The sequence below is a fragment of the Ambystoma mexicanum genome, chromosome 8 (genome assembly GCF_040938575.1).
Source record: "Ambystoma mexicanum isolate Mex_15411 chromosome 8, UKY_AmexF1_1, whole genome shotgun sequence".
Taxonomy (NCBI): Eukaryota; Metazoa; Chordata; class Amphibia; order Caudata; family Ambystomatidae; genus Ambystoma; species Ambystoma mexicanum.
In genome coordinates, this window is record NC_090929.1 from 651,908,710 (window position 1) to 653,062,142 (window position 1,153,433).

Genomic DNA, 1,153,433 nt, shown 5'->3' on the forward strand with positions numbered 1-1,153,433 from the left:
GTGACTGTTGGCATTTAAATGCCTTTGAGCCGCTTCACACTCTTAATGTACGGGCTCTATTCTAATTGGTGACTGTGGGCCAAGTGCCTTCGAGCCGATTGATTTCATATTCCGAGCCTCAGGAGGATTAAATCCCCTCTCTCTCAGCACTGACTCCTCTGGACTAAGCTCCTCAGAGCAGATTGCCTTTTCCTGCAGGCAGTAACTGCAGGCATTTTACGCCTTTGTGCCACCTTTCTTTTGTTATCTTTTCCTTTCTTATCAATTTGCTCCTTTTTTGTATCGGTGACTGCGGGCCGACAGTGCCTTTGAGCCAATTGTGTATACCGTGGAGTTTCAATAAGAACAACTCCTCATCTCTAAACACTCATCTCTCCTCGTCAAGCTGCTTGAAGATACATTGAGAGCATAGTTAACAGATTGTCCTCTGTTCCTGGCTGGAGTATTGTTCGAGTATCCCTACAACACCAAAGATTATTGGGGGAAATTGGTTTGGTGCAACTCTGGAGGAGACTGCAGTTAAGTGACATGGAGTTTGGATGATCATGCACGATTCTATGGCAACCTCGGGGAGTGACGAAGATATAGCTCCCGAAGTTGAGGCTGAAAAAGGTTGGAGGAGTGGTCGACCAGAGGGGGGATTGAAGAGAGGGTCCCTGGAATGGCCATGTCCCCTATGCGAATGTCAACCCACAGAATGAAGAAAGGGATGTAACTCGTTGTTTGGCCAGTCACCAAATGCACCAATATATCAATGAAATGACAAGAGATATTCTCTCAGACAACCATTCAAATCATATCCAGTTGATGGGTTCAAGGAGAGAGGGGTCTCATCAATGGACCAGGTCCACTGACAGGAAAACCAAGCAAGTGATAACGTCACTAGCGATACCATGGCATAGCAGTGATATTCATGAAGCAAATCTGTACTCATGTATGAAGTAATGCAGACATACACTAGTTTCTATTACATGTAGACATGAAAAACATGCTTATGACTCCCGTAGGTAGAGGAGGGATACCCTTACATAATGCCATGCAAAGAACCTATTCTTGCTTTCACTGAAGCAGAAACGCAAGACAGTAAAGTATACATGCACCAAGCTTACATATGCTTTATTGCAACTAACCTTAGGAAACTATAGAAACATATAGGGCCTCATTACGACCCTGGCGGTAGCCGTGCCCTTACTAAGGGCACGGCTGCTGCCGGTAATGATTTTTTACCGGGTCCAAGAAAAGGGCAATAACCGGGTTATGCCGACCTTGGTGGACCTGGTAATTTCCCTTTTCTTGGACCCGGTAAAAATCAATCCGCATTGGGAATGGGGAGGATGCTAACAACGGGCCCATTAATGACGGGCCCGTTGTTAGCATCCTGGCTTGCTAGCGGGTCCCCCTTTTCACGTCTGGTCAGACCAGACGTAAAAAGCGGGACCCGCTAGCAGGCCTCGTAATAGGGCATCCCGTAATGAACGGTGCCGGTCTCGTACCGGCACCGTTCATCACGGAAGCGCCGGGGTCCTAATGAGGCCCATAGAGAACCTGTAGGGTGACTAAAGTGAATTAGGCTGGAAACACAGGCCTCAGATCCATGGAAGGTTAGACGCAGATCCTGCTGCACGAGGCACAGAGCTGGTGTTCAAAGCCAAGGGCGGGTGGAAAATTCCTGGTTCCCGAGGCAGCAAGCCACCTGCAAGAATTCAGAATAAAATCCTCATAATTACAGACAGAAGAGCTTGGTTTTACGGTCTCTTCACACGTGACCCAGCTGAGAAAGACAATGCCCGTTTACTCATGGTGAGAAGAGATGCTGTTCCCAGTGAAGTAGACTGAAATGATACATGTGTTGCCCACCAAAACTGCAACCTGCAGGCACTCTCTCAAGCTAGGTGATCAGACCAGTAGCAACAATGACAAACACTCAGAACTCCATAGCCATTCCCATTACCTTGAAAAGGTACACTGAGCTCTGTGAACAGAAAAGGGTCCCAGGCCTGGGAGGACCCACACTAGCCAATCCAGAAGCTCCATTTGTAAGGCGATATACAATGTTGGATGGGCCAACGGTCTTCCTGCGAGCCTGCAACAATGTCATGGGCACCTTGTGGGGGGAAGTCCCAGGCAGAGCCTCATGACATGTTGACCCAATGGGATATATTAATATATGGGACCTCTATAGGTAATTAGTACAAACCTAACCAATGGGAATACCTCATAGGTTTTTGCGGTGCACCTGTTTTTTATGACATTACTCGTGAATAAAAACGTGTGAGACAGGTTTGGGAGCTGAGATTGCTGGAGAATTTAATTTTCCTGTATTATCCCCATCTATTGGATAAATAAAGACAGTAACCTTTGCCCCATGGCTGAGTGTTCTGTTTTTGAATTGGGAAGTTTTGATGGGCGTTACTTTGCTGATTCAGACATTGCTATTGAGAACCCCCGATTCCTCTGGCATACTTCACTGATCAAGGAGCCAACCCACATTGAGGTGCCATCTGGTGTGTGCGCTAGGCAGTGGTTGGCTTGTTTAAAACATTAAAAGACCTTTGATGCTGAGCAGCTGCATTAAGTCCATGTTCCAAAGCAACCACTAAAATCCTTAAGCAAGAAAAGGACAGTTAACCTTCTCAGGGATGTGCCATATGTAAATATAAAGTAGTATTAAAAAAGTGTTGGTGTGTCAAATAAAAAGACATGAATGTAGTTATTAACTTTTTCTGTGTTGCACATTAATTCTCTTTTCAGAATGCATAGATTTGGTCAGCGAACAGCCTTCTGAGGCACGTACTGTGTAAAAACAGTGGCTTGTTAAATGAGCCAACACGTACAAATTGCCCCACTTGAAAGGTTGTCAACACAAAGAACGAGGGGCACAGGTTATGTGACTTCAGGGCGTCTCACACGCTGCGCTGCGTTCGGAATATGCATCCTTTGTTTGCATATTCCGAACGCGTCCCAGTCACCTGATCTATTTACCTCTGCGCCCCGGCCGTCACCCGCTTCGCCCAGGCCAAGAAACGGGCACACCTTTTAACAATAGCATCAGGGATGACGGCCATCGTCTGCTTTCCCACAGGGCGGGCCAAGCGTTTCACGTCTCTTCTATTGCGTCATAATCCCAGTAAACACGTCATCAAGCTGAAGGGCAGGAAGCGACCGAGTGACAGAAACCCCTCACTCCTAGACCCCGCTCCAGACATGTGCGTAACCGTCCTCGCACTCTCCCCCTGACGTCCTCCCGCGCCTGTACTGTTTCCTTTCCGCTGTTCTTTCACTGCCAAGCACCCGTCCTCGAGGCAGGCACCTCTTCTCGGCCCTTTCCGCCGTCAAAAATGCCCCAATACCATTCCGGGGCTGGGTGCCCCAACAGGTGTCCAAGGAACTACTGCTGCCCCCGCTTCAACTGCTGCAGGTTCAACTACCCATGCCTTCTGTGCCCCAGAAAGACCTGCCCCCCTCCGATCTGTGGCCGGAGCGCCTGCGTCGCAGGGTGCTGCCCTCCGGTCATCCCTCCGCCGCCCGTCTGTCCTATCTTCAACTGCATGTGCCCCAAGAAGAGATGCCACCTCATACCTCGCCTCAAGCCATGTGAAGACCGCTGCGGGTGCAGAAGCTTCCCGGCGTGTAATAACTGTTAGCGATGAAAGAACACCCGGCTGCTGCTTGGCATCACCCCTCGTCTTTTGTGGCACCAGCACCCCCTTGGCCAATTGCTCCAGCCTCCCACATTCTTGGAACAGTCCTTGCAGGACAACGTGTGGTTGGATGCCCTGCCACGGATCGTGCAGCGTCACCTGCTTGGCGACACTTGGTGCCCCATGCCATCGTGTTAATAAAAGGGGCGGGCGGCTGCCCATGTGCCAGTTACCCACGGAACCCACTGTCTCCTGTGTTTGTGTCCAGCAAGCATGCATGAGGAGGGGGTCCGGCCATACCAGGCCCCATAATACGGTGTTTCGTTTCCTCAGTCCCGGGGATGCACTCCCCCCCCTTTGCCTTCTTCTCCAGTTCTGCCTTGGTGAATTTTCCTCAAAGGCCATCGGGTATAGTATTTCCCACTCGCTCTTGTCCAGAATGGTTGTTTGTCAACATTTACTGCACGTCTCCTGTCTCAGCAGTCATTAACCCTCTTCTGTTATTAACTTTCATTTTCTTGTCTCTCTTTCTATTGTCTCTGCACTGTCTTCTCTACTGCTCGGCTTCTCACGTATCCTCTCGTATGTTGACTGTGTGCGTCTGCAACCGCATTGAACTGGGGCAAACAACAGTCCTGGGAACCAAACAGGGGTGCAATGACACCAACATTTCAGGGGGTGGGGCTCCACCCTTCAAATGTTGGGAGAGTGGCAGATTTATGGCAAAGTGCCCACTTGTCAAGACTGACAGTGGGCCATGTGTAGGAGGACTTAGGAAGGAGCTTAGGATGGGAGCAGTTAATGGCAGCGACGAGTGCGAGAACTTTAGGGACAAATAGACGTTTTTTTAATGTATTGATTTTTCTTCCATTGGTGTTTAGTGTTTGACTCTGGCTGAAAACAGCCCAGTCACCCCACCAGGTTTTTGTTGACATAGTGATTTGCCCAGGATCACTCAATTTGACATGTGTGTTGGGTGACATTACACGTCACCCAATCCGTTTGATAAGGATATATACGATGGAGACACTAACTTATACCTATACATTTCACAGAGTACTGACCCTTCAGAGCAGAGAGCTTCCACATCTATGGACATACGCAGTTTAAAGTATGAAATCTTCTGTCCCCTTTCACCCGCTCATCCCTTCCAACATCACAGGCTGTCCTGTACCCCTTCCCTGTATTGTCTCCTTCCATAAGCCACCCACTCCTTCCACCTTCCATTTGCTGCTGTCTTCCATCACTCCCCCATCCCTTTCACCTTCTTCTACTCTTCCCATTTCCCAGGAGAAAAACTTTGCAACAATATGAACCCCCTGAACTGAACAACAGACAGAGAGAATCCCACTTGTTAATGCCCTACGAATCGAAGTTATGTACCTTTTGTTCAACGTGTGTTCAATAGTTGAGCGCTAAGAAACAGCACACACCCAAAGGAAAGAGGATGAAAAGTGGCGTGGGAACCTCTATTGACTGATTTTGCCCTTCCCATCTACTTTCCCCTTGCTAGTTCTATTCCATCCACTCCCCTTTCACCCTCTGGTTAGCTTCCATCCATTCCAATGTACTACAATGTCCCTTTATCACCATCCTACGTACCCACACAATGTCCTCTTGGCCTGGCGGAGCAGAATCCAGGATAACGCCCCCTGTCCATTGTGTGGGTTTAGCAACGAGGCCCAGAGCTTTTATTCCATATCAGCTTCATTCTGCTGCTACCAACATGCCTCTCTGAACACTGTGACTACTCCCAGCAAAGACACTTGTGGTTCCAGTATCTTGTTATGAAATGCAGTACCCCCTCCAGAACTGCAGTATGCAATGGAGCATTTTGTGGCTTAACAAAGGGCATTTTAAAGCACAGCATTGTATTTTATGGGCACTTTTGTAGCACATTTGTAATTGAGTTGACGGTGTGAAGGCATGCTAGAATGCAGTAGGGAGCCAGGGTGCAATAGCATTTAGAAATGTAACTAATATCCTCTGGGTGAAATACGCATTTGGAAACATTTGCTACTTTGTATGGTGATCATGAAGGGCCACTATTATTATATAGTGATCCGAATCACGTCTAGTGGCACCTAATTCTGATAGCTAAAACACAGTTTTGCCTATGATCACAAACCTTAGTTAAGTGGTGAAGGCGGAATTTGAGCCTTTTCTGAAATGTAGATACGCGACTATCTTTCCAGTTGAAGTTCTTACAAATATACTTCATTATACACAGGTAACATACAAAATGTACATGCCACATGATAAACCAACCTCACAATGTATATATGCATCATTGTAGAAACAAAGTACGGGGTCATTTTGTTTTGAATCATAAATCTTATAAACCATCCCTGTTTATAGTTTTGAGCAAAAGGGCCCCTCTGTGCAAATTTGGATTTCTTCCACTAGGTTGTGGAAAGGTAAATATTAAAACACAGGCAAACTCTATATTTTTCTACTACATGTCTGAACAAGTGTAAATGCCTCCCACAATAGACCATTATGCGAGCTATGTACTATGATTCCCTTGAAACGTGCCTGCTTTTACCTGGAGTAACAGTCAGGCGGAGTCCATTGTTTTTTCACCAATATAAAAATACATGCTGGGGGAAAAACCAAAGCAGATTTGGGAGGCAGATCTGGAGGAGCAGGCAAACGTGTTAAGTCTGTTATACATAATCCCGTGGAGTTTAAAAATGTGGCAGTAAACGCTTTTACAGTCCCTTTTCCCACTCTCCAGGACTTGGAACATGACTCCCTTTGATGCTATATTATCCCCATAGTGAATGAAGCCTACAAGTTCAAGCATGCAAATGTGAACCTACAGTTTTCTACAGACACAAAGTGAAATAAAATGCAAGAGGGCATTGTTTCACACCGCTTACCGCTTGTTCTCTACCACCCTCCTTTCTCAACACCCAACAATCACACTTGAAACGCTTTTTGAAAAATATTTTACACAAAGCTGAGTATAAAGTGTCAGAGCAATAGTCACTGCCAGTAACCTGCTTCCATCACTGATCATTTTCTGTAGTAAACGGTCTGCTTCTGTGACACATTAAAAGGATGAGACCTCACTGGTAGGCCGTGTGAAGCCCTGTTTGTTTGCCTTTGAGGTGAGCGAGGCAGAGCCGAGAGGCCCTGTGGGCATTTGTCCCTTGTCCCACTGTTAAAACTGCCTCTGGAGGGGGAGTAACTTCAGAGACGGGACGTGGGGTGTGGTGGGTTAGAAGGGAGAGGCAAACCTACTTGGGTCAGGGCGTTGAACTTCTTTACACATTCTAAAGAGACTCTTCTGGTAAAGCGTCAATGCTAAAAGCAGTTAACTCTCCCTTTCATGTCTGAAACCAGAAACCTAAGGACTGTTGTGAGAATGAGATGTCTCCTGTCTCCCTACCCTTTCCCAGGTCTTTAACAGTGCAGCCCCAAGTACCATTTATGGCTGTGCCTTGCCCTTTCTGCCAATGGCCCTGTAGGAGAGTCAGGTCAGCATAACCAAAACCTCCGGAGGGCTATAGCCCTATTTGTCCAATGGTCATTGCATCACTGGCACCAAAAGAAAAGTTGCCCCATTTGTAAATTCAATTTGTGACTTGCATAAAAAATTGTTGAACATTTTTATTATTTCTCCCAGAAATGTTTGTTATTTCCCCCAGTTATTTCCCCCTAGCATCCTCCATGGCTTACACGTGCAAACTCATTTGCACCGGCAAGCCATTTCTCTCTGGCAGTAGCTGCACCATCCTGGCCAGAGCCCTCATCTTATCCCGCCTGGACTACTGCAATGCCCTCTATTTAAGTTCAACGAAAGCTACCATCACAAGAATCCAAACATTACAAAATAATGCCCCTAGAGCGGCCATAGGCATTTCCAGAAGAGATCGCATTTCTGAGACCAGCCGACAAAACAACTGGCTACCAACCAATGACAAAATCCTCCTAAAAACTTTGTTGCTCACCCACAAATCTCTCAACAATGCTGCGCCCAGCTACCTGGCCGAGAGATTCCATAAACAGACCTCCCTGAGACTGCTCAAATCAGCTAACAAAGATCGCTCCTCCATACCTAGCTTCAAACGCTCCACAATCGGAGGCAATAGCTTCCGCGTGAAAGCAGCCAAACTGTGGAACTCCCTGCCTCCCACACTGAGATTAGACCAATCTTACCAAAACTTCAGATCTAACATCATTATGAGGCTGAAATCTAATGACCAGTAAACAATAACTCTTGTTCAACCTTTCTATATATTGCTTTTGTAAAACGTCTGTATCATTTGTATATAACGTTTGTAATTAGGTACCTTCTGTATATACCTTCTTGTATTAATAACCTGTATGTAGATTGTATACCTTCTCTGTTGTAACCAAGCTTTGCATATAGCATTATAAATAATAAAACCAACAAACATACCTTAGGAGGTGCACTACAGATAACAAATGGTAGCCCCCATGGGATACAGTGGGGTTTGGGCGCCACTCTGCAAGCCATCGTGAGGGGGCCCCCACCCCAAAGCTCAGCAACAAAGCATGGGATGCGCCACACTCCTAGCAGGCCTGGTCCACCATGCATGCACAATACTCGTGGTGATCTTGCGGGTGCAGGGGCACATGCATACTGAGCTAGTAGAAAGATGTAAATATGGTTTTTAATTAAAGCGTACATTTTTCACCTGCCATAGAAACCATGAAAGGTGCCTGGACCCTGCCACCCAAATGTGGCTGTGGTTGGGGAATTTTTTAATTGGCGTGGCGCAACTATTTGCCACAAGTATATGAGACCAAATATATCGAGGGAGCCCAAACCAACAAAAGTTGATTTGTGGGGGGAGTTCCAGACGAAAAAATATTTTGAATAATGGTTTAGATTGAGCGAAGCAAGTGTGTATGTGAGGAATTAGCCATGCAAAATTAACCCACTACTATGTCAGGACCTGCTAGGAAACAGAAGAAATAGAAGCGCTGTGAGGCAAACAATTACAAGTAAGAACAACAGGAACAACGGGAACAAAAAAACAAAAAAAATCAGAAGAGATGAAAAATAAAGAATGGGCCCACATTGGAATGTCTAAGAACAAGGATTATGCGGCTGACCAAAAAGATTTGAACCCACATAGTACCGGGACGATAGCTCAGAGGCAACGTGCTCGCCTTGGAAGCAAGACGACACAAAGCATTACAGGTTCGATCCCTGGGTGCGCGCTTAGAAACCTCTGGGTATTTAAGTGCGTTATAAATACACAACTAAGACAAAAAACAATTACGCAACTGAAAAACAAACAATTCCTGTAACAACGCCTCGATGCCCGCGGGGTGTGAGCACTTTAAAAAAAAATGCAAAAAATAAATAAATAATAGACCGGATACTACAGTGAAGTTGGGAAAAACCGCCACAAAAAGGGCTCCAATAGTGGGGGAAAAAAGTAAGAAGACTGCAAATTGCACCAGGAGAAAGTTGCAATAGCGCATCAGATTATAGACGATCCAAGACAAATTGAAATGACAAATCAAACTGAAAAAGTGCCATTTGAGAAGGACTCTGGGGGTGCAAAAGTTACCAAAAATAACCCCTCAATGGGAAATACCCTCACTACGGACATCATAGATAGACCTAGGGGAAGTCAAGATCGTATTATTTGGACTATGTAAAACCCAGACCGATTAACTAACCAACAGTCTAGCTCAAAGTTTAATGCCTGTACCCAAGTAAATTCCTTGGCTCAAGAGGAAACGCTAGGTCGGTCTATCATAATTGTGAACAAAAAGGGTGCCAGAGACTGGTGGTAGAATAATGAATGTTGAAAGCCAAGCTATGACTGGATTTGATCCCAAAAATGGATTTATAAACGAATGCATGTAGCATGAAGAGACTAAACCCATTTTAAATCAAAGCACACATTTTGATTTCTACATGAGATTCCAGCTTTACAAAGTATTGCCTCAAGAGAAATCACAAGGGTGGACCGTTTGGATGATTACAACCTGGACATAGTGAACATTGACATCTCTTCGGCTCTTGTCCAAGGGTACCACTTTTCTTATTCGGATGAGCTCAGATCGAGGGGCTTTCACATCCGGCCAGTAACAACCATTGTACCGAATGTTCAATTAACTCAGTCACATATATAAAAAGAAAACATTCTAGAGCAAAATCGACAAAGGAATCATGAAGAAAACACGGTCTGGGTACCAGGGTCTGATGAAACTAGACATATTGTGGCACCTGTTGTGGGATCGAGTTTTTAATATTGTTAGTTGGAACTCACAAGACTTCAGTCATTTATTCTCCGATGAAAATGCCGTCACTGTATGTGGAGAAACCCAGTTAATCATGATCCAAGAGTCCAGTTAATCATGATCCAAGAGTCCTTTTTAACTAAGAAGTGATTATTGTGTCAATAAGACCCGAGGCGGGGGGCCAATACCGCCCCAGGTAATGCTGTATTACTGTAGTAACCATATTACTGCCACATTTAAGTGCTGGCCAAATCACGAGTTGGGCGGAAAATGGCATTTTTACCTCCAGCTTTTTGCTGGAGGTAACAATTGGCATTTTGGGCCTGTTTGCGGCACTATTGCCACCGGCGTAAATTGCGCCAGCTGTAATAGCTCTCCCCAACCCCATTGGCTCCTATGGAATGGGAATTCACCCCTCCCCACCACAACGTATGATACAGCGCAAATTGCACCGGATCGAGTTGTGCTAGTGCTATTAGAATTGGGCAGTATCACAGGAGTTTTCCGGCATTATTACTGCACTGAAAATTCCTTTCGCCTGGAGCTGCAACACCACGATTCCCACTATCGTGAGGAGTGGCATGGACCAAGAGAGTGAGACCTTGACCGACAGGGCTTATATAACCCGCCCCTCTCTTGGTGCTGCACCCTCGCTCTCCTTTATCGCCACCTTGTGACGTGCTAATCCCTCACCCCCAACTCTGGGCCCAAGTTGGCCCTTGTTGTTTCTGTGGGGGTTAGCTGGGTGGGAGGCCCCACTAAGGGGCAGCGCCCACCATTTGTCTTCCTTTAAAATGTTCATTTGTTTTCATCGCTCGGTGTAGGTCTGTGTACTTAGGATTCACCAAACACCAATGAATCACGGAACACTTGGTGATGAACATTCTTTTTGATCACCGACTCCTCTTTTCCCATATTTGACGTCATCATTTCATCTCTTATCGGAGCGCATTACAGAGCTCCGCACAACCAACTGCCAAACTATTGGATTACTCATTACTTCGCTCCTTGAGGCAGCCACACTTCGGGACACGCGAAAACACATTGCAGGCACTCGCCGACGGCACATCTTCACTCGACTTATCCACCTGATTTGCACAGTTTATTCCACCGTCTTCGCAACACTACAGGTATGTTTCTTTCTACTGCAGTAGAATACAATTTGTCCCTGCTGCCGATGGAACAACGTCCCGCTTCAGATTATGGGCACAGCTTCTCTGGATCCACTTTATGGGGACCTCTATGGCTTATTGAGCTCAACATCATATTTCTCATTATCTCCTGGTCAAAGCTCCCCCTCCAACTTATGTACAGCTTCTCCATCCTTTTGTTTATCGGACAGCGTCCCTTCATTAACTATGGGTCAGCCCCCGTCTTCATCTGTAGGACAGCATCCCCTTCCTCAGTTTGTGGGCACACAGTTACCCTTTTCCCAGCTATGGGACAGCCTCCTTTCCTCAGTTTATGAGCTCAGCTTCCCTCTTTTTATAGGCACTTCTCCCTCTCGCTCCTTAGGGGCACAGCACCCTACTCCAGCTCCTAGGACAACTTCCCTTTTTCCAGACTATGAGACAACTTCCCTTCTCCAGCCCCTGGACACAGCTTCCCTTCCTCAGATTATGGCCATCTTATCCCTCCAATCATGGGGCTCTCATCCTCCCCCTTTGGTGCCCTGGGTGATGGGTTTTACTTGTTTTGGGGGCAGTGCTGTCCTTCTCCTTCTTCCAGCACCCCCCGCAGCAAGTTCACCAGCTTTCCTTCGGTTTCATGCACATGGGTCGTTCTTCTTGAGACCAGCCCGTCGCCAATGTAATAAAGCTGCCTCTAGGCTTCTTCTTTAGGTTGTATAAGCTTTAATAACACTTCTTAAGTTACAGTTAAGCTATAAGGACATAAAACACTGGCAAACCATCACCCAGGCAGGGGAGCTCTAACTGCCTGAGTGTCAAATCCTCAACACTAACATTCTCCCATTCACAAGACAACATTCCACATGACATCACATTCTCCCCACATACACGGACAAGTACTATACAACAGCAACAAGATAAACAAATGCACACTTGAATAGCTGCACATCCAAAACATGTTGTACATATTTATAACTGTACACATCCTCAACAGACATTTATTAATGGTATTTTACATGCAGTGATTTTATACATTAACATTTATTGCATACAAATATACATAACAAACCTCCCTCCTTGACCATTGGCAAAAGTACTGTCTTTGTCTTTTCATCTTTTGTCTTACTGCTAGCCTACATTTGTTCCATGTGCGACCCTCTTCCAGTACTGCTGCATCATCCAACACTTTGACTACTCTTAAGGGAGCCACAAACTTGCTTTCACTTTTCAGAACCCCACACTGTTTATGCACCCAAACATGATCCACAGGCTTCACTCTGGTAAGTCTAGTGCAATGTTTATTATCATTAACTCTTTTCAGCCCATCATTTATAGACATTCTCTTTCAGAGCAGCCTCATTCCACCCAACAAAATGCATCCTTCTCAACCATGGAGGACACACTGACGTTGCAGCTTTTCTTCTCCATAACACTTCAATGGGATAAGTCCTGTAGTTGCATGTGGTGCTAATCTGTACGCAAACACCAATCTCTCTATGTACTCCTCCCAATACAGGCCAGAACGTATTGCCATGCACACACCTTGCGTCCTGTTAAATATTTCTACAATCCCATTTGTGTAAGGATGGAAGAGAGCAGTTTTATGATGTTCCACACCCAGGCCTCTAAGGAAGTTCTTCATAATCCTAGGAGGTAAATTGAACACCATTATCTGTTAAAATGTTCAGAGCTACACCCTCCCTCCATAAACTGTAACACTGCCTTATAGTCTGCTTCATGTACACGCTTTACCTGTACCCACTTTGAGTACAAATCTATTATAACTAGAACATATTTATTGACGCCACCTCTTGGCCATAATGGACCCAGAATGTGAAGACCCACACACTGTCAGGGTATCTTGGGAAAGTAAAAATGTTGAGGGTTTGTATGGGTGTCTTAAGAACCTTGTCTGAGGATGCACATACCGAGCAATCCTAAACCACATCCTCCACCTCTAGAGTTCAAACACAGCCACCAATAATCAGCCCTTAGTCTACCTTTAGATTTAGCAATACCAAGGTGACCAGTGTCAGTTAATTGCGATAATTCTTTCTGCACTCCCATGGGAGGCAGTACGCGACCAGCATGAGCAATCTGCCCATCCTGCAACTCCAAATCATCCCTCACTCTGTGAAAAACACCAAGGCCTATCTCGAGCGACCATCCTGACCCATTACTGGAAACACAATTCTTCACTATGATCAAATCCTGGTCTTCCCTTAGAGCAAAATCCCATTCATCCTTCAAGATGTGTCCTCACACACCCAAAATACATCGTGCACATGTTCCTCAAAATCTTCCTCAGTACCACACACATTATTCCTGGACAAGAAGTCAGCAATTACATTTTGTTTACCTGGAACACATTTAATCTCAAAAGCATTCCCTTTCAGAACATTTACCCAATTAACAATGGGCCTCATTATGAGGTTTCTGGTCCGGTAACAACGGTACCAATAAGCTTGCTGGTACCATTGTTACCGGACTGGCAAACTACGAGTTCTGCTCACGGTTGCCTTTTCGCCCACCAGGTCTGATCTGGCGGGCAGACCGGCACCCTTGAGCAGACCATGTCAGATGCACCGGCACCATTCCTGAATGGTGCCGGTGCATCCGGCCTCCCCATTCCCATTGAGTGCAATGGGACTCAAATGGGAATGGGGAATAATATTTTCCGGCACCCGGGAATTTCCAATTACTGGGTCCGGTGGGGCTGTAATGCCCCAGTAATTGCCCACTCCCGGGCGCCGGAAAAAAAATGACTCCGGCGGCAGCCATGCCGGTTTTACCAGCACAGCTACTGGCAGAGTCTTAATGAGGCCCATGTGTCTACATATACCATCCAGGCCTTTTGAGGTGAATCCACCTACTAAAGGTTTATGATCAGTTAACACAGTAAATCTTCTGCTCACAGAAATGTCTTAAATATATTTACTGCCCGCAAAACAGACAATGCCTCCTTCTCTATAACTGAGTATCGGAGCGCCACATCCTTAAGCGATCTTGATGCAAATGCCATCACCCTGTCACCATCACTGTACAACCCCCGACTTGTAACCTGGCATCTGTCATCTGTCATCAGAAAAGTGTCCTTCCAAGTGTCAAACTCCGCCAGAACAGGGGCATTAGGGATAGCCTGTTTAATTTCGGCAAATTCCTTTTCACATTCAGGTGACCATTCAAAGACAACATTCTTTTCACACAAGTCCCTAATGTTTTTGTACTTGTCTGCAAAGTTTCTTCTACATTTGGTGTAATATTCTACAACCCCCAAAATTACAACAAACCGTGTTTGTCTTTTGGCTGAGCAATTTGAATGATAGACTTGACTAAATCCTCACTGGGTGCTACCCCTTCACCAGAAACACTGTGCCCCAAATAATCAATCTGAAACCTCCTGAAACAACACTTGGATTTTTGCAATGTCAAACCAGCGCTATTAAGCCTGTCTAACACAAATTGTAATTTGACATCATGATCATTTAAGGAAGATCCCATGATCTTTGCTTCTGCTTTCTCTCTCCCTCTCCCCTGCTGAACAGCTAATTAATTCTTCACTGAAACTGCACTTATCCTGCAACTGGACCACTCTAAACGGCCTCGGTCCTGGGCCCAGCCACTCTCCTCTTGCACTGATGCCCTGGAACCCCTTTGCACTGCGGGACTGTCTCTGTATCCCTACAGCCCCCCCCCCTTCCCCAGCACTTACTCTGCACTTACCTCGCACTTGCCACCAGCTGGCCCTATTTATTTATTTATTACTTTACGCCACTTACCTTGTACTGCACTTCCCCCCCTCCCCTTCCCCTTGCACTTTTCCCCCTCCCCCACCCCTGCACTTGCACGATCTGAATGACACCTGGCCTAGTAGGATCGTTGTCTGTCTCTCCTTGTCCCTCCCCTCCCTGCCTCGTCGCGCCTTGAAACACCTGTGTATAGGCGCGTTACAAATACCATATCATATCATATCATTAGGAGATCATCTTGGTAAACAAATACACCACTAATATCAACTAACACACTGTTGATAGCCCTTTGAAAAGAAGCAGCCACTGAAATAAGCCCAAAAGGCATTCTTTTAAACCTGCATGTGCCTTCATGGGTAGTACAAGTAGTGAGGTCCCTAGAGTCCTGATGTAGTTTGGCTTGATGATATGCTGAGGACAGAGCTACGCTGGAATATACCTTGGCACCAGCCGGAACGCTGACAAGTTTCAATATTTGGCAATGGTAATCTGTCAACAATCACATTCTTGTTAAGTGACCTTAAATCTACACAGAGACGGGCATTAACAGTGGGTTTTCCTACAACAGGGGGGCACCATTCAGCAGCTTCTACTGGTTCAATAATGTCTTCCACAACGAATCTTTTAATTTCTTTAGACACTTCTTCCCTTAATGTCAATGGTACACATCTAATTATGGACGCCACGGGTATGGCTCCCTTTTTTAACTGTATTTTAGGACACATCCTTTTCGAGAGAATCAAGTTTTCCCCTAAAAACATCAGACATGTTCTCAGTTGCTGCGGTAATAGCAGCAACACTACCTGGAATGTTTGGGTGAACTACAATTCCTATGTCGCTTTGTTGGTGCCATCCCAACAAGCATCCACCTTTATCTGATACACATATTTTTGCTTTGGTAAATTTGTTTCGACATTGAATAGTTGCTACAAAACAACCCAGCCAACCCAATGGGCCTCATAATAGGGCAGTAAGGGGTTAACGGCTCCGGCACCTTTACTGGCGCTGTTAACCCCTTACCGTCCGCCTCGTAATGAGGCCCAATGTTTGCCACACCATATGCGCTTGCCTTGATATGAGATGGCTTTAAACTAACATCAGAACATTTATTTTGCCATGTGTCTCTATTGATAATGGTATAATCTGAACCTGAGTCTATTAGCATTCTTACTCCTATACCATTTACCGACTCAATGGAATCTGACCTTTTGTCTAAACCTTTAGTTGGTCCCGCTTCGCACACCGACCAACTTATACCACATGCCTCATTATCTGAGTTTGTCTCTTCCAAGCATTCAAATTCAGAATTGTCAGAACTGTCCTTGACCACTTTACAATACATATTCTGGCAACATTTTGTGAAATGCCCCTTTCTACCACATATACTGCACCGCGCATGATGCCCAGGGCATTCCAAATTGCTTGCCAAATGTGACAAACTGACATCTGAAGCACTTCATGGGACCTATACTGAGTGCCGGCTTGTTGTGTCTTTCTGTAATCTACCATTTCCTCACGCTCATCCCTCTTGGGAACATTTTGGTAGAGGTTTTCTTTTTTGAAAGGTTTCTTGCCCTTGTGCAAGGTCAATGCAAGTCGTTGTTTTCTTTACATTCCTGTTCTTTCACACAAGCCATCATGTGTTCCAGTCGTTTTGCAATGTCTAAAACCTCTTCCAATCTTGGATCACCCCACGCCCAATCTCTTCTCTAATTTATGCCTTTTTCACTTTCAACATGAACTGTTCATTATAAGAAAAAAACAAAATTACACTTATTGGCAGGTTCCTTAAGTGCAGTGAATAGTCTCATCCTTGGCATGCTCCCTAAGTGATACCGTTATAAAATAATGCTTATTTTCTTCTCATAATGTTTTTCAAATGATTACCTCATATGCTGTTGGTACCTCTACTTCATCCTTGGGAGGGGTTGATCAGATTAGGCAGACCAAGGATTTGCTGCCTTCATACCCCAGACATTGCATGAGAAGCACCCTACGGCGTTCCATATTGAAATTTGGGCCATGGAGAGCAGTTACATAATCTAAAAAATCATCCTATGTGTCGCATACGAGAGGCAGAAAACTGGGGAGGCAGGTTACTCATATTTAAGGGGTGAGTCTAATAAATATCAGGAGTATTCCTTAGACACAGGTGGCAGATATCTGCACAGGTCTGCCTGAGGGGTAGAAACTCAAGTCTGAGCAAAGTACACTATCCTTTAGCAATGCAGGCAGTCCTATGCAGGAGTCACCCCAAAGCTTAACCAAACAGTTGCAGAGTAGGCATTGTCAAAACAGAGGAGTATTTCACTGTTGACCTTCCAAGTGTGCGTTACTAATGCAGGACAATCTAAAGAATGCAGAGAAAATCCCACGTTACAACAGCAGTGTGACTTGTTCGGGGCAAAACCGAGTTGCTATGCACCAAGCTTAGTTGCCAGGACCAACAGTGTTTAACACTGCGCTGATAGGGCAGATAAGCGAGTAGCTTTGCTTCCACCATATTTGCCAGGAGCAACAAGGAAAAAGCTGTACAGAGGCGACGGCTTCCAGCATAAGCGCAAACAAGCACCGTCAACACTGAAGCAAGCACTGACCAGCGTGCAGCTATGCTCACAGCGTAGTTGTTAGGTGCACAAAGCAAATGCTGTGCGCAGGCAGCCTCCAATAAAGCACGGTCAGGTGACTGCGACTGCGACCACAGGTACTTTCCTTTACCGAAGAGGCTGCGAAATGGTTCACAGCAGAACGAGGAATGGCCAGAAAAAGGTCAAGTTAAAGGTTCATACCAGCAAATGAAGCAAAGCAGGGAGAAATTAAACCAGGAGGGCCTCCCAGGGGTTCAGCTCATCACCATTCTGAAGTGAAGAAAAATCCAAAGGAGTCCAAGTAAGTTGAAAGAAAGAAGTATTATCATAAGGAGGCCTTCCTATCTGGACTGCACCTTCAGATCTGCACAATCACAAAGCCTTATAAAAAAACATTGTCATGGAAGCTTTGGAAATTCAGTTGCCTAGGAAACACCATATAATGTTGTTCTACTTTTATTTTATTTATTTATTTAATGTGATTTAGTCTAAGAAAACTCAAACTTTACACATATTATAAAAATTATAAAATAAAATGTAACAATTATATAAAAGTAGATACAACAAATCGGTGATTCACATAACACTTAAAATGATTCCTACATCAACTGGTTGGCCGCTTTGATTCTTATACGGCCACCTACATGGATACAAATAACAGCTCAAGTATTATCGCAGTACCAGCTCTTTTCCCCTGGGCTAGGCAAAGTTATTACTATCTTATTGATATCTCATTTTGACATTCCTAACTTATATTTAACCTGTAGCCATATGTTGTAAAGGGCAATTAATAAGCTCATATTCCCTGAGTTTGTACAATAACAATTGTTGTTACAATGTTGTTCTATTACTTGCCACCTGGATGGCAACAAGATGAAGAAATGCACACTTGAAAAACTGCACATGCAAAACATGTTTATCCTAACAGCTAACTGCACATATACATAAGTGTGCATACCCCTAACTGACATTTATAAACAGTATGACATTCAGTGATTTTATACATTAATGATATGCATTACATAATATACATAATCCTACATGAAAGTACTGGTCAAGGACATATGTATCTGAAAACACTATCACTAAATTCCTTTAAAAAGATCTGATAAAGGAGTGTAGGACTTTCAGCATACCCCTGAGGATGTCTGCTTGATATGTACTGTAGACGGAATGTGGAACATGACACAAATATTGGCAGTCAGAATGTAAAGGAGTAGAAATGCAAGCATAACATAATTCAATAATAGTGAAATACATAGCATTGCAGTAGAAGGAATACCAGAAAAGAATTGTTGAGGGATTTGGCACCACTGTTTAAGTGTATAAAACCAATGAATTTACAGCCCTAAGATCCTTGAAACAATACGTATCTCTTTCAACTTTCTTTACCATAAGAATCCATGTATCTGGGGAAAATGATACCTTGTTTTATTAGTGACTATTACTATAGCAATTCACTTTTCAACCTCAGGTTTCAAGGAGTATTGTGGTTCCCTCAGGGTTTAGAACCATCAACAGGAATACGAACATGCTTGGCATTTCAAATTTGCCCCATGTCGTTTGCATGCCATAATTCAAGAAGTTCCTGACTCCATAAACCTTCCTTGGATGTCTACTCTTACACCTCTGCTTCTTCCTTGTAAGCTAGCAATTAAATTGCCTTTAATTTACTTTCACCTACTTCACATTTCTATTCCTGGCACCATGCACAATGGATTGCTACAGTCACCAATTCCGTTAATGGCTTTTCTTGCCACCCAATACAAATGACCTTAAAGTTCTGCTGTAGCTTGCACAGAAGCTGTTGAACAAAAGTAGCAGCCACAGCCTTTTTGGTAGGTTCTGCTAGTTTGTTGATCAACTGTTCTAGGTAAGAAGCTGGAGATTCATTCTCAGAGTGATGTGGCATATCAACAAGGATTAGACGGCATGGGATGGGCTAACAGGTACAAGTAATCTGCATAAGTACAGTGGTATCTGAAATCGTCATCGGTGGGATGGATTGCACAATATGGGTGATCCTTTTTTTTTTTTTTTACAACACATTGAGCTGCAGGAGCCTGGTGCCTAATGGCGTTATAGACATTACCATAAATACTAAACAGATAGACAAAGGTACAGGTCAGTGAACCTTTGCAGGGCCAAGGCATGAGGATTCTAGGTGAACAGGTAATAGCTAAATACAGCTGGTGGGTGCGCGTGCTAGTAGTTACAGGTAAGTGCTACAGTGATAAATAGGAAAAAGGAGTTAGAAAGGCTAGTCAGTTCATGTGTGGGAAGATTCTACACTATATATGTGCACACAGGGAAGGGCACCCAGTGAATCAGATGTCTGTAAACACCTGCAAGCCTGCATTTTATCAGCCACTCTAGGCCCTTCCCCCAGTACCAGCAATTATGTTTCACACCCCGGCCGCATCTCCTTTATTTTGTATAAGCTGCAGTGGACTCTGTTGATTTTTATTGTGCTCTAAATAGAGGCTATTACAATAATATAAGTGTGAATTTTGAAGTTTTTGTGTGACCTCAATTATTTTTTTGCATTTCCAAGTAAGGGACAATTCTCCTAAGACTTTCCTGCTGGAAGTGTGACTTTGTTCTTTGGGCTAAAGTGTCTATTTGGGGTTGTAATGAGCGTTTGATATCGAAATGACACCAATATCCTTCACCTGATCCGACAGGCTAGCCACTGTACCCATAGGATAAGGCCATTTGAAGGATGCGATAGTTGCAGGGCATACAATCCCATAAAAATTAAAGGTGTTAAAGCAGATGTTATCAATTGTCCAATCTTGCAATTTCTGGTGGAGTTTGATAGGAGGGCTCTTATCAAGTTTCATGCTCACAAATACCTGTGAGTCATTAGCCCATAGGTGGAACAATATTTTGAGAACTATTCGATATCTGCTATGACCTGCACTTTGGCCCACAGGGTGCGATTGTCTAGATAGTTGGTGATCCAATCCAACGCAGAACAATCTATAGTTTCCATCTTTGTTTTAGCATCTGATGGTTGATTGTATCATACAGAGCTTCTATATAGGTCGAGCAGTTTCAAGGCTCTTCTGTTGCTGTGAAAAGCTTTTAGAATTCCTTTTTCAAGAAAGAGTCTTGTTTCCATGTTGCTGTTAGAGTAAAAACAGACTGGTGTCCATTGTGTTTCTAGAGTTGACCCAGCTAGCTGCTTTAAGATGCCCTCAAAGCAAATACAGGTAACGTTATGCTTCACAAGAAAGGGTTGAACCATTTTGGTAAGATGACCAGTGATGTGCGTATGTGAGAAATTATGGTAGAAGGTCTTCTGGACTGCTACATGACCTGTGCCTCATTGTGCGACAACCATGGGGTGCATAACCATCTCTGCTTGATAACTAGGGCATTTTGATGATACAGTACTGGGTGCCTGAAAGGTGACAGGAGAAGAGGGGAGTTTAGCTGACCCCTCCTATGGACAGTTTCATCAGGAGAAGAAATCATATCTGTCTTGTCCAATGGGCCCTCCCGAATATGATTTTCGTCAGAACCCTCGGTATAAGAGGTAAAGGGGCAGGTGGAAAGGAGGCCACAAACTCATTAGGCTATGCGCTCCGCAGCCAATTAGGTCTGGGACTTGTGGACAAGTTATAGGGACCAGACTATTGTAATTTCAGGCATAGATGTTCATCGTGGGATTCCCAAATTGCATGCAAATCAGCTAATCATCTCCTAGGATAGGCAGTAGTACAGACATTTTAGAAACAGCCCTCTTAGTACATTAGCCCCTGATGTTCTGAATTCCACGTAGGTGTAATAGCTGCCAAGCTTCTAAGATGCAACTCTGTCCATTGTAGATTCTGTCATGCCAGCTCTACCAAGGATATCACTCTCTTGCCTCAAAAGGTTTTGCTGTGGTATTGCCAGTGCCTACGAATATGCACTTTTCCACAATGAGATCTGAGAAGGCCAGTAGGGATGTGAAGATTGTTCTGAACTCCTAGTCGCAAGATTTTGTGACCACTTGAGTGCTCCATTGTGCTTGAACTAATTTCTCCAGAAGGCTCAAATCCCACCTATTGTACTGGCATCCATTGTGAGCACGATAGGTGACTGAGGAATTCAAGGATACTCCCTGAATCAGTTTAGTCAACCTCATCCCCCACTGCATATTGTTTGTAATTCATCTGTCACAGAAATTAGTTAGTCATAGTTTTTCAGAGCAGGCTTCCGCTGTGCCACAATGTGACCATGGGTTTTAAGTTAATTCCTGCCCATGACACCAGCCAGATTGTTTCTGACAAGCAGCATTTTACTAGCAGCCATTCCTGTGCTATCACATGTTCCTTGTTCCCTGTAAAGCACTTTGGCAAGTTTATACTGCAGTTTGAGAGCCCTGCTTGCAAGAAAGAATAATTTCTTGGGGTCTGTTCTGAACACTGCACCTATGAAGTCTGAATTAATCTGTGCTATGAGGTGTAATGTTTCCATTTTGACCAGTAAGCTGAATATTTAAATTAAGCTCAATGCATGTTCAGGGGCCATAGGCAGCTTTTCTATTGTCTTGGCATGGACAAGCCAATCATTTGAATAGGCGAGTAACAGTATTCCCCATCTCTTCTCTGATCGCCACTGGAGTCATCACCTTAGTCAACACCCAGGTGCATTTTTCCGACTGATTGTATTGGTAGTGCACTCCAGTATAGACGAACAAGAGCGATTTCCAGTGAGTCTGATGAATCTGAATGTGGTGGTAGGCATTCTGTAGGTATGTCACCATCACCTGTTCTAGTAGTTCAATGGGATGATTGATTGTAACATATCATTTTTTAAGTGCAAGGTTGGTTTCCGTCAATTCAACCACTTTATATATGAAATAATTCTGTATGTCCTGTGACGAATCCTCACATGTCGTCCCTTCTGCCATAGGAGTGGGAGGAGCCCCTTCCCATGAGGCTAGGGAAGTGACTGGGGGTGGTATTCATTGGGTGGATCTCATGGCGATGGGTCCCCCCTGTGGGCCTAGGGACGGCTATCAGGTGAGAACGTGGTATGCCCACACCACAACCTCCCCCATAGATAGCCCAACCCTCATGAGAAACACACAGATGAGGAAGAGTAGGGACGACCCACCTTAAGTGCATTGGATAAATGGGACGAGGAAGAGTCCAACTAACCCAGTAGCGATTGACCATGTTGGTACTGGGAGAAAAGAAGCACAGAGCCATGAGGAATGCCCTTCAACACCAAGGTCAGCGTTCCAGTCAATGTAGACACTGTGTGAGCAGAAAAAGTGAGGAGGGACTCGAAACGATGCTCGATTCACCCCGGAGGAACCCAGGGTGAAGTGATCCCTGGAGGAGCCAGGATCGTGAGAACAGGAAAGCAGAGGAACATGAAGACAGCATTTGGGACACTTACCGACCTGCTGGGAAGCTCACTTACCGTTCACTGAGGTTGGTCGGTCCAGATGGCTACGAGAGCCAACCTCCAGAAGACAAAGACCGCTGGGCATCGCGGTCTGAGGCAGGGATACTGCCAGTGAGAGAGATTGAACGAAGACTGCAGAAACCCAATGAGAGACACGACCAAACCGTACACCACCCAGAGAGCGCCAGCAAGGCCCTCACAGGTACCAGGATTGCCAGGACAATTGATGGGTTTTTGGAAAGGTCCAAGAGATATGAAAGCCGGGTCTGGAACCCACACCCAATTGAGAACATCACAAATCCTCTGCTTTGGCACAGTACATGGCAGAGTGGTGTGTGCCAAGCTGACCAGAAGAACTAGAGAGAAGTACGAGTCTGGGACCCACACCCAATTGGGAAGTGCATCACAAACCTTCCTCACTGCAGTACCTGGCAAAGAAGTAAACCAGGTCTACTAACCCTGGTCTGGGACCTGCACCTGAGAAGACCATACTTGGCGGGTTAATTTACCAAATTGGTCCGAGCCAGGGGGAAGAGAGAGATACCCCTGGTACTGTTAACTGTCTAATCAAGCCTGAGAGAGGCCAGGGGATGTAAAACATACCCCCTGGCATTGTGATCTATGGAAGCCTGAGAAAGGCCAACAGAGGGCATTGTGAACTGGGAAAACCGATGAAGGCCAGGGAAAGGAAGACATTCCCCCTGATGTTGCTACCAGTGAAAGATGAAGGCAGGAGAGTTGGGCCAATGAAAGCCAGGAGGAGGGAGTCATTACCCTGGCATTGGGAATCCACAGAGCACTGGAGAAGGGAGGCATTTTCCAGGAACCCAATAGTCAAGACGTAACTATGGGGTAAATAAGGAATGTCGAGGTTTCAGATGAACTTTTGTTTTGTGACTTGGATGTGAACTGGAACTTTACCATTTGAATTGAGAACTTTAATATTTAGTGTATTCTACAACTTGAAACCTTGTGCTGACATCTTGGAATGGAATTGGGACCTGGGGAAGGGAGTCATTCACTCAGGTAAAAGCACCACATAACAGGAACTGTAATCCACTGTCCAGAAAGTCATTCTTCTGGAGCAAGAAGATTCACTACCTTTTTAGTTTAGCTGGAAGTGTGAGGGGCAGAAGTAGGCCTTTTGACACATGATGGTGGACTGTTAATTTTCTTGGGCATTCTGACAGAGCCCTTAGTATGTTATTTGAGGCAGGGAAACCCCTCTTAGAGTTAGGGAAAGTTAGGGTTTTCTACTTTGATATTTCCAATAAAAGTTTTTTAGAAACCATCATGCCACCTGTGTGTCAGTCTCGTACTTCTGCACCCTTACAGTCCCTATCAATTTTCTTTCAGAGAATTACAGTGGCGTAGAACCCCTTGCCCTTTTTGTGCGTCAGAAATTGTTAGATTGCAATTTCTTTACACAGGGCTCTGATCTCCTTCTCTGTCACTTGCATCTCTTGGTTATGCTGGGTCAGGATTATTGTTGAGTTTGTTGGTAACTGGAAAAATATATATAGTGTTCCCTTCTACAATTTTTATTTTTTCCAATTGTACAGTACCAATGTCTTCCAAGGCTCCTGAATCTACCGAAGTTGCCCCCACCTGATATTTGTTATGGTTTTGACATATGACAGGACTGCTGATATTTTGATTCCCCAAAGGGTTCTGTCTAGGATTAGGCAAGTTATAATTACACTGTGGCCCTTTGGGTTCCATCATTGTCCCTGTATGATCATACAGCCTTCTGCAGGCCTCAATCCTCTAAGATCTGTTAGGGTAGTTATTTAGAGGAATTGGTAATGGTTTGCTCTTTAGTGATTCTGAATAGTCCATGCCCCACAATTTATTTCTTCACAATAGCATACAGTAGACCAAAAATGATCTAGTCTCAAAAGGGGAGATGGAGTATCACATTTGTGTGAGAAACATTGGTATACATGTATGTTGCGCCATGGAGCCACAATGGTACCTTCCATTTGACCTGCTAACGTGATGGCATCCAGTAACTGAGTGTAACTTTGTCTTCCATTTCAAGTGTAGCAGTTTTTCTGAACCATCTGCCTCCTCAACCATGGTTTTACAAAGAGATGGAAAGCCGTTGACCACTGATTGTGTGAGGTATACCTCATATAGGCCTGTCCTGAAGGGCAGGTTTGCCTCCAAAAACTCCTTCAGGGTTGCGTTTACTTTATCCATTGTATGCTTAGGGGCCATGTCCTCACTGCCATTGCAGGTTTACCTGTTGGGTTTTGCATCAAGGAGTCAACATCAACCATTTTGTATAACTTTGCTTTTGACCACTAGACCGGATACCTCTCAGAGAGACATTTGGCAGAAGAACTTTTTCTTGGTCCTGACATTTCCTGAAAAAGGCTTTTATTGTTTTTAACACAAACATTCGCTGACTCACATGTGTAATAGTGGCTGAGGAAGTACTTGACTGGCTCATCAGTAGATGCAGGGAACTGCAAGATATTCAAAATGTGCCACATTAGGCCTGGCACTATAACATCAAAGTGTTCCCGATGAAAGAAAGTTTAAAGTAATTTGTGTCTCAAGGCATTGATAGACTAGTCGTGATTAAATCACACAATTTATACAAAGATGGAGCCTATTGAACTGCTGGCATACACAGTAGAAAACATTGAACAAGAAAAACAAGAAATAATGGATAGATTAAACAGACAAGTTTTTATTATTAAAAATGTTAAGAGAGATTCATAAACAGACAAATTAACAAAAAGACATTGGGTGGTCAGTTAATAAAAAAAATAAACAAAGTGCAATACTATATACATACACTTATATGGGCATGAACATGCCAATATGGAGATGATGATTCAAAGAAAAGCATTAATAGTGAAAAAGCAAATTATATTCAAAGCAGTTTCGCTTGTCGGTATATGCATTTAAATAATATACACATACATTTAGTGGTTAAACTTTAAAACAAACTGAAGTCGTTATGGAAACACAAAACAGTATCCGTATCCATGGAACGGGTATGACTCTCTGTCCCTGGGTAATTGGTAGCAAGTTACCACATACCATCCTGCTGTACAAGCAGGCAGAAAAAGTGTCTTATAGCTTAAAAAAGACAAAAAAGGTAATTAGCAGAATGAATCAGCCTGGTAATGAATTCCAGGGTGAGGCTGATACAAAGAACAAGGCCTGGCCAAGGGCAAAAGGTATTGTGAGGAATTAGACCATCCGCACAGGGAGAGTGCGCTCACCTGGTCTTTTTAATAATGAAAATGAATGATGGGAGATCTGCCTCCGCGCACATTTAATCTGCTGCCCTCACAAAACGTGTTGACACGTGTACTCTGGGAAAAGATAGCCTACAGGCGCCGTTTTCCCCTGTCATATTTAGCTGGAAAGTGACAGCCCCGGGTACATCAAAGCATCTCAAGAAAGGGGAAAGGCACACCTTCCTCCAGCCATGGGCAGCCTAATTTAAATATCAAAGGCTCCATGGATCTGCATTCCTTTTGTCTAATCTGACTGGTGGCAGTGCATACCTACGAGATAATTGAGGCAAGCCTGAGAGGCTTTGTTGCCAGAAGAGACGACAGGAAGGCAGGACTAAAAACCCTTTGCTATGCAATGTGTCAACTTGAAGCCAGTTTCCACCTCTCAGTATGAAGGGCAGTGAATGGCCCGTCTCGGTCCAGCAGTTACCGCAGGTGTACCTGCAGAGCAGACCCCTTTTAGAGGGACGAAAGATGTGATTTAGGCGAGACAGGAAGTCTGCTCTCAGCAAACATTTTAAGGGAGACCTGCACTTTATTCAAGCGTCACAGAGGACTCAGTTAACCAGAGAGACACTTTGATCTACAACAGACAGGTAGATGGGTGGGACTTGTGTATATGTTGTCACCCCTTGTCTGTCCTGTTATAGAGCACTCTGGCCTGGACCTCATGCATTTGTATTTGTATTTGCATAACAGAAGATTGTTGGTAGGGATGCAGGATTGGTTCATTAAGGTGGGCTTAGCCTGCACCAATCACTTGGACCCATTTGGCTTTCAGAGAGGGCAGAACCCCTCACTTGGAGATCATCCAACGTCTTCAAAAGAAGTAAGTAGTATTCATCTGACCCGGGCTGAAGGTACTGTTTACCTTACATCTTCCACCAGTTAAGGAAGGCCAGGTGTTCCAAGAGGGAAGCAAGATCCCTCCCCTAAATATCTCCCAGGGAATAGAGGGAGATATCAGACTCAGAGGACCCATCCAGAAGCTCCAGAACTGGTATCCAGCCAGCACACAGCCTGCGTGCCCTGCTAGGTTTTGCCAGCAGGCTTCCTAGGTGGGAAGTGTCGGTGAGTCTCTGGACAAAGGACAAGGCTGTTGCGTGCAATCACTCTCCTGAGCTTTGGGCCCTGGTCCTTGAAAGGACGAGACAAGCCCTGCGAAGAAGCTAGGAGAAGTGTCACTCAAGCATCAACCAGCGTCCATCTTTTAAGGACAATTTCGAGACCGTTGAGTCCTCGGTCCGCATCCGCCTGCACCACTGACTGTCACGCTGCAGTCACAAGAGCCGTCCGAGCCGCCACGACCAGCATTCCAGATCTGCCAACAAGCACAGAGACGTCAATTCTTGGCCCTGAGCCGCCGCGCCGGACAGCCTGCAGACGTCCGTCCAGCCTCGCTTGCCGAACTGCCTGCCGCTTGGTACCCGCAGCTGTCTCCTGCATTATCTCTGTCTCAATTACTGCGAAGCACCCTGGAACCGCCTCAATGCTGTCGAGCAGCAAGAACTTCTTCAGCACAAGGTACACTGTGGTTCTGCCCCCCAGGTCCTCTCCAAAGGCTCCTAGAAACAGTTATAACCCTTTACCCCTTGGTGCTGGAACCAAATAATCTTGAACAGTAAGAATGATTACTTTACCAACTACCATCCTGTCAGTATGCAGAGTGCATCCCTTTCCTTTGTGAAACTGTCTGTCCTCGGTGTTCCTTTACACGGTGGTCATATTTGTAGTGTGCTAGAACTCTGTTGTAATAATAAAGTAGATATTTTTATACAACCTTCACTCGACAGTCCATTTTATCATTCGGTAATAATTGTATTTTCGCTGTGTTGCAACTGACCAACGATCCACGACCTTGCAGTGATAAGCCTGCCGCTCAATCCACATTACCAAAAATTGGACAAGGAGGTCTTATAATCTACTTGTATTCCAATCCCTTTGGATCCCTTCTGGTGTGGGGTTGATTGATGGTTTAAGAAACAGACATTTATCCCTGGACCACTGGTGCCCCGGAAGTTGATTTGTCACAGGTATACCCTACCTAGTAATGCACAGAACCTCCACCAAGAAGCCGGAAGACTGAGTGTGTCTACAGGCTTTACTTCTACTTTCTGGCCACCTCCTTGCTTCACGGCACCATACTCCAATACTGTGCTGTCTCGGATAAAATTTGCTTTCAATTCCAAGGGATCTCTCGGCGGCGTTCGACACGATTGACCATCTTACTTTGTGGCGCTGTCTAGAAGCGATTGGTATTGAATGGTCTGTTCTTTGCTGTTTATTTTTTTGAGTTTTATTAATAATTTATCATTTTAAATCCATCAAATATAAGCAGTATACAACAGTGTTGACAAAATATAATACAAGAAAAAAACAAAGAAAGGGTAACGTAAGTAATCCAATGAGAGATCTTGTAAAAGCAGTACATAGCAAGCAAATCATAAAATCTCATATTGTTGTAATAATACAGAATATCCCAACCCCACTTTATACACTTGTCCCCAAACACAACAACACAAGAAAAGACAGGACAAACATGAGAAAACTGTCATGCCCCTTGCCCCTGGCCCTCACTGGCAAGTCAGCCTTCCAGCTAGGGTCAGGTCAAAGGCCTTAAAACCTCATCCAAGACTCTCTTGGAGTCAGTACTGGCGCCTTTGGCGCCAGGCTCATAACCATCATGAAGACCAACATTAGAATGGGACTATTTACTTGGGACTATTTAACTTGGGGATGGAGTTTCAGCCAACATGGAGGCACACGCACAGCTCAGTTACAAGGAACTGAGCTAAGTGATCTAGTCTTTTGGGTGTGGCAGGCCTGGGACTACTTTACCTGGACTACTTTACCTGAGACTATTTAAACCACACCCAAACAGCAGAACATGCTTTGCATTATTCTGCTGTGGGCAGCGTAACGCTCACTGTGTCCAGTTATTTGATGCCAGTTCACTTGAAAACAATGACCTGCAGAGAGAGAAACACCACTACGGAACTTACCTGGAACAGTATCCCGTCTTCAATCCATCGCTGACTTCAGTTCCACTCACCTGAAGGTAAGAACTCCATCATCTGGCACCGCATGCATCCTGGAATACCATAACCTGGAAAGAGGAGAAAAAAGACAGCATTAGTAAGCGTTTACTCACGTTTCCTTCCGAATGAAGAAAGACACACAATTCTTACCCGGGTAGTCATCTCCTGGTCAGTATCATTGCTGGAACATTACGGCGCTCGGCGAGGAACATAGCAACCTGCAAGGAGAGAAAAGGCACAGGTTAGCAATATAAAAAGGCGAAACAACGCCACACATGGAACACACTACTCACCGGACAGCATTGCGCACACCTTGCTTTCGCTTACCGGCCCATGCTTATCTTCAAACTGCATGACAACACCAAAATACCTTTTCATACCTAAAAGGAAAGAAGCAAGACATTATTATTCGAACTAAGAGGAACATAAGAACTGCATATAAAGACTGTAAAGCAGCAAACCTACAGAGTCGTAGCAGGCCTGGATTCCCACATGGGGCTTGCACCATGAAGGAACTTGGTCACTGCTCACCCCCACATCTACGCGCCCCTGCCACGAGGAGCAGGATGGAGAATCCACCTTTTACAATATTATGGTGAGAAGGCCCAAGGGGGAGGAAGGAGTTGAGGCCAAGGGAGTTGGGAAAACAAAGACAATCTGGTATTGAATCCAGCTCTCCTATATTGCAGACCCATCTTTAACCAGAGGCATTACCAAGGGACCGAGAGAGGGTTCGAGAGTGCAGATCATCCAACCAGGTCTGGGTGGCGTCCCCGTGGATACCAGGTGAGCGTAACACAAACACTAGGTGCAAAAAAGGGATGAGGGTTAGCCAAACCAGCAGATCATTAAAAATACACACATTATACAATTCCATAACAGTAACATTTTAATCATAAAATACCCCAAATTAATTGATAGTCTTCAACCAAATGGTTTTTTCTTTGCTGTTTTAAAGCCTTTCTTGCCCAGCGGATGCAAGTACTTTCCCTCCTTTTTGTTCTGCCGCCTCTCCTCTAGTTTGAAGAGTTCCTCAAGGGTCAGCCCTTTCACTCTTGCTTTTTAACGTCTGTCCTTCCACTGGCTAAGCTTATACATTTGCATGGGTTTCATTTTTATGCCTATGCAGATGACACAGCTGATCCTGAGAATTGACTGTGAACAAGATCTATGGTCCTCACGGTTGAGAAGCTGCCTAGAGGATATAGGCAGTTGGATGAATGCCAGCTGGCTCGGGTTCAATGCTTATAAAACCAAGGTCATGGTTCTCGGGCGATCACCATCTGTCCACTCAATGTGGTTTAATGATTACTGGCCCTCATCATTTGTCCCTCTACCTTCACCATTTGTGGTAGTCAAGAATCTGGCAGTAAAAATGGCTTCCTCTCATTCCCTGCAACCACAGGTTAGTGCCAGGTGTAGCTGTGGTCATCTTAAATTGAAAACCGTGTCAACAATTACTCGATATATTCCAGTGAATTGGTGTATTCTAGTTGTCTTTGCTACCATCTCAGGGACACTAGACTACTGAAACTCTGCACTGCTTTCTCAACCTAAATTCTTGATCCAGCACCTTCAAGTACTGCAGAATTCTGCAGCATATTTGGCAAAAGGCCTTTCTAAATGTGCCCATGCATCGCCGGCACTTAGGAGTCTACACTGGCTTCCAGTTCAGGTCTCTTTATATTGTTCACTGGGCCTTTTACGGGTCCAGCACACTTTACCTTCCAGAGAAGTTTAAGTACGTCGCTGTAACGCTCACCTGATTCCCGCAGAGGCACCGGTCTTGACTGGGTGAATGCCGTATCTTCAAAGGTGATGTGTAACACACGGTTGGCTCTTTGGGCTGGACCTCTGTGCACTGTATGTCTGACTCGAAGAGTAAGATGTCTGCAGATAGAAAATATGGGATTAATGAACTGGGGTTATTGGGTGCCTCTCTCCTCTTCCCTTTCTCTTCTCCTGTAGAACCCCAAAGGTTAACACCCTCACCTTAGGTAAGTGAACGCCGAGCTCTCCATCTGCCTCGGGGCAGGGTGCCGTAACCAGTTTCTTCACTGGATAAGGGTGCAGGCCTCTTGACCTCAGAGGACTGCTGTCCGTCGTTAACTGCACGAACGGTAAGTTCTGGGCATTTCAAATGTCTTAAAAGTCTTTTGTAATGATATCTCTTGTTTTGCAGGGTTCCGGCGATGGCGGATGGCGGGCTGATGAGAGTTGAGGATCGAACCCGCGTGAGGAATAGAAGCGCCTGGAAGCACGTAAGTAAGCGCTTGTAGCCTGCTTCACGATGCGCACTAACTGTCCCTTTTATCTTGCAGGTACAAGTTCGGAGCTTTAGAGAAGCTGAAGGGTGCTGGAATACCCACTGGATTCGGCGTGGGAAGGAGTAATGACACGTGAGTAATAAAGTTGCCCAATGTCTTTAAACGCACCTTCTTTTGTCTTTCAGATGCGGGATGCAGCGCCGAAGGCCTCCGGAGCGTGCGAAGAGCAGGTAAGCCTTTGTCTTTCAGATGCCGGAATGCAGCGCGAGGCGTTGGTGACAGCCGATGGACCAGGTAAGAGTTGCGCTGCCACTGAAGACCGTAGTGCTAACCTGTTCTTTCTTTGTCTTTACAGGTGCTGCTGAAGACTGGATTCCAGGATGGTAAGCCTTTGTTCCCTTAGGTCCAGGATCAGAAGCAGAAGACACGATGAGCGTTCTGCTGCAGAGAATGCAGAATAACGCAAAGCAAGATTCATCCATCGGGTGTGGTTTAAATAGCCTCCTATAGTGCTTAGATGTCTCCTTCCACAGCCACGCCTAGGTAAGAAAAGAGTTCCTGCTTTCCAGAAGAGTTCCAGTGTTCTGAACCTAGGGAGTGGCTCCTGCCCCACCCAACAGGAAAAGTAGTCCCAAACAGAAGAGGATCAGGGGTTCAACTGGCAGGTAAGTAAGCAGCATGGTCTGCTGCAGGTAAGTCCACCCAAGCATTATGAGCCCGGCGCTTCCAGCGCTGGGACTGGGCATCTTTATGAGCCTGGTGCCACTGGCGCCAGGACAGGGTCCAAAAGCTCCCAATTGGGACTGGCTGGCACTCGGAACCGGGGTTATGGGTCTGCTTCCAAGGGAGTCGGGCAAGTCCTGATCTTTTGGAAGCAGAGATCATGACAGTCGCCTCGAGCAACTTGCATTCAGCAATCTTACTGTCCCTGGATAGTCAAAGGTGCCAATCAGTGGTAAGTCATTCTCAGGTGCAGGCTCAACACTGTGGAACTCACTCCCTTTCTCTTTGCGAACTATTGCTGACCATTTTGCATTTAGCAAGGCTTTAAAAACATTTGTATTCAAATAGGTTATCGAAAAACCTGTTGTGTTATTTCTCCATGACTGCTTTCCTTCTTGGGAGATTGATTTCCCTCTATACCAAGTGTGCCAAGATACCCTTGGGTAAAGTCGCGCTCTACAAATTTGGATAACATACAGGAGCAGTCAATGTAAATGGTTCTAATCCAGGACAGGACTACGAGACTTGTCCTTGGCCTCAAGCCCTGGGATCGTATCTCTCCAGCTCTGAAATATCTCCATTTGCTCCCAGTGGATGCAAGGATTAAATTCAAAACCCTCTGTGTACAAGGCTTTCTGGGGCCCGAGTCCAAAATATCTTCAGCTATCCCTCCGCAAATACCTCCCCTCTCGAGCTCTTTGCTCCTCTACCTCCAACTCCGTCAGGGTCAGTCGTTTTTCAAAGAAACAAGCTGGGGTTGATCTGTCTTTGGCTGGGGCCTCCCTCTGGAACAGCCTCCCTGCCACTCTAAAACTTGAGGAGAACCATCTCCGGTTCCGGAAGCACCTCAAGACCTTCCTCTTTTCTTCTGCCTTCGCTCCCCCTCTCCCCTGCTGATCTATTCTCTCTTGGTACCGTGCACCTGGTCACCCTCTGTCCTCCGGGCCCAGGTACCTGCTCACCCTGCCACCCTCCCGCACTGCCTCCGGGCCACCCCTTGCACTGGGGTCTGTATCTGTACCCATACAGCCCCCCCTTTTTCTTCCTGCACTTATCAGACCTACCATGTCTGCTGCCTTAAACCTAGCACTTGCAAATTGCTGGCTGCACTACCACTGACTGTTGCCTTTATCATTTATTTATTGTTATTTATCTGTTTCTCCTCTGCTTCGCACTTTCCACTTCTACCCCCTTCCATGCACTCCCCCCGCCCCCAATGCACTTGCGCGTTCTCAATGTCACTGGGCCTAGTAAGATCGCTGTTTTGTTCTCCCCCGTTCCTCCCTTGCCTTGTCGCACTCTGAAACACTTGTGTACGAGCGCGATAGAAATAAAATATCAATATCAATGATGCTGACCCCACCACCCTCTCTAAATCCCTGCACCATGCAGCTTGATTACTTAACTGTTGTTAAAGCACAGCCTAGGGTGGGAATGGTACTGAATAACACTAATCATTCTCAGGTGCAATTCTGGGGCTGTGCACCACAACCGGATAGCTGTGAGGTGAACAGGAGAGACAACTCTGTAATTTCATGAATAGTTTTTTCCTTGCCCATGTCTTTAAAGTCACTGCTCTGCAAGCCTCCTCTTCAAATGGTCTTGATCCATCTTTCCCTACGGTTATTTTCTACTTCTGCTCTTGAATGAAATAGTACTTTGAATGGCTTCTTAAACTCTCTGAAGGAAGTCTTTATATCTTCACTATTATTAGTGTTTTCCCCTCTGATGAAAGTTCACAAGCAAACAAAAATCTAAGCTCCCTAAGAGTCTACCTGTCCAATATAGGAGTACTGTGGTTAGAAGAAGGGTAGCCCCTAATTGGTGGATGACATCTGACAAACACTTCAACTCAGATTGGTTTACATCTTTTTTGTAATTCATGATAATAGACGGAAAAACCTGCAGCTAGTTTGCCTAGTGCTTGCATCTGCAGTGGAGAGGGGGTTGTTGACTAGAACAAACAACATCCACTATTTTCTGCTTAAAATGTCTACTTTCCCTTTTGTGATGTGTTATGGTGTAATGAATATATTAATAAGGAACAAGTTACTTACCCGGAACTCTTATTCTTCAGCCTTCATCTTGCATGGATTCACATGCTCCTGAATATTCCCTGTCAGGCTGGGAATCCTTGGTAAAAAGAAAGCAGTTTAGATTAAAACTGAAACTGCTCATCTCCACTATAGCCTATCAGTGTCCTTTGGGTCATACTGCTCCCAGCCAATGACACTCTACACCTAAGCTCCGCGCCTGGTGGCCACCGTTAGATTTGGTAGTGCACGTAAAGGGGGGAATATGAACCAAGAAGAGACAGAGGGGAAGGAGGTAGGGTTTGCACGTGAATCAATGCTGGAGAACAAGAGGTACAGGTTAGTAACTTGTTCCCGCGAATGGATTTATTTATTTATTGTGCATTTGTAAGTCGCTTATACACCAAGTAAATTGTGTCCTCCCACGTATTCCTCATCTTTGATACATTTCGATATCCTGCTTGCAGCTCTGAAACTGTTCAAAGTAGAGGGCACAGAGTGTCATCGCCAACCTTGTGTCCCTCAACGGCCTCCTTCCGTCTTGAGAATGATGTTGGCATCGATATAAATGACACACACAGTGCCAGCTGCCTCAGTTCTGGTTTCCCCACACACCTTGCTCTTAACGGTTCACTCGCCTCAGCGTTCATTCTTTGTTACGTACTTTGATATTGTCGAAATCGCTTCATCTATCCTGAAAACAGGATTCAAGAGATGTGCTGATTGCGGTTCAAAAATGTCCGTAACTGATCTTCATCATGTAGGTCTCTGTTGCTTGGGCCACAAAGATGATGACTGGCTTGTGTCAATCGATGACGGTAAAAGTCTTAAAAGAGAGGAAGGGGAAACTTGCCCTAGGCAGGCTCTCCCCCCAAACCTACTTCGATAACTCCTTTGAAGGCTAAACATCCGAAGACAAGAGCTTGAGAGGGATGTTTTTTTTTTTGCCAAACATTCAAAGGGTTCTAGGTCGAGGCATCGTTGCTCTTCCTCGTCTTCGAGGAGGTCAAGGAAGAGACGCCATTGCTCGTTTGACCTCTTCAGATTCCTCGACCGAGGGAAAACGGGTACGTTTTTAGAGCAAACTGGTTTCCAAAGCAGAGTTGGAGGAAATCTGACTTAAAATGTTGGAAGTATTTGCTAAGGCAGCAACTCCTATCCCTTCGAAGAAGTCAAAAGAGACTTCCAACACCATCTCGTCGAAAGCCAACAGGGTGTTGTCAAAAGCCTTTGTTCATGCGCCCAAGAACCCACACAGAAAGGCCTTGAAGGCCTCTCGAGCCCCACTTGTGGTCTTGAAACCTCAAGAGAAAAGTCAATTTCCATTCCAAACAGCCCCGCCCAAGGCGAGCCCATCGCCTTCGAAGTCGACAAAGCCTCTGATGTGCTCTTCGAAGGTTTTTAAACCGCTAACTAAAAAATACTTTGGGCCTCATTACAAGGTTGGCAGTAACCCGCTGGTGCCACCAGAAGGTTGCCACCGATCCAAAAACACTGTTTTCAGAGCCTGACTTCCCGGTGCCACTGGGAAATTACAAGTGGGAAGTCAGGCGTCGGATTTGGTAAGTCCCCATTCCTGTGGGGAAGGGGGACTCGGAAACACTGGCACTATTGCCAACAGTGCCGGTGCTTCCGTGACAATTCTGTCTACCAGGGCCGTTGCGTGATGGCCCCTGCAGGCAGACTAGTAGTGTGGTGGCCTGGAAATAAGGGTGCCGGTAAACTTACCTGCACCCTTATTTCCGGGCCGCCACACTCGCAGTGATGCCCTTTGTCTACGAGTTCTATTTATGAGGAGGAGGTGGATGAGGAAAGCCCTGTTTTTGGTTTTGGGCTAGATTATGGCACTCCCGGTCTCCCAAATGAGCTAATCTAGGATGAGGGATCGGGTAGACATGCTTGAAGATGCCAGCGGTCTTGATACTTCCCCAGAAATGGCCTTTGGCACACCTGAAAGATCTGGGCATGCAGATGCATCATACCGATCATTCATGTTTAAGGTTATAGACTATTTGGGCTGGGGAAGATCTACGGTGGAGTATGAGCAGAATGACTTGACTGTAATTTTGGATAATGGGCTGCCTAAGGACCCTATACTTCCATCCCATACAGCAGTTAATGATAGAGTCTTCGAAAATTGGAGATAACCAGACTTCACTCCTGCCGTGGATAAGAATTTCACCCAAAAATATAGACCATCCTCCATTGACCCAGAAAGCCTGGTGGTAGAGGCAGCCACTTTGGCTTCCAAGGGGGCAGTGTACCCCACAATTCCACCAGACAGGGACGATAATAGGGTGGACACCATGGAGGGAAAGCATGGCTTTAAAAGCGTTCAACGCCACCTGTGCCTCGGCTAAATTCATGTATACCTTATGAGTGTTGATTGCTATGGCGGCACAACATGTCCCAGAGGGTGAAGCTAGAGAGTGGGCTTTTTGAATATCATTCAAGTTGGAAAAGATGTGTCAATCACTACTAATCGGGTTTGAACACAGCCGACTGTGTAAGTCGCTCTGTGGTGGCTTGTACAGTTCTCAGACGATTTGCCTGGCTGAGAAAGTCAGGTTTTGTCCCTGATGTGCAGTCCAGGCTTTTGGACATGTCGTTCGAGGGATCACAACTTTTTGGATCCAAAGTGGATGAAAGCCTAGGGAAACTGCAGTCCTCTAAAGCAGCCGTGAAATCTCTTAGTGCTACAATTAGACAGCCTCAGCAGGGCCGACTGGCTTCATTGGCCGTTCATTTTGCTTCTACTCCTCTGTTGGAAGAATGAGGGGTCCATTTTCTGAGAGGCAACAAAGGAGACAGCCTCGTGGTATAAAAGGATGTGGAGGCAGAGGTACCACTACACCCTCCACCTCTTTGCCATCTGCATCCTATCATCCTCTGTGGTTTCAAAACCGCTTTGAAAACTTAAGCCACACAACTGTGGTAGGGGCAGGTTAACCCAGCCTCTGTAAAAGTGGCAAATTATTATTTCTGATGCTTGCGCACTACAAACAGTTGCCCATGGGTACTGCCTTCCTTTCCTGAGAAGACCCCCAGACTGTCCCCCAAGAGGGCCAGTCCTTGAAAGTGCCAGATCCGCTCCTCCTACAGGAAATTATGACCCTGTTAGAGAAAGGTGCAGTCGAGCCAGTACCTGCAGTGGAAAGAAATTTAAGGCTGGTACTCTCCTTATTTTCTGATTCCAAAAAATAACAGACCGTTGTTTCCCATCTTGGACTTCAGATGCTTGAACAAGTTCTTCATGAAGGACAAGTTCAAGGTGGTCACTCTCTCGAGGATCCTCCAGGCCCTTCAGTTCCAGGATTGGATGGTGTCATTGGATCTTCAGGATGCTTATTTGCATGTGCCGATACATCACAAGCAGAGGAAGTACCTGATATGTGCCATTGGCAGTTCTAATTATCAGTTTTGAGCACTGCCTTTCAGCCTGGCCTCCGTCCTGAGGGTATTCACCAAGCTGATGGCGGTGGTGGCAGCGAATCTAAGGAGGGGAGGGGAGGGATTTGCATCTACCTTACCTCGACGACTGGCTGATCAGAGTCCACACTCCCGAGCAGGCTCTGGAACATCTAGACTGCACCTGCCACTCTCTCCACAGTCCTGGATTTGTCCTCAGGGAAAGCTTTGCCACCTGAGGTCAGGGGTCCTCACATATCTGAGACGGTAAACACATTTCAGAGTGCCCAAAGGCTTCCGGCTTTCGATTTTCTGAGGTTGCTTTGCCTGATGGCATTCTGCATTTTTCTGGTGCCAGAATCCCGCCTGAGGGTGAGACCCCTTCAGTGGGCCCTCACATCCCAGTGGTTGCAGTTCTCTTTCAGAGTCCTCATCTGGTCCAGATCTGGTCAGATCCTGAGCAAGGTCGCACAGGATCTTTGGCAACTATGGCTGGAGATTACAGTGATTATGGACACCTCCCTCTCGGGGTCGGGGGGACCTACCAATGGTCTGACGATCAGCGGACATGCACTCTGTTGGAGTCCCAGCTGCATATCAACCTTTTAGAACCAAGGGCAATCAGACTTGTGCTGAAAGCCTTTCTGCCCTCTATATGGGGAACAATGTCTTGATAATGACTGACATTGTGGCCATGCATTACCTCAACAAGAGAGGAGGTGTAGGCTGACTACCACTGTGCAGAGAGGCAATGCAGCTCAAGTTCTGGGCACTGCAAGAAGGAATCTCTATCGGCGGTTTATCTAGCCGGAGAGAATACAGCGGCAGACGCTCCCAGCAGGCAGAGTACAGTCTCCCACACGTAGGAACTAGCTCAGGAAGTCTTTCAAGTGATATTTGCCCTTTGGTGAACACTTAAAGTGGATCTGTTTGCGTTCAGTGTCAACAGGAAGTGCAACCTATTCTTCTCCAGGGAATTTCCGCATAGATGAGCTCTAGGGGATGCGTTAGTGGCCTGTGAATTTCCACCTGTCCTTGTTGTTCCTCATATTCTCAGGATGTTGAGAAAGTTTGGGAAATTCATGATCCTGATTGCTCCGGATTGGGCCAGGAGGATGTGGTACCCAGAACTTCTGGAAATGCCCATCTGCTCTCTAATTTCTCTTACCCAAAGAGAGGATCTGCTCTCGCAAGAGGGAGGTTGCACTCTTCACCCAGAAATCAGGACCCTCAATCTTCATGCATGGTTCTGAGAGGCTAAGGTACAAAGTTTGGGGCCTTCTGGAAGACGTAATGGAGGTGTTGCTTTTGGCCAGAAGGCCAGCATCAAAATCTCTATACAGCTGCCATTGGAAAACGTTTTGCAGCTGGTGTAGAGATAAAGGAATTGACCCATTCTCTTGTGACACACCTTCTGTGTTGTCTTTCTTTTGCGTCTAACCCATCAGAGGCATCATGTTTCTATGGCTAAGGGATATCTGGCTGCGTTGTCCATTTTCAAGCGTTCGCCGGAGCAGGGCTCTTATTTCAAAGTCCCTATTGTCATCGAATTTCTGATAGGGTTGACTAATATCTTCCCACCGGATCCCTTTATTGTTCCGGTCAGGGACCTCAATCTAGTCTTCAGCTTGATAATGGGCGCTCCGTTTGAGCCTATGCATTCCTGTCCTCTCTGGATGCTTTCCTTAAGAACAGTGTTTTTGGCAACCATTACCTCTTCTTGCAGGGTTGGCGAGCTTCAAACGTTGTCCTCTAAGCCACCAATAACAGGCTTTTATAAAGAACAGGTAGTTTTGAGGGTCTGTTTCTTGTTTCTACCTGAGGTGTTGTCAAAATGTTATTATTTGGCACAGAAAAAAATTGTTTTACCTGCTTTCTACCCTCCTCCTCATCCATCTAAAGAGGAGGAAAGACTCCATAGACTGGACACTAAGAGAGCATTAAGCTTTTATATTAATAGGCTCTCTAAATTGAGACAGAATGATCAACTTTTTGTTGGCTATTCAAGCCATAAGATGGGACAGTCAATTACAAAACAAATGCTGTCTCGTTGGATAATCCGGTGCATTTCCGAATGCTACAATCTGGTTGAAAAAGTAATTCCTTATGATGTAAGAGCTCACTCGACTAGAGGAGTAGCCACTTCCCCAGCCCTTCAGAGGGGAGTGCTGGTGCAAGATGTTTGCAATGCCGCCACCCGGACTTCGTTGAATACCTTCACAAAGCATTATTGTTTGGATTCCCTACCGGGCCAGGAAACCAGATTTGGGAAAGCTCTGTTACACAGTGTAAATATAATATAAATTCTCCCTTTCCCACCTCCTACAAAGTACTGCTATGGGAGTCTATCAAAGATGAGGAATACATGGGAGGATACAATTGATTCGAAGAACAAATTACTTACCCCTGGTAATGTTCTTACGACTGAATGTTCCTCCCATGTATTCCTCATCACCCTCCCATCCTGCCCCTCTGTCAGCAGAGAATTTGCGTGATTTACACCTTCCTCTCTGTTAATGCTCATGTCTTTCTCATCTTTGAGACTGCTGTGCTGGTGAGAGGAACAACAAGTACTAAGGCAAAGGGCGTGGTGCGTGCCATTTATATTGATGCCGACGTCTTACTCGAGACTGACGCAGTCCGTCCAGGCACACGAGGTCAGCGATGACCACGCACAGTGCCCTCTGCTGTGAAAAGTTTCCAAGCTGCAGGATATCGGAGTATATCAAAGATGAGTAATACGTGTGAGGAACATCCAGTCGAAAGAACATTACCAGGGGCAAGTAATCTGTTCTTCTCCAGCATGCATGGATTCACATGCTCATGAATACAATTACACAGCAGTACATATACATAACCATGGGAGGTGTCAAGGCTCACAGAAGCAATACACTTACCCCTGGAACAGATTCACCTCAAACAGGTTGCGCAGCACAGCTTTGCCGACCGGGACTCCGCCCTGGATTCTCTACTGACACAGTAGAATTTCATGAAGGTGTGGGGCGAACTCCATGTAGCAACCATGCAGATGTCGAGCAGGGGAACATACAAAAGAAGTGTACCCATCGGGAATAATTGGCAATGTGTTATTTCAAATAATTCATAATTTTGTTTTAAACATTTTCGTTTATTAAGTGTTTTTGGTCACATTGACCTTTACTCTAGAAAAAAACCATATCATCACATTACAAAATATACAAGAGAGACATGTAATTAAACAGATCTCTCATAAAATACTGATAGTTCATAATAACTGAGCTGGGTCGTAACCTCACCTCTTACAATAGTGCCAAAACAGCTATAGGCAACAGCACATGTGTCCCAGCTGTGCCAATAAATGCAGCAACTGACAAATATAAACAGAAACTTATATATAATGTTTTTATTTCATCATAATTTAATATGTGAAAATGAAAACCATCTAGGTACAGAAAAACATGAGAAAGCAACATACACAACAAAAATGTAAATCAAAGAAATAGTGTACATGATAAAGCCACAAACAAGAAAAACAAGTTAATTGCCTAAAGAGAAAATACACTCAGACAAGATATACTTACTAAAAAAGCACATCAATATAGTGACTTCAAAGGTGAAGAAGAAAAGCAATCCTGCTGAACTGGAAATATTGATAAGAAATGCAGATAACAAATAGAAGTCCAGGATTGTCCAAGAAGCAAGTATGTATAAAGGACCTAGTCTGAATCGAGTCTAAGGTCATGCAAGGAATAAAGAAAAATGAAATATGAAAAACAGATCATCAATATCGCTTAATGTATCACAGGTCTACATACACAGGGGTGCCCAAACCCCAACACAGCAGTCTCGAAGATGAGAAAGACATGAGCTGTAGAGAACTGCCACATACTAATCATGGTAGAACAACCTGCAAAGGGCACCTTCCACACGTTTTGGCAATCTGTAAGAATCTTCGCCATCGTCTGGACCAAAGAAGATGAGTGACCCTGTGAGACACAGACATGACATAGATGAAAACAAACCTAAATGTCCTCAGCAAAAAGCTGTGATAGGCAACTAAAGTAAAACCGTCACAAACCAAAATGTGGCAAATTGGATAAAAACGAAGTTTTTGATTCCACATCTAAAGACAGCCCCGTGACTACTCCAAAAATCGGCTGCCCTTTTGTAAAGGGTGCACATTGGGATAAACGCCCGACAAAGAACCGGATACGATCCAACATTTTAATTGGTAATCTACGAGATTTTGGGTTTGCATCATCGCGTTCCCCCTGTCCTGTGGCACGAATGTCAAAACTAACAAACCTAAGTGTCTCGAATGTAGAGGCACAGCCTCTTCCTAATGATCAAGATGGTTTAGCTGTACAGCAACCCTTAATGAGTTCACCGACGGAACTGGATTTTAATGATGGTAATGAGGCAGCTAAACAATTATGTAATATTTCTTTGTCAGACACCATGATTTTACAGAATGGCCATTCAGGTATTGTTGGATCGGTGCCAAATAAGCCTAAACTTGATAATGTTGTAGATGATGCAGTGGTCGATCTGGAGTCATCAAACTCTTGTTTCTCAGCCAAGGAAGATTAATCCAATCTCTCTAAATCGCCGGCATTATGTCAAAACGAAAATATTGCAGAATCTGAAACCTCTATATCTTTCATCCCTCCGACTCCTAGAAGACCGACTAGAAATAGTTTGGCTGTAATTTCGGGCTCTCATTCCAAGAAAGCCCCCCTGATAACACTTGAAATAATGAATACTGCATTAATGTCTCTTGCCAAATTATTCGAAGTTCTGGACTCAAAGGTAAATTTAATTCATACTAATCTTGAAAATATGGTGAGCTGGCAAAACTCTTTCAGCGATTCCGTGGCCCAGAGACAAGTGTCTAATTATAGAAATTCAGCACTATTGTTGAAACAACTTGCAGAGATACTATCAATGCCTAACATTTTTACTGAACAAATGGATTTGCAGTTGAGTATACATGCAGCCGGCAAGAGCATACAATGCTTTAAGACTGCTGTTCCTTGTGTTGAGGGTATTATACGCGAGCTACCTCTGGAGGCAGCGGCGTTAGCACCCTTGCCTCCTCAATCATCCACTGCAGATGTGTCGGTAGTTGCCTCTGTTGCTGTACCATCTAGGTCAAGAAACGTACAGAAGAAGCATATACGATTTTTGTGAAAAATACCAAAAACCAAAATCCTGAACACAATGTAAATTTAAAGAAATCTAAAAATCAAAAGTCCAAAAGAGTGGTCTCTAGTGGACAAACAAGACAGCTCTTTAAATCTTTGTCAAAACTAGTGAGATGCTCAACGCTGGCATCTAATGCCATAACTAAAAAATATCTAAATCTGATGCAAGAAAGGAAAAGAACTGCAAAAAATTGAGCTATCAACCCTCTAGTTGACCTAACGCATTCTCCATTGGATAAGCTGGTGCAGGTTGTAGAGGATCTGGAAAATAGTCCGGGGAGTGTGCCGTCAGAGATTCAACCTGCTCCCACACACCAAACCAATCTAGTGAACAACGATGAAACATCCAAACCCACATTTAATAGACAAGAACTCAGAAAAGCTGTGGATGATTACATGAGTCAATTTCATCCAGCCCCTACTGTGATCCATTCGCTAACACAATTGACCTCTGCAACTGCGAAAAAGCCAGGGCCGGGAAATGTAAATTCTGCGAGGCTCCCAATTATTCCTGAAGCAAAGGTTACAAAAAAAAAACTGCCCGAAAAACCAACGATGCCTGATACTCGGGATAATTTGCAAAATAACATTCTAAGCACAATTAAAGATTGCTTAGTAGCTCTAACTTCAGAACAGGAGATACTTAAATCTTCCATGAAATCCCTTATTAGTAATAAATCTGACTCTGCAACTGCCCTAGATGAGAGAGTGAATTCCAAGAATGTTACATTTAAATCTCCAGTAGAAGAAAAGAACTGTAATTTTCATGCAGAAACAACCTGCAAAAAAAAGAGGCAAGCTCCAAAGTGAGCTCTAAGAACAAAATGCCTCATTATTTCTTAGCTGTCGTGGTGGTTCATTTCCATTTTACACCATGAATAGAATGAGTAATATGCAGATATTCTCCAATATTCCAACTCTGGAGGATCTTTCTACAGGAGATATTGAGCAGGTAGAATTTCCTGATGACAATGACCCAACTGTATCCTGCCTTTGGATAAGATCTCGCATTATTCTCAACACCATTTGGTCCGCAAGATCTGCTCTCTATGATTTTGGATTTAAACTAATTCCAACTACAAAAGAGAGCCCTCTTGGTGAGGTTTCACAACAGTCTGGAAGAGAAGGGGATAATAGTGATTGCCCCTCGGCCCAAGGTTGTCGTTGTAAGAAATACTAACTAGAAGCTGGTGAACCCTGCCCTTTGATTCATAATATAGCAATTGTGAGCTGGAATACCAGAGGACGTAAGCACCTACTGAACAATTCCAACTGCTCTCTAAAAGATTATGATCTAGTGCTTTTGCAGGAAACCTGGTTAACTGCCCCACTATCGTGGGACAATCATTATGTTCATTTAGTCCCTGCTGTAAAACGTCAAAAAGGAAGACCAATTTCTGGCCTTGTAACTATCTCTAATATAACTACTACAAACAATATAGCAGACTGGCCCTCTCCGAATGCTCGATAATAATGATCCAAAAGTTGAAATTTGCAATTGTTAACATATACTGGAATCCGATGGCGATCCTAACTTCTACCTTTTTCAAAGATCTCAATGCACTTATGGAAAAAAATATTACTTCTCCTAACATTGCACATGTCATTCTAGCCAGTGACTTGAATATTCATCTTCTAGCACCGGTTAAAAAGAGAAATTCGGAATGGGTCACTCAGTGTTTTGAGTTTGTACAGACATGCGACTTAATAATGCTAAATGGAGTAGTGGAGACTGATAATCCGCCCTCTCATACTTGGACAAGTGGATCACAAAAAGCAATTATCGACATGTGGATAGAAGATTATTTGTTAAAATCTCCAAGTTCAGTGTACTGCCAACTGTATCTAGTGATCATTTGATGTTGATGGCTGAAATTTTGATTCACTCTCAAGACAAAGCTCGGTCCCAACAACAACAGCTGAGAAATTTGATCATGAATCCTCAACAGAACAGATTACAGTGGACTAGTTCTGTGCTAGAAGCATTTGCTTGTAGTTTAGCAGAAGACCACTATCTTTTAGAGAGAGGTCTTGATCCACCTGAATACTATGACAAAATGCATTTATTTGCATCTTCTTCTGTATCTGGTGTCAAGAAATTTAATAATCCTTGTGCCCACATATTTGATCAATCTGTTAGACTGAGCAAGATGCTATTTCAGAAACAAAAAAGACAGATACTATCTCTTCCGGTGCAATATCGTGAGTTATCTTTACGCAAGTTAAAGACAAATTATAAAAATTGGATCCAAGCTCATAAGGCAGTAATGCACCAAAATGATGGCGAATGGTGGTTACAGGTGATTAAGACCAAAAATACTTCGCAGATCTGGAAGCTGATAAATGCTGGCTCAGCACGTCCACATCTGATATCTCAGCTTAACGGTGATTCTGAAAAAAGGTGGGTTAACTATTTTACAAACATTTATGATCTCCCACAAAATAGCATTTCACAATTGTCCTATGATCTTGCTAATACTCCTTTCTCTATCAAATTCGATCAAGAAGATGTGTTATTCTATATAAATAATGTCAGCTATTCAAGAGCACCTGGCCCAGACGGCTTATCAAATTTTGTCATAAAACAGAATCCTGTGTTATGGGCATCTATGTTATATGCTGTCTTTCAAGCCATACAAATAAAACAAACTGTTCCGCCATCATGGTGTAAAGCTATAACAGTGCCAATATACAAAAAAGGTGACCGAACAAATCCTGCAAGCTACCGACCGATAGCTCTCCTTGATGCCCCTGGGAAGATCTATAGTAGAATTGTTTTAAGAGACCTTAACATCTGGGCTTCTAATGAGAATCGTCGTGATCCTTTCCAAACTGGATTTGTTGCAGGTCTTGGCACTGCTATCAATATTACGACACTTAATGCAATCAAAGAACTTTACGCAACAAGAAATCAACCTCTCTATCTATCTTACGTAGACTTTCGAGTTGCATTTGACTCTGTAGATCGTCATTTACTTCTTGAAAAGCTAATAAGATTTGGCTGTCCTCCGTCACTTGTAACGATAATATACCTGCTCCATTCAAACACCTCAATGCAGGTCAAAATGAATCTGGACGGGTTGTTATCTGAAGTAATTCACACCAAACGTGGCCTGAAACAAGGTTGCATACTTGCTTCTACATTATTTAATTAGTTCATATTTGATTTGGGAAATGTAATTTATGGAAGTAATGAATGATGCGTCAAAACTTGGAAACCAGGCTATTGCATGGCTTCTTTATGCAGACGACCTGGTCCTCATTTCGCAGACGCCAAGTGGCCTGCAGAACATGCTTAACAAATTGGACCAATATGTCGTCAAAAATAACCTAACTTTAAATTTGGAGAAAACTCAAGTTATGGAGTTGGGGAGAAATAAAATCAGGCAAAGGAAACATTATGACTGGCTTTTGAAAAATCAGAAATTGGCCCTAGTTAATGAATACAAATATCTTGGTGTCATATTTAGTAACTCCACCACAAAAAAGCCACAGCAAAATAATCTAAATGGTAAATTGACTACCCTAATCTCGCAAGCCAAGATCCTCCAATATAAGTATGGTAAATTCTCATGTGCACACATTCTTATATTTTACCAGCAAAAAGCAATCCCGATCATCACATATGGGGCGGAGGCCTGGCTTCCACCAAATCTTTGCTGTTGGAACAAAATTGAAGCAAGGTTTTGGAAAAAAGTCTTGAATTTCCCCAACTCAGCTTCAACTGCTCTTCTTCGTTTGGAGCTAGGTACTTTATCTATACATATGTAAGCATCATGGAAAAGATGTTGTTTATTTCGAAAATGTGTAATGGGTTTAGCTAATAATAATCTGCTTACAGTGTTGGCAAACTATTTAATGGGATCCGAGCATCCATTCTCATCTAAACGGAGAGCTGCTGTCTTATCAGATATGTCTGAAGCAAACATTTTGTTAGATCTTTTGCTTAGCAATCCAACTAAAGCTAAATTTAAATTATACCAATTGGATTGGCATCTTACTCAACAGAGTTGTTTACAATTGAAAGATTTTGATAGAGCACTCTTTCGACAAGCAGTGGACTATTTATTGAAATGCCCTTCATTCAATCTAAGAAATCAGATACTAAGGTTCCGTCTGAATTTATGGCCTACAAACCAAATCTTATTGAGAAGAGGTCTCATTCAAGTGGAAACATTGTATTGCCGTTTTTGTAAAGTCGCAAAAACCAAAGAAACACTAAAACATATATTAATTGAGTGTGTTGCTCTGGAAAAACAAAGAGAAGATATCATCAATAAATTAACACGATCACATCACATAATGCGCTCAAATGATGAATTATGGCATGAGCTATTTGCCACACCTAAAATAATATCACTAAGAATAGCTACTATTCAATTTTTAAACCCAGTACTGTACACAATGTGCCCTGACAATTAGGTTGTTTGTGGCTCCTAACAAACGGAATGATTCAGTCAAATAACTCAGACAATGTCATTGTAACATATTTCATTTTTTTTCTTTCTTTAGTCTGCTGATCTATATATGTAATAATGGTATGACTTGATGCTTAAATATGTCTTTTTTTTGTTCTGTATCATCATATTTGTTTTGAAAGGTTAATTCATTAACCAACCAAAATACAAAAAAAAAAAAATAATAAGTTTTACAAACCTAGTCCAGTGATGAAGATAAGGAAACACCAAGATGAGACAATCACAAAGCATTCAAAACCCAAAAGAGGATGCCCAAAAGATAGGCATCCAAGAAACTAAATGGCACCAGAATAGAAACATAAAAAGGGCAATAGGGGCGATACCTACCAAGGCCAAAGCTGTACAGAGCCGGGATCAAAGATGGGAGGGCAGGGACCAAGGCCTGCAGTGCTTCAATCAGAACCACATGTATGGAGTCCGGAGAACAAGGGGAAAGGTTCAATTAACCACAAGCAATCTGTGAAAGCAAAGGGAAGAGGGAAACATAATATATCAAAGGGGTAGTCGCATGAGGTGCACTCGCACCCTCCAACACAGCCCTATCCCAAAAATAAAAGTAAAATCCCTTATTTGGGAAAGACCCTCAATTCATCAAAATGGGACAAGTCGCCTGCTTAGGCAGTGATCAAGCTGTAAATGACGGCTTGCAGGTACTAAAACCAAAACAAACCTATAGTAAGCAAAGTCCATAAACACGGTCAAAGCCGAGGAAGCTGAATCCAACAATGACCTAGGGGGGTGGGGCAAGAAAGGGCCCTGGCCACGAGTGCAAGGTGGGGTGCAGCCAAATGCTCGGCCCATTCGACTGAGGAAAAAAATCTGTCCTCCCCACCGAAGCAGCGCGGGGACTGCAGCAATATCTGCAAGCCTGGGGTGTAGCAAAAGCCACAAAAGAGGGTCTCTGAGGGACGGAAACCATGTGTGGGTGGAACGAGTCCCCCGTGCTGGGAAGCAGCAGGGGGCCGATAAACAGCCCCAACCTACCGAGTCCACAGAGCAGGAGGGATGCCGGCGAGGAGTGCGCTAAAGGTATAAAACAAGCTCCATGGGGGACAAGAACACAGGAAATACCCACTCGAGGATCCAAGGCTGAATGCAGTAGAGGCCCGCCCGCAGAGGCGTGGTCTGCAATGCGGTCCAAAAGGCTCTGCCATGTGGGATTATAAAACATGCAAACCAAATGCATGATAAGGGGCGATCAGCTGCAGACGGCCAACACCGACCAATAGTAACGGTACCAGCAACAAAAATAAAGAATACTGCTGCAAAAAGCAGTGGCAGACACCATGTGAAATGAACATGGTGGCTAAGTGACAAGAGTACAAAAAGAAGGGATGACTAAACAGGCAGGCGGAGCAGGGAGTATAAGAAAACAAACCAACCCAAGCTAATTGAGTGGAAACAAAGGAAAACTGTCCTTAAAATAGACGTCCTGAAGCCCTACAGCCTAAGGGACCAATGGACCTAAGAGTAGGTGGTGAAATAAGCCATCACATGCCACGGATGCAAATGGCTCTTATCACAAATCTACCTGTTGGTGCTAGAACATTATTTGCATTCACCAGTATGTGGATAGTGCCTTGTTGAGTCCATGTTCTAATGTGTCTAACCGGTGTATCCACATCGCTTCCTTGAGCGATAGTGCTCGCATAGCATTAGGTACATTTTTAACAGTGTCCAAAATCCACAACGAGACATCTTTCACAGTATTTCTCTGTTCAATGTAGTGGGAGACTAGAGGAGCTGTGGTATTGCGGCATCTAATCTGCGACCTGTGTCGAGCAGGGGAACACCAGAGAGAAACACTGTTCTCGCTGCAATGGCCCTGGTGGAGTGGGCTCTCAGCCAGTCTGGGAGCTGGCTGTTGGCCAGTTGATGGCAATGCATGATACAGCCGGAGAGCCACCTGGAGATGTAGGCCTTAGACAGGGCCTTTCTGTGTCCCACAGGTTTAAAGTTGACGAATAGCTTAGACGTCTTGTGAAAGTCTTTTGTGCGTGCCACATAAAACGTCAGGTCACAAGCAATGACCAGCAAATGCAATGCCCTTTCAGCAGGTGAAGAAGGGTTTGTGAAGAAACCTGGTAGAACCAAAGACTTGTTGAGATGAAAGTCTGATGGAACCTTTGACAGGAAGGTAGGATGAGTTCGCAGAAGCACTTTAGTGGCGTGGAAGGACAAATACTTCTGTCTAAAGAAGAGGTCCTGAATCTCCCCGACCTGCCTGGCCTAGCTGATCGCCACCAGGAAAGCAGTTTTCCATGATAGAAACTTCAAAGAAGCATGATGCATTGGTTCAGACACAGGCCCCATGAGCTTAGACAGGACCACGTTCAGTTCCCAAGCCGGGACGGTAGCTTCACCAGAGGGAAAGTTTTGAAGGGGCCCTTTGTCCTTAGCGAGCCTGCGCGACAACAGGAAGAGCTTGCCCGGAGCCCATGTTTACAGGGATATGGCAGGCAGTTTGCCTTTGATGGGTGCATGGGCAAAACCTGCTTTGGCCAGTGAGAGCAGGTACGGGAGGGCTGCGGAGCAATTACATGAAGCGGCACTACACTGTGAAGCGCTTCCACTTGTGCCTGTAGCAAGTCAACAAGCCCCTCCGAGGGGAACAAGAAGGTATCCCACAGACTCCTCGGCTGAGGAAATCTGTTGGCAAACCTCTGACACTTTCCGTTGGCAGCCGTCACGAAGAGGTTGATCTGAGGAATACCCCACTTGCTGAAGAGTGCGACACTTGGGCTTCCTCAAGCTCCCACTCATGGCAGGACTGCAGCTGCCTGTTGAGAGTCCGCAATGGTGGTCTTGACACCTGCCAGGTGAAATCAGACGAAGAACATGCCTTGAAGAATGGCCCAGCGCCATAGGGACTGGGCTTCCAGGGAGAGAGTGAGGGAGCATGTCTCGCCCTGTTTCCTGATGTAAAACATTGTTGTGGTGTTGTTCTGCACCACTTTCCCCTGTACCTGGAATGACCCGAGGGCCCAGAAGACTTCCCGTAGTTCCAGGATGTTTATGTGCAAGTCCTTTTCCTCCAGAACCCAGAGGCCTCTGGCATGAGAATGTCCTGTGTGGGCTCCCCAGCCCTCCAGAGAGGTATCAGTAGTGACTGTAGCCTGGTACAGAGGGATCTGAAAAGGGAGCTCCTTCAGTGAGGTGTGGCCTAACCGACCACTATTGAAGAGCTTGACGGAATGCCTGATCGAGAGTGACCTGCTGCCACCTGACATTCAGCAATTCTTGGAGGGGTCTCATTTGGAGTCTGCAAAAGGGGACCAGATAGATGCAGGAAGACCTCATCCCCAGCAGGGATTTGATGGACCGCACTGCTGCAACAAAAGCTGTCGACAGCAGCAGGACCTTTCCTAAGATGGCCTTCACTCTCTCTTCTGAGGATATCGCCAGAAACGATACTGTGTTGAGCCAGGCACCCAGGGACAGTTCGTTCTGAGATGGCACTATAAAGGACTTTGGATCAAGAATCCTAGTGAAGTCAAAAGTTGGATGGTCTCCACTGTGTGCTGGGTTGCCAGTGTTTCACAGCGGGACTGGATGAGTCAATCGTCCAGGTAAGGGTAGACTCGGATTCCCTTGTGGTATAGATGAGCTGCTACTGGGACCAACAATTTGGTGAATACCTTTGGAGCCTATTTTTGGCTGAAGGGAAGGGCCTTTAATTGGTAATGCCACCCCTGGATGACAAAACAAAGAAACTTCTGCTGCTTTTGATGGATGGGGATGTGGAAGGACGCATCCTCCAGGTTGAGATTTGCCAGAAAATGCCCTTCCTCCAGCTGGTCGAGCATGTGCTGCAACGTGACCATCCTGAACTTTTGGGATTTTATGAACTTGAGTCGTCGCAAGTCTAGGATTCGTCGCCACCCTACTGACTTTTTCCTCATCAGAAAGTATCTGGAGTGCACTCTTGATCCCCCGAGGTGCTGTGGGACTAGTTCTATTGCCCCATTGTGTTGCATGGCCTGGATCTCCTGCAGCAGCTGGGCCATGTGTAGTTCTTGTGTGACAAAAGGAATGCAGAGGCACCAGTCTTCAAAGTCTAGAGCATGCCCCTGCTGAAGAAACGTCTAGCACCCATTTTTCCGTGGAGATCATTCGCTACTGATCGACTGGGGTGTGAAAGTGGGGTTGCAAATCCTGGGCTGGTTCAGGCCTACTTGTGCATCAGCACCCTGAATTGGGGGTTGGGGGAGGTGATGACAACGCTGGGTGCCACTGCTGTAGACCTGGGAGCAACCCTTGTAAGCCTCCTGGGTGGTGGAGCAGGAGGGCTGACGAAAGGGGGTGGTGTACCCCTTGAAAGATCTGGAGACTCCTGTTTAGGGAAACGAAAGGATGATCTTCTCTGATGCAGGGTCCCCAGAGAGCATGCTGTCTCTGTGTTGGTCTTGATGGCCTGGAAGGTGTCATCTGTCACCTTCCCAAACAGGTTGTCTCCATCGAACAGCATGTCGATGACCTTGATCTGCACATCTGTGTGAAAATGAGCAGCCTTTAGCAAACCTTCACGTGGGGCGGCCACACCATTCCCCATCTGGCAGAAGCCTGAGTCTGCTACGTCGAGCGTGACAATGATGGCATGGTCCAAAGCTACTTTTCCTTCCTGGAATAGGACTAAGGCTTTGACCGTCTTGTCATCAGGGAGGAAGTCCAGGATGGGCCCTAACTTGTACCACAGTTCCCTGCCGTACCTTCACGGGATGTTGAGGGCGTTGGTGGCCTTGATGGTGGAGGATGCTGTGGTAATGCACTTGCCAGCAGCTTCAAGCTTCTTGCCTTCCTGGTAGAGGCACCATGGACGAGGAAAAGGGGTTGGGTGACTTCCTGACGGCAGTTGACACCACCAATTCTGGTGAAGGCAGAGACCTGAGGCACCTAGGAGCGGTATCTGGAACTCAGTATTTCTTCTCCAGCCGGTCACGCTTGGCAGGTGTGGTATTTGGAGCCTTCATGACTTCCAAGCCATCCTCCCACATGCTGTCCAACAAAGGGACTGACATGATGGTCTTCTTAGTGGATTCCCGCTGCAGAAAAAGGAATCCCTACTTCTTTTCTGGCATCGGGTTGAAGAGCTTTGCAGCTCTCGATATCATGAAGTGAAAGGAGACAATTTTGTCGGATTCATTAACATCCGGGGGTTCCCCATCCACAGGAAAGTAATCTTCAAACTCATCAGTGTGAGTGCTGGTGCCTATGTGAACTGGCTCTTCTGCCACAGGGGTAGGGCCCCTATCACTGGCTGAGGGGGTTGCAGGTGCCCCATGCAACGGTGTCAGCTGATGCTTAGGAGGCCTTGACGGACTCTTGTTTGAACCAGGGGCAGCAGGCAGCTGCTGCTGTATCTCTGCCACCAAAGTACGCAGGGAAGTCCGGATGTCCAGTGACATGTGCCTTGGTGTAGGAGCAGTAGGATCCGGGCTTGAGCCCCTTGGAGGTCTAAATGGCTGGGAAGGTTTATGGGTTGACTCCGCGGTGAGCCATAGGTAGAATGGGGTCAAGTTCCTCATGGTCCCCTTCCTCATCCAAATAAAGATCCTCTGGCTAATCCTCCTCAGAACTGGTGTACATGGTTTGGGGCCTTCATTGGGACCTCATAGGAGCCAGGGCAGAGAGTGGCACTGCTCTCGTGGGCCTGGGCAGGAACTCCAGAGCCGGAGGCATGTCCCGCACCAGGGGAGAGCCCTTTGAAAAAGAGGCTATGACAGGAGCCTGTGGATCCAGAATATGAGCGGTCATCATTGGGATTGTTGTCAGAACTGTTGACAGGGGTCTGGGAGGTAGAAACACACTCTGGGGAGTGTTGACAAGGTAAAGAAAAAGGGTGTTGACTAACTTGTTGTCGCTGACGAAATACTCGTTTTTGCCTTTGTCAACAGGGCGACGGTCCTGGTGGATGAAGTTGTTGACGGGCCCCTGTCGACGAGAGTCAGTGACGGGTCCTTAGAAGATGTGCTCTTCGATCTGTTCTTGGAATGGCATCTGCAATTTCCTCACAGACAGAGGTAACCCACTAGCCGGTAGGCTAACCGTGGACTGAGCCGGTGACTGACCCTTTCCAGAGTTTGGTCCCGCAGCCATGGATACCATTGATGAGGATGCTGCTAGAGCATGGGATTTCACCTTCTTCTGGATCTTTGCAGAGGAAGCATCCTCAAAGGACCTTGACCTCTCCTTACTAGCACACTCATGGGACCTTCTGGTCCTGGAAGAAGAATGACTGCAGCCGGAAGCTGTGCCAGAGACCTTCCATTCTCGATCTAAGTCACTAAGCTCCGGTGGTGATCCTTCTTGGTCTTCAATGAAAAGGATTAACAGATGGAGCATACATTTGCGTTGTGGTCTGGGTGAAGACAAAGACATTTGAGGTGGCGCTCCTTGATGAAGACGTTGTTCTCGTCGCAGCTTTCACAGGCCACGAAGAGGCTTTTCGTCGTGGCATCAGCCATGGTCAAGGTGTAAGCCCATGCCTGGGCCTGTTGGCGCCACGGGTTGAAGACCGATGGTGGATTGAAAATCTTTGCCGACAACGGGTCCCTGCTGTCGGTGGTCGCAGCATGACGTTTAACGAAGAAGAGATGGAAGATTTCTTCAAATGGGGAAAAAACCTATGAATTTGGAGGAGCGAAGCATGAGGACTCCCAACACTAGAAACGTGCAGTAAAATCTGAAGATGGTCACCAGGGGTGGAGCTTAGGATGAAGAGCGTCATTGGCTGGGGGCAGTATGACCCAATGGACACTGATGAGCAGACAAGCAGTTTCAGTTTAAAGCTAAACTATTTTCTTTTTTTTTTTACTAAGGATTCCCAGCTTGACGACAGGGAATATTCATGAGAATCCATGCAAGACCACATGCTGGGTAATTATGTGTTTGTTTGATACAGCATTACTAATAAAAAAAGAAAGCCTACCTTCTACCTGGACATGTGGCACTGTTTTTATTCTTCTGTTTTTGGTTGAGCATTAATCCTTGGACTCTTTGGCAGGAAAGTATGCTAGTTTTGGAGGATGTGCTTTAAAGAGGTTTGCCAATTAGTATTTTTGTTTCTTATAATCCGTTGCCTACCATTCTGATTTATGGTACTGCTTTCAGAGTGATAAAAAGAAGAATCTGGGGTGGAAGGCATCATTAGAAAAACAATTGACTTACATTTGATAATATTCTTTCTGATGGCTAGTCTTTCTCCCACAAATTCCTCATCACCCTCCCACCTAGCTCCTTAAATGACCGGATTACTGTGATTACTTGCACCCATGTTCTATTTGGACTTTTTAGGAAATGAGAAACAAGTTAGAACAGATACATGAGGTCACAAGTAGCTCCATATAAATGTCACATATTTTGACAATGGACCAAGCCGGAACAGAGCTACAGCAGCTCGGTGGATTTTTTACAAAAACATTTGTTGGGTCCAGTCTGCATCAGGAACAATTTCAAAAGATGAGGAATTCTGTAATGTTCTTCTTCAAGGCCATTATAGTCCTCCCACAAATTACTTTGTTCTTTGAATATCTCTAGAGTTTTTCTGCCGCAATGTTACTCACTCCCTACTTGAGACTTTGCCTTGTGGTTTCTCAGCCCTTGCCTTTGTGGGTATTGCGGAAGTTGAAGCTTCAGGGAAATGCATCCCTTCCTGCTAAGATCTAGGGAAAGAGGTACAATGGTGAATTCAGAACCTCACACATGCTTGAGCAGTGGCAGTTTCTGTTTTGAACCTTACATGGCCCTTTGGGCAGTCAAATGTGGACTCCTGCAACAAATACCTTGTGGATATAGAAGCTTATAGGCACACCAGAGACCACTTCATTTGGTACAAAATAGGTTTAACAGCTATTTTGATGGCCTCTTGTGTTTGATTATACCAGTCTGGAAGCCGCATATTCTTTGGGATTTGAATATTGATGTAAATGCGTTGTTTCATTAACCCCTTGAGTCCATAGCTCCTTATGTTGTTAAAGGTAGTTTGAGATAAGCATTTGCTTGTAGACATGTTCGCTCTTTGTGAGTCAAGATCCCAAAGCAGTGGTTCCTTGCCATGTGTCCGCCCTCCTTTCAGGCCTTCAGCAACCCAACCGACAGTTGGAATTAGGTTTTGTTGTCCTTAATGAGTAAGGAATGTATCTATTTTGAATACATATTTACATTTAAAACAAAGGAAAACATTTTATGGAATGAAATTTAACATTTTAAAACCCAGAAGTCAGGAAGATTTTAGGAGCCGGAAACGCAGGCAAAAACAGCATTCTTAATATTTTTGGGGGAACTTCTTCTAAGCTTTTGCAGAGGAAACACAGTTAATGGGTTTTGAGTGTTAACTATAAGTTATGGCAAATAGATAGATATTATTTACTTTGATGGTTTTCGTTCTTTTCTGAGGATCTCCATTTAAGACTGAAGCCAGGAAGTCTGTCATTTTATCCACTCCCCCTTTCTTCCTGGGGTATTTCGGATTCAACTGTAGTCTAACATATCAGTTGTTTAAGAGACACCTTAGTGGGTCTGTGGGTTTCAGCAGATAAGAGGAATGTCAGCATGTTAGAGTATGAACGGCCCTCATAGTTCAACCCACCTGAGCTGATATGGACCCCACAGACATCACAATGGGCTCTCTGGGAGAGATGCTTAGGGAGCTACTAGAGGAACTAAGGGCAGCCCATAATGAGAATTTAACCCTGAATCAAAGTGTAGAGGATTTGAGCACTAAGGTAAACAAACTTTTGGATAGAAGTGAACCACTAACTCCGACCACTATTCCCATGGAGGAACCACCAGAGTTAGTTTGTGAGGGAGATACAGGAAGATTGGAGATGGATAAGGAGGTGGTTAGGAGTAGTAGTCGGGCTATGCTTTTGCCAGTTCCCTTGGCTTCTTCCGAGATATTGCGGGGACAGTAAAATATTAGATCTGTATGACACAGTATGAGTTACATTTTCTCTGCAGGCCTGAAGCATTCCCAACCGATGCAGCACAGCTGGATTTTGTTCTGTCTTATTTGTGGGTAGAGCAGTGTGGTCAGTGCCTCTAGTGGGACAGAATAGTCTGGTGTTGAAGAATGTTGTACTCTTTAAAGAAGGTGTTTGACAGGTAACCTTGGAGGTAGATGGGGAACTTCTGGATTTCAAACAGGGTCGTAAGGACATGGTGAGTTACATCACTACATTTAATTCCTTAGATTTGGCGAGTCAATGTCCGGAAGAAAAGAGCATTGATTTTCACTTAGGGGAAAGAAGGGTTGAGCGTAGGAGAAATAATGTTGAAGTCAGAGTAAATCCTAGTGGAGAGCGATCTTGGTTATAGGTGGTAAACAGGGATTCTAGGACAAGGGGCATTTAGTAGCCAGGAAGGATACGAAGCCCGCTTATCAAGGAGGCAAAGGAGCAACGGCATCAGAATAATGTATGTTTATACTGTGGTAAGGGGGGGAATTTTCCTCAAATTGTCTCAACACCCCCCCCCCCGCACTCCCTGAAGGTTTCAGTCTTCAGCTACTAGAACCCAGCAGGTGGCCAATACTCTGCAGACAGCAGTTCATGTTCTAATTTATTTATTGTGAAATTGGTTGAAACTAGTCACCCTTACACAAAAGTATAGAAACGCGGACTTAAAATAAAAAACATAGAGTAAAACTACAATAAAAAAATCGGTTAATACAATAATTAAAAATGTAAAAATCACAATTCACTTTGCATTCAATTACACAGTTAGTATAAAATCTGTAGTGCAAATTAGCAAACAGTTTACCCCAATGGAATATTTAGGAGGATTTTACTATGCCAGCCAAAAGAAGCAACTTCAAAACTGCTATTGTTAGAAGTGTTTCCTCGCCACTAATCAGCCTCAAAAATAGCATAGCATTGTTCACACAGTCTGCATTCCGGACAAATCTATTTATTAAATCCCATCTCTTTGCCTGGAGTGCTTCTCATTCAACCAAAATATGTTTCCGAGTCTGCGGAGCATTGGGGGACCCGCACAATTCACAAGTTCCCGTCACCTCTATTATCCTATTCTTACGTTTTTCACCTTCTTGATCTCACCAGTTAATAGCAAAGTTAAGCGTAATCTGAGAAATTCTTCTCACCAATATGTATTGGGGAATCTTCTCAGGTACAAGGGAACATATCCCATGGGCTTTGAAATGTTCGGGACAGGCTTATATAGTTTGTACATGTGCCAACTGTAGCTGATGTGTTGCACCAATCTAGCTCTCTCACCTTCAACTTTGCCTTACCAGGCTTAGAGACCAGCAATTCCTGCTTACATTACATTCTACAGGGATATGCTCAGCCCATCTCTGAAAAAGGCTGCCAACGTGGGCACACATACCTCTTTCAAGAGCGGCACTCAGATCTTTATACAGGCTATTAACAGAGGGTTCAACATAAGTCTGTATTGAGTCAGCACTTTCCACTTAAACGTATATGCCAACAAATTCAACACCAGTTCTAGGTGAAGTGTGGCGATTTGCAGAGAATTTGGCAGTGTCATCACCCTCCTCCAAATAAGGCCCTCAATTTTGTCCCAGTCTAGTTCCCAAAAAATACATGTTATTTTCAATCCCATGCTTGAGGGCTGAGAGCACCTTCATAGTGTAAAATTTCAAAACTGGCACAAGTGAGAATTTACAATATTTCACCCGGATTCTCTTCATTTGAGTGGCCAATTGTTCTGCCTTAGATCTAAGCCTCCCCAAAACCACTACCTTATTTGGACCGGAGTCTATCCAAATAAACAAGGCTAGTCTTTGGGGTCAGAGTTTCACCACACATTGACCTTGAACATCCAAGGGGTTTTTGGGTGCTTTTGCAGAATCTCAGAATATTTGCTTTTGCACAGTTTGCCACAAGCTCATTTGACTCTGCATATAGTTCCACTGCCCTAGTGAGTCTCTGCAGTCCCAATTGCATAGAATCCAACAAAATAACAATCTGCTTACGTTAGATGAGAAACCCACAATTCGCCCAGCTAGGAGCAACGAAACTGGCATTACAGAGCCACTCTGCCAGATCTGCCAGGTGCAGGTACGGGCCAGTACACAACCCTGTCTCAAACCCCTACGTGACAAGAATTTCCCAGACAAGGCCCCCTGCCTGTTCAGCCTCACCTGGATCACTGTCTTGCTGTGCAAGTGTACCAATATTGCGAAAATGCATGTGGCAAACCCCAGGCATCAAGCTTTGACCAGAGGCACGACCGGTTAACCTCGTCGAAAGCCATCGAAAAGTCAATGGCCATCACAAATACCTACCCACTGACTCCAACCATGCTTGTTGCTGGATACATGAGATCACCAATCCATTCAGAGAAGTGGAAATGCCTCTTCTGAAACCAGTTTGGACTTTCGTTAATCGTCCTGCTGCCAGCACCTTGGCCTCCAATTCCCGCAAGACAAGGGACAAGGAAAGCGAATATTTTGCTCTCGGAGTCCAGCAGTGATATAGGGCGATAGTTAAGTGGATTATTCCTGTCCCCTTTTTGAAAAATTGGAACAATGATAGATAGTTTCCAAGTACTAGGTGTATCCTGTTTTGATAGAATTGACTTGAAAAGAAAAATCAGAATCACTGCCCATACCCAAGCGTTAAGCTTGAGGATCGAGTTGGTAAGTCCATTGGGCCCTGCCACCCTAGAGGTAGAGGAGTGCTTGATAACTTCCTCAATCTCTGCATTCTCAGAGTTCAGACGCCATGAGCTTGTAATTTGTATATCTGGAACTATGAAAGCAGACTCCCGGTAAATCCATTCAAAGTGATTTCCCCATGTTACCTCTGAAACTGGATCATTCAGTTTATCATCCATGGGCTTAACCAGGTTGTTAATGACCACAACAGAAACGTTGGCAGTCCTTACTGAGGACAATTCGTAACATGTACTCCCCTTCCAGTTAGGACCAGTAATATTGATGTGGCTTATACCAGTTTTTGAAGCCCTGCCTTACTTTTTTAACCCAGTAATTTCTTCTCTATCGACAATATTTTCCCTGGCCCGCGGCAGATCTCTAGATAGGACTTTTTTCGTTCCTGGACAAATGAATCAAACTCATGTATCCTCCGGCCCATAATTAGCCTGTTCGTTTTTCACGTTTCGACAAATCTAACAAGCTATTGATTAAATGTACCCCCATCTAAGATCTCAATTTTATCTTGAAAAGAGGTTTTACTTAGCAGATACTCTAAATGATTTATGAATTTGCTTTCATTACATTTTTTCCACCCCAAGCAGTTACACCAATTTGTTAGAGTTCGATTCATTAGCCCAGGAATTGAATTAGACGTAGTCCTAAAAGCCAGTGATAATACTAAAGGGTTGTGATCACTCAGCACAGTAGACAGGCTTCAGAGTTCAGAGTAGAATGGCAGAATACAATTGATCACTGCTATATAGTTAATACATGACTTACTACAGTGGTTTTTCCAAGTTGGATTTGGAGGAATGTCACCACTAACATTCTCGTAAAGCAACGTATGGCCACACTTTTAAAAAAAGATCAACCATTCAATTGCATCTTATTTCTTTTGTTGCTTCAGTTGGCTACTAGCTTTTAATTCAAAGCAAACTGCATTGAGATCCCCACCCATCAACATGTGAACCCCTCCTCGAGCACAAAGAAAATTAATGTTTCCTTGTTTGTTGAGGGGAACCTTAAAGGAGGGGGGCCAGCGGTGATTGAGTCAGGAGACTCAGGTATGTTTATGGATTGGGGAGTAGCGAAGAGGTTGGGAATTCCATGTGTGTCCAAGGAAAAGATTGAGCAGGTCAGGGCAGTGGATGGCTCAGCACTCACGTCAGATCCCATACCTCATGAAACTGACTATAGATCTGTTAATCATGGGCATTCATCTTGAGGAAATTGCTTTTGAATTAATTGATGGCCCCCGCAATTGAGAGTAATTCTAGGAATGCCGTGGTTGACAGCACAATCCTATGATAGATCAGAGTAGATGATATGATAGTTTATTTATATAGTCGCTATATACAATGAGGGTAATTCATAGAATTTAGCGCACAAGTGGCGCAAGCGGCTGGCGCACAGAGTGCGCGTGTGGCAGTCTGCGCCAGCTGCATGCGCCAAAACACATTTCGGCGCACAGCGTATTCATGGATTTATACATCCATAAGCAGCCGTGGCGCAGCGACCCTGCAGCAGCACCAGTTACGCCCCCAACCTCGCCCTGTGTGCCAAAAACATTGCACAAATCCAGTACATGGCACAAAGGCCAGTGGACCAGCATACAGCCCCCAACCACAAAAACACGTGTAAAACTCCCTGTGCACCCCCGGAATACACGTACCACCCTCGCGCCAGGCCAATCGTGTGTAAAACGCCCTGTGCAACCCTCCGAATACGTGTACCCTGCTCGCGTCAGGTAAAATGCATGGAAAAAGTCCCCCTTGTGGTGTGGGCTGCCTGTGGGGCATAAGGAGGGTGGATGGGCTGCCTGCGCGTATTCCGGGGTTGCGCGTTGACTTTCACATGCGATTTCACTAACGCAAGCGGGGTACTTGTATTCTGGGGGCGCGTCCCACGTGGGTTTCCATCGCTCTGTACGTGCTTTTTGTGGAAAGCGGTGCGTGTGTTTTCCAGACATTGGGGTTCACAGGCAATTACTTCACAGCGGCTACAGTGCGTACTTCTTCTTTTGGCATGGGTGTTGGCTATGCGTTGTTCTTCTACACGCAAGGCAAACGGTGAGTCACACATGCTATTTTTCCTACTGCGGGTGTCCCTGTTAGTCACGTACCACTTTTTATTCGGGCATACTAGCCTGCGTGTTGATCACGTATGCATTTTTTGTGTTCCTGGCTGCCACAGCGTACTATGCGTGTTTTTTTATACACACGTGGGCTACAGCAGTCGCGTATCTCTTTCTTGCTTTTTTGGGATGTCTGAGCGTTGCGTGACACGTCATTTCTTCTAAGGGGCCACAGAATGGGACATTCATCGTAGCTGTATTTACATGTTTGTTGTTTGTGCGCCCTTTTATACTGTGCGGGGACGCTTCCGCCTGCCTTCGTCTGGCAGACGTGTTTAGGCCTGTGCGTGTCTTTTGGCGTGCACGTGTTTCTCCTATTCAATTCTATGAATATGTGTAGTTCGCGTGCGTGTGGGCGTTCCGTGTATTTCCAAGCAGTACTTCCCCAGTTATGCCCTCATTTTCACGCGTTGTTCCCCATTCCGCGTATTCCTGCCCCTTTTCGTGTTCCGGCCCCTTTTGGTGTGTGCGCTACACGTTGTGCGCTTTCACTGTGCGCGTCGCACACTACGTTCGGGATGTTGCAGTGATGTGTCTGCACGTGTGCGACACCCGCGGATTTGGTGCACATCCCGGGGAAAACACACGCCGGGCCTTCCATGAATTGCACGCGTGCGTGTGCGCTTGCTTTTTCACGCTTGCGCCGGCTTGCGCCACGAATTTCGGTGCACATTGGTTCCATGAATCGGCCCAATGTGTTTTAAAGCGCTTAACAGTTGAGTTCAACTCTGATTTTTGTAAGGAGTGTTGCTTTAAACGAAAGGCTGGAGTTGGGTGTTCTTTTTCTGATTGTGAAGAGAGTGTAGTGAGTTTGGCTGAAGAAAGGACAGCATCTCATTCCATAGGGGCTGTTATGGGAGAAATACTGGAAGTTTACAAGGAATTATGGGTTTTTGATGAAGTGCTGGGGGAACTCCCTCTGCATAGTTCCTACGACTGCAAGACTGAGTTGGATGTAGGAGCTCCTTTGCCATGCAGCAGGATATATGTCCTTATGGAAAAGGACTATCTCAAAGAATATATTGCAGAGAACTTAGCGAGGGGCTTTATCAGACATTTTCAGTCTCCGGCAGCTTTGCCTCAGTTTTATGTGCCAAAGAAAGAAGGAACCTTAAACTTGGATAGACTACAGGGGTTTGAATACAATTATCATTAAGAACAGGTATCTCCTTCCTCTGATCTCCTTGATGTTGGAAAAAATAAAAGGAGCAACTATTTTCCCATAACGAGTGCTACACAGACCTTACGATTTAGTCGACAAGGAGATGAATGGAAAACAGCATTCAAGACGGTTTGTTTTATTTGACTCTCTGCTGATGCCTTTTCTTCTGTGCAATGCACCTGCAGCATTCCAGTTTTCTAATCTGGCTCTAGGACCGCGTTGTCTAAAAGACATGATGATTAAGGAGAACTGCATCCAGTGGCTAACTTCCCTAAGAAGCGGTCACCTGCTGGATGAAAGTACACAATAACTTATCAAGAGCCGTTGGCTGTTAAATCTGCTTTTGAGGAGTGGCATCACTATTTGATAGGAGCAAGGTGTACTGGGACAGTTTTAACGGGCCATCAAAATCTGCTTCCTTTGAAGTCTGCTAAAACTCGTACCCCTAGCCAGTTGCGTTTGTCAAATCATCTTTTTTCTGACTATGAATTGTGGTTATTTTCCAACCAAGCTGCTTATGTGATAAAGCATCTGCTTTACCATTCAATTTGCCGGGAAGCGAACAAGAGAAAGAAAGTTGTGGCAAGCTTTTGATTACTGAAAATCGTTTTGTTTTAGCTAGTGTTCAGAGAAGAGGAGAGCTGGTTCAGGAAATTCAACAAAGTATGTCAGAGGAAGAGTTGGGCTTGTCAAGACCCGGTCTGCTACATTAAGGATGGACTTCTGTCAGGATCAGTCTTCCCACTTACACAGGAGCTCCTGATCCCACAGACCCTCTCCAGTTGCTTCCAACCCAAACTAAGTATTAACAGTTGAGTTAGGAACCCCAAGAAAGGGAAAGGGGTAGTGGATAAAATAAAAGATGACAGATGCTGCTCAGGTTGGCTCAGGTCTCCACAATCTGCAGTTGACAAGATTCCTTTAGAAATTCCTACTAAAACTATCCCTAACTACACTAAATGCATGTGGCTTCTCTTTCACTTCTCTTGCGGCTTCCAGTTCCTCTAAGAAAGGAGAAAACTCTTTAAGATCTTTCTCTGTTAAGATCTTGAACAGTACTGGTCTGAGGAAGATGCTGCTCCTTCCTCACAGTTCATTATGAGATTGTGCATTGGAAATGCGTGTTTGGTAACTCAGCAACTGTGTCCTTTCTTCCTTCGATGGCCGCGTTGACATGCTTCGTTACCCTGTTGGGAACCCAATTTGGAGGACCGCGCTCCTCTCACAGAGCCGAAAACCTTGCTAACCCTGATGAAGCCCTGAGATCGTCCTACTTCCCAGTGACACTCGTAAATGAGATGCCCTGCAGGGAACAAGCTGTAGCGAGTGTGCGGACAGCTGATACAGGCAAAAAGAGACTGATGCTCGGTACGTAGCATGACATAAGAGACGCGCGCACTCACACTGAACAGTTGATTTGCTTCTCCTGACTTCTTTTATGTGGCAAAAATCAAATATTTTAACAATCACAAGTCTTTTTTCCTGCCTTGGTCAATCATTGTATTGACAATTTGCTTTAACTCTAGTTCTCACACAACATATCTCCCAAAAAGCTGCACTCCCACCTGAGAGGTTTTTGTAGTTGAAGTCTCTGACTGCGGCTTCTGCTGCTTCAGCTTTTTCTCCTGTTTCCTTGATCCTCTGGGCCTAACATAAGGGAGCTTAACTAAACACAACCTGACTCTAGAAAGTTGAATGAAAGGCAGTTGCAGATTGTTCAAAACATTCCAAGTTGATTGTTCCAGCCCTCCTAGCCAATCAGCTTCCTTTTCTTGGTTCTGCCATTGTGACTTCGGAATTCTGTTAGACTAATGTTAAGGAATAAACAAAAGGAAAACTCCATCCCCAACTTCCCCAAACTTTTAACCCCTTGTAAAACCCCATTCTTCCCTGTGTACTGTAATTGGCACTTTACCCCTGCAGACCCTAACAACTTCCATTTGTTGACTCAGTTATTTCTGCCCTCAGAAGAATTATGAGAGAGAATTCTAAAGGACTGTCTTGAATCAGTGCTAGCTGGTCACCCGGGGGTTTCAGAAAACTTTGGATCGGGTACAAAGACAATTTTGGTGGTGTACCATGAGAGTGGACACCTTACATTTAATCAAAACGTGTGAAGTCTGTGATAGGTCTAAGAACGATGTGGGTAAACCATCAGGCTTGCTGAAACCACTTCGTGTTACTCCTTGTCCATGGTATAATATCTCAGTAGACTTTATTGTGGATCTTCCTAAATATCCGGGATGTTCTGCAGTTTTGGTGGTGGACATGCTAACCAAGGAGAGTCACTTTATTCCTATGGAGGGGGAGGTCCCTGCAGTATATTTAGCTCAAAACATTTTACAGGGCATTGTTTGTCTCATTGGATTGCCAAGTCAATCATTTCAGATCGGGGATCCGAGTTTATCTCAACATTTTTCATAGCTTTCTGTAAGGAGTTGGGGTGGAAGTGTTGCTGTCTTCTGGTTATCCCAAAGCCAAGTCAAACTGATAAATCAAGGGCCAGAGAAATAACGTGGGTGTTATTTGCAGACAGGAGGTAGTTGGGTAGATATTAATCTGGTTAGCTGAATTTGCTTATAACAATTCAGTGAAAGACTCGACATCCATATCTCCCTTTGTTTGTAATCCTGGTTTTCATCCCCGATTATTGTGAGAGGAGATTGGTGGAGAGATTTCTAACCCAGAAGTTAATGGCAGAATTAAAACCATGAAAGGTTTTGAAAAGGCAACAATTGCATTCCAAAGGAGCAAGTGTAGGTACAAAAGATTTGGTGGCAGAAAACATAATACGGATCCAGATTATACAGTAGGGGTCTTGGTCTGGTTGTCTACTACTTGAAGTTGAAGGGAATGAATATGTTTAGCCCTAGATTTGTTGGACCTTTGGAAATCGAGAAGATGATGAACCCTGTGGCTGTCTTGTTAAAAATACCCTACAGTTTGAAGGTTCATCCAATATTTCATGCATGTTTATTGAAATCACTGCAGGTTAGGAACAGGTGAGGAAGCAAACCATCCCCAAAAGGGCATACAGATGAACACTACACCATGTCCTGAATGTATTACAAACTAGATTTCGAGATTTCTTAGTAATGAAATTGTTACACAGCTAAACATAAAATATTCACTGTATGATCAGAAAGAACAATTTGGAGACTTTGTTTGGAGATTAAAAAAAAGCAAAATATTATAGTTTGTCCATAGAAATTTCAACACAACCTGAACAAAGAGTTGATTTGCCTGTATGGTGAAGATGGTAGTGTTTTTATGGATTCCAAGTCGAATTTATACCATAGGATCCAGGGGTGTATATGTTAAATGTCACAATATACAGGATGGACTGTCCTTTGGATAGGTTACATAGTGTCTATAGGGCACAAAAAATACAGTGGCATAGAATGCAAATATTTGTCTACACTTGAAAGCGGGAAGTGTTATCAAAATTATTTCCTTATGCCTTTTCCTTTGCGGGCAACATTGACATTCTATCGTTGAATCAACTTATTAAAACATTTGTGAGAGAAAGCTTGTCTGTGTGCAGTTTTGGACTATAATAGAAGTATGTACTGCTAAGTTTCCGCACTTGAATGTCAAAAGAGGACAACAGTATCTTCCTAAAGAAATGGTGGCGTAACCACCATGTCAGATCCTTGATAAACTGAGTCTAGACTGTGAATTTGGCAGTGGTGTCAAATGTGAGGAAACGTGTCTCTAGTGTCCAGCTGGACTGTTGATACTTATTTTTTTGGGTGGAACATCTACAAAGGACTAGCTTTAGACACGGTCTGCAGAGACCAGTAGGCCAATAGCATATACTGACTGGGAAAGGATGGTTTCTTTGGCTGCATCATCTACAAAGGACTAGCTCTAGACATCATGTCTATGGAGGCTAATGTCATAGAAACCTTTATTATTTTGTGCTGTATATTGACTGTGAAAGTAGGGCATTTTCTCGGTTCCTCCAGGACCAGTGGCACACCCACCATGTCACTGTCAAAATTAAGTGAGGAGACAAGTCTTTGGTGGCCAACGGACCCATGAGATTTCTTTGGCTGGATCATTTACAAAGGACTAGCTCTAAACACCCACACTATGGAGGCCATTAGGCCAATGGCACATACACCTTTATTATTTTTGTTTTATATTGACTGGGAAAGGAGGGCTTTTCTCACTTCCTCCTAGAACAATAGCCCACCCACCTTGTTGATTTAAAATACTAATAGCACTCTATACATTATAAAATATGTAGATGGTCTCTAAAGGATGTCAAGCAAACATATGTCCACAGTGGACAGGGCTGTTGAGCCTTGTTTGACGAATACTAATTTAAGATGATTGTATATCATCTGATGACTCAAAGCATTGTAGTGTACCATATGTTGGACTCTTCACTACCTATAACATTTTCTAATATTGTTTGACCGAACACATAGGAAGTGGAGTGAAACTCACTAAATACCTAAATCGTCGATGCAGGTTTTGCATCAACCTCTCCAACAGTCACTAATAAATCCCACCCTCCTTTTTTTTCTTACAAAGCCTCATGCAGCTAGACCATTAAAGTTGCAGAAGGGTGCTTTACAATATCACTTACATTGCATTTGAAAGATCATTTGAAGCTAATTAGATGATAGTGGTCCAGTGTTATCCTAAAAAATATATTTGAATGTACAATGATTGTCCCTGGGAATATAGAGGCAACATGGAGGCGATGCCATTTATTTACATGCACTGTGTATCATGTTCCTTATTTATTCGTGTGCAGATTTTGAATTGCTGTATGTTCACTAAACATGGAAGAAATAACACTTCTTTCAATGCATGTATGTTCATGTTGCTCCTATACATTAGCTCCACAAAATGATATTTTGTATTAAAAGCATCTACTATTGATTTTGTAAGTGGTGTAATTTAGGTCAATGCTGCTCTTTATATCTTGTTTTGCAATGGATATTAGGATTTAAAAAGTCGTACATTGACAAGCATGAGACATGTCTATGGTGTCTTTTTGACAGATACATTTTGTGATAAATTGTGGACCTTTGGCACATAATCTAAAAATGTTGTTTGAATTAGCACATGGCAATGTTGTAGCATTATACAAGAGCATGGTAGAATGGTGTACCAAGCATCACCTCGAGTTACTATCACATAATTATGGTTTGTTTTATGTTTTCAAACATAATCAGTTCACATCAGAATGACAATCCACACATCACTTGCGTATAATGTGGCAAAGTATGGGAGAAATGTTGGGACCATTGATCATTGGAAAAACAATGACAACATTTGCATATTACACACAAATAAGCAGTTCATACAATTCATGACTTTTCAAACCTTTTATTTCACATGGTTAAAGTGACCAAAAGATAAAATAAAATTGAAAGTAAAATTCAGATTTTGTTAAGAAAAACCTAATGTTAAAAGCTGGTTGATTGGTCTGCATGTCGACAAACCCACTGTATTCACCATTCGCACTTGGAAACTCCTCTGGGATGGATCTTACAATATATGCTTGTATAACTATGGACTCAGTCTTATGTGAATCCAGCAAGGATAGGCTCAATATGCCACAAGTCTGTAAAATTGATTGAGCCTATAAAGTTATTTTTTTTTTAGCATTCCTTTTTTAATTTTAAACTCTAGAACTAGGCTAGCCAAAACGACTGAACATCAGGGGTCGACAAAAAATAGATATAGGAAACAAAATGTAAATTCGGTGCCATAGAAACCAGCAAGGGGCCGCATTACAAAGGAATAAAGACAGTAATACTGGCATTGGAGAAAGGCTTTATTGATATTTATAGAAGACTAAAATATCTTGAACTTTTCCATGCGGAAGAGTGAATGCATTTTGGAGACAAGATGATTAGCTCTGTTGTCCGCTCACAACATGACCGGTGGCTTAATTTTTGCTGCTCAGCCGACATCAAATGGTGGGGCGTTTGCTATGATTTATCGTCACCAGGGCACTTGATCTTAGGTTGATTGCGCTGCGGATTACATTGTCATCAGATGGCGGATGAAAACTGGTGCAGTTCACAGATATTAACTGCTTGAAATGCAAGTTATGCCTGGTGGAAAAAAAGAGTTTAAAATATCGATATATGGTGGCAGATGTCATCACAATTGGGCGAATTTAACATGCAACTGAACATTTCCTTTAATATCAAGAGTTATGGCACTTGCAGGGTCAGTACTCAGTGTTTCGATCTGTGGTGTGCTTTTTATTAGTATGTCCCTTTTATGCACTTTTCAGGTGATGTGCTGCTCCTGGGTTTGAAAGGGCCTCCACCTGACAATCGTTACCATCACCTTTTTGCATTAAAGTATTTACAGTGATTTTTTTTTACTGTATGCCACCCCACTGCAGTTCTGTACTTATTGCATGTATTTTTTTGCATTACCACCTGCAGTATATTGAAAATACTGCTTGTAGTACATACAGACTGTCATTAAAACAGGTGGTATTTGTAATACTGCCAATTTTTACTGTTACTGCCAAAATCGTAATGCCACATTAGTCTTTAATTCTCACTTCGCTCCTGTATTATGACTATAATATATATTCAGTAAAAAAAAAACTTTGTTAAAGGGACGTTATGGTTAAGTTGCGCTACTAAAAACCTATGAAACTCAGTGAAAAAAATGTTGTTAAAGGGACGTTATGGTTCCAAGACAAACCGAAAAACCCCAGAAATTCGCCAGTTATGGTAACCTAAGCAACCATAACTCGCGCCACCACAGTGCACTACTAAGACTAACACCCAGGACATCAAAGATGACATCACAAATATCATTCATGACATCACATGTGCTTAGATAATCATCTGCAGCGAATGTAGCAAAAAACAGATCTATTAAAGGAATAGTGCGCTCAGAAATATTATTGTCCCGAGGGTTCGGCATGTGTTTTTAAGCAAACGTTGATCGATTGTGCATACATTTCCTTTGCACCTTACCGTACTTTTCCTCTTTTTTACGCATGCGAAATCAGGCAGCGGGGTGCGGCCATCTTGTGATAATCTTATCCGTTACCGCATTGCCCAAGGTGAACTGCCCTGCCGGCACCAATTCATATGCCCCGCCCCTGAGGCTGACATCACCAAACCTAGTGATAATCTCTGCCTATCTCCAGGACTTTACTGGGCAGCATAGCCAAACGCGCCCAGTCATCATCTACGTGTTAACGTTAGTTGACGCAGAACCCGGAATATCAACACACATCATCTCACAACACAGCGCATCCCAATTTTGAATATAAAACTATACTTTTAAAGGAAATAGCAAAACTGTACAATTTGTATAGTACTTTTATTTCACAATAAACACTCCGAGAACATCCGGCGAATGCCATATTCAAGCAAATGGGTAATTTTTTTCTTTGTTCTCCATCCCCAAATGGATATCGTGAGTCACGAGGTGTTCCTTTTGGGTATAAGAAGCGCATTAGATGCAATGTCAATCGCAAGGCTTTGGCATCAGCTTGGCGCTAGGTCACCGTAAACAATGTCAGGTTGCTCCTTATCGCTGAAACTGCGTAAGGGCAGATCGGCCCGTGGTGATCGTCCCAAAAAAGTGTCATTGTGGTCCAGCCATTCAAGTGCATCTGCAGCTGCCGGTTAAAAAACATGTCAGTTGGTATCTGGAATCGATGACAATTGCAGAAAGGCAGGATGTAGCTGTTTCAAAAACATAACCGAAATGTATGTCAGTAGCCGATCTTTATTACAATTTATCATTTTATCCATTAATTCGGCCCCATGTTAAAACTAAGGATGAATATAGACGTGAAACAATGGGAACACAGAGAAAACAACGTACAAAGTAGTCAACAATTTGCTTCAAAGGTTAGTGCTATGGAGTATGTTGAGCTCGAAATTGGATGTGGAGGCTGAAGCTACAATCGGGGAGCAAGCTAAGTGCAAGAAGAACACAGACGGAATTCTAATTAAATATTAGCGTTGAATTAGGCGTTTGGGGAACCTGGGGGTACCCAGTGGTAGACTACATGCATCTCGATGCTGGCCTGCCCATGTGCCCGGGACAAAGACAAGTACACACACAGGTTGTATTTGCGTGTTGTTGCAATATGCCACAAAGAACAACTGAGTACAATATAAGCCAGCAATAATGGTCGGCGAATGCCAAGTTGACTTGTTGGTCTATAAAATCGGCGAAAGTAAAACTTGCATAATATTCAGCATTTCCATTCTCTTGGCATAACGCAGAGGCTCCATTCAAGTCAACACATTTTCATAAATTAAATTACATCTTCTTATGTCCAGTTTTAGACTGGTGACCCTTATCATATTTGACGGTATTACACCCCTCCCTTCATTCATTTATTGATTCCTAAGGTCGAAAAACAATTGAACCTTATACTGTGTACGATGCGTGGGTTTGCTCAGCTCGCAAGCAAAAATTCACAGCCGCTGACCTTCACTCAGAATGGGAGCCAATAGCCTTTCAGACCATAGTGGTATTGGACATATTTTGGAAAAACATAAATGGTTTGCTACCATCCACCAATGGTGTGCGAAATTACTAGTGATTTACTTTGTTCCTCTGGAGAACTTCGCACTCTCCCGGCAACTTCCACACCCAGCCCACACTACACCTGTCAGCTAAGCCCATCTCCTGTTTACACAGCAAATCATGTAAACATTTTTTGCAAGGAGCAAGTCTCGAGCCCTGACAAAATGTGCTTGTACGAAAATGTCCGAGCAAGCCCTGCTACAAGCCCTTCCTGCCAGGCCGCGGCTCCCTGAACCCATGACCGCAGTTATATATTAGAGGCATATAAGTTGCACATGTGTGTTTGTACTGTCCCACTTTGGGTCCGTAGCGAGGTGAAGGGTGTGGGGTCTTGCCCCTGAGACAACCGGCGGGGGTCGGAATTGATAGCTGCCAGGTCTGGCACATCAGAGCTAGAAAGGGGGTGGAGTGACACATGTTAGTTTAGGACAGAATATACTGTGACTGGGGTCTTGTTTTATTGGGAGGAACTCTGGGGTGGTCTGCAAGGAAGTGTCACACTTCTGGTACATCAAAGAATAGCTTTGGAGGGGCACAAGGTTGAACAAACAGTAATTTTCCAGCAGCTGGGAACGTTTGTTGAGATGGATGAACTACAAGTCATGGTTTGGCCCTGACACACACAGGACAGTGATGTCAGAGGAAGATTTAAATTAATACATTCTTAGTTTGACAGAATGACAAAGTCGGAGACACAATCACAGAATGCGGCAAGGGCCGGAACACTGCTGAATGGACACACACTTGATTCACTGAAAAATTGAAACAACCATTGATGAAAGTTCCGTTGTGCTTTATTTTGTTGCCGATTTTGATGTCACAAATGTCCTACACATTATAAAGTTCTGGTTGCAGCACAGTGAGGGAAAATCCCCTGTACTGACCGGTGTCACTGGGGAAAGATTCTCTAATGGCACCAACAACACAGGCTGGTATTACTTGTCGAACGCAGTGTCCAAGTCTTCCATGAAGCCACGATGTAAACGAACGATAGGCCACCAGCCTGTATCACCTGTGAAAGAGAAAGATAGAAAGTGTTTTTAAATTAACAAAATAAGTGTATTAAACCTTAGTTGACAATGACAAATCTAGTATCCAATGGCATTGTTGCCAGTACACATGTTGCTTAGACACTGTACAATATTGAACGACTATGCATTCCATTACATTTGGGACACAAAGAAATATTGCTTCATGGCTGTACATGAAATAAACATAAGGAGACCACTATGATTTCCCCAAATTGCGGGTGATATATAGAATTGCAAGACTACATTTGTTTGGCATTGATAGATCAAAGTTACGACAATATAGGAGTCTACCATGAAACGGTAGTGGGCTAAGTGACATCACAACTAGAGTACACTTACTCGTTACTTGGATTGCGAGGGTGACTGTTGCTCGAAGTTCATGCATAAGCACCATCATAAGCACTTCCACATGAAGGAATCCAAGATGTACCGCCTCTCCACAGTGATCTGCATGCACCTCCCAACCAATTTATCCATGAATCTCCCAAAATCCAGACTATCTGCTTTTTTCTGAAACACACAGCCATAGCTTTATGCTCTTCTCTCAGGAAAAAGACTTTCTGACAAAGTCTCTGCTCACACATCACACCCAGTAAACCCTATTGACCAATCCCTTGCTCTGCTAAGTCTCATTTGCATGGCTCTATCTCAGCCTCAAAATCCCTGTATGTAATACGCGTGTCCACGGACAAATCGTAAAATCTGAGCTTGGGGAATTAAAATTGAAATAGTGTGCCCCATTTCCCCTTTGAGGTTGGCTCTGAAAAGACCCTTTTATTTGGTTTGTTTGCAGATGCTTCAGAAATACCTTTTAGTTTGTATTACATTTGTTGTTTTCCTTATTTTCCTCCAGAAATCTTCACATTAGCCTCTCCAAAGCAACCCTTATGTTCCAAAATAGCATGGCATTTCCCATAAAAGATAAAGACATGCCATCTTTTTTAAAGTAATGAACATTACCAGACTCAATGTTGTCATTGTTGCAAAAGAACATGCCAGCTCTAGTCATAAAAACAAACATGCCTTGGTTAATTAACCACCTAGGAACATTTTGCTGAAGACAAGAAACAGAACTATTGTCCCATATTGCCCTTGGTATCAAACTAGAAAAAATTATCTTTTTAAAAAAAAACTTTTATTTATTTAGCTTGGCAGCACAGACATAGGTGAGCAACATACAAGAAAGGTACAATACAGTGGCAATATAGGTAATACAGGTATACAGAGTCATCTTACAGTTTGATTATTGACTTGGGAGGTACATGCAGAGTGGGTGCGGGACTGGGGAGGCAGTAGTTCAGAAGGGCGAACTGGGGTGAGGGGAGGTGGGAGCTGGGGATGTAGTATCTGATGCAGTATCCATAGCGGACATATAGGATCGAAACTTGAGCCAAATATCTCTGGGTCTTGAGTAAGTGGGCTGCAGTAGGGACCAGGATTCCTCAGTGTCTTAGGCCCAAGTGACCTCCCTGAGCCACTGTGCATTAGTAGGTGGTGCGGGCCGAAGCCAACAGAGTAGAATGGACCATACTGCGAGCAACATGCAGAGGCCGGCCAGTTTTTTGGAATCTCGGCAGAGTTCGGGGAATACGTGGAAGAGACATCTCATTGGAGATGGGATGATAGGATGCTCAAGAATAGTTGACATCGTAGAACATACCAAATTCCAGAATGGGGTGAGGCAGGGACAGGACCAGATCATGTGAATGTAGTCAGCGGTATCATAGCCACATCTGGGGCATCTTGGGGAGTGGTCGTTAAGCATGTGGTGAAGTCTGTTCGGGGTATAGTGATACCTATGGAGTACCTTAAACTGGATTAGTTTGAAGCGGGATTTGAAGGATACCCTGTGTATGCGTGTGCACATATGGGCCCAGCGTTCGTCGGTCATTTCCAACCCAAGGTAATCTTCCCATGCATGTTTCAGTTTGGTGAATGCATGGGTGGATCTAGTTTGAACCATGTTATAGAGTCTGGATACTTTACCCCTCGTGGGCATGGGGGAGGTTAGTTCCGCAATTGCAGGGTCATCTGGTGGTATCGTTGGGAACATTGGGTATTTGTGTTTAAGGGTTTTCCGGAGAGATGAATACTGAAGCCATATAGACGGTCTCCGTCTCAGGGATACTGGGAGGTCTGGCCATTCAATGAAGTTGCCCTGCTCAAAGATGTCTCGGATCAACTCATATCCTGCCTCGGCCCAACGGCACACTACGAGCTGTGGTACATGTGGGACCCCCGGGAGAAAGTTCCATAGTGGGAGGTTTCCGTGGAATGGGTGGGCGGTACTGAGTAATTTCCATGCTTTTGTTAAGGCCACGGACGGCAAGGCCACCGGGTCAAGTGAGTCCGATGCTGATGGGATGGGTTGAATAACTAGGGAACGAATGTCCCATTCGCTAACCGCTAGTTTTTCGAGCCTGACGTGTGGAGGGGGGACAAATGTGTTGAACCAGTGTGACGTGAATTGGACTTGCGCTACCAGCCAATATTTGAAGAAATCGGGAGCACCAAAGCCACCACTCTCCATTGGGGCGGACAAGGCCCCAAGTTTAAGATGGAACACGCCTGAATGACACAAAAATGTGGTAATCGTGCGAGTCAATGTTCGGAAGAACTCGTCGTCTGGCCATAAAGGGATGTTGGTGAACCTGTACAGAAGTTGGGGCAGTACTATCATCTTCAGTATCCCTATCCTGCCTGCAAGGGAGATCGGCAGTTTACTCCAGCACAGTGCCCTAGTTGCGAGGTTCGTGAGGTATTTTTGATAGTTTTCTTCGATGGTCAATTCGAAGTGGCAAGCTATTTCTATTCCGAGATAGATGAATTTTGACTGAGCCCAAGCAAACCCCAGAGTATCAGGGGGGGAGGAGTGCAGTCTGTGAGAGGGAAGAGGGTGGACTTAGCGCAATTCACTAAGTCCGAAGATGTGTCCGAAGTGGATGACGTCTTCCAATATCAGAGCCAAATAGGTGGAGGGGGAACGGATGAAGAGAAGCGCGTCATCGGCGTACAAGGATACTATATCAGACTGGCCCGCAGTTCGCAAGCTTCTATGTGCGTGGAATTGTCGTAGCATATGATCGAATGGTTCCATCGCTATGGCGAAGATCAGGGGAGAGAATGGGCAGCCCTGCCTCATTCCCCTAGCGATCTGGAATAGGGGAGAGCATTGGTCCTCAGTGCGGACCCTGGCTACAGGATCGGAGTATAGTAGTCTAACCCGGGAGAGAAAGGAGGGGCCGAATTATCATTTTTCAAGAACCCGCCAGAGGTACTTCCACGAGACAGAATCAAACGCTTTTTGCATGTCGAGTGTAGCGGCTACTGCATGAACATCTGAGTTTATTGTGCTAATTATGTTAAAGAGTTGCCTCAGGTTGAAGGAGGTGGAGCGCAATGGAATAAAGCCTGCTTGGTCAGGATGAATAATGTGCGGCATGTAGAGGGCCAAGCATAGAGCTAATAGTTTGGCGTAAATTTTAGCGTCACAGTTAATGAGCGAAAGTGGACGGTACGAGCCACATTGTGTGGGGGATTTGCCAGGTTTGAGTAAGACAGTTATTGTGGTTTCATGAAGAGAGGAGGGAAATTTGCCTGTCTCTACGGATTCCTCTCAGAGTGCTGTTAGGCGGGGGAGTAGGAGCGATTTGTAGTGTTTATAAAATTCAATTGGGATGCCATCTGAGCCTGGGGATTTCCCTGAGGAAAGTGAGTCTACGGCATCTGAGAACTCCTCAGGGGTAAATGGGGAGTCACGGGATCCGGTGGTTTCGGGGGAAGAGTACCGAGAGGGGGAGGGCATCGAGGTAGGAGTCGATCTCCGATGTCGGGGCACTGTCTGCATTGGCATATAGGGATTCATAAAAGGTAAGGAATTCGGAATTGATATCTTGTGATGATGCGGCTAGGGAGCCAACAGGTCTTTCCACCCGAGGAATGTGTGGGGCACCGAGCTCGCATCAGAGAAGCCTAGCCAGAAAGCGGCCAGGACGTTCACCCTCACCATATTTCCTAGCAAGGCCAGGGCTCTCCAAGAATTTTAGTTCACGAACCGCCAGAGAGCGAAACGTGTCGAGTTCCGCTCCTATAGATACTAGGGCTTCGGGGGTTTGGTGTAGTGAGCATTGGGCTTCCAGGGACGATAGTTTGGATTCACTTTCAGCGATATCCTTTCGGATTGTTTTAAGGATACCATTTTCCTTGGACAGTGCTATGCCTCTAATGTAAGCTTTAAAAGATTCCCAGAGAGTGGCCTGTGAAGATACCGAATCAGTATTTATTTCAAAGAACTCTTCGATGGCTATCTCCGATTCGGAGCTAAATACAGGGTCAATGAGAGAGCGAGGTTTCATTCTCAAATGTCTAGTCCGATCATGGTCTGGGCCCCAGCAAAGGGTAATAGACACCGGTGAATGGTCAGAGAGTGTGTTCTAGGAAGGATCATTAGCTGCGTCACGTTTTTTATCCGCATGTCAGAGACTAGCCATCTGTCAATTCGGGTATAGGAGTCATGTACCGAGGAGTAGGAGCGGGAGCCGGGATAGAGGAGCCTCCATGCGTCGACCAGCGCAAGTCGAGGGAGAGAGGACAATGTAGTATAGGCTGTTTTAGTGAGTTGGCGGGGTCTGGAGCCGGATCTGTCAAGGTTCACATCAAAGATCGTATTAAAGTCACCCCCCCAGAGAATTGGTATTAAGGGAAAGCTATCAAGGAGGGACGTGAGATGTAAATAAAATTCTGGATCATCAATGTTAGGGCCGTAAATGTTCAGTAGGACCACCTCCCTGTTCTGAAGGGTGGCATGAAGTAGCACATATCTGCCCCGAGGGTCGATCTGTGAGGATATAAGTTCGAACTTGAGGCTCTTGTGAATTAGGGTCATGACCCCCCCCGGACTTTGGGTAGAAAAATTAGTGTAGTATCTATGTGGGCCCCATATTTTGGCAAATTTTTCACAGTATTCAGTACAGGCGTGTGTCTCTGGCAGGAAGAGGATTTTGACCCCATGACGTTCAGACTGCAACTGGAGTTGTATCATTTTCTTACAATTACCCAGACCCCGCACATTCCAGCTCATGAAAGTTAAGTTATCTTCGATTACCAGAGTAGAAATGTTTGTTTTAGGATCAATGTTCGTCGGAGCAGCAGCCCCGCTGACTGATGGATTGATCTAGCAGCCCTGTGATACCATCGGTTCAATGTTGTCTCGTACTCAACCCACGCTGCGTTGCCAAGCCTTTTATAACATAACACCCAACGTGACCCACCCACACCCTTCCCCCAAACAGAGGAATGATAACCCCATACCCCATTAACCAAAACCAAACCAGTGGCATCAATGCCGGGCGGCCTGTGAACCGGCCTGGCGGCAATGCTACGAACCATGGGGCGATTTAAGGATAAACATGGTGCCTAACAGTGACGTCATATGTAACTTGAAGAGGATTTCGTACGCGTGGGTATGGCACGGTCGTACAATGGTGAACCAATTTGTTCTTGATTGAGGGTAATAGTCTCGTAGGTTACTAACACAGAGTGGTAGCTGGTTTAGGGAACCTCTCAACAGAATGACGTATCAGTCGTAAATATGAGGTGTAGCGAGAGGCTTAGCCAGGGAGGCGTTCGTCAATAAACCTGGAGGCCTCTTCTGGAATTGTAAAGAAAAACACCTGGTTAGAGTGTTCAATCGGTAGCTTGGCATGGTACAGCATGGAGTATTTTTACTCTGTGGTCTCTTAGTCTCTTCTTTACCGCTAAGAAGGTCTTGTGCTCCCACTGAACAGCCACTGAAAAATCGGGGTACAGGTTTATTCTGGCACCTCCCAATAGCAGTTCGCCCTTAGCTCTTGCAGCCCTTAGGATGGCATCGCGATCTCGGAAGTTCAAGGCCCTGGCTATGATGGGACGTGGAGGCGCGCCCGGCCTAGGTTTAGCTGTTAGGGCTCGGTGGGCTCTCTCTATCGCGAACTGAGGGGAGAGTTTTGGAGAATCAGGGAGTGTCATTGACGCCGTCTTCAGGGACACTGATAATGCGAAGGTTATTTCGCCTCCATCGGGACTCAAGGTCCTCATTCTTCTTTTCGACCTCAAGGTCTCGGTTGGAAAGCGAGGAGACCTCCGCACGAAGGGAGCCCAGGTTATCCTCGGTGGCGCTCACCCTCGTCTCGATCTCCGCCACCCGGCCGTCAGTCCTCTCGATGTGGGCCTTGATGGAGGATATGGTGCCATTCATGTCATCAAGTTTGGAGTGGAGTGTGGTGAAGCCTTCGTGAATGAATTCCATCATGCTCTGGGAATCAGGAGGGTCAGGCGGTGTTGGGTTAGTTGGAACCTGCTCCGGCGCCTCCTCGGCCGCTCTCGACTGAGTTTTTGCGAACATGTTGATGGAGCACTGTTTTTTCCCTGTTCCTTTAGTCATAGTGCCAAGAGGGGACTTGAAGTTAGGTGACCGGGAGACTTATGGAGCCCAACGGCAGTGCAGGAAGGTGACCCGGTAGGATGCAGGGAGAGGGAAGGCAGTGCTTCGTGTGTTGGCAGAGAGGTGACCACCAAGGGCACCAGTAGAATGTCGCGTCGACCTCTCTGTAGGATAGGGGATAGCCGGGGATTGCAGGAGGTTGAGCTGACGTGACTCGACAAGAGCTGTGGTTTGCGTGGTGTGCCCAGGGAGGCAGGGCTCAGAGGGTCAAGCAAGAGGGCGCCGGGCCCCAAGTGCCCACCCCCACACAGTCTCGGCAGTCCCGAACATAAAACGCACTCAGTAGGACCCTGGGCCGCAAAGGGAGAGAGGGAAGTGGCATTTCAGAGTCCCAACGTGCGTGAGGATCCTGATGCAGATATTGTAGGTTACTGCGGGTCAGGCAAAATGCCCCAAGCCCACCACCCGGTAGGCGGCAACACCACGGACCAGCAAAGTAGATGTTTCGGAACGGATGGAGGGTGCTGCCTCCGCTATTTCGTTGAGCTGTGGGTGTCTGGCCTCTGGATGTTAACTGTGAGCGGGGGGGGCGAGGTGTGCACCCCTGCAGCAGTGATCCCCATGCGGCCGCCTCAGGATTTAATGGCGTGCTCCTGGAGAGATACCATATGAATTATGGGGCACATGGCTGATCCGGGGTGGTGTCAGGATGTGGAGGCGAGCAACGCTTAAGCTGGGGCTGTGTTGAAGTGCCCGTGCCCCCCACCTCAACACACTCAATGTATTATTAGTAATCTGGGGTCTCGTGCCCCCCCCAGGCACGTCTCAAGTGTCCAGGACTGCCCGAGACAGTGAGTGACAGTTCGCAGGAAGAGCGGAGGAGTTGGCCGCACTCCCGACGTGGGGGGGCTGTGAGAGATGGAGAATATGTCGTCACAGGGGGAGTGATGGGGGGGACAAGGGCCTCACAGACTCATCGTGCTCGCCAGGGGAGGGGATGTCTCGTGGGTGAGCCACGAGCCCAGGCCAAATCGGTTCTAGTTCGGGAGCCGGGTCCAGCTCACATCACGCCACCCAGGAGGGGGTAGCGGAGCAGTCAGCTCCTCACTCGGGGCGGGTCGCCGAGCCCCAGGGTATCTGTCTGCATAGGTATTTAACAGGTGCCCCCTCCCGGGTATTGCAGTTTCGTGTCATGCCCCTGTCCTATGGGCTCTTTTCCAAGGCTCCAGTGGTGTTTTCTCTGTGGGTCACTCAATTGCCTATGTAGTTGTGCGTTAATTAATGGAGGTGTGTGAGGTATTTATTCCTCTCGTACCTTATGCTGCCGAGTTCAGCATGCTGTTATCTTTCGCTGTCGGAGAAGTGCCGCACCAGGACTCCGTTGTTGCGCCGCGTCTCAACCCCGGGTGTTAAAGTCTCGCTGGGGGGGGGCAGCCCTCACGGGTCAGCCTCCCTGCGTTGCACCGTGGATATTTGTTTAGGGGAGAGGCAGCTCGTTGCAGCGGCAGGGCTCGGCCCGCGACCTCGGGCGGGTGGCGGCCCGAGCCACGGGGAGCCCAGCCCGCCACAGTTCCTGCGGCCTTGCAGGCAGCGCTGCGTCACGCCCGCAGTCCGGAGCACCGACACTCGCGCTCCTCCCTGCGGGGTTCTGCTCACAGGTCGCGCAGAAGTGGACGCCCGTCCCCTCCGATGCCAGCGGCCTGTATTTCTAGGATGAAGTTCGGGACGGCCCACTCTCTCCTTCCAGCGGAGGGTCTGTTGGTCCTTGGCACGTAGGTTCACGGCTGTTGGAGTGGCCACGGCTCCATGCACTCTCGATCTCTGGGTTCCCAGCACCGATTCTGCTCCAAACTCGGATCGGGTGGTCCCTGGGTCAGTTGGTGTGGAATCGCTTCTGTTGGGTTCACTAAGATAGTGCACCAGTCCAGGATTAACAATTAAGGAATCCGCCAGCCACGGAGCTCGAAGATCAAGCGGCCCTCTTGTTCGGCGCACAACAGCGCCCCCCGGAAAAATTATCTTGCCATTTTAAGTAGTTTAATTACTGCGTGAATCAAGTTTTCCAACAAAGTGGGGCACTTATATAAGCCAAATGCAAAGCACCACAGTGCAGGACAACCACATGTGCACTGTTTACCCTAGCCATATCTTGACAAACTTCTACCATTGCTTGCAAATTGAAACCAGGCACAGTGCTCCACACCACCTCCACTCCTTTTACAACAAAATTGATTCCCACATTCCTACATTTTGCATACTGCTCCAAACCATTCACAAACATATCTCCAAGCACCAACACCATGACTTTCTCCACCTCTGCCATCTTCACTACACACAGCCTCTCCCAATACAAAGCAGAACCTCAACACCTGATTGGATGATCCCTACAGTCCCCTTTCCACAAATAACTTGGAATTATTCCCATTATCAAAACCCCTGCAACAACTCAACTTATATAAGAGCATCATAATTCAAACAGTGCACCCATTTCAAGCAATAATACGCCTTCAACCAAAACCAGCAAACCTACCTCCCTCTGAATTAGTGTAAGGCATTTGTGGCAAAGTAGTTTATTTGCCATTAGATCTCAAAGAAAATGTACACACTCTGGGAGAGCAACGTCCAATAGATCAATCTTTAAATGTCTTAGTAATGGCGTACCTACAAAAGACAAAAATAAATTGGCAACAACTCGTGGATTTACGTAAAGTTAAACAAGCGCTGCAATATCTAAAAGACAACAATGAATGCTACAGAGAAATTAATATTGAAGAAAACCTGATGGAAACCACTGAAATAATTCATCCATTACACTCTAGAGACACCATAGATGATGCACTTGAAACGTACCAACTGCAACAAGCCAAAGAATCTCCAATCAGCATATGGGAAAAAGGTATAGAGGCACATGCCTTTCCTCTACTCTTTCCTACTGGGAAAGGGGGAAGGTACGAAGATAGACCCACACAACTAACATGTAACGCTCACCTGACTCCCGCAGAGGCGCCGGTCTTGACTGGGTGAATGCCGTATCTTCAAAGGTGATGTGTAACACACGGTTGGCTCTTTGGGCTGGACCTCTGTGCACTGTATGTCTGACTCGAAGAGTAAGATGTCTGCAGATAGAAAATATGGGATTAATGAACTGGGGTTATTGGGTGCCTCTCTCCTCTTCCCTTTCTCTTCTCCTGTAGAACCCCAAAGGTTAACGCCCTCACCTTAGGTAAGTGAACGCCGAGCTCTCCATCTGCCTCGGGGCAGGGTGCCGTAACCAGTTTCTTCACTGGATAAGGGTGCAGGCCTCTTGACATCAGAGGACTGCTGTCCGTCGTTAACTGCACGAACGGTAAGTTCTGGGCACTTCAAATGTCTTAAAAGTCTTTTGTAATGATATCTCTTGTTTTGCAGGGTTCCGGCGATGGCGGATGGCGGGCTGATGAGAGTTGAGGATCGAACCCGCGTGAGGAATAGAAGCGCCTGGAAGCACGTAAGTAAGCGCTTGTAGCCTGCTTCACGATGCGCACTAACTGTCCCTTTTATCTTGCAGGTACAAGTTCGGAGCTTTAGAGAAGCTGAAGGGTGCTGGAATACCCACTGGATTCGGCGTGGGAAGGAGTAATGGCACGTGAGTAATAAAGTTGCCCAATGTCTTTAAACGCACCTTCTTTTGTCTTTCAGGTGCGGGATGCAGCGCCGAAGGCCTCCGGAGCGTGCGAAGAGCTGGTAAGCTTTTGTCTTTCAGATGCCGGAATGCAGTGCGAAGACCTCCGGAGCATGCGAAGAGTAGGTAAGCCTTTGTCTTTCAGATGCCAGAATGCAGCGCGAGGCGTTGGTGACAGCCGATGGACCAGGTAAGAGATGCGCTGCCACTGAAGACCGTAGTGCTAACCTGTTCTTTCTTTGTCTTTACAGGTGCTGCTGAAGACTGGATTCCAGGATGGTAAGCCTTTGTTCCCTTAGGCCCAGGATCAGAAGCAGAAGACACGATGAGCGTTCTGCTGCAGAGAATGCAGAATAACACAAAGCAAGATTCATCCATCGGGTGTGGTTTGAATAGCCTCCTGTAGTGCTTAGGTGTCTCCTTCCACAGCCACGCCTAGGTAAGAAAAGAGTTCCTGCTTTCCAGAAGAGTTCCAGTGTTCTGAACCTAGGGAGTGGCTCCTGCCCCACCCAACAGGAAAAGTAGTCCCAAGCAGAAGAGGATCAGGGGTTCAACTGGGAGGTAAGTAAGCAGCATGGTCTGCTGCAGGTAAGTCCACCCAAGCATTATGAGCCCGGCGCTTCCAGCGCTGGGACTGGGCATCTTTATGAGCCTGGTGCCACTGGCGCCAGGACAGGGTCCAAAAGGTCCCAATTGGGACTGGCTGGCACTCGGAACCGGGGTTATGGGTCTGCTTCCAAGGGAGTCGGGCAAGTCCTGATCTTTTGGAAGCAGAGATCATGACATAACAGCATCAGAATACCGCTCTTTACGAGTGTATTCTGAAGACCCCAGAATCAGACAAAACCTGGAATACATATTCGCCACCTTCTCTTTGAAAGCGAACTAGCAACTCTATGCTTCTGAGTTGCACACACATTGAAATCAGGTACCCATTTTCAAAATATGTCAGCTACGCAATTACTACAAAAAGTGCAAGAAAAAGATGAGGTTTTACAGTCCAGCATTACAAATCTTTTAGCAAACATGCGTGGTACAAAAGAATAATGGTTTCGACGTCACAGAGATGTACGCTGTATAAGAAACCTTAGCCTACCCACTTGGTTTGTGACATTAAGTTGTGCAAAATATGCATGGGAAGATTTACCCAATTTCTTACGCATAGAAACAGAAAGATGAATACAACTAAAATGGAAAAATAAACAAATAGAATACACCAACTGCTATCTAATTGCAACAATACTACCACCACTTCCAAATCAAAAACCATATACATATTCAATTCCTCCTACCGAACTCAATACATGAAATATATTGTACCACAACGTAGAAAGTTTTTTTTAATCCAGCATGGATTTGTTTCCCACAGACCCAATGATTTAATCAACAAACACAGGAACTGAGCAAATTGCACAGTACACTGGTTTGAACTATAGTACTTCTAAAGTACTGACGGTCAACAAAATACAGAAATGTCTACTATGCAATACAATACTCATTATAAACTACCTACACTAACATGTGATTTTCTTCTTTAATCACAGTGATTGAAAAAAAATGTCTGCTCCAACTACCCATGTCATGAAAAAACTGCATACAACCACAAAAAGTCAAACAGTAAGTATATAATGATTGGACTCACAAAGACCACAGCATAACACACCCATTCAAGCAAACACCTGACCATAAACCACAATCTAAAATGTTTGCTTCCATAGGTATCTTATGCTGCGGCGCTTGTTGCCAAACACTACAATCTTGACTGCATGGCCTGGCCAATTCATACAGCTGCAACAAAAGAAACAATAAGTATATAATAATTAAACTCACAAACACAGCAACATAACACAGCCATGCAAACGAACACCTCACCAATAAATACAACCCAAAATGCCTAGAGTCTTCAATACCAACATTCTGAACACAATCCAACAAACAAACTAACACACATCATCTCACTATCCTATTAACACTATTACACGACTACCAATCAGTACACACATTTTTTAAAACATATCCCGTAAGCAGCCCACATACCACAGTCAAAATCTTTGATAACATGGGTGTGTTATGCTGCGGTGCTTGTATCCAGGGCCTAGAGTCTTGGGTGCATGGCCGAAGGCCTAAGGCACTTCGGCCATGCACCCAAGACTCTAGGCCCTGGCCACAACCACCGCAACATAACACACCCATAGAAACAAACACCTACCAAATGACCACAACCCAAAAACATATTACATCCACCTCAAAACCTATCCACTTCAATTAACATTGTAAAATAATAAATACAACCAACGCACAAACTCTTCAATACATACCCTCTTTACCCAATGCTCTACTAACGGCCCAAAACCAACATCATAGTAAAGTGAAATAGCTAGTAGTGCGCCCAGTGTTTAGTATGTCTGCGAACAACCGCGGACACCGCAAACACATCACGGCCTTCCCCCACCTAAACAAATACAGAATGTGACCCCTCTCTTACTCCCCCACCCTCTACAAGCACTCATACACATCAGCACACTCCCCAATATTGGATTTATACTCACTTCCATGCCGCGCTGTCCGCGGATCCAATGTGGCGGGCGCATTGAAACAATGTGACGCACCTCACGCCACATCCCAGCCAATCAGAGAACATGTCGTGTGTCCGTGGACATGACGCAAGCCGATTGGCCAATCGGTGTCCTGTCCGCGGAGCAGACATAGATATCACTAATTTTTTTGCCTTACATTTTGGTAGTTTAAAAAAAACTACTGGACAGATTTACACCAAATTAACAAAAGCACACTTTCGACAGACATTTTTTCCCATTATGTCTATGGGAAAAAAAGAAATTTTTGAAACCCTCTCTACAACTTTGCCCCTCCTTGACCAAACCTCACCAAACAAAACAATTCAGAGTGGGCCATATACTTTTTTTGCAAAGTTTGTTGAGGATTCGTCCACGGGGAGCGAAGTTATAAGCCGCCCAAAAGTCCTCTTCCTACGGGTTTAGCAACTTAACCATAACTACATGGCCGCTACCACAGGCCATGTAATTCATATCGAATTAGAGATGTATGGTAAGCAAATATTACAGCCCCACCTAGCCCGCCCATTTGTCCTTCTTGATGCAAAATCATACACCCCCCCTAGGTCACCAGGCCCATCTTTGCTCTTACAATATCAATTTAGAGATGTGGAAAATGTTCGAGCACTCATTGACAGAGCACAGCCGTGGATTTGGCATAAATGTAAGCACAACGCAATGAAACGCTGCAAAAAACCCACTGGATGCTCACAACATACATCCACTTATAGAAAGCACTTTCCACAGACCCCTTTTCAATATATTTTCATGTATTGTTAATTGTTCCCTATACTCTGCCCTTCTCTGACACAGACACAAGCGTGCATCTTCTCGTTTTCAGAAGAACACATTTTATTTGATCTAGTGGATATAAACAACTGTTGAACCAAGGATAACATTTTTCTCAAATAATAAGGCTGCGGGTCCAGGAGATATAATTGAGAAACACTAGGCCATTTGCTATTCTTCAAACTCCAGCTGCAGCAACTAGTCAGGAAATCAGGAAATCGCAATGGCTAATCAACATGATGCCGAACACCCATCCTGCCCCCATACATAAGGTGGAAAAGTGTTTACAAGTGGGTGCAAGGTGATATACAAAAGATCTGCATAAATAATGAGCAACCTCCCCCCCCCCCTTAATTCATGAATGCCTGGCAAGGCATTGCAATCATGCCATAATCCTTCACGCCCACTACATACTTAAACTTGCTAAAGGCCCTCAAATACTTAGCATGGCCAAAGCACAGCAAATCATACCAACAACACCCCCAAAGCTCACTATATTCAGGGTTAATGGCCAACGACACCAAAATCCTGCCAGAGAATACTGTTGTCGTTTTCCTGCCCCATGGTGCTACAACTCTTTTCCATACACATAGGCTGGTCTAAGGCAGACTAATTCTTCTTTGGTGTACCGCAATTCATCGCAAATCACCCCATTCAGACTTGGAGAAAGCACCTAGTTATGCCCCAAACACCAGATTCGGCCACAGGGATTCCCCTATCCTATCACACAGCATCCTCATCCTACTACCAAGCACCCAGTTCAACTTCACTGCACCATGCCACAGTACTGAAAGCATAAATCACGGTCTTCATAGGACCTCGTATGCTTGCACAAGAGGTCATATCCCTGTGCAGAGAACTTTCTGCAACTCTCTTAGAGCCAGTGAAAGACTGTTCAGAATTGTGCATTCATGATATGAGAAGAGTGTAAATAGTGTCTTTATGAGGAGTGTGTGATGACTTTTTATAAGCGTCGTCTCTTGCCAACTTCTATGTCACGTTGATTGATAAAGCCCTAGCAGCAGTTTGTTACCAAATAGTGTCCTCGTGACCAGAGACGATTAGATGTGTGTTGTCTGCTTTATAAGTACCGTAACATTACAATTTCGGCTGAATGTCACCTTTGATTTTTGTTTCTTATATCTGGAATCAGGCTATGCTTTCCCTCAGTCACTGTCAAGATGACAAGTCCAGAAGAAAAGAGGATTCATGTGAGCTCATATGGCCGAGAGTATGGAAAGAATTGTACAGAGGACAAACGCATTTATGCCACCGTCTGCGAGATGCCCTACGTCACAGAAAAAAAAAAAAAAGAAAGCCGAAGTGGTCTATTTAATTGAAATAGGATCACGGATGAATACAAAGGCCTGCATGAAGAATGAGACATAATGGCTATTAGCATCCTGGGGCAAACACCAAGGGTGCTACAGATGAAGTAGCAGAGGGAAACAGGGGTTCCAAGCAGATTCCCACTTTCTTTTGGCATGGGCTTTGAGGTTCCAGCGAGAGGCAGGGTGGCGGATATTGAAGACAACCTTTGCTGTGTTGGGGATAGGTGCAGGGTATGAGGGTGAGCAGCAGGAAGGAACAGGGAATAGGTGGCGGGGTCCAAGGGCATGCCAATTTATAGATGGGGATTAGGCACCAACCACCAGATGTTATTGGCTGGCGCAAATTCCCTCGGTGCTCATAGCATTGAGATTCCATGTGTCTTCCTTATATTCTGATGATTTCACATCACTGCCTGGGCCCACCAATGCATTTGTGAAGTTGGCACCCATGGTCTGGAGATGTAGTGTATGCAAGGTTGCAAAGCTGTGGAATGATTAATTAACCACCCACAGTTGCCTGTCTCACCTGCTTTCATTTGTATCCAATAGAACTTATTTTCTGAACTACAACTCTCTTTAAGCGTCACTGGACTGTCCTGTTGGCAGGCATGAGGGGTACAATCTGACATTGTTCATGGAATTGTATTTGAGACATTTTCTACTAGTGCCTGCTTCCACCTGTTCATTAACAGAGGATTCGATTGATAACTGTTGGGGGGTGTGTCCTGGCCCCCATGCGGTCCTGTAAGCCCCCACCCTCTAAGGACCACACACGACAAACGTCATTACAGTTCGGGCTTCCCGGTCGCTCTCCCGCGGCCGGGAACGCCCCGTTTATTTATACAGCACGCGGCGGCGTGTAACGTCACGCCGCTGCGTGCGCGTCCCGTCACGGAGCAGCGCCACACTCCTCCTTTTTCGGGAGGACACACAAATGCTTTTAATATACACTGCAAACCACTAAAACAATTAACTAATACATTTCACGCCACACTTGCCTAACACCCCTTTAATGTCAGCCACCCGGATCCCTTCACTCAGGTTGACCAACCAACTGTCCCAGCACGTATTCACTGAGGTAAGCGGGTTTCCCTCGCCCAGCTCTCTGGGGGTACCTTCCCGCTTACCTCTGGCACGGGAAGTCCTTCTGCAGACGTCCCCCGGACAGGGGACCCAGGTGTGCTGGAGGAAACTCCTCCATCTTCCGGTATTTCCACTAAGTCCGGCTCCCGCGGCGGTTCAGTTCTTGGATCACCCAGTTTCTTGAAGAAGCTGACATTCCGGGTGACAGCCGATCTTCCGTCAGAGGCCGTCACCATGGACCCCTTTAAAGCCACAACATCCAATGGCTCCGGCTCATAGGGGAGCGAGAGCGTTCCATGGGGGTGTCAATTACGGATGAGGACTTTGTCCCCGGGCTCGAGCAGCTGGTGGTGGAGACCCCTTCGCAGGTTCTCCTGTTCAATCCTCACCCGCCGGTCTACCTCGACCTGTTGATTGTCAATCACCCCGGGCTCCTTCTCCCCGACTTCGGGATGTAGACCCCTGGGGCAGCGCTTGAACAGGGCCTCAGCTGGAGCCACATCCGTGGACGCATGTGGGGTGGTGCGGTACACCCGCAGGAACTGGTATAGGGCTCTTTGGAGTGGCTGCCTTGTCCCTGGGTGATCCTGAATGTCTTGTTCAGTGTCCACATCAGTCTTTCAGCATCTCCATTTGCCCTGGGCCACAACGGAGACACCTTCGCTCTCCATGAGTTCAGAGAACCGCTCACTCTGGAATGGTGATCCGTTGTCCGAGCACAGGGTGTGGGGGAACCCATGGGCCGCAAACACTTTCTCCACAGCCACGACCATGTGCTCGAAGGCCACCGACTCGACAAACTCCACCTCTGGATACCGTGAATATTCGTCGACAATTACAAGGAAATGGGTGCCTATGGACGTTGACCCAAAGTCTGCATGGACGACCTCCCAGGGTCCCGTGCCTCGGGGCATTGCTTCGATGGCCGGCTCTCGCTGCAGAGGAGATGCCGCCTGGCACCATACACAGGCCGCCACAAAGTCATCGACTCTCCGCTCCAGCTCGGGGAACCAGACCTTCAGCCGCAGCCTGGCCTTGGTCTTTGCGGCGCCGTGGTGTCCATGGTGGGCCAAGGTGATCACGTTCTTCACCTTGGACTGGGGGACCACTATCCGGTCACCTCGGAGCAGCAAGCCCGACGCTGAGAAGGACAATTCCTCCTTGACCTTCCATAGTTGCTCAAGTCCTGTCTTGGCCTCCTGGGTCCGCCCCGCCAACGCTTCCAGGACAGACTTCCAGGAGCCCTGTTGCATGGAGTGCTTTAGGATCTGGAAGCACTCGTCCTCGGCAGCTGCCACCTCCAGTTCTGACAGGGGCATTGCGTTCGGCGTGGCCGCCTCCACCACCATTCGGACGTGATCATCGGCCTCCTCCGCACAGGTGTCATACTCATCTCACCCACGCACGCACTCCCGGATGTCTGGAGAGATAGTCCGCCGCATCATTGGCTCCCGGCCGATGCACCAGGGTGACCCCGTACTCGAGGAGAGCGAGCATCCACCTCTCGATTCTGGCCGGTGGTTTCGAGGATGAACCTGCCAGAATGGGAAGCAGGGGCTTGTGGTCCGTCACCACTGTCACTGGACGCCCCAAGACAGAGCCGAAAATGCCTGCAGCACCAGAGGACCGCTAGCGCCTCACGCTCAATCTGTGAGTATCTTTGTTCAGTTTCGCAGATCGCTTTGCTGGCGTATGCCACTGGCCGGATACTCCCGTCCCGATCAACCTGGGTTATCACGGCACCCAGGCCAAATGGACTAGCGTCCACAATGATCTCTGACTTCTGCGCCGGGTCGAAGAACGCCATGGTGTCCTCAGCTGTCAGGGCGCTCTTGATGTCCTCAAAGGCCCCTTGCTCGAGCGGGCCCCAGTGCCAGGCTGACTCCTTCGTCAGAGCCCTGAGTGGTTCAGACCTAGAGGCGAGATTTTGGATGAAACACCCACAGTAGGTTACCATGCCGAGGAAGCTCCTCAGGTCAGACACCGACTCGGGGGGGCTGTGCCTTCTTGATATCCTGGACTTTCCTCGGGTCCGGCGACACCCCCCCCTCCTTGAAGACAAAACCGAAGAACTCGATGGAAGGGCGCAGGAACTCACATTTGTCCCTGTGAAGGGTGAGGCCTAGCGATTGCAGTCTCTCAAAGGTCTTCCCCAGCTTTCTCAGATGGTCCACCTCAGTCCTTGCGAACACCAAAATGTCATCGCTGATGTTTAGGACACCCTCCAGATCTGCGAGGGCGCCCCGAACAATGTTCTGAAAAACCTCTGCAGCCGATGACACCCCGAAGCTCAGTCTCTTATACCGGTATAGTCCTTGGTGAGTGGTGAATGTGGTGATATACCTGGACTCGGGATGGAGGACGACCTGATGATAGCCCGCTCGGAGGTCTAGTTTGGAAAAGAACCGAGCCCCTTGTACTTCCGCAATAATGTCATCGATAGTGGGGGTGAGATGCCGCTCCCTCTTGATGGCCTTGTTGGGCAGTCTCATATCTACACAGATCCGGACAGGGTCAGGTTGTTTGGGCTTCCTAGCCACAACAATCGGGGACACCCAGGGGGTCGGGCCCTCCACCTTCTCGATGATGTCGAGATTCACCAGGTTGTCCAGCTCCTTATCAACCTGCTCCCTCAGATGAAACGGTACCCTGCAGTGTTTCAGGGCAATGGGCTGCACAGAGTCATCGATGTGCAACCTCACCGGGTCAGCGGCCATCCTTCCAATGCCATTGAAGATGGCGGCATACTTGTCGAGCAGATCATTGATGTTCTCGAGGTATACTGAGTATGCGAAAGTGACAATTCCAAGAGCCTTGGCGGCGGCACAGTTTAGCAGAGTGTTGTTGCTTACGGGCGTCACATAGAACTGGGCTTTGATCTGCGAGCCCTCAAGCTCCACCTTTGCCACGAAGGCACCGTCCAGCGGTATTGGTTCCAATCCTCCGAACGCAAATATGCGGGCTCTCGGCGTGAGTAGCTTTGGGGGCGAGTCGAGAGCATCATAGTGTCCCCTGGCCATCACATTGACCGAGGCACCCGTGTCCACCGGCACCGGGACCGGCGACTGCTTGACCTCCCACACACACCTCGGTTGCCTCCTGTTTTTCCCCTTCAGGAACTCCACGCTGGAAACAAAGAAAATGTTTTCTTCCTCTTCCTCCTCGGCCTCGTCCACCTGGGCATCCTCTCGCCCTGGTCCACCTGGGCCACATTTGGTGGGCGGTTTTGGTGCGGGACCCACGTCCGAGCCGGGCCTCTCGGCACCATCACGGGCAGGGCGGCCTTGCACACTCTCGAAAAATGGTCAGGCAGGCCGCACCTACCACATGTCCTTCCAGCCGCCGGACACTCCGTCGGGTGGGGGAGGTCATACCCGCACTTCTGGCACGATTCCCATGCTCTCCCCGCTCTGTCACGGGGTCCCACACCAGGCCTTCTCACTCCTCTGCCACCACGCCACATGGCACACACCTCTTCCGACTTTATTGAGCGGGACCCCGCCTCCATCTTGGTTGCCCGAGCCTCCGCCACCTCATGGCACCGGCCTAGTTCCAGGATGCGGGGTGGAGTGATACCCGGCTCTCTCAGGACCTGCCTCCTGAGTTTGCCCCAGGAGCACGCCTGAATTAGCATTGTGCGCATCATGTCCTCCGCGTCTCCCAATGCACAGCCCAGGGAGAGGCGACGTAGGCGACCATAGAAGATGTCCAGTGTTTCATCCTCCTTTTGCTTGGCCGATAGCATGACAAATCTTTCATAGTCCACGTTGGCAAGGGGCAGAAAATGGGCCAGGAGTGCCGCCTTGGCCGCGTCGTAAGAGCCATCCCCTGCAGGAAGCGATTCAAAAATCTCCTGGACCGAAGGCCCCACGGAGTACAGCATAGTTGCCACCCTGCTGTCATCATCCGTTACCTGGGCGGCCCTGAAGTACATATCGAGGCACCCAACCCACCTCCTCCACCTGGGCCCCATGCTGGATGGTGGGCCCAATGCATCAAATTCGGGGATGGGCTGCAGGGCTGCATGGGCACGTGCTTGGGCCATGATGGGAAGTCACTGCTGAGCAACTGGCTGAACCACCGGTGGCCCCTGAGGCACAGGAGCTTGACCACCTACTTGGACTTGAGGAGGTAGCTGTGGAGCCGCCACTGGGTGTTGCACTGGAAGCACTGGAGCCTGAAGGACCTGCTGTTGAGCTGCCACCTGACCACCGTCCTGGGGAAGCTGTGTGGCTGCAGGGGTCCCACCGCCTTGAGTCACTCATGGGTTTGAGCGCACAGGAACCCCCACTTTGGAATCTGGGGGCCGCAACTCAATCACCCACCACCACCTCACAGTCTGGACACCCCCCACAGGCAAAGTAACAGTCCAACCTGGGGAGGGGATGGTGTAATCTTGTCCTCAGCACTCCTAAGACTGCCAACAGAACTGAAGAAGCAGAAGAAAAAACCTGCCAACTTGAGGATCCACCACTGCAGTAATCCACCCTGATGATGAAGAGGGCGAAGAAGAGGCCACAGCAGCCTGATGATGAAGGGGATGAAGAAGCACCGTGCCCCTTCACTGAAGCAAACACCCAGGGGTGTAGGAGTTCCAAAAATTAAGCGAAAAAAAAGAACTAGGCTAAACAGGCCCAGCCATTTTAGCTCTTCTCCTTGCTTTCACTCGACGTAGGAGGCCCAAATCTGGAGGAAAACCCAAAAAACAGGCATGGGCTTGCAGGTTTGACTGCCTGCAAGCAGTATGTCCAAGAATTAGACCTGGATCACCTTCACCATCCAAACCGGAGCTTGGTGAAGTTCCACGGCCCTGCTGACAAAATGGCCGCCAGCCGCGTGTGCGATCCGCCGCCACGGCATGAAACGAAATGTCTGTTTGTTCCGTTTCAGGGAGAAAAATTATGGAATTCTTTCACCGCCGGGCCCACACACGACACACGTCCTTACAGTTCGGGCTTTCCAGTCGCTCTGCCGCAGCCGGGAACGCCCCGTTTATTTATACAGCACGCTGCGGCGTGCAACGTCACGCCGCCACGTGCACGTCCCGGGGCAGCGCCACAATAACTACTTTTTTAAAATTGTTTTTTCAACTGTTGAATTCCCGACCCTGAAAACTGGGCTCATGTTCAATGAGCATGCGATGTAAATGAATGGCATAACCGCTCTGGCTTTTACTACACCATTCATTCAAGTTATGACTCATTTTCAATCATTTGTAAGGTGGAAAGGAGGGGTGGAACGCAACTTGCAGGGCAAACGGCGGTATAGACATGTGTATGCCACCTTTTTGTCCTGCACTTTTGCACTCCACCATGCAAATGACAAAAATGTGGCAGCAGGGAGCCGCCTCCGTGTATGTCAACACGTAAAGGCTCTCTGCCGCCAAATGACTAATTTATATAAAATGTGCTCCCGGGTATGTTCGTTCATTTGATACTCTATTTTTGTGTACTTTAATGATTTGTACTGTTTATGGTTAAATGCCATGTAAGTGCTCTTTACATTCCTATCTGGATCTGTCTTATTGATTTTGTATTCCACTTGTAAACAAACCTGGCTGTACTCATTTGGATAGCCTTGGCTACCTGTGTCCACATTACCCTGTAGTTCGGTTATTGACTCGCACCATAGGCCTGGCCTTAATATTCCAAGTACCCGTTACCTGATCTTGCTTGCAAGAGACAGTGAGGGATATGGAAAAAGATACCAACACCTTTGCAGGAGAGGCATACCATCCTTGATCATTCTGGCATTTTTCCAATTAGCCAAGGAGAGTAACTGCAATACCTGTTGCTCCGGCGAGGGTGTCTCCACAACCTTGCAGACATTTTGTTCAGACTTGAGGAAATATTCTCTCTTCTTTTCCTCAGCAAGGGCAAGACGATTGCTGACAGTTGACATTGCTACTACCTTCAATGAGGTGATGTCACAAACCTGTACTGTTCGGACGGATGCAAGCCTTCTCAGGAGTCCTGGAAGCAACACACATCCAATCAATAAGGAACTACCCACGTGGCTGTTAGAGAAACCCACTTTGTGGATCCTTCGCCAGGGGCATGAGTGCTACGTGACAAATCCCCTATTCTTTCTTGAGTTGAATTATACAGGAGCTGCATAAGGGTGAGAAAAGGGATAGACTTTAGTATAAGAGAACAATGGCATAAAGATAATAGAAAATACAGTAATTTGGTTTACCCGAGGCCTGTTCAATTCCACTGTGTAACCCAGGTGGCGTCTGGAAACCTCAAATAAGTACAGAATTAATCAAAAGAGAGGCTAAAGACCTATTGGTTAGGAAGCATAAAACATACTGAATGCTTTGGATACCAATGAGAGTCCTTGGCAACGAAAAGATGGTTGCAAGAATGGTGTTCTGAGCGACTGAGCCTTCTTTATACTGTTTGTGGCTTGCATGTGACCTCCTTGTGATCACACACCACGTAGCATCTTTCTTTCAGGATGGAGGATTCAAGGCCCCCTTTCCTTGCAATCCTGCTGGGTGGCTGCCAGCCGCACCGAGCCTCCAAGAGAGCAAGGAGGCCTAACAAGTGATCAGAGCAACAAACAAGTTCAGCTTTCCCCCGGCTCTGGTAGATGTGAAGACTTTTTTACAAAAAGGTTTTTTATTTAGATTTTCACGTATCAAACAAACAAAGAACAATAACATGCCTCACTACATACCGTGGTAACATCAGAGGTATGAAGCAAAATGAAAGCCCAGCATCTCGCATCCACCGTCCGAAAAAAGTCCTACAGAATGTCCAACATTCTCAGCCTGTGAGGACACAATTGGAACCTCAGACAAAAGAAAGAATGAATCCCCAATCCTTCCTAAATGCAGGATAGTCTCCCGTGACCCACTCCATTGCCAGAAAATGCCAATTCTTGTGCAGCCAATCATATTCGGTCAGAGAATCTTTTTGCTTCCACATCTGGGCGATAACCAACCAAGCTGCTATGAGCAGAATCATAAAGGTTTTATTGTGAGCCTTGGAGGGTAATCTTTTTAATGTTTTTTAATTGTTGAAAAAGAGAAAAGAAAAGTTATCTAATTGTTTCCGAAGAGCATCTTTGTTAAAAATGTGAGTTTCAACTGCAGGGCTCAGACTTGCTGTCTGGATTGGATGTAAAGAGAGGAAGGGGAGGAGAAACAAAGAGAAAACATCTCCTTCATGAAGTCCACCATTGCACACATGAGTCTAAAATCTTCTCACATACATAAAATCCTCCACCAAACTTCGCTTGAGATTGAGGCTCTTTTTGCAATAAATCTGTCAAGGTGATTTGTTCAAGGCTGTAAAGGCCGTCCAGTTTACAACTAAATGTTTCAGAATTTCCTGACTGCCACTGCCATGGCAGAATCTACATGTCGGACCTGTGGTTGCTTCTCAAATGCTTTCAATGAATCCAGTGTCGTAAAAATATTTAGCTAGAATTTGAGAAAAGCATTGCGGTGTCCTGGGCTTGGGAATTTTATCAGATAGTTTGATGTTGCATTATATGTTCTTTGCTCCAGCCATCGCTCCTTTTGCAATTTGTGTTGTCGTCTGGATTGTTCTGAATCTATCCAATCGGCCTGCCACAGCCTTCTCTTTGCCAAATTCGGATTAGTGATTAAGATGTCTTCCGAAATTCCAATTTGTGTCATAATCTCCATGCATCTCTGCTTCCAAGCCACCAACGGAAAGTGTCGAAGCACATCATTGTTTGAATATTGCGTAAGGCTCGGGTGTACTGGTCAAAACAAGTTTTCGATACAATGATAGTTTTCCAAATAGCTACTCCTTGAACACGGATTAGGGCCAGCTTGTGTATTATTGACACAGTTGACACTGATCTTGGCAGCCGAAGGACCGGTCTCCAGAAAATGCCTTCTAGTGTGTTCTACAGCCTCCCTGGAAATGACAACATTGACTCAGCACCATATGTGAGTATAGGGACTACCTTAAGTTTATAGAAATCCAAAATCGGTCGTATTGAAAGCTTGCCATATTTTTTGTGCATTGCTGTGGCTTGGGCAGCTAAGATTTTCACTTGAGTTCTCAAATCCAGCTGTCTTAACTTGTCTTCCATACTTGAGCTGATTGGTTCTCCCAAATAGATAATTTTTTTCACCGGAGGAAGTTATGCGTTGTTTAGAAATCATTTAAAGGAGTGTTTGAGTTTTCCGCTCTTTCGCTACAGGATCGTAACTAATTTTCCTTCATTCATTTTCAGCCTATATTTTTAGACATACCTTTGCAATGCGGCCAGTCTGCGTTGTAGACCAATGGGAGTCTGGTCCATAAGAATGAAATCTGCGTATAGAGACGACACCACCGGGAAACCATTGATTTTTGCGGTAATGTTTTGACCTAATTTTGGCTTTCATGAATGTCTGAAAGGAAGAGGGTGAAAAGTGTGGGCACTAGGGGGCAACCTTGTTTCAACCCTCTATGTGTTGGAATCGCAGTTGATAGCAATCCTTCCGACGTTAGTCTGATCTGAACTTTTTGCTTTTATTGCCTCCACTAAGTCTAGTGCGCAGTTCCACTTTAGGAGTTTCTTCCAAAGGAGTTGTCTTTCAACACTATCAAAATTTTTCTTCAGATCTATGAAGGCAATATTAATTTTTTTATTTTTATTACTTTCAATTTCAAAAGATTACTCGAGAATAAATTCAGGTCTGTTCAAACCCCCTTTCCAGAGCCTGCTTTTCGATGGTCCCGTCTCTTTATCTCACTTGCCCAAGTTTGCAGATGGTTTAATAATATTCCTGCAAAGAGCTTTTTCAGCATGTCAAACAGAGCAATAGGGCGATAGTTGTTTGGGACAGATCTAATTCCTTTCTTGTGAATAGAAACTGCGATAATCTTTTTCCACAAAGCAGGGATCTCACCTTTTTCCAAGACGTCCTTGAAAATTCTTCTAATCAATGGAATCCATATAGTTTGGTTAGATTTAATATCTCTCTCTGTCACGCTATCCGGTCATGGGCCGAGTCGCTTCTTGCTCTTTTTAGTAAGTCCTCAAGATCTGACTACTATTACAATATGCCTTTTTCCTCTTATTTTAGAGAGGAGGCCCTGATTCAGTTTGCCACTTGGCCCAAATAGGTCACAGTAGAAACAGACCCACTTTTCCTCTGTTACGGCATACGACAGGATCGACTCCTGAGGGGTTATCGTCTCATGTATCAATCGCAACATGCCTTGAATATTCTTCGGGCCATTGTTCTCAGCATGCTCTCCACTTCTGTTTGGTTTTGGTTTACTTTGTGGGCAAATAGCCAATTCTTATATTTTTGCTTTATTTCTTTCCTGGCATCCACATTTGTTAGTGTATTTGAGGAGTCCAATTTCCCCAACTCAGACCGGAGTTTGGCCTTCCTCATAGCTATATTAGCATCATAGATGTGATCTTGTAGTCTTGAAGTAAAGGGGTGTAGTTTACATCACCACTTAACTCACTGTGCTGGTTATAACTCTCAGTAATCTTGATAATGTCCTTTTTTACGAATGGAGATCCGGTTTCTGACTTCTGAAATTGCTAAAGTCCCATTCTTCCTTTCCTTTTCTTAGCATATTACTTGTATATCTATTGTCAATTTCAATAAGGAGTGATCACCTTTGGTCACTGCTACCACTTCTAATTTTTTTGCAAGATTAGTAATACGTTGGACCATTAGTCCAAGTAGATTTTCCTAGAAATTCCTTTTGTCTGCCTGTTTTACATATAAAGGTTCCTTTTAAGCATAGCCAAAGCCCAGGCAGTTTTTGCATCTGCTATGTTAGTCGAGCTATCAAAGTGTATTATAGGCGTTCCCCTTTCATCCAGGCAGCATATGTTTAAATCCCCACAAATTAGAATTTGGGGGGCATTTCGCTCAGCGAGATGTTTATCCACAATGTCAGTGATGCTGTCCAAAAATGTCATTGATTGTATTGCTGCCGGATTACAATAAAGGTTAAGGATACTTTGCAAATCCTCTTCTAGGATTTTTAAGGATATGAGGGTTGCGCCTGTACAAATGGGTTTTCATTCCAAGAAGCTGTAATCCCCAGGCCAATTCCTTGTTTAATAAGGGTTAAAAGGCTAGACACAGGTCTACCCTTTGCACCCCCATAGGCCGGGTTTAAGTGCACGCTGTAGCTGTCCACGATTGGCAGAAACATTTACCAAGTTTCCTGTAAACAGATATGGCATATTTTTCTGATTTGTTTTGCTGCCATTAAATAAGTGACTGAAACCTCTGGTATTCCAGGAGATCAATGTTAACTGGAATTCCTGTTGGGTTGTTGGGAGCTATTTGCCTGGCTTCACAAGTTGCTTTATTTGGAACCCACGCAAGCTTCCTTTGCTACACACAACTTGTTCTTTTTGTTTGGACTTTCCTAGTGGTGATCTCATCAAGATTCGAAGATAATGTAATCCTCAGTGGTTGGCACGATCTATCTAGTTTGCTTTTCAAAGTGATTTTTGGAGTTTCGACTCCCCTGATTTAGTCAGCTCCTTGTTTCCGAGATGATTGTCCAATTGGTATTTCTGTTTTCTGCTCCATGTTGTGGCATCTCCAGTGGACGGCTTTGTTTTGAGCCAATTACTCGTGTCAGATAGCTGCATTTCTGCTTCCTCAGAAAGCTCAAAACCCAGACACCGAAGGGAGTTTCCAGTTTCCAATAGTGTTGTTTTTACTCCAATAGAATGAGTGCAAAATCACTTCATCTGTGGGTTCCTCTTCTGGAAATTCCACAGATCTGATGTCTTCCAATTTCATAAACCGACAGGATGGAATCTGATAAAATAACCTCAGAACGTATTGCTGGTTCAGTATCAGACCGCCATTCACTTTGCCAAGTCGATTTAGATAGAGGGAGTTGTTTTTAAAAGTCCTCTTTTTTTTGGAGAGATTCCTTTTAGCAGCTTATCATATCTGAAAAATGATAAATTGAATCCCAACTCCTTTTCGTTGGCCAGCTCCGGTCTCCTTGGGGGCAAACATTTCCCAACGTGTGATCTATTTGTTGCCAAGGAGATGTCATTTAGTTCTTTGTGCATTCCTACTCTTTTTTCCTTTTCAATCGTTTGGTTAATGTCTAATTCAACATGCCTCACTGCATTCCCCAACTTCTTTTCCGCTTTTCATCCATTGTTAGGAAGAGTGCTGAAGTATTCTGACTAGCATCAGCCTCCATGCAGGACATTTCTCTCACCTCAGGAGTATTTACAACATGCATGCTGTCTAGTCATCCTCATTATCTGTCACCGAATATGCTGACAAGGCAATCCTGTCATGGTCCTTCTCAAAGGCAAGGTCCTCCTGTACTGGCAGGGCTGCCGCAATCTCAGTCGATTCGCTTTCTAAATCCACAAGACCCCGATATCAAACTTATTTAGTTGTTTCTTTTTTCCTAATTTCTAAAGCAGACTTCACACTTTCCAGGGGATATGAAATATTGCGAAAGAAGTCACATGCTCCATTTGATTTGGACTTGCTGGAATGCAGAGGATTAAAGATTTCATGTAATTATTGTTTGTCCTTCATTCCCTGTTTTAAAAATGTTGTCCCTGATTTCTGGAACACCAAGTAAGAGATTCTCTTTTTTTATTGCTTGGTTCTTCCTTTCCATTCTTAGCATGGGATGTTGCATTTTTTGATCGTTTAAGGTTTTCTTGTTTGAGGTAATGGGTGTTTAATTTGGAATAATCACATTATGAACGCCCCCCTCCCAGTTGTTCTTGGTGGCTACACAGATTGTCACAATTGAACTTCCCAAGTTCAAAAGCTCCTCTCTAGTCACCAGCTTCTTCTGCGTAGGGCTTAGCGAAGAGAGTTTCCCCAGTGTAGACAAATGTGTTGAAGTATCAGGTGCAAGGAGATACGTTTTTGAAGGCGCAGTTGTCGCGCATAAATCACCTAGCTGTTTTCCTCACAATTTTTACTCACCGCTCCGGTAATCGATCACTGCCTGTAGATAGGCGACCTTGGAAACGGTAGTTTCCACAGATATTCACAAGACAGCCTCTGGTAACCCGACACCCCCTGAATTCTAAGATTCAGGCTTCCTCAAGGAGGGGCTCTTTTCTGCGATGTGCCTCTCTGCTGTTTCAACCTGAACAGGCAGAATTGCCAATCGCCTAAAAGAGCGGGGAGAACACACACTGCCAACCAATGCTGCAAAGGAATACAAAGATGGTTAGAGGAGCCAAGGTATGAAGGAATGCAAGAAAACAATAGTATTAAGGAGTACCTAGGCAAGGTTTGAGGAGTGGAATCTGTTATAGGATTGACCTACAAAAGAAAATAAACTATTACACTCTACGTCAATGTAATAAACCAGAGCATCCCAGAAATAAATGGGTAAGTAATTCAAACACAGACCTGAAGGGAGAACTGGCAGGAATGAATGAAGTCCAAATGGAGGGAAACAACGAAAGGATAAAATAAAAAAAGGAAGGTTAGTACAGGAGAGTAACCTGGGCGGCATGAGGGACGCACTAGTGACGGGTTGGTGCATGTACCGGAAAGCGTCAATATGCACTTGGTGAGTAGTTCACTGTAGAATGTTGACGTCCCAAAGGATGTAGAAACCAAGTTCAAAGGTAAAAGCTAACGGTGGAATCCAGTATGAACAGTTCAGGATAATAGCAAGTGAAATGGCCTCAGGAACAAGAAAGAGACCGTGGACGAGTACCGAGGACAACCAATTACTTTAGTGGGCCGTAGAACCAGGAAGTCACGGAGGAAAAAGGCAGGCAGTCCGTGAAGGAGTCTGGGTCAGTAAAGGAGCGGGCGTAACCAAAACCAAAGGAGTATCCAAATGCAGTCCAAATAGATTAGCCAAGCGTCGGGAACCAGAAGATCAAAATAGAGCACTGACTGGGTGTCAGAAGGGAAAACGGAACGTAACCGCAAGGAGAGTAACGCTACAATTAGCAGCAGAGAGCTGTACGAGGAGCGGTGCTTTAAAGTACAGGGGGGCGTGGTTTAGCTGCACGTTCCTTACGCCTGCAAGGTGTCAGCTGACACGAGATGCGCCAGCGTGTAAACAAGCGCCATGGCAACCTGTATCGATTCCAGAGGGGAGCTCGTGAGTATGCTCTTCTTCGCGTGAATGCCGCGGATGAGCCGGCGCTGTCATTCCGGGTAGAAAACGTCACAACAATCTTTCAATATTTCTAACAGAGATCCCAATAGGAGTTTCTTGTCAGCTCTCTCTGTATCTATGGTGTCTTGTAACATAATTTGTAAGGTGGCGGCACTGACCACTTTCTATTCAACTCTTAATTGAAGTGAGGAAATGCATGATTGCACATATATTAGCTTAGAGTGGACCATTGCTAACAAAGTAGCCTGATATTTATTGCTTTCATTGATCAGTTCATACAGCTTCAGAAACAGAGCCAAATAGATGTTTAAAGGCAGCCATCGCATTGCAATGTCCCTTAAATGGTGTTGAATTTAGTGGATTTCTGCTGAAATTTTGATTCCGTGGGGAAAAAATAGTCTTTCAAACAAGATGATGATTAAATCGAGGCTGTGTGCTTGATTCTGTCCTCCTGATCGACCATTGCTTCCAGCCAATCTTGGGTCAGAACAGGAGGACCGCATTTATTGTGTTTACATCTGGTGTTTTCATATGCCTCTGCTTCGACCTTCTTGTTACTACTTTCATTTTCCTTCATTTTTTTACCATCAGTTCCAGGGCCGTTGCCCGGAGCCTCTGGAAAGGCTGGTCTTCATTCTTTTCCTTTCGTTTGTTTCCTTTTGGTTTGTTTTTGCTTATATTACTGGTAAAGAAAGAGTGTATTACTGTGCCTTGCAGAGGTTTTGGAGGAAGAAGGATCGCTTTCGCTGATGCTTTTTTGTACCCTGCTGAAATAAAGTGGTCTGTGTTTATCTCAAGGTCTGGGATCGTTTTGCTCTAAGAGTTGCAGGTATTTTTTACTGAGATGGCTCTGTCTGTTGGATTTTCCTCAGATTCATTTGAGTCTTCATCAGTGATCGGCCGCCTGTCCTCCCCATCATAGTGAGTTCAATATCCAATATTTCCACATTAGTCAGGTCTTTGTTTTCATAGGGTATTGTCTCTTTTGAAAGTTGATTATTACACACTTGTTTCGCAAGGAGAGATGTATTAAGCTCGTGTTGTTTCCATGAAGCCTCGAATTTATGGGCATTTCACTGGTGTGAAAGTCTGGTTCCACCAAAATTTTCCACAAGCACTTTTTTCGCTTTTAGGGCCATGCATAAGTCATTACGTTCTATGCCTTTTACTAGGTCACCAGACCAGCCGGTCTCAGCCCCTGTCGGCAGCGTCTTTTCCTGGGAATTAATTTGCACGACAGGGGGAGCAGACTGGGAATCAGGTTTTAAAAAAGCAGGATCTTGTAAAAGATCAGAGAAAAGGGGTACCATACGCCTTGTAAGTGGGTTGACCCGTTTCCCTTCCATCATTAGGTTTTTGTTATATTTTGATTTTGTTTAAAGTCAGTAAGTGAGTGAGCTTGAGACTGGAGGGCTAGGGGTGGATTGATGTGTATTATTTCTGTTTCCTTGCCCCTTTTTACCCCTGCCCCCGCAAGCCCTTCCCTGAATCATGTTATATGGAATGTTTGATCTTTACAGCTTTAAACAGGGCTCCTTACAGAGTGGTGATGTTTCTCCAGTGTTGAGCTCGATTGCGCTGGTATTGCTGGTATCACCGTTTAAGTGCCAAAGGATTCTTAAGTTCTGTAAAAGCACTTCCTCCTGGTGGGTTTTCCTCACAATTTTAAAAGTTTAAAGGATTCGGGTGGAGCATGGAGGGGTGAGGGTTGAGGCAGACCCAGTAGCTGCCACGACACACCTAACACTACGTCACACTCTCCACACATGCTCCGCTGTAACAAGCGTTTTTGAAGAGATGAAAGCAATGAAAGTACTGCCTCCCAAGTAGAAGAGAGTGTAGATAGACTTGTGCAGTAGCTCCCTGCACCTAACACTCCATCACACTCTCTGCAGTAATTTAAGGTAAGGTAATTTGAGGTCCGGGTGCACAAGGCCCAATAGCCAACCCCTGGTCCCCCAACCTTTTTAATTAGTGGTAAAACGATCACTACGGTAAGAAGTAATACTATCCTAAAAGGGTTCAAGGACCTGGCAACTCCACCACACATGAACCCATTCCCTGCACGCAGGATACCGTCTCCAACACAATGGAGATGTAGTGGAGTATATCTTAAGTAACAACGGGAATGCAATGCCATTGAAGTAAGATTTTTTACCAGGCTTTCCTAATATGAATTGACTGAGTTAACTTAGGGACATTAACCTGTAAATGTACCCAGTGTTCCTCTGGGATTTCACCCTCCAAAGACGCGTCCCATTTTTTTTAACGTATGTCCATTTTGGTTATGAGTCCTCCACCATGAAAATCTTATAAAGAGATGAGATTAATTTCATCTCACCTGTGTGAGTGGTAATACATTTCTCGAACACTGTAAAATCTCTGGAAGCGGCCGCTTTCACTGCAGGATTCGAAAGCCAGTGCAAGAGCTGCGTGTCAGCCGTTCTTCTTTCTCCCCAAAAGATTGAACCCCTTCACCGCCAGCCCCTCTCGTCCCTCAACTTTAAACTTCCAACCCTCTGCCATTGTTCGAAAGCTCCCCATTCCATTCCTGGAGAAAACTGAGGATTCTCAAATAATGAGGTAAAGGAAGCAATTCCTGTGTATATGCACGTGGGGGCATAGGTTCATCGCAATATAGGGTGCGATAGTATTCCTGAAAGACTGCACTAATCCCTTCTAGTGTGGAGCATGTAGTACCTTGCAGTGCATGCATTGAGTAAATGGGTACTCGTGCTTTTTTGTATAGCTAGGCTAGCAGCCGGCCAGGTTTGTCGCATTCAGCGTGCTCTCTTTCAGTATATTTAGTGTAGCTATACATGCCTAATCTTTCCCAGCATTCCATGCATTTTTGTTGCAATGCTATGTCATTGGCGCCCCCATTCTGTTGGCAATGTCCTGACTGTGCAAGATTTTGTAGTGCCTCCTTTAAAGAGGTAAGTCCTTTACCTAGGATGTTTGTATTTCTCTTGATTTGGCAATAGCTATGCCTCTGATGATCACTTTCAATGCCTCCCAAAGGGTGCCAGCTATGGTGACACAGCCAGAGTTATATGTGAAGTATTCTGTAATAGTCTTGGATATGGCCTCGAAAAAGGGGTCTCTGCAGTGCTTCAGTCCTGAGTCTTCATGTCGGGATTGGGGTCTAAGAGATGCGTATCGCCACTTCAACAAGAGGGGGGCATCGGCCGACAAAGGAGAATTGTGCTTGAAAAGAGGTGGTAAACATTTCTTGGAAGTCTTTGAAGCTTTCGGCAAGATCTTCTTTGGATACTGTCATATCTAGCTCCTTGTGCGTGGCTCCGGAGGTAGGTTAACGTTGGATGTGTTCCCTGCGACAGGAGATGCCGCTTCTTTAGCCCAGCATTTCGTAAGTGAGTTGGGTTGTCTTTGGTGGGTCTGTGTGTGCCCAGCTGGGGTATGGTTCTTTTTCCCTCTCGGCATGTACGCATTGATGTAGTTCGTATGTGGTTTGCCCGGTCCAGCCCTATTCACCAGGGTGGGTGGGGGGAGGTGATTTCTGCTAATAATCCCTGGATGTAGAATTTACTGATAAACAAGTTGTGTTCTACTTAGCCAAGGAAAGTTCAGCTTGTGCCTGGTTGCCGTAGTTATTAAGTAGTGAGGCCTCTGAGTCGGGAAGACGGGAGTGAGATCCTCAGTCTTTGCGGCGACCCCCCCTTTGTAATTCTTGGGCCTTGTTTATCGAGTCTAGGTAGCGGCTCAGTGAGATGTGTGGGAGAGCCTGCTCCAACCGCAATGCCGGTGCTGAAGGTTTCACTTTGAGCAGATGCAACCAACAGGAGATGATCCGAGTATCTGCTGCATATGCATGGGCCTTGGTGGTATGTTAGTGGCGTGAGGAGTTTTCGGAGACCAGGCCCTGACCTGGAGTATAGGACTTCTCTTACCGGGCTCATGCGAATCGGCCGTTGTCCCAAATCGATAAACCGCCTCTGCAGACCATTGACCCTGAGGGGGTTGCTTCCTTAGTTGTTCACCTCTTGCTGGAGCGGACACTTCTGGATGTGGCGTAGTATCTCTGCCGGGGGGGTTGTATGTGGGTGATTCTCTCTGTGTCTGCCGAGCCCAGAGCCTCTTGTGTCCCCCGCGTAGCAAATTATCCCCGTCCAAAGTATCTCATGGCGGGTGGAGCCTCACCCGTGGAGATGGCAAGGCCACAAAGCTCAGATATTCCAGAGCTAGAGCAGCCTTGTGTTGCACGGTTTCTCTAACATGCAGCAGTTTTTTTTCGCTGAGGCAGAGTTTCTTCCCGGAGTTCGAAAGGCTGCCGTCTGTGCTTCAGGAATGTACTGAGATTTTCCCCCGGACGGTGTTCAGTTAGAAAACCACTGTGTGATGAACTTTTAGTGATTGGAGCATAAACAGAGATGGAGCACACACGCATGTCCTCACAGTGCGGTGGCCATCTTGGAATCCTCAACCTAGATTTAACTTTTTTTTAAAGCCAGGCGCTTTACTAAGCAAGAGAGAATAAATTGTCTTTTCTGTTTTAACCTCCGAGATATCAGCCTCTAATGACTCTCCACTTCCGACATTGCCTATAATCAAAGGCCACTAAGATACTCCGACTGAAAGGGGGACGCCCTAACTTCCAAAGCATTGAGCCTCATAGTAATCAGCAAACCGATTCACAATGGACTCCTTTTCCGTAACTAAGACCCCCACTACCTCTATTGATTTAAAATATTTTTTAGGTGGCTATGTGTTCTTGCAATTGCACAGCCACCCTAAGAGTCAATCTGATTTATTGGCACTGATGTAAAACCTGTGTTTGGCATAAAGCAAGGAGATGTCTGCTCAACACATACAGATTATGTCTAATTGACCTGGGATGGACCTAACCGAGTTTGCAGCATTTGAGCTTTTCTTGGTTAATGCCAACATAGTTTCCTTCAATTGTTCTTCCAAGTCTTCTTCTATTTGACCCCACTGTTTATCCCTCCTCACATTGTCTGCTATTACTTAGCCCCTAATGACCACCTTAAGAGTCCCAAAGGGTATCTCACTGAATCTCCAGAGCCTCATTCTTTACTAAATATAGATCAATCCGGTTTCTAATTTCCTTGGCTATAACGGGATCCTTCACAAGCTCAGAGCGGAACTTTAATCTCTAGATCTTGTTCCCCGTCAGGTGTCACAACAGAATCCGAGATCGGTGCATGATCACACAGGGAAATAGACCCCAGGTCCACATTTCTCACCCTACCTATTAAGGTAGCCGAAACCCAATCAATCCTGGACATGGACCTGTGAACATATGAAAAACAAGTATATCCCCTTTTGCTCCCCTTTAGTACTCTCCACGTATCTCAAAGAGCTAAAAGATACATTTTCTGCAACAAGCAGCGTGAGGGGACCAAGAAACCAGCATGCACCCCTGCACACCCATCTACACTGGTGACCCAAGCCATGTTAAAATCCCTGGTCAACAAACATTTTCTGACATTGAATGCTCTATTTGCGTCAAAACCATCCGCAAAAAGCCATCGTGACCAGTGTTAGGTGCATATATAGATACCAATGTGTAAGGTGAATGATGTATGAGAGTCTGAACCAACACATACCTACCCTCCCGATCAATCAACATCTTCTTAATTTGAGCATTTAATGTGTTCTTGAAAGCTAGCATAACCCCACATTTCTTTTCAAGTGCATTGGCTTGAATCGTCAGGGAATATGACTTTTGCCCGAGCAGCTGCCTATCCTTTTTAATGTGTTTCCTGCAAAAACAGCACATGAGCACTTTCCCACTTCAAGAGCACGTTCAACTTCTTTCTTTTAACGGGAAAATTCATGCCCCAAATATTAGACGATAAACTGGAATGAAACGGCCACAAGGTTTGCCTTTAATCACCCCCCTCCAAGCCAATACGGGACAGAAACCCCAAACTACATCTGAATATACCCAACCCCCCAACTGAGAACCCCCCTCACCCGCAACTTCCTGGAAGTTATTACCATCACATCTCCACTTCCAGAAAAAAATGAACCCTAAACCACAAAAGAAAGCCTCCTGATGGATATAACACGCATTGAATCAAGTCTCTGCAGATGCTTCAAGAATCTGTGTCAGTTCTCTTCCTGGGCAACATTTGGCTCCATTCCCAAGGTTTCTTGTTCCTCCCCATCAGTCGACGAACAGGGACCAAAGTATCTACCTCCTCCTCAATCTGAAGGAAAGTCGCACCTTCCTCCACTACAGTGATACGCCTCAGTTTGTTCTCCCACATAAACAGTAAACCAAATGGGAAGGTCCATTTATAGTTGATACTTATCCGAGCTAAAAACTTTGTAAATGGCCAATTTTTCTTCTTTTTAGGAGCATTGACTGTGCAAGATCTTGGAAAGGAAGGACCTCAGTCCCATTAATGGATACATGTCCCATGGACCAGGCTGCACGCAGGATCTGTTCTTTCTGGTCATACACAGTAAGTGCTGCTAAAACATCTCTTGGCCGAGTCCCAGTTTCCAATCTTTTTTGGCCCCACCCTGTGGATACAATCAATCCCATTTTCGTTACCCAGCAAACCTGTCAAAGCTCCCCAAAACAAAGTTGGATCATCTGCTTCCAGTCCTTATCTCGAACTGTTTCCAGAACACACTTGAGTCCTGGCATTGTATCTCCAGGTTGTGCAGTAGAGTTGATAACTGCTCCAACGCTTCATCCGTTGCTTAAAGTCATACACAACCTCCTGCAATGCTTGCTCAGTGGCATTGATTTGCTCCTCCAGTTTCCCAATTTCAACCTTCAGTTCTCTTGTTGATTGTTTGATCTTCTCTTTGAGCTTCAACAATTGGCTCTGAAAAGAAGTACGTTTCTCCTGCATATCCTGCAAGCACCGAATTAGATTCACTTTACTGATTGCCATGGCGCCTGATGGCGGGTCCAGGGGTTCTTCAACAGTGTGCTGTATTTGTCGACAGTTTTCTTTATCATCTTTAACTTGAGCCCGGGTCGTATGCTCCTTCGTTCTGGGCCGCAACATCAGACAAATATAGCTGCCACTACCCAATTCGGTATGCAATTCTAGGTGCGTTAGTGCGCAAGAGGACCCCCTAGGATGGATACAGACGGGTTTTTCAAACCGCAAGTTGTCCAATGGGGGTCAACTCTGATCAAACGGTCGCACCCATTCCTGTGTCCCCAGTCCTTTCCCCAGATAGCATGAAACAAAATAGGGTTGCTGGGTATCCTTACCCTCTTGGGGCACACTAATCTCCTGCTTGCCGAAAGACGCCACCCACATCCACCCAGATTCCGTAAGCCCCTAACTCTGGCCAACAGGGGGCCTCACTGTACCTTCACTCTTGAGCAAGCTCTATCTTCCTGAGGGGGGTCCACACCATGCCAATACAATGTGAAGCTGCACCATCTCAAACCCCACAGTCTGCTCACAAGAAATATTCCCCCATTGAATAGTGTTAGCTTTCCAAGGACTATTTGCGGACGGGTCATTCCCCTTAGTGCCTGGCTCCCACCACCTACCTCAGGCCTTGCACTGGTAGATCTTGAAAATCCAATAGGTATGGACTGCGCGTGTCGAATGAATCCCCTGCAAGAAGGCCTCAAGAAGTGAAGCAGCATCCCAAACACAGCTGCACTGCCTGCTTCCCCTCAACGCCATGGCTGGTCAGCCCTTCCACTGAGCTGGAGATAATTTCTCACTGGTGGCTGCGTCCGCTAAACCCAGCCGCACCTTCTTTCTCTGATCCGAGTCTAAGAATATGGATTCGGACTGGCAAGGGCTTCCACCTGGCACCAAGGACACTGCCCTATTCAACTGCCTCTGGAGGTCCCTGTGAGGGATCGCCCACACCCTTTGTCCCTGCTATCAGTCTGTCGGTGGTGTCAGCCTCTCAACTCCCCAATACTATATCTTCTATTACAGCAGCGCTCTCATCACTTCTGCTGAAATAAATGCTGGATTCAGGTATTTTGGGCTAATCTGTCGAGGCCCATTTGGTGGAGCGCATAACATGCATCCACTCTGGTTGAGGCGCCATCTTGGAATAATCAAAGACCTGTTGTTTTTGAGCCTCACCAGGACCCTGGGCACGATTTGTGTCAGGCATTTGAAGACTGACAAAGATATCATTCCAAACCTCAGCTTCAGTTAAGGTTACATATCTGCAACAGGACAAATAAACGAGACCGTTCAGGTTCCTGCCTTTGTGATTGATAAATCCAGTCAGATTCTGAACTTGTTCATGCAACTGGGTAAAGCCGTTTTCTGTAGCATATTCTCAGTGGCATAACACAAAATGTGGGGGCCCCCGCTGTGAGCCATGCTGAAGGCCTCGCCCCCCAACTCAGCAACAAATCATGGGTTGCTCCACATTCTGGGCCGGCCTAGATTACCACGCTAGTGCAATACGCACAAATGTGCTGCTGCAGGGCTACACTGCACTAGGAGAAAGATGTGGGCTAAAAGGCCAGAGTGTTTGCGATTGTTTTGTAGGGTAACACCAATGCAAAAATCCAATACATGCAAGTCACCAACAGTGCAGAGGAACATTAATGCTTTAATGAATATAATGCTTTGCTATTAAAAATGCCATGCCACAGTGAAAACATGTCCAACTGGCTGCACAATATAGACCAGTCTATACACGTAATAACATATTACAGTAAAGCATGCCAGGCCACATTTAGACATACCTAGAACGGTTGCACCAAAATGCCAGTCGAAGCAGTAACACTTATCATGGTTATTTTATCACAGCTGCCCAGAAAAATATACAATGCTGCAGTAAGAAACAGCTAGACCGGCAGCACCCAAATGCCAGTCTAGCAAGGTAATTATACTTAGCAGAACTGATTCATCAGAGATGCCCAGTTAAAAAAAAAAGTCAAGCCAAACTAAGATGACTAGACTGGCTGCACCAAAATGCCTCTAGTCACTAATACCACATAGTATGCCTGCTTAGCTTGGTCATGGATGATCATTACGATTTATTGCACAATCCCAGTCCCACTCCACGCATCCCCTCTCCCTCCCACCCCCTGCCCCAAACCCCAAAATCAGCTTCTCTGGCCAGAATTACCTCCACATCCTCTTTCCTTGTCCCAGTGCTTACGTATGAGGCCCCTTGCCTCTTAGGCAAGTACTGGGACGAGGAAGAGTGGGACTAGGAGTAATGAAGATTACAGGTAACTAAGCCAGACGTTATCTCCATGTTCCTCTACTTGTGTATGAGTCAAAGTGCATCATACACAAGTACAGGGATGAGGAAGAATAGGGCTAGGAGTAATGAAGATTACCAATAAGTAACCAAGGGATTCAACACAAGTAGTGGTACAACACCATTGAGCCAACTGAGCTTCAGCCCTCCCTCACCACTCCCCCTACCACCCCCCTTGAAAGGTTGGGCTATGTTGACTCGACCTGGCTGACCTATAGAGCCGTTGCCGGACAGAACAGGACACATATGTTAAACAGCAGTTATTGGAAGGGCAGAGAGGTGACAGGAGAGAGCTTATTCTCACAGCAGTCCATAAGTTGGTGCTTTCAGACTTAAAGGAGAGAGTTAACTGCTTGTAACATTGAAGCTGCACTAGAATAGTCTCATTAGAATGCATAAAGAAGTTAGATGCACCACACAAGTAGGTTTGCCCCTCCCCCACCGCCTGTGAAGTTAGCACTTCTTCCAAAATGTGAAGGGTTGGCACCCCCAACCCTCAAAAATTAGGTTTTGTTGCATCCCAGAACACAAGCACACACACCATACACACACATGCACAACCAGCCACCCATACATTTAAGTGTGCACCCTTTCACCATACATTCGACACGCACACACAGCCACCTATAAAAACATTTATTTGTGTTGGTTTTACAAAACCTTAAATGACAAAAGTATGACATAAAAATAACAAAACAAAACATTAAGCAATTAAACTGCACTGTAGCGCCAGAACATAGCAATTTTTGTAATCGGCTTCCTAGAAGAAAAAAGAAAGAAAAGAGAAAAAAAGAAAAGAAAAAAATCCTAGCTTGCGATGTTTCTAGTTGCTAAATGTGCTGTCTTTCAGTTCTTCGCTCTAAAAGTTGTATTTTTATAAGACAATAATCAAAATATATAAAACATCTAATAGATGAATATGCACTGTTTTAACAGTTGAACTACAGAAAATGTCAAAAGGGTTTCATGAACGGAGATGATTCTATCCAGAAAAGATCAGAAATAAACCCTTCTTCGCTTCTTACATGTTTTCTGAACAGAGACAATCTCAACCCCCAGGTTCCTTCACAATCCATTAACAGGTGTCTTGGGGTTTGGTTTGAGGGAGTTGCACATGTTTTACATAGTTTGTGTGAGTCTTCCTCTTGCCTTCGATGTACCAGCACTTCCCCCACAGGTAGAAGATTTAATCTTGTTCTTAAGAAATTATTTCTCCCTGACTGTCCGGAAATTTGATCAAATATTTCCCTAGGGACCCCAGCTTTTTTATCCACAGATTGGAAGGCATTAGGCAACATCGCATTTCTAACCTTTGCGATTGTTTTAATCCAGTCTCCTCTCTCCCCGACAGTTTTAACTTTCTGTGGTTATTAATCAATGTCTCGAGGTTTAGATTGTAATTTAGCAGGAAGTTCTTGACTTTTATTTCCAGATGACTTAAATACTCTGATCTCGAGCATTCCAGATGAACTTTAACATCCGCGTACAGTGAATTACGTTCTGCTGTAACTACCTGGCAATAGAGTGATGTTAACATCCATCTTGCTAAGGAGTCTAGAGAGTTCAGACATAGTTCAAACCTCAAGTTCCAAGATGGTGTACTCATCGGCAGACACAAAACTTTTTTCCAGACGAGTGACTCTAGTTTATCCCAATGTGTATTCCAAAGTAGCGGCTTGGCCTGTAAACCATAAGGAATTATTGGTATCACCTTTGCCCTAAACAATCTGATTAGAGGGAGGATTGAAAACCTACACTATTTGCAGTATATCTTCTTCATCTGAGGAATAAGTTGTAAAGTCTTCATCTCCACGTCAGCCTCCACCTTCTATATAGCCGGAGAGGCATATATTCTATAACCCAGGTAGATCAAGTCTTCTACCTGTGGAATGATGTCAGTTTCCAGGACCTAATTGGAGTAGTTTATCTTTTTCTGTGTGTGTTTGAAGACTACAATCTTTGATTTCAATGGGTTAATGGAGAGTCCGTATTCTCTGGCATACACTCCCAGCCCCACTAGTAACCACTGCAAACCTATTGCAGTCCTGTCTAAGAGGACTATATCTTCTGTGTAGGCCAGCCAAAGGATCTTCCTTCCATTGATCATAGGGCTGGCCAACACAGACGGTCGCAAGAAGTCACCCATGTCCGATAGGGACAAGTTGAAAGAAAGAGGTGCGCCCAGATACGGTATCCAGTCTTTTTTTCGAAAACAGTTTCAAATGACATTTTTTTTAAAAATGCATCGAAAAAATTCATTTTTTGTAGGTAAAGTTTTTTTTATTACTAAAATGGGTGTTAAGGGGTAAAAAAAAACAGGGGTTGGGGGTGGGACCCCCATTAAAAAAATAAAATGCATTTTTTTGACACATTTTAATTCGAAACTTTGCTATTCGAAACTACAGCATTCGAAAATATCACTATAAACCCAAAGACACCCCTGCCGGACTCCTTTCTCCACTCTGATTGGGTCCGATAGGTGCCCTTGTTCATCCAGGCGCACTCTCAATGAGGTGTCCCTATGGAGTTCAATCAGCATTGCCAAGAGCGGCATTGGGATCCCCATCTTTCCAGTTTTTTCCACAAGTGTGCTCTGTCGACCTGGTCGATAGCTTTCGACAAGTCTACCCAGGTGCCATAAAGAGGGAGTTCTCCCTTAGTCGTCATTCGTTCACTCACCAAATTTAGGATAAGACCATTTAGTGTGGTAGAGATACCACGTCTGAAGCCTGTCTGATGACAGGATAGTATCTGCACAGTTTCCACCCATGCGGTAAATTCCCTCAATAGCAATTTCATAAATATTTTGCTGTCTATATCAAGGAGGGCGATAACTCGCCGGGTTTAGTCTATTGCCCCCCTTTACAAATGGTTTGATTATATCGGTCTTCCTTGAGGGAGGAAATTGACGCTCTTCCTTAAAGAGATGGTACAGAAGTCTGGACCAGATCCCTGGTTCATTTTTAAGTACCTGATATATCATACCATATAGGACTTGGCTGTAATGTCCTCTTGCTTGAGCGATAGTTGCCAGGGCACATTTGGCTGGATGCTGTCGACCACTGGTCCAGGGTTCTCAAATATTTTAGATAAATGATCCACCCATTTAAATTCAGGGACTAAATTACAGAGTACTGCTGCAGTTGGTCTCCAGCTGGCCAATAAGGACCAGAAATGACTTGAGTTGTTTTCACTTACCAGCCGCGGCATTAACTCTCCGTCTTGTTGTATCCGGATCATTCTTTGATTTTTTTACCAGTTGTTATAGAAGACGTGCTTTTAAAAACTTCTAACCTATATTGACAAAGATTGGGTTGCAATGTCTTTAGTGTTCACATTTTTAGTCTGTGAGCTCTCTTCATATCCGGAGTTTCTTCATCAAAACAATGTACGTGACTATACTGTTTGCCTATCACGGGTTCACTTGGAGGGAGGACTGACCATATCGAGTTGACGAATTTAGCCGAAGGCAGTAATCCAACAAGGTTGAATCTGATATTTCCTTTAATCTACTATTTCGTTTTTTCCCTTCCTGTCTGTACTTGACCAGACATACTTTTCCTGTATTATTCCTTGTTATTTTTTGTGGGTGAAGTTCTATAGCTGGCACTGATAGGTCAGGAAAAAGTAGTTCTAGGCGAGAGTTGTCACTTCCACCGTCCTGTTTTATGACCAAGGAGGAGCGCCGGGAGACGAGACCCAGAGAAACAAAGATGTAATCTAAAACAGACAATGACTGAACACAGTGCCATGTGGCATTGACAACTAGCTCCCCCACTTGTTAATTGTGCACCCTTTCACCATACACTCACACAGGCAGCCACCTATGATATGATAGGTTATTTATAACACGCTTAATACCCAGAGGTTTCTATGCGCAGACCCAGGGATCAAACCTGTGGTGCTCTGTGCCATCTTGCTTGCAAGGCGAGCACGTTTTCCCTGAGCTATCCTCCCGAGACAATTGTTAAGTGTGCACCCTTTCACCATACACTCACTCACCCATGTGTCATGTGGTTAAGGGGAGCCCTATTACTATAAAAAGAAATAGTTTTAAAAAAAAATTGTTCCAACTTCATAAAGAAATTATTTCCGTTAAGGACCGAACCATAATGGAAAAAGTTCTTTGTGAAGGCAGAGTGACTTCAAAAAGAAACTATTTCTTTTTGGAGTTATAGAGCACCCCCACCCCATAACATGGAGGCCTCCAGCCTAGATGCTTCCATGTCATGGGGCAGGGGAAGAAATCGTTTTTTTGTAGTCACTCTGCCTTCATAAACAAATTATTTCTGTTACACCGTAACAAATCATTTCTTTATGAAGGCAGTGAATACATTTTTTTTTTTTAAAATGGTGACAAAAAAAACATCATTCATGGGTTTTCCCTTGCCAGGACATGTGGTGGCATGGAACCTGCACCACGGGGGTTGCAGGGCCCCCGCTATGCCAGTGCATCTTCTTAATCAGCGCCTTACTCCCTCCAAAAATGGAAGCAATGAGATGGATGGCACCGGAAAGAAGAACTGCCCGTCAAGTTCCATGACTAAACATGTCTAGCACCACAGTCGCATTTGACATGATGACAAGTCTCTGGGAGACTTCAAAGAGCATCTTTCTGAATGAATACCTAAAGAGAAGAGGGTTCCCCCCTCCCCCACCCCCGACCCCTTAAAGTCGTAATAAAAGTAAAAACATGTTATGACTTACCTTTTTAAAGATTACTTTCCATGGTCTCTCCCTAAGGAAGATGTTCTGCCTGCTCCTTACCGGTGTGAGGTCAGATGTTATGCAGAAATTACAAGATGCTCTATCTCAGGTTCCAATGTGTTGCCGGTGCAGATGAGGAAGTTTAGCATGGAACGTCAATACTTTTTGTCTTGCCAATATAAATCAAGCTGCTGTCTTTGCAACAGAGGGTAGGAGGATGTTGATAACCCTCTGTATCAGCAGAAAAACCTGCTGCAATAAGGACCATCTGATTAACTCTTCCTGCCATCTCCTAGCACTCTGATCGGTGTAAACACTGCAGGATACCTCTTCATGTTCTAACGTTGCCAGGTATGTGTGGGCCTTCATCAAGCAAGGCTATGCCATAAGATTCTAAATTTATCTGAACATTTGACCCACTGACGCAAGGAAACCATTGCACCCAGCCTAACTGGGTATTTTTTTAATCAATGAACATCACGGATACAGCTTCAGCTGGAGAAAAGGATTGGACTGTTGCTTTATATCAGATCCTTTAGCACCTACAGAAAATTGACCAGATGGTTTCCGTATTCCTCAAGAGGATGCACACTGCCATAATGGAAAGTTACAGGCTGTACCAAAAATTGGTGATCAACAAACAGTTCCAGTACCAGGTCCTGCTTTCCTACCTGAAGTTGAATCCTCAGGTCTTTTTCCAAATGCATGATGTTGGTAGACTTTCATCTTCCTGAGAAAACAATCAATGTCTACTCTTAGCTGGGTGACTGGCTAATGAAAACACCTAAAGAACAAATGAGATAATCCAACACCACTACACTCTTTCTACTAGCATGCCCAGTTGCAGGTAAACTTCAAACAGTCCATGTTATTCCCATTCCAGAAGATGCAGTACCATGATGCCAACACTGATACAGAAAACAGAAGATAGTCGTTTGGTGGAAACACTTTCTTCTATCCAAATATAATCCTTGTGCTTTACTCCACAGCAAGGCCAATCTCCTCTCTGCATTATGGTGTCTTGCATGTTAATAGCTCTACCAACTTGATTTCATTCAAGATTGCATGGAAGATCAGTGAAGTCAGAAACCTGAGAGAGCACGCTTCCACCATCTCCTGTAGCCCTCCAGTCCTCGGCATGTGGGTGCATGTCCGCTAATCTATAATAACACTTCCAACATTGGCAGTTATAGCCAAAGCATCACTCGAGGGAACAGACCCTGCCACTCAGTTGCTCTGCCCACCACCAGTTTTTGCGCCTTTCAGCTGTCTACTTAAGGACTCTAGGTCAGATCCAGGCAGACAGCCCTGAGTAGGCTGCTGGTTGTGTGACAAGGTCCTGCCACTCAGTTGCTCCACCCACCACCTATTTAATCAGTTCACTTTAGGCGTCCTCATCGGGGGCTTACACAGCAAAGGACGGGCAAAGACAAGGACCTGACCGGTTTGTGCCTGTTCGGGCCAAAGGCCTGACCAGTTATCCTGCATTTCAACTGCAAACTGATCACTACTACATCACCATACGTCTGCTCTCTCCGCAACCCATCCCCACCCTCACTGGGCTACACATTTCCAAGTGCCCTGGGCAGCCTCACCAAGCTACCCTAGCGAACATCATCAATATGGCCCTTGCCCCATCCGACACCCACGGACCACATGCCCTCATGTTAATCAATGCTCACTGAGCAGTCACACACTGCACAGATCGCTGACCTCATCTCATACAATAACATTCCTGCCCTGTTCATCACTGAAACAGGGTTTTCCCCATCCTACCCACCATGTTTTTGACACCCTCCTACCCATGGCTACTGTATTCAAGTTGACAACCAGGCAGAAGGCAGAGTGGCAATCATCCACAGGAGTGATTGGCCATGTTCCATCATCCCCTCTCCCAGGACAAGCTCCTTTGAATCACTCTCCTGCCGGTTCCCTCTATCGCACAAGGAATTGTAGGAAGAATTAAGGCTCCCCATTTCAACATCTAGACTCTGTATTTCATCATTCACATTAAGCTGAGGGTTTGCACTTCAACTAGGGCCAAGGGTCTGAGACCCATTGACAGACTTAAAAGTAGGAGTCTCAACCTGAATTTAAATAGATGTCAATGCAAAGAGCACATGGCAGAAAATGATCACTTTGCGCATTAAAAAAGAATACTAACCAGATATTAAAATACTAATTAAACCAACCCCATTTAACATGTAACTGATTCCCATAATAACAGTTGGTGTAACTTAGTGCATGATATAAGCTGGATGCAGATTGAGCGAACTGCATGATGCTCTGAAAATGGCAAAGAAAAATGATTTAAATGTGCAGGCTCGATCTGTGTTGTAAGCTGACGAATGTGAAGATCCATTCCGAAAGACATTGCATTGTGTTGGAGAAGGAAGCCCAAGAAAGATGCATCATTTTCTATTCAGCAATGCAGTGTGTGTTTCGGCTAAAAGGCACAGAGGAAATTGCGTGATGTTAGTGGGATGATCTTGTCAAAGGGAGGTGCTCTTGAGTGACAGGGTTCAATGAAAAAGGTTTGAGGCAGAGATGCTGGGCATTCTTTTTCTGGCACTCACTGATGAAGGAGGCAGAAGAGCTGGTTCCTGGGCAGACTGAGTCCTGTGCTTGCAAGCTGAATGTCTGCTGAGCCGTCTCTCTCCTGGGTTGGCAATTATGAGAAGAGCTGCAAAGTTTCGAGCGACCTTAGCTGTGAAGGACCTTGATCACTCCCAAGCTGAGTCAGGGAATATCGCCAGTTTAACATTATCTGTTAATTGAGGGGCGTGTGAAGTGAGTGATATATAGAGGACAGATTAGATTATTCAGTTCATTTGTAGGCATTGCATTAACAATGAGAAGTTAAATGCGCATGCGTCACTGTGTTTGTATTTTTCTACTTGTGGTGCAAGTCAAAGTGCTTTTATCCAGACAACTTTTGTCACAAAGCCAAGGTTGTTTTGGCAGAACTTTGCACTTTGTCACAGATAGAGCGTTGAAAGCCATTGCAGGAAAAACTTTGATTACATTGTGAATTACAATGTGGGCATACAGGTCACTCTGTGTAACTTGCACATTTCTAGTTTAGGATAGAAAATATACTTTGAAAAGGTAATTTAGTTTCATTGTATTTTTCTGCATTTCAGTCTCATTGGTTTGGTGTGCATAGGTAATTAGAGTCTGTGCTAAGAAATCTGAAAGCAAATTGGGGCACAGTAAATAAGAGGCTAAATGAATGTTTTGTATTTCATTTGCATGCTTTACATTTGTTGAAACGCAGCCAAAAGGGCATATGCATATAAAACATCACAGGAGAGCATGAGCCAATTATTCAGAGTTTATTAAGTCCAGTATTTGTTTATTGTTAGTTACCCTGGTAAAATAATTATTAGGCAGTACACTGAAATTAGTCTCACCACTATAAAAATACTGCCATAGCACAATACCACATAATACCACAAAATACCACAAAATACTAGATATAACCCCAGAATATTACCTACAGAATCCATCATCTTCCACCTCCTCTCCAGACCACCTCACAGGAGTGACACTTCATTGCAGACATCTCCAACTTACTTTCCTCTGCCAAATTAGCACATTCTTATGTCTTTATCAGTTATTTTAACGTCTCCAATTCCAAGGCTTACAACCACACTCGAAGCACACTTTTCACACTGACCGCTTCCATGGACCTTAAGCAAATTGTGCTCTCACGCAAAAAAAAGGCAACACCCTGGATTTAGTCTTCACATAATCCCCTGCACCACGTGTGCAAATCCTATCCCAAATGACTGGTCTGACAACACCACCATCTCAATATCAGTCACCCACTCAACTACAGCCCACAAATGTCAGGCTAAACACCCCCTCACGCAATGCCGCTCATTTGAAATCTTCCCGGTCACTGAGCTAGAACAACAATTTGAAGGCTTCCCCACCACAGGGAATGTCTTCGGCCTCCTGGATTATTCAGCAACTCTATGAAACGGGTGGCCACTTATGCACCCATAAACCCAAGCCAGGCTAAGACCAATCCATCTACCCCATGGTACACCCCCAAGCTAGTCTCCAACAAATGCACAATCGGAGCCCTAGAGAAATAGTGGCACAAAAAACATGACCATAGGATTATGATTAACAAGGCCAAAGATGATTACTACTCCACCACCATATCGGCTGCCTCTAACAGGAGCAAGGCCCTCTTTGAAGTAGTAAAGCATTGCACTAAACCCTCACCCGCCCCCCCCCCCCAAGGTACCAGCAACTCAGAAAAAATGCAACGGAATCAACACATTTCTTTACTGATAAAATAGACAAAATCCAAAAGACCATTGAATCAGCCCCTCACAGAATTTGCTCCCCCTGCACCCCGGCATGCACATTGCCCCTCTGGACCGAATTCTCTCCTCTCCCCCGATTTCCTAAAAATGATTGCCTCCTTTAAACCTACTTCTTACTCTGACAATATAATCTCAGCCTCCGTTATTAAACAATTGACGGGCCCAGCGCTCAATGAGCTCCTCAGCATCATCAATGCCACCCTCACAGACGGGTCATTCCTGGACACCGTCAAGACTGGTCTCATACGACCTCTTTTGAAAAAATTAGCCCTGGATCCAGATGAAATTGCCAACTACAGGCTCGTTATGAACCTCCTGTTTATTGGCAAAATCTTGGAAAAAGTAGTCAGAACTACTCTCCAGAATCGATCAACTCCACCTCCAAAATGACTACAGGGTTCTGCTCAAAGTGTAGCAGAGACAGCCACCATCCAGGTGGTATGGTGCCCTCCAAATCATTGATAAGGGCGACTGGCGCCTCCTCGTCTTCCTTGACCTCTCAGCTGCATTCAACACTGTCGACCACTGCATTCTTTTCTCCATCCTTGCTGACAGTATGGGATTCTCTGGCACTGTCTTGAATTGGTTTACCTCCTACCTCTCAGGCTGACATCGGGCTGTCCAGATAAACTTGTTGCATTCTAACGAACTCCAAGTCTCCTGTGGAGTCCCCCCAAGGCTCCATACCCTCACCAATCCCTATCAACCTTTTCACGAAGCCTCTAGGCACTCTCCTCAAAGATCCCGATATAGCCATATGCCAATACGCGGATGATACTCGTGTACATGAGAGTAAATAGCCTGCAAGACATAATTCATCTCTGCGATTACCTACCCATTATCCCAACCTGGATGTCGACCGGCTACCTCAAACTAAACCGATCCAAGACTGAATTTGTTTTCATTGGTCCGCCCGCTAAAACACAACTTGTCCAACAATGGTTCAATGATATGCACCTAGAAAGATTTGATCTACAACTCTCAGACTCAGCAAAGTCCTTTGGCTTCACCATTGACAGCAGCCTGTCCTTCCAGAAACACGTAGCCAAGAAGGCCCAAATAGCATGGCTCAGACTCTGTATCCTTTGAAAAAATCAAACCATTTATCCTGCCGCAAGTCATCCAGACAATAGTGCAGGCCCTGGTGGTTCCGCACATCGATGGCAGAAATTGTCTCCTGACATGGCTCCCAGATGTTCACTTGGCTCCACTGAAAGCAGTTCACCATGCTCCAGCACATCTTATTACGGGAGAAAAGAAATTTTACTGAATCACCCCCATCTTATGCAAACTACATTGGCTTCTACTCTATGCCAGGATACTGTGCAAGACTGCATGGATCATCTACAAAGCAGTCCTGAGTAGCAAAGCAGCGTATCTAGTGGCTAAGCTCCACATAACTAGTGGCACATGCTCTTCACACAGGAAATCTAGTAACCGGTTTGGATCACAACTCATCTATGAGGAGAGGACATGCAAACAATCCTTCTCTTGTCATGCACCTACCCTCTGGAACTCGATTCTGGTGTCAATTCGGAATGCCCCCACAATTCTCCAATTTCACAAATCTCTCAAAACATGGCTCTTTCAACAACACCGACCAAGGACTAGTTCCAATGGATGCACATACCAATGCACAGACCTCCCATTACTGCGCTACTGTTAAGAAATGTCAGTCCAATGCTGGCTACCCACACTCTGCACAGCACTCCTCTGCTATCGAGCTAGGTCAGCACTTGAAACAATAACATAACAAATAAAGTGAATACGGGATTGGAAGCACACATGCTCTAACAGTGCAGGGCCCATCGTTGGACAAGGAGAGGTCTTTGCATGCTCAAAAGGTGTGAAGCCCACACCAACCTGAAGACTTTCATGGTTTCCATTTAGAATAAGGGATCCTGAATCAGATAGGATTACTCTGTAGGAAAAGCCATGCATGCATCTATCTGGGAAACAACAGGACGATGTACATAGAGCAAAAGGGGAAAAATAGAGAGGAGGGGAGAATGTGATGGGGTAATGGAAAAGGGAATCATGAGGGGCTTCAGATGCTTCCCAAAGTGTATGAGGGGCAGAGCCATCATGGGAGCGGATTAATCCAAACTGTAGTACGAGAAGGCTGGTCTCGTTTTTTCCTTTCATGCATTGCTTGTATAGCAGCCTGGTGATTTTAAGGCTGTGTGTAGCACTAACATTTGGAAATAGTGGGTTAATGAGCCAGATATCAAGGTACCTTTTTGTCACTGCTGTGTATGAGAGGATGGCTACCTTGAAGGCTATTAGAACCCGTATTGGCAGGAGGTACGACCCCTTTAAAAGGAGTGCACTGTTGTGAAAGTTCTTTGCTCCGTTTTGATAGGTGGTGGCATGCAGAATGTAATTTAGCTGTGCCAAGGAGGACCTAGGTATCAGAGAGGAGGGCATAACCACCATCGAGGTGGGAGAGGTTGCAAGCTAGGAGGAAGGTCATGAAGCCAGTCTGAGGTTTTGGGTTAAGTGCTTGATTATGCACAGAAGAGGAATTTGGAACCAGGCAGTTTAATTTTTCTTGGGGATACAAGCCTTCATGAAAAGGTCGATATCAATGGTTAAGTGACTTGGCACTGGCAGCTAGCCGAGGGGATACTCAATCAGAATTCGATACCATAACTGACACGGAACTGAGCCACATGGCCCCCACATATTGCTAGAGTCCTGGAGAAGTGCCATTTCCTTGGCACAAAACATAATGCAGACTGTGGATATTCACATATTCTTCATGCTTCATAGGCTACTTCACAATATTGCAATAATGCTGATTTTACATGTATTTACATTGCCATTTTATCCTAACGCAAATCAACAAACTATTCAACCACCTAACGGGTTTGTCTTGCTCTCATCTCATTTTCATCTTCCTAGGCTGTACCATTCGCAAATCTAACCACCAACATCATATTGCTTGACAAACAAGGAGGTACTCATTTTGGAACCCTCTCAAAGTATCCACAGGGGGTCTAGCATTTAACATTAGCCCAACACCTGCACCCGTTAGCAGTGCACCTATTGGGAGTGGGAAATATGTGTACAGACAACTTACGCAGGGTGCTTTCAGAAAATAATGTGTGCTCAAAAAAGAAATATCACAAAACTGCAGAAGAATGGAGATACATATCTTAAGTGATTTTGTGGTCTGTTGTGTGGCAGATACAACATCGAGCATCCCCGAACCTAAATCCCTCTAAAGGTTCTCGATGCCCTGGATACATTTTATGCTCACATATCAGACACTCTCACATGTCATAGACTTACACGATATGCTTACATGACATACACTCACGTGCAGAGGCGTTGCTAGGGAGGCTGGGGGCGGGGGCTATAGCCCCAAGTCTTTTGGTTGTAGCCCCGGATCGAAGCTATGGAGTTATAACCAAAAGGCTAGCTAGCCCCGAGTCCCACCATTAGTGTAGCCCCGGATCTTTTACAAAACTAGCAACGCCCCTGCTCAAGTGCCACACCCTTATAAGCCACACACTCACGTGTTAGTTACGTACCAGGCATCAGATATATTTTACACCTAATGCACACATAGTAACAAATCTGAGTCGCACACATAGAAAAAAACACACAGAAAACAATGGTCACAACTAGCTATACATACATGCACAACAGGCACGCACCCACAGGAATGGTTGTGGCTAATACACACACATTAAAATTACACACAAAAGGGGACACAACAATGCTCACATTACACATGAATACACACAATCAAAACTATTCACAACAAAACATGCAAACACATCCAGACAAAAACATCGAACACATTTAAAACCAAATGCACACACATGTTCCCATCCTAGCTTCATGCACATCTACCAAAACACAAAAGGACAGAGCAGCATTGTCACGCTTATATACACACAGACACGCACATACAACGGGCATGCAGCATACCTATAGGCACACTTTTGTACGTGGAAAAATACAACTAATACGATACAAACAATACAGCACTTCCACTAAAACAAAATGTTTAAATCAAAGCAAACGTTTACCAGAGCATAAGAGATTAAACAAGGGGGAGTTAAGGTTACCATAATGTTTGATCTATGTTTAGTATACTTTACATTTTGCATAAACCGTAAATTGTGTTGTAACTAATATTCTTTAATGATTGTTGTTTAAATTTTTGTTGGTTTAACCTTCACTTTAATTAAAAAGAAATAGCCTTTTCACCTCTGATATACATATGCTTTGAATAAATGTTAGCACGATTGGCAAGGAAATGCTGGCATCAGCTGCAGCACCGCTCCTCATCTGTCCCTTAAGCATGAAACATATCGCGCATGCACTGTCCTCACTCACGTGCCTCTCTTGCGTCATCGTGCATGCAAAGCAGGGGTCTGCGGAAGTGGGCCACCAATCCACCATACACCTATTTACTCACAACCACATTAGACAAACAACTGTAATCTGCAGGCAAAAGCAAATGGCACACCATCCTGGTAAAAAGAACACGGTATTGTGCGTCAAGTTAGGGTATGGGAGACCACAACTGCAGCAAGGGCCACTTTTGTGTAGCTAATAATTAGATTCACCAAATATTACTAGAATGTAAAGAAATGTGCAAATTACAGTGTTCCCTGGCTACGAATGCTCTCCGAGGGGCACACATAATCAGAATATAGTTATGTTGGACTACGAAAAACAAAACAAAAAACACAATCCGTACATGTAAATTGGCTAACAGCGAATTCTAGGATTGTTCACTTTCCAATAAAAGTTACCAACAAAAGGATGCAATAGGTGGAGCTTCTCTAGCTGTGCAGAGTTTGAATGCCCATGAAGGTACAACATATGCAGTGTTATTGTGCGAAAGCATTCCGACACCATCTTCAAATGATGCCCTTCCTAGCAAATTAACTTCCTGTAGAGTAGCCAGAACGTCTACAGATTTCTGACAATGTGGGAGGGTCGGGGGGGGGGAGTTCAAAGATGGGTCATTTGGTTTGCCACCATAACAGCGTTGCTCTGCAGAGGTGCAGAAACAGTTCTGAATGTTGACACACGATCCCTGTGCATACACTTTCCACAATGTGCTATTTTGTGCTTATTTTGTGTACTATTTTTGGAGCTCTGTAGCAAGTTTGTGTAAGTAGATGTTGATACCATTTAGAGGCTAATTCTACCTTTTCTGCACATGTTCTTGACTTTTACTAAAACAATACCCTTTATGACATTTTGGGCTATTTTCTGAAAGTCTTCAAAAGTAGTCATCGGGTGTCACTGGAATCGTCATGAAGAGGGAAAAAGACAAGACATGGGGTAGATATTTTTGAGAACAGAAACATTCTGAAGGGCTAAATGCGCCATAGCTAAATGTAAGAAAGGTCAAGCACTGTGCGCACCCTTAGCCTCTAAGGGGTACAGTAACCAATTGGAGTCTCAACACAATCGAAAAAATAGAAAGGTTAGAGCATATTATATAAAAACTTGCAAGGCAGCAGAATGGACATCCTTTATTTTCTCAAAAGAATTCTGGAAGTTCTCTACAAACAAACATGACATAAAAGTGCAAAACAAAAATAATACTGATTGCAAAGTGCGAGGCGATTTCCTTTTCAGCTGCAGGAGGGATCACATTTGTTTCTGGCATTTGCAACTCGGTGGGTTAAGAACTGGCACGTAGTCTAAAACAGATTCTTTGGCCATATTAACCTTGTTTGTGAAAAAAAATCTGGTTGACGGTCTATGTAACACCACACATCATTGTATACATTTAGTCCGAACCCACCTCCTCATCCATGTTTTATTTGCTTCTTTGCAAAGTGCAGCCCTATCATCGCTTACTACACATGGAATCTGAAAAACGATGTGTGATGCCCACAATTAAGCAACAGAAAAAGCACAGAACATTTGAACAACTATTGGTGCAAGTGGAATCACACGGGCATACACATCAGAAGGAGAAGGAAAATGTCACCAGGCAAAGAGAAGGATGAGGAAACCTGTGCTGCGGACATCGAGAGGAGCAGTGGAAAGGCACGCAGACATTGGAGTGGTTGAAAGGCCAGAGATGACTAAAGGTTGAGAATAGCTGATTACCCACACACGAAGGGAGTTGCACACAACCATGGGATTGATCTAAAACATTGGTAGACAGAACACCAGGAGAGGGATCGCCAAGGGAGATCCCCCAATGTAAGACGGAGTAGCGTACGGGGGGGTGGTGAGTGAAAAGGGATGACACACTGGAACTGTTGTGGCTCAAAAGCAACCGCAAAGAAAAGCAGATTTTGAAAAGCAGGCTTGGTATCCCAATAGGAGGAGATTGGGAAGATAGACCAGGCACGGGTAGCATGCGCGCTATCAAAAGCTAGTGAAACGTGATCAAACATCGAAAAGGGGGGCTTTCGAGCTAGGAAAGCCTCAGAAAATTAGTAGACATATCAAAAGTGGGTGGCTACCCAGCGTGGCAAGTGAAGAGCTATCAAACATTTGGTGGGGCATAGGAATGGCAAATCCCTAAGTGGGATGGGCAAAGAAAGGTGGTCAAACAAAGGGGCATAGCGTGCTGGGAGGGCATAGGGAGGTGAGATCACACACGAGACGGGCTTGGGAAGAGAGATCACATTTCAGATGAGTGCTTGTTCAGGGTGGGTAGGCCAAAGAGCTCAAAGAGGGTATATATAGGGTGTGAAAGGACACATGCTCAGACAGTGAACAGCATACACGGATAACTAGGAAAGAGGTATTGCACGATATGAGGAGTGGTTCATAGTGAGCAAGAAGAGAAGGGATACCTATATTAAAGGGGACGAATAGCACACACCGGGCCATATTATGTAACATGCTCTACGGCTAAGAAATGAGCTAATGCACTTTGTTCCAGTTTTGCTGCTGGTGTAATGAGGAATGGAACAAGGAGGTTTTTCCCCCAATCAATACTACAAAGATTTTCGCAAATGAGCGAAATGTTTTGTCCATTTTTGTCTGAGTGCGTGCTAGGGACTAGAGCAGAAAGTGCTCCAAATTTAGCTAGGACTCTATTACAATTAATTTGAACCAGGGCAAAAAGCAGGCCATGCACACTGGTTTGCAAGAAAAAAGAAAATGGTACTCCACTTTTCCAGTAAGAAAGCCTTTGGCTTGAATGCATTTTGTCCCAATGAAACGGTCCTCATGCAATATGGAACGTGGCAAAACCGGTCTCCTTCCATGTTACACAAGCAGAAAATATAGAGCTAATTGTATTGCTCAATTAGGCCGATCCCTCACCCCAGGAAGTAGCAGTATTGATTTCCAAATTGGGTTGTAAGAAAAAAGGAACATTGTTGCCAAACATGCACATTTTGCAGCATTTCTGCCTACATGAAATAAGGATAGGTAGCTACTGAACTTGGAATTCCCTTTCTAATGTTCTTATTGTACCTCCAGGCTGAAACCGATCCCTCACATAAGGAGTTCCTTCATATAAGTGACTGGTGCTCGCGACACTACATATCAGAAATGGAAAAGGAGGCGTCGAGCAGACTAATTATAATAAGTGGCAGAGGGATAGAATAGTATATTTTGCACATTTTAGTGTCATTTTTTAAAATGCTCTGGCTCTTTTAAAAAAAATGTCAAATTTTGTGTTTGGTTGCAAACGCAAGTCCACAATTCGCTGGATGGATGGATTAGCACTTCTGGTTAAGGCGCCAGACAATCAGCTGGCTGGTATTATTCGACAGTGAACTACCATATTCCATGCCAACGCCCCCCACCCATGCTGCTAACATTACAGTCTCCTGACCTTCCCCATAGGCACCTCCATTGACCCAGGACCACTGAATGCACTTACATGACTGCCAACACTCCAAGCACCAACTCTCCCTTCTTTGCGGGCTGAAAAATGGAAGCAGTGAAGAGACTTGTGCAGCTCAATTGCCATTTTCATGGGGACCATCTTTGTTATTTTGTATTTTTGCATTGCAAAACCACGCAAGCTCTTTGCACTTGCCATTTATTATACCCAGTAACAGCCATAAACTGAAATTTAAGGGCCTGGCGTTGATCCGCCCTATCACATTGGGCTAGCTAGCTAGCCGTTACTGGCTGGGTCAGCCCACGGAGGCGAACATGAATGCCTCATTATTAGCGCCAGTACAAATGTTAGATAATCTGTCCCCAGGACAGCCCCTAGTGGAAGACCTCTCAGATTCATTGCGAGGTGGCACACGAGGAGGGGCCTTGCAAGGAATAGCACACTAAAATTCAAGTCCACCGCAAGGAGGTTTTATTGAAGGTGCCTCAAACATTTAAAAGGTAGGGAAACAAGTGGATAGAGCGAGGGTGTGGTAACAAATATTGTGGCGAAAGGAACACAGTTTGTGTAGTAGAGGTAAGTGGGATCATTCATCAAGCCGGGAAGAGAGAGCGCAGAAGCAGAACAATAGGAGAGAGAAGGTAAAATAAGACAATGGGCGTGAAGAGAAACTCCACTGACAAGGAGTACTTGGAAGGGGACATGACACTTTGGGTGACAGAGGGGAAAGGGACATGTACACTAGTAGAAATGGGGGAGGAAGAACCAACATTTGATCAGGGTGGTAAAGGGGCCAGAAAATTAGGGGAGTTGGGAGATTATTGGCTGTGGCAAGGGAGGAAGATCAGTACCCCATGCATGATGTGGGAAAGGATGTCGCACAGTGGTAAGTGGCGTAGGCTAGCACGCTCCTAGAGATGGCAGAGGTTCAGGCATTTGATAAGATAGAGAGGGACAAATTAAAAGGGGAGACAAGCGTGCAGGAAGTGTAGGGTGCAAAGGGCATACATAGGGCGAGATAGGGAAGAGGGGTGGTACACTGGATGAGTAGAGTGTTGAGCTGCTCACCCATCCTGAAAGGCAGAGTGATTTCACACATTCGGCACACTTGCAGATTAGGTGATTGGATAGCCGTCAAGTAGAGTTGGATACCTGCTGCTTTTTATACACTGCGTCATCATTAGGGCTCTGAACTGGTAAGCATCTTTTGGGTTCCCAAAACATCCTCTTACCTTACTCCAGCCTCTGCTTTTCTCCGAGGTGGGCAGCGTGTTCCCATGTGCAGGGTCTGGTGTGAATGGCCTCACATAGAAAGAACTGACACGGCAGCCCCCACCTGGATCTGTGAACGCTGAGACTCCTTGGTTATAGAGACTATGAAAGGTACCAGTGACCCTGTGACATACCCTTATTTTTATTTATAACAAATGAACTCCAATCGGTCACCCGCCTCAAAGAGAACACTAGCTTTGAATGATGGCCAGCCCTATAAGGGCAGATTTTGAGGTGGCTTCAAACTTTTAATTGCAAACATGATCAATTAGGGGATTTGACGTTCGATATGTATTTTTTGAAGCATTTCCATAGCATGCTCCTCTTGCTGAGTTTCCGGCAGTCCAGCGACCTCAGAGGTTGCTCCCCATCTTGCCATGCACAGTTAATCAATGGAGGCATTCTTTATGTACTCGCTCGCTGATTGGCGAGCATTGGGTTTCTGCATAAGACCGCAACATATCAGCAGGATCGGGAAAACCATCCAAGATACAGGGATACCCAGATCCAAGGAATAACATGAAGAGGGACACAACAAAGGAAGCGGGTGATAACAGTTGCGATGTTAGAGCTGCATGAAAAGTGTATCAGGTCCAATCTTTTTCAAATCCATGCAAAAGCGGTCAAATTTGCTGAGAAACAGATTCCTGTTTTAACGCAATGTCTCCATTTTGATTGTAATGTAGTGTCACTTCAATTGCCAATACTGCCTTTGAATATTGCTCTGTATTTTTAAGCCATCACAATGATATTACAGATTACACAGGAGTATTATTTACCCAAGAAAATTGGTCTATACATTATACATTCTATATATTTTAATATTACATGATTGTGGTGTTTGAATTAACATTCACTTGCGGTATCGAAATCTGTAATTCACATAAATGATGTTCTCCTGGTGAATGAACGGCATTAATCCTGTGAATTACTCTACTTCATCTCAGAGCTGCAGGCAGGGAGAGGCCAGGGAGGACAGCACTCAGGTCCTGGCAGACAGAGGTCCAGGAGAGGCAGCCTGACAAATGCCTCTGAAGCATATTTAGCAATGGTGCTTGCGGGTCCTCACCCTAATACAGAAGAGACATCTCATTCATGCCAGTCACAATTTGTTGCAGTGGTGGGATTCGCTGTTCCTGATCTTCAACATGCTACAATCCTCTGACAACCAAACCTTTTATGGAGCCACCCATAAGCTGTTATTGCCTGGCCTCTCCAGCGCGCTCAACTGGTCTCTCTAAGGTAACAGCATACACAATGTATTAGGTCTCTTCTCTTTTTTCAATGATCAAGATGTTTTCAATTAGAAAAGAAAGGTTTGTAATAAGAACACAATTACAGCTAACCAAGTATTTAGTAGCTACAATGGTTTCTTGGGGCTCTGGTAACCTATATAACCATGGAGCAGGCCAATGTGGTGCAGCTTTAACTCTACCGACTATAGTTCAGTGGCTGCCAATGTTTTCTATGGGAGTGGGGTGAGGGCAGGTCCAAATAGGTGGGGGCAGAGAGAAAGAAAGGGAACCCAAAGAAAAAAGGAGGGGGGGGGTCGCTTGTGATGAAACTTAAAAGAAGGGCTGGAAGGGTCACAGGGGTGCATGACATGAGACCTGGAGGCACCCCTTTACCGTAGAGAGAATGGTATTGTCCAAGAACAAGAAGAGAAAGGCTGTGAGGGCAACAAGAGCCCAAAATGTAACAAATAGTGGGGGCCAGGCATTGGCACAGAATGATAGGGAGACGCACAGAGAGCACCTCTGGTGGTGGGTGAGGCAGATAAGAGGTGAGCAGAGCGGGTGCAAGTGGAACATAGTGCACAGGGTCATGTATTTATATTTGTATTGTTTTTATAGCACGCCTAATACCGTACCAGAGTTTGGTTTCTAAGCGCGGATCCGGGATTCAAATCTCTGTTGCTCTGCGTGGACTTGCTTCCAAGACCAGCGCGTTGCCCCTGTGCTATCCTCCGTTCACAATCCTGAGGTGTGGTGGAGAAACAGATCACCTGTGAGCCAACTCTTGTACCCTGGAAACATGACCCATGTACTATAAACCACTGATCAGCCTTTTTGGCCTCTGTCAATTTTGCCACCCGTGTTTAACCAGATCATTGAAGCTCTTTAATATATTTGTGGGACTGGGAATGTTGGCTTTACACATTTTCTTCCATAGTCATTTTTTGTTTGCTACATGGATGCAGAAAAACATAGAACTCAGAACTTGGTCTGATCATATTTGTCTGGTGCACAAACCAAGCTGCAGCCACTAAACCTTCATTGTAGTTGGAGGCTCCACAAACAGTATTTTGAGGTTGTGCATCTGATGCTGGTACAGCCAGGCCTGCAGGACACCACCAATTGCTATTCATTTTGCTTTTGGTGTCTCAAGGTGAGGAAAATGGCGTGTGGAAACAGGTGAAGAGTAGATAAGTAGTGCTGGGGATCACTGCTGCTTGCAGTTTTCCCGCTTGTCCCGTGATTTTTGTCGGCCCAATTTATCAGACTGCCGTTTTGTTGGTGAAACGAACGGTGGATCCGCAGGGTCATCCATGAAGTCATAAAAGCCATCTAAGGGAACAGCATGTGTCTGCGGAGGCCCGGAACATTCTAGACAGGAGATACAAATATTATTTACTACATGTATAAAGCAACAAATCCCATCAAAACATGCAATATGTACACTACGAGGAATGGCTCAAGTGTATTCCAGCAATAAAAGTGCGATTTTATCAGGTGATAAAATATTTCCCATTAAAGAAATGTTTTAATTGAAACACACACAAACTACAGAAAGAATGTCCTTATCGGTTAATGGATAGGCACAAGTGGAGCATTTGACCTATTGACACGTGTGTGAAGAGCCTTCTCAGATTCACAAAATTAGGCACTGATGCTGCAGGTAAATGCATAGCTTCCTTTCTGGGTCTCTTATCGTTTTGCCTGCGATACTCAAATTGCCTTCTCTATCGTGTCCTTCATCCGAAAAGATAATTCCATACCACCGACTGTCTCTCGGCCGTTTATCTCTGTCCGGCATTACTTCGCCTGATGCTGAACTACTTAAAAAAGGGAGTAATCGTTCTCCCCTCCCCATGCCAAATCCACTGCTGCCCTCCCATGTTTCCATTACTCCTGACCTTCTCAACCCATCACTCATAGCTTGCAACCTAGGAGTCCTTGTTGATCGAGATCAAACACCCCCACTTCCTTTCTCAACATCAGGAAAATCCATCCCTACCAGACTATAAGCTGTTCTAAGATCTTGATCTCTACTCAAGTCCTCAGCCAATGGAACTACTTCTCTAGCCTTCTACATGGTGTCCCACTTTGCAACCCGCACCCTATTAAATCTTTCACGCTATTGCACCTCTTCTCACTGCCGCCAAGTGAGCTGACTCTCCGTGCACAGCAGCCCTCTTTTCAAATTCCTTTCCTGATATTTAAATCTATCCCTGAACCTTCCCACTCCTTACCCCGCTGACGTTTCTCACCACTCTTCCTCTAACACATTCAGGTTCAAAGTCTTTCTCAACCTCATCATCCCTCGCCCTTCACAACTTGTGTCTTTTGTTAATTCTCCAACATCACTGGAACAACCGCCCTACAGAGAGCAAGACGAGCCCCACTATGGCTAGCTCCAACTGCTCTCAATGGAACCGTCCTCTCTTGCTTACAATGTCATCATCCCTCCCCGAAGATTAACAGCCTCTACTGTAATTATGTAAGCATTGTATATTCTATGAAATATTGTTATCCTCACCATGGCTTGCATCTGTTAGCATGTGCAAGTTCTATGTTAACGTTCCTCCCCTTTCTGTCAACCAATCTTTTTTTGTATTGCTACAAGCAAAAAGATCTCAGAAAAATGTAATCCTTTGGAACATTGCAGAACAATTCTTACAAAACAGTATTTGGCAGCCTTTCTCAATAAATGCAGAGAACATAGTAATTCAACAGTATCACAAATGTTTTAAGTTAATGACAGATCTTTGTGCTGATGTTGGCATTACCTATGTAGAGTATATTATCCCAAACAAGAAACAAACTACAAATGCACATATAAACACACAAAGAACCTGAAACACAGAAGCCGCAAAATGTTTTAGCAGTGCCAAAATTCCCAGAGGAAGTAAGCAATGAAATAAAACTGATGACATTTGTCCGATCTCCAGACAAGGGTCCCCACAATTCTGCCACTTGACCCAACACCTTCTATGCTATCTCAGCGTTGGTCTCTCTGGTGTCATCAGAGGACCGACAGCCCCAAAAGGTCTCCTCAGACACTGATTCCCCGGAGGCTAAACATCCAGATGCGACCTCTATATGGACAAGTTTGATTATCTTGTACCTGCTGATGGTGAGCCAGAAGAACTTTGCCACAAGTGTCACTTCCAGATGAGATTGGAGCAGCACATTTTTAAAGATAATAAAACAAGAGATGTAAAGCAGTTGTTGGGGCTTCCTTTTTCTGCACCAAATGTTCCTGTTCACTATGATTTAGGCTGGTTACCGATTGAACAAATTGTTGCATTAAGGCCGGTTTTATACTGGCTAAAATTGCACATGGAGCATGCATTGGTATGGCATAAAGAAAAAACTATGTTTAGCTGTACAAACAGTAATCAGTTCAACTATTTGTGTATCAAAACAAGTTATTTCTTATGTCAGAAATCTTCAATAAAATTACAAATGGACATTTGTCCTACAGCCGTATTAGCAAAGACCTGGAATTCAGATTGCTCTGATTTTTGCAGAGCAAGTGAAGAAAGTCTGGAAACTCTACAACACGTTCTATTTCTGCGTGCTGCGTATATTGACATTCACAAGAGATATCGGAATTCGTGGCTGAGGACGAACGGTTGTTATACCCGGCCATATGCCTTGCCGCTTTATAAATCACTGTCCACAAGAGACAGAATGGATGCAGTTTCAAGCTACCTCCCATAAGGCTGAAATTAATTGGAGATTATTTATAGCACCTGGTCTGTCTATTTACCTCTGTTCAGCTGTTTATCGTTACAGGTCAACATCTAAAAGCTCTATAAAATTCAGCCAGGATTTTAGAAAAGGCAGTCATGTAAATGCATTAACACTTCGAATTGTGGATTTTTGTTTTATATATTGTATTTTTAGTTTGTACATTTTATCGTTTTTAACACATATTGTAATATTATACAAAATGGTTATGTCTCCTGCATGATGGGTGCAGTTAGCTAAAACCTGGTTGTAGACCCTTCTGAGTGGAAGAAATTCCATAGAATAGGGTATTTGACCCATGTTCGTTCTCGGTAGAGGGGCTCCTACATCCTTGCTTAATTTGTAAAACTTGGTGTTTCACCCCAAGTAATCCAGACGTGGACCCCTTGCTCACTGTGCCTTAGAAAGGCTTAGCTTCCCCTCACTGAAGAGACCCAAAAAGGCCGAAAACGTGCCTGGTGTTGCTGATGGTACTCTTGTTCAGAGGAGAATTGCCTACCATTTTAGTGCTGGATGGCCCTTGTGGGTAGAACCAGATTGATCTGAAAATTGATATTTCTCCTATGTGAAAGGTGCAGTGAGTTGTAGACCCTCCGGAGTAGAAGAAATTCCATAGAATAGGGTATTCGACCCATATTTGTTCTCCGTGGAGGGGATCCCACATCCTTGTTTAACATATTGGAATATCTTGTGAAACTTACAGGTTTAATATGATATGTTGATGTTCGGTGCTATGCTTTTATGACAATTGTGGAACGATAACAAGATTGCCGCTTTCCATTGTAGCATGGCTAGAGCAGCTAAAATGTTTGACCTCCTCCAGATTGAACAAAGGAAGGAGGGATTCCTTTACGAGCTGAGGGAAAAGTCACATAAAACAATAGGGTCAAGGCCTATTCTTGACATCTGGGAGGACAGACTGGTTGCCATAAGAAATCCTTTCATGGTTCCATGGAAGAAAGACCGTTTTGATAACAATATAGAGCACCAGATGATGCCCCCAAATACCTGTGCAAACAACCTAGCCCCAACATGTCCCTGCAGCAGTCAAAAAGAGATTGGCTAACTCCTTATAACCTTGTGCAGTCCCACCGGACAAAGAAGGCAGGCAGGTGGATTCTTTCGGCAAGCTAATTATTTCTATGGTGGCTACCAATTCACTTGCCATTCTTGCTAGATATGTCCGGGAGATTCTGTAAGCCATCAAAACTGACACAGACACAGCCAAGTCCTTGCGCACTCTACAACACAGAAGGCCCTTTCAGAACTTTCGATCAAAGCAACACTGCTTCTCTACATCTGGGAGGGGTTGCTGTTCCTCGTACTACTCCCATTCAGTCAGGGGAATGTTGCAAGCTTTGTATCAACAGTACAAGGTTCGATCTCAGCTTTACATAGATGCCCAAAGATGTTTGTTGCTCTTCCCAGCCCAGAAGCCAGTCCAACAAGCAGACTTGACTCCGTAACCAGTGATTACATTGCAGTAAAAAAATAGAGACAATAAATGAAGGGGTAAAAATAATGCAATGCAAAAATAAGTGGGTAAACAACAGTAGCAGAATGAAAAAAATAACTAAATACATGCAATTACATATTACTGCAGGTTTGAGTTTAAGTGGGAAAAAAGCCCAATTAGATTTCCGTTAAAAATAGTATCAAGGGGAGGATAAAAAAGAGTAATAACAGGTATAAGTGGTCTGGGGTCTACAGTGGGTGCCCCCCGTAAATGGTATTAGCAAGGCTAAAGTAGGCCTAAAGTAATATGATTAGAGGGAAAAGTTACTGAAAAGACATTTAAAAGCCACAAAACCACGATTCTAAATTATTAAAAGGGCCACTAGATGGAAGGCACAGACTATAGAAACAGTCTGCATGTACATAATATGCGTAATGTAAAAGGCATGTCGATATTTATTTAAAAGTTATTCATGTTGCTTTATAAATATGTTTAGATGTTTTGGGAGTGATAAACTAACATATAACCACTTGACTCTTGCCCAGCATTGCCCTTCCATTTCAGCACACCAGTGGAAGAGGAGCTGCCTTGATTCCTGGGAACGGAGAAGTATAATAATGTGGAAAAATGGCTGCTTTTAGTGGCACAAGGCCACAACCTCAAATTTCTTCAAAGGCTGCCTACTACTAACTGCAGGCTCTAAAAGTCGATTCCTAGGTGCGAGCTGGAATCACGTCCATTAATTTCAACATAAAAAATTGAGGTGGTGGCTACCCCCACCCCTTCATGAAAAAGTCCTTTGCCTGGTTATGTGAATCACCAGAGCATCGGCTCTGGTGCCACGCCAGGGGAGTGGATGATGGGACAGTTGGTGGAATAGGATGGGTTCCCTAGGCCACTTTCTGAACTCGAAAAGGGACATTGACAGGGCATGCCAGTAATACTATCCCTAGTGTGACGTCCACTGTACCCATGATCCCTCACGCGTCGCGGTCCCTCAGATTGTATTTTTTCTGACATGAGGTAGCATGAGGTGTAGCGGGAGTGAATCTATATCCAAGCAGATACTATTAGACAAGCTCATAAGCATCCATGCGCCTTCTCTCTGAGGGGAGGAAGGGTGGGTCGCATGTGAATCTAAGCAGATACAAGCATCAGAAATACAATTACGGTGAGGAATGTAGCCCTTCCGAGGCTTGTAGAATCTGCTTAGACACATACTGTGCATAGATTAGCAAGCAGTGGAATAAGGAGGAAGGATGTGAGAAGGTTCATGAGTGAATAAGTGTCTTAGAACCGCTTGTCCCACTTGTGTATCTGTCTTGGAATGGGTGTCAATGCAGTAATGCTGAGTGAAAGTATGTAAAGAGCTCCATGTAGCTGCTTTGCAAACACTGTCTAGAGGAACATTTGCAAGGAAAGCCAGCGTGGCTCCAGAACCTCTTGTGGTGTGGACTCTGGGCGTAAAAGGCAGTGTCTTATTTGAAAGGGAAAAGCACAGTTGGATAGATCTGACTATCCACCTTGAGATGGCGTTTTTGGAGACACAATCTCCTTCTCTGCCTGGCACTATGGAGACAAACAGCTGATCTGTTTTTCTTAGCGGTCTTGTCTACGTAGTAGAGGACCGCCCTCCTCACATCTATTGTGTGGAGTTTTACCTCAGCAGAGCTTTTGGGTTCTTGGAAGAAAGCTGGTAGCTCAATAGACTATTTAACATGGAATTTAGAAATGAACTTAGTTGAAAACCTAGGGTGAGTTTGTAAAACCAGCTTGGCCTTATGCATAGTAAAGAAAGGATCCTGCACTGACAGAGCTTGGATTTCACTGACCCTTCTTATGGAAGTGATGGCTACTAAGAAGGCAGTTTTATAAGTCAAATGTTTGAGACTAGATTTGTGCATGGGCTCAAAGGGGGGTATGAACTTAGTAAGTACCACATTAAGGTCCCAACCTGGTGGTGGGTTAGAAATTGGAGGGTGGAATCTCTTTACCCCTTCCATAAATGCTTTGACAACTGGCACTTTCCACGATGACACTTTGTTATGGGAAGTGGTGTAGGCTGGTAAAGATGCCAGGTGCACTTTAAGTGAGTTAAACACTAAACCTGCAGGTGTAGCATATAGGTGACCATATTAGAAGCAGTACAATCAACTGGGTTGATTTGCTTATTCTGGTACCAAATAACAAATCGTTTCCATTTGTCATAGTAACAGTGCCTTGTGTTAGGTTTTCTTGATTCTTTCAAGATATCCATACATCTCTGGGGCAAAAAGAGATGTCCGAACTCTATGACCTCAGGAGCCATGCTGCTAAGTTCATTGAGTTGGGCTGTGGGTGCACCGTTAGTCCCTCGTGCTGGGTGAGTAGGTTGTACTGGCACGGGAGTTTGATGGGGTTGCACACAGCCAATTTGCGTAGGTGTGGGTACCACGGTTGTCTTGCCCACATAGGAGCAACTAGGATGAGCGTCATCGGTTCCCTGTGGATCTTGTTCACCACCTTCCTCATCAGAGGTGTTGGTGGAAAAGCGTAGGCAAACATCCCTGATCAATTCATCCATAGGGCGTTCCCCTTCAAGCCTCGCTGGGGGAACCTGGACGCGAAGTCTGGGCATTGCCAATTTTCGCTTGTGGCGAATAGGTCTACAGTTGGAAAACCCCACAGGGAAAAGAGGTGTTCTACGACCTCCTCGTGTAGACGCCACTCGTGTTCTTCTGGCAGGGGGTCTCTGCTCAGAGAGTCTGCTAGAGCGTTGAGTTCCCCTGGAACATGTTGAGATGCCAGGAACATCTTCCGTTTGAGTGCAAGTCTGGATAGATTTGGAGAATGTGTCCCCCCTTGTTTGTTGATATAAAACATTGCTGTGGTACTGTCTGTTAGGATCTGCACCGACAGACCTGTTCAATTTGGTTCGAATGCTTGGAGGGCATTGAACACTGCTAGAAGTTCCAGCACGTTGATGTTGTTCTGAGCCGTAGAGTGACACCACAGACCCTGAGCTGTGTGGTGAAGGTAGTGCGCCCCCCCACCCCACTAGTGAGGATTCTGTTGTGACCACTGCTTGTATCTGTGGATCGTAGAAGGGGTTCCCTTGGTCAGATTCTCTCTCGTCCACCAGCGAAGATTTTGTAATAGTGTTGGCGAAACGACCACTAGATCATCCCACTGACCGCTTGCCTGAGACCATTGTTTCGCCAACCACTCTTGTATGGGACGCATGTGCAGGCGCGCGTGGGAACCAGGTAAATGCAAGATGCCATCATGCCTATTAAGCGCATTGCTTTGCGTACCCTTATCTGGCGGCCGGCCTGATAGTGTGGTATTTGCAGTAACAAGTTGTTTTCTCTCTCCTCTGAGAGAATAGCTCCTAAGAACTGTTTGGAGGTGCTGGGCACCAGGCTTAATTTTTTCTCGTTGATTGAGAAGCCCAATTGGAAGAGGAGGTTGACTGTTGTCTGAATGTTTTGTCTGCAAATCAGAGTTGATTCCCCTGTTATGAGCCAGTCGTCCAAGTAAGGGTACACTGGGATTGCCTCCCTGCACAGGTGTGCTGCCACCACCGCCAGTACCTTGGTGAATACCCTTGGAGCCGAGGCTATTCCGAAGGGCAGCACTTTGAATTGGTAGTGCTGGTTCGCTATCCTGAAACGCAAGAACCTTCTGTGTGCTGGAAACATTGGAATATGAAAATAGGCATCTTTCATATCCAGTGTTGCCATGTAATACCCCTTTTTTAAAAGCGGAATTACTACTTGTAGCATGGTCATGCGGAACTTTTGTGACTTGACATACTTGTTTGCAGGTCTTAAATCTAATACAGGTCGCATTGTTAGATCTTTCTTACCCCCGTTTACCTGGTTGGCTGGGACCACTTCTATGGCATCCTTTAATAGAAGCTCTGTAATTTCCTGTAGAAGAATCTGTTGATGTTCTTCTGAGTGTACTTTTTGTTTCGGGGAATGATCGCAAGGTTTTTGAAGAAGTTCTACACAGAAGCCCCTGCTACTGTTGACAGCACCCTTCTGTCTGAGGTAATACCCTCCCATGCGTGGGTGAAGTTGGAAATTCGTCATCCTACTGGAGATGCATGGGAGGGTACCTGGAGCGGAATGTCACTTGCTCTTGCATCTGCTGCCACCATGGCCAATTGGGACTCAAGTGGCTCAGGTGCTGAAGAAATTAATGCTGAAACCTCATCCCACTTGTGGCAGTTGAAACTTGCCAGAAGTGTAGCATTATTAGCAATGCGAGTCTGGTAGGCTGCAGAAGAGGCTACTTTCCTGCCCATTGCGTAAATATTTTTGCTCTCCTTGTCTGGAGGAGCCTCGGCGGAAGCAAGGGGAGTGCCTGCTCTTTTCCGTGTGGTGGTAACCATGAGCGAGTCTGGTCTTAACTGGCCTCTTATGTAAAGAGGGTCGGAAGGTGCAGGTCTAAAAATGTTTTCAACACGCGGGTTAATGGCCCAAGTGAGGTTGGGTGCTTCCAAAGAAGGTTGGATTCTGTGTTGGACAGACTTTAACATTGGAATGAATTGGCCTACATTTTTTTTTAATCTCCCAACAATTGCTCAGCTAAATCTGTCTTCTACCACCGCCTGGGTATCTATGCGGAAGTGTTCTGCCGCTTTAGTTAGAACTTCATTGAGTAAGGGTTGGTTATCTATAGGGGACTCTATTACTGGAGGATCCCGATTAATGGGTGAATCCAAGGAGTAAATATTGTCCTCCTGGTCTGGGTCTTCATCGTCCCCATCATAGAATTTGTCTAAGTCCTCATCCATAAATTGAGGGTCAGATTGTATCAATACACAAAACATCTTCCTATTCTTCCTCTGGATGGACTTCAGGGTCATACAGATCTAAAAGTCTGCACTGAGTTGGTACCTCAGTACGAACCCTCTTAGAAGGGGGTTGAGAAACAGGGGGGCGGGAGCTAGAGGGGGCTGAGGTGGGTGGGGTGGTCTGAAGGCTTAAAAGCTGTTCAGGGTGCTTTTGGAAGAAGTTCCCAATGAAGGACATCCTACGCATAACCCTATCTATGTCCTCTGTGGACCAATCTTTCAAGCTTGGAAATACCATTTCGGAGTCGGGAAGGCCCATGTCTTCATTAGTGGGTGGGATAGGCTTGGGCCTAGGGTCCTTAGGTTTCCCCTTGGATATGTCTTCTGTATGGGAGGTTTTATGTGTCTTATGGTGTTTGTCCCCGCCCTGGGTCCCAGAGGAGAGTGAAACTGACTTCTTGGGGCCTGACGTCTTACTAGACGAAGAATGTCAAATTTCGTGTGTGGGGGCCGAGGTTTCGTCTGCAGACGAATGAGCCTCGGATGTTGATTTTCGCTTGGCACCCTTGCCGTCTTTCGACGTCTTACCGTCTTGACGTTTTGCCGTCTTTCTACGCCTTTGTCTTGTCATGCGGCGATCTGGATCTAGACTGCCCAGACGACAGGGATTCGGTTGGCCGTTGACAGGGTGCTGAGCGTTGTCGAGTACTCGAAGAATCTGTTGAGTGTCGACTGAGGGTTGTGTGTTTTGTGGTGTGTGTGGGTGGAGCGCTACCGCCGCCGGGGGTAGTCCCCACAACATGGCTGCCGGCCAGCCGTACGGGGTCGGGGGCTTGCGCTTGGGTAGCGACCGCTACTCCGGTGCCCTTGCCGTCCAAAAGTATGGTGTTGGTGCCATCGCTGAAGGTTCCCTCAACTTCCATGGCCTCGAGTTGCCTGGAGTGGTGGGCCCAGCCCTTAGTGGAACAGTCTTTCAAAGTCTTAAGCTTGAAGAGCCTACAGGCCCGACAAGAAGTCTCAACATGATCTCTCGGGAGACAAGTTTCACAGGAGATGTTTCTCTACCATGGGGAACTTACGGTTGCACTTGGGGCAAAACGTAAATTGGGTGTTCTCCATAATGCTGGGTAATAGTGATGGCAGCTGGGCGAACAAAGTGTAGGAAGGGGAGAATATGCATTCTACAAATGGCCTCCTAACAATGGCCTCCCCCCTCTCTCTACTGTCTGGACACCGAGGCCCGGGGCGACCTTCCATGGCCGTTCCGTCCATCGCAATGATATTTGATGGTAGTCTTTGTCCCGATTCTTCGGCGTGGTATTACGAGTCAAAGAAGGGATAGAAAGAGAAACCATCTTAATTCACAAAGTCAATGGCTAATTTGCCGAAAGTAACTCCGCTATACGCGTCCGTCTAACATGTCGGAAAAAAATAATCTGAGGGACCTCGACGCGTGAGGGATCATGTGTACAGTGGACCTCACATTAGGGATAGTATTACTGGCACGCCCTGGCGATGTCCCTTTTCGAGTTACGAAAACAACTGTAATACTCTGCAGCTTCCACTGGATGGCGGGCTATGCACAGCATGTGATCTAAGCACATTCCACAAGCCTCAGAAATATAGTTACATTCACTCCCACTAGCAGCGTCTGTAGCTCTTCACATGGAGGCCCCCAGCACCAGGCAGGAAGCCGCAGCCTGGCTCTTTAGGGAAAGGATTTTCAAGGTAAAAGCAACAGTAGTGTTTGTTTGCAAACATCCATAATCGCCTGCATAGATTGAAAACATGCAGTACATGAGGGCTATGGGACACCAGAAAGCCTGCATCTAGATTAGATCTAAGAAGAGGTCTTGGGTACCAGAGATGCCAGAGATGGGGAGCGGAGCCTACCTCCAGTGAACTTTAAAAACGTGGTCATTAGCTTCGGAAGGCTGAAGGCTGGCCTACCTGCAGACACATCAAGGTAGAGAGTCCTGTGCATTTTAAAACTAAGGCACGACATGGAACTTCATTGGCCCCGGCATGTGAAGCTCACGCTGGTGATGCAATCTTTACATTCAACTACGCAGCTTTACGCAAAACAGAAATAACCTGTTCCCTCACTTGAGAAACATGCAGCAAACAGTCACCAGCTAATCATGCAGCAAAGTAAGATGGTCCTGAAAGATTACCAGCTGCAGTTTTCGCATATTGATCATTCATAAAGCCCCAGCTCAGCCCCAAACAGCCAGGAGGAGTGCGGGAGCGAGTGAAATTCCATCTGGGATGCATTATTTGGATCCAGGCCCCCGAGCCTCATTCTGCCCCAGGTGTAGCCAAAAGTCAGAGCCAATCCCAGCACTCACTCACGTACCACTAACATGTGCAGACACTCAGGAAAGGCCTACCCAGAGGGACGAGTGAGCACAGTATAAATGCAACCAACCCAGTTTCTGAGTGTAGAGTCATAGGAGGCTCGTATCCGAGACTGGAGAGACTTGGAAGAAGAGGAAGATGGAGAACGGGAGGAGCCGCTCGTGGATAGAAAGAGGCGGTGTCCAGAGCCGAAAGGGACAAAGGAGGTGCTAACATCCGGAGGGGAGAGTTAATAGGAGGTGGTGGTAGTAAAGAATATGAAGGCAGAGGTGGCAACATCATAAGGGGAGAGTGAAGCTGCTGGTGGCAGTAAAGGAGGCGGTAATATAGGAAGATTAATGTGGGCAGGAGGCAGAGACAGGAACGAAGGAGTATGTGGGTGTGATGCTGGAAATGCATCTGAGGGACAGGGCCTCTGAATCCTTGTCCTATTACTGTTTTTACCGTGTGTTCTGTTATGTTTTCTGCCCAGGAGTCCATGTGGGACTCCTGGCAGTGCAGCTCTCTCTTTTGGTTTGGTGAACAGACCCATGGGATACCCTTATGGCACCCATGGGTAGGGGTACAACCCTGTGCCCCTAGTGTATGTTTTTGGGCACCTGTGGGTGGCCCACAGAGCAGGGTATGGGCTGGTGGCAGCTCCATGCTGAATTTGACAGGTGCTCTGGGTGTCCTCCATTTTGGGATACCCAGGCCCTGCCATTGGGATCAGTTGATTCCTGATAGAAAACAAGATGGCCCCTGTGGCCTCTTGCTTTCTATTGCCTGTTGTCTTGTTTTTCCCAAAGTCCTGGGAAGCCCTGACTCTGTCCCTTCCCCCTGACTGGCTGTTGGGTGGAAGTTCCATGTATGGTATTGTTGTGAAGGCCCAGCTAGACTGGCTGGAGCCTTCCCAGTGACTGTATGTTGTGGGTACCTCCTGTGGGTGGGACCTGGGTGAATGGAGTGTGTGACCAATATACACTTCTTGTTGTGGTTGTCTGGTTTCTGGCATGTGAGACAAAGACTGAGACAGCCCTGCCCGAAACTGGCCTGAATGCAGTGTGTAGTGTTGAATGGCTGGGTACTTGCCCCAATCCACATTCCTTGTTGTGAGTGTCTGAAAGGGAGGAGTGTGGCCTGAATGCACTGTGTGCCTGATTGGCTGACTGACTGCATGAATGCCCTGCAGTATGATTGGCTGCTGTGTGTGTGCCAGCAGTGTGGATGAGAGACAGGATAGTATATCTGGGGACCTCTCACCACTGGAAATTGTTCAGAAGGAACCATTGGTTGAGAAGCGACCATTGTGTTCAGAAGCGTTCAGAAGCTGAGCCTCCACTCAAGAGTAACTGGAACTGCTGACCCTCGACGCCCAGCTGGAAGAAGAAGACTTGCTGCTGCATTTGCTTCGACCGATCCGAAGGCTGCCGTGTTCGTCGAAGGACTGACCCGAGAGAGGACCTGGTAAGGCGCCCTCTTCCCGTGCTCCGAGGGACCATCGAGCACCGCTCCATCTTCGCCGAAGCGCCCTGGAAGACAGATCCTCGAAAGGCTGTCGACCCGAGACGGGACCGCCGAGGAGATCGAGGTGAAGCACCCGGACATCGACGCCGTCGAAGTCCATTGCCGTCGACCAGGGTTCGCAGGTTTGTGGAACCGCTGGAGGCCCGTCGAAGTTGTGTTGCCCAGCCGTGGGAACCACTTGACGCCGTGCCGCCGACGACCGGAGCCGTCTGCTCCTTTGCCTAAGAACATTCAATCGAAGGACTCTCTCGACCGCATCGTCGACCCCTTATCCTGCCGGAGAAAGTCGAGGACGACCAACGCACCGAGGAGAAACCTGCCGGTGGGTTTCCCGCCACCCGACGACCTCAAAGACTCGGACGACTCGACGCCCTTGCTGGGCTCCCGTCCCTACAATCTTTGCGGTCCAGAACTATTGTCATCGAGGTGCCCCGCACACCACCGCCTTGCAGGACGCCGACGCCCCGACGCCGACGAGCACCGCTCAGACGAAGCTGCCGCCTCTTCGACATCGTTCTACCTCGTTTGTCGACGGACGTTCGACGCCCCGTGCCTCCCGCTTGAAAGGGAAGGCATTCAAGAAGGGCTGTCGATTCCACGTCGCCGAACAGCGAGTCCCTCGACGTTTGTCGACGCCTTTTCGAGGAACTCGACTCCACCAGGTACATTGGGGGGGTAAAAACATTATAGGGGAAACTAAGACTTGCAGAGCAATATATGGACTGGGCTTGTGCTATATCTTTCTTTACAGGTTGCCCAGGTGGGGGGGATCCCCACACAGAACTGTGCCTAGTGGTAGGGGTCAGTATTCTGCCTATTGCTCAACCATCTTATTTTCTCTCCTCTCTCTATTGCTGGTTTCACTCTATTGGTCTGTGTGACATTGTACAGTATTGTTCATGCACTTCAATGAGATCTAGGGTGGTACCACTTTAGGATTGTAAATATTTGTCATTGTAGATTTTGCCGGAGTACAAAGTGAGTTATCATGATGAATGTACATAACCTTAACTATTGATTATATAAAGACTGTGTTCTAACCAATACAGAGTGTGGATATTCCTTTGTGGGGGCTTGGGGATGCACTGTACTTAAGAACCAGCCTGCATCACCTCCTGAGAAGCTAGGCCTTGATTGCTCGACCATTGCTACCGAATAGAGAATCTTGGCTGGGGTCTCCTGTGCCTCCCCTCCACCATATAGGGAGCGGAAGTACAGACACCCCCCACCGGTCGTTGAGATCCGTTCTCTCACACTGGTGGCAGCGGTGGGATGCTTATGGTTTTAAGAATCAGTGTATAACCGTGCCACTTACAAAGGATATTTGCCCTTTATTAAATTAAGGTTTAGTTGTGTACCAGGTAACTGCATTACAAACAATGGAGTCTATTGCGAATGGCAAATTAACTCGGATGAGCTTGGAGGCTCTCCAGAGTGCTTGTGAAGCTAGGGAGTTAGACTTTGTGGAGAAGTCTAGGGCTGAGCTGATAGCTGCCCTGGTGGACTACCAGACTGATAGTGAAACTCTTGATGAGGGGGGGAATGCAACCAATGAGGACTCTGCCCCTGGGGTTTCTGCTGAATCTGTTTCTGGGAATGCCGCCATTCCTGCTGCCTCTGTTCCAAACTCCAGCAATTCCTTAGAGCTTGAGATATTAAGGATGAAATTGGCCTTTGAATACCGCAAGTTGGAAATAGATGCTGAGCTTAAGAAAGAGGAGTTGGCTCAACAAGTTGCACTCAAAAATAAGGACCTTGAACTCAAGAGCCAGGACACTGAGTGTCAGAGGATCCAGCTAGAGAAAGCTAGAGTGGAGACTTCAGCTAGAACCAGTGAGAGTGTCAGGTCCCCCGCCACCAAGTTTATGAAAGATTTGGTTGGTGTATTTGTGGAGGGTTCGGATATCCTCCAATGGATTGAAGCGTTTGAAATGGCTTGTGAGATTCATGATGTGGATAAAAGAGATTGGGCGAAGTGTTTGTTAAGCAGAGTGCCTCAAACCGGGTATGACTGTATTCTGAAGCTGAGTGTGGAAGAAAGGGGTCAGTACGAGTGTATGAAGTCTGCTTTGATTGCCAAGTTCGGCAAGACACCTACCCAATACCTTAGAAGGTTCAGGGATTTTAAGAAAAAGGAGAATATGTCTTGGGTTGACTGGGTGAGTGCTGCGCACATGAACATGATGGGGTGGATCGATGGATACAAGGTTAAGACTTTTGTTGAATTGTCCCACCTCTTGTTTTTTGAGCATTTCTCTGAAGCCTGTTCACCAGAGCTGTGTCAGTATGTGGCTGACCAGAACATTTTGGACCCCTTTAAGCTGGCTAGGTTGGCTGACAAGTGGGTCTCCCACCGGGTGTCCCCTAAGGACTCCAGTGGGAAGGACAAGGATAAAGAGAAGGGGGCCTCTCAGAAAGCTGAGGAGTCCCCCAAGCAGTCACAGTCGGGTAAACCAAAACCTTCCTCTCCTAAGACCCAAAAATCTAGTGGGGATAAGTCATCTGGGGGTGGGAATAAGAGTAGTGGTCCACCTGCTGCAAAGCAGGCTCCCAGTGGTTCCAGTACCGTACCCCACACTCCTGGCGCTTGTTGGGACTGTGGGGCTCTGGATCACAGAAGGGGTGACCCCAAGTGTAAAGGTAAGGCATTGGAGTACAGGCTGTCAGCCTGACCTACCCTTACCCCGTGTCTGAGGTGGAGGCCACTGTCGTCCCCTCCTCTGCCGGGATCACATTTGGTGCTCCGGTAGAGATTTCCTTAGTGTCCCTTGGGGCCTGGGACCAGTACGCAGAAGTACTGGCGACTATCCCACAGAACACCCGTAGGTTTTTGAGAAGTGTCCTCTTGAATGGCCAGCCTTCTACTGGTTTGAGAGACACTGGGGCAAGCATGACAGTGGTGGACAGGACCCTGCTCAGGCCATAGGACTATGAAGGTGCTCCTCTGCAAACCACCAGGTTAGCTGGTGGGCCTCCCAAATTATCACCTGTAGCCTTAGTCACACTCATGATTGGCGACAAGACAGCGAAGCTTCCTGTCCTGGTTCAGGACAATGTCCCTGCTAACATTTTGTTAGGGAATGATCTAGTAGAGTTGGGGTTGATCTCGGATGGTCTTCCCATGACTGCTGCTGCAGTCACTAGGTCACAGGTGACACCGGGTCTGGCTGTGGGTCAGGTACCCGAGCCAAAGGCGAGGCCTAAGGCAAGAAGAAGGGAGACCAAGAAGGCCACCTCTGTGGAGGGAGCACCTTCTCTTCCTGCTGTTCCGACAGCACCCATTGGGATCCATGCTCCGGACGGGCTGGGTCCAGTGGAAAACCCAAACTCAACTCCTTTGGGAGAAGAGGCAGAAGACTCTCCTGTGGGAGAGGTTCTCAACCCGGAGGATCATCCCGACCTTCAATGCTTGTTAGCTGAAGGGGGACCCTCCCGGGCGGACTTCTGTAAGGGACAGAGAGAGTGCCACTCTCTCGAGGGACTGAGGAAACAGGCCCTGGCCCAGGCACAAGGAGAGGTGCCTAGGAATTTCCGGATTTATTGGGAGGGTGAGCTCCTTGTTAGTGAGCCCACTAAGCCTGAACCTGGTGCCCGCAAGAGGTTGGTGGTACCCCAGGTTTACAGGCCCTTCCTACTGCAGTTGGCGCATGAGGTGCCCTTGGCTGGTCATCTTGGGACCAAGAAGACTAAGCAGAGGCTCTCTGCCCATTTCTACTGGCCACGGATGGGAGTAGAAGTGGAGTCCCACTGCAGGACCTGCCCAACTTGTCAGTTGTCTGGCAAGACTGGAGGCAGTGTCATTGCCCCACTGCAGCCGTTGCCAGTGGTTGGCACCCCATTTGAGAGGGTGGGCATCGACATCGTCGGTCCCCTTGACCCTCCCACTTCAGGTGGACATCGGTTCATCCTGGTCTTGGTAGATCATGCCACCAGGTACCCTGAGGCGATACCCCTTCGGACGGTTACGGCCAAGGTGGTTGCCAGGGCTCTCCTGGGCATTTTCACCCGTGTTGGATTCCCCAAGGAGGTTGTCTCTGACAGAGGATCCAACTTCATGTCGAGTTACATGAAAACCATGTGGAAAGAGTGCGGGGTAACCTACAAGTTCTCCACCTCTTACCACCCCCAGACCAATGGTCTGGTTGAGAGATTTAACAAAACTCTCAAGGGCATGCTAGGTGCTTTGGAAGAGCCCCTAAGGAGGAAATGGGATCTCCTCCTGCCATGCCTGCTGTTTGCTTACAGAGAGGTACCTCAAGAGGGTGTTGGTTTCAGCCCCTTTGAGTTATTCTTTGGACATCCCGTGAGGGGGCCCCTCGCCTTGATCAGAGAAGGCTGGGAAGCCACTCCTCCAGGTCCCGCCAAGCAAGTGGGGGACTATGTGTTAGGCCTCAGATGGAGGATGACACAGATGATGGGACAGGCAACAGCAAATCTCAAGGCCAGCCAGGAATTGAATAAGTACTGGCATGACCTTAAAGCCTCGCAAGTGGATTGGACTCCGGGACAGGAAATCCTTGTGATGGAGCCTACCAAGCCTAGAGCTTTGGCAGACAAGTGGACTGGACCCTTCAGGATAATCTCCAAGATGGGCGAAGTCAATTATCTGGTTGACATGGGTGCCTCTGGGGTAGCCCCTCAGATATTCCATGTCAACAGGCTCAAGCCTTTCCACAGGCGAGCAGAGGTCTCATGTCTCTTGCTAGCTTCAGGGCAAGAAGAGGATGAGAGTGAGCCCCTTCCTGATTTGCTGCATAGCAACCCTCAGGATGGCTCAGTGGAGGGAGTACATCTCTCTCCAGATTTGACAACAGAGCAACAGAGGGCCTGTAGGGCTTTGCTCCAACAGTACGCCTCTCTGTTTTCACTGAAGCCAGGCCTTACACCGTGGTGTAAGCATGAAATTGACACTGGTGACAGTGTGCCTGTCAAAAGCAGGTGCTACCGTATGTCAGATACCGTCAAGAACCACATCCAGGCTGAGGTCGCCAAGATGTTGGATCTGGGTGTTATTGAACCCTCAACCAGTCCCTGGTCCAGTCCAGTGGTCCTTGTCCCCAAGGCAAGTTCCCAGGCGGGTACCAAGGATTGGAGGTTCTGTGTGGACTACCGAGGAGTCAATGCCGTCACCAAAACTGACGCGCACCCATTGCCCCGGGCTGATGAGCTTGTGGACACCATCGGTGCTGCCAAGTTTGTGAGCACCTTTGACCTTACTTCAGGCTATTGGCAAATAGCTCTGACGGACCATGCCAAGGAAAAGACGGCATTCTCCACCCCTGAGGGACTCTACCAGTTTAGGGTCATGCCTTTTGGGTTGAAGAATGCCCCTGCCACCTTCCAGAGATTGGTCAACCATGCGCTCAGTGGGCTGGAAGCCTTTTGTGTGGCTTACTTAGACGACATTGCCGTCTACAGTTCCACCTGGGAAGAGCATTTGACACATCTGGATAAGGTGTTGCAGGCCTTGAAAAGGGCTAACCTCACTATCAAGGCCACCAAGTGCCAGATAGCTCAGGGGAAAGTTACCTATCTTGGTCATGAGGTAGGAGGGGGTCAAATCCAACCTCTCTCCAGTAAAGTACAGGATGTACAGAACTGGGAGACTCCTACTACTCAAACCCAGGTGAGAGCCTTTTTGGGCCTCACTGGGTACTATCGCAATTTCATGGCAGACTATGGGACCATAGCTGCCCCCCTGACAGCTCTAACGTCACCCAAGCAGCCTAGGAAGGTCAATTGGACTGAAGACTGTCAGAGGGCCTTTGATGGCTTGAAAGAAAGTCTGTGTAGGGCACCTGTGTTGAGTGCGCCTGACTACAGCCGACCCTTTATCGTCCAGACGGATGCCTGCGACACCGGAATTGGAGCTGTCTTGTCCCAGTTAGATGACAAAGGGAGAGAACACCCTATCATATTCATCAGTAGACAACTCAAGGGTAGATAACTTAGGTGGGCTACTGTTGAAAAGGAGTGTTTTAGTATAGTTTGGAGCCTTAGGTGTTTTAGGCCCTACCTTACGGGGTCTACCTTCAAGGTCCAAACAGATCATAAGCCCCTGAAGTGGCTTATGCAGATGAAGGGTGAGAACCCGAAATTGCTCAGGTGGTCCATTAGCCTGCAATGGCTAGACTTCACCATAGAGCACAGACCAGGGAAGAGTCACGATAATGCAGATGGCCTTTCCAGAAGGTATGTTGACCGTCTGGATGAGGGTGTCTATCCCGTGGGAGATTAGACACCCTCCACCTCAGTCTGGGGGGGGCGACTGTGATGCTGGAAATGCATCTGAGGGACAGGGCCTCTGAATCCTTGTCCTATTACTGTTTTTACCGTGTGTTCTGTTATGTTTTCTGCCCAGGAGTCCATGTGGGACTCCTGGCAGTGCAGCTCTCTCTTTTGGTTTGGTGAACAGACCCATGGGATACCCTTATGGCACCCATGGGTAGGGGTACAACCCTGTGCCCCTAGTGTATGTTTTTGGGCACCTGTGGGTGGCCCACAGAGCAGGGTATGGGCTGGTGGCAGCTCCATGCTGAATTTGACAGGTGCTCTGGGTGTCCTCCATTTTGGGATACCCAGACCATGCCATTGGGATCAGTTGATTCCTGATAGAAAACAAGATGGCCCCTGTGGCCTCTTGCTTTCTATTGCCTGTTGTCTTGTTTTTCCCAAAGTCCTGGGAAGCCCTGACTCTGTCCCTTCCCCCTGACTGGCTGTTGGGTGGAAGTTCCATGTATGGTATTGTTGTGAAGGCCCAGCTAGACTGGCTGGAGCCTTCTCAGTGACTGTATGTTGTGGGTACCTCCTGTGGGTGGGACCTGGGTGAATGGAGTGTGTGACCAATATACACTTCTTGTTGTGGTTGTCTGGTTTCTGGCATGTGAGACAAAGACTGAGACAGCCCTGCCCGAAACTGGCCTGAATGCAGTGTGTAGTGTTGAATGGCTGGGTACTTGCCCCAATCCACATTCCTTGTTGTGAGTGTCTGAAAGGGAGGAGTGTGGCCTGAATGCACTGTGTGCCTGATTGGCTGACTGACTGCATGAATGCCCTGCAGTATGATTGGCTGCTGTGTGTGTGCCAGCAGTGTGGATGAGAGACAGGATAGTATATCTGGGGACCTCTCACCACTGGAAATTGTTCAGAAGGAACCATTGGTTGAGAAGCGACCATTGTGTTCAGAAGCGTTCAGAAGCTGAGTCTCCACTCAAGAGTAACTGGAACTGCTGACCCTCGACGCCCAGCTGGAAGAAGAAGACTTGCTGCTGCATTTGCTTTGACCGATCCGAAGGCTGCCGTGTTCGTCGAAGGACTGACCCGAGAGAGGACCTGGAAGGCGCCCTCTTCCCGTGCTCCGAGGGACCATCGAGCACCGCTCCATCTTCGCCGAAGCGCCCTGGAAGACAGATCCTCGAAAGGCTGTCGACCCGAGACGGGACCGCCGAGGAGATCGAGGTGAAGCACCCGGACATCGACGCCGTCGAAGTCCATTGCCGTCGACCAGGGTTCGCAGGTTTGTGGAACCGCTGGAGGCCCGTCGAAGTTGTGTTGCCCAGCCGTGGGAACCACTTGACGCTGTGCCGCCGACGACCGGAGCCGTCCGCTCCTTTGCCCAAGAACATTCAATCGAAGGACTCTCTCGACCGCATCGTCGACCCCTTATCCTGCCGGAGAAAGTCGAGGACGACCAACGCGCCGAGGAGAAACCTGCCGGTGGGTTTCCCGCCACCCGACGACCTCAAAGACTCGGACGACTCGACGCCCTTGCTGGGCTCCCGTCCCTACAATCTTTGCGGTCCAGAACTATTGTCATCGAGGTGCCCCGCACACCTCCGCCTTGCAGGACGCCGACGCCCCGACGCCGACGAGCACCGCTCGGACGAAGCTGCCGCCTCTTCGACATCGTTCTACCTCGTTTGTCGACGGACGTTCGACGCCCCGTGCCTCCCGCTTGAAAGGGAAGGCATTCAAGAAGGGCCGTCGATTCCCCGTCGCCGAACAGCGAGTCCCTCGACGTTTGTCGACGCCTTTTCGAGGAACTCGACTCCACCAGGTACATTGGGGGGTAAAAACATTAGGGAAAATAAGACTTGCAGAGCAATATATGGACTGGGCTTGTGCTATATCTTTCTTTACAGGTTGCCCAGGTGGGGGGGATCCCCACACAGAACTGTGCCTAGTGGTAGGGGTCAGTATTCTGCCTATTGCTCAACCATCTTATTTTCTCTCCTCTCTCTATTGCTGGTTTCACTCTATTGGTCTGTGTGACATTGTACAGTATTGTTCATGCACTTCAATGAGATCTAGGGTGGTACCACTTTAGGATTGTAAATATTTGTCATTGTAGATTTTGCCGGAGTACAAAGTGAGTTATCATGATGAATGTACATAACCTTAACTATTGATTATATAAAGACTGTGTTCTAACCAATACAGAGTGTGGATATTCCTTTGTGGGGGCTTGGGGATACACTGTACTTAAGAACCAGCCTGCATCACCTCCTGAGAAGCTAGGCCTTGATTGCTCGACCATTGCTACCGAATAGAGAATCTTGGCTGGGGTCTCCTGTGCCTCCCCTCCACCATATAGGGAGCGGAAGTACAGACACCCCCCACCGGTCGTTGAGATCCGTTCTCTCACAGTGGGAACAACAGTGAAGATGACAAGATCAGAGAAAGGGTGAAGTCAGAAGCATGACAGGCCTATGAGGAGATACCATGAAGGCCAATGTAGAGAAAAAGGAGTTGATGGACAAAAGGGTTCAGGAGGAGGTGTGAGAACTTCAAAGCAATAATGAGTTGCAGACATTAGAGCCTAGCAGTGACAGAGAAGCATTCACACGGGGAGTATTGTGAAGGAGGCAGGAGGAAGAGAAGATCAAGGAGTGAAGAAGAGGGTGAAAAAAGGCCAGAAATAATAAGGGTCTGGTGAGCCAGGTTGACATTATGGTGGAAGAAGGAACAAGGATATTACTGCCAGTTCAGAGATGTGAGTCAGCCGAGGGCTATGGAACACAAGAAAGCAAGCATCTAGACTAGATCAAAGAAGAACACAATGCAGGGAGGTGGGAAAGTGAGGCAATCTCCAGTGAACTAAATACTTGCAAATTCACTTTGGCAGTCTGAAGGCCGGACCACGATTCCAGCAGGAGAGATCTCTTTAGAGAATACCACCCTAATTATGGTGATTGTTTGTGAGGACATCCTGCATTTCAGTTGGCAGCTACTTGAATCACAAATAATAGTGTACCTACAAACTTGGTTATTGCATCCAGCTTGATCGCAGGGGTCCCAAAATGTGGCACCTCCCACAATACCTTTCTTTAGAGAATTAAACCCATCCTATTGGCATACTTGCACAGAACAATATGGGACTGGTATTATATGATATTTTAGACCTGAGGCTTCTTTTGACGAGTGATGCGCTGTAATGGCAGCTACAGGAGCACTATTTCCTTTTTAAATAAAGGTGTCATGGGCACTTGCGCTACACAGAATGGTTTCATTTTTATGGCACAGATTTATATACATTATCTAAAAAGGACCTGAAGCAGTTTCTTAATCCAAAAAGGTGTTAGGGAGCTGTACAAGACCAACAAACAATACCTTTGACAATTTCATTAAAAATCAATTCAGGAAAACAGAAAATAAACTAATCAAAAATAAAAAAAAAACAGAAAAATAGTGAAAACATATTTTAAGGAAAGGTGACCCCGAAAAAATGTTTCTAATGCTTTATGCTTATCGAAATTTCCATACACAGTCTAGGGACTAGCATGGAACAAAAATGCAAAGCTACCTATTGTCACTATCGCGGAAACAACTTGTGAGTGTCAGGGCATAAAACAAGGTTCATTTTGGAATCTTGAACATATTCTATATAAACATTACCTTGTGAACAACCTGTAAACACATCAGCAGGAAACTCCTTCCTTTTAGATTTGAAAGTTGGGTCCAGCTCTTCTGCAATGTTTATAGGCGTCAGATGCCTGAAACAGGATACAATAGGGTACAACATCACAACAGGTCTTTAAAAATATCAGTTCTCTAGTATTTTGGACCCAATTACATAGCGTGCACTGGCCTGGCAGCTTTGCATCATTGTCATTCAGTCATCCACTGTTAGAGATGTTTTGCAACAACATCTACCCCAACTAATCAGTACAGAAATGGCATGTTCTTTTACTGACCAGTGCAAGGCGAAGTCTTGCACTAGGTTGTTGGTAAAATGACAGTGCCAAATTGGTCAAAACCGGCGAAATGTATGCAGTGTCGCCCCGTTTCTTTGGCCTCTTTCACTTGCAGCAGGACTGCAGTTCAAACTTGTACTTCTGATACTAGTAGTGTATAATTTGTCCCATGGCAAAAGATGGGCCAGCTAGAATCATTTAAAACATAATTAAGATAAATAAAAAAATCAAGCAACCTAGTGTATAACACGATGAATATTCCATGCATCGGGGTTGCCACGGGGAGCAGAAGACAACACTATTCAATATGCCCTTAGTTACGGAACACTGCTGCTCTCTTGCACTAATCTGTGCCTTACAATCAGTTGACTCTGGTTTGCTTCTTTCGTCTCCTATTTTTGTATCTATTTTGTGGCTAAAATGATCAGCTCTCCGATACCCTTCAGTCATGGCACACCAAACAAATACAAATAAACCCTGGTGCACATTACATTGCATAGATTGATTGCTCTTAAAATGTACAGGACCCCAATGGGGACAAGGCAACAGGTAAGTGAAGGTTATTGTCACTTTTATAGAGTTTCTAGAATTTTAGAAAGTTTACTCATAGGGCCTCATCAGGAGTTTGGCGGTAACCCTTAAATCCGGCGGTAGCGCTAAAACTGCCGGATTTAAGGGTCTGCCAAATCAGGGTTTCACCGGATTTCTACCCAGCTCTGAGCTGGGGGGAAATCTGCTGAAAATGCGCACTATTACCGCCGGCGGGTAATCCGCCAGCGGTAAGAGCGCGAAAATTCCCCATTGAGCCCAATGGGGAATGGGGAATTCCTGAATGGGCTCAGTGGGGAATGGGCAATACCCATTCCGCCAAACCCGTGATCCCGCGCTATTAGTGCCGGGGGGTTTGGCGGTAGGGCTATTAACGCCAGCGCTAATAGCGCCGGCGTTACCGCCCAACTCGTGATGAGGCCCAAAGGGTTTAATGAGACACACCCAATAGTTCTCTCACGGTTAAAAGTAAAAGGTTATTTATTTATTTCTGACACACCAAAAGCCCACAGGCATCAGGGCGCACAAAGAGACTCCAGACAAAACAATCCTCACAGGACATCAAGAGGAAAGTCAGAAGCAAAGATAAGATTTACTCAAACAGAAGTGTGTTTAGATGTTTTTGAAATGAAACCAAGTTGTTTGCTTGCCTAAGGGTCAGAGGAAAGAGAGGCCATGCCGCATCCAGTGGAAAAACTGGCCGCAATAATCCTGCCATTCCTCAGGTGCCAAGAATGAGAAAGACCTACCGTTACCAGTGGTACAGTATATTCCTGGGCATGAAACTGTGTACTGACAACACACAGATGAGAGAGATGCAACAACCACCAAATCTGAGGATTCAGATACCACAACAGAGGAGCTGTGGACCCAGCTTCGACCAACATAGGCCCAGCGGGGGTTGGCTACAGTTTGTTGTTCAAGCTCACACACATTATACAGTTGTGGTGAGCAGGGAACATAAACCACTTTGGGCCTGGAGCCCAAGGACCCAGGAGCACAGGACTGAGGTGAGAGGACCAGAGGAACAAAACCTCAAGCACCATTGATGCAGAGAAATAGTAAGCCAGTAAAGTTCCAGCAAGGCACCAGTGTGGCTTTTCTCTTCAGTCAAGCAAATACTGTGTGGACAGGAAGGCTTCAAGACAGTATCAGAGGCTGCAGGCTTAGATTTCCAGCAGAGTTCAGGATGGACGCCCAAAACGAACCCAGCAACAAATTTGTGCAGCCCGGAAAGACAGAGTCATCCACAAAAGGATAGAGCCCAGCCAAAACAGCAGTCAGGAGCCTCAGGAACAGCCCAACTCACCAGCAGTCTTCCAGGTAAGATTTCTATTAGGAAAGACTTCCCTTTTGGCAGCTTTCCCTCCATAGTCTCTATGGACTTCCAATCTTTTTGCTTTGCATTTCAAACGGTTCGGAATTTTTGAAGGGTTCCCCTGCTTTTTGCTAATTTATTAGATGGAAACTGATCAGTCCTTCAGACTATCAGTACTGCGAAACTAAGTTTCCCTTTTTATCTTTTACTTTTTGTAACCTTTTAACATCGCAAACAGCATCTTAGAATGGGTATACTTTTGTATCACCCTAGACTTTTACACTTCGGATTTTTGGTTACTTTTATATGTGCTTAAAGACAAGCTGGTGGCCGCAATTATATTTTTACAATGTTGGTGTTATTTCTAGTGTGCACATTTGGGTTTACCGCGTATAGCCATTAAACGTGGCTAGTGCCCTTAAATAGCCACGACACAAGATTTTCACTTCCAATATAAGGTCATGCACTTGTGCGTGTGTGAGCGCGCGCGTGTGTGTGTGTGTGTGTGTGAGCGTAGGAGCCAACACTCCCTTGTTGAAAAACAGCTGCCTGAAGATTTGCTGGGCTGCCTGATTTACGATGACACTGTGCAGTACTTCAACCTCTGGACTGGTGGGACCAACCAGCCTCAATATGTTCTCTTGGATCCATCCATCCTGAGCCTTCAGAAGTGTCCCTGAACCACCTGGAGGACGGTCCAGCTCTCCAGTGGGCTACCTTGGCAGAAATGTCACAGAGATGCATTTGCACCAGAACTTTGGTTGGTGCCATTTTATTGTATAATTTGCCTTCCTGCTGAATTTCAGCCTCCCAGCCTCAAGGCATCCTGTCCTGGAAGGACCTCTAGAAGCACTAATGGAAGTATGCATGCCGTCATATGTGTGCAGTGGCCGTCACTGGAACTCAACCCCCCCCCATCCTGTGGAGTGTCCTGAAGAGGGCTGTGTTTATTAATCTTGCATTCTCCCTCACCAAGTGTTGCACTCTGCTCCTGGACCAGACCAGAAGAATCCTTTAACCCGCAGCTCCTGGCTACCTCTCACAGGAACCAATGGTGGAAAATCCAAAATCCAACCTCAAGACATTTCTCTCCCGCCTGTCCTCCATAGGATAGAATAGAGTACAGGCCTCTTTGTATGCTGCCATTGCACTCCACTGACTTTTGGTCGTCAAACCTGAGTAGTACCATCTGAACCATAACACATTTTTTCTTACCTAGTAACTTTGTTGCATCTCTTCTTTTGAACAATCACCAACACAAGTAACTTACCCACTAGAGATACATTCTGGGGAGAAGCATTGTGGCTCCTGTGAATTTTTGGGCAGAATGCCCCATTCTTCTTAGGGATTGTGACTTAATTCCATCTTTACTGCATCACTTTACTTCCCTCGTTTACTGATTTAAGTAATTGAATATAGCATTAGCACCACTGTTCAAAGGGCTGGGGTAATGGCCTGGCAGCTTATAGTCCCGAGCGAAGCAAGGACCTATAATGAGGGCACCGGGATGTTACCCCGCCCCCATCCTAGCCCTTGGAATGGGGGTGCTAATGCTATTAGCACCCCAGGTTACCAAAGCGGTGACCTACCCGGGGTGTTAAAAGTATTTTCATTCAAATAACAGGACATACGCAGCGTCCCATTCATTGAATGAAAATACTGTTCAAAGATGTCCTCTTCTATTTTCATGGTGGCCGTAAACTGAGAAGGAGGGAAGCTGATGCCTGCCACTGCCGTTGCAACAATCAGGGAACTGGGGCTGGGGATGGGAGCAGGGAAACTTTTTTTTAAATGGGGAAAGGGTTCGAAGAAGATGGCGGCCCACGGCAGAGGAGGCACCCTGCGAGAACCATGGAACGTGGGCTGGGATCAGAGATTTTAGCCCGCGATCCACGAAGGCTGATTGGCTGTGCCCACCGCCCCGGTGCTAATGCATTTTAAGAGCCTATGGTTGGTTAATATATATATGTTTATTATTGGGTACTGTGCAATATCACCTGTTGGTTTCATTCGAGTGTGTGTTTAAGGCCTAGAATACATATTTGTATTTTATACATTCCTATCTAAATTGTATTACTGTGTGCTTCACTGTCTGGACTCATTGTGGACCTCTAACCCCGCTCACTCTGCCGATAATAGTCTTGACTGCTCTCCATTTGACCTTTATTAGGTTTTGGCTAACCTTTCAGAATTCCCCTGTTCACTGTAACTAAGGTGGCCTCCTAAAATCTGTCCACCAGGCCAGATTCTAGAAATCAGTCTCAACAATTTCCAACAGGAATCTGCACAAAGCCTTTTTCCAATCCACAAACATGCACCATTCAAAGTTTTTACAGCCATCCAAATCCAGATCGCCAGTCAAACACCATAAACGTAGTCGCATGCACACATGTGAAGACATCTGGGAGGCTTCATCAGGTCCAAACTAGTCAGCTGTCAAAGAATTGGTGCCAGAGTAGGCATTATCCACAGCCTATGGACATTTAAGTCATTCCTCATAGTCCATTCAAGCAAAGAGACGAGAGTTAAGGACATTTAAAATGCTCTAGTAGCATAATGGTGACCATATACTAACAAACTAAAAATTATGTAGTATAAACAAAAATGTACAGTTGCCTCTAGTCTTCTCTCCAACATACTTTCTTGGTGACAAACCCGACTCAGGGACATATTGGGTGACGCAAGAAGCCCCTCTCTGCCCTCAGTTATATGGGCAACTAATGGCAGCACACCAAAAGGGAGTTGAATCTGCAGAGAATGTCCCTCTGACAGAAAAGATACACCCTGAAAACCAAAAGAGCAAGCAAAATATTTAGTGGACTCACAGACCTAGCAAAGATCACCACAAAGTAGAATTTCAACCTAACTCAACTGATGTCTTCTGGAATAAGTCTTTTGTTTTAAGTCAGTTACAAGGGTCACAAGGACCGGAGTAACTTTTCTGGATGGTCCCATAATTTTCTTTAGTGATGAAGTGAAGACTCTACAGATTAAGGGGCCTACAACAATCACCATAATTGTTGTTTTTTTCAAGTTGTGAGGGATCTGTTCCAAAAGACCCTCACAACATATTACATGTTCTGAACGCACAATCGGCTTTTCAAAAGGCCTTTGTGATGGATCAAGGGTTTTCGTCCCTTCTCCCCAAGGGGACACCCCCCAATTGAGGCTAGGGAGGTGAGCCTGCTCTGCAAGACCCTCCCTAGGGATCTGACTTCACTGTGAGAGACTCCCCCTTAGGGGACAAGAACTCCCTTTCTTTTGAGGAACTCCCTAGACCATCCACCATAGTGGCATATATGGCACTATTACATATTAAGAACATAAGATCCAGGGGTTGAAGTCAAAATTAAAATATCTCATTATGTACAAGGAGGAGGATCTGTCGCTTTAAGAAGAGTTAATCATTTGACTGAGACGAGTAGGCTGGAAAAGGAGAGCACGCCAAGGAGAGGCAAAGCACACAGAGAGAAGATTGTAGGCAGGAGATGGTCCCTGATGAGGTGACGCCTGGAGGAGGCATAGCCGAGGAGAGCTGCAGAGCTTGTGACTTTCAGAGGTGCTCAGAGCATCACAGGGAAACGCTGGAGGCCTAAGTTTCCAAACAGAGAAAATCGGGGAGAAGGGAATCTTTATCCCGGTGGTGGAGTGACTACGTTTACTTCGTGGTGACACTGTACCCGTCAAACAGCACTGAAACAACCCAGCGGGGGAGTCAACGAGATGACCTGTAACCCGCATCCAGACCTTGTCACAACGAGAGAGATGACCAAGTGCGGGACACCGACAACGAGGAGAAGCACGAGACCTGGAACTGAGGAAGAGAACCTGAGCGAGTGCCCAAGCCCGACGGCGTTCCCCTGCAGATACAGAGATAAAGGGGAGAACGGGAGTACCAGGGCATCGTTATGGAGTAGAAGGAACTTATCCCAGTGCAAGTGACGAGATACTAATTATAGAGCCATTAAAGTGGGACTTCGTTAATGTGAACAAAATAATAACCAATAAGCCTGAAAGAGAAGGCATTAAGAACTGGGAAGAAGGGAAAGTACCCCATGGTTTAAGAAACAAAGAGTGGAGGAAACCAGAGAGAGAGGTTTATAAATATAAATGGGAAGTGAAATCAAGTGAACCAGGTAACAGGAGAAATAATCACACTGAACAACCCCAGGAGAGGGGGAAGGTCAATTCACTACAAAGGATAACCAACCTAAGAAGGCCTAGGTTTCAAGAGTCAGAAAGGCATATAAGCCTGGATCAAAGTATAAGAAAGCGATACAAAGGACTGTGGAACAACTGTCCCTAAAGGAGAGAGAATACCCAAGTACATTGTAAAAGAGTTACAAAATCTATCCCAGAAGGTGGAGAGAGACTATTTGAAGATATCCTTGTTAGGTAAGATTTGCATCTTTATGATAAATCTTCCTCACCTGTGCCAACCCCAGAACCTTTTGCTTAGACTTGGTAATTATTTTACCTTGTCCTAGATGAGTGGGAATTGTTTTCCACTCTCACCTAGTTTTTTACTCTTTTTATGAGTGACCTTTTATGTCTCTCCATAGTGTATGATTGGAGTTATAGTTTTCTATAACCTTGGACTAATGTACTATGGCAGCACACAGCATTTTAAATGCAGTGTCTTCCTTTTAATTCTCTTATTATTTCTTGGGTGAACTATTGTTCACAAGAAGTAAAGTGGGATTCACATCCCCTTTACATTGATTTAAGTGAGCCAGCATACCCCACCTTATGTGGCGTTCTGGGGGATACAGTGGGCCTCATTACAAGCCTGGTGGAAATAAGGGTGCCGGTAGCAGCACACCGGCACCATTTCCGGACTGAGCTGCCGGGGGCACCGGCCCCTGCAGGCATGGTTTTCACGGAAGCACTAGCATCGTTGGCAACGGTGCCAGTGCTTCTGTGTCCCCATTCCCGTGGAGTCCTATCGGACTCCACGGGAATGGGGACTTACACTTTCCGCCGCCTGATATCCCAGGCCGCTGGGACTTTTCCCGGTGGCACCGGGCTATCAGGCAGCAGAACAGTGTTACGAGTTTGGCAGCAATCCGCCGGTTTACCGCCTAACTGGTAATGAAGCCCAATGTATCACCTTTCTTACTTACCTTGTAACATTTTTGTTACAATTGCAAGTTTACTTGAATGGCTGGTGGCAGTGGTTTTACCTTAGTCACATTTTCGTTGTATTGCTCGCAGGGTGTTAAATCAGCCTCAGTAATGCACAGAAGGGCCAGCATTCTGCTCGAATGGTGGGCTCCTTTATTCACCATTTCTCATTTGGTTGTTGTTTCTGAGGTCTTCCCTTGCCATTCTAGGCAGGAATTACCTCAGTGGAAGTTTTGTCTTCAGCGGAAATCCTTTATATTCCCTGCCAAGGCTCCAAGGTGTCTAAGAAGGCAGGAAGCGTGGGAGGAGTCCAAAACTCTGCATCCCTTTGTCTTACCTTCCCTGAAAGCAACCAAGTCCCAATGTGGGGGCTGGCTATCCCGATTGGACAGCCAGACCGCCCATTCTGTAAACTGCAGGGAGAGTTTGCAGAAGTTGTGCTGTAGTTTTTGATAAATATTCAGATCCTGGAAGTTGCTGACAAGTCAACCACTGGAGCTGAATCCAAAGAGGAATATGAAGAACACACATCTGTAGCAATTTCCAGTGACCGGAGAGCCTGCTGTAAAACCAGATCCTGATGTAACCCTTCCTTCCATTCAACGTGGGGTCTCGAATGCGACTACTCCTGCCCAATGGCTAATGATATCCACTACACTCAAGAAGACCTGAATTTTGAGCCATCCCACGACATGCTGTGACCTTGTTGGGCTGCAAATCGCCAATACCCTGGGACCTTGAGCCCGAGTTCAGTGCATGGTTTTCGAAGTCCAAATCCGTCTGAAACTTTGGTGGACGACTGCTGGATCTCCAGAGACATGATTAAAATCCCCAAAGTCCCCTCACCAGAGTGCAGAACTAAGAGAGTGAAGACAATCCGACCAGCGATCTTCGTTCTTCATCTTGTTGCTGTAAAATGGCACCAAATCCACAGAGCCACGAGAATCCATGAAGAAACCTTTGCTGGAAGCCACTTCTGACGGCTGCTGCTGCTGCAAGTTCCCATCCAGTGTGCAATTCTTTTGTCTCCAGACCAACAATCCAGGGAATGGTTCCTGTGCTGCTGCATCCTGAAGGCATCCACTCAGAAGCTCTTCCTTTCTCCTAAGGTACTGTGTGGGCTTGGGTAAAGTCTGGTGTGCATCCTGTGAGGCTGAGTGAGTGATCCGTATGGTTGGGAGTTTGCCCAGATCACTTGCCAAGGACTTATGCTGGAACGCATATGGGGAACCTCCTGTGAAGTCCCTGAACACTTTAACTAACTCTGAAGCTAATACTTACTTGTTTGAGAAGATATCCACTGGAACTTTGACTTTCCTGCAACTGAAACCTATCCCGACCCGTCTACAGCTGGCACCTAGACCACTAGGGTCTATCTTCTGCTCATGAGAAAACTCATATTATAGACTAGGGAAGGACCTTATAAAATAATGATTCTGCCTTGAACCTATAGCAAGTGTAAAAGTACTAACTTGCTAAAGTGTGTGTGTGTGACAGTGTGGTAACCATCTCTGTGAAAGAAGAAGTTACAAATTGTCATTCTGTTTATGTTTACCTTCGAGTTGCATTCTGCCCCTCTAGAAAGTATACTTTGAATAGTGTTCCACATTCTAAATAGTAATAACTGTTGGTACTGTTTCATAATTCTCAACTGAATGAGCATACAAGTTTACCAATAGGGGTTACTTGCCTAAGTGTACCCTTGGCTTTTGTTTTCCCTGGTCTGCTTCATACAAATCTAAAACAGCTTAGCTTTGAGTTGCTGCTAACCCCTCTTAAAAGTATAAAACGCATATCGGTCTTACTTACCTTGATGAGCTGCTGCTCTTGTAAACTTGTAACCCTGAGTTGTGCTTCGCTGAATTGTTTTGGTGCTATTCTAAATCGTTTCATAACTTTCTTATCTTAGAAACTGTATTTTACACTTCTTAACAGTATACTGGGTATAACTAGCTATTAGATAGTGGATAGTTTTGTACCAATAGGTCAATTACTTACCTTGAAAAACATTGCGTCTTTCTTAAAGCGCAATTGGGGTTTGCTTTCCCCGATTTGCTTAGTGCATTCTAAAATAGTTATTGAGTGTTCATACTTATCATTAAGTAGCTTGAGACAACTCCAGAAAGTATATCAGTTACCTTAGTAGCGCTGAACTGTGTTCTATAAAGTATCTGTTACCAAGTGTATACTTGTAACAGGGCTGGTTTTTAAGTGATTTCTGTAACTGAGTGTTACTGCATGACTGACAGGGTCTACTACCCTTGCAATACTGTTTGTATTTTATAAGTACACCTAACCTGGTTTACTCTCCACAGATAGCTGACTGAATTCTGAATGTGTTGTAGGTTTGACTCACCTTGACTGCGGATTGTGCACTAAATAACGTTGTACTTTAGTGGGTAGACCATAAGTACTGAGTTGGTTTTTGTAATTGTGTTTATACATGTTATAGTATGTACTTACCAAAGATTCACCTTGGCCTACAGGTATTTAGATATACCCTTTATTTTTACAATACATAGGGCCTGATTCATGGAAGTGTTTTATAATGGCACAATCCCATAGGAAAACGTTCCATGAATCAGGCCCATATTGTTTCTTCGGACCATATGTAATTTGCACCAATCTACAGCCCTCTTTCCCTCCTAAGATAACCCTAGATGCTCTATCCATGCTGCCAAATCATTCTCAGGTGGCACTGCATTATACTAAGAGTGTAGCTAATGTACAGCCTTAGATGTGGTTTTTATGAAGCCTTGGTAGGACTTTAGAAAAACTGTCCTAACAATGTTACCGAAGAGAACTATGGACTAAGAAGACACATTGCCCTAAGAGATACCTAGGAGAGGGGAGACATTCTCCTAGCCTAATTTAAGTTAGTATAAATAGTGGTAGTGCCAGTGAGATCTAGTTTTGGCCCATGGACAGGTTCATTTGGGACTTCCTGATGACTGACTGGCAACTTGAGTTATTTATATAGGCAGGAGTACCCCTCTGGTAATAGGGAAAGATAGACTTTATCTTTATTATTTTAATCAACACCAGTAATAATGTCCGTCAAGTGCCTTCCACCTTCTTCCGACACACCACATCTCTCAGAAGAGGGTTCTAATATTCAAAAGGGGTCTCCAACATAGAAACCTAACATTTTAAGAAACCTTCTCCTTCTCCTGTAGCAGCAGGAGGGGACATAGGCTGTGTCTGATGACAGAGGTTTTCTTTAATTTTTTTTTATTTTTTAGTTACCGCCTTGGCGAGCTGACACATGGAAGCATAGAAGTTTAAGATTGCAACTTAAGGTAAGAAGAGTAGTTCCCTTAAAGAAAACTCTCTCTCCCTAGTCATTCTAACCAGGATTTTGCCTGGGACATTTTCTTGGACAATGACGGGAAGAGTAGTCTGCTTGCCACCTTTGTCGTTAAGGATATGCACAACGGAAACTCTTTTTAGGGGAGAGAGGAAGGTGAACTGATAACTGAGTTGCTTGTAACCAGCATGATTTCCCAACTTGCGTTGTGTCTATGAAAGTACAACTAGCAGCAGTGTATCTCAATACAGTGATTGTTTGAACATGCTTGAGCGTTTCCACTCTGCCCCATCTGATGAAGATGTCTATGGGACTTCGAAAGTAAATGCATTGTTCAATTTTTGCACAATAATTTCAGATGGTCCAATAATAGATATCAAAACGTGCATATTGTGAGCATCCACATAAATAGTGTGTAGATACTATCTAGTATTTTGGGAAAACCTACCCCCTTCGCCCCCCATTTGACTTGCTTCCCCCCCACATGAACAGAGGCAGAAGAGATCAATGGGATTGCTGAAAAGTAGAAAATCTCAGAGTCAAAGGCCAGGTTCAAGGTGTGTACATCTACTGTCATTTGAGACGTTTAGGAAGACCTCCGGAGTGATTAGGCTTTTCATAGTCTCAGCAAATGCGAGGGATTCTGTACGTTGATGCAGACTTACCACCCGACTGGAAGTGAGGCAATCACTAGATACGTTAGGGTTAGAAGTGCCATCTGTGACAGGGCCAGAGATCTGCCCCTGCCAGGAGGGGATAGGGACCTCACTCAGCCTGGGTTGGGAGGCCTACTGGATTTACATCAGAGTCATTCCGACCCTAGAGGTGTGGTGTGGCATATGGGAGCCTCCCAGTCCCTGTCCCTTCTCCCTGTATGCTTGGAAAACGTACCATGATCAGTCAACACATGCCCGCACAATACCATTCTGGCTGTGTATTTGTCTCATATGATCACCAATATCAGCAGCTTCACCCATTGTTCAGCCAGCAAGCCAACAAAGAGACAGAGCCAAGTGAAGGTATAAAGAGCTGACAGCTCAGAAGTCTGAATGAAGCAGGTACATCAGCATACACATATGAGTGAGTCAGAGCAAGGAGCGCTGAAGCTGGAACCACCTGCCCCAAGACGGCTAAACAGAGAAGTGCAAGGCCAGGGCTTGGTGCACCCAGCGGGCTTCACAGGCTCCAGGGCATTACACTAACCTGCATGGGTGCCAAGCAGTCATCCTAAACCAACCAGGAAGCACTCATACAAGCTGGGCCATTGAATGTTGTGGTCCGCCATTGTGGGAGACCAGCAGATCCATGGACAAAAAAGGGTCAGGGATTAAGACCCCTTTTGAATGTATCCTTGATTCGAACACCTCCCGAGAGGATTGAACAATGAGCAATTGGCTCAGGGAACCAGCAAAGGGAGAGCCAATGGAGGTGGGTGGGAGAGGATAGAAGGGAGGACAGGAAACAGGACAGTGTGGGTTGTTTTGGGTGAGGTTAAGGGAGGAGAAAGACCAGGTAGAGGAAGGTAGTAGAAGAGGAGCATGGAGTACAACTGCTAAAGGAGTGTGCAAAGTGAGGTTTTGGGTGGCAAGAGAGAGTTGAACTTTGAGTAAGAGATTAATTAAGAGAGTGCAGAGTAAATGGGGAGGTGTGCACCAGGCGAAGTACCTCTTTGCCTCGCTCGCTGCTTGTCGTGGATTATCGCTACAGACTTTGACCTGCATCTACTCCTCATGTGTGGAAAATCGCTGGTGTACGGCAAAATATCAGAAACCACGCCCACACTAGTGTGCGTGCACCAGGCGAAGTACCTGGAAGTACCTCTTTGCCTCGTTCGCTGCTTGTCGTGGATTATCGCTACAAACTTTGACCTGCTTCTACTCCTCACGGTATATCTATCATAGATAACAATAGAGACTTAAGATATTAACCAGGACCCCTTCACCTTGTTCTATATATTTACATCCTTTTCTCTTCTGTTTAGTGTGGAAAATCGCTGTTGTACGGCAAAACATCAGAAGCCCCGCCCCCTTCGGGCGTGAAGGAGTTAAAATTGTGCCGCATGCGCACCAGCACACGCAGCAGGTGAAGTTCCTAGAAGTACCTCTTAGCCTCGCTCACTGCTTGTCGTGAATTATCGCTACCGACTTTGACCTGCTTCTACTCCTCATGGTATATCTATTATAGATATCAACAGAGACTTCAGATATTAACCTGCACCCTGTCACCTTGTTATATTTTCACTTCTGGTTAGTGTGGAAAATCGCCGTTGTATGGCAAAACATCATAAGCCCCGTCCCCTTAGGGCGAGGAGGAGTTAAAATTGTGACCGCGCACGCGCACCAGGTGAAGTACCTGGAATTACCTCTTTGCTGCGAAGTCGTGGTGGGGTGGTGGAGGGGTACGGCTCCAGTTACTTACTGCTAACTCCTATTGTTTTGCTTTATGATGTTACAGTTCAAAGTGCCTACCTTGAAAACAGGCATGCCTGTTACACTTAATCCGTTGGAAAGAGTGTCCAGACAAAGGTCTCAGTCACTTGGCTCACGGAAACGACCCTTGAATCACTCGACGTCCACACCAACGGAGAAACTAACATGTAAGGCTTCAAATCTTGGCTCTAAACAAGCTCCTTCGCCTGACATACGCAAATTTTGCAAGGAGGCTCAACTTGCGACTCCCTTGATGTCAAATGCAGCAAGTTTGTCAATTCCTAACATGTTGCCTCACTCACTAACACCCATAAAAACTCTTGATAAGTGTCCTAATGCTCTGCCTTAAATTTCCATAGAAGAAACCCCTGCATCTCCTGCATTTGTCCAAAAAGGAGAGGGCAGATGGCATAAGAGATGCCCCTAATTCCTCATTGACTGACAGTGCCCTTTTGGAGGATGCCCCCACTGCTGAATTGGGTAAAAATAATACACTGTGCACAAATGTGCCGCCAGACATAGCCATAATTGATTTGGATTCGAGTGTTTCTCGATTTTCGGCTCACTGCCTGTCTCAAAATCTATCAGGCTCACCCATTTTGTTTGATGAAAATGGGAATTTGAATGCTAAGTCAGTGGCCTCATTTTATGTGCATACACCACGTAGAGCGGTTGGCCCTATATTGGACCTCTCCATCCCGTTGCAATTGGACTCTGCTTTGAAATTATTAGAAATAACACTAAATGCCATTAATTTGACAATGCTCTCATTAGGAAAAGTATATGAGTCCCTTGATTAAAAAAAAAATTAAACTTCCCAATCCACACAAATCAAAAAAATTCTGTTATGGCAAGAAGAAACAGGTATTTGGTTGAGCTGGAAGTCGAGAGAAGTGCATGTTGAATCAAATGTGAATATTGTGTGTGCTACAGTCTCCTGCCAAACCTCACTATCTGTATACACTCAAACAAATGAGCACGATCTAGCATCAATGCAAATACATCCTAAATTAGGTTTTTCGGTACCACTGCATAATGGAATTATTTATGAAACGCCCGTGCAACCTAGGGTAGATGTCAATCTGAGACCCTTCACTCAACCTGTGGAGTTGGCAGCTTCTAAAAATACATACACAATCTTTGTGAATCCTTCCAAAAAGAAATCCCGAGCCCCTTTACAGACGAAGTTGTCCAAAAATCAAAAAGATTTGATGAAAAATCTTTCAACAAGTACAAAACAATTTTTTAAATCCATTAAATTACCTAATAAAAGTTCTGTAATAGCTTCTAATGCTGTTGCAAAAAAATATCAGTTACAAGCTCTAGCTAGTCATCATTTGGTTACTGTGAATAAGGAGATAATTCCTTATGCTCCATTGGATGAATTAGTTGAGGCTGTTTCTGCGTGAGAATCTGCTAAAAGCAGTTCTAATGAAACATCTGCACCTAGAAAGGACCTACCCATCAAACTTGCCTGTAACCTACATGCAAACCTAGATTCTATTGACCTCCATCGTCAGGAAATCAGGAGAGCGGTAGATGCCTATATGGCTGGTCATCCACTACTCCCAATAGTGTGGAGGGCAACTACACTTGAAGGTCAACCCATGAAACTGGGTCAAGTTTGTAAGGAAAGAAAAACTGAGACAAGATCTGCAGAATAAAGAGGTACTAGCATCAAGGCCCAATACTCGGCCAGCTGATGCTGACGGTGGAAGTACGAAAGCTGATCAGCCATGTGGGAGTGTAGCCATACAAGAGACGGATGAAGTAATCCCCACTTCTGAACAGCTCTCAACACAAGAAAAAAAATGCTCCCTTTTAGCTATCTAGCGCCAGACATAATCCAATTTATTCAATACGTGCTACTCACTAACAAGGAAATAAGTTTGCCATCAGGTAGCTCTCGGAATAAACAAGGGGAGCAGACAATAAAAAAATGACAAAAAGATCTCACAGCACTTAAAACAGCCGGCCGCACATTACTTTAATCTGGAATACAGACCAAGCCCATGCATGCAGTATGACCTAAATCAGCGATCTGTTTTGGCTATATTCTCAGATATTCCTCAACTTGAGGACATTGGGGGTCCTTACGAGGTTGGAGGTAAGAAACAGTCCTTACCGGCATGGAGCAAATACCGTGTCCGTGTAGGAAGGAGCAATCTTATACGAGTTCGCGTGCATAAGCTTAGCGGCATGACGGTAACGGCAGTACCGGTATGCCGCTAAAGTTCCAAAAATGCCCCTTACCGCCATCATGGAAAGCGCAGACAACACTACCGGCATCAATGGATACGGCATTAGCAGTGACTGCTAATAGCGGTGCCCGCTAATAAGCGGAACCGGAAGTAACGTCATCGCGCTGGAACGGGAAAGCGCACATCGGCCATCTTGAAAATCACAATCCATTGCAATCCCATGGCTACAGGCACTGAAATCCAAAAACGAGATCCCAGCCTGCCAGAAAATGACACAGTCCACCATCAAAGGCACACCTCGTCTGCGCAAACAACGTTTCTACGACGAGGAGCTAAACATGCTGGCTGACACCCTGGCCCAGCATGCAGCTGTGGTGATCAGCACAGACCTGCGCCGTGCGACACAAATCAAACTCTGGGAGGAGGTGGCCCAGAAGGTGTCTGCAGTGGGGACAACCACACGCACTACAAAGGAATGCTGGAAAAGGTGGGACGACCTGCGGCTGCATGTCCGCAACATACTGACTGCCAACCGTCAGCAGGCCCAGGCAACAGGAAGCAAACGCACGACCATCAAGCTAGCATGGTGGGAGGAAACGTGCTGCTCCCTGATACAGATGGAGGCCATTGAAGGGGTGAGGCGTGCTGAGACATGAGTAACATCGGCTGACAAAGGTGATTAAGCTTTGGCACTACACAAAAGTGAACACACACAACCAACCCAAATCCAATGGCTGAGTGCAAATGGCAAGTTGATGACAGCAAGTACATTGCCCATCACTACCCACCTAATGACTGCCCAACAGAAATACCATACCCCTGTCACGGACACACGCAACCAACCCCACCGACACAAACCACCAGTATCCAATTCAAAACCCAAGTACCATCAGCATGTAGACACACACATGCAGCACTGCAGAGAAGCAGGCCCCACCAGTGTCACATCCCACTGCATGGTGCAGACATCTCCACCACCAAGTGTACACCAGAGCCCTAGAGACACATCACATGGCACGCACACCCTGAGGCATGTAAACTGCACGCAATCCACAACACACCCGTAATCCACCAAACCACTGCACCACACACCCAACACCTGTAAGCGCCATATATGCAGAAAGCAATGCACAGGACCCAAAATGTACTTACATTAATATATGTTGGATGTCCCTACACCCAAGACTCATGCCCTGCCTCTCCATCACACACAGGGCACAGTATCAGACAGCGATGACAGGCCCACCGCAGAAACAAAGCCAACAGCACCAAGCATAAGCAGAGGGGAAGATAATGGCACCAGGCCGTCCACGTCAAGGGCCGGGCGGATGAAAACCAGCACCCCCATGCCACAGTGGTCCGGTAAACAGGGGTCACAGGCCATAGGACCTGAGGAGCATCCACCCCCGACACATGGGAATGTGCACCGGCCTGGGAAATTGGGTGCCATCACTCCACACCTGCCACAAGGCACACCGGCCCCCAAGCCCACAGACCAAACTACCCCTGCCCCACTGCAGCCAGCTCATGTGGACGAAGAGGGTACACCAACGGCCAGCAATGTTGAGGCTCCTCAGTCACCAGCCACTAGTGACCCAGGGTAGGTGGCCCAATCCGCAACAAATAGTGCAGAGGATGATGTCCAACAGGACGAGGCTGACATGGCAGGGCAATTCATGTCGGAGGACAATGAGGGAACACCATTCATAGGGCACACACAACAGCACTCCCTGGGACATGGGTTGTGTGGTGGTTGCTCCGGGGAGGAGATGGCTGGACCCGTTTTCACCCCTCAAATCAGTCCAACTCCAGCTCCCATGCGGCCACCAGCAGTTAATGACATACGTGACCTAGAGGCCCGCATCACCAGCATGGAGAAGCGTCAGCAGTCCATGGACGAGATGTTGCGACAATTCATCACAGTAGGGGAAGCCACACGTCAGGACCACTGTGACAGCACACAGGCACTCACCCGTGCTGTGAACTGCATTGCCAGGCGGGTGCGCCAGGACATGGAATCAGTCACGTACACATTTGGCTGCCACCAAGGCATAATGCCCTGCAGCACCTGCCGAGTCACAACCCCCGCCATCCACGAGCAGTACCCCTGTAAACTCAGCTCAGACAAGCCCATTGCATAGGTCGCTACGCACCATGCACCGGCTAGGGTAGCCACAGCCTCCATGCAAAAGGGGCCGACTGTAGCCGGACAGACATGCGGGATGGAGGCTGCTAGAACTCATAATGTGTGCCGGAATGTGGGTGTGTGGGGGAGTTGAGGGATAGGGGGTTGTTGGGGGGGTTAGAAGGATGAGTGGTGGAGGGTGTGGGAGGAGAGGGGAGGAGGTGGGTGGGGGAGTAGACTCAGTTGCATCGTGGGTGGGCTGTTCATCTATGTAAATAGTTTAATTGATAATTACATCTAATTTGGAAACAAACAACATGACTGGACATTGCTTATTGAGTGTGTCAGAATTTAATGCCAAACAGTGTACACTGCCGAGAGTCCCCCGATCCCAGTGCACAGCGAGTGGGAATTGATGCACCCTCTTCATCACAGTGCATCAAACATAAATGTCCATCACTGATTGGCGCACAGCATGTCTCTCATGGGCATTGGCACATGGCTGATGTACTACTCTTATCCTTCATCATCCCCATCTTCATCTGGTGGTTTCTTGTCAATGTCAGGTGGCAGGGGTAAGTTCCACCGGATGCACATGTTGAGCAGTATAGCACAGACCATGGAGATCTTATCCACCTTCTCAGGCCCGTAAAGGAGTGCTCCACCAGACCTGCTGAGGCAGCGGAAACATGCCTTCAACAGGCCAAAGTCTGCTCGATCACAACACGGGTACGGATATGAACAAGATTGTACTCCTCTTCGTGCCTGGTCTGCGGGATCCAAACAGGGGTGAGGAGCCACAGATTCAAGGGATAGCCACCATCACCTGCATGGGAGCACAATGAGGTATGTGTGACTGGCATTACACCTGTAGTAATCACTGTCATGGCTGCAGCTATTTGCTGTTCACATGCACATGTCCCTGGATGTATGCATACAGGTACATTTGTCGCAATGTGTGCTGGACAATGGTCCGCAGGTGCGGATTGCGCTGTCCAGATGTTGCTCTTGCAGATGTCCTGTATTGTGCTTTTCTGCATTTCCAAATGTCTCTAGGTTGAACTCTGTTAGAATTTGGATGAAGTCTCGAGTCATTCAAAATACGATATGGTTGGCCAAAAATCAACCACACTCGTTGGGATTCGAAATTTCAATTGAGGCTTCTTTGTCAGCTGCCCCTAATAGCCTAAAGCTAGAATTGGCAAACAAGGGACAAGACCCCCATCCAACATCTAACAGAAATTTGTTCATAAGAAATCAAAATGTGTGTGGTTGTAAATGCCTTGGATCCTCCAGTTAACTAGACGTAGCCATTTCTGATGTGGAGGTTTCCTTGCTTAGCTGGAACACAAGGGGATTTAAGCATTTGCTAAATAATGAAAATTATCTGGATGGTTTCAATAGTATACTACTGCAAGAGACGTGGCTTACAGAGGTCCCGATAAGGGACAATTATGACATCTATTTGAATTCCGCTAATAAAACTAACCGAGGAAGACCAATATCTGGCCTACTCACTGCAACAAAACAGGATTCTGGTCTAAAATCAGAGCTATGGGCAACGCCAAACATCTATATGCAATTGATAAAGGTACACATGCAATCATTTAAATGCACTGTGATTAATTTGTACTGGAACCCAGTGGGAATATCTGATACTTGCTTCTTTGGAGACCTGACTGAATTGTTCCTGCTGATTACTTTCGAGCCTACAGTCTCGTATACATTAATTGCAGGTGATTTAAATCTTAATTGCATAACTAAGAAATTGGCAATCAACAAAAGCAGATTGCCAAAATGGAATAATTTCATAAAATCACATAACTTATGTACACTTAATGGAGCATTTAAATCAGATATTCCCCCAGTTCCAAAATGGCGAAGGGGAGTGAGTCACTCCACGATCGACTATATTTATGCTAATGTCACTCTTTTCTCATTAATTTCAGATGTCTGTATTGTGGAATCAAATACTAGTGATCATGACCAATTAACAACGAAATGGGTCATACCCAACAGCAATCTACCCAGTAGGAGCTTTCACCAACAGGGCTTTCTCGCATTAAACAGGCTGTGATGGTCGGAAGAGTCATTAGAGAAGTTCAATCAATTACTTATGGAATTGAATAGAAAAAATGTAGGAGGTAACTTGCATAATGTGTGCTGCGATATGATGCAACTATTCCAAAATAAACCATCGAAGTCCATCACTTGTAAAAACCAACTCCCCAAGTTCCATGTTTACAACCATGCGGTGAGAATGCAAAAAACCTTGTTTAGATCTCAAAAACGAGAAGCCCTAAAACAACCTTTAGCGGTGAGAGCAGCTATTTTAGCTCGCCTCCGAACTAGATATAAGAACTGCCTGCGATCTAGACGGGCGGAGTTACATCAGGAAGATGGAGCAAAAATGTTGAGAATGCTTCAGACGAATAACACTGCTAAGACCTGGTCCTTACTAAATCAGGCTCTACAAGGTCCGCAAATTGTAACGCAAGCTAATGGTGTTACGGAGCAGCACTGGATTCAGCATTTCTCTGGGCTCTACTCTATCCCACAAGGTTGCTCAGGACTGGAATCTTGGGTACCCGGAGAATTCATTGTTAAATTCGATCTGGTCGATGTGCGACTTTATATTAAGACGTTGAGTAGCTCCAGAGCTTGCGGCCCTGATGGCCTCGCAAACCAAACTTTGAAAAAGCATCCGGAAATCTGGGCTAACATATTGCTTAACATCTTCAATGCCATAAATAAAACGCAATCATTACCGCCTTCTTGGAGACATTCCATTATTGTCGTCATTTAGAAAAAGGGTGACCGACAGCTCCCAACGAGCTATAGACCCATAGCCCTCATGGATGTTCCCGGGAAAATATTCTCCCAAATAATACAAAGGGACTTCAATGAATGGACTCAAAGAGCCCAGTTAAGAGATCCTTTCCAATCTGGCTTTGTTTCTGGTCTGGGGACAGTTCCTAACATTATTTTCTCTAAACATGATCAAATCCGATTTTGCGGTCCGAAATCAATTGCTATATCTAGCGTCAATTGATTTCGAGTCGCGATTGAATCCATCGACAGCTCTCGGTTGTATCATGAATTAGTTTCCTATAATTGCCCTCAAACACTTTGCACGCTTATCTTGCTCTTACATAACAAAACAACAATGCAAGTTAGATTGACCACAGAAGGACACCTCTTCGACATTTGCAACCTATCATGGCCTCAAGCAGGGCTGCATTCTGGCTTCTACCATATTTAACATGTTTATATTAGACATGGGTGAATCCTTTCCAAAAGTGGTAAGCGACCCACCAAGACTAGGCGAACAGAAAATCTGTTATTTACTATATGCCGATGACCTTGTGCTATTATCCCAAACACCAGTTGGCTTACAAAACATGTTAAAGGCACTTGATATCTATGTAAGGAAAAATAACCTTGTAATAAATACAGACAAGAAGCAAGTTATGGTCTGCAGACCAAACTCCAGAGCTAAGCAGAGGCCCTACAAGTGGAAACTGCAAAACGTGGAACTTGCCAAGGTCACCCAATATAAGTACCTAGGTATCACTATAACTGACTCGATGAGATCCGAGACAAATGAGATAGAATCAAAATGTAAACTGCAGACCCTAATATCTCAAGCCAAAATAACAGACATTTGCCAAATTCTCACTTAAACAGACCACGTTATTCTATCACCAAAAGGCGATCCCCACTCTGACCTATGGGGTAGAAGCTAATACCCCAAAGGCCAACAGTGGTGAGAGAAACTTGAATCTCGTTTTTGGAAACAAATTTTATGTCTTCCCAACTGTACGCCTCTCCTATTGATACGATTTGAAGTTGGGTTGATATATTTACATGCACATGTGCTGTGCAAAATGCAGCACAATACTTATTAACTGCGCTGCATATGTTTCCTAAAGCATGGCTTAAGTATACTATATATGCTTTGGCGGATGCAGCTGTTGATTTAGATCTGCTAATAAAAAATCCTGATCGTGTTAAGACAAAAATCTATCAGCATGATTGGATCATGAATCGAAGCCGCTGTCAAACATAAGGATTTTAAAACCTTATTGTTCGGTCACAAAAAATTCAGTGTAATGGCCAACTACTTATCTAAGTGTCCGTCTCCATATATCCGTACCCAGTATCTGCGATTTAGGTTAAACTTATGGCCAACGCAAGATGTGATAGCAAGAAGAAAACTAATTTCATCTGAACAAAATTATTGTCGATTCTGTAAAAATCTAAGGGAGAGTAACACTCCAACACTGTATTGTAATGTGTCCTGAGTTAAAGGATAAGCAAGACATATTTTTAAGAATCTTTTTGTTAAACATTGCTATATGGAGCCAGATAAACTATGGTATTTTCTTTTTACAATTAAGAAACTAGCTGTCCGCATTGCGATAATTCAATATTTAGATTCCTTATTTCCCAAACTACCAAAGTAGTACAAATAAGTTCGTTAGTGATTGTATTATTGTGGAAATACTTTCGATATAACTCCATGTAAGTTTTAAATGATTTTATTCAAGAAATGAAATTATTTTCCGATTCAAATGTAAATTGTATATTTGTAATTTCTTAAATATTGTTTATAGTTTGTATGTATATTTGAAAGGTTGACTTATCAACTAACCAAATAAAAAAAAGAATTAAAAAAAGAATGGGGAGGTGAAAGGAGGAAAACTGTTTTTGGAAGAGGTGGGGTAGAGTGTAAAGTAATAGTGGTGTGGAGAGTAGTATTGGTGAGAGGGGAGAGTAGTAATATGGAGAGCAGTGATAGCATGGAGAGGGGAGAAAATATGTCTGGAAGGGGAGAGAGAGTACACCAGGGAGTACGATCAGAAGCTGGAGGTATGAAATTGAGAAACTTTGGAGGGACCGAGGAGGAATTGTCAGGGAAACTGGGATGAAACAGTGGGTGGAGTAGAAGGAAGGAGAGCAGGAGGTGGCAAGGGAGAGCAACAGAGAAGCCTAAGGAATGGAACATTAGAGCCTGTAAGGATAAGACCAAGTTGGACCAAAGTGTCTGGAAGGCACAAACCCTTATGATACATCACGGTAGGGAACCTAGAGCAGGTATGACCTAGATTGTTCCCAGAGGGAGACTTGGATAATGCATTTGCATCTAAGTCGCAACTCTTCGGTAGGCATGCTTTTAGATCATATGGGTTACTGATCTCTCCCGGGGTTGACAAATACCAGGGTTAGGGTTGGAACGCCTTCTCTAGAGGAGTTATAGAGAGAAGCCCTTTAGCAAGCACCTTTGAACATTGAAAACTAAAACACCCTTAACCTTCTTTGAGAGGTGGTACATTCTTGAGGCCGTTTGTGGCACATCCATTCCATGGGAGCCACTACCATAGTACTAACCCACCAATATTTTGGGAGTGGGGAGAGAATGTACGTGACTGGAATACTTTGACTCCTCAGCTTTCTGAGGAACACCCGTGACTTTGGGATACCATGTGACACCTATGTCAGCAGTACCTTAGAACCAGTCTACTGATGATGTAATGCAGGAGAACAAGAGTTCATGATGTGCATCAGGGTGGTCAAGTGTATGATGCCTTCAAAATAGTCTGCCATATGGCCATTCACAGAGCCATGCACGTTTTTTTAGGGGATCATTCACCCAAGACACCATCCTCTTTTGTTGTGCTCCCTAAAGGTATTCAGTGGGAGATCATCAAATGGGAAAGTCATAGCTTCCTTCATCCTCACATAGTTTGCTTGTTCAGGCTCTCAAATGTGCACCACATGCACCCTGAAGGACTCTACTCACAAGACACATGGCCTACAAGACATTTCAGTAGAATTCAAAGAATGACATTATTAACAACACAACCACTCTGACTAAGGATTTAGAAAACCTAAGACAAGAGGAAGACCCAGAGCCAGACCAAGAACCATTTGGTACTGGCCACCATAACAGCCTCCAACTCCCCTTTCCTCAGCTTTTGTTGGTAGGCCTGGTCTTTCTCTCAAGAAGCCAACTTATTTTCTATACTGATGTGGTGGTGCACTCTGTTTCTCCCTTTCTTTGATGCCTCAAACTTCTTTTGCAGTACCTCCCAAGTTATCCACTCCGCAGCCATTTGGCTTTCTTGAGGTTCCATAGCCCTAATTATTATCTTATGTTATGCTATGCTGATTTATACTGCACACCACTACCACACAGGTGCAGTCTCCAGGCGCTTGCATGGGCTCTGGAATAAAGAGGCGTGGGGATGCTAGTGAGGATAGGAGGAGAGGATACGTTCAGAACCAGGAGGAACGCAAGTGTTTTGCATGTGGGAGTTGGTGCGGAGGCCCCGTGCGATGTAACCATATGGGTAAGACTCAGTGCCTTGGGTGTGTTATAGTGTTTGTGTTAGTGTGTTGTGTGGTGTGCTGTTGGGTGGGTTGTGGCTGTACTCACTGGTTGGATTGTGTCTATAAGCGATCCAGAGTCACGGGTGGCCGTAGCTGTAAGACTATCTGGTGTCTTGGTGTGTACTTGCGTTGTTCACGATTTGTGGGCTATGTGGGGTGGTTTACTCTAGGTGTGCTTCCAGCATCTCTGAGATGCTGGGTGTGGACATAGAATTGATCCTTGGTTTATGTGTTGGGCTAGCCCAAGGTCTGGAGTAGTGGCGTTGGTTATGTCGGAGGAGCAGGAAGGGGAAGTGAGTTAGTAATCCGTTGGTTTGTTGGAGATTCTGGTGTGATTCCGATTATAATCTACCCAGGTCTTGGTTGTGTTTCATTGGTCCATCACGGTTCCTCCCTGGATTTTTTATCTGTGATGTTACTGCTGCCGGTGTCCCTTTCGGCTGTCAATTGGCCTCATTACAAGGTTGGTGGGAACCCACCGCTGCTACCAGTGGGTTGCCATCAAACTCATAACACTGTACCACTGCATGATATCTCAGTGCCACCAGGACTATCAGGCAGTGGAAATTGTAAGTCTCTATTCCCGTGTAGGACTCCAGGGTGATGGGGACACTGAAGCAACAGCAATGTTGCTAACGATACCAGTGCTTCCGTGAAAACCATGCCTGCCTCTTCAGGCATTCTTGTAGTCTGGCAGTCCGGAAAGGGTGCTGGTACGTTGTTACCGGCACCCGGATTTCTGGACCACCAGGCTTGTAATGAGGACCAATGTCTGTTGAATTACCAGGTTTTGAGTCATTTCCTGAAGGTGATGTGTTCCTATGTGGTTCTAATTTCTTTGGGTATGGTGTTCCAGAGGTTTGCGATTAGACGCGAGAATTTTGTTCTGCCGAATTTCCTTTTTTTGTAATGTTTTGCCTCTATCTGTGGGTTGCTGCTGGATCTTAGGTCCTTTCTTGGGCGGTACCGGCTAATTTTGTCTTGGAGGAATTCAGCTCCTTGTCTGTGCAAGGCTTTGTGGGCGATGCAGAGTGCTTTGAATTTGATGCATTTTATTTTACTGGTAACCAGTGTAGGCTTTTCAGTGCTGGTGTGATGTGGTCTCTTCAGTTTAGTCTTACTAGGATCCTGGCTGCTGCATTTTGCACCCTTTGGAGTTTCTTGGCGAGTCTTTCCGGCATTCCTAAGTAGAGGCTTAATTGTAAAGGACTCAGTCTGTTTCTAGGAGGGCATCAGTAGAAGCTGATAAATCCATTAGTGGTAGCAGGATAACTTATCCTCATCCCAGGAGAAAGTACCATCAGTCTGAAAATGTGAAATAACATTTACACTTTCGGATTTGTACCTGGAAAACTGACACCAACATCTAGCAACTTCTGAACTTTGAATTTCTTCAAGGCACCAACAGTAAATTTTATCTTTACATGGGTACGGGTAAGTTACGAAACAAAAAAACCTGAAAAGTACAATTGGTTTAAACCTAGGTGTAAATTACAAAACTACATATATTACTTTTTCTTTAGGCTACTTGAATACATTTGGCAAATCACTGATACCTAGTACAGTGCATCCCACCACTGGCACCACTTTGTCAACCCCTCTGGTGTGGGGTTCAGAAATGCAATCCAGTAGTGTATGCACAGGTTATACACAACCACAAATTGGTCCAAAACACTAATTGGCAATGTGTGCAGGGCAGTCTGGCTACACTCTTAGGAGAGACAACTTGTAGCAAGGTACAATTAGTCTCACACGCGTACACAAAATATACAGCACATTATACACCGAAATACACACACACACTTTGATAGTATTGCATTAATTACCTGAATTACCACAGTTCTTCAAATAAATACTAATAGGTAATAATATAATCAATAACAGGAAATTGTCTACGAGACCCAACTCACTGCTAAAGCCGGTAGAAACAGACATACACACTTAAATAAAATATTGCCCACTGTGTATGGCTCACAGGGAGTGTGTGGCAGTGATTTAACAATCAACAAGGCCTTCAAATCACAAAAAGGCATTGAGAAATATAGTAAATGCAGTGCTGGGTCTAGAAAGGACCCAGTTCACACCTAAAAATAACAGTGGTAATGGAAAGGTACAATCATACACAATTATATCCACATTTAAAGGTGGAAAAATAGCAAAACGCAGAATACACAGATTCTCTGAAAAATCCAGGAGGCCAATGTGGAGATAGGCACAACAGCAGCTATTAGGCAAGTATTGCCACTTAAATTCAAGAATGTTTGTTGAGAGGATTTAACTAGACCAATCAAATAGTTCTCTTGGTTTCTGTGGAATATAAGTATTCTATACTTACTGCCCATAGATGCAAGAGAGGCAATAACCACTAAGCTGTGGAAACAGAGGGCCCCCACCAGAGGATCTCCGGACCCAGGTCACACCACCAGATTCTTAGCTCAGGGGTTCGTGGCGATGCGGGTCGGCTGTTACAGGCCACGGCGATGTATTGTAACCTCAAACAAGATGGCGGAGTCGCGGGCAGGTGTAAGGTTGGAAGCATGCAAGCACCACAGCGATTGAAGATATTTGGGGAATTGCACCTGGCAACTGTGCTTACTGATATCACAGACACAAGCCCTAGCCTGCACCTCGCATTCTTCTAACGCGTTCCGAAAAAGGTGCTACAGGAGGACAGAAAGGAAGACTATTGATGCAAGCACTGAAGGCAAAGGAGTCCGCAATTATTTTTGTATGACAGCATAGCAGATTTGCCAGGAGGTGCAAGTCTAGGTCACGACCGTGCGGAGCCATTGCCTGCCGGTTTCAGTTTCCACTAACAGTGTTCTACACACTGTATAGGTGCCAGCAGTACGTGTCTCTTTGCAGATGCCCTGCATCGTATAATTGTTTCAAATATTTGTTGACCACACGGATGCCCCTGATACCTTGGCTACCCGTCCCGCAACTCGATTCAATTGGGCCCTTATGAAGAAGAGGTTACCCTCGAAACGCGTCGGCCACCCCACAATTGGACAGCATCATCTCTTCATCATTTATTGCTTCATCGCAATTTGTTTTAATATGTCATACGTCATGAATTACTTTGTATAACAGATTGTGCTTTTTGGCAAATTTTATTTTGTTTTCTTCTTTGCCAAATAAATCGTTATATGCTCAACTAACAAAACTGCTGTTATATATTTATACATTGATAGATTTATATCTATATATTTGAAGGCCCTATGTGGCATCAGTAAATAGTGTGCAGGGGACGGGAGGGCCCCACCTTTTGGGCCCTCTTCTATTTTCTCTTTTCTGATTTAGGCTTTGTGCCAAGGCCTTGTTTCCTCCCCCGCACCTTAAAATTCTTAAATCAGCTCTGCTGTACGTATAATGACGATTTGAATTTCTATATCAAATGTTACCAGGTGTGCACCACTGTCAGCATTTTTTGTTTCACACCACCAAAAACCCAGAAAAAAATGGCTGCTGTGGAAGAGTCAGGTTCTTATGTTTATGAACCTGACTCTTCCACAGCAGCCATATGTTTCTGGGTTGTTGTTAGGCAAGATTGTATGCAGTACCCTTTGGTGCACTACAATAACCCTGACCTCCTGGCAATAGGGTCCCAACCTTTGGTATAAGTCTGAACTACAGAGGTTGCAAGTGTGGCTGAGCAGCCAGGCTTATCTCAAGAGGGGTCAATGTGAGCAGTGATGTTGTGACACAGTTTCACAGCAACAGTTATTCAAATAAACTCTTACACTCAAGGTTTCTTGATAAAACAATTATTAATTTATGTCACACTCAGTTGTATAAGCCTTCTTCTGAAGGGATCAATATATACGTTACACTTGCAATACACTTCAAAACACACACTGTTTCTCTAAATCAGATGATATCCATTGAAGATGGCACACAGACACTTCCTACACCCTCAGGTGACTTAGATTGCTAGGACATTGTGGACATTGATTTATCAGTGGTACATTCAGAGCAATACTTAGTTTGTGTCACAGATAGAAGAGAGGAATAAAACAAAGGTTAACAAATAATTCACAAACTGGTAAGTACTTTTGGAACTTTCTGATGCAGGGTAAATCAACCCTTTCCTCGGGGAAAGGCCAAAGCACAAAGTCAGAGGTAAAGATGAGTCTGGCAGGGAACCAGGACAGCCAATGTTAAATGCACAATGTCTAGGGGAGCTGAAAATCTTCTTTACAGGTAGGTAAAAAGTCTTGCACAATGTTTTTAGAAAAAGTTTGTAGAAAATAGAACACTTGAAGGGCCACAAGCTGGGAGGCTTGTGAGGGGCAGAGCTATAGCAACTCTGCAAGGTAACCAAGACAGGTCTCAACTGAGAGAAAGCAAGACTACACAACAAGAGGTAAGTTCTCTTAGACTTTACAGTACCTCTGGTTAGAAGAAATGGTGCCAGCTGGCTTCTGTTCCTGTACAGATCTGCAGATCCTGTTCCGGAGCCTCAGTCGTGGGGGCAAGATGGAGGACGTCTGGCGACTCCTGCTCTGCAATAGGAAGGTCAGCGGCAGCAATGGGCAAACTTTGTTTCAGCTCCTCACGTCTGATAGCAAAAGCAAATAGCAACACTGCGGTTCTCGGATACCACTCTGGACTTCTCGCATTTGGGGTCCAGCACTCTGTTGAGGTGACTAAGGCTTGGTCAGTCCTGCTTCAGGGAAGTCCGGAGGATTTTCCTGGTGCTTGGGTCGGACTTAAAAGCAATGCACACAATCTGGTGTTCCTCTCCCTGGCACTTTGGTTCCAGCAGCAGTGGAAGTACAGACAGCGCAGAGAGGCTGTCCAGACGTGCATACTTTGGAGTTGATTGGTCCCAACAACTTAAGGGGAGAAGTCATCCTTGCAGGGCTTCGCTAGTCGAGGCGAATTCGGAGATTCAGCACAGCAGCAGGGCTTCACCGGGCAAACCAACGGTCCAGGAGTTGCAGCAGTCATCTCATCTCTTCCAAGTTCGTCTTTGGATTCCTTTCTCCAGTGGTCGACTCTGCCTTCCAAGCCAAAAAGTCTCGCCTTTCATGCAGGTTTCTCCCATTCATTCCAGCCTAGCTGTCAATCACACAGCAGGGTGGCTGCCCTTGCAGGACAGCCAGCTGGCCAATCACTTTTGGGTGCATTCCAGTAACCAAGGGGATTAAGCATAGGGAGTTTCGGGCATCTCCTTTCCTACCCCTGTCAGACATACTGGAGCCAGAGGCAGGCTTCATTTGTGAACCCTGCCAAAGAAAACGAACAAAGGGACTAAACCTGGTTTAAATCTCAAGAAGGACCTTTCCAACAAAAAATGGCAAAAAAAGAAGACCGGGGCCATTTTGACAAAATGGACACCCATAGGTGCTTTACTGCAGCTGCGAATGCAGCCTGCGGTAAAAACACACACTGGTAGTAAAAAGTAAACCACTGCCACCAACCATTAATTGTAGAAAGGGTAACATAAAAATGTTAGATGAGAAACTAGACAAAGGGGATACTAAGTAACCCTTCCAGCACCCTATGGTAAGAGTGTGTGTTGGGTCTAGAAGGTTACGCAAGTAAAGTCAATTTCACTTTACTGCTCTTGGAAACAGTAGTTTTTCCAAGAGAAGGTATTTAAACCTTTGGGAAAACTGAGAGACTTCCCTGTGTCACTGCACTGAAGGTGCTGTGTGCCACAATGTAAACGATGATGCCTATTGAGTTTGTCAGGTTCCAAAGTTGAAAAGAAACACAGAGTCCAAATCACAATAAAGATACATGAGGTTAGAAATTAAAAGTCATGAAGTACAGCAAAAGAGCTAGTGGTCTCTAAGGTAGAAGGGAATTAACCCATTTCTGAGAATTCTCCATAACACTTGTTTTTAATAGAACCTCAGTGAAGGAGGCGTATAGTGCTTATAAAAAAATCAAGTGGCTGAAGGCAGACCTGGTTAAGAAATTTGTAGTAGTGGATTTACAACTTCAATAAATCATTAAGTTTCAGAAGACTGATTTGAAAAAACACTGACTGGCACTTCAAGTGCAAAGTTTGATGGCAAGGCTTGATTAAAGTGACCCCAAAAAGTTTGCATGAGGAGGTGTTTTGGACAGGGAGGAGCAGCAGCTGGGTTGTCCCTCCTCATATGCCATATCTCCCCGTCTGTACTCTAATGCAATAGTTTCGGCTTATAGGTAGCGCAAGCGACTCCTAATCTCCCAAACTAATAATACCCTCAAGCAGATGACCCACGATGAAGCTGGGCAACACTGCATCACCAGTACTGAGGAGGTTCGGGCAGGACACAGCAAGCAGGTGGCTTAGGTGGAGAGAGTGATCTGTTGAGCATCAGTATTCATCCTTTGACGAGGAACAGCTTCAGCAGGTCATAGTGTCCCATGAAAGAGCAAATTCAAGGGAGGGTAGCAGCAAGCAACTCAGGGCGAAGAGAGGCAGCAGAGGGGCTCTGAACTTCCATCTAGCTAATACAACTGGGTCATAAAGACTTCAGGAGAGTAGAAGATGCTACCGGTTTGGAGTCTCACCCTACAAGGTCTGAGGGAAACCAGAGATGGTCCCCGGCCAGAGAGTTGGAGCGAGCAATCCACAAAAGGACAGGGCCCAGCCAGGACAGAAGTCGGAATCCTAAGGAGAAGCTCAATTGTGGGCATGACCACTGCATTTAGTTGAAATTAGTGGAAGTTGTGATTTGTTAAATGGGCTTCTCACTCCCAATCAGGATGCTGGGTAGCAGAAGCTTGTTAGGCTCAGTGATAGCAATCTGGTCTTCTGGAAGCCAGCAGTAGCAGCACCGGCTCTTGTTCACTTCTGATGCAGGCTGCCAAAGAAATATAATCTCAAACAGCTTTGTAATTATGAATATATCATTTTTTAAATTTTGGGTATACTGAAGATCCAACAACCCAATGTTAGGAGAGTTTTCCTAAAGTCCACTTTGTAGGTAGACTTCATAAAAGTATCCCAATGGTTTGTAGATCCAACTCTTAGTATCAGTCTGTACTTGCCTCCGGGCCTCTGCACTACGCTCAGCACTACAGCATTTTCAGCATCCATTCCATGAGAGGGGTAGCCTCTCTGCACTTAACCCAGAGCCCTCCTGGAATGGGCACACTTGTTCCCCCTCCCTTGTACTTCCGTCTGCACACTTGCATGACCTGAATTTACTAGCCCTAGAAAGTTCTGTCTTGTTTTCCCTTTGCGTCCCTATTCTGGTTGCGCCTGAAACACTTTATGCACTTGAACTAGGAGAAACGCCACCTGGCCTAGTACGCTAGTTACTTTTTTGTTAGATCATTTGGGAAACCTCAGGCCTAAGAATGACTACTGAATTGACTACTGAATTCCCTTGCACCCTTCCCGCCTTGAAGCACTTCACTTGTGTATAAGCGCATTGCAAAAAACAATTACAATTTCTCATGAAACATTGGTAGAGTGGCAGGGCAGTCAGGCTTATCATAAGAGGAAGATGTGAGCTGTAGGTAAGTACACTGAACCTAGCCAGTGATACAATTCAAATAAACACTTACTCAATAAATGAATATTAAAATATAGATTATATATACACACATACAAGAATCACTTTTAATTACTTGGCACATTAAACCAAAACACTCTAGAATACCTTTAGAATACTTTCAAAGGCCACTGCTAAGTTTGTAGTTGGTGACGATTACAATTGTTACAGCATTTGACACCAATGACAGCTCTACCGTATCATCGGTGATAACTCACACACACAAATTAATACTGTAATTGTATTTAGTTAGCAAACCCACATAAAATAATGACTTTTTGGGAGGAAAATAGTTGGTTTTTGTAACACTAGCAGGGCTTAAAGGAATGGTTCGGTCCGAAAATATTATTGGCCAAAAAGATGGCCAATAATAAAACAAATACCTAAAATATATATTTTTTTTAAGTCCCTACGCAAAGTTTTGAGCAAATGAAGCTCAAACTTTAAAATTGCAAGCACTAGGTGGCATCCATTTTGTGATATCAGGCAGCTCCTCGGCTCTGCCTTTGCGGCACTAAACAAGCAGCAAAAGCCCCCTAGTGGGAGCTTTTGCTTACTGCAGCCTAAGCAGAGCTGAGGAGGCTGCCTTCACTTTCATTTTACGTTTTCTGTGCTCCCCAACCCCAGGGAAGCACAGAAAACGTAAAATAAAGGCAAAAAGCCGAGGCGCACCAATTAAAAATATAACGTTGTTTTATTTGTGATTGCCGTGGTTGGAAAACCACAGCAATCACAAATACAACAACGTTGTTATTCTGACAGCGGCAGCTTTCGCTGGGAGCCTCCTGGGCTCCCCCAACCCTGAGGAAGTCCAGGAGAGACTCAGCAAAAGCTGCAGCATTCAGAATAACAACGTTTTTGGATTTGTAAATACTGTAGCATTTACAAATACAAAAACGTATTTCTAAACACCGCAGCACGGAAACACAACCGCGTTGTGTTTCTGCCTACAGCAGCTTTCACTTTGGGTCTCTTGTGCTCCCCCGGGAGAGCACCGGAGACCCAAAGTGGTAGCCAAGGCAGGTAGAAACACAACGCGGTTGTGTTTCAAAAACGCAGCGGTTTTTCTTTCTATGTTTCTCAGGAGCGCGAGAAACTTAGAAAGAAAAACCGCTGCGTTTTTGAAACATAACAGCGTTGTATTTATGTTTGCGGTAGCCCAGAGGGCTCCAAGCTGAAGCTACCACAAACATAAATACAACGTTTTAAAAGCTGCGGTTTTATTTCTAAGTTTTCTGGGCTCCTCCAGCCTGGAAAACCTAGAAAAGAAAACGCAGCTAGTGCTTATCTCTTTTTAAAAAATAGCACTTACCGAGATGCAGCTGCAGCTTTCCTGCCTGTAGTCTCTGGTCCCTGTCCTCCGAGTCCTGCTCCAACGAAGCAAAAGCCATCCAGTGGTAGCTTTTGTTTACTACAGCTGGCTAGCTTTTGCTTCATTAGAGCCGCAAACGCAAGCACAGGCGGCATCCATTTCACAAAATGGATGCCCCCTAGTGCTTGCAATTTTAAAGTTTGAGCTTCATTTGCTCGAAACTTTGCATAGGGACTTAAAAAAATATATATTTTAGGTATTTGTTTTATAATTGGCCATCTTTTTGGCCAATAATATTTTCTGACCGAACCATTCCTTTAAGGCTATAGGGGCAGTTTCTTTGCACAGCAAGGATTTTAAAGTCCAAAACGCAACCCTGGCTAAAGGCAGTTCAGAGAGATCACAAAGGCTTGAGAAGCAGCAGAACACCACAAACTCCTGTGGATATTTTCTAGTCTCTAGTCTCTAAGATGCAGAAAGAGACAACCAACGTTGGAGACCCTGTTAAAGGACTTGTTAAATGGACACAAGCAGCAGCTTGGGTCGGAAGTAAGAGGGGGTTGCCATGGACACCTCAATGTGCACTTCAATGCTCTGGAGCAACTTTTTGAATTAAGGTAAGCAATACCTTATTCCCTACGGTACTTTTGTTTTGAAGAAATGTTTGTGGCTGGATTCCCCTCGATGTGGCAGCGCTGGACCAGACCCCTGGATTCGTTGGTCTCATGATGAAAGGCAGGACAATGGATGGGATTTCTCAGCAGCAGTCTCGAGATAGGACCTCTTACACAGATTTCAGCAACTTCTCTGGTCACACTGTGGTTTTGGCATCTTTTCTGCAGCACCAACAAAGGGCACGATTCACCCAGTCAACCTTCGATTCCTGGAGTCCAGCACTCTGCTAAGGGGAAATGGATGAGTCGGATTGTGTTTCTGGATATTCACCTGGAGCTCAGCAAAGGCTTGGACAGATTCAGCCTTTCAAAGATGATGCACTTCAATTGGGTCAGAGGTCTCCTGGTATTGGGGTTCTGCAGTTCTGGAAGGTAACAGAACCTCGGGGTATGGCTCAGAATGGAGTTTGTCTAGGGACTGGTTGTTCCCACCAGTCAAAGGGAAGGAGGAGTCCTCTTCGGAGTTCCTCTGTCGCACAGTAAACAGGGTCAGGACAGCAGTGGTTGCTTCACGGTGTTGCAAAGGGTATGCAGGCATGTCTGGTCGTCTCTGGTGGTCTTCTTCTGTTACTTCTGTTTCCAGTCGACTTGCCATTCACCTCAGGGATGTCAAATTTATTCAGTTTCAGCACACACTCCTCTGCAATCTCTCTCAGCAGTTTACAGAAAGGGGCTGGTGTCCAATCAGGATAGCCAGGCCCCCAATGGGAGCTGGCTCCATTCAGAGACTCAGGCAGACAGAGCATTGGACTGAAAAACTCCTCCCCCACTTCCTGACACACCAGAGCCTAGGCGGGGGCACCCAAGGGTTCCAGCCAAAGGCAAAACACACACACAAACCTGTCCCTCCAAGAACAGTAGGAGAAGGGTTAACAAAGAACCATCATGCTAGAAATTGAGAAAAGAAAGGAGCCCCAAGTTAGTACTTGGGTGCCTCTATTGTATACAACCGGGACTGTGAATACAGTCTGCGTTAAGATACCACAATAGTCAGTAGAACAGGTCCACTGCCACCAGCCATAACTAAAGATAGTCTATGTTACTAAAATGTCACAGGAGCAGAGAGAAGTGGGACTGGCACTCCACATAAGGTGGTGGGTGCCAATCTCTCCGAATATAAAGTTTTAGGAGCGATACAAAGTATCTCTCTATCCTTAAAGGAATGGTTCGTCAAAATTTTTCATTGCCCCTACGGGTCGGCCATGTGTTTTTAAGCCTAAGTCACTCGATTTTAGAAATATTTCCTATGGACCTTACCAGAGTTTTCGTCCATTAAAAGCATGCGAAAAAGGCATCAGGGAGCTGCCATTTTGTGATAATCCCATCATTTCCCCCATCGCCCTGGTTGACCTGCTTTTGCGGCACTAAATCATATTCCCGCCCCTGAGCCTGTTATCAGCAGACGCGTACCGCCCATTTCACAACGACAAAGCACGTCTCGTGTCATCATTCGCTGCGCTTCAGCTAATGACGTGTCGCCATGGAAATGGCAGGACCACTCTTTCCTCAATAAGTATAAACAGACCGTTTCACAACACACAGCAGCAGATTTTTGATTCCATTCCTCTCTCTGTGTTACTTTGAGTATTCTGTGACTCGTTTCCGTGCTCTGAACACACAATGGCTACAATAATGCCCTACATGTACGAGCCCGAGTATACCGAGGAGGAACTACTGGAAAGGGAAACACGCGAAAACAATGGGTCTTCGGACAGCAGTTGGGAGGACGATTCAACAGCTGAAGAGCCTGGACCTAGTCGCATGGACGGTGTTTCCACCTGGTTCACATGCAATCGGTGCGAGCTAATGCCAACCGAGGAGGAGAAATGCTGCTGCTGTAAAAACTCGGGATACCTGGGCTACATTTCAGAAGGTGAGCCACGACCGCAATGCATCACCGAGCTGCCAGACTTCAGGGCAGCCTGCCTCACACGGTCCGTGTTGAGGATAATGATGGTGCTTATGCACGAACTTCGCGCAACTGTTCGTCCTCGTAATCCGAGTAACAAGTAAGTATACTCTGCTTGTCATGCCACTCCTATTTCATGGTCTTCTACTATATCCAAAATTACATATACATATCATTGTAATGCACGAAAGTCGTTCAATAGTGTGCAGTGTCTAGATAGCATTTGTCCGAGCAGAATGCCATTAGTTACAAGAATTGTCATTGACAACAAACGTTTATTAAACTTATCTTGGTCATTTAGAAACAGTTTCATTCCTTTTCACTGGTGGTACAGGCTGGTGGACTTTATATGGTGGCTTCATGGGAGGCTTGGATACCGTGTTCGAAGAGTGATACCTACCTGTGCCGTTCGTGCCGTAAGAGAAACGTTCCCGAATGACAACGGTCAGTACAGGGGGATTTTCTCTCGCTGTGCTGCAACCTGAACTGTACAATGTTTAAAGTCTTGTATTTTTGTGTCATCAAAATAAGATACAAAATAAAACACCACATACATTTTAACAACGGTTGTTTCGATATTTTAAATGAATCAAGTGTGTCTCCATTCAAGGATGGATGTCAGACATATGTGCTCGGAATGGGTGAAGTTCAGGTCGCTGTGAAGCGGGGTGGTCACTATCTAAGCTAACATAATATACTATCAATAATGCATGCACTAAATAACACTTGTTCAAAGTCTTTCAGTCGGTTATGTCTCTATAAAAGTCACATCGATACTATCAATTAACATTGGATTATACAGGGCTTAGGTCAAGGGTCTTGACCACTATAATACACTGTTTGAAGTGTGGGTCTGTGCTCACAAGAATCTCCGGTATGTGGCATTTGTTATTGATAGGCAACGATATAATGCAGTAGAGGTCTAATGTTAGTTGGGGATCTACTAGGTGGGCATCATGGTGTGGTCAGTGGTCTGGCACATGAAGAGAATACCTTGCAGGGACACAGGGTCAGAATGGCAGTAAGTTTCCACTGGCGAGGGTGCGTGGGCAAGGACACGTTTGTGGAGATGAACAAGCTATGTGCTTGGTTCAGGCCGGTTCACATGCAGGACCGTGATCTCAGAGAGTGATGTGTTACATTTATTAGCTGTTGCAAATACCTCTGGAGTTTTCCAGTCAGAGTGGGAACGAGGGTGTGGGCCATGTGCTCTGCGCGCTGTACTATCGCAGTGAGGCCTGGTCACCAAGATGGAGTGGAAAGGGGGTACAAAAATGGATGCCCCGTGTCCTGCTCAGTGTTCCCATCTACGCGAATGTCATCCAAAGGTAACGTCACATAAGGGCAAGGGGCGAACCCACTACTGGAGGCACTTGGTACGAGTTTCTACTGAGAAGTAAAGGATGAGAGGGGCCTGATGGCCCCTCGCTCCCACACACTTGCCTGCACGCCCCAGGCCCATCCATCCCACCCCCTCTATCAAAGGCAGTTCGCACCCGGGGATGAGCGCTGGCAAGGGTGGGCTGTCATGGGCGCAAACGGCCAAGGTGCCAAACAGCATGTACACTTCAAAAGGTATCCCACGCCCAGGGGCCATCGCTCACATGGCCTTCTGGGACCCCGTGTCTCCTGGTAGGCCGCCGCCGAGGCAGGCCGCACCCCTGCAATCCACATAAGTGTGTCTCCATTCAGCAGTCTTCCTGTGCCTTATCTGCACGCCCCAGGCCCATCCATCCCACCACCTCTATCAAAGGCAGTTCGCACCCGGGGATGAGCACTGGCATGGGGGGCTGTCACGGGTGCAAACGGCCAAGGTGCGAAACAGCATGTGCACTTCAAAAGGTATCCCACGCCCAGGGGCCATCGCTCACATGGCCTCCTCAGACCCCGTCTCTCCAGGCAGGCCTCCCCCGAGGCACCACGACATACACACGTCATTCATTCACAAACACACCCCTGTTTCTAATACTTTATAAACCACTTGATATGTCTCATGAGAACATCTTTGTGCTTTGCAAGTCAACTCCTGAACCTTCTACCTGAGAAGCACTGAGATCTATGGTAATCTGCTTGTCGCCGTGCTATCTGTGACCGCTTCGAGCAAACTCGTCAGTGTGCTACCTGTGGCCATCTATCTTTTCTCCTGCAACATACTGCTCGGCCTGCTGAATCCAACTGTTTGTTGGTCAAGGTAAGGCCATGTATCCTAGTCTAGTCATATTTCGGTCATTTTTACATTTCAATCTATTTTCTATTACAGTACCCAATAGAGCTGTGGTCATTGGTCTCATTGCTATTGGCTTGAGTTTCAAATGTTATGCTATCAATAGATCTATTTATTTTCATCTGTGTCAATTGTCATCGAATGGCATCATTCGGGGGTCCAGTCTATAATGTAAGCAGGTTTCCTTTTCGTGCAAGACAGAACATCCAAGGGACGAGTCACATGTTCAGAGTTTAGTCACATAATTTAAAACATTTCTGTAACTTATGCAAATACTAAGCCGCACATGATTAACTGGTATAGTTCCGGTGACCAAAACAAACCTTGCATTGAGCATGGTATGGTTCATTTACTTTTTTATGACATTTTTATTCATTAAGGTTTTATAATAATCTTGATATTTAATTTTCAGAATTTTCAACAATGGCAGCCTGTTTGATTAGCGGTTGCCCTTCGAAGACCCATGCTAAATCTGAAGGCACTACAATGCATGTTTTCCCAAAAACTGTTGATCGAATAAGAGAATGGGTCAGACATCGCGGATATCCACTCAATGAGCTGAAAGTAGAGTCCAACAAGTCTTTGAGGACAAGAGGGGTGATCGATACCGCATCTGCAGCCGGCACTTTCCCTCGAACATGTACACCACATCTTGGGTAACAAAGAAGAATAAACGGCGATTGACGCGAAAATTGTTCGCAAACGCTATTCCCACTATTCGTCCACAATCCGCCACTGGTGAGTCAAGTGTCCGTTTTTAGTTTTAGGCCTTGCGGTAGTGTGTAGGTAGCCGAATGGATTCATTGATATTTTAGGTGTTGTTTCCAATTTGTAATACTTTCAACATTGATATGGTTGTATAGCTTTTTGAATACTGACATTTATCAATATATTATTTTTAGATTTCATAACCCACAAACGAAATCTATATATGGGCACAGGCAACTGTGCTATATTGCGCATTACACAAGTATTCTGTCTCCTTCCATGGCAATTTTAAATATTGGCATTTCATTATCAAACAATTTACCTTTAGAACTTCTTGACTATCCCTTGAATCTGAAGCAAGAACATTCTACTTCCGTCACGTGCTCGCAGTTATCAACCACTTCTAGCGTGTATCAGGTAATCATACTTGGCTATTCCGCTACAGGCTTGTTTTATGCATGTCAAGTAATAGTTTTATGTATCGTGTGATTATTTTACCAATTGTTTGGTTAGTGCTTTCCAATTGATATGCACCTTAGTTGTCGTCCCCTGGTGTTTGTTTTCAGTTATAATTAGTGTTATCCATATTAATGCAAGTACTGTCTTCCAGGGAGATGCAGAAGCATCCACCACATTGACAACAGCCCTAGATGTCCTTCAGCACCACGAGGTATGGATACTGACCGCTCCACTGACCGTGATCATCAGGACTGGAACACTTGTCATTTGATTGTTCTACACCATGTTTCATTCGTGGTTAGCCGTCGATATGTACCTGTGCGGTCGACCCCAAGCGTGTGTTGTGTTTTCAATATTGTAATCCTTAATGCAAATACTATGTTTCAGGCAGTTGTTGAATCGTCAACCCACGCACTTGATGCGGAGCCAACATTCAAGTAATTCCGGTGGAAGCAGGACCATGCGGATACGAATCGGCGCAACAGCTTTCGGAAGTGCGCACCACATTGACAACAGCCCTAGATATTCTTCAGCAGCACGAGGTATGATACGGACAGCTCCATCGAGCATGATCATATAACTTGATTCCATTTGCTATACTTTCTTCCCTATTAACGCAAGTACTGTGTTTCAGGGAGATGATGGAGCTTCCACTACAATCACAAGATCCCATTTAGATGATGCAGATGTAAAGAAATCGGAGAAATCAGTCTATTAAATCTGATCATATTTAAATATTCCTTGATTCTTTTAGACAATGCAACATTTGTGGTTATCTCTTTAGATGTACCTGTGCCGTCAACCCCAAATGTGGGTTATGTTTACAATATTGAAAACCATACTAACGCAAGTACTGTGTTACAGGGAGTTGCTGATGCCTCCTCTTCAATACAATCATTCGTGGCAGTCCATGCAGAGCCAGAGGTATGGATACTGACACCTCCATCGAACTAGGTCATGAGAGCTCGAATACTTGTCGTTTGATTGTTCCACACAATGTTTAAATCGTGTTTGGCTATTGAGATGTACATGTGTGTTCGTCCTCACGTGTGTTTTATGCTAACAATATTTTGATACACAGTAATGAAAATACTATGTTTTAGGGAGTCAATGGAGCCTCATTCCGTGCTGTCTATGCGGATATAGAAAAAATAGTCGTTGGAGCGCAAGAGGAAGGGGAGACATGCGGATAAGTATCAGAGCAACAGCGTGCAGATGTTGAAGGTCGAGTCAAAAAAGTTACAAAGAAAAGAAAAAAAAAATAAGGTTAGTTACAAACAGTTCATAACTTTAGAATTTTTTTTGTGCTGGGGACTATTTTATGTTTTTTTCAAGTCAATTGTACTATACTTTATCTTGTGTTTAAACTGAACATCCCTTTTCCAATCTGTCCTCTAGTTACCCGTGAGTCTACGAACTATACATACACAGACAGTGAAGCGAATGAGAGATGTTGCTTGCCAGACCATTTACACTATGGAGGCTATGGAGGAACTATTAATTCAGACGCGGCGTGTTGAGACTCGGGATGCTCATGTCCAATGTACAGAAAATTAAATGAATGTGTCCGGAGAATCCGGCAAAGTTGTATTGGACCATTGCTACAGTACGACCGCACCACTGCAACAACATGATACTGGATGTATTGAAGATAGCTCTGAAGTAGTCACAGATCAATTCACACAATCTACACCCGCCAAACAATTGCCACCAAAAAAGCTGTCGACATTGTTGTGTTCTCCCGTCAATGTTGAAATAGGAGATGTTGAAATGACAGAGAATGAACCAGCAACAGCATTCACCGACGCATCAGAACTTGATAGCAGCGATATTTCTTTTCAAATGTGGTGATATGTCCTCAACGTCACAGGCTGAAACAACTTTGACGCAGGATGACAGTCTAATGAAAGAGGACAAATACATAGTATTCGACAGTTGTTTGATGGATATTATAAGTATGCTGAAATGTGGGCATTCCGTCAGAGGGAAAGTATGTGGGAAGCCATTGATTCATGTGACTCGTCAAAAACAAGGCAGTAACGTCACAATACATGCCACCTGTAGATTACATCATACGTTCTCATGGTCTGCACAACAGATGCTGGGGAAACTGCCAGCAGGCAATCTACTGTGTGCAGCTGCATCACTTTTTAGTGGCTCCAGTTTTAGGAAGTTAAAGTCTTTCTTTCAGTTTGTGGACTCCATTTCATTTAAAAAACGCGGTACTACAAATACCAACATGATTATCTGTTTCCGGCCATTAGTGATGCTTGGAAAATTGAACAATTGTCTCTAGCAAGTACATTCGAAGGCAAACAATTCAGGCTAGCCGGCGATGGACAGTGCGACAGCCCTAGATTTTCTGCCAAGTACTGCACCTACCACTTTCAGGACATGGATAGTAAGAAAATTGTGAGTTTGGTGGTCGTGCAGGTAACACAATGTACATACTGAGTGGCCATGGAGAAACTAGGATTTATAAAAATCAGTGGAATATCTGCAATCGAGGGGAATGAACATCGACCTTATAGCCACGGAAAGACACCTTTCAATTCCCAAGACAATGAGAGAGCAGTTCCCACATATTAAACATCAATTTGACGTATGGCATCTTGCTAAATCAATCAATAAGAAAATCTCGGCTGCAGGGAAAAAAAAAGGTTTTGAAAGTATTTTGCAGTGGTCCCAGTCTATCAGCAACCGTCTTTGGTGGAGCTCCAAAACTTGTGAAGGGTCAGTGGAAATACTACTTGAAAAATGGTGGTCACTGATGCACCTCTGTACCAACGTGCACCGCTGGTCAGAAAACCTACATTTCCACCAATGTGAACATGGCCCTTTGTCCCCAGTGGAGGCACGGAAGAAGAAGTGGTTGAATCCATCTTCACCGACACACAAAGCCATTGAGAAGATTGTTTTCGATAAAACTATCAAGAGATTTGAGGGGACTGACAGAATTCTGTCACACAGGAGGTTTGGAGGTGTTCCACAATATGTGCCTAAAGTACAGGCCAAAGTGCTTGCATTTCAGCATACAGGGCATGAGACATAGGACTCTACTAGAGGTCTTGGCCCATAACGAGAATCTCGGCCGTGAACAATCTAGGACTAAGGGTAATGTAAGGATGCCTCGCTACACCAAGGCCTTTTCAAAAAGAAGTAAGCAATGGCTGATCAAACCAGTATATGTGGAAATGGAGTTCGACTTTGTCAAAAGCCTTATTGTTGCTGTATTAGAGAAGCACAGATATGGAATTTTGAACGTTTCTGTGCAGAGCACTGATCCATTGCCACCCAACATTGCCACTGTGCCATGTACACCCAAAGGAGAGCTGGTTGTAAAGTACAAATCCCGGTTTAAATAATTGCAATACAATTGTCTTTTTGTAAATAAATGTTATTGTACAGTGTGCATACAAAGTACGCTAACCCTAACCCCTACCTTCACCATCCTGGGTGCCGAACAACCTGGGTGTCATCTTTGAATTGGCTCTCTATTCACCTCATATTGCTGACCTTGTCTATACGTGTATGTATATATTTTTGTTGATGTAACTAATTTTCGCAATCTCTTCTAAATGCTGGGCACTGTTAACCGAGGGGAGGCTTGCGTATTGCAAATAATAAAACAAACAAACAATAAATCTCACTTTCAACTCAACTCCTCGGGTACTTTATACTTTCCCTGACCTTCCCCAAAAAATTAAAAGTCTCAATAGTTATGGTTCTTTGGGGCTTCAAAGCTCGCAGACAACGAGGACAAAATTGGGGGCCGTAGAACGCGCCAAGCGAGCCGTTGCAGATGGGAGACGAGCCAGTTTGCATTGGCACATTGAGGCGCATTACATAGATGGATTCGAAACTTCAAGTTCTCACAGATGGCTGTACTACGGGATGTTGCAAAGAAAGAATGTATGCTCATTTCTAGTGAAGGTCAGCGGCTTTGATTTTCAGCTCGCGCCCTGAAGAGGCCCACAACTCGCACTGGCAGTATAAGGTTCTATTGTTTTTTGACCTTGAGAGACAGGTACCATGCCGAAAGAACTTCATTTGAAGGAGGTGTGGGGGGTGCAATAATGTAAGACGATAAGGCAGAAAATTCTGAAACTAGACCGAGTTTCATGTTAGTTCAGTATACGAAAAATCGTTGTCAAGAGCACAGTGGGATTTATGGACTGCATTATGCAGAGACACAATGGAAATTGCAAATATAATGTAAGTAACTCTTTAGACGCTTTTATACCGGAATGAAGAATTAATGAATGGATGCATGAATGAATGAATGAATGAAGAGCTTTGAAAAGGTTTGTGGGATCGTCCTTGTAGCGGGCACATGGGCATGCAGGTCCACATTCCACATGCATGTAGACAAAAAGTCGTTTCTCATTGTGTACTAACCTCGATTTATTTCGTTAGTTTTCGCATTGATTTTAGAGCCGAACATACTCTATTGCACTATCCTTGAAAGCAAATAGTTTCAGCTGGGCCATAATAAATAAAATGAATAATATTAATAAAGATTGGCTGGCGAGACTAATTATACATTTTATGTTTTCAGAACAGGTATATCCTTCCCTTTTGCCACTGCCACCAGTTTCAGACACCGGCAGGTGGTTTTTTTAACCTCCAGCTGTAGCTTAATTTAAACAACTGTACAATCCTGATGATCTTATGGGACGATCGCCAAGGTCCCATATGCCCTTACGCGGTACCAGCGGCTAGAAGCAACATATCAACCTTTACGCTTGCCTTGTGCCTACTTGATGGAACAGCCTTGCGGTTCAACATGCGACAAAAGTGCTTCTTTGAACGAAAACCAACACCCTGTGTACCATAAAGGAACAGCGTGTGACTCACGATAAACTTACGGATTTGCGGATAGAGTTAAAAGAAAATAAATGACTTTCGGAGTTCATATGGCAATTGCTGAATATTCTATAAACATTTAATGTCAAATAAATGTACTTTACCAAATTTAATGTTTTGCTGTTTGATTTGAAAGTACAGTTTCATATTCCAAATTGTGGCGCGCTGTGTTGTGAGCTGATCTGTGTTGGTTTCCGGGTTCTGTGTGAAGTCGCGTAGAAGACGACTGGGCGCGTTAGCCTACGCAGCACAGAAACGTCACGGAGAGAGGCGGGGAATATGAATGTTTTGATAATGTCAGGCTCAGGGGCGGGGGATATGATTTAGTGCCGCAAAAGCAGGTCAGCCAGGGAGATGGGGGAAATGATAGGATTATCACAAAATGGCAGCTCCCTGATGCCTGTTTTCGCACGTGTTTAATGGACGAAAACGCGGGTAAGGTCCATAGGAAATTTTTCTAAAATCGAGCGACTTAGGCTTAAAAACACATGGCCGACCCATAGGGGCAATAACATTTTTTGACTGAACCATTCCTTTAAGAACTGTAGAAATTAAGGATAAAGTAAGAATCTCAAACGCGAACCCAAACGGTTCCCAGCAACACCGCCCATAAGGAGCTGTGTGCTGCAAAAGTAAAATACAGGTGCCTTAAAAGGCATTTGGAGGGAAGTAGACTCCATAGAACAAGTAAAACACACAGAAGAGAGTTCCAAAAGGCAGAGCCCTAACAATGAATGAGTGGAAATGGGCTTCACTCATTCAGGATACAAAGATGAAGGTCCAGAAGTCCAGCAAAACGTGCCGGGGTTCTCACTAGGAGAGGGGAGGAAACATAAAAATGAGAAATCTCCCTTGGATCCAACAATATCCATCTCGTTGTAGAATGCTCTTCAAATCTTGACATGATGAAAACATTGTACATTTTTCAATGAACCAATGCTCTGCTTGAACTGTAACGGCACAATCCTCAAATTCCCTTAATACAAGTCGCTCAGGTGGCTCTGATAGAGTGAATAGGTGAGTTTAGTTATTTGGGATGAGATGCCAAATGCAAGATTGCTCTTGCTTGCAGAACCGGAACACCTGGGGCTCTGTAGGTCTTTGAGTTTCTAGGTGTATAGTGTTAAGAGCATCAAGACATTTGTATCCAGAAAGGAGACATCCTATGCCCTCAGCGCTAGGATGCTTGGCCGGGGGCTGTGGTATTCAAGTTGGTTGTAAAAAGGTAGTGCAAATAGAGTCGATATGGACATATTTAGTGCCCCGCCTTACATTTGTTTTCATTCACAGCAAATAAAAGAAAAACAGAGGTTACCTTGGAGGATATGCAGAAAAGTATCACCCACCTTCTAGGCCCTTTACATACAAAAAGAGTACTTACTTGTCAACATCCGTGCCGTCCTTAGTGAGGAAAGTAAATCTTTCTTGCATAGAGTTTTCTCTGGGAGTGGTTATGTCTTCAGAGACCCTCTGTACTTGAGAAGCCGTTACATCGTTCTAAAAAAGAAAATACATATAAAATTCCAAAAATGTACTTGTACAGCTTGTTTTTCTCAATGTGGGTTATTACCTTGTATACCCTTTACAGAGGACAAATCTTGAGCTGAAAGACCCAAACCAAACTGTCAACATCGCTTTCTTCTCAGAGGGGACTGTGTGCCATCTGCATTATTGACGATAAAGGACACTGTCCAACATACCTCAATTCACTAATATCAAACTGAAATACACTTCTGATCAAATGGAGATGTTGCCATGACACTAGATGCTTCTACTATAATGTTCCTCTCATCCTGGATACAAGGGCTCCGATAGGTGGGACCTTGACTTCTTTGAAATACACTTGCCTTTGCCATTCAACTGGAAGGCACAAGCTGTGAATTACATCAGTAAACAACTGCATCCCTCTTCTATTGACATACCTATTTTTGTTGGGTCGTGCATTTAGTAAACCTTTATTTTCTGAGGTGTAGCTTTCAATGTATACTCACAATCTGTACATTTTTAAAATCTCTCCAATAGAGTAACCAAAATGGCTGAAGTGATCTCAGTGGAAAACATGCCAGCTGCATGTTTGCACTCCAAAATGTATCAGAAAAAAAAAACTGGTGGAGTCGAACTCGGTGTATACCAAGGCCATTCTAGCAGGAACTCATTTAAACCGATTCTGCAATGTTCAAAGCGTATTAATGCTACCATTCCATGAACACGAGAAGCATCACCCATTTCAGTTACGAGGAAAGAACATTCCCAACATGTACCAGACTACATCATTATGGAAAAAATGTTAGAATGTTTTTTAATATTGGCATTACTCGACAAATTTTTACTTTTGTACAGTACAACAGGGGGTGTAAAAGCATTTGAGTTTACACTGCACATTTAAAAACAAACTGATAACCAGAATTAAACCTGTGTTTCATTAAGCGTATAATTAATGAATCTTTTATAACATGCTTAATACTGGGGACCAGTCTCTAGGTGGGGGACCGGGATTCGAACCTGTGTTGCTCTTCGTTGTCTTGCTTCTAAAACAAGTGTGTGGCCCCTGAGCTATCCTCATTGCCCCCTGGAAATCATTGTTAGGTCTATGGCCTTTTCAGTGTGTGTTTAATTTCTTGATTCTCTTCAAGACGAGCCCGCATGTTAGGACTGATTTTCTATACTCTGGCATGGTGGACAGATGTATATAAGGCCAGCCTATATTGTGACAGGGACACCTCTGGGAAGCTGTAGCCAAACCAGTTCAAGGTAGCAGTGACAAGGGTCTAGATGAAGTCTCAAGAGGTGGTAAGCTTGTAAAGGGTCCACAATGAGTACACACAATGGGAATCACAGATTACACTTAGACAGTATGTATAAAAATATTTATTTATGGCCAAACAGTGCTGTGAAAAATGACTACTAACAGGAATAATTATCACACAACACTAATAATAGATTACATAGGGCATAACACAAATCAAACCCCTGTAAAATAAAGTGCAGATTAGGTTATGTACTACAGGTCCACAGAGAATTAACCCCAACTTGAAAAGTCCTTCCCTAAATTGTCTGGGGCCAGGGGTGTTGCTAGGTCTGGAAAAAGTCTGGGGCTATGCTAATGCCGGGACTGTTGGGACTCTGGGCTAGCTAGCCTATTAGGTGGTAGCCCCTGGGATTCTATCTGGGACTCCAACCAAAAGACCAGGGGCTATAGCTCCCTCAGCAACGCCTCTGTCTTGGGCCTTATGTCCAAAAGTTCAGGAAAGTTCCGACAAAGTTTGTGAAGCTGGAAAAAATGAAGGTAGGCTCTCAGGGTCCAGTGAACAGTTCCATGCGTTAGAGGACAATGTATTCTAACAAATAGAAGTGTCCCCAACTTTCAGAATGCTTGCGCCAGCAAGCTATGGCAAAACCAAAGTATAGTAAGAGTTTTGTAAAAGTTAGGAAAACTTGCAAAAGGGAGTTAAGTGGCAGGTAAGAAACACTAACTTACCCCTGTATTCCGATTCTTCCCAGGACTTGGCAGGTCAATGGAAAAAGGGTCCGAGGTTGATTTTCCCGCCGTCAGCCTCAGTCCTTGATTCGCAGGGATTGTAGGTTCGAGCTGATCTCGGGTCGTTGTCTTTCGCTGGTGAAGAATGCAGAAAAACACGATGCAGGACCCCTCTCAGGACTGGTAAGCGATTTCGGACTGTGGTCACCGCAGCAGGACAACGCAAAGGACCTCACTTGTCTGTGGTCAAACTTTTCCTCCTATTTCGGCTCCTCTTGAAGCTAGTAGTCTGAAAATTCGTTGAGTAAGTCTGGTAGGACAAGCTGGGGATCCCCATAGTTCCAGGTCACAACTCGGAACAGTGACGTCAGCAGCACGGTAGCCCAAACTCTGGCACAAGTGGACCCAGGACACGTCCGAAGGCTCTTCTTTGCAGGGTACCGAGCAGACGTCAGGAATGGATTTTCACTCCACTCCCAGGGTCGTAGATCCCTCGCAGGACTGCTGAACATCACAAGCAAGACAGTGCTCTAGCAGGACAGTAGCAAAGGTTGGTCGCCAGGCCTCCTTCAGTCGGGTCTCTGGTCTCTTCACGGGTCTCACAGCTGGACATGAGTCTTGTCTCCTTCAGGTTACTCCAGGATCACTGGAGAATCGGTGCATGGGTCTGTAGAGCAGGGGCCAAATGCCTCTACCGGAAGTCCCACCCAAATTCTTCCTATATGTTGGAAGCTGGAAATTGCGACATGCACAACGCCAGTATTGGTAGCTATTCCACGAAGGATCCTCGGAATACGCTATCCATTAAGAAACCCCACGTAACGTACCCACTGAGAAATGAAAGCCTCTTACAAGAGGTTCTTCAAGAAGTGTGCAGTGACAAAGGCAAGAGTCTGGTGATGTCACATGAATCAGAGATGACACACCCAAAAGAGACGCCAAAGAGAAAGTATATAGACCTTATAGATTCAGATGACTAAGTAAGGAGTCGAGCACATTGAAGATTGCACAAACAAAAGCACTGATGAAAATGCAAATAGCTTTATAACTGTACAGATGCTGTTACGCAAGTAGACTAAGAAATCATAAGGCTGGTTATACGTAGTGAATAGACTGCAGGCGGTGCCGCCAAGATATATATGTGTGTATAGAATCTGGATGTTCCACAACGTGTTTTAGCAAACTAGGACCCCATGAACAGAAGGGCTGAATGTGTGGCGCAGTAGAAGAAAAGAGCTGACAATGGAGGAAGAATCGAGGTTTATCTGGCCTTGTGTCAAGGGTTGAAGCAGCCAAGAAATTGGTTAGCTATTCGAGAAGATACAATGAACGTGAGAAGTGAGACAAGCTCCTGTTGAGGTGTAATGGAAAAACACTAGAAGGGCCAGGTTTTATTCATTTCATAGTATTAAATACGAAGAAATAACTAAAAACACAGTCTCCTGTCACATGGTCCAGATGAAAATAGACTTTGGGCAAACTAGACGAGACTTTAAGATAAGGCTGTGCTCACACTCCTACTCACAGAGGCGATAAGCTATTGCAAGGCCGAGTTCAAAGACTAATTTGAATGGCAGCCACAGGAGTGATGATGAATGCTGGGCTAATTGGTTGGGGAGGCATGGTCAAGTCCACCCACAAGCACCTGGGGTACCAGCTTGCGTGCTGCAGGCGAGTGGAATATTCCAGAAGGGTACAAGTGTGCCAACCAATTGTAGAGGGCCATGTAGCGAAGAGCCCTATAGTTGGAGAGCCAATGAAACGTTGTGTATTCTATGACAGCGAAGATGACTTGCACTAGGGGTGGGCATAAGTTATCCACCTGATGTTAGAGATCCAATCATAATCCTATCCCCCATAGAAAGTATACCTAGATGTTCCCCTTGAGCCTATCACAACTCCAAGTAGGTTTTCTTATTTTGCCACGCAGTATGACATCACGGATGACAAATTTTTGTTAAAAATGTGTTATCGTGAAACATTGAGAATGCTTGTATGACCTCTGATGAAGTCCACTGTACTCCCTGTTTTAGACAATTGCAAATAAAACAGCTAAACTCTTGCCAACTTCTGAATCAGTCTTATTATTGGTGTCAGAGTAAATTCTGCATCCCCATCCATCCAATAAATTGTTACCTCGCCTAAAGGGCCTGCGGGTTCATGTGGTAGCAGAGAGAGGATGGTTCAGGCCCATCGACCAGTAGGTCTCTAGTGTTTTCGAATAGTCTGTTACCCTCTGCCATCTAGCCGGAGGATCGCAAAGTTTCCGATGGAGAGCGACCGATATAGAATTCTTGCAAGAAAATCGATACAGGTGGGACGGGTACCTCTGACGTAATCCCTTGTGATTTTCCACGGGCGCTGAACGGACAGAAGACGGCGGTGGTCGATTGTAGGAGGGGGATGATACCGACAGTCTTGAGCAGAAAAGTGAATGGTGAGTAGATTGAGGGGACTGGCAAAACAAAGGGATGAGAGTGTGGTAACTTAGAAAAGTAACGGGGGGATTCTTTAAGTATATAATGAGGAGTGTCATAGTGAAAACAAGGAGTGTTTTATAGAGCCCGGTTTCCTACCTCAGGGCAGGTTTAGAAGGAGTAATTTTGAAACCCCAAGAGGGTAAATAGGTGGCACATAAACAGGTTTATGATAGGGAATGACTCGAACTCCAATCAGCGTATTTTAGGGGCTAGGAGAAAAGGAGTACCATGGTTAATATATGAAAAGTAGACTAGTCTTTCTGTCGGTTTATTTTGCAATTGAAAAGAGCTGTCGAAGAGCGACAAGAGTAAAACTGAGGTTTAAGAAGACAAAAGTTGTTATCTATTTTTCAGTCATTTTCGGCGTCGACCGCAAAAGTAAATTGAGGTAATTGAGAAATATAGGCTTTGAGCAGCAAGTTTTGGAGCGCGCTCATATCGGTTTTTCTGAAACTTATCTGCGTAACTAACGGTAAGTATTGACAGTTTATTGAGACTTGTCACAATGGGAGATCTTACTACATTGATGCATCTGTGCAAGACACTGCCAAAACATGCGCCCAAGCGCAAACAGTATAGTGTGGAGTGGGTAAAGGGCACAGCAGACAAGATGTTCATGCCATGGCCATAAGGGGGATCGCTGTAAAAAGCGGTATTGCAACACATGACCACATACGTGCAGGCTGCGCACACAGGGAAGAAATTGGAAAAAAGGCTTGCTATTTTAGAGATTTGAAAGATGTACCGGTAGGAGGAGCCTCCTGAGGATTGGATTCTTAATCAGTATAAGGAAAAAGGTGCTAAGCCTCGCCAGAAGTAAATGGTGTCAGTACTGAAAGCGAAGGATTGTATCCATTGAAGGAACTAAAAGCGGTGTTGGGGCATACCAATCCGATATACGAACCACCTGCGTATAACAGTGGTGGTAATACAGAGGAGAGAAGAAACATTTAAGATCATACAAAACAGAGAAGAGAAAAGTAAAAAACTGAATATATCAACAGAGATAGAACGAGAGATTAAGAGATGGAAAGGAGAAAAGGATAAAGCTGGCGAGGTAATGCTCGTACAGAACAAATGGATGGGTGGACAGATATTGCTCAAGCTTGATGGGAAAAGTATCTCGGAAGTCACGTAAAGGGAAGATCAAGACAAACAGAACAGAAAAGGAATGAGAAAAACGATTGAAAGGACGAATACAAGAGAAAGAACAGACTGATGAGAACAAATATATCAGGAAGAACAGCAAAAGAAGGAAGAAAGGGCAGAGGAGCAAAGGAAATATGACAACAGGCAGAGAGCAATCCAAGAACGAGATAGACAAGAAAGAAAGAAGAGGAGGAAGTGCAGAAATTAAGGGATAAAAGGATGCAGAGACAAAGGGAAGAAGAAGAGCGTAGATTGAATGAAAGAAAGGAAGAAAAAAGAAGGGAAGAGGAAAGAGTTAGATGGGAGAGAAAGCAAAGAGAATTAGACAAAGAAATGGAGCAAAAAAGGAGACAGAAAGAGCGCAATATTGATCACATTTAGAAAGAGTTAATGAAACCGAGTCCAGTGATACGATGGAGCGATATAGAGGAGTTCTTCCCGTCGCAGGGAGCAATGTCAGGGCCATCTAAAGTTACATTAGTTGAGAACTTTAAGATAGGGAACATCGCAGATAGGATTGATAAAGCCTATCAGGATATGAGAAAAAGAGGTGAATTGGGAAACAGGGGAAAGGAAGATCGATCTGGAATTGCCCAGTCACAAGACAAAGAAGAAATCCCTTTCAGTCTCAAGCATAGAGCCTTGTCCTTAGACAGGCTGACCTTAAAAAGGGATGAAAGAGAAGAGAGCCATACTAGTTGTGGACTAGACATGTTAGATAAAGACAGGGAAAGCTTCCATGGGGAGAGGGAGGAGGTGCATGCAGTACTGATGGATGTCTGCAGATATACAAGGGAGTATGATGGTCTGATCTAGAGCAGCCTAAGGAAAGGACGCCAGATCCTATAGCATATCCAGAGCTACCTAAAGGACGATCGAATAGTGAGAAGGGAGAGTCGCCACCATATGTCAGCAGGCTGAGGTAATTTCCAGATAGAAGGCAATCAGGAACCATTGACCCCACTATGGATAGGCAGACGATGGGAGCCGACTGTGGATTTGGGTTTACACAGTTTGATTTATTGGAGAAAGTTGGGGCCAGACCGCAGTATATTCCGTGGCCACACATGGATAAGGATAACTTCAGGTGTAAACTTCCTAGTTTAACGGCAGTTGTGGGAAAATTGATTTATGAGCTCGAGAAAATGACAGGGTGAAATGCGGTAAGGGACATTAAGAGTCTCCTAGCAGCCATTCTTGGGGAAAGGGCTGATGACATTTGGATGAGAGCAGGTTACTCAAGTGTCACAGCACAGAACACAGCGCATGATGGAGCACCATTTAATAATTGTAGAGCAGATGTCTGGAGAGCGCTTAGGGTACAGTATCCCGATACGTCAGACATGGGTGCAATTATGGCATGTAAAATGAAAGACAACAAAGATCTAATTGCTTACATTCAAAGCACTCAGGAACTGTGGACTCTTGAAACAAGGGAGCCGTGGGGAAAATCAGTGGCAGTAATTTACCACATTTTATGTCAGGAATTGCTTGAGGCAGTACAGAGGCAACTCAAGAAATTTGTGGTAATGGAAGCACAGCCATGGGCAGAAATACAGTTGACTATAGTGCATCACTGGCGGCTGTTGCAAGAGAAAAATAAGGAGGAAGATGCTAGAAAACTTGAGACGAAATTGCCAAAGGACGCCATAGATGGGGCGATACTGACAAGCGGAGAAGGATCGGGAGCGCAGCAAGCAGTGGGTACATCACAGACTAATAATCAACGACAAATGGATCAAGGAGGGAATGGGTTTACGCCAAAAGAGGCAGAGGAATGGGATACAGAGGAAGGGGCGGTTTTCAGAATAACCAAGGCGGGTTTCAGAAAATGCAGAACGATTATCAGAATATGCAAGGGGGATAAATTTGAAGATTTCCTCCCATTTGTTCAACATGTGGGATGGCAGGGCACATCGCGCGAACATGTGGAAGCCAAGGGTATGTACAGAATGGGCAATTCTCAAGAGGGGGGGGACAGCTTATCCTCCAGCATATAGCTCACAAGCTAGGGACGGGTTTCCCCAATATAAGACAGTGTATCAAGCACAAGCGCTGCAAATACAGCAGGCATTGCAACTACAGCAAGCACCACTGAATTGGCCGCAAAGGCAGTCAAAACACGCACCCATGCAGATACAGTTACTGACACCTAGAGTAGGGGGTGTCACTGTGGTAGGAGGTAGTCCTTTTACGGGTACAGGGATAAGCATGTACCCACAAGAGGACAGCTCACAGGGTGACTTGATGTGTTCAGTACTATTGGTGACATCAGACCCCCAAGAGGGACCGAGGATTGAAGTAACCATAGGAGGCAAATCTTTCTTTTTTAGTAGACACTGGGGCCACTCCCTCATGTAAACATGAGGGAAAATATCCAATGTCAGGAAATGCCATGAATGCACAAGGTTTCTCTGGCGCTTGAAACACTTGTGTACGAGCGCGATACTGGAGCTTGAAACACTGGTGTATGAGTGCGATACAAATAAAATATATCATAGCTACAAGTACAGTTCCTTTTACTGATGAATTACCAGTCTCCATTGGAGAGTGTGACATATCTGTTCCATTATTGTATTAAAGGCAGAAACTGGTTAATATTCTAGGAAGAGATTTAATGACGAAATTAAATATGACGATTTCTTTCACTGATGAAGGCATAGTGTGTTTTATACCAGGGATACATTATATGAACGTGGACAAATTTATATTTGCGTTTACAGGGCAAATGGCTCTGCGAGGAATGCCATTAGAGACAGATGTTTTTCATTATGGGATACGCATTTTGTTGACATGACTACCCGGCTTAGTGGGAAAGATTATGAGAATCCCTGATGACTTTTTGTTCAGAGCACAGATACCTGTGGATGAAGAGGGGGGGGGACAGAATATTCCCCTAGAGTCAGATGCAGCCATAGTACCAAGGCAATTGGCCATGCTCGAGAGCAGGCCATTGAGAACAGGGATTGCTATTGGGGAATTGTAAAGACTGACTGACGTCACAGACAATGTTCAGAGATGATCCATCAGATGTTGAAGTGATATTCGAGATGAGTATTACATATTGGATCAGAATAGAGAAAAGAGATCCCACAATGAATAGTGATGGTGCGACAGCGCTCAGCATTTTTTGATGAAGACTTGGAAATAGTACCCAACTCTTTATGGACTACAGGCCCCTATTACATAGGACTATTGAAGGGGATTTGGGAGGTTAAAATTAAGTTGAAGCCAGGCGCAATTTTACCTCGAGCAAGACAGTACCCAATGTCTCGAGAGGTGGATGAGGGTATTTTTGAGACTAGATCAGCCCTGATGGAACAAGGTATTCTAATGACTTCAGAGTCACTGTGTAATACCGCAGTGTAGCCTGTGAAAAAAATTGAAGGGAGAGTCTTGAAGATTCATACAAGATATGAGACAATTAACCAGATTGTAGAAGCAGAGTTTCCTTTAGTTCCGAATCCTGTGACGATATTGTGTAGTATGCCAGCAGAAGCATGATATTCCATGGTGACTGACTTGAAAAATGCATTTTTCTCAATCCTGTTGCATAAGGATTCCCAAGATCTTACATCATTTACGTTTTACCAAACTAAACTGAAAGCAACCAGTTTTCCCCACGGGTGCTGTTAGTCTCCATCGATCTTTAACAAAGTCCTGCAGATGGACTTAAGCAATATTGATTTGCAAAGTGTTGTGCTGCAGTATGTAGATTTTGGTTTGTAGCATGACAGACGATGAGTGCAGACAAGATTCAATTCAGTTAATGACTATCCTAGCAGACAAGGGATACAAGGTAGACAAAGAGAAGTTGCAATATTGTCAAGAAGAGGTGTTGTACATAGGCCAGTTAATCTCACACGAGGGGAAGAACGTCACACCTGAAAGATCTGAGGAGATTATGAAAACAGCAAAACCGCACATGACAAAGCAAATGCAACAATTTCTGGGATTATGCAACTTTGCTATAGCATGGGTGTTTGATTATAGTTCATACACAAGACCCCTTTTGTAGGCTCTGAAGAAAGCACAAGTGACTAAAGAAAAAATACATTGGACTGAGGAAATGGAGGAATGGTTTGAAGAATTAAGGAAAGCAATTTGTACAGCTCCAGGTTTAGAATTCCCAGCTATGATGAGGAGTTTTTCTTATTTTCACACGCGGATGGGACTGTCATGACAGCATTACTTACACAGAGAACTACATTGGGGTACACACCCCAGGCATATTACAGTGGGATTCTAGATCCAATTATGAGAGGGCACTTTCCTTGCAAACAATCGCTGGAAGCAGCCGCGTTCGCAACAGAGAAGTCTACCAGTATTGTGAGGGGGTGTTCTATGACAATGGGCCTCATTACGACCCTGGCGGTACTGTATGGATGGTGCCAGTTTGGCATCTGCACCGTCCATACCGTACCGCCTTATTCCGAGGTTCCTTCGCGGGTCCCTTACAGCCCGCCTGGTCTGACCGTGTGGGCTGTGCGGCACCCGCAAGGGTAACACATGGATGCACTGGCACTGTTATAAACTCTGCCCTATGGGGCAGAATGGGGATGAAGAGCCCGGCATTACTGCCACCCGCGAATGGGCAATTATGGCCCATTAAACTCGTAATGGGCCAGTAAGTGCCCATTCACGGGTGGCGGTGCCAGATGCGAGTTCGGTGGTTGCCGTGCCTGTATTGCAGGCACGGCTACTGCCAAACTTGTAATGAGGCCCAATATTTGTTGAGCATGCTTTGTTTGCCAATTTGGAGAAACCTAAGGGTACATTGACATCTCCGAGAGCTTCTGCATATGAGGTAGTCATATCGAATCCTGCAATCAAAATAGTCAGGTGTAAAATAGTGAACCCTGCCACATTTGTAGCGAGCCTGTGGTAAAGGGAGAACACGTGCACAATGCTCTAATTACAAAGAGTTCTATGATGAAATCCCGCATGTAAAAGAAAACGCGCTGTCTGGAGGAGAAATTGCTTTTATTGATGGGTCTTCAAAAATTGATCAAACTAGTGGAGAAGGGCATTCAGGTTCAGCTGTGGTAAGACAGAGCCAATGGTGAATTTGAGGTTGTAGCAAGTGCAAGACTAATGTCTCACTTTTCAGCACAAGCAGCAGAATTGGTGGTGCTTATTGTCGTGCTCAAAAAACACACAGGGCAGGAAGTAATGGTGTACAGTGTCTCCGCCTATGTGATGTCAACCGTGCATCCAGGGTTAGCACGTTGGAAAAGGAGGGGCTACCTGAGAGCGGATGGCACTCCAGTGCAACATGCAGCATTACGGGACATGCTTATTAACACACTACAACTCCCAGTAGCCATTCCAATAGTTAAATGCACAGCACATACTAAGCAAACTGACTATCTCTTGCAGGAACGAAGCCGCAGATGAAGAGGCCAAAAGGGTTGCATATTCACCAGATATTTCAAATTGTGATACTCCAGATGTAAAAGAAAAAGTAGTTATGATCATGACAGTAATTGAAGAGTTTAATCATTTGTCAAGAACACAGTTGATGGAAGTTCAAGGTAGTTCACCACAGGACGAGCAAGAATTGTGGAAACAGAGGCAGTGTTCTTTATCCCCCTCTGAAACATTGTGGTGCCAGGACAGCACTGGAAAGCTGGTAAAGCCTGTAGCCTTGTTAAGGGTAGCGCCTGATCAGCTGCACTACCCTGTGCATGTAACTAGGGAGAGCGTCGCAGTAGCTATTGCAGAGGACTGGATTGTACCAAACCTGTTAGAACACGTTGCATTTTATGTAGTAAATTGCATTGTATGCCAAAGGCTTACCACTGGGCATACACTGAACAATCAGGAGTGATTCCTCGACCGAACGGTCCTTTTCAGCATTTACATATTGTCTATGTGGATATGCTATAAGTATGTAGTGGATACAGGTATATGATAGTGGTGGTTGTGTCCATTTTCTAGAAGGATTGAGGCAGGTCCTTGTACACACCCGGATGCCACTTGCGCAGTGAAGTTTTTAGTCTGAGTAGTCTTTCCCAGATGGGTAGTATGTGAGGTGCTGAGATCCGACATTGGGCCCTATTTTGTTAATGAAGTATTTCAACAGATTAGCCTATTGCTTTTTATAAAACACAAGCTTTCTTCTGCTTAATACCCGCAAGTGAACGGAATATGTGAGAGACTCAACAGTCTTCTTAAACAGAGAATTGCAAAGTTGACATTTGACGAAGGGATGGCTGTATTGCCTGCGCCTTGCATTACATGCATTAAGGAATCAGCCTGGGTTGGACCACCACCTCACACCCCATGAACTAGTGTCAGGGAAACGAATGAGAACACCTTTGTCTCCTCCATTGAGTAGCAGAAGTGATGCCCAGAAGACTGCAGAAATGTTAGGAAATTAGTTACGTGATTATTTGACATGTATGACCGCTCGTATCTCTGTCATTTCAGATCAACTCAAGCGTAAAGGGTATCGGTGTCAGGGCGCAGATGAAGACCATTCAGCAACCGGATTACAAGAACTATTTCCTGTACCCAAGCTATTTATTGGAGGTTCAGTCCTAGTGCATAACTTTCCAAGGAAGAGGCACAAGCCCTGTTTCAGTGGTCCCTATATTGTTGAGAATGTTACTCCCTCAGCAGTGAAAGTCCAAGAAAGATGCCCCTGGATCCACTTGAGTGATGTACAGCCATATGCCAGTGAGACCGATGCACCCCCAGCCGTTGATTTGGAATCAAGACCAGAAGAAGTTGCTCAGCACGTGCAGACTCGATCGATGACCAGGAAGAAGGACGCTAAGGTTGCCAATTAAATAAATGCAAGTGTGCATTTGGACTGTGACTCACCCCGGACACTCTTTATAGATATTATAGCAGGAGTGCAAAGCAAAGTTCTTGAGTCACAGGAATCTTTGAATTGGACTTTAGAAAGTGTTGACGTTTTAAAAATGACAAATCTGGAGTTGGAGGTCGACGTTTGGAAACCTGAACAGTTTCCAGATTCGTTCCTCACGAGTTTCTCTTTGGTTAAATTCCAATGGTCCCGTCAGCTGCTGATGCCCATAAACTCCTTCACGCTGTTTTTGTATGCATGCTTCGAGCCTATCCTGCTCTTGTTGGGCGTAGTACTAATATACATGTTTTTCTGCAAGATCCTAAAAATGGCCCTGCAATTAGGAGGCTACTTGTGGCGATAGTTGAACAGACCCTGCAGCTTCCTGATCATTTAACAAGGTTGCCTGATAAAAGTTTTTTCCTTCCTTAAAGCAGTGTACAGGCACAATGAGGACTGTCAAGAATGATACTGTTCCAGAAAGTGGGCAAACTCAATGACGTGTGGAGAATCGCAAGTGGTGGGGATTAATGTATTGGTGCATAATATATGCATGCTCATAATTTATTATTGATTTTCTGATTTTGCTAATTCATACTGTCTACTTTATTGGTCCAAGTAAGCTAGAAGTCCCACTCCAGTGACTCTCACAGAATTCTGTTGCAGAAAGATCAAGGCCCTTTGTGATTATCCCTACACCAATGACACGTGTAAGGTCACCCATTTCTATGACAAGTGTTCCTATGATTCCCCCGTAGGAAGGTTCATTTTTGATATACTTCAGGAGCATTATGCACAAGCTCATCTTGCAAAAGGGAGACACAAGAGAAGCACAAGGGAAGATGATAATGAGTTAAATAATTATATAGACAGTACAGCACATTTGGGGAATAATGTGGTATCAGCATATGAAAACGGTCGGAGATAGAACCTCCAAGGAGAGTTGATATGTTTGGGCTCTCATACCTTATGCCATGGGGAACTCTAAGATATTCATAGCTATATAAGTATCAGTCGAGAAAGCTCATTGTCTGACGCACCTTGCACTCTGCCATATGAGAGGTCAATTCCCAGGGTCTAACAGAATCTTTGGTATGGGTGACGGAGAAGACAGCTCCAGAAGAAGATGATTATGTGCCAGATTGGACGACAAGAGAAACCACACACCACAGATCACGTGATAAGATATGAACAGCCTGGAATGAATAGATCAGGAATCCGATGGGAAGTAAACAAAAAGCTCAACTGTTAAGGAAAGAATTATGAAGAAATACAAAGATGCAGGGAAAGAGGCCAGATGCAAATCAAAGGAACAGTACTCTCTCCAGATGGTTCGGAGGAAGGCCTGGTTGTTTGCAGAGGAGTAGCAATAACAGGATTCTTTGAATCTGTTTTAGATAGTGTGGAGAATGGATGCAAACCTCTTTGGCCGAAGCTTGCAAAGTTGCTGACATGGGTTGATGACAAAGGAGACCCGGTGCAGATAGTGTCTCAGGCTAGTGCAGAGCTATGCTTCAGAAACAAATGGCACAAGAAAAGTTGGAGAGAATCAGCAGTACGGTCGAATTTTCAATGTACCAGGAATGAAAGATGGAACAGTTGTGATAATGGCCCACGAATGGGTCTGCGGATCCAGAGCATATATGAAGTTGCCCAAGGGCTGGGGAGGACTGTGTTCTATAGTGATTGTCCATGTTCCAGCATTGGTGATTCCGAAGAGTGACCTGAACATTGGGGAGTTCCCAAAAGCAGATGCTCACATGAGAAAGAACAATTGAATTTCTCAAATCGAACAAAAAGGGAGAATGACTTTTCAGCTAAATCGATAGAAGCTTTCAATGCTATTCCATATGAACACAGGTTTTTCAGTCAGACTTCTGCAGTATTTGCGACAATCTTCATGCCAGTGATCCAGACGATGGCGAATGCCAAATGTTTACAGATAACCATATGGGAGCTCCTGCAGACGATCAACACTACCATAAAGGGATTCAACGTGATCAAAGAAGAACTGAGAGCCATAAGACTGGTGACTCTTCAGAATAGATACGTCATGGACAGGATTACAGCCATGGATGGAGGTGTTTGGGCCAAAATCGGAGAATCATGATGAACATTCATACCTTCTCACGATGACGAGAATGGGACCTCGACAAAGGCCATAACGATGCTGACAAATCTGCACATCAAGATGGAAGATATTGCAGATGACAGTTGGTTTGCATCTATCTTCTCATGGGTTCCACAATGGATGCCGAACATCTTAAAGTTCCTTGGAGAACTATTGGCGATGATCATGTTTGGATTCTGTGCGATTAGAATAATAATCACACAGTGCAAGACGACCGCAAAGAAAGCAGTAGGAATGAAGATCATGATCGATGTCAAATCTGGGTTTGAACCCTAAGAGCTGGCAAATGAAGAAATAAGAGACTATATAAAGGCTAGTATCTTGGCACCTGAGGGAACGAAGTTCCTGTATCCGAGAAACCACAAGTAGTATGTGGAAAGATGGATCTACTGCAGTCCGAATGAACAATTTAGTCACATGACCTGGAGTGCTGATGAACATGTTAAATCAGCAGGATCCTTAAAAGGAGTAATGAAGATATGAACTCCAAAGAAGTACTTTTTCAGACGAGGATGTCTAAATGTGAAGACTGATGGGAGACTGGTCGATGAATCAACCAGAGGGGGGGAGTGTAGAGGAAGAGCCAAATGTCTCTACCGGAAGTCCCGCCCCAATTCTTCCTAGATGTTGGAAGCCAGAAATGGCTACATGCACACCGCCAGTATTGGTAGCTATTCCATGAAGGATCTTCGAAACAAGGTATCCATTAAGAAAGCCCTACGTAATGTACCAGCGGAGAAATGACAGCCTCTTAAAAAAAGATTCTTGAAGAAGTGTGAAGTGACAAAGGCAAGAGTCTGGTGACGTCACATGAAGCAGAGAAGACACACCCAGCAGAGACGCCAAAGAAGAAAGTATATAGACCTTATAGATTCAGATGACGAAGTAAGGAGTCAAGCACATTTCATGTGTAGGAATGAAGATCCCACAAACAAAAGCACTGAGAAAATGAAAATTGCTTTATAACTGTACAGATGCTGTAACGCAAGAAGTCGAAGAAATCATAAGTCTGGCTATATGTAGTGAATAGACTGCAAGCAGTGCCGCGCCACCAAAATATATATGTGTATGTATAGAATCTGGATGTTCCACAACATGTTTTTCTCAAAGTAGGACCCCATGAACAGAAGGGCTGAAAGTGTGGCGCAGTAGTGGAAAACGGCTGACAATGGAGGAAGAATCGAGAAGGTTTGTCTGGCCCAGTGTCTAGGGTTGAATCAGCCAAGAAACTGGTTATCTATTCGAGAAGATACAATGAACGTGAGAAGCGAGACAAGATCCTGTTCAGGTGTAATGGAAAAACACTAGAAATGCCAGGTTTTATTAATTTAATAGTATTAAATACAAAGAAAGAACTATAAACAGTCTCCTGTCACATGGTCCAGATGAAAATAGACTTTGGGCCAGCTACACCGAGACTTGAAGATAAGGCTGTGCTCACACTCCCTTTTATTCCCAGAGGCGAGAGGCTATTGCAAGGCCGAGTTCAAAGACTAATTTGAATGGCAGACAGCAGGAGTGATGATGGATGTTGGGCTAATTGGGTGGGGAGGTATGGTCAAGTCCACCCACAGGCAAATGGGGTACCAGCTTGTGTGCTGCTAGAAAGTGGAATATTCCAGAAGGTTACAAGTGTGCCAACCAATTGTAGAGGGCCACGTAGCGAAGAGCCCTATAGTTTGAGAGTCAATGAAATGTTGTGTATTCTATAACAGCGAAGATGACTTGCACTAGGGGTGGGCATAAGTGGTCCACCTCATGTTAGAGATCCAATCATAATCCTATCCCCCACAGAAAGTATACCTAGATGTTCCCCTTGAGCTTATCACAACTCCAAGTAGGTTTTCTTATTTTACCACATAGTATGACATCACCGATGACGAATTTTGTTATAAATGTGTTTTTTTTTCTCGTGAAACATTGAGAATGCTTGTATGATGTCCGATGATGTCCGCTGTACTCCCTGTTTTAGACAATTACAAATAAAACAGGTAAAGTTTTGCCAATTTCCCGAGTCAGTCTTATTATTGGTGTCGGAGTAAATTCTGCATCCCCATCCATCCAATAATTCGTTGCCTCGCTTAAAGGGCCTACGGTTTCAGGTCCTCTTATCCTAAAAGCCAGATAAGAGTAGAACCTCCCACTAGCCAATAGTAGGATTAGCCCACGTGCACACCCCGGCAATGGTCGAATCACAACCACTGGCAGCAACGCTCATGCATACCAATCAGACACACCTGAAACCAGTTTGAGGATTGGGACGAGGCAGTCCCAGCCCACATCCTGCCAGCAAACACACAAGGCCCTGTAGTAGCATGCCAATTCCTGGGCACTGGAAGTCCTTATACGGATTTTCCTGGCCTGACAGGCCAGGAAGAAGGCTAAAGAACAAGAGGGCCAAAGGATAAGTGAAAAACCATGTGGCACGACCATGTTTGGACACTAGCCACAGTTAGTAGCCAAACGGGGTAAATGCGGTAAGGTTAAAATGAAAAGCACCAACAAATGGTAAAAAGTAACTTCTGCCACCAGCTTGTCCATTTAGCAAACCTAGCGTAACCACAAAACCTTTGAGTGTTAGTCTAGGGCAAAACAAAACGTGTACCTCATTGTACTGCATGGTAAAATGCTTCGTACGATAAAAGTTACAATTCGTTATAACAAGTTACTAATAGTAGTAACAAAGTTGCAAGACTGACAGCCTGAAGGACATGTCAGTTTCCCCATAATAGATTAGCAAAAGACAGTGTAGTGAAGTTTAAGGCTTCAGTGCACTGTAAAATGTACAGGTCAGGATAAAAAATAAAAGCAAAACGTCTGGGGGACCATTAAAATGGAAGGAAAGGTGCAGTAAAGAGAAACCTTTCCTAACACTGCACAGGCATTTTCACTGATTAGAAGATCCAACATTTGTACAGTATGTTATGCTAATGGACATTTGCATAGCGCCTTTCACCAATGTTACAGTTTCAATGCGCTGTAGGTTGAACGTCCTCAGGAACCTAGTCAATCTAAGTGGAGACAGTAAGGGAAGTAAATCGTGTGTGCACCCTGTATGTGTGCAGCTAGACAGAATTTTCCTGGGAGATAGCTGCATTCTAATTCTAATGCTGGAAGTAGTGTGCAGGGTATGTGAGACAGGTAGTATGTGTGCAGCTAGGCCGAATGTGTCGTGGGGGGTAGCTGCATTCTAGTGGAGGTGGTGCTGTGCCGTGTGTAGGTGTTATGTGAAATTACGTGTGCAGCTAGGCTGCACTTATTATGGGGTGTTTCCAAACATGGTAGTTGCTTGCAGTGCAATTGTTAGAGTTCAACACGAATGACAGTTCTACCGTATTATTGGTACGGCCGCACACTCAAATTAAGACAAAGATACAATAATTGTAGTTAGTTAGCAAAACCATATAAGGTCTTTTAGGAAGGTTAGTCATACAGTAGCAGAGCTTAACGATCAAGAGACACTAGCAGAACAGCAAAAGCTCCTCCGGATACGTTTAGTCACTAGGAAAAGATACTTGAAGAGTTATAACACGATGGAGACCCTGCAAATGAACTCACTAAAGGGATAAAAGCCGGCAGCTTGGGTCTGAGGTTAAAGTGGACGCCCTGAACACCTCTTAATGCACTGTAACACTCTGGAGCAACTTTTTGGTTCAAGGTAAGCAATACCCTTCATCCCACAGTAGCTTAAGTTAGAAGAAATGCTTGCAGCTGGATTCTCCGATGTGCAGCAGTGACGGACCCAGTCTCCCGATTCCTCGGTCTGTTGATGAAAGGAAAGACTCTGAACGGGATATCTCAGCAGCAGTCTCGAAAGAGGACCCTTGGCACAGATCTCTTCGGGCTCCCTGGTCATTCTGCGGTTTTGGCGCCTTTTCTGCAACATCAAAAGAAGGACAGTATTTGCTTGGTCGATCTTTCATTCTGGAGTCCTGCGCTCTGGCGAGAGGAATCGGATGAGTTGGATCTGGTCTCTGGGGGTTCACCCAGAGCTCAGCAAAGACTTGGACGGATTCGGCCCATCAACGATGTTGCACTGAAAATGGGTCAGAGGTCTCCTAGTATTCGCAGTCTGCAGCACTCGAAAAGAGATAGCGCCTCAGGAAAAGGCTGAATTTGTAGTTTGTCTTTGGAGTTCCTCTGTCGAGATGAAAATGGGTGGTCACTTCACGGTGATGACGAGGGTCCGCAGTCGTCTCTGGTCATCTTCAGCTTTAGTTACTTCAGTTTCCAATGGTCTACTTGCCTTTCACCTCAGGAACCTAACCCTTTATTCAGTTTCAGCACACACATCTGCAATCTCTCTCAGCAGTTTACAGAAAGGAGCGTGTGGCTGTCCAATCACGACAGCCAGCCCCCCAGTTGGCACTGGTTCTATTCAGGCACTCAGGCAGACAAAGGGCAGGGGAATGAACATCTCCTCACCTACTTCCTGTCTGCCCAGACACACTGGAGCCAAGGCAGGGACATCCTAGGGTTCCCACCAAAGGCAAAACATACACAAAGACCTCCCCCTCCCAGAATGGTAGAAGGGCTAACCAAGAACAGGAGCCACCATATTGGGACATAGGTGACCCTATTGTGCATAACCAACACTGTGAATACAGTGTTCACTAAAATAAATAGCACAATAGTTGGTAGAACATGTCCACTGCCACCAGCCATAACTATAGGGTTGTCTATGTGACTAAAAAGTCACATGAGCAGAGAGACGGCGGCCCATTGCCACAAACCGAGAGTGCCGGGGCTCGAGTGCCCACTTGCTCCCTGATGTTGAACATGGTGGTGGTGTTGTCCGTGAAGATCCTCACCACCTTGCCTTTGAGTGACGGTAGAAATGACTTGAGGGCCCAGAACACTGCCTGTAGCTCCAGGATGTTGATGTGCAGATCCTTCTCCTCTGGCAGCCACAGGCCTCTTGCGTGCAGAAATCTGCTGGGTGCCCCCCAACCTTCCAGAGAGGCATCTGTGGTGACAGTCTCCTGGTATGGGGGGGTGTTGAAAACCTGTGTCTTGGGGGATTTGGGCGTGGACTCCCCACCACTATCGCCCTCCAGAAGTCCTTGTTGAGAGGGATCTTGTCCAGACACCTGTATCCAACTGGCATCCAAGAATTAATGTAGGGGTTGCATCTGCAACGTGCAGAGACGGACGAGGTAGATGCAGGATGACATCATACCCAGTAACGACTTGATGGCTCGCACTGTAGCCGTCTTCGCTGTCGACAAGCGCTGCACCTTTCCTTGAATGGCTGCTATCCTTTCCTCCGAGGGCGACGCCAGGCAAGCCACTGTGTTGAGTCTGGCGCAGAGTAACAGCGCGTTCTGCGATCACATTAAGCAGGATTTTGGATAGTTGATGGAGAATCCCAGATCCATCAGCAGCTGGACCGTCGCGGTCGTGTGTTCTTCGCCCAGCACATTCGAGCGGACGTGTATCAGTCCATCTTCCGGGTACGGGTATACATGTATGTCCTGTAGACGTAGATGGGCTGCCACCAGTGGCAGGCATTTTGTGAACATTCTTGGGGCCGACTTCAAGCCAAACGGTATGGCCTTGAACTGGTAGTGTTGTTCCTGCACCACAAAATGTAGACATTTCCAATGTTTCCTGTGAATAGGGACTTGGAAATAGACGTCCTCCAGGTCCAACAACATCAAGAAAGAAATCCCCCTTTTCTAGCTGGCTGAGCACATGCGGCAACATAACCATCCTGACTTTTTGGCATTTGTTCAGACGTGGCAAGTCCAGGATGGGCCTCCAACCCCCAGTCTTCTTTCTGACTAGAAAGTATCTGTAATAGACTCCGGAGGTGCAGAGCCGATGGGGAACTACCACTATCGCCTCTTCCCGTAGCATGGCTCGTACCTCTTCCAGGAGCTGAGGGATGTGCTGCTCCCGACAGGGATCCAGCAGAATACAAGGACACCTGCGTTGGAACTCCAAAGTGTGCCCCTGGGTGAGAGCGTCCAGCACCCATCTGTTGGTATTAGAGATAGCACAAACAGGCACATTGCCACTCCCTTTATGGAAGTACAATCTGCCTCTGTAACTCATGACCCCACGCCAAGGACAGACTTGTTGGAGAAGGAACATAGTGTAATTGTATTACCTGATACTCAGAATCCTAATACTGATACTATGGATTTACAACTACCGACTGCTGCTAATGCGCCTACTAAGGTTGCGGAAATATTCAACATCAAGATCTCAAAAAAAACAAAAAAAAAAGAAAAAATAGGCAAAAACAGGCGCGTGTTCAAAAGGCTTTGAATTTATCCTCCCGTAAGTTCCTAAGAGATTGTAACTCACGCGATCAGGAACTGGTGAACTCGGCAAGAGATGACGCATTACAGATAAGGGATAGTTCAGCTGAGTTTTCACACGGGAATAACGTAGAAAAAGGGGGTGAATTGGTGGTAGACAATAGAAAATCCATGAAAAAGTATACAACCGAAGGCTATTCCAAGCTCAAAGCTAGTAATTGATCGAGGCAATGAACAGAGCGTGCCTTGTTATACTGAGGCCGTAACTAAACTATCGGATGCTCTGAAAAATAAAACAGTTACTGATAGAATTGATACCAATTTAAAAAATCAGGAACTTGGCATGCTTGATATATTTGATCTATTCAAGAACCCCGATGCCTCCATGAGGATAAAGATACCTCCAAGGGATATGATTACAGACAATGGGTGCCCCGCTGAGGTGGAAGGGTCATGTAAGGACAAAAATAAATGTGAAGAGATAATGGGTCAGGCGGGATGAGAAGCGCCTTGATGGTGTAAACACAGGTGCGATGGCCAGAGTTCAGGTGTGCATAGATAGAGGTGTACCCTTCAATACAGAGACCCTTCTGAGCATCCCGGAAGGTATGGAGGCTCATAAGAATTCCCAACCTGTGGTAAATAGTAATCCTATCTCACCCGAAAAACTTGACTCAGATATGACAAGACCCCTATTGACTGAAGATTATGTACGAAACCTCATAAAGTACATACTTATGCATAAAGATGGAAAGAGGTCTGTTACAGAAAGTACAACGGTTGGAAACCATACTCCTATTGAGTCTAGGGTACCTGAATTAGAGTAAAGATCTTGCTCAGGTACAAATCATGAATCCAGTGGGAAGTTGGGTGTGAATGTCTTCCATGATGATGTAGTGAGGGTATGGTCAAATTCCCAGTATGATACTAAGGAGAACAGATTTCATGATAATACACAAGATTGGAAGGATGAGGGAAAAAAACAGAACCATAACTCTAATGAAAAACTCTGTCGGCCACATTGGCCTAATGAACCAAGTGTAATCTTATATTATGTATTTGATGATGGTTATTCTCCTACTCTTAACAGACCATACATACTTCGTGATAAACCAGAGTTAGCACTCATTTCCTCTACTGACTTGCAACTGGTTGACTATATCCACCCATATAGGCTTGATTTTGTACGCTTGGTGATTGCATCGCCAATTGCACGTGCTTTGATTCTAAAGGAAGCCGGGTCCCTGCAGAAGAGAGGCTTTGATACTTACAAGTTCCGGGATCAGAGTTCAAATGGGATGGAAAGTAGCCATGAGCACTCATCCCGAGACATTTCCCAACTAGATAAGGGCGGGGAAACTAATGTCTATAAAAGAAATGAAAGAATGGAGATCCCTGGCATTATCTCTTAAGGATTCCCTCGATCAACTAAAGAATTTGGGCAAGCCCCTGTAGCGATGATGATTCTTTCAAATTGGTTTCCTGGAACTCAAGAGGGCATACTCACCTACCTTTAAACAAGAATATATGTAAGTCTCTAGAGAACTTTGACTTCGTATTACTACAGGAATCTTGGGCCTGCGGACCTTTGTTATGGGATGGTTATGTTGTCTGTTGTTTGTTTGGCATACAAGGTCAAAGAGGTCACCCTAAGGGTGGTCTGGTGCTTGCATACCTTAATAATCAAAATATATTAATGTTAACTGAGAAATATCTGTACACCTGTTGCATAGTTGCTACTTTTCAAATTGCAATCAGGAATGGGACGAGCCATCTAATGGTAATAAACGTTTATTGGAACAATGTTGACTAGGATGACGGTATGCTTGTAAAATTGTTTGTCGAGCTGGATACATTGATAGAGGAATGGCTCATCTCTACACCTGAGGGCCTGATTATTTTGGCAGGGGATATGAATGCTGACTGTAATTTATCAAGCAGTGAAATGGATTGGAGTCTGATGGGCTCAGGTACTAAAGGTATGAGAATAGGCTGTAAATTACAGAGGCGCTCTATGGTGTAGTTTTGCGAAATCATGGAGTCTGACACGGTTGTTTAATGATAAACCCACTTGGAAAGCACCTGGGGAGACATCTACCATTGATTATATTTTTGCCAGTGAACATCTGATTGAAAGCGATAGGAATATGCTTGTGCAATTTAATGCTACGAGTGATCATGCTATGCTTTCAATTGCTTTGAACCTAAAGAAACAAAACAATAAAAGAAATGTATATTGTGCACAAACACTTGTTAATGTCAGGGGTTCTAGGATAAAGTGGAATCCAGTAAAAACAGACACATTCAATAACCTTATGTTGCATGATTTTGAAAATAGATCGCTGGAATCAAAAAAGGAAATTTACTCGGTTAGCAAATTTGGCAAGTTATTGGGATCCATGTTAGTCGGGTTTGAGCAACCCACTCATGGAATAGCCTCTCAAAAAATGTGCATAAAGATGCTTTTGATCTCGATGTGAAGCTTCATAGAGCCCAGACGAATAAGAACCTACGAGATATAAAAAGGTTGAAGTTGTCACCAGAGCATTTTAAAGAACAATGTAGAAACCGACGACAAGCCTACAAGAATTGGAGAATTTACCATCATGCCTTAATAATACAGAAGGATGGTGAGACCATGCTTAAGGCAATATATGAATTCAATACTAGGAGTTATTGGGCCCTAATTAATAGTACAGAGATTTCACAAATCCAATTGAATATTAACCCCATTAGCAAAAAAGTGTGGTCTGATCATTTTGAGAAATTATATGCACCCTCTAGTAATGATGGCCTCATGATGGGTTGGAAGAGACATAATTGGGTATTAGATGTATCTGTAGAAAAAATCCTATTCACGATGAAGAAAATTAAAGCATTGAGTACTCCAGGACCTAATAATCTGTCTCTGGTTTTGTTAAAACAAAATGAATTGTTATGGGCAAGAATACTTCATTTGGTCTTCAAGGATGTCATTGAAACCCAGACTATGCCAGACTCATGGAGAGTTTCGCATGTCTTATTGATCTACAAAAAAGGGAATCGTGAGAGCCCGGTTAATTATAGACCTATATCCCTGATTAACATTGAGACAAAAAGGTATTTTCTGCCATAATCCTGGAAAACTTGCTAAAATGGATGGACGACAATGACATCCTTGATGTCTGACAGATTGGGTTTCGTAAAGGTCTGGGAACGGACGCTGGGGGTTTACTAGTTTCTGTTCTGCAAAGCCAAGCAGCAAAGTTTAAGAACGTACCCCTGTATGCTGCGTCGATGGATCTCTCGGCAGCCTTCGATATGGTGGACAGACCTTTATTATAGAAAAGACTTACAGTATTAAACATAGATAGGGGGTTATTTGAAATGCTTATTTACTTATATTGTAATACTATTTTGAAGGTCAGACTCAATAACGAGGGCTTGATGTCTAATGACATAAGAGCCAGGAATGGACTTAAACAAGGTTGCACCTTGGTGGTGATTTTGTTTAACTTGTATGTGTCAGGTGCAAACGAAATATTCGACTCCTCAGGTTTGGTATCTCCTAAGGTTGGGCGGTATGTAATCAAGTGGGTTGCCTACGCTGATGACTTTTTGCTGAACTAAAATTGAATTGCAAAGGCTTATTGATGTGTTTATCAGATTTACTAATGATGTGAAATTGAAAATGAATCTACAGAAAACAGTTGTGAGAAACCTCGGTGATACTAATAAGAGATGTGCAAATCCAGTATGGTGGGTAGAAGGGACTGCAATTCGGTTACAGAAAGCATTTAGGTATTTAGGCTATTCATTTTCAAGTAAAATGACACACACTTTTATGAAGAAATGTCTTGAGACTAAAGCCATGGACGCAGGAAAGCAAATGCATGTTATCGAAAGCAAATTTGGTAAATTTTCCATGCTGGCTTGTAGGGATTTCTATACGATGAAGGTAATCCCTAGATTGAAGTATGGTTTAGAGTTTTATCATGACAAACATGCACTTCAGTTGAAAATAATTGAATCTAATATCTGGAAAAAACTGTTATTTTTCCTACCTAAATGTATACCAATTGAACTAATAAGGTATGAGTTTGACCTTAATTCCTTAAAAAGTAATACGGACTGTAAAAAAATAATGCTATATAGAAAGTGTGTTCTTGCAGGACCCAACTCAATGTATCAAATATTTAATGCTAGTATTAATGAGGGAACAGAGAAATACATGCAGAACTTGAAAAAACGAGGTGGATAACATTGTGTAATATTGGAGTTTCAATGAAATGTCTCTTAGCGAGACCAGTTAAAACTAAGAAGCTGATTAAAGCATTTTATTGGGTTGCCAACAACGCTGTTATAATGAATTCAAAATTCTATAGTCAAGTTCTATCAATGTGGAAATAGTTCCCGGTACCCGAGCCATATCTTGTAAAATATCCTTCTTGTAAATTACGCAATAGCATAATGCGGTTTAGGTTCAATGTGATGAATACCAATGAAATAGGTTGTATAAGGAAATTAATTCCTGAGGATAGGAAGATCTGTAGCTTCTGCATGAACAAAGATTACTGAAACATTGTCACATTTGTTGTTGGTTTGTCCTATGCTGAATAATGAAAGACTGGCATATTTCTTGGATTTTGTACATGATACTTCATGTGTAATAAGGGAGCAAATTTGGTATGAAATGCTCCATGAAACAAATATTTCGCTAAAACTAAGGTATTTAATTTTTAACGTGTATATGTAAAGTGTCAAATAGAGAAATGTCATGCAAATGAATATTAGCATTGTAAATGTGATTATGTATTGTTGTCACTGAGATTGAAAGTTAGAAGTTAATCTTTTTTTAAAATGTGTTGGGTATGTGTAAAAGAAAAGTATTATATTTTAACGTTCTTTTAGCTTTTATTACTGACATTTTGTAAAGGTTTTTTTAAACCAATATACAATAAATTAAAAAAATGGGATGTGGAGAACCCCTTTGATGACCTGCTCGATTTTTCCCTGGAGGAGCGAAAAGACGAACGGTGCTGCTGAAGCATGCCATGGGAAAGAGCTGTCTCCGTATCCGTTTTGTTGGCTTTGAGAGACTCGTCGACCACCTTCCCAAACAGATTCTTGCATGTCCAGCACCTTCACTTGGACATCTTGATGGCAGTTAGTGGCCTTGATCCATCCCTGCCGACAAAGGAATGCACCATTTGCCGGAAACCTGTGTCGGCGACAGCCACTGCCACAGTGTTGGCATGGTCCGATGCCACTTTTCCTTCCTGAACGAGGGCGAGGGCTTCCATCTTCTTATCGTCTGGGAGGAATTCCAGGATCGATCCTAGCTTGTACAACAATTCCCTGTCGTGCCTGGTTTGGATCGCCAAGGCATGGACGCTTTGATTGTGGACGCCGCTGTGTAGATCACTTTGTTCCCGATGGCGTCCATCCTTTTTCTCTTGTTGTCTGGAGCACCCAATGACAAGAAGGCTGGGTTAGCTGATGTTTCCTCGCACCCGCAGACACCACTGAGTCCGGGGATGGTTGCGACCTCAGGCACTTGCGTGCAGCGTCCAACACTCTATACTTCTTCTCCAGCCTATCCCGCTTGGCTGGAGCCATGAAAGGGTTCTTCCTGAGGGTCAGGCCCTCTTCCCAAATATTGTGCAGAAAAGGCACCACCATGATAGTCTTCCTTGTGGCCTCTCACTTTTGATACAATAATTCCTCCTTCTTGGTTTCCTCGGGCACTAGCTGGAATAGCTTGGATGCCCTGGCGATCATGGAGTGGAATGATCCCACCTCCTCCAGTGGGAAAACTATGAGGAGCATCCAAATGTGGCGATTCATTGTCTTCGTCCTCGTCTGTACTCTTATCCGTCCCAGTACTAGTCTCGGGGTCCATTGGGGGAGTTGGGGCCTGACGTGGTGGAAGAGGTTGATACGGGGGCTTCAGATGACGCTCTCTTTTTTTCTCTTCAGGAGGCTGATCAGGAGCCTGGGGTACTCCAGGTGCCGGAGCCAGGGGCATCCTCATCTTGATCTCCCACACCAATGTGTGGTGAGCCGATAGCATGTCCAAGGAAATGTCCCTCGGCTGAGAAGGTAAAGAGAAAACTAGGCCCTGCGCCACCGTCATCATCGCCCTTGTGCACCATATGCACGACTCCTGCTTATCTTCATCCGTGGACGAGACATCCATAGGTTGAACGGTGACCTGGGAGGGCCTGCTCTGGGGCTTCCTCACCCCCACATTTTTCCTTCCGATGTGTCTGAACCGAAACCTGGGCCGGTACCTTTACCCCTTATAGAGTGCCTGCTGCCTTTGTCAAGGCCTCTGTCTGTGGTGGCATCAGAACATAGGGGCAGGGACACCTTTTCTGAGCTACGGGAGCCAGCCTCATAGGATCAGTGCCCTTAGCTGTCGTAGTAGACGTAGATGTCGACGAAGTCACCGACGAGGAGTTTGTCTGTGCCTGTTGAACCTGCTTGGGCTGCGCAGCCTTCGTCTCCTCTTCTGTCCTTGGCTTATCCGATTTCTCCGTAGTTTAGCCGGAGTGGATGACTTCCTCTTTGAAGACGAGCTCGATGGTAAGCTGGCTCTGGAGACAGAAGGTGATGCTGATCGCACGCTATCCAATTTGGGACCTGCATCAGTGGCGAACCTGGTGGACTCGGACTTGCAGATCTTGGCCTTAACTCCCACGCACGGGATGACCTCAAAGGACTTAGAAGACCGCTCTTCAGACCGGCTGGTCCTGGATGAGGTATGACCCTGCTTGGAGCACAAAGCAGAGGCCTTGTTCGAGTTGAGCCAGGCCCCCAGCGTACAATGCCTTTCCTTCGTCATCTTCTTAGAGAAACCTAGGCATATTTCACACTATCTCCTTATGGTCCGGGTGTAGGCAGAAGAGGCATTGCAGGTGCTTGTCTTCCACAAACACATTCCGTAGCCCGCATTTGTTGCAGGGTCTGAAGAGGGACCTTCCTTCCTCCTTTTCCTCTGTCATGGTCGGAGGGCGAGAAGTAGGCCCAAGATGGCTTTCTAGAAGCTTAGATGAATCTTCGCCCTTGAGGGACGCAGAGCTTCACTGACAATGAGTCCCCGTTGCCAGCAGATGAGGAAAAGAGCACACGGCTCTTTGGAACAAAATTGAACTTTTCTCATAGAAAAAAACTTACAAATAGCTCAGAGAGCAAACTTGAGGACTCCCAACACTGAAGCGTGCAGTACAAATCAGAAGATGGTTGCTGGAGGCGGGGGTCAGTGAGAGGACTGTCATTGGATGGGGCAGTATGACCCAGTGGACAGTGATTGGTTTAGGGGAGAAATACAGTTTTAAAGTGAAAGTGAAACATTTTTCTTTTACAGAGGATTCCCAGCCTGACAACGGGGAATATTCATGAGCATGTGAACCATGCCAGACCTCATGCTGGAGAACAGGGTGTGCATAGTTAAGCTGACTTTACTTGAAATGGCTGCTGAATTGCAGCGATTGTGTTGCAAGTGAGATTATTATCTTTTTGTGGTTTAAAACTCCTTAGGCATTTGCTTTGCAAGTCCACCATCCAGGAGTTGGTTCTGAGCATCACACTGTTTTGATCAAAATGAAAAAAAAAAAAAGCATCGACTTTGGCATTCCTGTCACACCATCTCTACGTGTGCAGCGACCCAGGAACCCTCACATGTCAGCGTCCTCAGATGGTTTGCTTTCCAGACATGAGTTATGAGAGAAATGCGTTTCAGCTTCCGTTTGGGGAGGCCGGGATGTTGCTTGTGACTAAGCAACACAAGCTACATAAAGACACTTTACTGGTCAAGGCATATATATTAGTTTTAAAAAATTGATTAGCAGAGTTTGCTAATTAAAATTGTCTTGATTAGTAAACCAACCCATTTGATTAGCAATGTTGTAATAACTTTTTTTTAAATGTCATCAGAAGCCATGTTCATTTTCAAGTGTTCACTTGTTAATATGATGAATCTTCCCCAACAAAATGAAATATAGTTGACACTATGAGATTTAGATACACCAAACTTACTGCAAATAGATTTATCAAAGTAGAGTGGGGTATAAAAACTGCAACCTTGCGACACAGACCTTGTGTAGGTAGTGTCTGTCGCTCTTCAGAATACAGAGAAGGATTGCCCATTCCTTCATATGTAAAAATGTGACAGTCTAGGTATTCTGAATTGCTGCTGGACACAATAACAAGACATAGATTGGTATTATTCCAGATTCATTTATGTTCAAAATTTTACTTCAAAATACTGGATTCAACCAGTTACTTGCTCATGCTCAACATGCCCTTTGTGGTTAACACAGATTTCGGTCAGAAGGCCTTTCTCAAAACCGGGCTAGGTTTTTATGTACTTAGAACAAAATCTCTAATCAATGATTCAGATGTCTGATTATTTATAAACATACATCATAGGACGGACAGACAGAACATTCAGGTTGGTAGTGGGTAAGAGAGACCGAGGTTGATATTTTATTTATTTTTTGATAATACACTCTAATGATGATTGTTTAGGAGATCTTAATTCAATGCTCACATTAATTTGGTATATGAATTAGTATTGAACGGTTTTATCTTTGAACATAATTTCTTAATTACATTTTTTTTTTACTCAGAAAAATGTGTTTATGCAATACTCAATCAGCGTTCTGGGTTATATCCTGATCTATCTCCTTTGTCCACAAATATCCGGGATAGTTTGTTCCATCTACAAAAATACATGAATTATGAGATCTCATGTTCTTCTACACAGTAAGATATGGCGAACCAACAAGGGGGGTCCTGGGAGTCCCTCTGCCAGACATTAGTCCTGGTTACGAGAGACTTACCCAGAGTCTTTAGCTCACTATCTTTCACAGAGAAGAAATATCCCAAACATATCAGTCTTTGTCCTGCCCTGGGGCAGTCCAGCACCGAAATGCTAGGCAATTTTCCTCTGAACAAGAGTACCAACAGAAACCCCAGACACGTGTTTCGGTCTGGTTGGACCTCATCAGTAGGGTGGTAACCAGGACTAATGTCTGGCAGAGAGACTCCCAGGACCCCCCTTGTCAATTTGCATATTCGAGTAACTTTGGGTCTCACCCTAAGTTACTAGGGGAATCCAGACGTGCACCCCTTGCTCACTATTCTTAGAGAGGCACAGCTCCTCCCTACTGATGAGGTCCAACCAGACTGAAACACGTGTCTGGGGATGCTGTTGGTACTCTTGTTCAGAGGAGAATTACCTAGCATTTCGGTGCTGGACTGCCCCAGGGCAGGACAAAAACTGATATGTTTGGGATATTTCTTCTCTGTGAAAGATAGTGAGCTGAAGACTCTGGGTAAGTCTCTCGTAACCAGGACTAATGTCTGGCAGAGAGACTCCCAGGACCCCCCTTGTCAATTTAGATATGGCGAACCTTTATGATCACCACATTCCATTAACACACATCCTCCATTTTAAACTTCTGAAAATTATTTGGACTTGGTAGCAAGGTCTTATTTCAAATGAATAAAAGTAGGTCTTTAGGCTAACTTCCCTGATTAGGGTCATGTAACCCTCTCCCATATTACCTCAGTTTGTCTAGGTTCAGTATAAGATCTACCTGCCTGATAGATCCACAAGCGGCCTTCGTAGTGAACCGTAGACCCGTAGTGACCCGCGTTTGTATAATCCAGCGCTGCCGCCATGTTGAGAACTCTTTTTGTACTCGTGGTCCTTGTCACATGATATGCGTTTCCTCGTGTACCTCGCCATCACATTGCCGCATCCTTTACATAAACAAATATACCACTTATAGGCAGCTCCCAGGCCCAAAATTAATTCAAAAATCAGAATCTTTGTTTTAGAATTGTTAACTGAAAATAATACATTTTTAGAGAAAGTTTCCTACGCGTTAGTTACGCAAAGGAAGTTAGTTTGTAGACCGTCTTTTGGTTAATTGTATTCTAGTCAATGTGCTTAGTTGCTGGTGTACCATAACACCATTATTGCATTGGAATCCCTTGTTATGTGATTTTGTAAACTATTGTACATATTCATTTTGATATAGATTATTGGCTATAATTATCATAGTTCATAAATCAATTCTGCAAATGAGAGAATTCCTAATTCGATTTGTTCAAGGATCTTTGAGACTTGCTCGACAGACTTTTATTGAAAATTCCATAATACCCAATTATGAAACCAAAGGATTTGCCTTATACCTACTTGGATTGGGTCATTATATTTTTACCTTTTTATGGTCTGTGATGGACCCCCTGTTGATAGCTTATAGTATTTAAGTCAGAGTTACAGCAATTATAAAAAAAGAACCAATTTCATGGTCCATGTTCAGACCAAATTCTGTTGCAGGCATCTTACATATGATGCGTGCTTCTGTTTGGCTTAATAGACATTCTTCTTCAATGTTATTCTTCTAAGACCAATACATTTTAGGTCTGGCTTATTCATTATTTGGTGTGTTTGACAATGTTCGGCCAACAGGAGTTTGGGATCCTGACTGCCTGTGGTCGAAATATGTTCCCTGATTCTAGTACTCAATTCTCTAATGGTACTACCAATGTACAATTTATTGCATACACATTAGTGCATACATCACACAGTTGGATTTACAGGTGATGCAGTTCTTGATCTGAAATCTTGTTCCTTGTGAATCAATGAATGTGTGTGTGTGTGTGTTTGTGTGTGCACATTTGTACACAGTGTACATTCCACATTTGGAGAAGCCTTTCCTCGAAGGTTGTAACCATGTCCATGTTAGTTGGGTGCTCTCACTCCGTAAATAGGACGTGCTTTTATTCTTGAATGTCAACGATATTTTGAAGATTACTGTTGGTCTCTCCTCTACATGCTCTTTAAGGTCTTTATCAATTCAGACTATAGGCCAATCTCTCCTCAAAATATCTTTAATTTTGTAATGATTCTGGCAGTATTGTGTCCCAAACTTAATTTGAAATGACTCTGGTTATATTCTTTGTCGTTTGTTGGAGCATTTCGTTCATGAGAATCTCTTTTGCTTAGTCTATATTTTTGGCTTGAATAACCCCTTTCTCAAAATCGACTTTCAAACAAATTACATTCCTGTTCAAACGTATTCAAATCTTCACAATTACAACATGCTCTTATAAATTCCCGACTGGAATGTTTTTAATCACTGATTCCTGATGGCAACTGGTAGAATACAACTTAGAATTGACTTCAGTCGCTTTTCTGTATGTTCAGGATTGTAGCTTTTCTCCTGACACATAGATAGTCAAGTCTAAGAAGTGAATTTTTTCCTGATTGTAAGGGACAGTATATGATTCTAAAATCATTGGAATTCAGTTTAGTTATAAACTTGTCCAAATCAGTTTGCATTGCTCTCCAAATTAGAAAAATATCATAGAAAGTCTTGATCCAGGTAGACAACAGTATCTTCAAAAAAGCCCATAAACAAGTTTTCGAAGGCTGGTGCATACTTAGTGCCCATGACAACTCCTTTTATCTGCTTATTTTAAGCCTTGCTTGTTAAGTAATGCTTGCCTTCTGGGGCTTGTGAATCTGCTAACCTTCACATGCTTTACATACATTAGCTAGCAATACCTCAGAAGGTGGTGGGTGAGCTGAAGGAAAAGTTGAAAACAGACGTTTGAATATTGCTTCACCCACGTGTGAGCCTGCCCTTGGTTGCGTATATTCACAACACTGTTGTGTGAATGTATAAACTGAACCCCATATTGTAGTTTTACAAATTGCATCTATGGAACCTTCACAAAGAAGTCTAATGTTGCTCCTGTGCTCCTTGCAGTGTGAGCCTTGGGAGTGAAGGCTGTGGACAGAATGCAACTTGATCGGTGGGCACACCGCTATGCGCAGGAGGTTGCGATGCCATTTAGGTCTTCTTTATGAGGAAGCAATTAATAACAGGCATAAGCTTACTTGCACTTTAATGAATTATTCAGTGAAGCAGAGAGGTTGGCGGAGTGGGGGTGGGGAGCATATGCAAATCATTCTGACAAGTTTGATATTTCGTTGCCAAGGGACCCCTGTTTTTAGTCCCTGGACACAAAGGTTTGGCATTTAGCATTGGCTTTTGTGGAAACCAAGTCTATTAATGAACGACTCGCATGCTCTAAAAATCTGTTTGATTATGTTGGTGTTGAGTTTTTTTATTCACGTCCTTGAACTAGCACCTTGCATAAGCTGTCTGTGCCTGGAAGTAGATTTGCCCGTTTATGCACTGTTGCCATATTTTCTTGCCAAGAAGTGACAAGGCTCTTGAATGTGTTCCGTCCTGTTCATTTATGTAAAACATGGATTTTGTGTTATATTTGTTGATGCAAATGCTCTTGCTTTGAAGAAACACTTGAAATGGGCCTAATTCCATTGTTACTGCTAGCAGTTCCAACTCATGTGTGGAGATGCTTGTCGAGTTTACCGTCTGCCTTGTGGTTTGGGCACCTGTCAGTACACCTCTTACATGGCTTGCGATGCATCCGTTTTAATGGTCACCTGCACCGGCGGCTTTACAGAAGGCTTTCCTTTTAGCAGGTTTGTGTCGGACCACCACATTTGTCATTTTTGGAAACTACCGCTCGATTGTTCCATTAGCCGGATGCTGGTCACCATTGCCTCGCGAGCCACTGCTGGACTTGGCTCCTATTGAGGTGTGCAAATGGGAGGATGAAAACACACTGTGTGATCATCCCTAGAAGTCTTAATACCTTTCATACTGTTAACAAATTACCAGTATGTGAAGGAGGCTGGCTTTTCGATTGAAAAACCAAGCTGGTGGTGGTGATACTACACCTATATTTTGGTGAAGAAGACTGATCAATGTTTGTGTGTTCTCATAGCGCAAAGCTGCTCTCCCCTGCTACGAGACAATTATCTAGGTAAGGGATGTTATCAAGGATGTTCTCTCTGCATAGATGCGCTGCCAATAGCACCTTTGTGAACACCTGAAGGGCCAAAGCAATCCCAAAAGGTAGCACCTTGAATTGAAAGAGTGTCCACTTTGAACTGCCAGCACTTGCAGTGCCCCTGAAACATTGAAAACTGAAAGTATGCATCTTTCATTTCCAGTGTTTTCATGTACACTCCCATTTTGAAGAGGGAATTGCTGTTTGCAATGTTGTCATTGGGTCATCTGACACATTTGTTTGCAGGACACAGATCTAGGAATGTCTCTTGGTTTTGTCTTCTTTGTGTGCAAGGAAATACAGATAGAAAATACCAGCCTTGTGGGGACCATCAGTCCCTTTTGTAAAAGCGCTTGAACTTCCTTTTGCAGCAGAAGATTATGTTCTTTGGGCATGATTCTGCTGCACGGTGGGAGGTTGGGTGGTTTGTCTACAAGCTCTATGCAGTATCTCTCCTTTTTTGTACGTTGTTACCCTCCTCCCATGCATGGAAAGTTGAAATCAGTACAAATGCGGTGAGAAGTTTCTGTAATCAGAGGGTACAGAGATGGGCAGAAGCGCACCTGAGGAACCCAGCTGTCCTCCCTTTTATTTTTAGGCACCTTTTAACTATAACCATAGGAAAATCCATGATCTCGCAAAAGTGAGTATTGTCCACATCCACTAGAGATGATAGAATGGGAATGTTAGTGCATTTTATTTTGCCAAACAGAAGGTTTCTTCACATAGCTGCATGGAAAAGTATTTGATGGCGTGTAGACCACCATTGTATAAATTCAGCTCATGAAGATACATAAAAAGTATCTCTCAAAAAGAAAACTGATGAGCTATAAGCAGCCTTGTGCACAGTGAATTCTATTGTCACCTGTCATGGGGTCTAAGTGTAAAACCAAGTGCTACTTCAATCTCTTTTTCTTAAGGACAGCTTTGGTTAAATATAATGCATCCAAAAGTTGATTTTTACTGAGCTGAGCTGAATCCCTTGGTTTTCTTTCCTTTATCGTTTCTTCTCATCTCCCCAATAACCGGTTGCAATTGAGAATTAGTGCGCCTCAATAAGGTGTTTTAATCTGCTACCATGAATAATATGTTAATGCGCTCATATTCAATGATGCTTGCAAACAGGGGACAGAAAAATGTCTTTACGTGTATAAAGGAAGTGAAGGGTGCTTTTCATTCTCAAGTTTTATATGCGCTGGGAATCTCGCTATAATGGTACCAAGCGATGCTAATATCAGATGGCATAGACTGATGAATGAAAAAGCACAGAGCAAAGGGTTAATCAAATATACACACACTTACACAGATTGTATGTTGTGTTCTAAGTTTTGGTTTACCTCCAACCTGGAACGTTCCGAGTCAGTTGACAGTTGCTTGTTTGGGTGCCTGTTGCACTCTGCGGGTCCTGGATAATAAACCACGTACCCTGCGTCTGCCTCTTGTCATCCTTTCATTTTACTATATGGAGTGCATTGTAAGTAGGCAGTCTGCAATGTTTCTACAAAAACCGATTGTGGAATTGAGCTACTCAACATTTTGGGCGTTGATGTTTTGGTCAAAAGGACTGCGGAGTGTAAAGAGGCCAGCAACTTGCTGCCGGCGTTAAACCGCCAGCATTAATGACAGCCAGCATTCAGACTTAGATCTGGTAAACTGCAATCTATGCATCCAAACTGTAAACTGCAGTGTTGAAATCAATGCAGTAATAAGAATATCAAATTGTATTCAATTCTTTATGCCTCTTACTTTCGTAATTTACTTCCAGAATTGTGTTTCTTCTACATTTTCCTCTTAGAATGTGTTTTTCCTGCAGCCCCCAGTGAACCTCTAGCCCTAGAACGTGTAACACGTATGCACTAAATGAATCCCCTCGAAGCGAAGGGAATAACTTGGCATGGCCATTGAGAAGAGGCTGACCAAATGAACACTGAAGACTGTTGCTGTGACTCAGAGTCCTTTCAATCTGTCATAATCACTCAAGGGAACATTTACTTGCCTGAAAATCTAGTTTCCAGTAAGATCATTGTCACTATATGTACATGCCTATGGATTTCGTGGTATAGGTAGATTCGGTTGCAGACATTTTTGCCGAATTTGTTCCATCGAACTACACTGCATATATTCATTGGGGCTTGGGGGAGGGGGTCAAACTGGAAATTATATCGTGCCTCCTATTGCTATGAATATATGTATATTGGCCTACACCAAGATGCTAACAAGCTACTTGTGAAGAAATTTGTGTCGCAAGGTCCTGACCCTAGAATCAATGTAAACTGCCATTTTAGGTTCTCTCTCCCTGTAAAGTCACCCTGTGAGTTAAAATGGTGGACGATGTCATTCAGAATAGAACACGGCCGTCATGACCCCTGTGTACAGCTAATATGTAACTTGCCTGCAGGCCACTTGTTAGGGTCATGAACTGAGACCTTGTCCTTTGCTGACCTGTGTGTAATGGATTACCTGTGTCAACGAAACTGATCTATGAACATATATCAACTGCAATGCCATTTGAATAACTGAATGGGAACGCCTGTTTAACTACATTGTATAAACTATGTCCTAAGGCTTAATGTTAAACCTAGAGAATACACTGTTGCCATTTTGACTTGTTGATGTATAAACCAAAGATGAACTAGATACATATAGACGAACAAATTAGAAGCGAACCTGGCACGAACCCTAGATCAGTAATGTATTTATGGAATAGTTAACCCGCAGTAGGGCTGGACAGCAGGCTGAAAATTGTATAAAAGCCTGACTGTTTCAATGAATATTCCCACTCACTGAGCACACCAAACCACGCTGGAGTTCGCTGTGTTGTACTGAGGGCCGATAGCTATCTGATTTGTCTTTGACTTTTTGTAACTGTTTAGCATAAAATAAAGACCATTGTATGTTCCTTTGTAACCTGTGTTTGGTGTATTTCCTTTTTGGGCTACCCAGCCTCATATTTCTTTATTTTCACAAGGGAAGGGTAATAATTGTGGGGGATATAAAGGGAGGGCTGTAGGGGTCTCCTCCACATATATATATGGTGAAATGAACTTACAAAAACAAAATCAATCAAATTGGGTTCTGCAATAACAAATTCGATCAAATCACGTAGATGCCATTGGGTAAGATTCCATGCATGAAAAAACCATTTCAATGGAAACATATACAGGGTAACATAAGCATACATACAAGCTCACATGGTCCTTGAGTTTCCTTATCTGGGCGTAAATATAGACTGACTTGAATTTAAAAGGCTTTGGTCCTCAAGAAAATGTACCATGTCTGTCTCTAATCCACTAGATTCTCCCAACCCTCCCTGACAAAAAGTGAGATGTGCTTATTTAGTGTTCCATAGACCAAAGGGCTGATCCATGGAATTTGTGCGCCGAAAAATGGGGATTTGTGCGTCATTCTGCCCGCAAATCCCTGTTTAACAAATGGGGATTTGTGGGCAGAATGGCGCATAAATCCCCATTTTTCGGCGCACAAATTCCACGAATCAGCTTGTAAGTGAGGCAGCGGCCCAACTGCACTACAATGCAGAACAGCAATTGTTCAAGGCTGAAACAGCTCTTGAATTCCTGGAGCAGAAGTGCAAACAACTGCATCACCGTAAAGTTAGTTAGTATTTTCTCAGAAGGCGGCCATCCAAATGTTTGTCCTGTATGAAATAGTGTCAGCAATCTCCAATGTCTGGAGTCCTAGGATTTATGATCCCTGCGCACCTCTCCCCCGAGCTGATCAGTCATTAACCAAAGGATTACAGCATTGTGTACCACTGGACCAAGAATACATATCTTCATCTTTTTCTGTATTCTATTTCGAGAACCATAACAGTGGCAAAATGACACTGGACTTAATGCCCTTTGTATATTTGAATAGACACCATGCTGGTTAAAAATATATATCAGAATATTGCTACATTTTCACTATTGTATTCACAGGAAGGCTATTTTACTTCAGCTAACAAGGTGGCGTTTGCTTACACAGCACATCCTCTCTTTTGGACTCTAAATATATTCGGAAACCCTACCATAATAGTGAGGATTCACTTCAAATCGAAGCACAGCCACTTAAACTTTTGTTGAAATAATTGATTTCCTTGGGTAAATACACTACCTATTTGTGGCCTAACATTTGCCTTTCTAGCATATCTTAAAGGTCAATATCGGTTGGTATTTCATAAGGTCACTTCTGTCCCCCCCATGAAGGGGTTGTAGGCCCCTGTCACTTATTACTGGTAATTTAAAAAGCTATTCTTATAGGTTCTATCGATTATACGGGCCTTTATGATGCGTCTTTGTAGACGCGTAATCGTCAACCCTGTTCCACTGCAGAGTCCATGTGATGGCGTAAGATTATGTAGTAGCATAATTACAGCACCTTTCAGTTTTAGCTTGTGAGGAGGCATTTGTCCTACATTGTGTCACTCTTTAGAAACTGAAGCATTGAGCCGGTAATTAACTGTTCATTGACACTGGAACCGCCGTGTCCCGTGTGAAGAGAAGTGGGGGTGGAAAGAAGTCACTTGTAATTATTCCAAATGTTTGCGATAGTGGAAGGTGAAGGTGACTGAGTAGACCCGTGCTCATTCTGTTCGTTAAAATGATAGCAGTTGTTGAATTGGAAGGGCACACTGAGGTGCACTTTGCCATTTGGACAGCAGAGGGCAGCCTAAGACTGATAAATTGCATCAGCCGAGTATGGAAGCATACCCAAGCTTTTTATATGTATATAGATATTAGAGCATCAATACCGGTTACGCTGAATACATTTGGGTAATCCCATCTACTATGCTTTCAGCCATCCTGATGCAAACTAGGGGCCAGTCCCCAACTGACATATGCTTTAGGGCATTTTATGTACTTTGTGATATTCCTTTGATGGCATACAATCCATATCAAGCCATAAAATGCGAGTAAGGTCTACTTGCCAATCTGCCCAGTGCCCAATGCCATGGATGGCTACAGCCCTAGATGGTGTAAGCAAAAAACGTCCTCCGTTTCTAGCTTATATGTTTTGAATATAAGGCCATCGGCTTTTGATCACTGTGTAGGTAGGTTGTCAGATTGAAAATAGGAATTACAACAATAGAACATTCTCTATGACGCAAGAGGGTTGGAGCTTAAGGTGGACTACCAGTTGGTCTGTGCTCTGTCTTCTCTGCTCCGATGAGCTGCCGGTACTGCTGCTTTCATCAATACTTTCCCTCCGGACATCGGAATCTTCTGATCTCCGACGGGACTTTAACTCCTGTCGCTGTATATACTTTGCAATTTCCTAGAAGCGTGACAAAGATATGAAAAGACAGTTAAATGAGAATAAGATTGATACTTAGGGCTATAATATAGCTAGGGTTTAAAGAGAAGTTTTATTTTAAATGTTTTCAAAATTGTCTATGATGGCTCCTACAACTCGTAAACATTCTTCATTCACATGTTACACAATGAGTGGAACTGACTAGGTGACTGCATCTGTATTATTTATAATGGACAGAATACACACAATGATATAAAATGGAACCATAGTATATATGATAACATTGGGTGAGTGAGTAGTATCATTTATATAGTGCACAACATATAGTATATTGGAATTGGTTATTTATAACACGCTTAATCTCCAGAGTTTTTCTAAGCAATCGAACCTGTGCTATTCCACATCGTCTTGCTTCCAAGACGAGCATGCTGCCCCTGAGCTATCCTCCCGAGACAATTTTGCCCATTGGCACCGATCATCACTGTAGCGGCAAATCAGTTGCACATAAGAATGCGTATAGAAAAGGTGAATTTTAGTAAGTGATCGGAATCACGGACTGCTGGGTTTCAGATCAAGAGGGAGACGATTCCAGTGCTTGGGGGTCCAACATGTCCAAACAGCACTTTGAAGAGGATCCCGAGTCAGACTTTCACCCAGCAAAGCAACCTGCTCCCAGTTCAGACATGATCTTGCCTCCCATGTCCAAGAATCAGCTTCCCCGCAGAATTCTGTGGCACATGATGGTGGTCAAAGTCCCTGCAAAAAAAGTCAATCCTATGCTCTCCCATAACTATCCTGTGTGTTATGCGCCCTTCAATATACATTTTGGAATGATTTTGATTCATCTCTGTTCCAAATGTATGTGCTATCACAAGCAGGCTTTTGAAAAAGGACACTGCTGTTTAGGCAGCAACATCTAAGAATAGTTTCACAATGTAAGTGAAATCTCTCTTTACATGCAACTGTCAGTAAAAGAAAATATATACATATCCTTCAAAGAGGTTCAGTGATACTTATCTTAACTGCAATTTATATTAAATGACAGTGCAAGGGGTCGTTTTTAAAGATTTACAATTTTACAACCCCAAACATAAAACATAAAAAAAAGAAAAAGGAAGATTCAAGAGAACCTGGAGAGAACCTTCCTACCAACAGTCAATCCTTTTTTACTGACAACTTGGACTATACACAGTAGAAGCATTCACAGCAAACAAACATGTAACATTACATTGACTATGTTATTTGATTAATATAATATTTTCTTAATTTACGGGTTAGACTGTTCGAGACAGTAGTTGACCTTCTAATCATTTTTTTGCCAGTTGCAAAATGTTTCTGTAAAACCAATTGGCTGGCCCCTGAGAACCAAGACCCTGCAGCACCCCCGTTTCCCCAATCTAGCTGTTGCTTCATAGGTTCTAGTACCTAAGCCAATGTGAGTGAAGTGCAGTAATACCATTCTGAAGGTGGATGTGCGGTTTAGTTCCACAACCATGCCATACTAGTATTCTAGAAACTGGGAAACAACAGAGGAAATCCAGAAAAAACTAAGCACAGAGTAGAAATGGCTATGTGATCATGTTTTTCCATGAAGTAGGGCACGTGTAGGGATGAAGTCGGCTAAAGGTTGGCAAATTGAAGGAGTCCCACACAATCTGATCTCAAGTCCAGAAACCATTCTGCCATGACAAGGCCAGGGCTGTCCTTTGTATTTAGATGAACTGAAAATTAACATCTAGTAAAAAAAGCAGTTCATAGATCAGGTGACTACAAAAGCTGTATATGCATTTCAGGCACATGGGCAACACCATGCTTATTTGATTGAATACTGAACGAAGGAAGGGTAGTACCAGGTATGCCGTCATGCCTTCTAGTAAAACTTTATCCGGAAGAGGAGACTGTCTGATGCCATAACCGTTTGTGAAAGGACAAAGGCTTATTTTGCTGTGGATCCAGGTTTGGGAACGGGATGCCCATGACTGCTCACTGTGATGTTATTAAAGGAAGTGACAACACATGACCTTTGGCCACAATGACATCACAGGAAGTGACTCCATAGAGTAAAAATACTATTTTAATTATGAACCAGATTTGAACGTGGTGGCTGTCTTTATAGGATATGAGTGGGGATTAGTATATGGCCAGGTACACCAAGCAGGACCAACATCCTACGCCAGTAGTGCCCCAAATGGCTGCCACATTTCCATGCATTGCTATAATGTGCTACGCATAGCCTCCCAAAGGCTGAAGCTGCCAACTTATCCTGCATTGCCCCACAAGCCAGGCATAGTAACCATATGCAAGTTGGAGCCTTACATATCATGTTTTGGCCATCGGATGGACATTTTTTGCGGGGACATGGACCACCATCATGTACCACAGAATTCTGTGGCAAAGTTGATTCTTGGACCGTAAAACGCCCCAGAAATGCCATGCAAGGGCAGCAAATCTAGTATATGCCTCCTATAGTCACACTATGCAAGATTCCGCCTCCAGTGTCCGGTTGCTACCAGCAAGTGCTATCGTCCCACCCCAGTCAACGATTCATTCACATGGTATAGACACCACATATTGGGACACATTTCTGATAGGGTTGCTGCAAATATTTCTGCAAGGGAATAGATGAACATATGTTTTGAACTTCTAGGATTGTTGAAGGCAAGGCATACAGTAATGCAGTTAGAAAAGCCACAGTAAACACATGATTATATTGTAAAATATATGGAGTATGTACGCTTCCGAATGTTTTCTGTAATCTCATAATTTAAATTCGCACCCAGGCTTACATTTCTGTTGTACAAACCATATCAAAGCCAAAGAAAGGTTGTACTTTCATGCCCCTAAATATTTCCTACACACACCCTAAGAGGCAAGTTGGTAAATGGGTCACCCACAACCCAAAACATAAAAAAAGGAAGATTCAAGAGAACCTGGAAAGAACCTTCCTACCAACAGCCAATACTTATTTTACTGACAATTTGGACTATACACAGTTGAAGCATTCACAGCAAACAAAGATCACTAGGTCAATTGTATGGGGTCAGCGTAACAGTGTCAGAAGGATGTCCAACAATGTCCAAAATTATTACCAAATTCAAAAACTCTTCTGCTTGAAACACAACACCAATTCCCATGCCAGCAGCTCTGCGACTCCATCACAGCAACCTTTAGTGACACGATTTAACAAATCCAAGATAATAAAGGACATTCACAGCATTGGCAGCACTGAGAGCATTCTACACCTTCTCTGTGCAATACTTTAGAACCATGGCCAAAAGCAGCAACCTGGTAGGTTGCCAGAAGTCTCCTGCCCCCCCCTCCCCAAAACTCTTCAAAGACAGCAGTCTGTTCTGGCCCCATTATTCTGAACCCTAAACAATTGATCTCTAAGATAAGACTTCGCCCAGTGTGTCTTCAGAACAGCTTTCATTAACCCTCTACTCAAAAAATGACTGCCAACCTCCAATGGCCTGGACAGGTACCGACCAATCTCCAATACACCTTTTGCAGAATAAATGTGCAAACGTTTAACAGTCAACAACTTTGATGAGAAAACATATGGAATCCAACAATCGCTTTCAAAAGTCACAACACAGATTCAGATCATGGACAGAATCTAGACCATCCTTTATCTGGGAAACTCATAATAAAAAACTGTTGCAAACACACCGAGTGCACCTGTTCTGCTGGACATCTCTGCTCCATTCAACACCATTTGCTACATAATTCTCCTACATCACTTCATCGCTCACGGACACACCAGATACCAGTTGTATGGACCCATTTAAGTCACTCTCCCTAAGGATCCAGCCGTTCGTCACTTCTTTTCAAAATGTACGTGACCCCTCTCCTGGAACACAACTTGGGTCTCACATTTTTTCAACCGAGTAGAAAACTCCAAAAACATTTAGACGCTCACAGACCATTCAATATCCAAAAAAAATGGCAGCTTGCTTCACGCATAATGTCTCACGAATGACGACAAACACAACCAGCTGAAAACAAATTTACGCACCTCAAGCTCCATGCCAAACCAATGTCTTGGCCAGAAGAAATGGAAACCCACCCATAACTGACAGCAATAGTAAAAAACCATGGACTCATAATGAACGGGACCATCACTTGAAGCACAGGCAAAATCCATCATAAAAAGGTGCTTCTTCGAACTATGAAATATTGAATGTATCTTGCCATACCCGACCTTCCCACACCGAAAAATGGCAGTAATCACACAAGCACTATGCATTCCGGACTATGTCAACAGCCACTACCCTGGGCTCCCTGAATACTTCCTGAAAAGACTGAAAATATTCTAAAATGTAGCTGGGATACCTCTTCGGAGACTTCAAAGATGCAAACACATTATCCTAGCCCTCTTAGCACACAATTGCCTCCAGGTCAAATGTAGGATGCAATTCTAGCCCCTTTACTGTCCTCTGTGCCTTCCATAGCACCATAGCAGGGGCCTCGATTCCATCACAAAGAAATGCATCCACTACAAGCCAACCAGAGCGATTCCGGCCTGTTACCTAGCATTACTATTAGCATTAGCGCCAGGGTTCAACTGTAAGCATCACAGATTATCATACTCATTTCCACCAACACCACTCTGGAACTCAATCCTGAAGCATCTGTGCGCAGGGGGGACCTACCCTGCAGAGAATTCCTAAACACAGGACTATTCAAAGAGCTGTGTAGGAGATACTAGCATGGCACCTGTAAAGATGGACAATTAGGAAATGGGGTAGGCACTGCTTGTTTCTACTTATTCACTTTTCTGCAGTCAATTGTGGGGACTCACCCTTGAGCCTAGGCACTAGGTTCTGAAACAATATCCATACAATAGGGCTGAACAACTTCCAACCCTGGGTGAGCTCGCTCTCACTCCCCTCAACGGGTTTCAATTCATTCTCATTAGTAATGTGTATTTCTTCATTAAGTAATCCACCATTTTTGTTATAATATTTCCAATATTTCAATTGTTTATTTATTCCTAACCAATCAGTGTTTCAAAATTATTGCCAATGCATTTCGGACATCCGTCCATCATCAGGGCTATCAACACTGTTTGTTATCAATCAATGATATTTACAACACCATGACCCATTCCCAATGATTCACCCAAACGTGAAATCGTAAAGTAAATGCATGCACATACCAGATTAAAGTTGTGTTCCATCATGGCGTTCACATCAATATAACAAGTCAAAAAAATACAAAAACATCCATTATAGATCATTGTTAAACCTTATTTCACAATATAATATCATAATTTACTTAACGCTTTTCTACCTGTTTGGCTTTTCGTCCCCAGAGTATATATTCACCTCTGTTGCCGGTATCCTTCTCTAGCGCGTATCCTCTGAAACAGATATTTATATATATGTGTATATAACTACTTCCATATCTGTGGTCCCCCTCCTTCAGTATTCCCACTTAACCTCCTCTTCCGTTGTGCTTACCTCTACTCTCCTACTCTCCGTACGCGACTGCTATTCAAAAAAAGCTGCCGCCACTTTTACTAGCATTTATCAACACTACTCATTCCCGCGCATGCGCGCCGCTGCGTGCAATGTCGTGATGCGTTTCACTAATCTCCTCCGCGCATGCGCGAATGTGTCTTTTCAACACTGTCTATTATTTCACTGAGCTCACTATTAGACAGTGGTTAGCTGCCTTACGTCCCACAGGGAAATTAACCCCTGCGGGATATACTGTGAACTCCCAACATTAGACACATTATTGCAATTGGCTCCATTATTAAGTAGTGTTAAACTACCTTAAGTTCCACAGCACATAAATTCCAGCTTTTTTATCAGTCATGATTTTTCTTTACATTTAACAAAACTTTCTTATGTAGCACACATATTTTTCATCATAGAAAACACATAAAATTCAACTCCTCATTAATGCCCCCTGGTCTCAGGGAGTCAAGCCGGTCGATCCAAAACGATTCCTGTTGATTCAATCTTCTTCCCAAATCCTCATGTGCGTTGTTCTGTCTAATGACCTCCAAGACTTGAATCCTCATCTGGCTGATGTTATGCTTCATTGTGTTCCAATGTCTGGCTACTGCCGAATTCGGATTGTTATTCCGAATACACGATCTATGTTCGTTCCATCGCAACTTACCGGGTCTCTTAGATTGTCCAACATAGTAGATACCACACGGACATTTAATACTGTATACTATGTTCAAAGTATCACATGTTGCATATCCCTTAAGTTTTATTTTTTCACCTGTACGAGGGTGATCAACTGTATCCCCTTTTGTTATAAAATTACAATTACTGCAATGTAAGCAGGGATATGTTCCTTTTCTCAATGTGTCCAATGCTCTCTTTTCAGGTCTTGTTTTAACCAATCTATCTCTCAAGTTTGCACTCCTCTTGTACGCAAAGGTTGGTAATTCCCTGAACAAATGTTCAACTCGCATGTCATTAGTCAGTGTACTCCAGTTCTTCTTAATTACACTCTTTATCTTGTTGCTTTGTACTGAGTAACATGACACATATACAATATTTGGTTCCTTCTTTTCTCTCCTTGTGCCACTTACTGTAGATTCCATCACTCGTTCTTTAGCAGATTCTATCTCCGCTGGTTTATACCCTCTTGCTTCAAACCTCCTCCCCATGTTCTCAATTTCTACCACACATGTTCTTGGGTCATTAACAATCCTTTTTACTCTCATCATTTGACTGAAGGGCAAATTTCTAATTAGACTCGGTTGGTGAAAACTTAGTCGATGAAGTAAATTATTTCGATCTGTTTCTTTTCTGTAGATGCCGGTCAAAAATTTATTGTTGTGAATACGTATTTCTACATCTAGGAAGTGAATTCGTGTTCTTGAAGTTTCTTTTGTGAATTGTATACGTTGATCAATGTTATTGAGATAGGTAAAAAAATCATTAAAAGATTCCTCTGGGCCATTCCATATTCCAAAGATATCATCTATAAATCTGACCCACATTTTTATATAATTTCTCCATACTGCATGATCAAGTACATATTCCTTTTCAAATTTGTGCATGAAAGTATTTGCATATGTGGGAGCCATTGAGGCCCCCATCGCTGTCCCAGATTTCTGAATAAAAAATGTATTTCTATATTGAAAATATGAATTTTCAGATATGAACTGTAATAATACCAAAATGAATTCCTTCATAGCTTTCAAATCACCTTCTTGGAGGAGTAACCATTCTATTGCTTCTAGACCCAGGTTGTGTGGAATAGAAGTGTAAAGGCTCTTCACGTCAATTGTAAACATTATTGAGGTTTCTGTAAATACATTTTTCTCCAATGTTTCCAAAAAATGATTAGTGTCTTTAATGTAGGTATCTGTCTTTTGTATCAATGGTTGCAAAAACTGGTCAATATATTGGCCCAATGGCTGTAGTACACTGTCTACTCCAGAGACTATCGGTCTGCCTGGTGGTTTTGTATAACTTTTATGTATTTTGGGTAGCGTGTAGAAGTTCGGTATTCTTGGATATTTATTTGTGAGAAAAGATCGTGTTTTTGCACTTATCCATTCTAATTCCTCTGCTTTCCCCAGAAGTTCTTCTAAATTCTTCATTATCTCAATAGTTGGGTCATTATCTAGCTCAGAATATACATCCGTGTTTCTGAGCTGATTCATACATTTGTCATGATAATCTTGACTGTTCATTATTACAAGTGCTCCTCCTTTATCCGCTGGGCGTATAGTTATCTTGTCGTCTCCATATAAATCTTTCAATAACTTAAACTCATTTGGTTTCAAATTTCCATATCCCTTCCGTTTGAATGACACTTTCTTAAGATCTTTGAGTACTTGTCGATGAAAAATATCGATGGATGGTACATTTATGGGTGGCATAAAATTACTTTTCTTTCTAAACTCTTGTAGTTCCTCTGGGTCTTGTTCTTTAAGTTGTGATGTATCGAGTTCATCGAAAAACACTTTTAATTTTAATTTTCTCACCAATTTAAATAAATCAATCTTAGTCTCAAATAAAGTTGTGCTATGCGTAGGTACATAACTGAGCCCTTTCTGAAGTAACATTTCTTCACTTTTCGTTAGTATTCTGGATGATATGTTCACAACTAACTTTTCTTCTGTCTCGCTCCCCGGGTCTCTACTCTTTGGCTTCCTTTTTCTTTTCCCCCGTCTCGTTCTCTTCCTTCTGTCTCTCGTTTTAAAAAAGGTCGGGCTGCTCTGAACTCTCTTGCAGATGTGGTAGGTTCTGCTTGTTGTTCTATTGTCCTCCTTCCTTCCACTGTACTTTGTTTCACTCTAGAATCTTCAGAATCCGTGCTGGAAGTATTGTCGGTACTCCCCTGATGTTGTTTCTTTTGGAATGGGGTTTGATATTTATCCATCCAGGTGTAAACTTCTCCGTTCAAATAATCATAAGTATCCCGTCGAAATTTCCTCACTTTTTTGGATTCAATTTCACTTTTGTATGATTCAAGTTTATGGTTAATGTCGACCAATATTGCTCCTAATTCTTCTTTGCCAATCGCTGTGCTCAATTCTTTTTCTATTTCTTCTATTTCTTCGTTTAAGGTTTTGACATTTTTGGTGAGCTCTTGAATCGTTAAAAGAATTAAGTCTAGCGAGCACTTATTCAGAATCGCCTCCCATTTGCGCACAAATTCTTTGTCTTCCTTACATAACGTTGGTCTCAAATTAATTCTTAGTCCCCTAGGGATTCTCTGGTTTTTATAGTAACGTCCTAAAGTAATTGCATGAAGCTTTCTGTTAATTTCCTTACGGATCAAATATTCCAGTTGTTTTATTCTTCTCGTAGGATCAGGATCATTAGTTTTTGTTTTCCATGTTGAATCACTGATTTGTGTCAGGATTGCCTCGGCTTCTGCCGATGTGAAACCTAAGGTTTCAGCTCTTACATTTGTAAGTTGTTCAATATCTTCAAAGGACATATTCTCGCGTGCCTCCACCCAATTAGTGTGCCACTGGGAGCGAATATACAATTAGGAAATGGGGTAGGCACTGCTTGTTTCTACTTATTCACTTTTCTGCAGTCAATTGTGGGGACTCACCCTTGAGCCTAGGCACTAGGTTCTGAAACAATATCCATACAATAGGGCTGAACAACTTCCAACCCTGGGTGAGCTCGCTCTCACTCCCCTTAACGGGTTTCAATTCATTCTCATTAGTAATTTGTATTTCTTCATTAAGTAATCCACCATTTTTGTTATAATATTTCCAATATTTCAATTGTTTATTTATTCCTAACCAATCAGTGTTTCAAAATTATTGCCAATGCATTTCGGACATCCGTCCATCATCAGGGCTATCAACACTGTTTGTTATCAATCAATGATATTTACAACACCATGACCCATTCCCAATGATTCACCCAAACGTGAAATCGTAAAGTAAATGCATGCACATACCAGATTAAAGTTGTGTTCCATCATGGCGTTCACATCAATATAACAAGTAAAAAAAATACAAAAACATCCATTATAGATCATTGTTAAACCTTATTTCACAATATAATATCATAATTTACTTAACGCTTTTCTACCTGTTTGGCTTTTCGTCCCCAGAGTATATATTCACCTCTGTTGCCGGTATCCTTCTCTAGCGCGTATCCTCTGAAACAGATATTTATATATATGTGTATATAACTACTTCCATATCTGTGGTCCCCCTCCTTCAGTATTCCCACTTAACCTCCTCTTCCGTTGTGCTTACCTCTACTCTCCTACTCTCCGTACGCGACTGCTATTCAAAAAAAGCTGCCGCCACTTTTACTAGCATTTATCAACACTACTCATTCCCGGAAGGGATATGGAAATTTGAAACCAAATGAGTTTAAGTTATTGAAAGATTTATATGGAGACGACAAGATAACTATACGCCCAGCGGATAAAGGAGGAGCACTTGTAATAATGAACAGTCAAGATTATCATGACGAATGTATGAATCAGCTCAGAAACACGGATGTATATTCTGAGCTAGATAATGACCCAACTATTGAGATAATGAAGAATTTAGAAGAACTTCTGGGGAAAGCAGAGGAATTAGAATGGATAAGTGCAAAAACACGATCTTTTCTCACAAATAAATATCCAAGAATACCGAACTTCTACACGCTACCCAAAATACATAAAAGTTATACAAAACCACCATGCAGACCGATAGTCTCTGGAGTAGACAGTGTACTACAGCCATTGGGCCAATATATTGACCAGTTTTTGCAACCATTGATACAAAAGACAGATACCTACATTAAAGACACTAATCATTTTTTGGAAACATTGGAGAAAAATGTATTTACAGAAACCTCAATAATGTTTACAATTGACGTGAAGAGCCTTTACACTTCTATTCCACACAACCTGGGTCTAGAAGCAATAGAATGGTTACTCCTCCAAGAAGGTGATTTGAAAGCTATGAAGGAATTCATTTTGGTATTATTACAGTTCATATCTGAAAATTCATATTTTCAATATAGAAATAAATTTTTTATTCAGAAATCTGGGACAGCGATGGGGGCCTCAATGGCTCCCCCATATGCAAATACTTTCATGCACAAATTTGAAAAGGAATATGTACTTGATCATGCAGTATGGAGAAATTATATAAAAATGTGGGTCAGATTTATAGATGATATCTTTGGAATATGGAATGGCCCAGAGGAATCTTTTAATGATTTTTTTACCTATCTCAATAACATTGATCAACGTATACAATTCACAAAAGAAACTTCAAGAACACGAATTCACTTCCTAGATGTAGAAATACGTATTCACAACAATAAATTTTTGACCGGCATCTACAGAAAAGAAACAGATCGAAATAATTTACTTCATCGACTAAGTTTTCACCAACCGAGTCTAATTAGAAATTTGCCCTTCAGTCAAATGATGAGAGTAAAAAGGATTGTTAATGACCCAAGAACATGTGTGGTAGAAATTGAGAACATGGGGAGGAGGTTTGAAGCAAGAGGGTATAAACCAGCGGAGATAGAATCTGCTAAAGAACGAGTGATGGAATCTACAGTAAGTGGCACAAGGAGAGAAAAGAAGGAACCAAATATTGTATATGTGTCATGTTACTCAGTACAAAGCAACAAGATAAAGAGTGTAATTAAGAAGAACTGGAGTACACTGACTAATGACATGCGAGTTGAACATTTGTTCAGGGAATTACCAACCTTTGCGTACAAGAGGAGTGCAAACTTGAGAGATAGATTGGTTAAAACAAGACCTGAAAAGAGAGCATTGGACACATTGAGAAAAGGAACATATCCCTGCTTACATTGCAGTAATTGTAATTTTATAACAAAAGGGGATACAGTTGATCACCCTCGTACAGGTGAAAAAATAAAACTTAAGGGATATGCAACATGTGATACTTTGAACATAGTATACAGTATTAAATGTCCGTGTGGTATCTACTATGTTGGACAATCTAAGAGACCCGGTAAGTTACGATGGAACGAACATAGATCGTGTATTCGGAATAACAATCCGAATTCGGCAGTAGCCAGACATTGGAACACAATGAAGCATAACATCAGCCAGATGAGGATTCAAGTCTTGGAGGTCATTAGACAGAACAACGCACATGAGGATTTGGGAAGAAGATTGAATCAACAGGAATCGTTTTGGATCGACCGGCTTGACTCCCTGAGACCAGGGGGCATTAATGAGGAGTTGAATTTTATGTGTTTTCTATGATGAAAAATATGTGTGCTACATAAGAAAGTTTTGTTAAATGTAAAGAAAAATCATGACTGATAAAAAAGCTGGAATTTATGTGCTGTGGAACTTAAGGTAGTTTAACACTACTTAATAATGGAGCCAATTGCAATAATGTGTCTAATGTTGGAGTTCACAGTATATCCCGCAGGGGTTAATTTCCCTGTGGGACGTAAGGCAGCTAACCACTGTCTAATAGTGAGCTCAGTGAAATAATAGACAGTGTTGAAAAGACACATTCGCGCATGCGCGGAGGAGATTAGTGAAACGCATCACGGCATTGCACGCAGCGGCGCGCATGCGCGGGAATGAGTAGTGTTGATAAATGCTAGTAAAAGTGGCGGCAGCTTTTTTTGAATAGCAGTCGCGTACGGAGAGTAGGAGAGTAGAGGTAAGCACAACGGAAGAGGAGGTTAAGTGGGAATACTGAAGGAGGGGGACCACAGATATGGAAGTAGTTATATACACATATATATAAATATCTGTTTCAGAGGATACGCGCTAGAGAAGGATACCGGCAACAGAGGTGAATATATACTCTGGGGACGAAAAGCCAAACAGGTAGAAAAGCGTTAAGTAAATTATGATATTATATTGTGAAATAAGGTTTAACAATGATCTATAATGGATGTTTTTGTATTTTTTTGACTTGTTATATTGATGTGAACGCCATGATGGAACACAACTTTAATCTGGTATGTGCATGCATTTACTTTACGATTTCACGTTTGGGTGAATCATTGGGAATGGGTCATGGTGTTGTAAATATCATTGATTGATAACAAACAGTGTTGATAGCCCTGATGATGGACGGATGTCCGAAATGCATTGGCAATAATTTTGAAACACTGATTGGTTAGGAATAAATAAACAATTGAAATATTGGAAATATTATAACAAAAATGGTGGATTACTTAATGAAGAAATACAAATTACTAATGAGAATGAATTGAAACCCGTTAAGGGGAGTGAGAGCGAGCTCACCTGTAAAGATGGAACCACATCTAAGCATTCCAGATCAACCTCAACCAATGAGCTTCCCCAGATTCAGAGAAAACGCCTGTCGCAAACAATCCGATGCAGACATGCAACCGGTAAGGCAAATCACCTCGGACTTTTGCATCATTAATCAACATCATGCACGTGAACCCAAATGATCATCCAGTGCAAAGTACCAGAAGAGAAAATATGCAAATGAGGACGAAAGTGAGATGGGACCCTCTCCAGCTACACTCACCAACACTCCATATGCTTGTGCACGACTCCTCAGTAAAGGACCATAGGAGATCGGACTCAGTGAGATCCGCATCACTTACCTTTTGCATAAAACCCAGAACAGTAACTATTCTGCAACCTGATAGGCAACAGCATGTCCAAATTGCCATGCAGGAGCAACCACAAATTGGAACTCATGCCATTCACTTTAGCATTATAACTCCTAATACCATTTCCTTTTCAGCCAAACTAACCGACTCACCACTCCATCTCTTTCCACAATACACCACTCACACAGCCCACCTTGCACGCGGCACCAATATGCCTGAAAATACCATGTTAATGGTCACAGAGCAATGCCACAGCTCACATATTTATGTCCATCACAGCCACTTCTCTGCAGTGGTTAATCCTGTTTTGGTTGATCTTGGGCTCTCCCTTCCAGATAAAACACATTCTCAAGTGTCACTGCTAGAACCCACATAAAATCACACTGCCACCCAGGACACAGTGAGGCAAACGTCTATGTTTGCATCTGCCTCTCCCTCTGCCCATTAACACAGCAACCCCTGCCTGAGCAGTCACATGCAAGAAATCATCTAAAAAGGAAGACGATCACTTATACTCGCCCACTTTACATTATATTATATAGGTACTGAGTAGCCTCAGTGGATGCTATTATATGCCAAGCACAGCTTCAATGCCCCGGCTATAACATTGAACACCTACTAATGTAACACATCCTTTGCATGTTGTAGTCACTATATAGAGCGTGTAAGCACACACCCAGAGTCACTCCCATCATATGCCAAGCAGCGTCTTGCATGCTCTAGTATTGCCATCCAATACCTGTTAATGCTTCATATGTATGGCATAGTCACCACATTTACAGTGCCATCTCACAGCCCCAGTTTCTGCTATCTAATGCCAAATGCCAAGAAATGCTAAGTAATTTCAGTTCAAACCCTGTTATTGACCATTAGTAATGTGCAGCCTCACAGGTCCACTTGATGCCATAATATAAAAAGAATACTGCAACCCAACTGCTCTCTTCCACCAATAAGCTCCCTGGTTTCCTTACCCGGCATCTGTGCGGCCCTGCTCCAGCAACACAGTGCTCCGCCTTCAGAATCAGTGGCTCCATGCATCATCTTTTTCGGTTGGCCAATGTTTTAGCTTCTTTGATTGGCTTGGGCCTCTTTTTGCATGTAGAATGTCATTAATGTCTTGATGACGTTCTGCAGGGGAGTAACAGGAGTTGCGACCCATTGTCCCTTTCAAAAGCCCATTAGCGTCCAATACGAGGCTGCTATGAAGCCGTGGAAGGCGTGGACACTTCCAAAAATAAACTGGGCTTTCACCAGTACCCTCTCTACATTTGGTTTGACAGTGCTCCTGCAATGATGAAAAAGCCTGGGGTAGCAGAGGAGTCGCCACGGATAGCAGTTGGTACCCCCTGGAGGCCCCTAAATGACATCCACTTCTAGAAACATGTGTTTCTAAGTAAGGACGTATGGAGAAAGTAACCTTACCGGCAAACAAAGTAAAACATGAAAACATGCATCTTCAATCAGATCCAAAAAGGAAATACTTAAACAGTCCTCTCCTTCAGTGGCTCCTCTGGGCCAAAATAAAATCACAAATGGAATAGCCAATGCACCACTTTTCCAACGAAATATAAGTTTGGGGGGTGCCATAGTCCACAAGCAGTGTTCAGCTGGCTGACCCTCACTGCCCAACCAAGCAACTCTCCACTCAAAGCACCACTAACTGTGAACCACCACACCAGAAATTTTCAAATTAACACCAATGTTCACTGTTCCCGCGTCTTAGAAAGACTAAAATTTAGAATGCAGAAAGTTAAATCCCTTCACCTAGCCTTGGAGCAAAATGCCACAGTCAAATCCACCAGCTTGCAACCCCAGCGCTCTTGGTGAAACCGCAATGTAAGAATATGGTAAAGCAGGATGATTTAATGTTTATTGCAGACTTGTCACTCAACTAGTTCTAGCATCAGTAGCAATCAAATGTAATCTTTCCCAAAATCCTGTACAACATGTGGTCCTTTCACCACCAGTCCTATAGTTATTTTACCAGTATTGCCAAAGAACTTCAGGAGTGCAAGCATTTTTACATAAAAATCCAACAAAGTTTTGTCGCTACTTTGAAAGCATAGCAAAGGCAGTAAGGTACCTTTGACATTCACATTTTTAGAATGCATTACAATACCACATTTTAGTCCAAAGAGATTGGAGCCCATCTTCTTTGCATAGCACACAATTTCTTAAACCATATTTCAATACTCCCTGTCTAATAGACAAGGACAAGAATGAGTCATAGGGCCTCATTACGAGGTTGGAGGTAACCATGCCACAATTTGCGGCATACCGGGTCCGGGTTCCTCAAATGAGATCTTACCAGGCCATTCCAACCTTAGAGGACCCGGTAATTCCCCCATTCGAGGAACCCGGATCCGATACATCCCCATTCGAGTCCCTATAGGGCTCAATGGGAATGGGGAGGGAGCTAAAAATGGGCCTGTTCATAACGGGCCCGTTGGTAGCTCCCTGGTCTCCTCCCGGGACCAGCTAAGGACGCCTGGTTTCACCAGGCGCCCTTTGCGGGTCCCGCGAGGAGACCTCGTAATAGGGTGGTAAGGGGTTAGCGGCGCCGGCGTTCCAGATGCTGCTTAAGCAGTGCACAAGCCATAACATTGTGGGAAAGATTTCTACTTTGTTGTTCCTCTCGATTGTTCCTAACTTCCATGATTCAACGATAGATTCATGGTTTTAGTCCTCGCTCTTCTAAATTTACCAAGTATGATCCCATGGGCTGCTCTACATATCACTTCCCTGCATACATAGGTTATTCACGTATTCAGGGAAGGCTCATCCATATCTTTATGGTAATGGTAACTGAGGGGGTTAAGCATGACCCACAATTGACAACCACAAGACCTTACAGTCTTCCATCAGATGCAGGAAAAACATTATGAATGAATGGCTTCTTCAGAACCAAAATGACGAACACTAAGCAATGCTTTGTGTTATTAATGCTTATAAAAAAAGGGGGTGAAGATCCAGCTTGCCAAATACTACTACATTCAATGCTTTTGTTTGTATGGTGAGTAGTGTTATGTTATATCAGAGCTTCCATTTTTTTAGAAACCATCAGATGTTCGCAAGTTATACGATCTCAGACTAACAGTGTGGCGGGGCTTCGATGTTGACGCGATTCCCTAAAAGTACACTTGTAAGGATCCCAGTGATCTACCATCACACAGACCCTAATTTCTAACATTTATTTTATAGTCAACAAAAAATGCATAACTTTGTTGTATTTCCTGATTGTGTTAATAACACATTGATAAAAGGCACAGTATTAACGCTGACAAACAAAACACAACAGGCCCACACATTGTTCGTATCCTTCATAATATTAATAATAATCATTATATGATGTTTTGTACAGTGCTTAATGGTAGATTCCCATTGGTTTTAGGAGGTGTAGTAATAGGTGCTCTCGTTATCCCATTTAGTGTTACTCAAGCCATAGAAGAATCTCAAGTCATGGAAGAATCAACAGCTTAGTTAGCCCCAACTCTATTCAAACCTATGACTGCAGGTTTAATACAGATTTCTGAGGTGAGTGTTTAACTCGCTGAGCCTTCGTACTGGCTTATAGAATGATGTGTAGGGCGAAGTTTCTCATATTGGATTGTAAATAAATGAGTGACACATTTTCTCAGCATGGTTCCCTGTAACTAAGTACACATTCTCAAATGCAAAATATTTAGGATTAATGCTAAACGCTAGTATAAGGCTGTACCACCTGAGGATGTGACAGCATGGACAGAGCAGCCAATCTTATCTAGGGAGGGAGAGAGGGCTGTAGCTTGGTACAAAGAAATTGTAGCATACATATGGTCCAAGGAAACACAAACACTATGGCCCTCATTAGGGGTTGGCTGGTGCAGTAAAAAGGCGGTGTAGCGCTATTACTGCCGCATTACCACTCCGCTCGACCCAGAGTTTGGGGGAAACTCAGATGATTCACCTCCAGCTTTTAGCTGGAGGTGAATGCGCTGACTTTCCACCCGTTTTTGGAACAATTTCTGCGGATAATTGCGCCGAAAATGCCCCATTGAGTCCTATCGACTAAAAAAAATGGGGACTTACACCGCCACTGCAAATTGGGATTTGGAGCCAATAGCGCAGGACCAAGTTGCGTTAATGGTAATTGCGTTGGACGGTATCACGGCGGATCTACCACCGGGATACTGCCCAGCTTCTGACGAGGCCCTATGTTTTGTAAACATAAAGGGTTTATTTAAATACAAGTAGACCAAGATAAATCTTGGGTAAGTAAGTACGATAACATCATATAAACACAATTAAAAAAAAACAACTCAATACCTATTTATTTATTGTTTGCTTGTTAGGCGCTTATACAATAAGAATATACTGTTTCAAAGCACCCACAGTGCAGGGAGGGAGGGTGGGAAATACAATTACAACACTATATTAAGAGCAGAGGGGGAAGACGGGGGGAGGGACGAACCTACTATGCCTTGTGAGTATTCATAACGTGCAAGTGCAGAAGGAAGAGGGGTTAAATGCTGGGTCATCCGAGCTCGAGGGTGAGACATGGACGAAGTGCTATGAATGTAGAGTGCTACACTATGGTATGCAAACCAAAGTATAACCTTAATTAGAGGAGGAAGTCAAGGAGAGCCAAACCTAAGGTTATACATTCAGGACAGTAACATACCATTCTTGGGGAATAAGACCAAGTTAGATTTACTTTTAGAATACAATCAGTATTGCAAGGGTAGTTGACCCTGTCCGTCATGGAGTGACACTCAGTTATGAAATCACATAATAAACCAACCCTGCTACAAGTACACCCCTTGCAACATTACTGTTTAGAATTCAGTTCAGAGCTAATAAATAAACTCAGACTTTCTGGAGGGGCCTTAAGCTACTTAAGGATATGTATGAACACTCAATAACTATTTTTTAATGCACTAAGCAATTCAAGGAAAGCCAAACCCAATTACACCTAAAGAAAGGCACAATGTATTTCAAGGTAAATAAATGACCTATTGTTACATAACTATCCACTATCTAAGAGCTAGATATACCCATTATACTTTTAACAAGTGTAAAATAGTTTCTAAGATAAGTAAGAACTTTATGAAACTATTTTAGAATAGCACCAAAACAATGTAGGGAAGCACAACCCAGGGTTACAAGTTTAGAAGAGCAGAAGCTAATCAAGGTAAGACCTATATACTTTTTCAAGGAGCCTCCAGCTACTTAAAAGGTAGGTATAAACCCTAAGACTGTTTTAGATCTGTATGAAGCAGACCAGGGAAAGCAAAACCCAATGTTACACTTTAAGATGCAAGGTATTTCAAGGCAGGTAAACCCCATTAGTAAGCTTTTACACTCTTTCAGTTAAGCAATGGTAAAACAGTAGCAACACGTATTACTTTTTAGAAGGCGGAAACACCATTTAATGTTAGTAAAACACCTTATACACTTTTTAGAGGGACAGAATGCAACTCAAAGGTAAGTATAAACTTAATGACACTTCGTAACTTCTTATTTCACGAGATACAGTTACCACACTAACTACTTTAGCAAGTAAGTACTTTACACTTGTTATACTTTCAAGGCAGAATCCCTTTCTTATCCAGTCCTTCCATAGTCTATTGCATGAATTCTCTCAGAGGCAGAAGAGGGACCGTGGTTGTCTAGGTTCCAGCTGTGGGAAGGATGAGATAGCGTTCAGGTGCATGAAAGTCAATGTTCCATAGGAGTTGTTCTTAAATAAGCAAGTATTCACTTTCAGAGTTTGTTGAAGTGTTTAGAGACTTCACAGGAAGGCTCCCTATATGTGTTCCAGCATTAGGAATGCGCAAGTGGTATGGGCAAACTCCCAACCACACGGATCACCCACTCAGCCTCACAGGATGCACACTGGACTTAAGGTAAGTATTACCCAAGCCCACATAGTACCTTGGGAGAAAAGAAGAGCTTTGGAGTGGATGCCTTCAGGATGCAGCAGCACAGGAACCGGTCCCTGGATTCTTGGTCTGGAGACGAGAAAGGACTGGACACTAGATGGGAACTTGCAGATGCAGTCGTCAGAGGAGGCTTCTTGCAAGTAGCCCTCATGCTTTCCCCGCGGCTTTGTGGATTTGGTGCCTTTTTCTTTTAGCACCCAGATGAATAAATAGCGCTGGTTGGATTCTCTTCAGTCTCTTGGCCCTGCACTCTGGCGAGGGGAATTCAGGGATTCAAATTGTGTCTCTGGAGATCCAGCAGGAGTCCACCAAAGGTTCAGACAGATTCGGAAGACCATGCATCGTACTCGGGCTTAAAGTCCTAGGGTATTCGCAGTTTTCAGCCCAGCAAGGTCGCAACATGTCGTGGGATGGCTCAAAATACAGGCCTTCTTGAGACTAGTGGCTCTCACCAGCCTCTGGTTAGGAGCACAACTTCTGCAATCTCGCAGTTTACAGACGTGGTTCCTTTCAGGCAAAGTGAAAGACAAAGGGCCACAGAGTTTTTGACTCCTCCCTCGCTTACAGCGTTCTCAGATACTGTGGAGCCAGGGCGTGTAATACAAAGGATTCTTGCCGAAGATAAAACTTCCACCAAGATCATTTCCACCTAGAATGGCAGGGGGAAGACCTTCAAAACAATGAGCAAATGAGAAATGGTGAAAAAAGAAGGAGCCCACCATTCTAGCAGAATGCTGGCCCTTCTGTGCATTAGCGAGGCTGATTTAACAGCCTATGAGTAATTAGACTAAAACGCCACTAAGGTAAAACCACTGCCGCCAGCCATTCAAGTGCACTTGCAACAGAAATGTTACCAGGTAAGCAAGAAAGGGGATACATTGTATCCCGCAAAACTCCACTTAAGGTGGGGTGTCCTGACTCACTTAAATCAATGTAAAGGGTGTATGAATCCCACCATACTTCTTAGAAACAGTAGTTCACCTAAGAAATAATAAGAAAATGAAAAGGAAGCCACTGCATTTAAAATGCCATTGTAAATTACAGTCAGTCCAAAGTTAAAGGAAACTATAACTGCAATCATACACTATGGAGAGACATACAAAGGTCACCCATAAAAAGAGTAAAAGACTAGGCGAGAGGGGAAAAAAGATTCCCACTCACCTAGTGACAAGGTAAAATAATTACCAAGTCCAAGCAAAAGGTTCTGTGGTTGACACAGATCAGGAAGATTTATCATAAATATGGAAATCTTACCCAACACAGATAATGCCGTTATTGGCATAGTTGAGCTAATGCCAATTTGTCTGCATCTTTTTGACCTAATTCAGTAGGTCAAATGGTGCACTTTAATAAAAACACAGTTGTGGGGTAAGGGAATAGGTTGAGGTGGGGGGGGAAGTCAGGGTGGGGCGCATAATGGAGGTTGCGGGGGGTCTCCCTCTGCAGTAGGTACAAAAAAGAATTTGGTCAAATGGACAGCAGTTTTTTTTTTAGGTCAAACAACCCATATCAATAATGCCTGCATGCTGATTGGTGCACCAAGCTTCCAATGTTATTAATTCCACTGTTAACACGATGTCAAGAAATGTAATTGTACATTTTTAGTGTTTATTTGTAAAGTGCATATGCATAAGTGAAGTGCTTCAAAGTGCTTCAAGGCAGGAAGGGGACAAGGGAGTACAGTCATTCTTAGGCCTTGAAGATTCCGAATGATCTAACTACAATAACTAGCATACTAGGCGGCCGGAGGCATATCTGCTAGTGAAGTGTGTGACAGAACGGAGAGGGGACAAAAGAGGAAGGGGGAAGGAACATACAGATCAATAAACTACAATACTGGCCTAGCAACATTACAGATTTCTTGGTGGTTGGTCATTCAATGCGCCTATGCATGGGTAGTTCAAGCACGACCAAGCTAGGAAGACGAGACAGAGGGAGGACCAGACAAAGACTTTCTAGGCCTAGTACATTCAGGTCCTGCAAGTGCGCAGAACAGGAAGTGCAAGGGAGGTGGAGGGGGACAAGTGAGCTCAGACCAGCAGAGGCCTGGGTTAAGTGCAGAGTTGTTCTCCCCTCTCATGGAGCATATTGCTGTATTGCTAAGCAGAGTGCAGACGCCTATAGGCAAGGAGGCTGGGAATTGTGAGGTTCTGGAGGTGCACCAGGCGACCAGTCAGCTAACTGAGCAGGTTGGGGAAGAGAAAGAATGAGGGAAAGAAGCACAGAGAAAGGAGGTTAGCAGGGAGAGAGAAAGAGGGAGAAGAGGAAGGTCTTGAGGCTTTTCCAGAACTTAAGGAGGTCCGGCTCAAGATTGAGAGAGGAAGGTAGGCTGTTCCAGAGGGAGGCAGCTGCAGAGGATAAGGATCTACCCCCAAATCACTGTTTGGAGAAATGGCTCACCCGCAGAGAGTTGTAGGAGGCCGAGCTGAGGGCTCTAGAAGGAGAGTATTTGGGAAGAGAGCCTTCTATATAGTAAGGGTCCTGGCCCCAGAAAGCCTTGCTGACTATGAAGTGGGACTTGAACTTGATCCTTGCAGCCATGGGGAGCCAGTGGAGTGATTTCAACACCAGAATGATGCGGTCCCTGGGCTTGAGCCAAGGATACGTTTTGCGGTTCTGTTCTGGATAAGTTGAAGCAGTTGGAGAAGTAGGAAGATTGAGAAAGAGACCGTTGCAGAAGTCCATTATAGAGAGAACCAGGGCTCTGGAGACAGTGAGCCTCTGGGGGAAGTTGAAAAAAGGTACAATACCTCTGGGGAGGTGCAGCTGGTATAAGACCTTTTGGACATGTCAGATGTGAGAAGAGGAGAGTGAGTCGAAGATGGCCCCCAAGATTTATTGCCTCACTGGTGGGTGTGGGTGCAGGACCAAGGGAGGCCAGCGAGAGCGAGTTGGAGCAGGGGTCCAAATGAGTATGATCTCTGTCTTCCTGGCATTAAGGCACAGATCATTAGCAGCATGCCAGTACTGAATTGTGGACAGACAGTCAGGAATGAGCGAGGAGGAAGAAGAGGCCGAGGGTAGCCTGAAAGAGCATTGTGGCATCTGCATAACACTGAAAGTTGGAGGTGAAGGCAGAGATCTTGTGGGCCAAAGGGTCCATGTAGACATTGAAAAACTAGGGGGTAGATTAGATCCCTGAGGGATACCACAAGTAGAGTGATAGCGGAAAGAAAAGACCCAAGGCTAAGAATCTCAGGGTCATCTTTGATTCCACACTTTCCTTCTTTGCCCACATCTCTGATGTCTCTAAAAAGTCTAACTTCCTACTGCACCTCCACAGAGGTACTAACCCTTTCCTCTCCTTCCCCCCAGAAGCTCATGGTCTCCCAAGCTCTGGTTCCCTCCAGGTTGGACTATTCTAACAGCCTCTTTCTAAATCTACCTGCCTCTACTCCCCGCCCTCTGCAACTCATCTAGAACAGGACTGTGAGACTTGTCCTTGGCCTCAAGCCCTGGGATCCTATCACTCCAGCTCTGAAATCTCTCCATTGGCTCCCAGTGGATGCAAGGATTAAATTCAAAACCCTCTGCATTGTCCACAAGGCTTTCTGGGGCCTGGGTCCAAAATACTTTCAGCTATCCCTGCGCAAATACCTCCCCTCTCGAGCTCTTCGCTCCTCTACCTCCAACTCCCTCAGGGTCAGTTGTTTTTCAAAGAAACAAGCTGGGGGTAGATCTCTGTCTTCGGCTGGGGCCTCCCTTTGGAACAGCTTCCCTACCACTCTAAAACGTGAGGAGAACCATCTCCGGTTCGGGAAGCACCTTATGACCATCTTTGCTTCTGCCTTCGCCTCCCCTCTCCCATGCTGATCTGGTCTTTCTTGGCGCCGTGCACCTGGCCACCCTTTGCCCTCCGGGCCCAGGCTCCTGCTTACCTTGCCACCCTCCCCCACTGCCTCTGGGCCACCCCTTGCAATGGGGTCTGTATCTGTACCCATACAGTGCCCCCTCTTCCTTCCTTGCACTTATCTGACCTACCCTGTCTGGTTCCCTAAACTCAGCACTTGCCACTTGCTGGCTGCACTACCACTTTTGTTTGCTTTTATTATTTATTTGTATTTATTTCCTTTTTCTCTGCACTTTCCACTTCTATCCCCTTCAGTGCACTTTTCCCCTCCCCCTCTCCCATGCACTTGCACGTTCTCAACGTCACTGGGCCTAGAAACTGTAGCTGTGAGCCAAAAGGGGTGAAAGATACAAAGGTACAAACAAACTGGATTCCCTATTGGGGTGTATGCTGAAATGGGAAAGAGTGTTCCACAAACCTTAGGAAACTCCAGCCTTCTGCACAGATTGCTATAACAGAGGCCCACGCTGTATGCTCATGGCTGGGAACAACAGCAGTGGGTGTCTAACACTGAAAACGCGACAAGGGAAGGGGCAGAGGTTGCCTGCCGGAAACCAACAGGCAAGCTCTGTACAAAGGGATTACATAAGACACATGAGAAGACAAGAACAGATATATCCAGCGAAAAGGAAGTCAATGAGCAATCTAGCAGAAGGAAATGAAGGAAAGGCAGTTAGACTGAAGTAGATAACCTAAGGTGGAGTACAGAGGACTCAAGGGAGCAGCAGTCAGGAAAACAGAAGGGCTGCAAAGTAGGAAGCAGGTCTGCAGTCAAGAGTGGCACTAGGTGCAGGCAAACTGTAGTGGACTGCGGAGGACTGTAATAGGCTGCAAGGCAGGGAGTCCAGAAGAACAGGACAGAGAGACTAGTAGTAGGCGACAGACAGAGAGCCCAAAAGAATAGGGCCGCGAGGTAGGGAGCCCAGAGGAGCAGGGCCGTAGGCAGCTAAGTGTAAAACAGGCTGTAAGGCAGAGGAGTGTAGCAAGCCGCAAGGCAGGGAGCCCAGAGGACAAGGGCTGTAGGCAGCAGAGGGAGACAGGCTGCAATGAAGGAGCCCAGAGGACACGAGCTGTAGGCAGCGGAGGGAGCAGGCTGCAAGGAAGGAGCCCAGAGGACAAGGGCTGTAGGCAGCGAAGAGGTGCAGGCTGAAAGGTAGGGAGCCCAGAGGACAAGGGCTTGGAGACCGCAGAGGGTTGCAAGCTGCAAGGTAGGGAGCCCAGAGGACAAGCGCTGTAGGCAGCCGGAGTGAGGCAGGCTGTAGGCAGGGAGCCCAGGGGACAAGGACTGTAAGCAGCCAGAGTGAGGCAGGCTGCAGGGCTGGGAGCCCAGATGACAAGGACTGTAGGCAGCTGGAGTGAGGCAGGCTACAAGGCAAGGAGCCCAGATGAGCAAGGCAGCAAGGAGTGAGCCCAGAGGAGCAGGACCGCTGACTGTAGAGGGCTGCAGAGGACTGTAGTAGGCTGCAAGGCAGGAAGCCTGGAGGACAAGGGCTGCAGGCTGCAGGCAGCAGGCAGCAGAGCAAGATCGGCTGCAAGGCAGGGAGCCCGGAAGGGGCACTGGATCAAAACAGGATAATGCAGCAACAGGAACAGCATACAAAGTAGAGGGTCAAGACAAACAGGAGCAGGGAGATCTCAAGATGCAAGACAGTGTGCTCCTGCAGGCAGCTGCTTATATACAGCCCTGCCCTGTTCTGAGGCAGGCTAATCGACAGCACCTGGAGCAGCACACCTGAAGACAATCTGCCTCCTCCCTCTCTGGTCCTGAGCAGGGGGAAGCAGCACTGGCAGCTAGGGCTTCTGGGGATTGTGGTTCCAATAACGATGAATGAGAATAGCCAGGAATTGAGGACTGTAGCCAGGTGCATTATGGTAAATGTAGTTAATTGAATAAAATAAGAAAGAACCAAAGTTGAGCAAATGGAAATAAAAGACCAAGGCGTGAATAGGAGTTGTTCAAAGAGTATTAGAAGGATCAATGAGTACCAAGTAGTCCATGATGGTTGCCAATGCGTGCGCCAGCGGCGCGGGCATGACAATGAGCGCGATAGAAATAAAATATCAATATCAAGTTGCACGTGGGATGGACGGTCAGAGAGAAAGGACGCAAGCCACGCCAGGGCCTAATCTGTGATGCCCAGGGTATCACAGAGATGGGAGATCAGGGTGTTGTGGTTTACTGCATCAAAAGCAGAGGAGAGCTCAAGGATAATGAGGAAAGAGGGAGAGTTAGAGTGAGGGTTTGAGAGCAGGTCTTGACGGGTGTTCAGAAGAGCAGTTTCCGTGTCTCTGGATGCTCTAAAGCTAGACTGAAAATGAAAATATATGCAATACTGTTAAATAATTTGGTGGCATCTCTCTAAATACTTTAATTCTCAAAAACCAACAGATTTAAGATAACCGTTAAACATGTTGGCTCTGAGAGCCAGCTGCACTCATTGTTTGGGGGAGTGGAGCTGAGCCAATTACATGTTTATGTACCACTGGCAGCATGTGAAATTAGAGTTCCCATAATACTTTACCAACGTTTCCAAGAACATGTTCTTAACTCTAGTAATCTGAATATTAAGTTCTACGCTCTGTTTCTTAGAAAGTTAGTTTAGTTTAATATTTGTATAGCGCCGCCTGGCCCTGGGGCATCCAAGCGCTTGGCCAGTTACATCGTGGCCAACAAGTCACACAAAGGTCAAAATAAGTGTCACAGAAAATAGTGACATTATAAGCATTTACAATTAGTATATATATATATATTACAGCAAATTTACAACGGTTTGAGGTAGGGCAGGTTAGTAAGACTATATTTGCAATTATGTGTGCATGGGTAGGCATGTTAAAGGAGGGTTCTCGTCCCCGGTCGGCTGGTAGAGAGTTCCAGAGTTTGGAAGCAAGCACAGGGAAGCTTGAGCCGCCTGCTTTTTGGAGCTTGAATCTGGGGACATTTAGGCAATGTGTTTGGGCTGATCTGGTTAGGCGAGAAGGGATGCGTTTCGTGAAGTTGTCAGAAAGGTATCTGGGTGCTTGGTTGGATAAGCATTTGTGTGTGAGGGAGAGTACTTTGTAATCTATTCTCTGGGGTATGGATAGCCATTGACAGGTGCGCTTTGCATCAGAGATGTGCTCATGTTTAGGTATATTCATAGCTGCTCTTAGGCCGTTGTTTTGAATAACGAAGATTATTGATGTTCTTTTGGCTAGTACCCTGGTAGAGGGCGTTGCAGTAGTCTACTTTGGAGAGTACTAATGCTCTAGCTAAGGTGATACAATTGGGGGTTGAGCGGTACGGTCTGTTGGCATTGATAAGCTTACATGTGTAAGCGGTACCTGAAGAAATAGCGTTTATTTGTCTTGTCAGTGTGAGGGAAGAGTCAAGGTAGATTCCAAGAGTCTTGACGTTGTTGGAGACAGGGATGTTCTTGCCGTCAATGGTGAATGTCTGGTAGAGTTTGTCTAGTTTGTTAAGTCTGGATTGAGAGCCTAGGAGGAGAAGCTCTGTCTTGTTGTCGTTAAGGCAAAGGCTGTGTTTGGCCATCCATTCTTGTATAATGGAAAAAATATTGTTGAGGACTGTGCTGTCGGTAGTATAGTTGCCGGTTAGTGGGATGAGTATTTGAGTGTCATCTGCGCAGTTCGTGTAGATGACACCCAAATGGTCTAGTATGTCGAAGATGGGTTTTGTGAAAACATTGTAGAGTGTCGGGCAGACGCAAGACCCCTGGGGGATGCCACAAATAACAGGGGCTGGTTCAGCGGATGCTGTGGGGGCAAAGACCATCATGGATCTATTGTTCAAGAAGGACTTGATCCAGGCGTTAGCCTTGTTGGAGAATTTAGCTGTCACGGTTAAGTGTTTGCAGAGAGCGGCAGACAGGTCGAGTAGTAGAAGAAGGGCTAGTTTGCCATTGTCTTTGAGATTGTCCATTTGTGTCTTAAGATCAGTGCCATGTTTAGGGCAGAAGCCTGATTGTCTTAGTCCTAGGAGGTTGTTTTTCTCTAGGTGATTTTGTATCTGCAGGTAGGCAGCTCTATCGAGGATTTTTAGAAGGAAGGGCACAGTGGTAATGGGTCTGTAGTTGGTGGGGACACTGGGGTCTAGACTGGGTTTCTTGAGAAGAGGTAGTACCCAAGAGTCCTTTAGATTGTCGTGTACTGTGCTGGATGAGAAGGATGAATTTATGAGAGATGTGATGAAAGGGGCAAGATGTTTGGCCGCATCTTTGATAACTGGAGCCGGACAAATGTCGCCTTGGCATTTGGAGGGTTTTAGAGAGTTGATTATGTCTTCAACCTCTTTGGTCGAGATGGGGGTGAATTCGAATGGGTTGATGTCGTCCTTTAGTAGGACGTGGGTGGGATAAGTGATGGTGTCTTTGAAGGCAAGACTGTCTTTTTTAGATTCAATTTTGGTTTGTAACATACCGATTTTGCCGAGAAGTGCTTCCTGTATGTTGGTACACCAATATTTGAATCTGTTTAATATGTATTCTCAAGTAATGCACCCAGATACCCATGCACTATGTAAATGCACAAATAAATAAATAAAAGTAGCTTAAGTAAAACTAAATCTAATAAGCTAACAAAAAGAATAGGGTAAGTAAAATGCACACCATAAAATGGCTTCCGTTTTACTTCAAATATTTTTGGGAGCTTAGTAAATCAGCCCCATATATAAATATACTAGCAGGTTTACCCATGCTTTGCCTGGTAATTCCTAGGGCTGAAGCGTGTAAGCTTGAAGTGCTGTACCCGTACGTGTACAGCTGAAGCATGTAAGTTGGCATGCATTCATCAGCTTCCGTGGGAAATTAAGTTCCTGTAATTGTCATGAGAGATTTGCTACGTTGTGACAACAACGTCATTGCAGAGACTATTCAAGAGACATGCACTGTTTCCTGTCACCGGCATGACTACAAAAGCACTGTTTTGCGTTAGCTGCATGACTTCAAAAGTTAGTGTGGCTAATGTCAGCTAGAATGCGGATAGTGTGGCACTTTCGGGACAATGAACTGCTGAACATTAGGAACAATGAACGTAGAACTACAGCAGATCTACGATACGAAGAGCCATGTGGTAGGGGTAAGCATTGCAGACCGCTTAAAAGACAGAAACATTTACATTTTATACTTTTTACATTGTCTACACCAATGTTCCCTCTAATTATTTTTCTCTATGTGCGGATCTGGTTTGCTGTTGTGCGCACATTATTTTCCATGTGCGCAACTGACTAATGAGGTAATCCACTTTGTGAGCATGCGTGTTTAGTGAACTACCGTTGCAGAAGAGTTCCGAAAGGAATTTCCTCTTCATAGCCACTGCAATTCTTGACAAATCTTACAACCCTTTTTCCAAACACATAGGCTAAAATAGAATATGTCATTAAACAGAAAAACCCCCTCAACCAGTCCAAGACTAACATCTGCCACAGTACCTTGCAAACGTTTTATGCCACTGGAAAATCACTCATGTGTACTACAAAAAACACATATCTCTTGTCATAAACTGATGTTGCTGTCAAATTCAGACAGAATACACATTTGTTGATGGATTAATGGCAATTAAAAGCAATGTGTCAAAAAACATGCTGATAGGAATTCAAGTGCCACTTTATTGAAGTAATTCAAGGGTACAGAGAACATGCTTCTAATAATTTGTGTAATCAGCAGTTGAGCATAAAAAGAAAAAGAAGGTGCTGTTGTCTAGACGGGTACTGGAATGTCCTATCCTTTAGCAAACAAGCAACACATTTCTTTCAGTCTACTGCTGAAACGTCTGACTTGGTTTTTGAAATTTGCTGTTTTGTTCGTCACCCGCAAGGAGTGATGACCTGTGCTCTTCCACCCATACCCTTCCCCTGCCCCTGTGCTAGCCTCTAATACTAGTTGATAGAGCATTGTAAAAAGTGAGGGATTGTAGCAGTAAACACTCACTGGGATATTTGCAGACCCACAATACTTTGTAAGCAAGGCATATTTAATGCCTCAACATATTATGTGCATTTTAGTTCATACAAGATTGTTTGCAATATACCCCAACCTTATAACATTGTGTAGGATTAAACAAAACTCAGTGAAACCGTTTTTGCATAGAAGCGAGTTACCAAATAATGTGTAAAGGCCTATGCCCAAAGGAACTCTGAACACGTGGAAACGAGGTAGATTGTGTGAAAAGCATTCTCCTGTCTGAATATCCCAATATCCGGTGCCCTGATACTATGGACGAGTAATCCCAGGCATAGTCCATACCCATTATCCCTTGTAGGCAAAGTAAAATGATACATTTTAATGTTGCTCTCCACTTATGGTGTGATGTGAAGTAATGCTAAAGTAGGAGATACTGAGCATCACATTTGTCTTCTTAAAACCCTTACAGAGCAAAATAATATTTGAGTTTAATAATGCGTTAACTTGTAAAGGGGCCGCTTCAAAGCACTTGCGTGACATTTGTACAAAGAAGAGGAAGCATGGGATAAGGTTACACACCCAGGTAGCCTGCTTACTTATAGTCAGGATCCGATATTTTAGCTGGTAGTTCGATTGTATCGTGTGGGTGACACTTTTGGTAAGGCACAATGAGTAACAGACATTCTGGCACGTGAACAGTATTCATATTATTCAACACACATAAAACAAGTGGATGTAGGTACACGTCTGCTAGCCTTTTGCAAGAGCAAAGAGAGGAAGAGTCAAGGTTGTCCGGTACTATCTTAATGTGTTCTGGAGCAGAAGTTAGAGTCATAAGGTAAAGGTGTGGTAGAAACAAGCTTAGGAGTCATGGGTCGGGAACATTGGGCCTCATTATAAGTTTGCCGGTCTGGGAACAAGGGTGCCGGTAAGCTCACCTACAAGCCTGCCTGCCGGGGCCAGCGGTCATGGTAGGCAGACTTTTCACAGGGTGAACCGGCACCGTTAGCAACAGTGCTGGTGCTCCCGTGTCCCCACTTCCATAGAGTCCCATAGGACTAAATGGGAATGGGGTTTTGCAAATATACCTGCACCTGACTTCCCGGCTGCCAGACTCGGAATGAGCCAGTGGCACTGGGAGGTTAGGTGTCAGTAAATTAATCTGAGTCTGGCGGCAACCCGCCGGTAACACCGGTAGGTTTACCGCCGGACTCAGAATGAGGCCCATTATTTGGTTAAGGTGTGCAGGCATATCTTGGTTACTTTTTTCTGTTCATGGAACCAGTTTTTCATATTAGTTTTTAACCTCTTATGTGTGTATTTTGCTTTTAGGGATTTTAGGTGTTACGGTCACCCTTGCCTAGTAGTATAATGCAAATTAGCAGAATATTAAGACTATTTGCTTATTTTAAGAGAAAGCTAATTTCAATTACTGTGGCTTGTGCCTTATTAAATATTTTTGAATAGGTGAGAGTTGTCTGTGTGCGCTGCTAAAATTCTTCTGAGTGGCACCCAGAAGGAAGCTGGGCAAGCGCACATGCGCACAGCTTAGAGGGAACACTGGTCTACACCATGGAACCTTGCCACATGCTAAATTTCAGGTTTGTAGCATGTTGGGAAATATGCTGAAGATTTCCCCTTTTTTTTTTTTTAACTTGTTTATTTTTCGGTTGGCATACAGGAGAATGCATTAAGATGTCAGTTCAACACTTTATCTCGGCATTATTATACTCTTATTTATATCCCAACACCCAACCCCACCTCTTAGTCTCGGGCGTCTACCGTGGACTGTCTTTTTTCCCTGTAAGGTCCGATTCCTGACTCATTCGCTCCTGTCTCTTCCTACCTCGGTTCGCCTTCCTCCTTCCTCTCCCGGCTTACGTCCTCAAATCCTGGGTTTGGCTATCCTCCAGGGCCTGCTCCTCCATCGGCTGAGACCGTTCCCTGTCCGCCGCCTGCTGGGCCTGTTGCACCAGGCGCGGTTTGTATGTCAGGGCCGGGAAGCGTAAGTCATAGTCTATCACAGGCGACCAAATGTTTGTGAAACGATGGAGGCGGCCTCTGTTTGCTGCCATCACTTTCTCAGCGATGAAGATGTCCCAGATTTTCAGCCACCATAGCACCGTTAGGGGGCCCTCCGGGGTCTTCCATGTCCGGGCTATTGTGATTTTAGCGGCTAGGAGTAATTGCGTAATGAGGGCCGCGGATGCGCACGTTTTCGGGTAGGTGTCTGGGATCGGGGTCCCCAGCAGTAGCGGCTCCGGTTCCAGTGGCAGCGAAATTTGGGTTATGTCTGTGATGGTCGCTATACATTGGGACCAGAAGACCTTCACCACCGGGCATGACCACCACATGTGTAGGTAGGAGCCTGGCGAGCCGCACCGACGCCAGCACTGTGGGTCCAGCGACTGGTTGAAGTGGTGTAGTTGTAGCGGTGGGAAATACCATCTCATGAGCAGTTTATATGCACATTCCCGGTTGGTGGTGCAGAAGGACGATGAGTGTGTGCGGGCCCAGATATCGGTCCAGTCTTGATCCTGGATTGAGTGCCCTAGGTCCTTTTCCCACTGCGCCATATATGTCGCTCTATTGGACAGGAGGTTCTCCTGGAATAGTCGATGCAGCGTCGAGATCCGCCCTCGGGAGGGGGGGGTCCGCTACTGTTAATTCCAAGGCATCCAGGGTCCGGGTGGCCGCCTCTCGCGTCTGGGGGTGTGTGCACCAGTGTCTGATTTGGCAGTATGTGAACCTGTCTGACTCTGCTAGGTTAAACGTACTTTTGCATTGGGCGAATGCCAGCGGCTGAGTTCCCTCAAATAGTTGGCTTAGGGAGGAGAGGCCTCCGGCGATCCAGTTCTTGAAGTTTGTGGGGTGAGCTCCCGGAGAGAACGCCGGATTGTGGAAGACTGGGGCTGAGGGGCCCAGAGCTCTCGGGATACCTCTGGATTTGCGGGCCCAATCCCACGCCTTCAACGTTTGCTTGGTTGAGGATAGTATAGCTGGCCATGTCCGGCGCAGCGCGGTTGGCAAGTGTAGAAGAAAGCGCAATGGGAGGGGTAATCTGGACTGCTCTATGTCCATCCATTTGGGGCGCCCTGACGTTATAGTCCAAGCCCTGGTATGCGCTATCTGCGCCGCCATTTGGTGTTTTTGGAGGTCAGGGACCCCTAGGCCTCCCTGGTCCGGAGCACATAGCATTGTCTTCCGAGGAATGCGGGCCTTCTTCCTCCTCCATATGAATCCAAATATCTTCCTTTGAAGTCTCTGTAGTTGGGGGCGAGGGACTATGATGGGGAGAGCCGAGCAGGCGTATAGGAATCGTGGCAACAGATTCATCTTACAGGTTGTGATACGACCTATTAGGGATATTTCCTGCTTGTGCCAGGAGTCTAGGTCTTTTTCCAAAGTTTTCATCAGGGGCGGGAAGTTTATCTGATAGATGTCTCCCGGGTTAGCGGGGATCTGCACCCTGAGTAGGGGATGGATGTGTCATTTAACGGGACCGCGCACTGGGCACTGAAGGATGCCTTCTCTCTCTGATTCAACCCTATCCCCAGAGCTGTCGATTTCATCAAGTTAATGGCAAATCCGGACACCTTCCCGAATCTGTGGATTTCCGCTAGGGCGGCTTTTAAGGATTGCGAGGTGTCTGTGATGGTTAGCATCACGTCGTCAGCGTAGAGCGCTATCTTGTGCTGGGTAGAGCCCACTTGGAGGCCTTTGATTCTAGGGTTAAGGCGAATCCGCTGGGCCAACGATTCCATTACCATAGCGAACAGTAAGGGGGAGAGGGGGCAGCCCTGTCTGGTGCCGCATGTTAGGGAGATCAGGTTAGTCAGGAGGCCGTTCACTCGGAGCAGGGTGGTCGGGGATTGGTAGTTCGCTAGGGTGAGCTTTAAGAAGGAGGGCCCAACGCCGAACGACTCCAGAGTGAGGCGGAGGAACGACCAGTCCACTTTGTCGAAAGCCTTGGTCGCGTCTAAAGCTAGCAGGGCAAGTTTCTTCGAGTCTTGTCTGGCTATCTCGATCAGGTTGAGGACTCTGCGCGTATTATCTGTGGTGGCTCTGTTTAAGATAAATCCCGTCTGGTCTGGGTCTATGATGTCCGGAAGAAGCCTCGCTAATCGGTTTGCCAAGACCTTCGAGTAGATATTCGCATCCAGATTTAGTAGGGAGATGGGTCGATAAGCTGCTATATCGCTGGGGTCTTTTCCTGGTTTCAGCGCTAATACTGTTATTGACTCTTTCATTGACGGGGTTGTTGATCCAGAAGTGGCGAAGGAGTTGAAGAGGGTCGTCATTGGGGCTAGTAGCTGAGGCCGGAAGAGTTTGTAGAATCGGGACGAGAAACCATCTGTGTAACGCTCACCTGATTCCCGTAGAGGCGCCGGTCTTGACTGGGCATATACCGTATCTTCAAAGGTGATGTGTAACACACGGCTGGCTCTTTGGGCTGGACCTCTGTGCACTGTATGTCTGACTCGAAGGGTAAGATGTCTGCAGATAGAAAATATGGGATTAAGGAACTGGGTTATTGAATGTCTCTCTCTTCTTCCCTTTCCCTTCTCCTGTAGAACCCCAAAGGTTAACGCTCTCTCCTTAGGTAAGTGAACGCCGTGCTCTCCATCTGCCTCAGGGCAGGGTGCTGTAACCAGTTTCTTTACTGGATAAGGGGAGCAGGCCTCTTGACTTCAGAGGACTGCTGTCCGTCGTTTACTGCACGAACGGTAAGTTTCGAGTAATTCTAATGTCTTTAAAGTCTTTAGTAATGATGTTTCTTGTTTTGCAGGGTTCTGGCGATGGCGGATGACGGGCTGAAGTGAGTTGAAGATGGAGCCCGTGTGATGAATAGAAGCGCCTGGAAGCACGTAAGTAAGCGCTTGTTGCCTGCTTCACGATGCGCTCTAACTGTCTTTTTATTTTGCAGGTACAAGTTCGGAGCGGCTGCAGGGTGCCGGAATACCCACTGGGTTAGATGTGGAAAGGAGTAATGGCACGTGAGTATTAAAGTTCCCCAATGTCTTTAAACGCACCTTGTTTTGTCTTTCAGATGCGGGATGCAGCGCCGAAGGCCTCAGGAGCGTGCGAAGAGTTGGTAAGCTTTTGTCTTTCAGGTGCCGGAATGCAGTGTGAAGACCTCCGGAGCGCACGAAGAGTAGGTAAGCCTTTGTCTTTCAGATGCCGGAATGCAGCGCGAGGCGTTGGTGACAGCCAATGGACCAGGTAAGTGAAGAGTTGTCACTGAAGACCGTAATGCTAACCTGTTCTTTCTGGTCTTTATAGGTGTTGCTGAAGACTGGATTCAGGATGGTAAGCCTTTTTCCTTAGGCCCAGGATCAGATGCAGAAGACACGATGAGCGTTCTGCTGCAGAGGATGCAGAATAACGCAAAGCAAGATTCATCCATCGGGTGTGGTTTAAATAGCCTCCTGTAGTGCTTAGGTGTCTCCTTCCACAGCCACGCATAGGTAAGAAAAGAGTTCCTGCTTTCCAGAAGAGTTCCAGTGTTCTGAATCTAGGGAGTGGCTCCTGCCCCACCCAACAGGAAAAGTAGTTCCAAACAGAAGAGGATCCGAGGCTCAACTGGCAGGCAAGTAAGCAGCATGGTCTGCTGCAGGTAAGTCCACCCAAGCATTATGAGCCCGGCGCTTCCAGCGCTGGGACTGGGCATATTTATGAGCCTGGTGCCACTGGCGCCAGGACTGGGTCCAAAAGGTCCCAATTGGGACTGGTTGGCACTCGGAACCTGGGTTATGGATCTGCTTCCAAGGGAGTTGGGAAAACCCTGACCTTTTGGAAGCAGAGATCATGACAATCTGGGCCCGGGGCTCTCGTTCTTAAGCTTTTAACGGCTTCCTCGATCTCCTCGCTGGTGATCGGGGCCTCCAACTCTTCCCTACTCGTAGTTGAGAGCTTAGGCAAGGCGGCTTCCCGCAGGTAGGACTGCTGCTCTTTCTGGGGCTTTTGGGTAGCTGACATAGTTTCGGTTACGTGAGCTTCTGCAATTCTCAGCTTATCCTGACCCGCGAATTGGGCTGCACCCTGAGGGTCCCGGAGGCTTAGTATAGTGTTCCTTCTCTTGATTCTTGCGAGTTTTTCCACCAGGAATTTATTTGCTTTGTTTCCCCTGGCGTAGTAGCTCTGCTTCGTCTTGGTTAGCAGCTGGGCTGTGTCCTCCGCGTAATGAGCCTCTAGTTTCCTCCGTGCCGTCTGCAAGATTCGGTAGGTTCTCGGGGACCAGTTTCTAGCTTTACATGCCGTCTCCGCCTCCAGAACCTTGTCGTCTAGGATGCGGCGGGTCTGTTGCTTTTGCCTATGGGAAGCCGCTCCTCGGGAGATCAGCACCCCTCGCACTACGGCCTTCATTGCATCCCATGTCGTCGCTGGGGAGGTATCTTCGTTTTTATTGTCTTCGAAGTACTGTTTGATGGTTTTAGCTACTACGTCTCCCGTCGCCATGTTATTTAGGATCGGGTCATAAAGAGACCATCTGCGTCTTGGGGGCCGGACTGGGTGATAGGCTCTTAGCGTCAGCATTACGGGTGCATGATCTGAATGGATTCTGGGGCCTATGAGGACATCGTCTGTGTACGACAGGATCTGCGGGGATGCAAGCAAGAGGTCGATACGTGAATAAGTCCTATGCACATAAGAGTAGCATGAGTCTCGTTCCTCTGGATGGAGGATCCTCCAGGTATCCACCACTTCGAAGGTTCGGAACAATTTAAGCAGGGCGATCGCCAAGCCAAAGTCTCCGCGGGCAGGGGGGTGTGATCTATCTACTAGTGGGTTGGGGACTCCGTTGAAATCTCCCCCGATGATGGTCTGACCCTCAACAAACGGAAGCAGGGTGTTTTCCAGGGTCGAGTAGAATGCCTCTTGTTCTTGATTTGGTGCATATACTGAGATCAACGTGTATAGTTGGCCGAGAATTCGGCATTTCACCGCCACGAAGCGGCCGTTTGGGTCCCGTTTAGAGTCCAGGATTTGAGGCTTCAAATCTTTGGCGATTAAAATAGCTGTGCCACCCTTCTTCGCTCCATTCGAAGCTAGGAACTGCGTTGGGAATTGCCGATCTCTGAGCCTTGCGAAGTCCGCTGGGATCAAGTGTGTCTCCTGCAGGAAGACAACGGAGGCCTTATCATTCTGGATGCGTTGTAGGATTGTTTTTCTCTTCTGTGGGGCGTTGAGGCCTCTAACGTTGAGCGTTAGGAACCTTAGTTTCTGGATCGGCGGGGGGGCCTCTTGGGTGCCTTCTGGGGAGGGATACTGTTCCTCGTGGGTGGGCTGGGGGTATTCAGTCTTCATTTCGAGATTCCGAGTTAGCTAGGTCCTCCTGCAGCCAGGTTTTCTGCATCCTCCAACGGGAGGGCAACATTTTATCTGAGTGGGTCCACCAATGGGTGGGCAAACTTAAACGGGTGGGAGAACTCCAAACTGTACGGGGGGCCTGAATTTTCTGCGCAGCCACCCTTACGGCCAACGTGGCCCAAACAGTTTTCCTCGCCAACGGGGCGAGGGTCGAACCATTGAGATCAGCTCGGCTCCAAGGGTGGGTAGGTGACATACTCCTTGGAGAGGGGGGACTGGGCCGTTCGGGGCCCGCGGCAATGCCATGCTTCGTTTTGGCTTCAGCGTCGGTCTTAGTATCATGGCCGCAAACCTCTAAATCATTTCATCTTTCGGCGTCTTTGCGCTTTAGACCAGGGTTGTTGCTGTCTTTGAGGTGATTGATCTGGTTCCTCTGGCGGGAGGAGTGGACTAGGGGTGGTTGAGGTCTCCGGAGAGTTTGGGTGCAGAATCGATTTTGCGTCCTCCAGGTGGCTAATTTTGCGTAGAGTTCCCTGGTACGAGAATTGTAACGTAGCGGGGAAGAGCCAACGGTAGCGAATCTGCTGGCTCTGGAGGAACAGGGTCAAGGGCTTGAGAGCTCTCCTTTTCTGTATGGTGATCGGGGAGAGATCTTGGTATATCTGCAGGGGGGTGCTCATGAACGACAGTTCATCTTTGGAGCGGCTTATTGCCGAGATGGCTTCTTTGGTAGCGTAGAAGTGTACTCTCGTGATCACATCCGGAGGGCCGTCTGAATCTACTCCTCGTCTCTGGCGTAGTCTGTGGGTTCGGTCCAGGACGAGTTGGGCTTTGTCCGTAAGCGGAAGGAGAGCCTGGAAGAAGTTGCCTATATACTCCGGGAGCTCTCTATCTTGGATCGTTGCTGGGACCCCACGGATGCGCAGGTTATTCCGTCGGGCCCTGTTTTCTAAGTCCTCTTGCTTGAATGCGAGAATCTCATTACTGGACTGAAGCGCTCAGATCTCACGCCGCATTTTTATTATTGCTGCATCGTGATTCTGGGTCAAGTCTTCGACCTCTCCTATTCTCTGTTCCGCTTCCGTGAGTCGTTGGTCCGTCTGTTCTAGTCGTGTGGTGAGCTCGGTCATGCAGGACCGAATTTCGGCTTTGATGTCCTTCATGAAGGCCATTAAGTCATCTCTGGTGGCGAGGTTACCTTGTTCTTCTGGGGGCTTTTGCGGGGTAAGCTTAAGCGAGGGGTCCGGTTTTCTTGTCTTGTCTGTTACTAGGAGCATGGTGGAAATGTCCGCGGTTTTGGCTGGTTTGGTGAGTCTCGACATTTTGCCGGGGCTGGGACTCTGGAGATCCTCTTCTGGCTGGAAGCCCCTGGGGGGGGCGCTTTGGGGAGGATGATTGGTTTCGGAGGAATCTGCTGTGTAGGGCGAGTGATCCGCCCGCCGTATTAGTTGTCAGAGTTGCAGTGGGTCTTGCCACTCTTGGATGTAGTGGAGGGGGTCGGCTCCGCTTGAGGTAGATGTCCACCCTGCCAGGGGGCTGCAGCTATCCAGGATGATAGGCCTGGTGGGTGAAGTGGGCAGGAGCGCCCCAGGATATTTTGGCAGTCGGAGACGTGGGGGTGCCTTCAGAAGGAGGTCGGGGAAAGCTGTGCGGTTAGGGGGGGGGGGACAACCTGACCACTCTCCCCAGCCGGCAAGGTATCTGGTGGGCAGGGGCGCCCCCAGGAAGCTGGAAGGGGGGGCTCCGGATTCAGCGCTGGGGGGATTGTGGGGGACGGCGGACACTCACCCAGTCAGGCCTCCGATACCGCCTCCGGGGTGCTGGGCTGCAGGGAGGAGCCGCAGACTCCTCCGCTCTCCGGGTCGATCATTGCCAGTGTAGAAGGTGGGGGGGGGGGCGGTAGAAGGGCCCCTGCCCCCACAGCTGGTCCCGAAGCTAGAGGGCCCCGGGGGCTTGGTCGCCCCCCCGCGAGCTGGTCCGCCGCACGGGCGAGGTTCGGGGAGCTCCGGGGCCCTCCTCCAGGAGGGCCTCCTTCTGAGGTCTGGTTATCAGGTCCGGAGGGCCGGAGAGTCAGCCGGACTGGGGGGTCGAGATGGTGGTGGGGGCTGACGCCAACCCCGTACTCCGCTCCAATGGAGGGGGGAGGCGGGTGGAAGGAACACCCGAGCCCGCGCCGAGGCCTCAGGTGGAAGGGCCCCGGGGACCGGAGCGGCCGCCCCTCCAGCGAGGCTCAGGATCGGAGCAGAGGGTGAGAGCAGGAGGTCCTATGGGCGTCTCGTCACTGGGCGCCGGCGGAGGAAAGGGGCCCGGGTCGCGGCCGCCATCTTGGCTCGCGCGGAGAGGCACCCGCGTCAAGTTCTTTCGCCGCGTTTTCAGGGTTCCCACCGCGTTCGCTGTACAAAAATGGAGCGGTGGATGCGCAGGTGGTTCCGCCAGCTTCTCCCGCCAGAGGGACAGCAGCGGCGGCGCTGGCGCCGGCTAAATTTCAGATGAGGCCGCGGGTCCCTACGGAGGCCATTAATGGAGCAGCCTCATCAGTGGCGCTCCAGGCCACGCCCCCCATTTCCCCTTTTTCTATATACAATAGATAAGATATATATGTTGCAAAATATACTATTTATATAGGCCTTTGCAGAAACTGCAGGTGAGTCACTTTTTAGGATACGGTGGGTCATTTTTTATTAAAATCCCATATTGAATTGGAAGGAACCATGAACTTTTGCACTTAAGTGAAAACGATCCCCTCTGTGTAATTTTAGAAATGTTTATTCAGAAGTGCACAAGAAAGGTGTACACACAGGCAAAATCGCCTTAACACTTTCCTTTTGCACTTTGGAATAAAATGAGTTTCAATGCCTGGAACAATTAACACTTGCTTCAGGCATTTACGACGGTTTTCAATGGGTTGCGCCTCCTTTTGACATTTGGGGAAAACCTGTAAAATCTATTGGTTCACAGCCAGCATGAAGAGCTCATGTTAGCCGTAAACCTGGTGGATTTTCCAGGCGGAGTGGGAAAGAGAACCGTCATGTAAAGTCTGCCTTTGTCCCCAATTCTGTCTTGCAGATCAAGTACAATCACCCTTAATCTGTAAAATTGGTGTTAAAAATGATCACCATATTTTACCCCAGGCCCCATAGTTTTTAAGGCCAGGGACCCACAACACTTTCCAAAAGGCATAAAGTCAAAAGTAAAGCACTGAAGTTAAAGAACCTCTGGAAGACTCTGGAACCTTCTTGCCATCAACACGAGACATGCCCCTTCGCTTCTTCATTTCCAGAAGGCACTCAAGACCCTGCGCTTAAAGGAATGTCTCCTCCCTAATTGATAGTTTCATACACACTCGCTCACCCAACCTGAGACTGGGCTATCTGAACGCCTGGTTTCCTTCCCTAATGCTTGTAGATACCTTGCTACTTGCTTCCCGCTTCCTTGTATCTCTGCATCCCTCCCATTTGCAATTCCCTCTACGACTTGTAAAGCACGCCGTTGCTTCGTAAAGCGAGTTACACTCTTACTATTATAAAAAAAATAATACAATTATGGCAGAGTTGTCAAAGTTTAGGCAGAGTCAGCACAAGACACGGAGGTCCTTAACTAGACTCTCAATGGTTCCATGTTTGCCAATGTTGTTCAATGCCACAACGACAAGCAGAAAACCTCTGGGTGGAGGGAAAAAGAGCTGTCAAAGCTGCAGTCCAACTATGATAGCAGGTGGCTGCTCACGGCCAAAGAGAATCACACAAGGACTGTTGATGAAGTTGCTGGAATCAAGAAAGACGAACCAGATGCTGGGCATAGGTGCTCTGTTGGCCTAGATGGCTAAAGAGGTGCAGATGATGCCCCAAAAAGAAAGGTTAGTACTGTAGGTCCTTGCCACTACCCACTGCCAGTCCTTAGCAGGACAGTGGATGTCCCAGGTGTGAGGTAAGCAGGGCAGTGGGTGCCACAACACTTACAGTGGCTCACTTTGCAAGCCGGAATTCACTACAAGGTTGCTAATATTGGCCACAAATGTCTCCATGCCACAACACCTCCCCACATAACAGCAAATCAGTTTCCCTATGCACCTGCTAGGACTCAGATTATCTAATTGCCACATATTTATGAAACCTAGATTCAATCTTAGGTCCACTGGTGAGTTCAGGGGGTGATCGTCTGAATTCTCTCCCCCAGTCCAGACTCCATGGAGTGGTATGCAACCCTGTCCATTTTAAAAAGATTTTAAAAACAGCTCTACATTGTCAATGTGTGACTGTCTAAAGGGCTCGGTCTTGATTTCTGTATTCTGTTTGATTCGTCTCTTTCGCGCCTTAGGGTTTAAGCATTCAAGACAAAAGGCCACCCAGACAAAAGGGATGGCTAAAAGCAAAACTTCCAGGAGCAGGGCTTGACCAAAACGAGGTGCTTAGAGAGCACCATTGCCCTAGTAGCAAAACGGGCTATTAACTGTTGGCTAACGGATGTCAAAGTACACGTAATTCAATTTTATATGGACCTACTGAGGAATAAATCATTCAACTACTGAAAGATTAACAATACTGTCTTGTTCTAAGACCCTGAGCCTCTTTCAAACAATATTAATGTTTCAGAGTCCAAAAAAGCAAAGCCATCCCCATCCACTGTAGCGATAAAGCCACTGAGGCACACTACCGGATGACGTCATTCATACCACCCCAGTAAATGGAAGGAGGTCATTTTCTCAACAGAGGAAATTAAGTCCATCAGTCCACGAGCATTCCAAAACTGGCGGCAACATACCAGGCATACATGTATGTGAATTTTGATATGGGCTAAGACAAATATACCACTATGGAATTCCTTATGCACTGAATGAAGAATACACGTTCTTTTTACCTCATCCTGCGCAACCTGGGCCGCCCGGAAATCTTCAGTCTGCCCCTGGTGTCTTGCGGTTGTCTGCATCATAAAAAAAGAATATTGGTTAATGAAATACAACAGAACAATGCATATGAAACAATGCAAAGTGTTTCATCGCTGATATTGAAATCAGATACATGTGTCCAAGTCTTCATAGAATACAAATAATTGTCATAGCCTCACTTGTCCTTTTATCACACTGTAACCGAAATACTCTTTATAAGCCAGTATCAATTCTCCACCGCCATTCATAGAATGACACAGATATTGCATCATGGCCTGTCCGATAAACCACTGGAATGGGCTAAGACTCCCAAGACTGAAATCAACTGCGAGCCACGGCTAAAGAACCAAAAGACAGTATTGTCTGCAAATCTCATTGAACAAGGAGTCTTGAACTGGTCCCACTAGCTGTCTGTGGGTCACAAGACTATGCCAAACAGTATCCGAACCATGCACTGGGGACTATGGGGAATACCTGCCCGGCTGGTGCGGACGGTGGGATCTGCTCTGCCTCTCAAGGGTTAACGTGGCATAATGCAGACAGAGGGACAAGGCCCATGTGTACAGACAGTTACTGTGCTGTGAAGGACATGGACGCTAAATGCAATACGTGCCCGAGCAGGATGAAATCAGAAGAAACCTGGAGTTTGACGCTGCAGTTACGTGAAACGCGGCGGAGAGCGGGTCAAATGAAATGGACTCTCAGTTTATTATGGAAGTGTGCATGCACTGTAGAGTGTTGCAAGAGTTTGGCGTTCAGCCAGTCCTCAGCAAACAATAGTGCTGACACTTTCTTATGGATAGGCATCATATCATTTTTTTTAAAACTCTTTTTTATTGACTTGACAGCACAACAACAACCAGAGGGGGCCACATGGCACCAGCGCTAAATGTAAATCAAACTTAGTAATCCACAGTGCATATTTAGTAAATATAGCATATTGATGAAAAGCAATACACAAAGTTTTAATACATACACCATAACAGGTCGCAATTCAAGGGGAACCACCTGGGGAAGCAGACGGGGAAATAGACGGCAAGGTCATGGCAGCAATATAGTCTCGGAACTTCGGCCAGATGTCCCTCGGCCTGGAGTGGGAATGCTGCATGGCACTCCAGGACTGCTCATGTCGTGAGCCCATGTGACCGATCTGAGCCATTGAGCATAAGTAGGTGGACTAGGGCGGAGCCAACAGAGTAGTATACAGCGAACTGCCAGTAGCATGCAGAGGCCTGCCAGTTTCTTACCATCAGGGGGTAACTGCGGGAGATCATGGAATAGGCAATGCAGTGGGGTGGGGGTGATTGGGTGTCCCAGAATGTCCGACAATGTAGAACAAATGTCCAGCCAGAATTGGGACAGACGGGGACAAAGCCACAACATGTGTATATAGGAGGCTTGATCTGCGCCGCACCTAGGACAAGTGGGGGGGTTGGCTTGAAACATGCGGTGGAGCCTCATGGGTGTATGATGATACCTGTGTAAAATTTTAAACTGAATGAGTTTAAATTTAGTGTTGTAGGAGACCTCGTGGGTACGGGCACACATCTGAGCCCACCTCTCGTCGGTGATCTCAGTACCAAGGTCCTCCCCCCATCTGTGTCTCAGCTCGGCGAAGTGGGGGGCCGCTCTAGTCTGCATTAGGGAATAGAGCCTCGACACCTTACCTCTAAAGGAGAGATAGGAGCAAAGCTCCTCAACTATGGGTTCATCAGTGGGCAAGGCGGGGAAGTCCGAGTATCTGGACTTGAGATGTGCTCGGAGTGAAGAGTACTGTAGCCACACCGAGGGTCGGCGCCTGAGTGAAGGGGGAAGATCAGACCATTCTATGAAACTTCCCTGATCAAAGGCATCGCGCAGGGTCAAGAAACCGGCAGCAGCCCAGCGAGTGACCACCGAAAGTGGAATGTGCGGGACATCGGGAAGGAAGTTCCACAGTGGCAGATCCCCATGGAACGGGTGAGGTGTGTTGATCATAGACCAGAGTTTAGTCAACGCCAGGGATGTACAAGCCACCGGATTCGCAGAGCCGAAGGCAGGGGGGATTGGCTGAAGAACCAGGGACCCGATCACCCGGTCGCAGTCAGCTAGCTTCTCAAGGCGGACATGGGGGGGGGGGGGTCAACGGTGTTGAACCAGAATGCAGCGAACTGTGATTGGGCCACCACCTAGTACCTGATAAAATCGGGTGCGCTAAAGCCGCCCAGCGCCTTAGGGTCAGTTAGCGTGGTCAATTTGAGCCGGACAGCCCCAGAGTGCCAGAGGAAGGTGTTACATATAGTGCGCAGTGTTTGGAAAAAGGTATCCCCAGGACACAGAGGCAGATTGGTGAATCGATATAGTAATTGAGGTAATACAATCATTTTAAGTATGCCTATTCTGCCTGCTAGTGAGAGGGGAAGCTTAGTCCAGCTGGAGGTTTTAACCTGCAGGTTAGTTAGGTAAGCGTGATAATTGTCACGCAGCTGTGACACGTGCCGGGAGACCATCACCCCCAGGTAGGTGAAACTAGAGGGAGCCCAGTTGAACCCGTGAAGATTGGGAGGGGGTTGAGTCGAATCTGTGAGTGGGAATAATGTAGACTTAGAACAATTGACCGTCAGACCGGATATGTCCCCAAATCGAGCTACGTCTATCAGTATAGGTAAAAGATTAATTTCAGGGAACCGAACAAACAGCAGGGTATCGTCCGCATAAAGGGAGACAATATCAGTTTGGCCAAATGTGCGCAACCCTCTGTGCGAGTGTGACTGCCGAATCATGTCAGCAAAGGGCTCCATGGCAATGGCAAAAATGAGCGGGGAGAAGGGGCATTACTGGCGCGTACCTCTAAATATATGAAAAGGGGAGGAGCACCTATCTTCCGTGCGGACTTTGGCCCACGGGGCGGTGTAAAGGAGCTTTACCCAGGTGCGGAAGTTGGGGCCGAATTTGCATTTCTCAAGAACACATCACAAGTATTTACAAGAAACTGAATCAAATGCTTTTTGCATGTCTAATGTGGCTGCCACTGCTTGAGTGGCCGGGTCAATTCTGCTAACTACATTAAAGAGTCTCCGTAGGTTTAGGGAGGTGGACCTGCCAGGGACGAAGCCAGCCTGGTCTGGGTGAACAATGTGGGACATGTACGGGCCTAAGCGGTTGGCAAGTAGTTTGGCAAATATTTTAATATCGCTATTGATTAGTGAGAGGGGTCGGTAAGAGCTACACTGCGTGGGGACTTTACCGGGCTTGAGGAGCACTGTGATCAGTGCCTCACGAAGAGACAGTGGAAGTATGCCTATATCACACAATTCTTCCCATAGGGTCAGTAGTTGCGGCGCTAGTTGGGCCATATATATTTTGTAGAAATCCATCGGGAGCCCATCAGGGCCGGGGGCCTTCCGCGATGCTAGTGACTCGATGGCCTCCACAATTTCCTCTAGGGTAAAGGGCCTCTCGAGGGAGGCACTTGTGTCGGCTGATAGGACTGATAGAGGGAGGTTCTCTAAGTATGAGTCAATCTCCGAGATCTGAGAAGTGTCAGCCTCTGAGTACAGGGAGGTGTAAAACGCGAGAAACTCAGAATTGATGTCTTGGGGGGAGGTGGCGAGTGTGCCATCTGGTCTAGTAATGGCCGGTATGTTGGGGGCACTGAATTCGTGGCGTAGCAGCCTGGCTAACATCCTGCCGGGGCGCTCACCCTCGCTGTACTTCCTTGCCGATCGAGGGGAGTCCAGGAACTTAACCTCGCGCTCGGCAAGGCCACGGAACCTGTCCAGCTCAGAACCCAGCATCGCCAAAGTAGCCGAGGAGTGATCCACAGCGTATTGGGATTCATAAGCAGATGGGGCTGACTCGCTAGTGGCGATGTCAGCACGGATGCCCTTAAGTATGCCACTGCTCTTAGAGATGGCGACTCCTCTCATATGTGCCTTAAAGGCTTCCCAAAGCACAGCGTGTGTGGAAACAGAGTTTGTGTTAATCTCAAAGTATTCCTCGATAGAGGATTCGAGCTCCGAGGCAAATACCTGGTCAAGAAGCGCGTGAGGGCTCATCCTCCACTGTCTTGTTTTGTTAAGGTACGGTCCCCAGTTTAGGGAGATTAGTACCGGTGAGTGGTCCGAAAGTGTCCTGGGGAGAATGGCCAAGTGAGTTATGCATCTAACCAGTAAATCTGTGACAAGCCATCTATCTATTCTTGAGTGGGAATCATGCACTGAGTATTAAAAGGAGTATGTACGGTCATCAGGATGCCTCAGGCGCCAAGCGTCCACCAGTGCCAAGCGGGGAAGCAAAGTCAAAATAGAATAGGATGCCCTAGATAGTTGGCGAGGGCAAGAACCGGACCTGTCCAAGTTGACATCTAGTATCGTATTGAAGTCTCCGCCCCATAAAATAGTAATCAGGGGGTAGCTCTCAAGTAGAGTGGTTAGGTGAAGGTAGAAATCAGGGCCGTCGACTTTAGGACCATATATGTTCAGAATAACTATCTCCTGATGTTGTAATGTACCAGTTATGAGTACAAATCTTCCAAGTGGATCTATGTGGGATTGCGGACAGGTGAACTTCAAACTTTTATGTATTAAGGTGAGGGTGCCTCGACTCTGAGTGGAATAATTTGTGTAACATCTCTGGTGGCTCCATTGCTTGGCGAATCTTTCACACTGCTCCGAACGAGCGGGGGTCTCCTGTAAACATAGGATCTTTACTTCATGGCGTTCAGCATGAAGCTGAATCTGTCTCATCTTCTTGTGGTTCCCTAATCCCCTAACATTCCAGCTCATAAAAGTTAAGGAGGTATCAGCCAAATTCGTAGGAGTGGCGGTGGAATAAGCAAAGGTGGATTCCAGGGACAAAAAAGGTGTGTACCTTAGGTGTATGCGGTCGGGTGACTGCATATCTGAATGGATTGGGCGCGGTGCCTGCGGGGCCTCCGGAGGCTGTCAAGACCTTTTTAAACCATAACATTCCCTCCCAACCCCCCACCCACATCCCTCCCCCAATCAGAGGGACGAAACCCAAACAAATCCAAAACAACCATAAACTCTTAGGCATCAACGCCTGGGGGTCTGTTTGCGGCCGGGCGATGGCGCGCCGGACCGGGAGAGCGTAAGGAGAGTTATGCTATGTAGTAGGGTCAAGCAGGGTGTTTAGAGTGGAAGCGAGTCACATCAGGACCAGATCTATAAGCAAAGGGACCATCGGAGTTTGGGGTGCGGCCGTGCGCCATGACACAGCAGTAACATAGTTGGGTGCGGTCTTAGTCTGAGGGGGACCGGATCCCGGGGACCAATCGACAAAAGTGACTGGGATGAAATGCCGGGTAACTCCGGGAGAGGGACCCAACAAGAGATGGTCATTACAGTCTACGATGTAACAGCAGGGTGCGAAAACATACCTACACAGATAGGTAATGGAGCAACATTAACAACATGAACAGCAATAAAATACGATGAATAGTGGCCATCGTGGGGGGGGGCGGGGGGGCGGGAGCGCCGTGGCGGTCCCGGCCCGCGGCCCAGGTGTAATAGCAAGTATTGAGAAACCATAAAACTCATATTAACATTGTTTACATCAACCAGGAAAGTGTTCATCTATAAATTTGGAGGCTACTTCGGGGATAGTGAAGAAGTGTGTTTGGTTAGAGTGTTCGATCCTCAGTTTGGCAGGGAAAAGCATGGAGTACTTGACTCCTAGGTCACGAAGTCTCCTCTTCACCGCAACGAAGGTCTTACGTTCTTGTTGCACAGCAACGGAGTAATCCGGGTACAAGTGTATCCTTGCTGCCCCAAGATGAAGCTCACCCTTGGCCCTGGCCGCCCAGAGCAGGGCATCACGGTCACGGAAATTAAGGATTCTGGCTATGATGGGACGGGATGGGGCACCCGGCCTGGGCCTCGCGGTCAAGGAGCGGTGAGCTCGCTCCACAGCAAATTGTGCCGAAAGCTTGGTGTTATCCATGAGACTCAAAAGGGTATGCTCTATATAGTCCTCCATGGGCTCCCTGATGTTGTCCTCTGGTATGCCAATAATGCAGAGGTTATTCCGCCTGGAGCGGGATTCGAGGTCGTCATTTTTCTTTTCGACCAAAGAGACCCGGCTGGTCAGGGTGGTCACAGCTGTGCGTAGGGAGACCAAGTCGTCCTCCGCGGTGCCAACCCTAGTCTCAATCTCAGCAACCCTACTGTCTGTTCTTTCGATATGGGCCTTTATGGATGAGATGGTCCCATTCATATCATCTAACGTAGTGTGGAGCGTAGTGAAACCCTCTCGCATGCATTCCATCATTTTCTGCGCGTCATCGGAGGTTGAGGGTGTTGCAGTGGCCGGTGACTCCTCCGGAGGGTCAGTTAGCGGCTTGGAGGGAGTTTTAGCAAACATATTTATGGAACTTTGCTTCTTGTTAGACCCGGCTCCCTTGGTCATGGTGATAGAACACGTCTGGTGTCCAGGATCCGGTACAGATATGGCGGAAGGCCCTCCGAACGCCGCCCCACAGGACGCCCAGGGGGGGAGGAGGCAAGGCGTGGAGAGCAGCTACCGAGGCTGGGGGAAAACACTGGGGGGCCCCACCAGGGCCCACAGAGCGAGACCGTCGGACACGAGGACCAGAGGGGTAGGCCAGGCGTGATATTGCTGCTGGAATGTTGGGCCGGATCCGTGGTTGTTGAAGTTAGAGACCCGTCCCCATGGAGGGCTCACGGAGCAGAAGGGTCAGGGTGTACAGCAGGGTGTTATTGGCGGACTGCCGGCGAGGGCCTAAGTGCACCGGGGAGCCCACCCATACGGTAAGTAGTAAGGTGGCTGGTGAGGGCCACTAGATTAGACAGGCTCACAACAGCGTAATAACGAAGTGATGAAAACCAATTGTCCGTGACGTAGAAGTGGAGCTTGGGAGGTGTATTTCACCATGGGTAGCCAGTGCAGGGTCCGGATCCGGAATTGTGGTTGGGGACCACAGTCAGTAGCCAGGGGGGGGGGCAGAAAAGGACGTTGGTGCCGTGAGGGTAGGCGTGACCACTAGAGCGGAGAAGTAGTGAAGGAGCGAGGCCCCCCAGCCGTGTCAGTTCATGCATAGAAGGGCAAGTGAGTCGCCACCGGGATAGCGGGAAGAGGAGTGGTGGTCCGCCAGATCCGCAGTAGGCTGATGGGGTGGCCGCAAGGACCGCCGAGGCCGGGCACAGCCGCCCCCCGCACGCCCCCAACTCGATGTAGTCAGATGCCGCAACCGTGGGGCGGATCGGCAGGGGGGGAGGGCAGGCAAGGTGGAGGCCGGGTAAAGCAGCAGTGGCCCAGGAGCAAATGTCCGGTGGGGGTTCCGGCCCACAGCCACCGTCGATGTAGGCAGTATCAGCAGGCGGGATGCAGAGTGGCGGGGGGCGGGACCCCAAAAAGAATTGACAGGAACCAAGGGGAGGCAGCTTGGCGGCCAGGTCAGATCAGCACACAAACTCCACCGCCCGTAGAGCGGGAACAATGGCGGCCGCCCGGAGGACCGCCCAGGAGCGCAGGAGCCGGGAGCTCCAGGCGGCCCCCTCCCCCGGCTCCGCTGAGGGGGGGCGCCGGAGGGAGGAAGGCAAGTGTTGAGGAGCAACGGGGGTGCGCAGTGATGTCTCCGCTCCCCGCGGCACGAGACAGGGCAGCCGAATAGTACGGCGTCTCAAGCGCCGCAGGAGCCTGCCGATGTAGATGGTCGCCGGCCAGCGCGCTGCCCCCGAGAGGGAAAGAAGAAAGAAAAAAAAAATCCAACCATCAGGTACCTCCAGATGTGATGCAGCACGCAGGGTCAGCCAGCCTGCAGCGAGTATGGGAGTTAGGGCCAGTGGACTGGAACCACCGGGGATGGTGGTGTTGTCTATGTGGCCATGTCGCCGTGTATGCTCCCCTCAGGTCACGGGGGGGAGAGGCAACGGCTGAAGGCAGCTGCCGATGTGAAGTGTAGTGGCGCGAGCCCGCGCCGGTAAAAATGAAAAAGAAAAAAAATGTTATGCCCGCAGGTTAGGGTTATGCAGAACAGAGTCAGGCGCTACGGGCCGCAGGAGCCGGCATACCAGGGCCCCCCGCACCCACCACCTAGTCGCAGATACGATCTGAGCAGAAGTGGGAGGGGGGCGGCAGCAGGAGGGGGGAGCAGGCCGCGTGAAGGTACAGGGGCTCACCGCGTCGTCCAGGAACCTCGTGGGCTCAGGCAGCAGGGGAGTCTGACGCCTCCAGGCATCCGAGGCGGCGATCGAGGGAGACAGCCGAGGATGCAGGCGAGTCTCGTGGTGGACCACAGGGATCCGAGGAGTTCAGGACGCACAGCAGTGCCGAGGCGGGTCAGTGCATCAAGGCGGGATTGGACACCCCTCCCCCCGGCGGCCTGCAGCACCGCGCCCTCGGGCGGGGGAGAGAGCCGCAGACGCTGGAGCTGCGGGACGGGGCGACCAGGCACAGGCGGCCCCAGTCGAGGGAGAGGGTCACAGCCAGGTCCCCCGAGGGCGCAGGATCACAAGAAACAGCCGGGTTATGCCTGAGGGGTTCCCTCGTCAGCACTGTTAGCGCACGGCGGAATGGTGCACAGAGAAGGGTATTTTCCGAAGATTATATGCTCTCCCGGTCCGGAGCACTGAAGTCAGGCGGCCATCTTGCTTCGGCACAACAGCGCCCCCCCCCATAGGCATCATATCATGTCATGAATGGGTACTTTAAGAGACAGGCGATTGTTGAGCCTGAAAGCTATTCCATGACCAAGTGACTACTATCATTGCTAAACCCAGATCAAGCATTTCTGCGTTGTGTAAATAACTCCAGAACACCCATAGACAGACACTACTCCAGCTTTCTAAGAAAATTAAGTCACTAGTAAGTGTGTGATTTCCACATGTAGGTTTCCAAGTTGTTCAGCTGTTTGCCTTTTACATTTTCCCGTATATCTGTAGTGTTCCGTGTTAGCAGTGTTTGCTTTCCCAATTATAGAAATGTATGATTTCATTACCTTCAAATTGAAACAATGTTCTTCCCTCTTATTCTTCACTCTGTACTCAAACTATATCCCCTTTTTTCATTCTCTACCCACCCCCAACCACTCTAGCCACCCTGAAAGTGTGTAAGCCATCCCAGGGAATCATCCAAAATTTTGGTTGCCACTGAGCTATTTAAATGCTCCGGCTGGCCCCGCTGCCACGGGTTTGGCAGATCAATTTACGCATATCGCCAGTAACCTTAACACCAAAGGTCAAATTACACAGAAACCTTAAATTAAGCTAGTCAGACCCACTGATCAATCATCATTAACACTGAATCATCAATAGATACTTGACCATAACACTGGTTGCCCAAAATAAATGATTTAAGTGCCTTTGGTCACTGCCATATCCTCAGTCGAGGGTGTTATATTTTTTTGGGTTTGAACATACACATGTGCGAACCACGTCTAGTCATTATTTACAATGATCAAATCTGTCTCCTGAAGGAAGAAAAGTGTTCCTCAGACTTTATTGGTTCCATCAGTGGTCTCAAGTGCCAACTCTAGTTACTCGTGCCCTTTCCAAAGCTTTGTTTAACAAAAAGGAGTGGCAGCCGAATACAAGAGCATGCGTGGAATGAGCAATATCGTATGATAGGTCCTGTAAAAGAGGATTTAAAAGGAGAGTGGGTGAAGCCCTCTAAAACATTTCATCCAAGCAAATAAATCCAGAACAATCTCAGTTGCACAGCCAGAAAATAAGTAATAAGAACACACTTGTGAAATGAAACTACACACTTTTTAAGGTTCATCACAATCCAGATAATGCATTAACCTCAAGTTACGTCATAAGTGTTCCCAGTGTCCTATTTCCACAGGCAAAAAGCCAACAGACCATGTGGATCCAAGAAGATCCTGGTAGCACAGGCTAAAGTCTTGCAATGTGAGCTTCCTGCACCTGCATATATGGCATACATTTCCACTTGTTCAAGGCAATCCATGTTCTGAAGAACTTGTGTTTCGCAGAGACATTTTCCATGTTTTTCCAGCTGGCTGGTCACTTCATGGTGGGCTATAGTAGAAAATGTTACTTACCAACTGGTAATGTTCTTTCGATTGGATGTTCCTCCAACGCATTCCACATCTTTGACATGTAACGTCCACATCTGTGCACTTCGGAGACTTTTTCGGCAGAGGGCGTCCTGCGTCGGTGGCGTTGTGTCCATATCCCTCGAGGGCCTCCATCGAGGACGACGGCCCAGGATGTTATGAATAGGACGCACGGCGCCCGTAGTCTCAGTTGAAGTTTTTTCCCCCAGAACGTGTGACACCATTCAGATGCCTGCTGGACTGCATTTAGCCTTGTGGAAACGGAAGCTGCAATCGCATAGGAAATTCACCTAAGGGGCAGGCTGCTAGGGCGATGTGGAATGTGTTGGAGGAACATCCAGTCGAAAGAACGTTACCAGTTGGTAAGTAACTTGTTCTTCAAATGGATTGTGTCCTCCAACGCATTCCACATCTTTGACAGACTCCCAAAGCAGTACCAGAAAATGGAGGAGGGAAAAGAATTTAGAATACCCAATTAGATTGTGTAATAAAGAACCGCCTTCCCAAAGGCCATATCCTGACCACGTATTGTATCCAGGGAATAATGTTTTACAAATGCATGGATTGAAGCCCAAGTAGCGGCATCACAAATATTCCTAATAGGAACACCCCCGCTGGAGGGCGGTGGAAGTAGCCACGCCCTTAGTGGAATGAGCTTGCAACCCTTCCAGAGGGTCTTTACCCACCAACCGGTAACACACTGTAATTGTAAGGATAATCCACCTGGACAAGGTCTGTTTGGTAACAGCCTGGCCCAATCGGGTCTCCAGCATATACTACAAAGAGTTGATCGTCCAAGCTGACCCCAGACATCCTAGAAATGTAAAAGCTAGGAGCTCTTCTAGGATCCAACCGATGGAGACCTTCTTACCAGTATGAGGAGGAGGGTAGAAAGATGGAAGAACGACCTTTTAACTCAAATGATATTCAGAGACTACCTTAGGTAGAAAGGAAGGATGTACTCGCAGTACAACCTTGTCCTTGTGAAACACAGTAAAAGGGTGGCTTAACTGAAAGTGCCTGCAATTCACTCACTCTGCGAGCGGAACTAACCGCAACCAAGAACACAGTCTTGAAGGACAGTAATCTCAAAGGACAAGAGAGCAAAGGTTCAAACAGAGCACCTATGAGAAATCTTAAAACCAAATTCAAATCCCAAACCGGCACCTGGAAAGTCCTTTTAAGATTCCTTTCATTTCTCAGTTTCTTAGAGTAAGAACATTCTTCAGACGAGAGCTTAAAGATAGATAGCGCCACCAGGTAACCTTTAATGTTACCCACTTGAAGGCCCCTGTGGGCCAAAGAAAGCAAGAAAGACAAAACCAGGAGCACTGAAAAGGATCAACATTGTGATCCCTGCACCAATCGCAGAACTTAGAGCAACGATACAGGGATTTTGTCTGCCTGGCCGAAAGCAACACCTCCATCACGTCATCCGGGAGGTCCCAATCCTTATACCTCAACCTTTCAGATACCAAGCGTGAAGGTTGAGAGTCTTGACCTCTGGATGGAGAACCTGACTCAACCCCCCATCCCTCGCAATAGAGAGAGAGAGCAGATCCTTGCGGCGGGGAAGACGGCGTGGAGGGCAGATGACCATTTCCAGAAGGTCTGGGTACCACGCTCTCCCGGCCCAATCCGGAGCAATGAGGATCATGTGGGAACCGAACCTCTGTAACCTCTGCAACACTTGAGGAATGACGGGGACTGGAGGAAACGCGCACTGCAGTGGGAATGACCAATCCACCACAAACGCGTCTCCCAAGGCTCCTCTTGGAGGAAATTCCCTTGAGCAGAATCTCTCGCAATCCAGTTGACACTGGTGGCAAAGAGATCCACTTGCGGGGTTCCCCAAAGGGCAAAGATCTCCTGAAGGACTTCCTGAGCCAACTCCCACTCGTGAGATACTGTGCTCTTCCTGCTCAGAGCGTCCACCACCACATTTTCGTCGCCGGCCAGCTGAACCGCCGAGATCGAAATTTCCTGCTGGATGGCCCAGAACCAGAGCTGCATTGCCTCTCTGCACAACGGGAGTGACCCTGCCCCCCTTTTCTGTTGAGGTAATGCATGGCTGTCATGACCAAGACACTCTTGACATGGCCGTCATGGCCAGCCTGATGGCTCTCAGCTGTTGGCATGAGCGCCCCATCCTGTGAGGGATGCATCCATCACTACAGTCACCTCTGGCCACGGTTGCCAAAACGGTTCCCCCTTCATCAGGTTCCCTTCGTTCACCCACTACAGAAGGTCCTGGGAGACCGAGCGCGGGATCTGAACAGGATCCGTCATCTAGCCAGAGAACTGCAACCGCTGTATCTTGAGGACCCATTGCAGGGATCTCATCCGCAGCTTGGCCTCTGGCACCAGAAAAATGCAGGAAGCCATGAGGCCGAGCAACCTTAGGAACTCGAAAGCCGCGAGACTCTGGGCATGTTGAAACTTGTCCACCATCTGTACAATGTGATGAGCTCTGACCTTGGGAGGCGAACACTTCCACAAGAATGTGTCCAACACAGCCCCAATGTACTGGAGCTGTTGGGAAGTTGTCAGGTGCGACTTCATTCAATTCAGGGAGAAGCCCAGCCTGTGGCGGGTGGGGCAGGTGACACCGAGATGATCCAAAGTGCTGAGCGTGCACGGATCAGCCAGTCATCCAGGTAGGGATAGACATGACTCCCCCCTCGCCTGAGGTATGCTGCCACCACCACCATGAGCTTGGTGAAGACCCTCGTGGCAGAGGTCAATCAGAACGGCAGGACCCGAAACTGAAAGTGCGAATCGCCAGCCGCAAACCTCAGTTACTTCCTTGTGCGCGGGATGCATCAGCACATGGAAGCATCCTTGAGGTCCAGAGACACCAACCAATCCTGAAGTTGAAGGGCCTGGAGGACTTGAGAAAGAGTGACCATCTTGAACTTGTCCTTCCTGAGAAGTTCGTTCAACCAACGCAAGTCCATGATGGGTCTCAATTCCCCATCTTGCTTTGGGATAAAAAAATAAGGGGAATACCAACCCTTGTTGCTCTCCGCTACAGGCACCAGTTTTATGGCACCTTTCTCCAGCAGGGACAAGATTTCCTGCGCAAGGAGCGGATCCGGACTCTTCAAAGAGTGTATCCCCGGTGGATTGTCGTGAGGCCGCTGAAGGAAGGGAAGGCAGTAGCTGTGGGCTATGGTATCCAGAGCCCACACATCTGAAGTAATGGCCCGCCATTCTTGGAGATGAGACAGTCGCCCCCCCAACCGGCGAACCATCGGACATGGCCTCACGACCGTTTGGAAGCGGCTGCGGCAGTGCCTGAAGGCAAAAAGGCAGCTGCCTGAGTGGCTTTGGCACCACGATTTCCCCGACCACCACGGGTACTTTTTCACTGGGCCCTGTTGCCTGGCAGCCCCTCTCGTTCTACCAAAGGAGGAGCAGAAACGAAAGGCAGAGGTTGACGCACTCCAGCGCTTAAAGACTTCACCGCAACTTTTGAGGACTGCAACCTCTCAAGGCTCTCGTCAGCCTTGCTGCCAAATAAATGAGCGCCATCAAAGGGCATGTTCAGAAGACGGGCTTGCACATCCGGAGCAAATCCGACTTCCGCAAGCACACAATCTGCGTATAACGGTGCTCGCAGCCATGTACTCGCTCACACTGTCAGCCGTATCCAAACCCGACTGAAGGGCACACACATGGCATCATTGCCATCCTGCACGATAGCAAGGACACCATCACTTTCTTCCCCCTCGGGAATACGCTCAGCCGCAAAAGCAACACAAGACCACAGAGTGTGTGTAAACCTTGCCAAGGCACACAAGGAGTCGGCCGATTTCAAGGCCATGGCCCAGCAGAAAACACCTTCCGTGCCCAACCGTCGAAGTGCTTGTCGTCCCTATCCGGAGGGATGGTAGGGTACGCCGCCTACCTCGAGGTGGCTGTAGCCGCCTGAACCACCAAACTCTCAGGAGCGGGGTGAGTAGACAAATAGCTGGGATGGCTAACGGAGGGCAGTATTTCTTAGTAAAAGTTTTATTTACCGCTGCAAGAGATCCCAGGGACTGCCAAGCAGCTGCCACCCTTTTCTGCAAGGTAGAATGAAACGGCAAAACAGTGTCAGAGGACGGACCTGGATCCAAGATGTCCGTCAGATCATCTTGCACAAAGTCTTCTGGAGGACTAGACCAGCCCAGATACTCCGAGACTCGTGCCATGAGGTCACCAGGTTCCTCAACCTCAGACCTTTCCACCTCTTCAAAAATATCATCCAGAAGGGGTTGAAACCCAGGTCTGGGGACAGAAGAGGGCCTGGAGGCCAAAACCAGCCTCACCGACTTCAAGGTAGCCTTTCTTGGAGGATCCACAATGTCTGAGTACTCCAACAGCAAATTCCGAGAAAAAATTCCCAAAGGCGCCGATAGCGCCGAAGGCTTCGACGTCGAGAGGTTCGACAACCTCGACGTTGAGAGTGCTGAAGGCTACGGCATCGACACAGGCGCTGTCGGCGCCGTGGGCTGATACAACGGCAAGGCCTTGATGTCCAAATCAGACAGACCCCTCAATAGGTTGCTGCGGTCTCGCTGGGGACGAGGACCGAGACCTAGAGACACGTCTCTCGCGACCTTTCGAAACCTTGTCCGTACGGGACCTCGACGGCTCCCGATGTGTGTCGCGTCGTGAACCAGAGTCTGAAGGTGTGCAAGCCACAGACTGAGACTGATCCAGGGCGGCTTCGTCAGAAGGCTCGACCGGACCCGTGTCTTGCAATTGAAAAGTTGCCATAATAGATTTCTTGAATGCTGCGCCTTCCTCCAGAGTCGAGGACTTCGTAGGGCACGTAACATTCCTCGAGGCACCACCCTCCGAGGAGGAGGGGGCAGGCGACCGGTGACGGCGCTTCCGCAAGTGCCGGGACAAGGAAGACAAGTGGCGGGAACCACTCTGGGACCGAGAACACCGGGATTCCTTCCGACGCTGAGAGTTGCCCCTTGAGACATTGGTGGAAACCCCCTTGGACTTGGAAGTCCGAGACTTAACAGGCTTTGAGCCCCTACCTACTTGGAGCTTCCCCTTCCACTCCTGCAAGGCATTTGAAGGGTTGTCTTCAGATATTCACTCAGCTGTTCGTCTGCAGGGGACACTTGGCTCCCAGCTGATCTCAAGAAATGACTGCAGGAGTCATCTTCTTATCCAAAATCCAGCCTGTAAGAAAGTCCAAGTCCACCAATGGTAAAGTAACTGCCTCATTCAAACAGTCAGTAGTTGTCCAATCAGGGACAACTATTGGTTTCACTCATGCCCCACACCCAGACTCTCTGGTACCACAGATGTGGAATGATAACAGACAGCCCCACCCAGTTCCTGGGCCACACACACAAAGGCAGCACTAGCCCGCAAAAGCAGCATCTTTCCTGGGCAGGTGCCTGACCGTACGTGGAATTTCCTGACCTGGCAGAGCAAGAAGAAGGCCAAACTACAATATGTCTAAAGAACAAGCGAAAATCTCGTGGTGTGGCCATTTTCGGGCACTAGCCACATTTGGTGGCCATACGCGGTAACGCGAATGTGCACACTAAAAATAACACAAAAATGCTAAGACTATATATGCTGCCACAAGCTTGTCTTTAGGCACATGTACAAGTAACCACAAATCCCAAGTGTAAAAGGCTAGGGTGATACAATGCAGTGCAACAGGGATACATTTGTAAGATGCTGTGTGCAATGTTGAAAAGTTACAAAAATGTAAAAGATAAAAGGGAAACAGTTTCCAAGTACTGATCAGTTTCCCATGAACAAATGAGCAAAAGGCAGGAGAAGTGAAGCTGAAGGCTTTACTTCCTCTCAACAAGTCATAACAGGTTTAAAAACAAAGCAAAACGATTGGCGGGCTATGAAACTATGCCAAAAGAGAAATCTTTCCTAACAGTGAGCAATTAAAGGAGTTGAAGTCCAAAATATCTGGTTAGCCATAGGTTGCACACCCCAGCATTAGACTTCAAGCACTTTGAAGCATTGATTGAGCTGGATGCCAACCTGATTCACAGGATATTTGCTCACATTGCATTTTTGTGAGGAATGTCAGCCACTCCTTTTAGGAAGTAGGAAATATCCATTTGCCGGGGAGATTTAGGCTTAGACATCCCTTCCAAACAGGGGTTGTCATTCAGATTTTTCTGTGTGCAGCGTGGATTCACCAGCTTTCCACCAAAGTCCTCCTAGGCACCAGCTTCCCAACGTCATTGCGCATAGCCCCCATTCATTGGGTTTGCATGATGTTTCAATGACTTGATTGCCCAGGTGGTGGCAATCTTGTAGGGAAAGTTTGTCCTGACATCAAAAACAACTGCAATATCCTCAGTCTTCCAATTTCCCTTCAGTGTGTGTTTGAGGGATGCATTCTGAGGATTGGATATTTAAAAAAAAATACATATGTGGTTTCTCTAATTTCTTGATTACAGTCACAGCTCTTGGTTCCCTCTGGTAAGAGCAGCATTTTCAAAAGTGGAGGTGTTTATCCAGTGTATAGGGAGTTTACCAGTAAAATGCTCGGGGGAGGAGGGAAACTTTCTGAAAGGAGCGATGTGATCACCTTGACTCCCGCTTTCCACTCCCAGCAGAGCGCATTCTCTGAATCGTTGGCTACTGGCACCATCAGGGGTTGTGCGATAACCTTGCGCAGGAGCTCGCTCGCACTTGTGGGTGATAATTGGCAGCACTGTAATGCCTGCTATTGGGAGAAGTTTCTGTATTTCCTGCCTCAGCTCAGCTGTGTTGCTCATTCATAGCTGATTACTAAATTGTGTTCAAGCATCAAGTGGCACAGTGACTCAGTTATCTGTTCCGAAACCTCCAGCAAAATGTCCCACTTAACCTTTTTGCTATGTTTCTCAGTCTGGAACGATCATCTTTGGCTATATATTCTTGCTGCTATATTTCAGCTTACTCTGGGAGGCCCTCTTGTGCAATGCAGTCTGATGACCCTTACTTTTTATACCAGATTCACTGATATGAGTAGTCTGTCTGGGCCCAGCATTACATTGATCAGTTTTGTAAAGGTATGGTTATTAGTCTTTCTCACTTTATCAGCCACTGTAATTGTCATCATTGTATGCAGCATGACAGATGCAGGTTGGCTTTTTCTTACTGACCTGTGTCAACCCCAGAACTTTGTGCTGGACTGGTAGATTATTTTCCCCTATATCTCATTGAGTCAGAACCTTTTTCATGTGCGCCTGTCTGCCTCTTGTCAATAGATCAAAGCAATATGCATCTCTCGGTACAGGAAGGCCACAGCCAATGACTTCTCTTCCAACTATCTGGGTGATTACGAGTCCCTGCCATTCCCTATTGCCAGCTAAATGTCTCTCAAACGTTTGGTGCCATCCCTGTCACTTTAGTGACCGCCTTCAACCAAGTATCTGCGCCAGGCCTACCTGCTGTTCCTGAGCCCCCAACATAGAGCAGCGAGCTGCAGTTTGCCAGTCTAGGTGAGAATGCTCAGCATATTCAAGAGATATGATTATAAGGCTTTGGGCACCATCAGGTTGTCATTAGGCTATTGCATAGTTCAAACACCAATCTCTTGCTTTCATGGTGTCAATTTCACTCAGTGCTCTGCAAAGTGTTCAGCCAGTAGCGCAAGCGGCTGTGCATCAGTGTCAACCACCTTTTTCCCCATTTTTATGGTTTGACACCAAATAGTTCTGAACAATAAATACATGTCCTCAACCCCCACCTTAGGACCAGCATCAATTTGTTTCGAGTGGGAGACATTAAGTGACCAGAATAAGTGTTAGGTGAGATTTTCATTTCAATGATAAATCTTACTGACCTGTGTCAACCCCAGAACTTTGTGCTGGACTGGTAGATTATTTTCCCCTATATCTCATTGAGTCAGAACCTTTTTCCACACTCAAAGAGTCTTTTACTTTTTTTTAATGGGTGTCATTTTTAAGACTGTCAATAGTGTCTTTTTAATTTTATCCTCTTTGACAACTTTTGGCACATACTGCCTATTGTTGCTGGCTTGCCCTTGGGCTCCCCTTTTAACATCCCCTGCTAACCTTGTGAGAACTACAGTTCCCAAAGGTAGAAAGGATCTTTGGGTCTCTTTTACATTTTATTAGACGAGACCAGCACCCCCCCCCCACCTTATGTGGAGTGCTGAGGAGATACAATGTATCCCCTTTCTCATTATAACTAACATTTCTGCTACAGGGACAAGCTTACCTTTAATGGCTGGTGGCAGTGAACCTTTTAACTAATTCGGTGCACCTTTACCGCGGGCTGTTTCCACAGTCCCGGCAAAGGCACCCACGCACGCTCATTTTACCAAAATGGCCCGATCATTTTTAACCATTTTGTTGTTCCTTGTCCTTTCTTGTTCCTTTCCCTGACCTCCAGGGTGGGAAATTCCTTTGTGACAATTTTATCTTCGGCGGGAGATCTCGGTCAAGCCTGCCCGGCTCCAGAGTGTCTGTGAAGGCAGGAAGCGAGGGATGAGTCCATAACTCCATAGCCCCTCGTCTTCCAGCCTGACTGGGAGAATCCAGTTCAAATTGGGAGGCTGGCAGTCGTGAAAGGACTGCCAAACCCCTCTGTTTGAATGATGCAATGCTGTTTGACTGGATCTGGGTTCATGCATAAAAGTCTGATCCTGGAAGCTGAAGAGGTAGTCGAGAGCACTGGAGCTGAAACCAAAGAAGAAGATGAAGAAACGACAACCGACCAGTGACCGCAAGCCTGCTGTGTAACCAGAGCCTGCAGTTACCATTCCTTCCAATCAGCCTGGGGACTCAAAAAATGATGACCCCAACCCAGAGTCTAAAAAGATCCACTGGAGTCAGGAAGAGCTTTATTTCGAACCATCCCACGTCGTGCTGCAACCTTGCTGGGCTGCAATACCCCAATACCCTAGGATCTCGAGCTATCATGCAGTGCATGGTCTTCCGAATTATGAATCAAGCTGAAACTTTGGAGGCATCCTGCTGGACCTTCAGAGACGTGAATCAAGTTTGAAAAGTCCCCTCATCAGAGTGCTGAACCTTGAGTGACGAGAATCCAACCAGCGATAGTCTTCGTCTGGCTCCTGAAAAGGGTGCCCAATCTATATAGCCACATACAGCTACGAAGAAACTCTTGCCTGGAGCCTTCTTTGTGGATCCTTGCTGAGAAAGCCTTTTCTAAGTCCTGACTTCCATCTTCTAGACAAAGGAATCCACTGACAGTGTTTTTGGCTGCAGATCCTGAAGTCTTCCTGCTGCAACTTGTCTTCTGTGCCAAGCTACTGCGTTGGCTGGGGTATTTACTTATCTTAAGCCTTTGCGATTTCTGTAAAGCTTTTGGGGCGTTTTCTGTGATTGGGAGGCCACTCATCCAGTTCATCCAAGCCCACGCCTGGAATTCTCCTAGGGTGTATTCTCTGAAGTCCCTGGACCCTCAACTAACTTTAGAGTTGACTACTTACTTGTTTGAACCGTCTTCCACAGTAACTCTGATTTCTGCTTGCAACAGAACCCTAGCTCACCCTGCCTAAAGCTGGCACCTAGGCTACTAGGGTCCCTCTTCTGCCCCCGATAGAACGCATGCAATTGAATGGGGAAGGACTGCTTACAGACCCACTCCAATTGTAATACCGCTAAGCGGTGTACATGATTCTATCCCCCTGTGAACCAGCTTACATTGGCATGACCACCCGTAAGGTATCCATCAGGATAGGGGAACACAGGTCCCGAAACTGGAATGGCACTCTGACAGCACCTTTGGTGCTACACTTTTTATCAAATCAACACACGGGTTCAGATATCCGATGGATGGTGGTAGACTTGGTAAAACTACACATGAGGGATTACAGTACCAACTAGTGGTTGTATGTACAGGCTTGGACAAAAGTGGATATTTTGCTTAAAAACAAGCTTTTGGGACTGAATGATGAACAACACTGGACACCCTGCTATAGACCTTGATTAGTGTGTATACATATCCATATAACACTACTTTCTCCTTCAAGGGGCATAAGGTACCGAGATGGGTCTGTGTAATTCAGTACTGCTCCTTGTTGGTGTACACTACACGTTTTGGGCGAACAGGTCCTTAATCAGGTGTGTGAAGTAGGTAAATTTATGCAAAATAAAGACTAAGTCAATGTTGTTTAAATATCTGTTATTAAGTTAACTAGTGTATCCAAAAAACTAGTATTCAGCTGACCTGCGTGGTCGGCATCTAGTTCCAAAAGAAAAAAGCATTCCATGCAAATTGGTCATCCAATGAAAGAAATTCAATTGCCAGTACGGTAGATACTGGAGGGAAATAAAAGGCAAGTGTAAAAATTATGATTAATTAGCTTGTGGATGGCCAGGCACGGAGTCAATCGCTAAAAGTTAGCCATGGGTCCCATTATATGGCCAGCAAATTATTATTTTAACTGTGGCGTGTGAGAAATAATTGCAAAGATAATTAAACTCGCCTATGCACTCTGGCAAATTGGATGAATCAACTGAGAGAGTGGCTTGCATAGGGGTACACAAATGTAACTGAACCATCAGGCGATTGGACCAAGTGCTCAATGACTCAGCGTGCCCTGTGGGGCATGAAGCAGGTCTGGGTTAGTGGAATGGATGGAAGGTAAAATACTGTCCCTTAGACAGACGGTTAGTGATAAAATGCTGTATCGTAGTCTCGGGCTGCACATGGAGGCAGCGGCTGTGGTACACTGATGTGGTAGTCCTGATAACTGATTGGATGGTGTTTGTTGCTTGGGAGCGGTTTCAACTGTCTGGTATAAAGGTAATCCACATGTCCTATAGGACAGAAAGCGGATTTGAGTCAATGGATTAAATAAGATGAAAGCCGCCTTTTCCGCAATGTAAGCGGACCGCTGGTGCATAGAGATATACTCACAAGGTAGGGGCAAGACTGAGGACGAGACTGAGTAACTGTGGATGCTCGGCAAGCCGGATGGCGTCTTCGTGGAATGTCAGAGGTTGTCAAGGCAACCTTAGTGATTGCGTGTGTAAGTTAAAAGCAATGTAGGCCGTGCAAAATCGAAAACAAGGGCGCCATCTTTGAATAAAGAGTCCACAGTTAAGGAGAATTGATGGGTGGGTCTCCAGTGGGGAAACAGAAAACCCAGCACCTGAACTAGAAACCATCACATCTTTATACACCCAGGTGGCTACCACATCGAAAAATTCATCTTCCTCATCCTCCTTTTTAGACCGGGTAAGACAAGAAGAAACAAAAAGAAATAAATTTGACCCGAAAAATAAATCTTCCCCCAAAGAAGATCTAGTTATTAACATTTCAAGCCATACACTAACGGAGTTTGAACGATCTACGTTACAGATTTCATTTGTATCACACTTCAACAGTTCCCTACTCAAGGAGAAAATCAGTTTCATTAAATTAACTAGGAAGATGAAACTAAAGATATGTTTCGATTCATGTGAATTCTCAGAGTCCACAAGGGACGAACAAGAATTCCTAGAAATGAAACTGAAAAGCTCATTCATGCCACCTGTCTCTATTCTGGACTAATTTCAAAAACAAGTATTGAAGGACTTACAGAAACTTTCCCTTAGGAAATTATCAAGATCCAATTTTACTCAGAGAACAACAGGTACTAGATCACCTTTGGAAAAATCCCGACCTCACAATTAAGCCAGCTGATAAAGGAGGAGCTCTTGTTCTAATGGATACAACCAGTTAGAAACATGAAATTGAAAAACAATTATCAGACCAGGACGCCTATTTAGGAATGTTCAACGATCCGACAGAACAAGTTCATAGCATTATCGCATCAGTTCTTGATGAAGCTGTAGCAGACAAGCTTATCACCAACCAAACTAAACATTTCCTCATGAACCTTCATCCTTCAATGTCCGTGATTTATGTCCTCCCCAAAGTTCATAAAAATCTACAAGATCCACCAGGTAGAACAATCATTGCGGCTAAAAACAGTCTTTTGGAACCACTGGCTCAATATATAGACCGTGCCATTCAACCGCCGATGAGGGGATTTAAACATACATTAAAGATACTAATGATTTCCATATCAAAGTAAGCAACACGACGTATGATGAGAATGTGAACATACTTTTCACCATGGATGTTTCAAGTCTGTATACCAATATCACTCACCATGGGGGGCTTTGAAGCCATGGAATGGCTTCTTTTGACAACAGAAGAAATTTGTACAGCTGACCCGTTAATCATATTAAAACTACTTAAGATTGTTTTGAACAACAACTTCATGTTTGAGGATAGATTCTTCGTTCAAATTCCTGGAACTTCTATGGGGGCAGTGATGGCATACCTGGAAAAAAAATCATATTCTTCACAATCAGAAATAGAAAAATCACCTTAGGTTCCTAGTCAGATACATAGATCTCTTTGGAATATGGAAGGAACAAAAGAAGAACTATCAGATTTCTTCAAATTCATGGACACCATGGCGGCCAGGATTAAATTCACCTCCAAGACAAGCAGAACTTCCATTGAATTTTTGGACATAAAGATGTACACCAAAACAGGAGATGTACACCAAAACAGGAGACTTACACACTACGATCTTCACTAAAGCAACTGACAGTTTGTTACATGCCACAAGCTTCCACCCCAGGAAAACATTTAAGAGTATGCCACTGAGCCAAATCTTGAGGTACAGACTGATCATTTCCAATAAGGAAGACTATAAACACAAAGCGGAACTTCCTCATGGAATAATTCCTGACAAGAGGTTACAACCCGAACTCTGTATAGCGTTGTGGTGAGAAAGTGAAGAATGTCACAAGAACTGACACACTAACACCAAAACCACGTCGCCCACAGAGAATTTGGTATACACAACCACATATTCCCAGCACAGTTCACAAATCAAGAAAATAATTTAAAACTATCTGGAACACACTTCTACTTGACTCCACGTTGGCAATTTTCTTTCCAAATCCTCCACTATTTGCCTACGCAAAAAGTAGATCCATAAGAGTCCATTTGATTAAGGCAGACTTCGCAACCAAGAAGCCGAAAGACCAAAATGACAAAGGGACTTTGCACACCCGCACATGGGTTACAAGATTGCTCTTCATCATTCCACTACCTGCAATACCAAAAACATTATTTACAGCATTAAAATGTCCATGTGGACTCTTATGTTGGCATGACAACACAAAAGGTGAATACGTTGGTCGGAACACAAATCTAATATCCGACTCAATTCTAAAGGATCCACCGTAGCTCAACATTTTAGCAAAGAAGGTTAATCGATAGCCAAAATTAAATTCATCATACTTGAACATGTACTTCTTCCAAGAAGAGGCAGTAACCTCACCAAAGAGAATTATACTGGATAGACCGCTTAGAATCCATGTCCCCCAAGGGGATGAATGTGGAATGGGACCTTAGCTGCCATCTGTAATGTGATATACTTTGTACTTTGATTGCACTGTTCTGCCACACCGGCACGATTATCTAGAGGTATTGCTTCCTTATTGATGCCTTTATTTCATTCATTACTTCTTTCCATTAATTAGCGAATAGCAACTCACTAACACAAAGAGCTCTGAACAGCCATACATTATCACATCACCCTGGTGGGCTAATACGAATATAAACAAATTGCCATTCATTCCGCTCTTAGGCAATTTATCTATCCTCTTGGGCAGCACACTCGCCTGATAATTAGTTCACTCATTTGCCTGCACCACAATGAGCCCACACTATTTTGCTGCAGTATCCCCACATGACCAATAAATACACCCCCCTTGGCTGTAGCTTCAGCGTCTATTCTCTCATTTCCCTTTAAAATCTCTTATTTATTCTCGTCACCCACCTGATATTGCACATGACAAATCTCAGTGATTTCTCTTTCTTTTAATTTACTTTTTATAGTAAAGTAACCATTTGTAGGACTTTATATTTATTTATCCAATAAACCGTTTCTTTTTTACATAAGCCATGTTGCTTATGCCACCCACACGTCAATTCCCCTCAACTGAGTACTTTTTATTCAAAGATGACACCCTTGTTTTCCATCTTACATGACCTGGATTTCTTTTAACTTACACACGCAAGTGCTAAGGTTTCCTTGACAACCTCTGACATTCCATGAAGACACCGTCCGGCTTCCCGAAGCGTCCACTGTTACTCAGAGTCTTGCCCCTAATTTGTGAGTATATCTCTCTGCACTGGCAGTCCGCTTACATTGCGGAAAAGGCTGCTTTCATTTTCATTTAATCCATTGACTCAAATCCGCTTTCTATCATACAGGACCCGCAGATCACCTTTATACAAGACAGTTGAAACCGCACCCAAGCAACAAATGCCATTGCGTCAGTTACTAGGACAACCACTTCAGTGTACCACAGACGCTGACTCCATGAGCAGCCCGAGCCTACGATTCTACATTTTTCAAACTTTCAATTGAAGTAAGCATTTTATCACTAAGCGTCTGTCATCTAAGGAACAGTATTCTACCTTCAATCCATGACACTAACCCAGACCTGCTTTGTGCCCACAGGACACAGTGAGTCATTGAGCACTCGGTCCAAATGCCTGACGGTTCGGTTACATTTGTGTACCTCTCTGCAAACCGCTCTCTCAGTTGATTCCTCCAATTTGCCAGAGTGCATTGGTGAGTTTAATTATCTTTGCAATTATTTCTCACACTCCACAGTTAAAATGATTATTTGCTGGCCATGTCATGGGACCCAGCGCTAACTTTTAGCGAGACTGATCCGTGCCTGGCAACCCACAAGCTAATTAATCATCATTTGTATACTTGCCTTTTATTTTCGTCCATTATCTACCATACTGGCAATTTAATTTCTTTCATTGGATGACCAATTTGCATGGAATGCCTTTCCTTTCGGGAATAGATGCCGAACACACAGGTCAACGGAAGAACAAGTTACTCTCTTACCTGGTAACGTTCTTTCGATGGGATGGTCCGACGACGTATTCCATATCTATGACAGTAATCACCACAGCTGTGCTGCTTCGGAAAATCTTTCGGCGTCTGCGTCGATGACGTCGATATGCCGCCCTCGAGGACCTCCACCAACAGCCGACGTCACTGGATGTTATAAGTAGGATGCCCATAGCCTCAGTTGTAGTTTTTTCCCAGAACGTGTGGCACCAGTCTTCTGCCAGTCTGACCACACAAAGCCTTGCGGAAACATAAGCTGCAATCGCAAAAGAAATTCTGTAGCGGGGAAGGCAGGGAGGGAGCGATATGGAATACATCGTCGGACCATCCCATCGAAAGAACGTTACCAGGTAAGAGAGTAACTTGTTCTTTGAGGGGATTGGGTCCTCCGACGTATTCCATATCTATGACAGACTCTCAAAGCAGTACCAACGTAAGGAGGTGGGAAAAAGAATTTAGAAGATAGAAATTTAGAATGCCCAATCAAATTGTGGAGTAAAGGACCGCCTTGCCAAAGGTCAGATCCTGCCCACGGATACAATCGAGGGAGTAGTGACATACAAAAGTATGGACCGAAGCCCAAGGTGGCAGCATCACAGATGTTACGAATAGGAACACCCCTCTGCAGGGCAGTAGAGGTAGCCATACCCCTGGTAGAATGGGCCGCAAGCCTATCGGAGGGTCCGTACCCACCAAGCGGTAACTTTCAGAATTTGCCAGGATAATCCATCGAGAAAAAGTCTGCTTAGTAACAGCTTGTCCCAAACGCCTTCCAGTGTAACCAATAAAGAGTTGATCGTCCACTCTGACCTGGGACATGCGTGAAATATAAAAGCTTAAAGCTCTCATAGGATCCAGCCTATGGAGCCTCTCCTCTTCCTTACCAGGATGCGGAGGAGGATAAAAACGCCAGAATAATCACCTTCTGGCTTAAATGAAATTCCAACACCACCTTTGGAAGAAAGGAAGGATGAACTCTAAGGACAACCCTGTCCTTGTGAAACACAGTGAAGGGTGGCTTAACTGAAAGTGCCTGTAACTCACTCACTCTGCGAGCGGAAGTGACCGCAACTAAAAATACAGTTTTAAGAGTTAATGGTCTCAAAGGGCAGGAATGCAAAGGCTCAAACTTAGCACCCCTTAGAAACTTGAGAACAAGGTTCAAATCCCAACCGGGCACCTGAAAAAGTGACGGAGGGAACACATTAGTGAGCCCTTTTATAAACTGAGAAATTAAAGGAATTTTAAAATAAGAACACACTTCAGATGAGCACTTAAATATGGACAGCGCCGCCAGGTAACCTTTAACGGTACCCACTTGCAGGTCCTTGTGGGCGAAAGAACAAAAAAGACAGAACCACAGGAATGTCACATGAAAAAGGATCCACATTCTTAACCCTGCACCAATCGCAAAACTTTCTTTTTATTTATTTTTGCATTTTTAAAGCGCTCACACAGCCCGTGGGCATCGAGGCGCTGTTACAGGAATTATTTTTTTTTTGTCTTAGTTGCTTATTTATAACGTGCTTAAACACCCAGAGGTTTCTAAGCGCGGTCCCGGGGATCGAACCTGTATTGCTTCGTGTTGTCTTGCTTCCAAGGCGCGCACGTTGCCGCTAGGCTATCCTCCCGGGACTTCCGACGGCAACGGTACAGGGACTTTGTTGCCGGCCATCTGGATGGAGAACCTGACCCCCCTCCCGTGAGAGCAGATCGTCTCGGTAGGGAAGACGACGTGGAGGGCAGATGGACAAGTCAAGAAGGTCCGGGTACCATGTCCTGCTGGCCCATGCCGGAGCAATGAGGATCAATCGGGAACCGAACCTCCGTAACCTCTGCAGCACTTGCAGAATGACGGGGACTGGAGGAAACGCATAAAGCAGTGGGAAGGACCACTCCACTACGAACGCGTCTCCTAAGGCTCCTCTTGGAGGAAATTCCTGTGAGCAGAACCTTTCGCACTTCCGGTTAACAATGGAGGCGAAGAGATCCACTTGCGGGGTCCCCCATAGGGCGAAGATCCCCAGGAGAATCCCCTGAGCCAACTCCCACTTGTGAGAGATCGCGCTCTGCCTGCTCAGAGCGTCCGCCGTCTCGTTTTCTTCTCCGGCCAAATGAACTGCCGAGACCGAAATTTCCTGCTGGATTGCCCAGAACCAGATCTGCATCGCCTCCCTGCACAGAGGAAGTGACCCTGCCCCCCGCCCCCCTTTTTGTTGAGGTAGTGCATGGCCACTGTGTTGTCCATCAGAATCAGGACATTCTTTCCTCGCACAGTCGGCAGAAAAGCCTTCAGGGCAAGCCTGACAGCCCTCAGCTCCAACAGATTGATATGGAGTCTGGACTCCGACGGAGACCGAGGACCGCTGACTGTCAACTCGTTGGCATGAGCTCCCCATCCCGTGAGGTATGCGTCCATCACGATAGTCACCTCCGGCCAGGGTAGCCAAAATGGAGCACCCTTCAATAGATTGACTTCGACGGCCCACCACAGAAGGTCCTGGCCGACCGAGGGCAGCACCTGAACAGGGTCCGACATCCTGCCGAGGACTGAGACCACTGGAGCTTGAGTGCCCATTGCAAAGATCGCATCTGCAACCTGGCCTCTGGCACCAGAAGAATGCAGGATGCCATGAGGCCGAGCAATCTCAAGAACTCGAATGCAGGGAGACTCTGGGCATGTTGGAACTTGTTCACCATCTGCTGAATGTGACCAGCCCTCAACTGGGGAGGAAAACCCTGCCACAGGGATGTGTCGAGCACTGCTCCGATGTACTGGAGCCTCTGAGTTGGCGTCAAGTGGGACTTCTTTACGTTGAGGGAGAAGCCCAGCTTGTGGAGGGAGTGGCAGGTGATGGACAGATGATCCAGGACTTGCTCAGGGGAGCACACCCTGATCAACCAATGGTCCAGGTAGGGGTAGATGTGAATCCCCCCCCTTTCCTGAGATGCGCTGCCACCACTACCATGAGCTTGGTGAAGACCCTCGGGCGGAGGTCAATCCAAATGGCAGGACCCGAAACTGAAGTGCGAGTCGCCAACCGTGAACCTCAGGTGGTACTTGTGCTTTGGATGGATCGGCACATGAAAATAAGCGTCCTTGAGGTCGAGACACACCAACCAGTCCTGAACTTGAAGGGCCTGGAGGACTTGAGAAAGAGTTACCATCTTGAACTTGTCCTTCCTGAGGAGTTTGTTCAAACTGCGCAAGTCCATGATGGGTCTCAATCCCCCGTCTTTCTTTGAAATAAAAAAATAACGGGAATACCATCCCTTGTTCCTCTCCGCTACAGGCACCAGTTCTATGGCGCCTTTCTCCAGCAGGGATTGAATTTCCTGCGCAAGGAGCGGATCCGGACTCTTCAATGAGAGGTTCCCTGGTGGATTGTTGTGAGGCCTCTGCCGGAAAGGAAGACAGTAGCAGTGGGCTATGATCTCCAGAACCCACACATCTGAAGTAATGGCACGCCATTCGGCAAGATGCTGCGCCAGCCTTCCCCCAACCAGCGAACCATGGGACATGGCCTCATGACTGAGCTGAAGCGGCTGCAGCGTTGCCTGAGGGCAAAGAGGCAACAGCCCAAGCGGCCTTGGCACCTCGAGTACCTTGTTTTCCACCTCTGGCACTCCTACGGTGGCCCCTTTGACTAGCAGCTCCTTTTGCTTTACCAAAGGATGAGTAATAACGAAAGGAACCTCCCCTCCATTGCTGTCCCCTAGGACGAAAAGGTGGAGGTTGGCGAACTGCAGCGCCCAACGACTTCGCTGCAGCTTTTGAGGTCTGCAACCTCTCAAGGCTCTCGTCAGCTTTGCTGCCAAAAAGATGGACTCCATCAAAGGGCATGTGGAGGAGCCAGGCTTGCACATCAGGAGCAAACCCCGACTTCCGCAACCACGCAAACCTGCGTATTACGGTGCTCGCTGCCATGGACCGGCTGGCGCAATCTGCCATGTCCAGACCCGACTGAATGGCCTCACACATGGCATCCTTGCCATCCTGGTCCATAGCAAGTAAACCATCCCGTTCGTCCCCTTCGGGAATATGTTCAGCTGCTAAGGAAACACAGTTCCACAGAGTGTGCGTGAAACGTGACATGGCACATACAGAGTTGGCAGCCTGAAGAGCCATACCCCCTGAAGAAAACACTTTCTTCGCCCCAACCATCAAAACGCTTGTCGTCCCTATCAGGAGGGATGGTAGGATACGACGCCTGCTTTGCTGGGGTTGTAGCCGCCTGCACCACCAAACTCTCCAGAGTTGAGTGCGTGGTCAAGTAGCAGGGGTCACTACTGGCTGGGCGGTATTTTCACAGCAAAGACTTGCCCACTGCCGGGAGACTCTCCGGAGCAGTCCAAGCCGCCGCCACCCTCCTCTGTAGAGCCATATGGAACGGCAATACCGGGTCAGTTGGTGGACCTTGGTAGAGGATATCCGTGAGGTCATCCTGAAGAAAATCCCCTGGGGGAGCAGACCACCCCAAGTGACCCTTGACATAAGGCGCCGGTACGAGGAGCCGGCATGGGTGCCAGGCTCAGGTTTACAAAACTCTACCTCCGGAGAGGTGTCCAGACCACTGGCGTCGTGCAGGTCCTCAATCTGACTATGTCCCAAGATAATCTCATCTGGCACCGTATCAGGAACCATGCCATCATCAGAGCCCTCATTCACCTCCGAAATGTAATCAAGATGGTGGAAAGTGGGCACAGAATGGGGAACAAAGCATGCTTGGCCAGAGCCTTTCTAGGGGGTTCTACCGTACCCCGGGGTCCCCCTGTCAAAACAGTCTCGAAAGGCGTCGAGTGAATCGGCGTTGACGCCGAACGCGGCGCTGACAGCATCGACGGCGACGACACAGGCCTCGAGGGCAGAGCCCCAAGCGTGTCCTTCGACAGCCTGGGCGCCGACGACTTCCTCGGAGGCGGAGCCTCGAGAGAGTCCCTCGACGACCTCGGTGCCACAGGCATCGACGTCTTCTTTGAAGACATCACAGGTGCACACGGTCTTGAGCGCGTCGAGGACCGGGACCTGGAACGGGCATGACTAGAACGATTCCCCTCGTCCGAGCGGGACCTTTCCCACGAATCGTGCCGATCACCCGAGCCCAAAGGCGTACGAGCGGTGTCTCTATTACAGTCACGCCAGACCCCACTTGGAGGCACAGACGGACCGGTGCCCTGCGATTCAAGAATCGCCAGCATTTTCTTACTCAAGGAAGCCCATTCCTCCAGAGTCACATGCTTGGTGGGATAAACGACCCGCTGACGGGCGGAGTCCTCGGACGAGGACGGGGAAGGCGACCGATGATGGCGCTTCCGGGAGTGCCTCAAAGAGGCAGAGGAGTGGCGGGACCCACTCCGGGACCAAGACCCCCTAGACTTACGACGACTATGCGGAGAGTCGCCCCTCGAATCGTCCGTGGAAAGCCCAGTGGACCTCGACTTCCGGGGCTTGGACACCTTACCGACCGTTTCTTCTTGCGCTCCCGCAAGGCTTTGGACGTAAGCGACTGGCAGTCAACACAATCATCTGTGTCGTGGGTCTCCCCGAGGCACCAGAGGCAGGCGTCGTGCGAGTCCGTCACCGACATCTTGGACCCGCAGTCCCCGCATTTCTTGAAGCCCGGACGCGGGGTGGAAGAAGAGGAAGACATCTCGAAAACTTCTTACAAACGAACAGGTTCGAAGATCCGAAAGAACAAACTCCAAAGAGTCGAGGTGCGCCGAGATCTCCAAAGCGAACATGTTTGCAGAGAAAACGGAACTGAGGCTACGGGTGCCGTGCGTCCTACTTATAACATCCAGTGACGTCGGCCGTCAGAGGAGGTCCTCGAGTGCGGCGTATCGACGTCATCGACGCAGTACGCAGACACCGAAAGATTTTCCGAAGCAGCACAGCTGTGGTGATTACTGTCATAGATATGGAATTCGTCAGAGGACCCAATCCCCTCGAATACTAGTTTTTTGGATACACTAGTTAACTTAATAACATATTTAAACAACATTGACTTAGTCTTTATTGATTTTGCAGAAATTCACCTACTTCTCACACCCGATGAAGGGACTGTTCGCACAAAACGCATAGTGTACAAAAACAAGGAGCAGTACTGAATTACACAGACCCATCTCAGTAACTTATGCCGCTTGAAGGAGAAAGGAGTGTTATATAGATATTTATCCATTCATTTATGTATTTCCACTTGTACAAAGGACTTGTTTGATCCATAAACTATCTTTTGATTTGTTTGTAAAAATCTTTTTTATACCAAGGTGTATCCATTTTTTATTAAATGACCAAATATATCATGTACGCATCAAGTCATGATTGATCTTTTGTTAATGATTATGCTCTATTAAAATCATTTATGTGTATAAAAGTCACCATTTGCGTTAAACGTATGTGCATTTTTAGCCTATAGTGTCCCCTGGTGTTGTCCCCTGTTCAAGGTAGACCTCTCTTTTTGTTATTCATGATTGATCTTGCAGCCAAGATTTACTGAGGTGCACCTGAATTACACTTAACTAATTCTCTCTATCCTGATTCTGATATCCCTTGATTGCGCCTCTACTTCCACACTTTGGTACTTGATCAGTGTTGGACCATGTACACCAGTTGCTTTTTTAATGTCCAGAGTTCTTTGCTTCACCGGTAGCAGCTTAACGACTCCAATGTTAGTGGCATCTTCTCTACAGATGACTTTTTTTCCAATCCCTTCTCTGTGCTTCCCTCCTAGTTCTTGTCCCCCGTATGCATACCGTTTAATTCATTCTCACAATAGTCTAAGAGGGCAGCTGTTGTAGTGGTCCATGTGGTGACCGACTTGAATTGGGTCACATTACTTCTGGTAGCGTAATAGTCAGTACTTCCGGGATTCAGTGTTTCCCAATGCTGATCCTTTGTAAGGGCAGACTGGGCGTTCAGCATCTTAACAATTTTGAATTTCCCGCTTGAGGCTTCTTTTAAGGGAGGCGTGTTTCATGGTCGGTTGGATGTTGTGTGGCTGTGATGAGATGCTCTTGGCCAAGCTGACTGCTTTCGCTTGCGAATCCAGCTGGGACAAAGTCCTTAATTCGTCCCTATCACCGCACTAGGCAATGGTTGCCCTGTGCTCGAGGTCAGTTCAATGTTTTCATTTAAAGCATGGAGACTATTCTTGCTTTGAAATTCATTAAGCACCTATTGTGCTATTAGGCGTAACTTCTGCGACATTTGTTGTCCTTTTTACAGACGCTGTTTGGTGATGGGTACACAGGACACTATAGGGGGGTGGCTGTGTCCTTCAATTAAGATGACGTTTAACCATGGATCAGACTAAAACAGATTAACTGTGTAAACATGTTATGTGCTTTTTGCTGTGTTGATATATTGTTTGTATGTTTGTGAAAAAGAGACAAAATCATCTAAAAATGTAGAAGACATTTCTTGTGACTCCCAACATGTAACGTGAGTTAACAAATCGGAAAATGGCCACCTGGGTTGGAGCGAACGGATCTGTCTAATTGGTTGTGGGCAGTATGAACCAAAATGACTGATAGAGCACTAAAGTGACAAGCAGTTTAAAACATATGAAGCCAAACTGCTTTAATTTTACTGAGGATTGCGAGCCTGAAGGGGAATATTCAAGAGCATGTGAATCTATGAAAGATCAAATGCTGGAGAAAGCAGATTCCTCACATACCTTTCCCCTATGACAATAGCCTCCCGCACAAGGGACACATGTTAATGGTTTCTTTGGGTGTGGTGAGTCTCCTTGGATAAAGGACCAATCCCACACAGGAGTACAGGAGTAGTGGGTACAAATGGTTGCTTTTGCCAACTACTAAATGGGGAGAATTGTGAAGGGTGTGGGTTGACTTCCTGGATCAGTGATGGAAAACTTGGGAAGTTAGTCCCAATGATAGTCTCTTCTGGTAGACCAGGAATAATGGCTGAAGGAAAGATCGTAGTGGTTCCTTGTACATGGATGGGAATGGCAATCTTAGGATACATTTCGTGGGCCCAATGGGCACATGTAATTCTCACCAAAGCGGCATTTTTCATGTTGTCCAGAGAAACCAGATCTCCCCGTATGGCCGTTTGCCTACTAGCTGTATCTACTAGAGTTTGCACAGGAATCCCATTTACTAATGCTGTTTCATGAGTGGACTTAGTTGATGGTCCACAAAAAGAAAATCCTCTGGGTTTCAATTCCTTCGTAAGGACATGGACTTTCCCACTCATCACCCACCATGCCACCATGCATCCGATCTCCATAGGTTCTTCCTTTTTATTTTGTGGACAATTTCTTGCCAAGTGTCCTGATTCTCGACAGGAGAAACATATAGAACCAAAGGTTTAACCAGTCTACTGTCCTCCTTTCTTTTTTCTTCCCTCATTTTAGGATCTAGCTTTCTGTTTTTTCCTTTCCCCAATATGGAACTCTTTAGGTCTATTGATGATACTTGGTCTTTCTTTGGGCTGGAAATTATGATGAGGGGGGCCCTCGATTGTCTCTCCTCTATTCCACTCGATTTAACAGATCAAAGTGTCGCTTGGCACCTGCAAATTTTTGAGCAGTTTCAATTGCGAAGGGCAAGTTGTAATAGAGCTCTTTGAAGGGAGGAGGGCGAGGAATTAATACATTTTTCTATGTTCAGGGCTTCTATTACCTCTGGTAAAGAATTTTTCCCTAATGTGAGAAACCTGAGGGTATTCTCCCTTTCACTACCCATGGATCCTCTACGCAGGGCCAGGGAAAGGCCATTGCTTTTGAATCCTGACCCTGAAGGTGGATAAGCGAGGGAGGATCACCTGGGTGCAGGGTCCTTGGGGACTGGTGAGTGGGGGCCCAACGGCCAGATATGGTATTCCCCTCTTTCTGAACACTGACTTATCTTCCCTTACTTCAACCATCATGGGCTATTTTCATTCTGCGCCTATATTACTCTATACATACCCACCAAGTACTGATAAGAGGAAGAAGCAACTACGAGTCATACACACTTCCTATTACAAACACCACTCTAGTACTGAGACGAAGAAAAGGAGTATGACGACATCCACTACATGTAAAATGAAAAGGCAAAGGAGAACAAGGAGCTGAAACGCTGTGTTGGGAAGAGACGCAGATGTCTTGACGCCATTATCTCGGAGGACCTGCAGCTTCTGTGAGCTGGACAGGGAGTTTTCGAATTAGATGCGGGCAGCTGGGGCTGCCAAATTGAAGAGAGCAAGAGGAACCGCCCGTGCCAAGACCCAGAGGCAGCCAAAGCTGCATAAGCAACCAGGAGCAGAGGAGACGCGGTCTGCATCCATTTTTAAGTCGGAGGTTGAGAAGTGCAGTTGGGACATACCCGAAGGTGGTGGTCTGCTTCCCCGCTACGGAGGAGGTCAGCGAGAGCAATAAGAGCAGCTGCTGGGGAAATGCAAAGCGCTGTTGAGTGTCAGAGGACACAGAACAGAGCGCTCCCGGGACCGCAGGAAAGTGATGATCCAAGTGAATGTGAACCATATTGAATACCGAACTGAGTTGAAACTACTGAGCATTTTGAATACTGAACTGAAATTATTAATTGAGTATATTAAACACCGAACTGAAGTTAGCAAGTGCTATTTGAATAAGATCACAGCGTATTGTACACTGAATGAACATTTGAAGTCAAACAGACTTATTGAATGTCAGACTATATGTAAACAGAACCGTGGGCAAAACAAAAAGCATATGGAATATTGAACAATCATTTAAATGAAGAGGAATAGACTAACATATACCACCCCCTCCTCCTCTGGTGAAGGACAGGTGATCAAGTAATTCATGGCCTGTGCCCTGCCCTCCTGCCAAACATTATACAAGTGAGGAGCATTGTTCATTGAGGCAACCATACCACTCTTATTGCAGGCAAGTGCATCAGGGAATGGATACAATATAAATAGAAGGTGAATAGGGATATATGTACACATTCAATAGACCTAAAGTAAATTACATTCATCATGAAAATACATGTACAATGAGTTAAAAGAATGCACTTAGACATGAAATAAATTACACTGCACTCATTAATTTAGGAAAACAAACAGAAAGAAGTGCATACATTTGCGAACAACATTACCACCACATGGATATATTTAACATAGAAATGCTACAGCAAAAGGTGTTCCTTCTTTTTTGAATGATGTCATAAGCATGCATTACAAACAAATACAGGCTTTAAGATAACAGAAATGCTGAAGCCATAGAAATATTGGTTCAGGGAGGGTTGAAAAGGTAGAATAAAGGGAGGGTCTGATGAAGCGAGGCCTGACGTACGAACTTGAAAGAATTAAATAGTAGAACAGTTTTTAATAGTGTTGCTCAAGAGGTTTTTTATAAATTAATTTGGCAGTAAATTAGAACTAGATAAGAATGAAGTGGTCCATGTAAACACAGCAGCAGGCCTCATGTCTATGGCAGAATTTTTTCAATAGCATGTGTCATCTCAAAGCTGCTTCTAGCCAGTTCTAAGTTGCAAAACAAATTGCATGATTCATTTGAAATTGGAAACAAGTCATGCTGATCAGCAGAGAATGAGTAATTAGAAAATGAAATAATGATGTATTTCAGGAAGTGTTTATCACCAATAAGAAAGGGCAATACATTCTACTCATAGAAACCTGACCAATTATATTGTAAGGTTCCTACTAGAACAGAACATCCGTCAGATATTTTCTTTCTATAAGAGTATACTGGATGAAGAAAAACAGACTTTCTTTTGTCAGCTGTACCATAGTTGATTAAACAGAGCTCCCGGCTAGCCGTGGGGAAGATAAATAATGTCTCTCTTGCTTGCACCGTGTGTGTTTCTATCAAAGGATGGATGGCTGGCTGCATTTTGTTATGTCTGAGAAGTGACCACTATATATATGGAAACCAACTGCAAGGCCTTGATCCCACGATCCTCTGATATCTGCACTGAAAAGGGCATTAATACCTCACAGAAACCGGATGGAAGGTGCGAGGAAAGGCTGCAGTATGGTGCTGAGTCTTCTCTGTGTCCTGGCAGTGTAGTGCAGACAGCAGATTTTAAGGAAGAGGGGGCCCCCATCATTTATGGTAAAGTATGCATTGTGCAAGAAACCAAACTGAAGATTGTATTCTAAGTGTAAATATATATAGTAACATGATTTGGGTTAAAGAAAGAGATATACCTCGATTCCTGGTTCCAAGGGGGCAGGAGGACACGCATTAAACTCCAAGTGGGGTATTTTTAGGGAGTCTTGAGGCAAGGCCGAGATGAAGAATGCGTGTCAAATTCCAGGATGGGATGAACTGGAGATGTGCTACCTATACTAGAAAAAGTAGGAGAAGTAGATCATAGAAAAGTGCACATTTGTTTTGGGGTTTATTTGTGAAAAAGATGTTTTGTATTAGCGCTAGATGTATATAATGATGTAGTTTTGATGGTGAGTAAAAGTGGATTTTTATTTTGTACCGCATTTTTTTAATTAAAAAAAGTGATTTAGAGAATGGGCTGCGTTTTTTGGTGCATGCCCAACTTGGTGGGTTTTTTTCAACATAGAAATGAAAAGAGGTTAATTTGAAACATGTAAATAATTGTTTTTGAGTATTTGTTATGTGCGTTTGTATTTATCATGTTGTGTTAAAGAATACTAATGTGTTCTGTGGTGCGTCATGTTTTTTTTTTTATTGATCTCAAAGAAAACGGTTTATTTGTGCCAGGGATTTCATTTATTTTTTAAGGAAATTAAGTTGGTTTGTGACCATTGAAGACAACTTCAAAACAAACAGTGCAAGCATAAGCTTGGTTTATTTGTATGTACGGATTTTCGAATATATTAACTTAAGCTAAATATAAGAGTTTAGAAGAGGCAATGTTGTTTCTGTGCAGAGATGCAATTGCGAAATTTATAGCCGTCTGACAGGCAGAGATAATATTCCTTTGACCTGCTCGCAGACTTCAAATTGGGTGAAGTATGGACTTTGCGGCAGGCAGACAGGCTGCATTTATTTTAAAGAACGGAAGGAGAAGCCTGAGCAATGCTCAGTCAGTGAAAGTACTGGTTGTTGAGTTTCCCACATTGTTGCAGTAATAATATGCATTTGAAGGGCAGAAGAGTTTTGTTGGGAAGGTTGTGTTAGAGATGGCAGCTAGGGTAGTTGCAGTTGAATGGTTGTGGAGACGATTGGAAATAAGATGGAAAATGTATTTTTAGGAACGCTGAATTGGGTAGTTTGCAAGTATTTTTTTTGTAATGTTTTTATTAATGTTTTTGCAGTTATAACAAATCCCTCCCGCTTACCCCCTCCCTGTCCGCCTTCACAACCAAGGCAAAGCTCTCCCATCTTACCATGGCCCAGTAGCCACCCTCCAGTTCGTTCAGAGAAAGTCCATTATATTCAAGTTTTGCGGGCACCATTGAAACTTAAAGTGAATCTGCAAGTAAACCAAAACCAGTCCCCAGTCCCGCCTAAAATCTGCTTGGGCCCCCTGAATTCTGTACGTGGTCCGTTGCATGGTTAGAAACCACCATACTTTCTGAATCCACTCAATGTCTGTCAGTGTATGCCCTTTTTCCAATTTGGCGCCACCACCATCCACGCCACCACCAGCAGAACCATAAATGCTTTTTTTTGTGCCTTTGACCCCAAGCTCATCTATTGAGACCCCCCCCCAATCCCAGCAGCCACTCTTTAGTTCCCAGTCCAGCGCCAAGTCTGAATATCTCTTTAATTTGTCTAACCACCTCTTCCCAGAAAAGTCTAATCCCTGGGCACTCCCACCATATATGTATCCATGTTCCCTCTGTTGACAGCCCCGCCAGCAGTTAGGCGATGTCTTCGGGTGCATCCTATGTAGCACCTTTAGGGTATAGTGCCACTGTACCTTTACCCAATACCAGGCTCATCTTACCTGTATCCAGTGCGTCAATTTGGGTATGCCTAGAATCACTTGAGTACAGGCGCGTTATAAATGCCATATCATATATCAGACGTTCTGCCAGATGTCCTCCCAGTGTTCTTCCCATATTTATCCCCCCGGGCTGTTTCCCACCTCATGACATATCGCCACTTGTGGTGGGATGGTTTCTCCTGTATTAGCTTATACAGTGAGGATATCAGCTTTTGTTGCCACAGTGAGTTGTTATAAACTTCTCAAAGGGAGTGAGGGGCCTAACTACTGCCTCTCTAAGTGCTTTGCGAGCCAGCCAGTGCCTGAGCTGATAATACCTATGTCTGTTATTTTCCCTTACCCCAAAACTTAGTTTGCATTGCTCAAATGATATATTAGGGCTGTCAAACATGTCACCTATTTCTGTTCATCCCGCCCTCTTCCACTGCATGAACGCACCCGGTTTGACAACCAGCGCAAACTGAGGGTTGCCAAAAAGCGGTGTAAAAGGTGATGGCAGGGTCAACAACCCTCCATGCACCAACAGGGAGTCCCATATATCCCCCACCAAGCATATGGCTGACACGTATATACAGTGGCCTGTGCATCCTATCTAACCACAAGGCTCCTTGTAACGGGTACGCCGGCCCCGCACTATCCATACACGCCCACAGCTTATCCTGGCCTCCAGTTAGACATTCCCTGATGACCCTCAGTTGGGCTGCCTGATAGTACTTCTGCTAGTCTGTCACCCACAAGCCGCCCCCCTACCTATTGGCCATCATTGTTATCCGATCTGCCCTAGGGCGTTTGCTATGCCATATGAACGTCATCACTGTTCGCCTATAGGCTTCAAAGAAAGAGGTTGGAAGGTAAAGGACCCTGGGAAGGATCACCATCTTCACTGTAGCTATTCTCCCCATCCAAGACATTGTCAGGGGATTCCATTGTGTCATTTGCTCTGACTTTTTGCAGCAGAGCTGGGTAGTTTGCTCCGTATAATTGGTCCAACGAGTTAGTGATAACTACCCTCCGATACTTCAGGCCCTCCACTGCCCATTTAAATGGTAGCTCACGCACTATCTGGTCTCTCTTCTCCACCGCCACCGAGAGGTTCAATATCTCAGACTTTTCTATGTTGACTTTCAGCCCAGCGACCGCACCAAATTCTTCCAACCCCGCCCCAGGTTCTATAAGGGTCCGCAACATGTCATCCACATATGCCATGATCTTATGGGTTTCCCTACCAAACCACACCCCACATATCCCTTCCGTCTTCGTTATGAAGGGTTCTCGAAAACGGGCATAAAAAGGGGGGATAATGGGCACCCTTGCTTCGTTCCCGAGCAAGGAGGATGCGCCGAGACAGCTGTTAACTGCCAGACAGCGAGGGCGAGCTGTAATTAGCCTCTATAGACTGTAGAAATGTTGTCCTAACTCCCACATGCATGAGGGCCTTAAAAAAAAAAGACTACTCCAAGCAGTCAAATGCCTTTTCGGTATGTAAGACTACGAAGACCGCGGGCGTCTATTTAATCCAGATTTTCCCTATAATGTGACATACCCGTCTAATGTTATCAAAGGTCTGCCTCCCCGGGACAAATCCCGTTTGGTCTGGGACTACTAATTTGGGCCTCAATGGGGCTAGACTCCTAGCGAATACCTTGGTGGAAATGTTTGCATCCAGGTTCATTAACAATATGGGCCTGTATGCCCCACATCTAGTGTGGTCCTTGCCTGGTTTAGGGAAAAGCACAGTTTTTTGCCTCTGCCATTGACCCTGTGAATGCCCCAGTCTACCCGAATGGGACAAACAGCTGGAAACAGATGGGTTAACCATGGTGCTAGCTTCGTCTTATATTTTTTATAGAATGGGCCAGTATAACTGTCTGGAGAGACTTAATTGCATCCTCAACCTCCTCCTGCTCCTGCTCTATGTCCCTTTCCAATTCCTCCCTTTCCCCAGCCATTAGCTCTGGCAGCTCAACTTTGTCTAGGTAGGCCTCCTGTCCTATTTCATCCGGATTTTCCAAGGAGTACAACCGCTTCAATTATTGCCCCATTCTCAGTGGTGATTTCCCCAAACTCTGACGCCACCTTCAACATTGTCTGTGCAGCCCTCTTCCCCATAAAATGGAGGGCCAGCAAGCTGACCACCTTGTTTGCCCCAGCATAATACTTTTATCTCGTGTTTAAGAGGGCCTTCTCCACCTCACGGGTCCGAAATAGGTCCAGCTGGACCTAGATATGCTGATATTCCCAGCACAACACTCTCGTCTGCTTCTCCACCAGTGCCTTGCCTGACCTTACGCAAGTGATCCTCAAGTTCTTTTTCCAACTGGCCACATAGCTTCTCCCTCCTAGCCTTCATAGATTTAAGTCCCCCCCCCTCATCACTGCTTTGAAGGGATCCCACGTCGTCGCTAGGCTAACCTCCGACGGGTCATTATTTCCAAAATACTTTTCAATCTACCCGCCTATCTCTGCAGCCAGTACATGGTCCTCTAAAATATCACTGGGACATCCCCACCCCCACATTTGCCGCCCTGCTCCTTCAAAATTCAACAGTTTTTGTACAGGGGCATGATCCGGCAGTGACATCTGACCCCCCACCTCCACCTCCACCTCCACCTCCTTTCCTATGAGTCCAGGAGTCACCAATATGTAATGGATGCATGACATTGTGTTGTGTACCTACAATTAATATGTACATCCTCTCTCAACCCCCTTCAGGAACCTCCATGTATCTCTTAGGAATAGGCTCTTGCATCTCTCTCTCAATGCCTTTGACAGGCCAAGTGTTTGCTTAACCCGTCCCGAACTTCTGTCCACCTCAGGAACCCATGCCATATTACAGTTGCCAGCCAGGCAGTTCTCCCTGTCTGCGAATTGGCTCAATCTACCGCTCTCTCTCAGGAAGCAATCCTGCCCACTGTTGGGAGCATAAACAGAGGCCAATGTGTATAGTCGTCCTTCTATGTGAGCCCCGACAAACAGCTAATACCCCTCCTTGTCCCCTTGTGAATCCACAACCTGCACACCAAGGGGGTCCCTAAAGGCCACCATGACATCACATGTCTTCCCCTTTGCATTCGCCCGACAGACACGCAAAAAGTGTGATAGACTCCCCACCGGTCTGTCCCGCTTTCTAATGTGTGTCTCTTGTAGCAGTCACACATCTATCTTCTCTGACTTTATATACATCGCTAGCTTCTTCCGCTTGACCACCGAGTTCCTCCTCCTGACGTATAACATTAATTTGTCTCTCCATGAGTTTCCTTCCTACCTCCTGTGCCACTGAACTTCGTTTCTCCCTTTCATCCCCCTGACCCTTATCCGTTGTGCGCCCCTGCTTTCCCATCCTGCCTCAACTTCCCCAACAACCCCCACACCCTCCTCCCTTCCCCTGTCCCACCCCCCCCCCCCAGTGACCAGGCTGAATCACTAATCCGTTGGATCCCGGGGGACCAGGTTACCCGGACATGACTGTTACAAACCCAGGCCCTCATGTAGAAACCAAGAAGCCTGTAGAAACCAAGAAGCCTTCTTCTCTCACCTCCACCTCCATCCAAAACCCACATCTTCTATCCCCAGAGCACACCTTCTCCTCCAGTCACCTTCCTCTTCTTGCAACCAGCCTAAGCGCCACTCCCCAAACCTCCCCCTTTAGAATATCTACCCATTGTCTCCTTCTGGGCTCTTCCATCCTTCCCATGTCCTCTAGGAGCAAAGAGATCCTGCTGTTCCAACCACTGCTTCTCATACTGCCCCACCACCTTCGATATCATCCTTCCCCAGGACGTACTCCCATTCTCATCCTCTCCTGCTCCTCCCCGTCAGTTTATGGGGCGATTTCGGTTTCACCCCTTCATCGTTGAACCACAGGATGCTTTCCCATTCCTCCAAGGTTGTTATCCACCTCTGCCTCCCCTCCCATGTAAATAGGAGTCTAAAGGGAAAGGTCAAGCGATAAGTCACACCTTTCCTTGTAAGAGCCTTTGTGATCGGGCCCATGGCTCACCTTTTCTAAAATGTGGATTGAGCCAAATCTTGAAAGAGGGAGATTTAATTCCCATTGACCTCGAGGTGTTTTCTGCCGTCTGGCCGCTCTTAAAATGGTCTGCTTTTGTTGGTAGAATGTCATTGCCAGCAGCGCATCCCACGGCCTGGCTCCTGGTTAAGTGCACTTACGGCCCATTCTGTCAATTCCGATGTTTTCACTCAGCAGATTGTTAACCAATCCCCAGAAGCATTGTTGTATTGTGTCCTTCAGAAGTCTGTCCACAATATCCTCTGTGAGGTCCTTTACCCTAGTATTAGACCGCCTTGATCTATTTTCTAAGTCCTTGCCCTGGAGCTCTTGCTTTTGCGACAGTGTAGCTAATTGGCCTACTACCTCATCTGTCTTCTTGGCATTGTCTGCTAGGTCCCACAGTGCCCATTCTGCTATATCCATTCTTTAATCCAGTATTACTTTCTCAGCTTTCACCTCCATTGGATTAACTCCTCCCTGCTGGCCGCAATGCCATCATCACATGTACCTGTGGGTTGCTTTCCAGCTTCCTCCAGTCCGCTCTTGGCCCCCTCTCCATGCACCTTCTGTCACCAGCACCGCTGTAGCACTTCTGTTGAGTTAAGCATTTGAAGTTGCGAGCGAGGTATGCTTGGCCTTCCCATTGGTGTTTTCCATTTGGCTCACGGCATCAACGAGCCCTGCGTCTGCCTTGGGTCTCTTCTATGTAGTTTCCGTGCCAATCCCTTGCTGTGCTGTGACACTATTTTTGCAGTTGTCGGACCACACGTCTACCCATTACAGGTCACGCAACCGACAAAACTGATTGGCATAATTTCCAACATTACACAACCACTGATTCAGGGTATTGGACTTATATTCTTGAGTCCTTTTAAACACTTGTTTTGCCACCATTCACTTGTTGGATTAATACAATTCCCTATAGTGTTGTCACAATTTCTACTTTCAACTTATACAGTTCCCCTTTACCTTTGGGCTCTTGCCAATGCTTGCTTTTCCCGCCAACTTGTACAATTCACAGTTCCTTTGTATCAGGGATCAATTTTCTATGTTTTCAACTCATGTGGCATTCACTCATTATTTTCCTTTGGTTCGGTATTCAAAATTGTATTTCATTTATATAAACTGCAAATTCCCAGTTTACTCTCCTGATGTGAGTTTGCACCTTCTCAAGGTCTTCTCATTCAAGTTTTCTGCTTTTCTGGCCCTCTGCGGCCTTCCCAATATCACTACAGTTTGGTATTCTCAAACCATTCAATTCATCAATCTTCAGATTGCCATAGTCATCAAACATCTGTATTTTACTTTTCTGAACTGGTAATCACATTGCCTCCACTGTAGCTCGCTCACTTGTGTGTGCTCCGACCATCCTTCCCCATGACGCGTGCACCACAGCGTCCCGGAGTCACTCAGCCTCACTTGACTCACCGGGTACGCTGTCTTTGTGTGCCCTTTGCCGCTTTGGTTGGTTCTTTGTGGCTGCTGCTGTTCCTGACTAGGCAAGCCCCTCTTCCTGGTTCTCTGACACCTCGTACTACCGGGGAGGCAGTCCTCTTGACTCAAGGAGGTCGGAAGTCTGACCCCGGTCATCGGAGACCTTCCAACAATGCCAGCCACAGTCCGCTTCTGCTGCAACGACTCCCTGCCTTCACCTCTGGCTTCTCTGTCTGCAAGCATTCCACAGGCGATCTTGCTCTCCCCTGCAAGCTCATTAGCCTCACATGAGTTGGCCATTTATACTGCCCCTCTGGGGTCAGGTGCAGGCCATTCCCATTTACTTCAAAACAGTCTTGGAACTCAGCATCCCTCTTCCTCGTCCTAGTACCAGAGTGGTGTTTTTGTATGTCAGAGTTAATACAATTTTAATCAAAGTTCCTACGTGGTCTCTTCCTCATCTCAGTACCATAGTGGTATACCTTGGGAGATGGTTTTCTAATACAAATAGGGACAGGATTGGAAATCACTCAAATGCCTGGGGGATATCGATTCTTGATCAATGGGAAATGGGGGATACCGTAGTCTCACCGAAGGGTGCCTCATCGCCACTTCCCAAGTGTCCTCTTCCCAGGTGATCCTCCCTCACACATCCACCCCCAGGGTTAGGATTAGAAAGCTACGGCCTTTCCCTGGCCACTTGGGGGAGGAGGGGGTATTTTGGGGCAAGTAGTGAGGACGCCCTCAGATACCATTCCTCTTAAACATTAATCCTACTCTTTCTAGATACTTTTTCTCACAAATTGCGAAGTGCTTTTCTTCAAGTTTACTTCATCTGAAAAGTCCCACATTTGATTTTTACTAATTTTAGATTGTTTAAATGCAAAAATATTGAATACATAGCTAATATTTGCACTCGTTTTTGCATTTTATTAAGAAACATTCATACAGAAATACGCATTGGATATCTAAGAATAATTTAGACCTAGAAATGACATGAGAACTATTCCAATGAGCCATACGTGGATGAAATAAGAGTGTACACACACAGCAGAAAAGGTGTACCGAAAGTCCTAATGCTTCACTTATGGATTATGTGAAATTAGACATATGGCTATTTTGTGAAAGAAACTTAGACCTGTGCCCTCTGTATGTAACCCTTGGTATGACCCATCTCCCTATACTTCTAACTGCACCCTAATATTATATCCTTCTGATTGTATCCATATTATTGTACCCTTGTCATATAGCTCCTTGTGACACATCGGTCCATTGCTTTACTGTGAACCTTGGGTTATATAAATCCAGGTAAATCCCGACCCTCTGATCCCATTTGCTCTTCTTTTCTGTTTGTTTTTTTTTTTTTTTTTGGAATTCAAATTTTTATTTTCACATTAAGCAAACATAAATAAATGAACAGCAGTCCATGAGATACACACATATCAACCAAGTGAAAGCAAAGTAATCAATTCGCCATAAACAATCCAAACATATAACCATCAAAAATAGAACAAGAAGGAAGAAAGGAAAAGAAGAAAAAGAAAAAGAAAAGGAAGAAAGAGAATAAGAGCGTAGGAGTAGAAGACATAAACCAAAAATTTCAATGCAAAATACTATACCTCAGACAAAAGGGCATTACAAAAACCATCACACAAACTATAGATATTATACAGATTATGAGTGTTCAAGGGTAAGTACATAATACCCCAGGTCAAAGATCAGGTTTATCCATATGCATCAAGAAAGCAGCTCCAAATGTCCCAAAATTTTTCAATGTCACCAGTGAGTTTGTAAATGGCTTTTTCATATGTTGAAACAGTAAGTAGCTCCTCCACCCAGTCATCAATGTTAAATGAAGTACTTGATTTCCATGACCTCAATATGAATTTTTTAGCAACCATGCATGCACGAAGCAACCAAACTCTCTTACCAAAGTCAATTTCCTCCAGAGAAGAGTCATCACCCAAAACCAGTAATGAAGCATTCATGGGGATTGTGACATCTAAGACCAGACTCAACCTCTCCCGAACCATATCCCAGAATTGCATCGTCTTGGGACAGGACCAAATTAAATGACTCAGAGATCCTCTCGAACATTTACACTTCCAGCAAAGATTGTTGTCTAAAAGTCGTCTCCTGAATAGTTTCTCCGGCGTCCAATAGGCCCTGAACAACAACTTAGTTTGGGAAGCTCTGAGGGACCAATCCAAACTTACCAAACGAGTGTTTTCACAGCACCTCCGCCAACATCTGAAGTTAACATCTTCCCCCAATTCCTCCGCCCAAATTGCAGGCAATCTCGGATCACCCTTCCGAGCAGCTTTTATAATTCCATACATGGTAGAAGCAGGGTGTGAGGCACTCAAGCATACAGATAGAGCTGTCCAAGCAGGACTCTGACCAGTCAATTGTGGCATCTCAACACAAGCTGAAATAATAATCTTCAGTTTCCTATATTCAGCAAACGAGCATTCTGACATGTCATACATCTGGCCAAGCTGAGCGTACGTCAACCAGTTGTCCCCCTCAAACAAATCTCCAATATATTTGATGCCAGCCACAAACCACTCAACCCAAAACAGAGGTTTACCCTGATATTTCAAGGCTGGATTATTCCATATGGAGGCATCTGGGTGTAAATATGGGTCAGCACTCACACGATTCGAGAGCTCACACCAGCAGTCTCGCAAGAATGAAGTAAGAGAGCTGACTTTTTTTGATTTGTTCTTCTGAGTAGTCAGCAACGCTTTCGGGTCCAATTGGGAAACAGCACTGCATTCCCAGGATAAGAGGTCAGAATGTTCAGACTGTACATCTCCAGAGTCAATAACTCTGCACAAATGACGAGTGGAAAACGACAAATGGTAGTCTGAGAAATTAGGCAAGTTCATTCCACCCAATTTCAATGGGAGTTGAAGCTTCCAAATTGCGAGCCTCGGAGGTTTCCCATTCCAAATAAAGTTCTGCATAATCCTATTGATCTCTTTAAAGATGTTTCCAGGTATCTTAATGGGGAGCATGCTTAACAAATAATTTATCCGAGGTGCCAGGTTCATTTTCAAACAGTTGATTCTGCCCCAGGTCGACAATTTCAAAAGACTCCACCTTACCAAATCCGATCTAAGAATCGGAAGGATCCAAGAAAAATTAATGGCTGGCAACTTCACTATATCCGCTCCAATCCATATTCCAAGATACTTCAACTTTTCAGCACACCACCTGAATTGAAACTGAACACATGTATGTCTTTGACATAACCCATTGATAGGCAGGATCTCTGATTTGCTCCAATTAATCTTATATCCTGACACCAAGGAAAATGATTGAATATCTTGCATTAAATACGAAATACCAACAGCTGGGTCTTGCAGGGCAATCAGCAAATCGTCAGCATACAACCAAACCAAATTATCCCGACCATTTCCAATAACAGGTAGAAGACTTACATCTGCCCGCAAGCTCACTGCAAGTGGTTCCATAGACAAAATAAATAAGAGAGGTGAAAGAGGGCAACCCTGCCTTGTACCACGATGAAGCTCAAATGGATCAGAGATAAGTCCATTCGTCAGCACACTTGCAGAGGTATTATTGTATAACAGTTTAACCCAACGCTGGAAATCGTGTCCAAAGTTCATTTTCCCCAAGCATGCGAACAAAAAGTTCCATTCAACACGATCAAATGCCTTTTCCGCATCTAGGGAGATGACCGCACTGGCAACTGGTTGACTATGGCCCTTCTCAATTGTCAATAGCAGGCGTCTCATGTTATCCGCCACTGCCCTACCAGAGACAAAACCTACCTGGTTCTCATGCACCAGAGTTGAAATGATCTTATTCAGGCGAACAGTCAGGATTTTGGCCAATATTTTGCAGTCGCAGTTGATCAGACTGATCGGCCGATAATTCTCGCACCTTGTAGCAGATCTGCCTTTCTTTCTCAGCACCGTAATCAATGCATGTCTCATTGTATCTGGTAAGGAACCAGACTCAAATGCATCATTAAGAACATCACACAGAAGCTGTAGTGCGGAATCAGGGAGGGCTTTATAAAATTCATTAGGGAGACCATCCGTGCCAGGTGACATTCTTGAAATTGCATGTTGAACATCATCTATTTCCACTTTCCCTTCCAAACCTGCCGCCTCATCCGCCGTCAGACGAGAGAGAACATGAGAATCAAGGAAGCTGTCAATATCTCCATCTGCACAGGATAGTTCAGAGGTGTAAAGTTTTTCATAGAAGCCACGGAATGAATTGTTAATAGACTTTTGTTGTGTCTCCAGTGAGTTATCAAGACCTCTGATTGCGGCAATGAAGCGATCGCTGTCAGCCACCTTCAGCCGATGTGCCAGTAACTTCCCCGCTTTCTCACCATTCTCAAAATAGTTAATCTTTTGTCTAAACAGTGCATATTCAACCTGGCTTGAAATGAGCTTATTTAGTTCATATTTAGTTTTTCGCAGTTCATTTTTTTGTATTTTCATCTTTGCTTGCCGCAAACAGAACATCTAGGCGCTTCGCTTCAGAAGAGAGTCTCTGAATTTCTTTAGTTCTCAATTTTCTGTCCTTGCCAGTTTTAGAAATCAGCACCCCCCTAACAAAACATTTCAGTGCTTCCCAGACTGTTGATATTCGAACATCGGCAGTTCTATTAATTTGGATGAAGTTGTCAATTTCCTCTGCCACCTCTTGCTTAATCTGGTCATTTTTCAGTATATAAGAGTTCATTCTCCACCTCGGTGATTTAATCAGAGAGTACTGTAAGGACAATTGCAACGAAACAGGTGCGTGATCCGACAGGGCAATAAGTCCAATAGATGAATTATAGCAACTTGAAGTCACCCGACCAGAGGTCAGAAAGAAGTCAATTCTAGAATATGTGTCATGACACCGTGAATGAAAGCTATAATCTCTGTCCGACGGGTGTTCCAGCCTCCAGATGTCAGCCAAGTTAAACTCCCTCATTAAATTCTCCAAGGAACGTCTACACCTGTGCGGGGTTCTAGTACAATCCCATTTGATCGATCTAAAGCAGAGTCCAAGACCTGATTAAAATCACCTCCAACCACGATCGAGTCCATATTAAAACCTTGAAGCATTTGAGCCACTTCATGAAAAAAGATCGGATCATCCAAATTTGGTGCATATAGATTGCATAGCAGAATGTCCACACCTTGAACCCTCACCAGAACACAAATAATCCGTCCTTCTTTGTCTCCTTTGCTTTTGATGACTGATATAGGCAGATTCTTTCGGATAAGAATAGAAACTCCTCTTCTGCTAGATGAGTAATTCGAGAAGTAAGTATCCCCTACCCATCCTCTTTTCAATTTTTCAGCTTCAGGGTCCTCCAGATGCGTCTCCTGGAGGAATGCAATGTCACAAAAGCTTGAACGCAGGTGAGATAGAATTTTAGTCCTTTTGACCACATTGTTGAGTCCATTAACATTCCACGAGACAATATTTAGATGATCCACAATTTTAGTACCCATGGCACAATTCAAGTTACGAGACATGTTATAGCATATGCAATTACAGTCAAAGAACAGAATAGGAAGATAGAACAGAAAAAAGAAAAGAAAGGAAAGATAAAAGGTTAAGCACATGCCCAGAAGGGGCAGTAAACCACTAGAATATACTAACAACGGTAACAAGTAGATGGCACACTGTACAGGTACAGCAGCAAGGTAACTAAAGGTATAATGTCGCAAAACACCAAACTTTCAGTAAATTCCAAACCCAAGTCCCCACCCCCCACCCAAAACTCCTACACAATGTATAAAAAACCATAACAACATAATGTCCGTGTACAACATGGACAACCCAACCATAGTAAAGAAGCAGAGCATAAACCATTACCAATCCTCTGACTAACCCCTCCCACAAATTATTACAGCATGGCCACTACAGTCAGCAACAGAATAAAGAGTCCAAGTCAACCCCAACAGAACTATATGGCAGGAAAGCTACTAAGCAAAAAAGACATATTCATCCGCATTCGAGTCGAGCAGGCACACCTTCCTGCCCTGAACCATAGGTTCTCTCCCCCGCCGAAGTCAACCTAAAATGGCGTTTAGCTAGTCATGTACTAAGCTCCTGTTCACATTGTAATCTCTTTCGTAGTTGACCTGACACACCCGACTGCCCCACACAATTGTGGAAAAAGGTCCAATTACCCCAGTGAGGCAAGAATGTATGACCAAAAAGGAAGACGGAGGGCCCCAATACGTTTTGTGAGCGCCCCGAGGACTACAGGCATTCGGCGCAATATAAGAAATCTATGGAATAGAATAGTACATAGATACGGTACATACCAGTTCTTTCTCCTCTTCCTCTTGGAGTCGTCGTGCCAATTCCTCATCGCGTAAAAGCTGATCGCTGCTTTGAAGTTCCAGCTCTGCCATTCGGTACTCCAACTGATCAGCATGCTCGGGTTGCATGGAGAGTTCACCTGGACAGGCACAGAACAATAGGTCTTCAAAGAAGGAAGCCTGCCTGCCAATCAGTGCACACATTTGGACTCATTTTGCTTTTAGCAGAGGCAGTTCTTTGTCAAACGGTATTCATTCTAGTGTTGACTCATTGGTGAAACTTGACATCCCCTTAGAAGGCCAAAATAATGCTGTAGGCAAAGCATTGGGATATGTTTTATTTGTAGTGTGCTTTCACAGAGAGAGGGGGAGAGCGAGAGAGATGGGGAGAGGGACCGAGACACAGGGTAGCAGAGAGAGATAGAGAGAGAGGGACCAAGAGAGAGAGAGAGACACACACACACACGAGGGAGATGGAGAGCACATGCACTGAGCGTGGTTCACCTAAGACCGGAAGTCCCCTCTAAGAAGAGTCAGCTCTTGCGCTTTCCATCTTCTTTCACAGGCAGTGTGTTGCTCCTCAGGCATGGCTCCCTGCAGTGTGCAGTGCTTCTGTGGCATGCTGGATGGTATGCAGTGCACCTATTCACTGCTTCACTCTGCTGTGTAAAGCGCCCCATGTTATATCTCTTTAGAGTGCACAAAGCCAATCTGCCATACACCTCTCAACGCAATGTGGTTCCGCCTAGGCACATAGCCCCCTATGGTGTGCAATTGTCCTGTGCCACTGTGTACGATGGTATTACCATCTTGTTTGGTGTGCTGTTCCATGCCCCTCATGATCAACAGTGGCCCATGTGCCCCGCCCCCCCTGCATGCAGCGTGTGCACCGCTCCTGTTTCATTGCATGCAGTGTGAAATTGCTTTGTGCCATGCACCCCTTGTGTGTTGTGTAGTAACCCCTTGTGATGCTCTCATGGTGTGCAGTGCCCCTGTGCCATATCTCTCTTCCTAGAGTGAATTAATGAAGTGGCCATTGCACATGTAAACACAAGAGGACTATTGGCTAAACAAATGGAAGAAGACTTCTGGAATGCTAATCTAATAGCTGTGGGAAGTTAATTTCACTGCACAGAATCACCCACTACCCTATGAGGGAAAATGAAATTGTGGTAAAGTAAGGAGGCCTTTGGGACTGGAAGGAATGGAGTGTGGGGTCAAGAGCAGGTTGATTTTATAAGGCATGTAGATGGGACTGGAACTATAAGGAAATTCATGAATGAGGCAAGATTTTAGAGGGTATTCTACAGGAAACTGGAAGCAAATGAAGTGAAGCCTCAACTACTGAAATATGACTTTTGAAGTGCACATCGCCACGTGCCAGGCTGTTTTGCCGGTACTCGCCACTTTGGTTGAAAGTAAATTGGTCAAATTGTTCTGACCAAATATTTTACCGTTAATAGGTAGATGGTGGGTTGGGTTAGGGTATATAGAAAGCGGGTGGGGATTAGGTGAGAAAGGGTGTCGAGGGAGGGTCTCCTCTCACATTTTGCAGTAAAGAGTAGGTAAAGAAAATTCGACCGTTTTACATTCGACCAAAAAAGGGTTTACCTAACATACAACAGTTTTCCCTGGCATCTCGTGCTGGTGACAGAGTGCCACCAATCAGCCCTGGGACCAGGCACGCCGCAGATACCTGAAGACTATTCTACTTGACTGAGGAGTTCGTGCCTTCCCAGAGGAATGGCTCTGCCTATTTATGGAAAAGATTGCCACCAGCCATCATTCAGGCCAAAACTAGACTCTGTACAGTGCCCAAAGGCCCCTTCTAGCAACATGATCCTCACTGTGTCTGCATGTGTAAAGACATTGGGCCTCATTCCGAGGCTGGCGCTATCCATGGAGTAAATAGCACCATGGTAAGCAACCATGGAGCTATTTACTCCATGGAAATCCGGCATGGTGAATGGAGTAATTACCGGTCCATTCCAAGGTTAGAGGGACCGGTAATTCCCCATTCACCATACCGGTTCCCCATCCCCATTCCTGCACCCATAGGGCTCAATGGGAATGGGGAAGGAGTAAATTACGGCACCGTAAATTACGGTGCCGTAATTTACTCCAAGGTCCCTTTGCGGGTTGGATTTTTAACGCCTGCTAAGAGCAGGCGTTAAATGCCAACCCGCAAAAGGGAACTCGGAATATGGTGGTAAGTGTTAACGGTCACCGTTGCCATTAACGGTGACCGTTAACCCTTACCGCCAGCCTCGGAATGAGGCCCATTGCACTGTTGCAGTATGTACTAAATCCTCTTATGTGTGTAAGAAGCGTGTACTGCTTCCATCTGTGTCTTTTCCCTTGGGTATTTGACACAAAAAAAGCGTTTCCCTATGGAAAAGCCAAAACTATTATCTTTGCCAAATGCTTGTTATTTTCTGTGGTCCGATTCAGAAATAATCTCCAAATTAGCCATCATTTATTAAATGAAGGGGCCCCAGTTCCACACAAGTGACATGCCAGGTTTTCCGACCCCAATAGTAAAACATCCTGTTCCTTCCCTACTAATAGTAATGGCGGAATAAATGGTGCTCTTTTAGATATTGCGAGTGAAGAGCACACCCTGATAGTGCGGAGGTTCCCTCACTTAAGTTCTAGGGGCTTATTAATGACTGCCAAAAGTAAAAATGTGCTTACATTTCCCCAAAAAATACACTTTAAATGAGTTATAAAACAAGGAGGATGGTAAAAGGCTGTGCTCGATACGGAAAATATAGACTCCGGGATCTGGGAGAAAAGTCAAAAGGGCATGGTAACAGGCAGCTTGTAGACCGCATTGGGAAAATTAATTTCAGAAGAGCATCATTCACAAACACTTAAGTATGACACTAGGTCAGACTGACTTTTCATGACACAGTTCCAACTGTTCTTACCATACAGTCTATACATTTGAAGGGTTACTGGTACAAACACTGCTTTTCTTTTCGCCAGACAGTACTATTTTAAGATTACTGCTCAACATGAACAGCACCTACTACTTCCATAAAAACCCAGGTGTAAAGCGGGCTGCAGAGATGCAGTCTAAATTTGAACCTGGACACAGTGAATCGCTCCTGTACACCATCCTCTAACATTTCATATTAGGGAAAAGTATGTGTGTATGCATTAATGTATTGCATCAAAGTCTCGTCCTAAACTTGTTGGATACACAGTGGAGAGGCTAAAGGAGCCAAGAGCAACACCTAGCCACTGCATGCTGAACCTGGAGGAGATATATGGGGGGAACCACAGAACACCCAACTGCGTTCTCGCATTAAGGCAGGGGCGCAGTCACAGGAGAATCATCCTCTCCATTATCCTAGAGGGGTGAGGGCAGGAGCCCCCCATTCCAGAAGCGGATCCTGTGCTGCAAGGCAAGCTGCTGCCTCAACGGAGAAGGGCCTGCCTGACCCTGTCTCCATACTGTGCCTGACTCGCGCATGCCGGGCGCTGCGCGGCACGACAACGAGGTTGAACCTGGTTATAATCCGATTTGCTTCGCCGGTAGGCGGAGTCGCTGGTGGCCAGCCACAAAGGCCACACAAAGGCCACACAAAGGCCCTGTTTGGCGCCTGTTCGGTGCATGTGAGGGCGGTGCAGACTGCACCACTCTACCGCAGGAACTGTAACCTCTCCAATGATGGGCCTCCAACACTACGGTAAGCCTTTGGGCCTTACTCTGCAAGATTAACAGGAACATTTAACTGCAGAATTTCCTCATGTTGAACTCTGATTCGTCATTGCCACCACCATTGCTGACTAAGTGCCATTCTGTTACTCCTGTCGCTCTGTACTGAGCTGAGCAGAATTAACCTTGCCTACTATCCCGTTGCTTATGAGCACGAGACTCACCTCTCAAAAATGCTTAGGTGCCCGTTTGCCAGCTGCCACCCAGCACCCACCCACCAGGTGCCTCAGGCTGCGTGCCCGCACGCTAGAGTCCACCCTCAGCTCCCAGCCCACCCCCATGAGCACCCGAAATTAACGTCTATGCTCCCGTACTATGCCCCCCACTATATGTGCCAACAAGATCAGGATCATCCGCCCAACCGCCAAGCCCGCAGCCACTATAGCTACCCACAATATAGTTGTCAATGAATCAGCTCACCCCATTCCAAACTATATCACTTCTATATTAACTGTGATTCCACATGTGTCCACCACTACCGAAAATGAGGTCCCCAGTGCAAAATCTGTGATGTGCAATTCTTCTGCCCCCACCTTGAATGCTATTGTGCCAAATGTGATTCCACATGTGTCCACCACTACCGAAAATGAGGTCCCCAGTGCAAAATCTGTGATGTGCAATTCTTCTGCCCCCACATTGAATGCTATTGTGCCAAATGTGATTCCACATGTGTCCACCAGTACCGAAAATGAGGTCCCCAGTGCAAAATCTGTGATGTGCAATTCTTCTGCCCCCACTTTGAATGCTATTGTGCCAAATGTGACTCCACATGTGTCCACCACCATTGGAAAATCAGAGCTGTGCAACTCTTCTACCACCCCCAGCGTAACCACGCCCACCTCTGCACCCACTCTCCCCATGGACCCCCCCTAGCCGTTACAGAACACCATCTCAAATGCGCCATGATCAACGCTAGGTCCATCAATGCCCACGCTTTGGACATCCATGACCTCATCACCACCCATGACCTCGATCTACTCATGATTTCAGAAACCTGGCTTCACGAGGCCTCTGGCCTCGCGCTCTCCCTTGCACTGCCCTCTGGTTACTCCATCACTAGACAGGATTGACTCTCTAAAGGGGGAGGTGTAGCAATCATTGCCAAAGACACCCTCTCGATTAGAAAGGTAGAGAAATCCCTACACAACAACAGCGACTACCTCCAAGTCAAAATCAACATCTCTCCCCATTGTACCATTACAATTCACACTATCGCCTTCCAGGCCCAACAGGAGACTTTCAAGCCTCTCTCTCCCACCTCCTCTCCGACAACCTCAAAAAACACTCAAAAGCCATTCTCCTTGGGGACGTCAACCTAGGCCTCCTGGACAGCAAGGATTCAGCAGCCAAATCCCTTGACTCAGCCCTCAGGGCACTAGGATACAAAAACACCATCTTCTGCCCAACTCACACCCAGGGCAGAACTCTCGACTGGGTCTCACAGCATAACTGCCCACTCATCATCACTGGAAACACTCCCACCCCCTGGTCTGACCACCACATCATCACCTTTAGCATCCTTACCACCAGCCTCTCCACTCCCACACCACAACCTCTGCCTCCCTGCCTCCCTGCCTTGCAAGAAGCTCCCGTCAGCTCACTAAGGAAAGGCTACTGCCCTTCCTCCAAGGCCCAGCCTTCAGACCACCTTTTTCCACAGATCCAGAAACCCTTGCAACAGCCTATGATGTTGCCATCAAAGCAGCTATCAACTCCATTGCACCACTCAAACCCCGGAAATCCAAACCAACTACCCACTCCAACTCCTGGTTCACCCTGGACCTTCTCATACTCCGCAATGAGAAAAAGGCTGCACTTACGCAGTGGCAAACATCCCACTCCGACAAAGATAAGCTGATCTTTAAAACCCGCTCCACCATATACAAAAAGGCAATCACCCTAGCAAAGTCCAAATCCTTTGAATCCAGAATCTCGGAAGCCCAATCTAGCTCAAAAGAAATCTTCGCCATCTTCAGGGAGCTAGAGACACCCACTCCTACCCCCCAGAACTTCACCAAAGACAAAGCCTGGTGCGGTGAAATACAAACGGCCATGCAAACCAAATTGAAGACTCTCCAAAGCAAAATACTGGCTACCAAACTAGCCCTGCCTAATACACACACCCCTGTCCCACCACCAGCCTCGGACCCCCCCCCCCCCAACCTTTTTCCTTCAAACCCATACAGGAAAAAGATATCATCAACATAATGAGGAATATCAAACCCTCTAACTGTAAAGGTGATGCATGCCCAGCCACCATCATCAAGGACTGTACTGAAGCGCTGGCTCCCTTCCTGACAGCCTTTGTCAATGCGTCCTTTGCCACAGGGAAAGTCCCCGCCTCCCTCAAGGAAGCCTGGGTCCGGCCTCTCTTAAAAAAACCAACTCTTGACCCAACATCCCCTAACAACTACAGACCTATCACCACTGTCCCTTTCCTCCTCAAAATATTGGACAAAGCAGCCTACCTGCAGGTCCAGCACTTCATTGAAGAGAACAAACTCCTGGGACTCCGTCAATCTGGCTTCCGCCCCAGACACGGGACTGAAACCGCCTTACTTGACCTGAAAAACCAGATGGACGATGCCAGAGACATGGGCAAACCAACACTTCTCCTACTTCTTGACTTATCCGCGGCTTTCGATCTTGTAGATCACGATGTCCTATGCCACCACCTCTCCTCCACTGCCAAGTTCTCCCCTGACGCCACTGCATGGATCACTTCCTTCCTACAAGACAGAACCATGCAAGTATTCTCTGACCTAGCCTCTGCCTCACCCTCCTTCATACTCTGTGGTGTGCCCCAAGGCTCCTGCCTCTCTCCCACCTTGTACAACATCTTCACACGGCCCCTCTTCCTCATCCTCGATGCTATGGGTATCTCGTACACCAACTATGCTGACGATACCCAGATCCTCCTTACCCTCACTGGCAACTACGACACTGACTCCTTTACCCTTAACAACCTCTACAACACCATCCAAATCTGGATGGCAGACAATGGACTAAGCCTCAATTCCGATAAGACCGAACTCCTCCTGATAGGTTCCACCGACACACTGAGAAATCTAGACTCCCAATTCAGTCACTTCACCATCAACACCATCAAAATACCTGTCTCAGACTCAGTCAAAAGTCTTGGAGTCTATTTGGATTCCAACCTATCCATGGACAGACAAGTCAATGCAATAGCCTCCTCAGCTGCATATCACGCTAAACTAATCAACGCAGTCAGGCCCTTTCTCTCCAAAGAGAACTGCACAAACATAGCCAGAGCCATCACTGGCTCCAGGCTAGACTACTGCAATGTACTCTTTCTAGGAACCTCCAACAAAAATCTGGAAAGGCTACAAGTCATACAGAATAGTGCTCTCCGTGCAGCCCAAGGCATTGCTAAAAGAGAACACATCTCGGAGGCTAGAAAACTAACCCACTGGCTCCCAATTAAGGAAAGAATCGTCTTCAAAGCTCTTACACTGACCCACAAGTGCATTCACCTCACTGCTCCAGTTTACCTCTCGGAAAGGATCCACCCTGTCTCTTCCAAAAGGCCAACCAGATCACCCTATACCAACATGCTCTATGTGCCACTAGTAAAAAGAGCCAGAGCGGATGGTTCCAGCTTCCCATATCTTGCACCCACACACTGGAATGTCCTACCTCCCACTATCCGAGGTGAGGCCTCCCTCATCGCCTTCCGTAAAGCTATGAAAACCACCCTCTTCACATAAGGTCCCTCGCATCAGCATGAATACTATACATATGACTCAATGCATAAGCTGGAATGTAATGACCAATTGCATAAACTAAGTATTGCATTATGTCTGTAATACTTATAATGTACCAACGACTGCTACCATTCCTGTACCTCTGTAACTAAGCTCTCACAAGTAACAGCGCCTCAATGCCCGTGGGCTGCTTGCGCGCTATATACATTTAAATAAATAAATAAATAATAGGCGTCCTTCCAAACCTTTCAGACACCTATGATTTCCTGGGAGCTGCCACTGGAGCCTGCACAAGCTCACTGTCAATCTAGACACCCACTGTCACCAGGGAGGTGGGGGGGGGTTATAGTTACAAGAGTCTCACACCCCCACCGCTCATACTGAGAAGCAGAAACTCCAAGTTGATGATTGAAGGGAAATTCAAACCTCAGCACCCCTTCTGATAGGCAGGATCCCCAAAGGCTAGTGACAGGCATGCTCAATCCTACAGCCAAGCAACGGCCTCACAGGGATGGTCACGGGTCATTTAGCCCACACCACCCCTACAGATCTGTATGATCACCAAGGGGGTAGTCACAGAGGTATGGAAACCCCTGTGCTTATTCCAATAGCCAGGACCATGAAAGGTTAATCACGGGAGCCTTCACACTCGCACCACCACCACAATCCATACCAGTGATCAACACATTCTAATTGTAATTGGTTATTTATAACACGCTAAATACCCAGAGGTTTCTTAGCGTGGTCCCGGGGATCGAAGCGGTGTTGCTCAGTGTCGAATTGCTTTCAAGGCGAGCGTGTTTCCCGTAAGCTATCCTCCTGAGACAAAGACAAAAGGAACCAGGGGTAGCCCAGACCCTTTACAGAAACTCCTTCACATAATGCGCACACTCTGAAAGCCATTCAGACACCATAGTCAAACCCAAACATCGAGCTTAGGAAGGGAATCCTCTCTTTGAGGGAAGAATGTTGGAATATTATGCAATCCTCAACAAGCATTTTTTTTCCTTATGACAAACATGAAAATATAGAGTAATAAAGCATTATGCATAAATATACCATTATTCAATGTTGTAATTGTTCAAGCAATAAGTCCAAACTCCAAGGGCATTACAAGGTCATAACCGTGAACATGTGGCATGCCATCAACGGCCAAATGAGGCAGAAATAAGCCCAAAACTCTCAGTTGATATATATGATTGGATTATAGTCTTGTCAGAAACTATATCTAGCGATTACTTGGTGCGTTCCATTACCGGATTAAGTTGTCCGAATATTTATTGAGAACTACGTCGCTATCTAGTGGCTTTATATGTGCACTGTAATCTTATATACTGGAAGGACAGGAGAATGTTCCGCCTTGCGGCAATAGCCCCATTAGCCTTGATAAAGACCTAGGTAAAGGCTGTCGGAAGCGGCCCTCGGGGTGCGACTTGATGGCTGGCCATCCAACTCTATGCCTATGGGTCTTTCCTCTAGTCCATCTAGTCCATCCCTCGATTCGCTATCTCCTGCTGGCAGCGCCCGGCTATGCTGCTGTAGGGGCTAGGCTGAGTCAGGCGGTTGGTAAAACTGAAATACTCTGGTGAAAGACAACGGTGAGCATACTATAACCAGCCTGTTGCTTGTTGGCCGTGTGCAGTCCCCATCACCAGCGTCGGTGCCGTGCGCAGTATGGCTGGTGTTGCTGAGGGTCTAATCACACTGGGAAGGGATTACTATTTGATATATCGCCGATGTATCCACCTGAAAGATAGTACGGACCAGACAGGGTTTCAGGCCCGAGACTCTAACTCCCCAGAGAAACCGAGTCACTGAAGGGATGGCTGCCAGTGCCTATAGGAGAAGACACCTCAATGAGACTCAATCGAGCTTTTTAGATGTTGATAATGGAGAAGCATTGTTAGAGGATCATATTAAGCAAGGAGAACCTGCTAACCTAGGTAATACCTGTCCTTGCCCCTTAGTGGACGAGACCTTAACCTGCTGATGTCTATGTCCCCTCAGTTATGTTTTGATATAGGGGAATCAATAATTACCATGCCTGTGGAAAATCTGGGATCCAATGGTGAACACCTTGCTGGGACGTAACACTTTAATTCTCCCCAAAGGAAAGAATAGCTGCTGATTTATTCTTATATAGAAATGATCATGATTTTACCCTATGGTTGGAGTTGTTTGATAAAGTCGCCATTTTTGTGCGCCCCGTTATGGCAGATAACTCTTGTCAAACAGACACACCTTGGACTGCTGATGTGGTTAATGGGGGCTGTCAGATTTATCAACAAGAATTTGTCTTTGGTGTGGCTGAGGATAAAAGTAGCCAGAGCGAGTATGGTGGCATGAACATGCCTAAGCTGTTGGCATCTGAAGCTGTAATACAGCATTTTTCCACTCCTATGCTATCATCTGCTCTTGGGGGTACCGACATGCCTGTTCATGTGTGACTTGCCTGAGTTGCTGCTTCAGCATCATCATGTGCTACTCTTGGAGTTTGCACCAAAATCAATCCCAATCCTTTTAATACTACTGGAGTTGGGAAATTAGAGATTTATTTGTTTATTTATTGTTTGCTTTTTAGGCACTTACACAATACGAAAATAAAGCGCCAACAGGGAAGGGAAGGAGCAGGGGAGGGACATACATTACAACATACTATTTAAGAGCGGGGATGGGGCGAACGTACTATGCCTTGTGAGTATTCAGAACGTGCAAGTGCAGAAAGGAAGAGGAAAGAGGTGGCAAATGCTGGGGGGTCCGAGCTCGAGGGAGAGCCATATACAAAGTGCTAGTAATGTTCAGTGCTACACGGCCTGGGCCGCGGGAGATGTAAGTGCGAGCCTCCAGAGCGGAGGATGTACAGATGCTAAGTGCTGTGGATAGACACGAGCTAGGAAGAACTGGTGTGCGAGGACAAGGCCCAGAAGATGCATAAGGGCCAAGTACACCGATTCAGCAACTGTGGGATTAGTAGAGGAGAGAAGGCGGGAAAGAGGCAGAAAAAAGGAAAGTCTTAAGGAGCTTCTGGAATTTGAGGAGATACTGCTCAAGGCGTAGGGGGAGGGGAAGGCTATTCCAGAGGAGGGAGCCTGCAGAGGTAAGTGAGCGACGCCCTGCCCTCTGTTTAGCAAAACGCTTTACACACAGAGTTGGTTCCAGAGGAACAAAGTGGTATAGAGGGAGAGTATTTAGTGAGTTAACATTGAAGATAGTGGGGTCCGTGGACTCAGACAGCCTTGTGGATGATGCATAGGGTTTTGAATTTAATCCGTGCAGCAACCGGGAGCCAGTGAAGACTTTTTAGTGCAGGAGAGATGCGGTCCTTGAGCTTAAGGCCAAGGATACATCTCACTGCCCTACTCTGGATAACCTGGAGGGGTCGCAGAGATGGAGAGGGACAGTTGAGGAGGAAGCTGTTACAGTAGTCAAGTCTAGAAAGAACTAGGGCTTGAGTCACATTGAGCCTTTGAGGCAAAGTGAGAAAAGGCAACATTCTTTTGAGAAGGAAGAGCTGATAATTGGACTTCTTGGCAATGTCTTGAGTGTGAGGGAGGAAGGAGAGAGATGAGTCGAGAATGACTGCAATGTTTCTAGCTTGAAGAAGGGGGAGAGCCCAAGGAGGAAGGACAGAGTGAGGAGAAGTAGGGAACAGAGGTCCCAAAGGGAAGGATCTCAGTTTTACAGACGTTGAGGCAGTGATCATTGGAGGGACACCAGGACTGGATGGCAGATAGGCAGTCAGGGATGATGGAGGATGCAAGAGGGTCAGCATGGAGTCTGAAGAAGAGCTGTGTGCCATCTGCATAACACTGGAAGTTGGAGGAGAAGGAGGAGATGAGGTGTGCAAGGGAAGTAAGGTAGATGTTAAAGATCCAGGGGAAGAGTATAGAGTTTGGAGGACACTACAGGTGGAGATGGAAGTAGGAGAGGAGAAGGGGCCATGGATGACTTGGGAGGAGCGGTTAGTGAGGAAAGAGGATAGCCAATCCTGTGCCCGTTCCAAGATACCAAGTGTATCATGCAGCCTTTGTAGGAGGATGGAATGGTTTACTGTGTCAAATGCAGAAGAGAGATTGAGAAGGATGAGGACCGCTGGAGAGTAGGAGTCCAGAGATGCAAGCAGTTCTTCACGGGTGTTCAGAAGAGCAGCTTTGGTGCCTTTGGATGCTCTGAATCCAGATCGATGGCCATGGAGGCCATCGACAAGTTCAGTGTGACAGTGGAGTGGGGCCAAGGCAGCTTCCCCAGGATGTGGGGTGATGGAGATAGGGGATAGCTGCCAGAGAAGGTAGGATCAGAGGATATTTTCAGGAGTGAGCGCACATGGGAGTGCTTGGGGGGTGGGGGGGAAGAGCCAATGGCAAAAGAGTGATTGCAGAAATCAGCGAGAGCAGGGGCGAGAGAGCCAATGTTATCGTTGATGATCCTGAATGAACAAGGGGAGACCTGTTTAGAAGAGACTTTCATGGAGAGGACAGCTCTGGTAACTTTTTCAGGTGTGATAAGAGAGAAGGAGAAGGAGGCGGGAGGACGGGGGTGTGAGATGGGATGTGGGGAGTGTAGAAAGGGAGGTCAGAATGTCCTGAGTTTTTGTGGCAAAGTGTGAGGCCAATGTATTGCAGTGGGCCTGGGAAGGGGGGGGGGGAGAGACTGCGGAGGGTTGGCTAGTTCCCTTCAGATTTAGAAAAATTCAGCTGAGTTATTGGATGCCACCGGAGACCCGTGCCTAGATGTGGGCTCTTTTCTTTGCACGGATGGTGATTCTTTATTGCCTTTGGAGCAGGCGGCATACCAGTTTGTTAAAGGATGCCCCTGAACTAAGCCACTTCTGTTCTGCTGCCCTGCAATTACATTTCATATTGCATATTGTTGATAAGCCACCAACAGATTTTGCGTTGGACCCAAGAAACATTACTACTAATGTTATGTCGCCTGTAAAGCCGGAATCCAGAGAAGCTCTTAGGAACAAGGTGATGGCCTGGCTTCGTGAACAAACTGGACCAGGGATTGTCAGAGATTTAGATCTGAAGGTCCTGCACAGGATTACATTGGAGGAGTGGATTACACAAGCAAATAGGGACTGCATAATTATTAGCTGTGGAAATAGTAATTTCCTCTTTGTCTAGGCCAAATGTAACAATTTCTCCAACCTGCCCTTTGAACTGAAGTTTATAGTGGACCATTGATTATTTTTTAGTACTGTCCATACTCTCTGGCTTTGCCATGCTTTAGCAAATATTGTTTTACGCTTTTTGTGTTGTGTAAGATTATGTTTTTTGCATTGTTTGTGTCTTACCGCTTCCGATTCCATTGAACTGTCTCTCTAGCCAGTTGACCACATACTTACAACATTTTCTGACGGTTATACAGTATTAAATGTTTTCTTGTTGAGTGCGTTGATGGTCTGGGCATCAGGGTTAGGCATTCATTTCTATGACATTGGGCAACATCACACCCCTTTTTTCAAGAACATTGCAGCCAATAGGATTCCAAGTTCAAATACTTGGAGTGGTGGAGTCGCTTGAACCGTTAGGAAGAACAGTTTATGTTCAACCAGGTCATATCAGCACTTCTCCCATGTAAAAGACACCCGCGAAGGGTGTTTAAGAAGGGCAAAGTGATGTTACCACCTGTTAATGGCCTGAGGGGGGGTTATTGCTGTTATAATATTCCACCCATCCCAAGGAGGGTAGAATGTTAGGTTTGTATTTGTATTTATTTATTTATAGTGCGCACCAAACCCAGGGGTAACCAGGCGCAAGGCAGCAAGAGGGTTGCAAGAACTTAGTTACATACAATAGGGTGAGGTCCCGCTGCGGTTACAGTGCAGGACGTATCACGCCGAATAGGAAGGGAGGAACATGTACACTATAAGCAATACTATACACATATTTACATACAATGAGGTAAAAAGCCAGGTGGTAGTGGCGCATCAAGGCAACGGAAGGTCGTTATGAGTCGAGTGTTTTAAGCCAGTGGATAGTTCTGGCTCTGAACTGGTGGTAGGGTAGGTCCTCCCTGCAGGTAGGGGGAAGGGAGTTCCAGAATTGCGCTGCTTTAACTGGAAAGCTGTTACCTCCAGACATAGTTCGTTTGAACCTGGGCACCAGAAGAAGGTTGGTATTGGCCGTTCTCACGGGGCGAGAGAAGGTGGGTCTAGTAAATCTGGAGATGAGGTATTGAGGGGCTGCTTGGTGGAGGCATTTGTGAATCAGAGACACCGATTTAAGGAATATCTTGTCCTTGGTGGATAGCCAGTTGACGGATCTTCTGGAGTCAGAGAGGTGGGCTTTCTTTGGGATACTGAGGGCCGCTCTAAGGGCATTATTTTAGAGGATTTGGATTTTGTTTGAGATATATTTGTTACATCCTACATATAGAGCGTTGCAATAGTCCAACTTGGACAGGATCAGTGCCCTGGCCAAGGTAGTACAGTTGGTGGGGGAGAGAAAGGGTTTGGCTGCCCTAATGAGTTTGCAAGTGTACGCGGTGGCGGAGGCCATTGCATTCACTTGTTTGTTGAAGGTGAGGGAGGAATCTAGATAGAAGCCGAGGGTTTTAACCTCCTTAGCTACCTTGATCTTGTTTAAAACCAGGAGAGATAAAGCAGAAACATTGGAGAGTTGCGACAAAGGGCTTATACTTAAACAATACAAACCGAGCTGGGGAGGGGTCATTACCAGTCAGATAATGCACCGGGGCATAAATTATAAGCCCGAGCACCAGGAAAGTAGGACAGAGTGGAAAAGGCAGTGGGGAGTGAGAGGACCCGGCGGTACACTTACCAAAGTCCCATTGGGGAAGATGACGGCCTCCTGCTTTAGAGGAGGCTCAGATCAGGGTTTTACCCTGGGGTAAAGCCCCGCTCTGAGCCCCCTGATTTGCTCAGAGGCCACCAACCCATCCCCCTCGCTGGGTACTAACAGCCATTATTGACCACTTACAGTGCACTGTCTACAATGCAACTACCAACCTCCTAATGTACTTCTAACCACTCTGCTCCCCGCTCGAGAGTGTTGCCTTGGCTTCTCTGTCATGCTTGCCACTCAGGTGGTTTTATGAAAGGAAACTGATGCCTAGTTGAGGGTTGACTCCTCTCATGCTGAACACGGGCATCTGCAGCATCATAAAACCCTGTCCAATATCATTCACACGTTAGAGCTCCACAAAACGTTATGGCTGTTCAGAATTGCGAGAGTCTGTCACTCTAAACTTGGTTACTGTGAATTCTCTAATTCTGAATCTGCAACTTAGAATTCTGGCACTCTCAGATTCTGTCACTCTGAACGCAGAACTAGCCACCGCCAGATTCGTGAACGTAACTGCTGTGAACCACCAAACTCGAATTTTACCAGTGCATGACTCCTCACTCTGAATTCTGGCACGGTGAAACTGTCACCTTTGTACTTAGTAGCTACGAGTTGCTGATTTAAATATTTACACTGATAGATATGTCCCTGTGAACTCAGCTTCCTAACTGTTTGCCACTGTAAGACTCTCGCTTCCCATCTTGCTACTGTAACGTCACACTCTAAGTGTTGCTACTCTAAGGTCCTGTCACTCTAGCTGCTCTGAACTTTTCCCTATGGTTTTTACCAATCATGCACCTTGCCGCGCCTAAATTCTGCCACAGTGATCCTTTTCCGCCTCACTTTGAATTTTGCCACAGTGAGCTCCATCTCCTATAATTCTGCCGTTATGTAGTTAGATTGAATGTTAATTGTGCCATGGCAGGGCACAGCTATACAGAATTTCGTACCTGAGATCTCACCACTTTCTGCAGCACATCTCAGAGTTCGCCACCTCTGAAACCTCACCCCACCGCAACCCGCCTCTTGGAATCTAACACTCTGAAACCTCCCACTCCTAACTATGACAACTTTCAACCATCCGCCTCAAACCAAACCACTGAAGTTCCTGCGCACCACAAGTCTCTGACACTGAAATACAACCAACACAGAGGTCATTGTGAACCAGACACCTCTACAAGGCCCTTACGAAGTGGACCCAAACCATCGGGAAGCTAACGTCATATTGATCCGTTCACCAATACAAGGCACCATCATTGCGGGACCCCACGACCAGGAGGCCCTAACACAGTGAGGACTTACCACTTGAATGTCCTGCCATTGCAAAGCCTCCCCATCACAAGCTTCAAGCACTACAACCGCCACTGGGATAGTTCAACTGCTGGGATAGTGTTTAGTCTCCTGCTAAGAATCTCAAACCCAGTATATTCTTACCCCTCGGCACAGTTTTGTGACAGGGATAATTTGCCACTGAAATAGCCCTGCCCCTGGGATAGGTTCTGCCCCGGGATACGTACCACCCCTGCAATAACGTTTTGCCCCTGGGATAAGGTTTGGATCAAGGAATAAGGATAGCACCTGGGATAGGCTTATCAATGGGATATTTTGACGCCTGAAATAGTCTATCCCCTGGGACAGCCGACCACTGAGATACCTTGCCTTATTCTATCATGATGGAATAGCACAAAACACAGCCAAAGTCAAGAGAAACAAAATGTGAGGACAAACAGACAACCCACCAGGAAAACACCAAACAACCAACCTGACTGAAAAAATACACAAACAAGAAACTCAGCCCTCAAGCAACAAGTCCACACCACAAAACTGCATCATAACATAAAATACAGAGGCACAAGAAATAACCAATACAGAACAAACCAAATGGAACAAGGCCAATCAACTCAAACCACCACACCCATAACCCAAGAAATAGCACACCCAGCCACCCACTGCACAAGAGTCCCTTTGCTAGAACAAGACCACAATCACCACTTATTGTGCTATCTATCAAACTACCACCCACCCTCACAACCAACCAACGATGAGCATTGCAAGCACAGAAGGAAGAATGCTGGAAACAGATGTGAAATCCACAGAAACACAGCTGAACAAAAGACCCACATCACACTAAGCATCATCAATGCGAGCAGACAGACGTCCCAGGAGAAAACATCAACCCAAAACGCAACCTTCTTGATCTACTCAATGAAGAAACAAACAACACAACCTAAGGCACAATATGATGGAAAGAAAATGAATGAATATCAACTCAAATCACCAACAGCACAGTCAGAGGACAAACAAAACCTACAAAACAAAAAGTTTCACTACAACCTAGTCAATGTCAGATCAATGTCAAAACACACAACAGATATATGAACTGCTAAGCGATGGAAGGTCAGACATCCAATTCCTCACCAAAACTTGGTTAACTCAAAGCTGCAAGGTAATCACAGACTATTCCCTACCAAACAACTAATTGAAACAAGTGAAACGAGAGGAAAGAGGAGATCTTGATGTTGCATACAAACACCAGCTTAAGATTACAACAGCACCTGCACCATCACTAAACATCCCAAACTGCTAATCACTCTTATACTTGGCCTTAGACCACCAAACCAACCTAGCATTCCTACTCATCTACAGACCACCAACACACACAACCCTACTTTCATAGACAAACATATGGATGCCATCACCAACATCTCCATAAAATATTACCTGATCATACTGGGATATTTCAACACATGGTTAGTAAATTAAAACATTGACTCACCTAAAACTCTAACAAATCAACTAGCAATGATACATCTACAACAATTGGTGAACAGAGGGACATACAGCAGCCCACACCCTAGACGCAATCTTTTGCACAAAAAAACCTGTTCACAACTGCAACACCAATGCAAATCCTCTGCAAAGACCACCTCATAATACCCTTCATGATCTGCCCACCAGTGCAAATCCTAGTTAACCTTCCAAAAATTCCTCCAATTAAAAAAAGAAACTGGCAATCTTGAAACAACACTAACCTAAACACCACATTGGAAGCCCCAAAACCATCAATCACCGCCTTGGACTCATTCACCATCGAAGAAAGAACAGAGACAATCCAAAAATGGAACAAACACACTATAGGACATCCATCGTACTGGAAATACCATTCGGCACAGCACTAACGTAACCAGCCAGATGGTACACACCCCATCTCAGAGCACTGAAGAAAACTAACAGGAAACTGCAACAAGACTGGAGGAAGAACTACGATCAACAGAAATAAATCACATACCAAAGACAGATAAGACTATGCAAAGCTGAAATATTCAAAAGAAGAAAGGTATACTACAAAGAACAGATCACAAACTCTTAACACGCAGAAAGATATTCAACATCATTAACAAGCTTAGAAACACAACAGCAACAACACACCCACACCCTCACAAAAAGTATGCAATGACCTTGATGAGCTTGCAGACCATGTCAATAGCACAAACATCCAGCAAGTCATTAAGAGCATGCACAAAAACAACAACGCCTAAATCAGCCAATGCCTCGGCCATCTTCAAGACTAAACAACTACACACTTATTTCAACAGAAATATTCAACAGCCTAGTGAACAAGAGCATTAGAGCCGGGTCTCCAGCAGACCTCGACATCAGAAATATACAAGACTATCCTCACCCAAAAAACATCTGCAGAATATTTCCTCATCCTCTTCAACCATTCCCTAGCAACAGGAAATGTACCACAATGCCTTCAAATCGGGATACATCAAGCCACACCTTAAAGACCCATCTGGAAACACTGAAGACCACTAACCAACTACAAACCAATGTCAAACATCCCACACTCGTCAAAACTCCTAGAAAGCTCTGTTTATGAATAAATCATGTAACATCAGGGGCATAGACAGGGTAGGGTCTGAGCGGGTAAGGCCATCCCAAAATCTGTAAATGCCCACTCAGCAGTGCTTTGTGGGCATTAACAGATGTTAATGTCGCTTGGGTGCGACCAACTACATTAGCTTCAGGCCCCACTTGTTAGACAATCCTGGCTAGGCCTCTGTTTAACATGTAGAAAACATTTGGATACTAGACTAGGCACAAGTCAGATTCAGGCCATTGAGAGGAATGGAAACAGCATTATTATCGATATGGGATAGACTCCTACGTCAACTCATCATTAAAACTAATTGATATATCAGGAGCCTTTGACACAGCCCACCACAAAACACTCATCAAAAGACTTGAAGATATAGGAATCGGCAATACAGCGTTACTCTGGCTAAAATCCTTTGTGGCAGAAATAACGGAAACACAGCTAACCCCCTTCAGCCTAATACCCTGCACAACAACTTGCAGAGTTCCACAAGGCTCATCCCTCTCACCACTGCTCTTAAACATCTACATGACATCTCCGAAACAACTGAAACGAAAGGCATGTGCTCACTTATTACAACTAGGCAGACAACACACAAAATCTACACCAGCAGAGAACAAGACCCAACCAGACCCAACCTTTACTAACGGCTTCACAGAAATAAACCACTGGATGAGTACCAACAGCCTTAAACTCAATCGTGACAAAACAGAAATCATGATCATGCCCAATGACCTGTCGAACCAACACCACATTCCATGGCCTACTGAAATGGGAAACCTACTGGAGCCATCCAAAGTGGTTAGAATATTAATGGACACTGACTTAACACTCCAACTGCAGGTTAATGCAGTAGTAAAGAAGTGCTTCTTCCACCTACACACAATGAAGTGGATACTACCCTTTTTCACCATCCTGTGTAAAACACTTGCTGTCATCTCGCTCATCATGCCACGAATAAACTACACCAAAAGCATCTATCTCAGAATGCCAGACTATGTTACCAAATAATTATAATGAATACAGAACGCAGCAGCAAGACTACTACTCAGACTCACTAAAAGATAACACAACAGCATTGTGACTACCAGTTAAAAAAAATCTTTCAAACACTCTGCATAACACACCGAGCCCACGGCCAAGGAGCAGAATTTATACAGGGAAAAAAGTCAATCTACAAACCAAACCGCACACTAAGGTCCAGCAACAACATTCACCTCTAACTGAAACCCTACTCAAATCGAACATTTGGTGGAACAGCGTTCTCCTGCATCGCGGCAAAACATTGAACTCAATCCCAAAGGAAATACAAACAATAGAAGATCATCTAAGGTTCTGAAAATTGCTAAAAATATGGCTCTAACTCAGCAGGCTAAATAGGAAAACTAATAAAAGGGAAACTGCCAACACATCACAATAGAAACACCAAAAACAACCAAAATCTGATAAACCGAACAGGGCCACCCAAAGAAATAAAGCATTCAACCGCAAAACACCAGCAATATTAACTCGATGGATCAACATAACCTTGGTACAAAAGGACGACTTCCCACTAACACTACTAAGAATTCTCTAATATTCTGCATATCATCCTCAAACAGGCCTCCACCGCAACACAAACAAAACCTAAAACCACCACAAACGACACACACTTCAAAACACCCAACAGGAAACTAAACCTTTCACACACAAATCACCCCATATACATGCATTCACCAAACCGCACATAACCTTTACCAACGGAAAAAAGACCAGCACACAGTGACTGTTTTTTCCGAGCTGAAGCTACCAACATCACATCAAATCTCTTGTGCTTTTCCCTCTCAATCCCACTGAGACGCCTTCCTTTTCAGATGAGCCGGAGCGCCTGGAGATCTTGAAAATGGCAGCGGTGCACGGTATAAATCACAACAACATAGCAGGAGAAACTAAACTCTACCTGAGAATAAGAAAGAAAATCTTATCCGCTCTCATGTTTCACTGCACACACCTTCGATTTGTCTTAGTCAAGTCTTATTTTTTATTTTCAAGATAAATTAATTCACTTTCTAGTGCTCTCCATCACCCATTGGTCTGTAGTAAAGGTAACATTTGTCACATACTGAGAGAACGTCCGAACATTTTTATATAACCAAAGAATCACAACTTCTTGGTTTAAACCTAAAACCATGTATATATGGTTCTGACTGTCTGGAACCACCTCTCTAATTATTTACCTATACTCAGAGAATGACACAGAGCAGTTGACATAGCTTACTTGTAGCAAAACATACATATTAGTTAATTGTGTACTTTTATGTATAGCTCAACCAATAGAGTATGTACATTTCTCTTTCAGTTTATTTTTGACACTCATTTTAAAGCCTCACACTTTCAATCTCATTACCGTTTTCAGTAAGGTAAATTGAGCATTAAACAAAGTAACCCAATACAATTATTTTCAACACACAGCATTGTTTTTCCATCATCCTATGAAATCACAAATTTCGCTTTGAACCCTGATCCAACCTTTGTTCTCTCTAGCTTAATAAAGTATCCCTGATGGAGTCATGAATGTACACAGTGACCCAGAACCACATATACATCGTAAAAAGAACAAACCCCACCTCTCTAAACCAACCCAAAGTAGAAGAAGGTGGGACACACTATTTCAGACATTTCAGTGTTTAACTTACTAAATGTACAATATATTGACTCTTAAAATATATTTAATACATAATTTTATTCTAATTTAAAGTTTCTGCATGTCCTTTCAAAAGAAAAGATGAATTAAATGAAACCCAGTTTGCTGGGTGCAAGTGCAATCATACCAAGTGTTGAACTCAATATTTGCATTTTCCAAAGAAAATAAATATTGTTTTAAAAAACAAAAAAATACTCCTGAAACTCTTAGGAGTCCGGTTTGAAGATTCAATCTTCTTAGACTGCATGTGTAACCGAAAATGTAAATGTAAATGCATTTGAGAATATATTTAAGTAAATTAGACACTACAGTGTCTGGAATAGAGTGCCCCACTTCATTCTACATAAGGATAATCTAGAGGCATGTGCGTCAACTCCTGTGTTTCCCTTCTTGATGCTCAACAGAAGGGTCAACAGCCATCTATGGGAAAAGTAAACTTGGCTGATGGGACAGAATTGTGTAGTTATTAGAATTGAATGAGTTTATTTGTTAAACCTGACAGCACGAAATAAGAGCAAAGATCAAATATCTTCATACTTTGAAAGAAAAACTTTGAGCCAAATTATGAGTTGGGCCTTAGCCCTTAAATGCAGCGGTAAAGCTATTCCTGCCGCAGTTAAGGGTTGGGTCAATCATGAGTCGGGCGGTAAGTGGGTGTTTTACCTCCAGCTTTTTACTGGCGGTAAAAATGTCCACTTAGTGCCAGTTTTCAGCTGTTTTTCGCACTATTACTGCCAGTGCAAATTGCCGCTGCCAGCAATAGCATCCCACAACCCCATTGGGCCCAATGTACCCCAATGCTGAATGGGAATTTACCGCTGTATTGCTACTTGTGATTTGGCGTCAATAGCGTTGGACCGAGTAGCAGTAACACGATTTGCGCTGGCGGTATTCCGGCGGTGTTACCACCGGGATACCGCCAGACTCCTGATGAGGCCTTTGAATGTAATCAAGTTATTCAATTTGGCCCTGGCCATTAAATGTTTTTTGTAGAAGATGCGCCATGGACTTCTGGCACACAGTGGCTGCTGGGACTTCATCAATGTCAAGTGATTATATTGTGGAAGGTCCATATTTATTTGATTCTCATATTATGTACACAAAGCACCAATTTCTGAATGATATCCCAAAACGTTTATAACTACCGGTGCAAAATTAGACATAGCCTGTATTTTCAATGTAAATATTTGGCATTGGAGTGTTTCCGAATTCTCATCTATGTGATTTTATTCTCTGGTCTTTTTGATTCCTGCAGGCTAAAGCATTGTTCTTTAAGTGCATATATGTTATCTACCTGCTTTACTTACTTGACTGAGGTCTAGTTTACAACTCACTGAAGGTGCACTTTGCTGCATTCACAGCATACGCTACCTCACAAGACAAGATGTCATGGTTGAGAATAACTGTGGCCAAGACATTTCTGAACGGTGTTAAATACATTTAACCACCAGTCGCGCATCCTCACCCTGGTTGGGACTGGAATACAGTCCTCCTTAAATGAATGGTTCCTCCCTTCGACCAATGCACAGGGATCCTCAAAAGGAACTTTCCTACAAAGTTGTCATCCTCGTTGTAGTCGCCTCAATCAGGAGGATAAGCAAAATGTAGGCTTGATCAGTCTCAGAACCCTTCCTCACCATACACAAATGCCAGGGGGGTCCCCTTTATTACGAGGGATTCATGTTCCACACACCATATTGATGACGGGGGGATGGAAGCTAACGGGGCAGTTTTGCAAACCCATATGAATTGAATGGAGTTAATTATATGTTACTTTTGGTGTTCCAATCGTTTAGAAAGTATACATATTAGATCTTCTTGCAAGTCGAAAGATACAATATTAAAACTGCAAATGCAACACAAACACAATCCACACAATGGGGTGCTTTTCTCCACGGTTAACTGTTGCACATGAATTCTAAGAAGCAGGGACATTCTTGGCGGAAAGAAGAATTAGTTACCTTGTAAGAAGGTCAGTGTATGAACAGGAGAAGGTTTACAGTCCAGCAAGAGACCAGATGTTATCTCATCCTTTGTATTAAAATCTTTAGATGGAGTTAGCCATTTGAATGGTGCTTATAGGCCTATGGCCAGGGTCCGGTGGTTAAGCGGTTTTCCATGCTGTATGCGACTGCATACATTATAAAGGTCTTTAAGAGGTGCCAGGAGTCTGGGGAATTGAGATTGCAATCAGTAGTTCAAAGAAAATCCAGTTTATGCAGATCTTCCTCTCTTTGCTAAAATACGTAAGCAGACCATGTGCAATCACAATTAAAGTTAAAGTCCTTAGGCCAGTTATTGCTAGCAATGAATTGTGTTTTTAATACCAATGTTTAAGCATGTACTGACGTCCAGCCCTACTATGGACGAGTCCTAAGAAGAGGTGTGTTTTGAATATGATCTGAAGGTGATAATCAAGATAAGACTGGCCAATGAAAATGGAAGCATTGGGAAAAGATGGGATTCATTTGAAGAGGTTTTGTCCAATCATAATTGGGGGTGGGTTGTAATAAAGTATCTGAGAGTGTTTTAAATCGTTGCAAGTAGTATATAAGATGCCAACTGATGTGGGTTAGTTTGGTCCTGCAACGCCATCTAAACGCTCCCCGGAGCTTTGTACAAAAAAAGTGCTTAATGTACAACCATGTACTTGCTTCTTAAGTGTTTGGCCTGTTTTGGTTTAAGGTGATTAAAGGCCCATCCACACATTTGGCGAGCCAGGTCGGAGCCCAGGCATTCCCAGACTTTGGGGGTCTTCTGTCCACACCTCCAAGCTACGGCACCTCACGACGGGGACCAGTCTTCCGTGCATAGTGAAAAAGAGGTCTGCGGACGCCATAATGGTTAGGTCTGTCTGCTCCCCGGAGACATGGTGCCGCGGCTTAGCTGTGTGGAACTATTTAACGAAGCACCACATTGAGCACCTTGGGTTTGCGTGAGTACATGCTTGAGGGTGTAAAGCAAGGGGGACTAGTGGTATAAAAGGGGTTGTTTCTTTGATTTAAGATATTTTTGTTCTTTTTTGGGGTAAGGGTAGACTTGGAGTGTGGGTGTGAAATTAGTTGAGGTTGTGAGGTTTATAAGAGTGGATGTTTTTTGATAGAGTGCTTGAACTGTTCTGTGTTGCAAGTCCTTTGTATATATTATTTTATCTAGTTTGTTATTTTAGAGGTGTGAGGGGGTACCTTACCCAGCATGCCCAGTGTGAAGCTTGTCCCGATACCCTTTAGTTTGTTTGTCTGATTGGCTGGAGCCCTCACCTTTGGGGTTGGTTGGGGTGGTATCTTAGGGTACGTCCAACTGTAGATACCGTTCTTAAGTAGGCCTTGACATTTTTTTGTATTTGCTGTGTGGGCGGATCCCCTCACCTTGATTTTCTTGGTTTTTTCCAAGTAGTGATGGGAAACTTCTTGTAGTCAGGACAAGACGGTTTTGTAGTAGAGAAAATCATACTAGTAATGGAGAGAACGAGAGCAGCGGTGCTGTAGTGGAAACCATTGCGCCCCTTCTATGGTTGAGTGGTGGGGATATTTCGGAAATATTGGCTGGTGAGCGTTTTTGATAAGATACCGTTTTCTGTGTATGTGTGAGAAGTAGAATTGGAGTAAACAGTGAATTGTGGTAATTGTGGTATAGGCGAGTACGGCAAATGTGTGTGAAATGAGACTAAGAAATTGGGTAAGGGTAAAAAGAACTCTTGGGTGAAAATGTTTTCATGCTGCAGGTTCGGCTCACTATCGGATTTTTGTGAAACAATTTTTTGATAACTTGAATTGGAGTATGGCGACTCAGTTGAATCATTTGTGCAATGTGTTGCTCAGTTAATAGGCGAAACATATCGTAGGGAATGGTTGTGGGAGATTAAGGGGAACATTATAAATTCTTGCCCTATTGAGGGACCCTATCATACAAGGATATTGGAGAACCTGCATACCCTTTGAAGTATAAATGTTTGAAATAGCAGGAAGGGCCATAATGTTGAAATTGTGGGGGGAGGGCTAAAAAGGGAGGGGCAGGAATTTCTTCTGCATCACCACAGTATGGGTGCTATCCTTTATCGACTGCAGAGGAGTACACCGACCCATAGTTCGTACCACCATTTTACCCAGCCGCTACTCCAGTGGTTGCAAGACGGCCACAGGTAACGCCCCCATCAATTATGATTTCTAAGGATTTGGATTTTGAGGAACGTGAAGGGTAACTCCTTCAATGGTTAGGGCTGCAGAGAGGTTGAAAATGGAGAGCGGGAAGGGAATAATCCACCAACTGCTAGATTAGCAGATAGAGTAAGGGTGGAGGAGCAAGAAAGACGAGGCCGATGGTTAGAAGAGCGGAGGAAGGATTGAAAATGAGAGAAAGAAGGGGTTAGGCTCTACCTGCGAGGATAGAGTATAGGCTACCAAGACTGGTAGATGCACAAGAACAGGAAAAAATGAAGGAAACTCTACGGCTAGCAGTGGAAGAGAGGTAATGGTGTTATGGCACCAGAGAGATGAAGAGCGGGAGGAAGTGAGAAGACGGGTAAGGGACATGGAAGGAAGGTGGGGACAAGGGCAGGTTTGTGTTAAGATTAGACAACTGGGTATCAGAATGGTTGAGGTAGACATGGAGTACAGGGAGGTAGACATGGGCACAGAGGATAGCAGGGAGGACAGAAGATGGCAGCTTATGGTAGTGCCGATTATGTTTCCGTGTCTCTAGAATGGTTAGTGGATGTAGTAGCCGGAGTAGAGGAAGAGGAAGGGGATGTCGAGCAAGGAGAGTAGGGTGTAGGCACCCTACCTCCCGCTCCAGTAGCAGCAATAGAAAGCACACTGTGGAGCCATAGAACATGCCAGGGTATTTGCATGGCTGTAATAAGTGGTAGGGTAGAGATGGGAGAAGCCCCAGTGAAAACAGATACACCTCAGTTTACGTTGCTCCAGAAGGGGCTGGGAAGGGCATATTATATCCTGTGGTCACAAATGGACCAAAATAACTTGATGAACACACTACCTTTGCTCACTGCAGGGGTGGGGAAATGGATTTATATATTGGAGAAGCATACTGCCAGTGTTACGTTGGGCATAGGGGACATGAAGAGCTTTTTCGCGGTCCTAATGGGGGAGTGGTCAGACAAGCTTTGGAAGAGATTGAGGTATCCAGGAGTTCTGTTGGATACAAATACCCATGATCGTGCAGCTTTTAATAATCTTAGGGCACAGGTAGGAGGGCCTTGCGGATTATGTATCCCGATATGCCTGGTATCAATTTGATTTTAGCTAAAACAATGAAATTGGATGATCTTGCCACACGCATCCAGTTAATTCCGGAGATGTGGAGGGCACAAACGGGAGAAGCATGAGACAAGAATGTGGTGATTTACAAAATGCTGAAGGGACTTCGAAAAAAGCCCAGCACAATTTAGATAAAGTAGTAGGGATGAAGGCCAAGAGTTGGCCAGACATTCAGGCACATGTGCATTTTTGCAAGAGAAGACAGGAAAAAGAGGGAGAATGTAGAGCAGGCACTAAAAGAGGAGGCTTAGCTCGTTCAAAAGAAATTGGCAAAGATTTGTTTAAAATGGGCAGTAATTACAAATTCTTTGGAGGAACAGCAGGGGCAACGGGGACAACAGGGACACCATAAACCGGGTATGACACAGGGTTGGGTGGACGGGTATGTTCCCGGTCCAAGGCCAATGAGGGGGTTTCTAAGGGGCAGAGGAGGATTTTCACAGGGAAGTGGGTCATTTGGTGGGGGCGGAGAAATAGGTGCCTAGTTTAATGGGCCAACAGGAAATAATTATGGAGGATGTTATGGGATTCAGTGTTGGTTGTATGGAAGTTTGGGACAAGTGTCAAGGGATTGTTGTTAATGGCCCCAGTACTTTAACATGGGAGCTGAACAGATACAGGCCCGACCCTGCCATGTGCCATGGGGTTCTGTGCAATTGAAGCAGGCACGGGTTGAACAGAACCCAGAGTCTGTGGCTGCACAGATCTTCAGAATCCCACCAACCATGCCAGCACAAGCATCAATGTAGACATGGGACAAGAATCCTTTACCCCAAGGAACAGTTGCGCACTACACTGGAGCAAGTGTTTTTGGGGGAAATCCTTCCCTCCCAGGTTACCAAGATCTACCAGGAGTAGCACAACCCACAGGAACCTCTGATGTGTCCAGTCCTGTCAATTACCACTGATCTGGAAGAGGAACACGGATAGGTATGCAGGTAGGTGGCCAAACATTTTCATTAATGGTTGACACAGGAGCTACCAAGTCTTGTATAAAGGAAGACGAGTTACCCTTGCCAGGCAAAATGATCGAAACACAGGGATTCGCTGGGGCTCTCCCTTATATTGAAGATCTTTGTATCAAGGTGGTTAATCAAAATGTATCAGCCCATTTGTAGTATTGTACAGATACCCCACAAATCTTTTGAGAAGGGACGTCCTGAGCAAGTTGCGGATGTTAATTGCCTTGACGGAGGAAGGTTTTGTATGCTCGACCCCAGGGTTGTATCCAGTAAGCGAAACAGGGCGTTTTCAGACCTATTGTAGCGACAGTGCGAGTGGGGGGGGGGGGAATACCATACATACAGCATTGTTTCTCTATGGGGTGATGGTTTTGTTAAGTTGGGACCAGGATGACCAGAAATCAGGCCTGCCGAGTACCATTTAGGTTTTCATTTCAGCCTGATGTGCCGCAGGAAGTAACACCAGGTGCCATTGTTACAATTCTCTTAGAGGCTGTAGTGATTAAGAAGAACAGGGCGGTCCTCTCCGGCACAGATGAGGAAGTCGGAGAGTGGCGCATAGTTCTGTGCATCGATCCAACCTTATTGCTAAGGGACGTGTCTAATGATCAATTGTTCCGTAACACTGAAGACACAGGAGAGATGGTCTTTGAAATTGGGGTGCCTTGCCAGATGGCGATAGAGCACAGGGAAGTATCACAGACCATACTCATTGTTAACAATACATTGTCATTTTGGAAGGAGGAGTTGGGAAAAGTGCCAGACCATTTGTGGACCAGCAATCCTCAAGACGTGGGGTTGCTAAAAACTGTTGGAGCAGTAAGGATAAAACCTGGTACGATATTACCACAGGTTAAGCAGTGCTCCATGTCCAAGGAAGCAGATGAAGGGAATTATGAGACCATTATAGCATTGTACAAGGTCTACCCGACCCGCCCCACCGACTCTGGAGGCTACAAGACCACATTCTGGCCGATATAGCCATCCGAACAGAAATGGCAGAAGCCCTCAAGGACTACTTCAAGGAGAACACCATCAGGGACACGCCGGAACCTATCATCTGGGACGCAATGAAACCAGTCATTAGGGGGGGGTCGCAGGTGACTGCACAGCCCGGCTCCGACGGTTGAACAAGTTACAGCAAGACAAGCTAGAAGCGGAGGTAGCAGAGGCGGAACACATCCTCAAACACCACAACAAGAAAGCGAGCCGCGTACTACAAAAAGCGAAAATAACTCTAGAAATGCACTTAGCGGACAAGGCAGCCAGAGCACTGATCTACACCAAGCAATTTTACTATGTGAACAGTAATAAAGCAAACCGACTGCTGGTTCACAAACTTAAAAAGCTCCAGTCAAACTATATCCAATCTCTCTTGGATGGCCAAGGATCCCTTTGCCACTCTAACGCAAAGAAGCTGAAAATTATGACAGCATATCACAAAGGAATCATGACAGGGCCCCAACGACAAAATCCGCACAGTCTCAATATCTAGCAGAGTCGAGCCAAACTCCCTGCACCCTCAACTGAATGCCCTAGAAGATCCTATCTCTGCGGAAGAGGTGAGCGAGGTCGACCCCAGGGCCAGACGGGCTCACGGCCCAATTCTACAAGAAGTTCTCCTATATTCTCGCACCCCAGCTTGCGGCCCTGTTCAGCTCGTTCTTATCGGGAACCACCACCCCCTCCATGGAGGAGCTTCTAACTGTGCTCATACTGAACCCCGGCAGGGACCGAAGCCACTGCGCCTATTACAGGCCCATTACCCTATTGAACAATGACGCAAAAATATTTGCAAAAATTCTAGCGAACAGGCTAGCGCACCTTCTACCCGTCATTATCCACCCGGCCAGACCAGATTCATCCCTGGCCGTAGTACCCACGACAATATTAGGAGAACCATAAACATCATCGAATATGCCAACAGGAAGGGCTTGTAAACGATGGTCCCATCTCTCGATGCACATAAAGCCTTTGACATGCTAGACTGGGGCTATATCCAAGAAACGCTAAGGCACTATGGATTCGGGCCTAACTTCACAAAATGGACACTAGCCACTTAACATCCCTCCACTAGACACAGAATGAATGGGATCAGATCCGACATAATTAGAATAACTAGAGGTACAAGGCAGGGATGTCCCTTTCCCCCCTCATCGTCGCCCTCTCCAAGGAGCCATTTGCGAATAGAACTCGCCACAACACAGCAATCCAGGGCCTGTAAATCAAAGGCCAAGTCTATAAAGCAGCCCTATACACCGACGACGTCCTCTTAACACTGGCCCAACTCAAGGAGTCCATGAAAGCTCTGGACGGAACTGAAAGAATTCGGGGAGGCATCAGGATTCCAGGTCAATCTCTCCAAATCCACAGCATTGAGTATCAACCTCCCTCGAACACTGACAATAGCGCTGGAAAAGGACTACCTAATTCCTTGGGCGAAAAGGCAATTGGCCTATTTGAGGGTCCAGCTACCAGTCACACACAAAATATATAAAGCAAACTTCCCGCCACTCCTCAAAGAAATCAAAAGCGACCTAATTCGCTGGCAAAAACAGGAAATCTCCTGGTTTGGGAGAATCACGGCTCTAAAGATGAACGTAATTCCAAGATTGTTAGATCACTACTCAGCCCTGCCCACCGCCATTCCGAAACAAGCGGTGCAGAAGTTGCAGAGGAGCATCATGAACTATATATGGGAAGGGAAACAGCCACGAATTCCCAGGAAGATCATGCTCCGAGGACGGGCGGTGGGAGGCCTAGGAGTACCAGACATTGAGAGATTTATCCTGGCAGCGCAGCTCTCGCAGGCCTTCACCTGGTCTGCCGCTATCCCGAAACCCGTTGGCCGGAGCTGGAGGAGGCCTGGAGCCCAGTCCCGATTGTCTCACTGCCACATATGAAAAGACCCAGCGACCGAGCTGGCACACAGCCCCTATCAGTGACCGAAAACACAGTGTCAAACTGGAGGAAAGCAGAGCGACGGTGGAATAGCCGAAGCATAATAGGCCCACTCACCGACTTCGAAGTCTGCAAGGCGAAATTCAAAGTTCCTGAAGCAGAGAGGTTCAGATATTCACAGTTTAGACACTGGCTCTCAAGCAGTATCATGAAAAACCTCGGAAGCAGAGACCTGACAGCCCTGGAGCGAACCCTCACAGCGATACCCCCTAAGGGTAGAATATCAACCCTCTACAAGATCCTCGACAGAACTGACCCAACCTGCAAAGAACCATACATGCTCAGATGGGAGAAAGACATAGGGAGGCCCATTGAACCGGAGGAATGGGACTACATCTGGACCAGAGCGCACAGAAGTTCCAAATGCGTAACTAACAAGGAGGGGGCATTCAAAGTATGCTATAGGTGGTATCGAACTCCAGAGACGCTCAATAAATGTAACCCCGCGATTCCCCCGTTTTGTTGGAGAGGGTGCCCAGACAAAGGTACACTGTACCACCTACTATGGACATGCCCCAAGGCTACCGAATTCTGGAAAGCAGTGTTAGACCAAGTCAACACGATCACGGGCCTCACAATCCCATGGGACCCTGGTATCGTCCTTCTGGAAGCAAGCGGCGAGGGCCAATTCCCTCTATCGGGCCACAGAGCAGAACTAGGCGCCCACCTACTGACGGCAGCTAAAATCTCAATAGCCAGGCTCTGGAAGAACCCAGAGGGTCCGGCAGTACAGATGTGGTTGATAATGTGTTGGGACATAATAGCAGCCGAGAAAATAACAGCCCTCTGGTCTGGGAATATAGACAAATTTTGCCAAACCTGGCCGCCATTCCTGGAATACACACAGAAATACCCAGGCCTGGCCCAACAGCCTCCCTCCCTCCGATGGATGAACAAATATGATTAAAGAGAAGGCCAGAAATACAGGACACAAGCCACAGTCAAGGGAAGCCAGCGGTAAAGACATAACTGCTCAGAACTAGCTCTGCCTTCGCCCTCCCCCTCTCCCCCCCAATCCCCCCGACTCTCATGCTTGCTAGAGCACACACAAACTAATGAAGATTCGGTACCACGTAGGCCCATCCCGCTCCCGATGTACTCCGGCAGTCCAAACAGCGTTCGCCGGTCCTGACTCCTGATATACAACCCATCGTCTCCCCTCCCTCTTCCTCCCCCTCCCCGTCGTCCCCACTTGGACTTTACAGTATTGTTGTTTTTGTTCATGCTTATTGTTGTTTATAACAATAAGCAACTGAACGCTGCTTTTGGCACAATGTAAGATAATGCCGTAATGCCCGTTTGCTTGTAGAAAACCATTAAAAAGAAATTTGGAAAAAAAAAAGATGTCAGAGAACAGGATTTAGGAGGTCTGACGGGTCCCCTGTCCAGCATGCTGCACTGCTATCCTAGCGGATTGAAGTGAAAGTGTTAACCTTGCCAGAAAAGATATGTCTAGTAAAGTGCGCTGCCCATACAAACTGCACTGATTCAATAGCTCTCGGAAATGATGGCGCAGACAAGGTGGCAAAGGAAGCATCTTATTTTTGTTTCAGATTCCCAGAAAAAGGAAGCCGTATCCCAACAGGTACAGTTACCAACCCTGTCACTGCAGTCCGGGTGCTCCGGATAATAGAAATACAAGGGAAAGCCCCTAGAGAAGAACAGGAGATCTGGAAAAAGAGGATGTGCTCTCTCACCCACAGATTGGCTTTGGAGACAGAAAAATACAGTGAAGGTAGTAATGCTTGTAGAGCTGCTTCTTTTGGCCCTAGAGCAACTACATTACCCGTCACATACTTCTCGATGACAAGTCACAGCAGAGCTCCAGGAGGATTGGTTTATCCCTGACTTACAAGAACAGGTAAGTAGATTCGTAGGGAATTGTGTAGTGTGCAAGGAGTTCAATTCGGGAAATACCATGTGGTCGGTGAGGGGAGACTTGCCCAGGCTCTCTGGTCCATTCAAGGAGCTCACGTTAATTTTCTGCATATGATAATGAGGTGCAGTCATTTCAGATATCTTTTTGTGGTGGCTTGTCTATTCTCCCGGTGGCTTAAGGTTGATCCCAGCGTACACTCGGATGACAAAAATTGGCAGCAATATTTCTGGTGAGAAAAGTATTTCCAAGGTGGGGAAATTCTAAAATATGACAACGGAGCCCACTTCTTCAATCCCCTGTTCCCAGAAATCACTTTGCTGCTACGAATAAAGCATTGGTTGTGCTGTGTGACCCACCCAATGGCTAACGGGATTGAAGAGAGGCTTAGTGGGGTCCTTAAGGCCTGGTGAGCCAAATTGTGCAGACTTAAATAAATCATGGTTTGTTTGCCTCCCACTAGCTTTATTATACATATGAAATCAGTCAAGGAAGGACCACCATTTGAGCCCTCACGAAATCGTGACTTGGTGTAGGCTACACCCACCTCGCTCACCTACATGTATGACATCAGGTGCACACAAGACTGCAGTGATATTAGGAGAGGAGTTTAGGGAGTATCTTACAGCATTAATGAAAAGTGTTAAGATGAAATTATCCCAGGCTGTGTCTTCTCACCAAAAGACAACCGGAGAAAGCGGCAGGATTACCGACGATCAGCACATAATTCAGCATCTCTATGGGGACAGTCTACGTTGGCACCTTTGTGCATCGCTGGAACAAACAGTGTTTCCATGGGCCACATATGGTGGTCTATGCGACTCCGACTGCCGTGAAGGTGGAGGGCAATAAGAGCTGGATCCACCTGAAAGACACTTGAGGTGATACCGGTAGGTCTTCACTCAAGAAAAGGAATGTTTAAGATTGTAAATTGTGTAAGAATACATTTTTGTTGTGGTTTTCTTGGTCCTTGTCATCATGTCTGAAGATGACAAACAGCACGAATGGATATAACTCAAAATTATCTAATCTTACGAAGTCTGGGGATGAAATGTTAAGAGGAAGAAGAAATGTTTATAACTATTTCTTTGATAATTAATGCAAACAGTTTCACAGCTGACAACGTATGCTATGGCCATATGAGGATAGAGAGATCCATAGGATATTGCTACATCAGCTCTCTCATTCCCCATGCATCTGGCGTTCTTAGGGTATTTATCACTAGTGAGATAGAGGTAGCAGATGCACTGAATCTAGTGCACTTACCCATGTGCAGGGTCCCAGGGCAGTCTAAAGCACAATTACAAGCATTAATCATAACAAGTGATAATTGTTCAATGGCCGAACGGGCAGAGCACACAAATATTAGATGTACTCAAAGAGTCCAATTGATCCTGGAAGGAGCTATTTTTTTCTAAAAATCGATGGGAGCGAGGGGTGAAGAGTTGCAGAGCTTGAGTAATGTGGGGATTCTCAGATAACAAATAAACAAAGTGGGACAGTATGGAGAAATCATTTGCAGTATCTGACATTGCTCAAAGAGACAGAAAAACCTGTTAAGATACAGACACCCATTTTTCTCTATATTTCAAGAGCGATGGCACTGTGCCCGTTGGCACAAATGGGAATGCAGTACCACTCTATGCATTGCAGATTTTGCTGGAGGTACGGCTACCCCTGGCAACATTTGGATCTGTGGACAGAGTGCATAAAGGCAGTTGCCTCCAGTCTGGCAAGGTGCGTGCAGTCTCTCTACCCTTCATGTACCCGCCCTTGTGATTCCTGAAGAGCACCTGATTTTGGCCCATTCAATGCCCAAAATGACATCTGTGCCCCCTTCGTCCCCTGTGCCCCTTGTGTCCCACTTTACCACCGTATATAGACAAATTAGAGACTATATTTGATGGCGTAAATCACAGCCAATTACGAGGGAAAAGGCCCAACTGCCTCTCAGCAGCATCATTGCAGGCCTTAGCAGACATTTGTGATCAATATCGGCTGTTTAGCCACACCAAGACTTTTTTCGCCTCACTCCTGGCTCCTTGCATCCAAGCAGCGGCAAATGCCAAATGGCTACAGAAGACCAGAACTCTTGCTCCTAGTGAACACTTCTGAGTCAGCGTTTAGTGCCGTTAAGGAAGAACTACAGGCACTGAGGCTCATAACTTTGCAATACTTTTGATAGCAATGGAGGGTGGAGTATGCCGGAAAATCAGGAATACCTTCTGCCAATGACACCGAGAAATGACACGCTCACCAGAACTATTGCTCCCCTGTATAAACAAAGGGATCATGGAAACTGAGGCTGGGATCACCAACGACTCATGGATTGACTATTTTCATGGGTAATTTTCATGGGTACCCACCTGGTTGAGCCTTGGTGTGAAGATTCTGATGCCTATTTTTGTCTTTCTACTTATTCTTTTTTTTGTTCCTGCCAACTAATCCTACATTGTTGCTCTGCCCAGGTACCAACAGTGGCTGCCATGATTACATAACCCTGTCCAAGGCTAGGGCCACCACTACTACATCCCATATGGGTATTCAAACTGAAGCCGTTTAGTTTTCTCCACCAAATTGGCATGCTTGTTTGGAGCGGTGGGTAGATTGCGGAAATGGTGGGGGGAATGAGTTGGGTTGATTCAGTGGAAGAGAATGCTCTGTGAGAACCCTGAGGGTGTCCTCACATCCACTTCCATTGGGTCTTCTCTTCAAGTGGCCAGGGAAAGGCCATCACTTTTGGATCCTGACCCTGGGGTGAGAAGCGAGGGAGGATCACCTGGGTGGAGAGTCCTTGAGGGTTGGGAATGAGATGCCCTCAGGCGAGACATAGTATTCTACATTTCCCTTTCGGGAAGGCCCCTCTAATTCCAGAGGCAGTTATGGGATATTGCTATCCCTTTTCCATGAACCAGGAAAGTATCAAGAGATACCGCTCTAGAAGCCCCAGAAAGAGGGGGAGGAAGAGGAGATGGGTCAGGGAAGAGACATGGAGTCCCCCTTTCCCTATTAAAAAACAACCAAATCCACCCCCAGTCTCGGTGGGCAATTGTAAAATATCTCCCCTCCTTGTCCCACAGTTTTCCTATAACAATACTGGGACGAGGAAGAAGCAACTAGCAGTGGTGAATATTAGTAATTTAGTTCACCACTCTAGTACTGGGATGGGGAAGATGCCTGCACAGTACTATGAGGGTCAGGCAAGCCCAATTGAGAATCCATACATGCAACCTGTCAAGTGGTTGCAGGCGTATAAATGGGAAGCAGAGAGAGCAACAGGGAGGCCTGTGTGGGCGAGACCAGCAAGGGATGCTTTTTGAAAGGAGGCAGCCATGGTGGGACAGGAGAAGGAGCCAGGATGCTGTCTGACATCACGGGGGACCTGTAAAGCCCGAGGCGAGAGAAGTCAGTAGGCTGTCACAGGAGTGGGCGCCTCTGTGTGCGAGAACGAGCAGCTGTAGCTGCAAAGAGCAGGACATAGTAGAAGACGCCGTCCACGTCCCTGCAGATTTAGCAGAGTTGCCAGCGGGTGGAAAACTGCAGCTGGTGTGTGCATGGGGCTCGCAGAGGCCGGCCCGCAGACTGGAGAAGCAGAAGGGAGCAGCAGGAGCCACTGCGGAGGAAAGCTGAGGATCGGTGAGTGTTGGGGAAAGCCACTCAAAGCCAGAGCGTTCCTAGCAAGCTGCCGATGAGTAACGAAGTATCAAATTGAATGAAAACTTGAAGCCAAGTGGAGATATGCATATTGAATATCGAACTGAATGAAGACACGAAACAAAGCCGAATTATGCATATTGAATACAGAACTTAATGAAAACTTGAAATTAAGCACATTGAATACTAAATTGAATACAACGTTGTGGGCAAAGCAATTAGCAGATGACAGCCAAAGGGAAAGTGCTGATGTGAAAACAGTGTGGAAAAGAGCGCAAGTGTGAAGGAGTGCCATAGAAAGGCAGGGCATGAATAAGACCACCAGAAAGTGCACTTTATGAACGGATGCAGTGCAGCAAGTTCAAAGACTGGCAAGAGGTGTGTGACATGTTGCAGCAAAGCCAAGAGGCGGACTAGGAAATGCCAGAAGAGTGTAAAACTGCACATAGAGCCAAGAGGCAGACAAAGAGGAGCTAAGTAAATGTGACTCTGCACATGGGAAAATACAGAAGCACCTGTGTGGGCTGAGAGCCTAAGGATCCTGGTTGCGCGACCCGTGATGGGTGGACTGTGTGCTCTGATGACTGTGCCTAGAGCAGTTAACCCTAAATCGTGAAAACCGAAGACATTGTGAAACAAGCCAAGGGGAAGCACTGTGGACGAACTGGTGATGCAATCCAGAAGGGTCAGGTTAACCTAGAGTTGTGTTGACCTTTTGAAAAGACTAAAGCAAGTACAAGTGGCTGAATTAAAGTCTTGGGGAAGGTAACCCAGAGACTTGAGGAACTGCAAATGTTGTCGAGAACGGAGCCTCAAGACCATTTTCATTTTGAACTGTGTTGTATTGAACTTGGGGACGGGAACCCTGAGAAGTGTGTGGAACTTTCTTGAACTTGTGGAAGGGGAGCTGAAAAGGAATTTAAGATCTGGAAGTAGCTCCGACTGTGCTGAACATCATTTCTTATTGGCATCCCTACACATTGTTTAGCTTCAGTTGTGAGGGTAAGGATAGTTTTTGGACACAGAGAGAGTTTAGGTTGAACTCTTTGACTCAGACTTTTAGTTTCATTCAGGTAGGGAAATCCCACCTTAGCATGGGGAAAGTTAGGCCTTCAACCATCCTGACGTTTGAGTTAATAGATTATTTCTGTTGTCTGTGTCTTGCTTCATGATGCCTTCACAGCCCATATTGAGACCGGGGTGAGAGATGGTTGTAGAGATGTTTCCCAAGAAGATTATGATTTGTAAATTAAAATATTAACTAAAGGGGGGGATTGTTTGGGTGGTCAAGGAGGGTTCCCAGTATTACTAGGTATTCATGTTGCGCACACCATAATGACGAGGGGATGGCAGTGAAATTGGGCAGTGTTTCAAACCCATATGAACAGAGTTAATTATATGTTACTTTTAGAAGTAGAATATTTTAAAATGTATGTATATTGGATCTTCACGAACGTAGACAATATTAAAACAGCAAATGCAACAAGCACAATGCAAACAATGGGGTGCATTGCTCCATGGTTAACTGTTGCACATGTATTCTAAGAATCAGGGACATTCTTGATGGAAAGAAGAATTAGTTACTTAGAAAGAAGGTCAGCGTATGAACAGGACAACGTTTACATTCCTGCCAGGGCACAGATGTTCTCACCCTTTGTATTTAAATCTTTAGAGGTGGTTAGTCATTTGTTTGGTGGTAATAAACATGTGACTCAAGGCCAGGGTTAAGTGTTTTCTCAGGTCATCAAAGGCTCTATGTGGCTGTATAAAGGTCTTTTAGAGGTGCCAGGAGTCTGGGGAATTGAGATTGCAATCAGTAGATCAAAGAAATTCCTGTTTATGCAGACCATCTGCTGCTAAAATACGCAAGCGGACCAGATGCAATCCCAATTAAAGGGTTCCATGTGTTAATATCCCCGTAAAAATATTGCCATATCTTTGGGGCGATATTAAGGCATGGTACCTGGAGGGACACCCCTGCAACTCCCGTATTATATTAAAAGGAGCGGGGGACACTCCCGCAACCCCCGCTCCTAATATTGTCCCCACCAAAAATATTGCTAATGGCCGTTCCTGACTACCATATATACGGTGATATTTTTGGTGGGGATAATATTACCTGATAACAATTAAAGTTCAAGGCCTTAGCCCAGCTATTGCTAGCAATTAATTATGTTTTCAATACCAATGTTTAACCATGTACTGACGTCATGACCTACTACGGGCAAATCCCAAGAAGAGGCATGTTTTGAATATGATCTGTAGATGATAATCAAGATTAAGACTGGCCAATCAAAATGGAAGAATTGGGGAAAGATGGGATTTCTTTGAGGTTTTTTTTGTCCAATCATATTTGAAGTTGTTGTAATAAAGTATCTGGGAGTGTTGCAAAAAGTATGTAAGATGCCAACCTGATGCTGTATCGTTGAGACTTGGGTTAGTTTGGTCCTGCAACACCATATAACCGCTCCCCTGAGCTTCGCTCAAAAAAAACCCCTGCTTAGTGTACAACCATGTACTTGATTCTTAAGTGGTGGGCCTGTTTTGAGTTAAGGGGATTAAAGGCCCATACCCTCACAAACATAAGAATGTTTTATGAACACATGTGCAGTTCACCAAAATTTCAAAATTCAAAATGATCCAATTAATCAAGTTGCCAGCTTTCTTCACCAATCCACAGAATAGGGGAGAGAAAGCATTCCACACACTTGACATTCAAAGGACAGTCATGTTCTACTTTAGCAGAACTAAAGAACTAAGGAAAACAATGGCAACAGGAAGAGAAGGGATCCAGGAACCAAATCCACCATTACAAGATAGGTTCTTAGGCTATTCAGTTCTACTATGCATTAGCAAACACACCTCTTCCCTTCATGACAAAAACACTACACACAGCATGGGGCAATGCTGACCTTCACACCAAACATTGCCTTAGGTGCAATTCGTAAGGCTGCAACATGGAGTTTGGTGCATAATAGTACGCAACATTATTGTATAGACACACCGGCAAGAACAGGTTCTCAAGTGGGTCAGGAAGTTTTAAAGCATTTGTTTTCAACTTTTCCTTCACCTCATCCACCACCCATGCCAGGTAATGCTTGCTGATCTATGCTAAATATGTGAATCTAAGCTGATTTACAAGCCTCAGAAGACAGAAATTACTTAAACAGTAATCATCTTTCTATGGTTTGTATCTGCTTAGAATTGCATGCCCTTGCCCACCTGCACTCAAGTGAGCCACGTCTTAGAATACAGCTACAGGCATGCAGTACATAAATGTGACATGCCAGAAAAACAAATAAATCTGTAGATGTCAGAGCGTGAAGGATCATGTGTCCCTGAACACGTTGTGTAGGGACAGTGTGATGGGAATTCCCCTGTTAACACCCCCTATTTGGAATTTGACAAAACCAGACATACTACTCTGAGCCAACCACTAGTGGCCTAAGCAGATTCACATGCCTCAGAAATAAAATAATATGACAAATATTACTTACACAGCTATCTGCCTCCTCTGGCTTTTATCTCCTTCGAATCACATGCTTTTCCTATGCCACCATCTAGCGATCGGTGTGGAGTACAACATCTTAATTTACTTTTCAAATTGGAAAAGGGACAGCGACAAGTGTGTTCCTGCCACACTTTGCCAATTCTACCTGTACAGAGAACAATGATCCGTCACTCGTCAATGTCTTCAGGTTGATTGTTTTTCTGACTTGAGGTTAGTACAGGATTTATTTTATATGGCTACATGTATGACAGAACTGTAACAATGTGCCTTCACTCCCAAGAGGGGAGAATGGACGGGCGCATGTGATTCTATGTAGATACAAGGCACAGTAAAATGATTACTGGGCAAACAATCTGTGTTCTGAGGCCTGTGAATCTGCCTAACTTCACATGCATTGCATAGACTAGCAATCAGTAACTGATAAAGGTGGTAGGAGAGCAGAAGGAACAGATGCAAATACATTTATTTTTAAAACAGCTCACCCCACAAGTGAATCTATTTTTGCTTCAGTGTCTACACAGTAGTGCTGAGTGAATATGGGCACTGTGCTCCATGTTTCTGCTTTACAAATTGCTTCTAGTGGTACATTAGCGTTGCAAGCAAGCTCTGCTCCTTTATTAGGGTAGAGTGTGCTTCCGGAAAGTGTTTTGTTTGATAGTGTGTAACCGTTGTATAGACCTAACTGCCCATCTGGCAATTGTTCACTTTGTGACTGGATCTCCCTCTCTCCCCGTTGCCATTGAAACAAAGAACTGATCTGTTTTTCTAAGTTCTTTAGTTCTCTAAGGTAATACATGACTGCCCTACGGATGTCAAACGGAAGTAGTACACTTGCACTTCAGTGATGTGCGTCAAATGGGGGTGTTTATTAGATTGCATGGTTATGTAGGTTGGATATAACATGTTCAGCAGGTGGAGAGAGCACGGCTCCCTCACCCACATTGGTGCAATGAGTATCCTTGTTAGGTGTACCTGGTGTAGTTTGTGTACTCCTGTGCGCAGCAGTGGCGCCAGAATAAAAGCGTGTGCTACAAAGAATTTGGGCGATTAGGTCGAAGCGTAAACATTAGCAGTCGTAAAGACTATTGGACATTTGTACATTAGTACAATTTTTTTGGATTCAACTGCCCCCCCCCCTCCCTACTTACCTTTTTCCTGGCCGCCGCCGCTTCACCTTTACTCCTGCAGCGTCAGTTTCGTCCCTCTAATCAGGGTCGGATGTGATGGCGCAGGGTCTCTTTCATTTTCTAGGGTCACCCGCTTCCAATGTCAAGGAAGCAGAGGACACCCGTGCAACCTGAAAAGCTGAAAATACCAAACATGGGAAGCGGGGGACAACCCTACTTCTCGTGTTCAGTATTTTCGGCTTCGTATGAATGGCACTGGCCGAATACGGCCAATTGTACCATTCGTACCAAAAATAAACATTTTTTTTTTTTTAAAAGCATCAGTATTTTTGAATCTTTCCTGCAAATATACCAACTCCTCTTTAGCGCATTGCCTAGTTACCCCTGTTCTGGGTACCTGGATGCAGAGCTTGGGCATTTTGCGTTTTCTGCTGTTGCAAATAAAATCCACTTTTGGATGACCACTCTGATGAATCCTGCAGAGTCCTCACAAAGACTCTACGTAGAGTCTCCTCCCAGGTGGCCAGGGAAAGACAGATGCTTCTTGATTCCGACCCTGGGGGTGGTGTTGGATGGGAGTATCAACTGGGAGGAGAAGGGCCCCAGGGGAACAGGAGGACTCCGTTGGATAAAACACAGTATTTATCTTCCTCAAAGAAGGAATATTAGTGATACAGAAATATGTAATGGCTTGCTGTCAGAGAGAGCCGTTAACTTCACAAGCTAACTATCTCAATGTGGGTGAAACAAATCATAACCACTTATACCTTGGGAAGAAGAAAAACGCTTTTGAGGTCACAAACATTCATAGAGGTGAAAGCTCCCATAACTCCCAGAGGAATATTAAAGAGGAGTCTGTAAGCATTACCAATTTAAATTGTGAAAATCATAATTCCTTGGTAATCCAAATCCTTCAGTTAATCCTTACAATGCTCTTTTCAGGAATATAAATAAGGAGAAATTAACTGGATATTGATGTTTCCATTAGAAAAACTGATCTTTACATTGTGGACTCCAAATCCCAGAAGTCCTAAAGTCCTGGGACAAAGAAGAGGGCTGCAGAGGCACGACACTACAGGTGGCAGCCTATTAGTGGTAATGACCCACACTTGAGAGTGATTGGGGGCATAAACGGCCCCCTCAGGTGCAGGCAGTTACATGTCTTTAACCCAAAGACTTTTATTTTGAAAAACCACATATCGAATATTTTATAATGAAAACCTTTATAGTGAATGCACTTTTTTTGGGGGCGGGACCGTCTCCCCTCAAACTACCGTTTCCCACCCCTAAAAACTCACCCTGACCATTTCCAAAAATATTTAACCCTTTACCCCACCCCTAAATGCATTCTCTATAAAGGGTTTGGTTATAAAGTATTCGATATATGGGCATTCAATATTAAGGATTCCATATAAACACTGTATACCGTGCAGGCCAGTAGAGGAGAGGAGATGTACCCCAATCCAGCAAATGGACATAACTGCAACACTTTGTGCCCAAGTAGTTTCTAATTGGGTACAAATCCGTCCAGTGGTTCTCAAGCTACATATGTTCAATTGATGCACTTCTTCTCTGTTGCAAAATGTATGGGAGTAGGCCGAAAACAGTTCTTGTTTTCTTAATAACTTTCATCTTTTAACATATTTTCCCCTCATTTTCCCCAAAATGTCCATTTTGAGGTGACTCGTGACAGGCTTTTTTTGGGGAATTTTTCCAAAATCCATCAAGCGAGTCAAAGGTTTTGTAAATATTTACAGTTGCATGCAGGTGACAAAACTGCATGTAATTACTAATGTTGGGGGTCCATTGAATCCAAATAAAAAAAATGCAAAATTACACTTGGCGTTTTAGCAGGTTTATAGTGAAATGTTCGAATAGAAAAGGCTCGAATGCAATAGTTTCGAATCAAAAGGACCGAAAAACAAAATTTCTAATGCACTTTTTTTTGGGCCCCCCACCCAAAACCCCTGTTTTTTGGGAAAAAAATTGTATTTTTGCCTATATGAAGGCAAAAAAAAAAAAAAAAAAAAACTTTTTTTAAAAAGGCACTCACATTTTTTTTCCAGTCCTTTTGATTCAAAACTATTGCAGTTCGAAACAATGTATTCGACCCTTTGATTGGACACCATTTTACATTTAGAAAAAAATAGGTTTATGGGAGCCTCCCTTTGTTCCCATGTAATTCCACCACTAAATTACAGCAGAAGCTGCTCGATTCAATGAAAAACACAAGATGGCAGTTTTTAATCTCTGAAAAGCCTCAGTTGCTGCAGTGCACCATGGGAGATCTATACACTTTTTTTTGACTGGGGCATCACATTGTCAAATTGTTTTCGAAACTACTAGTCAAATTGACACCAAACCTATAAAAGGAATATCAGTGATGCGCTGTGCCCAACGTGTTTCTTATTTGGTGCAAATCCATCGAGCGGGTTTCGTGCTACGGGTGTTCAATGGAAACACATTATTCTCTGTGGGTAAATAAATGGGAGTCGGACAAACATTTGCTCTTAGTAACCATTGAAGCGTTGAACACACTTTTCCCACAAAATGTCTAGTTTGGAGGGAACCAGGACGGACACTTTTTAAAAAAAAAATGTCATCCACATCGGTCTAGTCAAAAATGATAGGCAATAGAATTTTGATTAAGGTCAATGCAAACTGGTTTTAAATAAAGGGCAGCGATATGGAAATATACACACATTTGGCTAGAAAACGTTGTCGTTTAAATATGCATGTCATGCAATTACAGATTTTGCACTAACATTTCGGATGTAGAAAGTCTAGCTCTTATTTCATTAGACTGATTTTATGTAATTGCTTCCAGTCTATTCATTTGACAATCCCACTCACTTGTGCCTGGAGTGCACAGATGGTGTAGTTGGGAGACTTGGGAAAAGGTGGCATACTTTACCATCAACTAACAATGTTCGGGGCATAAGGGTCAGCTATATTGATATTTTATTTGTATTGCGCTCGTACACAAGTGTTTCAGAGCGCGACAAGGCAAGGGAGGGGAACAAGGGAGAACAAAAACAACGATCTTACTAGGCCCAGTGACATTAAGAATGTGCAAGTTCATGGGGGAGGTAAAGGGGGGAAAAGTGCATAAAGGAATGAAAATAAATAAAACATGAATAAATAATAAAAGCCACAAATATTGGTAGTGCAGCCAGCAAGTGGCAAGTGCTAGGTTTAAGGCAACAGACAGGGTGTGTCTCATAAGGGCTATAGCTAATAAAGGTCTCAAATAGACAAAAACAAGGTAGAATAAGTATATCGAATGTTTGGAAGAAATTCACAAGTACTGAAAGCCAAAGCAAATAAACCTGAATATTTTAAGCTGTGCAGTGGGGCAGGATGCAGACACCAGTTTAGGTTATATTAGCACAAGCATGCCAATGTGTATTTCTTTTTTATTCTTCACGATCGATCAATGCATGAGTACACAAATAACTCCACTTCATTCTGTTATCCATTTATTTATGCCCGCTTGCTCTCATGGGCAACTCGTTCTTCTCCAACATAAGGTTGAAGGAATGAAAAATATCTTTGGATTGGAAAGAACTGAAAATCAGGGCTCCTGTAGCAATGCGAGCACGGTTCATGCCGATTGTACTCTGAAACGACCCCTACGAGAAAGGAGAACGGGACAAATAGCACCCGCGACAGTTCCTGGCTGTGTTGCATACAATAAAAGAGCAGTTTGGAAACATTAGACAAATATATCTGGGCTTGGTACACAATTCATTTTTCTCAATACATAACATAACATCAAATAATGCATAACTATGAACGCCATCTATACTCATTTGGATAGCCTCTGGTCTTGGATGTCAGGATACAATTGCTGCAACATCAGTCACTATTGGGATCGAGGGCCATCCTGCTTCCCTTCCAGCCACAATTTTAGGAGAGGACTGGGAATGTGTGCAATAGGGCTATGTGCATACGTGCAGGGCTGTGTGTATGCACAGGTCACTTTAACATGCAAATGTTTACGTTTCCAAATACAGTCTTATTGTTGGGATTACCGAAAGAATGGTTGAGGGAGTTGAGGGATGTAAAGAGTAACATTCTTAAAAAGAAACGGACATTTAGGGAGAACATTTTGACCAGGTGTATTCATCCAATCAGGCAGTGGGAACTCAGTTCACCTAGCTGTTGATCAGCCCATTTCCTGGACATAATTCCAAGCACTGCTATCTTACCAAGGAACCCCTTTCCTTCCAGTGAATTCTAACATATATGGCTACGTTTTTCAGGATTTCAATAAAGCAGTTATTTGTTCAGCAGGAATATTCATAGTCAAGATATCTGCTAAACCTCGTCATGCTTTTACTTTAAATGTCTGTCCTTCCACATGCACAGCAAGGCTCCCAATTGTCTCTTAAAATTATACGGAAGAGGTGCAGGCATAAAAAGTGAAGAACATGGCAATAGAATGCAAGAGGTAAACGTAAAGGGAGGGAACAGTGGCAAGTCAGCTAGAAAAGGGACAGCCAGCATTTTAGGGATCACTTTGCTTGAATACTCCACCACATAGATGTTCCCTCCATCAGGATATATTGGCAGTTTCACATTCTCAACCTTTCATTATCAATCAGGCCAAATGCGATTGCCATAAGGGCCTACTTTGCTACGAGGGTAGATGTGCTGGCCATTGAGTCCTTACTTTGCTACAATCAGAAAAGATGCGATGGTCAATAGGCCTTTCTTTGCCATGATGAGGGCAGATGTGATCGCCATAAAGCCTTACTTTGCTAAAGCAGAGGTGGGATATGGCTTTCACCCCTGCTGTGTGGTGCGGACATGGCCAGTAATGGCCCGCCAAGCCTGAGCCTTGGAAGTCCCGAGCGTGAGGGCCTCAGTGAGGGCTGTTACTGGCCATTTCCGGCTCCCAAAGCAGGGATGAAAGCTATTCGCACCCCAGGGTTTATCAGGGTGCGAATGCTTTATTTTGTTTCCTCAGGAGATTGGCTGCACAAGTGACGCCAACCTCCCAAGGGAAAAAAAAAAAAAAGATAGGGCCCTTTTCCATTTCTATGGTGGCTGGGGGCGGGAGGAGCACCGGGACCAGAGCACAAGGCTCCAGTCCAGCAGGTAAGTGGCGAGGGAGGGCTTGGGTGGGAAAGGGGTATGATTTGTTTAGGAGGGGGTTGGAGGGGCAACAGGGAGAGGGTCCCAGTTGCCTCCCCCACATTAAATGAAAACAAAGCTGCCATCCGGGGAAGGGGAATGTGCAGTGATTTAAGTGGGGTAAGAAATTGGGGGGGGGGGCTCATTTGGGGGCGTGGCATGTCCGATGGGTGTGGCCTAAAACTTGAAGGCGTGGCCTAAAGAAGAGCATGTAAAAAATGAACAGGGGAGGTCTTGTCTACATAACTAAGCGCATAATGCAAAACTGCTGGTACAACCAAAACGTGTGGTCCTGGGCAAATCATTTAATTGCACTGTGTCTTATCTGCAGCCCTCAAGGTTCTGGTGTAGTAAATAGTGACAGAGTGCGATATAATGCTACACTATACAGCAGTGTAGCCCCACAGCGTACACTTCTTTGATGCCACTGTCCTGGTTCAGTGAAATAAGAAAACAAATATGATTTTTCAGACCTATGTCCATGTATGCTGCCTGAGCGAGGCTTTTCTTAACAGCACACTTTGGTGACTTACTTTTAGGAGCTCACAAGTGTCTGAAAAGGCTCCGCAAAATTAAATGACTCGCCCAAGCGTCACACAATTTGGTTATACGCTTCAGTTGGGACCTGTGAGTTACATGTTCCCAGGAGAAATATTTGACTCAATATGTATACCCATTACTTGAGATAGTGCCGAGTGCCCAGATAATCCGACAATATAAAATCGCTTAATACAAAATAGGAGCCCCCAGCAACCCGCTGTATAAAACATTCTTCAGGGGTTCACCAACACGATTTATTCTAGCATGCTCCCTTGCTAGCAGGAGATTGGGGAGGCAACCAGGACAGCACTTGAAAGAAAACAGTGGTCATTTTAGTATTTGGGACTTTTAGGTGCTCTGAAACATCACTCTGTTTTTTGATAGTAGCGCTAGTGGCCGCCAGCCTTGAGAAAGTACAGAGGAGCAGTGTTACATTCTTATCCAAAGCACTGGCATCTGTTTTGAACTTCCGCAAGACCCTATAAAGAACAATTGTGCACCACTGCAAAGTTCTCAGGAGTTTTTGTCATCTAGGCATGAGATATGCGACCGCAACGTGTGTGGGTCTCTTCGGATTGATAAGTCCACATGATTATGTACCGCTGTAGAGGGCTACATGTTTTGTAAATACGTAGAGGTCCTACTGGAATGAATATTTCCAGTTCTGTAGGCCCCGCCTGGACTATTGAGCTATATTCTGCTGTATTGGGTCCAGGTCTGGAGATCCCAGAGAGGATATTGTGGGTAGTTTCAGAAGTACCATATGGAGGTTTGCATGCATGGCTGGTGGTTTTCATCTGCAGTATTGCAAAGTATCCACCCTTTGAATTAGGACTGGAGCTTTTAAAAATAATAGCAAGTCCGATAATAAAGATTTGGCCTTCCATCGCCTCTTTCCTTTTGCAAATGACCATTGCTATTGATGCGCTATTTGCAAAAGGTAGATGTGCTGGCTGGGAGGTTAGGGCCTTTCCCCCTGAAGTGAAGGCTTTCAGACGCAAATGTCTCAGCCATGGGGTTAATGGGTCAAACATTAACACCCTTTTGTCTCCACTCCTGTTGTGCCTGTTACAGGGCACAACAGGGAGTGGAGACAAAGGGATGTTAATGGTGGGGACACTGTGCGGTTCCTGAGCTGTGACTAAAAGTGGCAGACAGCTGCAGCTTCGCTTTGAGGGAAGCTGTGGCTGTCCTGCACTTCTGTCAGTCACAGCTGCCTGACTTGACGGCGGGCTCATTCCCGTCGTGGCTGCGGCCGTGGCGGGCCAATGACCTGCCACGAAGTGGTGGGACCGGGGAGCCCTGGCTCAGCCTCACTTTTTGGAGACTGCCGGGTGCCAACCCGGCAGGCCCCGGCCCACTTAAAGCACTGGGAATGTGTATTCTCGCCCGCAGTTCCAGTCTCCTGATTGGCTGAGCCCCTTTCCCCTGGTGCGAATGCAGCAGTACTGGCATCCATACGCCTCCGTGCTACCTTTCTAGCCTTCATTTTTCCATCTTCCTCATTTCAAACTGTGTCAACGCGGATATTGCCGCGGTCACCTGCTGATGGCTGGGAATTGCACAATGTAGTAAATACTCTCTTCACTCTGGTTAGTAGGAATATGATCAAAGATGAGTTGGGTTTTAATGTGCATTTGTATCATACAGGAGCCCATCATCTAGATGACTTTTAAATGACATTAATAAATTAAAAATCAAGCATCACTGTGTTCCTGTTCTGCTTACTTTATCGCAGGCACTGTTTTTTGAAAATGCCACTCTGTGTGTATGTTATATATTCTGAATTCCACTTAGGAAAGACAAAGGGGTCGACCAAAAATAAAAATCGTTAGCTTAACAGGGAATGCCTAAAAGGGACAGAGAAAAAGTGCTGAAAATTGTGGTTTACTAAGTAAATATATTTACACCTAGGAGCCATGTCCTCTATTTGAGGCATCTTGGCACACAGATAAAATGAATGCCTCACTGGAGAAGAGAGAATACATGACTCCCCTGAAGTGGAGGACTGTGCAGAATTATGACTGTTTGAATATTACAGATGTGGCTACACATATGTATTACAATGCCCACTGCTGCGCATATTGCATTTAGATATGCCTTGTCTGCTTAAAGTCCTAAAATCTCCTGTGTGATCATGCACAGAAAATTGTAATTATAGTGAGTACCTGATCTCAAACCGTGGTCGCCTTTCCTTGGCGAGGCAAGATTGATCGACGAAAGATTTGGTATACGTGGTTTGCCTTGATTGGCGTGTGACCGTTCATTTCTTCCAGAGGCCACATCGTCATCGTAGTCTTCGCTCTTGGAGTTGGGATGTCTGTGCCTTCGTGAGTGATGTTTAGAGTATTGATTTCCCTGCTCCCTCAAACTTCTTGACCGACCCTGCCTGGACTCGCCCCTTCCCTCCCTGCTGTGTTGGCCATGGGTCCTTTCAGAATGTTCCCAAGAATGTGTGCGTTCTCTGTGGGTGATCTGATTTGGATCCACGTGCCTGTCATCCCAGATCTCATGGTTGACAGTTCGATGCCTGCTTGAGCGGTGTTCGTCAGATCGCTCTTGGCTGGAAGCTCTATCAGAAGCAGATCCCGTGCCACCACTGCGCCCCTTAGAACCTGGCCAGTCACATTCGTGCTCAGGTGTCATTCGCGATCGCGTGCCATCATCTGTGTTTGGGCTCCTAGTGTTGGATTTATGGCAGAAGTAATAGTCCTCTTCCTCTTGCTCACTCGGGCAGCGTCGACGACACCGAGACCCACTGTACTCTGCTTCGTACATGCAAACACAAAGTGATGTTAGTAAGGGGGGTTACACAGCAAGCAATGCAAAACAATCTTTAACAGCATGTTTCAACTGGTGCACTGAAGGATGCTTGGGGACTGAGGTCTCAAAGTGAGTAATACAGTGCAAGCCACAGCACTGAAAGACTGGATATGGACTATGCGCCAAAGGTCTCTCTGAGCAAGCTCAACAAGGTACTGAATAAGTTAGCTGTTAACATATTGGTGCACAAACATACTACATTAAGCAACCTTCATGCTGATTATCAGACAACATTGAGCAGACAACATGATGCTTCTTTGGAAAATGCCATTCTGTGTTCATAAGGTTATTCCTTTATGAAAGTAAAACTGATGCATAAGTGCTTTTGAAGTAATGAAGCACAGTTTATTTCTTGCCCTGCTTTTTGGTGAAGGAAATTGCAAAGCCATAGAGCAGGATAAGCTTCTTTTTGGGTTAAAAAAATTGTCCATTTTATAGTCAATATTTTTGCTTGGTGTATTCTTGGGAATCTATCCTGACTGATGTTTCTTGATGCTTGCGCTGGTCCGTTCTTCCTTTGTTCACACCAAGTACCTATTCAGATCAACCTCTGCCTAAGAGATCTATGGTGATTAATATGCCCATGAAGCAAGAAGGGGGATTAAAACCAGCACTTATGTGAAAATCCCCATAGTTTACATTAAATGTGAGGGTGCAGTCTTTGCTGTGTTCTCTCTAAAAACATTCTATTACCAAGAAAGGAAAGGAAAATGCTGGTAGTAGAGAAGGGGGAAGCCATAGTCTCGCCACTGTCCTTACGCTTGTGCATAAATCCCAGTCACGAAGAACTATGCTAAATAAGCAACATCAGAAGCACCAACTTGAATCACTGAACAGCATTTTCTGCCAAAGAAGTTTGCCAAAATACCCTGCGAAAGCGTCAGTATCGTGCAGAGAACACAAACGCAGAAAACGGTGCAGCAAGTGGAAAAAGCAGAAAATCACAGCGGGCAAGCAGGCGCAGAAAATCCTAGAAACACAAATTCATCAAGAGTTTGCAAGGTGATCCGAGCACCGTGGTGGTCTGAGACACACTGCACGGCCATCGGTTATTTGGTGCTCTTTAGGTGAATCTACAGTAAGCAGAGGGGCCGGGTTGGAAGTAGGTGATGGGTAAAGAGGGTGTGCACAACTTTTCAGAATTGGTCTGGCCCATGATACTTTTTCTCACTCTCCAAAGGTTCATCTGTGCAAGAGTGTTTGAGCAGTTTCAGACATTTCAAGAAGCAGTGGGGCTATTCTTCAGGACCTCCACCATGTCTCCTTGAAAAATGTTGAGGCAAGTGTGTTGCAATTACACTCATTGCAGGGGGCATCATAGTCCAAACTAACATCAGCAACAACTAAGAAATCCTCATGCGCCGAGATAATCGGTAGATGGGTACATTTTGGAGCATGCAGGGTTTATGTGGAGGGAGAAATTGATGGAACTTGCATAGATCGACCACAATTTCCTGCATGACAGGCACATGAATGGCAGTGTTTTTAATTGAACTGAACATTACTGCTCGCTTTGCAGTAAAACAATTTCATCACAGAACACCATCTCAATGTGAAACCAGATCATAGTGTAGACAAAATATTCACAAAATGGGTCTCTATCCACGTGCCATTTAAGTAAGATGGCGGGTGAAGTGCAGGATTTGTAATGCATCTGGGATGAGCTACACACCAGCAAATAATAGCAAACAGAGCCTTGATACTGGCTTTAGTTTTATAAATAAATGCAAAGTATTCTTTATAAAGTGGGAAAAAACACATTGGCGACGATTTTGGCAAAGCAAATTCCAATCTTCAAAGCATAAAAAAAAAAATATGAAAGCAGAAGCCAATTAAGTTCATGCCCCGAATATACAATACTAATTTATGGCTGAGGAAAGAATTCATACATTAGGACCTTGCCCGCAAATATTTGGAATCTAGTGCCAATTATGAACGCAAGCAGGCCCCACAAAAAAAAAAAATCAGAAGATCTCTTTTAAGATTGTTCCCTCTGAAAAGGTGTTAGGGCTGGAGTCTGTACTTCCAAATTTACCACAGCTCACTTGTAGGCTACAACCATGGTCGGAAGAAATGAACCCTGGGTTCATTTAAATGCAGTGCAGTTTTCGGTAGCAGTTAGGGCAATGGCAGGTTTAAAATCCCCTACATTCGTCAGCCAAAAGCTCTTCCCAGATAAAGTCCCAAGCACCAAAGCCAGAGCAGCCCCATTCCCAATACGGTAAACCAACTGAACTCTCCAATGGCCTTCTCTACCATTTCTCGTGGCCAGGATTCTCATTACCTGTCAGCGTTGGCAGCTGGGTTCTGGACCCTTCCGTGTCATGGTTCTCGTGTGAGAGTACCGACGGCCTACCTGGAATTCTGGTCGGGCTGTCATGGCTCCAGCGCTGCACCTCCTCCTGCTCAAGCTCTTGCAGCCGCTTGGCTATTTCCTGAGGAAACATATTCCAAATGGCAAAGTAAAATAAGCACTAATTTCAACCGAGATTAATCTCAACATAACACAAACGCCATTAATTCAAAGGATTGTTAGATGGGCAGTTGGCTCAAATATACCACCTCCCCCAATTGACAACCATATTCGCTTCCAAACAAACATTCGCCTAAGATGGCGCCTAAAACCCACAATTCCTCTTAACCGGAAACTGCCATTGTTCCGGCGATAGAGGGCGATGTGCTCGACTATTGCAGCTCCTTTTTCCATTGGAACGCACAGTTGTTGAATGAAGAGGCCCAGTGCACATCAAGTGCAGTTTCCCGGTCTACTTAACCTGCATTAACCTGCACTCTCACTTGCAGATAAACTTTGATCCCTCCACCTGTCCTCTATTCTTCAAAAATGCGCAGTAGGTCGTCGAGCGTCCTTTACACATCACTTAGCAAGACTTGGCATAACTTCCCCTCAATCTCCAAAAGCGGGACTAGCTTAGATTTTAACAAACCACTCAAGTCACACCTACTTCCCTCTCGAAGTGCTCCAAGTCTACAGCGCTCCGTGTTGCTTCAGTAGCAGAGAGCTGGGGCTCGGTGCAGGACGGCGATTTAAAAGAGCCAATGCAGTAGTACAGCCACTAGAGGGCAGGCAAATTCTACTCCAGATCGGAACGATTCGTTGGCTGAATATGCGAATTGAACTGTTTCAAAAACACCATAAGCCACTTAAAGCCATGGGTTTATTGGGTGTCTAGCACCCCAGAAAGATGCACAGGTTTTCATTTTCATTTTAAAATTACATTCCAAAGTATATGCGTGTGTTAAATCAACTACCATTATGAGAGGCTCCAATATTTAAAATATATATTTTTGGACTTATTGTCTGGACAGTTTATTACAAACTTTAACACCATCAGAGATAATATTCCATTCAAGTATTACATTATTTTGAAAATGTCACCTTTGCAAAATGCGATTTGCAACATTGTCATCAATGCACACAAGAGAATAAAAATATGATATTAAGGTAAAATAATTTCAAGACACCCGAAAATGTTCCTATAAAAGAATATGAATGGCCTTCAAGCCGTGCAGCACCAGCGCAAGTATTAGCGATCTCTTATGACCATTCACCATTCTAACCCACAAGGAAAATAAATATAGGCGGCGACTGTCTGTGGGTTATCTAACCGTTAAGATTGCAACACTTCTTTAGTTTTGGACCGGAGATTATCCGGTTGCGTTAGCTAGTGAGGCAAAACCATTGATAGTGTGTGTGTGTAGAGAGTCAGCATTGAGTAGGCAGAAACGGTCAGCTGGTGTTCCGGTAAATGGCGTTGCCTTGATGTGAAATATTTAGCCTCACCATTAGTTTTGACTCACAGGCTAGTGAGGCTACCTAGCTCTACACTGAACTGCAGCTGGGAGGCCGGTAAGTCTGGCAGGCAGGTGGGGCTGAGGAAGTGCACTTCTCTTCCATCAAGGTGCTGCTTCAGTCACGCAGGCCACTGTTGGGCAGAATTGCATGCAGTACCCTCTGGGACCACCACACACAATTAGGACTACAGGTGTTAGCAAGACCAACCTTTGGTATAAGTCTGTACCACACAGTTGGTTGGTAGCGAACTGAGCAGCCAGGCTTATCTCAAGAGTGAATGTGAGCAGTACAAGTAGTTACACAGAGGACTTTCGATCACAGTGGTTCAATTAGACACTTATACTCAAGGTTTCTTGGTAAAAAAACACTTATTAATTTATTCCATAGTCATTTATAAAATCTCACTAGAAGACAACCTAATATTATATACCAATACACTTCAATACAAAACTCTAAGCTTTTGAGACGGTTTGAGCTCCCTTGAAAAAGGAGCCAAATGGCAGTTCAGTTTCTTGGCAGTGGGCAAAAAGGACAAAAGTAAGTAGAATAGATTACATATACTTTCTAGGCAGTGCAAATAGTTTCAGTTCACCAGAATAGTTCAATTCAAGTTAATAGGCCATGCCAAAGGCAATGGGCTAGTGTTCTGGTTAGGAAAGAGCAGTTCTGGTATCAAACGGTAAAGTCTTTGCAAAAGTTCTCAGAAGTAGTTTAAACGAAAAAGAATCATTTGTTGGGCCACAAGCTGATTAGGCCTGCGAGTTGGGAAAGTTTCACTAACTTTCACCGGAAAAGTGGCGTTCTCTCAATCGGGTTGGCACAGTACCTTTGTATGAAGAAAACAAACGTTGCTGAAATTGTGGTTCCTGGCAGTTCCTGCAGATCTTGATGTTCCGGAGCCTCAGTCATGGGGACAAGAGGGAGGACGTCGGGGTACTCCTGCACTGCACGGGATCGTTGAAGAATGCCAACAAAATGGAGTCACTTCAGTTCCAGTAGCTGTAGATTTAAGAACACAAACTGGTGTCCCTCTCCCTGGTTAAACCTAACCAGCCTTGAGAATGGTATCCAAGTGTTTTATGAGTTTATTGGTCCCACCAACTTAAAGGAAGAACCTGTCCTTGAAGGAGCTTCTCTGTTGAAAGGAGTTTGGCAATTCGGAACCTGCGGGAGGGCTTCACCGGGCAAACCAACGGTCCAATGGTTGCAGCAGCCGTCCTCTTCCAGCTCGTCTTCGGTTCTTTCATTCCAGTGGTCGACTCTGCCTTCCAGTCCACGAGACACACCTTTTAAACAGTTCTCTCCCTTTCATTCAAGCCTAGCTGTCACTCACTCAGCAGGGTGGCTGTCCTTGCCGGACATTCAGCCAATCACACCAGAGTGCATTTCGGTCTCCTAGGAGACTAAGCACATGGAGTTTCAGGCACCTCCCTCACTTCCTGCCCACCCCAGACACTCAGAAGCCCGTCAAAGGCACACAGAGACAAACATTAGAAGGACCTTTCCAAAAAGAAATGGCGAAAAAAGAAGACCGGTTCCTGTTTAAACAAAGGGGCTTAAGGCGCCATCTTGAAAAACATGGCTCCTGTGATTTTTAGCTACTGGTGTTCGTGGTCGGGAAAAATCATGGCAGTCCGTTGTAAAACCACTGCCATCAGCCTTTTCAATAGGAAAGGGTACCATTTGACTGTTACACGAGTGTTTAGACACAGGGGATACTATGTAACCCCTCCAGCACTCCATTGTAAGATGGTGTGTGCGGAGTCTAGGAATTTGGAAAAGACTAGTAAAGTCAATTTCACTTTCCATTCTCTGGGAAACAGTAGTTTATCCCAGAGAAGGTATCTAAACATTTGGGAAGTCTAAAAGACATCCCTGTGCCACTGCTGTGCTGTGTAACACACATGAAAAGATGATTCCTATGGAGTTATATAAAACTCCATAATCAAAGAAAATAAACACAGAAAACAAACAAAAAGTTCAAAGCCCCAAGGTTTAGCAAAAGAGCTGGAGGGCTCTAAGGTAGAGGGAATTAGCTTGTATTTAAAACATGTTGTACCTATGATAGTGAAGGTATTGTAAATTACTTTGAGGATTTACAACCAACTGAGGGGTTATAGTTATAGGTATAAATCAATGCCTATTATTGTAGGTCTGACATGAAGATTTGGGAGATTGGAAACAAACATTTTGATAAAGAAATTAATCATAATTAATTATTTGGTGTGTGGGTGTACTTCACTGTGTGGGTATTAGCTCTTCCTTGGACTTTAATTCATGTTGAAAGTCACATTGGGTGTTTGTAATTGGTTCTCCTGAGGAATGTTCTGCAACATTGACATTAAGGCACCAGAACATGTTGAGAGAGAAGGTAATAAGCAACATAATACTTCTGTTGCTGTAGGTTATGCATGTAATGCAGAATAAGACTAAATGCATAAGAGACGTGTTTGACACCACACCTTTTTTGATTTGGGGATTTTTGATTTGGTGATATTTTCTTTTTTTTTAAATAAGTGTCTTTGAATATGTCTTTTTATGATTTTTTTGACAATTTCTCAGCAATTTGTCATTTTTAATATTTTGTGATGAAAATAAAATAGTTTTCAGTAAATTATACTTTGGTTTACAGTTAAGATCAGCCCTGTTCAAATTTATATAACCTGCGAGAACATCTCTCTGGTGGTAAATTATGTTAAGTGTATTTGTCTTTCTGGAAACATTGCACCACAGTGTAAATAAAAGGGTCCTCTTAGATCACCCTGATCGTCGTGGACATCTTGAACATTTTTAGACGTGTTTTCGGGGACATGATGTGTTGGAGAGTGATGGAGTCTGGGAGATTTTGGAGGTGGCTCATCCTCTTGAAATAGAGTCTTTTGTTTAGTTGGGTATTTTCCCATAAACGTTACAAACTAAGACACCCGATCCATTGTCTTCTCAAATTTTTCCTTTGTCCATGTACCTGCTCTTGGGGCTTTAGGAAGGGGAAACACAATCTCTTCTCGATCTGCAGTTCTTTTACCATGCACGGATTTGGACAAAGCGTCACTAGCCTTGGTATAAGTAGAGGAAGTTACTGATGTAGTTAAAGGAGATCTAGATGGCTGTGTAGGTACCTGTGGCGTTGTTTTGGTGTGTTTCTCCCAATGTTTACGTTTAAAAAGATGTTTTGACTGACGTTTTGACGTATTCGAATAGGCAGTCGACAGGTGTTTATGTGCAGCAACTTGCTTTTCGTTAGTGTTGGAGCCATGCGGCAAGCGTGAATGCAAAAGTGCAGCGGGCTTCGAATGCAAGGATTTTACCACTTTCCTCAAAAGCATGGATGTTGTGGAAGCCCCTTTTGATGATCCCATCAAAGGTTGGCTTGGGGTTGTGTGTGTTTGTGAATGCATGTGTGTGTTTTTCGCTAGAGGATCTTCCCTTAGCAGAGCTTTCGGCCTGCCTGTTAGGGCTGGGGACAGACATGCGGCAGTCTACTGACTCCTCTTGTATGTCTTCAGCTTTCAGAACGGAGCCGTAGCTTCTGAGCTCTTCCTCGTCTGAACCAACAGCGTCGGTGGGGGAATGGGTTTCGGCCTGCATGGCGTAGGCCACCCACTGCTTTGTGCACCGCTCTTTAAGTGTTTTAGGCTTACACTTCGTGTCATTCCAGGAACAATTTCTATTGCAGGAAGGACCGAATTTAAAGGGTGAAAGTTCCATGATTTTGTGTAAATTTAGCAGCAGCTAGAAAAATACCAGTAGAAAGGAAAGCAGAAATGGGCATTCCATAAAAGGAATGTAAATGTGGAACACCCCCGTCCCTTCTACTGCAAAAGGCCAAAGCCTGGTGAAGGCCAAAGCAGCCACCAAGAGGAGACGTCCATCTGTCGAAAGGCTCACAATATGAAATATCAATATATTTAAACTATATTATATATCTAGTAGCAAAGCTAGGAACTATGCACTCTGCATATGCGACCGACCACGATGGCAGTAAATAACAATCTGAGGGTCCTCAACATGCACGTGAAAGATCAGGGGTACAATACACGTCACACAGGGATAGTATTATAAACGCACCCAGTCGACGTCCCTTTTTGAGATTTGAAAACAAAATGCAATACTCTGCACCCACCACTAGATGTCGGCCTATTCACAATATGTGATTCTAAGCAGTTCCACAAGCCTAAAAAAAAAAAAAAAAAATATATATATATATATATATATATATATGACACACACCCACACACATTAGGCTAAGCCAAAGCTTTTGATGGAAAATATTTCAGTACACTAAGTGAAAACTATTGCAAGTTCCATTTAATGTTCTGTTTAAAATAATTCCAAATGGAACACAGACTCATTAAGCCATTCTTGCATAGATTAAAGGTTAAAAATAGAGGAACGAAGTCCAAAAGTAAAACAGGCACTGAATAAGGACAGGACATGTTTGTTCCTATACATTATAGATTTTAGAAAAGTAAAGGGTAGCAATCATATTGTACCCATTATCCTATGGTGTCAGGTCTCAGGCCTGTTACCTCTGCGGCCTATGGCTGCTTATCCGGCGGTGGTATCCGGACTGGCGCCTGGGTCACAGGAGGACAGTGAGGCGCCTTGGCAACCAGTTACCAGGGTCTGGAGTCCGGCGCAGCATCTGGAATTTCCCCAGCGTTCTCATGCAGGGTGCCGCCATGATGGCTTCAGTAAGCATACGCAAGGACGCGGCACTGGTCTCATGCGCATGCTTAGTTTTAACAGAATCATGCGGCCCCACGGCAATGGATGAACAGATGCATCTGAACTCGATCCATATCTGCATTCCCCTAGTCTTGCTGCTAACCTTTTCTCAAAGTTCTCTTCTCGTCTTGTGGACCCGTCTTGTTACCTTGTTTCTTCGTTCTGGGTCTGCCTTGTCCCTCTGGCTGCTTCTTGTACCCTGTGCCTCCTTCCTCGCTTGCTACCAGGACCCATTCAGTGCCTCCTCACCTGCTGCCTCTACTTCTGTGCCTGAACCATCTGTGTCCGTCTTCAGTGCTCGTTACAACACCTTATTGTGCTCCTGTGTCATGCACCAGCCCTGGAAGTTCATGCATAGATGGAAATACCACTAACATGGTTCTGATAGTTCCAGGTTGACGGTCTAGTTTTCATCCAACATGGCTGCCGGAACCTATAAACAACAACGCTGCCAGTTCTTTCCCTAAGGCGACTTGCAGTTCAGAGCTCCTTCTCTGTTTAACCTCTCCTACTCTCCTTTATGTATGTATTTCACCTTTATCTCCTCACGTGGGTGTCTACAGGTTAAGGTAAGGTAGCGGTTGGTTCTGTTTCGCTGTTCGTAAGTACACGTAGCGCTAACCACCTTTTGTGTCTGCCGCTATTTCCATTTAAGTGTCTATCTCGGCTATCTCTCTCAGCCTTTCTCTCTATATTTACTGCCTTACTGTGTATCGGAAGTCTTTACATTTTTCTATTTCTTTCTCGCTATCTTCTATCTTTTATTCTTACCTGTTTCTTTCTTTCTTTGCCGGTGTCCGGTTCCTTTCCCTTTTTTGTGAGAACAACTGGAGTCTGTTTTCCTCTATTCAGCCCCTCCTTAATCTATCAGAGGAATCTTTGGAGACTTTTCTGGTACCCTTCCCAAAGGACAATTGAAAGGTACTACCAAACACTCACCACATCTGAAGACGGACGGTTAACATCTCTCAGGGTTTTTTGCCTTTGGGCTTTTTCCCAGCACGAAGGGCGTGCTCCTCGGGTTTCCCCAAGATCTGTAAAACATCCAGATCAAGGTGGCCACCGAGGGAGCGCGTCCTTACTTACGTCAGAAAAAGGAGAAGAGGCCAGTGGAAAGCATAAGAACCAGGAAGAAGACAGAAGCATTAAGGTTGGAGGAGATACAAGAAGAAACAGGCCAGGAGGAGATAGGGGAAGAGGAGTCAAGGTTTGACAGTATACAACGCCCAATTACACCCATGGCGTCTCCGGAACAGATACAGGAGATGTGCAACGCCATACAAGGACTCAGAGTGGAGATGCAAACCCTGCATGTTGAGAACCTTCTGCTTCGTCAACAGGCTGCGGCCAGAACAGAGAGTAGAGATGATTTACCACCTATGTCATTTTCGTATGGTAAATATGAAGGAAACCCTAAAACGATAAAGGAGTTCCTAGATGCCTGTGCGGTATATTTCTCCTTCAGGCCTAGAGCCTTCGAGTCTGGAAGGGCTTGGATAGGATTTATCATTTCTAACTTAGCTGGAAGTGCTCTGGCCTGGGCAACCCCCCTGGTCACTAACCAGGATCCTTTGGTTAATGATTATGCTGTGTTCATACAGGGGTTCAAGGACCGTTTTGAACATCCAGAGGTCCAGTATACCAAATACAAAGCTTTCCTCGATGTAAAGCAGGGAAATCAGGACCTACAAGCTTACATTGCGCAATTCCAGAGTCTAGCAGTATCTGCTGGTTGGCCAGATACAGCGCAACAGACAATCTTCAGAAGGGGGTTGAACGAGGAAATGAAGGACGAACTGGCCCGGGTAGCTCGTCCCAACAGCTTTCGTGAGCTAGTTACCCTCTCCCTCCAGATCGAATTTCGTATCCAGGAGAGACGTTTGGAGAGAAGAAGAGGAAGAGGCTATGTACAACGGTACAGTCCCCCGCAAGGAAGAAGAGAACGCCCAACCCTAGAGGAACCGATGCAGATAGGATCTACCAGAGGACCCTTAACCAAGACTGAAAGGAAGAGAAGACAAGAACTGAACCTCTGTATGTACTGTGGATCCTCTAGACACAGCCTCAAGGACTGTTCTGAAATTCCCTCCAGAAGACAGGGAAACGACAGACCCCAGGTCTATGCAAGGGAGACCGTGGGGACAACTGCTCAAACCCTTGCAATCTTACCAGATTCAGCCAGGAAGGAATAGAAGACAACCGTTTAATGGTGTTTCAGGTCTTGTTTTCCTATAGTTTGAAGCAGAACAGCCCGGTACTAGCCATGCTAGATTGTGGAGCTGCAGGAAATTTCATAGACGTCAAATGGGCCCAAGAGAACCAAATCCCGCTCCAGAAGAAGACAACACCTCTCCCAGTCGAAGGGGTGGATGGACGTCCTTTATCTTCCGGATTTATTATGATGGAAACGGTTCCTATGTCATTGGGAATGGGATACCACACAGAGAACCTTAGCTTTGATGTCATCAGGGCGGCACATTTCCCTCTGATATTAGGTTTCTCCTGGTTACGACGTCATAACCCCAGAATAGATTGGACGGCTAACAAACTCAGCTTTGATTCAGACTATTGCGGAGAACATTGCATGAAGGGACTCCAGGTTGAAGTCCAATACAGCATTACCGAAAGACAATCCAACATCTCAGTTTCCTCTATCCCAGTACAGTACCAGACTTTTTACAAGGTTTTTGAAGATGTAAACCCTAGACTCCTCCCACCTCACCGTAATGAAGACTGTAGCATAGACCTCAAGGAGGAGGTTTCTCTTCCATTTGGACGGATGTATCCCTTGTCCTTAGCAGAGAAGGCAGCTCTGAAGGATTATCTAGATGCCAACTTGGAGAATGGACTGATACGACCGTCAAAGTCTTCAGGAGGGGCATCATTGTTCTTTATATCTAAGAAGGACTCAAAGGAATTACACCCATGTATCGATTACAGGGGTTTAAATAGCCTGACTGTCCGTGACAGATACCCAATGCCCCTTATTCGAGACATTCTTGAGGCTGTCCGGAACTCAAGGGTATTCACCAAACTCGACCTACGAGGGGCCTACCATTTGTTAAGGATTAAGAGAGGGGATGAGTGGAAGACTGCATTTAGAACACCAATGGGGTTGTTCGAGTACTGCGTGATGCCATTCGGATTAGTGAACGCCCCAGCGATATTTCAGAGATTTGTGGACAAGATCTTTGCAGATCTTCTATATACATCCGTCGTGGTATATCTGGATGATATACTGATCTTCTCACCTTCCTTGGAAGAACATCGAGTCCATGTAAGTGCGGTTCTACAGAGACTACTAGAGAATCATCTCTTTGCCAAGCCGGAGAAGTGCATCTTCGAAGCTTCCGAGGTCTCATACCTCGGGTATATCTTGTCCGCTAATGGGGTGCGAATGGATCCTAACAAGATTCAGGCAATAGACCGATGGCCAGATCCTTCCTCGGTTAAGGAGGTGCAACGCTTCCTATGTCTGGCAAATTTCTATCGCCGGTTCATTCTGAAATTTTCAGACCTGGTTTTGCCCATAACATCGCTCCTCATAAAGGGAGTGGTTTTTCACTGGGATACTGAAGCACAGGAGGCATTCAAGAACCTTAAGAAACATTTCACTTCTGCTCCGGTTCTACTACAACCTGATCAGACCAAACCGTGTGTCCTGGAGACAGACGCCTCTGTAGGTGCCTTGGGGGCAGTCTTATTACAAGAGGATCGTAAAGGGGAAGAACACCCCATAGCTTACTATACCCGCACCTTGACGGGAAGTGAAAGGAATTATTCTGTGCTCGAGAGAGAGAGAGCTATTGGCTATGCGAGCTGCCTGTCAAGAATGGAGACACCTTTTGCAAGGGGCAGCGCAACAGTTCACGATCCGTACGGATCATAGAAACTTGAAGGTACTCCAACAGATGGAGTGTAGAAATTCGAGACATGCTCGCTGGGCATACTACTTTTCCAATTTCGACTTCCAAATCACCTATATACCTGGATCTCAGAACAGTGTTGCTGACGCATTATCCCGAAGCTGGGTAGATGAGGAAAAGCCAGAATTACAGAAGGAAAGAATCCTACCGATGCATCATTTTTACATGATAGCAAATCTTTTTCTACAGGAGGTTCATAGTGGATTGGAGGAATATACACAAGAAGAAAGAGAAGCCTATCAATTACAAGAGATCGGCGGACTATGGTTTCACCAGTCTGCACTATTTCTACCTACCTCGACTCTTCGGAACCAAGCCATCAGCTTTTGTCATGATCTACCCTTGGCGGGACATAAGGGAGAAAAGGCAATTTATGAGCTGATATCCAGAAGTATTTGGTGGCCATCTATGCGAAAAGATATCACCTCCTATGTTTCTACTTGCCCCATCTGTGCCATCAATAAGACACCTCGTCAAAGACCATTAGGACTCTTACATCAAGCCAAGGCACCCACACGTCCAAAGACCTTTCGATGGACTTTGTAGTAGAGCTACCAACTTCAAATGGTAGAACAGCGATCTTGGTAATGATAGATTCTTATACAAAGCTAGCCCACTTTGTAGCATTACAAGGAGTACACTCTGCCTCCGAGACGGCTACCATATTCCTCAGGGAGGTAATGTAACGCTCACCTGATTCCCGTAGAGGCGCCGGTCTTGACTGGGCGTATACCGTATCTGCAAAGGTGATGTGTAACACGCGGCTGGCTCTTTGGGCTGGACCTCTGTGCACTGTATGTCTGACTTGAAGGGTAAGATGTCTGCAGATAGAAAATATGGGATTAAGGAACTGGGTTATTGAATGTCTCTCTCTTCTTCCCTTTCTCTTCTCCTGTAGAACCCCAAAGGTTAACGCTCTCACCTTAGGTAAGTGAACGCCATGCTCTCCATCTGCCTCGGGGCAGGGTGCTGTAACCAGTTTCTTCACTGGATAAGGGGAGCAGGCCTCTTGACTTCAGAGGACTGCTGTCCGTCGTTTACTGCACGAAAGGTAAGTTGCGAGTAATTCTAATGTCTTTAAAGTCTTTAGTAATGATGTTTCTTGTTTTGCAGGGTTCCGGCGATGGCGGATGACGGGCTGAAGTGAGTTGAAGATGGAGCCCGTGTGATGAATAGAAGCGCCTGGAAGCACGTAAGTAAGCGCTTGTTGCCTGCTTCACGATGCGCTCTAACTGTCTTTTTATTTTGCAGGTACAAGTTCGGAGCGGCTGCAGGATGCCAAAATACCCACTGGGTTAGATGTGGAAAGGAGTAATGGCACGTGATTATTAAAGTTCCCCAATGTCCTTAAACGCACCTTGTTTTGTCTTTCAGATGCGGGATGCAGCGCCGAAGGCCTCCGGAGCGTGCGAAGAGTTGGTAAGCTTTTGTCTTTCAGATGCCGGAATGCAGTGTGAAGACCTCCGGAGCGCACGAAGAGTAGGTAAGCCTTTGTCTTTCAGATGCCGGAATGCAGCGCGAGGCGTTGGTGACAGCCGATGGACCAGGTAAGTGAAGAGCTGTCACTGAAGACCGTAATGCTAACCTGTTCTTTCTTGTCTTTATAGGGGTTGCTGAAGACTGGATTCAGGATGGTAAGCCTTTTTCCTTAGGCCCAGGATCAGATGCAGAAGACACAATGAGCGTTCTGCTGCAGAGGATGCAGAATAACGCAAAGCAAGATTCATCCATCGGGTGTGGTTTAAATAGCCTCCTGTAGTGCTTAGGTGTCTCCTTCCACAGCCACGCCTAGGTAAGAAAAGAGTTCCTGCTTTCCAGAAGAGTTCCAGTGTTCTGAATCTAGGGAGTGGCTCCTGCCCCACCCAACAGGAAAAGTAGTTCCAAACAGAAGAGGATCAGAGGCTCAACTGGCAGGCAAGTAAGCAGCAGGGTCTGCTGCAGGTAAGTCCACCCAAGCATTATGAGCCCGGCGCTTCCAGCGCTGGGACTGGGCATATTTATGAGCCTGGTGCCACTGGCGCCAGGACTGGGTCCAAAAGGTCCCAATTGGGACTGGTTGGCACTCGGAACCTGGGTTATGGATCTGCTTCCAAGGGAGTTGGGAAAACCCTGACCTTTTGGAAGCAGAGATCATGACAGAACCCCCCCTCAAGGCCCCTCCCAAACCGGGCTTCTCCGGGGGTTTTGGCTTGTCAGGAAATGTTCGGTGAAATCTTTTGATTAGGCGAGGAGCGTGGACATATTCAGCAGGTTCCCAGGATCTCTCTTGGGGGCCGTAGCCTTTCCAGTCAATTAGGTAAAATAGTTTAGATTTGGAGATCTTGGAGTCCAGAATGCTTTTGACTTCAAACTCGAGTTCTCCATCAACTAGGATAGGTTTTGGAGATTTAGTTAGTCGGGTTTGAGGTTGCACGGGTTTTAATAGAGAGACGTGGAAGACCGGATGTATCTTCATGTGCGGGGGCAAGTCCAACTTGACCGCTACTGGGTTTACTATGGTAGTGATGGAATAGGGACCAAGGTATCTTAGGTTGAATGTGCGTGGCCCTTTTAGAGGTAGATATTTGGTGGATAACCAGACTTGATCCCCTACTTGATATTGAGGGGATTCCTTCCGATGTTGATCTGCTCCTTTCTTGTATTGTTCTTTAGCCCTTTGAAGGTGAGAAACAGCTTCCTTAAAGGCTTGGGTGATTGTAGAATGCAGGTAGTCTACTGCTGGTGTTTCAAGATCTTGGAGGGGATCCAACTCCGAGGTTCGAGGGTGACTGCCGTACAAAAGAAAAAACGGTGTTTTCCCAGTTCCCGAATGGACAGAGTTATTGTAGGCATATTCGGCTATCCAAAGGATGTCTTTCCAAGTTTTTTCAGTTTGTTGCAGCATGCAGCGTAAATACTGTTCCAGAGTTTGATTGGTCCTCTCGGTTTGTCCGTCGGTCTGAGGGTGGTGACTGGTCGATAGTCTCACATCAATTTGAGCCGACCGACAGCAACTTCGCCAAAAATGAGAAATAAATTGACTACCTCGATCCGAAATTAGAACCGAAGGAAAACCGTGTAGTCGGACGATGTTTTCGAGAAATTCTCGGGCCAGAGTTGCTGCTGTTGGCAAGCCTTTGAGCGGAATGAAATGCGCCATCTTGGAGAATAAGTCCACGATTACTAGAATCGTATTGTATCAGGAGCATGGAGGTAGATCGGTGATGAAGTCCATAGAAAGCGTATTCCAAGGGCGAGGTGGGATGTCAATAGGGCTTAAGAGGCCTGCTGGTCTTTCCTTTTGACTCTTGTTTTGGGCGCATACTCCACAGGACATTATAAAGTCAATGATATCTTTTTTCCAAGACGGCCACCAGAAGTAGCGCTTGATCTTTTCTGAGGTCTTGGCCATACCGGGATGTCCTTCCATTAAAGAATCGTGATAACAAGAGATTACTTTTTTCTGTAAATCTGTGCTGGGTAGGTATAATCGTTCTTGGAAATACAATAAGTTGTCCTTTACTGCAAAGTCCTTTCCCTGCAGATGCCAATTCTGTATGTCTGCTGGAGTTACAAGTTGCCTGGCCTTATCCTTAACTTCCTCTATGGATTCTGTGGCGATTACACCCAGAATTCTTTGTTCGGGAATGATTGGTACAGGTTTAGGGTTGATCAAGTGTTCTTCCACTCCCATCCGAGAAAGGGCATCAGCTTTACCGGTCTTTGTACCAGGTCGATAGGTAATTATGAAGTCAAACTCGGCAAAGAATAATGCCCAACGGAGTTGTCTAGAGGATTGGGCTTTTGCGGTTTTCAAATATTGCAGGTTTCGGTGATCCGTAATCACAGTAACGGTGTGTCGGGCCCCCAGCAGATAATGCCGCCAAGCCTTAAAGGCAGACTTGATAGCCAGAAGTTCCTTGTCAGTAATCGTGTAATTGATTTCAGGAGGCGAGAATTTGCGGGACCAAAATGCCACGGGATGCAACTGATTGGTTACCGGGTCCTTTTGTGATAGAACTGCCCCCATGGCAAGGCTTGAAGCATCAGTTTCCACGATGTAGGGGAGTTCGGGGCGAGGGTGTTTTAAGATTGGTGCAGAGATAAATTTAGTCTTCAAATCCTGGAAAGCTTGTTCCGCCTCGGTAGACCATTCAAAACATTTGTTTTTCTTTAACAAGGCAGTGATGGGCTGGACTATTCGAGAGAATTCGGGGATAAACCTGCGGTAAAAGTTAGCGAAGCCTAACATGCTTTGCACACCTTTTACGGAGGATGGTGATGGCCATTTGAGAACTGCATCGACCTTCTTTGAATCCATACGCACTCCGCCAGGTGATAATATGAATCCCAAGAATTCAACTTCAGTCACGTTGAAAACACATTTTTCCAACTTAGCGAAAAGTTTGTGTTGACGCAATCTTTCGAGGACCATTTTCACGTGTTTCCGATGTTCAGATTCCGATGAAGAATAAACGAGGATGTCGTCAATGTAAACAACAACACACACATCTATGAGCTCTCTGAGGACATCGTTCATAAAATATTGAAAGGCGGCCGGGGCATTGCAAAGTCTGAAGGGCATGACCTGATATTCAAATAGTCCATACTTGGTGCGGAAGGCCGTCTTCCATTCATCGCCCTCTTTTACTCGTAATAAGTGGTAAGCTCCTCTAAGATCCAGCTTTGCATATATGCATGCTTTTCTGACTTGGTCCAGGAGTTCAGGGATCAAAGGTAACGGATATCTATTCTTAACGGTGATCTGGTTCAGGGAGCGATAATCTATACAAGTTCTAAGGTCTCCTTCCTTTTTTGGAACGAAGAACAAAGCTGAAGAAGCAGGGGACTTGGAAGGACGAATAAACCCATTTGCCAGGTATTGATCCAGGTATTGTCGAAGGTGAAGGTTCTCAGGCTCGGTGAGGGCATAAATTCTACTACAAGGAGGAGTAGATCCAGGTATCAGGTCTATCTGGCAGTCATAAGACCTATGAGGAGGTAGAGAGTTAGCCTGATCCTTCCGGAAAACATCTTGGTATTCGGGAGGTAACTGGGGAGTCTCTGAAGAAATTGCTGCCAGTGCAACACCAGGTGGAGGGTGACAAGTAGAGACACATTCTGCAAACTGGACCGTTCTTGCTCGCCAATCGATCAGAGGATTGTGTTTCTCTAACCAAGGTATTCCTAGAATAATCTGAAACTGAGGGGCCTTGATCACATCGAACACGATCTTCTCATGGTGTTCATCTTGACTTACTAGCGTCACCTCTTGAGTGGTATGCGTTACTGGCCCGGAGGCTATCTCCGTACCATCCACCGTAGTAATGACGTCCTTTACAGCCTTGGGACAAAGAGTTAGATTCATCCTCAAAACCATTTCATGATCCACATAATTGCAGATGGCACCGCTGTCGACGTAAGCTTCAATTGCATGTAATCAATCCGGATTATCAGGGCTAATGAGGACCATAGGTATCACGAAATGCGAGGTCACGGAACTGGTTTTCACGCTCGGCAAGAGGACCTCTATTCTTGTCGGGCGAGGTCGTTTCCCTGCTCAGAGTTTGTAACTTTGGTAACTGCAGCTCCTACTGCCTTCTTGGCAGGTTTCACCGGACAGTCTCGAAGAAAGTGCCCCGAGTTTCCGCAATAGAGGCATAATTGCAACTGTTTTCTCCTTTCCTGCTCCTTTTGTGTTAGAGGACCTTTCAGACCCCCTATTTGCATGGGTTCCCCGGAGTGTACTCCTTTGGAAGGAGTTGGCGGTTTGGAAAATACTCGAGCATCAAACTTGGAACGATCGGCCTTCCTGTTCTGCAGTCTGTGATCTATTTGAACGACTAAGTCTATATAGTCCGAACAATCTTGTGGGGAATTCACTACTTGGGCTAACACATCTTTGAGCTCTCCACGTAGACCTCTATAAAACAGCGTAATCCTTTTGTCCTCAGGCCATTGAGTTTCCACTATCAGTCTGTTGAAAGACGCAATATAAGCCAAAAGGTCTTGATTACCTTGTCGCAACGAAAGAAGCTCATTGTCCAAGGCCTGCCCCTGTGAATGTCTTGCGAACAGTTTTTCCATACTGAGCTGAAAAGCTTGAAAATCATGGAGGACCGGATCATCTTGATTTACTAGAGGGATCGACCAGTCTGCCGCATTGCCACTAAGGTACGAAAGCACAAAAGCTACTTTAGCTTGATCAGTGGAAAGGCTGCTGGCCGGCATAAGAAATGCAACCGGCACTGATTTATAAATACTGCAAACCTCTTTGGGTCACCAGAAAATCGTTCGGGCGGAGCCAGAGGTACATTCCCAGGTAGGTTGATCTGCACTGGATTCATAGAGGATGTAGAAGGAAGATTTCCCCCAGATCCGGGTAACGGGGTCTGTCCGGCTTGTGACTGTAGCAATTGTCTAGCGAGATCATCTGTTCGCTCCTTGGAAATAATCAGTTCCCTTCTTAGAGCGTTCGTTTCCTGACGGGCTGCATGCACTTCTGCCCTTAGTTCCCCAAGTAACTGGGCTAGCTGGTCGGTATCCGAGGTTTCCATAGCGCCTGGACGGGAGTTTTGTGGTAGGCTTTGCGTTCTGTAACGCTCACCTGATTCCCGTAGAGGCGCCGGTCTTGACTGGGCGTACACCGTTTCTGCAAAGGTGATGTGTAACACGCGGCTGGCTCTTTGGGCTGGACCTCTGTGCACTGTATGTCTGACTTGAAGGGTAAGATGTCTGCAGATAGAAAATATGGGATTAAGGAACTGGGTTATTGAATGTCTCTCTCTTCTTCCCTTTCTCTTCTCCTGTAGAACCCCAAAGGTTAACGCTCTCACCTTAGGTAAGTGAACGCCGTGCTCTCCATCTGCCTCGGGGCAGGGTGCTGTAACCAGTTTCTTCACTGGATAAGGGGAGCAGGCCTCTCGACTTCAGAGGACTGCTGTCCGTCGTTTACTGCACAAACGGTAAGTTGCGAGTAATTCTAATGTCTTTAAAGTCTTTAGTAATGATGTTTCTTGTTTTGCAGGGTTCCGGCGATGGCGGATGACGGGCTGAAGTGAGTTGAAGATAGAGTCCGTGTGATGAATAGAAGCGCCTGGAAGCACGTAAGTAAGCGCTTGTTGCCTGCTTCACTATGCGCTCTAACTGTCTTTTTATTTTGCAGGTACAAGTTCGGAGCGGCTGCAGGGTGCCGAAATACCCACTGGGTTAGATGTGGAAAGGAGTAATGGCACGTGAGTATTAAAGTTCCCCAATGTCTTTAAACGCACCTTGTTTTGTCTTTCAGATGCGGGATGCAGCGCCGAAGGCCTCCGGAGCGTGCAAATAGTTGGTAAGCTTTTGTCTTTCAGATGCCGGAATGCAGTGTGAAGACCTCCGGAGCGCACGAAGAGTAGGTAAGCCTTTGTCTTTCAGATGCCGGAATGCAGCGCGAGGCGTTGGTGACAGCCGATGGACCAGGTAAGTGAAGAGCTGTCACTGAAGACTGTAATGCTAACCTGTTCTTTCTTGTCTTTATAGGTGTTGCTGAAGACTGGATTCAGGATGGTAAGCCTTTTTCCTTAGGCCCAGGATCAGATGCAGAAGACACGATGAGCGTTCTGCTGCAGAGGATGCAGAATAACGCAAAGCAAGATTCATCCATCGGGTGTGGTTTAAATAGCCTCCTGTAGTGCTTAGGTGTCTCCTTCCACAGCCACGCCTAGGTAAGAAAAGAGTTCCTGCTTTCCAGAAGAGTTCCAGTGTTCTGAATCTAGGGAGTGGCTCCTGCCCCACCCAACAGGAAAAGTAGTTCCAAACAGAAGAGGATCAGAAGCTCAACTGGCAGGCAAGTAAGCAGCATGGTCTGCTGCAGGTAAGTCCACCCAAGCATTATGAGCCCGGCGCTTCCAGCGCTGGGACTGGGCATATTTATGAGCCTGGTGCCACTGGCGCCAGGACTGGGTCCAAAAGGTCCCAATTGGGACTGGTTGGCACTCGGAACCTGGGTTATGGATCTGCTTCCAAGGGAGTTGGGAAAACCCTGACCTTTTGGAAGCAGAGATCATGACGGGTAATAAGACTACACGGCTTACCCTGAACCATAATATCTGACAGAGGAACCCAATTTACCTCCAAGTTTTGGGACTCCCTTTGTCAACAACTTGGAGTTCAACGAGCTCTCTCCTCGGGGTATCATCCTCAATCAAACGGACAGACGGGGAGACTGAACGCCAATTTAGAGCAGTACCTTCGTTGCTTTTGCAATAGAGAGCAAGATAATTGGGCTTCTTTGCTACCAATGGCAGAATTCGCCTATACTAACACGTATCATACGGCAATCAAGATGAGTCCTTTCAAATGTACCTATGGGTACCATCCGCACCACTTACCAGGAGTCCTAGCTCCAAGGTCTAAGATCTCCACACCAGCCATAGAAGAGATGCTAATGGATCTCAGAGTCTCACACAAAGAACCATTGCGAGCATTGGAAGACAGTAGGAGGAGATACAAGGTGTCCGCCGACACCAAAAGAGGTCCTACTCCATTATGGAAGCCAGGAGATCGAGTCTGGCTCTCTACTCGGTATTTACCTCGTTGGACCCATATGGGTAAATTTGCAGCCATATTTATAGGTCCATATCGCATTCTATCTAGGATCAATCCAGTTGCATTCAAATTACAACTCCCCAGCGCCTTAAGAAGGATCCTTTCATTCGTCGCTTCTAAAGGCTCATAAGGAAGATCCTTACAAAAGAACAAGAAGAAGCCCGATCACTGCCCCTTGCAATGAACCAAAGGAGTATGAAGAGGCCAGATTGGTGGATTCTCATTACAGAAGGGGAACTCTTCAATACCTAGTCCATTGGAAGGGTTATCCGATTGCTGAAAGAACATGGGAACCAAGATACCATGTACATGCCCCACGACTTGTTCAACAGTTCCACCGACGGAATCCGGGAAAGCCTGGAGGAAGCAAGTATCGAAGGGGGCATACTGTCATGCACCAGCCCTGGAAGTTCATGCATAGATGGAAATACCACTAACATGGTTCTGATAGTTCCAGGTTGACGGTCTAGTTTTCATCCAACATGGCCGCCGGAACCTATAAACAACAATGCATTCTGGCGCCCGGCGCGTTGCATCAACTTTATTACGTACGCTGCCAGTTCTTTCCCTAAGGCGACTTGCAGTTCAGAGCTCCTTCTCTGTTTAACCTCTCCTACTCTCCTTTATGTATGTATTTCACCTTTATCTCCTCACGTGGGTGTCTACAGGTTAAGGTAAGGTAGCGGTTGGTTCTGTTTCGCTGTTCGTTCGTACACGTAGCGCTAACCACCTTTTGTGTCTGCCGCTATTTCCATTTAAGTGTCTATCTCGGCTATCTCTCTCAGCCTTTCTCTCTATATTTACTGCCTTCCTGTGTATCGGAAGTCTTTACATTTTTCTATTTCTTTCTCGCAATCTTCTATCTTTTATTCTTACCTGTTTCTTTCTTTCTTTGCCGGTGTCCGGTTCCTTTCCGTTTTTTGTGAGAACAACTGGAGTCTGTTTTCCTCTATTCAGCCCCTCTTTAATCTATCAGAGGAATCTTTGGAGACTTCTCTGGTACCCTTCCCAAAGGACAATTGAAAGGTACTACCAAACACTCACCACATCTGAAGACGGACGGTTAACATCTCTCAGGGTTTTTTGCCTTTGGGTTTTTTCCCAGCACGAAGGGCGTGCTCCTCGGGTTTCCCCAAGATCTGTAAAACATCCAAATCAAGGTGGCCACCGAGGGAGCGCGTCCTTACTTACGTCAGAAAAAGGAGAAGAGGCCAGTGGAAAGCATAAGAACCAGGAAGAAGACAGAAGCATTAAGGTTGGAGGAGATACAAGAAGAAACAGGTGAGGAGGAGATAGGGGAAGAGGAGTCAAGTTTTGACATCCTGTCATCTGACATGACATTTGCAGCTCCACTGGTCAGCATTTCGACACTGTCCTTGCACCACGTAAATTGTGGTGAGCTGTTCCGTGGTGTATGGAGTCAACCTCCTAGCTCCTGATCTGCTTTACTGGCGGGTAGGGGGCTTGGGAGACTGCTTCCCACGCCACAGCGTCTACTGACCACACTCCGAAAAAGCCAAAGAAAACCAAGGCCGGGAGTACTCCTTCTCGATCCCACCCGCGACAAGACCAGGTATTGACATAAGGGCTCCGAGTGCTATTTCACTGGTGGTGCATAATGCATCACCTTTAGACACATTGCTCAGCAATTGGCAGTTACCATCTTTTGCTCCTGAACAACCTTTAACACTAAACGCACCAGATAATGGAAATATTACTCTTAAGGCTTCTGCCTATGGATGTGAATACTTTCTATATAATCAATTATTTTCTCTGCAGTATCCTGGAAAAGCAGAATGGGGTGTGCCATTAAAAGTAAAATTGAAAAACAGACTAGCGTCTCATTCCATGACTAATGCATAGACCAAATATCAACACAATGCATTTTCATTTCCGAACCTATCTGGAACGATGGCCTCTCTTAGATGCAATGTAACAGTAGCAGCGTTCCTGGCGTATTTAAGCTACCTCTGACCTAGGCGTCATCATGCCAACAAAGAACTGATATTGCAATACAGTAACATTTTACTACTTGTCTATGTTCAAGCCAAGCAGCTCCTGCTGAGGTAAATCACCGTAAAAAAGAGAACAAAAACAGGAAGGAAATCGTAATTTACGATCCGCCCTTCCACTCCGTAACAAAGCTTTTACACCTTTCATTTACGTTACGCCCCGGAGCAACATGAGATCCTTAATGTTTTTGCAGACCATGACCATTAATTTGGCCCCAATAACCCATATGAATACTCACTCCTGACCTTTCCCATACAGAAGTCTCAAGTTATTTTTAATTTTCGGTTTGCAGAATATACAAAGACACATCTTTTCAATAAAACCAACAGAACATTACATATTTCAAAACACAGTTGCAGTAAAAAAAAACTCATACTTTTTTTGTTTGTGTTTGGTTTGTCAAAACCTTTACAATATTGCAACAAAAACATATAAAAAGTTACAAGATCATAAAACTTACAATTACATACAAAAGAAAAAGAATAAAAATAGAAAAAAGAAATAGTATAATAAAATCTTAAAAATAAACAAAAATAAAAGACATTTCATTACTAAGCAGCACATAGAGCTCTAAGAGAAAATGATGCAGAGCTATTAACAATAAAACTCACCCCACATTACTCGAGTCCCAAAAAAATCGTTAATACAATCAGAACCAGGAGAAATCTTCCCTTTAAAATGAAGTTTCCTTTGTTGAGTCAAACTCGAACACACTGTAACCAGATGTTTCAAAGATTCAATAGTGGCAGACTGTTTGCAGATGTAACAATCGGTCGAGTCTGCCCACTTTGTTACCAACGGTCCTGTGTGGGTTGCTGCTTTAGCTGGAAATGCATATGCATGTCACGCACCTTATTACAAGGATATATACCCAGGTATTTTGGTATATTACCTTTTTTCCTTATAAATTTGGCATACTCCTTGGACCCGACGTATGATGTGACATTTCCACAGGTACACGCCCACTCAAACCTAAATAACTTAGTTTTGGTAGAGAGTGGACGAGCAATGAGCTCTTCCTCTAAAGACCAGAAATTTTCTAAGATGTTCATCATCTTGCCTTTGAATATAATAATTGTCAACAGAACCATCCTCAGCCATAGACTTTAAAACCTCATACAAAGCACGACGTGGGTGAAATACGTTTGGCATAGATCACCAACTGTCTCCACTGATGTCTTGTTTGAAGAGAAATTAGCCCAAACTCATGTCTCAATTGCATTTGGCAAAGACATGGCAAGACGCAAAGTGTCCTTCTATATCAGGCCCTGAATCGAGTCCAGATAACGGCCCAAGTCAACATTGGTTATGTCAAGGCCATAAAGCAGAACTGGTTACATTTTTGCCAAGTAATATCTCAGCATTGGTGTAATTGAAAACATACAAAGCTGGTGGTAAATCTGTTTCAATTGGGAAATCAGAGGCTGTGTCTTGCCTTTCAAAGAGCCCTTCGATGCCTTTTAGGAGCTGCTGTTCCAAAGATTATAACTTAGCATAGCAAAAGCACTTTATCCAATCTGCAGCCACCAACAGTCCAATGCATGGTCCTGGGCTTGGTCTTAGAGTTAAAGATTTACAATTTTTGACTACTTACCACCAGATTATTAGCGGCGGCGTATTGGAAAAACAAGTCCAATTTCCTGTGGAGCCACGGTGCTGTCTTATCAAAAAAGACGATAACGCCAGCAAAGGCAATCCAATTTGGATGTCCCAACTTAACTGGAATAGAATTGCCGTCATTGCAGAGTTGATCAATGTCAAGAATGTATGTATTTAACAAGACTGGAGCTAGTACACAAACTTGTTTAAGTTCCACCAATGCTTCCATGGGCCTAGACACATAACCCTCCCTAATAAATCTAACATGAACATGCAGCCTTGTGTTAGTATGTAACAAAGCATTAACTGAACAAGTTTCAAATCAACCATGTAAGCCAGTGGTTTTGACCACAAGTTTGTTCTTATTACTCGGTCAAAGGCACTGGCCATGTCAACTGAAGCCATATCAAAAGTCCCAATTGTGCCTTTTTTAAACAGACAACTGTAAATGAGCCATCACCGTGGCATTCAGAGGGTCCCCATTAGTGGCCTAAAGCCTACCCGATGTTTAGATATTACACCAAAATCACTGAGACTGGCATTAAGATCTCTCAATAGTAAATAGGCAAAGATTTTACTGGCTGCGTCCAACAGGGCTATAGGCCTATAGTTATCGGGACTGGATGGGTCACCTTTTTAAAAGATTGGTATTATTATGGATTCTCTTCAAGTCAACGGGACAATATCAGTTTTAAAAATAGAATTAAAAAGTGCTTTTAGAATTGAAGACCATATGTCTGGAGCACTTTCAATAACTATAGGAGCCAGACCACAAGTTCCAGGAGCTCACAAGGTCTTAGCTTTGACAATTGCCCACTGGAGATCATCTGCTGTCCAAGGACATGTTGTAATAGGCTCCACACTTACAGTTTCTAGCCCACCAATTGCAAAACCAGCAGGCATACAGTATTTCTGTTTATAGTAGTCAGCCCAGACTTGTTCTAGTATTGGACACCAGAACGAACACTTCCCACTCCCTGTTTATTATTGATTGTAGTGCAAAAACAGGCTCTGTTGTGGGTCAAAAGCTGTTTTAAGACTGATTGTTTTTAATGTACATTTCCACCTTGAGTAACTTAACGTAGTTCCTGTGTGCCTGGTTTAATAATTTCTTAACCTTCAACTAATCTTCATTGCATAGGTTAAGAAGAGTCAGGGCCCTCAATCTAGATCGTTTCAGTTTTTTAGATTCCACAATTCTTAGATTGAATGTGTGCAGGAGGGATTTATCTTGTAATAATCTGCCCTTAATATTCATTAGATTTACTCATGAAGTAATTGTCATGGCAAATCTATCAGCCGACAACAGAGATAGTACTTCCCGTCAGTCAATAAGTGGTTTACTTCCTTCATAAGGACATCTGTGAATAAGGAACAATTCAGATAGTTCCATTTCACAGTTAAACCCTTCTGGCCATGATAGCATTGCTGTAACTGGTCGATTTTCACACAATTGGAAACATACTTGTACAGTAAGAGACAGAATAATGGGATTTTCAAAACAGGAATAATTAAAGGAGACAGGACTACACACGTTTTCCAATTTGGTAGAAACGTAGATCTATCCATGACTGGGCCTTCCCTCAGCGCCATGTAAAAGTAGTCAATAGATCATTATCAGCATGCGGCAACACAAGGAACAAGTCCCAACCTGTCCAAAAGGAGTCCCAATAAGCCCCCCTAAGAAGGTTCTGAGGATTATTCATAGGAAGAGTCGTTTGGGATTCATTTAAGTTAACACCTGCCATACAGTTTGAATCAAAGTCCCCCCCACCACCTAGAATTAAAGTGTGATTCGGTCATCGTCTCCTGTAACAAAATGACAGGTTTATCATTTAAGAAATTAGAACTCATCAAAAGTTATGCCAAGTTGGCCAAGTCACCAATATTTCATAAAGTGAGGAATAAAGGTCATTCATTGGGGTAATTTCACAGCCTGGCGGCTATGAGAAAACATCTTTATAGCCGCCTCAAGCCAAGACCAATCTTGTGCTGGAGGATCACGTGCCGAAATAGCTTGTTTAGACAACAGGTTGACATTTGGTCCCGAGGCCTCCTTGTCCACTGTTCTGTCTAATGATAAAACAGACAGGAAAGCCAAGGCATCGTCCTGGTTTTTGGGTTCATAAAGATCGATACCCAAGGAAGTCAAATTGAGCTTCTCCTCCCATACCATAGGAGCGACAAGGTGGGAATTAAAGTAGCATACCATACGTTCATTTATAAGTATGGGTAAGGTAACCCGGTCAATATCACCCAAGTATATGGCTTATAGTGTGAATATTTGTTGAAAAATGTCCAATAATTTACCACAATTCAATTGCAAAGAGTCATTAACATGGCTGATGTTTTCCAAACCAACAATAACCGAAGAGTAGCATAGAGAATGTCCATTAAGTTGTGGTGTAAGTGCTGTTGAAATTGTATCAGCAAGTGAACTCTGTTGTAAGTTGGATGCTCCTTGCATTGGTGGACCACTGGACATAAATTGGTCCACGGGATGTCAACAATTGTTGATGTAGTTTGCATTCCATGTATCATATTAACCGATGTAAGGGTAGAACCCCTTGCCTTCAACATGTCTGTCTTTGTTGGTATTAAAGCCATTGATTGCAGAGTATCTGTGATAGTAATAGTCAAGTCCGTTGTCTGCCCCCCACAGGATTTAGCTAGCCCATGAAGGTCAGCCGCCGATAGTGAATCACAAGCTGCTTCTTTGGGGAAACGTAAGTATGCTGTTATCTTAGTTTGATTGGACTAGAAATCCTGGACTCCAAAATGGATGAATTAACTGTGTCTGTGTTATTGTCTTTAGAATTTGCAGTCAGTAGCCTACTTGAACCAGAAGCCTGTGTGTTGAGGTTGATAATGTCCCCCACCGCAGGCAAGGAACACACATTTCAATGATTAGCGTTTTTTCAAGTCTGGAGCTGGTAGATTTTTGCACTTCTTTTTGGGTTTGTGACCTGTTTTTTTCCTTCTTGAATCGTTATGAGGCAGAGTGACGTTATGAGTCATCGTTGGTAGAATTTCTGTAGACTCTTCTTGAATCATAGTTGCGCCTGGAGATTCGAAGAATATTGGGGCGACGCTCAGTCTTGCACTGCATTTCGCCAAATGGAGCCAGCCTGTCCGGGGTCTGAGTAGTTGTAATAGGATCAGCAAGGTCACCCCCTGTAACCAACGGGGATGTGTAACCGATCCAACTGATCCATGAAGTGACTCCTGAAAGGCAACCCGCTTATCATGCCCTTTCCTAAGACAATCAAGGATTTGTTGAGTTGTCCAGTCCACTGTTGAAATCTTTGGAGCATTTTCGTGGACTAGGTACTTAATGTTGTCATATAATCGGAATAAGGACTCCAGAACCAGGTGCAAAGCTGAAATAGAGGCAGGCCCCAGGAAGTCAAGTTTAGGTAAATTCTGGGATGATCTCTGTGCATCAATATTCCTAAAAGTAAAGACACCCGAGTTGTCAAGCACCTGAATAGGATTGATGATGAAACAAAGGTTGTCTTGGTGCTGGCTCTCCAATATAGGGTCTGAACATTTTCCCATGTCACTACAGAGCCTTAGAAAAGACGCATCCAGAACAGTAGAATCATTGGTCCGACTTACGTGAACATTGGACTTTGGTGTCCCAGCCGCAGGTTCCCCAACAACCTCTGCCATGATGGCGTTGCTCGTATTTCCTGGGCCAGACGGATGTGGACCAATCACACATGTTGCTTTGGTGGCCGAGTTAACACTTGCTTGGCCTTCACCAGGTAAGACTACATTGTTTCACACGTTATTTAAACCGACACATATAGAACTCGTAGCACTCACAGCCTCAGGAGCATGACAAAGTAATCTTTGCTTGCTTAGCTGGCTTGGATCTATAAACACATTGAGATACAGGTGGTGCAACATGGATACTGTCGTCACAGGAGAAGGCAGATTAGCACTGTCACTTTGAGGAGTATCCACCCTTCTTTTGCTACGTAAGAGGCTGCCATGATTTTATGAGGGGCACAACTGGCTCCACACACCACAGAGGCAATCTGTCAGTTGGCTGCACAAATTACTCCCAGTAGTGCCGACAGTCAATTAGCCTGTTTCTAGCTAAAAGGTTCAGTATACTAGTGGAGGTGAAGGCAGCCACTGGAGCCATTACTGACCGTTTCAAGACCCGGTGTTAGACCAAGGATCCCAGGAGAGGTAACTCACCCAATGTCAACTCTGCAGAGTCACAAACTGCATACACATATGTCGTTCTCCCATGAAAACACAGAACACATTGCCTCATTCTGCTTCACTCCGCTGAGGCAGAAGTGTTTCTAGGGTCCGCCTTTGTTGCATCAAAAAACACTGTAGAAAGACTTGCTGCCAAGAAACAATGTAGCAGAGCGTTGGTCTTCCACAGAACACTCTGCCTCACACACAACAAGAATAAAAAATAAACTTACTAAGAGAAAGCATTCAAAGCTGATCACGTTATTGAAATCTTTAATTGACCGAAAACTGCATTTAGTAGGGAAAATAGGACCCACTCTTGTTGTGGATAGACTAACACTTTTGAACCCATGTTATTTTAAACTGCTAATATGAATTTGCAAATTTCCATTTGTTACTGAGACAAAACAAACCTAGGATATAAAGCAGGCTCTCCCAAGCGCCAGTGTTCTTGTGATGAATTGTATAACCCTGACAAAAGCCGCGACATTTACCAGTTAATAGCCACCTTACTCAAAGAGGTGCTCCCTTATGGAGCTATGCACCACATCAAAAACAAAAGCCAACAGAAAATAGAAGCCAGCCTACCGGATTACACGTTCAAGGTACTTCACTAGACACAGACGCGAACAGCAAATTATTTAGAGACAGAATAAAATATAATAAAAAATAAAAAAAGAACATACGTAGTTCTCCATTATTTTTATAACAAGCTTCATGCAGCACCATTTTTGTTATTGCCGGCATGAGGCCTTCACAATAATAGAGCAGTCAATACCTGTTGACTGACATAACCTCAACGCAAGATGATCACCAAAAGCGTCAGACATTTGTTTGCCCAGTATCCCCGATTCAGGAATTTCCTTCCCATCTGTTGTGGGTCTAAGCATAAACGTTGTGGCCGCAACAAGTCCTATTCATTTATAAACATTGAACTGGGTATGCAACCATCTGTACCACAATCTGGGGTCAGATTACAGAAATTTTGCAACAGAGCAATTGCAAATTTGCACGATATGAGCACTACAGCAAAGTTTGCCCTATTTTTAAAAACACTGGGACATATTTGAAACCCATTGCACTTTGACGAGTGCAACTTGGCATGTTAGAAGCACCAGGGCAAAAATTGCCTTTGTACAAAAACAATACCTTTTCACTTCATTTTTGCACCAGGGCAAAGTTTACAGTAGTGCTAATACAGATTGGTATTAGCATTAGGGAAAACTTGTTCTGATGCAAAAATGCATCTTTTTTGCACTAGTGCAATTTATACCCTAGTGCTTATAACATGCCAAGCTGCACTTGTCACGGTGCAATAGTTTTCGAACATGTCCCAGTGTTTTTAAATAGGGCAAACTTTGTCCTAGTGCAAAAACTGTGCACTTTTGCACTTAGACTGGTGCACAGTTTCTGTAATCTGGCCTCTGGTCGGCAATGATAAGTTTACTTTGTAGAGTTGACGTGTATGTTCTCTCATTCATTGATACATTTTTACTCCAATCAATAGTGCTGGATGAGATCCACAAGGCACTCCAAATACTGGAACCCCGCATCTCCCTATTTCGGAGAAGTGAAAAAGTCAAAAAGTGTAGGAGCGAACACACACCCTTGGTGTTTTCCTTTATTCACTCCAATACTCCTTGGGCGATCCCCTTCAATGTTTATCCTCACACTTATGGTATTGTTAGAATACAAAAATAATAACATACTAAACAAACCGTAGTGAATTCCCCACTTAGGCAGTTTTTCCCATAGAATATTTCGGTCAACGTTATCAAAAGCAGAAGAAAGGTCTACTGCTGCCACACAATCTTCTCGTGTCATTTTCAGCTTGAGCCAAACAGGAAGATAAAACAAACCCACTCCTTTGCCGTGCCGCTGCCTTTCCTATAGCCCATTTGCAAAGGGCTGAATATCTCTAGACTTGAAGCGCAATTAGTTAGATCCTTTAGTACCACGTTTGCTGAGATCTTGGAAGAAACCTAATTTAACGAGGTCTATAACTCAGCTGATTGTTTCTAAGACCTTTTTTAAAGATCGGAACAAAACTGCTTGCTGCCATGAAGGCGGACATATTCCTGGGGAAACCATCTGAGTAAACAGGCGGAAAAAATATCAGACCATAAAATGGGATTATAATTTAACAAGCAGTACATCATACCACCCGGTTCACCGGAGCTCACATTTTTTTTATTTTCCAATCATAAATACAATATCAGCTTTGTCAAATTCATATTCCCACCCACTTCCTTTATTCAAAGGACTAGGAGATCTGTCAATAACACCTTCACATTGCCCACCAAAAATAGATGAAAAATGGTCCACCCACTCATTTTCTGCAATATAAAACTGTAAATTCACCCGACTCACATGTCTGGAATTTAGTTTCCACCTTACAGTCCTAGCGTTGCAACCGATTATGACTTCGAGTAATTCTTGATTTGACTAATTGTATTTGAGTAGTTTGTGGTTTCTTACCCAATTTCCGCTATATAGATTAACCTCTATAATCCCCCTGAAGCATTGTCAAGAGAACCACTACAAGATGCTATACAGGAGTTATTGTCATCTTGGACACAAAGGTCTGGCAACATAGCGGTAGTGGCTATGGGGGACTTTAATTGTCATATGATGGGCGATCACCTGGTATCTCCTAACCCCGTCCTGAGTGAAAAATGCTTGATGATCCATGGGAGAAGGGAGAGTGAAGGGTTGGGGTGGTTGCAACTGTTCGATACATGGGAATTAACCCTGATTAATGGTCGAACATTGGGCGATCGGCCTGGGAAACATACATGGACTCAGCACTCTGGACTACATATTTATGTGCCCTGAAATGCAGTCCAGAGTCACTGACATGAGTGTAATACCCAATAAATGGAGCGACCATGCGTTACTTCTTTGCTCACTCCGCCTCCCTCTCCCCTCCGCCTCTTATTTGAACATTGGCAGTATCCAAACCAATTGCTCAGGATCCAGAATAGTCTGGTCGGAGAGGAGCATTAGAGCGGCCACAGAAGCACTTAAACCTGCCGCTCATTGGACTCTTCCTCACTTCGAACAGATGACTGCTAATGATATAGAAGAATGGATCCTGGGATTCTCGGGTTTACATGCCACTTTAAAAAAAAAAAGAGGCATATGCTAAAATTGGGAGGTACAATACTCCCTTACAATAAGGGTATACGTGATGCCAAGAGAGGGCTAAGAGCAGAGATTCGGGGTCTCAAGCACTTGTACATAGTGGGAGCCACTTATTATGATAAAGTCAGAAAAGCCAAAAATAGATATAGAGCCTGTATTAGGAACATCAAAACAACAGAGGAATAATAGAAATCAAAGGCTTGTCAAAACCATCTGCTCTAGAAACTTGCGTAATATATGGCTACTTTTAAATGAGAATAGAGAGAAGGTTAAGGGCCATTTAGTCAACCCAATTGGTGCAGAAGTATGGGTTAAATTTTTATTAGGTCGTAATTCTGGAGAGGCGGATGATCCTAATATACCTGTAGTGAAGGCTCCCTTTCCCCCGCCTCTTGATGTCTCAGAGGAGGCCATATATAATAAAATAGCCACACTGAAAGCTTCCAGAGCCCCTGGCCCTAATGGGCTGGCCAATGTAGTAATTAAGAACCACCTTGCTTTTTGGGCACACCTCCTCTCTATTCTTTTAAAAAAAAAATCCTATCCCAGGGGACGACTCCCCGCTCATGGCAAACGGCTATTTTGGTGCTGGTGTTCAAAAAGGGTAGCCGCAAAGATCCAAATAACTACAGGCTCCTCTCCATGCTTGACACCACGGGAAAACGTTTTGCAGCATTACTGCTTATTGAACTGCAGAAGTGGGTAGAACAGACCAACATTCTTAGCAAATTCCACTGTGGTTTTCGCCGAGACTTCTCAACCACTCATAATCTTTGGGTGATGGATACGCTCCGAACGCGGGCGCTTAGCAAGGGGCAGCCCCCACTTTATGCGTTATACATTGATTTCAAGGCTGCCTTTGATTCCATCCCAAGAGTAAGGCTGTGGACTAAGCTGAAAACCATGGGCTGTCCGCCAGGTCTCCTATATTATCTAAGACAGTTGCATCACAATACCACGGTGTGCCTCAGATTAAACCAAGAGGACAGTATGACTAGACAGGTGAGACAGAACAGGGGGGTTAAGCAAGGATGCGTAACGGCACCCCTGGTTTACAATTTATACGTTTATGATATCCCAGCAGTACTTGCCGAGGCGAACAACTGCCCACCTAAAATTGGGGAAGCACCGTGCACTGTCTTAGCATACGCAGACGACCTGGTCGTTTTTGATAACACCATAGCTGGTATTAGGCGCTCTGCGATTACTTTATGGGAATACGCCAAGATCAATGGCTTGACCATTAACCTAGACAAGACAAAGGTGCTCAGATTTACAAGGAAAAGAGTATCCCGAGTCGAGCTGTGGTTGTATAATAACAATATACTCTATGCTCCATCTTATCGGTATCTAGGTGTTGAAATTGAACCGCTGGGCGACTATTCCCTGTGCAGACAAGGACGTATAACCAGGGCGCAGCAAGTAACAGCATTAATAACGTCATTTACCTGCAAGCAGGCCGGTTTTATCCTATGGGGGACGAGACACTTATACATCCAAGTGTTTGCGCCCATGATTACGTATGGGCTTGAGGCCCTTACTTTATTCGATCTGGCCTGGCTACAAGTGATGGAGGGTAAATTCTGGCGACGGATACTGGGATTACCTCAGAGTGTCCCAGTGGCCCTGATTAGGCTTGAGTTGGGCCTTACCTCACTTAAAGCACTGGTACTTAAAAAGAGGGCGGGTTTCTATCTTAAAATGAAGAGCAGTTCTCCCAACCCGTTATTGGCTGTGATACATCAAGAACTGAGTAAAAAACACACCACTTCTCCCCTCCAGAAAGATATGACCAAATTTCTTAGAGACATAGGTTGGACTCAGAGGGGTAACTGTCTCCCAGGACGTTTTAAAAGCGCTTGGTAAAAAGGTAGACCTTTGGGATTGGTTAGAGAACTTCTCACACTTGAGCAGCTTAAAGTCTTTTTCCTTTGTTAAATATAGACTTTATAATTTTCTGAAACCCCAAGCATATTTGTACCTCTGCCCTACCATAAGGCTCAGACGTTTTATTACTCTGTTCCGTCTGGAGCAATTACCCACTCTGTATAATTTAGGAGCCAGGAAAAAGATCCCTGCTATTGAGCGAGTATGTCGTTTATGCAAATTCCCTGAATGCCTGGAGACCGCTAAGCATCTATTGACCGAGTGCTCTATATTGGGTTTCTCAATCTCTAAATATCTTGGGGAATTTGTGCATGATCCTCAAACTATATGTGAAAGATCATTCTGGCTCTACTGTACTAATACTTCCAACATGCCTCGGTTTATTGCGCTGTATAATGTGTGGCTGCAGACTGAAAAAGTTATGGGCGCCTTGATTTGAAACGTCTTAATAGGGTGGGTGAACTATTAATTGTGTTATTCTGATTAGGAAGAGGTCCTACATCTCTTACACAGTTAATGGGTTTTGAGGCATGGCGTCTCTTGTAGGGGTGTATAACTCTTGCATAAGTCAACACTACGAATGTGCTAATTTGTAGGCAATGATAATTTGCCATATATCATTGTGTATTTCATTTTCTTTTTCTCCTGAGTATTTTGATGTATGTAAAGGAATTATGTATTGATGTATATTTATGCCTTATTTTTAAAGAGTATATTTACCTATATAATTGGTTATATGTGTAAAGTTTGAATTATTTTCAATCTGCATCACATTAAAGTATTATTATTAACCAATTTCATTTTTGATTTTCCAACTACCAGGATCCTTAAATAATATCTTCACTTTAGCTCTCATTGTGCATTTCTTCTCACTAATGGCCTTATCGTACACAAAGTCCTTAGCATGAACAAAATGTTGCTTCTTCCAGTGTTGTGTAGAAGTGGGGTGCGTCTTTATTGCACCCAGGGTATGTAGAAAATTGTTTGGGGAACAGCAAGAATACCTTTCATCCTCAGAAATGATGTCCCACCATTTACTTAACTTCTTGTTTACCTTTTCACGGTTTTTACCAAATTGCGACACCCTATTAGCAGACACATTATTTACAAGGTGAACACATTTGGTAGCAACAACTTCTGGAACCTCATCAGCCATTAGAAAATAAGTAGTCAAAATGACATGACCACTCCTTTCTGTTTTAGTTACACTTAAATTGGTTATATTTAGCTCATTTATGTTCGTCAAAAATATAATCCAGAGTGGATTTTGAGGCAACCCCAAACCAAGTTGGAAGGAGATTAATCTCTGAGTCAAAGAGAGAGTTTAGTTGACAAAAACTCCACATGGTCAAAAAACAACCCGACCTTAAACCTTCACTTCCTTTCCTTCCCTCCCCTGTAGACTTTTGCTTTGATCAGGTTTAAATCCTAGATGGCCATCCAATTCATCCAGACCTACCCCTACACAAGGGCCTACACATCACCAGCAATTATCATCAATTGTTGATCTCCATGATGGGTCCAATCTAATAACAAAGTCCCTATTTCACTAATAATTGTCAATATTTATGCAAATCTGATTAAAATGTATATTTATCAAGAGAAACTGTCGAGACACTCCGCCTTATTATCTCTAACTACTGTGGCTAACATGGCCTCTGATGTAGCTCATATTCGCTTACTTGCACGTCCTCCAATATTCTTTACTGCAGTTAAAGTCCCATGGTAAGACCTGCCTCACAACTCTTCCTTGGCATATTTATCACAAACAATGAAACCATCTAAAACTGGTCATTCACACAACCAAGTTTCCTGTCATAACAAAATATCAAACTCTGAAAATGCTTTACTCAGGCACATTTAATAAACTGTTATAGCCTTGAGAATTCCAACACAAAGCGTTACTTTCACTATTTGTTGAAACCTGGACGAGTGGCTGAGGTGGATTTAAGTGAGAAGGCAAGCCAGACCCAATTTGCATGTTCCTGATCAAATGTCACCTGCCTACTTTGATTTTTGCTTACCATACATTTTAAGGTTATTTTATTCGATGTCCCTACAATTTCAAAGCCCCATTTCAGACGTTCTGTTTGATTCTTCTTTAAGTACAAGCTTTTTGATCAATTTGGAATAAAAGTGCACTGCACATTTTCTCAGCACATGTTTGTCAAACAGATGTACAAACTTAATATCGATAGTGGAAATGGCAGTCAATTCTGATATAATAGAAAAAACAGATAACATTTTAGAACGATTCAAGTGGACATTTTTCTCATTTTGAATTATTGATTCTAAAATGAGTTCCAATTAATCAGACTCTCGGCCCACCACACCATCGCAGCAATGACTCTTCACACCCTCATCAAGGATTGCCTTAATACATTCAATTACAGTCTCATTGCTTCATAAAACATTTCCTCCTTTTTGAGATTTTTCTGCAACATTATTACCAATATTTGGCAGCTCTTTATTTTCTGTCCTGAGAGGCCTACGGATACACTTTCTTTCACTAGCTTCGCACGGGACCACCTGATAATTGTTCTCCTAACTAGACATGTTTACCTCAATCTCATTTTTATTCACACAGGTTGACCCAACTGAAATCACTTTATTCATTTGTCGTCTTCTCCTAATGAAGTACAAAACCATTGCTTAAACTTTCTTTCTAAACAGTTTTCCCCCCCAAGAAACATTCCCGCAGACACATCCTTTGTACTACTTGAATCATTCAAATGTTCATCATTTGCATGTGGTCATCTCTATGTCATCTTAGTGCATCAATGATACTTTAACACTCTTGCTGAGTATTCTTAGTATTAGACTTAATAGGTTTTTGTGTGTCGTTAATGACAATGACTTCAGGCATCAAGCGACCAACGGCTGATTTTTTCAAACATTGCATCAGCGTTGGCCTGGCGCAGGTGGAGCGTGGCATTAGAGTAACTCTTTTTGCCGTAGGACTCCTACAGCTTTTCCTCATTCCCTAGGAGTGCTGATGTGGGGGCAGATGAAGAAGACTGCGGTTTGGAATAAAGTGAAGCCAAAGCTATAACAGAGGAATACAGTTGAGGGTGCACCGACAGTATGAGTGTGTGCTCCTCTGCCTGCATATACTTGGCATCAAGGTGTTTATTGGTAAGCTGCGTGGAGTGCGGCTTCACCCATACCTTCTTGGCCAGGGATTCTACATCCTTTTGCAGAGGAATGCCAGTTCTTGTGGCAGGGCGCATGGCCGGCGCATGGTCAGCACCTCGGCCTGGACCCCCACCCCAGGTTGTATAATTTGTGACTCTGGGACAAGCAGGTATTTTGCCACACCTGCCAACATCTTGTGAAAAGCCTTAGCTGACGGAGTATCCTGATACTCGTCCGTGTGGCCCCCTGTGTCCTGCAGGTCAGGAGCTGTCGGAGGAGTGCTGGGTGTGGGCAGCTGTGGTGTACTGACAGGCAGAGCCAGGGGGTGATGAGGGGGCTGCACCGGAGGCGGAGCCACCGTGACTGGTGTGAGTGTGGGAACCAAGGGCTGAACTGGAACCGGGGTTTGAGCCGCTGTCAGAGCCTGAGGTGGTACCGAAGGGAGCATGTCCCAAATGAACCCCCCCCCCCTCTGCAGTGATTTCATGAGGATGACAAACATTTTGAAGAACCTATCCTGGCATGCAGGTGAAGGGCCTGGGGGCACAGGATCCGGGCCCTGTGGCCGCTTAGGTCTTTCCGGTCCTTGTCGCACCAAGCTGGGGCCTGCATACCGCCGTTTTGCCGATGTGGTCGGGTATGACGTGGACCAGGTAACTGGTGTTGTCCAGTCCTATTTAGACGTGCGTTCCCATGCCTACTCTCCAGAAGGAGGCAGCTCTAGGTGAGATGCCATCTTGTGCCTGCTGTGTGGTGCCTGATGAGCTGGGCCCAGACTCTGCCTGCACGCTTAAAAGCAAAGGCTCAGACCTACCTGGGAGGTGGAGTGCCCTCAGTCATGACGCTGGTAGTTCAACTGCTGCGTATAGGCGCCACCTCAGGCACAAGCACAGTGATAGAGCAAAGCCCCTCAGGGAAATCCCTGGTACTAGAGCCTTGTGGCCCCTCAGTGGTAGGACCGGGAGAATCTTGTGACCCCCCCACGGCCTGTTGGCCAGTAGCTCTAGGAACATCAGTCCCCTAGCTGGTCTTAGGGCCCAGAAGGGCCCTCCCAATTGGGCACTTTCCTGGGAAGGAGTTGCCCGTGCAGGGTGCAGAGGATAACAGGGCACCTACCTTGAGCATGGTCTTCCTCCTCATGTGTGTCTTGATGTCCTCTGGAGGTGATCTTTCGAACAGCTCCCTCCACCTGGCCAAACGATTCTTCAGAACTTGCGGGGTCAATGCGTTGCACGCCGGACAGCTGTCCCAGCCGTGGTGGGGTTCATGGCACCAGAGGCAGAGAGCGTTGGGAAACCTGCCATCTTCAACATGCACTGGGGAGGAGCGTGGCACCAGAGAACAGAGTATTATCCCTGACAAACGCTAATAAAAAATAAAAAAAGAGGAAAGAAAGTCTTCCCGGGGAACAGCGTGTGAAATTACAAGGCCGGATGCCTAACCCAGGAGCACTGGTGAAAGAGGTCAGTTCCCGTTGATGCGGAAAAGAGGACTGGGGAGTGGCGCCAGTGGGCTTAGTCAGGGCAGCGTTTGTTCCCAGGGTTGTGCCCCCGTGCACCTTTTAATTTAAAGGGGAAGACAATTTGTTCTGGTGAAAAAGGTTCTGTTTCCCGTCCCCCATAAAGTATGCAATAAAGTCTTAATTTGGGTGTCTAATACCTGCACCACCCTATCATTTGTGGACACGTGTTCCTCTACCGCAGTCACCCTCCCAAATATTGCAATTAGATCCTGTCACACAAGAGATTTTGGTCGCCAGGGAGCCAAATATATTTACAGCACCACTCTGAATGTATTAAAAGCATTAGTCATATCTTTTGGGGCCAACCCATTTGTTTATTACGCCGACTACAGTGGTAAGTTGACTAAACTCCCCATCCCAAAATAAATCGCTTTCCACAGAGAGATGGTATTTCCTTGTCCCAGTCAAAAGGGTCAGCACCAGCAAGGGTATCACAGGACTACACGTCCCAGCAGGCATCAGCCAATATGCTTGATACCACTAAAGTGAGAACATGTAAAGGTTTCCATCCCTTGTGACATTTCAATGGTCATTGACCCAAAAGTGACAAACCATCCCTTGTGACACACAGGGCGAACTGAATCCCACTTCCGACCTAATGAGCCGAGAAATCTTCACCTGCAAAAGTCTGTGGTCGTTTTAATGCAGGGCCAACGTGACGAGCAATGGAATAAGGAAATGTCCTCAGGTGTCACAGGAGGAGCAGATCGCAGTCAATAGCCTTAGCGAGCTCTGGCAGTTCCTCTCCAAAAAATAAAAAAAAGACAGCAGAACTCTTTTGAGCTGTATCAAAGCCCGAGTGGAATTCCAAGATGGTGCTGCCACAGTGAAGAGCCCATTAAAGCTTGGAAAGGACTGATGGGTCCATGGTTCAGCAATTAAGAGATACCCAATCCAAGAAGGGATGTCGCTTTCTAGCCTTGATTTAAGGACCATGAATCAATTCAAAGTCTGGAATCTTGCAGACTATTCCCAGGCTGGCTCACGAAAACCATCCCCGGCCCAGAAGTATAAAAGAGACAGAGAAACCTCAGAGGAGGGAGAATACTTGATAGCATCAGATGTGCTGCACCTGGGAGATTCCTTTATACATGGGTAAACTACAACCTGTTCTGAGGAAGTAGCTTCCCTGTGGGGGGCAAAGAACCTAGTGAAGGGTCCTTTATTTTCAAGTTTGTTTATTGGCGTTTATCGTAACTTAATGACATATGGCGAGTTAACTGTGCCATTTCATGCAATACCTTTGATGTTATACATTGAGCTGTAAAAGCTGAATCAAAAAGAAAAAAGAAAGAAAAAAAAAAGAAAAAAAGATTGAAATAAGAAAATGAAAAAGGGAGAACTTTCCCAACAATAACATAACTGTCTCCTTGTTTAGACTTCGTTGCCCATTTACATGGTCCTCAACAGGGCGTGGTGCAGGGGAAGGGGGGGGTTTAGAGTACGGCACAGTTTCCTTGGGTATTTAGGGGCCTCCCTTGTGGGTTTCCAAAATCCTGTAGTATTGCATAGTCCAGGTTATGTTTGCTCATGGGGGTTTATCGTCTGAGGGGTAGATTATAGTTCTGGTTATCTCCCTCCATTCTTTTAGGGTGGCGCTTGCCTCGTAGGTGGATCTGGCAACACTGTCTTCCCATGCCCTCGTTTCTGCATTAATACATCGCACAAGTTCCTTGAGCCAGGCGGTATGTCTGGGTCCCGCTGGCTTTTTCCAGGACATGGCAACATGTCTCTTTGCCACCATGCACATTAAGTCCATTAGTTTCACTCGATGCTCGAGTTTAGCCGGTCTGGTGTATGTTCCCAAGAGGCATTCTCCAGGGGTCCAACTGTAGCTGGAGGTGCTTGCCTTCTCATAGGTCTGTTTGACTTTTGCCCATAGGGATTGCACTGTGGTGCATTCCCAGAACATGTGTATGAGATCTGCTCTGTCAGCTGTGCACCATTGGCAGTTAGGGCTTGCGTTCTTATTGAATGTTCTTAGTTTATGTGGGTTGAGGTAAGTCCGATGCAGAACATTTAGTTGTATGAAGCGGAATCTATTATTTCTGGACACTGCTTTAGGAAATACTAACGCTCTGCTCCATTCTCCTTCCGACATTTCTTGGCCAATGTCCATTTCCCCATTTGCTTTTCAGGGTCTCCCCTTTTGGATTAGGGTTATCATTGAGATGTCCGTATAACTGGGAGACCAGTTTCTGTCCCTCGCCTAGGTTATATAATAGGGTTGTGAGAGGGTCCAGTTCGGGTTCTTCTGGCCAAGTGTCCCATTTATGTCTTGCTATTTCACGTATCTTTCGGTACCACAAATATTGGCTGGTGGGTAACCCATCTATGTTCTGCAGTGAGCTGAACTCTTTGAAGGTGCCTCCTTCATATAGGTCTCCCCATGTGTAGACACCCTTCTTCTCCCAAGTTCTGAGGTGTGGCAGGTCTGAATCTGATTTGCACAGGTCCCAGATCATTGGTATTTCTGGGGAATACAGGTGTGTTTGATGTCTTAGTGCTATTGTACTTTGCCAGATTTGTTTCCCCAGGGTGGCTATGTAAGGTGCGTTTTTCAGCGTGTGATGTGGCGCCCAAAGTAGTTCCTTCAATTGTAGTGGAGAGATCAGGGACTGCAGCAGGGGGGTCTCGGATGTGGTCTCGTCCGCTAGCCATTTGGACACAAAGCTGAGTTGGGCGGCTAGATAGTATTTTTCGAAGTGCGGGAGTTGAATTCCGCCCTGAGCATATTGTAAGATTAGTGTGGAGTGCGCTATTCTGCGTCTGCCCTGCCCCCAGACAAAATCTCAAATTATTGATTCTTGTAAGCGGAAGAACGGGTTCTTAATGTAGCACTGTACATTTTGGAATTTGTACAGGAGCCTAGGGAGGACAATCATTTTGGTTATCGATATTCTCCCCATTGCTGACAGTGGGAGTTTCACCCAGAAGGACATCGATTTGCGCAGTGCGGGTATTACTGCACTTGTGTTGTGCTCGTGCATCAGTTGGGGAGTGTGCATGATCTGGATGCCCAAGTAGCGGAACTTAGTAGTTTCCCACCGTATCCCTAGTGGTGGGAGCTCCGCCGGGCCACTGTCTTTAAGACCTGCTAGCGGAAATAACCAGGACTTTGCTCTGTTGAATTGTATACCAGAGACTTTGGAGAAATTATCAAGGACGTCCATCATAGGTGGGACATTGAGGTGCGGGTCTTTGACGTATAAGAGTACATCATCCGCATAGAGCGAGATGATGTGATCTATCTCTCCTAGCCGTATTCCAGCATCAAAACATTTCTTCCGGAAATAAATGGCTATGGGTTCTAATCCCAGTATATAGAGCATGGGGAAAAGCGGGCAGCCTTGCCGAGTGCCCCTGCATATCTCCCAGACTTCCGAAACATGTTTCCCGGTTTTTACCCGTGCTCTCGGGTCAGTGTAGAGTATTTGGATCCACCTAATTAACCGTGGACCGAATCCGAACTCCTTTAGGACCGCTAATAGCCATTCCCAGAATATGGAATCAAATGCCTTAATGGCATCGAGCGATAGCAGGGCATAGGATTCTGTGGTCGTATCTGTTTGTTTAATGATGTGTTGTAGTCTGCGCAAGTTCATGGACGTGTTCCGGCCTGGGACAAACTTGCTTTGATCTGGGTGCACAATGTCCCCTATCAGCCTGGACAGTCTGAGCTAGGATTGTGGTTAACAATTTAATGTCATAATTAAGCATGGCTAGCGGACGATATGAATCGCAGTGCTCCGCCGGCTTGTTTGGTTTAAGGACTGGGATCACTAGGGTTTCCCTCATGGTGACTGGTAAGATGCATCGTTCAAATATTTCCTGAAAGACCCCATGTAAGAGTGGTATCAGGGAGGAGCTATAAGCTTTGTAGAATTCTGAGGGTAACCCGTCGCTCCCGGGGGCCTTACACGTGGCTTGTGTCTTAATCGCTTCAGCTATGTCTTCTGGTGTGATGTCAGCCTCTAGGATCTCGGCCTGTGCCGAAGAGAGCCTGGGCAGCCCTATCTCTTCCAAGGTATCCGCTATTTGGTCCCCAGGTATTTCTATCTCGTGAGCATACAAGTGTTTGTAGTAATTCTTGAAGATTCTTGAAGGTATCATTAATATCTTGTTGGGTCTGGTGTGTGCTGCCCTGCTCGTCATGTATCAGGGTAATGGTGTGTCTGGGGTGTTCCTTTCTGCAGAGCCAGGCCAGGAGCCTACCGGGTCTATCTGCCTCCGTGTGCGCCCTATTTGTCCTGGTGACAAAATCAAACTTGGAAAGTCTGCTCCAAGCGTTCGAGCATTCCTCGCGGAGTGTCCTAAGCCTGTCTTCGTGTCTCTGTGGGTCTGTGGGGTCAGTGCTGAGTCTTTCAATCTCTGCCTCACACCGTGCTAGTTCATCGCGCAGCGCTCTTCTAATGCCACCTGCTTTTGCCATGATATCTCCTCTAGTCACTACCTTTAAGGCCTCCCATACCGTGCTCACATAGTCTACGCTGCCCTTATTTAGTTCAATGTAATCGTCGATCTTGTCATTTAACTCCTCTCTAAATGCTTGGTCTTTCAGGGCCTCTGTTGGCATTCGCCACATAGGGATAGGAGGTTTGGGCCCAGTGTGGTTCCAATTTACTAGCAACGGGGAGTGGTCTGAGATTGTTCTGCCTAGATACTCCACTGCTTCCATCTGGGATAGGTGTTCCCTGCCTACAAAAATGTAGTCAAGTCTCGTGTGGAGGCCGTGTGGGGATGAGAAGTATGAGTAATTCCGAATATGGGGATGAAGTTCTCTCCATGTGTCGGCCAAGTCTAATCTATCAGCGTGTTTAATGCTGTGGTGGCAGCCATTGTGGTGGTGGGTGGTGGTAACAACCTGTCCAGCGTGAGGTCGCACACGCAATTGAAATCCCCGCCCCAGATGAAGAGGCTGTCCCTGTGTTGAGCAATTATGTCGTACATCGAGGTCAAGTGGGCCGGGATGTTGTTGTTGGATAGATAAGAGTTCACTATGCATAAATCTTCTTGTTCGATGTACCCCGATAAGATTACATACCTGCCCTCCGGGTCACTTAAAAATTTGGATAGTCGAAAAGGGATTTGGGGGTGGATCCATGTGTACACCCCTCTAGCATACTTCGAATAGGTGGATCCAAAACCCTTGCCACCCCAGTGTTCCTGTAGTTTGGCCATGGATGTCACCGTGCAATGTGTTTCTTGTAGGAGCGCTATTCCCACTTTTTTCCTGTGTAGATATGACTTAATTCTATTCCTTCGGGAATAAGTGCCGAGGCCCTGCACATTCCACGTCATAATTTTTATTTTCCCCGCCACGTTATTTTGGGGTGGGTACTTCTGGTATCGCTGTCCTGTAGGGAGGCTACCCACGATGAATTTCCCTCCCTCGCCTGCACCCCCCCCGCCGTGTTATATTCTGGAGACTTACCAGCTGTTGAAACTTTCATTCGAGTGAATGAATAAACAAAAACGTTGAACTGTGAACTGCCCCCAGCAGTTGGTTCTAACTTGCAGCGCTCGGGGGCTCCCGAGCCTTCTGGGCCTCTCCAGGCCTTTCGGTATGGGTTGTGTGTAGGCATTTGGCCTGCACTGTCCGTGAGGGGGTGGGTCAGCGATGTGTTTGCTCGTGGTTCTTTGTGTTCCTGCCCGGCATTGCTGTATTCTCAGTGCAGTCCCTTTCAGCGTCTAGATGAGCGACTTGTCTCCAGTGCGGGACCTTCCATTGGTGTTCGTGTTGCTGTCGTTCATTTCTCTTTTATCGACTCTTCCGTGGGTCTTCTCCGTTTTCCACCAAGTTATTATGCTCGAGCCACATGTTTGCCGCAGCGGGGGTCTCTAGGAAGACCGCCCTTCCTTTATGCAAGACTTTAAGGCGAGATGGGTAGAGCAACATGTATCTGATGTTGAGTGCTCGCAGCCTGGCTTTCACTGGTATGAAGGAGTTCCTGGCTCGCTGGACCATGGGAGTGTAGTCGGGGTATATGACTATTCTGGAGTCCTGTCTTTTAATCTCTTCACCTTCTTTGGAGTGTCGTAATATCATCTCTCTGTCACGGAAATTCAGAATTTTGGCTATTATCGGGCGTGGGTGCGATCCCGGCGGGGGGGCGGGGGTGCTTTTGGAGTGATCGGTGGGCGCGTTCTACTGAGGAGCCCTGGGAGAGTTTTGCCGCCCCCATTTCTTGTAGGAGCAATGTCTCTATAAAGTCTGTTGGGTCCGAGCCTTCCATGTCTTCTGGGACCCCCAGAATCCTGACGTTATTGCGCCATGCGCGCCCTTCCGCATCCTCAGATCTCGCCTCCAATCTCGCTACCTTCAGCTCCAAGTCCAGCACCTTTGTCTTCAAGTGTGTGGTGTTTGCGACGTTGTCTTGCAGGGTGACTTCGTTTGCGTTAACTCTCTCCGTCAGATTGCAGGTATCTTGGCGCATAAACTGCATGTCCTCCCTCATTTCCTCTATCTTGGTTTCAATAGAAGTGCGTAGCGCTGCAATAGCTTGGAGGACTGGTGTGTCATTAGATTCTGCTTCTAGTTGCGGTGGTTTTGCCTCGGCCATGGGCTCCCGCTGCAGCAGCTGCTTGGGCTTGACCGTCGTGTAGGAGTCCATGGTCGCAGTTGGTCTTGTCTTTGATTTGGGTGGGGGCATCTCTGCCCTTGTGTCCAGTGTACAGTCCCTTTTGTTTCACTTTTTCTCCCCCAGCAGGTGGTAATTCGGTGGTTCTTGTGCTGCGAATGTCGCTGGGTGGGCGGGGTGTTATCTCAGTCCGTTGGCACTCCTCTATGTCCAGCCAATGTGCAGGCCTGGCGTAGTGTGGGGTCGCGGGGCTCCCAGGGTGCCTTGTTCCGTGTGGGTGTGGTGGCATCCAGGGCCCGGCTCAGTGCTTTGACCATATGTTATCCTTGGTTTGTGGGGTTCCTGTGAGGTTTCCAGGGCCGTGTCCCCATATGGCGCAGCGACAGGTTCGCTGTTGCTAAGCCCTGGTAGAGTGGGCTGCTCGGGTTTTGTAGCCCCAAAGTTTGTTATTGGAGTGGTCGTGAGGGGCTTTGTTCCGGGGCTCACCATCCGCCACGGTAGGTCTGCGTTTAAGTTTTAAGCCAGGCCTCCTTTTTCCCGTGAAGAAATGTTAGCACCCAGGGCCCCGTCTGGGGTATGTTCTTACAGTGTACCTGGTTTGGGCAGTTGTAGTAGGGCCTCCCGAGCGCGCATACGTTCTCCCGATCGGCCAGACTCGCTTCAAGTGCGTCAGTCTGTCGCCCGTCTACATCAATCGGGGTGTTATTATGAAGTTTTTCAGAGGTCGTGCCCCAGTATGGTGCTGTGCCCGGTCCGTTATTCCTGGGCGGAGTGGGCCGGTCATGTGTTGCGGAGTGGCCGCATGTGGGAGAAGGGCCCTGCCCAGAGACTCACCCTCTGCCATGGCTGGCCTCCGTAGGAGGATTCAGGGCCACGCCTCCTCCGTTCCGCAGTCGGGCTTCCTTGCTTGTCCTCCCCAGGCCGTTAACTCCGCTGCTTCTCTATCCCGGCCGGGGGCTTCTCCAGGCGGTGCGGTAGAAGGAGGGATGGAGGTGGGGGAGCGGTTTCCCGTCCTCTCGTATCAGGGGCCCGCCTCCTCCTCCGACTCAGGCCGTCTCCCGGCTCCGGTCCTCAGCGGACCGCGGGGTTCCACCGGCTAGCTGCGTGAAGGCTGGGGGCAAGCCAGCATCCCATCCAAAAGTGTGTGGGAAAGTGGGAATCACGAGTGATTTCCGACTCGCCTGCTAGGATCTCGGCGAGGCCAGGGGGGCACCACTTCTTCGGTCCCGATCGGGGCTTGGCGGCTCCGGTTACTCATGGGAGTGCCATCGAATCACAGGGAAGAGGTTTCACTTTCTGCTGACTTCAACAGCGGCGTAAATGAATTGTTTTTTGTCGCTCGATTCCACCCGTTGCAGGATCGCGGGCAGGAGCTCCTCGAGCACACGTCTTCATGGCATGCGTGCTGGCCACGCCCCCTGAAGGATCCTTGAAGGCAGAGTCCGTCCTGAAGTCAGTCCTGAGGAGTAAGTCCTTCCTTGAGAACCAAAGAAGGAGTGGCCCTGGGGGTAAAATAATATTGTCTGCCTGAGAGGTACCTCAGTATGGGATTAGGGGGGAGAACTGGGAGAAACGGGCTGTGAATGCTCAAGACTAGCTGCAAATGCAGAGAAAACCCCACGTCTGGGAGAGACCAGCTGTGAATGCTGAGAAACCCACTGCCTGTGTGGAGCCTACGAGTGGTTGATGCAAGGCGGAGGCAAAGACTGACAAGAGAAGGCTGTGGAGCTTGAAACCTGAGACAGGATTGGAAGAAGGTGAAAGCAGGGAGGCCTGATGGCACGTCCAGACTGGGTAACTACTGGAAAGGCTATCCCAAAGGAACATTTCAGTTTTATTGTGGTAGACAGGGGTTGTGGATTTAAGACTAGGCTTTGTGAACCCGTTTGTTGGCCAAGACTTTGTACCTTTGTCTTATAGCTTAGGGTAGCGAGGAGGTAAAAGACCTGCTAAGAATAGGATTTGAGAACTTTTCTATTGGCCACTGCATTGAACATTACTGTATAGCTTGGGCAGATCCTGGAAGGAAAAGGGATTGTAAGACTGGGCTAATAGTCCTTTATTTGAATCATCCACGTCAGATGTGGGTAACCGGAAGCATCCTGCATTATGCGTTGCCATATACTTATTATTTCTAATTGCATCCGTAGTTTCTATAGGTATTAGACCTTCACCTTCCTTGACAATTCTGAATAAAAACAGTTTGCTAAAGGACAGAGCCAGGGTGTCATGTGCAGCATTCCTCGGCTGTACCACACTGTGCCCTGTACCCTCTCACCTGATCTTGCCTGCGAATGACCGGGTGCAAGTTGGTGGTTTTATCAATCTTAGATTTGTGTGCATTGCCCCCCCCCACTCCTCACCCCATTGCCACTCCTATTCAGACTGATCCTCTCGGATGGATTTTACCCTCATTTCGAATTAAAGCAGCAGTTCATAGACACCAGCTCAAGCAATGTGCCAAAGACGGGCACTGCCTAGTCCGAGTTATATTCCAGGACAATTGATCTAGTGCAGCTGGAGGCATCACTGCAGCATACCCGCACTATCCACCCGGGTCCCTGCCCTCCTCCTACACAATGCAATCTTCAGGCCCGGGGCTGGCAGCTACTGCACCCAATGTCTGTACAACAAGATCAGCATTCGTTCACTCCACCTGCCCTTTAAAGTAACCTGCACGGCTGAGGTGTTTTCCTGAGACTCTCCATCACACAGCCATCTCCAGGTAAATGGAGCTCTCCGACTGCCTCAGGGCTTGATCAAAGACCCCCCCGGCCACCGCAGCCGACTTCCCGGCTCCAGACACTGCCAATTGCAGTGGTCACACTATGTGCCCCATCTCTGCATCGACCACCAGCACTCGCCAGTCTCTCTGAATCAGGGGGGTATATATGTGTCTCAAGTTACTCTCCGACAACTCACACCATGCCCCATTCAACCTGCTCTTTGCTTGGATTCTTGAATCCCTGGGCAGCACCAAGGCCACCTGCCTGCCCATGGCACGCACTCTACTCAAGCAGTACGTCTGCAGAGCTCGATACACAGGCCTGCCGGACCACCAAGCGAACTCACTGGGCTGGGGCGGCACTCCAGTCCACCTGCACACATCCCTAGGAAGCTCCTCGCTGTCTGGTCAGCCATCACACAAAGCACTGGCACAACCTACAGTACAACCATTAGGAGGTCGGCCACCATCTTGAAGTCACCACGCCAAGGCAGAAGAATCTTCAGAAAGCATTATTTACACCACCTCCATGCCACCAAAACACTGCACCTCAACAGCTGCATGATGAGGTACACCTCTGCCACTCCAATGCATCAGATTGGTGGTGCCAGCAGGATAAATGTAGGGTATATTTTTCATCAGCAGGAGCTCAGTCTTCAGGTTTTCTTGCTCGGCTGTTGGCCACGCCCTCAACACCTGCTTTGATTCTATTAATGACTTACATTTTCTGCTGACCACTTGCACACTCTTTCATCAGTACATTCCCAAAACAGAGACAATCGGACATCTGTGCTTTTGTCTCATTGTGTGAAATGAACGTTTTACAGAAAACTAACTTAATGTGTTGTGTACTGTTTAGAGAAGCCAGTCTAAGAGAGGCATCCTATCCTGGTAATTTTCTGGCAGATTGTTCTTGTAATAAATGCTCAATGTATCTGTCAAAAATTATTCTAGCTTCCTTATATATCCCTTTTATTTTATTTTTAATTTTTGAAATAGTACATTGCAGCTTATTTAAAACTTCTAATATAAACCACAACACATCAATTCCATAAACATCTAAAACCAATCAAGTTAAAATGTTAAAAGTCATTTCAACCCCTTTATCATTTTTTTTAAATGCACAAGTACTTACAGTATGTTCTTCAAGCCATTGCACAATTACCATGGCTCTTTGATGACTGACTGAACGTTCTAATGCTATTTAAAGATCATCATGTTCTCAACAATCTTAAACACAGTCTTCTGGACCCATGTGCTAAATGTGTTTCACTTAATTGGTTTAATTGGATTCCAAATTAACATTGTATATATTTAACTTTCCACTCGGATTTTTAAATACTTCTTGGAATTGCATTCAAACTTGGCCATAACATACGTTTTTCTGAGAATGACTTAATTTTGGAATATTCAAATAATCATAAACTTCGTAAGTGATGGTGCTTGGTATTTTTGAAGTTTGCAACAATGTGTAACATTTATTTATTTATAAAAAACAAAAGAGGTGATGGCTGGAAGGTTTGGAATTAATCCTAACCTCTGGCATTGCTCTGGGCAACCCTCCAGACCATTGTTCTTTGCCCGCCAAACCATTACAAAAGGGGAAAGGCCAAATGCAAATCAGGCTTGGTCCCAACCCAAAAGGGGCAGTCCAGCCCAAACTGATTGGTCAGATTCCTTCTGAACGAGAACACAAGCATCACCAGACATGTCATGGCCTTGTTAGGCGTCAACAGTGAGGAGTAGCTTGAATCTCTAGGCCCAGCAGGCTTCGGACCCACGTCTGGGCATACCCATCCCACTCAGGGTGACTTGAGCAAAACAATAAGGTGATGCTGGGAAGCTTTTGAATTAATCATAACCACGGGCACGGCTCTGGGCAACCCTCTAGACCATCGTTTTCTGATTTATTCAAAACCTTCCATTCATCACTTTTTTGGTTGTAGTGTGTCTCCCTATGTGAGAGAGGGTATGCCCAGATGTGGGTCTCTTGCTCGCTGCGCCTCACTGAGGAGGTCCAACAAGGCCGAAACATGTCTGAGGTTGCTTGTGTTTCTGTGCATAGGGGACCTGACCTAGCAGTTCGGGCTGGGCTGCTACTATTGGTGGCAGTACCTGACTGATTTGCATATGGCTAAACCCATTTTGCAATGGCGCAGACGGGCTAAAAAATGGTGTGGTTGCCCAGAGCAGTGCCAGTGGTTCAGACTTATTCAAATCCTTCTACCCATCACTTTTTTTGGTTATAGTTGGTCTCCCTATGTGAGAGGGTATGCCCAGACGTGGGTCCCTTTGCTCGCTGTGCAATAAGAAACAAAGCTGCACCTCATGGAAGAGGCCCAACAAGCCTGAAACATGTCTGGGATTGCTTGTGTTTCTGTGCAGAGTGGACCTGGCGTAGATGTTCAGGCTGGGGCGCTACCACTGGGGAAAGTTCCTGGCTGATTTGCATATGGGTGGAACCCTTTTGCAATGGCACAGACGGGCTAAGAAACGGTGGTGTGGAAGGTTGCCCAGAGCAGTGCCAGTGGTTCAGATTTTTATTTGAAACCTTCCACCCATTGATCTTTTGGAGGTGTAACATAACGGGGAGCCAAATTAGTTAGCCATCAATGCAACAGCTAACTGTTGGAATTCTACTCTCTTGCCTGCACGCTCAGGCTCTTGCTCTTTTCCTGTAGCAAAAAAGTTAGAAATCTTGAAATCGTAATGGGCGCCAATCAGACACTGGAGCCAGAGCTCTCAGCAGTCATTAGGGCATTTTTATTCGTTTCGAAAGACTGTTACTTCAGCAATCATTCCCAAACAAAATCCTGGTTCTGGACGCTTTTTGTCCTTGTTTCTTGGTAATATTGCTACTTGGGGCTTTCCATAAAGCTTATGATGCGATTGCAGCAGGGGCAGAATATGGCAGCACGATTACTGCTGCTGCTTCACAGGTTTCATCATGTAAGTAAGCCCTGCGCGGGCCTCTTTGCATTGGCTGCCAGCACTTAGTCGCCTTACATGTGCCTGGGTCAGAGAAACTTATTCAGTGTCAACCCTGCAGTTCTGACACGCAGACTCCATCTTTATCAAGCTGCAATTTACAGGCATGAAAAGATAGGAAATAAACGTTTTACTGTTTCCAATTCTAGGATGTGGAATTCATTACCGGCCGGTCAGATAGCAGAGCGAGCTGAGCCCCCGTTTCTGATATCTGTGCAGTGACCTGCTGACTGACGCTGCTATGAATCCCGGCAGGGCCAACTCAGACTTTAATCCTTCTGTGTTCTAAAAATTGAGTACCACGTGGTAGGTAATGATATCAAGTGTTATTACACAGTGCTTTGATGCCCTCTGGTGAGCTAGCGCTTTATATAATTTGGTATTATTATTACCAACCACCCTGCAGCAGGAACAAATCCATTTAGTATTGGAAAAAAAACCTGACTCTTCTCTGCCTGAAAAAACTGAGAAAATTACTTGATTTTTCTTTCCTCCATGCCAAGATGACTTTTTGGCAAACAATGTGCTTTTTCTGTAAAAAGGAACTTTGTTGAACATTCGCCGGCACAATATCCAAGTGCATGTACTAAATGGATACAACGCAAGTATGTAGATCCCCTACTTCGAGCATCCAGTTGTTATCTGTGGCTTTTAGGAGGCGCTCTAGTGCCACTGTGTGAGAGGGAGGGGCCAGTAGGCTCCCCCCACCGTCCCTCCTTTCCTTAGTACAAACTTGGACCATGTGCCTCCAATGGTGGGGAGGGCCCCCTTTGCCCTTATGTGATGTCAGCATCGGTTGACACTCAAGTAGATGGGGCCGTTGTGCAGGACACAGGGCATCCATTTTGTACCCCCTTGATTCCATCTTGGTAACTAGGCCTCACTGCGATAATACGAAAAGGCTTCTCTCCCCTTTGCAGCGCAGAAAGGCACACAGCCCCCACCTTTTCTCTCACCATGTCTGGAAAACTCTGCAGCTCCATTCTCACGCTGAAGCCGGAGGTAATTGCAACAAAAAACAAATGTAACATCTCACTCTTCCTCTGAGATCACTGCCCTGCGTGTGAACCGGCTTGAGCCAAGCGCTGTAGCTCATCCATCTCCACAAATCTGTCCATGCCCCTCGCACTCGCCATTGGAAAATGACTGCCAGTGTAACCATGTGTCCCTGCAAGGTATTCTCTTGATGTACCACATATGTGACCTCGCCATGATGCCCACCAAATAGATCCCAACTAACATTAGACCTCTGTTGCAGTATATTGTCTCCCACTACTAACAAATGCCAACGTGCCTCAGATTCTTTACGATTCCAGACCATCGCTTCAATCAATGTTATCATAATTGTCACGACCCTTAACCTGATGCTCCCTATAAACCACTGTTATTAACGATGTAAATACATGTATGAGGTTTATAGACTTATAATGATTTGTTCAAAAGAGTTGCAATGATCATTATTTAGTGCATGCTTCACAAAGATGTATTATGTTAGCTTAGTTAGTGGCCACCCCGCTTCGCAGCAACCTGATCTTCACCCCGCCTGGACACTGACAACAGGATCACGTGAAGTCCACCCTCCAGGCAAAGGAGCGACCAATCCGGATGGAACCATGATGTCACCGCCATACAGTACTATACTGACTGTCCAATCCCGCACCAACTCAGTACCCATTGTTAATTGCGCCATTGATTACGATTCTCTCCTTTTTAATGTGATGTAATAGTGATATTTGTCAGAGCGCTCTCGGGCAGCAGAGTTCTTTGGATGCCATTTAGATAAAGACATTTTTTGAACTTTGCAACCGGTTCTCTTAGCCTTATTCCCCATCAGGGGGTGTCTCTTTTATTCCATTTGCACGTCTAAAGACGGGAAGGGCGCCTACATTTGGTGACCCCCGCAATGTGACTTGGGACAGGTGCCTCGAGGCCCGTGCAGTGCAGTGAGATCCGGGATGCCCCCCAGCAAAACCATTGCCTCCGCGGTCGACCAGCCTGTGCGCACAACGAGAAGGGGTCAAGGGTTCCCGGTTGACGAATACCCAACTGTAAAAGCTGCTCGCTGAGGCGGCCCACGACTTGCTTGGGGTGTGGACCAGATTGTGGATAGACCGTGAATGGTAACTCTCGGACCCCCCGACTGAACACGTGAGTACCGGTTGCGAAAATTCCCAAGAGGTAAGGGAAGGGTTAAGGAAAAAGGGGAACAGGTGGCAGGGGACTAAAAAAGTTAGGGTTTGTGTGAATGATATTGAGGCTTTTCTGATCTATCCCTTATATGGCCATTAGGTTTTGTGGAGATAAAGTAGTAAGAGAAGAGTGAGGAAACCTAGCCCGAATGGGGTAGAAGGTGGCGCCGCATAGCATTATCTCGTCCAGTGCAGTAAAATAAGTGAAGATAAAGAGAAAATAGTAGGAGTGTCGTATATGTAGTAGACTCCGAGTAGTAATTTAGAATATTCTTTTTCCCGTATGAGTAGGATTCTTGGTGAGGTAGTGAGAGGGGAGTAAGATCATTGTGGGAGTGTATGAGAAAAATAGAACAGGGGGTAAAACAAACTAAAGTAAAGTGAAAGGGGAGCAAAAGCGCACAGACATTATACGTTAAATGTTATATGTTTTATGTTCTACGTTTTCACGTGCGTCAGGGTGTTATATGTTGACCTGTTAGTAACTGTTTACGTGCATACAAATTGAAAAATATAATTAAGCTCGAGCAAGAAAACTGAAAATGCAATGTACACAAAAATGTTTTAAGTAATGGTAAAAGGACAGATGTTCACAATTGAAATAAATTTGCGGTTTTAAGTAGATTGGGGAAAAAAGGGGGGTGTTGTCCAAAAGGTACCGATAAGAAAAGGTAAGGTGAAGGTTGCATACGAAATTGAGGCGAGAAGGGTGTCGACCAAGTGCCTGTGTGTTGTGGGAAATTGTATAACCATGGGGGGGAAAAAACAGTGCGTGCACCCTTAGTGTATCATGAAAACGCGCCGATCAATTTGCTGGGAAGCGATCTGTTGAGTAAATTAAATATAACTATCTCCTTTACCAAGCGGGGAATAGTGTGTTCAACTCCAGGAGTATGCCCCGTACGAGCAATGCTAATGATCAGCACTATGACGAATGAAGTTGCAGTTAGAGGGGTGCCCATAGATATCGACATGTTCATTTACGGCATCAGAGTGTTGGCCTGGGTGGTGCCAGAGATGATAAAAAAGGAATGGAGGGTGCCCGCAGACTTTTTCTCCCGCCCAATTGTGAATACAGATGTTGTGCCAGGAACCATCTTATCTATTGTTCTGGAGGGGGTTCAGGTCTCAAGCAAACATATTGCAGTGATAGGACTGGACACACATGGGTGCGAATGGAGAACCGTACTGTGCATAGACCCAAACATAATGTTGCGCGATTTAACTGACAAAGAAATTTTCGCAGACAATGAGAGTGATGGGGAAATAATAATGGAAATAAGTATACCATACAACATCATGATTCAATACAGGGAAAAACACAACCCGCTCATGGCCAGTGTTAACGTGCTACCTACAATTTTTGAGGAAGATATGGAGAGAGTACTGCCTGAGGTCTGGACCACAGGTCCCCATGATGTAGGGTTATTGCATGAAGTAACACCCATTAAGATAAAATTGAAGCCAGGTGCCATACCCCCAAGAGTTAAGCAGTACCCACTATCAAAAGAAGCAGAGGAAGGGATAATAGAAACAATAAGTGCTCTGTTAAAACAAGGAATAATAGTCCCATCCAACTCCCCATGTAATACGGCAATTTTTCCGATCAAAAAAGCAAAAGGAGGGGCATGGAGAATGATACAAGATCTCCGCCCACTCAATGACGTCATTCAGAAAGAGTTCCCATTAGTCTCTAACCTGGCAGCATACCCAAAGAAGCCACATGTTTTACGGTGGTAGATTTGAAAAATGCTTTCTTTTCTATACCACTTGATCCAAGCTCTCAGTACCTCACGCCGTTCACGCTAGGAGGGAACAGGTACGAACATTGCAGACTACCGCAGGAGTATTGTGAAAGCGCAAGCATTTTTAATAGGATCCTACACGAAGATCTTGGAAACATTATGTAGAGAGCACGATAATACAACACGTAGATGATCTGCTCATCTGCAGCAAAACTGAAGAAAAGTGCAGAGAAGACTAACACTGTTGAATTTACTAGCTACGAAAGGATATAAGGTAGATAAAGGAAAATTTCAATACTGCCTAGCTGAGGTCCTATACCTAGGACAACTAATATCCTAGGACGGCAAAATAATACTTCCCGACAGGGCAGCGGCTATACGCCACATGATAATACCAAAGACTGTAAAAGACATGCAGAAATTTCTCTGAATCTGTAATTACTGCCGCGCCTGGATACTTTATTACGCAGCCTACACATGCCCATTGCTACAGGCACTAAAAGAGTCTCAAAAGAATAATGTCCCAATAAAATGGACAAATGAAATGATGACAGTATTTCAAGCTACAAGACCTGATCGCACAGGCCCCATTTCTTGCGAACCCAGATTACGACAGGGAATTCTACCTGTTTTCACACTGCAATGGCATGCTGATGACTGCCGTGTTAACGCAGAAAACGTCCCTAGGCCACAAGCCATTCGCCTATTACAGCGGAACGCTGGATGCAGTAATGCAAGGTCACTTTGCATGCGAACAAGCTCTCGCTGCAGCGGCCTTCACCATTGAAAAGAGCGCCACAATTGTAATGGACTGCTCAGTAACTTTGTACGTGGAGCATTCACTGTTTGCAATTTTAGAGCGATCCAAACCAACGTTGACAACACAGAGGGCAACAGTTTATGAGATAATAATTTCCAGCCCAAATGTGCATGTGGTGAGATGTAAAACAGTAAATCCAACCACGTTCATTACAGAATCATGTACAGTAGAAGACATGCAGGAGCACGACTGTGCAACATACGAGGGAGAGGAAGATGATATCCCCAAAGCAGGTGAGAACGCATTACAGGAGGGCGAAATATACTTCATAGACGGGTCAGCATCCATAGATACTGAAACAGGGGAAAAACATGTGGGGATGGCCGTGGTAAGAACAGAAGAAGGCAACTATGAAACTATTGTCCAAAAACGCCTCCCTTCTCATTATTCCGCACAAGCGGCTGAACTGGTGGCATTAATTGAAGCACTGCATACAGCAAAAGGATGTGCAGTAACCATATATTCTGATTCAGCATATGCCACAACAATGGTCCATTCAGGACTATCGCAATGACGACGAAGAGGGTTCCGACGGGCAGATGAGTCGCCAGTCCAACATTCAACATTATTAAATGAATTAATAGAAACATTAGCAGAACCATCAGTAGTTGCGGTGGTGAAATGTCAAGCCCATACTAATAACACAGATGTAATCTCATTGGGAAACGAGGCAGCAGACGCAGCAGCGAAAGATGCCTCGTATTTCAATGTTCCCCCAACAATTGAATTCATTGTCAGAACAACCATCCGAAGAAAGGTATAGCAATACACCAATAACGCAAATAATAGTTACAGAGGAGAGTCCCAATAGAAGAGGAAGAGTTATGGGCCAAACGAGGGTGCAAGCAATCACCAACAGATTTGATCTGGAGACAGGTGGTGACTGGGAAGGTAGTAATTCCAGTGGAATCATTAGAGGTAGCATTCCAACAGCTGCACTTCCCGGCCCATGTAGCAAAACAACATATTGCAGCAGACATACAGGAACACTGGTTTGTTACCAATCTGAAGGAGCATTTGTCAAAATTCACCATAGAATGCACCACATGCCAGACATACAATCCAGGAATGACCAAGAACATTGCGAGGAATTTTACTGCGTCCCGTGGGGCCCTTCAGAGAGCTCCACATTGATTATGCGGACATGGGGGAAGAGGTGTAATGGGGCAAGATACTTGATTGTGGTGGTATGCCCCTTCTCAAGGTGGGTGGAGGCAGGCCCATGCCCCCACCCGGATGCGAAGTGTGCTGCCAAGTTTTTAGGGCAGGAGGTGTTCTCAAGGTGGGGTATTTGTAATGCAATAAGATCAGACAACGGCACACATTTTGTGAATTACCTCTTCAAGGAAGTGACATCACTTCTAGGGATAAAGCACAAACTGTGTTCTATTTACCATCCAATGGCTAACAGCGTAGTGGAAAAGATCAACGGCCTGCTCAAAAGTAAATTGCCAAAGTTGTGCAACACACTCATGAAAAATTGGGTGTATTGCCTGCCCCTAGCACTGTTCCAACTCAGAATGCAACCAAGCAAAGACCACCATTTAAGCCCCCATGAAATTGTAACTGGCAGGCGTATCCATGCACCACTCTCCCCGATAAAAAAAGCATTGGATGCGCAGAGGGCTGCCACAGTGTTGGGGGAAGAATTTAAGGAATACCTCAAACAGTTGACATGCGCAGTGCGTAGCATAGCATGACAAATTGCACCACCCTTTACTGAGAATGCTGCGACAGACACTGTAACGCCAGCCCCGGACAGCCCAAGTGGCCCATTAATGCCAGGAGATAATGTATATGTAAGGAGTTTTGTTTGGTGGTGGAACTCACCGAGGTTTCATGGACCTTATGAGGTCATCTATTGCACACCCACAGCAGTTAAAGTGAAGGGACGGAAGTATTGGGTGCATCTCTCAGATGTGAGGAAGGCACGCGATACAGCACTCCCTCAGTGTGAGCAAGCAAGCATCACTAACATGGTCAATAAAGGTGAAACAATCACAAAAAAGCAACAGGAACAGTGCACATGAAGGTGCTTGCATGGCTCTCTCTCTCATCGTTTCTTTCTATCTCTCGCTCGCATGTCCCATACTCTCTATCAAAGTAAATGAAACAGAAACAAAGTGTGTACATATAGAAATGATGCTATTAGCCCAATACAAGTAAAATGCACAATGAGTAGAAAAAAAGATATAGTAAAATATGTAAAGTGATACAAAAAAGAATATCTCAAACAGTATTGAACTATGCAATGTAAATAATGAATATATGCTTGTCACTTAACTATTTTATATCGCCCCTCAAGGTAACACAATGGCCGAAAGGAGCGCGCTCAAAGACAATTGCTCAAGGTTAGTTAGCGATAGGACTGCCAATAGAGCCAAAAAGTATAGTAATGCTGAATGTGCTTTAAAGTATTCTGCGGTCTTGTTGTCTGTGATGCTATTCTTCATGGCATGGTACTATGCACTCCTATGTCTTGTCCATGATAGGAACAAAGGGGGGAGCGGGGCACGACTGATACGAGAAGGGTCGGTACTAATATGGCCAGGGTTAAAAATGATGTGGAAAGAAAATTATTCTGCCAATGATAATGATGCTAATGTAACCTACACAATGATGCACTTTAATGACACAACGACTGCCCCTCTCCTACCAATTGCCACAATAAGCATGTATAATAACAATGAAACAAACGATTATGATGGGGACTATTTTTGGTCAAATGAATTAACCAAAACAAACATTAATGCACACACAACCAGAGACCCTACCTCATTTTATGTTGCTGCTACTCATGAACCACCAGCCCGGCTGGCTGGACACACAGTAAATAATGTTAATGACACAGCATGGTCAGGGGTGTTACCAATACATTATCGAAACGTTAGACGCCATCACAAGGTGGGAGGAAAAAGAGGGGCAGATGGAAAAAGATATGACTTCTACCATGGCCTGGGATTAGATGAACAAGAAGACCCCCGCCACCCCGACTAGTCAAACAAATGGTACTCAGACATGAGCACAACATCAAAGCAAGCCACGAATGAGAGATGCTATGTTTGCTCTCTCATACTGCGCATAAGGAACGCCCAAAATACTGGTGTCGCAAGAGGTGCCCTTGTCAGACGCCCAATGTTTAATTCATCTTGTATTGTGTAGGATTCGGGGCACCTTCCAGGCACACACAGTTACAATAGAGATGCTGCAGAATGAGAGGACATGCACAAGCAGACGCCAAGGTGTAATATGCATCAAAGAACCCTTCTTCATCATAAAAGGAACGAGATTCACAGAAAATAAATGGCATGACGAAACGATCGAGTGCAAAGCAGAGGCACTCAGAGGACTGACTGAAGAGAACTTTCAATTGGGAAAAGAAACATGCACCCCCGTCTGGTCCCAGCACATTGCCAAACTCACGTGGGTCACAGTTCTAGAAAAGCCAATCAAAGTGCAAAAAGAAACACTGTATGAACTATGCTTTCACGGTGAAGGGAAAGTGCCCATGGGTGTCAACAAGCAATGCAATAAGACAATCATAATTCCAGACATGAAGAAAGGCACGGCAGCCCTCATGAATATGTATTGGATCTGTGGCAAACAAGCATACCTGCATCTCCCGGCATCGTGGAAGGGCACTTGCGCCCTAGCCACCCTACATTTGGCTCTGATGGTAATACCAGAAAGTCACATCCCAGGTGGAAAAGGAGAATCGGCTGGCAGATCGGCTGCAGGGCAATCGGCTGCCGCATCGGAAGTGCCCCAACCAGAAGTAACAGTGCCTCCAGCATATCAACTGTTGTCAGAAAACGACTTAAAAGACAAATTCTACCGCAAAGGGAGATCATCCAATTACATCTCTTCTGAATCATCTGCACTTCTTGCCGCAATCCCACTGAAGTATAAACTCTTCAACTCCGCAGAGACATTCTTTGCTTCGCTCCTAACACCAGGACTCCAGGCTCGAACTAACGCCAAGTGGTTGCAGATAGTGCTCTGGGAGCTGATCCAACTCGCCAATGACACCGAAGAAAAATTTAACGTGATAAAAGTGGAGCTTCGTGCCTTGCACCTAATGACAATGCAGAACCGTTACATCCTAGATCTCCTCACAGTGATGGACGGCGATGTTTGCCGAAAAATCAGGAGCGCATGTTGCACATTCGTGCCATCTGAAGATGCAGATAATGGAACACTTTCCCATGTAATATCAGCAGTACACAGCTTGGGGGAAAGGATGTCAAAAGAAGGGGGAGTAGAACAAACCACCTGGTTTGATAACATGTTCAGCTGCATACCGTCCTGGTTCAACACAATGATGAAAATCTTGTTCCCATCATCATCTTTATAATGCTATTTTTCTGTGTTTACCAACTAGGTATTCGATGTTGTGCAAAATCTATGCCTAATTCAGCTATGATGATGGAAACGATGGGCCGACAGGCAACACTAATAACCATGATAGAGGCGCAGATGCAAAGATGCGCAGATGCAAACTGGGGAACCTAACCCACCAAAATATCGCATGACAGCAGTATACCGCCAGAATGGGGACAGGGTTGACAATCTGTATCATACCACCATAAAAGAACCAAGAGAGCTGCAATGGTACAATGAAGTATGGGTTGACCTGGATGGAGGGATATATGACATGTACCCCTGATGAATATGCAAGGAAAGGGCACAGCCTGAAGAGCGTATGTAGGGCATGGATGCCCATAAAAGGTACACCAGCCTGGGATGAAGCCATAGCTGAAGCTGAGTATTATCGAAGGGAGAACAAAATAACTGATAGTTTGTTACTTTAGATGTAACGAAAGGGGGGAATGTGTGGGAGTGAGGGGCCAGTAGGCCCCCCGTCCCTCCTTTCCTTAGTACAAACTTGGACCATGTGCCTCCAATGGTGGGCAATGCCCCCGTTGCCCTTATGTGATGTCAGCATCAGTTTACACTCGCGTAGAAGGGGCCATTGCGCAGGACACAGGGTATCCATTTTGTACCCCCTTGACTCCATCTTGGTAACTAGGCCTCACTGCGATAATACGAAAAGGCTTCTCTCCCCTTTGCACCGCTGCGCACAAAGTGCACGAAGCCCCACCTTTTCTCTCACCATGTCTGGAAAACTCTGCAGCTCCATTCTCACGCTGAAGCCGGAGGTAATTGCAACAAAGAACAAATGTAACATCTCACTCTTCCTCCAAGATCACTGCTCTGCATGTGAACTGGCTTGAGCCAAGCACTGTAGCTCATCCATCTCCACAAATCTGTCCATGCCCCCTCGCCCTTGGAAAATTACTGCCAGTGTAACCCTGTGTTGCTGCAAGGTATTCTCTTGATGTACCAGATATGTGACCTCGCCATGATTCCCACCAAATAGACCCCCAACTAACATTAGACCTCTGTTGCAGTATATTGTCTCCCACTACTAAGAAATGCAAACGTGCCTCAGATTCTTTACGAGTCCAGACCATCGCTTCAATCAATGTTATCATAAGAGTCAAGACCATTAACCTGATGCTCCCTATAAGCCACTGTTATTAACGATGTAAATCCATATATGAGGTTTATAGACTTATGATTTGTTCAAAAGAGTTACAATTATCATTATTTAGTGCATGCTTCACAAAGATGTATTATGTTAGTGGCCACCCCGCTTCGCAGCAACCGGACCTTCACCCCTCCTGGACACTGACAACGGGATCACGTGAAGTCCAACCTCCAGGAAAAGAAGCGACCAATCCGGATGGAACCATGACGGCACCGCCATACAGTACTATACTGACTGCCCAATCCTGCACCAACTTAGTACCCATTGTTAATTGCGTCTTTGATTACGATTGTCTCCTTTATAATGTGATGCAATTGTGATATTTGTCAGAGCGCTCTCAGGCAGCAGAGTTCTTTGGATGCCATTTAGATAAAGATATTTTTTTAACTTTGCAACTGGCTCTTTTAGCCTTATTCCCCATCAGGGGGTGTCTCTTATTCTATTTGCACGTCTAAAGACGGGGAGGGCGCCTACACCACCTACAAGCTAAAACTATTTCATTGGTGTACAGATAGAGGGGAGATGATTGCACATGGCCCTGCTAATTCCCAGGCCATTCCCACTCACTTCATGCCTCTCCCCACTTAAAACACACCATCCTGGACTTCGAGCTAGGTCTATCATGCAGTAACATCAAACTGTGTGCTGTATAGGGCCTTTCAGATCACTTTCTAAGTAGTCTTCGGAGAATAAACTGTTTAATTGCCCTTGTAAATAAGCTTCTGGTGAAATAAAAACATATTAACCAATTTTGCCTTCAGCCACTTGGATTTATAGGCAATAAGGTACTCCTCACATGTTCCTTGCATGGACATCCTTTTAAAAACAAGCATTGGCAAAGCTGCTGGTTTTGGCTTATGGCTAGAGTATTAGATAGGCATTTTCCAGAGACCGACAATATATGGCCAGGTTCTCACATTTTCCAGAGACCGATAATATATGGCCAGGTTCTCACACCATTTTCCAGCTGTTGACATCTTATGGCCAGGTGCTACCATTATGACATTGCCTGTCAAACACCTACCCCATTCCTACACAAGAGCCAACACTGTTGGCTTTGTCAATGCGTATTTGCCAACAGCTCCATCCGGACATGTTCGTACAGGTCGATGTTCATCTTCAACCATGTACATGGCTGTTTCAATAAAGTCAATTATACAATAGAACCTATGCACAAATGCATCCTACATGTCTATTTTAAGGTAAATCCGTTTTCCTCAAGGTTGACTTACTGATCCGTACTGTTCATGAAAAATTAAGGGAGTACCAAAATGGTGGCTATTTTTGATGCCATTTTGAAAAGTGTCACTAACATGCGAATGGGAGAGTCCCCGCTAAGTGTAAGATGTTCATTCTGTGACAGACGCCAAAGTAGCAGATGAAATGTTTTTGCAGCTGAATTGGTCCACCAAGTTTGATCTCAACAAGTACATTAAAAAGCATGGCAATATTTTTACTTTGCACTTTACACATACATAACCATATATCTGCTCAGCTATAGCTTATACAAATAGGTTCTGATGTATGACTTTAAAGATGAACAAATGATCGGTATTACAACGAGGGCTTGAAAAATACACAAATCACACTATGAACCACCCTGATCTATCTAAAAATCGTTATGTCAAGCAGAAAGAGCAGGATTGTGGTATTGTTTACCCCATCCTGAATGGAAGACAACACATGCAGGAATTCAACTGCACTTTCCAGCCTTAAAGATAAACAACACCACAAAGCATACCAGTGAGATAGGGTCACCTACTTGTAGCTATGGTTTGACGCAGACATGCCGGCTTGTTAATATTCATTATGTGAAAACTATGTCAAGTTCCAGAAAATCCAAACCAGACCCTGGTTTGTGGATGTTAAAAGGCATGGCAACAAAACATTTTTAAGAAGGGTTTATTTTGTGATTGTTTGCCTTGGAAGATTGGTAGCTAACTGGAGCTGTGGGGTGGTCTTTTTCAGGCACAAATTCATATCACCCAACATTCACAATTGTAGGGCTTGCTATGACAGGTGTATATTCCGACTCACAGCGCTTTCCAATTAAATGCGTTGTTGTTAACAAGGTGATGCGTTAGCTTTGCAAGGCTGTGGCAGGCCCCGCTCTGTGGATCTCATCACTGCATGAAAGACGATCACAGATTGTCGGGAAGAAGGCACTGTGCTGGGGCATGTCAGGACACCAGGCAGACACAGGCAGGCAATTATTTTCAAACTATTTATTTCCTGGACCACCAGTAGGGGATTGGCTCAGGTTTTCTTAGCCAGCAGCGTCTGAAATGTCGAATCCAGCTTGAAGAAGCCACTTTGAGTCAGCCTGAACCCCGCCCCACCCCCCCCCCGCTTGCCCAGCTCTACTTCCAGTGCAGTGGTTGTGAGCCACGAGTGTGGTATAGGGGTAGAGGCTTAGGAGTTCAGAAAGAGGAATTATTTAACATTAGCACCCTGATGGGGGGAGCCAGCCAATCGGGTAGCTTGGATCGCAGGCTAAAACGGGCGATCTGAGCCCACGTTCCATGCTGCCGGATGGCCGGTTCTCCCCGCCACCATCTTTCCCCACCCTACGTCCCCTTATTTTTTATTTTGTTCACATTCCTGCTCCCACTTACCTCGTTTTGGCAGCTGTGAGTGCTGCTGCAGCTGCTCCTTCCTCTCTTTTCCCGATGGCTGCTATGGAAAGGTAAGAGGGGCTCTGTACAGAGTTCCACCTTGCCTTTCCATGGTGGACATCTTGGAACAGTCATTTCGTTCTGTGAAAAGGACACTAGGAGGCGCCCCATTCACAGAATGAAAATACTTTCAATTGGCCCGTCCCACCGCATGGGACAGGTACTCATGGTGTTAAGCACCGGTTCCAAAGGCTGGAACGGGTGGTAATGTTCCGGTGCCCTTGGGTTGGGCTGCTGGGCCGTTTTCACGCGTTCCAGCCCTTGGAACCGGTGCTCAATGCCACATACACTGGAAGGGGGATAGAGGATTGGAGAGCCATCACATTTCTACCGCTGACATGACCATGCCTGGAGTAGAAAATGAATGCATAGGCCACTTGTAGGCTAGACAAGTCAGACGATAAAGTTGGACAATATTATAAATACTGCTTATAAGTTGTGAAGTACTTCTATCACATAGTATTCCTGAGAATACCGCATGCAGTGAGTACCTAGAGATTATACATTTAACTTGTTCCATTTTTTCACTAAATCCAAAATTGGAGGTAACATGTGTAACCCCTCATCATCAAAAACAGTGATTCTCCTTCAAACGGATGCACTAATAACTCACTGGCCTATGTATAGGGGTATATGGGTAGGTAAGGGTATAGATTAGGTTGAGGGGAAGTGGGGGGGATCTCCCCTCCCCCCGCATTTTAGACTGAAAAAAAAGGTCAAATAAATTCGATCAAATGTGATTAGGTCAAATGTTTCACGTCAAATTAACCCAAAGCTCCAATACCAGGGACGTCATTTCACCAAAATGCCAGGGGTAGCGGAAGTGACATCACATGACCCTTGACCTCTGATGACATCACAAGAAGTGATGCCATTTGACCCCACCTGAAGTGACATCACGGGAAGCGATGCAACACGGCCTTTTACCCCATGACAAAACAGGAAGTGGCATCACATAGCATTGTTTGAGTAAACTACGAAAAATAGGGTTACAATATCACTGTAAAGTGATATACATTTCATACAAAAATGGATCACCATATGTATCGTTAATATCAGTGCGTATAGGCCCATGTTACCAAATCACTGTGAATGGAAGCAGACGTCCAAGGCCAAACAATAATGATATGTAATTATATAGCACTTAAGCTTAAGCAATTCATAATGAACAAATATACATACAATATCACCCAACCTGTGTTGGTACTCATTTATCAACCTCAGCAGTATGAAAGGCTGCGTTGACCTTGCTGGGAGTAGAATCTGCAACGTGCAGATCACACCAAGGATACTAAAACATTAGGTATCTATCTTGACTCTACTATATCTCTGACCAGACAAACTAATGCAGTTAGGTCAGCAGCTGCCTACACTTGCAAACTTATCACAGCCTGTAGACCATTTCTAACTACTTCTAATTGCATCACTCTGGCTAGAACTCTCATGTCCAAGATAGACTATTGTAGTGCCCTCCATCTTGGGACTAGCCAGTCCAACCTTAAATTGTAAATTACCCAGAACAATGCCATTAGAGCGGCATTAAACATTCCTAGAAACCAACATATCTCTGACTTCAGAACCAATCTACATTGGCTTCCAGTTAAACATAGAATTTCACTGAAAACTCTTGCCCTGATGCACAAGTGCTTGGCCAACAAGGCCCCCTCCTACCTATCCAACCGCCTCACCCTCCACACTTCCACCCGTCCTCTGAGAGTGGCCCAAACACACAGCCTATACTTGCCCAGATTCAAATTACAAAAAGCTGGGGGTGTGAGCTTCCGTGTTCTGGCCACGAACCTATGGAACTCTCTAACGCCATTAGAGCTGAGCCTTCTTTCCAATCTTTCAAGAATAAAACCAAATCTTGGCACTTCGCACAAAACATATGATGTGCTTACTATGCCCTCTATGATACGGCTTGATGTCAGAGGTCTCACTGCGTTATTGTATATTGTTGCCCTGTATTTAACTTAGGTTGTCATTCTGTTAATTTGGTTCACTTCTGTATCTTTCTGTAAACAGATTGAGCTAAGCTCCTTGCCATTTTGTGTAACTGTGCTATACAATATTATGCGCCCGGATGCCTGCGGGCCTGGTGCGCTTTAAAAATAAATAAAATACAAATATTGCAGCAGCCAGCGCTCAACCCACTGAACTATCTAATCGGCTATAGCCATCAGAAAACCAGCCAGAAACAGTCACATGCTGCTGGCAACAGCCCATGAGCCTCAATGTAAAAAAATAAAAATAGGGTTTATTTTTTTTTTTTACATTTTTTGGGGGGTAACATGGGAGACCACAGGGGTAGCAAGGGATACCTCAGGGGTCGTACTTGCGACTCCTGGTCACCCCTAAATGACATCCATGTCCACTACTGCACCCAATCCACTAAAATCCTCCAAATGATAGCATTTTTTGTTTTTTTAAAATACCCAAAACACAGCATGCAGGCTTTCAGAAGCAGTGCCTGCAGTACTTAAAAGCTGTACGTCTCCCAGGACGTTATCACCCTGACGGATGGCAACTCATAATTAGATGAGGATTCTGGGATTTCCGCAAGCGGTGACGGAAATTACTGTATGCGGACAATCCGCCACACCTAGGCACGGTGTGGTTAAAAGACGCAACTTAATAACAGTTATTACCTTCACAACAGCAAACCGTCTCTATCCTACATGTCCATAAACATAACCCATCACAGTTGCAGTTTACTTTATGAAGCGACCAACATTGTATCTTAGCAGCCAGTCCAGTCCAGGATGCACTGTGGAATCTGCGTCCTCATGATTCAGAAGAGTTGGGTAAACCAATGCGGTCTTGTTTGGCAGCAGCATAGAATGTGGGCTGGGCCTTTGTTTTCATGTCAAGCTGTTCATTATATCCGGTTCTTATTCTGCTTCAGGATACAGAAGGTCGCCTCTGTGTCTACGGCTGTGGATTGGGAACCAAAAGTGGCACTGGAAATTATTTTCAAAGTGGCTCCATGTTGCACATTTTCAGCAAGCCCACCACTTTTCATATGAGAAAATGTGGAAATAAAATAGGTTGTCGCATAAAAGAGGCCCAGAGTGCAGAGGCCTACTGGGAAACCTCTATGGTTCCCTATAGGCCAGACCACTCCTGTGCTGTACTCATTTGAAAAAGGGCTACCTACATACATATTTATTTACTGTGCCGTTTTATGTACAGCCAACATAAAACTCTAAAGGCTTCTCAGAGCACTTTACAAACATCCAAAACTGCAAAAACAGAAGTCTGACATTTTGGACAGGGGAAGCAACCAGAGCTCTTTCTCAAAAGGTTATGTTAAGGGGCTGCATCCCGGATTTCAGCCTTGAGGGATGTATTAACATTTTGCATGGGGCCATCAACACTGACAGTGAGGAATGAAGAGGGAGTCCTCCATTGGAAGCAAGTCTTTTGCCTTCCTCATAGAGCTGCTTGATCGTCCTCCGAGCAACACTCAATTTTAAAAGCCCACCGATCTGGCTGCTCTGAAACGCAAGTGCAGAGTAGCTGAACGGAAGTTGGGAGCTTTGGCTGACAAACTGGCCTGCCGCTGCTCCAAATGCAATACAGACACTCTATCTTCTCTAAGAAGAGGGCCCATATCCAAGCCCGCATCTCTGCAGCCTCTAACATGGCTGAGTATTTCAAAATCTGCAAGCAGCTGGCCAATCCTACTGCAGTATCTAAATCCACTAAACCTACCCAGGCCTTCTGCATGGCTTTGGCTTCTCATTTCACCACTAAAACCAAGGACATCCAGTCTGCACTCTCCTCTTCACTTCTCTCTCCCTTTACCTCTTTCAGGCCCTCCTTGGTTTCCCCCCTCCACCCTCCCCTCCGCTCCTTCCTCTCTCCTGTTGCATCTGATGAGGTTTCCAGACAGGTAAGGTCTATGAAAGTCTCTTCCAAACAGTTAACCCCCTGAACCATCAAGGACAACATTGGTTCTCTAGCTCTAGCATTGGCCGATTTCTGTAATCACTTGTTCGCCACTGCATCTTTCCCCTCTCTTCCCAAGCACTTCCATGTGCCCCCTTACTTAAAAAGACTTCTGCCGAACCTTCCATTCTGGCAAACTATCGCCCGATCTCTATCATTCCTTTCCCGGGTGAACTCCTGGAGAAGTTGCTATCTCCCAGCTAAACCCTCCACATTGAATCTTTTGGTTGTCTCCATGACCATCAGTCTGGCTTCAGAGCAGCCAGAGGCATGGAAACTGCACTCCTGAACACTCGTGAAGATCTGCTCTCTAATCTGGACTCTAGCCCTCTCTCTTTCCTCATTCTCCTCAACCTTTCCTCTGTATTTGACACCGTCAACCACAACATCCTGATTACTCGTCTCCACAAGACCCTGGGCATCATGGATCAGGCTGTGGTGTGGCTGGCCTCCTTCCTCCTGAACCGACCGTTCCAGCTTCAGATTGGGTTCTTCCTCTCCACCTCTCTCCACATGTAGTGTTCCAGAAGGCTCTATCCTCTCCCGGCTCTTCAATGCCTATCTTGCCCCTTTGGCCTTCCTGATCTCTACTATTTCCTCCAAGTTTCAGTGATATGAGGATGACACGCAGCTCTCCTTCAGCCTACCCTCAGTCTCCTCCTCCTTCTCCTCCTCCTCCTCCATCCATGACGGTTTATGATATGATAGGTTATTTATAACCCGCTTAATACTCAGGAGGTTGCTAAGCGCGGACCCGGGGATCGAACCTGTGTTGCTCGGAGTCGTCTTGCTTCCAAGGCGAGCACGTTGCCCCTGAGCTCTCCTCCCGAGACTTCGCTAATCAGGCAACTCCAGTCTCTCCACACATCACAAACCTTGCCAAGAAGGCCCATTTCCAGCTGCACCTTCTCAGAGATATTCTCCATCTTCTCACCTTCCCCCAGAGGCTCGCTGTCTCCAGAGCTCTAGTTCTCTCTAGTATGGACTAATGCAACAGCCTCTTTCTCAATCTGCCTAACTATGCTCTTCACCCTCTTCAACTCATCCAGAACAGGACTGCAAGACTTATCCTTGGCCTCAAGCCCAGGGACCGCATTTCACCGGCCTTGAAATCCCTCCACTGGCTCCCGGTGGCTGCTAGGGTCAAGGTCAAGACCCTCTGCATTATCCTCAAGGCTTTCTGGGGTTGGGACCCCACCACATCCAACTTTCTCTCCCTAAATACCTCCCTGTTAAAGCCCGCCAGTCTTCTAACTCCAACTCCAACTCTCTGCAGATCAGACGCTCCTCTAAACAGAGAGTGTGGGGGGTAGATCTCTTTCCTCTGCTTAAGCCTCCCTCTGGAATGGTCTCCCTGCCCCTCTCAGGCATGAGCCGGATCTCCTTAAGTTCCAGAAGCTCCTCAAGACCCTCCTTTTCTCTTCTTCCTTCTCTCTCCCCCTCCCCTGCTAACACCCCAGTCTGCTGCAGTAACTTGCTGCCTGGTTCCCTATGAGTTCTACAAGGCACCAGTCCCCCGCTCACCCACCCAGTCCCCCCTCTGAGCACTTAGCATGTGGCCACACACCCCCCCTGCACTCCTTACAATTACCGGGCACTTGCCCTCCTGACCTCCTCTTAGAACCTGCCTAGCCCCTGTGGCCCAGCCCTCTTAACCCCCTCATACTGCCGCCCCTTTTACTTGTACTCTCTTTACCCTGCACTTCCCTTCCGACACTTGCACTTTGCATTTGGCCCAGACAGGCCCTCACCCCCCCCTCCACTCCCTCCCTCTCACTTGTTACTGCACTTGCACAATCCGAATATCACAAGGCTTAGTAGGACCATCATTATTGTTATATTCTCCCTTGTCCCTTGTCGCCCTGCCCCCTCCGTTTCGCCCTGTGGCACCTTGAACAACCATTTGTTGTATAGGTGCCTTACAAATATCCAATAAATAAAAATAAATAAAAATCATCGCCACTCGGGGGGCGGGATGGGGACTCCTCCCAATCGTCGCCGCCCACATGGGGTTTGACGACATTATCCTGATGTGGTTTGCATCCTAACTCACAAGCACACACTTTATTCACACACACCTTATTCAGATGGGCACAAGCTAAGCACAACGCTTATCATAACCTATCAATCCGTTCCCCAGAAATGTTGAACTGCTCAATAGAGCCAATGATGGAAACTCCTGGTGGAACTCTACATCAAGATACACCAATACGAAGCTCTACCTAAAGATCGACTCCGTCAATCACATTCGTCAAATCAGACAGTGGTTTTCCCTCTTGCAATCCTGGATGTTGAGCACCTAAATTAAGCACAGCCTCGTGAAAGGAGAACTGGAGACAAAGGAAAAACAACAGTGACAAACACAGCAAACATGATTTGCCAGATGTGTTGAGAAGAAGGCACATTCTCCTTTCAGACTGAAGCAAGCTATGTCCAGCCCTGGGTGTTGGTTTGGTCAGACTACATTGTGGAGATCATGGCGACAGCAGATCTCCGGTGCCTTGTATACCGAGACTCTTTAGCAAGATGGCCATTCGTAATGCGTGGTTCAGCACCAACACCCACTTTCACCATGAACATCATACATTCCATTCCCAATCGACTGGGAGGAGCCACCTCCCATCCACCCCCCCCCCACAGCTAAAAAACTGGCTTGAACTGTCTGAGTCTGCTTTAGAAGGCTGAGCTCTTAAAGTACAAAGCATCCCCAAGTGCTGAGAGCAACATTCACACCTAGAAAGAAAGGACGAACCACAGAGACTACCACTCGCTTGCACAAAAGCCAGACAGCGAAGTAAGGCCTGGCACCGGTGCCAGCTGTACTTATATTCAGTAACAGGCAGACGTTTTTGCAAACATAGAAGTTTTCATTTTCTTTCATAAATGGTGGAAATACAGGCGAAAATTCGGAAGTGAAATTTCAAAGAGGCAAATTGTGACGAGTTGTAGGTTCCCTTTATATTTTTTAATGGAGGTTTTTGGACTTTGTTAAAATCTTAACAATTGGAATGTCAATTTTCACAATTTTGTGTCTTCTAAAGGCCATAAAATGGAAGACAAATGTTTCAAATTAAAAAGAAAAAGTGTCACTTTCTGATATTTTTTTCGCATACAAACGTGTCCTTTCTCTATTTCTAACACCCCGAAATCAAATTCCCAAAAAAGAAAGTATAAAACAAACATTAAAAAACAATCATAAAATATACAATTAAAAAAAACATAGCATCTGGCCATTGTAGACAATGACTACACACACATAAAATGGACGAAATTCAGCCGTATGAATAAAAAAAGGATCAGTTTTGTGTCACTGAAAAAAAGCAGGGGTTTGAGGATCGAGGAATGACTGGAGGAAATGGGAAAGCTGCCAGTAACACAAAGATCATTTGAAGCATGGAAGGAGGGAAAATGACCTTTGAGGGATTTGGTTAGAAATGAAAGATCTGTAACTGCTTAGAGTGAAGATACATGTATTGTTTTGGTTAGTCTAGATCGATTATCTACATCTATGTCGCTATGATTTCTGAAGCGATGTGGTCATATTCACATTAAAAAGAAAATACAACATGTTTTCTCACATTCAGCCAATGGGCCTCATTCCAAGTTTGCCGGTACAGTAACAACGGTACCGGTAAGTTTGCCTGAGCCGTTGTTACCGTACCGGCAAACTACGAGTTGAGCTGGCGGGTGGACCGGCACCCGCGAGCAGACCATGATGGTCTCCCCATTCTCATTGAGCCCTATGAGGCTCGAATGGGAAGCATTTTTTACCGGTGCCCGGGAAAGGGCAAATACCGGGTCTGGCAGGGCCGTAATTACTTAGTAATTGTCCGGTAAAAAAAACACTCCGGCAGCAGCCGGTTTTATGGGCACGGCTACCGCCAGAGTCGTAATGATGGCCAATGTCTACACCGGTATACAGAGTTTATATCACATTTTTTATATTGAAAACCTTTTTAGTGAATGCATTTAAGGGTGCGGTAAAGTGTTAAATATCCTTGGGAAACATTCGGGGTGGGTTTTTAGGGGTTGGAAACAGAGGTTTTTCGGGGGCTATTCATTATAAAAAATTTCAGAATAAAGTAATCGAGATGTGCATTTAATATAAAATATTTCCTAGAAATACGACCATTATTATTTAAGCAACAATGCTGCTTTCTGAGGACCTTATCAAGAGGTAATGGCACTTAGCCCAAGATAATAGGCCAGAGTAAAGCAAGGACCTTTAAAGAGGGTCAATTGTTGTTCCCACCAGACCACGACCACAGGACAGGGGTATTCTTGCTGTTAGAACATTTCACCCAAGGGCAGTATGTTCTGTGTAAAACAGGAAAAAACAGAGGTGAAACATCGTAATGATGGGATGGTAGACTTATATCCGCTATAGCTCTTTGCACTGCATGGTCTGCAATTTCACTGCCATCGTTCCAATGTACTTATAAAGTGGTAGATCATGATCAGGCTTGCTTCTCCCGCAGTGGTCAGCCTGTCAATCATCTGTTACTAGGCAACAGCTGTTCACTTTACTAGTTTTCCCTTGATACCATGAATATTATTTCCTAGTACATGGTTCAAAGTTTAAAAAATGTTGCAGTCTCTCTTGCTAATATATGATCGGATGCTCGCCCCTGCTGATAGAGTTTATTGTAGAGGGTGGCCCAGGGTTTGACTCTCTTTCTCCTGCTGCACAGCTGAAACAATTCGGAAAGTAACACGCACCTCAGATGCACACATGCCCTTACCCATTGCATGGGTCAGAAATAAGGTTGGATAAGCAGGAGCTAAAAGCAGCTCCTCGTTATCCAGCATTAACCAGTGACCAAGAGCTAACACTGGTGAACGAGGAGCCAGTACATAGCGTTCCGCAAATCTGACTTATACATAAGATGTAAACATATCATTTTGTTTTAACCCTTTTTTAATTTTCAAAGATGTGACCTAATGCTTACTTATAGATTGTCCCAAACACAGAGTTAAATTCAGATAGTTGTGTTTGATCGGCATCTGTTGGCCTGGTGAGCCAAAAGTAGCTCCTGATAGCTGTTGGTGTCAAGCTAACCAGGCTCTTCTAGGCTACAAGCAGAAGCCAAATACCTCCCAGCACCCCTCAATTTTGAACCCTGCGCCAACATAACAGTGTACACAGATAGGAAGCAGTGGTTGCATATCCTCGTTCAATGTGTTTTAAAACACTTTCACTTGAAAGTCTCCACTTTGTGCACTTTTGGCCAATCCACCATATTTATTAATTTGAACATTTGTATAGCGCACAAAACCCAGAGGTGTCTAGGCGCTTAAAGCTTAAGAGATTGGTTACAGGTATACATTTCAATTTAAAGGAAAGGTTACAGAACAGGGTACAATGCGAACATGCAGGTAGCCCACATAACTTGCAATCTTGACTTACAGTATACATTATTGGTGAGGTTTACACTATTTACAAAGTTTACACAGATTACACAGTAATATTTGTTGCTCGGTTAGCATATATATATATAATACATTACTCACCGTAATCGTATTTCTGATGCTTGTATCTGCTTAGATTCACATGCTGTGCATAGGCCGACATCTAGTGGAAGCTGCGGAGTATTACAGTTTGTTTTTCGACACTCGAAAATGGGCGTCGACACAGGGCGTGCCAGTAATATTATCCCTAGTGTGACGTCCACTGTACCCAAGATCCCTCACGCGTCTAGAATCCTCAGATTGTATTTTTTCTGACATGAGGTAGCATGAGGAGTAGCGCGGGTACAGATAATGCAAGCAGATAGACAGAAAGGTAAGACTACAAGCAACCATGCGCCTTCTCTCAGAGGGGAGGAAGGGTGGGTCGCATGTGAATCCAAGCAGATACAAGCATCAGAAATACGATTACGGTGAGTAATGTATCCCTTCTGAGGCTTGTGGAATCTGCTTAGATCACATGCTGTGCATAGATTAGCGAGCAGTACCTGAAGGAGGTGGGATGTGAGAAGGGTCCTGAGCAAATAAGTGTCTTAGAACCGCTTGTCCCACTTGTGTATCTGCCTTGGAATGGGTGTCAATGCAGTAATGCTGAGTAAAAGTGTGAATAGAGCTCCAAGTAGCTGCTTTGCAAATGGTGTCAAGGGGTACATTTGCAATGAAAACCAGAGTGGCCCCAATGCCTCTGGTAGAGTGGGCTCTTGGCGTGAAAGGCAGAGTTCTTTCAGAGAGTGAGTAACACAGCTGGATACAGTTAATAATCCACTTCGAGATGGCACCTTTAGAGACGCAATCCCCCCCTCTGCCTGTAGCTACGGAGACAAACAGTTGATCTGTTTTTCTTAGCGGTCTGATTTTATTTACATAGTAGAGGACCGCCCTACGCACATCTAGGGTGTGTAGTTTCACCTCAGCCGAGCTTTGTGGGTCCTGGAAGAAAGCCGGAAGCACGATGGACTGGTTTACATGGAATTTAGATATAAACTTAGGTGAGAACCTAGGGTGTGTGCGTAAAACCAGTTTGTCTTTATGGACAGTAAAGAAGGGATCCTGCACTGACAGAGCCTGAATTTCACTGACCCTTCTTATAGTAGTAATAGCTACTAAGAAGGCCGTTTTATAAGTCAGGTGTTTGAGACTGCTTTTATGCATGGGTTCGAAAGGGGGGCCCATGAGCTTGGCTAGCACCACATTAGGGTCCCACCCTGGTGGTGGGTTTGAAATAGGTGGGTGAAGTCTCTTTACTCCTTCCATTAAGGCTTTAACTACTGGTACTTTCCACCACAAAACTTTGCTATGGGAAGTGGTGTAAGCCGACAGGACTGCCAGGTGTACCTTCAGTGAGTTAAAAACCAATCCTGCATCCAGCAGGTGGAGCATGTATGTAACAATAGTGGAAGGAGTGCAATCAACGGGGTTGATTGATCTACTCTGGCACCAGATAACGAACCTCTTCCACTTGTCAGAGTAACAGTGCCTTGTGTTTGGTTTCCTAGATTCCTTTAGGATGTCCATACACCTCTGTGGCAAATTGAGATGTCCAAACTCTATGACCTCAGGAGCCATGCTGCCAGGTTCATTGAGTTGGGTTGCTGGTGCACTGTTTGACCTTGGTGCTGGGACAGTAGGTTGTACCAGGCTGGAAGTTGATGGGCTCGCACACCGCCATCCTGCGTAGGTGTGGAAACCACGGTTGTCTTGCCCACATGGGAGCAACTAGGACGAGCTTCATCGACTCTCTGTTCATCTTGTTCACCACTTTCCTGATGAGAGGAGTTGGTGGAAAAGCGTACGCAAACATCCCTGACCAGTTCATCCACAGGGCGTTCCCCTGGGAGTCTGGTTGGGGGAACCTGGATGCAAATCCTGGGCATTGTCTGTTTTCGCTTGTGGCGAATAAGTCTATAGTGGGGAAACCCCACTGAGAGAAGATATTTTCTACGACCTCTCTGTGTAGAACCCATTTGTGTTCCTCTGGGAGGGAGTCTCTGCTCAGAGCATCCGCTAGGGAATTGAGCTCCCCTGGAACATGTTGTGATGACAGGAAGATGTTCCGTCTGAGTGCCCATATGCAGATTTTCTGGGCAAGCTTGGACAGATTTGGCGAGCGAGTCCCTCCTTGCTTGTTCAGGTAGAACATGGCTGTTGTGCTGTCCGTCCGGATTTGCACTGACAGGTTTAGTAGGTGGGGCTCGAACGCCTGAAGCGCTCTGAATACTGCCAGAAGCTCTAGCAGATTGATGTGGTTCTTGGCCACTGAGTGAGACCAGAGACCCTGAGCTGTGTGGTGGAGATGGTGAGCTCCCCACCCCGTCAAGTTATGCGTCTGTAGTGACTATTGCCTGTACCTCGGGATCGTAAAAGGGTTTCCCCTGTGCGAGATTCTCTCTTGTCCACCAGTGAAGGCTTTGTACCAGTGTTGGTGAAACGACCACTAGATCGTCCCACTGACCACTTGCCTGAGACCACTGTTTCGCCAACCATTCCTGCATGGGACGCATGCGCAGGCACGCGTGGGGGACCAGGTAAATACATGACGCCATCATGCCCAGTAAACGCATTGCTTTGCGTACCGTTATTTGTTGACCGGACTGATAATGCGGAATTTGCTGTAGTATATTCCGAATTCTTTCTTCTGAAGGAAAGGTCAACCCCTCTTGGGTATCTAGGATTGCTCCTAGGAATTGTTTTGAGGTGCTTGGCACTAGGCTTGACTTTTTCTCGTTGATTGAGAAGCCTAACTCGTGAAGGAGGTCACTAGTCCTTTGAATGTTTGTCCTGCGAATTCCTGGGTTTTCCCCCGTTATGAGCCAGTCGTCCAGATAAGGGTACACTGGGATTGCCTCCCTGCGTAGGTGTGCAGCCGCAACCGCCAGTACCTTGGTGAATACCCTAGGTGCTGAAGCTATCTCGAAGGGCAGTACCTTGAATTGGTAGTGTCGGCTGTCCACCTTGAAGCGCAAATACTTTCTGTGCGCTGGGAACATGGAAATATGACAATAAGCATCTTTCATATCCAAGGTTGCCATGTAATCCCCCTTTTTTTAGGAGGGGGATTACCTCTTGTAGCGTGGTCATACGAAAAGTTTCGGGCTTGACATACTTGTTGGCAGGCCGTAAGTCCAATACTGGGCGCATTGTCAAATCTTTCTTTGGCACAAGGAAGTAAGTTGAATAAATACCCTTGTTTACCTGGTGTCCCGGGACGAGTTCTATCGCGTCCTTTTCTAGTAGAATGGCGATCTCCTCGAGGAGAATCTTCTGATGTTCTAAAGAGTGTACTCCTTGTCGTGGAGGATGGTTCCGGGGACGCTGCAGTAGTTCTATACAATATCCTGTGGATACTGTTGACAGCACCCATCTGTCTGATGTGATCCCTTCCCAAGCCTGGGTGAAGTTGGAAATGCGTCCCCCTACTGGGGTTGCATGAGAAGGGACCCTGAACTGAGCGTCGCTGCTTTGGTGGAGGCGTGCCACCTCCCTTGTTGGGGCTGCCTCTGCCTTTACCACGACCTCTCCTATTACCCCTGCCGTAACCCTTGGTAGACTGTTGGTTGTTGTTCCACTGTGTACCCTGCCCTTGGGAATAGGTAGATCCTCTCTGGGAATTTTGGCCGCGTGGGCGACGAAAATTACTATTCCCTCTCTGGTTAGGGGGTTTATTGGTTAACTGGCCAAGGGACTTGAGTGTTTCGTATTCGTCCTTGGAATTCTTCAGTGCGTCTTCGACCGCCTTACCAAACAACAGATCGGTTTCCACAGGTTTGTCCAACAATGATGCCTGGGTTTCTGCCTTAAAACCAGACTACCGTAACCACGCATGTCTTTTGATAACAGTGCCTTCCGCTATCAATCTGCCTGCGTTGTCCGCGGCGTCGAAGGTTGCTTTCAAAATGCAACCAGACACGGCTCTACCCTCTGTGGAAATCCGAGCTAACTGGCCCTTTAAAGGTTCAGGAGCAGAGGCTATGAGTGCCGCAACTTCTTCCCACTGATGGCAGTTGTAGCTGGCCAACAGGGTGGTGGAGTTTGCAATCCTTGCTTGATAGGCGGATGTTGAGGCTACTTTCCTGCCGAAACCGTATAGTTTTTTGCTCTCCTTGTCGGGAGGAGCTTCGGACGATGACAAGGGTGTTCCAGCCCTCTTACGAGTGTTGGTGACAACTCGGGAGTCTGGCTTCAGATGTCCTCTTATATAGAGAGGGTCAGACTGGGCCGCCCTGAAAAGTTTTTCAACCCTGGGATTGACTGCTCTGGTGAGGTTCGGGTTCACCAGGGACGGATCTATTCTCCGCTGAATGGATTTAAGGATAGGGATGGTCTGGGCAACAGACCTCCTTTCTCCCACTAACTCTTCTGTGAAGTCCCTTTCCTCCTGGACACCGTGGGTGTCAATGTGGAAATGTTCTGCTGCGCGTGCGAGAACCTCGTTTAGGAGGGGTTGGTTATCGACCGGGGAGTCGGTAACCGGGGCTTCGTTCTCTACCGGGGAATCTACTCAGTATGTTTCCGGGTCCTCCTCTTCCTGGTCCTCATCATCCCCATAGTAGCCCGTCCCGGTTTGCTCTTCTATCATACCAAATTCTTGGTCCTCACAAAAGGAAGCCTCTCCTTGATACAGTGAGTATGGTCTTGCGTATGGTTGTACCTCGAAGGGTTCTGACCTCATCGGAGTTTCAAACCGGGGCTTTTTACTTGGGGGGGGGGGGGGGGGATAGGATCAGTAGAGCCTGAGGGTGTCACCCCCTGTGGATCATACGAGAGGAAATGTTCTGGATTTTTATCATAAAAATCTGCCAAAGAAGACATTCTTGACATGACCCCATCTATGTCTTCACTGGACCATTTTTTTGGAACTGGGAAGGACTCTCTCAGCAAGTCTATGGGATTTATCTTGAGTAGCTTTGCTGGTTTTAGACATATCAGCAGACCTGGTTTTGTCTGTCTGTTTAGGGGGAGTGGTGTGTTTCACAGGTGTGGAAGAGTGCAAAGGTTGTTTCTTCTGCTGTTTTCCCCCCTCCCCGTGACTGGAAAAATGTTTTCCCTGTCCTTTAGTGGCTCTGGAGTTTTTTGACGCCTGGCGTCGAGGATCGGGGGTGGTGTCCCTGTCCTTCGAGCGTGGGGCCTCGCTGGTTTTAACTGCAGGATCCGACTCCTGGAGCGCGGCCTGGGGGTGGAAGTCGTCTTCGTCTTCCGACGATCGAACCTCTGTTAGCCTAGGGAGCGAGGCACTCTTGACAAGAGTGGATGATTGCCTGGAGTCATGCGGCGATCTTGATCGAGAGCGCCCAGAGGACACGGAATCGGACCGTTCTGTCTGTGCCTCTTTCCGAGAACTCGATGTCATCGAGTCTCGGTTGGACTTAGTGTGTTTAGTGTGTGTAGTATGTGAAGCGCTTGTGTTGCCGGGGGTCTTCCCCATAGCCGCCCTGCCGGACGACCTTACGAGGTCGGGGACCTGCGCTCGGCTGTCTTTCGACGCCGTAATGCCCTCGCCGTCCGAAAGTACGGCGTCGCTGCCGTCGCTGAAGGCGCCCTCCGCTGCCATGGCCGCCTGCCTGGCGTGGTGGGCCCAACGCTTCGTCGAACGGTCCTTAAGTGTCTTAGGTTTAAACCTACTACACGCTCTGCAGTTCGCTTCGGGGTGGTCCCTCGGCAAGCAGAGATTGCACGTGGCGTGCCTGTCGACCCAAGGGTATTTGCGATTGCACTTGGGGCAGAATTGAAAAGGGGTACCCTCCATACGCACCTTGAGGCAGCGGGCTGTTAAGTGTAGGAAATGTATAAGGTGTACCTATATACCAAGAGTGTAGTGTATGTACCACCCCCCACTCTCCCTACTTGCAGGGCCGAGGCCAGAGGCCTTCCAAGGCCCGGGCCGAGGCCAGTGGCCTTCCAAGGCCCAAATCCGCCATGCAGCAGCCGACGGTCGATTTCTTCTCCAGCCGGCGTCGAGTGTCGAAGTTCGACGTTGGGGTGGGGAAGGATGTCAATAGATCATTATTTTTAAATTTTTAGCAAAAGTATGGCTAAGGCCAGGGGACTCAGCAAAATGCTTCCGACCAGTATGGCGGAAAAAAACAATCTGAGGATCCTAGACGCGTGAGGGATCTTGGGTACAGTGGACGTCACACTAGGGATAGTATTACTGGCACGCCCTGTGTCGACGCCCATTTTCGAGTTTCGAAAAACAAACTGTAATTCTCCGCAGCTTCCACTAGATGTCGGCCTATGCACAGCATGTGATCTAAGCAGATTCCACAAGCCTCAGAAATATATATATATATATATATATATATATATATATATATATATATATATATATATATATATATATATATATATATATATATATATATATATATATATATATATATATATATATATATATATATATATTAATTAATATATGTAGTCTTGGGGTAGGGAGGGAAATGATGGGGACCACTCTCCCAAAAAACAAAAAACACCCAGTTTGAATTAAGTCGACCAAAAGTGCACAAACAAATAATCCTAGTGCGGGCCATGTTCTGTTCTCTTTTCACATTTCTAATTTGAGGCCTGCGCTGCTCAACTTCCCAGTGGAAAGCAATGGCCATACCACACCCTACTGGCACATTTAAGGGGGTAAAAGTGCATAGCAAGATAGAGGCAGGCAGACATGTTTTTGCCATTGAGGCTCATATAATTGTTTTCTGTGAACTACAAAGCCACTTTAGATGACCGTATTTACACAATGTAATGAAGACTAAGAGGAAAGGCGAGCAACTTCGAGAGCCGTCTCCTGCACAGACAAGGCAAGGCACACATTTATTGACGGAAGTAACAATCCTACCCTCTGTGATAACCTGGGACAGATGCAGCCCATTTGATCCCATCACTCTTGAGTTGCTTCTGTGAGAGGCCCAGGAAGGGCGAGTATGGAGACCTTTCCCTCAGACAAGAAACATACACAGGAAATAGATTTGAAAAGAAACTGGGGAATACCCTCATTATACACCAAGCTTATACAATGAATTGCTTCCCTTTTCAGACAATTCAGAATATAATCACAAGAAGCATTGAAATCCAGAGTTTAATATCCCACAAGGTATTCTTTTTAATTTTTTTTATTTGGTTTGGATAATACAATCATCCTTTCAAATATCAACAAATAGACAAAATTATGCAGATTTCAATTCCTTGAGATTGCGTCATTATCATTTTATCATTAAAAGAAAGAAAATGATATTCCATTTCTAACATTGAATAAAACGAATCAAGTGAGATATATATACATTATTCTGATAAAATATACACTATTGTTAAAGAAAAGAAAACATCGACTTACGTAATTGCTTCTAAGACAATCAGTGCATTTAATTTGGAGCCAGCTTGTTGATGTCACATTTTTTAAATATTGATTCCAAAAAGTGCACTATTGCACATGCATGCCCAATTTGGGGTTGTTGGATATAGCTTGCCAGATGTTAGTTACTTCCATGTGACCATATATATTTACAAGATGTTTTTTTAAAATAATTTTTCCTTTGATTGGCCAACATGGGTCAATAGATTTTGCAGTGTTCTAATGTTTCCTTCTATGCCTTGTTTGCGCAAAAGCGGCAATAGCGGAGTTATTTTGGAATCAAGTTTTGTCTAGACATGATTTCTCTGGTCGAACAAAGATTTAAGCGAAATCTCAAGTACTGCTGGCGAATGTGCGATGACGGACATCTTAATAAATAATCAGCCGGCTCACAAAGTGCTTTGTGTCCAAACACTCGGAGATCAAAAGTCTTGTATTTTTGGCACTGCCTATGATTTTCTATCCAGTCATGCTGGTGTAGTTTTTCTTTTGCTCGTTGTGGATTATGTAATAGCAAATCTAGGGTAATTGAGGCATCAGCTAATGCATCTAGTGTGAAGTTACACCACGACTTGGTAAATACATGATCCTGAGCCAATAAGTGCAGAGCCATAATACCCAGAGTCCCAGAACTGGAAATTCCCATGGCGGATTTCCTAAACAGGGCACACATTCTCCATTTGATTTGTGATTCCAAAGAGAGAAGGCCTAATTCATATCTAATTAGTGGTCGGAGTGCTCTTAGGCAGATGCAACAATTGCGTCCAGAAGCGAGCCTCCAGTATGATCCACCACTTGGACTCTTTAGGCAATAAAGTTTCAACGCCATAAATTATGGTAGGAATCACTTTCTGCTGATAAAACTGTAGAATATGCTTCAGCGTGAATTTTCTGTACTTTGCTCTAAGTACTTTAGCCTGGGATATGAACATTTGAAGTTTTTTGTGTATTACATCCTCCACTGCATGATTTGTTGTTGATGCCTGAATGATCATACCCAGGTATTTGTACTGCTGGAGTTTCAAAAGGGGGACATTTTGTAAGTTCCAATTATACATCTTCACCTTAGTTCTTGCATGAGGTTTGCAAACCATAATTTGGGTTTTTTGAGTATTAATTGTTAGGTTGTTAACAGACACATACGAGGCTAGGCAGTCGAGTAATTTTTGTAAGCCCGTAGGTGTTTGCGATATAAGTGTCAGATCATCTGCATAAAGTAGATGACAGATGGAATTGGGACCCAATTTAGGAGAGTCACATTGAGCTAGGGGCAGTGCTAAACCGAGGTCAAGCAAGAACAGGTTAAATATGAAGGACACCAAAATACAGCCTTGTTTAAGACCTCGGCAAGTTTTGATAACTGATGAGTTTGCCGGCCAATGTCAATCTGACTTGTATGGTCGTGTTGGTGTGTAATAGCATGATCAAGGCTAGTAATGAGGATGGACAGTTGTATTGGACTAATTTATGATACATGATGGATCGGTCGATAGAATCAAAGGCGTCTTTGAAATCTATAAATGCTAGATATAATATTTGCTTTTTGGCTGCATATTTTGATTTTAACATATTTAGAACCATTGGGTTGGGATTGGTTTCAAGGCCAGCAACCAAAACCGATTTGGAAAGGATCTCTCAAATTACTGTGACAAGTTCATTGAATTAGGTCCCTCATGATTCGAGAACATTTTCCCCGGGGCATCCAGCAGAGCTATGGGTCTATCGCTGGACACTAAAGAGCGGTCACCTTTCTTATATATGGGGACTATGACAGAGTGGGTCCAAGATTCTGGCAAGCACTGATTAGTGTTGACAAGTGAAAATATTTTAAACAGAATAGAAGCCCATAGATCAGGATATTGTTTAAACATTCGATTCGAAAAGCCGTCAGGACCACAAGCGCCCGATTTTCTGATCTTATTAATGTAAAACCGAATGTCGACCAGATCAAAATTGACATGAAACCGCTTATGTTCATCTCCAAGATCCATAATTGAAGAGTTTTGGGGCAAAGCATAAATGATGGAAAAATGAGGGATCCAATTTGACTCTGGAACATTATTGGCCTGGGATACTGGTTGCGAATGGTGTGTAACTTCATTCAATAAAGACCAGGATCTTGCAACGTTCTTAGAATGTAAAGCTAATAACATTGCTTGACCGTCATTTTGATAGATTTTTGCTCGCAAGGCCCTTAGTGCATTCTTGTGTTTAGTTTTGATTCTCCTCAATGATGTTGCTCTAGTTGCCACCGGTTCATTTAGTGCTTGACGTTTCAAATGGCGAGTATGAGCTTTCAGGGTTTTCACTTCCCAATTGAAGACATGAAGTCTTGGGCGACAAGCCATCTGGCCTGATGTGCTTTTCAAAGAATTAATAGATTGAAAAAGTTGCATCCGATCTGAATAGTTGGACTGATTTGTTAAGAAGGTTGTCTGTCTTTGCAGTTGAGCATCCAAAAATCTACTGAACTCACTTAAGGAGTTAGGTGACCATCGTAGGCGATTTCCCCCGTTGTTCAAAATTAGGCAGTCTTGAGGATGTACCTTATGCTTCGTTGTGGTTGTCCTATAAGTCACCCATTGAGTCACTAGTTGATTATGATCACTGTTGCAATTTTCAACTATAAAATAATCAGCAATGCTAGGAGAAAATTGGGAGTTGATATACAAAATCAATGATGGATGATCTAGCGCCTCTTTTCCACGTTGGATGTGGAGGAATATCTGATGGAAAGGCTCCGTTAAGTTTAACAAGATTGTAGTTCGACGAGAAGGCTAGCCATTTTGTCAGCCTAAATTTGTTATTGGTAGTCTGATGAGATATGCAGTCAATGTTTCAATCGCCAGTGATAATGATGTTAGAGACAGACGTGTCTAAAGTAACTAGATTTAGCAATTTGCTTAAATCTTTAAGAAAGCATCCATCAGATATTCCTGCAATGTTCCAATAAACATTAAAGCATAAACAATATCATCAATACACAGTTTTACCAATTCCATATATTGATTAGGGCACCTCCATTACTGAGCTGTAGTGCCCTGTTCGATCTTGATAGCTATTAACAAGCCAGAAGTGGGTCTACCAGAGGCCACACGAAGGGCTGGATTAAGGAAGACATCATAGTTGTCCCATAAGGGGACAGATGTCATCCATGTTTCCTGGAACATAAGAATATTATAGTGTAGAAGTGAGTTTCGATTATTATTAATGAGATGGGAAAATCCTCTGGTATTCCAGCTGATAAGAGATGTTTTGGGAATTTTTGGCGTGTATTAGCTAATTCGATTGTAAAGCTGATCGACAAGAGCACTCAGTTGGTTTGCAAGAGTATGTTTTGGTTAAGTGGGCAAGAAGTTACTGCTGGTTTTTTGAGATTGCATTTTCAGCGTAGAAGCAAGGGCTTCCGGAGTATCAGTGGAGAGGATGAAACCCAGGGATAGCAATTCACTCTTTGCCATCCATACAGTATTTTGAATGACTCTGTAGTTCATCCATATCCTGATAGAATTGAGATTCGATTTGGAGGGGAATTCTATTAGGGCAATATCCATGCTATGGATATCTTCAAGCGATGGAATGTCAGAGAAAATGGCTAAAACAGATCTCCGATTCAAGTCATATTGAATAGAGAGGTTTGGTTTGCAAGCTAAATTAAAAGAGAAGTTGGCTGGGAATTTTTTATTAGAATTTCTTAAAGTTGGATTTTGTACTGAAGTGGGTGCTTTATGGATTTCAGAGGCACTTGTCACTGGCTGTAGGTTTGTGTAGATTGCTGATTGCAACAATTGTAAGATTTTAGGAGTAACTTGAGCCAGTAGAGCATTTGGATCTATGATGTTACTTGCGAGTATGTGGTCATGCTGAGACATAGATAGCCTATCATTAGTTTTTGTAAGCACGGTTGGAACCAGTGGGTTGTTATTCGGTTTAATGTTGATGGAAGTAGATTTGGGAGGTAGATTACTCATGTAGGCGTCAACTGCCTTTCTGATGACTTGCCGATGATAGTCATCAGTGCTCACTGGGCGACCTGTTGCTTTTATTCTGGGTCCATTGTCTACATTAGAGTCAGCCAGGATGGTGATGCTGTTAAGCAGTACTTCTACTTGGCCTGCCTTGACTAATGCGTCAAGTGGAGCATAAGGCGCAGGAGCGTCGACAACTTCACACATTACCTTTGCTGTTTTGTCCAGCATAAGTTGTTGGTATTTTTTTGTTACGAATCAGGCAGCGGCAATTGTGCTTTTTTTGGAAGATTACATTTTTTGATAAATTGCTTTGTTTTAGCAGTGTTGGCGTTCCTTTCTTTGGATTGGTTTTTGGGCGGTTTGGATATGGAAATTGCTGCAGAGTTTCCCTTTTGGTTTTTAGAAAAAATAGTGCAAGCTGTTTTCGTAGATGGCTTATACTGATCTTGGTTAGGGCCGGAACTCGTCTGTGGCAAGGAACTCGTCTGTGGCAAGGAAGACTATTACACTGACGTGCCTGATTTGGATGATGTGGGGTTGTAGGTTGTCACTAAGCTCTTTGGGTATTTCACGTGCTTCTGTGTTGAGGCCAGTTATAGGACATACCAGCTCAACATTTGCACCTGAAGCACATATGAAATTGCGGGAGGCTCATAAACGTTGCTTCAGTTGCAGATGTTTGAGTGGCTGCCACATGAAGAGATAGGGGGGCTACATCAGGTTCAAACTTAGCACCCGTAGGGGCAGGGTTGGGTTGCATGCTAGGACATGAAAGGCAAGGATGTAGCATTCGAATGTCAAAATCATTCTGCCATGCAAGTATTTTTTCGAATTGTGCAGATTGAGCATTAAGTTTTACGTCAAGAGTCATATGACTTGTCTAACGTAGTCAATGATAGATGAAAGGTGCTGAGGGGCAAGTTCGATTCATTTGGCACCATTTTCAGAAGATGTGATTGGGAGGGTTGTTGATGCTAGGTTTTGGTATGGGAATGGGTCTGCGAGGCGTTGGTAAACACAAAGAAACATTTGAAATGGAAGAACTGCTGCTTGAAAACATAATGGGAGATTTGGAGAGGTTTTCTGACAGCAGTTGTGGAGGGAAACACGAGTTTGATCAATTAAGGTCAATTACAGCAACATCAGACACGTACAACAGATGAGTCATCACTCAAAATCAAATCCGTAGTGGGCGGAACATTTTTAAGAAGACTGACGTCCGTAATTGCATTTTGCTCAACAGTGCGAGCGCCAGTTGGAGCGGGGTCTGCACTCAGCACACTTTCAGATGTGGTAGCCTTGATTTCATGGGCAGACTGAAGTGCACTCGTTTTTTGGACAGCCGCTTTGCAGGGACAGCCACTGCCGGTAGCCGTAGGTTCGGCAATGGGCACTATCACCACTGCAGATTCTTTACAAAATTTGCGGATGTCCGGAAGAGGGGAGTTTTGGTAGTCAGATTTAATTCTTCTTGTAAGCCGAGAGGCTTTTGGTGTGGAAGTATTACTTATGAAGCATTTCCTTGAGACTGCAGCCGCCACTCTTGGCGTCGCTGGGGGGACATTAGGTAGCAAGCCCTTAGGCATGCCAGACTTCAATGTGGAGAACATTGAAAATAACCGTGGCTGAAAAGCGCACAAGTTGCCCATGGAAGTCCCGCTCGCCGCGACGCCGAGGCGAAAAGGCAAAGAGGGACTTCACAGGGCTTCTCGCGGTGCGCGCGCACTGGTGTGCGTGAGGAGTCGCTTTTGTAGCGGCGTAGACGATGTGGGCGTGGCTTTAGCCAATTATGTTGTTTTGCACTATATAGAAGCAAAGCAAAAGTGCATATGTTATAAGATGACTTACATATGCTACAGAGTCTTAGTAAAAGTACTTTAGTGCAAAATAAATACCAATGAGCAAGTCCAAACACGTGTACACAAAAGGAGCAGGTGAGGGCTCCGGGCAAAGAGGGACTTCACGGGGCTTCTCGCGGTGCGCGCGAGGAGTCGCTTTTGTAGCGGCGTAGACAATGTGGGCGTGGCTTTAGCCAATTATGTTGTTTTGCACTCCTTTACCTGTATATTTGTAGCATGGCCTGAGGTGGGCTGTACACTTCAGAGATGTGGATCAGAAGCGGAAGTTGAGCAAGGAGCTGGTGCAGGGACTTGAAGCAGCAAGGTATTCGGCTCATAAATCAATGGGTTTCCTCCTTCAAAAAATGTAGATCTTGATGGGGCAACTCGTTGTGTACATGAGGCATTGCTGTGGGACCAGGCCATTTTACAATTCATAGAAAAGGTTTTAGCCGCTCAGACTATTAACAAGAATACACAATTAAAATAAACAGGGGTTCACATGGGTTTCCTCTGTGCATTGAAAACATCTAATGGGCTGCACCCCAGACCCCAAATGCAACAAAAGAAGAGGGGTTCGAAGTACACCCCCATGAGGTGTACAGGCAAAAATGGAAACAGAAGAAATACTTGAGGTCACCAGCTGACCGGTATCAAAGTGCTGACTATGCCGGAACTCACTACGTGATTGTCACTTGCTCTCTAAAGAGGTTTCCACTTCTCTGACATTCCACCCAAGTCCCCGCTAGACCGCAGAACCTTCTTTACGGACTGAGAAAAGTTATGTTCTCTTAACAGCAGTTTATTTAATTTGCCCGAAAGAGCATGGATGAGGTGGTGTAATTGACAGGTGCACAAACTCTCTCACAGTCGCTTGGTGTCAGACAATTCCAATGAGTTACACTCTCCTGAGCTGTGAAGATGCAATACCATTTCTATGATTCGAGGAAGCCACCGGAGGCTGTTATGAAACTAGGAGCGCCGCCAGGAGCCTTCCTGGATGCTGAAACTGCGTTGAGCAGGAATCCCACTGAAGAGTAGCTGCTGTGTCCTCGCATGGCATTGTGATGGCGAGGAACTGAGCAGCCAACATCGGAGGTTGAGGGCCTGACACCCTTTTAAATAGAGAAACACTGGACTGAGCACACTGGTTGCCCCCAATGTTTGGAGTCATTCGAGGCAGCACTGAGGTTTATGTCCAACGACCCTGCTGTGTTGCGGCCAGCCACAGCCTGTTTGTTATTATTTCTTTCATGGTTTTCACCAGGGTAGACATGGATTGGGTGACAGGGGTTTAGCATTTCTGACTTCCGGGAACCAGAGTATGACAACAGGCTGGCATTTGATTGGACAGCTAAATGGGACTTCTGTCAGTAACCTCTCACCATAGGGGGCAGTGTTTTATCTTGGTATTGTGTAACAGGTTAGGGCACATATTTGTCAGACAGTGAATGACAGGTGACCGGACCAATCACTGAATGAACACATTCGACATTTACTACTACTGACAGGTTCCTGAGGAAGAAGGTGAGTGAATGAGGAGGTGTGCAGTTTTTTTTTTTTTAAGTAAGGGAGAACCTAAACATGGTCCCAGGGTCCCAGGACCATGGGCTTCCACATTGTAGAAGTTACTGGGGCTCCATCCACCCCTTTGGGAGGAAGCCCCTAACATACAATGACAGACTTCTCAGTCACCTAATAGAGTGCCCTGAGGGCTAGCCCGGGTATACGCCCTCGTGGGATTTTGGTGCCAAGCTACCTAGTGCAATGACTTGACTGGCTGAGAAGCAGCAGGACTGAGAAGGATATGGGTAACATCATCTAAGATGGCGAGTTTCTTCGAGTCAAAGATGCACTAAAATATTCTCAGAGGTGGAGGTTTTAAAACCCCCCAAAACAGTCCCTCATTTAGGTTTTCAAGGGGTGAAGGTTCCGAAGCCACGACAGCAATCACTCGCCATTTTACGTTCTAGAAGGGCGAGGTTCTACACCCCCTAACGCCCTACATTTATTTAATATTTTTTTTAAACTCTGCTCAAGGGTGCAGTTACAGCAGCCCTTAAAAACCTTTTTATGTTCTTGATGTGCCCCTTTCTGAGCCTATGTTCTACTTATGGGTGCTGCACAGATGCCTGCTTTGTTAGTACAGGTAATCTGTGGATCCCCGCCCCCATCTGCTGTGTGTGGGAGTCGTAAAGAAAAGAGACTCTGTAGGGGGGTCTGGCTTGATTGTCCGCAAAATGCTTCAAGTTACAGCGGGCGTGTAGTCCTCGCGTTTACTGTTGACCAACTCTACCCAACTATACTTTGTCCTCTCAACAACATCATTAATTTCGTTACCAGGATTCTAAACTACCTCGCTTCACACCTACCTCTTCGTACCGTCACAAGGCTGGATGCAAAACAGGGCCAGATTCAAATTTCTTCTGGTTCACAAATCTATCCATGGTAAGGCACCACTTTATCTATCCTCCTATATCCAATTCTAGAAGCCTTCTCATAATCTCTGCTCTGTCTCCTAGACTACCTTTGTGGCTCCTCGCCCTCTCTTCCCCCGGACATCTGAGACACAGTCCACACAGATTTGTTCAAAACCAAACTAAAAGCATGCCTCCAAGTTACTGTCTTAACCGACCTCTCATCTGCCTTCTAGCAAACATTTTCCCTTGACTCTAACCTACCTCTGCCCCTCACTTTCTATGCCTCCACTCCACTCCACTCCACTCCACTCCACTCCACTCCACTCCACTCCACTCCACTCCCATCCCATCCCTGACACAGCTGGCCATACCACCTACGCACCCTAAAAATACCTAATGGTGATGGTCCTTAATCTATGCAAGGCCGCCCACAGTGTTGTCCCCGGTGACTGTTCCATTTACTCCCTTCAACAACCTGGTCAGAATGTCACTCAAAGTCACCCCATTGAAAGGAGCTCAAAGCTTTCCGTCAAATCTGATTTCTTATCTATTGTACATTCTTTTGTGATCAAAAGAGCATTGTTCCTTCCTGTATATATAAATACAAATATAAAATGTATTGAGCCTGCTGCTGGGCTGCCCTATGCACAGGGATGAACAGTGATGGGAAAAACACAGTTCAAAATCCTATGTTGAATCAATGTCATTCCATTTAAAACCTGTTCCACCCCATGACAGTTTGCAGGGAAGACTAACCCGAGTAATATATTTATTTTCGGAATCTTCTTATTAGCATTTGATCAAATATAAAACAAAGTATGTATGGAAAACTATGAATACCCAATCATTGTCAAAGATGAGTCTCTCCCTCCTCCTATTCAATAAAAACCCTGGCTATGGTAGAATACACCAAAGAGGAGGTGGAGATGAGGACGAGGATAGAAGACAACCTTGAAGAAAGGGAAGAAAGAGCCTTGGAAATGAAGATCAAGATGAATAAGTAGAGCAAAAGCAAGAAAATAACAGAAAAATAAAGATATCAGGAGCATCAAAGTGCAAAATCAGGAATAAGAGAACAGGTGGGGAGGAAGTGAACCAACATTTGGAACTTAAATACAAGATGAAAGGTGGACAGACTTATACAAAAAAAGATATTTCCACTCAAAGAGCCGAATAGCTCAATCTAACTGAAATGTTTAACCGCTGAGGCTGCAACCTCACCCCTGCCATCTGCCTCTGGAGGTCTGGAAAGCCTGGGAGCTTTGTTCTCGGATCACAGCTGCACCCGCTGCTGTCCCCCTCTACCTGCCCTGCGGTCTGAATTAACTTCAAAGAGGTTCCTCCCACCGGGGTTCCTGCTTATGCTTGGTGCCGGGCTGAACGCTGTGTCTCGTCCTGCCTCCATCTGGCCCCTCCCGACGCTGTGCCTCGTCCTGCCTCCATCTGGCCCCTCCCGTCATGTGTCACCTGGCCGGAAGGGATAAGATCCCCTTCCTGTGCAAGGGCCCAATACGTTGCTGCGCTGCTGCCTGCGGCTGTCCGCGGGTGAACGCTATCCTGTACCTTTACTTCTTAATTTCCTTTAATCTTGATATCTACCAGGCTGTTTTCTCCTTTCTCCAGGTATTGTACCCTCTTGAATACTTCCATTCTGTAACCCCCCTGTATGCAGACTTCCATCTGCACTGATGCCTCAAGTCTTCTGTACTGCCATACTATTTAAGATCTTTTATGCGCCATCTTATTCATTCTTTGGCAGGCTTTTCCGAGCTTTTATATTTTCTTCATCTTTTCTGTTTATCATGTCTTCATTTATCCCTTCCCATTATTCATCGCACCCCGTCCTCTGCATTTCTCTTTTCGTAACCCATCCAATCTTATTTACCCCTCCCACAGTTCCCAGTACCGGCCCCCGTTATCCTTGCCCTATGAAATGTGTGTTCTCTTTGCAGCAAGGCACACTGTTCTTGATCTGTTCTTTCATTTCCGTTTGCATTTCTTATGCCTCACTGAAACCTGGATCTCTTCTATCAACACTACTACTCCTGCTGCCTGCTCTTCCTCCTCTACACGCTTTATACACAACCCTCACCAGTCAGGTCGTGGCAGAGGGGTTGGTATCCATTCTACACTATCTTCCTTAACCTCTCCTGCTGATCGTCCTCTGATTTCATCTTTTGAATATCAATTCTTCTTCACAGGACCTTTCTCTGTAGCATTTGTTCTCCGTTATCGATACACCCCCTCACCCCCACCCAACCCCACCATACTAATTCTTTTTGTGATGACCTTGATGCCTTGACGTCTCTTCTCTTATTCTTCTTGGAGATCTCAATCTCCATCTTTCTTCTACCCACTCGGCTGTTCCTTTAATTTCTTTTCTTGATTCATATCTTATCTTCTGCTCTTCTCTATGACCTATGTATCTGCTTTGCCCATTTTCTCTTATCACCATCTACTTTCCTTCTCATTCATTCTTCTCCTACTCAACCTGTTTCTCCCTCTACTAATTCTTTTCTTCATCAAGTTCTCCACGCGTTTGACACGTCGTCTTTCATATCTACTTGTACATCACCACTTCATTATCTGATTTTGCTATGCTTTCCGTGGCTACTGCTGGTCGCTACTTGTTCTCGTTCTCTCCTTACCACCCTCAACTCTCTATCCTGCATTTACATTTTCACCCCACCCATGAACCCCCCCACCCCCCAAACCTGGCTTACTTCACACCCTCGGTCCCAAAAACATATGCTTTGTATCCCTCTACCCTCTCCTCTCTACATGATGGTGCTCTTCTTTTCGCTAAACGTTCTTCATACACTGATCTTTTGCACTCTTATTCCTCCCACCCACTAACACGTATTCCCTCACCTCCATCCCCATATTCTGCTCTCTTCTCTACTCTCTCGGCTGTTGACTTTGCCTCTTATTTTTCTTCTAAAGTCACTCTCCTTCGCTCTGCCATTACTTCTTCTTCCTCCTCTTGTTCTTTCATTCCTTTATCTGCATTTTCTGCATCTCTATCTTGCTTCATCCCCCTTGTGGACGCTGATATTTCTACTTTGCTGACAAATACACACTACTTCTGCCCCTTCAGATCCCTTCCCTCTTCTCTTATTCTTAAAGTCTATCCTTTCTTTCTTCCTTTTCTTACTTCCTTGTTCGATAACTCTATTCCTTTATTTTTTAAACTTGGAATCATCCTCCGTAGCTTAAAAAACCTACTTATCCTTCCTTCTCTTCCTTCAAACCATCAACCTAATATCTCTTCCCCCTTTAAAATCTTGGCGCACACTGTTTATTCATAAGTCTCTACTTTCATAATTCCAACTCTTTGCTCCCATGTTTCCAATCTGATTTTCACCCCTACCACTCCTGTGAAACGGCTCTCCTTTCTGTATGCAACTCTCTACTATCTGCTCGCTACGGTAAGCATTGCTCTCTTTTCATAAGTCTGGACTTGTCAGCAGCATTTGACACTGTTGACCACTCTTCTGCTTTCCACTCTTTCCTCTTGTTTTTTTGGATCCATCCTCAAATGGTTCAAATCGGATCTATTCAACCACACTTGGTTTCCTGGGCTGGCAAGATTTCTTCTACTTTGCCTCTGAGGAATTCTAACATCTGCACGGGGAAGAGTGCGCTCGCCTGGGCTTTTTGATTTTTTTGATAAGTGAAAATGAATGATGTGAGATCAACCTCCAAGGACTGTGTGAGGCCATTCCACACACAGTCCATCTGCTTCCACCACAAAACGCATTGTCACATGTACTTTGGGAAGACAAAGCCTACAGGCGCCGTATTCACCGGTCTTAATTAGCTGGAATTTGACAGCTTCGGGTACATCAAAGCATCTCCAGTAGGGGGTAGGTACACCTTCCTCCAACCATGAGCAGCCTAATACAAATATCTAAAGGCTCCATGGATCGGCATTGCTTTTTTACTCTGGCTGGTGGCAGTGCATACTAACGAGATAATTGAAGCAAGCCTAGAGCAGAGGCTTGCTTGCCGGAAAAGACAAAAGGAAGGCGGGACTAACACCCCTTTGGTATGCAATGTGTCAACTTGAAGCTAGTTCCCACCTGTATGTATGAAAGGCATTGAATGGCCTGTCTGGGACCAGCAGTTACTGCAGGTGTCCCTGCAGAGCAGATCCCTTTCAGAGGGATGAAGGATGCGATTTGGGAGAGACAGCGTGTCTGCTCCCAGCACATACTTCAAGGGAAGCCTGCGCTTTAATCATGAGTCACAGAGGGCTCAGTTAACCAGGGAGACACTTTGATCTACAACAGGCAGGAAGATGGGTGGGACTTAGGAATATGTTGTCACCCATTGTCTGTCCTGTTGCTGAGCACCCTGTCATGACCTCATGCATAACAGAAGATTGTTGGTGGGGACCCAGGATTGGTTCATTAAGGTATGCTCAGCCTGCACCAATCACTGCGGCCATTTGGCTTTAAAAGAGGGTTGAACCCCTCACTTAGCAGATCATCTGAAGATTTTGAAAGGAGTAAGGAATCATTTGGACCCGCGCTGTAGGTACAGTCTACCGTACATCTTCCGCCAGCGAAGAAAGGCCAAGAGTTCCAAGAGGGAAGCAAGATCCCTCCCCAAAACATCTCCCAGGGAACAGAGGGAGATACCGGACTCAGAGGACCCATCCAGCAGCTCCAGAACTGGTACCCAGCCAGCACACAGCGTGCCCTGCTAGGTTCTGCCAGCAAGCTTCCTGGTTGCCGGAGAGTCTCTGGACAAAGGACAAGGCTGTTGCCTGCAATCACTCTCCTGAGCTTTGGGCTGTCTGCCTTGACAGGACCTGAGCCCTGCAAAGGAGCTAGAAGGAGTGCCACACAAGCATCATCCAGCGTCCATCTTTTAAGGACATTTTAGAGCTAGTCGAATCCTCCAACCGCATCTGGCTGCACTGCTGACTGTTGTCACACTGCAGTCACAAGAGCCATCCAAGCCGCCTCCACCAGGATTCCAGATCAGCTAACCAGCACAGAGAATGATTCTTGGCCCTGAGCTGCCACACGGGACAGCCTGCAGACGTCTGTCCAGCCACGCATGCCAAACTGCCTGCCGCCTGGTACCCACAGCTGTCTCTCACCACCAACTCTGTCTCAAGTGCTGCAAAGCATCCCAGAACTGCCACAACACTGTCGAGCACCAAGAACTTCTTCAGCAGCAGGTACATAGGTACATTGATTGTGTTTCTGCCCCCTGGTCCTTCTCCAAAGACCCTTAGCCCTCTTGGTGCTGAAACCAATAACCTTGAACAGCAAGACGGATTACTTTAACAACTACTCTGTCAGTATCCAGAGTGAATCCCTTTCCTTTGGGAAACTGTATGTTCTCTATGTTCCTTTACAGGGTGGGTTGTATTTTGTAGTGTGCTAGAACTGTCTGTTGTAGTAATAATAAAGTAGATATTTGTATACAACCTTGACTGGACAGTCCCTTTTATCATTGGGTAATTTCGTAGTGTTGCAACTAACCAACAATCTATGACCTTGCAGAGATAAACCTGCCGTCCCATCCACGTTACCAAAATTGGACAAGGAGATCTTATAATTCACTTTTATTCCAATTTGTTCGGATCCCTTCTGGTGTGCTAGATGTGTGGGGTTGATTGATGGTAAACAGATATTCATGCCCAGACCACTGGTGCGCCGGAAGCGGATTCATCACAGCCTTTTAACCATGGTGTCCAGCAATCTGTCCTCAGCCCTCTTCTTTTCTCGCTCTACACTTGTCCTCTTGCTTCCAATATCTCTTTTGGGCTTTTTCACCACATCTATGTGGAAGACACCCAACTTAGTCTATCTTTCTTGTCATTTTCATCTCGGATCCATGAGAAAACTACCTCTTGCTTATTGGCCATCTAATCATGGATGGCTGATCACTTTCTGCTACTAAATTTCTCTAAAATGTAGGTCCTCTTTCCTGCTTCTACGGTTCCTCCTCCACTTCCACATGTTTCTATTACTTTTCCTCCCTTTGTTCTCAATATCTCCTATATGGCTTATAATCTTAGTCTACTGGGAGTGCTCACTCACCTTTGCACATCACATTTCCTCTATATCTTGCTCCCGTCACTCACATCTCTAATATTTGTATGGCTTGTCCCCTACTTTCTTGTCACGCTTCTAAACTATTACTAATCTTTTCTCGCCTCTTCTATTGTTCTCTTCTTTTTGGCCTTCCTGGCTCCCACCTAACTCTTCTCAATCTAGGACTCATTTATTCCTTTACTATTCTCGCTGTCCTCTGCGACTTATTGCTCCCACTCTCCCTTCTTTGCATTGGCTTCCTTTCCATTCTCACCTTAAATTCAATTTCCTCTTTTTAGTTTAAGTCTCTCCACAATCTCTAACCGCCCTGCCTGTCTTGTGTCTTTCTATTCCCCCTCCTCGTCTTCGCCGCTCCCAATCTCAATTTCTTCTTACGGTTTCTCAGACTCCTTGTGCTCAATCACGTTTCTGCTCTTTTGTCTTGCTCTCCCTGTTGCACTGGAACGTGCTTCCACTCCATCTTGGCTCCTTTTCTTCTTATTCACTGTTCCGTTCTGATCTTAAACAGTATCTTCTCTCTGTCTAACTGGTTTACTTTGCATTTCCTCATTGTCCATACGTGATGTACAGTTTTATAAACTTGTCCAGCGCTTTGATGTAAAGCGCATTATAAATACCAATAAAATGCAAAACCTCTTCATAAATGCCAGTTCAACGGGGGTTCAAAAATGGAAGCATACTGTAGAGCCAACACAGAGTCCCCACGGGCTTCCAGAGAGAAAGCCAATTGGGATCAGCCCCAGCCTGCCCTGCTGTCGATAGTTCACCATTAGTCCTTTGCAGAAAAGCCTCTGCACCATATGGAACCACGGACGCATGTGATATGATCGAAGATGTTGGCACACACCAACATGGGATACAAGGTAGTGGCTGATGATTCAGATGAGGCAGTCAAAAAATAACAAAAAAATAAAGGAGAACTTAGATAATCTCTTCTACGCCCTTTGAGACATAAAACTGACCCTACTTCTTTTCTCTTAAAAAGAAAACGAAACCAGGCCTATAGAAATTGGACAAAGTCACAGAGTTCTGTTACTACCAAGGGATGCAGGACACATTCTCCAAGCTTTAGGACAGAGAAATGTGTGACATTTGGTATTGGACTAAAAATACCGCTATCCAACAGGCTTCTTGTCAATTGAATCCTTTTCCACAATCAATGGCCCATTTTGCCGGAATCTATGCTCAACCACACCCTCTAGGGCGTTAATTTGTAACTAGAGAGATAATTCCATGATACATAGATTTCAATTTATGGACATTATATGGCATCTTGGGTGGGATTAATAAAGTAAATCCTTCAAGGGCCCCGATGGGCTCTCAAATGTTACTTTTATGGGCAATCGTGAAATGTGGGCCACTATTTTATACAACCTGGTGAGAAATATACTTAAAACTCGATCCACTCCAGAGACCTGGAAATTGTCCTGTAAAGTCCCAATATATAAAAATTGTGATAGACTAACTATCGGCATATAGCCCTTCTCGATGCCCTGAGTAAGATCTTTGCAACATTGCTGATAAAAGATTTGGAAAGGTGGGCCTCCCAAGTCGATATTCCCGATATTCATCAATCAGGCTTCAGTATGCTCATAGGCACTGCTTTAAATGGCCTTTTGTTGCATCTACATCAAGCACAGGTGCATGTTCAACGCCATCCAGGATTTCTTATATTCGTTGACATCAAAGTGATGTTATGGCCTTTGAGAGAGTAAACCGAGATATTTTGTGGGAGAAGCTACTGAACTGGGGTGACAAGTATCATAGGTTAACATCCTTAAACATTTACATTCTGGGACCCAAGTTCAGGTAAGATTAGATGGGGACGGACACTTAATGGACCCAATATATAGCTATCGTGGTCTGCGCCAGGGCAGTGTCCTGGCCCCTACCCTATTCAATCACTATATTGCAGATCTGGGAAGTGCCTTTACATATTCTTAAGACATTCCCTCTGGTGTTAGGTTCACTGCCATTCAGTATATACTCTATGCTGTTGATATAGTTCTATTAAATAGGACTCTGATAGGACTACAGCACTCTTTAAATTCCATGGCTTTGAGGGCATTGGATCTGGAGATTAACATCCCCAAAACTAAAGTCCTGAACATTAAACACACCAAGGCACTCGATTAAATGTAGTAGATATTGGAAATAGCTGGGTTCTACTTTTAAGTAAAAGAAAACTATTTTGGCGTATACAAATATCTTCATGTAGCCACTTTGGATTACGTAGTGCAATTGAAAAAAATCGATATCCAATACAGGCGTTATTCAATTCTGCCATTTTTTTAACATTATATCGCAAAGCTCATTCCTTGCTTACTGTACAGAGCTGAATTCATTAACAACCAGGTCAACTGGTCCCTGATTGAAGGCAAATGGTTGCAGTGCTTCCTGCTGTTACCCTGCAGAGCTCCTACATCAATTATACAACATGAACCGGCGCTCGGTTTATTGCAATCTATAGCTGAATGGAAAAGGTTAACTTTGTTTGGCAACATTCTTGAACCCCCTTCCTCACTCTTTATTCATCAAATTGAATGATCTGGGGCAAATGGATCATGATAGTTTTGTAGAATTGGGTATCGCCAATCGAATATCTTCTAACCGTGTTATTTCTGGGTATAATGGACCTCATGTCTAATCCCAGTTCAGTTAAAAAGAAGCTTCGGTTAGCATACTGGATTAGTCCTAGAGATTGTGCTGGTAATAACACATTATTTAACTATTCTACTAGCCAAAGACCCTGAATCATATAGAGATATACCTAGGTAGATTTCCCCATCGATATAAGAGACAGAACTTCATGAGGCTACGAATTAATCTCTTTTTAAACCAAAGAATTGCTCGGCGCCAGGCAAAACGTTCCCAGGTAGCTTCGACTGTGTAGATTTTGTCATCAACCCAAAAATAGTTGAGATCCTGGAGCATCTTTTGGTTCAATGTCTAATATTACAGCCCCAGCATAAACATTTTTATTGCACATTAAGTTTGTGACAGCTAGCGCTATGATATCAACTGTACATTTCTGGAACCAAATTTTACTTATTTAACAATTGCTGCTTTGCACTTTATCTCTTGCATATTTTAGGGCAAAATTTCTGAACTAGACGTGCATTGTCCATTGTCTATAGTCGATCTTGTGGTCTATTTTAACTGTTTGCTAACTGATTGGATAGGGATGCTTGTTTGTTTGCTTATTTAATCAAACGTGTATATTTTTATCTTTTTCTATTAGTGTTGGACTTATGAAAGGTTTCCTTTTCTAAAACCATAACACAATAAAAATAAATAAAAAGAAGCATGATGTTTGTCCTCATATAGAAGCTTCAGCTTTGTAGGATATCAAACAAAAGCTGGTAAGGACAGCTCTGCCAATTTCCTCCAAACATGCAAGGGCCTGCGCTACTGGCCAATGACATCTCACACAAGTCTGGGAAGAAAAGAACTAAGCTCCCCTCTAGCTCCAGTGATAGGATCCTAACCAGCTTCTGAAGAACCTCTTTAGTTCTCCCAGTAATGCCACCACCATTCCCCTGCTCACTATTAGTGATGTTAATGCCTTCAAGGAGTGAAAATGAATACTTTTAAGTCAAAAGATTACGCCATGTGTCCGAAGCCCCACCTTCATGATTACAGAGTTGTTCATAACTTCTCAGGAAATATTACACCAGTAACACCCATGACTCAGATATCCGAGGCTTACCTTAAAATGTCAGCTGCCGCAAGTTTATTTGAATCCAACAAAACCATCCTTTACCAAATTTCCAGTGTCCAAGAGCTGTGTCTCATTACAGGAGTCCATTTTAGCCAAAAGCGTCCAACCCGGGATCCCAAATCTTGTACCTTTTGCGCCACTACTTTCAGCTGTTTTACCCCAAGCCCTCAAAGCAGACCTTTATTGAACCATCTAGTGGATAGTCGAAATTACTACTAGTGATTTGCTGAAGCCCTTTGAGATATCAACCTCATGGGTCAAGGTATCAACACTTTACTTCTCCTCCTTCCTCAGTCAGCATAGAGCAAATGAGTCCTTCCCGTTAAGTATGGCTATCTGGTTAGCCATATTGAGGACTCGGTTTCTTCCAGACTCCACCCACTGACACACACTGACACACACTGACGTGCAATGGAAACAGTTAGCCTCCTCCTCTGGGATGTTTGTTGGTTTGAGTATTTTGAAAATGTGGGAACTCTCCAGGGATTGACCAAAGTGACCGCTCTTGTTCAATGGCTCTCTCCTCTACACTTAGCCTCTTTGCTGCTTAAACCATTGCGCTAGGAGGAGCATTCCTGCCACTCCCTTTTGGCTATCTTCAAAGACCTCTCGCATGCTGACGGTGCTTGCACTCATTCTATGATGCATATTGGATGTTTTTACCTTCGCAGAGCCACTCCGCTCGCAGGTCTCTATCACCACTACCAAGGAAAGAAATGCTCCTGATCACATGGTTTGGATCTTGTCTCCTTTGGCCCTCTGTCGCAACCTGGGTGGGCCTGGGTTTCCATTTTAGTTTACACCCATTAACAAAATGTATCGCAAATGCGGTCTGCCATGTCCGTGTGTGGCAGACAGCATAAACATGGATCTCCACCCTGACGGGAAAAGCAAGCGTAATTGCATGAATTACCAAAGTGTTATGAAAGAAAACCCATGGCCTCATCACGAGTTTGGCACAAGCCCTTAAATGCAATGGTAACGGTATTACCGACGCAATTAAGGTCAGCCCAAATCATGAGTTGGGCGGAAAACGGCATTTTCACCTCCAGCTTTTTGCTGGAGGTAAAAATGACAATTTTCAGGCCGTTTTCTGCGATATTACCACCAGTGCAATTACCGCCAGTGGTAATAGTGCCGCCCAACCCCAATGAGGATTTACCAGGCCACGCAACTCGGGATCCAGCCCAAATTGCGCCAGACCAAGTTGCGATAACGCAAATTGCATTGGACGGTATCCCACTGCAATAAGCGCCAGGATACCCCCCAACTTGTGATGAGGCCCCATGGTTAGTCCCTTCTGCATGGTAGTCTTTTCCTCGGCCTCCTTCCTGGATCTAGTCTCTCACTCCTTTCTAGGTCCCTTCCTCTTCTGCTCTTCAGACAGATAGATTAATTCTAGCCTGCATAGAAATGTATGTATAAATGTACTTTAATGCATTGAAACAGTAATTTCCACATGGGAGATTAGCAAGCACGCATGTAAGCTCGTCGTGACTGCATCGTGCATGTTTGTGATTATCGTATTAACGTTAATGTTTTGTTTTTGCATTGGATAGGCAACACGATACAGCACAAGCTTCCGGGAATGCGATCCGACCCTGTTCCCATATCACAGTGCTCTCGGAGGTCTGCCTGGCTTCCTGAACATGTCGGGGCTCCCGTCTGTGGCAGGAAGGAGTTTTCAGCACGGACGGAAAGCTTCTACACATATGCAGAAATCGTAGCTATGCACATAGGCTTCGAATACTGAAGGAGATCGGGAGGTGATTGGAGCTCCTTATTTGTCCGTCAGTGTATGGCAATTCAACAATGCCATTCACAGTATCTTGATAACCTTTTAGTAAATCGGTGTGAACTCCCTTCCCCAGGATTCAAGGAGTATTCATCTTCAATGTCCATCAAAAGAAAATAAGGAAATCCACATAGCTTTTAAAGTCTCAGTTCAATACTTGAAGTCAATATGAAGTTAAAGGTCTGTCAACCACAGTTGCAACAACACAAGTGCTTCTTCTGATGAAAAAGACTTTCCACTTCCTCAGAATAGCATCAATGTTTTTCTCATCCACGATCCCCGTTTACCACTTCCAGTTACTCAAGAAGACTTGACACAGTTCAAAAAGAACTACAACTTCTAGGATGTTAAGGGAACAAAAGTCTTAGTTAATAGTAATGATTCGTCTATTCAGGTTAGAACTCACAATGGGTATATTTGTCAGGATGACTTCTCAGTTCTGTTGCTTCAACAACTTTCCTTCTACCACAGGTTACCATGAGGACATTCTCCTTGGCCCCATAGCATTCCACTTTGTTGGGACAACTGAATTCTTGCATCCACTGACAGCCCAATTATACCACCACAGTTTCAGCATGTTGTATTTGAAGGACAGGTTTGGACAAGATTCACTTTAAGGCACTGCAACACCTTAAAATAGGCAAGGCACTCTTCCTCTGAATATCTCTTCAAAAGGGGCAGCGTCTTTGCCTCTCTTGTCCGTCTACAACCACAACAACTTCAGTATTTTATATAAGCAGCAAGGTTTCCCTCCCCCAACTTTGCCTTCACAGCTTTGCCACTGTTAGCCACATTATTACCCAGAGGCCGTGGTGCCACTCTTGGCTTTAGTTAATGCTTGAACACATGTATGTTGGACAAGGTTGAACGTCGATTGGCTCACAGCAATTGTTAGACCAGTTTCTGGCTTTGAGAAAGGCCGCTGTCAACCTTAATAAGGGAATACTCTTGGCTTGGGCAATGCGTGCGTTCTCTCCATGCAGATAGAATATTTCAAACACTTGACTTCTTTCATGAACAATGCTTGGTTGTTTGAATAAAGATGTAAAGTTCACTTTTTGCTTGGAAAATGAAATCAGGCACACACAACCACTTCTTCATCTTCATGAAGTTTAAAGGTTTTAAGCGTTTAACAATGGAGATCCCAAACGTTCCTTCTGCTTGGTAAGAGATACGCAGCTACTTCTTCATAGAGTTTAACATGCTTTAATCATCTTCCACAATATGCGGTCCGCTCAATAAGACACAATACCACTTCTACATAAGTTTAAGGGCTTAACAATGTCTTTCGCGAGCATTTGCTTTTATACTAGTAAAAATTACATTTCGATTCACACGCAAATTCTATTGCTCCCATGTTAACGAATCCAACAAACAACTTCAGCTCACTCTGGCTTTTACGCGAGTGAATATTTGACTAGATACTGTTGCTGGCATTGCTCACGCAAGGAATCAGAATACTAAGTTTGACTCACCAGCTTCTGCAATCCTTGTTCCGCGGGTTGCTAGACTTCCACAACTTCGTGCAAAGCTACAGCTTCTGGCTTCACAAGGACCCTTCCTCTGCTCTGGTGTCTCCAGTCCAGCTACTCATTCAAGGAGCCCCTCTTGCTCCGGAGACCTGTGACTCGCACACAGCTACTCACTTTGATCTCTGACACATTTTCTGCACAGCAACCACAGCAATCAGGCTCACATGGGGAAAGACAGCCTCTCTGCATGTCTTCCACTGTACAGCCTCTGCACTTCAGAGTTTGGGGGAACAGGACCCTCTCAGAACAAGCAGGAGAAATCTGCAGCATTCATGTTCCAGCGTCCCTCTGGTTCTCCCACTTCTGCTTGGTTTGCCAGCTCTGTGACTTCTTTCTGCTTCTGCTACTACTACAGTCACAATTGCAGCTCCTTCTAATTGTCTGCACCTGAGGGGGCCTTTTATGCCTCCCAGCTTCCTTCAGGTGTGGGCTGTTGGGCCTAATTGCCTGAACGTCTACAAGACTCCTCTTAAGCCCTCTTACTCATCCCAGTACTCAAAGATTAGATGTCCCATAATCCTATAACAACAAAAACTGTTCTTTTAAAGTATTTGTTTGACTTTAAGGGTAGATTTACTTCCCTTGAAGTCTTTTAAAATTGAACCTTTAGAATGTTTTGTTACAGGGGAAGAAACTTTATTCAAGGCAACATTTCTAGATTCCTTTACATTATACCTTTGGGAGTAAAGAGGGTGTTTATCCTGCAATACCTTGACGGACCTTTCCATTGGTAAGGCTAGCTCAGATTTTATGATACCTGTGCCCAGAACCAATGTTTGATATGTAGGTTAGGGACATTACAATGTCAATATGTCATTACCTGATTTGGTAACCTGGAAATGTTTTCCTTGTCAAAGAACGAATACAGCGTCTCATCCTATGGGATCTCCTCACCACCCTGGGCCTGGTCTCCTCCCAGGTAATGTTCCCGCAGTACACCACCCCCAAGGTTAGGATAAGGAAGTGTCTGCCTTTCCCTGGCCACCTGGGAGGAGACTTTAGGCCGGATTTCAGTGAGGGATTCATAGGATTCAACACATTTGCCAAAAAGATTGGCAAATTTTTCGGGACGTATACAGCTCTCGAAAAAAAAAGCATAATCCCTCTATAAAGAAAATCTTCCACAATAAGGTTTTTTCCTGGGACCGATCATTACAGAGGTCATCCAGCCAGTCGTCATACCTAGTACAGAAAACATCAGGGCACCAGAGCCCAATACTGGGTGTCGCATCAGCACGATTCATTCTTCCCAGTGAGGGGAAGAAATAAGAGGCTGTTGAGGAAGAAGTTAAGGCACATTCCAGGGGGTAAAGCTTGGTGAGAACCATCCCCAGGTCCTATCCTCCAGCAACGGGAGGACCAGAGTGAATACACAAGTGGTGTGAGCTATCAGACGATGCCTGGGTACTGCAAACAGTGCAGGTTTAGTTTGGATTTCATAGAGATGCCCACGCAAGCATGTGCCTCTCCCTGCATGCATTCATCCTTAAGGGAATCCCAGCAGCTAGAAAGAGTTAGAGCAACTTTGGGAGAAAAGAGCCAGAGAGCATAGCAACTTGGGGGCCGAATCATCAGCAATATGTTCCTAGTCCACAGAAAGGGCAAGGTGAGACCCATAATAAACTTAAAGGAACTCAACGGATGGGTTGTGTACCGGCAATTCAAAAAGGAGGGCATCCACTGCCTCAGGAGCATCCTCAGGAAAGACGATTGGACCGCATAGCCCTAAAAGAGGCATAACTTAAGATTCTGGTAGCACAGGAACACAGGTTATGGCTCAGCTTCAGATGGGGAGATCAGATTTTGTGGTTCAAGACACTGTCATTCGGTCTTTCCTCAGTGCCATAGGATTTTAACAAATTAATGAGATCCATGACAACAGCGATCAGAGAGAGGTATCATGAGTATAGTCTACCTAGAAAATATTCTGATTTTGGCAGAGAACAGGGAGGAACTAGCGGAACTGGCCCAGTGGGTGAGGGATCTTCTAGTATCACTCGGATTTCTGATGGGAAATCTGACTTGAAACCCAGCAAAAGGATGGAAATCCTGGGGTTCATTGTAGAAACCAAGAAAGCGACACTAGAGCTTCCAGCAAAGAAAATAAGGGACATCAAGAAAGAGATCAGGCTGGGTCTTCAGAGAAGGAAGTAATCTCTCAAGAAACTAGTGAGGATCGTAGGTCTGTTGGCCTCCTCCATTCAAGCCATCCATTACAGGGCCGTTACTTTACAAATCCCTGAAGAGGTTAAAAACCAAACATCTACATATGGGGCTGAAGTATCATCAGATGATTCCCTTAGATCAGGAGCCAAGCACAGAGCTGGAGTGGTGGCTCCAGAACATGGAGGCATGGAACAGTCGTGACATTTTCGGGGACATGGCAGAATTGGTTATAGAATCAGACGCCAGGAGAGCAGACTGGGGAGCCAGATGCTGGTCCGTAGAGCCAGGCAGAAAATGCGCCCTGAGAGAATTAGACCTACAAATCAATTGACCAAAACTATTAGCTGGGTGATTCGTCATCAAAGCATTTACAAGAGACAAAGTGTACTGCAGCATTCTTCTGAAGATGGACAATGTGTCAGCAGAGCGCTGTTAGGAAAGATTTCATATTTGAATGTAATTTTCCCTCCATGTGTCAACCCCCAAACTTTTTGCTGCTGTTCTACACCCTGATCTAACCTTTGCCAGAGTAGCGCAGCCCTCAGCCGCACTCCTCTGGGCTTTCGCTCAATTCCTATGTGGAAACTGACATGCCCTGAAGACAGTCAGTACTGGGAGACTTTGTTTCCCTTCCCTCATGTTGCAGCTTTTGTGCAACATCTAACAAGAGTGCAATGTAATTTACTTTACCGCACCCTTGGGTCTCTAGTCATTCCAAAGGCCCTAGAAACTCTCGCTGGACTTATTATGAACTGTGCATGTGTGTCACAGACAGGACTGGTGGCAGCTATCGTTTATCTTATGTTTTGAACCCTTTTTTGCCATGTTATCCGCGCTTACCACGTTTGGCACGAATAGGTGGCCTGGCTCCAAAATGGCCATGCCACGCAATTCTTTGTCCTGTCCTTTGGCCATCTTGCCCCTTCACCTTCCGCAGGTCGAGCCAACCCGGGTCAGTCCTTATTTGGTCATGCACTTTCCCGCGAAACCCATATCTTTCGCGGGCTTCTGCATGCCTTGTGCGTGTGCCTCCAGGATGTGGGATGGGATGTCTGTTCCCAATACAGATCCTGGGTGCCAGAGAGTCTGGAGTGTCCTGAATGCTTGGGACCACCGTGGTCCTCGATTGGTCCACGTATGGAGTGAGTGTTTGTGAGCAGATCTCCCATTGGGTCCTCTCCGTTTTGGTGCGAAAGGAACTTTGGATAAGAGGAGGCCGAAAACACCACTACCATGTCGATCTCCTGAGTTCACACAAACAAAAGATAAGGAGCCAAGTATCCTGCAACAAGAAGTCGAGTCGAGGAACCGCTGGTGACCCACTGGAAGGTTTGGCACCCTGAGCCCGCTGTCGTCTTGCGAGACCTCTCTGCATCTGATCGTCCTAGAAGGTCTGCAAAGGCGCTTCGACCCATTGGAATAGTGGGACCAACTATTCTCGGCACCTTCATCAAACCCTGCAAGTAAGCCTCTTCGGAAGTGTTCCTGGGCCAACCAGTGGGCTGACCAGCTTACACGGGACATTTTCTCTGTCACCACCACCGGTTCGGGGAAGCCCTCGAAACTTGGCCTACTGCTAGCTCTGTGTCCACGGCACCCTCACACCGAATTTTGTACACTTGGCATTCCCAGGTCTGAAGTGAGACGAGTGTGTCCGGACGAGAGTAAACGCGGTTGCCGTGTTGCCCTGATGAGGTAACAACCAGTGCACGTTCGCTGCATTTGTGACCCGCTCGACCCTGAATCCTGCTACCGCGGAATCTACACGGTGTCGAGACTTCCCGATTGTTGCATCTGAACCTGCCAGCAACGTGGACTGAACTGGCGAAGTCTGGGTCTGCCTGCGTCAGGGACCGGTGAGTAGTCCATACCCCAACCGGTGGCCCCTAGCGCAGGAACCCATTTCTTTTCTACCGCTGTTGCGAAATAGCGGATTCATCCCGCACTCTCACCCTGCCTCTGCCCGCAAGTGGAGGTCTTGCTTGAGTAGTGGGGACTTGTTCTTCATCGTCTCATCCACCTTCCTGAACTGTCAGACCCTTGAAGAGACCCTATTTTGTCCATTGGCACAAGCGCGTGCATGTACTATTAAGCATAAGGCGCCTCTCTTCATAGGGCTTGGACTGCCTCCTTGTTAGGTGTATTTCTGATGTCGAACTGGGTCTAACGATTACTTGCACTGCCAGTTTTCCTCCCCATCTAGGTGGTCTACATATTTCGTGCTTCTAACTCCTTAGACCCCCCTCGGTCTTGTATATATATTGTATTGATTGTGATGTGTTGGTTTACTTTAGTATTATTGTGATTCTTTGCTATGGTCGATGTTACAAAGGCCTTGTAATAAATGTGTCTATATTTTTAATATAACACCTGTCTGCAGTAATTTGTAAGTGTCCTTGCTTTGTGTGCTCATTGAGGTCTTTCAGTCACCCTCACCCCACTTGAGACTTAGTCTTGACCGCCGCCATCGCTACCCTGATTGGTCTGGCTTGTCCAGAGGTTACCCTGTTCCAAGAAAATAGGCTGGCCTTCTGAACCTCTGCCCCTCCAGGTCAGAGTTCAGAAATCCATCTTAACAAGCGCTACATACATCATTTAGGGGGAACGGGGTCCAGATTACTGGCAGAGTTTCTGGCATCATTGATGAACATTTCGGGTCCCATGGACATTGATCCATTTGCCTCCAGCCTGAACACATAGACCCCCAGATTTTTCAGGTGGGGGTTAGACGCGCTAGGTAGGGACACGTTCTTTCACAGTTGGCAAGATAATCTCCAGTATGCTTTTCCACCATTGATAATGCTGAGAAGGGCATTGGTAAAGATTTGCAGAGAGAGAGCAGAGGTAGTGCTCGTAGCCCCCGCCTGGAAGTCGCAAGCATGGTTTCCAGTTCTGATGGAACTTTGCTCTGATTTTCCACGAGCTCTTCCTCAGGACCAGGACTTGCCGACAGACACAATTGGGAGGTAACATCCTCTGAGAGTGACGGAGAACCTTCCTCTGTTGGTCTGCAGGGTGTTGGGAAACGATGAAGCCTGCCGGGCATTTTGGGCCAGGCTGCCCAGCTCATCAAAGAATCATGCGCGCCCACCACCTAACGCTGCATGGAACAAGTGGGAGGACTGGTGTCAACGACGGAGTCTTCATCCCGTTTCTGCATCTATAGTACATGTACTTAATTTCCTAGCTTCACTAGTGGCAGACGGTAAGCTTTTAGGATGTTAGGAGTATACAGATCCAACATATCAGCCGGGCATAGCCTCATTGAAGGGAACACGGTGGGTGTGACGGATCAACTTCCGGGGTACCAGTGGTCCAGGGGTGAATATCAGATTTTAAACCATCAATCGGCCACACACCTCTAATACACCAGAAGGGATCGGAACAGATTGGAACAACAAGCAAATTATAAACCTCCTTGTCTGTGGATGGAACGGCAGGCTTATCTCTGAAAGGTCATGGATCGTTGGTTAGTTGCAACACAGCAAATATACAATTACCCAATGATAAAAGACTGTCCAGTCAAGATTGCATCAAAAAATATCTACTTTATTTATATCACAGACCGTTCTAGCAACGCTACGAAATACAACCCACCCTGTAAAGGAATGCAGAGGACAGACAGTTTCGGAAAAGGGATGCATTCTAGGTACTGACAGGAGGGTAGTCGGTATGGTTAATAACCACAACAGTTCTTTCTTATATTCAGCACGAAGGGAGCAATGGGTCTAAAATGTCTCTATGGGCCTTCCCGGCAGGATCAGGGGGGCATAACTACAATGCACCTTTGGCTGTAGATGTCCTAGGTGCCCGGATGTCAGCTTCAGGGCACTTTGCAGGCTTCTGTGACAGAGTTCAAGACCGCCGTCAGCAACAGGTATCAGACGGCAAGTCGGTTCGGCGAGCAAAGCTGGATGAACTGAGCTTGGGGTCAGGAATTGTTTTCTCAGTGCTGGTCGGCGGTTCTGAAACACTGGTTGAGATGTTTGATATCTTTTCTTTTTACTTTCTTTGACGCACTTGGCATTACACATTACAGTACATTATAACATTATTTACAGTGGAGAAGACAAGCAATCAGAACTGGGGCCAGGTTAGCACACAGTTCAGGGGTACATCATGATAGTACTGAAAGACGATCGTAGACATTCACTGCACAGCAACAGCGGCTTGAGAAGGTCAGCGTTGCAGTCGGTTGCAGCTCGAGGAACTCAACTGGCTCAAAGATTTTCTTACGTTGGTAGATACTTGTCGAGGCACTTCTCCGAGCTTCTTCAATGGGCTTGCGTCATCCTTTAAGGCGGACAGCCCAAAGCTGAGCAGTGTTGCAGGCAGCTGCCTTGTCCTTGGTTGTAGGTTCAGAGACCTTCTAGCACCTCCTATCCAGGAAGCTTGCTGCAGGGCCTAGCAGAGTATGCTGTGTGCTGGCTGGGTACCGATTCTGGAGCGGCTGGAGGGTCCTCTGAAGTCTTTATCTCCCTCTGTTCCCTGGAAGATGTTTTGGGGAGGGATCTTGCCTCCTTCTTTGGAGGTCCTGGCCTTCCTTCACTGGAAAAGATATATGGCAGACTGTACCTTCAGCGAGGGTCCAATAAGGGGTTCTTTTTGCTACTCCTTTGCAAAGTCTTCAGATGATCTTCCAAAACAGGGCTCAGCCCTCTTATAAAGCCAAGTTGGCCACAGTGATTAGTGTAGGCTAAGCCCACATCAATGAACCAATCCTTGGGTCCCCACCAACAATCTCCTGTATCCATAGGGTCATAACAAGAGTGCTTTGCAACAGGAAAGGTGAAGGGGTGAAAACATGTGATATTAAGTCCCACCCATCTTACTGTCTGTCATTGATCACAGAGTCTCTCTGGTTAATGGATCTCTCTGTGGTTCCTGTTTAAAGCGGCAGGTCTCCCTTGAAGCTGCAGCGAGACCAGACAATCTGGCACCTGCAAACCACATTCTCTTACCTAATGAATGGGGTCCCCCTTCCGGGAGGATTACTGTAAACATGCAGTCCCAGACACGCCAGTTCACTGTCAATGACACTGAGGGCAGGAGCTTGCTTCGGGTTGACACAGTTACATATGAAAGGTTGTTGTGGTTTTCCTGTCTATTTTATTAACCTCTGCAGCCAGGCCACATGTGGGCCTGTTTAAAGTACACTCTATTAGTATGGTAATCGGTGCGACCAGCTGCAGGGCAGGGCAGATCCATGGAGCCTTAGTTAAATCAGGTGGACAATGAAAGGCCATGAAAGGGACAAGGGTGGCCCTCCCCTTTTCTGCAGATGACATGGTGTACTCCTGTCATATCCCAACTAAATAGACAGGGCGGACTGTGCCTGTAGGCTGTCTCTACCCAGAGTACACAGGTCTATGCGTTTGTCGTGGCGTGAGCAGAAGAAAATGCATGTGGATTAGCCCCACACATTTTCCTCATTAAATGGAATGAGGGTTGTATGGCTTTTTCATGGACAAGCAGAAAACATTCAACCAAGCCATAAAACACAAAAAGACCTTTAGCGATATCGGCTATTGCTTGTGACAATTCATAGCGTCTGAGTGACCTGCAGCACTGACCTTTCAATGTGTTCCCAAACGGGTGGACAATGGATGTTGTTCTGCCTTTGTCTGCAAGTATTCATTGGCTCGCAAGTGCGCCAAGAGCAAAATCCTGTTTTTGCTTACAGTAGATGGGTTGTTTGTTGTTACAAGAAACAAAAATGGCTTGCTGGCATTTAAAATTGTGAGCAATTGATATTTTACTTTCATTAAAAAAAAATTAAAAAAACATTTTAGCTAAAATTATTTGAGAATCTAGGATGTTCCTGCATTGCTACCTAAACATTCCACATTGTACTTCAAAATGCTCTCAGGGCGTGTTTTTATCTTAGTTGGTTAAACGGGGTTACTGCGCAGTGGTCGGGTGGTACACAGGGTAGTCCGTTATCTACAAAAAGAAATTTGATTCCTATAAGGTGCCAAACACACTAGCAATTAAGTGATACTATAATATTCAAAAAATACAAATTTTATTAATCATACAAAGTTCATTATTAAAAAGGTCATCATAAAAATGATCATATGACATAAAACAATCAATCAACCTTAAAACAACACAAGTGAATCATCCTAATTAGGTTCTCCTGTTAAATTCAATGTTTGGTCAAACACGTGTGGACTAATCACACTGAGTTCCCTTAGCCCAAGATATTTTTTGGCTATTTCATATCTTAATTTTCCGGACAGGGTAGTCAAGCATGCAGGATTCGTAATTCAGTGAAGGAAGATCGCCTCGACTGTTTGTTTTTCAGGCCTGCGTACACGAAACCATGTCAGCACTTCTTAACCTGATACTGAAAAGGCAGAACCATAAGCAACACAAATCGGCCTTTTTTCTGTCTATTGAGGGCTGAGATGCTGCTGGTAGCCCAGAGTTTAATATGTCTTTTAAAAGCTGTATTGAGTATAAGGGAACGATTGTTGAGTGGAAGGGGGACAAATAATTCAATGAATTAATGTTTTATGATTTGGTTAGGTTTTAAACTGTATTTGTGCAACAATGTTTCATGGTATATTTGTATTCATCAATTATTCTTGTGTATGTTGTTTTATTCTATTATTCTAAAGTTTGATGGAAAAATACATTTCCAAATAAACTTTTACTCACTTACTGAAAAGGCTAGTAATAGGGGACTAGTGGTCCCATTGCGGTCCACCTGTCAAAGTTCTATTAATGGGCCCTCAGAAAATGGAAACACTCCCTCCAGGGGTGCCCTGTGGGGATCTTCCTACATAAGTGAATTGTACTTAAAAGAACATTTTGGGGGACCCGGCAGTAAATGCACACGACTTGCATGTTGGGCAGTAAAATTGCACCCCCAAACCCCTTGGAATGTGGGAGTAAGAAATAAGTTTAATGGGGAAAGTTTCAGAAGGGTACTGCATGGTGGTTGGAAGGCGAGCGATGAAGGCGTGGGCATGGTCGCTGCGTTGAGGACCCTCAAACCCCTTGTCAAAAGTTGGCATATATGCACGCACAGAGCCTCCACACATAGGAACAGGCACAGAAAGACCCCTCCCACATATGCATAGTCTCCTGAACTAATACACAAAAAAATCGGGCTTTCTTCGCCCCACTTTCCTTCTCCCTCACGTTTTCGCCATGGTGGTGGAGGCCCAGTAAGGGTCTGTGGATCTGGTGCTGATGGCTTGGCCCTACTGCCTAACCTCCAGTTTACATGAGCACAGCAGGCTGTACTATCCGGTTACCACAAGACCATGGAGTGTAGCTGTTGCACTGGTGGGAGCAGGGGATGGGCCTTGCAAGCTGACAAAGGGCAGGAAGGTCAGATGGCGGCGTAGCAGCCATTCCAGCCAGGATCCTCCGAGGGAATGTTTGCGTCCATCCTGAGAGGTCGCCAGCACCACCCCCAGGTCCTGCCCATACCAACATTAACCGTGTGTCCCAGTGTGCTCGTACTGGCAGGGGTGCTGCTAGGTGTGGAAATGATCTGGGGCTATGCTAATGTCGGGCTGTCTGGACTCGGGGCTAGCTAGACTTTTGGTGGTAGCCCCTGAGATTCTATCCGGGGCTACAACCAAAAGACCCGGGGCTATAGCCCTCCAAGCCCCCCCCCTAGCAACGCCTCTGCGTACTAGTACATCTCTGGTGTTGTCCCTGGGTGCATGTATATTCCCTACCCCTGTTCGCCTCACAGCTCTCAATGGAATCCATGACAAACGCTAGAGCAGTATCTGAAATGTAATGCTCAGGAATACAAGGAATAAGACTCGGTACAGGACGAAGAGCTCTGGGGGTCTAACCAATGGAAGGAGTGCCTATCTGGCATAAGTTGGCAATACCTGGCATATGCTAGGCGTATTAACCTTTTGATATATCTGCATTATCTACCAAGGGAAGACTTGGCTCGTTAAAGTAATATCGGGCATAACATAAATGTCGATCCAGATAATATTTTTGAAACGAAGCAATTTACTCCATATTTTATGAAGTTGAAAGTAAAACGAATTTTTTTACTGAGTACAAAATTGCCTATAGGTTTTTTTATGGTGAATTCAAATATGGTTTGACTCTAAAGCAGATATCGTTGTGTAAACCATACATCTTTGCACCTAGTAAAATGCTGCAAATTAAAATATGCTTTTAATGATGCAGTTCTACTTCAGACTAAGCAGAAATAATAGAGCTGCTTCCTCTGGCAATGCTTTGCTACTTTGCTACTAATCCAAACTTATCACTGGAGCTGCCTGAATGGAGTTCTTCCATCGTTTCCTATTTCTTTGGGGGTATTTGTACTATTTTTCTTTGTTGGTAGAATTTAACAATTTTTAGTGTGTAAATGTGGCTCGTACACCTCATAGGCCCGATTCATGGAATTACCTGCGTGTAAAATCGTGATTTTGCGTGCCAAACTGCATGCAAAATCCTGTCTGTCGATTCATGGAATCGACTGCGTGGTACTACCTCCAACTTTGCGTATGCTTGGCATGTCATTGCGGGTGGGCGAACACCTGGCGTGGGTGTGGCTTGCACAGAGGGCAAGGAAGGGGGCGAAATTCGGAAAATGAGGACGAACAATGGAAAATGTGAGCTTCACGAGGAACGGACTGCACCGTTTTGAGGGTTCATGTATTGGTGCTCAGGAAGCACGCAAAGGCAGCTGTTTCTGGCTGTTTTTGGGGCATGTCGGGGACGTTCCGGCCATGACTTGGGTATTCCGGTTCTTTGCGCAAACAATTCCATGAATACACAGAGCATGCAGAAAACAACCTGCGCGCAGGCTCACGCAGAGGCGTTCTCGGCACGCTGACTTTGCAGCATTTCTGTGCACTTTTTCATGAATCGGGCCCCAGGTCTGTAAGGCAGGTGTAGAATTGCCTAACGAGGCATTCAATGCCAGTACTTGACATTTGCACGTAGAGTCTGACATGCCAATTGCTCAACAGCACCATTGTGGAAACTGGCGCTGAAATTGTTTGAGGCAATGTATAAACGAGCATCGCAATCTGAGCTAATATTGGCCAGTAATAGGACTGGCATCAAGATGCGTGCTAACTTGAGCCAATATAAAACTGCAATGGCAAAGTGAAAACTGACAGACCAGTGTTCGCGGGGCATTGTGAAACCAACAAGGGAATTTATTTTTCGGCATGGAAACTGGAGTAACGTGACCCTGGCATGGCAATATGCAACTGGCATGGAAACTGGCAGGTTTGCCTGAACTTTTATTACATTTCTGACATGTTTGAGTATAACCACTGGAAGGCTGACCAAATGAGCGTCAATGTTAGCAGTATGGTGGCATATCATGGCATTACCCTGTCATATAATGGCACATCCATGTCGATTATGAATACATCCAGAACAATTATGTTCACGAAATCCTATGACCCATTGTTTAAATCTGGTTTAATTGGCAATGTGGAAGGCGACAGGCCCATTGACAAGTCGCGATACAATACTATCTCGACCATGTACTTTTAGAATGGAATACCTATGGTTGGGCTGTAACCCCGAAATAGCAGACAGGTGATGGGAATTATATCATATGTTTATTTAATTTAACAATGAACTAATTATTGCAGTTTACGTTGCAGTTACCTGTAAGTTCTGCTTGGCACTGCAATACCATGGATATTGGTTGGAACATTTTAAGTAAAAACTAGGCCAAATGTTATGTATGACAGAGTTCTGAGAATGCAGCAATGCCTGTATACAGACTATGAAAGCTCTGAGCGTGAAGTAGACAACGCACAAACAAGGAATCGTGTAAAGATATAGGGCCTCATTACAAGGTTGGAGGTAGCCTTGCTGGTTTTACCGGCAAGGCTACCTCCAAACTCGGATTCGGGTCTGGCCCCGCACCTGCAAATGGGCAATTACTGGGCTATTCCGGCCCAGCCAGACCGGGTAATTGACCTTTCGCGGGTGCTGGGCCCGGTACATCACCATTCCCATTGAGCCCCACAGGGCTCCATGGGCATGGGGACTTGGGTGGTAGCACCGGTACCGTTAATGATGGTACTGGTGCTACCATCATGTTCTGCTCGCGGGTGCCGGTACGGCCACCAGGTCAGACCTGGCGGCTGCAAGGGCACCCGCGAGCAGAACTCCTAGTATGGCGGTACGGCAGCAATGGTGCCGGTAGCGATACCGGCGCCGTTGTTGTCTTACCGCCATACCTATAACGAGGCCCATAGTATTATAGGTTGCTCTATATGTCCACCACTCACATACAGGAGAAACTCTGTGCACAGTTGAGTGCCTGGTTGCAAATTGTTGGGAGCTATTTATCTCCCGCTTCTAGCTTAGGAGAGCCTAGCTAGCTTGAAACCATCAGCTACCAGGAGCTACTTCTGACTCCCCCAGGCACACTGATGCCACACAAACATACATATGTGATATTAATTCTGTATGTTTGGTAATATGGATAAAGGCTAACAAAGTATACATAGAGGGGTCATTTAAAGCAGAATGGAACATACATCAATGACAGACATTTAGTATTGGCATCTTATGATCAGGCTAGATGTGTGGTGCGCTGTGGAATAGCTCCCGGGTTCTTCAGAGGTAGCTCCTGCCTACGGGTGATGCCCGACACCCAGGAGCTGCTTTTAGCTCCTGCTCATCAAATCTCGATTTCTAGTCCTGTGAGTAAATTGGTTAAATGGTTGTTACAAATGCTTGTATGAGGCCGGTCTGACCTACTGTGATATTAAGTTAGATATTATGTTGGATAATGTTATAACCTGGCTCCCCTAAAAGCAGTCCAGCGCATGTTTTATTACGGGTGCGTGGAAAGTCGACCGAATCCAACCCCATCCTGCACAAACCACATTGGCTTCCTCTCCAGGTGAGGATACTGTTCAAGACTGCATGCATCATCTACAAAGCAGTCACTAGTAGCACAGTGTACCTGGTGGCTATGCTCCATATATGTGGTGGCACACGCTCCAGGTGCAACAAATCGACCAACCAGCTTGGAACACAAATCGCCCTCAAAGAGAGGACCCGCAAACAATTCTTCCCTTGTCACACACCCACCCTCTGGAACTCGATCCTGGAATCGGCTTGGAATGCCGCTAATTCACCAGTTTCACTAACCTCTCACAATGTGACTTTTTCTAAACACCTGACCAAGGAATAAAACCAATGGATGCACAGACTGCAACTCACAGTACTGTGCTGTTACAAGGTGAAAGCCCAAACGCTGGCTACCTACATACACCCTGTACAATGCTCTGCTGCTCCCTAGCTAAATCCACGCTTTAATAAAATAAATCTCCTTATAAGGAATGGCAGATCGCCCTTACATTTAAAGGTGTACTATCCCCAGAACCATGACCTGTTGAATAATAAGCAGAGCAAAGGTCACCGATAGAAGCACTTGGCTACAAATCTGTCTTTTTTGGGGGTTTTCTCTAAACTGGTCGATAAACAATTAGGGGGGGGGCATCGACCAATTTGTTTCCGTTTGTAATTACTGTCTATTTCCTATGTCCAAGGAGAGTTACACGATTGATGAAACCACAGCATGTTTATATTGCATGTAATCTTAGAAATAAATATTAAAAAACCCTGGTTTAATTATTAAAGACAGGCTTTCTCTTTTTTTAGACTCGGATTAGGACTCGCAACACTGCACATAAGAATAGGAGTTAAACATGTAAATGTTGAGTTCTGAAGAAGTAAATTCTGTGACAAGACCGAAGGCGAGCATTATGCTTAAACTCTTATTTCCACTTCCATAGCAGCCCACTTTTTTAAAACTTTTAACTTTCCACATAACACTTTGTTCTGTTTTTTGTCAAATCAACATAAAAAAATAGACATAAAAACAGTCCACCGGATCAAATCTACTCCGAACTACACGTCCCCACAATCCTTCAGGCCCTTTGTAGTTTTGATCTCCATCCAGCACCAATCCTAGGCTCCGTCAGTCTATGCCTCACTGCCTGTCTACGAGTTCTTCCTCTTTCTTTGCTGCTTCCATGGAGCTAAGTCACATTTTTGTATTCTCCGTTTTTTGTGTGGGAGAGAACGTTCATGCATGAAAGATTAAGTCTGGCAGGGCTAGAATACTTAAATTTGATTGCGCTATATTTGCTTGTCGAGCGAGATCGGGCACAGAGTTTACAGTGTAGAGTTTTATAATGCAGAGGAGTGCCGGGGCTGCGAGTCATCTGGCTCCCCGCATAGTGTTATTGTTGTACGCAAGAAGATTAGAATAAAGCACCCGTAGTCGAGTGCCGGTCACGTGATAGGCGCGTCATCGCGCATGCGCGGATCGTCTTTTCGGAGCGATCTCAGCGCAGAGAAGTTAGAAAGACCTGCGATCCACCGAAGACCCGTGATTTTGGACAAGTATTGTTTAATTTGGGGAATGTGCAGCTAGCTCTCGCTCTGACTGCCCTCTGCTTGCATTGGCACCTTGGCACAAAAAAAAATAATTAAATAAATAAGGGACGAAAAAAAAACCCAACAAAAGATAAGAAAGAAATAAGAGATAATATTGGGGTGAAGTAAGAGTCTTCAATATGATGGAGGAAGCCAGTTCCACCCTGGAATACAGCGAGGAAGAGTGGGAGGCAGACAAAGATCACTCCCAGAGTTTCAAGAGGGTCCTTGGAGATTTGATAGCGATAGCGTTATCTCAGGGGGTTAGACCCATTCAGGAGCGTCTAGAGGTGCTAGAATCACTCCTCATAACCTCAGTCCCTAAACGGAAAGACAGAGCTCAGCCCTGGAGAGGGCACTTCTAGAGGTCCGCCAGAGAAGCGGACGGCTGCACGTAAGTGGGTGGATAAGACCCGGAAGAGCCCCCACTCCTCTACTCCCCCCGGGTCAAGTTACAGGGGTGCAATCTAAGCCCCGGGAGGTGGCCGACCCGTTTGATAACCTGAAAGCAGCTTTTCTAAGGAAGTCGGCAGTGCCAAACCTCGGACCCCCTTCCCCAGGGGTATTAAATACAGGGGAGGCCGAAGAAGGCGGAGAATCCTCGCAGGAGGAGGAGATGGAGAACAAAGAAGGTCTCGGGGAAGAGGACAAGGTGGACAGTGAAGTCGCAGTGGGTCAAGATACGGAGGAAGATGTAGATGATATGTTCGACCCAGATAGCATAAGGCATCCGAGATCGGCTGACTGGGTTCCCTCCCCCAGGGTGGCTCAGTACATGGCGGAAAGGATCCGCAAGCCTCTGGAAAGAGAGGTTCGCTTTCGTATGAGTGCTGAGTGTCCAAGGCCCGATCTGCCAAATAAGGTCATGGAGACACTGGAGCTGGATGCTAAAATGGTCACATTTGTGACTAAAGTGACGAAAGATGTGAGGCAAAGAGTGGATCGCGCCTGGAAGTCCTGCCAGGACAAAGTCTTGGACATGGCTGGTCCCCTGCCCAAGATTATGGATCTGGCCGAGAGGGCCAAGGACACAGGAGTGCCAGTGGACCCAGGTACTCTGGGCAACTGGGCACAGAGAGCAGTTTGTTTTCTGAGAAACGCCAGCAGTGCACTCTCGTCGGAGAAGCGGAGGAGCTTGCTGCTTAAGATTGACAACAAGTTAGGGGACCTCGCCAATTATGAGGCAGGTCAGGCAGCGAAGGGGCTATTGTTTGGCAAAGCCTTTGTCAAGGAAATGTCCTGTTTCGTGGGGACATACTCAGCGCTAGAGAAGGTGCAATCATCCATACGCAAGATCTTCCTGGGGCGTGTTTTCGCCGGGACCGGCTGCAACAGGGGTCGCGCGACCGGTCGCCCTTTTACAAGACGGCCCCAAGGAACCAGGTCACAGTATTGGGAAAGCAGACAAAATGACGCATTCTTTCCCGCCAGAGGGAGAATTTCCGTGGTAGAAGAGGCAGAGGAAATTTCAGACAACAGAGTCCTGCCGGAGGTAAGAGCGCAGGGAGAGATCTACCCCAAAGTGAGGGGGCGCACTGCGTTGTGTATAGACAAGTGGCGTGCGATATCAGGCGATGCTTGGGTTTTGTAGGCAGTGGTTGGTCTAGGTTTGGAATTTGTAAGCGTGCCACATCAGGACAGGCTTCCACAAACAATGAGGACCTCCAGGGTTGAGGAGTTGTTGCTCGACAGAGAGTTGTGTGCGCTTGTAGAAAAAGGAGCGATAGAGCAATGTTCAGAAGAGTTGGTCGGTTTTTACAGCAACATGTTTTTAGTTCACAGGAAAGGAAAGTCAAGACATGTGATAAACTTGAAAGAGTTGAACGGGTGGCTAATTTACCGGCATTTCAAGATGGAAGGGATCCATCTGCTGAGGGATTTGCTGCACAGGGGAGACTGGTTGGCGAGGTTGGATTTGAAAGACTCTTATCTCACCGTCCCCATAGACCTAGAGTTCAGGGATTATCTAAGGTTCTTTTGGAAGAAGAGAAGCTGGCGTTTCACGTGTCTTCCTTTCGGACTAGCCTCAGCCCCCTGGGCGTTCACGAAAGTGATGAAGCCGGTGGCGGAAGGTATCAGGAGCAGGGGTGTCAGGATAATGGTTTACCCGGACGATATCCTGATCATGGCTCAGAGCAGGAGTATTCTGTTAGAGCAGGTACGTTGGGTCAGCGACATGATTTCTTCGCTAGGATTCTTGATCAATTGGGAGAAATCGGAGCTCGGCTCGAGACAGCTCGAGACAGCTCTGGGGTTTGTAGTAGACACTAGGAAGGCTTCCTTGGAGCTGCACCAGCAGAAGATGAGACGTATAAAGAAAGAATTGAGGATGGCTTTGGCGAAGGAAGTTATTTCGCTACGAACATTGGCTCGCATTGTAGGACTCCTGGCATCCTCTATTCAAAGGATATTTCCAGGGCCTCTGCACTACATAGTGCTCCAGAGGTTGAAGATCAAGCACCTCAGAGGGGGGTGTAGGATATCATCAGGTAGTACCTCTGGACGAGGAAGGAAAAGTAGAATTGCAATGGTGGCATCAGAATATGGAGGCATGGAATGGCAGGGCAATTTTCGGGGATGTGCCAGAGTTAGTCATAGAATCGGACGTGAGCAGAGCTGGTTGGGGCGCCAGATGCGGTCAGTTACAGACAGGAGGCCGCTGGGCAGAGGAGGAGTTAAAGCTTCATATAAATTGTCTAGAGTTATTAGCAGGGTCGTTCGCAGTACGAGCTCTGGCAAAGGACAGGGTGAATTGTTGCATTTTGTTGAGAATGGACAATTTGTCAGCGGTACGTTACATAAACAAGTAGGGAGGTACGAAGTCAAGAATGTTAGCGGAGATAGCGAAGGACTTTTGGCATTACTGCCTGCAGAGGAAATTAGTGATAACAGCAGAATATCTCCCAGGAGTCCAGAACACTATTGCCGACTGGAACTCCAGACACTTTACAGACGCCAGCGACTGGGGGTTACACAGGAGAGTATTTCAGCAATTACAAGATTTATGGGGGCCGATAAGAATAGATCTCTTTGCCTCCAGGCTGAACGCACAGCTGAAAGAATTTTACAGCTGGAGACTAGACCCGGAAGCGTTAGGGACAGATGCGTTCCTGCACAGTTGGGGGGGTGCCCTGCATTATGTGTTTCCCCCTTTTATAATGATAATGAGGACCCTGGCGAAGGTACGTCGGGAATGGGCAGAGGTGGTCATAGTGACGCTGTGTTGGAAGTCGCAAGTTTGGTTTCCGACTCTGATGGAACTTTCCTCGTATTTTCCGAGGCTGATTCCATGGGAAGCGGACCCGCTTCGCAACCCGGCAGGTCAGAATCATCCGTTAGTTCAGGCGGGAGATCTGCACCTGTTAGCCTGCAGGATTTCATGTCAAGATGGGATTTGCCAGGTCTTTCGAGAGAGGCTGCAGATTGAATCAGAGATTCCTGGGCCCCCTCGATCCTTAGGAGCTATGATGCCCCTTGGCAGAAATGGGCAGGATGGTGCAGGTGTGCGACTTTTGAGAGAAATAAAGATGCGGAAGCCACCAGTCCCCAAATATTCAGTTATGTGGGATGTTGAGAAAGTTTTTCGATTTTTTAAGCAGTGGCCGGACAATGATTTTTTAACGGCCAAGCGTCTATCGGGCAAGTTAGCAATGCTGTTATGTTTAGTATCATGTAGAAGAGTTTCGGATTTGAAAGCCTTGGAAGTGGACCGAAAGGTCTTCTTTCCTGAGGGGGTAGCATTTCAGATTGAATTTCTCCAGTCTGATAGCGGCCCTCTGTACCAGGCCCGTTTTCATAATAAGGCACACCTATGCGCCTGCTCTGCATCCCTCCTCTCTTGCCATGCTATTTGTTTGTTGCACAATGTACAACGCTGGCTCTGCTTTGTAAATCTGGTTGGCTTCCGCAATGCCTTTCAGGACCACAGCTCGGTGGCAATGAGGGATTACTGGAGCACGGGAACTTGTGTCTGATTGGAAAGAGGCGGGTAAGAACGGATAGGAATAACAGACCTCACTTATAGTGAATTGCCTCAGTGGCTACCCAAGCATTGGATGCTACCTGCTTGTCTAGTGTTGGCTCGTGGCAACAGACATCGGAGTATCCTATGCTTTGGACTCCCTTCTGAATCGTGAACAACAGGCAAATTTATTGATGCAAATGCCTGGATGGAAAAAATTCTTATGGGAGATTTGAATGTGTGTTTTTACTGCCATTCAATTCTGCCTGGTACGGCAATCCTGGGATGGACTTGGTTATCAATCGAATCACATGATAAAGGGCACACCATTGATCCAGTATTCCCTTGCCAGGGGAATGTGTAGAGGTGTTCCCCTACAAGCTGGTCAGAGATCGGTTACATTCCATATATAAAATATCAAAGGCAACTGAACGGTACATGCAGTAACTTTCAATTCCAGACTGGAGGATCACCTTCCAGCCAAAGGTCCTACAAAGTCATCAATGAAATTGCCACGGCCACCAAATATCGATCCTATACCCATCAAGCCCTATGGCTCTCGGGAACGCTTAGCGGTCTTAAGGACTGATATGATGAAGCACTGAAAGTCTTGAAGCCAGAAATAGAGCGATTTGTGTTTCCTTACATAATGATTGAATTGCCCTCAGTAGGCCAACCACTCAGGGCTACTTCCAAGCATCTCTAACAACGTGGGCGGATGCATCATTGATAAGCTCTCTCTGTTAAGCAATGGGATCTCAACGACTGGTAAGTAGGATCGCTCTCCGAACATTTAGCTACTATTGCCTAGTCCACTAAATTGTTCTTACTCCTAGGCCTCCAGGCAACACTCTACAGAGATGATCATCTATATACTTTTTAAATTTGAAATGGTACAGCCCTCACGGACCGCGGTACCACATGTGCTGACAGGCCTAGCTACTACAAGCGGATCAATCATTAAGGACACTGTTAATGAGCTGTTAGGAGAAGCTAAACTTCTGACGGTTTGGAAGAAGACATTGGGCCTCATTACGACCCTGGCGATCCGAGAACTACGGTACCGGTAACCATGCCGGTACTGCAGTTCACGGGTCGCCATACTACGTGTTGTGGTCAGGGGTGCCTGTCTGTCTGCCAGGTCTGACCTGGCGGGCAGATTGGCACCCGCGAGCACAGCACGTCGGATGCACCAGCAGCACTCTGAATGCGCCGGTGCATCCGACATCCCCATTCAGCCTTATGGGCCCGAATGGGGAGGCCCTTGATGCCAGCACCTGCAAATGGGCAATTAGCGGGTCCGCCGAACTCGGTATGACCCGGTTCTTGCCCATTCGCGGGTGCCGTAAAAAAATGCAACTCCGGTGGCAGCCGTGCCGGATTTATCAGCACGGCTACCGTCAGAGTTGTAATGAGGCCCATTGTGTGTGTGCCCCTTTAAAAAACAGTCCGACCACTAGCACAATAAAAATCCCCTGAAATACCTAGAAAAGTAGAACGCTGGTGGCAACCCAAGCAAACGAAAGACACACCCATCTCCTTCCGGCTCAGTTTGGATTCTCCCCAGCCCATGGGCTTGAAAGAGTGAATTCCGGTATTTGCAACAATGTCTCAAAAATAGTAGACCGGAGTAGCTTGATTTAGCAGCTTTGTTTCGTTAAGGCATAAATTTGCAAATTCCAATGCAGACATGACGAACAAAATCACTACGCACTGGCAAAGGGCTGAGGGGGGTAGGGGTGGCGGGAGAGGCCCGGGGAGGTGACTGGCACCCCAGCCCACGCTCTGGTACTCTAAGGCATTCGCAATCGAGCAAAGAGAGGCAAACAAATAACATCACAAAGGCACATGAGAGGAGATGCTTTTCGGAAATTGATGTTTCTAGGACACCGCTTAGCGACCCCTCTTTAAACACTGCCTTGTTTCCCAATGCTGCTGCCTGTTAGAACAGCTGCTATTTGCACAGTCTGGGGTAGAGCCCACATCAATCCTCTTCTTGTGCGGTCTGTAAGGGCACATCATTTCCCAAGAGTAAAGAAACCATCTACTACATCCAGTCTGGAGCGTGCAGACCAACACAGGCTGCACGGCATCATGCATGCATCAAATGTGGGAGCCTACCAATGTGGGAAGCAACGCTTTCCTTTTACTGACCTTAGAAACACGAATTAAACTGACCACCAGCAATGGTGTAAACAATAAAAAATCAAAACAAGATATTAGGGGCCATAATTTCAGAAAGGGTGCAGCAGTAACACATTGTGCACACCAGAGATGCTGTTGCACCCGTCACGCTCCCGCGCAGTGCTCTGCGTGATGACGTTGGGGGCGCAGTCTGCAGCATGCTTCCTGCTGCGCTGCAGTCGGCGTGCCCGCTTTTCCATGGTGTACTGGGGAGACCGCTTGATCTTTCAACGTTTGAGGGCCTTCATGAGGGTGCATGCATTTACTGACTTGAAGGGGGTTCTGGAACACTATGTGCTTGTACACGGCACCGTCCCAGGAAAAAAAGGCAGAGGTTACCAAAGTAAAAAAAATCTTCTTGCATTGCCACTGAAGAGAAGTGTGATTTGTGACTGAAGCCTGGAAGCCGCACCCCAACAACCGGCAGCTCAAAAATTTGCCTCTTTCAAAAAAATGTGTTTCTTTTCCTGTCCAAAGGGGCGTTGAGAGAAATTCATAAAACCCTTGACAACCCTCTGGGGCGTCCAATTGCATCTGGGGTGAAAAGGCACTGCAGCAAAAAATAAATAAAAAATAGTAGGTGGGCTGGGGTTTTCTTTCATTGGGGTATCAAAATATGGCCAGTTGGATATTTGGAAGCAAAATAAAAGCGGATACAAGATATTCATTTAAAATAGAAACATGACGTGGTTTACTGATAATTTTATTTATATAGCACTTTAATCCAAAGGGCTTTACAGAGCACATATTTACATACAATAGCACCCAACTGAAAATTGGTACTCATTTATCGACCTCGGAAGGATGAAAGGCTGAGTTGGCTTTGCCGGGATTCGAACCTGTAGATCACTCTCAGATCGCTGCAGCAAGCGCTCAACCCGCTGAGCTATCTTAACAGCATATCACTGCTGATCAAGGCAGACAATGGCCCTCTTTCTAAGTATGGCATTCATGACCCGCTGGGTTTTCAGGCCCCTACCGAATATCTCTCACTGTAGCACCGGCCCCGTTAGCAACAGCGTGTTCTTCAGTGACCCATTTGTAATGGAGTCCTATGGCACACCATGGAAATGGGGCTTAACCATTACCACCGCCGCCGCTTGTGTTATCCTGATGGCACCGGGATATCAGGCAGCAGTAAGGGGGTTATGGGGTTGCTGGCAACCTGCTGCCTACCGGCAGGTTTTACCGAACCCCGCATGGAGCTCCAATGACCTGCAGGGCTAGCAGGTTACACAGGCTTGCCTAGGCCATGTAGTGCTGCTGAGCAATCTTATAGTGCAGCTTTGGTTATAGCCTCTTGGGGCTCAGGGTGCTGCTCATAGAAGATGGTGTTGAGTGAGGCTGGATGGTAAGAGACGCTGCAGAGGTAGATATTAAATGAGCTGCACCAGGCATGCCAGATATTTGCCATTGCTGCATGCGTGTGTGCTTTGTATGTAGTATGCGTTAGGTTTTTGCCAGAGTTGGTGCTCAGCAAGCCTTTGCTTGCTGTCTGCGTGCAAGTGTCAGGATACGGTGATGTGGCGAGGGCGGGTGACAGTGTTGGGAGACGTCTTCAGCGCTTGATTTGTGTGGTGGGTGCTGTTGTAGAGTTGCCTGGGTGTCAGTTTGAGAAGGCGATACAGAGTTAGATATTACAAAAAAGGTAGCAGGCGCTCCTCTCCAGAAAGAACATGGCATGATAACCAGAGTTAGATATTAGGCACAGATTAAGAGTTGCAACTTTCACAACAATTGGCATGTAATGTGTATTACAAAAGCCCTTAGTCTTACAAAAACAGTGCCAGTTCCCCCCAATCACGACTGGAGTATGATTGCACAATCTTAACCTTAACCATATACCGGTCTCATTACAGGTTTGCCGGTCCGGAAAATAAATGCTGGTAATAATGTAGTAATAACTTGCAGTTTGCCGGGGACGTGCCCTGACCTATCTCCAGCTAATAGTTGGAGCTTAATCACGCAACCCACTGGCGAAAAACAGTCAGTATTACAGCACTGCTATTACCAGTGCCGGCAATACAGGCAGCCCCCTATGGAAACCATGGAATGGGGAATTACTGACCATTGCCGGTACCTGCAATCTGCCGGTAATACCGGCACATCAGGTGCTGGAAGCGATAATACAGTTTGCCAGTATCCTGGCAGTACCGACAAACATGTAATGAGGCCCCATGTCAGCACAATTCCGAAAGAGCCCTCTCCATCATCTCTCGGCTTGCCTGGAATGATAAAAACAACCACCACCAACCTTTTATAAAACACAAATAGCTTCATTTAAGGTTTGGTTTGATCCATGTTTTTGGAGACTAGTATTGTGGTTTTGTACATTTATTACTTTCTTTTGGGTTTTTTCAACCGCTCCGAAAAAAAAATTCCCACCATGTACTCAGCAATACATATATATTGTTTGTATTGCTTAGAAAAGTTGATTTATTTTTTTGCTTATGAAATGGTTCCCTTTTCAAATACACAATGCAGCGGTTATATTCTCCCTGTCCTCAAAATAACCCAAGGAATCCCCCTTTTCTCCAGCAAACTACTGCCAAACAAATGTACAAGCTTGTGCAATTATTTTAATTGTGGTGGGGGTGATGGCCAATAAAATGCTGCACCGTCCTGCCTTTTCCTGTGCTCCTCCGAGTCATACCTCTGAGCTGGTCAGTCCAGCGACGCTTGGTGCTTGAGCCGTCTTCCGGAAGCACTGCATCAACCCACTGGGGAACAGTGGACGAGGCAGCAGGCTTGAATCCTAAATGCCACAGCCCTCTGTGCCATCCACCACCACCCTAGGTCCTTGACACAATGATAGCACGTGATTTCAGGAAAATCAAGTGAAAAGTTGCTACAACTGTGGTCATGAGGAGCGGCCAAAAGCTACACCTCCCTGTCCTTCCTTCTCACTGCTCATGCAGCCTATTCTGGAGGAGTGGAGGATGAGGATGGGACCTCACGTGTAGGACCCATAAACTATTCAACATGCTTACAATGCCTACTCAATACCAGCATGCCGCCTCGCCAATCTTGGACAATTCTTGAGTGCACCTAAGAAGCTTTGCAAACAGTCGCCCCCTGAAGCAAGAAATAACGAATGGTAGTAGCAGGAAGTATTAGGGCAGTGCCCAGGCCTTTCTGAAATCTCACGAGGTGCAGCGCCTCGTTGCCCTCTGTTATACACTTTATGCCTCACCCCCACTTCTATTGGCAAGTATTTCTCACCTGCTTTATCCTGCAGAAGGGTGACCAACTCATAACCCCCCGCCCCCAACCTCCCCAGTCCCCTTCTCCATCCACTGAGGAAGGGAAAAGGGGCAATGTCAACCCTCGCCTCAGTCTGGCTGGCATCAGAGAGCTCATATGCAGTGATGGAATGTTATGTTATGTTAATAACATTTGTAAAGCGCAGCCTTGACCGACACAGGCATCATGGCGCTAAGAAAAACAGAATGAACAGGCAGGAGAAAATGGAAAACTAAAAACAGAAACGTTTTTAGTGTACGGCGAAAGGACAAATGGTCCCGGGAGGCATGAAGACTAAAAGGGAAGAGAATTCCAAAGCCGTGCAGCGGCAAAAGAACAGCGCTTAAAGCAGGGACCAAAATGCGTAAAGGCCCTGAGGACCGAAGGTAGCGCAGAGGAATCCATAGGTTATGAACCCCCTGATAGAGAAACTAAACCAAAAAAAGCAAAGTGGAGACACAAAGAAAGAAAACGGAACAATCAAACTAGAAAGAAAATGAGAGGCCAGAATAAACGAAAGCAACAAACTGCAAAATACACAAACCAAACTACAAAATCGTGGAGGACAAAGCGTTTGTACAAGAATAAAATGTCGTTTCCAACTATTAATATTTTATTTTTGCCAATTTCCAAGCAGAGAAAGCATGCTCATCTGTTTTATTTTCAAGATGTGTGCAAGTATTTTTCTTGCTCTAGTTTTCATCCTTTATGAGAGCTGCTTTCCCGCTGCTCAACTGGAAGCGATATTAGAGGCGAAGCACAGCCTGCGTACAGGGACGTCATTTGGGGGTCTCTGCGACCCCCGAGGTCTCCCATGCTACCCCTGTGGTTTCCCCCGCTACCCCTAAAAAAAGAAAAATCCATTTTCTTTTTTAAGCCATGTGGCTCTTTGTTTCTGGAGTGGCTGGCTTTTTTGTTGCGGTCTCTTTAAAAAAAAAGAGAATGGGGTTTCACAAGTACAACACTGAGCAGTGACCCTAAATAAGAAAGAATAGGAACAATTCTTTCCGGAATTCTATATAATAATTGCTAGACTCATTATTAAAGGGGTGAAAGGTTGTGTTTCATCACTTCCCGTGAGGTCACTTCGGGGTGGGGCCAAATTACATCACTTCTTGTCATCAGAGGTCAAGGCTCGTGTGATCTCACTTCCGCTACCCCTGGCATTTTGGTGAAATGAGGCCCCTGCCTGCGTATACATTATAGCAGCAAAGGAGGAGAGTAAAGATTGCATTGTCGTTTACCTTACACCAACATGTTTACTTACCCACTAATCCTGCCCCCTCCAATCCTAGCAGTACAAGAACAAGAAGCGCTGCCATTGGCAGTTGCAATACTGCTACTACCAACAGCAATAACATTGCTACAATTCTTAGCAGTGTTATGCCGGTAAGACAGCTCAGCGGGTTGAGCGCTCTTTGCTGCGACCTGTGCATGATCTGAAGGTCGCAGGTTCGAATCCCAGCAAGGCCAACTCAGCCTTTCATCATTTCAAGGTCGATAAATGAGTACCAATTTCGGTTGGGTGATATTGTATGTAAATATGTGCTCTGTAAAGTGCTTTGGTTTAAGGCGCTATATAAATAACACATCATTATCATTAGTAGTCCACAGTCTGCCAACAGTAATAGCACGGCTACTACTAGAAGTCATTCTTTTAAATAACAGATTTACTGTTGGGGCTATTAGTAGTACTGTCAACTGTAGTGGTAGCACTGTCATTAGTGGGAGTAGCAGGTGGTCTTCTGCCCATGGGGGGGGGGGAATACTCGGGTCCACTGAATTGCCAGCAAATGACCACCTACACACCTTCAACTTCGTAACTCCAACATGTTCTGTGTATTCCAGCATTCCCGCGAAAGCAAGAACTGACTGTTCCAGTATCAGAAATATCCAGGTACGGAAAATGTGACAGGAGAGTAATGTTGGGGTGCTACTGACAGAGCAGGAATGCCCTATGCAGAAGCAACCGGGTAGAAAACCTTACCGAGAGGCCATTTTTAAAGCCATATATTGTCTTGCGTCGGCTACAGATTTTTGTTTAAAAGCAAAAGTCAGATATCAAACACAGGCACCATTCAACCTCCGCCGGCTTCATTTGAAGGAAAACAACTGCCTGCCACCGTGTTCATTATCGAAAATAACCAAGTTTAAGACTGTGGTCTGAGATGGCAAGCAATTGGGCTACCAGGATGCTTCACCTTGTCCAGGAGAGAGTCAGTGGTTATTCCCCCAGGTCACACATCTAACAGACCTGCTGAATGAATGCACAGAAGAGAGTAGGTTCAAGGTGCCTCCTCGCCCCCTTTTTAAGTACTATGGATTCTAATGTTAAGCACATTGTCCTAAAGAAGATCAAAGAGACTCAACACTATTTTTACAGGCTGGCAGGTCTTTCACCATGAAGGTTTTCTGCATTCAGAAAGATCTGACAACCACCATATGTATTTATTCACCTCTGACACGCCTATTCATTCTGATTGGAAAGCTTGCTGCTAACATCCAGATTTGTGGATCATGTGCCTTGACCTGGGGTTCTGGGCGCACTGCAGTGGTCCTACTTGTCGTGGCTTAGCCCTAGCACCCATCGCCTCCTTGGACCGGGCGCTGGCTCCAGGGCCATCGAATTTCACACCCAGCTGTTCATACGGAAAATGAGACTCATCACAGTAGCCATTATGTTTCTAATAAGTAATAACCAGACATGAGGATACATAGGAGTTGAAAGGCAGGGTTTATTCATTCATGAAGGGAAACATGCATAAAATAAGTCGCACTTACAATAAGCAAGTGAAATAGGAAGGTGGCTGCTCAGTTTATCCACAAGTCTGCCATTTCTCGCAGTTTCCATTCTAACATTTCACGAAGTCTGGCCTTTTCCCTAAAAGGGCATTGAACGCTCCGTTTTGTTTTAGAAGTCACTTTTCCATTTACAGTATATGGGCCTATATCAGAAGGGTATGTCTTTTGCATTCCTAAGAAGGCTGCCAAGTCTGGCAGCGGCGCACGAGCTCTCGCTGCTGGCAGATTTAAGGCTGCCAGGATGTATAAGAACTTCCAGAACGCCTGACAAAAAACCTGCGTTCTGCATGCTAACTAACGGCGCACGTGCCTCGGCTCGACTTCTGCTCATGTTACTGGCCTGGAACAGCGAAATCGGCCCTGAAACCTGTGACGCAGTAGTGGCGCTAGGCCCGCTGCCTCGGCCAACTTATCGTTTTACCTAGGTCTGCTGGCCATTTGTCCGGAGACGACCATGCTCTGCTTTTATATGAACTGTGCACAGAATTCAACAAGTTCCGTGGGCGGGTCCAGTGGCAGACGACATTCCGTGTAGGAAAATGGCGCCTATGTTTATTTCTGTGCACTGAAAGTGCTGCCTTCCGGTCACAGGTGGGCAGCTGAGACTCTGACAAGCCGGAGCCCGGTTCCGGGCTTGGCACTTGGCAGTTTAGCGGCTCGCTGGTGGGCAAAGCCCGTGATAAAGGCTCCCTGTGTTCTGTGGCAGCTGTGATGTGCAGCCCTAAAGGAAGTCTCTCCCGGAGATGCCAACCCACGCCATGCCTGGGGTGGACCCCTTCATTTTCCATCATGGAAAGGTTAACTGTTTCGTTCTTTCTGGCACATATGGGGTGCTCCAGTTATGAATCTAAACCTGGGGCTTTCTGCTCCCTATCTGGGGAACTTGCAGGTAAACTGATTTAGTGGGAGTAACACGTCGTCGTGAATATCCACAAGCCTATTTTTTGGAGTCCAGAATCCAGCAATGTTTATGAATAGGGATGAAGATGGATAACAGAAAGCGATGCTCCTTAAATGTGGTCCAAACCTCTCCAGTGGTAGGGCATCTGCAGGACTTAAATCCATAATTAAAATCGCCTGAACTTTCAGTTTTTTGCTTCCATCATAGATGGAATGAGATCAAGGAAGGCCACTGAAAAATCAGACGCCAGATCTGCAGGTGGAGCCAACACTACAATATAAATCGAGGGATTGTATCTTCAAGCCGTCTACGGACACACAGGGGAACATTTGTAGCTTCAGGACTGGCTTAACCAAAAGGGTGCACTGCCTCCCCGTCCAGTCTTCCTATCCATATATATTGAGAATGGAGTAACCTTTTAGGAGGGCCAATGATAATAGCGGTCCGCAGTGTGGATTAAGCCAAGCTTCTGCTACGGCTAATACGGACAAGCCATTTTCTGTAATAAGATCACAGATTTCAAGAGCAAGGCAATGAGTGCTTTAATGCCTGTGCAATGTAGTGTATTATTACCTACAGGGTCCATGGCATCAGAGTACAACATTCATTAATGATCGATGTCACTGATAAGACTAGGGAGGATTCAGGTGTGGCAGTTGCAATGAATAAAGATTGGCCCCTGTGGTTCAGTGAGAACGGCAATAAGATTAATAGCAAACCGAAGCCGGCTGGACAGCACTGGAAACATAGGGGAATGGGGGCAAGCTTGCTTGCTAAGTGTTAAAACTCCTTTCAATGAGGCAAGATGGTGACCGAGGAGTCTTGGGCGCGTGCATCCTCTCCAACAACTCGGGATTGAATGGAATCTGTTCCATCTCAATTCATGAGATTGGTCCAATGGGAGATAGATGCAAGGCACATTAATACAGGTATCAGTGGTCAGAGTCAGGTAAAAACAATCTCCAAATCTAATTTTGCATGGTGTAGGTATTTGGCCATAATCATTCAAAAGCCTTAATAGGTTTGTCATAAAAATAGTTGGGTGGAAATGTCGGGGTAGTTACAACCAATCACAGTCTGCAACTACCAACAAAATACACAATAGGGAGTGCAGAAAGGGAGACACCAGTTCAACAGATACTGCTACCAGAAAGACGGTTCTTTAATTGAGCTCAACGAAGTATGTACATAACAAGGAGGAGAAAGAAACCTCAGAAAATACTCCACAGACCAAAGGTTCACAGACGGTACGCACTCCTGGAAGAACAAAGGCCCCAGATGTGGAGCACAACACGGCCAACAGTGTTCCTAAACATGCACAAACAGGCCATGCTGACGGGACTCTTTTGTGCCTGCTTGGCACCAAATAAAGATACCAAAGAGTGCGCCTACAAGAGAGATGAGAAATGTTGTCCCGCTCTGGAACAATAGTTTGAAGAAAATGCATTGAAATGTGCACCATGGCTGGAAATTCTGCAGGTTATATACGGACTTCAAAAATAGCACTACATTACAGCCTTAAGAGGCATTCAAATTATCATGCCAACACACCGTTCAAATACTGGCCACATAGCTTTACATATTCAGGGACAGAGTAAAATGCAGGCAGATAGTTGGTGATGGTTTGCTCATTACAGACAATAAAACAGACGTCAATTTCTAAACATCAACACTTTCTATACAACAAAAAAAACCTGATTCTATTTCCGGAAATTAGGCAAATGCCCTGAACGAACAATATTTTAAAAAGACCTAATTTTTCAAAATTGTGCCTCGTCAGTACAACTGTTTGCATTGATAATGTCTAGGCAGAACATACACAACCTTTTGTTCCAGTTGCAGACAAGCCCCTCTCATTAATTTCCAAAAGAGGGCAGAATCTGTAGACCCGAGTGCAGTTGGGCATACGCTCCCCATCTTTTTGGAACAGTAAGTGCCTATAACCTTTCAACCAATTACTATAAACTAGCTTTAGCTTTTTTTATTATCGTATTAGCGGTACCTCCAAGTTTGCTTGCATTTATAATATCCCTTCTTAATTTCTTCTTCTTCAGACACACCCCTTTATCAAATGTGTGAGTAAGGTCCGGACCACTAAAGTTCCCCCTTAGGCTTTTCAAAGGGATTAACCCATTAAGTAAATCCTGCATGTGAGAACCAAAAGTCTGGGGAGACATTAGAAAGAATGCACCCACCGATAAGTCCTGAATACAATAGCATTAAAATGGGACTATCTTATGATGCCGTAGAATGGCATGGTCTCTAGGTCTGACTTCAATTGGGTCCAATACCTGTGCCGAAGGACCAGATATACAAGCCCCTCCCAAGAGGGAGATAAACTGTGAGTGATCACTACATGAGCTATGTGTTACCTCTAACAACCTGCCTAAACCGGGGGAAGATTTACGTTATAAATTTGTTAAATTAGAAAAAACATCCAAAAAGGAAGTAAACAAATACTGGGAATTCATTTCTCTGAAAAACAATGTCTCAAAGAAACAGATACCAAGAGGATTAAGAATATTAATTTTCCCAGATTTTACAAAGGAAGATGATAAAGATTTAGCTGAATCATGGGAACAAAACCTAAATCAAAGCTCAAACACTATGCTAGAACTTTTAATAGAACATGTCTCAAGGGAACACAAAAGAATAACAGAACAAATAGAAATGATCAAGAAGAAAACTAAGGAAGCAAAGCATTGGAAGTAACGAAAGAAAAAAATTACCAGAAGATGTTTGAGATCTTAAAGGAATACCAGGATGAGATCAAACTATGGAAAATGAGAAAATTCTTCAGAGATAACAGACTATGAAGGTGATAAGGTATATAACTTTCAAGACAAGTACAGACAACTCACCAAACCAACCTCGCAAGAAAGTACCCCAAATACCTCACCTGGCAGCTCAGATGCGGATTCGGAAGGAGACCAAGATAAAGAATCTGAAGCCACAACCAAAACAACTGAAGGACAAGGTTTCTTAAACCAGATCAGAAGGTACAAAAAAAAGGTAACAGACATAACTACCAAAAGCAGGTGCATTTTTTATTGCCACAACAGACAACTCAACCACCACCACCTGCAGGAGGAGGGGGAAATGTGGGAGTGGTAGACATAGGAAATCCAGATGCCCTAGAAGATTTCAGGCGCCTCATGAGAGCAGGGGCAAGAGAGCCGCGAAACGGAACAAATAAATGATCTAGTATTGAACATATCAAACTACCAATGGAAACCGGAGGAGATCTCATTTTTAAACAAAGGATTTACCTTGGCACCAACCACAAACTTTGAAAATATAGAGGTTCATATAGATCTATTTAAATTTGTAAGAAAGCTCAAGTTGAAAAAATACTTTGACACACAAATCGCAGAACATCACACCAAGGAACCAGGCGTAGAAGCAAGTACTCTTGCCTTTGAAGACTTAATCAACATACATTTACTAAGATCCCTACAAGAGACAGGGGAACGACCAATTCATGAGACTCTACATGAACTCCGAATAAGACAAACTGGTGTTACTACTAAGGAAATTAAACTCAAATCCAAATTCAATCCACAACTAATGCCAGATAACCTAGTGGACACCTTTTACAAAACTGTTACTAAAGACCTCAATGACCTCATTGATACTAAACCCAAAACCAACAATGAATTCAAAAACATATGATAACTTGACAGTCATGGAAAGAAAAGCCCTTTTCAACCTAAAAAAAAAGACCACAACCTAGTCATTAATGGAGCGGACAATGGAGGGACGATGGTTGTGATGGAACGGGAAGATTATGTAGAGATGGCTATGAACCACTTAAATACACCATTCTGCTATACCAAACTTAAATCCAATCCTAAATTGGAGATATTATCAGATTTAAAGGATGCAATCACAACTTGGCATAGACAGGGACTTATCACGGACAGAAAAAGTCATTTCTTGGATATGAAACGACCTACTGTACCGACAATATACTTTTTACCCAAGATCCACAAGGAATATGAAAGGATCCCGGAGGGGAGACCAATATTGAGCGGAATAGGTTGGCCCACCATGAACATGGTACACTACATTGATGACATTTTAAGACCTCTTGCCATCGAAACCAAATCCTACATAAGAGACACAACCTCAGTAATCAATAAACTAGCATCAATAGAATGGCAAGAGGACTATTTACTATCCACTTGGGATGTGAGATCCCTTTACACATCTATCAGACACGATACTGCCATAGAAACTGTGGACTATACTTTTTCCAAGGAGACAGCATCAAATGATCAATCGGTAAGCATGCTGAAAGAAATGCTACTATTAACATTACTAAACAATGTCTTCATATTCAATGGAAACTTTTTCAGACAAACCATAGGGGTGGCGATGGGGATTAAATATGCCCCGGCCCTTGCAAACCTGACGATGGCAATGTATGAGGACAAATATATCTATACAGATGAGCCTTATGAATCAAATGTGGTACTATGGACACGTTATATAGACAAAGTTTTGCTCATTTGGAAAGGGGAGGAAGAAGGACTAGAACATTTCAGGAAAAGAGCAAACATGAACACAATGGGGATTGAATTCACTGGTAACACAAGTGCAAATGAGATTAACTTTTTAGACTTGAATATCTACATATCGCAAAACTCTCAAAACAAAAACCTTCAGAAAAATCACAGATGCAAATTCAACTTTATATGCTACCAGCTGCCACTATAATCCTGTGATCAGAAACATACCGAAGGGTGAATTCATCAGAGCCCGCAGGAATTGTACTGGACAATTAACATTTGAAAATGAATGCAAATTACTCGCAGGTAGATTTAAGGTGAGAGGATATGGAAAGAAAACGATAGCGAAAGCACAGGAGAAAGCGACAAAACTCAGACAGTACGTTAACCATCAACAAAACAAAACCAGCAAAAGAAGGGAAAATCAGCTTCATTACCACTTATTGTGCTGACAATGCAGGTTTGAGAAGAATCCTGAAGAAAAACTGGCACACACTAAAATTGGATCCTAATGTGAAGACATATATTGATGACAGCCCATCTATGATCTAAAAACGCGCAAAAACGATTAAGAATATTTTGAGCCCATCTTTCCTTCCAGAGGTAAAGAATGACAATTCAACAACATGGCTTCTACCACTACCTAAAGGTTTTCGAAAATGTGGTACCTGCACAATGTGCAAGTATGCCTCAAACAGCTCATCGATCTTTAAAGACAAATATGGAACCACGCACAAAATTGAGGATCACATAAACTGCAAGATGAAATATGTGGTTTATGCTATAATTTGTCTTTGTGAGGAAATAAACATAGGCAGCACCATCAGGGAGCTCAGAACAAGAATACGAGAACATCTATCAACTATTGGAAGCCAAGATACTAATCTACCATTAGCTCAGCATTGGCAGAGGAAGCATCAGTTGGATGACAAAAAATTGCTGAGATTTTTTGGTCTCAAAAAAGTGACATTAGGCCCAAGAGGCGGAGACCAGGAACTAAAACTTAGGCAACAAGAAGCAAAAGTAATTTGCAAATTCCGAGCAGTGGCGAAGGGCCTTAACTCTGATAATGAGATGGCCTCTTTTTTGTAAATTGCAACCAATAATATACACAAATGATAATGCTGCGTATAGCAAATTCAATGGACTTTTTCTTGTAATGTGTAACATAAATAATAATGTTTAATTGTCACAACCCCAATTTTTGTAGAATGGGCATGTATGGTATTAGGTGACATCTACATTGGGTATGAGAAGTGATCATATATTGATACACATGAGACAACAATCAATACATGAAGCTGGAGTATTAGGGTATAAACCGGCATTTTCATGCCCTATAACCCTACCTTTATTTGGGTTTTCATAAGTACAAAAACAGGCACATAGGTATACATGGCATTCAACTTTGAGAATCAGACTACAGTTAATAGCAAATGAACGACATGGAAACTATGGTTAACCCCCACTTTTGCCCATAATATGGCCGCCATAGTCGAAACTATAATAGGACTCTAGGACTGGATGACGCAAGCCTTTGTAATTTGATTTTTTAAACTTGTTTTTATCAAGATATAAATAACCAAGCACATCAGCTAATAAACCGCAAATAAATCTGTATTTTTCAAACAATAAATGAACCGCGGTTCTAGATGAGGCAATACGGTAGAATTTCGCTTAATCTAATTAATAAAAGATTTATTTAACTCAAAACACGGATTTAACTCCAAAGATCCATATTACAACACAATTTGAGGTAAAACATGGAGAGATAAAGGACTTTCGAGCGCAAAACATGGCCGCCGTATTGGAGAGGGAAGTAGGACCCCATTGCTAAGAAACGGATATGTTGATAGTAAAAGCTCGGTGGAGACTCTGAGTGGACGAGGACAGATTTGCACGAGAAGTAACAGTCAAGGTAAGCGTGCATGAGGGGCTGCATAGTGGGTTTTTTTGTCACCTCAGTCCCACGCGGTTTCACGTGGAGACCTGCCCGCAATCAAAAAAAGAATCTAAGAGAAACAAAAGCACGCTCTTTGTTTAATAGAGTCATATGCGGTTCCACGTGGAAACCTGCACGCAAACAAAGTAAGAGATACTAAAGCACGTTTATAGTACTGCCACGCAATTAATATTTGTTAGCACCGAACGTGGTGCATTTTGTCTTCACTATCTGGCAACAATTTAAAGAGCGACTATATGGGGATTATTTAACATTGACCTAAGATGACAAACATAACTTTCCTAAATCACTTCCTTTGGTATTCTAGATGAGTCTGGGATTTAACCCGTGAAATTAGCCCAAATATCTAAAGAGTACATTTTCCAAACCAGCACCATTGGGTAAGCAGAATTAGTTCGAACCTAATACCATATAAACCTTGTTTTTTGAAGAATTTTTTGAAGAATATGGAAGTAAACTGAAAAGAAATATGAAACGTAGAAATATCACTGTTTGTTTATTTATCTTGTGGAGTCTAATATTATTTTAAAATATCTAACTGTCATTATTGTGTTTCATTTATTATTTTCATCTTTCTCGTATAATGTTCTCTTTAACACTCCTACCCTTTACCCCCCCCAATGGCAATTTTTCTTGAATGTTTTTATACAATGTATATACGTATTACATGTGATGGTGAATGGGAATATCACTTTTTCATATACACAACATGTCTTCTTTTTTTAAAATTATAATTTGAAAAATGGAATATGATCAGCCCTGATTTGAAAAAGACGAGGAAATCGTCGAAACGCGTGTAATCACAAAGGGCACCAGAATAACTGAAAACCCTAAAATTAAAATCACAAAAGTATTGGAACACCGAGAAGGGAGTCATTTGTCTTCTTTTCTTGGCAAAATGTGGGCACATGGGACCATGTCAATGTAACTGCACAAACTATTCATTTACCTCTAACAAGTCGAAACTAGGGAACAAATTGCTAGAACAAAATATATAATCCAGGGTAGAACTATGGGTACCATTCGACCATGTATAATTTGGTGCCATGTCACTCCCAATGTTGCTGTTAAGAAGTTTCAAGTCACATGAATCCAAGAGAGAACGAAACAGTAGCCCTCTATCTCTTGCTAACCTGGAGTGCTGTAGAGTAGTTTCCCAAATCATACCATTGGCCATCTAACCAATCTGAATTCAAATCCCCCATGACAACAATGCTCATATCGTTAGATGCACAGTGGGATTACCAACAAAATATCTACCATAGATGTCGCAGCAGGATTCTAATAAACATTCAGCACTGTGAGCGACCTCCAAGCACATTGAACCAAGTCCCACCATGTTATTTTAATATCCAGGATATCAGGGAGGCCTAAAAACAAATTGTCCACATTTGAACCAGAAGACACCCGCAAGGCACTAATCAGGCGCCCAATGGGCCTTCCTCTTGGGCCTTTCCTTGCGGGTTCATACTCAATGGAAAAGGGGTATCTAACAAATATTTCTTGCAGACAAATCAAATCCGCTAATTTCCATTTAACATCATTGCTAAGGATGTGGTTGAACCCGCGTGTATTCCTTGAGAGGAACCCGATGGGGTTATTTCACTTGGAACCCTTTGGTACAGAGTTATGCTCGGGCGGGGAGTTAATAATGTGTGACCAATCATAAGCCACTGAACATTTGTCTGAGCAGACGGAACCTGTAGTATCCAATTTTACACTAATGATGGGGCTCACGAGGATTATGGTTGAATCCACCACCTACACCTACAATTGAATCGTTAGATGTTATATCCACCCAGTATTCAATCAGCAGAAAACCCAAGTTTAACAAACTGGAGGATTCAGCCACAACAAGATTTTAATTAAATAAAAGTAAAAACCCAACTTTACCATATCCACCCGTCTAAAATCAAGGAAGAAAATGTTGACAATGTCTTTTGATGTTAGTAGTTGTAAGGTAGGAATTTCTCTAAACAGTACTAAGATGTATTGACGGTAAGAGGGTAATACTCCTTAACCTTAAAAGGTATGCTTCAAGCACAAGTAAAATAAGTCGTCCTCTGAGTGTACCCCTAACCCAGGCAAATCGACCTGCTGATCAAACACCCTGGCCTCCTCCTTCAAAGGCAACTTGAACAGGGGGGCTTGTGGGGGCCTTTAAGAACCCAATGGTGATTAAATACCTGGCTAGGCACACGAGGAGGCATTGATGTAGTTGTCCTCCTTTCTTCCATTGTGCAAAAATGTATAAAGGTTTCCCCCCACTGCCACATGGGCCATAGAATTGATGTAATAAATATGGGAGCTGTCGGTTACAAGGCCACCTAGGGTGAAGAGCACACTGAAGTAGAGGGGTTACATACCGCCCTCTCATGACCTTTAACCTTGATAGGTTACATTTTGCTAGGGCGGAAAAATCTAGGTCTTCATCCAACCATGCTGGGTAGATAGAAATCGAAGTTAAGTCCAAGGGCTTAACAGTATCTTTAGATAGGCTGTAATTAATTACTTGCTTTTACAGGATGTGTAAGAGGATTGTGCCAGGACCAATCACAATGGAAGAATCAGTACCATTACCATTCTTACGCTTGCCTACCACCTTCAATTTATCTGGAATGGCAGGAACAATTTCTTGAACAGCAGACAAGGCCGATGCATCAGAGTACTCTGGGAAAATTTCTGTCTGGGATTTAATTTTAACGTAAACATTTTGAGGAACTATTTTTGTTCTGGGCATGTATTTACGTATTTAGACTATTTTTTATTTTTAACCCCATATTCTTGAGTAGACAAGGAGTCCCCTGCTGATACCATTGCTACACTTGCAACCGCCTGCACTGGCTTCACATTTGAAGAGAGAGCATCACATTTACTTTTTACGGCAGGGAAATCTTATCATCTGATGGCGACGACCAAACCCCCCACCTGGGCCATCTGGGACATTTTTCCTGATAATGCTTCCAAATTTACCCCGGGCCCACACTTGATGGTTCGGATCTACGAAGGATGTTTGACCAGCGGCAGAACCAGAGGTTACAGCAGTATGAATAGACCCACCACCACATTTATCACGAATTACTTGGGACATTCCCAAAGCAGTTATAAAACCTTCAATATAGTTAACCTTCGAACATAAGCCTTTTAAAGTTGAGCAAACCTCACACAGTTCATAAATAGTAAGATCATGGACTTTGAATCCTCGAGAGAACCGGGAAAGAGAACAAGTCTACTACACGCTCTTCCTGGCCAACATGAGGGACATGGGTGGGAGTCAGGACACAGTTTTGCTCTTCTTGATGATGAATGTGTAGGTCATGAGATATTGGAGTGGAGAACCTTGATGAATTTGGACCTGGAGGATCAAAAAAAAAAAAAGTTTGCTTCAGACTTCCGAGGTTCTCCGAACCAAATAGAAGCGCAAATTCTTCGCCCTGAGAAAAGGGTACTGGTGTTAGATTCCGAATGGGTCTGAACAAGTGAACCTCCTCCAGTAGACGCCCTGAACAACTTGGATTGCCATTGTAAGATTGTGAGCATGTGCGCAAGGAAAGACTGACCCTTTCAGCTAATTCAGAGGAGATAATAGGAGCGAAAATTGAAACGTCGGGTACTAAATTAGTCTGCGTAGACCAGCAAGTTCTCAGGGTCCCCATGACTAAGGGAGCAACATCCCTCATGAGGTATCTGTGCAATGACTTTACCAGGAGACGGACGCAAGCATTCACCCAGCCCCTTGGCTTTTGTTTTAAGTGGCCGCGGGTGCTGAGTGTCAAGGGTTTGACCCAGCCTTTCTAAGTCAGCCATAGCAAGCGTAGCGCCAGTTTTTGGAGAGCTAGTAAGAACAGCACTACTTTCTTCCTCGGAGGCACCAGACGGGTCTAGGTCAGTAGCCATGCGTTTCCCGCTACACAAGCCATGAATGCTTAAAAAGCAAAGCATATCTTGGTCAGCAAAAAAAGAAAGACGGTATCTTCACAGATGATGCAAGTTCAAAAATGTGGGGGCTGAAATAGTGGAATAGTGATACGACCTTCAGTCAGGGATCAGCCACCCTTGTGGAGCCCACAAGCCCACAGGAACAAGGAAACACATGGCGCACACCACGTGTTCCGTGTAGGTTAGGGCTTTTAAGGACAGCCTCCTGGCAGTGGAAAGTAAAGAAAGGCTTTGGAAAGCGCTCTACTAGCTCTGCTCGGGTGTGCTTACACGGAAACAGCATTTTTTTCAGGAACAGTGGACATTCGGGAAGCTATACCTGCGTGCTTTCATATACACCATGAATCCCTGCTTGTAAGGACTCAACTACTTACGGTTACTCACCATTCCGGAGACTGTTTCATCCTCATCTCACTCATTCCTTACAAGGTGTGCTGGCAACTCGGGGGACTTGCAGCCGCTGAGAAAAATATAAAACTTGGAGAGCCCCCTCGTACCTATGAGAGTTGCTATAAACTGTCACCTCTACCAAAAGGCAACCTCTCCCATCATCTGATTTCTCAAGCTGAAGCATGGCCATTTTTCTTCATACAGTGGCTTTGTGGAGGAAAGTATGAATTGATGGAGGTTACCACTAAGTAATCGGATTACCTTCTCACCTTCCCTCCTTGCACCAGTCCTCACCTACCAGGACGTAGCTAAGCATATCCTAGCCTTGACCGCAGAGACAAAACCCTCCTATACAAGTCTCTAGAAAAGCACAAGTGAATTTGAATATAGTATTGAAAATAAATCCCGAGAACAAAATCCCTCCAGGCTATAAACTAAATCCAATCTGAGATGGGTTACACAAGCAAAAAGGGGGCAGCCCAAGAGGCTACTCTATATATCGCAGCATCTCGGCCAAAGGGGCAGATATTTCCTGGGTGGGCCTGCACAGGAGCCACCATGGAGGATCCAAGTTGGACAAAAGAAAGCATGTGAAAACAATCATGCTAATCGACCCTGTATGATTGGCAACCGAGAGTCGTAGGCAATGTCAGACCACATGATCGGAAAAGTAAATTAACATGCCAGACATGTGCTGTCCAGGATAGGTAAATCTCTATTGCTCTTGCCACAGCATATACAAAAGCAGTCTTCTTTCTGTGAAAACATACCTTGAAAAAAAAAAAAAAAACACTAAACCCGTTTCTGCCTAAGGTGGAAGAAAAACCAAATTAGGACTGAAACCGGCCCCTGCTCGGAGGAGGGGACAAAAACCTTGTCCTTCCAGAATTGAATGAAAACCTTCTAGAGTTGTAGAGTTGTGTCTCTTTGTAGTGCTCTTTGGAGCTGGCGACAATCTTTGGCTGAAGCCTGGTGAAACGGGAGAATTGTGGCAAGGTGAAACCTCGGTTTGGAAGCTCTTTCATCTGGCAGAAAAAGGAGACTGATTCAGGTCCGATATGTGTCCGATATGTGGCTTGTCAGGACGTTGCACAAAGCAGAGATGTCCGTTCTCATCCTGAGTCTGAGATGCAGACTGTAAATGACTCGATGCCCAGTTCTGGGAGCACTAGTATCCCCCCACCCTCATCGCCTTACTCCACCCCCCCCCACCACCACCACCACCCAAGTAGTGATGGATGGCAACTAGAAGGGGGAAACCCTTGTAGTTGCAATTGGGACTGTAAATTCAGGAAAAACAGCCCAGAAAGCCACTCAATTTAAGAATAGCACTGACTGGTCCCGGAAAAGAAACTTCTGAGAGCCTTCATCTTGAAATGGATAATGTGAATGAGGAGGTCTTTAGTCCAATTATGAGGCGATAACGCCTTGAGTTCTTCAGCACCAGAAAATAAATTCACACACCTCTTTCGTGGAGGGTAACCTTCTGAAACTAATCTCTTTGCTCTCCTGCACTGTATGGTGCCCTTCCTTTGGCCTGATCCTGTCGGACATGGCGTACAACAAAAGCTTCAATTTGGAAGACTGGGGGTGAAATCTATTGTGCGGGCCACTCAAAGAATGCCCAGGACCCACCTGTCAGTGACAGAACCATCGCAGATGTGCAGAAGGTCTTCGAGCATCCTTCACATCAGCCTTGTGATCACTGAGCCAATCGGGATTATTGATGTGGAGCGTGTGGAGGACTAGTGGGACATTCCCCTGAAAATAGTCCTTTTGAGGCCCAGCTTGAAACCTGCTTTGAGGGAAAGGGGGAAAAGTAACGAAGAAGAGGAGGAAGAAACCTGTGCTCTAAGTGAACCTACGGGTAATCCTTAGGCTTCCCTCCAAGGGGTTGGGCATGCATGCTATAATTGAGCGTTTTATGGACTATATCCGCAAAGTAATTTCTCAACAGTCTTTGGCCCGCAAAGAGAATTTTGAGGAGGACATTATATATTTGGGTAGATACTTTCATGCACCAAGCACTTGCCTCTAGCATGGGGAAAGCCTGCCTTAAAAAGTGAGAATCCGGTCAAGGCCAACTCAGCCATTCATCCTTTTAAGGTCGTTAAACAGAGTACCATTACATTGGAAATTAATGACCGCTATTATCACAGTGCCTAGAAGCTGGAGGGATCTGGGATGAAGGTCTTTGTAAACATTATGCCTAGACGCATGTCCTTAATATAGATAGCTATGGGGTGCCCGCAGTGACAGTTGACACAGTTGGTTCGCTGTAGGCCACATCCAAAAAGGAATTAGTCTTTTACTGCATTTGGGACAGGAACTTGGAAGAATGCAATCCCGCCTGCATCCAAGGTACAAGAGTCAGGAGTCAGGAAATCTTTCACTTGATCCGTGTCCACTGAAGCATGATCTGTGAAGTTAGACAACATGGGATCTACTAACGAATTGTGAGGCAACTCAATCACCCTTTGAATATGTATTCTGCTGTGACGTTAAGTGTGGGAGAGATATTATCTCTATGGATGGACTCTGTGGTGGAGGGGTCAGACTTTAAAGCCCGGCATATTGTCAATTTAGGGATCAAAGGAAGCTATGTAAACAGGTGTACCCCCTATATTGCACAATGAGTGTTATGCAGGTAGCCAGCACAAAATGTTCATTGTGAAATACCAGCAAGTGAAAGGCATTGGTGGAGGAGCTGGAAGTGGGGAGGGTTGGGTGTTGGTTGGGGGAAGTGGACTGGTGAGTAAAAGGTGAGGGAGTGGGGGGGAGTGTGAGTCGTGGTGGGGGGAGTGTTGAGTCAGTGAGGAGGGAGTGGTGGGTGTTCTGGGGATTTCCCCTGTAAAAGGACAGCGAGAAGGTGGGTGAGGGGGGGGGTGAGGTTAAGGGACAGGGTAATATGGAGGGTTTCGGGAGGGTCACCGGGAGAGTCATCGATAGGGAGGGTCAGGAAAGCAAATGGGAGATTCCTTCCCAATTATGGTTGCATGAAAATTAAAGCACAATGGAAATTGTCAAAAAGATTTTTTTCGCAAATATCACATGCAACTGTATAAAAGAACTTGCACTAGTGATAGGCCGATATTACTCGGTGAGAAGGTCCAGAATATTACTTCAGGTATTTAAGAACTATGAGCAGATTAACCTTGTGTATGTGTTTCCCCTCGGGATCAACCTCATTGTCCTTGCCGTCATACTCCAGAAAGGATCAAGAAGATATACAGGATGGCAAAGAGAATTAAAAGAGAGAAGGAGGAGAAGCAGGAGATGGGGATCAAGGATCCTCCTTGTGCATGTACCAGGGCCAGAGAGGAAGTTCAAGAATTTGGCAGCCTGGCCAGACAATCGAGGCAACTTCACTGAATGCTTAATGTGAGCCAGACTAACCGGAGGGTGATACACGCTTACTCCTCCAGTCCATAGCAGAGGTATATACTGGGGGGAGGGCTTTCTCTGCCTCCACAGCAACGACGAAATCAGCCCGAGATGGCGATGACCAATTCTAAATTCTCTTGGTTTGCTTCAGCAACTGAAGCTCAAAACTAAACACTATTTGAATCCATATTACCGTAGAACCCGGTGGGGTTCCGACAGGGGCCAGTTGCTGTCTGACGTAATGCCTGTGCTGGGGTATCTTCTGAGACACGGTGAGAGGAACACTCTTGATGAGGTCAATGCCTGTCCATTCCCCTTTCCAAATGGCCCCAACACTTCAGACAGATCTATTTCATGCCCTGGGTAAGTGGGGTAGCGTAGTCTAAACCCAGCCTAACTGCCTGGAAGGTAACCAGGGAGAAAATGAATGGTTAAAGCCCTAGCACCAGTGCCCAATCAAAAGGAAGGAAGGATTCCATACCCGTACCCTGTCAACTTCTTTTTAATGCCAAACACTTACGACACATTTAAGAGCGTCCTCATATTGCTTCAATACTTTTTAAGGGAACCTTGTGCAGCTGCACCGCATAAGCAAGGAATCGGACGAGAGAAGAAGGCGAGGTAGTAATGAATCGTTGGGTTTGTGCAGCTTCAGGCCCTAAAGCCACATTCCTGCAAGGGGCCACCTTATTTTGGATAACAGTCACCAGAGAGACTCATCCAAAGATTTTGGGCATGGTTTCAACTTGGGGTAACAAAGGAAAGTGGCTAACAAAAAGGACCGAGTACGTGAAGGTTACTGTGCCCCTAGGGAGAGCGTGTGAAACGTTTAGTTATCTTAGGTAATTTAGTTACATGGGTACTCTTTACCACACCCATAGATAGCATGAAACATTGGGCTACACTGCTGTCTGGTAGACCGCTTGCAACGAAAGCCCACTCCCGGGCAAAGACAGCTACATCCTTATTCTGCTTAAAATGCAGCACCTACAGATGTGCTTATGTGACCATCTCTGCAAAAACATGTATTTGTGGAAAGGCAAACACATTTAGCATCCACCTTCCCTGCTACAAATAGGGTAAAACCAGGGCAAATGGAAATGGGCCTTCCAGTGGTTGTTAGCAGACTATGTTGTGGACGACTGCCAATGAAACGCAAGCCAATGGAGATTCCTTTACAACCGTTTCAAAACCTCAAAGCCACCTTAGTCCCCATTTTCTTCACTGAAGCAAAGTTACATCATTCCCTTTTGTGTCTGTGACAGGCCAGATTAATGTCCAGACTCCGCGTTTCCTTCTGTATTAATATTCGTGTGCACAAAGGTCCAGATTACTTCTTCCCTTTTGCATTGCAATTTTGGAAGCCATATTTTCTGTTATAAAAAATAGTGATTGTTGCCAGACCGGCATCGCGTACACTACTCACAATATTAAGTGGGCGACGACTCCATCAGGTAAAGTGCTTATTGGTGGAATGACTATCAAAGAACAATGCATAACCAGTGCTGCTTTCCAAAAGACTATACAAGACAGATGGACAGGATTAGAAGAAAAAAATATTTTATTAACATAAACCTTTCCAAAACCACTCGCAGCATACTAGAATATTCGTCCTAAAAGGAGCTTCAAATTAAAACCGAAAAACCCCTGAAATTCGCCATTTATGGTAACCTGAGCCCTCAGCCCTGCCACCGCACCTGTGCACTGCTAACACTAACACCCAGACCATGAAAGATGTCATCTCAAATGTCAATGACAACATCAATGACGACATCACTTGATTAGCCCCTTTCTTTTCCTTCCCTGCCATACATATATATGTGCATTCGATAAAAAATGTCCCTAAAAGAATGTTATACTTCACAGTGCAACCAAACACCACTGCACATTCCCCCATTATAATAAGCTACGCAACCATAACTCGCACCATCTACCTGCATTGCTAAGACTAACACCCAGGACATCACAAATATCATTCAAGACATCACTGATGACATCACATGTGAAAATAATATCCCTAAAAAGTCCCAGCCTACAAGGGGTTATTTCTATTATGTTGGTAGCAAGATGTCAGGGGTGATTGTGTAATGTTACACATGTCATAAGTAGCTCACAAATGTACACTTAATACACACTCGTGCTAAAACAAATAATACATATGCCGACCCAATGCATCTAACTGAGCGGCACATACAGCGAAACTGAAGTAGGGTAGAACATTACAGAACCTTCTCTAAAGCAAGCCTTATGTTCCAAAATAACATTGCATTTCCCAAAGAAGATAGCGCAACACCATCTCCTTCAAAGTAATGCGCATTGCTTGGAGCAAAGTTATCGTGGCTACAAAAAAACATACCAACTCGTAGCATGAATGCACGCATGCCGCGATTGATGATACACCTCCCGATGCTTTGATCTGGACAGAAAACAGAAGTGTTGTTCCATTGTACTCTCGGGAGTAAAGCAGAAAAAATTACTTTCGATGTTGGGAAGATGGTCATAAGTGCTTCAACCAACTGTGCCAAATCTGCCAACAAAGTATGTGAAGTCAGGTATCCCAAGTGGCAAGCACCGTAGTGCAAAATTACCACATGAGGAGTGGTCATTCTACGCATATCTCTACAAACTTGCAGAATTGCCGCAGAATTGGCATCAGTGTCAGCGCTCCACACCACCTCCACTCCTTGCACATCGAAATGGTGTGCCACATGCCTACTCTGACCCTCGCCACCTCTGTCATTTTCAGTGTGCGCACCGTCTTTCGACACAAAAGAGTAATGTGAACGTCTGATTGGCTGATGCCTACAGTCTTTCCATGCAGGATTTGCTGTAGAAACCCATATGTGACACGCCCTACCAGCGGACAAGCGCTGCCTACATGAGGCACGCAACTCTTACCCAGTCCTTCCACCCTTTCTACAGCGGTACCAAAGCAGGTCCCTCATTGGACACAACTAAGCGGGCGCACAATCATCCACCAATCACATAGAACATCGCTAATTTTAACTCCGTCATCAACATTGCGCACTTCAAAATTACTGTTGATGATTCTTAATAGAAATTGCATACCATTGCAAAGCACCTACCTCACAAGCTACTGTGCAAGGATTATGAATTTCTATGTACAGCTCCATACATGTCCACATGCATCAGTATACAGTACAGGTATGTATATTTTCATCAGAGTACATGTGGAAGCCTTATGATTTAAAATAGACAAAATAATGCCGGTAAATGTCCATAGGGAACACATAACGCTCCCCCTTTTAAAGTGCAAGATTGCTGATTTGTCATTAACAAATTGCACGACTGCTTACTGTCTTCCGCATAACCTGTACATACGTTGTAAGCATGCCTATTTAGGCATAGCTCTCAACCATTTTTGTCTTAAAAGGCGAGTGAAATCACCCGATTTTGTTTTTGGCAGGTGAGACGCCCATTGGAATGAATGGGCGTGCAGGAGGCTTAGCGGGTGAGTCTGCCTTTTACAAGGCAGGTGACACCCGCCAAAAGCATGTGAGTTGAGATCTATGATTTAGGGCAGAGCTCAATTTTGTATGTGAAAATGTCGGAGTTCTGTACTGCCTACAGTAATGCTACTTGCAATGTGATCATACGAGAATAGTAAGCGCTCCCGATTGTAGTGCCGACATGTCCTTCCGAGGGTCTCCCAATTTTTCGACATCGTGCCTTTCATTGACAAGTACAAAATGTTTCCCCATCTAGTACTTTGCCCTATCGCTTACAAACCTCTCTCCTATGCATACTTCACTTTGTAAAGAACAAGGCATTTGCAAACCCTTAAAAAATGTAGTTATTCTGAAGGACTTTCAAGTACCATATTGAAAGTAGTATGCAAAGACTGCACAGAGTGAAGTGAAATGTGCACATGGACTGGGTTGAAATATGAAAGTTCAATACTCTGACCAAAGAAGTACAAGTAATGTCTACAGTATCATGACTGCTGCAAACACACAAAGTAATTGATATTGTTTTTTAATTCACAGTGAAGACTAGTCTACTGAGAATCAACAGCATCTACACTGCAGACATATCCAAAGAAACCTGGTCATCTTGCACAAAAAGTAAGTACAGTACAACCTTCATATTATAACTACTCCTTAAAGAGGCTGTGTGAGTTACTTGTTTATTTTGGGCACCAAAGCAAGCATTTATTTGTAAACCATTCTACCTACAAATATCCATTTATTGAACAAAGAATAACAGGCAGAATGGCTGACAAATCCCTTGGTGTGTTTGGTACTGAAATAACATAGGAAATCCTTAGAAGGTTAGATTGTGAAAAGAAGTTGCTGTAGCAAGTTTTTGGCATTTCGGTTATTATTAATGGTTCTCGTCACAAGTAGGCCACCTCATACTCTCATCCGAAGCACATTATAGTAGTATACAAACAGTAAAGTAGCCTTACCAAAAGAATGAGGTCACTGTACGTTGACACACCAATCCAAAGAGCTTCCCCATCACACTTATGCACACATGCACACTGCACACATACATTGGACAACAGACCAAAGTATACTTTTTTTCTCAACAGACACCAAAGAATGCCTACCAAAAAGCAACTCCGTAGAAAGGAACGCAGAATTAGAGCAAATAAAAATAAAGGTGCCCAATGTAAGCATTCACTTGTTGTAGAGTTAGTAGGGAATCTTGGTACAAACCAGCTAATGCAGTCGGGTAACATAATAAAAGAAGTCTCAACTACCGAAACTGTACCTCCTCCATCAAAACCTGTCACAAAACACAGAAATGTTGTCAGAAAAACGGCTGCCAGTACAGCTAACAATGTTCCTAATAATCCTGCTAGTGTTAGAAGAGCCCATAGTAAAAAAAGTATTTTAGCAAAAATGTTTCGTCACAGAGTCCTTCAGAATCTACTAAGAAGAGGACCAAAATCATCCTCACCCCTTAACACATACTGTAGAAAGTTAATTCTACAAGCACTCGTGGACAGTGCAATCCTTCTCAAAAGGAAGTTGTTCATATTAGTGTTAAATAGGATGAAAGCACTAACAAAACTAAGTACCAAACTACAAAAGAAACTCAGCAATAAACGGAATGTGAACAAAAATAATTTTTTGCATGTTTGTGGTGGTGAATGGAGTCACATGACAACCACAGAGCCATATTTTAATACAGAAGCATACAAGCAAAATCAAACAAACACAATTGCCATCCATAGCAGTGGACGAGGGTATCAGGAAATCAATACTACCATCATGGAACAAGAAACACTGCTTACAAAACTATCTCCTGAAAACTCAGAATTACCTCTCGATTCAGCAGAACCATACCGTCCAGTATACAAATGGCCGTGCACATCAATGTGTGCCATTCCAAACAAAGCTTCAAATCTTTACGTCAGTTCCTCAATCAATATGTAAAAGGTAAAGACAAAAGTAAAATGAAAGTACTGCAAATTATGGATATTTTTGCAGTGCAGAAAGACACAGGACTAAAAGGACATTAATTAGCCTGCGTTTCTGCAAAAGTACCTTCCATGATATCAAAAGAATATCAGTACATCATTCCAATGAAATTTAGTGTATAAAATATACTATGCAAAAAGTCCAGCTTCAGAATTAGGCAATTTAAATACCACTCTTCTCCATGGTACACCCAAATACTTACAAGAAGAAATGGACCATATTCAGAAAAAGTATTTTGGAAGTGAGAGCCACGTAGAAAATGCAACAGTTTTAGAGCATAGTAGCGACAATTCTGCACATAGCAACCTTCTATTACACACATACAGAAAAGAAATACTAACATTTAAAAAGTCATCGGCTGAAGTACCAAACCATGTGTGTGTATGTTGCCGTAGAACGTTTTACAAAAGGAACACAAAAAATGTGGACATAGCATACAAAATAGAAAACAATGAAGACTCTTAATGGTTTGAATTAGCTTTGTACCTTTTAGCTGGAAGCAAATATTAAATAACTGAACGCCTAATATGTTGCAGTTACTGTACTGCAAAATTAGACAACAACCACACTCCTTCACGTGCAATTACAAATAATTTGGAATTGTTTCCATTATCAAAAATACTGCAACAGCTCAATTTGTATGAGAGCATAATAATTCAAACAGTTCACCCATTTCAGGCAATGATACGCCTTCATCCAAAAACAGCAAAATGACCTTCCTCTGAATTGGTGAAAGGCATTTGTGGCAAAGTAGTTTACTTGCCATTAGATCTAACGGAAAATGTACACACTCTAGGAGTAGAACGTTCAATAGAGCAAAAAATGTGGCAACAATTAGTGGATTTACACAGAGTTAGACAAGCATTACAATATCTAAAAGACAATAATGAGTACTATAAGGAAATAAATATTGATGAAAGCTTAAGGCAAACAACTGAAATAATTCAAGAGCCATCAGAAACTGGACAATTCCAACTTCTGGATCCAGCTACAGTATCCACTCTTTTAGACCATTACACAATTCATCCATTGCATTCCATTGAAAGCATAGATGATGCACTAGAAACTTACCAAATGTGACAAACCAAAGGGTCACCGATGACTATTTGGGAAAAAAGTATAGAAACACGTGCTTTTCCACTGCTATTTCCTACTGGCAAAGGTGGAAGATATGACGATAGACCCACTCAGATTGGGGCATCAGAATACCTCTCATTACGAATATATTCACAAGATCCCAGATTTAGACAAAATGTTAAATACATATTACACCTACTCTATGAAAGTGAATTAGCAACACTGTTATGGAGTTGCACACATTCTTAAATCTGGAACGCACTTTCAAAATATGTCATCTACGCAGTTAATACAAAAAGAACAAGAAAAAGATGAGGTGTTACAATCAAGTATAACAAATTTGTTTGTAAACATGGGTGGTACAAAGGAATACTAGTTCAGACGGCACGGAGACGTGCGTTGCATAATCAGAAACCTTGGACCACCAACTTGGTTTGTTACGCTAAGTTGTGCAGAATATGCATGGGTAGATTTACATGAGTTCCTACGCATGGCAAACAGCAACAAAAACAACATAGATATATTAACACCTGGAGAACTTTGCTCTCTAGATCCAGTTAATGTCTCAAGATATTTCCATCATCGTTTCATTGCAATGCTACACTTTATTTGCAATAAAACTGTTCCTCCCCTTGGAGAAGTACAACACTTCTTTTGGAGAAAAGAATATGAAGCGAGAGGAGCACCACATATTCACATGCGGTTATGGATCAAAGATGCACCGAAATTTGGGCACAACAGTGATAGCACTGTTTTGCAGTTTATCCAAAAATATGTCACATGTGAAATCCCTTCACAACAGACACATAGTGAGCTGCATGGGCAGATTTTACAATTTCAAAGACACAAATGTGGCAAATATTGTCGACGCAAATACAAAAATAAAGATAAATTCTACACCAAATGCCGCTTTGGTTTCCCTAGACCAGTTACAGAAACAGGTGAAGTAAACAACTTCATGTCTTCAGTTCGACATAGTGTTAAAGGTAAATCACCTAAAGACACGTATTACATTAGAAAGAAGGAAATAATCAAAATATATCAATGATTACAATGCAATCATTGCCCTAATATGGAATGCAAACATAGATGTGCAGTAATTGCAGACAATTCAACTGCTGTTGCACGATAAGTTAAAGCCTACTTAACAAAAGCAGAAATAACAGAGCTTCAAGACCTCTGGGATGACCTAGTATCACCGAATTTGTACAGCCTAGGCATAAAAATGCTCTCTCAGAGAATGTGGGGCCTATGAAGCAGAAGATCGTTTAACCGGCACTGCTTTGTATGGAAAATCAGACAACATAGTATGGCTCAGTCTTGGTCCTGCAAAATCTAGAAAAAGTACTAAAATCATATGAGGACATAGAAACAATTGCCAAAAATGATCCCAACAGCCAACACATTCTTAAAAATAATTTACTGGACACATACTATCCGAACAGGAGTACCACTCTGGAAAGCATGTGTCTATACCACATAGCTCAAAACTTTGCATACTAATGTAAAACCCAATGAAAGCACACATAGATATAGAGTGACCGATTGTGAAGGAAGCTTAGTGAAACTTAACAAACGCAGCTTAATTAATCATGTCAAATTGTCATTAAAAACTCCTCAACAGAAAGAACTATATTACATGTCTCTGTTACAACTTTTCAAACCATGGAGAAAAGAGGAAGACATACTAGATAAGTATGAGTTCTATGAAGATGCTTTCAAAGCAAATGAAAGCACTATCACTGATGTGAACTTTATGCACTACAAAGCAATGTTACACAATGAGCAACAACAGGAAGAAGAACTTCAGGCCCAACTAGATAAAGACTCTTCCGAAAGTAGTCAACCTTCTGTAACAGGAAGTCAAGAACCATTAGGACACCCAGTAATAGCAAATGAGGCTGAAGTAGCTATGGCAGAAGTAGAGAACACATGTATCAGTATCAAGAAGATACAGAAGACTTAACTATACAACAAGGAAAACTTAACAACGATCGGCGCACCATTTTTGAAGAAGTAACAAAACAAATTGTACATGGTGTACAACACGAAAATAAAGAATGTACCTGCCAAAATTACAAACCTATACTGCTGTACGTCAGTGGTGAAGCTGGATCAGGGAAAACATTCTTAATCAAAATCATCAGCAACTTCCTTCAACAATTGACAAACAACAAACTGTCAGCTGTTGTAGGCAGCTAAACCTGTGGGGGCTGTTACAACATAGGTGGTGTGACATTACACCGATTACTACTGCTTCCAGTAGAGCATCAAAATAAATTAGACTACTACAAACGTTCTGCAGAAGCTGCAATGGAATTACGTAGAGTATTGAAACAAATGAAAATGCTACTAAGAGATGAAGTGAGCATGGTCTCCAACCTAATGTTGGCTTTGATTCATCTCAGATTGCAAGAAGTACTTAAAAATAATGAGGAACTCTTTGCAGGGAAACACATTATCGTTTTCGGAGATCTTCTACAATTGACACCAGTGAAAGGTGGACCGATTTTAAAACCTTAGGCCACAAACTCTGCCGGAAAACTGTTGGTAGCATAAACTGTTGGTAGCATAGGTAATGTTAACCTTTGGCAACATTTCCAATACAGAGAATTAACTGAGAACATGCGCCAATCTGCAGATCTCACTTATGCCAACATCTTAAAAAGTATTAGGGTTGGTGTACTATCGCAAGAAGCACAAGCTGTATTGAAAAACCGGCATATACATGCACTTTATGGCGATATTGCATGTGCAACTGATGTTATGGAACAAATGGCGCACAAAAATGTCAATTGTGTGGCCTTAATGCCAACTCTTGCAAGTGGTTTCAAATTCAATGAAACAATGTTAAATAAAGAAATGCAAGCAATAATAGAAATTAGCGCCACAGAAACTAGACGTACATGGTATGACAGTACCCATGTGTGAGCAAGCCACAACAAGACTAAATAGATTAGAAAATAAATTCAATCTCCAACACAGCTGGGTTGGAAAAAATATTGAAATTATCATTAAATTGTAGAGTAATGCTTAAACGTAACCTTGACGTAGAGCAAGGGCTAGTTAATGGAGCACTGGGCACAGTTGTTGGTTTTCAATCATACCCACATGATAGCAACATTCAGTTTGTAAATATTCGCTTTGATAAAGTTTCAGAAGTGAAAAGGATAGGGTGCTCAATTGCTTGATTCCTTCTCTTCAAAGACATGCATGTACGTAGAGAGCAATTTTCTGTAACTTTTGCATATGCAGTTACCATTCATAAATCCCAAGGTCTTACCCTAGAGAAAGCATTGATAGATATAGGAAACACAGTGTTTAAGGAAGGCATGTGCTACGTAGCATTATCACGCTTACGTACACTTGACGGTCTATTGCTAATAAACTTTGATTCAATTAAAGTCAAAGCGGATATTCCTTGCATTCTAGAACACAATAGATTGCGTGCACTGTACACCCCTCATCTGAAACAATACCCTGTTCCAGATAAAGTGAAACGTGGTAAAAGAAAATTAAATCAAACAGAAATGCAACAGAATGCAACAGCAAATTCCGCAAAGAAAAAAGCAGCTAAAGTTTCATCAATTGCCGCAAACATAGAAGAACCTATTAGGGAATGTAAACCAGGCACGTCGGCAAAGAAGCAACAGAAAAACCAAAAAATTCACCTCAGATACAGAACCATTCAGATTTACAAATGAAAGTGGGGTAAGTTGCTATGCAAATGTAGCAATCAATATTCTATTTCAATTTCCACCAATTATTAACAATATTTACCTGCACAGTACAGACCAATTGTGTTTGCAAATGTTAGTGCTGCATAGAAATGCAACAAGCAATCCTGACAACACATAGTGTTCATGGAGAAAGGCAACAATTGGACGACTGTGCTGGAATGGTGAGATTCACTATTAACTCACAAGAAGATCCACAAGAATTTCTAATGTACATACTATTAGTATTGGAAAACAAAAGCATGCCTATAAATGAAATCTTCCAAATATCGTATATGTGGAAACATACATGCACTCTCTGTAGCAAAGTGATACAGAAAGAAATCCCAAATGAGCGATTTGTGTATGTTTCCATACCAAATACTGAGAGCATTCCATTTCAGAAACTGGTACAAAATGCAAACCATGACAGATTATATAGCGTTTGCAATTCAGACAATCGTTCCTCCTTACTGATACAATCACATAGTGCCTACATAACACTTATGCTTCTACGTTATAATGCAGATGGCACCATAAACAACTGCAAACTGATTGGATTCACACACAGTCAAGTGTCACTTGGAAAGAAAACCTTTACGACAGTAGGAATAATCTACCATGCAGGAGCTACAACCAATGCAGGTCACTACACTGCAAACATTAAAAAGAATTCTGGATGGTTTGAATGTAATGATAGCACCAATTACTGTAAAGCAGAGATTGCCAGCTAACCTAACAAATGCGTATTTAATGTTCTTGAAGCCAAAGTTTATGAAATAATGTATACTTCAAGATTGTCAACAAAGTATGTCAAAGACTACAGAAAATTAGAATATGCCCACAGGTATCTAACTACCCAACAGGTTGGAAGAATGACACAAATAAATGATTATCACAGATCGTTAGAAACAAATGCACAGGTAGAATACGCCTATAGGTGTCTAACTGTCAAAAATCGGCAGAAAGGCAACAATGAAAACATTAATGGGAAAGATAAAGGAAACAGAATTTAACAACGACACAAATGAATGAGTATCACAAATCTGTAGGAACAAATGCACAGTTAGACTACGCCTACAGGTATCTAACTGTTGTTAAAAATGGGCAGGAAGGCAACAAACATAACATTGATCAGAAAAATGAAGAAAACACTGGAAGGAAAAAATGAAGTACTTAGTACCATAAGAAATGAAGGTTTTTTTTAATCCGACAAGGATTATTTTTCCCAGACCCAAGGATTAGAAAAGCAAACACAGAAACTGAGCGCAATGCACAGTACACTGGTTTGTAAACTATAATATGAGGGTCCAAAAAAAAAAGTTAACTGCCTATTATGCAATGTGGGAAATTTGGAAAAACTGCAAACACTAACACACCTTTTTCTTTCATCACAGAAATGCAAAAAGTGATACTTTCGCCAAGTACGATAACCAATTTAAAAAACGTTTATGGATTCTGAACAAAGTAAGGAGTAAGTATATTGGCAGGCATTTTCTACACATGGGCATCTACTCGTCTAATCTATGGTACTAATATGCTGCAGTGCCTGTAGGCTGCCCTTTCATTTTCGGTGAGTAACCTACCACCTACACCTTACAACCAAGATTCAAGGAGTACAGTTCCTATCCACAACCATCGCTGCATATGTGAAACATGGTCCTTGTAAATTAGCTGCTTATAAATTTAATTTTCGAACCATCATCTGCAGCCATGAAGTGAAGACACTAGGGCATCAACACAACAACCACAATCCACCACACCCATATTGACTTGTTACTCCACTGCTTATGACTTCAGTCTTGCGTGCATGGGCTTTAGCCATGCACCCAAGAGTGCAGGGTCTCCCCACAACCACCTTGGTGATGTGTGGTAGTGGGGGTTATTCTATAGGTTTGTTATCCTTCAGTAGCCCTGCCCAGAGGCTTCCCTCCTAGGTGTATGTCTGTAGATCTAACATGGGATGGGTGTGCAGTGTCTTCCAAGTCTAATACTTACCACTTTGTTCTTGGGTGCATGGCCTTCGGCAATGCTGATGCACCGATTCTTCTAGACCTGGAAGCTATATTTAATAAATCCAGCCGTGTGAGTGAGTGCGAGTGTGTGTTCCCACCTCCCAAAAGCAGCCCTAGGTGTAATCCTGACTAGCAATCAGTCACAGCCCTGTCCAAATTACAGACCCTTACTAAGAGCCCCACCCAAGCGGAGGAGGAAAGCGTATGAAATCTAGAGGCCCCAGCCTACCAACTGGGGTTTTAGGAGCAGGAGGCGTGAGTTTTCTGGTGAGTGTAGAGAAATGAAGAGAGCAGAGCCTGGGGACACGGAAAAGGGCTGGAGTGGTGGCAGCAGTGGAGAGCAGGAGGAGGTGTTGAGAACTAAGAGATTGAAAGAGACAGTTTTAACATCGGAAGCAGAAAGTATGCAGATGGAGGTGGTGAGAGTTTGGAGGGTGAAGGAGGAGGCGATGACATCAGAAGGGCAGAGATAACATGAGGAGGTGGTAATACAAGATGGAGAGTTTGCAGGAGGAGGTGCAACCTCACGAGGAAAGAGGCGGTTAAATCCAAAAGAGAAGAGATAACATTGGAGGCTTGAAGTGGTACAGAGGAGGTGGTAACATAAGGTGGAGAGAGTGATATCGAGGAGGAGGAGACAGACACCAACTGGCAAAGGTGGTAGCGATGGTGGCACAAAATAAGGTATGAGTATACCAGCACGGGGAAAAGGAGATACCCTGGAAGGGATGAAATCAAAAGGACCAAGAGAAGTGATGGAGAAGGCTGCCCTGGACTGGTGGTGGTAACGTGAGAGAGGAGGACAAGGCAACATCATGTGGTGAAGAAGGAACGAAACAGAATTAGAAGGTGGGTAGATCAGGCAGCGAAGGAAGGGCCAAGTGGAAAGCACAGAGCAACCTTATAGATCAAGTAGAAAGGCTTCAGATCAAGCTCCAGTCAGCCCTGGGCAGGCCAGATGGTGGGCGGAGGATCGAGAGCCAGACACAGGGGCTATCTTGAGAGCAGAGCGGTGAGGAGAAAATAACCAGGAAGAAGCCCAGGCAAGGCAGAAACCAGGGAACCACTTCCAGCTCTCCCTGCCGGCTACTCACACTGAATTGTCTGCTTGCAAGACTTTGCCTCCTAGTGAGTCTTGGGGGGGATCCCAGAAAGCCTGCATCTAGATCAACAACTGAAGAAGGGTCTCCGTCTCCCTTAAGCCTGCAATCGCATGGGTAGAGGGTGAAGAAATAGCATTGGATTTTTAAATAATGTGATTGAAGGTCCAGGGAGCAGAACCGTCTGAAAATCCAAGAACACCACAGGGGACAACAAGAAATGTTCCTCAGAAGGGGAAGGGGCACAGCTACACCAAGGAGAATAACCATCCTGTTGGTTTCTAACATATAATATTGGGGTGATTCTTGGTCCCAGGTCCAACCTGTGACAGTCCTTTCCCTGCTCTTCCATCAGCCCCATTAATCCGTGGCTCTGCATCTCCATCATGCTAATCTACATGCATGCTGATGGCGGCCGGGTGCTTCTTCCCCTTGAGGGTGGCCTGGCTGCCTAGACTGTGGGTATAATGCCCTGCATGTCCATGTTCTGGCTTGGAGGTCTTGCCAACCTTTTCAATTCCACCACTTCAGATACACCCAGTACCTCGCAGTGGGTCACTGTTCCGGAGAGGCTAGCTATCAGATCATTACTCTGCCTTTGGCTCACCCTGCTCCCTGAGGCTTGCAACCTCAGGATAACATGGAGTTATCTACAGAACATGAAACTAAACTCCAGATCTGCCTGCTCTCCAATGCATTCTCTTTCCAGCTAGAACATCTGTAGTGTCTGACAGCCTTCATTTCCTTTCCAGATAAGATGTCTTATTAATGGTGAATGCCCCCATATATTCTCATCGCCTACTGCAATGCTGCCTAACTGTTCCATCAAAAAGATGCAACACGTCCCAAATACACCTGCTCGCCTTCTTAAAAAGGGTTGCTGCAAGCATACCTCCCCTGCTGTGCGCTCTCTTCCTTGGCCACCTGCAGGCAACTGTTTCAAGGCCTTTTGCATAATACGCTGGGCTTCTGATCCAAGCCCACCAAAAGTACAGGATGAAGTATGTGCAAGGAGATGTCAGGAGGGCAGCTATGGGAAAATTCCTTCAAACATGAGAAAACGAACCAAGAAAACCATATATGTTCGAACTTGAAGGCAAAGCAAAGCATACAAAAGGGTATTTTGTTTTCTCAAAATTTCATTTTTTCAGACTTAATTTTCAACCACTGATGTTTCAAACTAAGTTTTTTAACCAAGGACTTCTCGTCAACTGCTCAAACAGCGATATAGCCAAGGGTGGCCTTCAAGATGCCGGACTGGCTGACAAGGTAAGTCAGCTGCCCAAGTGCCACTGAAGGAAGTTACTGCACCCTCTATTGAACAAATGGGTGGGCCCTGCTCTAGGAGCCCGCCCTGCCTTTGTTCTCCCATAGTAAAAAATATGCACTCCACATAATAATCCATGCACCCCATTTACTGCACGATATAACACTGGAATATGCTCTTCGTGTGGTGGGATGAAGCCGAATGTGCTACAGCGAAATCCTACAGGAAAATGCAATTGCCGGAGTGTTATCAAACTGAAAAACAAAACATGAAGTCATTTCTGAGTGTTATTAATTTTGATCTGTCTGTGAGAATCCTCATCTGGCTCATAGTACAGCATTTTCTGAACCAAACCAAAATTCAAAACCCTTCTTGCACTTTTGTGACACTTACATTATTCTGACACTCACCCCAAAATCCGACACTGCCTTCCCCAACATCATCCCACTACGTGGGTAACTTACAGGAAAGCTGAACAGCTAGAGCAGTGTTTGTACAGCGAGAGAAGTGTTCAACCCTGCACTTGAAGTCCTACATGGCCATTGTCAAGGGCACTTTGATAGCACTTGAAACATCTGAGTCACCGCCGTGTGCATTTGATTTAAACTCTTCAGGCAAGATCTGTATAACCTTGGAAGACATTTTCAACCATTTAAAGGTGTAAATATTAGAAAAGACTAACAATTTTTCAGCATATTTTAAAATAACGGCACTTCGTCATACAGTGAAGCGACTCAGTGACTCAGTGAAATTTATCACTGCCTTTTATCTTCAAAGTAGTTCTACTTGGACAGATCCACCATTAAATGAACCTCATAAAAACCTGGTTGCTTAGACTGAACTGCCCTTGGGTAACACCGATCTGTCTTCCAAATGGACAAGATTTAGAAGCAGTCCAGAGAATAAGAGTTGAGATATGAGCAGACTGCGCTGAATTCAGTTAAATAACAAAAACAGACTTTGCCTCAAAAAATAGTCACATTTGTGGAAATTGAATCGTATATAATAATGATTTTTGTTTTAATGTTAAAAGGTATTTGTACCGCGCCCCAACAACACCGGAGTGGTCCGAAGGGGCTCTGGCAGATCGGACAAGGAGGGTGTGAAAAAAGGCAAGGATTGGGGGGGGGTAGTAGGGTGCAGTGCAAATAGGAAAGTGAGAGTTGTGATGTACTGTTGGCAGCTTCAGTTTGGTTTGCACCGTTCACCGAGCTTTGGTGCGCTTTTTGGGTCTGTGCAAATACCCATGTGCTGTTGTGCCGGGTTATGTGTTGTTAGTCTATTGTTGCAATGTGGTGAAGTACGTGGGGATTGCTGTGCAGAGAAGTGGTTGTGTGAGTTTCTGTATGAAAAGTGTATGCGGAAAGTTGAGGTTTTAGAGTTGAGTTAGCAGGTTTTCCTTACCTCTGTCTTTGCGTTTCTACGCTCAACATCTGCGATTATCCTGCGTTATTGGGATTGTTGTTTGGCCGCCTTGTTGGTAGGTAGGTTGAGGAGTGGCAGTTTTCCTCTGTATTAATCTAGTGGTATGTGTACTTGGCTGATGCAGGCGTGTTTACACGCCCTGTGTTGGGGAAGTATAGGTTAGAGCAGTGGTCTTCAAACTTTTTTGGCCAGGGCCCCCCTGAGCAAAATTTGGGCAGGTCGGGACCCCCCAGAAATGCCAAATGGACAGTATATATTGCGCGCCGTCACCTGCTCCCATCAAAGTCGCTGGGCTCCCTCATCCCACTCCTACCCAGTCGCTGGTCTCTCCCCACCCCATCACACACCCAGGGCTCTCCCCACTCTGCTCCCATCACTATCCCATGGTTCCCGCCCATTGTGCTCCCACCATAGTCCCTCGGTTCCCCCATCCCGTTCCCAACACAGTCTGAGGGCCAGTGGCGGCTGGTGAATCTTTTTTAAGTGGAGGGGCATTAAGGGGAGGTTCGGGGGGGTTTCCCCCTGTGAATTTTTTTTTTAAATAATAGGTTAAAATGTTGCATTGTAGAGCATACTTTTAACAAAAAATGGGTAAATAGCCAAACAGTTTGCAATTGTTGCTGGGAGTCCAGGGGGCAGGCATTGATATTTTATTTCTATCGCGCTCATACACAAGTGTTTCAGAGCGTGACAAGGCAAGGGAGGGGAACAGAGGAGAATAAAACAGCGATCTTACTAGGCCCAGTGACATTGAGAACGCGCAAGTGTGAGGGGAAAAGTGCATGGAAGGGGGGAGAAGTGGAAAGTGCGAAGCAGAGGAGAAACAGATAAATAACAATAAATAAATAATAAAGGCAACAAACAGTGGTAGTGCAGCCAGCAATTTGCAAGTGCTACGTTTAAGGCAGCAGACAGGGTAGGTCTGATAAGTGCAGGAAGAAAGATGGTTCTCCTCAAGTTTTAGAGTGGCAGGGCGCTGTTCCAGAGGGAGGCCCCAGCCGAAGACGGAGATCTACCCCCAGCTCGTTTCTTTGATAAACGACTGACCCTGAGGGAGTTGGAGGTAGAGGAGTGAAGAGCTCGAGAGGGGAGGTATTTGCGGAGGAATAGCTGAAGGTATTTTGGACCCAGGCCCCAGAAAGCCTTGTGGACAAGTCAGAGGGTTTTGAATGATAGATGTCCGGTAAAAAGATACCATCCCTGTCCACTGGGCCCCACTGGACCTAACACAATGAACATGATTATGTGTATATGCAAGGCGCTGCACATTCATACAGCAATCACTCTATCATTCACATGAGCATCCATCACCATACACTCACTCATAACGCATCCATACACATGTTTAAATAAAAACAATGAACATAAACGTACCTTCTGCATTGGCCTGTGTGTGGGTGCTGAAACGGCCTGCTCCAGCTGCTCTGTCCGTATGTGCGAGGAGGCGCAGGAGCTCCCCCTCGGACATACAGACATGCAGTGCCCCAGCCAGCATTTCCAATGAGCTATGCAATGCTGGCGAAGCAAAACGCCCCAGCACTTGCATGGCTCAGTGAGCATGTGCGGCTGGGGAACTAAACTGAACTGTCAAAGGGAAACAGTGTTTCCCTTTGACAGTTCAGCCAGCCCAGGAGCACTCCATTAGCTGGATAAAGCAGCTGAGGGAGTGCTCACTGTTTCACTGGGCTGGCTCCTTAGCTCCTCCATAATGGGTGAGGGGCCACTATGCAGTTAGTAATGTTGACCATTGTTGCTGAATATATCACAATTTACTTACATTTTAACACAAAGCACCCCTTTGGGTACTATTGAAACAGTGGGCTTCATAACTACTCTGGCGGTAGCCACTGGAGTTGCATCCGGGTCTGGCACCCGCGAATGGGCAATTACTAGGTCATGCCGAGTTAGGCGGACATGATAATTGCCCTTTCGAAGGTGCCGGTAGATCCCCATTCCCATTTGAGCCCCATATGGCTCAAATGGGAAGGGGGAGCTCGGATGCACCGGCACCGTTAATAACGGTGCTGGTGCATCCGACGAGCTGAGGTCAGACCTGGCGGGGGCTGTCAAGCACCCACGAGCACAACTCTTACTATGGCGGAACGGTAGCAACGGTGCCGGTAGCTTACCAGCACCGTTGTTACTGGTCCGCCATAGTAGTAATGAGGCCCAGTCTGTGACTAAAGGAATGAATATCCATTTACAACTGTGGGCCACTTTTTCATTGTTGCCTGAGACAGTTTCATGCTTCAGCCCGCCCATGTGGGCCACCCCTGCCCATTTCTTCCAATCTAAAAAAAAAAAAAAAAAAAAAATCTTTTTTTCATGCTGAGCTCTCAGGGCCCCCCTGGGATGCACCCGCGGACCCCTAGGGGGTCGCGACCCACAGTTTGAATACCACTGGGTTAGAGGATTCTGTCCCTTCCTGCCCATCCCGTGTGGAACCTTACCTAGCTAAGTTTCCGCTGTGGACTAGCGGTATGGGGGCAAGGGTCGTCAGGCACCCCCCCACCCTCTCATTAGGAAGATTAAGTTGGGGTAATGGGTTCTCCCATGGGATTCCTGTTTCCCGCTGGGTATATGCTTCCTAGTCATTTCCTTCTGTTTCTCAAATGGTAGATAATGAGAAAAGGCTGGGGTTTCCCAAAGTGGTAGACAGTAAGAAACTTCACAATTCTATCTAGATGTGACACCTTCTAAACTTCACAATTCTATCTAGATTTGGTGCATGCTAAAATGCACAATTCCATCTAGATGTGGTGCATGCTAAAATTCACAATTCAATCTAGATGTCACACTTGCTAAACTTTGCAATGCTATCTTGATGTGACACCTTCTAAACTTCACAATTCTATCTAGATTTGGTGCATGCTAAAATGCACAATTCCATCTAGATGTGGTGCATGTTAAACCTCACAATTCTATCTAGATGTGGTGCATGCTAAAATTCACAATTTAATCTAGATGTCACACTTGCTAAACTTTGCAATGCTATCTTGATGTGACACCTTCTAAACTTACAATTCTATCTAGCTGTGGTGCATGCTAAAGTTCACAATTCTATCTAGATGAGACTGGTTACAAGATGGCTAACCTTATAGATAAGTTTTAATTAAGTAAAACAAAATCTACTGTTTCTAAATAAAATACTGAAAAAATAACAATGGTGTATATATGATATATAGATCATAAAATTAAACTTGCCTTGCAAAGTCGGACCCAAAAAAATGGCCGTCGCTCATGTCAAAAATAATGCTCTAGAAATGAATACTGATGTGGCACTGGTGGAACCTCAACTGTGCAACCAAAGTACCAGTGTATGGTCTTTTTTGAGTATTCCTCCACTGGCAGGCATAGGAGACGTCATTGGCAACACACAGGCCTGCATGTCTGACGCACACACACACACCCTCCCCTATGGACACTTTACAATTTTTTCTCCTTACCATATGGAGCCACTGCTAGGTTGGTCCTGCCACTGTAGAAGTACCAACTGTTTGATTGTAGGTAGTGCTTCAGAAGCAGCTCCTGAGATACAGAGCACCCATGAATGCTGCCGGCTGCATGGGCCCTCGCTTACCATCAGCAGCTCTAGTGCAAAGAGCCTCCCATGAGCTCGCCCAACATATTGCCAGTCTCCCATGACCCTGCAATCCAGCCAAATCGCTAGTCTCATCTTTCAGAATGTGGGGGATTCCTTAAGCCACCAGCCAGAGGTGGCATAAAATACAATAATATCAAAGGCATAGGCTCCCAGTGTGTATCCTTGGACGCTGCCACAAATCTAACATGTGGATACAGTGAGTTAACGCATGTAATTGTGGTGTTCAAAAGCACTCACCCCACAATAAATTGTGTAATCTTCAGTACTACAAAGTTAACATCGCAATTTTCCATCCCTCAATTCTGTGTACACCTGCTCCTCCTTGGACCGCCTGCATTACCAGCTGTAGGTTTTGAATTAAATGCAGCCAGGGCAGGGAATGGGCCGGAACAAGACTGAGCGCGCGCTCTGGCAAAACTAATAATTTTTTGCTGGAGAACCACTCCATCCCCAATATCCGACACAAAGCGCTGCCTAGTCTTCTGAAAACAGTCTGCTGGTTGTAGCATATGTTGCTCTTGCGGCACAGAACACTGCATACAGAAACTGCTGAAGCCTCAATCACCGTATGTTTTCCACCTGTTGAAATTCTTTTATATTTCTTCACAGACATGTCTTTATTAGGGTGAATATTGTGACCAATCAAAACAAAAGACTCCATTATTCGCTGAAAAGGTTTTCTTACTAAATCACTAGAAGACATGTTGAACATTTAAAATTGTGGACATTATTTTGTTCCCATAATGCTCTTTGCTTTTATGCAAATCGCCGAGATTGGGTTCTATATAGAGATACATTGTTGCAATCGGCCAGTGCCACGCCCCGTTCCCCCAATAAATGTTTTCAATTTCGAGCACTGTATGCAGCCACAGAATGTTTCAAGCGAGCCCACATTCTAATCTCTGCCTTTTCTTTATCATTTTTGTCTAGCAGAAGCATGTCAGAATGTTTATATGTGTCAAACCGAACATATCGTGCGAGCGCGTGTGTAAATCAAAATGGGGGCGTGGCTTTAACGAGCATGTGGGGACAAGGCAACATAGGCCGAAAAGTTGCATGATTTGCAGTGGCAGGAGTGGCTTGGTTTCGGAGGGCGCCAGTTCACACAAAAAGCAAATCAAACCATGACATCAAGCAGCATCCTTTCAACTCCTTCCTGTAGTTTTAAGATCTGTGCAGCTCTACGGCCATTAGCAGCTGCGGCCCGCAGCCGTCACGTTCTGATTAGAAATCTCACCGCTTGTTATTGTGTGCGTTGTCAGCTTCTCGCGTTAATAGGTACAGCACGCCACATGCATACGCGTGGAATGCAGTGGCAGAGCTCTCAAGTATCATTGTCAGGCCCAAATAGTTCAATCCGTCCTGTTTTTTTCTTTATATTTCGGAACTTACATCCCTGCATTTATAACAGGAAAACACTGACACAGCACAACTTGAGAGGACATCAATATTAGACATTTGTTAGTAGGGTGGCCAACGGTTCCTGTGTATTGGGCATACCGCAGAGTGAAGGCCGTGAGGAAAGGCCAACACCCCTCTCATCAGCTCCGCTGCGAGTGGCCTGCATCCAGCCGCAAAAGCAACCAGCTGATTACATCCACGGAGATCAACATGAGCGCCGGAGAGCCCAGCCCGTCCACGAGGCCGTGAACGAAAAGAAAACGGGCACCGCCATTGTATCCATGGCAACCAGCAAGCCAAACATGCCCCAGATGCCCTATAGGCCGCCACACCTCAGCAGGCCCTCCCCTCTGGCTATAAATGGAGGGGAGGCACGCCGCGAGGCGAAGCCGCAGAGTGAAGGCCGTGGGGAATGGCCACTACCACTCTCTGCAGCTCTCCGCTGCTCGAAGCCACAGAAGGCCAGTAAACCATCACCATTCTTAGTTAAGAGCCTTGCTTCTACCCACTATCTTGATGGTATATATAATACAGAAATTGCTCAAACAAACGAGCGACTCCAAGCCCACACGAGAAGGGTCATCGGACCTGCCATCTGCCCGGGCACTGCTCTCAGACTGCTGCGCCTCAGGGCAAGGCTCCTAAAGCCATCCTACTCGCACACACCCTGATCCCTTGCAGGAGAGGTGGGCCTGCCCCAGGGGCGTTGCTAGGGGGGGGCTAAGGGGACTATGGGGGGGGGCTAAGGGGGCTATAGCCCCTGATCTTTTGGTTGTAGCCCCGGATAGAATCTCAGGAGCTACAGCCAAAACACTAGCAAGCCCCCAGTCCCAACAGTTCCGACATCAGCATAGCCCCGGGTCTTTTCCAGACCTAGCAACGCCCCTGGCCTGCCCACTCCAGCATGTGCCGACTATGCACAGCAAGCCTCCTCCCCACGCCGTCCTCCCCTTATCACTAAGTCCGTCACCAGCAATCCCCCCAGCCATAGCCGCTAGCACGCTCCTACCTAGGCCTGCTAGTCCGTCGGACACCGCAGCACGCGTCAGGTCTGCTGTCCTGCATTTCCCCTTCTGCAACATAGTTGCTCCGCTCACTAGATTGACCCTGAACTCACCGGAATATCGGTCAACTCTGAACAATTACATCTACAACGACAATGAGATGCACACCAGTCCTCACTCAGGAGGCACCACCAACAAATTGTCATGTAACTATGAAGCCCCCACATATAACGTGCCTTTACATGTTTCATGCTCCCCTCTGCGATGTACTAACAATCTTAATAATCTGCATGCTGTAGTGCTGTCCTGTACTGATGATGCCACCACTGCCAACATGCCTTTACCTGTCTCATGCTCTCCATTGCAATGTTCTGAAAATCAGAATATATTACCTGCTGTAGTACTGCAATGTATTGATACTGCCACCACTGTTATTGTGCCATTACCTGTTTCATGCCCTCCATTGCAATATGTTGAAACTCAAAATACTGTACCGTTGGCTGCTCTGCCCTGCACTGATTCCTCCACCCCTTTCTCCATCACTCCCTCTCCCCTATCTGATGTCCACCCAAAATGTGCCCTAATCAACTCCCGATACTTACCAGCTCATGCACTAGATGTACATGACCTCTTCAGCAGCAACAACCTTGACTTACTCTTCCTTAGCGAAACTTGGTTGACTGATTCATCTGGACCCGCCCTCACTCTAGCCATCCCCATTGGGTACACCATCTACAGACAGGACCGCTCTTCCCACAGAGGGGGTGGGGTAGCCGTCATCACCAAAGAATCCTTATCAATTAGGACAATTCAGAGGGACCTTGATCGGAGCACAGACTACCTTCTACTCAAACTTAAGCTCTCTCACAATTGCACCTTTGCCCTCTACCTCATCTACCAACCTACTGGCCCTTCCAGCAACTTCCAAGATGCTCTAACCAACTCCCTCTCAGACAACCTAACAAAAGCATAAAAAATCTTGCTCCTGGGGGACTTTAATCTAGGCCTTAATGACCCTAAAGACCTACACGCAAAAGACCTCAATAAAGCCCTCTCCACCTTAGGGTTCTCTCAAGTCATCTCCAGCCACACTCACGCTAAAGGCTGCACCCTAGACTGGGTTGCACAACACAACTGCTCTCTCAGCCTCCCTACGATCACCCCTGTCCCATGGTCTGATCACCACTGTATTACTTTCAATGTTTTATAACTTCCAAATGCCCTCAACCCCCACCATCCCTCTTCCATCGGCCCTCTCCCCCATTTCAAAACTGCTCACACACAACAAGCTATCCCAGCACCTTAGGGTGCCCGCTCTGCTACCACCCTTCTCTAACAACCCTGAACTTCTTGCCAACGACTTCAAGAGGGTCATCACCCAGGCCGTTGAACTAGTGGCACCTCTCACCCTCAAAAAAGCCCAAGAAAATTAAATTAAACATTCTATTGCCTGCTTCACCCAGGACCTCCTAAAGATGCGTGGGAAAAAAGGGCTGCACTCACCAGTTGGATTAACAACCCCACTGAGGCTACCAGAATCGCCTTTAAATCTATCTCTAAACAATACAAAAGTCCCATCACCAATGGCAAAGCCACCCTCCTCCCCTCCATCACCTATTGTGAAGGACGAATCCTGGTGCAACTCCATCCAGTCCACCATGTTAAATAAGTTGGAAACCTTACAGGCGAAAATCCTAGCCCACCAACGGGAGCTCACCAAACTGGTCGCCAGCAGTCAAGGTAACCTTACGCCAGCAGCCAACTCCAGCCACTCCCCCTCGTTCGACTTTAAAGACATGAGTGTAAAAGAGGTCATCACACTCCTCCGATCCATCAAACCTTCCAATTGCAAAGGCAATGCATGCCCAGCACAAGTCACCACAGACTTTGCCCCCTCCCTATCATCACTGCATTTATCAATGACTACTTTCGCTCTGGCTACATCCCAGTGGGACTAAAGGAAGCCTGGGTTTGTCTGCTCCTTAAAAAGCCTTCCCTCAACCCCTCCATGCCAGGTAACTACAGGCCCATCACTACCGTCCCTTTCCTATAAAAAATTCTGGATAAAGCAGCCTACCTGCAAATACAGAAATTCCTAGAAGACAACCATCTCCTAGGACTCAGACAATCAGGGTTCAGGCCACGTCATGGGACCGAAACGACTCTCCTTGACCTCAAAAACCAGATTGATGAACTTAGAGACGCAGGCAAACCTGCGCTCTGTCTGCTCTTGGACTTGTCTGCGGCCTTTGATCTGGTAGACCACAAAATCCTATGCCAGCACCTCTCTTCAGTAGCCAACTTCTCTGACAAGGCATGCAAATGGTTAGACTCATTTCTAAAAGACAGAGCAATGAAGGTCTTCTCCGACTCCGTGTGCGCTGACCCCAGCACCATCAAGTGCGGGGTCCCGCAAGGCTCATGCACGGCCCCCACCCTCTACAGCCTCTTCACAAGGTCACTGTTTAAAATCTTAGACTCCCTGGGCATCTCCTATACGAACTATGCAAATGACACCCAGGTACTCATCCCCCTCTCGGGTGACTACTTGTCCGACCAGAACACTCTGAACTCCATAAACACAACAATCCAATCATGGATGGCAGAAAACTGGTTATGCCTGAACAATGAGAAAACCGAGATCCTGCTGGTTGGCTCCCCCTCCACCTTGAGCAAGTTGGAAAACCAATACTCCTCCTTTACCATTGACAAAATCCCCATCACTGTGTCACCATCCAACAAAACTCTAGGTGTCTACCTTGAACCTGACCTGACCAAGAACAGGCAGGTTAACGCCATAGCCTCCACTTCTGCCTACCACTCTAAACTCAGTAAGACCTTTGCTTTCTCAACAAAACTGCCTCACCATCGCCAGAGCCATAATCAGCTCTAGGCTTGATTACTCGAACGCTCTGTTCATTGGCACCTCTGCCAAGAATGTTGGCAAGCTTCAAATTGTACAAAACAATGTGTTTAGAGCCGCCACTGGTCTCTCACGTAGAGAACACATCTCAGAACTTAGAAGACAGGTCCATTGGCTTCTAGTTAAGGAAAGGATCATCTTTAAAGCCCTCGCCCTGACTCACAAGTGTCTCCATGATCTGCCCCCAACCCCTCCAATATCTGGCACTTAGGATCACCAAACCTACCACCCATAGACCTTGCAGATCTCTCTATTCCAACCTGTTAGCCATTCCCAGAACTCGTAAGGCCTGAGCTGGCGGCTCCAGCTTCCCAACGGTGGCCCCCACACTCTGGAACTCCCTACCACCCCACATCAGGCTTATTGAATCCCACTCAGCATTTCGCAAGGCCATCAAAACAAACCTCGTTGTCTTACTGTATAAACTTGTATTCTGTGACACTATGTAATCACTGACTGCAATGTAAACACGTTTTTCGCTGGGTGGCTTCTTTGTTACCCTTAATCAAGCCTTCTTAAGCTCTGATATAGCGCCTCGATGCTTGTGGGTTGTAGTGCGCTCTACAAATCCAAATAAATAAATACCTGCCTACATTTGAAAATTAAAAACTGTGAGATGTATGCCCCACCCACAGCCACACTAGACCCCGCCCCTTTGCACACAGCTCCTCCGACACACCAAAAAGGTAAACTCTGTAGTTGTGGCCAACATTAGAAACACGTTTGGAGTTTACAGTGGTATGCAATACATTTCATTCAATTGGCTATTCATGCCACCCAAATTGCATTGGTTGAACGTCACAGGCCTGCCATAAAATCAATACACACACACACAAAACCAAGAGAATATTTTCTTCAAATAGTGTTTTTGAAAACTTTAAAATGTGTGTGCAAGTCCACCCTCTGAAAAAAAGTGGGTGGACTCGGTCCACCTGCCTGTACCCTCGACTTGAGCTCTGGCAAACTGGCCAAAAAGAATGAAAGCTGAAAAAATAAATGCTAAATACTACTTTCAATCGGGTGTCATTAATGACACCGGATTGAAAGCAATATTACCGTGTTTGTTTTGCTTAAGTTTTCATTCTTTTTGGCCAGTTTGCCAGAGCTCAAGTCGAGGGTCCAGGCAGGTGGACCGAGTCCACCCACTTTTTTTCAGAGGGTGGACTTGCACACACATTATGTTTTAGTCACCCTTCAATTTAGGGCAACTAAAACATAAGGCAAACTAGTCTGCATTCTTCGCGGTTATGCCCGGGTCCAGCCCACACCTCAAGCCAATTGGTCTTTTGTAGCCAATCAGATAGAGGATTGGACGGGACCCGAAAACCCAGAGACTACAGGGTCTTCCCTGGAGACGAGGCTAAAAACCGTCCGTCTACGGCATGGGTGCACAACATACGGCCCGCGGGCCAGTTGCGGCCCACCATGCCGTTTTGTCCGGCCCGCGAGGCACAAAGACTTTCCTAATGGAGGGCGGCCCGCAAGCAGCATCGGCCGCCCTCCATTAGGAAAGTCTTTGTTGTCTTTCGGGCCGGACAAAACACTGGCCCTCATTGGTTCAGTGCACACGAACCATGCAGCTCCTATGAGCCACATAGTGCGTGTGTGCTGCACCAATGGAGTGCCAGCACTAGGGCTGGCGTGGCCAGTAAGGCTTGATGCCGGAAGGCATTTCAGCCTTGCTTGCCACGCCAGCCGTAGTGCCAGAAGCCTCGCCAGCGTTCCAGTACGTCTGGGTAGTACATGGTGGGGGGGGGGGGCTGTATGTTTGTGTGTGTGTGTGTGTCTGTCTCGGGTCCGTCCTGACTGTGTTTTTTGTTTTTGTATGTATGTTGAGATGCGGAGGTGGGGGTGTGTGTCGGTGTGTATGGGTGTGTTTGTATTTGTATGTCTGCAGTGTATGTTGAGATGCGGGGGTGGGGGGTGTGTCGGGTCTGCTTGAATGTGTTTGTGTGCAAGTGCAGTGTGTGTTTAGATGCGGGGGTGGGGTGTGTGTCGGGTCTGCCTGAATGTGTTTGTGTGCAAGTGAAGTGTATGTTGAGATGCTGGGGGGGGGTTTGGAGGGATCGGGTCTGCCTGAATGTATGTTGTTGTGTGCACGATCAGTGTATGTTGAGATGTGGGGGTGGGGGGTCCGGGTCTGTATGCGTGCATGCTTGTGAGTATGTTTGGTGAGTTGGGTGGTGGGGGGGTTCAGGTCTGTATGGATGCATGGTGTATATATGTGAGTTTGTATGGTGTGAGTTGGGGGTGGGGTCTGTATGGGTGCATGGTGTATGCTTGTGAGTTTGTGTGATGAGTTGGGAGTGGGGGGGTTCGGGTCTGTATGGGTGCATGGTGTATGCTTGTGGGTTTGTGTGCTGAGTTGGGGGTGGGGGGTTCGGGTCTGTATGGGTGCATGGTGTATGCTTGTTAGTTTGTATGCAGGGGTGGGGGTATGGGGTCTGTATGAGTATGTATGCATGGTACATGCTTGGTGGCATGGGGCATAATGTTTGCTTGAGGGGTAGGTGTCTTGGGGCATAGTGTTTGCACGAGGGGTGGGTGTCTTGGGGCATAGTGTTTGCATGAGGGGTGGGTGTCATGGGGCATAGTGTTTGCATGAGGGGTGGGTGTCTTGGGGCATAGTGTTTGCATGAGGGGTGGGTGTCTTGGGGCATAGTGTTTGGTCGGGGAGTGGGGGATATGGGGCATAGTGTTTGCTTGAGGGGTGGGTGTCTTGGGGCATAGTGTTTGCATGAGGGGTGGGTGTCATGGGGCATAGTGTTTGGTTGGGGAGTGGGGGCCATGGGACAGTGTTTGCATGAGGGGTGGGTGTCTTGGGGCCTAGGGTTTGCGTGAGGGGTGGGGGCCATGGGGCATAGTGTTTGGTTGGGGAGTGGGGCCCATGGGGCATAGTGTTTGCACAAGGGGTGGGTGTCTTGGGGCATAGTGTTTGCATGAGGGGTGGGTGTCATGGGGCATAGTGTTTGCATGAGGGGTGGGTGTCTTAGGGCCTAGTGTTTGCATGAGGGGTGGGGCCATGGGGCATAGTGTTTGGTTGGGGAGTGGGAGCCATGGGGCATAGTGTTTGCATGAGGGGTGGGTGTCTTGGGGCATAGTGTTTCCATGAGGGGTGGGTGTCATGGGGCATAGTGTTTGCATGAGGGGTGGGTGTCATGGGGCATAGTGTTTGGTCGGGGAGTGGGGGCTATTGGGCATAGTGTTTGCATGAGGGGTGGGTGTCTTGGGGCATAGTGTTTGCATGAGGGGTGGGTGTCATGGGGCATAGTGTTTGGTCGGGGAGTGGGGGCTATTGGGCATAGTGTTTGCATGAGGGTGGGTGTCTTGGGGCCTAGTGTTTGCATGAGGGGTGGGGCCATGGGGCATAGTGTTTGGTTGGGGAGTGGGAGCCATGGGGCATAGTGTTTGCATGAGGGGTGGGTGTCATTGGGCACAGTGTTTGCTGGGGGGGGGTGTCATGGGTTATAGCTACAATGAGGATGTGTGGCCTAAATGATGGCTGTGGCCTAAAGTGTCCCCAGCACGGGACAATAAAAAAGAAAAGTTGTCGGGTTACTTTGCTTTATTGTCCCATGCTGGGGATTCGAAGGGAGCACCTATGAAATAGCACAATGCGATGCTGCTTTGGCAGCGACAGGGCCTGGGTTTGAATCCCCACCAAAGGACAATAAAAACATCTTTTTTTATTGTCCTGTGGATTCGACCCCAGGCCCTGCCGGTGATGAGCCAGCGTCACATTGCACTGTACTATTTCATTTGTGTTCAATTCCTTTTGTTTCATTCCACAAATTATTGAATGAAACAAATGAAATTGAGCACAAACTGAATAGCAGGGTGCAATGCAACATTGGTTTGTTACCAGAAGGGCTTGGGTTCGAATCCCCACCACTGGACAGTAACAAAACAATGTTTTGATTGTCCCTTGGTGTGTATTGTAACCCAAACCCTGCCACTGACAAACCAGCATTGCACTGTGCTATTTCATAGGTGCACAAATTATTGTGATTTATTGAATAGAGTGCTTGACACAAATCACGTTAAGGGCTTTATATATCAAGCAGTCTATTGAATGAAACAAAAGAAATTCAGCAGCTACCAAATAGTTATTTCGTAGGTGCTGGATTTGTTTTGTTTCATACACTAGACTGTTCGACACAGTGTATTGAATTAAACAAACGTAATCCGGCATTTACGGAACAGCACAGTGCAATACCAATGACACTAGTCGCCCGAAGTGCGCCGGCTCGAATCCCCGCACTGTCGGGGCTTCAGCGGTAGCGTCAGCCTCGGCTCGAACGAGGTTCTGGGAGACTGCTGGGAACAGAGAGGCCGCATTGCTTCGTGAGAGCTGTAGATTTGGCTTGCAAATGAAGTATTCCAGTAAGGGCAGACGAACAAAGCAAAGGCTTCGTAGGCTAAGTTTGTTTTAGCCGCGGTGCGCCGCGTTCACTCGCAGCCCTCTCCCATGGATGCCTTTCCCAAGAGGCCGTTTGTCTGCGCCCCCCTCTCCTCCGTCCGTGACCAACTGCTGCCTCTTGAGTAAATAACGGCCATTCAATAGGCAGTGAAGAATCCCTGCTCGGGTTATTTAACTGTTCCCTCCCCAGAAAAGACCAACACCCAGTGACACTCAATGATGAAAGGTAGAATTGTGCTGCCAAAAATGGGAAGGTTTATTGCAAGTAGAAAAACAGCCTGAAAATGAGGCAAAGAGGATCACACGAGGAGATAATTGGACATTCCTCGGCCACACTGGATGGATGGATGCTCAGAGTCCAGGCCTGGACTGGCCCATAGGGAACTCCGGAGATTTCCAGTAGGCCTCTGCACCCTCGGCCTCTTGTGTGGCATTTCCACATTTTCCCATAGGAAAAGGGTTGGGCTGGCTGAAAATGTGTAACATGGGGCCACTTGGAACATTATTTCCAGGGCCTCTTTTGGTTCCATCAGGATCTTCACAAACCTCCCCGAACACTAACATTGCTGCTGTGCTCAAACACACAGTATGCACACCGACTAAGCCACTAACACACAGCAATTGAATGCCCCTCCAAATTACTATCAGAACGCTACGACTCACCAACATATTCACCACAGTCCTGGTCAGAGTGCATCCTAGCACGATGGGCACACACGTCAACCCTCTCTCTAGACACAAAATCCTCAATGCAGCAACACAAAAAAAAAAAAACAGATCCACACACAGTGCTTGGGTACTTCCAAACTGCATTAACACATCAGCAACGTCATCTTGCACAAAAGCCATCTCCCTCTCCTTCAGATCCGCCTGGAGCGCCAGGAGACCATGCAAATGGCAGCCGAGCGCAGTATAAAACCCAGTAACGTACCATGACGTGCAGCAACAGCACTACTAAACCACCGAGTGCCGGGGCCCCACCACCAGTGGCCAAAGTGCCACGGCCATAAAAAGGTTTCGGCCGCTGGTTTCGGGAAATTGCAGGTCGCATAGATCCAACTACCTCAATTCAGGATGTATAATATGTCCTATATCTGGATGTACATACACACACCGGTAGTAAGGGCACTCACAGGGTTAATTACTAAAACCTTTAATCAGAAATTAGCTGTTTGTGGTCAATGAGCAATTCTAGGAGAAGGGTCTTGAAGGGGTCTCTGTGCTCTGAGGGTGGGTGGATATTAAGCATCTCTACTGTTTGCCCCCAATGAGACAACAATCTGCCACCCACACTCTCCCCGGCACCTTATCTGGCCAATAAATTGATGAGATATCAGCCTCTGCACACTTTACGCTCCACTGACACATTTCTATTGGTGATGCCACCTTCTCGCTGTGTGTCCAGGGGTGACAGACGGTTTCCACTCTATGGCCTCACGCCTTGGAGTACTCTTCCATTACAGCTAGGAACTAAGGACTCACTTATGCCATTGGGCAAAGCATTGAAAACCTTTCTTTTTAAATGACTCCCATTCGATGGTATTGTTTACGCCGTCTATGTGCTGCTGTTGAAAGCACATCCCCCTTCTGGTTATCATCTGCGCCTAGATGCAGTTAATTCTGCCCAGCTTCGTGTTACAAATGCATCAAAAATAAAAAATAATAAAAAAATAAAAATAATCAATCCCCATGCTTCACACACGAGACCAGAAACAAACTTCTGCCCACGACACAAATCCTCCTCACTTCCTGTAACCCGAGCTTCTTGGGAGGGGTTTCATCAACTCTAGCACGGATGCCAGCATAGATGGGCTTTAAAATGTACCTTCGCCTTGGAAATACAACAATGCACTATTTGCAGCTTGAAAGCCAATTCACAATAGAATGTGTCGTTTGCCTCTAACATTGCCATCCTATTTACAGGACCACGGCACCCCAGATAGTATTGTGCATCTAAAAAAGCTGCCGATGGTCATGTCCTGCTAAGGGATTCGGAATAGGCAGCCTTCCCCCGGTTGGTAAAGGTTCCAAAGGGCGTTTGACCATTGCATTCAGAGTTGCATTGAATTGCCGGTCCAACTAGCCCTTCAAGTGGATTCGATAGAATGAACATTGCTCCTATGATCAGGGCTGCAACATGGTGCATTCCTGGCTAACAAATTAGGGTGAGATGCGGGTTGTGCCAGACTCCAAATAATGGTCACTTCAAACCGGTTTATAGTGATTGCATCTAATGCCTTAGCATCCTAAAAAAAGAAACAAAAAAAAGCATTGAATGCATTTTTTTGCGATGCATTTTTTTCGATGCTTTTGCCATTCAATGCTTTGTGTTCGATGCAATGACTGGATACCCTCCAAACCTACAAAAAGTAAGCAGTTTAATCGGTGCATACCAAAGAATTGCAGCTTTGAAGAGACACAAGGCATTCGCCTCGACCTGCATGCTATGGTGCTAGCAGGAGAAAAACCCAATGCACACTGTGGTAATGTACCCTGAAGTAATGCACCCACATCCCAAACAATTCATTTTACCAATGCTGGTATTGAATTCTATTCTTAACCTTGCGGCGTGGAGTTTAATATAGTACAATATTTGTTACAAGTGTTTTAAATTGTTTCCGATTTTCATTTTCAGCGTGGCAAGCATTTATTCTGTACTAGTAAATGGAGTTTCATCAATTCTGCACCACTGGCTGGCCTTTCAGCAGTGCTGGCTGCCAGGTCTTGCTTCTCTGTATTTTCTAGAGACTAGTAACTGCAAGCAGACGATTTCCCAAAGGCTAAAACCCCGTAGTCATGTTCGCTTTCATTAGAATAGGGAGAGGAGCATCGACGAGAAACTCTGGCCGACCGGACAACCGCAACACTGGGTGCCTTACACTGGAGGATGGGCTGTAGGGACAGACACAATAAGCACTTGTATGTACTAAGGAGTCGTGGGGTCAGTACGAAGGTATGTTTCTGACAAACTGGTGCAAAGGTACATATATTTCAAGATGAACAGCTATGGGGCAAAAGACCAGTTACATGACTATCATTTGCAGTATTTACAAGTATGTATAGGTGAAATGACAGGAGGGGGGTTTGCAGGACTGCAATACCACTTCTCAGGGGGGATAGCTCAGGGGCAACGTGCTTGCCTTGGAAGCAAGACGACACAGAGCCACACAGGTTCAATCCCCGGGTCTGCTCTTAGAAACCTCTGGGTATTATGCGCATTATAAATAACCTACCATATCATATAACAGCTCAGGGAACTCCTTCCAGGAACCTGCGGTGCCTTCTCAGGCCTTCCCAGGGCAGCCTTAGCGCCAGGCAAAGGGGGAATGGATTTGAGATAAGGGAATAGGGAGTTCCTGTGTTGGGGAGCCAGTAGAGTGAAGGAGCAAAGGTGAGCGGTGGCACATGGAAGACCGAGAAAAGGACATGGTATGGAGCGCTCACAACAAGGGCGGTCACGTGCCCTCTGTGTACTGCGGAGCCCAAGAAGTCGTTGTACATTTCACACAGTGAAGAAGTCCAGATTGGTTAGAAACAAACTTCCCAGTTACCAGAGTAAAACAGACAGCCGTTCAGTCAATTAAGGCAGCCCGCACATTACCGAGAAAAATTACCCACATTTTAAGTAATGTGAAATGTAAATAATCAAGAAAGCAGAAAAAAAGGTACACCTTTGTTGTCTGAAAAAAACTCATTGGAAAATATGAGCGGAGGGGTGAGAAGGAGTTGGGGGGCGTGGGGCATAGAGACTACATAATAGGGAAAGGGGGATTTGAGGGTGTTAGGCAGAATCATATGCAGTACCCTTAGGGACCACTGCACACAATTAAGACTACAAGTGGTAATACAATTTCACCTTTGGTACAAGCCTGCACTACACAGAAAGAGTGGTAGCAATGGCTGAGCAGCCAGACTTATCTCAAGAGCAAATGAGCAGTAGTAGAGATTACACAAAGGACTACAATTACTGTGACTCAAGCAAACACTGACTCAAGGTTTCTGGTTAAAAAAATATAAGTACATTTATTTTTAAACCATCTGTTCACAAAACACTTCACTTCTATTAAAATAAAACCACACTTCAAATATACTACACACAACCAATTCCCTTTGTGCAGATCAATTCAAGGTAAGTACATTGGGTTTTGACAAATCAGTGTTGTGAAACAAAAGACGTTACCGTGGGTTAATACGCGATCGCTTTTTGACAGTAATGACAGTTCGGTCTTACGAGAGAAAAGCATACCCGCGGGAAGAAATGTAACCGAAGTCAAACACATTTAGCACATGAATTCACACAAGAGAGTTGGGGGATAAAAATCATAGGCAATACTTTTGTCAAGGCAATTTAGATCAGAGGACACTCTCTAAAAGGTAGATAAAAGTCAATAGGCCAACGCCAGTTTCAAATGTAACAGGAGTCCTGTTGCTGAGGATCACACGGTTAGAACAGTTCACGATTCGAGATTACCAGGAGTACTTAGATATTGTCACAAAGGGAAGCAAAAGTTATAAGAGGGAAGGAAGAAAAGGACAAGCCTTTGGTGAGGAAGAAGGTTTCACCCCAATTATTCGAAGTCTGACACAGTACCTTATTTGTTGAAGAAAGCTGGTGCCACGGCAGTTGTTCCTGGTAGTTCCTGCAGACTCACGGTTCCTGGAACTTCAATCGTGGGGACAAGAAGGACGACATCTGGAGCGATCTGCACTACCCAAGGATGAAGCCAGCGAAGCAACGGTGAATAAAGATGCGCTCCTTTAAAACAGGAGAGGCTCTTCAGATGGCTATCCGGACCACTACAGCTGTGTGCAGCGATTTCGACCAAGAAGAGGATCCCCTGGCTGTGGAAGATGAGCTGGTTGATCCCACCAGGCTCAAGGGAAGAAGACTCCGGACCGGATCTTCTCTGTCGTTGAAGGGTAGATAGCTCAGGACTGCAGCAGGTCTTCACCAGGACTCGGGAGTTGCAGCAGCCGTCTTCTTCTCCGTTTCTCTTCGGTTCTTGCAGTTCCAGGTGCGACTCTGACTTCCAGCCCAAAGTCCTGCCTTTATGCCAAAATCCCCCCATTCACACAGCCTGGCTGTCAATCACTCAGCAAGGGGGTTGTCCGGCCCGGACAACCACCTCAGCCTATCGCACAAAGTGCGACTTGGGTCTCCAAGGAGACCCTATGCAGGGGGTGACTAAACCCCTCCCTCACATTCAGCCCACCTAGACACCCAGACGCCAAAGGAGGGCTTCTGGACAGAAGCCTGCCAAAGGTCAACGAACAAAGAAGGCAAACCTGGTTTGGCACGAAAAGTAAAACACGAAGGACTTTAACAAAAAGAAATGGCGACTAAACCCGACCTGAGCCAAAATAAAAAGTATTTGGTCAAGCGGGTTTATGTTTGAGGCCAATATAATAGCCAAAAACAGTACCACGTTTATATACTATAATCGCGGTAGAAAAGTTAGGGTAGGTACAACTGCCACCAGCCAAGTCTTAATGTTAAGAGAGCGAAACAAAGCTCCAAGAGGCACAAACAGAAATGGGTAGGAATTAACCCATTCCAATACTCCATGTAAGATTGGGTGTACTGGGTCTGTAGTTTAAAGTGACTATATAAAGTTAGTGGCAACTTTACATGTTTCTGGGGGACAGTAGTCAGCCCCAGAAAAATTGAGTCAGTGGGAAGTCTCAAAGACAACCCTTTGTCACTGCACTGAAGGTGCTGTGTAACACACACAAAAAGTGGGGCTCATGGAGTGGTGTGGCTCCAGAGCCCAAGTTCACACAAAAAGTAGAAATACACATGGCAGAACACATGCAAGAATGGGAAAAAGGCTCACACTCTTACCAGGTGGAAAAAATAAACTCCAGAAATCCAGCAAAGCTGCTGAGGGACTCACTAGGTGAGGGAAATTAGCCATAAATGATAATTCTCCCTAACATTGGGTAAACCCTCCCTGAATAAAAAATAAAACGTTTTTTCAGCCAAATGTTTTCAGCAAAAAACTCAGTGCTCTAAGAACATAGAACCGAAAAGAAGTGTCCTAAGCAGAGGCATGCAGATGGGTGATTTGTTGCCATTCGAATAGGGCGTGGATAATTCAGATACATCAATAGGGTGCTATGGCTCACTTGGATTGTACAAAGAGCACATACATTTGTAGCTGTAACAGTACAATAATGACCATTAATACAGAACACATGCATACATCATACGGGTATCACCATTACAGAACTCTGGTGTTCCTTTTATCAACCGCTTAAGATGAAAGTCAGAGTCCACACTTCCGCAGTGATCCAAGCCTGCGACCTCCAAGGTACAAGAAGGCGATCTAGCAGGTGCATCAACCCACTGAGCAGGGTAATGTACATCACTTCAGAACCTACCAAGAGGTAGAACAAGACAAGCTGGACACTGCGGCTCTTACATACCTTGTCCTCCTCCTCCCTTCGCCGGCACTCCTCGGCTTTCCTGCGGAGCTCCTCCTGGATCACCCTAGCATACTCCGAGTCCCTTTCCTCACTGAGGACAGACAACAGAAAACAAGAGTGTCTAAACCTACATTCAGTCCGCAGCAAACAAGTGACAGCCTGGAACAGATGACCGAGAAATTAGGGAACTGAACACAAACGTTTAACGAGAATGTCACTGAACCAGAAATGAGAAAAAGAGGAAAAATAACTATAGCTGTTTTGAAATAGTATAACATTTTAAAAGTTTGTAATAAACTATATAAAAAAATTTAAAAAACGTAACTGGCAGTCTGCCATTGTGACCGGAACAAACAACTTCTTATACACAAGTAAACTAGGAAACACAAATTATTGATGTATAAGCACCTTACAATTGCCCAATAAATAAATAAAATAAATATGATGCACTACGTATAAATCACACATGTTGTGCAGCTTCAAAATATAGGTCAGATAAAAATGAGAAGCTTTAAAAAGGGAAAAGCAATCTGATGGAATGCAAGCCCTACCCAGGTGCAGCGAATTGATGGTTTGAGGACCTTGGTTCGTTCCCATAATGCCGCCACCACAAGATGTCTGGTGCAGCAACTGACAAATAGGGATTGCAAAAGAAGAGATATAAATATCGACCAATCAAATAATAAACTGAATAAAAAAGGTAGGTTGCCATTTTGGCGGCCTAGCCAGTTGGTGGCGGGAGAGGAGACTCGAAACACCTAAAAACAACCTCACTTAGCATTCAGGAGTCAAAACAGCGAACCATTAAAAAGGGGCTTGGGGCAGCCAAGAACAGCTGTCAGAATATAAAGTCCCCAAAGTGATTAAGAGCTCCTGAAGTCTCCTAGAGCCCCTTTGCCCCCTCCATGGCATCCACCTTGCAGTTGCAAAATCTTCCCAGGAGACACCTCGAAGAAAAGAGCAGACCTCCTCAGTGTTTCTCAATCACGCCCAAGGCTCTCTTGACAGAAGTCTCCACAGGCCTTACCAAGGAACCTAATCTAGTGGTTTGGCATGTTGCTTTGACTGCAACCATGCCCTAAAACCCAATACATAGGGAATTAAGCTAGCGTTAGCAAAAGGGTTTCAATTGTGGCTGTTAAATGTCCCAATTAGATGTTGGCGGCACAGTAGGGTTTAACTATTGAGGGGAAAACCTGCCAACCCTCTAAACAAATACCACAAAAGTCTTAGTTATACCTTATCTTTCTTCTGCAGGCCAAGTATATAAGCACTCTAAAAAAGAGTTAATTTACTTGAAATCTATGTTGTATAGAAAATCCATGGTGTTCCTTTCATGATACCACACAGATATAAGACACTTATTAATCACAAATGACAATTTTACCTTGAAGGAAAACTAGCTGGACAAACCAGGAGTGGCAGATGACACAGGACAGAGACAGCAGAGACGTTATGGTGATTACAGACAGATCTATGCGATTACCACGCACCCCGTTTTAGCGAATCCAAAAATGTCGAATTCTAAAATGGCGGCGCGCATTGATCACATGGATCGTACTATGCTGATTTCCGCTACCTCCTACCCCCCCAACCTACTTAACTTTGCATCCTCACACTTCCACGAATTCCTGTCTCTTCAGTACCCTCGTTCGTCCCTTGTGACGCAAGTCTCTTTCCCCTAATGTGGGTAGAGACTTCCGTTGCGGGTCCTTTTTTTATTTTTTTTCTGCCGCCGCTCCTTGCCTTGGAAGCGGGGGGACAGCCTTGCAGCCCCTGATCCCATTATACCAAACACAGGGGGACACGCCATCAACCCCCGTTCAGTATAATGGGATTCGGGATTTCAGTTGATGCCAAATGCGCTGTAACTGCGCATTGAGCATTTTTATCCCTGTTTTTTTGGGGCAATACCATGACAAACTCCCTGCACTAAAGGGAGCTGAGCTGGAGCATGTGGTTGTTTCCATGCCAATGCTATGCTGTTGAATAAGAATCTTTATTGAGTCTGCGTGTGTTTTGGACTATGGAACATGGTGGATAAGTCAGAGTGGATTGGGCAAACCGAGGAGAAGCTGGGAAAGTGCTCAGTAGGTAGGAGCACAAGCTGGACCTCATGGACATTGGTTGTTTGGGAAAGGTATTCACAAGCATAGTCTAGGAAAATGCTAGCAGCATGTAGGGAGAAGGAGTTTAAGGAAAGACATTGGATCCTGAAAAAGCAACAAAGTATAAGCAGTGGCGAAAGGTACTGTGTCCAAAGGCAATATGGAATAATGCAAGTTACCTGATCTAACAACTCGAGGAAGAAAAGCGAGTAACAAACAAGCAATATTTACAAGCCAGAAGCGGGTGAACATGGTTTCTTTGCTTTGTGTGCAATGAGATTCCCAGTAGGGACGTCTTCACCCTAGGGTTCCCATGCCTGTGTGCTGGGATTACACATAGGCAGGAGTGGCGGCATTGTGCCAAGCCATTGTATAGGTCCATTGATGCTGTGCAGGGATACCCATCATGCAGTCCGGAGTTTGATGATCCAAGGGATAAGACTGCCAACATAAACCCCAACACTCGTGTAAAACCTAGGAAGTAGTTAAGCAGCCCGATTGTCCTGGAAGTTGGGGTATCCATCTTGTATCTCTTTCCACAGGAGGTCTCGTCCTTGGTCTTCTGGAGTGACAGGGACTATAGAGCTGGCTGGCAGGGTAAGGCCTGACGTCAATGTAAGAAATGCACAGGGATCAAAGAGCTTGTTGGAATACGCCTCCCATGTCTCCATGCTTTAAGATGCAGAGAGCATTTGGGTGAGTGAAGGAAAAGGGGATACCGCCCCCCGCTCTCACCCACACACACATATATATATATATATGTGTGATTAAGGAGACAATTCTGTGGGGTATTCATTTGTGCAATGTATATTTTCACACCCTTCTCCCATTATCCAAAGGTCCTGACAAGGTTTTTAGAAATTCTAAGATCCAATGTTAAGCTGTTTAGCCATTTTCATACATCTACTGCAAGAGAAGCGAAGAAACCTAGTCCAGGTGAGGCGCAGGAGGCTTCCTTCTGCTCGCCGGCCAGCTTTTCAGTATCTAAAATAGACATCTTAGTTACTCTAGAATTCAGTAAAAACCTTGACAAGAAAACGCAGACACAATCATACACTTCATGAGGGGAAGTCAACAATTTTTGTCAAACTCAAGTGATAGTGGCCACAACTCTTCTGGTCCAAAGTCTTGCCCAGATTATGACCCTTTGCGGGAGACTAGCAGAGACACCATTTTGGGGAGTGAAACAAGAGTGACTGGGCCCTTTGGGAGTCTGCACCCTAGCCTGTAAGATATCATAATGCAAATCCACAATCTGATATTTAATATTTCACATAGGGAAGCGCTTGTTGTGATCAATTGTGCCATTTAGGGATTGAGGCTGTGCACTGTTCATTTTGGGGTTGGAGACAGTGGTCGAAGTGGGCCGGAGCAGTGCTCCTCTACTTTTTTTTTTAATTACGTTTTACTGTTCCTATACTATTTAAAATAAAAGTGTTGGATTTTGAAACTTGCACTTTCAGTGTACTGCACTGAAGGTTCCCTTAAACAGCAGACAGTTTATGGTCTTTCCATCGAATGCCATTCCATACAAATGTTTCTGTCCAAAAAAATTGTATTTAATGCATTTTCTTTGGGGGGTAGGTGGTCCCCCCAATCCCCCGTTTTATTTTACCCTTTATAATGCACCTAAACAAAATTAACCCTTTACCCCTCAAAAATATGCATTAGACGCACATTTTTTAGATGGAAAAATTTCGATGGAATGGCAGATGGAAAGACCAGATATCACAGCAGACCCATGTGTTTGGTGTTTTGTGTTGTGCGTGTGAGGCGGTGTGGCGATGGGGTTGGAAGGGCGCGGGGACAGGCCAGTAGGGAACATAGTTCTGCTACTTCTTTTCATACACTTCGACCACTGGTTGGAGAAATGCAGACTGAATGACCTGATGGACAACAGATGCGTATCGCAAGCCGGTAAAATAGCTCAGCGGGTTGAGCGCTCACTGCTGCGATCCTTCATCCTTCCAAGGTCGATAAATGAGTACCAATTACGGTTGGGTGATATTGTATGTAAATATGTGCTCTGTAAAGTGCTTTGGATTAAGGCGCTATATAAATAACACATCATTATCATTATCTGTTGGGTCTTTTGCTCTTTGGGAAGAGAAGGTGGAGTTGAGTTGCATCTTGATATGAAAAAGGAAAGGGTTATTTGATCCACAACCCCATCAATCTTCGCTAGTGTCGAACATTGGAGAAGGCTGTCAAATGGAAGCTTTCCTGAAACCCACAGCCTCTACCACCTCAAAGCCACACCACAGAGGTATCACTACACATTATCCCCACCAAAAATATCACCATATATATGGTCGTCGGGAGCGGCCATAGGCGATATTTTGGGGGGGGATATTTTTGGGGGGGGTTTTGGGAGCGGGGGTTGCGCGAGTGTCCCCCGCTCCTTTAAAAATAATGCAGGGGTGTCCCTCGCAGGTTCCATGCCTTAATATCGCAGCAAAAATATGGCAATATTTTTCTATGGCGATATTTTTGCGGGGATATTAACACATGGAACCCGCCACATATTCTCCATACTATATAGCCCCAGGAGTGAATGCCTTTCTGAGAGATAGCCCTGCAAACTCTCTACACTTATGTCTCTGGAGTATAGCTCAGGGGCAACGTGCTCGTCTTGGAAGCAAGACGACACAGAGCAACTACTGGTTCGATCCCTGTCTGCAGCTTAGAAACCTCTGGGTATTAAGCGCTTATATATTAACTATCATATCATAATAGCAGAGCAATCACTCTCACATTCTAAATCCCACTGGAATGTGACGGGACATCTTATGTAAAACCTATGGAGGAAATAGACAGCAGTGACCATTGGAAGAGTAAAGAAAGATATTTCAGCAGTCAATACTGTTAAGCGACCTACATTTGTCTCTTTTTCTCTAAACTTCGAATTTTGTTCCGCTCGTCTTCTTCATCCTGAAGCTTTTTGGCAATTCGGATATCCTTCTGGACCAGTTTGTTCTTCTGGATGTTGGAGGCATAGTGCTGCTCAACTAAGGAGACAGAGAAAAAAAAACACCCAATCAGGACGACCATGGCAGAAAGGTCTTTACCAATTATGCCACATATCAATGTTTGTATAGGAATTTCTAGTGGATCCATGTGATCACTGCGACGACCGAAAATGCACACTGTTTTTTTTAACCACATATATTTGCGGGGGGGGGGGGAGACCCCCGTAGCCCCCGCATATTAATATTATGCTCTAAACTCCCACACATATATATGTGGTGTAAGGGGGGGGGAGGTTATAAAAACAAAAAAGTCGACATTTTCGGCTGTCGCAATTCCCAGGTCGACATTTTTGCACGATTTCATTTCTAGTTTACATATGCATTTATTTATTGAAAACAAAGAAGTTCAGTGTTGTATCGATTTCTGTCGAAGCCGCACCCATTGGAGGGGGTTGTAACACGGCCAGTCCCTTGCCTTGTCAAGAGGGGGAGGGAAACCCCTCTCAGACCAGGATGGGTGATCTATCAGGGATAAAAGCCACAGGCAGACCCTACCCCGTGCCAGCATTTATCTATGCGGCACAGGCTTGTCTCATACCTAGTTTGTAAAGGTAGCGGGCGCCCCTCTCTCGACAGAACAAGGCATGATAACCTGTTCAGTGGTTATTAACCACTTGAGAGTTCGCAGCCACTGCTTTTACTCACTGTGCCTTTCACAGATGGGAAATATCCATTTGCATATCAGTCTTTGTCCTGCCCAGGGGCAGTCCAGCACCGAAATGCAATGGCAATTCCAACCTGAACGAGAGTACCACCAGCAACCCCATACACGTGTTTCACCCTTGTTGGGGATCATCAGTGAGGTGAAGCTGATGCCTCTCTAAGCACAGTGAGAGGGAGACCACGTCTGGTTGCCCCCAGGAGACCTAGGGTTACCAATCCCAGGTTCCTTGAAATTTAGTTTGTAAAGGTAGCGGGCGCCCCTCTCTCGACAGAACAAGGCATGATAACCTGTTCAGTGGTTATTAACCACTTGAGAGTTCGCAGCCACTGCTTTTACTCACTGTGCCTTTCACAGATGGGAAATATCCATTTGCATATCAGTCTTTGTCCTGCCCAGGGGCAGTCCAGCACCGAAATGCAATGGCAATTCCAACCTGAACGAGAGTACCACCAGCAACCCCATACACGTGTTTCACCCTTGTTGGGGATCATCAGTGAGGTGAAGCTGATGCCTCTCTAAGCACAGTGAGAGGGAGACCACGTCTGGTTGCCCCCAGGAGACCTAGGGTTACCAATCCCAGGTTCCTTGAAATTTAGTTTGTAAAGGTAGCGGGCGCCCCTCTCTCGACAGAACAAGGCATGATAACCTGTTCAGTGGTTATTAACCACTTGAGAGTTCGCAGCCACTGCTTTTACTCACTGTGCCTTTCACAGATGGGAAATATCCATTTGCATATCAGTCTTTGTCCTGCCCAGGGGCAGTCCAGCACCGAAATGCAATGGCAATTCCAACCTGAACGAGAGTACCACCAGCAACCCCATACACGTGTTTCACCCTTGTTGGGGATCATCAGTGAGGTGAAGCTGATGCCTCTCTAAGCACAGTGAGAGGGAGACCACGTCTGGTTGCCCCCAGGAGACCTAGGGTTACCAATCCCAGGTTCCTTGAAATTTAGCACAGTGAGTAAAAGCAGTGGCTGCGAACTCTCAAGTGGTTAATAACCACTGAACAGGTTATCAGGCCTTGTTCTGTCGAGAGAGGGGCGCCCGCTACCTTTGCAGACTTGTCTCATACCTATACAGAATTCTCACCAGTCTTTTCCCCTTTTTTCCAGAGCCGGAAGACCAGATGATCAGCTGAACACGACTATCAGGTAAGCACCAGAGACCGAGACACTTGTGAGCAAAAGCAAGCCTTCAGGGCACCTTGAGACCAGTGTCCCACTCCGTCAGCGATAACGGCCAGGAAGAGGGACTGAAGCCACAGGACTTATGCGACAGCCTAACAAACAGCGGCAGGGACACCACTTCAACCCAGGACCGCCAGAGACAGGAGTAAGGGGCAGGGAACTAGCAGAAGGACAAGGCTTAACAGGTAAAAACAACCACCACGAGCCTGTTACAGACATGGGCACTGTGATGCGGAGCCGCCATTGTTGACCTGCAGCAGATCTCTGCTTAGAAAGGGAGTGGGGCTTAACCCGCTCTATATGCATTTCACATGCTGCAACACTCTGGGGCGGGGGAAGAGCAGCAGCATTGGTTGGGGCCAGCAGACCTATCCCCAAAGAATACGGAATAGAATACATTGTGAAAGAAACAGGAACGTGTGGGTTGTTCGGATGAGGTAACAGGAGGAGGAGGTGGCAGACTAAGGGACTAGGAGGAGGAAGGAAGGAGCATTGGACTGTGGAGGACTTTTATGGAGGAAATTAGGTATTGCATACTGAGTGCAAGTGGTACTGCAGTGTGAGTTTACAGGACTGCCTGGCCAGTATGGCTGGGAACCTTAGTGTAAGGGGTAATTGTGAAGTAAGGGTACTTACTGAAAGGAGGGTGCTTGACTACTAAGAGGGAAGGAGGGAGTAGCAGTGTGGAGGGGGAGCGGAAGTCAAAGGATGGAGGAGAGACCCCCAAAGTGCGAAAGACATCAGAGGAACAGAGGAGAAGAGAGGGTAAAGGTGAGGGGCAAGGCAGTGTTTAGGGGAAAACACAAGGGAGAGGATAGAGTGAGCATGAAAGAATACACAATCTTACAGGGTGTCTAAAAAGGTACAATTCCCACAACCTTTAGGAAACTTGGGTAGAGTAGGGACAGTGAAGAAGTCTAATCAGTCGACATTCAGGAATCCATCGTAGTATAAGACAGTTTTAGACAGTAGGGGGGAGGCAATATTCGGCAGCACTAACCTGGGTTAACAGACCCTTGGTTAGGGAGGAGGGTCATAAGATGAGAGAGGGATGCCCTTAGGGCCCTTTTAAAGATCACCCTTCAACTGTCTCTAAGACACGATGCATTCTCTGAGCCATCTGTGACACAGTGCTTTATAAAGTCATGATATAGTGACTTGCTGGTGGTGGGCACCTTGCTGAGTATAGTAAGTGCGAACAGGACAAGACGGCCTAAGTATATATTTAGCAATAATTTTAATATTTACAGATATATATATAGATACGGATGAGAGTACTCCAAACCGCTGCGCCTCAGAAATGGGTTCTTAAGGGTACACTTGAAGCTATGGCATATGGCGTTCAAGTGATGAGGAACCACAAGGGTGAAGGCGTGAAAGAGGGAGACCGCAAGGGTGGATGGGAATGGTTAGGTTGAGGAAAGGTTGAGGCAAGCACAGGTGGATCGGGATCTTTGGAGGGGATTGCTAGTACGGGTAGAAAAGTTCAATACTTTGTTGAGGAGCAGAGGGAGAAAACCAGGAGGAGGCTGGCGCAGGCTTCCAGACTGCTGAGGACCCATGTGGCGATGAGCACGATATATGATATGGCATTTATAACGCGCCTATACACAAGTGTTTCAAGGCACATAGAGTGGAAGGTGTGATGGGGTCAGCATGGATGGCCAACCTTTGTGTAGGGGGGTGCACAAAGGTGGACGAGGCTCATGAGAGGCTGAGGATGCTTTGGGAGTTTGGCTTCACAGCCGTTTGTAGTGTAGCTTATTGTCTTTAACAAGCCAACTACCAATAGTTGTTTTGTCTTAAGTAACACAATTAGCAATTGATCCATGCTGTCAACAGCACACAAATGAACGAGTGAAGCATTTTAAGTGACTATAACTTTGGGAACAATTAGCTTTCTTAAGTAACAATATCTCAAGGATACCAACAACTGCTGCTTTAAAACACATTTATCCAAGTAGCAATTGCTGAACAGAGTTAAGTAACATGATTTATGGAGGACTGAGGCGCCTTACAATGCAACAATACTCCTGGATAGATGATTAAGGGGGGCAATTGTTCATGACTGAAAAAGATTAAACCTCCAAGTAAAGTTTTTCTCTGGAGAAGGAAAGTGGTCAACACATTTTAATGAATAATTGCTCTTCAGTATTCCCTTCATATGAACACATACCCAATTGCTGCTGAATGAAGAATTCAGTGGGCCTATTGTCATTTTTGAAAATGGGTGAATGAACACATCTTAAGGAAACCCAATTACTTGTGAGTAAAAGGGCAGATTTAGCATAAACATTTTCGATGAGTAACAACTCACAATAACACTAAAAACATGAATAGGACTTTGTAAAACAGCTATGCATATGAAAGACTGCATTGACCTTAGAAGCAAATTATCTAGATAACTGAATGCATGGTTTACGGTCACACATTGGCATGATATAGCTACCTTAACTGACTTAACAGCCGTTCCTGTAGACTGCTGGTTATCGCAGAGCTTCTCGTGTGCGGTTGAGGGGCTAAGATCTTTGGGGCACAGCACAAACATAGAAGAAATACTTTCAGTTGGAGGGTCTGACTTCTCCGAGGTAGAGCAAGCCTGCTTCTGAATGACAGGCTGTCTTTGAGGACTGGTGCTCCTTACCTGACTAAGTTGCGGACATGAAGATTATTCAAATTGAGACCACAGTGGTCTCACATGCTCACCTTTTGTTTTGCCAACCTTTTTTTATCTTCTGTACCTGGTACCCTCTCTAGGGGATATGAGAGGAAGATCACTTCCTAACCATTGGTAGTTTCGAATTGTAACTGAGTAGCAGACTTATAGCCCCTTTCCGACTGCACATGGGAGGCTTGCTGAAAGGCTACTTGCTGAATTTGTTATTGGCTCTGCCACCACTGTCATGCAGGAAGAGGACTCCCTGCAACCCCTCTACTCCTGGGGGCTTGTCTCATGCCTGGGGGCTGGTCCCTTGTCCAGTGTACTATCAGAGGACTTAGTTTACTCATTCTGACCTACCATCATAACAATTGTGCTCCTGCAACTGACCTTGTAACTCTTCTCCTGAGGACATAGCAGAGACTTTCCACAGGTATCAACGTAAGTAATGACTTGGGTGCATGTTTCATTATGTTCAAGGAAGCCCGTGGTGTTCTGTGACGAGGCGAATATCCTGGCACTACTCATTGCGAGAGGGTGGCGAGACATCCTTTTGCTGATAGATCTCCATTCAGCATTCCAGAGAGGGACTGGTGTCTTCCTGGTTGCTGCTCTTTTTCCCTATTTAAGGAGCCCTGCAGCCTCTTTTCCTTTGCAGATGGGGAGCCGGTGCAAGTGCCTCTAGGTCACCTGGCCTATGCCCCGCCCACCTGGTGCCTTCCAGGTTGCCGCTCTTTTTCCCTACTTATGGAGCCCTGGCCTAAGCACCACCCACCTTCTTAGTCCTGCCTCTTCCTTCTTGCTCTTAACTCTTAGATCAAGGGTGTCAATCACCCAGGCGTCCAAAATGAAGAACAGTCGAAGAAAAGGGCAATTCCTTTTTGGATCTGTTCGGACCAGGAGGTCCGACAGCCCGAACCCCTGCTCAGATAGCAGGTAAGCATGCACTAACATGTGTTTACCACCTCTGTCCCCACAGGCTACCCAGTCTGTCCCCACAGGCCATCCCCACCCCCTCTGGTTCCCACATTATGTTCCCTTGTGACCCCTCCCTTCTCACACACAGGTGTTGTCTGTTTTGCTTGATTCTTCTACTCTGCTCCCCCTGACCCCACTCCAGCCTACTTCTGCAGGAGTCTGTCCTGATACATTATGGTTTCACCATCACCGTCTTGTGGCCAATGCTGGATTGGACCTTTATGGACTTCATTGATTCACAGTGCGTCACCCTTTCTCAACTCTAATGCTGGACTTCCTTTGCATCTTGTACTCATGGTGGCCCTGAATCATGCTGTTCCCATCTTCATCTTGCATCCAGGCATGCAACATTATGTGTTACTACTGACTTCTGCAATTATATTCGCTCTCCCCTCTTGCTTCTCCACTCTGACTGCTTACTCTCTGCTCTCTCCCTTTCTCCTTTTCCTATCTCCTCTACTCTACTCCTCTTACTTTCTTCTATGCACTTACTCTATCAGAATTGCCCCTGGACCTAGTATCGTGGCAACCATGTCTGTCTCCTCCTCCCTCCCCTTACATGCCCCCCCTACCTCCCAGCAGTGTCTGAAATGTCGTCAAGCTTAGTACGATAGTCGCTTGTTTTGTTCCTCCCCTCACCTTTTGTTTTTCTCCGGCTCTACCAGAAATGTCGTCAGGCCTAGTACAGTAGTTGCCTGTCCGTTTCCATTTCCTTCTCACTCTCCCCCTCCTTCCTTATGTAAGTCTTACCTCTTGCACTATCTGAAATGTCGTCAGGCTGAGAGTGGATAGTTAATTTCACATCCTTTCTGTTCATGGCCTGTAAAATTGTCATTGTATTTTCCCTTGTTCCCTCGCTTGCCTTGAAGCGTTTTGAAACACATAGTTTATTTATATAGTGCCTATACACAATCATATACAACAGCATTACCCATGTGGAGTGGACAGCAATATCTAGCAAAATCATCGAAATGAAAACCCCTTGAAGTCTGGCCACCGTTGGTTCAGCACTATACGCTCCGAACAACCAGAAAGTGACACCAAAGAAAATTGCCCACCACTGCAGGCAGGTGCCTCAAGTTACAAGCATAGCCACCTGTGGTAGCTGAAAACCAAAACTCTACGATCACACCTATGTGATTGCCATCGGACTGCGATAGGATTAGCTGTAGTGGGACTCTGGATTAGTGGCATAACATGGCTAGTACAAAAAGACCATTATGTACCTCTGTGCATTAAAACCAAGTTACCTCAACCCCATGGCTGAGCTGGAGCATGTGCTTTCCTATTAATGTCTGGAGGAGGGCTGGTTGGTCTAGGCTTAACAGAAGGTCCGGTTTTAGAACTAGCCGAGTTTTGATGTGGCACGATTAGCAGGGCTGGCTTTGAAGCCAGATCAACTTGAAGCCAGAAAGCCCTAGACTATACTGAAGACCAGTCGTCCTATGGACAGGATGCCTGCTTAGGGACTAGTTGCCTGGTGCAGGTGCAATTATTATGCAGACAGTTCTCGTTCACCTGGCTCCTAGTGATGAATTTAACAGGGTTTTCGTTTGGACGGTCCAAGGATCAACGTTGTTGTCCTTGCCTAATAAATACGGTGGAAACTACCATCCACATCTGCCCGTTTCGCCCTTTCACCATTCTTCATCATGCCTTTTCTGGAAAAGGGGGTTCGGAAGACAAGGGTTACAATGTTGAACCTGTGCTCAACTGACATGTCCCCCAGTTGCTTTTGCTACATTACAATTTCTGCGATGTGCCAGGAACCAGTGCGAGCAATGTTGGGCGACAGCTGGAACGGGACTAGTGGATGGGCATCCAGCTAATGGATATTTTTTAATTGCAATGCATGTTCATTTCTATGTTTGTTTTCCCTTTTGGTGTTTTTATCTTTTATTGTTGTATATTAGTCGGTTTTAATGTATATAGATTGTTGTTTCTAATAAATTCAATAATGATGGCTGTTATTGTCTAGGATAGTACCTTTGCTTTGAGTCTTAAAGAAAAAGCCAGACAATGTGATTAGTACCCCCCCTTGACAGCCATTTGAAACGTTAGCTACTTAATTCACCATAATTCCCCCAAGTACAGTATGTTCATATGTATTGTCTGCAGTGCCATGGTGTCTCATTAGGTGGCCCTCCAGATGTTTTGGACTTCAACTCCCAGAATTCCTAGCCAACAGTCAGTGGTGAAGGATCAAGGTAGTTATAATCCAAAATATTTAGAGGGCCACATAGGGTGTAGCCATGGGACTATGCGCCAATATCCCAGCTACCTTGACAACCCATCTAATAAAAACCATGGAGTTAAACCACTTCTTACTTCAATACCTAAATAATATGAATGACATGGCTACTTATTCCTCTTCAAATTTCAGTATGTGATTGGTATCTCAAGTAATTGATTGCTGTTGCCTGGAATCGTGGTGTTTGTTGTTGAGACACCACATGAAAGTTCTTTTTCCAAGTCCGAAAAAAGAAGTGGGGAATCATTAACATACCAATTGAATGTGGGGTCACCAGAAATGAGCATATTTAGGTGCCCTGTGAAAAAATTGGGGGAACTTCTGAAAACAGAAAGGGGAACTTCCCTGTGTACCTTCGACCTGAGCCCTGTTTTTACACCCATTTACTAATCTTACATTATCTACATGCATGAGTCTTCCAAACACTTTGGGTTGATAAGTACGCACCCTTGTCTTTTAATATATTTTTGAACTAATAAGCCTGAAGTACAGTTTCCAATCAGTCTTTATTTTGCAATTCACATGTGTAGTATGTTCTAGATTTCTGCTCATTGAAAAGCATTTTTTAATGGGTTAGGGCTATGCAAAATTCCAGAAATAAAACGAAAAATAAAAAGGCATTTAACACTGCCAATACCCAACTATGTTTTTTAGCCAGGGTAATGAGTGAAGAAAGGTGCAGCGCCATCAATATATAGGCAGATATTGTATGGTATGGGACATTTTACACTTTGTAATTATCAACAATGCTTTGTGTCCAATCTGGCACTGCGTATAACAGTGGGAGGAGTTGTGAAGTTAGCCATCGCCTGTTTTGTTTTGCTGTAGTCACCCCGAGTGGGACAGGTATGCCCAGATGTGGGTTCTGTGCCTGCTGGGCCTAGCGACCCAAGTTACTCCACACCAATGAGGCCCGGTAAGATCTAAACATGTCCGGGAAAGCTTGTGATCTTGTGCAGAAGGGATGCAACCAAGCAGTGGGCTGGACAGCCCATTTTGGAGTGGGGCCAAGCCTGATTTGCATATGACTGTTAAAGAACTACAGGGAGTAACGAGTTGGAATGTGCAAGTCTTATGTATTGTAGCAGGTGGTCAGATGCCGCAGTGACAGCATACGAGCACCCCAAAGCTCGTAATATGAATATAAAAGAATGCATGTTGTTATTCTGCGCAATGACCCTAATTCAGTTAATCAATTTGTATATAGTAATGTGCAAAAGTTCATGATCAATATCAAATCCACAATATCTTGTAAAAGTATTTTGATTTATTGGGTGGATCCAACAAATCAACAGCCGACACGTGTTCGAAACACATGTCGACTGTTGATTTGTCATTGCGCAGAATAACAGCATACATTCTTTCTTTGATGTTTATATTAGGAGGCTTTGGGGAGGGGGGTCTCGTATGCTGTCACTGCTGCATCTGACCACCTGTTACAAAACAGAAGACTAGTGCATTCCAACTTTCCTTATTTGCATAGGGTCTTTCCCCTTTTGTAATGGCTTGGCAGGCGAAGAAGAATGGTCTGGAAGGTTGCCCGGAATGCCAGGGTTTAAGATTAATTCTTAACCTTTCAGCCATCACCTCTTGTTTTGCTACAGGTGAGGAAAGCACCAACAAAAATGCACAAAATAGCAGATTATTCAGACATTCAAAGTATCCTCAATTACCTTAGTTACTGGTGGCAGGGAGTCTGACCACGTTGATTTCTAACACCCTTTTCAAAAGAATGTGCTTCAATTTATAGTTACACAATTTTAAATAGATCTAGGAGTCTAGTTCGTTTTTTAATACATAAAAACACAATTTAAAAAGGTAATGATTTCCTGCTTTATCCTACTTACTATATGCATCTAAATCTGAACATTGCGTTTAGCTGTTTCCCTGTAAATGCATGTGCAGAATTAGGGTATTCTTCAAAGTATTTTGATATAACATAGCCAGATGTAAAGCAACAGATAGTTAAGAGTGTAGATAGTTGGTTCATCAAAAACTTGGGATTTTGTGTGCACTTTTATTAAGTTCATTGAAAACTTGGGATTTTGTGTACTCTGCATGAACTTAACTCATTAACAATTCCAGACACAATGCGCAGCGCCCATGCTTGCGTACAACTCTGCCATACGTCTTCATAAAACAACACCCCCCCTGTGCATTATGATTAAGAGCAATCAACCTGCGCCCGCGTCCCCCCCTCGTTAAGTGTATGAATGTGTCCAAAAACCTGAGTCACTGGGACGGAAGCTGGCGACATTTAATTAAAAGGAAAATACAGTACGGCGCAAAGTGAACACTGAAAGAGGTGACGTACATGGGCGGCAAACGTTCAGAATGAAAATCAGCCCTTGGCAGTACTATGTATGCGAACCAGCAGAAGCAAGAGGCGCCCGCCCATCCTTATTCTCCAGACACGGTACGTACCCCCAATAAGCCAAGGTCTCCCATCCAAGGATTAAAGCATAGGCAGGGCTTTCATTTGTCCTCTGGGGTGGGGTGGGGTGGGTTGGGGGGAAGCAAAGATAGTCTCCGAGAGAAAGAACCCATTATCGACTCAAACCTTTGTAATGGCCAACCAGACATTTAGAAACAGTTTGCCAGTGAAAGCAAGTTACACGTATAATAGGTGTTGAGCTATTTATTATTAACCGTCCGATAAAACCAGTCACAAACAACTCATTCACAATAGAATTATAAGTAATTAACCAATTCCTATTAATGAGCCATTCGTAGCAATGGCCAGGGCCCTCCATTTTGTCTCAGTTGGGCATACTTCTTTAAGTCTTGTTTAGGAAGGCAATAGGTCAGTGATGGGGTGGCAAAGCATTCAAGCTTGCCAACCCCGAAGCAGCGAGCTAAGGGTAGGTCTCCCACTTAGTATAGGGCCATTTGTGCGAGAAGGGTGGTCTTGATGTAAAAAAGTCAGTGAAAGAGAATAGTGTAATGTAAAAGGTTTTCAAATTCCACTCACTAAGGCTTTTAACTTCATAATGAGGTGTGATTATCTTGAGGCCCAGAAGTATAGTTTTAGTTTATGACTTTCAGGCCTCCCTTGACCATTCAGGTAGTATAGCTCAGTGGCAACGCGCTCGTCTTGGAAGCAAGACTATGCAGAGCAACACAGGTAAATAACCAATTATATTACATTCCGTTCAGAGTTGGCTGGTATATGATAAATGTGCCGGTTATACAGTTTACAGACACGCTTACCAAAACGGCCAAGTACAAGTGTGCCAGAAAACAGTTGCCAGAATTACCGGCACTGATATCAATATGATATGGCATCTGGAATTACTGGCGCCAGTATTCCTGGCACCAAAAATACTGTATGGTCCTGAATCCTGCACCGGCAATACTGGCCAATAGTATCACCGACCAATAGTATCACCAGCATATCCCGAGCCGGGATTTGCTGGTAATACCGGCTGATATTTACAAGTATTATCAGCAACAACAAGGTAGCGATACCTCTACCTGAAAGCAGGCAGTAAATTCATTCAGTTGTGGCAAATGAGGCCACAGGTGCACCCAATTCACCCTAGAAGAGTACAAAGGGGTCACACTTCCCTACACCACCATGCTGCCACTGATCGCAGTCAGCATTGACATGCAGCTGCACCAGGCCACCAGGAAGCTGCACGGGCTGAAGACCACCAGAGGAAACAGAGGTAGACTCAGGATACCCACAGCTTCTGTGTCTGATGAATCCTCTGAGGATTCCCCTGGTGCCACAGGAGGTGGCATACAACGGGTTCATGTCCAGACCAGTGTGTCAATTGAGCGCACCTTTGGCCTGTGGAAGGCCTGCTTCCGATATATACACCAGACTGGGGATATGCTCATGTACAGGCCAGACAAGGTGGGCCAGATAGCGCTGGCGTATGCTATGTTGAACATCGTATTCATCCGGCGCAACATTCACCTGCCCCTGGATGTGGACATGCTACCCTCTGATTAGGATGATGCAGTGGCTGCGGTGGGAACCCATGCTTGCACTGAGCTTGTAGAGGCCAGGCCCTGGTGACTGGCTTGCTAGAAACTCATTAACTTCTTTAGATAAGACCACCAATTTTCAATACCCTTGCACCTTTGTGAAGTGAATATTAACTGCGCACATGAAACACTTTCACTCAATAAGGAATGATCTCTCATTGCTTCAAGTGAATTTTTTAAAATCTAGCAATGTACAACATGAAACTAACATCCCCACAACAGCATCACCCCTCCCCAAACACCCACCCTCAGAACACCCTCCCCAAACACCCACCCTCAGAACACCCTCCCCAAACATCCACCCTCAACACCCTCCCCAAACATCCACCCTCACAACACCCTCCCCAAACATCCACCCTCCCCAAACATCCACGCTCACAACACACTCCCCAAACATCCACCCTCACAATACCCTCCCCAAACACCCACCGTCCAAACACCCTCCCGAAACACCCACCCTCAAAATCACCCTTGCAGTGTCAAAGCGTAATTTCCTTGGCTTCTTGCTTTTGGGGGCTTGATCCTGCTCCCTGGTGGTGAGGTGGTGCAGTGAGCTGAGCCTTTAGGTGCTTGGTAGGGAGTGCTCATTGGGTGTAATAGATGTGGATGGCTCTGAACCCTGGGCACGGATGTTTTAGAGGGTCAGCTGAATTGCCTGGTTCAGCAACTCTGTTGAGGCTCAGGAAGTATCTGTATGCTCATGCACTCTTTGGCACAGTGTTACCATGGCTGCTGGGGCATGGCCCAGTGAGCATGAAATCATGCAGGTGCATCCCTGCAGGAAGTCATGCATCGCCTGCATTTCCCGCAGCTGCGGGCCCGCAAGTCTGTGGATGTCTGCCTGCTGCCTCTCGCTGGCATCCAGCCATGCACATATTGGCCCTCATTACAAGGTTGCCGGTAGGTCGCCAGTACTAGTACACATTGCTAGAAGCCCACCTTAATGCTTGGTTCACACCCCAACTTAAGGACCTTAGAAAGCAGAAACGAAAACTCCAAATTATCTGGCGCAATTCGCCTACTGATGACAACAAAGTTAACTTAACCCAATTCACCAAATATTATAAGACAGAAATTATCAATACAAAAAAAAATGTATTCAATGACAGAATTACTAATGCCAAATCTAATACCAAGGAACTTTTTGCCATCCTCCGGGAAATGGAATCCCCCATCCAACCAACTGACACGGTCCCCAAGGACAAGATAGGGTGCATTAACATACAGAACGCCCTATCGAATAAAATTTCCACCCTCCAGCTTAAAATAACAAATAAAAAAAGACGCCCTCTCTCCTACTGTTCAACAAGCACCTCTAGTGACTGAACCTAATACTATCCCCCCTTTTAGCTTCAAACCTATCTCCATCATCGACACTGAAAAGGTTATCCTCTCACTGAAGCCTTCCAACTGTAAGGGCGACAGTTGCCCAGCTCAAATAATAAAGGACGCAGCCAGAGATTTAGCCCCGTTTATCTCGAAGCTCATTAACTCCTCTTTCAAATCCAACACAGTGCCAGCTAACCTAAAAGAATCCTGGGTCCTCCCCCTTCTTAAGAAACAAACCCTTGATCCATCCATCCCAACTAATTATAGGCCTATCACCACTGTACCTTTCCTACTAAAAATCATCGATAGAGTAGCCTATCTCCAAATTCAAGATTACTTAGAAGCTAACAATCTACTAGGCTCGCGCCAATCGGGCTTCCGCCCTCTCCATGGCACTGAAACAGCCTTGATGGATCTTAAAACTAAAATTGAGGAATTCAAGGATAGTGGGAAAACAGCACTGCTACTCCTACTGAACTTGTCAGCAGCTTTTGATTTGGTGGATCATGCAGTTTTATGCAACCACCTCAAGCTCGCTGCCAATTTCACAGGGGAAGCTATAGCCTGGGTCCAATCCTTTCTAGCCAACCGGACCATGAGAGTCTTTTCCACCTCTACATGTGCCGATCACATCCAAATTACACATGGAGTCCCACAGGGCTCCTCTGCCTCAACAACTATGTACAACATTTTCACCAAGCCATTGTTCGAAAAGTTGGACAGACTGGGTGTCACCTACACAAATTATGCAGATGACACCCAGATCCTCATACCCCTTTCGGGCAACTATGAAGTGGACCTGGCTTTGGTGAATAAAATATACATCCTCATTCAGGCATGGATGGCCACCCATGGCCTCTGCCTGAACAACGATAAAACTGAAATCCTGCTCCTCGGATCAGACCATAACCTAACCAAACTCACCCCGGACTATGCCTCATTTAACATCGACAATAATACTATTAAGGTTATGCGAGAGGTTAAAACTCTAGGTTTTTACCTCGACTCAGCTCTCACCCTTAAAAAGCAAGTGAACTCCCTCGCCTCTACAACCACTCACACGTGTAAACTCATCTGTGATGCCAGACCATTCCTGTCTGTGTGCCAGCTGCCTCACCTTGGCCAATGCCCTTGCCATGCTCAGACTGGACTATTGCAACGCCCTATACTCAGGTGCAAATAAGTCGGTCATTGACAAACTTCAGAGATTACAAAATAATGTCCTAAGAGCAGCTTTGAATATCCCACGTAGAGAGCATATCTCCAAACACCGGACTGAGGCCCACTGGCTAAAGATAAAGGACAGAATCCTCCTTAAAACTATTTCTCTCACATCCAAATGCCTCAACAATCAAGCACCCCCCTACCTAGCTGAAAGAATCAACTGGAGACCCTCAAACCGACTGACGAGATCTGCCAACACCTTCTTACTTGAAGTCCCGAGATTCAAACTTACCACAGCGGGTGGATCTAGCTTCCCTGTTAGAGCTGCACAACACAATCATGGAACATACTCCCACCTGACCTCAGACTCCCATTACCCTACACTAGATTTAGATGTAACGCTTTAGATGTAACGCTTTCAAATGGCTGCACAACAATGATATGCAACAATATTCACCCTTATCTAGCTGATCATGTTATACATATGTTAAGACGGTATTCTTCTATGCTTACCCATCTTGATCCTATATGTACTGTATCACTTGTATCATTTGTTGTAAGTTACCTCTGTTTTGTAATAGCCTGTGTCAGGTACTGTAACTAAGTTTCGAGTCTACTTGTATTGTTGCGCCCAGCTGCCCAAGGGCTTGGAGTGCATTATCAAACAAACAAACAAACAAACTAACCTCGGCAATCTTGTAATGAGGGCCAATATGTGTTACTGTTTCCGCTGCCTGATATCCCGGTAATACCGGGATATTACGGGCAGCGGCAGAACGATATGTTCCAATTCCTGTGGAGTCCGAATGGATTCCACGCAAGTGGGAACATTGAAGCTCCAGCACTGTTATTAATGGTGCCATTGCTTCCGAGATTTATCTGCCGTTAGGGGCCTGAACAGCTGGTTGTTCACTGCCCATACTAGCAGGCTTGGCATGAGCCAGTCTAGAAAAGGTGCTGGGAACACTTTATTTCCGGACCGGCTCCCTTGTGATGAGGGCCATTGTGCACAAGTTGTACTCAAGCAGTGGTGGTGAGCTGTGCGGACTTGGTGGCTCGGATGAAGCATGGCATTGCGTCCCCACCTTCCTCCTCCTCATCCTCCTCTTCCTCCTCCTCTTCCTCTTGCCCTTCAGTGGTAGGGCTCTGCTGCAAAGTGTCAGGGGCTGTACTCCAAATGATGGGGACACTGGCTCCCTGTGCATCACTGTTGTGACAGTCAGTGTGTGCCACTACAGGTGGTATATGTGGCAATGCACTGGGAGCTGTAGTGACAGCTGTGTGATTTGCTTGGCTGGTAGAGGGCACTGTCCGTTGGCATGGGTGTTGTGTGCCTCTCAGGGCTTGATGAAATCTCCACGGTGGTGGGAGGTGGAGGTAGGGTTAGTACTGGTGGTTGCCTGGCAGCCCAGCCCTGCTGCTTGCTCCTGCTCGTGGGTGGTGTGGCCTGTGCAGGGATGGTGGCAGTTGATGTGGCTGTGGTTGAGGGTCCGGTCTCTCCACTGTCCGTGGACTGCGTACCTGTTGCAAATGTAATGACATGTTGTTAGTTATCTAGCACACATTTCTGTGGGCTTGCATCACACTCATGCCGCATTGTGTGTGTCCTAGGGTGCAACATTTCTGGTGGGTTGTTTGGAGGCTGTTGCTCTGGTGGGTGCACATGCATGTATCTAGTGGTGGTGCTTGCTGTCTGTACACTGTGAATGCATGTGGGCCTGCCAAGTTGTTTTTTGTTGTGGGGGTGATGGGGCATCACTTTCTGATGTGGATGATCTCGGCACACATGGGTGCTTTTCATGCATCCATGTGCATTGGTACGTTCACCCACTTCCCATGACATGCGTCTGTGCGCTCACTGCCCATTTGCTGTACCTGCCATGTGTGAAACCATTTCCCATGCCCATTCTGAGCAGCTATGCTGGTGGATGCATGCAATTATTGAGTACAAGCACAAGTACATGCAGTTGTACTTAGCACCATCACCTTGGGTCCCTGCTCCTGCCTCGGATGCTTCCTATCCCCTCAATACTTCAGGCCGTCCCACCTTTTCTGTCAATTCCTGCTGGTGCGGGGGACAGTTCCCACAGCCATCACCGTTGCCACAACCTCTGCCCATATGACTTTTCTGCATGCTGGTCTTCCGGTGCCTGCTCCCGAACAATGATGAACTACTGCCTCTGACAATGCGCGAGCTCTGCCTCAGAGAACTTAAGCTCACAGAGCCAGGGATCTGGTGTCTCAGACTTCTTTTCCATTGACATCTTTGGGCAGCACTTCTGCGTCTGGATGGCAGCAGGAACAGGGGGATTCAGGGTGGATTATAATTTTAAAATGGCTGCCGCGGGCCTTCTCATTCTGGCAGTGATGCTATTTCTGGTGCAGGAAATAGTGGCACCCCGGAATTACCGTTGCCACCATCAATGTGCTAGTATTACCGGCAGTTGGATGCTGATATCGGTATTACCGGCACTTATCTGCCAGAAATTCTGGCACTTTGATGTTTACGCTGGTGCCGGTAATACTGTTTCCGGCAGATGGATGGGAACAAGTCTATGGACTCACAGTACGCTGGTAATTCCAGCGAGCTCCCTGCCGGTAAAGGTAATACGATACAAAAAACTGCAGTTATCCGTGGACAAATTCAAACCCTCCAACCATTTACAATACAATTCACGCATTAGAGCGCCACACAATCCCTTCCAAAACAAAGCCTACTTGAAGGGTGTGAATTCTAGACAAAGAACAGTTCATTTATTAAATTTCATTTTTATTTGTTCATAAGCTAATTATTATTATCATCAGGAAAATGCATCTACAAAATATGAAATAAGAAACATTGAGTAACCATTATTAAAAAACAAATATAAAAACACGCCACACCAACTGGTGATCACATATCACACATCAAATCTACTTTCATCCCCATTCATATTAAAGACCATTCGTACACGTGCAATAACTGCAATATCTATTGGTCTGTTATATAACCAGAACATCTGTCTATATCAGATTTTTCACTACTGGTGCATCGACATCAGTCTTGATGTTTACGCCGGTGCCGGTAATACGGTTTCCGGCAGATGGATGGGAACGAGTCCATGGACTCGCATTACGCTGGCAATTCCAGCGAGCTCCCCGCCGGTAAAGGTAATACTGGCACATTGATATTTTTGACTTTTTTTTAAAAAAAAATGTTATCGGCCAACTCGAAATGAGCCCCATTTATAAAATGTTTCCAGCTTGATTTATGCCTTGCTGCCCTTTCACAAATAGTTAAATAAAACCTTTGTCGCCTTCTTGAAGCATGAGTCGGTACAGGCAAGGGATGCATGCTCAACAAGTACCTTTGTGAGAGGGACCATTTTAAACAATGAGATGCGACCCATCAAGGAGATGGGGCGAGGTGGGTATTCCAGAAAAGCATGCCTTTCCTTCTTTCCACGGTCAGAGACTTTCCACATTAACTTTGACCATGGAAAACAGAGTTTTTTTTAATCCCCAAATAAGTCAGCGAGGATTTATATTTAAGGTGGAAATGGCCGGAAGGAACACTTGGTGCGCTGGTTTCAGGCGACAGAACTTCGTTTTCCCCTCAGTACATTTTACTGCCTGTGATGTTGTTAAAGTTAATGGTGACCTCAAGGATGCATTTCAGCTCCCTGTCTGGGGCAGCCAGCATGAACATATTATCAGGTCCCAGGGCAATGGCAAAGAGCGGAGGGGAAGGGGGCAGTGTGCGTCTCTGCCTGGTGCCACTCTCGAGGCCAATGGAGCAGAGACAGAGCGACCAGAGGACGCTCTAATTGAAGGGTCTTTGTGGAAGTCCCTGATCCACTTAGTAAAGTTCTCATTAAAGCCAAACTTTTTTTGAGCAGACCACTCTCCCCATCAAAGGCATCCAATGCATTGGTTGGAAACACCGGCTCTCATTTCAGGGAGCTTGCGTGGTCTACAATGTGTGCCAGCCTCCTCATATGATCTGCGGATGGTGTTAGTGTGGTGAAGCCCACCCGATCACGATGGATGATGTTCCTGAAGTGTTTCTGCAAGAGTTCTGCCACTATTTTAGGTAAGATCCTGAGGTCCACATTGAAAATGAAATCAGGTGGCAGCTGGAACACTCCAGAAGATACTCGCCAGCCTTTGGAATGACCACTTTGGTGACTTGCCTTGGTCTAGAAATTAGTAGGAAGGTTTAGTCAGGTATGGAGTCAATGTTTCCCCATGTGTATTTGAAGAACTCTTATGAAAAGCTGTCAAGGTGCAGCACCTTAACATTTGTCAGAGTTGAAATGGCCTTGGAGACCTCTTCTTGTGTAATAGGTTGGCTAATGACGAATGCAGCTGTCGGGGTAAGCTGAGGAACATGGGCCAAATAGAATAACTGGTCAAAATGTACAGTCATCTGCATGCTCTGCAGAGTAAAGCACTTCCTGAACATTAGGAAGTCACTAATGGTTTTGGGCGGCTCGGTTGTGACATGCCCTTTGGGAGTTTGGATGTTTGCAATGTGTTTGCCGAGTTGTCTCTTTGATTAAGTGCATTAGCAGTTTACTTGCTTTATTCCCCTGGTTCATAGAAGGCGCAGCTTCTGCAGGCTTGAGTTTTGGCACTTTCAATACTTACAACCTAGATCCTTTCCCATACTGCAAAGCCCTGGAGAACTGCCGTAGCCAAATCTAGAGTGTCCGACTACGGATGTCTTCGGTGTCGTTCAATCTCATGAATTTCAACAGTGCCACTTCAGGCAAGCACGCTTCTCCTTTAGCGGTGAACAGGGATGGGCTGTAATTCCAGCAAGTTACGGGTCAGGACAGGGCTATCAGTTTCAGACAGATCATAGTCGAGGTTCATCGGAAAGGGCCAGAGCAAGGATCCTTGCATTAAGGAGATCCTGGGAATGTTAATGGGAGCCAAAAAAGGCCTCCATGCAAGAAACCATTAAGTGATGCAGGGATTGAAAGGTATAGCCCTGTACCATTTGGAAGAGAATTCTCCATGCATCAAGGAGGTGGCAGGACACGACCAACGTCTAAAACACATCCCTACCGGAGTTGAGAATTGTTTGGGGACTCGTGATCTGTCTAAAGTGTGATCCAGTGCAGTGATCAGAGAGCAAGCGCTGTACTGTCTTGAATGTTCTTGCAGGTCATCTTTATTAGGGCTTCAAGGAGACATTAATACTGTGTTGTGGCCAGCCAGAGAACCTACCACTGCCACCAGTTGGCCTTACAAGATCCACAATGACCTCTTTCTTTTGGAATGGACCAGTCCTTTGAGTGAGTATTGCTACCCTGTTCTTCTTTCCTGTTGAGTAACAGTAATAGCTATATCTCCATCTTTTAGCTAATTACTCTAGTTTGCACGAGGGGGTCTCCTGCAAACATGCAACGTCTGCTCCAGAGCCTCTCAGGTATGAAAGGATCTTTGTGCGCTTCATTGGGTTATTGAGCCCGTTGCAATTCTAAGTGAATGCTTGAACCGGATTGTCATTCATGTTGAGGTTGGTGTGGGACCTATGTGTGTCCCGATGATCCACCCTATGCAAGGGAGAGGCTTTTCACCCGAGAGCTGTGAGGTTATAGAGTAGGTTTTACCTTATTTCTGTTTCAAGTACATTCGTGCCTCCTGAATGACCCACTATGCTCTTCCCCAGACTGCAATTACGAACTCCACCACAGCTGGAGATGTTGCATCATGGTTGGGATTCTCATTTCAAATGTTAGGGGGAGTGGGGTGAATCAACAAGAGTGGTGAACTTTGTGGCTTGCGAGTGCTTTTTGACTTAAGCAAATCTGTGTCTCTTCTCAAGCACCAATGCCTACTCCAAATAGAGGTCAAATGTAGGGCCTTGCCACAACATTCAGTTTCTTCTATCCAACGTTGTGGGACCTCGTCTATAACAGAAGCATAATAAATGGACAATGAGCAGTCTTTGGGACTTGCCAAAGAGATCTGTGCACCCTGTCAATTTCCATGTGGTCAGTGATATCATGCTGCAGTATATTATTAGAGCAAAAACATGCTTATGTTGTTCTGGCCTTCAGAACCGTCTAGAATCTCCAGGATGTTAATGATTGTCTTGTGTTCATTGGATTCATAGTCACCCAGGTGCCTTTCAAAAGTAGCCATCTGCTACTGAAGTTGTGGACGACCGTGGCCCTGAGCATTAACGTTGCCATCAACCAGTGAAATTCTGACATCAGCATCGTCCAGCCTATTGTAAATGGCATCCAACCCCAATCATAGGTCATTAATTTCCATTTTATTGGAGGAAACACGCTTCATCATCCTCTGTGATCAGAGAACATCTTCTTTGGAGAGGGATGATGGTCCTACAAGGTGGAATCCACCAGCCTATCCTACCGATCAATGGTAGAATTCCTTGTCTTTCCTTGTCAGAGGTTGTTTCGGGTTTAGCAGAAAATTGCACCAATGTGGAGCCCATGCTTCGTGTGTGATCACTTCCCTGACATTGAAAATCTAATCTTATAGAAATTCCATGTAGCGCTCAGGGGTTGAGCCCCAAGCGAGTGCATCAGGAAGCTCAATGGATGTATGCAGGCAGCAGTGGTTTCAAATCGTGCCTGGGAAAAACAAACAACTCTATAATCTTCACTTAAATTGACACAGACCCAGCATAACCCATAATCATGTGGGTTCTCACAGATACAAATGTCCCCCACCTTTCCCCAGCAGCAAGTCTCAGAAAAGAGATGCATGGCTTCTTTCACAGCCTAGGCTCCAGAAGCATGCAGTGCTTGCCCAACAAACATGATCAGATGGGACCACAAGAAGCAATGATCCAATCAACAGAGCCCCTGGGGGAGACGGAGGCACCCAGAGGGCCCAGGAAAACCCCTCCAGGAGTTGAAGGGGTCTTTGTGCACTGTGAGAAACCTGAAGGTGTTTCTGTAGCTAGTGCCCGGGGATCTGTCATCCAGGTGGCCAGGACATGGCCATCGCTACTGGATCCAGTTCCTGGGGGTGGACCAGTGAGGGAGGATCACCTGGATGAGGGGCTTTCAGGGGGTGGGAGTGGGACACAGACGCGTGAGACGCGGTGTCCCCCTTCTTTCAACACTTTTTCCCAATCCTACCACATAGGAATATTCAAAACCCCCCGCCCCTTTTCCGACACGAACACTCGCACGACACACAAGAGAACGGACAAACACCAGAGCCGTTTCCCTGACATGTCCCAATCCAAGGGTCAGGCAAAGTCAGGCAATTGATCAGAATCACACACACATACATACCGACCAGCCCTTTCCCTTCCCCACAGGGATAAAAGGAGGAGCAAGACAGTACGAGCAAGGCAAACATCACAATGAGACAGCTATCCAGACTCCAGCAGTTCAAGAGGAGGAGAAGGGCGGCAAACATCGAGAGGCTGATGAGCAGGGACACGACCTTGCCCATTTGGCCAAAACCCTGCAAAACGTCAGCAGAAGGAATTGTAAGACCGAGGACAATAGCCCAGGTGTGTTGCAGCAGATGCCAACGGTACACGCAATGGATCAACGCTGATAAGCCGGAGCGAGGGAGACTCCTGCTACTGTGGTACTGGCCTCGACTCCAGCAACAAGGAAAGCCAAGTGGTTCATCACAGCCGGTAGTCGAAGGGAGAACCAATAAGAACCATGTTTTAGCAGGGCGCAAAATGTGCACTGGGCACTAGCCATTGGCGAGTGATAATGGACTCATGGCGAGTGATAAATTGTGTGCTTAGTGTAAGTGCAGAATTAAGGGAGCAAGGGACTTTATTCTTGGATAGTAGCATGCAAATGGAATTACATTTTGTACCCTGGAGTTGAGGAACTAGCAACAGTGTAGACACATTCACTTGTTCGATCAAGCATGGCGCAAAGAAGTGTCAGTTAAACTGATCCTCAGTTCAGGAACTTTTCACCCTTGTCTAATTGGGCTGCATAACAAATGGGGTAGAGACCTGGAGAAGAATATTTGAACTATTAGGTGATATGGGCCAAACCAATCAGATCAGTAGCACATCTGGAAAACTGTGCTCCAGGATACAAGTGAGACTGTCCATCTTAAATGGGGTGATGATCATCAACCCTTGTCAGGAACATGTGTTAAGGGCAGGAGGCCTCTCCTAAGCACCTTTGCCACTGCCAATAGGCAGTGGCAAAGTTGCTTAGGGTGGGTGGCCTGCCCTAAACACCTATTCCTGACTGGGCTTGAAGATACCTAATTTAAGAAGGGTAACGGGCAGAACTAGGCCCATGCTTAGCAATTGCCTTTTACGACATGGCAACCAGACTTCTAAATTAATCATAATAAGAAATAGTGTATTATTCAAGGATAAAACCTTTGCTCCCTTCTACTTTGCTTTTCTTGTGCACAAGAGTAACATTTAAATAACACGGTCCTTAAACAGTACCAAATCCTTCCTTTAATGTGATATTTGAAGTGTACAAAACACAAATCCCCTTTATCCAGCCCACACGTGTTTCACGCCCACTTGGTGCTTCTTCAAGGCTCACGTCCATGACACTGTATTTATCCTTCTTTTATTATTGGCTTAAATAACGCATACTGTGCTTGTAATCCCATGATGCATGCCTTGATGCCCGGTTCCCAAAGTTGCGTCATTTATCACTAGGTTTTATCTGTTTACGTTCATAATTTGTCCATGGTTACTACACACGAGGTTTTAAAGGCTTAAGAGGCCATCCCTCTACACTCGCTTGTCTGTTGTCAACCGACCATCGCCGTATGTGTTCCGTTGACAATATGCAAACCACTCGAGGACTGCAATTTTGTAATTGTCTAAGTTTCTTTTACACATCAAAAACATGCAAATTAGAAGGGCTCAGTGTTTTCCCCCTGCATAGGCCTGGCTTTGCACAGTTATTGTATCAGGAACATGGCTGAGCTCCTCACAGTCCACTTACATCTAGAGAGACTTGCAGCAACAGTGTGTTACAAAATATACAGCAATAAGTGACCCACAACCTTCATGTTTGTGTTGCATTATTCCAGGACAATATCTTTGGAAAAGCGGTCATGAACTACAGAACACGTCCCTTTTGGACTTTCTGGTCCTTGTCACAACGGGGCGTGCACTCCATAATACTCCCAACATGGGCGTCCAGCGTGAAAACCCTTTCTCGCTCCACGCGCTGGACGTAACATATTCTATTAATAGACCACGCCTTCCGCGGCTCTGCGCGTCGCAATGCTATTGCAAAGTAGCGATCTGACATGTGTCCCCGTAGCTCGCGGTATTGTTTCCTTGCACCTGTCCATCTACCTGTTCCTTGCCCCTTCCTTTCCTCCTATTTCCAGGACTCGTGTGCTAGTTGCACCTTTCCTAGTTCCCCGGATTCCTGATCCGCGTCCCTGAAACTGAACGCACTCTGGAGTCGGAAGAGACTCGGGCAGCCTTGTTCAAAACCAGGTCCGTCCGCAAGAAGGCAGCGACCAAGGACTCCAGCAAAGAATGGACCCAGGTGAGAAGGGGGGGGGGGGACTCCTTGACAGTTTGAGACGCCACCCGACCGAACTCTATAGCGACATGGAAGCCGCCGTTCAGGACCTGATATGTCACATGCAAGAACTATCAACCGAGGTCCAAAATCTAAAGGTGGAAAACGTGGCACTCAAACAATTGGTCCTAACCCGGGATTCGGCCACAAAAGAAAGGGCTCTCTGTTACATATGTTGTGGTACTGTGAAAGGGTGAGGGACTATAGGAAGGATGTGCTGGCTAGGATTGATGCAATTTGGACTATTGATTTCCTGCGGAGCCCATTACCTGTGCTCGTGCCATCTCCAAGATGCGGGCGTGATATTGCTTCTGTGGTTAGGAATTGGATTAATAAAAGATTATTGGTAGCTGTTAAACAGGTGTTAAAGGTGTGGAAAACGAGGAAGAAACCTATTCTGGAGAACTGGCTATGTGATATGAGGATTCTTTCAAAATATGAGAAGTGCTTATTACGTAAACAGCAAAAAGGAACAAATTATGAGGAACTTTGGGGACCTTTTAATGAATTTTATGGAAGTGAATGATTATAAGTCAAAGTATGAGTGTTTTCTCATTCTGAGCTGGTTGGGAGATGGGCGTGTGTTTTATGTCTTGTCTTTTTCTTGATTTGTCTTGTGGTTTTGTTGTTCTTTATTGTTTCATAATATTTTAAAGATTCTTGAGGGAGTGATTCTTTACTTCTGTGTGGTATTAGATACTTTTGTTTTCCTTTTATTGTTTTATTGTACTCTTTATATTCTTTGATTTCAATGATTGATTGTAATATGTTTATGAAAATTATAAAGTATAAAAAGAAAAATACAAAAAAAAAAAAAGCGTCTTGTTGGGCGGCATTGTTGCCAAATACGATGGGTCGGCAAAAACCCTTCGTGGATTCCTGGATTCATGTTTGGTCCACTTTACATTTAAGCCTGATTACTTTGCGACGCCCAGGGCTAAGGTGGGTTTCATAATTTCCCACCTTTCCGGGAATGCCTTAACTTGGGGGCTACACCCCTCGTTAACTCTGGCGATGCCCTCCTAGATGACTATGATGGATTCATACAGGCCCTTAAAAACATGTTTGATCACCCTGAGCAGGTCTATAGTGCCCAGGAACGTCTGCATTCGTCCCAGGATATGCTCACTTATGTGACCCGATTCAAACAATTGGCCAAGGAAGCTGATTGGTCCTCTGAGGCGAGTTTCACCCTGTCCAGGAGAGGACTGAATGATGAGATTAAGGATGAGTTGGCCAGAGTGGCTCGACCAAACTCATTCCAGGCACTAATGGACCTTGCCATGCAAATAGACTTCCGTATCCAGGAAAGAAAGGCTGAAAAGAAGAAATCCAGGTGAAATCCTTCCAAGGTGTCCTTTGAGAGCACTGTCAGAACGGACACAAACCCAGGCTCAGTCACAGAACCAGAACCCATGAAGATAGGAGCCTTCAGTGGACCCATATCATCGCAAGAAAGGATGAGAAGGATTCATACGGGGTTGTGTATGTATTGTGCTTCGGACAAACATTTGGTTAGGGAATGTCCTCTAGCCCCGCCCCCTTGGCGTTCGGGAAACGCCAGCTCCCGATCCTAGATGGAGCAGAGCTTCGGGAGAGAGATGTTTGCTCCACATCAATTCCATCATTGAACTCTCCTGGACAAAACAAATTGGTCATACTACAGGCATTTCTATCACACTCCAAGAGCAAGACCTATCACATTTTGGCATGGTAGACTGCGGAGCTATGGGGATCTTCATTGATCATGATTGGGTTGCTAGTCACCAGATTCCGTATGAGACACAAAGTACCTTGCAGCCTGTGGAAGCCATCGATGGAAGACCCCTCACTTCAGGGCCCATAAGCCTGCAGACCAAGGAGATCCAGCTCTCAATAAATCCCCATCAAGAGCTGATTGGGTTCGACATCATTAAGTCAGCCCACTATCCCATGGTATTGGGTATGCCCTGGTTACAAAAACACAATCCGTATATCAACTGGACAGCAGGATCACTATTCCTAGGGTCAGAGTTTTGTATGTCTCACTGTCTATTCCTGGAACCTTCATTAACACCCCCTAAGGAACCGCATAAAGACCAAGAAACACCACTCATGGTTTCCAGTATCATACAAGTCCCTGAGGCCTACCAAGGTTACGCAGATGTGTTTTCGACTGCCATAGTCCAGGCCTTACCCCCACACAGGCCTGAAGACTGCACAATAGAAACGGAATCCTCAGCAGTGATTCCTTTCGGCAGGATGTTCATCCTTTCTGAACCCGAGAAAAAAGGCCCTCAAAGCATACCTGGATACCAACCTTGAAAATGGCACCATAAGACCTTCAAAATCTCCAGCAGGTGCTTCGTTATTCTTTGTTCCCAAAAAGGATACCCAGGAACTCAGACCCTGCCTCGATTATCGTGGCCTAAATCAATACACCCTCAAAGACCGATGCCCACTACCCTTGATTTCGGATATCCTGGAAGCCGTAAGAGGCGCGGTAATATTCACCAAGTTGGATCTCCGGGGTGCCTATCATTTGATCCGGATCCAGGAAGGAGACGAGTGGAAAACCGCCTTTAGAACACCCTTTGGCCATTACGAATACCTGGTCATGCCCTTTGGACTAGCTAATGCCCCGGCAGTCTTCCAACGTTTTATGGATAGGGTGTTCTCTGACATGTTGTTCCTCTTCGTCATTGTATATCTGGATAACATATTGATCTTTTCCAAGGACCCTCAAAAGCATGAAGAACACGTAAAGGCAGTACTACAAAGACTCTGTGAATACCAACTCTTAGCCAAAACCGAAAAATGCTTGTTTCACGTTACCTCTGTTCACTACCTAGGGTTTATCCTTAGCCCAGAGGCAATTGGTATGGACCCTTCAAAGGTAAAGGCTATTCTGGCATGGCCTGCTCCCACGTCCGTGAAACAAGTTCAATCCTTCCTGGGGCTTGCCAATTTCTACCGAAAGTTCATATCCACCTTTTCCAAGATTGTTCAACCGATCGGTGCTCTATTAAAGAAGGACACCCCTTTTATCTGGTCCACACAGCAAGACACAGCGTTCCAGCGTTTGAAGACCGAGTTTACACAAGCTCCTATCTTAGCCCAACCCGACATAAGCCGACCATTTCTAGTGGAAACGGATGCCTCTAATTACGCCATAGGAGCAGTGTTGAAACAGAAATTAGAAGATAAGCTGGAACACCCAATTGCTTATCTTTCACGAACCCTGACTCCGAGTGAAACACACTACTCCGTCCTGGAAAAGGAATGGTTAGCCATCCGCCAAGCCTTCACTGAATGGCGGCATCTACTTCTGGGAGCTAGACATCCAGTCCAAGTCCGTACGGACCATCGGAATCTTCAGATTCTACAGTCATTGAAATGTAGAAATAGTCGTCAGGCGCGTTGGGCCTACTTTTTTGCCCAGTACCAGATCCAAATCACTCATGTTCCCGGATCACATAACCTGATTGCTGACGCCTTGTCTCGACGTCCTGACTACGTAACCACTGAAGATAAGGCATATCCTAAGATGTTTTCCCCCACGATCTTCGTAGCTCAAGCAGTCAACCTCCTGGAAGAAATCAGAGCGCAAACCCAATCCTCTGAGTTATGGAAGGATATGGCAAGAAAAAAATCAATGGAATCTAAGAGCCAAGGAAGAATATTTATTCAAGGACAATGCACTGCTCATTCCTACACAGAAATTACAACAGAAAATAATAAACCTCTGTCATGAGACACTTCACTCCGGGCATCGTGGCGTCACCAATACCCTCCATCTTATACAGAGACAGTTCTGGTGGCCTAAGATGAAGACTGACGTACAGCAGTACGTCCAAAGTTTGCGTTTTCTGTGCTCAAAATAAGCATGATAACAAGAGACCGGTGGGTCTTCTACTGCAACCAACACTGCCAACTAAGCCATGGGAATTCATCGCTACAGACTTCATTGTGGAACTACCACCATCTCGAGAATACACTACTATCATGGTTACCATAGACTTGTTCACTCATATGGCTCATTTTACGCCCCTCAGTAAACTACCATCCTCCTCCGAAGTAGCTGGAATCTTTCTGGAACACATTCTGCCTGCATGGACTTCCCTCCAAGATCATATCTGATAGAGGACCTCAATACGTCTCACAATTCTGGAAGCACCTCTGTAGAATTCTGGGAATACAACATGCCCTCTCTTCAGGGTATCACCCCCAAACCAACGGAGCCACAGAACGTGCGAATCAGACCCTGGAACAGTATCTTTGATGTTTCATCACCAAGGTCCAGGATGACTGGTCACTCCTGATACCCGTTGCTGAATTCACCTGCAACAACTCCGAACATTCAGCGCTCAAAACCAGTCCTTTTTATTGTAGTCAAGGGTTCCATCCATCGGTTTTACCCTCTGTTCTTCCTCATTCTACACCGGTACCTACTGTTGACTCCTGGATCGAAACCCTCATCAACATACACCAGGAGGCCAAGGAATACTTAGAGAAGGCCAGAACGCAGACCCTTATGCAGTCGGTGACCAAGTATGGTTGTCATCAAAATTACTATCCCGACATCTACGACCAAACAAATTGGACCCCCGGTACTATCAAGGAAATTATTAACCCCGTCTCATACCGGATCAAACTACCAGACTCCTGGAAGAAAATTCATCCAGTTTTTCATACCTCCTTATTGAAACCCCACATTCCATCCTCCCGGAAATCCTGTAGACCTCCTCCTCTGCTGGTCGACAACCAACTGGAATATGAGGTATCCCGGATTTGCAATTCCAGGTATAAACGGGGCCAGCTTCAATACCTGGTTGAATGGAAAGGATACCCTTCTAGCGAAAGAACCTGGGAACCTATTTCTAATATCAAGGCCCCTCGGTTGCTCAGAAGATTTCACCTCATACACACGGGCAAACCTGGAGGAAAGGGTCTTCGGAGGAGGCATGCTGTCATGAACTACAGAACACGTCCCTTTTGGACTTCCTGGTCCTTGTCACAACGGGGCGTGCACTCCATAATACTCCCAACATGGCCGTCCAGCGTGAAAACCCTTTCTCGCTCCACGCGCTGGACGTAACGTATTCTACTAATAGACCGCGGCTCCGCGCATCTCAATGCTATTGCTTGTGTGTCCCGTAGCTCGCAGTATTGTTTCCTTGTACCTGTCTATCTACCCGTTCCTTGCCCCTTCCTTTCCTCCTATTTCCAGGACTCGTGTGCTAGTTGCACCTTTCCTAGTTCCCCGGATTCCAGATCAGCGTCCCGGAAACGGAACGCACTCTGGAGTCGGACGAGACTCTGGTAGCCTTGTTCAAAACCAGGTCTGTCCGCAAGAAGGCAGCGACCAAGGACTCCAGCAAAGAACGGACCCAGGTGAGAAGGGTGGGGGGGGGGGAGACTCCTTGACAAAAGCAGGATTTCAGTGGGTGGCCAAGTTCTAAATACAATTTTTAATAATCAAATTGGTCCTGTTTGATGTGCTCTGGATAGTTTCTAGGCTACTCCTTCGAGTGAAACTGACGACACAGGTAGCCGACGAGAGTTCGAGGGGCATGGGTCTCAAACTGTCTGAAAGAGGGTGATGTGCTACTGCTAACCTCATTGCTGATCAACTTATACATTGCCGGCTTGATGTAGATGACAGCAAATACTCAGTGCCAGCCCAAAAGTGTGGGGTTCCTTATTCAGGGTTCCAAAATACACTGAAGTTACACCTTCATTACCTCGTACCCCCAAAGGCCTACAAAAGCCTGCAGGCCCACTTACCCAACTCAAAAAAGGCAAGGATTAGAACATGTGGCTGATTTTGTCCAAAGGTTTGGGTGAGACACACTTGAAAGAAAAATAGAAACATAGGGAAGTTACTTGATAGCTACAATAGTTTAGAATATGCAAGTAACCCAACTGTACAGAAGGATTCTTGGATACAACAAGGAGTGTTAAAATTGCAGTGCAACTATGGAGGTGGGTTGGTTATAGTTGTGCTCAAAAACTACATTGGGAGCAGTGTCTGTTTTGACCAACAGTGTGAATGCGTAAGGTTTGGGAAGCTTTTATGACCTTACTGCAAACAGTAGAGACCCAGAAAGAGGATAAACTTAAGACTATTAACATGGAGCTTTGGAATAGAATGTCCGAACTTTCATACTAAACAGGGCTACGCTTTTAAACTAATTGGCTACAATTGCTAAGCAAGAACAATTATGCTTGGTAGAAATAAGGACATCCGAAGTAGAACTCGCACACATAAATGGAAATAGGGCTTACAGCAAGAATAAATCTGGGAAGAGTGGCTTCTTAATTACTTTAAATTATATTATGACTGAGAATAATGGGTACATCAGCTGGTGCAGAGAAATAGGGGTCAACACAATGAAAGCTACATACCCCCGTATGCCTATTTCTATGAAGCAGAACCCTGGCTTCTTATGCTACTTCTTACAATAACTTTATTCACTCCAGAATGGGAATTTCTGAACTTCTTTACATAACAATGCCCAAAGGCAACAGTGCATGTAGATATTGTGAGGTCAGTGTGGCATGTGCGGGGGTAGCTAAAATATCAGCAGGGGGAATGTGTGAGGGGGGCATAAAATGGAAAGCAGGCCTTAGGGAGGTTTCGGAAGAACTATGCCTATAGAACTATTAGGATGCTACACTGTCTATGAACAAGCAAGTCAGCGCCATTGTCTCCGCCTCAAGTACCAAACTCTTCAATGCCATAAAACCCTTTGTAACAAAGGACAACTGTCTCTCAATAGCCAGAGCCACTATAGGGGCTAAGCCTGACTACTGCAACATTCTCCTAGCTGGCACCTCCACTGTTCCGCGCATCAACAGAGCTAAAGAAGGAGGGATAGGCTTCCCATACTTGGCCCCAAAGCTCTGGAATGCTCTCCCCATTGCCCTCAGAGCATAAACTTCTCTCCCGGCCTTTTGCAAAAACTTGAACTGCCCTCTTTAACTAGCATCTCTTCTATGATTTACCTTTCCACCACTTTCTTAGCCTCCACCCCACTTTGTTTCATGTAAACTGTCGCATACAAAATATGTCTGTATTTACATATAACTAAGCTCTGATCACTCACTATAACAAGCGCCACGATGCCCTTGGGCTGTAGCGCGCTTTACAAATATGAATAAATAAATAAATGGGCAGTAGGGGAGCGGTGTGAGAAACCAAAGGGCGTCTCCTACTAGTCCCCTGGAATCCCTTTCTCTCACTCTCTACGGTGGCCAGAGCATGGCCATCGTCTTAGAATCCAGACCCTTGGTGTGGACCATTGTGGGAGGATCCCCTGGGTGAGGGGTCTTCGGGGAGTGAGGGTGAGGCAACTGACGGTGAGACGCAGTATTCCCTCCTTTCCTGTAACCATGCCCCATCCTATTTTATAGGATTCTCCAATCTCCCAACTCCTCCCCCACTTTCTGCACAAACACTGGGCCTAGGAAGAGGGCGACAGAGTAAAGAGGCTAACCCTTACATATCTCATTGGACATGTCCCACTAATCGGGTCAGGCAAAGTCAGGTATTTGATTTAAAGCACATAAATCTGATACCCATTAGCTCTCCCCACACAGATAAAAGGCGGGACATAGAGACCCACTCTGAGCAAGGTGGAACACGAAAAGGAGAAGAATTTCTGAAACGAAGGCGAACCTACTGGAGCAGAACGACTGACAGAGGGACGAGAGCAAAGGGTAGAAAAACCCAGGAGATCCCTGTAGGCGGTCGTTGCCCCCTGAAGAGCCGTGAAGGATACGCAGAGCAGGCCAAATCCCAGACAAGAAGACTGCACTGTGTTTCAAGGACGCCAGCGACCCTCCCGGGTGAATGACAGTTGGGGAGGCGAGCCCAAGCCTGTGGTATTAACCTCGATTCTTGAATTCAAGCTGCAAAGACAAGAAAGGAATGCACACAGCCGGTGAGTTAGCAAACATGAAAAGCTGGTGTGTATTAAGGAAAAACTAAAGTTGCAACAGTATATCTCACAATTGAAGGCTCCGCGTGTGCTGATGAGACGCGAAGGAAGGCAGACCTGTGGTGAACTTGAAATTACTGATAACTGTGAAGCCAGTGATACAGAGTAACAGAGTGGTCTGTTAACAGGAAAATAGCCCGCTCGAAAGTCTCTGCAAAATAGGTGATATCTTGTTATAAAGCAGCAAAGTGAACAAACTCTGAAATGCACAATGGTCACGATTAACCCCAGCCGAACGGGAAGTTAAAAGGTGATTACTTTATGAGAAAGATTTCTATAAACATTAGTGCTTATGGTACTGAACTGGTACTGAACTACCAAGACCAAGAGACACTGGGGCAAATAACACAAGAGTGTGAGATGAAGAGAAAGTCAAAGTGGTCCTGCAGAGGTCTATAGGAAAAGTCTTGCACATTCGAAAGTCTTTGACATCAGTGAAAAGTCTGAACCAGACTGTTGTGTGATAAGTTATGGGAAGGGAACCCCTACTGAATGTGAATAAAGCTTGGGGAAGGGAATCTACATTGAATCAGGTACTTTTTGGCTGAAAGGTCCGAGCCCGACTGAGGGAGACCTACGTGAACTTTCTGCTTTGAGAGGTCCGAGACCGGCTGAGGGAGAACTGCGTGAACTTTTGTTGAACTGTGAAAGAACTTTTGAAAGCTGTAATAAGTGACGTTTAACGTTTAAAGGCCAAGCAGGCCGCAATCCATGTTTTGAACTGCCTTTGTTTTGAGAACCTGAGCCAGAGTGTGGCACCCTGCTTACAGGGGTCGCCTTTCTCCCTGCTATCCAAATGGGGGGAGGGGAGCGGACTCCGCTATCTTGATCCTTTATGTTCCAACACTGAATTTCCTTTGCATACATCTTCTGCTTTACACACTTTGTATAAAATAGGGCAGGCATTAGGTTTTGTTAGTATAGGCCATCTTGATTTGGCAAAGAAATTACTTCCTGACGTTCAGACTGAATGTGGCACGTACCGGGGAAATATTAGCAAGAAGAAACCAAGGGGATCAGGCAAGAAAACTCTGCGAACATTGTGCACCTCCTGGCAAACAAACAATAAGACACTTATTAATGGATGTTTTTGGGGACCGAATTATTGCTGGTCAAGAGATTATGTTAACAGCAACAATAGTACAAGTATTGAAAATATGTGCCATTATAATCTAAAAGAACATTTTGTTGGTACTTTGAAACGTTAGCTGTTTGGACCCCTGCTCCTGGTGAGACCCCTTGGTTTACTTTTTACTTGTTTTTTTTAATTTTTTTATTTTTCTTGAACTTTTATTTTGCTTGGTTGTTCTTCATATAATCATCTTTTGAGATTGTTATTTTTTAAAGGTTTTCTTATTATAAATCAAAACAAATAAATGAAAAAATAAAAAAGATTTGTCAAAGTCCGATTAGGAAAGTGTTTTCTTTATTTGATGGTAGAGACTACTCCCATCATACCTATATGGCAAAGAAGTTTTTCCAAACCCCGAAGATTGAATAAAGGTTTTGAAACGTGTACTTCTTGTATCCGTCTTATACTTGTGATACCATGCCTCCCTTACAGCGGGTAACAAGATGCTGCGCTGGGGCATTTGGCCTAATGCTTGCAGACTGAATCAAGCATGGTGGTAACAATCTGCTGGTGGAATTTATATTTTATTTATTGGACAGTTGCATGGCATCTAAACAGCAGAAAGGGTTTCCAGGTGCCTCAAGACAAGAGTGCAGGGGGAGCAGTGGAACATAATAAACGGTCCTACTAGGTCTTGACACATTTGAATCGTGCAAGTGCAGCAAGCAGGTAGTGCAGGGGGGTCAGGGCGAAAGGGAAGGTTAGGGGAGGGGTGAGGGGAAGAGACGGGTCACCAGGTACTGGGTAAGTGCTATGCAGATTCAGAAGGGCAAGTGCACTCGGGGACGGGATAAGGGATGAGGTCCAGACGCTAGTCTAGTAGTGCAGGGGGATGGGATGAGGGTCAGCTTGTGCGAGGGGGGGGGGTGTTGGACCAGACTTTGGTCAGGGAGGGTGCCCAGGGGCAAGTGCTGGTAAGGGGGTGCTCAGGAAGACTGGTTGAGGGAGGGCCTGTATGACTCAGAGGGTACCAGGAAGCCAGTTGAAAGGGAAGGAGGAGCAGAAGAGTAAGGTCGTGAGGAGCTTCCGGAACTTAAGGCGATCTGGCTCGAGTCGGAGAGTTGCGGGAAGACCATTCCAGAGGGAGGATCCTGCCGAAGAAAGATCTAACCACCCCCAACCCCACTCTCTGCTTGGAGAAACATCTTATCTGCAAAGAGCTTGAACTGTAGGATCAAAGTACTCTAGCAGGGAGGTATTTGGGGAGAGAAAGTTGGATGTAGTGTGGTTCCAGGCGCCAGAAAGCCTTATGGATAATGCAGAGGGTCTTGAATTTGATCCTTGCAGCCACCGGGTGCCAATGGAGAGATTTTAGGGCTGGAGAGATGCAGTCCCTGGGCATGAGGACTAGGATAAGTCTTGCAGTCCTATTCTGGATTAGTTGGAGAGGGCGGAGGGAGGAAAGAGGCAGATTGAGCAAGAGGCTGTTTCAGTAGTCTAGCCTGGCGAGAACCAGAGCTCTAAAGACATTGAGCCTCATGATGAGTCCGGCGGTAACCCTGCCGGTGTGCTACCAGTGGGTTGCCGCCCGACTCGTAACATTTTACCGCCACCCGACTTCCCGGTGCCACCGGGACATTACAAGTCCTGGCAGTGTGGGAAGTCAGGTGCCGGATTTCATAACTCCCTTATCGGACTCTATGGGAATGGGGAGACGGAAGCTTCCGTGAAGAGTCTGCCTACCGTGGTTGCTGTACCCGGCAGGGTCAGATCTGTTGGGCCAGCGGCCCCGGCAGGTAAACCTAATTTGCTGGTCCGTAAACAAGGGTGCCAGTAACCTTATTGGTGCCCTTCTTTCTGGACCACCAATGTCGTAATGTGGCCCATTCAGTTTCTGGGGGAAGGTGAGCAAAGGGAGGATGCCTTTAAGGTGGTAAAGATGAAAGCAAGCCTTTTTGGCAAGGTCAGCGATATGACGTGAGAAGGAGAGAGAGCTAACCATCAAAGGATACATGCTTGCAGGAAATGTAGGTTTTGTAATATTGAAACGGTTGTAAAGCACCAACTGAAAAAGAGCAGGTTGTTTAGGAAAATATGGAATCATTTCCTGGAGACTGACCTGGATTAAATCCAAGGAGATTTGCTGGGGAACCAAGAAGACAAGCTAAGTTTAAATTTTCATTAATAATGCTGAACAGGTTTATATTTCGTATTTAATAATATATATATATATATATATATATATTCTTTTTTCAACCATTTGTGATTAAGATGAAATAATTTGCAAAATGTTGGGGGGAGGCTCTATGTATTTGATAGATAGTATATGATGTATATGATATATAATATAAGCTGATGAAGTGAATGTTGTAAAGACCAAACATTTTGAATAATAATATAAAAAATAAAAAAGAGAAGGAGAGAGGAGTTGAAGATGACACCCAAGTATTTTGTCTCACAACAGGGTTAGGGTAGGGGGCCCAAGGAGGGTGACCAGAGTGTAGGGGGGAAAGAAGGAGGGGGAGTGCCAATGAGAAGGATCACAGTCTTACTGGCGTTAAGACAGATCTCTAGCAGCACACCATGCCTGAGTAGTAGACAATCGGGAATGAGAGAGGAAGGAGCAGAGGTAGAGGAGGGACACTTAAAGGAGAGCTGAGTGTCATCCACATACCACTGGAAATGCAGAGAGAAGGTAAAGATCAAGTGATCAAGAGGGCCAAGGTAAGTGTTGAAGAGCCACAGCGAGTGGATAGAGCCCTGAGGGACGCCGCAGGTAGGGAGTGAGCAAGAGGAGAGAAAAGGGCCACGTTGGACCTGGGAGGGGACGATTCTAAAGGAAGGTCAGCTAAGCCAGGGCCAGGTCTGTGATGCCCAGAGTATTGCAGTGTCGATTTAAGAGGGTAGTGTAATTGACAGTGTTGAAGGCACAGATCAAGGAGAGAAAGTTAAAGTTGATGTTTGAGAGCAAGTCTTTACGGGTGCTCAAGAGAGCAATTTAGCCAGGCAGGAAGGGTCTGCAGATGTCTTTTTTTAGGAGGGGGTCCACAAAGGAGTGCTTGAGAGGTAATGGAAAGGAGCCGGTGGCAAAAGAGTGGTTATAGAACCTAGCCAGAGAGGAAGTGAGGGCAGCAATATTGTCCTTGAAAGTTCTGGAGGAGCAGGTAAGCACCCGTTTAAGACGGTTTTCCTAGAGCAAACAGTCTTGGTGACCTCATCAGGTGCTATGGGTGAGAAGGAGAGTAGAAGGGATGGAGAGAGAGAGGGGCCAAGGGAGGCCTAAGTGAATGTGGAGGAGGTAGGGGAGTAGAGGAGAGCGAGGATCCGGATGTCCTGAGTTTTGGTTGTGAAGTGGGTGGCCAACGTCATGCAGAAGGCCTGGGAAGGAAGAGGAGAAGTAGAGACTGCCGCAGGGTTGACAAGTTCCTTACTGGTTTTGAAAAGTTCATCAGGGTTGTCGGAGGCCCCAGAGATGTGGGCTTGAATGTGGGCCCACTTCTTGAACTGCTTGGAGGGTCTGTAGTGCCTTTGGAGCAGGCAACAGGCCAGTTTGTCAGAGGATGTGCGAGTAGCCAACCGCTTCCGTTCCACAACTCTACACTTGCTTTTCAGCAATGCTAGGTTGGAATCATACCAACTGTTGCACTTGGAGGCAGGCTTCATATGGATCCTCGTGGCAGGGGCAAGGATATCAAGGGTGTTGGAGATGGAGAGGATAAGGTTAGCACGGGCTTAGTGCGAGTAGAGAGCAGGGGTGCAGGGAGGAATAAAAGATGCTGCAAAGGCCTCTACTGACATTTGCTTCATCAGTCGACTGCCGGAGAAAGAGGCTGGCAGTGCGGACAGAAGCTTAGTCTCGGAGCCCGGGAGCTCCAGGTGGGAGGACAGGAGGGAATGATACCAAGAGAGGTGCAATGAGAGGGTTAAAGAGCGAGAGTTCAGCTGTGTGCCCGGCTGAGTGAGTCGGCCCAGATGGAAGAATGTGAGTCAGAAAGAGGTCTCAGAGGTTGCGGAAAGGTAGGGCCACATCAGGGGAAACAAAATGAATATTGAAGTCTCCAAGAAGGAGCATCTTAGAGGTAGAGGTTAGGAGAGAAGTAGTGAAGTTGATCCAGGGGCCTGTAGATGGTAGTGCGAGTGATCACCAGGGTAGGAGAGATGCAAAGCTTGAAGACAAGGAATTCAAAGGAGGAATAGGATTGAATAGGTGTGATAGAAGCAGGGTTCCTTGCAGGGAAGATAAGGGCCACTCCGCCTCCAAACCGGTTAGACCTGCCTTTAGAGGGGATATTGTAACCCTCAGGAAGAAGAGTGTCAAAAGCATTGCCAGAGCTGGCGTTCAACCACGTCTCGGTGAGCGCGAAGATATCAACGTCAAAGTCTTCAAGCAGGAGACAGATGTTGGAGGAGTGTTTGACAGCAGAGTGAGAATGGAGTGTCGCTGCTAAGTGAAGCTGGTTGCTACCTTTAACGGTTTTCCAAGGGGGGGTAAAGGGACGGGGCACCACTGCTGGGCAGGGGGGAGGTAAGGGGGTGGAAGATAGAGGGGTGGAAGGGAGGAAGTTGATGAGAGACGGAAGATGCCTTTCAAGAAGGAGGAGGTTGGGCTGAGAGTTCTGGGCCATGATTGTGCCATTCAAGTAGACATTGGTAATGGACCTGGATGATGAGAAGTGTGCTAAGAGCACTTGCCATCTGGTTCCACCATTAATGGGTGAAGAAGAGAAAGGGGAGAGGACAAAAACCATATGGGGAGTCCATAGGTCAGGAGAGGGAACGACAAGGAGAATGTTGTTAATGGTCTGCCTGGAGGAAGCATTGACATGGGTGTCGTCAATGGGCAGACCTGGGCTAGAGACCAGAAGACCCTTAAACTCTTACCTTCCAGGCTTTCGAAAGAGAGGGCGGGATAGGTAATAGAATAGCAGGTAGAATATATAGGCGAGATGGAAAGCACCATGGGGGGGGGTGGAGGGGAGTTGTGACACGGATGCCCTGGGGAGGGAGAGTGACAGAGCTGCACAGCGCACAAATGAACTCACCAGGCGACCTAGCAGGAACAGATGAAGAAAGTACTTTAACAGTATTCAAACGCGAGCAACAGAGTTTAAAACACCCATGTTTCCAAGTTCAAACATACATGAGGAGTGCTGTATTTTGCATACACTCCACAAACGTAATTTCAAGAAAGCAGGGAAAATGCAACACTACAGCACAGGCATCAGATATTAGAGGCACCTGAATTTGCTATCAGACAGTCCTGAAAATGCAAGCAATTCAATAGGGCAACAGATTTTAAAAATGCCTAGTTTAAAATTCAAGTACACAAGAAAATGCGAGCATTGAAGGAGCCCAGCGGAGACAGCGGAATGGGAACACCCAAAGCGGCAGAGAGGGAAATCCATGGGAGTAACCAATGAAATCAAAGTTCCAAGCTGCACAAGATTGTCAGGAAGTGTGACATTCACCAAATGGAGTAGAATGCCCCGGAGGAGTGGGAAAATTTCCAGGCGAATGAAGAAGGTTCTGTAAGGGCAATGTGCATTTGTTGGGGGTCCTGAGGGTGGGAAAGTCAGGTGATACAATTGGGGTGCAAGGTACCAGATTAAGAAGGCCTTGATACAGAGAAAGCAGAGTAAACAATTTTGTGTGCAATACAATTGGGGAGACAGAATATGGGCAGGCTGCTCCTGCCAAGGGATTCCGGCAGCACAGTGAAAACAGGAACACAAGCTAGGACCAAGAGCTCAGAGATTTGTAAAGGGGACTAGGAGGAGCCGGGGAGAACTCAGAGGGAATACGATTGCAGGGCCCTGGGTGCGAGAGGGTAGAAGATAAAAGGTGCTTACCCCTTGAAGCACAGATGAGATAGGTGGCAGGCCCCCACCGGATTGCAGGTGCGCAGGCAGGCAAACGCATCAATAGGCACAGAGAGGCCCAGCAGCACCGGCTGGACAGGGGCCTTAGTGTGGGCCGGCTCCTTCTCCTGCCGGCTCCCTCAATTGGTGGAAAAAGTGGTAGGAAGGCCAATCAGAGCCCTGGAAGATGGGCTCAAAGTGAACAACAGAGAGGCAGTCTCCTGCCTTAACGGTGGCACCTATCTTAAACTGGAAAGGCCCTGGAATGAGTACAGCACGAAGCGCAGCTGGTGGTGTTTCACTGGCAGTATGGCAAAGATCTGAATGTTAAATTATTAGGATTTGCACTGCACACTGTTGCTATTTGCATGGCTTCAGGTGTTCTGGCGGATCTGGAAAAGCGTGGGTGGGTTTCGTTAGTTGCATAGAGAGAAAGGCAAGACTGCTTTGTGTTGAGTTTGCAGATTGGAAGTACACAGAGCTCTGCATGCTTGTAAGATTTCTAGGTGAGAAGAGCAGTAGAAACCGAAAGGCTTTGTGTTCAGAGAGGCAGCCTCTTGCTTATAGTGTGGGCATGTGTTGGCCAGCGGCAGACTACGTTGGATGTAGTTAGAGGTGTACGTTTATGATAATCAAAGTTAGGGAAGAGATTTCTTTCCCAAGCCTTGTATGAATGGCTGAATAATGTATGGTAAGTAAGGTGGAGAAAAACAGAGTTAGTCAAAGGGTAAGACGTATTGTTGGGATTTCCATAGTACTTTCAAATTACTGGGCTTGCTGTCGGTTGTGTTATGGTGAGAGGTGTTTGGCTTTAGTGGTTGACGTGTCAAGATGTCCTGTGTTTAGTTTTAGATATTCTGGGAGACGGGGAAGGAGCTCCTTTATGGTTTTGGTGGTGCCTTGGAGCAATTTTCATCTAGTACTTATAGGTTCCTGAGCGTCATGCGCTGTGTTCTAGGCAGACGGTGGTGAGCCTGTATGGCTTTCCCTTAGGTTGGGCCTGCGCATGTAAGTAAAACTATCGAGAAAGGCTCCTCTGCAATGGTCCTTTCCCTGAAAGTGGTGGAACGACCGTGGAAGTTAGGCAAGCGTCATTTTGAATGAGGTTTATTTCTGACATTATGCGCATGAAACATACAAAACAAATAGACATCTTAAAAATGTTATAATGAATACAGATTAACACGAAAAAATTATTTTGGATTTAAAAGACACCATAGACGAGAAACTTTGATTGTGTTTATGTCTATGGCAGAGAAGCAAAGCTGCTATTCCAATACATCAGATTAAGCAAAATTGTGACTGTCGCTCACCACTTGTAACACAGGATCGAGCACATGCTTAGGTCCATTCTGCACCCTAGCTCCATAGTTTGAGACAAGAAAGTGTACACTGATTGGCCACGTGCAAAAACTCAGTTTTAACATATGTCATCTATTTCCACTTAACAGAGAGGAATATTTTTGGTATCAGGTATTAATATCGCCACATATATGGTCGCTGTAGATAATATCGCCGGGAAAATGTTGTGGCGATATTATTTGGGTGACCATATATATGGCGACAGGGGCACAAAAAAAAAACAAAAAATAAATAAATTTAAAAAATGTGGAGGTTGCGGGGGTGTCCCCCGCAGGTTCCATGCAATAATGTCGCCACATGGAACCCCATTTTTTCCAATGGTCCTGGTAATTCTGGCAGAGGAAGCGAAAACGTTGAGTCTCTGCCACCCCGCTAACAGACAAGCAATCTCAAGATGTACAACCACTTTTTGGCCAGTTTGGTGTTAGTGAGGCGAGAGGTAAAATACCTAGCTTTAAATATCAACGATTTTTGGCCAAGAGGTTGAATGGTATCCAAATAACCTTGTATTTGCATTGACTCAGTCTTAATTGTCTAGAGCAAGCGGAAGGGGCTACAGCAGCATTTCCCCATGTTTTCAAGATTCACCAATGACTGTTTTTAGATGAGCACAGGTAATATTTTCTGTTTCAGCCTAAAACTGTTTCAGACTGATCGCGGTTAAAGAATTTGGCATATTGCAGCCAAAGAACAGAATAAGCACTGCCCATAGACAAGATACCAGAAACAGGAGCTTTCTACATGGCCACCGTTATATGACTCCGCAAATTGACCCAGGGCTTTAATTCCATCGATTCTCGGAATTCCAAATTTCAATTCCAGGGTTTGGGTCGGGCTCAAAAGAGATTTTAGAAATGTATTTTCTGCAATTGGCAAAGACGGACAATTTTGCTGCCCACACAGTGCAGCCCCCCATAGAAGAGAAATGGATTACTTTTTAGCTTTATACAGTTCAAGGACCAGTGTTATGCAAAAGAAAAGTGCCAAGAAGTGGTGCAATCCACAGACGCTGGATTGCACCAATCTGCTGGCCAAAGACAGTGTTCTGTTTTGCTAGGCGCTATCCCCATCATTTTGTCCTGCTGAATGCATTTCCTAAATAATCAAATATATCAACATTTTCAATGGTAGGAGGGTTCTTCTTCCCAAATTTTAATTGAAAAAACTGTTTAGAAGAGAACAAGGGCTGTTCACAGGTTAATAAAAATAGCTCTCACTGCAAAGGCACATCTCTGTTGCTCCTCCGCAAATGCCACTTCTGTGGTGTGGATGCTCCTTACACAGAAAGGCAAGAAAATTGGAGAAGCAAGAAGGTCTTGTTGACTTTGCCAGTCTTTGAAGGCCAGCTAAAGGGGTTGACACACCCGCAGAAATCATTCTATGGTTAACCTATGCAATCAAATAAGTGTAGGGTCATGAGAAATCTAATAACATCGTTGAGTGTTACAGCGCACAGGCACATGGCAGATGAGTAAACGGTTCTCGTATATGGTCAATGCGTTAATATTTTTGAAGAGCATGGTTTGTGTAGGTCACATGGTGCTTGTAAAAGATAAACAAAATTAGCAAAAAAGTAAAGTGTAACCAGAGGAATATGATGGCAAAAGAAAGTGCTTCAGATGATTAACACAAGAAAGAGTGCCTCAAGACAATTTGGAAAGAGCCTTCAATAGAGTAGCAGCAGAACCGAAAAAAGAGCACTTGCAAGCAGCTGGAAGGGCGAATGGAAGCGCTACGAAAACACCAATAACAGCAAACAAATTGCATTTTAAAATGCAATATTATCAGCTGCATGTGTTGTGAGTCAAGTAGTTTGGCCGAAACACAAGGAATGAGTTGAATGATCTGTTCAGAGGCCACCAATGGACCACGTAAAGCTCTTGACTCTGCCCTTGGGTCCGCAAGGCATTAACAGGGTAATTCATAGAATTTCGCAGAAAAGTGTCGCAAGCGGCTGGCGCAGAGTGTCCGCGTGCGATTGACTGCGCCAGGCACGTGCGCTAAAACCGATTTCCGCGCACAGCGTATTCATGGATTTCATGCTCCCAAACCAGCCGTGGCGCAGAGTATCGCAGCGACCCTGCAGCAGCGCCAGTAACGCCCCCAAGAACGCCCTCGCGCAAGGAAAAGCCAGCAAAATCGCTAAATCATCGCAAAGGGCTGCGCTAACCCTGGACCAGTTTACAGGGCAGCCAAACAAGGAACGCAAAGCGGGTAACGTGCATATCAGGGGTACACGTGAAGTCATACACGCGATTAGGAGGGTAAGTGTATTACAGGGGTACACGTGAAGTCATACACGCGATTAGCCAGGGTACGTGTATTACAGGGGTACGCGGGAAGTTTAACACGCGATTGGCCAGGGTACGTGTATCACAGGGGTACGCGGGAAGTTTAACACGCGATTAGCCAGTGTAAGTGTATTACAGGGGTACACGTGAAGTCATACACGCGATTAGCCAGGGTACGTGTATTACAGGGGTACGCGGGAAGTTTAACACGCGATTGGCCAGGGTACGTGTATTACAGGGGTACGCGGGAAGTTTAACACGCGATTAGCCAGGGTAAGTGTATTACAGGGGTACGCGGGAAGTTTAACACGCGATTAGCCAGGGTACGTGTATTACAGGGGTACGCGGGAAGTATAACACGCGATTGGCCAGGGTACATGTATTACAGGGGTACGCGGGAAGTTTAACACGCGATTGGCCAGGGTACGTGTATTACAGGGGTACGCGTGAAGTTATACACGCGATTAGCCAGGGTACGTGTATTACAGGGGTACGCGGGAAGTTTAACACGCGATTGGCCAGGGTACGTGTATTACAGGGGTACGCGGGAAGTTCAACACGCGATTGGCCAGGGTACGTGTATTACAGGGGTACGCGGGAAGTTTCACATGCGATTTGGCCAGGTACGTGTATTACAGGGGTGCGTGGGAATTATCACACGCGATTTGGCTTGGTACGTGTATTACAGGGGTGTGCGGGAATTATCACACGCAATTAGGCTGGGTGGGTCCTCACAGGTGTTCCCTGTACACCCTCCACAGCCCCTGCAGGCAGCCCACAAAACAGGGGACTACCCTGCACACCTGCTCATGTCCCCCTGCACCCCCACCCCCCAGCAGTGCAGGGGCACCCTCCACCAGGCCCCCACTCATGTCTCCCACCACCCCCACCCCCCAGCAGTGCAGGGGCACCCTCCACCAGGCCCCCACTCATGTCTCCCACCACCCCCACCCCCCAGCAGTGCAGGGGCAGCCTCCACCAGGCCCCCACTCATGTCTCCCACCACCCCCACCCCCCAGCAGTGCAGGGGCAGCCTCCACCAGGCCCCCACTCATGTCTCCCACCACCCCCACCCCCCAGCAGTGCAGGGGCACCCTCCACCAGGCCCCCACTCATGTCTCCCACCACCCCCACCCCCCAGCAGTGCAGGGGCAGCCTCCACCAGGCCCCCACTCATGTCTCCCACCACCCCCACCCCCCAGCAGTGCAGGGGCAGCCTCCACCAGGCCCCCACTCATGTCTCCCACCACCCCCACCCCCCAGCAGTGCAGGGGCACCCTCCACCAGGCCCCCACTCATGTCTCCCACCACCCCCACCCCCCAGCCACCAGGGGCACCCTCCACCAGGCCCCCACTCATGTCTCCCACCACCCCCACCCCCCAGCAGTGCAGGGGCAGCCTCCACCAGGCCCCCACTCATGTCTCCCACCACCCCCACCCCCCAGCAGTGCAGGGGCAGCCTCCACCAGGCCCCCACTCATGTCCCCTATCACCCCCACCCCCCCGCCACCAGGGGCACCCTCCACCAGGCCCCCACTCATGTCTCCCACCACCCCCACCCCCCAGCAGTGCAGGGGCAGCCTCCACCAGGCCCCCACTCATGTCTCCCACCACCCCCACCCCCCAGCCACCAGGGTCACCCTCCACCAGGGCCCCACTCATGTCTCCCACCACCCCCACCCCCCAGCAGTGCAGGGTCACCCTCCACCAGGGCCCCACTCATGTCTCCCACCACCCCCACCCCGCAGCACTGTGGGGCACCTGCCAGCAGGCCCCCACCCATGTCCAACTCATGTCTCCCACCACCCCCACCCCCCAGCCACCAGGGTCACCCTCCACCAGGGCCCCACTCATGTCTCCCACCACCCCCACCCCCCAGCAGTGCAGGGTCACCCTCCACCAGGGCCCCACTCATGTCTCCCACCACCCCCACCCCGCAGCACTGTGGGGCACCTGCCAGCAGGCCCCCACCCATGTCCAACTCATGTCTCCCACCACCCCCACCCCCCAGCCACCAGGGTCACCCTCCACCAGGGCCCCACTCATGTCTCCCACCACCCCCACCCCCCAGCCACCAGGGTCACCCTCCACCAGGGCCCCACTCATGTCTCCCACCACCCCCACCCCCCAGCACTGTGGGGCACCAGCCAGCAGGCCCCCACCCATGTCCAACTCATGTCTCCCACCACCCCCACCCCCCAGCACTGTGGGGCACCTGCCAGCAGTCCCCCACCCATGTCCAACTCATGTCTCCCACCACCCCCACCCCCCAGCAGTGCAGGGGCACCCTCCACCAGGCCCCCACTCATGTCTCCCACCACCCCCACCCCCCAGCCACCAGGGGCACCCTCCACCAGGCCCCCACTCATGTCTCCCACCACCCCCACCCCCCAGCAGTGCAGGGGCACCCTCCACCAGGCCCCCACTCATGTCTCCCACCACCCCCACACCCCAGCAGTGCAGGGTCACCCTCCACCAGGCCCCCACTCATGTCTACCACCACCTCCACCCCCCAGCCACCAGGGTCACCCTCCACCAGGCCCCCACTCATGTCCCCTATCACCCCCACCCCCCAGCCACCAGGGTCACCCTCCACCAGGCCCCCACTCATGTCTCCCATCACCCCCACACCCCAGCAGTGCAGGGTCACCCTCCACCAGGCCCCCACTCATGTCTCCCACCACCCCCACCCCCCAGCAGTGCAGGCTTAACCTCCACCAGGCCCCCACTCATGTCCCCCTGCACCCCCACCCCCCTGCCACCATGTGCAGCCCCCACCAGGTCCTCACAATCCCCAATCATGTGCGTAATGGTCATCCTCCACAGCCAAAAAGACCTACCAAGTAACCCATTCACCCACATGGAAATGGAAATCACATGTTACACCCCCAATGTACATGAAGCAAATGAACCCATGTCCGTCACACACATATTTTCAAATTGAATGGGAAAACACACAACATGACATGCATGAAACCAATGAGATGAAACCACACAGTGAACAATGGAAAAAAAAATGTATTGAAAAAAATACAAATGCCAAAGAAAGAAAACTAACTACAATGTAAATGTGAAAAAATAAGCTGCATGTCCGCATAAAAACACAAAACTAGAAAATCAAATCCAAAAAATTATGTCCAAAGTGAAATGTAAAAACTCTCCATGCAACAAAGAACTATGTACAAAAATAACAAGGGTCCATCATCACAACTGAACTAAGGAAACCTCCTAAAAAACCTACCTAAATATCAACTATATACAAAAAGTGGAGCAGTGTCCGTCGACTCCAAATAATAATAAGAACGAAAGGAAACCTAAAACTAAAGAACTATATACAAAGGCGGCGGGCAAGTCCAGCGGCTCACTCTGTGGTGTTCCGGGCCAGGGCATCATCGAACTCCTGTTCGATGTCCCGGAGGCGGTCCAGTTCCATGGCCCCGAGGGTCCGCAGGGAGGACGCCGTGTCCTCCTCCAACCCCCTGCGGATTGCCTCGAGGCACTCGGCCCGCCTCAGGGCCCTCCGCATGGAGTTCTCCGCCCTGACCATTGTGAGCCGCGCCTCTTCCGCCCGCCGCCGCTCCGCACCTATGGCGTGGCCCAACCGCTGCCACACGGAAGACACTCTCTGTCCTGGGTCCTCCTGCCCTCCGGCCGATGCCTGCCCCTCCGATGTCGAAGGCCCCGAGCCTTCATGGCTCCCACCATCTTGCTGCTGCTGCTGCTCTGCCTCTGCCCGTGCACTGCCTCCTGCTGCCTGCACATCCTCCGCCGGCTGGGGTGCACCTGTTGATGTGGCCACCCCTGCTGGACGTCCGACTCCCGACTGTGGCAGGGATGCCTCCTCCACCAGCCTGGCCGCACTGTCAGAGGCAGCTCCACAGGGCACCCAGGTGACTGATGGGTGGGAAGATGGCACAGAGGACGACTGGCGCGTAGGGGGTCCAGTTGAGGGGGTCGGAGCAAGCCCCATCAGACGGAGGAATCCGGTCTGGGTGACCTGTCCCAGCAGGCTGACGTGGTCAACGAGCCATTCGAGATGACGTGCAGTCTCTCCATGAAAAGACTGCAGGTCACCTCGCATGGCCCGTTGACGCAACGCCACGCCAGCCAGGACAGGCTCAACCCGGTCCTGGATGGCCACGTCCGCAGGCAGAGGAAGGCCAGTTGACGTCAGCTCATCCCCTGCCTGAAAACGGGTCTGGACGTAGGCATCCCTGCTGGTGCAAGATGATGCAGGGACAGGATCGGGGACAGGATTGCACACAGGCACCTCCGCGGCCGCCTGTGCTGCCTCCTGTCCCTGGTCCTGCACTGCACCACTAGCACCAGTGGGATCCCCACCTCCAGACCCCGTCTCTGGTGCTTGCGCGGCCCCCTCCTCCACCAAACCCCCCACCAACCTGGATGACTCTGTGCCATCTTCCCCTGTTGGGCCCTGTGGGGTCCCAGCTGCCCCTTCTGCTGCCGAGGAGTCCAACTGCAACCTCCGCCTCTTGGACCTCCCCCCGGCAGCTGCGGCCTGGGACGCGGCACCGGACTCCTCACTCCCCGACGAGATGACAACACGGGAGGGGAGCCGGGCCTTGCGTCTCCGGCTGGCGGTCGGATCCCCGCCGCTGTGCTCCACAGCACCTTCTCCGCCCTCTTCATCAGTTGACGCTGCAGACAGGGAGAAACAAAACACAGGCATCAGGGCACTGTACAATGGACACATACACGCATGACAGTTGCACATGAGTGGCATTGGCAAACCTCAGACATGTCATCACAATCCCCAACACACATGTCATTGCAACTGGCACACATGAGCCATACCACAGCCATATCGCAACTGCCACCACCATCCCTACACATACAACAGCATCAGCAGCCAAAGGGGAGCCATACATCACATGCAACACAGGAAGTGCACCACACATGTACACACACCACCACACTTGCATGCATGTCTACACCTCTGCCAAGTGTCGCACTGTTCAGACGGGCATCCATGTCACATCTGCCAATCAGGCTTCCACATACCGCTGTCACATGCATCCATGTAGCATCACTGTTGCACCTTTGACAAATACACACACATGCACATGTACACAGTGCTCATACATGCAGCCGAAAACAACATACATGCCTGACATCACGGACATGTCTACTTACATACACATTCATCCAAACATGTGTGCACGCACAACTGCATTTGCCATGCAAGCCCAAACACACAAGCACCATCCATGTCTCACACATTACAGCCCTCGCATGTGTCAGCCCCACGGCCCTGTACACCCCCACCCATACTCCACCCCATACAAACAGATGTGCAACCGGCACAATGGGGAATGATCACCACACGCCCTGCTCACAACCAGGATGCATGTACACTCACCGCTCGACTCCAGACGGCTCTGCTTCTCTAGGACCTGGACGTGGAGCGCTGGGGATATGCGTTCCAGGACCCCCATCTGTTCTTCCGACAAGTGGCCCCGGCGCCCCTTGGCATCCGCTGCCTTCAAGAGGCGCCGGGCCTTGTTCAGGGTCCTGGACCTGAAGTCCTCCCAGCGCTTCCTGACATGTTGTAAGTCCCGGACTGCCACCCCCTCCGCGTTGATGGCAGTCACGATGTCTGTCCAGATCCGAGTCCGTCCTTCCTTGTCGGCGCGGGAACTTCCAAAGAGGGCATCATACTGCCCCAGGACTTGCTCCACCAGGACACCAACTTCGGTGGCACTGAAGCTGGTGCCCCTCTGCCTCTCTGGCCGGGGGTTGTCAGTGGTCACAGATGGTGTTAGCCCCGACATGACAACCCCAGAGGCAGGAGTGGGTGGGCAACTGGGTCCTGGGGCTGGGCTGTGGAGCGATGGAATTCCAGTCGGGAGTCTTCTGTTCCAGCAGGGGTGGTCACAGCAACAGCACCCCTGGCTGATGTGCAGGCAGCAAATGGCAGTGCACGTGGGCAGCAGGCAGTCAGGCAGCAGCAGATAGCAGGTGGGAGCGTGCTCGGGGCTCTGGGGGGCAGTAATTCGGCCTTCTGGGCAGGAGCGTGGTCTCCCGTGTGCTCACGCGTGGCCAGCTTGGTACGGAGTGAATTGGCACGTGAAAATCCTGCACGTCAGCGTGAAAACCGGGGAAAGGCCCTTAGCGCGTAAGCGCGTCAGCACGCATACGCGATTCCATTGGACCAAAGGCCCTCAGCGCGTAAGCGCGTCTGTGACGTGACCCGCACGGGTGTTTCCCACACAGCACGTGATGACAGAGCACACGTGGAAAGACTGCACGTCAGAGTCTCATCGCGTGTAATTGGACAAAAGTGCGTGTACACGCGATTGGCCTATGTACGTGTATATGAGGTGTGCGCGGACACTTACACACGCAAGTACGTCAGCGCACCTGTATCCCGGTGTACGGCCATTTCCACCAATCACACGCAATGAGACTCTGACGTGCAGTCTTTCCACGTGTGCTCTGTCATCACTTGCTGTGTGGGAAACACCCGTGCGGGTCACGTCACAGACGCGCTTACGCGCTGAGGGCCTTTGGTCCAATGGAATCGCGTATGCGTGCTGACGCGCTTACGCGCTAAGGGCCTTTCCTCGGTTTTCACGCTGACGTGCAGGATTTTCACGTGCCAATTCACTCCGTACCAAGCTGGCCACGCGTGAGCACACGGGAGACCACGCTCCTGCCCAGAAGGCCGAATTACTGCCCCCCAGAGCCCCGAGCACGCTCCCACCTGCTATCTGCTGCTGCCTGACTGCCTGCTGCCCACGTGCACTGCCATTTGCTGCCTGCACATCAGCCAGGGGTGCTGTTGCTGTGACCACCCCTGCTGGAACAGAAGACTCCCGACTGGAATTCCATCGCTCCACAGCCCAGCCCCAGGACCCAGTTGCCCACCCACTCCTGCCTCTGGGGTTGTCATGTCGGGGCTAACACCATCTGTGACCACTGACAACCCCCGGCCAGAGAGGCAGAGGGGCACCAGCTTCAGTGCCACCGAAGTTGGTGTCCTGGTGGAGCAAGTCCTGGGGCAGTATGATGCCCTCTTTGGAAGTTCCCGCGCCGACAAGGAAGGACGGACTCGGATCTGGACAGACATCGTGACTGCCATCAACGCGGAGGGGGTGGCAGTCCGGGACTTACAACATGTCAGGAAGCGCTGGGAGGACTTCAGGTCCAGGACCCTGAACAAGGCCCGGCGCCTCTTGAAGGCAGCGGATGCCAAGGGGCGCCGGGGCCACTTGTCGGAAGAACAGATGGGGGTCCTGGAACGCATATCCCCAGCGCTCCACGTCCAGGTCCTAGAGAAGCAGAGCCGTCTGGAGTCGAGCGGTGAGTGTACATGCATCCTGGTTGTGAGCAGGGCGTGTGGTGATCATTCCCCATTGTGCCGGTTGCACATCGGTTTGTATGGGGTGGAGTATGGGTGGGGGTGTACAGGGCCGTGGGGCTGACACATGCGAGGGCTGTAATGTGTGAGACATGGATGGTGCTTGTGTGTGTGGGCTTGCATGGCAAATGCAGTTGTGCGTGCACACATGTTTGGATGAATGTGTATGTAAGTAGACATGTCCGTGATGTCAGGCATGTATGTTGTTTTCGGCTGCATGTATGAGCACTGTGTACATGTGCATGTGTGTGTATTTGTCAAAGGTGCAACAGTGATGCTACATGGATGCATGTGACAGCGGTATGTGGAAGCCTGATTGGCAGATGTGACATGGATGCCCGTCTGAACAGTGCGACACTTGGCAGAGGTGTAGACATGCATGCAAGTGTGGTGGTGTGTGTACATGTGTGGTGCACTTCCTGTGTTGCATGTGATGTATGGCTCCCCTTTGGCTGCTGATGCTGTTGTATGTGTAGGGATGGTGGTGGCAGTTGCGATATGGCTGTGGTGTGGCTCATGTGTGCCAGTTGCAATGACATGTGTGTTGGGGATTGTGATGACATGTCTGAGGTTTGCCAATGCCACTCATGTGCAACTGTCATGCGTGTATGTGTCCATTGTACAGTGCCCTGATGCCTGTGTTTTGTTTCTCCCTGTCTGCAGCGTCAACTGATGAAGAGGGCGGAGAAGGTGCTGTGGAGCACAGCGGCGGGGATCCGACCGCCAGCCGGAGACGCAAGGCCCGGCTCCCCTCCCGTGTTGTCATCTCGTCGGGGAGTGAGGAGTCCGGTGCCGCGTCCCAGGCCGCAGCTGCCGGGGGGAGGTCCAAGAGGCGGAGGTTGCAGTTGGACTCCTCGGCAGCAGAAGGGGCAGCTGGGACCCCACAGGGCCCAACAGGGGAAGATGGCACAGAGTCATCCAGGTTGGTGGGGGGTTTGGTGGAGGAGGGGGCCGCGCAAGCACCAGAGACAGGGTCTGGAGGTGGGGATCCCACTGGTGCTAGTGGTGCAGTGCAGGACCAGGGACAGGAGGCAGCACAGGCGGCCGCGGAGGTGCCTGTGTGCAATCCTGTCCCCGATCCTGTCCCTGCATCATCTTGCACCAGCAGGGATGCCTACGTCCAGACCCGTTTTCAGGCAGGGGATGAGCTGACGTCAACTGGCCTTCCTCTGCCTGCGGACGTGGCCATCCAGGACCGGGTTGAGCCTGTCCTGGCTGGCGTGGCGTTGCGTCAACGGGCCATGCGAGGTGACCTGCAGTCTTTTCATGGAGAGACTGCACGTCATCTCGAATGGCTCGTTGACCACGTCAGCCTGCTGGGACAGGTCACCCAGGCCGGATTCCGCTGTCTGATGGGGCTTGCTCCGACCCCCTCCTCAACTGGACCCCCTACGCGCCAGTCGTCCTCTGTGCCATCTTCCCACCCATCAGTCACCTGGGTGCCCTGTGGAGCTGCCTCTGACAGTGCGGCCAGGCTGGTGGAGGAGGCATCCCTGCCACAGTCGGGAGTCGGACGTCCAGCAGGGGTGGCCACATCAACAGGTGCACCCCAGCCGGCGGAGGATGTGCAGGCAGCAGGAGGCAGTGCACGGGCAGAGGCAGAGCAGCAGCAGCAGCAAGATGGTGGGAGCCATGAAGGCTCGGGGCCTTCGACATCGGAGGGGCAGGCATCGGCCGGAGGGCAGGAGGACCCAGGACAGAGAGTGTCTTCCGTGTGGCAGCGGTTGGGCCACGCCATAGGTGCGGAGCGGCGGCGGGCGGAAGAGGCGCGGCTCACAATGGTCAGGGCGGAGAACTCCATGCGGAGGGCCCTGAGGCGGGCCGAGTGCCTCGAGGCAATCCGCAGGGGGTTGGAGGAGGACACGGCGTCGTCCCTGCGGACCCTCGGGGCCATGGAACTGGACCGCCTCCGGGACATCGAACAGGAGTTCGATGATGCCCTGGCCCGGAACACCACAGAGTGAGCCGCTGGACTTGCCCGCCGCCTTTGTATATAGTTCTTTAGTTTTAGGTTTCCTTTCGTTCTTATTATTATTTGGAGTCGACGGACACTGCTCCACTTTTTGTATATAGTTGATATTTAGGTAGGTTTTTTAGGAGGTTTCCTTAGTTCAGTTGTGATGATGGACCCTTGTTATTTTTGTACATAGTTCTTTGTTGCATGGTGAGTTTTTACATTTCACTTTGGACATAATTTTTTGGATTTGATTTTCTAGTTTTGTGTTTTTATGCGGACATGCAGCTTATTTTTTCACATTTACATTGCAGTTAGTTTTCTTTCTTTGGCATTTGTATTTTTTTCAATACATTTTTTTTTCCATTGTTCACTGTGTGGTTTCATCTCATTGGTTTCATGCATGTCATGTTGTGTGTTTTCCCATTCAATTTGAAAATATGTGTGTGACGGACATGGGTTCATTTGCTTCATGTACATTGGGGGTGTAACATGTGATTTCCATTTCCATGTGGGTGAATGGGTTACTTGGTAGGTCTTTTTGGCTGTGGAGGATGACCATTACGCACATGATTGGGGATTGTGAGGACCTGGTGGGGGCTGCACATGGTGGCAGGGGGGTGGGGGTGCAGGGGGACATGAGTGGGGGCCTGGTGGAGGGTGACCCTGCACTGCTGGGGGGTGGGGGTGGTGGGAGACATGAGTGGGGGCCTGGTGGAGGGTGACCCTGCACTGCTGGGGTGTGGGGGTGATGGGAGACATGAGTGGGGGCCTGGTGGAGGGTGACCCTGGTGGCTGGGGGGTGGGGGTGATAGGGGACATGAGTGGGGGCCTGGTGGAGGGTGACCCTGGTGGCTGGGGGTGGTGACAGACATGAGTGGGGGCCTGGTGGAGGGTGACCCTGCACTGCTGGGGTGTGGGGGTGGTGGGAGACATGAGTTGGACATGGGTGGGGGCCTGCTGGCAGGTGCCCCACAGTGCTGGGGGGTGGGGGTGGTGGGAGACATGAGTTGGACATGGGTGGGGGCCTGCTGGCAGGTGCCCCACAGTGCTGGGGGGTGGGGGTGGTGGGAGACATGAGTGGGGCCCTGGTGGAGGGTGACCCTGGTGGCTGGGGGGTGGGGGTGGTGGGAGACATGAGTTGGACATGGGTGGGGGCCTGCTGGCAGGTGCCCCACAGTGCTGGGGTGTGGGGGTGGTGGGAGACATGAGTTGGACATGGGTGGGGGCCTGCTGGCAGGTGCCCCACAGTGCTGGGGGGTGGGGGTGGTGGGAGACATGAGTTGGACATGGGTGGGGGCCTACTGGCAGGTGCCCCACAGTGCTGGGGGTTGGGGGTGGTGGGAGACATGAGTTGGACATGGGTGGGGGCCTGCTGGCAGGTGCCCCACAGTGCTGGGGGGTGGGGGTGGTGGGAGACATGAGTTGGACATGGGTGGGGGCCTACTGGCAGGTGCCCCACAGTGCTGGGGGGTGGGGGTGGTGGGAGACATGAGTGGGGCCCTGGTGGAGGGTGACCCTGGTGGCTGGGGGGTGGGGGTGGTGGGAGACATGAGTTGGACATGGGTGGGGGCCTGCTGGCAGGTGCCCCACAGTGCTGGGGGGTGGGGGTGGTGGGAGACATGAGTGGGGCCCTGGTGGAGGGTGACCCTGGTGGCTGGGGGGTGGGGGTGGTGGGAGACATGAGTTGGACATGGGTGGGGGCCTACTGGCAGGTGCCCCACAGTGCTGGGGGGTGGGGGTGCAAGGGGACATGTGTTGGTGTTCAAGGAGACATGTGCCTTTGCTGGGGGGCATGCCCATGTTGGGTAGGCTGCCTGCGGGACATGACCAGGGATGCAGGGTAGTCCCCTGTGGTGTGGGCTGCCTGCAGGGGCCGTGGAGGGTGTACAGGGTACACCTGGGAGGACCCACACTGTCAAATCACATGTGGGACTCCCCAGCACCCCTGAAATACACGTACCGTGCAGAAATCGCGTGTAAAACTTCCCGCGCACCCCTGAAATACACGCGCCCAGGCTATTCGCGTGTAAAACTTCCCGCGCACCCCTGAAATACACGCGCCCAGGCTATTCGCGTGTAAAACTTCCCGCGCACCCCTGAAATACACGCGCCCAGGCTATTCGCGTGTAAAACTTCCCGCGCACCCCTGAAATACACGCGCCCAGCCTATTCGCGTGTGGAACTTCCCGCGCACCCCTGAAATACACGCGCCCAGGCTATTCGCGTGTGGAACTTCCCGCGAACCCCTGAAATACACGCGCCCAGGCTATTCGCGTGTGGAACTTCCCGCGAACCCCTGTAATACACGCGCCCAGGCTATTCGCGTGTGGAACTTCCCGCGAACCCCTGTAATACACGTAGCCCGCTCCCCCAGGCCCGATCGCGTGAGGAACTTCCCGCGCACCCCTCAAATTCACGCGCCCAGGCTATTCGCGTGTGAAACTTCACGCGAACCCCTGAAATACACGTAGCCCGCTCCCCCAGGCCCGATCGCGTGAGGAACTTCACGCGAACCCCTGTAATACACTTAGCCCGCTCCCCCAGGCCCGATCGCGTGTGGAACTTCCCGCGCACCCCTCAAATTCACGCGCCCAGGCTATTCGCGTGTGAAACTTCACGCGAACCCCTGAAATACACGTAGCACGCTCCCCCAGGCCCGATCGCGTGAGGAACTTCACGCGAACCCCTGAAATACACGTAGCACGCTCCCCCAGGCCCGATCGCGTGAGGAACTTCACGCGAACCCCTGTAATACACGTAGCCCACTCCCCCAGGCCCGATCGCGTGTGGAACTTCACGCGAACCCCTGTAATACACGTAGCCCGCTCCCCCAGGCCCGATCGCGTGTGGAACTTCACGCGAACCCCTGAAATACACGTAGCCCGCTCCCCCAGGCCCGATCGCGTGAGGAACTTCACGCGAACCCCTGTAATACACGTAGCCCGCTCCCCCAGGCCCGATCGCGTGAGGAACTTCACGCGAACCCCTGTAATACACGTAGCCCGCTCCCCCAGGCCCGATCGCGTGAGGAACTTCACGCGAACCCCTGTAATACACGTAGCCCGCTCCCCCAGGCCCGATCGTGTGAATAACTTCACGCGAACCCCTGTGATGCACGTACCCTGCAAATCGCGTGTGACACTTCCCGCGCACCCCGGTATACATGCACACGTATTTTTTGTCAGCGGGTGTCCGTGTTTGTGGGTACCCCTTTGCACGTCATTTTTCCTGGAGGGCCACAGTATGGGACATTCATCATGGCAGTATATAGGTGCTATTTGTTGGCGCACCTTTTGGCGCACATTTCTTACAGCCGCAGAGACGCTACCGCCTCCTTTCTTGTGGCGGTCGTGTTTGTGCCTGTGCGCTGGTTTGAGCGTGCGCTTTTTTCCCCTATTCTATTCCATGAATACGTGTTGTAGGCGAGCGTGTGGGCGTTCCGCGCACTTGTGCCCTGTACTTCCCCCGTGACGCCCACGTTTTGGCAAGTTGTTCCCCATTCCGAGTGTTACGCCCGTGTTCCGCCTACTTTTATTGCGTGCGCCGCGCTATGTGCGAATTTCGCTGTGGCCTGTGCGATTTTCGCTGTGACCTGGCGCACGCTGTTAGATGGCCTGTGCGCCAACGTGCGCCAACGTGCGCCGCGCACTTTTTTTTCGCACATCCGCTGGTTTTCTCGCGCACGGCCTTCCATGAATCGACGTGCGCTGCTTTTCGTGCGATTTTCGCACGTTCACTGCGATTTTCGCTATTCCACTGCGATTCGCACGTTTTTGCCCACTTGCGCCGCGCTAATTATTCCATGAATCGGCCTCTAAGTGTTTTCATCTGCATTTCCAAAAGTCCTCATATTGAAGTAGAGGAGGAAACTGGTTTTCGAGGGTAAAGGACTACTTTTAAATGCTTATGAAATAGGGGAGAAGATTCGCCATCTCACAAAGAGTTTGTGGCCAGTGGTTCCAGAGAAAACACACACCGGATTTCCTGTATCAGGCCTTGGGGATGACAAGAAGCTGTTGGATTAGATGAGCAAAGCCACCAGCCTGGCACATAATGAGAAATGCTCTCTACTGGGATGCTCTGTGCAATATGAAGGCCTTAAATACCATTTGCCTTTTCACTGTCACCCACAGTACTTGGTCCACGGCTGGAGAAAGGTGTGACTTTTTGGGCAGAATTTTGGCCTCCATATATTAAGTGCATGTTTGGGAAGGCCTAGATACACTAAATTGAAACTATCCAGCCTCCGTGATTTATTAGAGCGAGGTTAAAAATGTACACTTGCCACTAGCCATTAACTAGTGATAACTGACTCTTGGCGAGTAACAATGTTGTGCTCTGTGAATATGCAGAACTGAGGGGGCAAATGACCTTAGGGCTGACTAGTCACTTGCAATGTACTCCTGCATTAAAGATTATGTGGATTACTGGGTGCAAAAAAAGAGAAAGTGCAAGCCTTTTTAAAGCATGCAGCTGAGCAAAACATGGTTGTGATCCCTTGCTCATTTGAGGGGTGAGTGCTGGCTTGCCTTCCACGATGATCCCTGAGAGAGTAATGGATACCGCCTTCGTGAGAGTGGAATTGATATGTGAGCTGCAGTGCAGAATGGGGGCATTGCTGTTGCGCCAACACCAAGTTTGGGCAAGTTAAAGGAAGTCCACACATTGATGCTGGAGCAAGACATCGTTAAATTATGACATTTTGTAGACACGTGTTTCATGCCAACAGTGGAGCTTTCTCTGGGCATCGGAAACTATAAGTGCAATAGTTTGGCATAACTTAATTGCCGGCTGTAGGATGTGGGTGCTCCTCTTGCCCGAACAATCAAGCAGAGCAGAATTTTGGCTGCATATTCTATTCAAAGCGCAATGCTGTTAGTAGGCGCAATAAATTAATTCAGAAATATTTGTATTTTTTTTAATTTGCTAGTCATTTATTGTTTCTGGTCATTGATCTGGCGCAATGTCTTCCCCGGAAGGGTATGTCAGCGTGCAAAAACTACAGCACAGAAGAAACAAGACCAAATGGGATTAAGCATGCAGTAAACATGCAGACAAACAAATAGATGTTTGGCTGTTAGTTGAAAGGTTTTGTAGAAATAAAGCATACACAGAAATACATGATGCCAATATTGCCAATGTAAGAACACATATTTGGTGGCTTTCCCCAAACTGAAAAAACAAGGGGGCTTCTGGGAGTTTCTCTACTACTGGCCTATATCCCAGGTTAAAGTCTCAACCAGAGTCTTTAGCTCACCATCCTTTCACAGAAGAGAATTTCCACTGCATATGAATCTATGCAGTGGAAATGTCTCTTCTGTGAAAGGATGGTGAGCTAAAGACTCTGGTTGAGACTCTAAACCGGGATATAGGTAGTAGAGAAACTCCCAGAACCCCCCCTTGTTTTTCCCCCGAACTGAAAGCATTTGCCGCTGTAACGACCCACCTGAGAGCCCCCAAATACTACAAGCATTTGCCCTTGTAAGGACAGAACTATAATGGCTTTGACCCAAGAATACCAACATTTACCCCTGTAAGGCCACACATGCAATGGCTTTGCCCAAACATGCCAGTATTTGCCATTGTAGGAATATGCAATCTATTGTATCAAGTATAGACGCAGTAGTAAGCTGGGCCTTAGCCCTTAAATTTGGCGGTAACGCTATTACCGCTGCATTTAAGGGTTAGCCCAATCATGAGTCGGGCGGTAAGTGAGTGTTTTACATCCAGCTTTTTGCTGGAAGTAAAAATGTTCCCTTGCCGCCTGTTTTGGGCTGTTTTCAGCACTATTACCATTGGCGCAATTAAAGCTGGCGATAATAGCGCCCCACAACCCTATTGGGTGCAATGAACCCAATGGATAATGGGAACTTAGTGCTGTACAGCTACTCGTGATCTGGCACCAACAGCGCAGGACCGAGTAGCGGTAACGCTATTTGCACCGGGATACCGCCAGACTCGGGATGAGGCCCCAAGTCTTTTACTGTGTCTATGCTTCATGTAATCAAACCTGTATGTATGCAAACCTTAACTTGCACATGTTTGTCAGCATGGACATGGATTTACTGGGTGTATAGGCTTCATTTAAGTACTCTTTGCCAAATCTTTGTTTAGGCAGAAGGCGCAATGCTCCTCAGCCCTGGCCGAAGTGCCGCAAACTGCAAATAACTCCCTGGACTACCAGGGACTAAAACAAAGGGCACAGACCCTCACACTTTCTGGACTTACCTTAAGGGAGCCAAGACCCCCCAACACAAACTTGGACACAGCATTTCCTGGGCCTCCATCCCTATTCCGTGGTTGGCCTACACAGTGGAAGTGGGCCGGGCTTAGTCCACTAATGTTTTTGTGGGTTTTACCACCTACTGGGAGAGCAAGCCAAGGCAGGATTGGCCAGGGTCAGTGGTCCAATGGCAAGAGAGGGGGAGCATTAAATGGATAGCCGAAAACAGGATGGTGTGGGTTGTTCGGTTGGGGTCAGAGGAGGTAGCAGTCCAAGGAATCAGCAGGTAAAAGGGAGACGATTTCTGGAGAAGTTGAGGTATTGGTTAGGGAGTGCAAGTGGCACTGCATTGTGAGTGTGAATTAAAGAGTGGCAAGTGTGTCAGGGAGTGTAGAGAGTTGATATGAATATAGGAGTAAAAGTAGCGTGTTGCAGTAGGAATGTGGGTGGATGAGGGAGTTGCAGTATGGAGGGGGGAGTTGCAGTGTAGAGGTGGGAGTAATAGCATGAGGAGATTGTAGTTACATCAAAGGATGGTGGAAACCCTTAGATGCAGTTAAAGCCATTGGAGCGACAGAGGAGTAAGACACAGGGAGCAGAAGGAGTGGGGAGAAGTTGGGACAGAATAGTACTAAGAGGAGACCATCAGTCGAAAGAGCAGGGAAAGGATACTTGAGCGGGATAGGAAGCAGTGTACGTCGGACGCGTGTCTGATCGGCAGAGTCCACTATCCCTGTAAACAACTAAACACTGGAAAGTGTAGTGACAGTAAGGATGTCCGGTACGTAGGTCAGACAAATAAGATACTGGCCTTTAGGTACTTCCCTTCTAGCTCAAGGCAGAATCTAGAGAGCAGGGAAAAACATTTAGCATATACTAACCCAGGAAGTAGGGACACCTGTGTTAGAGTGCTATTGGTCTGTTTAGATGGGAGCGATGGCCCTAGAGCCCGGCCGAAATAATTGGCATAAAAAAAATTGAACTGCCTCTGAGCATTGGAGTGTTCTTTGAGCCATCTGCGACCGCACATATTTACTCAATGATGACCCTCAGAAAGTCGTCTCTCTCCTCTTCCCACCTTGGGTATTATTCGCTTTGCACATATTGTGAAACAATTATTGCAGAAGGCAATGTGCATTAACAATATCAATTTGCTACAATGAGAAACATGATATCTCACACACTACAACTGTTGATGTGACATACCCTTCATCAATGCAGGGCTCGAAACTGAGGGTAGCTGGGAGCGGTTTAGCCCCAGAAGAGCCTGCTTAGCTTGACACCAACAGTCCAACAGGACCTCATTTTGACTCCTGAAGTCAACTGATGCCAAACAAACACACCTATGTGAATGTTACTTTGTGTGTTTGGGACAATCTGTAAATAAACATCAGGTCACACCTACAAGACATTTAAAGCATAAGGGGTTTTAAATAAAGGAAGAATTATACGTTTGCATCTATTAGATTAGTGGAAGTTGGATTTATGCAACTTTGTATTAGCTCCATGTTCCAGTGTTAGCTCTTGGTCACTGGTTAATGCTGGATAGCCAGAAGCTGCTTCAGCCTCTGCTAACCTGATCTTAATTTCGATCCCTGCAATATATTCCTGGCTATTGTATTCCTCACATTTCTTTCATGTAGTTTACAATACGATTCCTAAACAGTCAAATAAGGGCATGTGTTTTAGAGTCCTGATGAAGGTCTGCGGTCTAAAGCATGAAAAGTGAGTTGGCTCATGGTTGAAAGAAACAACATAACCATACATGGATAGACGGAACAATTATGACTTTTAAATACAAATAAAAATAAACAAAAGCCTACTAAGATAACCAACAATCTTCTGTGTTTCATTCATTCACACCCCAGTAGGCCCGACACCAAAAGAGCATAGGAGGTTTGTGAGGGATTTGAGATATAGGATGAATCAAATTTGTGATGAGGTGGATTGCCACCACTAAAAAACTGGTCTTGTGGCATCCAGGCACCAACCTACTTTGAAAAAATAAAAATAAAAAAAAAGGGGATTCTGGGAGTTTCTCTACTACCGGCCTATATCCCGGGTTAGAGTCTCAACCAGAGTCTTTAGCTCATCATCCTTTCACAGAAGAGAAATTTACACTACATATCAGTCTTTGTCCTGCCCAAGGGCAGTCCAGCACCGAAATGCCTGAAAATTCTCTTCTGAACAAGAGTACCAACAGCAACCCCAGACACGTGTTTCAGCCTGGTTGGGCCTCATCAGTGAGGTGGAGCTGTGCCTCTAAGAACAGTGAGCAAGGGTTCCACGTCTGGAGTACCCTAGTAACTTAGGGTAAAAACCCAAAGCTACTTTATATGAAAAAAAGGGGGTTCTGGGAGTTTCTCTCCTACTGGCCTATATCCCGGGTTAGAGTCTCAACCTACTTTGAACAGTACCTTCTGGACTTCAGCATAGGGTATGCAACTGGATCCAAAAGAACAATGAGCTTGGGCAGGTGCTAAATGCCTGGGTACACGTTGAACAGGACCACTGGAGGCAAAAAACGTATACATGAACCAATCAAGAGGTTATGGTGTCAAAGACTTCTGCTAAGTCCAATTCAAGGAGAGCACTGGTGCTGTCCACCATTGGTGAGCAAAAGGAAGAATACTGGACAAAGGCCAGGCCAGCATTGATCCAGAATCCTCAGGAAGACAAAGTCTAGAAGATTCAAGGCTCTAGTACATTTGAGCTCTGAGGAACTTTTTGATAAAAATGGTTCTTGGCCGTAGGAGGAAGGGTTTTTGGCTGACAGTTCAAAGACAAGTTCTTTTTTTTCCAAGAGGCGTACATATATATTCTGGCTTTAATTTATGGATCTATGAATAGTTGACTTCAAATAAATTAATGAACAGAACCATCTGTAAAAAAAAAAAAAAATAAGCCAGGGGAAACCAGTGACCGTTGGGCGCTATGCAAGTATTCACTTACTCTCTTGCTCCTGCAAGCAGTGCGCCAGGGCTCCATCTTCAAGAACGGAGAAATCTCTTCGCACTGAAGAAGAAAAGAGAAAGGGTATTAGAGCCAACATATTTCAAGTTTGTCTTTACACTTTTGGCCGTGAAGATGATGCAATTGTTCTATGGCAGCCAGACATCAAGCAGGAAGGCACCCGGCAAACAGATGCTGCAGTGAAATATTGGACTAGACATCATGAGCCACTTAAAACTACTGTAGTCGTGGATGAGGTGAAAAGAAAGTGCAGGCAAACTTGGGGATGTAGCACTGGAAAAGAGTACTTCTACAAAGTCCACTTTGAAAAAGAAGCCACAATATAGGGATAGAGTTACAGCTCGGATAGCTGACTGCAACCTTCTTATTTAGATCGACATAAGAGAAAATTCAGAAATCAGACATGAGCTTCAAAATGTTAACAAAATAAAGCACAGACTTACTACCCATGGCTGAAGGCTGACTAGTACACTCAGGCCATTTGATATTACAAAAAAGGAAGGCATTTGTGCACTTTGTACCGTTTGCATGTCTCTATGACGACAAGAAAAATGGTGACAAACGATTCAGTGACTCTAAAATAATGAGAACATTTTGCATTTTTTATTTTTTATTTTGGGGGGCCTTCACCCAAGCCCCCGCCCTCCTGCTTTACTACCATCCCCAAGCCTCACCACCCTTTTCAATCCCTTACCCCAACATGTACTTTTATTAAAAATTCGAAATTATTGTCGGTATTTAGGATTCACTGAAAATGTTTGTCACGATTTTCATTTCGTTATGAACACTAACCCTTTGCACCATACTCGGAAATAAAGGTTCACACCAAGCACAGAGTCATATGGTGACGATCCTACTACTATTTCCACAACACGCTTTGCGGATACACCCAGGCAATCAGTGGCTGTCAAAAAAAGAAAAATAACCTATTCCTTTGCTGTCTTAAGACCAATCTTCAGGGGCATGGCCAGGTTCTGCCACAGTTTTTATCTACGTCACAACACTTTACACCACTCTCTACTTGCTTTCCTAAAACATGACTCACCTAGCCTCCCCCCCCAACCCCCTCAAATGATAGGCAGCTCTATCAGCCCAGTTAGCACCATATGATCAGAATGCTAGAAATGGCGTCTAACTCCAGTCTGCCTCAGCTACCGGTGCCTGCGTCATGTTCTCTTCTTGCCACCTTTCAGGCATTTACCGCTCTGCTTCTTCTGGCCTCCTACATTCTCCACTTGGTTTGCCCACCAGAGACTCCCAACCCCATTGGTCATCTTTCTTTTTCTCAGTAAACATAAAAGGCTGGACTTGTTGCTTCAGTGGCTGTCATTTGCTTGGCCCCATCTTGGAATGGTTATTCCAATGGAGTTATTTTTGCCCTTCAAGCAGGGCGAGCAAAGTAGAAAAACGATTGATACGTTAGAGAAATTAACCAATTGAATATGTTATAAGGAAAGCATTTTATAGCAAGCTAAGATCATTCACTCTATCATTTATTATAAACTGTTTTATTTCAAAGTCTGTAAACTGTTAACCCTTGTATCATTCTCAATACTTTGAACAATAAAAATCATTAAAATAAAAAAGAAAAACGATGTCCAAAACGGTGGTAACCAACATGTTTATTGCCCCAGGAAGTATCATTACCGCTTGGAAGAGTGACACTTCCCGGTAGCAACGCCCTTCACTTCACCTAGGGCAATATGTTGGGCACAGGTCATTATCCCACAATCATGACACCTCCCTCGGTCCATAGAGCTTAAAGGGATGCAAGTGAACCCAGCTCCACAACTTTCCACCTCTGTAAGTCACTCTGCATTGCAAAGCAAGAACCAGCTAAATATTCTACCTGCAAACAAAAAACTGGTAGATTTGACAACTCCGAGCTCTAGATTCATGCATCATGGCCATCGGTGTAAAATGGAAATAGAGACTCCATGGGCCTGATTCACAGAAGTGTTTTATAATGACGCAATCACGTAGGAAAACGCTCTGTGAATCAGGCCCCACGTGTTTCTATAGCACTGGATATTTGAGGCTCTGATCAGGCCGAAATGAGCCAAGTGATTAAGCGAAAGTTTAGAATTTCAGAAACATTTTGTCCCCAACTCGTTTGGCCATTGTGCCGCCCCAAAATAATTGATTGACGGGAGCAGTTTGTACTTATTGTAATTGGTTATTTATAATGCGCTTAATAACCAGAGGTTTCTAAGTGCTGACCCGGGGATCGAACCTGTTTTGCTATGCATCGCCTTGCTTCCAAGGTGAGCACGTTGCCCCCCAGCTAACCTCCCGTACCATGTCAGATTCCTCACTTGGTTGGCACAATAGCTAATTCGTAGTAAGAGTTTGGAGGACTTGCTTTTCTCGCTGCCATCCAGACATCCCCCTCTACCTGGGCACAAAGGTGAGTCCATCGATGGTGTCCTGCTGCTACCAAAAGGAGTGGAATCATGCAAGGTATTTCATTACAAATCTTGAAGTAATCAAGGGTACCTTGCAGAATAGTTTTAGGCCACAGGCAGATGTACAATAGCACCCAAAATTAATACTCCAAATTACCCCATTTGGGTGCTGTTGGGAGTAATTGTAGAACGAGTCTTTGTTACTTTGTAACAGCTGCTGCAGAGTGGCAAACATTGACTGATGAATCGAAGTCTGAGATTGTTCACTGAAGCTACTTTCTGTCTATAAGTGAAAAAAGGGCCAGATTGTAAAACAAATTTACGGATTACAAGTAAATTAGCGGCAGTGTTAATCTTCATTTTTGGACTCCATAGGCTCAATGGGGATTTTGGCATAATTACCACAGCGGTAATTCCACCCATGGTAATTCCTCGGTTTTATTCAAGAGTAAAAGTATAGAGATAAGCAGTGGTTAATTTGTAAAGGAAATAAGTACCAGGGCTCAAAGATTTTCTAATACGCCCATGACACGTCAGGATGGGCAGCTCCCAGCCTTCTGTTACCACCACCCACGGCTGCTCCTCATGCCGTCAACATACATGGGGTTAAAGCTGCAACTCCTACCTGCTTATTGTGGTTGACAGATGTACTCGGTCACTATGCAGATGTGTGATACACAAGTACCAATCAACATACAACTAAAACATACTTGTGTCTTGGCATGAGACAAATGTTTAAGTGCGTTTTCAAACACAATAACATTTTGCTCTGATTCTATAGGCGTTTATTATGCGACTGGTAGTTACAATAATAAAGTTGCCAAAACAGCACATCATAATCAAACTGAGTCTGAGATAATAAGTGCCGGGGCTCAGAAATAAGTGCCAGGGTTGAGCACAGGCAAACACCCCCACAAATTAAGCACTGGAGATAACTCCTCCAACGTGTGGTGTTATCTCCTCCAATTTTCCTTGAAACTCATAATTTAGAGGTGCTGTAAAGTCTTGCTAATGGAATGACTGCCACTCTATCACCATTTTTAGCTGCACCATCAAACTCATAATGAGACTCAGTAGTGTACTGCACCAAAACTCATGATTAATAGTAGCCATGCCAGTATGTCATTCTCGTGTACACATGACTGAACCGTGTAGACGCTTGGAATCCAGTATTTGGTGTGGTCTGTGGTGTGTCCAAAATCAGAAACAAATGGGAGGAAAATCTCATGGAACACATTATGTCTGACTGCTGGCCAGTGCTCAGCCACAGTGAATAGGACTCTCTTGCTCTCACACAGAGCATCTTTTTGAAAAGGGCTTTGGGGGTAAAGGGTGTTTTTATAATTGGATCTCAGGTTCTGGTCACAGTGTAGAGGCATGGTGTTTGCAAGCTTCACGTCTTTAAAAAAGCTGCTATTTAAACACCTTAGTTAACGCCTTGCCAGAAAAACGTGCATATACGCTTTGATTGTGTACTTGGGGGGTTGCCGCCAGGGCCAATCATCCCAGGACTTTGGTTTTTCCTGAGAAGAAACATACAATTAATAAGCTGTTAGTAGCAGGTTTGAACCCATTCCAAAATTATATCTTTGTGCTTCATTCTCAAAATCTGCACATTCCAACATGCAATATTAATTATTAGCACCTGCAGAGGAATTCTCGGATGCTGACCGCCAAAAAGGATCCAAGGCTTTCGGCAATCCAGTGTAGCCCAAAGTTCTAATGAGCTCGATAACAGCCGGTATTTCTGCTTGGTACACGTTTCAATTTGAAAGCTACTAGCCAACCATAAAAAGGCACTTGCCACCTCAATTCTTCCCATTGCGACGGTTCATGGGATCATATCATTTCTCCCCGGAGGGAAGGGGGGGAGGGAGCCCTTCACTGTGAGGCTAAGGAGGTGAGCCTGCTACGCAACATTACCCTTAGAGTGGCAGAAATCAGGACCTCACAGGGAGAGATTCCCCTCATGGGGACAAAGACTAACCCTCTTGCCCTTGAGACCATTACACCCAGAGTCTTCTGAGAAACAATCTGAAAGCACTACTGTATGTTATTGCAAAACTCCTTCCTTTTCTCTTATAAGTATTGATACTAACCAGACCAGGAAGCCTAAAATAGAGTTACAGTCTGATCTCCTGTGCAGAAGAAGATTGGAGTTATACAAACTGCTCCTTTGGCAAGTACGGAAGATAGTGAGAAGAGGTGGCCGAGAGGAAGCTCAGAAGAATACATAATGGACACAAACAAAGGACTATGACAATCAAATGGGAAGGAACCAGCTGTATGACAAACAAATGGAGAAATTACTCATTGAGAGGCAAAGCAGGCATGAAAACTGGCAGACCTGCAAAGTTTGAACATGGAAGCAAGAACTCCGTTGGGGTAGCAAACCTCCAGTCAGGAGGATGTAGACAGCAGGTTGAAGGAGTCATTTGCAGGCTTACACAGAGTAGGCCTCACTGGAAGCTGGGAACCGATTGACAGTGGCGTGACCTTAGGGAGGTGGACCAAGCGGTCCATTAACTGCGCAGACAATGCCTGGCGAGAGTCCCTGTGGAACCAAAAGAGGGCAACGGGGAGCGGAATGACAAGCAAATAGACTATACAGAGGAAACACATTGACCCCAACACCCCAGGAAGAACCAGTGATGTGGCCCCAAAAGACAAGGGAACAGGAGTCACGGGAGACCCGGTAGTGATTGGGGAGGGGTTCTGAATATAAAGAAGGCATTAGGAGTAATCTCCCTCATCGCAGTAGTTGAGGCAAGGTTATAGAATGGAAAGAAAACCATAGGAATAATTTCCCTGGTCTCCAGAGTTGTGATAAAAGTACCAAGTGTGGATAGCACATCTCAAGTGATCTTCCCGTCTGAGTTGTTGTGTCAAAGAGACTAAAAGAGTAGATATCGGGAGTAGTCTCCCTCAACACTCTAACCTCAAGGGGGACATTACGGCTAGAAAGTGCCATGAGAACAGTCTCCTTTGTCAGAGTGTTAGAAGGAACCAAGGGCACTATAGGAACAGTTCCTCCTTGTTATCACCAACGAGAGGAAGATAAAGAAAGTCACGGAATAACTGTATTGAGCCAAAAGGAGTTTATGACTTTTAAGCAAGCCCTGAGAGAAGCCTGGGAAGAATTGTAAAGGTTGATGAAAACTGCTGCAGGAAGTTATCGAAATATAGCCAATGGCGGAACCAACTGAAGCAGGAGAAGGGAGTCATTCTCTTGGTTTTCCACATAATTGTTGAATTAGAAACTAAGGCAAAAGGTTACCAAACAGCAGTCTGGAGGCTGACCAAGTTGACCAGGAGAAGATGGCAGATGCTGAACTGTTGAACCAGGAGAAGGGAGTGATTATCCCGGTATTCTCTCCAAGTGTAGAAGTTGAACTTTTATCAAAGATCAAAGACTGATAGAAATACGTCCATAGGGCTGATCTCATTAAACCAAGAGATTCTCCGGAACTATTTATGTTAATGTCTTCTGTTAGTGGTAGGCCTAGAGTAGGCTCATTTGGACAGAGGATTTGCACATTGAGTTGGACAACCACCCTGACGACAATCTCCCAAGTTATTGTTTAGTTAGGTAGGCAAAACCCTTTAGGGATAGGGAAAGAAATGCCTTTTCATCATTGTTTCAATAAAGATTATTGTGAACATGCCACCCTTTTGTCCGACTCCTTACTCCAGCATGCCACACCATGCACACAGCACACCATTTCCTACTTGCTTATGTTACGTTATAGGTATTTCTAAAGCACACTATCACACTGGGGTAGCCTGGCGCTAAACGAGAAAGGACCTTAAACAGAAAGGACAGTGAAGTTAAGTACAATCAGTTTGGGAATAAGAAGGTTTTGAGCTACAATTCAGAGAAATCTTCAGTTAGCCTGAGGGTGAGAGCAAGCAAATTCCACAAACAAGAGGCAGCCACAGAGAAGGCCCTCCATAGGCTATCCCTAGCCAATGGCTAGTGCAGCTAGAGAAAATGGAGCCCTGTCCTCCAGTCACATCCAGTTGTTCCTCTGCCGCTCACTTAGTCTCCCAGACATCACCAATCTGCTTAACTCTGCGATTTGCCTGGTCTGATGCATGCTGACAGTTTATGAAAGAAACAGTGGAATATTGCAATGTGACTGCCGAGTGTCATTGGCTCAGTGGCCATCTTGGATTTTATTTCTACCCTAATCTTTTCCATGGTGAATCGAAACAGCACACTTGGGTGAAATTGAAGTGGTCAACATTCAAAACCCATCAGTAAGGTTGGATGCTAATCGCATTAAAGCCTGGTGATGTGAGGTAATACTGGGGGGGGGGGTCATAGGGGCTGATTCATCCGTATGTATCATCTAATCGACTAAAGCTCATGAGACAGGACTCCACAGCACCCGGATTGAATGCTTAAATATCTTGTTTTTCAAAGTGATTTGTCACAGATTCATCCTGCATCTTTCTAAACACTATAAGAATAGGTGTGTTAAGTCTTCAACCACACCTGACACAAGGTGAGTTTATGAAGTATTTATTTCATATAAAATAAGAGGTTACATGTGTTAATATCCCAGCAAAAATATTGCCATACAAAAATATTGCCATATTTTAGTGGCAATATTAAGCCATGGAACCTGCGTGGGACACCCCCGCACCACCCATAATTCATTTTAATGGAGCGCTTCTCCCGGTCCTAATAACCGCATAAATTATACCCACTAATAATATCGCCTATGGCCTTACCCCACAACCATATATATGGTGATATTATTGGTGGGGACAATATTACCTGATACCAAATAAGAGGCCATCCTGTTCCAACAGCTTCACTAACAGTCACTCGCATAGCAGCAGCGCTCTTCTTAAGCCACGCACAGAACCTAGAATGTCAACAGGTTCCCCTGGAAATAGGATAAATAATCCATTACAAACCCAGCCCAAGTGTGCTGAACCACCGGGACTGAAAGTAAACACATCATGTTATACATAGCTGTAAATACACCCACAGCAGTTGCATCCATACTAAAATATAAACACCTAACGAGTTATAACCTAAATCAATAGTATTACATTTATAGACTCTAATAATGGGCTGAATCCACTCTTCAGTGATTTAAAGCTGACTTAAGACTGCACAGAAATCTTAAGGGCCTTGTAACGATGGCATGAGAAAACCGCAAAATTACAGGAGTCATAAAAAGCAGACAAACAGAAATAGACAAAGTGAAAGGCAAAACCCAACTTTATTAACATCCAAATAAAGCAAGGACAGCATACAAGCAAAAACGTTGCTGCTCTCAGCGCATCCATACAAAGCAACATCTTTTAAGGTGAACAATTGTCATAACTGACGTCACGCTACAATCTCGTTTTCCAAACCCTATGGATGAAGAGATTGGTTAGGAAGGATAACGTGGTCTATAGGGGTAAAACTTATAATTGGATATCACAATTTGATGAATTCCCCTGAGACCACCTCTTAATTGATAATAGTGAATACTCATTTCTACAATGCCTTATTGGTTGGCACAATAAATACTGGGCGGCCTATCATGGGGAGTTTTGATTGTTTGTCTTTTTGCTGACCAACCTTCCGCATATGACAAGTCATCAACATATGAGCCAGACCGGAGTAGGGGGAAGGGGTCCACGGACTGATTTTCTTTCAATTAAAAAATATACCATCCCCTATTCCTAAATCATGAGCCAGAGTGTTTCCTCTATAGTTGCCCTTTTGCAGCATATCATGTCTGGGAATATGCATGAGGAGTGAGGCAGGTGTCCCATCTGTGTCCGTTGCTAATGAATAGACAGTGTTCTTCAATTATGGGTAACATGTGGTGAGACCATGTTTGGAATTATTTCTCCCTGCATTTATGGGGATTTTAGCCATTATTAGATTAGTACGAGTGTTAGGGTTTTCTGTACCATTGAGGACTCTCTTGATCCATTCCCCATGAAGTCTTTGGGGTTATAATTAGCATGCACGTGGCTTACAACGGCTGGTTCTTCAATTAATCTAAGAATATATGGCTGGTGTCTTAGGAATTGTTATCTCGTGCTCTCTGAGACATTCAGACCCTCCTTAATTTCTTGACTTTGGCGTGAAGCCATGAGGCCTTTCATTTACTTAGAAGCCTACTGCCGCTTCCATTTTGGAAAAGATGACTGACCATTATTGTTGTTTTTCTATGTTAGTGAGCTAAATGTGTGTGTCGTTCATGTTGCATTTAGTTTATACATTGCTTAGGTTAGTATTCTGCATGTCTTATGGATGTAGACATGTCAAAATGCTCCAGAGCATGTGGGAGATGCCAGTCCAGTCTTGATTTTGTCTTTTCATTATGGGTTTTGTAGTCATGGATATAAAAAACGGATAATCCGGAGCTATAAGCCCCAGAGGGAAAATAAAAATCTAGGACTGGACTATCATTTGCCAAATGAAGTGGGGTATGTTGGTATGTGTAGATATGATGAAAAGGTTTATAACTGCAAAAAAATGATAGGTAAAGATCTGAAAAATTGAGATTTTTTTTGACAAGTTGCTATTCTCATGACAGGCACTGGTAGGCTATGCAAACAAAGCAAAAGCTGACTCACGCACAGGGCCTCATTATGTGTTTGGTGGTATCCTGGGTGGTAAATCCACCCAGGTGCCACCAAACTTTTAATCCGTTACTGCCACTTGAGCCGGCAGAATTTCCACCGGATTACATGTGGTGGTGGCGAAGTTAATCCCCATTTTTTCATTGGCCTCCATTTGGCTTTTTTTGGACAGAATTACTGTGGCAGTATTTCCGCGGTGGTAATTCCACTGATTTTACCGTTTTTTCAGCGTTAAGTGGGAGGATTTGCCTACAACATTATGCTGGAGGTAAATCCCCCACTCCAGTGCCATACTCTTAGTATGGTGGTCCGGGAAAAGTGGCAGTTATTCCGTTACTGCCAATTCTTTCCTGCACCGCCATACTTGTAATGAGCTTGACCGTGTCTACATATGACAGCACACTCTGCCCTGAAACCAAACCGCAGAGTTCGAGATTGCCAGTGGCTAGGAGCTAGTTAGCACTTGCTTGTAGCCTAGAAGATCCTGGTTAACTTGACACCAACAGCTATTAGGACCTTTGCCTCTCCAGTCCAACTGGTGCCATACAACCATGCCTATATGACATTAACGCTGTTTGTTTGGTGAGGTGTACACATGGAGCATTTGGACAACCTAGAAGTCATTTAAACTGTAACACTCCTATATAATAGACACAGATCATTTTTTGCTTCTCGTGTGGAAGTTAGATTTGCAACTCGCCTCGCCATGTACTAGCTCTTTGTTCTACAGAGATTGCCTGCTTACTGGGTGACGCACGATACCCACCAGCCGAGTTCAGCTCCTGCTCAGCAAATCCTTATTTCGATACATTATTCTGACATTTCAAAGGTGCAGTTGGAAGAGCATTTTCTTTTTTTTTTATTAAACAAAACGCAACTGTGTCTCAAAATGATCTTTTCTGGATGCAGTGTTTTCCGTTTGCATCTCTGCGTTTGCAATTCTATAGGATAAAATGTACGGGACCATTAACAAAAAATTGCATTCGCGGGTCTAAAGTGTTAGAGGTGCAAACATCTGCAACCACCCACACATTGTGTATGCCAAGTAACACACCAAGACTCACACCTGCAACACCCACAATCATTCCCTACTGCACAGTAAACCTGCAAATGCACACTATTTACATAACACATTAAAAAGAGGCGCAAGTGCCTGAAAGTGAAAAAGGGATTTAAAAAAAAAAAAAAGTGTCACTGGAAAGTGGAGTCATACATTTTAAGAACCCAAACTATTTAATTGCTAAAGAAAATGTCTGTGTGTTGTATCTGTGATATATGCTTGTGTGCCTGCGTGTGTTTCCATACTTGCAACTCCTATGCACAGGCAAAAAGTGCACAAACTTTCTTCCCATAAAGTCAGAGCTATACTGTTTTACACATTTTAATGGTGGCAAATACAGGTCCAGCCATTGCAGTCCTAGATTCTATGTCAAGACCGGAGGTGAGCATTATGATTCACATCTTTTATTAGCTACTTTCCAGCCGCCTCTTTCAAAAAAAATTTAAAAATATCAGCAACAAAAGAATAAATCAGGGCACACTCCTCCATATGCCAAGCCCTGCCTGGGTCCCTTCCTCTTCTTTTTGCTGGTCGCTAAGCAGATAACTACTCAGAATTGTTCTCCCGTTTCTATGAGATAGGATCCTATTTTAAGCATATTTCGAGTCAGATATAATGTAAATGTGCTGCAATAGCAGTAAGCGCTAATTGAGCGGTGTGAGTGGTTTTCACATATTGTACATTGTGCGCAAATGCAGGGGGCATTGAACAAGCTACCTTGCAAGTCAGGCAGCACGAATAATGAAGCAGCGAATATCTGACCAAAGTAGCGCGCCGTGATTCGGCTCAGTCGTGACTTCGGCGGGAGGCAGACTTCTAGCCTGCCGGGGCCAGTGTTCATCTCACTCCCACCGTGTTCCAGAAACCACATCTACTTTGTTGCTTTCAAGCGGGGGGAGCAAGCAGGGCCCGTGAGCGGTCTCACTCACCCCAGGGCATCTGCTTGCGTCCCCCCCCACTCTGCGTGAGACTACATTCCCCAGGGCGCGTTTGCACCGCAACCCATTTCGTCGCGTGTGCCCTTAGAGGAAAGGGCAGCGTCACTTCCCCTGCTCACGATCGCATGAGCGATCCGAGACATAAGAGCATCGGAGCAGGGAATAAAGCATCTGCTCACGCTCAGAGCATTTCCCTATGAGCTCCCAGTTGCACAAATAAACAGCAGAGATACCTATAAGCAGGGAAGCAAGAGAGCAGTGAGCGCCACACTACGTTCATTCAAGCATTTGTATCAGGGCAATGGTGATAACACCTCACACTTCATCATACAAGCCACACATGGCTGCCTATCAGGAAGACCTTACATGGAGTGGGGAGAGTGAACAGGAAGAATTCACAGAGGAGGATTCTAACCTCACCCTAAACTTTGATGGTACTAGGAGATTCTTTGACCAAAGCAGTGGCTCTGGGCACGAGACCCTTGCAGTACAGATTGCAGGTCCTGGAGAATATTTTGGGCAAGAACATTTTAAAGTAAAAGGCTGACGCAGGTAGAGAAGATCATGATGAGGGGCCATCCACAGGTAACTCCGAGAGGGGGACTGACAAGGGGAGCAAACAAGCATAGATAGAAAGGCTTCTTCTACTCACTCGGGCGCAGATATGGGGATGAAAAAGAAGCCCCAAGAGGCAACTGATGCATTCAACAGATTGAAGAATTCCATCCTTCTAAAAACTGCTTTGCCCAGCCTCATACCCCTCTCCCTCAGGGGCAAGAAATGCAGGGGACGCACAGGCATCCACAGAAGAGGACGACCACACTGATGACGATGACACAGGTACCATTACCCTGATAGGGGACAAAGAGCACATCAAGGAGCCCAAGACCAGCACAGTGGAGACCCCACATGATGACCCCAACGATGTCAGATATGTTCGAGCCGGACACTAAAAGGCATTCTAGATTGACCAACTGGGTGCCATCCCCCAGGGTAGCCCTATACATTTCATGGAAAATGCAAAAGCTCCTGTAGAAAGACCAGATTATGGCTAAAAGCACAGTGCCCTAGGCCAGAGCTGCCAGGCAAGGTTGCCGCAACCCAAGAACTGGACCCCGAGATGCTCACCTTTGTGAATAAGGTGTCCAGGGACATCAGGAAGGACATGGACTGGACATGGAAGGGCTGTCAGGATAAAGTGCTTGACCTGGCCGGACCTATTGCAAAGATGGACCTGGCAGAAGGGGCCAGCGATACAGAGGAACGAGTAGATGCACAAGTGCTAGCAAATTGGGTGCAACGCGCAGTGTGCATGCTAGGGAATGCAATTTGCACCATCTCTTCCTAGGGGTGAAGACATTTGCTCTTGAAAATTGACAAGTTGGGAGACCTAGCCTCTTACGAGGTGGGAGAAGGAGCCCAGTGTCTGTTCTTTGGCAAGGCATTTGTCAAGGAGATTAATACATTAGTGGGGACCTTTACCACACTCGAGAAAGCTCAAGCATCAATAAGGAAAGTCTTTCCCAGTAGAGTTTTTTCAGGGACCGGCTGTTACAGGGGTAATTCGGCCAGTTGCTCCAATTTCCAGAGAAGACCCCAAGGGCCGCGAGTGTAATATTGGGAAACAAGACAGCAGAATGTATTCTTCCCCAACAGAGGCCGAGGCTCTACAGGTCGCAGAGGCTACTACCAGCACCAAGGTGCACCCTCAGGTGAGCAAAAACACCCCGAGATACCCGCCAGTTGGGGGTAGGACACAGCGATTTGTTGAATATTGGTGCAAGCTATAACCTGATGCATGGGTGCTCCAGACAGTAACATGGGCTTGCCTAGAGTTTGTAGAGGCTCCCAGACAAGACAAACGCGACCTCCACCACGAATGCAGGCCTCACAGGAAGAGGCTTGTCTGCTAGATGCAAAATTAGAGCAGTTGGTGCAGAAGCAGGCGATAGAGCGGGTGGACCCCCCGATCCGGGGGTTCCCCAGAAGAACAAGTTACTTTCTTACCTGGTAACGTTCTTTCGATGGGATGGTCCGACGACGTATTCCACATCTATGACATGTAATCACCACAGCTGTGCTGCTTCGGAAACTTTTTTCGGCGTCTGCGTCCTGCGTCGATGACGTCGATGCGCCGTCGTCGAGGACCTCCTCCGACGTCTGACGTCATCCGATGTGATAAGTAGGACGCACGACGCCCGTAGCCTCAGTGGTAGATTTTTCCCCCAGAACGTGTGACATTAGTCAACTGCCAGTCAGACACAAAGCCTTGCGGAACGTAAGCTGCAATCGCAAAAGAAATTCTGCAGCGGGGAAGGCAGGGAGGGAGCGATATGGAATACGTCGTCGGACCATCCCATCGAAAGAACGTTACCAGGTAAGAAAGTAACTTGTTCTTCGAGGGGATTGGGTCCTCGACGTATTCCATATCTATGACAGACTCCCAAAGCAGTACCAGAGCAAGGAGGAGGGAAAGAATTTAGAATCAAAATTTAGAATAGCCAATCAAATAGCAGAGCAAAGGACTGCCTTGCCAAAGGCCAGATCCTGTCCTCGGATGGAATCGAGGGAATAGTGACGTACAAATCTATGTACTGAAGCCCAGGTGGCTGCATCACAGATGTTGCGAATAGGAATACCCCTCTACAGAGCAGTAGATGCAGCCATACCCCTGGTAGAATGGGCCCGCAAGCCAGCCGGTGGGTCCTTACCCGCCAAGCAGTAAGACTCCGAGATGGCCAAAATAATCCATCGAGACAAAGTCTGTTTCGTCACAGCTTGTCCCAAACGCTTTCCAGCATAACCAATAAAGAGTTGATCGTCCACTCTGACCCGGGACATGCATGAAACATAAAAGCTTAAAGCTCTCCTAGGATCAAGCCTATGGAGCCTCTCCTCTTTCTTACCAGGATGCGGAGGAGGATAGAATGCCGGAAGAACAACCTTCTGGGCCAAATGAAATTCCGTCACTACCTTCGGAAGAAAAGAAGGACGAACTCTAAGGACAACCCTGTCCTTGTGAAATACAGTTAAGGGTGGCTTAACAGAAAGTGCCTGTAACTCACTCACTCTGCGAGCGGAAGTAACCACAACTAAAAACACAGTTTTCAGAGTTAACAGCCTCAAAGGGCAAGAATGTAAAGGCTCAAACGGAGCACCCATAAGAAACGTAAGAACAAGGTTTAAATCCTAACCGGGCACCAGGAAAGGTGACAGAGGGAACACATTAGTGAGCCCTTTCAGAAACTGTGAAATTAAAGGGATTTTAAAGTAGGAACATTCTTCAGACGAGCGCTTAAAGATGGACAGCGCCGCCAGGTAACCTTTAATGGTACCCACTTGCAAGCCCCTGTGGGCCAAAGAAAGTAAAAAGGACAGAACCATGGGGATGTCACATGCAAAAGGATCCACATTCTGAACTCTGCACCAGTCGCAGAACTTACGCCAACGGTACAGAGACTTTGTTGCTGGCCTTCGGGCCGAGAGCAACACCTCCATCACGTCTTCAGGGAGGTCCCAATCCTTATACCTCAACCTTTCAGAAGCCAAGCGTGAAGGTTGAGGGATCTGACCTCTGGATGGAGAACCCGACCCCCCTCCCGTGAGAGCAGATCGTCTCGGTAGGGAAGACGACGTGGAGGGCAGATGGACAAGTCGAGAAGGTCCGGGTACCACGTCCTCAGAGCCCATGCCGGAGCAATGAGGATCATCCGGGAACCGAACTTCCGTAACCTCCACAGCACTTGCGGGATGACAGGGACTGGAGGAAACGCGTACAGCAGCGGGAATGACCACTCCACCACGAACGCGTCTCCTAAGGCTCCTTTTGGAGGAAATTCCCGCAAGCAGAACCTCTCGCACTTCCGGTTGACACTGGAGGCAAAGAGATCCACTTGAGGGGTCCCCCAAAGGGCGAAGATCTCCAGGAGAATCTCCTGAGCCAACTCCCACTCGTGAGAGATCGTGCTCTGCCTGCTCAGAGCGTCCGCCGTCACGTTTTCGTGTCCGGCCAGATGAACTGCCGAGATCGAAACTTCCTGCTGGATGGCCCAGAACTCGAGCTGCATCGCCTCCCTGCACAGAGGAAGTGACCGTGCCCCCCCCTTTTTGTTGAGGTAGTGCATGGCCACTGTGTTGTCCGTCAGGATCAGGACACTCTTTCCTCGCACAGTCGGCAGAAAAGCCTTCAGGGCTAGCCTGATGGCCCTCAGCTCCAACAGATTGATATGGAGTCTGGACTCCGACAGAGACCAACGACCGCTGACTGTCAGCCCGTTGGCATGACCTCCCCATCCCGTGAGGGATGCATCCATCACGATCGTCACCTCCGGCCAGGGAAGCCAAAATGGAGCCCCCTTCATCAAGTTGCCTTCGACGGACCACCACAGAAGGTCCCGGGCGACCGAGGGCGGCACCTGAACCGGGTCCGACATCCTGCCGGAGGACTGCGACCATTGCATCTTGAGTGCCCACTGCAAAGATCTCATCCGCAGGCGAGCCTCTGGCACCAGAAGAATGCAGGATGCCATGAGGCCGAGCAACCTCAAGAACTCGAACACTGGGAGCGTCTGGGCATGCTGAAACTTGTGCACCATCTGCTGAATGTGAAGAGCCCTCACCTGGGGAGGAAAACACTGCCCCAGGGAAGTGTTGAGCACTGCTCCGATGTACTGGAGCCGCTGTGTTGGCATCAAATGGGACTTCTTTAAATTGAGGGAGAAGCCCAGCCTGTGAAGGGAGTGGCAGGTGACGGACAGATGATCCAGGACTTGCTCGGGAGAGCTCCCCCTGATCAACCAATCGTCCAGGTAGGGGTAGACGTGAACCCCCCCTTGCCTGAGATGCGCTGCCACCACCACCATGAGTTTGGTGAAAACCCTCGGGGCGGAGGTCAATCCGAACGGCAGGACCCGAAACTGAAAGTGCGAGTCGCCAACCGCGAACCTCAGGTACTTCTTGTGCTTGGGATGGATCGGCACATGGAAGTAAGCATCCTTGAGGTCGAGAGACACCAACCAGTCCTGAAGCTGAAGGGCCGGGAGGACTTGAGAGAGAGTAACCATCTTGAACTTGTCCTTCCTGAGGAGTTTGTTCAAACCGCGCAAGTCCATGATGGGTCTCAATCCCCCGTCTTTCTTCAAAATCAAAAAATAAGGGGAATACCATCCCTTGTTCCTCTCCGCTACAGGCACCAGTTCTATGGCGCCTTTCTCCAGCAGGGCTTGAATTTCCTGCGCAAGGAGCGGATCCAGACTCTGCAAAGAGAGGTTCCCCGGTGGATTGTCGCGAGGCCTGTGCCGAAAGGGAAGACAGTAGCCGTGGGTTATGATCTCCAGAACCCACACATCTGAAGTAATGGCACGCCACTCTACAAGATGCTGCGCCAGCCTTCCCCCAACCGGCAAACCATGGGACATGGCCTCATGACTGAGTGGTAGCAGCTGCGGCGTTACCTGAGGGCAAAGAGGCAACTGCCCGAGCGGCCTTGGCACCACGGGTACCCTGTCGTCCACCTCTGGTACCCCTGCGTTGGCCTCTTTGACTGGCAGCTACTCTCGCTTTACTGAAGGACGAGTAATAGCGAAAGGAACCACCCCTCCATTGCTGTCCCCTAGGACGAAAAGGCGGAGGTTGGTGAACTGCAGCGCCCAATGACTTCGTTGCAGCTTTTGAGGTCTACAACCTCTCAAGGCTCTCGTCAGCCTTGCTGCCAAAAAGGTGTTCACCGTCAAAGGGCATGTTGAGGAGCCGGGACTGCACATCAGGAGCAAACCCCGACTTCCGCGACCACGCAAACCTGCGTATCACGGTGCTCGCCGCCATGGACCTGCTGACGCATTCAGCCATGTCCAAACCCGACTGAACGGACTCACACATGGCATCCTTACCATCCTGGACCATAGCAAGTAAACCATCCCGTTCGTCCCCTTCGGGAATATGTTCAGCCGCTAACGCCACACAGTGTGTGTGAAACGAGACAAGGCACAAATGGAGTTGGCCGCCTGAAGCGTCATACCACCAGAAGAAAACACTTTCTTCGCCCAGCCATCAAAACGTTTGTGGTCCCTATCAGGAGGGATGGTAGGGTACGACGCCTGCTTTGCTGGGCCGTGGCCGCCTGCACCACCAAACTCTCCGGAGTGGGGTGCCTGGTCAAGTAACAGGGGTCGCTACTGGCTGGACGGTATTTTCACGACAAGGACCTGCCCACCGCCGGGAGACTCTCCGGAGCAGTCCAAGCCGCCGCCACCCTTCTCTGTAAAGCCATATGGAACGGCAGTACCGGGTCAGTTGGGGGACCAACATCAAGTATGTCTGTGAGATCATCCTGCACAAACTCCCCTGGGGGAGCAGACCATCCCAAGTACTCGGAAACCCTAGCCATAAGGCGCCGGTACGAGGAATCGGCATGAGAGCCAGGCCTACAAAACTCCACCTCCGGAGAGGTGTCCAGTCCACTGGCATCATGCAGTGACTGCCTCAAATCGTCAAACTGACTATGGCCCGAGACAATTTCATCTGGAACCTGACTAGGAACCAGGCCATCAGAATCCTCATCCGCCTCCGAAATATATTCCAGGTGGCGAAAAGAAGGCACCCGAGAGTGCTTGCTCTTAACTAGAGCCTTCCTAGGGGGTTCCCCCGTGCCACGGGGTACCTCCGACACCCCGGCCTCGAAAGGCGTCGAGTGAATCAGCGCCGGCGTCGAGAGAACAGGCATCGGCGCCGAGAGGATCGACGTCGAGTAAATCGGCGTCGACGTCAGATGCAGCGCCGCCAGCATCGACGGCGACGGCACAGTCCTCGAAGCCAGAGCTCCGAGCTTGTCCTTAGACGACCTGAGCGTCGACGGCTTCGACGACTTCCTCGGAGCCAGAGCCTCGAGAAAGCCTGTCGATACCGGGACCTGGAACGGGTACGTCGAGAACGAGTCCTTGTCCGAACGGGACCTCTCCCGTGACTCGTGCCGACCACTCCTGCGAGCGGTGTCTCTCGACCTCTCACGACCGACCCCACTCGGGGGCGCGGACGGCTTAGTACCCTGCGACTCGAGAATCGCCAGCATTTTCTTCCCGAAGGAAGCCCATTCCTCCGGCGTCGCACGGCTGGTGGGGTAAGCGACGTGCCGGGCAGAGTCCTCCGAAGAGGACCTGGAAGACGACCGGTGTCGGCGCTTCCGAGAATGCCTCGAAGAGGCCGAGGAGTGGCGAGACCGACTCCTTGAAGGAGACCCACGAGACTTCCGACGATGACGCGGAGAGTCTCCTCTCGAATGATCCATCGAAAGCCCCGCAGACTTCGACTTCCGGGGCTTGGACACCCGACCTACCGACAACTTCTTCTTACGTTCACGTAAGGCTTTGGAAGTGAGCGACTGGCAGTCGATACAGTCATCCGTGTCGTGGGCCTCCCCGAGGCACCAGAGGCAGGCGTCGTGCGGGTCCGTCACCGACATCTTGGACCCACACTCCCCGCACTTCTTGAAGCCCGGACGCGGGGTCGAAGACGAAGTAGAAGACATCTTCACACGAAGGATTTTCACACAAAAACGAACAGGTTCGAAGAACCGAGAGGAACAGAACTCCAAAGAGTCGAGGCGTTAACTGAGATTCACAAAGCAACACGTTCGCGGACAAAAACGTAACTGAGGCTACGGGCGTCGTGCGTCCTACTTATCAGATCGGATGACGCCGGAGGAGGTCCTCAACGACGGCGCATCGACGTCATCGACGCAGGACGCAGACGCCGAAAAAAGTTTCCGAAGCAGCACAGCTGTGGTGATTACATGTCATAGATATGGAATACGTCGGAGGACCCAATCCCCTCGAAATATGTTTTCAGTTCATTGCAAAGGCAAGGTGCGTCCAATTATAAACCTCAAAGAGCGCAACGGCTGGTTGACTTACTGACATTTCAAGATGGAGGGGATTCACCTCTTAGGAGATATTCTTCGAAAAGACGATTGGCTAGCGAGACTGGACTTAAAAGCCGCATATCTCACCATGCCAGTAGCAGTAGAATACAGTGCCTTTTTGAAGTTTATCTGGAAAGGGCATTCCTGGCAATTCAGAAGCCTACTGTTCAGCCTCTGCTCAGCTCCATGGGCTTTCACCATGATGAGGCCTGTAGCGGCGGCTCTCAGGGGGAAGGGATTGAGGACGATCATATATCTGGGTGATATTCTGATCATGGCAGTAGACAGGGAGCAGATGCCAGTGCAGTGGGTGACCTCTGTCTTAACCGACTTGGGGTTCATAGTGAATGAGAAGTAGTCAGCGCTCACTCCCAGTAAGAGGAAGGAGTTCCTGGGGTCTGTAGTAGATACCAGGAAAGTGACACTGGAGCTGCCGACTCACAAGATTAGAGCAATAAAGAAGGAGCTCAGAGTAGCCCTTCGAGATCGGTTATATCGCTTCGGAGTCAAGCCAGAGTAGTGGGTCTACTAGCAGCCTCCATCCAAGCAGCTGGCCCCGCACTCAGAGCTCCCCCCCTGTCCCTCCACCCGCCACTGCAGACCCCGCCGGAGGCCATTGTCTGACAGCCTCTGTCAGGCTAGCGCTCGCAGGGAAGGAGTCGGGGAAAGAGGACTCAGGGCGAGGTGTGAGTTTCATGTGTTCCACGAGTTCCTGGTGAACCGCTGGCTTATGCGGCCAGACGTTTGTACTTTCAGACAAGATTTGACTCACTTCTGAGTTGATCCGCCCCAGTGTGGGGGTTATTTTCTCGGTGTCGAAAACTTGTTGCTGGTCAGCTAGCTGCAGGAAGTCTGGCACAGATACCGAAGCACAGCATGTCCTGCCCGCTGACAACACTGGGGGTGTCATCCCCTCACGCCAGGAGCAGGCGCTCCTCAGTCGACGGCCTTCGGGTTCTTCTGGCTTATCAAACTCTTCCTGTATGTTATGGACCGCCATGCAACCAGGCGTTGGAACAAACACAGCGTCCATTCCTTGCATTTTTTGCAGTGAATGCCAAGGACTGCAGTCACCTCTGCCGTCAGCTCCGCGGCCATAGGAAGGCTTTTGTGGGTCCTCCTACAAAACCCACGCCAGGAGCAGGCGCTCCTCAGTCGACGGCCTTCGGGTTCTTCTGGCTTATCAAACTCTTCCTGTATGTTATGGACCGCCATGCAACCAGGCGTTGGAACAAACACAGCGTCCATTCCTTGCATTTTTTGCAGTGAATGCCAAGGACTGCAGTCACCTCTGCCGTCAGCTCCGCGGCCATAGGAAGGCTTTTGTGGGTCCTCCCACAAAACAGTAAACAGTAGCAACAGACTTGCTGCAGAGAACGTGGAACGACTGCAGTCACCTCTTTCCATATATATTTTAGCCATAAGAAGAACGTTACACTGTGCTTTAATAAGTGTAACATTGCTTGGGCATTATCAAAACCTAGAATAACCAAATAGATTATTTTCTGATAGATTATCATTCCAAGATGGACTGTGTAGTGCACTCCTTTTGTACTCTTTTGGAATACAAGAAAAGGGAAGGACATAAATAGCACCAATGAGGTGACCTGGCATCTACATAAAATCAAAGAGCATCTTGGAAATATAAAAATGACCACCGATCTTTACATTTCATCGCTGATAAGAGGGTTGTATGCTTGATCACTAGGTATATAATTCACACTGTGCTTGCTGCTCACTTCATATTTTACAACACTCATTCTAAATTAAAGTTGTATCCATGAACTATATACACACACTATTTAGACTGCAACAGAGACACCTGCTTCTCGTTTCCAAAGGTAATATTTACTCTTCCCATATGAAGAGATCATTGTTGGGCTTGGGACTTTGGCAGAATTTTAGAAGCAGAGAGGCCGGGTCTTGGGTTAAGTAGGTTTGCGCACATGGGGCTTTGCACATGCACACTCCCCAATGCACAGACATCTGTAAAGAAGCACATATATAGGACTGGACTCTTGGTGCCCACTTCCAATCTTTCACCTCCTTGCATAGAGCACTGGAAGCATGTTTGGCAGCCACTGGCAAGCATGGGTCAGTTTTCTCTGCTTCTCTTGCGTCCTTGTCCCCAGTAGAGAGGAGGCAACTCCAGGATGGTGTCTGCTTGCTAAAGCAAAAGGGAACAATGGGCATCGGTGCAGAAAGACTTCTGGCGTAAAATGGTGCGATATAATAGAATTGTACAGTGACAGGGCATACCCTGATCATACCCAATAAAACACATCCCATGCTCAAACCCAAAACAATATAGGTCTGCGCACACCCTGCAAGCACAGGCAAGCTCAACCGCAGCGGCACCACACTATTAATGACATTTATTTTTTGGCAGTCCATGAAAGAGCCCTCTGTTCTGCCGCACACACAGCACAGCCGTCCTGTCAATGATCCAAACAGGAAAACGACATCTGCCAGGAAAGATGAAAATACATTTTCACTGAACCTCAGTGAGCGAGCAGGGGTGTCTTCCTGCCAGAGGCACGAGGCTGATGCTGCACGAAGGCATGGCTGCATTCGGATATGTGCAGTGGAGGTCCAGACGGAGAGCCTTTCACCAGATGGGGGTTGCACAATGTTTCGCGGCTAAGCATTATATTGGACAAACTGTTGCCCTGCACAACAGAGTAGCACTGATGTCAATACGGATCTGCCACAAAATCTAAAGAATCCCACAGAACAGCTTCCTTCCCTTTCTGCTAAGAGTGAGTTATCCTAGATGCATGCAGCCCTAGTCATGTTCACCCCTTAACAAAAAAAGGGCGAATAACCATGTAATTATCAAAAATACACATTTTAATATTTATCAAAAACACTTTACACATTACAATATATTTCTCTAAAACACCACAGCAATATGTTTAAAACACACGCTGGAACTCATATCAGTGGGTGTAGATATTCTACAAATGGCAAACAAGCAAACATTTCAAATCTGTTTTTTGTGCCTAACTGGAGGGTGTATCTCTATTTAACCCTCTACTATTATTAATTGATTCATATAGGAAAAAGAAACTGTGCCAACACTTAAAGAATGTGTTTCTAGAACCAACATGAATCTCAAAAATAAACACGGAATAAATCCCCATTGAATATCCTGTCGGTGCTGTCATCAGGGCACTCAATTTTTGTTATATACTGGTTCTCACGTATATCTTCACGTGCCGATTGCCATAGTTTCAATATTTCTAAAAAACAAACATTTAATCTTAAAAACATGGTTTTCAATTTTTTACACAACAAGTCATGCATTGCATCTTTTTCAACTTCATCTCCATTTCTAATGTAAGCAGAGGGATTTGGTCATTCGTGGTCTTATTACTGTCCACTACTACACAATTTTTCAACATTTTACATATCCTGATTTTGTACAACAAGGGAGAGGAAAACATCCCCATCGTTCAGAACAAGGCGTCCCCTTATGTGAAGGTTTACCTCTTGCTGGTTCTCCAGAGATCAACCAACGTAGCACTGGTAACCATTCCGTATTAGCTATACGGTTACACCCTTCACTCCTCTATTCCTCCAAGGAGGGGGCTACGCGGAGTACCTATCCACTGTCCAAAATATTCTATGTAGAAAGAAGTAAAAGCCCGTATTACTGGGGACTATCAAGAAAAACACTGCACTTCTACGCCCTATTTCACATAAGACTTACCAATTGAAATATCTCCCCAGAGTCTCGCTTTTCAAAAGGACATGTGGAGTACAAGACCTCACTGGATGTTGCTGCCCGTATTGTCGCGCAATCTAAGCAAAACGAAAACAAGAGGGGAATGAAATTTCTTCTCTACGGGCAAACCGAGGGTATTTGTTCTTAGCGCATTCGTCTTACCTTGCAAAAAGGCATGTGCGCTTCCTGTCTCCTGTCCGTGCCATATGCTGTCATCTGGTATGTCAAAGCGGCAGGACGATCATTATTTGTACTGGGCTATTTATCGAAAAGTGCCTCGAATCACGTGAGACACACACTAACGCCTGCGTCATGTTATCATGTGATCGGCGACCATCTTAGTATGGGTATCATAATGATGGTATCAAATTGATTGACAATGCCAAAAAACAACATGACAAAATAATAAGGACATCAGTACAATTAAAGAAAATATTGAAACTCTAAACATTCCGGAAAAACCTTCAAAAATTATGAAATTCTTGACATTATCGAAAAATGTTCGTACGAGATCAAACTCAAAAAACAACGCCAGTTCCTGCGAGATTAATTAGATTATAAATTCAAAAGGGTGTACACCTTCAACAAAACAGCAGGCAGAATATTAAGATCACAGAATCTGCAGAAATCTCAAGCCAATCAACCACAAATCACAACCCCACCATCTTCAGCATCAGAATCTCTAAGCAAATCAGTCTGAGGGTAATAGACCTTTGACCTGCTGCTTCTGCGTTCATAATTGCTACACCTGGAGTAGCGCTGGAATCAGCCAAAGACTGTGCTCGTTTCCATTTCGGTGTGCTGATTTATGCATTGCGGTGCCTGAAGCAGCCTGAACAAGGCCACAAAAGGCTTGGACCCAAGCGCAATGCCAGTTTATTATTGCAATAATATTGTGGCTAGCTGCCTTATCTGTCTCATGACTTGTCACCTCACCATCAAAGGCACCTGCACAGCCTGAGAAATTATTGCAGAAAAGGATACTGCAAAGCTTGGGCCCGAACATCAGCAGTGCATCTGGACCAGACACATGGCTAAATTAAGGTGATTCATATCTATAACTAGGTTTATGCTACCGGGTGGGATTTCTCCCTCTTGCAATGCTAAGCTCATGGTCTATTTTACTCTGGATCTCGGGATGAAAGAAATCCAATCCACATTCAGGGGGACAGACTCGTTGCCTTCAAATGGCACAATCGGCTAAAACTACTGCAGTAACAACCTGGCCATGATATCTTTATACTGTTTTCTAATGCTTGGCCGAGGGTTTAGGGAACAAGCGTTCTTACAGCCCTTTTCAAATAGTGCACCTTACCCTGGATACAGAGATATGCAATAGCCTAGATTGTCATAGTAACCATTTTTACCGGCAGGTTTGCTCTTGTGTGTACTGTTCTTCCTTCAGCAGTTGCAGTGAAACTTTGACACTAGCAGCAGTGTCACAAAGTGGGAGACCTTTCCACATTTGTGGAGACAGTGCAGAAAAATCTGAGCGTTGCCAGGAACTGGGGACCCCGCCTCAAAGGACCCGGTACCATTCCCACTCAGCGTTGGCGAACTTTCAGTCTCCTCCCTGGCCTAGTGGGAGTCTATTAAGATGCCCACACTGACTGTGGCCTCCTCTTCCAGAGTGGCAACAGTCGCAAGGGCTTACTTTGGTTTCCTTTGCAGGCCTGATCTCCCTTCCAGAGTCAAATCTCTGCACCAAAAACAGCTCCTGGCTGTTGAGAATGGGGTTGCCTCAATGATCGAGGTGCCCGCCCACACTCTTTAGTGGGAGTTGACCAAGCACAGGTCTGGGAAATGCCTTTAGGAACCCTTCTTGAAGGGCCAGAGCCGCTGTCCTTTCACTCCTTGTGTTTATCATGATCAATTGCCACAAATTAGGGTGCATGCTAGTCTTTCTGTGGGCTTGAGAGTTCTCAGGCTACACAGGCTTTGTGTCATGTCCCCTAAACACTGTTGTAACAGCATCTCACAATTTTCAAAGGTACTCTCAAGTGTCTGAATTAGATATGCCCTAGTTCTGTCAACTTTCTTACCTGTGGCTCGTCCACACAGACTTCAAGCGCTGCTGGGCAAACGCCTCAAAAGGTTGATTCCCGAAGCCTAGGCTGTCATTGGTTGCCACCTCTTGAGATACTTCCTTCGCCACTGGATGCTTTGTGGGTCTCCAAATCCAATTAAATTCCTCCAGCACCTAGTAATGCTCAGAGGTTTCCAAACACATCAGCATTTCTAACCTTACTGCCATGTGGGAGACCCACCTCTCACAGAGCCTGTGCACCAACATGTTCCCAGACCCTGCACTAGGCCCGCTGTGAGCCACATCATAGCAATTCGCTAATGCCTTGGCAGTGAATCTGATGTGAATTGTACACTTATTTGGGCGGACTAAGCTGTAGGCACAGCCTGTCGCAAATCCTAACAGCTGCCACCAATGTGACAAAATGATTTCCTCCCTGCAGGGGCACAAGGAAACCACCTACTCCGCCCACACACTTCTACAAAACAAGAGGGATCCCAATCACAAAGGTGACACAGGCACAGTCAAGAGATATACCACCTTCACCTTTTGTGGTAACGTGGGCTGAGAGCAGGCTATCTTCTTAAGAGGGAAGTGAATGTGAAACAGTACCAACCTAAACAGTTAAGTAAAACAGTCCAAATTAAAGGAATGTCCAATCAAGGTTATCTAAAAATATATATACTGTATGCAAAAATAACTAAATAGAATAGTCGAGAAAAGAAAAAAAACACCCCTGTAGAAGGAACACAGAATATGCAAGAAGAGACAGAAAAACACAGCACCCTGGGTAAAGAAAAAAGGGGTGAACGACAATCAACTACAATGCTTGTAAAAGGATATGTTCTTGTGTTAGAAAAGGGCTTCATGGTGATATAACCAGTCTCCAGGCCCCAAGGATGGACCAGGAGGAGTTAGTAGCCAATAATACCTTCTCATTGTTCTTTGCGAACCAGGCATCTTTGAGGTGTGGGAGCTGTTACCATCAGGTTTGGATACAGCGAGACACATTGAAAGGAACAGGTGTAGATTTGGGCTCGATGTGAGGTGCACAGCAGTTGGAATTCTTCCTGGGAAACAATGTGCTTAGCTGGCACGGTGGCAGACTGGTTCGAGGATGCAGCAACAGCGGTCTGAAGAGTTTGGATAAATGCCAAAGACAGCACCACAGTTTCCATTGGTTTGAATGCATTTGAACACCATTTAAATGCAGGAGACCAGCTGCTTGGCTTCTTCAGTTACAATGAGCCCAAATCCAGGGACTCTGGGACAAATGGATCCTTGTTCTCATTCTCCCAAACACAGGGGAAGCTGGTTAACACCTGCAGGGGTCCTTTGCCTCCAGTGAGGACGTGGGTTCCGATGTAGCTGGTAGAGCAAGAGTAAGGACTTGCTCTAGCAACAGGTCACCCCCAATATGCCCTGGGGATGGTAAGGGAGCAGAACTTGCCTCTGCCTTTGATGACCTGCACTCGCACCAGAACTGGAGGACTTTGGAAAGGACTGCTCTCCCTGCAGGGTCCAATGAATTCTTCTTGAAGGGTGTAAAGAGGTGAATCAGAGAAAGAGTGGGAGGCCCATTCTTATAAAAGTCAAATGTTAATAGGTGGTTGGACAGCAGCACACTTGCTTTAAGGGGTCCAAACCCTTGCCTTCAGACAAGTGGTTTTTGGGTATGGTATCAAAAGGCAACGTGCTTTGTGTTAAAGGAGGTGAAGGGGAAAGGAAGTAAGAGAAATAGAGAGACAAGATGGTGTAATCTTTCCCCAGTTGTGTGGTGCACCCTCCGTCTACCTTGGCACCCGCAGTAGCATCAAGCCTCACATCAGGGTGGTTTTGGTATGCAGCACCCTGATGTGAGTAGAGTCCTTTTGGGATGGGAGTGCCTTTTCAGTCCCATTTACCAGGCCAGCTCTGGCTGGGAGGATGGCCCACTGCAGAGAGGCGTTACCCCAACCTCAAAAGAGATCAAAGGAGAGGCACAGTCATTCAATCCCCTGCTCTGCAAGTTGGCAGGGCCAGGCTATCTGACCAGAATACACAGCGTTTCCACAGTTTAGCTGGGCTCACAGTGCTGATGCATGTATGATATCAATTTGATGTGGCGTGGATAGTTATGAGAGATACTAGCCAAAACAACTTAAAGTCAAGTAAGAGTTGTATTTAAAGTTTATAACCGACACTAGGATACTGCTGCTGCCAAATGGTCACTTGTGACCCCTAAACCTGCATTCTCTGAAGATCAGGATACTGATCCAGGAGGGCACACATGTACATTATGCTTGTGGCATAGATTTTATGAAAAGGGAGGTCTGGTTAGCAGATCACCATTTCGAGATGGAATTACCTGCATCACTTTATTGATTATAAAAAACAGAAGAAGAAAACAAAAAAACACAAACGCTTTTTCACCAGTGCCAGAAGAAATGCCTCAAAGTTGTACTCTAGCTTTTCCCGAATCCCGAGAAACTGTGGATCATTGTGCAGTTCTTCAGGGAGACCTGAACGTCAGTGACAGTCTTCATTGTGTTGGATGGAGACCGAAAATGACAGCCTGGTGGGACACAATGAAGGTCTTTTCATCCCTTCGACCTGCCTGGCTTAAGCGGAGAGTGGAGCCAAGATGGGGATTTCAACCTTGACCGATTGGACGCAGGGAGTGAGAGGGGTGAAGGAATGTACCTACCACTCACCGCTGCATGTTGTCACCGATGGAGCGGATTGAGCTGCTGGACCAGGAGTCAAGGTAAGCATTAGTGTGAACATGATAAATGTTACTTGGCAATTATAGTCATTGTGAAGCCTGTATCTATTTTATAGTCACTTGCAATGCATATTCGGGAATCTACTGTTTGATCCAGAGTATTACAACTGTTTCACTAAACTTACAAAAAGTGTGCTTCATGTATTACTTATACATGCTCCCCACAATGTATATTGCATTTGACATATCCAGCAGATATATTTTTCGCCTCAGATCTAATAAAATCTTACCACTTCTCTTGTAATGCCTTGATACCATGGTATTCGTTCATTCCAACGAATGTAAAAGTTTCGAATGGCAAATCTTCGAAATTTTTTGTCAAAATGCCATTCCATTGAAATAAAAATTGATGGCGCCATCGACATATAATGTTAAGTATTAGTGCAGGGCTGGGGCCAGGGTTAGTTTAGGGGTTAAATTAGGGTTAGGGTTGGCGGTATGGTTAGATGAAGTGTTAAAATAGCGTTAGGGTTGGGGCTCGGGTTACTTTAGGGGTTAAATTAGGGGTGGGGGGGGTAGCATGGGGGCTGGGGAGCCCCCCCAATATACACAAAAACCTTCAAACGTTACAAGGGGCTGGCCAGTGCTGAAATGTCAGCACTGGACAGCTCCATGTAACATTTGAAAGTTACAAAAAAAGCATTGAAATGCTACTTTTAACATGTGAAAGTGCATTTCAATTGAAATCAGTGCATGTCTATTGTCGATGGATTGGTTTTCGAAAGAAATGCATTTTTGCATGTTAAATATAGATTGTCAAAGTTTTATTTTTTCGAAACTTTGAGGGTTTTGTGATTCGAAATTTTTCGAAGGAATCGCTACAAACCGATACCATGTATACATTTATGTTCTGTATGTTATGTTATAGGTTGTTATACCGCGCACTGTCGCCACCTGCATGGTTTCTTGGTGCTCCGGCGGATCTGTAAAGCAAAGGGTAGGGGGCCGATTGGTTAGTACAAATGAGCGGGAGCAAGAGAGCTGCAATGTGCCGTTGACAACTTCAGTTTGGTCGACACCGTTCGCTGAGCATAGGCGTGTTTTTCGGTTGATGGCCGCTATGTGCTGTTGGGTGAAGCTATGGGTGGTGTGTTTAGTTATTGTGGTGTAGCGGAGTCTGTGTGGTTTGTTGTGCTGTTGAGATATGGTTGTGTTCAATTCAGGGTTTGAGAGGTGTATGCAGAAAGATTCGTTTTTTAGTAGGGTTGGTTAGTGGTAGTGTCATATCGTGCTCTTTTTTAAATTGCTGTGACCGCTCCTATTGCAGATTCTGGTGTGTTACAATTGCCGCTCCTATGTTATGTTCAGAGGTGTGGACCCTCCATAGGGCTATTCAGTGGTAGTACCTTTTCTACCCACATTGTTAAACCTACCTGCTGCCCATATCCCTTCCCCCATCGTGGGGGTGGGGAGGGATAATATGGTGTGTACCAGTTACCCTCCCCCCCAGGGTTTCCTCCAGGGGTGGGGGGGGTGTTCTCTGTGGTCCATAAAGTTAATGCTTTATGCATTTTAATGTATCCGTAGGTACATCGTCTTATTGAAAAGGATTTATTCTCCCATTTCTCCATCGGGGTGAATTGGGTAGAGACCATTTGACTAAACAGATGCACCCTGCAAAAAAGACTGCTACTGATAAGAACATCAACTTTTTCAACTTGTGAATTTACTTTAGATTCATATACAATGCATGGCAGTATTTCTGAGGAGGGAGTCGACTGGAAGGAGCATTGCGGTAGCACATATACGTAATACATGAATACACTGGTCAAAGAGTAATTTCCATATTTACAAATGAACTATAATAATCTGAATCAACCACTAGATGGAGGAATATGCATAGCACATGCTGAAAAAAAATGTGTGTTTTTGTGTGTGTGTGATTTCGAGTGAGTGTGCATATGTGAGCGAGTGACACCAGGCTTTATGCGGGGGTGCTTGATGTGGCCAAGGACCTGCCTGTGCTCTAATGCTCATGCGACTTTGCCCACAGCAAGGCTACAGAGGTGTGTGGAGTTTGAAGCATCAAAATAGTTTATAGTGAATTACTTGTATATATGTTGGCCACATGCAGCTTGGAAATGTTTTACAGTAGCAATACTGGCATACATCAAGAGCAATCAGCATTTACTTTTTATACAGGGAAATGCTGGTATGTATTAGGCTCAGCCAGCATTGAACATGTTTTATAGGGCAACGCTGGGAACTATTATGCAAGTGCAACACAAACTTGTTTTTGCAGCGGCAACCCTGGCATATATCTGGCACTGGCTATATAAACATGCATTCTTAAAGTGTCATGCTTGCATATATTGCTGCAAAGATAGATTTATTGCACTGACATATTCATTGTTTTATAGCTAAAATAATTTCTCACACCACGAAACATTGTTTATAGGTAGATTACTTTCTTGCACCACTAAATGAATGGGGGCACAGCTACATTCATTGTTGCATGGATAGATTCATTGTTTTAATTGTTGCATGAATAGATTATTTTTTCTCACCACCCCTTGATTGATTGTTGCACACTTCAGTGTAATATTATGCAGTTACCATGACTGTCGCAGATTGACAGGATTTTGTATGACAAGCTGAATTGCTACACAGCTAGAGGAACTGTTCCACGGGGCGTTTATTTACTGCAGTCTGATTGTTTAGAATGCTAGATACATTTGTGCAAAGCAAGACTAATTGCTGCACAGCTAAGCTAATTGCTGCATAGCTCAGTTGCTAGTTGCACAGATTAAAGGTGCAGAGTTACAATAACTATTCTGCACGGATAGATTCATTTGTCATAGTTATATCGATTGTTGCAGTTACACTACATATGCACAGATGTTTGTGCATAGTTATATCGATTGTTGCAAGGCTGGATGAATTGCTGGTGGTAGATTATTCTCCACAGCAAAATCAAATTGTCGCACAGCTACATTAATGGTTTCACATATGAACTGTTGCACAGCTAGGTTATTTTTTGACCAAATAGATTGACTTGTACACAACGTATTGGATTCCTGAACCGCTCATTGGATATTTGTTCAGCAAGATTGATTTTTACAAATTTTGTGCACAGTAGGTTGATCTTTGTAAACCCACCATTGATCTTTACGCAGCAGGTTTCATCTTTTCACAGCCACATTGATTCCTGCACAGCCGGTCTGCTTATTGCACAGCTATAGCCATCAACGAGGCAGGTTGGCAAGGCAAACAAAGGGGGAGACAATTGAACACCGTGACCCAACATGAAACCTGCTAGAACCGTTTAATGAGGAATCTATCCCAATGAAGCAGCAACCCATAAACCCTGGCAAACCAATCCCAACTAACATAGGCTAAAGCATGCCGAGAGGCAGGACCAACACAGGCCCACAAGCAGCATCAAAATGGGACTCAGAATAAAATACACGGCATCCTGTCCAATGCCCACTGTAAGTCTAAGTAGAGAACAGAGACGCTTAGCCAAGGAGACGTAACATTTTATTTGTGAAATATCACTATCAAGTGACTACAATGCGCCAACTCATGAAACCATCCTAAATAATATCAAACTCCCCCAAGCCAACCAAGTAGACAAGAGAGGAGGAGGTATAGCTGTAGTGCACAAGGAACAGATCCGAATCTCATCAGTGCTGCCTGTAGACTTCCCAGAATGCAAAGCAATACTCATTCCCTTATCCTCAACCATCAAACCAACCTTTCGTCCTGCCCATATACAGTCCACCTCCTTCCACTCCCTCCTTTGCAGAACATCTCAGAGATAGTAGCCAGCTTTGTGGTGGGACACCACTACCTACCCATTCTTGCAGAATGTTATTCCTGGTTGGAAGAAGAAAATAAAACCTGTGTCAATAAACAAACGGCATGAGGGAAACGCATTCCACCAGTGTACATTGGATGCAATTTTCTGCAAGGAGATTCTGACAGCTACAGCTCCTCCCATCCGAATACAGTGATGCAACCACCTCATGATATCTTATCAATGCAGCAAAACGCAGATTCCTGACTCACAGACTAGCCACCGTCAACAGTAACCATGGAAAATACACAACCTAGAGGAACCTGGAACACTAATGGAGAACACCAAGACAAGCACAAGCAGATTGGACCACCCACATGCTGCATAAATAAGCATGCTCCAGAACTGGATTTCGGAAGCACGGAACATCCTTACACCTTTGAAACAAATCAACATTTCAGAACAAAAAATGGCAGTGATCTAGTTCACCTGGAAAAGAGCAAAAAACTAGAACAAGCCAGAAGGAAACATTGCATTCATTAAGACAAATCAGCATAACCGAGACAGAACAGACTACCACGCAGCAATATTGAAGGTTAAGAAACTACAGTACACATCAAAACTGCAACCCAACTGGAGAAAGCCATGTTCAAAATCCTCAAGGAAATGAGAAACCCTTCCTCCTGCAGCAAAACCGCACTCTCCCAGAAACTGAGGGACAAACACCAATCACTTCCAAAATAAAGTGAAAAGCATCTATTGCAAGCTTAGATGCAGCACAGATCAACAGAAATTGTGAAACTCTGCTGAAAGACAACACAATCACGACTCCACCAGTGAATTGATTCAATTCAATCCCAGAGGCAGATGACAAAACTAGTAAAAGAGCAAAAAAGTAGGGTGCCCAGCCAACCGATACCCCTGGTCCTCTTCAAAGACATCCACCGCAAAGAAGCCCCAGTGCTCAATTTCCAAAAATTGGTGAACTCTTCACTGGAAACCAGAATTATACCAAGATGTTTCAAAATGTCCTACAATAAAACACTCCTCGAAAATACAAGCTGAAATCTCGAAGACCCCATTAACTTCCAATATCCAATACCATTCACAGCTAAAATCTGAAAAGCTACGTACACAGCCAAACCCAGGAACACAAACTCCAACAACATCCTTAATCATGGACGATTCGGTCTCGGACTAGTGAGGGGAACAGAGTCTGCTCTCGTTTCCATTTGGGATGACCTTATAATCATTGCAGACCAACATTACCTCAGCCCTCATACACTTAGCTATCTCCGTGGCTTTCAACCCAGTCATTCACAGATCATTACTAAGGCGACTGGAATAAGTAGGTATACACAACACAATGCTACAAAGGATGAGGTATTTCCTCAAGGCTAGAAAATAAATCATCTGCGCTCCCTCTTTCATATTCAATTAAGACAAAATAAACGTGTGAAGCCCCTCAAGGATCAAACCATCACCCCTCCTTTTCAATATATACATACACATGACCCCACTTATGAAGCTAGTTTAAAAAAAAAAAAAAGACTCACCAGCTACAACTCTGGATGAAACAAATCACTTTCAAAATGACAAGCTACAATGTCACTAGCACCACCCTCACCAAGTGAGCCTATGTATGACTATTAACCTAAGGCTCAACCTGGACAAAAGAGAAATATGATTTCACTCTATACCACAACAGAAACAATCACCTCCAGTAATGTGTATACGCTCCAAAAAGGCTGGATAAGAAAGGAATTAGAAAACAGCTATGACATCAATGTAAGAAATGAAGTCCGACGAACCACTGCTCCAAGACCTCAAAAGTGATCAAGAGTCTTAGGATCCTCATAATTGGTGGGCTTTTTGAACCACAAATCAAAGCCGTAGTAAAAAAAACAAAAATGCTTCTGCCATCACTGCTTAGTAAGATGGATAATTCCATTCCTCACAACCCCACAAAGGATCCTTGCGGTCATATCGCCAGTTTTATTTCTAATCGATCATGCCAACAGAATATATCTCAGCATGCCAGATTACCACACTAAGAAACTTTAACACATCCAGAGCAGAGAAGCAAGGCTACTATCAGACTCAACAGAAGGGGACCCATAACACTAGCCCCAAGAGCTCTCAACTGGCTACCGGTCAAAATAAGAATATTCTTCAAAGCCCTAATTTAAGGCTGTGGAGAGAAATTCATCCAATGAAAGAGCATCCAATACTACCCAAGACGAGCATCAAGATCCAGGGACGATGTACAACTACAGACCACGAGCTACACCAGCACAAACGGTTTAGTATTAAAAGGCCAAAGTCCACGATTTGTATATGTCACATGATAAAAGAAAATGACAGCTCCACTTGTGTGGGTTTTATAGTGTGATGCTGGTATTTATGAAAAGTGCGATACTGACAGGTGCAAGCATTTGTTACCTCCAGCACTATCTGAAATGTCAGGCCTAGTACAATAGTCGCTTATTTTGTTCCTCTCCTAAATTCCGGTTCTACCAGAAATGTCATCAGGCCTAGTACGGTAGTCAACTGCCTGTTCTCCATTTCCTTCCCATCTGTGTTTTAGCTCTTGCACAATCTGAAATGCTGCCAGGCCGAGTACCATAGTTAATGTCACATTCTTGTTGTTCATTTCCTGTAAGAATGTCATTGTATTTTCCCTTGTTCCCACCCTTGCTTTGAAGCGCTTTGAAAACACATTGTGTAAAGGCGCTATATAAATAAACCATCACCATCCCTGCGCAAGTCAACGTGGGGGACGGCCAAGTTCGCGCTCACTCAGTCACAGGCCACTTGGCAGGGACCATGATGAGTTATAGACAAGACATGAATTCGAGTTGTGGAGTTGGTTTTGGTAAACGGGCAGCTCACCAGTCAGCCCCATGGATGACAAGATAACTACAACTGATCATGGATGGCTTGATAAGATTCAAACACGTGAAGTGGGTTATTGGCACTGTGGCCAAAGGATTGCCTGAGGCAGCTTTGCTGGCATAGTACAGCCCTCTGGTCGGGAGAAACTTGACGCTCCTTAAGAACCATCAACCTACTATAATTGAATTCTCTGCCACTGAAAAGGACTTTCCACAGACTAGCACTTGGAAAACGTGCGCACCACAAGCCAGACCCAGACTATGCTTCTATGAAGCATGCTCCACACGGCCAAAAAACAATCACCATCAGAGGCACCCCCTGATAAAGACACCTCATTATCTGTTTACACTCCTAACACAAACATTGCTAAAAGAAACAACGAGCCCCTCCAGCTGGGAGTCCCACTCTGCAGAATTCTCTGTTTGGATTTTGAACAACACAGTATTTGCGAACGGAGGTTTGTACTGAGGCAAAGCGCTGGTCTCCACGCAAAGCAACCGAGGTTCGAATCCCGGATCCGCGCATAGAAACCAAACTCGTACGGTATTAGGCGCTTTATGAAAAATACATTCCTCAGATCCCTTGAGAAACTAACAGGTTTTCTTACTGACCTAAAAACGCACTTTTTGTTACCGCTTTTATTGTACTAAGTGGAACTATTATGCAGAGAGGAAACAAGGCGATAGCCTTCATGGTCCCACGGACTTCTTCATCGAATGGTGCAGGATGAAAGGAGCAGCAAAGAAACATACAGTGCGCAGCCAATTCTCAGAGCGAACTAAAGGAGAGAAAATGCGGACACGCTTCATTATGGTTGCTTTCTTACAATGCATCTGCCAGCGCTGCTAGAAAAGGAGATTGTTTTCAGTGAATAATGTGATGTAGGTTGCCTGCCATCAGTTTTATGGGCCTTGAACTAGGGCAAGCAATGCCAGGCCTGCATTCCATTCATTCAACTCCTTCACCCAGGGAAGTTTAACTGAATATTTCTACACTTTGCTTGCTATGGGGATTAACGCTCCAGTGTGTGCGCTTTTGCTTCTGCCCCATCTGCTAGCGACGTCCGCTGAACTTGGAAAGCATATGCGTTCTTCCATCTCCGCATAGCATGTCCAGTTAGTCCAATGAAAGTTACCAAAACATACATTGTGTGTGTTTTTTTGTCACAGCGGTAAACTTGTTTTTTTGCACTGACAAACATGAATGAAAGTTAGGCAAATATTGACGGCTGTAATACAAGTGTCACAAAACAGATTCCAGTCGCGGCAGGGCAGTCTCGTCTCAGAACTTCATCCTTTCAAGGTCGAAAAATAGAATACCATTTAATTGAAAAAAGCCTATTTACAGCGCTTAGAAGCAGGAGGAATCTGTCACAAAGCGCAATTTAAACAAAACTGATTAGGGCACTTTGATCGCCGAGTCTACACGTTTCCCTACTTTCACTTACATCAAATACTCTACCATCTCCTCAGCTCTATTTGTAATCAGACTATGGGGGTAATTCATAGAAATTCGCAGAAAAGTGGCGCACGCGGCTGGTGCACAGTGTTCCCGTGCGATAGACTGCGCCAGCCGCATGCGCCAAAATCCATTTCCGTGCACAGCGTATTCATGGATTCCAGCTACCAAAACCAGCCGTGGCGCACAGTGGCGCAGCGACCCTGCAGCAGCGCCAGTTACGCCCCCAAGAATGCCCCTCGCGCAGGTAAAAGCCATCAAAATCCCCAATCCAGCGCAAAGGGCTGCGCTAACCTTGTACCAGCACGGCAAGAGGGGAACGTGTATCACTGGGGATCGCGTGATGTTTCGAAAAACGCAACTGGCCCTGTGCGAGCGGGTTACGTGTATTACTGGGGTGCGCGGGAGCGATTTCAGCAGGGTACGTGTATTACTGGGGTGAGCGGGAAGTTTCACACGCGATTTCAGCAGGGTACGTGTATTTCGGGGGTGCCGGGGAGTCCTACATGTGATTTGGCAGTGTGGGTCCTCCCAGGTGTTCCCTGTACACCCTCCACTGCCCCTGCAGGCAGCCCACACCACACGGGCTACCCTGAACCCCTGGTCATGTCCCGCAGGCAGCCCACCCAACATGGGCATGCCCCCCAGCAAAAGGCACATGTCTCCTTGCACTACTGATCAACTCATGTCCCCTTGCACCCCCACCCCCCCAGCAGTGCGGGGCACCTGCCAGCAGGCCCCCACTCATGTCCCCCTGCACCCCCACACCCCCCTGCAGTGCGGGGCACCTGCCAGCAGGCCCCGACACATGTCCCCCAGCCAACACGTCATCACAATCTAGATCCCTGGGCCTTATGGGCAGCCTCCACATGCCAAACACCCACACAAGTATTGCATCCACCCACTTAGAAATGCCAATTACATGATACAACCCCAATGGCAAGTATGTAAATTAACACATGTCCCTCACATACACACAATGGGTGCAAGTGAATGTCAAAACCCATATCATGATATGCATGAAACCAATGAGATGATACTACACATTGAAGTTTGATGAAAAAAAGTATTAAAAGTAACATAAATGGAATTAAAAATAAACAAACGACAATGGGAATTAAAAACCAAAAGCAGCATGTCCGTAAAAATAATGAAAAACCACAAATCATAATGCAAAGGAAAGGTGTCCAAAGTCACAGTCCAAAAAAGTAAATCCAAGGGAAAAACAAAACCGAAAACCATTGCTCCATGGGTAAATCCCCCAAAAAAAATAAAACTATAATCCAACAGTCAACTAATCCAGGGCCCATGATCCCAACTGAGGAAATGAAACCTATCTAAAAATACTACCAAATAAAAAAACTATACACAAAAATGTGGTCCATTGTCAAAAAGGTCCAAAATAAATAAAAAGCAAAGGAAACCTAACACTAACTACATAACTATTTACAAGGGCAGCGGGCTAGTTTGACGGCTCACTGGGTGATGTCATGGGCCAGGGCATCATCGAACTCCTGTTCAATGGCTTGGAGGCGGGCATGTTCCCTGGCCCCGAGGTCTTGCAGGGATAATGCAGCGTCCAGCTCCAACTCCCTGCGAATACCCTCGAGGCACTCAGCCCGCCTCAGCGCCCTCCGCATGGAGTACTCCGCCCTGACCATTGTGAGTCGTTCCTCCTCTGCCCGCTGTGGCTCCGCACCTATCTGCTGGCCCAACCGCTCCCACACGGAAGACACTCCCATTCCAGGGTTCTCCTGCCCTCCGCCCAATACCTGCACCCCTGATGTTGATGGCCCCGAGCCATGATGCCTCCCACGTCGAGCCTGCCGCTGCCTCCGACGCAACTGCCTGTGCCAGCATGACGGCATCCAGGCTGATGGAATCCACCGACGCCGTTGTGCACGTGCCCTGCCCGATGATGCCGTCACATCCTCCATCTGCTGTGGTCCAGTTGCTGGTGTGTCCACCCCTGCTGGACCTCCGACTCCCGACTGTGGCAGGGATGGGATCCCCACCGAGTTGGCTGCGTTGGTCGGGGCAGGTCCACAGGGGGCCCTGGTGGCATCTGGGCCGGAAGACGGCATGGAGAACGACTGGCGCATAGCCTCCACAGAGGAGGAGAGGGTCGCCAGTGTGGCCGACACATGAACGAAACCCCCGAGCACGGCCGCTCCCAACTGGGCCACATTGGCACAGTGCTCTTCGTGATGACGTGCGTGCTCCCCCCGGGAAGCACGCACGTCATCACGAATGACACCTGTGCGCAACGCGACACCAATCAGGACCTTCTCCATACAGCCAGGGGTCCCCTCGTCCGCAGGTGGAGGGGAGTCAGATGACATGGACATCCCCCCTACCTGCGGACGGGCCTGGGATGGGGCATCCCTGCTGGTGCATGGTGGTGCAGTGTCAGTGACATGCACAGGCCCCTCCACGGCGACCTGTGCTGCCTCCTGCCCCTGCCCCTGGACTGCACCACTTGCACCAGCAGGGATGCCCCCACCAGGCCCCATGTGCGGCTCAGTAGCGGCCTCCTCCTCCTCTGTGGAAACCACCAACCTGGATGGCTCCACCCAGTCTTCCACCGTTGCAAGCCCCTGTGGGGGCTCACCCACCCCTTCCGCTGCAGCCGTGGGGGCATCCCCGCCGCTTTGCTCCACAGCGCCGTCTCCGCCCTCTTCTTCACTTTGCGCTGTGTAGAGGGAGACATAGAACACAAGCATCAGGGTACTGTACAATAGTCCCCTAGACAGGAAGCAATAGCAGATGAGTGGCACTGTCAAAGATCACTTCCATCATGTCCCTCCACAACACATGGGTCAGTGCAGGCAAAACACATGCAGTAACAGGCATGGCGCATACTATGGACATTAGCAAACATGTCCAAGGGACTCTTGAAACATACAATGTTGTTCTGGAACTCACATGCATCATGGGTCATGCCTATCACATGCACACACTTCACCGTACTTTCATCCATCTGGACTCGTACACCCCCAGACACGGTGGATGCAAGGATTACTAGGCTGCATCAGTGATTCTGAACATTGTCACAGACATGTATCATGCATCCATGGCATTCACAAGTTACAGACACACAGGTCAGACACACAGACATGGACACCATACATGTACATGGAATCAGCACCCATCCCTCACCCCCACCCATGTCCAGGAACAGAGACTGGCATACTCTCATGTGTCCATTCCGCATAGGGCTCCCCATGTTGCATTTAAACACATACACCAACCGTGTGCTTCACACATTACTGGTCTCACATGCATGACCATGATGTCCCTGCACAAACACATGCGTACATGGCCTATGTCACACATACAGGCACGTATCAGACAACCAGCACACTGCAACATGCCCCGTCTCACACAGCAATGCTTGGCCACTTACCGCTCGACTCCAGACGGGTCTGCCTCTCAGGGATCTGGGCATGGAGCGCTGGGCGTACGCGTTCCAGGACCCTCATCTGGATGGTACTCATGTTGCCCCGGCCCCCCTCCACGAGGCGCCAGGCTTTCATGAGGGTCCTGGACCTCAAGTCCTCCCAGCGCTTCTTGACTTGCTTGATGTTGCAGGTTGCCACCCCCTCCGCGTTGATGGCAACCACAAAGTCGTCCCAGATCCTGTTCCGTCCTTCCTTGTCGGTGCGTGATGATCCGAAGAGGGCATCATAATGCCCCAGGACAAGCTCCAGCAGGACACCAACTTCCTTCTGACTGAAGCTGGTGGCCCTCTGCCCCTCTGGCTGGGGGTCGCCAGTGGTCTCGGATGGTGTTTGCCCTGACATGGTGACCCCCCGAGGCAGGCGTGGGTGGGCAACTGGGTCCTGGGGCTGGGCTGTGGAGCGATGGTATCCCAGTCGGGATTCTTCTGTTCCAGCAGGGGTGGACACAGCAACTGGACCCCTGCAGATGGCTGATGTGCAGGCACCAAATGGCAGGGCATGGTGGCAGCAGGCAGCAGCAGATGGCTTGTGGGAGGCTGCTCGGGGCTCTGGGGGGCAGTAATTCGGCCTTTTGGGCAGGAGCGTGGTCTTCCGTGTGCTTATGCGTGGCCAGCTTGATACGGAGTGATTTGGCACGTGAAAATTCTGCACGTCAGCGTGTAATTCGAGGAAAGGCCCTTAGCGCGTAAGCGTGTCAGCACACATACGCGATTCCATTGGACCAAAGGCCCTTAGCGCGTAAGCGCGTCTGTGACTATCGCTCATGGGCGTTGCCCTGGCAGGGCTTGAAGATCCCACGTGGATTTCCATTGCTCTATACGTGCTTTTCGTGGGGTGCGGTGCGTGTGTTTTGCAGGCGTTGGGGTTCACACGCTATTACTTCACAGCGGGTGGGTGTTGGCTACGCGTTCTTCTACACGCAAGGCAGACATATTGAGTCCTTATCCACTCATTATGGTACTCATTATGGTATGAGTACCATAATGAGTGGTACCCTGCTCCCCCAGGCCCGATCGTGTGTAAAACCACCCACGAGCCCCAGAAATACACGTACCCCGCTCCCCCAGGCCCGATCGCGTGTAAAACCACCCGCAAGCCCCAGAAATACACGTACCCGCTCCCCCAGGCCAATCGCGTGTAAAAATTCTCGCGCACCCCTGAAATACACGTACCCAGGCCAATCCCGTGTGAAACTTCTCACGCACCCCTGAAATACATGTACCCAGGCCAATCGCATGTGAAGCTTCTCGCACACCCCTGAAATACACGTACCCAGGCCAATCGCGTGTGAAACTTCTCGCGCACCCCTGAAATACACGTACCCAGGACAATCGCGTGTAAAACGTCACGCGTACCCACGAAATACACACACACGATATTATTCACACAGCGGGTGTCCGTGTTTGTCGCATACCCCTTTGTACGTCATTTGTCCTAGAGGGCCACAGTATGGGACTTTCATCAGAGCTGTGTATACGTGCTTTTTGTTAGCGCACATTTTGGCGCACATTTTTTTCATGCGCAGGGACGCTACCGCCTGCTTTCGTGTGGCGGACGTGTATGGGCCTGTGCGCGTCTTTGCCCGTGCGCTGGTTTGCCCTATTCGATTCCATCAATATGTGTTGTAGGCGAGCGTGTGGGCGTTCCGCGCACTTGCCTCCTGTACTTCCCCCGCGACGCCCATATTTTCACGAGTTGTTCCCCATTCCGCGTGTCACGCCCCGTGTTCCGCCTACTTTTGTTATGTGTGCTGCGCTATGTGCGATTTCCCTGTGGCCGTGGCGCACGCCGTTAGATGACCTGTGCGCCGGCGTGCACCGCGCACTTTTTCAGCGCTAATCCAATACTTTTCTCGCGCACGGACTTCCATGAATCGATGTGCGCTGGTTTCCCTGCGATTTTCGCTCTTTCACTGCAAATCGTACGTTTTCGCACGCTTGCGCCGAAATTTTCGGCGCACATTAATTCCATGAATCGGCCAGTAAATTTACTCATCTTTAAAACAAGTATACGAAGATTCCATCGCAGGTTTTTCCATCGAGGGAGAATTTGTTTAATTGTATCCACTGCATTTTACCGCAGAAGTATGTGTGGTGGCCAGGGGGTAGGGTAATAATAAAGGTTGGGGGATTTGGGGGGGTAAGGGGGCGGCGGGGATCTCCCCCTGCATACATTTGCAGGAAAATGTCCTAAGAAAATTAAAATAATATCAATGAAATAAAAACGATGAAATTACATAGAACCTTAAAATAAGCCTGTTGCATTTCCATCCACTGATGCATTTTGACTGTGTTGACAATTTGTACTATAGTTCACATTTGTTGATCTGTGGGTTGTTTTAACGGTAACACGGGCCGTATACTTTAGATATGTTTTATCCTACGGAAGCCCTTTGAAGAATGCATATTCTAATAGACATGGGTTGTTGATGAACTTGCTTTCTTTCTTAGGTAGAAATATTTTCTACTGGATCCAGCTCCTGCATGAGGGTTTTGAACAATCACTGAGCTGCTTTGGATAAAAAAAAAACATTTGCTTCCAATTGCATCGTTTGATAATTTCATTGACTAGAAGAGTTCCTCCTTTTTTCTACGGGACACATGTAGCATAATGTCCAAAATACTTTTGTAGCGACTGGATACAGTAAAATATTGCACAACTTGTCAACAAGAATTTTATCCAGGATTTAAGTACGAATGAGTGTCATCAGACACAGAGACAAGGGTCCCCATTAAGAGTATGGAGGCAGCCATGCCCTTAATAAGGGCATGACTGCCTCAATACCAGGTTCCAGTACCGGGTTCCTCCAATGAGGACTTACCGGGCTATTCCAACCATGGAGCACCTGTTAAGTCCTCATTGGAAAAACCCATTCCCATTCTCATTTGATCCCCCATGGGGCTCAATGGGGAGGGAGCTAACAACGGGCCCGTTATTAGCTCCTTGGTCCCCTCGCGGGACTCGGCAAGGACCTCTGGTTTTACCAGACATCTGTTCCAGGTCCCTCTAGGGGTCCACGTAATCAGGCATCCCGTAATGAACGGTGCCGGTCCCGTACCGGCAACCTTCATTATGGGAGCGTCATGGCCATAATGAGGCCCAAGGACGGTTAAAACGTGTCTAGTGTTGGATAGGTGCATTATGAACCCTAAATGACCTTGTTCACAAGTTGCCCAATATTTTACTGTATCCAGTTGAACAATTAAATTAAATGCTGCGTTAGCTGCGCGAGTCTGCACCACACTTGCTGTCACAACCCAGGTGGGCAGTTTGAGATGCCCCAATCTTTGAACATGTTGCTTTTCATCATTGATGGAGAAGTGTGGACCTCCCTAAAGGGATCTAGTTGAACAGTCAAAGGTTTTCACTGGATCCGGGAGCCGCCATATGCATTGCGGTATTCTACTGTATTTCTGTGGGGAAAAAATCCTGCCGATTCTGGTTGATTTCCAAAACTATTTGGTGGTGTGAGTAAATTGCCATTAATGCTGTGCCCACAACCACATTTGCAAGCTCCCAGAACCAAGGCTTGCCCAAGTACATGCTTAATAGGGCCCACGCCTAGGAAGTCCAGACCAGCGTTTGCAGTGGGAGATGTAGACTAGAAACACCATTTCCTATATAGGCGCCTTATAAATCAATAAATAAAAAAAATGGGGGGTCGGGTGGCAGGGGTACAGAAAAAGCAGGAGCAAAAGTAAATACAATAGGCAGAGCAGGGCAGTGACAGAATTGTCTTGGGCAGGGCTTCTCCAGATGGAACTGATGAAAGGCTTATGTGTTGGGTGGTTGGAGACATGTGTAGCCTAATGTTAATGGCAGATTATTTTCACTTTGTTGAACAGGGTTCGAATGTGATTTATCGTAGAGATTTTGTCAGATGCAAAACCATTGAATTGGTTTATCTTTTAATCCATTTGGCCGTCAATATATGCGGGGGGAGACCTCCCAACCCCTTCTCCCCACTACCTTCATTTTACCCTTACCCACCCCCACATACATTTGCGGCCAAATTCGGTCAAAAAAATGTGATGGTTTGGTATTTGACCAACTCAGCTGCAATAGAATCTTCCTATCCGTCGAGCGGTACTTGTATGGGTGTGTGGGTACGTGATGCGCTCAAGATACACCGGACCATTGACGTAGAGTATGGTTGAGCGATTTAAAGATTGGATTAAATTCACTTCCTGGATCTGCCAAGGATAATTTTGTCTAAAGCAGCCTGCACAAGAATTGAACAAATAAGTAAGCAAGAGAAAGCAATAATCAAGGAAGGGGGCAGAGAATAATCATGGGATGGGAGGATGATCACTTGGGATTTGTCTTTATAATTTACTTAAATGTATTAAGCGACTTCACCTAGGCACTGTGCAAATGCAAACATCCGGTACAAAATAATGAAATAATAAACCCAATGACAATCAGCGTGAGAAAGGGTTTTAGGAGGATGACAGAAAAGAGAGAAGATGAGCCTTAAGGCGAGAGTGGAATATGTGAAGGGGAAGCGCGGATGACTGTTGGCTCGGGAGGATAGCTCAGGGGCAACGTGCTCGCCTTGGAAGCCAGATGACATGAGCACCACAGGTTCGATCCCCGGGTCGGCACGCTATAAATAACCTATCATAACAGAGCATTCCAGTATTTGGGGGCTGGAAGGGAAAAAGAGCAAAAGGATGAAGGAGCACAAGGCGGTTTGGGAGAGATAAGGAGATGAAGATGCTGAGAGCGAAGAGAATGTGAAGAAGAGCAGAGGGAGTCAAGAGATGCAAGATATGAGGGGAGCTAGGCCACGATAGCACTTGAAGACAAGGAGGAAGAAATGAAAGGGAAGACGAGAGTTATAGGGGAGAAAGGAGATGGAGAGGAGAGAAGAGAAGGCATAATAGAAACGACATCAGGAAGTTTAAAGAGATGACGAATTGTGGACTTGAAAATCAAGCGTAGAAGAGTGAGGTGGGAAGAGGACAGCACAAAGCAGGACAGAGCAGAAGACAAGACGAAAAAGAATGGTAGAAGTAATAAGACGTTTAGTGGCATTAAGGGATAGATAAGGGTGTATGTTGCAGACATTGAAAAGAAGAAAGCAGCAAGTGTGGGCTGTCAAAGATATAAAAGAGGCAAAGCTTAAAGATGGGTCAAAGATAACAAAGGTTGCGGGTAGAGAGGGGAAAAAAGGCAGGACAGATGGGGGAAAAGAGAAGACCTGAGGAAGGTAAGAGGGAAAACAGGTGGAAAGTAGAGACTTTCTATTTTTGAGGGATTGAGGTAAAGGACGTGGGAGTGCACCAGCCCTGGACAGCAAAGAGACAGCATGATACGGAGGCATGAAGAGAGTCCGAAAATGTAGAAAAAGAGAAGATTTGTGAATTGTCCGCATAGAAATGCAATGAAAGGTTTAATGATTCCATAGAGAATGGGATATAGTATAGGGAAAAAATAGAAGATGACCCAGCACTGAGCCTTGGTGGACACCATATTGAAGAGGTTGGGGAGGAGCAGTATATCCAGCCCAGGATATGGAAAAAGAGCAGTTGGAGTGATAAGAGCGGAACCAGTTAAAGATAGAAGTGGAAAGACCAAGTGTAGAGAGCAGAGTAGGATGGTCCACTGTGTCAAAAGCTGCAGACAGATCGAGGAGGATGGGTATTGAAGGTTTATTGTGATGAGCCCAGAGGAGAGAGTTGGTGGCACTTGGTAAACCTGACCATCTAGTCCATATGATTCACAAATCCTGACCTGACTCACTTGAATTTGGTAGGCGCTCGTCACCTGTGCAAGATCATATTGCCCTGTGTTAGAGTCAAGGGATTTAGAAAACCCTTAGGAGATGGATGGATGAATGAACATGAGATGAATATTTAGGTTTTAAAATGATTAGATTGCCGCAAAGTGTACTGTAATGTTTCGCACTGCAGCAGTCTCAATGGGCCTCATTACAACAAAGGCGGCCACGGAATGAACGGTGCTGGTAAGGGACCGGCACGGTTCATTCCGGGCCGCCACATTAGGAGGTCTGCAGCGGGTCACACTAAGGACGTCTGGTCAGACCAGGCGTCCTTAGCGGGACCCGCTAGCAGACCAGGATGCTAACAACGGGCCCGTCATTAACAGGCCCGTTGTTAGCAAAATCCCCATTCCCATTGAGCCCTATGGGGGCTCAAATGGGAATGGGGATGTACTGGGTCCGGGTCCCGGGAAAGGGAATTACTGGGCCCTCCAGGGTCGAAATGGCCGGTAATTCCCTATTCCTGGAACCATGAGGCCCAATGGCTTCTTCAGCCTCAACATAGGTTCTTTTACAGGGGAGGCTCAGCTGCCTCCAGTGGGCCTTCGAGCCTCTTCACATGCACCTTTGCAGCCGTGAGGCACCGCCGTCTCTCCTAAACTCTGCAGGTTCCCATGAAGGTGCAGCAGCCCCAGCGTCCTCTCCACTCTACTCTCAATCTTGGACTGACATGCTGACTTCCTGTTTGAATGTTCCTATCCAAAGAACTCCCCTTCCCATCTTCCTAATTTTTCTTCATTGGGCTATTCCTAGCCGGTTTCACTCTCTGGCTCTCCACATGCTCCTACATCTGTGACCTTTGGCTTCTGTTTGGGATCACGCGGTTATTGAAGACTAAAAGGGTAAAAGCCCAGTCCACCATTCTGGATTTGAATCTCCTTCAGTAGCAGCATGCAAACACCCAGATGCTCTCTGCAAACACCAGTGGGACTTTGGGTACACAGCACGCCCTCTCTGGCAGACCCACTGGTCCGTCTGGTGGTCTCCACATCTTTTCAGGTAAGGTTCCGGAGTTTCCCCATGGTTAGTGTCACATTATTGCATTTGCCACGTTGCTTAGAGGATGCACAGGGTGTGTTTAAGTGTTTGATAAAAGGGATGGGCAGTTGCAAGCATGGGGGTTGGAGGGGGGGGGCACGAGTCTGCCATACCTTGCTTATTGGGAATTCCAGGTGTCTAGGGTAGCACTCTATAATTGATCTAAAGGCAAAGACTTTTCATCAGAGTTAAATTTGACATGTTTTTGATGGAGAATAACTTCAAAACCTAGGTAGACGTTTCAATGGATTTAGGACCAGCTTCACAGTTTATTCGGGTTGCAATTCAATTGTCAATATATTCACACTTGGAAATGCCATGGGAGCAGAAAATCCTTGAATTGAATAGCATAGTCTAATGTTAAGCAACATTAGACAAGGGTACATTGTTACCAGGGTAATTTACACATGTGCAAGGTTGTTTTTTAGTGCATACTACTCAGGTGGTTGAATTCAGAGTAAACCTATTTTTTGTAGGTGTTGTGCAATTAATAACATACACTGATTTAGTCAGTTGACAAACCCATCTGTAAATCAGAAACAACCTAGACATGTGTTTGCTGCTCTAAGACTACTTAACAATATAGCATTGCTTTCAAGGGTCTAAAGACAAGCAGTTCCCACTTCTGAAGGCTCCCAAGACTCCAACTTTGGTAAGACTTTTGTGATTTGTAAATATTTATTCATGGAGTAGAGACAGAAGGGAAGGATTCCTTTCAGGGTTTTGTGGAGACCTGTTTAGAGGCTGCCTCTATCGGAGATCCCATTGATAAGCTAAAGTACATAATCGCCAGCCTTTTAACCACTTTCAACGGGTCTTGTGGAAGTAGGGAGTTTGTTCTCCCCAAGAGTGACTTTCCCCAAAATTAGGATTTGTGATTTTCCATGACTAAAGAATAAGAGGTTATTTGCTATTTATTGGTCAATTTCTCAAAGTACCTCTCCCAATTGGATGTGATAAAGTTTGGGGTCAACGTAGGAAAACAAAAATGTCATGGTAGACCAGCTGAAGATCCCCCAGTTAAACAGCAAACTTGCAAGGTGAAGCCAAGAGGTTTAGGAAAGTGAAAACAGAAAAGGTGATCTTTGGGAATAATTGCATTTAAAATCCACTTTTTCCCCTCCATTTGAATAATGTTGTATCCCACCAGAATTGCTTCTTCAATACGAGGCTGCTATAGACTTCCCTGAGACAGGTTTCCATAGGGAGTAGTACAGAAGGGCCATAGACTGTGATGAAATCTTACACTGGGAAGAAGTCTGGCCGGTGGCTGAGGTTAGGGGTGTTGGGAGATTTCAAGGATATCAAAGAGGGAGAGCTCATGGTGTTGGAGTTATTCTGCTAGGTGGGGTCAGCTGGGGAGAGCACCCTAAAAAGGGGGGTAGTGCCAGAGTCTATAGATTATTATGATGAAATGGGGTGGATCCGCTCAGAACATGGTTCTTTGGGTAGGTTTATGGGGCCATTTAAACCTACATAGGGTGGAGCATGGATCCCAGTTGTCAAGTTCAACCTGGGGCTACTAGCGTCAGCAGATTGCATTATTTTCGCAATATTAAATACTCTCCTATTGCACTCGCTAACACAAACATTTTAGATGATTCTCGAAGCATTCATTTTGCACTAAGAATAATTTCAAACATACAGTTTCTCATATTTAGTTTTAGTATTTGCGTATTCAAGCCGCCCCCTTGAACGCTAAGACAACACATCTAATCAACACTTAATTTGTAACGGCTGTGTAGAGTGTGTATTACAAAGATTTGGGGGAAAGGGATGGATCTGCTGATGCAGTGTAGAGTCAGGGAGCAGTGTCTTCGGACGGCAACAGAGGAAAGGGGGGTGGGGGCGCATTATATATACTCGGGTACAAGAGGTAGTGTTGGCTCTGAAGAGGTCCATACAACTACCACCTGAAACCAATGGACCACTTGAGAGGTAGCTCTCCTACCACTCGTACCCGACTCCAAAATAAGCACACAGCCCACCCTCTCGTGCACTGTCGATTGCCCATCAGTCTAGCCAAGACCATCTCTTGCACCCCAGTCACGTAGCTATAATGCACCTCACCCCTTTCCTTACACCTTACTGCAGGCCAGCCACCAGAAACCCACGAAGAGCATCTGTTGCCATACAAGGACACTAATTAAAATTAATCAATCTTTTCTAATGCGCTTAATACTGGAGAACCGTCCCTAAGCGTGGAACTGGGATTTGAAGCGTTGTCAAAGGCTTTGCCCCCCCCGAGGTATCCTGCCGGCCCAGCCAGAAGCCCTACATATTTTCATTAAGGAGCACCCCACTGTACCTTTAGTGGTGTTTAAGCAAATCTAACTAACTTCCATCACTATGCTGCACGACGCAATTACATAGCTTGATAGGATATGATATGCTAAGTCATTTATAACGCGCTTGTACACAACTGTTTCTAGGCGTGACAAGACAAGGGAGGGAAGACAGAGGGAGGACAAGACAATCTTACTACGCCTTGTGTCATTCAGATTGTGCAAGTGCGAGAACGAGAAGTGCAAGGGGAAAGGGAGGGGAGCGCAAGGAGAAAACAGGGCAGCAAGGCTCCAAGTAAGTGTAGCCAGGGCAGCGTGGCTCTGGGTAGTGCAAGGAGAACAAGGGACTTTAGGGTTACAGTTACAGCCCGTAAGTGCGTGGTAGGCCCAGAGGCAGTGCAAGCATGACTGATCAAGAAAGAGTCTGGTACCCAGTGAGACTCGGAGGGTAGACAAGCAACCAGTCGGTACAGCAGGTAGGTAGGTCTGCAGGGAAGAGAGAAAGAGAAATCAGAGTAGAAGAGGAACGTTTTGAGCTGCTTCTGCTACTTCAGGTGGTCCAGCTCATGTTTCAGATGGGCATAGAGGCCATTGCAGAGGGAGGCACATGCAGAGGAGACAGATCTATCCCCCACTCTCTGCCTGGAGAAGCGTCTAACCCTTAAAGTGTTGGAGGTAGCTGAGCGAAGGGCTCGAGGAGGAAGGTATTTTGGAACAGAGCATTGGATGTAGTGCAGGCCCCGGCTCGCAGACACCCTTGTGGACAATGCAAGGGGACTTGAACTTGATCCTTGCAGCCACCGGGAGCCAGTGGAGCGATTTCAGGGTTGGGGAGATCCGTTACCTGGGCTTGAAGCCAAGGATAAGCCTCTCAGTCCTGTTCTGGATTAGTTGCATAGGGCAGAGAGTAGAGGAAGGCAGATTGAGAAAGAGGTTGTTGCAGTAGTCCAACCTAGAGAGAAACAGGCCTCTGGAGACAGTGAGCTTCTATGGGAAAGTGAGAAAGGGAAGAGTCCCTTTGAGGAGGTGCAGCTGGTAGTGAGACTTCTTGGCGCCGTCCGAGATGTGAGGTGAGAAAGAGTGGAGTTGAAGATGATACCAAGGTTTTTTGCCTCGCATAAAGACAAAGGAAGAGGGCCCAAGGCAGGTGGCCAGAATGAAAGAGTAAACAGGGTGCGGGGTCCCACTGAGGAGGATCTCTGTCTTACTGGCGTTAAGGCAGAGATCGGTGGAGGCGCACCAATCCTGAATCGCGGATAGACAGTCAGGAATGAGTGAGAGGAGAGGTGGCTGAGGGGAGCCTGAAGGAAAGCTAAGTGCCATCTGCATAACACTGAAAGAGAGGAAAAGGTAGAGATCAGGTGGGCCAAAGGGGCCAAGTAGAGGTTGAAAAACCAGGGTGAGAGGATAGAGCCCTGGGGAACGACACAGGCAGAGAGAGAGGGACCAAGTTAGACCTGGGAGAAAGGTGGTCAGCCACTCCAGGGCCTGATCCATGATACCCAGGTTCTCAGGGAGTGGATTGATCAGGATGGCGTGGTTGATCGTGTCGAAAGCAGAGGAAAGATCAAGGAGGTTGAGGACAGAAGGAATGCTGGAATAAAGGTTAGAGAGCAGAGCTTCACAGGTGTTCAAGAGAGCAGTTTCCGTGCCTCTGACAGCTCCGAAGCCAGACTGATGGTCATGGAGACAACCAACAGATTCAGTGTGGAGAGTAAGCTGGAAGATGGCCAGCTTTTCCAGTAGATTGCCAGGCAAGTGGTGATGGAGATTGGGCAATAGTTTTCCAGTCAGGTAGGATTAGCAGACGGCTTCTTGAGGAGGAGCTGCACAAGGGAGTCCTGAAGGGGAGAGGGGAAAGTTGCAGTGGAGAAAGAGGGATTACAGAAATCGGCCAAGGCTGGAGCACAAGTCCAAGGCTTGGACTTGCATTTTTTAACCAAGCTATCACACCTGTTATGAAGCCTTTTAAAATCTTTCAATAGCAACATCGTTGGACTTTCCTTCACCCATTGCCCATCACTCGCCCCTCCAGAATGTAAGTGTATTCTACACTCCTATACCGAACTTTATACATTTTTTGTAACTTGGAGGGAAGCGCTCTAATAAGCAAATCTTGTGGTGCACGAGAAGGAAGCCATTCTAGGGAGGCATCCGGCAAGGATTACTGGGATTTTGTTCTTTACATGTAAACAGCAAAATGCCTTTGAAAAGGTGAGCGCTGTAGGGTAAAGTTAGAGAGATACCACCACGTGCAAGCAATGGGTAACTGGATCCGTTTGGAGATTTCTAGACTGGAAACACAACCTCATTTACCATGTACGATTGTGCTCTCATATCTTTGTCCTCTGAAGCATAGACCACCTTACTCATCTTTACTGGTGCTTTGCTACACCATATGCAGGAATTGAATTTGATGGTTTTCAAGTGTTGGCTTTTTTCCATGAATAAATGGCACATTTGTGATGGGTGGTTGCAATATGGATCCTAACATTTGGAATAGAATTTACAATCAACACATTGCAGCCATTACCTGATTCACAACCCTGCAAAAGGCAATCTGATCACAGGGGCGATGGGTTGATCACAATTTGAAATCTTCTGGAAGATGCTGTAAGCTTATGCACTGGAAACACATTACACCGATCGTGCCTTTCTCAGTGTACTGCGTTTTGTGTGGACAATACTAAACATACAACTAGGTCTTCTAACCCTCAACAAAGATCAAGATCCCCAAGGCAACATCTGCAGAAACCAGATTAGTAGGCATGAAGTATGTCGTAAAACTTGTCAATACGTTATTCGTAGCTTAATAACCAAGGTGTCGGGAAATAATGTTGGTAGACTAGGCTTCCTACCTAATTGCATTACTACATTCATCCAGGGTGCATCTCGCTGATAGAACATCTAAAAGGACAATGCTGTTTACTTACTTTGCAGCAATATCTGCCAATGGCAAAGGGTCCCTTTGGTCCCAACGGATAGTCTTCTTCAGAGTCCTTTGAAAACATGCACCAACGCCTGCCCATAACTTTACCAGTCCTTATATAATATCACAACTGGGTTTCAGTGTTTTGTTCCAACTTAAAAAAAGGCATGTGCCCAGTATGTGGCACATGGTCATTAGGTGGTACGTATCATATGATAATTTATTTATATTGCGCTCGTACACAAGCGTTTCAGAGCGCGACGAGGCAAGGGAGGGGAACAGGGGAGAAACAAAAACACCTGATGCCAGAGAGTCATTCTTATTATTTATTTGAGGTTATTTGGCTGGTTAGTGAGGTACTTCTACCAGATGTTCCATTTATAAATCCTAAATACAGACAGTGGAGGCAGACCCATGCCAGGGAGCCTAAATATAGTTTAAATGATTATACTCATGGAGAACAGCTGGGTAGCAAAGGATTCATATATTGGGTTTTTGGGTGGGGGGAACTAGGGGGGAGTATGCCAATGGTGAAGGCCTAGTAGGGCAAAGGAGCAGAAGCCGGGACAACCCAAGGGGGGAAACAAAGGTTAAGCGGTGTAGAGCAGAAAGCCAGAAGGTGAGACTATAGCACGATGGAATTCGCTAGGTAATGGGGGGCTAACCTACGTATGCATCTGAACAGAAAACCTAGTAGCTTGAAGAGGGAAGCAATGTTGCTTGTCGAGCCTCCCGACATGATGACGGTATGCAGAGTGGAGAAAGGATCCACTGGTGTATGTGGCAAAACGGAGGAGTTTATTTTGGAGAGACACGAAACAGCAGAGGTGGAGGACCAGGAGGAGGCTGCCGCAGTAGTGAAGTTTGCTGGTGAGCAGGGTGGAGATGGGGGCTTTGGGTGAGGTGTGAGCAGATCTTCCTGGTATTCAGTAGGCTGACCCTGTCTGCAGTGGCAGTGATTAAGTGATTTATTTTAAGTCTACAGTCAAAGGGAACGGAAAATGACTTTCCTTAAGTGATGGAGTGAAGCGTTCGAGGAAGTCAGAATGGGGATGGGTGCGAGGAGCAGGCATTGGATGCAGAGAGAAAAAGGTCTTCTATCACTGATCAGGCTCTTGCCTGTCTGACCTCTTTCCTCTCAGATCAACCCTCCCAGGTCCAACTTGGGTCCTTCCTTTCATCTGTCTTCCTCTCTACCTGTGGTGTTCCCCAGGGGACTAACCTCCCACCCTGGCTTTTCAACCAATACCTGGCAACTCTCGCCCACTGCATTGCCACTGTCTGCTCAAATTTCCAGTGCTACGCTGACGACAACTCATTTTCAGGCTGCCCTCTGCCACCTCCTATCCCTCTCTCATCTCTGATGTCCTAACTGCCATTCAAGATTGGTGTGCCGCCAATGATCTTTGTCTGAATGCCAGCAAGACGGAGATCCTCCTCAACGGCACACCTTCACCATCCTTTCCCCTCACTCTCTGGCCTGCCTCCCTTGGCCCTCCTCCTCCTACCCCCACCTGCGAGGCTAAGAACCTCAGTGTCATCTTTGACTCCACCCTTTCCTTCTCCGCCGTCAAATTTCCTACTGCACCTCACCTCCTCAGAGGTACTCTGCCTTTCCTCTGCTTCTCCCAGAAGCACATTGGAATCCCAAGTTCTGGTTCTCTCTAGACTGGACTACTGTAACAGCCTCTTTCGAAATCTACCTGCCTCTACTCTCTGCCCTCTGCAACTAATCCAGAACAGGACTGCGAGACTTGCCCTTGGCCTCAAGCTCTGGGATCGTATCTCTCCAGCTCTGAAATCTCTCCATTGGCTCCCAGTGGATGCAAGGATTAAATTCAAAACCCTCTGCCTTGTCCACAAGGCTTTCTGGGGCCTGGGTCCAAAATACCTTCAGCTATCCCTCCGCAAATACCTCCCCTCTCGAGCTGTTCACTCCTCTACGTCCAACTTCCTCAGGGTCAGTCGTTTTTCAAAGAAACAAGCTGGGGGTAGATCTGTCTTTGGCTGGGGCCTCCCTCTGGAACAGCCTCCCTGCCACTCTAAAACCTGAGGAGAACCATCTCTGGAAGCACCTCAAGACCTTCCTCTTTTCTTCTGCCTTCGCTCCCCCTCTCCCCTGCTGATATGTTCTCTTGGCACCGTGCACCTGGCCACCCTATGTCCTCAGTGCTCAGGTACCTGCTCACCCTACCACCCTCTCACACTGCCTCCGGGCCACCCCTTGCACTGGGGTCTGTATCTGTACCCATACAGCCCCCCCTTTTTCTTCCTGCACTTATCAGACCTACCCTGTCTGCTGCCTTAAACCTAGCACTTGCAAATTGCTGGCTGCACTACCACTGTTTGTTGCCTTTAGTATTTATTGTTATTTATCTGTTTCTCCTCTGCTTCGCACTTTCCACTTCTCCTGCCTTCCATGCACTCATCCCCTCCCCCATGCACTTGCGCGTTCTCAATGTCACTGGACCTAGTAAGATCGTTGTTTTGTTCTCCCCTGTTCCCCTCCCTTGCCTTGCCTTGTCGTGCTCTGAAACACTTGTGTACGAGCACGATAGAAATAAAATATCATTATCAATTAGAGGACCTTACCTTCAGCCAGCATCAAGTCATCCAGTGACAGATGGCTTTAAGGCCTCTCAAAATGCTCTTAGGGTTGTAGCAGACCTGTGTGTCAACAGCAGAGAGGCAAAAGAGGAGCCAAAGGATAAACAGGAGTTGACCCATGGTGGTGGTATGTAGGGTGAAGAGGTATGGGCCCAGGACTGTTGCCTGTGCAGTGCCCACTGAAGGGGAGGAAAGAACAGGTTTTATAGTTCAATTAGATGGAGAAAGAGTGGGTGGAGCGTTAGGAGACCCCCACTCGAGTCCTCGAGTCAGTGCCTTTGAAGCAGGGGGAGCAGAGCCTGAAAGAGGAAGGAGTTACTCAGTGTCAAAGATGGCAGAAATCACAAAATGAGGATGAAAGAGAGGAGAGTGGTGATCAGCAGCATGGTCAGAGATATGGTTTCTTTGAAGTGTCTTCTGTGATACCCTGATTTAATGCGGTTCCATGTTTCATTTGATTTACGTTAGTTGATGATCTAGTCAAAGACAACCTTCTCAAGGATTAAGGAGTGGTGGGGCAGCAGAGAGACGGGCGTGTAGAAACAAGGGATGTCAGCAGTAGGAATTTTGCTATATGGGTAGGACTGTGGCTATCTTGATGGCAGTGGATAGAAAGAGATTGAAGAGGGAGGAGATGTGAGAGCAGAAGGCAGTTATGAGCTTTGTGTTAGTTATGGGTGGCAAGTGATCGAAAGGAGCCAGGATGGGTTAGCCGAGCAGAGGTTGGGTGTAAGCTCAGCAGGAGAAGTGAGATTTATATTTATTTTAACTCTTAGAAGGAGCTACACAACCGTAGGTCTCAGGACGCACAGAAAACATAACAAAACGGACGAACAGAGAACTGGATGCATGAAAGTGTGATAGCAAAGAAAGAAGAACACTTAAGGAATGTGGTTTAAGAGGTGGGTCTTAATCATTTTTTTACAGAGATGTTGGTGGAGTGTGTACGCACAATTTAAGAAAAGTAAAAGACATCCACTTTCAACTTCCCACCATCTTCCCCCTCCTAATCTCCTCTCTTGTAAACCTAATTGTATAATGTTCTTATCTGGACCTAGTTCTCCAATATGTTATTGTTGTGAAAACAAACATTTCAATAAACTCTCACTATTCAGAATATTAGACCATATCGCTTAAGCCTTAACAGGAGAATTTGAGGCCACCTGCAACATTCTTCACGTGATGCAATTGGAACCATACACTTGTGCTGTTCCCTGTACATATCTTTGATAATCTGTTTCCTTAGTCACCGTGTTACATGGTCAGGGATTTGCCCCTGTAAGGCGGGGATGTTGGTGGGGGGGGGTGGAGGGGCTTGTCCCTTCAACACCTGTGTGTGTCATGAATGTCAGTGATGGTACCATGCTCTGTCAACCAATGCTTTCTGGTACTGTTTCTGGCCCGTGTTCTCTCCCCTCTTCCAGAACTACAGATCCCAGAATGCACCGCAAAAGTGGCAAAAATATTAAATGAACTGAAGAATCAAACGCTGCATCTAACATGGACTGTGGCCCTCAACTACAAGCACGCACCATTCAGCACTCCAGAAAAGCCAATAGCTCACCTTGGCGAAAGGAAAATGCACTTGCATACCAAGGAAATTGGAGGCAATCCATTCGAGAGTTTTAAAACTTTTCACCCGAGTAAACTAGGCCCTGGGAAAGACAGGCATAGATTATCTGAATCAGCTGCGCGCTGGGACCAATGGACGAGGAGGGGGTTAGAATCAGGATGCGCAGAGTGGAGTGAATGGAGTCAGAGTGTGGGTTGTGGGTTAGAAGGGGTGAAGGTGGACCAAGAGACCAGAGAGAGTACGGATGGCAGAGTGGAGTCCTAAGAAGTTGATGGTGGAGATTGGTCCAGAAGTGCAGGTGGGATATTTGTAGTGAAAGAGGGAGATACCCCTTTGAGAGTAAAGCAGTTAATGAGAGAGTATTTGGCAGTGTGAGGGTATTCATGAGGGAAGAAGGCAGAGAGAGACCGAGTGGGTGCTGGAAGTGGGTTAGGGGCATGAGTGTAGCAGAGGGAGGTGGGGCATGAAAGTAGCAGAGGGAGGTGGGGCATGAGAGTAGCAGAGGGAGGAGGGGCGTGAGAGTAGCAGAGGGAGGAGGGGCGTGAGAGTAGCAGAGGGAGGAGGGGCCGAGAGTAGCAGAGGGAGGAGGGGCCGAGAGTAGCAGAGGGAGGAGGGGGCGAGAGTAGCAGAGTGAGGAGGGGCCGAGAGTAGCAGAGTGAGGAGGGGCCGAGAGTAGCAGAGAGAGAAGGGGGCGGGAGAGAAGGGGGCGAGAGTAGCAGAGAGAGAAGGGGGCGAGAGTAGCAGAGAGAGAAGGGGCGAGAGTAGCAGAGAGAGAAGGGGCGAGAGTAGCAGAGAGAGAAGGGGCGAGAGTAGCAGAGAGAAGGGGGCGAGAGTAGCAGAGAGAGAAGGGGGCATGAGAGTAGCAGCGGGAGGTGGGGCATGAGAGTAGCAGAGGGAGGTGGGGCATGAGAGTAGCAGAGGGAGGTGGGGCATGAGAGTAGCAGAGGGAGGTGGGGCATGAGAGTAGCAGAGGGAGGTGGGGCATGAGAGTAGCAGAGGGAGGTGGGGCATGAGAGTAGCAGAGGGAGGTGGGGCATGAAAGTAGCAGAGGGAGGTGGGGCATGAAAGTAGCAGAGGGAGGTGGGGCATGAAAGTAGCAGAGGGAGGTGGGGCATGAAAGTAGCAGAGGGAGGTGGGGCATGAAAGTAGCAGAGGGAGGTGGGGCATGAGTGTAGCAGAGGGAGGTGGGGCATGAAAGTAGCAGAGGGAGGTGGGGCATGAGAGTAGCAGAGGGAGGAGGGGGATGAGAGTAGCAGAGGGAGGAGGGGCATGAGAGTAGCAGAGGGAGGAGGGGCGTGAGAGTAGCAGAGTGAGGAGGGGCCGAGAGTAGCAGAGTGAGGAGGGGCCGAGAGTAGCAGAGTGAGGAGGGGCCGAGAGAGAAGGAGGCGAGAGTAGCAGAGAGAGAAGGGGGCGAGAGAGAAGCGGGCGAGAGTAGCAGAGAGAGAAGGGGGCGAGAGTAGCAGAGAGAGAAGGGGCGAGAGTAGCAGAGAGAGAAGGGGGCGAGAGTAGCAGAGAGAGAAGGGGGCGAGAGTAGCAGAGAGAGAAGGGGGCGAGAGTAGCAGAGAGAGAAGGGGGCATGAGAGTAGCAGAGGGAGGTGGGGCATGAGAGTAGCAGAGGGAGGTGGGGCATGAGAGTAGCAGAGGGAGGTGAGGCATGAGAGTAGCAGAGGGAGGTGAGGCATGAGAGTAGCAGAGGGAGGTGGGGCATGAGAGTAGCAGAGGGAGGTGGGGCATGAGAGTAGCAGAGGGAGGTGGGGCATGAGTGTAGCAGAGGGAGGTGGGGCATGAAAGTAGCAGAGGGAGGTGGGGCATCAGTGTAGCAGAGGGAGGAGGGGCATGAGTGTAGCAGAGGGAGGAGGGGCATGAGTGTAGCAGAGGGAGGAGGGGCATGAGTGTAGCAGAGGGAGGTGGGGCGTGAGAGTAGCAGAGGGAGGAGGGGCGTGAGAGTAGCAGAGGGAGGAGGGGCGTGAGAGTAGCAGAGCGAGGAGGGGCGTGAGAGTAGCAGAGCGAGGAGGGGCGTGAGAGTAGCAGAGGGAGGAGGGGCGTGAGAGTAGCAGAGGGAGGAGGGGCGTGAGAGTAGCAGAGGGAGGAGGGGCGTGAGAAGCCAAGAGAGGAGGGCGTGGGAGTAGCTCAGTGCGCAGGCTGTGAGTGTAGTGTAGAGAGGGGTTGGTGAGTAGCGGAGAAAGGAGGGGTGAGAGTAGAGGAGTGAGGATAGAGTGAGGGTGAGGAACAGCAAAGGAAAAGGAGAGAGGGACGTAAGGTGGGGTGAGAAAGGGAGGAAAGGGTGTATTGGAGTAGAGAACGAGAGGAAAGAGGACTAGTATGATCAGGGAGAGGAGAGAAGGGGAGTAAGTGAGAAGCAGGGGAGTGTGCTGGGCAATAAGTGGGGTCACGAAGGCTGGAGTGGGTGGGGTTAAAGTGAGAGGAACTACCAGAGCTTCATTTAAGAGATGCAGGGAGGACGGAGATGGGAATTAAAGGCGTGAAGGAGCGGAGGGACAGTTTGTGAGGTTAGCGATAGCCCCTAAGAGAGAGAGTGCAGTTGAAAGTATGATGGTAATTAACATGGTAAGCAGATAGATGGGCAGGGGAGGGAGGTAGGGCTGCACACAGGGTGGTGCTTACAATGCAAGATTGAGAAATGTATCCGGAGCAGGGGTTATGGCCCTTTGCTGCTATAGAACTGAATAGGTCCAAACAGAAATCGACCTGGATCCTCATGTCCTTAGCTGCACACATTCAACCAATCAATCAGGGCATTTGTACAGTGCAATGCCACCAATGGGATCATGGCGCCACAAAGATGCACAAAAAGGAGAGAACACACTTAGGCGAAGAACTGGGTCTTAACACTACGCTTAAACAGACTAAAGTCTTGCAAGTGACGGATCCATACTGAGGAGTCGGTTATTGAGGGATCATTGAGGAACCCTTCATGTGTGTAAGAAAGCGGTGGGTGGTGGAGAGTGAGACAGAGAGGCAGAGAGAGCAATAGAAAGAGAGAGAGAGAGACGCGTCTGCCTCTGGGAAGATAGCTGTGTCAACAGAAATTACAAATTCAGAGAAAGGAAATGTTTGTATGCTGGGTAGGCTCTAGCTAAGGCCATCCCAGGTGGTCTGCAAATGCACCACCAACAGGTGAGCGCCAGCCTGCCCCTAGAAGATTCACATTTTTCGCTTACTGATTAAGAGGGGTGGCGAAATAGTATCTTGCTTAGAGTGGGAGCACTTTACCAGCCCTGCAGGGAAAACGGTAGCTCCTCATTTAAGCAGCTCTGGATTGGAAGGTGTGGCTCTATTTATCTCCAAAGAGGTTTGTTTGTATCATTGTTTTCTGTAGCGCTCTGATGCCCTTGGGTGTGGGCGCTTGGCCCATTTTAATACACTAAAGCACTTGAACACACAGACGTAATTGGCTTAACCAATGTTCTCCAAAGCCCTCCTGGATAGGCAAACACCTTATGCAAGAATGCCGCGCGGTGACGCGATCTACCACAGCGCGTTTAGGAGGAAGAGGAACCTACATGTCACGATTTACCTTGATAAAAGAATCTGGCACACAGGGAACGTGTGTGTCAAGGAAGAGGAAGTAACCTTTCTCAAGCAATAAACAGGTCGCCATGGCAGCAAAAGGGGAACACCTCCTTACGCAGCCCCGCAGAAACAAGGCAGCATCTGTGCTCAAAATGTCTTGTTTACATCTCAAACAATGATACACAAACTTAAAATGAAACGATTGATTTGTAGTGACAAGCTACCAGCACTGAAAGCCCAGACACCTCCACTCTCAAAACTGGGGTAGAGCCAACTACCAACTTCAAGACAGCATGCTATTATTTCGGATCAATTTCAGCAGAGATGTATAAAATTGCTCAACAATAAGATGCCCAAAGTCCGCAATAACAATGTACTATTAATCACCTCAATCAGACACACTGAATCCATCTTGCAAGGCCTGAAGTCTTTCGGTCCTGCTGGGGTGCAAAGGTGTGTCCTACAGATAACCTGTAAAGATCTGCAATGGGTGTACAAACCCACTGTGCTATCTTACAAAGTCCCATGGCAGCATTGTTTTGCCAAAGACCTAAAATAGTCTTCCCTTTACATCAAGTGTACTTTAACCTGGTTGCAGCTCATCACTAGGTTTCCCCATCAGCAAAATAGACACGCCTGCGACATCTCCCCAGGCGACGGCAAACCCTGCAGAGAACCCTACTACTAACACTAATTACTCCGGGCACCTCAAGACTTCCTCTAATCTACAAAACGTGCATCCACCTTGCTAGAGACAAATCAAAGCCACACACATGTCCATTCGCCCTTCTCCGGCAAGGCGGCTAAAAACATTGGCTCCTACTTTTATCATAGTCTCACTTAAGCTATGTTACTAAGCATTTGCACTGTGCCCATCACCACTGTAGTCATCTCACGGTTCCAAGACTTATAGTGGATTACCAGCGGTCAAGTCCTAAAAACTAAAGTGGGGGGGGGGGGGGGGGACTACTCATCAACAAACGCAATGGGATGTGACGTCGCCAGTAGCATATCAACACACAAAATCAAGAGAGGATACTTTCTTCTACCAGAGTGTTTTTGAAAACTTGAAACTGTGTGCATGTTTTAAACTCCAAGAATCAATACAACATGTTTTCCTTGGGACTGGCAGTACCGAAACTGGACATTTCACCTTCAGTTGTTGGTTATTTTTCATCAGGTTATATAGTGCAGTGAAGTCTTCGGCGTACCAATCTGCCCACTGCAGGTCGGCTTTAATGAATAAATTCAACGTGGATATTCAAGGTTTCTCATTTTAGCTGGGGGGGGGGCTGAGTCCACCCTCTGAATAAAGTGGGTGGACTCTGTCCTCCCGCGTGTACCCTTAAAGCGTTTGAGGAAGGCGATATGCACACCTTCGTCAAGAAAAATTAATATTGATATGGTCAAACCCTTTCGGCAACAATACAAAAAGCCTATTCCTGGATGAGCGTGTAAATGGTCAGGGCAGTCTTTCTCCCAGCACCAAGCAAGGCGACTAAGGCGGCCATTGCTTCACATCTACAGCATCATCTCGATAAACTGCAGGGAGAGCACCAGTGCAAGCTCTGGCATGGGCATGAGATGGGAACGTCTGTGCTGCCAGGGTGAGATGACCTGCTCACCAAAGTAGATCCGAGCAAGATGGCACTGCTGATCCTACTGGCCGCTAGTGCCAGGTTTAACACTGGACCACCCTTTGTGTCCACGTCAGCTAAAATCTGTAGTGAAACTGCCCCTGGCCTAGAAAACGCAAGAGTTATTGTCGTGTCTGGGCAATGAAGCATACTAAAACAAATAATGTTAAAGGATATTTGTACCGTGAACTATAATCACCGGAGTGGTCCCTGGCACTTTGGCGGATCTGACACTAAGGGGGGGGTAGGTTAGGCATGTTAGTAGGATAGATTTTGGAGAAGCGCAAGGGAGCTGTCAAGTACGGTTGGCAGCTTCCGTTAACATCGTTCGCCGAGCATACTGGTGGGTTATTGGGTTCCATGTCCGTCGTGTGCTGTTGCTTTCAGGTCTGTGTGTAGTGGTTGTTGGTGTGGTGAAGTGCGTGCAGGTGGCTGCGGTTTTAAGAGGTGTGGTTGTATTTGACTAGAGTGTGAGAGGTGTGTGAGGAGTGGTGAGGTTTTTAGTAGTTTTTGGGGTTGGTTAGTATCCTTGTTGTTAGGAGAGATGCATATTCCTATTGAGTCTCCTTCACGAGTTAGAGAAGGTAGTTTCCTTTCAGTGATTAAGTTTCAGCGTCATAAGGCCGTTTCATCTCTCTGTCATTATGCTAAGTTAGCTACTTTCGTGTTTCCATCTTTGTATTCGGCCAGCCCTTTTTGGCCCGTTTGTCTTTGCTGTGACCTAGTTTTTGATTGATTTACTTGCGAGCTACGCCTGAACCATATGTCTTTCCTGAGTGGGTAGGTTTGTTGGTAATGTTGGGCATGTATGTCAATTTCTGTTCTCATGGGGTTGTCGCTTGTGTTCTATTCCACCTAGCGTAGTCTCTCTTGTTCTCGTAGGGGTTAGCCTTAGTCGGCCTTTGGTGTTGGCTGAGCCATCATATAGTCAGTCAATCTGTTCTTTGCGTTTCCTGCTTGATTGTTTTAGTTTCAGTTAGGTGCCGAGGTGTAATATATGGCATTTGTTCTGCCAACCATCTCAATAGGGAGGGATCCTGGAAGTGTAACAAAGTTCCCTACCTAGCTCTGGGGACATCTAGTGGGGTGACCAAGGAGGACAGGCGCTTCCTTGAGCCAGTGGATAAAGGGCCTGGGGGTGCTATAGTGAGGAGGCCCTGGTCATCCGCACTTGAACCCCTTATCAGGGCAGAGGACCCCCAAATTGGATGTTCTAAGAACAGCAGCCCTGAACCAGTGAGTCCCTCAACATGGGGTGCATTTGCTCTATGCCTAAAACAAAGAATTTCAGGTGGGCCTGAAACAGCAAAAATCCAAGACACCGTTACTTTAAGAAACACCAACTCTGTAATGGGACTACTGAGCATGCAGGAAAAACAATGACAACACATATCCGCTCTCCGATGATCGCTCTTCTTAAATTGTTAATTCCCCAAATTGAGGAACATCGACCACTTTAAGGGAGCAGGGTTCGTAAGAAAAAAAAACGGTGGTGGAACCTTTCGATGCTTCCTTTGAGGATTGTCGTGTCAGCCAGTGTGAGTGTGGTTGAAGGAGAGTCCACGCAGATGTTCAAATCAGTGTAGCTCTTCCAGCAGCCAGTGCAGGTGCAACCACTAGGCAAGGTTATCTGGTTTCCTATAATGTGAAAATGTTATGGTAGAGTGGCAAATGCCGGCCAAGGCAATAACTTTTGTTGTACACACATTTATTATTCTCTCTTGAGTCGTGAGGCAGGTGGCACTCTCAGCACTGTCTCCAGCAGCAGGAACAGTGTGGTTCGGGTCTGGTCTCATTGTGAGCATGGGCACGGCACGCTGTGCGCAGGGCCTCAGGCCCCCCGCGCATTAGCACTGCACGTGCCCTCGTGACTGAGGACTGTGCAAATGTTCTTCTCTGCTGGACAGTCGTCTCGTCTGGAAAATCTGTGGCCCTGCCCTGCACACCAGCTGCAGCCTGCCACCATGGGTGGTGGCCCTGCCTGCTGAGAGAACCTCAACATGCACAGCACAGGTAAGTAAGAGGTGCCCTATTGTAATTGTTCTGCCTCTCGTGGGCAGCAATAGCTGAACTGGGTGGGATAGAAAGTAGATGTATGGAAGTGTAAGGGAGAATGGGTGTATACATGTATGTGTGTCATTGTGACTCCTGTGGGTGTGTGCTGCAAGTTAGCTGGGGTCCGCTGGACCATTTCCCAGGTCACAGGTCAGCAGGCAGAGGGGCATGGCCCAGGGCAGGGGGCAGTGCCGATGTTAGAACTGCATGCATTGCACATAGCTGCCAAAACTGCTTTCCTATTCAATAACAGCCTAGGAAAGCAGAAACTGAGTGACACGGACACTGACTGTAACAATTCTCTCTCTTTTCCTGTCGACATACACTCATTGCCCCATATGCTCCTCGTCTTTCATTATTACTGCACTTCAAAACCTCTAGCCAGTAGCTCTAGGCGCAAAAGAAATGGAAGTACAGTTGTGCCTGAGTTTTTGGCACCAAGGTGTGTGTGTCCATTGGTCCGTAAGGAGATGGCTCTGCCATTTGCCACCAGCTTTGCCATTGACAGTTGGCCTGCTGCACTGTGCCTTCCGAGGCTAAGCATGGAAGAGAAACAGAGCGCAATTTAACTCAGGCCTGTCATGTGCAGCCCATAAAGTGGCCGCTCTCATATGCCTTCCTTTAGTCCTAAATTTATTGCAGTTTACCAAATGCCTGAGGTGGCAGTGCAGTTGAAACCATACATCAAAAAGCAGGGCTGTACTGTACACAGATGTTTAATTATTTACTGTACATCGGGATTGGGAAATTTGCCTGCGTTTTTGTCCTTAGTTTGGTGGTTTCATCTCGGTTGTCCTCTGCTAGGGCCTTTCGGTCTTTCATCATGGAGACTTAATAAATTAAATAACACTCCCATTTAAATAAACCTTTTTACAAGGAGCTGGAATGTGGTTTGTTGCTCTGCGGAAAACTGGGATTTAAAAAGGCACAGAGTGGGCTTAGGTGGGAATACTGTAAAAACACACTGCGCAAACAAAACTATGAGACAAATCTTGCCAGGGTGTATGCAACTAAGGGGGAGGGGCTTGAAAGAAGGCAGAGATGCAGAGGAGCAATTCCTTTCTATGCTCCTACTCAAGTGCCTGAAGAGGTGTATTTTGTTATATAATAAAGTGCTTTTTCAAGTTTTGTGGCAGGAATGATGACCAAATGAGCAAAAGTAACTTCTCCCTTCTAAGGAGTGTGTCACTGTTCCGGGTCGCTGTATTTGTAGACAATCCTTTTTGTCAGGGTCTATAACTGAGCCTAAATACTCACCTTTTCTGTGTGTCTGTTCACAACGACCCTATAATTGGGGCCAGGCACAGGCGGCATGTTGCAAGGCACTTGACAAGACAGGCAACAGTCACCCACTTAACCAGCATTGTATGACGGTGCAATCTTTCAACTGGGATGAGATGTAGGCAGCTGGAGTGCAGTTTTGCAATGCAGTCTATAGTATGCAGGCTTTACGCATTAGAGTCCGGGAGCTGCAAAACATTATACCTGTGATGAGACATTCTCTCTGTACAACGTATGTCCCCTCTGTGTACATTTTTTCAGAGCCAACAAGACAAGTTGCTCTGCCGGAGCAGTGTGCACAGTCATCCTCACTGATCTGCAGCATGGTCTGTCATAGGGGGGGGTGCACAGTAACAAGGTGTCAATCCTTCTGCTACATGGCATCATATTGGGTACATTTCCTTATCATTGCTGTGATAACTGTGGGAGTGACTATCTTAAGGTTTACTTATTTATTAGGCACACATTTCAATGGGCACTATGGCTCAAAAGCAAACTTCATTGTGCCCTTTGTGTCTCCTCTCTTGTAAATTTTGTTATCACGTGAATAAGAGATGTTAGATATGTGTGTTTTCTTTCAGCATAGACATATCTTGCTAAGTCACTTAATATTCCTTGACTGCAAAGCACATTATTTGTCACTGTTCTCTATAATTAATGTGTGATAATAAGCAGGCTACTGAGCCTTGAGACTGCTTTCCAATTTTTCAATACAAAATATTAAATTACTAAAAGAAAGTCATATTCACCTATCACACACATTTGATCATTCTTTGTAACTTAATAGCCAGCCGAGCAAGCAGGAATATGCAAACATGATCAGAAATCATATTACTTACCTTTGATACCCTAATATTCTTTAGCTTATTATAATTTGTTTCCAAACTTGGACATTGACAGAGAACATTACCACACCGAGTCCCTGCAGCTGCCAGCCTAAGCTGGTGCACGGGGTCCCTGAGGCCTGGTAAAAGTCTTTACCCTCTGAAGGTTGAATGTGGCCTGTTTGAAGTATATGGGCTGTATCGGCAGCCGTCCATAGTGCCCATGTCCACCAAGACTCAAAGGTTCCCCCTTGACCTCTTATTGCTAATCTCAGCAGAGAGGCTTGTACCAGATTTGGCTTGTTGAAGAACCAATGTGGAGAGGTTTGAGCGGCTCCTCACTTTTTTGTGCCATGTGTTCAACAATTAGATCTTTTTCCAGGGCATCTTTGTCCAGCACTGTCAGCTGTTTCTCAATACCTTCCACCAGTAGAGGAGTGGGCAAAAGTGTCACAATGCCTGGGTAGCATGTTGCAGGTACTCATTGCCTGTGTCAGGGTGGTGCTGGTAGTCACATGTCTGGGCAGGATGCTTCAGGTAGTCAGAGCATCGCCAGGGCAAGTTGCTAGACTAGCTTGGTGCAGCCAGCCTGGACATGCTTTCTTTCAGTGACATGGTATTTTTTACTGTGAAATCCAACAGCACCACATTCTTATATCATAATACTGGCATCTGTCTGCATATCACCTGCATGCATATGTACGGGTGCAGCCAGCATGAGAATGTTTTTATACTGGCATATATTTGTCCCCCACTTGGTATTTAGGAAAAGTACCAGTTCCAGAACTCCAAGCAAAAACAGGACTGGGTGGCTTTCTCGCACATGGCCATGAGAAACCTTAAAGCTCTGCAAGTCAGTATTAATGTGGGCATTGAAATACAAAACTGTTCCAAGTGCACATGAAAGGTATGTGTTCAAGTGCCTAGGTGGGGGGCGCGCCAATCTGACACTTTGCCTAGGGTGGCAAAATTCCTTCCACTGGCCCTGCCAGCAGCACTTTCTGCAAGAGCGCTGACTCAGTGAAAGTGGCAGATTTCAAAAAGTGCTTTCCCTCTACTCATCCTTACTGATTCATGCCACAAACAGTAACATAATATGCTATGACACCAGCAGAGACAGAAAGACACCAGCAAAGGGGAATGCGAAATCCAAAATGGTGGCCTTTTAATGACTTGGTCTGCCAACCCAGGCCCTAATTTACCCAAGGTGAGCACTCCCTCCAATCACAGCCACTAACCGGTTTACATTCAAACGTGCAGACCCTAACAGGAACAGCGGCCCAAAGAGAGGAGTTACAGGGCTATACAAGTCCCTGTTCTCCGTTTGACATGTGGGTGTTTGGTGGACGATCTGTAGAAAGGATTAATAAAGTGGTTGGAAATTGAGAAAATAATTCATGGGAGGTTGGAGAGAAAAGAGTGTGGAGGAGCTTGCAGGCTAGAGGGGGAGAGGCAACATCAGGAGGTGAAAGAATGAGTATGAGAATGTTGAATGAGGACAGCAGGAGGTTGGTTGGAAACATCAGGAGGCAGGGCTTTGGCGACAGAAGGAGTAGGTTGAAGAACATCAAGAGGGTAGCATGGACCTAGCTGTACAGGGCAGTAAGGAACAACAGCCCATGCTTAGCCCAAGGCAGAGGCTATGCCCCAATCTGAAGGGCTCAAACCCACGGTGGGAGGAGCAATGAGCATGTTTGGCGCCATAGCGCAGGATTTGAGAGGCGAGAAAGTGTGAAGACAGGATACTAGCAAAGGGAGGTGGTGTAACCCTCAAGTCCACCTGTCTAAGATGGGGAAGGAACCTAGTTTTCTCTGTCTTAGCCTGTCAGAGAAGGCAGACTTATCTACAACTTTTGACAGAGACCCAGCAATGTCAACGGAAGCTACCGGGATGCACGAGGGGGAGGTTGTATCCGCCAATGCCAAGCAGGGAGATGCCCAAGGACAATACCTTAAGATTATGGGAAGATACCCGAGATGCTGTGAACTTTGTAAACACTATTGGGCGTCTGCAGGAGACTATTCTACCTCTTTTGCAATCTGAGGTTTTGTCTGATGTGAACCTTTGTGTGTTTAAAAGAATAAAACCTGTTTTACTGCGAAGGTTGTGGTTCAGCATCTTTTTGGACCCCACTTGGCTGTATGACAGGAGTCGTAGTCCAAAACATCTCTAGAGCTGCAGACCCCTGCCCAGTATACTGCACTAATTAGATAGAAGCACAATGGAAAAGGGCATTTTTTGTCACTGTACACTTAGTTAAAACTCTCCTGGTATCTCCCCTTCCTTGATCCAGCTGTAACATTTAATGATGGGGTTAGAAATGTAGGTATCATACTAAATGAAGGCATATCCCAGCCGAAGACGATGCTAAAAAAGTGTTTACTTTCAAATGTACAGGATTAGGAGAATGATAGACCTTGTGGCCAAGGACCTCAGCTGGAGCAGCAATCGGCTCTCATGTGGCCTCTTAACTCTGCCTTAGTGAGCTCACTTTACTCGGAAGCTCTGGAATCTACACTGGCCGCCTAGAAGGTACAACCACTCTTCAAAACCCTGTGCCTGGTGCCCCCATGCATCTTCTGTTCCACACCCACTCACTTGACAGAGAAGATCGCCCTATGCATCTCAGGAGGAAGGGACTGAATCTGCAGCATTAACCTGGTGGAAATCCTTAGGTTTTGTCTTTATACCAAAGGAGAACAATGCTTCTCCATATTATTACCCCAGGCATCTAAATAAACTCATGCCTGCTTTATGTATGCAACCTGTGTAACGGCTTACAAAAACTCTCGCAAGACACACCTGTTCAAGCCATTTACACCTTCGGTGACCCCACATGTTGCCCTACTATCTAGGATCATTGCCTAGAGATGTGCGCCATTTAGATGTAGTCCATCCAAGACCTAGATTAGCGGTTTCTGAGACCTACACTTAAGTCATGTTATGCTAATGCATCTTGTTCAGCACATCTCGTGGGTTTTTAGAGAAGCAAACGGAATCAAGAATCATAGCCTTGAAGGCAAAGAAACATGGAGAGTTACTGGTGGTCTCCAAATGCAGCTAACAGAAACTTCTAAAAGAACTGTACAAAAGCCCATCTCACTGTTGTCTTGGTCATGGGTGTCCAATTGAGACACATGGTCCAGACGTTCTTGAAGTGCTTCTCTGCTTCTTCCCAACCTCTACCCCCCGCACCCCAGGACCTCAGTGGGGTCACCCCATGCAAGTCTGCTGGCTGGGTGCAAGAAAATCAGGTGGGAGGGAATCACTGATCACCAGCAGGCCTTTTCCTGGGTCTTTATCCTGGGATCTTCTAGCCTGTGGAAACCGGAGACTATGGTTCTCACAAAGAGCAACTTTCCCACCACTTGCCTTTTATGTGAGTGGATGGACATAACGTCTGTCTGCACTCCGCACAGCACAACACATCCTGGGACTCCATCTTTTAGTGGTGGGTAGTTTGGAGAAAAAAATAGAAAAGGGCTTAATGTAATGGACACAATGGCCTTCCATGTTGAACGGTACAGGCTGAATGTTATAACTATATCCCCAGATAAAAGTGTTAATGTTAGAAATAAATGCATGGGGGAGCATGTTTACCTAAAGAAAAGTCAAAATTGTTGGCTTGGTTTTGTTATTGGGATGCATTTAACACAAGTCCTGCCATTGTCATGGTTTCTTGGCACCTGCAAGACATGGAGGAGCAAAGTGAGCAGCATTGCAATACCGCCTCACTGTTGTGTTGATGTATGCATATTGTACAATACAGGCGTTGTGTGCGGGTAAGCTGTGTGGCGTTTTTTGGCACTGGTCGGCTGGGACGTGGCGTGGGTGTACCAGAGACGGACATGAATGTTCCATATCTGGGCGATATTTCGTATGCTCGGTTTGAGCATTCTGGTAGTGTGGTGTGATCTGTGGGCTAATGTTTGGTGTGTGTGGTGATCTCAACCAGTTTGTGCAACATTGGATTCGTACTTTTTGACGGTGGTGGTAATTGTGTTTGGTTTAGAGCAAGGGTCTGCAAGCTGCGGAGATCCAGACTACAACTCCAATGATCCCTCACAATTGATCATGCTGGCTGTAGTCGATGGAAGTTGCAGTCCAGAACATTGGGAAAGCCAAATGTTGCAGCTGACCCCCTGGTGTACAGTTTTATGTGTGGATGTGAGATACAAGGTCAGTTACCTTGGAATTCTGAGAAGGTTAATCTGTTGCAAATTAGGAATCCAACAGGAGCATATTATCACAGGCTGTAATCTACAAGCAGAGACTAATAGGATAGGGGGCGGGGGAGAGCATAGTAAGAACGTGTAATGCATTCATGGAGAAACACATTTATCAGGAGCAAACAACCTAGTCTGCCATCAAGAAGCCACATGTATGGAGGCATAACATGGCATAGCAAGACACAAAGCATAGCAAGGCATGAAAAGACATAATGCACAACATGAACTTTTTCACACACCCATACCTCTGGCCTCTGCAGATAGGTCCCATTTTCACGTTTCCAAATTGCTAATCGCACCCTGCCTCCCTCTCTCAAATAGATACATTATACACCAGGTGCAACCAGAATCAAGGTCTGGCAAATGATGGCAGGGTTCCTAAGGGAGAATCTAACCCTAAGTGAAGTGCTAAGCGTTCTGGGAGGAATAGACATTTGTTTCAGTGAAAAACGTTCCTGGCGTCAGATTCATAATCCTTGGTAAATTAGTTTGCAGGCTGAGCGCTGACATAAACCTCACTAAGTTACCGAGGTGCCCTGCCCAGTGGGGTTTGCTGAAACTTTATCCCATTGCTTCTTGCAACAGTCTACCCCAATTTCTGGAACAGCCCTCAAACCCAGGGGTGGACGGGAGCCAAAAAAGAGCCTGGAAATAATGTTCAAAGCGGCCCGATATTACACATTTTGACCAAGCCCAACCCTTTTCCTATGAGACCATTTGAAAATACAAAAGGTTATCACACAAAAGAGGCCCAAGGTGCAGAGGCCTACTGGGAAATCTCCAGAGTTCCCTACAGGCCGGTCCACCCCTGCTCAAACCCCTCCAACAGATAGTCTGATGGGCTTTAAAGGGCAACGCTTGTTTAACAAGACTATAACTCGGTGGCCCATTCATGCTCGCCATTGGCTAAGCGGCACGCCAACCCGCCAATAAGCAGTGTGCTGTTGAATCATTCTGAATAAATTAGCATCCTCCAATAAACAGGTACCTGTAGTGACTTCATCGTGGCTGAAACACACAGTTCCCCATTTTACAACTGCTGCACTCCTCGGGACATTGCCGCAGGCTTTTCATAGCCTGCCTTGTGTTATGCTAGCATTACTCATCCCCGACAGTGGGAAAATAAGCCCTGCACTAGAGATAACATAACATCATATTTGTTCAGGATCCCAAAGAAAGATCGAAGAGGACCATGGGAACCCGGGGCACAGTCGAACTTTCATTGTATGAAACACGGAAGAGGGAAGTGGATGCAAAACCCCGGCCATGGGAAAGTTTAAAGCAATGTTTCTGAAAACATTTGCTCTGTTGAGCTTCCAGGGAACAGCTGTATTCCATCAGAGCCAAAGTGACACCCCTGACCCCTGTGGCTTCAAGCCACATGATAGAAAACTCTCCCTGGGACACTGTGCAAACAGACCCGGGTCATTCTGGGGGGCGTCGTGTCACCAAAACAGGAAAGAGATAGAGACGCAAAGATCAAATGGAAGGTATTCTGGGGATGGGAGGGGGGAGTTGAGTGGGGGAGCCTCTCAGTCTAAAGTAAAAACTCAGAACAAAGGCTAACATAAGTAAACTTCCATCAGATCAATGATATCCCATTTATAGACACATGCACGCACACACACACGCCCACATAAACATTGATTTAGTTTCCTCGAATAGTGCCATATGCTACCAATTCGCAAAATGGTTTGCTTAGACACACGTTTCAAAACATGAACATTCTGTTAAAGGAAATTGCCAACAGGCTCTTTGAGGGCAGTGGCAGCACTGGGATCCAGAAGGGCGGCATTACCAAGCAAGGACGCCCACTCCCCTCAGCCCCTTGCCACAGCCCCCACCGTGCTTGATGACTCAACGATAAAAGCAAACAGAAAACAAACAGGGCTCCAGATAGAACTTCCAAGGACGATCATTCTCCACGGACTATAATAAGGGCGTGGCAAGCTGTCAGGGCTCAGCCTTGTAGAGTAGTATGCCCTCCAGCAGTCATTCTCATGGAAAAAGGGAACATGAAACCGTTTATTTCAAGTCGCAAAGATTCCTTGCTCCCCTCTATCCCTCCCACATGTCTGTCTGAGGATTGGTAGATGCTGCCTTCCATTCAAGCCAGGAACGTAGCAGAGTCCAGATCTGGGGGCAGTGGTACGTTGCAGGCCAGGACTATCAGTCCAACCTTGTCTCTCAGACATGTACATCAGTGCACCTCCAGACCGGTGAAGGCATCCGAATCGGGGTCTACAAGAGGCAGAAGATCTGCCAAATGGCCCCCTTGGTCCTCACGTTGGCCTTGTTATTTGCCATTTCCTGCGGAGTCTGGGGATTCCTCAGAGGGATCATCAGCCACAGAAGCCAGAGTCACCAAGACACAGGTGTGACTCATGATGCCCGGCAGTGGTATTGCCCGTCACGCATCTCCTCATTGGTCAATCTGTGCATGCATGCAAGCCCCATTTCAGATTGTGCCACACTGTTTCATGTTCCAGTCCCTGAATGCGTATTTCAATACCAAGGGGCTTGTCCAGTCCGACATGGTAATACTTGCACACAGCGCACGGCTGACACACATTGCATTTTGGTATCTGACTGTGAGGGAGGCATCTATGGGGGGGGGGGTGTACACAGAGCCTGTGCATTGCCATCATGCGTGGTACCTGGTGGGAGTCTGGGTCACATGTGAAGGTGGTCTGTGTGGTGATGGTGTGCTTCATTACTTGTGAACGCAGTGCATGGCAGGGTAGTGACCCTCAGCAGTTGTTTGGCAGTATCTCATCCCATGTATGGCGATGTCAGGGTGGTGCAATTTACGGCATCAGCATCAGCAACATTGTTATGCATGTGCCCTGCCCCTAGTCTTGGCCTGTACACCAGAACTTACGCCAGGTGTGTGTGTGTGTGTGTGTGTGTGTGTCATTGGATAGGCACAGATAAATGTGTACATCTGCTTCTCCCAGGTGGCCATGTCAAGCCATTCACAGCTATTGCTGGGAGGGCGGGTGTTTCATTCCGGTAGCAGTAGTGCATTGTGTGTGGCTGTCCTGTTACTGTTGTATAGGCCCAGTCAGTGACTGATGCATACCCAGTCATGTGCTAATCCTGTGTATTGTGACCAGTCTTTGAGGGGTGCACTGGTGGGTCCTGCATGTACAGGGACCAGTCGAACATGCATTTGTGACATTGTTGCCGCCCCCTCCTTGCCTGGCGCTCATGCTGCAAGGTAGATGGGATTGTAAATGTACTCACCCAGCATCCAGGTCCTTTGTCCTCTGTTACGCTCCATGTAGGCCAGCAGTGTGCTGTTCGTATCTGCCTGTCAGTGAGGGCCCAGGGTGTGGCCCTTGTGCCAGGGATCGGATCACTACATACTGCTGCCTCACCACCTGCATCCTCGTCATCCTCATCCTCCTCCTTTCCCTGCCCTCCTGTTGCCTCTGCTGGTGCTCCAGCCCCTGCAGCTGTGGATAGACTTGCAGCGCCTCCTGCTTCATGCTTTCATCAATGACTGGCAGCATGGTTGTTGTGGAAGGTGTGGCTCTTTTATGGGCATTGGGTGCACCTGGGGGGATTGGGTGCACCTGTGGCCTTATTTTCTTCACCTGTGTCCATTTATCAGCTGCTCTGGAGATATTGTCCTCTCTGCCTTGGTTTTGCCGGTTATACCGGCAAAACCAATCTCGTAATGTGGCAGTGATATATTACCATATATGACCATACTGGTGCCAGTAATTCGGGCAACTGTGTTCTGGCAAACTAGTATTTGTCTGGACCGGTAAAAGTACCATTAAACGATATTACTGGCTCTTTTACTGTATAATGGCAAACTTGTAATGAGGCCCGCTGTGTCTGGTCTGCAGAGATATTGTGGGAGGTGCCCGTTTTTAAGGGTCCTATGTGTTAATATCCCCGCAAAAATATTGCCATATTTGTAAAGTGATATTAAGTCATGGAATCTGCGGGGGACACCCCCGCAATCCCCAGTCCCAATAACCCCATAAATTATACCTGTAAAGACTGGAGGGGGGGGGGTCTGTACTTCTGCTCTCTATATGGTAGAGGAGAGGCACAGAGGACCCCAGCCAAGATTCTCTATAAGGTAGCAATGGACGAGCAATCAAGGCCTAGCTTCTCAGGAGGTGATGTAGGCTGGTTCATAAGTACAGTGTTGTCCCCAAGACTCCACAAAGGAATGTCCACACACTGTATTAGTTAAAACACAGTCTTCATATAATTAATATTCAAGGTTATGTACACCATCACAATAACTCCCTGTGCTCAGAAAATCTACAATGGCAAATATATACAGTTCTAAAGTGGTTCCACAATTATTATCAAGTCTCATTAAAGTGCATCAACTATAGTCTGGTCAAATGTCACACAGATCAAGGAATAAAAGTAACCAACAATAGATATCGGAGGAAAGCAGTTGGTTAGAACAATTGGCAGAATATTGACCCCTACCAACTAGGCACAATTCTGTGTGGAGATCCCCCTTTCCCCCCCACCTGGGCAACATGGAAATAAAGATATATCGTATAAGCCCAGTCCATATATTGTTCAAAAGAGTTATTTCCTTCTAAAATAGTTCTACATCCCCAATGTACCTCGAATAGCAGAGTTTGTCGTCGGGTCGTTGACAGATCCTTCTTGAGCGGCTCCCTTTAAGGCAGGAGCCACGGATCGTCAAGATTCCACGAGGAAAAAGGGGTGAACGACGACGGCGAGGCGGCAGCTTCGTTCCTAGCAGTGCTCGGCAACGACGGAGCGTTGGTGGCCTGCATGGAAAAGGCATGCGGGGCACCTCTATGACGATAGTTCAGGACTGCAAAGAGATTGGGAAGAACTGTGGCCCAGCAAGGGCGTCGAGTCATCCGGCGTCTCTGCGGTCGTCAGGTAGTGGGAAACCCACCGGCGGATGCTCCTCGGCACATCAGCAGCCTCGACTTTCTCCGGCGGGACAAATCGGTCGACAGTGCAGGCGAGAGCGTCCTTGGATCAAATGTTACTTAGGCAAAGGGAGCACGGCGGCTCCGGTCGGCAACGGCGGTCGTCGACGATGGACAACAGTGTCCGAGCGCTTCTCCTTGCGATTCCGCGGTGGTCCCCGTCTCCGTTCGGCAGCATTTCGTAGTTCTGTCTACAAGGGAGCTTTGGCAAAGATCAGCTGGTGCACGATAGTCCCTCGTATCTCGGGAAGAGGGCACCTTACCAAGTCCTCTCTGGGTCAGTCCTTGGAGACACAGCAGCTTTCAGATTGATTAAGTAGAGCAGCATCAAGACTTCTCTTCCAGCAGCCCTTTAAGGTTAAGCTTCAGTTTCAACTCCAGTTTCTCTTCCGCTTCTGAACACAAACTCTAGCAGTAAGAGGCCCCCAGATATACTAGTTGATCTCCCATTAATTCTGCTGGGTCACACTTAGGCAACCAGTCGGTCAGAAGAGCATTCATGCAGGCAGTCATCCAATCAGGTGCATAGTGCATGCAGGCCATTCACTTCTCTACAGACACTCAACAAAGTATGGGTCGTGGGACAAGTACCCAGCCATTCAACACTCCACACTGCATTCATACCAGTTTCGGGCAGGGCTGTCTCAGTCATTGTGTCAAACACCAGATTCTAGACATCCACAACACAGAATGTGTATTCGTCACACACTCCATTCACCCAGGTCCCACCCACAGGGTGTACCCACAAAATACAGTCACTGGGAAGGCTCGAGTCAGTCTGACTTGGACTTCACAACACCACCATATATGGAACTTCCACCCAACAGCCAGTGAGGGGGAAGGGACAGAGTCAGGGCTTCCCAGGACTTTGGAAAAACAAGGTAACAGGCAATAGAAAACAAGAGGTCACAGGGGCCATCTTGTTTCCTATCAGGAATCAACTGATTCCAATGGCAGGGCCTGGGTATCCCAAAATGGAGTATACTCTGAGCACCTGTCAAATTCAGCATGGAGCTGCCACCAGCCCATACCCTGCTATGTGGGCCATACACAGGTGCCCAAAAACATACACCAGGGGCACAGGGTGGCACCCCCACCCATGGTGCCATAAGGGTATCCCATGGGTCTGTACACCAAACCAAAAACAGGAAGCGCTGCACTGCCAGGAGTCCGATATGGACTCCTGGCCAGAAAACAATACAGAACACAAATGAAAAAGGACTACAGGACAAGGACAGGGAGGCCCTGTCCCTCCAAAGCATTTCCAGCATCACAATCCCCACTAATAATATTGCTTATGGCCTTACCCCACAACCATATATATGGTGATATTATTGGTGGGGATAATATTACCCGATACCTTTTCTAGCAAATCACGGAAAGATGAATAGCTAGGGTTTCTGTCGTTTTCCAAAAAGTGAGGTGGCCTTCTGTCGTCATCACTTTTGGGATTGAGTTCCATAGATTGGCTATTAGACGGGAGAACTCAGTTCCTCTGAATTTCCTTATTTTGTAGTGTTTCATTTCAATTTGGAAGGTGTTGCTTGATCTTAGGTTTCTTCCTGGTTGGTAGCATTTGATATGGGGTAAGAGGAATTCAGCTCCTTGTCCGTGCAATCATTTGTGCGCGATGCAGAGGGCTTTGAAGTTTATTAATTGTTTTACTGGGAGCAAGTGTAGACTTCTCACAGGGTTGGTGTGATGTGGTCTCTTCTGTTTAGTTTTGGGAGTATGCTTGCTGCAGAATTTTGGATACATTGGAGTTTTTTTTTTAGTGAGACGTTCTGCATTGCAAGGTAGAGGCTGCTTGCATAGCTGATTCTTGATAATGCTAAGGAAAGGATTGCACGAGTTCCGTTTGGTAAGGAGAGCTAGGGGAGGATCCCTCTAATTAGTCGCAGGAGGTTGAAGTATTTCTCTTCTATTGCGTTGACTTGTGGTTCTAGTGAGAGTTCGTCCATGAGTATTCCCATGTTTTTTTTTTTTATCACAGCAGATGCTGCCGGTTGTGTTCCCATGCCTGGTGTCCAGTTTAGTTGTGTCTGTTGCGTCATCCTCCATGGGTGGGAGAGAGATAATTATTTCTGTTTTTGTCGTGTTTAGTTTGAGATTGTTGGTTGTCTTCCAGGTGTATATGTCAGTGAGGCATTTGTTGAGTGTGCTGTTTTGGTCTTGGGTTGAGGTGATCTTGATGATGGGTTGGGTATCATCTGCATAGTTGTAGGCGGTCAGTCCGTGGGTTCGAATGAGTTTCATTAGGAAGTGACATGTATATGAAGGAGTGGGGAGAGGCTAGAACGCTGTGGTACGCTGAACATGATGGTTTTGGTGTTTGAAGTAAATGGTGGTAGGTTGGTTCTTTCAGTTCAGTTGGTTAGAAGTTATTTTAGCTATTGTAAAGTCTTTTAGGCCACATTCCTACAGTCTCTGGATTAGTGTTGTGTTCTTTGATTGTGTTGAAGGCGGCTATGTCCAGTAGTATGAGGGCTGATTGGGTGCAGTTGTCTGCATTATTTTTTTAAGGTCGTCCCATATGTATACAAGAGCTGATTATGTTCCTCTCATGGGTCTAAAGCCGACTTGCGAGCGGTCGAGTATTCTGTTTGTTTCTGCGTGGTTGAGTAGGATTTTATAGCGTGGTTCTCCAATAGTTTCGCCTGGTTGGGTAGATTGGATATGGGTTTGTAGTTGGTGGGGTCTACTGCGCTTCCGGTTTTGTTTTTTAGTAGGGGCTTGATGTATGCTGATTTGAAGGTTTTGGGTACTACTATTCCTGTGTTTAGGGATAGGTTCATCAGTAGCCTGATGTAAGATGCTGGGGTACTGTGGTTGGGGATTTCTTTGTAGATACCTGGTGGGCATGGATCACTGGGGCATCCGGTGGGATTGGTGCCTTTTATTAGTGTGGTGAAAACTTCATCTATGGGTTTGAATTGGTTGAGTGTCGCTGCGGTTATTGGCCTGCTCGATATTGACAGTTCTGTATTTGTGTTTATTGGTGCGTGGCTTGCATCAATATTCTGTTGAATTGTTTCTATTTTTGTTCTTAGGTGGTTGGTGATATTGTCACATGATGATTTTGATGGCATGAAGTCTTTGTTGGAAGATGTTTTTTTTTATTTCTTTGATGAATTTCAATAGTTTCTTTTGTGGGTGATTTTGCCGATTGGATTCTTGTGGCATAGTATTAGGCCTACTGATTTTTACATTCTCAGTTGTCGCTGGTATTTAATTTTGTCAGACTGATTATAATGGTTTCGCCATAGATTTTCCAGTTTGCAGCTTGTTTTTCTCAGTTCTCAGTTTGTCTGTAAACCGTCTTGCTGCCATTTATTTTGCAGTGGCTTTGAAAGGTTTTGCTGGTACAAATTGGCCTAAGGCCTCTGTGATGCAAGGCAAGATTTTATTATGCTGATTCAGGAGACCTGATTAGCTGGGAGATGCTTGGTTTGGTTAATTCCATTCGTTCTGGTGGAGATTCCGGTCAAGACTCTTTCCATTTCTTTTGTTAGTGGCAAGCAGTATTGCATTTCTGGACAGTATGCGGGTTGGGAGTTTGACGGTGAATGGGACCAAGTGGTGATCACCCCATATGATCGGTACCAGTGGGGCGGTGGTTGAGAGTCGGTCTCTGGAGACAATTTCATCCATGGATGTCCAGCACTGTGAGTGGATCCGTTCACCATCTGCTTGAAGTGGAGTGTTTCCAGAAGGGTGCCAAGGGAGTTTGCTGTGGTTTATTTTTTTCTCTTTCGAACCATATGTTGAAGTCCCTCAGGATGATTAGGTTACGATAGGTAGAAAGGTTTGCAGTGGATTCAATGAGCATCGTTGCAAAGTCTGGGTTGTAGGATGGCAGTCTGTAGATCAGAAGGAACAGTACGTTGGCTTGGTCGTTGGGCTGGATTTTGATCAGGAGGGATTTACAGTCTTCTATGTCAGTTGAAGGGAGTGGTGTGGTGCAGATGTGTTCTTTGTGCGCCACTTCGATTCCACCTCCTCTTTGGTCTTCTCAGTTGGCATGTATTAGTTTGAACTTGTTTGCTATGGTTTTGTGGGCGATAGTTTTGTAATTGTCTGATAGCCATGTTTCTGTGAAGTGTGTTGTTGCGGCCCTCTGCTCATGGCACTGCTGCGGCTCGGAATGAGCTCGGTGTTGAAACGAGGCAAACCGCCTCTAAAAAAGAAAAGAAAAGAAAAGAAAAAGAAAAGAAAAGAAAAAGAAAAGAAAAGAAAAGAAAAAAAGAAAAAGAACGCGCTCTACACTCGCGTCACGTGACGTGCACGGGCGTCGTGACCGCGTAGCGTAGAGCGGTGTAGGCCCGCGCTGGGAAAGTGGGCTCTATCGCTCGTAAAAAGTGCCGAAGAGCGTGTGTGCTCAGTGCTGTACAGAGAAAGAGCTGGAGGGAGAGCCCAAAAGTGCTGGGTATGTTGAATGATCGCGTACAGCTGAGTCAGGGGGACGGGTGGGGCGCGGGGATGGGGGGGGGGGAAGAGAAGAGGGAAAAGGGTATGACGGCAGGCCCAAAATAGGCCGGAAAAAACCTGGACAATGTGTTGTCAGAATGGCAGGCAAGGCCTAAGGGGAGGATCAAAAAATGTGTGGAACAGAAACGCACAAACGGTCCCTCAATTACAGGGCAAGATATGCTGGGCAGAGCATGTGCTAGCTGGCAATCTATGGTAGCACTGCTAGGTCATGCCACTGGATGTTTTCATTAAGCCCTTTAGAGCATGTGTTAAGTTTGAAAATCCACTGTTGTTCTCTTCTTAAGAGTATATTGTTGTAGTTTCCCCCTCTTACAGGGGGTGTGACCCTTTCTATGATGGTCCATTTGAATGAGTCTGCTGTGTGTCCTTCAGCTGTAAAATGTTGGACTAGGGGGGCAGTGAGTTTGTTGGTGCGTATGCATGACCTATGTTCCACCATGCGAATTCGAACTGCCCTGGCAGTCATGCCAATGTATCTGAGGGCACAGGGGCATGTGATCATATAAATCACTCCTTTGGAATTGCAGTTTGTCAATGTCATTTGCCTCCAAGGTGTATGCCATCCTATGTCGATCTCTGTCGTGCGTGATGTCTGAGGGCACATGGAGCAATTACCACAAGGTGCGTGTCCTCTGGGTGGTGCTGAACCCCAAAGGGTACGTTGACTGGGTCCTGTGGGTAAAGTAGTATGTGTTAGTGTTTTGACTACTTTATCTCGCAGGTTTGTCCGTCTTTTGAGGGCAAAACGGGGTGTGGGGATGGTAGTATCTCCTGTGTTCAAGATCGGCCATAGCTTCTTGACTTCTTGCTTGATCTTGTTAAGGAGGGGCGAATAACTAAACACTGCTGTGATCCCTGTGGTGTTGGCTGGTTTCAAGTGTTGTTGGAGGGTTACAGATCTCGGGATGTTTCTGGCTCTTTTATAAGTGTCTCTGATGATACTTTGTGGATATCCTCTGGCTGCCAATTGTTCCCTAAGGAGGCTAGACTGTATGGTGTATGTAGGGGTCTGGGTGCACAGCCTGCGATATCTTAAGAATTGTCCAAAAGGCAGGTTGTCTCTGAGTGCTCTAGGGTGGTAACTGGAGTAGCATAACAGAGAATTTCTGTCAGTAGATTTTTTGTACACGCTTGAGACTAAACCCCCATTGTTGGCTGAGATTGCGAGATCCAAAAAATGTATGGATTGCTTGTCTTTTTCCAATGTGAACTGAAGGTGTGGGTTCAATGAGTTCAGCCAGGCATGGAAAGACACCAGCTCCAATTCTGTCCCTTTGAAAATTATGAAAATGTCGTCTATGTATCTCCGCCATATGCCGAGATTGACGACAAAAGGGTTGGTGGCTGAGTAGATGTGATCTTGTTCAAAGAGATTGACGTATAAGTTTGCTAGGCTGGGGGCAAAGGTAGCTCCCATCGCAGTGCCGGATGTCTGTTGGTAAAAGGTATTTTGAAACAGAAAATAGTTGTTGGTTAATGCAATCTCTGCCAATTGGTGGATGAAGGTGGGCGGCACACCATGTAATTCGATGCCAGAATGTAATAACCTGCTTAGCATGTTTAAAGTCTCTTGTTGAGGGATCCGAGTGTACAGAGACTCGATGTCAATAGTGACTAGCCACTCTTGTTGTGGATCATACTGCATTGAGTCTACTAAGTTTGACATATGGGTGGAGTCTTTTATGTAGCTTGTCATTTTCGGAATCTGGTCCCTTATAAAAAAGTCAACAAATTGAGAGAGTGGTTCAAGGATAGAGCCAATGCCTGACACAATGGGGCGTCCGGGTGGTGGCACAATGCCCTTGTGGATTTTGGGTAAGGCATACATAGCCGGAATGCGAGGGTGAGGTGGAGAGAGGAAAGCAGCTTCACGGGTGCTGATGTAACCTTCGGCCTCTGCTTCATAGATGATAGGAGCTATTATTGCCTGAAGGGAAGGTGTGGGGTCCATGCGGAGTTTCTTGTAGCTGATGTTATCACTCAGGAGGACGTTGACCATGTTGACATAGTTGGTAGTGTCCATGATGACAATGGCTCCCCCTTTGTCAGCCGGCTTAATGGTGATATCTGGATTGCCAGCTAAATCAGAAAGGGCTGTCAGTTGGGGTTTGGTACAGTTGTTGTGGATGAATGGAATGGTCCGCTCGAACTCTGCTATTTTCTTAAGCAGTGCTTGTTCGAAAGTAATTGATTCTGGGGTGTTGGTACAGGATGGAGGGAAGAATTGAGAAGGTGGGCGTAGGCCCGTAGCGTCGGTGTCTGCAATGGTCTCGTTATTGAAGTACTGTTTAAGTCTTATTTTTCGCATCAATTGTGTGCATTCAACACGCGTTTGAAAAGGGTCATACCGTGCTGTAGGGATGAAGGAAAGACCCTTCTGTAGAATTTCTTGTTCTGCTCTGGTCAGTACATGCGTGGACTGGTTAACTATCAGTGAGGGAGCAGCGCTGGTATGTTGCCTTGTCCTCTGCTGCGGGTAACGATCGTGGGCGGCGGGTGGTTCTGCCATCGTGCCCGGTGCTGGCCTCCTCCTCGTGGGCCTAAAAAAGGAACCGCAGGGGGGGGTGCCCTGATTGTGACCACCGAATTGTACCCGCCTCTTGTCCCAGTGCTGCTTGCCCGAGCTATTGCTAGAGTTGCTGCGCCCCTCGGTTAGGTGGTCTTACATTTCTATTTTGCTTTTTGCCAAGGATTTTGCGTTGAAAAGGCTGCAGTGTAGTTTGTGTGTTTTTTCTGGTTTGTTGTTGCCCATCTTTTCTTGCGATCTCGGACGGGGTAGTCTTTGTTGGGTTTTATTTTCCTGAGGTTCTCTTGGATGAGGCTGTTTTCTGATGTTGTGGTTGGGGGTCACTGGCTCTTCGTTGAGAAGCTCAATTAAATTGGCAGAAGGGTGTCTTTGATCTGGTTCATGGTGGAGGGTTGTTTGTACGTGTGGGCTTTTTTCCAGTCTTTGGTTATATAAAGGGTGTGGATGGTTAGGGATTCAAGTTTGGCTCAGATTATTTTTGGGGTCTTACCGAAAATATCTTTCGAGTTGCTGTGTTCTGTGTGTTGTGCAATTTGGCACGGTTTTAGCACTAGGGCAAAAAAAACACAGAAAGAATATTTTTTTCGTGATATGTTAATTTTTGGACATGCACCAGTGTATAGTTTCCATAAGAAAGAATGTTGAACGAGCCTGTATGAATATTTGTGGAGTCTAAGTATACAAGTGAAGAATTTGTGTGGGGGAAAAATAGGCATAAAAATGGTGGCACTGCTTGCAATATGAACCAGACTTTAAGGATTTCATTAAGTACAAATTCTTTTAAATAAGTCTTGCGTTAAGAAACAGGTTTTCTTTTTCAATGCAAGGAAGGCTCCCACTCACTGCATATCATCACTGTTAGATCAGCAGAGGAGAATCAACACCCCTCTGTAAAATAAAAAGAAAGCATCATGGGGATAGGCCAGTCTAGGTAAATGCCACAAAATACTGGAACAACCTACTCAAACACCCGAGAAGGAGAAAAAAGTTATAATGTCATAATTGACTTCGGATAGACCCAGCCCTACAGATAATGGGTGAATCGGCCACTTTTACTCCCTAAAAATAGGCAAATACTGCCAAGGACTAAAAATACACCCACTAAAAAATAGCAAACAGACATGTAGAACCCTGTGCCCCTTCTTTTACTCACACAGCACAATGTGTATGTTTGGACCAGTAGTGCATGTAGTACTACTGGAAGATATTACTATTATTACTGCCTTTATGGGAACAAGTAAACATGTATCTTTTAATGTTCATGAATAACTAGATGCAAAGAAATAATTATTACAAAAACATTTCCATTTTCCAGTTAAAACATATTTTTACTCACTTATGAAATACTCTCATTGGGAATTGGACTTACATGTTTACTCCCTAAAAAATCATTTTACTGCCAACTTTTAAAAATAGGGAGTAAAATACTCCAGCCTGCAAATCTTATCTGCAGCACTGGATAGGCAACATCTAGTCTATTAAACCGGACCACCATAACAAGGGGGTTTGTCCTACCCTCTATTAGTCAAAAAGGGTGCACACAATACATCAAGTGCACACTGGTTTTTAAACCCTTATGGGTGCCCATATGATTGGGGCAACCATGATTTGAAAAAAAACACGTTTGCTGCTGAAAAACACATCTCGAATTTGTAAGAAAGTGTCAGCATTTATTAGTTTTAGCTGATGCTTTTTCTTTTTTTGCAAAGTATTTAAAGTTTTTATATATACATAACAGTACGAGGTGACCGTTGCAATAAACAAATAGTTGTATTGACAATTCAGTGTAACATTTTTACAGATGACATACGTTGTTAAACATCCGTATACACATTTTAACAGTGAATTTTGCTTGTGAAAAAATAGATATCCCATGTAATTGGGTATAGAAAACACAGGGAAAGGAATGTGAATGGAGGAGACGTTGATAGTAGCCGGACCAGCACTTCACTAGCAAACAAGATCTAGACAGTGAGTAGAATTAACTGAGTACATTCCCTTGCCGAGGTGTAGCCACTTGACCCAGCACTTTTCAATGTTCATTACCAAGGCTCTTTGACCTGATATGGTTTAAAGGAAGTGCTTGTACTTTGTATACTTTGTATGTTACAATCAATTGCTGACCACGCTACCTTTTTCATTTCACCCCTTTCCCCAAAAAGGCAGAAGAACGACTTCTTGATTTGTGTGGTAAATAAAACATGAATAATAAAATAAAAAAATATATCTCGTCTTCCATAAGATCAATACACCTCTGCTGGTCGATTGTTAAGTTAGGGTTATTTTGTTGACACAATGTGCAGCATCCAGCACAGCAAAACCTCTGGTTTAAATGGGATTATTTTTAGTGTATTTTTTGTTTTTTTTGTTTTACTACGTCTGCATCCTTTTACGTCTCCATTCCAGTGAGCATACTGTGCTGGGGTAAGAAGCCATGGCGGCTAGATAAACACCGCCACCTGCCGTTTAGAACCGAGAGATGATTAACCAGCCAAAGTACACACGTCAATGTTTGTCTTAACTGGTATGAATCTGCAGAGCTATATTTACCAAGCCATCAATGTATTTGCGTAAACTGCTACCGCACAAGTTAAGGCCATCATGAGTGGAATGATTGCCAGATCAATGCTTATCAAAATACATCTGCAGGCCCTGCTGAAATTTGCTTTTTTTCCCCTCCAATTTTGGGTGCATTTGCTTTCTCACAACTGAAATCACAAGCTGCTCATGCGTGCAATCGATACATCCAAATACATTGGGAAATAAAGTGACGCAATAAAAGCAAGTCATTAGCGGGTTCAACTCTGCATTTGGGTTGGAAGGTTAATGCCTTTCAATAGTGTGTTAAGTACCACAGACAAAAGTCTCAAGCTACAGTAATTTAAATACTATTTTTGAAAATCAGGAATAAATTGATTTTATACTACAAAATGTTATATCAAATAAAAAAAACAGATTTTTGTTGCGATCTTTAAGACCCTTTTAAGATACATACATCAATAGAGATCGACTTTGTGGCACGTTCTATGGAAGCCGCTGTTCTGAACACATCAACAGAGCAGATCAGGCGACAAAAAGTGGCAGGCGCCTGCATGCTGTTACTAGTGAGTGCACATTATGTGTCCTTGCCTCCATCTTCTTCTATGGGATCTGACGAGAAGGAGGCTGTGTAATTCTCCCTGACTTGCCTACCGCTTCCTGAAGACAGCCCTCAGCACAAAGTTCAAGCAGTCATTAAATTCACAAGTGGCGAGACCACCATCTGGATGTGGAGGCTGCTTACTGCCATGAAAGTTAACAAGAACGGCCGGGTTTTCAAGGCGGTAGGCTTCAAGAACTTGCTCAGAGGTCCCGTCTAAGAACGTGACCTCGGAAAATTGTCAATGACAATGGAACGTTGTTGATATGGTTGAGCCAATCAGAGCCATTACGGAAAGGAGCAAAATTCGAATGGAAGGAGAAACAGCAAATTGCTTTTGAAAGGATTATACATTGAGGGCTCCCACACTTAAACCATTTGATACTAAAATGAGAACAATAGTTACTGTTGGTGCAAGTACCAAAGGATTATGGGTAGTATTATCACAGAAAGATGAAAGGCTAGGTGAAGTTACGATAGGTTTTGCTTCAAGAACGTTGTCGCAGGCTGAAAGAGCATATTCAGTAATAGAGTGGGAAGCTTTGGCTTGTACCTGGTGTGACGAATCGCAGGCATTAGTCACTTCTCCTGAGGGGGCGGGGGAGGCCTTTCCTTGTGAGGCTAGGAAGGTGAGCCCGCTAGGCGATATACTCCCTAGGGACAGAGGTAAGCAGGACCTCACTGGGAGACACTCCCCCCTTTGGGACAAGTACTCCCGGTTCCAAGAGGAACTCCCTAAAACACTCACAACCGATCATTTACAGCTACAACAACCAAGAAGCCAAGAATAACAAACTACTGTTTGCTATTGTAATATGATATAACACTGTTAGCTCATTGTGAGGAAAACTATTTTGCCAATACCGAGAAGAAGAATGATACAGAACACTATATCAGAGACTGGTAATACTGAGATGAGTGATCTAACAATACAGAACGCTCAATGGAAAGTGAGAGGACTATACAGCTCTGCTAGGGAAGACCCAGCTACATGTCATAAAAATAGAAGGAGCGCAAACCTTGAGGGAAACCTGGGAGTTTCAAACCTGGGTTGCTGCTAAGCAGAGAGAAGCCAAGAAGTGCAGCATGCAGACCGGGAAGAGAGCTGGCATGTAAGCGACGCGAGAACAGCTAGAAGCAAGAGAAACTCGGGAAAGAGAACCCCAACCAACAAGCCAAACAGTGAGTGGTGGTGCGACCGCGACGCAGTGGTCCGTCCAGCACTTTAGGGATTGTGGAATCACACAGGCCTGTGAGGATACCATTTTTGAATTGGACACCTTCATCGGCAGGGTCATTTGATTCAATGACAGCGGCCCAGGTTTTTATGCAGTAAGCCAGCAGATCTATGGCCGATCCGTAAAAAACACTGATGCCACGGACCCTCCAGCATCGCAGAAGCGGGGCAGAGGGAGAGAGCAAGAAGGAGAGAAGACCAAAGCCAACCTAACAGTGCGAGAAGAGCTTCCTGTCCTGGAGACAGGCCGGTGACGCTAACCCCAAGGCAAGGAGATAAAGTTGACAGCGGGAGACCCAGGAGGGATATTGAATACAGTGAGTATTGAATAATACCCATACCAGTAAGAATGAAGAATGGAATACAAGTGATAATCCCAGGAGAGATAATGAAACTAATGAGTATATGAAGCATACTCGTACCAGTAAAAGTGAAGAGTGGAATTCGAGTGATAATCCCAGGAGGGATAACAAATCTAATAATCATTACTGGAATAATCATACCCGTCCCAGTAAGAGTGAAGAGCGGGACCCAAGTGAGAATCATTACTGGAAGAGTGGTAGCAAAATAAGAAACTTGTTGAAAGTGCCGTTAACTTCCCAGCCTGGGAAGAGTGTAGACATTAAGTCAAGAAAGAGTAATACGTATAGAAAACCAATAGAGAGAAGGAACCTCAGAAGGGAAAAGCACTGTGCCAAGGACACGTTCGAAAAGTTGAAAAACCATATTTCTGAACTGTATTGAAAGTTGCCAAGAACTACCAGAGATCAACTACTAAAGGGACTTTGCTGAGAAGCAGAACATAGGAGAAGGGTGTCATTCTCCTGTGCCTTAGTACATGTCTGAATAGTGGTAGGGACAGAGTAGATTAGATTTGGACTGAGGACAGTTCTTCCTTTTGGACTCTACGGACGATCACCTAGTTAGTTTGTACTAGGCAGGGAAAACCCATAGTTTACGGATAGCTATGAGTTTATTTATTTTACAGCAGAAAATAAAACTCCTTGAAATGGAAGACATTCCTCCCTCTGTCCTTCTGACCTGCCACATAGTAAAGTTCAGCATTAGAGGCAGTTCTTGTGTGGAGCAATAATCATGAGAACTGATCACAAATTGTTGTTGAGGATATTAATTGTTGGGAGAGTAGAGAATGCATCACCTAGATTATTTAGGATTGCAATATTGGTGTATATTTAAAAGATAGCATGTTAGGAAGTCCAGCGTAATAAGGTGGCTGATTGTTTGTTGAGAATATCTATAGTGGAAAAGCAACATGGCAGTACTGAAACAGTGGATGAGAAAATGTTGGTGGCTGAAGCATGTGTGTGTGTTGGCTGGGAGTACCATATCCAAAGAAAGATGGTAGATGCACAAAATAATGATGGCATCATGATCGAACTATGCCATGTATTAGAGGGTTACCTTTACCAAAGAATTGAAACCTTTTGGCATTGTAGGAGAGGATCTGTCAATGGATGGAGGAATGTTAAGGAGGGGTGAGAAAATAGTACCGCCCAGAGATGGCAGGATGCAAATAATAGATAAGGTGCCTATTGGTCATTCTGGAATGTCATGTACAAAGAGTTTAATCAGAGAAAATGTTTTGGTAGCCAGGTAGGCATAGGGAAATTGACAGGTACGTCCGGGAGTGTGTACATAAAATATTAATCACTAGCACGCCACCTTTGGTGCCGCCGGACATGCAAACTGAGCCATGAAGCAAGGTGGCTATGGATAGAATAGGACCATTTCACAATGCCAGAGAGAAACAAAAAAGGTATGCACTGGTACCGATAGATTATTACAGTAATTGGCTGGAACAGAAATGTGTAGGAGATATTACTACGGAGGTAGTCAAAGATCCTGGAGGACACATTAATCAGAGAGGGTGTGCCTACTGGCAATGGGACACCATGTGTCTATGAAAGAATGAGGGAAGTTTGTAAAGGAGAGTGGGATTGAGCATGTCACCACACCGCTATACCATCCAAAGGCAATCTAGGATCCATTTCCCCAGTCTGGAGTGAGCACTTTCGGATGAGTTGGCAAGCGCAGAAGCAGAGGTTTACTTTGTAGAACATAGTTATAAGAAGAGGAACATTCTTTTTAAATGGAACCTTCAACACAGGACAAAAGCAAATCCCAAATAAAAGAACATAACAAATTGCAGGAAATCAATAAACATATAAAACCATGAAACAATGAACTACAAAGAAGTGTTTATATATTATAGCTAGATAGTAACAAAGGACACAAGTGATAGATTGCCTTGTAAATGTGATTGTTACATTTAGTCAGGCATTAATCATTTTGGTTTGTAGTAATCTTAAGTAGATGCTATCCTTCTGTAATAATTTGGAACGGCATTGTGTACCCACATGCCAAAGCGCAAGTCTGCATTGTTTCTCCTTTTTTGTTTTGGGTCATCAAGGTGGCGCAAGCAACCTGTATGAGAGACACGATCGGCATAGAAAGTCAATGTATGGTTGGGACTTTTATATAGCATGGATGCTTGTACGGCACTAGCATGTCCAGTGACATGTGCAATATGTTATCTAAAGTCTTGCTAGGTTAGGTTGATTTAAACATATTAAAAATATGTGGACGGGGAACGTGTCTGTCCACAAAAGAGCCAACCCTGGTGGCTTTGCCAATGCTCGTTTTTTGATTTACTGATACTGATTTCATGATGTTGCAGCTCAGCCAGGCGCTTGACAAACTTATTTAAATAAAACCTGAATCATCAGGAAGTTCAGAGCACAGGTTTGCAGGTTATTTGTAAGTTTCAGTGAAATGATACATACATTTTGGTGGTGTAAATGAGCTCTCGCGCGGTTATCTGCTGCACTGCGGTAACTAGACACAAAATCAACGGATCACATGTTAAATGTTAAAAGGTATTTGTACCGCGCAACGTCACCAAAGGAGTTGGTCCCCAGGCGCTCAGGCGGATCTGCAAACGAGAAGGCGGGGTGGGCTAGTAAGGAGAAGATGGAGTAGACTAGTGGGAGAGGTGGTGTCCTGTTGGTAGATTCAGTTCAGTATACACTGTGCGCTGAGCCTTGGTGCGAGTAGCGGATCAATGCCAGTCCTCAGTGTGCTGTTGGTGTGGTTTGCGTTTGTTGTGCGGTGTGGTGAAGTGCGTGCGGTTTGCTGTGCGAGAGGCGGTTGTGTGAGTTAAGTATGCAGAAACGTTGAGTTTTTTTGGTTAGTTGGTTGTATGGCTTACAGCTAACCTTCGCAGTATGGCGACATGCCTAGATTTGAGAATCCTGTGTGCTGGGCGAGGGCCCAGGTCTCATAATACAATACATTCCACCATATAGTAAACATAATACTCTACATGCCAGCATACTGTAGGCAAGGGTGTAGGCCCCACCTAGCTTTCATGATACATTACGTTTAAACATGTAGTAGACAAAGATGGAGGCTATACCTAGATCTGAGAGTCCTGTAGGTGGGAGAGGGGCCTAGGTTTCACAATACATTACCGTTCCACCTTGCAATAGACAGAAATGGAATATACCTATACTTGCATATATAAACATATACTTGTTTCTGATGTGCAGTGCCTGTCGATTGAATGGGGCATTACTCATTTTAGACTCCTGATCCCTGTGATGCAATGCACTGCTGCACTGTATAACGCAGTCTCTGACTGCTGCAGTACTTCGAGGACACACGTCACAGTTGCACTTTTTTTTTTTTACATAGAACATGTATCACCACCAGGCAACCCACATACTGAAGGCCAGCCTTCCATGGAAATGTCTTCTGGGTTACCCACTTACCCAGACAATAGAACGGCCGTTCAGCACCGAGGGACGTATTAGAGATGGAGCTTATGACTTATGGGTCTTTACATTGTGGGACGTTCTGGAATGGTGTAGTCTTAAAATAAAAAAGTGTAGGAAGAAGTTGAAACTTGCACTTCAGTAAACATTCCCTTAAACAGCAGTTGTGTTTGTTTGGGGGTTTGTATTGCGCTTAGGAGGGGGCATGATGGAGTTTGTGGGGTGCGGGGCAGGCCACCAGGGAACATAGTTCCACTACTTCTTTGTGTACACCTCGACCACTGGTTGGACTGCAGCTACCCCCTGGCTCCTCGCTCTCAGCCCTGTGAGGGCCTTACACTGGCATAAAGCACTTTAACTAGGAAATGGTGCCACCATTTTAAGTTAAATGTAGTTCTCTTTATCTTACAGCTACAAACAGTTACACTCCCTATCCTACTCAGGGACAATTTTCCTCTGTGTTGAGTAACGACAGATGTGTATACCAAGTCTCTACATCACACCCATTTACCCTTTTCCGCCATTTCTATTGCATTTTATTTACCGGTTACCAACTAAACCATTTTAGACAATCGGTGCCAGGCTACACAACGTCGTTCTACTAGGGTGGCAGGCTTTCTCTACATACAGAAGGAAGGGCCCCTGTCCTGTCCAGTCCCACTCGACCCTCATGGTTTCCATTCACAGGCACCCATCGCTCAGTCGATTTCCTACTTGACCGCATTTGGTCTCCAGGCTTGGTAGTCCCAGTATTTCTGCTCCTCTGGAATTTGTTCGAGCACAGACATTAAGCATATTCCCCAACGAGTAAAAAGCTGCAACGCTTCCGGGGGCTCTCTTGAGCACATCTCATGTCCATCACATAGACACTAGTCTGCCGTAAAGTAAGAAATAACTTCTCCCAGAGACGGCTTTGAATTCACCATCCATGTTGGCTGGATCAACATGCACTTCAACTATCACACTCATCACTCATCACCCTCTCTCTTTAACCTGCACCCACCTTAGCTTGAATCCATTCAATTTCTCCTTCCCCTCTTTCCCATGCCCTTCCAACTCTATCCCTTTTCCTTTGCAGATTATGGAATATATCACCCGGGCAGGGGCACAATACGCCAACGTGCAGAAAAGCCTTGGTAGGTTCAGACCACTACCGTGGTGATTTGTTGCAGGATAAAAGCTTTGCAACATAACACAACAAAGACTTATTTCAAATGAACATTTGCAGCATGAGAATAAAAGCACGAAGGAAAAACACAGCTGACCATGGCCAAGACTGGCTGGAGGTCTCACACGCAACATGGGGGTGGGTCACTTGACTGCTACGGATGGAATGAGGGGAGGCGGGGAAGAGAGTGGGCAGCTGCTGCAAGTATTAACTTACTGGGTTGCAGGGAGCTCAGATACATTGGGAGAAACCCCATCTTGAAACCTGCCACATTGATGAATCGCTTCAAAAAGTGGGCCTGCCACATCTTGCTCCTCCCTCTTTATGCTTGTCAAAGAGTGGAAATCAAGAAAGGCTCGAGGAGAAACCGGAGGCAAGAACCGCATGAAAGCGCGATTGTGTCAAATGAATGCAGCCACAGCAAAGGATCCTACCTATCAGGGCTGTTTAGGACAATCACTTTAATCACCTGGGCGTCCTTTAAGGCCATGTGCATAACACTGAGCCACCTATAACACTGGCCAAGAATTCCTCCAGGACAAGCTCACACGCTACCAACCTACCAGAAACCATAGACCTGGTTCTGCATTTCTCCTTGTGATACCCCCTATACAATTCCACTAGATTGGGAGGATCCGCCTTCTGCGTCCAAGCCCCGTCCATCTGGCTCACCCTCCTATTACGAATCCGCCCCAGTGAAGACTACCTCACCTTCAGAAAGGCCCTCAAAATCTGGTTATTCTCTGCAACATGAAGATTCCCCCCCCCCTCTCCTACAAAGCATCATATGCCTCTGTCACAGTTGTTTTCACTCCCAGAACATCTACAAATGCAATGTAAAGTAGTACCCTCAGCAGTAGAGACGGCTCGATTTAGCCCAGCAACACCAAAGCAACGCGCTTAGCAAAACATGGAAGCGAAACACCACTTGGTGGACACCAGCCGCAGGCATGGCAACCAACCCACATGCACCCACATCCATACCCCACTCTAATACTCCAAGCACAACAGACATAAAACTGCAGCTACGACCTATGAGAACATTCGGTCTAGCTGGACACAACAAATCTCTGGCACTAAAATGCAGCTTCAACCTAGGAAGTATTTGGTCAAGCTGGTCAGATAGCGAAATTCTCTTGCACGCTCCAACCCTCCTGACACCCCACCGCACCCATCCACATGCCTGACTATTTTGAGTTGATTAATGGGAGCATGGCCAGCCCACCTAACACCTATCTCGGCCAAAGGCACACCTGCATTTTACTCAGTCCAACACTCCACATACTTAGACTCCGGTCCCTGAGGGCGTTCACCCAAAAGTGCGTTAAGAGGCCATACTAACAGGATAATAGTGCTATATAAATGACAAACTACTGCTACTACTTGCCAGTTTCATCCGCTCTGGTCTGTGGCAATGGCTAGCCACACGCTAGTCTACACTGTTAGGGGACTTCGGTTTATGCCCCACCATTTATCAGCCCCAAATCAACCATAATGTAATGTCCTCTGCCCAGCTATCATGGCCCTCCTCTGCTGTAGGCCTCACTAGTTTCACGTTCCACCACCCAACCTTCCCCGCCTCCTACTCCTTAGCCCACTTTGCTTCAATTTTTCTGGTCCTTATCATCCATCACTTATTTTCTTCCTATTCCTGAATATTATACTGGTCTACCTTCAATTCCTTTCCCCTCTCTTCTTCAGATATTTTCCATCCTCCTCCTCCCGATTCCTTGTATCCACTGCCACCCTATCCCTGCTTGTACCTTCTTCCTCCCCTTTACATGTTTTCTCTCTGTCTTTCTCTTCCCCACTCCAGGATTTCTCCCTGCTTCCTCCTCCTGATCTCTCACTTCTGCAATTCCCTTTCCCTGTTTGCAACATCCTCATTCCAATGCTTGCTCTCCTCCTTGTCTTGCCCTCCTCTACCTGCTCCTCATTACTCTTGCTGCTCTGCCTCACTCTCTCCAGCCTGCTTCAAACTCCCACCATAGTGCCAGTATTGGTCGGTCTCCTTTTCATACCCAAGCATCTGGCTGATATTAACCAATTGATATGTGCACCTGCTGAGACATCTGTGGGTTTTGTGATTAGTCAGCCTTAATCGGACCTGCATTCCACTCTGGTGCGAATAAATGATTGCTACTTGGAACTGATCGGGTCCTAGATCCGCTGGCTGACTGCTTAAAACCCTAAGCCACCATCCTTGAATCAAATGACCAAGTCATTATAGGTGCCCGATTCCAAAAGGACATCCACGTGGTTCTGTGCGATTCCACGATCCCTGGTTCGTGGACACAGAGCAGGGTCTTTTTCTACAGATTTGGGGTGAATGGCAGTTCAAATTCTTGCACCAGCAAGTAGCTTTCCAGTAGATTCTGAGTTTCAAACTAAAGCCTCCTTTGGTTGGCATTGAAAGAATAAAGACAAAGGAAAGTCTACATCATTCGAGCGCATGAGTTTGAACAATGGCTGATCTATCTGCATTACACCTTCCATAACCTCAGTCAAAAGGTTGGAACTGAAACAGATAATACAAAATAATAATTGAAAAAAAAAAATTGTATGTAGAACACTAGGGGTGTAATTGAATATCCGTAATATCGTAATAAAAGATATGAATATTTTTGAGATCCCATTGCCTTCATAGTCAATATTGTTAGAATAACTTTTAGGCCTGAAATATTTTTTGAATGAAACCTTAGAAAATAAAATATTTGCATAAATATTGGAGATTTTATTAACTTTGTTGGAAGCCATCTTGATGACATCAGTTCTAAACGCCACACGAGCTAAGAGGAAACCGGGGAAATTTCTCATTCGCACCTGGGAAAGACAGATTGACCAATTACAATCTGACTTTCCCGGGCACGAATGTGCAATCATCGCCCGTGACAGAAAAAAATAAATAATAATGCCCACCGCTATTACAATACAAATGGGACGAGGTTCATTTGGGGTGACGGCAGCCATTTTGGAACAGGTTTTCCATGGCCGCCGTCATTCGAAAAGGGAACTAGTTACTTTTCCATTTTAATGGTGGTGGACATTTTCTTTTCATCTTTTTTTTTCTCTGACGGGATATGGGCTTGCACTCATCTCCTCTCCCATCGGATGGAAAAAAAAGAAATATCCGCACCCCGGTAAATACTGGATAGCGAATGGCTTTCACCTCCTGGCTGGGGAGCGAACATGGGGTTTAACAGCCTGCAGCCAGAGCCGAGGCCCTCGCTTCGCTTGGGCCTACCAAAGCTCGGGCAGGCAGGCCTTTAAACTCCATGTCTGCCCCCACCCCAAGCCGGGGCGTGAAAGCTATATTAACTGCTACTTGACACACGGCCAGTCCCACCTTTCCTCCCCGACACTGGTATAAACGACGAAATGCTCCCCAAATGGAGCAAATGTGATGGTATTCTTCGCGTTTTTCTTTTTTGTTATCTTATGTCACTTTGCATTTATATAGCGCCTAATGTACCATTGGTATGGTCTGTAGGCGTTGGTAGGATGAACGCCCTCGGGAACCGAAGTTCGAGTCAGTGTAGAGAGAGTCAAAGGTGCTTGTGAGCACCGGATGTGTGCAGTTGGTGTGGTATTCGTGTGGTAGCTGCTTCATAGCGGTAGGTTTAGTGGTTGCGAGATCAGGGTATGTGTTCGTTCTGGCAGGTTTTATCCGGACCAGTTTTGGCTGCGTTAGGCCTGAGGAGAACGCTTGGCGGGGGGGGGGGGGGTGAAACCAGCAGTGATTAGAGTGATGTGGAGTATGAGGCTGATGTTGGTATATATCAGCTATATCGAATGGTGTCATAGTATCTCTGTGTTCTAGTTGAATGGTGGTGTAAAGAGGAGAGTAAGCATGGTGATGTGATAAGATGGTTTACATGCTCTGACATACGTCACACGTTCTATTCACATACATCATTCGTTCTATCCACATACATCACCCATTCCATCCACATACTTCACCTATTACGTCCGCTTTACACATTCAGTGGCTCAACGTACTCATCCGCTCTACATGCACTCTGTATTTATCCGCTCTATGCACTCATCCGCTCTACGCAGTTCATCATCTCTATGCAATTCGTCCGCTCTACGCAGTCATCCGCACTGTGCATACATGCGCCCTACGTACTCGTCTTCTCTATCGACTTGTGCGCTCTAGGCATTTGTCTGCTCTAGGAACTCATCCGTTTTATGCCCTCGCTTGCTCTACGCCTTTGTTTGCTCTACGCACTCACCGGCTCTATGCACTCGCTCGCTCAATGCATTCATCCACTCTCTCATAACCCTCCTCTCTTACGCGCTCATTCGCTCTTACGCACTCGTCTGCTCTATACACTTGACCGCTCTACCCACTAGGCTGTTCTGCGCACTCTTCCGCTCGGCAGACCCATCTCGCTCGGCAGACCCATCTCGCTCGGCAGACCCATCACGCTCCACACACTTAACCGCTCCACACAGTCGTACGTTCTATGCAATCATTCTTTCCATGCACTCATCTGCTATATGCACTCATCAGTTCTACAAAGTAGTTCGTTCATACGCACTCATCCGCACCATTATCCGCTCTATGGAATCATCCGCTCTATATACTCATCCACTCGGCACATCTTCTCAGCACATTCATCTGCTTTTTCGTTCTACACACTCCTCCGCAGCTCTGCACTCATCTGCTCTACAGCCACGTCCGCTCTACACACTCATCCATTCTATGCCCTCCTGCATTCTATACTCTCTTCCACACTTACACAATCGTCCGCTCTACCCACTCAGCCAATCTACCCACTCAGCCAATCTACCCAGTCATTACTGTTTCCGTGCAGTTTATTCTTTTTTTACCCACTTCACTGCTTTGGGCTACTTTACTCTGCTTTGGGATACTTTACACGTTCTATTCTGTCTGTCCTTTTAGTTTACATTGGCGGTTAGTAGTTGTCTATTTCTCACAAGGATTTTGATGTTGTAATGTTATGTCTTATTGTTATCCAGGAGCAAGTAGTTTGTTGGATTGGTGTCATTGAGCTGCTGTTAGTCTGTTTGGGTTGGTCTGCGTACGGGTTGGTTTTTAGGGGGAAGAGACAAGTTTTCAGTAGTTTGCGGAAGGACATTAGAACTTCAGTTAGACGGATGTGGGGTGGGAGTGCGTTCCACAGTGTGGGGGCCAAGGCTCAGAATAATGATCCGCCTAACCTGACTGAGTTTGTTTTAGGTATGACTAAGAGGCCGGCTGAGCTTGATCTTAGGGGACGTGGATGGTGATAGGGTTTTAGCTTTTCTTGAAGATATTGTGGTCCAGATTTATGCAATGCTCGATGAGAAATGCATAAGGTTTTGAATGCCACTCTTCGGGCTACTGGAAGCCAATGCAGAGTCTTAAGGGTTGGGGAGATGTGGTCTCTCGGACCAAGCGCAAGTAGCAGTTTGGCTGCGGCATTTTGGGCCCTTCGAAGTTTATTCAGTTGGTAAGGATGGGCTCTGAGGTAGAGGGGATTTGCGTAGTCCAGTCTTGATATAAGAATTGATTGGACCGTGGCGAGTCTGTTGGGAAAGGAGTCTGTTGGGAAAGGAGATATATGGAAAGATGCACCTAAGAGTTTTAAGATGGTAGTGGCAGGACTTTGAGACATTGGTGACTTGGCGCGAAAGTGTTAGATCAGAGTCAAGGGTGCATCCAAGGTTTTTTACTGAGTTAGAGGGAGTGGGTGAGTTGCCCATGGCGGGTGGCCAGGGTAGTGGGTGTGGAAGGAGTTCGGAGTTGCCACATACCATGATTTTCAGTTTTGGAGGGGTTTAACAGGAGGTGGCTTTGGGTCATCCAGAGCTCTATGTCAAGGAGGCAGGAAGCGAGGTGAGGTCGGCAGTTGGGTTTTGAGTTCAGGAGTTTTGGAATTAGTGGAGTGTCATCCGCGTAGTTGTAACGCAGGATGTTGTGTGAACGAATTTACAGTACTACTGCTTACTCTGCCAATGTAATATCAGAGTGATGGAAACCCCATGTATAAAGGGCAAACTAAAAGATGAATATCTATTAGAGAAACCAAACTGCCCTTTCCTTTGTCTGAGCACAGTCATGAACGGCAGCTGCACCGGGATGCAACTTTTAGCGGGCGGAAAGTCGGACGACGATCACGTGATGGAATAAACTCACTCAGAAAGGTAATCCGCTCCAAACAAGCGGGGATTTTGGGGCTGCCTCGTGTTCTACAAGGAGACAATCCTTCCTGCCTGGAAGCGAAACCGAAGGGAACATATGGTTTAGTTCTTAGTGAGTGTTGGCATAAAGAATATGCCATAATTTAAAAACCACTTTTGAGTTATGTGACCACAGAAAAAACAATATCACAGCTGTTCAAAATAACAGATGGCCTGGTTGAAAGCGAGTAGATCCGTGCAGCAACCTTGCCAGAAAATTGCTTTTCATTGTATTTCATATGTATGCTTATTTTCGAATTGCTGTTTGAGTAATTAATATTGCCTTAGAATGTGTATTTTGTTTCACTTTTGACTGGGCTCCTGTTTTATTTTTAAATGATTTCTCACCAATACCATGAAGATTGTTTGGCAAATGAGGTAATCAACAATTAAATTTGGGTTTCAAAACATAAGGGCTAATCAAAAAAGGTACCACTCGCGTGAGGCCATGGTTCCTGCACAGCAGTGTTTCAGAACCAGAATGGAACGCTATTAGATCATGCCCGTTAATCACTGGACATAATTCATGAGGATGATGTCATTACTGTGAATTACAGCCCGCAGAATATTATACCAAGGGCTACATTTGACTATTGGCAAGCTTACATTTGCTAGCAGGGGTGAGCTGTGTTCATTTTAAAGCACCAGTCACAAGGGGAAAACAGTGTTTCACTGTGCCTTCCGTTTCGTAATAACGGACAATAATACCTGTTTGGGACCTATGCGGTGCTTAATTTGTGGGGGTGTTTGCCGGGGGTCAGCCCTGGCACTTATTTCTGAGCACCAGCACGTATTGTGTCAGACTCAGTTTGATTATGATCTGGTGTTTAATAAAGTTGCCATTGTAACTGCAAGTCACATAATAAACACCTATATAATCAGAACAAAATGTCAATGACATTTGACTTAAACATGTGTCTCATGTCAAGACACAACGAGTACGTTATTTTATGTGTATGTTGATTGGTATTTGTAAATCACACATCTGTCGTAGTGATCGATTACATCCGTCAACCACAATAAGCCGATTGGAGTTGCAGCTTTAACCCCATGTATGTTGATGGCATGGGGAGCAGCCGTGGGTGGTGGCAACAGAGGGCGGGAAGGTGACCATCCTGATGTGCCATGGGCATTTTAGGAAATATTTGAGCACCCACACTTATTTTTACAAATTAAGCCCTGGACCTATGTTAATCTCAAAGAAAACGCCAAATTTCTGTGCGCTCATTTGAAGCAATAAGAACATTCTCAAATCCAACAGCTCAATTTTGGAATTCTGTTCTGTCTGCGCTCAGCGGTGTTAGCAATCACTGCGCTTTGTGGAACCAGTTTGGAACCTGGCTTTTCTTACTCCAATAGTCCATAGTTTCATGACCTTCAATACTGTGCCACTTGTCGATAGAGTAAGAAAATAATTATGGATTACAGCTTGGAGAAGTGTAGTCTCGGGAGGATAGCTCATGGGCAACGTGCTCGATCCCCGTCTCCGCGCTTAGAAACCTCTGGGTATTAAGCGTGTTATAAATAACCTATCATATCAATAGCACCAGAGCGAGGCGATATCAAGCTTTCGTTCAGTTATGGCAAGATATGTGCATTTGTGTAGCTCTTAAATCTCACTGGGGCAACCAGTGCTTTGTGTGGGCATCTAAACACTGAATGGACGTTTGGGTGGTGTTCGACCATCAAGGTAAGTCCTTGCTGTCTGACAGCATCTCACTTGTGAGATAAGACCCATGTTCGCAGAAACAGACAGTGTTTTGAGCATCCCTGTGAGAAATCAAACAACTCCCTCAGGTCAATGACTGCCCATTCTTCATCAGTTATGAATGATGCGTTTGCATTCATATGTAAGTGCGTGTGTCTACATAGCACTTAACAGCGCTGAGAGGCCACTCCTATAGCATTCAGGGGAGGAGAGAAGAGCGATGTATGATAAGGAAAAGCGGTAGGAGGAGAGGAAAAGGAGGCAATGCAAAGCTGCAATAAGGCATATTAACATGGATGATGTCTATAAGCCACGTCAAAGTACTATAGGAGAAGAGTGGAGAAAGGGAGGAAGGAGTTCGTTAAGAAGCTTGTAAAAAGGCACCCCAAACCCGTTTTCTATGGCTGGCTGCAAATTATATTTTGATTTTGTTTTCAGGAGAAAGGAATTAATTGGCAAACATTAGCGATCCCATGGGTGCAAGGTCTATAGCTTACGCCTCTAAGTTAAACATCTTTACAGCCACCCAAAGCCCTTATTACAGAAACTGTGCACAAGTGAAATTAAATTCTGCCCTGGTACCAAACTGCACTGCAATTGTGAAGGATTTTTATGATAGGAATGCAGGAATGACTCCCAGAGTTCATGAGCACAACTGGCTCTTGCTCAAAGCCAACGTCAGTAGCATCCCTGGTACTCAAGTTCTGGCTCTCTAGAGGTTTTGTACTAGAACTCCCATGATCCTTCACCACTGATTTTTCTAAGCTATTCAAATTGGCATTGAAGCTCCAAACACCAGGAGGACCACAAGTTGCATACTTATTAGTCAGGGCCCATTGGCACTGTTCTACTTGCCATGCAGATTTTGGACCATTACTCACATATGAACAAGCACATTGTCGCTCTCGTCTAAGATGGATCTTCTGGTTGGCTCTAAATCAAAGCAAGTGTTTGAAGGAGGTGGGGACCCCGCTAAAAAATGTTTTTCCTTTTTCAGAATGATCAACATTTCAAGTGTTTGGGTGAACTATAGAAGCCCTGTCACATGTATGCAGCCAATGTGTTCCTTCTCATCATCCCATTTAAAAAGCAGCACCTTGGGCCGGAAACTCAAAACTAATATCATTGGAAATGACATCCACTTGTTAAGGAGCTATCCTCAGTCTTTCGGGGCATGGGAAGAAATGTGAGAAGAGAAGTTCTATAATGCATGTTATGTTGATGTATACCACGCACCACTACCACCCAGGGTCAGTCTCCAGGCACTCATGTTCTTGCATCTGTCTTTTTGGTGTTTCGCTTTTCTGAGCAACAAACCTACGAGTTTCCAAAAAGGTCTGGATAACGATGTAATTTCAGTGTTTATGCCCTACCTTTCTTTATAACAAAATCAGAGACACTTAAGACTTAACGCAGTTGAAATGTTAGACATGAGGCTAGTTTGCCCTATTGATCACACAGTTTGATAATGGGGACTTCACCAAAACCTTCTGCAAGAACACCCCCTTCTTTGCTTTGGAAGTCCCATGTAAGCGCACCGGACCCAAGGGCATCTAGGCGTATTGGGGTCATGAAATCCATACGAGCAACACAGGTGAGACACTGTTCACTTAATGTGTCAATAAGGGATCCTCTTGAGTAGTATGTGGAATAGTCACATAGCTTGGGTCTAGTGGAAACAGTAACCACAGATTACACTTTGACACCGATGTCAAAGAGCCTCTTAACCAATAACTATAGAAAGAGTAAGCGAAAATACCAGACTTGTTAGTTATCTTTCCACTCGTGTACACGCTGTTCAGTGGGGATCTGTGTTAAGATATTTAGGGCTCTCCCACGAGGCTGGTCCTGGGGCTCCTCAAACTAAAGCATCCTCTACAGAGTTGTGTGTTTTGCTAAATGCTCACAGGTCCACTGGGACCTTAATCCATCTGTGGATGGTAACAATAAACAGGTTTCACCTGTAAATGGCTCCAGGCTGTAGCTCCAGGAGACCCATCTGGGGCGGAGGTTCACTCAACACATTCCCTTGCTATTCCCTAAAATAAAAGCCTAAAATAAAATGTATATTAAGCATCTTCTAAAAAAGGCCAGAAAATAATAACTCACTTATTGTCGTGGCTTTAAAAAAAAAACGAAACATCTGCAGATGACAGTTCAATTTGGAGCCGGTAGGCTTTCAAGTATGCAGAGTTAGCTATTACGCACTGGATTCTACTAAAGGCGTGCACACTGTGCCCCTCCTCGTTAAAGACTAGCGAGTGGCTTCATCTCAGACATGTGCGGGCCAGACACTGGCGCTCTGGTGGTCAGGCATCAAACATTGTGATTGGGGTGTCATAAGAAAATCAAGTTCAATTTGCAAAATGTCTACCTTTTAAAAGGACCTTTCTGAATTTCTTTATGAACGTTGGGGACAGGTGGATAGCTCACAAGTTAGGCGGTTGCCTCCGACTTGGGGCCATCCTGTACTTCGCAGGTTTGAATGCTCGCTGCGCCCACTAAGCCCTTCATCCTTCCAATGTTGCTCCATGAAGTACTATTACATTGGCTAACAATAGCATCTGCCATTACACAGTTCAGCAGCACTACATAAAAACCTGATATTATTGGAAAATTACAAATGTTGTTGTGTCATGCTCACAAATGCCCTAAAACCTGGAGAGTTGGAGGTGATCATGATAGCAATTACTTGATCTAACTACCAAATAGAAAAGACCCGGGGCTGCTTTCCCGTTCATCACCGTAAAGGACGGTGCACAAAATTAATAAAAAAAGTGTCCCTGTTTTTTCGGTATTCGGTCAAATGACTTTTACCGAAAAGGAACAAAGAACCGATTTAGAAAGACCGTTCTGTGACCGCAAAGGGCGGTCATTCTAAATCGAACCTTCAGCCCCTGCGCCGTACACGCGTGCGTGCAGGGTGACAGGCGCAGGGTGACAGGCACAGCGAGACGCAGAGGACGAGCTGCGGGAGTCAGAGGTAAGAGTGTGTGTGTGTGTGTGTGTGTGTCTGTGTGTACGTGAGTGTGCCAAAACATGTTTATATTTGGAGGAGGGTGGGGGGGCATAAGGGAGCAAAGGAAATGAAACATGAAAAATAAAAAAATTAAAATAGCAGTGATGTCCCTTTACTGTTTTCGGGAAGGGTTGGGGGGAGGGGGGATCGCATGAAATCGACCAAAATAAAAAAAAATACAAAATTAAAAAAAAATTAAAAAAAATGAGTCTTTTTGATTTGCGACCTCCAGAACCGTATTTTCAGGTCCACTATTGCATGGTAGTGCCTCTGCTGCTCATGGATAAGAAGGCATGGTCAGTGGCATTTACACCTCTGTGGCTCTCGAAGGCTATCAGTTCAACGCTGACGGAAGACATCTTGCTCCGAAACCGCCAGAAATGTATGAACTGCGTTAAATGCTGCAACCTGCAGAAATGTTTAAAATCAGTGCAATTTCCTCAGACTTTCTGAATAGGAAGCACACAGAAGCTTTATGACTGAAGTTTTCCAGAGCATTATTTTTATAATGAACATGATTTTAGTCAGAGATTTATTTTCAAAGATTATTTTAACACATTACAACATTGACAGATTTAAAGACATCATTAATCATTTTCTCCTCAAACAGCAGAGATATAATCAATCATTCACCATCAAATGGGCCAACAATTAAATTGTGCAAGAGGAAATCATTATTAACAAACGCATAAGAGATTAAGTTGATACTTAAAAGCATGAACATCTTAAACAGTATGGTAAATGATACCAACAGCATTAAGGATCTCATAGGGGGGGGCAATCATTATTGTAATGTGATTTCCCTTAATGGCACAAGAACATCCTCAGTTTAAACAAAGGAAACTCGGTTGAAATAAAATAAACCATGAACATGTTTCTCCTTTACAGTAGTAGCCCTCTAAAAGCACCTCAACATCTCCAATCCGACTGATTAATCACAATACCCAGAGAAGTAAGGGGATTCCTGCCTGACAAGTACAACAAAATAGTAACCCTAACACAGAATATTGGGGCCGGCCGTGGTACAACTAATTTACTAATTGAAGGACATACTCCTGAAGTGTCCCGACAACTAATCAACATGACGCATATGTGGTAAGACCCGCTAGCTAATGCTGTGTAGTCTGGGCCATGTGCAGAGACTCACAGTGCTGAGCATGTCTGTAAATAACAGTATGCCAGACAGCCAACACATTCTGGGTCCCCCTCACTCAACCAGGCAGGATGCTTATTCAATATTGGGGTATACAGTGATTTAAGCAAATCCAAAATAACGAATTAATTCATAACAAATAAAAAACAAAGTAAAATAATTTGCTAAAAATATCGATATTTGTTTTTATAGGTTTGTTATTAATTCATTCTCTGTTATTTGATTTGTTTAAATCACATGGAACCAATATTGTTTATGCTCCATAAATGCCCACTGCTATCACTTCTTGAGTATTCAGGGGGTTGTAATGATTTATTGGTCTTCGATGCAGGCAGAATATTCTTAATTAGAAATTATTTAAAAAATTGAAAAAAAAAGAAAAACAAAGAATATGCTTTTAAAATTTCATGAAGATTAGAACGATAACCAGGAATCTAAGAGTGGAGTGGTTGTGTCACTGAAATAATAGAATTTCACAAAAATTAGTTAATAGCCCAAATCAAAATAATTGATTATTTGATCACTGCAATTTTTCTGAAATTAAAGAGCAATCTTTACCCAGTTGGTTTCAGAATATCCTCTTGCCCAGGTGAACAGATGCACTTTATGCAACTTCAGTTAACAATACAATACACCCGAGTACAAAACTGTGGCAAACAGACTTACTGGGACCTAGAAATACTTCCTCTAAATATCTGCTAAACTGGAGTCAGATCCTACAATTGCTAAATCTATAAATTCATTTAGACCAAAAGTAAATATTCCAAAGTAAAGGAATACAATATTGTTTCTTTTTTGTCAAGACTGCAGTAAAACTGTCCTTTCTACATGATTCAATAACCACATCCATCACCTCCCACCAGAGGGCTGAAGTGCTCCACTAGCCTAGTCTTGAGGTGTCAACTTCAAATCCATGGAAGGTCTTCCCTGAAACTAGCGGAGACATGTCCGGAGGTCTTTCCTATATACGCTGAAGCGCACAGGCACTGTAAAAATAAATTAGCTTGCACAAGTTACAGTTAGAGTGGAAAGTTGAGGGACATTTTATTTGGGCAAATAAAATATCTTTACATAGCATGGTGAACAGGCAAGAAAAACAAATGACCACATTAGATGGGCTATGCTCACTTCCTCTGGTCACCTGTAGGTGGGCCTCATCGATTGTAACCTCTGGCAACCTATCCTTAAAGGAAAGAGGGCTCTCAGATGTCAAAGCAGGGTCCCTGATAGAGGGTGGCTAGTATTAAAGAGCAGACATACTTGAGTGCCCACCTCATTGTATGTGGGCGCAGGGGCAAATCTGTTTTCATTCTCTTTTGATGTGCAATGGTTTTATAACACAGCACACTCCAGCCAGGGACTCCTTCCACTGACAATGAATGTGGCGCACTATAAAAACACTTCATCTTTAAATCAACCATAGATTCGTTATTTGAGTAGGCCCCCAACCCGTCTCGCACCCACCTTAACAATCACCCCGTGTCACAATGGCCCAGGAACCACACCGGTGTGTGACAATATGATATTTATAAATGTTATGGTCAAATGAAAAATCAAACAATTGGGCAGCAGCCACTGATCTTGTGGCAATACAAATGCAAAAATCCTCACCACACAGTTAATTCAAACTCCTAGCACAATATACAGAAACCTTTAATAGCAAGCAAAAGAGACATCATGTTTAAAAGCAACAGATGGCATTCAGGTTAAGCACTCCCCCTGCGAAACTCACCCCCAAACACCTGCCAACTAAATTCTTTGTGGATGGAAGGCAGTGGCAAGGAGTCAGTATGAATAGGGAAAAATCAGATTCAGAATTCAGCCCACCACCCCAAGATGCGAGGCGAGAAAATAAAATAAAAACCTTATTTACGAGCGAAATGGCATAATCGGATTTCACTTGTTACTCGCACAGCAGTTTGCAACTGCAGTGGGATAGCTAAAACAGAAATTTGTGTTCCTACACTTGAGAGATAATGAAGCTTACAGACTACTAGGCAGGGCACCAAGGCAACGTGAACACAAGGTAAGAAACTCTATTTCTAAAAAGAAAAACTAATGCAAAAGTAAACACACGACAGAATGGAAATTCTTTTCTACATGGGACTTGGGATGACGGGCAGTCACAGAAAGGGCTTGGCTGTCACAATCGAAAATCGGTTTTCAGGACAAGGAACAGAGGCAAATAACAGATAGGATTCTGACAGAGAGATTACTCTTAATGGGACTACAGTATGGGTTTTCTATGGGACGGGGAAAATTGGAATTTGTAGAATGGCACACAATACACGGGAAAATTTGTTTTTTGTTAGACAAATGCTAGTTTTATTGAGACTATATTTTAATGGCTACAATTATTAAAGAAAGGCACTTGACATGAGGTAGTTGATTTCGAATGTCAACCAACTCACTGTGAATCTATTTATAGGGGAATTCATGGATTTACTTGCAAATAATGGTATGGATTTATATAGACTTGAAAGATTTATGAAAAGGGATGCACTAGCATACACAGGCTAATACAGATTTGTCTATGGAAAGGTGAACAGATTATACTGGCAATTTGGGACTTGAATGGGATTTCAATGGGCTGTAAGGGTCAAAAGAGCAGGGTATGCAGTTTGGGGAACTGGGGTTATGTGCTACTTATAATGTAAGCTTGAGTTTGGGATTCTGAAAAGCCAGCTCGGTCTCTGGACAGCTAGGCCACAGGATCTGGTCTTTCTGGACAGCTGGGCCAAGGAATCTGATCACTGGTCTCTACTGGATGGGTTGCCGGACAGCTAGCCACGGTCTGGTCACTGCTCTCTCTAGGATGGGATCAGCTGCCTCCTCTTTCTCCCTAAATCTGGATAAATGGTGGATCTACCTGGATGGATGGATGTGGCTTCCTGGATCTTCAATGGATTTTGAATCTTCAGCGAGTCTTGAGAGTGAGCCCCTTGAGTTTCCCTGTCTCTCCCTTATATAGCCAAAATGACATCATCGAATTTACAGCCTGTGGGGAGGGGGACAGTAATCTGGAACTATTCCTCTCCGACATAGGACAGCCAACTTGTCCTCTCCCCTCCCCCTGGGCCGATGGTTCAGGGGAAATGACATAATTTATGTGTTTGCATTTATGACCTCTCTTTCTCTCCAGCCTACATTTTACCAAAAATGAGATATAGATCAAAACTTCAAACTTATACTACCCACTGCCATGAAAAGTAGATATGCTGATTCACTAGGTCACAGGGAATTGGACAATCCGATCGCCGACTATGTGCAAGGTTGCATCGCCCTTTGGCTGTTTTTATGAAATGCATAATATTTATAATTCTGCCAATACATATTCCCAATAAAAATGTGCATCTTCCCACCTAGTTTCACAATTGTCCCATTTACAATTCACCCCGAAATGCGTCTTTCATGGCCATTTCAGTTCACCAAGTGCTAGAAACATCTACTTGGTCTTTTGCATTCACCTAAAAATCACATGGAAAACTGGCATGATACAACATTATTACTTATTCAGGGTGCTTGGAAAAATGTCTTAAAATACTGCAGTCCTTTAATGTCAATGGGGTGGATTTGTCACATGTGTGGGCGGTGCTGCAGACCCCCACACAAAAACTGTCTCTGCCAGGCTCGGCTTACAGCAAAGGACTTTTATGATGCCCTTTGAAGTTGGACAGTTCCTCCCTCAGAGTGGGTGCTGGTGGAAATCGCACCTCTTGGTCATCCACCAGCCCTACTGGCTTCCATTGTTCCCTCTTCCCGGGCTGCCTGCTAAACTATCAGGGCAGTGAATCCTCACACTCTTGGCCTTTTCATATGTCATTGTTGGCCGGTTCACTTATGGATGTGACTTTGTAATGGGAGTTAGGGCTGACTATTGTATTCAGGTCCTTGGCCAAAACCCAGTTTTATTGGTTTCTGAGTTTTTTCTAAGTAACCAAGTCTTTTAGAGACAAATATAATTTAAATTAGATAGCAAAACTCCCACCCACATATTCAATCACATTTCTATGCGAGCAAAAGCTGTCATTTGACATTAACTTTTAAACGTCATTTCCCTTATTTTCAAAAGAGTAGGTTCACACATGTCTTAATTTCCATTCATTTCAAGTTTACAAATGTGTTTTCTGCAGACCACAAGATGGTTTTTCAATTAATCTTCTGGGGGGGGGGGTTGCATCTACTGTTGGTTTATGGACACAAAAGGATGCGGCACATGATTTCTTTGATATGGACATGGAAAAAGATATGCCACTTTATTTCTTTCATTTACTGCAATCTGAGCGTGATGGTTCACAGCAATGGTTCACAGCAAAAGGAAACAAAAGCCGTGTTGAGTGAAATGCAGAACTCTCTGCCCCTCGTATGATTTATTAGGAGACAATGCCGTTCATGGAAGGTATTGCCTAACTTTTTGGGCAATCGGATGAAATAAAGCATGCAGGGGTATGTTTCAATGGAGCGCACAATGTGGTGGTGTTTTAGATGAAATAAAGAAAATGCAGGGCCGTCTTGAATGTTGTGCACAACTTTAAGGTTTAGAGGACAGAACAGCAAACATGGAGCCGTTCTGAATGCAGGTCTTTTTTATGATTCAACTTCAAAGTAAAGCTAATGCAGAGCTATTCTTTGGGTGGCAGTGTTCAATGCTCGCCACACATGTAGCAGGAAAAGGAAAGCACAGCCGTTTTAGTGGCCTAATTTCAATACGGTTTTTGTTTTAATGGGATTTCTGCTTAGGGCGGTAAATGTACCCCACAGATGTAACTACAGTGAATCTTGCACTTTTCGGGATGTGAGATTAATTTTCTTGGGATATACTGTCTTCATTAATGCATTTGTTAAGGTTTCTGCCCATGTCATTATTTAGGTTTACACTATTCTGTCTAATACGCAGGAGTTGGCGATAGGGGAGGTTTAGTCACTATTCATGCACTTGACACTGAGAATTAGGAACATGTTTTAACCTGCACGGACATAGAAATCGCCACGTGTACTAGACCTATTTCATTCTTGTTATTCTAGCACTGGTAGCTGTACAATTAGGATATAGAAAATAATATGATATAGAACATGATACAAAGAAAGAGGACAACGTATGAGAAAGTATTTATACCACATATGATGCAACTTCAGAAATCATTTATACCCGTTGAATATTGATTTAGGGTTTTTTTGTTTTTCAGGGCGCAATATCAAATCATCAATTCATTGTACAAGGTTATATATGAAACAATGTTTTGAGGAAAGAGTTGACCTTCCGTCACAAGTAGATGAGATGGTCCTGTGATTGAAGCTCTCGACTCAGATATGTCGCAACCTGAAGTCACCTGACAAACTCAACTTTCACACTTTCATGGTCGAGTGCCATTATATCGCGACCTAATAACGCCTATTCATAGAGTGCTTAGAAACGTAGTACTCAGCCAAGGAGCTACATTATGCTTAGTAAGATCGAAGTTAATTTTGTGACAACATGATTGGCTGGGGAAGCCTGCGTGCACATGTCTGAACCACCACAGATTGATCCACAGCCTCAAAGTAAGAGGGGCTCATGGTGCAGGTCAGGCACTACCTGTTTAAAGAAAACTCACCAGGCATATGATAGACGTACCTCAATATGGGGTGGACGTTTTACCTGGCATATGAGGAGTACACATCTGACATGTGAGTTTATGACTGGCATAAAATGGTAGCATCCATCCACTAACTGAATGCAGTACACCCTAGTTTGTACATCACTAGCAACAGAAACACGTTTGCCTACTTTAGAAACTATTTGGTAATGCATTATTGTACATGCATTGTAGTTTTATACATCAGTGATGCTACTTCCTGTGATGTCATCAAGATTGAAGTTCATGTGACAACACTTGGCATGTTTGAATTGAGGTCAAAAGTCACATGATGCCACTTAAACTACCCCTTGCATCTTGATAGGATGACATTGCTTGATTACTTGAATGTGAATAATAGTATTCACCCATGGAAGTATTTTCTACCCCCAATTGGCGTCATCAGGTCTGGTATCGTTTTATATCAGACATTTCTTTTCTTGAGGTATCCCTTTAAGTATGACCACTGCACCCTGATAAATCTTCTGGAGCCAGTATGATGGGTTCACGGCTCACTAAGGAGGGATCTACCCAACACACTTGTCACAGGTTTAAAATGTGGGAACGCAAACCCAGATTTTTACGCTGCCGAGGTTGTGACATGTGTTTGGCGCAATTAAGTTGGTGGATAAGAACAACTATTACGTGCTAGGAAACAAATCTTTTTGTAGCTTATGCTACATACAAATAGTTACCTGCCCTTTAGAAGGAATTATTTGCAGTGTGCATTATAGGCTACTGCCCATAAGCACCAGGAAGTGTGGGAGCAAAGTGAGATTTAAATCCTGCAATAATTATAACCACACGGTTAGGGATGGGATTTACCATATGTCATACATTTGATCTGCCAGCACATTGAGAAAAATAAAATAGTAACTATAACACATACGTTAGTGGGAAAACATGTTTTCAGAAAAACGTTAAGGCTGCTACAGTGCCCATAACAAGCGGTCCACAAATATCGAAAATGCCAGCATTATGATGGTGTACCCCATTATTAAAGGCCAAACATGAAATACAATCAACAATGCAGGAACCTTAAGTCACCCTTTTGTTTGCTATTGTGCCGAATTTAACACACAATATGAATTATAACCAAAACGATTTTGAACTCTTATCAATTTGCTCCATCGGTAAATAATCGTATTCATGTATTTGTTGGCAGGATGGATAAGAGACTTCAAAGTAGTGTTTTGTTATACTTCATATTTTGTGTTAATTTCAGTTGTGCAGATAATTTAAAAAAAACTGGTGAGCCACTAGCTAGTGGTGAACACACTTTTTCAGGTCCTGTTTCAATGCAATTTAAATGAGAAACACAAAGAACTTTTGATTAAACACAATTTGAATGATAAATCAGAAGTCTTGAATTAATGAGATCCTGATCAGAATATGATTTAAATTCAAGTCTTTTTGGATGTTTAGAATCTAAATGATTACAACTAAACTCCACTTAGAGGCAATTTCAAACCAAATAATCTACCATCACTTTTCTGTATTGGGGCGACAATCAATTTTGGGCTGACATGCGACAGGACTAACAAAACAATACAGGATTATCGCCTAAAGGATAACGTATGTCTGCAAATGACCTGTATATCCATCAAGGAACCAGTTCATGAACAATCAGGACAGCTTCTCCACTCAATATTATCACACCTTTCTACATATTTGAGCACAGCTTTCCAGTCCAATGTCGTCATGGCACATTCCGCTTATTGTAATAAAGAACAGAGATGATGGGTTTGGAGGCGTAGTGATGGGGCAGCAGCACTGTAACAGTCGCCAAGGAGGTGACATGGCTTGTGCGCTCCACCACACTTCTGCCTTCAGCAGTGTTTGCCGAAGATAGGGTACAAGAGCTATATCGTTATGAAAAGCAACACAGCCATTATAGCGCCAGAGTCCCTGCTGTAGAAGAATAGCCAGTGACAAGAAAGTAGTATGGCGCTGAGCCGAGTGCTGGAGCAGAGATAGGAGGGCATGCAGCTATACTGTAATGCCAGCATGCTGGCCTCTCTGTAAGGGAGTGCAACACCCTAAATGTTCCGTAGGCCCTCCCTGGGCACCATTGATGGATCTTGCTCTGTTGTTCCGGGATGTATAAACTATGGCTGGGGCTGATAGGCAGAGGAGAATGGCTGGAGAAATGTTTCCATGGATACATGAGATGGCTATTGGCTGGCGGAGCGGAGGGCCAGTAGGTATCAGACTGCCTATGCCCCCCCACACCATACATCCCCCTTATCCCTGTTGATCTTCTTTCCCTTTGCTACACAATCAACACACTGCTGATTGCCTCGCAGTGGCCACTCACTAACAGGTCCCAAAAACCACCCTCATCTAGGCATGCAGGGAGATAATGAAGGCCCACAGACTTAAAATATTGGGACTCTCACCACAAAATCAACTGGTCCAACCTGCAAAGTACTAAGTCACAATTTCTTCAGCGAGCTTGAAATGTCAGGAAGGCTTTCTTCCACTAACCATAACTTCCAGTCATGTTTGACTCATAGCACATACTTTTTGCTTTTCCACCTGATGTCTAGCCCATTCCAGCACAATGCGTTCCTGATTTATTGTTTTCTCTGAAATATATTAGCCAACTTGTTCCTATTCCTAGCTGTATAGCATATTTCTTAGGTCAGGACGGGACATCTGATGAACAAGCAAGGGATGAAAACTAAAAAAGGGGAAAAAAACGACTCTTTAGTGTTGACAACACTGATTCTCGATCAGGGACGGTGTGAGGGCCACTCATTCCCTTGAAATAGACATACATCTGTCTCAGCTCTTTTAGTGCTGTGCGGGTTCCTCATCGAGCTTTCCTCAAAAGTCCCTTCGCTGATATTCCTTATTGGGTCTTATGGAAACTAATTTAGTAATCTAGAACAGCTGTGGGCTGGGCATGTTTTGGACCTAAATGAGAGTTAAGTTATTGCAACAAGGAGAGACAAGATGCACGACTAGAAGTGTTGATTAGCGCAGACCCGAAGTACCAGTTTTCTCTGTGCAGCTATGTTGCTGGGGGACTTGTGTGGAGGGTGCTTGGGCTGTGTGTATCCGTCCAGAAGGGAGCCTGAGGTGTAGGTACCCTGGCCATGCTGCTACCGATGAAGCCTACCCTGAGGGAGGGATGAGTCGATGGTTGTGGGAGGACTCTGCATGACAAACTGGTGCAATGCAGTAGAGTTGGGATTGTTTTAGTGTGCGCAGGGAAGGCATTTCTAGCCGATGTTCACATGCAGTGTGAACGGCTAGTGTGTATGGTAAAACGCTGAATGTTGAACAGGTTAGTGAGGGGTGCAAACAACCAAGAAACCACATGTGCGGTTTATAACGCAGAGTTAAGGAGCAGTACATATGAGGAAATTAGGAAAAAACCACATATATAGAAAAATCCATTTCAGCCAAGTCATGCATGCCGCCGCCCCACCTTGTAATCATTGGAAGTTAACCTCCAGTTCAGAGCCACATCAGCATTGTGGATTTGAAATTAGCACAAATGCAAGCCATTCACTCCATGAAATTATCGTATCTTACAGGGCAGTGGTACTTTATACATTGCTTAATCAACACAAGACAGACATTCCTCATGGCTGCAAAAGACGACATACCTGGTTTTACCCCTATTGAGGAACATCAATGCAGTATAGTCTGACTGCATTGTCATTGGAGCATTGGGGCATGTTAAGCAAACACCAGCAAAGTTATGGTAGGTTTACAAAGGCTTGGAAAAACCTTTCACCGAAATTGTGAAAGTAGAATTATCAATTTCAGGCAGGTGGCACATGTCACAGCACCACCTGGAAACCATCACTGGTAGTTTAGAGTGAAATCAGCAAGGCATTGTGGGTATGCAGATTAGCCCAAATGCAAGCCTTTCCCTCCAGAAAATTGCCTCGTGTTACAGGGCAGTGCTACTTTATACACACCTTAATCAACCCAAGTATATGAAGCTCCAGCCGGCAATGGATTTCAACCTGGGATTGACCTTTGAGCAGGTGGGCTAGGTCTCTACATGCAGGCTGTGACGTCCGAGGCTATTGTACCAACAGGAGCCAATTAGAGCCCCGATTGCACATGGGCTCTTCCGATTACACTGATCTGGGCAACCTTAGTAGATCAGCAGATGTTATGGCGACAGTGATTGTGTCCACTTCAGAGACCTTGGAGGAAGCACCTTAATTGATCTTCAAGAAGCACGCCTCATAAGATAACCACTGAACCCACACTGCCTAAAATCCTTCCTGTCCACTATCATTTCAAGCCCCCTCAGCTGTTCCACACATGCTCCCTTTTAGCACAGTTCCTGCACGCTTCCTGTAAGTGTTCACTATCCCTGGTCACCCCAAAATGCAGATCAGTATTAAATGTTATGTTGTAAGGATTGTGCCCCCTTGAAAGCATGCAACCTAGGACTGTTGTCCTGACTGTTGCACAGAGCTCTCTTGATTACCAAAGCTTGGTTCACACTCAAATACCCAAAATAACATACATTTTAGAAGTGTGACTAATCATTTTTCTAATAACTGGCAAGCTATTTATACTGTAAATCAAATGCGTTTAGCCCTTGCATTAGCAAAAGTTGTTTTTCATGAAACAAAAGTGCCATCATTTCCTTTGGGGCTATAACCTTGTAAAATAGGAGGCCCAGAAACTCCTATCAAATGAATCACATTTATTTTCCACCATCATTCTATCAACTGGGATTGTTAGAACAGTCTCGACGACGGCTTTTGGAAACCGAGTGACTAAGACATTGTTTTCATGTTATTGCTTCAATGCACTGTTGTTTTAATGATACGTTAAGGCCCTGTACAAACGTGCCTTTTTGTTTTCGGTATCAGCGTGACTGTGGGAGCCGAGGACACAGGAAGAAAAGCAAGAGTAGGACAGCTGGATGCTCTGCCCAGGCTTCCCTGCACCAACTAACCCGAAGAAGCAGCGAGAAGCTGATATTCACAGAGATCTGAATGAGCCACCTGCGTGTGGACAGGCACCCGACCCTGCATGAACCAGCGGCCACCAGCAACTGGATGTTCGCTACTAGCCCATTTGTTCACAGGCCCGTTGTTTACACATTTCGCCACAAATGTAGATGAGGGGTTAAGCAGTGATCGAAGTGAGCGGGAACGGTCAGGAGCGGTGTTCCACTACTTTTATTTTGTTCCGTTTACCATTCCTCTACTTTTTACGGCCGTATTCACCTTTCTATATAGAGGATTTGTCCATCCATGCACTTGGGCAGGTGTAAAGTTGGAACCTTAGTTACTAGTCACTTAGCTATTGCAATGCCCCGGCCGCAAAACCTTGTTGCACTATGCTTCCACCTACCCTCTTCCCTGCTGAGACCACAGTTCCACTACTTTTTTGGGTACACTCCTGCCACTGGGGTTAGGTTTAGGTATTTCTTAAGGTGGGGGGAGGGGGTGTGTGTGAAAAATAATAATTTGAGCAAAATGGGCCTCAAACAGATTTTCGAGGAAACATAGAACCAGATGTTGAATTCAATAATTATAGTTTGTGTGCTTAAATAACATTTTATGAAAGTGCCCCCACTTCTAAGCCCTGTAATAATGAGTGATATTGCCCAATTATAAAGTTGCTCAGTTTGAGATCGGAAGGATCACAGGCTGAGTTGGCCCTGCCACGAGATTGAAAATTGAGAAGTGTGGGCTTCGCCCCTATTAAAAGGCCAGCACTTAAATTATGAGCTAGCTAGACATATAAAGAATCATCACAATATATGTTCTACATGATGGAAACATATGCAAAAAGTAAGCCAGTTGAGTAAATCTTTCCATAAATTGCAAGAAAAAATGCCAACACAACTAGGAGCTGATTCACAAAGCTTGTTGCATCACAAAGAGATGTGTGATTGATGGGAGACCTGAATGTAATCTGTGCATATCCTGCACCGTGCAGAGGGAGGGTCATGTCATTCATTCAAATGAACGTCCTACATTAACGAGCTTGATACACATTGAAATGCACAAAAAACCCACTCATTTCCAGGTGCAAGGAAATGCACCCTTTATGTATTTATTGAACATTTGTATGGCGCATATGCACAAGTGTTTCCAGGTGCCACAAGACAAGATGGGGGTTGGGGGAGGGGGCATGAGAATCACAAAAGTAGAACTGAAATGGTTATATTGGACTTGCGATAATCCTACCATGCAAGTGCATGAAGAAGGAGGTAAGTGCATAGGAGGAGAGAGTAGAGGGAGAAGTGCAGGAGTGGGGTGCCCCCAAGGGTGGGAGCGGGCAAGTGCTGGGCAGGCTAAGGCAGCAAGTGCCAGGGGAAGAGGTGGAAGGGAGGATGAGTGCGCTGGGCAGGGAGTTTAGCCCGGGAAAGGGAGCCTGAGGGCAAGTGCTGGCAAGGTATGCTGGGGGAAATCGCAGGGGGTGGTCTTGCCCCTGTAGGATTCTGAAGGGACCAGGCCCCAGTCACAGAGGGAGAGTTAACACGGGAGGGGGAGAGGGAAGGAACTTAAGAAGATCCTGCTCAAGCCTGGGGGGGGGAGGGAGGCCGTTCCACAGGTAGGAGCCAGCCGAGAAAAGGGATCTACCTCCCACTTTCCGCTTGGAGAAACGTTTGACCTGGAGAGAGTTGGAGCCAAAGGACCGAAGGACTCTGGCTGGGAGGTATTTAGGGAAGGAGCGCTGGATATAGAGCAGTCCCAGGATCCAGACAGCCTTGTGGCTGATGCATAGGGTCATGAATTTGATCCTTGCGGTCACCGGGAGCCAGTGGAGAGATTTGATGGCTGGAGAGATGCGGTCGCTGAGCTTGAGGCCCAGGATAAGTCTTGTAGTCCTATTCTGGATTCGATAAAGGGGCAAAGGGAGGAAAGTGGCAGATGCACAGACAGGTCTTTCCTGATTTTCCTATGAATGGTTTTCAGCTCGGATCACATCGGTATAATCACAATTACATTTCTACCTTTTTCCTTTTATTTCACAATTGAGCATTGACGGTCCTTTAAAGCCCACCATTTTGAAGGGTGCTCCCAGCACCCCCTATTGGTGTTAGAAGCCAATCAAAACATTCATTATGGGTGCCTGCAGGGAATACTAATTGTTTATGGTATGGGCAGTGTATTATTTCACCGTCACACAGCCGCCAAGAAATGAGCAGGTCACTTTTTGTGAATTCTACGACCTATTTATTTATTTATTGAGCATCTGTAAGGTGCCTATACAACAGGATAGTGTTTCAAAGCGCTGCAAGGCAATGTGGGAAGGGACCAAGGGGAGTTAAAAAAAAAAGTGGTTTAATCAGTAAACATACAATCGTGATCGTACTAGGCCTTGTGACATTCAGACTTGCACGTGCAGTGAAGAGAAGTGCAGGGGCTAGGGATGGGAGGGGTCAGGTGAGATGGGGAAGACAAGTGCGGGTGGGGGCATGTGAGGGAAGTGCCAGGGGGAGGCAAGGGGGCCAGGGGCAGAGGCTAAGTGCTAGGGCATAGAATCCCATGGGAGGGCCGCAGGCCCGCAAGGGCGGAGGGCCTGGTATCCCATGAGAATCTTGCGGAACCAGGCCGCCAGTCCCAGCGGCAGTGGGGTGATTAGCAGGGAAGGGAACGAGACAGAAAAGTTTTGAGAAATTTCCAGAACTTAAGGAGGTCCGGCTGAAGTCTGAGAGGAGCATGGAGGCTGTTCCAAAGAGAGGCACCAGCCGAAGAAAGACCTGCCCCCCACTCTCTGCTTGGAGAAGTGTTTGACAAGCAGAGAGTTGGAATTAGAGGAGCGTAGGGCTCTTGCAAGGAAGTATTTAAGGAGGGAAAGTTGGAGATAATGTGATCCCAGGCCCCAGAAGGCCTTGTGGATGATGCAGAAGGTCTTGGATGTTATCCTCGTGGTCACCGGGAGCCAGTGGATAGATTTTGGAGCTGTAGAGATACGGTCCGTGGGCTTGAAGCCAAGGGTAAATCTCGCAGATCTATTCTGGATTAGTTGGAGGGGGCGTAGAGAGGAAAGGGGGAGATTGAGGAAGAGGCTGTTGCAGTTGGCCTGCTTAGAGAGAACCAGAGCTCCGGAGACATTGAGCTTCTGGGGAAAGGCGAGAAAAGGAAGATTGCCTCTGAGGAGATGAAGCTGGAAAAGGGCCTTCTTGGCAAGGTCCAAGATGCGAGAGGTGAAGGAGAGAGCAGAGTCTAAGATGTTCCTGAGAATTTGGCCTCACGGGGTGGTGAGAGAAGGGGGCCAAAGGAGGGCAGCTAGAGGGAAGGCGAGAAGTAGGGCGCAGGTGTCCCAATGAGAAGGAGCTCTGTCTTACTGGCATTAAGATGGAGATCGTTTGCCGCACACCATGCCTGGATATTGGTCAGACAATCGAGGATAAGAGGAGGAAGTAGCCGAGGGGAGACTGAAGGAAACCTATGAATTTCCCAAAACTTTAAATCTGAAAAGCAGCACACATCTTATGTGTTATTTTCAGATTCTCATCTCTTTGTGACTCGGGACACAATCACCGGATATTAAAACAAAATATGCTTAGTTTGGTTCTTCATCATTACATGAAGAAGAGACTGGAAGGAGTGGGGAAAAGGAAAATCGAAGACCGTGTAGAAGAGGGCACAAAGCGGAAGGAACGAAAAAAAAACATCAGCATTAAAAAGATTTCTGTAGCAAATACAGATGATTGACAATCAGATGGACAAGAACAATGACGAGGATCAAAAAGGATGCAAAAGAAAAGAAAAACTGGAAATAGTCATCAAGATGTTTTTAGAAATCAAACGGTAAATTAATCGCAGATTGAGGATCTGCAAAGTAGGAATAGACTTGAATCCATGAGTAACTCAAGTCACCTCGTTCCTGGTAATCACCATTTTACATAAGCACATCAGATACTGAATTCACCCAGCTGGCTCAAATCCTTCTTTCCGATAGGTCAAGCTAAACTCTATGAGATTGCATGCCTTCATCAAACAAGTTTCCGTGCTCTCCCAAATGACATTCAGGTTATTGCTGTGAAAACAAACATATCTTCCATTAGCACTTGTTTGTTTTGTTTTGTTTAATGCACTTAGGTATTAGCACCTGTGTGCTAATAGTGGTAGGACCCTCTGCGTTGGGACAACTCTGCCGGTAAAGGCACGGCTGCCCAAGTTAAAGACCCGAAAGAAAAAAAACCAGCCTGGTCTGCGCGCTGCCTCGGGACAAAACACCTCATCAGGGCAAACGACAATCAACTCTACCTCCAAATGTTATTGTGCTGAAATATCCTTCACCTTAAAATCTCCCTAGACTTACAGATACCATCTAGAAATAGACGCCCGCAGCTTGCTTCCATTTCAAAATATGGATTTAGTCTTGGGGGACTCGGACTTAAACACCACCCTATAATCAAAGCGAGACAACATGAACTTCGAAGGCTTCACATGTACGCTCTCACCAGTCGCCAAGTGTCTGGGTTCTACACAGCTCATGGCTGCTCATTTAATGTCCTTTAAGAAAACCCAGAACACTTGGTACAAACTAAACCTAAGAAAGATTAACCAATTCCCTGCCCCACCCACTCCATATCACACACAGTCTAGCTCAACATTTGCTTGCTGAAAACCATCTTCTAGGATGCATCACAAATATGTCCACAACAACCTCATACAGGCGTTCACTATCCCCCGCCCTCCACCTGAACCACTTTGCGTTAATTGTATGCTGTTCATACTGTGACAAAGTCCCCTGTCTGACGCTGGGAATGGATGGTGGGGTCGCCAGAGGTGCTGGCTGCCACCACATGGTGCATCATGCGAAGCACCGGGGCAGCCTGGGGCCTTCACCCTGGCCTTCCCACCAGGCCATTGAGGAGGACCATCACATCCTTTACATCAACCATACTGTTCCTTTAAGTACTGATGGCAGTGAATACCGAGGTGGGAGAATGTGAGTGTATTGACATATTTCCTGGTCCCACCACCAAACAGCTGAAGTTGTGAAGCAAGCAGAGCACACGCAGAGCAGAGACCAACTGCCCTTGCAAATGCACATGCCGAATCTCAATTCCAACATGGCAACCAACATTTCTATTTGGCTTGCTCCATGCACCTAGTTGGCCCTGTGCTCCTGATAATGATTGACATGAACAACCACCTATGGGGGGCCAGAGTGGTCAGCGGCCTGTATAACACCAGGAAGACAATGGCTCACTGAATTTGGAAGACAAATGCTTTGAGGTGGATAGCGGCAGGAGCTTGGAGGAGAAAAGGGAGCGATGGTGGAGATAAGACCCGAAGAAGAGGCTGAAAGAGAAAGGAAGCGGATGAAAGAAAGGAGGAGAGAGATTTAAGGAGGAAGTGTACGATGAAATTACTATTGCTCTTCAGGAGTACAGGGATGATCAGTAAAGGCCCTTCTCCTGGCTTCAACTTCGCTCCTTGGCTGCTCCAAGTCCTGCCTGCCTCTCCCAGGTCTCTCTTCCATCAAAGAGACTTTCGATTACCAGTCTGGTGTGACCAGTCAATTGTCCTAGTTATAAAGCACTGATCCCCTCTTTACCCGCTGTGCATATATCTTGCTCTCTGAGGAAGGTAAGCAGCCTTACCAGAGACCACAGGGGCTTCGAAGGCTGAACCCAAATGGTTTGTTTTGGGTGAGATACAATCCGAGACAGTGGCACACACATCTCTAACACACTAGCGACCTTGTTGACAAAAGAATGACCCAAAAAAGCATGTTGGCCAGTCTAACTGTATATTCCCATAAACAAGCATATCATCTCAGCTATGGCTTATATGTTTTGGTCAAACTACCAGCAGGCCTCGCGGGTACACAAATACGGATTATTTGGATCAGACATTGCCCAAAGTTTAGGGCAGCCTCTGGCTGTTGGCACTTTGGGTTCCAGCAGGCTGGTGGGAGAAATGCAGAGGTCATTGTAATGTTGCAGACCTCAAAGGATGCTGTGGAGGTGTCAACGTACAGTCTTAGTAGAGTTAAACGTTTATACTATACTTTTAGCATTAAACATTATGAAAATAGGCCTGTGTGGCAGAATTACCATCATCATTTTGCTTTACAAACACCAAAAAAGCTTGGGATTGCCTACCCGCGCAGATAGCATTCTGCCACGGGTGGTTGAGATATAATCTAAGGAGAATGTGGAGAGAAAGAACAAAGGAGAATGTGGAGGAGAGAGCGAAGGAGGAGGTACTGGAGATAAAGTCGAATGACAAGTTAGATAAAATGATTAGGGAGGGGGTGGCAGAAAGAGACGCTGAGGTTGAAATTGAGCAAAGCGTGCACCTCAAGCCCACAGGGTGTCAGAAAGCAAAAGGAGAGCCTCAAAAAGTACCGTCAGGCATCAGCAGGACAAGCTGATAAAAAGGAAGGTTAGGAGATCAACTGCTTCCTCCCCCACCCCCACACCCCAATCACCATCCCCTGGAACAAGCCTGTAACAGTCCAACAAGGAGAAGAGTGGAGAATTTGAGCAGTCCAGGGAGAGGAGAGGTTTATCAGATGTTAGACCACATAAGTGGTTGCTTTTCATCTGGCATCCTTTTGAGCCAGATGGTCATTGTCGTTGGCCAAAGCTAGACACCATGCATCTGTCAAGATTCAGGAACTCAACTTCCCACCCGAACACCACAACATCTCATGAGCACCCAGGACTAAAAGAACATCCTGCCTGGAATAAGTGAATGGCACCGAAAGAGAGACCCCCGAAATAAGAAAATATATTTCCTTTAAGAAACTCCTCGCAGAAAATGCTTTTTGGTAGCCCTATTTTTTCTTTTGTCAAGAACCCCACTGAAAGATTTTTTCTGGGCAACAGTACGCTTGCAACTTTTATTCTGCAAGACATTTTTCGTTCAATAGATGCATAGATATTCTCCACGACACAGAGGAAGAACTAAACTAGTTTTTAGAGCAAGGGGAAGGAATGTTTAAATTGCCCCTTTATCTGTTGAAACAAGATCAAGGTGTCGCCTTTTTGTTAAAAGAGAAAATAAAACAGGGCTAAATCTAAAGTTGGCTTTGACCTGTTTCTTATCCATGTTCACCTTTTGAGAGGGGTGGGACCAGGCCCGACTTGCATATGGTCTTTACCTTTCTGTAATGGCTTGTCAGGTGAAGAAGGATGGTCTGGAGGGTTGCCCAGAGCAATGCCAGTGGTTAAGATTCATTCCAAACCTTCCAGCCATCACCTCTTTTGTTTTCACCTTTTGACAATAACAACAAACCAAACTATTTTCAAGAGACACGTCTCCTAACCCGGTGCTTTGAGGTCACTGGCACCAGTCAGAGGGTCCAACAACTAGCAGAAAGAAGACAGGAGAAATGTCTTTGCTTGTCCATAAGAGGTGCAACCCGCCACCCATTATGGAAGAGTCAAGCAAGCCAAGTAAGAACTCTTGCTAATTTAGCTATTTTATTCCTGTGCTGGGGGAGTGAGGGGGTGCTCAGTTCTGGATGGGGGGAGGGCTGTTTGTTTTTGTTTTCTTGTCTTTTAATTAGATGTGATGTTGTTTCTGTATCAGTTTTATGCTTGATATTCTGGTTTGATATTCTGGTTTTAAATGTTGTATTTGTTAATGGAGAAATCTGAGTCAATAAAGTATTCATTCATTAACTAGCCGAATGAAGACAGGAGAAATGTCTTTGCTTGTCCATAATAGATGTCAAAGGGCCAACCCAGGCAAGCAAAAACTCAAAGCACTCCATCAACTACAGCAAGCAGCTGAGGGAGTGCTTCAGGGCAGGCTTTAACATTGAAACTGAAACCTTAAAAGGCCTGGTGTTGCAGGTAAGAAAATAAAGTGTGTGAGCAAGTGTGTGAGTGTGTGTGTGCGTGTGAGCGTGTGTGTGTGAGCATGTGTGTGTGTGTCCATTCAAGGATTTGTGCTTGTAAGCATGCATGTAGAACTGCGCATGTGAAAGGGTGTGGATGTAAACTCAGTGGTGAAAGTGTGTGGATGTATTGCCGAATGAGACTGCACGATTTGAAAACTTTATTCCAAGCAGGCCTCTTATTTTTTGGGTGGGGGTGCAGCGCAGCCAAGATGGACATGTTTTCTTACTGTGGCATGGCATTTTACTAGCATGAAGGCTAAAAGCAGCACAATCAGTGTCCTTAGGTGGCCATACTGGCCTACATTAGTAGCGCCAGTCCGGAAATGTATTTTTTATGGCTGCACGGCATGTTTTACTGGCAACAAGGGTAAAGCCAGCATGGTCAATGTTCTTATGTGTCCATACATTAGTTGGCTCAGGCTCCCTCGCCATGCTCACTTGCTAATACATACTCCTGGGAAAAATGTATGCCACCCCCCACCCCCCCCCCCACCAGTTCCCCAATTTAAAAAGATTACTATCCACCACTGGCCTTTTCCATCTATGCCCCCTGACCTATGGTGCCATCTCTCTCCCCTCTCCTACCGAAAACTCAGAAACACCATCCAAACCATCAGGAAGTAAACAACAGCCCTGCACTTGACCTGCCACCTTGCCATCCATCTCCTTTATCTGATGTTTTATATGGCTACACAGAATAACAACGTAACCCAAGTTTAAGATATTGCAGAGGCTAAAGTAATGTATACCGGTGCATGCGGTTTCCAAGTTCAAATCAAAACCCAGCTGTTCCATGCAGAATTTCATTTTTCTTTAGTTGGTTAAAGTGCCATTGAGTACCTTTAAATTCTGTAATAAAAATGAAATATATCAGTAGAAGCAGGAGGCATGCGGAATGAAGAGCTAGATAAAACAGACTGGTATTAGTGTGATAATGCGGCCGTGTGTGTCTGGTGACGATAGCTCAGGGCCAACGCCCTCCCCTTGGAAGCACAACGACACGAGCAACACAGGTTCGACCCCGGGTCTGCGCTCAGAAACCACTGGGTTATAAAGCGCGTTATAAGTAATTAATTATAAAATTGTGCGACAATGACGGCTCAATGTTTTAAATATATGCCAATAAGAACTGCATGGGTACAGTTAATACTCTTCAGCCGGTTCGCTTTATTGCAGTCCCACTGGAAAGACCCACAACAAGAGAGTGCTGCACCTTCCAAAACAAAGCTAGCCTCGTGCTTTGGGATGCCGGCTGGAAACACAATCTGGCGAGTCTTTTCAGAGGGAGCTCGAGAACAGCTGCCCTGGACCTGGTGCGGGGACCGCAGGGGAAAGCCAAGACGGCGCTAACTCGTGGCGCGCCGCGGCAGCAAAAAGGCGCGTGTCAGCGACTTCCCGCTACCTTGAGCAAAAGGCCAGGCGTCTGATCCTTCAGCTTGGTTTGGCCGAGTGCTGGCCAGGCTCAGCCCCTGTGCAGCAGCAGCAGCAGAACTGGGAATACACGTCCCATTTCAATTTGGCCACCAGTTTTCCATCCCAGCGATGGAGCCAGGATTAAGGGAAGTCCACTGGAAGGGATTTCGCAGCTGTTAGGAGACAGGCGGACAGATCGAGTTACTGCACATGCTGCCCGAAGGACGGCACCTTAGCATGGACCAGTTGTCCATATGGACCTTACGGGGCGACATGTGCAGATGGGTGTCCTAATGGTAGAAAAACTGCATGTGCTTTTCCCCCCATGCATTGATTTCTCGAGCATACTCCTGCACTCTACCTGGCCCAACATGAGTAAATCGAGTTCACAGCCAAGGGGCTGCCCCACTGGCAGCCGATCCCGGCTTCCCAGTATCCCTTTGGGGTCCCGATAGTGCTGCGAAGACAGGCCACAACTAAAGCCAGTCACAGGCTCTACTAGGACGCAAGTGCAAACTGCATATCACTAATGTCCAAAGACCCTCTTGGCGCTCTCCGGCTTTCATGCATCATAAGAGAGTGGGAGGTGGACCCCAAATTTCACTGAGGGTAAAGGGGATTCCTGCTCTTTGCATGGAATGTTGCAGGGTTGAGGGTGGCACATGTGGGTTGGCGGGAGAAGACAAAGGATTTAAGTCGGCTCTAGTCAGTTTGCATGAATACCACTAGACTGGTTGATGCTTCATTCAAGCTCACCCCGCCAACAATCCTGGACCAAGCCACCGATCGGGAAGCCACCTCCATGGTGGCAGACGTCTCTCCCTCCCTGCTGGCCACCTGGAATACATCTTTCCAGTCTCTCTCTCCTTTGCCCTGGAATCCACTAAATTCATCTATTTATCAATCATATCTTTTCTACCTACTCCCACCATTGCAAATTATACTCCACCATGCAAGCCATGCGGACCCTCGCTCGCCTCTGCTCCATCCATGCCCCTCCATTTGGCAACGACATTGCCCTCTAGTTCTCCTCTAAAACCACCCAAACCGAGACGCTTCCCTGCGCTCCCATTACACCTTTATTTTTCCCTCCCATCACCCCAACATAATTGCCACCTCTGCTCCAAGCTCCAACCCACTCTTTACCTCAATCAACCCATTTGCCCCACAGAAGAACAGCACATTACCCAACCTCGGGCACCTTTCTAGTTTGCTTCAAGGTAGCGATTGTCCTCCCAAGAAAAGATATTGGCCAAGCCCATCAGCACCAGCCAATCTTTGGCCTGTATTTCTCCTTCCACGTCGCTTTAAAGATCTCGAACTTGAGGGGTACAACCGGTCCATAGCCTACCTGGTGAGTAACAACCTGTGCAAGCCCCTACAGTCTGGTTCTGCAGAAATCACTCAATTGAAAGGGCACATATGCATGGCTCCAAGCCCATCGCTCCTCAATCCTCATGGGACTCCACACTGCATTGGTGACTGTTGACCATGCCCAACTCTTTCACGTGCACTCTTTCATCTGCGATTGCATGGATTGCCCACTACCTGGCTGACTGTTCCTTCTCCACCTTTTGGAACAATGGCAACTCCTCCAGCAACTTTCCACCCGAATGAAAGTTTCCTGAGCATCAGTCCTCTACATTTCACACAACCCCTCTCGCTGCAAACTGATATTCTCCTTTGACATCACCAGAGCCTTTTTTTTATTTTTTATTTTTTTACAGATGATACCAACATCTTGAACTCCTTCTCCTCTTTCATATCATGGCGGCACAAAAGTAGTGGCGTACTAATGGACATAATCAGTGGGTAACAACATCACAAGTGCCATCACAGCAAAATAATGCCGGTTTACTATCCTCCTTTTTAGTTTGGGAGTAGGAGGCTCTTAATCACCACCTTGGGGTGTTGGTAGGTCTGGAAAAGATCTGGGGCTACGCTAATGCCAGGACTGCTGGGACTCGGGGCTAACTAACCTTTTGGTTGTAGCCCCTGAGCTTCTATCTGGGGCTACAACAAAAGACCCGGGTCTAAACCCCCCCAATCCGCCCCAACCCCTCCCTTCCCCGCCCCCACCAGCCTCGCCACCGCCCCTCCCCCCGCCACAAAGCCCCACTCCATCCCTTATTTTAGGATCAGTCCTCCGTCACACATTCCATATCGATCGCTGCCCTTTGTGAAGTCTCCTTCTGCCAAATCCTTCTTCCCCGATGGCTTGCCTCTACTCTTCAACTATTATAAGAATGTGTTTGAGATAGTACTGGCTATTGCAATTATGCGTTACAGTATAAAATAACAGTTGCTGCTTCAATTATACTTATTTCATCAATCTTTGAAGTTGAGCCTTATAAAATGTCTCTGTAATGTTTACTACAAACCGTTTCCGGCAATTCATCAGTCTTCAGGCATTGCAACATAGAAAGCGTAGATTCTCCTACCTGGTAATAGATGAATGTCCAAATCGTGGTTCCAAAGGAGTTCCAGGTTTCACAAGAAAGGATGGAAAGATTTCCCAGTAGAAAATAGGAATCCCCCTGGCATCTCCCTCGGAGCCCAGTTAAGTACTTGGCGACCGTGGGAAAACCAGGGAAACCCTCATGGGGGAGAAAACCCTATGAAGAGCTGCTGGGGAGCGTTGGTAAAGGTGAGGCAGACAGGAAGAAACTGAAGGACCTCGGGTTCCGATAATAACGTTATGTGTTGGTTAAATGCTGGAGAGGTATAAGGGTGAAAACACAAGGTTCAATTCAAAGGTGAGAAAACAACACAATAAGGACTGATGGTGAGATTAGGAAAACAGAGTTACCATTCAAACATCTAGACCGGAGTTAGTAGTTGAGGAACCTTGAGAACCGAGTTCGTTCAAGAACTATTCCTTTGTATGAAACGGAAACAAATTATAAAGAATTTAAGAATCAAAGAAGGTCGGTTGGCAAGGGTCGGAGTATCTGAGTGTAAGAGAAAGAAATCTACCTTTAAGGGGAGCACGAAGTAAAGTCGATATTAGCCGCGTACTGTGGGGGCGTGGCTTAATGGTTACCAATACGATACCCTCGATCCTATCGTATTCCGGATTCTAAGAATGAACAGATGTATCAAAAATAGGAAGAAAACATGGTACGGATAGAAGGAAGGAGGAAACAATGAGATGTAAAGACTGAACTAGCTATACTCACTGAGCGTCCGTGTACTCCTATGAGAGTAGCAACGCACCGGTATCCAGGACTTCCCGGCTGATATGCCGAAGAGAGATCGACTTCCGCATCCTGCGTGGCTCGAGGCAGGGAAACAACTAGACCGCCGCTAGGGCTGCCGCGGCCATAAACCGGTGCGGCCATCTTGGAATAGGTAGAAGCGGAATGATTCGTCCTCACGATCATTACAGTATGCCCCTTCTTAGGTCCTTCTCCCCCCGGCTTGTCAGGATGTTTGGCGTGAAATAGTTTCACGAGACGAGGAGCATGTACAGCGTCTTCCGGCTCCCAGGTACGATCTGAAGGGGAATAACCCTTCCAATCGATCAAATATTGTAAATGTCCCCGATGCATACGGGAATCACAAATTCCCTTCACCTCAAACTCAGGACCAGATGAGGCCAAAATAGGGGGAGGACGAGTCGTTATCGTTGGGTGAAATGAATTTCGATTGTCCGGTTTCAATTGAGAAACATGAAAAACAGGGTGAATTCGGGACCAGGTTTTAGGAAGAATAAGTCTAAAGGCAGCACTGCCGATGGGTTTATCCACCCGGAAAGGACCAAAGTATCTTGGAGACAGTTTGGACGGTACCAGGCGTCTGGGGAGAAACCGCGAAGACAACCATACCCTGTCTCCTGATTTGATGATAGGTGCAGGAGAACGAGAACGATCAGCAAATTTCTTCATTCTATCCTGGGTTTGCACTAGGGTATCTTTAGCCCTCTTGTGGCCTTGTCTGATTTGATTCATTAAATGGTCTACATCAGGAAATTTGTGTTCCGATCTTTTTAGTATCGGAAATGCTGAGGGAGTGAATCCGTAGGAGCAGAAAAAAGGAGAAGTGCGAATGGAGGAGTGATAGGAGTTATTGTAAGCATACTCTGCCAATGGAAGTAGATCTTTCCAGTTATCCTGAGCTGCCGAAATGTAATTTCTTAGATATCCCTCTAGAGTTTGGTTGAGCCGTTCAGTCTGCCCATTGGATTGAGGGTGGTAACCGGAACTGAGGGCACGGGAAATCCCGAGATGTTGACAGATGTGCTTCCAGTAGAGGGAGGTATATTGGGTTCCACGATCAGATATGATTGTATCCGGTAGGCCATGTAACGCAAAGATGTTATTGGTAAAGATACGGGCCATAACGGCCGCTGTAGGAATCCTGGCCAGAGGTATGAAGTGAGCCATTTTAGTAAAGGAGTCGATCACCACCATTATTGCCGAACACCCCTTTGAGGGGGGAAGATCAACGATGAAATCCGTTGAGATTATCTGCCAAGGACGCGATGGAATGGGCATCTTGACCAGTAGTCCTGCTGGAGTCCTTCGGGGAGACTTGTTCTGAAGACAATCCGGACAGGATCCAATGAATCGTTTTATGTCTTCCCGTTGAGTCGGCCACCAGAACCAGCGAGAAACCATTTCTTGTGTGGAGGTGATTCCACGATGTCCCGCTACCTTAGATTTGTGAAACATATCCAATACCTCCTTCTGGAGGGAGGTTGTAGGAATGAAGGCCCGATGACCTAGGAAATAGCATCCATCCTCCTTGACCAATGTGGGTAGTGTCCCTTGTGACATGCCTGGTTTTCCAACTGATTTGGATTGACCCCTCAGACGTGTCAGGAAGTCCTGGGAGGTGTGTAACCCTAACGCCATCTTGGGAAAAATCGGTTCAGAACTAAAGGAATCATTAGGGAGCTGTTCTTTACGTGATAAAGCGTCAGCGATTACGTTATCCTTCCCAGGTATGAAGGAGAAAGTGATCCTAAAAGGAGAAAAAAAATGAGCCCACCGGGCCTGACGACTATTGCAAGTCTGGGCGTACTGTAGAATACGAAGATTGTGATGGTCCGTTCGAACTTCCACCGGGTACATAGCTCCAAGTAGTAAATGTCTCCACTCTTCGAATGCTCTTTTGATGGCTAACAGCTCCTTTTCCAATACCGAGTAATTTAGTTCTGCAGGTGCCAAGGTCTTAGATAGATATGCCACCGGATGTTCCTGTTCGGCATTATCAGACTGAAGAAGAACAGCTCCCAAAGCATATTGAGAAGCATCAGTCTCCACGATAAACTGGCGATTCTGATCAGGTGTCTGCAGAACAGGGGCGGACGTGAACAGATCTTTAAGTCTCTTAAAGGCTCGATCTGTACTCTCAGGCCAAGAAAAGGACACCCCCTTTTTTAACAGATTCGTCAATGGTTTAGTCAGGCTTGAGAATCCCGGAATAAACCGCCGGTAAAAATTGGCAAGGCCGATAAAACGCTGGATGTCTTTCCCTGAGGTCGGGACAGGCCAATCCAATACGGCGGAAACCTTCTCCGGGTCCATAGCTACCCCTTTTGCCGATAGAACATAACCCAGGTAAGTGACTTGTGGTTGGTGGAAGGAGCATTTCTCTAATTTGCAGAATAGGTGATTTTGATGTAGACGACGAAGAACCTCTCCCACATGTTTAACATGGTCCTGTAGAGTATAGGAGAAGACCAAAATATCGTCCAGATACACTATTACATTATGTAAGAGTAGATCAGCGAAGAGATGGTCCATAAAGCGTTGAAATATCGCCGGGGCATTAGAGAGCCCGAACGGCATAACATGGTATTGGTAATGACCAAATGGTGTCCGGAATGCCGTCTTCCATTCATCACCGGCCTTGATTCTTATCAGATGGTATGCTCCCTTGAGATCCAATTTAGTGTATAATCTTGCCCCCCTGACTGCTTCCAGAATATCTGGTATCAGGGGCATCGGATATTTGTCTGGTATAGTGATTTTATTGAGGCCCCGGAAATCTATGCAAGGGCGAAGTTCAGTTGTGTTCCGTTTAGATATAAAAAATAGGGAAGCAGCTGCCGGTGAAGTAGATTCAGTAATCAACCCATTCATGAGATTTACTCTAAGGTACTCTCGTAATACCTCTTTTTCGTTATGAGACAGGATGTACATTCGACCAAAGGGTAACGGTTGGTCAGGTATTAGATCGATGGCACAATCGTCTCGTCTATGAGGTGGTAACTGTGAGTACTCAGAGGTAGAAAAGACTTCTTTATATTGATAGTACATGTTGGGAAGACCTGTGATTTGATTGAGAGTTGTGATTCCCTGAAATTTAGAAGAGGAAGAACTGGTATCCAACAGAACCTCTTGTTGATCTTTTATGCAGTGGCCAAGACAAAATTCGGAACCCAAAAAGAAGGACCCAGCTGTCCAATTAATAAAGGGGTTATGCTTCCTGAGCCATGGTATGCCCAAAATAATAGGATGGTGTGCTGCTCGGATGATGTCTAGAATTATGTGTTCATGATGAGAAGAGATAGACATAAGCAGGGGACCGGTATGATCCGTAATGGGTCCAGATGTCAAAGGACTGCCATCAACACTTTCCACGGGAATGGATTCTATCTTAGAAGACCGTGGGATACCATGAGAAGAGGCCCAGTGATCGTCGATAAAATTCCCTGCTGCACCACTATCAATAAGGACCGGGATATCTTGTAGGACCTGTTTCCCAAAGGTTAGCGATACCTTTACAACCACCATGGTAGTATCCGAGGGATTGTTACAAGTCGATGTATGGACAACTTGTGAGGAACCTTGTTTAACCATAGGATCCCGAACCGTGGTTCCCCTTACGGTCGGGCGTTTGCGTTTCCCGATCTCCTTGGTGGTGCAATTGGACACTCCTGTACGGTGTGGGTATTGGAACCACAGTACATACATAAACCAAGGGATCGTCTTCGACTCCGTTCCTCAAAGGAAAGAGGTCCTCTGCCTGTTGCACCTAGTTGCATGGGTTCCTCGGTGGATGGAACCCGTGGAGTAGCAGGCAGATTAGGAGGAAAACGGGGCAACCGTCCTTTCCTTTTTTCACTGGTGCGTTCCTTCATTCGATAATCAATCTGAAGGACTAGTGCGATAAGCTCAGTTAAAGAAGAGGAACGAGGAACCCTGGATATTTCATCTTTCAATTCTTCAGACAGTCCTCTTCTAAAGATGGTGATCTGTGCGTCATCGGACCAAGTAGTTTCGCTGGCCATTTGTTTAAATCTGGTTATATAAGCCAGAATGTCTGAATTTCCCTGTTTTAAATCCAACAAGTGTTCTTGGGAAGCTACTCGAATCTCCTGCCGGCCAAACATTGCACGAACACTATTACAAAAGGCCGGATGGGAGTCTAATATAGGGTTATTACTGGTGATTAGGGGTGTGGCCCAGGCTAAAGCGGGTCCAGTCATTTGGGACACCATGTAACCCACACGATCCCGATCGGTATGGAAAAAGGCGTTCTTAAAAGAAAACTGAACGTAACAGGAATCTATGAATTCTTTCACTTTATGGGGATTCCCATCGAATTGGCCTCCCGGAAGAGGCCCTGGAGGGACCTCTGAGCAATGAGGAACCCGTGAGGCAGCAGTATGTTGTGCTAATTGTTGGGCCATCTGCTGAGCTGCCTGTTGTTGATTCTGTTTTAGGGCAGAATTTTCCTGCTGGAGTTGTTGAACCTCAGTGGTCAAGGATTGTACGGCAGCGATCAACTGTTGGATCTGCTGTTGTTGTTGGGAGTCCATAATGAGGATCTTCTAGGCTCCCAGTTGCAATGACTAAAGAGCAAAGTATGTTTTCGGGCGTTGCTATCTGTAATGTTTACTACAAACCGTTTCCGGCAATTCATCAGTCTTCAGGCATTGCAACATAGAAAGCGTAGATTCTCCTACCTGGTAATAGATGAATGTCCAAATCGTGGTTCCAAAGGAGTTCCAGGTTTCACAAGAAAGGATGGAAAGATTTCCCAGTAGAAAATAGGAATCCCCCTGGCATCTCCCTCGGAGCCCAGTTAAGTACTTGGCGACCGTGGGAAAACCAGGGAAACCCTCATGGGGGAGAAAACCCTATGAAGAGCTGCTGGGGAGCGTTGGTAAAGGTGAGGCAGACAGGAAGAAACTGAAGGACCTCGGGTTCCGATAATAACGTTATGTGTTGGTTAAATGCTGGAGAGGTATAAGGGTGAAAACACAAGGTTCAATTCAAAGGTGAGAAAACAACACAATAAGGACTGATGGTGAGATTAGGAAAACAGAGTTACCATTCAAACATCTAGACCAGAGTTAGTAGTTGAGGAACCTTGAGAACCGAGTTCGTTCAAGAACTATTCCTTTGTATGAAACGGAAACAAATTATAAAGAATTTAAGAATCAAAGAAGGTCGGTTGGCAAGGGTCGGAGTATCTGAGTGTAAGAGAAAGAAATCTACCTTTAAGGGGAGCACGAAGTAAAGTCGATATTAGCCGCGTACTGTGGGGGCGTGGCTTAATGGTTACCAATACGATACCCTCGATCCTATCGTATTCCGGATTCTAAGAATGAACAGATGTATCAAAAATAGGAAGAAAACATGGTACGGATAGAAGGAAGGAGGAAACAATGAGATGTAAAGACTGAACTAGCTATACTCACTGAGCGTCCGTGTACTCCTATGAGAGTAGCAACGCACCGGTATCCAGGACTTCCCGGCTGATATGCCGAAGAGAGATCGACTTCCGCATCCTGCGTGGCTCGAGGCAGGGAAACAACTAGACCGCCGCTAGGGCTGCCGCGGCCATAAACCGGTGCGGCCATCTTGGAATAGGTAGAAGCGGAATGATTCGTCCTCACGATCATTACAGTCTCTAATGTACATGCAGATTGCAAACATAGCTCATCAAGCAGCTATTTATTTATTCACATTTATAGAGCACACAGCAGCCCTTAGACATCTAAGCTAACCAAACACAAAGTGCTGTGGTCTATCAGATGCTGGGCACTTCTCTTCGGATAACATACTCCCAAGTGCGTGCCTCCGCCAAACCAATAGAATGTACAGCAGCGCACAGGTTCTGGGTAATGGCTTGGCAGGTGAAGAACAACGGTCTGAAGGGTTGCCCAGAGTTATTGCCAGAGGTTTAAGATCCCTTCTAAACCTTTCCGGCCATCAACTCTTTGTTTTTCTATTGTCACCCCGAGTGGGGTAAGTATGCCAAGATGTGGATCCAGTGCCTGCTGGGCCTAGAGACCTAGGCTGCTCCTCAATGATGATGCCCACTAAGGCCGAAACTCCTCTGGGGATGCTTGTGGTCTCGTGCAGAAGGGATGTGACCTAGCAGTTTGGGCAGAACTGGCCCTCTGGGGGTCAAGCATGATTTGCATATGGACTTTCCCCTTCTGTAATGGTTTGGCAGGTGGACGATGGCCTGGAGGGTTTCCCAGAGCAATTGCCAGAGGTTTAAGATTAATTCTAAACCTTCCAGCCATCACCTCTTTCTTTTGCCCTGGGTATTTCCAACCTGCACTCATCAACACTACCATTTTCAAATATAGCGTTCCTACTATCCCACTAAAACCCCATCAGTCTTATTTCAGAGCCACACACAGTGAGGCCAACAAACATAGCAAGAGGACACTATATAAGATTAGCACCCGGGTGGGCCCACGAGCCCAACCCAGCTGAGACACACAATCCAAGTTGGGCTGAACACTGCTCAAATCTACCTGCCATCTTCCCACCTGCTCCCCAATACCCACCAGTTGCCTCGCCAACTTCCGCTGGCTCCCCTCACCCTGAACCCTTAACTATTTGCCTCCTAGGCGGTTTCACTGCATCTCCTCCAGATGCCATGGAAATGGAAGAGAGATCCACATGGAGCTCCGCCTTCCATTTCCATGGTGGCCATATTGGGTGAGTATTTGTTTCAACCAAGTGGTTGTCGCGAGCGTGCAACCCATTCAGTGAAACAAATACAGTGCTATCAGCACCCTAGTTTCTAACCTAAGGGTGCTAATAATCATGACCCCTGTATACACCCCCTTGCAGGCTTCATGGGCCGGTAATAGCACCTGGGCCTGGTGTTAAGGCACGCACGGGACAACTGCCTACTTTCCTCATCTACTATCCCTCCTTTGTTTACATTTTTAGTTTAGTTTATTTATTTATATTGCGCACCTGGCCCATAGGCATCTGGGCGCATTTCCTGAGATACATAGGTTACAGATAATAGGCAATGGATGGTAGATACAACAAGTGCATGATATATGTATAATTATACAGTACATAACGATCAAGAATAGGGCATAAAAATACAAGGTATTACATACAGTGCAGAGGATAAGTATACAAAAATATTCACTGGTTACAAATGGCTACCGAATAATTTACATATAGGTAAGTGAGCAAAGAGCAAAATAGTCACAGAAATGTACAGTGGATAACAAAGGTTACGCAGTACAAACGGGGTGATACATGAAATGGTAGGTCAAAGATAGATAAGCAAGTTTAGGACATGTCTCAGCGGCTCTTGGCGTGCGTGTTTAGGTGCAGGTGGGCGCTTGGTCCTGTGCAAAGAGCCAGATTTTGGCTTTGCGCTTGAATGACTGATCAGATGGATCAGCTCTGAGTAGGTTAGGGAGTGTGTTCCAAAATTTTGCAGAGAGAACAGGGAAGCTCGAACCGCCAGTTTTCTGCAACATAAATCTGGGCGTGGATAGGGAGTATGCTTGGGCGGATCTCATGGGGCGGGATGAGGAGTGGAAGGTGAAGTGGTTGGCTAGGTATGCAGGGGTTAGGTCAGACTGGCACTTATAGGCACGTGCCAGGGTTTTGAGAGATATTCCAAGGGCAACAGGGAGCCAGTGTAGGCTATGCCTGGTGTCAGAGATGTGAAGTTTCCTAGGAATGTTAAGAGGGGCTCTGATAGCATTATTCTGTGTTACTTGAAGATTGTTGATGTTCCTCTACAGCATTGATTTGTCTCGTAAGATATAGGGTGGAATTGAGATAGATACCTAATGTTTTTGTATCATTGGATACCTTCATGGTATGGCCGTCAATGACAAATGATTTGAAGGCATGGTCCAGTTTATTGAGTCTAAGGTGAGAGCCTATGATGAGTAACTCTGTTTTTTCGTTGTTTAAACAAAGCCCATGTGCGCAATCCAGGCCTGGATTATTGAGTACACATAGTTGAGGGCTTTCGAGTCAGTCACTTAATCACCAGTGATAGGGATGAGTATCTGGGTGTCATCAGCGTAATTGGTATAGGTGACACCCAGACGATCAAGAATATCAAAGAGTGGCTTAGTGAAGACATTACATAATGTGGGTGAAACGCCAAGACCCTTGCGGTACCCCACACGGGACTGCCGAGAGTTCGGCGGAAGCAGATGGGGAAAAGACCCTCATTTTATTTGAGAGAAAGGATCTGATCCAATAGGTAGCTTCATCCGAGAAATGGGCTGAGACTTTGAGGTGGTGGCATAGAATTTGGTGATTGACCAAGTCAAATGCTGCCGATAAGTAAAGTAAAAGTAATAGTGCGAGTTTGCCATTGTCTTTTAAGTCTTCGATTTGCGTTTTTTAAGTCAATAAGGGCAGTTCCAGTTCCATGCCTTGGTCGGAAACCTGATTGGCGTAGGCCAAGAAGTTTTTGTTTCTAAATAATCCTGAATTTTTAGATAGGCGGCGCGGTCAACGATTTTCAGTAAAAAAAAGGGTACCGTAGTAATGGGTCTGTAATTGGATGGGTTACTTGGATCTAAAGTCGTTTTATTTATTAATGGAATGACCCACGCATCCTTGAGGTTATCAGGGACCGTGCAGGATTTGAAAGAGGCATTAATAAAGGTGGTGATGAAGGGGGCTAAATCATGGGCAGCCTCCTTAATGACAGGAGCTGGGCAGGAATCCCCTTGGCAGTTCGATGGTTTGAGTTTTTTTAATAATGATTTCAACTTCTGAGATGGAAAGGGGTATGAAGCTGAAGGGTTTGAAGGAGTGTGAAATTATTGGTGTTTTGAATGAGTCAGTGTTGGGTAAGGAATCCCAAAAAAAGTGACTTTTTGGCATTTATTTTAGTTTGTAGTGTGGAGATTTTGTTGAGGAGCGCGTTTTGGATATTAGTGCACCATGTGGTGTCAGAATTGCAATTGTCGATGGGGGCTATGGGAGATTCAAGTTCTTTGAGAATCTTTGGTGTTGGATTCTGCTTGAAGGATGCGTTTGTTATAGGTGTCTTCTTTAGCTAGGTAAATCTCTTCTTTATAGTTGGACGAGGCTAGAATCAGCTAGCTTTTGTTAGCATCCGTCGGAAGGCTTTTCCAGCATGCCTCAGCGTTTCTTTTAGCTTTACGTAGAACTCTGAGGTGTGGAGTGAACCACGAATTGAGTGGAGCAATGATGTTTAGCACTTTTAGGATGGTTTGGTTATAGGGGTCTACTAAGGCTGCAGGGTCTAACCCAGATACCAAAGCTTTGTTAAGGAGGGGGAAGGATAAGAGGGATGAATTTCTCTTTTGTAATGTCCTTATTTCTGGTGCAGATAGAGGGCACATTATTTTGTTTGGGACAATGGTGGCTAGACTTAATGGAGAAGGTTATCTTGTGATGATCTGGCCAAATGCACGGTGCAATAGACACCATGTTAATATTACAACTCAGGTCAGCAAGCCAGTCAAGAGTTCTGCCTTTGACATGCGTGGGTTCAAGGATGTGATGAGTGAATCCTAGGTCAGATAAAGTGCTGGCAAGCTCAAGGGCTTTTGGATCATTCGGGTCTTGGAATCCAAGATGGAGGTCACTGAGTAGTATGATTTGGGACTTGGGTTTGGTTTTGGGAGCGATGAGAGATGTGATATCATCCATAAAGGTAGTAGTAGTGGGTCCTGGGGGTCGGTAGATTAGATGTATTTTGGCAGTGTGATTCGGTGATAACTGTAGTTTAGCTGATAGTAATTCGGCAGAAGGGATCTGCTAGTTAGGAATGGGCCTAAATTCAAGAGATCTTTTGAACATAAACTTGTTTTTATTTTCCCTCCTCCCTTGGAAATTCAGCAAAGCCAGAACGATCTTATTTTGTTCCTAAAAGCTTGACATTTCTATAAATTGTTGTCTGGTTCATATATCCAGACTTAAAGACACTCTCCAAAAGCATGCTTTGCAAAGTTATATACCCGTGTATTGCCTCAGACAATGACTTCGGGACCTGTCTTCTTGCGGCTATTGCCACAAATAGGTTTTTGATGAATATTGCCCATGCATATTTATGCTCTTTTAGTAGCGTATTACTGATGCCATCAGGTCCGGCAGCTCTTGACGTTTTTAATCTTGCTATAGCCATGAGAATATCATCGCCAGACTCGATTATATCCCAAGCCGTGTCATCATTTCTAGTGTCAACAGATTGAGACAACCCATTTCCAGAAAACACCTTTTGGAAGTGTGAAACCCAGTCGTTTTCGGCGACTCCATTTGACAGTAGAGATTCTTGATTTACTGATCCTTTATTCAAGATTCTCCAAATTTCCCTTGAGTTATTTTTGTTAATTAATGCCAGCATTTCTTCGCCGCGCTCTTGGTCTCTCTGATAGGCAAAAGCTTTTACCCAATTCCGATATTGTTGTTTCCTCTGTTTTAATAAACTGAAGGTGTTCGGTCCGTTTTGCTTCTTTATTTTTTTGACGTCTTTCCTGAGCTGCTTCTTTTGGTCAATCAGACTCCTACTCCATTTATGTTGGTGGACATTCATATTTTGCAAGTTGTTTCGTAGTGACCCAGTTTTCAGATCTGATAGTAGTGGTATGTAATCCAACTGGACAGTTGTCAAAATTTAAGTCCTGTAACTTTTGACATTTTGATTTGTGGTTCTTTGATTCTGAGTCGATTACACCCATTATTCACTTCAAGAGCTTGCTTGTTGTTTGTACACTTCTTTCTGTCCTTTAGCAGCCAAGACATTACTAAAGGATGATGGTCACTATTTGTTGTTGACATAATTTGTAGATTATCTATTTTTACGAACAGGTTTCGCGACGTCCAGAAATAGTCAATGATGTTTTTGTATCCCATGTTTCCCCAGGTGTAATTTGGTGGTATGTCACCTCGCACCTGTCCATTAACCATCATACAATCTCGCATCTGCAGAGCTGTACTCCATTGCATTAGTCTTTCATTGCCTGGGCATTCGCCTGTTTTTTGAACCTCGATATGCTTTTTTTGATCGTCGAACCACGAGATGTTAAGATCTCCACATATAATTAATTCGAGATCTAGACAGTTCCTTTGCTGACTGTCTATTATCTTGGTTACCGCAGAAATGAACGCTTCAGCCGATATTTTTACCGGATTCCAATACACATTCAACAGTAGGAGGTGTTCTTTGTTGTTTTGGTTATTCGTTGATCGCAATACGGTGCCCTGAACATATTTATTTGGATTGATTTTTTCGATTATTTCCCAGCCTGTTCCCGATTTAATCATTGTGAGCAATCCTGAAAAAGGAGGTCCCTTATTGTTTTTTCCAGCTGGATTTAGTAGTGTTGTGTAGCCGTCTTTAACTGGTGACACCCGCAGCCATGTTTCTTGTAGGCAGATAGCGAAGTTGTTATGTAGATCTACCGGAAATTCATTATATAAATGAGTGAAGCCTCTTGTGTTCCATGAAATCACCGTTACAAGGCTATCTGGCCCCACTTCTTCTAGCTAATGCTTGTTTGAATTAGTGACATCATTCCCATTCTTCACTTTTAGAAGCAGTACTGATTTCAGGTGTTTCCTCAATTCTTCTCGTCGTTCATCCATGGATTCTTTGGGACTAATTGGGTCCGTTGTCTCCATTGAGCCTCGTGAATTTGGTGGGTCATATATTGAGATTTCAAAACTCAAGCACATTAGATCTTGCTTTGCAGACAGTAACGTTCTGCGTACCGCTTGGGAATGAATATGAAGTAGAATAATATCTACTCGTTCTTCCGATAGATATTCGACAATACGTATGTCGTCTGATATAATGTTACTTAGCGCCGGAACTGCGTGTAATAGACGCATAGTGTTTCTGCGATTTAAATTGACGTCCATTTTGTTTTTGAAAATGCTCTCAATCATAATTTTTCGCGAATATTCTTTATATGTCTCTCTGTTGGCCTCATATGAAAAGTCAGCGGTTCGAATATGCGCTATTGTTTGTTTTGGATTCAGGACGGATCGAGTGTATCTAGATATCTTTCCACTGCTATCTGCTATTTATCTCTTCCTTTCAACAATGTGTTTGGTACTAGGTTTTTCCATTTCTCGATTCTCTTTTTGTCCGGTTCTCTGCTCCATTGTTTCCTTTGCTAATCTATTGACAGATTTAGATTGTTCTGGAGAATCAAGGCTGTTTATTAACTGAATTGAGCAGTCTGCCTCTATCACCTTTGATCCTTCGTCAACTTCATTTTCGGAATAGGTGGACAGATTACACAATTCTTCCATTACGTCACCAGAATCAACAGAGCTCTTGTCTGATTCAATTCGCCTTCGTTTTTTTGGATTTCCATTATCTTTGCTCTTTGATCTGTTTTCCGATACTTCCTTTGCCTCTTCTGTCGTATCTTCTATTGTATGCAATTTGGTTGATATGGTTAACTTCGTTTTTACTGGAGTTGTCAAATTTCTTATAAACTGTTTAGTATTGCTTCTGTGCTTAGTTAGTCTGCGTGTTCTTTTTTTTAATCCAACTTTTTCTTGAAGTTACTGTTTGACTCCAAAGTCTGTTTTTTTTTTATTGTTGTTGGCTGTAGGTTCGAGATTTTTTCAGGACCACTAAAGATGCCATAGGACGCTTTTGAATTGGAGCATGATGGTTTCTCGAAACTTTCCACTGCTGTCCTTGTGTCCTCATCCCCTTTATTTCTGACATCGGCCACCACTTTGCTAGCAGGTGCAGCAAGCTTTTTTGGGCTGTTAGCAGTTTCACTTAAATTTATCTTTGTACCTTTTGTTGGGCATTGCTGTTCTGTTTGAGCAAAGTTTTTTGTTAAATCAATGGAAACCAATCTCTCAGAGCTGGTAGCTACGGTGTCCTTTTCATTACTCTTCCCTAATCCAGATATTTCTGCTTCCAGTTTACATTGAGTCTCTACATCTATTCCCCCATAGGTTTTTTTTCAGTGGAGGCATCCTTTTTTAGTGAGAGTACGGACATTTGTTTTATATTATCAAACATTTCCTCTATCCGTAATTTAGTTCCTTTGTGTTCTGTTAACAATTGCTCGTAAAGCCCACTCATGTGACCAACTGCTTGAGTGTATTCCGCCTCTTGTTTTACTTGGAACAACACAAATTGAGTTTCGATTTTATTAATTTTCTCATCCAGATGCCTCATTATTGCTCAGTTGTTTTGCACAGCTTCATCCAAACTTTCATATAGCTTGATAAAGGGGATTAAGGCTAATGATGTCGCAGCTAAAACATTATTATGAATTTGAATGCCAGCTGCTACAGATAGGTTTGATTTTGTCTCTCCATCTTTCTTCTGTGGACTACCATTGTATCCTTTGCTTTGTGAGGTCTGATCGCACAAGTTAGTTCCTGGTATACTTTTTAGGCTGCTATTTGACTTTTCTTGTATTAATTCGACCGAAGCTTCTCCTTTTTCTGTATCTGGACTGGTGTCTTCTTTTGGGCAGAAGTATTTTCTTTTGTTTTTCGAGACTAGCGATGTTATAGTCTTTTGGTTTACATCTAGCAAGTTGGCTGTACGTTTCTCTTCCAGACATGTCATTGTCAGGCCTGGCTCTCTACTGTTGGGGATTTGCTCTTGTTCCCGTTCTGTGTTTTTATCTATGGTTAACTTCGAGATGCTGTTGTTCCTCGATATTCCCGGAGAGAAGCTTGCTGTTAGTTTCTCTTTCATCTCTTCAAAGTCTGCCAAAAGCCTCTTTGTCAAACGTGCTTATCGAGCAGCCAAGTCAATCTCTTGTGGTGCCAGAATTTTTCCATTGCCTTCTTGTAAGTCATTTGTCTGGCCTCTCATTCCGGTCCCAGATGGTATGTTTCTAAATGAGTTTGTAGATTGTATCTCATAGCTGTTTTGTTCAACTGGTATCGATTTGCATTGACTTGTGATTTTAACTCCATTAGTGTTTTTTTTTTAATTGGAGTACTTTCCTTCTGTTGAATTACTTGCTGCTTAGCCAACAACGGGAAAGTAAATTTTAGTAAAGTAGAGTCCAGTGCCTTATTTGGTATTTCTAACGCCAGAAGTTCATTGTCTGTTACGTCAAAGGGAGATTGAAATGCTTCTGCATTTACTTCAATCACCTCTGGTTCCAACTCGCCCCTTTTTGAACTGGCAGACCACTGATTTGCCTCATTGGCTATGCTTGCTTTGATTCAGCATTATTTTTTACAATATTCGCTGTCATTTTACACAGCCTCATGGTGTTAAAATAGATCGTAGATGCATCTTTTTCCTTACTGTCTATTTCTCTCTTTTCATCCTCATTCCTTTCAACAATCACACATATATTTCCAGTTTCTGCCTCGGCATGCCGATGTGTTCGCGGGCGAATATGCTTTGGTCTAACATCAGTGATTTCTGTGGACATTTCAGCACTGCCTTCGTCTGGCGCATGTACTTGAACTTGAACTTTAGTTTGTACGAGTAATCGCTCATCCACGCTCTGCTCTTTTGCCGGCTCCTCCTCAATCGGTTTAACGACTTCCTTGTGACTTGATTCCGTGTCTTCAGTAGATCTACTGCACACCTCTTCTCGCGTGTCTAGATTTTTGTCATACAAACAGTTACCATTGGGGACTACAGACATATTAATCTTTGTCCCTTCTGGCGCACCACTTTCACCCAATGTTTATACTGCGTCCACAGAAACACAATGGTTTATGTCACTCTCGATTTCATAAGTACTTTTACTGGCGCTCTCTGAAATCGGATCATTAATCATCGTATTAGTATGTATCAAGGTCGATGACTTCTCTACTTGTTTTAACTTAAAGCGCGTTAGAGGCCCAAAGTCTCCCATGTGAAATCCCTACCTTGAGTTTTTCTTCTTCACGGGACCTCTTCGCTAGCTAATTCCGTCCCCACCGAACAAGTGACAGGTGTAAACTGCTCTCACAGTAGCAGCAGATTTCTTGTGTAGTGAGTCTTAAACACTTTGAATACGCGTGGTCCTCTCAGCTCCCCACAGCTCCCAACAGTCTCCAAACAGTCAGCACGGCACCCTTTTCACCACGCCGGGCTTCTCGCCACAAGGGTGAAGATACGCTGGTTTTGTAGCACTTCCTCCACACGTGATGTGTCACGTGCCAAGCCTGCGGCAGGCAGCCTCAGGGGAGGAGGAAGTGAGTAGCACACGCCCCTTGTCTCCTTGTGTCTTTCACCTCACACGAATCGCTGGGACATAAACTCTGGTGGTTTTTTATAAAAACAACAGAGGACACACAGCTCCAACGGTCTCCAAACAGTCAGCACGGCGCCCTTTTCACCACGCCGGGCTTCTCCTGTCAATACTATTTTATTATTGACCATATCGATGACCATATCGATGATGTTACTCTGAACATGTTTACTTATACTCACGACTCTATTACATATATTACGTATAAACAATACAACTGCTTTATTTCTTCTAACTCATGATTATGGTTACCATTGTTGATGTGATTCAGACTTTGCCCCGATTTGAAAAAGGCTATCCCTAGCCGAAACACGTGTCATCAGTAGTGGCACAACTTTCTTCAAGATCACCAATAAATCTTGAAATTTTCAACTCCTGGTGCAGTTCTCCTAGGAGTTCTCTTTTTTGTCTTTCTGTTGAATTTGGCGGGCTTTGGCTTTCACCGCCTACACCAGTGAGACGCGACACATTGTGAATTCAGAATGTGCAAACAAAACGCTGTACATTGTAAATTAATTGGAGTTGCCGACCAGCCCTGAGCAAAGCCAAACCCTTTTCAATAGGATCATTGAAGTTTTCCTGATGCATTTTGTGGATTACTGTGTTCAAGAGTGGAGCCAGAGGAAAAGCACATGCAAATATCTCTGACCAACTGATCCCCAGTGAATTCTCCCTGGGCCCCTTCTGGGGGAACCTGGAGGCATAAGTGTGCTATTTTGCATTGTCTTCTGTGGCAAAGAAATCTATTTTTGGATGACCCCATCTTGAAAAAATTGTCATTCAGTATGTCTGAATGTAGTTCCCACTCGTGTTCCGAGGGTTGACTCGCGTTTCTGCTTAGTGTGTCTGCTAGGCAGTTGCGTTTCCTTGGAACGTGCTGCGACGCAAGTAAAATGTGCCTCTGTAGGCTCCAATCCCAGATTTTCTGTGCTAGTTTGGACAGATTTAGAGAATGTGTTCTGCCCTGTTTGTTGATGTAAAACATGGCGGTTGTGCTGTCCATGATAAGAAGTAAATTCTTCCCTGCTAGATGGTACTGGAAAGCTTGTAATGCTTTGTATACTGCAAGCAACTCTAGGACATTGATGTGCCTTTTGCTATTGTTTGTGTATAGATGTCGTGCGCTGTATGGTGGAGGTAATGAGCTCCCTAACCTGAGAGCAATGTGTCTCTTGTTATTGTGACTTGTGTTGGCAGGTCGACAAAGGGTTTTCCCTTTCATAAGTTCTCCTATGTCCACCATGGAAATGCTGGCACCACAGTCTGGGAAACTACCACTAGATCGCCCCAATTCTCTTGCGCCTGTGACCATTGGTTCACTAACTATTCTTGTATTTGACTATGTCTTACCTTGCATGTGGCACAATGAAGATGCATGATGCGAGCATAACAAGAAGTTGCATCACCTTCCTTACTGTTATCTGGCGACCGACTGCATAACACAAGAACTGTAGCAGCATGCTCTTTACCCTCTATTGCAGGGAAAGACAAAGGCGTCTTCTGTTCAAATTATTGCCCCTAGAAATTGTTAAACTTGGCTGAGAACTAGGCTTGACTTTTCTTGTTGATAGTAAAACATAGTTGATGCAAAAGGTTTGTCTGCTGTGTATGCGGTTGACGCAATTGTGGTGCGTCACCCGTTATGAGCCAGTGATTCAGATAAAGGTACACTGGAATGGATTGTCTGCACGGATGTGCCACTACTACTGCTAGTACCTTTTACCCGAAGGCCTGATGCAATCTCAAAGGGGAGTGTTTGGAATTGGTGGTGCAGACACTCCACTTTGAATCTTAGGTAGTTTCTGTGATCTGGCAACTTTGAAATAATGCATCTTTCGTATCTAGCGTTGCCATGTAGTCTCCCCTCTTGAGTAAAGGAATGCCTTTCTGTAGCGTTGTCATTCTGAACTTTTGAGTTTTGACACATGCATTTCTTAGATTGAGCAATGGATGCTTGTTTGTTTTCTTCTTCTTTGGAACAAGAAAGTAGACAGAATACATACCCTGGTTTACCTCGGACAGAGGGAAGAGTTCTATGGGCCCTTTTTCCAGAAGAGCTATTTCTGCATTGAGAAACACGATGTTCTTGTGTTGGAGGATGATCGCGCTGTACCTCTAGAAACTCACGCACACGGAAAATGCGTTTGTTGCCGTAGGACCCTCTCTGCAAGAAGGATTTATTAGCAGTCTGTCCCAGAGTTTTTAACTACCAACCTGCTCCTTTATCTGGTCCTATTGGACTCTATTGAAGCCAGTCATAAGGGCTGGATTATTAACAATACCCATCTGGAACATTGCACTCTTTTTCCCCCAGAGCATATATTCTTTTGCTTCATCTGGTGGTGCTTCTGAAGTAGCAAACGTGGTGCTAGTCCTCTTGTGGGTGGTAGTTAACACTAGTGAATCTGGCTTCAAGTGCCCCTTAAATGAAGAGTGGGTCGATGGGTGCTGGTTTAAAGCACTTTTCTTTGCACGGGTTGACTCCACTGTTGTGGGGATAAGACGTCTCCTAACAGGATGTACTGACCCATTTGTTTTTTCTTGCTGAGGAGGTCATCAACAAAGTTAGTGTCTTCTTCTGACTCTTTTAGTGTCTATTTAAAAGAAGCCAGCTGCAATATTAAGAAAATCATTATAAAGCAGCTAGTCATCAATAGGGGAGGACAAAACAGGGTAATTGGTAACGTCTTGAGATGGGACAGTATAAACATCTGGGTCATCAGAGTCGGTCAGTGTCATCTTCTAAAAATGGGTCCTCATCTGCATCTAGCTTAACAACAGACTCCTCATACAAGCCAGTCTGTTCCATCCTAGGTATTTTGGATGGGGTTTCCCCTTCCTCTGGAGAGATGTGCTTGTGTTTTATAGGGTGTTTTTCTAAAAACTCCATAAACCAAGCCACCTTGTTGATAGTGTCCCCAAATGTATCTTTAGTTCAGGGATTACTAGAGGGGGGTGTTTTGGAGAGGAAAGACAATTTCCTCCTCTTGCCTTGTGTGTAATTTCTTCTGAAGTGCATCTCCTAATGGTAAGGTGGCCCCTGTGTATCCCGACCTTGGTGTTTCAAAAGGCACCGAAACAGTGTGTTTTGATAGCTGTGGTGGCTAGTTTGGTGTTGTAACGGTATCCTAGGGGCTGAACCATTTGCACTCGGTGTAGTTTTGGGCTTAGGAACGTGCACCGAACTTCGAGCACTGGACGCTGAGGTTTTCTGAGGCGACGAGCCACCTGCTGAAGGGACAGGTTCCACAATTATTTTACTACTTAGACAGGTGTGCCGAAATGTGTGGGGAGGGTGGGTGCTCTTTGTGTTTATATATCAGCACCTCTTACACCGCTCCTGACCTCGCCATGTTTAATATAGGTTTGCCCTTGTCGCCAGAGGGTATCTCCATAGCAGTGTGGGGTGGCTGCCTTCCGGAGATGGGGACAGGCACTCGGAAATACTTGTCCTGATCGGATGTCTCCCTGGCGTCACTTATGACACCAGGACTGTCCCGCTCCGTCTCAGATTCCTCCGCGCTGGTGGGATATTCAGACGATGTATCTGCTTGCATTAAGTAGGCTGCTCAGCGCCTCGACCGCTGATCTTTAAGGGATTTAGGCCTGAAGAGCTTACACAATAGGCGACATTTAAAATGAGTTTTTTCCATTATAGGTGCAGGAGGAGGACAGTAAGACGTAACAATTAATGAGGAACATGAATGGAGGCATTCTCTAAGATGTTGGAAATGTTTCCCCCCCCCACTTTCCCTAGTGTGTAGGCCGAACCATGGTAGGCCGTCAGCGAGGCTCTTCGATCTCCGAATAGTGGGAAGACGTTGTCGAGAGTCACAGGATGCATTGAGTGAACTTGTCCAAGGTGATGTATGACAAAATATTTTAATCTATAATTATTAGAGGCTCTGTGACTAGCAAGGCTCAAACTGGAACTCAGCAAAACACAACCAACAAGATGGTGGAATAAAAACAATCCGAGTACCTCCATGTGTGAAGGACCATAGGTACAGCACTCACAGTAGGGATAGTATTACAGAGACGCCCCGTCAACGACCCTTTTCAATTAGAAAAAGGGGTTATGTAATACTCTGCACCAATCACTAGATATCGGCCTATGCAAAGCATGTGGTTAAGCAAATCCACAAGTCTCAGAAATATGTATATACACAAAGCTTTCACAGTATATTTTATCTGGTTTACTAAGGCATATATTTTCATAACTGTGTGTAATTTTTTCAGCGATGTAGCTTCACAAGAAGTCAACATTGCAACGGTCACATGACATCACTTCTGACACCCCACCCATTTTCGGGATTTCACGTCCCTGCCTGGGCCCTCTCAAAAATGTGAGAAGTTGGCTCCCACCCTGTGTGGTGTTCCGCTTAGTTATAATTTATTTGCTGCTAGACTTAACTCGAGCTGTGGTGTCTCTTGTACTTACAAAAATAGTCATAGGCGCCCGTCTGCGAGAACGAACATGGCTAAATAACCTGTTCCTTGGGAAGGTACCCACTCGAGAGTCTGCAGCCACGCTTAAGCGTGCTGTACCTTTCGCAGAAGAGAAATAACTATTTGCATATCTTTCTTTGTCCCACCCACATGGGCAGTCCAGCACCGAAATGCTATGGCAATTCTCTTCTAAACACGAGTACCAACAGTAACCCCAGACACGTGTTTCAGCCTTGTTGGGCCTCATCAGTGAGGTGGGGCTGTGCCGGTCTAAGCACACGTCAGGTAATCCACATATGCATTACCCTAGGAAACTTAGGGTGACTAAACCCAAGTCCCTTAAACAAGCAAAAAAAATTGTCATTGGCGCCCCTCTGCAAGAACGAACACGGCTAAATGACCCGTTCTTTAGGAAGGTACCCACTCGAGAGTCCGCAGCCACACTTTAGCTCACTGTACCTTTCACAGAAGCGAAACATCTGGTACTTACAGTCCCTTGTGAGGCTTAAGACTTTTACAATAAATGTACACTATTGTTACATGTAACACCATTGATTTTTCTCTGAATTGTTACTTTATGTAAATGATCTTAGAATGACTACACAAAAATATGTGGCGCACATACATAAACGAGTTAAAGGAATGGTTCGCCCAAAATGTATTATTGTCCAAAAAGATGGGCAATAATAAAACAAATATACTCGCACTTTTTTTTTTTAAGTTCCTATGTAAAATTTTGAGCAATTCAAGCTCAGAATGTGCAAAAGCAAGCACATGGGCGCATCCATTTTGTGAAATGGATGCCCGCCTGTGCTGGCTTTTGCGAAACTAATGAAGGAAAAGCCAGCCAGCTGTAGTAAACAAAAGCTACCACTGGGTGGATTTTCCTTCATTTGTGCCGGGACTCGGAGGACGCGGACCGGAGACCGGAGACTACAGGCAGAAAAGCTGCAGTTGAATCTCGGTAAGTGCCATTTAGCCTGAGAAACTTAGAAAGAAAAACCACAGCGTTTTCAAACACAACTGCGTTGTGTTTCTGCCTAAATCTGCTTTCCCATTTGGGGCTCTCGGGCTCCCCACTGGAGCCCGAGAGCCCCAAATGGGAAAGCAGATTTAGGCAGAAACACTGCAGCATTTAGCATTTCCCATTTGGGGCTCTAGGGCCCCCCCGTGGGGAGCCCGGGAGCCCCAAATGGGAAATCAGCTGTAGGCAGAAACACTGCGGCATGGAAACACAACTGTGTTGTGTTTCTGCCTGCCTTGGCTTTCACTTTGGGTCTCCGCTGCTCCTCCAGGGGAGCACCGGAGACCCAAAGTGATAGCCACGGCAGGCAGAAACACAACACGGTTGTGTTTGAAAACGCTGCGGTTTTTCTTTCTAAGTTTCTCAGGCTCCTCGGGCCGGAGGAGCCTGAGAAACTTAGAAAGAAAAACCGCAGCGTTTTCAACACATTAACGTTGTATTTATGTTTGCGGTCGCTTCAAAAGCTACCGCAAACATAAATACAACGTTTTTAAAGCTGCGGTTTTATTTCTATGTTTTCCGGGCTCCTCCAGCCCGGAAAGCTTAGAAGAAAAAAAACGCAGCTCGTGCTTATTTTTTTTTTTTAATAAATAGCACTTACCGAGATGCAGCTGCAGCTTTTCTGCCTGTAGTCTCCGGTCCGCGTCCTCCGAGTCCCGGCACCAATGAAGGAAAAGCCACCCAGTGGTAGCTTTTGTTTACTACAGCTGGCTGGCTTTTCCTTCATTAGTGCCGCAAAAGCCAGCACAGGCGGGCATCCATTTCACAAAATGGATGCGCCCATGTGCTTGCTTTTCCAATTTTTGAGCTTGAATTGCTCAAAATTTTACATAGGAACTTAAAAAAAAAAAAAAAAAAGTGCGAGTATATTTGTTTTATTATTGCCCATCTTTTTGGGCAATAAAACATTTTGGGCGAACCATTCCTTTAAACGCACTGTCCTGCACTACTTCTACACAGGGTTGGCAGCTTTGCCATGTCATTTGAACTCCTTTGTGTAACCCGCACTCTGTCGACACTACACAGATCTGATTATTACTACTACTACAGGGCAGCACGGTAATACATCAAAACGTGCCACCTTGTGCGTTACTTTTTTGGAGAAGGACCGCGAATTAGCCAGAAGGGGGTTTGTGCACTAGCTGGGAAGCTGCATTTCCCTGTTACGTTTGCCCACGACTATTCACAGCGCCCTTGGAAACGCAGCCAGTTTAGAATGGAACATAGACCATCTTGTGTGAACAAGAGGTGAAAGGTCGACAGATGGGTTTATTCTACTGGGAGTTCTTCGGCCGCATAGGCCAACACTTTTCGCATTCCTGTCTGGGCGCTCGAGCAGACTTTCCACACAGTGCAGAGTAGCTACTTTTCCTTCAGAATATGAGGCAGAGACGTGATAACTGGCACCACGACACCCCCTAAAGCCCCCCACCGTCTGCAGCACCCTCTTCGCCCACATAATACCGCCCTCTGCGTTAAATCAAAAGGGATTCTGATAAAATGTGGGCTCTCAGACCAAAATGGGACCTAAAGTAGGCCCAAACTAAAACTATACGAGCCGAGGCTTGCGTGGAAATCGGCTTCACCTGCCATTTAAGGGCCGCTGCAATCTCTCTGATCTCTTCATATAGCAAAGAGAAAGTATTCACAGAAAAATGTAGATTTTAAGGCTAAACAGATACAAAAAAAACCTTCCTTGAAGCACTGATGGTTCACTGTTGTCAAATGCTAGGATCCCCTCTTTCTTCATCTTGTTGCTTAGCAACCAAAAATACGTATGCATTCCATTTAATACATCTACCTCCCTGGGCATTGCTCTATATTCTGGAATTACTTTTCAGATGTCTTAGTTTTCACTATGGGGGTCATTTTCGAGACAATAGAATTACTAAAGTAGGTGCCGAAACACGCGTAAAAGTGTGACGTCCGTTTTAGGACCTATTTTAGCACTAGGGGATATTCTATGATTTTTCAGGCAGAGCTAGGGCACGGTACGGGGGGGTATCTGCTTGTCCTCTGCACTCTCCCTTCAGAATCCACATGGTTTTACACCAGCTAAATGCCAGTGGATTCCGTAGGAATCCAATGTAAATGCTGTCAGACATGTTTTAACGGCAGCTGGCATTCACACTTAACAAAATGGCGAGTAAAAAGAAAGCGATTGAGGCCATTTTGCCTGTTTGTTTATATTAAGTTTGGCAAATGGGTACAATTTCAAGAGAGGGACCCTGGTGCACGCAAGTGCAAACGTAGGTGGTCCCTTCCATTAAATTGCCAATTTATGGAAAATAATGCCTGATCAGCTTAATTTTGCAATGGGTGGAGCAGAAAAGATTTGTAAAAGTGTGGCGGAAGGCATTTACTCCTCCACTTCCTGCTCCAGCCCAATTTCAAGCTGACACAAGGCAGAGGAGGGGTACAGAGCTAAAATAAGATTGCCACTGTGCCCCCCTCTGCAGTCTTGTGTGAGCACTTGCTTTTTCATGAGGCATAGGAAAATGAAACAGTAAGAGCGAGTTTGCTTCGCTTTTAAACCTTCCTTCTTCCCTTCACCTCGCGACAGTTAAAATTGCATACAGGGGACCCCCACTGCACTAGGGTAACCAGACGTCCCGGGAAATCACCCTCCTTTAATTTAAAAAAACCCTGTCCCGGGATTGGAGAGGGGCTATGTCCCAGTTTATGCTGTGAATCGATTCCAAAATCGGGCTCGGCACGGCTCTTGCTGCGTGTAAATGCGCACATGAATGCTTTTCACGCCCCAATTTCCTCCCCCTTCCCCTCCCTGGCAGCTCTCCTCCAATTATAGAAGTGTGCCTGTGAACACACCGCCGCAACAGGCCAGCGACACAGAAGCACGACTACCGCTCTATCAGAGTCTTGTTTGTGTTTACTGTAGTCCTGCTTCTTTGTCTATGGCCTGTCCCGTTTTTTTTCTTTTTATCTGGTCACCCTACACTGCACGTAAGTGCGAACATAACTGGACCCTTGCATGCAATTAACATTTTTAACAAAACGAATCTGCATGGCGTTCATTTTTTCTTGGCGGTTTTAATTCGGTCATAGAATAGCGCAACATTATCTATATTTGCTACCTTTGTAATGTTAAACATGTACGTTTTAATGATTTTGAACACCAACCAGCGACGTCATTTAGGTTGCGACCTCTGTGGTCTCCCTTGCGACCTCTAAAAAAACATGAAATGCAAGCTCCTGGGTTGTGGCCAGCATCATGTGGCTCTTTACTTCTGGAGTGGCTGGCTTTCTTGTTCAGGCATACCAAATAATGTGTCTTTCTGGAATTCTATACAATAATTGCTACACTCATTCAAGGTTTATTTCAGGCACACTTCAGGGGGTGAGTCACTGATTTAGTCTGTTCTTAAATGCCTCAACTCAGCCTTTCATCCTTCTGAGGTCAATAAAAGAGTACCAACACCGGTTGGGTGATATTGGGTGTATATTTTTTCTATATAAAGCGCTTAAGCGTAAGTGTTATATAATAACACATCATTATCATTTGGTCATGGACGTCTTGCTTGCATTCACAGTAATTTGGTCATATGGGCCTATAGACACTGACCTTAACGCTACGTATGGTGATCCATTCTTGTATGAAATGTACATCACCTTATAGTGATATTGTGACCATATTTTTTGTAGTGTACAATGCTATGTGATGCCACTTCCTGTTTTGTCAACGGACAGCTTCACGCGATATCACTTTAGCGTGGGATCAAATGACAGGAATGTCCTTGTCTGTGGACCACGCCTATCCTGTGGTGCGTCCAGATCTTTTAGTGGTGGTGGACATGCTGGACTACGGGGCACTACATTACAGGAGTATTGTTGTTGTTGGCCTGGAGTGGTTTTGGCAGATCTCAAGCTGTCCAGTTTAAGGCAGTCAGGTAGTCCTCCACCCCAGTCTAGTGCAGCGTGTCGCAAGTGTCTATCCCAGCGTGCCACAGCCATCTATCCTATCATGTATGATTTTCCATCTATATATGGAGCCGCTGGAGGATCTGGTCATAGACTATAGTGTCTCCAATATGGCAGTGATACCCAACACTATCTTCAGGATGGATATCGTATCAAAATGTCAAATGAAATTACTACTACCGCCCGATTTTTAGCACTCTTTGTCAAAATATAAATAATGGTAGATGGGTGTACGGGTATTAATAAGGCAATGGGGACGTGGGAGGCTGCCTGCAGGGGGTCTCCCACTGCTTTAAAAGTGCTATAAATCGAAAAAAGTAAACCAACATTTTCTGCCGCGCAGTAAAAAAATTAGAACTGATCACATAGATCCTTCAGGTGTCATTGGAGAAGGACTTCCTGTCCTGGGCCATTGCCCCTCATTGACTGTCATGGTTGGCCTCACTCCATCTTAAAAGAACAACTCTAAGACAGAGTTCAGGCCTTTTTGACTCCCGAGAAGTTATGCAGCCAAGGTCAATCCTGGTGATCTTCCCTAGTGCTTGGCAGATTGTCCCATGCCGTGGTCAAGACAACAAAATGAAAGAGGCTGAGTAAAGCCACCCTCCTCCCGCAGGTTCTTTTCGCTCTGATGTGAAGGCACTCATATTGATGGAGTAATGCCGGGGTCTGAAATGTTGTCCATAGAACCCTAAACTTTCTTTTCTTGCATGCGCACAAACTTGTATTTAAGGCCAGGAAATCTGTACATGTAACCTAAGTCTTGGCCTCTTTGGAATGGCTTCTTTTCAGAGTCTGTATTTTCTTTAAACGTGGCTGCTCAGCTTTTAAGGCGGTGCACCAACAGTGGCTTCCTGTCTGGCAACCAAAGAGTTTCAGAAGGCAAGCAGAGCGTCTCGCAATAACGTGAATTTAAAGCGAAAAGGAACTCACCGACTAGACACAGAAGCAGGCGCTTTCCTGTTGGCAGTGAGGGATGAAACCCTGTGCAGGCCCCTGGGCAGTCGAAGTTTCAGGGATTCCCCAACCCCTGCAAATTATAAGAATGCTAACGCTGCGCAGGCCGTTGCACAGCGCCTCAAGGCCTCTGCCTTCCCGGGGCCCCTAAAAGGAGTTGGGGCCCATACCTCGGTGCCAATTTAGCCTAATGGATAATCCGGCTTGACCTGTTGGGCACCCTGCGCTTGGAATAGTCTAGCAACTTCTCTACGAGTGTACCATCACTTGTGATATACTAACGCCAGATGACACCCTTTTTGTATCCAAAGTAAGCACGGTTTTTTTTATTATTTATTCTTAAATATGGATTTTCCTTATTTTTTTAAAGTAATTTTAATATGCCCCTTAATTCCAGTAGTGGTGGACTTCTACCCCTAACAATTGGATGGAGCCGTTTCATTCCCGATTGTGCCGTGCTCCGTTATTCACGAATGAGAAGGTGTGAGATTTACAAAAAAAAATTAAAAATTGCTTTGAGTCTAATACTCAATGCTGTGAGCAAAACATAGGTCAAACAAGAAATAGTATTTAGAAGATTAGTGTTTTAATCCAATAATTGCAATAAATACAAGCATTACCAGTGAATTTGATAGTATTTCAATGTGTACCAACCGCTTAAGTAAGCGCTGCCATCGCTGCTTCTCTCGTCGTCTTCTTGCTGATACAGTGTACCCATCAGCAGTGATTATTGGATACCCAGGCTCGAGCCTCATTACTCCATCTTCTCGGGTTGAGTGTGTACTCGTGGGTTAGGATTCTTCTTGGTCTTCTCACAGTCGGGCTGGTTTCACAGGGTCTTCGCAGTGATGGGCCGCGGTAGCGGTCGAAAGGGTTTCCAGTGGTGGCATTGACTGCTTCTCGGTTGCCGCAACGTTATATATAGTTGCACTGAGCGTGGGCAGGACCCGGGAGCCACCTCGCCCTCTATGCGTACATGCACTACTTTACTAATTGGGAAGCCATTAAGGGGCTACACCTTTTTTTTTAATAGCGCTCTAAAGATGTGTATGCTTCATTTTTCCAAATGATAGTGTGTGTCTGATAATTGCTGTTTCGGCGTCATTCATTTCTTGGCAGGCTCGTCAGTTGTCTCAGTCAAAAACGCTTCATTTTGTGTTGAGCTGAAGCGTGTTGAAAGGGGAAGCGAGTACCCAATACTGCAGGTGACGAACAGGTACCTTTTGCTTTAAAATAGTTTTTTTTGGGTGGCAGACTTGGTTTCTTCGGGTGCCAGGTGGTGACTCGAGTGTAGACAATGGACTCTTACATCCAGTGACATGTATAAACACGCATTGCCAATGCCAACAGTTTGGGCTTTTGTGTAGGCATGGGAAAGGCAGTTGCAAGGCACTGCTATAGTGATAATAACTTGCCATAGATGGTAGCAGGCTCAAAATGGTGCGAGTACCCGGCCATCTAATAGCAGTGCCTTGCAAATTCAAAATACATAGACAAGGCCAAGCTGTTGGATTTGCCAAAGCTTGTTTTTAACACGACTTCAGGGAAGGACACGCAAAATGCTTGTAAAATCTAGTGTCTGAAGGCAGGCCTGGTTAAGACATTTTTATTACACCCTTAGCATGTTTACACCGCCAATTAAGTCATCACGTCACAGAAGAGTACTTTAAAAAAAAAAATGTCAGGTCCTTAGTTTGATGGTAAGGCTGGATTAAAGCAAGCTCAAACAGTTCCCATGAGGAGGGTTTTGGGGCAGGGAGGAGCAGGAAGGAACTGGGTGATATTGAACATAGGGATTAACATAGACATGGGCAGTCAATGGGTGGGCAAATAACCAAACACCTACAAGTTTTGTGGCCCACCTCATATGCCATTTCTTACTTTTTGTACTCTAGTACTCAAGCGCGAACACATCACTCAAGACCGAACAGGCCTCCATTGGCTCGCCATAGAGGAGCGCATTAAATTCAAGTCCCTGACGCTGGTTCACCGCTGTTTGTACGGTATGGCTCCATCATACCTTAAAAAGGAATTCCATTGGTACGAACCTAGCCACAGTCTAAGATCAGCCAAAAAAGGGCTACTGAAAGCTAGCCTTATCAGAGTCAAAGCTACTGGACTTGAGAGGGCTTTTCCCACCAAAGCTATTGCCCTCTGGAACAAACTTCCGGACAATCTTAGATTGGAAAATAGTTACTCCTCGTTTAGAAAGCAGCTGAAAACTTTACTTTTTCGGTAAGTTGTCATATATTCAGCTTCGGACTCCCCGAGTCGTCCTCTTTTCTTTTCCATGTAGTCCCGTGACCTCTTCTTCTCGTGTTCTTGTCGCGCCCTGATGCTTGAGAGCTTCGGCGCATTATAAAAATAAAAATAGTAATAGTTTCGGCTTATAGGTGGGGCAAGCGACACCTAACAGCTCAAACAAAAAAAGGGGACCATATACACCATTAAAACATTCCACTTTTCTACAGCACCAAAATCCCAGCAATATCTGCTTATTTAAGCAAAGGAGGCTTATCGTGGGCCCTCTGATTACTGTGTGTCAGGAGAGGTGGTTTCCAGAGACCTTACTCACTAAGCAACCTGGGTGGGTAGCCAAGTTAACGTTCACCTCTGAAAGGAGGCCTTCATGTCGCACGGCCTGCCGGGCTGACTCCGCCCCGATCCTTTTGTTGTCGATACATTTTTTAGTATATTACATTTGGTAATAACAGCAGCTATTACTACAGTGCTTAGAAGCAGAACTACATGGAATGAAGCGCTTTATGAAAACCGGATATCGTTATTGCTGCTTTGCTTTACAGTACTGCCTAGCTGTGCAGGGTTCTGGTCACGAAGTCACATATTTATGTACTTACACTCACTCTTCAGTCAGGAGAACCCCTGTGGAGTCCAATTGTTCTCCAATTCTTCTGCATCCATTTTGCTCTGCCTTGCCTCATTGGGGGCTTTCAAAAGAAGAGTTTGAAGTGTGTATTTTAGACAGTGCTTTAAGTGGGATAGTAAATCTAGAGGGCTCTAATGAGTTTGAAAATATTTGGGTGTGTGTCCTAAAATGTGTCTGGCGCAGCCTTGGAATCACAAGTACCTTTAAAAGGTGCGTAGACCATGGACATGAAATGGAAGCAAAATGTTCTTTAAAAAGTGTATTACATATAAACAATCCGAGGACAACATTTTTTTTTTTTTAAAGAAAATCACTTCATATATAAATATGCAGATACAAAAATGAAATCAAAACAAAATTGGTCAATGCAGGTACCAATCCCCAAGTTATTTTGAAGGAAACCCTGGATTCCTATGTATCCTTTATTTGTATTAAATAATTTTAAAGGGTGAGACCACAATATCATAATTGGGAGTTGCTGATTGTATTCATGTTCAGAGGAGACTGGCCTACCATTTTGAGTCTGAACTGCTCTTGTGGGTGGTGCCAGACGGATATGCAAATGAAATATTTTACCACTGAAAAGGGTGCAGTGAGCTCAAACCAGTGATGCCATTTCACCAAAATGCCAGGGGTAGCGAAGTGACCACACATCCCATGATCTCCGATGACATCACAGGAAGGGATATCATTTGACCCCACTCTGAAGTGACATCACAGGACGCGATGGAACAGGACTTTTCACCCCTTGACAAAACAGGAAGTGGCATCACATAGCATTGTTTCCAAGTACACTACGAAAAATATGGTTACGATATCACTATAATGTGATATACATGTCATACAAGAATGGATCACCGTATGTATCGTTAATGTCAGTGTGTATAAACCCATATTGCCAAATTAGTTTGAATGCAAACAAGACGTCTAAGGCCAAATGATAATGATGTGTTATTATATAGCACTTCCGCTTAAGCGCTTTATATAGAAAAATATACACCCAGCCTGTGTTGGTACTCATTTATCGACCTCAGAAGGATAAAAGGCTGAGTTGAGGTGTTTAAGAACAGACTAAATCGGTGACTCACCCCCTGAAGTGTGCCTGAATAAACCTTTAATAAGTCTAGCAATTATTGTATAGAATTCCGGAAAGAGAAATTATTTGTTATTCATATTTGTTCTTATTTAGGGTCACTGCTCAAAAGTGTTATACTTGTGAAACCCCCTGTTTTTTTGTTTGTTTAATAGGCCTGAACAAAAAAGCCAACCACTCCAGAAAGAAAAAGCCACATGGCGCTGGCCACAACCCAGCAGATTACATTTTAAAAAAACAATAACAAAAAGTTTTTTATGCAGTAGCAAGGGAGACCACAGGGGTAGCAAGTGAGAAATCAGGGGTCACAGCCGCGACCCCCGACAACCACCAAATGAAGTCCCTGGTTAAAATATGTTACATTCCATAGAACAGGGTATTTGAAACATGTTCATTCTTGTTTGTGGGGCTTCCAAACATTAACATTATAGTTGATCTGCAAGCTAGAGACTGCCTAATCCTGAGCATTAAAGGAACTGCGCACCAGTGGTGTGTCCAGACTCTTGACTGGGGTGGCCGAAGTGGGGCACTGACATATGCAGGGGTGGCATGAAGTATGAGCAAACATACATGATCATAGTTTAGGATACTGGGATGGCCAATCAGATTTCAGGGGTAGCACATGCCACCCCAGACCCCACCCTGGACACGCCACTGCTGGGCACTGGGAAAGGGCAGAGCCCACTTCAAGACGCTATGCCAGGTTCCCAAAGCCATTTTGGTCTTTAACACACACTCCTCCTCAGGATTCTGCAACTATAAGCCTTCCAGACACTAGTGGCCAACAAAAGTGAACATGCTCTCTATCTGCGGGACCAGGTGTATTTGATGGCAAGGCTTGACATGTTCAGCTGGAATTCTCCTCCCAACCCACAACAGATTTGCTGTTAAAATAGACTTCCCCAAAATGGCATGACGACATTCACTTTCTGTAGAAACCCCAACTACACATGTACACACGCAGCAAATACATGGCCTTCACATGGAACACAACCCACATTAGACTCTACGGCTCCCAAACCGTTAGACATGGAACACCAGTTTCAACACCACATCTGTTGGTGTTGGCTCACAGCAGGGTGCAAAATCTGCACTCGCCACTAGCCATTGGCTAGTGATATTTGACTCTTGACGAGTAAGAAATGGTGTGTTGTGTGTATGTTTAGAATTGAGGTGGCAAGTGACTTTTTCCATGGCTGGCTAGTAGCTTGGAACATTTGACCCCCCTGCACGCTGTATGCCTCTCCCACATGAAGACTGGATCTCGCTCTCGATGTACGCCAAGAGGTTTTCCCCACTCAGTGATCTGCAACCGCCATTCCCGTAGCGAACAGGATGGGCATGCCGTCTAGCTTACACTTCACACTCCTATGTGTATTCATCACCCTCAGAGCCCTTAGGCTGCCGTAAGGTGATGTGTAGCCCTCCCTGTACAAATCCTAAAGAAAATAAATGAATGCCTAGGGCAAGGTGGGGATTAAATTAACAGGTTACACAAAGGAAATGCTTAAAGGCAATACAATCCAATCCACACGACAGATATTATGGACTGCCTCTTAGCCAATGAGAATGTTTGCGGTTCAACAAATCCCAAGCATATAATGTTAATACCAGTTTACTAATGGCCTTATAGAGTTCCAGGTCTGGGGGAAAGATGTGTGGAATTACAGTGATAATATAAGGATAGTGGTCTTTTCCTAATTTACAGACTTCGGCTCGGACCATAACGGAGTAGATAATTACACCAAAGTAAAGATCACTCGCTAGGTCCAGAAGGGTTCATTTTTTTTCCCTTTGTGAGCACAGGTTTTGGGGGCGAGTATGTGCATCCTGGAATAACAGTGAAGAAAGACTATATGTGTAACTTAGCCTTCATTTTTTTCTAGGTCAGGCAAAACAAGGGGCGACGTTTGGTGGATGATAGTCTGGTAACTCAAGGCAGTAAACCCATCTCAAAAGCAACACCATACTTTGAGCATGTGCTTTGGACACACCACAGCTCAGTAAATAAGGTCTTAGAAACAGTAGTCCTATAGGCCCAGCACAACTAGGACGCTTCTGAAAGTATCCTCGTGTGGATAGGCCCCTATACTCAAGAATATGGATTAAAGCGGCGTATTGATTTGGATGTTGGAGTTCCACGATGACATCACTGACCTGCCATTGTGGCATTTAGCTTCTCCGCCTCCTCGTGCTAATTATCATGAGTGCATTGATGTGAAAGTCCTTTGTAACAATTGTTACGGCCAAAATTGTAACCGAGGCTCTGAGGGATATGAATGTGAACCAAAGCAGGTTCATTACTTTCTTTAGTTAAGTAGGAAAGTAGGAAACTAGACGGTTGCATACTAATTGACCCTTTCACAATTGACCTCAGGAGAATTGACCGAATACCAACCAGACATTGAGCAAATTCATTTCGTAGTAAAAGGATGGTTAGTCCGGGCTGAATTGGTATGCCCTGCGCCATTGGTTGCATAAAGGAGTGCCTGCAGACGCTCATAACCGGGCCCTGATACATTAGGCTGCCGACAGAGCCTGAATAAGGTGGATCTAGATGGGATATTTAAGTTAAAATGGACACCAATACCAGATTTGCCAGGAACCATTCCTAGGTCATTACATTACATTCACATCTCTCCCTTGAGGTCATCTCATTATATTATTATGGGTTGCTTTACTACCATGAATCAACATTTGTATTATCATGATGATTATTATTGTGGTATTTATTGAGTGCGGACCAAGCAAAGAGAAGCAACGCAGCGCTTTACAAAAGGTATACAACAGTACAGATGCAGAATGGAGCGCTTTTCAGAGGCAACAGAACAGATATACAGCGGGAGTAGGATACAGAGGGGTACAGCTGTACAGGGTGGCGGGGAAGAGAGGGACAGACAGCATCTAGTGAGTCAGGTGGCGCAAGGGGTGGCGTGATGGCCTACCAGTTGAGGAGGAGAGACTCTGAAGAGGTGAGTTGAGTTCTTTTCTGAATTGTAGGAGCGTGGGGGAGAGTATGATGCCGACAACGAGGAGGTTCCATAGTCTTTGTCCATAGGCACGGAGGCTTGTTTTCTGGTCCTTTCCTGCTCAAATCTCTGGTTTAGTGCTGGCGTGGATACCAAAATGAGGGAGCAACTGATTTAATGGATGTAGCATGGGATAGATAGCAAACCACACTTCGGAGGCGGGTGGGAACAGCAGAGTGCAGGAATGCTCGACACCACTCCCACAGCGGGGCTCCCTCAGTTATGGATTCCCCCGCCCTGGTTGGGAGGATAGCTTTTGGCAAAGACAAAATCGGACAGATTAAGTTTTACATCAAGTTTGAGGCCTCAGGTATTGCATCCAGAGGTCGTCATGGTAACAGACGTCATTTATCCCTGTGCCGCTATAGTTTATGTTTAAATCTGCTCCACATAGCTTTATGATGCCCCCCTCACCCTCTTCAAGTAAAGCAGGAGGTAGGCTGGGTCATTCCATTCTGGCCCCAGCACTTGAGCACTCTTCCTAACGCAAGAGCCTCTTAAAACAGATTTCTGAAGGGGATGACGGAAATAGTCTTTCTGGATATTCGTCCACTTGTTCTGCCAAGAAATATTTAACATGCCTTAGTGCCCAGAGGCTCTCAAGCAGTGTACGATGGATATTTCAAGCACTCCACAAAATATTAAAATAGACCGCCTTATCAGCAGATAAGGGAAGCCATCTTTATAAAGGCAGCGCTTTCCCAATCTGCCCATGATAAGTGGACCCTGTCTAGAACCAGTCACACTTGTTTAGACAGCCCCAACACCCCCACACTCAATTAATGCCAACCGGTATGCGCCACCAATTTCTTTGAAATCCTGTAATGTTATAATGCTCTCCTCCTGACGTGTTCTTCACAAACCCCTTTGGCCTTTGATACAATTGACACACTGAACAATCCTGCTTTTCTAGGAGAACATTATTTCTAAATAAATCGAGTACTTTCCAGAATGTTAAAACAGTGTGGCATTTAAAATTGTGTCTATAGCACAAGCTTGCTGTCAAGTGCTATCAGACAAAACATTGTGATTTTAATGTCCTGTGCAAACAGGCATGTATTAGAGGGTGTATGTTGCAATATTGTATCCCAAAAAAAAAAAAAAAAAAAAAAAAAAATCTAATTACAAAATCACAGAGCCCACTAGCCGCATTTTGTAATTCAGTCTTGGTATTTTGCCGGTTTGTCCCCTGCACGGCCTATAATGTATGCGGGGGGACACCCCTGCAGCCCATAATACTGACCTGGAGGTGCGGGGGGACACCCCTGCAACCCCTGCACCCGTTTAGTATTATGGGTTTAGATCTCATCTACTATGCCGAATGCGCTCTAAACATGCAGTCAGCATTTTAGATACAATCTTTTTGTGCAATCCCATATCAGGTGTGCCAATTGACTTGTATTAGATTTTATATTGGCACGTAATGACACACGGAAATGCCCACACGTCAATGTGTGGCACAGGGGACTGAACTAGATTAATAAACGTACGACTAGATCTGGTTTTCCCCATCAATAGAATAATTGATTCAATAGTAACGACCAGCAGAGGAACATTTAGTACGAGTTTGCTGTGGAAAGGGAACAACGCAAGCTGCTTATTCGCCGACACTCTGCTACCCGCATCGTTCATGTGCAGCAGCTACCAATTCTGAAAGCGTTCACCAAAGCACTCGGATAGTAAACTGGCTGGCTATGAACATCAACATTACTGACAGGATTTGATTGAGAACAGTTTCACTAGCTCAGTCATGGAATTTTCTCGTACTTTGACAGTAGATGCATATTAATTCCAATTAAGAAATGATTGGTGATATAGAAGATAACTAAATTATTACCATGTACATTTAGACTCCGTAAATCATGAAGGGTCAATTTTCTGGCTACAATTTCACCCATCTTCTCATCCCCCACCACTGCACGCCCACTGCTGAGCCCCTTTTTGGCCATTGCCTGGATTTACTATGTACCCCAGGGGTAGCAGAACAGCAGTGCCTTGTGTATAATTATCCCTTTGCTAAAGAAACCCTCCTATGATACAACAATTCAAAAGGACTATCGTACAGTGGCCGGCCTGAGTTGGCCTTCAAGCATTTTAGAGCAATTGGTCTATTCTCAACTGCAAGCACATGTAGAGAATCACAATCTACTAAACAGCCTCTAGTCAGGGTTTCATACTAGACGTGTTATGGAGGCTGCACTGCTGGCAGTCGAAGAATATTTTTGTGAAAGCCAACGAGGGGCTCCTTTTGCCATTGTTGAAGTTTTACCTCTCGGTGGTATTCAATATGGGGGACTACAATAACTTGCTCACATTCCTGGTGGAGGTTGCCAGTGTTTCTAGGCTGAAAGAGCTCAGAGTGTGAATGGGGGTTCAGGGGAGGGAGGGGGTCTGTTTTATCTATATTTAGCTAGTATTAATTGTGGAGTCCCTCAAGGGTCACCACTTTCCCCCTTTACTTTGCAATATCCATGCTCATCCTTTATTAGACCGGTTTAACAAATGTGGACTACAGTATCATTGATATGCTGATGATACACATGTGTATTTGAAAGTGTCTGGCCCTATTGGTAAATTCTCTTTGGTCACCCACTGCTTAAACAAAGTAAGTATATGGTTGACGTATAATGGTTTTCAGTTGAATCCTTCAAACGCAATGGTCATTCTTCTCAGACCAAAACATTTGTTAAAAGATCTATCTAAACTCACCCGTTTTATTCAGGCTTTATATGATTTAAGATGAATCAGTTAAGAATATGGGGATAATCTGGAAAGGCAATTAGATTTCTAATCAACAAATAGGCCAAATTGGTTCAGCTTTAGCGAGTCCGTCCTATTTTAGCAAGCTCACATTTTGCATTGTCATAAGAGCTCTAATCAAAACTAAACGAGTATACACCAATGTCTTTTATGCCGTAATTTCACAATATCCACAACACCGCTTGAAAACAGTTGAGAATGTAAGGATTCATCTTATTGTGTGTGCGCGCTCTACGATTGATCAAGTTCTGATGATTTTTAGAGCTGGTGTCTATGTGCTGGCGAATGCTGCCGATTTTGTCGATAAAGCCGTTGGATCTTTTGATGGTGTGTCATATGGCAGGGTCGGGTAGCGGGTTGATGCAGTGCTTCACCATTTTAAAAAGGCCTCTGCTTTTATTGCCGGCATCTGCTAGGGTTTTCTGATAGTAGGAGGCCTTGGTTGTGTTGATTAGTTGTTGGCGGGTTGTTCTGGGTTCCTTGAGGAGCGCCAGGTCGGAGGTGGTCCTGGAGAGGCACCAGGTTTTCTATTGTTTCCTGGGGACGATTTTGATGAGGTGAGTTCTTGAGTGTACCATGGTGATTATTTCGTTTTGCAGCCGCAGTGTTTCAGAGGTGCGCTCCGGTCATTGCATGCTGAAAGGGTGACGTTGAGTGCTTCCAGTAGAGAGTCATAGTTCGGTAGGGGGTGTACGGTACATGTGAGGTGGAGGTTGGTGAGGCCTTCCATGAGTGCTTCAGCCGGGAAGTTCTTGAAGGACCAGAGGTTTTGTCTGCTGGGAGTGCTTGACTGGGGTGATGTGAAGAATGTTGAAAGGCACGACCAGGTGGTCAGACCAGTCAAGTGGGAGAGGAGAGCTGTAATAGAGGGAAGGTAGTGCAGTGACGATTAGGTCGAGGATGTTAACTTCTTGTGTGTTGGATCTTTTGTATGCTGGGTTAGGCTGAGGGTGTTGAGACGGCAGATGAGGAGTTGGATTCTAGCAGTGCCGAGGACTAGGATTCTAGCAGTGCCGAGGACTAGGATTCTAGCAGTGCTGAGGACTAGGATTCTAGCAGTGCCGAGGACTAGGATTCTAGCAGTGCCGAGGACTAGGATTCTAGCCGTGCCGAGGAGTTGGATTCTAGCCGTGCCGAGGAGTTGGATTCTAGCCGTGCCGAGGACTAGGATTCTAGCCGTGCCGAGGACTAGGATTCTAGCCGTGCCGAGGACTAGGATTCTAGCCGTGCCGAGGACTAGGATTCTAGCAGTGCCGAGGACTAGGATTCTAGCAGTGCCGAGGACTAGGATTCTAGCAGTGCCGAGGACTAGGATTCTAGCAGTGCCGAGGACTAGGATTCTAGCAGTGCCGAGGACTAGGATTCTAGCAGTGCCGAGGAGTTGGATTCTAGCAGTGCCGAGGAGTTGGATTCTAGCAGCGCCGAGGAGTTGGATTCTAGCAGCGCCGAGGAGTTGGATTCTAGCAGCGCCGAGGAGTTGGATTCTAGCAGCGCCGAGGAGTTGGATTCTAGCAGCGCCGAGGAGTTGGATTCTAGCAGTCTAGGATTCTAGCAGTGCCGAGGACTAGGATTCTAGCAGTGCCGAGGACTAGGATTCTAGCAGTGCCGAGGACTAGGATTCTAGCAGTGCCGAGGACTAGGATTCTAGCAGTGCTGAGCTGGATTCCATAACAAGGTTTCTTAGTCCTCCATACAGAGCTCTGTAGTAGACACCCTCTTTTCACATTTCTTTGGCATGCTGTGGTTTCCCCTCATCGCTCACTTGCAATATTTTCCATTTTGCCGTGCCAGAGCAAATACCTGGCCTTTTTGAGATGGGCAAAGAGCTCCTGAAGTCAGAATTCATTCAAAAATAAAAGTAGCGCTGCTGTAAGATTTCACTCAATAAATATGTAATTCTCCTGAGGTCAATTGTGAAAGGGTCAATTAGTATACAACCGTCTGGTTTCCTACTTTCCTACTTAACTCAAGAAAGTAATGAACCTGCTTTGGTTCACACCCATATCCCTCAGAGCTTCGGTTACAATTTTGACCGTAACAATTGTTACAAAGGACTTTCACATCAATGCACTCATGATAATTAGCATGAGGAGGCGGAGAAGCTAAATGCCACAATGGCAGGTCAGTGATGACATCGTGGAATAGCTCAGTCATGGAATTTTCTCGTACATTGACAGTAGATGCATATTCATTCCAATTAAGAAATGATTGGTGATATAGAAGACAACTAAATTATTACCATGTACATTTAGACTCAGTAAATCATGAAGGGTCAATTTTCTGGCTGCAATTTCACCCATCTTCTCATCCCCCACCACTGCACGTCCACTGCTGAGCCCCTTTTTGGCCATGGCCTGGATTTACTATGTACCCCAGGGATAGCAGAACAGCAGTGCCTTGTGTATAATTATCCCTTTGCTAAAGAAACCCTCCTATGATACAACAATTCAAAAGGACTATCCTACAGTGGCCGGCATGCGTTGGCCTTCAAACATTTTAGAGCAATTGGTCTATTCTCAACTGCAAGCACATATAGAGAATCACAATCTACTAAACAGCCTGTAGTAAGGGTTTCATACTAGACATGTTATGGAGGCTGCACTGCTGGCAGTCGAAGAATATTTTTGTGAAAGCCAATGAGGGGCTCCTTTTGCCATTATTGAAGTTTTACCTCTCGGTGGTATTCAATATGGTGGACTACAATAACTTGCTCACATTCCTGGTGGAGGTTGCCAGTGTTTCTAGGCTGAAAGAGCTCAGAGTGTGAATGGGGATTCGGGGGAGGGAGGGGGTCTGTTTTATCTATATTTAGCTAGTATTAATTGTGGAGTCCCTCAAGGGTCACCACTTTCCCCCTTTACTTTGCAATATCCATGCTCATCCTTTATTAGACCGGTTTAACAAATGTGGACTACAGTATCATTGATATGCTGATGATACACATGTGTATTTGAAAGTGTCTGGCCCTATTGGTAAATTCTCTTTGGTCACCCACTGCTTAAACAAAGTAAGTATATGGTTGTCGTATAATGGTTTTCAGTTGAATCCTTCAAACGCAATGGTCATTCTTCTCAGACCAAAACATTTGTTAAAAGATCTATCTAAACTCACCCGTTTTATTCAGGCTTTATATGATTTAAGATGAATCAGTTAAGAATTTGGGGATAATCTGGAAAGGCAATTAGATTTCTAATCAACAAATGGGCCAAATTGGTTCAGCTTTAGCGAGTCCGTCCTATTTTAGCAAGCTCACATTTTGCATTGTCATAAGAGCTCTAATCAAAACTAAACGAGTATACACCAATGTCTTTTATGCCGTAATTTCACAATATCCACAACACCGCTTGAAAACAGTTGAGAATGTAAGGATTCATCTTATTGTGTGTGCGCGCTCTACGATTGATCAAGTTCTGATGATTTTTAGAGCTGGTGTCTATGTGCTGGCGAATGCTGCTGATTTTGTCGATAAAGCCGTTGGATTTTTTGATGGTGTGTCATATTTCAGGGTCGGGTAGCGGGTTGATGCAGTGCTTCACCATTTTAAAAAGGCCTCTGCTTTTATTGCCGGCATCTGCTAGGGTTTTCTGATAGTAGGAGGCCTTGGTTGTGTTGATTAGTTGTTGGCAGGTTGTTCTGAGTTCCTTGAGGAGCGCCAGGTCGGAGGTGGTCCTGGAGAGGCACCAGGTTTTCTATTGTTTCCTGGGGACGATTTTGATGAGGTGAGTTCTTGAGTGTACCATGGTGATTATTTCGTTTTGCAGCCGCAGTGTTTCAGAGGTGCGCTCCGGTCATTGCATGCTGAAAGGGTGACGTTGAGTGCTTCCAGTAGAGAGTCATAGTTCGGTAGGGGGTGTACGGTACATGTGAGGTGGAGGTTGGTGAGGCCTTCCATGAGTGCTACAGCCGGGAAGTTCTTGAAGGACCAGAAGTTTTGTCTGCTGGGAGTGCTTGACTGGGGTGATGTGAAGAATGTTGAAAGGCACGACCAGGTGGTCAGACCAGTCAAGTGGGAGAGGAGAGCTGTTGTAGAGGGAAGGCAGTGCAGTGATGATTAGGTCGAGGATGATAACTTCTTGTGTGTTGGATCTTTTGTATGCTGGGTTAGGCTGAGGGTGTTGAGACGGCAGATGAGAGCTTCCTTCATCAGTTTGGTGATATTGTTGCATAGGAGGTTGAAGTCGCCCAGTAAGATGTTGCTGGTGTGGGACATGGTGGTGACAGGTCGGTGAAGTGTCTGATGAAGGCAGTGTTGGGTATGGATGGTCTGTAGATGAGATGGAAGGTGATTGTGTCTGTTGAGGAGAGCAGGTGTCAGTAGAGGACTTGGAAGGAGCCAATTTTGTCGACATCATGTCTTCTGCAGGGCCAGGAGGTCTTGTGGATGACTGCAAGGCCTCTGCCTGTCTAGTTCGGCCAGTCTCTATGTTGGATGCTTTAGCCATCAGGAACAAGGACCTATTGGATGTGGGTGGAGGTGGGCGTCAACCAGGTCTCTGTAATGAAGATGGCAGTGCCCTGGACATGCCCACGACCACAGGTACTGTTGTGGCTAGGACAGGGAAACGCCACACTTTCTAGACTGCGCGCCTACTTTGTTGTCACACTTGGGGCTTCTTTCGGTGCTGCAATCAGTTGGATCTAGCTACGGATGTATGTTCCTACATCTCCTTGATCCATTCAAATGCTGGACTGCTAGAAGCCAGGAGACTCGTCAAACTTGTGTTTATAGTTTATAAAGTACTTTAAGTAGAGCTCATTCAAACAAAGTACCAGTGCAATGATAGTGACAAATTACCCAGAGGCAAGGAGACGCAGATTCAACATTTACTTCTGTTTAGGAAAGGAACATCTAGTCGCTAAACTTCCTCAGTTGTGACAGCCAGAGAAGGAGACCTCCCACCACTTAAGCATGAGAGGAACCAGACACCAGTTTTCTATGAAAGAGGATGAAGACCGCTTCGCTATTGATATTTATGAACGTTGTTAATTCATTTTGAGAATTAATTTTTCTAATGGTGCACTCACTGTAATAGCATTTTTGCAGTTGTGCTCCCAGGGCAGGTGTTCCTCCAGTATCATGCATGTCTGCATTACTTTGTAGTGCATGTTTTGCATGCAACGTTGAATAAATTGACCTAAAAGGGGAGTACACACTGCCCACAGACACAGCCTGCCAAAAATAATGTGCACGCATGAAAATGGGTGAAGAAGCCCACAAGGGATGAAACAGAGCCAGAACCCATGCCAACAGAGTACCACTCTGTTAAGGAGGGCATCATGCCCCGGCTCCTAATTTACCACATACAACTCCCAGTTTATCCCTGTGAATAAGAAAGGATGCAGGTAACACCATAGTACAAACATTATATTGTGCACTTTTTGCCGTAGATTATTCAGTAAAATCCTCTAAGAAGTGTATAACAGGTTATTTTTATTACATATTTATTGAGTGAAATCTTACAGCAGCGCTACTTTTATTTTTTAATGAATTCTGACTTTAGGAGCTCTTTGCCCATCTCAAAAAGGCCAGGTATTTGCTCTGGCACGGCAAAATGGAAAATATTGCAACTGAGCAATGAGGGGAAACCACAGCATGCCAAAGAAATGTGAAAAGAGGGTGTCCACTACAGAGCTCTGTATGGAGGACTAAGAAACCTTGTTATGGAATCCAGCTCAGCACTGCTAGAATCTTAGTCCTCGGCACTGCTAGAATCCTAGTCCTCGGCACTGCTAGAATCCTAGTCCTCGGCACTGCTAGAATCCTAGTCCTCGGCACTGCTAGAATCCTAGTCCTCGGCACTGCTAGAATCCTAGTCCTCGGCACTGCTAGAATCCAACTCCTCGGCACTGCTAGAATCCAACTCCTCGGCACTGCTAGAATCCAACTCCTCGGCACTGCTAGAATCCAACTCCTCGGCACTGCTAGAATCCAACTCCTCGGCACTGCTTGATTGCAGTTTAGCAGCTTAGCACCCTCTCTCTGTTGGAGGAACAGCTCCACAGTATAGGCACATGCTGGCTGCATCCAGTCAAAAAACAAAAGCAAACCATATAAAACAAACAGAAGCTGTGTAGCGATACTCCTAAAACTCTGGGGTTTCCACGGGAAAAATATGTAGCTCTGCTGTACTTAAGCGAGGTGTGGTCATACAGTCCAAGAAGAGGCAAAGCAGAACCTTATTTAATGCCTTCCACTCCTAAAGAACTCCGTCACCTCTTCAATCTTGAAAAAGCACCACATTTTCACAGGCTCCAATATTGGCCTCTAAAAAAAATCTAAAACTTAAGACAAATAAATAACCTTTTTTAGGGGCCCCCCAACCTGTTTGTATGATATCAGTCTGATCTACGTGATCACTGCGCGCCCCGTAATTTCGCATCCGAAAATGTTAAATAAGAAAATAGAGGAGTGCAGTGATCACTTAGATCACTATCCTCCATGCCCTCTACCAGCTACCCATTTACCCCTAAAAGCGGGTGCTCTGTGCACTTACCTTCATTCCCTTCCTTTGTCTCGGCCCTCCCTTTGCAACATCCGTTCCCTCTCCCAATAGTGGGTGGGAACTGCTGCCTCTGGGTCCTCTTTTCTTTTTAACTTTATTGTTCTCCACTTTCCATCTAATGGAAGCACGGGACCGCCGCAAACCCATTATGCCGTTCATGGAATACAGGGGACACCCCAGCAACCCCCGCTCCCCATGTTCGGTATAATAGGTTTTCTGAATTTTCTTTACAGACGAATGCGAAGTAAAAGCACAGTTAACAGTTTTTGCTGATATTTTCGTGGAAATATCCATCAGTCAAGCTTCATACAAATATGCAGCCCAAAGACTGACCCTCCACATGTTGGGGGATATGCTACATGTGCCCAAGGACGATGATGAGCCTTCTCCTCTAAAAGACGCCCATGATTTAGCAGTCCCTTTTCACATGGTTGGCCATGATACCAGCCGCTATCTCCACACAATGTCACAGGTTTTGACATCCTGAAATGGTTCTCCAGCTTCCTACCTGGGAGATTCTGGTTTGTGACGTCATCCATTTCCTTCCCCTGGCCACTGGGGTGAAAGAGGGCTCAATCTAGGCTCCAATAGTGAACTTGATGCATGCAGTCTCTAGGCGACCATTTACTAGTAAAGCTCAGTTTCTCCCGGTTACTCTGGAATCAGAGATTGCACGCTTTGCGTACAATTCTGCCTTATTCCATTCTCTCCTCTGTGCGCCTCCCCCTTCCATGGTGCTCTCTGCGAAGTCACTGGGTTTCACTCTTGCAAGTCACTTGGCACATCAAACTCATAAGCACCCTGGCTATGAGATGACCCAACAGATGACCAACTCAATCTTCCATAGAAATACAATCACCTTATTCTCACAGTAGATATACCATAAGTGACTCAGGCATCCTTTGCAGACCGACGTCAGCAATGCACTTCTTGCTGGTCTTGCCAAAGTCTACAGTGTCCTGCTTGATCTTGGGGCTGGTAAAATCAATTTTCTTTCTCTTAAAGGTCTCCAATACACATTTTCTATGCTCAGAACCAGACGGCCGAATGCAAGTAAAACATCTTGAAATCCTTTGAGGGCTGATGCTGCTGGAAATCAGAAGACCCTGAAACAACATCTCCTTACCAAATCTAGTTCTCACTCAGGGTCACTCTGAGACCCCCAATCTCCCCAGTGTCAACATTGGTATATTGATCATTAGCCCCTATCTGGGGTAGAAGAATCAAACAAGAAGTAAACAATACGCTTCTGGGTTCAAATAATTGGTCTATGAATTTCTTTTTTCAATGAAGCTTATGTATTCGTCAGAGACTATACTGCACATTGTACACCCTAAAATTCAGTCTGCAATAAGTGACATATACCAATTGTCAACCATTCGTGATTGCTGCTTTTATGTCAGTATGTATGATGATTAATTGTAATTTGTATTTTCATGTTTTTTCTTTATGTCGTTATTCTTTAAGCTGATACATTTGTTTTACTTCACAGAAAAAGACGATTATCGACACATTTTTCATTCTCCAACGTCTTTTTGATGAAATTGTTGGAATGCTCACCGAAACTGGGGGTGGGTATTCATAGACACAAACTTGTGGATCTCAAACTATGGTGACAATAGACACACAAAGTGTCTGTCTATTGTTTAGACACACTTTGGATAGTCTAAACAATAGAACCTATCCACAACACCGATTGTTTCCTCTCTCAGAGAACACAGGGGTATACACCTCTTTGTTGACATGGTGCTGCTGGATCGCCACGGAAGGTACCCTTGCCACAGCCTGTCACCAGCCTCTTTCTCGCCCATCAGGAGACCAGACAAGTCTGCCTCCCTTTTCTCCCCTGATGGGACTGTTGAACGGCTATCCAGCCCTCTTGCATTCCACAAGTGATTGATTGATGCTTGGTGACTAAATTTGCGTGTCAGTGGCTTGTCCGGTACGACCGAGAGATACATATTTTATGGACAGCAATGTGATCACAGCGCCATCACACTGGCAAGGTTTTCAAAAAGTCATGTTTTAGGATGGACCCTTGCGAAACTGGTCAACCAGAATGCCTGGTTAATGTGAATCTGGAGCCTGCTCACTGCAGAAAGATCAGACACAGGAAATGACTGAAGGATGAGAAAGAGTAAAGACCGTGCAGATCTTTATATCTGGGTACAATGATATGATAGGTTATTTATAACACGTGGACCCGGGGATCGAACCTGTGTTGCTCTGCGTCATCTTGCAAGCACGTTGCCCCTGAGCTATCCTCCAGCTTGCTGTCTTGACAGTGCTATAAGCAAACTCATGGTTCTGCTTGCTGTGGTCACAGTGCTATAAGCAAATTCATGGTCAATATCAGAAATCCACAATGTCAAAACTGAAGGAAAATGTGGTTTGTCAATTACCACGAAGACAGGGTGAAGCTCCATGCCCCTTTGTTTTACTGCAGGCTCACACCAATTTCCTTAGTCCTACACTGAAATAAATATGAGTTTCATCTTTTCTTTATAGGTACCAAAGATTTACTTCCAGGGTGGCAAGGATTAACACGAGAACAAAGTACTCAAATCATATTTATGGACAAGTGCCACCAAATGTCTACTTCATGCATCTATAAATGTCCAAGAAGACAAACTGCACACGTTTATGACACAGTAGGATAAAAGTGAAGGGGCAATTGCAAAGTGAATCATGCCTCCTCCTGACACACTGTCCCCAAAAAGTTCCAATTTGGAGATGACTGCACTGTTCACGCAATGCAACACTGTTTGTTTAGTTTAAACGTTCTTTGAATGTGTGGGTAAAATACATGAGCCTCAGTTTCGTGGCACAAATCGAGTGTTCATTTTGCAAGTTTAATACTGGAACATTGTGCACATAATTAATCTTTTAATATGTACATTAAGCTAGAGGTACAGATTTTTGGTACTGATGTATATCACACGGGAGTTGTATTTACACAGACATGTGTGTTTGCTGAATACTATTAGTATAGTCTTAAAGGCCGAGGGAGGGGTCATTATCGCAGGATAAAGAATCACCCCTACCCCACCCCTAAAGATCAGACCGGACCATAAGTGGGGGAGGGTCATTAGACCAACTGCTTCCTGGTCGACAGCAATGCATCAATGTGTTCAGGTAATGTCCTGGGCTGGGAGGATAGCTCGGCGGCAACGTGCTCGCCTTGGAAGCAAGACGACACGAAGCTTTGATCCCCGGGTCCACGCTTGGAACCCTCTGGGCATTTAAGCGTGTTATAAATACACAACTAAGAGAAACGACTACACAACTAAAAACAAACAATTCCTGTAACAGCGCCTCGATGCCCGCGTGAGCGCTTAAAAAATAAAATATATATATTATATATACATATAATAATAATAATAATACTGCCAAGTGTACTATTGCGCTGTTGCATATCCTATGCTCGATGCTAAGTTTAGGAATCAAAAAGGCCTAAATCTAGCAGGGCGGTGCCATGTTTTATTCCTTTTACTTGCCTTTTCATTGGTGCGCTGTGTCCCCCCTGTCAACGCTATTCCTTTCACACATCAGATCTAACAACTGTATTGAAGTTCACAACACCACTCATTAAAAAGGGAGAAACTTAATATTGTACAGAAGTGCAAAATAATTACACAAAAATAGAATTTAGATTCACATCCTGTGTGCAAAGCCAAGTGGACAACAAGCATTGCCCAAACCAACAGTTCTGTGTGGGCATGGGATCGGCATTTGCAAGGCAAGGCCATAATGGTACTGCCATACAATTGCAACAGCTGGAAAACAGTGTGAATAACTGGGCATAGGACTTCAGTGCCTGGCAAATGCCCATCTCATAAAGTCAAGTGGTTGGTTTTGCCAGTGCTCGTTTTTGCCAGGACTTCAGTGCAAGTAACCGATGCGAGGACTGATTGATTATCAATCAGGTGTAGCAAGTGTTTTTGTTTTATTTATCGTGCCCATTAATGTAAAGCGGATGGACATTTTATGAATTGTTTGATGTGGGGATATTATCGGTTGGTTTTCAATGCAGAAATTGTTTTCGTACTTCACCTTCTACTTTTACATTGTAATGATCTGACTGTTGTTCTTAGCATGTTTTTACCTCAATTGTTATGTTGGTACTGCTTTTATGGATTTCAGCTGAAATAAAGTTTATAAGTGGTTTAAGGCACATTTAGTCAAAACATTTTTATCACAACAGGAATTAATTTACAGCTGCAATGTAGCCATTAATGATCAGAAGACTGCATAGGTAAGTCACTGGTATGCCTTATACAGCCGAAAGGTTAAGGTTACTCCCTAATAGAGCTAGCCCTTAGACATCCCACCAGTGTGCATTTTTGGCAGGGAATTGTAAGTAGTTCGGGGGAATGGCCATAGGGAATATCATGGCCATGGGGGTCAATGGGTGGGTAAAAAGCACAATCGCATGCAGGCTGTGTGTCCCTCCGAAACGCCCCATCTCGCTCCCATATGTACTCCAAAGAAGTTGTTTCATATTATAGGTGGCAGTAATGCGCCATCTAAGAACAAAAACAAAGAACAAGTTACTCTCTTACCTGGTAACATTCTTTCGATGGGATGGTCCGACGACGTATTACATATCTATGACAGTAATCACCGCAGCACAGCTGCAGTGATAACTGTCATAGATATGGAATACGTCGGAGGACCCAATCCCCTTGAAAAATTGGTTTTTAATAAGCTCAAAAAAGGGACAATGTTGGTATGTATCTTAAAAAAGGGGAGAGAGAATTGCAATCCTCTAGAGCTGGATAAGGTGCAGCCTTCAAGTGTTTGGAGCATAACTTTTAACCGAGAGACATGATTCTACAGTAAGGACTTATTGCTGTGTGCAGTGGCCAATTAGCATAGAAAATTGACAGCAGATATTGTTGCCCGTTTCCAAGTAAAGTTATGAAAGGCATGTTTGCCAACTTGTTTACAACCAGGAAAACAGCCGGTTGTTAGTCCAGGTCATGTTAAACGAGCGTGACGTGCTCGAAGCCCGTGATCTGCGACATTGTTTGAACCCCAGCATTCTGGGATACCCAGTTAGACACACAGACTATTTTTTCATTGTTTAAGGGACTTTGTTTTAGTCACCCTAAGTTTCCTAGGATCATCCACACATGGACCCCTTGCTCACTGTACTCCGAGAGGCACAGCTCCACCTCTCTGATGAGGCCCAACAAGGCTGAAACACGTGTATGGCGTTGCTGTCGGTACTCTTGTTCAGAAGGGAATTGCCATAGCATTTAGGTGCTGGACTGCCCATGTGGGTGGAACAAAGACTGATATGCAAATGGATATTTCCCATCTGTGAATGGTACAGTGAGTTAAAGCGCAGCTGCGGACTCTCGAGTGGGTACCTTCCCAAAGAAAAGGTCAATGGGCCGTGTTCGTTCTCGCAGAGGGGTGCCTATGGACTAGTTTATCAAACAGAGTGCTTTGCATTAGTCAGATTTCCATAGGGGGGACAAATCTACACAAAGGCTTGCAAGTAGTCCAATTCATACTAGTGCTCAGCACAAGGAGTTGGGTAGCGGACACAGGACTAAACTTATCCATGACGAGAGTCGTTTTAGTGTTGTGAATTAGACTCAGAATTTTCCAGAATAGGGTCAGGTCTCCAATGCCTGTACGGAGCCAACCTTGAATACTTAACAGTCTTCAACACCACCAACCACAAGGCATTCCTTAACATCTTGCAGTCAAGTCACCATTTGCAGACATTGTTCAGCCATAGATAGTCCTCTCAGTGAACAGATCCCAACACTTGCGACTTAAGCAACATACTCCAAATTACCCTCTTGCATATAAGGTGTACTATACAGGGTGCTCATGCAAGACCTTTTTTTGAAGTTTGAAGTTTAGTTTATTTGTAAAGCGCAAACCAGGCCCTGGGGCAACCGGGCGCATACTCTTGAAAACAGGTTACAGTAACAGTAAATACATAATAAATGTACTCAAATATACACAATATACAGCAAAAATACCATTTACAGATTATAATACAAGTACATTATGAGCTGTATGTACACATAACTTATATAACACGTGGAAGGTAGGACAGAGTGAGGGGCCTCATAAGTTATGAGAGAACAGCCAAGATTTGGCATTGTTCTTAAAAGTTAGGAACAATGGTTCGTTTTCTGATGGAGGTAGGCAAAGTGTTTCAAAGTTTGGAGGCTAGGACAGGGAAGCTCATACCACCCGCTTTTTGGAGTTTGAATCTAGGCAGGATGAGGCTGTGAATTTGCGCTGATCTAGTAGGTCGAGAGGAGGTGTGGAGTGTAAGGCGAGAGGAGAGGTAGGGTGGGGCATTGTTATTCAGGCATTTGTGGGTCAAGACTAGAGTTTTCAGGGCAATTCTTTGTTTTACCGGGAGCCATCGTAGGTCAGATCTGATGGTGGAGATATGGGATCGTCTCGGGATGTTTAAGGCTGCCCTTATGGCATTGTTTTGTACAGTTTGCAATTTATTGAGGTTGGACTGACTGGTCCCTAGGTAGAGAGCACTACAGTAATCAATTTTGGCCATAATGAGTGTTCTGGCGAGGGTGATGCAGTTAAGAGAGTTTAGAAAGGGTCTGCAGGTGGTGATAAGTTTGTAGGTATAGGCTGAAGCTGACGTTACTGCGTTTGTCTGTTCAGGGAGAGCGTGGAGTCCAGATAGACACCTAAAGTTTTAGTGTCTTTGGAGACCTTGATATCATTGCCGTCGATGGTGAAGGACTTGTAAGTTTGATCTAATTTGTTAAGACGATGGCTTGATCCTAGTAATAAAAGCTCAGTCTTTTCGTCATTAAGGCAAAGTTTGTGATGTGCAATCCAGGCCTGAATGACCAGGTAGACATCACTCAAGGCTTTAGTGTCTGCTGTGTAATCACTGGTGATGGGAATGAGTATCTGGGTGTCATCCGCATAGTTGGTGTAAGAGACACCCAGATAGTCAAGCACATCGAAGAGGGGCTTGGTGAATACGTTGTACAACGTAGGGGACACACAAGAGCCTTGAGGAACGCCACAATGAATATGGGAGGGGTCTGACGATGCTGTAGGTGAAAAGACCCTCATAGATCTGTTGCTCAGGAATGAATGGATCCAGGCATTGGCAGACTGAGAATTGGGCCGCAGATTTAAGATGTTGGCAGAGTATTTGGTGGTTGACCAAATCGAATGCCGCGGAGAGGTCAAGGAGTAGAAGTAGTGTGTCATGATGCCTACCCCTGGGCAGCTGGACCAAGCCCATCCGCCCCGGAAGCAGGCATCCGGACATCTGTTTAAACCTCAGAAGCCCTGGCTAGGGGCTTTCTGGGTTCAGTCCTCATAGTAGAAGTCAGTCCTGGCGCCTAAGGCGACAGGCTCATAGTCATCACTTATCTCAGGCAGACCATGCTGCACATGCATCCAGGCCAACGTGAGACCTGAAAGGACTTTTTTTTCCACAAGGACTACTTTTCACTCGGGTGTGGTTCTTGGAACTTCTTACCTGGGACTACTTTCAAAGCTATTTAAACCACGCCCGATCTTCAACACACGCTTGGCGTTATTCTGCATTTAGCAGCGTAACGCTCACTGTGTCTGCAAACCTGCTGCATCCAGCCTTCTGCCACGCCCGCCTCGAACACGGAGCCCCTAGGAGAGAAAGGAAAATAGAAGAAGAGGTTAGATTACAGACTTTAATCTGATTCCTCACCTGATTTCTGATCCTGCATCACTCCGAGCCTGAAGGGACATTCTTCCGGCACACGTCGCATAACAGCTGCAGCGCCGCTCCATTTTCACCAGCCCACAGCATCTCCGACTCAGCGCTGCCTCTGTCACTTTTTCAGTGATTTTCAACACCTGGCGAAAAGACAAGAAAAAATCAAGGTGAGCCTAAAGAGACTTAAAAGACAATCATTTATATTACAAGACTTACCTGGCTATCACCGGAGGCTTCATCCTTCAATACGCCGCATCTAGGAAAAAAGGAAAAGACAGTGAGCTAATCTCAAGCACCTTTACAGGATAGTTTGGGTAATACAGACTCTTACCTGTACGCCGGCAGCAACTTCCAGACAGAATTTGCTGCCGCAAATCAACAGGGGAGTGCAAGAGTGAACTTTGGAAATTTTGAACTCTTTAAAAACTTGCCAAACTCCGGACTCAATAACCGTCCAGAACCCCAACACCTAAAACCAGTGAAGTAACTGGTATCTACGCGCCCCTGCATGCCACGCAGGATGGAGAGCTCACCAATCAAAAACATAAGGTGAGGACACGGACCGGGAATTTCGGAGGTGGCAAGTGGGAAGAACGGGAGCAGGGAGGGGGGTCTGCATTCACATCCACGGGGCTAAATACCTTTATCCATCTACAGGAGAATACTTCTACGAGTCAAGCTTACAAGACTGAGGGGGTTCGTCCAGACGGTTATCTTTGCCCTACGCTTCACGCTGGTGGAGGCCGCAGCTGTCTGGGTTCGATCTACGCTCCTGTGGGAACCAGGTGAGCGTAACATAGTGCTAACTTCCCATTGTCCTTTAGTGTCTCCATCTGGGTTTTCAAATCAATCGGGGCTGATTCAGTGCCATGTTTAGGATGGAATCCTGATTGTCTTAACCCCAGAAGATTGTTAGATTCGAGGTAGTCTTGAATCTGCAAGTAGGCTGCATGATCGAGGATCTTGAGCAGAAACGGGACCGTAGTGATTGGTCTAAAGTTGGTTGGAATGTTAGAGTCAAGGGAAGGTTTTTTGAGAAGTGGGATTACCCACGCATCCTTAAGGTTGTCCGGGACTATACCCGTCTTGAAGGAGGCGTTTATGAATGCTGTGATGAAAGGGGCTAAATCGTGAGATGCTTCCTTGATGACAGGTGCCGGGCAAGGGTCACCTTGGCAGTTGGACGGTTTGAGGTTGTTTACGATTCCTTCTACTTCAAGGATGGTGTGCGGGGAGAAAGAAAATGGTTTTTGAGAGGGATTGGCTTGGTGAGTATTAGGTATGGGTGTGGTCAGTGGTTGATCAGACTGTAGGGATTTTTGTTTATCTCTAATTTTAGTTTGGAGGGTGTCAATTTTACCCAGGAGTGCTGTCTGAATATTCGTGCACCAAGTACTATCTTTGGTGCATGAGTCAGGGGGGCTGCAGGTGTCTCAAGTTCCTTAAGAATTTTGAATAGTTCCTTGGTATTCAACTGGGCTGACACAATACGGTTGTTGTAGGAGTCTTTTATAGCCTGTAGTAAGGCTTCTTTATAGTTAAGGGTGGCTAACAGAAGACCGTCCTTATGGGTGTCAGAAGGGTGGCTTTTCCAACGTGACTCTGCAATACGTTTCTCTTTGCATAACACTCTGAGCTGGGGAGTGAACCACAAGTTGAGGTGAGCACATTGTTTTGGTCTCCTAAGTTTGAGCGGGGCAATAGAGTTGATGGCTGCAAGCACTGACTGGTTGTAGATGTTGGCTAAGATAGTAGGGTCTGAACAAGTGTCAGGAGCATTATTAAGGGTGGGAAGGATGAGGGGGGTGGGGCAGGGGGGGGGGGGGAGTAGTTTTTCCGTGGTTATGTTCTTTTTATTTCGAGTGAGGGTGGCTGGGGCGACAGAAGGCGTGGGTAAAGAGGCTGCTTCAATACTAAAGGTGATGATGTGGTGATCAGACCAGATGCATGGGGCGTTCGAGAGTACGCAGATCTTGCAGTTGGTGTCACTAAGCCAGTCAAGGGACCACCCTTTGATGTGGGTGGGTTCCTGTATATGGTGTGAAAATCCTAGATCTAGGGTGTTGGCGAGGTCGAGGGCCGCGGAATCATTAGGGTCTTGGTAGCCTAGATTAAAGTCACCAAGGATGATGGTTTGAGAGTTAGGTAGTGATCTACTAGATTGACTCACCCATACAAGTATACGTATATTACTCAATTAATGTAAAGAGCAAACCCCAGTGCATGCCTTCGTAATTTCAAGGCGTGCCTCAGAGATAAGAAAATAGATGCCACTACACAGCCTCAAGCTGACCCAACATACTCACAGTATTCCTCATTAAAGGGTGGTCAGCAGGCAAACGTTACATAAAACACAGGCAAAATGAAGTACAGGCATATAGGGAGCTCATCACCATTGCCCATCAAGGCAAAGCCATGCCTTTCCACCACAAAGGGTATCTTGTCACCAAAGCAGCAATAAATTGTGAAATAAGAGTCAACTACCAAACCTCACTCCCACATAGAGAAAAAAACATCCTTCCTTTACCACTTTCAAAAAGATTTTCTGTTTTAAATCAGATTCAATGTAAGCATTCTCTTCAAGCTTGCCAATCCACATCAACAAAAACTCAAGGTCTTCTACACTGTAGCCGAAACCAGGGGTATGCGCCTAGAAGCACTACCACAAGTGTAAATCGCTACATGGGGCTTCTGCTGGTGATCAGAAAACTCTTAAATCTGGGCTGCTTCAAAATAAAACTCTCATCAGAGACAACTGTTCCATTTCGTGATCACGTGAAAGAGGGAAGAGGGAAGAGGGAAGAGTCAACTTAAAAAATAGTGAGCCGGAAAGTCTTACTGCCACAAAGAAACAGACACTGCAGGCGGTCTCCTGCAATGCTGTCAAACACTACAATACCTTTCCTCAAAACCTCTACCTACATCCTTAATCTACTGGCCCTCAGTAGGTAAACTGTACCACTATCCCTTCCTTCACATGTAAATGGCGTCTTAGAGACTCCAACCCGTTTCATCAACAACACTGAACTAAGTACACTGCTCACCATCCATGAACACACATGTTAATTCCCTCGGATGGGCCATTCATACACTAAATGCCACCTCAAAAGGCAACAAAACCCTCCAAGACGCCCAACTCAAAGTGACTTGTGGTCTGTATGAATCAAGAATAAGCAACTGGGGGCTCACCAGATGTTTTGGACTATGATATACACAACCCCTCACCATTGACCATTCTAGCTAAGGGAATTGCAGGCCAAAACATCTGACGAGCGGCAGGTTGCCTACCAGATTTCATTCCTACTCCTCTTTATCCTGGCCTATTAACTGGTTTTCACAGCAAAAATTCTATGAAAGGTCACTTATTCTAGCCAGGGTGGACAGCTACATGGGTAAAGCGTTGGCGTCCGATAGGAAACAGCCTGCACGTCACAAGTCTGGATTGCGATGCTGGGAATACTTAGCCTTTCGTCCTTCCAAGGTCGATAAATCAAGTGTCGTAAAGAATGGGGTAGTAAAAACACCTGCTACTACAGTGCTGTAAAGCTTCGGGAGTCCAGCATGGAGCACTATAGAAGAACACAACAAAAATACCCCCAGGTATGCACGATAACTGCTGCAGAATACAGATTATATGTGAACCTAATTGATGGCCAGCCACAAACAAAAAAATAAATAATTATCAAACCATCTCACCGATGTCGCAGGTAAAGAATTGGACAAGTACCCTGTAATGTTCATGAACTATAGGCCCTCAAAAACGCATAAGCAACTCTGGTTCGATCTTTTCACGTGTAACTAATTGAGCCAAGCAATGGCTGAACCAGAGACGAGAACCTGCAGATCCATGGTGTCGGCTCCCTACTTGATATTCTTTTTTTAGAATACTTTTTTACTTGCAAAATCAGATAGCAGAGCCAACAAACGACATGATTGGTCCACCACCAACCCTTTTAGGGATACATTCCCTTTATAAATGACTGGAGGTGGCAGGGGTGGGATGTCTTCATTAGAATAAATAACATTGTGCAATTATATTGTGAATGTGTTACTGAATCAGTAATGAATGTCTATGGATAGAGGTAAATCATTTGCAAAAGTTCAATAGTCATTAATGGGCCTCATCATGAGTTGGGTGGTATCCCGGCTGTAATACCACCAGAGTGTAATAGCCTTAGCACCCACCGGTCTGGTAGCATAACCGGCGAATCACAGGTTGGGCGTCAACAGTAAATCCCCACGGGATCCAATGGGGCATTTTCAGCGCTAAAACTGCGGGCTAATACAGCCGGCGGTAATACCGCTGAAAACAGGGCGCTTAACGGGATTTTGACCACCAGAAAAAAGCTGGAGGTAAATTAGCCCATTTAGCGCCTAATTCGTGATAGTGCCAGCCCTTAAATGTGGTGGTAATACCGTTACTGCCACATTTAAGGGATACAGCCCAACTCGTGATGAGGCCCATTATTATTTAAAAAGGTCAAATGTGACCATTTCCTTACATCTGCCTTCGCTTATCGATTACAACGCATCAGGCCTCCAAAAGGACCTCTTCTACAAAAGGCAAGTTCTGTATGAATAAAATGCGCAGGCCAGCAATCACATCTCTTGACTCACAACCTAGCTGCCAAGCCTAGTCTCATTGTTAACAGTCTCAGTATTGGTAGAGTTTAAAGAAACAGAAACGGATGCCAGGCGATAGGGATCAGGTAAACATTGAAATGAAAATAGCACTACAGGGGAAGCCGTGGAGGCAGAGGTCGGGCAACGGGAAGCAAGCGTGTCTCTTGCTTTAAAAAAAATAAAATAAAAAAAAACACTCCGCCGTATTGCTAGAGTTTACCAAGGAAACCCGAGAATCCCGTAAGATGACTGCCCCCCGAGGGGACACTCCAATCAACAACTTGAATTCAAACACTAACAGAGAACATCAACAATCCATCACTGGGGGAGCTTTAAAGGGGCCCTGAAACCAACATGAACTCAAAGGCTAACCGAGAACACTCACAATCACTCACTTGGGAGCCTTAAAGGGCATGCAGACCAACAAGTTCAGATCAAACAGTAAAAGAGCACAGAAAGAACCGCTCACTGGGGCAGCCCATGACGGGGCACTCAAGCCATCAGCTGCAGCTCATATATTAACAGGGAATAGCAAGAATCGAGTCATTGGCTTAGACCTTTGGGTCACTCAAACCAACCACTTGAACTCCATACTAAATATTATGTAACTAATCATGCAGGGGCGCAAATTACAACCATGTCTTTTGTAGTTGTCCACTGTGGTGGAGTGCAAAGGATAAGAACTTCAAAAATCTTATAATGCAGAAAGAGATGGGCACGGTAAAGCCGGAGACAGCGAGTCACAATATCCAGGTCCTGCACGGCGGGTTTTCTATGAACGTATGCATGGATCCCCACCCTTCCTAAAATTAAAGTACAATGGCATGCATGACATGACACGAACCAAAATAATACAGTATTCATGGAGTCCAAAAGCCTTACAATAAGAGGTGCAGGCATTGGTCAACAGCCATGGCGTATCAGAGTAGAACATTGTATATGTGTAGCTGTTGACAAAGAATGTCCCAATATTGTGACTGCCCAATACATTTAATTAAATGAATTGCTCAAAGGGTCATGCAATTTGTGCCAGCTCTCATACTTAAATGATCACTTCGAATCATAAGGGTGATAGAAGTTCTTTAATTCATTATTTGTACACATGTTTCGCCACTTTGGCTCCAGTGGGTCATTAGGAGGTTTTTATAATATTCACTATTTCGAAGTTTCCCTATTATTCTTGGTGCAGTTAATCTTGCTACTGAGTATGCTGTCTTTTTGTTCAGTGCTCCTTGTTTTTTGTGAGTTATCTTATTCTGGTTAGTTCTCCAGAATTCAAGTCTCCCTACCCTTAAGGCCATCTTATTTAAGTGGGACATTCTACCTTACGCTGTCTTGACCCTAAATCAAATTTAACTAAACATCTTTAACACAAAATGTTCCAGAGTTTGCCAACATTTATCTAAACTCTCCAAAATAAATACAAATATGTCAAGGTCTCCCTGGAATCATATTTCTAAGTTAAATAACTGTTAGAAAAACATGCATCTACTTTAAAAAAAAAAAAGACTCAGCGAGTACATTACGTAAGCAAGATAGTTTTAATAAAATACAATGTACAGATTAGAAATGTTCCTTCACTACTGTAATGGATTTAGGGAGTAAAAGTGAATTTACAAAAGGCAGAAAATGAAAATGTTTAAAACCAACAATGAATATTGACAGGCTCAAGGCCCATCCCGAAGTAGCCAATGGTAATGCATGAATGTCGGGGAGAATTAGAAAAAGGTGTTAGGTGTCGATACAGAGAACAGCAAATCAAGATCCAAACTTAATTGATAGACACCATATCAAATTAAGAAACAAAACCCATGAACGGACTATACCCAGTTTGACAGAGATGGCGGCCCATGGTGAAGCCAGATGTGCATCAGAAGAAGGCAGTAGACCATCAAAACCCATCTAATACCCACAAATCAATCTCCTTTCTGAATCTCTTCTCTAGTTTGAATTGTATTTCTCCCAACCGTACATTAACAATTCCCATCAAGTTCCGAGATCAATTGATTTGGCCTGTGTTTGAGAATGTACCACATGCTAGGAAACCCACACTCACCATGTGAATCTTCAGCATGCTACAGTGTCAGGATGCATCCCAAAGCTATTTCAGCATACCTGACTACCCCGACACAAGAGAGCGAACATAGAGTGAAAGAACTCTTCAAAATATTCGGCTTCTATGTTTTGGGGTGCATCAAGTCATTTTGAAGAGTCTGAATGTTTATATTTTGCATGAAAATGACCAATTATCCCTCTAAGTAGGACAGTCCCACCCACAACTAGAAGGCGTGTTACCGTTTTCAGATTATGATCGCTTAGGAATACTGCATGCAGTAACTCATTAACGAATGCAGAATTCTAAGGCGTCTATACTCGTTATGTATCAATTTTCATCCACCTTTGAGGGACCCCCTGTATCTTTTTGTTGGTGGAATGCAACCCCATAAATCAGGGGGCATTTACTGCCCAAGAGGTTTCGAAAATATAGTAGGAGTAAAAAGTTCTGAGGAGTATGGTCAGTAAAACAGACACTATTTGAAATACTGTCTGTTATCGCCATTACCACCATCATGATATGATATGGCATTTATAACGCGCCTATAATCAAGTGTTTCAAGTGCATCATGCTCATAATGAGCCCCAGGTGTGAGGAACCATGAAGTCATATATTTTTTCCTACTTTTGGTCATTTCATGCTAGGATATAGACAGTCTATTAAAGTAGGTGTGTATACTAATGGCTCACACAGGAAGGCCCCAGCTACTTTCACTTCTATAAAAAAAAAAGAGAGATAGTGGAGGCCAGTACAGAAGATAAGATTTTAAAGTGGGAGTATTTTACTCCCAATTGTTTTAAAGTTGGGATTAAAATGATTTTTAGGGAGTCGCGTTCATAATGGGGGCATTTTATAGACTAGTAAAAACATGTTTCAACTCTGAAACAAATGTTTTTGTAAAACATAGGTCTTCGCACATAGTAGTGCACATTAACAGATACATTTTATCTTGCCAATATAGGCAGTAATGAAGTAGAGCTAGGTTCCTACAGCACTAGGTGTACTACTGATGATCCAAACATATCCATGGAGCTGCGCGGTAGCAAGCAAGGGGACGGCTCCTATGCGTCTGTTTTCTATTTCTGTTGGCAGTATTGTTACTCCCCATTTTCTTTGTTGGGAGCATCTTCCTTTTTTTGAGGGAGTAGACGTGGCCCATCTGTAGGGCTGCTGGAGGTGGAGGTGAGGGAGAGGCCGACCTTGAATTATTTACTCTACAGCAGTCCACTAGCAGCCTTATAGTCTGCCTGGGCTGTAAGATGGGATCACTACCACTCTGACTTTAGATGTGTTGGACTCCAGTATAAAGTGACAAATACTGCTCTGTTAGGTGGAATCCCCATTACATGAAGGGGTCTACTGTTAGGGTTATCCTGAGGTATGGGTGGGCTTTGTTCTACCAAATGACAACGTTGTACCAAGGTGCACCTGCATGAACCAGTCCTTGACAGTGTCCACCCTTTTGATCTTTTTCTGTATGTGGCTCTAGTGCAGCACATAAAGTGAGTGATATCTTTGGTGGCATGCTCTCTACTTAAGCTGGAGTGCAACGTTTGACCGCAGTCAGTAAAGTAACCTGTGACTAGACCACTTTTTAGGATTCCTGTGCAGGTTTTACTTCGCATTCATTGATCGAATAAGGAAAGGACAGCTCAGATTGGAGAATTGAAAGACTGCAGGATGCCTGCTTTCCTCATATATTGGCTCTGTAATGCTGAGTTTTAAGCAGGATAAACAAAAAAAAAAATCACTTCATTAGGATTGTGCCAAAAAGGAACATCATCCAGGCAAGGATCACCAACTTTGACCTTTGCTGATGAGGAAATTGATCATGCAGACCATCTGCTGAGAATTTGCAGGAAGATATTCTCCTTTCAGAACAGCCCTCATGCATGTAAAGGGATTACCTGCTGGGATGCAAAGCGTCTAAACTAGGGACCTTCTTGCCAGCTGGTGCAATCCCCTATAAGCAAATGGAAAACATTTCTGGGCAGATGCCCCCGTCTATGAAAAAGTGGTCAGCGTGCTACAGAGCAAGAACTGTGACGTAAATGTGAGTCATGTGGCCACGTGTACAGACCTCTACCTGCTGATCTGTGGTGCTATACCCCTGACCTATGCACTCTGCAAATTGGTTTTTAGGGCAGTACACCCAAAAATGCCAGACTGTTCCTTTTCTTGCCAACAATCCTGAGTGCAAACAAACCTCTGCTTCATTGCCAACAATCCTGAGTGCAAACAAACCTCTGCTTCACAGGGAACCATCACCAAGAATAGCTATGTTCACAACTCATGAATCAATGTGGCAGATGGCTCGCTCCCAAGGATGCTGAAGGCTTGGGCATCTGGAGAACACCTCTGGATTCTTCACAGGGGAACCCAGCCATCGATACAGCCTAATTACTTTATCATTCAGACTTAGATGGTTTGCTTATATCCCCCTGCTCCGTCCTTAAGGGATTTCTTGGTAGCAGGTTCACGGTTTTGTACGGCATCGCTACAATGTCCCAACTTAGTTGTTATACAGGTTTTGCTACATGAGGGGTAAACTTTCAAAGTTTTCTTCAAATAGTTGTGGTACAGCTTTATGAATTTGTCACCTTCCTCAGTGAATTGTAGTTTCTGGAATTCCTTGTGGTTCTTTCATTGTGTCAACGGTGTTACTTATTACTTATGCCACACTTGGATGGAATAGTGAATGATAGCGGGCATCACACCTCGACACAATTGCAAGGACAGCAATTCCAACTAATGCACTAACAACTTCAGCCCTCTGCATACACCTCTCAAACTCTAACCAAACACAACCACAAGCCTAAATACAGCAATCCGCACAAACGTCAAAACATTGCAACAACAAAACAAACCACAAATAGATTTGCACAACAGCACACGATGACTACCGACCGTAAAACACCCCAAGCGCAGCCAGCGGACCCACCGGGCTGAGGCTGCCAACAGCACATCACTGCTCTCTTGCACTTTTCCAGCTTATTCCCACTAACTAACCACGCCCCCCCTTTCTCCCTTTTTCAGAGCTGCCAGAGAGCCAGGGTACCACTCCGGTGGGGATAGTGCACGGTACAAATATCCTTTAACATTAAAATTTCATTTTGTTTACTCCTAGTTTTCAGAGAGGAGTTTTTTTTCTCTGTTCGGTACCAGACAGAGGCCAGAGCATTTTCTTGGGGATGTTATGCCTTTCTGCCAGACTAACTAAGCGTGATTTTGATGCTGATATCTCCTCTATACCGACGGCCGGTTACTTAGCGCTCACCAAGAATCCCACATCTAGCAACTTGTCAAGTGTTAGGGATTTTCTTCTTTGCGCCCCTACATAATTCTTCCCAGTTAACAGAGTTGCAATGGGCCTGTATGTTAAATGTTCGAAAGTGACATGGTCTCTGCAAGCAGGATACTACTGAAGTAACATCAGGCTACAAAAGATTGAAGATACCTTGAGCGCCGCTTCTGCCCCGCCTTCGTTGCAGTTGAGTCTGCATAAACCTGGTTTGTAATTGTGTGCGCTGTACTGGAGTCACATGAAGTGGAATGGCAAAAGTCTTTGTACGAGACAAATTGTTCTAAAACAAAGTTAGTGCCCCATAGCAAGCACATTTCTGGCAAGGGTCCAAGGGCTTGGATATGCAAACACATGCTCCCAGTTTCTGAAATATCCTTGTGTTTGTTTTGAGTGATATAAATCCACTGACCTGTAGACAGACAGGCTCAATGTACACTTCAGTGGTCCGTATGCACTTGTGGAAGGTTCTAGTGTGAACTCACGGATAGAGAATTGCCTGTTCCTTTGGCTTTCTAAATGTTTTGGACTTCTTCTCCCATCAGTCCCTGCCAGCATTGTGAATGGAGAGGAATCACAGGACTTGTAGTCCAAAACACCTTGTGAGCTGCAAGTTGCAGAACCCGACTGTAGGTCCTTTAAAACCCATCTACAGAGGTATCCTGGCTACATTCCAACTGTGGCACTGGGCGCTATAGGCCCACAGTCATTAAATGGGCAGAATGTATGTTCTAGGTAACAGACCTGAACTACGGAGAGAAGCCATATTCACTGTGTACCATTTGACAAGCCCTCAATGATCTGTGTCAGAGCTAAATGTAATGTAATTGTCATTTGTATAGCGCTTTTCAATATTGGTATGGTCCCAAAGCGCCGAAGGTTGTACTCCCTTGGGGGACAGAAGTCCAGGTATGGGAAATTCGCCAGAGTTGTAGAATGCATGTGTGAATTTTAACCAAGTCGAGGCAGGTAGGGATGGCCAATCCCTGCTAGTCACGCATGTCGAGCATGCATGCAGATGGCTGCTGAAAGATAACCTGGAGAGTATGCGAGAGCAGGAGAGATATGGTCTGCGGAGCTAGACCACATTATATTGTGGGGGATGGCTGCATTCTAATAGCTGAGGTGTTGTGCACTGTGTCGTGGAGAGGTGCATGCAGTGGATGGGTGCTGAGAGGTAACCTGGAGAGTATGCGAGAGCAGGAGAGACATTGTGTGCGGAGCTAGACCACATTTTATCGTGGGGGATAGCTGCATTCTAATGGCTGAGGTGTTGTGCACTGTTGCATGGAGAGGTGCATGTGCATGCAGTGGATGGGTGCCGAGTGGTAGTCTGAAGAGTATGCGAGAGCACGAGATACATTATGTGCGCAGCTAGACCAGATTTTTATCGTGGGGGATAGCTGCATTCGAATGGCAGAGGCGTGCAGTGTGTCTTAGAATAGTGCATGGTCTTCAACCAGTATCCAAAAGCATGGAGTGCGATACGTGCCATGTGTCCTGGCTGGTTCTCGTTGTGTAGATGTAGCTGGATTTAGGAGGGGGCGAAATCAGAGGGCGTTGACATTCTGGCCCATGGTCATCTAGATGCCCCTGGTATAATATAGAGCATTAACCATGGCACGAGCAGGAAGGCACGATTGATCTACTTTTAGGGCCGTCCTTTGAGGGGTAAGCAGAGGCTCTAAGGAATGATCATATTCACGAGGTGTGTGTGTGTGTGAACTGTCCTCACAACCACTCCACGCATTATGGCTACCTTTTTGTGCTAATTTGGGGTTGATGGATTTGTACCCAAAAACCCCCAAACAGCTTCACACAATCTTGTAGGATAATAAAAACAGAAAATTAATAAAGAAAGTGCAATTACTTGAATCATAGAACATGAAGATTTCCCAGCCTCATTCGCAGATGTCAGTGCAGGCTTGAATCAGGCATCAAACATTTTATGGCGAAGGTGAATATCTCCACTCGAAACACGAGATGAGTAAAATACTCATGGGAAATATTTATTTTTCGACTGCCAATTAAGGAAAGGTTTTTGTAAATGATGGTTCCAGGAGCCAAATGTGTCTCTTTTGAACGTTCCAGACATAAGACCAATGGCCTTGCAAAGCATACCCTCCCGGCACCCGCCATGGCTAGCTAGATGCCAAGACATCAGATCTCCCCTGCTGCATGCCATGTGCAGCAGTCGTTAGTGTTACCATATGTGCCAGCTGCCACGTGAGCGCTTTTTAAAATACTTTTAAAAAGTATTTTGAAATACAGAATGGATCATTTTCCCCGAGGGGATGAAAGCCGAGAAACAAATCAGCGAGGGGAGAACGTGTGCATAAAAAGAGCAATAAGAAGGGAAAAGCGCAACGCCTACCCACAGATTCCCTGTCCATAAAGCACTGACATGTTCTCCAGGTGAGTAATCAACCAGTGCGGTTCATGAGGAATGCTGCCCCTTTCCAGTCTTTGGAGGTTGTGCACTGCAGCGGATTAACATGACCCAACAGCTTCCAATTGTCCTTTGCAGAACATTTAAACAGTCTGATGAAATGACACCCAGAAATACATCCAGGGCTGGCTGAAAGTGACCAGGGTTCCCCTGCCTACAACAGGAATGAAGCTTGGCCTTAGGCGACCGCCAGATGCCAATATGACTCAGGCCATTGCCAGAGCTTCTTAGTGCATTTGGCCTCAGGGTGTGAAGAAAAAAAAAACGTAACTAAAGTTTCCACAAAACCTAGAAAAACTAGGATCAGAACATGCATTTCCCAATTGCTGGGTAGTATCTTGGCGTGTAAGCGTATTGTCACAAATTGTATTAAAATAAAAAAAAAATACCCAGGATCAATAAATAAGGGGTGCAATTGTTAAAGTAAAGTGGGGGTGGGGAGGAGTGTTAAAATCAGGGGGGGGGGGTGTAAAGAGCAGGGGTAGGGGCACCAAGAACGATGTGCGAGACCTAATTTACTGCAGTCTGTCGATAATGCAGTCTGTGAAAATTTAGCAACTGGCCTGTAGTTGGGAAAGTCAATTACATGATTGCATTATTGGAGGCATGGCTGGGGCTTTCACCCCAGCCCCCAGTAGAATCAGCATAAGCCCCGCGCAACCTTGGGGCCCATTTCAACTGAAGAAGTTGAACCCACTACTGAACCGATCTGAAAACTGCCATTCAACCTCGAATTTGTTCAATCGAGTGCTTAGAGACAAGTTTACATCCACCTTGCCGGAGTGGTTACTTTAGCCGAAAGCTTAGGTTTTTAAATTTGATTTCAGAGAGAGAATAGAAGGGCTATTAGACAATGCGCCACATCTAGATAGAATTGTAAATGTCAGCATATGCCGCACTTAGTTGGAATCCTCAACGTAGCCTGCGTCGCATCTAGATCGAGATGTTATTCAACGATTGATTTTCAACTCTCCTGCCAAGCCTAGACCAAGCGTGCAATCATGAATCAATAACCAGCCCACTAACAACTCCACTCCTCTGCATACACCTCTCAAACTCAAACCAAACACAACCACAAGCCTTAAACGCAGCAAACCGCACAAACCTCACTACACTGCAACAACAAAACAAACCGCACATAGACGTGCACAGCAGCACACGACAACTACAAACCGAAAAACACCCCAAGCCTGCCAACGGACCCACCGGGCTGAGGCTGCCAACAGCACATCACTGCACTCTTGCACTTTTCCAGCTCATTCCCACTAACTCACTCCCCCCTCTCCCTTTTTCAGAGCCACCAGAGAGCCAGGGGACCACTCCGGTGGTAATAGCGTGCGGTACAAATATCCTTTAACATTAACATAACATTAACATAAATTAGGCGCACAAGTCTCTGTCAAATTACCAAGTGAATTGCATTTAGCTCCGTGAGCACATTTTAGTATTGATCTTGGACGATGGCGGAGTGATAGTACTCAAAACTGAAATCTACAGCATTGCAAACTTTTCCCACTGCCTGCAAACAGCATGAGAAGCTCTGGCACCTGCTCAAGGGGCACCTCAATGCTTTGCAAGGATTCCATGAAAGTAATTCCTATTTAAAGCAGACCCAATTTGAACATGTGTGGAATTCAATATATGTTTTGTTTAAAGAACAGAATTATAAAAGATCACTTTAATGGCGCCTACTGCTTAACGCCACAAAATGGCTAACATTCTAGAAAAAGGAGGACTTAATTGTTAATTTATGACACACTTAGTACCAGTGTTGTGGTTTCTAAGCACAGGATCGGGATTCGAACCTGTGTGGTGCAGCGTTGTCTTGCTTCCAAGACAAATGCGTTGCCCATGGGCTATCCTTCCTCACCTTTGGGATGGGAAGGATGTTCAAGTGGCCACAGTCATCCAGCACAGAGACAGCCTTTTTACGTAATCAAGGGTTCAGAGGTGTTTGGAAAGGACACATGTCCACAGATTGTCTTCAGGACTGGAGGTGAACTCAGCAATAGGAGCTAACAAATAGGGAAGCAGTAAAAATTAGGCATACTCAAAACATGACAGTTTTGGAAGAGAGGGCTCCTGGGCAGAGTTTTCCTGAGGACCAGATTTTACAGAGATGTGGGCAGAAAAGCCAAATGCAGAAGTCTTCCATGATCGGAGGTCAGAAACCTATATTAAATCCTTTATCAAAGAGGTAACATGTGGAGAAGCTTGAGAACACAGGATGAGGGTCTCCATTTCCATCAATTGACGGACTCTTGAGAGTGTGATCAAAGATGCCAAACACTGCTTTGCAATAGTTAGCAGGCACTCGGCTGCAACGACCATCTGAAGACAAAGCTGTCGGGGAAGGATGCCTTGATAAGAATCCGAAATGAGGTACATCGCTACAAAGAGAATATTGACAGATCGGTCACGACTGAGGCTTACCTTCCTGGACACGCGGAAGATTAGACTGATCGATTGGTAATTCGGTCATCTTCAGCTGTTCCACCAATTCCCACCGATACCAATTTTTGTCAACAGGAGACTTTTCCTTCCTCCCGTCATATCAGCTCATCCTAAAAAAGCAACCAACACCACAAACATGAAGCATGAAACTACTAATGTAAATAATGTAGCACTTAGTTCCTTTACTAATCTTTGCATTACATGATTTATGTTTACATCACTAAAGCTAGGATATAATGACAGTAACATGCACGGCAATGGATCTGTAGCACATTTGACCCTAGACCATTTCCCCTCCACAAATCACAAAAGAAAGTAAAATCCAGGTGGCAAGACCACTCTAAAAGCCGAATTCTCTGGTGAATAAATATTCTTCATTTCTTGCATGTACATTTGAGCCAACAAAGCACCTCATGACCAGTTTACATGGTGTATACTTGGCACATCATTGCTGGTTCCGGATCTATGTGATCACTGCGACCACCATAATTCCGACGGCCGGAAATGCTGACTTTTTATATACACATAAATATGCAGGGGCGATCCCCCAACCCCCTCCTGCATTACCCCCATATTACTATAATATCACATACCCTCTCACCTACATATGCGATGTAAGGGGGTGTTAAAAAAATAAAGTCGGAATTTCGGCAGTCGGAATTATGAGGCCGACATTTTGGTCCATTACCCTGGTTTCCAGCAAACACAATTATCCCATTATGTCCGATTTCCAAATTACATCATGCCTACTTAGCAGGTCATTGCTAGTCAGAATTATGCCCACTGGGCGCACCCTTCACGCGTTAACTTGTTGCTGCTAATTGAGGGAGCCCTAACAGGCACCCTACAGTAAAGTTAGGGTAACACGAGAGTCGGTTCGTCTGCGAGTCGGCTTTGGTTACTTTGTACCTGCAGGACTATGCACACAAAAAAGATGGCATTGCACCTTTTTTTTCATGTTTTTCATGTCTTTGTTCTCTATAATTTGCCATGCATTTGAATGAATATTTTGTCCAGTTTTCATACTGACATACCAATTGAGATTTCTTGTTTTGAATGCTTTATTCAGTTTAAATAAAAACACGTCATTTCTTTGCATTGCGCCATTTCATATTTTGTGAAATTGGTGTTGTATACCTCTAATATTTTTGGAATCAACCTTTGAGACCCTGACCATTATGGACCATTTTATTTAAGCAAATTTAATATAATTTTCAGATGGAATTATTTTCCTATATTTCACCCGGAAAAGTAAGACTTTGCTTTCATACATTTGGCACAACATGGCACATTTCTAGCTTTGTCTCTTAGCACATTTTGCTAGTTTGCAACATGCAAAATTACCACATGTTCGATTTCTATTACGACATTTCCCATGATATGACATGATATTACATGGCCTTTTTTGTCCTATGTTAAGTCAAGAGATGTGGTCTTGATAAGTAATGGTAGAAATCATGTAATGCCCGTCATCTGTCCTGATATGATCTACCGTGAATTGATGTCAAATGGTGATGTATATGTCATGACATGACAAAACATTCCCATCAAGTCCCTAGTTTCATATTCCCAGTATGATCCATATTTGGCATGCCAGTAAGCGTCGAGATTAAGATTGCCAATATGCTTGGCATTCCTAGTGAGCCCCCAGTTTGACATTCCTAGCAAGTTCCCAGTTTGAAATTCCAAGCAAGCTGCCAGTTTAACATTCTCTATAGGTTTGAAATAACTAGTAAGTGTGACATCTCCAGTAAGCTCCCAGTTTGACATGCACAGTTATCCCCTAGCTTGACATTCCCAGCAAGCTCACAATTTGATAATCGCAGTATGCTTCAGAAGAATAATGATAGCTGCTAAAGGGGCTTAGAACCTCTGAGTGAGCGTTCTTAGGGTAGACGCCTGTGTCCGAAGTAGCAGTTGTCCTCATAAAAATGGTTAAAGACCTACTCTGCCCCATTGTTCTCTATGTTAGCACCAACATTGCAATGTTATAGTTAAGCCATACAGAATAAAGGAGGGGACAAGGTGCGATTTGGTAACACAGGCAGTGTGACGTTGCTGAAAAGGCCGAGTTCCACACCATGAACGACTGATAGCCTCTCACTGAGGAAATGGAGTCCACTGATGACTCACAGCCCTTCACTGAATCAGACTTAACAACCTGCCAAAATGCCTTCATAAACCAGGAGTAAATTAACGCCACAGCGGTTAATCTAGGAAGCATGTGGGCGAACAGGTCAGGGCAGTTTCCTTTGTTGCTGTGCGCGCGCCGGTGCATCCGCTGTTCATGAGCTTATTGTCTGCATGTGGGCGGCGTGCTTTGCAAGCCGTACGCGCTAGGGTTTCGCCGGGTGTGGGTGCCCACAAAGTCATGTTAGTGGCTTCCACCGGTTTCCCCAGTGAAAACCCTCATGTTACATGGGCTAAGGCTTAGCTACGATTGCATCAGAACTAGTTGCTCAAAAAGATTACTAAGCAAGCGGCAGGCAAAATGGATGCAGAAGATTTACTAAGTATGTTGCACCCGTGCAAAACCTGGCCAAGTGTGAATCGTATGAAAAGAGGCTATCTTGTGGCAAGAATCCCAAAATAGCCCCAGCAGCAGTCAGCCTGGACCTAAGCTGAGGGCTTAAAAGCTCGCACAGTGAACAGAAGGCTAATGGGAACAGAAGGCCTGTGAGCCCGATTGGATGCCGGGCAGTGCTTATTTTTAACAGTTAGCTGGCATTTTCTAAATTGACCAACTGCTTTAAGAATCTTAAGAGCAAAAAGGAAAACAAAGTGGCTGATGACTGGCTGGGTTCGTAGTGATAATACCGAATCAAAAAATCTCGAAAACAAAAATCTCGAATACAAAAGGCTGAAAAAAAAAAAGTCGAATTTTTTTTTCAATGTCTTTTTTTCCAAAATGGGGGGGTTCCCCCCCAACCCTCCTTTTTTCATTTTTTTTTTATTTTACCCCTTTTTTTTTTACTTACCTGACCCCAAAAACATATATAAATAAATAAATAAAAAATTCGATATTTTTTTTTTCGAGATTTTTGTTTCGGGCTTTTTGTCATTCGAGATTTTGTTTTCGAGATTTTGACTGACCACCGACTGGCTGATCACAGGCGCCCGGGGATCTGTAGGATGCCAGGTTACTTAGCCCAGGCACCAGGTGACATCTTTCTATGTTGCCTGTATTTATAATGTTTAATAGAACTCCAAGCTCATTGACAACTGAAATATTAAAAACATGTTTTAAAACAAAATACATTTAAACAAATACTATATCCAATTATTGAAATCACTATTAAAAAGTCATTTTCTTTGAAATATTGATGCATAAAATCACGTACCCATATCAAGAATTTTGTGAGGATATTACATGTAAAAAAAATAATTAAAAAAAAGCTTGAAAGTCACCTCAGCGTTTTGTGTCTTACAAAGAGCTTTAGAGACCCGGGTTAGCCAGATTAATGGTGCTCTTGGGGGATACAAAAACACGCTATCACCACAGATGGCCTCCCCACCAGTATAACCCACACTGCTGTATGCACCTGGGTAACCTGCTAAGGCAGAAAGAGACTGAGACCCATCCCTGAAAGGCAGGAGAGAACACAGGAGCCAGTCAAATAAAGGGGATCTCTGCAAGATAAGTATCAGTTCACCCTAAAGAGATTATATATATATATCTCTGAACACATTAATGGTTACTAATCATGGCCTTCAGTCATGGACACTGGCCACAGGCTTCACCCATGTGCACTGTACATTTTAAAACACTAACAGGACGCCAACCATAGACTTTGGCCTTCACCAGTGGCTACAGCTTTCAGCTGTTGTTTCCACTGTATATTATATACACCAATCAACCACTAGCCATGGGCTTTAGCACAATACTAGCCAGTGGCCACAATCTTTAGCTGTGCCCACTATATGTTATATTATATAAATGGGCCACTAGCCATGGCCTTTGACCATGAGCACTTTGTACATCTTTTGGCCATGTCGGTGTCCGGACATTTCATCGACAACAATTGGTCGACAGGACATTTGGTCGATGTAATTTCGTCGAAAACCAAAATGGTCGATTTTTTTTTTAATGTGTATATTTATTTTTAAGGTTGTAGTTCCGAGAAAAAAAGGGTTTTTTTTTTAGAAAAAAAGGGGGGTGGGGGGACCCCCCCACCCCCCCCCAAAAAAAAAAAAAAAATAAATACATTTTTAAAAAAAGGTAAAAAACAAAAATAAAAAAAAAATAAAAGAATTCGACCATTTGGTTTTCGACGAAATTGGTTCGACCATTTGTCCAGTCGACCAATTTTTTTCGATGAAATGTCTGGTAACCGGCCATGTCCACTGTATATTTTAAAATACTAACATACCATAAGCGATGGACTTCAGATGTGCCCACTCTGTATTATACAACACTAACCAGCCCCCATCTATTGCTTTCGGCCGTGCCCACTGTATATTATATACACTAACCAGCCACTAGCCATGGTCTTCAACACAATACTAGCCAGTGGCCACGGCCTGTGGCCATGCCAACTGTGTATTCTAACGTATTCATGGGCACTAGCTATGGCCTTTAGCTATGGCCACTGACAACAGCTTTCAACGTTGCCCACTGTACGTCTTAAAACTGTGACACGCCACTAGGCATGGCTTTTAACCATGCACATTTGTATTTTGCAACACTAACTGACCACTAGCTATGGTGTTTGGTGATGGTCAGTGACCACAGCCTTTGTTATGGCCAAGTCCATGGCCTAAATGGTTATTAAGAAAATCAAAGTTCTTAGGAGCTAACTTATTAATCACCTAATGTCTAATTCCATTATTGGTATAATCTGTTAAATACAATGTAATTAGTGTTGTCAATAGTGATGTCATCAGTGATGAAATTTATGATATTATCAGTGTTCTCCTACAACATGTATGTAATTAGTGATGTCGCCAGTGATGTGATCTGTGATGTCATCATTGTGGTTATAGGCTGCACAACAGGGGGCATGAAGTTAAGGTGGCTATAGCTGGTTTTCAGGGGTTTTATTGCGTTAAGTTGGGCACAACCACTATATATTTTAAAACACTTGCAACCCATCACTCAAAGATGTTCATCAATCCCAAACTGATTTTGCCCCTTTTTGATAGTGGTATTGTTACGTATAAAATATTGCAGGCTTTGAGAACTTGCAATGTTTTTAGGCAATGCGCAGTGAGTTAATTATTTGTTGAGGATCACACACTTTGGTTAAGCAGCATGCTAAAATCCCCTTGTTTTATGGCTGGTCTCTTGGTGATTTTTGCAATACATCGCACAACCCCAACTAACCACATTTAAGCAGCATGGAAAAGGGAAGAAATGACCAGCTGCAAGAACAACACATGCCCAGGTACGTTTGCCCCATAGCGAAAATCAAAAGCTGGCACCCATGAATATATGCACAGTAAGTGAACATAGATCTTAAAGTAAAATATATAAGTGTAGTGTAATTAACCTTCCCCTGAGAGGAAAGTGAGCAAGAAAAAAATAGCATTAGCCTTTTAAGAAAGGTAATGAACACTAGACAAATAACATGAGGGAGGAAATGTTCCAGTAACTATGCTGTCAAAGTATAGAAGGTGCTCACCTTTTAAACTCGGCAAACTGTAGTGAACTATTCCCTGGAAAACAACCCCAATACAAAACAAGCGCTTGTGGTCCTGTGGTTAAGTGTCTGCACTGGGAACATGACAACCTGAGAAGAATCCTGGTAGCCAAATACTTGAGCAAGCTTGCCAACCTAAATAAAACCAAAAGGGGTGGGGTCCACCCTCTGAAAAAAGTGACACCATCCACCCACAAATGTCCTTTACTTGTGCCCTGAAAAGCAGCCACACTCGGGGAAATAACTGCACCAATGTCCAGGATTGCAAACTCTCTTGCCACGTTGTGGCCAAATACTCCTGGCTTACATGCCCGCTCATAATTCCCCCTCCTCACTTCCATGTCTGGCTATAAATAATAATCTGCTTTATAAAGATAACTTGAAAAGTAAACATACCACAGTGTCACACAAATATATAAATCCTTATAGAACTATATCAGGCAAAAAGTGTACAATTGTGGCATTATTATCCCCAACTTGACTGAGAGACTACAAATACCAAAATGCAATTCAACAAAAGGCAAACAAATTGTCTCAGTGCAAAACTTTCAAGGACTGCCATTAGCACGGTTTAAAAAAAAAGAATGCGGATGCAGTGTGTTATGCGATATTTAAAAATGGGAAAATGCACAGCATTCGGGACTGTGGATTGTCTCTCATTATTGCTAAGGCGGGTTTGGGTCTGGTTATTGCTTTAAAGCGAGGAAAGATCTGGCCCCCTCAGGCAATGTTGCTCTAAGTGGTCTTGTAACATGGGCTCATTTATTAGGCAACAAGGCTTGAGGGAGCTGGCCCCTTCTTCACTTTGAAGCTAAGCAGGGTCGGCTGCAGTAACTGCATGGACAGGAAAACCACTGCAGCTGTAAAAATTATGTTTTTATTGCATTATGTATAAAAGATTGCAGGCTTTGAGAACACACCATGTTTTAGTCAATGCGCAGTGACATTAAATTTGCTGAGAATCACACACTTTGGTTAAGCAGTGTTCTACAAGCCCCTTGTTTTATGGCTGGTCTGTTGGTGACAGTTAAGATACATCGCACAAACCCAACTAACCGGATTTTGAGCCCGATTCATGGGATTGTTTTGCACAGTTCAAAGTGACTTTGCATTGCAGACAAAAACCCTGATTTATGGACCTGTGCAAAGTGTATTTTTACAGTGCAAAGTCAGTGCAAAGTTATTTTGTACTTAAGAAAGGACTGTGCACTGACTTTGCACTGCAAAAATACACTTTGCACAGTTCCATGAATTAGAGTGTGTGTCGGCAGTGCAAAGTCACTTTTCAGCAGGGCAAAGTCACTTTGAACTGTGCAAAAAAAAATTCCATGATTCAGGCCATTAAGCAGCACGGAAAAGGGAGAAAAATTGCTAGCTACAAGAACAACATATGCCCAGGTACTTTTACCCCCATAGCAAGAATCAAAAGCTGGCACCCGTGAATATACGCACAATAAGTGAACATATATCTTAAGGTGAAATATACAAATGTAGTTCAATAAACCTTTCCCTTAGAAGAAAATGTGCAAGAAAAATAGCATTGGACTTTTTTTTAAAGTAATGAAACCATAAAAAGAACCCGAGAGGAAATGTTCAAATAAATACGCTGGAAAAGTATAAAAGGTGCTCACCTTTTAAACCCAGCAATCCGTCGTGAAATATTCCATAGCAAACAAAATCCCAATACGAAACAAGTGCTTATGAGTAAGCATCTGCACTGGGAGCATGACAACCTGAGTAAAATCCTGGTAGCCAAATACTTGAGCAAGCTTGCAAATCTCCCAGAAAAAAAAAAAAGAAAAAAAAACAAAAAAAACAAAGGGTTGCGTCCGCCCACTGAAAAAAAAAAGTTATGCTGTCCACCACATGTGTCCTTTATTTGTGCCCTGAAAATCATCCACAATCAGGAGTAAAAAACTGCACCAGTGTCCAAGATTGCAGACTCTCTTGCCACATTGTGTGCAAATACTCATGACTTTCTTCCCCATTCATTGTGCCCCTCCTCACTCCCATGTCTGGCTTTCAGCGATACTCTGCGTTATAGAAATAACGCAGAAATTATGCACACCATAGTGTCAATCAAATGTATACATACTAACAGAACTATGTTAGGCACAAAGCGTACAATTGTGGCATTACCCCCCCACCATCTTGACTGGGAGAGTAACAATACCAGAATGCAATTCAGCAAAAGGCAATAAAAAGGTCTGTGAGTGCAAAATGTTCTAGGACTGACAGTAGCACATTTTACAAAATAATAATTTTGGATGCCCATTCGGTCGGCCATCCATGCAGTAACCGGGACTGACCCTGCTTAGCTTCTAGGCGGGACTGGCACTGCTTAGCTTCAAAGCAAGGAAAGGACTGGCCCATTTCTCTAAGTGGCCTTGTAACTTTGGCTAACTTATCAAGCAACATGGCCTGAGGGTGGCTGGCCCCTTCCTCCGTTTCAAGTTAAGCAGGGTCTGTCTTGGTTACTGCATGGATGGGAGACCTGGATGGCTATCATGCCATTGGCCAATTCATTTTCACCCCCGACATCACTATAGCTGTAAACATTTCTTTAAAAATAAACTGTAACCGCGGGTATGGAACACATGCCCTCGGCTATCTGCATTCCTTTATAGCCTTGAATATCTGGGAAAATTGCTACAAAAAATACTTTTCTGCCCCCACCCTGGCCCTCATCTGTGCCAGCTCCCCCCCCACATGGCTGCCTCGCCTCACCCACCCTGCCCTCTCCCTTTCCCTTTCCCCACCCTATAACACACGCTGTTTCTGTGACACAGTTTGCTTTGAAATGTCAGCTATTCAAGGCTTTAGTTGAGGTTACAGAAAGCTGTGTTGCAAACTCAGTCCCTAGACTCCCTCCAACTCCCAATTTTCACTTTGTGCCCTCTAGTCACCCCCACATCTAGCCTGTTGGCATTTGCAACGTTTTTGACCTGCAAATGGCTAGAACATCAAATATCTCTCACATCGAGAGACAAACAAGATGGTAGCCGTTTCCTCTCTAAAAACACCAAGTAGTGGGGAAATCCCTGAGATATAGCCATCTCGTTTTGAGAAGGGGGCACCACCTTCTCCATCAGATATTAAATAACTACTGCATGGAATAACCCCAGACCAAGCACGGATTGCGAGTTAATGCTTCGTGTCCAAGTTGTTTTGGACTTGGTCAAAATCCGTCCAGGTGTTTGGGATGTGCGCTTTGGCAAGAATTGACCTCGTTTGTCTATGGGAAAATGAATGGGAAGTAGGCCGCAACTTTGGGAAAAAAAATGTTTGTCGTCAGATCTTTACGAAACTTTGCAGTTTGGGTGGGGGCTGCAAGTCCCTAATCACTTTTTAAATTTCGGTCAAATCCGTTACTCGAATGAAAAGCTATTAACAATAGAATTTTAAGGGGTTCCTATGGGAGTCCGACTCACCTTAACTATAGGCGATAGTCTTTCATTTTCATCTAATTTTATTTAGGGTTTTAAAATGTGTTATCCAAGGTCTTAAAAGGATACTGCAAAAGTAGAAGCAAAAAGCAGAGGGAGCAGCATATGTTTTGCTGAGTGCATACAGTTGACAGGTTTCTAAAAAAAAAAGGATAGGATTGACTGGATACTCAATTTTATTTTATATTTTATTTATTCAGATTTGTAGAGCGCAGGTCAGCCCGGGGGCATTGTGGCGCTTGTTACAGACATATCTTGGTTGCATATAATACAATATTGACATAAGGTACATTATTTACAGTGGCTAATATGATATTTGTACAAATTGCAGTGCAGTATATTTACATGGATTTGCGAAAGTCACTTATTATTGTGCAAGGAAAGAGGCCTTCAGTTTCCTGCGAAAAATCGGTAGCGAGTTTTCCGCTCTAATGTCCGCAGGAAGAGCGTTCCAGGTCTTGGCGGCAATGTAGGGGAAGCTTAGGCCACCGGCTTTGGCTTTTTTGATGCGTGGGATGCACAGTAAGTTGGTGTATTGCGTCCTTGTGGGACGGTGTATTGCGTCCTTGTGGGACGGGAGGAGGAGGGTTTGGATATGGTCTCTGATAGATAGGACGGGGCGGTGAGAGAGAGGCATTTGTGAGTGAGGGTGAGGATTTTGAGTGTGATCCGCTCTTTGACCGGGAGCCATTGCGCTGAGTGTCTGGCATGGGAGATATGCTCTCTTCTTGGGATGCTAAGAGCAGCCCGGAGAGCATTGTTCTGCGTAACTTGAAGTCTGTTCAGGTTTTTTGCTGATGTGCCCGCTAGAAGGGCATTGCAGTAGTCCAGCTTGGCTCCAATGGTTGCTCTGGGTATGGAGAGGCAGTTGGGTTTGGAGAGGTATGGCTTGGTGGCGTTTATGAGTTTAGTGGTATGCGCAGATGAGGAGGTGATTGCGCTGACTTGTCTGGTCATAGAGAGGAGCCTATGTATACCCCCAGTGTCTTTACCGCTGTGGAGACGGGATGACGGAGTTGTCAATGGAGAAGTTAGTGTACAGTATGTCCAGTTTGTCTAGGGTGCTCTGTTGACCTAATATGATTTCAGTCTTGTCTCCATTGAGGCAGAGGCCATTAACTGCCATCCAGGCCTGGATGATGGAGTAGATTGAATGGAGTGCCTTTGCGTCTTCGTGGTATGAGCCTGAGAGAGGTAGAAGTACTTGTGTGTCGTCCGCGTAGTTCGTGTATGTGATACCGTATGAGTCGAGTTTGTCAAAAAGAGGTTTAGTGAACAAGTTATAAAGTATGGGTGCAGTGCAGGATCCTTGAGGGACCCCGCAGTGGGTTGTCGTGGGAGTGGCATTGGCAATGTCAGAGAAGACTTTCATGGCTCTACCCTTTAGGAAGGAGGTGACCCATAGAGCTTATGCACCCTGCTAGTGACCTATGCTCTATGGCGAATTGCTAAACACTTGATTCCCGGTGCCCTACTGCTTTTGCACCATGCCAGAGACCTATGCCCTTGTGCCTTGATTATCAAAATGCTTTGGTATCTGATTGTCTAAACCGATTCTATATGTCCCTTTGCTTTCGCACCCTGTTAGTGATCTATGCTCTGTGCCTGATTGCTAAAAATTTGTATCTAGGTGTCTCATTGCCTATGCACCCCAGAGACTTAGGTTCTTGTGCCTTGATTGTCTAAATCAAATCTAGATGACCTTGCCTCACACCCTTATAGTGAACCATGCTTTATACCTGTTTGCTAATTGAATTATTGCGCCTTGACTGTCTAAATTGAATCTAGATGACCTTGCCTTCACACCCTGATAGTGAACTATGCCTTATACCTGTTTGTTAACTGAATTTAGGTGACCCCCCTGCCTATGCATCCTGCTAGGGCGTCCCACGCTCTAGTGCCCTGATTGTTAAAAACGATTCTAAATGACCCCTTGCCTTCAAACTGCAGTAAGCGACCATTGCACTCGTGCCGTGACTGTTAAAAAGTGAATCCAAGTGACTCATTGCCCCCACACTGTGTTTGTGACCTTGCCTTTGTGCCTGGACTGCGCGAACTGACCCACGCTACCAGACATTAATACATCGTACTAGTCTACCCTGCCCAACATAAGAATGTATATCCACACTCTTTACACAGTGTTACTGAGATTAACATTGTACATCTTGAATAGCCAACACCTAATCATGCTACCCAACCTTTCTACACCTGAGCCTGCACACAACCCACACCTATTAACTGAAATGAATTCCACACCCTGCCCTGTTCTCGCAAGAAACCGTAGATTACGTGCCAGGCTCGCAAGACTCTATGACCCACTGTCCAATCTAGCCCACAACAAGGTGACCAGGAATCCATCTCTACACCCCCTTCAACTGAATAGCAGACTCCACCGTGAGCCCATCCGAGACCAGAAAAGCACGCACGATGCTATGCCACCACCCCCTAACCTAGCAGATCCAGGGACCAAGGGTGCATTAATAAATGCACGTTCCATGGTAGCCCACGCATCAGACATTGCTGACCTGCTACATAATGAAGACCTGGACTTCTTAGCAGTTACCGAATCCTGGCTTCACCCCACGGCAGGCCCTGCAATTATGCTAGCAGTCCCAGACGACTACACGCTATTAAGACTTGATCGCACCACCTCTAGAGGTGGAGGTCTTGCCATTATAGCCAAAACTAAATTTACTATCACAATCGAATCTCCTATCAATGCTAGCTCCTGTGAATCTCTTACAGCTAAGTTAACCCTCTCTAGCACTCAATCCATTTCCATTCACCTTATCTACCGACCACCGGGCCCTTTAGGATCATTCGAAGAAGACCTCACAGACATCTTATCAAACAACCTCAAAAACTCCTCACAACGCATCCTACTAGGAGACCTTAACCTTGGTTTTAGCGACCCTTCAGACGCCAATGCTAGTATAATTAACAATACCCTAGAGGAACTGGGCTTCACCCAGATGATTACCGAACCTACCCATATCAAAGGGAGAACTCTGGACTGGCTAGCTGTACACAACTGCCCAGTCCTGGTCTCTGCCATACTCCCACAGCCTTGGACAGACCACTATTTGATCTCGTTTACCCTAAAGACAACCCCAGCACAAGCCAGTACTATAGCTCCACCCATCCAATCCCGTAACAAAAAAAACATCACCTTGGAAAACCTGATACCGCTTATCACACCTACCTTGAATGCCATCCCGGACCACACTGATCCACTCACGATGGTGGATATCTATAATAAAATCATGCTCTCATCCCTTGACGCTATAGCCCCTTTGAAGCTAAAAAAGAGCAAGCCCCGGAAACACATTAACTCCTGGTTCTCGCCTCATCTGAAAGCCCTCAGACAAGAAAAGCGACGATGTGAGAAAATCTGGCGAGCTTCCCCCTCAGAAAAAAATAAAAAAAACTTGAGTAGCCTAGCCTCCCAATATAAAAAAGAAATTATACTGGCTAAACAATCGTCATTCAGCACGCGGATCTCACAAGCCAAATCTAACACCAGAGAGCTTTTCACAATACTTAAAGAGATCGAATCCCCGATTCAAATACCTGACTTGTGTATTAAAGATAAAAATTGGTGCACAGGCATTCAAAATGCCCTAGCGAACAAAATCTCATCCCTTAAGACTAAAATAAGCACTAAAAAAGAATCTCTACTCTCCTCCACCAAACAGAGTACCGCCTCCCACAAAAAGGTTTACCCGACTCAATCCCCCCCCAGCGATTAACCCATCCTTCTACTTCCACAAAGTATCCACCAAAGAGGTAGAGAATACTATTCTCACCCTCAAACTGCCATGGAGACTTATGCCCCGCTCAACTGATTAAGGATGCTGCCCGTGATCTCGCAACATTTATCACCAAGCTAATAAATGCGTCCTTCACGTCAGGCACCGTACCTAATAACTTAAAACAGTCTTGGGTCCTCCCTCTGCTTAAAAAACCGAATCTGGACCCATCCACCCCCACCAATTACCGCCCCATTACCACAGTACCTTTCCTCCTCAAAATCATCGATAAAATAGCATACCAACAGATCCAACACTACCTTGAGCACTTCCAACTCCTAGGCGTCCGTCAATCAGGCTTCAGGCCACAACACGGAACAGAGACCGCACTCATAGACCTCAAGGCACAGATAGATGAGCTGAGAGACCAGGGGAAGACAGCACTATTGCTTCTCCTTGATCTCTCTGCGGCCTTCGATCTGGTCGACCATGAGATCTTGTGCAACCACCTACAAATAGCTGCCCACTTCTCTCAAGATGCAACTAACTGGATCCAATCTTTCCTCAATAACCGCACAATGAGAGTCTTCTCATTAACAGCATCAGCCGACCCTATCCCGATCACATGTGGTGTACCGCAAGGATCGTGCGTCTCCCCTACACTTTATAACATTTTTACGAAGCCCCTTTTCGATGATCTAGACGATCTGGGTATCACCTACACTAACTACGCTGATGATACCCAGATCCTCATCCCGTTGTCGGGGGATTATGATAAGGATTTGGCCTTCGTTAATAAAGTGTACCTCATCATCCAGGCATGGATGGCCGCACACGGACTATGCCTGAATGATGACAAGACGGAACTTCTCATTCTAGGCTCCACACACCTCCTTAACAAACTGGGCCACAAATACTCCTCATTCATAATTGACAACAACAAAATCATGGTAGCTAAGGAGGTTAAAACCCTCGGATTCTATCTAGATTCCTCTCTTACCCTGAACAAACAAGTGAACGCAATGGCCTCCTCCACCTCTTACACTTGCAAACTTATCAGGGCAGCCAAACCCTTTCTCTCCCCCACCAACTGCACCACCCTGGCCAGGGCACTGATCCTGTCCAAGTTGGACTATTGCAATGCCTTATATGTAGGCTGTAACAAATATATCTCCAACAAAATCCAAATACTCCAGAACAATGCCCTCAGAGCGGCCCTTAGCATCCCGAAGAAAGCCCGCATTTCAGATTCCAGAAGAACTGCTAATTGGCTATCCACTTTGGACAGATATTTCTTAAATCAGTGTCTTTGATTCACAAATGCCTCCACCAAGCAGCCCCCCATTACCTCATCGCTAGATTTACCAGACCCACCCTTTCCTGCCCCATGAGAACGGCCAATTCCAACCTTCTTCTGGTGCCCAGGTTTAAACGTACTACATCTGGGGGAAACAGCTTTCCAGTAAAAGCAGCACAATACTGGAACTCCCTCCCTCCGTCGTGCAGGGAGGACCTACCCTACCACCAGTTCAGAGCTAGGACCATCAACTGGCTCAAATCCCTCGACTCACAATGACTCCTAGAGACCCAGATGTGCCTCTACTATGTGGCGCATCACTGAATGTAAATTTGTTTATAGTATTGCCCTAATGCACATGTTATGTTCGTCACCTACGCATTAATTGTAAATATGTTTATAGTACTGCCTTTAATGTACATGTTCTACCCTCCGACTTGGCGTGATATTTCCGGCAATGTAACCCTAGCTGGACCTCGCCACACATATGTAACGAAGCTTTGCAACCCTCTTGCTGCCTCTGCGCCTGGCTACCTTCGGGTTAGGTGCGCATTACAAATAAATAAAATACAAATACAAATAGAGCTGATTCTTTAGAGAAGTTGGCTGAGTGTGTGAGGTGTGAGGTGAGGGTCTTGTGGTCAACCAGATCGAAAGCTGCTGAGAGATCTAGAAGGAGCAAAAGAGCTGGCTTGCCCTGGTCCATGATTTGGGTGATCTGACTCTTCAGATCCACCATGGCTGTTTCTGTGCCGTGTCCTTTCCGGAAGCCGGATTGCCTAGTCCCGAGAATGGAGTGGGTTTCCAGAAAGTGCTGGATTTCGCAATGTGCGGCTTTGTCCAGTAATTTCATGAGGAATGGCACTGTGGTTATTGGGTTATTGGTCTGTAGTTGTTGGTTTGTAGGGGGTCGAGGGTAGGTTATTTATTTTTTTTTTATTTTATTTTATTTAGGAGGGGCCGGACCCAAGCCTCTTTGAGGCTAGCGGGGATAATACCCGTTTTAAAAGATGCATTGATAAAAGCCGTAAAGAGCGTCGCAAAGCAGTCTGCGCAGTCTTTGACGAGTTTTGGTGGGCAGGGGGAGGGTTTGAGGTTTTTAAGTAGGTTGATAACTTCTATTTCAGTGATGTCCCTGAAAGAAAAGTCAGGTATGGTGGGCTTGGGTGAGAAGGGTGGGGCGTTAGTAGGCTTGGATCCTGTCTTTTGGGGTAATGCTTTGCAGTGGTCTTTGCTTTTCTTTTGGAGACGGTCAACAATTAACAGTTCTGCGCATTATGTCTTGCACTAGTCTATGGAATTAAGCAGGTTGCTCCAGCCCTTTCATATGCAACTATTCTCGACAACTGGGCCTTTGGTCTAATTGGGAATCAGGCAACGCACATGCCAAAGGTCCTTCAGCAGAAGTAAGCACAACACAGGAAGTGACATAACAGAAGCTGCCATAATTGTTACTGGAAAAGACACAGCAGAAACAGGGAGCCAAGACACCAAGAATTATCTGCACTGTGTACATAATTACTTTGTTTTCGGTTATATTTTACTGCACTTCTTTATTGAGCTGCGTTTAAATTATTTCTGTTTTAATTACAATATTTAATTCTAGTAATGTTAAAATTGGTTCTTATAAGACTGTCAAATAATGGATAACTTTAAGATACATCGGAAACCGGTTCAAAAGCATGAACCCTCTCAAAAAGAAAAGATATCCAAACAAATCCGAATAAAAACTGTTCTGCACCATCATGTGCATGCAATCATTGGCTCATCAGATTGGACTACAACTCCTATCAGTCTAAGCCAGCATCGTCAAGGAAGAGGGATTGTGGGAGTCGTAGTTTAAAAATAACTGGAGCGCCGCAGGAAGCATACTCCTGTCCAGAGTAATACTGAGATTAACAAATTGCCCCCAGAGTTATCCCGAAATATACCCTAAATATTTAACAATAATATGCCAATTATATAGAGTTCCAGCTTTCTCAGACATCTAAGAAATGTAATCATTGGGGATATTACTACCCAATTTAATGGTACTCAAACCCAGCGAGTGCTTGGCACATTAAGCAATCTTACTGCTAAAATAAAAGATATTGGGCCTCATTAGGAGTGTTGCGGTAAGGCAACAATGGTGCCGGTAGCGCTACCGGAACTGCTGCTACCATATCGCCATACTACGAGTTCTGCTCGCAGGTACCGGCACCCGTGAGCTGAACAGGACTGTAGCACCGGTACCGTTGTTAACGGTACCGGTGCTACCACCTTCCCCATTCAGCCCTATGGGGACGAATGGGGAGTCCCTTATTGCCGGTAAAATCATGGGTCCGGCGGCCACCGTGCCTTTGTTACAGGCATGGCTACCGCCAGACCCGTAATGAGGCCCCTCCTTACTTCACAGAAGGGCAAGTAGCTTAAAATTAGCAATCATGTATGCACTGGGCAAACACTGATTCACTTAATGTGCCAGAATATATCTTGGGTACGGTTCCAGATGGAATCAGTTACGGTGCCACACTAAATCAACTTTGGTACCAAATTCCATATGCAATTATTGCGGTGCCTGGTGGCAAGCCAAAGTGCATGGACATTACTGAAGGGTCGGGAAACTACTAACATCCATCGCAAAGCACAGCCCCCTGCCTGGTAGGAGCTTGCCAGGCTTGCCCCACTGGTACGATACATTTGTGGGTCACTGCACGGATTGGTATCCCGGTGTAGCACCAGGACAAGTTCCCAACAATGGACTCCCAGAAACCACCAACTCCAGATTAAGCACTGTTGGGAGGGGGCATGGAGCCGTTCTCCACCAAAGGCTGTAAACACCCAGAGGCCCAATGTGCCCGACTCACGGCAGATGTCAGATTCACACACACCAGTCAAAGCAATATAACACAGCTGTGTCTTGAAATGAAATGCTTGTTTAAACACATCATTTAGGCCCTTTGATTCTATAGGTTGCTAGTGTAATATTTTGATTATCCGTGGACAGAAAATATAGAGTAAAGTGATGGACAAATTCAGGCAAAATAATTGCTCAACTGCAGAACGTTGCCTGTCAAATACCGCAGCTAGAGCATCTCCCCTGTAGGGCACCACTCCGCACAGGCACTCCTCCTTGGTATTAATCTTGTCGCTGGCCTTGCCCCGTTGCTAGGGGTGCTGGCTAGTTACTGATCGTTGTGCATTATGTGGCAAATGCGCCTCTGCTCCACCAAATGGCACTGGCAACTGTGTTGCACCAATCAGCCACGTGCCAGCATGGGAAAGCAAGCCGGCAGCTAGAAGAGGCATGCATAACAGCACACTGCATGCATGGTGCACAATGGACGAGAAAAGGTCAGTGTCAATCTTAACAAGCACGTGCACGCGGAGTGCTGAGAAAGAAAGCAAGCCGGCAGCTAGAAGAGGCATGCATAACAGCACACTGCAATCATGGTGCACAATGGACGAGAAAAGGTCAGTGTCAATCTTAACAAGGCCCAGCATGTGCACGCGGAGTGTGCCCTACATGTCTGCATAAGTGCACCAGCACCACAGCGTTGTGTCCCATGCACCTGGCATACCACCGACACCGGGACACATGCATGCCCAATGAGCTGGTTAGCTGCCTCCAGAACTGGATTGTGGGAGGTGTGCATAGATGGAAAGAGGTTTCAGATGGTGGTAGCCTGGCTTTCACTGCAACATTTGTGGTGTACATACCAGTGAGAACATGGGATGGCAACTGGGTGATTCAATCATGCTCCAAATCAATCCTGAGGCGTATGGTGCTGTGAAGATCGATATAGCGGGTTTCAGTATTGCACATTTAGAAATCAAGGGCACCTGTGCCAGAACAGGTGATGTTAGTGGAAGTGGACCTTACCCAGAAGTTTCAATCTTTTTCGGTAGGGAAATGTAAAGGCTTTAAACACTAAATAATTCTCAAAAGAGCTGAAGTGCCAATAGCACACACGGTACCCCCTGTTGCTCTTATATTGCTAAACCAGTTCAACGAAGAGCTGGACAAACTTTGCACCATAGAAGTTACTCGGAAGGGGTAAAGACCATCAGGTCATGTGTGGAGTGGGGGGGTTCCTCAACGAGAGGATATAGGTTGCCGGTCATCCCCTGCCCAGAGTACAAGAGATGTTAGCCCTGCCGGAGGATGGCAAGCATCTTTCAAGCCTGGATGTGTAAGTGCACACCACTAGATTGTCCAGTGCATACTTGATGCTCAACCCCTCCAATATGCAATTCCTACTCCTCACCAACATGCCCAAACACAAGACATACAGACCTGGCTATCAACCATGAACTGTGAGGGCTGAACACCCGAGCTCACCTCCTGTGCTAACTTCTTCGGGTTCCACATTGACAAACGCCTCTCCTTCAAGGCACGCATAGCTAAGAAGATTCAAGACCGCTCGGTATCAGCTCTCTCTCCTGCGGAAAGTCAAGCCCTTCCTCCCTCCGGACAACTTTTGATCCACCGTTCAAGCACTGGTCCTATCCCACCTGGAGTGGCCTCCTGTCGTCCTCCCTTGTGGCCCTGAGAAATACTCTACATGCGACCGCACACCTCATCAAGGGTCTACGCAGATATGACCACATCACCCTGGCCTTCATCGACCTTCATTGGCTGCCACTGCGTGCACAAATCACCTTCAAGTCTTGATGCATCATCAGTAAAGGCAGTCACACTCAAGTCACCCAGCTACCTATCGGAGATACTCAGCATCTCTGATGGACAGCACACCACCAGAAGCCAGGACACGTGCAGACTTGAAATCCGCCACTGAAAAAAGGAAAGGACCAGAAACCAAGCCTTCTCTGCCTATGCCCCAAGATTATAGAACCTCCTCCCCATCAGCTTGAGACTCACCGCCATGCGCCTACAATTCAGAGAAGAACGCAAGACCCACCTCTTAAAGAAATCCCTCCTCATCAACATCTAAGCCATCACGTCGCCCCTTGCGCCACCCGATTCACTAGATGCAGCTTGCCCTTCTCCTCCCCACCACCTGGGACAGTTGTAGCCCACCTCGTCAACATCTAAGACATGAGGTCGCCCCTTGCGCCACCTGATTCACTAGACGCAGCCTGCTCGTCTCCTCCCCACCACCCGGTACAGCTGTAGGCCTCCTCTGTATCCTACCCCCCACTGTATATCTGTTCTGTTAGTACCTCTGACAAACGCTCCATTATGCACCTGTTTGATTGTACACCTCTGTAGAGCATTCCATTGCTTCCCGAAGCCAGGTCCACGCTCAATAAATACCATACTAATAATAGATTGAGCTGTGTGAAGAGTTGAGGCTTCCTACTACCTTCTTAACTCCGGTTGGAGTGTTCTGGTTCAAACGCATGTCCTTAGGACTTGCTTTCGCCTCTGCGGTGTTCCAGTGAGTTATGCAGGTGCTGTGTATGGACCAGGATATCATCAACATGATGTTGTCTTCACACACATGCTGAATATCTTGAGAGGAGCAGGTAGAACCACAAAATGCTAAATGTGCTGCTTTAGGGTACCAAATGTGACTCGAGTCCCTGGCCATGGCCCAAAGTAAGCTTAGCGGAAGCAGTGACAACAAGCTTTGCTGCCCAGTGATGACAGCATGCATGCATGCATGCCTTCCCATGTTCAGCAGAACAGAATCCCAAATCCATGGGGAACCTTTCGGTGAAATGTGTGCCTTTCTGGGACCAGTTGATGTGCCAGAAGCAGGTCTGGTGCAGCAATTGAGAGTCTGGCGTCATTATACAGCACAACACGGCACACTCTCCACCCGGCCCCCCTACGATGGGCATGTGCGATCAAACCGCATTGACCACTCACTGACGTGAGCAATGTCAAGCCGGTAAAGCACTGAAACAATGATGCAGAGGGCACAAGGTATAGGTATTGTTTCGCATCTCGCGATCCATGGCCAGCACCAAAAATATATATATTACAGGGGGTGCGTGAGTATGGCATGGTTGACGCCTGTTAGTAGGCCGTCAAACATTTTGCATTTTTTTTGTGGGGCATCATTTCCTCCATGGTCAACATTGATGACAAGCCCCTGGCCCACGCACGGTCCATCCTCTTCACCTAGAATCAGTAGGTGGGATCTGGCCCTCCAAAAGTACAGTTTCAGGATAGCATACACACCTGTGCCAAAACGTGGTTGGCGATTGCTTGTCCCGATTGCCGCTGTAAGCCCCCACAGGTGAAAGTGTAAGATACATGGGGCGTGATCGCTCAAGTGGTTGTGGGTTCTGGAAAAGAAAAAGCCATTTGGCACCGGGAAGCATTGGTGGACACGGAATGGCAAAAGATCATTGAGAAGGTGTTGGCAAGGTGGCCATGTGTGGACAGGAAGGAGAGCAAGCAGTTCTACAGGTTCCATGGCCAGCTGTGAGTGGCTAGAGTAGTGTTATTCAGGGACAAGAAATCTCTCATCACCCACTTATTATTGACATGCCTCACATTGATCATTTAGGCAGCGGTATGACAAAGCAATGCCTTCGCAAGTGGTATTGGCTGTCTATGCCGGGCCGCCAGTAAAGTAGGTAATCAAGCTTTGCCGGGCCAAGAACCCCTCTTCCACCCTGTACAGATTCCAGCATGCCATGGGTAAAGTTAACCCTGGACATTTTAGGGCTAGTAGCGGGGTTGGATCCGGATGAGAAATTTTTGTTTGTGCTGGACGATTATCATTCACTTGAGGTGACACAAGGAGTGGTTCCCCACCACTTAAATGGGGTCCAGTTAAAGTCAATTCTACTCCATATTTTCTTGAAGACGGACGTGTGTCTAAAGACTAATTCCTTGTATTACGCGAGGCAGAACGGCTTTATGGAGAGATTCAATAGTGTGTTTAGGGGTACCCTCTAGTTAGCAAACTTTTGGTGTTAGATCCACAAATCACAATGAAAGCCTTAGTATGGAGTCTTCTTTACCACGCCACAATCAGCCGTGGAAGTCACTACATTTGAAGCAAAAAATCAAGTGCCACTAAGTCATGGGAAAAACACCTGTCAGCAACGATACTGAAATTTCGGCAAATCTTGCCACCAGCGTGGTATTACCCAAATTGACCTTTTGCACAATTTACCCAATTATAGTGGTCCTAATTAACCTTCAGAACAACTGACCTTTATATTATTTTAGTTATTTTATATATGTATTGGGTTGGTTTTGGATTATAAATAATATAAGGGGATTGGGGGGGGGGGGTTGTAGGGGGTTTCCCCCCGCATATATGTCCTAATTGAACTTCTAAATTAGGTCAATTCTCCCGAGGTCAATTGTGAAAGGTCAATTAGTATACAACCCTCAGAGTTACTACCTTTTATCAGCATTGTACTTGTTGTAAATTTGTGCTCAGCCTCCAATGACCCCAAAGAGGGGTCATGCCTTAACTGGCACCAAGTGAGCCGACTCTGCACAACCCTTGAAGAAGCAATAATGATAATGCAAATGTTAACCAACAACACTCTGAGAATTGGGCCTGGTGCTTCCTCCCATTGACCAGTCAGGTCACACCACCTACCCGCGCACTTCAAGGACTTTGACATGAGTCGGTTTGGGTAAATGAGGGCGGTGTGTGGCAGCTGGGTTGGGCTGCCCTGTGGCACATTGATATTGTGTGTGGAATGGTGTGTTGAGGGTAATAGGTAAGGCAGTTAAAGTGAATGCTAGCTACCTTAGTAGTTTGCTTCCGCTTCCTTTGAGGGGAGCCCTTATAGGAATAACCCCCAATGGATATCCCCTATTCATTTTTTTATTTCACCAGGTTCCCGGTCTGATATTAGTTGTAGACCCGGTGCACAGAGAGATCGTTCTGGGAATTTGCACTTTGCACTCACGATCCCAGGCGGCAGTGTAAAGGGATTCTTTAACTTTGCCATGGGAATCGGGATCCAATATCCCAGCATGGAGCATTTTTACAACTAGGGATTATTTTCCTTCACACAGGGAACTTTGCATTTACTTTTTCAGCATTGGGAGTTTTCACAAGGAAGTCATAGTTTGTTCTGGGGATTTGGACTCAATATCCCAACATGCCGTGTTTACACAACAATTGAGGATCAATGTTCACTCTCCGAATTTGGACTCAATATCCCAGCAAGCAGCATGTTCACAAGGGTTTGATCGGCGAATATCCCAATAGACTTCTGTTTCACAAGGTTTTCTCAATTTAGCTCTCCAGGTTGCTTCAGGCCTCTGACCCTTGACCCCGTTAGGAAGCTTTACTACCTGCAATTCTTCAGACTCTTTCCTACCCCCTTGCTCCTCGTGTGCCCGAGGTCTCCACTCTCACGAACCCTCCGACACGTGTTGGCATCTTCTCTTCCTCTGTGCTGCCAGCGTACTACTCACTTCCGTAGAGATGTATTAGCCTGCAACTCCTTCAGCTGCAGCAGTTTTCATGCCCCACATCTACCCCACTCTCACTGGGCTCCAGCGTTTCTTGTTCAACTCCGTCTCCACAGGGTCAGTGTCCGACATCAGCTAGGCTCTTGGGTTGAGTCCTCATGCAGCTCATCGCAGCCGGAGCAGCAGACAAGACCGTGATCTCTAGTTTTACCTTTTCCTCACTGATACCGCTTTGCACACATCCACTAAACTATACATAGCTATTTTGCCGTAGGGGTGGCGCCCCTGCCCTATCGCCATGGTGCTACAAGCTGAATCACATGAATGCCACCATGGACAACACACTGCTGGGAGAACCCATCTATGCCCACTGTAATAGGAGATTTCTTACACTCCGCATTCATAGAAGTCTGTATCTGTACACTAAAGCATGAAGACACAAGCAATATTTGTTACAACTTTTATGTGCTAATGTAAGTTCAAAGTCATCTCGATTGTTAAAAATAATATACAATATATTTATCTCAAAATAAATAGTTTGAGACTTATTTGTAAATTGGAAAAAGTTGCCATGTTGTAGATTTTTAAGTCCATAACTGGAGTGTTCAGAACGGATACTGCAAATGTGTGGATCTATAACTCCCAGAGATGGTGCCTAGAAACCTCAGGACCAATGGGGGCGGGGGGCGAGGAGAGGCCTTGCTTAAGGGGGAGACATCTAACCAAGTCCCTATTCTTCCCGTGAGAAGATCAGGAGCCCTGATGTTTTTCCCTGGGCACAATACCCAGAGGGATTTAAATTAAGTACCTAAGACACACCATTGGTGGGGTTCCATTTGATTTGGTATCTTTTCCCATATGGATATTCATGGGGAGGGCACCCAGGAGCAGATCCCTAGCAATGTTGATGTATTAATAATGTCATTCATTCCCCCATAGCCAAATGACACAGGGTAATCTTGGAGGAATACAAAACCTCCAACCTCTCTCCCAGTGTGAATAACAAAATAATCCTATAAAGTAATTGTGGGGCCACCTATATCCCTTTTACCAACCTCAAAATCCCCTAAAGGGAAGGGGTGCAATAAAAAGGAAATCTGAATGGTTTAACAATCCCTGAGCCCTGTACCAAGGCAGAGGGGGCGCTAAATCAAAACTGAATATCTGGGCTTTTGCCTGGCAGAAAAGTGTCTTCCGGGTTAAACAAAGTAAAATAACGCGCACACAGAAAGGGATTCCAAATTGAGAGATTTTTCACTGCATATTGGTAAAGGAAAAGGATTCAATGTAGTGTGAAAGGTATTTTGTTAAAGGACGGTTGTGCGATTACATGGCTAGAAACGAAGAGCGCTGTGCATCTCTATTCTGTTGCCAAATAGAAAAGCATTACATTTTATTTCAAGTCAGACCCTCCACAATCTATATGGTAACCCAAAACTGTGATGTCAGGTTCTCAGGTGCTGCCTAAATTAACTTGATATTAAGAGTAGTTTGTGAGTGATCCAAATATATGGAGTATTCTATAGACCTGTGTTTTTATGTAACCAGGATGGAAAAGGAACCAAGAATGAAAACTGTACATGTTGTTGAGTTAAAGAGTCTGTGATCTGTGTTACCCTAAACCTACTGGTGTTTTCAATTTGTGTGAAAAAAAGCATTTGGGCCACGGAGCAGGGGAGTTGCTAGGTCTGGAAAAGACCCGGGGCTACGCTGATGTCGGAACTGTTGGGACTGGGGGCTAGCTAGTCTTTTGGCTGTAGCTCCCGAGATTCTATCCGGGGCTACAACCAAAAGATCAGGGGCTATAGCCCCCTTAGCCCCCCCTAGCAACGCCCCTGCCACGGAGTGAGGTGGCAAGTCTAGTGATCATTCTTGTGTGATATTGATTTTGTCTACTAAATAATAAATATATATATATTCTTTCTGCACACCGGCCTGATTATTGTCTTGCCTTTTGAAAGGGGTGAGGGATAAGATTGGTGTTAAGTGAGTAAAAAACAGTGTTCGTGAAGTACCCAAAAATATGTAGACATTGGTGTGGCACTTTTGATTGGGGGGGGGGTACAAACTCGCTGCATTCATTGTTCATTGTTGCCCCATAAATATCTCCTACACCAGGTAATCATACATTGCAACAGCTGTTGCCATCTCATAGCCAGGTAGTGCCTGGCAAATGCTTATCTGATGCCTATCCAAAAGACAAAACGGTTGGCTCTGCCAATGTATGTTTCTTTTCTTAACAACACCCTCCACATCTTCTGGAAATTAATAAACAATATGAAGAGAGTACGTTTTACCGAAGCCCGAGACTAAAATAATATACTGGCTAACGTGAAGGAGACAAAGTGACAAATACAGGCATGTGTAGGTTATTTTAAGTTTCTTCGATTTATAACCTTAGAAACGCTGTTGTAAATCATAAAGTACTTTTTTTACTAAAGAAGTTAAAATACACCAGAATGTTCTTGTCCAAAGGATTTTAATGGGCACACCCAAGTTCTATAATATAGGAGGACAGCACATTACATATCTAACAGTACAATTCATGCATAACAATAAATTTAAGGCTCTGGTCCAGTTTTATAATTAAGCAGTACAGATTGAAGAGGGGATATGCTACAAAGGAGCACGGCGTGGTCCTCTTTTTTATAGGGGGCTATGTGGATGAGGGCCAGGTTACATGGTCAAAAAACGGATTCCAGGTGACGGCTACCCGCCTTCACACGTTATAGACGTTGAGAATCCACACACAAAGGGATTTGGCGAACTGCCTTAGCTTAGACAGTCGTACAGAATTTCATAAAATAGTTCATTTTTTAATCAATATACACATAATTACTATAAATTATGTGTATATTGATTTAAAAAAAAAAAAACTGTGTGTGGATTTTCAACGCCTGTAACGTGTGAAAGCGGGTAGCTGTCACCTGGAATCCGTTTTTGACCAGATTGAAGAGGGGCCATCATTCCAGGATACTACCCTTGGCGAAGCAGAGTTGATACATTTGCGAAGGTAAGATTGATAATGACCAACCCAGAAGTGGATAATGCTGTTTGCAGCACACTTTGATTTTTTTGACGTCCTTTGAACAGAACGTGGCAAGCAGCAAAATGAGTGCCAAGGAATGAAACCATCCCATGCCAAGATGGCCGCATAGGAAATGACACCTGGCAGCCATGGAGTTCAAGACCACGTGCAGGGGCGGAAATTGAAGATAACAAAATTAAGGCAGTCATCCATGGATGATGGTCTCAGAATGCTTGGGATGAACAAGCATTCGGAATGGCCGAGCAACAGTCCAAAATGACCATTAGGTGCGAATACAGATCACAATTTGAAGCAATAGCCCAGAACTTTATAGTACTTCTTTTAAGTTGTATCGGGATGTCTTTTTTTTTTTATTTAAAGCCATTTCTGTGGCCTATATTGAGAATTTCAGTGCATAAAGACCTATGCCCACAGGTTGGAATGCTAATATCACTGCTTATCAAATCAATCCCAAGCATTGTTAACAAAACTGGAGGTATTGTTCAGTTCTAGGAATCAGTGAAAAACCAAATGTCGATGTCAGCGACACAACTGTCAATAGACATACGATTATTACTATAACTTTTAGCGGTCGATCAACAGACTTGTGTTATCAGACCACTTTCACGATTATTCGACAGACACTGGTGATCCAAATGGGCGAGGTGCATTTGTGGTTTAAAATGGCATCAAAGCTGCCCGTGAATGAGAGAACCACTTGGCAACACTTCTCCAGTGTAACCAAGTCTAGTTTATAGAGTTTGACAAATTGATCTAATAAAAAAGAAAACTGCATGTGAGGTAGTAGAAAATGCTGAATCTAGTAAGGTCGAACGTGGGGAGTGGGAGTTGCGAGGGTGTCGCCCGCGCCCCCGGTTCGGCATTATTGGCTTTCGCGGGTTGTGGCCTTAACACCCAAACCGGCCCACGGGGAACATATTTTTTAAAAAGTGGTTTAAAAAAACGCAAGCATTTCAGCCTCGCTGTGTTCGGCTTCAGTATTTTCGTCTACGTTCTTTTAACGCACATCCGTTTATAGGGCCATCGTAAACATGGTTTTGCAGTTGGTGGGTTAGTCCAATGTTCATGTTCTCATATCAACCTCAGAAGAACAATGGCCCTCATTACGACCTTGGCGGAGGACCATGGTGCTATTAGCACCATGGTCCATGGCGCTAAGGGTGCAATTCCGCCATGGTGGTTGGCGGACTTACCGCCCCATTCCGACCTTGGCGGGGCGGTAAGTCCCCAATCCCCATTTTACCCTTCCCCATTCGCATTTTTGCCCCATAGGGCATAATGGGAGTGGGGAAGGCGTTAATTACGCCACCGTAAATTACGGTGGCGTAATTAACAACAAGGTCCCTTAGCGCCATGGATTTTAACACCCGCTAAAAGCAGGTGTTATATCCGCCATGGCGCTAAGGGAACTCGTACTCAGGCGGTAAGGGTCGGCGATGTTTACGCCGGCGTAAACCCCTTACCGCCTGGGTCGTAATGAGGGCCAATGGGTTTAAAGAAACTGTCGCGATTCAAAGGCGTGACCGAAGGTGCACACAGATCTTAACAATGGGCTCAGGGAGCTATTCTTGGCAGAAAAAGGGAGTAGTCCAGAAGATCAAAGCCTTATTATAGCGATACATGGAGGGTCATTGTGGCACATAGGGCCTGACTGACGAGTCCTAACATTCATTAAAGGAAAAGTCTTTCGTACGGGTGACAAGTGACAAATCTTTCAGCAGAAGTTACTTTCTCTACTCTCTTCTCCATCAGAGTTTGGATTACGTCACCTCATAGGCCCAGCTCCATCTTCTTGTAGGAAGCAACTGTAAATCCCTGATGAAGGCCCCAGTCTTGGTCCCCTGTGCAGTTGCCATGCCACCAGCCTGGCAAACACATAAGATGACTCTTCCTTGGCATCGCAATTATCCGGCTTGAGAACAATAAACACTGATCACCAGTCATCTTTTTAAATTAAATTTCTATGTATGAAACAGGGGGGTGGGGGAGAGAAAGAGAGAGAGAGGGAGAGAAAGAGAGAAAGAGAGAAAGAGAGAAAGAGAGAAAGAGAGAAAGAGAGAAAGAGAGAGATAATGCAATAGGTATGCAAGCCATACCCACCCCATGAGGTACCCAACAATGGGGAGTGGAGTACCGCCACCTAAATTGGAACATTGACCCCAAGTCAGAAAACGCCTTGCGTGGCCATGAGAAGCATGAACTGGTTCATGCGGTGCCAGGCCTGTACTCGCACGCCATTCTATGCCATATTCCGAGCTGCCACCGCAGCTATGATGATCAGAAGACATGGATTCAGGAGAATGGTGGTGCCAAGGTCTGCAACCTTTCATTTTCTACAGGTGGTGAGTGATCTCCTCTGGGGATGTAAAAACATTTCCCGGAAATGTCAAGCAGCAGGGTGACTCCAACACACCTGTAACAAATAATAGCAAAGCCAATATTTATTTATTTTTATGTCAAATGCAGCCTCAAATTGCCCCAATAAAGTTCATGCTGTGATTCAAGGAGAGAAATAAAGTTTAAACCATTACAAATTACAGGGTTCGAAATGGAGGGGATCTGGGAAAGAGAGAAAGAGAGAAAGAGAGAAAGAGAGAAAGAGAGAAAGAGAAAATGTCCACATCAGATGCTGAAGCTTAAGTACAGAGCAAGAGAAGAACGAGAAGGTGCGTGGTTTGATGGGAATAGGTGCTAATTGAGAGCCATTGTAGATCCAAACGCCTTATAATTCACCCAAACTGCTGAAAACGACCGGGTGAAAAGTTCTGCTTGAAGAGTCTTTTCGAATTGCTGAGAGTCCAGGGGAGAAATTGTGGGCCTTTGGCTAACAGAATCCTTGTGCTAATTTATTTAATCGTTTTCACTGTTAATGGGTGTAATTTACTGCAGTCTCTGACTGCAGTAGGCTTGACGGGTGGTAGTTTATAGAGCAAAGGTTCTTTGCTCAATTGGGAGCAAGTGGAGGGGCTGAGATGTCAGACGTTGAGATGCAGACTTGAGCCCGATTCATGGAATTTTCTGCACGGTTCAAAGTGACTTTGCACTGCCGACACAAACGCTGATTCATGGCACTGTGCAAAGTGTAGTTTTGCAGGGCAAAGTCATTTTGTACTGCACAAAAAAAATAAAAAAACACGCACTGACTTTGCCCTGCAAAACTACACTTTGCACAGTGCCATGAATCGGGCCAGTGTTGCCGTGATGTAGCGCATCGGTGAAGTCTCATACAGCAGGAACGCAGCATCAGGTTGGGCATTGCAGGACAGCGAGTCAGGCTACCGGAGCGCGGGGCAGAGGACCCCCGCGCGTTGCTCTATCTCCAGCATGCCCTGGCAGACCTTTTCTTGCTCCACTGACCACGTGTTGGGACGTGGCAGTTGGAGAAACACCCATTGGATGTGGCGTGCGGAACAAAGGCGGGCAAATTACCAAAGTAAGGTGCGCACTGTCCCATGCATGACACATGCCATCGCTGTCTGGCGGCGCCTTAAATAAAAACACGGTCAGCGGCCAGCCAGTAGGCCAATGAACGAATGAGCAAGGCTCTTCACCTAGAACTTCTACCTGCTAGGCTTAGTCTGTGCCTGCTGATAGGCAACAAGGTGAAACGCTTCTGTCGCCATGGTGGCATCGCTTAATCCCGTCATGGCCATTCATTTTATCTACAAGCACAGAGAAGCGCCTAGAAGCAATTCAGTTTAGGCTGTGCGCTATAACGATTCATTTGCTAACACACTAGTAAACCGCTTCATTTTCTCAAATAGATTACAGAGCAAGTAACTGGTGTTGACCGAACAGTAAACATGCTCTCCAAGTTGCACAACGAATAGTTTTTAAAATTCCAAAACGTTGTGTTTCATCCGTAGAGAGATTCCCACTCAAAACCAAACTCGGTTCCCAATAAGTCTTGGCAAGACTACTTTTATATACAGGCGTATTCTTGCATTTAGAGGAGCGTCTCACTTTTGAAGTTGAACTACTGTGTTTACATCCAAAAAGTTGCAGGCAATAACTCAACAAGGGAATGAAGCACAAGAAGGGAGCAACATCGAGATTCTAGCAAGACAGAACTTCGCACAATTGCCCAAAGATTGCAAGTACACAATCAAGTTTCTAAACGGAAAACATGACGCTGTCCGATACATTATTTGACCAATGATAGATCATTCTAAGTGTGGTCTAGGCATTTTGCATTTGGTAGGCATTTTGCATTTGGTGTTGATCTAAGTGAGGCTGGGCATTTTGCATTTGGTGTTGATCTAAGTGAGGGCTGGACATTTTGCATTTGTTGTTGATCTAAGCGAGGGCTGGGCATTTTGCATTTGTTGATCTAAGTGAGGGCTGGGCATTTTGCATTTGGGGTTGATCTAAGTGAGGCTAGGCATTTTGCATTTGGTGTAGATCCAAGTGAGGGCTGGGCATTTTGCATTTGGGGTTGATCTAAGCGAGGGCTGGGCATTTTGCATTTGGTAGGCATTTTGCATGTGTTGTTGATCTAAGCGAGGGCTGGGCATTTTGCATGTGTTGTTGATCTAAGCGAGGGCTGGGCATTTTTCATTTGGGGTTGATCTAAGTGAGTGCTGGGCATTTTGCATTTGGGGTTGATCTAAGCGAGGGCTGGGCATTTTGCATGTGTTGATCTAAGTGAGGGCTGGGCATTTTGCATTTGGTAGGCATTTTGCATTTGGGGTTGATCTAAGTGAGGCTAGGCATTTTGCATTTGGTGTAGATTTAAGTGAGGGCTGGGCATTTTGCATTTGGGGTTGATCTAAGCGAGGGCTGGGCATTTTGCATTTGGTAGGCATTTTGCATTTGGTAGGCATTTTGCATGTGTTGTTGATCTAAGCGAGGGCTGGGCATTTTGCATGTGTTGTTGATCTAAGCGAGGGCTGGGCATTTTGCATTTGGGGTTGATCTAAGCGAGGGCTGGGCATTTTGCATTTGGTAGGCACTTTGCATTTGGTGTTGATCTAAGTGAGGGCTGGGCATTTTGCATTTGTTGTTGATCTAAGCGAGGGCTGGGCATTTTGCATGTGTTGATCTAAGTGAGGGCTGGGCATTTTGCATTTGGTAGGCATTTTGCATTTGGGGTTGATCTAAGTGAGGCTAGGCATTTTGCATTTGGTGTAGATCTAAGTGAGGGCTGGGCATTTTGCATTTGGGGTTGATCTAAGCGAGGACTGGGCATTTTGCATGTGTTGTTGATCTAAGTGAGGGCTGGGCATTTTGCATTTGGGGTTGATCTAAGCGAGGGCTGGGCATTTTGCATTTGGTAGGCACTTTGCATTCGGTGTTGATCTAAGTGAGGGCTGGGCATTTTGCATGTGTTGTTGATCTAAGCGAGGGCTGGGCATTTTGCAAGTGTTGATCTAAGTGAGGGCTGGGCATTTTGCATTTGGTAGGCATTTTGCATTTGGTGTAGATCTAAGTGAGGGCTGGGCATTTTGCATTTGGGGTTGATCTAAGCGAGGGCTGGGCATTTTGCATGTGTTGTTGATCTAAGCGAGGGCTGGGCATTTTGCATTTGGGGTTGATCTAAGCGAGGGCTGGGCATTTTGCATTTGGTAGGCATTTTGCATTTGGTAGGCATTTTGCATGTGTTCTTGATCTAAGCGAGGACTGGGCATTTTGCATGTGTTGTTGATCTAAGTGAGGGCTGGGCATTTTGCATTTGGGGTTGATCTAAGCGAGGGCTGGGCATTTTGCATTTGGTAGGCACTTTGCATTCGGTGTTGATCTAAGTGAGGGCTGGGCTTTTTGCATTTGTTGTTGATCTAAGCGAGGGCTGGGCATTTTGCAAGTGTTGATCTAAGTGAGGGCTGGGCATTTTGCATTTGGTAGGCATTTTGCATTTGGGGTTGATCTAAGTGAGGCTAGGCATTTTGCATTTGGTGTAGATCTAAGTGAGGGCTGGGCATTTTGCATTTGGGGTTGATCTAAGCGAGGGCTGGGCATTTTGCATTTGGTAGGCATTTTGCATGTGTTGTTGATCTAAGTGAGGGCTGGGCATTTTGCATGTGTTGTTGATCTAAGCGAGGGCTGGGCATTTTTCATGTGTTGTTGATCTAAGCGAGGGCTCGGCATTTTGCATTTGGGGTTGATCTAAGTGAGGGCTGGGCATTTTGCATTTGGGGTTGATCTAAGCGAGGGCTGGGCATTTTGCATGTGTTGATCTAAGTGAGGGCTGGGCATTTTGCATTTGGTAGGCATTTTGCATTTGGGGTTGATCTAAGTGAGGCTAGGCATTTTGCATTTGGTGTAGATCTAAGTGAGGGCTGGGCATTTTGCATTTGGGGTTGATCTAAGCGAGGGCTGGGCATTTTGCATTTGGTAGGCATTTTGCATGTGTTGTTGATCTAAGCGAGGGCTGGGCATTTTGCATGTGTTGTTGATCTAAGCGAGGGCTGGGCATTTTGCATTTGGGGTTGATATAAGCGAGGGCTGGGCATTCTGCATTTGGTAGGCACTTTGCATTTGGTGTTGATCTAAGTGAGGGCTGGGCATTTTGCATTTGTTGTTGATCTAAGCGAGGGCTGGGCATTTTGCATGTGTTGATCTAAGTGAGGGCTGGGCATTTTGCATTTGGTAGGCATTTTGCATTTGGGGTTGATCTAAGTGAGGCTAGGCATTTTGCATTTGGTGTAGATCTAAGTGAGGGCTGGGCATTTTGCATTTGGGGTTGATCTAAGCGAGGGCTGGGCATTTTGCATTTGGTAGGCATTTTGCATGTGTTGTTGATCTAAGCGAGGGCTGGGCATTTTGCATGTGTTGTTGATCTAAGCGAGGGCTGGGCATTTTGCATTTGGGGTTGATCTAAGCGAGGGCTGGGCATTTTGCATTTGGTAGGCATTTTGCATGTGTTGTTGATCTAAGCGAGGACTGGGCATTTTGCATGTGTTGTTGATCTAAGCGAGGGCTGGGCATTTTGCATGTGTTGTTGATCTAAGCGAGGGCTGGGCATTTTGCATTTGGGGTTGATCTAAGCGAGGGCTGGGCATTTTGCATTTGGTAGGCACTTTGCATTCGGTGTTGATCTAAGTGAGGGCTGGGCTTTTTGCATTTGTTGTTGATCTAAGCGAGGGCTGGGCATTTTGCATGTGTTGATCTAAGTGAGGGCTGGGCATTTTGCATTTGGTAGGCATTTTGCATTTGGGGTTGATCTAAGTGAGGCTAGGCATTTTGCATTTGGTGTAGATCTAAGTGAGGGCTGGGCATTTTGCATTTGGGGTTGATCTAAGCGAGGGCTGGGCATTTTGCATTTGGGGTTGATCTAAGCGAGGGCTGGGCATTTTGCATTTGGTAGGCATTTTGCATGTGTTGTTGATCTAAGCGAGGGCTGGGCATTTTGCATGTGTTGTTGATCTAAGCGAGGGCTGGGCATTTTGCATGTGTTGTTGATCTAAGCGAGGGCTGGGCATTTTGCATTTGGGGTTGATCGAAGTGAGGGCTGGGCATTTTGCATTTGGGGTTGATCTAAGCGAGGGCTGGGCATTTTGCATGTGTTGATCTAAGTGAGGGCTGGGCATTTTGCATTTGGTAGGCATTTTGCATTTGGGGTTGATCTAAGTGAGGCTAGGCATTTTGCATTTGGTGTAGATCTAAGTGAGGGCTGGGCATTTTGCATTTGGGGTTGATCTAAACGAGGCTGGGCATTTTGCATTTGGTAGGCATTTTGCATTTGGTAGGCATTTTGCATGTGTTGTTGATCTAAGCGAGGGCTGGGCATTTTGCATGTGTTGTTGATCTAAGCGAGGGCTGGGCATTTTGCATTTGGGGTTGATCTAAGCGAGGGCTGGGCATTTTGCATTTGGTAGGCACTTTGCATTTGGTGTTGATCTAAGTGAGGGCTGGGCATTTTGCATTTGTTGTTGGTCTAAGCGAGGGCTGGGCATTTTGCATGTGTTGATCTAAGTGAGGGCTGGGCATTTTGCATTTGGTAGGCATTTTGCATTTGGGGTTGATCTAAGTGAGGCTAGGCATTTTGCATTTGGTGTAGATCTAAGTGAGGGCTGGGCATTTTGCATTTGGTAGGCATTTTGCATTTGGTAGGCATTTTGCATGTGTTGTTGATCTAAGCGAGGGCTGGGCATTTTGCATGTGTTGTTGATCTAAGCGAGGGCTGGGCATTTTGCATTTGGTGTAGATCTAAGTGAGGGCTGGGCATTTTGCATTTGGGGTTGATCTAAGCGAGGGCTGGGCATTTTGCATTTGGTAGGCATTTTGCATTTGGTAGGCATTTTGCATGTGTTGTTGATCTAAGCGAGGGCTGGGCATTTTGCATGTGTTGTTGATCTAAGTGAGGGCTGGGCATTTTGCATTTGGTAGGCATTTTGCATTTGGGGTTGATCCAAGTGAGGGCTGGGCATTTTGCATGTGTTGTTGATCTAAGCGAGGGCTGGGCATTTTTCATGTGTTGATCTAAGTGAGGGCTGGGCATTTTGCATTTGGTAGGCATTTTGCATTTGGGGTTGATCTAAGCGAGGGCTGGGCATTTTGCATGTGTTGATCTAAACGAGGGCAGGGCATTTTGCATTTGTTGATCTAAGCGAGGGCTGGGCATTTTGCATTTGTTGTTGATCTAAGCGAGGGCTGGGCATTTTGCATTTGGTAGGCATTTTGCATTTGGTAGGCATTTTGCATGTGTTGTTGATCTAAGCGAGGGCTGGGCATTTTGCATGTGTTGTTGATCTAAGCGAGGGCTGGGCATTTTGCATGTGTTGTTGATCTAAGCGAGGGCTGGGCATTTTGCATGTGTTGATCTAAGTGAGGGCTGGGCATTTTGCATTTGGTAGGCATTTTGCATTTGGGGTTGATCTAAGTGAGGCTAGGCATTTTGCATTTGGTGTAGATCTAAGTGAGGGCTGGGCATTTTGCATTTGGGGTTGATCTAAGCGAGGGCTGGGCATTTTGCATTTGGTAGGCATTTTGCATGTGTTGTTGATCTAAGCGAGGGCTGGGCATTTTGCATTTGGGGTTGATCTAAGCGAGGGCTGGGCATTTTGCATTTGGTAGGCACTTTGCATTCGGTGTTGATCTAAGTGAGGGCTTGGCATTTTGCATTTGTTGTTGATCTAAGCGAGGGCTGGACATTTTTCATGTGTTGATCTAAGTGAGGGCTGGGCATTTTGCATTTGGTAGGCATTTTGCATTTGAGGTTGATCTAAGTGAGGGCTGGGCATTTTGCATGTGTTGTTAATCTAAGCGAGGGCTGGGCATTTTTCATGTGTTGATCTAAGCGAGGGCTGGGCATTTTGCATGTGTTGTTGATCTAAGCAAGGGCTGGGCATTTTGCATGTGTTGTTGATCCAAGTGAGGGCTAGGCATTTTGCATTTGGGGTTGATCTAAGTGAGGCTAGGCATTTTGCATTTGGGGTTGATCCAAGTGAGGGCTGGGCATTTTGCATTTGGGCTTGATCTAAGTGAGGGCTGGGCATTTTGCATTTGGGCTTGATCTAAGTGAGGGCTGGGCATTTTGCATTTGGGTTTGATCTAAGCGAGGGCTGGGCATTTTGCATTTGGGCTTGATCTAAGCGAGGGCTGGGCATTTTGCATTTGGGCTTGATCTAAGCGAGGGCTCGGCATTTTCATTTGTGGCAGATCTAAGCGAGGGCTGGGCATTTTGCATTTGGGGTTGATTTAAGCGAGGGCTGGGCATTTTGCATTTGGGGCGGATCTAAGCGAGGGCTGGGCATTTTGCATTTGGGGCGGATCTAAGCGAGGGCTGGGCATTTTGCATTTGGTGTTGACCTAAGCAAGGGCTAGGAATTTTGCATTTGGTGTTGATCTAAGTGAGGCTAGGCATTTTGCATGTGTTGTTGATCTAAGTGAGGGCTGGGCATTTTGCATGTGTTGTTGATCTAAGCAAGGGCCGGGCATATTGCATGTGTTGTTGATCTAAGCGAGGGCTGGGCATTTTGCATTTGGGCTTGATCTAAGCGAGGGCTGGGCATTTTGCATTTGGGGCGGATCTGTCAAATCCTGAGGGCCACGTGGATTAGTATACCTCCGTCCCCAAGCACCAGTCAGAGAGGGGCAAAGTACTCGCTGACCGGTTATTGGAGCCACAGGTGGGGGGTAAACAGGAAAATCCAGGTCCCGGGTGGCTGCAAAGAAAATACCAGGTTAGCTAATGGCTACACGGTATTCACAACAAGCATAAACAAATAATAAGAAAGACCTACCCTGGAGGTGAATGATGAGTGACATGAACCTAAGTGAATTTTCCCCCAAGGGTCAGATAAGTAGTGCAGAGGGGATAATGGGACCACGGGATCTGAACGGAGAGGAGAGGGTTTGATTGTAGGTGCACAGTTCTTGACAAAGTTCCAAGAGTTCAAACAAAAGGTAGCTGAAGGTTTATCAAGCGCCAAATCCAAAGGTCAATCCATAAACAATCCAAGAAAACAGTTCAAAGTTCAGATAATCCAGTTATACAGGTCAGAAGAAATCCAAGCACCAAAATTAGAGGGCAATCCAGAAAAAAAACGAAGTCCAAAATCCAAGAAATTCGATAAGCATGAAGTTCAAAATGCAGGAAATCGCTTAACGCCAAGAGATCAGCTGAGAAGCAATGTGTGCAAAGGCCAAGCCCCTTTTATTGCAGTCTTCCTGATTCGTTGGCCAATCGGGGACAATTTCCTGGTCAGGTGATCTTTCACTTGGTCACATGATCCACTGGTTCATGTGGTGCCTGTTTCCTGGAAGCCATGTCACATGACCCCTTCTTCGTGACGATCCGCATCGAGCGGAGGACCGCAGTATGGAGTGGTGATCTCCTCCGCGCCTGCAGTCTCCAAGGCAATCCCCACTGCAGGCATGGAAATCGACGCCAGGGATGCCTCAGAGTGCAGCGTCCCACTAACAATCGAGCAGAGGTGATCGCGGGAGGGGTCCATGTTTCTCTCCGCCGCCTGCATATCACCCGGTCGAGATTGGGTGAGTCTGAAAGCATGACAGAGCCCCCCCTCAAAGGCACACGTCCTCGTGGGCTATGGGAATTGTTCTTATGAAACCGTGCAGCTAGGAGCGGGGCATGTACTTGATCAGCAGGCTCCCAAGATCTTTCCTCCGGGCCGTAACCCAACCAGTCCACTAGATAATAAAGACGGCCCTTCGTGAGACGGGATCCAAGAATATCATTGACCTCGTACTCTTCAGAAGTACCTTTCATTACAGGGGAAGGGGGTAGGATGATACGAGTGGAGCGAGGACATGGTTTGAGAAGGGAAGTGTGGAACACCGGGTGTATTCGCCAAGTGGTTGGCAGGGAAACCTTGTAGGCTACTGGGTTGATGACTTTGGTAATACGATACAGCCCCACGAAGCGAGGAAGCAGTTTACGACAACCGGGTACAGGTAGGTGTCTGGTGGAAAGCCATACCCGATCCCCAACTGCATAAGTGGGGGCTGTAGTTTGTTTCTTATCAGCAGCCCGACACATAGAATCCTGTGCTTCCTGAAGGTGTAATGTGACCTGGCCATGGATGTCTTTAAGATGCTGTACACATGAGGAAACAGAAGGAGAGAGTAGGGGAGGTACATCTGGAATAGGAAGTATGCGAGGATGCTGCCCATACAAGGAATAGAAAGGTGAATAGCCTGTGGATGAGTGGGGTGCATTATTGTAAGCAAATTCAGCTACATGCAGTAGTTTGTGCCAAGATTGTTGATGTTGTAAGGAGAGACAACAGAGATATTGCTCCATGGTTTGGTTGACACGTTCGGTCTGCCCGTCAGTTTCGGGATGGTAGGAGGACGAGAAACGTGTGTCAATGCCTAGTTGTCTCGTAAGGGACTGCCAAAATCGGGAAGTAAATTGGGAGCCCCTATCAGAAATGACAATAGCAGGAAACCCAAAAAAACAAAAGACATGGCAGAAGAAGAGGTCAGCCAGGGCAGGTGCTGTAGGTATACCGGTGCAGGGAATGAATCGGGCCATCTTCGTGAAGGAATCAATCACTACCCAAAAAGTATCAAACCCACTAACTTTAGGTAAGTCAGTGACAAAATCCATTGTAATTGTATGCCAGGGTTTAACTGGGAGAGGCAATGGTTGTAGTAGGCCTAGAGGACGACCTTTTCTGTTTTTGCATTGGGCACAAACCGAACAGGAAGAAGCATAAGCCATTGTATCTCTGTTCATGGAAGGCCAAGAACACCAACGTTGGCGCAAGGCCAGTGTGCGCTTCTGGCCGGGATGACCTTTTATGGGAGCATCATGAGACCATTCTAATGCGATGGAGCGAGTGTCTGGTGTTGGTTAAGTATAATCTGCCCTGTATATATGGTAGGCCTTCATACAATTCTATCTCCCACTCCCGTAGTTGTTCTGGATGTAACTTGACCCATTGTCGAACTAAGGTTAGTAAGTCTTTAGTTGGTGTACAGAGACAGATGATGTGTTTGCTGTCCAGAAGTGTCTCCGGAAAGACAGGCAAAGAAACGCCCCCACGAATGCGGGAGAGAGCGTCCGCTTTGCCGTGGGCTATGCCCGGTCGGTGCTTAATGACAAAGTCATATGCTGCAAAGAATAAATGCCAGCGGACTTGGCGGCTATTAGTGCACTTGAATGTGGCCAAATCCTGAAGATTGCGATGGTCAGTATAAACCGTGACCTGATGTTTTGCCCCAAGTAAAAGGCGACGCCAGACTTGGAAGGCATCTTTAATGGATAGAAGCTCTTTCTCTGTGACTGTGTAATGGATTCAGCCTGTGTGAATTTTCGAGAATGAAAGGCAACCGGATGTAGGAGACCTGTGGAGGGGCATGATTGAGATAAGACAGCTCCCAGAGCATAGGAAGAGGCATCGGCTTCAAGAATAAAGGGGAGATCTGGATTGGGGTGCTGTAAAATAGGGGCTGTGGTGAAAGCCGTTTTGAGAGCTGAAAAAGCATCTTGTTGAGAAGAGGACCAAACAAACGGGGTACGGGGGCTAGTGAGTTGAGTTAATGGGGAAGCCAAGGCTGAAAACCCTGCAATGAATCGCCTGTAGAAGTTGGCGAAGCCAAGGAATGACTGCACTTCCTTGACAGTTTGTGGAATGGGCCAGTCTGCGACTGCACGCATCTTGGTTGAATTCATAGCCAAACCGCCAGACGTGATGTGAAAACCTAGGAAGTTTACTTCCTTGGCGTGAAATAGGCATTTTTCTGGTTTAGCGTAAAGGGAGTGTGTGCGCAGCCGACTCAGGACTTCTCGTACATGAGTGACATGTTCTTGGTGGGATTGAGAAAATACCAAAATATCATCCAGATATACCACCACGTAGTTATCTATGATGTTGTGGAATATTTCATTCATAAACCTCTGGAAGGTGGCGGGTGCGTTACATAGCCCAAAGGGCATGACGGTATATTCGAAGAGGCCGTATTTGGTACAAAAAGCTGTTTTCCATTCATCCCCTTTTCAGATGCGTATGAGATTATACGCTCCTCGCAGATCGAGCTTGGTAAAAATAGTGGCATGTGTGAGACGATCTAGCAGTGGAGTGATAAGGGATATGGGGTATCTATTCTTGATCGTGATGTTGTTCAAACGGCGATAATCAATGCAGGGGCGAAGATCGGCTTCCCTCTTGGGTACAAAGAAAATAGGACTAGCTGCAGGAGACTGTGAGGGTCTGATCTGGCCTAACGTAAAGAATGTTGTATGTACTCTTTAAGAATCAGGTCTTCAGATGCTGAAAGGGAGTAGATGCACCCGTGGGGCACGGGGGCCCCTGGTTCCAGATCTATTGGACAATCAAAGGGACAATGCGGGGGTAAGTGTTCAGATGATTTTTTATCAAACACTTCCAAGAAGTCAGGATATTGTGAGGGTATCTGGGCCGAAACCAGACCTACCACATGCCTAGGGGGGTCAACCTCCATCTGTGATTCTTGTAACGACAAATGAGCTAATGCCCCGAGCGCTTGTGCTGGTGTCGTTGCCTGCTCTGGGGATAACAAACAATGTTCCTGACAGTACAAGGATTCGAAAGAAATGGAGCCCAAGGACCAGTTAATGAGCGGGTTATGTGTGCGTAACCAGGGGATACCAAGGATAATACCGTATTGAGGGGTAGTTATCAAGTCAAAACTAAGGGTTTCCTGGTGTGTGTCCTGCAGTATGAGAGTTACTGGTGCCGTTTGTTGCCTGATAGGGCCTGAAATCAACGGAGAACCATCTACCGCTTGTACAGGTTCTGGGTGCTTTTTATTTTGTAAAGGGAGATTTAGGGATGCGGCCAAAGTACTGTCAACGTAATTACCTGTTGCCCCTGAATCGATGACCAAGTGTACCTGGTGTTTAACGTTGTCAGAGGAAAACAAAAGTGCCGGAAGAAACAAGAGCCGGGTTGAATCCGACAATTAAGGGGGTACGTACGATTGTACTGGTAGGCTCGTCCGCGCCCCCTTATCTAAGGACGAGCCTTCAGAAAACCCGTTGTCTTTTGTTTGGGTCTTCGGGGACATTCCTTGACAAAATGACCTGACACTCCGCAGTAAAAACAAGCATTAGCCTGTCTGCGTCGCTCTCTCTCTAAGGGTGATATGGGACTGCGTATTCCCCCCATTTGCATGGGTTCGCTAGTTTGTTCTGTAGAGTTCGAGCTTAGGGAAAATACCGGATTCATTCTCTTTGTTTCAGTGTTTCTTTCATTGAACCGGGCATCAACTTGTAAGACCAAGTCAACCAATTCAGGGTATTGAGTAGTTAAGGTAGGTATGACGGACAGGGTGTCCTTCAAACGTTCACTGAGACCTTTGTAGAACACAACTGCCTTTTTTTCTTCTGGCCAGGCAGTTTCGACAGACAGGTTGAAGCGTGTTATGTATTCTATTAATGTGGTTTTTCCTTGGGTCAAATCTAGGAATTCTAGGTCCCGTGTTTGCGCTTTATGTCGTGTGTCAAAAACCTTAGTCATTTCTGCCACCAGCCTATCAAAATCATACAAAACGGGACTATTATTCTCCAACAGGGGATTCGCCCGCGTAGCGGCAATGCTGCTTAAATGAGACAAAGTGAAGGCCGCAGTGCTTTAAGTGGGCCGGGGCCTGCCGGGGCCGGGCCCCGGCAGTCTCCAGAAAGTGGGGCTGAGCCGGGGCCCAGCCGGGGCCCCCCGTCCCACACAACATTGCGGGATGCATTATCCCGCCGCGGCCGCAGCCGCGACGGGAGATGCGCCCGTCATTATGTTGGCCAAGCTGACAGAAGTGCCAGCCAGCGACACTGAGGCTGGCGGCACTTCTGTCAGTTAGTGTAACTCCCTCTGATGACCCCTCATCAGGGTCATCAGAGGAAGTTACTGTCCCTTTGTTTTCCCTCCCCAGGTCACTGACCCCCCGCGGGCTCCGTGATCTAATATGCAGATTAAATCATGGAGCCCGCGGGTTCGCAGAGGGTGAAAGACACCTCGGGCTCAGTGATAGCAGATAGATCACAGAGCCCGAGGTGCCTTTCTCCGTCGGCAAAGCTTTATAAAAGATGCCTTGAACTGTGTACGTTTCAAGCCATCTTTTATAAAGGTAGAAATATTTCTATGTTTATAAAAGACGGCTTGAAACGTGCACAATTCAAGGCATCTTTTATAAAGCTTTGTCGACGGACAAAGCCACCTTGCGGTTTGTTTTGTCTGTCATGCCTTGAATTCTTTACGTGTCAAGCCATCTTTTAGAAACATAGAAACATGTTACAAATATCTATGTTTATAAAAGGTGGCTTGAAACGTACACAAACCATAGTAAGGTAAGCACACAAGTGTGCATAACTTACTATGGTTTGTGCACTTTTCAAACCACCTTTTATAAACATAGAAATATGTAACATTGCTATGTTTATAAAATATGGCTTGAAAAGTACACACACCATAGTAGTACGCATACAAACATATAAATGCTCACATACATTTATATATTTGTTTGCGCACCTTACTATGATTTGTGCACTTTTAGGCCACGCCCACAATGAAAGCCACGCCCCCAAACGAGGGCCCCCCCTCAATTTCTTACCCCACTTAAAGCACTGGAAGGCCGCCTTAGTAGTCGAATCAGGGAAGGCCTGTGGCCGACATAAAAAAATGTAGCTTACACTGATTTAGGAAAGTGCGAAATTTACGTGGGTCACCCTGGAATTTCTCGGGGGCAGCCAAGGGAAATGGGGTGGGGACGTAGACTGGGGCTGGTGCCACTGCCCCTACAGGTGGTGCAGCCTGTTCGGGTACATCTCCAAACTCCTCATCTGGTGGTAAGGCGTGTCTTTCACTTTGTAAGGCATCTAACCGCTGATGAATAGCCCTGTTAGCGGCTGTCATGTCAGCCCTTAAGACAGTGATTGCTTGTACAAGCGCAGCCACCAGATCCCCGGCGGAGGTATCCATAATCCAGTGGTAAAAGGCTTCTCAGTCTGTCAAATCCTGAGGGCCACGTGGATTAGTATACCTCCGTCCCCAAGCACCAGTCAGAGAGGGGCAAAGTACTCGCTGACCGGTTATTGGAGCCACAGGTGGGGGGTAAACAGGAAACTCCAGGTCCCGTGTGGCTGCAAAGAAAATACCAGGTTAGCTAATGGCTACACGGTATTCACAACAAGCATAAACAAATAATAAGAAAGACCTACCCTGGAGGTGAATGAGTGACTTGAACCTAAGTGGATTTTCCCCCAAGGGTCAGATGAGTAGTGCAGAGGGGATAATGGGACCATAGGATCTGAAGGGAGAGAAGAGGGTTTGATTGTAGGTGCACAGTTCTTGACAAAGTTCCAAGAGTTCAAACAAAAGGTAGCTGAAGGTTTATCAAGCGCCAAATCCAAAGGTCAATCCATAAACAATCCAAGAAAACAGTTCAAAGTTCAGATAATCCAGTTATACAGGTCAGAAGAAATCCAAGCGCCAAAATTTGAGGGCAATCCAGAAGAAAAACAAAGTCCAAAATCCAAGAAATTCGATAAGCATGAAGTTCAAAACGCAGGAAATCGCTAAACGCCAAGAGATCAGCTGAGAAGCAATGTGTGCAAAGGCCAAGCCCCTTTTATTGCAGTCTTCCTGATTCGTTGGCCAATCGGGGACGATTTCCTGGTCACGTGATCTTTCACTTGGTCATGTGATCCACTGGTTCATTTGGTGCCCGTTTCCTGGAAGCCATGTCACATGACCCCTTCTTCGTGACGATCCGCATCGAGCGGAGGACCGCAGTATGGAGTGGTGATCTCCTCCGCGCCTGCAGTCTCCAAGGCAATCCCCATTGCAGGCGTGGAAATCGACGCCAGGGATGCCTCAGAGTGCAGCGTCCCAGTAACGATCGAGCAGAGGTGATCGCGGGAGGGGTCCATGTTTCTCTCTGCCGCCTGCATATCACCCGGTCGTGATTGGGTGAGTCTGAAAGCATGACAGGATCTAAGCGAGGGCTGGGCATTTTGCATTTGGTGTTGACCTAAGAAAGGGCTAGGCATTTTGCATTTGGTGTTGATCTAAGTGAGGCTAGGCATTTTGCATTTAGTGTTGATCTAAGTGAGGGCAAGGCATTTTGCATCTGCGGTTGATCTAAGTGAGGCTAGGCATTTTGCATTTGGTGTTGACCTAATTGAGGGATAGGCATTTTGCATTTGGGGTTGATCTAAGTGAGGGCTGGGCATTTGTGGTTGACCTAAGTGAGGGCTAGGCATTTTTCATTTGGTGATGATCTAAGTGAGGGCTAGGCATTTTGCATTCAGATGCTTTTCTGTTTTATGTTATGCTTTGGATCTTCATTGTGTTTGAGGTATTTATTGAGAGTGAACCTAGCTTGGGGAGACAATGAAGTGCTGTACTTGGGTAGCGGTTACAGGCATACATTAGATGGCTACAAGGGAAAAAGTCCTTACAGCACAGTATTTATTACCATTCATTTCCAAAATACCATTCACTGTAGCAGGGGATATTTAACATTAACAGTTCTTGGGGAACAGGCAACAGTGCTGATAGGCACCGTGTACTGTGTGTTGGGGGCGGAGTGTTGGGTTGCAAAGGATGTCAGTCACAGGAAGCAATGCAGAGCTTTGTGGGTGGGAGCTTCCTACAGTGTGTGAAGAAGGTGGGTCTTGATTCCATTTCTGCGTTGCATGAGGGTGGGTCTGAGTCTGATGGTTCGGAGGGTCTGCAGTCTTGGGGCCTAAGTCGGGCATGCATGTTACATGGTTATTTTTTGCTTTTCTGCTGCTTTAGTCGGGACAGGTGCAGTCGTCTATGGAACACCACACATGGCAACTTTCTGCAAGGTAGGAGGGAGTGGTCTGATTTTTGGTGCAGGAAACAGAAACACATGTTGATTGGCAGAACACAAGGGTCTCTTGGGAAGGTTTCTGGATTGTAGGACACGAATATTTGGGTGATCACAATGCAACTTGTGTAAGTCAGGCAAGTTCGAATGAAATCCTTTGAGCACCTGCAATCCAGTGGATTCTCAATTACGATCATGGGGATGGTGCATATTTGGGATTTTCTCAGGACAAAGCCCACTTCCCAATTCTTGAGGACAATTCAGGTAAGGACACGTCTCTCGAATAGGATTTTACTAGACATATGAGAACACCCGAACAGCCACAAAATTCCTCGGTTTAATCATCTCCTTTTAGATCTGGAAAAATTGTTAGAGCTTCTAAATCCTTATTAGGTGGTTGAATTAATTGGTGCACTCACATTTTGCATTATGCTGCAAGGGGAGCAGCTGGAAGGAAATATGCTTATGGATCTATAAGGTTTCCTGATGACAAGATTAAAATTGAACTCTGCATCAACAAACCAAGTAACGCACAAATGGTACAAGTAAAGTAACTCAATTCAATGGTGTTCCTTTTGCAAAGTTAGTACGGAAACTCATTTTGATATATTGGCTTTTGCCCGATTAATAAAGATACCCGTACCAGACAATAGTCGCGAATTGGAAACAACACAGCTTTGTATCATAGGTCAGCATCAATCTGTCATGTGACGTGGGTTCCGTTTTTGTCACTTTGGCTTTACAATGTTTTTGTAACAAGAGCTTTTAAGAGAAGAAACATTTTATAGTGCCATCATTTTTAGATTTCATTTGCTTTAGACATGTATCAGTTTTTAATTTTAGCTACATCAATAATGAAACTTACTATTGTTTGTATAAATTGTTTTGTGTAAGTTAATGGAAAATTATCCGAGTTGTGTACATACCAACCAAATGATTAATGTCATGTCCTGGAAAATGAGGTGTCTGAATAACCACCAGAAAACACAAAAGTTTCCAACCCACGCAGACTTGACTGTAACTTACATTATCTCCAGGAAACATTTACTGAGGTCTAAAGTAGATGCGATTGCTTGCAATTGGGGAACAAAGATACTTTGCCATTTCTTCCAACTATGCACCGGGTGTGGCGTCTCTTATACATAAATCCCTAAATTGTGTGAAAAAGAAAGTAGTAGAATACCCAGAAAGTCGTTTTGTGTATGTGTTAGGAGGCCTAAATACTATACATTGCAGCGTGCCATACTGCAGATCTGCATACTAGAGCAGTGTGCAGATTGCCATACTGCAGATCTGCATACTAGAGCAGTGTGCAGATTGCCATACTCAGATATGCATACTAAGACCAGTATGCAGATTGCCATACTGCAGGTATGCATACTGCAAAGAACTGTGTGCAGATTGCCATACTGCAGATCTGCATACTAGAGCAGTGTGCAGATTGCCATACTGCAGATCTGCATACTAGAGCAGTGTGCAGATTGCCATACTCAGATATGCATACTAAGACCAGTATGCAGATTGCCATACTGCAGGTATGCATACTGCAAAGAACTGTGTGCAGATTGCCATACTGCAGATCTGCATACTAGAGCAGTGTGCAGATTGCCATACTGCAGATCTGCATACTAGAGCAGTGTGCAGATTGCCATACTGCAGATCTGCATACTAGAGCAGTGTGCAGATTGCCATACTGCAGGTATGCATACTGCAAAGAACTGTGTGCAGATTGCCATACTGCAGATATGCAAACTGCAAAGACCAGTATGCAGATTGCCATACTGCAGATCTGCATACTAGAGCAGTATGCAGATTGCCATACTCAGATATGCATACTAAGACCAGTATGCAGATTGCCATACTGCAGATATGCATACTAGAGCAGTGTGCAGATTGCCATACTGCAGGTATGCATACTGCAAAGAACTGTGTGCAGATTGCCATACTGCAGATATGCAAACTGCAAAGACCAGTATGCAGATTGCCATACTGCAGATCTGCATACTAGAGCAGTATGCAGATTGCCATACTCAGATATGCATACTAAGACCAGTATGCAGATTGCCATACTGCAGATATGCATACTGCAAAGACCAGTGTGCAGATTGCCATACTGCAGATCTGCATACTAGAGCAGTGTGCAGATTGCCATACTGCAGATCTGCATACTAGAGCAGTATGCATACTGCCAAGCTGCAGATATGCATACTGCCAAGACCAGTATGCAGATTGCCATACTGCAAATTGCCATACCAGGTTTTCCACTGCAGAGGGGAATTCCCAAAGCCCGTCCGGGCAGTGTGTCACGTGCCACCGTGACGGAATAGATAAAAAAATAAAAAAATAAAACAGAAGAAATACTTCTGAATTAAGGCAAATGGTATTTTGCCTGCCAGCCGCATTTAAGAGCAATACACAATGATAAAAGTAATCCCCCAGGCCGAAGCACAATCACTAGCGCAACCCACAATTTAGCAGTAAGGGCTGCATAAGAGCAGCTTAAAAGGTATTCAAATGGCTCACTCACAAAAGCAGCCTTACCTGTTGCAGGTTTATGTGCAGGACCATAGAAATATTCCAATTAACCCTTCTCTGGCTAAATGGAATGCAGAACAGGGGGAAATAATAGAGGAGGATCAATGGAAGCATATGTGTGGACTGGCTAGCTATATATTCATTAGTTGTCGGCTGTCATTGCTACACTATATGCACACACAGGCTAGATTAGGAACTGAGCGCACAGCCAATGCTCCGCTTCTAAAATCCGGCTGCTACTTTACTACCACCATTCGATTGTTATTATTGCATTGAATCTTGCCGTGCTCCGAAGTTTTTCAATGTTTGCGACAGAATTCATGTGCGCCTTAAGAAGAGGCAGTGGTTAAATGTAGGCGCTATTTGAGAACAGCCAGTGTATTGAATTTAAATGAAGTTTTGAGTATAGCCACTGTACTGAATTTAGCTGAATATTGGTTTACAGTCACTTTATTAAATGTAGCTGAATTTAGAGTACAGCCACGGTATTGAAGCTTGATTAATTTTAGAGTATTGCCACTTTATTGACGCGAGCTGAATTTTAGAGTACAGTGACTTTATTGAATTAAGCTCAATTCTGCACTTTGAAGTTAAGCCATTGGGTAGAATCCAGGTGCCCTTTAAAGTGTGCAACTGTGGTTAAAATGGGCTGCGCTCTGATGTTAGCCATTGCGTCGAATCCGAGTGCCCTGTGACATCTGCCACAGATTTAAATCTTGGTGCGCTCTGAAGTTAGGCATTTGTAAAATCGAGATGCCCTCAGAGGTTTCCACTGACCTAAATCTGAATTGTGCTCGGAGGTTTGCCATTGTGTTCACCAGTGCGCCAAATCTCGCTGTGCTCTGAAGTTTGCCACTGTGATTGCCACCGCTTTACAACTTGCTACGCTGTAAACTTAGACACTGTTGAATTCAGGTGCCCTCTGAAGTTTGCCACTGCTTTAAAATGTGCTAGGCCCTGAAATCAACCATTGTGTATAATCCAAGTACCCTCTGAGGTTCACCACTGCTTAAAACTTGCTGCACCCAGAAGCTAGCCACTGTGTTGAACCATCTGCTAGGTGAAAATTGCCACTGCTCCAATTCTTCCTGCGCCAAAGTCTGCCACTAAACTCAATCCTACTACCTTAAGAACTCTGGCACCGCTTTAAATCTTGCAGCGCTCCGAAGCTTGCCACTGTGTTAAACCCATCTGCCCAGTGAAGTTTGCCATTTCCCTTCCGTTCTGTTCCGTTCTTTCCCCCAGCCCTGCCCCAATACCGCTCATTGACTGGCTCATCGTAATAGGAAACAGCACTACCAGTGAGGCCCAGGGCAGTCTGCTAAAGGCAATGGCAAAGGGCACCTCGCCTCACTAAGGCACCGCCATCGCCTGTCTGCCTGTTCACCGAGGCGTCCCATCTATGCAAGTTACAGCTGTTGCCGTCTGCAGCGACTCAGAGGTAAGAGACTTCATCACAATGGTAATGTTTCTTTCTGAATTTAGATAATATTGTGTTCCACCACAGTACATTCATCGTTCACAACTCCTATAATCGTGCTTGGTTTCACTTGACTCTGGTTGTGTTGAGTTACACCACATCGTATTCCCTCCAACAGTGCAGCCCTGATGTAAGGTTGGTTACATTTTGCAGCTTCCTAATATCAGGTCAACACAGGGAGGCTTGCGCCACTGTGAACCCGAAACAACCACAGAACACCAGCAACCTGAAGACTGAAAACAACTAGCACAGAGAGGTATTTGCCACCAACTATACAGGACCCCACAAGGGAAGATAAAATCACAGACCACCACACGGAGGCATTTGCCACTGGGAACCCGATGCAACTAAGAAACCCCAGCAACCTAAGGCTCCCAAGCCCCCAAAAGACTCCGAGACTGAAATACAATCACGATAGAGAGGCCTTTGCCACTGTGAGGCAGATAACTATACAGGACCCCACAAGGGAAGATCAAACCATTGGAAGAATAAAACAAATCTAAGTCACTCAACAATACAAGGAAATCAGGAACCATAACACGAGACAGACAGAAATACAACCACCACAGAGAGGCGTTCACCACTGTGAACCCTACACAACCTTGAGACAGCTCAGACCCTGCCCCTGGGAAAGCTCATGCATTCAGGATAGACCCTGAACCCGGGATAGAACCCAACCCCTGGAGTAAACCCTGACCGCCAGCGTTCGCCCCCCCCGACCGCCAGCGTTAGCCCCCCCTGACCGCCAGCGTTAGCCCCCCCGACCCCTGGTTGAATTCCTAAACCCCTGACCCCTGGTATAGCTCCGTCACCTGGGGTAGGCCTAACCCTATGATAGACCCCACTCTCGGGACAGACCCAACCATCAATAGCCCCACACCAGGAAAGACCGACGCACAAGGAATAACCGAAACAGAATAAACCAAATGGAACAATCTCAGCACACCACACCCAAGAACCAACCTGTACCAAGAGATGGCACACCTACACGATCACCGCAAACAAGTCCCTTCACTGGAACAAGACCAGAATCACTCTACTTATCACCCTCCCTGTCAACTTACCACCCACTCACTTACCACCCACTCAGACATCCATCTATCCATCCTTAAGAACCACAAGCATCCAAGGAGGATAACCGGAAACCCAAAGAAAAACATCAATCCAAAACAAAACCTTGCTGAACTCAACGAAGAAACAGAAACGGATCTGAACACACAAGCCGGTGGAAAAATGTACCATTATCAACACAATCACAAAAATACACAGCCAAAGACCAAACAAGTTCCAGGAAACAAACAGATACAATGCAACCTAGTCAATGTGAGATCAATGTCAAAACACACAAAATAAATATACAAAATTCTAGGCGATGGAGGGAAAGACATCCTATTCCTCACTGAAATGTCTATGCCTCACTGAAATCTGGCTAACTCTAAACTACAAAGTAATAGCGCATGATTGCCTACCAAACAACTTCAAACTTAAACAAGCCAAAAGAGAAGGAAAAGGAGGAGGTGGTCTTGCCGTAGCACACAAGGACCAGCTAACAAATAACAGCACCACCATTAAACATTCCAAATTACGAATTACTCCTCAGTGCATAGCCTTAGATCTCCAAACCAAACTAACATTTCTACTTCTCTACAGGCCACCGATTTACAACCCTGCCTTCATAGACATTTTCATGGACGCCATCACCAACATTGCCATTAAACATAACCACCTGGTAATACTTGGAGACTTCAACATCTGGTTTGAAAAAAAGAACATCAACTCACCCAAAACTTTAAAACAACTAGCAACAATGCATCTACGACAACTGGTAAAAGGAGCAAAACACACAGCAGGCTGCACACTAGATGCAATCTTCTGCAACAAACACCTGATCAGAACTGCACCTCCAATACAAATCCTCTGGAGCAACCAGCTCATTATAACCTTCATGATCCAATCGCCAACATGGATACTTGCTAAACTCCCCAAAAATCCTCCCATTCAAAAAATAAACTGGAAATCCATTAATAGTGTGGACCTAAACATGAGACTGGAAGCCACAAAACCACCAATCACCATCCTAGCCTCAATCCAAAAATGTTCTCGAAAACGTTGGATGACATGATTGCACCAGAAAAACCATTCCCCCCCTTGCTAAAGAAAGCAATGGCAAGATGGGTCACTCCCCACCTCAGAGCATTGAAATAAACAAACAGGAAACTGGAGCAAGAATGGTGGAAAACCTACAACCACAGAAAAAAACCATACAACAAAGACAGATACGACTATGCAAAGCAGAAATGCTGAGCGCAAAAAAGACACTACAGCGAACGGATCACAAACTCAAGCAACACACAGAAAGGGATGTTCAACATCATAAAAGAGTTAAGAATCAGCAGCAAGGCATAAAATAAGCAGTGTCATAGCAATTTGCTATGCAATTCTGTAGGTTTGCTAATTAAATTGACACTTGCGTAGCAAAAATACCTATTCAAGTTACCCTGTTCAATGAAAGCATAGCTGACCCTGCATTCCTCTCTTGCCCTCGGGCATCTCGCATCCTTTTTTCCTCTGCTCACTGCAGTAATCTCCTCCACTTTTACGGTGCCAAAGGCCTCTGTGGGAGTGCTAGTCAAGAATTCTTTTTGTTCAAATAATTGCAAGCCAGAAGTAATCGGGGTGACACTTTCATTAAGACAACTATATCCTGTCTGGCAAAGACCAGTGTGTGTTCAGTTTATATTTTTTAAAAGACAGTCCTGAAATTCTATTCCTTACATAATGACAGTGCTGCCATGCTTTACAATAAAGTTTAGGTTAGTATATCTAAATCTCTGTGTCAACTAGATTTTATTTTATTGGGGAAGATGCATCATATAAACAAGTGAACACTTTTGAAAATGTACATGGTTACACAGGCAAATACTTTTGATAGAAAACCTAGTTCTGTGACCTACTGGTTGCATACATCTGCAACTGATGCTCAACCCATGAGCTGTACCCATACTCCTGGGCATTCTATCTTACCATCCTGTTGCTTTAAACCAGCAACCCTGAAAGTGAGACGGCCACAAACTACAATTTTCCACCTACTTTATTCAGTTCACTGTCTGCTACGCCATCCACTCTGCTTAGTCACTTACTTTCCTTCCTCTTACATAATTAATACACAAAACTAACTAGATATGCATGCAAAGTAGTGATAAATGGTTCCATCTACAGATCTGCTGCAATACCATCCACCGTATTTAGCCTCCAGAGCTCACTTTGCTCTATGATTATGAATGATTAGTATAAACAGCACAAACATGAGAGGTAGCCAAAGACTTTTTATTGTATCGATTTGTGTCCATTCTAACTTTTTACAGACGCTCGTCCAGGGCAAGCATAGTCAAGAAGATTTTATGAAGGCCAAGTACGATCCATAGGGGACTTTTGAAACTTTTATTTAATATTCACTTTGTTTGCAGCAACCGTCAAATACAGGTTTCCCTGTGCATAGTTTACCTATAGGTGTCAGAACATAAAGTGGGGTTTTGGTGACTTGCACCATTTTAAAGAAAGCGCATTTACATTTGTCATCATCTGTTGCCAAGCTTCAAACACATTTCTCTTAGGTTGAGTGCTAAACTAAGTTACTAGACCCATAGGTCTTGTGGAATTCTAAAGAATTTGCAAGGCTTGACACTTTCACTAATGTCTTATTTCAGCAGTACACAAAAATGTTGCATTGTAGCTCGTTGTATGTCTTTGCTACACACAACTTCTGGCGACATGAAAAATATTAGTATACCATTGCTAATCAAATGGGTTTTTTTGTTTTTTGCTAATCAAGAACATTTTAATTAGCAAATTCTGCTAATCAACTTTTTAAAGCTAATTTATGACTTGCAGCAGCATGCAACAACACCAACCCCATCACAAAAACTATGCGATGATCTTGCAGACCACTTCAAACCGCATGCAAGTCACCACACTGCTACAACAAACACACCACACAGAGCCTTACACAAAAGCACACAACAGACTCTGACCGGATACCACACCAAAAAGCTCAGTGAACGGTGTTAACCGAACTGAAGCTGCCAAAAGCACATCGCAGCTCCCTTGCTCTTGCTCCAAACTTTGTCCTATTAACACGCCCTAACCTACCCACCTTTCTTTCAGATCCACCAGAGCGCCAGGGGACCATTATCGTGGTGATAGTGTGCAGTATCAATATCCTTTAACATTAACATTCAAAAACAAAATCACAAGCATCCAGCAAATCATTGAGATCAAGCCAAAAAGCACCCTCAACCACCTCAAACAGCCGACACCAGAACCACCTACTAGACTAAAACACCTCCCGCCGATAGACAGAAAAAATAGCCTGGTGAGCAAAAGCAACAGACCCGACTTTCCAGCACACCCATGCCCACCAGACATGTACAAGACTATCCTCAGCCAGAAAACACCTGCTGAATATTTCTTCATCCTCTTCAATCACTCACTACCAACAGGAATTTAAAAGAGCCCTGGAAAGTCCCAGCGCTAGCGGAACAGACAGGCTGGGAAATCCAGCACCCAATGATGGGAATAGTCAAAGTAAATGGTAAGGGCCTGTTTTATTAACAATCCATATAAAAACAGGGACAGCAATAGGCACACACACACACATCTCCAAAGCGCTCTCTCCTTTACAATGCAAGACAATAGATTACAAGGCAAAAATATGTCACAACTGACGTTACACTGCAATCTTACTGCAAGTAAGAAAGACAGTCTCTTAACAGGTAATTGGCTAATACAACAGTAACATGGCAGCATTATTTCTCTACCATCTGTGATTGGTTGGCTTTGGCCTTACCAACCTTGGACACTTGGCAGGCCATCAGCACAGTAACACAAATAGTGGTAGGGGTAGTGACATCAAGGAACTGCTTCTTTTAATGGAATAAGAGACCATTCCTTATTTCCTAGGCGTCGAGCCCAGGCATATAGCTTTGTACTTGGCCTTGTCGTGTGTCTCTTGCCCTAGGAATCTGTGGGGAGTAAGGGCAGGTGCCTGTGTCTGGAAATAATGAATGGAAAATGTCTTCCAATTATAAGTCATGTGTGAGGAGACCATCTTTTGAATTATTCTACTTGTCTTTTATTCGGATTTCAGCTCACATTAATACGGGTGCTATTACTCCCGTTGGCCACTGGAGACTTGGTCAAGCTATTCCTCATGCAGTATTAAGCTTCTAATTAATGGGCACATGGCTTTCAAAGGTTGTTTGAGCTCTACCTAATCTAAGAGAAATATGCTTAACACTTGGGAATTATTATCTTCTGTTCTCTTCAGAGCCAGCCAAACCTCCCTTTTGCCGTAACCTTAGAGAGGGGCACACAACCACTATCTGACCTGCACAGGTCTATATTTCAACTAATTCAGCAAGTCGAATCTCCATGCAGCTTCAAGGCTTATTGAGGCTTTGCAGTCACTGTAACGTGGCTCTGCTGTCCATTTTAGTCAAGATGGCCACTTGTTACCAATGCATTTCTGTGTTTAGCAAGTTATGTATGTAGATCGTTTGTCTTGCGTTTCAGCGTATACATTGATTATATTATGTTACTCATGTCTATATGGTAACATTATTAATCTCTAAATGCACGTTTGACCTAGTGTCTGTGCTTCTTCATGGCGAGTGCCTGTTTGCTTCATGTCTATTTGTGTGGCAGTTTGGCAGGGATATCACTTGCTCTTGTCATCTTCAGTTCCAGCATGTTCATTTCTTCTTGAGTGTGCAAATTTATCTTTTCTTCTATTGTTCCAGGATAAGGTTGGTAGGATTGTCTTAGTGAATAGCGTTTGTCATACTTGCAGTATAGAGGTAGGTGAGGGGCTGACGCCATGAAGACTTAGTCATCTAGTTTCTATAATATGGAGGCGGGCGAGGGGCAGACGTGATGAATAACGTATTAATCTGCCTCTCGACAGGTACCATGCCACAAGCCTTTAAATCAGCATACATCAAGCCACTCATTAAAGATCCATCGAGAAACCCTGACGACCTAACCAAATACCGACCAATCTCAAACATCCCATACCCAGCAAAACTATGTCTATGAACACATCCTGGAACACGTAGAAAACAATTGAATATTAGAACAGGCACAAGTAGGCTTCAGACCTATGAGAGAAATGGAAACTGCATTACTATCTATATGGGCTGATCTAAAAACCCAGGCAGAGTCAAACATCAAATCAGCACTAATACTGCTCGACCTGTCAGCAGCTTTCGTCACAGTCCGCCATGATACATTCATCAAAAGACTGGAAGGTATTGGGATCGGCAACACAGCACTCCTCTGGCTAAAAAACGTTTTGACAGAAATAATGGAAACAACTTGGATAGCACCATACAAGTCAGCATCTCGTAAAGCAACATGTGCAGTCCCTCAGTGCTCCTCGATGTCACCACTACTCTTCAACATCTACATGACCCACTTGATTAACCTCCTCAAAAAACATGGCATCACCTGCTACAACTACGCAGATGACACCCAAATTATCTACAAAATCAACGCTAGTGAAGAACAAAACCCAGCACCCACAAACTGCCTCACTGAATTAAACCAACGGATGAGCACCAACAACCTTAATCTCAATGCGGACAAAACAGAAATCATGATCGCACCCAACGACCCATTGAATAACCAACACATCCCGTAGCCTACCAAACTGGGAAAACCACCAGAACCATCCAAAGTGGTCGAAAAATCTCAGAATGCTAATGGACAATGAAATAACACTAGAGCAACAAGTTAAAGCAGTGGTTAAGAAATGCCTCTTTCACTTACACACAAGCAAGAGGATACTCCCCTTCTTCACCTTCCGACACAGAACACTTGCGGTCATCCCTCTCATCATGTTGAGAATAGACTACGCTAAAAAGCATCCATCTCGGAATACCAGAATACTATGAGAAACATACAATGAATACAGAAAGCAGCAGCAAGACTACTCCTCAGACTCACTAAGAGAGAACACATCACACTACTACTGAGAACACTAAATTTGTTATCAGCCAAAAAACGAATCCTCTTCAAAACTCTCTGCACTTTGTAAATTCGCTGTCGAAGGTTGCTGTTACCGCTGCGAGACGCTGCTTCATGCTGGTCGGAGTGCCTTTTCTGACAAGTGGATTGCCATCTTGCTAACAAGCTGTGCTGTGGCTAAGCTCTGCCCTTAACTCCCAGGGACCTACTTAGCAACTATGCATGCGCTTTGCCCGTGTGCTTTGTAAGTTCGCTGTCGAAGGTTGCTGTTACTGCTGTAAAAGCGGTTACAGCGTTACGGCGTGAAAAGCCGCCTTTGATAACCTTCTTTTTTGCAGGACATTGTGCTCAATGAAAGGTATAACTTACACGCTCAAATCTTGGAGGGTGCAAATACTTCTATTTCAGACACTAGAATTGTTAATGAGATATCTGTAATGCAACAGGGGACTGAAGGGGTTTTATTTGGGCCCGTTGATCGATTTAACTTCATGTGGGTATAATAGACCCGGAGCGGTTAACATATACGGTGGGTGGCGGAATGAACAATAAGAAGATGCTGGCGTCTCCGAATCTGAGGGATATAAATAAAGATCATCTGAATAATAGCAGCGCCATTGCAGCGGAAGATGGTTCGATGGTGAGTGAATCTCCGATCACAAACGACAGAACCAAGGGTAATGATGGCAGTTTATATGGCTCACCAAGTCTATTTGATCACCATCCACAGGTTTCCAAAGACCGAACGTCCTCTTGTTTACCCAACACCGCGTGCACCTTACAAGAAAGTATCCATGAATTAAAAAAACTTGGATGGGAATGACGTTGGTCATAGTGTGCATGCATCTCTGGTAGAAATAACACTCAATGCCATAAACACTTCGATTATGTCTCTTGAAACTGTTCGAGTCCTTGGATGCAAAGATAACGCTCCAAGCCAAACAGAATTAATCACGCAAAATCTGGACAAAATCACTAGATGTATAGGCAATCAGTTGATGGGTGATAATGAAGCAGCCAAACTCTCGTGGGGGATAAAATCTAGAGATCCGCCTCAGGCAGCTTTAGATGTAGAAGGGGAAGATGAGGTTAGAAATTTGATTCCTGTGCTGCCTACCTTTGCTGCCAATATATGCTCAGACACATTTACAGACAAAGCTGTTCCTATTATTTCTAATAACTCTGAGACAGTTCCATCAAGTACACATCTGTTCACCAAGGCAAATGAGGTACTAGTAAACGGGATACAAAACCAAAGTCCGTACCGATGGCTAATCAGAAAAAAACTAAGAAGTAAAAACAGACTCCCCGTATAACGCAGTCTCAAACCACAATTTGTAAAGAGCATTCAAATTCCCTCAAAAAGTGGATCTACGTTCGGGGGCTGTCTTTGCGCCAAATACACTAACTTAAGGCGGCATAGACAGCCAGTGACTAGTGAAACAGTGACTGCGTCAATACCTGAGGAACACTCTCCGTTAAATGATTTGGTTTCCCTGCTCGACAGAAAAGGGGTTGATGAACAATCACAAAGAGCGACAACTAATATTACAACTACAGAGACACGACTAACCACAGTGCCAGATATAGCTCCTTCTACCTGCCCTCCGAGTAACAGTTCTAGGCACTGCTAACTTGAGTGGTGTTCCATCTAAGGATCCCCCTCTAGATATAATGAAGGACATCAGGATGACAATACAGAGATCAGTAGAGGAATATCTAAAATGGAAGCAGGAGCAAGATTCTTTCACAAAAACACCTGTAGTGAAGAAAAAGGTGACATTTAATTGCAACACTATGACACATCAAGATGGGCTTGCACCAGAGTATGAGCCAAGATTTGAACCAAATCAACGGTTGAATGTTGGCTCATTGAAAACACGCCCTAGATCCCAATTCTTATCATACATTTATTCTTAAATGTCGACCTACACCTCACATAGCCTATGATCTTAACAGAACAAGTGTGTTGATGATTTTCAAAGACATTGAAGAACTGAGAGATATCACCTCGACAGATATTCAGCAAGTGGAATTTCTTAATGATGGAAAGCTAGACACTTTTCGACTATGGATTTCATCTAACCTTGTCAGGAATACCGTCTGGCAAGCTAGGATAGAACTATTCTCTATGGGCTTCTTGCTAGCCGTCGCTCCCACAATTTTACCAATGTATACGAGCATTGAGCAAACTCAAGACATAATTGATGGGCATGTAATTAGACCAATGAGAACTTACCAAAAGTGGAACACAGTAGAGCAACATAAGATGTTGAGAGGCCCAGGCAGTAATGAGCATAGATCATTTGGTATAGCATCATAACAGTTGCAGTTGCATTGTGACACACTGACCTTAGCAAGTTGGAACACCTGTGGACATGTACATCTCTCTGTTGAAGGTGGTAACAACTTAAATGATTTTGATGTAGTCGCCTTACAGGAGACGTGGTTAGTAGAATGCCCGGAAATTATTTTTCAATCAGCAAAAGCAAATCCGAAAGTCCGACCATCTTCAGGTCTGATGATTGCCATAAAAGTGGGCAAAGGGCTTACAATAGCACAATGGGCAGCCCCGAAGATATTTATGCAACTTGCTAAAATAATGTATTCGGGTGGCTGTTTGGCTATAATTAACATATACTGTAATCCTGTGGCCATATCAGACAAGTTATTTGTTCAAGAATTGGAGAACTTTAACATGATCATGATGACCCCTGAGATAACACATGTTATACTTGTGGGAGATTTAAATCTACAATGTCTGAAATCGTCAAAAATGAAAAAGAGCTTAATATATGAACAATGGATGAATGTCATGTTCAGTCGCAATATGATGATGCTTAATGATGCTATACTGGGTGACATACCATCTAATGAGACTTGGTGTAGAGGAAGCAGTAGTTCAACGATTGACTACATATAAACCGATAAAACCACTTTTCAAAATATACCCCTATTTAAGATCATACCACAGAACTCCAGTGATGATCTTCATATGCTGACTATGCAATGGAACTATAATAAAAGCAGCAAAAAGCTAGAACAGATATGCTGCCCACCTCAAAACTAAGAACTCAAGAACACGATTTAGGTGGACTGAGTCGAAACTTCATGACGTGAATAGAGAGCTGTTGCGGAAACAGGTGGAAACGCAATGGGACGAGGAACCTTATAATGTTACTCTTCAAATGTTTAAGATGCATTCCTCTACAAGAACTCACGTGTACTTCACACCCAGACATAGTTCTGATGAACAAGTACAAAAGCGCAAAACTATGCTCAGATGTGAAAAGAGAATAGCGCAGTCATTACCTGCTAATATTAGGCATGACATTGTACGTGCCTTGCAGCGTGCATATACAGCCTGAGTGCGAACCCATAGATGTATTTTATACCAAGCAGGTGGAGAAGTGATGCTTAAAGCGATAGTGACAAAAAAAACAGCGCAGTTCTGGGGTCTTCTGAATGCTGCCAATCATCTAAAACAGGCCCCGGTTCAGATAAAGGGTGTAACTGAAGCAATGTGGATATCCTACTACACAAAACTATATTCTGAGCCTGATGCTCATCAGAGCGGATTTAGATCAGCAAATAAGAATATTGATGACTTGCAAATATCTAAAATTAAAGTTTATACGCTAATCATCAAACTCAAGAGCACCAGGCCCAGATGGGTTCACCAATTGCATGATGAAACAACATCCTGAACAGTGGGCCCAGATTCTTTATAACATCTTTCTACATGTGTTAAAAACGAACTGCATTCCAATGTCATGGAAATCATCTGTTGTGCCTATTATCAAAAGAGGTGATCGGTCTAGCCCCTCTAACTACAGACCTATCGCGCGCTTGGATATTCCCTGAAAAATCTTTTGCAGGTTCATTTTACGGCACTTTAATACCTTGGTCATAACACATAACAAGCAAGACCCGCATCAAACAGATTTTATACCTGGCATGGGGACGTCGATAAGCTTGTTAACGTTAACAGCCGTGATACAACATTATGCCTATCTAAAGCAACCTTTATACTTTGCTTTTGTTGACTTTGGAGCGGCTTTTGATTCAGTAGTCGGAGCAATCATACTTGGAAAGCTTGCCCGTGAGAAGTACCCAACATATTTAATCAATCTGATAGGGATGCTACACTCTGAAACTAACTTGAGAGTTAGATTAAACCTACAAGATCTCTTAACTACTAACATCATGACCTTCAGAGGATTAAGGCAAGGGTGTATACTTGCGTCGACCTGGTTTAATTTCTCTATCTCAGATATCTGCAGAGCCTTCGAATAAGTTGTAAGCGATGCACCAAAATTAGCAGGTAAAGCACTTGTGGCCTTATTATATGCAGATGATTTGGTACTGATATCCAAGACTCCCCGTGGCCTTCAAAACCGGCTTGATGCTCTTGCAAATTATGTAACTGACAATATGCTAACAGTTAATCTTAATAAAACAAAGGTAATGATTTGCAATTCAAATAAGAGGCACTACTAAAAATAAATAAAAACATTAAAATAAAAAAAGTTCCAAAATGGCACATACAGGAACACATCTTAAAAGTAGTATCTCAATATACATATTTGGGAGTTGTCATTGATGGACCAAACAATAATGCATACTTGCATAGTCTTAACAGCAAATTAGACATGAGGACATCCCAGGCTTCGATTATTCAGGCTAAATATGGTAAATTTACCATCATTCCAGCCTTATCATACTTTAAGCAGAAAGTGGTTCCGGTACGAATATATGGATCTGAAACCAAACCATATATCGGAAAACCTATGGCTGCGCTTTGAAAGTAGATTCTGGAAAGGTATTCTAGGATTACCTAAATCTTTACCAATAGCCTGGATCAGGACCGAAGTAGGATTAATATCATTAGATGCACGGTACATATGGCAGGTGACATCTTTTTTTAGAAAATGTATTCTGGCATTGGGTAAGAGCAAACTGATTTATGTCTTTTCAACTGACGATAAATTTATGGTTAAATGGCGCCATGCTGTAATTGAAGCATTGGCTGATGCTGAGGTCTCTTGATGATCTGTTGACGAACCCGGACAGAGCTAAAACTAAGATATTCCAGTGTGATTGGTCCCGCACAAAAGAGAGATGTTTGCAATATCATGATTTCCCGAAAAACCCGTTCTTACACAAGAGATGTAGTGAAGCCGAACCATATTTGCTTACGTCACCATCGCATGCACACAAACCGCAATTCCTGCGAATACGCTTTGACTTATGGGAGATGAGGGATTTGAAAGCAAAACGCAAATTGATATCGAAAGACAATGTGTGTCGCTTCTTTAAGGACATAGGCCAAGCAGAAACCACACGTCATCTATTCACAGAATGTTCATTTCCTAGACAAAAACGAGAACAGCATCTTAAACATATATTACATGGACACAGTTTATTAGCATCAGATACTATGTGGTGGATGATATACTGTGGTCAAACTACTTCCCTAAGAATTGCAACAATTGCCTTTCTAAATGATTTAAAATTACAAAATGATCAAACAAAGACAGAAGTATGAACATGTTTACATCAATGTTGAAAGATATCTTTTTTGGAGAATTGTTAAAACAGTTCCTATGACGAATATCATGAGATGGCTGAAATCGCCTTTTTAGCTCACCTTGCTTTTATATGGTTATACAATTGTTTTAAGTGAAATGAACTAAATGAGGTTGATATGGATGAGTATATGGTTACATGGATGGAACGTAATTTCTATGTACTTACGTAGGAACTGTAAGGAACTTGATATGAATCTTGATTTTGAGCTTATTTTGGTTTTGTTCCGTTTTTAATTGTATAGGAATTGAATGACAGAGAAACCCTTTTTCACTATTCTGTTTTGATCTTTTTTTATTGCTTTCTCTTGTCCTACATCTTTTTTTTTCTTTTCCTTACCTTTTAATGTATATATAAGATATGTTATAAAAAAATAAATATTGTAAAGCTGATTCAGTTCAGTTATATCAATAAAAATAAAAACTCTGCATAACACACAGAGCAATCCAGTCAAAGAGCGGAATTCATACTGTCAGAAATCACCATCTCCAAACCAACAGAGCCACTAAGGTCCAGCAACTTTATTCACCTTGAACCATAACAATACGCAAAATACAAATTTGGGGGATCAGCATTCTTCTGCAAAGCGGTGAGACTTTGGCACTCACTTCCAAAGGAAATACAGCCAGAAGACCACCTCAAATTCAGGAAACAGTTAAACACATGGCATTTCAACTTACCATGCTAAAGAAAGTCCACTGGCGAGGAAAACTACCAATACAACACAATATGAAACTCACAGAGCAGCCAGAGAAATAAAACATTCAACCCCAACACCATAAAAGAAAGATTAACCCAAATAATCAAACCAACGCACAGAAAAAGACTCAGATGACCCCCTACTAACTCTACTAGAGCTCACTAATACTCTGCATACCTACCTCCAAAAACTGAAGAAACTAAACACATACATACAACACTGCAAACTACAAGCCCTCTACCAACTCTCCACAAAACCCAAGACGCACATAAAACACCCACATACAAACACCACACAACGTCGACCAACTAAAAGCATACTAGTACACAGTGACTAGTTTTTACCGAACTGAAGCCACCAACAGCACATCAAATCTCTATTGTGCTTTTCTCAATCCCACCAGCTAACCCAGCCCAGACCCCCTTTGTTTTCAGATCTGTCTGGGTGCCTAGGGACCATACAAATGGCAGCAGTGCGCAGTATAAATCACAATAACATACCATAACATATTATAACCCATCCAGGCTGGCCAACTATGAGCCCAGTCAGTCAGCTAACTGATCAGATGTACCTCTGATTGGACAGTTTTTTTTTACTCCACTTTACTTGGACATGTCCTGGAATTAGACCATACTGGAAAAATATAGTGAAAACACTCTAAAATAATTGGAGAAAAGGTTAATTTGACCCCCCACTGGATGCCCGTTAGGGCTATTCATGTAAGAAAACAATTTTAACAAGATTTATCAGACTGGTGCTGTTAAATGCTAGAAGTAGCCTTTCCTTTTGTTCTTGAAACTAACCATCTCCTCCCCTTTCCCAGGCTGGTTTTCGTCCTGTTATGCGTACTGAGTCTGTTAGGTATCCCTCCTTGCTGACATTGCTTTACTTCAGGACCACAAAGAGATTGGTGTTCTTATTCTCCTTGATCTCTCTGCGGCCTTTGACACAGTTGACCATAACAGACTTCTCCATTGTCTTCATGAAGCTGGAATTTCTGGTGGTACTTTGGAGGTGGATTTCGTCCTTTCTCTCCAACTGAGTTCAGACTGTTTCTCTCCCTCCTTTCACTTCTCCTACCACTTTGGATTGTGGTGTCCCTCAGGGATTGGCCCCCTCACCCTTCTTGTTCAATGTGTATATGCTGGCTCTTGCCAATTTATTTCCAGTCACAGTATACATTTTGTCTCCTACGCCGAAGTCTTAATGCTCCCTGTACTGTCTCTCGACAGTCACTGACGGGATATCCAAAAACTGTCTCAAGGTTAATAGCGATAAAACCAAGGTCTTGTTGGTTGGTTCTACCTGGTCCAACTTATCCCGGACTACTGGCCGCCCTCTCTTGGCCCCTGAAACCTCTGCTGTTAAAAGCATAGGCATAACAATCATGTCCTCTGGTCCTAGATCAGCTCAAATCTCGGCAATCTGCAAAAGGCTTTGCCAATCTCAAACTATTGAAAAAGGTTCTCCCCTTACTCCCGAATGACTCTAGATCTAAAATTGTTACAGCCTCTATTATGGGGTCAATCGACTACTGTAATGGCTCTAAAACATAGGATAATTCCAGGACTCTGCGCCAGTGAATAATTATAACTGTTGCTTTAATAGAACAGCAAAATATTATACAGTAAGCCCTCTTCTTTGACACGTGTTTCGACTTCCTATGAGCCTGTCTCAAAATTGGACTGGCATATAAACATACAAAAATCATAACATAGTCCCAATTAGTGTAAACAAACATTTCATACAGTAGGTCCAAAATTAAAATTCCAAACAGCCATGATACCATCATATTACATGTAATATCAAATGACCAAGAAGACAGAGAAAGAGGGGTTGGTGAAGGGAGGGATTCAACAGTATCAAGAGAACATTGTATATACACACGAAAAATAGTAATAATAATAGTCATCACAAACACAAGATGAAACAGAAAAAGAAAGAAAAACGTTAGTTTCATTGTTTATGAGTCTACAGCAAAGTGTACCTATAATTGTTGGAAGATTTTTGGCTTACCCAATCTTGGATAGGTACAGTCCATAAGAAAGTTATCAGTATGCCACATCACTGGGACCGATCCCCACAGTTCAATATTCTGCAACAGAACATGTGTAACAATCCCTTTTAGGTGAAAATATATAGTGACTCAATTTTTGAGTTAAATGGATAAGGGTATTGGTAACCCCAGTATAGTAGGCAGTGGGGGTACGGTATTTACCAATTTCAGTCCAGTGTATGGTTATAGATTGTACATTCTATAGTATGTTTCCATCCTAGTGTAATGTGCGTTATTGTTTTTTTTCCTAAATAGCTTAACTGTCCAAAAAGAATTCACAGAAGTGATGTGATTAATATCCTTTCATGGCGTTCTTGTTATAAGGGCTTAGTCCGAGGTTAGCCAAAAACAAAATGCTGGTCTCGTGTACTACTAAATACGGAAGAAATGATAATAATTAGAAATGTAAGAAAGCGACACTGCTAACAATCATAAGATTGAAATCCATTTGTGTACATAAAATGTAATTTACTGTTCTTTTGAGCGAGAAATGCATCTATGAGATGGGGCCTTAAATGCATTCACTAAATTGGTATCTGTATAAACCAAAGCCTAGAGAATACGAGTTTACCCTGTTACTTCATGTTGATATCGCGTCGGCTGTTCACGAGCGATCGCAGCCGACGTCATTTTAGAATCTCTGGTAATGAGCGGTCACCATGGCAACGTGGTCACGTGTTGTCATGGTAGCCCTCGTACAACCTGATGGTGTTCTGCTGTTCTTAACGGCTGCCATTACAGAAGGTCTATTGTTAGCCCAGTTGTCATAGTGGCAAATGTATTTGCTATTTTTAAAGAAGACATGTAATCGATGCGTGTTGTGATATGTAATAGGAATAGAAAAGATTGTGTCGATATTTATTTCCATTGTTCCCCGGTAGGTATTTGGATTTCAGGTGGTCTTAATAACTACTTAATTGCTCCATCATGATCATGAACGTTTAAGTGTTATTGACAGATCAGTTAGATTACATAGTGACGGTCCGTTAGTGTTTCCAATTTAAGTGCACTTAAGGGTAAAATTAACCCGAGCACACACAAATTCTCCAATGATTTACTTTTCAATGCCAATCAATATACACCAATATTTGATGGTCTCCAATTACTATTGTAGAGTGTACAGAATTAGTCATTTCACCCACATACCTCAAATTAACTCATAGGTCTCTAAAGACGTGCATTCTATACCTATAATATAGTATGGAAGACTGATGTTATAATAAGGTAAAAAAAGTCACTAATGGATTAATCTACAGGAATGACACCATTTCCTTATCACTGTTAAGGACTGCCAATGCTGAATTGAAAAAGCATATCGTACATGCTTCAGACTGCCTTAGGGCCTTCAGTCTATCTCCTCCTCTTTTGTTAAGCGTTACATGCTTCAAAACTATGAACCTGATCTCGGACTTATTGTTCATTTGATGACAGGTCTGCCAATGCTCCGCTAAGGGCAGAGAAATGTCATGGCTACCAATCTTAGCCAAGTGTTCTCGTATACATACTCTTAACTCTTAGTACTCCCAATATAAATCTTTTTACAAACACAAATGATACCATCGACAACAAATTTGGTTTTACAATTAATCCCCTGTTTGATTAGCCATATCTTCTCATTCGCATCCTTGAATGTAGTTGTCTGTTCATATGCGTACCTACATTGTGCACACATGGCACATTTCCTGAAACCACTGAAATTCTTATGTAGCCAGGTCAACTGGCTATCCTGTCTGACATCTGGTAACAGAGATGGACTCAGCATTGTCTTGAGTGTTCCAGCTTTCTTGAAGATCAAGTGTGGCTTGTCTTCAACATATTGTTTAATATGTTGATCAAATTTCAATAGATACCAGTGTTTAGTAAGTATTTTTTGGATTTGCTGGTGATCTCTACAGTATTGAGTTATAAATCTTGACCCTATTGGCCCTTCTGTAGTTCTGTCAGATTTTGGTTGTAGAGTGTCATGTTGTCGCATCAATCTGGTTCTCTTGTACGCTGACTTGACACATTCAGCGGAGTACCCTCGGTTCTTAAAACACTTGTAGGAGTGTGCATTTGTCTTTAAATTTTCTGTCATCCTGGCAATTACATCTGGCTCTAATATACTCCCCTAATGGTATGTTTCTAATTGTCGGGTAGTAATGACAGCTGTTTGCATGGAGCGTAGAATTAACTTCAGTTGGTTTCCTGAAAGTCCAAGTCTGTAACTTGTTCCCATCTGAGTGTATTGTCAAATCCAAAAAATGTATAGTTTGTTTGTCACATTCTCCTTCAAACTGGATATCATAACAATTTTGATTCAGCGAGTTCACAAAATCTTGAAATTCTTCTGTACCTCCATCAATAATGCAAAAAATATCATTGATGTAGCCAGTCTACATCTTAATCTTGTTATGGAAAAAAGGAGCTGTGTATACCACATTATCTTCTAGCATGCCCATAAAGAGGTTGGCCAAGGCTGGGGCATATTTAGTGCCCATGGCCACCCCTTTTGTCTGTTGGTATATACAGTTGTCAAATGTGAACAGGTTAAGGTCCAGAGTAAGTTGCAACATTTCTTTAAGCATCTGGATTTGATGATAGTACGAGGCAGAGTCATTCCTGAAGGTGTAATCGATGGAGATGGTTGCTCATTTATGATGAATTGAAGTATGAAGAGCCTTCACATCCAAAGTTGCCAAGTAGAAAGTCCTGTGCCATTGAAAGTTCTGTAGTCTCTGAATCAAGCTTGTGGAATCCTGCAAATAAGACTTCAACAGAGCTGCACAAGGCTTCAAAATAGAGTCGAAGTATTCTGATATGTTCTCTGTGATCCAACCTATCCCACTGAGGATTGGGCGGCCCTCAGGTATCTCATCATAATCTTTATGTATCTTGGGGAGAAAATACATAGTTGGTATTGCTGGTTCCTTCCAAAATACCTACCGGGGAACAATGGAAATAAATAGCGACACAATCTTTTCTATTCCTATCACATATCACAACACGCATCGATTACATGTCTTTTTTTAAAAATAGCAAATACATTTGACACTATGACAATTGTGCAAACAATAGAACTTCTGTAATGGCGGCCGTTAAGAACAGCAGAACGCCGTCAGGTTGTACGAGGGCTACCATGACAACGCGTGACCACGTTGCCATGGTGACCGCTCATTACCAGAGATTCTAAATGGTGTCGGCTGCGATCGCTCGTGAACAGCCGACGCGATACCAACATGAAGTAACTGGGTAAGCTCGTATCCTCTAGGCTCGTGATAGAGAAATTAAGTAGTTATTAAGACCATCTGAAATCTAAATACCTACCGGGGAACAATGGAAATATATATCAACACAATCTTTTCTATTCCTATTATATATCACAACACGCATCGATTACATGTCTTCTTTAAAAATAGCAAATACATTTGACACTATGACAACTGTGCTAACAATAGAACTTCTGTAATGGCGGCCGTTAAGAACAGCAGAACACCGTCAGGTTGTATGAGGGCTACCATGACAACGCGTGACCACGTTGCCATGGTGACCGCTCATTACCAGAGATTCTAAAATGGCGTCGGCTGCGATCGCTCGTGAACAGCCGACGCGATATCAACATGAAGTAACAGGGTAAGCTTATATTCTCTAGGCTTTGGTTTATACAGATACCAATTTAGTGAATGGGATGGGCATTTAAGGCCCAATCTCATAGATGCATTTCTCGCTCAAAACAACAGTAAATTACATTTTATGTACACAAATGGATTTCAATCTTATAATGATTGTTAGCAGTGTCGCTTTCTTACATTTCTAATTATTATCATTTTTTCCGTATTTAGTAGTACACGAGACTAGCATTTTGTTTTTGGCTAACCTCGGACTAAGCCCTTATAACAAGAATACCATGAAAGGATATTAATCACATCACTTCTGTGACTTCTTTTTTGACAGTTAAGCTATTTAGGAAAAAAAAAAACAATAACGCACATTACACTAGGACGGAAACATACTATAGAATGTACAATCTATAACCATACATTGGAATAAAATTGGTAAATAGCGTACCCCTACTGCCTACTATACTCGGGTTACCAATACCCTTATCCATTTAACTCAAAAATTGAGTGACTATATATTTTCACCTAAAAGGGATTGTTACACATGTTCTGTTGCAGAATATTGAACTGTGGGGATCGGTCCCAGTGATGTGGCATACTGATAACTTTCTTATGGACTGTACCTATCCAAGATTGGGTAAGCCAAAAATCTTCCAACAATTATAGGGACACTTTACTGTAGACTCACAAACAATGAAACTAACGTTTTTCTTTCTTTTTCTGTTTCATTTTGTGTTTGTGATTACTATTATTATTACTATTTTTCGTGTGTATATACACTGTTCTCCTGATACCGTTGAATCCCTCCCTTCACCAACCCCTCTTTCTCCGTCTTCTTGGTCATTTGATATTACAGGTTTATGATGGTATCATGGCTGTTTGGAATTTTAATTTTGGACCTACTGTATGAAATGTGTTTGTTTACACTGATTGGGACTATGTTATGATTTTTGTATGTTTATTGCCAGCCCATTTTTGAGAAAGGCTCATAGGGAGCCGAAACACGTGTCAAAGAAGAGGGCTAACTGTATAATATTTTGATGTTCTATTAAAGCAACAGTTATAATTATTCACTGGAATTATCCTATGTTTTAGAGTCTTCTCAAGGACGGTTAGGGCTTAATGTCCGTTCGAATCCAGTGACCTGCGACACATCGAAGATTATCAGGAGATAAATAATTACTTTTGCGACTAATTAACAGGGATTGTAAGGAGTCGCCTGCAAGAGCAACTTGGAATTAAGCCCCATAAACCTTGGATAGAATACTGCAATGGTATCTACCTTGGCCAAACTGAGTCTCTGCTTCAACGACTGCAAATTCTTCAGAACTCAGCAGCCCACCTTGCCCTGAATGCCCCTAGATTGGCACACTCTCAGGACCTTCCACGCCAACTCCATTGGCTCCCTGTGAAAAACTGTATTAAATTTAAACCAATCTGCCTCGTTCATCGAGCTATCCATAATGCTGGGCAGAGTTCCTGCAATCCAAACTGGCACTTGACAGGCCATGAAGAGCCCTCAACTCGGCTAATCAATCTCTGCTTTGTATTCCTCGTTTCCAACGGACTCGAGCCGGAGGAAGGTCCTTCTCTGTGCTCAGCCCTACCTTGTGGTATGCCATTCCTTCTGTAATCCATAGTATCTCTGACTTTCTCTCTTTCCGTAAACGTCCTAAAACTTTCCTGTTCTAAAATCTCTGGTTGCTCCCCCTCCTCTTCACTCCTTAGCGCCTGGATGCCATTTTTGGTCTTGTTCGCGCTTTATTAAGTCCCAGTACAATACATGAACTGGTTACACCACTCTCCCCTGAAGCATAATGAATGGATAGACTATATGTCTTGCATAAAGGAGTTGGAGACTGACTATTGTAACCTGTTCATTTGCACACCTAGACTCAAAGACAATTGGGAACTGTTTTCCATATGTTGGGGTGTGCAAATTATAAAGTACATGAAGAAGATGATGATACTTAAGACCAACGAATGGTGGTAACTACACCAGTGTAAATAACATGTGAAGTCATGGTGGCGGGTGGGGCAGGCACAGGGGCCCACTGAATTTGTAGAATGTCCTTGCTGGTCAGCAGGGTTAAAGGAATGGGTTAAGTATGACATGCACTACATGCATGATAGAACTCCCAGTTGTTCTGGTCACACGATTTGAGGCATGTCACAAGTTGTTATGGCTTAACTTTTTCATTCAATAAACCCAGTTTGAAAAGAAAAGAAGACAAATTAGGTCTCATTACCATACGGCAGTGTGGGAAAACAGCAGAAATGCAGTGGTAACGTTGTTACCACTGCATTACAGATGCATTACTACACTGCCATACTACAACATTGTTGGTGAGGTGGAGGTAATTCTGCCACCTTACTGTCAAAAATGCGAAACATTGGTGGTATTACAGCCAACGGTAATTCCTCTGACATCCACATGTAGTCTCTTGGAATCCACAAATGAGGATTAACACCGCCATACCATCACTTGTAAACTGGCAATAATTACGCCGGACCAAGTGGCGGTAAAGGTGATTCAGTTTGGAGGTATTTCGGTGGATTTACCACCGGAATACTGACAAACCTGTATGAAGGCCCTTTGTCGTGGCTGTGGCAGCTGGGTGATGTACTTATTTAGCTCTGTGCCAGCCTTGTGGTGGAGACGATGGTCAAGGTGTAAGGGCACGTCTTGGTTTAGGATTAGAGAGATAGTTTCCGATATGGGATTAGTAGTTCTAGGGGCTCTTAAAATTATTTAAAATGATTCGTTGTGGGTTAGACTGAGCAAAACATTTCAGTCATAAACTGAAACAGCTACATAACGCATATTTTTTGCAAATCTAATTATTCCAAACTTTAGTATAAGGCACAGTGATTGGGGGAGAGGAAAGGGGGGGGGTTCATGCAAAAATAGTCAACGTCATAGTTTCTTGGGTGGGCATAGAGGGTAGTGGGACTGATGGCTGCCTGTGCCAGTGGGTATGGGACCAGCCCTGGGCAGGTACTCATTGGAAGCTGCCTTGCGTTGAGGACTAGGTTTCCATTCTAAATGGTCTTGCATTGTGGTGGTTCCAAAAAGCAACTCTTATTTGGTGTAGTCCAATTCGCTGGCCTGTTGCATAGGCTCCATATGAAAGGGGCTTCCAACGCACACACGGTCATCCCTTCCAGCAAGATGAAGTTCTCCCAGGCTTATGACGAGGTGGGAACTGTTCATGTCCAGGTTGCCTCACACTTGGCATGTCATGCCTATGTCTACCTTACCCTCTCTGCAAGAGCATGCACACATGTGGATGCCATAGGCTCTTGGGAAATCTGCTGGGGGACCGCATCTGCCTCCTCTACTTCTAGCTCTCCCACCTCTTCCGGCGCCAACTCCTTGTCTGGCTACGGGCAGCGCTTCTGCTTCATCCTCTACCACTGCCGCTACAACGTCTAGTTCTCTAAGGTATTGTTCAGAAACCACTCTATCGAATGCAAAACTACTATGCACCACACCTACATGAAGTCAAGCATTTCCTGCCAGCCCTCCCTAGTCACATTAGAACTCCCTGCCTCGCCTACCTTTCCCTCTGCCATCTCTCCCAATGGCAGTGGCAAACCCTCCATCAGCCCTGCTCCCGCATCTCTTCCTAAGCCGAACCCCAATGTCTTTCTCATCTCAGGCTGTACTTGCGCTGGCTGTGGGGACCCGCCACCGCGGGCCTTACCAAAAAGCTGAGCTACCTTCCGGAGTATGCAGTGCTCACTGGCAGATCCCGCAACACCCGAAACCAAGGACCAGCGAAACGTCACAAAGGAAAGACAGGGCATTTCCATCTATACACCAAGACAATGGAACTGGCCATCCGGGTCCATAAAAAGGTGGTCTTTGTCCTAGAATTCAGCGAACAATGTAAAAGCCACTTTTTCCTGACAAACACTCCTACTCATCTGACCACTGGAAAACTCAAGCAGGGTAAAAAGCAATGGGCCTCATTACGAGGTGGCCGGTAAGGGATTACCAGCACCGGTGAGGGCACCGGTGCTGGTAATCCCTTACCGCCCCACTACGAGGTCCCTTAGCGGGTCCCTTCCTTAAAGGGACCCGTTAAGGGACTTCAGAGCTAATAACAGTACCGCAAATTGCGGTACCGTTATAAGCACCTTCCCCCTTCCCATTGAGCCCTATGGGGGCTCAAATGGGAAATGGGGAATGGCTTTTTCAATGGGGACTTACCGGTCCCGCAAAGGTCGGAATAGACCGGTAAGTCCCCATTGGACGGGACCGGACACGGTACCGGTATTGGAGGTAGTCATGGCGTTAATAGCGCCAGGACTACCTCCAACCTCGTAATGAGGCCCAAGGTGTCCCAGTTAGTGAAACGGCGTGACTTTAGGGTGAAGGACATGAATTAGAGAATAGGAGATACAATGGGGCAGCGGGCTGTGTGGTGGAGGCGGTCAGGAGGGCATTTGAGAACAAGCACAACAAACTTAACATTAACAAATAAAAGTGCACCAAGGAAACAATATGTCCACATTTATATTTTACAGAGTTAGGAGATAATACTGCAAAGTATAGAAAAAGATGCATTATCTGGAATTGGTTTTTGCCATTCTTTTTTCAAACTTTGGGTTTTCAGACTTTGGGCCTCATTCCGGGTTTGGAGCTAACCATGGAGTAATTAGCTCCATGGTTGCCTCCGAAACCGTCCCAAATCTGGCATGGTGAATGGAGTAATTACCGGTCCATTCCAGGGTTGGAGGGACCGGTAATTCCCCATTCACCTTTTGCCCTTCCCCATTCCCATTTCTGCCCCATAGGGCTCAATGGAAATGGGGAAGGAGGTAATTACGGCACCGTAAATTACGGTACCGTAATTACCTCTGAAGTACCTTTGCGGGTCCCATACTTTACTCCTGCTAAAAGCAGGAGGTAAGGAAGGACCCGCAAAGGGACCTCGGAATACGGAGGTAAGGGATTACCGGCATTGGCACCCTTACCGGTGTCGGAATGACCCCTTTAAGTTTTCACGCGAAAGACCTATAATCCAAATGGATTGATATTCGGTGGCTTGCCGACCAGAACGCTCTCCTGGCAGACAAAGTCCGAGTCAAGATGAAGGTTCAGTCCCACCACAGCTAGCACACAAAAGAGGGCAACATGAACATGCGGCTCTCCAGGAATCGTGCCATGGGGTGATGCAAATCGAAGCCTGCCAGCATCAAGGTTTGCTGGGGACCTGGTGGATTGAGGATTCCACGCAGATCTAGAAACGTGCACCTTTTGTGGATCCTCGGGCGAAGAAGACACTACAGTATTGGGCAGATCTGGCCTGCTTGCGAGCCCACGGAGTGATGTACACAGTAAGACGTGGTATCCATTATACATCTATTATACACAAGAGTCATCGTTGACAAGAAAAGGAGTATATAAAATCGAGGCACGATAGATGGGCAGAATGGTTAGATGTCAGTTTTGGGACATGGGCCCTCACTACGAGTTCAGCCGTAGATCTGCCGAAATACTGTAAATCTGCCGAAATACTGCCACACTGCCGTTACCGGCACTTGGTCCTGTGGTTTACCACAGGATTACAAGTGGTGGTAGGCAGTGTAAGAAACAATTTTTTGACTATTGGACTCCATTGGGTACTTATTTTTTGTGCAAATCCCTGGGGAAAAAAGTGCGATTTATTTTTTGTTTCTCTTAATGGATGTTTCTACCCCTCACACCCCAATTAACTCTAAGCTCTCATCCCCACCCGTTCCTTCATTTTGTCCTCCCTATACTTACTTTTGCATACCTACCATACACAAGCATATGGTAGGTATGGAAATTGGTTAGCACTGGAACGAAAAAAAAATGTGTTCTCACTTATTTTTTTGTTTTTGTAGCTGCAAGCCAGGCATTATACAATATACAATTTGCCAACATATGTACCGTGAAGGATGCAGCAGAACAAGTACTCAGGTTATCAGTGGTTAACACAAACATCATGAAGAGCGGTTGGGGTCTAAATTAGAGTGCACCAGTGCTCAAGTGCCGCATTCATGTAACCCTGAATCAAGCCTTCATATATGTCCCTCAAAGCGCCTCAATGCCTAAGGGCGATAGTGCGCTTTAGAAATTCAAATAAATGAAATGATGGGTGCCACAAAGAGGAACTGAAAGAAATCATACGTTTTCAGTTATCTTTGTAATTGGACTAGGTGAAAAACGACAAGGAAGCCCAATCAGCGTTATTTCTGTGTAATCGGAGAATGCAAATGTGTTGATTAATTTCTTTTAAACCCTTCAATTTCTATGCTGTTGATTTGCTAGGGGTGGTTCTCGTGGCAAGGATCGGTTGAGCATGCCGACCAGGTAACCCGATTTTCTGCTATGGAAGGCTCTGTAACCGACTCAATGGGTCTTGGACACGACACAGCTATTAAAGAGGGGGGTCATCCTCGGTTCCCTGGAATGGAGGTGATGTAATAAAATCCACCATGATTGGTGATTAGGGACACTCTGGCACACAGGATAGCAATGTGAGGTCTGGTCGGCCATTCAACCGGGCGGTCCCTCCTTCAATGTGGCAGAGCGCTTAGATGATATGATATAGCATTTATAACGCGCCTATACACAAGTGTTTCAAGGCGTGGCGAGGCAAGGGAGGGAGAACAAAGGGAGGACAGACAACGATCCTACTAGGCTAGGGATCATTCAGATCACGCAAGTGCAGGGGAAGGGCAAGGGACAGTGCACTACATGGGAATAGATAATAACAATAAGTAAGTAACGGCCAGCCAGTGGCAAGGGGAAGTGCAGACATCAGGTGTCAAGTGCGGGTACGGGGAATGTAGGGATACATAGACAGTCCCCAAGAGCGGGGGTTGCCAGGCAGGCAGTGCAGGTGTGTGTGACTAGCGGGGGGAGGACCTGGGCCCAGGATCAGAGGGTATCCAGGTAACCAGTGCAGTTTCAGGTAACAGCCAGGTGGTCAGTGGAGGAGAAGAAGCAGAAGCAAAGAGAAAGGTCTTGAGGTGCTTCCGGAACCAGAGATGGTTCTCCTCAAGTTTGAGGGAGTCAGGGAGGCACCAGCTGACAAGAGAGATCTAACACCAACGCGTTGCTTCGAGAAGCGACTGACCCGAAGGGAGTTGGAGGCGGATGAGCTTAAGAAGGAAGAATGTAGTCTGTACTGTTGAGCTGCGGAGAGGGAGGGTGGATTTAATCCTCTGGAGGTGTCTCGGATGGCACCAGGCTGCTTGTGCTTTCTTGGTGACATGAAGTTTGTGTCAATGTAAAAACCCAGCATTTTTGACACAGACCGATCACAATTGTTCCTGATTAAGACCACTCTTGGCAGCTACATAAGAGGCATCACACACTAGAAGCTGCCCGTATTTGGATCCTGATATGGGAACGTGGAAATGTATTATAAATCCAAGCAGTTGACTTTTTTTAGTGACCACGAGTAGCGGAACTAGGATTAAACCGACCAGGGCCATTTTCCATTGGCGACTGACTATTTTCAAGACAATTTAGCCCTGATTTCAACCCTGGCGTTAAGGGATTACTGTTACAGGTAAGGGTACCAGTAATCCCTTAATGCCTGATTACGAGGTCCCTTTGCGGGATACGACCTTAACGGCTGGTCTGTACGAGCCGTTAAGGGAAGGACCCGCAAAGGGACCTTGAAGGTGATTATGGTACCGCATTTTGCGGTACCAAAATTACTGCCTACCCCATTCCCATTGAGCCCTATGGGGCAAAAATGGGAATGGGGAAGGGCCAATGGTAAATGGGGAATTACCGCCCCGCCAATCTTGGAAAGGGGCGGTAATTCCGCATGTCACCCTGGCGGATCCGGTACATTACCGGCGTTAACCAAGGCGCTAATAGCGCCAATTTAACGCCGGGGTTGTAATGAGGGCCCTTGTCTTTTGCACCTCATTCTTTTGGAGTCGTAGTCAAAGACATGTCCATACACAAACCTTTTCACCCTAATCTACTAAAATGAGTGATGTTAGCATAGTTGTTTATTATGCAGTATTCGCGTTTCTGCATCAAACCATCCGAGACCGGCAACTCTTTACCTTCAAACACTCCCCCGCCCCCCAAAATCCACATTACTGGACCCTCCATAAACTTGTAGGCCTAGATAAGAAAATCACTTACCCACCTTTATGAAATCCTCTTTTTACCCCCTAACCTGGCTTAAATTCCCCCTTAGGAACCTGCCCCACCAGCCCACACTCACGGAATGGGGTCTTCAAGAGACCCTTGGGGTGAACTGACGGGACAGACCCCTTCCACCCATCTGGCACCACCCTCCTTTAATGTTCTAACACTGGCCCCATGCCCTGGGGGTGCGGGGGTGGGGGTGGGGGGAGGGGGCTGCGATCACTGTCATATGAGCCCGCGCATTCTCACTCTTGTGGCACAGAGCGGTGCGCCCCTGATCTTCTCCCAGGCTGCCCTGCACATGCACCCAGGGGTCTTTCCATTCTGGGCCCCCCCGACCAGGGAACATGCATTAGTGGGGTCGCCGCTGGCAGACGCAGCCCGGCATTTGCAGTTCTTTTATCCCTGAGGGCGTTCAAGGTCACAGCCCCCCTAAGGAAGAGTCACACAAGCCTCCTTCTGCCCATCTTGTCTCTCAACAGTTAATTCTAATGTTTTTTTTCTTTTCCAACATTCTCTCCCCAATCCATTCCTTGGACAGGTGAGACACTTCCATTGTCCTTTTGCTCTTGCTGCCAATCCGAGAGAGCGGCTTCATGGTTAAATGCATCAAAACCATCAGGTAATTTTTTAATAAAGTGAACACTCAACACAAACAGAAACAAATAAAAAATAGGTATACCCTCTCCGTGGTGACTGCATCTAATTGTATCACTTTCCCTCAGAGGACAAGCAATGCAGCCGATCTAGCTCCGCCCCAATTTCGGCCATGGACTACTTCCTGGCCACAGGGCCAAAGAAAACCTCCCTGACTCAGACCCCTACTTTACGTTGACACGGGGTACATTTAAAGAGAGGCTTCCCATGCGTCGCCTACTTGCAGCTTAGAAAAGTCTGGTTGGCTTAACATTGACTACCTGGAGTAATGCTTGCCTCCGAGACTACTGCTGCCATACAAATATACACGTGGAATTACACCTCATATGGCCATTGGGATCCCCCTAAAAATGCATCTCAAATCACATATGAATTAGTCATTTCTTTAAAGCACACAAAATTAGGCAATATGTTTAAGAAGTAATTGTGTGCTTTTTTGGGAATTTACAATACCTCAAAATACGCTGTTGATTAAAAGGCAGAACACGGATCAGAGACCCATTCATTACTTTTGTTTTTACTGTGAATACACTTTAGAAATGGATTTGAAAGGTGACCATTCATTTTGAAATTACACATGTACAATGCGTCAACAACTTTGCGACTGTACTTTTTGGAAAAAGTGGAATGCTCGAGTTTCATGATGGAATTAGTTGTGCTGTACACCACACACACACCACCACCTATCGCTCTAGCTCAGTGGTCTACAAACTGTTTTTGCCTTGTCCCCCCCTGAGCAAAATTTGGGCAGGCAGGGCACCCCCAAAAATGTCAAAGGGGCAGTATGTATAAAAGGCTATGAACTATTGTGTGCTGTCACCGCACCCTGCTACCAGTATAGTACCCGAGCTCCCTCACCTGCTCCCATCATGGTCGCTGGGCTCTCTCATCCCACTCCTACCCAGTCCCCAATGCAGTCGAGGGCCGAAATGGAGGGGCATAAATATTTCCCATAAAAATAACATAGCGGCCGAGCATAGCAAGGGAGCCCGAACCACTCAAAGGGAGTTCAGGGGGTTGTCCCGTCAATTTTTTTTTAATAATGGGTTAAAATGTTGCATTCTAGAGCATACTTTAAAAAAAAATAATGGGTAAAAAACCAAACAGTTTGCAATTTGCGCTGGAGGCCAAGGGGGAAAGCATGGTATGTTTTACAGAACAATGATAGATATACAGTAAAGAAATACCATCCCTGTCCCACGGGTGCCTCCGAAAGAAGAGCCGATTTTGGAAGGTGGGTATGGCGATTGTGCAACAAAGGCCTTTTAAAAGGCCTTTGTTGTACAACCCTCCTTCCCACCTCTACACCCCACTCGCCAAAATCAGCACAACGGACCAAAATAAACATACACACACATGCATTCACACAGCAATCACTATCATATGAGAGCCCATCACCATTCACTCACTCATAACACAAGCATACACGCATTTATACACATATTTAAATAACAAATGCATGAACATAAATGTACCTTCTGCAGGGACCTGCGTTTCGGTGCAGAAATGCCACGCTCCAGATTGCTCTGTCCATATGTGCGAGGAGGCACAGGAGCTCCCCCTCGCACATGCAGTGCCCCAGCCAGCATTTCCAATGAGCTATGCAAGGCTGGTGAAGCAAAACGCCCCAGCCTTGCATGGCTCAGTGAGCATGTGCGGCTGGGGAACTCAACTGTCAAAGGGCAACAATGTTTCCCTTTGACAGTTCAGCCAGCACACAAGCACTGCCTCAGCTGGAAAAAGCAGCTGAGGGAGTGCTCAGTGTTTCACTGGGCTGGCTCATCCATAATGGGTGAGGGGGCCACTGGGTGGACGCCCCCTCGCCCATTATGGATGAGCCACCAGGCTCAGACTGGCCCATAGGGCAATGCCTGTACCAAAACTGCTAGTGTAGGCCAGTGAAAATGGGTCACTTTTTTGGCCAATATGGGCCTGTTTGAGGAGTTACTTCACTATGCAGCAAGTAGTTTTGAGCATTGTTGCTGAATAAATATTCTTTGACTATCACAATTTGCTTACATTTTAGCAAAAAAACACCCCATTGGGTACTGTTCAAACAGTCTGACTAAAGGAATGAATATCCATTTGCAACTGCGGGCCACTTTTTCATTGGTGCCAGAGACAGTTTTATGGTCCAGCCCGACCGTGTGAGCCACCCTGCCCATTTCCTCCAATAAAACAAACTTTTTCTTTCTTTTTTACATTTCATGCTGGGCTCTCGCACGCGCCCACCCTGGATGCGGCCGTGCCCCACAGGTTGAAGACCTCTGCTCTAGCTCCTTGATGTCCATAAGTAGCACCTGCTCAATGGATGAGGTTCTGTTGCCAGGACCCACTTTTAGCGGGTTGGCAGATTTCTGCGCAGCCTATTTGGTCACAAGATTGGTTGCAGATTTTTTGACGAATTGTGCCCCACATATATGTGGGGGTGGGTTTAGGGAAATAATTATTGTAGGAGTGTTAAGGGGTATCGCACGGGCAGTCTCCCCCTGCATAATAGATGCAGAAAAACCAACTAGTCAAAAAAACAAAACAAAATATAGATTCTATGTAATCAGCAGAAACCCCTTCATCTCCTGCTCATCAATTCCTGCATGGACGTTGTGGGAGGTTACAAGATTCTAGTTACACCCAGCGCCCCCCCAACCACACAGAGTGCCACAGCTGCTAGCAAATTAATATTTGTTATGTTAATATGCATTCATACTGTGCCAAATCACCACCGTAGTAGTATCAGTGTGCCTCAAACTGCTTTTTCTTGTTGTGGCTCACCCCCCCGCCCCAACCCCTTGCAAGGGGTATGCAGACCGTAATCGGATGGAGGAACGAAAATGAGCAAGCAGAACGATACAAGGATGGGAAAGCAGAGAAGAGAGGGGAGGGAGAGAAGAAGGAGAGAGGTTTTCTATTGCTGAGGAAGAAGCCAAGATGCAGTCAGCACCAAAAAAGAGTTGGGTAACGGTAGATGCAGTGCTTTGTAAACAGGGACAGCCTTAGGGGCAGCAGCGCCCTGGGCGGATTGGCGCCCCCCCTTCCCCGCATGCCCCTCGTCAACAGGGGGCGTTGCCACAGAGTGACACACCTCCTCGCTCCTGCGAAGAGGAAATTCTATGAATAGGGTGCATAGCACCCTATTGTTCCTAAATGTGCTCCGCTGCCGCGGGCGCATTGCCTAGCAATGAGGTGCCTGCCGCCACTAGGCCAGCTCAGGGAAGCCCTTGAAAGACTCCTCAGAGCTGGCGTGGCAGGGGGCTAAGGTGCCTTTTGTTGATGAAGGCGCCCGCGGCGGTGCAGGGCGCATTTGGTGACAATCGGGTGTTCAGCACCCGATTGACATTGAATGAGCCCACCTGCTGCGCCTTCTCCCGCTACACCAGTTTGGGGGAGCCCTTGAAAGACTCCCCCGAGCTGGCGTGAGGGGGCCTAATGGCGCCTTGGGGGGGGGCGTGGCACCCGGGGCGGTCGCCTGGCTCGCCCCCCCCCCCCCCAAGGCCGGGCCTGTTTGTAAACACTAAGGGCCTCATTAAGAGTTTGGTGGTATTACTTGACTGGCACAACATGCAGCAAGCGGAAAGGTGCCCATGGGTGAGTCACGGTCATACAGACCCTTCAGACATCTCCCATTTTGGAGCCCAATGGGACTTTCTGGGCATAAGCCATTCTAGGCATGCAGGAACATCACATCTCATGACACTTTTGTATGCAGGACATTTCCTTTATAAACAAAAGCAGGGGTTTTCAGAGCTGAAACTTTTTGTTTGGAGGCAATTCTGTTACCAAACCTTTTACTAAACTGCCAAACGATTCATGAGGCCAATTAGGTGAGAAAAAAGTCCATTCCCCAGTAGAAATGTGCATACTAAACTCCACTGCTTAGGCTTTGAATCTGGGTGAAATCCCCTGGCAGCGGCGGGGGGGGGGGGGGGGGGGGGGTTGGGGCGGGATCGCAGAGCGTGTGTGTAAACTAACAGTGTCTCGTTTCTGCCACTCACAACTTAAAGGAACACGTTTTTAAAAACATGCCCGTTGTTTTGAACTAGTCCAACCTTCCGCTAAGAATACTGGTTACTGTGCAATGCCTTCGCTCCTTATCCCAATCCCGATGGAATCACCTTTGAAGGTCAAGGGTTACTACACAAGGCTTAGTGGGGCCAGCGCTTGTTCTGACATTTATGAGGGCACGCACGAGCGGCGGCGACGTCATTCATGGCTCGGGAATACAAAACGGAAGATTAACGAACTACCTTTGAGTGAGTGGAGTGGGTAAATCGATGGGCAGAAACGCTACCAATGGATTAGCCATTGAGCGCTTACTGTCGTGACTTCAAACCGCTGTAAGTAACATGTATCGGTACTATGCCAAATAAACTCTACTCATAGTATCCATTTCAAATAGGTACAAGAATGAGTGCGGCCATAAAAGTCTGCGATTGAAAAACAGATATGTAGCAGGTACTTATCCCACTGAGCTATCCACAATCTTAGGACAAGAGCGAATGACTAAAACCACCCCAGAAATGAACAGGACCCAAGCACACATAAGGAAAAGGGAGGGGGGCGGAAACTTCACTGCGCGACACATCCCAAAAAAAAGGCACGATACCAAAAAAGGCATCAACACAAGAAGAGGGAAAGTTTCCTCTCCCCAGTGCAAAGTGCCCGCACAGGCTAGTCAAAATCCGCAGTATTGCAACATGTAATAAAAAGACGCTGTCCGCACAAAAAGACACGTGTGTGCAGTGAACGGGTCCAAAGGGTAAACATGAGCGCCCATACATGTTCACGCAGTGTTTTAACGCTGGACGTCAGCATGGCTGTGAGCGCTCCTAACTTTTGCAGACAAAGAAATTGAGGGAAATGTTGCGAAACTGATTTGCCCAGGATCACACCCTCGTCTGTCAAGGGGAAGAGGCTAACCCGGGATTGAAATCAAAATAGTGCGCTTTAACAGTTAGCTTCATACCCGCATGTCAAGGGTATGTTTTGTCGTCTCTATAAAACAAAACGACGATTTCAATAAAGGTCCCACAATGTAGAGAGAGAGATATACAAAGGAGACTACGGTGATGTGAAAAGCAACGCGATACTGAAGTTACGCGATTGCAGCTCACTGGAACTACACGGTTTTGCCTTTAAGGTTATTCCCAATAGAATAACGACATTGATGGCACCGAGTGACAACATTTTAACTAATCCCACCCGCTCCACTGCCCCCATCGCAAGAACAGACAGACAGACTAACGGTCGACTTACAGTCACATTTGATCATCCTCATATGCAATTAAGCGTGATAACCTATGAACATGTTACATACATGAGTTGTGGGTATCAACATGCGTCTTTTAGAGTGGCGCCTGCCTTTAAAAGAACAGTAGGGATCAAATGTGGAGGGCAAGCAGCCCCAGAGGCAGATCAGCTGCGAGGTTTAAAAGACACACAGTGGGGCTGCAGTGCGCGCACACACACACAAACACACATACACCGGCATTCGCTCCTGTGCATTTCTGTTACCCAATTTCACTGACTTTCCCGCTGCTGTGACTCTCTCCCTGCACATGTCCAGGACCGGGCACCGGGAGCGGAAGGCTCATGTGGGCATTGGGACTTTCAGAGGGTACTAAGGGGCGGCTCAGACAAAGCACAGAGGTGCCCTGCTCACCCAGGGAGCTCTCATTCTGCATGGCTCGGGCTAGGAATGCAGTCTACACCCCGGGCCAAACCATTCGACGGGAACTCCAGGGAGGCTCGGGTTGTACCACTTCGCGCGCACACTGACAGCACTACCTGTGAGGATGCTGCCCGCCGCTGATACAGATGGAAACATTTAGCTTTCATGTAATACGTAGGACTAACCACAAAGTGAGTGATACGCTGCCGCTTAAATAAAAAAAGGTGCAGCTACAGTCAATACATATACCTCTCCTCCTCACAGCCAGCCAAAAGGTTTCAACACCGTATTGGTCCAGGAGGTGATGATACCTATTATTGGACGATTTCATTGGACACCTCTTTCTGGATCGAGACAAATCATATGGAGGGGGTCTCAAAATGCACTCTCAGTGTTTTTTTTTGGGTCTGCGCGTGGCCCTTGCTCAGGGGTAAAATCAACGGAACTCCCCCCTCCCCCCGACCCCCCACGCCCCATGGGTTCAAGGAGACAGCCCGAGCACCCCGAATCCCGATTGTTTCTTAATCTGATTGACCCTGAAAATAATTAACCCACTCTTGCCCGGTGGTGATCCGATGTTGCGAATCTTCGTAAAAAGGATACGACGTTACATTTTCGAAATGTTCGCTCGAGGAAGGGTCGTGTGTAGTCAAGAAATCGAATGCCCTCCGACGTCGTTGATGGTCGTATAAAGACCAATCGCCACATACAATACGCAGATTCTTTTTCTTGAGTCAACAGTAGACCCATTTGTTTTCAAAAATCCTCTTTGCATGCTTCAAACGTTCAATGGAATACATATCAATGACGTGTGATGTCCCGAAAATTGACATATATGCGAACAAGCTGGTATTGGGCCGCCACTGATACTTTCCATGATAAATACATGGTGGTCACTAATGAACCCATATGCATGCATCACTGGTGGCCGACCCCTCACCCGAAATAATTTGTCTCATAACATTTTTTCAAGTGTTGGCAATAAAAGGCAGTAGGATTTTATTGTGCAGATATAGTTATTGAGATAACAATAATCACATATCATAATAATATCATACTTTTGGGCACCGGGTCCTGAGGTTACCCCCTCTGGCCCGTGCCGCCTTCTCATGTCCCACGACTCGTTGTGGACACCGTACAGTGCCCTGTGCTTCTTTTCCTTTGTTCTCCTCCCTTATTTGTAGGGTGGGAGGGTTTTGTGGTAAAGAAGCAAAGTGTGGAAGACGCTGGGTGAAGAGCGAACCTCCTGTTAGTTTGGGTCCCCGTTCCGGGTCCACAAACCGATTGTGTTTACTTAGAGCATTCTGCTCTTATTTATAAGACCCAGGGGAGCCCTGGGTCTTTGATGTGTATAGTAGCGGGGGCTGTGCGCCAGCCCCCGGCCGGATAGCCGACATGTCTGGCCCCTGATGAGGGGGCAGGTCTTTGAACCTGGACCCTGCCTGACTGTTGGTTTTCCTTGGTGCTTAGCACCTTGTTGCTTGGAGGAAGGGTGAGGCGATTGTTCACACCTCACCCTTCCTCGGCTTTGTGTGACAGAGACTGCGCGTCTCTGTAGCTTGTGGGGGAGACGAGCAGGCGTGGGGGCAGGAGCTGCCCCTCTCCTGCTGAATGGTAACATCAGTTACCCTGCCTCGCCTTGGGCGGCCCGCGGCATTGACTTTCCTGTGTAACGGGCACGCGTGGGCCATGTCCCAAAACCATGGCTTGGTCCTTTTTAACCTCCCCTAATTCCCCAGAATATTGACTCCTTAATCTATTATCAAACAAGTGGGTCACGAGAACACCTGGTTCACCAGTGACAGTAAGGCCGAACGCTGGGGCTACGTCCTGTAGAATGTCACACATGGTGTCCTAGCAGGCATTCACAAAGACAATAGTTTTGGCTCATATAGATGCATTGTTATCATGTCTTCAGGTGCTCACACCATTCACTGCCTTTTGCCATCATATTCCTAGAAGACACCATCAGTTGTCGTATGCCAAGGATTGCAAGGTTAGCAATGTAAGACCACATTTCAATATTCACAGTTATCCCAGTCTACAGATAGTTATCCTTGTGTCCAGGAAGCATGTCATCACAGATTCCAGTCAAGGCCAGATGCCATTGTAGCTGTGTGTTGTGTGTCTGTGGGGAGAAGGGAGTGGGTGCTGGGGCAATGTAGGTGCAGCGGTGGGAGCAGTGAGTGTGGGGTGCTATGGGCAGTGTGCGCAGTGCCGGGGATAGTGTGTATATTTCCAGTGCGGTGGGTGGTGTTTATGGAGGGCTGTGGTGATGGTGGTGTGTGTGTGCAGTGCTTAGATGGTACTGTCTGTATGTGTGTATGTGATGTTGGGGCAGTTTATTTGTGTGTATGTGCATCTAGAGCTGAGTTTAGGGAAGGGTGTGTGTTGTACAGAGGTCAGTTTAGGGCAATGTGTGTGTGTGTGAGAGAGAGAGCCTGCAGTGCTACAGTGGTGTGTATGTACAGTGTGGTACTGGAGTCAAGGCGTGTGTGTGTTTCTGCATGCAGTATTGGGGTAGTGTGCATGAACAGTTTAGTGCTGGGGACAGTAGGTTTGTGCAGTGCTAACAGCATGTGCTGGAGGTGGTGTATCAGTGTGGTGTCTTTGGTGTGTTCAGTGCAATGGGCAGTCTTTATGTGTGCACAGTGCAGTCCTGGTGGAAGTGTGTCTGTGTGTACGCTACAACCACGCCTTATGTTAGAATAAATCAATATTGATGATCTTGACAAAACAAACAACTTTATGTTCAATACTACACGATAGAAAAGCCTCCATTTGCTTTCCATTCTAACATAGCCACTTGATGAACTAAAGCCAAACACCCACAAGCTATGTATCCTTCCGTATATGCATCTCCCATCAATCTACACTCTCCGGGCAATAGTTTTGCAACACTCTAAATGTCACTATTTCGATATCCTATTTGGGCATACAATTTTTCCACCAAAGCACTTTTCACGTTGCAGTTTTCACACACCGTAACTTTACTTTCTTTGCAGCCATTCTCTTTTACTATGTGGCAGAACCTATTTCCTATTTCCCGCTCGCCTATCAATGTCGGAGAGGACCACGCAGCTCCCTTCTTCTCCTCACTCGCAACTAACCCCTTCACACCCATGCGCTTCTCCCTTTCCATCTCCCACTGCCTTTGTGTGTGCGTGGAAGACCCCAGCTGGTTTCTACCTGTTTCTTACCTGTTGCTTGTGATGAGAATGACTACTGCTCTGTAGGCCTACAGGGTTCAATAGACTCTAAATTCCCGAATCAGCATTGCAATTCTACTAAACCAGCAGTGATCCCAATCATAAAGGTGAAATAGGCACTGCCCGACAGGTATACATCCTTGGTCACTTTTGGCAAAGTGGGTGGAGGGCAGGAGAGGTGTGAGCTGATACAGATGCAAAACAAACAACAGTGTTACAGTGGTACCAAAATAAAATAATGTCCAACCAAGGTTCTGGAAAAAATAGGAACTTTAGTAAAACTAACAATCCACACAACTAATTAAAACACAAAAGACACATCCCAGCACAGGAAACACTGTGAATGCGGAAATTGAGGGTAATGGGGCACTCTGGTTGAAGACAGGGGTGCAGGCAATTGATTTGATCAGCCAATGTCAATGTTCATGGATATGTCTTTTAAAAAGGTAGAGGAGGGGGGGCTAATAAATCACTAAGGTCCTTTAAGGTGGACAGGGGGGCAGGGCCTTTTCAAATACCTTATATTCTTGTCTTAGGGGATCAGCAGCATTGAGGCGGGATTTTCGTCATCAAACCGGACACAGTTCAAGTCGAGGAGCATCAAATAGGTTCTAATGATGCAACGCGGATCAGTAGCTGCCATTATTTGAGGGTCGAACATACGAGGGACAGCAGGCAATGTCAGGTCAGTGGCGTGGGAAGACTCGGTAGTGAAGGCACGTCCTGAACGCTCACACCAGAAAAAATGCAACCCGCTAGCGAAAAAATGCCAATGAGATTCTTGCAAAGATAACAAGTTTTAATCACACAAAAAATAGGTCAACAAGCAAAGAACTCTGCTGCTCGAGAACATTCTGATGAAAAGTAGTACAAGCAGAAGGTTATAAGGCAACACATTATCACTAATGATGTCACATTATGCAGTAAAAACCTGCGTGGCTGGTTGGCGAGACCCAATAAATGGGTGGCCGGCTCCATAGCGGATGCCAGGCTGCTATTCGTCCCAACCCCCGTACGGCCGGCTTCCATCACGTGGGGTCAGCTGGGCTCATCGTCTCCAGGGAATGAAGGTCATTAGTTACTATTGTAAGACAATGCTATTCTATCATTATGACTGGCACATGGGAAGCTCTGGGACTGGCACAGGGGGAGGCTTAAGATCATGCTCGACAGCACATTCTTTACTCATTCCATATCGTACTATCCACACCCAAGGTTTCCACCCTCGCTTTCGACTATAATGTATTCCTCCTGTACCTCGTATTACAAAGTGTGTCATTATGAAATAAGTGGAATGGCTGTGTCCTTTTTAAATCTTTTATGACCATTGGGTTTATGGTTGGCGGTCTGGGGTCACCCTGGATGGGGGTTGGAGGTCTGCTTTTGGCCTGGCTGTGATAAATGTGCATGATGAGACACCTTGTGCTGTCCCGTGGCCTTGCAGGGCACATTCCTTCTTGAGATAACACGTATTCACAACAGTTTTGGAACAAAGAGGAGTTTCTATGGGAGTTAGCAGCGCAGGTCTCTCTACCATCAGTGCTTGGGCCTGTTTAGGTTTCTTTGTTGGGCCTTTGATTACTGAGCAGCCATGTGGGCCGACTGTTTCTACCATCACTGCAAAAAATGGCTCTTACTTATATGTGCGCACTAGGTCTATATATCTGTGTTTCATGTAATAATGTGTTCGTGCAGGGTTACTTAGCACACCCCCAACCCCTTGGTACATTGCATGTGTATCTATGGGATTCGCCTCACTCTAAAGCACCTTGTGGGGTTGGAGAGGTTAATTTGATTCCCAACATTTCCCACTTTCGTTACTTCTACAGTAACAAATGCTTCTGTATATTTGGGTTCATTTTCCCTTCTTACTGCAGCCTCATATGGTGGTGTTCCCTTTATTGGCATCCATGCCCTACATACATCCCACAGGCTTTCTCCTGCTTGTGCATATTCTTCCCGCTTGCGCATATTCTTCGGGGGTGCATGTCATGAAGATACATCCCCAGCTAGATCTACCCAAACTTCTTTATAATTTTCAGGGTCAGGGAGTGGGTCACTCATGGTGTGATATAAGCAATCTACTTCATCGCCATAGTAAATAGGGAGCATTTGGGGGATGGCATGGTCAGTTTGCCTTTCTGTTTCTTTTGTATTACGAGGTACTGAACCCGGGTACGGGTCCTTTAAGACGAGGTAACAGTATCTGAGATGGATGGGGATGCAGATCGTACTCATACATCAATAATCAGACCGACTCAGGAAGTTGGAAAACATTATCTGTTTTAATAACAAGTCTTTAAAACAAGGAGTACAATGGGCACCAATGGACGCCGCACAGCTCGCTCAACGAGTTCTCTCAGAACATATCATAAAAACATTGCTTTCAACAAAATAATTGTCATAAGTGACGTCATGCTACGTGGCAAAATAAGGAAACCTACTAGGGGTTGTGGTTGGCTTAAAGGGAACATCTACATATACTTTCTATGGGATATATGGTCGTGATTGGGTCTCTAAGGTCAGGTGGACAACTAAGCCCACCCCAAGTGCAAGTCATCTTCCGTGTCAGATTAATACACAACATACTATTGGCTTCTCAAACTATTGGGCTATTTAATACATGGCCCTCTATAATTGGTTGGCACGCTTGTACCCTTCTGGAATATTCCACTCACTAGCAGCACGCAAGCTGGTTCGCCAGGTGTTGGGGGGCTGGCCTCGTCATGCCTCCCCACCCAATTAGCCCAACATCCATCATCACTCCTTATGTCTGCCATTCAATTAAATCTGTTTGAACTTGGCCTTGCAGAGGCTCACTGTGCCCGAGAATAAAAGGGAGTGAAGGCATGGCCTTATTTTCTGGTCTCGGAGTAGCTCGCCCCAAAGTCTATTTTCATCTGACCATGTGACTGGAGACCATGTTTTTGAGCTCCTTCGTTGTATTTAATAATATTAAATGAAGAAATCTTGGCATTCTCAGTGGTTTTCATTACATTTCAAACAGGAGCTCTGCTTGCTTCTCACTTTCAATTAAGGCAGTGCTAATAGCGTGCAGAGGAAAGGGTTTGTTGGAGGTTTCATTGGCTGCACAGCACTTACATGAAAAGGTCCAAAGACAGAAAGAAACCACTGAAGCCAAACCTGTGGCCTTGCAGATACAGAGTTTGCCCCATGCCAGGAGGGTGAGGGCAAGGACAGGGAAGAGGGAGAGGAGCACACCAATCACACGAACCATGGCAAACTACTGAGAGGTATTAAACAAATACGTACAGTGATCAGTGTAATTACTGCAAAGAGTTTGGACACTGGAAAGCCAACTGTCCACATCGGTCTCAGTATGACGGTGGAGGTGAACGGCCAACCGTGCTAAACACAATGACTAGGTCCCAGTCCCCACTGACATCAGTTCAGGCCGATGGTCTGGAGTGCCAAGTGGTCTCCTAACTTGTTGCACTACTCATAGCGATGGCGTCTAATGCTCCATACGTTGATTGTGTTATTGCTGGTCAAAAGATTTAATGTTTGGTTGACACAGAGTATCACTCTCCACACGTGATTAATATTGATAACATTGTTAATGCTGTAGGTACAGGGGGTACACCAATACTGCATCCTGTGTTTACCCTGCTTATGGTCACAATAGGTTACATTTCTGACCAACATACATTCTTGCTGAGTCCCTGTTCTCCTGTGAATTTGTTTGGGTTAGATTTATTGTGTAAGCTAAGTTGCTCTATTCACTGTTCACCTGATGCTGTATACCTTGACATCCACACTCACAAAGAGCATGAAGTGCTGGCAGTATTACGGGAAATTCAAATCCTGAAGACTGGGCCGACACTCCCTGTTTGCGACGCTGACTGTTGGAAACGAGTTCCGACCAAGTTATGGTCAACCCATGCAAATGACGCTGGTTACAAGGTCAATGTCGAGCCAGTAAAAATTACTCTAAATCCTGCTAAACCACACTTGTGTACCTGAGTATCCTATTTCCCAACAGGCAGCAGAAGGCATTCGTCCTGCAATAGAATTCCTTCTTCAACAAATGCGATACTTAAGAAATGCTTCTTCTGTCTTCACATGATCAAAAAGCTTCTACTATTCCTCTCCTTCACGCACTAAACACTGGCCACCCTCTCCCTCATCATGTCCAGGATAGACTACGCCAACAGCGTATACCTCGAAATGCCGGACTACTTAGTAAGGAAACTGCAACCAATACAGAATGCAGCAGCCAGACTTCTCCTCTCACAAAGGGACCACATCACAACAGCGCTAAGGATGCTACATTGGCACCCAGTAAAAAACAAATCACATTCAGAACAATGTGCATAAAACACTGAGCGATCCACGTCCAATGAGCGGAATAAATCCAAAAGAAAATGACCATCTACAAGCTAGAACACTTAAATCCAGCTACGACATCCGCTTAGAACCTAAACTATACACAAGGAAAAAACATGGTGGAACAGCATTCTCTTGCATAGCCATAAAACTTTGGAACTGTCTCCCCAGAGAAATGGAACTGTCTCCCCAGAGAAATACGAACTATGAAGGATCATCTACAATTCAGAAAACATCTAAAAACCTTGCTCTTCAGCTCCAAACGGGATGAAAACGACTGAACAACAACCATGTACCAAGAAACTAACACAGCAAAAAAGGAATGGGGAGTAGGCTGGACCGGACTGGAGGGCAGGGGAGAAGAGAGGTGTCTGACTTAGAAGGGTGGTGTTGAGACTTGAAGTGTACCCATCTTGTTAGAGGGCCAAAGGTGTAAACAAGGGAGGGAGATGTGCCCCACTTAATCAGACCACTGATGGTGTGAGACTCGTCACACATAAAGGAAAAGGGCTGGGCGCAGATACCAGGTAGTCCATGGACCGATCACAGGGCACAAGGAACACACTACCCCTGGAAGAAACCGTGGGGGTGGTAATTTCTATGCTCTAGAATAATCATCAGGGGAAGGACTATGGATAACATTCAGTCAGAACAGCAGGGAAAGGAAATGTACTGCCACTAACAAACCTTACTAAAAACTCACCCTTCTGTAGACACCGCTCAAACTCTGAACTAAACACAACCATACCTCTACAGCACCACACACTGCATGTAATTCACAACATCACAACAATGAAACAAACCACACATACTCTCACCCAACACCACATGGCAGCCACCAACCGAAAAACACACCTACGCTCAGTGAACAGTGCATCTGAAATGAAGCTGCCAAAAGCACATCATAGCTCTCTTGCTCTTTTTCCCATGCAATCCTACTAACTACCCCCCACCCTCCTTGTATTACAGATCCACCAGCGTGCAAAGAGACCATACAGGTGGCAACAGTGTGCAGTATAAGAACCTTTAACATAACGCAGCATAACAAGGTATTATTGTACCAACTCATAGTCCTTGCAATACTCTGATTTTTTCCACAAAGAATCCAGGTAGAGAGATTTATGATTTCATTCAGGATCTGCGTGCAGTTAATGCAGCCATGATACTGACTTTCCCTGTTGTACCTAACCCGGCTGCCATTCTGTCATGCATTCCCTACACAGCCAAGTATTTGACTGTTCTAGATCTGTGTTCAGCATTTTTCTCCATACGTATACATCCTGACAGGTAGTATCTGATCGCACTTGCCCATAAATACACGCAGTATATGTTCACTCTTCTTCCAATGGGATATGTAGAGTGTCCTACTCTATTCTCCCAAATGTCAAAAGAGACTTTGACTCAGTTCAGTTCCCAGGAGGGTCGAGCTGGTGCAGTAAATAGAAGACTCTCTCCCTGGAAACATGTGAGACAGACTCTATCATTCTGTTGACAGTGCTTGCTGAAAAGGGTCACAAGGCATCTAAAGATAAGTTACATTTGTATCTACCCAGTGTGCGATACCTAGGTCATAAGATCTCAGCTGGGGGAATGCATTTATCCCAAGAGTGGATTACAGTGATCCAGAAAGTTCCCAAGATCTGGAAGCAGATGAGAGGCTTCCTCGGGATGGTTAGTTACTGCAGACAATGGGTCTCAGGATATGTTACTGTAGGTAAGTCCCTTCAAAACCTCATGCGTGATTCGACCCCTGACCCTCTTCCATGGCCTCAGGAAGCAGAAGATGCCTTTGTCATTGTTAAGCAAGCACTCACATAGGCTCCGGCTTTAGGCTTGCTGGATTACAGTAAGCCTTTTGTGCTGTACTGCAACAAACACAACGGTTTAGCTCAAGGTGCTCAGGGTGTGTTGGCCAAGTTACACAGTGGCAGGCATAGGCCCGTATCCTACCACAGTGTAGTCTTAAATCCAGTAGCCGTGGGACTCCCTCCTTGTGTGTGAGTCATCACCACTGCTGCTTTGTTGATTGAAAAGACTGAAAAGACTGACTTACTAATGCAAGGTCATCCTGTCAATTACAGTTTCCCATGCTGTGCTGTGATTATTGCTTAAAGGGAAGACACAGCATGTGTCCAACTCCTGTCTCACTTGATATGAAAAGTTGCACATTTCTGCTGCTAATGTAACCTTGAACCAATGTTCAGTCTTGAACCCTGCTTCTTTCCTGCCAACCCCGCAGGACGGAGACCAAACCCCTGAATCTGAAAAGGTGACCTGGACCCAACATTACTGTAAATTGGGAGTAGACTCCCTTTGGTGTTCTCTAGACATCTGTCTGGTGCCACCCAAGGTACTCCTCCCCACCTGGATGAGCATTCCTTAATGTTTTTTGATGGTAGATGTATTCTCTGGGTGGGTAGCGGTCTACCCATGTAGAAAGGCAGATGCTGTCACAGTGGTAAAAAAAACTGTTGGCAGAGTTTGTACCCCGACTTGGATTGCCCCTTACCATAGACAGTGAATGAGACACCCATTTTACTGGTCAAGTCATTAAAGATGTTTGTAAATGTAAAGACTGGTGGGGGTGTCTGTATTTCTGTCCCTTATACAGTTTGGGTAGAGGAGAGTACCCGAGCCAATTCTCTCAATAGGTAACGTTCAATGAGCAGCCAGGCTGAGACTCTTGGGAAGTGATGTAGACTGGTTCTAAAGTACAGTGAATCCCCAAACCCCCACAAAGGAATGTCCACACACTTTGTGATGTACTGCTATACATCTATGTGGTACCCCAATATACTTAAGATTGAATGCCCCGAAGGCTGACAGCTATTAAAGGGTATGAGGTAATATTTTCCCCATCCATAATGTCGCCGGGAAAAGGTTGTGCCGACATTATATATGGTGACCATATATATGGGGTCAAGGGGAGCGGGTGTTGCAGGGGTGTCTCCCGCATGTTAAATGTAATAATGTACCGACAAAAAACTGCCATTTTTGGGTGACTTTTTTGCCAGGAGACATTTTTGCAGGGACATTATTACATGGAACATATTAAAAAGCATAGGAATCAAAAAGCATTGGATAATTGCATAACCAGTACTGTAAAAAGGCAGGTTAGATTAGGAACATTGGCATAATGCTTTCTTTAAAGTAGATAGGCAATACTGTGTGAGGATCCCCCTACCTGGGCAACCTGCAAGGTAAAGGTTAAGGTGTACTTGATCTCGTGTATTACAGCGCAATCCAAATATGTTCTATAATGCTCTGCTTCTTTTTCTACAGGACCCACTACCCCAATGTACCTGGGAAGCCACAGGAGAACAGGAACCAAGATGAATCTGGGACCTCTGGATGAATCCTGAGGAATATGCTATTCCTCGTCACAGTACCTTGGGTGCCTTGGTAGGCAAAGTGGTGCAGTTTCTTGGCCTTACTCGATGAGACCCATTGAGGATGGACCCCCTTTGGAAGAAGGAGTCACTAGGATGTAGATGGCGAGAAGAAGAAAGGAACCAAGCAGTGTCGGAAAGGCAGCACTTTCGGTCATCGTGGTGGTCTCCGTTGGTGGGTCATTACTCTGGTTGTGGATGTCTCACGAGCTGAAAGTTGCTGTGGACCTCACCAAGACCTGACCGAAGAGGATAAGGCCTTGGATGACTTTCATTGGTGACGGGTGCAGTGGCAGAAGTAGGTGTCAGGTTTCAGGATTTCACGGTTTACCGCCTTTCGGTTCTTCAGCTCTGCAGCTGCAACACAGACTTCAAGATGGCTTTTGATGGTCTGGACACGACCGGCAGACTGAAATGCGAACCCTCACCAAGTGTGGACACATTACGGATGTCTTCTTTGGATTTTGGTGGTAGGAAACCCATTAGCAGACACTCCACTGCATGCAGCAACCCTGCACCTTCTCCGGCGTGGAGAAGTGGACAGATGTCGTGGCAGGGATTGCCCTTAAAGGATTCTTTAATGATTTGGAACTTTCACAGCTCTGGGTGTCAAGCAGCACTATGCTAGGGTACCCCTTTTTCTGGGTAATACTCAGCAAGTGGGCTTCCAATGTTCACACCTTTCAGGACCCTGGGTGACACAGACAAACTTCTTGGCTTCAAGAGTGTCAGGCACTCATCTTCTGGATCCACAAATATCCATTCTCCGGATGGTAGGCACACATGACTGGCTTTCAGGACACTCTTGAGTGAAGAGCAGCAGTTGCACGATGTTCCCTTGTAGCTCGGGAGAGGTCACCTACCCAGGTCCTCTCTGGTTCAATCCTTGAATCAGCACAGCCGCTTTCAGATTGCTTGAAGATTTGCAGTCACAGACTTCTTTCACCAGCAGGATTCCAGGATGCAAGCTTAAAATAACATTAGCTTCAGCTTCAGATTTCTTGTTACAGCTTCTGACAAGGAAGTTAGTATGAGGCCCTCTATTATACTAAATACTCCCCATTCACTCAGGCTGAGAACAAGTGCATTCATGCAGGCAACACCCAATTTGCCAGAAACCAAGCATCCACAACACAGGATGTGGATTGGGGCTACTCCCCAGCCTTGCAGGGCACCACATAGCATTCATTCCAGTTTCAGCCAGGGCTGGCCCAGGCATATTGTCACACAAGCAAACCCAGACACTCACAACACAGAATGCATATTGACTACTCACTCCATTCGGGTAGATTCCACCCCAAGGGTATACCCAAAACAAGCAGCCCCTGGGAAGGCTCCAGCCAGTCTGGCAGGAGGCAACCACAGAGCCATAGATGGTCCTTCCACCCAACAACTATTCAGGGGAGGGGAACAGAGACAGGGCTTCTCAGGACTTTGAGAATCAAGGGGGTAAGGCAAAGGAAACAAGAGGCCACCAGTGGCCATCTCGCCTTTGTGTAGGGATCCATTGATTCCTATGGCAGGGCCTGTGTATCCCAAAGATGGAGGACACCTAGAGGCATTGTCACATCAGCATGTAGCTGTAACCAGCCCATATCCTACTCTTTGGGCAACACACATGGTGTGGAGGCCTAGAAGGAGGTGCTGAAGGGGAGAGACCTCAGTAGAAGTAGAGCCAGGACCAAGTCCTGGACTGTGCGAGAATGTTGACAAAAGAGCCGGCTCTGATTCTAACTGGCTTATTTTTATACATGCAAGATTTGTGTTTGTTGCTACCATGCCAATTATTTCCCGGTAAATGTCCTTACTTATAGCAGTGTTAAAAATGCCATATTATGTTCCTTTGTACAGATAGTAGGAGCATACTGGACAAATAAGTTGCATGCATAGACAACTTCCAGATGGGAAGAAAAGAACACATATGCACACCTAAAAGGTTAGGGAATGGACATGTTTGGTAATTTCACGATAATTCATGAGGTGCAGAGGAGAAAAACGCAACCCTGACACTAGGCTGTGAGTTTAAGAAAACAGAGAAAGAGAGGGTATCCACAGGTTGTGGGCCCCTCGCGTCCCCTGCTCACTCTGGGTACTGTAACTAGACAGTCAATAGGTATAAGTTTCTGGAAAGAGTTATATGTCAATTATATGCTTATGGCAAATAAACTTAACAATCGTTTCTAAATTACCAATATTTATTTATTTACAAGTATTATTCTATTGGTAATTATGAGTTTTACACATGTTCACTTACAACGAACTTCATACACTAAATTAAATACATTATGTATATTGCAAAAAAAAAAAATATATATATATATATATATATATATATATACACAAGTATGTAACAGTCTCTGTTATTTTTCACAGATAGTAATACATTGCATTCTCAACGCGTTTTGGGAAAACTCCCTTCATCAGGAGTGATTATAAAGGGTCCTCAAAATCTATTCCTCTTCATAGACCTTCATCGTCGGCTGACCACTTGGTTTATATAACAAAAGCTTTGCAGATATCGATCAATCTTAAACTCGCGCACAGTATCTGGGACCCTACAGTTTTTCATATATATATCAGGCAGAAGTATAGAGAAACATTTAGTGTACCATACCAATACTCAATGAACTCGCTCTCTATCTATAACCACATTATCTTCTTCCCGAATCATTTTAAAACGGGTATTCAATTTACATTCGTAGTTGCACAATCTGCTCAATTAATGCTATCAGGAGTTTTCTTATAACAGGACAATTTTTTGGGTCATGAAGAAAGGTGTGAATATTAACATCTTTCCTAGCAAGAGCAGGGTATGACTGAAGTACAAACACAAACATAGCAACTACAAGCCGAAGTGAGTCACTGTCGAGGGGTATCATATATTATCCTTGAAACAGATATGCTCCTAAAAACTAATCTGGGTATTGATATCTCGTCCAATTTCTAATCCGGAACTGACTTTTAGGCATAGAACAGATGCAGTTTTATTTTTTCAAAGAATTTCTAAAAAGTAAGTTTTTAGCCCTTTGGAATTCTCTGCAAGTCGATGCACCTCCTGCTAAACCTTTTGAGTTGTGTGCTGTCTCCTGGCTTTTGTGCCTGCATCGTAGCTACGGCTTCACTTTTGTCCACCTTGGTTGTTGGAGTGTTCTCTGTAGATGCTGCCTGCACGTTAACTCTCTCGTACATTCTTGCCATCTCGTAAACTTCATCTATTGAGAGGTTTCTTTTAGTAGCTGCTTACTGAAGTTGGACGAGATACATCCTTCAATTACTCAGAGCCTGATGGCTTCATTGTCAGAATATTGAGAGAATTGGCAGAGTGTATGAATTTGACTTAGACGAGTTATGAATTTGCCAATGGATTCTTGAGCCTGTTGCGTGCATTGATTGAACACATACCGTTCATAGTCCCTGTTGGGTTGGATGATGAGTTTTTTGTTCAAGCACGTGTTCTCGGGAGGGGCACTGCCGCGTCATGAAATGCGTGGTGGCGGGAGGAATGGCAACTGCAGATGCAGGCCTGTGCAACCGTAATCTTCGGTGGCTCCGACGGCGGGTACCTAGCGGGAACCCCACTGCGAGATGAACAATAGTGGGTTAAGGTGAAACCTTGTTGCCAGTTGTTGCTTCTGTTAACTTCGAAATAAGGACTCCATATTTGGGTTATGTTGCAGACCTTTACTTTATTATCACCTCTTCCTTCCCTCTCCAACACGTACATAATTTTTCCTTCTCTCCTTCCCAGGTGTTCCCTCCCTCTCACGTTGGTCGGCCTTAAGGCGACAGCGTTCATTTCTTATGACAGGACCGTTTTTAATGAAGAAGCAAGATCAATCCAGAGAGATCTGTAAGTGAGAGTGGGCGGGGGTCTGGAACTGAATAATCTAATCTAACAATATAAGAAAAGGCCAGATGTATGTTTGTCCCTGTACGTTTTTCCCATGCAGTCATTGCTTCGCCTCTTGTCACCACTAGAGGGAGCTGTTGCCTTAGGATATATAGAGACAATGGGCCTCATTACAAATCGCCCGGTATGGAAACAACAGTGGCAGTAAACCCACCACCACCGTTGTTTCCATGCCGGGCGATCACAACTCCTGCAGGCGGGAGGTGATGTTCCCGCCAGGTCTGACCTGGCGGGTTTAACACCGCCCACCTGCAAGCGGACGAGGAAACACTGGCAGCATTACGAGATGCTGCCGGTGTTTCCATGATCCCCATTCCCATCGAGTCCTGTAGGACTCGATGGGAATGGGGATTAACACTATTCTGCCTCCATGATTCCCGGAAAACCGGGGTTGTAATGCCCCGGTAATTCTGGGAATCACGGAGGCGGAATGGTAATACGAGTCCGGCGGTAACCAGGTGGTTTTACCGCCACGGTTACCGCCCGACTCGTAATGAGGCCCAATGCCAGTTCGCCGGAGTAGGACATTGCGGCGCGGCTGGTTCGGCGCGGGACGATTTGGTGAGGCCGGTTCGGCACAGGAGCCGGTTCGGCATGGCAGCCCGCGCCGAACTGGCCGCACATAAATGTCCTGCTCTGGCACTGTCACTATGAGTTCTTCATGCAGGCACCACAGCCACGCAGACTACACAGGTGGGGGCTGTGCTGCTCGGACAGTCTGCTCCGAGCAGCACAGCCCCCATCCTTGTGAGCCCGGCAGATCTAATCTGCCCTGTGCGAGGACAGTGCACACAGAGTAGATTACTCTTTGTGCTCAGTACTCGCACAGGGCATTGCTTTTAATGCAAAATTCTGGGATCCTATGCCTTTATTTTAAAATGAAACCGTTCTAGAACAGTTTCATTTTAAAATAGTGTGGGATGAAGTTGAAACTCGCACTTTCAGTGCACTGCACTGAACGTTTCCCTTAACAGCAGGCGATGTGCCCTGGTGTGCGGCGCCGAAACATCCCATCGCCAAACTGGCCACGGCGAATAAGCCTGTGCCGAACCGGCGGCGCCGAAACGGGGTGTACCGCCAATTCGCATAGCTTTGTCAGTTGTGACCTCTAGAGGGAGCTGTTGGTTTAGGATGAATAGTGGTGCTCCTGTCTTAATGACAACCTGCACTTTGGCCTGCGTACAAGGGCCGGTACAGTACTATTACTATAAAGGATTGTGAATGGTGTGAATTATGAAAGCACCTGTGCTCCTGGCATCTGCAGTTATTCGAAATACAGTTTTACCTGACTTGTTACAGTCACCTACTGTGTGTAGGACGCATAGGTGCAGACCTGGCACTAAAGCCACACTCGTAAAGTCATATGTGTCTTAAAATCATCTCTGTTGAATGGGCGCATGGCAAGATTACCCTTTCCACATTCCACTTCCGGAGCAGGGCAGGACCACTTGAAAATCTTATAAAACGTGCCATGTACCCTGTTCTTGTGGCTCACTCACGTACCCTTCAATATGACGCTTGCCATGGCATTTTACAAGCGTCGCGGTCGGTCGTCTTCTTTACGCTGTGGCACGAATCACAGGTTCACCACAATTAGAAGATATCAAACAGATGGCACCTCCTTTTTCACGTGCACATTTCAGGGTGGCGAATGCCTGCATACATGGCCATGTATAATCATGATCCGATAGCACAGCAAGTAGAGCACTTGCTTTGACATCTGTGCAGAGCCTGCTGACGCTGGTTCGAATCACGGCAGAGCCAAACTCATCCTTCCAAAGTCGATAAACGAGCACCACACACCAGGGGTGCCCCCGCAAAATCAAGTCAGGGCTGAGCCCCTCCGACCCCCCTCCTCCCCCTCCTCCGCCAGAGAGAAGTGATGCAGCATCCATGGTGCATCACTTCTCTCCTGCCGGGTATAATCGCGAAAATGTGCGATTAAGCCCTCCACTCTAGGACTCATTGGTGTATGGTCCTGGAGGGAAGGGCTTAGGCGCAGCGGTATTCAAACTGTGGGGTGTGCGCACATCCACAGTTTGAAAAAAAAAACAAAAAAGAGAATAAATTACCAAAGGGTCGGGCTGTTGCTTCGTTAACAAGCAGCAGCCCGATCCACGGCCCCTGCCACACATGCTTAGTGCGACAGGGGCCGGGCCTTTGTGAGGTCTCAGGCTCCATGAGGAGCCTATTAATGAAGACAAAAGAAAAAGCGCACACCTTCTTTTGCTTTGATGATGGTCATCACGGCAAAAGAAGGTGTGTGCTTTTTTTGTCTTCATGAATAGGCTCCTAATGGAGCCTGAGGCCCCACAAAGGCCCGGCCTCTGTCACACTATGGGTGGTGGCAGCAGGGTCGGATTGGCCCCTGGCCGGGCCGAAATCGTCCCTGGGGAGTAAGGACCGGTTTCAGGCCATGCTTGGGCCCGTTTGAAAAAAAAAAATCGGAAAAATTCATTTTTTTCAAATTTATTTTTTCATTTTTTATTCTTCAAAAACCTTTCATCCTTCTTGGGTCGATATAAGTACCAACACAGGTTGGGTGATATTGCATGCATATTTGTTCTATAAAAAAGAGCTTCAGGGTAAGTGCTATATAATACCATATTAACATGTGGCCTTGGACGTCTGCTTGGAGTCACAGTATTTTGACAATATGGATCTATACACACAGATATTAATGATACATATGGTGAAATGTACATCACCTTAGTGAAATCATAACCATATTTTTCGTAGTGTAGTTTACTTAGGAACAATGCTATTTGATGCCACTTCCTATTTTGTCAAGGTGTGAAAGGTTGTGTTTCATCGCTTCCCGGGATGTCACTTTGGTGTGGGGTCAAATTACATCACTTCCGGTGATATCAGAGGTCAAGTGTCGTGAGGCAGGGGTGTGCCACTTTTTTGAGGCGAGGAGTGGGCCACTTTTTTTTGGGTGACCGGGCCTATTTCTTGTCCCAGTCCGACCCTGGGTGGCAGCAGTGGTGGTGGAACTGCCCAAGTGTCACAGAAGTGCTAGAACATATTTGGGCACAGGCACTTACTGTTTTACAAATTAAGCACTTGGTATACACATGCAGTTGCAATTAAATGTTCATTAACAAAGTATGCCCTCAAGAGTATGCTATCACAGAGAAACGGGGACCCCAAAGCCAGTTCAACTACCCACTCCCAGGTGTGCTCCTGAACAGGTAGATGTAGGTCAAGAGCCAACCAACCTCTTTCTCCTATCGGTGCTACTGTACCATACAAAATAGGGGGAATCGCTCTCCTGCAGCCTCTCTCCCAGTCATCGATTCTTGATGATTTACTGGTGCAGTCACAAAAAAGATTTTTTGGGGGTTCATTTTGTTTACAAAAGTAGCGCATTGCTAAAACCCCCTGGCTGCCAGTTCATTGTCCTTGGAGCGTCCCAGGCTCCCTACCCCCTGAGAGCCACCAACCTTGGGTGCTGTTTTATAACAAATGAAAGACGCAGACAGAACAATAACTGTGTGAGTCAACTGAGAGATGAATGCACTCATGCTCCATTCAGAGAGAGGCTTTGAAAATGTAGCTCTGACAAATCAGAGAATCAGGGGGGCAAAGAAGCACTGCACATCTCCGCTCCCTCTTCATGGGTTTACGGTTGCCACCTGAAAGGTTGCCATCAGCTAACCTGCCATCCTGTCCCAACTCCATGCCTCGTGTGCTATTCCCTGGTCAACCAAACCCTTTCAACTCATAGGCCGCATAAGACCCACAGAAGTCTTTTTACCGTCCATCCTGAACGTTTCTTGCACTAGTGCTATTAACGCGTGCAGATCCAAGGTTTAATATTAACAACCAGTGTTTGTGGGTAAAGGGCCGGCATAAAGTCTCTATTTCAGAGCAAGAGTCAAATGATAAGGTGCTTGTGGCAGTATGGAGTTCCAGGCCTCTGCTTGGACGCCGGGTTCTGCAACCTTTAGCTCTGCAGATGTGTTGGACTACAATGCTCATCAGCCCCAGCCAGCATAGTAAATGGTGATGGATCATAGGAGTCGTAGTCCAAAACATCTGGAAAGCCACATGTTTAAGACCCCTGGCTTTAAGGAACAGGAAGTAAAATAATCCAAGTAACAGGAGTATGACGTTCCTGGATCTACATGGGTAGAATAAAAGTAGACTAGAAGAACAGCCTGGGGACATCAAGTTTATGTAGGATGGAATGGTGGGGGTCTGAGTCACCTGAGGAGACAGGGGTATCTTACAGGTCTGAAACCTGGTAATCCACTTTACAATAAAAGACAACATGGAGAGAGGTGATGTCTCTGTGTGGCCTGTAAATCTGCCGAGATACCACCAAACTGTACTACCATTACTGCCACTTGGTCTGGCGGTATTACTGCCGGATTACAAGTGGTGGTAGGCAGTGTTAGTCCCCATTAATTGGAGTCCATAGGACTCTATGGTGGATTTCAGCGGTATTACTGCTGGTAGTAATTTTGCTGGTGGTAATATCCCAAATTGTTCTATTTTGGGCGGTATGGTGGAGGAAATACCTCCAGCTTCTTGCTGGAGGATTTTCCTCCACCTTTGCCCTCAAACTCATAGTTGGGCGGTGCGATAATGTGGCTCTATACGGTATTACCAGCGTTGCCAGTCAGAACTCATTTACCTCAGCAATGAAGTCAGTTCTCTGTTTTTTGTCCTGACGCTTACAATGTCTGATTTGCATTACAAGCTGTGTGCCGCAGACTGCTTCCACTCTAAGCGGGGGAGAAGTTAGGACTGTGGGGACTGAGACGGCAGGACTTTTCAACCTTTTGACACAAGGGGCCTTCACTGAGTCTTTGGGGGGCATCACCTCCCACGTGATATGGTACAGTATAATTACCTCATTGCTTTCTATCACTGGTTCCTCTACATCAGCCTCTTGCTGACATAGAAGGGTTTATAGCTGTTCAGTGGGCTTTCAGTGGTTAAGATCTATGCTGGCATGCCATCTTGTGATAAACGGCAGCTATTAACCTTAAATTTGTCGCCATTGCAAGCCTCACTTCTCCCACAGCACCAGCAGAGCCCGCTTGCCAGTGCCTAATAATCCCAAAATTCTCTGTAATTTTATTCAAAACTGCATTTTATTTTTATAAGGTTATTTTACTCACTGAATGCTGATCAAGTGTTTTAAGTCCAGACTTTATTAACTGGGTGCTTGTAATTGCAGCACAAGCACTCTTTACAATCTAAACTAGAGGTGTGTTTACAATGTTGATTGTTCCAAAATACATCTCCTAGTGTGCTGCTTTGGGTCAGGTGGCCCCCTTTAAGCTGTACACAATGATACATTGTCTGGTTGACATACTATGTGATTTGTGTATTTTATAAAGGAAACTAAGACCACTAGAACTCACCACCCCAGAAACTCCCAATCCCACCTTTGGGGGCATTCCTGTGGACATGAGAACACAGAGGAAAGAATGAATAAAAAAGTATTTGCCTTCAAGAGGAAGCTAGACCTTTGCAAAAGAACAGTTGGAGCTGGGCAAGCCACCTAGCAACATTAAGGTCCAGCTTTGATGAATACTTTCCTGAAGTAAATGCTGGCATTAATGACTGGGTGATGCAGACTTTTCTGGCGGTGGTGCATCATCCATTTGATGCCCAGGAAGAGCTGATTGAGGTTCAGTCGGACACTAATCTGCAATCTGAATTTAGGAACATTGCAGTGCGTGAATTTTGACTGAAGGTAATCCTGGAGTATCCTACATTGGCATGGTCTGCTATACAGTCGCTCTTACCCTTTGGGTCTTACTACTTGTGCGAAATAGGCTTTTCAGCATTGGCTTTTTTACTGACTCCTTCATTTTTTGAATAAGGGGTGTTTCAAATGAATGTTGACAAACCGGAAAGTGGGAGTTTTTAAAACATGGAGACAACCATGGCTACAACGTTTAGACGCGAGTGCTTCCATCAGTCCCAAACATCACCTGGGTGCAGGGTGAGCCTGGGTATCTGCTTTTTAACATTGTACACTACCTTACCAGAATTTCTGGTAAACTACAATGTTAAAAGCAGTTAACAATCTTCCCCCCAAGTCTGAAACCACACTTGATTGCATTATACTTCAGCCAGGATTGCATTATACATCAGCCAGGATTGCATTATACTTCATCAGCACATCTGATCTGTCCACTGAAAGGTTTAAGATTAAGCTACATCCCTAACTCTATCTGGTTACCCAGAGGTAACATTTTAGCAAATTTCACTTGTGGCTGGCCAATCTACAGCAGCACTATTGTAAGTTTGAATTGTTGATGTTTTACTGAACTATGGCACCACACACTTCTTGCTTGGTAGTTTTTAATCGGGAAACGTCTTTACTTCTCGTTTCCCTTGAATTGGGAACTACCTTTTGGTGGTGGTGGTGGTACTCCACCTTGCAGCTGTACCTTCTGTTTAGCAAGCATTTCATTCTCCCATCCTAGTTGTGTTGCTGGATGATTATAGAGCGGTGGAGTAGGGGCAGGGATGTCTTACTGGAATGCAACTCGAAGGCTTAAATCTCCTTCTTTCTTGACTTTAGTATATGCAGTGTATGCTAGCCAATGTTTCCACTGTTCTGCGCTGCGCGTGCCAACACCCGCCCCCCCCCGCGCGCCGTTGCACCAAGTTGGCGACTACATGCAAATTTGCGGTCATATACCTGCCAGTGATGTCACTTCCTGTATTTGGGCCCCCACCCCGGGAAATTCATAAGTCGGCTCCCCTGCCACACACCATGTTAAGCAGCGCTCAGATACCCGAGAGTTCGTAGCGCTATATACATCCTAAATTGTTATTCTGTACAAAGCTGCCATTTCTCCTTTGTAAATGAGGAGCTGAAACGGACCCCCTTTCACAGCCTGACCATTTTAGTAAAATAGACCCCTTGTTTCATTAAAACTTGATTCTGGAAGTAAACGCCCACTAAGCATCGCTCAGAAAGGAACGGTTTAGTGTTGAGAAAATATAAACGACGCCCGAAACCATTAAGTAAAACAGCTATGAGTTGTGGAAAAAGCTGGGAAGTGTAACTTAGTTTGCATCTCGAACCATCCTCCACTGTTCTAATTTGGGATCGACTGAAAGTTAAAGAAACGCAGGGCTATAACGCTCACAGCCCATTAACATGGCAGGTCATGTTGGAACGGCTCATTTAAAAACCCTGCGTATGTGATGATGCAAGCGGGGGTGCACCATGCGATTTCTTTTGCCAGCACGAGTTTTTGTAATGCAGCGTTTACATCAGCCTGGGAGCGGTTCAGTAAAGAATAACCATAAATTTCAAGGAGGCATAACACGATGCTGGCTTGCAGAATATACCTACTGTGCCTGGGAGTGTAGTCCAAAACATCCTGAGTGCCAGCTTATGAGTAATCAGGCTCTAGATTCTGGGCTTATATCCGAGCAGCTGTCCATTGCGCTGCCCATTGTTTGCCTGCCCATTGTCACTGTCCATTGTTTTCCTGCCCATTGCACTGCCCATTGTTTGCCTGCCTATGGCCACTGTCCCTTTTTTGCCGGCCCATTGCCGCAGACCATTGTCTGCCTGCCCATTGCCGCTGTCCATTGTCGCTGTCCATTTTTTGCCTGCCCATTGCCACTGTCCATTTCTTGGCAGCGTATTACTGCTGTCCATTGTCTGCCTGCCCATTGCGGCTGTCCATTGTTTGCCTGCCCATTGCCACTGCCCATTGTTTGCCAGCCCATTACTGCTGTTCATTGTTTGCCTGCCCATTGCCGCTATCCATGGTTTGTCTGCCCCTTGTGACTGCCCATTGTTTGACAGCCTATTACCGCTGTCCATTGACTGCCTGCCCATTACTGCTGTCCATTTCCTGCATGTCCATTGCAGCTGTCCATTGTATGCCAGCCCATTACCGCTGTCCATTTCCTGCATGCCAATTGCCACTGTCCATTGTTTGCCTGCCCATTGCTGCTATTCATTGTTTTGCGGCCCATTACTGCTGTCCATTGTCTGCTGGCCTATTGGCGTTGTCAATTGTTTGCCTGCCCATTGCCTCTGTCCATTGCTTGGCAGCCCATTACTGCTGTCCATTGTCTGCCTGCCCATTGCCACTGTGCATTGTTTGCCAGCCCATCGCTGCTGTCCATTGTTTGCCAGCCCATTACCACTGTCCATTGCCTGCATGCCCATTACTGCTGTTCATTGTTTGCTTGTCCATTGCTGCTGTCCATGGTTTGCCTGCCCCTTGTCGCTGCCCATTTTTTGGAAGCCCATTACCGCTGTCCATTGTCTGCCCGCACATTATCTCTATATTTGTATGTGTATATATTAAGTTTATATAGCGCTTTACTCCAAAACTCTGCACATTTTAACAACAGGACGCATATAACAATTAACATAATAACAGTAACAGTAGAAGCAATTTACAATTATGAATCAGACCAACAAAACAGTAAGTAGAGCAATTCGACAGAAGGGAAGAGGGAGAGTAGTGCAGTAGAACCGGGAGGAAGTGGGAGGGATAGGTAGGAGGAGGGAAACGGAAGGGGTAAACGGGAGAGAATGGGGGGGGGAGTGGAGGGAGATGATCATGGTGAAAGAGTGGAAGGGTGGGGGAGGGGCAGCGAGAAGGGGAGGGGTTTCATGGCGGGAAATGAAGAAGGAGAGATTTAAGGGACGTGCGGAATGAGGAAATGGTAGGAATAGAGCGGATTTAGAGAGCAAAGGAGTTCCAGTGCAGGGGGGCTAGGAGTTGGAAGGAGCGGAAACGGGAGGAGGTACATGGGGAAGGAGGAACAGTGAGAAGGAAGTGGTCAGCTGAACGAAGGGAGCGAAAGGGAGTGTAGAAAGAGAGAAGGGAAGAGAGATAAGGGGGAGCGAGACCGTGGAGAGATTTGAAGATTAAGCAGAGAAAATTAAATTTAAATTGGGAGTGAAAGGGAAGCCAGCCAAGGGAGGAAAGGGAAGCAGAGATGGAGTCACGGGAGGAGAGGAGACAGAGGGTACGGATGGCAGAATGGTAGATAGATTTGAGGGGGGCGAGATGAGAAGTAGGTAGACCAAAGAGTCAGGAGGGGCAGTAGAAGTGGCGAGAGAAGATAAGGGAGGAGATTAAAAGTTTAGTAGCATGGAAAGTAAGAGAGCGGCAGACTTTGCGAATATTAAAGAGGTGGTAGCGACAGGCAAGAGAGGAGAGAGAGATATGATAGGAAAAAGTGAGAGAGGAGTCAAAGTGAATGCCTAAGTTGGGTGCGTGGACAGAGACAGGGAGATAAGAAGGAGGAAAATGAATGAAAGGAGGAGGAGAGGGAGATGGAAGGGAGTTGGAGGGGAAGAAAACTACTTCAGTTTTATCAGTGTTGAGGGAAAGAAAGCGAGAAGACATCCAGTTTTTAATGGCAGTGAGACAGGAGGAAAGTTTAAGGTGGAGGTCGGGAGAGAAGGAAGAGAAAGAAAGGAAGAGCTGCGTATCGTCAGCATAGAAATGGTGAGAGATGCCAAATGAGGAGATAACAGGGGCAAGGAGGGAGGTGTAGAGTGAGAACAGGAAAGGGCCAAGCACTGAGCCTTGTGGTACTCCGTATTCCAGAGGCTGGGTAGGAGAGGAGCGGCCTCACCAGGAAACAGTAAAAGAGCGGGAGGAGAGGTAAGAGGAAAGCCAGTTAAGAACAGAGCCTTTGAATCCAAAGGAAGAAATAGTGTTGAGAACAAGGGGGTGATCGACAGTGTTGAAGGCAGCAGAGAGGTCAAGAAGAATAAGGACAGAGGATTGCTTAGAGTGACGAGCGGAGAGGAGGGAGTTAAGGATGTAAGTGAGGGCTGTTTCAGGAGAGTGTTTAGGACAGAAGCCAGATTGAGAAGGGGGAAGGAGAGAGAGATGAGTGACAAAGGTTGAGAGCTGCGAGTAGGAGAGGCGCTAGAGAAGTTTAGAGAGGAATGGGAAAAGTGAGATAGGACGGAAGTTAGAGGTGAGCAGGGGATCAGCAGAAGGTTTCTTCAGAATCAGAATGATAGTGGCATGCTTGAAAGCAGAGGGGAAGGTAGCCGAGGAAAGGCAGGTTTTGAAGAAGGAAGTTAGGTAGGGAATAAGAAGAGGGTAGATCCTAGGGATAAGAAGGGATTGTTTTTTTGGCGAAGGGCAAGAATCTTGGAGGAGAAGAAGTTTGCAAAGTCAGAGGGAGAAAGGGTGGAAGAGGTTGAGGGATCAGGGGTAGGAGGAGAGAGAAGACGAAAGAGAGTTTGGAAGATGCGGCGGGGGTGGGAGGCTTGGCATTGAAGAAGGTTAGAGTAGTAGGAGCGTTTTGCCGAGGAGAGGCAAGAGTCATAAAGGGAGTGGTAAGAGAAGTAGGAGGTTTGGTTGGATAGCGAAGGAGATTTGAGCCAGAGTCTCTCAAGACGTCAGAGGAGACGTCGCATGGAGAGAAGTTGAGGAGAGAGCCACGGTTCAGATGGTTTATGGGTTGGACGGAAGAAGGAAAGGGGGTGAAGTAGATCAAGAGAGGAGGAGATAGAAGAGGAGAGAGTAGAAAGCGCGTCATTGGCCGATAGTGAAGAGAAATCTTGGAGAGAGGGGAGAGAGGAAGAGCAAGTGTCGAGAAAGATGGAGGGATCAAAGTTACAAAGGTAACATCGTGAAAAGATGGAAGGGGAAGGCTTAGGAGAAGAAGGAAGGGGAAGGGGAGTAAGGGAGAAGGAGAGTAAAGCATGATCGGAGAGATAAATAGGAAGTGTAGAGACAGTAGAAGAGGGGTAGGAAGAGTTGAAGACAAGGTCAAGAGTGGAGCCCGAGGAGTGAGTGGGAGAGGAAGGAAGAGGGGAAAGGAGGTAGGAGTCGAGGATGGAGGAAAGGGGAGAGGAGTGAGAGGGAGAAGGGAGGTGAAGATTAAAGTCGGCGAGTACAGTTAGAGGAGAGGGGGAGGGAGTGATGAGAGAAAGGAGGTGATCGAGGTCGTCGTAGAAGGAAGAGAGAGGGTCACCGGATCGATATATGATTAGAAAGGAGATGGGGTGAGGAGAGGATTTGTAAAACAATTTGAAAGAGGGGAAAGAAGGAAGAGATGGAGAGGAGGAAGAGGAAAGGTATTTGGGGTGGAAGAGGAGGCCAATACCTCCGCCACAGCCAGTAGCACGAGAGATATGAGAGAAGGAGGAAGAAGAGGTGGTTAGGGAAGCAGGGACTGTGGTGTTGTGAGGAGGGATCCAGGTTTCAGTAAGGCGAAGGAAATGAAGGTTGAGACGGAGGAACATGTCTAGAACTGCTGCGGTCTTATTGCAGAGGGATCAAGCATTCCAGAGAGCAATGTTGATGAGGGAGGAGGGTTGGACAGAGGGGGGGTAGAGAAGATTAGGACGGTGAGAGAGGGTAGGTGAAGACCGGGAAGAGTGGGGGAGGGGATTAAAGAGGGGAATGGACTTGAGAAGGAGGGAGAAGGAGAGTAGGAGAGGGGGGGGAAGGCGGCGAGAGGGAAGAGGGCGGGGGAAGGGTGATGAGGACGGTGGGGAAGAGATATGGCAGAAAGCATAACCGAGGGAGAGAGAGAGGAAGGAGAGGGATAAAGTGATAGGGAAGGGAAGGTGGGTGAAGAGGGAGAAGGTGTAAAGGGGAGTCAAATAGGAAGGGGAAAAGTAACTAGGAATAGCACTGGAGGGAGTAGTAGAGCAAGAGGAAAAGTTAAAGGTGGTAGAGCACTGAGAAGGGGAAGGTTGGCAAATAGATCCTCAGAGAGAGCAATCGTGGAGGACCACTGCGTCCGTGCAGTAGGAGAAGCCGATGATATCCAGGTAGACAGGGGCAGTGGAGGCGGCTGGAGAAAGTTAGTGGAGGAGTCAGCCGTGGAGTTAAACTGGGTTGGCAAGTAGTGGCAGGTAGCTAGCCAGGTCTGGGGATCGTATCAGCGAAGAGTTAGCAGTGATTTTAGTGCCAGGGCCAGGTGCAATCAGGACAAGTCAACAGGTGGCGGGCAAGAAGCCTGGAAGGCACGATCAGCAGGGTAATGTCTTTTGTTTGGTAGAGGCTTTTGTATCCAGGCCAGGAACGATCAGGAGGAGACAGAAGGTGGTAGGCAAGGAACCAGGAAGGCGCGTTCAGGGGCCGTGAGCGTGTTCCTGGCAGAACCAGCACTGATGAGGAAGCAGGAGTAGGCACAGCAGTAGGGACAGTGCAGCAGGTGGAGAGCTAGGAGCCAGGGAGGGCACAATTAGATGCTGTGAGCGTGTACTTGGTTGAATCCACTCTAGTGAGGAAGCGGGTGGAGGCACAGCTTTAGACCCGACTCGGAGAGGGATGGTGGATCAGGTCGAAGGACCTCGGCCCGTGGAGGCAGAGCAAGAACAGGAGGTTGGTGGGGGCTCAGCAGTGGACTCGACCCGGGACCAGGATGGCGGAGAGGTCAATGGACAACCAGCCTGTGGAGGAGGGGGGCAGTGACCCTGTGGTCCGGAGAGCCGGATGCAGAAGGAGGGCTGGTAGTTGCAGGGACCCAGGGCCCAGAAGGCGGACAGGTCACTGAGGTCCGGAGAGCCAGCAGTTGAGGGGCTGGTAGGCACAGAGGACCAGAGGCCGCACTGGGGGGCCAAGCTGGGATCAGCTGAAGTGGGGCTCTCTGTGGTATGGATGCCTCGGGCCGTGGTGGAGGGCGGGCAGTCACTCTGTGGTCCGGAGAGTCAGCAAATGAGGAGGGCTGAGGTGGGCACTGAGGACCAGAGTGCCCGCACAGGAATTTTGCGGGAAGAGGCCGTGCTGGGGGCCGAGCTGGGACTCAGCCGATGAGTGGCCCTCAGTGGCAAGGACGCCCCGGTCCATGGGGGAAGGCGGGCAGAAACTCTGTTGTCCGGAGGGCCGGTTGTAAAGGAAGGTTGGGGGGTCAACTAGTGTGGGGCTCCCAGGGGCTCTCCATGGAAATGACGAAGCGGCCCGTGGAAGAGGGCGGGCTGTGACTCTGTGGTCCGGAGAGATGGCAGATGACGAGAGCTGGTGGGCAAAGAAGTCCAGAGTGCCCTCACAGTATCTGAGGGGGAAGAGGCTGTGATGGGGGCTGAGCTGGGATTCAGCCGATGAAGGGCCCTCAGTGGCAAGGACGACTCAGCCATGGAGGAGGGCGGGCAGTGACACCAAAGTCCGGAGAGCCGGTCGTTGAGGAGGACTGGAGGGGCCAGAGGACCGGAGTGCCGGCGTCGAAGCTGAGCGGGAAGAGGCCGCACTGGGGTCTAGCTGGGATCAGCCAATGTGGGTCCTTTGTGGTATTAAGTTGGCGGTGGCTCAGCAGCAGAACCCAGACGGGGTCGTGAAGGAAGAGGCGGCAGCTCCCGTTGCAGTACGTTGGATCAGCCAATGTGGGCCCTTTGTAGAATTAAGCTGGCGGTGGCTCAGCAGCAGAACCCAGACGGGGTAGTGAAGGAAGAGGTGACAACTCCCGCTGCGGTACTTTGGGAGCCCAGCCCGAGCAAGATGCACAGCACCCGCCGTAGTACGCAGGGAGCCCCGGTCCAAGGTGGAGGGTGGGCTGGTGCCCGCAGCAGAACCCAGGGGCAGAACCCAGAGGGGGTCGTGATGGAAGAGGCAGAAACTCCTGTTGCAGTTAGTTGGAGGCCCCGGCCCAAGCAAGATGCACGGCACCCGACGTAGTACGCAGGGAGCCCCGGATCAAAGTGGAGGCGGCTGGTGCCACGGTAGACACGGAGGACTGAGGCTGAAGAGGCCGCACTGGGGCCGAGCTGTGAACCGTTGATGTGGAACCCGCAATGGAATGGAGGCGGCAGTGGCTCAGCCGTGAAGCTCAGAGGGGGTCGGAGTAAGATGCAATGGTTCACGCCATGGCCCGCTGGAGGCCCCAGCCCGAAGTGGATGACGGGCGGACACCGTGGCAGACACTGCGGAGGCCGCACTGAAGAGCCAAGCTCGGACTGGACGAAACAAAGTCTGATTCCGGGTGAAATCACCACCGGAGGAGCCCCGGGCTCTAGGATCAGGAACGGAGGTAAGTTGGATGAATAATTGCTGTAATTATTGAATTATTTCGTCTGATTCAACCTGAAGTGTTGTTTGTTTGCCCATTGCTGCTGTCAATTGTCTGCCTGCCCATTACCGCTGTCCATTTCCTGCATGCCCATTGCCACTGACCATTGTTTGCCTGCCCATTGCTGCTATTCATTGTTTGGCAGCCCATCACTGCTGTCCATTGTCTGCCTGCCCATTGGCGCTGTTCATTGTTTGCCTGCCCATTGCCTCTGTACATTGCTTGGCAGCCGATTACTGCTGTTCGTTGTCTGCCTGCCCATTGCCGCTGTCCACTGTTTGCCAGCCCATTGCTGCTCTCCATGGTTTGCCTGCCCAGTGCTTCTGTCCATTGTTTGCCAGCCCATTACCGCTGTCCATTGCCTGCATGCCCATTGCCACTGTCCATTGTTTGCCAACCCATTGCTGCTGTCAATTTTTTGCCTGCCCTTTGCTAAGCCTGCTCATTCATTCATTTTATTCAGTCATAACTCTTTGGCAACTCATCGGGTTCAGGATTACCACATTGCGATCTAATTACAGAATAATAACATCAGGTTTTTATATAGTCCCTCTTGCCGGATCCCTTCCGCATCTAAGCGCTATAATAATTATCCAATTTAATGGTACTCATTTTATCGACCTCTTAAGGATGGAGGGTTGAGTCAGCCCCGCTGGGATTCAAACTTGCGAAGTGCAGGCTGGTCTCATGCGCTCAGACCCACCACATTGATCATGTGGTCGAAAGTAGTAGGTTGCATTCAGTAGCAGAAGGTCCAGTATTATAAGCAATGAAGACTTTTGGGCTGGATTATCCACGAGTTGATTACTGTTATGCTGTGTTCTAATCTGGGAAAGCCACCTGTTCGTGTGTCATAATTATGGACAAGGTTCACGTATGTGCACATGTAAAATGTGCTTATTTTAGGGCACTCTGTGAACAGATGCTTTGATGTCTCCAAACTGTTTTTCTTACACACACGACAATATCTGTTTTCCAGCGATATCTTCATTTGCCGACACAGAATGGACAGCAGCGGGAGTTCATTTATACGAAGGCGCAGCATAAGCCAGCGCACTTCAAAATTGGGACTCAAAATAATGTAGGGTTGAAGTCTTTTATAGCTATCTAACACGTTAGTTAGGTGGCTCAGACTCTTTAAAGTAGCAATGTGTTCATATTTTTTTTGTTCCAATCAAATGGGTCGAATTTGGCTTAAAATGATCATTTTTAATTTTGGTAGCCACCCCTGATTTTCCAGTTTGGGTACCAATTAATCGCTTGGAAGGTTGATATTAAAAGATCGTCAAACGTGCCACTGTTCACATGTACACTTCTCCCGCAGTTTGCACTTCAAATGTTCAAAACAGGGCACACCGGTGTCATCTTAGCCTTCAAGTGTAATTCTACCCCCTTCCTTTTGACCTGTCCTCCCAAAGAGATCAAACCCAGCTCCAGACAAACGACCTCCATAGGAACAGAAGGTCTCAATCTCAATGGCTTTCTCCAGAATACCCCCTCGAGACAATTCAGCTTCTCAAATCCTTCATCCTCAGCGCCTCAAGAGCATATAAAATAGCTGGGCAGAAGCACTGCTTCTAGAGGAATAATATTCCCTCGAGGGAGTATCCTGCTGTCTGGTGGGCGAATCTATTGAGGAGTTGGGTCAGTAGTGGCGCTTTCCTCTTCCTATTTGCTATGATGTAGGGATAAGAGGATCTGAAATCATTTCCAGCCCAAGATAAGGATAATGATCTACATTTGTCACATTCCCCGGAAGAGTCAAGTTTCACCCTGTTTACCTTCTTGCCGGATATTAAGAGGATTTTGTTTTTTTCAATGTCAATTACAATATCATTCTCCTTTGCATATCGGGCCTGGGAGTTCAACATAGATTTACAGCCAGTAAGAGAATGATCAGAGATAACGAGATCAACCGTGTATAGCATACATGTGACTCTAGTTTGTCCAATCCTGGGTGGGCAATTTGAGGCGGTCAACATCCTCTCAGGAAGATCAGCATATACATGTTAAATAGCAGGGGACCCACCACAAAAACCTGCTTTACTCCCTTGCTAAGCTCCACTGGTGAGGGCAACCCTCCATCATTGTTCAAACAAACTCTAGCTCCTGTCTCTTCATGGAGCCTCGTAGTTATATCCAAAAGCCACCCTGAACACCCCAAATACTCAATTCTGCTCCAGAGCCTGGCTCTATTCACAGGGTCAAAAGCTAACTTGAAATCAACTAATGTTATGTACAGGGCAGGAGTATCTTTTTGTGTAGCTTCGAAGATAAGACGGCCAAAAACCTCTCTGTAGGTCATACATGATATTCTCAGCTGTGACCCAGGTCTGAATCACCGTTAGAATGGAGCCTGCAAAGAGCTTACCAGTCAAGCCCAACATGGAAAGCAGCCTGTAATTTTCCAGCCTAAGTCCTGTCTCCCTTCTTGTAGACAGGTACAAGAACATACTGCCTCCATGGGGTCGGAATGGTATGCTCATAACATACCTTATCAAATAAGGCCTTCAGCCAAGGTGCCCAGCCCTCCAGATCACTTATGAGAACTGCATTAGCCAGACCATTTTGGGCCAGGGCCAGGGGCCCTTGATGGGTTTAAGTTATTGATGGCTAGCAGTATTGCCTCAATGGAAGTATTAACTGTTTGTTACTGCCCACTGCCTGATAAATTAGCTTTAACAGACAGCTTCCTTGTTGTAACACGTATGCCGCTCTGCGAATTACAACTCCCAGTTGAGTTGTAGTCCACACACCTTCTTCTTTTCCCTCAGGCGCGTTAGTGCTGGCACATCAGGAACTGCGCGTCAGGGACTGCGTGATGCGCCGGCGCTGACCCTGCTAATTGTAGCTGGACAAGAAGGAGGGGTAGGTACCTCTTTCCTTTTTGATATGGCCACCATGGAAAATGCCTGTACCACGACAGAAAATGCCCATAAACCCAGTAAGCAAGTTTTCAGTGACTCCTGCAGCAGCGTACACGAAGGCCTGCCCTGGACAAAAACCACCAACCCACTAAAATGGCGCTACTTAACACTCGATCTCATACAAACATGCACTTGAGGTTCAAGTCTATATAATCAATTATGATATTGACATTGTGTATACTATGGAAAAGTGGCTATAGGAATCAAGCGGACTCAATTTTAACATAGCCACATCTCCTGGTTAATCCTTCGGTCAGAACAGAGAAGGAAACAGGTGTGTGGGTGTTGCCATTATAGCTCACTCATAACTTAACTTGTTCCAGACTTTGGTAACATGTAGGGGTTGTGAAATACTCTTTCTCAAAAGCACACCCACTCCAAATAACTGTATAAATATTGTCTTGATATACAGGCCTCCCCACAATACTCCTTACATTTATGATGTTTTGGCTGACATTTTATCCTCTTTTCATAAACCCAACACATCTACTATTGTATTGGGGGATTTTAATAAATGGTTGGCAAACCCACTTGACTCTGAAGCTGTGCAACATGCAATACGCTGGACTGGGTGATTAGTAAAAATGTAGCATTAAGCCCAGTTGCCGCCCAACCCTGCGTCTGGTCCGACCATTTCCGTGTGACTTTCGGCTTCATGCTGCCTTGCCTGCATGCCAAGAAACCAATCCCCTTTGCACTGTTTCTAGTAGAAACGTTAATAAAATTCATAAAGAGGATTTAGAAGCTTGTCTCACTGATGCGATCAACCTCGGCCCCTGACTCCCCGAGTCATTTGGTCTCGGAATTCGAGAGATTCTTTTCTGATATATTAGACCACGTTGCCCCTATCACTACCAAAACTATCAGAGAGAAAGTCAATGATCGGAAATGGTATTGTGAGGCCTTACACGATCGAAAAAAGGAAAAAAGGAAATCAGAAAGGGCTTGGAAGAAGGACCAATCTAAAGCGAAAAGGGATAAGTGGAAAGCAATCGAGAGAGTGTATCTGTCAGAGATTCTTCTTGCCAAAAAATCTTTCTTGGGCCATAAAATTGCTCATGCAGATAGCAACACCAAGAAACTCTTCCACATTCTAAGGGATCTTGAAAAACTGAAGTCCATGTTACTGCAAATTACCTCCGCAAACGTTGATTGCGAAAACATTCAGACAGCCTTTGCAGTCAAAATATTGGCAGCACAAACTAAGATTAGTGCTAGCCTCGCTGGGTCAGAGTGTATCAACCCTGTTCCAACTGCTGAAAATATAGATCAATGTACTCCCTCAGGGTTTGAATTTAGGAGCATAAAGGAAGATACACTAGTCAATACTATGACCAATATGAGGCCAACCAACTGTGCAGGAGAAATTCTTCCATCTAAAGTTATTTTGAATAAGAAAGCACTGTTCCTCCCCTTTCTTACCCATCTTATTGACACCAGTTTCAGGGATGGCTGTGTCCCGATTGCCTTGAAGAAAGTATCTGTTACTCCCTTATTAAAAAAAAACAGGTCAGGACCAAAATGACTACTCCAATTTCAGACACATTTCTAACGCCCCTTTCCTACTGAAGATTCTGGACAAGGTGGCCTCCTCTCAATTTCAAGAATTTTTTTAAACTTCTGGAGCTCTTCATCATAGAAAATCAGGCTTTCGAGCTACCTATGGCACAGAGAGTGCCTTGTTGAACATGAAGTCGGAGATGCTCCAGATCATGGATCAAGGCCAGGGCAGGCTGCTGATGTTGTTGGACTGATCAGCAGCCTTCTAGCTTGTCAACCATGAAAAATTGTCATGTAGGTTGATGAACGCAGGGGGCTTTTCAGGCAACACTCTGGTTTGGATTAAGTCATTTCTGACAGGTCGGATGTCCAAGATAGTATGGGGCAATGCATGCTCACTCGAGGAACCTTTGAAATGGGGTGTGCCTCACGGTGCCTGCATGTCTCCCTCCATCTTCAATGTATATTGTCACGCTCTTTGTGATCTACTGGATGGGCTGGGTGTTATCTTTACCAACTACGCTGATGACCTCAAGCTTGTATTCAAACTGAGCGGCAAGTACACAGAGGATGCAGAGTTAATCAATAAAGTGTATGCCACCATCCAGCAGTGGATGGCTAACAATGGAATGTGCCTAAATGCAAAAAAGAAAATGAGATTATGATTTTCGGCTCATCCAGGCGAGATCCAAACTGGACACACAATACACTCGTTTTTGTATCGAAAATCATGCTATTGAACTGTGGTAAAGGTTAGGACCTTGGGAGTCACCTTTGATTCATCATTGAACATCAACGCCAACACTGAGAGTGTTGCAAACAAGACACAGTATGTACTGCAACTCTTAAGGCTAGTCAAGCCATATGTCTCAGAGACTACTTGCACCACCTCGTTTTGTGCCCTTATAATGCCAAGGATAGGCTACTGTAACTCCTTAATGTTGGGGGCCATTAAAAACAGCATCAGGCGCCTCCATGTCTTGCAAAATTATGCTGTGCGTCTTGTCAAGTATATACCTAGACATGAACCAATCTCCTCCCAGAAGAGGAGCCTTCATTGGCTGCCCATAGAAGCTTGTATCCATTTCAAAGCATTGACAATAGTGCATAAAGGCCTTTATGGTCATGCCACAGGCTACCTTAAATAGTGTGTTAAAATCCACAATTCGGCTAGACTCACTAGATCAAGTGATGGCGTTTGTCTCTCGGCCCTGAGGAGCAAGCAGGTCAGAGGGATGGGTAGATCCTTTGCCTCTAAGGCTTCCACTTTATGGAACAAACTCCCCAAACCTCTGCGCACCAAAACAAATCTTTTGACGTTTAGGAAGGGGGTGAAAACCATTGTCTTTGGATAAATCCTGCCCCTCTTCTTACCCCCATCAACGCTTTCATGCTTCCCTGCCCTACCTTCTGCGCCCTGATGCCTGAGTGCTCAGGCGCATTATAAGTGGACAAATAAAATAAATAAATAAAATCCAATGGCCAGTGGTCCCAGGTCTCAGAATCGCATAGGGCCGGGGCACTACAGTCAGGATCATCTTTCTACCCAAATAGCTCAACCATGTACTCTCACCAATGGGATTAATAATTTATTTTTCTTTAGGTCCCTTAACGGCAGTCAATACTTGCCATATAGATTGCGTATTTCCTCCTCCAAGAACTCCAATCATCCGTTGCCAATGTGTATTTAGCACAGAACTCTTCCAATGCCACAGCCACCGTTAGTGTCAGTTCTTAATCTTGTTTATTTCACTATGGAGGTGAGGGTTGGAGCGAACAGACTTTCTCACGTCCCTAACCTCTCATATTTTGTTTGGAATTACAAATAACAATGTCGAATGGTTTCCCTGTACCTTTTCCCACTGCCAGTGTCTTTCTCGGACCAATAGACGCTGCCTCGGCAGTAAGAACGCTGAACCAATTCTCCATCTCATCCATACTAGAGGCTAGGTATTTTTGCCAACCGGCGCTCCCAATGTTATTTACTGCTGACGTAACCCTGTCAATGCTAGCCCTAGGACACTGGATTCAGATTGCCTGAGTGACTTGGTATGAGTTCTTTAAGTTGAGACCCAAAGAGTATGTTCACAGGGAGCTGTAATGTTAAGCTTAAGGGGGCATGATCACTGTAAGTATTCCAAGCCATCTCCAAGGCCAGAACGCGTTGTAAAATAGTGTTGCTGTCAAATAAATAGTCCAGTGTTGCCTTTTTCTTTACCACTCCTCCAAGTCCAACCACAAGACGTGTCCCCTCTAGCATCGCCCGTTTAAAAGTACCACTTCCCATTCCTTAAGAAAATCGGCCCATAAACGTCCATGAGCATTTGCCCTCTGTTGTAGAGGCTTAGACTCGGGGCAAATGTTCTCGAAAGAGGAGCAGATATCACCATCTAATCAATGTGCATTTAGATCTCCTCCTAAAAGCATCAAATCGTGATCTACACCGCCCAATCTACACATGGTTTATCAATGATGTGAAGATATCGTTTGTGCCAGATCCCCCTTGGAGGGTCATACACATTTATTGACAGCATGTTTTTACTACTTTCCTTTACCCACAAATCGATTTCAACAGCCATGACATTATTTTCATTTGTACTGGTTGGTATCAACTTGGACCCCATAGTTTACCTCACATCAATTAACAGGCCCCCATATGGCCTTCCCCGAATGCCCTTTTTTGTCAGGGTCTGATGTATTACAAAACCTTGAATATAGACTATATCCATTAGCCATGTCTCCTGGCACATAATAATGTCAGGCTCCAATATTAAGGACCGGGAACCTGCTTCTGAGAATAAATGGCATTGTCCTCTGGTGTTCCATCTGAGAAGCTTTAAGCCTCATTTAGGAGCATGCCACTGTTGTGGAAGGAAGCTCTTCAGCCATTCCCACCCATGCTGGTTTGCAGTAGACATAGGTATCTGCACTGGCTCCGCATCTTTGCCTCAAGCATCATGTTTTGTTTGTTCGATATATTTTTTACAGCAATTTGAGGGTAGTGAGTCAGGGACCTTTCTGTCAAGTTCGTAACCCAATGAGCCAAAATTTGACTTGTGTAGCCGTATCAACGCAGCCGTAAGTGCACCGTAAGTTCTGTCTCGCTGGGCTCCCTGCCTGCCTGCTCTTCTGAACGTGCTGCAAACTATAAAATTCACCTTACTACAGAAGAAGACTGCATATGGACTAACTATTGGTACTTGAACATACTATCAGGAAGACCAATAAACTTCTCTAGTGACCAATTTACATTCTAAATCTGTACTTATTCTTCTTTTATAGTTGGTCAAACCAATTTTGGCATCAACCGAATATAAACAGACACCCGCGCGCAACGCGCGCGCACAACCGTAAGTGCACCGTAAGTGCTGTTTGCTATGCGTTCGTTAGCAAGGCAGCTTGGCACACTCCTTTTACCACCAACTTTATTCTTCATGGATCCTCTATTTCCACAATACGTCCTTAAAAATAAGATTGTATACAACCCCAATTTCACAACCTGCTTTTTAGTCTATTTAACATCTAAACGCAAGCATGTCGAGCATTCGCCTGACTACCGGCATGCCGGCTCCGCCATTTGCCAGTCTTGGTAACCTCTCTCGTCCCCCTATGCAAACAGCTCCGAGAGAGTTAGCCTTGCGCCCTCCCCTGCATAAGCAAAGCTCATTAAACACTGCTGATATCCGAAAATTCTACCTACTTAATGAGTATGGAGGGATACACATCGTTCCAACTGGACAACTGGACAACATTTTCTGCCCGCGCTCCTGACAGCGATCCATCTGCTATTCTCCCTGCACCACAAACTCGGATACCAAGCTACAAGCGTGTTACACCCCGTCTAGTCATGGAACAGACGCTGACCTTTTCCTAACGCCACAAGAACAGCCATTCACTGACACAATATCAGCTGTTATTCATACTGCAGACAATTCAGATGTCTCCCCTCTCTATTCACAGGTCATAAAAAAACCAAGCAACAGACAAAAATAACATCTCTAAGACTTTTAAACCTAATTTCTACGATCTCACTGCTCTAAATCCTCAAAAGCAATCGACTCAAAATTATCAGTAGGCTCCTACTAAAACTGTGATGCCTGCCACTGCTGATCAAACGGGGAGATTTTCTACATCAAAGAGCCCCCCCGGAAGGCCCCCCCTTCCACTCAGTGTCCTCCCTAGTTGCTTCCTTCAATAAACCTACCTCGGGTCCTCTTTTGGCTTTCTGCCGTCCACTTCTCTAATTCTAGATACTGCTCTCAATGCAATAAACGCAAGAATTTTCTCCTTAACCAAGTTGTATAAAATTATCGATGCAAAAGTCAACGAGCAATTCTCATCTCAAACTACATTAACGAGAAACTAGATTGGATTGCATGGAGGCTGCCATCCTCCTCTGAGCCTTTCCCTGTTGCAGCTTCACCTCTTATGGTCCTCTTGATAAATAAACCACTTGACTCATGTGTAAGCTTAGCGGACACCAGGACAGAGAATGAACATAAATCAGTTTCTCCTCTCCAGCAATCAGTGATTGAACTTAATTCGCCTGATCACACGAGCTCACCAAGTGTGATTGAATCCGACTTCATTATTCCGTCTGAAGCCATTGCCACGAAAAGTCCTCTATATGATGTCTTTCAACAAAACACCCAAAGTAAGACCAACAGAGGGAAACAAAGGAAACCTAAGAAAGTTGTTTCCCCCCAATTGACTCAACTCCCAAGAAAACCAAAAAATAAAATCTCAAAAAAAAATAAAATATTAATCAAAAAACAAAACCATGTCTTGCATTCTTATCAACACTGTCAAATTGTCCCAATAGGTCGATTATGAATATAGAACCCTATGCTTCTCAGCCACAGATACCATCACCGTGTGATTCAGCTCTTGATACTGCTTCTGTTCTCCCTCCTGTGTTCCCTCCACAAGCAAGTCAAGGTAAGCATAATTCTAAATCTGTATTGCCTACAATAATTGAATGTGATGATACTAAATCAAATGAGAAAGAGCAAACAGACTGTGATGTTATTGACCAAGAATTATTTGATCTTTGAGCATACCCAATGTCATCTCCACCTATTACTGAAATAGTGCATCAAAGTCTGCATTATACCTCGTCCAACATGAATGATCATGAACACACTTTTTGTGTAAACATTGAGTAAACATTGATATAGACTATTTAAATTTTAAAGCGCTTGACCAAAAACGTATACATATGTATGGACCAAATGTTGCGAAGCCACAAACAGAAGAATAGAACTCAGTGACACTTCAACATAAATCTCCACTTTCCATTAGCCATAATGAAAATTCGCAAAGCACTTTAACCCCAATTCTCCTTCCTCCACCACATGCAGAGATCATGCTTCTTGACTCTGAAACTCTGATTGTAACAATGATGGACATGCTCCTGAGCGACCCATTTCCGAACGGAGAAACAATTCTTTCATTCTTCAACAACATGCCTGGTCTACAACAAATTAGTTCTAGCGACATTGATGCCATCAGATACATCGAACGAGAAAATGTATATTTGATTGAATTAGCTATCAAATCGAAAATTGTTAAAAACATTGCATGGCAAAAGAGACAGGAATTAAAGAATAATGGCCTCCTGATACAGATGCAAAAAGTAGAACCGATTCCTGAAAAATCAGCCATAGAAACTGCTGGAATTGGGAAAATCTATCTGTAAATATGCCTGTGCAAACAATATGAATTTAATCCCACAAACCAATCACCCTTCTAAACCACCATCAAAAAGGAATTGGCTTTCGAAACCTAAAGCTAATTCTCAACAAACAAATACTTCCTAAACTACTGACATGTCCTCCCTGGCCACCTGCTCATTAATATCTTGGAATACGTGTGGTTTTTCGCACTTGTTCTCTACTCAAGCAAATGTATTAAATGATCATAGTATAGTATTTCTACAAGAAACATGATTTTTTCTCACCCCAATATGGCCAGTATGTATCCCAGCGACAAAATCTGCCTGAGGTCGTCCTTTCTCCGTCTTCTTAGTTGCAGTCTCTACGTCCTCCCAACTCCATCTCAAAAGTTGGCTATCTCTCTACACGGGCTTCCAAGCGATCATAATCACTGCGCTCAACCCTCTTCATCCTTTGTATCCGCAGACTGCAATTATCAATACCTATTGGAATCCCAGTGCCATCAAAGAAGATCTTTGTATAGCTTATATAGAATCTATACTAGACCAGACCTCGAATTCAAACCACTATCATTGCAGGGGATTTTAACACTAATTGTCTCCTACAAAACAATATATACTCCAGTACAAGAGACACTAAGTGTCTTTCTCTTATGCACATTAGGGATCTGACTATGCTAAATGGCTCAATTCAGTAAGACTCCTCTCCTGCCTCAACTTTTTCTAGAGGCAAAGCATTCTCTACGATAGACTATATCTTTATTTCAACCAGTGCCAGAAAAAGAATATCTTCCTTCAGAACCATTCCTAACCCTACAAGTGATCATAAATGCTTCAAGCTACATGGACAGCACATCAGATAGTAACTCCAACTTATAACGCCCAACCGATACTATTAAATCAAGCAAGACATCGATTAATATGGAAGCCTATGGCATAACATCATTAAAAAAACAATTTGCAAACAGTCTCAAAGAAACAGCGTTTAACTCTCAGATTGACTATACTAAATGCATTCAAGTGGTTAGCCAGCAATATTCAACCACAGGTCCCATCTCATTTAAGTATAAATATTCCTGGGATCTCAATATATTCAACTTAAAAAAAAGAATTATAGACAAACTATGAGGAAACTTCCTGCTGTTTCTTGCACTGCTGAAAGGCGCCTAATACGAACCAAATTTTGCAACAAAATCAAACAAATTATAGCAAATAAAAAGCAAAATGAGGCGCAAAATATGCTATATGCAATCATAAACGAATCAACAGCGCAGATATGGAATCTCATCAATGAATCACTCCTTCTGCATCCTCATCTACACTCCTTAATACCATAGATGAATATACATGGATAGAGCATTTTGAACAGCTGGTCAACAAGTCATCAACTAGCTTATCAATACAATTTCCCCCATGCACAGATTTTACCAAACTCATCTTTGACAAGATAGACATCATTCTTATTATCAAACAATTAAGCTCATCGAGAGCTCCAGGTCCAGATAACATATCCAACTTTGTTATCAAAGCACATCCTGAGGAATGGGCAGAGGTATTGGAACTTATATATTACAAGAGTATTCGATCAGGCCAAATATCTCCATCCTGGTAACAGTCAAAAATTACACCAATGTTCAAAAAAGGAGATAGATCGAATCCAATAAACTACAGACCAATAGCTCTATTAGATGCACCTGGGAAAATATTTTGTTGTATAATACTTTGTGACTTTAAACTATGGTTCACCAACAACAAATTAATAGATATTCATCAATCTGGATTCACATAAGGAGTAGGGACATCAATAAATGTTTCCATTTGGCAGCTCTTAAAAAACAAGCAATAAACAAGAAGCGACCAATATTTGATATCAAACAGGCTTTGATACAGTATCACATGAGATTTTGTGGACCAAACTTTTGAATGCAAGCTGCCCACCCTATTTATTCTATTTAATACGCCAATGTTATGCTGACACTACAATCAGAGTTAAATTGACTGCTGATGGTTTAATATCTAAAGAAATATCTAGCTCCATAGGTCTAAAACAAGGGTGTATTTTTGCATCATTTTGATTCAATTTTTATATAAATGAAACACTTCGCCACCTAGTTACTGAATGTACTGTCCTAGCGCAAGCAAGGATACAAGCATACCACAAGTATTTCTGCGAATTTAGAATTTTAACAAAAGAGGGAATGTGGTCTTGCATTTTGCAACAAGAGTCTCCTTAAATATAGCAACAATGACATTTCTACTAGCGCTTAATCTTGCAAACAACGAAAGTCACTAAAGAGATGAAAGTCTTATGAATTCTTTATTTTTACCTAGTCTGCAAATCTAGTGTTAAAAAACGTTTTTAGATTCTACTTTTAATCATGATTTTGTAGAATTTTTAGTTCTTGTTTTTAATCATGATTTCATATATATAACTGACATTTTATTGGTATTAACAACAGTTTAAATTGTCATTTTATTTTAAACATGCTTTAATTGAATCTATACTGATGATAGTAATGCGCCAGATAACATCTCAAATCTCGATTTTTAGTACGGATTTTAGAGAATTAGCGAATCTAATATTGTCAATGACACTATTTTTAAGCTTAGAAGTTACCCACTCCATGAACGTGGGGAACAGAATGTATACTAACTAAAAGTTGTGAAAGACAATTGCTAAAGCATATGCATACCATTATTCTAGCAATAGCTCCTGAATACCCTGAACTATAAGTATTGTGGCTCAACTGTCTATGTTATACGATCGTTAAACTAATCTTATGTTGAAAACGTTCAAAGTGTCAGTATAAAACTGTATAGTCAAGACAATGTCATACACCATGAGAATGAAATGTTAATGAAAAGACACTAAGCGAAAAAGTTGCTAAAGAGAAATATATGATTGTTGGAAACCCCCCTCGGTTGGTTGGGGCTCCCTCACTACGCTAGGTCGCTCCTGCATATTCGAGCAAACATTTACACCCCTCCAATTAAAAAGTTCCCCAGCCACCATTGGTCCTATCGGCTCTGTTACCAGATGGGACCACCTGCCTGCCTGTTTCTTATTGACATTAGCAGATGAGAGTTAAAAAAATAAATAGTGCTAATGCTTTTTTTCAAAAAAGGAAACTTAGCTGATGCCGTCTTTAGTTTTCTGACGAGACTGGAGGTGAGCATTATGCTTCAACTTCTTTTATTACTACTCCTCAGCAGTTTCAAGAAACCAATAACAAAACACTGTAAAATGTCCAAAGTGACTTTTCTTTTCTCAGAACTACAATCCCCATAGTCTCTGTAGTCCATCTCCATCCATGCTCAGCTATGACCACATTCTGTCCCTGAGCTCCTCCTCTTCTTTTACTGCTCTTCAAGCAGATAAGTACCAATTTTACCACCTCTTATGTTTTGATGCTGAATGACATTTTATAAGTGTGTTAGCACAGGAAAGGATTGCGGAAGCATGAGCAGGAGTATTAGCGCAGCGCAGCCCGTGTTTTACGCTATTTAAGCAATTTAGTTAGATGCGTCTTTCAATTAACGGCGTTTTGACTGCAGCTAAAGCAGAGCGACCTTGTCAGACCAGAGCTGCACGTTCAGGCAAGAGACAACCTGTGAATATTTTACAGGTCTAAGGTCCGCAGTGGGCAGCCCCGCGCCATTTTCCCAGCACGTTAGGGGTTCAGCGCCGCCACAGACCCCTGCAGAAGCCATATTACACCCGGCTTCGTGAGCGAAGAGTACTCCGGCCCCCACCCTTGGGGAGGCAGAGCTGGAGCCTCTTCGGAGCTGCAAGAGCCCAGCCGCAAGAGGAAAGAGCTCTCCAGCCCCCTCCCTTGAAGAGGTGAAGCCGGAGCTCTTTCCTGGATGCCGTGAGTGCATTTTGGACGCTACTCAGCAAGACAAAGGAACCGGGCCAGGCGGTGATTATCACGTTCTAAACGAATGCATAAAAGGATCTTAATCCTTTTCCAGTATACACCGCAGCAGCAGAGATTTGCACACAAAGCTCCTGTGAAGTGGAGCGTGTCGTGAGAGAGGAGCTTTTACCTCGCCTCACCAACGTAGTCAATTTAGCCTTGTTAAGGCACAAAAAAGCCTCACATTGGAGGCATACTGAAAACATACAGCCTGATTTGGGCAGTGAAGAGACAATAGTCCGGTGCAGCCATAGTATACTATAAAAAAAGAAAAGAATATAAAAGAAAATAATAATATTCAAATTTGAGTATAATGAGATATAAAAGCATCAGACCAGCGACATGGGCGTGCCCAGACACCTTCACTGGTAACAGGCACACAGCACACTCCCAAGCATGTCGGAGTTCGAATGGCGCGAGGAGGAGCAATCCCTCGATCTCGCAACCAGCTTTAAGGAGGTGCTAGGAAATTCACTGGTCGATATAGTGGCTCAAGGGGCGAGGCCCCTGCAAGAGAGACTGGAGGCGCTGGAAGCAATGCTGAGCCAGCCTACAGATAGCACCACAGGGACAGAACGCACACCCACTGAATCCTCGGAAGCAGGGTCTAAGGGGAGTGACAAGGCCCGGAAGAGGAAACCCTCTCAAGACCCCCAGGGCCCTTTGAATGGGGCGAAAGAAAAGGCCCTGGAGGTTGCCAATGCCTTTGCAAAGCTCAGAGAAGCCTACTTGCAGTGCCAGGGAGTGCCAAGCCTCACGACCCCCACTCCAGGGGAAGACATTGATGGAGAAGATGACCCAGGCTCGGAAGAAGAGCCGGAGGAAGGAAACCTGTCCTCACACGATGATGAAGAGACAGTGGAAGAAGATTGGGCTAAGCCCAGTGGTGGGAAGAAAGCCCGCAAGGAGAAACACCTCGAGGAGGTGCAAGAGGACATGTTCGATCCAGACAGCATCCGAACCCAAGGTCTTCAGACTGGCAACCGTCACCCAGAGTTGCACAGTATATGATCGTAAGATTGAGAAAAGCACTCGACAAGGAGGTTAGACAGCGGCTTCGCGCAGAGTGCCCAAGGCCTGACCTCCCGGGTATGGTGGCGGAAACCCCAAAGCTCAACCCCAAAATGCAAACCTTTGTATCCAAGACCAGTAAAGACCCCTGGAAAGGAATCGACAGGTCATGGAAGAGCTGCCAAGAAAAGGTACTGGACTTGGTGGGGCCACTGGCTAAGATCATGGATCTAGCGGAGAGAGCTAAGGATATGGGGGAAGAAGTAGACCCCGACGCCCTTGCAGGCTGCCACAGAGAGCAGTCTGTTTACTGGGTAATGCCAACTGCGCAATTGTCTCAGAAAGGAGGAGAGGTTTGCTGCTGAAAATAGATCCCATGCTAAGCAACCTAGCTTCATACGAGGCAGGGGAAGCAGCGCAAGGCTTCCTGTTCGGCGAGACGTTTGGGAAGGAAATGGCCGTTTTGTCGGTACCTATACCTCATTGGAGAAAGCACAAGCTTCAATCCGGAAGATCTTCCCTAACAGAGATTTTGCCGGGCCGGTCGCCACAGGGGTCGCGCGGCTGGTCGAAATCAAGGAGGCAGAAGGCCCCAGAATCCCAGGGCACAATACTGAGAGAACAGGCAGCAGGATTCCTTCTTCCCAGCGAGGGGTCGTTTCCACAGAGGACGCAGAGGGAGAGGATACGGCCGAGGCCAAGGATTCACACAAGGTGAGAATGATTCATTACCCTCTGGTGGGAGGGAGGACTGGTATGTTTTGGCAAAACTGGCGCGCACTTTCCAGCGATGCGTGGATATTGCAAACCATGAAGGGTCTGCATCTTGAGTTTATAGAGCCGCCCTTACAAGCGCACAGGCAGCATCAGCAGCACCTTGCACGCGCAGAGCAGAGCTGTTTAGACCACAAACTGTCGCAGCTCGTCCTGAAGAATGCCATAGAGAGATGCCCGGGGACACCCAGTTTCGTGAGTAACATGTTCCTGGTACACAGGAAAGAGAAAGTCCGACCAGTGATAAACCTGAAGGAACTAAACGGCTGGGTATTCTACTGCCATTTCAAGATGGACGGCATAAACCTGCTCTGAGACTCCCTCAGGGAAGGAAACTGGCTGACAAGACTAGACCTGAAGAACGCTTACCCGATGGTCCCAGTATTAGAAGAGTACAGGACGTTTTTGGCTTTTCATTGAAAGGACAGTTTTGGCAATTCAACACAATGCCCTTCGGTCTTGCATCAGCTCCCTGGGCTTTTACCAAGCTGATGAAGCCAGTGGCAGCAGCAATCCGGGCGAAAGGCATAAGGTTGATCATATACCTAGACAACCTGCTGCTGTTAGCCGAAGACCGAGAGACGCTGGTTTACCAGACAGAATGGGTGCAGGATCTGCTCTTGTCTCTGGGATTTCTGGTGAATGTGGAGAAATCAGACACTGCCCCAGCACAGATGCTAGACTTCCTAGGGTTTCTCCTAGAAACCAGGAAAGCCACGCTAGAGCTTCCAGCGTAGAAGATGCGAGACATCAAGAGAGAAATCCGAGGATGCCTACAGAAACAGGTAGTGTCTCTCCTGGAGGGTGCTAGCAAGGATTGTGGGGCTGTTAGCGGCCTCCATTCAAGCCATATTCCCAGGGCCTTTACATTATCGTGCGCTGCAGAGGCTGAAGATCAGACACTTGCAGCAGGGCTTGAGATATCATCAATTAGTACCTTTGGATCAAGAATCCGTGACAGAACTGGAATGGTGTTTGAAGAATATGGACACCTGGAAAGGGCGAGCCATTTTCAGAGATCAGCCAGACTTGATCATAGAGTCAGACGCCAATCGCCTGGGGTGGGGAGCTCGATGCAGGGACCTACAAACAGGAGGGCAGTGGAGCAAAGAAGAGCTTTGCCTTCACATAAACTGTCAGGAGCTGTTAGCAGGGTTCTTCCCAATCAAAGCCTTCACGAAGGGGAACATTAGATCATGCATGTTTTTGAAGATGGACAACATTTCAGCTGTCCGTTACATAAACCACCTAGACGGCACGAAATCCAGGATGCTAGCCGAACTGGCAAAAGATTTTTGGCATTTTTGCCTCCAGTCAGAGACGTCAGTGACGGCAGAGTATCTGCCCGGAGCGCTGAACGTAATAGTGGACTGGAATTCACACTACCTCACGGACTCCAGCAATTGGAAGCTGGATCCGACAGTGTTTCGGCTGCTGGATTAGAGGTGGGGTCCATTACACATAGACCTCTTTGCGTCTCGCGTCAACACACAAACAGTCGACTACTTCAGCTGGAGACTAGATCCAGGAGGACGAGGAACGGACGCCTTCCTCCAGGAATGGACAGGCAGGCCGCACTACGCTTTTCCCCCCTTCATGATGCTGAACAGAGTTCTAGCAAAGTGTCGGAGGGAGAGAGCACAACTACTGTTAGTCGCACCACTGTGGAAGTCACAAATGTGGTTCCCGATCCTTTGGTCTGGAAGGAGTCACTTTCTCGATAGTCAAAAGGACTAAGACAGGGGCCTCGTCCGTACACTACCCGTATTTTCCGAGCAGGAACAAGTGGTGTGTAGCGAACTGCATCAAAGAGTACGAGCACACTACAGCTGAGCATAGAGAAGCTGGTAACACGCATTTGCTCATAGCTCGTAGGAAGCCTTTTCAGGCCGTATCTACAGCCACCATTGCTAGATGGGTTAAAGAAATTATGCAAGCAGCGAATATTGATTTGGGGAGGTACGGGGCGCATTCGGTGCGTGGACCTATGGCATCTAAGGACTTTACGTCAGGGGTGTCATTAAGAGAGATTATGCTAGCAGCAGATTGGGCTAGTGATCGTACCTTTAAGGAGTTTTACTTTAAGCCAACCGAGAGTCTAGCAATTACTGTGTTGGGAAGCTTTGAACAAGCATAATGCTCACCTGCGGTCTTGTCATAGAATGAAGATTACCCCTGCTAATTGCGCAGGGAGTATTCATTCTATTGAAGACTAGGTGGCGAGCATTAATTTCCCACCCATTAATGTATTGTTAATGATAATGTTTCATATGTTGGTTGCAATACATGGGCGCCACCCTGATTCTTTTGCTTTGCATCATCCATAGAGCGAGAGCAGAAGAACAATTGAGAAAACAGACTAGCAGCAGTAGTCGTTTGAAGTCGAGGAGGATCAACGCTCCAGTTTGAAGTGGTTTAAGTCTTTGCTCTGTTGGAAGGACATAGTGTGGAGTTTGCGAGTGACAGTTCATAGCATGTAAAAGAGAGGAGGAGCTCAGGGACAGGATGTGGTCATAGCTGAGCATGGATGGAGATGGACTACAGAGATTATGGGGATTGTAATTCTGAGAAAAGAAAAGTCACTTTGGACATTTTACAGTGTTTTGTTATTGGTTTGTTAAAACTGCTGAGGAGTAGTAACAAAAGAAGTTGAAGCATAATACTCGCCTCCTAGTCTTTAATAGAATGAACACTCCCTGCGCAGTTAGCAGGGGTAATCTTCATTCTGCCTCGCTGCGCCTGGATACTGGTAGTCTTTTTTCAGTATTCATTGAAAAGACATAGTGAACACTGAAAAGGGACTATGACTTCCCAAGTGCAAGTGAGAAGGCAACACAGCAGCAGATATGTGTTTTAAAGTATTGCCTGTGTCTTTCACTCCTATGTTCACATTTGTTTTTTCTTGTTGGGGGTAGTGGAGGAGCTGGAATGACCGGCATGTGGGCAGCAGAGCCTGCAGGGAACAATGCTTGAGTTCGGACCAGCCTAACTGGCTGGCACATTCACTGCCAGGTCAGTTCAAATCATAATTCATTAGATATTCATACCCCGTGGCTACTGAGCCCAAAAGACTCTATTTCATGTGAACACCACTTTTAACGTTGAGGTATTTCATTAAACAAACAAATGTCCTTTGGGAGTTGTAGTCTGGTTTATCTGTATTTCTGGTTGTGCTATGTTTCTTAGCCTATCATAGTATATGGATTATGTCCGGAGGAAAGCCTTTAAACATTGGAACGAGACTGACTAGTCATGGGCCAGAGGGGAAGCCAGGATATCTGACAGGGTGGGCCTCCACTTTATACTCCTGGGCTAGGCTAGGGGTCCCTGTATGCTGCGATATTGCCAGCACAAATGTGGGCCTTGGCCCTAATGTAAAAAAGGCGGGCCATTTCCCTCAGGCCACGCCCTGTTTACACCACTGCGACATGAGCCATTTTCATTCACATAAAATTACATCCCATTAAGAATTCCACACTGCCAATGGTCTCTCAAGAAAATACTTGTTGTGAGCATTTTTGCCCCCATTAAAAATTGGTTTAATTTGCCAATGTCATTTCCCCAGTGAAGTGTCATAAATCTGAACATTTGCCGTTGACGTCAGTGATTGATCCATAAAGTAATTGCTGTATTTACTGCTTGGGAACCATGTTGCCGAAAGGCCACCTGTGCTCTCAAGTGTTGCACTCATTTTATCAAAACGCGGGTGTTGGCATTTTTATTGGTCATTTCACAAAAACAATTCAAATATCATCTTGAGATGAAATGCCAAATGATTTGCGTTTATTGCAGTGTGTGAAGCGGAAGGCGGAATTAGTGCATCGAGAACGTTCTTCACAGGGAGGAAAAATACATTAGACCGACAGCCATATAATAAATGAAAGAGTGAGATCATGTACACATGCTGTTATGCAAACGAGGGCCTGTTTTGCAAAGGCTGCTGGGTCAAATTTTCTTTTTCGTTTTTCTCACAGGGCTTAAGTCTGGATGTAGGATATTCTTATGGCTGAAGGGGGTGGAGGGAACAGGGAATAGGAGAAGGGGAAAGAGGGAGAGGAAAGGAGTGTGTGGTAGGAAGAGCAATCATGGCTGTGTGAGGGGCGGGGGGAGCAGGGTTTGACATTGAGTTCAATCTTAGATAGGGAGCAAATTGAGAAGGTGCCGAGGGTGGATAGGTCAAAGCCAGGCATGCAGTTTATGTCACGTCTTGAGAGGAAGCAGGCATGCTTATGGCATGCGAACCAAATTGATGTCATGGGTGTGCTGGTGGATGGAATGTTGATAAGAGTGTTGTGCTGTGAAAGACAGAAAGCAAGACGTTTTTCTTTTGTATCCACGGCTGAGGAGTGCCTTACTTGAAGGTAATTATTTCACACATTTCTCTTCTTTTATTGCACAGTGTCAACAGACACCTCTATCTGCTTGTCTCTCACCCCAATACATTTACTTGAGGCCTCAGAGCTGATGAAGTGACTGACAGAGGAGAACTCGGTACTGTGAGCGAGTAGGAGACAGCATTGCGAGGAAAGAAGCAAGCGGCTGGCAGTGAGAAAGATTCACATGTCAGTGAAAAAGATACGAATTTATTGAGGCGACATCAGGCTACAAGCGTAAAGACGGTTTAACGGATGCTTGAAGCCTGCAGCCTGAACGTTCCACGTAAACAGTGAAGCTCGCGCATGCGCGCTAAGGTTGGCATGATACTGTAGACATTAGAAAAGAGACCAGAACACATCGTCTCTCTTAATGGAGGAAATAAAAGGCATCGAATACAAAAGGTCAACATTGCGGAAATAAAAAAGAAGTGTCAATATTTTACACATGGCGTTATTATGAGTTTGATAGCAATTGTTGGAATTATCGCCAAACTTGTTTACCATTACCTCCACTTGGTCAGGCAAATTACAGCCGGGTTATGAGCGGCAATATGGGAGTGCTAGTTGTCATTCAAGGATTCCACAGGACCCGTCCGGGAGTTGGAGGAATTGCCAAGGGTGGTAATTTCACCTGTGGGAATTCATCCAAATGTTGTTCAATTTGAAGACTTACCTCCAGGACTTTGCTGCTGGTAACTAACTCCTTTACTTTAATGGCAACTTGAAATTCGGCAATGCTCTAGAACTGGAGGCAATTTGGTCACCATTAAAAATGTAACGGTAAGGTCATTTCTGCCAGAAATGTACCAATCTGCCAAACGTTTAATGTGTCCCTCTCATGTAAATCCTACTCCCTAATCAGGAAGTAAGGGCAGCACCAACACTCCTGTCAGACTACTGTTGTAAGAAGGAGGTGAGAAAGGAGAGGTGCTGCTTTCATTACCATAACTCTGGGCTGGAGTGTCTCTTACTAAATCCATACAGGGACCACATGCTACATTATGTTGCAAACAGCTAGGTGTTTCACACTGAGACACACACCCAGTATTCCTTTTATTATCTAAGTAGGACTGCTTCTGCTGTTGCTGAGTGAGACCTGCCTGCCCCATATCTGCTTTGGATGGCCCCGCCTCCTCGGAGGAGGAAAGTGTTCTATCTCGGTCCGAGGGGACCGTGCTGGCCTCCGGTGATGGGGGAGGCCTAGTAGCTATTTCAGGCCCACGTGGGGGCTTCAGCAGTAGCGCGGCAATAAGTGGACACAACCAGTGCATATGTTGCATAAACCCAGACTGGCGCCTACTGTGCAGCTCTGTTGATTCCTTTATTTCCCGGCCCTGCCCCAGCACGTGACCTCGGTCTCCCGCGATACATGTGACATCACAGAAAGAAGAAATGAGGGCCTAGGGTGCGCCTGCCCCTGCTCAAGTCAGCAGTAAGTCGTACTGTTTCTGCTTTTGATGCGTTGGCTCTACGGGCCCCCAGATCTGCTTTGGATGGACACGGTCTCTTCACCAAGTAAAGGAGAAAAGAGGGTCTCAGGCACACTAGAACCTGTGTCAAGCCAGGGCTAAGTCGTGCTTTTTCTGCATGAGCCCTGCCTGCCTGGATAAGCTCTGGGTGGCCCTGCCGCCTTCTAAGGGGAAATGAGAGAAGAGGGCTTCAGCACTAAGTTGCCCTTTTTCTGCTGTTCCTGATACTTCCCGATGCTCCCAGTGCTTAGTGGCCTACTGCTCCAGGGATACCGCCGGTCAAGCCAGCTCTGGAAGCAAACAGTGAGGAGCCTGAAAATTGGATTTGTCACCACTGCTCCTCACTGCGACCCACATAATGGCGTTCAAGTCAAGTCACAACATGCTTTATTTCCGTATACAGCATAAAAGCGCATCATGATTTTCGGGAGGTTGATCTCCCATCATTAATTCTTTTAAATAAACAAAAAATGAAATAGCCCAGGCGAGCACACTCTCCCTTTGCGGATGGTCGAATTCCTCACATGTTTATGCCTTCTTAAATGAAGGAGCCTCTTCTATTCAGCCCCTCGCTTTGGTCTTTGCCCCACCCAGGCACATTGCAGCCTTTTTTGTGGATGTGACCATCCTTGGAGCTTTGCTCCTCTATTTTAACGGGCTTTGTTCATCACCCCTACTCCAAAAAGACTTTGTTGCCTTTGAGAAGTCCGGGCTCAATGACACATACAAAGCCAACTATCAATTTGAAGCCAACTCAAGAAGATCTATGATCAGTTTCTAGCCAGAGTGAAGCAGCTTCAATCTGAGAGTTAGGCTTATGAAATAAAATACGCACGTTTTGCATATTTTTGCTATAGACTCATGAATTGCAGTCATCAGATTGTAGTAACTTTCAACCATTTGCATTCTATTTGCTCTGTATCGCACCCATAATAATTGCTTTTTGTATTGTCTTTCAACATCTTGAATAAACAGCTACATATTACATAGAATACAACATATAGCAGGAGCATTATTAAAATATAATTACATGTCTAAATATCAAAATAATTAATTTACCATGTTGCACAGTGATTTTAGATCAGAATTCCTATTACTTCTTAAATCATTTCTTTCTAAGAGTAAAAGTTTTCATTAAAAAAGTTGAAACACCAATAAAAACTGGTGGTGTGTGGGGGGGGGGCGTTATTCTTAAAAGCCTGATGGCTTCCATCCTGGTTCTAGTTCCATAGGACTTTAAAATTGGCGAGAGCCATCTGCGTCTAACATATAGTGGGCATGAAAACAGAAAGTGCAATTCATCTTCCTCATCAGTCTCACAAAAAAGGTTATTTTGATGTGAGATTCCACCTCCAATTGCTTGTAAATGGTTATAGGTCAAAGGATCGAAAACAAAAGGCTCAAATGCCTTTTTTTCGACACCAAAAGGTGTTCCCCACCGACTCCCCGTTTTCTTTTTAAAAAAAACTTTGAATGCATACTAAACTTAAAACATATATAAATAAATAAATAAAAAAACATTCAACCCTTTTTTTTCGGTCCTTTTGGATTCGAACAAAAGGGCATTCGATCCTTTATTTTCGATCATTTGGCTGGACACCCTTGTAAACGTAGCGAAGTGTAAAAGGCCAAGGAGCAATTTGACAATGAGAGTTGTTGCATTCTTAGGGCATGGAAAGTCAAGATAACTCTCTGTGCCCAGATGGGATTTGGACATTTTGTATGCTCAGGCTAGGTGGCTAGAATAACATAGGTCCAGCTTTTCTTTGAGCAATCAGTCATTGTAATGCATTATTAAAATAGAAACTCTGGAAGAAACTAAGCGATTGGAACTGTCCGCCGGAGATCCTGGCCCCTATGCAAGCTCTACACTCCAATACCAGTGTACAGGTCCGGCTAAGTTCAAGGGGTCTGCTATCTTCCATGATACCAACATCCAGAGGAGTTAAACAGGTCTGCCCTCTTGCTCCAGCTCTTTTTTTGGCGTACTTTGGGGACTACAAGAAAGCAAATGCTGAGACAAGATCTTTTCCTCCAGTAATTGGCAAAACGAAAGTTCCTAGAATCCTTTACGCAGATGATCAGACGCCAATCGGCCTACAACGTCAGCTTGTTTCTTTAACAAAGTATAATAAGGACAACGATCTGGAAGTCAACAAACAAAAAACAAAGATAATGGTTTTTGAAAAAAGGAGCCGGAAAAGCAACTCAACATGGTTCTTGTCAGGAGACAAAGTGGAACAGGTTTTGAACAAGAAATACGGTCGCTTTTCACTGATGCCACTACTCAAGTTCTACCGGGTGAAAGTGATACCCACAATCACTTATGGTGCTGACGCTATGCCATCTCTACCCGATCTAATATGGCCTAGATTGGGGAGTCTTTTCTGGCGATCAGTTCTTAATCTTCCGAATTCCACACCGATAGCGTTGATCAGACGAGAACTCTCACTATCATCCTTGGCGGCAATAGTAACTAGAGCTACTATAATGCTATATCGGAAGATTAAAGACCCATCTACTCCAACGATTTTTTCCATTGTCCAAGAAGAGCTGAATTTAGGCAAGTGTAAAATGCTGGCCATTTGGGAGAACAGATGTAAACTAAACCTAGAAGTCTGTGGCAGTTCAATTGATGAACTAGTTTCAAATCCAACTAAAACAAAAAAATGCTTAGACAAAATAGATTGGCTTGACATGCTAGAGAAAGCATCCACCTATAAATTGATCCAGCATCTGCCAACAACGGTCAGAAAACTGAACAAAGTTCAACCATTCCTTGTAAAGCACCCAAACAGGAAAACGAGATCAACGCTTCTCCGAGCCAAACTGGATCTATTGCCCACAAATGAGATCCTGCAGATAAGAGGAGCCTCCGCGACTAACAGTTGTCGTTTTTGCAATTCAAAGCAAACTATAGAAACGCTGCGGCACCTCTTATTATCGTGCCCGGGCACAAGTCTATACAGAACCCCATACTTGTTGCACCACTTGGAGAAAGCTTACTTGACAGAAGAAGAGCTGTGGTGGGAGCGGTTAATAGGGGGTTCCAGACCTTCATGGGCGATAGCAGCTACTAACTTTTTGGATCTAATTTTTAAGGACAAAGTAACCGAGCTCTTGCCAGTGGTGAAGAGCCCTTTACAATTTACAAACTTTACAATCTAGAAGGTGCCGGTCTCTGTTTTTAACTTTGAGTTACTGTGTCTTAAATTGGTGTTTACTTCTATTTCTACTTCTACTCTTTTTCTTTCTTCTTCTTTTTCTTCTTCTTCGTCACCTTTTAATTTTGGATTTATTCGCATCTTGTAAAAATGACTTCAGTGACTAAAACTCATAATAAAAAATAACTAAAAAAATAGATTTTTACAATGAGTCATGTTTGGTAGGATCATCCCAGAGGATTTGTAGGCCAATTAAAAAAAATATTCTCTTAACAAATGCCAACCATGGTAGTCATTTTAATCCGTGGGTCTGCAAACATCACATAATCCCTCTCTGCAACCAATTAGTTAATTGTTGTTCCATACTTTTAGCCACTACTTAATCGATTTAAGCATAATGTAATATTTAATTTCAGTTATAACTAATTCCAAAGGAATTGGTATTGACAGAGCACTATATGTAGGCCCAATCAGTGTTTAAGGGTTTTATTCTCACTCACCTGCAGTTTTGTACAGGAAGTATATCCCGAGCATTCTGCCGCATAGGTTGCAGCAGGACATGCTTGGGCATTGTAAACTCTCATAGCATGTGATACAGTTTTGCCCCAAAAGTGAGCAGAAAAGTTTGCAACCACACCATCTCGTTTTGCTAAAATTAAGTCACTCTTTTCTATTTGTACTAACCAATTTAGTTTACTGTTTGTTTAAAATCCAAGCATTGAAGTGCTGACACAGGCTCTAATATCATGTTTTATAGAATGAATTTGAGTGGTTCCTCTGACAGAACATTACTTTTGTTTTGGAGATGTTGATAGATAATCCCTTTTCCTTGCATTTATGCACAAAAACAGAACGTTGATGTTGCAAGAATATTCAGCCTTTTAGAAATTACTGCATCATCAGCAAATAATAGCACGCCCCACCTTTTTTTTTTACCCAAACAAGGGGCATCAGAATCTAAGTTGTTGACAGTAATAGGTCATTAATATATTGAAAAATCAAGAATGGGGCAAGGACAGACCCATGCCTAACTCCCATATTGATGTTGACTTGATCAGTGCATTCACCATTCAAGCCTCAGCGGATCAAAGCGTAGAAAGACTGAATCGCATATAGCAAATTAAGTGGGGTCTGATAGGCTTGAATAGTCTGCCGTTGAGAGAACGGGAAACAGTATCAAAAGCTTCCTGGAGGTCAATGAAGGTTGGATACATTGTTTGTCCCTTAAACTTTACTTGTTTTTGTAAAATGAGGAACAGCCTAAAACACTCAATTGTTTAGACTCCTTTTCGGAACCCAGCCTGGGCTTCAGATAAAATGAGATGTTAGCAATCCATTCTCCTAACTGATAAATAATGATTTTAGCATGTATTCTAGCTAGGCAATCTATTAATGATAATTGCCTATAATTTAAGATGGCCTTCTTGTAATCTGGAATTATTGTAGCACCCCCTCCAGCTAGCAGGGATATTATATGTGCTGTTAATTTCATTAAAGATTTTCAACAGAAAGGGATGCCAGATATCCAGACCACCCTTAAAAAGGTCTGCCTGTAGCTTATCCGAACCAGGGCCTTATTGCTATGTTGGGTCAATAAAGCTATCTCAACCTCTGCTATTGTTAAAACAAGACCGTTGCCAGGGGAGAGAAGTAGATCTTTAGACAAAGTATTAGTACTACGATAATTATAGAGATCAATCAAATCGAACATGTCCTTGGGTGAATACAGGGACAGGAAATGTTCTTGACAGGCTAACTCTGTGATATTATTAGATGGGTATACATTGTCTGGATTTGTACCATTCCAAATTATAAATCAGAAATCCCTTGGTTTGTTCAGTCTAGTTGCTTCAAAGAGATTCACAAAGAGAGACAGTATATTCTGTCTTTTTTCTGTTAACAAGGTTCTTGTAATTATTCATTTTACATATCACGACATTTGGGTATCTTTCTTATTTAGATGTTAGTTGATCAAGAAGTAGGTGTTTTGCTTTCCTACACTCACAGTGCAAGATCTTGAAGGAAAATGGTGCAGCCCAAAGACCATTTTATCATAAAGGTCTTATGTAGTTAAGCATTATTTGCCCAGAGAGTATACTTCCAGTAATGGTAACAAATGTGAGTAAACGGATGAGAGCAAAAGAGGGTTGTTTATTGAAAGACAAATGACAGTCTTCAGGTTAGTAGGCATTTCTAATATCTAAGGGCAACAAAATGTAGTTTGGTCCTCGCCTTGAATGGTATTAAGGCTAGGATTTACAATCAGAGGATCATGATCACTCTCTAAGCATTCAACAACTTGACATTATGTAATTATGGACCAGTATCCTACATTAATTAAAATGTAGTCAATAATACTGTTATTACTGTTCAAATATGATTACCAATAGTCACAGAACACCATTAACCTGATCAGATGCCAGCACATTTATGACAATGAGAAATCCCCCTGAAAGTCCTGCAGCCCGCCACCTGAATTTGTACAGAGCGGAGGAAAGCACAACTCCCAGGGAAACCCTCTGGGGAAGAAAACCCTTGGACTGGAATAGGGTGCAATGTTTTTTTGGAACTCCTTCCCTTGAATCTTGTCAGATGATCTTGGTAGAAGCCAGGAATTAATCCTCCTTAACCGTAGATCAAAGAGAATTACATAAGTAGATATATATGTAGAAACGGAATGTAACCATTCATCCAGAGAAAGAAATGTTTCGTACTTCTCATAGAAGAGTCACTGTTTCTGGTGCTGGATCAAAGAATCTTGTTAAGTTCTATAGTGCGAGATGAAAGAATAGTAAGTATGAGACACTATTAGAAGGGAGAGATTCAGAAATGACAGTACTAGAAGTACCTACGCAAGACGGTATTGAAGGTCTTGGAATTTTGTAGGTGAGAAGGAAACTCCAGACGTGAAACTTTCTGATCTGCAACTACAATAGAAAAGCCCGCCTACTACAGAGAGTGATCCGAAAGGCGAGGAAATGCAGGAATTCCAACCAGCGGTTCGCGCCGGTAGATCCGCGGCTGATGAGAGGAGGAGTTTCCCCAAACGAGTCTGAATCGGGTCAGGTGAACAAAAGGCGAAGGGTGGATCTGTAGGAAAGAATGAAGCATCTCTCAGAAGAGTAGCAACGCATTGTGTGCTCCCATTCCGGCATCTAAATACAGTCACATGACCGCGAAAGTCCAGAGCGGGCAGAATCTGTTGAAGCAGCCAAACTGGGATGGGCTCGTTTGGCGGCCATTTTAAGAAGGGTAAAAAAGGCAGCATCTATTCCGATGCCAAATAGACCAACGCCTGTAGTGACTCATAACAAATACTCTTATTTAGCAATTGTTCTAAAAGTAGGGTGGATGAGATAATACTCTAGAAAATGACCACTGCAAGCTCACAACCCAGGTGACTGCAGGAACTTCGTTTGTTAATGAGTATCTACATGGTGGAGGAACAAGCTTGAAGATCTGGTATGCCCCATATATCATTCTCCAGTGCCACATCCTCCATGACAAAGTCGTTAGGTTTGAGCTGGATTTTCATGTCACCAAGAAGTGACATGCTTTGTCTATATTTCTTGTGTTCCCAGAATGAATGTTCATGTTTCATATGAACTGTGCTAAGAATGTATGAGATTCACAGTTCATACATTACGCCATTGAATCTTCTGAAAACACATATGAAAATCAGGACTAACTTTGTTGTCAGTTATCAGATGTAATAAATGTGCACAAACTGTGCAAAGAGGCATAGGAGTTTTACAGTTTGTACATTACGCATTTGTAATCTCCTGAAAACTCACATGAAAGTCATGAAAGTGAGGGCTGACTTTGTTGTCAGTTTTCAAATTTAAATGGCATAATGTACAAACTGCAAAATTCATATGCCTCTTTTTGTACACTTCATGCACATTAATTCCAGTACGAATGGTAAAAGTTACTTACGCCTCATTCAGATCCTTGCCCAGTCTTGCACAGAGGGATCACAAACTCTTGCCTCCCCATTGGGTCTTGGAACCTGGGAATGTAAGTTACCACAGGCCACTGCAAGCCGCCAGGGAAAGAGGGTTAGGGTCCATTCAGTGGATAGGTACGGATAAGAGTATGACCAGAAAGAGGGTTAGGTAGAGGTTGTGGATGGATAGGGGAGTTTAGGGAAAACCATGCTCCTCGTCTCCAGTGTTCCCTTCTGGGATTTTTGATCTCAGTCCATTCATACCATGCATACACACCAAACTGAGGACCCCTAGCCCTGAAGTTCTCCTAAGTACTTTTCTTCCCTGTTGGCCTAAGAGCTACAATGAGTGCCTAAAACATTAGCATTGCTTCATGCCAGGGTACTATAACATTAGCATTGCAATCAACAGTTTAACACACTTCAGTATACAGGCATTAGCGGATTGAGCATTTCCACATGCTATTCCTAATGCTGAGGTCGTGTAACAGATTTGCATCACTGTAATACTACACATTTAGTGATAAATTAAACACCACTTAGCTGCAAGTTGTTTTTGTCACTGCTTGCGACCATCTGAGAGTCCGTATCCAGCATGGGTAATTCTGCTAGAAAACAAATGCATCCATGAGAGGGTGCAGCGGAAGTGGTCCCTAACATCTCATGAGCGGTAGTGCCACTTGTCACACATTTGTTCAGTCGGCCGCAGCGCCGGTGGCCGTTATGGTGCCTGGCTTTTTATGCAGCTAGTAAATTGTCCCTTTTTAGTAATGTGGTCACAAATGGTCTATGATATGGGCGTTAAGTTTCCGTGGTTCTAGTGCGGCCAAAATAGCTTCCCCAAGTTCTTAGTGCGACAAAATGCCTTTACCAGGGTCTGGCTGCCGAACGCGTATTCGCATTGCGTACTAGAGACGGAAGTGCTAGAGAGCGTAATCAAGTAAGCGTTCACTTATCTGTGAACTAGAGCGGGGCCTGCAGAGATTACAGGCGGGATCCAGGCCCGTGTTGGCTTGCCTGCAGAAGTTCCTCGGTAACACGTCCGTTCAGCTTGAAAGGCTGTCGAGCGAGCAAGGTCTTGCGGGCATGGCGCAAGCATGCGCACATTCCTAGGTCTGTCTCTGGCTGTGCTGGAAGGCTCGTGCTCACACGGGCATTCTGGGAAATGCAGTCCAGGAGTGTTTCTCTTGCTCCCCGACCTTCTTCTACAATAAAAGCAACTAAGTCTTCTAGTATAACTAATTCTAGGCTCCTTTGTGCTATTCCACAGGGCTTTAACCCTGCATAGCCTCCAGCCACATGTTCTTTCTTGACAGCCTCTTTTACATAGTGAAAATGCACATCAAAGTTAGGATGAATATACACATTCTATGTAAAAAGGACACTGACATGTAGAGTATTTACATTATGCATGCTCAGAAAGAATCTACTGCTTATATACAAAATGTGCATGGACATGTAGACTATGTGCATTACATGCACTCAGAATGACTGTACAAATTTCATCTGAAATGTGCACGGGATGTCGAATATGTAAATTAGGCACCCTCAGAATGAATTTACAGCTTGTATACAAAATGTACACAGACATGTACAGTACATACATTACACACACTCATAATGAATGTACACATTCTATTTAAAATATTCAAAGATATGTAAAGTATGTACATTAGACAAACTCAGAGTACATCTACTGCTTGTATTCAAAATTTACATGGACATGTAGAATATGTAACTTACAGATGCTTAGAATGAATGTACAAATTCCATCCAAAATGCACACGGAATGTATGTATTTTAGGGGCCCTCAGTGTAAATGTATAGCTTGTATACAAAATGCACACATGCATGTAGAGTATGTACATTACTCATGCTCAGAATGGATATACAAATTATATTTAAAATGTACACAGACATGTAGAGTATGTACATTGCGCACGTTCAGAATGAATATACTGCTTTTATATAAAAAGTACACAAACTTGTACAATATGTACATTACACATACTCAGAATAAAGGTACAGCTTCTTACAAAAAGGACACATACATGTTTCCTGCTTTCTTCCTTTCCACTGCGCAATTAATAAAGGACACTGTGCTGCTGTGGATACCGTGGCTGTTTCTCTTTTGCAGTTCGGAAACTTTTACTGCGCTGTTGCTCTTGGGAGTGCTATCCGCTTTCGTACTTTTGTACGTGTGTTTTTCAATACATATAGAGTATGCACATTTCTCATGCTCAAAATAAATGTACAGCTTCAATAAACTATGGGCATGTACATGTAGAGTATGTACATCACACACACTCAGAATTATTGTACCTCTTTTTACAAAATGTACACCTCAATCTTCAGTAAGTACATTACACACAATCAGAATGAATGTACAGCGTTTATTACAAAATTACACAGATTTGGCGAGAATGTACATTACAAATTAAAACAATTCCGTAACCATAAAAAAAGTTGCAGTTAAAGTTAAACCAACAAAAACGTAGTCTTCAAACATTATAAATGATAACGTTAAGGTAACAACATGATAAAATTGATCAATTAATTAAAAAATATATTATATTATAATCAAATATCATGGTAACCTTAACTCACCCTTACACTTATAAGCACACAATATTATCAAGAATTACAAACAAGTTATTGTATACAATGTGAAAATATTAAAATGTAGATTAACTACACACCTATAATAACTGTTAAAGTATAACATATTTTTGTAATACTACATTACTATATAATGATAAACTGAAATTATAATATACACAAGTGGGATTCCTCTAAAAAGTAAAATAAGGAAAAATACACAACATTTTTATAAATTATGAAAGTAAATTAACCATTAATTTTAAATTACAAGATATACATGAACATGTCAATATCATACATTACATTAAAATAGCAATTTACAAAGTACATGTAATAATTGCAAATATATAATTTAGTAAACAATGAACATAACATAAAAATAAAACTCAATTTAGTAAAAAAGCCAAAATGTAAATACTAAGAAAAGCAGCACAAATGTAAAAACATACATACACAGAAATAGTTTAACTTTTTTGCTAAACACAAAAAAATTCACACAACAGATTGCATTATTTTCACTATAAGAATTTCATAGCAAAAGCAAAACCAAGAACAGGGTGAGTTACAGTTACCATGATATTTGACTTTAATATAATATATTCTTTAATTAATTCGTACAGTTTATTATGTTACCTTAATGTTATCTTTCCCAAACTATACATATATATAACACACACATTCTATTGCTAATGAATTCTGACTCACTCAATGGATTTACATTTTCCCCAATGAAATGTCAGGCATGGGTCCCTACAAACTGTGCATTTTGGGGGGGAAACTTGCTAAATGGTTTAAAAGATATTGCAAAGAAAAGAAATGAAAAGCTGTTTTCTACCTACTCTCATTCAATTTCATATAGAGAAAACAGTGCTTCCTTTGAACAAAACCAGAGTGAAAACTGCTGGACTGATTTGCTCCGAATAAGAAACAAGTTGGACAGAAAGCACAGGTAACATACCCTTTTTTGGATTGGTGAAAGTACGTCAAGTAGTGGTTTAAAAATCGAGCGTGAAGGCTATGCTCTGGTCACAAAAAACTAGCATGTTATCTCCCATAGTGTATTGCAGTAGCAGGACTTTTCAGAAATGAAAGTAGCAATTTTTTCCTCCCACTGTGAGTGATTCCCACAGTAATCGCAAGCAAAGCCAAAATAGACTGGACCTCAAAATTCTATCGAAGAGGGAAAGGCGTATTTTTACATAAGGGTATAGTCGAAAGGGTGTTAGAGGAGAAAATGGTGCATTGGATGTTTTGGATAAACTGAGACACATTTTTTAAATTTAGAATGCTTTTGGATTAACACAGCAATATCGAGGAGAATTTGAGCAATTAGCACAGAAGTTTGAAATTAATTGTGTGTCATGGGAACAAATGGGGGAATACGATTGGATGAGAGAGACAGGAGGGAGATGGGTAGTTGAGCGGGCTAGGAAGATAATGATCTTGGGGGTGCCACGAGTGCATGGTGAGGGGTACACTTCTAGTGAACATTTTGAATTTCCTAACGATTAATAGATACCTGCAGCATTTTAAAAGCGGTGCGCTTCCACAAGAATAGATTCTCGGGAGCAGCGACTTTAAACGTGGGGTATTTTCACTGTTAATTATTGCGGAAATGCATGTAGCAGAAGGGAAAACATGGGAAACGTCTTTACTCTTTTTGCACAGTGTAGTGAAAACGAGTTGTGTTCACTTAATTTTTTGGTGGTAGTGTACGCTTTACTTTTGCACTTTGCGGTGCAAATGACACAAATTGCACAAAGGGGTTCTGTTTGGATGTCTGTGCAACTACGTTTGTCCCTGCCTTTTGCAACTTTGTGGAGGTACATTCAGTGTTAGTTTATTTTTCTTATTTTTAAACTATCTAGAGTGGTTCTTAAAATTACCTTTATGGGGTTTAAGGAGGAAGGAGTTGGAAAACATGGAAGGGGAGAACATTTGGTGAGAAACGTTCTAAAAAAAAAAGTAAAACAGTAAACTTTTTTTTGTTTTAGTTTTTTAGCTATTTTTACATAAAGAACATAATAGGGTGAGAACAAATTTCCACTTAAAAAATAATAATAATAATTATGCCACTTTTTACTGGTGATTGTGTATTGCAACGTCCCACTCTCGTTGAAAGTGGTGCCCGTGTGGTGGTCCATGCGTGGCACATGCGGCAGAGCACCATGCACTCATTAGGGACCAGTCGAAGACTCTGTTCAGCAGTCTGGATTGCCCAGACGATGGGGAGGAACTGCTGATGCTGGAAGTGGCTGGTCCTGGTGGGGCCGGAACTTGAGCCTTATCTGTGTGAGTGAGGTGGCCTCACCGGAAGATGAGGCGGCAGATGGTGCTTAAGATAAAGTGGAGGGTATCTGTTGTCTATGATCCTTCATCTTCTGGGCCTGGTAAGCTTGGTGCAAAAGCTCATCAACCTCATACCAATTCACCTGGCTTAGGTGATGGGTTAGAAATGAGGTATGATTTGGAATGCTCTGGTTGATGGGCCCCACCACAGCAACTTCCAGCAGCAGAAGGCAGACCTCATCACCTCCACCTCCTTCACCAAGAAAAACCTCCAGCTATGTGCAGGCTTCATTGATGTCCTTCTGGGAGGACTAGCGGAGGGGCCCCAGACAATCCGGTGCTCCTCAGTGAAGGTGAGCTTCTGCACCTCATCTTCTCTGGAACAGTCCGAGTTTGATGCTCTATCGTACTATTCTACCATGGTGTTCAAATGGAGAAGTTGGGGGAAGAATTATAATGAGAAATGAGAAACATGAAAGACAATGGCACCCAAAATAAGAGATAAAAAAAGAAAAATATTAAACATATACAATACAAACAATACTCAACACAATGGAGAGAAGTCGAGGACTGAAGAGGCATAAAAAGGATGGGACAGCTGCTTTCTACAATTTAGGAAATAAGAATAACAAAAAGTTACTCAACATCCAAAAGTCGAAAAAGCAATGAAAAAGCTGTGTACCGCTTGCGTGAACATCCTCCCCAGATTTCTCGTGATAGCATTAGCAAGCCAATGATCGAGCATTTGATCTGCCGATGTCTAAGCATGGCGCGTGTTTTCGAGCGAACCACCCAGGAACATTTTTGTGGTAACGGGCACATATACATAACAGACAATTGCTCTGAGGCCTTCAAAAAGTGACACATCATTTGTTTTGATTTGTATTATATTTGCTTCAGTTGCCTCATGAGCAAGTAGGACTTTCAAATGTGGCTACAAATGTTGTTGAACAAATACATATTGCCACGGGAATGTCTTGCTCTTATTAAATCGTAAGGGATCATCAGGAAGCACACAAAGCCAATCGGATCTTGAATATTTCTGTACGTTATCACTCAAAGCACTTGTAATTGTTCCCAGGGAAACAAAGTCAGTTATACAGCGGGAAAATATTATCAGCGTGTTTGTTTGTTTGTTTGTTTTATTCATTTATAATGAGCACCAGACCCAAGGGTAAGAGGGCGCAGCAGTACAAGGTATGCAAAGCTTACAAATGGTTACAATAGTTACACGTTGCATTTTACATGGTGAAAATACTATAGATAGGACAGGCAGCAATGCAATACATTATTATACAGGTAATTATACATATTTATACAATAGGATATATACAGGATATGATATTTATATAATGCTTGCCGGTGGTGTAGCAATGGTCAAGCAATATAGAGCAATTATAATATACAATTTGTATCTATAATACAGGCAGGAGGAAGTCCGGGGGTGGTGGTTAGTTGATCGAGTGTTTCAGGTGATTGATGTAGTTGGCTCTGAATTTAAGGTAGGATTTCTCAGCGCGTTTGGCTGTGGGCAGTGAGTTCCATAGTTGGGCCGCCCGGACGGGGAAGCTAGCACCTCCGGCCTTAGTCAATTTTGATCTCGGGATGATAAGGGTGTTGGCATAGGAGCTTCTGGAAGGTCTGGATGATCTTCTTTCTATGAATCTATCGGAGAGATAGGGTGGCGCCGCATTATTCAGGGCTTTGTGAGTGAGGGAGGCAACTTTCAGTAAGATTTTGTCTTGGGTCGACAGCCAGTTGTTGTTCTGCCTTATGTTAGAGATATGGGTTGATTTGGGGATGCCAAGAGCTGCTCTCAAGGCCTTATTTTGTAGAATTTGTATTCTATGCGGGATGAATTTGTTAGCCCCAATATATAGGGCATTACAATAATCGAGCCTGGGTAATATGAGGGCTCTCGCTAGGATCAAGCAGTTCTCATCACAGATAAAGTGTTTACCAGCTCCGACAAGCTTACAGGTGGTGGCAGTGGCTGAGGCCAGAGAGTTCACCTGTTTGTTGAAGGAGACCGTGGCATCTAGTGCGTGCCTAGAATGATTAGCTCTGTTTTGCCATCATTCAGGCATAGACCATGTGTTGCCATTCATGCCTGGATGATGAGATACACCCTATTCACCAAGGCCAAATCCTTGTTGTAATCCCCGGAAAGTGGGAGGAGGATCTGGGTATCATCTGCATAATTAGTGTATGTGATACCAAGAAGGTCCAGATCATCAAAAAGGGGCTTGGTAAATATGTTGTATAGTGTCGGAGATCTGCAGGAGCCTTGGGGAACACTGCACAGGATCGGAATAGGATCCGCTGCATCTGAGGGGAGAACGCCCTCATGGTCCTTTGATTCAGGAAAGATTCATCCATAGTATGGCTTCTTTGGAGAAGTGCGCTGCAGAGTTAAGGTGGTTGCAAAGGACTTTATGGTCTGCAAGGTCGAAGGCGGCAAAGAGATCCAAAAGTAGTAGGAGTGCTGTTTGGCCTTTGTCGCTTAACTCATCTATTTGGGCCTTCAAGTCAATGAGCGCCGTCTCGGTACCATGTTGAGGGCGGAAGCCGGACTGCCTTGTTCCTAGGAGCTTATGTTGTTCTAGAAATGTTTGCATTTGGGTGTATGCTATCTTGTCCAGGATTTTTAGCAGAAAGGGGACTGTTGTTATGGGGCGGTAATTTGTGGGGATGAGGGGGTCGAGGGATTGTTTTTTTAGTAGGGGTAGTACCCATGATTGTTTCAGGTTAGATGGCACAATGTCTGAGGTGAATGAGGCATTTACGAGCTTGGATATGAAGGGCGAGAGTTCTCTGGCAGCATCTTTTATGAGTTGTGGCGGGCACAAGTCACCTTGACAATTGGAGGGCTTAAGAGAGAGGATAATTTTTTCCACCTCCAGGATAGAGGTTTTGGTAAATCTGAACTGGCAAGTAGTATTTTGTTCCAATGGGGATGGGTTGTTAAGTACAGGCGGCTGATTAAGGAAGCTTTTTTAGCCGCAATTTTCTTTTGAAGCATGGTGACTTTGTTGGTCAATGCTTGTTGTATTTCCGTGCACCAGGCTTTGTCTTTTGTGCATATTTCCGGAGTGGGAGTGGGCGACTCTAATTCTTTTAGGATTGAAAACTGTCTTTTGGCTTATGTTAGATGTATTACATTAGGGGGCTGATTAATGGAATTTGTGTGCCAAAAAACGTGGATTTGTGCGCCATTCTGCCCGCAAATCCCCATTTGTTAAACAGGGATCTGTGGGCAGAATGGCACACAAATCCCCGTTTTTCAGCGCACAAATTCCATGAATCAGCCCCTTAAACTTGTTGTCCACGGACTGAATTGTAATTTGGCATGTGATCGAAATTGCTAGTGTGGGATAATGAATTGCCAGGGGAATCTCTCGCAATTACTAACTCTTGTGGTCTCTGAGACAATTGGATGTCAGGTAATTGGGCAGATTTCTGTTCCCTGGGAATGGGGAATAGTTAGACACAAGAAAAATCTTCTCGGCTTGGAAAAAGTGTTACTTTACTTTATATTTTCATTATCTTCACTAATGTTACTCCAGGTCAGAATTATAATTTTACATGGGACTAAAAATGTTGTTGTGGAATTACTAATTTTCGCAGGAATTTCTCGCACATACTAAATCTTGCATTATGGCTTGACCATACTTTTAGCCAATTGGACTTCGAGTATTAATCCATTGGGATTATTGCTTGGTCAGGTCAGTTTTGTGGCATGATGTTGCCTCTACCTAACTGCCCCTGGGGCTCCCATGGTAATATAAGGAAGAGGGGCGTAACCAACATTTCTATGGCAGAGATGTAGAATGCATATGTGCATGAAATGATGAGACATATGCTTGATTTGACCCGTTATCTCATGGAAATGTATTTCTATTAAAACCCTGAGTTATCAAATGAGGGTGCGTAAGCACTAAATACTAATTTTCTATGCTATGGCATGTAGTAACAGCTCAGGTACATTTCTTAAATGCCCTTAGTACAAGTGGACCTAATAACTTGAGCCTCAGGATATTATCACCTGGTATGGCCCATTGGAATGGTGTTTACTGTAAAATTCTGAATCCTGACTCTTTCACAAACAATTAATGAACCTTATTCCATCTACTCTTTATTTTCTAAGTACATCCTTCCCTCTTTTCCTTTTTGAAATTTTGCCTCTTCCTCTCTCCTCTCCAAGTACTGTAATTTTTAGTGGAAATCTACTGTTTGATATATTTATACAAATAATTTAGCAAAACATTTGTTGTTTTTCCCATCTTATTGCTTTGTGCTCTGCTATTCTAACACTACATTCTAACCTCTCTTCCGTCTTTGTTTTGAGGAAATTTCCATTAAAGTAATACGATATGCACTTTTTTAAACACCTTTCCAAAGATTTCATTTCGTCTTTATCCGGGTTTAGGTTAATATTGTGTTGTAAGTATATTAAAATGGTATTCCGCCTTGCAAGTACAACTACAATATGGCGTTAAGCACCGTTCCAAGGGCTGGAAAGGGTGAGAATGGCCCAGCGGCCTTAGGGAAGCAAAGGCATTTCACAAAGGCCTTGTGACGTTCCCACCCATTCCAGCCCTTGAACAGGTGACGTGCTTAACGCTATTAGCACCTGTCCAAGGAGCTGGAATGGGCTGGCAGGAAAGTATTTTCTTTCCATGAACGGGGCGCCTCGCACAGTCCAGTTCAGGGAAAGAAAATACTATACAAAGATGGCCCCCATGGATTCGGAAGGCGGGGCTCCATACAGAGACCCTCTTCCCTTTCCATGGCAGCCAAATGTACCAAGGAGATAAGCTGCAGGAGCTGCGGCAGCAGTTGCCGCACCCGCAGTAGCAAACAGATAAGTGGGGATTAGGTATGGGGGTCAAAATGACTGCAGCGTTGAGGGAAGATGGCGTGCTGGGGAGCGGGAAATCAGGCAGCTTGGAACATGGGCTAAATCGGGAGTCTAAGCCTGCGTTTCCAGCCTCCTGATTGGCTGGCTGTGTGCTAATAGATGTTATCATCTTTTCCTTTAATTTTATATGGCTGACTTCCGATTAAGGCTTTAGTTGAGGTGTGGAGGGATAACAACTGGTATAGAACACTCATCAAACCTCTAATGATATGTAAAAACGAATGGAATTTTATTTAAAAAAAGAATTAAATCACAGTAATCTGATTTGATTAATCTTTGCTGTACAGAGATGATCCCAACGAAATTCCAAAATCAAACTCGACCAAACATTGTGAAACCAAGGACACTTTATTGCAAATCGTGCAAATATGTTTGATGCAAAAATCACAAAGAAACATATTCGATCTATGTACATAAACATTGATAATATTTTAAATATTTTAAAAGAAAGCCAAGAAACGAACGAAGTAGTTTGCATTTACGAGAAAGAATCCCTCGTAAAATCTCCCCTCCCAACTGAATACTTTTTTTGTGCACTTATTATGTTTCTTTGTGACAATCTTTCAGTTTGTTCCTTGCTTTTTTAATTAAAAAAGACATTGGGCCTCATTCCGAGTACGGCGCTAACCAATGGCGCTATTAACGCCTTGGTTGACGCCGTACCCGGACCGGCAGCGCCTTGGTGGTTGGCGGAATTACCGCCCCATTCCAAGGTTGGCGGGGCGGTAATTCCCCAATCCCCATTTACCCTTCCCCATTCCCATTCTCGCCCCATAGGGCATAATGGGAGTGGGGAAGGCGTCAATTACGCCACCGTAAATTACGGTGGCGTAATTAACATCAAGGTCCCTTAGCGCCATGGTATTTAACGCCTGCTAAAAGCAGGTGTTAAAAGCACCATGGCGCTAAGGGAACTCGGAGTATGGCGGTAAGGGATTACCGCCACCGCTCTCGTTAGCGGTGGCCGCTATCCCTTAACGCCATACTCGGAATGAGGCCCATTATTTTTGTGTATTAAATCTTTAGTGCTAAAAATATAAGTGGGCCTAAGGTTTTTTAAGATGGTTTCTTAATAGAAATGTATCAAATAATTGTTGTTTTCCTTATGTAAATCCAACACTATTCCTGCAGTGTAACAAACCATGTATTGCACAAAGGGATAATTTTGGAAAATCCCCTGGATTGTTGGGAGAAACATATTGCTAGTTTCTTGGAAATCTTGACATCGTCTCTATGGAAGAGGGCTGTTAGGCAGACTGTACCACCCATAAAGCTCCAGGTGGAATTCATCTTCATCTGTAGTACAATGATGATTCAACAGCGAGGGTGGTTTCACCCTCTTCAATAGAAAATCAGTCACCGTGGATTGGTCCCCTTCTAGCCTTCTGCAAGGTTTCCAATCTGGCGGCTGTGTTCAGAGTCTTTTGCCTGGAGATGTTTGCCCCAGTGTGGTTTGTCTGCAGGAAGTGTGGAAGGGGCACAGGATATGTGGGAGCACTGCGAGAATCCAAGATGATGAAACTCTTCTGTGGACTGGTACATCTCTCCTGACTACACCAACTGCACCCTCTCTGCTATCTGCTCCATATCAAAGAGTCGCTTGTAATTATCACACTGGCATGAGCTCTCCATTGCACTAGCAGGGATCACCTTTGATGCTGTGGTTTCCACCCACCCCCTGGGAACATTTCCTGTCCTCTGGAGAAAGTGACAAGACTACCCAGAGAGATCAAAAGGTGATTTCCTGGGCTGGGTCCAAATGGCTGTTTTCGGATGGAACCCAGTTCCTAGACATTGATACACATAATGCCCTGTCAGTGAAATGTGTCACCAGAAACCTCACTGATGATAATATGAAACCATATTACCACCAGCTTGGGCCAGCCTTAGTATAGATTCTCATAAACCATCAGGTCAAATCTAGACATGGGTAATATTTAAATTATAATCCATCGACAGCCTCTGGGGGCACACAATTAAACCATTTGCGATCAGGGCTGCCCACGGTTAGGGCTAGACGGCCCCTTTTGGGGTGGGACCAAGCCTGATTTGCATATGGTCTTTCCCCTTTTTGTAATGGGTTGGCAGGCTGAAGAACAGTGGTCTGGGGGCTTGCCCAGAGCTATGCAAGAGGTTAGGATTAATTCCAAATCTTTCATCCATCACCTCTTTATGTTTTGCTTTGTATATCTGCATGGAACGGGTATGCCCAGACATGGGTTTTGAACCTGCTGTGCCTAGAGACCTAAGCTACTCCTAACTGATGACACCTAATGAGTCTCAAACATGTCTGGGTATGCTTGTGGTATCAGGCAGAAGGCATGTGACATAGCAGTTCGGGCTGGACTGCCCCTTTTGAGGCAGGACCAAGCCTGATTTGCATATGGTCGTCCCCTTTTCTGCAATGGCTTGGCAGGCTGAAGAACAGTGGTCTGGAGGGTTGCCCAGAGGAATGCCAGATGTTAGGATTAATTCTAAACCTTCCAGCCATCACCTCTTTTGTTTTGCTTCATCACCCAGAGTCAGACAGGCATGCCCAGACGTGAGTCCAAAGCCTGCTACACCTAGAGCTATGCCTCACTGACGATACCTAATGAGGCTGAAACATGTCTGGGATTGCTTGTGGTCTCGTGCAGAATGAATGTGACCAAGCAGTTCAAGCTGGACTGCCCCTTTTTTGGTGGTACGAAGCCTAATTTCCATACAGACTTCCCCCTCCTGCAATGGTTTTGCAGGCTGAGGGACAATGGTCTGAAGGGCTGCCCAGGAGCTATGCCAGAGGTTAGGTTAGGTAGGCTTCTCAGTAGAACACTTCTATATCTCCCCAGGGGAAACAGACTAGATTTCTTGGGGTTCACTGCTATGCCCGAGAGGGTAGCGTATCGTTCCATCACCTCCAGGACATATTGTAGGTTCTCCTCTGGGAAGCGTAGATATAAAAGTATGTCATCGGCATACAAGGATATAAGATGGGAGCCTCCCACCGTGTGGATCGCTATCTCCCCATATTGTTGTCTGAGGCATACTGCCAGTGGCTCCAACGCTAGGATATATAGCATAGGCGACCAAGGGCAGCCTTGTCTAGTGCCCTGGCTAAGTTGCCATTTATCTGAGATAGTAGCACCTGTTTTGACCCTTGCAATTGGGGAACTATATAGCATTTTAACCCACCTTAGGTACCCCGGCCCCATTCCATATTCTCTAAGAGTCGCTAGCAGCCAGGGCCATCTCACTGAGTAGAAGGCCTTAACCGCATCCAGCGAAACGATTACCAGTTCGCCAGGGTCCTGCTCTGTTTGGTCAATAATATGGTGGAGTCTCCTATGGTTGTCAGTTATATTCCTACCAGGGAGGTAGCCTGTTTGGTCGGGGTGTATCAGTCTCCCGATGACTCGCTTAAGCCTGTTTGCCAGCACAGCCGTGAGGATTCTGCTGTCTTCGTTAAGCATCGATAGGGGTCTATGAGACCCACAATCTGTGCTTGGCTTACCTGGTTTTAAGAGCGGGATGATCACCGCCTCCCGTAGGGACTCTGGCAACCTACCACGCTCAAACGCCTCATTAAGCATGGCCAGCAGCGGGGGGAGCAGCTCTTGTTTATATGTTTCATAGAATTCGCTGGGGAGCCCGTCCAATTCCGGAGCTTTGCAAGCGGACAGGTGCTGGATAACTATCTCTAGTTTGTCTAAGGTGATTGGAGCATCCAGGTCTGCCCGTTCCAGATCATCTACCGTGGGCAAGCCTATGTCTTCTAATGTGTCCTGGATCTCTTGGGCCTTATCTTCGCCCATGTCCTCATAAAAGCGCTTATAATATGTAAGGAACTCTTCATTTACTCCCTCTTGGGTATTCCAAATCTGGCCTTCGTCTCCCCTAATTTCCCTGATGACTGGTTGTGATGTTTCACATTTATATAACCAGGCCAGCAATCTGCCTGGCTTGTCTCCTCCCGCATGCTGTCTTTCAAGATATCTCTTGTAGCTCAACTTGCACAATCTATCCCAGTGCTCACTGCTGGCTTGTTGTAATTGCCTCACCCTTAACCCATCCTCCTGAGTGGCGCCTCCCTTATGCATTATGTCTTCCAGCTCCCTCTCCGTTTTCTGCAAATCCTGTTCTATGCCCCCCCTGGAGCCCTCTTGATTTTGATACAGCTATGCCCCGCACTACAACTTTGAATGCCTCCCACACGGTTCCCTTAGATTGGACGCTACCGGTATTAATATCGAAGTACTCGGTGATTGCCTCCCTTAGGTCCTCCTGGAATCCCCAGTCCTGCAGGGCCTCAGCTCTGAGCTTCCACGTTGGGATTCGCTCTCTAGGGGGTTGGTGTCGCCACTCCAGGATTAAGGGGGAGTGGTCCGAAAGCACTCTGGCCTTATATTCCGCGCTTATCATTTCTCCCATTAACCCAGCCGTAGCAAACACATAATCCAGCCTTGTGTGCAGATCATGAGGTGCCGCGTAGTGTGAGTACTGCATGTCCACTGGATGCAGTTGCCTCCAAAAGTCTTCAAGTCCAAAATCTCTCAACAGAGCCTGTAACGCCTTTGCGGCCGGTGTGGGTTTGCATAGTTTGCCATCAGATCTATCCAATTTAGGGTTCAGTGTACAGTTGAAATCCCCTCCCCACAGGATCGTGCCACCCAGCAGGGGGCTAATTTTCCCGTATAGAGTCCTAAAATAGGCCGCCGTATCTTGGTTAGGTGCGTATTAGGGCGTATAAGTTTATAATGCTCACCGCTCAGTTTTCCAGCATCCCCCACACTACTATCATCCTACCTTCCGGGTCCCCCGTGGATTGAATCAGTTGAAATGGTACATGCAGTGCCACCCATATGAGAACACACCTTGCGTAAGTATGTGGCTCCCGTAACGCTCCCCCTCCACTTTCTCCTGACCACCCCCAGTTTCTCCCTAGTAAGATGGGTTTGCTGTAACAATGCTATATCGATCCTCATCCTTCTCAGGTACATCATCACGTTGTTACACTTCAGGTAGCCATTGAGGCCCCTCACATTCCAAGTGACCACTCTAAGACTACCCAACGCCATTTATGGAGTATCCCGCCTTCCCTCCCAGTTTCCCTCCTGTCTGAAGTGACACAAAATTTGGCTTGTTCCCTTCCCATTTCCAACAAACTCCCCCTTCCCCCTTTTCCCAACTTTAAACCACTGCACACAACCCCATCCCTCCCCCCACCCCGCCCAACCCCAACAGGTGCCCAGCTCGATCCCTCAGGCTCCCCCGCGTTTGGTCCTGCCTCGGAATGCCGAGGCCAGGAACCTGGCAGGGTGTCACCGGACTACCGGTGACCTAACAAGACTTCTCGTTATGGGGGTACGAGGCCAGGCTCTGTAAGGCTCCTGCCCTGACATAAAAGTTTCTCGGTGCCAACGGATCCTACATACATATGGCCCAAGCAACACCCGGCCCGTAAGCCATGTCTCAGACTATATTCCAGTCCCATTGTCCTTGGCTGTGACACCCTGGGTGCCCCAGACTTCTGCTACTTATCTTCTCCTTCTCCCGTCTGGCTATCCGGTTCTTGGGGGCACCTCTGCGTGTCCAGCCATCCCACGGCATCCTCCGGGGTCTCGAAAAACAAAGTTCTGTTCTTGTGGAACACCTTCAATTTTGCCGGGTAGATCAGCATGTACTTGTGACCTGATTCACGCAATGTTCTCTTCACAGTCCCAAAGTTCATGTGTCTGCGCTGCACCTGCAAGGTATAATCCGGGTATGTGGTGATGTGTGCCGACCCCCTTTGTATTGTTATGCCCTTCCGAAAATGTTCGAGAATCTTTTCACGATCTTGGTAGTTCAGGATCTTGGGAATCACCGGCCTAGGAGGGGTCCCCGGTGGCGGCCTCCTCATCAGGACCCTATGCGCCCTCTCAACAACAAACCCCTGGGTCCACACACCACCAGATATCTCCTGCAGCAGCATGGATTCAATGTACTCCGTGGGGTTCGGTCCCTCAGCTCCCTCCGGCAGACCAACGATGTGGATATTATTCTTTCGGGCGCGTCCTTCTGCCTCCTCCGCCCTACTTTCAAGGTTCCCCACGCGTTGTACTAGGGCGTGAAGTTCTGATTTATGGGTTGCGCAGTCTGCTGTGTTCGGGGCCACCTCTTTTTCTAAGTAGCCCGTGCGTTCCGCCAATGATCGGACATCTTGTCGGAGAAGTTTCACCTCCTCTTGCACCGCTCCCACTTTGATCTCCAGTGCCGATTTTAATTTGGTCATGGCCAGACCCAGGCCACTTTCAGATCAGCACTCGCAGCAAGGATCTCCTGGTTCGTGCCCATGGTGGCTGTGCCCCCGACAGGGGTTTTGTCTTTGCTCCTGGCTCCTTCAGCACCCGGTGACAATTTAGCGTATTCGTCGAGCGTGGGTTGCTTACCCTTTGTTCTTAAAGGTTTATTGGTCATCGTGTTGTGACAAAGGAGAGCGGGCGAGCCCCACAACTTGCAGCCCCCGGGCTTAGTAAACTTTTAGGCTGTTATTAATGTTACGGCCCGGCAGTGTCTCATCCCGTCCTCAAAGGTCCTCCTTCGCTGGCACACATGCCGGGCTCGGTCTCCGCTGCGGCTCATCTGCCACCTCTCCCTGCGACGTAGTGGTCAGTTTATATGGTCCTTTGGTCACCGTCTGCCATTTTGTTCAGCCCTGAGACTCGGGCTCCCCAAATCTTCCAGCATCCGTCCCACGCCCATCACACCACGGATCGGGCCCTCATTGCGCTCCATTCATGCCCCCAGCGTTCATGCATCCATAGGTGTGCAGCAGGCTCATGTGGCAGAGGTGAAGCATGTTCATATCCAAGGATCAATGTCGGATCTGCGGGAGCCGTCCAGAAACACATCTACTCACGCGGCCATGTAGCCACTCCCCCTGTGAGTACTTATATTTAAACCATTTTTAACATGGCAGCAGCAGCAAACACACAGAGGCAGAGGCCAAAAGCCTGCATGGGCAACAATGATGACGCCAAAGGCGTAACCGCTGGGCTCAGCTTTTAGATGGCCAACACGTCCAATGGTTGGCATCATTTTATGAAACTAAGTAGCCTATGAATTCGGTTGAAAGATGCATCCAATGGGTCAAAGAAGGCGTAATAGCTATTCATCTTCCTGGTCTTAGAGGAAAGGGGTGGGTGCGGCCGCGCGATGCGTTAATGGTTCCAATCGCTGCCAGCTTTCAAAACTGTCGTCCAGCTCCCCTGCATTTTGAGGCTGGCTTCGACCCTGCATTCAAGTGCTTTTCTCAGACATCTTTAGTTAGAGCATAGGGCATGAATTCCAAAACCGTCCTGCTTCTGAAGGCGAGTACCAGTAAATTGCTATCAATAATGACCATTATTGCAGTGCTTAGAAGTGGGACGAATCCTGCCTGTTTGGAAGGTCCTGATTAAGGTTTCTTTGATTCAGTTTTGTGCCTCACAGTCCATATCACGGCTCTCGTTTTCTAGCCGGTCAGATAGCAGAGCAAGCTAAGCGCTCGATCATGACATTTACTGTGGCAGGTTCAAATCCCAGGGGGGTCAACTCATGCCTTTAACCATTCCGTAATCGATAAAATGAGTACCACTCTGTAGGATAATAATGTCTTCTGTTATTTGAGTGCTCTGAGACCTATGGGTGTGTAATGCTATATAAGAAATAAATCAGTGTTATTATTAAAGAAGGCTTAAGGCGTTAATTGGCTCTTAATAAACACATCCATTCTGGCAGGGTATTGGAGTGCAGCCCTACAATTTCACATTGTTTTTATGAATATATTATTTGGTGTTTTGAAAAACGGCGCCTAGCGCCTACATGCAAAGTGTTTCTCAGCATCAAGGATGCAGCAAGAAGGTGCAAGGACTCCTGGTCATAGGCTCGCTATAACGCAGAGGATGACTAAGTGGCGAATTTTCTCTAATAGCTCAAGCGCCTCCAAAAAGGCTTCTAGTGAGCTATGTGTCAGTTATACAACCGTGGAGCTGGAAAGATCACGTGCGCCGCTTGATCTGCAGCCCTGGTGGGTCATTGGAAGGAACCATGATGTCAGGGGGTATAACTCCCACAAAAGAGAAGATGCTTAAAAACAACACATCTCTGTGTGTTTCTTAAATGAAATACCAACATTTAAAGAGAACAAATAAGATTTTGTCACAAGTCAATCAAATTGCAACACGAAAAACACGGGACTTAGGAAAATGTGCATTGTCTAAGTATTAGAAATTAGGCCCTTCTTTAAATGTGTCTGGGTACTCAAGAGCAGGCGCTATAAAGTTGCACCCAAATGTCTGAATTTTTTTTAAATCCAGGAGTCCCTTGGCTATACAGGGATGAACGCGCATGAATTTAGTATTTGTCATTTTTATATGCACACTGTTGCTAGCTTCTCATTGAATGACATTGTTTGCTATGAGTGATTTAACGTTTATCTACTTTTCATTGCGTAACAAAATAGACTCGGACCTTTGCCAGGGCCCGTGACTTCGCTTTTGACACCTTCACACGCATATGGGAGGTAATCCATGCTAGAGGCAATTTTTTAACAGCAGTGCCACCTGGTGGACTTTTTTGGTACAAATGCACAATGTTTTCTCTGTCACGTCGAATTATCAATTGACTTTAATCGTAAATGGTGACGTCATTAACCAATTACGCTTTACGTCAAGCAGAACATACCGTACATTTGTTTGCAACAAGCTCAATTAATACCTTATTGTATTGATCATAACAGATTCATATTTTAATGCAATTCACTTTCTTTGTCGGTGTGAGTGACTACAAGTTGGGGATGCCTTTGTTAATGTTAAAGGATATTTGTACCGCGCACTATCACCACCGGAGTGGCCACCTGGCACTCTGGCGCTTCTGAAAGAGGGGTGTGGGGGTTAGTGGGTATGAGCTGCAGAAGTCCAAGAGAGCAGTGATGTGCTGTCGGAAGACGTTGTGTGCTGTTGTGCGGGTCTATGTGTGCTTTGTTTTGTTGTTGCAGTGTGGTGAAGTTTGTGCGGATTGCTGTGTTATAAGTTTGTGGTTGTGTTTGGTTAAAATTTGAGAGGTGTATGGAGACGGTGAAGGTGTTACCATGCATACAGTGATAGGACTAAACCTCAGTCTTGAATTAGGGCCTGCGTGGATACTGATCTGTACAGCAAATGACAGAACCTCGTGTCCTTTATAGTTCTGGCTCATGGAGTGCACACTTTTTATCGCCACCCATTTTAAGGGCAAAACTAAAGGCATAGAGGGTAAATGATTCGCTGCTTCTCTGCGCGATCCTTACACCCATTGTGCCTATGAATTCAAAGCTAGAAATGGTGGTGAGGAATCTGGCAAGTGGACGACCAGGAAGTTGGCTGTACCTCAGCTCGCCGCAAAAGAAGGCAGAGGGTGTTACACTACATGACTCTGTGCCTTTAGGGCACAGAGGGGACACCCGGCGAGAAGCGGGAGGAAAGGGAGGAGTTGCGGGACCGAGGGAACGTCAGTTTCTGCATGAATGTGAGATGAGGAGGAATAGAGGGTCCTACTGCGGCCCGGTTTTGCGTCCTTCCTTCATTGACATATGTATGTAGATGTTAACAGAGGCAAATATCTAAGAACACTGATTCTGATTCAGAACCCAACTCCAGCAGTGATTCAGAGCGGCAGATGAAGGAGCGAGGCAACTCTGAAACAACACCTGCCAGCTTAAAGCCAGCCTCTGCTCCGAGAGAAGATATTCCATAAAACAGCTGTCTTGTCTATACTCTCTTTGTGATACCTAGATGTAGGGTTTGAAGAGTCAGGTGGGTGTATAGATCATTGTCAAGCAGTGGCAGCACCGAGAAGGCTGTCACAGGAACTCCACTCAGTAATGTTGGTGGCGAGTTTAATCAACCGATTTTCTCATGGTGGCTATGTGCATGGCACAGTTGCCTCACTGTCCGGAATGTCCATAAAAATCACAAAGCTCTTCTCTGCTGTGTCACATGTATTGGGCCCGGCTATGCCTCTGGACCAGGAGGAGAGCAGGGGTGCATCTGCTTGGTGCACTCCTCACGCAGCGTCTCTTGCACGTCTGGACTCAAGTCTTGCGATGCTGCAGCCGAGACTGCATCGCGTGAAACTTTGTCTGCATAAAAGGGTCTAAGAAATTAGATCAAGATGAATTCAGCCATTCTTTAGCCGAAGCACCTGAAGTTCTGGAAGCTGCTCAAAACCTTCCTCTTCTCCTCTGCTTTCTCTCTCTCCCTCCCCTACTGACCTACCTGTCTGCTGTATTGACTGGTTGCTTGGCTACTACCAGAGTCTCACTGGGTACCAGGCTCTTTCTTGATCGGTCACCCTTGCACTGCCTCCGTGCCTACCACGCATATAGGGGCTGTAACTGTAACCGGACAGTCCCATGTTCTCCTTGCACTACCCAGAGCTACGCTGCCCTGGCTGCACCGACTCACAGCATTGCTGTCCTGTTTTCCCTTCCCCTCTCCCCTGCACTTCCCCCTCCCTTTCCCCTTGCACATCTCGTTGTCACACTTGCAGTATCTGAATGACACAAGGCCTAGTAAGATCGTTTGTCTTGTCCTCCCTCTGTCTTCCCTCACTTGTCTTGTCGCACCTCGAAACACTTGTGTAAAGGAGCGTTATAAAGGAATAGTCATATCATAACCATTAATCCCTTTCGTACCTGTTTGCCTTGTGGAGTGCCATGTTCCTTCTAATCCTTCCTTTGCTCAGTAACTAATGACGACTGCTGCCACCATTGTGGGCCTGAAGCGCATATCTGCTGCGTGGAATTTGTTTGTTATTTGTCCAGAGCTGCATCTTGCCACCTGCACTCTGTGCCAAAAACACATTGTCTGTTGGAAGTCAGGGAGCAATCTGGGTATCTCATCGATGCTAGCCGATATCATGCAACATCATGCACAGGAATGGGACCAACATACACAGCAGCAGTCACCACAGGAATCGGAAAACACTCTATTGCATGCTGCCCCTGCCCCCACACTGCCACTGCACTTCACAGCTATGGTAGTGACAGGGGAAACATAAGTGTGCACCAACCCAGTCTTCGCTAATTTTGTGTGTCATTCACAAGTGCAACGGTTGAATGCTATACTGGTGATAATGCTGGCAGTATGCTTCCTGCCTATATCTTTGTTGAAACGGTTATTAAGGAGGGGGTGAAAAATGCTGATACCCGCTACCAAATTTCCAGCTAGAATCACTTTGCACACAAGGCTATACATGACATATATGAAGCAGTAGTTCTTGCATTGAGAAAGCCATTGGAGAGGTAAAGTCCACTTCACAATAGATATGTCTATGAGCAGCCAAATCACTCACTACTTGGCTGTAACAGTGCATTGGGTCACCTTCAACTCTAGTAGTGGCACTGGCAAGTAAGTGGGGTCATGACAACAGCAGTGTATTATCCACAAACAAGCCAGTTTGTGTATGTTATTTTTTTTTAATGTCAGGAGCTACACAGGCACAGACATATGTGATAAAGTGAGGCACGTGGTGGCAGAGTAATCACATCCCCAACAGCTATTCTTGCACTTTGTGGCAGTGTTTAATAGCTCCAGTATTATTTATGTTGCAATGTTGGGGAACACAATGCTTGTCCCATGATTTGAACATGTTCTCCAATTTGTGGTGACCATTTATTCAATGTTTTGTCCCCGTCTATGATATGCTTGTCGTGGCAGACAGTATCTGCTCTCCTTATAAACGGTTCATACAGCACCAGAAAGGCTTTGTGGGTGTTGCATGTGTAACATACTCTCCCGCACCTGCATTTGAATTCTCCTTTGCATATGCTCAACTGCCTGTCTGATGAAACCAATGCAATAAGTGACCGCGGCTACAGTCAGTCAAACTCGAACAGTGTATGGAGCCTTCTTCACTGTATCTCAGAGCCAACTGATGCACAACTGTGTGGTATGGCCTTTGGAGGAATCCATACAGCATTTGAGCCATAGATATGCACTGAGTGGTAAGGCCTTTGGAGGAATCCATACAGCATTTGAGCCATAGATATGCACTGAGTGGTAAGGCCTTTGGAGGAATCCATACAGAATGTGAGCCATAGATATGCACTGTGTGGTATGGCCTGTGGAGGAATCCATACAGCATGTGAGCCATAGATATGCACTGTGTGGTATAGCCTGTGGAGGAATCCATACAGCATGTGAGCCATAGATATGCACTGTGTAGTATGGCCTTTGGAGGAATCCATACAGCATGTGAACCATAGATATGCACCACTTAGGTACATCCAGTAACTTACTTGGAAATGAACCCGCCCAAAAAGGAAACCAAATTTGAACTCATAGGGGACTCAGACATTGGGCAGCTGCTCAGAGAAAGGATGTCATTCATTTATGATAATTCACACATAAAACACAAACAATAAAATATTGAATATCTTTCAGCATCTTCCCTTGATCTCTTGAAGTTGTGTAGATGCTCATGTTGGCATGATTTTTAAAGGCCCACACCACCCTGGTGCCAGGCATTTTTTCCAGAAATTACTTCATTCAAAAACCCAGTCCCCTGGCCTGAACTGGTGGCACTGCATTTCAGGTTCTTTTGGCAGAGCCTGCTGGAACTGCAAATAAATACACCTGGCAACTTTGACCAGGTTCGGAAAACACTGTAATACTTCATTGATTATCAGTTGAGCATCTCAACCACTTAATGGTACTGTAAGTGACTCTGGTATATGCATTGGTCTGCCAGTGAGAACCCCATGAAGTCTCAAGCCCCTCTTTCTGTTTGCAGTTCCTCTAATATGCATTAAAGTGAGGGAAAAAGCACCTGACCATTTTGGAGTGGTTTTGCAACACATTTTTTAGATTTTATTTTTCAAGACCTCAATGTATCTTTCTACAGACTCCAAAGACTGTATGACATGGTCAATGGAACCTCTGTCGAGACTTTAACACTCGGCAGAGTTACCTACTGTCCCTGTAAAATGTGTTCCATGATCACTCTTAGTGCTCACTGGTACTCCGATACATGGCACAAAATATTTGATCAGTGCCATCACCACTGCCCGAGTTTCTATTCGGCGGCAAGGAAATACCCAACTTGTTTTAGAACATATTTAGGATCATAAGACAGGCATATGTGAAAAATAAAAAAGAAGCGTTTGGGGCACCACTAACAGACCATCACTTCAGTGCCTGAATTTATCTCAATATATTATGCAACCTGCCTTGCTCTAAGCATTTTGTTCAACATCTGAAGCATTTTCTTTTATTTCAGAAAGTTCATCAAAAGAAAAATAAAGGTGTGTCAGTGGCTGTATGCTGTTTTGTACAGTTTCCCAAGGAGTAGGAGAAAGGGAAAACCCTTTCGCTGCTCTATCACCGAGGGCACGCCACTGTGTAACTTCATCTTTGGGGAGTTGATGGGTGGCACATTTTACTACTGATCATTCTTTGCAGAACATTAAGGATGTGAGAAGGCCATCTACACAGAGGTTATGCATTATTGGTGTACCAGCTGCAGTCAGTTAAGACCCTGCTTTCTATAAAAGACCATAGTCAAGAACCACTCGAAATGCATATGCAGAGAATAGGGTGTGCTCCTTAACTGACATTGGCACTTTGGTCCAAATTATAGCTCTGACACCCCAGACATTCTCACCACTCCTAAGCCACCTTCCCCATTTGTCTGCATTTAGGACTCCCAGTTTCACATGTGAAAAATAGAATGGAGAGATTAGAGCACCACTAAAAGATCATCACTTCAGTGCCTCAATCTGAATATAGTGTACAACCTTTCATTTGTCTAATAAGTATTTTCAACATCTGAAGCATTTTCTTGTATTTCAGAAATGTCACCAAGAGAAAAATAAATAGGTGTCAATGGCTGTACATAGGCTACGGAAAGCAGTTTCACTGGTAAAGGAGGAGGAGAAAGGGCAGACCCTTTAGCCGCTCTATCAGCGAGGGCACGCCACTGTGTGACTTCATCTTTGGGGAGTTGATGGGTGGCACATTTTCTTACTAACAATTCTTTGTGGAACATTCAGGATGTGAGAAGGGCTTCTACAAATAGGTTGTTCGTTATTGGTTATTTGACACTTTTGACCATTCCGGCCTTGTCTCTACATTATCCTTGGCATTTGAGGTAAGGCCCTTGCTTGGTTTGTTTCACGCTTTGCCCCTACACACTTTCAGGTGTCCCGGGAACTGCTTTACCTCCCCAATAACCCCCCTTACTGATGGAGTTCCCCAAGGGTCTGTCTTTGGTCCTCTTCTCTTTAGTCTCTACGCTTCAGCTCTAAGCAACCTGATCGACTCTTACGTCTTCTGCCATCAACTCTTTGGTGATGACACTCAGATCCTCTTCTCCTTGCCATTCTTATCCAACGAGCAGTTGTTTCTCCACCATCAAATATTGGATGGGGTCTCACTCACTCTTCCTCAACTCCACAAAGCCTGAAGAGCTCAATTTCACAGTCAAACAGCCTATCTCTTTCTCACACCCTCTTCTTCTGTTCTCTCCTGACTACTTTCCTTACTCTGCTTATACTTGTTACCTTGGTGTCATCTTCAACCCATCTCACAACTTCTCACTCTTCTTCAAATCTGCCAGACTCAACTCCTCAATATCAGAAAGAAATATCATCTTCCTTTCAATATTGCTAAACAGCTAATCTCCACATACTTAAATCCTTTTTAGATATGCATGCCAGTCTCCTCCTTGGCCTTTCCAACTATGCTTTTTCACCTCTAGACAAAGTCCTCAACTTCACGGCCTGCACACTTTTCACCTTTCTTGTTTTACCTCTGCCTCTTCTGCCTGTTGCTAGATTGTCACGCTATCAATGAAACAAAGAGCTAATTATAAACCTCTTCTCATAATCTTCAAAACCATCCATGGACTTGCCCTGGTCTACCGATCTGCTCATCTCACTCCTTACTCTCCCCTTCGCGCGTTTCCGATCATCCTAATCTCACCTACATGCCACTACTGGACCGCCCTGTACTCCCTCTCCTTTCTGCTCTTTCTTTCTTCTCGCTCCCCTACTGTGGAATGCTCTTCCGCTCCCTTTCTCCTACTCCAACTCTACCATTTTTTAAATCCAACCACAAAGCCCTCCTCCTTTCTGAAGAACCTGTTTTATAGTTCTCTACGTTACTCCATCTCCCTGCTGTCCCTCTCTCCCTACCTCACAGATAACCCTACAGCACTTTTCAGTCATCCCTCTATCCTTACTTTAGCACTTCCCCTACCATCCATTTCTATGTTATTCTGTCCTGTCTGTGTCCCTTGTTTATGTTTCCACTTTCCTCTGCAACTTCTGGTCTTTAAGTCACATTCTCTTCCATCATTGTCATGGACCCATGTCCTCAGCTCTGTTATCAGGGTTACATTGTATGCACTTTTGTTGTGCCAAAAATACATTGTTTTCTTTTGATTTCTATAAATAAATTAAATAAATGGTGTTGTAAGGCAGGTCCCGATCAAAGTATTAAAAATCAATCCAAAAGAGGCAAACATGAATGCACAAGTTATGAGAAAAGCAAACATTTATTATACAGCCTAGGCAAGGAATCATCTAAAAAGACATTCAATTTCAAATTATAAAATGGCCGGTTATATGGCAAATTACAGAAAGGAAAAAGGCAACAAATGTTGCAGTATGATCACGCTTTCCACGTTTTCCAATGGACATTGTCATTTGCACTATAGGTGCTTCCATACATTTGCTAACTCTATTGACTTCGTGATTACATTGAAATGTTAATCAGTTAGCTCATTTGCATTGAGATCATCTCCTTTCTTGCGTTTTCTGATTGGATAACACTCTTTTAAACATGTATCGTTCTAATTGTTTGCTACAAGAGGAGTATGTGTGGAGTGAATGACTACATACATTTCAACCAATCATTATGTGAGATGTGACAGCGTGACCTGGAAAGTGTTCTTTTTACATCCTTTCCCGTTGCCCTAAGCAATTGGCACGTGTTACCGTTCTCACTATTCTAAACTACTCATCATCAGTCCACTTTGCAACTCGTCGTTGGAAACATTACTCGCATGTACTTCCTTTTCTCATGAGTTCATCTTTCGTGCCTCTGACCCAAAGTGCTGGGGCTTAGCTTCTTGCAACCTTCATTATCTTGAATTGACAAGAATACGTGTATACTTGATGCACCCTGAGGCCCGTGGGCATGTGGCGCATTATAAGAATTACAATAAATAAATAAATGCACATGTATATAAGCGTATGTATTTATATGGATTGTGATTTCATAAAGTTATTTTTATTGCTATTGTTTACATTCTGTGAGAGTTATGTGTGAGCGTCTGTAAAAATCACTGATTTCTATTTGATTCTACCTCCTGGGTAATAGTGGTTGCATTACCTTTTCCTTAGCAATCAGTGTTCTGTTAGCGCAATGTATCCTACAGGAGGAGGCTCTGGGGCAACATGCTTGCCTTGAAAGCAAGAAGACACGGAGCAACACAAGTTCAATCCCCGGGTCCATGCTTAGAAACCTCTGGGTATTAAACGCATTTTTAATAACCAATCATACAGAGGGCAGTGCAACTATACTTCCGCACTTCTTGTTATTCAATTCCTGCCAGCTTGCGACCTTCATTATGATACATTTGGATGTTCTGCCTAGGAACATAAATTGACCAATCGTTGTGCAGTGTCTTGTCTTTCAGCTCCGGGGTCTGATATCTCTTTTTATAGCTCTTTCATGACCTTACTACCGCAACTTAGGCCTGGGAAGAAGTTCACCCACCTTGCCTTAACCAATCACTGTGCGACATTCTGCTTTTGGCTTTGGGAAGTTGCAATTTGGAATGTGTGTGCCTTTCTGCAAGGGTCTGACTGATGTTCTCTGCTGAGGTGGTGATGGTGTTTTTTCATGCTTCAGGGATAGCTAACTAAATCTCAAGGCCTACATGTACGGTGTAGTCAGCTAGTGTAAAAGGTGGTGAACGTTTGTTATCATTATGAGTACTTCTTCTATGTTTCCCTAACTAATGTTAAATGATGTTGTATCTGTTTAAGGACACACGGTTATGCTCATCTATAGGGTGTATGTATTATGGCTTAATGAAGCATGGCTACTAGTGCCTCGTTGGGCCTATGCAGAAAAGCCTTCTTTATATGGGGTACGTGCTTCTATGCTGTGTGCCTTTTATTAGTGACTTTTGCAGCTTGTATTTTCATGCACATTAAGGGCATTGGAGGTATTCTCCAACAATGTCATACTCCCAAAAAGTATACTCGCTGCAGTTAAGACCCTGCTTTCTTTCTATAACATTTCATAGTCATTAAACACTCCAAAGCCATCATAGGCGTCCCTGGAGGAAAGCATGGGGGCAATTGCCCCCCTCATTGACTGCTGTGCCCCCCTAATTGGTGGCCTGCCCCTCTAGTGACAAATAACTCTTTTCAGGAGCCTTAAGGTGCTCCTTCGCTAGCCTTCATTCGTGCATTTGCAGGTATTATTTGCTTAGCCTCAGGTCTTTCTCTTTGGCCTGAAAGGGACACCACAGGAATCAATGGGCCATGAATATCACAGGTGTGTGGGTCAACACAGTTAAACGTAGACCTTCTGCATGCTGGGCACACTATTGTTTTCCAAATGTGCATCTTACACTTGACTAGAAAGAAACAAAAAAGAAGAAGTTTCCAAACTGAAACTTCGTTCTTAAACTTACGTTCACTAGTTTTCTTTAAAATATGCTCATTTGTTTGTCAGACTATCACCCAAATACCCAGGGATTGTTATGCCCCTTCCTTTGTGTTTTATCACAGGATATATTTCTAAAGCTGTTGTATGCTTGTCAAACTACTTAATCACAAATACATGCTTCTATTGTGCTGGCCGCAGTTATACTCTGTGCTCATGGGTGCCAGCTTTTGATTTTCACTATGGAGGCAGAAATTCCCCCGCCCTTACCCTCAATATAAGCACACTACCACTCCAACCCATCCCCTAGCTGAACACATTTTATAATAAAGGAATTGCAAAAGTGATTTATAGCCAGTTTATATAACATCTTCGCAACAGTCACTCAACCTGCTCATCTACCCTGGCCCTCCTCTTTTGTTGGACATGTCCATGGATCCCTTAATGTGTTTAAAATCACTGCATTAACAACAGTGCAGTTCATGTACATGATTTCAAAGACAACAGTATTAGATCTCCAGGTAAACTGACCCTGTGCATAGATTGAATGACTGTTTACCAGTGGCATGTTCTCCATAATGGGCGAGGTGCGCCGACCCACGGGCACCAGCACCCATTATGGAGAAGCCAAGGAGGCAGCCCAGTGTAAACACTGAGCAGTCCCTCAGATGCTTTTTGCAGCTGACTTAGCGCTCCTCGCCTGACTTGAACCTTTAAAGGAAAACATGGTTTCCGTTTGACAGTTCTGTTCCCCAGCCGTGCATATCCAATGAGTCATGCAAATCCGTGGGTGATTTGCTTCCCCAGCATTGCTTGGCCCATTGGGGTGCTAGCTGAGGAACTGCATGTTTGTATGTGCAATGGAAAGCGCTATTGTGCCTCCTCGCACATACAAACAGAGCGGACCACTTTGTCATCAGTGATCTGGCTCTTGCGCTCAGGTGCACAGACCAGGAAGCACTCTTTGCTTCCTGCTTCCTATTCATGCTATGCGGAAGCTGGAGCGCTGGGAGGGAACATCAGGACCTGGGCAGAAAGTGTGTTAAATTAAATATGTGTATATATGTGTGTATGCTTGTGTTGTGTGTAATGAGTGAGTGTATGATGATGGGTGTGCATGTGAATGAGCAACTGCATGCTGCGTGTGAAGGTTGTTTGAATGTGTGTGTGCACATGTTTGTCATGGAATGTGGTGCTTATTTTGGTAGGAGGGTGGTTGTGCATCAGCCAAAATCAGCTCCCTCTGCGATAGACTGGGGAGCCCCAAGGGGGCAGGCATGGTATTATTTTTTACTGGCAATCTATGAAAGAAACCTAGTAAAAAATGCCATGCCTACTCCTTGAGTCCCTCAGCACCTCATACACACACATAATCACATTGGGCAACTATGATAAAGCAAGCATGATAAGTGTTATTATGTAGCTAGACTGGCATTTTAATGTAGCCACTCTAGCCATTTCTTACGGTAGCATGCCTTTTGTATTGAGCATCTTTGATAAAGCAAGCATGGTAAGTGCTATTATGTAGCTAAACTAGCATTTTTGTTCACCAAGTCTATCCGTTTATTTCTGTGGCATGATATTTTGTATTGGGCATCTTGATAAAGTAAGCATGATAATTGTTATTACGTGGCTATACTGGCATTTTGATGCAGCCAGTCTAGCCATTTGTTATTATGGTATGACATTTTGTATTGGGCATCTTTGATAAAGTCAGCATGATAAGTGTTGTTATGTGGCTAGACTGACCTTATTGGTACAGCCAGTCTAGCCATTTCTTACTGTCGGATGATATTTTATATTGGGCATCTTTGATAGAGCAAGCATGATAAGTGTTATTACGTGGCTAGACTGGCATTTTGGTGCAGCTAGTCTAGTCATTTCTTACTCTGGCGTGATATTTCTATTGTGCATCTGTGATATAGCATTTTAAAATAATGCTCTGGGTGTGACGCCGCCCCCCCCCCCACACCTCTTAATTGGTTCAGGTTCCCTCGCTATGCTCCATCACACTGGCATATTTGGGGGAATTATTTACACCCCTCCAATTTAAAAAAATCACCAGCTGCCACTGGGGTGTACTGCCAGAAATTGAAAACTGTAAACAATACTATGTGGGCAAAGTGAGATTCCTGCAACCATTGCTAAAGAACCAAGGGAGCAACTGTCTCCTTTCACCTGTACTCAAAGCCTGTAGGTGATATTTTATCTATTAAACAGACTGTCCTTCACTATCATTTGAAACTGAGGTATGAGAGATATCTCTTCTGTTAAAAATACTTTTTGACCAGCTATTATTTAAAGCTGAGTCAGAAGTGATGTTCCTTCTGCTAAATAGCACCTCAAACTGCACATTATTTGAAGCTGGGCAGGGAGTGATGTCTGCTTGAAGTAAGGGAATGCAGTCTCTTGCTGACTGCAGGGGCATTTTTGCAACTGTTGAACATGAGTTAACTTTTTAAGATGTATATTAACTTGATGCAAAACTTTGAATGCATTAAACCTACTCTGAACATGCTTAATGACACGTTTAATTAACCATTTTCTGTTGACCCTTATTTGGTGTGCCACCACCCCTCCCCACTATGTTGCATTTTTGACCCCTGGTTTGCCCCCACCCCTAATACTGATTTCTAGTAACGCCACTGAAAGGCATACCGAGAATCTGTGTATACCGGCACAGTTTTTCCCTCTTCTATGGTCCATGACCAAGCCGCTTGGTTTTTCGCGTAACATTTTTCTGTAGCTATTATATCATTGACTCTCCTCTACATCTGTCCTCTTTTAGGACCTATTGTGTCTTTGAGTCCTCTTGATCTCTCTCAATTTCTCTTTGATTATTTTGATTTCTCTTTGCTTGTACATTATCTTTGCTCTGTATATTTCATATGTATTGTATTACCCTGTTTTGTAACTAAGCTGTGAATTATCTTCTGCTCTGCGCCCTGATTCCTTTGGGTCTGGTGCGCAATATAAAATAAATAAACAAACAAACAAACAAACAAACAAACAAACAAACATGCCCTTATTAGCATGGGGGTAATTTTAGGGCGGGACGGGGTGTTTGTCCCCCCCAACTTTCATGGCACACTATTTTGTCCCCATTCATTTGAATGGGGCATCTTTTCTTCAGAGGTCATGTCCCCCCCAACATTTTCAGCAAAGTTTCTCCACTGCTTATTAGTGCAATAATATCTGCAAATTGTTCAGAAAACACAGCAGAGAATAGAGTACTTTTAATCACTGCACATTCAGTAAATACCACAGTCACGGAACTTAATTTCCCTTTTTGTTTCCTCAGACATTACACATCTATGCAATTTTCCATCTCAGCATTGTGAAGTGGAAAACAATCAGGTCTTTTCATATTGTACAGTCAGAAGATAGTAGTAGGAAATGCTTGGTGCTTTAAATTATGCCGCTTTAACATATTTACTACCACTTATGACCTTCTGCAGAATTCAGAGTTTAACTTTGAAATCGAGTCAGAAAAGGTAGAGTTCAGCAGGCAGTGGGAACAGCTAAAAACATGCACTTTTTTGCGTGCTTTTGTGTGTCCATCAGGCATTATAAAAGTATGAATTTACTTTCAGAACAATTTAGACCCCAACACCTATTTTGGTCTCACATAGTGGCGGTGAGCATTTGAAATCAGCCTGCTACTTACATGTTCTCTGTGTACTTTATAATTAATTTTTAAACACAAATCGCCTAGTAAGTAGACATTGGCTTTGTTCTATTTTAGATGCCGTATGAAGGATTGAGTTGCCAATCTGTCTGATTCAGCGTGCATTTGTGCAGCATGGCAGATGCTTTACCTTAATCTCTATCTTACTCGGGGAGCAACCCCTCTTTCCTGTGTTTCTGAGCCCTGATTTATGGCCATAGCACCAGTGTTTGGTTTTCATTTACAGCTGGTTTCTGTCCCTTGGTTTTCTGTTTTCTATACAAATTAGAGCTGTAACAATTGTTGGAATGAATTGAATAATAATTTTACCAGCTGAGTAGTAACTGGTGTTGCATTTCAGCCACAGGTTACTGGGACATCTATTATCAAGTACTAGGCTATGTCAGCACTATAGGAACTATGTCATTTTTGTAATGCTAAATTAATTCTTTGAGTGGCACATGTAAATGCACTTTTCTGAACCTTGTATCTAGTAATATTATTGAAGTATTACACACGGATGTTCATTACTGTGATCTTTATGGTGAATAATTAGATGTAACTATTTAATAAAGGGCCCTGCAGAAGCTATGAGTATCCTCTGTTTACACTGATATACTAAGCATTGGTGTTATGACGGTGGACACAGAAGAAAACATCATTTTGGCATTTGCATTTGTGTAGACCTCCAAGAGGAATGAGGTTGAAGCAAGTGCCGGCATTTCATTTCTTCATTGTTGTGTATTGTAGGGGTTTTTGTAGGATGTACATGTTTTTAACATTGTCTTTTGAAGTGTACGTATTGTTAAATATGTGTCAATGTGTGTATATATATATATATATATATATATATATATATGTTCACTACAAAATAATCTTTGTTAAAGGGACGGTATGGTTAAGTTGCCCTACCAAAAACCTGTGCACTTCACAAAAAAAACTTTCCCACCTCCCAACTATGGTTCAAAGTAAAACTTGAAAACCCCTGAAATTCGCCAGTTATGGTAGACTATGCCACCATACCTGCCATTACCACTGTGCACTGCTAACACTAACACCCGAAACATGGAAGATGGAATCACAAATGTCATTCATGATATCACTGATGCCATCACTTGTTTAGCCCCTTTGCTTTCATTCACTGCCATATACATGTATTCCATTCAGTAAAACAACTTTGTTAAAGGGATGTTACACTTCACAGTGAAACCAAAAAACACTGCACTTTCCCTAATTTTGGTAAACTTGGCAACCATAACTCGCACCACCTATGTTCATTGCTAAGACTAACACCCAGGACATCAAAGATGACATCTCAAATGCCATTGGGGACATCAATTTTACAGGTTTTTGGAAGGGGAACTTAATCGTAAGATTGTGTTAATGAAGGTGCTGAAGATACACTGTTGTCATGTGATTTTGGGAGAAATGTAGTATGATGTACGTACTTGATGTACATTTAACATAGAACATACAGAACCCCCTCCCTATTGATATTAGAGAGGGACGGACTGAGCGCCTGTTTGCGGACGGGCGTGGACGAGGGCAAAAGTACCCAAACAGGCAGGGGGTATCTTACACAAAAAATGTTGAACTTAGAAAAAGGACAGAAAGACATTATAAGTATGAATAAATAAATATGGAAACCTAAACGTGTGAAATGAAAACGACACATTTAATAACCATGTAGAATGAAAAGGATGGTACCATAAATAAAAAAGGATGCCTCCATCGTAATTACTTCACAGAAACTCTGCAGCCTGGATCAACATTTTTGTATGTGTGTGTATTTCCTTTGGTATGTGGTGCAGAAATAATAATGCCTTTCTGTTGTTTTGACACAGAAATGACGAGTACTTTGGAGTGGTTGGAAGAGTACTTTCCGCATGGGGAAATGTTGGAAGAGAGCGATAACAATGGTACGCAGCACTCTGCGTATGCAAAGTAATGGCCAGTATTTTTTGGGCATTGTATAAATATATATTTATTTTTTACAGACCAGGAAAGAAAAGAAGAAAGGCCAACAAATGACACAGAAGAAGACAGGATCAAATGTATTGAATTGAAAATGGGCACATTGAATGAGAATTTTAAAAGTTTAAGGGAGTTTGTGGAAGATTGTATGAGAGGAAAAGTACGTTTCCACTGTCCCACCTGTACCTGCCCCCCTTCTCCATTCCCTAGTGAACCATCCCCAAACCTTCAGGAAGAAAATAGACGTTTCAACAAAACATCCATCCCTTCTTCCCCTCAGAAATCCTCCCCTCATAACCAGGCCGTGTTGAATCCTAATTCCCCTATATTTGTGTCAGTATCTGCTTCCCCCAGTTTTTCTTTGGAATGAAGTTTGTGTGTGTGTTTGGATTGTTTTTGTATACTACTTGTAGTTAAAGAGTTTGAGGAATATTTTTTTTTAAAAAAAGACTTAAAATGTTCGCGAACAGCGCGCCTGTTCGACCTATCCGAAAGGAATGCAATGTGGATGTTGTAAAGGCAGTACACCTACACTTACTAATGTCAAGTAAGATGGAGTTGATGTTTGACCGCACCATCTGTGCAAGTTGTGCGTACATAAATAGAAAGGGGCGTCCTAAGGACATTATACCTCGGCGTACCGCTTACAAACAAGATAAAACATGTTCGTAGAACACACCAGGTGTCCGGGATGGCAGTAAATGAGCAAAATGGGAGTGTGTTAAGGACAGTATACCTGTCCATTTTGTCCGCAGCCAAGATGGTGCCATCCATAGAACAGGCGCGGTGGCCGGCAAGGTCGTAGTCAAACAAAATGGAGTTGTCCTAAGGACACTGGACCTGTCCTTACAGTGAGCATATCATGTACGCACATGCGCAGTACAACCATAATTACAGCGAACATCGCGCCTGACCCTAACTGTCCGTCTCACTTGTGTCGCACTTTGAATTCGTTTGAGAACCCGAACACTGTCCTTAGGACACTTGCGCGCATGCGCAAGTTTGTTAGTCTGCATTTGCTGTCCAGCGGACACCCATTTCTGTCGTGGGATGTGTTCAGGACGTCATCATGTGACCGCACCCACGCTGAGCGTGTGGACTAATTTGCGCAGTTTGTGTGCTTCCGCAACAGTACAAAAGGAACCTATGCACACAAGCCAAAATATTGTACAGTCTAAAAATATAATTTCACATATTCCAGACAATAGCTTATCTGTGGACATGTTGTGTGAAATTTCCGGAACGCTTTTCAGTGTTGAAGATGGTCACGAGGCGCACCCCTCCACCCCTATCAATGGTCACAACGCTGAGCACATCTTCATTGTCCTGCTAGCTATAGCCGACTGAGGTGTACTTCCTTTACTGCTGTAGTGACCAAAAGGAAAGTAATTGGTATGGCATCAATGGCTGCTGTTGCTTCAGTAGCCTCTGCACCACCCCCAAACCCGCCACCACCACCACCGCCCAAAGGGCCTGCAGAGAGATATACGGGTGAGGATGTAGAGATCGAGGAAGAAGAGGAAGAAGAGAATTAGGTGGAGGAACTCTGCACTACAAGCACTCGCCGGGAGTCGTGGGTGTGGTGGTTGTTTTCCATTTATGGGAACGTACCAAAAGCACGTGCAAACCTGGTGAGGTGTAACCAGTGCCAGGTAGTGCTGATTCGCAGGAGACTTGGTGCGTACAGCTTTGGTACGACAACCATGAAGCGACACCTCACTTCGTTCCACAGTGCTGACATTCGCAAGGTGGTGCCATGTGAAGAGCGCAGTCGATTGAGTTCCTCCACAGCATCCTTCGTGTCCGATCCTGTCACCACAAGAGACACTCGTGGTGTGGGGGAGCGCCTCCCTCCAGCTGCCTCACAAGCCATTCATAATGCTGTTGACCCTTACCTTTCAAAGGTGTCAATAGTGTGTATGTATTGTGATGCAGTACTCTGCAGGGGGGAGAGTTTTCAAAGTGCTTTTGAGGCTACGGTCACGGAGCACCAGAAGATCTGCTTCTTACCTAAGTAAAGCTCACCCTATATCTTTCTCTGTCCACTTGCTCTTTCTTATCCCCGTGGTTGGTGTCCCTTCCTTACCCTCCTTGATCCTCCTCTCCTAGTGTGTCGCGTGGGCAAAAGCAGGAAAGTGGAAAACAACAAAACATTTTAAACAAAGGCTCTTTTCAGAGCCGCCTTTCTCAGTTTAACAATAGAACTATCAAGTGACCGATGTAGGTAAGTTCACGGACAGCCGTAGGACACACAAAAAAGGAGGGTGCAAGTGGAGCAAACCCAATGAAGTGAACGCTGGGAGTAAGTGGTGGCTCTGAAAAGAGCCTTTCGGTCGTGTGTTGTGTGGGTCAAAAACTGTGGATTGGAGAAAACGGATTGTCATGTAGGTTATTGGGAATGCAAGAGGTCGCAATGCATTTTGTACATTGCAAAGAAAAATCTGATTGCCAGCATATGTGAGATGGACTCCATCTCTGCGGAAAATGAAAGAGCTGTGAAACAAAATGTTTTCATTGTGGAATGATGACATGCCAACATCTCTTAGAAAGGTACAAACAGCCTTATTCACATTGCGTCTCGCTTTCTGCATTTGTGGACCAAATGCAGAAGAACTCAGCCATATTTGTCTTTGTGCAATACGGGAAAAAGTATTTGACAATTTGAAAACATGTCCATGACCTTCGCAAGTCCTTCCTTCATTGCAAATTGCAAAGAAATTCCAGAGACATGGCCTAAACTGTTGCCTCCGCAATGAATGATAAGTATATCTGGAGGACGCTCTGTCAGTAAAGTAACACAGAGAGGTACCAAGTCCAGCCACCTCATTCCACGCACGCCATGCCAGTGCACTTCCACATGAGGAAATCCAAGATCTGCAGATAGACGGCAGTTTTCTGCATGCACTTTAAACCAATGTATCCTTGAGTCTCCCAAAATCCAGATAATCTGTTTTTGAGCACACAGAGCCATGGCTGTGTGGTCTCCTGTCAGGGAGAAGACAGTCTTACTGAATCTCACCATTTGGAACACACCTACTGAACTTTATTGACCAACCCCTAGCTCCGCTCATTCTCATTTGCATGCGTCTCCACCCCAGAATCCCCTTTGGTGATATGCACAGCCTGCAAACTACCTCCATATCCACGGACATGTATCAGATCAGAGCATGACGACGGTACAATAAAGTATTATTCCCCTTTTTCCCCTTTAAGGCGGGCTCTGAAAAGAGCCATTTTTGTTTTTGTTTTTGGGCAAATGCCTTACAGAGATCTGTTATTTTGTTTATTTTTTTGTATTTTTTTGTCCTTACTGTACTCCTACAACCATTACAGAACCTTCTCTAAAGCAAGCCTTACATTCCAAAAGAACATGGCATTTCCCAAAGAAGATAGCGCAACACCATCTGCTTCAAAATATTCTGCATTACTTGGAACTATGTTATCGTGGCTGAAGTAAAACATACCAGCTCGTAACATGAAAGCACGCATGCCGTGATTGATGATACACCTCCCAATACTTTGATCTGGACAGAAAACAGAATTGTGGTTCCATTTTACTCTGGGAGTAAACCAGAAAATTTTGTTGTTGGGAAGATGTTCATGAGTGCTTCAACCAACTGTCCCAAATCTGCCAACAAAGTACGTGAACTCACGTAGCCCAAATGGAAAGCACCATAGTGCAAAATTACCACATGAGGAGTGGTCATCGTACGTCTGTCTCTGCAAACTTGCAGAATTGCTGCAACATTGGCATCAGTGTCAGCGCTCCACACCACCTCCACTCCTCTTACATAGAAATGGTGTGCCACATGCCTACTCTGTGCATAGTGTTGTAAGCCATGGACAAAAATTTCTCCAAGCACCAAAACCCTGACCATCTCCACCTCTGGCATCTTCAGTATACGCACCGTCTTTCGACACAAAAGATTAATGTGAACATCTGATTGGCTGATGCCTACAGTTCTCTTTCCATGCAGGATTTTCTGTAGACACCTGTATGTGACACGTCCTACCCGCGGACAAGCGTTGCCTACATGAGGCACATAGCACTTACCCAGTCCTTCTACCCTTTGCACATCGGTCGCAAATCGAGTCCCTCATTTGACACAACTAAGCAGTCACACAACCATCCACCAATCACATTGAACATCGCTAAATCTAACTCCGTCATCAACATTGCACACTTCAAATGTACTGTCAATGACTCTGACTGGAAGTCGCATATCATTGCAAAGCACCTACTTCACAAACTACTGTGCAAGTGTTGCGGATTTCTACGTACAGTTCCATGCATGCGCACATTCATGAGTATAGAGTACAGGTATGCATATTTTAACCAGAGAACATGTGCAACCCTTATGATGTCATTTAAATAAATTAATGCAGCTAAATGTGCATAGGCAATACATACCAACGCTCCCCCTTTTAAGTGCAAGATGTCCGATTTATCATTGACAAACCGCACAACTTCTTACTGTCTTCCGCATAACCTATACATACGTTACAAGCATGCCTATTTAGGGCGAAACTCGATTTTTCATTAGAAAATGTCGGAGTTGTGTACTGTGTACGGCTTACAGTAATGCTACTTGCAATGTGATCGTATGAGAAAAATAAGCGCTCCCGATTGCTGTGGTGACATCTCCCTCTGAGGGTCTTCCGATGTGTCAGCATCGTGCTTATAATTTGCAAGTAGAACATTTTTTCCCATCTACTATCATGCCCTATCGCTTACAAACCTCTCTCCTTTAGAGACTATACCTTTTAAAAAACAAGGCATCACCATAACCTTAAAATTGTTCTCAATTCAGAAGGACTTGCAAGTAACATATTGCAAGTAACATACAAAGGCAGCACAGAGTGAAGTGAAATGCACACGTGCACTGGTTTGAAATATGAAAGGAGAATGCTCTGACGAAAGATGCACAATTAATGTGTGCAGTATCATCACTGCTGTAAACACACAAAGTAATTAATGTTTTTTTTCAATCACAGTGAAGACTACTCTCCTGAGAATCAACAGTATCTACACTGCAAACGACATATCCGAAGAAACCTGGTAATTTCGCAAAAAAAGGAAGCACAGTACTAACTTTATATTGTAACTATTCCTCAAAGAGGCTGCATGGGTTATTTGTTTAATTTGTACACCAAAGCAAACATCGATTTCTGAACCATTCTACCTACAAATACCCATTTATTAAACAGAGAATAACAGGCAGAATGGATGACGACTCCCTGTGTGTTTGGAACTCAAATAACATACAGAATCATTAGAAGGTTAGTTCTAGAAAATAAGTTGCTGTTTCAAGTTTATGGCATTTCATTTACTAATAATGCTTCTCGTCACCACAAGGCCACTTTGTACTCTCATCTGAAGCACATTGTAGTAGTATACAAACAGTAATATAGCCTTACCAAATCATTGTAAGAGTCCAATGCACAGTCACACACCATGACAAAGAGCTTCCCCATCAGACTCATGCACGCATGCACACAGCACGCATACATTGAACAACAGACCAAAGCATGCCTTCTTTTTTTCAACAGACATCAAAGAATGCCTACCAAAAAGCAACTTCGTAGAAAGGAACGCAGAAGTAGAGCAAATAAAAATAAAAGTGTTCAATCTAAGCATCCATCTGCAGTAGAGCTTGTAGAGAACGTTGGAACAAACCAGCTAATGCAGTAGTTTAGCAAAACAAAGGAAGCTTCAACTACCGAAACTTTACCTCCTCCATCAAAATGTGTCACAAAACACAAAAAGTGTGGCAAAAAAACAGCTACCAGTACAGCTAACAATGCTCCTAATAATCCTGATTTAGTAACAAGAATCCATAGTAAAAAAAGTATTTTAGAAAAAATGTTTCGCCACAGAGTGCTTCAGAATCTAGTAAGAAGAGGACCAAAATCATCCTCACCCCTTAAAACCTACCGTAGAAAGTTAACCCTACAAGCTCTCGTGGACAGTGCAATCCTTCTCAAAGGGAAGTTGTTTATATTAGTGTTAAGTAGGATGAAAACACTAACAAAACTAAGTACCAAACTACAAAAGAAACTCAGCAATAAACGGAATGTGAACAAAAATAATTTCTTAAATCTTTGTGGAGGTGAATGGAGTCACACGACAACCACAGAACCATATTTTAATGAAGAAGCATACAAACAAAATCCAACAAACACAATTGCCATTCATAGCAGTGGACGAGGGTATGAGAAAATCAATAGTAGCATCATGGAACAAGAAACACTGCTTACAAAAGTATCCCTTGACAACTCAGAATTACATCTCGATTCGACAGAACGACACCGTCCAGTATACAAATGGCTGTGCACATCAATGTGTGCCATTCCAAACAAAGCTTTCAAATCTTTACGTCAGTTCCTCAATCTGTATGTAAAAGGGAAAGACAAAAGTAAAATGAAAGTGCTGCAAAATATGGACATTTGTCCAGTGCACAAATACACAGGACTACAAGGACATTCATTAGCCTGCATTTCTGGGCCTATTTGCAAAAGCACCTTCCATGATATCAAAAGGATATCAGTACATCATTCAAATGTCAGAAATCTGGTGTATAAAATATACTGTGCAAAAGGTCCAGCTTCAGAATTAGGCAATTTAAATAACACTCTTCTGCATGGTATACCCAAATACTTACAAGAAATTCACCGTATTCAGAGAAATTATTTTGGAAGTGAAAGCCACTTACAAAATGCAATAGTTTTAGAGCATAGTAGCAACACATCTGCTCATAGCAACCTTCTATTACACACATACAGAAAAGAAATACTAAAATTTAAAAGGGCATTGGCTGAAGTACCAAACCATGTGTGTGTGTGTTGCCGCAGAGCGTTTTACAAAATGAACACAAAAAATGTGGACATAGCATACAAAATAGAAGACAATGAAGATTCCAAATGGTTTGAATTAGCTCTCTACCTTTTAGCAGAAAACAAATATGAACTAAATGAACGGCTAATATGTTGCAGTTACTGTACTACAAAATTAGACAACTACCACACTCCTTCACGTGCTATTAAAAATAATTTGTAATTGTTCCCACTACCAAAATCCTGCAACAACTCAATTTGTATGAGAGCATCATAATTCAAACAGTTCACCCATTTCAAGCAATTATATGCCTTCATTCAAAAACAGCAAAATTACCTCCCTCTGAATTGGTGAAAGGCATTTGTGGCAAAGTAGTTTATTTGCCATTAGATCTAACCAAAAATGTACACACTCTAGGAGTGCAAGGTTCAATAGAGCATTCTTTAATAGTCTTGGTAAATGGTGTACCAACAAAAGACAAAACAATTTGGCAACAACTGGTGGACTTATATAAAGTTAGACAAGCATTGCAATATCTAAAAGAGAATAACAAGTACTACAAGGAAATAAATATTGAAGAAAGCTTAAGGGAAACAACTGAAATAATTCAAGAGCCATCAGAAACTGGACAATTCGAACTTGTGGATCCTGCTACAGTATCTACTCTTTTGGACCAGTACACAATTCATCCATTGCATTCCAATGAAAGCATAGATGACGCATTAGAAACTTACCAAATGCGACAAACCAAGGGTTCACCAATGAGTATATGGGAAAAAAGTATAGACGCATGTGCTTTTCCACTGCTATTTCCTACTGGCAAAGGTGGAAGATACGATGATAGACCCACTCAGATTGGGGCATCAGAATACCGCTCATTACGAATTTATTCGCAAGATCCCAGATTTAGACAAAATGTGGAATACATATTCCACGTACTGCATGACAGTGAATTAGCAACGCTATGTTACAGAGTTGCACACATTTTGAAGTAAGGAACCCACTTTCAAAATATGTCAGCTATGCAGTTAATACAAAGAGTACAGGAAAAAGATGAGGTTTTACAATCAAGTATACCAAATTTGTTTGCAAACATGCGTGGTACAAAGGAATACTGGTTCCGATGGCACGGAGACATGCGTTGTATGATCAGAAACCTTGGACCACCGACTTGGTTTGTTACACTAAGTTGTGCAGAATATGCTTGGGAAGATTTACATGAGTTCCTACGCATAGCAAACAGCAACAAAAACAACATAGCTATATTAACACCTGGAGAACTTTGCTCTTTAGATCCAGTTAATGTATCAAGATATTTCCATCATCGTTTCATTGCCATGCTACACTTTATTTGCAATAAAACTGTTCCTCCCCTTGGAGAAGTGCAACACTTCTTTTGGAGAAAAGAATATCAAGCGAGAGGAGCACCACATATTCACATGTTGTTATGGATCAAAGGTGCACCTAAATTTGGTCACAACAGTGATAGAACTGTTTTGCAGTTTATCCAAAAATATGTCACTTGTGAAATCCCTTCACAACAGACACATAGGGAGCTGCATGGGCAGATTTTACAATTTCAAAGACACAAATGTGGCAAATATTGTTGCTGCAAATACAAAAACAAAGGTACATACTACACCAAATGCCGCTTTGGTTTCCCTAGACCAGTTACAGAAACAGGTGAAGTAAACAACTTCATATCTTCAGTTTGACATAGTGTTAAAGGTAAATCACCTACGAACACGTATTACATAAAAAGAACAGAAGAATCAAAATATATCAATGATTACAATGCAATCACTGCCCTCTTATGGAATGCAAACATAGATGTGCAGTACATTGCAGACAATTCTACTGCTGTTGCACGATATGTTATAGCCTACTTAACAAAAGCAGAAATAACAGAGCTTCAAGATCTCTGGGATGACCTAGCATCAGACAAAACACTATCACAGAAATTGTACAGCCTAGGCATAAAAATGCTCTCTCATAGAGAATGTGGCGCCTATGAAGCAGCAGATCGTTTAACCAGCACTGCTTAAATCAGACAACATAGTATGGCTAAGTCTTTGTCCTGCTAAATCTAGAAAAAGAGTTCTGAAATCATATGAGGACATAGAAACAATTGCCAGAAATGATCCCAACAGCCAAGACATTCTAAAAAACAATTTACTGGGCACATACTATCTGAACAGGAGTAGCACTTTGGAAAGCATGTGTCTATACCACATAGCTCAAAACGTTGCATACAAAAATAATATAAAACCTGATGAAAGCAAAGGTAGATATAGAGTGACCGATTGTGAAGGGAGCTTAGTGAAACTTACCAAATGAAGCTTAATTAATCATGTAAAATGATCATTAAAAACTCCTCAACAGAAAGAACTATATTACATGTCTCTGTTACAACATTTTAAAACATGGAGAAAAGAGGAAGACATACTGGATAACTATGACTGCTATGAAGATGCGTTTAAAGCAAATGAAAGCGCTATCACCGATGTGAATTTTAAGCAGTACAAAACAATGTCACACAATGAGCAGCAACAGGAAGAAGAACTTCTGGCCCAACTAGATAAGGACTCTTCCGACAGCAGTCAACCTTCTGTAACAGGAAGTCAAGAACCACTAGGACAACCACTAATAGCAAATGAGGCAGAAGTAGCTATGGCAGAAGTAGAAAACACCATGGCCCTCATTACAACACCAGCGCTAAACCATGGAGCTATTAGCACCATGGTTGCTGCCGATATTGTAACAAGTCCGCCATGGTGAAATGGGGAAGTACCACCCCATTCCAAGGTTGGCGTGGCGGTACTTCCCCATTTCACCATGGCCCTTCCCCATTCCCATTTTTGCCCCATAGGGCATAATGGGAATGGGGAAGGTGGTAATTATGGTACCGCAAATTGCGGTACTGTAATTAGCGCCAGGGTCCCTTTGCGGGTCCATTCCTTAACGGCTGGTAAAACCAGCCGTTACAGTGAGAACCCGCAAAGGGACCTTGTAATCAGGCGCTAAGGGATTACCGGTACCGGTACCCTTACCGGTAATCCCTTAGCGCCAGGGTCGAAATGAGGCCCCATGTAGCAGTATCAAGAAGATACAGAAGCCTTAACTGTACAACAAGCAAAACCTAACAAAGATCAGCGCACCATTTTTGAAGACGTAACAAAACAAATTGTACCTGGTGTACAACACAAAAATAAAGAATGTACCTGCCAAAATTACAAACCTATACTGCTGTACGTGGGTGGTGAAGCTGGATCAGGAAAAACATTCTTAATCAAAATCATCAGCAAGTTCCTTCAACAATTGACAAACAACAAACTGTTGTAACGGCCCCCATAGGTTTAGCTGCCTACAACATAGGCGGTGTCACTTTACACTGATTACTACTGCTTCCAGTAGAGCATCCAAATAAATTAGACTATTACAAACTTTCTGCAGAAGCTGCAATGGAAGTACGCAGAGTATTAAAACAAATGAAAATGCTACTGATAGATGAAGTGAGCATGGTCTCCAACCTAATGTTGGCTTTGATTCACCTCAGATTGCAAGAAGTACTTAAAAGTAACAACGAAGAACTCTTTGCAGGGAAACACATTATTGTTTTCAGAAATCTTCTACAATTGACACCAGTGAAAGGTGAACCTATTTTTAAAACCTTAGGCCACAAACTCTGCTGTAAAACTGTTGGCAGCATAGGAAATGTCAACCTTTGGCAACATTTCCAATACAGAGAATTAACTGAGAGCATGCGGCAATCTGCAGATCTGACTTGTGCCAACATCTTAAAAAGTATTAGAGTTGGTGTACTATCGCAAGAAGCACAAGCAGTATTGAAAAACCGGCACATTCATGCACTTTATGGCGATAATGCATGTGCAACTGATGTTATGGAACATATTGCGCACAAAAATGTCATTGTATGGCCTTAATGCCAACTCCTGCAAGCTGTTTCAAATTCAATGAAACAATGTTAAATAAAGAAATGCAACCAATAATTGAAATTAGCGCCACAGACAAACTAGACGTACATGGTATGACAGTACCCATGTGTGAGCAAGCCACAACAAGACTAAATAGTTTAGAAAATTCAATCTCCAACACAGCTGGGTTGGAAAAAATATTAAAACTATCCTTAAATTGTAGAGTAATGCTTAAACGTAACCTTGACGTCGAGCAAGGACTAGTTAATGGAGTACTGGGTACAGTTGTTGGCTTTCAATCATATCCACGTGACAGCAACATTCAGTTTGTCAATATTAGCTTTGATAAACTTTCAGAAATAAAAAGAATAGGAGGCGCAATTGCTCGATTCCTTCTCTTCAAAGACATGTATGTACGTAAAGAGCAATTTTCTCTAACTCTTGCATATGCAGTTACCATTCATAAATCCCAAGGTCTTGCCCTAGATAAAGCATTGATAGATATAGGAAACACAGGGCCTCATTCCCAGGTTGGTGCTAGTCATGGCGCTATAAGCGGCATGACTAGCACCATTACGGGTACCGTGTCCGCCCTGGTTCAATGGGGACTTACCGGTCTAGTCCAACCTTTACAGGTCCGGTAAGTCCCCATTGAAAAAGTCAATCCCCATTCCCATCTGAGCCACCATAGCGCTCAATGGGAATGGGGAGGGTGCTAATAACGGTACCGTAAATTACAGTACTGTTATTAGCTCTGAAGTCCCTTTGTGGGTCCCGTCCTTAATGCCTGCTAAAACCAGGCGTTAAGGAAGGACCCGCAAAGGGACCTCGGAATAGGGCGCAAAGGGATTACCGGCACCGGTGTCATTACCGGTGCTCGGTATCCCTTTGCGCCCGGGTCGTAATGAGGCCCACAGTCTTTAAAGAAGGCATGAGCTACGTAGCATTATCACGCTTACGTATACTTGACGGTCTATTGCTAATGAACTTTGATGCAAGTAAAGTCAAAGCTGATATTATTTGCATTCTAGAATACAATAGACTGCGTTCACTGTACACCCCCCATCTGAAACAATATCCTGTTCCAGATAAAGTGAAACGTGGTAAAAGAAAACTAAATCAAACAGAAATGCAACAGAATCCAACAGCAAATCCCTCAAAGAAAACAAAAGAAGCTAAAGCTTCATCAATTACCACAAACAAAGAAGAACCTATTAGGGAATGTAAACCAGGTACGTCTTCAAAGAAGGAACAGAAACTCTGAAAAATGCACTCAGATACAGAACTAGCTGGTCCATTCAAATTTGCAAATGAAACTGGGGTAAGTTGCTATGCAAATGGCAATGAATATTCTATTTCAATTGCCACCAATTCTTAACAAAATTTACTTACACAGTACAGACCAATTGTGTTTGCAAATGTTAGTGCTTCATAGAAATGCAACAAATAATCCTGACAACACATACAGTGTTCATGGAATAAGGCAAGAATTGGACTGCTGTGCTGGAATGGTGAGATTCACTATGAACTCACAAGAAGATCCACAAGAATTTCTAATGTACTTACTACTAGGATTGGAAAACAAAAGCATACCTGTAAATTAAATCTTCCAGATATCGTACATGTGGAAACATACATGCACTCTCTGTAACAATGTGATACAGGAACACATCCCAAATGAGCAATGTGTGTATGTTTCCATACCTAATTGTGAATCCATTCCATTTCAGCAACTTGTACAGAATGCAAACCATGGCAGATTATGTACTATTTGCAATTCAGCCAATCTCTCCACCTTACTGATACAATCGCATAGTGCCTACATAATACTTACTCTTCTACGTTATAATGCAGATGGTACCAAAAACAACTGCAAACTGACTGGATTCACACACGGTCAAGTGTCACTTGGAAAGAAAACCTTTACAACAATAAGTATAATCTACCATGCAGGAGCTGCAACCAATGCAGGTCACTACAATGCATGCATTAAAAAGAAATGTGGATGGTTCGAATGTAATGATAGCACCATTACTCTAAAGCAGAGATTGACAGCTAATCTTACAAATGCGTATTTAATCTTCTTAAAGCCAAAATGTAATAAATAATGTGTACTTGAAGACTACCAAAAAATTATGGAAAAGACTACAAACAGTTAGAATACGCCAACAGGTATCTAACTGCCCAAGAGGAAATAACAACGACACAAATAAATGAATATCACAGAACTGTAAGAACAAATGCACAGTTAGAATACGGGTGTTAAAAATCAGCAGCAAGGCAACAGACATAACATTAATCAGAAAGATGAAGGAAACACTCAGAGGAAACAAGGAAGTAGTTAGTACCATAGCAAATAAAGGTTTTTTTTTAAATCCAACATGGATTTTTTTTCCCCAGGCCCAAGGATTAGAAAAGCAAACACAGAAAATGAGCAGAATGCACAGTACACTGGTTTGTAAACTAAATATGAGGGTTAACAAAAAAAGGTAAGCTGTCTCTTATGCAATGTAGTAAGTTTTCATAAAATGCAAAGACTAAAATACTTTTTTCTTTTATCACAGAAATTAAAAAAGGATACTTCCGCCAAGTACTAAAGGCATTTAAAATATATATGGATTCTGAACAAAGTAAGGAGTAAGTATATTGGCGGTCATTTTGTACACATGCGAACCTACACGTCTAATCTATGGTACTAATATGCTGCAGTGGCTGTAGGCTGGCCCTTTCACCGTGGTTGTGTAACCTACCACCTACGCCTTACGACCAAGGTACAAAGAGTATAGTTCCTACCCACAACCATCGCTGCATATCAAAAACCTGGTCCTTGTAAATTAACTACTTATAATTTAACTTTTGGGACCATTGTGTGCAGCCATGCAGCCAAGACGCTAGGACGTGCACACAACTACTGCATTACAACACACCCATATTCACTTATAACCCCACGGCTTATGACTTCAGTCTTGGGTGCATGGACTTTGGGCATTCAGGCAAGACTCTGGGTCCTGGGCAGAAACACCACAGCATATCGGAACCATTGTGCCTTGTAATTTCACTACAAACAAAGTTGGTTTTGGGAGCATGGCCTTTGGCCATGCTCCCAAAACGCTATGCCCTCCCCACAACCATCCTAATGATGTTGCATAGTACAAGTGTACCTATAGCTGTGATATGCTGCAGTAGTTTGTAGCCACAGTCTACAGACATGAGTGTGAGGCCATAGATTTATCAATGTATGGGTATACAGTATGTAAAATCCATAGTTGCTGACAACTGCAGTGCTTATTATTTTGTTCAAATACTCTACATCCTGGCCACTACTACCACACCATATGACATCCATTGGGGCATATAACTACACTACGTACAAATATGCTTTTGGGGGCATGGCCTTCGGCCATGAACCCATGTCTGCAGCCCCTCCCCACAGCCGCCTGAGTGATGCCCTACCACACCATATCACACCCATTTTGACTTGTAAGTACACTACATATAACTGTGCTGTTGGGTGCATGGCCTGCAGCCATGCACTCATGACTGCAGACCCTCCCCACAGCCACCTGAGTGATGTTCAATGCTAGGGGTGTCTCTGTAGCTGTGAAATGCTGCAGTGGTTGTGGGCAGGGCCTAAATTATTAGGTGTATGTCCATACATTTCAATATATGGATGTGAAGTAGCTTATAACTCCAGTGCTTAGAGGTTTCTTCTTGGGTGCAAGGCCTAGACTGTACGCACTCCCCACAACCATCTAATCAATAATGAATACTACAGGTGTACCCATTGCTGTGACATGCTGCGGTGGCTGTGGGCAGGGGCTACAGTCTTCGAAGTATGGCATCCGGCCTACGGCCTACGGCCATGCACCCAACATTGTAGGCCCTGGCCACAATCACTGCAGCATATTACACCCATGGTTGCTTAAAAATCAGTAGCCCACCCATAGAAGGAAACATTGTAAATGTAGCATGTACTGAATATGTACCCAAAACTCTGGGAGCTGGCCACACCTGCCAGATACATAATCGATTGCGTGGGTGTGAAGTATAAATGTGATAAGCTGCAGTGGTTGTGGGCAGTGTGTACATGTTTGGGTGTATGGCATACACCCTGCAACCATGCACTCAAAAGTATATATCTTGGCCACAACCACCGCACTAGATAAAACCCACGTTGGCTTGTAAGTGAAGAGGGTATAACCTTGTTGTTGGGTGCATGGCCTTTGGCCATGCACCGAAAAGTGCAGGGTCTCCCCACAACCACCTCAGTAATGTGTGGAAGTTGGTGTTTTTCTATAGGTGTGGTATCCTTCAGTGCTTCTGGCCAGAGGCTGCAGTCCTAGCTGTATGTCCATAGATATTACATAGTATGGGTGTGCAGTGGCTGGGACGTCCAGTGCTTACAAGTTTGTTCTTGGGTGCACACACTCCCCACAACCAGGAAATCGATACGCATTATTACTGGTGTATCCATGGGTCTGACATGCTGCAGTGGTTGTGGCCAGGGCCAAGACTGTAGGCCCTGGCCACAACCACTGCAGCATGTCACACCCTTGGCAGCGTACTAATGAATACAATTCCCATAGGAAAAAGTAATGCAATTACGGCATGTTGTCAATTTCAATGTTCAGGACAGGGCTTTGCACCCAAGACTGTACACACTCCCCACAACCAGGCAATCGATACGCAATACTACGGGTGTATCCATGAGTGTGACATGCTGCAGTGGTTGTGGCCAGGGCCTACAGTCTTGGAAGTAAGGCCTTCGGCCTTCGGCCGACAGCCATGCATCCAAGACTCTAGGCCTTGGCCACAACCACTGTAGCATGTCACACCCATGGCGGCGTACTAATGAATGCAATATCCGTAGAAAAAATATTGCAATTACGGCATGTTATCAATTTCAATGTTCGCTAACACCACGCGTGTCCTTACACCAGTTACAAGTTCCCTGTGCACTGCATGGACTGAAATGCTACCGTTAGTAGACCCCTCATTTTCTGTGCGTACAAGGTGGCCATAAAAAATACATCATGAAGACCGACGGCCAGAACAAATGCATTCATCACCCAAGTCTTACTGTCTGAACCTTTCCCAACGCTCTATGACACAGCAAAAGAGTTTTATAAATATAGCATGTTTCCGCTGGTTGTCTCTCCGCTATCGGCGGGTCCAAGATGTCGGGCAAATCCAAACAATCTGACGCAGAAGACGTCTCGCTGCAGCCAATCGGCAGAGACGTCGCGTGTCTGCGGTCATGACACCAGCCCCTTAGCCAATCGGTATCTTGTCCGTGGACCGAACAGGGAAGTGTGACCGCGAAGAGGACATAGATATCACTAATTTTTTTACACCTACTTTTTGGTCATTTTAATGAAAAGTACTGCACGGAAGGTCACCAAATTTACAAAAGCACGCTTTCTGGACCAAGCCCCTGCCCCTGCCGCAAATTTAATGAAAATCCGTCCATCGGTTTGATCTGTAGCCGTGCACAAAGTTTTTCCCCCATTCAGTCTATGGGAAAAACAGAAGTTTTGGGACCGCCCTATAACTTTGCCCCCCCTGGACCAAACCTCAACAAACTGGATAGAAATTCAGAGTGGTCCATATACTTTTTTTGCAAATTTTGGTGAGGATTCATCCAGGGAGAGCGAAGTTATAAGCTGCCCAAAAAGTGCTCTTCCTATGGAAACAGCAACTTAACCATAACTACACGGCCACTACCGTGGCCATGTAATACACAAATAAATATGTAATTGTGAGTATACAAGCTTTCACAAGAAATATTTTCTAACACTTGATTGTATTAAAATATAGTGGCAAAATTGTCATACTATCTTATGGCCTGCTGTTACATTTGACAAAACAGTTGTTTTTCCTTGTATCTTTTAATTTCCCAAATACCTGCTACCACCAACCTCATGTTATGAGGTACATTCTGGGACCCGCCCACCTGTTTGGTACATGTTTATATTTTCAACAAAAATGCTTAAACCACATGTGGTACTGCTGCAATAAGGCACGATTTTAACTCTATTTTTACTGATGATTGTAAAGCTAGAACAGCCAGAGCTACTACAACGGGATCCAAAACTGTAGCATCATAGTCTATAGGGTGATGTTTTCACCATGTTTCTGTGTTAATATGCTTGTGCATAACCCCCTTTTTAATCATATACAACAAATGGCTTTTTGTAATCTAGTAGACCAAGGGTTGGGGCACTAGCAAGTGCCTGCTTTTCCTCTAGAAATGTTTTCTCTGCTGCTGGTGTCTATTTCGGTACAACGTCCTTTCATCGCGGGGTGTTCTTTCACTGTTTTTTTAACTGCAAATTTTTTGCCGAAAAAACTCATCGAATGTTTGGGGGGGGTTAGAAAACTATATAAATTGGGTGTGGCTGTTCGGGAATATATCAAAAATTAAAGAGGATGGGAGGTTTGGGGGGGGGGGTAACCCCCTTCAAGAATACAAAAAAGAAACAATTTGATGACTGTTTTCGTAAAACAATCTGTGGTAAATCAAAACCTGCCAAAAAATATCCAGCGATGAAATTACATGGAACCTCTATTTCAAGGGCTCTGGGGTGTGTAGACTTGCCATTACCTGTAAGGGGCTTACTATGCCAGCATGACTCACTATCCATTGTGAACAATATCCAGTTGTCAATAGGAACAATCTCATTTAGGTAATAGTCCGATTTAGGCAGTTTTAGAATTGCCCCTACACAGCAATTAGTTGGACCTCTTGTGTCTGCTGAAATTTTGGGGCCCAGATAATGCACCTTTGTTTTACACAACTATAATTTTTAGCTTGATGCCTTATGCTCCTTTTCAGCAAAATGTGTTAAAACTATTTGTGTGTCTTGCTTAAGAAGGGGATGTAACCAGAAGGTTGTCCACATACTGGATCATCACTGAACCACCTGGAAATTGTATATTGTCTGGGTCTGTCTTGACATTTTTTGAAAATAGTGTGGAGACTCTCTGTAGCCCTGTGGAAGCATAGTCCATGTACATTGTAAAACATGAGCAAAGTCGAATATATACTGACTGTTAGAGTGTATGGGAATAGAGAAGAAAGTAGAACATCAATAAACAACATTGGAATTAATGGTTGTGGGTGGAATGCAAGAAATAATTGTTGCTGGGTTTGGGACCACAGGAATTGCAAAACCCAACAACTCACAGTTTTACTTCAAAATGACGTGTCCCTACCTGACTCTTTCAGTGTCAATAGTTACATATTACATGTGCTAATAGTCTGGTCAATAATTCCTAGTTGCATAAAGACTATGTTGACCACTATCTTCTTCCCTGCTTATAGTTTTAGGAAATATTGTTAATTTTGGGCTGGAGTTTTCAATTAAGTAATATGAATTCAAACTGGTCTAACATTCCTAATCAGCCCCACCTCATTTGTGTGTTGAGACCACAATTGTAAAGAACTGTGGATTGATTTATTTATTTGTATTTATTTATTTTGACATTTATATAGAGCACCGAACCCTGAGCATATGGGCGCTTTAAGCTTAAGAATGTGGTTACAATAATTACAAGTTATTACAAGTTGGATTGGGACACGTAGTCTCTTAACATCCAAGAACCTGGATTGAAAAAAAGCCTGACCTCCTGTTGTAGGCGGCTACATCAAGGCATGCAGTTACAAGTGGTAAAGTCCAGGTACATGAAATGGGAAAGCCTGTCCTCATGTTGCAAGGCAGCTACATCAGCCATGCAGTTACAAGTGGTAAAGTCCAAGTGCATGAAATGGGAAAACCTGACCTCCTGTTGCAAGGCGGCTACATCAAGGCATGCAGTTACAAATGAAAAGTCCAAGTGCCTGAAATGGGAAAACCTGACCTCCTGTTGCAAGGCGGCTACATCAAGGCATGCAGTTACAAGTGGTAAAGTCCAGGTACATGAAATGGGAAAGCCTGACCTCATGTTGCAAGGCGGCTACATCAAGCCATGCATTTACAAGTGGTAAAGTCCAGGTCATTAACGGGCCCGTTGTTAGCATGCTCCCCATTCCCATTTGAGCCCTATAGGGGCTCAAATGGGAATGGGGATGGTCCGGGTTCCCTGAATGGGGAAATACCGGGCCCTCCAAAGTCGGAATGGCATGGCTACCTCCAAACTCGTAATGAGGCCCATTATGTTTCAATATGCCATTCTCTCTTTGTCAATCAGTATGAAATAGCACTTATTCAAATATTCATCGTAATATGCTAAGTAAAAGTTAATACACTAGCATGCACATTAATTGAGTTTATATTCCCTCATTCTTGATAGCTTGATACTCTGTGTGTGGTCATACGATGTATTGTGCTGTTTAACTGTAACATCTTATCATTAAAAAGGGGAAACTTACCCAATTGGGTGTTAGTAAATCAATTCCAGTCATTGGTGCAATATTCGATATTCAGGTGTAAAGTCACCATGCCTGTAGATGAGGGTTAATTAGGTCCTAGATGTAGAGCCATCCCACTTGGATATATTAATGTCAGATATGTATAAAGGGATTGATGGGAGGTCTGTCCGGAATGCCACGCTATTGATTCATTGCGAGCTGCTAATGTCAACGCAACCCGTGTTACATGCTGTCCACAATAAAAAAAGCTGTATGCTAGTTTAAACTGAGCAAAGACACCAATCTGATAGGCTGACCACCCTTGAAAACCTTGTAGAGGTTTTTTTATTTTTTTATTCTTGATTAACCAACAATGGTTTTTACAAGATTGTTCACTTTGTAATTCTGTCCTTTGTCTACTTTTCTTTATCTGCAGGTGCTAAAATCAGATCCATTATTTTTGCTATAGCCGTCACCCACGCTGTCTTTTGGCCTCCACTTAATCTTGACCACCAGAGATCCTCTTCAAAGATATGTGCTGAGGCTAAGATGTGCTTCAGGTTGTGTTTCCTGATGTTTTCGACACCTGGGCATGTTAAGAGAAGATGTCTCGTTGTTTCAACCTTTTATTTGGGTTTCTGCAGAATCTGCATTTGTTTGAACTCGACATGCCTCTGATGGGTAAGATTTCATTGGTGTGGAGAAGATTTAATCGTGCTCTTGAAAAGGTGCTTCTCAGCTTTCGGTTCGCATATTTGCTCACAAATGCTTGTTGCTCGTGAAGTTTCTGTGACACATGTGGGAGGTGCGGGACCAGTTTGTAAGTTGCCGCTTGATCGCACGTTTTGATCCAATCTAGTTCGTTCATTTTTTTTGGGATGCTTGTTGGATTTTCAATCAGCTCTTGTTTAGAGCATTGGATCTATTCTAGTTTGGTTTGGTTTCTTGTTCTTCTGCCCAGTGATTTAGAACAGCACAGCGTCTCCCCCCTAGCTCGTTGCCACAAGCAGCTTTGGGCAGTTTTCCAACAGGAGTTTCCTGTATAGCATCATAGTTTTCCTCTCCACCACTGATTGCAAGGACAGCTGGCTCAGTTCACGCCTTATTAGAACCATAGGCATGGCGTTTGCCCGATTCAGCACTTTCCTCCAAAAGTGGCTCTCAAGTGTTTGCCAGATCGTCTTGGGTAGGCTTGGCATGGCTTCCACTCCGTACACGAGTGATGGAACAAACTTTGCTTTGTAGAAATCTATTGCAGGTACGAGGGAGAAGCGGCCGAACTTCTTATCGAAAACTTTTGCCTGGTATGGTAGACTTTTTGTTTTTTCCTGCAAGGTGTTTTGCATCGCTCTCTAGTGTTGAGAGCCATCTAGCATGATGCCCAGGTACTTAAAGTCTTTTACTTTCTCGATGAGTTCGCTATCCAGGCGCCAGATGAAATTGTCAGCTGCTCCTCTCCCCTTTCCTATGGACAGAATTTTTGTTTTTCACTTATTGATTTCTAGATGGTTATCAGTGATGTATTGTGAGAAGTTGGACAGCTGTCTCTGTAGGCCGATGGTCGTTTGGTCAAGGAGTATAACGTCATCCGCGTACAAGATCCTTGATATCTTTACTTGGCCAAGTTGTGGGGGGAAAGCTCTGACCCTTGACTCTATTTCTTTGTAGTCTCCCATGTAGGCATGGAAGAGCGCCGGGGCCAGTGGACAGCCTTGCTTTACCCCTCGATTTGTGTATATTTCTTCAGATATTGACCCTTGATGGTTTAGGCGGACTTGCATTCTGGTGTTATTGTGCAGTGCTGTAGAGGTTTCAGTTAGGCTTCTGTGCATGCAGAAGTTTGAGGAAGAGCAGTCCGATACTCCTATTACTGTGTCGGCTGGTCATGACGGATCTGAGTCCTGGTCATCAACTGTGGAGCCCCCCCCCAATAAATCCAATAAAATAACAAAGGCAAGAGAAGCCATCTTTTATTTCTACATAGCTGTAGAGAAAAGGGCCTGGAGCACAGATTTCTCTTTGTTGTTATAGAGTTCTACACAATGTTCCTATACAATGAGGATCATACATAAAACAGTAAATTTAGCCAGTTACATTAAAAGAATGCACATCCTAATGGAACATCTGCAGACCCTGTGAAGCATGGCTCAACGACACCACGTTATGCCTGTACAATTCTGCTCGACAATCCACATCTGTGACTGTCTACCAACTATGGCCTCATGCAGCCTGGCTGTATTGTATTACTACTCATAGTGGCAGTGTTGTTCTGCTTGGCATAGCTGCACGATCCGTTCTCATGAGAAAAGATAAAATACTTTCACAGAACTGTAAGAACAAATGCACAGTTAGAATACTGGTGTTAAAAATCAGCAGCAAGGCAACAGACATAACATTAATCAGAAAGATGAAGGAAACACTCAAAGGAAACAAGGAAGTAGTTAGTACCATAGCAAATAAAGGTTTTTTTTTAAATCCGACATGGATTTTTTTTCCCCAGGCCCAAGGATTAGAAAAGCAAACACAGAAAATGAGCAGAATGCACAGTACACTGGTTTGTAAACTAAATATGAGGGTTAACAAAAAAAGGTAAGCTGTCTCTTATGCAATGTAGTAAGTTTTCATAAAATGCAAAGACTAACATACTTTTTTCTTTTATCACAGAAATTAAAAAAGGATACTTCCGCCAAGTACTAAAGGCATTTAAAATATATATGGATTCTGAACAAAGTAAGGAGTAAGTATATTGGCAGTCATTTTGTACACATGCGTACCTACACGTCTAATCTATGGTACTAATATGCTGCAGTGGCTGTAGGCTGGCCCTTTCACCGTGGTTGTGTAACCTACCACCTACGCCTTACGACCAAGGTACAAAGAGTATAGTTCCTACCCACAACCATCGCTGCATATCAAAAACATGGTCCTTGTAAATTAACTACTTATAATTTAACTTTTGGGACCATTGTGTGCAGCCATGCAGCCAAGACGCTAGGACGTGCACACAACTACTGCATTACAACACACCCATATTCACTTATAACCCCACGGCTTATGACTTCAGTCTTGGGTGCATGGACTTTGGGCATGCAGGCAAGACTCTGGGTCCTGGGCAGAAACACCACAGCATATCGGAACCATAGTGCCTTGTAATTTCACTACAAACAAAGTTGGTTTTGGGAGCATGGCCTTCGGCCATGCTCCCAAAACGCTATGCCCTCCCCACAACCATCCTAATGATGTTGCATAGTACAAGTGTACCTATAGCTGTGATATGCTGCAGTAGTTTGTAGCCACAGTCTACAGACATGAGTGTGAGGCCATAGATTTATCAATGTATGGGTATACAGTATGTAAAATCCATAGTTGCTGACAACTGCAGTGCTTATTATTTTGTTCAAATACTCTACATCCTGGCCACTACTACCACACCTTATGACATCCATTGGGGCATATAACTACACTACGTACAAATATGCTTTTGGGGGCATGGCCTTCGGCCATGAACCCATGTCTGCAGCCCCTCCCCACAGCCGCCTGAGTGATGCCCTACCACACCATATCACACCCATTTTGACTTGTAAGTACACTACATATAACTGTGCTGTTGGGTGCATGGCCTGCGGCCATGCACTCATGACTGCAGACCCTCCCCACAGCCACCTGAGTGATGTTCAATGCCAGGGGTGTCTCTGTAGCTGTGAAATGCTGCAGTGGTTGTGGGCAGGGCCTAAATTATTAGGTGTATGTCCATACATTTCAATATATGGATGTGAAGTAGCGTATAACTCCAGTGCTTAGAAGTTTCTTCTTGGGTGCAAGGCCTAGACTGTACGCACTCCCCACAACCATCTAATCAATAATGAATACTACAGGTGTACCCATTGCTGTGACATGCTGCGGTGGCTGTGGGCAGGGCCTACAATCTTCGAAGTATGGCATCCGGCCTACGGCCTACGGCCATGCACCCAACATTGTAGGCCCTGGCCTTCGGCCGACAGCCATGCATCCAAGACTGTAGGCCCTGGCCACAACCACTGTAGCATGTCACACCCATGGCGGCGTACTAATGAATGCAATATCCGTAGAAAAAATATTGCAATTACGGCATGTTATCAATTTCAATGTTCGCTAACACCACGCGTGTCCTTACACCAGTTACAAGTTCCCTGTGCACTGCATGGACTGAAATGCTACCGTTAGTAAACCCCTCATTTTCTGTGCGTACAAGGTGGCCATAAAAAATACATCATGAAGACCGACCGCCAGAACAAATGCATTCATCACCCAAGTCTTACTGACTGAACCTTTCCCAACGCTCTATGACACAGCAAAAGAGTTTTATAAATATAGCATGTTTCCGCTGGTTGTCTCTCTGCTATCGGCGGGTCCAAGATGTCGGGCAAATCCAAACAATCTGACGCAGAACACGTCTCGCTGCAGCCAATCGGCAGAGACCTTGCGTGTCTGCGGTCATGACGCCAGCCCCTTAGCCAATCGGTATCTTGTCCGTGGACTGCACAGGGAAGTGTGACCGCGAAGAGGACATAGATATCACTAATTTTTTTACACCTACTTTTTGGTCATTTTAATGAAAAGTACTGCACGGAAGGTCACCAAATTTACAAAAGCACGCTTTCTGGACCAAGCCCCTGCCCCTGCCGCAAATTTAATGAAAATCCGTCCATCGGTTTGATCTGTAGCCGTGCACAAAGTTTTTCCCCCATTCAGTCTATGGGAAAAACAGAAGTTTTGGGACCGCCCTATAACTTTGCCCCCCCTGGACCAAACCTCAACAAACTGGATAGAAATTCAGAGTGGTCCATACACTTTTTTTGCAAATTTTGGTGAGGATTCATCCAGGGAGAGCGAAGTTATAAGCTGCCCAAAAAGTGCTCTTCCTATGGAAACAGCAACTTTACCATAACTACACGGCCACGACCGTGGCCATGTAATACACAAATAAATATGTAATTGTGAGTATACAAGCTTTCACAAGAAATATTTTCTAACACTTGATTTATTAAAATATAGTGGCAAAATTGTCATACTATCTTATGGCCTGCTGTTACATTTGACAAAACAGTTGTTTTTCCTTGTATCTTTTAATTTCCCAAATACCTGCTACCACCTTCCTCATGTTATGAGGTACATTCTGGGACCCGCCCACCTGTTTGGTACATGTTTATATTTTCAACAAAAATGCTTAAACCACATGTGGTACTGCTGCAATAAGGCACGATTTTAACTCTATTTTTACTGATGATTGTAAAGCTAGAACAGCTGGCAGAGCTACTACAACGGGATCCAATACTGTAGCATCATAGTCTATAGGGTGATGTTTTCACCATGTTTCTGTGTTAATACTGCTTGTGCATAACCCCCTTTTTAATCATATACAACAAATGGCTTTTTGTAATCTAATAAACCAAGGGTTGGGGCACTAGCAAGTGCCTGCTTTTCCTCTAGAAATGTTTTCTCTGCTGCTGGTGTCTATTTCGGTACAACGTCCTTTCATCGCGGGGTGTTCTTTCACTGTTTTTTTAACCGCACATTTTTTGCCGAAAAAACTCATCGAATGTTTGGGGGGGGTTAGAAAAATATATAAATTGGGTGTGGCTGTTCGGGAATATATCAAAAATGAAAGAGGATGGGAGGTTTGGGGGGGGTAACCCCCTTCAAGAATACAAAAAAGAAACAATTTGATGACTGTTTTCGTAAAACAATCTGTGGTAAATCAAAACCTGCCAAAAAATATCCAGCGATGAAATTATATGGAACCTCTATTTCAAGGGCTCTGGTGTGTGTAGACCTGCCATTACCTGTAAGGGGCTTACTATGCCAGCATGACTCATTATCCATTGTGAACAATATCGAGTTGTCAATAGGAACAATCTCATTTAGGTAATAGTCCGATTTAGGCAGTTTTAGAATTGCCCCTACACAGCAATTAGTTGGACCTCTTGTGTCTGCTGAAATTTTGGGGCCCAGATAATGCACCTTTGTTTTACACAACTATAATTTTTAGCTTGATGCCTTATGCTCCTTTTCAGCAAAATGTGTTAAAACTATTTGTGTGTCTTGCTTAAGAAGGGGATGTAACCAGAAGGTTGTCCACATACTGGATCATCGCTGAACCACCTGGAAATTGTATATTGTCTGGATCTCTCTTGACATTTTTTGAAAATAGTGTGGAGACTCTCTGTAGCCCTGTGGAAGCATAGTCCATGTACATTGTAAAACATGAGCAAAGTCGAATATATACTGACTGTTAGAGTGTATGGGAATAGAGAAGAAAGTAGAACATCAATAAACAACATTGGAATTAATGGTTGTGGGTGGAATGCAAGAAATAATTGTTGCTGGGTTTGGGACCACAGGAATTGCAAAACCCAACAACTCACAGTTTTACTTCAAAATGACGTGTCCCTACCTGACTCTTTCAGTGTCAATAGTTACATATTACATGTGCTAATAGTCTGGTCAATAATTCCTAGTTGCATAAAGACTATGTTGACCACTATCTTCTTCCCTGCTTATAGTTTTAGGAAATATTGTTAATTTTGGGCTGGAGATTTCAATTAAGTAATATGAATTCAAACTGGTCTAACATTCCTAATCAGCCCCACCTCATTTGTGTGTTGAGACCACAATTGTAAAGAACTGTGGATTGATTTATTTATTTGTATTTATTTATTTTGACATTTATATAGCGCACCGAACCCTGAGCATATGGGCGCTTTAAGCTTAAGAATGTGGTTACAATAATTACAAGTTATTACAAGTTGGATTGGGACACGTAGTCTCTTAACATCCAAGAACCTGGATTGAAAAAAAGCCTGACCTCCTGTTACAAGGCGGCTACATCAAGGCATGCAGTTACAAGTGGTAAAGTCCAGGTACATGAAATGGGAAAGCCTGTCCTCATGTTGCAAGGCAGCTACATCAGCCATGCAGTTACAAGTGGTAAAGTCCAAGTGCATGAAATGGGAAAACCTGACCTCCTGTTGCAAGGCGGCTACATCAAGGCATGCAGTTACAAATGAAAAGTCCAAGTGCATGAAATGGGAAAACCTGACCTCCTGTTGCAAGGCGGCTACATCAAGGCATGCAGTTACAAGTGGTAAAGTCCAGGTACATGAAATGGGAAAGCCTGACCTCATGTTGCAAGGCGGCTACATCAAGCCATGCATTTACAAGTGGTAAAGTCCAGGTCATTAACGGGCCCGTTGTTAGCATGCTCCCCATTCCCATTTGAGCCCTGTAGGGGCTCAAATGGGAATGGGGATGGTCCGGGTTCCCTGAATGGGGAAATACCGGGCCCTCCAAAGTCGGAATGGCATGGCTACCTCCAAACTCGTAATGAGGCCCATTATGTTTCAATATGCCATTCTCTCTTTGTCAATCAGTGTGAAATAGCACTTATTCAAATATTCATCGTAATATGCTAAGTAAAAGTTAATACACTAGCATGCACATTAATTGAGTTTATATTCCCTCATTCTTGGTAGCTTGATACTCTGTGTGTGGTCACACGATGTATTGTGCTGTTTAACTGTAACATCTTATCATTAAAAAGGGGAAACTTACCCAATTGGGTGTTAGTAAATCAATTCCAGTCATTGGTGCAATATTCGATATTCAGGTGTAAAGTCACCATGCCTGTAGATGAGGGTTAATTAGGTCCTAGATGTAGAGCCATCCCACTTGGATATATTAATGTCAGATATGTATAAAGGGATTGATGGGAGGTCTGTCCGGAATGCCATGCTATTGATTCATTGCGAGCTGCTAATGTCAACGCAACCCTTGTTACATGCTGTCCACAATAAAAAAAGCTGTATGCTAGTTTAAACTGAGCAAAGACACCAACCTGATAGGCTGACCACCCTTGAAAACCTTGTAAAGGTTTTTTTATTTTTTTATTCTTGATTAACCAACAATGGTTTTTACAAGATTGTTCACTTTGTAATTCTGTCCTTTGTCTACTTTTCTTTATCTGCAGGTGCTAAAATCAGATCCATTATTTTTGCTATAGCCGTCACCCACGCTGTCTTTTGGCCTCCACTTAATCTTGACCACCAGAGATCCTCTTCAAAGATATGGGCTGAGGCTAAGATGTGCTTCAGGTTGTGTTTCCTGATGTTTTCGACACCTGGGCATGTTAAGAGAAGATGTCTCGTTGTTTCAACCTTTTATTTGGGTTTCTGCAGAATCTGCATTTGTTTGAACTCGACATGCCTCTGATGGGTAAGATTTCATTGGTGTGGAGAAGATTTAATCGTGCTCTTGAAAAGGTGCTTCTCAGCTTTCGGTTCGCATATTTGCTCACAAATGCTTGTTGCTCGTGAAGTTTCTGTGACACATGTGGGAGGTGCGGGACCAGTTTGTAAGTTGCCGCTTGATCGCACGTTTTGATCCAATCTAGTTCGTTCATTTTTTTTGGGATGCTTGTTGGATTTTCAATCAGCTCTTGTTTAGAGCATTAGATCTATTCTAGTTTGGTTTGGTTTCTTGTTCTTCTGCCCAGTGATTTAGAACAGCACAGCGTCTCCCCCCTAGCTCGTTGCCACAAGCAGCTTTGGGCAGTTTTCCAACAGGAGTTTCCTGTATAGCATCATAGTTTTCCTCTCCACCACTGATTGCAAGGACAGCTGGCTCAGTTCACGCCTTATTAGAACCATAGGCATGGCGTTTGCCCGATTCAGCACTTTCCTCCAAAAGTGGCTCTCAAGTGTTTGCCAGATCGTCTTGGGTAGGCTTGGCATGGCTTCCACTCCGTACACGAGTGATGGAACAAACTTTGCTTTGTAGAAATCTATTGCAGGTACGAGGGAGAAGCGGCCGAACTTCTTATCGAAAACATTTGCCTGGTATGGTAGACTTTTTGTTTTTTCCTGCAAGGTGTTTTGCATCGCTCTCTAGTGTTGAGAGCCATCTAGCATGATGCCCAGGTACTTAAAGTCTTTTACTTTCTCGATGAGTTCGCTATCCAGGCGCCAGATGAAATTGTCAGCTGCTCCTCTCCCCTTTCCTATGGACAGAATTTTTGTTTTTCACTTATTGATTTCTAGATGGTTATCAGTGATGTATTGTGAGAAGTTGGACAGCTGTCTCTGTAGGCCGATGGTCGTTTGGTCAAGGAGTATAACGTCATCCGCGTACAAGATCCTTGATATCTTTACTTGGCCAAGTTGTGGGGGGAAAGCTCTGACCCTTGACTCTATTTCTTTGTAGTCTCCCATGTAGGCATGGAAGAGCGCCGGGGCCAGTGGACAGCCTTGCTTTACCCCTCGATTTGTGTATATTTCTTCAGATAGTGACCCTTGATGGTTTAGGCGGACTTGCATTCTGGTGTTATTGTGCAGTGCTGTAGAGGTTTCAGTTAGGCTTCTGTGCATGCAGAAGTTTGAGGAAGAGCAGTCCGATACTCCTATTACTGTGTCGGCTGGTCATGACGGATCTGAGTCCTGGTCATCAACTGTGGAGCCCCCCCCCAATAAATCCAATAAAATAACAAAGGCAAGAGAAGCCATCTTTTATTTCTACATAGCTGTAGAGAAAAGGGCCTGGAGCACAGATTTCTCTTTGTTGTTATAGAGTTCTACACAATGTTCCTATACAATGAGGATCATACATAAAACAGTAAATTTAGCCAGTTACATTAAAAGAATGCACATCCTAATGGAACATCTGCAGACCCTGTGAAGCATGGCTCAACGACACCACGTTATGCCTGTACAATTCTGCTCGACAATCCACATCTGTGACTGTCTACCAACTATGGCCTCATGCAGCCTGGCTGTATTGTATTACTACTCATAGTGGCAGTGTTGTTCTGCTTGGCATAGCTGCACGATCCGTTCTCATGAGAAAAGATAAAATACTTTCACAGAACTGTAAGAACAAATGCACAGTTAGAATACTGGTGTTAAAAATCAGCAGCAAGGCAACAGACATAACATTAATCAGAAAGATGAAGGAAACACTCAAAGGAAACAAGGAAGTAGTTAGTACCATAGCAAATAAAGGTTTTTTTTTAAATCCGACATGGATTTTTTTTCCCCAGGCCCAAGGATTAGAAAAGCAAACACAGAAAATGAGCAGAATGCACAGTACACTGGTTTGTAAACTAAATATGAGGGTTAACAAAAAAAGGTAAGCTGTCTCTTATGCAATGTAGTAAGTTTTCATAAAATGCAAAGACTAACATACTTTTTTCTTTTATCACAGAAATTAAAAAAGGATACTTCCGCCAAGTACTAAAGGCATTTAAAATATATATGGATTCTGAACAAAGTAAGGAGTAAGTATATTAGCAGTCATTTTGTACACATGCATACCTACACGTCTAATCTATGGTACTAATATGCTGCAGTGGCTGTAGGCTGGCCCTTTCACCGTGGTTGTGTAACCTACCACCTACGCCTTACGACCAAGGTACAAAGAGTATAGTTCCTACCCACAACCATCGCTGCATATCAAAAACATGGTCCTTGTAAATTAACTACTTATAATTTAACTTTTGGGACCATTGTGTGCAGCCATGCAGCCAAGACGCTAGGACGTGCACACAACTACTGCATTACAACACACCCATATTCACTTATAACCCCACGGCTTATGACTTCAGTCTTGGGTGCATGGACTTTGGGCATGCAGCCAAGACTCTGGGTCCTGGGCAGAAACACCACAGCATATCGGAACCATAGTGCCTTGTAATTTCACTACAAACAAAGTTGGTTTTGGGAGCATGGCCTTCGGCCATGCTCCCAAAACGCTATGCCCTCCCCACAACCATCCTAATGATGTTGCATAGTACAAGTGTACCTATAGCTGTGATATGCTGCAGTAGTTTGTAGCCACAGTCTACAGACATGAGTGTGAGGCCATAGATTTATCAATGTATGGGTATACAGTATGTAAAATCCATAGTTGCTGACAACTGCAGTGCTTATTATTTTGTTCAAATACTCTACATCCTGGCCACTACTACCACACCATATGACATCCATTGGGGCATATAACTACACTACATACAAATATGCTTTTGGGGGCATGGCCTTCGGCCATGAACCCATGTCTGCAGCCCCTCCCCACAGCCGCCTGAGTGATGCCCTACCACACCATATCACACCCATTTTGACTTGTAAGTACACTACATATAACTGTGCTGTTGGGTGCATGGCCTGCGGCCATGCACTCATGACTGCAGACCCTCCCCATAGCCACCTGAGTGATGTTCAATGCCAGGGGTGTCTCTGTAGCTGTGAAATGCTGCAGTGGTTGTGGGCAGGGCCTAAATTATTAGGTGTATGTCCATACATTTCAATATATGGATGTGAAGTAGCTTATAACTCCAGTGCTTAGAAGTTTCTTCTTGGGTGCAAGGCCTAGACTGTACGCACTCCCCACAACCATCTAATCAATAATGAATACTACAGGTGTACCCATTGCTGTGACATGCTGCGGTGGCTGTGGGCAGGGCCTACAATCTTCGAAGTATGGCATCCGGCCTACGACCTACGGCCATGCACCCAACATTGTAGGCCCTGGCCTTCGGCCGACAGCCATGCATCCAAGACTCTAGGCCCTGGCCACAACCACCGTAGCATGTCACACCCATGGCGGCGTACTAATGAATGCAATATCCGTAGAAAAAATATTGCAATTAGGGCTGTTATCAATTTCAATGTTCGCTAACACCACGCGTGTCCTTACACCAGTTACAAGTTCCCTGTGCACTGCATGGACTGAAATGCTACCGTTAGTAGACCCTTCATTTTCTGTGCGTACAAGGTGGCCATAAAAAATACATCATGAAGACCGACCGCCAGAACAAATGCATTCATCACCCAAGTCTTACTGTCTGAACCTTTCCCAACGCTCTATGACACAGCAAAAGAGTTTTATAAATATAGCATGTTTCCGCTGGTTGTCTCTCTGCTATCGGCGGGTCCAAGATGTCGGGCAAATCCAAACAATCTGACGCAGAACACGTCTCGCTGCAGCCAATCGGCAGAGACCTCGCGTGTCTGCGGTCATGACGCCAGCCCCTTAGCCAATCGGTATCTTGTCCGTGGACTGCACAGGGAAGTGTGACCGCGAAGAGGACATAGATATCACTAATTTTTTTACACCTACTTTTTGGTCATTTTAATGAAAAGTACTGCACGGAAGGTCACCAAATTTACAAAAGCACGCTTTCTGGACCAAGCCCCTGCCCCTGCCGCAAATTTAATGAAAATCCGTCCATCGGTTTGATCTGTAGCCGTGCACAAAGTTTTTCCCCCATTCAGTCTATGGGAAAAACAGAAGTTTTGGGACCGCCCTATAACTTTGCCCCCCCTGGACCAAACCTCAACAAACTGGATAGAAATTCAGAGTGGTCCATACACTTTTTTTGCAAATTTTGGTGAGGATTCATCCAGGGAGAGCGAAGTTATAAGCTGCCCAAAAAGTGCTCTTCCTATGGAAACAGCAACTTTACCATAACTACACGGCCACGACCGTGGCCATGTAATACACAAATAAATATGTAATTGTGAGTATACAAGCTTTCACAAGAAATATTTTCTAACACTTGATTGTATTAAAATATAGTGGCAAAATTGTCATACTATCTTATGGCCTGCTGTTACATTTGACAAAACAGTTGTTTTTCCTTGTATCTTTTAATTTCCCAAATACCTGCTACCACCTTCCTCATGTTATGAGGTACATTCTGGGACCCGCCCACCTGTTTGGTACATGTTTATATTTTCAACAAAAATGCTTAAACCACATGTGGTACTGCTGCAATAAGGCACGATTTTAACTCTATTTTTACTGATGATTGTAAAGCTAGAACAGCTGGCAGAGCTACTACAACGGGATCCAATACTGTAGCATCATAGTCTATAGGGTGATGTTTTCACCATGTTTCTGTGTTAATACTGCTTGTGCATAACCCCCTTTTTAATCATATACAACAAATGGCTTTTTGTAATCTAATAAACCAAGGGTTGGGGCACTAGCAAGTGCCTGCTTTTCCTCTAGAAATGTTTTCTCTGCTGCTGGTGTCTATTTCGGTACAACGTCCTTTCATCGCGGGGTGTTCTTTCACTGTTTTTTTAACCGCACATTTTTTGCCGAAAAAACTCATCGAATGTTTGGGGGGGGGTTAGAAAAATATATAAATTGGGTGTGGCTGTTCGGGAATATATCAAAAATTAAAGAGGATGGGAGGTTTGGGGGGGTAACCCCCTTCAAGAATACAAAAAAGAAACAATTTGATGACTGTTTTCGTAAAACAATCTGTGGTAAATCAAAACCTGCCAAAAAATATCCAGCGATGAAATTACATGGAGCCTCTATTTCAAGGGCTCTGGTGTGTGTAGACCTGCCATTACCTGTAAGGGGCTTACTATGCCAGCATGACTCATTATCCATTGTGAACAATATCGAGTTGTCAATAGGAACAATCTCATTTAGGTAATAGTCCGATTTAGGCAGTTTTAGAATTGCCCCTACACAGCAATTAGTTGGACCTCTTGTGTCTGCTGAAATTTTGGGGCCCAGATAATGCACCTTTGTTTTACACAACTATAATTTTTAGCTTGATGCCTTATGCTCCTTTTCAGCAAAATGTGTTAAAACTATTTGTGTGTCTTGCTTAAGAAGGGGATGTAACCAGAAGGTTGTCCACATACTGGATCATCACTGAACCACCTGGAAATTGTATATTGTCTGGGTCTCTCTTGACATTTTTTGAAAATAGTGTGGAGACTCTCTGTAGCCCTGTGGAAGCATAGTCCATGTACATTGTAAAACATGAGCAAAGTCGAATATATACTGACTGTTAGAGTGTATGGGAATAGAGAAGAAAGTAGAACATCAATAAACAACATTAGAATTAATGGTTGTGGGTGGAATGCAAGAAATAATTGTTGCTGGGTTTGGGACCACAGGAATTGCAAAACCCAACAACTCACAGTTTTACTTCAAAATGACGTGTCCCTACCTGACTCTTTCAGTGTCAATAGTTACATATTACTTGTGCTAATAGTCTGGTCAATAATTCCTAGTTGCATAAAGACTATGTTGACCACTATCTTCTTCCCTGCTTATAGTTTTAGGAAATATTGTTAATTTTGGGCTGGAGATTTCAATTAAGTAATATGAATTCAAACTGGTCTAACATTCCTAATCAGCCCCACCTCATTTGTGTGTTGAGACCACAATTGTAAAGAACTGTGGATTGATTTATTTATTTGTATTTATTTATTTTGACATTTATATAGCGCACCGAACCCTGAGCATATGGGCGCTTTAAGCTTAAGAATGTGGTTACAATAATTACAAGTTATTACAAGTTGGATTGGGACACGTAGTCTCTTAACATCCAAGAACCTGGATTGAAAAAAAGCCTGACCTCCTGTTGCAAGGCGGCTACATCAAGGCATGCAGTTACAAGTGGTAAAGTCCAGGTACATGAAATGGGAAAGCCTGTCCTCATGTTTCAAGGCAGCTACATCAGCCATGCAGTTACAAGTGGTAAAGTCCAAGTGCATGAAATGGGAAAACCTGACCTCCTGTTGCAAGGCGGCTACATCAAGGCATGCAGTTACAAATGAAAAGTCCAAGTGCATGAAATGGGAAAACCTGACCTCCTGTTGCAAGGCGGCTACATCAAGGCATGCAGTTACAAGTGGTAAAGTCCAGGTACATGAAATGGGAAAGCCTGACCTCCTGTTGCAAGGCGGCTACATCAAGCCATGCATTTACAAGTGGTAAAGTCCAGGTCATTAACGGGCTCGTTGTTAGCATGCTCCCCATTCCCATTTGAGCCCTATAGGGGCTCAAATGGGAATGGGGATGGTCCGGGTTCCCTGAATGGGGAAATACCGGGCCCTCCAAAGTCGGAATGGCCCGGTATTTCCCCATTCAGGGATCACGGACCCGGACCCGAGTTTGGAGGTAGCCATGCCCTTATTAAGGGCATGGCTACCTCCAAACTCGTAATGAGGCCCATTATGTTTCAATATGCCATTCTCTCTTTGTCAATCAGTATGAAATAGCACTTATTCAAATATTCATCGTAATATGCTAAGTAAAAGTTAATACACTAGCATGCACATTAATTGAGTTTATATTCCCTCATTCTTGGTAGCTTGATACTCTGTGTGTGGTCATACGATGTATTGTGCTGTTTAACTGTAACATCTTATCATTAAAAAGGGGAAACTTACCCAATTGGGTGTTAGTAAATCAATTCCAGTCATTGGTGCAATATTCGATATTCAGGTGTAAAGTCACCATGCCTGTAGATGAGGGTTAATTAGGTCCTAGATGTAGAGCCATCCCACTTGGATATATTAATGTCAGATATGTATAAAGGGATTGATGGGAGGTCTGTCCGGAATGCCATGCTATTGATTCATTGCGAGCTGCTAATGTCAACGCAACCCGTGTTACATGCTGTCCACAATAAAAAAAGCTGTATGCTAGTTTAAACTGAGCAAAGACACCAACCTGATAGGCTGACCACCCTTGAAAACCTTGTAGAGGTTTTTTTATTTTTTTATTCTTGATTAACCAACAATGGTTTTTACAAGATTGTTCACTTTGTAATTCTGTCCTTTGTCTACTTTTCTTTATCTGCAGGTGCTAAAATCAGATCCATTATTTTTGCTATAGCCGTCACCCACGCTGTCTTTTGGCCTCCACTTAATCTTGACCACCAGAGATCCTCTTCAAAGATATGGGCTGAGGCTAAGATGTGCTTCAGGTTGTGTTTCCTGATGTTTTCGACACCTGGGCATGTTAAGAGAAGATGTCTCGTTGTTTCAACCTTTTATTTGGGTTTCTGCAGAATCTGCATTTGTTTGAACTCGACATGCCTCTGATGGGTAAGATTTCATTGGTGTGGAGAAGATTTAATCGTGCTCTTGAAAAGGTGCTTCTCAGCTTTCGGTTCGCATATTTGCTCACAAATGCTTGTTGCTCGTGAAGTTTCTGTGACACATGTGGGAGGTGCGGGACCAGTTTGTAAGTTGCCGCTTGATCGCACGTTTTGATCCAATCTAGTTCGTTCATTTTTTTTGGGATGCTTGTTGGATTTTCAATCAGCTCTTGTTTAGAGCATTGGATCTATTCTAGTTTGGTTTGGTTTCTTGTTCTTCTGCCCAGTGATTTAGAACAGCACAGCGTCTCCCCCCTAGCTCGTTGCCACAAGCAGCTTTGGGCAGTTTTCCAACAGGAGTTTCCTGTATAGCATCATAGTTTTCCTCTCCACCACTGATTGCAAGGACAGCAGGCTCAGTTCACGCCTTATTAGAACCATAGGCATGGCGTTTGCCCGATTCAGCACTTTCCTCCAAAAGTGGCTCTCAAGTGTTTGCCAGATCGTCTTGGGTAGGCTTGGCATGGCTTCCACTCCGTACACGAGTGATGGAACAAACTTTGCTTTGTAGAAATCTATTGCAGGTACGAGGGAGAAGCGGCCAAACTTCTTATCGAAAACTTTTGCCTGGTATGGTAGACTTTTTGTTTTTTCCTGCAAGGTGTTTTGCATCGCTCTCTAGTGTTGAGAGCCATCTAGCATGATGCCCAGGTACTTAAAGTCTTTTACTTTCTCGATGAGTTCGCTATCCAGGCGCCAGATGAAATTGTCAGCTGCTCCTCTCCCCTTTCCTATGGACCGAATTTTTGTTTTTCACTTATTGATTTCTAGATGGTTATCAGTGATGTATTGTGAGAAGTTGGACAGCTGTCTCTGTAGGCCGATGGTCGTTTGGTCAAGGAGTATAACGTCATCCGCGTACAAGATCCTTGATATCTTTACTTGGCCAAGTTGTGGGGGGAAAGCTCTGACCCTTGACTCTATTTCTTTGTAGTCTCCCATGTAGGCATGGAAGAGCGCCGGGGCCAGTGGACAGCCTTGCTTTACCCCTCGATTTGTGTATATTTCTTCAGATAGTGACCCTTGATGGTTTAGGCGGACTTGCATTCTGGTGTTATTGTGCAGTGCTGTAGAGGTTTCAGTTAGGCTTCTGTGCATGCAGAAGTTTGAGGAAGAGCAGTCCGATACTCCTATTACTGTGTCGGCTGGTCATGACGGATCTGAGTCCTGGTCATCAACTGTGGAGCCCCCCCCCAATAAATCCAATAAAATAACAAAGGCAAGAGAAGCCATCTTTTATTTCTACATAGCTGTAGAGAAAAGGGCCTGGAGCACAGATTTCTCTTTGTTGTTATAGAGTTCTACACAATGTTCCTATACAATGAGGATCATACATAAAACAGTAAATTTAGCCAGTTACATTAAAAGAATGCACATCCTAATGGAACATCTGCAGACCCTGTGAGGCATGGCTCAACGACACCACGTTATGCCTGTACAATTCTGCTCGACAATCCACATCTGTGACTGTCTACCAACTATGGCCTCATGCAGCCTGGCTGTATTGTATTACTACTCATAGTGGCAGTGTTGTTCTGCTTGGCATAGCTGCACGATCCGTTCTCATGAGAAAAGATAAAATACTTTCTCTTAAGACAATGCTCATTTTCTTCCTTTACCACCTCCTCCCATCCCTCATCTTCATCATCAACAGCATACCGAGATGGAGGTTAGAACAAAGGGATTGAGAGCAGTTTATATAAGTGGAGCGAAACAGCGTGGCAGAGATGAGGAGCACCTATTGAGAATATATTTAAGAAAATATTTGGAAGACCTATATTTCCACTGATACAGAGCAAAGGTTTTGGGGGATAATTCGGTTTACGTTGAATTTCATTGTACTTGTCACTTCCAAAGATCACTGTCTCCAACTTGATCCTACACTATCCTACCACTCACTGATCTCTCTGCGACTTCTCAATACACTCCTGTAACAATTCCTTTGACCTGATCTTCCTTTGTTCCTCCCTCTCCCAGGCTGCCCCTTCATTTGTACAATCCCCCTCGGCTATTTTTACTCAGACTCTTCTCCATGTTAGCCACCTCCACCTGTCCCCTCGTCTCCCACCTCCCTGTCTCCCCATCACCAAATGCAAATTCAAAACTGACTTTCTTGTTTACTATCTTGATGAAGTCAAGTCTTTTCTTCGAACTCTTGCTGTTCCCGTATGTCATTTTGTCTGTTAGCAGGTAGTTTTCTGCTCAGGTTTCCTATAGCCCCCCTTTGTCTTTCTAAAGATGGTTGAGTTTTCTGTTGAAACATATAGCGATTTTCTTCTTTTGCTGCAAAAATGTGAAGCCAAACTCACAGAACATTGATACACCGAAGATTCAATCTCATTATTTACGAAATTCCAGAAGACAAGGAGGGAGCAGGTGGAGGGTCGGGAGGGAGTTAGGCAGAATTAGGAGTTGCTTGCACTATTTGTTGGAGTCTATCATGACGAAACTATTATGCCTGGAGTTCCAACATCCTTTCGAAATAAAAAGTGTTTACCCCCCAACTCGTGATGAGGCCCTATAACGTGGAGCCCATCCAGGTGGTGGAGAACACCTTTTTCAAAAGAGTATTGGGGCTTCCTCGATCAGCGCCAAACTATGCGGTGCACCAGGAACTTGGCTGCAGGTTTATCAGTGATGTTATTACAGTCCAGCCTGCAAGTCATTGCCTCAGAGTCTGGGGGAAAAGAACAGCTGTTTCGACTCATGAGCTAATTAATTAACTGGTCCCCAGGGATACTTATTTGAAGATCCCTTGGGTTAAGCAGGTAAAAGCCATACTGGTGGAAGTGGGTCTGGTTCAATGTCTCTATACATCAAAGGTTATGTCTAGCACGGTTCCGAAGTCTGCAAAAGTAAGGCTACTCAAGCATATTCTAGAAAAAAGGGAGACATTGGAGATCTTGAAGCTTGCCAACAGGAAGCATACGATCATTACGTGTCCAGGTCTCCAGAAGTAATTGCGGTGGGCACAGGACCCTTCTCAATGCATTGTGATCACTAGAGGGTGTGTTTTAATTGCATTAATTTGAGAGCAGTTGTGGTCGCCTGCTCTAACAGTGATGAAAACAAATCATGTATTTTCTGTGATGCTCCCAAGAAGGACCTGGCCCATTATGTATTGTTTTGCCCAGCCTTCTCGCCTATTAGGGATCATACCCTGAAACCACTCCTGCAGGACCATGGACTTCTTCAGTATGGACATGCCCTGTGCTATTTGTTATGGATGGATTCAGTATGTGTGGGTTGGGCTCTATTGTCATTTTTAAAGACTGCGTTAGCTGTTCGAAAATATTTATTGAAAACTGAAATGTTGCTTTTTGGATTTTTGAAGGTTTTTATGGTTGTCATGCTGTTGGAACTTATTTCTATACATTGACCTGTAATTGCTTTCATTGTTGATGCTTTTATGGCAATGTTCAGTATTTCCTAAATAAACTTTTCTATCTGCTCTCTTTAAAGGCAACAACAAAACCCAAGTCCAACATTTTGAAGTCACCAAGATATCAAGAGATGATGCAAATAATAAAGGGAGCGAAATGTAGTGGCCGCTCAGTTGAAAGACAAACAAGATTGACTTGTCTGAGATCTACTCTAAAGAGACTTGCATCAATAGGAAACACTCTTATTTTTGTCTATAGAGCTGACACTAAAGAAACTTAGCATTCATTATAGCCTCTTCAAGTCTGCCTAGATGTTCATTACATCACTGGGTCGGGCTTTATACATCTCCAACCATGCAATGCTCCATGATTACCGTTCCACTGAAGGAATGGGTTTCGAAAATTTAACTGAGCATCATTATGATGGCACCCATACAACAATATACGTGTGTGAAATGGCTCAATAGCAAATAGGGCACAGGGCCATATCAGACCATACGCCAGTCACCATGCGCATGCGAGTGCAGGGTTTGCCAAAGCCCCCGCATAAATACTGAAATCTGCAAGACCATGTCCTGGCGGACATTGCAACAAGCACGGAATTAGCACAAGCCCTCACAAACTATTTCAGGGAGAACACAACAAACAATACCTCAAAGGCGATTATTTTGGACGCTATGAAGCCAGTAATCAGAGGGGTGGCAATCAACTGCACGACAAGACACAGGCGACAAGACCAACTGGAGCAAGCCAAAATAGAGGAAAAGGTTGCGAAGCTGGAGATCATCTTCAAAAGACGCCAAACCACAGCTACAGGCAGAGAGCTCAAAAAAGCGAAAGCTGCATTGGAAATGCATCCAGTGGACCGATCAGCCAGAGCCTTGCTGTATACCAAACAGTTTTACTACTTAGATAGCAATAAAGCAAACCACCTACTGGTCCACAAACTCAAGAAACTGCACTCACGGAACAACATCCAGAGCCTACTAGGCCAGAATGACAAATCCTGCCACACAAACTCGGAGAAGCTGGAATTAATGACGGAATACCACAAGGAAATCATGACTGGCAACCCAACGGGCAAGAATGCACAGCTGCAATATTTAGCCACCGCCCAAAAAGGTTTACCGCATCCCCAACTGGAATCCCTGCAACGCCCAATCACAGCTGCAGAGGTAGGAGACACCATTCGCTCCCTGACAAATATGGCCCCAGGCCCGAAAGTGTTAACAATCCAATTCTACAAGAAATTCGCCCACATTCTAGCCCCCAACTAGCAACCCTATACAACTCATTTCTGTCTACGGGATCCACCAACCCATCCATGGAGGAGTTGCTGACAGTCCTTATACTGAAGCAGGGAAAAGCCTGGACCAATGCTCATCATACAGACCCATCATGCTGTTAAATAACAACGCCAAAGTGTTTGCGAACTTTCTAGCAGGCAGACTGGCGCGAATCCTCCTGGACATAATTCTCCCGGACCAAACTGGCTTCATCCCGGGACGCAACACATAGAACAACATTAGACGAACCATAGACATAATTGAGTCAGCAAATAGGACTGGGCTGGAGCTAGCAGTCATATCACTCAATGCACACACAGCCTTCGACATGTTAGACTGGGGCTACATAAGTGAGACCCTACAGCACTATGGATACGGGCCGAAATGTGTGAAATGGACGTTAGCTAACTATCAACACCACAAGACTCAGAATAAATGGTGCCAGATCAGATAAAATCAATATAACTAGAGGCACCCAACAAGGGTGTCCCCTATCACCCCTCATATTCGCTCTCTCAATGGAGCCATTCGCCAGCAGAATCCGCCATAACTCTTCAATACACATGCTGGAAGTCAAAGGGGAATCTTACAAAGCAGCCCTATATGCGGATGACGTCCTACTGACTGTTACTCCAACAGAAGCATCCATGAAGGCGCTGTGGAAAGAACTAGAAGCATTTGGGGAGGCTTTGGGATTTAGGGTAAACTTCCCAAAATCTACAGCAATGAGTATCAGTGTGCCAAGAACATCCAATCCCATGGGCGAAATCACAAATCAGTTACCTGGGAGTCCAGATACCAAGTAAAACTGAAAGAATAGACAAAGTAAACCCCCCCCCACTGTTCAAAGAGCTGAGGAACAACTTGGCACGCTGGCAGAAGCAAGAGATATTGTGGTTCAGAAGGATCACTGAGCTGAAGATGAATCTAATCCCCAGACTGATCTACTATTGCCTAGCCCTCCCAGTAACTATCCATAAGAAGGCCATCCAGAAGCTACAGACGAGCGTCCTGAAATACATCTGGGAAGGAAAGAAGCCACGGATACCGAGGCAAAATATGCTACAGGGCTCGGGGGTGGGCGGCCTAGAGATCCCGGACATGGCCAGGTACTGCCTCGCGGCGCAGCGCTGCAGGCCTTCACATTCAGGTCTAGCACCAACCAGCCCTGCTGGTTAAAACTGGAGGAAGACTGGTGTCAGAGCCCAATAGAAGCACATCCACCCATGGTGAGACCCCGGGATTCCCTGAACTCAGGCCCCCTACCAGCGACAAGAAATACAGTGGCATGCTGGAAAATGGCAGACCGCCAGTGGAACTGCAGAAGCACAGTGGGCCCCCTCTCGCCGATCTGGGACAACCCAGACTTCACTCCGGGAATCACTCCAAACAAATTTGATAGATGGAAGGAAGGTGGGCTGAAGAACATCGCAGACTTCCTCGAAAACGGAGCCCTGCTAAACTTCAAAGCCTGCAAAACCAAATTCCAGGTCCCAGAAACTGAGAGATTCTGGTATGCACAGCTCAGACATTGGCTATCTCACAAAGCAATAAGGAAAAATGGAAGAAGAGAATTAACAGCCCTAGACCGAACGCTCACATCAAACCCTCCTGCAGGGAAAATATCCACCCTATACAGGCTTCTAGACAGATCGGATCCCAGCAGAAAAGAGGCTTACATGCTGAAAGGGGAAAAGGACATAGGCAGAGTCATCAAACCGGAAGAGTGGGGCCGCATCTGGACCCGAGTGCAAAAAAGCTCAAAGTGTGTAACCAACAAAGAAGGGGCAATTAAAGTTTGCTACAGGTGGTACCAAACTCCAGAGATCCTCAGCAAATGTAACCCCACAATTCCTCCACAATGCTGGAGAGGATGCTTGGACACAGGCACGCTGTTCCACCTCCTGTGGTCATGCCCACAGCCGCACAGTTCTGGAAAAATGTTTGGATCAGATCAAATTGATCATGGGTCTCTCGATCCCATGGGGCCCAGGAATAGTCCTACTGGGAGCCACGGGTGAAGGTCAATTTCCGCTCACCGGCCGTATTGCAGACCTGTGTTTGCATCTACTCACGGCTGCGAAGATTTCAATAGCAAGGCTATGGAAAAACCCTGAAGACCCAGCAAATTCAATGTGGTGGTCTAAGTGTTGGGACATAATAGAGGCAGAACAAATGACAGCCTTCGGTTTTGGAAATAGGGGCAAGTTCTATCACACCTGGGCTCCCTTCGAGGACTATACGCAGCAATTCCCAGGAGTGGCTAGAAACCCCCCAACCCATCGATGGATGAAGAAGCAGGACTAAAGAGCCAATCAGAGGACAGAAAACATAAACCGAGAGTCCCGTCTGCCAAACTAGAGCCCGAAAGACATTCTGGGCCCAGGTACCCAAGATCTCTCACGAACCTCCACCTCCCGAGAACCTCAACCGAACACTCAGACGGACAGTCTCTCTCCAAATATAGCATAATGTGCAGTCAGCTCTCTCCTTGTTTTCTCTCTTCCCCCTTCCCTTTTCCCCTACCCAGGGACTGTTACTGCATGTTTTATTGTTATTTGTTTTAGTTTTTCACTTGATTTCGTAATTAAGCGTTGATCATTCCATACAATGTCTGACGCTATGTTTGAAGCTTGTACTTATAATACCAATAAAGAGAATATTTGAAAAAATGGCTCAAAAGTAATTCACTCCAATTCACATCTCTTTTTCTTTACTCCAAAAATGCATTGACATTTTATTCACTGGCCCCTTTGATTGCCCACATGCTGGTGCATGTCTGCAACGGTGGCAGCAGGTTTAGGAAGTTTACTGACTCAGAATGGGAACATGAGGCCTGACTGTGCTGAAGAAGGGATGGGAGCAGAAGCTCCAGGAAAGAAAATCTGTGTTTTTACCTTATTGGCTTCAAAGGCAAAGATCAACATCTCTTCCATCTGACCAGAAGTACACACAGTATTTTTGTTGACTCAGACTGAAATAATGAACATCCATTTGGCCAGGGGCGTTGCTAGGGGGGGGCTGAGGGGGCTATAGCCCCTGATCTTTTGGTTGTAGCCCCGGATAGAATCTCAGGAGCTACAGCCAAAAGTCTAGCTAGCCCCCAGTCCCAACAGTACCGACATCAGCTTAGCCCCGGGTCTTTTCCAGACCTAGCAACTCCCCTGCATTTGGCCAATATCTGTGCCACGCCAACCAACATGCTAACATTCTGGTGAGAGCTATGTGGCACACCTTTATCCCTTCCTAGCAAAACGTATTGTTGGCAGAGACTTTAATCTGCCCACTGATTCACTACTAGACCACTACTCAAAAGGTTTCAGACGTTATAATTAGCATAGAGAAAGATGCAATTGCATTATGAAATGTAACCTGTGTCCCATGGAGAGCCTAACAACATCAACTATCCAATCAGACTCAAGAATCGATAATTTTATGGTTTATCAACCATCCCTCCTTTTAGTTAGCAGATACCATTATCAAACGATGCAGTGATAACCCTATCCCTGAACATATGGTGCAACAATTTATGAAATAATGGAGAGGTTTACAAAAAAAACTCTTAAGAGACCCCGAATCCACAATGAACACCCCATACAGGTATAACAACAGTAGTCTGGGATAACTTTCTTGCCACTATTCAGGGTGCATCAATCTTCCTGATAAGAGGCCAAAATAAAATTATCAGAAATATAATGTCCTTACGCTGAGCAGACTCGAAAGGCACACACCATAGACAATCTGCTCAACATGGTTAGAAAACAATGTTCAACATGTATTCAATAATGCAAGCACCATCCCCCAGATTGGAACACCTTAACAACCCCATCCCAACAACTATGTGCCTCCATCTCCGAAACCCTGAGTGACACATTCTGCTGACCCAAGATCACCTAGACAATCAAGGCCGTATTTAGGCAATACGCCCTGAGCCGGCCCATAGTTACAGGCCAGAGCGGAGTCCCCGGTGAGGGGCTTATTGCTATTAGTACCCCGGCCTGTTAGACCGGGGTACTAATAGTGTTTTTTTAGGCTGCTTGGCGTTTCGCAACTGAAAAATAAATTGCTGCCGTGGATTGGGACACGTAGTCTCTTCCTTTCGAGGGCAGCCATAGTAAACAAAGAAGATGGCTGCCATGGAAAGGGAGAAGGGACTAGATATAGTCCCTTCTCCCTTTCCATGGCAGCCATTAAAACGAATGAAAAGAAAAGTAAACAAATAAATGGCTGCCATGGAAAGGGAGAAGGGACTACAGATAGTCCCTTCTGTCTTTCCATGACGGCCTGACGGGTGAATGAAAAGGAACTGCGAGGGACGCGCGCCTCATCTGTCGTCAGGTAAGTCCTTGTCGGCCGAGTAATGCCCTGGTGAGGGCCAATAAGCTTGGTTGTTACAAGCTCATTGAACCTCGCTGTGTACTAATACTGCATGCAGCGGAGCAATTCAATCATCATTGAGGAAAACCATAATACTGGTAGTTGGAGACTTCCATAGCTTCTCTATGCAAGAATTCATGAGCAGAGTCAATTCTAGGAACCCAGCAGGACCACCCAATACACATGAACGCCAACATTGGCAGTGCCATGACCAAACACCAAAGGCATGCCCTCTCTCTTCTAATCACAATATAATTCCTCAGTAAAACAAGGAATCATCCCACAAACCTTTCAAACTGGATTATGGCAAGCCTGCTGTCATGGTTCCTGCTCCTCATGTCCCCAGCCCTCCAAGATGTCAGGCTGGAGCCAGGCCACGATCACCTACATGGCCCTCAAAGGCCTCTCCATCCCTCCAAAGACCCACTTGGAGTCAGACTTGGTGCTTGTGGCACCACACTCACTCACTCCCATAGGATAACATTGGGGATTGGACTTGTAGTGCTTGGATGGGGACAAGATGGATGCCCCCACATATTTCGGTTCCAAGAACTGCATGTGTAGTCTAGTCTTTTGGGTGTGGTTCAGCCCAGAGACACCTGGGATACCCAGAGACTATTTAAGCCACGCCCAGGCCGAGAAACATGCTTTGTGTTTTCTGCACCTGCAGCGTGACACTCATCGTGTTCGGATCGGTCTCCAGTAGTCCTGCATCTTTCTTCTGCGCTCAGCTCCTGCAAGAACAAGAACACCGTTAGGAACTGCCTTACCTTGCGGCGCTTCTGCACATCATTCATCGCTTCTTCTGTTCTGCGGGCATCTTCCGCGGTGTCATTCCCATCCCTGCACGCCGCTTTCTAAGGAAAAGGGAAAAGAACAGAAAAAAGGCATGAGTAAGCATTCAGCAAATCTTTGCTTATTTTAAAAGACTGTACAAGCTTCAAACGCTTACCTGAATCCCAGCCGTTCTGGGGGAACTCTGGCTCCGGAACTTCTCATCCATCTGCAAGAAGGAAAAGACACTCCAGGTTAGCGTGGAAACATCTAGAGGCGCTGCATACTGCGTTTACTCACTGCATTTCTTTTTCATAACCGGCATCCACGCTGAAAACGTTGCAGCACCTAAAAGACACAGAAAAAGAACTCAGTTCAATACAAATACGAAAGGGTCGCATCGCGCATCGCACTCTCACTCACCTTCAACGCTACTCATCTCAGCAGCACGTCGCCATCCCCAGACGCCGGCCACCATCTAAGGAAGGAAAGGAACGAAGTTAGAGAACTTTTCAAAATACTCATACTTACCTGTCGGACTCTTACCAGTGAAGTAACTAGGCAGCAACGAGCCCACATCAATCAACGCGCCCCTGCGCTGAAAGAAGGACGGAGAGCACACTTTCCAAGAAAGCAAGGCCCAGTCTCCAGTCGAGTAGACTCCAGGGAATGGTTTGAGGTCGTAAGAGGTCAGAACAGGCTGAGTGATGTCCCCGTGGATACCAGGTGAGCGTTACACTTGTCCCTGGGAAAACCACAGCCAATCCTGATGACCTGGTTAGCTCTTGCCACATCTCCAACTGTTCACTGACAAAAACCCTCCAAGAATTTATCTACTGAACACTCAAAGAGACATTGAAAACAACATCAACTTGAACAAATAAAAACACAGAGTCAGGCCTATGTGGGGAATGGACCACCTCTGCCATGTAGAACACACCAGTGACCCACAGTGATCTGACTAGTGGATGGGTGTTGTGATAGGCTATCGGCAGAGTATGCGAGTCAAGGAGACTGATAATGTGCCCAGCTGGACTCTATTGTTTTCCTGGTACTCAGCTGCATTCTAGTGGCAGAGTGGCAGAGGTGATGTGCGTTATGATGTTGAGTAGTGAATTATTGCAGGTGTATGTGGATGGGTAGCCATGCCCCGGGAAGGATACAGCTATGTTCTATTGAGATGGATTGCTATACATCCCAGAGAGTTATCGCTGATATCTTGTTGCAATGAGGGCATGCCGACTGTATCATAAAGTTTGACTGTAAACCTTTCTGTGCTTGCTGGCTACCGTCTTGGTGTCTCTTCAAGTGACTCTTCGATGCCCCCACCTATTTGTCTGGGGGCGATAGCTCACTGAGGAGGTGGACTAGGTCAGTCAAGATGCAGAAGGGAAGAGCCAGGTCTTGAGTGCCTTTCAGAGTTCATGGTGATCCTCGCTGCAGCAGATGCTAATTGGGATCCAGTTCCAGATGTGGACGGAGAATGAGGACCCCCTTATTCTGGTCAATTTAGCGACTAGGATGACAAAGGTGAGAGCTGTGCCTGATTTCAGATTTCTGGCGGGCCTGTATGGTGTGAGCTTGTGTTGTAAATATTCTGGGCTGTGTTGTGCAGAGCACAGAGGGTGATGCACATTGCCTTGAGGGTGCAACGTTGCCTTTCGGCAGCCAGTGAAGGACATGGAGGGTGGGTGTGATTGGGGCCTAGGGCAAGAAGAAGCCTTGCTGCAGTGTTTTGAACCCATTAAATTGTGATGCGCGGGCACCCAGGTATAGGGTGTTGATTTAGTCTAGGAGGGAGAGGACATTGGTTGTGATCACAGTGACTATGTGGGAAAGTCAGGTAGGGGAAATGCGTGAGAGAATGTGTAGGTGTAGATAGCAGGATTTTGACACAAAGTTGATGTGATGTGATAGTGTCAGATCTGAGTCCATGGTGCATCCTAGGTTTTTTACTGTGTTGAAGGTAGAGCAGTGTTGGCTCTAGAAAGGGAGGCCACGTGGTAGTTTGGGGGAAGAAGGCAGTCTTCCTGCAGATCATGATTTCAGATTTATAATTAAAAAAAAGAATGAAAGAAACAGTGCTTAGCAACATTGGGCCTCATTACAAGTATGCCGGTAAGGTAACAACGGCACCGGTATCGCTACCGGCACCATTGCTACCGTACCACCATACTAGGAGTTCTGCTCGCGAGTGCCCTTGCAGCCACCAGGTCTGACCTGGTGGCCGTACCGGAACCCACGAACAGAACATGATAGTAGCACCGGAATTGTTATTAACGGTACTGGTGCTACCACCCTCCCCATTCCCATTGAGCCCTGTTGAGCTCAATGGGAATGGGGACCTACCGGGCCTGGCACCCGCAAAAGGGCAATTATATAGCCTGGTAATCGCCCATTCGCGGGTGCCGGACCCAGATGCAAGTTTGGAGGTAGCCTTCCCGGTAAAACCGTCAAGGCTACCTCCAACCTCGTAATGAGGCCCATTGTGCTAAAATGGATGGCATCCTTCATGAAACGCATGCCACCTGGCTCCCCATTTTTAGCACAACCTCATGAATATACACATGAGCTGTTCCACGAGGTTCATTCTTCTCGCAGCTACTCTTCAGCATCTACATGGCTCATCATGAAACTCAAATGATATAATACAATTACACAGCTGACTCATATGATCTATAAAATTGCTGCAAGCAAGGACATAGCCCAAAACCTGATCAATTGCCTCTCAAAAATCAATGCATGGATGAGCAACAACCACCTTTAACTCAAGCAGGATAAAAGTGAAATGATGATGCCTAAAAACCCTTTGATCCAACTGCCCATACATGGCCTATAGGAATGGAAAACAGACTAGCAGTCTAAAGAGGTTAAAAATGTTGGACTCCTGCTTGACAATGAGCCATTACTGGAACCTCAACTTGATGCAGTAGAAAATAAATCGATACTGAACCGTCAGCAGCAATTCCTTTCGGGAGAATGTTTATTTTGTCAGAACCTGAAAAAAGAGCCCTCCGGGAATACCTGGATACCAACCTGGAAAATGGAACTATACGACCATCCAAGTCCCCGGCGGGCGCTTTTCTATTTTTCGTCCCCAAGAAGAATTCCAAGGAGCTTAGACCATGCCTAGATTACTGTGGCCTTAACCAGTGTACTCTCAAGGATCGTTACCCATTGCCTCTCATCTCAGACATCCTGGAAGCAGTCAGAGGTGCAGTCGTCTTCACAAAATTAGATCTCAGTGGTGCCTACCATCTTATTCGTATAAAGGAAGGTGACGAATGGCAAACAGCCTTTAGAAGACCCTTTGGCCACTTTGAATACTTGGTTATGCCCTTTGGACTTGCTAATGCCCCAACGATCTTCCAACGTTTTATGGATCGGGTGTTTTCTGATATGCTGTTCCTCTTCGTCATTGTATATCTGGACGACATACTGATATACTCCAAGGACCACCTGAAACATGAAGAGCACGTAAAGACAGTCTTACAACGTCTACGTGAACATAAGCTCCTGGCTAAACCCAAGAAGTGTCTTTTCCATGTATCAACTGTTCACTATCTCGGATTCGTTCTTAGCCCAAAAGGAATTGGAATGGACCCCTCAAAGGTTGATTCCATTCTATCCTGGCCTGTTCCAACCACTGCAAAACAAATTCAATCCTTTCTAGGGCTTGCTCACTTCTACCAGAAATTTATACCAGCATTTTCTGAGCTTGTGCATCCTATTGTTACATTGTTAAAGAAAGATATCCCCTTTCGGTGGACCTCAGCCCAAGACTCGGCGTTCCTGCGGTTGAAGTCGGAGTTCACACAAGCCCCCATCCTAGCTCAACCCGACATTGATCGACCTTTTCTTGCCGAAACTGATGCCTCCACCTACGCCATTGGGGCAGTCCTGAAACAGGAACTTGGCGACAAGTTAGAACACCCCATCGCCTATCTCTCTCGCACCTTTACCCCCAGTGAAACTCATTATATCGTCCTGGAAAAGGAATTGCTAGCCATCCGTCAAGCCTTCACTGATTGGCGTCATCTTCTTTTGGGAGCCAAACACCCGCTACAAGTCTGCATGGACCATCGGAATCTTCAAGTCCTGCAATCCCTAGAATGTAGAAACAGTCGTCAAGCCCTTTGGGCCTTCTTTTTTGCCCAATACCAATTTCAAATCCATCATGTTCCTGGAACACATAACATTATAGCCAATGCCTTATAAAGATGTCCTGATTATGAACCCCTTGAAGATCGGACCTTTCCTAAGATGTTTCCCCACACAATATTTGTTGCTCAAGCAATTACCCTCCTCGAGGATATTCAAATTCAAACCCAGTCCTCTGAACATTGGAAGGAGTTTAAGAGAAACAATCGATGGAATCTCAAAACAAAGGACGGATACCTGTTAAAGGACAACCGCTTGGTCATTCCCACTACTGGACTGAGACAAAAGATCACAAGCCTATGCCATGATACTTTCCATTCAGAACATCGTGGCATCACCAAAACTCTCCATCTAATACAAAGACAGTTTTGGTGGCCAAAGATGAAGGATGATATCAAGATCCATATCCAGACATGTGCAGTCTGCAATCAGAACAAACATGATAACAAAAGACCAGCAGGTCTCCTGCTCCAACCAGCAATACCAACTAGACCCTGGGAAATCATTGCCACGGATTTTATCGTGGAACTACCCTCTTCCAGGGGCTACACAACTATAATGGTTACCATTGATTTGTTCACTCATATGGCTCATTTTATACCTTTATACAAACTGCCATCCTCATCTGAACTTGCTGGAATTTTCCTGGAACACATATTCCGGCTTCATGGGCTACCTACCAAGATCATTTCTGACCTAGGTCCCCAGTACATATACCAGTTCTGGAAACAGTTATGTCGTATACTGGGAATCCAACGTGCCCTGTCTTTGGGTTATCACCCACAGACCAATGGAGCCACTGAACGAGTAAACCAAACCCTGGAACAGTATCTTCGTTGCTTTGCCACCAAGGTCCAGGATGATTGGTCACTCTGAATACCTGTGGCCGAATTCGCATACAACAGTTCGGATCATTCAGCTATCAAGACCATTGCTTTCTTCTGTAGTCAAGGATTTCATCCTTCAGTCCTACCGTCCATTCTTCCACACCCTACCCCAGTTCCTGGGGTTCATTCCTGGATTGAAACACTAATTAATGTGCACAAAGAAGCAAAGGAAAACCCAGAAAAGGCCCGAAGAGACATCCATCATTATGCTGACTCCAAAAGAAGACCTGGGCCATCCTATTCAGTAGGCGATAAAGTCTGGTTATCCTCGAAACTCCTTCCCCATCACCTACGACCAAATAAATTGGCACCCAGGTATTACAGGCCCTTTTCTATAAAAGAAATCGTCAAACCAGTGGCCTTTCGACTCCGACCACCAGAATCATGGAAAAGGATCCATCCAGTCTTCCACACCACTCTGTTCAAACCATATGTTCAGCCCTATCAGACTGCTCAAGATCTAACCCAGTGATTGTGAGTGACCAACTCGAATATGAGGTCTCCAGAATCTGTAACGCTAGGTACCTGTTGACGAGGAGAGGTAATTACTGACGGACCCATTGGTCAGCACTCACCCTTGAAAACTTGTAATACAAGATAGCTGCACTGTGTGAGGACAGGGTGTAGGACTTACATACTCCAGCACAAATCAATACTAGGGACTCAGTAAGTTGGCAAAGGGAAGTCCGTTTAATGATACATACATCAGCTTATGGAAATTATCAGCATCGCGAACACCTGTCTCACCCCGAATTCCTCGAACTTCAGTACAACAGCCTCTTTTATGGGCAAACTTCGTCATCAATGACGTACACTTCTATAAATAATCATCATGCAAATATGATTGGTTGGGAAAGGTAACTTAAGTATAGGTGTTATATCTGTATATGAAAATATGGCATACGGATTGGATAACTCTTATCGGGTGGGCGTCTATGCCCATCCCTCTACACCACACGTGATTGATGTCACTGCAAGTACGACGTCTCATTGGTTAAAATGTCTATAGGACCCTAGATTACATGGTCCCTTGTGATTGGGTGAGTTACACCCCTAAACATAAATCTCCACTTTTAATTGGCAGCATGCAGAATAGACAACCTGGTGCCTGGTGTCCCAAGATTCACCCTGCCTCCCTTCCATCAATCAGTGGTTTAGGGCTATGTGTCAATTAGTTGGCTGGGTATGGCCTCGGATCTGTAGTCTCTTATCAGAAAAAGTTATGGCACCCTCTGGTTCTGAATGACATCAGGCGGTGGTACATCTTTGCGCCTGTCTGGTCATGTGTTGGTCCACCGTGAATCTGCTTCAGTTCTCAGTCTTTTCGTGCATTTGATTCTGTGTTTGCTTGGCCACCTGCATGGGCCTCTTTTATCTTGACCTTCACGGGCGGGTTGGCGTGCTCTGAAGTTGGAGCCTCGTGAGCTCATGCTCACCTCCCCTTCTCTGGTTGACCTCGATTTCCCCGGCATGAGCCATCCTTTGTTAAGTTTCGATCCCTCTCTTTTCCTCAGCTTGGACCTAGATGTGAAACTCAACCAGTTGGGCATGGGCCGCCTGGGATTTCTTCTGCTCAAACAAAATGGAGTTGCACGTGTACATTGTGCTGTATTGAGGTAGACATATATAGTTGGCTAATGCCGCTCTATTCTTCTACTTAACCATATTGCAGGCGGTATCGATTACTTAGCATCTTGCGTTTCATACATTTTCACAGTGTCTCTCCCCTTCGTCCATTACAATTCTCCTCGCAATTGTCGATACTGTCATGCATAGCTTTCAGTAGCCACTTCTGGTTGTTCTCGGGGCTGCCTAGGCCCTTAATCTATTTCCATTGACCTTCCATTAAGGCCTTTGGGGTCTCCTCGTGGACAGTCTGTAAATACTTGTTGTTTCGTACTAATGGCAGGTACGGTTGTCTGATTGGGTACCGTGCTGCCCAGGGTTGCCTGGTTATGGGCATTTCAACAGGTATTGGTCTTCTAATGAACACAGGGCAGCAGCCCATTGCCACCCTTTGTTGGTTTAGCTGTTCCTCGTATGTCACATACCACGGCGAGTACCTTACTGGCAACTCGCACTGGGGGGCAGGGGTGCAGGTCATATCTGGGACCTCCTCTACACTCCCCCCTCTGGTCGGTTCATCGACCACTCCTACTTCCTCCTTTATATTCAGTTTCGTTGATTCCTCAGCTTCTTGTTCATCGTCTCCTGGGTTTACACAAGATGGCGTGAAAGTATGCAATTTTGGTGTCCATATCTTTATCACCCCTTTCAAGCTTCCTGCTGTTTTCACATGCTCATCTTTGTTCCAGGTCATCAATTGGCATTGTCCATTTGGACTGCAGTAAATCCATTTGCCTTCATACCTCCTTCGTTTCTTGGAATAAGTGAATTTTGTTCCCTCTGGTGCAAATTCACTGGCCTTCACAAAGTCCTTTATTTCCTCATCTGTCAGGTCTCTGGGCTTCCAGCCTGGTTCGACGTCGACCATAATTTTCATCCCAATGGCCTTCTTTGCAGTTTTCTGGCACTGTGTGATGATTATCTTGATAACACAGAATCCTAGCAGCACCAATGCTAGCAAAGCTCCCAGGAGCTTGAATATATCTGTCATCCACTGCGGGACCCATGAGAATGGGTTCTCAAACCAGCTGTCATCATCTACTTCATCTGTTTCCTCAGTCATCTGGTTTTTCAGGGTCGTTAACATGCTTATGGCCTCTGTGAGGGTTCCATTTTCTTCGTCGTGTGATTGTATAAATGTGCAACATGATTCTCTGATTTTTGCACAAACACCTCCATCCATTGCTGTGATCATGTCAAGCACATATCTGTTCTGGAGGGTCATCAGTCTAACCGCTCTTAGCTCTTCTTTGATCGCATTGAATGCTTTTATTGTGGTGTTGATGGTCTGCAGTAACTCCCATCTGGTTATCTGCAACCATTTAGCATTCACTCCAATTTGGATGTGTGGCAGGAGCATTGTGGTGAATACTGTTGAAGTGAGGCTGAACAGCCTGTGTTTGTATGGAATCGCATAGAATGCTTCTTCTGATTTGGCAGAAAAGTAGTTTTCTCTCTTCATTCTGGATATCAGTTCTGCAGATCTCCTCCTTCTCAGATGAGCATCTGCTTTCCAGAAGCTGTCCACATTCAGATCGTTTTTTGGAATCACCAGTGCGGGGACATGGACAGTGACCAATGTACATATCCCCCCCCAATTTCTTGGCAGTTTTATGTACGCTTTGGATCCACACGCCCAATAGCGGTCCATCAGGACTGTGGTTCCTTGTGCCATTCCTGGTGCCTCATATATTCGTCCACAGTTTTGATTTTCCCCCATTTTCCTTGTACCATTATTTCTGAAGCACAGTTTCGGGTTCTCCAACGGTACTATTTTCAGGGGTCCTCCTCTGTCTTCGACCCATGTTAACAGCTTTGCCAATTTTGGCCATAGAGGTTTACATAACCTCTGTGAGTTTTCTACTGCTTCCTTGCAGGCTCCAAAGACCATCCAAGCTCGGCAGATTACTACTTCTTCCCATCCGTCTGGGGAAACCACTGACCCCCAGATCTGCATTTGGCCTCTGTTCTTCCAGATTTGAGCCTCTTCTGCAGTTTTTCCTTCGACGTTCAGTCTTGGGTTTATTTCCCATCTAATTCCTGATCCTTTGACGTCAGGGTTTTCATATCTAATAACGTGATTCTTGGTCTGCGCCCTGTTTCTTGTTTTGATGTCCTGGACAAAACCGTCTTCATCTGGGAAGTTTTTTTCGTTGGCCCATATCAGTGAGGCATCTCTTCCCTTAAACTGCCCTCTGGGCACATGCATGTGCCATGGGGAAGTCAACTTCTACTGCAACAAAGATTTTGGGCTTGCCCATGCTATATGGCAGGAGTGCACAGACGAAACATTCTCCTTCTGATTGTCTTCGTCCAACTTCCTTCATGTGCTGGTACCATATGTTGTTTCCAAGATGGGCTGTGCTGTCCAGGTAGTCGTTTAGTTCAGTGTCCATTTCATATGGGCTTCTCTTGATTCTTAATGTTTTTCTGTAGTTGGCCAACACTATGGCCCTCATTACGAGTTAGGCGGTAACCATGCCGCTATTGGCGGCATGGCTGCCGCCAAAATCGCCTCAGGGTCCGGGTCCTCGGAATGAAGACTTACTGGGTCATTCCGAGTTCGGAAGACCCGGTAATTCCTCCCTTCAAGGACCCGGACATGGTCCTTCCCCATTCCCATTTCAGCCCCCTTAGGGCTGAATGGGAATGGGAGAGGGAGCAAACAACGGGCCATTACGAGATGGCCGTTGTTTGCTCCCTCTTTCCCTCGTGGGACCCGGTAAGCACGCCTGATTTTCCCAGGTGTGCTTACCGTGTCTCGCGACGGGAACTCGTAATGCGGTGGTACAGAGTGAACGGCGCCGGCACCTTTTATGGCGCCGTTCACTCCGTACTGCCAGGGTCGTAATGAGGCCCTATGTCTCTGAATGTGTCTGTACTGCTCTTTCGTTCAGGAAGTCTCTCGGGCGTTATCCTTGGTGGGGCAGGTCTCACTTCCTGCACTGTCATAGTAGAGGAAGGGCTTGTATTTCTTTTCTTTCCCTTGTACCCTCCGTTATAGTACTCTTCCCACCACCATTGGCTCGTTATCTTCCCAACGTGTGGTGGCATTGTAGGCCTGTTGCTTATCTCTGGCTTTGGAGCAGACGTGCTCGTTATTACAGGTTCTGTGGTTTTCTTGCTCAACTCTTCATGTAGTTTCTTTGCTCTACGTATGAGCGGGAACACATACTTGACTACCGCATGCGTTTTCTCAGTGATTTCTTTTGCGTCTTCCTCCGTTTCATTGAGTGATTGTGCTATCTCACTTCGGTTCGGTTTCTCACTTTGCTCCCTGCTTTCTGGAGCTGCTTGTTCCACCGGGGATTTCTCCCTTTCAGTTAGTTTGGAATGCAGTTTTGTAGCCATCGACACTTGCCCTTGTTTGTGTGCACTCAGTGTATGGGTGCGTGACGTGGACAGTGCTATGTTATCATTCATTCCGTGCTGACCCTGTCTCCAGCCTTTCTCACCATTCATTACTTCAAGTGTGTACGTGTTGCTGCTAATTACATTCAACTGTAAATCGTTTGTTATATCATCAGTTTTTCTTGGAACAGGGATGACAAGGTCTGGGTGCTTTTGTGGGCCCCAAATGTTCATTACCTGGTGGAAGCACGGACATTGGGATGCTTCGTGCACCAATAAGAAAGGCAGTTCTGACAGTTAGAGACAAAAATACTACACCAATCATTATGCATATACATATGACGGCCTTGAAAGACATCTTACAGCATCTCCTTCCAGGAAACCGGGGGCGCCCCTCCACTGGTGGTACAACTAAATTACTGTTTTGGGCCCCCATCTCGAACAAGTCCATAGTCAATAGTTTATCTATTTTCTTATCTTGATTTTCGTTAATTAAAAGTTCAGCAAACACTAAAATGGCGGGTGCAGTTTAATGTCCCCCCTCTTGCGAGTGATGAAGGAAGTCTCTAGTTATGGAGTACAGATCCTTTGCTAGACTTTGGAAAAAGGTTAGACTACCATATTTAGCACATCACATTCTTCCTGCATTTGTGTATACAACGCATTTCCAGGGCCCCTTCCCAATTCGTCTTGGCCCTGAGGACATGCAGGAATTTGTTCGCAGGGACACCATAAAAGGATGGCTTCGCTGCACATCACGCATAGATAAACCATTGAAAAAATAAAAAACAAAAATAAAAATAACAGTGAACATATGAGAAGGTAGGAAAAAATAAGAAAAAGGTTGAAAAAAGTAAACACGGCAGTGAAGTTCTTTGCTCTGTTCCTTTCACTTGGTTCTTCGAGGTCGAGTTGCTGCAAAGTCTATCTCCCCCCCATTTACTCCACTGGGGGATAATGATGAAAAACAGAGAAAAATAAGAAAAATAGTTTGAGAATCTAGTTATCCCCTTTCGATTCGTTCTACGTTGGAGGCATGAAGAACTGTGTCTTTGTTTCCTTGCTCTGCCACCGGCTGGGGCTTCTAAAGGGTTTTATCTTGGATCTCTCCTTTCTAAGGCTCTTCTCAGCAGCGGATGTCCGTGATTGCTTCTCAGCTGTGATGCAATAGCTCTCAGGAGTCTGTTGAGTTGTGCATTTTTTTGCTGGATCACAGAGAAACGTGGGCACGTCGACAGTGATGGGTCTAGCCACTAGCTCTGGAAAGTTCTCGATTACGTGAAAGAAGACTGTGAAGGCAATTCTGCTATCTTCAGGTGATAATGACATTTGCTCTGATTCTCTGTCTCTTAGGTCACCGGTCTTTTTTGCAGTGTGATCAGTCCTTGCCTTCTCGATCGGTCCCTCGCCGACTAACTTCACTGGAATTCTCTCCGAAATTCCCTCTGAAAGCTGGACAGTTCCATTTGTAGCTGTATGCTATAGAAGAGTGCTCCTATCTTTCTCGCGTTGGCAGGGTCTCTGAGGAAGGTGAGGGCGACAATCTCGGCAGGTCTCCCTACCATTTCCGGAATGTCATTTACTAAGCCGAAGAGGACATTGTGGGCAAGTAGGCTGTCCTCAGGGGACAGGGACATTTATTCGTTTTGCAGAGTCTCAATCACAAGGTTTTTTTGCTGTTTGTGAACAGTTTCTTTGCTTATCTCCCCGATCTGTCCCACGGCGGAAAGTCTCACTGGAACCTCCTGAGGTATTCTTGCTGGAAGTTAGATAGCTCCACCTGGATCATTATTCCATGGAAAAGGGTTTTCATGTGTGGGAAATTGACTGGGTCTCTGAGAAACGTTGCAACGTCAACATCAGCAGGTCTTCCCACCATCTCTGGATAGTCTGCAACGAGTCTGATTAGAACATTGTGGGCTAGCTGCGTGTCTGCGGGGGACAGTGGCATTTGCTTCACCTTGCGGGGTCCCGATCAAACGCCTCACTTTTGCTTTGAGCAATCTTTGCACTTGCCTGCTGCATGGAGGGCTACCACATTATTTAGTTTACTCCATATCTGGTTTAGAAAATGATTGTTTCGGGGATCTCTGATGTACATCAGTGTATCTGTGGTCCTCCCAACAAGTTCTGGGCACTCCTTAATGATTTGAAAGAATAACGTGTAGGTCACTTCGTCAATGACTGCTTGAGGCGGGAGCATTGGTCTTTGAGTCACTGTGCTCAGGCAACTCGGCGAAGACCTCTGCGATGACAGTCAATAGTTGCCTGATTACCTTCTTATTTTCTGGATCTTGGATGAATTCTGTGACACTTGTTTCTCTCTCTATGGGTGATGGATAAGTCAATGTCACTAATTGGAAGTAGGTGAGTACATCCCACTTAAGGCTTCTGCTGGGGTGTACCATATGTTTGTGAACAAAGTCTTTATGCTGGGTCCTTTGGATAACAGTTTCAGTTCTCAGGAATATCCGGTTCTGTTGCTTACCAGAGTCTTAGAGTTCTTTGTCCACTACTCTGTGGCTCTACGTGTTTAAGTTACCAGTGTCACTGCAGGTTCAAAGTATGCAACCTTTTCCTTTGCCCTGCGACTTCAGCTGCAAATTGCGTTTGTTTGAAAAGTCTTGTGTCTCATTCAGTGCTTAGAGAAAAGTTCAATGTATAGCCACAGTTTTCACAGCGAGCTCTTCAGTTTGTCTTTTCTGCTTGTGCGTCCTTCTTCGTCACCCTAGACCTTGTCTGCACGTGCTGTGGTCCTTCCCCGTTGTCTGTAGCTTCCACGGTGGATGCAGTAGGAGCGCCTTCTCCTATAAAGGGCTTGACGTCATTCAGGAAGATCCAGGCCCTTCTTCCTTGGAGCTTGACAGCGGACGGGGTGCAGTCATCTACGATGAAAGGGCCATTAAATCGTGGTTCGTCCCATTTCTTCCTCGTAAAGTTCTTCACTAGAACTCTGTCCCCCGGGAAGACAAGAGGTGCGCCTAGGCTGAGAGTTGCACCTGCATCAGCATTGTCTGTTGTGGTTTGTGCTGTGCTGTCCCCTTTCCGCCGTCGCTGCAGCTGGCCTGAAATGACAGATGTACTAGAGGTAAGACAGTCAAGGTAATTCTTCTTTCTGCTCCCAGAACCTCCCTAGCGGGCTGGGCATCACATCTAGCTCTACCCCCGGGGGTAAGAGGGGTTCTCATCCTTCTACCAGTGATAATCTCGTGCGGCGTGAGGTGATGGTCGGAGCCTGGCTGGTTCCGAAGTGCATATAATGCCAGCGGTAGGCAGTGCAGCCATCCCTTCTTTAATGTGAGCTTCAGTTTGGCTATCCTCTCTTTCAACAGGCCGTTGAGGCATTCACATATGCCATTTCCTTCTGGGTGATACGCTGACGAGAACTTGTGCTTTATACCAAGCAACAAGCTAATCTGCTCAAATACTGAGTTTACGAAATGGGCCCGTTGTCTGACCTCATAACCTCACACACCCCCCACCTGGGGAAAACCTCCCTCACCAGGAATTTTGCAGCACAGGCAGCGTCAGAGTGTGTACAGGGCCCCGCTTCTATCCATTCAGAGAATGGACACACCATGACAATGAAATACCTGTACCCATTACAAACCTGAATCATATCGACTCTCGACATAGTCGATATGCAGGTGCTGGAAAGGCCCTTCAGGTCTGGGAATGATTCCTCTCATCACTTTCAATGTGTGCCCATAGGTGAATTGCTGGTAAATTATGCAATTGACCATAAAGAATGCAACATGCCCCGCTAAATTCGGCGCAAACCAGTCTTCTGAGAGTGTTGCAGCAAGATTTTCTTTTGACATATGGAAAGGGTAGTGGAGCTGTTCTAACGCTACCTTTAGGAGGGTGACAAGCGTTACTGGTTTACCAGTGCTGTCCTGCCTCCATAACCCATCAGAGGGGTTTAAAGAACACCCTCGACGCTTCCATAAATTCTTCTCATCCTGAGGTGCCTCCCCCTGGAGTTCCATTAACTGTGACTGCCCCATATTGCTATAGGCTTCTGGAGTGGCTCGAGCTATCATCATTCGCTCATGGGTACTTGCCACCTCCACGTCCATGATTGTCTCACCCTTGGATGCCATGCGCTTGGCTTCCGTGTTCGCTTCATGGTTTCCACGTGACACGAAATCTGTTCCCTTGGGGTGAGTGGCGCACTTGACGACCGCTATGCACACTGGGAGCTTTAGTGCTTTTATCAACCTGTCCAACAAGGCTGCATGTTGCACTGGCATGCCGTCCGCTCCGAGGTAGCCCCTCCTTTTCCATCGTGCCAGGCCTGCGTGCACGGTGGACGTCACATAGGCGTAGTCACTGTACACTGTTACTTCCTGGTCTGCGTTATTCTGGATGGCGAGTATCAATGCCACTAGTTCTGCAGCCTGTGCCGAATAGTGGGATGGTATTCGTGCACTGACAAGTACTTGGAACTCTCCATTTGCCATGTGTTTGATCACGGCCATGCCTGTGTACCTTTGCCCGTCTTCTTGTTCAATTCTCGATGACCCGTCAATGAAGACGACTTCTCCGCTTGGCAGAGTATTCTCTCTTATTCTGGGGATTTCATCATAAAACTCTTCATAATTGGCACAGTCGGGCACAGGTTCTCCCTCTGTGACTGGCTCAGCAATAAACATAGCAGGGTCCACAGTTTTGCATCGCACTATTTTGATCGATGGATTTGAGATAATCACCTCATGTGCGGATGCTCTCTGTGACGTCAAGGTGCCCTTTGCCTTCTCCAATATGGCAAATAATGAGTGTTCAACATATAATGTCATGGAGCATCCTATCACAATGGATGATGCCTTCTCGATGGCAAACGCGGAGGCTGCTAAATTTTGCTCGCATGGGAAGTGGCCCCTCATGACCGGGTCCAAGCTCCCACTGTAATACGCTAGGGGCTTGTACCCCAGCGATGTTCGCTGAGCGACCACTGCCGTCATAAAATTGCCATCGGTATGAGAGAACAGAGAATTCCTCTGCATAATTGGGGATCCCGAGAACTGGGGCCTTACAACTTGCCCCCTTTAGTTCTGCAAACACCTTTTCCATTTCTTCAGTCCATTCAATTTTTCCCTCTGTTGCCTGGGCTTTCTTAAAGGCCTGGAGCAAGGGCTTGGTGTATGAGCTGTAATCGAAGACCCATGCTCTGACATAATTGCATAGGCCTAAGAAGCTCTGCATTTGTTTTACTGTGAGCGGCTTAGCCGTGTTCATGATAGCTTCAGCCATCTCTGGTGTTACCTTTTTCCCTTCATATGAGATTAGTTGCCCTATGTATAACACCTCCTGTTGGCAGTATTGCAACTTGTCCTTGTCCACCTTGTATCCCTTCTCAGCTAATATGGTCAATAGCTGAACAGAGTTGTGTCGGCATTGCTTTTCAGTGGTGCTGCAGATCAGAATGTCATCTACATACTGCAAAACAACACTGTCTACCCCAATGTTACTTAGGTCCATTTGCAGGACTCGGTCAATACCCCTGTGGCAGCCTTGTACTTTTAGGTGCATTTGTCTGAAAGTAAATGACGTCAGGTCTTGTGAATCACGGTGCAATGGGATTGAGAAAAATGTATTCTTCAAATCGATCACCGTGAAATATTTTGCCTCCATGGGTATGTTGCACAAAATAGTGGATGGATTAGAGACTAGAGGGAACTCGGCTTCTAATATGTCGTTCAATGCTTGTAAATCCTGGATTAAACTCCACGGCCCTCCCTTCGATTTCTTGACAGGATAGATCACTGTGTTACAAGGTGATTCTGACATTACCAGAATGCCCTGCTCCATCATGGCAGAGATTGTCGTCGCAATCCCCTTGTCCGCTTCTCTGGACATGGGGTATTGTTGCGCTCTTGGTAGAATCGCTCCAGGCTTGAGTTTAATCTTCACCTCTACTGCCCCCTTCAGGAGTCCTATGTCATAAGGCCCTTTTGTCCATACTGTGACTGGCACCTGGGCCATGCCCTCCTCAAAGTATTCTGGTCGTGCCATCACTAGCATCATTCGCTGTGGCACTTCTCGTTTGATCATTTTGACCCAGAATATGAGACTTACTTCCACCCGTGTCTCCTCTAAGTCAGGGTGCTCTTCGAACAGATCATGATCTGTGACGTCAGTCACTCGATACCCTTCTTCAATGGCGATAACTGCGCACCATTGCCTTCTGTCGTCATCGTATCCTTCTACTAAAACCACCTTCCTCTTTACTGCGGCAAACTGTATTACCAAAGGAAATATTTGTCCTTCTTCTTCATGCATGGGTATCCTTGGACTAAAAAGAAACTCGTCAGGGGTCCTCATAGTTTTGCCTGCGAGGCTCGGCAATCCCACCATGAGCACTCGGACGCCATATTCAAAGACCTCCGGCTCCAGCGGTAAAGCTCTCATTGCTGTACGTCCCGAGTATGCTCTGATCCTTTCGCATACGTTGGAATAATGCATTCCTGGCATGGAGCACACTATTCCATCCTCAGTAAATGAGATTGACATATTCAGCTTTGTCATTAGATCTCGACCCATGATGTTTACTGGGGACTGGCATGAGTACAGTAAAGGCACATTCATTTCATGCTCTCCCACAGAGACCGGGAAAGTGTCTGTGAAGGGAACTCTACTATGAGCTCCAGTGAAACTCTGCGTGTCTATTGCCTCGCCGGACAAGGAAAACTTCCCTTCTCTTATGCACGAACGCGTCGTGCCCGTGTCAACTAAGAACAAATACTCTTTTCTTCCTATGGTGACATTTACCCTTGGTTCCCTATTAGGGTCTGGTGTCACTGATAGGATAGAGCGCATCCGAGTTTCCTGTGAGCTGTCCTATTTTATGTATAGGTTCGGCCCACTATAAGTTTGCGGAACACCCCCATTGTTCATCCCTTGTGGTACCGGCGGCGGTGCCTGCTGGGGTTGCCCCTGTTGCAAGTTCCCCAAGTTCGAGGGTTGAAACCCTTGCTGTGCACCTTGCTGCAAGCCAACTGCCTGCTGCTGCACGGTATAGTTTTGTGCATTGCCCTGTTGTCGGGTAGCCGGTTGATTTACCGTGCCTGCCCCATCCCTTGATTGTTCTGCCACATGCCTTGGCTTCTGCACATGCGTGCCACATGTCCTGTCACTCCACACAGCCAACACACTGGTGGTGGTCGGGTCATCTGTCCATCTGGCATATCTGGACTGCCCATTGGTGTGCTCTGGATACCACCTTGAACATTTTGGGTACCCCTAAAGCCTCCCTGATTACTCTGCCATCCTCTTCCTCCAAATCTGCTTCCTTTCGGATAATATCCCGCGTTACCCTGAATGTTCTGCGGTGGGTTAGTGGCACATTGCGCACTCGAATCGGCTGGGCTTGTTAGCATGGATCCCTCGAGCGCATACTTCATGAGCTTCCTTTGCACCAGCTTCGCCTCTTCTCCCTTACGCATTGCCTCTTTCTTTCGATTCTTTTCTTGCAACAGTTTACAATAAGAGTCAATTGTCAACTGGATTTCGGCCCACGGTTTAGCTTCTATTCCTACCAATTTCTTTTGTTGTTTTTGCACCGGTTCTGGTAACCCTTGGCACAGTATGTGATAGAATACAGGAATAGATTTTGTCCAAGACTCATGCATTTCAAGCACCCATGCGTCTTGAAAATTCTGGATATAAAGCAACGGATCCTCTGACTCTTTCATCTTCTGAGTCATAATGGCTCCCATGTCTGATGTGTCAGGGTTTAGCGTTCGCAGCGCTTTTCACACTGCAGCTCTACAATTATTAAATGGCGCTCCATCATGAGAGGTGTTAGTTATGGTTACCCTACGGTAGCCTGCCCTCTTCCACACATCGTCTGCTCTTTCTCCGAGTATAGCAATTAGGAGACCCTTGATGTCCCCTATGGCTAGAGTGACTCCCCCCGTCATTTTTTCTAGCTCATGTATCCACTTCCCGGCTCCCGATGTCAACATTGGAAGCTTATTTTTTAAATTTTCCCGGTCCATATGAGGCCATGGAATATATTGCGGTCTTACTCCCCCTTTCTCTAGCAGTGGGAATTGGAATGCGCAATCCTCCTTTCCCTTTTCTTTACCTCCTCTGTCTCTTGCTGGGGTGGCGTTCCCACCTTGCTTTCTACTTGGCAGCGCCCTTAACCTATCTGTTTAAGCAGGTGTCGACACCCCCCTCTGACCGTGGGGTGTTTCTTCATGTCTGCTGGACTGTCCAGCGGACTTTGATGTCCTACTTATGGATTCGCCAGCCTCTGACCATTGTACCCCTCGGTTCCCTGGGAGCCGCCTTTCGCGCTGTCTCCCTTCGTCATACATCGCTTCTTCCGCGTCCCCATGGGAGTCAGACTCCGAATACTCCCAGTTTGCACAACTTCTTGCATCATCTTCGTTCTACCTATCTTCTAGTCTATCTAGGGAACGTCCCCTACTCTCACTACTTTGGGTGACATCCTCAGCGTCATATAACTGAGTGCTCTCTAAGCGCTCATCTTCCCTTCCCTCTTGGGAGATTCGTTCCAGTCTCATTTCATCATATATTTTATCAATCACTTCCCCGATGCCTCTGGTTTCGAAGTCATCATCAATAATTGTCCTGCTTGTACCTGGTACTGCATCACTTGCTGGAAAGAACTCTTCTATGTCTTCCCAGTCTACAACAGGATTGGGTTTTTTCACTTCCCGCTGCAAATATTCTAAGTCTCGCGCCCTTTGTCTATGTTTTCGTTCTATTTCCTCATCTGTTTCCTTGCATTTCCTTGCGTCCTCTCTAATCTTACCTACTTCCCGCATCCTTTCATCTCTACGTTCCTTTGCCTTTCTAATCTCTTCCTTCCTTCCATGCACCCTACGTTCTTCCTCTAACTTCAACTTATTCAGTCTGTATTTTTCGTAGGCTGCATACTGGGTGCGACTGAGCGGTATTTCTTGCTCTTCGCGATAAAGTTGTTCTCGCCTCAGCCTGTCCTTCTTTCTATTTCTTTCATCCCTTGTCTCCCTATCCTTTTCCCTTCTCTGCTTTTCGTCAGGCCTTCCTCGTGGCCTTGCATCATCACTCCCCTTTCCATCTAATTTTAACAATATCTGTCCTCCCATCCATTCGTCCTTTGTGAATGCCATCTCATCACTCTCTCTCCGCTTCTTTCCCTCTCTCTCCTTATCGAGAGGTGCACTAGTCTGTACCTGATCCTTTCGTCCATCTCCGTGCCTCTCCTTGTCCCTCGGGACGGCGGGGGCTGGAACGTTTTCCCGCTCCTTCTCATTAGTTTCGTCACTACTGCATGCAGGTGACTCATACGCAGGGTTGGTATACCCCGTGGCTACTTTGAGCTCTCGTAGCGGGTAAAGACCCTCTGACCTACTTCCCTCAATGACTGGTTCCGGCTGGGCCGGTGGTGCAGTAGGCGTCTCACCCCTTTATGTACATACATTTAATATCCAGTCTGCAGATGGTTCTTCTTCCTTTGTTTGTTCAAACATCTTCCATATCTCGAGAACGGCAAGGCGTTTCTCGAGTTTCTTCCCGCTATATGTGGCATGTAGGAACGTGGTTATGTGCTGTAAGACAGCCTTAGACAATGACCCATTCTGGGGCCACGGCATAAACATTTTATTTGCGGTGCCCTTAACCCACTCCTGGCTGTATTTCTTCAGCTTTGCTGCATGTTTTGGCAATTGCTTACAGAGATGCATAAGCGGGGTGACCTCCTCCATCTTTTCACTTCAATACTCACAATGTTTACACAATAACTTAAGTCTCTCCACCAATATGAGCGAGCACTATAACCGCAAGCTCCAATCCACTTTTTCCGCCAAAATGTATACCATCAATTTACTCAACAAAAACCATCAATTCACTGGCGATCGCCTCTCAGTTACAGAATTGCAAAAACCAAAATGCATTTCACTCAAGCATCAACACATTTTTTGCATCAATACATTTATTGTGCATTCACATATAGCAAGACACTTATAACAGACGCTTGACAGATTAGACAGACACCAGCTGGTCAACATATCCCTGCCTTCTAATTATTACCCCATCATGGGATTTGAACTACCCCTTTATGACGTCTTTAAATGTCATCGTAGCCTAGCGTCCCCCTCTCTGTGGGCTCTGGGTTCAAGTTCCTTCTGACCACTCTTTAAAGCGCATGAACAAGGCGAATTTATAGTTTTCTCTCGGGTGCCCCCCCCCCGGTTTACCTTACCGTTTTTAATCTCGGGTGCCCCCCCGGTATACTTTTATGTTTTTACCTTTCCCAGGTGCCCCCCTGGTATTCTACCGTTTTTAATCTCGGGTGCCCCCCCGGTATACTTTTACGTTTTTACCTTTCCCAGGTGCCCCCCTGGTATTCTATTTCGTTTTAGCTCAGGTGCCCCCCTGGAATCCTATTATATATGTCTTCCTTTTATACTCGAGTCATTAATCCACTATATATATAACGTCTTCTCTACCTCCAACTAATTTATCTTTCTCCGCCACCCTCTGTTACCTTTCCCCCACTTGCTCTAATGCCTATGAGTCATTTGCCAAGGTAACGAGTTTCGTAGTTTCACTCACCGATCGTCTCTTTTCCTCTCTGGATCTCCGGGATCACCACCCCTTCCTCTTCCCGCTTTATGGTTTTCGTCCGATCCACTACCTGTGGGAATGAAAAGGGTTCTGCTTGGAAAAGCGGGTTCCTTCAGACCCACTGCAGATTTTTTGGGAGTATATACACTATCACTGTCCACAGGAAGCTTCTCGGCCTACTCAGCCGGAATAGCGAAAGGACTCGCGATGTAACCGACGATCCAGAGTTACTTCGCGCCGTCAGTTTAAAGGTGTCTTGTGACTACATTAATCGATTATCAATAATCGATGGCCGAAACCATCCTCACGCTACCAAGTGTTGACGAGGAGAGGTAATTACTGACGGGCCCATTGGTCAGCACTCACCCTCGAAAACTTGTAATACAAGATAGCAGCACCGTGTGAGGACAGGGTGCAGGACTTACATACTCCAGCACAAATCAATATTAGGGACTCAGTAAGTTGGCAAAGGGAAGTCTGTTTAATGATACATACATCAGCTTATGGAAATCAGCAGCATCGCGAAGACCTATCTCGCCCCGACTTCCTCGAACTTCAGTACAACAGCTTCATTTATGGGCAAACTTCGTCATCAATGACGTACACTTCTATAAAAAATCATCATGCAATATAATTGGTTGGGAAAGGTAATTTAAGTATAGGTGTTATATCTGTATATCAAAATAAGGCATACGGATTGGATAACTCTTATCGGGTGGCCGTCTATGCCCATCCCTCTACACCACACGTGATTGACGTCACTACAAGTATGACGTCTCATTGGTTACAATGTCTATAGGACCCTAGACTACATGGTCCCTTGTGATTGGGCGAGTTACACCCCTAAACATAAATCTCCACTTTTAATTAGCAGCATGCAGAATAGACACCCTGGTGCCTGGTGTCCCAAGATTCACCCTGCCTCCCTTCCATCAATCAGTGGTTTAGGGCTATGTGTCAATTAGTTGGCTGGGTATGGCCTCGGATCTGTAGTCTCTTATTAGGAAAAGTTATGGCACCCTCTGGTTCTGAATGACATCAGGCGGTGGTACATCTTTGCGCCTGTCTGGTCACGTGTTGGTCCACCGTGAATCTGCTTCAGTTCTCAGTCTTTTCGCGCATTTGATTATGTGTTCACTTGGCCACCTGCATGGGCCTCTCTTATCTTGACCTTCACGGGCGGGCTGGCGTGCTCTGAAATTGGAGCCTCGTGAGCTCATGCTCATCTCCCCTTCTCTGGTTAACCTCGATTTCCCCGGCATGAGCCATCCTTTGTTAAGTTTAGATCTCACTCTTTTCCTCAGCTTGGACCTAGATGTGAAACTCAACCAGTTGGGCCTGGGCCGCCTGGGCTTTCTCCTGCTCAAACAAAATGGAGTCGCAGGTGTACATTGTGCTGTATGAGGAAGACATATATAGTTGGCGCATGCCGCTCTATTCTTCTACTTAAGCATTGCAGGCGGTATCAATTACTTAGCATCTTGCGTTTCAAGCTTATTTACACACGTTCGATAAGGCGGTTGCTTCCATCTTGTCCCATGGCACCATTCTCATACGTTTTCACAGTGTCTCTCCCCTTCGTCCATTACAATTCTCCTCGCAATTGTCAATACTGTCATGCATAGCTTTCAGTAGCCACTTCTGGTTGTTCTCGGGGCTGCCTAGGCCCTTAGTCTATTTCCATTGGCCTTCCATTAAGGCCTTTGGGGTCTCCTCGTGGACAGTCTGTAAATACTCGTTGTTTCGTACCAATGGCAGGTACGGTTGTCTGATTGGGTACCGTGCTGCCCAGGGTTGCCTGGTTATGGGCATTTCAACAGGTATTGATCTTCTAATGTACACAGGGCAGCGGTCCATTGCCCCCCTTTATTGGTTCAGCTGTTCCCCGTACATCACATACCACGGCGAGTACCTTAATGGCAACTCGCACTGTGGGGCAGGGGTGCAGGTCATATCTGGGACCTCCTCTACATACCGACGTGGTCAATTACAATATTTGGTCGAGTGGAAGGGTTATCCTCCCAGTGAGCGCACTTGGGAACCCGTGTCAAACAAGAATGCCCCCAGGCTGATTCGAAGATACCATCTTATCCATCCAGGCAAACCCGGAGGACCCGGGCTTCAGAGGAGGCATACTGTCATGAACCGTCGCCTACGTCCTTTCTGGACTTCGTGGTCCCTGACCCATAGGGGATTGAATACAGTAATCCTTCCAACATGGCCGCCTGATACGGAATGCTGCTTGCCAGTTCTTACGCTCCACGCTCTGCGTTCTACTAAACAGACACGCCCCTGCGGCTCTGCGCTTCTCAACGCTACCGCTTGCTGTAGTTGGACGTGTGTTGCCGGAGTTCGCTCTGAGCTTTCTTCTGTATCCTGTTTCCCGGTTCCTTGAATCCCCCTTCCTTCATTCCCTTCCTCAAAACTTACCTTCGTACTTCCTGGATTTTCGCCTGTGCTCAGGTCACAGCGTTCCGTGTCCTCGAACTCGGACATTGTTTCTTCCTGGTCTCCGTCCTGGACATCTGAACTTATCCTGGAGTTGGGTTGTCATCCTCACGCTGGAATCTGGAGACCGGTTTATAGTGAAAAAACCGAATTACAAAATCTCGAAAAAAAAAATCTCAAGTCCAAAATCTCGAAAACAAAAATCTCGATTTTTTTTTTTAATACGTTTTTATTTCGAAATGGGGGGGTTCCCCCCCAACCCCCCCCTTTTTTTTTTTATTTAACCCTTTTTTTTTACTTACCTGAACCCACAAATACATATAAATAAATAAATAAATAATTCGAGATTTTTTTTTTCGAGATTTTGGTTTCGATATTTTTGTGATTCGATATTTTGTTTTCGGTTTTTTGACCGACCACCCCGGAGACCAGCACATGTGTTTATACAAATCCTGGACCTTGCGAAAGAAGTCACCAAAGAAGGTCTCAAGCAAACAACAAAAACAGGTGAGAAGGGGAGAGACTTGTGACACTCCCTGTTTTTTATACTTATCATTAAACGGACTCCCTTTGCCAAATCATTGAGTTGTCATTATTGATTTGATGCGTGAATATTAATCCCCATCCATCTCACGGGTGCTGCTGCTTCATCTTAAAGTGCTATTGGGTATCCCCCAGCTCTATGGGCCAGTTGGGGTCCTAGTGCATAGGATCCATTGAAAAAACTCAGGTTATTGTGCCCAATGATGTCAGCAGTGCCACTGTAAGAGTACATTTTCATGATCGCTGTGCTACTATAATTCATCATTGCCCATAACAGTTTGGGGCACAGACTGAAATGCAATGTTTTCCAGGATTACTATCAAAACTCTCCCAGCAACTCCATGGGCCCCCTCCCTTTTGCCCTCACATGGAGCATCCCCTGCACACACATATACACTCAATTATGCACACTAACACACACACAAAACCATCACCTAATCCACCAACCTGGCAGAGGCCTCAGACTTTACATTGACGTCAGCACTCCAGGATACACTCGGCATGCAGCTTGTCATTTCAGTTGTCAATCAATCACCCTCCCTGAGTCCTGCTCCCTCCCTGTGCATATGCCAAGGCCTGGAATTTGGCACCCATGCAGTCCTGTATTGTGGGGATGCACAAAATGTCCTCTTTTACCAAAATCCAGCAGGTCCAATGGGCCATGCAAGGCTCAAAAGCAACATTCTCCATTCATGCATAGATAATTGGGCATGTGTGAGCTGGGGTGCTCCAAGCAATGGTGAAATCAGATTTACTCACTACACCAGCCAGCCCAAGAGCACTTCCTCAGCTGCTCCCTGCATCTGAGGGATTGCTCAGGTTTCACTAACCCTACCATATGGCTACACTAGAATTGATGGCCGGGCACCACACTGTCACCCATTATGGATGTGCTATCTATGCCACTAGCAATAACAAATTACTTGTTGAATAGCATGGGCTCTATTGAGGAAAAGAAACTAGAAGAAGCATGTATTATGAAATGCATCGGCCAAAAAGAAGAAAGATCAGATGTATCATATCAAATAGCTTAAGGCTTGGCACCAACTGGAAGAAGATTCCCTTCCCATTGCTCATACAACCAATAAAGAGGGGGAGCAAGACACATTGTGGGGACACTAATGTGAAGGTACTAAAAAAACAAAGAAGACTTGACTAGTTTCCAGAAAAAGGAACTGGAAGACGTCCTACATGAATTCCATCCAAACCAACTTCTTACACCAGCTCACCAGAGTTAATATCCTTAATCACAACATACAAACCCTTCCTGTAAAGGTTGTCTTACAAGAAACATACTGGCTATCTGAGGGCCGCTGAATTGCACTTCCAGAAAAGTTGGAGAAGATGTTCAGTCTGGGAATGCGTGAACTGTCTCTCAAGGATCGGTCTCCACCCATTATTCTGAATTCGAAACCAGGTAGATCAAGGAGCTTTTGCGTAGGCTTTAGTAGGGTCAACGCCACTCCTGAGTTTGATGCTTACCTGGTTGATGATCTGGGAGAATCTAAACATATCTTCACTTTGTATCATGCAAAAAGATATTGACAAATACCCTGCATCAGAAGATAAGGTGAAGACTTTGTTTGCAACTCCGAGGGTCTGTTTCAATTGTGTATCCTTCCATTAGTGCTACGTGGAGCCCTGGCATTGTTTCACAGCTTGACGAATAAGCTTTAGTACCTACATGAGACTATGCAGGTGCCTACCTTAATGATTACCCAAAGTGAACCCTGGGAATAAAAATGGAAGCACCTGCGATCCCTATGTCATGCTCTTTGAGATGCTGGGCTTATAGGTGTACGCTACTCACTCCAGCTCTCAAACACCTTGGGCACCAAGTCTCCCACACTACAATTTCAGGTGTTTTTAATAGCCTAAGACAGCTTTTCCAAATTATTGAGGTCTTTCTTGCTCTACTTTACAACAAGGGTGATCTATTACCATATCTCAAGCTTTGCAAAGTCTTAAACAGCTTTATTAAAAACAACATATCCAAGAGGAGATAGGTATGAACTACATCACCGACATACCAAGCCCCATGCTCTTGAATTGATAGACCTTGAATATAGCTTTTCTTTCTCTCATACCACTCTTGACCTAATTCTGTCTTTAATGAAGAGCCTTTGTCCCAACTGTAATGACATAGTACTATTCCAGGCATGGTAACTATTCTTAGTGAGGCACAGCTCCTCCCTACTGATGAGGTCCAACCAGACCAAAACACGTGTCTGGGGTTGCTGTTGGTACTCTTGTTCAGAGGAGACTAGCCTAGCATTTCGGTGCTGGAGTGCCCTAGGGCAGGACAAAGACTGATGTGTTTGGGATATTTCTCCTCTGTGAAAGATAGTGAGCTAAAGACTCTGGGTAAGTCTCTCGTAACCAGGACTAATGTCTGGCAGAGAGACTCCCAGGACCCCCCTTGTTTTTTGCAACTCTGTGGATCTCTGCATTTATGAATCTCTAGTTGTTATCAAAGGTTGCACTGTTAGATTTAAAGCTGTTCATACTCATCCCCTTCATAAGGATCTTACCCAGGACCCGCAGTGTTTTACAACTACAGGTCGATTAGCGACCTTCCAAGGTTGTCAACAATTCTGAAAAAAGTAATAGTCAATTACAAGAACATCTGGAATCTATCTGCTAGCATCTTAGACCTGTCTCCATCTGCAGTTCATCCCAGGCACAGCCCCAGACTGCCCTACTCATGGTGTGGGATGACATAACTCTGTAATCTGATCAGTGTGATCTTTTTCCTTTGCTGATGTTGGACCGGTTGTAGTTTACAACACTGTGACTCACAACCTGCTATTGAAATGGCTATCTCAGACTTCCGGTCTGCCTGACACTGCCTGGAAATGGTTTTGATCCTTCTCAGAAGGACGCAAAACATAGTCAATAAGAATATTACCATGCAACATATCGGATGGTTGACTGCGGAGTTCCTCAGGGGCCACTGTCATGGCCAATCTTCTTTAACATGTATCTTCTGCCTCTCCTCTTTCAGTACCATTCATGTGCAGATGATACAAAGATTCTTCAGAGCCAACAGGTCTCTTATTGATTTACCCAGTATTTCTGTCGGGGGGGGGGGGTACCTGGCAGGGTCTGTATGAAAGATAGTGGATTGAATTTCAATTCTTCTAAGGCAGGGGTGCACTGAGGGATCTGGCAGCTCCTCCACCACCACCATTCCAGCTAGGTAGTTTGATAGAACGTTCCAAAAGACCAAAAGAGTGAGAAACATGGGGTGAATTTGGGTACCCAATCTGAGTCTGAGTGCACAATTTGGAGATATTGTCCGATCTTTCTTTACTGTGCGCCGATTAAAACAGCCCAGCTACATTGTGAAAGATAACTGATGGGGAGGCTTCACAATACATGGAAATATACCAAGGAAAACCCTTAGAGGAGAAATTGGGCCAAGAAATTGATAGGGTTATGAGGAGTGCTGAATTTTGAAACTTGATGTTCCAAGTTGATAGAGACATTGCGTGCGTGCGCACACACACAAACGCACTCTCTCTTACACGCACACACGCGCTATCTCTATATCAGTGTCAGCCTGTCCGTCTAATATCTGTCTCTGTCGGTCGGTTTGCGCCAGCTTCCTGTCTGTGACTGCTTGTTGCACTTTCCTTGTCTCTTTGGCAGCTCCCCCCAAAACCTGTAAAATGGTACACACTGCACAACTCCTTAGCCCACCACAGCCAGGCACGTATACATACTGCAGATAGAACTCTAGAACAAACTAGAGGAGGTTTTCTAGACGCTACACGTTCTTCCTGATCACACACAAAATGTCTACTTGATGTGCACATCTCGTGGTACATGTCTAACTAGGCAAACTTATGGCACCCAGAGGAGCTGTTGAAATGCGAGAAATAGTTAAGACCCTTGTTTTCGATGGCAGTTGAAAAGTTATAAGCTCTTCAGGTAAATGATGTGCAGGACTCCAGATCACGTTCCTGTTTTTCAATACAAGGCAACGAGACGATACTCCCATTTATTGCACATTTAAACCTCCCTGCCTTTTGTGCTTCCCTTTTTAATGCCATTGCAAATTTACAACACTCCGGGGGCAGTTTAATCACCGCCGGGGCTGGCCTAAGATCCGTGTAACTTTTTGATGAATCAGAAGCAATTTAGATGTAAACTGCAGTTATGCATTTCGCCCCTGCCCTTCTGACACATCATTATTCAACTAGCGCATAACGTAAGTCAGCAATTAGACGATTGAGCCTGGAGTCTGCTCTGCGTACAGCCCACCTAATGCCTTTGCAATGACCTTAGAATCAGCAAGCAAGTGTCCTTATTTTAACACCTAAAGCATAATATTTTAGCAAAAGCGCCTGTTAATGCATGTTTTACTATGTTCGGTCTCAGAAATGAGCTCAGGTGTGCGAGCATGTCTCACTTTTTTGGATGCCCTTCAGGAAGAATCTTGCGTGGGCGGTTCATAGTTGTATAAATCGAAGCTGGGTTGTAGTATGGGTACTGTAAGTGACGCATGTGGTGTCAAGGCAATGAAATTGACAAATAGGCCTTCCAATTGACATGTCTAGACATGCCTCTGCAATCTCATCTATTGCAGTCATCAAGGACACCAGGTTACACATAGGGGAAATCGCTTTCTAAACTGTATGAAATACCCATGGATGGCATCAGGGCCTTTCAACTTTTTCAAATGAAAGGGGCCACGAGTCTCTGGTGGGTCTCCAGCAACTGCTTCCATGTTGCCGGTCAGCAGTCCTGTAACACAGCAATATATTCCTTTCTCTATTTTCGTTCTAGTGCTTAAAATGCACGCTTTGGGGATTCCAAGATGGCCGCTGGAGAGTGAAGTCGCACTCTCACGAGCTACCGACCAGGCTCATGAAAGGAGGAAAAAGTTAGAGCTTGATAGCAGGAAAACAGAGAGAGAATACTCGTAACCCCTGAAAAATATGTCAAAGCATTATAGAGGTTGACGGATCGCAGTTGACGACCGAGATACAGAGAGGAGCAGCCACCCAGTATTTCTGACAGTGTGAGAAGCAGGTCAGGGACGCAGTGAGGAAAGGTAGCGGTCTGTCACAGGAGTGGAGGTGCATTAGCGGGTGCAGAGAGGTCTCTGCAGAACTGAAGACTGTGGGGGGCACTCCCCCTGCCGGTGGCGCAAGAGTGCGAGGGAACAGCAGTGGAGACCCAGCCTGAATAAGGTGACTCTGCAACAGCCAGATAGAGGGAGAGGCAGATCATCGGCACCCAGCCGTGCAGAACAGAGGACCGGTAAAGTGAGTGGGGAGCCCCGAGCAGACGCGCTGCAACAGGGAGAAGGTAAAGGCAACAGAAGCATTCTATATACGATTCCTCTGATCAGAGAGGCAGAGCAACCCCTAGAAAGGCACAGAACACTCTAGCAATTCATTCTCAAGCGACCCCTTCCCCCGTGGGGAGCGGTAAACAGTACACACCCCAGCTCCTATGGGATTGTCAACAAAAAGTAAAGCGCTCAATCGCTCTCCCGGAAGAGGGACCGGCTCCCCGGAGTTCCCACACCCAGGCCTTCCAGCAAATGCACACTCGAGAATGCAAGCAAAGCAGAGAGCAAGTGACACAGAGGCCTGATCTGGGGCCATAGAAGAGGCAATAGTGGCAAATTGCAGTGGCCGACGGGCTACAATAGGAGGGGCCCATCTAACGCAGAAGAAGTTAATACAGTGCAGCTAGCCCCCGCGAAGGAGCAAGTAAACGGGCAAGCCCAAGTAGGACCATAAACCATTGGTGCACACTCAGATGCCCAGAACAAAGGGGAAGCAGACCCCAGTGGTGCAGAACATTAAGAAAAGTACAAGGCGGGGCCAATTAGAGAAGTGCTGGCAAAGGTCCCCTGCTGAGACAGCCCCAGCCGAATCGGGACAACAAGAAAAAGGAGGTGAGCCCCCCCCCCACATCGGAAGAAATGGCTCTAAGTAAAGAAGATTTGCTGACCTGCTTAAAGGGCATGGAGGAGAGGATGACAGGATCTTTCCAGGACCACATGGAAAATCTAAAGGAAGAGTTAAAGAGCTCAAGTTAAAGGAAGTCAGGGAGGAAATCAACTCCCTGGGAAATAGAGTGGATCTGACTGACAAGGCCTTTCAGAAGTGAACAAGGAGGTCCAGCAGAATTTGGAATTGTTTGAGCAAATCGCGACCGCCACGCATAACTTGGAAATTCAGGCGGAGGATCTAGAGAACCATTCAAGAAGGTCCAACATAAGAAATAAAGTACTAGCAAAATCTAACTCTGACACAGATCTGAACACAACCGCGCAGCAGTGCTTCACAGTGCTGGTGGCAGGCACCACCCCTGAGGAGATCCGGATTGACTGGATACATAGAGTGAGCCCCAAGAGGAGTGGTGAGGGAACCAGACCAAGGGACACTCTGGCTTTGCTGGCCTCCTACGAAGAAAAAAAGAAAATACTGAGGGACGGCCAGGGACCAAACCACAATCTCAGCTAAAGGAATAGTGCGCTCAGAAATATTATTGTCTAAAATGATGGGTAATAGTTTAAAACATAGTTTAAACATATTTGGAATGAAAGTTCCTATGTAGACACTTTGAGCAAACGAGGCTCAAAGCATTTACATGGGAGCATCCATTTTGCCATTTCAGGCAGCCTCCTCAGCTCTGCCCTGGCTGCACTAAACAGCAACAAAAGCCCCCTACTGGGAGCTTTTGCTTACTGCAGCCAGAGCAGAGCTGAGGAGGCTGCCTTCACTTTAATTTTATGTTTTTGGTGCTCCTCAAGCCCAGAGAAGCACAGAAAATGTAAAATGAAGGCCAAAAGCCGAGGCATGTCAATTAAAAATACAACGTTGTTGAATTTGTGATTGCCGTGGTTGGAAAACCATGGAAATCATAAATACAACAACGTTGTTATTCTGACTGCGGTGGCTTTTGTGTGGAGTCTCCTGGACTCCCTCAACTCTGAGAGAGCCCAGGAGACTCCAAGCGAAAGCCGCCGCATTCAGAATAACAACATTGTTGTATTTGTAAATACCGCGGCATTTACAAATACAACAACGTTGTATTTCTCAATGCGGCAGCTTTCACTTGGAGTCTTCTGGACTCCATCAGGGTTGGGGGAGCCCAGGAGACTCCACGCAAAAGCCGCCATAGTGAGAAGCACTGCAGCATTTCAAAACACACCTGTGTTGTGTTTCTGCCTGCAGCGGCTTTCACTTTGGGTCTCCGGGGCTGCCCCCAGGGAGCCCCGGAGACCCAAAGTGAAAGCCGCTGCAGGCAGAAACACTGCAGCATGGAAACACAGCCGCGTTGTGTTTCTGCCTGCAGCAGCATTCACTTTGAGTCTCCCAGGATCCCCCGGGGGAGCCCCGGTGACCCAAAGTGATAGCCACGGCAGGCAGAAACACAACGCGGTTGGGTTTCAAAAACGCTGCGGTTTTTCTTTCTAAGTTTCTCGGGCTCCTCCGGCTCGGAGGAGCGTGAGAAACTTAGAAAAAAAAATGCAGCGTTTTTAAATACAACAACGTTGTATTTATGTTTGCGTTAGCTTCAGCTTGGAGCCCATAGGGCTCCAAGCTGAAGCTAACGCAAACATAAATACAACGTTTTAAAAGCTGTGGTTTTCTTTCTAAGATTTCCAGGCTCTTCCAGCCCGGAAAACTTAGAAAAAAAACGCAGCTAGTGCTTATTTTTTAAAAAAAGATATAAGCACTTACCGAGATGCAGCTTTCCTGCTTGCAGTCTCTGGTCTCCGTCCTCCGGCACCAATGAAGCAAAAGCCACCCAGTGGTAGTTTTGTTTATTACAGCTGGCTGTCTTTTGCTTCTTTAGTACTGCAAGGGCAAGCACAGGCGGCATCCATTTCACAAAATGGATGCCTCTTAGTGCTTCCCATTTTAAAGTTTGAGCTTCATTTGCTTAATACTTTACATTGGGACTTTTAAAGAAAATATTTTTTTGATATATTTTTGATTAGTGGCCATCTTTTTAGCCAAAAATATTTCTGAACGCACTATTCCTTTAATGGTTCACAGGTGAGCTTGTTTCAAGATTTGGCTGCTACCACACTCCAGAAAAGAAGAGCTAAGGGGCCTGTAACAAGAACTTTGCTGGAGAAAAAGAAATCCTTACAAATGGACCTTCCCGTTTGGTCTATTAGTCACCTGGGACAGGAGACAACAGAGAGCCACCACCTGTGCCGAAGGTTTGGCGATACTGGGAATGGGGGATGTAGAAGAGGACACCAGGGATCAAAGATTTGGGGCTCAACAACAGAGAAACAGGTCATGGGAATGGTAGACTGCACAAGGAAACAAAGGGGCTAAATTGAAAGGTCCCCATGGGGGAAGAAGAGGGAATGAAAAATAATATTGATCTGACATACTAAAACATACATAAATTACCTGAAGTGTTCGGATGACAGAGAAGAACGGGGTGGGGGGCGAATAATTGGAGAGACATGGAAAAAAGAATGCTATCAAGCAGGAATATGCGGGCCTGAACGGGGAGGTAGTCGGGCACCGCTTGGAATTGTAGTAGGTTAGTGCAACCTCAGGAGTCCGGTAGCTGCACAGATAAAAAGGGGCAGGGCTGATTTGATAGCACTACAGGAAACACACATCAAAAAAAGGTGATGGTCACAAGCTACATATACACCAGTTTTCACGAATACATCAGGGGAATGCCCGGAATAAAACGGCTAGGGTATTAGTGGGCATAAAGGATTCCTTGGGGGCAAAGGTAATGAAAACACTAGCCAACCCAAATGGGAGGTTCATCTTCATGCACGTTTTGATGGTGCAGGGGGTGATGACAATAGGCACCATATACGCCCCCAACATGGGACAAGACGCCTTTATACATCAGACTCTGGGGAAATTAGAAAACTTCGAAGAAGGGGTGATCCTCTTCACAGGGGATTTTAACAAAGCTTGGGATCCCGAGAGGGATAGGAGCGGCTGGGTTACTAGCAAAGGTCAACATCTATCTAAGGAGTGCGGAATAAGTTGGCAGGTATGGCTATGAGAGACTTCTGGCATGAAAAAAGGTTCAGGAAACGGGGTACACTTGCTTCTCCCATGTCCACTGATCATTCTCCAGAATAGACTATGTCTGGGGAACCCCCGATATATTAGGGATGCTAACTGATATTAAGGTAGATCTGATTGCCCTATCTGACCACGCACAGATAAAGATTCATTTTAAGGGGCTAAGACCTAGCAATCTGCTATGGTCCTGGAGAATGTCAAGAGATCTGCTCAGGGATGATGTATTACGAGAAACGGTGAGAGATAACATGACGGACTACTTCGCGCTGAACAATACACAAGGGGTTCCTCTGGGCCCCGTATGGGATGCCTTCAAGGCTGTTGTGAGGGGGGAGCTAATCTCCCTAAAAGCTGTAAAACAGAAAGAGAAGGACAAACTAGAAAAAGACTTGGAGGCCGAATTGGGGAAAGCCCAAAAATAATTAGCAGAGCTTAAGTACAGGGAGAACTATATCAATGTGAAAGAAGCTCAAAGACAACTTAGGATGCTTAGGTCCACTAGGGCCTAGAGCGCTCTTTTAAATCTCAAGAAGCCCTATTATGTTGGGACAATAATGCTGATAAGATGCTTGCAAGGATGTGGAAACCATAGAGTGGGCAGCGCCATGTAGGGGGAATTAAGCAAACAGATGGGTCCATAGCCATTGATTCGGAAGGGATAGTACAGGCCTTCGTAATATACTATAAGAAGCTTTACTCATCAGAACACCTGAATGACCTCAGGATCAAGATTTTCTTAGATGGGGTGAAGTTGACCAAGGTATAGCAAAGATGAGACCATTGCTAATCTTCTCACATAATGTTTGGGGCTTACATACCCCGGGAAAGAGGAAGAAGGTAGCGGCACAGATAAAAAGGGGTGGTGGGTTGATTTGATAACACTACAGGATACACACATCAAAAAAGTGATGCTCACAAGCTACATATACACGAGTTTTCCCAAATACATCAGGTGAATGCCCGGAATAAAACGGCTGGGTTATTAGTGGGCATAAAGGATTCCTTGCAGGGAAATTTAATGAAAACACTAGCAGAACCAAATGGGAGGTTCATCTTCTTGCACATTTTGATGGAGCAGAGGGTGATGACAATAGGCACCATATATGCCCCCAACACGGAACAAGACGCCTTTATACACCAGACTCTAGGGAAATTAGAAAGCTTCGCCGAAGGAGAGATCCTCCTCACAGGGGATCTTAACATAGCTTGGGATCCCGATAGGGATAGGAGCGGCCGGGTTATTGTCAGCGAAATAGGGAAATTGCCAAGGACAAGGTGGAGAGGATGATAAAGAGCCTCTCTAATAACAAGGCACTGGACCCCAATGGTTATTCTGGGATCTTCTACAAAACGTACTGAAACAAACTAAAACACTTCCTTGCCAGACTAAATAACAGCTTTGGGAACGGGGAAGGAGTGACCAGCTCGATGACTGAGGCAAGGGTGGTTCTGTCTGAAAAACCAAATAAAGACCCCACAAGCTGTCGATCAGATAGACCCATTGCACCATTAAATACGGATGTTAAAATCTATACAGGAATTCTATTGAAAAGGGTTATGGGAGTACTACCCGGGGTCACAGGGCAGGATCAATCATGCTTTATCTCTGGGAGACAAACGTGGGACAATACAAGAAGGGGTATTCATTTAGAGAAGTTAGAAATAAATGGACTCCCTGCCACCCTTATTTCCCTCAATGCTGAAAAAGCTTTTGACATGGTGGAGTGGCCCTATCTGTTCCAGATGATGGAGCGGATGGGGTAGGTCCGGAATATATCCAAATGGAGGAAGAAAGCAACAAAATCCCCTCAATTAGGCTGGTATCTGTAGGCGTAGAACCAGGAACCAGACAGAGCTGTCCTTTGTCCGCCTATTTATATGCCATATGCCTGGAACCTCTGCTGGCTACAATCAGAATGAACAAGGAAATCAAAGGGTTCCCATTCGGAGGGGAAACGTAGAAAACTGTCCCATACACGGATGATATGCTACTAACGTTGATGGAACCGGCCTCCTCCATCCAAGCTCTGGTCAGAATATTAAGGGAACAAAAAAGGTTGTTGGGGCTTAAGATAAATATGGGAAAGTCAGAAAGGTAGGCCTCCCCAAGGAGGTGACCTCTGCTCTGCAGAGTTCTTCATCCTTTCATCCCGCAGGAGGAAACATAACATTTCCAGGGATACAATTAACCAGCAGACTCTCAGCACTGTACAAAGCCAATTACCCGGACCTAATCAAAAAGACGCAAACAGACTTCGCCAGATGGACCTTGATGCGGATCTCCTGGTTAGGGTGTATTAATATGGTAAAGATGGTGACCGTCCCTAGGTTACTATATAAGTTCCATACACTTCCCACAGTGGTTCCGAAGGCATTTTTTCAAACAATGAACACAGCAATCTCTAGATTCACCTGGCAAGGTAAACGTCAGAAAGTAGTTTTAGACCTTCTGATGACCCCAAGACAGAGAGGTGGTCTGGGTCTGCCCAACTTATATTGCTACTACGAAGCCACTCATCTGAGATAGCAAGGACAAAACATGGGCTCGGGTGGACAGGGCAATGGCGGGTTGTCCTTTGGATTGCCTGCTGTAGCTACAGAGGAAGGATAGGCCCCCTAGCACGAGGCAAAGTAGGGTACTACGGGCTACCTGTGATATCAGGGACAGCTGGATCAAAAGGGGACACTTGACAACTATTCCTTCCCCATTTACTCCTATGTTCGACAATCCTAATTTCACTCCTGGTATGGGAAAAGGAACATTTGGCCGGTGGAAGGAAAGTGGGTGTGTGAACATTCAAGACATGGTGTGGGAATAGGAAATAGCGTCTTTTGAAGATAGTAAGACACACGTTGGACTATCGGAGGGCGATAGGTATGAATACATACAGCTGTGGCACTGGCTGCGACAGAGCGAGATCCGTCAGGCAGCAACCAGGCAGTTAACAAAATTTGAGACATATGCTACCATACATACGGGGGACAAACACTTGGTATCAGATATATACACGATTAATCAAGACTGCTCAGACAAAAAGAAATGGCCATACCAAACAGCCTGGGAGGGGACACTGGGAGAAGCGGTGCCAGAAGGTTATGAGCGTGGCTCCGGAGTAACAGCCCAAAAATGACAAGGTCCCTGCAGACCTGAGAGGTATGGTATCAAATAATGCTACAATGGCAGTAGACCCCTAGCAGACTTGACAAAATATTTGACTCTGCACCTCGGGACTGCAGGAGGGAATGCAGGGGGATTGGGGATTGAAGACATAGTTGGTGGGGATGCCCCAAGGTCAAGGGTTTCTGGAAAGAAGTCACGGGGCACTTGCAGAAAATGGTCCCAGAACTCCAACCCCTCTCACAAGGCGAGAATCTTTGTGCACTGTTGACCTGGAGCAACATATAGGGCCTCATCACGAGTTGGGCGGTAACGCCGGCGCTATTAGCGCCAGCGTTAATAGCCCTATCGCCAAACCCCCCGGCGATAATAGCGCGGGATCACGGGTTTGGCGGAACGGGTATTGTCCATTCCCCACTGAGCCCATTCGGGAATTCCCCATTCCCCATTGGGCTCAATGGGGAATTTTCGCGCTCTTACCGCCGGCGGATTTCCCGCCGGCCGTAGTAGCGCAAATATTTGGCAGATTTCCCCCCAGCTCAGAGCTGGGGAGTAATCCGCCGAAGCCCTGATTTTGCGGACCCTTAAATCCGGCGGTAATAGCGCTACCGCCGGATTTAAGGGTTACAGCCAAACTCGTGATGAGGCCCATAGTCTCAAAGCCACAGAAGAGAGCTATGGTGACTTTATTTTTATCGGCCTGGCCGGTTATCGCAAAATACTGGAAGCAAAAATGCCCACCCACAGCGACTTGTTGGTTCTGAAAAATATGAAACATAATAGCAATGGAGTGGATCACTTACAAGATACAAGGGGACTCAGAGAGATTTGGGAAAGAGTGGGGAGAAGTACTTTCCTTTTTGAAAAGCGACTTTGTGCAACAATGGTGCCCACAGAATATATGGGTACTGGACATACAGTGATTAGCTAATGGCCCAGAAGGGTCCCTTTCACCATCAATGGATCATATGAACCCTATTCCCTTCAGTTACACTATGTGATGCCCACTGTACTGATTGGGTATACTGGAATCTGCCCTTAGTGTGCAAACTGCACATAGTGAAAACGTATATTAGTGTAGTAACCTAGCATAATAATAATAATAATAATAATAATAATAATAATAATAATAATAATTCCTTCTAACACACTTTCCCCTACCCACCCTCCTTTCATCCACTTTCCCCCTTCCAATCTCCCCATCTCTACCCATGCTCGCAATCTTGGTCTCTATTTCGACTCCTCCCTTTCCTTCTCCGACCATATTTCTTTTACCTCTCATGCCTGTTGTCACCATCTCTTCAACATTCGTAAAATCTGATCCTCCCTCACCTTCCACACTTCTAAACTCTTAATCTCCTCCCTCATCTTCTCCCGTCTCTTCTACTGCTCTTCTCTCCTCTTTGGACTCCCTGCTTCTTATCTGACCCCCCTCAAATCCATCTAACACTCCTCTATCCATACTCTCTGTCTCCTCGTTCCTCGCAACTCTATTTCCTCCTCGCTCTCTCACCTTGGCTTCCCTTCCTCTCCAAATTTAAATTCCAATTCCTCTGTCTGGTTTTCAAATCTTTCCATGACCTGGCTCACCCCATCTCTCTTCGCTCCTCTAATTTTACACTCCCTTCCGTTCTCTCTGCTCTGCTGACCTCTTCTCTTCTTACTCACTGTACCCCCGTCCCCATGTGCCTCTTCACGCTTCTGTTCCTTTCAGCTCTTGGCCCCCCTACATTGGAACCAGTGGCGTAACACAAAATGTGGGGGCCCCCCTGCGAGCCATGCTGAGGCCCCACCCCCCAACTCGGCAACAAATCACAGGTCGCGCCACACTCTTGGCCGGCCTAGATTGTCACGCTTGCACAATATACACAAACGTGCTGCTGAAAGGGTATGCCGCACACTGCACTAGGAGAAAGATATAAATATGTATTTTAATGCAATATACAGCACACTTTCTGGGAAACACTGGCATAAAGAGACAGTGTTTGCAATTGTTTTGTAGGGTAACACCAATCCAATACATGTAAGTCACCAACAGTGCACAGGAACATTAATGCTTTGCTATTAAAAATGCCATGCCACAATGAAAATATGTCCAACTAGCTGCACAATGTAGACCAGTGTAGACACGTAATAACATTACAGTAAAACATGCCAGGCCACATTTAGATATAACTAGACTGGTCGCACCAAAAGACCAGCCGAAGCAATAACACACATCAAGAAAAGAGCACACATTCAAGCCCGGGTCTCTGCGGCCTCTAACAACACAGCCAAACTCTTTAAAATCTGCAAGGAACTGGTAAATCCTGTTGCGATCTCTACCTCTCCTGTTCCCTCCAAGGCCCTCTGTACGGCTCTGCCCTCTCACTTCTCTGCTAAATCTCAGCACATCCTGTCCTCTATATCCTCTTACTATTCCTCTTCCTCTCTCTGCCCCCTTTGGCCATCTCTACCTCCCCCCTCATTTTTCCTCTTTCTCTCTGACAACACCTGACAAGGTTTCTAGACAAGTCCGATCTATGAAAGCGTCGTCCAAACAGGTGCTCCCCTGCTCCTCCAGAACTATCAAGGACCATATTGACACCCTCGCTCCAGCCTTGGCCGATTTCTGTAATCACTCTTTAGCCACTGGAACGTTCCCCTCTCCCCTTAAGCACTCCCTTGTGCACCCACTCCTCAAGAACCCGTCTGCTGATCCAACCTGCCCGGCAAACTATTGCCCAATCTCCATCACCCCTTTCTTTGGCAAACTCTTGGAAAAGCTTGCCATCTCCCAACTTACTCTCCACACTGAATCTGTTGGTTGTCTCCCTGACCATCAGTCTGGCTTCAGAGCTGCCAGAGGCATGGAAACTGTTCTCCTGAAAAGCCATGAAGATCTGCTCTCTAACCTTGATTCCAGCATTACTTCTGTCCTCACCCTCCTTCTTTCCTCTGCTTTCGACATGGTCAACAACGCCATCCTGATCAATCAACTCTGTGAGAACCTGGGCATCACGGATCAGGCCCTGCAGTGAGTGACCTCCTTTCTCTTGGACCGTCACCCCTCCCAGGTCCAACCTGCTCCCAATCTCTCTGTCACCTCTCTCTACCTGTGGCATTCCCCAGGGCTCAATACTCTCATCCTGGTTTTTCAACCTCTACTTGGCCCCTTTGGCCCACCTGATCTCGACCTTCTCCTCTAAATTTCAGTGTTATGCGGATGACTCGGGTTTCCTTCTGGCTCCCTTCAGCCTCCTCGCCTCTCTCGCTCATTCCTGACTGTCTATCCGCGATTCAGGATTGGTGCGCCTCCAACTATCTCTGCTTTAATGCCAGTAAGGCAGAGATCCTTCTCACTGGGACGCTGGCACCAGATTTCCCTCTCTCACTCTGGCCGTCCGCCTTGGGCCCTCTTCCTTCATCAAGGCAAAAAACCTTGGTGTAATCTTCTATGCCCCTATCTCTTTCTCTCCTCACATCTCGGATGTCACCAAGAAGTTCCACTACGAGCTGCTCCTCCTCAAAGGGACTCTTCCCTTTCTCACTTTCCACCAGAAGCTCACTGTCTCCAGAGCCATGGTTCTCTCTAGGCTGGACTACTGCAATAGACTCTTTCTCATTCTGCCTTCCTCTACTCTCTGTCATCTGCAACTAATCCAGAACAGGACTGCAAGACTTATCCTTGGCCTCAAGCCCAGGGATCATATCTCTCCAGCACTGAAATCTCTCCACTGGCTTCCGGTGGCTGCAAGGATCAAGTTCAAGACCCTTTGCATTGTCCACATGGCTTTCTGGGGCCGGAGCCCGAACTACATCCAACGCTCTCTTCCAAAATACCTTCCTTCTCGAGCCCTTCGCTCAGCTACCTCCAACTCTCTGAGGGGTAGACGCTTCTCCAGGCACAGCGTGGGGGGGTAGATCTCTCTCCTCTGCTGGTGCCTCCTTCTGGAATGGCCTCCCTGCCCCTTCAAACTTGAGCCAGACCATCAGAAGTTTCGGAAGCAGCTCACAACTTTCCTTTTCTCCTCTGCTTTCTCTCTCTCCCTCCCCTGCTGACCTAGCTGTCTTCTGTACCGACCAGTTGCTTGGATACCCTCAGAGTCTCTCTGTGTCCAGGCTCTTTCTTGATCGGTCACCCTTGCACTGTCTCTGTGCGTATCATGCACTAAGGGGCTGTAACTGTAACCCTGCAGCCCCTTGTTCTCCTTGCACTACCCATAGCCGCGCTGCCCTGTCTGCACTTACACATAGCATTGCAGCCCTGTTTTCCCCTCCCCTCTTTCTTGGACACCCCCTTTCCTCTTGCACCTCTCGTTCTCACAATGACACAAGGCCTAGTGAGATTGTTTGTCTTGTCCTCCCTCTATCTTCCCTCCCTTGTTTTGTTGCGCATAGAAACACTTGTGTATAGGCGTGTTATAAATTACTTTTATCATATCATTTTATCACAGATGCCCAGAAAAATATACAATGCTGCAGTAAGAAATGGCTAGACTGGCAGCACCCAAATGCCAATCTGCCAGGTAATTACACTTAGCAGGACTGATTTATCAGAAATTCCCAGTTAAAAGAAAGTAATTCCAAACTGAGGAATGACTAGACTGGCTGCACCAAAATGCCTCTCTAGCAACTAATACCACATATCATGCCTGCTTGGCCTGGACATGGACAACCATTATGATATATCGCATAATCCCGCTCCCCCCCACAAATCCCCCCCTCCCTACCACCCCCTGCCCCAACCTCCAAAATCAGCTCCTTGGCCAAGAATTACCTCCACATCCCTCTTCCTTGTCCCAGAGCTTACGTATGAGGCTCCTTGCCTCATAAGTAAGTACTGGGATGAGGAAGAGTAGGACTAGAAATAATGAAGATTACAGGTAGCTAAGTCAGGCATTACCTCCATGTACCTCTACCTCATCCCAGTACTTGTGTATGAGGCAGAGAACACAAGTACTGCCCCATACATACTGGGACGAGGAAGAATAGGGCTAGGAGTAATCAAGGCATTAAACACAAGTAGTGGCGCAACACCATTGAGTTGACTGGGCTTCAGCACTCCCCCCCCCCCTGACATTTTGGGCTATGTTGACTCGACCTGGCCGACTTTTAGAGCAGTTGCCGGACAGAACAGGACACAGATGTTAAACGGCACCTGAGTTTTGCTGTTAATAACGGCCCAGCAATTACCAACGTTAAGCATTTCACTGCTAGTACCTGCATTCAAATGCCACATTTTTTAGGCCATTGAAATCGCGATGTGGGTCTAGTACTTGCATGCCTGGGGAGTGATTGGAAGGGTAGAGAGGGAATAGGAGACTTAAAGGAGAGAGTTAACTGCTTGTAACATTGAAGCTGCACTAGAATAGTCTCATTAAAACACGTAAAGAAGTTAGATGCCCCCACACAAATACGTTTACCCCTCCCCACCACCTGTGAAGTTTGCGCCTCTCCCAACATTTGAAGGGTTAGACCCCGAAATGTAGGTTTTGTTGTGCCCCTGTACACAAGCACACACACCATTCACCATATACACACCCAGCCATCCATACATTTAAGTGTGCACCCTTTCACCACACAGGCACACCCAGGCAGCCATCCATACATTTAAGTGTGCACCGTTTCACCATACAGGCACACTTAGGCAGCCACCAGTACTTTTAAGTGTGCACCCTTTCACCATACAGGCACATCCAGGCAGCCAGCCATACATTTAAGCGTGCACCCTTTCACCGTACACGCACAGATGCACACCCAGCAACCCATACATGTGTGTGCACCCTTTCACCATACACTCGCACACGTCATGGGGTTGAGGGGAGCCCTATTACTTCAAAAAGAAATTGCGGCTTGTTACGGGTCCGGTGGTGACCGTGCCGGTGCTACCGGCGGATTGTCGCCAGCCCCGTAAAATATTATCGCCGCCTGACTTCCCGGTGCCACTGGGCTCTTCCAAGTCCGGCAGCCCGGAAGTCAGGTGCTGGTAATTTCGGTAATCCCCATTCCCGTTGAGTCGTATAGGACTCCATGGGATTAGGGATACGGAAGCATCGGCACCATTGTTAACGGTGCCGGCCAGGGGCGTTGCTAGGGGGCGGCTAAGGGGGCTATAGCCCCTGATATTTTGGTTGTGGCCCCAGATAGAATCTCAGGAGCTACAGCCAAAAGACTAGCTAGCCGCCAGTCCCAACAGTTCCGACATCAGCATAGCCCCGGGTCTTTTCCAGACCTAGCAACTTCCCTGGTGCCGGTGCTCCCATGATGGGTCTGCCTACCGTGGCTGCTGTGCCCGGCAGGGTCAGTCTGTCGGGCACAGCGGCCCCAGCAGGTAGACCTGTAATATGCCGATCCGGAAACAACGGTGCCGGTAAGATTACCTGCACCGTTGTTTCCGGGCCAGCATGGTCAGAATGAGCTCCATTGTTTCTTATTGAAGTCACTCTAACTTCATTAAGAAATTATTCAGTTAAGGACAGAACCATAATGGAAATAATTTCTTTATGAAGGCAGAGTGACTTCAAAAATAATTATTTTTGAAGTCATAGGGCTTTCCCCCACCCCATGACATGAAGCCGTCCAGCCTATGGTGTTCCATGTCATGGGTTGGGGGGAGCCCTCAGCCTTCAAAAAGAAAGTTTATTTTTGTAGTCACTCTGCCTTCATTAAGAAATGACTTGTTACAGGAATAATGTCTTTATTAATGCAGAGTGAATTCAAAACGAAACTTTTTTATTTTTTTGTTGAGAAAAAAAGAATTCTTTTTCAAGTTGGGCCCCCTCCCACGACATGTGCTGGTGGGTCCCCCCGCATCGCGGGTGCTGCGAGGGCCCCTGTTATGCCAGTGATTGGAACTCGTTACCTCTCTCTATCCGCTTCATCCCCACCTACACCTCCTTCCGCACCTCCTTGAAAGCCCTTCTTCTCCACTCCCTCCCTTGACTTTCCTTCTACCATCTCTCCTCCCCACCACCCCTGTCCCCCTCCTATCCCCTTCATACCTTCCCCTTCCGTCTCACACCCACTTGAATTTGAATCAGATAACTGAATTATTGTTCCCCTTTGCCTTGACTACCTCTTCTCCCTTCTCCTCACCCTTCCTCACCCTTCCCTCACCTGCATCTAAGTAAATTGTTGTACATATTGTTTCACTGGTTTTTTTCATGATTGTAAATATTCTGGAAGTGGAAGTGGAGCAGAAGTGGTCTGTCGTGGTCTGCTGACAGGGGTCTCTCTACAGTGGACATTGGTGAAGGAGGAGCTGCACCTAACTACATAAAATACCACTCGCTGCGCGGGGCGCGCGCAGAGTGGAAGTGGAGCAGAAGTGGTCTGTTGTGGTCCGGCGGGGGACCGAGGACCAAGGAGCGGACGAAACTTCAGGACACTTGAGCAGTAAACTGCAGCAACGCACGGTAAGATTCAGAATCCGTGCATGATATAAACAGTAGTTGTACAATCAAAACGAAACACACTACTGGTGCCCCTTACGCCTTTAATACCTCACCCCCAGCCTTTCCCTCTCACCCCCCCCGACTTGCCGTCACATGGAGGAATAAGACGGCCGCTGCCTACGCAGCTCAAAGAAAGGGGGTGGGGCCGCCGTCCATGGCGTTACGGGAAAAACAAAAGCATACGGACAACATACTCAAATTCCCACAATGTTTTATATGTGACCAGACAACACCTACAGTCGCGCTGGCCCTAGTGATACATCACGCGCTCTAGCCAACATATTCAACTCACCGGAAATTGTGGAGTCGGCAGCCCAAGAAGCTCACGTGCCAACAATGAAGGCACTCAGCAGAGGGGCACAGCCGCAGAGCGTTTCCCCGCCCAGAACTGTTACGCTGGTCTCGCTGCAGTCACCCGGAAGGGAGACGGGGTGAGGCAGCGCCGATGCTCATGAGGGAGATGCGGTGGCGTGTGCCGAGGACGTCGAGGGATGCTGCAGAGCGAAACGGAATGAGACTCCGGCTGCAGCCTGCCGAGTGGGAGCAGGATATATAGAGAGCCTGGAGGAGGCGGGCCGAGATAGCGGTCGTGAACAGGAGCCTCCAGGAGCCACTCCGAGTCCCGGGGCATGCGCACACAGAGCAAGCCGGGTTGATGTACAGTCGATGAGCTCAACAGTGTTGCCCTGAGTATTAGGGCACAGGTGCACATGGACAGTGAAAAGGTGGATGCGCAAAAATTAACAAGCGCCCCCGAAATAGACAACACAGAAATTGGGGAGGAGCGCATGGACCGTACCTTATCAACAACACAAAACTATAAGAAGAGAGTCAGGGAGATTAAGGAGAAAACAATGTGGAAATCGACCACCCAAAACAAAACGAAGCAAAATAAGAAAAAAAGGGCCATCTTCAAACCAAAACTAATGCCCACAACAAGATTGTGCAACAAGACAACAAAGGTGGCCCAAACAAAAACACAGGCACCACAGCAGCAAGAAAAATGTGCTCAATAAGAATGTTGACAGATTTCTTTGAAATCCAGCTGCTAACAAAATCTAAAAGATTCAGCAAACTTTCCGATGCGGAAATTCTCACGGCAGTAAATGACACCATGCCACATGCAAAACAGCGTAAAATGGATCACATGACAGAGACCGGGAGGGATCCTAAAGCAGACACGGAACTGCAAATTGCAGAAATGGTGGCAGAACCAGTGTCAAATGAATCCAATTCAGCAGAAGAAATGGCGGACAGTAACAACAAGTCAGTCACAACACAAGCGACAATTTGATAAAGAAAGCCCAAAGTGCCATGAATAGTATCGTAGAATATTCTATTACGTCACATAAGGAAATGAGACCACTTGTGCCAAATAATGCAACAACAACGAAGTCTGGTCAGGGTGAAACACAGGAACAACTAAAAGAAGCAGAGGATGTGAATAAGACGCCACTTGATCAAAGGGAAGCAACTGCCAGGTCCACACTACAGAAACAAGATCTAGTACCTAAGTCCCTAACAATAGGGGGAAGCAAGATGGGGGTACTAAATAGCTCTGTACAAACAGAAGCACCAGCAAGCCCTCACTTAGCAAACACAGCAACCTCAAGTGACCAGCAGGCCATGGCTGAACAGGAAGAACAGGCGAAGCAGCAAAAAAAGAAGGCACAGCGATCAGTCTCAGAAGAAAACATATCGCCATCGAAAATACAGAAACCTACTGGTTGTCCCCAAACGCCAAGAAGGAGGTATAGTGATTTTCCCTATGTACATGGCAGAAGCATGGTCCCTCATACACCTAGTACAACCCAAGATCCTGTGTCAAATAAACCTGACCTGTTAAGCATTATGTCAGCCATCACAATTGCACTAAACCCCTTTTTCAAATTGTATGAGGCAATAAATGACACAGCCAAGGATCAACAAGTCACCCTAGCCATGGTGTTGACAAAAGTCCTGTATCTAGAAGGCTACATAACAGCAAACAAAAACAATCAACACAACAAAGAAGTCACTGATCAACTAACCAGCAACTTGACGAATAAAACTATAGCTTCAAGCATTCGGCCAGTGCAATCCGAAGTGAAAGATAAGCAAAATAATACGAAAGAAGTTGGAACATAGACCAAAACAGTTATCAACCTAACGATGGAACAGAAGGTAACAAAAAGTGTGGAAGTACAGACCCAAATAAGAGATAAAATGGAGAAATGTAACATCAACAACAAGCAGCCCAAGGGTTTTCCAAAGCAACCTGCAAAAGTGGTCCTGGTATCAAATAAAGCACCCTTGAATAATGAGTGCAATGATGAAGTCGTAGAATCCACATACAAAATCTTTGACCCAATGAATACCAAAGATAAAGTCAACACTGGTTGTGCAAGAACTTCTTCAGTTAACAACACAGATTCACCAAAAACTAAGCATGTTAACCTGCCAGTGGAAACAGTTGTAAGGTTGAGCACACTGAAGGCAGCCATCTTACCGGCAAAAGATAAAAAACTGCAGAGTACTCCTCAAAATCGGGTGGCGGAAAGAGAAAAAAGGGAAAAGCAAAAAAAAGACAAAGAAAGTCCAGTGGTAACAGCAAACCAAGTAGAGACGTTGGATCCTGAAGACACACTAATGAATCTTAGTGTGTATCCAGACGATGACGCAAAGCCATTGATGACACCAGAACAAACTAAACAATTGAAAGAGAATAGTCACCGATTAGTCTATGAGGTGTCCCCAAGTATGAGAAGAGATAATAACAAAGTTTGCAAAGAGCGGGATTTTGAAACCCTTGAGGAGAAACTAAATTGTTTGATCTACCACTCACAAACTGGTGAAGCGAAAAAGTTGCATGTGCAAAAGCATAGTCCAGCGAGAAACGCAAACATAAAATCAGAAGCTCAGAATCAATCTAAAAGTACTATTGGTGAGATGAATAAACACGCAGGTCAGACTCGAAGAAGGAGTGTAAGCATAGAAGGGAAGTTGAAAATTAAACGCGGAACACAAGATAAATCGTAACGCTATCACCATGCAACAATAAGACAACAGCAAGGGCACATATCTGAGAGGCAAGCCTCAGTGAAAACAAAAAAACATCACGGCACAGAACATAACATCCAACCAGACAAGTGAGCCTCAATAGAACATCGAGTAAGTTCCCGCAACACCAGTTACTTGAGAGGAATAGCTGAGGGTGTCGCTCTCGTCAAAGCAAACTGCAAGAAAGAGTTCAGGTGGACAATCAAAATGACACAAAGGAGCAGCAACAAGGAAGATATTATCCTAAATAGAAGAATGATCCTGGCTATATTACACCAAATGAGTAATTTGCAAAGACTACAATCAGAAGACATACACATCGTTGAGCCCTGGCACACCCGACAGGGGCAGTAACATTGCTACATTTTGACTCCAGCACGGCTTATAAAATGATCCAAAAACATCAAGATGACATCTATAAACATGGATATTACATAGAAGAAGTGACGGCAAGTAAACATCAACAAAGTACAGAAGTATCTACAAGAAAATCCAAAACTCAACTAAGAGATAGGCAAAGTAAATCAGATAACAGAACGCACCTCAACAAACAGAAAGAGGAGAATTTACAAGAAGAACATAAGAGAACACAGGTGCACAAAGTGGCACAGAGTCGACACAGGGGGGATGAAACACCACAGAATAGAGAGTGTTCCATGAACAAAAACAGCCCAATCCAAGGCTGAATAGGCGAGAAAAAGCCAATGACAAAGGAACCATGGTCTCATATTAATGAGAAGGCGATGACAAGAACAGTCACACAAATAGTAGATAACAGCTTGACCACACAGAAAAAGATGCACCACAAAGCATTAAAACAGGGCTATGGTCTTGGCTACCGAAAGCACTGTCTCTGTAACGTAACAAATAGCCATTTCCGGCAGTCTGAGACGGCGACAAGCTACCAGACAGACGAGCGGCCTAAAACAGTAAATTTGTGTTCATGGAACACGCGAGGGCACGCACACTTGACGACATCAGGGGAGCCCAACCTTGGAGAATTTGACATCATATGTCTCCAGGAGACATGGCTGCAACAAACGCCAACAATGGAAGGCTATATGGTTATTCTAGCACCAGCCGCACGAGGATGCAAAGGGCGTCCAACCTCAGGACTGATGACGGCATGTCGAAATGGATGTGGAGCATCAATTGAGAAAACAATAACTGCAAATCAATCAATCCTGGCGGTATTAATCACCTGGCAAGATGACAATAATCAAAAAGTGGAAACAAGAAAAGCCATCATAGTCATTGGAATCCAGCAACAATAAGTGCAAAAAATGTATTGCAATGTGTGAGGATGCAATTGATGTAGCCACTGAACATCTAGTAACAACAATACCCGTGTGCGGAGACTTAAATGCAATTTGTAAAACAACAAAAAAAGCAAGAGCAACGATAGCTCAGCAAGCCACAGAACAATGAGGCAAAGAATGGCTTAAGTGCACCAGCACGCGTGGACTAGACAATCTGGATGACGCCTTTCCGACAGTAAATAGAATACCTACGTGGGAGCGTGCCCATTCAGCATCCACGATTGATTACATTTTCGTATCACAGCCCCTATTACATATTTTTAAAGAGTTCAACGTGCGGCGCACGTCAACAAGTGACCATAATTTGTTGCTTAGCAACTAACAAAACCATTCAAAACTTACAAGTCGGGCCCAATGCCCAAGGCACGCAAATAAAAATAATTGCAAAGGACATCATCAAAGTGTCAGCAAAATATGAAGCAGCCCTACCTTTGGACATGAAGAATGTCATTGATTATCAACCTTTGTTAATCCCGCATATGTGTCTGAAAAAAAGAAGTGGGCATGTAACAAAAAGGGATACGAAACATGCATACAACAAAGAGCTAATTGACAAAAGACGCGCCTATAGAAAAGCGCTACGCGACACATATGAACAACTGACAACAGAAACACCTGCAATAATCAATGGCATAAAGACAAGGTACAAAGCATGGGTAAGAGAGCACAGACATAAATTGTATCAGGCTGATGCGGAACAAATCACCAAAGCACTTATAACGAATAACAGCAGAGATTTTTGGACCCTAATACGAGATACAGAGCAAACTTTAGACAACCAAATTTTGAACAACATTAGTCAACACACATGGGAAAAGCACTTTGAAACAGTCTTTAAAGCAGAGACAAAAGAAAACAGCAGTGAACAACAACTCGAAGCAACAAACTGGGTCAACTTAGAAAACAAAGAGGATATTCTGGATACAATCAAAAACTTAAAAATTCCAGAGCTCCAGGCTCAGATGGCATTACCAACGCTGAATTAAAAACATATCCAGAGGAATGGGCCAGCTTCATAAGTGCCATATTTCGTCGTTGCATGGAACTAAAATCTACACCTAAATCATGGACAAAAGCTACAATCGTCCCAATTTATAAAAAAGGCAACTTAACTGATCCAATGAACTTCCGTCCCATCGCCCTATTGGACGTCATAAGTAAGGTATATGCGACGCTACTAATGGAAAAATTCCAGGTGTGGGCCGCATCAGCAAAATGCAACGATGACTATCAAGCTGGTTTAAAAAGAAATGCTGGAACCACATGTAACATTCTGGCCTGCAACACACTAAAAAGCAAAGCCTTGCAAAATAAACATCGTCTATTTGTAGTCTTCATTGACTTCACACAAGCTTTCGACCGAATTGAAAGACCACTTTTATGGAAGAAATTGAAAGAGTGGGACTGTCCAGGAGACATTCTAGCCCCAATACAAGCTCTTTACTGTAACACCACAATGCGAGTGCGTCTTAGTCGAGAAGGGGAACTGTCAGCTGAAGTCAACAGTACACGTGGAGTGAAGCAGGGGTGTCCGCTGGCCTCTGAGTTGTTTCTACATTGGGGATATTCAAGAAATTGAAAAAACAATAAGAGTTTTCCCGCCGAAAATTGGAGCCATGGAAATTGGTCATCTGCTATATGCGGACGACCTTACCATCTTTGACCAAACGCAAATAGGGCTGCAACGTAAACTAATCGCCCTACAGCAATACTCAACGGTCAACCATCTAGAAATCAACATAAGCAAAACAAAGATTATGATTTTCAAAAATTGCGACAAAAAGTCCAACAATTGCAACTGGCACTTAGGTCAAAACAAAATCGAGACTGTCAACGCATTTAAATACCTGGGAGTGTTTCTGGACAGCTCACGTCAAGAAACCACAATGCAAACTGAACTGCACGTAAAGATGAACAAATTAGCGGCACAAGCAAAGGCCATCGATGGAAAATTTGGGAAATTCTCACTCGTGCCAACACTAAATTTTTACAAAATCAAGGTTCTGCCTGCAGTCACTTACGGGATGGAAGCTATGCCCACGATTCCAAAGCAAATATGGCCAAAACTAGAGGCCCGGTTCTGGCGTAAGGTGCTGAAATTACCCCAATTTACATCAGGGGCAGCCATCCGTCAGGAACTTAGTCTCCAGTCACTAGAATGCAGAGTGGTGTGCAACACCATCATGCTCTTCAGGAAAATCAGAATGGATAACAGCAACAAGATATTTAATTTGATTAAATGCGAAATGGACTCTAAAAACTGTGACATGTTAACAGTGTGGCAAGAAGAAAACCTAGCTTTGTTACGTGAAATAGCATCTGACGAACAAGAACTCAGTGGAAATCCATGTAAAGTCCTACGGAAAATTAAAGATGCAGACTGGGCAAAGACAATAAACATTACAGCAAGATCACAGCTCACCTCTCACTTACCACCCAATACGTTGAAAAGAAATGAGTTACAGAGTTTCATAAAACAATTTCCAAATAGACAGGCCCGAAATTTAATTCTGCGTGCCCGACCTAATCTACTGAAAACAAACGAGATACTATACATCAGAGGACAAGCACCAACAAATGGCTGTCGATTCTGTCGCAATATTACACAACCAGTCAAAGAGACAATAAGACATCTCCTTATGATATGTCCAGCCACAGCACCCAGAAGACAGCAGTATCTGCCTCATATGGCCCGTTTTGACATTGTAAACGAGGAAAACACATGGTGGTGTAGGCTGATTGGAGGTGATAAAACTACTTGGCAAATCGCAACAGCCAAAATGCTGGAATATATTGAGCAACATTTACTCAATGGCAAGCTCTGTCAGCAAGAATTAAGTCAGGCTCAACACCCTACAAAGGAAATTACAACTCTGTAAATTGTAAATAGACAATGATCAACTTTTACGAAATCAACTTTTACGAAATGACAAGAATGTTCTGTATTGTAAAAATCGTATTTGATTAAACAATAAAAAATAAAAAAAATAAAAATGCTTCTTTCATTATTGTACCTTGTTGTTATATTGTAAAGCGCGTTGGATTAAAGCGCTATATAAACCTAATAAACATAACATAATGAACATAACATAATAAAATCGTGCCTTACTTTGATAACTTTGCATTATAGAATTTTGTCTTTCTGGCAAACATATGTGCATTCCCTTCAGGCTTTACTGAATTTACTGAGCATAATGGAACATGACACCACTGTGATAACTGGGCATATATTAACCATTCATAATTCTTCTGCTCCCACACCACTACTCAAACACCCTCCTTACACCATGTACCAGTCAATTCACATTCAATCCTTACACTAACCTCTCTACTCACTCGTCTCACAAACATTCACATTCACACCGAAGAACCACTACCACTCCTTAGGCAATAGCTCACCTTCTCCACAAAACTCCTCTGCAAGCTGCCACTTCCACCTTTTGCCTCCAGTTCTCTTGGTCATTAAAGCGAGCTTTGGAAAATGGTTGCTCCTTCCCTACCCGGGTGACACAGGCCTGGAATGAGCTTCCGGAGTTATTGAGGAAGGAGAGTAACTACGTTTTCCTCAGAAAACTTCTGAAGACTAGACTATTTGTTTGAGATACAGTTCTGATTTTTTATTTTTGTCTCTGCTTCTGGCGTCGTCTATCTGTGTGTCTTTTTGTTCCTTGTACAGCGCCTCGATGCCTGAGGGCTTTGGCGCTCAATGAATACAAAGATATAGAAATAGAAATAGAATTCTCCACCTCCAATTCTGATCTCACCCGAAGGAAAAAAAGACACACTTCCTGCTTCCTTTTGCCCGCTTAAATTTAACTCTCCTGTGAGGATTGGGCAGTTTTCCCTGGCCAGTCTGGACTGCCTCCCAATCTGGGGCGCCTATGTATAAGGAAAAGTCATGAAAAGGGGGCTAAGACACGCCCACTTTCTCCATGAAAGCTCACTGTATATCAGAGATGGCGGCATTAAAAGTTAATTGTCCCAGTTCGTCTTCTGGGCTCTATTCCTGATAAGTTTGTGGAATGCAGGTTCATTTCCCCCTTTTTGTCTGCGGAGGATTAGTGGAAGTGTAATTGCTTGTATGAACTTTCCAGCGGGTGTTGCCAGTGCCATGACGCAGGTCACCGCACTGTATCTGTGCACAGATGCAGATGGTCTCTTTCTCTCTTCTGCCGGTGCGCTGCAGCTGTCAGGTCTCTGTGGGGTTTTGTCTTCTTGGTGCATTTTCCTTTTCTCGTCTGCTTGAGGGGCACTGATGTTGATTCTCTTGCTTGGTGCTTGTTGGTGGTTTCTGAAAGTGAGAAGAAACACTTGCCAATATCTGACACATAAGGCAAACCTGGAAATAAGGGTCTGCAAGCAAGCATGTTGACAGCAGGTGTGGAACAGGGATTGGCGCCCTCTCAAGTTGTCTTCCCCACAGGGGAAAACAGATGCCAGATTTCTCTCCGTGCCTCCCACTACCGAGAGAGAAGGGCTTTCACTCCTTCCTGACAAGGTCAGGGAATTGACCCTTATAGCTCTTAAGGATGAAATCTCTATTCTCCCTATTCTGACTAAGCCTAATAAACTAGGCTCAGACCCTAAAACTAGCTGCTGTTCTTCAAGAGATGTACCCCAATCAAATATTTAAAATATGCCCCTAGAGGTGGTAACCAAGGAGCCATCCTTACTACTGATAGATCTTCCATTACAGATAGGTGGTGAATATCATAGACAGACACACCGCGATAGAAAAACCTCAGACTAGGCAGATGTTGCATAATGGAACTAAGCAACGGTTACCACCTGCCGAAATGCCATGCTGGCTAGTATGCCTAATAATTCAAAGAACTCCTTTTATTGCTAATGTGGACCCCAATGGCATTGAAGCACGGACATGCCTTCTTAAATTTTAAATCAAAATAAGGATACTTTAGGACAATGTTCAATACGTTGAGGGAAAATATGGTCAATAATATAGTTTGTGCAATTTTCACGAAAGATATTTATTAACAGAAATAATTTTTCAAACAGTTTAACAGATATACAAACCAATACAAGTTTTGTGAATTCATCCATTCAACAGTTTTCATTAAAGGGCAAACAAGAGTTCCTTTTTTGTTGATCTTCTGTTTTCCCTACGCGTTTTGGATAAATCTATCATACTCCTTCAGGGAATGAATAAAAACAGTCTTCCTAAAGAGTAATTACTAAAAACACTACCGTTACTAACTATATCTCAACAACCAGTTTCCAATTAGTCTCCAACAATTAATTTGTCAATGGGTACTAACCTCTTTTCCTAGATCTCCTTTTTACATTGTCCAAATGTAGCTTTATGGATCTACAACAAAAATGGCTTGTAAATATCTCCTTTATGAATTGATTGGTCTAAAAGTCATAGAAAAATTGAAAATGTGATTCTAAACCTTCATTAAAGAAGTTAGTTACACTGTGATAGTCTGTCCATACATAAGCGCCAATGGGGTCCACATTTGCAATAATGGGTATTCTTTGAATATATTTTTGAGGTCTTTGTAGCCAGGGACCTTACCTGTAGGGTATTTTGTATAGATTTGGGGTCTAGCGGTATTTTCTTACCGCCAAAAGGAAAATAATTCAGTAATAATCACTCTTTGCATTCAGATTAGATTTGGTATATAGTACTACAGTATACATACATTATTTCAGCACACTGATACATTTAGTGGTATACATTATGTTGGTATGCGTTATTGGTGGTATTTCTGGTGAGCATAATTCCTTTGTTTTATATGTGGCTCCAATATCCAGAACCCCTTATTTTTGCTTAGTTTGTTCGTGTGATCACTAGAGAGGCCTCAGGCTTACATTTCAGGAACACCACATTTTCAATTGGAGTGCCACCATGGGCTGTCCTCGCTGTCTTATCTACGGCAGCGAGCTAACATGCGGTATTTATCACCAAGTTATCTACATCGGTGAACTATGTCCAGGGCCTCTCTTTCTGCTGACTCATGTACCTCCAGCAGTAGTCACTTTCATTATATTATTATTATGTTCCGTTCAGAAAACATACACTTATATACTGAATGGAATCATGCACACAGCTACCGCTAAGTCTTATTTTTAGCTAGCTTAAAAATGACAATTGCACTGTCTAAACCTCTCCCCATATTATCAGTACTGTAATGGTAGATGCACAAATAAAAGAGAAAAATAAAACACACTATCCGTCTGCTTTCAACTATTTTTTGTGTATTATAAAAAATTGCATGTCAACACACTCTGTAATATAATTACCAGGCCTGTCCAGCATGTGAAGTTCGTCGGCTGGTCGCCTTCTGGAAGTGGTTCAATGAATTCTTCTTAAATCACCCCAGCAAGGACGAGCATCTGCTGTCACTCAAACAGGGGCTTATTGACTGGAATTCCCAGTCTCTGGAGCAGTGCACTGGGATCTGATTTTTCAATCAGGAAAATACCCAGCCACCAGCCAGGTCTTTCTCCCAGCTGTGTAAAAAGTCTTCTCATCTCCTTTTTCCTAAGATTCATTAGCAAAGCTCTGTTACAGCCTGCCAAACGAGTTCAACCAATGAAATTCTATCATGTCCGACCCTCCTTCTCATTAACAATGGCTTGGCTTATACAGTAGCAACTGTAACCAAACTGATTTCCTGCTTATTCGAGTCTTTGCTTCCTGCAAATACTGTGGACAGAGCGCAGATAGAAGCAAAGAAAAAAAAAAATCTTGATGCACGTTTAAAATTACTTTCAGAGCCTGTCATTTCATGTTCCATTTCATTTTGCACTGGAGAACACATTATATTATTAATGAGTTAGAATCATTAGTATTGTTAATAAGGTTAGTTCATTAATCCTCAAATGTGTCTCCTGCAACAGAGGAATTTCAGGTGGAGAAAAAAATATATGCTTTTAACTGTGAAAAAGAAATATTTGCATTTTAAATGTAGAAATAGTTTTTGACTGAATAGCCTGTTTTTCATTTACATGTCCATGTCACACTGGCAACACATGCCTTGCTGTACCGCATTATAGCAATGCACCAAACCCATGCAGTGGTGCTGCATAAAAATAATGCTAAATACTCTTACATATTCCCTCCTTTTTCTGAGAATTTGGCAGTCCAAGCCATAATTAGAGGAAAATCAACTTGCTCCCTTCCTTCTTTTAAAATGTAGCAATCCAACAAAATGAATATTCACATGCAAAAACGAAAAAGTTGAAAAACCACTTTCCAATCAACATAATATCAAAATTCATCTTTGGGTTCATATGTTCCTTCCCAATGGAAGTGTCCATAGTTCAGTGCTTCAATTTTATACTTGAAGTCAATCAAAAACAATAAGATAACACAAATAACTAAAACAAAGAATTAACACAACAGATTAAAATAATTAATTAAAATAATAAATATGTGGAACCCCACATGCCAGGACACTTGTCTGCCTCTGATATGTCCCGACCAGCGATGTGACATCATTTGGCTCATTCGGGTGCTCTTCCATCTTGGTACTCTTGGATCCTTTTCTAAAGAAGTCATCTTTTCTTTGGCATTCCGGTTATTTTGTCTTCACCTCCACCGGGAGGCAGGCATCATTCGATCTTCATCCAGGGGACACCAGGACTCCATCGTCTCCCGTGACCTCCGGTACAAATATGTTAATACTCTAAATCAAATAGAAAAGAAACAGATTAAGTATATAGCACAATACTAACTTCACCCTTTTGCCAAAAATAAAACATTCTTTGTAAAACATTTCGCCCTTTTTCTTTCGCCTTCTGAAATTAAGCACAGGTTATAGAGAACAAGCTTACATAAAACAACATTCAATATTTAATGCATCTTCATTCTGCACACCAACTCCATAAACTTCAGCTTCTATTTTTTTTATATTATATATATATTTACATATATTACAGTGTTTATGTGCCATTATAATCAACCATCTTTATTTAACTTCTCTGTCATTGCCTCCTGACTGTACCCATTTATTTTACCTTTTTGTGTTCAAGGGACTTTATCTGTTTCTACACGCTCCAGATTTTTTATATCATGTCTTGGATGACATGGCTTGATTTGGTTTACATGCACAAACTGTTCCGTTGCTGTTTCACCTTCAGTCTTTAAAATTTTGTAAACTACAGGAGAGACTTTATCTATAATTCGGAATGGCCTCTGCCAGGCTGCTAGGAATTTGGAATTTTTCTGTTTACTTTTTCCAAAATGAAATTTATACACCTGATCCCCTACACAAAATTCCTTTACTGTTGACTTTTTATCATAATATGTTTTAGCACCGTCAGCAGCCCTTTCCAGATTTATCTGTTCAAAAGCAAATGCATGTTGTAAATGCTTCCTCAGCTCATCAATGTATTCATGAACTGTAGATGCGCTTACAAGTGTTTGCTCATGTGTTCTGTATAGTAGGTGTTGCAGCAACACCATTTTCCTACCTGTCAAGACCTCATGCGGGCTAATACCTGTTGCTTTGGCAGGAGCTGATCTGATTGCCATCAAAACCAATGGTAAACGTAAATCCCAGCTGGAACCTGCTTCAGCTACAAATTTCTTTAAAATGTCCACAACAGACCTATTACAGCAATACTCAACGGTCAACCATCTAGAAATCAACATAAGCAAAACAAAGATTATGATTTTCAAAAATTGCGACAAAAAGTCCAACAATTGCAACTGGCACTTAGGTCAAAACAAAATCGAGACTGTCAACGCATTTAAATACCTGGGAGTGTTTCTGGACAGCTCACGTCAAGAAACCACAATGCAAACTGAACTGCACGTAAAGATGAACAAATTAGCGGCACAAGCAAAGGCCATCGATGGAAAATTTGGGAAATTCTCACTCGTGCCAACACTAAATTTTTACAAAATCAAGGTTCTGCCTGCAGTCACTTACGGGATGGAAGCTATGCCCACGATTCCAAAGCAAATATGGCCAAAACTAGAGGCCCGGTTCTGGCGTAAGGTGCTGAAATTACCCCAATTTACATCAGGGGCAGCCATCCGTCAGGAACTTAGTCTCCAGTCACTAGAATGCAGAGTGGTGTGCAACACCATCATGCTCTTCAGGAAAATCAGAATGGATAACAGCAACAAGATATTTAATTTGATTAAATGCGAAATGGACTCTAAAAACTGTGACATGTTAACAGTGTGGCAAGAAGAAAACCTAGCTTTGTTACGTGAAATAGCATCTGACGAACAAGAACTCAGTGGAAATCCATGTAAAGTCCTACGGAAAATTAAAGATGCAGACTGGGCAAAGACAATAAACATTACAGCAAGATCACAGCTCACCTCTCACTTACCACCCAATACGTTGAAAAGAAATGAGTTACAGAGTTTCATAAAACAATTTCCAAATAGACAGGCCCGAAATTTAATTCTGCGTGCCCGACCTAATCTACTGAAAACAAACGAGATACTATACATCAGAGGACAAGCACCAACAAATGGCTGTCGATTCTGTCGCAATATTACACAACCAGTCAAAGAGACAATAAGACATCTCCTTATGATATGTCCAGCCACAGCACCCAGAAGACAGCAGTATCTGCCTCATATGGCCCGTTTTGACATTGTAAACGAGGAAAACACATGGTGGTGTAGGCTGATTGGAGGTGATAAAACTACTTGGCAAATCGCAACAGCCAAAATGCTGGAATATATTGAGCAACATTTACTCAATGGCAAGCTCTGTCAGCAAGAATTAAGTCAGGCTCAACACCCTACAAAGGAAATTACAACTCTGTAAATTGTAAATAGACAATGATCAACTTTTACGAAATCAACTTTTACGAAATGACAAGAATGTTCTGTATTGTAAAAATCGTATTTGATTAAACAATAAAAAATAAAAAAAATAAAAATGCTTCTTTCATTATTGTACCTTGTTGTTATATTGTAAAGCGCGTTGGATTAAAGCGCTATATAAACCTAATAAACATAACATGATGAACATAACATAATAAAATCGTGCCTTACTTTGATAACTTTGCATTATAGAATTTTGTCTTTCTGGCAAACATATGTGCATTCCCTTCAGGCTTTACTGAATTTACTGAGCATAATGGAACATGACACCACTGTGATAACTGGGCATATATTAACCATTCATAATTCTTCTGCTCCCACACCACTACTCAAACACCCTCCTTACACCATGTACCAGTCAATTCACATTCAATCCTTACACTAACCTCTCTACTCACTCGTCTCACAAACATTCACATTCACACCGAAGAACCACTACCGCTCCTTAGGCAATAGCTCACCTTCTCCACAAAACTCCTCTGCAAGCTGCCACTTCCACCTTTTGCCTCCAGTTCTCTTGGTCATTAAAGCGAGCTTTGGAAAATGGTTGCTCCTTCCCTACCCGGGTGACACAGGCCTGGAATGAGCTTCCGGAGTTATTGAGGAAGGAGAGTAACTACGTTTTCCTCAGAAAACTTCTGAAGACTAGACTATTTGTTTGAGATACAGTTCTGATTTTTTATTTTTGTCTCTGCTTCTGGCGTCGTCTATCTGTGTGTCTTTTTGTTCCTTGTACAGCGCCTCGATGCCTGAGGGCTTTGGCGCTCAATGAATACAAAGATATAGAAATAGAAATAGAATTCTCCACCTCCAATTCTGATCTCACCCGAAGGAAAAAAAGACACACTTCCTGCTTCCTTTTGCCCGCTTAAATTTAACTCTCCTGTGAGGATTGGGCAGTTTTCCCTGGCCAGTCTGGACTGCCTCCCAATCTGGGGCGCCTATGTATAAGGAAAAGTCATGAAAAGGGGGCTAAGACACGCCCACTTTCTCCATGAAAGCTCACTGTATATCAGAGATGGCGGCATTAAAAGTTAATTGTCCCAGTTCGTCTTCTGGGCTCTATTCCTGATAAGTTTGTGGAATGCAGGTTCATTTCCCCCTTTTTGTCTGCGGAGGATTAGTGGAAGTGTAATTGCTTGTATGAACTTTCCAGCGGGTGTTGCCAGTGCCATGACGCAGGTCACCGCACTGTATCTGTGCACAGATGCAGATGGTCTCTTTCTCTCTTCTGCCGGTGCGCTGCAGCTGTCAGGTCTCTGTGGGGTTTTGTCTTCTTGGTGCATTTTCCTTTTCTCGTCTGCTTGAGGGGCACTGATGTTGATTCTCTTGCTTGGTGCTTGTTGGTGGTTTCTGAAAGTGAGAAGAAACACTTGCCAATATCTGACACATAAGGCAAACCTGGAAATAAGGGTCTGCAAGCAAGCATGTTGACAGCAGGTGTGGAACAGGGATTGGCGCCCTCTCAAGTTGTCTTCCCCACAGGGGAAAACAGATGCCAGATTTCTCTCCGTGCCTCCCACTACCGAGAGAGAAGGGCTTTCACTCCTTCCTGACAAGGTCAGGGAATTGACCCTTATAGCTCTTAAGGATGAAATCTCTATTCTCCCTATTCTGACTAAGCCTAATAAACTAGGCTCAGACCCTAAAACTAGCTGCTGTTCTTCAAGAGATGTACCCCAATCAAATATTTAAAATATGCCCCTAGAGGTGGTAACCAAGGAGCCATCCTTACTACTGATAGATCTTCCATTACAGATAGGTGGTGAATATCATAGACAGACACACCGCGATAGAAAAACCTCAGACTAGGCAGATGTTGCATAATGGAACTAAGCAACGGTTACCACCTGCCGAAATGCCATGCTGGCTAGTATGCCTAATAATTCAAAGAACTCCTTTTATTGCTAATGTGGACCCCAATGGCATTGAAGCACGGACATGCCTTCTTAAATTTTAAATCAAAATAAGGATACTTTAGGACAATGTTCAATACGTTGAGGGAAAATATGGTCAATAATATAGTTTGTGCAATTTTCACGAAAGATATTTATTAACAGAAATAATTTTTCAAACAGTTTAACAGATATACAAACCAATACAAGTTTTGTGAATTCATCCATTCAACAGTTTTCATTAAAGGGCAAACAAGAGTTCCTTTTTTGTTGATCTTCTGTTTTCCCTACGCGTTTTGGATAAATCTATCATACTCCTTCAGGGAATGAATAAAAACAGTCTTCCTAAAGAGTAATTACTAAAAACACTACCGTTACTAACTATATCTCAACAACCAGTTTCCAATTAGTCTCCAACAATTAATTTGTCAATGGGTACTAACCTCTTTTCCTAGATCTCCTTTTTACATTGTCCAAATGTAGCTTTATGGATCTACAACAAAAATGGCTTGTAAATATCTCCTTTATGAATTGATTGGTCTAAAAGTCATAGAAAAATTGAAAATGTGATTCTAAACCTTCATTAAAGAAGTTAGTTACACTGTGATAGTCTGTCCATACATAAGCGCCAATGGGGTCCACATTTGCAATAATGGGTATTCTTTGAATATATTTTTGAGGTCTTTGTAGCCAGGGACCTTACCTGTAGGGTATTTTGTATAGATTTGGGGTCTAGCGGTATTTTCTTACCGCCAAAAGGAAAATAATTCAGTAATAATCACTCTTTGCATTCAGATTAGATTTGGTATATAGTACTACAGTATACATACATTATTTCAGCACACTGATACATTTAGTGGTATACATTATGTTGGTATGCGTTATTGGTGGTATTTCTGGTGAGCATAATTCCTTTGTTTTATATGTGGCTCCAATATCCAGAACCCCTTATTTTTGCTTAGTTTGTTCGTGTGATCACTAGAGAGGCCTCAGGCTTACATTTCAGGAACACCACATTTTCAATTGGAGTGCCACCATGGGCTGTCCTCGCTGTCTTATCTACGGCAGCGAGCTAACATGCGGTATTTATCACCAAGTTATCTACATCGGTGAACTATGTCCAGGGCCTCTCTTTCTGCTGACTCATGTACCTCCAGCAGTAGTCACTTTCATTATATTATTATTATGTTCCGTTCAGAAAACATACACTTATATACTGAATGGAATCATGCACACAGCTACCGCTAAGTCTTATTTTTAGCTAGCTTAAAAATGACAATTGCACTGTCTAAACCTCTCCCCATATTATCAGTACTGTAATGGTAGATGCACAAATAAAAGAGAAAAATAAAACACACTATCCGTCTGCTTTCAACTATTTTTTGTGTATTATAAAAAATTGCATGTCAACACGATCTCAACACTGCTTATTCGAGTCTTTGCTTCCTGCAAATACTGTGGACAGAGCGCAGATAGAAGCAAAGAAAAAAAAAAATCTTGATGCACGTTTAAAATTACTTTCAGAGCCTGTCATTTCATGTTCCATTTCATTTTGCACTGGAGAACACATTATATTATTAATGAGTTAGAATCATTAGTATTGTTAATAAGGTTAGTTCATTAATCCTCAAATGTGTCTCCTGCAACAGAGGAATTTCAGGTGGAGAAAAAAATATATGCTTTTAACTGTGAAAAAGAAATATTTGCATTTTAAATGTAGAAATAGTTTTTGACTGAATAGCCTGTTTTTCATTTACATGTCCATGTCACACTGGCAACACATGCCTTGCTGTACCGCATTATAGCAATGCACCAAACCCATGCAGTGGTGCTGCATAAAAATAATGCTAAATACTCTTACATATTCCCTCCTTTTTCTGAGAATTTGGCAGTCCAAGCCATAATTAGAGGAAAATCAACTTGCTCCCTTCCTTCTTTTAAAATGTAGCAATCCAACAAAATGAATATTCACATGCAAAAACGAAAAAGTTGAAAAACCACTTTCCAATCAACATAATATCAAAATTCATCTTTGGGTCCATATGTTCCTTCCCAATGGAAGTGTCCATAGTTCAGTGCTTCAATTTTATACTTGAAGTCAATCAAAAACAATAAGATAACACAAATAACTAAAACAAAGAATTAACACAACAGATTAAAATAATTAATTAAAATAATAAATATGTGGAACCCCACATGCCAGGACACTTGTCTGCCTCTGATATGTCCCGACCAGCGATGTGACATCATTTGGCTCATTCGGGTGCTCTTCCATCTTGGTACTCTTGGATCCTTTTCTAAAGAAGTCATCTTTTCTTTGGCATTCCGGTTATTTTGTCTTCACCTCCACCGGGAGGCAGGCATCATTCGATCTTCATCCAGGGGACACCAGGACTCCATCGTCTCCCGTGACCTCCGGTACAAATATGTTAATACTCTAAATCAAATAGAAAAGAAACAGATTAAGTATATAGCACAATACTAACTTCACCCTTTTGCCAAAAATAAAACATTCTTTGTAAAACATTTCGCCCTTTTTCTTTCGCCTTCTGAAATTAAGCACAGGTTATAGAGAACAAGCTTACATAAAACAACATTCAATATTTAATGCATCTTCATTCTGCACACCAACTCCATAAACTTCAGCTTCTATTTTTTTTATATTATATATATATTTACATATATTACAGTGTTTATGTGCCATTATATTCAACCATCTTTATTTAACTTCTCTGTCACTGCCTCCTGACTGTACCCATTTATTTTACCTTTTTGTGTTCAAGGGACTTTATCTGTTTCTACACGCTCCAGATTTTTTATATCATGTCTTGGATGACATGGCTTGATTTGGTTTACATGCACAAACTGTTCCGTTGCTGTTTCACCTTCAGTCTTTAAAATTTTGTAAACTACAGGAGAGACTTTATCTATAATTCGGAATGGCCTCTGCCAGGCTGCTAGGAATTTGGAATTTTTCTGTTTACTTTTTCCAAAATGAAATTTATACACCTGATCCCCTACACAAAATTCCTTTACTGTTGACTTTTTATCATAATATGTTTTAGCACCGTCAGCAGCCCTTTCCAGATTTATCTGTTCAAAAGCAAATGCATGTTGTAAATGCTTCCTCAGCTCATCAATGTATTCATGAACTGTAGATGCGCTTACAAGTGTTTGCTCATGTGTTCTGTATAGTAGGTGTTGCAGCAACACCATTTTCCTACCTGTCAAGACCTCATGCGGGCTAATACCTGTTGCTTTGGCAGGAGCTGATCTGATTGCCATCAAAACCAATGGTAAACGTAAATCCCAGCTGGAACCTGCTTCAGCTACAAATTTCTTTAAAATGTCCACAACAGACCTATTACCCCGTTCAACTCCACCTGAAGAAGCCGTCCGATATGCGATATGTAGTTTCCTTTTCACACCCAGTATTTGCCATACCTTGCTCATTAGAGCACTTGTGAAATGACTTCCTCTGTCTGACTCAATTCTTTGTGGCAACCCAAACCTTGAGAACACATGATTCACTAGCAATGTGGCTGCTGTTTGCGCACTACAATCTGGTGCAGGAATACATTCAATCCACTTCGACATCAAACATACCACACTCAAAATATAACGGTTTCCTCTGCCCGACCTTTTTAAAGGCCCTACATAGTCTATTTGCAAATCTGACCATGGAAGGGTTAGACCTCTTTTCATTAGGGGAGCTCTGTGCATTGGTGACGCAGGTTTAAATTGGGCACATACTAGACATCCTCTAGTATACAATTCCACATCTTGGGACATATGTGGCCAATAAGCATAATCTTTTAGTATTTCCAATGTTTTTTGTGAGCCTCTGTGGCCTGCAGTTATGGCATTGTGTGCATGGTGTAGCATTAGCCCTCTAAATGAAAGGGGTACCACCCATTGTATCTGTCCTATTATGAACTCTCTAACCATGAGTCCATCCTGTAGTCAAATTCGTTTTTTATTCTTTAATAGCACCCTCAATTCCTCTTTTCCCACACAATCATCTTCTGTTAAAGGGTTTTGTCCAGGATCTATCAAATGGTTATAATAGATTCACAGAATTCGATCATTCTTTTGTGCCTCAATCAAATCTTGGTCTGGAGTGTTGTAACTCCATTGTACCACTGATTGTTCTGTCTCCTTTGGTGCTTTAGAACGTGTTACTGCATCAATCTGTATTTCACCCAGTAAATGTACAATAGGTAGCAATTCTCCCATCACAGCCCCAATTTTAGCCAGGTGGTCTGCCTTATCATTCCCCTCTTTATCCTCTCCTGGAGTTTTTAAATGCCCACACATTTTTCTCCAGTATATTGTCAAATTATTTTCTGACACTAATTTGTCTATGGCTTGTATCATTTTTCCATGTTTAAGTGGCTTTTTGTTGTATGTAATCATGCCTCTCGCTTTCCAGCCAGGTAGATATTCCACAAAGCTGTTTCGTGCATAGTCAGAATCAGTCACCAGGACAATTTCACTGAATTTATTATCAATTGCAGTAGCAATGGCTTTAAAAATGGCTGCCAATTCCGCTACTTGACTGCTCCTAGCTCCAATTCTCATCCCTATGCTGGGGATACCTTCACATTTCAACCAGACATTTCCTATTCCTGGCACTAATTGTTTATTACTGTCATTTTCAATGTGAAAAGCACAACCATCGACATATACAGTTGGCAAGTTCTTGCATCTTTTTTTCATCAAAAGCTTTGTGTGGTGATTGTTCAAACTCCTGTAAATAAGTTCTATTTCCATTTCGTTTGATGCTTGTTCAGCTGCACAGTCGTGTAAATCTGCTAAACTTTGAGCAATTGGGCTCTTTTTATTTTGGCCATATCTCACTTCTACAGGAAAACCTTGTAATGCTAGCGTCCATGAAGTGATTCTGGACTGCGCTAGATTACCTGACTTAATTCTTTTACTCTCTAAGAATTGCAAAGGTTGATGATTTGTTTCAATAATCACCTTTCTCCCTGAACAATAGGGCGGAAATGTTGTAGCGCCCACACAGTGGTTAATAGGGCCTTTTCACATTCATTGAATTTCATTTCAACTTGGGAAAATGCTTTACTTGCATAGGCAATGGTTTTGTGATTCACATCATGTTTTTGTGATAACACTGCTGACATACAATGTTCAGAGAAACCTATTTCTATAAAGAAATCTCTATCCTTTATGGGGTATGCTAAACATGGTGCCTTTACAAGACATTCCTTCAATTTGGGTACTGCCTCACACTGCTCTTTCTCCCATTTCCAGGGCGTATTTAGTTTTAGCAGTTTAGTCAATGGTTGAGTGATCTCAGCATAATTTTCAATGAACTTTCTGTTATAGCCTGTCATTCCTAATAAACTTTTCACCCCTTTCACATTTTTAGGGTCTTTTAGTTTTTGTATGGCCTCTATTTTCTTCTTTTGTGGATTTAGTCCATGTTCAGTTACTTCATGGCCTAGAAAATTCACTTTTTTCTTGCACCATTGTGCTTTTTGTAAAGACACTTTGGCGCCTGCTTTCTGCAATTGGCCAAGCACATGCCTTATTTCATCAAAATGGTTTTTTAAGCTTTCATTTTTTATCAGGACATCATCCACATAAACTATGGTTCCTCATTTCGCTGCATCAGGCATGGCCTTCCTCAAAAATATTCCAAATTCACTCCCACTATTAACGTACCCGAACGGAGTTCTAACCCATGCGTATTGAGTCCTGTCAAATGTAAAGGAAAATAAATTCTGTATCTCCTCTGCCAATGGCACACACCAATATCCAGAGGTGAGATCTAATGTGGTAAACACTTTTGAACCATGTACCTGAGCTAGGCCCTGATCAACGAATGGCAGTGGCCATCTGGACACTAGTACTCTTTGATTTAACTCCCTCAAATCTGCACAAAGCCGCCATTGGCCATTTGGCTTTTACACACCTAAAATGGGCGTGTTGGATGTGCTATGGATAGGCCTGATGATTCCTCGCAATTCTAAATTTTTAATAATCTCTGCCAATGATTCTAAACATGCCAGCGGCAGTCTATACTCGCGTACAAATACTGGACTTCTGCTACACCCTTCCGGAAGTGTGGCCACATGTAACTCAGTTAACCCGCGATGAAAGGCATCTTTTGCAAATACATCTTTAAATTCCATAAATATCTTCCTCAATTTGTTTCTATCCTCATCGTTGTCACACGCATCCGCTAAGGAGATCTGCTCTTGTACCATTTTGGAAAATTCCGGAAAATGTTCTGGTAGTGGAATCTCAGCGCTTTCCTCTAGCTGTGTGGCTGTGTCTCTTTCTAAAGCTGCCACTTTTAAATGTTTTGTCATGTCAGCTGCCATTTCAATGGGCTGATTTTCCATTTCATTTTCACTTAAATCAAATGTTATACAACTCTCTTGATAACAGAACACTGTCTCACTTGAATCATAAGCGTACACAGAATGAATTCTAAATATTCCTTTGGGCTGAGAGTCCAGGTATTCTGGCAAGTCATCCTTGGCATCTACATACTTTTCAGGGATATTTCCAATCACCATGTTATTTAGATCTGGAGTATAATGTGATTTTTGTATGGCCATTCCTAATGTGGAGTTTTCCTCTAAGTGAATATCTTGACAACCCTTATTATTTACCATAATTCTTACAGGCCCTTCACCAATATCTACCAATGGAATGTATTCATAATATGGTCTTGCTGTTTTATGGATTCATTCAGGCACACAAATGCATCAGAGTCTTTCATCTGCTGTCCATTTTTGCATTTCAGTGTTATTGCAAACTGTTTTGTAAATGCAGGAATAATAGTATCTTTCCTCATTTGTAATTCGATTGCATAAGGAACCAGTTGTGCACAATGATAAGCCCTTCTTTTGTCTTCAAATTCAGGTGCCGGCCCACCTAGACGTGACCATATTTTTTGATTAAAGAAATCTAACACCATACGCATTCTGTGCATGATGTCATTGACCATGTAAAAATCATTTTGTGCTCCACTCACTATCCATACATTATGGTAAATTGTTTTCTGCCCAATGCTAATTTTAAGCATGCATCTTCCTGCAATTCGGTTTTCAAAGTCTGGACTGTCCAACCCAGAAACAAATTGGTTTTTAATCCTAAATTTCGGGATTTCCTCCCTCTCCATTATTTTTTGCAACAATTTCTCAATAATGAAGCTCCTCTCCTGTTCAAGCGCTAAAGTGGCTTTTATTGTTTTAAAACAGTCATTTATACCAACCTGAACCCATGGTTGCTCATCTTACCTGTGTATTTCAGCAAGAGTGGTAATGTGTTTTTTCTGAATCTGCTTTAGGAGTAATATTTTGTTTGCATATATTTTCTTTTAAATAAAAACGTAATGTGTGCTCATCTATGGCGGTCTGCCAATTTTTCCTTGGGTCCAAGTATATTTGTACAGGTAGTTTTTCATTGTCGCTCTGCATTTTGGCTTGACATATTAATATAACAGTGACACTAGGTATGCAACTATTCTGGCGATATATCTCCACAGTATCATTTGTTTTGGCAACAGTGTGACATTCATTTATATTGCTGTTTTGTGATTTTAGTTTCTTAGGTCTCAATGGTTTTTTGGTTAAGGACCACAGCACTCCATTCACCCCATCTATGAGAGGAGACAATCTTTTCAGGCAATCTGTCCCCATCAGAAATGGAATTTCACAAATAGATGTGATCAATACCTCTTGTTTCATTAGGTGCTTTCCTATTTTTATGTCAACCTCAGTTACACCTATGATGGGCACCTCCTCCCCATTAAAGTTATGCACTGGACCTTGATTTTCCTTCACTGTGATCTGATTCTGTAGGGATCTCCCTTCATTGATACTCTTTACCAGCTCCTTGGACATAATTGTGGCCTGTGCGCCAGTGTCAATCATTGCAAATGTTTGGCATTTTTCTTCTACAGTGATGGCAGCATAATACCTGTCCTCAACTTCCTCTAATACACATAAGAAGTGTGAATTCTTACTGATTTCAGGACTCACCTTTCTCAGGCCTTTTTCACTTTTGGCTAAGCACATTGGTGAATGGAAAGACATTTTTCCCTCCTTTTTACCCATTTCTGCACGAGAGACTTTATTCATTTCTCCATGTTCAGAGGTTTTTTGGAGTGTGGCCACTGTTCGCCTATCCATCCAGGTATCATCAGAGGCCACATTACAACCTTCCAACTGTACATGTGTAACAACATCATTCAGCAATCTGTCATTGTCTAATTCTGTGCATTTGTGAACATTTAGTGTGGTACCAGCCCTTTCAGCCACTTCAAAAATATGTGGCTCAAATAATTCTTCAGGTGATTGGCATGTACCCTCCTTTGGAGAATTTTCTTTTTCTGCCTGTGTTTGGTCATTGTTTTGACTGCCCAGGGAAGAAATCATAGCATCCCCACTTACTCCCTGTTTACTGGTATTCCCCATGCATGAGTCATTTTTCTTAAATCTGTCTCTTAGTTCTCTTGGAGTTTCAGGTTTTCTTATTTCATTTGTACAAATCTCCAATGTTTGATTTAGCTCTAGGTTAAACCGTACCTCTATTTTAGAAGTATTTGCACTTTCTGTTACATGTTCATTTACTGGCATTTTCAGTATTAAATCATTAGACATCTCAGAGTCATTATGCGAAATTACATCAGAGCAATCTGTCTTTTCGGCGCTGTAGGTATCATGAGTACTTAGTCACTTTTCAGAAGAAGCCCCCCGGTCATTGCTATGGCCATCAGCCCCCTCCTTTGATGACTGTTTTTGTGCTGTAGAAAGCTTCCCTATTTGTTCAGCTAACATTTTCACTTGGGCCTCAAGGCACTGGAACCTTTCCATCTCTCTAGAATCCTCCCTCTGTGGCCTAGATTGATATTGTTTGCTTTCTCCCTGATTGGATCTATTCTGATACCTCTCAGGTGAGTGATTTCTATTGGGATAGTTTCTGAACTCTTGATTCATTTGTGGAGGGGAGAGGGGTGCACCCATCATTTGGTTATAATCCCCTGGTGGGGAATCATTGTACTGACGTGGAGTGTAATTCATGTTCTGTCTCATGTCCTGTCTCTCATGTTGTGGGTACTGACCCCTATGTTGATTCCCATTATCAGCCAATCGATCCACATATCGGGTCTATCCTGATTACATCTATCATGGTGTTGGGATCAAATTTGCTCTGTGTCCCCAATGTCTGCTAGGGACCATCATTTCTTTGATCTTGATTTTGTCTCTGATTATAGTTCATACCTGACATATCAGGCCGATAGCCTGCCCGGGGCATATCTCCTAATTACCTAGGACTGATGTAGCTCTCCCTATTACTAGGATCATGTGATTGAAACATTGGTGCAGAGTGTGATGACCTTTGTTGATTAACCCTTTGTTCAGGTGCCGAATTATTTTTACCTGGACTTTGAGCAGACTCAAGGGACATTTTGGCTGACCTGATTTCCATCACTGTTGCTGAGGGTTCTTTAGATTTAGGTCTAGTATCTTTCATTTTATCACTTTCTCTACCCTGACAATAGAGTACCTCATATAGTTTTGTGCTTTGATGCACAATCCACTCAAGGGACTTGTCACGATCAAATTCTCGAACCAATTGGGATATGATGTCTTTCTGTAGCCCATAGAAGTAGGCGGTTTTAAATTCATTAGAATTGGGGTCAAAAGATACATCAAAGCGAGAAAATGCTCTTTTCAAGTCTTGTAAAAACTGGCGAGGGGATGTATTAGGATCAGCAGTAAGTGTGTAAGCAACTTTCTTTGCCTCCTGTAATGACTGGAAAGGAGAAAAATGACGCCTAATTTCTTTTTCAAACTCCACCCATGTCATATTCTGCTGTTCATTTAATCCCCTTATGATGCTGGCCGTCGGAGCATCTAAAGTTAAATGAAAATATTGTCTGTACTGTTCCTTAGGTATCTGGAGTGCTTTAAAAATGTCATGAACCGCTTCTAAGTGATCCTCAATGCAGCATTCCCCTCCTTTTTTAAATGGTTTGATCAGAGATTTAATAGATTTCATTATTTTTATGGGGCTACTTGTTGCAATCCATGGAATTGCACTACTTGATGACTCAATCCTGGTTCCAGGTGTATGGGATTGGTGGCTGCCCCCAATGGGAGTATCAAATCCCCCAAGGGCGCTGCAACCAAGTTCAGTCACCGGCCCAGTCACTGGAGCACTAGCTCTTTGAGCAGAACTAGAATTCACCTCCACTCCATTGAATGTAGTACCCTGCTGCCTCTCCTGGGACCTGGGAATGCACATTTGTTGTTCTAAGTCTTTGCACTTTTTAAGGAGCCTGCATGCTTCATTTTGCAGATAGTTGTTTTCATCACTCATTTTATTTATTACCTCCTGCATGTCGCACATTTGCATTTGGCATTCATTGAATTCTTTGTTTCTCTTGTCTCTTTCTTGAATCATTTTAACCATTTCTTGCCCTGCACCTTTGATATCACTTTCTTTTTCAAAATTTTCTTTTTTCTTAAAATCTGCATTTCTGAAACAATCTCATCTTTATCCTGTCTAATGTGACCCACTAAGGCTTTTAAGTGTACCAATTCTTGCTCACTGTCTTCAAACTGTTTCTTGCTTTTGGACAACTGAATATCAAAATCTCTGCATTTTAATTGCATGTCTTTCTGACATCCTTCTATTTCTGTTCTTAACATCTCCTCTTTTTTACTTGCCCCATCTAAGTCAGTCTTTAACCTGTTAATTAGCTGGGTATCATTTTCTTGCATTCGCAGGGACCTATTCAAAATAAACCATATTTTGGTGCATATTTTAAACAGTCTTTCTCTGCACTTTTATCGGCTGCATTCAATAACCTTGTAAGGCAGACCTGAATTATGCTGCCTTCTGCAAAAATATTGTCTAGTTTTTCTTTCTGCACCTCACCCTGAATGCGGTCATGCCGTTCTGAGGTACTGTTCGATGACCACGTCCCATGTGCAAACAACTTTGCCTCTAAATATTGCACTAAGTCTGAGAATGTGGTTTCTCTTTGTGACATTCTGAAATTCGTTTTTGGTGACACACTGTTATTATGAAATGGGCTCCCTTTAATGTACAGATGCCAGTGTGAGACACACTTTCCACGCCAAGTAGGTGCTCTATGATCACTTTCCTGGCCAACGCACCATAAATATGTAGGGTATTTTGTATAGATTTGGGGCCTAGTGGTATTTTCTTACCGCCAAAATGAAAATAATTCAGTAATAATCACTCTTTGCATTCAGATTAGATTTGGTATATAGTACTACAGAATACATACATTATTTCAGCACACTGATACATTTAGTGGTATACATTATGTTGGTATGCGTTATTGGTGGTATTTCTGGTGAGCATAATTCCTTTGTTTTATATGTGGCCCCAATATCCAGAACCCCTTATTTTTGCTTAGTTTGTTCGTGTGATCACTAGAGAGGCCTCAGGCTTACATTTCAGGAACCATATTTTCAATTGGAGTGCCACCATGGGCTGTCCTCGCTGTCTTATCTACGGCAGCGAGCTAACATGCAGTATTTATCACCAACTTATCTACATCGGTGAACTATGTCCAGGGCCTCTCTTTCTGCTGACTCATGTACCTCCAGCAGTAGTCTATTTCATTATATTATTATTATGTTCCGTTCAGAAAACATACACTTATATACTGAATGGAATCATGCACACAGCTACCGCTAAGTCTTATTTTTTAGCTAGCTTAAAAATGATAATTGCACTGTCTAAACCTCTCCCCATATTATCAGTACTGTAATGGTAGATGCACAAATAAAAGAGAAAAATAAAACACACTATCCGTCTGCTTTCAGATATTTTTTGTGTATTATAAAAAATTGCATTTCAACACGATCTTACTCTTTTTACAGAAATAAATGGAAATTGCACAGTAACAACCTTATCTGTAACAAAATGAAAAGAGAGCGGCAAGAACATTTTCAATTCGCAACATTAAACCTGTTGATAAAACACTGGAGTTCCCTCTTCCACGCTGACTGAATAGTTTCGCACACATACACACTGCCCCCACACTCTGTAACATAATTACCAGGCCTGTCCAGCATGTGAAGTTCGTCGGCTGGTCACCTTCTGGAAGTGGTTCAATGAATTCTTCTTAAATCACCCCAGCAAAGACGAGCATCTGCTGTCACTCAAACCGGGGCTTATTGACTGGAATTCCCAGTCTCTGGATCAGTGCACTGGGATCTGCTTTTTTAATCAGGAAAATACCCAGCCACCAGCCAGGTCTTTCTCCCAGCTGTGTAAAAAGTCTTCTCATCTCCTTTTTCCCGAGATTCATTAGCAAAGCTCTGTTACAGCCTGCCAAACGAGTTCAACCAATGAAATTCTATCATGTCCTACCCTCCTTCTCATTAACAATGGCTTGGTTTATACAGTTGCAACTGTAACCAAACTGATTTCCTGCTTATTCGAGTCTTTGCTTCCTGCAAATACTGTGGACAGAGCGCAGATAGAAGCAAAGAAAAGAAAAATCTGGATGCGCGTTTAAAATTACTTTCAGAGCCTGTCATTTTCCATTTCATTTTGCACTGGAGAACACATTATATTATTAATGAGTTAGAATCATTAGTATTGTTAATAAGGTTAGTTCATTAATCCTCAGATGTGTCTCCTGCAACAGAGGAATTTCAGGTGGAGAAAAAAATATATGCTTTTAACTGTGAAAAAACATTATTTGCATTTTAAATGTAGAAATCGTTTTTGACTGAATAGCCTGTTTTTGATTTACATGTCCATGTCACACTGGCAACACATGCCTTGCTGTACCGCATTATAGCAATGCACCAAACCCATGCAGTGGTGCTGCATAAAAAATAATGCTAAATACTCTTACATATTCATGAGCAGCAGACAATTGTTCTGAATAATAACCTTAAGGCTTTACAAAAATTAGTAGTAAATCCACATTACAATGGCTGTGCATCCCACACATGTTATTTTACTAGTATCCCCAATAGAACAGCAAGGGAAGCCATTCCTGGTACCCAAACGGGCTTCAATAGTGATAAGAGTTGTATTAAAGGTCTTTCTTCAACACATCCCAGGGAAAACAATGTTGTCTAGATGATTAACGTGCCTAGACTTACCAGTGGCATATTTTAAAATGCGAATTGACTCCAGAATAAATGTATCCATTGGATGTGACATACACAAGGGTGTTTCTCTGTTACATGCAAGGATATAGTGAAATGTGAAATGTGACAGGCACTGGTATGATCATTGTACGCTAACACTAAATCCGGGAACAGCCTTAACTCCCCACTCACCCCCTTACTGTTGGTTTTCCCCAAGGGTCTGTCCTGGGCAGGGGCAGCTCATTCATAATGGATGAGGGGGCATCGACCCACAGGGTCTTGGCCTCCTCTCACCCATTATGGAGGAGCCAGCCCAGTAAAATACGAGCATTCCCTCACATGTTTTGTTCATTTCTTTTATTTAAATTATGTGTATGGATGCATGGATGCTTGTGTTATGAGAATGCATGATGGGTGCTCGTGTGAATGAGAACAGAGTGCTTGCAGTGCGTATGTTGTTTAAATTGTGTATGTTGTCTACATGTGTGCGGTGTGCATTTATTTATTTAAATATGTGTATGGATGCGTGTATGATTGTGTTTTAGTGAGTGCATGATGGATGTTTGTGTGAATGAAACAGAGAGTGCTTGCTGTGTGTATGCTGTGTACGTGTGTGTTTGTATGTTTATTTATTATTTAAATATGTGTATGGTGCGTGTATGCTTGTGTTATGAGTAATTGCATGATGGGTGCACGTGACTGAATGAGACAGCCGGTGCTTGCTGTGTATATGTTGTGTAAGTGTGTGTGTGTTTGTGCGGGTTCGAGATGATTTTGGTGAGTGGGGGTAGGAGGTTTGTGCAACAAAGGCATTTCAAAAATGCCTTTGTTGCACAAACCCCCTCCCCACCGGCCAAAATCAGTTTTCTTTCTGAGGTGCTGTGGGGTCCAGAGGACATGGATGGTATGTTTTACTAGACAATTATCATAGATGTCCATTATGTCCATTATTCAGAGCCTGTCATTTTCCATTTCATTTTGCACTGGAGAACACATTATATTATTAATGAGTTAGACCATTTTTTAATGGACATCTATGATAATTGTCTAGTAAAAAATACCATACCTGCCTCCTGCGCCCCCAGCGCCTTGCATATACACATAATCCCCGAGCGTCTTACCTACACACATAATCACTTTGATTGTGTGTTCGTGCTGTGAGGCCCAGGAGACAGGCATGATATTTTTTTTACTGGACATCTATGACAGATATCTAGTACAAAATATCATAACTGCCCCTGGCCCTCTAGCGCCTTGCATGCCCACATATTCACTTTGATTTTGTGTGTGTGTGTGTGTTTGGCGCTGTGAGGCCCAGGAGACAGGAATGGTATTTTTTTACTGGACATCTATGATAGATGTCCAGAAAAAAATATTATATCTGCTCCCCTGCTCTGCCAGCGCCTTGCAAACACACATAATCACTTTGATTGTGTGTGTTTGTTTGCCACTATGAGGCCCAGGGGACAGGCATGGTATTTTCTTACTGGACATTTATAATAGATGTCCAGAAAAAATACCATCCCCGCCCCATGGTCCCCCAGTGCCTGGCATACACACATCACCACATTGATTGTGTACATGTGTGAGGAGCTTGGGACCCAGGGGACAGGCGTGTTATTTTCTTACTGGTCATCTATGATAGATGGCCAGTAAAAAACATGCCTTACCCCAGTGCCTCCTGCGCCCCGCAATCACACATAATCACATTCATCAGTATTGTGATTATGTCTGACTGCAAGGCGCTGGCACACCATGGAGCAGGCATGGCATTTTTAAATGCACATAGTTTATAAAGCAAGCATGATAAGTGAAGTGATATTTGTCGCTACACTTACATTTGAATGCAGCCATTCTAGACCTTTCTTATTGTGGTATGACATTTTGTATTGGGCATCTTTGGTAAAGCAAGCACGGTAAGTGTTATGAAGCAAGACTAAAAAATGTTATACAACCTGTCTAGCCATTTCTTACTGAGACATGACATTTTGTATTGGGCATCTTTGATAAAGCAAGCAGGATCAGTGGTATTATTGTTACTGTGGCATGACCTTTTGTATTAGGCACCTTTGGTAAAACAAGTATAAGTGTTATTATGTAGCTAGACTGGCATTTCAATGCAGCCAGTTCAGTCATTTAGTAATGTGGTATGGCATTTTGCATGGGGCATCTTTGATAAAGCAGGTATGATAAGTGTCATTATGTAGCTCGACTGCCATTTTAGTACAGCCAGCTTGGACATGCTTTCATACTTTGGCATGCATTTTTAATGGTAAAGCCAACTGGAGTATGTTCTTATGTGGGAATTCTGCCAAGTACTGACAGAATAAGCTTGGACCTGTCTTCTTACATTATAATTAATGGAATTATGTGCAAAGCCGATAGCCAGTATGCCCAGAGCACACCTGTTTTTGGATAAGTCTTCATAATTTAAGTTAATTAGTGGGTTGCGGGGGAGAAAAACCAATCCTGACACTGGGTTGTATCAAACAATGTGAAAACCACAGATGTCCACAAACTTGTGGAACAATCCCGTCCCCTGCACAGCCTATTGTTATTGTAAAAACAATCACACAACAACTGTTTCTAATATATTTTTCGAGATATTCAATATGATAAAATTTGAAAGAATAACATGTGCTACTGTGATTTCATCAAAGTGATTCTTTATTAAAAAAAAGTGTACATATATATGTGTATACGTTTTCCAATAATAGTCAATAAATACAAACTATTGCAAACTCATCATAGTCTGATTTAACAATTGGTACACCATCATTCAATTGGCCTTGATAGACTTGATCAGTCTTGATTCTTCAGGTAAACATTAGCATGATATAAGTCACCTCTAATTCGCACATTTATATATAACCCAACAGTTCATTATATCAAGTCATATATATTGTCAGGGTGTCCATAAATGCTTTTTACTTGACGCGTTTCGGGGCAACACATTCCCCTTCTTCAGAAGTTGTCTACCAGCAGTATCCCTTTTCCAGTATATCTACAGTGTATAATAGATAGGAATATTTTTAGTTAACATCACATTGGATCATATTCCTCTGTCACGACTTAATGACTCATATCTTATAATCACCTGGATGTGTGATCTGTTACTGTGTTTTCTTATTCATTAGTGGTATATTCCCAAGTAGCTGGCCCTAGAAAAAACGAAAAAACTATGGTAAATTCCAAGAAGTTCTAAATCATAAGTTAAAAAGTCCAGTTATTCTCTTAAGGAATCTATAATGAGACTAGTACACATAATTACCTGATTCTGTAATAGTCACGTAGATTTGGAGCCCTTTGGTCTTGGAGTGTACAGACATGCTCTGGGGTGTGTGGTTTGAATACAGTAGATCTGTCTAAAATAGACGATCTGTTGGTAGTTAGTAGTGGGTAACCTCACTATCTACCCACTATTAACTACGCCAATCACATGGTAAGGATTATCTATTAAATGGTGATAACCTAACTGTGCACTGTTGATAAAAGTATATGGGAAATAATTACAGTTAGATTATTTTTCCTTTGACCAACAGATCGTCTCTTTTAGACAGATCTACTCCTTGCCACATCTTATGCCCCTTGCTCTCCCTCTCATTTCCGCTCTCTCCCTCTCCTCACTCACTTACTCTGGAATACTCTTCCTCTCCCTCTCCACACTACTCCCACTCTATCTGTATTGAAATCTAACCTCTTAGCTCAACTCCTTCCGGAAGACCAAATTGCATAGCATTCAATGCCACCACATATCCCGCAACTGCTCTCCCTGTACCTCTCTACGACAACCCCACAGCACTTATCCCTCACCCCTTCATCCTAAAATGTAGTAATTCCTCCACTATCCAGTTCTTATGTAATTCACTACTGTCCTTGTTCGTGGTTCATGTTTCTACCTACCCTACATCATCTGGTTTTATATCCACATACTCACACCCATTGTTAAGGACACTGGTCCTCTGCTCTGTAAATCAATGTTAACAAGTTTTGTATGCATTTATGTGCCATTATAAAATAAAAAAGTAACAAAATTACACACAAAAATATATATGTATATGATTATATTTGGATGGTGCTTAGTAATGGGTTGATTGCACCTAGCCCCCTATTGGCAGTTAAATCAAATTAAGACCATAGCCACAACAATGGAATTGTGCTATGGGTGCTGGCCTGTTGAATTCTTCTGCCAGACCATCTCCCAATGTGATTTCCTTTGATGACCCTATTGCTCTAGGATCAAGATCCAATACAAGAAGCCCAAGCAATGCTCGGGGTGGTAACAATAGAACCAATCACTGAGTGATATTGACTGACAATCGAAGAACCCTAGCGAGAATTGCTCAGAATCACTTGGAGCTCATACTGTTGTTCATGGTGCCCAGGAGCTGAAAATATTATCATGGAACATTGCTGGTCTCCAGAGACATATGCATGACGACACCTGGTGTAATTTCATTTGAGGTCATCATGTTGTATATTTTCAGGAGACTTCGAGAATATGCGTCGTTTAGTATAGCAGCCACAAAGGGGAAGATAAGAAGGCCTAGTGGGGGTCTGGTAATTTGGGTCAATGTATCCTTAAATGCTGTGGTCCAGCTGATTGATACCAATTCTGCCGATTTACAGCAGATATACATGCACTTGTTTGGAGGAGTGGAGGTACTGCTATTTAATCCGAAGAATAGACCGATGCAAGGTATCGGGATAAAGACATTTCAAAATGTTCATTTGCTATTGAAAAATGGAGTGATAACGGAAAAACAGTAATTCAACTAATAGTTGTTGAAGATTTTACCCTCCAGTTTGAACCCTTGCTAGAGATGGCAGGAGCTTTAGCCGATGAAGATTTGGATTGGGATATCCTTGACCTAATGGCACGCCGTACCAAATGCCAACATAAACATGAGCTCAATAGCGCACATTTGGGCACTGCTTGGGCTCAGACCATGTAATGGCAGCTAACAAGCAGATAGACCAGCCACAGGGACATACTCTAACAGGATGTAGTCTAGTAATTTTGATTATATTCTCATAGGCCTCAATACCTGTAAACTAGTTAACAACTTTATAGTTATTCCTCGAGTAGCGACCATCAACCTGTTAATCTGATATTCAATAATGTAGTGTGTGAATATCCGAGATATATCAACTAAAGAGCCTGTACCAATCACTCTGGTTGGGCACTCGAGACCAGCCATCAGGTGGAATTTCATCAATAAGGAGGAAATGCTTTCAAGTGCGGTAACCATTGCGGGCCAAGGCCTGTTGATTAACTGGACCAAAACCAAATGCATGTTTTTCAAACCATCTAGATGTAAACATTTTAAGTTACCCTTATATATACATGCCAACCTTATATCTCATGTGTCTACCTTTGAGTACGTAGGTATCAGGTGTGCAGAATCAGGCACTTGGGCACAGCACCTCGATGAATCAAATCTTACCCTGTCCAGGTATAGTCTGGCAGGGACCTGATTCATGAAATCATATGGTAATGGCGCACTACGGCCGGCCTTGAACATATATCAAGCGAAAGCTCGGGAAGGCTGCGACCTATGGATGCAGATGCAGAGATCTGGGGACTGTGAAGGCATCATGAAGAAGGACGCAGAAAACAGATTTAAAATTCAAACAAACAAAAGGTATTTATTAACTTAAATATCAGGATGATTGAAGGCCTAACTTGCCCTATGCTATGGTTGGATTTCCCTACCTAAATAAAACTAAGGAAAGTCTGATTCAAAGAGTTCAACTTACTAGTCCACCTGTGTCCAAAACCTAGCCTTGCTCTCACAACTAAACCAATAAATGTGTAGTGATATCAAAGTTAAAAGAAATAGTGTTCAACCCAATGTTCTGAGCTTTTTCCAGTTAACAGCTTTCTTTCAGCTCCCGTTCCCCAACCTTCCCCAAGCATATGAATGTTCCCCACAAGCATATTAATTTCCATTAACAAACATTCTCAAAGTTTACCTTCTCCAGTTCAAGGTGATATAGTTCAAAACCAATCCTTGGGGTTCCCTTCCTCAAGCTTTAATTTGCACAATCCAACCAAAAAGGAATTCGGGACTTCGTTCCCAAGAGACCAAGTTTAATACCTCAAGCCTCAGGATTCTCTTCCTCAAGACTTCGCTTGCTTCAGTCTATTCAAAAGTGTTGCAGTGTTTTTTTTGCCCTTGCTTCGTGGTGTCCTTTAGTTTTCACCATTCAGGGCTCTGTGGTCTAGGCCCAGTTAACAGACCGCACGGTCCACCCATCACAGGTCGTGCAACCAAGATCCCTGGGGTCCTTAGCCCACACGCAGGTTTCTTGGCACTGGCTCCTTTACCCCAAGTCACGTTCACTTGACTCCCTTATCGGCCTCTTAGCTCTAGGGGTACTCTTATATTCCTCTGGCTTCTCCTTAGTTGTCTTGTGGCTCTGCCATCATGTATCATACACCCCTTGTCAAGTTGTAGCTTTGACACACTGCACTCAGTCATTAAAGTTCATTGTTTAGGCTTCCGTCAACCTTTAATATATTCAACTTTCAGGTTAACTGTAACTCGTTGTGCAACATAAGTTAATTATGGTTGAATTTCAGTTCAGAGTTCAAAAGTGGTTTTACGTTGCTTAATTATATTTGGTTTGAACCGTACACTTGTTTGCTTCAAAACCAAACTATTAGTGAGTTCAATATTCAATGTGTTTGTTTGCCTCATTGTTAAGTTTTCATATATTGCGGTATTCAAGATATATTGGCTTTCTTCCAAAGTCAAATTTTCATATAGTTTGTTATTAAATATGCACTCAATTGTTAAAGTTCATGGACCGTTACTCACTGGAGGTCCTTTAGCGGCTTCCCGATGCTGCAGCGTCTCTCTGACACTCACCAGCCTTCTTTGTGTTTGTCTGATGGTTCTAGCGGCTTCCTTTCAGCTCCAGGAGCCGGGAAACCCACTGGTGCGCACTTCACTCACTCTCTGCATAGTTTCTCCTTTGCGCCGGTACCTCCAACGCTTGTTTTCAGAGGCGGACCGCATCATCGGGGGTTCCACGTTCCTGAGCAACTCCTGCTGCATGTGCCGAGCTTTGGATGCTCCCAGGCTCAGCGAATTTACAAAGCCTGTTCACCTCGGGTCCAAGAAGTCGTCTGGCCTTTTGCCGGCATCTTGGTTCTTCCTCCTGGACAACCACGGCTACCTCCTTACGTGGGCCTCCTGCTGCTCCTCCGCACTCAGCTCTCCCTGTTACACTTTCTCTATTAGCTGCTGGGTGAGTCTCCCTTTAAACACCTGCAGCCCCTTGACAGGCTGCAGGTGTGAAAACCTGATCAGCCCTGCCTGACCATGATTAGAGGGACATCCCTGGCCCTCACAGTTCCTTGCATGCATCTTCTTCGTCCCAGTACCATAGTGTTGAAAAGAGGCAATGTTCATCACTCTCAGTTGTGGGAAAATGAGGGAAACTAGTTTGTAATCGAGTCCGTACAAATAACCTAATACAAAAATACTGAATGAGAATGAGAAATGAACTAATTTATTTGACCGAAAATTGTAGATATTTTAGTATATGTATGGCAAATAATCGGTGGGGCGTGTGGTAAGCGTATACGTTATGGTAGGGGTTAAGTGGTGGTGCGGGAGGACTCCCTCCACTTTATAAAAAAAACAAAAAGTTTAAAAAGTTAAAAGTAATTTTCATTTTTCTGTTCCAAAAATTAGGTAATTTCTCAATTAGTTTTTCTTTTTCAAAATTATCACAGATATCTGTTTATAATAGCCCATAAAAGTTGGGAGAGGGTTAGGTTGACTGTCACAAGAGAATGGTGGATACTATATCTCACCCAAGGGTACCCCACTCCCAATCCTCAAGGCCCCTCCACACAGGTGATCCTCCCTCGCTTTTCCACCCCCAAGGTCAGGATTCAAGAGCGATGGACTTTCCTTGGCCACCTGCACAGAGGATCCAAGGGGAGTAGGAGTGATAATACCCTTAGGTTTCTCACAGGACATATTAACATCAAGCCATTGGAGGTTACAGAGAAGACATTTTTGAAAAGTGTACTCAATTTACCCACAGTACTCCCACCATGGGCCTTCCTTGCATTGGCCATGAAGTTGCTATTAAGCCGTTACTATGTTGGGCTCGACTTTGGTCTGCACCATCACTTACAATATTTGGGGAAGCAATGGAAGATGTCTTAGCACAAAATGGAGGGAGGACTTTAGCACTTGGCATTGATTCAAGTATGTTAAAAGTATTTTGCATGACTTTGAGTTATTCTAGAATATGGACTCACCCATCCGAGATCGATTCTCATACTAAGAAACGCTAAGAATGCAGGCAAACAAATCTACTTCGGAACCTGAACTCGACATTCATAATACAATGTTGGGTCTTTAAATTGTCTTTGGGTTATGAGCCCTATCTGGATCAAATCAACCACACCCCCCTTGCCACGTACACTATTTTTTAAGTTTAGGATTGGCACTCTACAGTTAGCCATATTTACCTATGAATGGGACATGACTACGAGTGAGTGGTGCCCCTACTGCTTAGATAAGAGAGAGATGGAACTTCATTTTATGTTGATGTGTCCCATGTATGATAACCTGAGGAGGTCATTGTTAAAAACTAGATTTATTGAAGCCAGGACATGTATCTAATTAGCGAATTGTAAAATAACAAAAATCAGTCTTTGGTCCTTGCTGTATTCTCATATATTGATTGATTGATTGATTTGTATAGCGCAGCTGGACGAACCAAATTCTTATCAAGGTGCAGTTGTCGATGTAACATAAAATAGCTCCATTATGAATCATTAGGTCATCAGAATTGCTCTCCCACCCTTAATTTATATTCTCGGGCTTATTTAAACACATAGGTTTTTTTTTTTAAATAGTGACAGAGATTCTGATTTACCTATCTCCAGTGGAAGGATATTCCATAATTTTGGCCCAAATAATGAGAATCTAAGTCTCCTCTAAATACACATCATGTTGGAGGATGGTCAGCAGGTGCTTGTCCTTTGATCTTAGGGACTGTATTGGTTGATAGCAGTCTAGCTTATTCGCCAAATGCATAAGAGCTAAGTTATTCAAGCATTTAAAAATAATGCATCCAATTTGAAACTTAATCTGGTCCTCCACCACCAGTCAATAGATTGATCGGTGAAGACTTGATAATGGTGTAGATTCTTATTACCCCAAACACCAATCTAACCGCAGCATTTTGTGCTTTTTGTAGCTGGTGTATTTGTTTGGAAGGATCCCCAGTCAGTTAACTGTTACAATAATACAATTTGGAATTTACTAGGCCTCCAACGGTGATAACATGGTCTTTTTGGGGAACATAGGGAAGGGCCTGCGGAAGGAGCCATAGGTTGTAAAAAACAGCCTGCACTTTGACTGTGACCTGACCTTCGCAACCCAAGTCGCTTTGCCATATGCACCACACATTCTATACTGAGGAGGTATATTTCAATTTTAATCCCAAAAAAGAGGGTGGTGAAGGACATATGTTCTCGCCTATCAGATGCTTTGGTCGGAATAGAATCACCTACGTCTTATTTGGGCTGACTTGGAGCCATTTGGTGGACATCCAACAACTGCTAACCCATAGGAGGGATTCCTCTCCATCATTTAACCTGAGGAAAACCTGAGTGTCATCTGCATAGGACTGAAAGCTAACCTTGTGGCTTTTCAGAATATCCATCAGGGGGGCGTAAATAAAGATTAAACAACAATGGTGATAGAGAGGACCCTTGTGGGATTCCACAGCACTGCGGGAGGGTATCTGAAAGGAAGCACCCCGACTTCACTTGTTGTTGACGCCCTGAAACAAAGGAAGTAAACCATTTAAGGGCATTTGCTGAAGCATTCCCTGTTGTCCTTAGTCACTCAATCAGTATATTGTGGTACACTGTACCAAAGGCTGCGGAGAGGTCTAAAATTAAGAGTAGGGACTGTTCTGCTTGGTTTCCCACTCTCAATAGTTCATCCCAGACTGCGACCAATGCAGTTTCTGTTCCAAAATTTGGATGGAACCCTGATTGTAAAGGTTCCAACAGACCCTCTCTTTCGACATGTTCCTAAAACTGCATTGTGACCACTTTCTCCAATATTTTTACATGCCAGGGAAGACCTTCTACTGGACGATAATTCTGTAGATTGTCAGGATCTAGGTTTGACTTTTTCAGCAATGGGGAGAATATGGATAGCCAGTTCATCAGAAACTATCCCCTGACCCAATGACGCATTTACAAAGTTGGTCATAAAAAAGAGTTGTATCTGATGCTAGGCGCTTAGCCAAGCATGCAGGTAGGCCAAAAAGCATTTGTGGGTTTGAGCGGCATCCGTAAGGTGCAAATGGTCTCTTGCGACACTGTGTTAATACGTATATGTATTGTGTGTGGCTCATTAGAGCCACATTTCTGTGATATTTAAGCACATTCTTATTTGTGAGAATTGGTCTATTGCCCCCTAAACTGACATGATCTAGGTTCCATGGACCGTTGGCACATTAGCATGTACATGATCTTACCTGAATGTTACCCTATTACCTAGATAAATACTTACACGTATTGAATTTTAGTAAGCCTGCTAACTTCCTATTCCTTAACAGTGTATAATAGGCACGATTGTTAATTATTTTAATGTTTGCTTTAATGAAATGTTTTGTATGCTAAATGTGCTGCTGTAATCTGATCATTGTGTTAGATTGTAGTCTCCATTCACATCTATGTATTTTATATTTTATTCATTTATATCGCTGTTTATATCAATTTTATTGTATATGGCTAACACTGAAATAAAGAATTTAAAAGAAAGCAATTCCAAAGGTGTACATAGAAAATAAATGCAATACCTGAGGCCTCTGAAAGCGAGTTGCATGTGCAATTGCACTTTTACCACAAAATCCCACAAATGTGTGCACGCAGTGTGTGCTTCTCAGAATGGGAAATGGGCCACAGAGTGACACAGAAGTATCTTTGTGTATTGATATTGATATTGATATTTTATTTGTGTCGCGCTCGTACACAAGTGTTTCAGAGCGCGACGAGCCAAGGGAGAACAAAAAACAACCATCTTACTAGACCCTGTGACATTCAGAAGGCCCTAGTGCAGGGGAGATGGAGGGGAAAGTGCAGAGGGGAGGAGACGCAGTTTAGATGCAAATAAATATGCAGCATAATGTGCTGGAGGGTGAGGGCGGATGCACTTTTTGCAGCGACTTTGCATATGCAAATTGTGTGTGTTTGGGGGAGTGGTAAACTTTAGGTGAGCAAACCGATTCACAAAATAATGACGTGGCACCTCCTCCTGTAACGAATAACCCGTGTTGCAACCTGAATAGGTCGGATTTTGGAAAGGAAAATGTTTCAATTGTTTTCACATTCTCTAAGAACGTGGTTGTCCTTCATCAAAGTTTGGCGTCATATTCAGAAATAAAGGCTCTTCTGTTGTTGTTTTTTTTAGCTTGGCCCCTTTGCATGCAACTTTAGCTTTTAGGGACCTGCGCCTGGTGTTCCTTTTCTGTCAATCAGTTGCATCTGTGCATTTGTGAGCCTTATGTGCTGCAGGCAGTAAGTGCATGTGCTGCAATGGTGGCTCATTCAGAATCGCCATGACTGTCCAAAAGTCTGGTGGTTGCAGTTGCAACATGCACCCAATACACTATAGAGCCGCAAACTCCATTTTTGGAGAATTGGTCACACAGTGTGTCTATAATACATATCTATGAAATTCAAGCACTAGATATTTTAATAGGGTTCTCTAATAAAACCGATAGGGCCTCATTACGAGTGGGGCGGTAAGGGATACCGGGCACCGGTAAGGAGACCAGTGCCGGTAATCCCTTACCGCCCTACTACGAGCTCCCTTAGCGGGTCCCTCCTTTAATGCCTGCTCAGACTATGCATTATGGACGGGAACCGTTAAGGGAAATCAAAGCCAATAACGGTACCAGAAATTGCGGTACCGTTATTAGCTACTTCCCCATTCCCATTGAGCCCTATGCGGGCTGAAATGGGAATGGGGAATGTTTTTTCAATGGGGACTTACCAGTCCCGCAAAGGTCGGACTACACCAGTAAGTCCCCATTGAACGAGACCGCTGCCGTTACCATTATTGAAGGCAGTCATGGCTGCCTCCAATCTCGGAATGAGGCCCATAATGTCCAAACACTATATTGAATTAGATCTCAGGTTTCCAAGTCCCACATTTGACAACTTGAGCACTAGACCACATATATGCAACTGCTTGTCATTCGAGTGGCTGGGCTTTTGTACGAGGCAGGTTTATTGTGAGTGTGTTGTGTTAGGTTGGAAGCTTTCTTAAGGCCTAAACTGCAGAAATATGGAAGGCTATTTCTGCTGTCAATCAATACAAGATTATCGTGAATGCCCCATGAAAAGTAAGGAATGGCCCAGTAGAACAAGCAATGGCTGCACGTCGCAATCCTCCATTTTGCTGAAACTACATGACGGAACAACGTGCAACTGACTAGTAACACAGGCTAAATTGGCATTACATTCTGGAGGAGGCAATGTTTTTCTCTGTATGGGTCCATTGGAGTTGTGGAATAACAGTAACTTTTCCCACTACGTTGCTGCTTTCTATGTCTTCTGCTGAACCCAGGGAGTCTTGCTCAGCAGGCCAGGCCTCAGTTATGCCACGCTGGTTGTTCTTCATGCTGAACAGCGAGAACCCGAAAAGAAAATATATATATTTTTCAATTGCTCCAGGGGATCAAGGAATCACCATATGCAAGGTACAGCGTCGCGGCCGAGCGCCAGCCGGATACGCTTCGCTCATAGCGAACAACCCTCTGGTCCCTGCACGGTCACAGCAGGGCTCACTTCAAAGGGTGGAAAACATACAAAGAGGAGATCATGTTCTGGCGATGCAGTCAGGTGTAAGCAGGGGGGTGCCAAAAACTTGTCAGTTGCCTGCAAGCATGATGTGTGTGCGCATTGGCGTCAAACATTGCACGCGCATACGTGCATCATCACGAAATGAGCCTCACTTTAGCCAACCGCGTCACAAACCTGTGTGGAAAGAATATCTCTGCACTTATTTGCTGCATCATCATTTCTGTGTTTTGTATTAAGGGGCTCATCATGAGTTGGGAGGAGCAGTAAAATGCAGCGGTAACGCTATTTACCGCTCCGTCCAATGTCGAGTTGGGAGGAAAGTGGGAGTTTTACTGGAGGTAAAAATCTCCCCTTTCCACCCGTTTTCAGAGATATTAGCGTGGCGCTATTTGCACCTGCACTGATAGTGCCGGCACAAAGAAACCCCCATTGGGTCCATGGACTCAATGGGCATGGGTGCAAATTGTCCCAGACCGAGTTGCGGTAATACCAATAGCGTTGGTCGGTATTCCGGTGCAATTACCATTGGGATACCGCCCAACTTGTGACAGAGCCCTAAGGGGCTCATTACGTGTTGGGCGGTATCCTGGCTGGGATACCGCCCAACTTTATGTGCGTTAACGCCCACCTGTCCGGCGGTACTACCGCCGGCTCACGGGTTGGGTGCTACTGTTACTCCCCATTCCCCATTGGGTCCATTGGACACGATGGGGAATTTTAGGTGCAATTACCACACAGTAATACCGCCAGCAGTAATTGCACCAAAAATTGGCATTTTCAGAAGTGTTTCCCTTTTCCTATTTGGTTATCTTTCAGTCTCTCCAGACTTACATTTGGCTGGTACATTTGTCATATTTTGATTTTCAGTTGGCACCATTGAGTCATCAAACTCGGAAAACACTGTTTTACATAAAGGTGAAAGCCAAAGCACTCGCAAACTTTCAATTCTTTTTATTTCAACGTTTTTTACAGTGAGAAATGTGAAATTCAGACATCTAGGGCCTGATTCACAGAAGGTTTTTCTATGACATTTCACCATTATAAAACACTTCCATGAATCCGGACCCAAATCGGAAGTGTGAGCATGCAAAATAATGCAATTGTGATGAGGCACTAACCTAAGGCTCACCAAGTCCGGGCCTCTTAAGCTAAATCCACTCCAGGTTTGCAAGATATCTATACAAACTATCTATGAAAACAGTGAATACAGAGAATTTAAATGGAAGTTATTTTCAGTGTTACTTGTTCTCATGTAAATCTGGCGTGTTTGAGGGATCTCGTGGATGGATTTAAAGACCCTTGTCCTAAATCAGGCAAATGCTTGGCCCTATAAGCTATAACCTGCGTGTAGTGGTGTGAGGGAACGTTGTAATGATTTACAATAAGTAAATAAATAAATAGACAACATATTTGCTACATTCAGTGTAGTCCTACACCCTAAACATGTCAATAAATCAACATACATTCCCATCATGTATACAAAAATGATATATTTGTATTGATTACAATGTTATGCCTTTTAGAAATGCCGGTTAACTCATACCAACAATGTAAGAAATGAATGCCAAGAGGAGACTGAACATCAAAGCAAAACCAAAACCTGAAACAATCCAAAAATAAATACAATCAAAAACCTGACAAAAACCACACTTATATAATAGAGAATAATATCAAAAACACACATACAAAATCATAAACAGTGGGTTATTTACTAAAAACAACCACAAACTAGAAAATCAGAAACTAGACATATAAAAACTGGCATACAACAATCAAACCTCACCTAAATCATACAACTTTCAAGACACAAACATGTATACAAAATAAATAATGTCTAGCAAATAAAAACAAGAGGAAACAGCCACCATCTTTTTTAAATAAAATAAAAATACCATCGCAACAACCACCATATATGACCAACAAACAAACAAACCATCCACAACCACCATCAACTACCAACCTAAATTAACAACATATCTGATAAAAGGTAGGCTACACAGTCTGAATATTGTAATAGGGCTCATTCACATACGTAGCATGCAAGTAATGTGTATACAAGCCCCAACTTCACCGCCCTGCTCACTCTCCTCCCTCGCTTCTTCAACTGTGTCTCTCTAGCAGCTCCCTTCTATATTAGAACTAAGAACCTTATTCAGCTATATACATGTTATGCATGCACGAGCCTTAACAGTGGGCATGTTTCATAAACAAATAACACTGATGAACAAATGGAGCTAGACTACAGTATAACACACCTCCCCTCTTCTACATCCACCATCCAAACCCTCCCGTCTGGTGCGTGGATGGACAACTTCACACCCTCCTATGCAATCCTTGACTTGTTCCACAATCTACCATCCTCCAGCGTCATCATGTACTTTCCTGACTTGTTGCACACCACAATACCTACTATTCCCCTTTGTAACCATCCCCGGCTTCCTCACTCAGACACTGTCTCCTTTCGACAATTCACACCTCTTCACCTTCTTCAAATCATCATATCGCCCCTTCATGCCCGGAGCCTTGCTCTTGACGACTTCTCTCAACCTCTGCTGGTCCCACTCCCCATATCCAAACCTTCCCAACCGCAGCGGACAGACCATGGGATGAGCCAGAAATTCTAACAACTTAAAATCCACAGTGCCTGCACAACATGTAGGTTATTGTCCTATAAGACACCCCCCCACTCCTGTAATATTTTAATAGTAGGCATATCACACATAGACAAGGGATGAGAAGAAAAGGGAACCAGACCTTCAGGCCACTAATGCTGTTACCAGCAATCCACAGTAATTATGGCCCTCTTGTGCATAGTATTTGAAAAATGCAAATGCACACGTGCCAGTAAAAAGAGCACCAGATGGTGTAAAATAATTCTGAAACACAGTTGGAGGTCCCCAAAACCCTAGATACATTTTAGGCATAGCTACCTCTGCATTTAATTCCAAGGGAAAATAGTTAAAAATAGACCCATTGAAAGTGCAGAGTATGACTATAACATACATCAAAAATCACTTGTAAGTGCTAAAAATCCAGTTCTTAACCTAGAACTCACTGACCACTTAACAGGATACATGTTCAGTGGCAGGTAAGTACCCATAAAGTCACCCTATCAGAGTTCCAAGTTGAGCCGAAAATTCCACATGAATAATAGTGGGAAGTCAGTAGGTCATCTGTGTGTATGGGGAAAAATGAAGGTAAGCCTCAGTTCTACCCCACATGTGAAGATTGGGCAGAAAGCAACCACCGGGAAGACAAGAGGAGACCCCAATGAAGAGATATCAAGGTCAGCTTGAGAACCAGGAGACCCAGGAGGAGCAGCAGCAGATAGGGAAGTCCTCCAAATGTTGACCAATGGAAAGTGCAGTAAAGACCCACTTCTGAAAGGTCTTCACCCAAGACCAGAGGGCTCCCTGAGGGTGACTATCAAGAACAAGTGACAACCCCAGGACCCAGAAGTATGTATCAGGGCATTAGTTTCAAGAAAGATGGTTCCACTGGACTGAAACAAGCCCTTAACTACAAGGCAACTTTCTATGTGCAGTTTAAAGGACTAGGCTCCTGGATAATGTAACCCTGATCCAAGAAAGACCCCAAATACCAAAAAGAAAAACAAACAAGCTTCCAACCACTGAGCCCCTCAAGCCAGCAGTAAAAACAACAGTGAAGAAGAGTCTAGGAAGATGAAGGAAGGCAGCAAAGAAGCCTCTGGGGGTTCAGTGGACAAAAACTCAGCAACCCAGCAGAAAACAACTCCAGCACAGAGAAAATCGATGGGCCGATCTTGGTTGCCTCAAGGAGTAGGTGAGGTGGGTGTAGTGGTGCCCCACTACCTTTCCAGGGGATAGCAGCGACCAACACCAAGACAAGCAAATGGCGGGAAGCAGAGGTAAAATGATCTGGAGACAGTCTCACATGGAAGGCCTGGCTCAACACAGGGGTGGAATCAGCAGGAGAATGCAGGAAGCCAAGGTTGGCATTCCAGCAGCAGAAATCAAATCAAATGGAAATGTGCCCAGGACACTGCCTAGAGACAGTATGGCCAGAAAAGGGCCTACAAATGCAGCAACACAGATAAATAGTGGACACCCTTCCAAAGGTTTGTAAGCCTTTCTGTCATGACGCACGCTCCATGGAAGCTATGGAGCCGATGGAAGGGCTGATTCCGTTCCTCCACCAGCGGTCTAGTTTCCCACGTACTGCACGTTACCGTCATGACGCATTAACGTCATGACGCATATATATAGGCGTCACTCGCGGTAATCGTGGTGTTGCAACCTTGCTTTCCTCGCCAGGTGTTGTACGCTAGTGCTCCTCCCTGACTCCCCTTGTTTTTTATCCCGCTTGAACCTTTGTTCTCTCATCTCCTCTACTCCTCAGTTCCTCCCACTTTGTCGTCCTTGATCCGTCTACCACTTTAAATGCTCTTTGCTAACTTGTTGTACATACATCTACCATTGTATGCTCCTTCCCATCGCAGCCTTCTGCAGACCTCTTCCTCGTTCCTCGGCTACGGTCTCCATCCAAACAGAGCTACGTACGCTAGCTCGACTCCAGCAGTGTCTTCTGGGAATTGAAGTCCTCTCATCTACATCAACGGAAAGCCTTCAGCCTCAATATTCGTAGTGCTACTACATCCAAGCACACCAGGGTTTTTCAGCCACGCTTTTCCCTGGTATTGGGGGCGGACTCCCTGAGGGTCCCTTCTGCCTTGCTGTTTGACAGCGGGCAGGGTGGCATCCAGTGGAGCTCGTCCCAAACTCAACAGGAAAGGACTGGACCTTTGGAGAGAAAGGAGAGTCATAGACACAGACAGTTCCTCAGAAGAACCGAGTGCAGGTGAGGAGAAGGAGGAGGGAACCAAAGAGGGTATTTGTCAAGCTACTACTACTTCATCGCATGACACTTTCTTACAAAAATCCATCAGCAAAAGACGGGGTAGTGGCAGGGATTCTTTATAACTACCACCACCAAGAGGGATTGGCTAAAGCCGGGATACTAATCACAATAGGGGGCTATATGATATGATATGATATGGCATTTATAATGCACATATACACAGGTGTATAGACAAAGGGGTCAGGTGGCCAACCAATCTGGTTGGCCCTTAGGTCTATCAACCCAGCTCAACCTAGACTACCACTAGAGAATGTGATCAGAACAGCCCAGTGACCTATACTGGTCTAAACCAGTAAACCTCAATATGGAGGCTGCCATGTGGGCGGCTCACACAGAGCCAATAGGTGCAGAACAGCCATTTTAAGTCTGCCATGTGTTCCCTAAAAAAAGTAGGGTTTAGGAAAGTACATTTGTACCCTAATGACTACCAAAAAGGTACATTAGGCTACCAATGAAATAAAATGACATACACCCCTGATGAAGCCAAATGTAAAGTAGCTGCCACCAGCCTAATATCAATGTAGGGTGTTATAATTACCTTAGTGTGTCAATGGGGTGTTTAGAATGCACCCCTGGGACTGTGACCCTATGCTTGACACAGGGCCATATACTCGTAATTTGCCTAAAAGGGTTGCAATGGCAAGGGGACATTAGTAAATGCCCCTTTGATAATCAAACATAGTATAAAATGCAAACAATAAAAAAGAGGGCAAGATCACCCAGAGGCCCTAAAAACGGGCTGAATAATCCCCAAAAGGTAAATGTTGTTTTAACAGTGACAGAAAGTGTATGCGAGTTCGCAGCAGGAAGTTAAAAACGAACGCTCCTTGTTTCCCTCTCAGCTCACAGCAGATACAAAATTACTGTTTCCCCATGCTAAGAAATTCATTGACAACCACTCTCCTGGCTTACCAACATTTCCCTGACATTAGATTCAGACACTACTAATGCATTGTGACCAAGTTCAAAACAGACAACCCCAGCTGAGTGCACAAAGGGTGGAAAGGAGGACAGCCCCACATCCAGAGTAGTTCCAAAAACCAAGATGGTGGCAAGCCTTAATATAACCTTAGGCCAATCCCCTATCTGCCCACTGGAACAAAGGGGCATGGACCAATCAAAGACTAACTCTCCCCACATTACACAAGCACGGTTTATATCCCCAGGCACCTCTGAATCGGAGGGAGACCAAACTATAAAAGTCAGACTGTCTGTGCTTTAAGAGGGATGTGAAATCGAGGGGGGAGGGTGCTTTAATAATGGGGCATGTTTAAGTGCTGTGCGTGGCCCTGATAGTGCTTGGTGAGGCCTAAATAGGGCACATCCTGACCCAAACAATACATCATGAGAACCAGCAAGCATGTATTTGGGTCACTCAGCAGGGTCTCAGGCGGTCTTAGTTGCATTCAGTCTGCATATTGTAAATACATCTCTCTGGCTCAGTTTGTAAATAAACCGCTGTCTGTAAAAATAAATCACTCTCACATTGTGTATTTAAACATGTCAGTGAGTAAATAACCTACTTTTGTAAATAAATCACCTATGAGAAGGGGGGGATTAGCACCAATGTGGTGTCCTGGCTGCTTTGCATACAATCAGAGATAATTTTGGGAATATAAGAATGTCAACAGACCTTTACATTTGATAAACATGCCTGTGATAGAGATTCAAGAGAGAAATCCTCTGAGCACGTAATGAACACTGGGATGGTGCTCAATGTATTTGTCACAACACTCAGCCTAATAGTAAAATGTCTGCAACTCATAAACTATATATACTAAGTTGGACATCCTGAGTTTATGGGGATGAGGCTTTGGCTGCTCTGCTTGTGTGAAGGGCCACTTCTAATTTCCCTGACTGCACTGGGGTCACACCTCGTAAATCAATGACTCTCCTGCAATTCTCAATTACTGTGGGGTGTGTCTCCTGAAGTGTGCAGGAGAAATCCTATTGGCTGCTTATTAGTTTACGGCAGAAGGAGCCCCCGCGTGGGAGCTGCTTTTGGAGACTGCTGGGGCTCTGCCCAGGCTAGCCCCAGCACACTTAAGGCCTTGCAGGCTGCTTAGTCTATAGTTGTGGGGGTGGGTAAGAAGCAGCCGGAGGAAGATGTTTGGAGAGGATTGTCATGTGACAGGATGAATGGGAGGAGTGTTATTTGGAGGAAGTAGTTGGAGGATGGAGGGAGGAAGGGGCATTGGAGGAGGAAGATTGGCATCAAGAGAGAGTTGTACTGGAAGGGGGGATTGTGCTTAAGAGAACATTGTATTGAAGGTGGGGACGTACTATGTGGAGGGAGAGATATAGGAGCTTGAATGTTACTATCTGGAGGGACATTGGAGGTCAGAAAGAGAGAGTTATATTGGAGAAGGTGTGATCATCGAGACGATAGCGTTGAGAAGGGCGCAAGGTGGGAGATGCATCCTCACCTACACAGGAGGAGGTTGAAGGGGTATCATCTGGCTAGAGGGGGAGATGGAGCTGCACTACCTAAAACAGAGGGAGGAGAACAGGTACCCCAACTAATCGATGATATCAGGGAGGTTCCAGTGAAACCGTTCAGTCCAGGACAGGTTATAGAGGTCGGGGGATGAACAAGGGACAAGACTGCTACGACAGGTGTAGCGATAAGGGGAGTGTCCCGAGACCAGGGCCCTAGTGCAGTGAGGAGGTCAGGCTGCAGAGATCTACCCATGGGGAAGAAGATCCACCTTGGTTTATGTAAATATAATTGTCTGTTACAAACATTGTTTTAGCCTCTTTGTGCTTCTCACTCAAATATCTGTGACAGTCTAAATCCGTGGCACCAGCTTTTCAGCAGAAAATAAAGATTTCTTGATGAGCATAGATTTTAGAAATCACCTGCAGGGATGTAGGGCAGCAATGGTAGCTATGAACATTGACTAGAGACACTGACAGTACCCACTAAGTTATAAGCTTATTGTAATGATAGTCAGCTCTCCGGTTGAGAAGATGGATCCTACACTGTGCCCTTATAGGAGCGTCACCCACCTGAAGTCACTTAGTCACCCAGGAAGGTATTTCCTCTCTCTTAGGGCAGGAGTCTGGACACACTGCCAGTAAGGCATCAGACTACATGTGGCAAGCGAGTGCGTGTGGGGAGACTCCCAAAAACGTACTGGCATGCAGAAATGTGTGTGAGGGAGCATTGGACAAGGGCTTGGAGACACAGGGAATCTTGGCCGAGGTATGTATGATCAGGACAGAGAAACTAAATATTTCAAACAACGTGCTTTCTAAACATGGGCCTCATTACAAGTATGGCGCAGCGGGAAAAAACTGGCGGTAACGGAATTACTGCCAATGTTCCCACTCCGGCCTACTACGAGCATGGCTTTACTGCTGGAATACCGGCCGACTCATAATGAGGCCCACTCAAATACAGTGAATTTCAAAGTGACTTGTTTTGTTATTCCTGGCAACGTGCTGGGAAATGTTAATGCACAATCAGAGAATCAGCTCTGCAGATTTTCAATTATTCAGTTTTTCATCACTGATTTTGCTTTTTCTTTCCTCTGCAGAAATGTAAAATATATTTACACAGATTGTCTCTAGTTTTGCAACCGGCCCTTCCGGGATTGACTGCAGGGCTGCTTCTCTGATCAGCACTCACTCTCCACTTTCCTCCTCTGCACTTCTCAAACGTCTCTTGCTGAGTTCCCACCAGACTGCCACTCCGTCAGCCTTCATGACCCGTGCCGGCTGCAGACTGCACATTTGCTGCACTTGCACCACATCTGCTCTGATTCTGTTTTTGCTTTTACCCTTTCTCTTGTACTTTCTACTGCCTGCAGATCTTCTTTGACCAGCGAACCTACCTGCTGGACTGCAATGCACGACGGACAACTGCTTGTTGATATGATATGATATGATTCATCAAAATATGCCATTTTATTAAAGAAAATATATGTAAAAATGCCTAACTATCCCTACCCTGGTGGTGAGTACCCTACCTAAACGAAACTAAAGGAACATCTTCTAACATAGGATAACTGGCCCTCATACTGAACAAAACACACACACACATACAACATATGACAATACAATATAAATAACGGTATTGGTACAGTGTTTGAATGATCTTTGCTTATCCTGGATAAGTCCCTTTCCCAGGATTCAAGTTAACATCAGAATGTTCAACAAAGAAAAGAAAGTTTTGAACCAGTTCTTGTTAGTTGCAAAAAGTCCAAAGTAACAGTTCAACAAACACAGTTCCACTGGTAACAAGTCTTGATTCTTTGATGAAAGATCCACTTTCAACTTCCAGGAAAGAAAATTGCACCGATGTTAATCCTGGATATGATAATGTGTTGTTTCTTCTTCCAGAAGGCTTGCCACAGTTTGAAAGAAAATGTAATATTCCCACTGTCAATAATACACAATTCTTAAGCAACAGTTGCAAAACATCTTCAGTTTCAGTCTCTGTACATTGGTTGTTTGTCAAGATGACTTCTTAGTGTTACTACTTCTACTTCAAAACCCCCACTTCTACGCGCTTTTACTATCATAATGGACGCTTTTGTCCGACAGTATTTTACGTGATTCACTTGATTCAGACTGCTGCAATATTGCATCCACTGACAACTGGAAATACCACCATGTCTTTAGTATTTCAAACTACTACCACAGTTTCAATGTTTTGAATTGTTAGACAGGCTTCGACAAGATAAACTCTTATGAACTTCAACCTCTTCGGGTAGGCAAGGAACTCTCCCTTTTGAATAACGTTTTCCAAAAAGGGGCAGCCTCTCAGCCTTTATTGTCCTCTTGCCACAAAAACAACCTGGATTGGCCCTTAAACCTCACTTCTCTCCTACTTGCACAGTCTCTGGTACCACAGGTTGTCTCTACTTCAAAATATTAGTTATAAGCAACCAAATCCCCTTTCCCAGTTTTACTTACACCTTTCTGCCAGCTATCAGCCCACGTAATTACCCAGAAGCTTTGGTGCCACTCTCTTAGTTTCAGGTAATGCTTGCACACTTGTAATTTAAGCCACTTGGTTGTTAACAACTTCACAGTGCAGCTGGATGGCTCTTTAACACTTAGAAATGCTGGTTTCACTCTTAACAGGTGTTGCCTCTTGGCTTGGGCAATGCTTGTTCTTCTCTTTAGCAGTTTATAGTCTTTACTTCGTAGAAATAAAAGGTATATCACTTTTGGCCTCCTTTGGGAAACACAATTAGGTACACGCGACCTCTCTTTGATGTCGTTGTCATTCTTCATAATTTGTAACTCGTGCATTGTCAAGGTTAGGTATTCGGTAATGATTCTATCAGCATTCCCTCTACTTAATTAGGGACATGCGACCACTCCGTTAGACAGAAACAGTTTTTTAATAAGAGAAGAATGGATTTCAGTACTTTAGCTTCTCACGCGAGTATCAGGTCTTTCACAGTATACACAAGTGGTATATTTCTTTTGCTAACAATACTTTGAAAGCAACAAACAACTTCTGCTCGCATGAAGTCATATATGAGTAAATAAGGAGCTGTATACAGTTTCCAGCAAGGCTCGTGCAATGGGTTAGAATGCAGTTCTTGACTCGCCGGCTTCTGAGACTTTGTCGGTTGCACTGCTTTCCCGACTTCCACTACAACTTCTACTGCTTCTGTCTCGCTGGGGACCCACCCCCCATCCTGAACAGGTGTCTCTGGTCCGGCCACCCGATTTGGGAATTTCTTTTGCTCCCAAGACCTTCAGCCTGTCACTTTCTTCTTGCCTTAGTCTCCTGCACGTCCACAGCTCGGCATAGCTCGGCATTCACAGCAATCAGCTCACATGGGGAAGGCTGTTTCTTCTGCACGTCTTCTGCTGAGCAGCCTCTGCACTTCAGACTTTGGGGGGTCGGGACCCTCTCAGAACTTGCAGGTGAAATCTGATGTCTCCATGTTCCGGTGACCCTCTTGTTCACCCACATCTGTGTGGTTTGCCTGCTTCTACTGCTATAGACTGCACTACATCCAATGTTCCGGCTCATTCCACTGCTTCCATCTGTCTGCACCTGAGGGACTTTTATGCTCCAGGTTCAGCAATACATTTCAGGTATGGGCTATTAGCCTCATTTGCCTGACTACTACAATGACTACTAAGCTTAATTGCCTGACTACTACATCTGCATGCCTCTTCAGCCCTCTTCCTCATCTCAGTCCTTTCTTTTAACAAAATGAATTTTTCCAATATTTGAATTACTTGCAAGGGTAGATTTTATTCCCTTAAAGTTTTTAAGAAAGGGGCTTTGAGAATTTCAGAGGGAGATGGTTTAGTGAAGACAACATTTCCATACTTCTTTACATTGTACCCTTGGGAATGAGGAAGGGTTTAAATTTGTGATACCCAAAAAGATCTCCCTTTTAATAATGCTTGTTCAGATTTTATAACCTTAGGGTTCACAACCTTAGGTTTAATGTGAGGGTTAGAGACATTAAAATGCCAATAAGCCATTATCTTTTTAGGTACACTGGGAAGAGTCTTCTTGTCAGAGGAATGATACTGTGTCTCATCCCACGCAATCTCCTCACCACCCTAGGCCCTGTTTCCTCCCAGGTGATCTTCCTCAGTACACCACCCCCAGGGTTGGGATCAGGAAGCGTCTGCCTTCCCCTGGTCACCTGGGAGGGGACTTTAGGCAGGGTTTCACTGACAGATCTGTACAATTCTTCACCATATCTTCTTTGAACAGTGAACCTACCTGCTGGACTGTAACAGGATTAAGCATTTGCAAAGAAATTACTTTTACACTGTGGATTTTTTCATTGTCTAACTCCTCTCTTTCTTCCTCTTTCACCCCACCCCTCACTCTTTCTTCTCATGCTGCTTGGGCCTACCGACAATTCATTTGGATGTGTGTGCTCTAGAAGCATCCATTTAAATAAATATATGTTAACGTTTTCCTCTGATTTGACTGATACTACTCATAATGGATGGCGGGGTAGGGGAGCAAGGGCATTAAAGTGTGTGAGCTGCTTGTGCAATTTCTTGCCTGAATGCTCTTTGTGCACTGTTAGGAATTAGAACTGATAGCTTTAGAATGATCAAGATTACTGTTCTTTACTCCCACGCAGGTTGGGCTTTTGAGGAGTGTATAGCATTTTAACTTTATTTTGCTCAATTCAGTAATTTTGCTTTGATGATTGCTGTGTTATAAATTACAATGCCCAGAAACTTTCGTGCTGTCAAGGCCTATTTATTTCTCTTCAGGGGCAACAGTTAAGGCATTGCCAGTCTTCTGCTGGTCTTGTGTTGTCAGCTACATAGGTATTCTACACCTATGTTTCAGGTTTCTCTTATTTCCACTTTTGTTAGTGATTCACTGTTATCATTGCTTACCTAACTATGGACTACCAACTTCCTGGTATAGTCTGCGTAGTAAGGCAATTCTGCAGAAGCATTTATCTATGCCTTTCCCTTCCATGTTGAATTCCGTGTTGCGACTGATGTGCCTTCTATTGAATGAACAGATTCAGGTAATGGCTTAACTAAAGCTTTCCATGATGATCAATCACCTGTAAGCGAGGAAACGCTGAATTTAGTATCTCCAACTATATCCTCAGTTAATTCCATAGCAATTACCTCCTCAATTACTAAAACTATCCTGAAAGATTCTTTGACCGCATGTCCTGCATCAAATTCTCATGTTGCTTATAAGGCAATTTCTTCACACATTAATTGTTCAGATATAGCTACCCCAATAGTTTTAACTACTGTTGACGTTCCATGCATTGCTAACTTTTCTAAACTGAAATGTCTATATTAAAACACTCACTCACTGCCTGAACATACTCTTGATTTATCTAACTTCATTTTGGAAAATAATCGGGATATAACCTTTCTTACTGAGACATGGCTCACTGACATCTCTGATCCTGACTTATTAGCTGTGCCTGAGGGTTTTCAGATTCTTTACAAAAATAAGAGGATGGGTTCAGGAGGGGATTGCTGTTATCTTTAGATCCACATTGAAGTTTTATTCTGTAGTTATAGAGTCATTGAAGAATGTTGAGGCTCTTATGGTCAAATTTCCCATTAATCCACATACCAGTTATAATTTATTTTTGTTATACAGAACCCCTCGCAATATGCCATATTTTGAAGAACAGTTTTTTAAAACTTTATTACACTCCTGTTTAAAACCCTCTATTAGAATGGTAATTATTGGTGATTTTAATATGTGCTATAATAAAGATTGCCCACGCTAATAGCTCAGAAAAGTCTTCATTCTATTAAAGACAAGGAGGCGAGCAGTATGCTTTTACTTTCTTTAATACTACCATATCAGCATTTTAAAACTTTAACTTTAACTTTATGTTTTAGTTTTTCTTACATGTTACTTGGAAAAAAACAAATCAACAAGTTACAAGTTTCGTATTTCAACAAAGTTCAAACTGGGTTCTAGAAACCACGTTTCCCATAATCCTGAGGCCTTTGTAGTCCTGACCTCTACCCTCGCACCAATCAGTGGCTAGATCGGGGTATAAACACTAGATCCACAGAGAGTCCAGAATATGTTACAGGCAATCCATAAACTCTACATTTGATCCGCAGCTGGCGAGACTGATCGGTCCAACGGGGACAACTTGCCAGAAGATCATTGGTCCATACTTCAATTTGCTCATGCAGTCTTCTGATCGTCTCCTATGAGAACAGAAAAATTCACATGAGCGCGGGAATGAAATACAAATGCTACACAATGCTGCACAATTTTCATTCAATTTAGTAATCTCGGGTGGGATATAATGCTCGCCTCCTTGTCTTTAATAGAATGAAGACTTTCCTGAGCTATTAGCGTGGGCAATCTTTATTCTATGACAAGACAGGAGGCTCGCATCATGCTTGTTCAAAGCTTGCTATCACTCTTTTCGGTATATCCGATACTGGTTTAAAATAAAAAAAAGTCTTAAAGATGGATTCAGAAGACCAATCTGCTGATTTCATAATATCAAGCAAGGACACTCCTGTCACAAACACTCTAGAAGCCATTACTGCCCTAGCGGAATGTGCACCAAATAAAGATAAGTCGATTCCTGCCCATTGCATGATCTCCCTCACCCATCTCGCAATGGTTGCTGTCACTACTGCATTATGAGGCTTCCTACGCGCTATAAGCAACTGGGTTACGCCGCGCGGTCTAATCTGCGCTGTGGCTGCTTCATAATCTTTAATACATTGAGCTACGCATAACTTCTTGTTCTCTGTAAAATACGGGTAGGAAATTATTCTGGAGTCGGTCTTTGTTCTTTCAGCGATAGTAAACGCCACTCCTTCTGGATAAAATATCTTTCTATCAATCTCCAATGCTTTTACGTCTGATACTCTCCGGCACGCTACTAAACACAGGAGCATAGCCAATTTGCCTGACAATTGTGAACGGGACAAGGCTTCGTTTTCTGGCCACCTAAGGAATAGCTGAAAAACATCTCTAACGTCCCATAAAACCGCATATTTTGGTTCCGGTGGTCTTCTCAATTTTATACCTTTGAGGAGACGCAGGACTGCAGGGTGCTCTCCTACTGGATTATTCTCCACTTTGTTCTGCCCTGCTGAAATTGCGGATCTGTAGATACCTGTGGTTCTGTGAGCACAACCATCCTTAAACATTGAAGCAAAAAAATTTAGGACGTTCACTAGAGGTGCTGAAATGGGATCCAGACTGTGTTCTGAACACCACTGTGCACCACTGTGTTATAGCTCCTAACGGTGGAAGGCGCCCAGGAATCTCGGATACAATCTGCAGCGAGGTCCGAAATTCCTGGCAAGTTCCATCTTCTCCTGAAATCCTGCAGGCAATCAGCTGCAAGGAACCCGCTTATATCAGCAGGTGGACTCGGCCGGTCGGGTCGAGTCGAAGGCCTGGGATGTTCTGAACTATCCTTGGAAAACCCATAGAAAGTTCCATCGCTACTGGAAACCAGGCCTATGCTCTCCAACAGGGCAGCACCATCACCACTTCTGCATGTCTCTGCGGACTTTCGCTAGAGCTCTTGTGATCATTGCGAATGGCGGGAAGGCATAGTGGACTGCTCCGTTCCATGGGTGCAGAAAGGCGTCTGTACCCGCTGCTCCCGGGTCTATCCTCCAAATGAAGTACTTCTGTGTCTGCGCATTCAGTCTGGACACAAATAGATCTATATCTAGGGGTCCCCATATGTCTTGCAAGCGCTTGAAAATTAGAGGGTGCAGTCTCCAATCGCTGGAGTCTACAAGATATCGAGAGTTCCAGTCTGCTATACTGTTCTGGCTCCCTGGAAGGTATTCTGCAGTTACTGCAATGTTGTTCTGAAGGCAATAATGCCATAAATCCTTCGCTAGTTCTGCTAACATTCTGGATTTCATTCCTCCTAATTTGTTGATGTAGCGGACTGCTGGGATGTTGTCCATCTTGAGCAATACGCAGCATCTTATTTTGTCTTTCGTGAATGCCTGAATTGCGGAGGAGCCTGCTAGAAGTTCGAGGCAGTTTATGTGGAGACTCAATTCCTCGTCGGACCATTTCCCACCTGTCTGTATTTGCACGCACCTGGCTCCCCAACCTGACCTGCTTGCGTCTGACTCTATGGTCAGTTCCGGAACGTCTCCGAAAATCGCTCGTCCGTTCCAGGCTTCCATGTTCTCCAGCCACCAATGTAGCTCTGTCATGGCTTCTTGGTCTAAGTTCACTAACTGATGATATCTCAAACCCCCGCGGAGATGTCTGATTTTGAGCGTCTGTAATGCTCGATAATGCAACGGTCCCGGGAAAATGGCTTAAATGGAAGCTGCTAGCAGACCCACTATTCTGGCCAGATTCCGAAGCTAAATAACTCGCTTTGCAATCACTGTCCTGAGCTCTTTCTTTATCGCTCTTACTTTGTGACCTGGAAGCTACAGAATCGCTTTCACGGTATCTATGGTGAAGCCTAAAAATTGCAATTTCTGAACTGGTGCTAATTGGGACTTCTCTAAATTTACTAAGAACCCCAGAGATGATAGGAAACTGAATATCCACTGCACATCTCTCGTGAGGGTCTCTTTGCTGCAACCCATCACTAGGATATCGTCCAGATAAATGATCATATGAATACCTCTCTCCCTGATAGCTGCAGCTACTGGTTTCATCACTTTCGTGAAAGCCCAAGGGGCTGATGCCAGCCCGAATGGGAGGCATGCAAAATGCCAAATCTCTCCTTCCCATCGGAACTGGAGGTACTTTCGAAAGGCTGCTGCTATCGGAATTGCTAGATAGGCGTCCTTGAGATCTAGGCGGGCTAGCCAGTCTCCTGAACGCAATAGGTCTCGGAGGAGGTGTATACCCTCCATCTTGAAATGGTTGTATTCCAGCCAACTGTTCAAATCTTTTAGGTTTATGACTGGACAAATCTTTTCCCCTCTGCGCACTAGGAACATATTGCTGAGAAAAACCTGTCCTTCTGTGCTCTCCCGCTCTATTGCATTCTTTTTTACTAATTTGCTTAATTCGCTGTGTAAAAGCGCTTTCTCTTCTCGCGGCATGCAAATGGGGGCGGGCTCTCTGTCCAGTCTCGGAATGCCTATGAAGTCTAGGCGAAGACCCGCTACTGCTTGCAAAACCCAAGCATCGCTTGATAAAGCTTGCCATTCTTTCAGAAAGCGGAGAGTTCTCCCTCCGATCGGAACATTTGTTGTACTCACCGCCTGTTGCGCTGGGCTGACGGAACAAACCTCTTCCTCTACGGCCTCTTAGATGTCTTCCTCTGGCCGGGAAAAAGGTGTCTTGCTGATGGTTTTCCCAATATTGCGCGCGTGGACCTTGAGGCCTTCTTTGATAGTTGTAGCAACCGGACGAGCGACCTCTGAATCGTCCGGTCCCAGCAAAAACACGCCCTGGAAATATCTTCCTTATAGAGCTCTGGGCTTTCTCGAGAGCTGTGTATGTACCAACAAATTGGGACATCTCCTTCGCGAAGGCCTCTCCGAAAAGAAGGCCTTTGGCGCCTTCACCCGCTTCATATGTGGCTAGATCGCTGAGCTTTTTAGCGATCTTTAGGAGGACGCCTCTTCTCCTCTCCGAAGAGAGAGCGCAGTTGGCGTTACCCATTAGGCATACTGCTCTTTGTGCCCAGTTACACAGGGCATGATTGTCTACTGGGATACCAGTGTCTTTTGACTTTTCCACTAGGTCCATCATTTTTGCCAGTGGTCCTTCTAAGTCCAGGAGCTTGTCCTGACACCCTTTCCATGCTCGATCGACACCTTTCCTAATGTCTTGTGCGGATTTGGTAACAAAAGTGACCATCTTTGGGTCCAGGTCTGGTGTATCTGCTAGCTTCCCAGGCAGCACAGGGCGTGGACATTCTGATCGCATGTGGGATCGGACTTCTCTGTCCAGCGGGTTCCTGATGTGTTGTGACATGTATAACGCTACTCTGGGTCAAACATATCAATTATGTTGTCTTCCTCCTCGGGAACATTTTGAGGAATGGGTTGAGCAATATCTTCTTCTTCGCCGCCTTCGTCGTCAGGGGCGTATCCCTCTTCATAATCCCCTGAATTGTCCACCCCTGGGGCAGGGGGTCTGTTGTGGTGATCTGCCAACTTTGCTAGAAAGTCTTCTTTCAATCTAGCGACTGGGTCGCTCTGGCTTTCGGGAACAGAGTTAACCCTATCCTTTGTGCACACGGGGGTCAAAGAGTCTGCGCTCTTTCAGGCTTTTTTACACCCCTTATTTTCAATCCTCTTTTGAGGGTGTCCAGCTGACGTCCCTTCCCCAGGGCTGTCTGCCCGTCTTTTCCTGGCTGCCAGCTGTTCCTGCTGCTCCGCCATGCATGCTTCCAGCATTGCCAACCTTTCAGTCAAAATTTGCACCCACTGAGAGACTGCTTGTGAAAGTGAATCTCCCAGAAAGCTCTTGAAGCTGAGGGATAAATCAGTCTCTTGCCAAGTGGGCTCTTCTTCCCACTCTTGTTCACTCCACTCTGGTGTGGTGGACTGAGAATCTTTGGGGTGCGATGAGTGAGCCATTGAATGGTGTTAGCAGAGCTAACTTCTTAGGAGTCAGCCGTAAATTAAGGCTCTGAATCAGAGTTTGCTTTAACTGCACTCTATGCCTTTCTAGCTTGTCTGTGAACTGTTCGAGGTTCTCTGCAGTTCATGCAAAATTCCAACAAAAGAATTTCTTTTTTTTTTTTTGTGGAAAAATTCCTCTCAGGCACTGACTCGCACGCCTCCCCGCTCCGTTTCGCTATACATACGTGCGAAAACGAGCGTTAGAGGGACGTGGAGCATGACGGGAAGGTTCGGAGGCGGGATCTGCCTCGCTGGGCACTAATGTACTCCGCGTTCGGTAGCGCGAGCCGCCTCCGGTTATACGCGTGTATGCAGGCCGCTACAGGGTCCTAGAGCTTTTGTGTTCGCCGGTGTGCGCAAATTTGCGCATACGCCTGAGGAGAACCGGTCGGCTGCCAGCGGCGAACGGCTTTGCTTGCAGCTCCGCACCGCTTCTCCTCCCCCTCGAATTACAACTACTACGGGTAAAGAGTAATAAGCGCGCGCCCGCTCCTCATACACTGAACGCTACAAAAGCTGTTAAATGAACACTTGTCATTCTATCATCTAAAATATTGTTGATACTAACGGCATTCTAATATCTTTTATATTCAAATAGGCAATTGCTATCTTTTATAGAGCATATAATGAGACATAACACCTATCTCAGTATGGCAGCAAAAAGAAAGATTAATGGACCTAGGGGGGAGAGTGTTTATACCCCGATCTAGCCACTGATTGGTGCGAGAGTAGAGGTCAGGACTACAAAGGCCTCAGGATTATGGGAAGCATGGTTTCTAGAACCCAGTTTGAATTTTGTTGAAATACGAAACTTGTAACTTGTTGATTTGTTTTTTTCCAAGTAACATGTAAGAAAAACTAAAACATAAAGTTAAAGTTCAAGTTTTAAAATGCTGATATGGCAGTATTAAAGAAAGTAAAAGCATAATGCGAGCCTCCTGTCTTGTCATAGAATGACCAGCAGCACCATTTGGCTACAGTCATTTCTCACATGCTCATCAATCATGGGTTCTCACAATTAGTCTCCGACTCTATACACAGTGGGGGTCACATTTTGGATTGGTTATGTACTCATGATGTAATAATGATAGGTAATAATGTCAGAATATCCATGGTCAGACCATTTATTTCTCTTTTTTACCATTTCAACACTTAAACTTGTACCTTGTGTCTATCCGAAGAGAGAAACTGTTATGAAAAGCGCTATCCATTAACTGACACAAGAATCGATTGCTCCATATCTAGTGCCATTAAAAGCTGTATCTATGTTCAATAACCCTGAGTCCTTGGCAGTCTGTTACTCTGGATGCCTTACTCAAGTAGCTGACAATATTACTCCAGTTAGGGCATGTAGAGTGACCATTAATCCAGCACAACACCAGAACTTAGAGTTCTCAGGTCTACAATGAACAAAATGTACAGGCATTGGCAAAGGTCCCAGTTGGCTAGCGATAAAACTAGATACAGTGCAGCCTCATCAGTGTACAAGATGTCTGTCATGACAGCTAACCATTTTTTGGGATGGTTGCATCAACTACGCGTCTTCCAATTCCAAAGAATTATTTATGATTCTTTAGGAATTAGAAAACCTGACATCTCTCCTGTAGTAACTGTTGTGAAGGATAAACAATGGTGTACTGGTTCCAAAAAGACAATGGTCCTCATTATGAGATTGCCGGTCCGGATACAAGGATACCAGTAAGCATGCCGGTACCGTTGTATCTGGACCGGCAAACTACGAGTTGTGCTTGCGGGTACTTTTCATTCTGCCAGCTCTGACCTGTCGGAATGAAAGGCACCTTCGAGGTCAGCATGTCGGATGCACCGGCACTGTTTATAACGGTGCCGGTGCATCCGACCTCCCCATTCCCAGTGAGCCCCAGGAATGGGCAAATACCGGGTCCTGCAAGGCCGTAATTACCCGGTAATTGCCCATTACTGGGCGCTGGGAAAAAATGAATACCAGCGGCAGCCTGGTAATGATAGCCAATGTTTGAAAAGGTGGACAATCTTAGACCCTTAGCAATTGACAAAGCCTCTGTACTCCCCCCAGCTCCGATTTGTTCCCCCTCTTCTGCCAGCAGACCTCTCTTTGAGTTTAGAGAGGTGTCTAAGGAAGATATTAGGGAAGTTCTTCATGGCTTAAGCCTACAAGTTGTCCCAATGATTCTTGTCCCTCTGTTGTTGTTACGAAGTGTGCATCCCCTCTTTGCTTTGGCTATCGCTACCTTTGTCAACTTGCCTTTTCGTTCAGCTCAGGTTCCGGTACATATAAAAAGGGCATGATTTACTCCTTTAATTAAGAAACCCATTCTTGATCTGACCGTACCCTCTAATTTTAGACCTATAACTAATGTTCCTTTCCTTTTGAAAATACTGGACCGGGTAACTTATCTTCAAACTCAAGCCCATTTGGATGCACATAATCTGTGTGCGCCTAAACAATCTGGTTTGTGTGCTTTTCATAGTACAGATTTAGCTCTATTAGACTTAAAAGCCAATTCGCTTGCCAATACAGATATGAGGTGTGTTTCCATTTTGCTTTGATTGGATTTGTCTTCCGCCTTCGATTTGGTGGATTTTAACATACTTTTTTAACAGTGTTCATTCAGTGGCCTTTTTATCAGACTCTGCTGCCTGGTGGATTTTATCTTTTTTATCTGAGAGAGAGAGAGAGGGGCTAGCGTATTGTATAGTAATGTGGCAGCTGATCCTGTTCCTTTATTATGTGGTGTACCTCAAGGTTCGTGCCTTTCACCTGCGCTTTTATATATTTTTAAAGCCAATGTTTGATTTACTTGACAAAAATGGCATCCAGTACACAAATTATGCTGATGGCATACAACTGATGTTCAAACTGTCTGGCATCTATGATGATGCTGATGTTTCAAGGATCCATGTTGTTTTTTAATATTATACAGAGTTGGATGGCCCATAATGTTCTTGCTCTCAACAAGGCCAAGACTGAGTAGATGTTGACCAGTTCTCAACCATCAGTATCTCAGCATCTTATGAACAATTTAATATTGCTGGTAATAAGTTTGCGGTTGCCTCCAGAGTTAAAACTCTGGGGGGTTATTTTGACTCGCTCCTATGAAAGACCTTGTTAATGATATAGTGTCTTCATCTGCATATTATCTCATAATTCTGGGCAAGATCTGTCCACTCATCTCTGCTGAAAACTGTGCCGCACTGGCCAGAGCCATTATTGGAGCAAGAATAGATTACTATGCTATCCCTCTGGTCGGCATATCACAATGTAATATTTCCAAGCTACAAATGACCCAAAGCAAAGCTGTTAGGATAGTAGTAGGCCTTAATAGAATGGGTCATGTTACTGTTGCAAGACAATCATTACATTGGCTTCCGCTGAAGGAGTGTACACAAATTAGGCTGCCCTCAATTGTCTATAAATGCCTCTTTGGCAAGTCTCCTGCTCATCTGAAACAAAGATTTAATTTTTATTGGAACAGGGGGGTACTCAGATCAAATAACAGCAATCTGCTTTTGATACCACCAGTCAATCGTGAGCTAGCAGGTAAATGCTCCTTTGACTTTCTTACCCCTACACTGTGGAATATCCTGCCTGCGTACTTACGGGTTGAACAAAACCTTTGTTATGGGGTAAAACCCCAGGGGTAGCTGCTTCAGAGTGCGCTTGTCACTAACAACTTCGTAATTATCGGCGAGCTGCAGGACTGATAATTATGGGTACTACCCAAAGCCCCAAAACATAGAAAGATGTATGTATGTTTACCGTTAACCTGCGCTCGCCATTCACTGATAAATCTGATAGCCTATAGAACCTTAATAGGTTGTAATTGTATTCTTGATAAATTATAGTTGTATTCTTGGTTTGATTAGAAAACAGTCTGAAAATGATAAGTTTTAAACTTCTTTATCACAGCCGACACGTGTTTCGGCTCGATTCAATGATCATTTAATGAGCTCATAATGCCTGCTTCTTGAGCTAGCACAGAGCAGAATTCCAGCTGCCAGTGCAGGACTCAATTAAAGCCATGACTAGCTGTTCAAATTCCTTTCTTGTAAAATAGCCTCCTGTGGCACTTTACTGACATTACTTGATAAAAAACTGTTTATGGTGGTAGGTTTATTTTGTGCATGGCTTGTGTTTAGCACATGATATAAAGAATCTGCATGTTATTACTTATTTTAAAGCACTCAAAAACGTTTTTAGGTGCATTTTTTAGCTGCTTAAACTATTTTTCTGCAACACATTAGAAGCTGCATATTTGTTTTTTTTATCCAAACCAATTCTACATTGAATATATATATCTCAGCAACTGGAAGATCGCTTACGTTGCATTAAGCAAGAGGACAGGTATTAAAGGGGATGACAGAGTTTGGGCATATTATAAGGCAAAAGAAATACCCTGCTAGGCGCTAGTTTTCCTGGATGGCTGGGTCAGCAGAGGGTTTCTTCAAAACGGGAAAGATAGTTGTTGATTTAAAAGGCGGCTGGGAAGAGTCCAGCTGGGAGAGAAAGGTTAAAGAGCTCGGAGAGATGAGGGCAGGTGATGAAGACGGTTTGGGTATGTTTGACTGAATTCTTTTTAATCGCGGCAAACTGACCGAAAATTAATTTGCTCGGGTCCCAATTTAAACGCACATGTGTTTTTTTTGTTGCTTTTTTTCTCCCCCTCCAATTTTAAGGAAGCGGGGGACAACCCTGCACCCCCAAAATTGCAGAATATCAAACATGGGGAGCAGTGGACCCTCCACAACCCCCACTCTTCAGCTCTGGGGGTGTGAGCAAAGCTTGGAGGGTGGGTGAAAGTTTGTGGTGATGATTGTGAAGGAAGAAGATTAGGTCTGCAACATAGAAGGGTTTGGCAGAGTCGAATGCAGAGGAGAGAGCAGCTACGGAATATTTGTAGGCTAGAGGTAGTGGGTCAGTGATTTGCGCAAGTCTCATAGGTCAAAGCGCATGCTTATTTCGGGTGTCTGGATCTTGAAGGTGACCTAGGGCTGAGGACTGGTGTGAGACGGTATGAATGTGCCTGCAGGATAGTGTTGGCCAAAGGGAGTCATAAGTGCATAGTGAAAGTCAGAAAATGCACAGTCAATAGAAGAGGCATGAATGGGGCAGAGACACGGGTGAGAGGTCCTCACAGAATCAAGGTAAGGGGCAAGAGATTCTTGTTTGAATGTTCTCTAATCCGAAAATAAGAAAATACAATTTAGGAGGCATATGTCAGTCAGGAGCGGCATTGAGAATGTGGACACAGGGCGGGGTGCGGGCATGGTGGCTTTTAACTCTGCTCTCATTGATGTTGCTTGGGCCAGGTAGAAGGAACAGCAGCAAGGAGTGGTGCAGATACTTATGCTGGGACCGAGGCCACTGTAAATACACAGAATTGCAGATTCTAGTATAAAATCTAAGATCTTACTGCATGGATCATAGGGATGGCAGTGTGGAAGAGCCGCAGTGCTGCTCCACAGGGACTGCGACTTGAGTTCCCTAGCAGAGAGAATGGAGCGACATGTCTCCACGGGAACCATCTATTTAAGATTCACAGATATAATAATTGTATACGTCCTAGAACAGGCACTGTGCACAACCTTCTGATTTAATCATTTGGGAAGGCGCAAAGTCTGACTCCCTGTAAATAAACACCTCAGTATATTAGTCCTCAATTAATTAAATGCCAATGCTCCAGACATTTAACCAAATGCACTTCCCTTACTGCTGATCAAAATTAGAGGGACCGTATGTCTATTTGGCAGTTCTGTTGTTGGAGAAGCATCATAACATGTGAGTGCGGGCAAGTGCAATATACAATGGTTTTCTAGAACCTGTTTCAGACTGGCCCCCAAGCCGCTGAGCTCAACGCTCTCAAGTAAATGAGGAGGATAGGCTTCACAAATGAATGCAACACTGTGCCCCATCTGAAGAATGTATGCTTGCAAGGCAGGACTAACATGGAGAAGACTTCAAGTGGTGAAAACACTCAAGCGGCCCATCAAATAGATCAAATACATGTACTGGTGGAAGAATTTCAGGTTCTCAGAAGAACTACAAACTTCAACTTGAATCATTAACTCTTCAGTTGGTGAAGTAAGACAAGAGGTAACGACCAAAGTCTCAAGCGCTGGTGAGAATGAGAATGCTGTTGCTGACCTGGAGCAGGTACCAGAGAATCTTAATTTCATTGTTTTTTTATAATGCGCCTAATACCAATACGTGAGTTTGGCTTCTAAGCGCTGCGTGGGCTTCCTTCCAAGACCGGCGCTTTGTCCCTGTGCTATCCTCTCTTCCCAAAAACAACTCTCGCTTCAATGAAGAGCTGCAAGACTTGGAAATGGTGCAAGAGGGGCTCAAGGACTTAGAGAATCGCCATACAAGAGAGAATCTAAAGATGAAAGGCCCAGTGGAGGGACCTGAAATGAGAGGCATTGGGACTTGGAGAGAAGACATTCACCATTAGGATACAAATCTACAGTCATATGGGATTATCCTGGGTAAGATTCATAGGGAAAGCCCGGCAGCAAGGGATTTAGTGAGGAGGACATTTTAGTCCTTTGCGGATACAGAGAGGATTCTCAGGAGGAGGGAAAGCGATATAGACAAGATCCACATTTGAGGGACAGTCTCTCTTCATATATTAGGAGATAGTGCCGACAATGTGCAGAAGAGGTGGTGTTTAGAGAAATGACTGGGAAGCTGAGAGCAGAGAATGTGAAGTACCACTAGACAGTTCTTTCTGTTCTGGTCTTTACAGGGAAACATTAGATGCATCATGTTTCGCCGTTGAACGGCGTAGACAGCGTTGCAATAATAGATTTATGTACACAGGGGCAGCAAGGCTCCAAACGCCTCCAGGTGTTTGAAGGCTGGGTTCTCCCCGATACCCATCAGGCAGCATTTCTCCAGACAGCTCCGCCCTTCTGGGATGTCAGGAAGACATTTCAGCGTTTATGAAACTGGGGACTTCTCAAACTCCCAGGGATATATAATCATTAAAAGTTGTTAATCTGCACTGAAGCTGCTCTTAATGGTTTTGAATAAGGTATACATTGCATTGCGCCTCTTGGGAACCCTCATTGATTAGCCTGCTTTTGTAATGCTATAAGGTGGCAGCTAATGATAATGATAATGATGTGGTTATTTATATAGCGCCTTAATCCAAAGCGCTTTACAGAGCACATATTTGCATACAATATCACCCAACCAAAATTAGTACATATTTATCGACCTCAGAAGGATGAAAGGCTGAGTTGGTCTTGCTGGGATTCGAACCAACGACCTGCAGATCACGCTCAGATCGCAGCAATATGCAAAATGTGTAGGCTGGGCTGTATGAATCTGGTGCAGGGGTAGAGGAGGGGTAGAGAAGATGGACAATCAGCTTCCCCTCTTGTTTCACATTTTACTTGAGGGAGTGTTCTCACTTTATTATTATTTGCACTTGCACTTGTAATGCACTTGTAAAACTTTAGTTTGTGTTCAAACTTTCATTATTGTTTAAGGTGGTTTTCTACCTAAATGCTGTACAAACTTACTTATATATCAATCATTTGTTTGAGATCTTTGGAGATCTTTGGAGATTTTTGGTGTGTGGGAGGGGGGTCACGCGGTGGTTTAATTCTTTTGAGGGGTAACATGACGTGCGTATGGCTGGCAGCTGTTCTGTCTGCCTCGGGTACATGGTATACTTTCATTGGTTTCCAATGATAAGACACATGGAGGGCCTCAGTCTTTAATGCGAGAGGTCTCAACACGCCACACAAAAGAAGCCACCTGTTGCGACTGCTCAGGGAACAGAAGATAGATGTCCCCTGTGTGAAGGCAAGCCATCTCTTGAGATGCGACAGAGCTAGAATGTCCTCTTCATTTCCCCCCCATGACATTATTTACATCAGCGAGGGAGAAGGAGGGGTTGAGCATCCTAATCATCAGTGATTATCCTTTTGTACAGAGGGCCACGTCTGAGACAAGGAGGGGGGATATTTCAATTTAAATGGATCCTTTCATGAGGAAAACTTGCCAATAACAGCAAAGTACATGCACCAAAAGACATGGAGAATAATTATTTCAAGAATTGTCAGCCCTCTCTTCAGGGTAATGCCAAGAGGCCAGTAATACCCACTTGTAATTTCAACATGGTTCCTGATGGGGTGATGGTCAGACATGGTGGAGGAGGATGGGATAGCAATCAAGCCTCGAGACAAACTGAGGGATTCTAATCCAGGGATGCGAGACAACTCACAACAGTCTGACATTCATAAAGGTTACTCTTGCATGTATTGTATGTTGGTGGATGATTCTCTAATATAACATAGCAAGCCATCAAGAACTAGGCAAACATTTCCCTCAGAACCCAACCCTCTGTACTGTGACATGGAGGGGGACGTTGAACAGAGATTTAGGTCCTGGAAGGTCTGCCTGGGCCCTCGAGTTGCTCAGTCTTTGTAAGAGAGATGTCTGAATGGATGCATGAATTCGTGTGGTAATAAGCCCCGAGCCGGTGGGCCATTACCGCCTAAGGTAATGCCCGTGGGGACCATAGTTATAGGCCCGAGCGTAGCGAGGACTTTAACGAAGGTCCCAGGGGCATTACCATTTGGCTGTAATGGCCTATCGGCGAGGGGCTTATTGCCATTAGTATTCTGGGATTTTTAGCCCCAGGATACTAATGGCATTGTAACTTTTTTCAATCGGTTTTTGTTTTGCCGGTTGAAAAAAGCAGCGCTGCAGTACGCGTTCACTCTAGAAAGACTAGAATGCGTGTACTGCTTCATTATTACGGATCAACAGGGCGCCATTTTGGGTCCATGATGAGTAATGAATGGAGAGGTGAGTGGGGATGCACGCAAATACGTTCACAGGATTACACTGTGGTAGGGCTCGGAATCGAGCCAATCCACATTAAGTGTATCCCATGGCATCGACGCGCCATGTAGTAATTTCCATTAATGACTCACAAGATACATGTGTATCTTTAATGCATTAAAATCTCTGGTGCAAGGGCAGTTTATCAAAAAGGTGACCAGGCTTAATTGGCTGAGAACTAAGGAGGAGACCTTCCTATATAGTAAGATTAAAGTTTTGGAGCATTTGCGTAAGGAGGACAGGTCTCAGATAGTTTTAAATGCTCTGCAGTAGAATAAAACAGTTTTTGTGTGATGGGGACAAATAAGAAATTGCATGGATTGGGTAATACACTGAGCAGCTTAAAGCCAGAATGCAAGCTAGCACGATAGTGCAGTTGCATACCAGGGGAGGGCATATTGCTGGTCAGTCCGTCAACCTCATTCGAACTCAGGGAGTGGTCACTCCTACTTTGTTCAAGGCTATTACGTTATTCCCACCGAAATCAGGGACAATTCCACCTACTGTTCTTCATACAGGTCCATCGCATTACTCAACAGTGATGGCACGTCATGGTAAACAAATTCAGCGAGAAGGCGTGAACCTTTGTTGCCATCATGCATAGTCTTTTAACAGTGCAGATTTGTCCAAAGTGGGCAACTCTTGGGCAATGTCTGGAAGGTGCTTACTCTAATTGACACCTTGCACAAGCGCTAGACCACAAAAAGGTTTGTGATCTGACCATGACCAGGTCCATCAATGCCCACGCCCTAGACATACATGACCTCCTAACCTCCCACAGCCTAGATCTACTCATGATCTCAGAAACATGGCTACATGATGCCTCCGGCCCGGCACTATCCCTCGCCCTACCCCCTGGCTATTCCATTACTAGACAAGACCGCCTCTCCAAAGGTGGAGGTGTAGCAATTATTGCCAGAGACTCGCTCTCTATCAGAAAGATAGAGAAATCCCTGACCAACAACAACTGCGACTACCTCCAAGTTAAAATAACCCTCTCTCCCCATTGCACCATTACTGTGCACATCATTTACCGCCCCCCAGGCCCAACAGGAGACTTCCAAGCCTCTCTCATCCACCTCCTCTCTGACAACCTCAAAAAACAGTCTAAAGCCATTTTCCTCAGGGACGTCAATCTAGGGCTCCGGGATAGTAAGGACGTAGCAGCCAAATCCCTTGACTCTGCCCTCAATGCTCTAGGCTACAAGAACACCATCCTTAGCCCTACTCACACTCAAGGCAGAACGCTTGACTGGATAGCACAGCATAACTGCCCACTCATCATTACAGGTAACAATCCCACCCCGTGGTCTGACCACCACATCATCACCTTTAGCATCCTCACCACTAGCTCCCCTGCTGCCCCCTTGCCCCAACCGCTCCCTCCTTGCCTCACCAGAAGCTCCCGCCAGCTCACCAAGGAAAGGCTACTGCCCTTCCTCCAAGGCCCAGCCTTCAGACCACCTTTTTCATCAGACCCAGAAACACTCGCAACAACCTATGATACTGCCATTAAAGCAGCTATCAACTCCATTGCCCCTCTCAAACCACGCAAATCCAAACCCACTACCCATTCCAACTCTTGGTTCACACCTGAGCTCCTCACACTCCGCAACGAGAAAAAAGCTGCACTCACACAGTGGCAAACGTCCCACTCTGAAAAAGACAAGATGTTCTTTAAAGCCCTATCCACCAAATACAAAAAGGCAATCACCCAAGCAAAGGCCAAATCCTTTGAATCCAGAATCTCGGAAGCCCAATCTAGCACCAAAGAAATCTTCGCCATTTTCAGAGAGCTCGAGACACCCACTCCCGCCCCCCAGAATCTCACCAAAGACAAAGACTGGTGTGACAAAATACAAACGGCCATGCAAACCAAATGAAGCCTCCTCAAAAGCAAAATACTAGCCACTAAACTAGCCCTACCCAGTAGCCATATCCCTATCCCGTCACACGCCACGGATCCCCCCCTACCCTTCTCCTTCAAACCCATCCAAGAAAAAGAAGACATCATCAACATTATGAGGAACATCAAGCCCTCTAACTGCAAAGGTGATGCATGCCCAGCCTCCATTATCAAAGACTGCACGGAAGCGCTAGCGCCCTTCCTAACAGCCTTCGTTAATGCCTCCTTTACCACAGGGAAAGTCCCCGCCTCCCTCAAGGAAGCTTGGGTCCGACCTCTCTTGAAAAAACCAACTCTCGATCCCACCTCCCCCAACAACTACAGACCTATCACCACTGTCCCATTCCTCCTCAAAATATTGGACAAAGCAGCCTACTTGCAGGTCCAGCATTTCATTGAAGAGAACAAACTCCTTGGACTCCGCCAATCTGGCTTCCGCCCTAGACACGGGACCGAAACCGCCCTACTTGACTTGAAGAACCAAATGGACGATGCTAGAGACATGGGTAAACCAGCACTTCTCCTACTCCTTGACCTATCCGCGGCATTCGACCTCGTGGATCATGGCGTCCTTTGCCACCACCTTTCCTCCACCGCCAAATTCTCCCCAGAGGCCACATCTTGGATCACCTCCTTCTTACAAGACAGAACTATGCAAGTATTCTCTGACCTAGCCGCCGCATCCCCAACTACTATACTTTGTGGTGTACCCCAAGGCTCCTGTCTCTCCCCCACCCTATACAACATCTTCGCACGACCCCTCTTCCTCATCCTCGACGCTATGGGCATCTCATACACCAACTACGCCGACGACACCCAGATCCTCCTCACTCTCACAGGTAACTATGACACCCACTCCCTGACCCTCAACAACCTCTACAACACCATCCAAGCCTGGATGGCTGACAACGGACTATGCCTCAACTCTGACAAGACGGAACTCCTCCTGGTAGGTTCCCCCGACACGCTAAAAAACCTAGATGTCCAATTTAGCCACTTCACCATTGACTCCATTAAAATCCCGGTCTCCGATTCTGTCAAAACTCTGGGAGTCTACCTGGGCTCCAGCCTATCCATGGATAGACAAGTCAACGCAATAGCATCCGCAGCTGCATATCATGCTAAACTTATCAACGCAATCAGGCCCTTTCTATCCAAAGAGAACTGCACCAACATAGCCAGAGCCATCACCTGCTCCAGGCTAGACTACTGCAATGTACTCTTTCTTGGAACCTCCAACAAAAACTTAGCGAGACTACAAGTAATACAGAACAATGCTCTCCGGGCAGCCCAAGGCATTGCTAAAAGAGAACACATCTCTGAAGCCAGGAAACTAGCCCACTGGCTCCCAATAAAGGAAAGGATCGTATTCAAAGCCCTGACACTGACCCACAAGTGCATTCACTTCACTGCTCCTGCCTACCTTTCTCAAAGGATCCACCCTGTCTCCACCACCAGGCCAACCAGATCCCCGTACACCAACATGCTCTCTGTGCCACTAGTGAAAAGAGGAAAAGCGGGTGGGTCCAGCTTCCCCTACCTCGCGCCCACCCTCTGGAATGCCCTACCTCCCACCATCCGTGGCGAGGACTCCCTCACCACCTTCCGCAAAACACTGAAAACTACCCTCTTCACATAAGGACCGACACATCAGCACAAATACTTATCATTTAGGTTTGTAATTTACGCCCAAATGCTATATTTGTAACAACAGTATGATTTCCTGTACTACTCATAATGTGTCAACAATCGCTATCATATGTACCATGTAACTAAGTTATTACAAGTAACAGCGCCTCAATGCCCCTGGGCTGCTTGCGCGCTATATAAATTTAAATTTAAATAAATAAATCTGTTCCAGAGAAGCTATTTGGCAGGTGTTCTAGAAAATATAAGGATTGAGACACCTTTAAAAAGGTGGCTTCTGCCACTTATGCTGATTCCTCTGCTCTTATACGTGAGTAAATAGACCCCATACTGGAGCCTTTTCCCTTACTAGCAGAACACAACAGGGCTGCCCCTTGTCACCTCTTTTATTTGCTCTAGCAGTTGAATCACTGGCCAGGACATCTGTCGAACACCATCAAATTGGAGGGATTAATTATGCAAAAAAAATTGTGGATGACTTCTTACTCTCTCTCAGTGCTGACGACTTCAATTCTGGTCTTAATCATCGAGGTACAGTCCTTTTACGCAGGCCAAGGGTTTAAATTAATCTAGAGAAGTCAAAACTCTGAGGGCTAACACTGACACACTCCTAAAAGGTTTCCCCTCTGACTACTGTCTCTCCGTAGTGCCGCCTCCTCTTCACTGAGATTTCTCAGGTTAAACATTATGAATAAAACCTCAACTCTACATAGCACAAAATACTCAGAACTCCTCATAAGGACTGTGGAAGATATAAGATTTGTGGAGAACCTTAGCCACCTCTATACAAGGGAGAATATCCTCAATTAAAAAGAACATAACCTCACCCCAGCCTCAGTTTTTAGATGCCTTGCAGTCCCTCTCGTTTATGGTTGCTGACAGTGTCTTGAATAGGTTTTAAAATAGTATTTTTAGATTTGTATGGAAGGATAGATGTCCCGGTATCCCCAAAACGCTAATGGTAATGGAAAAAATTATGTGGGGGTTAGCATACCCAGTACAGCTTTGCATTCTGCAAGACTGCAAGAATGGGTAACCCTCCATTTGACCCAAAATGTGGAAGTGGATTGAGGATGATATTTGCAGTCTTGAACTTTGCACTATGGCATCCCCTTAAACAAAGACCTCTGGGAGTATAAAACAAAATGGGCGTTGGTAGTCTGTGACAGATAAGCTGTTAAGCTCCACCTCACAAACTTTCTGAGCCTGCCGCCTCCAACACAAGGAAACCCACATTTCTCTCGCTCCAATAGTAACAGAAGATTTGAGCGCTGGCTTAGAGGTGGTTGCAAATACGCAACGTACACGTTCTCAGGAAATGACATCAAACCCTTCACACAATGCGACAATGCAAAGAGTTACTGGGGGCGGGGCAAGGGTAAAAGGAGCGTGACCACTTTTGTCAAATGATGCATGCACTTTTACATCGACATGAGGAAACCTACTGTTATTAGACTTCTCACAGCTGTTGAATAATTCATATACTACTTGCCTGACTCAAAGGGCCTCTTCAATGAAATATATACACACTTCTGATTATCCAACAACTGCAGATGTGCTTCCACCTCATCAGAGGGCCTGTTATGCTGACTTTTTGGTTGGAATTAGAGGAGAAAATCTGGAAGCATACTCGATGCACGTTAAACATGTTTATCCATATGCATACCATATGGAGAATGTCACTTAAGGATAATCTACAGCTGTGTTCGATTTTGGGTGGAGGCCCCAAAGAGATAGAGGTGGATACAGAATGCAAGATACCCTGGGATCCTGCAACATGCTTATCCGGCAGGGGTAATAAAAATGTTTTCCCTCTGGTGTTTAAAACAAGCAATTTCCTGTCCAACTCTTTCTTAGGAGAACATTTCTTGATTACCTCGCTTTGGAAATCTCCACGCGCATCTAATCTTTGTGAGCCGTGTTCCCAGATGTAGTCCATTGTAATAGAGTTAAACACTTTTCATGTATTAAGCACCTGTGAACGCTGGGTGTGCTCGAATATACCGTTGGATACTGCAGATTGGATATCCTCTACATGATAAGATAAATGTCTACTGATACTATGCAGTTCATTTTGCCTTTATGATGCTATTTACTTTGAGAAGGGATTGTAGGATGGAATGTTGAGCGGAAGAAGGGTGTGAATGAATATACCCAGGTGTCCTTTCACTTTTACACTTATGGAGTGGAATGGACTTAAGCTGAAATATCCTGTGAATGAAAACTATTGGGAAGATAGGTAAGGATGAGACAAATATGTTGGTTTAAACATATTGTTTTTGGTGCATTAATGGCAAACAGTAATTAATCCCAATTGCACCAAGCGGATTTAGCATAACATATTATAAAAATAAATCTTGATGAACAAGGGGTGTTGCAGGGGGCGCGGTGTGGGACTGAGCTGTCGCTTTGGCATTTGTGATTGAACATCAGTAATCCCAGTCCCTAAGGGCAGGTAACTTGATTTGAATAAGATATATGATTTGTAGTCTGAATTTAGCTCTTTTCCTTCCTCTCCTCTGTTTTTCCACTGTTTTTCTTTCTCCCTCTCGCTTTAGGTTTTGCTTCCACAGGAGGACTGTGGCTATAGAAAGGATATTATGTACAATTGTACTGTTTACATTTTTTGTTTATAACATGCTGGATTTAGTATCAAGGAGACCATAAATGGTCAAACACAAAATAAAGTTATAAGAGAACTGTGGGAGAGATGGAAAGGGTTGAGAAGGAGATCAAAGAGATGGAGGCATTAGAGTCAGTCTACCAAACAAACATTTAAAACAATGAGATCAAATAGTCAAGAAACACCAAGTTGAGGTGAATCTTAGGAAAGCAAGGCACATATCATGAGATGATAAAGATTACTGGTTGGACTAGGTTTTATACCTTCTGACATAAATATGATGAAAGGACAAGAGCCACTTCCAGAAATAGCACGCCAGGCTCGTCGCCCGCAAGTTCGGATGCTGACAATGATTGTGAAGGACATCTAATTAATATAACTGCACAGAACATTGAGATTCTGAAAATGTTTTTTTAGACCAAATAGGAAGGTACTGCAAAGGCAATCTCACCCTCACCAAACAAATACGCTTACAAGACCCAGTACACACAGATATTACAACAGTAAGACCCATTCAAGGGGCAAATGAGGAGGAAGACGACACAATAAGTTGGCAAGGGAACAAAACAGGTATGACAACCAGAACAGAGGTCAGGAAGGACAGGACATCGATCAGATAGGTGAAGATTAACTTGGTCCTCAACCTATGGAATAAGATACTAGATGAAACGGAACTTAGGGTTCTCAACAAAGGTTTATCTTTTGCGTCAACCATGGAATGTGATTATATCAATATTCAAAATGACACTTATTTTTTTTTTTTTACAAACAGACCAAGGGTGTGGCTATGGGTGCATGCTACGCGCCATCCTTAGCCAACCTCTTTATTGGTGAATTTGAATACACGCACGTTACATTACCCAGATGTCACTAATAAAGTACTCACATGGGAGAGGTATATCGATGACATCCTGTTAACTTGGAAATGGACTGAGGAAGAGCTTATTGCATTCAACCATTACCTGAACAAGAATAGATTTGGTATAAAATTAACATTGGAAACCAGCGCACATCACTTTTTTGGGTCTAAATATAGATATTGGGCCTCATTACAAGTCCGGCAGTAACCTTGCCGGTGCTACCGGCTGGTTGCCGCCAGACTTTTAAATGTTACCGGTGCCTGGTGTGCCAGTTACACCAGGTGATTACAACCCCAGCGGTCTGGAAAGTCAGGCGCCAGTAAATTGTAATTCCCCATTCCCATAGAGTCTCATAGGACTATATGGGAATGGGTAACACAGAAGCACTGGCACCATTAATAACGGTACCAGTGCCTCCTTGACAGTCAGCTTACTGAGGCTGCTGTGTCCAGCAGGGTCCGACCTATCAACTACAGCGGCTCTGGCAGGCAGACTCTAAGTTTGCCGGTCCGGAAACAACTATGATGGTAAGCTTACCGGCAACGTTGTTTCCAGACTGGCAAACTTGTAATGAGGCCCATCGTGTATGGTGAACTAAGCACCAGGACATATTGAAAAGACACAGAAATCAATTCATTCTTGCACTCTATTAGTTGTCACAAAAAGAATGTGACTGACAATATAATGAAAAGGTGATTTTTTATGAGGCAAACGTAATTGTAGTAGAAAAAGCAGTTATGATGCTGAAAAAATGTTAATTGAGAAGAGATTTCTCGAGAGAGGTTATTCTACCAAAATGATCAATGAGGCTAAATGAAGAGCTGATAAGGTGGATACTAACTCCCCAAACAAGATCATTGAAGGATGATAAGAAGACAAGGATGATCAGTCAATTTTCTCGCAATAACAAGAAAATATACAAGATGTTTAGGAAACATTGGTCTATCCTTTTATTAGATGAGGATATGAGAAACTATATTTTGGATAAGCGCACCGACATTGAAAACCATATTGAGCCCCAGTTTTATGAACAACAAGAAATATCACACACAAAGGGGTGGTGTTAGTGGGCTACCAGTCAAACGTTTTTTCAAATGTATGAAATGCACTATGTGTAACTATGATTTAAATAATGTGCACCAGAGATAATCAGAGGCTATCTATTCTGGACTCGATCAACTGTAGAACAAAATATGTGGTCTTTATTTTAATTTGTGTTTGCAACAAATTGTATGTGGGGTCAACTAACCAAGAACTTCGGTTTCGTATCAGAGAACATCTCAAAATGTCTTTAATTCCAGACAAAAGATTACCCTTACAAGAACATTGGGCATTGGAGATCCAGATGGACAATAAGGAACACATTAAGTTCATCAGTGTCATACATATACCGACGAGTGACAAATGGGGAGACAGTGCACTAATTCTAAGGCAGGAGGAGGCGAAACCTATATGCAGATTAAGAATAACTACACATGCCCTTAACACGGGCAATGCATTACAGGTCTTTCTATAGATAGAAGATGGAAAGATGATGGAGATTCTGATATAGTAGCTTTTTTGTTACATAATGGGGCTCAATTTAGCACTTTCTCTATATCTGAAATGAACAGGTACCAAACAACCAATATCATTGTCTTATATTGCTTGAGAGAGGACATTTGTAAATATGTGCATGATGGTTGTAACACCAGCTCAACCAGGACCAGCTCAACAGCAGCCTCTCGTTCTCGCACTTGCACGATCTGAATGACACAAGGCCTAGTAAGATCGTTTGTCTTGTCCTCCCTCTGTCTTCCCTTCCTTGTTTTGTCGCGCCTAGAAAGACTTGTGTACAGGCGTGTTATAAATGACTTATCATATCATATCATATCATAAAATAGAAAGAGGAAAGGAGGACTAACTAATTTGAAATATAATTTAATGGATATATGGAGAGTTTTTGCCTTAATAGGACTTGTAAGGAAAGCTCTGCCTTGCGTTGCTCATACCTGCAGGTGCCTAACTGTATCACCCAGTGATCATCAGCAACGTTATAACTAGAACTGATAGACTATGATAACAATATTCTACTAATTAGCTAAAAAGAAAAATCTGGGTTTCTAAAATGGATTAATTTTGAATAAAAGATTCTTGATATTCTAATTTTTTTGCTCACACCTAGCTGTTCATTTGGATTAGTATGGCTACTTTAACATGAAAGGGAATACCAAATTTGGTAATGAATATCCAGGCTTTGCAGAGGGTCTCATGTTAAGCCTTTTCAATTCTGTCATGTTTGGTTGCAAAATTTCCCAACAGTCAGAAACAAAATTAAATCGCAATTACCCACACAAGTACATTTTTTGTCAGGAACTCGGCAATGACACTTGTGAGATAAGTATTTTCACTCCTTATCTATGACGCATCAGCTTATACTTACGTGTGAAATCCATAATGAAAAGTTACTTGACAAAGTACATGCAGGAATTCTTTAAATGACTGCAATGATGAACAACGCGATTACGTCATGAAACGGATGATGTCGCCGCATTGATCAATGTCACAACATGACATTATAAAAAGTATTCACAAAATGGCGGTGGCGATCCTACAGTCGAAGCGTGGCCGCATTTTGTGAAATACCGATCACTTTAAATTGACAAGTAGAATAACTCAGGAAGGTATAATATAGGTTGTGCTCAATGTATGCAATCATTATGGAAAAGGGTACATTGCTCACAAGGGTGGATGATGAGAAAACTGATACAAGGTATTTGACAGACAATCAATTTTTTGATTTTTGATTTTGCAATTTTATACTATACATTATTGAATAGACAAAAGGCCTCATCACGAGTCTGGCGTTAACCCTTGAATGTGGCGGTAGCGCTATTACCGCCACATTTAAGGGTCTGCCAGATCATGGCTTCGGCGGATTTCTCCCCAGCTCAGAGCTGGGGGGAAATCCGCTGAAAATTCACACTCATACTGCCGGCGGGAAATCTGCCGGCGGTATGAGTGCGAAATTTCCCCATTGAGCCCAATGGGGAATGGGGCATTCCCGAATGGGCTCAGTGGGGAATGGGGACTTCCAATACCACCAAACCCGTGATCCGGCGCTAATAGCGCCGGTGGGTTTGGCGGTAGGGCAGATAGCGCCAGCGCTATTAGCGCCGGCGTTACCGCCCAACTCGTGATGAGGCCCAAAATGTGGTAGTTTACTGATACTCTTTTAGCAATATACTGATTGGAAGCAAATATATTATTTGTTGTTTTTTTAAATAACAATTGCATGAAAACCTTGTTGCTGATCCATTCGAATAGTTGAATGCCAACATGTACGACTATCGTCTAATCATTTCTACTGATACAAAGTATTACTTTAGGTTAATTTCACAATAATAATGGATATTGTTTTATTGAGATGGAGCAGCTAGAGTGTAGTAACATTTTACTGACAGAGGTATGCTCTAAATCGCAGGCAGTCAACCTGATACCCAGGTGTCTTTTCACTTTTTCACTTATTGAGTGGAAGGGACTAACGCTGAATTACCCTGTGAATTAAAACTATTGGATAGAGGGGGACGGATGAGACAAAGATGCTGGTTCAAACATATTATTTTTGATGCATTAATGGCAAACGGGCATTACTCCCAATTACACCAAGAGGATTTTGCATAACCTATTATTACAAATAAATCTTGACATTTAGTGATTGAACATCAGTAATCCCAGTCCCTAAGGGCAGGTAACTTGATTTGAATAAGATATATGATTTGAAGTCTGAATTTAGCTCTTTTCCCTCCTCTCCTTTCCTCTGTTTTCCCACTGTTTTTTTCTCCCTCTCTCTTTAGATTTTGCATCCACATAAATACTGTGGATAAAGAAAGGATATTATGTACAATTGTACTGTTTACATTTTTTTTGTATAACTTATTATGGATTTAGGATCAGGAAGACCATAAATGGTTAAACACAAAATGAAGCTATAAGAGAACTGTGGACTGAGACAGTATACAGTTCTGTTTTCTTAGTCATACACTAAACTGTTATAGGTGAATGGTTGAGACAGCAGCCACTTAAATGTTTGTATCATCTGATTTATACACTTACTCTTTGGCAGATAAAGGTTCATACTAGCCTAGAAAAAGCCCTAAGGAGCGAAACATCAGCACGTGATCTTGTTCATGTTGTATTTGATTTTGAGTTGATTTTGGGTTATAGTACATATGGTACTTGACGTTGAGTTTATTGTGTGGTCTAACACAGACGTATATATTTTTTGCACCTGAAAACAAATGTGAAAACTGTTTCTATGTGACAAGAATATTTCCAATAAGTACTAGACTTTATAGACTGTAACACTATTAAGTTTGTGGCATCGTACTCATCAGTGTTGAGATTTAAATGAATCCAAAGATGGTTACTCACACAATCATGAACCAAGCGCGTCTATAGCCTGTTTCCTTGGTTAATAAATATCAGACCTGGCCCTAGAATGGGCGGGATCTTCTACGATCAGCAGCCTGTACATTGGTATGGTTGATTTTATGTGCTACAGGGGTACACTGCCGGGATCATTACAGGGGAAGAAGAGCGGCAGGGGGTAGGGGAGATGTTACGGTCTTATTCCTGTCTTTTTTTTCTACTATGCTAAATGTTACAGAAACATGAGTAATTGATCATTATTTGTGCTTTCGCTTCGAAATTCAATATTGTCCTTTTGTCACAAAATACATTAGCAATGCACACAAAAAAACAAAGATATTCCCCCGTGCCTTTTTGGAACAGGCATAGGGGGTGCACTATGAATGAAAGGATCATTCCTAGCTCTATGGTGTATTTTGTTTTATGGGGAACAGCAAAGGTATCAACTGTTGCTGTTCCACTTACATTTATATCTCTCAGCTGGGGACATACATGGTTTTCTTCTCTGCCATGCATTTCAATGGCTTGTCCTTGTGAAAGTTGCTCCAGACACCCGCATGGGTGCCCCTCATATGTTAGGGTCGGGAGCATGTTCCCAACACTAATGAATGGGATAGTGTGCAGTCATTGTCTGCAACTGAGTGTATCATATGTTTGTGGTTATGCCAAATACTTGTTGCTTGAGGGCAAAAGTCGTAGAACCTAGAGGGGGAGTTGACTATTCATAACCACCTTGAGTGTCTGGAGCATATTTATGTGCAAGGGGAGTGGGGCATGCAGCTAGAAGGTGCTTCACATTAGCCACAGGAACTGATCTTTACACTGGGGAGGCAAGAATTGCGCTTGATAAATGGAAGGCACCAATGTCACATTCAGCAGTATCTGCAGCCGAAGAGACAGTAGTACATGCTCAGGCATTTTGATTGGAGGATCTCTCCTTTGGAGGAGGAGATTCTGTCCACGCTCCCTAGGACGGAAGTGGAAAAGGTGCAGATATCCTCCACTGATGAGTCAGGAATCACAGCACAGTGTCCAGGAACATGATGAGCTAGGATTCACAAGAAACAGTGCAGAGGGGCACAATGAGCCAGGGGCGAGGGGAACAATGTTGAGGAGCCTCTTAAGCCAGGGGAAACAGCACACAGTGTAGAGGATCAGAATATGGTAAATTGCTTGTCTCCACTACTTACATCCAGTGAGTCTGGTAGTGATGATGAAATCTAGATAAAGATTGTGACCCATCCAAATGCAGGCCTCAGCAACTCATGATTCTGGAGGCCACTGATACTGAGGAGGAAGAGGGCAATGTTATATTTACAGGGCTGGGAGGAAAAGGCATGTCTATTCCACCTGTGTACAGTGTCTTTCAAACACAATCAGTAAGATAAGGTAGTGAATGTTAGTCACGCAAACAGCACAATCACCACATCACTTTTGTATTAATATGCCCATAGTTGCCCATCTCTTTGTGGCGACAGAATGCCATCTGCCCAGGTTGTAATCCCAAGCATTTTTGGTTTTTATAAAACCAAAATGATGCAGGCTTTCTCTCTCAGAAAGTGAGCCCTGCTAACCAGCCCTCACTTTACAGATGCTCATGACAAAAAGTGTAGTGAACATGTGATCTCTCTGCTGAGCCCTCTCTATTGACACACCAGCAGCAGCACTGTAGTTTCATTGCATGTCAGTTACATAGCACCATGTGTAAACATGTAAAACAACCTGCTGGAATCCAAATGAACTGCAACAGCCATGGGGTCCCTTTAACAGTGGGTACCCATGAGTCAAAACACACATAACTGTGTGCCCCCAAGGCATGGTGGAAGATTAGTTGGCATAATTGAAAAATAAAGCTATATCTGGTTTGATATAATGGCCTATTGGGAGATACAGTTATAATAGCCAAACCTCATATGATGTCACTTTTATTGTCAACTGGTTTCCTTCCAGATACCCCTGCAACTGTCAGAGTCTTTGTGTACAAAGCAGAATTT

General features: G+C 45.2%; 1 protein-coding gene across 9 annotated transcripts; it reads right to left on the bottom strand.

The window, feature by feature from the left end:
* Nucleotides 1-124,329: 124,329 nt before the first annotated feature.
* LOC138472286 (coiled-coil domain-containing protein 50-like) lies at nucleotides 124,330-892,625 on the bottom strand. Of its 9 annotated transcripts, none has more exons than XM_069610399.1 (13): nucleotides 892,604-892,625; nucleotides 811,120-811,250; nucleotides 621,501-621,563; nucleotides 560,530-560,659; nucleotides 555,544-555,634; nucleotides 378,201-378,351; nucleotides 375,262-375,861; nucleotides 327,227-327,363; nucleotides 277,610-277,672; nucleotides 236,611-236,751; nucleotides 197,659-197,774; nucleotides 152,879-152,976; nucleotides 124,330-130,511 (listed from the first exon to the last, which is right to left on the bottom strand). In XM_069610399.1, the coding sequence occupies exons 2-13, from the start codon at nucleotides 811,166-811,168 to the stop codon at nucleotides 130,348-130,350; spliced, it is 1,803 nt and encodes a 600-aa protein (XP_069466500.1). In that variant the 5' UTR covers nucleotides 811,169-811,250; nucleotides 892,604-892,625; the 3' UTR covers nucleotides 124,330-130,347. The 9 variants fall into 9 exon arrangements, with proteins under 9 accessions (XP_069466500.1, XP_069466499.1, XP_069466503.1 ...); XM_069610398.1 differs by lacking the exon at nucleotides 892,604-892,625 and adding an exon at nucleotides 892,212-892,384; XM_069610402.1 differs by lacking the exon at nucleotides 892,604-892,625 and adding an exon at nucleotides 892,198-892,384 and having other exon boundaries at nucleotides 375,262-375,858; nucleotides 378,273-378,351.
* Nucleotides 892,626-1,153,433: the final 260,808 nt, after the last annotated feature.

Coding starts and splice junctions, on each gene's coding strand:
- LOC138472286 (XM_069610399.1), bottom strand. CDS start 811,168: ATGACCGAATTACCAATCGATCAGTCTAATCTTCCGCGTGTCCAGGAA. Junction 277,673..327,226: donor AGGAAGAGGAGAAAGAACTG/GTATGTACCGTA, acceptor TTTATGATGCAG/ACAACCGCAAGACACCAGGG. Junction 152,977..197,658: donor GACGGCACGGATGTTGACAA/GTAAGTACTCTT, acceptor ATCCTGTTTCAG/GCATCTGACGCCTATAAACA.